The 1,153,433-nt window shown below is 45.0% G+C and overlaps 2 protein-coding genes across 4 annotated transcripts; one reads left to right on the forward strand and one right to left on the reverse strand.

Annotated features, from left to right (window-relative positions):
* Positions 1-24,213: 24,213 nt before the first annotated feature.
* On the reverse strand, positions 24,214-212,501 carry DUSP3 (dual specificity phosphatase 3). Its single transcript, XM_077459586.1, has 3 exons — positions 212,311-212,501; positions 129,722-129,948; positions 24,214-28,383 (listed from the first exon to the last, which is right to left on the reverse strand). The coding sequence occupies exons 1-3, from the start codon at positions 212,430-212,432 to the stop codon at positions 28,178-28,180; spliced, it is 555 nt and encodes a 184-aa protein (XP_077315712.1). The 5' UTR covers positions 212,433-212,501; the 3' UTR covers positions 24,214-28,177.
* A 211,655-nt stretch (positions 212,502-424,156) lies between these two features.
* Positions 424,157-928,392, forward strand: CFAP97D1 (CFAP97 domain containing 1). Of its 3 annotated transcripts, none has more exons than XM_077459588.1 (6): positions 424,157-424,315; positions 646,771-646,841; positions 663,479-663,597; positions 773,844-773,967; positions 822,068-822,125; positions 883,816-883,869. In XM_077459588.1, the coding sequence occupies exons 1-6, from the start codon at positions 424,195-424,197 to the stop codon at positions 883,833-883,835; spliced, it is 513 nt and encodes a 170-aa protein (XP_077315714.1). In that variant the 5' UTR covers positions 424,157-424,194; the 3' UTR covers positions 883,836-883,869. The 3 variants fall into 3 exon arrangements, with proteins under 3 accessions (XP_077315714.1, XP_077315715.1, XP_077315713.1); XM_077459587.1 differs by lacking the exon at positions 883,816-883,869 and adding an exon at positions 928,269-928,392 and having other exon boundaries at positions 424,158-424,315; XM_077459589.1 differs by lacking the exons at positions 822,068-822,125; positions 883,816-883,869 and adding an exon at positions 928,269-928,392.
* The last annotated feature ends 225,041 nt before the right edge of the window (positions 928,393-1,153,433 follow it).

Here is a 1,153,433-nt window from a genome sequence, read left to right on the forward strand (position 1 = left end):
CATTTTATTCCCCTGTACACGGGACGTACTCCCGGATCGACTACATTTTTGTAGACCATAGAATCTTGGAAAGGGTAGTGGAGACCAGGATCGAGATAGCTACACTCTCTGATCATTCCCCAGTGAAGATGAAGTTGCTAATAAAGGGGGAAGAAAGGAAACCTTTTATGTGGCGTTTAAATGAGGAATTAATCCAGGATGTGGAGGGGGAAGAGAGGGTTGGCAAAGAATTAGAACAATACTTTGCGATAAATGACACAGAGGATATATCAAGGCAAAATATATGGGAGGCCCACAAGGCCTATATCAGGGGATCTTGATATCATTGGGAGCCAGAAAAAAAAAAGAGAGATCAGAAAAAAAAATTTATTTTATCGGAGGAAATATATAGAGCAGAACAGCAACATAAAAAACATCTGAATCAAGACAAAACCATCCTTCAAAAATTAATAACTAAATGGGACGAACTGAAAACCTTGATGGAACAGGAAACCCAAAAAACCTTCAATCAAATAGCCAAGGAAAGGTATTATGGGGGAAACAAACCCACTAAATATTTAGCAAGAAGACTACAAAGGAAAAAATCTAGAAATTTTATAGAAAGAATTCAAACAGGTAAAGGGGATATGGTATATAGAACAACAGAGATAACGGAAATATTTAAAAACTACTACGAGAAAGTATATTCAGTAGATCAGTCCATGGGATTGAAGGTGGAGGAAAAGGAATTAAAAATGGAGGAGTTTCTGGAAAAGGCCCAATTAACAAAAATTACTGAGCTGGAAAAGGAACTGTTAGACAGACCCATATCAGAGGAGGAATTAAATAAGGCACTTATGGATTCAGCTTCGGGGAAAAGTCCAGGCCTGGACGGGTTTACTTTATACTATTTTAAGAAATTTAAGAAAATACTAATTCCGTATTTATGTAGCTATATGAATGGACTTGGCGTAGAATATGAAATGAGCAAAGAGGCAGTTTCTGCCTCTATAACTGTTATCCGGAAGGAGGGGAAGGCTGAGACGATGTGTCCTAATTATAGGCCTATATCATTACTCATGCCGATACAAAACTTTTTGCCAAAGTTCTGGCAGGCAGAATGAAGGCCCTGATGAGCTCACTGGTACATCCGGACCAGGTGGGCTTTATACCAGGAAGGGAGGGAAGGGACAATGGGGTGAGAACATTGCTCCTTCTGTCCCAGGTGGGTGAGAGAAAGAGCCAGAGCCTACTCCTGTCGATTGATGCCCAGAAGGCTTTCGACAGGGTAGACTGGGGCTTCATGTTCCGGACATTGGGGGTAATGGGAGTAGGACCAAAAATGGTCCAGAGGATTAGGACACTATATTGTCACCCGACCGCCAGGGTTAAGATTAATGGTACGTTATCCCTACCCTTTGAGATGAAAAACGGGACGAGACAGGGGTGCCCACTGTCACCCCTCCTGTTTGTGCTGTCCTTAGAGCCACTGCTTGCCTTGATCCACAATGACCCACAGATTAAGGGAATCGAAATAGGAAAGAACACAAATTGGCTGCTTTTGCCGATGACGTACTATTTTATATTAGTAATCCAAGCAATACTATGCCAAAATTAATGGAGGTGGTAGCACAGTATGGCCAACTCTCGAATTTCAAAATCAATCAAGCAAAATCAGAGGTACTAAACATAAATACGGGTAAATTGGAAAAATGCAGGCTCCAAAAAGAATTTGAGTTTCCTTGGCGGAAGGAATTGAAATACCTTGGAATAAAACTAGCGACCTCAGTGGAGAAAATGTACAAATTAAATTATATCCCATTATTGGATGAAGTCAATAAAGAAAGCAATAGATTAGTAAATAGATCATTGACTTGGATGGGACGTATTAGCGCACTTAAGATGTGTATCGTGCCAAAAATTTTATATAAATTCCAGATGATCCCCATAGTGGTACCGAATTGTTATTTCACAAAGATGAAGTCATTATTAATGGGGTTTATCTGGAATAACAAAAAACCGAGAGTCCCCTTCACAATTTTGAAACGAAATAAAGAACGGGGCTAGCTGTACCCGATATACAAAAATATTACAAGGCGATCGTGCTGTCGAGAGTATTGGAGTGGGTAAGAGAAAATAATAAGGGGAAAAGATGGGTAAAGTTAGAAAACACTTTTAGTAAGGTACAGTTGAATAAGATTGTGTGGAACCCGCCAAAATATAGGACACTTGACCCGAACACAAATGTTCTGACACGTAATGCACTTAGGGTGTGGGATGGGGTGTATAAGCAATTGAATGGTCAGTACAATTCCCCACTTATAGAGTTAAAAGAGAATGAATATTTTCCTCCAGGGTTAAAGATTAATAGTGGGAATTGGTTGAAAAAAGAGAAGGCACGAGTAAGAGGCATTATAAAAAATAGGAGGATCTTGTCACTGCACGAATTAAAACACAAAGGGGAAATAGGAAGAATAGATGAGTGGTGGTACCTCCAGCTGGCCCACTTTGTTGGGGGGTTACCGCAGCCATTAAGAACGGAAGATGAGTTGTCGCCTCTGGAGCAGTTATGTTTAACAGACAACCCTAAAGGAATAATCTCCAGGCTGTATAGGCTCCTGTCTGAGGGAGGGGAGCTGGAGAGCCCACCTTTCATACAGAAATGGGAAAAGGAACTAGGCACACAATGTGATAAAAGCACTCAGGGAAAAATTTTTAAACTTATACATAGGTCGGCAGCCGATAGCTATACAGAAGAAATGAACTATAAATGTATTTCTAGATGGTATGCTACACCAGACAAAATTCATAAATTTCAACCGAGTAAGTCAGGGGACTGTTGGCGAGGGTGCATGGTTGTGGGAACAATGACCCACTTGTGGTGGAGTTGCCCAAAAATCAACAAATATTGGAAAAAGATTTTATACTATGTAAAAGAAATCACTAACACTACAATCCCAGAGGATCCATGGATAGTATTATTCCATGGCATCAAAGGGGAAACAAAAAAGTATCAAGAGTCACTGGTCCCGCACCTCTTAAACGCTGCAAAAAGATTGATACCTAATAATTGGCAAAAAGAGGAAAGTCCACCAATTTGGGAATGGATTGAGTAGAAGAAACTTACTGTATGGATAGGCGAAGGGACAGCTATGGCGATAAGAGATTGTTGATAGCAGATAAATGGCAAGAGTGGAAAAATTTAAAAAAAAACATGGAGCTATGCAGAGCACATAAGAATATAAGAAGGTATTAGGAAAATAGAGAAAACAGAGGTTGACTTGATTTTCCCGCATAGTGAAGCAGAATGAGGGTGGCGGGTGTGGGGGGGGGGGGGATAAGTAAAGGATGGAGAGAGATAGGCTTGCACGTATAGATTCGATAGCTTCTTTTTATCTTTCGGATATTGAATAAAGGATTTTTGTAATATCAATTAAAATATAAAGCTACAATGATGTGAAGACGAGGAAGATGCAAATGAACGTAAAGTTGATTGGGGCCTCGTGGAAAATTCGCTGAAGTATCAAAAAAAATAAAAAAATTAAAATAAAAAAGAATAATATTTTTTTTATAGTGGTCTCCAGGATATTTAGTTTGTTTTCTAGTGAGCTCTAGAATGATAATTTTTTTTATAGTCATCTCCAGAATATTATTTTTTTATAGTCATCTCCAGAATAATTTTTAATTTTTTTTGTGTCAAGTTACCACAACACCATTATTATCTCATATTTTTTAAGCTCAAATATACAACTATGTTGGTGTCCATTGTTAATTTCACATTGTATTTTTTAAATGTACCTGCCTACTCACAAACAAGCTGTCCTTTTTTAAGTAAAACACATTTTTTATTCAATAGGAAGCACAAGGTCATATCAAAATCAAGAGGAAGGCAACAATGGAGAAACTGGTGTAATTGGTGAAGCATTTGTACCCCAGGGCAGACATCAATTATTTGAATAACAAAATTGGTAACCTGAGGAGTCCATTTAATAGGGAGCACAATACGGTCCTGGACTCTGGAGGATCGGGAGCAGCAGCAGATGACATGCATGTCCCATGGCTGTGGTCTTACAATAGCCTGCATTTTTTGCCAGACCAGACCAAACCCAGGCCATCACTCTAAACACTTTCTTCCACACAAATTAAAGAAATTAAATAAAAAATGCACTCTCTGCACCAAAAACGCAACAAAAAAGCTAAACTCAAATTAAACAAAAAGGAAATGATAAATTATACTGCTGATAATCCCTGGTTTTGTTGGGGGTGTTGTGGCTGCATTGGCTATGGTCCGCCATTCTGCTGCTGTGGTGGATGGGGTGGCTGTGGTGTTGGTGGAGTATGGTCGATCTCCAGAATAAATTTTTTTTTTTTATAGTGTTCTCCAGAATTATTTTTTTATAGTGATCTCCAGAATAATCATTTTATTTTTCTAGTGATCTCCAGAATAATAATGTTTTTTTTCTAGTGGTCTCCAGAATCATTTTTTTCTAGTGATTTCCAGAATAATACATTTCTTTTCTATTGATCTCCAGAATAATAATGTTTTTTTTCTAGTGAACTCCAGAATAATATTTTTTTTTCTAGTGATCTCCAGAATATTTTTTTCTAGTGATCTCCAGAATATTTTTTTCTAGTGATCTCCAGAACATTTTTTTTCTAGTGATCTCCAGAATATTTTTTTTCTAGTGATCTCCAAAATAATATATTTTTTTTATAGTAATCTCCAGAATAATAATTTTTTATAGCGATCTCCAGAATAATATTTTTATAGTGGTCTCCAGAATAATAATTGTGTTTTTATGTTTCTAGTGATCTCAAGAAAAATAATGATTTTTTTTCTAGTGATCTCCAAAATATTTTTTTTCTAGTGATCTCCAGAATAATCATTTTAATTATATTTTTCTAGTGATCTCCAGAATATTTTTTTCTAGTGATCTCCAGAATTTTTTTTTATGGTGATCTCCAGAATATTTTTTTTTCTAGTGATCTCCAGAATATTTTTTTATTGTGATCTCCAGAATAATTTTTTTCTAGTGATCTGCAGAATAATATTGTTTTTTTTTCTAGTGATCTCCAGAATAATTTTTTTCTAGTGATCTCCAGAATAATTTTTTTCTAGTGATCTGCAGAATAATATTGTTTTTTTTTTTTAGTGATCTCCAGAATAATTTTTTTTCTAGTGATCTCCAGAATAATATTTTTTTTGTTGTAATTGATGAAGCATTTGTACCCCGGGGCAGACATCAATTATTTGAATTACAAAATTGGTAACCTGAGGAGTAAATTTAATAGGGAGCACAATAAAGTCCTGGACTCCAAAAGATCGGGAGCAGCAGCAGATGACATGTATGTCCCGAGGCTGTGGTCTTATAACAGCCTGCGTTTTTTGCCAGACCAGACCGAACCCAGGCCATCACTCTCAACACTTTCTTCCACACAAATTAAAGAAATTAAACTCAAATTAAACAAAAAGAAAATGATAAATGATACTGCAGATAATCCCCAGCCCAGCGCTCTTGTTGGGGGTGTTGTGGCTGCATTGGCCATGGTCCGTCATGCTGCTGTGGTGGGTGGGGTGGCTGTGGTGTTGGTGAAGGTGGGGGAGGAATATGGTCGATCTCCAGAATAATAATGTTTGTTTTTTCATAGTGATCTCCAGAATTATTTTTTTTCTAGTGATCTCCAGAATAATAATGTTTTTTTTTCTAGTGATCTCCAGAATCCTTTTTTCGAGTGATCTCCAGAATATTTTTTTTTCTAGTGATTTCTAGAATAATAATTTTATTTAATTTTTTCTAGTGATCTCCAGAGTAATATTTTTTTCTAGTGATCTCCAGAATAATTTTTTTCCTAGTGATCTCCAGAATAATGTTTTTTTTTCTAGTGATCTCCAGAATAATTTTTTTTCCTAGTGATCTTCAGAATAATATATTTTTTTTCTATGAACTAGATGTTTGAGACCTCTGGTCTCCAGGCAGAGGTGTCAAGAAAATGTGAGCGAGGGGACTATTACGGTGCACATGAGTTAAATAAATCACATAGAGAGAAAACCAATTTTACATAAAAAATGATAATACAATTTATTTCAATAAAAAAACATTACAAGATCCAACATATCGAAAATTCATGGGGAAGATGAGGTATTTCGACTAGTTTCGCTTCTCAGCTTCTTCAGGAATTACCTACATCTAAAAATACATTAATTACTCATAAATCTAAAAGAAATATATATGTATAAAAAAGTGATAAAAAATGACACACAATTTAGGTGAAAATTAAGGAGACAGTTTTACAATACATAACAAGAGCAGACTCCTACCTAAACGCCCTTGCCCCAGGACAAGCAGGTACCAAACAGGGAGAAGCCTCCTCCGGTGACTGGGAGGGGTATAAAGCCCCGATACCAACCGATGAAGACATTTATATTTAATTCACTGATTTGGAAGAGGCAGGGCCCCCCTTCCCCAAAGCAACCCCCATGTTGAGTGCATGCGGCCTGGTATGGCTCAGGAGGGGGGCGCTCGCCCGTCCCCACCTCCTTTTTTGACCGGCCGGGCTGCGTGGTCGGATAAGGATCTGCTATGGACTTTGGGGAGACCCCCACACCGTTTTTTTGGCGTAGGGGTTCCCCTTTAAATCACCAGGTGACTGGGCCAGTGAGGTGTCAATCTCGCCGATGGAGGCGGCGACATTTAATTCCTTCGCTAGTCCCATCTACCTGGAGCCACGTTCAAAATGAATGGAATTTTCTCTGTGTGGGCAAGTCCGTTCATTTCGAAAGTCTGGCGTACTAGCACACAGATGGGCGGATTGTCCGCCGGACTGTTGAGTCTGGTGGACAATTTTGATTCAAACCTTCTTTCTAAGTCCGCCGGACTTTTGGAAAGAAAAAGTCTGCTGGAGCCCTCACACGGGCGGATTGTCTGGCAGACTCTGGTCTGCCGGATAGTCCGTGCCATAAGATGTATTGTAGGTTAGGGTCTGGTAAGCGTAGGATGGGTGTAGTAGTGAACCGACGTTTCAGGGTATCGAAGGCCTCCTGAGCTAGTGTGTTTCATGTATAGTTGGCATGAATACTGGTTAGTTGAGTTAATGGTTTCACAACTAAGGAAATTTTTTTTATGAATTTTCGCAAAAAATTTGCGAATCCTAGGAATCTTTGAAGTGCCTTCCTATTCAGGAGTATGAGCCATTTTTGGATACAATCAACCTTACCAGGATCCATCTGAATGCCTTTCTCAGAAATGATGTAACCCAAAAAGGCGACAGAGTTGGATTCAAAAATGCACTTTTCTAATCGAACATATAAATTATGAGTGCGCAACCTGGAAAGAGCCCATCTGACATGTTTGCGATGGTCTGTGATGTTGTCAGAGTATATAAGTGTCATCAAGATATACTACTAAACAAACATCTAAGAGGTCCCTAAAGATGTCGTTCACTAGGAACTGAAAAGTGACAGGTGCATTGCACAAGCCAATGGGCATGACCAGGTACTCAAAAAGGCCGTAATGGGGTCTTCCATTCATCGCCCTGCCGGATTCTGACCAGATTATACGCCCCCTTCAAATCACGTTTGGTGAACAGTTTTGCCGTTTGTAACCATTCCAATAGTTCAGGGATGAGAGGAAGGGGGTATCAGTTTTTCACTGTGATTTTGTTTAATTCTCTATAATCGATGATGGGGCGTAGACTTTGATCCTTGTTCCAGATAAAAAACATGCCAACAGCTGCGGGTGAGGTGGATGGTCTTATGGAACCTTTCTTCAAATTTTTTTGTATATATTCTTTTAGATGGGCCAATTCGGGCTGTGATAATGAATATATATATATCCGAAAGAGATTTTGCTGCCTGGGAGTAACTCAATTGGGCAATCATATGGTCTATGAGGGGGTAGAAGCTCTGCGTTCTTTTTGTTGAAGACATGAGCAAAAAGAGTCTATGAAATTCCCACACGCTCCGGTGTCAATCATAGCCTCAAGAGTAGTTTGGGTTTGGTCCCCCTGTAGAGAGACAAGAATTTTGAAATAGTGTCTGGTAAGTGGGGGTTTATTAGCTTGCATAAGTAAGCTGACTTACCCGGTCTTTTTTTCCTGAGCATGGGGCAGTCTTCCGCGATGTGATGTGGCACGCCACAATACATACAGAGCTGAAGGGCCCTAAGCCTAAGATCTCTCGGCTGAGGAAAGTGGTCCCCTAATTGCTCCGATTTCGATGGGAACAACTGACTCCGAAGTATGGCCTGAGGGAACTGAATATGAGGCCTTTGAGTCTCTTTGCTTTTCGTTCTCTCATTCTTCTATCAATGGATATACTGAGAAGAATGAGAGCATCCAAGGTAGAGGGCATTGTAGTACAGGCTAACTCATCCTTCAATGACTCTGATAAGCCCAGCCTGAATTGATTTTTTAGGGAGACTTGGTTCCACTCAGACTGCGTGGCCCAATGTTTGAATTGGGCAATGTAATCTTCGACAGGGTGTTTACCCTGTCGCAGAGCACGGAAGGCAGACTTTGCAGAGATCTGCTTGCTGGGGTCATCATATAGTAGGTCCATGGCGGCACTGAAGTCGCTAAATGAGTTAAGAATTGGATCATCTTTCTCTATGAACGTGTTAGCCCAGGCTCGGGGTTCACCTCTGAGCTAGGAAATGGCAGTGCAAACTTTTGTTCTGTCGGAGGCATAAGTACGTGGCTTCATGTCAAACAAAAGTTTGCACGCATTAATGTATTCCCTGTAGTTTTTCCTATCCTATAATTTTTGGTTCTGGGGTGTCAGGTTGTGTAACCCGAATGGGAAAGTTGTCAGTAACAAAAGTTTTGAGATTCTGGTTTTCAGTAGCGAGGTCTGAGACCATCTGTGAAAGAGCGTCAAGTCTCTGATTGAATGCCACCATGTGTGTAACATCATCCGATGGATCTATTTTCCCACTTTTTGGTAGGGGGTTCGTGCTATCTGTAATGCTTCAGGCAGTGTCCTATAAGTGATTGTAGTGGATCACAGCTTCGGACTTACATGCATACTAGGTTGCTAATTGGTTACACCATATGGGCAAGTACAAGGTAAAGGAACAAAGGTGTGTTGTGAGATTTGATTGGTTTTTATTTGGAGAGGTTATATACAGCCATAACGTAGGTAACAGGAGAGACTGTTAGGCAGAAGAAGTTCAGAGTTACAAAGTTTATACGGTACAGGTATACTTGCAGTGAGTAGAAATAAGCAGATGGGGACACTCAGTGCCGTCTGGAGAGATGTACTGGTAGCCTTCGTGGGAGAGGTTGGTGAGGCGTTCACTGGCCGATACGAAGAGTAGGAAGTGGGGCTCTGTCCGGCCCAAAACGAAGAGTAGAGAGTGGGGGCTCTGTCCGGCCCAAACGAGGAGTAGCGAGAGGGGGCTCTGTCCAGCCCAAACAAAGAGTAGCGAGAGGGGGCTCTGTCCGGCCCAAACGAAGAGTAGCGAGAGGGGGCTCTGTCCGGCCCAAACGAAGAGTAGCGAGAGGGGGCTCTGTCCAGCCCAAACACACAGCAGTAAGCTGCAACATGCAGATCATGCACTTCGCCTGGTTCCTAGCAGGAACGATGAGTAATTAGCGGCAGCTGTTTAAATAGGAACAAGAGGAAGAATCGGGTGATGTGGCTCTGACATCATCAAAGTGCAGCGGAGATAGTGGAAATGACTGAGCCCCCCAGTAGATGGATCAGACCTTACAGCCACAAAGGGAGGGGGGATGAGTCATAAGAGGGCCAATGAGAGCTGCAGAGCTGGAGGTGTGCCTCTGTGCAAACCCAGGAAGTGTAGGTAACCATCCTTAGCTGCCCACATTTAAAATGGATGCAGCCAGACTCAGTGGATGGAGATTTCTGCAGCATATTTAGCAAGTACAGCATGACAGTATATATAAAATATTAAAGCAAAGTGGTTGGAGGGAAGCTTCAGAATGGCAAAATTGTTTTTATTACAAATTATGTGAGCAGACTGCAGTTCCTCAATTTTTTTCATGCCAGTCTGGTACTCACTTTATACTCTCCATAATAGACCTGGCATTGGGGAATGAAGAAACTTTTCCCTTAATAAGGGATATAAAATATATGACAAGGGGATTATCGGACCACTCCCCTTTGATTCTGACAATGGGAGGAAGGGAAAGCCAAAAACAAAAGGAATGGAAGGTGAACCCTAGTTGGCTGCAATTGATAGCTTCTGAGGTGTATATAAAGGAGGCCCTAGGGAAATTTTTAGTGTGTATTAAAGCATCAGCATCTCAGGGAATGTCATTGCGTACACTTAAAGCTTACCTTAGGGTACTTAATTCAACAAATCTTGAGAGTCTAAAAATCAATTAAAGACTGGGAGTTGTCAGTCATGAAGGGAATGACAAAAGTAGAAAAAACATATACAGTTGTGCTCATAAGTTTACATATCCTGTCAGAATATATGATTTCTTGGCCATTTTTCAGATAATATGAAAGATAACACAAAAACTTTTCTTTCACTCATGGTTAGTGTTTGGCTGAAACCATTTATTAGCAATCAACTGTGTTTACTCTTTTTAAATCATAATGACAACAGAAACTACCCAAATGACCCTAATCAAAAATTTACATACCCTCGTTCTTAATACTGTGTGAAGTCTTTTGTGGAATTTGTGGATGAGGCTCTTCATCTTCTCAGATGGTAAAGCTGTCCTTTCCTCTTGGCAAAAAGCCTTCAGTTCCTGTAAATTCTGGACTGTCTTGCATGAACTGCATGTTTGAGATCTCCCCAGAGTGGCTCAATGATATTGAGGTCAGGAGACTGACATGGCCACTCCAGAACCTTCACTTTATTCTGCTGTAGCCAATGACAGGTCAACTTGGCCTTGTGTTTTGGATCATTGTGATGTTGGAATGTCCAAGTACGTCCCATGCGCAGCTTCCTGGTTGATGATTGTAAATGTTCCTCCAGTATTTTTTGATAACATACTGCATTTATCTTGCCATCAATTTTGACCACATTTCCTGTGCCTCTGTAGCTCACACATGCCCAAAACATCAGCGATCCACCTCCATGATTCACAGTAGGAATGAAGGAACCTTTCATCATAGGCCTTGTTGACTCCAAATGTAGTGTTTATGGTTGTGGCCAAAAAGCTAAATTTTGGTCTCATCACTCCAAATGACGTTGTGCCAGAAGGTTTTAGACTGGTCTCTGTGCTGTTTGGCGTATAGTATGTGGGATACTTTGTGGCATTTGCATAGTAATGGCTTTCTTCTGGTGACTTGACCATGCAGCCCATCTTTCTTCAAGTGCCTCCTTAATGTGTATCTTGAAAGCGCCACACCACATGTTTTCAGAGAGTCCTGTATTTCACCTGAAGTTATTTGTTATTTTTGAGTCCAAAAATTCATTGACCTTTTACACACACACACTCTAATTACAAGCAAACAGATCACAGGTGAGGATGGTTCCTTTAACCACTTTCGGACTAGCCACCGCAATTTTGCTGTGGCAGATTGGCTCGGCTGGGCAAATCGACATTACCTTATGTCGCTTTTCCTGTTGGCCACTAGGGGTGCATGTGAGCCCACCCACAATGTGTACCTTGAGCCGATGCGAGTGCCTGGCAGGCGCAATGACCGCCGGGCACCCACGATTGCTCGTGATAGAGCGAGAACCGGGATCTGTATAAACACACAAATCCTGGTTCTTTCAGGGGAGTAGAGACAGATCGTGTGTTCTTACTGTCAGAAACCATGAATCAGACTGAGACAGAAGTACAGTTAAATCACACTTGTTTAATGATAATAATAAGGTAAACAGAGTAAACGTTGTCAAAACCATAGCCAGAGTTCAGGAACTGGAACAGATAGTCATACAAGCCAAAACGTCAGGGAGCCAGAGAGGAGCATACTAGAACAGCAAGCAGGATCTGGAGCCAGAAGGAATGTCAGCCAAGCAAGTCTTTAACAGGAACACAGGAGAGCGTCTCTAGAAATGTGACTAAGGCGAAGGCACAGATCATCTGGACTGTACGGCTTAAGTAGGCAGGACTGATGAGCAGGATATCATCAACAGGTGAGTCTCTGTGGAGAGATAGGAGCTGGCAATTAGCCAACAGTTGAGTGGCCAGCTTTGAAAAGGAAGGGCTGAGCCCAGCCCTCACACATACTAAGTATGAACACCGATCTCTCTCTCCCCCTAGACATCTCCTCCCCCCCTACAGTTAGAACACACCTAGGGAACACAGTTAACCCCTTTATCGCACTCTAGTGTTAAGCCCTTCCTTGCTAGTGACATTTACACAATAATCAGTGCATTTTTATAGCACTGATCACTGTATAATTGTCACTGGTCCCAAAAATGTGTCAAAAGTGTCCAATTTGTCTGCCGCAATATCGCAGTCCCGATAACAATCGCAGATTTCTGCCATTACTAGTAAAACAAAAAAATAATAATAAAAATGCCATAAATCTATCCCCTATTTTGTAGACGCTATAATTTTTGCACAAACCATTCAGTATACGCCTAAACTGAGGAAAAAAATTGGGATATATATTATAGCAAAAATCAAAAGATAGTGTTTTTTTCAAAATTGTCGTTCTTCTTTTGTTTATAGCGCACAAAATAAAAACCACAGCAGAGGTGATCAAATACCACCAAAAGAAAGCTCTATATGTGGTAAAAAAAAAAGGACGTCAATTTTGTTTGGTTATAGCGTTGCATGACCACGCAATTATCAGTTAAAGCGACGCAGTGCCGTATCGCAAAAAATGGCCTGGTCAATAAGCAGCCAAATCTTCTGGGGCTGAAGTGGTTAATAGACATTCAAACCAGTATACCAAACATAAGCAACTAGGGAATCCTGCCTCCAATCCAAAGAGTAGTACTCACCGACTTAATAGCGGGGGGTGTAATCAAAACTATACTTTATCCAAGAGAAAAAACAAAAAAACATATGATGCTAGCACACACCCTAAAGAGTTAAACTACATATATTTATTAGCTATAAATAGCAAAAAATACAGAAAATCATATAAAACCCCGTAATCTCCAATACTAACCCCGTATAGAAAATCCCTATACAAAAAAACGGAAAATTGTATACTTACCTTTCCGTAATTTTCCTTTCCTGTCGCATCTTCATGGCAGCATACACTCTCTGGGTTGTGACTCCGCCCCCACAACCTGATAGGATCACATAGCTATAAGATGAAGATACGCCCCCCACCCCGGTATTCTCTGTATATATGAATCACCTTTGTGGGTGGGATATTGTATGCTGCCATGAAGATGCGACAGGAAAGGAAAATGACAGAAAGGCAAGTATACAATTTTCCGGTTTCCTGTTGCATCATGGCAGCATACACTCTGGGGATTAACTCGCAGACTGGGTGGGAGATGCAAAGGCAAACGTTTATTAGCAAGGAATAGAAGAGTTGACTTGAATAATGGACTTTCCCAATTCTACTGTTGATAGCCGAGCTGAGTCCACCTTGTAATGAGAGATAAAGGTGTTCTTGAAGGACCAAGTGGCCGCACTGCAGATGGTTTCCGCTGAGACCCTACAATACGCTGCCCAGGAGGTGGCCACTGCTCTGGTGGAATGAGCCCTCAGGTCTTCAGGAATATGCAACTCACTCAGCAAGTAGGTCTTTTTAATGGTCTTCACCAACCAGGAGGCAATGGTTTGGGCCAACGCTGCTTGACCTCTCCTAAGGCCATAGGGAATGATGAAGAGGTTATCTGATCTGCTAAAGGATTTGGACACGGAAAGATATTTTATGATGTTGCCCCTTACATCCAGAGGATGAGGGTCACCCTGGTCTGTGTTAAGATCTGGCAAGTTGATTTCCTGGTTGAAGTGAAAAGAGGATGCCACCTTTGGGATAAAGTGATCCGAGGGTCTTAGGCCGCGTACACACGGGCGGACTGTTCGCCCAACCTTGTCCGCTGAACAGTGTTTGGGCGGACAGTCCGCTCGTGTGTGGGCTTTCAGCGGACAGTTTGACGGACAAAGTCTTTCGGAAATTCCGAAAAACTGTCCGCTGAAACTGTGTTTGAGCGAACAGTCCGCCCGTGTGTAGGCTACTTTCGAAATGAGCAAACTGTTCCCGCTCGGAGGGAAGTCTGCTCATTTCGAGCGCGTGTGAAGGTAGGCGGGGCCCGCGACAGACCCTTGTCCGAGCACGCTACCCGGCCGGCCAGGAAAGGGGGGCGAGCGAGCGCGCCCCCCCTCCTGAGCCGTACCAGGCCGCGTGCCCTCAACATGGGGGGGTGCCTTGGGGAAGGGGGGGCCGCGCGGCCCCCCCACCCCAAAGCACCTTGTCCCCATGTTGATGAGGACAAGGGCCTCTTCCCGACAACCCTGGCCGTTGGTTGTCGGGGTCTGCGGGCGGGGGGCTTATCGGAATCCGGGAGCCCCCTTTAAGAAGGGGGCCCCCGGATACCGGCCCCCCACCCTATGTGAATGAGTATGGGGTACAATGTACCCCTACCCATTCACCTGTGAAATAAAGTACAAAAAAAACACAACACAGAGAAAAAATATCTTATTGCACAGCTCCGGGGGTCTTCCGTCTTCGGGGGTCTTCTCGCCGGACTCCTCCGCTATCTTCGTGTAGCTCTTTTACTAGCGGAGGAGCCCGGCTTTCTTCCTCCCCGCCGCCGGCCTCTTCTCCCGACTTCGGGGGTCTTGTCCCCCTCTTCGGTTCTTCTGCCGGGCCGCCGCGCCTTCTTGTAGCTCTTTTACAGGCGGTGGCCCGGTCTTCTGTCGCCGCTGTCGCCGCCTTTCGTTCTTCTTCTTCTTCTTGTTCTTCTTCTTCTTCCCCAGGAGATGTTGACACGTCGCTCTCTCCGGCCGGAATGCCAGAGCCGCGCTGTGCGGTCACTTATATAGTGACAATGGGGCGGTGTCACATGGTATATGTCACATGGGTTGGTCACATGGTGACCCCGCCCCCTTACGATGTCATAGTCCCCATGTGACATCAACCCATGTGACCAACCCATGTGACATATACCATGTGACACCGCCCCATTGTCACTATATAAGTGACCGCACAGCGCGGCTCTGGCATTCCGGCCGGAGAGAGCGACGTGTCAACATCTCCTGGGGAAGAAGAAGAAGAACAAGAAGAAGAAGAAGAACGGAAGGTGGCGACAGCGACAGTGGCGACAGAAGACCGGGCCACCGCCTGTAAAAGAGCTACAAGAAGGCGCGGTGGCCCGGCAGAAGAACCGAAGGCGGCGACAGAAGAACGGAAGGCAGCGGCGACAGAAGACCGGGCCACCGCCTGCAAAAGAGCTACAAGAAGGCGCGGTGGCCCGGCAGAAGAACCGAAGAGGGGGACAAGACCCCCGAAGTCGGGAGAAGAGGCCGGCGGCGGGGAGGAAGAAAGCCGGGCTCCTCCGCTAGTAAAAGAGCTACACGAAGATAGCGGAGGAGTCCGGCGAGAAGACCCCCGAAGACGGAAGACCCCCGGAGCTGTGCAATAAGATATTTTTTCTCTGTGTTGTGTTTTTTTTGTACTTTATTTCACAGGTGAATGGGTAGGGGTACATTGTACCCCATACTCATTCACATAGGGTGGGGGGCCGGTATCCGGGGGCCCCCTTCTTAAAGGGGGCTCCCGGATTCCGATAAGCCCCCCGCCCGCAGACCCCGACAACCAACGGCCAGGGTTGTCGGGAAGAGGCCCTTGTCCTCATCAACATGGGGACAAGGTGCTTTGGGGTGGGGGGGCCACGCGGCCCCCCTTCCCCAAGGCACCCCCCCATGTTGAGGGCACGCGGCCTGGTACGGCTCAGGAGGGGGGGCGTGCTCGCTCGCCCCCCTTTCCTGGCCGGCCGGGTAGCGTGCTCGGACAAGGGTCTGTTGTGGACTTTGGGGGGACCCCACGCCGATTTTTTTTGGCGTTGGGGGTTCCCCTTTAAGTCCATTCCAGGCGGCGGAGCCCGCGACGTCTCCTTCGCGGGCCCCGCCTACCTGTACACGCGCTCGAAATGGGCGGATTTGCCTCCGCCTTACGTGGGCGAGTCCGTTCATTTCAAAAGTTGAGCGAACTGTTTGGCAAACAGTTTGCTGAAACAGTCCGCTCAAAAAGTGCCGTGTGTGGCCATGTCCGTCCATGCTAATTTTGAGCGGACTGTTTGCCGAAACTGTTTGACAAACAAAGTTGGGCGAACAGTCCGCCTGTGTGTACGCGGCCGAAGAACTACCCTGTCCGGATGGATGATCAGATACGGCTCCTTAATCAGTAATGCTTGCATCTCTGAAACTTTCTTCGCTGATGTGATTGCGACCAGGAAGGCGACTTTTAGTGTCAGGTGCCAGAGGGAGATGTTTTCCAGTGGAAAACAGGGTTCTTTGGATAGTACCTCTAAGATGGTAATAAACTTCTCCCAGACCCTGCGGTAGGTGCAGTTGGTGGTAGGTTTTCTGGCCTGGAGCAGGGTATCAACTACCTTCTGGGAGCAGCCCTGACCTAGATACCTAGCCCTCTCAGCCTCCAAGCCATCAAGTGCAGCTTCCCCGAATCTGGATGCAGTAGCTGGCCCTGGGAGAGCAAGTCGGCTGACAGAGGGTCTGCCGTGCTCAGTTGTAGGAGGGTGGTGCACCATGGCCTCCTGGGCCAAAAAGGAATCACCGCTATCACCAATGCCTGATCTCTTGAGCCTTAAGAGAAATCTCGCTATCAGGGAAGTCGGAGGGAAGATATACCCGAGATGGAAGTTCCAGGGATGCTCTAGGCAATCTGTCCCCTCCGCTGAGTGAAAGGGAAACCTCGACAGGAACCTTCGGCATTTGGAGTTTCCCGGAGTCGCAGCAAGGTCTATGTCTGGTTGACCCCAGGTCTGGCAGATGAGGGAGAAGGCCTGAGGGTTCAGGGATCACTCGTTGTTGGAGGCGAACTCCCTGCTGAGCGTGTCGGCGAGATGTAAGTCGCCCTCAGGTCTGACAGGTTCAACTGTGCCCATTCCATCACAGGGAGAACGTCCCGCATCATGGAGGGACTCCTGGTCCCCCCCTGTCTGTTTATGTATGTGACAGCAACCTTGTTGTCCTAAGAGGGCCTGCTTCCCCCTTAAAAGGGAGCTGAAGGCCAGTAGAGCCTGGAGGGCCGCCCTCATCTCCAGCACTTTCGATACCGAGTCCCGTACTTCGAAAGGCCAACGGCCCTGCGCTGCATGGGACTGGTAGTGGGCTTCCCAACCTTCTAGACTGGCGTCCATGGTCACTACCTCCTGAGGAGGGATGACAATGTGTTTGCAATTGTTTAAGTTGTGGGGACGAGTCCACCAACGCAATGATCGCCTGACTGTCTCCGAGATCCGGATCGTCTGGGTCATGGATGAACCGTCCCACTGACGTAGGAAGGAGTTCTGCAGAGGTCTGGTGTGCCACTGAGCCAAACGGACCATAGGAATGGTCGCTGATAGGGAGCCTAGAAGGCTGAGCCATACTCTGGCTGACAGGGATCTTGCTAGAATGGCCGTCTTCACCTTCCGGACCAACAGGGAAGACATCTCCGGAGGCAGCTGCACTGTATTCAACTGGGTATCTAGTTGGGCTCCTAAGAAGATCATTCTCTGGCTCTTCCCCCAGTTTATCAGCCATCCCAGATTCTGCAGAGTGGAGACGAGGATCTTTCGATGCTGTAACAGCGACTCCCGGCTATCTGAGAGGAGGAGAATATCGTCCAGATAATGGTGGACTTGCAGCCCCCTCTCCCTCAGATGCGCGATAACGGGAAGAAGAACCTTTGTAAAGGTCCTGGGAGCTGTAGAAATTTCAAACGGAAGACTTCAGAACTGAAAGTGTCTGTGGTTTAGCAAAAAACGGAGGAACTTTTGGATTTTTGAATGGATAGGGATATGGAGGTAAGCATCCTGTAGATCTATGGAGAGCATTCAGTCCCCCAGATTTATGGCCTGGAGGATAGACTGGAGGCTCTCCATTTTGAATGCTTCTACCCGGATAGAGCGGTTTAAGTTTAGATCCAGGACCGGACGTAGGTCCCCTGATTTCTTTTTTACTAGAAATAGAGGGGAATAGAACCCCTGACCTCTTTGGGATAGGGGTACCTTCGTAATTGCTTCCTTTTGGAGCAGATTCTGAACGTATCGGGTCAAGGCTAACCTCTTTTGCCGGGATGACGAGAGGTTTGTTGGGCAAAAATGGTCCCCCGTGGGAAGTCCCCTGAATGACCATCTGTGCCCGATGCGAACGGTGGTTAATGTCCAGGGGTCGCTTATTGTTTCCGCCCAGACCAGCGTGAACTTTGAGAGTCTGGCCCCCACCACTGCTGGCTGGGCGGACGCACCTTCAAAAGGATTTCTGGTCAGTAGATGCCGGGGTCCTGGGCTTCTGGAACTTTTGTTGAGATTGTTGAGACTTGCTTTCTTCTCGGGTCTCTGCCACTCATCTCTGATAAGTTCCTCCAACTCATCAATGAAGGGGAAGGCTTCGGGTTCTCTATTCAGGTTCGGGAAATATTTTCTCCTTTTGGGTTGGGCCTCCTGGGGTTCCTCCCAGCTAAGGGCCTCCTTCACTGACCTCACAAAAGGCTCTATTAGGGAGAAGTCAAAGCCCGCTGAAGCCTCTAGTTCTTCCTCATCTGAAGGAGAATCATGCTCTCTGGAAGTACTTGGGGGAGCCGGCGAAGCACCCCATGGAGATAACTCCGTGTCCGGAGAGACACGTGGGGCAGAAGACTCCGTGAGCTCTCTGTGTTCTTGCCCTTTCTCTCTGGTGGCTTCTTCAAAGCACCTGCAGCATGCCAACCTATCTGGAAGGGCTATGGCCCCGCATACCCAGCAGGTATTTTCAGAAGGATGGGAGTGGCGTGCTGGTGAATGGCGCCTCCGGTCAGGGGATCTTCTTCGGCGGGAATGGCTGCGCCTTGAACTGCCACTCCCTTTCCCTGAGAGACTTCCTCCACCCGAATGGCTCTGCCTATGGCCAGAGCGGCTTCTTCTAAGCAAAGAAATCTCTGTGAAATGATCTTGCGGACCTGATGGGGCTAACCATTTAGGTAGCGCTAGTGCGTCCTGCTCTCTTTTTCGATCTTCTCTACTTACCAAACTCCTCCCCTCTTACCTATTATGCTGGTGGTGATCTGCTGGAGCAGTGGTCTCCATGGATAGGGAACAGAGGAAGCCTGAAGACACAGGTAACACAAAAAGGGTAAGTAAGATAGAGCCCCAACAGAAACAAGAGGGGAATAGAGAGAAGAAAAATACGGGGGAGATACTTACCAAACAGAGAGGCAACACTGGGGCAGAAAAAACAGAAATGCAGCAGTCATGAAATTCAGCTGAGCACAAAAACAGGCAAAAAATGCATCTGCATTAAAAAAAGGCATCTTCCCCTTTTAAAATTATTCATACCCCATGAGATCACCAGAGTGGGGTTCCTTCCATTTAGCTTCCTTTAGAGGCTGTACCGGTAAGGACTTCCACCCAGGAGAGGCTAGAACCTGGCTGGGGTGAAGCGGTAAGAGGGTGATGATCCGTGCGGTCCCAACAGGTGAGGAAAAATAAGAGAATACCGGAGCGGGGGGCATATCTTCATCTTATAGCTATGTGGTCCTATCAGGTTGTGGGGGTGGAGTCACAACCCAGAGAGTGTATGCTGCCATGATGCGACAGGAAATCCCTATACAAAAGTTATATACTAACCAATTCCCCAATGAGCCATACCACTACAAAGATACATTTAACAAATGTTCCTCCTCTCAAAGGAGAGGGGTATATGTTGATGCAGTGGATGACTCCCACCCTCCCCTAATATATGACACCCCCTATCTAACACCTATACATACCCCCAGCCTACCTAAGGTGAGAGCTAACCTGGACAATTTCTAAAGACAACAGCGTAATTCTATACCATGGAAATAAATATACAGTGTTCCCTTTCCGAGATGGCCCAGAAAATGCAATCGTAAATATACAATCGATCCGTCAGTCAGTCATCAAGAAAAAATTATGAAAAAATTATGGTGAGTATCTTCAGCTGGACATTAAAAAATAATAGTGAATATATGAACAAGACCAGAAATAGTCATTATTATACTATATTTGATATTCTCTTTATATTCTTCCTTGTGGTAGTCCTCCAATATTCCAGAGAAAGGGAAAAAATATATAGACAAAAGGATGTAATTATCCGTAATTGATATCTGGTTAGTTACATATAGCTGAAGGAATGAAAGCAGGAACTGGATGGTTTAGATAAATCATCGGGATCTCTGCTTTTTGTATATGACAATAGTAAGGACAGAAAACACTGCTATCATCATAGTAACCCTATGCCAAGGTTCCCACAGCTTGCAGGTATATCCTCTAAGCAGTACAAGAAAAGGATTTTCTTGGTTACTTACTAAATTCTGATCTCGCAGGTTGTTTTTCCCAATCCGGGATGGATTTAGATTGTCCGTCTATGTGAAACAGCGTTGGATCTCCGTTCAGCAATTTGCCAGTCCAAGAAATGGAATTAAAATTTTCCACAAATCGCCAACGCCTGACATTACTCCTGGGACAAGATCTAACATACTTTGAATCTATCTCCTACATTCATTGCTGGAATTAATGGCTTTGTATTGTATCTTTGCATTCTATATTCAATTATGAGCTTTATTGGAGAATGTCAATGGTTAGGAAGTGTGGGCCATATTAGCACTATTTTTTAAAATAAATTTTTTTGTGTTTTTTTACATGCAATTGTTGAATTTTTGCTAGTTTGTGAATATCAAATAAAAAATCTCCATTACCTTTTAGATATAGTACCTATGTGCCTCTTAAAGTCCACTAAAGATTAGTATCCTTTTTCTAGGTACTGAATGGGTCACTATGTGTCCGGGGAACAGAATAGAGGTCTTTAAAAATAATATATGGATTTATATAGTTCCAAAATAGGAGATACGAGTAAAATTAAAAACTTTCTCCAGGGATTGGCAATTCCAGGAGGATAGAGACATGTTGGAGGCGCCTATTACTATAGAGGAACTTTGTAATGCCTCTGCTAATTACAAAGCATCAGGGCCAGATGGATTGCCAATATCAACAATATGGGGACATTTTGTTACCAGAACTTTTGTCAGGGCTAAATGAGGTATACCATAAAGGGAATATTTCCACCCTCTGTGGCGGAAGCTACAATTATAGTGATATATAAAGAGGGGAAAGATTCCCAGTTACCCTTGTCATATAGACCAATCTCGCTGTTATGTGCGGATGTTAAGTTACTGTCAAGAATTCTGGCTACGCAACTGAATAGGTTGTCAAAGTACTTGTCAAGGGGGACAAGGCAAGGGCGCCCGTTGTCACCCCTGCTTTTCACCCTGGCCATAGAACCATTAACCATAGCCATCAGGACAATAAGATAAATAAATGGTTTTCATAAAGGAGAAGATGAGTAAAAAGTCTCACTATATGCAGATGATATATTTCTTACTCCTGGGAGACAGGAAGGGCTCTTTGACCACAGCAGTGGATACTATTAAGAACTTTGGCATATTTTCCACGTTAATGATTAACTTGGAGAAATCGACCCTGCTCCCGGTGGACCCACTAGATGGGGAAATACCAGACGGTGCTAGGCATATGCAAAGTGGTGGATAGCTTTGAAATATCAAGGAATAAAGGTAACAGTAAATCCCAAATTATATATTGTGAAAAATCTGGTCCCCCTATTAGAGACACTAAGGCTCGGTTCACTGCAGTGCGCTGTGCGACCTTGCATGTGATTCGCACCACACTGTCTGTGCGATGCAAATTCAGCTATACAGATTGTATGGCTGAATTTGCTTTGCATTTGGACCAAAGTTGTGCAGGACCCTTTTTTTGGTCTTCACCAGAATCGGATCGCATGGATGTTAACACCCATGCGATCCTATTTATGTCTGAACTGACAGTTCGCACTGCGATATGCAAACTGATTGGGGGTGTCATTAACTTTGTATTGACACCAGCAGCAGTTCGCATATGGCAGTGTAAACTGCCTACGAGTCGGGTAGGATGCAGTGTGATCCAAGCCTAAAAGAAAAACGTAAGCCATAGTGTTGGCTACCGCTTTTAGCAGTAGGGCACTGTAGTCAATGGCGCTGGATTAAAAAAAATGTACAGTATTTAGATACACCGTTTTCAGTGATCTGAATACTTTGAAGTGCAAAGGAGGGATTTAGGGTCTTTAATGCCGTGTACACACGATCAAACTATCCGGCGCAAAAGTCAGGCGGACTCGAGTCCAGTCACCTGGTATGGACTTAAAGGGGAAGCCCTACGCCGAAAAAACGGCGTGGGGTTCCCCCCTCCGGGTCCATATCAGACCCTTATCCGAGCACGCTCGGATAAGGGTCTGATATGGACCTAGGGGGGGACCCCCACGCCGTTTTTTCAGGCGTAGGGCTTCCCCTTTAAGTCCATACCAGGTGACGGGGCCAGCGACGTGTCAATCTCGCCGCTGAAGGCGGCGACATTGACTTCTTTCACTAGTCTCGGCTACCTGGAGCCACATTCAAAATGAATGGACTTTCCTCCCTGTGTGTGGGCAAGTCCGTTCATTTCAAAAGTACGGCGGATAGTCCGGCGGAAGTCCCGTGTGTGGGCAGGTCAGCTCGTTCGGACAGTCCGGTGGACTAAGTCTGCCGGATAGTCTGATCATGTGTATGCGGCACAATTTAATAATATAAAAATAAATAAGAATAACCTTTGTTTTTCAAACCGTCCCCATCAACGTGAGCTTGCGCAGCAAAGAAAATGCATACGGAAGTCGCGCCCGCATATGTAAACGGTGTTCAAACCACACATGTGAGGTATCACAGCGATCATCAGAGCGAGAGCAATAATTCTAGCATTAGACCTCCTCTGTAACTCTAACCTGGTAACTGTAACAAGAAAAAAAGCCTAGTGCTCGAGGCACAGCAAATACCCCTAGGGATATTAATTCAGATAGACTAATCAGTAGTTAAAAATATATAATATAATATATATTTATATATTTTTAACTACTGACTGGTCTATCTGAATTAATATCCCTATGGGTATTTGCTGTGCCTTGTGCACTAGGCTTTTTTTCTTGTTGTCTTATTTTGGGATTTTGATAGACCAGCCTTGACCCACCACCATCCTGCACACATCTGTCTTAACCTGGTAACTGTAAACAAAATGTAAAGTGTCACCTATGGAGATTTTTAGGTACCAAAGTTTGTCGCTATTCCATGAGTGTGTGAAATTATAAAGCATGACATGTTTGGCATCTATTTACTCTGCGTAACATCACCCATACACAAAACCATGTAGTGCAAGGGCCTGCCTGATTGCATACAAATTGAAACTCCTAAGGTTTGACCTCATATTACATGGTTTTGGTAAATCTGAAGACAAAAATCAGCAGAAAATCGGATAATGTGTATGGGGCTTTAGAACCTAAGTTATGTGTACTGGGATATGTAGACCATCAACTAGCTTCTGCCCGACACAACTAGCAATAATGAGATGTCTCTATCAGGCTAGAAAATAATTTCCCAGAGATGGCTGTCCCCTTCACCCACTACCCATGAAGAGTGGAAAGAAGAGATTACCAACATGTTAATAATGGAAACATATGTAAGGAGGGGATGTATGAATAAATATGGAAACCATGGAATGTAATAAATAGACATTTGTAAAATAATTTGGAGATGAAAATGTCTGTGTTGGGGGGTGGTTTCTGTTCTTTTTTGTTTTTTTGGGGTAGGGAATAGATGCAAAATATGTGTGCAGGAAGGGGTGAAATATTATATTACTATAACTATTTCATATGGAATGATGAAAATTAAGAAAACTTTGATTAATAAAAAGGATTTGATATAAAAAAAAATGGAAAACTGCAGCTGCTGCAGACTGAAAAGGATAGGTAATTTTTATTAACATTAAATTACAACATGACTTGTGTAGCAATTCTTACATGCTATATATTTTTTTCAATTTGCTATATTTTCCCATAAAAGTGGAGCTATACTTTAAATATTACCAAACATTTTTTAAACAGATACTGCCGAGAAAAGAAAGTACCAACGAAGCTGTTAATTGATCTGGATTCAATGCACTGTGCTCTCATTCTGCACTACTTCGTTGTGTCTCATTTAGGAGCAAACCGGGAATTCCTAGCTTCACCTTTCCAAATTCCACTCTCTCTTGCACAGTCAAACACCATTCATGACTTAAATTTTTATCTTTTTATTTTATTAAAATTAGAAAATAAAACACAAACTCTTTTGCAGTAGTTGTTTAATCACACAAAACATTGACGTTAACATGCACAGGCAAATGTGAGTAATTTTAGTCTGTCAATAAACCACAGATTTCACGTTTACCTATGCATGCTTCAATCATGTAGGCACCCGTATTGTAAAATAAAAGACACACAGTTAAAAAAAAAAAAAATCACACATTACAGCTATCAAGACTGATATAATTGTTTCATAAAAACAGGTGAACTTAGTTAAAAAATGAATGAGTCTATGTATCAAAACAGCATGGAAGGATAAAATGATCACATTTGTTCAGGCTCTGTTGAACTATTTTATTATTCTAAACAGTTGTATTGTGCTTAGCTTGAGTGAGGTATCTCAGTACATGTCATTGTTCAACTTAGCAGTATCTAAAGCTAAAATGTTTTTATATTGAATAGAGTTTGAACGTTTTAAAAACCCTGTCAGGTTTGTATTGCTGCCGGAGGTCACTAGGCGTGAGATAAGCTCCTACTCCATGCCTCTTTTGTACATGGCTCCTGTAGTCTTGTTTTGCCTGTTCCTGTAAGACTTGCCATATAATCTCTAAATTCTCCTGTTGCTGATCCCTTCACCTGTATACCAGATTACTCTTTCCAACTGCCACCTTTCTTGACCCTTGCTTGGATAACAGTCTACTCTTTCTGATTGCCGCCTGTTCTAACCCTCACTTAGATAACAGACTCTGCCCATTGCCAGTCAGTCTTGACCACTGCATGCTTGGCATCCTTCCATTCCTTGTCCTGGACTCTGTTGCTTTGTACTTTTTCCACATCATAAAGATATTCACCTTCTTGCTCCAGTGTGGTCGGACAGTGGTGAAGATTGGCGCGCTGTCCGATCAGACTGCTCAGCAATAACAGCACAGATTTAAACAAAACCCAGTCCCCTTGGTGGTTTAACATGGGTTTTAGAATTCTAGCAATAAATCTTTTTTAAGCTCAAATGTCACATTTTAATTTTAAATCTACATTAGTCCCCACACAGGAAAAAATGTGTTTGCATAAGTTGTTACTTTGCGATAAGATCAAATGTAATTTTATATTGATTTATTAATATATACATCTTCACAGGGGTTCTGATGAGTTCAGAGGTGCACTCTCCACTTCCCCACACACTCTGTAACAAAAGATTATATATAATAGAAAATTATTGCTGGATATAATCAAGCAATAATTACAATTGTGATAATTTACTGTTGGGGGAGGCAGGATAGGGCTGAATCAGATACGCCCTACTCAAAGATGGCTAACATTCTTTTAAAACTGAAGAGTGCAAAATCTAGTGCAGCTCTGCATAGAAACCAATCAGCTTCCATTTTTTTTTTGTCAAAGCTTAAAGCTGATTGGCTACTATGCTAAGCTGCACCACATTTTGAACTCTCCAGTTTTAGTAAACTAACCCCAATGTGTTCATAAACAGAGCATTGCACTGTAACCTTTTTTCACTGGCCTAAGCACAGTACGATGCAGTGGACTCTGGTGCACTACACTGTACTGAAAAAAGTGTTGCACGTTGTAATTGTTTTCAGTGCACACCTCCACAGGATTGTGGTGTAAACTGCCATGAAAAGGAACAAGGCTTTTTGCATTGTTTATGCTTTGGGACTGCACTAGGCATGGTTTCCCACTGCAGTCCAATGAGTGTGACCGGTCCTGCAAGGTACCCAATAAACACAATGCATGGGAAAGCTATAACAGGTTAAACAATTGTTTAAAAAATAAAAATGTGTTCCTTTTGTTTATATTAAAGTTATCAATTTTTTTTGAACCTTCAATGATATCCTTACCCATTATGTTATTAAGAAGTCCATAAAAAAAATATGCACCATGTCTCGTCTTTTGCTCATTTAGTAATATGGAGCTAGTAAGAAGGGCTCTCTCAGAGTGTTTCTAAGACAAGTCTACTTCTTCAAGAGATAAATAGGAGGTGAGCTTTCTAGAAATATACTGCATGTCACATTTATATCAACTATACACAAAATTTTTATTTCATTTTAGATAGAGTAAGGGAAGGTTATAACTCCCATCAATTGGTTTTTGCATCTGTGTTCCATTTGGGAGATTTACCTATAGTTCCTGTCATAGCCAAATGAAAGTAAATCCTTGCAAATTAAGGACATTTGTGATGCCTCCCCCGCAGGTCACCAGAACTAATGTTCTCATTTGTGTTATCCCCCTGTTCTGGGGAAAACCCAAAATTTGTGAGTTTTTTTCACTTTTGATGATAACCATAAACAGGATGAATAGAGAGGGGTCAAAGGTAGAAATAAAAACCTAACGGGTATTCTAATCCAGTTTTGCCTTTAGTTATACTTTAATACTCTTTCAATCAGAACAATTAATAGTTAACCATAGATACATACATTGTGATAACGATGCTGTGATACAACTTACATCTATGTGCATAGAACGTCAATGAAATTTGGTCCTCATTAAAATATGACTTGGGAAATCCCTCCTTACTCTAGATGTTTTAATATTCTTTATTAACTTGTACAATAAAATGTTGAAATTTTGATGATATGTTTTCAATGCATTGTATTTACCTTGGAAGTTACTGCCATTGAAGTCAGAGTGCACATTGAATTGAAAAGAGACGCTTAAAATAAAAATACAGCACATCAAAGAAAGCAGAGTAGATGTTTCCTAAAGTTTTTAAAATTTCCTTTGCAGTGATACTACTTGAGTATCATGCTTCTGAGACCTGCAATAACAGTGTAGATAAGGCAGTGCTTTATACCTACTATTAAATGTGTTGATACATAGACCCCAAATATATCAAAACAAAATGAACCCAAGAGGTCAAAATAGAAAAGGTTAATACTGAAAACAGAATGGCATTGAACAAAGCAGTGCTAAAAGAAACAAGTCATGCTGGTTACAGTAGATATCAGTGAAACAGATGAAAGGTAGTCCCTTATGGTTTCTTTTTTATATAATTGCTGTTGCGAGAATTGGTAGGCTTTACAAAAAATAAACCAAACTAAAAAGGATTGTTCAACTGGACTTTAAAAAGTATACAGCTAAGTGTATTTGGCAACTCAGTTACGAAAAGACGAACAACACTAAGCCACTAGGAAAACCCTAACTAAATATTTTTATATTTGTTGCTTTTAATTAAAGTGATCCTATCATCCACACACAGTGGAGGTAGCCATTTTTTCCTTTTTAATTGAGGCGTGAGATAGTGAAAGCCGAGTCTACAAAGACAACAATATAGCCCACTGCTTAAATTTTGATTATTATTAATATACTGCCTGTGTCCTTCATATGTTTACTATAGCTAGCTCACCCTACAGACTTTACACTCTATTTTCTAAGTCTACTATTATTTCCTTAAGATACCCCAAACCATATAACATCTAACAATACTGCTAAACACCTACCCCATTATTCTTCAGTGACCAAAACAGCAGGCTATATGCTCTACAAAGTTTAGTTATCCCCAGTAGATGGACAGATATTAAAGAACCAAACCACCTAATATTTTCTTACCAAGTCCAAATGCCATGCGTAGACCCCTAAACTCCACTGCCTAATCACCTACCCCATGTTTCTTCAGTGACTGAAACATGAGATTGTCAAAGATATAGTCTATAAAGATTAGGTAAACCCAACCGGAGATGGGCAGAGAGTATAGGACTGATTTCTGCAGCTCAGGCACTTCTAGTTCCTAAATTTAGCCTATTTCAAAACTTCAGCTGGATGAAAAAGAAATGCTCAATTGCATGCATCACATTTTGAAAGGTAAATCGGGGGATATTTTAGTGTAGAGTCTTATTTATTTGCTTGGAGTTGTCTTTAGGCTACAATCTCATGTACATAAACTTACCCTACAAAAATGGCCACCTCCTCTGTATGCAGGATATGGTGTCTATTTTAAAATTCCTGCTATGGGAATACATTGTACTTATAGCACTAATACGCTAGTTTTGGGGTGGTATTAACTCTTGATCTTTCCCTCTGACACAAGCTTTTCATTGAGCTGGCAAAGCTGTTTCAGAAAACCATCATTAGGGCCAATCTCCCTCTTCTGCCTGACTGTAGCCACAGCTGTTTTTACATCCATCTTGTGACGTAACATGAGGTAAGCTATGACCAACGTGGGAGAACGGCTGTAGCCCTCACGGCAGTGGACAAACACCCGACCTGAAAGGGGAAAAAACAAAAAGAGTCATGTTTGATGTAAGAAAAATCTGATAAATGTAGACAGGATTCTAATGAAAACAAATTACAATGTGCTATTCTGAAATAAGTTGTGGTTTAAGTTTTGTAATATGCAAGATAGCTCAATTTAGTTTTCAGCAATGACAGTTTATTATATCAATTACATGACTTAACGTGTATGTATAGCAATACATTGCTTTTAGATTAGGATAAAATAAGGAAGGATTAAAAACCCTGTCAATTGTTTGTTCCTGTTTGTATCGCCTGTGTTGAGCTTTTCTTTTGCTTTCTGTCCTGGAGATAAAACAGGAAGTGAGAGGAAAGCTCAATACATTGAGGAGAATACCATTATATGTTGGTTTCCCATCAATTTTTGTCTTGGTGATAATAGTCACTATGACAAATAGTGAGGGTAATTCTCTTCAACAGGGACACAAACAGCAACTAAAACCCATATCAAATGCATTCAGCAGCTGACTGCTACTTTCACAGGTGGGGGTTGAATGTCTAAGCCCTTGTACATGCGGTCAGACATTACAACAACAAAATCCGTCTGATTTTGTCCGAAACTGGTGTTGCATACACACGGTTGGACAAAGTTGTCGGAAAATCCGATCGTTCCTAACGTGATGACGTTCATTGGTTACAACGGGACTACGTTCAGGCTAGTAGCCAATAGCTTTGGTCTAGGAATTTTGATCTGAGCATGCGTGGCACTTTGTCCGATCGGAATTCTCTACAAACGATTGGACAAAGTCCGATCGGATCATGTTGTCGGAAAATTTTATAGCCCAGCTCTAAAACTTTGTCGGTCAGATATTCCAACAGAAACAGTCCGATGTAGCCCACACACAGTCGGATTATCCGACAACACGGTCCGATTGGACATTTTCCGTCGGAATGTCCGACCGTGCGTACAAGGGCTTACAGTTATACCATACTAAAAGAAATAATAAAAGATAAGAACAAGCCAGCACTCGACCCACAGACCTCAACATTTGAATCATAATGAAATGGTGACAACAGAATGTGAAATACCAGCCATAATACAGCACCAACGTTTCAAGGCTACGGCAGACCATTTCTCTGTCCCCATGAAAAAAGGGTCCCAAAACATTGGGGGTATATAATGTCTGCAAACTGAAATTTTATCACATTCACTAATCGCAGAGGAAAATTGCCATGCAAAGTGCAAGCTCCCTCGCAAACTGAACAGCCTATCTGCCCTTAGTCAATCAACCCCAACGTGTGCAAAGCCATTCTGGTTTACATATTTACACATAGATTTACACACAGTCACAAGAAAATATGTACACCCCATCATTTTTGAAATTGTTGATCTTTTCAACATTTTTGAAAAAAGGCAAACATCAGAGATCTTTATTTAAAGATTAACTCCAATTTTGTTGAGAGAAAAACATTCCCCTCCAGGTGATCAATGTATAGTGTTGCGAGGATTTTATCCACTTGCTGACCGTGATATAGCCGAAAGATGACTACAGCATGGCTGACTAGATCTGGGGGGGGCGTCTACTCAGAGTCATGCGCCCCCGGGGTGTGCATTAGGCACACTCTGTGATGGCTGTGTCCTTCATACACAGCTAATCACAGATCAAGGTAAAGGACCAATCACAGCTGATCCCACATAAACAAATGCCAGTTATCAGCATTTCCTTTGCTGAACGCTGTCACTGTCTGAGGAAACATTTACACTGATAATCGGGGCACTGATCATTGGTTCCCCGATTATCAGTGCAGCCCCATCAGGGCCAATATGTGTCCATCAGTGCTATCCATCAGTGCTTTCTCATTGGTGCAGCGTATCGGTGCTGTCTCATCAGTGCCTATCAGTGTAGCCTCATCACTGGTCATCCATGCAGCCTAATGAGTGGGGAAGAAAAATGAAAAACGAAGAGTTTTTCTTCAAAATTTTCTGTCTTTTTTTGTTTGTTTAGCAAAAAATAAAAATCCCAGTGGTGATTAAATACCACCAAAAGAAAGCTCTATTTGTTTCAAAAAAATATACAGATTTTATATAGGTACAGTGTAGCATGACTGCACAATTGTCATTCAAAGTGCAGCAGCACTGATAGCTGCAAATTGGACTGGTTAGGAAGGGAGTAAAAGTGCCCAGTAGGCAAGTGGTTAAAAAACTTTGTTGCAGATTCCTGCCTGCTGTTTATCTCTAGAAATAGCTGTTTGTTTGTCTGTGTGCAAAGTAAGTGTGAATGGAAGTGACTTTATAAGTATCAATCAGCTGCTGCACTAGCAGAGTTCTAATGAGGAAAGGGTCAGAGTCTGCATTCCTTTAGACAAGGTTTTCCCCATTGGGAGTATTTCACCAAAAATGACATTTTTGTTGCAGAAGATGCCCAAAATCTGACTTGTATCTTGGTGCAGACCTCTCAGAAAATTGGTAAGCCAATCACACATGCAGGAAATTACCTTTCTCTGCACCATTTGTGTACATAACAACACTTCCAGATTGCCATATTGCATTGCATTTTACAGAAAAAAACAGAGCTGCAGATTGAAAAGGAAAGATATTTTTTAACACAATTCAATTACAATAACAGCTTAACAACTATGTGTATAACAACTTGTGTAGCAGTTGTATATCCACTTGCTGCAAAATCACATACCTACTGCAACATTTGACTTCAAGTGGTTGTACCAGCTGCAGTAATAAAAAAAATATATAAAAAATGAAAGCAACCGTTTAATAAAAAAATAAATAAAATGTAAGTGCCCTACGTGCTAGCGTGCTAAGGCGAATGCTCACATCGGTCCAGCACACAAACAGCAATTGTTCCACACATGTCAGGCATCGCCATGAACGTCAGATCAAGGGCAGGAATTCTAGCACTAGACCTCCTCTGTAAATCTAAAGTGGTAAGGCTTTTAACCACTTCAGCCCCGGAAGGATTTACCAACTTCCTGACCAGGCCATTTAATGCGATACGGCACTACGTCACTTTAACTGACAATTGCACGGTCATGCGACATTGTACACAAACAAAATGTATGTCCTTTTTTCCAACAAATAGAGCTTTCTTTTAGGCCCCTTTCACACGGGACGGATCAGTAATGATCCGCCCCGTGATGATCCGCTCGCTCAGTGGGGATCGCTCCGTTGTCCCCGCTGAGCCGGCGGCGGACAGGGCGGTCTCTGCACTGTGCAGGGACCGCCCTGTCAGCTCTCCGCTCTCCTCTATGGGGTATCGGATGAGCACGGACTGTCTGTCCGTGTTCATCCGATACGCTCTGCAGACGGATAGAAAAATAGGATTTTCCTCCGTCTGCAGAATCGGACAGTAGCGGAGGCGGACGATATCGGGTGTCTGCGGATGTTCATCCGCAGACACCCGCTGTCCCATAGGGATGAATGTATGCCCGTATTTCATCCGCAAACGGATGGATGAAATACGGACATATCGTCCGCATGTGTGAAAGGGGCCTTAGTGGTATTTGGTCACCTCTGCAGTTTTTTTTTTTTTTTTTTTTTTTGCGCTATAAACAACAAAAGACTGACAATTTTGAAAAAAAAAAAAAAAAAAAAAATATTTTTTTACTTTTTGCTATAAGAAATATCCAAAAAAACAAAACAAATTTCTTTATCACTTTAGGCCAATATGTGTTCTTCTACATATTTTTGGTAAAACAAAAGTTATAGCGTCTATGAAAAAGGTATATATTCATGGCATTTTTTATTAAATTATTATTATTTTTTTTTTACTAATGGCGGTGATCAGCGATTTTTAGAGGCACTGCGACATTGAGGCGGACAGTTTTTGGGACCATTGACATCTATACGGCGATCAGTGCTATAAAAATGCACTGATTACTTTGTAAATGTCACTGGCAGGGAATAGGGCGATCAAGGGATTAAATGTGTTCCCTGGGAGGGTCTCTAACTGTGGGGGGATAGGACTGACTGGAGGAGGAGAGAGCTTGCTGTTCCTGATCTCTAGGAACAGCAGATCTCTCTTACTCCCCTGTCAGAATGGGGATCTGTTTATTTACATTGACAGATCCCCGTTCTGGCTCTCTGTGGAGTGATTGCGTTTGTCCGGCGGATATCGCAGCCATGGGTATTGGCTCCAGCACTGCGTGCCTCTCACAGCTTTTAAAGTAGCCGACGTACACCTATGACTGTTTGCACAGCCGTGCCAAACTGCCGCCGTATAACGTTATATGTTATATAGTGGCTGATCGGCAACAGGTTAAAGTGATTGTTAAGTCTCATTTAAATAAAAAATTAAATAAATAACAAACATGTTGGTTTTGCACAGAGCAGACCGAATCCTCCTCTTCTCAGGTCCCTCTTCACTGCTCCCGGTCTCTCCCTTCTGACGAGTGCCCCCACAGCCAGAAGCTTGCTATGGGGGCTCCCTGAGCTGAAACACAGCTCTATTCAGACACGGAGGCCCGACCTGGCCCTCTCTCCGGATTGGCTGAAGGAAAATAGAAATGGGCAAGGACAAACACAGTGTCCCCCGCCATTTTGCTGAACATCATATCAAGTCCACAGAGGGCTTGGAAGTCTGGATCATAGAATAAGGCTGGGTTCACACCGCTGCGGGTGAGAGATCCGGATGTGATTCGCACCGCACTGCAGTGCAAATCCCATCCGATCTGTCTGTGCGATGCGAGTTCAGCCATACAGATAGTATGGCTGAATTCGCATCGCACCCGCCGCAAACTCGCACAGGACCCTTTTTTTGGTCCGCAGCAGAATCGGATCGCATGGGTGTTCACACCATGCGATCCGATTCCTGTCCGAGTTTGCAGATTGCACTGCGATATGCGGACTGGTCTGGGGGTGTCATTAAGGTTTCATTGACACTCCCAGCAGTCCGCATAGGGCAGTGTGAACTGCCGGCGGGAGGTATGCGATGCGGGAAAACGCAGCGGATTCGCGGCGTTCCCGCATCGCTATGGTGTGAACCTAGCCTCAATCCCGAAAAATCTCTCTGAGGCTGAGAGATTCCATAGACTGTGTGAGCGAGAGACATTTATGAGGAATTAGAAATATCCACTATTATAAAATGCTGTCTAATCACACCCTTTTTTTTTAGGTGATGTTCTATATGTAATTTCAAACACAAAAAATATACCGTATATACTCGAGTATAGGCCGACCCGAATATAAGCCGAGGTCCCCAATTTACCCCCAAAAAACTGGAAAAAATTATTGACTCGTGTATAAGCCGAGGGTGAGACATGCCTGTCCATCCCTGTCTGTCGTCCATCCCTGTGTGTGTCCATGCATCCGTGTGTGTGTGTGTCCATGCATCCGTGTGTGTGTGTGTGTGTCCATGCATCCGTGTGTGTGTGTGTGTGTCCATGCATCCGTGTGTGTGTGTGTCCATCCATCCCTGTGTGTGTGCATGCATCCGTGTGTGTGTGTGTGTGTGTGTGTGTGTCCATGCATCCGTGTGTGTCCATCCATCCCTGTGTGTGCATGCATCCGTGTGTGTGTGTGTGTGTGTGTGTGTGTGTGTGTGTGTGTGTGTGTGTGTGTGTGTGTCCGTGCAGCCTACCTGTGTCCAGCCTGCCTGTGTCCGTCCAGCCTGTGTCCGTCCAGCCTGTGTCCGTCCCGGCCTGCGTCCCGTCCCGGCCTGCGTCCCGTCCCGGCCTGCGTCCCGTCCCGGCCTGCGTCCCGGCCCGTCCCGCAGCTCTTCGTCGGTGGCCATTCTAGGATTCAAAAGCCGCGCCTCCGTCGGTGATAGGCGGAACACTCAATTTCCCACTGACTGCTGGGAAATTGAGTGTTCCGCCTATCGGATGTCCGTGATAGGCGGAACACTCAATTTCCCAGCAGTCAGTGGTCCGCCTATCATGGACGTCCGCTCATCCTCATACTACGGACGAGGATGAGAGGACGTCCGTGATAGGCGGAACACAGACTGCTGGGAAATTCAGTGTTCCGCCTATCACAGGCGAAGGCGGAGACGGAGGCGCGGCCTTTGAATCCTAGAATGGCCGCTGTCTGTCTGCTCGACACGCTGATCGGGCAGACAGACAGCGATGACTCGAGTATAAGCCGAGGGGGGCACTTTCAGCCTCAAAAAAGAGGCTGAAAATCTCGGCTTATACTCGAGTATATACGGTATATATATCAGATAACGGGGGTGGTGGGCCATTTCGTTTTGTAATAGGTAACCTCAAAAGAAAAAATGGATTATCTGTTTGCATTCCCTTTTCCATCCTAACCCCCCCCCCCTTCTTTCCAGTGATAATTATACTGTACCCATTTGTTTATTATCCATTAATAACTTTTATCTCATTCCTTATTTTCTATTAGTCCTAATTAGGTACTGTATCCATGATTGTTCATATTTATATATTTTTTATTTATAATTTGTTTTTGTATTATTACTATTAGATATTAGCCCTTATTTTATTGGTAAAATTGTATTTTCCCCCTTTTTTTTTTTTTATATTTAACAAATTATAAATAAAAAATATATAAATATGAACAATCATGGATACAGTACCTAATTAGGACTAATAGAAAATAAGGAATGAGATAAAAGTTATTAATGGATAATAAACAAATGGGTACAGTATAATTATTACTGGAAAGAAGGGGGGGGGGGGGGGTTAGGGTGGAAAAGGGAATGCAAACAGATAATCCATTTTTTCTTTTGAGGTTACCTATTATAAAACTAAATGGCCCACCACCCCCGTTAAATAAATAATGGGAGATGATGTTAATATTAATAATTATTATTTATTCTTATTTTGAATTTAAAAAAAATTATATATATATATATATATATATATATATATATATATATATATATATACATTCTAGGTTACAAATAAGAATAAAATATTATTAACATCCTTATGCTAATAATAAGAAAATGTACTCCCTTCAAATTTTAATATGCATCATGAATGTACTTCAAACACGTAGGTATGCTCTGTCAGCTTGTTTGGCTATATAACAATCTCCTTATATAGTACCACTTATAGAAATATATATTTCAAATGCCGCATACACACGATCAAACAATCCGGTGGAAAAGTCCCAATCCCCCTGTGTGTAGGCTCCGGCGGACTCCAATCTTTCCAATCAGACTGGGACGCGGCACGCGGTGACTTATATAGGGACATCATCCGGTGATGTCCTTATATAAGTCGCCGCGCGCCGCTGTCCCTGCCATTGTGAGCGGAGGATGCGACGAGGCAACATCTGAAGAGAAGAACAGAAGACAGCGACAGAAGACCAGGCCATCGCCTGTAAAAGAGCTAGAAGAAGGCGCCGTGGCCTGGCAAGAAGAACCGAAGAGGGGGACAAGACCCCCGAAGTCGGAAGAAGAGGGCGGCCGCAGCGGCGAAGAAAGCCGGGCTCCTCCGCTAGCAGAAGATAACGGAGGAGTCCGGTGAGAAGACCCACGAAGACGGACAGAAGACCCCCGGAGCTGTGCAATAAACTATTTTAACCCTTGTGTGTTGTGTTTTTTTTTTACTTTTTTTCACAGGTGAATGGGTAGGGGTACATTGTACCCCATACTCATTCACATAGGGTGTGGGGCCGGTATCCCGGATTCCGATAAGCCCCCCGCCCGCAGACCCCAACAACCAACGGCCAGCGTTGTCAGGAAGAGGCCCTTGTCCTCATCAACATGGGGACAAGGTGCTTTGGGGTGGGGGGGCTGCGCGGCCCCCCTTCCCCAAGGCACCCCCCATGTTGAGGGCACGTGGCCTGGCACGGCTCAGGCGGGGGGGTGCTCGCTCGTCCCCACCCCCTTTCCTGGCCGTCCGGGTAGCGTGCTGATATGGACCTGGGTCTGATATGGACCTGGAGGGGGGGCCCCACGCCGATTTTTTTGGCGTAGGTGTCCCCTTTAAGTCCATACCAGGTGGCGGGGCCCCGGCTACCTGGAGACGCGCTCAAAACGAGCGGACTTTCCTCTGCGTGTGTGGGCGAGTCCGTTCATTTCAAAAGTACGGCGGATAGTCCGGCGGACTTAGTATGCCGTAATAGTCCGCTGAAAAAGTGCCGTGTGTGGGTAAGTAGCTCGTTCGGAAAGTCCGGCGGGAAGTCCGTCAGACTAAGTCCGCCGGATAGTCTGCTACGTGTGTACGTGGCATAATAAACATCCATCTAACACCGTCCAATTTATCCCATACTTGCGGATATAATTCTCAGCGCATACATTTAAAATCAAGTAAAATGGTTTCTCATGTTTGTTTGGTTTTAAAGTGTTTACATTTTTTTTTATATATATATTTGCACTGAAGATCCATGTCTATTGTTTTATACTGTTGTGTTGTGTTTTGAACATACAGAGGGCTATGTATGTACATATATTCACAGTGTGCTTTTTTCTGATTCAGATCTTGTAAGACTCTATTTGTATGTATAGAGTGTTATTACAATTTTCCCCACTGGGTGGCAGCACCACCAAGGCACATAAAAAGGGTGATTGCAGCCTATTCAATTCAGCTTGAGAAAGGAGCATGCACTAAAGAAATCTCCCTAGTGCGCATGCTCGGAAACGCGTTGCAATTACGTCTGTGACGCCATCCCGTTCCAGTGCTCTCCTGTGATCCACCAGTTTCCCTCCAAGCCTCGCTTTGTACTCCGCTTGAAAGCCGAAATACTCCTGCTGGTCAGGATGCCAGTGTTCTGGCATATTCAGTCTGGCCATCATATAGCGTCCGCGCTGTACTGCGCATGCGCAGTACGGGGCAGAAGAAGCTTCCTAAAATTTCCAAAGCTGAACTGCGCCTGCGCCGTGAGTGGAGGTGGTAGCCCCACCATCCAAGCGGACATATGGTTGTGAAAATTAGACGGTCGCTCGCCGCGCTTCGGGCTCGGCCTCGCTGCGCTCGGCTCTTTTTTATTCCTACTCTATGTCCACTTGGATGGTGGGGCTAGAACCTGGACTCAGTGCGCAGGCGCCGTTCATCCTCAGCTATTTTCGGAATCTGTGTTGCTGTGTACTGCGCATGCGCAGTACACAGCGGACGCTATCTGATGGGGGACCTTATATGATAAGACACCGGCCATACACGGACCCACAGGATGTGACCCCTGCTGAAAGCTGTGATGGAGATTGGTGTAACCTGACTCTACTGTGCCTGATTAACGATACTATAATGTGAGTGTTTTTAATGCGCTTTGTTTATTAAATACTACCTAAGAGGCACCTGCTTCCCGGTTTTCTCTTTACATGTTTGGAGTCAGCGTCGGCTCCCCCTAAAAGGCTGCCCTGTCTCCATAGACTGTTTTCTCACACAGAGCTTAATAGCTCAAAAGGACTTGTATGGACTCATATTTCATGCTATATACTATAACCTATAACTATCCATTGTATTCCTGATTGGCTAGCTGACTTTGATTGACAATGGCGCTGCTGCTGTGTCTCAGGCAATCAGAAGGAGAGTACTGGTTGGCTCAGACACTCATGGACATTGCTGGAGAGAGATGGGGCTCAGGTAATTAGGGGGTGCTGGGGGGGTTGCTACACACAGAAGTTTTTTTTATCTTAATGCATAGAATGCATTAACCACTTCATTACCGTCCTGTAGTCATATGACGTCCACAGATGGGATCTCCCATGTAGTCATATGACGTCCTTGGCTTACCGCCGCTACTGCGGCCCAGGTGATCAGGGATCTGGGATGTCCCTCGGGACACAGTCATTCTTCAATGGGGGTAATGAGCGGGTGGTGGAGCGTAGGGAACAGCGATCCCCCCTTTCACAGCACAACCAGGTGTGCAGGTCAACACTGCAGGTTTTTCCCAAATAGATTTTTTTAATTTATTTTTCCCTGACCAATTAGTTCAAGGCATCCTGGACCAAACCAATCTTTTTGCTATGCCCGCCCTTTTGAATGAAGACCCCTAATAGTGGAGGAGCTTAAATTGTTCTTAGGCCTAACGCTCAACATGGAGCTTACAAAAAAAAATGGAGTGCATAAATATTGGTCTACCAACCCTATCCACCCACCCAATTTTTTCATCGGTCATGACCAGGTCCCGATATGAAATTGTAATGCGGTTCCTGCATTTCAGTGATAACGCACAGTCGCCAAACCCCCCCCCCCCCCGAAATCACCCAAACTTTGATAAACTATATAAAATTTGCCCCGTTTTTTTTTTCTGTAAGAGGTTTGCCGACAAACACATCTCTGTGTACGAATCCCTGGTCCATTTCAGGCCAGCTGGGAATCAAGCAATATATCCCCAGTGAGAGGGCAAGGTATGGGTTGAAGCTCAACAAGCTCTGTGAAAGCTCCACTGGATATGTACACTCATTCCGCATGTACAAAGGCAAAGACTCCCAGCTCCAGCCCCCTGAGTGTCCATCGTACATGGGAATAAGCGGAAAAATAGTTTGGGAGTTGCCACTCCCACTCCTCCAAAAGGGGTATCATATTTACATGGACAACTACTACACCAGTTTGCCCCTTCTCCGCCACCTACACCTGAAAAATACTCTGGCCTGTGGTACAGCAAGGAAAAACAGAACGGGCTTTCCACAGAGTCTAGTCACCACAAGGCTACAAAGGGGGGAATCGGCAAGCTTGAGGAACGAGGAAGTGTTGGCTGGAAAGTGGAGGCATAGGAAAGATGTGTACATCATGTCCACCATCCATGACGACACCTCGGTGGAACTTCTCAGAGTAAAATAAATTCATGGTGGATGTATTTAAATGATCAAATGTATGCCCTTTTAAATTCTTTCATCTACCAAAAATTGACAGAAACACCCAACACCTTCATGAAGTTTATTGAAGACATTGTCACTGCCCTGATCTATCAACAAGTATCCCCCCCCCCCCCCGGAAAGCATTAGCTGTGTCAGCAAACTACATCAGAATCCGGAAGACGACGCAAAAAAAAATGTCGGTGTGCACCAAAAGAGGAGTTAGGAAAGACACCAGTTTCCATTGTCCCCAATTTCCCTCCCAACCAGGCCTTTGCATCGAACAATGCTTCAGACACTATCACACTGTTGTAAACTATTAGCCCATATTTCTAATAGACTGCCATTTCCCCGTTTTTAATTTCTGTCATGAATATATCCCTGGTGCCTCAACCAACCATATCATTGTCTTCCATGTGAACTGACCCTGGCCTGTTTCTCAACTATGCCTCTGCCTGTCATCTGCATTGTTTATCCGCCATGTTTATGCCTTTCACGTGAACTGACCCTGGGCTGTATCGACTATGCCTCTGCCTACCGTCTATTTCTGCCTTTTACCTGCACTGACCTTGGCCTGTTGACCATGTTTTTGCTTGCCCCTTGGAATCATTTTTCACCCTGCTATGATTTGCACCATAGCTTGTTGACTCTATAACTTTCACAGAGACCAAATAATATACACCAATTTGGGTTATTTTTACTAAAGATATGTAGCAGTATAAATTTTGGCCCAAATGTATGAAAAAAAATTACTTATTTGCAAAATTTTACAATAGAAACTAAAAAAAAAGTGTTTTTTAGTTTTAAATGTCTCTCCTTTTTCGCTTATATTGCAAAAAATAAAAACCCAGCAGTGATTAAATACCACCAAAATAAAGCTCTGTTTGTGAGAAAAAATGATAAAAATGTTGTTTGGGTACAGTGTAGCATGACTGAGTAATTGTCATTCATACTGTGAGAGCGCTGAAAGCTAAAAATTGGTCTGGGAAGGAAGGGTGTATAAAAGCCCTGTATTGAAGTGGTTAAGATTAAAAAAAAACATCTGCCTTTACAACTCCTTTAGAGCAACACCTATGGACAGTACAATTTACGTTTTTTGTCGCTGTTGCACGGGCGTTTGCAATTTTAAAGCGTGACATATGAGGTTTTAGATGTTTGGTACTCTATTTACTCAGAGTAACATCACCTTTTATATTTTACAAAAACGACGGTTATGTATTGTTTTTTTTGTACTAAAATTCAAAAAATTGTATTAAAAAAAAAAAGTGTTTAAAAAACCACTGCGCAAATATTGTATGACAAAAAAAATTGCAAAACCCACCAATTTATTCTCTAGGGCCTATGCTTTTTTTTTTTTTTTTAAATATGTACAGTTTGGGGGCTTCAAGTCACTTTCTTGCAAAAAAACCTGATTATTACATGTAAACAAAAAGTGCCAGAAAAGGCCTGGTCTTCAAGTGGAGTTACCCCTTAAACAGTGCTCACAGAAAAAGGGTGATATACTTGAATAAGAAGAAAACAAGAAAAAGTTGCCTTCCTAATCATTTATTTAGCAAAAATATCAATAGGTGTAATGGTGTACTGTAGAAACAGTAAGTGTACCCTTGGCATCAAAAGGTGGTACTATCCATCTAGCAGAAATGACTTCTTGTATTTTATTTAACTGCCCACCAGTCTGACATCAACCCACATTTTTTACCTCTTTTCCATGAAAAATTATTTCGGTTTCAAATGACTGTGGTGTAGGGTGGAACAGTGGTGTAGTGGGTAGCACTCTCACCTAGCAATAGAAAGGGTTGCTGGTTTGAATCCCAACCACTATCTGCCTAGAGTTTGCATGTTCGCCCTGTGTCTATGTGGGTTTCTTCTGGGTACTCCGGTTTAATGCCATAGTCCAAAGACATGCTGGGAGGTTAATTGGCTTCTGACTCTCTGATGTGAGTGTGTGATGTATGTGTGGAGCACTGTGTAAATTGACGGCGCTATATGGGTCCCTTAAATAAATAATAATATAATAGATGAGCATCTTAATGAGACACAATGTACAGGGATAGGGACAATTGTAAGCATGCACCCACACTCATTTAGGATGGACTGGTGTCTTCATTCAACCTTACTAACTATGTTACAATGAAACTGTGGGTTTCCTTGCATGACTTGCCCATTTCAAAATCCCCCTATTCTCAATGGGAATCAAATCATGGCTTTGACAGTGGCAGTCTATATCCCTCTATTTCGTCAAGAGAAATTTGTGTTAAAATACTTATTTCTGGTTCAGCTTTAACTTTTGCATGCACATTATCCCAGATCATTAAAATTAATCAATAAACCATGTCAATTCTGTGTGCCATTTGCTCAAGTATATCACCTTTATCTGTACACACTGTTTGAATCAAGATCTAGTGTTTGCCTGTTCAAATGTGTACAGTCAACAATTTCCATGGGGTGTACTTACATTTTCACATGACTGTTTATACATGTCCAGCATGAAAAAAAAATCTCAAAGCTACATTTTCCCCACATTGCTTCCCTGCATTTCAATATAGCTATCTTGCACAGCAAGTTATGACTTGTCTTGATATCAGAAAATGAATTCAACCTGATCACAAAATGAAGGAAACACAGTGGTTATATAGCTGCAAAATGCAACGGTAGTAATAAACAGAGTAAATCGACCTGTCAAGCCTGGAATTTAATTACTGCTGATGTTCACACTTTGCTAAAGAGAAAAAAAGAGCGTAGAAGAATCACATCTAGGACACCAGTTTTGTGCCAATGAAGATGACTGCATGTGGTCTTCTCCGTATTGGAATTGTTGTGTATTTGATATAATGTCATTTTGATAATGTTTATTTAATGAGACAATTAGGTATTCTTTCAACATACATATAACTTCTTTCCAAATGGCAGCTGATGAGCACAAAAATTATGTCTCCACTAGTTACTGCTGCAGAGGAAGTACACATGAAGACGATAGAATGAATTTGAATTTTGAAAATCTTGAAACCTATTTTAGTCCTTCTGATAAGAATTCTTGGAGTGTAAATATCAATGAAGCTTTGGCTTTTCCTTCCATATGCAAGCACAGTACCATTTTTTTTTCCATACCGTGTGGATACTACATGTTACAACTTGCAACAAATGTTCATATGTCATTGGGTATAATGAGCTTAAAGTTGAAGTCCATGCTAAAACTAAAATCCCTGCATCTATAGCCACCAGCATTCTAACACTTACCTCTCTAGCCCTGTAAAGAAAAATTGAGTAAACATATCTTTTCTGCAGGCGATCCGGCCCAATCCCACACTGAGCTGTCAACCGCGGCTTTGCTGTGGAGGTGAGTGCAGAGGACACGTCCGACAACGGGAGCCCCATAGTAAGTTTATGGGTGACGTCACATTCCATTCAGTTCACAGCAAATGTTACCCCATGTCTTCTACAAAGCTTCCGCCACTGGAGATTGGGTCGGATCGCCTGCAGAAAAGGTATGTACACTTATTTTTCTTTACAGGGCTAGAGAGGTTAGTGTTAGAATGCTGGTGGCTATAGATGCAGGGATTTTAGTTTTAGCATGGACTTCCACTTGAGGCTGAGTTTCACACAGTGGTTACAGGTGCTTACTCAGAGCTTGATCTTATAACAGATAGTAATGACATACAGTATATGTACATACAAAAACGGAAGCAGGCTTAATTTAAAAATGTGCACACCCACTGCAAGTGTGTCAGAAACTGAATGAATCAGACTGAGACAGAAGTACAATTAAATCTCACGTGTTTAATAATAATAAAAAAAGGTAAACATAGTCAAAACTTAGCCAGAGTTCAGGAACTAGAACGGATAGTCAAACAAGCCAAAACATCAGGGAGCCAGAGATGAGCGTAGTAGAACAGCAAGCAGGATCTGGAGCCAGAAGGAATGTCAGCCAAGCAAGCCTTTAATAGGAACATAGGAGAGCGTCTCTAGAGATGTGATCAAGGCGAAGGCAGAGATAATCTGGGCTGGACGGCTTAAGTAGGCAGGACTGATGAGAAAGATATCATCAACAGGTGAGTCACTGTGAAGAGATAGGAACTGGCAATTAGCCAACAGCTGAGTGACCAGCTTTGAGAAGAAAGGGCTGAGCCCAGCCCTGACAGTTATCCCTCCTCAATGATCCCTCCCCCTTAGAGGACCACCAGGCTTGAAGGGAAAAAGTCTATGGAAATCACGGTGGAGGGCAGGGGTATGTACGTCCGAGGACCAAGAGCGTTCCTCCGGACCATACCCTTTCCAATGCATCAGGTACTGTGTACGCCCACAAAACCTACAGGAGTCAACAATGGACTGTACTTATACTCCTCAGCGTTCTCAACCTGTACAGAGTGAGGACAAGGCACCGAGATGGTAAAGTGGTTGCAGATCAAAGGTTTTAATAAGGAGACACGAAATACAATTGAGATACGCATATAAGAAGGAAGGTCTAATGCGTAAGCCACTGGGTTAATCCTGTGAAGAATATGGAACGGCCCAATAAACCGAGGTGCAAACTTCAAAGAGGGAACACAAAGTCGGAGGTTGCGAGATGACAGCCAGACCCTGTCCCCAACCTGGTAGGAAGGTGCAGGCAGGCATCTGCGGTCAGCATGGAGTCTGCACCTTTCATTAGCATGTCTCAAAGCCTCCTGGACTTGTGCGCAAGTGGAATGAAAATCACGGAGATGCTCCTCTAACGCAGGAATACTCTGCGGATCAAATGAGTCAGGCAACATGAAAGGTTGGAAACTATAGTTCGCCATAAACGGGGACAATTAGGAAGCAGACTTCAAGGCACTAATGTGAGCAAACTCTGCCCATGGTAAGAGGTCTGACCAGTTGTTATGATGGTCATAAATATAGCAATGTAGGAATTGCTCCAAGGACTGACAAAATGGTAGACTCGCTGTGATACTGAGATGAAACAGCTGAATTCTTCTTCTTCACAGATATCAAAATAACCCCTTGTGGGTAGAGAAGTCAGACATAATTGAAACCCAAATCATAGTTGATGAGTTAGTAAGGTTGAATAAAGACACCAGTCCATCCTGAGTGAGTGTCTACAATTGTCCCTATCCCTGTACATTGCACACTCACATCGGTCCCTACCCTCAAGGAGCCCACAATCCAAGGTCCCCATTCATATACTAGGGCCAATTTTGGACAGAAGTCAATTAACCTACCTGCATGTCTTTGGATTGTGTGAGGAAACCGAAGTACCCAGAGGAAACCCACACAGGCACTGGGAGAACATGCAAACTCCAGGCAGGTAGTGTCATGGTTGGTATTCGAACCAGCAACCCTTCTTACTGCTAGGTGAGAGTGCTAACCACTACACCACTGTGCCGCCAAATCCTTACAATAGTTATACTTTTCATGATACAAGAACTGGCTAGTGAAAAACTTTCCACCTAAAAGACTCCCAAATACAAAATTTGAAAAGTAAAAACTTCAATATATAAAATACATACAGACATATGTGTACATATATTCATTGACACTAGAAGGATATCTGAAGAACTTCACGTAGAAACTGCGTATTAACACAGTCTATACAGTGAATTTATCTATCCATTTACTATCTCCTATATATGTCTGGGGAAAATGAAATCATCATAGTTCTTCTATATCCGCGTTCCATCAGCTAGACAGAGCCCCCATGGGACAATCATAAGACCTCCTGTCCCTCGCATGACTACATGTGCTTACAATATCATTTAATTCATAATAACCTTATTTAATAATGATAAACAATCTACACTGTAAGCATGCAAAATAAGAACAGAAAGGAGTATAAATTGGGGAAGAAAAATACATCTAATACACAAGATGCACATGAATATCCAAAAATATCCCAAAATATCTGAATATCGTGTATATTACACATGTCACAATAATGTGCGCCACCAGTAGGATGTTTATCTAATCAAAATTCCTTAAATCAGAGAAACAAAAACAAAAACAACTGGTGAATTCTCTCTTCTGTGTCATCCCCCACAAGAACACAAACCTAAGATGCACTAATCATAATAATGGGAAACATCCCATTCATGATTCATACCTGCCAGCTTTCTGGTGTTAAAAAAGAAGATCCAGTAGACCTCTCTTTTACATAAAATCCTGAACTTATCCCCTCCTCTGACTGGCATGACTATTTTCTCCACTGCCTGAATGACCGAACTAGAAACATCTTTTTGTGTAAAAAAACAAAAAAAAAAACATCTCTTTCATTCCAATGCCTGGTTATGTTGGTGTTATGATCCTTCTGTATGTCATATAAATGACCATGAAGGCGGTCCTGCAACCTCAGTGTTGTCCGTCAAACATACTGTACATGGCACAGCTTGCATGTAATGATGTACACCAAATACCTGGTATTACAATTTATGAATGTTGTTATTCTAGATATGTAGTTTGCTAATGGCAGTAGCCCGGATGGAGTCCCCCTTTAAAATATAGGGACAACACAAACATCCGTTCTGCCCACATCTAAATGTACCCTTGAAAATTCTTATTACTGTGCTCACCAACTCCTGCCAATTCTAAATCCACATGCCCAATACTCCAGACCACTGTGGCATGTCCCTTCATATAAATCACACTCCAACATTACTTCCATCACCCTTCTGCTTCTCCTATCCTCTGGTGTATCCCCAAACCCTGGGCCTTCTTTACCATTACCTTGACATTCTGGCTGCAACCGCAATGCACACAATCTAGTTCCCATTTCTCCTCTTCCCAAGACCAGACTCCCTTTATCTTGTGCCGTTTGGAATGCCCGCTCTGTCTGTAACAAACTCACCTCCCTCCATGATCTCTTTATCGCTAACTCATTTAATCTACTCGGCATTACCGAAACCTGGCTTCACGAATCCAACACTGCGTCTTCTGCTGCTCTTTCCCATGGTGGTCTTCTGTGGACTCACTCCCCCAGACCCAGTGGACGCAAAGGAGGGGGTGTTGGAATTATTTTAGCCCCACATTGCACCTTTCAAGTACTACATCCACCTCCTTCTATGTCACTCGCCTCATTTGAGGTGCGCTGTATTCGTCTCTTCTGCCCAGTTTATCTAAGGCTAGCTGTGATCTACCAGCCCTCTGGACCAGTATTCAACCTTTCTTGATGACTTCTCTGCCTGGCTATCCTACTTTCTCTCTTCTGAAATCTCCACAATCATCCTTGGGGACTTTAACATCCCTACTAATACCAACATTCCTGCAACTTCCAAACTTCTCAGTCTAACCTCCTCCTTTGACCTGAAGCAATGGTTACATTTTGCTACTCACTCTGAAGGCAAGACCCTTGACCTCGTCTTTTCCCACCTATGCACTCCATGCAACCTCTCCAACTACCCTTACCCTCTCTCTGATCACTACCTTATTAATTTCACTCTCTCCCTCTCCTCTACCTCCTCTCGCTCTAAACGCCTAACGGTTACCCGTAGAAATGTTCGCAAGCTCAACCCTTCTCTTCTCTACTCTGCGACTGACCACCTCTATGACAAAATCGCACCTCTGTCCTGTACCGACCTAGCCACTTCTGTCTACAACACTTCACTTCCAGCCTCACTGGACACACTGGCCCCCCTCACTACATACAGAATCAGGCACCATCCCCTTCAACCCTGGCAAACGGATGATACTAGAAGTCTAAAAAAACACAGCTGTGCTCTCAAGTGCCTGTGGCACAAGACAAAGTCCCAGACAGGTTTCAGCCAGTATAAATCTGCCCTCCAAAAATACAATTCCAGCCTCCTCACTGACAAGCAGACCTATTTAATCACTCTCATTAAAAACGTATTATCCTGTCCCTGCTCAGAAGATCGCCAATCACTTCAAACAGAAGATTGATACAATTCGCAAGGAGATCTCTACTGTTCAGATGCCCTCCATACTTTACACCTCATGTTCACAGGTACAATCATTGCTCCCCTCTTTCAACCCCACCACTATTGACGAGGTTGCTAAATTACTTGCTATCGTCCATCTTACCACCTTCCCTCTGGATACTGTTCCCTCGCAAATGCTACGTTCACCCTCTGGCTCTATTCTACACTCTCTAACCCACATCTTTAATCTCTTCCTCTCTTCTGGCACCTTCCCTAACTCTATAAAACATGCACTTGTCAGCCCCATACTGGATCCATCCAATATTAACAACCTACGCCCCATCTCCTTGCTCCTATTTTTATCCAAACTCCTCGAGCGTCTAGTCTACAACCGACTGAGCATCCACCTTGCTGATAACAGCCTTCTTGATCCCCTTCAGTCTGGATTTTGCCCTCAACACTCCACAGAAACTGCTCTCCTAAAACTAACAAACAATCTACTACAGGCCAAATCTAAGGGACACTATTCTGAACTCCTACTCCTGGACCTCTCTGCTGCCTTTAATACGGTTGACCACCCCCTCCTCCACAAAAAAACTCCATGCCTTTGGCCTCCACGACTGTACTCTTCACTGGTTCTCTACCAACTTATCCAACCGCGCCTTTAGCGTTACTTACAATTCTACTTCTTCCTCTCCTCTTCCTTTCTCTGTTGGATTCCCAAGGTTCTGTTCTTGGACCCCTCCTTTTTGCAATCTACACTTCCACCCTGGGTCAGCTGATAGCCTCCCATGGCTTCCAATACCATCTTTATGCTGACAACACTCAAATCAATTTCTCTTCCCCTCAACTCACTCCATCATTCTCCTCCTGTATCACTAATTTACTATCAGATATATCAGTCTGGATGTCACACCCTTCCTCAAACTTAATCATCCATGAGGGAACCGGTACTAGATAGTTTGTATAAGCTGGATAAAATGAGTAAAGGACATAGAAACACCGAGCAGGTATGTATGAGCATACAAATCCGGAAACATGGACAAGAGAACCTGCTGCAGGTGTCTGAGCCTGGATATCTCCTCCCTCTTCAGGTATGGGTACTGGCTCTATGTGCAAACCATGTGCAGAGGAAAAGAAATAGAAAAACAACTGGCATTCGGCGTGTTTGTACGGCAAACTGTCCGACAGAAGCTGGCTGAATGTCCAGCTTCTTTCGAAGGGACATGCCAGCAAGACATCTACCAATTGGCATCTGATCAGTGCTCGCAGCCAATGGCTGTCAAGATGAAGATCGATGAAAAAAAAATCAACATTTGGGAAAAGGCTGTACTCCAGATCACTAAACTTTTCATCTTAATATAAATCATTGATAAAATTATTTCTTGAAGCAAGATTTTGATGCTATATCCAAGTGCAGTGTTTACTGCTAAAATGAACCACAACAGGGCAGCCATCTAGAGTGGTTAACCAGTGAACTGATCAATAGAGTAAAATGGGGGTGCGTTGAGTTCCAGTATCAATCTTGGATGGATTATCAAAATCATGGGACTGATGGGTAACTGCCAACACCACATCTTAAAACAAGTTTTGTACTATAAAACACACAGTATAAAGAAAGGGGATATTTAAAGTGTTACATTGAAGCCAGAAACACTTGAGCACCTTTTTAGTAATTAAATATATATTGATTTGTTGGCAAAAAAATAAAAGGATGCTGTAAGGCAACACAAATGATAACTACTACAGGCAATACTGCTTCTGCTATTTAAATGGTCATAAACCACTTAACAATGTTATCATAAATATACAGTTGTCACAATCTTATTCTGAATTCAGTGGTATAGAAGTACATAACATTGCATAGTACATGTGGTGGTTGCCATGACATTTGGACAAAAAAAAAAGTTCCCACCCCGAGGCAGGCCAAAGTTGGGGGGTGGGGAGGAAGCAGAGATGCAAATAACAGGCAAACCTGCAAAGGAATAACTCCATGTTTAAGGAGAAGGAAGAGTGGTTTGGTTGAACAAGCTCCCTTCAAATGGGTACCACATAACTACTTGGTATCAATGTAACTGGGAAAACTTTATAGGTTTTTTTTGTTTTTTTTTTATCAAGGGGTCCTTCTATGTTATATAGATGTCGGAGGTAATCATCAACTTGAATTACTTACTGATAAAAAAAAGTAGCAGTTTGCTCCAAAGGGCATGATGGAGAGATATAGTAGGAGGAAGACATGTTTGAAGACCTGTCTGGGTAACAACAATGGCTCCCTCCATAGATACAGTAGAGAGAGCGAATCTTATCACACTAGCACAGGAAGTGTATCAGGCATGATAGGGTTGACTGGTTGTTGACAGCCCAAGACTATGTGTATATAGTGGTAGACCCCACATCATAGCATGCATGTACAAAACTGAAAACAAAACCAACAGTGAATTGGTCTGCCTGGGTATAAAACCATTGGGGATATCGTGGAGCCATTACTGCAGGTAAAAACAAGAAATAAAATAAAAGCATTCTGAATTTTACAGACCTTGAGTAACATTTCTTATTTCCCATTTTGTGACTGTAATGCAGGAAGGTTTACATATGGTAAGGAGGCTTAAAAGTAGCTGTGGTATGGTCTATTAAAGAGTATGTCGGGGTAATAATAAGAATACATACTGTATATAGCACATACAATGTCTTGAAAAAGTATTCATACTCCTTGAAATATTCCATATTTTATCATGTTACAACCAAAAATGTAAATGTATTTTATTGGAATTCTATGTCATAGACCAACACAAAGTGGCACATAATTGTGAAGTGGAAAGAAAATTATAAATGGTTTTCAATTTTTTTATAAATATAAATATGTGAAAAGTGTGGCGTGCATTTGTATTCAGCCCCCTTTACTCTGATACCCCTAACTAAAATCTAGTGGAACCAATTTACTTTCCCCGTAACAGCGGGCAAGGGTTTCTCTATCCTGCAGCCATTTGTCACAAATAAAAATTGGGGCAACTGTGCAGTGCTCTGAATTACAGGTGCATCATTATATCACCGTATATTTGCCCGAAGACCGGCACCGCTGTCTACGGCGCATGCGCCGTAGACAGTGGCGCGCAGGTGCACTGAGCGCGGCATCGTCAACGACGAAGATGCCGCGCATGTCGGCTCCCGTGCGCATGCCCAGGAGTGACGTCATCGCGGCTTCACCCAATGACAGCGGCGGAGATGCGAGACCCCACAGAGAAGATGGATGCGCCGGACTTCAGGGGACAGCGGTGACTTCGCTGGCTCCTGTGTCAGGTAAGTGACACATAATGGACTACTATGCGATGCATAGTAGTCCATTATGCTTTGCCTTTGCAGGGAATGAAAGAGGAAGTAAACTCATCAGGGTTTACTTCCTCTTCAACTCTGAGAAGCCCTTAATTAACGGCCTCCCAGAATTCTGCTGTCGCACGCCCCCTGGGGCGCACACTGGAGAGCTTCCATCACGGATCACGGCTCACAGCTCATCGCGGCCGTTTACCCCGTGATCGCTCCGTCAAATGACGGAGCGATCACTTGTAAACAAACCGCCAGTTCCTCCCTCCCCTCTCTGTACCGATCCGTACAGCGGAGGGGGAAGAGATCGGTGTCAGCAGCGCTGTGGGCTGCATCTGCAGTGCCCACATCGCTGCTCACCGAATTTAACCCCTCCATACCCTGGCAATACTCTGCAATACCAGCCAATACTCTGCAATACCCTGCCAATACTCTGCAATACCCAGCCAATACTCTGCAATACCCAGCCAATACTCTGCAATACCCAGCCAATACTCTGCAATACCCAGCCAATACTCTGCAATACCCAGCCAATACTCTGCAATACCCAGCCAATACTCTGCAATACCCAGCCAATACTCTGCAATACCCAGCCATAAATTGCCATACCCAGCCATACTCGGAGATACCCTGCAATACCCAGCCATACTCTGAGATACCCTGCAATACCCAGCCATACTCTGAGATGCCCTGCAATACCCAGCCATACTCTGAGATACCCTGCAATACCCGGCAATAGACGACTCCCCCCCCCCACACTCGCCGCCCTCCGGTGCTTCTACCGACTCGCCAATACGATCAAAGCCAGAATCTTTTTTATTTATTTTTTTTATTTCAGGCTTCCCAGCCTACAGGTGAGATGCGGGGTCTTATTGACCCCATATCTCACTGTAAAGAGGACCTGTCATGCCATATTCCTATTACAAGGGATGTTTACATTCCTTGTAAAAGGAATAAAAGTGATCAAAAAATTTATTTTTGGGGAAAAAAAAATGTCAAACTAAAATAAATAAAGTAAAATGAACAATAAAAAAAACAAAAAAACATTTAAAGCGCCCCTGTCCCCATGTGCTCGCATGCAGAAGCGAACACATACATAAGTCCCACCCACATATGAAAACGGTGTTCAAACCACACATGTGAGGTATCGTCGTGAACGTTAGAGCGAGAGCAATAATTCTAGCCCTAGACCTCCTCTGTAACTCAAAACATGTAACCAGTAAAAAAATGTAAAGCATCGCCTATGGGGATTTTTAAGTAGCGACATTTGGCGCCATTCCACGAGCATGTGCAATTTTGAAGAGTGACATGTTAGGTATCTATTTACTCAGCGTAACTTCATCTTTCACATTATGCAACAATGGAGCTAACTTAACAGTTTTTTTCCCCCAAAAAAGTGTTAGAAAAATTGCTGCGCAAATACTGTGCGAGATAAAAAGTTTAACGACCACCATTGTATTCTCTAGGGTCTTTGCTAAAAAAAAAATATATAATGTTTTGGGGTTCTATGTAATTTTTATAGCAAATAAATGATGATTTTTTACATGTAGGAGAGAAATGTTAGAATTGTCCTGGGTGCTCCAGAATGCCTGATGGCGCTCCCTGCATGTTGGGCCTCTGTATGTGGCCACGCTGTGTAAAAATCTCACACATGTGGTATTGCCATACTCGGGAGTAATAGCAGAATGTGTTTTGGGGTGTAATTTGTGGTATGCATATGCTGTGTGTGAGAAATAAACTGATAATATGACAATTTTGTGAAAAAAAAATCTTGATTTTGTAAAGAATTGTGGTAAAAAATTACAACTTCAAAAAACTCCTCATGCCTCTTACTAAATACCATGGAATGTCTTCTTTCCAAAAAGGGGTCATTTGGGGGGTATTTGTACTTTTATACGGCATGTTAGGGTCTCAAGAATTTAAATAGGCCGTCAGTACTTCAGGTGTGATCAATTTTCAGATATTGGCACCACAGCTTGTGGACTCTATAACTTTCACAAAGACCAAATAATATCCACCAATTTCTACTTATTTTTACCAAAGATATGTAGTGGTATAAATTTTGGCCAAAATTTATAAAGAAAAATTACTAATCTGCTAAATTTTATAACAGAAATGAAGAAAAATTCATTTTTTTACAGAATTTTCATTCTTTTTTCATTTATAGCGCAAAAAAAAAAAACCCAGCGGTGATTAAATACCACCAAAAGAAAGCTCCATTTGTGTGAAAAAAAGGCCAGAAATTTCATATGCGTACAGTTTTGCATGACTGAGTAATTGTCATTCAAAATGTGAGAGCATCAAAAGCTGAAAATTGGTCTGGTTATTAACCATTTCAATACAGGGCACCTAAACACCTTCCTGCCCAGACCAATTTTCAGCTTTCAGCGCTGTCGCCCTTTGAGTGACAATTGCGTGGTCATGCTACACTGTACCCAAATTAAATTTTTATCATTTTTTTCCCACAAATAGAGCTTTCTTTTGGTGGCATTTGATCACCTCTGTGGTTTTTATTTTTTGCTAAACAAATAAAAAAATACCGAAAATTTTGAAAAAAAAAAACGTTTTTTTTGTTTCAGTTTCAAAACTTTGTAAATAAATAAGTTTTCTCCTTCACTGATGGGCACTGATGGGGTTACACTGATGGGCAATGATAAGACGGCACTGATGGGCACCGATGAGGTGGCACCAATGAAGTGGCACTGATGAGGTGGCATTGATGGACACTGATATGTGGCACTGATAGGCGGCACAAATTGGCACTGATAGCTGGCACAGATTGGCATGGATGGGCGGCACGGATGGGCATGGGTAGGCGGAACAGATGGGCATGGGTAGGTGGCACAGATGGGCATGGATAGGCACTGATAGGTGGCACGGATGGGCACTGATAGGCGGCACAGATGGGAACTGATAGGCGGCATTGTATTATAATATACTGTACTAATGGATGCCAATCAGTGCCAAACAATAATGCATGCCAATCAGTGATGCCATTGTGGGCACTGATTGGCATCCATTGTGGCACTGACTGGAATCCCTGGTGGTCTAGGGTGGCATACTTTGTCCTGGGCATCCCTGGTGGTCTGGTGGCGTCCCTGGTGGTCCACTGTGGGCATCCTTGGGGGGGCTGCGCTGATAATTGATCAGCACAGACCCCCCCTGTGAGAGGAGCAGCCGATCGGCTCTCCTCTACTCGTGTCTGACAGACGCGAGTGAGGAAAAGCCGATCACTGGCTCTTCCTATTTACACTGTGATCAGCCGTGATTGGACAGGGCTGATCACGTGGTAAAGAGTCTCCGTCGGAGACTCTTTACCGAGATTGTAGTTGCAGGGTGTCAGACTGACACCCCGCAACAATTGCCGCGATGCGCAAAAACCTGATCATATGACGTCCGGTCAGGATTTTGAAACCACTTTGCCGCCGTCATTTTGTTATAGGGTGGGCGGCAAGTGGCTAAGGGTGTTTAAGTGCCCAGTGGTCAAGTGGTTAAAGTTTAAATACTTTGTAAAAACTTGATGAACCTTCTTAGACACAGAAAGGTGATTTTGCCAAGCATATTTCCTGATGTTATATACACAGTATAAATGAGCCGGATCTCCATAAATTATATATCTGCACAAAATGTTGGGTTCCAGAACAATATAGGCATGAAAACATGCTACAATATATAGCATGTAAGCCAATGAGCATAACAGGACTATGTCTAAGTCAAGACACACACACAGGTCTGAGGATCCCATCACTAGTAAATTATATCTGGGAGAAACTGAAGACTGACAGTACAAAGTAATTTTGCTGAATTCCCAATGTGTGCTATTAAGCCTGCTCTGTATATTATTGTGTGGCAATTTCTGCTCTGGTAACACAACTACAGTATTGAAACTAAAAGGTTCACCGCTTGCTTTTAGTTTTGGAAAATGCTTTCTTTTACATAGTTCAATTGTTATGAATGGGGTTAAAAAAAATTGCAAGTCTTTTAGATGTATAGACTAAACCCAGGAATGCAAAATAGATCATGCCTAATGCATGCCTTACTTTGTCATGATAGCCTAAGCTATATTTGAGATCTAAGCTACATTTACTTTTCATCCTTGGTCAAACTACACAACTGGCTTTAATCTCTTGCTACAAAGTGATTTCAGTACTTGCTGCCATTCATCTCTCACACTCTCTACTTTGATTGTAGTAATAAGGTGATTGCAGAAAAAAGAGAAATTGCTCAACAAGAGATATAAAGCACCTGAGAAAGTTTATGTCTCGGGCAGCAAAAAGGCTAGGATTGTAAACTGCTCAGGGATGTTTTACGTGCCATTTTAAAGCCAAACCCCTGGCACCTAAGTCTCCTGCCCCCCGGAATAAAAAAAATACCTTAAACCCCATACACACCAGTAGTTTTATTTTTGCTCAAACCATCAGGACTGAACGAAAAAAAAACGTACAGCTATCTGACGTTAGTACAGTGATCTCCCCTACTCTTCTATTGTGTTCTGACGGGGATGGTCAGTCAGCGCTCTTAGCCATTGGCTGACAGTGCTGATTGGGAGCTGATCGGCAGACCTTTAACAGTCATGCTCCTTTGACAGAAGCCGGCTGTTCGGTCCACTGAACCGACTCTAGTACACAAGGACCAAATGTCGGCTGGTTTTTGTTGAACTGGCCAATGCCACCCGACATTGGGTCCTTGTGTACTAGGCTTTACAGTGCAGCAGTGGATGTGAACAAACCTGATGTCACAATAGTGGCCACTGGCCTGTTTACATTTAATCACACAGGGCGCTGTTCTCATTGAACTAGAATTCATTCAGGCTGCTGTACTGGATGGCTTCTACACCCTAGCCAAATGTGCAATCTATCCTTAACCTTCTGCTCCTCCCATGTTTAACCCTTTCTTGCCAACCTGAGCTGACCTTGCTCCTCTGAGTACAAAATGAATCCAAGGAGCTCTGGGATAGCAGAGTGAAAAAAGATTGGTGAACTCTAGTCATTGGTCTCCTCAGCATAGATCATAGGTGCTCAACCTGTGGCCCTCCAGCTGTTGCAAAACTACAAGTCCCATGAAGCATAGCAAGGCTGACAGTTCCAAGCTTGACTCCCAAAGGCAGAGGCATGATAGAACTTGTAGTTTCTCAGCAGCTGTAGGGCCACAGGTTGAGCATTCATGGCATAGAGAGTGACCAGGAAGTGCTCAGCTCTAAGCACTTTTGGGTCACAGCTGTCCAAATCCCGAGGATGATGGCCAGGTTAGCAGCAGGTCAGGGATGCTCTCTGTCCCTGATCTGTACTGGATGAAGCTGTCAGGGGTATATACTAAAAATTTGACTGTACTGAAAAAGATTTAAGGAAATACAAAGATTATAATATATATAACCAAGTCCAGCTGGCAAAGAATAACATTTGAATAATGAAGTAAATTGACCCAAACGTTTTTTAAACAAAATAATCTGGAAAAAAAAGAAATGAAAGTGATACTAAACACACTGTTTAATTTACATTGTCATTTCTCTCTCTCTCTCTCTGTATTTGGATAATGGTAGTGTAATTATTTTTATAAATAAAAAAAAAAAAAAATTTTTAATCGATATACAGCGGTCACATGATCCAGCTCTTTCCCAGACTGTCTGCAGGGAAACAGTAGCAGAATGAGCTTCTAGTCCTCTGCTACTGGTCACATGTTCAAAATAAAAAAACAGCCTTTGGGATACAGTGTAAAAATAATTAATATCAATAAACTATTTTCAATCATCACACATATATATTTGAAATCACATTTATAAAAAAAATTGGCAATAACATGGTGTGGGTGAATTTCTGCCAATCACAGGCTGTGTCACTCCCCTCCAGTCTGTGTCTTATGGCCTGTACACACAATACGAAAATCGGACAAAAAATACTGCTTTCAACGCGATCGTTCTATAATCGGATCATGAGTACAGAGCTTTGGAGAGACGATCACAATAGTTCATCCAATATTATTCAATCAGACAAGCATGAAAATTTTCCTCGTACGATCTGGTATCGTACGAGGAAAATTGTCGTGCCTATCCGATTGAATAATATTAGATGAACTATCGTGATTCCTTTAGTCAGTACAGTTGTCATCCGAAAATACAATACAAATACACTACAACATATAAAATCACTTCCAAATCTTTTTTCTGTCGTAAAAAAAAAAAAGTCAGGTGATCTGGCGTCCGATATTTGGATCTTGTGTACAAGGCATTCAAATAACAGGGAGGTGATACCTCCATCAATCATGATGAAATGCCCCACCCCCATTTTATTTAGCTGGTTAGTGGGCATGGATGAGGAGGGAAGGAGTGGGCTGTCATATACCCCTGTTGTGTATGCCCACATGTGTGACTCTATAGTGACATGGGCTGCTCAGATATGATAAGGAGGACATTCTTAAGATTGAAATACACTCAAAACTGAGCATGTGCAAGTTGCCTACAGCTGCTCTGAAGAATCCCCAACTGTAGTGGAGACGTGGGCAAGAAAGGCAGACAGAGCACAGCAGGATCAACTAGGCTTTTTGCAGAATACAGAAAGTGAATCCCATAGTGACTGGATGAGTATGAACAGCATGTAATACAGCATTGATTGATAGTTTTTAATGATGTGGGTTTAATGACACAAAAAATGCCCACATACAGTTAAAATACAACATATAGGATATAGGCTTATAGTTGAAAAGAGTTGTCAGTTCCAGATGTTAAAAGACAAGTTCACTAAATCACATAAACTTCTCCCAGCTATCCTCCCTAGCAACCTAAACTACCCTAAATTGAATCTTCTTCCAGAAGGTGCTTACTTACCTCCTCTAAGCCCTTGTACACACGGTCGGACATTCCGATGGACAATGTTCGATAGGACCGTGTTGTCGGATAATCTGACAGTGTGTGGGCTCCATCAGACTGTTTCCATCGGAGTATCCGACAAAACTAGTTTTCCAGCTGGGCTATAAAATTTTCCGACAACATGATCCGATCGGACTTTGTCTGATCATGTGTCGAGAATTCCGATGGGACAAAGTGCCACGCATGCTCAGATCAAATTCCTAGACCAAAGCTATTGGCTACTAGCCTGAACGTAGTCCCGCCCTAATGAAATAACGTCATCACGTTAAGTACGATCGGATTTTCTGACAACTTTGTCCGACTGTGTGTATGCAACAGTTTCGGACAAAATCCGTCGGACAAAATTTGACGGATTTGGTTGTCAGAATGTCCGACCGTGTGTACAAGGGCTAATGGTAGTGTCCTCCCGCATTGTCTACATATCACTCAGTAAAATTCTAGTGCTGGATGACCAACATCCCATAGACGTGAGTATTATGTTGGTCTTGCTAGTCAGGTACATCCTATTCAAGTATATGGGATGTTAAAGTGGAGTTCCACCCACTTTTGAGAGGTGGTCTTAAACGAAAGACCACCTCTTCACCACTCGTTTAAAAAAAATGTAAAAATATTCTATAGCATCTTTCATTGAAGTACAGCCTGTACTTCCGATCCATCCGCTGTGCAGGAAGTCATATCCTTTTGTGTGGCGATGACCCCCCCCCCACAGGTCCCAGAAGACAGCGGCCATTCACAAAGCAATGAGCGACTCGTGCATGTGCAGTAGGAAACAGGCACTGAAGCCGCAAGGCTCCACTGCTGTTTTCCCTTAGTTAGAACGGTGTTGCTTGCACCCGATCCGATGGACAGATTGGCCTCAGAGGGCCGACATCTTGGGCTCCCTGGATAGGTAAGTGCCCTTATTAAAAGTCACTAGCTACAGTGTTTGTAGCTGCTCGCTTTAAAAAAATAAAAAATAAATTTGCAGGTGGAACACCACTTTATTGTGAGGGCGTGGGCAGTAAAAATGAAAGTTTAAAATATTTAAATGTAACGGCGGCTCCTGAAGAGCACGCGCTAAGCATTTTTCAAAGTTAAACTTTGCCTAAGCTGCAGTTTGGTTTGGGTTTATTTGTCTAAATTGGACCTCTGCATCAGTCTGACTGGACTGAGATGTTCTGCCTGGCCACAGGGGGCACTGTCTCTTGTGGCAGGCGTGGAACTATGGTCTGGTTAGGTGCTTAAGTTACTCTCCTTCGGAGCAAGGTCAGTGGGAGTGGTCCTCTCGCTTTGCCCTCTGGGAGAGGGTAATTAAGATGTGGACATCACGTAGTTCGGAGTTCCGGTCCAGTATGATGTGCTCACTTCATGGTCCTGGTCCTCCTGACCAGTCCCCAGGAAGGCTATGGCCTGGGGTGCGGATCCACCCGAGGCAAGGAAACTAAAGGAGAGATTCTGAGGTGGTTGGGTGCTGTCTCCGGTTCGGGAGAGACCCAGAGTACTTTGAGCATTCCAGGGGAGGACTCTTTAGAAGAACACCACGCATGGGTTGGTTTTCTTAACAAGAGCCTGGAAGGGCTGAAGTAACCGAGAGAATCCGGTCTTGTGGATATCGCCAAGCAGGCTAAAAGGTCCAGGTATCCTACAAGTGTTTCAAGTTTAGTTTCCCTACATGTTCTACAACAATGTCTGTGGCGGAGACATTATTTTGTACCTTCTACAACAACGTCTGTGTCAGAGACTTGTTCCTGAGTAAGCACCTTGTTGGCTGCTAGGCCTTGTGAGAGAGGGACTGTCCAACTTGGGTGACCATTCAGCTGCAAATGGCTATTCCCTGGATGCAGTCAAAGTAAGCAAGTTCTTTAACTTTTTTTGGACTTTGACACTAAGAGTACCTGAAATTCCTTCCCAACCCTCTGATCCCAAGTTGAAAGACTGTTCAATTGACTGAGTTTTACAAATAAAATCCATTCAAGTGGATCTGTTGTCAGTCACAAGTGGGCTATTTACCAGGGGACATCCCCTAGACGTGCCACAAGAAGAACAGAAGGTAACGGTAAGCCTAAAAATAACCAGCAGCTCCTTTGGGGGTTAGTGCTACATAAAGGTATACCAAGGAATGACATAAAAATATGTAGTAGAGAATAATCTAATAACAGAGAATCTGTATGGGTTTAGAAAAGACAGCCAATGTCTAACAATTAGAAGGTAGGTTCAAACCTGCACATTGAAAATGTCAATTATGTGATAAACATTTTGCAAAGCATCTGAAATCATTTTATCTCAATTGCCTGATAGGGTAGTTAATAAATGTGTACTGTACATATAGGTCAGCAAAAAGCTGGTTTATGGATAGAAGCAAATGGTAGCCGTTAATTGAATAACATAAATCTAAACTGAAATATGCAGTGGTATACCATATGGATCTGCATTTGTGTCTATTAATCACACAGTTTGCCATTTTGTTGATCACACAAATATACTCATTTAATAACATTCAGCAAGTAATTAAATATTAGTGAAGAACTTTTACAAAATGGCAACTTTGGCTGATGAAATTGTTGATAGATGTAAGGCAATTCTCTTAGGCCATAGTAATATTACTAATTCTAATACATCACACAAAGTAACTGTTGGGGAAACAGATCTGGGGATGGATTTGGGGGCTCCGCCTAAAGCACTTAAGCCTAAACTGGAGGAGATAAAAAAATAATTTATAGTTTTCCTGTATAAACTACTACTAAAGCCACGCTTTTATATGAGGTACACTGTTGAACACCCCACCATAAATAGGTCATAGGATATCAGGGGAGAGATAAGGTAAAATAATCTGGAAAATTAGCTCAGTAAATAGCATTGACAGAAAAAAGGGAGGAAGCAGCAGAGGACATAGGAGAGTGGCAGGATTCTCAGTTCACTTTCATGAAAATTAAATATAGAAACATAGATCATCAAGTTGTACAATTAAAGTACTTTTTTATTTTTAGGTGTACAAAGACTTTAAAAAGAATAGTATGGAAATAATTTTATTCTGTGAGCCAAGTATCCAAAGTTGTCCAGGAAATTTGTTTGCTTTCTCTATGCAAATTTGGTGGAATTTGTGACAAGCTGTACCTAATGAACATGTCCCATTCTTCAGCCTGGTTAGCTATGTAACACTGAGGGTGTTGATGTCCAATATATCTTCCAAATACCCAATATTTTGTTACTTTAACACTATAGCTGCAATGCGTATTACAATGGCACATTGTATCCACATACAGATGGCAAGGCAGATGGATGAGACACAAGCCTTCATCCTGTCAAATGGCAACTCAGAAATTGACAGCACATAGAACTATACAGTTGGTAGAAAATGCTGTTAGCGTGGGTTAGGCCGGACACAGTTTAGGACTAGTATTTCATTATTGCATATTCATAACATGTATGAAAACTTTTTCCAGTCATATAAGTGTGAAGGATCATTTATGCAGTTGTATATTCCACAAAATATTAACAATGCACCCTGCTTATTTAAAAAGAAATGACCTGTTAAAACAAAATTTGAGTGAGGTAAGTAACTAATGCCATGTACACACGAGTGGAATGTCCGACAGAAAAAGACAGACGGAAGCTTTTCATCGTATATTCCGATCGTCTGTATGCCTCATCTGACTTTTTTTTAACGAAAATTTTAAATATTCCCGACGGAACCAACCCCTATCGGGAAAGCCGCTCATCTGTATGCTGTTCCGACGGACCAGAAATGATGCATGCTCTGAAGCAAGTACGAAATGGAAGCGCTCGGTGTGGTAAAACTAGCGTTCGTATTGGAGCTAACACATTCCTCATGATACTAATTCTGTGATCTTTTAATGCAGCCCATTCTTTTCTTCTTTAGAATGCTGGAAGAATTAAGTTGTTTTGCTGCTCATATTCACACAGAGTTCTCACAAACTTCTTTCTTCATTATTTTTCCTCATTTCATGACTAATATTCTATTTTTTAAAAGCCCTATCTCTATAATAATGTTTACAAGTATTTTTTATACTCATCTTTTATAATTTTTTATTTCATCAAGATTTATTTTTCTATTACTTAAAAGTTATTTTCTAGTGATCTACATACATATAATTAGTTTTTTTGCAGTGTCAAGTTACCACAATAAGATTATTATCTTATATTTTTTATTAACCTCAAGGAGGGTGGTGTCCCTTGTTAATTTGACATTGTCTTTTTTAAATGTACAGTGGGGCAAAAAAAGTATTTAGTCAGCCACCAATTATGCAAGTTCTCCCACTTAAAAACATGAGAGAGGCCTGTAATTGTCATCATAGGTCTACCTCAACTGTGAAAGACAAAATGTGGAAACAAATCCAGACAATCACATTGTCTGATTTTTTTAAAGAATTTATTTGCAAATTATGGTGGAAAATAAGTATTTGGTCACCTGCAAACAAGCTAATTTTCTGGCTCTCACAGACCTGTATCTTCTTCTTTAAGAGGCTCCTCTGTCCTCCACTCATTACCTGTATTAATGGCACCTGTTTGAACTTATCAGTATAAAAGACACTTGTCCACAACCTCAAACAGTCACACTCCAAACTCCACTATGGTGAAGATCAAAGAGCTGTCGAAGGAAACCAGAAACAGAATTGTAGCCCTACACCAGGCTGGGAAGACTGAATCCCTCGATCTGGGGCTCCACGCAAGAGCTCACCCCGTGGGGCCAAAATGATCACAAGAACGGTGAGCAAAAATCCCCAAACCACACGGGGGGGACCCAGTGAATGACCTTCAGAGAGCTGGCACCAACGTAACAAAGGCTATCATCAGTAACACACTACTCCGCCACGGACTCGGATTCTGCAGTGCCAGATGGGTCCCCCTGCTTAAGCCAGTACATGTCCGGGCCCATCTGAGGTTTGATAGAGAGCATCTGGATGATCTAGAAGAGGATCTGGAGAATGTCATATGGCCAGATGAAACCAAAGTAGAATTGTTTGGTAGAAACACAACTCGTTGTGTTTGGAGGAGAGAGAATGCTAAGTGCAACCAAAGAACACCATACCTACTGTGAAGCATGGGGGTGGCAACATCATGCTTTGGGGCTGTTTCTCTGCAAAGGGAATAGGACGGCTGATCCGTGTACATGAAAGAATGAATGGGGCCATGTATCGTGAGATTTTGAGTGCAAACCTCCTCGTATCAGCAAGGGCATTGAAGATGAAACGTGGCTAGGTCTTTCAGCATTACAATGATCTCAAACACACCGCCCAGGCAACGAAGGAGTGGCTTTGTAAGAAGCATTTCAAGGTCCTGGAGTGGCCTAGCCAGTCTCCAGATTTCAACTCCTTAGAAAACATTTGGAGGGAGTTGAAAGTCCATGTTGCCCAGGGATAGCCCCAAAACATCACTGCTCTAGAGGAGATCTGCATGAAGGAATGGGCCAACATACCAGCAACAGTGTGTGACAACCTTGTGAAGACTAAGGCCGCGTACACACGGGCGGATTGTCTGCCCAACTAAGTTCGTCAGACAATCCGACAGACAGTCCGTTCAAAATTTGCATGAACGGACTTGACCACACACGATGAGCAGACAGTCCGCTGAAAGCGTGCGCGATGACGTCTACAGCACGTACGACGGGACTAGAAAAACGACGTCCTATACACTGCAATGCAACCTTCGGCCGTGTAAATCCTTCCTGAGCATGCGCCATAATTAGTCTGTCCAACTTGCCTACACACGAGCGGACTGTCCGCTGAAACCAAGTTTGGACGGACAAAACCAAGTTTGAACGGACTGTCTTACGGAAATTCCGTAAGACTTTGTTCGTCAGATTGTCCGCTGAAAAAGTCCGCTGAAGCCCACACACGAGCGGATTGTCCGCTGAAACACTGTTCAGCGGACTAAGTTGGACAGACAATCCGCCCGTGTGTACGCGGCCTTACAGAAAACATTTGACCTCTGTCATTAGCAACAAAGGATATATAACAAAGTATTGAGATGAACTTCTGATATTGACCAAATACTTATTTTCCACCATAATTTGCAAATAAATCCTTTAAAAAAATCTGACAATGTGATTGTCTGGATTTGTTTCCACATTTTGTCTCTCATAGTTGAGGTATACCTATGATGACAATTACAGGCCTCTCTCATCTTTTTAAGTGGGAGAACTTGCACAATTGGTGGCTGACTAAATACTTTTTTGCCCCACTGTACCTGCCTACGCACACTGTCCTTTTTGAAGAACACATAGGAAATTATTTTGTGAAAATAAAATATCCATTTATTCTGGGTAACAAAATAAAGAGGAAGTCAACGCTGGACAAACTTTTTGAATTTGTGAAGCCTTTTGGCCCCCAGGGCACACATCAAGTCTGTGGAAAAGAAACTTGGTAGCTTGGAGAGTCCATATAAAAGGGAGCACAATCTGGTCCAGGAATGCCAGGGATCAGGACCAGCAGCAGATGACATATTTGTCCCCAGTTTGTGGTACTACAACAGCCTGCTTCTTCTGTCAGACCCGACTGAACCCAGACCATCACTTTCTTCTCTTTCCTGCAGCCTTCCTTGAAGGCTGTGGCTCTGGTGGTGGACTTGTGGCAAGACGAGGAGGATGGGCGAGCTCATATATGTGGCTGTTCCCACTCAGCTGGCCCCTCAACCCCTTCTGAAGGGCATCAGAAAAAAAATCCCTCACGCGTTGGCCCTTCTCCAATTGCAGCAACCTGGTGGCTAGATATCAGCCATAGGCCTCTTCAGCACTCTTGGGCTCCAGAGGGAATGGCTGGCTTCCCTAATGAGGCCCAGTGCTGCCTCCTCCATCACTGTCTTCTTCCTGGGCCTTTTGGTGGTAAGGCAGAGGGGAGGCACTTGGGATTGGGTGAGGCTCCTACTGGGACCTGCCACCTCCTGGCTGACACGGCATGGCCTCCTCCTGGCTGACACTGGGCATGGCCTCTTCCTGGCTGACACTGGGCATGGCCTCTTCCTGGCTGACACTGGGCATGGCCTCTTCCTGGCTGACGCTTTCCAGATACTCCTCCTGGCTGAGCTCATCCTGTGTATAAAAAAGGGACATAGTTGTAGTTTTTGCTTCATCAATCACACAATTTTCAGCTCACGACTTGCAAATTGGATGTTAATAAATAGAAAAGACTATCATTCTGACCCCAGCATTTTTCAAGCTGGTCCCAAACATGTTTGGCCACTACTGTCTAGTGATATGTATACCTCATTTTTTGGATAAAATCATTGATTTGTAATCAATTATAACATCTAGTTAACATCATTAATATTAGGACAATAAATATGTCAAAAAATAATGTACCTGGCTCCAGCTAGGCGCATCCACTTCTTCCAGGATGGAAGGTCCAGGTTATTCCTCATCAGCCTCTGCTGGGGTTGAGGAAAGGGTGGAGGGAAGGCTGCGGGGAATGGTCAAAAGAGATTCCCTGGCTTCAGTCTGGTCATCCAGAAACTGCAGTTTGTTGAAGTACCACAGCCTGGGGACATAAACATTCTCTGCTGATGCTCCTGATCTGAGTAATTTCTGGATCTTATTATGCTCCTTCTTATACATGTTCCACAAGATCCCAATTTTATTTTCCAAAAACATAATGTCTGCTTCGGGGAGCCGAGTCTTCACAAATTCCAGAAGTTTCTCCAGTGATGACCTCCTAGCTTGTTTATTATAATATAAGCTGTGTTTCACCTCCCACAAATTACTCATCTCCCTGTTTCTGTCTATGAAACTACCCATGAATCCTGGGTCCTTAAACTGATTCATCTTGGCTGTAAGACAAGACAAAAACCCTAATGTCAGCCTAAACTCTCATTATCTTATCCCAAAATAGTCCTCAATCTTGAAGCAGTATAGGCCACTGTGATGGACCAAGTTCTAATTTTACCTTTGTTTAGCATGCTCGCCACTTCCGTTCGTTCATCCCACACACACACAGATCATATGTACGACACATGCGTGTTAGCTTTATATACACTGCGCATGGGCCAAACTCCACCCGCCCTTGACGTTCTTTTTCGTGAATATTTCCCGCCCCTTCTCTCTTCGGTGTGCAGTAGGATCAACATGGCAGAGACACAGATGGTTGTTAATTTGTCATCTAGCGAGGAGGAAAGCCCGGAGCCCCAAACGTGTGGATCCAGGAGAAGGAGATTTAAGGCGACTAACATGGCCTTTGAGGAAATGGTGGAGATGGTGGACATCTTGCGGAGGGAGGATTATGATGGGAAACATGGGCCGGACACCCATCCCAATTTGCACAAGGACCAAATCATGACAACAGTTGTGAACATTCTGGAGCATAATTTTGGGGTACGACGGTCCAAAGATCAATTAAGGAAGCACTGGTCCGACATAAAACTGAGGAAGCAGGATCAGTATCGATAAAATAGAAGGTGCTTCAAAAAAAGTAAGTACTTGTTGTGTTTTCCTATTATGATTATTAACTTGCATGCTGCTCCATGTGCTATTCCTTACTGTTGTACAGTTTTAAATGTCTGCTTTAATGTTTGTGGGCACAGTAATCATTTGTAGGAAACATCGTTCGTAGGAGACATCACAGGAAACATTGTTCGTTTGCAAATAAATATGATGTATTTAGCTGATACAGGGTTTTAACTACATTTTGGTCATGCTAATTTGTCTTATTAAAAGAAATTTAGGACATTGTTGTCTAGATGTCTTTGAAACCAGAATGAATTGCAAACTTGATTCAGTGGAATGTAAGGAGAGGACACTCAGCACTAGTGTGGGACACCAGGGCACATTTTTGAGGGTAACCCACACAGGTGCTTCAGTGGATACTTGGGGTATCTCCATCTGTGAAACTTGGTCAAAAAAGGTAAGTATTCCAGCTTGGTTAAAAGGGAATTTTAATCATGTCTTCAACTTGGATCTCTGCCCAAACAGACACAAGTGCACTAGGAGACACCACTTCAAAGTATTGTTTCATATTCCTATTTCTGGACTCAAATATCTGTGTGCCAAGTATACCTTTTGTTTCATTCTCATAGGGGAGAAAAGACTCAGACAGCACTCAGAGGACTCCAGGGACCCCCTGACATCGCCAACCAGATTGGCAAATTAGCCCAAGCCCCCCCTCCCCCCCGAGGATCTGGAGGAAGGAGAGGTGGAGGAAGTGGGCGAGATGGGCACCCCAACAGGTGAGTGTCTGACACCCCAGATTCAGGTAATCTATGTATGCCTGCATATTTCTAAATACATGTTTTTTTAAACAATTTTTAGGTGATGTGCTGGTTGTGGAAGAGGAAGCAGCAGAACCTTTCACTAAGGCCAGCGCCCAAAGCCTCATCCAGCAAATAATGAACTGGAATGGGGAAATCTACTCTATTAGAAATAGACTCAACATTATTGAACAGTAAATAAAGAACATGACAAGTGTGTTGGGGAGAATCTACATTTTTCCCTAGTCACATCCTGTTTTTTCTATTTCTTTAGATTCCCCAAAAAAGTTTGTTATTGTACATTTTAAAAGCCAAATTATGAAGATGCACACAATGTGTCAACATGTGCTATCTGCCATCAGGGGATCTCAATGTACGTGTTTTGTGGTTTCAACCCCTTCCTCATAACTCTAGTAGGTGAGAGGAAGGGGTTGCACCCCCAAAACACGTCCATTGATCCCCCATGATGGGAGATAGCACATGTTGACATTACCCATTTGGACTCCCAAATTGTGTGCATCTTCAAAATTTGGCCTTTAAAAGGGGTGACATTGCCTCATCTGATTTACAAGTAATTTTTGACAATATGTCTGATATTGCCTTCAGTTTTTATACTTTGAATGTTGTAAGTTCCAGAGTTGTGTATGTTATGTTTTAAAACAAATGCGTGTTTGTAAAAAATAAAAATAAAAAATATTGAGAATATTTTTTGGGGAAATACAACAATGTGTGGCTTCTTTAAATGCTCAATACCAGTTTTGTAAGTAATTTTGTGTTTACATTGACAATGGGGCTTGTTTACTAAAGGAAAATCTACTTGGCACTACAAGTGCACTAGTGGAACCTAGGAGACAGCCAAAAAAAACACAAGCAATAAAAAAAAATTCTAGATTTTATCTGAAAATGTTGTTTTATTAATAAAAATTAGACATTGTCTGGCATTGCAAACCACATGGAGCAGTATGCAAGCAATAATAATAATAATATGAACACACGACAACTACTTACTTTTTTGAAGAACTCGCTTGATCCTTCTGTACTGATCGTGCTCCCTCAGTTTCAGGTCTGACCAGTGTTTCCTCAGTTGATCCTTGGATAGTCGTACCCCAAAATTCTTCTGAAGACTCGTCACAACTTTAGTCATGATCTTGGCCTTTCTGATATTTGGGTTTGGGTAAGGCCCATACTTCCCATCATAGTCGTTCCTCTTCAATATGTCCACCATCTCCAACATCTCTCCAAAAGACATATTGATATGCTCGGGGAGCTGCCCTGCCTGTGGCAGATGAACAACCCCCTTTCTAAGGACCTAAGAAAGAGGAAGGCAGTGCTGGAGAAACTGTTTGGCTTGGTGAAGATCATGCTGCCCACGGCAGACATGACCTATGTGATGGCCAAAATTGGTGCCCTGAGGAGTACATATCTGAGGGAGCGCAAGAAGTTCCATGATTCCCTGAGATCAGGAGATCCAGATGACATTTATGTCCCCAGGATGTTGTACTATGAGAGGCTGCATTTTCTGGCAGACCAAAGGAAACCCAGACCAGCACTCTACAGTCTTCCTTCAAAGGTTCCTTCACCCCCAGCTGAGGCTTCCAATGCCCAACCTGGGCCTTCCAGGCAGCAACATGTGGAGGGGCCCAGCTTGAGACAGGTATAGCATTGTTCAACATATTTATTGTCGTACATTTAATGATGTTAACTAGATGTTATTATTGATCAGTATGTTGTTATTTAACAAAGTGGATTACATATCAATAGACAGTAGTGACCAAAAATGATTGGGACAAGAATGAAAAATGCTGGGCTATTTGGTAACATTCAATTTGCAAAAGTCATGAGCACAAAATTGTGTGATTGATGACCAAAAAACTAAAACTATGTCCCATTTTCATACACAGGAAGACATCAGTCGGCAGGAGGCTGTGGCAAGCCGCAGACGGGAGGAGGCTGTGGCAAATGGCAGCCGGGAGGTCGACCATTGCCCTCCTCCTCCTCCACCTCCTGCCACAACTACAAGAACAGAGCCACAGCCTGGAAGGAAGCCTGGAGGAAGTGCCTAAGGAAGACCAGAGAATGATGGCCTGGGTTCAGTCTGGTCTGACAGAAGATGCAGGCTCTTGTATGTCACCACAGCCTGGGGACATAGATGTCATTTGCTCTTCCTGATCTCTTGGACTTCTGGACCAGACTGTTCTCCCTTTAGATATGTACTCCTCAGGCCACCAATTTTGCATTTAAAAAATAATTGATGTCTGCCCTGGGGGCCAAAGTCTTCGCCAAATTGACCAGTTTCTCCAGCGTTGCCTTCCTGTTTATTTGTTTATGACACCGAAATAAAGGTTTTTTTGGGTTCAAGAAATACTTGCCTATGTGTTTTACTTCAAAAAGGACAGTTTATTTGTGAGTAGGCAGGTACATTTCAAAAATACAAAGTCAAATTAACACAAGGGGCACCAACACCAAACAACCTCCTAGAGATAAAATAGAGATTAAAAAAGAAAACAATAAAATAAAAGGATAATAATGGTGTTGTGGTAAGTTGACACACAAAACACCCCAAAAAAATTACGAAGATGAGCAAAATGTCAAAAAAGGAGAAAAACCAAACACAAAATTTAAACAAAAAATTTATAAAAAATGATTGGGGAGATCTGACTAATTAAAATATTGTATTCATGAAATCAGGAAAAAGAATAAAGAAATACGTTTTGGAGAAGTGTGTGAATATGAGCAGCAAAACAACTTCATTCTTTTAGCATTATAAAGAAAAAGAGAATGCGCTGCATTAAACAATTTTTAACATTGCAGATTGACAAAGGTGCTATATCGATTACGAACGCTAGTTTTACCTGACCGAGCGCTTCGGTCTCAGAATTTATTCTAAGCATGCGTGGCACTTTGTCCGTCGGACTAGGCTACTCACAATCGGAATCGACGCGCATCGGATCATGTTGTCTTAAAATTTTAGATCCAGCTCTCAAACTTTGTTGGTAAGACATTCCAATGGAAAAAGTCAGATGGAGCCCACACACAGTCGGATTATCCGACAACACGGTCCGATCGGATATTTTCCGTCGGAATGTCCGACCCTGTGTACAAGGGCTAAGTGCTCAGACCATACGCCACACAGTGCATCAAATTGATCTACATGGCTGTTGTCCCAGAAGGAAGCCTCTTCCAAAGATGATGCACAGGAAAGCCTGCTGAAGACAAGGAGACTAAGGACATGGATTACTGGAACCATATCCTGTGGTCTGATGAGGCCAAGATAAACTTATTTGGTTCAGATGGTGTGAAGCGTGTGTGACGGCAACCAGGTGAGAATTACAAAGACAAGTGTGTCTTGCCTACAGTCAAGCATGGTGGTGGGAGTGTCATGGTCTGGGGCTGCATGAGTGCTTCTGGCACTGGGGGCTACAGTTCATTGAGGGAACCATGAATGCCAACATACTGTGAAATACTGAAGCATGATCCCCTTCCTTCGGAGACTGGGCAACAGGGCAGTATTCCATCATGATAACAACCCCAAACACACCTCTAAGATGACCACTGCCTTGCTAAAGGTGATGGACTGGCCAAGCATGTCATGGAAAAGTGGAAGAGGACTTTAGTAGCAACCTGTGAAGCTCTGGTCAACTTCATGCCCAAGAGGGTTAAGGCAGTGCTGGAAAATAATGGTGGCCACACAAAATAGACACTTTGGGCCCAATTTAGACATTTTCACTTAGGGGTGTACTCACTTTTGTTGCCAGCGGTTTAGTGTTGAGTTATTTTGAGGGGACAGCAAATTTACAGTTATACAAGATGTATACTCACTACTTTACATTGTAGCAAAGTGCAATTTCTTCAGTTTTGTCACATGAAAAGATATAATAAAATATTTGTGAGAGGTAAAATGTGAGGGGTGTACCGTATATACTCGAGTATAGGCCGACCCGAATATAAGCCGAGGCCCCCAATTTACCCCCAAAAAAACTGGCAAACTTATTGACTCGTGTATAAGCCGAGGGTGAGACATGCCTGTCCATCCCTGTGTGTGTGTCCGTCCATCCCTGTGTGTCCGTCCATCCCTGTGTGTCCGTCCATCCCTGTGTGTCCGTCCATCCATCCCTGTGTGTGTGTGTGTCCATCCATCCATCCATCCCTGTGTGTGTGTGTCTCCATCCATCCATCCATCCATCCATCCCTGTGTGTGTGTGTCTCCATCCATCCATCCCTGTGTGTGTGTGTCTCCATCCATCCATCCATCCATCCCTGTGTGTGTGTGTATCCATCCGTGTGTGTGTGTGTGTGTGTGTGTGTGTGTGTGTGTGTGTGTCCAGCCTACCTGTGTCCCGAGCCTTTGTCCCGAGCCTCCGTCCCGTGCCTTGCCTCCTTGCCTCCGTGCCTTGCCGCCGTGCCTTGCCTCCGTCCCGTCCCGTCCCGTGCCGTGCCTTGCCTTGCCTCCGTCCCGTGCCCTCTTCGTCGGCGCCTCGGCGGCCATTGTAAAATTCAAAAGCTGCGCCGCCGCCTTCGCCTGTGATAGGCGGAACACTGAATTTCCCAGCAGCCTGTGTTCCGCCTATCACGTACATCGTATCATCCTCGTCCGTAGTACGAGGATGATACGATGTCCGTGATAGGCGGAACACAGGCTGCTGGGAAATTCAGTGTTCCGCCTATCACAGGCGAAGGCGGAGCCGGAGGCGCGGCTTTTGAATTATAGAATGGCCGCTGTCTGTCTGCTCGACACGCTGATCGAGCGGGCAGACAGCGATGACTCGAGTATAAGCCGAGGGGGGCACTTTCAGCCTCAAAAAAGAGGCTGAAAATCTCGGCTTATACTCGAGTATATACGGTACTCACTTTTGTGAGATACTGTTTATCACTTTTCTTTTTACTACTATACAGCCCCCTTGTCCAAAAAATGCCTTTGTAATCTGTCCTTATCAAAAGCAAACTATTAACCAAATATATTTGCCTTATTTTATGTCTCTTGATGTCGATATCTATTTATAATACTATATTCTTGAACTAATATCTATCAATAGATGTACGGATTCAGTTTTCTGGTTCAATCACCATATGTGGCAAGCATAACTATATGTATGAACAATTGTGCTACAATGTAATATACATCCATTTATGTTGTTTTGGGCATGTGTGCAGTTTCTCTTCCTTGTGCAGGTTCTCTTCCCTGTGCAGGCACTTGGCTGCCCATGTTGCACCCTGCTGTGTGGTTTGGGTACAGTATTTCTGTATGCCAGTCCTCCCTCTCTGTTTAGGTTATTGTGGCTTTTCCATTTTAGCTGCACCGGCCCACCTCTCAAGGCGGAGCCTTTGTGTATGCCTGGGCTGGAAGTTATGCTGACCTCCGTGTCCCCATTCCTTTTGTCATCCGGCTTCCTGGCATTTTGCCGCTGCCTACTTGTCGACTCTGCCTTGGGGAGTGGTCTGGGTGGTGCCCTGGCCACCTGGCATCTCTTCTGGCAATGGGGGTATATAGGACTCCGGACAGTCCTGTAGTCCGGTTTTAGCTCCAGGCTGCATATAGGGTATAGGTTATACCCTAGATCTGTATACTATATATCAATTTGGGTGGGATATAATCCACTGGTATGCATATATGCTTTATCTTTAATAGGCATTGCTGGACTGGCAAAACTGTTTTGCCTTATTCTTTCTATATTCATTCCTGCATTCAGAGATTTATTGTCAACGGTTCCCTATTTGGTGCCTAGCTACTTCAACTCAATACTCAATAGTGGTCCCTTACCGATCACTATTTGTTAAAAAAATATATATATATTATATGGTATATATATATATTTATGGTTCAGAGCCCTCTGACCGATACGGATAAGGATGACAAACAAGGTTAACATAAACTCGCTTACTTGAAATGGACCTGCAAGTGTGCCCTGGTCTAACGTACGGTATACCAAAAAAAGGGGGCATACCCTAGATTGAGAAATGAATAGTAAATGAAATGAACATGAAATGAAGTGAAATGAGTACTCTCATGAGGAGTATAATGCTTGAGAAATGCCCTAAAAAGGGGGATGGGTGGGTGGGTATCGCGCACCGGAACCGACAAGGAAGACAGGCGAACGGGCTGGTTATATACCCCTCCGGGCTCCTCCCATAATTCCAGGCCACCATACTGGCCTTCTTATTTATGGTTCAGAGCCCTCTGACCGATACGGATAAGGATGACAAACAAGGTTAACATAAACTCGCTTACTTGAAATGGACCTGCAAGTGTACCCTGGTCTAACGTACGGTATACCAAAATAAGGGGGCAAAACATTCAGGTAGGGATTGTGCTTTATTGTTTTTAGTTTTGTTACTGGGTGAGCTTGGCAAAGGCCTGGGCCATCTCCACTTGTGGATTGGGTATGTAACGGGCAAAACAGGTGGACTTCCATCTGCCCAACTTCTTGATGACATGGTCAGGGACCCCTTGGCGGGAGGCTGTTGAGGCTGCTCCGATACGGAATGAATGTCCGGAGTAGTGAGTAGGATTGAGCTGAAGGATACACAGGAGCATCCTGACATGTTCCATAAACCGGGCAGCGTTTAGAGGTTTAGTATGAAATGGCAGAAGCGGGCTAGTTTCTGGTTGATCGGCCAGAAGGGTCAACAAGCGGGTGAGAGTGGCGACCGGGCACCAGCGGTTGTTGGTCTTATAGAAATGTATGTCCGTACCAGAGCCAAGCTGCTGCGTTTTGGAGACTGCTAAGTGTAACATGAAATGGTCTTCGTAACGGACCAGGTGGCGTTTGCACAGCATGCGTGCTGTGGGGCTGTTGCAAGTAAACTCGCTTGGCCGTAAGAAGCCGTAGAAGGCCAGATGTATGGCTGCTTGTAAGATGACACTAGGGCGGAGACCGAAAGGTGATGTGGCCAGGATATCCGACATGTTTCTAAAAATATCTCCTGTGATAGGCAGCCGTCTGGTGCTGGCCACTGACTGGCGCTTCTGGACGCCGCGCATGATAGCCCGAACGGCGTGGTAAGAAAATAAGGAAGGTTCGGTAGGGTTCTGGAGGGACGTGAAATGTTGTACGCCGGCCAGGTATAGCCGGATCGTATTATAGGATAATGCCATCTCTGAGTAGCAGTAGGAAATGAAGGCCAGGACTTGCTTGACACGGGACGTCTCTGTGCTGTGACGTGTCATGAAGCGGTTAAAGGCCCTCCAGGCCGTTTGGTAGGCCTTGAGGGTATTATGTGAGAGGGAGAGATCGATGAGCTGGGTTGCCGTTAGGAGGTGTGGGGCTAGTCCAGGGTCAGCTGAGACCAGTCCGGGATAGCTGCTGATGTTGGTCCGGCTCCGGGCACCTGATCGAAAAATGAGACAAAGTTAAAGCGGGAGAGGGCGTCCGCTGCCCGATTGAATTTACCGGGGATAAAGGAACAGTGGATGTTGAACTGAAATAATAACGAGAGCTGAACCAGCCGACGTAGGAAGGACATCATCGCTAGAGACCTGGACCTGCCTCTATTAACGACCTCTGCAGTGGCTAAATTGTCTGTTGAAAAGGCCACAGTTTGACCCGACCAACTGCGGCCCCAAGTATGTGCTGCAGCTACAATGGGGTATAATTCAAACAGGGAGGATGTTTCGGAGAAGCCAGGTATCACCAGTATCTGGGGAGGCCAGGGAGCTGCGAGCCAGAGGTGGCCAAAAATTGCCGCAAAGCCTGTGGAGGCCGCCGCGTCGGTCACCACCTGGGGTGAAAGGGAAGATACGGAGGGAATGAACAGGGACACGCCATTCCAAGACGACAGGAATTCCTCCCACATAGCGAGGTCCGCTATCGCCGAGGGATCAAGGCTGAGGACTTGCTCCGGGTCCTGTGTGAGGGACAGTAAGACCAATAGACGTGACACAAAGGCGCGACCCTGAGGGATGATGCGCATGGCGAAATTCAACATGCTGAGTAGGGACTGCAGCTGTCTCTTGGTGCAAGTTCTGGAGCGGGTGAAGTCCCTCAGGACCGCCCTGATGCGGGCCAGTTTATCCGGGGGGAGGCTGGCCTGCATGGTGTTGGTGTCTAGGTTAACCCCGAGAAAGGTGATGGACTGCGTTGGACCATCCACCTTGTGCTCGGCAATGGGGACGTTGAGGTTTCTGAAAACCACCCTTAACTTATCCAGATCTCCTAGCGGTGAGCCGGGTTGCTCGATCAGCAGGAAGTCATCCAGATAGTGTATGACTCCCCGACACCGGGCTACATGCAGCAAGATCCACGTGAGTGACTGCGCGAAAGTGTCAAAGAGCCAGGGGCTGCTTTTGGACCCGAATGTCAGTTTGGTGGCAAAATAGTACAGCTCCCTCCACTTGATGCCATGCCAGCACCAGAGAGATGGATGGATGGGAAGGAGCTTGAAAGCATCCGAGATGTCGGCCTTGGAGAGCCAGGTGCCCGTGCCTGTTTTGAGAATGGCATGGATGGCCGTGTCTACGGATGCATACTTAAGAGAGAACTCCTCGGAGGGGATGAGGGAATTAAGACTGGGGACAGAAGAGGAATGAGGCGCTGACAAATCGTACACCAATCTGAGTTTATTTGAGAACTTGCCCTTGACAAGCCCAATAGGGCTGACTCTCCAGGTGTTGAATGGGGGCTGGGTGAAAGGACCTATGATAAAGTCCTGGTCTAACTCTGTCTGTAGGAGTTGATCAATGGCTCGTTCATCAATGGCTGCTGACCGCAGGTTCCGGCATTCGTGCGTGAGGTGAGGGAGAGAGATAAGTCCAGTGTGAAAGCCTTGAGTGAAGCCCTGAACAAGGTAGACGGACAGTGAGGGAGTGGGATGAGCTGCAAGGTAGATGCTGAGCCATGAGACGTCGACCCGGCTCAGTCAAGATTTCCTAAGCTGTTTGACTTCGCACATAAGCCTGGGATGAGCCCTATGACACTGCGTGCATATGTGGAGCAGCCTGTATTGACTAAAATTACATGACCCGCAATTGTAGTTGTTGCAGATTGCTGCACCTCCCACGGTCTTGACCGGGCGCCCAAATTTATCTATCTGCGGCAGGCGTGCCTGCGCCTGTTGGCCCTGAGCAGTACCTGAAGCAGAAGGATTGTCTGAGGGCTGGGCTGCCACTGAGTTAGCGCACCAGGTAGCGGTATGGGTAGCCGACTGGCAAATTGCACAGAGGGGAGACCGTAGACCCGCGAAGTGGTGGCAAAATAGCTCGGTATTCATGACGCTCCAGTCAGTAGGCGTCTGGAATTGGAAGAGCCTGGCGGCCGCTTTAGCAGAGAAGGAGCGGTGGTAGTCATAAAATGAAAAACTGCCGTATTTGTAACCTAGATCTACTATTGCATGGAGGTAGCGATCCAGCTCCTCCCTCCTGTTGGGGGAGGCTGAGCAGATGACATCCCTCAACATGCCGAAGGCCAACGTAAATTCGGTGACCGAAAGCTTTCTGTCCAGCCTGGGGTCTTTGGCCTTGAGGACCACTGACACATCCCCCCATGTATAAGCCTTGTTCTCCGCAAGCTCGTGGATGGAGATGAGTAGAGAAGCCAGATTGACATCCTTGCCCTCTAGGATGTCCTTCCTGATGCTGGCCGATACCAGATGAGAAGGGTACACAACTGACGTACACCCGGTGATACCTGTGAGCGGGCTAGTCACTGCCTGGGCTGCTGGTACTGGAGGAGAAACGGGCGGGCGGGTCTCGAGGAGGGCCACCCGATTCTGGACCTCTGACATTGAGGTCGCCAGGGAAGATACCAGGGTATGCAGTTGCGAAATTGAGGGAGGCCTGCTGGGTACTAGCTTCTGCCACAGCTGGGGGAGGAAAGAGGAGCTTGAAAAGCTCGGCCTTTCTGGCTGTTGCCGGAAAGGGTACACCTCTGCGCCTCAGCTCAGTTGTCAGTCTGGGAATGGTCCATGCTCTGGGGGACCGCTGGCTGCCACTCTCTGAGACTGGAGATGGAGATAATGGGGCTGTGAGATCCTCACTGCCGGCCCGGGACATGGTGGCGTAATCCAGGCCTAGGCGAGCCTACTTGTCCTCGGGTTTGGGTTTTCTTCTAAGCGGAACCTACATAAGGGTGACATGGATTACAAGACTCGTTGGTGACTCCTGAAGAAATACATACTTGATGAGAAGGACGCTTCCGCTCATGTGCGCTTCCTTCATAGATGTTTTTTTTTTCTTACCTAAGGAGGCACCGTCCGACCAGGTGCAGGGTGGACCTACTGAAACTCGACTGACCTGAGAACATGAAGGTGAAGTTTGTTTGAGAGTTCAATACCTAAACAGAGATGGCTAGCTAAATAGTGACTTCATGGAGGTGAGATTTTGAAATGAAAATGAAATGAAATGAAATGAAATGAGACAAACAAACAAATGAAACGTTGCCTTTTGAATGAAACGCCTACCATGACAGAGATGCGATTTGGTCGCGTCGCAGATGCAACTGACAGCGAACCGAACTCTGGAGCATGTATTGAAATTGAGGCAATCTTAGTGAAATGAGGCCGATGAGCAAGGCCCCCCGGCCGGAATCAAAACATTGAAGAAACAACTGGATTCAAACCGGGAAGCGGTACGTGACAGTGAAATGAGTGAATCTGCCATGACAGAGGTCCGGATTGCCATGCCACAATCTTGCGACCGAGCACGAAACGGGTTCTGGAGCATGTACTGAAATGAGGCCTGTCCTAGGGCACGCCGAGACGAATTTGGTACACAGGCGTGACTATTCATACCAGAGCGTGATAGGTGAGATGAAATGATACCCATGACAAAGACAAAAATCAGAGGGTGAGCCCATGAAATGAAAAAAATTAATCCTGTCTTTGGAGCATGTACTGAAATGAGGCGTAAACAGCTGGGCACACCGGAACAAATCGGTGCATCAATAAATGCAACAGGATTCGAATCGGAGCGTGATAAGTGACAGAAATGACATGCCATGACAGAGACAAGAATCAACGACTGGACTGATGGTTGTAACAAAGAATCCGTCTCTGGAGCATGTACTGAAATGAGGCGTAAACAGCTGGGCACACCGGAACGAATCGGTGCATCAATGAATGCATCAGGATTCGAATCGGAGCGTAATAAGTGACAGAAATGATATGCCATGACAAAGACTGGAATCAGGGACTGTGCCTGAACCTGCGAGTGACTCCGTCTCTGGAGCATGTACAGAAATGAGGCTGAAAACTGGGGCACTTCGAAGCGAATCGGTGCATCGGGGATGCGACAAGATTCGAACCGGAGCGCGGTAAGTGACAGAAATGAGCGAATGATTCGAAATGATATGAAAATGATTTGAAATGATTCGGAAATGACATGAAATGATTGAAATGATTCGAGATGACATGAAATGATTGAAATGATCCAAACGAAAAATGATTGAAACGATTCAAATTATATGAAATGATTCGAAATGATTTTGGAATGACCCGACAAGGTTTGAAATGACTCATAACGATTTGAAACGATTCTAAATGAATTTGAAATGGTCCGGACTGCTTGACTTTGACATGACGAGCAGTCGGCTGTGATTTCGAAACGATTCGAACGATTCGAATACTTTAAGAAATGATTGGGGAGTCGTTCGACTAGAAATGCAAAGCCTACGAAATTAAGTGCCTGATGTGGCATGACCAACATGTCACGAATAGGTGATAACGACTTCTCTTCGAAAAGAGAAGGAGTAGTGACATGAGGTAACAAGTACGGGTGACATGATTTAAAAACGTTCGTGAAATGTAAAGTGAGAGGTTCGTGAGTTCAGGATATCGTGTTTAAGTGACATAGAAAAACATGAAATTAAAAATGGGTGCCGAAGCCCTACCTGCGACAGCCGGCCCAGATGCGTTGTATGACAACGGCAACTTTTTTGAGTATGCGACACACGGACGGGGAAAACACACGAACACTTATGAAGACAAGACGACTGACAACACGGACACGATCGGGACTAACAAACACGGGAACTCACGAACACAACTCACTGCGTATGGTCTCGAATAGTCGGCCATTGATCTCTGACGTATCAGATATCGCGCACCGGAACCGACAAGGAAGACAGCCGAACGGGCTGGTTATATACCCCTCCGGGCTCCTCCCATAATTCCAGGCCACCATACTGGCCTTCTTATATATATATATATATATATATATATATATATATATATATATATATATATATATATACCTTTTCTTGTGCAGGTATCAATCTCCTTTTGCTCTTAGCCGTCTAAGTCATGGAAACTTTTAAATATTTGCCTTCTTATTATCAATTACGTTTCTTTTTTTGGGCTAAAAATATATATGCTTTATGTGCTGTATGGGATACGTGCTATACAGATATTGCTGATAACTGTTTATGGGGTTTATCTCTACTCATAAATAGAGCTTGTTATGAACACTACAGTTAGACCCCTTTCAGACGTTTTTCAGGCACTTTTGGGCTAAAAAAAGCACTTGTAAAGTGCCTGCAAAACGGCTTCCCTGCAGTCTGTGTGGAAGCCTGAGTGCTTTCACACTGAAGCGATGTGCTGGCAGGACGTTAAAAAAAAGTCCTGCAAGCAGCATCTTTGGAGAGGTGTATACCGCTCCTCCACCACTCCTGCCCATTGAAATGAATGGGCACCACTGCCGAAGCGCCTGCAATGCGATTTGGCAGTGGCGCTTCACGGGCACATTTAACTCCTTCCTTGGTCGCTAGCTGGATTATAAGTGCCCCGCTAGCAGCCGAATAGTGCCGCTAAAATGACGGTAAAGCGCCGCTAAAACTAGCGGCGTTTTACCATCAACGCCTGCCCGCTCCAGTGTGAAAGCAGCCTTAACCACCTCAATACAGTGCACTTACAACCCTTCCTGACTAGACCAATTTTCAGCTTTCAGCACTCTCACAGTTTGAATGACAATTACTCAGTCATGCAACACTGTACCCATATGAAACTTGCATCCTTTTTTCCACACAAATCGAGCTTTCTTTTAGTGGTATTTAATCACTAGTGTTTTTTTTTATTTTTTGTGCTATAAATTAAAATGTAAATTTTGTGAAAAAAATTCATTTTTCTTTGTTTCTGTCATACATTTTTACTAATTAGTCATTTTTCTTCAAAATTTTTTGGCCAAAATTTATACTGCTACATATGTTTGGTAAAAATAACCCACATTAGTGTATATTATTTGGTCTTTGTGAAAGTTATAGAGTCTACAAACTATGGTGCCAATCACTGAAAATTGATCACATCTGATCAGGACTTCAGTACATCAGGTGTATCTCATTTCTTGAGACACTAACAAGTCAGGAAAGTACAAATACCCCCCAAATGACCCCTTTTTACAAAGAAGACATTCCAAGGTATTAAGTTAGTAGCATGGTGAGTTTTTTTAAGTTGTCATTTTTTCCCACAATTCCTTGAAAATGAAGATTTTTTTTTATTTTTAATTTCTTTTTACAAAATTGTCATATTGTCAGGTTATTTCTCACACACAGCATATGCATATAACAAATTACACCCCAAAATACATTCTTCTACTCTTCCCGAGTATGGCGATACCACATGTGTGAGACTTTTACACAGCCTGGCCACATACAGAAAACCAAAATTGAAGTAGTACCTTCAGACGTTCTACGAGCAAAAATGACGCATCTCATTTCACAGCCACCTATTACACTTTTGAAGGCCCTGGAGTACCAGGACAATGGAATTTCCCATAAAATTACCCCATTTTGGAAAGCAAACACCCCAACGTATAATCTGTGAGGCATAATGAGTCTTTCATTTTTTTCCAGACGTTTTTGGAATATGTGGAAAAAAATGAAAACGCATTTTTTTTGTTACACAAAGTTGTCAATTTATAAGATATTTCTAACACATAGCATGTATATAGCAAAAATTACACCCCAAAACACATTCTGCTACTCCTCCCAAGTATGGCGACATACAGAGGCGGAACATTGAAGTAGTACCTTCAGGCGTTCTAGGAGCATAAATGACACATCTCATTTCATTCCTACCTATCACACTTTTGAAGGTCCTGGACCACCAGGAGAGTGCAATTACCCACAAAATGACCCCATTTTGGAAAGCAAACACCCCAACGTATATTCTTTGAGGCATGGGCTACAAATAGGTACTCGGGTACTATGATGGGCTGCAGATAGGTACTCTGATGGCCTGGTGACAGGTACTTGAGTACTCTGATGGCCTGGTGACAGGTACTCCGGTACTCTGATGGCCTGGTGACAGGTACTCCGGTACTCTGATGGCCTGGTGACAGGTTCTCTGATGGCCTTGTGACTGGTATTTGGGTACTCTGAAGGGCAGTGATAGGTACTCAGGTACTCAGATGGACTGGGACAGGTACTCGGGTACTCAGATGGGCTGTGACAGGTACTCGGGTACTCAGATGGGCTGTGACAGGTACTCGGGTACTCTGATGGACTGTGAGTGACAGGTACTCTGATGGACTGTGAGTGACAGGTACTCTGATGGACTGTGAGTGACATGTACTATGAGGGGTGGTGACAGGTCCTCTTTATTGGGGGGGCAATCAGTGTGATTGGTGTACACTGTATGCGGTAACAAGATGTTACCGCAATCTCCTCCTCACACACGATCGGTGTGTGTGAGGAGGAGAACCCGGTAACATCTCATTACCGTGGTTTGTTTACATTTTAGTGATCGGCTGTGAAACGATCACAGCCGATCACGTGGGTAAACAGCCGGCCAATGGCTGTTTACCAGCGTCGGTGACGAGCAGTGTTCCTGGGGAACACGCCGCCACCGACACGATCACGCGCGTGTGCCGTGCACAGTGGGGGTGTGACCATCTGTGATCGGCCGTGACTTCATCACGGCCGATCACGTGGTAAACAGCCATGCGCACTGGCTGTTCACCCCCTTCAGTGGCGCGCGGTGTCTCTGTGACACGCCACCACCGAAGAAACAGGGATGCACGATCGCGCAAATTCCCTGTTTAAATGGGAGGACGTCATATGACGGCCTCCCGCCACAATAGGTCCGCCGCCTGGCCGCCATTTGACAGCCGGTGGTCGGAAAGTAGTTAAGTAATAAGCGATACAGAAAATTTCTTACATTTAAACATAACAAACCTCCAATCAGTTCACTTGTATGTTTAATTTAGATTAAAAAAATATATATATATACCGTATATACTCGAGTATAAGCCGAGATTTTCAGCCTCTTTTTTGAGGCTGAAAGTGCCCCCTCGGCTTATACTCGCGTCACCGCTGTCTGACTGCTCGATCAGCGTATCGAGCAGACAGACGGCGGACATTAAAATTCAAAAGCCGCGCCTCCTTCTCCGCCTCCGCCTGTGATAGGCGGAACACTGAATTTCCCAGCAGTCAGTGTTCCGCCTATCACGGACATCCGTTCATTCTCATACTACGGACGAGTATGAGAGGATGTCCGTGATAGGCGGAACACAGGCTGCTGGGAAATTGAGTGTTCCGCCTATCACAGGCGGAGGACGGAGGCGCAGCTTTTGAATCGTAGAATGGCCGCCGAGAAGAGCGGCGATCCATCGGCACGACACGGGACGGAGGAGGCACGGGACAGAGGAGGCACGGGACACCGGAAGGCACGGGACAGAGGAGGCACGGGACAGAGGAGGCTCGGGACGACGGCGGCTCGGGACGGAGGCTTGGGACACAGGTAGGCTGGACACACACACAAGGCTGCACGGACACACACACACACACACACACACACACACACACACACACACACAGGGATGGATGGATGGATGGATGGATACACACACACACACACACACAGGGATGGATGGATGGATGAATACACACACACACACACACACACACACACACACAGGGATGGATGGATACACACACAGGGATGGATGGACGGACACACAGGGATGGATGGATGGATGGACACACACACAGGGATGGATGGACGGACACACACACAGGGATGGACGGACACACAGGGATGGACAGCCATGTCTCACCCTCGGCTTATACACGAGTCAATAAGTTTTCCAGTTTTTTGGGGGTAAATTGGGGGCCTCGGCTTATATTCGGGTCGGCCTATACTCGAGTATATACGGTATGTATTAAATACACAAAAACAGGTAATCAAAACTTTTGGATGAAAAAAATGGGCTAACTTTACTGTTTTTTTTTTTTTTAAATCATTAGTGTATTTTTTTCCCAAAAAATTGCATTTTGAAAGACCTCTGCGCAAATACCGTGTGACATAAAATATTGCAACAACTGCTATTTTATTCCCTAGGGTCTCTGCTAAAAAAATATATATAATTTTTGGGGGTTCTACGTGATTATCTAGCAGAAAATACAGGATTTTTACTTGTAAGCATCAAGTGTCAGAAAAGATTTAGTCTTTACATGGTTAAACTGAGAACTCCTACACACTGAACTCAATTCATTCAGAAGTGTAAACATTGTATCTCTTTGCTCTTTTCTTGGCAGACTGCCCAGAGAGGAGACAAGTTGTTTCACTGAAGACTTCAGACAACTTGCATTGACTTCTATTACAGAAGTCATTTGCAAGTCGCATTGAAGATATAATCTGCCCTTTTTAACAGCACAATCGGCCGATGCCGATTTAAAAACGCCAAATTTCGGCCGATATATCGGTCGACCTCTATTTATTAGCCCTGCTTCTAAGGCACCCTAGACACTCAAGAACTCAATGGACCTGCATAGCATGGCTAGGAATTATGCACAGGGAATAAGCAAAGTTGTGGCAGTTACATGCGACGGTGCTGACGGGCATTCTGCAGTTTTGTATAGACCACTACCATCAAGACCAGACAACACCTTTATGTTGCCACATAAGTTCACTGTGTATTCTTTCAGCTTGTGTGACGGATGTTTTGAATTGGCCCCAAATGACAGAGAGGCAGATTCTAAGACTGACCTTGTGTTTTTCAGAATTGATTTTACTAGAGACAGTTTGCTGCTACGCTACTTCCATAAAGTCATGTGCACTGTGAATTTGTTTGGCACAATCCACCCCCTATTTCCATTTGTGATTTCCTGCAGTAGGTAGCAGTACACTATTACCGTACTGCAGTATTTAGGCTCATCCAGAATAGGTACTGTGCTAAACTCAGCTGGGACAAAAACACAAATTTGCATTATAAAGTAATCTTATAACTTGATTTCAGAAGTAGGGCCAAGAGAAGGATTAAGAAACAGGATAAGCATTGTCATCATCACGATCAACCTAAAGTCAGACAGACAGACAATCTGTTTAATTGCCTAAAAACTTACTGGACATTTACTATAAGAAAGCATAAACAATGGCAGAGGATACAGCTCTGACAGCATAAAAGTTTCAGCCACCCAAATCTCTCCACTATCTAATCAGAGATCATATAATTGTCAACTAAAAAGACCACACTGTAGGTGCACAGTTTGGAAGCAGTGTCAGTATCTCTCTGTGCAGTTCTTTTATACCTAATCCTACTTCTGCAAAACAATTTCTCTAGACTTTCAAGGAACCCCTTTTCTGCAATTTGTGAAATTACCCATGCCGTTTATTTTATTTTTTTACACATGAATAAATGATTATCTTCACGAAAAGGTACTAAAATGCTTTCTCGACACTCTCTAATTTGCTTTTCATATTCTACTGACAATCTTTGTGCCTAGTTAATTCAATGACTTAAATGTTTTGCTTAAATAGTTTGAGAGTAGGCCAAGTATATCATTAAGGTTCAGTTCCATAGTGAGTTCTAGACTTTAGAGAATTGCAAATCATAAGGAATTATTGTAATATGCAACTCTGACAGTGGTAAGACATTGGTTCAAACAGGGAAGGTCAGGAGCTGATTCGTGCAAACCAGAACAAAACAAATTGTTGTTGCTACAGCACCCTGATGGCTTTGAGGGTGCTGTAGATGGCAAGGCGGGGGGGCTGGAATAGTGATTGGTAAGCACTTTGAGTAGATACCAATCAAGGGCAGAAACAAATCCTTGCACTGCCATGCCAAAACTGTTTTGTGCAAGGACCCTCCTGTAAGGTCAAGTGGAGATGGAAAATCTCTCCAATACATTTTAGTTGAGTGACCAAGGGTTAGAACTTCTAACAATGTTTTCATAGCTGTCTGTGCTTCCTCTCTGTCCATATGACAACAACCCCCCCACACAATCATTTATTGTATGGAACTATGGTGCTGACAGTGACACATAGTAAGGTAGAAACTTTCCAATAAGGTCAGGCAAGAAAAAACAAACAAACAAAGAAAAAAAATAATAATTGCGCTTATGTGCATAAAATATTAAAGTGGATTGAAAAGCTTTAACAGTACTATGGGATATTTATCACAGTAAATAGAAACTTAAAATATATCCGATAATAAAATAGGTAATAATGGAGCAAAGAAGGCAAATTCAGAGTCCATATATGGTGGTGATAAATAGTCCATTAAAAGTTCATAAAGTCCAATGCACTGAGCAAAAATGGCTGCTGTCCCAAGAGTAAGCCAACTCTAATGAGATAACAAATAAAAGGAGAGAGGGAGAAGTGCCACCAAAGTGCATTATATCAAATTTTTTTATATAGCAGCGGTAATAAAAACTTACAAGAATCAGGTGAAAGACACACTCATTGTATCTTCCAGTCTGATTCTCACTTTCTCCCTCGTGTGTGCGCTTCAGGCTCTGTGTTGTGCTGCTGACAACCGCTCCATCAGTCCTGGTGGATATGACAGGACATCAGAAGGGAGGATTGTTTTTATTATGATGGGCATGTCCTTCACCTTGGTCTTGTAAGTTTTTTTTTCTTTCAAAAATGTTTTATTGATAAGAGCTCACATTTGAGACAGAAGGAAATCACAATATACACATGCAAATGGCACATCTTGAGCAGTATATAACAAGCCGACAAAATGGAACAGTCTAGCTAACAACTGCATATTTAGGCTCACTCGCTGTCATCATCGAGGAACGGAGAAAGGCTAGAGCAGAGAGAGGGTGCCCCCGAGAGGCACCCTTAATGGGAGCATATTGTGCCCTGGGGGGGCTCCCTCACTCCCTGCTACTAACAGGATGGGTCTGAAACAAATAGTAAGACCGACCTGAAGGTGAAGATCCTGTAACACCTAGAAAACTGAATTAGGTAAAAAATGTTTGAACAAGATGAATGCAACTGAAGAGTTAATAGGAAAGAGAAAGGTGAAAAGAAGGGGGCGGGAGGGGGTGCAAGGAGGCCAATCACCTGGAAGGAGTTGAAGAGGAATTGTGTACCTGGGGATCATAGTAATGGGAATCCCGATGAAGCGAGCCCAGGGTTCCAAAATAGCTTCAAATTCAGATGTAGAGTCTGCTAAAATGCTGAATAATTTTTCTTGGGCCATAATCTATGAACTTTTGCGAATGGCAGCTGCAGGGGAGATCCTGGGTTGCTTCCATGATTTAGCAATGGTTATTTCAGGATGAAGACAATTCATTTACGGGTGTGTTTGTGAGTCTTTGGCAAGTCATTGTTCAAAAGGGCTATTGTTGGGGGTCTAGGGAGTAGACAGTCAGTCATTTTTTAGATCAAGTGAAAGATCTTTTTCCAAAATTGCCTAATTTGTGCGCATTCCCACCATATGTGGGACATGGTACCCTGAAGGTGGCATTCTTGGACGCATAGGGGATTCGCTGTTGGGAAGATGGAAGCCAGCTTAGTAGGAGTATAATACTATCTGGACATTACCTTGAGGTTAGCCTCTATTAGGGAGATGTTTAGTAAACTGGCATAAGATCTGGACTGGACCCACTGCCACTTTTCAATATTCCAGTGTATCTGAAGTTCATCTTCCCAGGCTGTCATGTAGTAGGATTTGTCTGCTGGGTTGGCAAGAGACTGGTAGATTACTGTGATACCACCCATTAGTTCCCCTGGCTGACTGCACCATCTTTCATAGGCTGTTACGGAGAGGGGGTTTGGTTTGTTGGTCCATATTTTGTTTAGGAAATTGGTGATTTGTCTGTGTCTGAAGCTTTCCGAGTCCGGTAGTTCCACAGTGCTCACACAATAGCTCAAGGATAGAGGACCCATGCAAAAATAAGTGACCAATCCGGTATATTCCCTTGTCCAACCACCACTTGAATGACCTTATGTCTAGACCTGCAGGAAAGTCAGGGTTATGGAAAATGTGCGCCAGTGGGTGGTAATCTGAGGTCAGGGAGGTTTAGGGTCTCAATATGTCCCATAGGGCAAGGGCTTGCGATAGGATGGGAGATAAAATTGGTGGTCGCTCCTTGGGGGGGCCCAGAAGAGGAAGTCGAGAGTGAAGGATGGGACTGCCTGTCTTTCAAGTTGGATCCAGTCTGGTTTTTCAAATTTAGAATAAACCGTGGACAACTGAGCTAATCTAGCTGACTGAAAATACCATAGGAGGTTGGGTAGGCCCAGACTTCCTTTAAATTATTTTTTGAAATAAGGTCCTACGGGGAATCCTGCAACCCGAGCCACCCCAGACAAATTACATTTTTTTGCTTTGGAAGGATCTTAGGTGGTCCTTCCTGACCATAATGGGGAGAGCTCGGAACAAGTACAGCATTCTAGGGAAGCTTCATATTAATTGAATGAATTTTGCCTAGCCAGGATAGTTCCCCTCTGGACCAATTTTTCAAGTCTGATTCAAGTTGTTTGTACATAGGGGTAGTATAGGTTTTCAATTTTAATCTGTAAGGGTTTTTTCCAGATATCTGATGAATGATTTACTCCAAGCAAACTCAAATTGATTTTGTAGGGGAGGGACTTATTCTGGGGAAAGTGATATGTTGAGGGCCTGGGATTTAGAATAGTTAGCTAAAAGGCCTGAGATCTCTGAGAAATCTTTAAGAACTTTACACAGGTTGGGGAGCGAAGTCAAGGGGGAATGTGATGAACAAGAGGATGTCATCCGCAAATAGGGCATATTTGTGGGTCTGGAGACCACAGGCAACCCCTTGTATATTTGGGCTGTGTCGAATGGCCACCACTAGTGATTCAATTGCAATCGCAAAAATCAGGGGGGAGAGAGGGCATCCCTGTCCAGTCCCCCTGGAAATGGTTAAGGGAGCTGAATAATGGCCCTGGATATGGATCATTGCTTTTGGGGCGGAATATAGAGCGCGGAGAATACCCATGAATCGTTGGCTGAAACCCCAGTGTTCAAATAGTGAAAAAATATAAGGCCACTCCACGGAGTCAAATGCCTTGTGTAAGTCTAGAGAGAGTATCATACCTTTTTGTTTAGGACCCTTTTCCCAGTTAGATTGAAGAATGGAAATTACATCTATGGCCCTTCTGGTCTGGTCCGGGCTCTGTCTGCCTGGGATGAATCCCACCTGGTTCTTATGAATGTAGCGACTTACGAAGGAGGCTACACGGTTGTCTAAAATCTTTGTGTATCTTCAGGCCATTGTTAATGAGGGATATGGGTCTATAATTACCAACTTCTTCTGGATTTTTGTCAGGTTTGGAGAGCACCATGATGTATGCAGTGTTCAGTGCAGGATCTAGGGCGTTACCTTTAGTTTTGTAGTTGAAGAATTTGGCCATGAATGGGGCTAAGGTTTCTGCAAAGGCCTTGTAATACGGGACCGGGAAGCCATCTGGACCAGGAGTGGATCCTTTTTTTAGGTCCTTGATGAGCTCCAGAATCTCTTCTACTGTAAAGGGGGCTTCTAGCAATTTTATATGAGTAGGGGAGAGGTGTGGCAAAGGGAGGTCCTTTATGAAGTCAGAATCTTGGCCCTACGTCCCTGGATTTTGAGCTGTAGATTTTGGAGTAGAACTCATGGAACGCTTCCAGTATCTTGTTTGGTTTGGCGGTGGCGGGACCCCCGAAATTCTGATTTTGGGAATGGTGTGAGATCTCAATTGGGGAGAAAGTTTGGAAGCTAACATAGAGCCTATACAATCTTTCTGGGTGTAGAACTTTGCTCTACTCCAGGGGATCTGTTTTTCTGCTTTAGCCGTAAGGGCCAAATTAAGCTCCAGTATGGCCTTTGTTTAACCAGTTGCCGACCGCCGCACGCCGATGTACGTCGGCAGAATGGCACGGGCAGGCATAAGGACATACATGTACGTCCCTTGCCTCCCGCGGGTCGGGGGCCCGATCGGGCCCCCGCCCGGTGCCTGCGGCGGTCGGTTTTCGTCCGGGAGCGATCCGGGACGAGGGGGCGGCCATTCATTCATGGCCACCCCCTCGCGATCGCTCCCGACGAATAGAAATCCCCGGTGACATCACTTCCTCTCCTGTAATGTAAACACAGGAGAGGAAGTGATGTATTCTCTCCTCCGTGTCGGTATTTTTCGTTCCGACACGGAGGAGAGCGGATCGGTGAGTTGCACCAACACTCTACACACACAGTAGAACATGCCAGGCACACTCACACCCCCCCTTTACCCCCCGATCACCCCCCCAATTACCCCTGCCCCCCAGTCACAGTGACACCAATGTCATTTTATTTTTATTTTTTTGCATTGGTGTCATTTGTGACTGTAATAACTGTTAGGGCAGTTAGAGTTAGCCCCCTTTAGTTCTAATGTACCCCCCTAACCCCCCCAATAAAGGTTTAACCCCGTGATCACCCCCCGTCGCCAGTGTCACTAAGGCTGGGTTCACATTGCAGCGGTTTATGAGAACGAATGTGATTCGCACCGCACTGCAGTGCAAATCACATCCGATCTCTGTGCGATTCGAGTTCAGCCATTCGCCGCACCCGCCACACCCGCCGCACCCGCCGCAAATTCGCACGGGACCCTTTTTTTGGCCCGCAGCAGAATCGGATCGCATGGGTGTTCACACCATGCGATCCGAGTTTGCAGATCGCACTGCGATATGCGAACTGATCTGGGGGTGTCAGTAACATTTCACTGACACTCCCAGCAGTTCGCATAGGGCAGTGTGAACTGCCGCCGGGAGGCATGCGATGCGGGAACCCGCCGCGGATTCGCGGCGTTTCCGCATCGCTCCAGTGTGAACCCAGCCTAATAAGCGATCATTTTTCTGATCGCCGTATTAGTGTCACAGGTGACGCTAGTTAGGCAGGTAGGTATTTAGGTTCGCCGCAGCTTTTTATAGCGCCAGGGACCCCCATATACTACCGCATAAAGCCCCCTGATTGCCCCCTAGTTAACCCTTTCACCAGTGATCACCATATAACTGTTACAGGTGACGCTGGTTGGTTAGTTATTTTTTTATAGTTTCAGGGCACCCGCCATTTATTACCTAATAAAGGTTTAACCCCCTGATCACCCGGCGGGTGTCATTTGTGACTAATAACTGTTAGGGCAGTTAGGGTTAGCCCCCTTTAGTTCTAAGGTACCCCCCTAACCCCCCCAATAAAGGTTTAACCCCGTGATCACCCCCCGTCGCCAGTGTCACTAAGGCTGGGTTCACATTGCAGCGGTTTATGAGAACGGATGTGATTCGCACCGCACTGCAGTGCAAATCACATCCGATCTCTGTGCGATTCGAGTTCAGCCATTCGCCGCACCCGCCGCAAATTCGCACGGGACCCTTTTTTGGCCCGCAGCAGAATCGGATCGCATGGGTGTTCACACCATGCGATCCGAGTTTGCAGATCGCACTGCGATATGCGAACTGATCTGGGGGTGTCAGTAACATTTCACTGACACTCCCAGCAGTTCGCATAGGGCAGTGTGAACTGCCGCCGGGAGGCATGCGATGCGGGAACCCGCCGCGCATTCGTGGCGTTCCCGCATCGCTCCAGTGTGAACCCAGCCTAATAAGCGATCGTTTTTCTGATCGCTGTATTAGTGTCACAGGTGACGCTAGTTAGGCAGGTAGGTATTTAGGTTCGCTGCAGCTTTTTATAGCGCCAGGGACCCCCATATACTACCGCATAAAGCCCCCTAATTGCCCCCTAGTTAACCCTTTCACCAGTGATCACCATATAACTGTTACAGGTGACGCTGGTTGGTTAGTTATTTTTTTATAGTTTCAGGGCACCCGCCATTTATTACCTAGTCTCACTAGTGTACCCCTAAATTTAGGGGTGTCTACTTTCCAAAATGGGGTCATTTGGGGGGGGGTTTGTGCCATCTTGGCATTTTATGGCCTTCAAAACTGTAACGCCCTTAGAAAGCCTGAAGGCGGTGCTTGGTTTTCGGGGCCCCGTACGCGGCTAGGCTCCCAAAAAGTCCCACATATGTGGTATCCCCGTACTCAGGAGAAGCAGCAGAATTTATTTTGGGGTGTCATTTCACATATGCCCATGGCATGCGTGAGCAATATATCATTTAGTGACAACTTTGTGAAAAAAAAAAAAAAAAAAAAAAGTTTGTAATTTTCCCGCAACTTGTGGCAAAATATAAAATATTCCATGGACTCAACATGCCTCTCAGCAAATAGCTTGGGGTGTCTACTTTCTAAAATGGGGTCATTTGTGGGGGTTTTGTGCCATCTTGGCATTTTATGGCCTTCAAAACTGTAATAGGTAGTGAGAAGTGAACTCAAAAATTTACGCCCTTAGAAAGCCTGAAGGCGGTGCTTGGTTTTCGGGGCCCCGTACGCGGCTAGGCTCCCAAAAAGTCCCACATATGTGGTATCCCCATACTCAGGAGAAGCAGCAGAATTTATTTTGGGGTGTCATTTCACATACGCCCATAGCATGTGTGAGCAATATATCATTTAGTGACAACTTTGTGTAAAAAAAAAAAAAATTTTTTTTTTTTGTCATTATTCAATCGCTTGAGGCAAAAAAATAAAATATTCAATGGGCTCAACATGCCTCTTATCAATTTCCTTAGGGGGTCTACTTTCCAAAATGGGGTCATTTGGGGGGGTTTTGTACTGCCCTGCCATTTTAGCACCTCAAGAAATGAGATAGGCAGTCGTAAACTAAAAGCTGCGTAAATTCCAGAAAACGTACCTTAGTTTGTAGATGTGACAACTTTTGCGCAAACCAATAAATATACAATTATTGACTTTTTTTTTACCAAAGACATGTGGCTGAATACATTTTGGCCTAAATGTATGACTAAAATTGAGTTTATTGGATTTTTCTAATAACAAAAAGTAGAAAATATCATTTTTTTTCAAAATTTGCGGTCTTTTTACGTTTATATCGCAAAAAATAAAAATCGCAGAGGCAATCAAATACCATCAAAAGAAAGCTCTATTTGTGGGAAGAAAAGGACGCAAATTTTGTTTGGGTACAACATTGCATGACCGCGCAATTACCAGTTAAAGCAGCGCAGTGCCAAAGTGTAAAAAGACCTCTGGTCATTTACCAGCAAAATGGTCCGGTCTGAAAGTGGTTAAATGTGTTAGGGATTCCTTTATTGGGTGTTTATTATGCTCTTTTTTCCTTTGTGAAAATGTCTGCTCAAGTTTTGCGACAGTAGATTGGCACTCCCTTTTGGGTTGGGTTGCTATCTGGATAATTTTGCCCCTAATTGTCACTTCATGAGCCGCCCATAAAGACTCCGGAGCGATGTTGTCTACATCATTTAGCACAAAGGGCATTCTCAATAATTTGGGTTTAGATTGGGTCGCTTAGAATTGATTAGTTCAGGCACCAGTGTGAGATGGGTCTTATGGCTGAAAGAGGTCTTAGAGAGAGGACTCCTATCGAGTGGTCTGATAGGGGGCTATCTATTGATAGGCTCAGCAATGACATGCAATGCCAAGCTGCTGCTAACAAAGCAAACAGAATATTGGCATGCATTAAAAAGGGGATTAATTCCAGAGATAAAACGATAATTTTCCCACTCTACAAGATTCTGGTCTGGCCATACCTAGAGTATGTTTTCCAGTTCTGGGCACCAGTCCTCAGTAAGGATGTACTGGAAATGGAGCGAGTACAAAGAAGGGCAACAAAGCTAATAAGGGGTCCGGAGGATATTAGTTATGAGGAAAGGTTGAGAGGACTGAACTTATTCTCTCTGGAGAAGAGACGCTTGAGAGGGGATATGATTTCAATATACAAATACCATACTGGTGACCCCACAATAGGGATAAAACTTTTTCGCAGAAGGGAGTTTAACAAGACTCGTGGCCTCTCATTAAAATTAGAAGAAAAGAGGTTTAACCTTCAACTATGTAGAGGGTCCTTTACTGTAAGAGCAGCAAGGATGTGGAATTCCCTGCCACAGGCGGTGGACTCAGCAGGGGGCATCAATCGTTTCAAGAAACTATTATCCCAATTTCAAGGATATGCAATGTAATACTGACATATAATCACACACATAGGTTGGACTTGATGGACTTGTGTCTTTTTTTCAACATTACCTACTATGTAATTATGGCGGCTCTATGTGCTGAAGGGATAAGGCTGGGGGGCATCAGAATATGGTTAATGCTAGCATATGATTGGTGAGAGCTAGAGAAATTGGTATAATCCCATTTGCCAGGGTTCAGTTCCCTCCAAGCATCAACTAGATTGTGGTAGTGTAAACATTTAGCTATCCTGAAACTGGCCTTCATAGGGTGGGTGAGTAGGGTTGAGAGGGGTTTGGACTTGTCCAACCCTTGGTCAAAGGCAACATTGGAATCCTCACCAAATATCACCATCCCCTCTAGATGTGGGAGTAACGTTTTGAAGAGTGATTGAAAGAAATCAACCTGCCCTTTCTTGGGGGCGCAATAAGAAATTAAGGAGTATAAGTGGCCCTCGATCGTGCCCTTGACCAGTGCTCTTTTTGGAGAAGAGTATAGCTACTCTCCTGGTTTTGTCCTCTGTGTTAGCGAGGTAGAAAGTGGGGTAGTTGGTGTGCAGGAATCTGGGACTGTACCGGATCACGGCTTCCAATGGAAACTCATGAAAATCCATAGCATTGACATGAAAAAACATTAACGAACATTGTGGTGGGGTGGGAATACCCCCAGGACCATGACGAGGATGACGGCTCCCTCCCTGAAAGAAGTGGGGGAGATGAGGACCCCGAGATGCTTAAGACTAAATTCTGCTGAAAGGGGCATCGGAACGGTGGTCTCCAGACCAAAGGGCTCTTAGCTTGGGAGAGCCTCCCCCTGATTCAGGGCATATTCAAGTCCCCAAATAATGGACGGGCCAAAGGGAACTTGGTCCATATTCAACTTTAACCTCTGTTGCTTGGTGAAATTGTCTGTATCCCAGAAGGCACTGATGGGCAGGCCCATTATACAATCTGTCTGTATGGTGTCTAAAGGAAGTTTGTGTCCTTTGGATGGGCTTAACAGGGAAGGGTACCTGAGACTGCAATAGGAATATGGATTGAGTATTACATTTTTTGGGAGGGGGGCTCCGAAGCACAACAAGAGTACAAGGCCTACTCGTTGGAGCATCATTCGGTGGGCAAGGGAGAAAGATCCATGGTCAGAGTGTCCGATGTGTCCCTGTCAAGAACGTGAAGTTTGGGAAAGGTGGGAGCTAAGGGAAAGGTGGGCTGAGTCCCAGATGAAATTGGGGGGTTAAGGGAGTTCTGTAGATGTGGAATCAGGAAGAGCTATGAGGCTCTGATGATCTTTTATTAAGGGGGTCTTGTGTGGTTTTCTTGGTCTTGGCTTTGTTACATACTGGGGGCACTTGGATGGCTGGAAAAAGGCGCTTGGAGGTTCCGGACGCTACCTTAGTAAAATCCATTGCCGATTCTTGTGCGATTAGTTTCAGGTTCAGCAGGGTTTTTTTCTCTGTCTGAGAAGTATTTGAAGGAGTAGGTTTTGCCCTTAAAGGTGAATTTTACAGCAAAGGGAATCCCCACCAATATTTGATTTCCTTTTGGGAAAAACATTCAGGAGGGGTTTGAGGGATATTCTTCTTTGAATAGTCATGGAAGAAAGGTCTGCAAATATTTGGATTTGATGACCCTGGCACATCACCTGGGCTTTGGCTCGAGAATGTTGCATCACTTCCTCTTTTGTGGCGTAAAAGTGGGGCTTGACTATGACATCCCTAGGGGATCCATCCTTCCTAGGAGGGCCAAGGGCTCTGTCCAGTTCAAAGCGATGTTGGGGGATACCTGGAATCAGGTTCTTTATGAGATCCTGGATTGGTGTTGGAATGTCAGTGATGTCAGGAGACCCCTGACCCTGAAATTATATCTTCTTGACTTATTCTCAAGGTTGTCTATTCTGGAGAGAGCTGTATCCAGCTGGTCCTATAAGGCTCGATTCACATCTATACATGTTGCTTTTGAGCGGTTTTGCAGTGCTTTTTGCGGTGCTTGTCGCGTTTTTGGACACGCGTTTTAACGCGATTTTGCTGCGTTTTGCGTTTTTTTACACTGTGGTTGCTTAGCAACCAGCTATATACAGTGGGGGAAAAAAAACGCGAATCGTGGCAAAAACACGGTAAAAACGTGGTACTTGGTTTTTGATGCAGGTCCATTGAATTTTATTACATGCAAAACGCTGCATTTTGCATGAAAAAAAAGTCCCCGACCCTTTCCAAAAATGCAGAGGCACAAAAATGCATTGATGTGAACATGTTCCATAGGAACCCATGTTAAAAAAAATTTCCCTGCATTTCTGCAAAATGCATTAAAACACGTGTTGGTGTGAATCAAGCCTAATACTTGGATGTGGTCAGAGTTCTGATTGGTCCTTGAGATGATGTCCAGTTTCTGCTGTATGGCATCCATTTTAGCACACAAATTTTGAAAATCGGATTTTATGTCATCCGTTATTTTTGCAGCTGTATTAGATAGACCCCTGTCCAGTAATGCTGACATTTTGCATAATAGATCTGCAGAAAGGAGAGCTAGGTCTATGCCTGGTAATCCAGGAGAGAAAGCCTCAGGTGGGCAGGCCCTGCTGGGGAGAAGTTATAGTCCTCCATAGTGTGGCCCAGTAAAGATTCTGTGGCTGCTGGTGATGGGGCAGGGATGTGCTGGCCTTTTACCTGAGAGATTGGGGTGTAGGTGAGGGTTGCTGAAGAGATGAGGTGCCTCATGTCAGCAGGCCCTGGGGACTCAGCACTGAGAGCCTGTGTTTGTCTGGCCACGGCCACCTGAGGTCCCTCCGAGTACCCGCCTCCGACATCCATGGGTGTGGCATAGTGCTCGGGGGGAGTCTATGCCCTGTTTTTAGAAGGCCCGGTGGCCGTGTTTGGGCGCAGTGAGCACCGTTGGTTCAAGGTGTGGAGCTCCGAGACTAAGCGTCAATGTTGGAGCTCTTGCGCATGCGCACTGGTCTTGGAAGTTTTTACCACTGCTATATTAAACGATTTTGATATACCGCATTTACGTGGGGCTTCCCTCACTCTCCCTTAAAATATATCTGTGGTGCTAATCATATTAACCTCCCCAAACAAAATAATCAAATAATATAATATTAAAAATTATTTCCATCACTATGTGTATTAAGATAAAGCAAAACTTTAAAAATGTCCTAACAATCAAGTCCATGTGAAGGAAAACCAAGCCACTCTTATGTATATAGCATAAATCCGCCACCACAATTGCTCTGTATGATCCATGTGATTTTCACTCCCACCGAAGATAGATGTAATCTTACCAGCCAATTTTGACCCTATATACATAGGGAAGTAAAAAAGTGCTTGTATGTAATATATTCAGATCACAATACCGCTCTCTACCTGCATCCTGTACAGCCCAGCAGGTACGAGGAATCCAGGAAAGTGTTATTCTGATTCATGCGCCAAATATCAATGCACAGACACTCAGAGGAAACATAATATGCTCCACATAGTGTGAAATCTTTTAAACAACTTTAAAACATTAATGTGCAATTGTACATTTCCACGTGCAATTGCACATTACATAGAACAATTTGACTGGCATACAAGGCTAAACATCTTCATCTACACCTTCATGTCCAGTTACACAATGATCTCAGCACAAGGTTCAGCCCGATGTGTTTTGTAGTGAATGACTTCTTTAGGAACCAATGTTCTGCCCAGGAGAGCAGGCATTTTGCCGGAAGTGTCACCTCCACCAACAGGAGGTGTCCACATCACACAGGCAGTTCTGTGGACACCCGAGGAAGGAACCCAGGAAGTAAACAAGATAGAAGGGTTTTATGTGACTGCAGGTTCAGGTAAATAAAATGGGCATTTGGATATTTTATTTTAATCATTTTTTTATACCAGCAGATAGAGGAGACAGGCGGGGTGGGATTAGTCTTTGCTAATATTCTGGAGTTGGGATCTAAGAAAAGAAAAATCTCTGCCCAGAAGAAAGACAATATCCAAGTGGAAAAGTTAACTGCTCTTCTCGTACATATAAATTTTGTTTTAAAAAACCTTGAGAATTTACCATAATGAGTAATATAACAGCTCCCAGCACATTCCATGTTGTAAAAGCAAACAGCATCTTTCTGGTATTCACATAATACAATTTATAACATGGGTAAATTTCATGGTTCAATATCAAAAGAGATAAAATCATGTCAATTTTATGGATATCTCCTGTGTCTACACTACAATCACAGGCAAGTGTAAAGCTTGTGAAATGAGAAGTGGATTAAAGAATAATAAATTCTTTCAATTTATAGATAGTGCCAGATATATTTTAAGGCAAAGACTTTTTCTTGGCAGAAGCACATATTCGGCTTCTTTATATAATGGAGTAAAATGGCAGATATAAAAAGGTATACAAATACCAAATTACTTTTTACTTTTAAACTAATCCAAAAGGATTTCTGAATCCAAGAACAAATTATATTATATTGCAGCTTATGAGGAAGCTGGCAGGATCACCAGGTGAAAATAAGGAATTAAAGCATTAAAAAAAAAAATTAATGCAACAACACAATTTAAGGGCTAGAAAGTAGCAAATTGTTATAATTTGGGGTTGAGATATGTTTCCAACCATGAAAGATCACTCTGAATGCTGCATTTACTGCAAAATGTGAACAACCCAAAAGCAAGGACAAAAGTACATTGGCAAGTAAAAAGTGCCCATATGTAGACTTCTCACTTTCAGGGTCTCTATGTGATTTTGGATGGTCATTGTAATTACTATGTATCATCTAATTGTGGTATTCTTCCATGATTTCCATTTGGTAGTGTTTGCAGGGTTAGTGATGGCTCATGGTCTTCTTGTAAAGTCTGCTGTAGGAAATCATTTAAGAGAAACAATCTGGCAGTTTTTTTTAGCTTACTGCCTATTATCCTGCCACAATTGCATCAGTTTTACATATCTCTGGATTTGAATGCTAATCTTCTACCTTGGGGGTGAATCGCTTTTAATAAATTATACATTTTTAGTTTTTTATTTATTAAGCCCAGGACTTAGAAATAAAAAAAACCTTAAAGGACCCTTTCACATTAGCGGATCAGTTGGATCCGCCTGTCAGTTTTTCAGGAGGACCCAGTCTCCTCTATGGAGCGGTAGGTGTAAGCGGGCATGAGTCTGTTTATACCTGCTGACATCCGATCCGTGGAAAACAGACAGATTTGGATTCCGTTTCCCATCCATCTGGCAGATCGGATCAGATGGCAATCGGGTGTAAACAGACAGGCAGTCCATTTACATCCAACCACCCATAGAGCAGAGCAGGCTGTGTCTGTGCCCACTCCACCTGCTCAGCAGAAATCAGCAGACAGATTAGTCGTTGAGCATGCAGACTCCAACAGAGCCTGCTCTGTGTGGAAGGAGCCTGAGGCCGCGTACACACGCGCGGACTGTTCGCCCAACCTTGTCCGCTGAACAGTGTTTGGGCGGACAGTCCGCTCGTGTGTGGGGCTTCAGCGGACAGTTTCAGCGGACAGTTGGCCGAACAAGGTCTTACGGAAATTCCGAAAAACTGTCCGCTGAAACAAGGTTTCAGCGGACTGTTCGCTCGTGTGTAGGCTTGTTCGGCCAACTAAGTCTCGCGCATGCTCAGAAAGGATTTCCACGTCGGAAGGTTGCATTGCAGTGTATAGGACGTCGTATTTTTCGTCCCGTCGTACGTGCCGTTCACGTCATCGCGCACGGTTTCAGCAAACTGTTCGTCCGTCGTGTGTGGCCATGTCCGTCCATGCTAAGTTTGAGCGGACTGTTCGCTCAAACTGTTGGACGGACAAAGTTGGGCCAACAGTCCGCGCGTGTGTACGCGGCCTAAGAGTTTTTTGTTCAATCAAATATGAAAAAATAGGTATGTGTCCTTTAATTTTAAGCCAATACTGTGGCATTTTTACATTTGACAGACTGGGCTTTCCTGCTTTACTGTTTACAGAGGTCATGATCTCAAGCTCCAATATACACCCAACTGAAAAAAAATCTGAGCAGGGACTCCTCCTCATTTCCTATCATTCCTGAAGCAAAATGCTCTTTTTGGATGTTTCAGAGTGTGGGATCCTGAAGGCAAAGAGTTTCTGTTGTGCCTTATATTTACCAAACCCAGTGATATCAGTGTCATGAAAGCACCCTGTGTTAACCCTATTACTGCTGCTTCTATAAGTAATATTTACATACCAAATAGTGTTCATAAGTGTGTATTTTCTTCAGCCTGTTCCCAGCTTTAAAGCGGTAGTAAACTGAATTTTTTTAGCACTGTAAGAGAATGGCATAATGTCCTAGTATGCATTGCATATTAGGACATTATTAAATACTTACCTTAAAATGAAGCCCTGCAGCAGTGTGCTGTCAGAATCCATTTACACAGGGGCAACACGACTTGCAGCGCGACTTTGGGAGGCAACTTGGACACGACTTCAGTATGAATCACAGCGCGACTTCAACTTGACTTGGGGTGACTTACAACATGACTTCAAGTCGCCCCTGTGGCCAATCACAGAATAATCAGCTCTCGAGGGGGAACTCCATGCACATTTTAAATAAAAAAACGGCATGGGTTCCCCTCCAAGAGCATACCAGGCCTTTACCGTCACCTCATGTTGCAGCATGATAATGCGTGGCCCCATGTTGCAAGGATCTGTACACAATTCCTGGAAGCTGAAGTTCTTGCATGGCCAGCATACTCACCGGACATGTCACCCATTGAACATGTTTGAGATGCTCTGGATTGGTGTAAACGACAGTGTGTTCTAGTTCCTGCCAATATCCAGCAAATTCGCACAGCCATTGAAGAGGAATGGGCCAACATTCCACAATCAACAACTTGATCACCTCTATGTGAAGGAGATGTGCTGCACTGCGTGAGGCAAATGGTAATCACAACGGATACTGACTGGTTTTCAAACCCCTCTGACCCCCCCCCCCCCCCCCCCCAATACAGTAAAACTGCACTTTTTAGAGTGGCCTTTTATTGTGGCCAGTCTAATGCCGCGTACACATGTATCAAACTATCCGGCGGACAAACCGCCGGACTTTCCACACTAGCTACCTGCCCACACACAGTACTTTTGCGGTGGACTAGGTCCGGCAGACTAATTCCGCCAGACTATCCGCCGTACTTTTGAAATGAACGGACTCGCCCACACACATGGAGGAAAGTCTATTAATTTTGAGCACGGCTCCAGGTAGCCGGGACCAGCGAAGGAGGCGTCGCTGGCTCCGTCACCTGGTATGGACTTAAAGGGGAATCCCTACGCCGAAAAAACGTCGTGGGGGTCCCCCCCCCAGGTGCATATCAGACTCTTATCCGAGCACGCTACCCAGCCGGCCAGGAAAGGGGGTGGGGACGAGCGAGCGCCCCCCCCCCCTCCTGAGCCGTACCAGGCCGCGTGCCCTCAACATGGGGACAAGGTGCTTTGGGGAAGGGGGGGACGTGCGGCCCCCCCACCCCAAAGCATCTTGTCCCCACGTTGATGAGGACAAGGGCTTCTTCCCGACAACCCTGGCCGTTTGTTGTCGGGGTCTGCGGGCAGGGAGCTTATCGGAATTCGTGAGCCCCCTTTTATAAGGGGGCCCCCGGATACCGGCCCCCCACCCTATGTGAGAGTATGGGGTACAATGTACCCCTACCCATTCACCTGCAAAAAAAAACACAACACACAAGGGTTAAAATAGTTTATTGCACTGCTCCGAGGGTCTTCTTCCGTCTTAGGGGGTTTTCTCGCCGGACTCCTCCGCTATCTTCTGCTAGCTCTTTTACTAGTGGAGGAGCCTGGCTTTCTTCTTCGTCGCCACCCTCTTCTTCCGACTTCGGGGGTCTTGTCCCCCTCTTCGGTTCTTCTTGCCGGGCCACCACGCCTTCTTCTAGCTCTTTTACAAGCGGTAGCCCGGTCTTCTGTCGCCGCTGTCTTCTGGCCTTCTGTTCTTCTCTTCTCCTCTTCTTGAGCTGTTGCCTTGTCACTGTCTCTGGTCACAATGACAGGCGTGCGGCGACTTATATAGGGACATCGCCGGATGATGTCCCCGCCTATTATGATATCATGGTCCCACAGTCCCAGAGCTTTTTGTTTGATTGTGTGTACACGGCTTAAGGCACACCTGTGCAATAATCACGTTGTCTAATCAGCATCTTGATATGCCACACCTGTGAGGTGGACGTATTAACACGGCAAAGGAAAAGTGCTCACTAACATCGATTTAGGCTGGATTCACACCTATGCAGTTTTAGTGCTTTTTGCATTTTGCAGATTTGCACTACAGTCCATTTGGCATTGTTTCCTACGGAACACATTCAGTAGTGCAAATCTGCAAAATGCAAAAAGAACTAAAAATGCATAGGTTTGAATCCAGCATTAGACAGATTTGTTAACAATATTTGAGAGAAATAGGCCTTTTGTGTACATAGAAAAACTAGATCTTTGCGTTCAGCTCATAATAAATAGGGCAACACAAAAGTGTTGTGTTTATAATTTTGCTCAGTGTACATTCTTCTATATATTTTTGGTAAAATAAAATTGCAATAAGCGTATATTGATTGGTTTGCACAAAAGTTATAGCATCTACAAAATAGGTAATAGATTTATGGCATTTTTATTTATTTTTTTACTAGTAATGGTGGCGACCAGCGATTTTTAGCGGGGCTGCAACATTGTGGCGGACAGATAGGACACCGAACTGCCATTTTTAACACTTTTTTGGGAACCAGTGACATTATTACAGTAATCAGTGCTAAAAATATGCACTGTTATTGTATTGGAAGGTGTTAACCTGTATGGGGGATGGGCCCCTGGGGAAATACACAGATCTGTCTTCCTGCATAGCAGAAAGACAGGATCTGTGTGATCTCCTCTGTCAGAATGGAGACAGGGCCGATACTAGGCAAGGTGCACGGGGTGCAGTGCACCCGGGCGCCACAGAGGTGGGGGCGCTGAGGCGCCAGAGAGCTGCCTTCACTCCTCCTCCTCCTCTCTTTGTCCATAGGCGGCTCTCTCCGCCGGTCACCGCGACAGCCGCCGCTTTGTTTCTTGCCAAAGCCCATCCCCCCTCCCTCCTCCTGTCAGAGGAGGAGAGCGGAGATCAGATCGGCTGTGTCTCTGTGTGCAGAGAGACCAGCCACGCAGTGACGTCACTGGAGGAGCGGTCCGTGCCCAACGTGTGTGTACACACTCCTCCTCCTGTGTCTAACTCCCACCTGCTGCCCAAGCCTGACACGCTATGTTCTCTACCTGGGTGGTGTGGCTGCACACTATCCTCTCTTCTCCAGCTGCCACCCGGGTGTTTTTTAATTAGCTTAATGGAGGGGTGGGGGTGGTTTGTCCTGGGGGGTCTAATTGTCCTGGGAGGTCTGTACTAATGGAGGGGGGTGGTTTGTCCTGGGGGGGGTCTATACTAATAGAGGGGGGTGGTTTGTCCTGGGGGGGCTATACTAATGTGGGGGGTTTGTTCTGGGTGGTCTACACTAATGGAGGGGGGGTTTGTCCTGGGGGGGTCTATACTAATGGAGGGGGGGTGGTTTGTCCTGGGGGGTCTATACTAATGGAGGGGGGGTGGTTTGTCCCGGGGTCTATACTAATGGAGGGAGGTTTGTCCTGGGGGTCTATACTAATGGAGGGGGGGGGGTGATTTGTCCTGGGGGGTCTATACTTATGGAGGGGAGGTGGTTTGTCCTGGGGGAGTCTATACTAATGGAGGGGAGGTGGTTTGTCCTGGGGGGTCTATACTAATGGAGGGGGGGTGGTTTGTCAGGGGCCTATACTAATGGAGGGGGGTTTGTCCTGGGGGGTCTATACTAATGGAGGGAGTGGTTTGTCCTGGGGAGTCTATACTAATGTAGGGGGGTTGGTTTGTCCTGGGGGTCTATACTAATGTAGGGGGTGCTTTGTCCTGGGGGAGTCTATACTAATGGAGAGGGTGGTTTTTCAGGGGTCTATACTAATGGAGAGGGGGGTTTGTCCTGGGGGGGTCTATACCAATGGAGAGGGGTGGTTTGTCCTGGGGGTCTATACTAAAGGAGGAGGGGTGGTTTGTGCCGGGGGGGTCTATACTAATGGAGAGGGGGGTTGTCCTGGGGGGGGGTCTATACTAATGGAGGGGAGTGATTTGTCCTGGGGTCTATACTAATTGGGGGTGGTGGTTTGTCCTGGGGGGTCTATACTAATGGAGGGGGGTGGTTTGTCTTGGGGGGTCTATACTAATGTAGGGGGGTGGTTTGTCTTGGGGTTCTATACTAATGTAGGGGTTGGTTTGTCCTGGGGGGTCTATACTAATGTAGGGGGGTTGGTTTGTCCTGGGGGGTCTATACTAATGTAGGGGAGTGGTTTTTCCTGGGGGGGTCTATACTAATGGAGGGGGTGGTTTTTCAGGGGTCTATACTAATGGAGAGGGGGGTTTGTCCTGGGGGGGTCTATACTAATGGAGGGGGGATGGTGTGTCCTAGGGGTCTATACTAATGGAAGGGGGGTGGTTTGTCTTGGGGAGGTCTATACTAATGTAGGGGGTGGTTTGTCCTGAGGTCTATACTAATTTAGGAGGGGTGGTCTGTCCTGGGTGCTCTATACTAATGTAGGGGGTGGTTTGTCCTGGGGGGTCTATACTAATGTGGGGGGGGTGGTTTGGCCTGGGGGGTCTATACTAATGGAGAGGGGTAGTTTGTCCCGGGGGTCTGTACTAATGGAGGGGGTAGTTTGTCCCGGAAGGTCTGTACTAATGGAGGGGTGGTTTGTCCTGGGGGGTCTATACTAATGGAGGGGGGGGTGGTTTGTCCTGGGGGGTCTATACTAATGGAGGGGGTGGTTTGTCCGGGGGGTCCGCACTGATGGAGGGGGTGGCTTGTCCGGGGGGGTCTGTACTAATGGAGGGGGGTGTTTTTTTTGGGGGGGTCTGCACTAATGGAGGGGGTGGTTTGTTTTGGGGGGTCTGTACTAATAGAGGGGGGTGGTTCTTTACTAATGGAGGGGGGGTGGTTTGTCTTGAGTGGGGTCTGTACTAATGGAGGGGGGTGGTTCTTTACTAATGGAGGGGGGTGGTTTGTCTTGAGTGGGGTCTGTACTAATGGAGGGGGTGGTTCTCTACTAATGGGGGGTGGTTTGTTCTGAGGGGGGTCTGTACTAATGTAGGGGGTGGTTTGTTCTGGGGGGTCTGTACTAATGAAGGGGGGTGGTTCTGTACTAATGTAGGGGGTGGTTTGTCCTGAGGGGGTCTGTACTGATAGAGGGGGGTGTTTTGTTCTGGGGGGTCTATACTGATATGGGGTCTGTACTAAGGGAGGGGTTTATACTTAGTGGGGGTCTGCACTGATTGAGGGGGGTCTGTACTGAGGGGCGACTATAGTTGTTGGAGGGGTGACATCAACCCTAGTGATGCCACTGCAGCCGTAGGCTCTTATTTCCCCTCTCCTTCTCCTTGCGTGCACTGTTGTACTAGTGAGCGGCGCACTATGTTTCTTCCCCCGCCTTCATATTGGCCAGGGAAGAAAAAAAAGGCGCAAAGAGGATTGTGGGACATGTAGTCCCGAGGACTGGCAGCCCCACTGTAACACGGAAACTGCAGCCCACACAGCATGCTCAGCTGAATGGGAGAGGGAGAGAGAGAGAGAGACAGAAGCCCGGGAAAGCTTTCAGGGAAGTACACCCAGGACTCCAGAGGGAGAGGACAGTGCTGGGGAAACACCATCAGAGGGAGAACCCCGCTGCCCTGCGCAACCAGAGGGAAAGCCACACAGCCTAGCGCCATACCTGGTGGAGAAAGGAATGGAGTCATTGCCAGAATACAGATCTGAGCTCTACCCAGCGGAGTTGCCATGGGCAATTCAGAGTGAGCAGACTCCTGATCAGAGGAACCGTTGTCGCTGTATCGCTGGGTCAGGTGAGAGGGGCGATCAGCCATTATCTACTAACGGCTATGGGAACTGCAGTCTCTGACCATCTCTTGTAACATGTCTGCAGTCTCTAACCATCTCCTGTATTATGTCTGCAGTCTCTGACCATCTCCTGTATCATGTCTGCAGTCTCTGACCGTCTCTTGTATCATGTCTACAGTCTCTGACCATCTCCTGTACTATGTCTGGGGGCTCTTCCTAACAGACTCTCTAACAGAAGCCCTCTCTGTGTGCATCAGAGAGACCCCCCCTTCAGGTCTCATTAGTGTACGCTCTTCCAGTGTTTTCATTATTGTTAAAAGACCACGGAAGGATCCTAGGGTAACAAAGACTTCTTAGGGGAGCATCTCTGTGTTTGAGTCGTTGCCATAGTAACATTTGAAAAAGGGGAGGAGTTGGTAAAGATGACCACGCCCACGTGGGGGGCGCCAGAAATATTTCTGCACCCAGGCGTCTGTGACCCTAGGATCGGCCTTGAATGGAGATCTGCCTGTTTACACAGGCAGATCCTCATTCTGTCACTGTGGGGAACGATCATGAGCGGCGGACATCATGTACAATGACGGCAATTTCCAGAAATGACCCAACCGGCCACAATACAATGATGGCAGCTGGTCGGCAAGTGGTTAAAGGTTGTTTCCTTTAAAAGGACAACTTGAGATTGCCTCCTCCTCCTCCTCTTCCTCTGCATTACTTTAAATTCCATAAGACTGGATTCAAAAGGCTTCACCCTATTTCATATGTGGTCTGCCAGCCTCCAGCCTCTGACCACTGCCATAGTTACTGCATAGTTATCGCAAGCTTTGACCAGTACTTTGACCAGCCGCCGCAGTTGTACTGCGGCAACATGGCTCGGCTGCGCGAATTGCTGTTATGTTACGTCAGAAGAACCTGAGGAGTGAACTGTATGAACTGACAGATAGTCTGTTCATACAGAGTATGAACAGCAATCTGTTAGTTTCACCTACACAGTCCCCTCCCCCTTCAGTTAGAACACTTCCTAGGACACACATTAACCCCTTCACTGCCCCTAGTGTTAACCTCTTCAGTACCATTTTTACAGTAATCAATGCAATTTTAATTGCACTGATCACTGTATTAATGCCAATGGTCCCAAAAATGTGTCAACATTGTCCGACGTGTCAGCCATAATGTCGCAGTCACAATAAAAATCGCTGATCACCGCCATTATTAGTAAAAAAAAAAAAAATTATTAATAAAAATACCATAAAACTATCGCCTATTTTGTAGATGCTATAACTTTTGCGTAAACCAATCAATAAACGCTTATTGCGAAAAAATTTTACCCAAAAATATGTAGAAGAATACATATCGGCCTAAACTGAGGACATTTTTTTTTCCTATATTTTGTGAAAACCGCAGAGGTGATCAAATACCACCAAAAGAAAGCTCTATTTGTGGGAAAAAAAGGACATCAATTTTGTTTGGGAGCCACGTCGCATTGTCAGTTAAAGCGACGCAGTGCCGAATCGCAAAAAGTGCTCTGGTCTTTGGCCAGCCAAATAGCTCGGGGCTTAAGTGGCTAATAACCACGTGCATTTATTTCCTTCTGTGAATTGACTTTAATGCCTTTTTATGCGGTATTTAACAAGCATTTTTGGTGTTTGTGCTAAATACTGCAATAGGAACAATAGTGAATTTACATTTAATTATCGCATGCGTTAAGTGGTCACATGACCTTCATAATGCATTCGATAACCTTTAGTGAATTGTGCCCAATACGTTTAACAATGTCTAATTTTAATGAAAATTAATACAATAACTCAAAAACACTGTACCTCTAATATTTGAGAGCGGAAGTAGAGGATATGAATAAATCATTGAATCAAGTCTTGAAATATCATGTTCACAATATGATGGGTGCTCCCCCAATTGCATTGGATATACATTTTCTAATTGATCTTTTCCTGTTTTTAACCACTTGACAACTGGGCACTTAACCCTCGTGACCAGACCAATTTTCAGCTTTCGGTGCTCTCACACTTTGAATGACAATTACTCAGTCATGTAACACTGGATCCAAATAAATTTTTTGTCCTTTTTTTCCCACAAAAAGAGCTTTCTTTTGGTGGTATTTGATCACCTCTGGGTTTTTTATTTTTTGCGCTATAAATGAAAAAAGACCGAAAATTTTGAAAAAAAAACGCATTTTTCTTTGTTTCTGTGATAAAATTTAGCAAATTATTAATTTGTCTTTATAAATTTTGGCCACAATTTATACTGCTACATATCTTTGGTAAAAATAACACAAATTAGTGGATATTATTTGGTCTTTGTGAAAGTACTGGTGGCCTATCTCATTTCTTGAAACCCGAACAAGCCAGGAAAGTACAAATCCCACCCAAATGACCAGTTTTTTGAAAGTAGACATTCCAAGGTATTTAGTAAGAGGCATGGTGAGCTTTTTGATGTTGTCATTTTTTCCCACAATTGCAAAATGAAGATTTTTTTGTCATTGTAATAGGTTATTTTTCTCACATGGCATGTGTATACCACAGATGATGCCCCAAAATAAATTTTAGTTACTCCTCCTGAGTATTACGATACCACATGTGTGGGACTTTTCCACAGCCTAGTCACTCAGAGAGGCCCAACATGCAGGGAGCGCCATCAGGTGTTCTAGGAGCATAAATTACACATCTAACTTGTTGACTACCTATTACACTTTTGAAGGCCCTGGAGCACCAGGACAATGACACGTGACACTGACGTGGCACTGATGACAGATGGCACTAATACGTGGCACTGATGACACGTGACACCGATGACAGATGGCACTAATATGTGGCACTGATGACAGATGGCACTTATACGTGGCACTGATGACACGTGGCACTAATACATGGCACTGATGACAGATGCCACTGATACGTGGCACTGATGACAGATGTCATTAATATGTGGCACTGATGGCATTAATATGTGGCACTGTTAACACATGACACTGATATGGCACTGATGACAGATGCCACTTATACATGGCATTGGGGACAGATGGCACTGACAGGTGGCACTGGGGCAAATGGCACTGACAGCTGGCACTGGGGACAGGTGGCACTGACAGGTGGCACTAGGGACAGATAGCACTGGGGACAGGTGGCAGTGGGGACAGATGGCAGTGGCATTGTGGGCACTTTATTTTATGGGGTTTTTTTCCTACTCACGGCCGCTGCAGCTGTTCATCTCTCCCTCCTCAAATGCTGTCTGTGTGAGGAGGGAAAGCCAGCGATGAGAGATGATCTCATAAGTTTACATAGGAGATCATCTCTCATTGGACACGCCGATCGTGCTGTAAACGGCCGCTGTGATTGCCCATTTACAGCGATCTGTGACTGGCTGTGTCCAAGGGAAACGGCCAGCACAGAACTTCCCCGATGCACGCTCGTGGGAGCGTGCAAGGTGGAAATAAAACAGGAGGATGTCCAGGGGCGGCCTCCCGGCAATTGTCATCTGCGTGGCAGCCGTCTTTCGGCTATAGTGCAGACGCCTAGTGGTTAAACACTTGGTAATGAAAAACACACACCGTATACATTGTAATTAATATGGAAGTGTTATAATCATTCTAGATAATATATCATTAACTAGCAGATGCCAAGCTCTATTTGTTACTAATAGATTCTGTACTTACCATCAAGCTGTATTCATCATTAATAACATTCGTATAGATTCTCCATATGCCAATTATAGTAAGCACTACAGCTGTGCTGGACTGTATTTATGTTAAACATTACATTCTTATTACCTAAAGGAACAATTCACAACGACAACTACAGGGAATAATCCTAGGTTTTGCCCTATCTACATGTAGATACTATGATTAACATTATTTCCATTGACTGCATTTACTTCTTCTCAGTGACTGTAGGCAGAAGACTCTGCATTACTTCTTCTAACGCAGCTGACACTTATCCTCTTCTTATGAATTATAATAATTTGTCTCTGTGTGGTCTAACGTTGAAAGTGAGACCGCTGTGTATGAAGCTCACAGAACATCTGTACTTTCACAACAGAGTTTCTTGACCTTCATTTCAGTGTAGACACCTTTTAAAAGCACATAAAATCTCAAGGCACTCCAGTCTAAAATGTAAACATAAATGTTACTTATCGATTGGAAAGCTAGGCTTCACACAATCGCCTTGATAAAATTAACTTCACATTAAAAGTCCCCTTCACATCAGATTTCTCCCTTCACATTGGATTTCCTTCTTCATTTCAGTGTCCCCCCCATACACAAAAAGCCCCCCTTAAATCAGAGTTCCCCCTATACATGTCAGCTTGCCCCATCATCAAGTGCCCCTTCCCAATCACAGAACCCCTCAATTACACAGTGCACATCACATAAGAATCTATCTATAAAGGATCATTTGGATAAAATGTCAAGAGTTAAGAGGAGTTATCCCCTGTCAGGTGACCCATTGGGGGGGACTTCCCTTCACTTTCTGCCCCATAGTCACAACAGAAGTAGTCACCAGGGTCACAGGAACTAGTCTTCCCATTAGAAGATTTATTTTATATTCCTGTTCAGGGGACCACTCAGAATTTAGGACTATCTTTTACTTTCAATTTGGTGATAATGTTAATTAAGACATATATAGTAGAGGGGTAATGAAGACAAAACCAGCAAAAAAAAATAAAAAATACATGACAAGTCTTTTAATCTTTCTCCTCTATCCAAAACTAAACTCCATTCACACTTCGGGATCTGATTCCAAATTGCGTTGTGATTACAGCAAAATGCTCATTTTGGTGCCATTATCCCTTAAAGGGACCCAAAATGCAATGCGTTTCTGCCGCAATTTTTGCATGACAGGATCGCACAGCAACTGCAGCAAACCACTCCTTTCAAAATCGTGTGAAGCTTGTCATCTGGAAAGGAACAGGAGCTTCTTTTTGGGCAACAAAGATGCGTGTCGCATAGGGCCAGCTTATGTCCTAGAATGGACTGCCCTACGTGGCATGCAAAATCATGTGCAAGGCTCTTCACAAAATCACATAGTGGGAACACTCGTTCCTGCTGCGCAATATGTTAACAGGCCTAAGAAAATGCTTTGTCTATAGTTGCAGAAAAGTTTAGGGAATAGAGGTTAGGTACACCTTTTAGAACATATTACATGTTACACCCATATTAAAAGGTGTAAAATGCTCCCCCCTCTCCCCCACCCAGTGTGACAATGGGAGGCGGTTCTTCTTCCCGCATACATTTTAAAATCAGTGTAGCTGTGTAGAGCTCTGCCCAGCCATGTCGTTCATTGACAAGAATCTTTTGAATGAAGAAACCACAAGTTCCGTCTGCCACTGCAGCATGATCATAGTTCATTCACACTGCCTACAGCTCTAAACATGACAGCCCGTACAGAGGTATGGGCACTGAGCTGTAAGCAGTTTGTGCAGAAGTATGACTTTGCACCCACCATCTGCAATTAAAGAAGGATCCTCTCCTTGCTGTACAGTACACGTCCCCCATGATAGTACCAAGCTCCCTGTGCATTTTTTTTATAATCCCTTGCCGTCTTGAAAATGGACAGACTTGAATATCAAGCACCATACATGATGCAAAAAAGTTAACTGAAATAAAGTTTAATAAATTAAACTAACGAAAAAAAGAATAAGTCCCACGCACACGTAAATCACCAATCCATTTGGTGTGCCTACGTACAAAAATGATTGTGCTACATATATTAGGCATCACTGTACATGCTCGAGTGAAAGCAATAATTCCTATGCATGGTACATATGATGAGATTATCGGATGAATGAGCGTCCCATTTTTTTATTTTTATTTTTTGCATGCTACTCTCATATCCAAAATGAAGTTTCCTAAAGTGACAAAAAATCTCATACGACAGACTAGAGACCAGTTTTCTCACTCCCCGATTCATAATTCGTGCAGGGTTTAACGCAGACAGTGCCGCCTAGAGTGGCTTCTAATTTTCAAGAGATAAGGGTTCTAGTGGTGCCGGGGCAGATGCTGATGCTGCTCCCTTTGCACCCAAACCCAAGAGGTTTTTTGTATGGACTATCTCGGTACTTGGTAGAAAAACACAGAAAATAAATTATACAAATTACAAATTGTTTAATAAACACAAAAAAATATTATACATCAGTACATCGACAATATTAAAATCATATACACCGCACGGGTTCCCCCGGTCTCTGTTGAAGAGGGGTATAGAAAATTTCCTCTACTGGTTTCGCAGGGAACCACTTCTTCAGGATGACAGTCTACAAAGTAAATAAGATATTTGCACATGACAAGATAACATAAATACAGCAAATAATATAGCAGAAAACGTTACAATCAATCAAAAATGGGTAGGAGTTCAGCTCACCCACAAATATGGAGGCAGTAGATCACAGGACCCACCAATTCCCCCCCACGGCAGATGCGGGGGATTGTAAAGGGCTCTTCTGGTTTTGAAAAATGAAACTGGGGTTATCATTATGGTAAACACACATAAATGTGACATGGTGATGGAAGGAAACCAGACAGTGAACTGGATGTGTGGGGGTGGGGAGTGCAACAGGTTTTTTTTTTCCAATTATTATCAATTGTTTTCCCTGTTTCTCCTCTCTCCCTTTTTCCCCCCTCCCCCTACCCGGTTGGTATATCTTCCCCCCTCCCTTTCCTCCCCACTCCCTCCCTTCCTTGCCCTCTAACACTAATACTATAAACAACTGGTTATCCTATCCAGTTTTAACAAACTAGAAAACAAATACCAGTCCTGATGTTGTGAGTGGTGTTGAATTGTGGGTTACGCCCACATGTTGTTAAGTTTATCATTTTGGCTGCATTGTGGTAATAACACTTTTGTAATTTTTTGTCTCTTCAATAGTGTTGCTGTAAAGGAAAATCCGCTCATCCTTGGTGGCAGGGTGGGTTTCATTTGGGCCCCTTGTTATGCTCTACCCTTTGGCGGATGTGCGCTCGCCCTGGTGGGATTTTTTATTATTATCCCACTTGCGCTGGATGCGCCTGGATCCTTTGATCTATGGGCTCCTCCGGCGCGCACATGCGCAATAGTGTGGGTCAATGCGATTGCGCGATGCGGCACGATGATCTATTGATCATTGTCCTTTGGGATCTTTGGAAATTTTCTGTATCACTTATGAAGGCTGCTTTCACACTGGATCGGGCAGGCGTTGATGGTAAAACGCAAGTTTTAGCGGCTCTTTACCATCATTTTAGCGGTGCTATTTGGCTGCTAGTGGGGCACATATAAACCAGCTAGCGGCCAAGGAAGAGATTAAATGCGCCCATGAAGCACTGCTGCCAAATCGCATTGCTTGCGCTTCGGCAGTGGTGCCCATTCATATCAATGGGCAGGAGTGGTGGAGGAGCGGTATACACCACTCCAAACGTGCTGCTTGCAGGACTTTTTTTTAAGATCCTGCCAGCGCATCGCCTCAGTGTGAAAGCACTGTCTTTCACACAGACTGCAGGGGAGACATTTTGCAGGCACTTTACAGGCGCTATTTTTAGCCCAAAGCCCCAGTGGGAAAGGTGTGTTAGATCAAGGGGGATTAAAAATAAATAAATAAAATCGGCCTAACATATCGGCCCAAAAAAATCGGCATCATATATCGGCTATCGGCCGCCATGATTTCTAAATATCGGCATCGGCCAGAGAAAAACCCATATCGGTCGACATCTAGCGTGGATGCGTGCACATGCGCTGTGCGGGTGAGCGGACCCTCCGTGACGTCAGGCGCAAGCGTTGGTGGCATGCACTGACGCCGGAAGGGTTGGGGTGCTCATATAGTGGTCTTTCACAGACCACTATGTGAGCAATTTTTTAGGACTCCACATGCTGGGCTTTTGTGTCGGACACCCATTGAGGCAGGTCAGTGTACTGTTTATTAAGTACTTTGGGATCAGGACTTTCAATATCCTGTGTCCCCTATTTGGGTTTACGGTATTTATTGAGACTGCTATTATACCCTTATAGACTGTAAAGGTTTCCAGGCTTCTTTTCGCATCCTGATCAATGAACGATCCTACTACCGATTAGGATGGTATTGTTTGCTAACTCTCAATGCAGCTGTCGTGTCCGCTTACAACATCAGCCCACAGGACCCTCCCCTTCCCATTTTTTTCCCATTGCTTCCTTCTGGTTTTTCCCTTTCTTGGGTTTTTCTTACCTTTCCACTCCCATTCCCCTCTCCCCACTCTTCATTAATTAATTCCCCTTCCCCCACTCTTTATTAATTAGTGGCCTTCTTTCTTTACCTGTTGCACTCCCCACCCCACACATCCAGTTCACTGTCTGGTTTCCTTCCATCACCATGTCACACTTATGTGTGTACTTATCAATTTACCATAATGATAGTTTCATTTTTCAAAACCAGAAGAGTCCTTTACAATCCCCCCATCCACCGTGGGGGGGGGGGGGGGATTGATGGGTCCTGTGATCTACTGCCTCCATATTTGTGGGTGAGCTGATCTCCTAATTTTTGATAGATTTTAACATTTTCTGCTATATTATTATTTGCTGTATTTATGTTATCTTGTCATGTGCAAATATCTTATTTACTTTGTAGACTGTCCTCCTGAAGAGGAAATTTTCTATACCCCTCTTCAACAGAGTACTTACGGGGGAACCCGTCAGTAGTTTGTTAAACTGTGGCGTATATGATTTTAATATTGTCGATGTACTGATGTCTCCCACCCCTCAGATTGTATTGCTTTGGGACATCCCACATAGCCATGATTATGGCCTACTCTGTGTCTCGTGATGTACGATAAAGTAATAGGGATGCACTGATAGCGGTATCAGTATCAGTGACGATACCAGGCATTTGAGCAAGTATTGGTACTCACCCAAATGCTCCCAATACCGAAACCGATACAGGTTTCGTAGTTGACACTGCGGATTGATGGACGTCCTTGTTGGTTTCCCGCACGGTACTGTCTCCGTACTGTACTTTTACCCACTCCTGGCATATTCCCCAGCCAGCAGTGACGAGCCCTGACCGCAGCTGTCATTTCTGGGTGCACCAGTCGCTGCTAGCTCCGTCCATCGATCCAGCATCCATTTGGCTTGCCACCCACCCCCAGGAGCTCCAGGGTTAGGTGCAGACATTCATTCCACCAGGCTCAGCAGAGTCAACTCTGAGGAACCCGTGAGTCACAGTGCCTCACTGCCACACTACCATCTCCCTGCATGTGCTTTGATCTATTTACCTAATGTCATCAGTCTGTTAAGTTTTCCAATAAATTATTCCTGCTTTGAACTGATAATCTGTCTCTACCTACTTACTGGAACAGCGCTCCCTCTACTGAATTTTGTGAGTTCTAAACTGCCCACTAGATGGTGCTTCTATAAAAAGACACACACACACACACACACACACACACACATGGAAATGGCATGCGATTCTTTGCAGTACGATTTGCACCAGTTTTGTTTGTATTGACGCAAATCACACTCCAAAGTATCAGTGCTCGGTATTGGTGAGTACTTGAGTAAAAGTATTGGTGCAATCCTTATAAAGAAAATTTGATTTTTTTCTACATATTTACCTGAAAAATCAAATTCTTGGAGTACATCACGGTACACAGAGGACCCTCCCTTCTTTTTTGCCATTTCATTGTTTGCTACAGAACTGAAGTACTTCCTGTATAGAAGGTATTATATAGGGGAAGACTGCTTGTTTGATTGATCTGCCAGTGTCCATTCACCTATAGGTGGCGCATAATCCAGAAAGTCATGATTATAGCCTGTTCTGTGTCCCGTGATGTACTCCAAGAAATGGATTTTACAGGTGAAAAGAAATCCAATTGTTTTTAGATTTTAACTAATCTTCAGGCCTAAATGTGAATTTTAACAGCAAAAAAGTAAAAGGCAGACTTTAAAAAAATATATACTTTTAAAAAGTTAACTTTTTGTACTTGTTTCTTCCTCTTGTGTATGGACATGCTTGCCTGACTTAAATAAAATAAACATTTTTGGGGAGACAAATTAGTCATATAGTTTTAGTCAATAAACTTTCCCGCATTAAGGGGCCTTTTTATAAAGCACTTTCACCAAACATTCTCTGCTGGAAAATCTTCCAAGTCAATGTTTTAGAGGGGTTGTTAAACTAGGCGATGGGGGGGGGGGGGGGTCCAGAAGTAGAGAAAGTCAGCGTGGAACATATTCCAGAGGGTAGTTGAGACCAAAGCACATAAACCCAAGGTAAGTGTAGTAGCAAGTCCTAGTTGCAATCTCGGAACACCCAATAAGAGGATAATATGTGACCAGTCTAAGCTACGTGGCATGTTCACCAATGCCAGGAGCCTGGCAGACATGGGTGAACTAGAGATACTGTTGTACGAGGAGGATTTGGATTTTGTGGGAATTTCAGAGACCTGGTTCATCAGCTCTCATGATTGGCTGGCAACCATTCAAGGGTATACCCTTTATCGCAAGGATAGAGAGGGTAAAAAAGGGGGAGGGGGTATGTGTTCTCCCCAGTCTTCATGAGGGAATCAGGGGGCTTCAGTAACCAAAACTGCGGTGTTTATCCTCATGACACATCACAGGAAGCACCTCCATGGTTAACAGAGGACAGAATTAATATTAGACTTGGGAAACTTAACACTAAGACCCCTTTCACACCACACTGCCCATAGCGTGGGCAGTAAAATACCGCCATTTTTAGCGGCGTTTTAGCGCCGGATTTGAGGCGCATTTTGGCCGCTAGCGGGGCACTTTTACCCCCCGCTAGCGGCCGAGAAAGGGTTAAAACCGCCAGCAAAACACCGCAATAGCGGCGTTTTGTCGGCGGTATTACAGCGCTGCCCCATTAATTTTAATGGGGAGCAGTGGTGGAGGAGCGGTAAACACACTGTTCCTAAGAAGCTGCTGGCAGGACTTTTCCCTGACGTCCTGCCAGCGCACCTGGTGTGAAAGGGGTCTAATAAATCACCGGGACCAGATGGCTTGCACCCAAGTATACTTAGGGAACTCAGTCAAATAATTGCCAGACCATTGTTCCTAATTTTTACTGACAGTCTACTGACTGGAATGGTACCAGCTAATTGGAGAAAAGCCAATGTAGCACCAATATTTAAAAAGGGCCCAAAATACATCTCTGGGAATTACAGACCAGTTAGCCTAACATCAATAGTATGTAAACTCTTGGAGGAGATGATAAGGGATTATATACAAGATTTTAGTAATGAGAACGGTATTGTTAGCAGTAATCAGCATGGGTTCATGAAGAATTGTTCTTGCCAAACCAATCTATTAACCTTCTATGAGGAGGTGAGTTGCCATCTAGATAAAGGAAGGCCCGGAGACGTGGTGTATCTGGATTTTGCAAAAGCATGACACAGTTCCCCATAAACGTTTACTGTACAAAGTAAGGTCCATTGGATTGAAAAATGGCTACAAAGGGCGAGTTCAGAGATCGGTGATAAATGGGGAGTACTTGGAATGGTCAGGGGTGGGTAGCGGGGTCCCCCAGGGTTCTGTTTAATTTGTTCATAAACAATCTGGGAGGATGGGGTAAAACAGTTCAATCTCTCTATTTTCGGACGATACTAAGCTAAGCAGGGCAATAACTTCTCCGCAGGATGTGGAAACCTTGCAAAAAGATCTGAACAAATTAATGGGGTGGGTAACTACATGGAACATGAGGTTCAATGTAGAAAAATGTAAAATAATGCACTTGGGTGGCAAAAATATGAATGCAATCTAGACACTGGAAGGAGAACCTCTGGGAAAATCTAGGATGGAAAAGGACCTGAGGGTCCTAGTAGATAATAGCAGCAGCTTTCCATTGCTGAGCCTAACAAAGCAAACAGAATATTGGCATGCATTAAAAAGAGGATTAATTCCAGAGATAAAAAACGATAATTCTCCCACTCTACAAGACTCTGGTCCAGCCGCACCTAGAGTATGCTGTCCAGTTCTGCGCACCAGTCCTCAGGAAGGATGTACTGGAAATGGAGCAAGTACAAAGAAGGGCAACAAAGCTAATAAAGGGTCTGGAGGATATTAGTTATGAGGAAAGGTTGCGAGCACTGAACTTATTCTCTCTGGAGAAGAGACGCTTGAGAGGGGATTTGATTTCAATATACAAATACCATACTGGTGACCCCACAACAGGGATAAAACTTTTTTGCGGAAGGGATTTTTAACAAGACTCATGGCCACTCAGAGTTAGAAGAAAAGAGGTTTAACCCTTTCATGACTAAGCCTATTTTTGGAATTTGGTGTTTACAAGTTAAAATCCATATTTTTTGCTAGAAAATTACTTCGAACCCCCAAACATTATATATATATATATATTTTTTTTAGCAGAGCCTCTAGAGAATAAATCGGCGATTGTTGCAATATTTGATGTCACATGGTATTTGCGCAGCGGTGTTTTAAACGCAACTTTTTGGGAAAAGGGACACTTTCATGAATTTTAAAAAAACCAAACAGTAAAATTAGCCCATTTTTTTTTTGCATAATGTGAAAGATAATGTTACGCCGAGTAAATAGATACCAAACATGTCACACTTTATAAATCGCACACACTCGTGGAATGACGACAAAGTACGGTACCTAAAAATCTCAATAGGCGATGCTTTAAAAAATGTTTTACGGTTACCAGGTTAGTGTTTTAGAGGAGGTCTAGTGCTAGAATTATTGCTCTCGCTCTGACAATCGCGGCGATACCTCACATGTGTGATTTGAACACCGTTTACATATGCGGACACGACTTCCGTTATTTTTTTTTTTTTTTTTTTTTAATGAATAAATTGTTTTTAAAAAATAAATAAAATTGATCACTTTTATTGCTGTCACAAGGAATGTAAACATCCCTTGTGACAGTAATAGGTGGTGACAGGTACTCTTTATGGAGGGATCGGTGGTCTAAAAGACCCCCCACCCCTCCTTTACACTTCAAAGTATTCAGATTGCCAAAAACAGCGATTCTGAATACTGTATATTTTTTTTTAAAACCGGCGCCATTGGCAGCCGAGTAAACGGGAAGTGACGTCATGACCCCGGAAAGATTTACCCCCTTCCTGACCAGAGGTTTTTTTTTTCAAGAACGACTGCAACATGGACATACAATGTAATACTGACATGTCATCACACACATAGGTTAAACTTGATGGACTTGTGTATTTTTTTGACCTCACCTACTATGTAACTATGTAATGTTTTAAATGAGACGAATTGATTCTATACCTTGGCCTCTGGGGCTACTTTACATCCTATGCTGCATGTCCTCTGTCTCCTTACCACACCCATGCAATAGAGCCCCACAAAAGTTTATTGGGCTTGTCTCTTTGCATCTTACAGGCAGGAGATAAATGTAGAAAAGCCCCACATAAGTCTATGCTCCTCTATTGCACAGGCATGGGCAGTAGGCAGGGGGCTTGCTGCATGGCATATAAACAATCCGGAGGCCATAGGTGTCAGATTCTGGTAAGTATGCATCTCTGGAGGAGAGGGTGTGATCTGTAAGTTTAGATGAGATAGGCAAAAATAATAAGTGCACTTTGTATGAAAGTCTGCTAATTCTATAGGTTGCTAAAACCTAAAAAGGCGTCTCATTACCAAGGTGCCACACAAGAAACATCTCATGATGGGTAAAAGCAAAGAGCTCTCTCAAGACCTGCGCAACCTTATTGTTGCAAAACATACTGATGGCATTGGTTACAGAATAAGTTCTAAACTTCTGAACGTTTCAGTAAGCACTGTTGGGGCCATAACCTGGAAGCAGAAAGAACATACCGTATTTATTGACGTATAACATGTGCTGGTGTATAACACGCAACCCAAGTTTAGGAGTGAATTTTAAAGAAAAAACTTTTAGGAGGGAAGTTTAAGGAAAAAACTTTCCAAAAGTCACAGAGAACGGCCGAGTGTGGCTGAAAATAGCCGAAAAGCTGCAGAGAATGGCAGAGAAGCTGACAATCGGCGTATGACATGCACCCACGATTTTCCTCCGATTTTAAGGGGAAAAAAGTGTGTGTTATATGCCGATAAATACGGTATTTTCACCATAAACCGGCCACAACCAGGTGCCCCTTGCAAGATTTCTGACAGCAGAGTGAAAAGAATTATCAGAATAGTTGTCCAAGAGCCATAGTCCACCTGTGGAGAGCTTCAGAAACACCTGGAGTTAGCAGGTACAATTGTTTCAAATAAAACAATAAGTAATGCACTCATGGCCTGTATGCACGCTTACCACGCAAGATTCCATTGCTGAAGAAAAAGCATGTTAAAGCTTGTTTAAAGTTTGCTGCACAACATTTAGACAAGCCTGTGAAATACTGGGAGAATATAGTCTGGTCAGATGAGACCAAAATTGAACTCTTTGGATGCCATAATACACATCACGCTTGAAGGTCAAATGGCACATCACCCCAAAAACACCCCCATAGCATCAGTGAAGTGTGGAGGTGGGAATATCATGGTGTGGGCGGGGCTGTTTTTCAGCATACGGTACTGGCAAACTTCATATCATTGAAGGAAGGATGAATGGAAAAATGTACCAAGACATTCTGCTGCCATCTAGCAGGATGATGAAGATGAAACGAGGGTGGACATTTCAGCTAGACAATGATCCCAAACACAAAGCCAAGGAAACTCTCAATTGGTTTAAAAAAAAGAAAATAGATGCTAGAATGGCCCAGTCAATCACATGACTTAAAGGAGTTGTTAAGGCAGAAGGTTTTGCAAAAAAACCTGTGTGTAGCAGCCTCCCCAGCACCCCCTAATTACCTACCTGAGCCCTATCTCTATCCAATGATGACCACGAATGTCTAAGCCACCCGAGACACTCCTGATTGGCTGAGACACAGCAGCAGCGCCATTGGCTCTCACAGCTGTCAAAGTCAGCCAATCAGGGAGAGAGGGGGCAGGAGTCTGGGCTTCACGTCACGGAGCTGTGACTCGGCTCCAGTGCCCTCCTAGGATGCTGCTGACTGTGGGGACACTCAAAAGGAGGGAGGGGCTAGGAGCAGCAAAGAGGGACCAGAGGAGGAGGATCTGGGCTGCTCTGTGTGAACATGTTTGTTATTTATTTATTATTCATTTTTAAAACTAGACTTTTTTTTCAATCCAATAGAAACCTATGTAAAAGAACTAAAGTTCAGAGTTTATAGAAGAGGCCCGTGGAGCCATCAAGATTTGAAGACTGTGTGGAAGAATGGACCAAAATCACTCCTGAGCAATGCATACGACTAGTTTCTCCATAATGTTGTGGAAATTTTATGAAAATGTATTTTAATATTTATTGTCATAATGTTTCCCAGTGTTAGTTCTCCCGCAGCCCGCTCTAAAGAGCTGACTGGGGCAGACTGGCGCTGGTTGAGATCTGTTTGGTAGTGAAAAGCTCCTTGGGGCTGTAGAGAAGTGTTTGCAGAGTGGGGATACGTCAGAAAAGGGCCCCTGTGCAATGCACAGAGGTTCCTCTGGGGGGATGCGTTTGTGCTGCAAGACATTATCGGTTTAGTGGATGTGCACTCGTGTCACCCCTGTATGTCTATCTGGGGTGCCATGGCCTACACCTGCAGATAATCTCCCATCCACAGAGATGGTAGTATAGTCTGGGTATGCTTTGTTCTCTTCACGAACAAATGGTAAAAACGGGAGTCTTTGAGTCGTGATCAGGAACAGCGTTCATAATCTCAAGCTTCCTGTTTCTAGCTGAAGATAGCTTACAGAGACAGAGGGCGGGAGATTGTACATGCTGCCCCCGCCCAGACACGCCCATAGGACTCCCCTAGTCATTGTTCATTGGTTGTTCTATAACCCCTCTTGTTTGAGGGAATGCCTGTGCTTGATTGATCAATTGTGAAACCATGAGGCTTTATTGTTTATATGAATAAAGTGCGCTCCCAGGAAGGGATGAGGGCAGATGAAGGAGCAATGGAGCGAAGATGGTGATCATGTCTGTTTATTGGGGAACTGCGGGAGACATGGGTTATTTTACAGAGGTATTATACCATTATACTGAAAGGGCACGTATTAGCACAGGTGAGATTGATTACGTATAGTGAATAGCGCATTCTCCACGTCAATACAGGAGGAGTCTTGAAGATGTCATTACTAACAAAGGATTTTGTACCAAGTTTTAAAAACATTTCAATTAGCGTGTTCAATACCTTTTCCCTGTCATTCCATTTTATTTCACATAGCTTCATTTCTGAACTTTTTTGTTTTGGTTTCTTTGTATGTATGGATTGCATGTGGTGAAAATGTAATGTTAAAAGCAGCTTTAGAACTGTACCTAGATAAATGGTGGCACGTCAAATACTTATTTTACCCACCATAGTTTCCCATAGTTTGCAGGCGCTATAACTTTAACGCAAGCCAATCAATATACACTTAATTCTACAACTAACACACACCTCTTCGATGTCCTCCAGAACGGTGACGGTGAACTATAAGTTGCTGACGAGATGGCATTACACCCCAGTAGTGCTACATAAGGTTTTTCCAACTATCTCACCCCTCTGTTGGCGAGGCTGTGAAGAACAGGCCACCCATGCCCATGTGTGGTGGTCCTACCTGCACATTCGCCCATACTGGCTGACTATATTACACTGGATAAAAGAGATCCAAGGTTATGCGGTTCCCTATGACCCATGGGTCATATTGTTTAATTGTACAAGCAAACCAGTGGGAACATATAAGAAATCGATAACGCCTCACCTGCTGAATGCACAAAAGCACTTATACCCAGGCACTGGAAGCAACCAACTATCCCTACATTACGCCAGTGGTTGTTGGAAGTAGACCATACATATCACATGGAAGACCTCACTCATTCCCTCAGAAATAAATCTGATTTGTCAAAAAAAATAAAAATGGTCCTGCTGGCTTGCCTTCAAATTGTCATCCGCCTATGCGGAAATTAGGTCTCAATCCGTATAAACTGACTCTTGGTGGGTAATTGTGAATACAGGCATCTGGATGAGGCAGGGACTCTATCCCCACATCAACCACTCCCCTCCCCCCCCCAGCCTCTTCTTTTTCTCTCCTGCCCCGTCTAGAAACTTCCCCCCCCCCCCCCTTTCTCTTACTTGCTATTCTTCCTATTTCTTCCAATTTCAATGTGATAAGGTATAAAATGGGCTACTGTTTATTGAACAGCACTAGATCTATATGGACGCCTCATATGCCCCTAACAATATATGATGTGGACTATTGAACATGTCGGGTGTCCGTATGTGTTTGAGCCACCATGAGAACTAATTGTTGTTTTGTAGTCTATGCACTGTTACCTGCATTTTTTTTCTCAATAAAAACTTATTGAACAAAAAAAAAATCACAGTACAGCATTGCATGACCACATAATTACCAGTTAAAGTAGCGCAGTGCAGAATAGCAAAAAAATGGCCTGGAGGGGGGTAAAATCTTCCTGAGCACAAGTGATTAAAAAAACTGTAAGATATTTAGAATAAATTAAATATCTGTCCAGTCTCTGTTGGGATGCATTTAAAACTCATCTAAAAAAGTCCGCCTGTACAGTCCTTAAATGCTTGAGTCATAAATGGAAACATTTTTTTAATGACCTCGGAGATGAGATTAAACTGTTAGACCCTATTTACATATCAGAGATTTATTAAACGCTTTATTTATGCAAGAGGAGAAAGCCATGGGACAATCTGTAAAGATTATCAGTTCTACAAATCTAATAAAGCTGTCCAGTTGCTTTTTATTCCGGTCAGATTCATCTGGGGAAAAAAATCCATTCCATGAGAAGATTAAATAGATTAAGCAATCTACTTTGAAATATTAGTAACATGTTTAAATGATAATTGGATTCTTCATTTTACATTTCCGAAGAGGACCTGTCACGTCTCCCAGTATTTCTGGCTTGAAGCTTCCTGAGATTGCAGAAACAGACTTGGTGCCATTACATAAATTATGGAAAAAATTTTATATTAACACCTCTGTTTGGCGCTTCCTTCTAAAAGTAATATATACCTTAATCTGCACATACAGACGCTTTAAACTCTATTCTGGTTACAGGACACAAGCCTACAGGAAGAGTATTTAGCTTTAGCATCACTTAAATAATAAATCAAAATGAAGATATTTTTCTTCCTCTGTCATATCATCTTATCATGGTTCTAAATCTAGACATTAGAAGAAACCTGTGTCAAAAGTGCTGCCATTGCTGACCTCCTTATGAAATTGCCAGTGCTTGGCATTGATTTTGGTACACTGACTTGAGTGCTTTCTGAGCCACTGGCCTGTGATAGTGAAATCAGTCTGCGTTAGTAAGCAAGGAGGTACTGAAGCCATTAGATCAGTGTGACAGCACCCACTATCCCGCAGGGCATGCATTTAGCAACGAAATTGGAATTCATTCTTCTTATTATTAGGGTATGTAAGGTAGTTTGTGTGGATGAGTAAATGTTGCATGCTTTCAGGTGCATTTAGCTTACATTTGAGATCAGGTTGAAAAAGCTTCTGAGACCATATTAAGTTCCTTTACAGGTGTGTATTGACCTCATTCTGGCCTGTACTGAACCTCCATACAAGCTTCTTCAAGGAGTGGTTGGATATGGATATGAGTAATTGTACATGGACTTGTATGAGAAATGCCAGTATAGTATATACACACATTTCCATGTACTCAAGCTCTAACATGCACTAATAATGACACTTTATGAACTTCATGGCAGAACTATGTAGTGCTAGGTATTCCAAGTTGATTTTAACCAGCTTAGTGCTTGATCAATAATTGCCATCTGTCAATTACCATTTTATCATGATCATCAAAGATGCTTTAGTCTTGAAAATACGGAATTACGTGAGGGTCTTTGCTTTGAATATGTTGCCTAAAGTTATCCTTACCATTCCCCTAAAATGTCAACATGGCAGTAGTTTTAAAACCTGCCCTATGAGCTGCTTAGCATATTTTTCCCCCAAATTAGCCGATTAAAACAAAGAAAATAAAAGCTGCTGTTACCAATATGTAAATTTAGACTTTTTGTAAGTGGGTACCAGCTAAGCACTCATCTCTATAGCCAACCACTCCCCCTGACTGCTGACATATGCCAAAAGCAGTGACATGACTGTCACTAGAAGGGCAGGGTGTCTCAGACATGAGGGCTGTGATTCATAGCCTGGCTTTACTTTCTCTTTGTAGTCAAGGTGGCAAAATGTCAGAATCCAAATGGAGAACAACTGGATCTTTGGAAACACACAAGAGCAAAGTGTAAGTTCACTCATTTTGCACCAACAAATTGCTTATAACTTATAATTGAATAGAAGAATTGTGTAAACATTGGCAAAGGAAAATATATACAATGTAGCCAATGTCATGAAAACAATGGTGCCTCAATCGTAGGAAAGGATGTGGCTCAAGAGGTCTCTGTTGTATTTAATTTCATTAAAATATACTGAACAAACTCTTGAAGGGGTTGCGTTTTTTGTTTTTTTTTTCATGCCATTTGCCACCAGTACCTTATTACCTCCAAACTTGGATCTGGGTGAACCCCAAACATTTGGGTGCAGCCATCCCCTGCAAAAAACTGCGTGGGTACACACGTGAACATACCAGGTTGCACTTATCCTTTTTGAATGTGCCCTCAAACTTACGAAATGAGTTCTTGCAATCAGCTCCTCTTTCTGGCTAATCTGTTTATCTCTACATTTGCATTAACAATGCTATACCAAAAGGGCTCCCCTGCGTCCTTCTCCTTTTACGTATTTTTTTCTGTACGTCTTTCATCTAAAAGAATTCATACCCCTTGAAATTTTCCACATTTTGTCAAGGTACAACCAAAAACGTAAATGTATTTAATTGGAATTTAGACCAACATAAAGTGCCGCATAATTGTGAAGTGGAAGGAAAATGGTAAATGGTTTTCAAATTTGTTTTACAAATAAATATGTAAAAAGTGTGGCGTGCATTTGTATTCAGCCCCCCCGAGTCAATACTTTGTAGAACCACCTTTTGCTGCAATTACAGCTGCAAGTCTTTTTGGGGATGTCTCCACCAGATTTGCACATCCAGAGTGAACTTTTTGCCCATTTTTCTTTCCAAAATAGCTCAAGCTATGTCAGATTTGATGGAGAGCATCTGTAAACAGCAATTTTCAAGTCTTGCCACCGATTCTCTATAACTTAACCCTGCTTTAAACTTCTCCACAATGCACATTAAAGCTCATACTGCTTCAACAAGCTTTTATGATGTGTGTTTGATGCTTCAGTGGTGCTTTAGGGCTCATTTACACTTGCTTTTGCTTCAACACACATTAAAGCACCCACCACTTCAACTTGCTTCTATGATGTGTTTGTGATGCTTTGTTGGTGCTTCAATGAAGCTTTGGTGATGCTTTAGTGATGCTTTGGTGATGCTCTTTTGAAGCTTTGTTGAAGCTTGACAGATGCCCTGTGTGTATGTGTGTGTGGATATCTCATACCTGCAATTTCTCAAAAACAAAGCAAAGCTAAAGCTGATTTAAAGCCTTTCAAAAGCTGCAGGTGCTTCAAGCGAGCTTTGCCATATACTCCTATAAAGGCTTTGAAGCCTTGTTTTGAAGCATGTGTAAACTAGCTCTAAATGATGCTCTTTTGACGCTTTGTTGAAGCATGGCAGATGCCCTGTGTGTTGATATCTCATACCTGCAATTTCTCCAAAACAAAGAGAAGCTAAAGCTGAATTAAAGCCTCTTGAAAGCTGTGGGTACTTCAAGCGAGGTTCATCATAGACTTCTATGGAGGCTTTGAAGCACAAATAAAGCTACATGGGGTATCATTTTTGAAGCAAAGCTGAAGCAAACGCAGGTGTAAAGGACTGTAAGCCAACCATTTTATTTAGTGGCATGAGCTTTGAATGGCGTTACGAGAGCTTTAACAAAGCCTGCCTGAAGCCCTGTTTTGAAGCAAGTGTAAACGTGCCCTTAGGGCTCAATAACAATTACTTTGGCTTCAACCTGCTTTTAGGATGTGTTTTAAGCCCCGTACACACTATCAGATTGTCTGCTGAGTTTTTCCTTCAGATTTACCAAAACCATGTAGTAGAAGGGCCTGCCTGATTGCATACTCATTGAAACTCCTAAGGTTTGACCTCATATTATATGGTTTTGGTAAGTCTGAAGGAAAAACTCAGCAGACAATCTGATAGTGTGTATGGGGCTTTAGATGCCTTTGGTGAAGCTTCAATGATGCTTCGGTGAAGAGATAGTGATGCTTCGTTGATGCTCTTTTGAAGCTTTGATGAACCTTAGCAGGTGCCCTGTGTGGTTATCTCATGCCTGCAATTTCTCCAGAACAAAGCAAAGCTAGAGCTAAATTAAAGCCTCTCCTAAGCTTTAGGTGCTTCAAACGAGCTTTGTCATAGACTTCTATGGGGACTTTGCAGATGCACCACTAAAGCTACATGGGGAATAATTTTTGAAGCAAAGCTAAAGTAAAGCAAACGCAAAGTGTAAACAGGACTGTAAGCTAACCATTTTATTTAGTGACAGGGGCTTTGACTGGCGTTCAGAGAGCTTTAACAAAGCGTGTCCGAAGCCATGTTTTGAAGAAAGTGTAAGCTAGCCCTTTGTTTTTTTTAATCTGTGCCAATTTTTCTATACTGAACCAAGTACCAGAATGTAATTACAGCTTTGCAACTGAAATCCTTTGCAAGGGTGTATGTCTGGATTTATGTGATTAAGAGATTTCCTTTTTCTGAAATGTATTCATATGGCAACCTCTCTTTAAAGTCGTTTCACCGTTTACTAAATTATCTGTCATTCCCTTGCTCCCACCACTCAATTACACAATCACTTAACACTTCTTAGGTTTTGTACATTTAGCATATTCCTTACTCCTTCAGTGTTACATACAACTCTCCTCCTCTCCACTTCCTTTTAATGTAGGGTCCCCCAAGGTTGTGTTCTTATCTACACCTCCCCTCTTGGTCACTTGATAACCTTGTATAACTTCCAATACCATCTCTATGCCAATGACACCCAAATGATCTTTATTCTTCACCTCACTCCTTCAGTCTTCACTTGCTTGACTAACTTACTAACTGGCATATTAGCATGAATGTCACACCATAGCTCCCAACTGTCCCTGATTTTGAGGGACTGTCCCTGATTCAGAGCAATGTCCCTCATTTAACCGATCTTGTTTTGTTTTTGTACAGTTCTCCTTTAAGGGCGTGGCAAGGGGTGTGTCCTATGCCTGCATACATTTACTGATAGGTGTCCCTCATTCACATCTCAAGTTGGGAGGCATGGTCACACCACTTCCTCTAACTAAATCTTTCTATAACCCAGTGTGTAATAGTACCCACTGCTGTGCCCTCCCCCCTGACTTCTTCATCAAGATTAATAATCCAACTACCAGTCCCTCCCCTCATACCAGAGTACTAGGCATAATTCTAGTCTATGACCTGTCCTTTCAGCCCCAAATCCAATCACTGTCAAAAGCTTGTAGACTTCACTTGTAGACTTCAGCTTGTAGACTTCACTTACATAACATTTCCAAAATGTGCCCCTTTTTAACTATTGAAGAAACCAAACTACTCATTCACTCTTTTGTTATCTCTTATCTATCTAGGCTACCTCTACATAGGCGATTATCTCTCCCTTAATCTATCATGAATGCTGCTGCCAGACCCCTCTACCTTACCAACCTCCCGTGGTGGCATCCTTTCATGTCATCCTCCTGAGCTCCAGCCACCGACAGACTTTCCTCAGCACTGCTTCTCCATCTTCCTCCCGAAAATGGTTTTCAGGAGGAAGATGGAGAAGCAGTGCTGAGGAAAGTCTGTCGGTGGCTGGAGCTCAGGAGGCTGACCTGCAAGGATACCACCACAGGAGGCAGTTGGAGGGATTCAAGCCAGAGAAGCAGCTTAGACCGCAAGGAAAGACGGTTGCACTATGGATTGTGTTTCTGATCTCTTCTATATGTGAACTTATGCTGTGTGGAGAAATGTTGAACTGAAGGTGTATTGCTGTGGAATTCCAGGAGCCAGTAACTAATAGACGTGCCTATACACATTTAGAATTTTGGTAAGTGCATTACCATAAGGAGCGTCACCGTGCGTGGAGTTTGCTTACACTGGCGGTTTGGTGAATGGCTTGGAGATGGACCTCTTCTTTTCCTCATGAACATTTAAGCTGAAATTCCCTAGCCACAATTTAGGACTTTGCACCCTGTTGGAATCTATGGAATTTATGAACTGTTATTTTCCTATTTTCTGTTAGCCTTGTTTTACTGAGCACTGTCAATATAGTATATCTGATATTGCAAAGGGTTAAGGAATTATTTATACTATATATTTATATGTTATATATAAAAATAGAAATATTTTTTTAAAACTGTCATTTTCGGTTTTTGGCCAAGTGCAGCCCGCATTTTTTGGCTTTGGTTTCGACACCAAAATTTCCATTTAGTGCACCTCTACTTAGAATGTATTCTTTTTATCTACAGGAACACTCATTCTACATCTAGCGCTGATCAAAATAGAAAAAGTAATTTAATATGGTTTCTTTTTTATCCTATAGAGTGCATAGAAAAAAATGTGAAAAATAACAGCAAAAGAAACACTTGCTCAAAAAAAAAAATTATTGCCTGGCAATGCCTGGGAGTGGTAACATCACGCTCCCTCCATTCCCCTGCAGCCACGACTGGATGTCACAGGGGAGTTAGCATAGGTGTTAGGAGGGGGAAGGGACAATTTTCAAGATTTGTTAGATATATTGAAATTCTAGTAATGACAAACTTACTGCTTAAAATTGGTAGACCGTTTTATAGAAATGTAAAAAATGTCTGTGGTCCATAAGCAGACTGCAGGAGAGAGAGAGAGCTAAAATGGATAAATAAGACTGCCAAAGACTGTTTACATTACAAAATCATGGCCAGTGACTGCCTTTGAAACTGGCAATACCTTGCTATACAGAAAGCCTACACCATATCAACTACAACGGTTAAATAGGCACACCATGAATATGAGGAAAATTAAATATATTGTAAAGGTTTCAGTGGTAATGCAAGAAATGTATTGCCAAAAAAATTTGAAAACTGTTTTCTGTTTTCTTTTTAATGCCCATTTGGAGAGACTTCCCTTCATTTCCCATCCCAAAGATGCAGTTCCTCTACTGAATCGTTGTCACCTGAACAGGTGTCCTCATTGGAAGATTTATCGTCTATTCCTGTTTGGTTACAACCATAACATTGAAAATGTCCTATTACTTTCTGTTTTGGTGACACAGAAAGCAACAAAAACCTACCCTTGTCCAAGGTTTTAGCTACACATACACTATGGGGGTTATTTACTAAAGAAAAATCCACTTTGCACTGCAAGTGCACTTGGAAGTAAAGTTGCTGTAGATCGAGGGGGAAATGCATTTTAGCTTGCACATGATTGGATGACAAAATCAGCAGAGCTTACCCTCATTTCAGATCTACCCATAGATTTAGAGTGACTGCACTTCCAAGTGCACTTGCAGTGCAAAGTGGATTTGCCTTACGTAAATAACCCCCTATATATAATTGAAAAAAAATTTGAGGAAAATTAGGATGTCCCAGAGCTTTGGTGTCTCATGTCCTTCTAGCAGGACTGAGCATGTAGGTAAATGTGTGTAGTGGACAGATGCTGGGTGGAGTAAATGTTCTACCTTATCTCTGACACTGGGTATCAATCTTGTGACATGAAAACCTGGTAGAAGCAGCATTCTGGTAAACAATTATCCATGAGTGCCCACACACGCCCCTGCCTATAATGTACAATACTGCAGCTAGCAAGATTTGTATTGCGCCAAATGACTTGAAATAAAATAGTCAGAAACGCATGTGCTTCTTGTCAACAGTATCAATATAGCAAGATTGTAAATGATATGGGAATTATATTTGGTCAGACTATAAATTACGTCATTGTTTGACTTTGGTTATAAAGTTCATTTGCACATAACAGGATTGGTGAACTAATGACAAACAGGCTATTCACTTTGAAATTGAATTTTCTCTAAGGCTGGGATCACACCGAGGAAGGGAGCGGCTCACAGCAGGGGTCCGGTGCAAATCCATTCACCGTTTAGGTCTGAATTCAGACCAAATTTTTGGCTGAATTCGGACCTAAAATGGACCAGAAGACGCACAGGACCTCTGTGCAATTCTCAGCAGAGCCGCTCCGGAGATGTGTGAACCGACTCCGTATAGAGCCAATCACAATCTCCCGACACGCAAATTGGATGCGGGTAAAACTCGCATCCAATTCGCACCGGCGTGAACCCAGCCTTAGCTTAGTGAGCTTAAGGAGAATTCACTTTGCAAAGAATACTCAATGACATGCAAGGAAAAAAAATAAAAGTACTTTTGCACATTACTGGGCGATGGAAGTCAGAGCTTCAACTCATTCATTAAGCTAAGGAAAAATAACAATGGAGTATATAGTATGGCAGATGCAAATTACAACTTTAATCTCTAGGGGTACTCACCATCTTTTTGTGACAATGCTTTATCAATGAACTCTGAGGCTTCTTCAAAGTAAGAGCTGAGGTCAAATGTTGGTCTGTCATTAGCTTTAATACCATGGTAGGTAATACCTGTTCCTTCATAAAAAGCAGCATTTGTGTTTACATGCATGAAGGAATTGCCTTCTGCAGCATTTAGGATGTGAGTGATTCCAAGGCGTTGTAATCTCATTATGTTCTGGGCGATAAACCTGAAAGACAAAATGTTTCTACATTTAAAAAAAAAAAAAAAGTGCCTTTAAACCCACCTATAAAGAAAGCAGAATGTATCTTCATGAGCCTCACACAAATAGGTATTTGTAATATCCTCAGATTCCACTCTTGCACCGTTTCCATATTGTGTTTACCTTGGCAGTCTGGTGATGTCATAAGAGATAAAACAAAACGTTCCGAGTACAGAGACCGACATAGAGCTGTTGCAGCTCTATCCAGTATCTCTCTGCAGCAATAGATCATCGCTATAGTGAGCTATTATTGGCTGATTGCACTGATCAGATCCAGACCACTCATGAAGAACATGAAGAAAGTGTGTAAAAAAAGGGTAATTTTTTTCCTCCCTTAAAAATAAGACCAAAACTCCCTCCCCAAAATAATCCCCAAGACCCAACAATGAAATCAGGCGATTTGGATGACCTCTGTATTTACTGCGCAAGCGTTAAATGCTTACAAAAGTTTACATAAGGTCATTTATATTTTTAGCGATCACAAGCCTATGAAAAAGTCATCATGCTAATTTGTGTCTTCGCCCGCCCAACTTTTTGCCTGTGTACATCGCAATGTGGTGTGGAAAGGGGACTAAAAATCTCCTAGAATGAAACACATGTTCACTTTGAGATATGTTACATAAACTCCCCTGTATTCTGTTTGAGGATTTTAAACTATTTGCGCTATATTTGAAATGTCATTCAATTGGGGAGTTTACTGAACTTTCTTATGGCTGTAATTAGTGTTTATGTGGTGTAGCTTGCACACAATATTTAGTTTTATTATAAAAGTCACACCGGGGTGTGTACAAATTGTGTAAACAATAAATTTGGCATAAGTCCAGGAAAAAGCAATTTTTTTCAAAATTTACACTACTTAATCCCAATAAAAACAAGGAAATAAAAGTAGATGTACCCAAATTTGCTACTAAATTCAAGCCATATCTGTCCTAAAATATATAGAGATATAGAACTTTTGGGTAGACTACAAATGCTAAAAGGTGTAATGTACAGAACCAAGACATCTTGAAATGAAAAAAATAAAAAATAAATATGGAAACTCGAGGGAATTTTTAAAGAAAAGGGCCTGGGGACTCAAGCAAATAAGCAGGAGACATGAAAGTATCAATGGGAGCTTTCACCACCCTATAGAGAGTTTGTGTTCAGAACCTAAAGCAGAAGACATAACAGTATCAGTGTGAGCTTTCACCAGCCTGGTGATAGTTAGTGTTTTCCAAGACTAATGGCCTGTACACATGATCCGAATATCGTACGAAAACGGTCGTCCAAGGAAGGATCGTACGATTTTCGGATACACTACTTTTGACAGCCGATCACAACCGTTCATCCGATATTATTCGATCGGACATGCACAGAAATTTTCCTCGTACGATTCCAGATCGTACAATTTTCGTTTAGTCAGTATAGTTGTTGTCTGAAAATACAATACAAATACATTACAACACATGACATCACTTCCGATTTTTTTTTCTATCGTGCGAGAATTTTTGTGACTTTATTTAGCTATTCAATTTCTACTTGCGATTATTAACCAAAAACGGTCGTACGATCAGTCATACGATATTCGGATTGTGTGTACGGGGCATAAGGCAGGAGATATGACAGTATCAGGTGAAAGCTATCATAAGTTTAGTGAGGGTTTGTGTTTTCAGAACCTGGAGGCAGGAGACATGACAGTATTGGGGGGGGGGGAGCATTCAGAACCCTGGAGAGAGTTTATGTTTTCAGAACCTAAGACAGGAGACATGACAGTATCAGGTGGAAGCTTTCAGAAGTCTGGAGAGAGTCTATGTTTTCAGAACCCGAGGCAGGAGACATGACAGTATCTCAGAACCCTGGAGAGAGTTTATGTCTTCATAGACTAAGCCCTTGTACACACGGTCGGAGATTCCGACGGAATGTGTCCTATCAGACCGTTTTGTCAGATATTCCGACTGTGTGTGGTCCCCATCGGACTGTTTCCGTCGGAATATCCGACGGACCAACTTTTCCAACTTGCTGGTAAAATTTTCGGACAAAATGCTCCAATCGGACATACTGCGATCATGTTTAGCCTACTCCGATGGACAAAGTGCCACGCATGCTCAGATCAAATTCCTAGACTAAAGCTATTGGCTACTAGCCTGAACGTAGTCCCGTTGTAACGAAATAACGTCATCAGGTTATGTACAATCGGATTTTCCAACAACTTTGTCCGACCGTGTGTATGCAACAGTTTCGGACAAAATCCGTCGGACAAAATCCAACGGATTTGGTTGTCAGAATGTCCGGCCGTGTGTACAAGGGCTAAGGGCTCCATTCACAGAACCAGATGGCGTGCAATATTTAGGCATTTTCCCAAATATAGCATGCATTCCTGAAAATTACAATACACTAATGTTGTATGCAATATTTAACGCTTAAAGCAAAAAAAGCTTGCTAAATACCGCCTAAAACAGGAGTGAAAGTCAATTCACAAAAATAAAAAAAAATACATGCAGTAAATCAGTAGTGGTCTGAACGTCTGACTGACTATCTCCTGCCGAAAACTGCACTTCTGGAACCACAGGAATGCTTTTGTCTTTCCTTTCCTTAGCCTCCTGCACTTCCTGGCCAGTGAACATGGCATTCTTGGACACATACCAATAGGCTAGGTTTGCTTTGCTTATAGGAACAGGGACTGCTATAGGTGATGCTACATTCCCTAAGCACCTTTTGTATAGTGGTGACCATTACAGTACATTGCTTTTGTTACAACTGGTTGATTTGCGTGATACACAAGAACCAATGTCCGGTATGTAATCACTCCAGGCATTGAAAAAAGCTCACACATTTAGTATCCCTTTCTTTAGAACAGAACTGTGTTTTGGGTTGTAATTCTAAGGATGCCCACTTATTAAATTGACAAGTTTTGGTAAAAAAAAATAATAATAATTTTCCATTACTTATTTTACAAAAACTTGTGGCAAAAAATAAGTCTTCAAAAGGCCTTTTAAAAAATGCCTTGGAGTGTTTTAAAAAATGTGGTCATTATGTGGGTGCTTCGTCTATCCTGGTGCTCCAAGGCCTCCAAAATTGTAATAGGTAGTCAGGAAATTAGATGCATAATTTATGCCCCTGGAAATTCTGAAGTCAGTCTTTGAATGTTGGGCCCCTCTGTGTGGCAAGGCTGTGAAAAGTTTCATACATGTGGGGAGGAGTAGCAAAATGTGTTTTGGGGTATAATTCTAAGTACACCTATGATATGTATTGGAAATATCTTAATTGATAGATTTTACTTGTGGCAAAAAAATGTATTTTCAAAAAACTCATTATGCCTCTTAGAAATTGAGAAATTGGATGCATAATTTAAGCCCAAAGGTGCCGTCCTTGGATTTTGGGTCGCTCCATGTATCTAGACTGTGAAAAAGACTCACACATGTGGTATCCCCATACTCTGGAGGCATAGCAGAATGTGTTTTGGGGTGTACACTATATTTCCAAAAGTAATGTGACACCTGCCTTTACACGCACATGAACTTTAATGGCATCCCAGTCTTTGTCTGTTGTGTTCAATATTGAGTTGGCTGCTCTTTGCAGCTATAACAGCTTCAGCTCTTCTGGAAAGGCTGTCCACAAGGTTTAGGAGTGTGTCTATGGGAATGTTTAACCATTCTTTCAGAAGCGCATTTGTGAGGTCAGGCACTGATGTTGAACAAGAAGGCCTGGCTTGCAGTCTCCCCTCGAATTCATCCCAAAAGTGTTCTATCGGGTAGAGGTCAGGACTCCGAGCAGGCCAGTCTAGTTTCTTTACACCAAACTCGCTCATCTATGTCTTTATGGACCTTCTGGAAGAATGGTCAAACATTTCCATAGACACACTCCTAAACTATGTGGACAACCTTCCCAGAATAGTTGAAGCTGCTATAGCTGCAAACGAGTGGACCAACTCAATATTGAACCCTATGGAATAAGACTGGGATGTCATTAAAGTTCATGTGCGTTTAAAGGCAGGTGTCCCAATACTTTTGGTAATATAGTGTAATTATAAGTATGCCTATACTGTGTGTGAGGCAAAACTTGTTAAAATGACAACTTTGAGCAAAAAAAAGAAAAAAAAAATTTAATCTCTTAATTTTCCAAAAAATTGTGACCAAAAAAATTACAAACTCACCATATCTCTTATGCCGCGTACACACGATCGTAATTCCGGCCAGAAAAAGACAGATGAGAGTTTTTCAATAGGAATTTAGCTGCCCGAATTTCCGCCAGCCAAAAATTGATAGCATGTTCTCAATTTTCCCGACAGAAAAACGTTCTATCGGAAATTACGTTTGTGTGTATGCAATTCCAACACGCCAAAAATCACGCATGCTCAGATTCAACTACAAGACAGAAGCTATTGGCTACTCGCTATTGAACTTCCTTCTTCTAGTCCCGTCGTACATGTTGTACGTCACCGCGTTATAAACGATCGGAATTTAATGTGACCGTGTGTAGGCAAGACAGCTTGAGCCGAATTCCATCGGAATTCCGTCGGGAAAACCATCAGAGCTTTTTCCGACGAGAATTCCGAACGTGTGTACACGGCATTAATTTTCAAAAAGGGGCCACTTCTAGGCGATCCTAGTGTCCTGGCATTTTTTGGGCCTCAAGAAATTAGAAAAGCAGTTAGGACATCGGGGATTGATCAATTTTCAAATATACTGTATACCATAGTTTGCAGGCACTAACTTTCACATACTAAATAATATATATATATATATACGGATTTAGGTTTATTGTTTTGTTTTTGTTTTAATAGAAAAAAAAAAAACTGGTGATTATTTACCACCAAAAGAAAGCCCTGTCTAAAAAACAAAAAAACAAAAAAAAAAATGCTAAAAAATCTATTTGGATACTGTTACATGTCTGAGTAACTGTCATTCACATTGTGATAGCACTGAAAAATGTCCGGGGCGGGAAGGGGGTGAAAGTGTCCTGTACTGAGGTAGTTAAAAGGTATGCACTGCAGTCAGTGGCAGCCAGTGGTAATTCTATTTTTGGGGGGTGGGGTGGCAAACAGTAACACCATCCTCACCCCCCCATCGGTCGGTCGGTGGGTGGGTCTGGTGCACTTATGCCCTGTACACACGATCGGAATGGGCATGGATAGATTCATGCTATGCGTGAATCTATTCATCATTCACACAGCGGGTGGCGTGGATAGAGGGGGCAGCGCCTGGGTGCCCCTAATGGACGGGCCGCCACTGACTGCAGTAATAACTGAAATGATATGCTTGTTGAAGCTACACTATGCATTTCCTTCAAGTAGATTCATTCAAATTGAGTTCAAGCAATTCAACCGATTTAGTCAACATGAAACTCACAGTTTAAAAATTGTTCATTATGCATGCAGTGCTGTGAAGACGTATTCATTACACCTTTCCAGTCTTCTCTATTTTTGCATAATATGACATTAAATTAGACCAGATTCTTCTGTCACTTCTGCTAGAAAATGTATACCTAAATGAATACTGTTTATTGGTTATATTATTGGACTGGAAATGGAAATACACATTTGCCTTGTTCTTCGGGCATAATACAGTACTGAATGTGACAACCACACTTGTATATACAAAACAGCAAAGAAATGTGAATGTCATCATCCTGACACCTTAGACTGGTATTTGCTGTCATAAATATTGGAAAATACTGACAGTGATCAGCAGAGTTTTTAAAGACCTGACACCTATATTGAAGACAAGGCATCCGCTCACTCTTCATATCTAAATGTAAGCTGGAAAGGCCTTTGAGCTTTTTATAAACTGCTAATCAAGAGCTGGTAAAAAAAAAACGCGCTTACTAGAAATATTCAGTTCTAAAATGATAGTGATTCAGAGTAAAATGCCTCTATTTGGACCACAACCCAGAGATTTAAAGCGGTATTAAACCCGAAAAAGAAGAATGGAATATTACAGCCAATTCTTAAATGTGTTCACTTCTTTTCGGCACTCATTTTTGTCTGTATTTTCACCATGTGATCTGAGCAGTAACACAATTCCTGTCTCAGGCTGACTCCTCTATGGAGGAGCAATGGAGTCACCCTTGGAAAGCAGCATTGCCTGGAGAGTGTAGTGTTAGATGGACTAGATTATTACATTTACATTGACTTTTCATACGTGACCAACGCATTAAAGCATAACTCCAGCTAAACTTTCAAAACTGTAAGAGCAACATTTTTTTTTTCTTTTTGAGATACAATGATCAGCTTTTATTCATTTATTTAAATCCTGTAAGTACCCCTGTCAATGGTAAAAGGTTTGTCTCAACCCTCTAACTGCCACTTTTGCTGGACAGCTTAGACTGTTAAAGGAAGTTGAAACAGCAGGGTTAACAGGAAAAAAAATGATTTACTAATGCTGGTGACAGACTGCATCACACTATATTGTCAAAAGTATTGGGATGCCCGCCTTTACACACACATGAACTGTAATGGCATCCCAGTCTTAGTCCGTAGGGTTCAATATTGAGTTGACCCACCCTCTGCAGCTTCAACTCTTCTGGGAAGGCTGTCCACAATGTTTAGGAGTGTGTCTATGGGAATGTTTGACCATTCTTCCAGAAATGTTGGATGAGATGAGGCCTGGCTCGCAGTCTCTCCTCTAATTCATCCCAAAGGTGTTCTTTCAGGTAGAAATCAGGACTCTGTCCAGGCCAGTCAAGTTCCTTCACCCCTCGCTCATCCACCTCTTTGTGGACCATGCTTTGTGCACTGGTCCAAATCATTTGGTGGAGGGGGGATTATGGCGTGGGGTTGTTTTCAGGGTTTGGGTTTGGCCTCTTAGTTTCAGTGAAAGGAACTCTTATGGTGTCAGCCTACCAAGACATTTTGGACAACTTCATGCTCCCAACTTTGTGGGAACATTTTGGGGACGGCCCCTTCCTGTTCCAACATGACTGTGCACCAGTGCACAAAGCAAGGTCCATAAAGACACGGATGTGTCGTGATTTTTTTTTACCTTTAGTACCACTTTAGTTTCTATATTAGTTTATACATACCCAACTTTCTGAGATGAAAAAGAGAGACACCTTTTAACACAAAGTATATAGACAAAGGAAACACCCCTGCCAACCTCTACTATAAATACCTTTTTTTACCACTTCTTATCCTTTTTACATGCTTTTCAAAATGTAAAAATGCAATGTTATAGAGGCCTAATTAAAGCGGTTGTATAGTCTATTTTTTCACATTTACTTACAGGTAAGCCTATAATAAGGATTACATGTAGGTAAAAAAAAAAAAAAAAAAAACTCCTAAGGGTCCTTTCACACGGGGCGGATCAGTTCTGATCCGCCCCGTGGATATCCGTTTGCTCAGCGGGGATCACTCCGCCGATCCCCGCTGAGCAGGGAGATGACCGGTCCGTCTCTGCACACTGCGCAGGGACGGATCTGTCACAGCGCCGCTCTCCCCTATGGGAGATCGGATGACGACGGACCGCAGTGCCCGTCATCACCCGATCCGATGACGGATGGAAAAATAGTTTTTTCCTCCGTTACACTTTTTCGGATCGGAGCGGGTCGGATGTCAGCGGACTTGTCACCGCTGACATCCGACGCTCCATAGACCTCTATGGAGCACCCGTTCAGGTCCGCCTGAAAAACTGACAGGCGGACCTGAACAGTGTGAAAGAGGCCTAAACCTGTATGGTTTAGGAGATATTCCCCTGGCAATGAGCCGCTGACTGCAGCAGCGCATGTGCACAGGGTTTCTCGGCTGGAAGCCCAGCAGACACCGGACCCTGGCGGAAAGAAATCTCCCGAGTGGGAGTGACGATATCACCGCTCCGGCCACTCACAGCGCCGGAGCCAAGATATCCAGAAGACACGCCGAGGGAACATGTTAGCTCCCTCGGCATGTATCAGGCGAGATGTCGGGGCCTCGTTCTAAGGTAAGTATTTCATAATGAGCTAGTATGCAGTGCACACTAGCTCATTATGCCTTTTCCCTTGCAGGTATGAAAAAAAAAAATTTCAGTGGATTTACTACTGCTTTAAAGAGGATTTGCACTTTAGCTGCTGACATTTAAATAAAAAGACACTTATCTAGGGATCCAGTGCTGTCCTAAACCCAGGCCATTTTTTTTTTTGCAAGTTTTTGGGTCCCTGGCACCAGCATATTTACTAAGGGAAGCCAGCGGCGACTCCATCTCTGCTAGCTTCCCACTGCGCATGAGCAGGCTGCCCTGCACTGTACGAATGGTCCTACAGCCTCCTGGGACCCATGACATGTCCCAGCTGGCTGTGGATGGGGGGGGGGGGGGGGGGTTAGTTCCAATCTGATTGCCTAGGCAGTCAGAAAGGAAATAGGAGTAGTAGGTACCTGCTAAAAAAAAAAAGTTGCCCACTCCCAAAAAAATAAAAAATAATAAACTCCAAAAGTCGGAGAGGAGGGGGGAAGGAGGTGTTAAAGCGGAACTTCTCTTTTAGGGTGATTCAGGCCATTCAATGCTGGCATTTCAACTTAAAAATATGTAATCAGGTTGAGTGCACATTGCTGATATTTTCATATAAACTTTGAGCAGGTGAATAAAGTACATTTGTGCTATATGCTGTACACATGTACATTATAGCACAATTACCTGCATTTAGCACAAAATGCGATACGTATGCAGGTCCATGGATGCAGACTTTTCTATTTTGCCTTGACAGAACAGATTGTAGAGAAAATTTACTGATCTTTACACAACTGGGTGCATAGAAAACAATACATGTATGCATGTAATCCTCCCAAAAAAGTGATGTCCCTTTAAAGGTTATGTTCCGTGGTCCTACACCTCAGTCAGAATTGCATGGTGTCTTCCTACCTATCCTTCCTCCCGTTTATGAGGCTGTTTGGAATTGGGGGACATGAAAATTCAGAGTACTTCATATCAACCTGCAAAAGGACTCTTGGGAAGCACTCTTATTCGTCATACAATCCGACGGACAGTCCGTCGTACTTTCGACTGAACGGACTTGACCACACACGGATGCACAAACAGTCCGTCGAAAGCTTGCGCGATGACGTGTACAGCACGTACGACGGGACTAGAAATAGGAAGTCCAATACACAGCAAAGCACCCTTCTGCCGTGTAAATCCTTTCTGGGCATGCGCCATTCTTAGTCCGTCGAACTAGCATACTGATGAGCGGATTGTCCGCTGAAACCAAAGTACGACGGACAGAATTTCGAAAAATCCGAAATTCTTAGTACGCCAGACTGCACGCTGAAAAAGTCCGCTGAAGCCCACACACGAGCAGACTGTCCGCTGAAATGTGTTTCGACGGACTAAGTACGCCATACAGTCCGCCCGTGTGTACGCGGCATTACACCGACCAATTGCTTCCATCTCCCATTCGGAATGTACAATAATCACTCATACTTTCATAGCGACAAAGCAGGCAATAGTGAGGGCATGAGAAAGGAAGAATCTTTAGTCCACGCTCTGAAAGGTTAGCCGGCCTCTTTGTTCCTTTTATCTGATGGTTAATGACTACCAGTTGCTAGTTAAAGTGTGTGTTACCCTAACACTTCATATTCCTGATATGTGGCTACTGTAGCATGCACTTGTATCAGAAATGATCATGTTCTCTCTGTATTGCTTCATTTGTGTGTAATCCCTGGTGTTCCTGCCAGTCTTTCTGCTTTCCTATTAAAAACTGACCACACTAAGCAGCAGAACGCACCGTGGTTAGTTCTCTAGCTTTGCTGGGAACTCAGGCGGCTCTTCTCCAATGTTCAGACTTGTCCTGACACACCCTCCCCTGCACAGCCATTCACTGGTAAGCTCAGTCTGCTGCTGCTTCTCCTCCCCTAGCTCTTATGCGGCTGAGAACAGAGGGAATGTGATCAAGGAAAAAAAAAAAAGTAAATATATATATATATATATATATATATATATATATATATATATATATATATATATATATATATATAGTTTTGCCTTTTATTTTTATTTTAAACTGAATAGGTTGTTTATCAAGGTGATTGTTTACAATCACTTTAAAGTGGTTCTAAAGGCAGAAGGTTGCTTTATCTTAATGCATTATAGGCAGCCCCCTCTCAGCCCCCTTAACACTTACCCAAGCCCCATCTCGAACCAGCGATGTTGCCCGAGAGACTCGGCTTTCCAGGACTCGCTCTCCTGATAGACTGAGACACACAGCAGGTGCCACTGGCTCCCGCTGCTGTCAAAGTCAATGTGTCAATGAGGATAGAGAGGGGCAGAGCCAAATCCCAGTTCCGTGTCTGAATGGACACACGGAACAGCAGCTCGGCTCAGGTGACCACATAGCAAGCTGCTTGCTATGGGGCACTCAGCAGGATGGAGGGGCCAGGAGCTCCGTTGAGGGACCTGAGAAGAGGAGGATCTAGGCTGCTCTGTGTAAAACCATTGCACAGAGCAGGTAAGTATGACATGTTTGTTATAGAAAAAAAAGACTTTAGTATTCCCATTTTTTCTTTTGATACATTACGGGTTAGGATTGAGACTGCCTTTGTTTTCGCTAGCACCCATTACCCTACTTATGATATGTTCTTGGCTATACTATTCGACTAAACTGCCCTTGGGTTTGTTCACACGTGTTACTTTTTGGTACTCAAGGGGTTTTGTACTTGAAGTTATCTGCACTACCTACCTTTGATTGGCTGTGCTGGCGAGTGGAGTCCCCTGTGTTGTGGAATTATCTACTATTTTGCTAGCAAGGCGATAATTTATTTAGGCTGTATTGTATTCACAAATTTAATGACTGTTGGTTGTCTGTATACTCAGTTTTATTAGTTTAATAAAAACTAAGTGAGAGAAAAAAAAATGATGTACCAATAAAAACGTGGCATTTTTTGCGGCATGTTCCCCGCAGTGCTGTTAACCTGAGAACATTTATCTTATGGCTTCTGCTAGAGAAATAAGATGCTACGTGAACATCAATTTTGTTGTTGTAAGTGAATGTGTGAGGATTAATTAGTTGCTGCTGAATATGTTTAATTCTCTTGACATAGGAGGCGGGGGACCTAGGGAGTGATCCACAGATATGATAAGGTATAGGAAAAATAAAGTTATATAAAAAGTACCCTGCTTCTGTACTCCTAGAGCCAACCTGGTACCGGGTTTTGTACTTCATTGGTCATACAGATGTGTTGGAAGGCTTTGCACATTTTTGCATATTTTTGCCCAGTGAACTTCTCATAATTAGTAAAAAAGACAGTTATAGAGGAAATATTTCTAGTCTGTCATAATTTTGCAGAAAAAAACATGCACAAATATAATAAATAAATCATATGGCAGGGCAGTCAAGCTGGCAAAACCACCACATATGCACCATGGCAAACTTAAAGAGTAAACCCCCCCCCCCCCCCCCAATTCCCCCTGGGTGATCTATGTACACTGCAAGGATTTTAATACATGTTGTTAAAGATTCCCACCTTGTTATTCTGAAGAAATAACTGTGTGTCCATGTGCAAAGTGATCGTGAATGGGAGTGATTTTTAACTCCAGGTTCAGCTGTACCTTCCTCCCCTCTGAGTGTACAACGGGACCAAGTAGTAGGGGTAAAGTAGCAAGATAAAAACTCACCCAAGCTCTACCGCTATATAGTATAGTTGGTGTTTTTGATGAAGGCTTTTGGTGAAGGCCTAAGGCCGAAACACGTCAGTTTTTGGATGATGTTATTGCTGTAATGCTTAAATAAATATTTTCTATGGAGAAGCTGTGGAGTTCCCGGCCTGTACTTTCTAAGCAGTAGGGGTACTGGGCTCTCCAATTGCTCAGAAGAGTCCAGTATAGGCGGTGGGTAGCAGTAGGAGGGAGGCCCCTTATGTGCCCTGTAGAAGTGATCTGAGAGGCTATACAGGAAAGCCCATCGCTGGCTGAAAATGATGATACTAGGATGATGCCTGTCCCTGTACAACCACTTCAACCTAGATTCAACCCGGATGTACTGGTGGGTCCTAAGGGGTTGAAGTGGTTAAAGGGTAGGGAGTGCGTGCACCACCAGGGTAGGGTAGGAAGTGCATACGCTGCCAGGGTAAGGTAGGGTAGGGAGTGCACGCACCACTAGGATAAGGTAGGGAGTGTACGCGCTGCCGAGGTAGGGTAGGGGGTGCGCGCACCACCAGGGTAGGGTAGGTAGTGCACGCGTGGCCATGCTGCTGCTTCTGCTGTGATTAGTCACAGCAGAAGCTGATTAGTGGGTGCCAGCCAATAGATGACCACTGGCACCCGCTGATCACTGAGGAGACAGACTGGACGGAGCTCTGCCTATGCAAACAAGGCAGTGCTTTGTCCTGTCGGCGGGTATGTGCTGAAGTTGGTTTGTGTCATTAGCACAGTAACAGTGTATATTTTTAGCACTAACCACTGTATTAGTGTCACTGGTTCCTACAAAGTATCAATTAGTGTCATATTGTCCTCCGCAATATTGCAGTCCTGCTATAAAATTTTCGTGTTCTACGGTACTGCATAAAGAAGGAAAGGATCCGACCGCCTGTAGTAGCTACAGACCGATATCACTGCTGAATACAGACCTGAAAATCTATACGAAGATCTTGGCTACCCGTTTATCTCGACATATTCAGAATGTGGTCCACCTGGACCTGGTGGGATTTGTTCCCACGAGGGAAGCCAGGGACAGCACGTCTAAGGTCCTGAACCTACTACACGTAGTAAATTCCGGAGGCATACCATGCGTTTTCTTGAACACCGACGCAGAAAAGGCGTTCGACCGCGTAAATTGGGAATTTATGTTCTCAGTCCTCAGACACATAGGCCTAGGGGAAGTGATGATCAACAGAGTAGCTCACATATACTCGAGCCCAACTGCGCAGGTGAAGGCGAACGGAGTGCTCTCCGACCCCTTCCCCATTAGGAATGGCACTAGACAGGGCTGCCCCTTATCCCCCCTGTTATTTGCACTTTCCCTTGAGCCCTTTCTGGCGACTATTAGACTCAACCAGGACATCCAGGGTATACAGGTCGGGAAGGCACAACATAAGATCTCCGCATATGCGGATGATCTCCTCTTTTCTCTGGTAAATCCGTCGGTTTCTCTCCCTATTCTACTTAAACAATTCGAGATATTTGGCCGCCTATCTAACATGAAGATTAATTTTCAGAAGTCGGAAGCAATGGGAATAGCCCTCCCATCTAACATGATACAGATGCTCCGAACGAACTTCCGCTTTAGGTGGACATCAGTAGCGTTAACCTATTTGGGCACTAAACTATCACCTGATTTATCCCATCTCTATGAATTAAATTTCCCCCCTCTACTCGCGGAAACTAAGATCCTGTTGAGCAAATGGCAAACCAACTTGCACTCCTGGTTTGGGAGGTGCAACTTGTTAAAGATGTGCATCCTCCCGAAATATCTCTACTTATTCCAGGCGCTGCCGGTCAATATACCGACGGTATTTTTTCAGCGGGTACAGGCACTGTTCATGCGCTTTGTCTGGGCCGGCAAGAAAACCCGTATACCACGGTCACAGTTAACGTTACCGAAGCACTACGGCGGGCTTGCGATCCCAGATGTGAGGAGGTATTACCTAGCAGTACATTTGGGAAGAGTCATTGACTGGCAGCGTCATGGTAATCTAAAACTGTGGGCGCAGATCGAACAGGAACAATCCCCGGTCCCCTTGAATAGAGCACTATGGTGTTGGGAAGACTTGCCACAATCCTTAAAATCACACCCTTTAATAGGAAATTCACTGAGAAAAAGCAGACAGGCTGTGTTAAGTGTACGGCAGACGTCCACGACCTCGCCCCTAACGCCCATTCTAGGCAACCCCAAATTCCCTCCGGGCATGTCATCCATACACTTCCGGACCCTACGGGAGTCCGACATCACAGCCGCATCTAATTTTGTCCTAGGAAATAGATGGCCTTCTATTACAGAGTTGACAGATTCTGCAGGTCCCTTCCGTGTGCCCTTCTGGCCGGCGGCACAACTGCATCACTTCCTACACTCTTTACATGACCCACATCAATACTGTAGACCCCTTACTACATTTGAGGATTACTGCTCGGGCAGGGAACCACTTCCCCGGATCCTATCTGGGGCATATACCCTTCTTAATACACCCCCAGCCCAACCTGAACTGACTTGCATTGAGAAATGGGGCGTGGACCTCCAACGTACTTTTGACGCAGGGCAGGTCCACAGGATGATACACCTGTCTCTCAAGTCTTCCATTTGTTCAAAGACACAAGAAACGAATTATAAGGTTTTGATGAGATGGTACTTGACTCCCAGCAGACTCCGTGCCATGTTCCCGGAGACCTCAGACCGGTGCTGGCGATGTGGCACGGATAAGGGGACATTGCTCCATATTTTTTGGACCTGCCCCAAACTGCTAACATTTTGGCACTCGGTACGCACTATATCTCAGGACTTCACGGAATTCGTGATACCTGATGATCCCGCCTTCTTCCTGCTACATGTCTCTACCATGTCGCTCAAGACCTATAAAAAAATCGATTCTACGACATTTGGTGAACGCGGCCAAGGCCTGCATTCCCCTCATGTGGAAACAGCAAAACCCACCTACGGTGGCACTATGGCTGAGAAAGGTTGAAGAAATCAATAAAATGGAGGACTTGATTTTGACAGCAGCGGATAAACGTGAGACGTATCTTCAGATATGGACCCGTTGGAACCTATTCAAGTATTCAGATGCAGGGAGACCCTTATTTGACGCCTGACATGTTAAATAGTGTATGTTACCCGGGGGCTCTACTATTAAGCCTAGAGACCCTGAGACCTGCCTCTACAGATTTGTCTACCCGTTACCCCTTCCTCCCTTCCCTCTCCCTCTTCCCCCCTCCTTCCCCCAATCCCTGTCTCTACTTATTGCTTCTCCTTCTTTATTTTCAGACTATCCATACTCTCTGTTTTCTCTGGTGATTCCAGTTCACGTAATTTACATTGCGCAGTGGTGATATATGGTTGTGGTCAATTATATATGTATGGAGGATGGTTATCAAAGTGGCTACTTTCAATATATGTCTGTGCATTTCACCGTGCCCTCGGGCAACCATTGATATTCGATCTGAGCTGGATTTTGTCTTCCACCGGTGCTGCGCACCTGTTTTCACCAATCTCTGTTACCTATATGATATGGTCACCAGACTGTTTGTTTTTTCTTCTTTGTTCTATGTACCGATAAAATTAATAAAACTATATTTGGAAAAAAAAATTTTTTTCGTGTTCGATTAAACTGTTTTTTTAATCGATTAATTGACTAATTTTGATTAATTATAACGCACATACAGATCCAACTACTCTTTTAGATGATCTCCTCGCATTGCAACTCTGCATTAGTGAGTGGTAAATGTGGTATACACTATATACAATCACCCGACACTAGTTTCCACAATCCATGACCTAACTTCACAGTTCACACAAATACGTTTAAAATTCAAACTGTAGCACTTATGTAAGTATTTTTTTTTCTACAGTAGCGTAACAATCCCTCCAGTTCCGGTCTAACTAATCACTCTCACCTTATGGCATGGACCCCTGTGCAAACAGGTGGTCATGCAAGCGGGTATCAAAAGGGTTAACACGGACCATAAACTTCTCTCACATCTCCTTAGATCTCAGCCAGGATGCCAGGTCATGGGTAGAAAGAAAAGATCTAAGTGCTCACCGCTTAAGTATAAGATAAAATTTTTGTGTTCAAACACAAACTACTCACATAAAGATGATAAAAACTCAGCATGTAACGCTGACAATTGTGTTAGTTCTGTATGGCAGCAACGGGTGACGCAATGCCAGCTCCTGCCCCATACACGTAACATTCAATCAGAACTTCAACGTCACTGGACTCCCCCCCCCCCCTCCCTTCGTTAGCAGACGGAGGCACTTGGGGAAGGGGGGGAGGAGTCCAGTGATGTCGATATCCGTGACGTCACCGGATCTCCGACGGAACTCCCTGAAGCCGGCAGAGAGGTGACTACCGATCAAAAGAATATTTGATCGATCAAAACAATTAATCTAATTTTCACAGCCCTAATTATATATAATATATATATATATATATATATATATATATATATATATATATATATATTATACAATCCCATATACACAATCCTATGCCCACAGTTAATCCAGAGGAAGGTGGGGAAAAAACACAGAAAAGCAGGATCCAATTTGCTACAGTAGGGAAAATATTCCTTCCTGATCCCAGAGAGGCAATCGGATTTTGTCTGGATCAACTTTACCTATAAATGTTAGTACCCAGTTATATTCATTTAGGAAAGAATCCAGACCTTTCTTAAAGCAATCTACTGAGCTGGCCAGACCCACCTCTGGAGGGAGTCTATTCCACATTTTCACAGCTCTTACTGTGAGGAAACCTTTCCGTATTTGGAGATGAAATCTCTTTTCCTCTAGTTTCACTTAAAAAATTTAAGAAATATCCAGCTGTTATTCAAAATGATTCGTATCAGCCAAAAAAACAAATTAATGACTGCACAATTCCTGCCATGCATAAAACAATGAAACACAGTTCAATTCTGTTAGAACCATGTACGGCGTTTCAATTTTCTACATCCAGAAACTAATTTACTGCCCCTCTTGGGAGGCTGATTAAAATGTCACTTTTTAATAATACGAACCATTGTTTCCTTCCTCATCCCAAAGAGAACTCTCTCTCTCTCCACATCTTATGAGAGGCAAAATGTCTCATCTTTCAGGCAGTACACCAATAAAATGGAATATGCAAATATAAAGTCATATTCTTCCATTACATTTTATCACCTAAATAAATTAAAGCCTGTCTAGGCTGCTCTCCTAATCCCTGTAGAGGACTTATTACTCTACTGTCAATCCTAACAAATGTGGCTTAACAGTATACAGCAAGTAAGATAAAATGTATATTCACAGGGTTATATGTGCGTGTGCAATTGTCACATGACAGGAAGCTTGGAGGTGATATATTGTCTGCCATTCCATAACCCTGTGCATTACACATGGCTGCAGAGCAATTCTGGAACAGCCCCATTCAATGTAAAAGGTTGCATTTGGTGGCGGTACTGCCTCCTGAACGTGATATGTGCTATATATGTATTAAAGTGGTTCAAATGGCTAGACATTGTTTATTCACTTGCATTCCCTGCATTGAGTTAAAAAACGTCCCAGTAATAATATTGCCCCTCAACCCACTAAATACTTACCAAAGTCCTGACTTGATCCAGCGCTGTGCCCATCTGCAGTGTCTCTCTCCGCTCTCACACACTTTGTTGAGGCAGCGGGAGCCATTGGCTCCTGCTGCTGTCAATCAAATCTTGTAAGGAGGGAGAGGAGGGCTGAGCTGTGCTGTGTGTGTCAGTAGACACACACACCTGGGCTCGAGAGCAAGCCCGCAGGTGCACCACCATAAGAAGAAGCTTTCTATGGAGGCGAAAAGCAGCCTAGAGCGCCAGCGCCAGTGGAGCTTCTGGACTAATGCATGCAATACAATTGCACAGAACAGGTATTACATGTTTGTATTTTCCAAAAACTGATCTTTTACAACCGCTTTAAATAAGGATGCCTAAAAAATTTGAATTGGATGCTGTTTTTTCTACAATAGACTTCTAATTGACCCTGAATTGTCACAGGTTGCTGAAGAATAAATCATAAGAAGCCATGCCATAACATTTCACACAGAGAGCACAGCAGAATGTAGACGGTTTGTGAAAGGCACGGTAATTATTGCTGAAACTTGGCGATCATTCACTCAAATCTGTAGGAGATGCAGTAGGAGTTTTTATTTTTAGTTTTGCACAACAGGACTGCTTAAAAAGTAACAGATGTCACCTTGTACATAGCATAATAGAAAAGTGGGTCAAATCGGTGTACAAAGTACAAGTAGAAATCATCAAGATTCAGTACGGAGTAAAAGTGTTTTATTATTTCTATTCTGAAGTTACACAGTAGGTGAGGTCGACACAAGTCCATCAAGTCCAACCTATGTGTGTGATTATATGTCAGTATTATATTGTATATCCCTGTGTGTTGCGGTCGTTCAAGTGCTTATCTAATAGTTTTTTTGAAACTATCGATGTTCCCCACTGAGACCTGTCTTTATTCAACCTTACTATGTACTAAAAATGCATAGGTGTGAATCAGGCCTTAGATTATAAGCTTAGATTAGATTATTAATTTGCTCGGATATTTTTGCAAGGTTTCCACATCCTGCGGAGAAGTTATTGCCCTGCTTAGCTTAGAATTGTCCGCAAATACAGAAATGTAACTGCTTACCCCATCCTCCAGGTCGTTTATGAACAAATTAAGCAGGATTGGTCCCAGCACAGAACCCTGGGGTATCTCCCTACCCACCCCTGACCAATCTGAGTATTCCTCATTGATCACCACCCTCTGAACTTGAACTTGTTGCCAGTTATCAATCCATGTACTCACCCTAGGATCCATGCCAACGGACCTTTCTTTGTACAGTAAACGTTTATGGGAAACTGTGTCAAATGCTTTTGCAAATTCCAGCTACACCAAGTCTATGGGCCTTCCTTTATCTAGATGGCAACTCACCTCCTCATAGAAGGTTAATAGATTGGTTTAACAACGATTCTTCATGAATCCATGCTGATTACTGCTAATGATACCAGTCTCAATACTAAAATCTTGTATATAGTTCATTATCATCCCCTCAAAGAGTTTACATACTATTGATGTTAGGCTAACTGGTCTGTAATTCCCAGGGATGTATTTTGGGCCATTTTTAAATATTGGTGCTACATTGGCTTTTCTCCAATCAGCTGGTACCATTCCAATCAGTAAATATTAGGAACAATGGTCTGGCAATTACTTGACCGAGTTCCCCAAGTACCCTCGGGTGCAAGCTATCTGATCCCGGTGATTTATTAATGTTACGTTTCACAAGTCTAATTTTAATTCTGTCCTCTGTTAACCCTAGAGGTGCTTCCTGTGATGTGTCATGAGGATAAACCCTGCAGTTTTGGTTATTGAAGCCACTCGATTCCCTCGTGAAGACTGAGGAGAAGAATAAATTCAACACCTTTGCCATCTCTTTTTTACTGTTTACATACTTAAAGCATGTCTTGAGATTTCTTTGCTCTCCTCCACTATGTGTCTTTCATGTTCTATCTTAGCCATCCTTATTGCAGTCTTACATTTCTTGTTGCATTCTTTATAAAGTCTGAATGCTGATGATCCCTCAACCTTGTATTTTTTGAAGGCCTTCTCCTTTGTTTTTATATGCATTCTTAAGCCCTATACACACTCAGATTTTCTGCTGAGTTTTTCCTTCAGATTTACCAAAACCATATAATATGAGGTCAAACATTTTTCAATGTTTCAATGTGTATGTAATCAGGCAGGCCGTTGCACTACATGGTTTTGGTAAATCTGAAGGAAAAACTCAGCAGAAAATCTGATAGTGTTTATGGGGCTGTACATTGGAGTTAAGCCATCCAGAACTTTTGTTCACTCTTTTAAATTTATTACCCAATGGGATGCATTGGCTAATGCCCTCATTTAATATGCTCTTAAAACAAACCCATCTCTCCTCTGTGTTTTTTGCTCCTAAGATTTTATCCCAATTCATGCCTTATAGCAAGGTTTGTAGTTTAGGGAAGTTGGCTCTTTTGAAAATCAGTGTCTTTGTATTCCCCTTGTATGTTTCCTATTTGTGTGATTTATACTGAAGCCAACTGACCTGTGATCGCCGTTACCTAAATTGCCCTGTATGTCCATATCTGTGATCAGTTATGTATGCTTGGTAATCAGTAGAGCCAGTAACATTTATTTATAGTTGGTGCGTCTACCATCTGACCCATAAAATTGTCCTGCAAGACATTTAGGACCTGGCGAGCCCTAGATAAATGTATGGTTCGGTCATGTATCAGATAAGACCAGAACTGTGTGGACTGCAACAGAGGAAACCCAAATGTGTATAAGTGAAATATAATGATTTATTAAGGAAAGTGAATAATATAAATACAACCACACAGTGCAATAAATCAACTAACAGAGACACCCAAATAACAACAGACAGATATGTACAATAAATGGGAAATACCAGGATCGTAAATGATAGGCAGGCCAGGGTCATGCACAGAGGATCAGTAGATAAACAAGGGAAGTCCAGAATCAGAGACAAAGGCCAGGGCAAGGTCATACATGGGGAGATCAGCAGATTGAATAGGAACACAGGACAGGGAGAGGATGGTCGGATAAGACTGCAGGGCAGGGATGATGGTAACAGGTGGGACAGGGTAGGGACCAGGACAGGGAAACAGGATCAGAAACACGGGTCACAGGTTCCGGGCACAGGAACAGGAACAGGATCAGGATCAAGATCAGGTCAGGGCACAAGGACAATACCAAGGCAAACATGTGAATGCTTGCCAGCTATTTATAGGCCTGTGATTGGCCTCAAGTGACACCTGATTGCAGGAGGTGCTGTTTGCTCCACACTGCCAGGATCCATCCGCTGGTGGACGCTAGTACTGCAGCCCAAAGGTGACATAACATCAGCAGGGAAAAGCTCTCCTGACAGTTCGAAACTGCCAGGAGATACCTGCTGGTGGACCTCAGTACTGCACGCCAAAAGACAGATATTATCAGCGGATGGAACATTTCCTGACAAGTTCCCTCCACCCAGTCTATGTCTGGATAATTGGGCCTATAGCATACTCCCAGTATTATTTTCCCCTTAGCTTCATCGCTTTGGAGCTCTACCCATAAGGATTCCACCTCCTCTCTAGCTCCCTTAGTGAAGTCATCTATCACATTCACTTGCATATTATTCTTGATATATAGGCATACCCCTCCCCCTATTTTACCCTCTCTATCTTTGCGATAAAGGGTATACCCTTGAATGGTTGCCAGCCAATCATGAGAGCTGTTGAACAAGGTCTCTGAAATTCACACAAAATCCGACTCCTCCTCGTACAACAGTATCTCTAGTTCACCAATCTTGTTTGCCAGGCTCCTGGCATTGGTGAACATGCCACGTAGTTTAGATCGGTCGCATATTATCCTCTTATTGGGTGTTCCGAGATTGCAGCTAGAACTTGCTATTATACTTACCTTGGATTTATGTGCTTTGGTCAACCTACCACTAATGCTAACCTCTGGAATATGTTCCACACTGACTATCTCTACCTCTGGACCCTCCCCCCCCCATCGCCTAGTTTAAAAACCCCTCTAACTTTTGATCATCTTCATCCCCAGCTGATCTGCACCCTCCTCATTTAGGTGCAGTCCATCCCTTCTATAGTACTGGTTATAGACTGAGAAGATGGCCCAGTCCTCCAGGAACTCAAACCCCTCCTTACTATACCAGCTCTTCAGCTACTTGTTTACTTCCCTAATCTACCTCTGCCCAGTGAAGAGTGAGGAGGGAGACAGCGTCAAGAGCCACTGCTCTTGTGCACATCGCTGGATTGGGATCGGGCTTAGGTAAGTATAAGGTGGGGGGGCATGGCAGATACTGCAGCTCAGAAGGTTCATACCTTAATTCATATAATGAACCGCTTTAATTTAGCCTCCAAACCTTCCTCCTTCCATTTAGAACACGTCCCTACAGAATCTTCTCACTTCCATGCAATAACTCATCTTAAAGTGGTTCTAAAGCCTAAATATTGTTTACCCTAATGCATTCCTTGCATTAATGTAAACCATGTTTAGATGCATGACCCCCTCACCCCCCCCCCCCCTTACACTTAACTGTGTCCCCACTTGATCCAGCACTGTGCCCATCTGTAGTGGCTCTCTTCTCTCACTTCCTGGTCTTACAGGCTTTTCTGAGGCAGTGGGAGCCATTGGCCTCCTTGCACCACTCAACATCTGGAAAAGTGAATTTTAGAGTAGAGCACTCTATGCCACTCCATGTTAATGGAGGTGTGCTCCAGAGAACCACCACCCCAAGAGCTTTCTACCTACAGTCTGTGAACAGGCAAGGTAAGGTGGAGCTGGGTCAGAGAGGTGCCTCTTTACATACCATGTTCTGTCTTCATTGGATGAAGTCAGCTAGGGCTGAAACAACTAATCAATTAATACACAACTACTCAATTATGAAAATAGTTGTCAACTTTTTTCATAATCGATTAATCGGCTAGCTGATTAGTTAGACCACATACAGAATGCATTATTTGTTTACATATCCAGAAAGTGCAGCACACATACAGCTCAGTACACCATCCATACATGTCAGTAAGTGCCTGAGAATTTGTGAATGTGTGAGGAGCAGTGGCTCATGGGACATGTAGTCCTGGGCAGGAAGTGAGTGGTTCTAAAGTCAGACATTTTTAACCTTACTATTGGGGCACTCTATTCTATACTTTGAAGCTCGCTATTGGGGCACTCTGAAGGCAGTAGAGTAGCTAGAAGTGTCGGTGGGGGACCCCAAAAATGGAGAATCATGGCTGCTCTGTGTAAAACCAATGCACAGAGCAGGTAAGTAGAACATGTTTGTTGTTAAAAAAAAAAAAAACTGTGTGCAGGGAAGATCAGCATCTGAACCCAGAGAAGGTGGAGGCTGATACACTGGAGGTAATAGAAGGCATTACAATTATATGTAAAGTAAAGTAAACTTTTACCAGTATTGTGCATTATATAATAAATTATTATGTCCATGGAAAAAAATAAAAAATAAATAAAAAGTCTCAGCCTTTAGTACTGTTTTAATATAAATCATTTCTATCTCCCTTCCACCCTTCATATAGCTTCAAGTCTGACTCCAATTTAAAATGGCCATTTATCCTACTTCTGGGTGTATTTATTATTATTATTATTATTATAATATATATGGTCCAAGTAATATATATTATTACTTTCACTGTTTCAAAGTATAAATTAAACCCTTATAGTAGGGATTATCTGTGCTTCAGGGCTAATTTTCGTTTGTTTGTTTTTTAATCCTATTATGACAGGTGATACAAAAAAAAAAAAATGCTGCTGCTACTGAACATCTTAGGCCTGGATCACTCCTATGTGTTTTAGTGCGTTTCTGCAAAAAGCACTAAAGTTCATTTTACATGGTTTCCTATGGGACATGTTCACATATATGCTTTTTTCAGCTGCTGCGTATTTGGAAAGGGTCAGGGACTTTTTTCAATGTAAAAACAGTGCTTTTTTGCTACTTTGGTTCCATAGACTTCAATAGAGAAGCTGCAGAAAAGCATGTAGTGCGATTTTGCCACGATTTGCATTTTTTAATCTGCCCAACAAATTAGCCAAAAAAAGCATTTAAAAAAATGCAAATCGCAGCAAAATTGCATAGCAGAAATGCATAGGTGTGACCCGAGCCTTATGCTGGCCATACATGTATCGATTTTCGGGCGAGAATATTCATACGAAAAATCTTTGTACATTAGCTGAATGAAAAAATGTCGTTTGAAAATTTCACTTGCTTTTAACATTCAGTTTTTTAAAATGAATGTAATTTCTGAACGAAAACCACAAACACTGTCTGAAAATTCCTTGGACCAAGACGTTTTCTTTGAAATTTCCCATCACTGTGGTCAAAAGCGAATGTCGATTTGACCCCCACTAACGAGTAGAAAATGAAACAAACGTTCTTAGATTGCTTTTTGTATGGCCAGCATAAGTGACAGAAGGCACAGGTAGCTTTTATCAAGCCACCTACCTATGACAAGAGAGTCTGTCATACATAAAATATTACAGTTCTGTCTGAAAGTCAGCAAAATTAAAGCAAAATCTTTACTTCAATACCAGGCACTTATTCCTGCCCAAGCCAATTTTCAGCTTTCAGTGCTGTCGCTGTTTAAATAACAATTGCGTGGTCTGTACCCAAAAATAATCTTATCATTTTTTTTCCCTCAAATTGAGTTTTTTTTTTGGTGGTATTTGATCACCTCTGTGTTTTTTATTTTTAGCTAAACAAATAAAAAAAGACCTAATATAAAAAAAAAAAAAAAAAAAAAAAAAAAAGTTTATTTCGTTTCTGTTATAAAATTTTCTAAATAAGTAAGTTTTCTTTGATAAGGCAGCACTGTTAAGCGGCACCGATGATGGGCACTGATGTATGGGCACTATATATCTATATATAAAATAAATAACTATGAATAATTATAACAAATAATAATATAATAATAATAAAAATTATTCAATAATGTAATCAAATCAAAAGCACTGAAATATGCAGAGTTGCAGAATTGTCGCTGTCATTACTTTTAGTGTTTGATGATGAATTTCCCCACAAATTACTATCGCTCAATTCTGCAAGTGATTCTAATTTATTATCGCCGTTTTCTAGCTGGTCTATAACCACTTTTGATGTAAACTGACACTTTTTGGTTGCTATGGACAATCTCCAGTTTCCTGGCATAAAGAACAGTACTTATAATATAAAAAACTGTATGCAGGGCACTGGAAAAACCAAATAGGGCCAAAGGGGATGTGTAATTATTTGATACAGTATACTGTAATCTTACAGATTACAGTACTTTATCTATACTGTGTATTTTACTTTTTGAATTTGGCGCCAAACTCCGTCCCCGTGAGTCGCAACGCTCGAAGGGAACGGAGCCCGGCGATGCGACAGATCGAGCAGAGGATGGCTCGCTCGTACAGCGGGGGGACATCGCTGGATCCAGGGGACAAGGTAAGTAAACCCCTCCATGGATCCAGCGATGCGGTCCCGAGTCTCAGACTCGGGAATACCGCCAGGGAGGTTAAGAATAAACTGCCTTTTTTAAATGTTACATATTAACTAAATTAGACAACACGCTTTTTTGCAGGTTATTATCCAATTAATCTAAAAAATAAAAACCGGCCAACTAATCGATTATGAAAATAAATGATAAGCTGGAGAGGAGAAAAGGCATAGAGCAAACGTCACTAGTCCCATGGGTCACCAGAAGATCCCGTGACCTTGCCAGAGACCGTGGCACCGTCTTGTTGAGCCAAAACTCAAACAGATCTACCTCAGGAGTGCCCCAGCAGAGACAAATCCGATGAAACACAGCCCAGTGAAGGGCCCACCCCATGGTCCAACCCTAGCCAACTGAGTTATCTTTCTGACAGCATTCCACTCCTGGAATGCGTACGTCGGAAAGGGCCGGAACGAGACGTTCTGCCCACTGAAACATACTGGCAATAGCCAGGGCTGCCAACAGCCTATTTGGCCCACCCTGGTGATGGACATAACCCACCGCCGTTGCCTTGTCAGACTAATCTGTACCGAGAGCCCCCGAAGTCGAACCGTCCATGATCCAGACCTAGTCTGATTGCTTGAAGATCCATGATATTACTCTGTAGTCCGGATTCCACCAACGTCCAACGACCCTGAGCAGAGCTCAGTCCCAGGACCTCTGCCCACCTGGACAGACTGGCATTGGTGGTCACCCTGTTCAATACAAGGGGAGGAAGGATTTTCCCCGCCAAAGTACCAGAGAGCGAAGCCGCTAGACTAGGGAAACTCTGGTTTCCTGACTCAGCCAAATCGGATTGTCCAGAGACCTTGGACATTTGTCCCATTATGCCAGGATCTCCCCAAGGGAGCTTGTATAGAACTGTGCAAATGGAATCACCTCAAAAAAGGTAGATACCATCAGACCCAAACACCCACATGCAGATCCACAGAGGAGCCCACCTGCCGCACAGTAAATGAAAAAAGCAGCATGCAACTTCTGGAGTTTGTCCAGGAGAAGAAACACGCTGGCCAGAGCTGAAGCCTGGTCAAGCTCAGATAATCCAATGTCCTGGCAGGGCCAAAGACTTCTGATAGTATAGACGCCAACTGAAATCAGTCAAGGTTTGTATCGAAACTACGTTGCTCTTCAGGGTAATCGAGAAGTCGGAGAAGAAGATCGTCCAGGCAGCCCAGGACCGTAAACCCCCACTGACGTAACCATGCCAGATCCGCGGCCAACACCTTGTGAACACCCAAGGAGTGGTGGCCAGATCACAGGGCAACACCACATGTTGACAATGCTCCGCACCCACAGAAAAAACGGAGGAAGTGCTGGAGTCTGGCACATAACAGGATGCGTAAGTAAGCATTCGTGATGTCGTAGAGGTCAGAAAGTTCCCATGATGGAGTGCCACCGCTGTACGGACAGAATCCATCTTGAACTTCTGTACCCACACAAGGCAGGTCAGAGCCTTGAGGTCCAGAATTAGATGTACCATGCCCTCCATCTTTTAGAGTGTGAACAGGTTTGAATAAAACCCCTGAAACTGCTCCCAGCATGGGAACCGGGACAATCACACGCTGCAGCAATGGGGCTTGCACAGCCCCCCCCCCCCCCGCGGGAAACAGCGACAGATGTCCATTGGAAGCAAAAAACGTTTTGGAGGAACCCAGCTGGAAAACTATCTTGTAACCGGACGATATCAAGACGCGACATGTAATTAAGGGTAGTCCCCCAAAATACATTTCTAAGCACCGCTGAGGAAACAGACTCTCAGCAACCAGGGGAACTATATACAGTTACCACAATAACATATTTTTGGTGGGTGATAGTGGGCCTAGCTAGGTTATCTGGTACCAAGCCTTCCAAATGTGGATGCCACTGCCCATCGTTTTTTTCAAGATCACCTAGATGCTTGCAATCTATAGATTACAATTCTTAGAAACAGAGAACCATGCCAAGAGACCATTATTCTTAATATTCCATTTACCGTATATACTCGAGTATAAGCCGAGATTTTCAGCCTCTTTTTTGAGGCTGAAAGTGCCCCCCTCGGCTTATACTCGAGTCATCGCTGTCTGCCCGCTCGATCAGCGTGTCGAGCAGACAGACAGCGGCCATTCTATGATTCAAAAGCCGCGCCTCCGGCTCCGCCTTCGCCTGTGATAGGCGGAACACTGAATTTCCCAGCAGCCTGTGTTCCGCCTATCACGGGCATCTTCTCATCCTCGTACTACGGACGAGGATGATACGACGTCCGTGATAGGCGGAACACAGGCTGCTGGGAAATTCAGTGTTCCGCCTATCACAGGCGAAGGAGGAGGCGCGGCTTTTGAATTTTACAATGGCCGCCGACGAAGAGGGCACGGGACGGAGGCAAGGCAAGGCAAGGCACGGCACGGGACAGGACGGGACGGGACGGGACGGGACGGGACGGGACGAAGGCAAGGCACGACACGGGACGGAGGCTCGGGACAAAGGCTCGGGACACAGGTAGGCTGGACACACACACACACACACACACACACACACACACACACACACACACACACACACGGATGGAGACACACACACACGGACGGATGGATGGATGGATGGAGACACACACACACACAGGGATGGATGGATACACACACACACAGGGATGGATGGATGGATGGAGACACACACACACAGGGATGGATGGATGGATGGATGGATGGATGGAGATACACACACACAGGGATGGATGGATGGATGGATGGAGACACACACACACAGGGATGGATGGATGGATGGACACACACACACACAGGGATGGATGGACGGACACACAGGGATGGACGGACACACAGGGATGGACGGACACACAGGGATGGACGGACACACACACAGGGATGGACAGGCATATCTCACCCTCGGCTTATACACGAGTCAATAAGTTTGCCAGTTTTTTTGGGGGTAAATTGGGGGCCTCGGCTTATATTCGGGTCGGCCTATACTCGAGTATATACGGTAAGCACATGTAGCTAACCACTTCTAACCAGTCATGGTGATCGCATTGGTTTTCCCTTACGTAGTTACTGTCGGGAGACATCAGCCGGTTCAATAAAAACCATCCGACATTCGACCCATGTGTATGTCAGTCAGCATCTTTTGGACGAGCATACTGGAAAACCAGCAGCTGACCGGATCCCGATCGGTGCTCTTAGCTAATGTTGGACTGTTAGTACAGCTGCTTCAACCAGAGCTGTCAGATTTTTTTTGTTCAACCCAAAAAAACTATTAGTGTGTACCAGGCTTTAGTACATCTTCCTAATACAGTATTAGCATTGCTTATGGCAAAAATAATCCTTATGTATCCTGATCATTTTACACAAGACAAGTGACAGTTATACTGTAGATCAGTGGTCAACAACCCTGTCCTCTGGGTCCCACCAACAGGCCAGGTTTTATGTATTACCTTGGGGAGATTCAGACTAGAATAGTGCAATCACTGAGCAGCAAATGATATCACCTGTGATGTAGTTCAGTTACCTTGCAGACCTGGCCTGTTAGTGGGCCCTGGAGACAGGGTTTATGACCACTGCTGTAGATCTTTCAGCATACATTTTCTTCTAGATATGACTCTATGGAGTTGATTTACCAAAACTGGAGAGTGCAAAATTTGGTGCAGCTGTGCATGGTAGCCAATCTACCTTCAGCTTATTCAATTAAGCTTTGACAAAAGAAAAATCCTGGAAGCTGATTGGTTTCAATGCAGAGATGCACCAGATTCCGAAACCTCCAGTTTTAATAAATCAACCCCTATATGTACATCTTATGCCTATTTTAACCACTTGCCGACCAGCCGCTTTTGTTATACGGTAGCAGGTCGGCTCTCCTTTGCAAATCGTTGTAGCTGTACAGTGTCTCGCTCAGGAGCAATAGTGGGCAGGCACGCACTCCCACCTGCTGCAGGAGCGCGCCTGTGAGTTGGGCAGACTCGATGTCCGCCGGTGATCCGCGATTGCCTAGTACAGAGGCAAAATGGGGATCTGGCTTTGTAAACAAGGAGGATCCCCATCCTGACAAGAGACATGACAGAGATCTACTGTTGCTCTGTCATAAAAATACATATGTCATTGTATAATCAAAACCTGAGCTAATACCTGACCAGGCCCCCCTTTATTAACCCCCTTCTGACTATGAATTGATGCCGACCAAGTGGTTCGAATGATCCAGACACCTGTAGGATCTTTCACATTTCTGATCATCTCCCTCAAGGTTCCGATGATTATAAGCTACAAGGTTCATAAGATTATAAGCTACTTTTACTCTGCAGTGAATAAAGAAGCTAAGTGTATACTTGTCAAACAAATCCTTTAAGTAGTACCTGCACTTCTTTATAGAGGTACAGTGGTTCTTTCAAAGATTGGAGTACCCGCCTTACACTAAACCATACAGTGTATATCAGCAATTAGATATGGACACATGCATTGAAATAAACTAGTTAGCCACAATAGACCGCATTTGGCAATATGGATAATAACAGCATGTAGGATAGGGTAGTGCGACTTTGTTTTCATGATGAAAACTCCTGGAGGATTGGAATTCCAGACCAGCACTTTTGTTTACATGTAACAATCAGTATTTTTTGCTAGTAAATGTATAAAAAAAAAAATGTAAAAAAAAAAATTAAAAAAAAAAAAATATATATATATATATATAATTTTATTTTAATCGGCGTAGAACATGCACTTTTCCCCCCTTAAAATAGGAAGAAAATTGTGTGTGCATATTGTACGCTGATATAGGCTGCCTCGGAGGGAACGAACCCCGCTGAAATACAGAGCCGCAATCTCCTTTGTACTTGGGTCGGAGTCACGCCCAGTCCCACCCCCTGGATGGCTCCTAGCATCAATGTCCCGGCATTGGACCAAGGTTATGTCCATCATAGTAGTTGAGCCAAGGGGCGGGACTGGGCGTAGCGTTACTGCGAGCCGAGCCAAATACACAGGAGATCCGGCTCTGTCTATCCGTGCACATAGCCCTGGCTAGTGGTTTGAGACACAATATAAACAATATGGAGATAATGGACACCTCTGAGGTGCACCATTATATATGAGAAAGGTAGATGACATTGCATGGAGGAATTTAACCTGAGATGAGGTAAAAGATTACAGTGCCTGAATTTCAAAATGGAAAACATGTATGCCATGCTAGGCTATCAAATGCCTTTTCAGCATCTAGACTTAAAACAGGAAAGGAATGTTATGCCCCCTACACATGATCAGATTTTCCAACAACAAATGTTGGATGCGAGCTTGTTGGCAGAATGTCTGACCGTGTGTATGCTCCATTGAACATTTGTTGTTGGACTTTCCGACCAAACCAATGTTGGCTAGAAGGTCTCTCAAATTTTCCGCCAACAAAACTTTGTTGTCGGAATTTCCAACCGTGTGTACACAAGTCCGACACACAAAAGTTCACGCATGCTCAGAATCAAGCAGAAGGAGCCGCACTGCCATTCCTTCTTTTTCTCGGCTCGTCATACGTCTTGTACGTCACCACGTTCTCCCTTTCGTAATTGCTGGCCAACATTTATGTGACCGTGTGTATGTAAGACAACTTTCGAACAAAACTCAACGGTTTTGTTGTTGGAAAGTCCGATCGTGTGTACAGGGCATAAGATTTATTAACTATAGTGGTGTGAAAAAGTGTTTGCCCCCTTCCTCATTTCCTGTTCCTTTGCATGTTTGTCACACTTAAGTGTTTCGGAACATCAAACCAATTTAAACAATAGTCAAGGACAACACAAGTAAACACAAAATGCAATTTGTAAATGAAGGTGTTTATTATTAAAGGTGAAAAAAAATCCAAACCATCATGGCCCTGTGTGAAAAAGTGATTGCCCCCCTTGTTAAAACATACTATAACTGTGGTTGTCCACACCTGAGTTCAATTTCTCTAGCCACACCCAGGCCTGATTATTGCCACACCTGTTCACAATCAAGGCATCACTTAAATAGGAGCTGCTTGACACAGTAAGGTCCACCAGAAGATCCTTAAAAGCTACACATCATGCCGAGACCAAAAGAAATTCAGGAACAATTGAGAAAGAAAGTAATTGACATCTATCAGTCTGGAAAGGGTTATAAAGCCATTTCCAAAGCTTTGGGAATCCAGCGAACCACAGTGAGAGCCATTATCCACAAATGGCGAAGACATGGAACAGTGGTGAACCTTCCCAGGAGTGGCCGGCCGCCCAAAATTACCCCAAGAGCGCAGCAACGACTCATCCAAGAGGTCACAAAAGACCCCACAACAACGTCTAAGGAACTGCAGGCCTCACTTGCCTCAGTTAAGGTCAGCGTTCATGCCTCCACCATCAGGAAAAGACTGGGCAAAAATGGCCTGCATGGCAGAGTTCCAAGGAGAAAACCACTGCTGAGCAAAAAGAACATCAAAGCTCGTCTCAATTTCTCCACAACACATCTTGATGATCCCCAAGACTTTTGGGACAACATTCTGTGGACCGATGAGACAAAAGTGGAACTCTTTGGAAGGTGTGTGTCCAAGTATATCTGGCGTAGAAGGAACACTGCATTTCATAAAAAGAACATTATACCAACAGTAAAATATGGTGGTGGTAGTGTGATGGTCTGGGGCTGTTTTGCTGCTTCAGGACCTGGAAGACTTGCCGTGATAAAAGGAACTATGAATTCTGCTGTCTACCAAGAGATCCTGAAGGAGAATGTCCGACCATCTGTTCGTGTACTCAAGCTGAAACGAACTTGGGTTCTGCAGCAGGACAATGATCCTAAACACACCAGCAAGTCCACCACCGAATGGCTGAAGAAAAACAAAATGAAGACTTTGGAGTGGCCTAGCCAAAGTCCTGACCTGAATCCTATTGAGATGTTGTGGTATGACCTTAAAAAGGCCGTTCATGCTCGAAAACCCTCTAATGTAACTGAATTAGGACAATTCTGCAAAGATGAGTGGGCCAAAATTCCTCCAGGACGCTGTAAAAGCCTCATTGCACGTTATCGCAAACGCTTGGTTGCAGTTGTTGCTGCTAAGGGTGGCCCAACCAGTTATTAGGTTTAGGGGGCAATCACTTTTTCACACAGGGCCATGATGGTTTGGATTTTTTTTCACCTTTAATAATAAACACCTTCATTTACAAATTGCATTTTGTGTTTACTTGTGTTGTCCTTGACTATTGTTTAAATTGGTTTGATGTTCCGAAACACTTAAGTGTGACAAACATGCAAAGGAACAGGAAATGAGGAAGGGGCAAACACTTTTTCACACCACTGTATGTCAATAGCCCTAGTGTTGTCACTTGTCTGTCTAACTAGGACAGCAGTGCTAATTTGTTAGGCCAGATTTTGGTAAAAACTGTGTAGTCTGAATCTAATAAAGCTTTTGGTCTACTTCAGAGAGTTGCAACAAAAAAAAAAAAAAGGAAAATTTCGCCCTGGGACTTTAGATGAGGTGAGCACCACTAAGCCAATAAAAGTAACAAGAATAAGTACAGTATATGTTTTTATTCACCACTACACATAGTCGAGCCAAAAAATGTGAAGCATTCAGACAGTGGCAGCAAATGTATCGCCAGGGAGCTGAGGAGGCAGAGCCAGAAGAAACCCCACAAAGGGCAGATTGGAGGGACAGCGTTGCATGGATGGGAAATGTGTATCACTATTGGTCTCACTATGTCCATGGTAAGTATTGACTGTAAACATAAAGATGTATGTCAGATAATCTGGAGTAATAGGTAAAATATAAGAGTAGTAACATGGACAATTCTATATATAATATAGAAGACTAGAACCATGAATGGCATGAACAAAGGACTATAGAGAAATGTGGTAGTGGAACACCAAAGAATGGCATGAGTGAAAATAAAGAAGGTGAGCAAAAAGAGGTGAAAAGGAAATGAAGTGCAAATATGGGAGAAAGTCAATGTGGTCAAAGACAAGCTATAGTGGCGATACATTTGCTGCCACTGTCTGAAGGCTTCACATTTGTTGGCTTGGCTATGTGTAGTGGTGAGTATGGGGCCTCTACTTATTAGGCCCCTCTTACCCTCTGCCTTTAAAATACAAAACTATATCCTTTCACCTTAGGTACAATTCATACACATCTACCCCTGAAGAGCGAGCTGGGACTCGCAAAACATGTCGGGTACACCTGATGTTTGTATGTTATGTGATTGTTCATACATAATTGTACTACTACTACCACCAATTTTATTCAATCCAGTTTTATGTACCTTGTACTAAGTGGTTTTCTTTGATGACAATATGCTTGTAATACTTTTTACTGAATAAAAACATATGCTGTACTTACTCTTGTTACTTATTGGCTTAGTGGTGCTCACCTCATCTAAAGTCCCAGGGCGAAATTTTCCCTTTTTTTTGTTGTTGCATATTACAGGGATGGAGGTGTGTTACCGGTGACACCAGACCTTATCTTGTTTTCTATACTTCACAGAGTTCTTTCAGAACAGGGGTGTCAAACTCAATTTCATTGCGGGCCACATCAGCATTAGGACTGCCCTCAAAAGGGCCAGTAGTATCTATAAAACTATATAAATTTATCCAGGGCTTTTTTTCCTCAGAGGAGAGGTGCGGAAGCTCAACCTAGACCCCTCAAAAAAAAAAAAACAGTGTAAGGTCTCCATTATTTTAAAAAGATATAGATTTACATTGTGTGGAACCGCTGATGCTGATTGTAATGTCCTAGAGTAGGACTGCTGGTCAGGGGGTACAACACCACCCATCAATTGTGATACTTTGACCAAGATTATCTGGTTTGGTACTCATGTTTGTTGATATTGTGCCTGTATTCGCTGCTTGGCCATACGACTGCTTTGCGTTAGCCGTTGACCTGAAGTCCATTACCTGTGTATAAAATGTCAGGTCATACATCAATATTGTATTGTAACAAATCATTTATATTCAGCATGTCATTGTTGGGACCTGTATTGAACGTGCACAGTGGTCTAAATGACATAAAATTAAGATATACTGTAGATTACTATTTTTTTCACCCTTACCTCTACTAGTTTAGAATTCACTGCTAGAACTTACTAAAACAGCTATTCATACTTGATGTTAAAAAACAAAAATAGAAAAACTTGATAGTAGTAAATACATTTCTGTGCACTGTTCATTAGGGAAACTGTAGCCGACTCTAAAACCTGAAAGAAATATCTTCCTCCTTATTGTGACAGGTGGTAATTGTGTCAGCTTCCAAGTGGTTTCAGTAAAGTGTATATGCAAATCTAAGGACAATACCTCCTGCGGGATCTGTCAGTTTCACAGCCCTCTGAAATGAAAGTGTTTAAAAAAGAATCGGCTAAAGGGATTTGTGTATGACAGTTTATGCAAAAACCTAAAACTCACTTTGGATGTTTCCAACACCTCATCAATTGTGCTCATTAGAACCTTGATCAAATTACTGTGCCACTAATAATTCAAGAAAGTTAAAATGTAAGGGGTTTGTTTCATGTAGAACTGAAATGACTAATGCAAATATAATCCAGCTAATTAAAACGTCGCCAACAGGCACACGCTTACAGTATCTCCTGCATAACCTGTTCTTTTCTAATATTGCAAACTGTGTTGTTCATATAAGCCCAACACCAGGATACCGGAGTCTAAAAACAATGTTCTAATACATGTGAAAGTCGAGTATTTCAATAATACTTTTTTAAAACAGTAAAATATTTAAAATATTTAACTATGTGGATATAATATTGAATATGTACAGTGTCTAATGGCAGAGCATTGCATCCACATCCCTACTTGGTTAAAAAAAAGAGCAAAGAAAGGACAGACCGAAGACCTGTCCCTAATGGCTAATTGGGACTTTACAAGATGCGTTAGTCTGTCAAGAGGTAAGCATATCAACACACAGAGTTTAGAAAGACATTCATTTTATTACAAAGAAACTTCATAGATTAAAAACAACATTTATGGTACATCCGCATGTGTCTAGCCATGTCACTGCGATTTGACTCATAACGCGGTGGCGTGGCTGGAAGCATGCGGATGTACCTGGTGACCCTTGTTGTTTTGACTTCAGGAGGGGTTTTCCCCCTGGCTTCAATTACCAGCTGAAATTTCTAATTTCTTTCATCTCCTGACGAACCGTTGCTTGACCAATTTGGACATTAATTTTATAAGATCGTTTTATTCATTCACATGGTTCAACATCCACAAAACCACTGAGGTGACTCTGGAATCGCCTGTGTTAACATGGAATGCTGTCTGTCTCTCCCATTTCCTACTTGGGTGTCAGTATTAAGATACATGGATGCTTAGGATATAGCCCTGAGGAAGCAGTGACTACAACTGTGAAACACGTCGGCTGTATAATATACCCAAGCATCAACTGTTCAACTGCCTTAAAGCGCGTTTACTACCGCCTTAAGGCTGTACTAAACAACAAGAAACCACTGTTCGGATACAGTTACACCACATACAGAGCATGGGATTAAAATAATTGAAATCTGCAAGCTAAAGACAACAGAACTGTCACTTACCTAAAGACACTACACTCTGTACTAGAAGCAGTATGTCTGACATACACAGAATCATTTCATTTTCCAAATAATTTGACATCCAGTGAAAGCCTCAATAAAAATTTGATGAAATGCCAAATGAGTGCTATATCTGACTGCAACCAGTGTCCCAGAGAGACTAGGAATACTGCTACAACTGCACACTATAGCTGAATCCATGAATAGTGTATGACAATTCCCAAGTACCCGCCATGAGAGAAGTGTTGGTAACATATAGGAAGCTTTTCAATCCAAGCAAAAACAATTTACACAAAAGAGTTTGTTATGACGTAATGTGAAAGAAAACCTTTCAGATTTGCATTGGTATTCACATCCTTTGCTGGGAAACCCCTAAATAAATGTAGGTAAATGGACACCACATAGGTGTGATAACAATGGCACACATTTGAACTGAAAGATTATGGTACAATTGTGATTCTGCTTAGGGGTTTAAAGAATAAAACCCAGGTCAAATCTTGCTCTTAGCTAAAGGGCATGTAAACATAGGACCCTGGTCTTATGAGAACAAGTCTCTAGATGTACTGCAAAACACTGTCTTTGATGGAAGGCCAAAATTGGTCATCTGAGAAGAATATTCGCACAGTAAAGTGGTGGTGGCACCATTATATTACAGGAATGCCCTTCTTTGGCATTGCTAGGACAATTTGTCAGGATTAAGGTCAAGTTAGATGGATCCAAATACAGTGTAGCTCTAGAATATAAAACAGTTTCTATCAGCTAGAGACCCTAATGCCCTGTACACACGGTCGGACATTTCGACATTTCAACGGGGTGGAACCCCGCTTTAACCACTTCAGCCCCGGAAGAATTGACCCCCTTCCTGACCAGAGCACTTTTTGCACCGCTTTAACTGTCAATTGTGACATGGCTCCCAAACAAAATTGACTTTTTTTCCTACAAATAGAGCTTTCTTTTGGGGGTATTTGATCACCTCTGCGTTTTTAAATTTTTGCGCTATAAACAAAAAAAAGAGCAACAATTTTGAAAAAAAAAAACATTTTTAACTTTTTGCTATAATAAATATCCTCCAAAAATATATAAAGAAACAATTTGTTTCCTCAGTTTAGGCTGATACGTATTTTTCTACATATTTTTGGAAAAAAAAAATTTGCAATAAGCAATTATTGATTGGTTTGCGCAAAAGTTATAGCGTTTACAAAATAGGGGATAGATTTATGGCATTTTTACAATTTTTTTTTAAAAATTGTTGTAATCAGCGATTTTTAGCGTGACTGCGACATTATAGCGGACACATCAGACATTTTTGACACATTTTTGGGACCATTGTCATTTATACAGCAATCAGTGCTATACAAATGCACTGATTCCTGTGTAAATGACACTGACAGTGAAGGGGTTAACCACTAGGTGGCAGTGTAGGGGTTAAAGTGTGTTTTAGGGGCCTGTTGCTAACTGTGTGGGGGGGGGGGCATGGCTGTGTTTTACACGTCACTGATATCTGCTCCAATCACAGGGAGATCAGTGTCACTGTTGCTAGGCAGAACAGGGAGATGCTTGTTTACTTTAGCATCTCCCCGTTCTTCCTCTCCGTGAGGGGATCGTGGGTATCGCCACGTCGCTCGAGTCTGCAGGACCCGCGACCCGGCTCAGGAAGCTTCCTGTGCTCACGCTAGCGCGCGCCCTGCCATCTCTTAAAGGGCAACATACAGGTAAGCGATTCTGCCTATACGTGCCCTTCTGCTGACATATCGCCGTGAGGCAGTCGGGAAGCGGTTAAAGACATACATCTTTGGTGTGAGAAATTTGCTATCTTATCATCAGTTGTGGATTATACAATGTTATCAAATGTTGATTAAAATTTGTTTTTGCTTATTTAAAAAGTTTTATCCTATGCAGAAGATTTCCATCCTTTATGTTTTTATTTTTTGTAAAAAATGTGGTTGTTCCTGCCACCCTAATGGACCCACCCTGTTAGTGGCAACACAATCCCCTGCTTGCTGTGTTGCCACTTGCAGTATGCATGCCATGCCATTTGCAATAGTTAGCACTGCTTGTGGGGTGGCTCCAGCAAGGTGTAAAAAACACCACTTTCACCATTCCAAAATGTATTTCATTTTATTATAGTTAATATTTTAGATTGTAGATAATGGTCAAAATGTGGTTTGTTTGGTAGCTGTTTTTTTTTATATTATATTTTTTCTCTAAACCCATGTGACCACAACAGTGCCAATCTGTGCAGCCATAGGAAAACTAAGAACACTTCCTGCAATGCCATCATCTATAGGATGTATTATGGTGTCCTTCTTGTTCTGCCTATCAATCACACAGAGTGGAGTAGAGAGCAAGTAGAACATCTGGGTGTTCTACATAAAATTGCTTATATTGCTACATAGCCTTCTCATACATGTGAATTGGTGGTTGTAAGTGTAACTGCTTGCTGACCGCCCTTTTACTGCTACATGGAAGCAGGTGTGCGCCAGTTCACGTATTGGTCATCATATGGCATTCGTGAACTCAGAACCTATCCCCAAAGTATACCTTTTGGCACTTGATTGCATACATTTTAACTCCAGAGGGGGCGACTTCAATAAGCGCCTCCTCCAATGCGAATTGAGATGGATATTTAATTTACAAGCCACCTCACCACCTGGCCTAAATGAGGTATTCAATTTCAAATCCTTTCTCCTGGGCTTTGTTTCAGGGGGTTGTGAATTAAATCTATGCCCCCCCTCTCATCACAAACCCTGAATGTACTATACTTAGCCATATTTCTATATATTTTTCTTTTTTCATCTTATAGAGATTCAGCTTATGGGCCATTGCACCATCAGGCCCCAATAAGGGAATTGACTATAAATCATATTTTTTTCTTTGAGCCCTTTTCTGTTAGGGGGGGATGTGTATTTAAATACAATTTTATTGATTTTTCATAATATAGCTTTATAAGTATACGATTACCTTTATAATTGCATATTTGCAATGTGGCTGACTTACCCTATTGTCAACCATGTCTATGTGATATTCAACTGCCATGTATGTGTATTTAATTTATTCTGTAATTCTTTTGTTGTTTTGATATGGTTACAGTTCATTTTTTCTTAATTTTTTTCCCTTTGGTTTTGTTTCTCCACTATATACATGTTGGCAGTAATTGCTCTGTTTGGCCACCAGACGGTGCAGGGCGCATTCCTAGGGCTGTGCTATGCATTGCACACACGCTGCAGATAGGCTCCACCTGTACATGGCTAATGGGTGACTGAAGTGGTTCTGTCCCCATCTGGGCCTCATGTGTGGGGAGGAGCTCCTACATGTCCCCGCTGCGTGTTTTCCCTCAACACGAGCGAGGACTTTCTTTTCGCCGGTTACACACTGGCGCATGACGTCATCACGCCCCTAGGCACTCTGAGTTCCCGGCCCCAGCTGTTTTTCCTTACAGCTAATGGGGCAGAACAACCAGCACTATGAAATTAACCAGTGTGGATTGCCTCCGCCACAACCTGACTCATTAAAATGCTCACTCAGACCCATTTCACACTGGGGCGTTTTCAGGCGCTTTAGCGTTAAAAAAAGAAGCCTCATCTGCAATCACAATGTGAAAGCCCGGGTGCTTTAACACTGAGGCGCTGCGCTAGCAGGGCATCAAAAAAAGTCCTGCAAGCAGCTTCTTTGCAGCACTTTTGGAGCGGTGAATACACCACTCCAAAAGCGCCCTTTCCCAATGAAATCAATGGGAAGCGCCTGACAAACGCCTGACAAGAGCCTGAAAAACGCTTTTGGCAGCGGCGCTTTGTGGGCGCTTTTAACCCTTTATTTGGCCACTAGCAGGGGTTAAAAGCTAGCGTTCGAAAAACACTGGTAATGTGCCGCTAGTTAAAGCAACGCTTTACCAGCGTTTTTCGGGAGCTGGCAGTGTGCAACGGCTCTTAAAGCACTTGGGCTTTCACATTGGGATAGCAGATGAGGCTTCTTTCAAGCACTTTTTTTAACGCTAAAAAAAACCCCAGTGTTAAAGGGGTCTGCTGGCTTTCTCTCAGTCTAAGGACTGCTGCTCTGATGTCTGCACCTCTATCAGCACAGTGAAAGGTAATTTATACAATGTTTCTGGCAATCCAGGGTAATGTATGCCCTTGGTTTGCTGTTTCAGCAAAGTAGCTGTCTCTAAAAAAAATACTGCATAAAGCTGCATAAAAGCTTCCCGTTTATTTATGGTCTTTCAGATAGTGTTACTCTCCTGCTGGTTTAAACATCAGGGTGTGTCTTGTGTGTGTGAAGCACTGGCCGTCTCTGGACTGCACCGTTTTTCACCTATCTGTCCCTTTGAACTCTCTCAACCAATGTGGATCATCTGCTATCGTTTTTATCATTTTTCTATGCTATTCTAATGAACCCTGCATGTAAATACTTTTTAGCCTAAAAATATCGTACAGCTGTTTTCATGTACCATTGTACAAATGCGATCTGTGTTGCAGATAAAGATAAAGTCACCCAAAAATAAATCCCCCCTGATGAAGGAAGATATGTACCAATAAAAATTTCCGAAAGATGGCAGGATGCACGCTACAAATCTTCATGGACTGACCTCAGCTTGACTAGGCAGTGTCTAGATTATTAGCTTTTGGGTTTGATATCTCTCTATAGATAGATTATATAATATATATAATTATTGTTATATATCTCTGTATATTTTAAAGTGACTGCTTTTTGACACTAAAATGTATCTTTTGTACTTAATAAAAGTGGCACTGGGTTGGCTTTTACAAATGGGCAAATGGGAGTACCTGTACGTCCCCTTTAAGAGCTGGGGATAGCAGGCATGCACGCCCGCCACATACAGCGTGACAGTGCCCGCGGGACAGTCTCCCAGCGATCGTGTCACGGAGCCTCAGAACGGGGAAGTGCCTATGTAAACAAGGCCTTTCCCCGTTCTGGCTTGTGTCTTGAAAGAGATCACTGATCCCAGTCATCGGGAACAGTGATCGGTCTCATGTGACTTAAAGCCCACCCCCCCACAGTTAGAATCACTCCCTAGGACACACTTAACCCCTTCATTGCCCCCTAGTGGTTAACCCCTTCACTAAAAATCACAGATCGCCACAATTACTAATAAAAAATGTTTTAATAAAAATGCCATAAAACTATCCCCTAATTTGTAGACGCGATAACTTTTGCGCAAACCAATCATACGCTTATTGCGTTTTTCTTTTACCAAAAATATGTAGAATATATATCGGCCTAAGCTGAGGTTTATATATATATATATATATATATATATATATATTTTTTTTTGGGGGGGGGAGATTTATTTTAGCAAAAAGTTAAATTAATGCTTTTTTTCAAAATTGTCGCTTTTTATTTGTTTGTTTATAGAGCAAAAAATAAAAACTGAAGAGGAGATCAAATACCACCAAAAGAAAGCTCTATTTGTGGGAAAAAAAAGGACGTCAATTTTAATTGTGTGCAATTCGCGCAATTGTCAGTTAAAGCGACACAGTGCCAAAATCGCAAAAAGTGCTCTGGTCAGGAAGGGGGTAAAATCTTCTGGGGCTAAAGCTGTTAAAGAATGTTGGCAGTCCTACACATTCAATTTCCTCACAATCTCTTTCTCCAAAAAAATCCATAACTATAGCATATAGTTGCTATAACGTTTGTATAAACCAATCAATATACATTTATTGGGATTTCTTTTACCAATATCCACAATACATATTGGCCTGAATTTATAAAGAAATTAATTTTTTTTTATTGGAAGTGTTTTATAGATGAAAGTAAAAATATTGTTTTTTTTTTTTTCCAAAATTGTCGGTCTTTTTGGTTTATAGCGCATAAAAATAAAAACTGCAGAAGTGATCAAATACCACCAAAAGAAAGCTCTATTTGTGGGGGAAAAAAAATACATAAATGTTATTTGCGTAGTGTCACAGTAACGTGCAATTGTCAGTTAAAATAATGCAAAAATGGCCTGGTCATGAAGGGGGTAAACCTTCTGGAGGTCACGTGGTTAATGACATTTGTTGTGAGTAGTGTACAGTACATCTTATCTCCTAAATCTAAGTTTAAAGAAATGTTTTCATGGGGAAAGAAGGGGAGGCCACTGCAGGGATGAAGTACAGACATCTAGATGTACCTGCACATATCTGCATGAGTCTCCTAAACCTTCATATCACAGCTGAATGCCGGGCTAGTCTGACAAGCAAAGCTCCAGCTCCTCCAGGTAGCATTGGAGCGTGCTGCTGAAACCCACCCCCACACATTCCTACTTGGTCAATCACTAAGGTGGCAACCACACTCACTTGCCAATAGGAATGTTCAGGAGATTGGAAGACTGGAGCAAGTTGAAGTAAAAATGAGCGAATTTTTAGGAACAGATTTCGATTTTTTAGATCCAGATGGGTCCTACGTCTCCATTCAGTTTTGGTACCGTAAACAGGTTTGGATAGAAACCTAAACCTTGTTTTTCTGTGGGGATCTGTATGATTACCCCGAGTCAATAATCGGTCTAATGCTTGAAACAGGGATTGTCTTTTCCCTGGATACTTGGGAACGTTTGATCTCAGAAAATGAGATGGTGGAAACTCCCGAAACTCTAGTTTGTATCCTAGAGTCACTGTGGAGAGAGCCCATCTGTCCGGAGTTTCCCTCTGCCAGATTTCTGCAAAACGCAGAAGTCTTCCACCCACCTTGGTGAGAGGAGACACCTCTTCATGAAGAGGTCTTAGTATTCTACTTTGTAGACTTGCGGCTCCAGGTCTTCCTTTGAGCCTGGGCCTGTCCCTGCGATTTTCCTCTGGAATCCGACGGTGGAAGCCATCGCCATTGCCTAGAGGCGGATGCGATTGGTGCAGGAGAGAAAGTCAGTTTAAATAAAGGTTTATACTTTCTTTTGACTGGCAAAAGAGTACTTTTTCCACTGGAAATTGGATTTATCCAAATCATCGCCAAATAGTAACTCCCCATGAAATGGGAATCTAGACAGGAGGTTTTTGCAGGGTGCTTCAGCAGACCAACCCTTTAGCCAAAGGGTCCTACGCATGTGTACTAGCACAAGTGCAAGGCAAGATGCCTGGTGAATAGAATCCTTTATAGCATCTATGCCAAAACAATGCTTTTGGTAAATCGGCCAACTCACTGGCCTGTTGTGCAGGGAGGACAAGGGAGCTCAACTCGCCAACCAGTCTGCTGACCAACCAAATTAGCCTGTCTAACCATCTGTTAAAAGCAGGGTTTTAGTTAGCACACATTTGCAAACGCCTATAGCTGCAACTGCAGGCTGAGCAACAGTACCCGCTAAAGAAAAAAAAAAGGAGGATTTTAACAGGAATTCCAACTTTTTATCTGTTGGATCCTTTAGCATTTGTGCATTGTCCACTGGACAAGTTTATTCACACTGCGAATTGCAGCATCTACTGCTGGAACTTTCCATTTTTTTGGTGAATTTTTCATCCATAGGATAGAGAACTGAAAATCTCTTTGGAGGGAGAAAATGCTTATCCGGATGATCCCATTAGGTATAAATAAGCTTCTCTAGTAATGAGTGGACTGGAAACGCATGCACTGGTTGTGAAGGTTTCAAGGATCCCAAAGAAGAAACCAGACATTCTGACTCTGTTAGGGGTAGCATCAAAGTGGAGCAAACCATGTCCATAAGGATTTGTACCTCAGATTGTGAAGCTGAAACATCAACTGTTGTTTCCTCTGCAGAGGAATAATCGGTTTGTTTTTCCCGATCGCTTGAGGGTAATACCTCATCTTGTCCCCACTGTTCACCTGGTAAGTGGGAGAGAGGGATCTAGCATGCTTCTTATCCCCTTTAATGGAGAATGCGATTAAAGCTGCTAATCTTCCTTCTAAGCCCTGCAGAGCAGAGGAAAATGGATCTTCAATCACGTATACAGGGGCTGAAGTGTGAGAAGCAGTTGCACCACCAATTGTTTCCAATTACTCACCCTGGCTTGCCATGTCAAGTATCTCCGGAGAGGATGACAATGTGGAGGCATGTCTGGATTTCCCAACGCCTGGGGGTGGTTTTGGTGCCTTAGTAGTAAGCCTTGAAGCCATAGTGCAAAGCACAAAAAGAAAAGGTACTATTTATTTGAACAATAGTAGGAAAAACAGTGGTAGCATAGAATGATTTAATGATAAACAATATGTTTTTTCCTGTACTGCAAATGCCTGTGTAAACCCCTCACATGCACCAGCGCTTCTGTGTCCTGTGGCAGACTTGCTTCAGCTGCTCTGATAGACACTGTCTGTTTCCCAGAGTATCAGCTTTAGCCCCCTTTCACACTTATGCCGCGTACACACGATCAAACAATCGGGTGGAAAAGTCTGGCAAACTCAAGTCCGCCGGACAATCCCCCCGTGTGTAGCCTCCGGCAGACTTTTTTTACCCGAAAGTACGGCGGACTTAGAAAGTAGTTTTGCACTCCAATCTTCCCGCCGGACTTGCAGTTCGGCAGACAATCCGGCCGTTGGTATGCTAGTCCGCCGTACTTTTCCCACCCGGAGAAAAGTCGGCTCATTTTGAGCGGGTCTCCAGGTAGGCGGGGCCCGCGAAGGAGACGTCACTGACCCCGCCACCTGCTATGGACTTAAAGGGGAACCCCAACGCCGAAAAAAATCGGCGTGGGGCTACCCCCAGGTCCACATCAGACCCTTGTATACGTGAGCACGCTACCCGGCCGGCCAGGAAAGGGGGGGCGAGCGAGCGCCCCCCCCTCCTGAGCCGTACCAAGCCGCGTGCCCTCAACATGGGGGGTGCCTTGGGGAAGGGGGGGCCGCGCCGCACCCCCCCCAAAGCACCTTGTCCCCATGTTGATGAGGACAAGGGCCTCTTCCCGACAACCCTGGCCGTTGGTTGTTGGGGTCTGCGGGCGGGGGGCTTATCGGAATCCGGGAGCCCCCTTTAATAAGGGAGCCCCCGGATACCGGCCCCCCACCCTATGTGAATGAGTATGGGGTGCAATGTACCCCTACCCATTCACCTGTAAAATAAAGTACAAAAAAAACAGCACACAAGGGTTAAAATAGTTTATTGCACAGCTCCGGGGGTCTTCCGTCTTCGGGGGTCTTCTCACCGGACTCCTCCGCTATCTTCTTCTAGCTCTTTTACTAGCGGAGGAGCCCGGCTTTCTTCCTCGCCGCCGTCCTCTTCTTCCGACTTCGGGGGTCTTGTCCCCCTCTTTGGTTATTCTGCCGGGCCACTGCGCCTTCTTCTAGCTCTTTTACAGGCGGTGGCCTGGTCTTCTGTCGCCGCTACCTACTGTTGTTCTCTTCTTCTCTTCAGATGTTGCCTCGTCGCATCCTCCGCTCACAATGACGGGGACCGGGCGCGCGGCGACTTATATAGGGACATCACCGGATGATGTCCCCGCCTATTATGATGTCACAGTCCCAGCATCCTCTGGGACTGTGACACCATAATGGGGGGGACATCATCCGGTGATGTCCCTATATAAGTCGCCGCGCGAAGACCGGGCCACCGCCTGTAAAAGAGCTAGAAGAAGGCGCGGTGGCCCGGCAGAAGCACCAAAGAGGGGGACAAGACCCCCAAAGTCGGAAGAAGAGGCCGGTGGCGAGGAAGAAAGCCGGGCTCCTCCGCTAGTAAAAGAGCTAGAAGAAGATAGCGGAGGAGTCCGGCGAAAAGACACCCGAAGACGGAAGTCCCCCGGAGCTGTGCAATAAACAATTTTTACCCTGTGTTGTGTTTTTTTTGTACTTTTTTTCACAGGTGAATGGGTAGGGGTACATTGTACCCCATACTCATTCACATAAGGGGGCCCCCGGATACCGGCCCCCCACCCTATTAAAGGGGGCTCCCGGATTCCGATAAGCCCCCCGCCCGCAGACCCCAACAACCAACGGCCAGGGTTGTCGGGAAGAGGCCCTTGTCCTCATCAACATGGGGACAAGGTGCTTTGGGGTGGGGGGGCCGCGCGCCCCCCCACCTCCCCAAGGCGCCCCCCATGTTGAGGGCACGTGGCCTGGCTCGCTCGCCCCCCCTTTCCTGGCCGGCCGGGTAACGTGCTTGGACAAGGGTCTGATGTGGACCTGCTGGGTAACCCACGCTGATTTTTTTTTCGCCGTTGGGGTTCCCCTTTAAGTCCATACCAGGTGGTGGGGCCAGCGACGTCTCCTTGGCGGGCCCCGCCTACCTGGAGACACGCTCAAAATGAGCGGACTTTCCTCTGCGTGTGGGCAAGTCCGTTCATTTCAAAAGTACGGCGGATAGTACGGCGGACTTAGTACGGCGTATTAGTCCGCTGAAAAAGTGCCGTGTGTTGGCAAGTAGCCCGTTCGGAAAGTCGGACGGACAGTCCGGCGGGAAGTCCGCCAGACTAAGTCCGCCGGATAGTCGGCTACGTGTGTACGTGGCATTATACAACTTGTCCCACGATTTTGGACTGCAAAATAGCATGATTTTGAATGACTACCATTCATACTGGCAGGATTCGTGCTGACTTCAAAGTAGTTCCTGCACTACTTTTTTTCTGAAGTCAGCTCAAAGTCGTATTGCGTATTAACTGATCCGACTTTGGCATGTGACCTGTGCATAAAGGGCAACTCCACGCCATGGGTTCCCCACGGCATGGGTTCCCTTTTCATGAGCATACCAGACCCTAGGGTCTGGTATAGATTCTAAGGGGAACCCCCATGCCAAAAACTGCAGGTGACGGAGATACATAAACTGATCACAGTTTCAGGGCTCAGCAGCCATGATACACTATGGTCAGTTTACATAGGGGAGGGCAGAATCTGGCAGGATCAGCCAGGTTTTTTAGGTGTTACCGGGGGACCAAATGACACAGCACAAGCACGGTATTATATACCTTGCTTTAAAAGGAGCAGGATCCATTTATTTTCTTGGGGGGTTAACAAACACTTTAAGTTTTCTGGTGTGGCTGCCTACAAAGGCAATTGTGCACCAAGCACCTGCTCCAAACACCAGTGAGCAGCTCTCTGCATCTTTTTGTCCTGTTCTCCTTGCGCTAAGCTCCCATGTTCCAAACCAAACCTTGAAGTGGATGTAAACCCGATTTTTCTTTTTTTTTTTATATATTAACTATTGTACCTTTTAGAGTATAGGATGTCATTTCATCTGTGCCCAGTCTTGCGACAGTTAATCCAGCTCTGAGCAATCTTCTTCTCTTTTTTCAGTAAGAAAAAGTGAGTGACAGGTAATTTCCTTATCTCATGCAGGAGCATGAAGTGCTTCACATCTCCCCTCTCTCATCATCTCAGAGCTGTGCTAGCTATACTGAAAACTCCTCTCCACTACAGTGTGGCACATGTGCAGGAGTCACAGGGGGGCCGTGAGAACGCTCTGCTTCTGCCGAGAACACGCTCTGTGTGCACACTTCTAGTATAACAAGTGCCGCTGCCAGCACAAGGAGAGTGTAGAGGTGGGCGGGAGCCTAGTGATGTCATGGCTCTACCCACCGAGTGACGCAGCAAAGACCCGCCCATGGATGCTGGAGTTTTGCGGGGGGTTGGTGTAGGAAAGCAGGCAAGTTGTGGAAGGTAGGATTATAATTAGAAGCCATATACAGATGCATACATTATTATCCTGGCAACAGTTTATACTAATGTGCCAGAACCTATAAACAGTCAGCCTTAAACCTGCCTGCAGCTCCATGCCTGAACTACATAAGACTCACCTCTGACCATCATGACAACCACCAGCCAATGATGGAGCACCTGTTATTGATCTGGGCACTATCACTTGAATGACATTCGCAGGGCCAACATGTAAACATCAACAATGAGTAATCAGAAGTGCAAGCGCCGCTGACTACACATTAATATTTACATGTTGGCTGGTAGAGGCCAATAGGCTGCATTATTGTTATATGCATGTAAAGCTTACGGAAACATAATATGCATACAGCTTACAGACAACTAAACACAGGATTTTGCTGCCAGCATCTGCCAGCAAGATGCTGTGTTAATTACGTATGCTGCATTGGAATGAGCCCTATATAAGTCACTAACCTGGAGCAGCCTGTGACATGTTGGGGTACCTAATGTATAAATGCTTTCTTTGTCAATAGTTAACCAAACAATGAAAGAAGACAAGGATGGGAGCCATGAAACCTGAAGCTGCAAAACCAAAATCGCCAATATATAATATAATTAATATAATATTCTTCAAGTTCCCTATTAATAACAATGCCTAATTACTCTGAAATATTGTATAAGGAAATCTCTGGAGAGGCTCATTGCCATGTGTTATTGAATTTGCTTTGCAAGCTAAATAAGGTGAGGAACATCTGCAGTAATGGAGTGTCAGATGGTCTTCTGTGCCTGTAATCCTCAGAGGGCGAGTGTGTGTGTCACCTGGGAAAACGCTTTCTTTTTTTTAAACTATGCAATTTATAGAACACCCCTTTATTTTAACCTTATTCAACAACTGAAACTGGAAATCAGACTGACAGTGGAAAGACCTGTAGTGGTTGTTGAAGTGAATTAGAATCTTATCTGAAGCTGTGATCCTTTGCTGGCCTTATAATTGTATCGTTTTGTTTGAACAAGAAAAGATAAAAATATTTTGTCCAAGAATTCAATGGTGCTTTCATGGAATTTAATGGGTTATTGCATCATTTCATTTTCGTTCAAGTACCACGTCAATGTCTCAATTTTCGATTACCAATCTGTATTAACTTTGACAAGTGCATGAACATAAAACACTAGTTATGATTTTTCTCGAGCCTATTTAACAAATACAAATGTGTTCATTACCATTAGATTCAATAAAAAATGGCCATCCTTGTCCTTCAATCTTTCTGCTCATTAAAAAAAATAATAATAATACAAATATTTTATAGAAAAAAAAAAGTGCATTTATGATATTATCCCCGCAGCATTGTGCCTGTGATCAGTGGATCAGGGGTGCAATATCAGGCTTCTGCAGACAAGTCTGATGGGAAAATTGCATATTTTATATTTCGGTTTAAAAGTTGTCTCACAATATCTAAGAACGCCTCCAATATCCTGGTTACCTTAGCTGACTTCATGCCAAGGGGATGTACTGCAAACTGACCAAGTCATTAAATGGGGTCATGCTGCTTGTAGTGGGGGTTGACTATTTCCTTTCCTCCAAGTCCTCTATATACTACAGCTATAACTTGGAAATATTCAGTCTCATGCAGAGCTGAATCATCCATGCGTCCTGATTATCTGTGCCATGCCACGCAAACAGGCTGGACTCCGTGGTGAAAAGGTATCTTTAGTATTCTTGTTATATTTTCTAATATAGTTACATTTGCTATCTGTATCTCTCATTACTGAAAGCGCCATTCCACTCAAAAGTAGAAGCTCCGCTTGTTTGCTTCCCACCCTCCGCCCGAGGCAACATTTGGCACCTTTCGGGGAGGGGGGGGAGGGATGTGTACATGTTTTTGACAGGTACCCGTCCCCACTTCCGAGAGACCTGGCTGTGGGGACACGTGGCATGGTCTCCCGGAAGTTCGACCCCCCTCCCCTTTCCTCCACCTCCAAAAGGCTTCATTGCCAGTTTCCTTACCAAGAATTACAGAGGAGGTCTAGGACTAGAATTATTGCTCTCACTCTACAATCGCGGCGATACCTCACATGTGTGGTTCGAACACCGTTTTCATATGTGGGTGCTACTCACGTAGGTGCTCGCTTCCGCGTGCAAACTCGTCGGCACGGGGTGCGTTTGAATTTTTTTTTATTATTATTTATTTTACCTTTTAGTTTATTTTTACACTGTTCTTTAAAAAAAAAAAAAAATGTATACTTGTGTCACTTTTATTCCTATTACAAGGAATGTAGACACCCTTGTAATAGAAAAAAATGCATGACAGGTCCTCTTAAATATGAGATCTGGGGTCAAAAAGACTTCAGATGTCATAGTTACACTAAAATGCAATTAAAGAAAAAAAATGTAAATAAAAAAAAAAAAAATACAAAAATAAAAAATAAAAAAATTGTCCCTTTAAGAGCTATGGGCGTAAGTGACGTTTTGACGTCGCTTCCGCCCTGCATTGATATGGAGACGGGTGGGGGCCATCTTCCCCTCACTCATCTCCATGCTACTGACGTGAAAGGATCCGATCACCTCCGCCGTCAGGTTTCGGTAACAGAGCGCGGCGGGAGGGGGCCCTCTCCCATTGCCAATAAAAGTGACCTCGCAGTGAATCTGCCACAGAGACTACTTTTTTCTTGAAGCGGACCACCCACTGAAGAAGACTGGAGTTATGGCAGCTAGCTGCTGCCAAAACAACGATATTCCTCATCAAAGTACTGATGTATAACGACGGTAGGCTGTCCGGAAGTGGTTAATCTTTCCTATGTTCCGCTGCTAGGTTTCAGGATGGCTCCTTTCTCTTGCAGCATCCTATGAAGTCACCTTGGTTGCAGGGATCAGAGATGTGTCTCCCTACACTGTGCAAGTCATTATAAACACACAGCACCGTAGCCTAGGATGGTAAAGCGCTCTCTTGCTCATCCCTCCTCCAAACAGGCTAGCTGGAGATCGCACTGCCCACTGTTACCTTTCCTGTGACAAACAGAAGTTTAGGGAAGCAGCACTGAGACAGCAGGAGCCAGCAGCTTTGGAAATTGTAAAGTCCAAGTGCTGGGGTAAGAATTTGAAATCCTTGTTTTATCATGTTCATGTGTCAAACTAAAAACACTGAGGGTTTAAAGTAGTTCTAGAGGCAGAAAGTTTCTTCCCCCCATCTTAAAGCATTCTATGCATTAAGATAAAGAGACCTTCTGTGTGCAGCAGACCCCCTCAGCCCCCTAATACTTACCTGTCAATCAAAATCAGTGAGCCAATGAGGATAGAGAGGGGACAGGGCCAGGCAATGGCTTTGTGTCTGAATGGACACACAGAGCTGCGGCTCGGTTGTCCCCATAGCAAGCCGCTTGCTGTGGGAACAATTGGCAGGAGGGAGGAGCTAGATGCGCCGGCAGGATACCCGAGAAGAGGAGGATCTGGGCTGCTCTGTGCAAAACCACTGCACAGAGCAGGTAAGTAAAACACGAAAACAAAATGATTGAATTCTTCTTTTTGGTGTGAGGCTAAATCCCAGGAAAGATTGTTCTGATATTCATATTCAGACATCACTTGAGCTCTGAAAGATTTTACCCACTTCATGACCAGGCCATGTCTATGAGCACTGCGCTACATAAACTGGTAATTTGATCACCACTGGGCTTTTTACTTTTTTATTATATAAAGAAAAAAATACTGAAAGTTTTGAAAAAAAATAAAAAATTCTGCTAAAAACAAAAAAAAATTACCCAAAAACAAAAAAAAATAAAATAAAAAAATAGAATTTCCTCATACATTTTGGCCAAAATGTACTCTAGAGGTCTTTGTTAAAAAAGATATATATATATCTGAATAAATATGCGTAAAAGCAATAGCATCCACAAACGGTGGTATAGATAAAACTTTGGTATTATGCTACTAATGGTGGCGATTAGCGACTTAAACTGGGACTGCAATAGTGCGGTGGCCAATCTGACACTGACGCTGGGTTGGGAACTGGCAAAATGACATCTCCAGTGACACTAATATAGTGATCATTGCTAATCATATACATTGTACAGTGTCACTGTACTAATGACACTGGCTGAGAAGGGGTTAACATTTAGGGGCAATCAAGGGGATAAATATGGGCCCAACAATGTGCAATGTGTTTAATGTGCTGGTTTAAAACTGACACATAGCTGCTGTCTGTGGAGAGCTCTGTGTTGTTTTCCATCACAGGGCTCTCTTCTGTCATTTGCTTAGCTGATCGGCAGGTCCCGGTCATAAATCATGGTCTGCGACCCACTGATCGGCATGTGCTGGAGCACATGGCAACACAGCAGAGGCAGCGGGCACACCTGCTACTTGGAAGAGCCTCATGATGTACATGTACCTGATCTGGCGCAGTATATCTGTGGTAGGCGGTTGGCAAGTGGCTATACTAGACAGAAGGCATAGGGAGCAGTAGCATCCTCCTACCCCTACACTAACTTTACCAGGTCAGGTTTATGAGCTACACAGCACTGAACAAAGCTTTCTTTCTGACTGGCCTACTCCTGAATACTCGATGCAAAGGAGCATCAGGGAGATTTAATTACGATTTCAGGTACATATTTCTTTTTTATTTACGTGACAGTTCAGATTGTTTGTGTTTATTCTTTCATAAACATCATTTCCAAGCCTAGAGCTCAAAGCCCTGCTCTAATTAGAATCCCCGTCCTGTACAAATCTGCATATGGTACCAGAGTTTTTGCTATTAATGGGGGGAAAACAATCCCTAAACTGGATAAAACGCTTGAGAGAAGCAGCAGGCATCTGTATTTTTCATATTTCCATATGTGTTCATCATATTACATATTTATGCCTCATTAGACTATTTTTAGCATCTTTACGAGCAAGTCAAAAAGTATCTGGCAAGTTGTGCAACTACTGGAAAATCTATTTTTATTGAGACAAATTCTTCTGCGACTCTACAGAAGACACATCATTTAGAAAATAAGATTTGCTGCTCATCTTACTGAATTCCATATGAAATAGTTTGATCCTTGGGCTGCTGGCTATCTTCTACCCTTGTTAGTGCAATTATGTCTCCGGATGTTTCATATTGTCTGCTGGAAACATAAAACGCTTAACACAGCCGCTCAATTCTTCCTCGCACAAATCTGGCCAAAATCAGCTTTTCAAACAATATGAACAAATGCATGAAATGTAGACAAAATATTGGGTTAAACACGTGCCATCGAAAGCCCAAAGAACGTACAGCGCGGTATGGATTTGCTTATTTGACGTAGATTTAAACCCTAACTGAACGACATCTGGTTTTATACAACTGACACATCTTTTAGAATATTTCCTTCAGCCTCTTTGCAGCCACTTCCTGCCTGCATATTGTTCTACACCAGCTTCCTGGTGGTGACAGCAACCCATTCCCACGCCATCGGCACAGCATGGCCGCTTGTAGCTAAACATGACTGGATGACAATGCAAAGAATCCACCAAAGCATTATTAAACCCAAAAAACAAATAATATTCACTCACCAGCCACTTTATTATTAGGTACATCTGTTCAATTGTATGGTAACACATATTGCTAATCAGCCAATCACATGGCAGCAACTCAATGCATTTAGGCATCTAGACGTGGTGAAGACGACTGGCTGAAGTTCAAACAAGACATAAGAATGGGGAAGAAAGTTGATTTAAGGCTGCTTTCAAAGTGGGGCGGTGCCAGCGTTAGCGGTAAAGCATCACTAGTTTTAGTGGTGCTTTACCGCTGTTATAGCGGTGCTTTTCGCCTACTAGCTTTTAACCCCCACTAGCGGCCAAAGAAAGGGTTAAAAGCACCCGTGTTGCAGTGCTGCCGAATCGCTTTGCAGGCACTTTGGCAACGCTGCCCATTCATTTCAATGGGCCGGGTGTTTTGGGAGCAATGTGTATACACCACTCCCATACCGCCCCAAAGAAGCTGCTTGGAGGAATTTTCGCCATCCTGCAAGCGCACCGCGTCAGTGTGAAAGCACTCGGGTTTTCACACTGGGGAGGCATGAGAGGTGCTATTTTTAGAACGAAAACATCTGAAAAGCGCCCCAGTGTGAAAGGGGTCTTAGTGACTTTGAACGTGGCACGGTTGTTGGTGCCAGGCGAGCTGGTCTGAGTATTTCAAAAGCTGCCGATCTACAGGGATTTTCACGCACAACCATGTCTGGGGTTTACAGAGAATGGTCTGAAAAAGAGAAAATATCCAGTGAGCGGGAGTTGTGTGGACGAAAATGTCTTGTTGATATCAGAGGTCAGAGAATGGTCAGGATGATAGAAAGGCAACAGTAACTCAAATAACCACTTGTTACAGCCAAAGTTGGGGGGGGGGGGGGCACTGGATCTGGGGGCCCCTTGTTAAAAGATCTAGGCTTGTTAAATATCTGGCTAGGCACACAGTAAACCCTTTGATTGCCCTAGACATTTAACTCCTTCCCAACCAGTGTCATTATTACAGTGACAGTGCATATTTTTAGCACTGATCGCTGTATTAGTGTCACTGGTGTTAAAAGTGTCAGTTAGTGGCCGATAGTCTGCTGCAATATTGCAGTCCTGGTATAAGTCATCATTTGCTGTCATTACTAGTGTAAAAAGAAAAAATACCATAACTATATCCTATAGTTTGTAGACACTAGAGCGCATGCTTAAACCAATCAATATACAATTATTGGGGATTTCTTTAACAAAAACATGTAATAGAATACATATTGGCCTAAACTTATGCAGAAATTAAAAAAAATTTAATGGATGTGTTTAAAGCAGAAAGTAAAACATTTTTTTTTTTTTTTTTCAAAATTGTCAGGTTGTTTTTGTTTATTGTGTAAAAAATAAAATAAATGCAGTGGTGATTAAATACCAGCAAAAGAAAACTATTTGTGGGAAAAAATGGCATACATTTGCTTTGGGTACAGCATTGCATGACCGCACAATTGTCAACTAAATTAACACAGTCCTGTGTCATATGGGGGGGTAAATCTTCACGAGGTCAAGTGGTTAACAAAAATCAAGTTAGTAAAACAGAAGTTCATTAAAGTGCTACTTTCTCCAAAGAGTATAAAGCTTCATACACACGCTTAGATTTTTGGACAACCGAACGTCTGTTTTTTGTGGCATGCTAGACTCATGTCGAGAAAATGAACAGGTTACTCACAAAAAAAAGAATTCGACAGAATAGGTCAGAAGTGATGTAATGTGTTGAATAGTTTTGTATGTATTCTTTCGTTTTTCAGCATGCGTAGTCTTGCTCTTACTTTTTTTTCATACAAAAACCATACTAATTAACCTCCCTGGCGGTATGATTAGTTCTGGTTTTAGGTGCTGAAAGCGGTACAATTATTTTGCATGGAAATTTGGCGTTTTATATTGTAGTCCTGTAATTCTTAGGAATAACTCTCTTAAATCTGTTCAAACCAGAGTCTAGCAGACATCCCGGGTATGATAAAGTTTATAATATAATAAAGAATAATAAAACATATTCAATAATGTAATCAAATCCTAAAACACTGAATAAGGGACACTTTTTGGTGGCTATGGATAATCTCCAAATTCCAGGCAGAAAAAACAAAACAGTATTTATAATATAAAAGTACATGCAGGGCACCGGACAGACCACAAGGGACAAAGGGGGTGTGTAATGTTTTTATACAGTACTGTAATCTGTAAGATTACAGTACTGTGTGTGTTTTGTGTACTTTTACTTTTTAGAATTTGGCGCCGTTCTCCTCTCCCGTGCACCTTAACATCGCAGGGAACGGAGCTCGGCGGCATTCGGCACTGTGAATCGAGCGGAGGACAACTCGATCACACAGCGCAGAGGACATCGCTGGATCCAGGGTACAAGGTAAGTAACTCTCCCTGTGTCCTCCCTGCATCCAGCGAAGCGATCCCGAGTCTGGCTCGGGGTTACCGCTCCTATCAGTAAATTCCTAACCCGAGCCAGACTCGGGATTACCGCTAGGGGGGTTAAACGAAAAGCAGGATTTTTTTAATTTTAAAGTCTGCACATCCAGCTTTTGTCTGACGAAAAAGTGAAATGGTCTGTCGAAGGCATTGTATTAACGAGCCAAAAATCGGCAGACAGCTTGTCGTCCAAATTTTTCCATCAGGTTTTTGTATCGTGTGTGGGCCTTAAGGGCCGGTTCACACTTGTGCGATGCGAGAACCCTGCCAATCAACTGCGGATTCCCGCATTACACCCGGCACGCACGGCAGTTCACACTGCCATATGCAAATTGCTGGGGAGTGTCATTATATTTTAACGACACCTCCATTTCAGCTCGCATATTGCACTGCGAACTGACAGATCGGACATGAATCGGATCGCATATGTGTGAACACACATGCAATCCAATTCTGGTCCAACCTGAAAAAAGGGTCCTGTGCGTGTTTGCACCGAATGCGGTGTGATATCAGCCATACTAACTGTATGAATGGCATCGCACCCGCACAGTTATCACATGTAATGTGAACAACTGTGCACTGCGCATTACATGCAATGTCTGGCATCGCAATAGTGTGAACCGGGGCGAAGGGTCCTTAAGGAACATTTAAAGATAAAATACACACACACACTTATGGTTTTACTACCACCATACAATATGTGTTCTACCTATCACCAGTACTAAATCCCAACAGGAGTACAGGCAACATTCAAATGAGGAAAGATTCTAACTTTTCACATTCTATCCAAAATTAAAAAGAAAGAAAGTTCTGGCTGAAATTTCACTGGCAAATATACCGTATATACTCGAGTATAGGCCGACCCGAATATAAGCCGAGGCCCCCAATTTACCCCCAAAAAAACTGGCAAACTTATTGACTCGTGTATAAGCCGAGGGTGAGACATGCCTGTCCATCCCTGTGTGTGTGTCCGTCCCTGTGTGTCCGTCCATCCCTGTGTGTGTGTCCGTCCCTGTGTGTCCGTCCATCCCTGTGTGTCCGTCCATCCCTGTGTGTGTGTCCGTCCCTGTGTGTCCGTCCATCCCTGTGTGTCCGTCCATCCCTGTGTGTGTGTGTGTCCATCCATCCATCCATCCCTGTGTGTGTGTGTGTCCATCCATCCATCCATCCCTGTGTGTGTGTGTGTCCATCCATCCATCCATCCCTGTGTGTGTGTGTCTCCATCCATCCATCCATCCCTGTGTGTGTGTGTCTCCATCCATCCATCCATCCCTGTGTGTGTGTGTCTCCATCCATCCATCCCTGTGTGTGTGTGTCTCCATCCATCCATCCATCCCTGTGTGTGTGTGTCTCCATCCATCCGTGTGTGTGTGTGTGTGTGTGTGTGTGTGTGTGTGTGTGTGTGTGTGTGTGTGTGTGTGTGTGTGTGTCCAGCCTACCTGTGTCCCGAGCCTCCGTCCCGTGCCGTGCCTTGCCTCCTTGCCTCCGTCCCGTGCCGTGCCTTGCCTCCTTGCCTCCGTCCCGTGCCGTGCCTTGCCTCCTTGCCTCCGTCCCGTGCCGTGCCTTGCCTCCGTCCCGTCCCGTGCCTTGCCAGGATCGCCGCTCTTCGTCGGCGCCTCGGCGGCCATACTACAATTCGAAAGCCGCGCCTCCGCCTCCGCCTGTGATAGGCGGAACACTGAATTTCCCAGCAGCCTGTGTTCCGCCTATCACGGACATCGTCTCATCCTCGTACTACGGACGAGGATGAGACGATGTCCGTGATAGGCGGAACACAGGCTGCTGGGAAATTCAGTGTTCCGCCTATCACAGGCGGAGGCGGAGGCGCGGCTTTCAAATTGTAGTGTGTCCGCCGTCTGTCTGCTCGATACGCTGATCGAGCAGTCAGACGGCGATGACTCGAGTATAAGCCGAGGGGGGCACTTTCAGCCTCAAAAAAGAGGCTGAAAATCTCGGCTTATACTCGAGTATATACGGTAAGCTGAAGTTTAGGTGGATATTTTTGCATAGTTAGTTTGAGCTGAGCTGGACCAATGTAAGTCTGTATGTGCCAGAATTGGCTGATCCCCGCAGAAGCTGGAAATCACTGTAGTAGGCACCACTACTATAATTATCTCCTCACTTCTGAGTCCTGCGCCAAGTGGCTGTCCTGCAATTTATTGGAAAAATGCAACGTGTTCCCTGAATGGCATCTGTATGTAAGCAATCTTCTAAGCAGTAGGGCAGCCGCTCAACACGAGACCCGGAGCCTGATAAAGCAGTGCCTTCCAGCTTCTAGGGTATCAAGGACCAATGGGTAGGGTATATGGACCTGTGCAACTATGCAAAATATCCATAACTAAACTTTAGCTTTTAGAAGTCTTTTTATCCATGACTTAGATATATCATTTAAATACAGCCAGTTTAAACAAAAAATCTATTTTATCATTTTCCTTTACAAGAAATTTAAAGGAGAAGTCCAGCCTTGTTCTGGGACGCCGTCACGTGACAGCATCCCAGAATGGGTACGCAGTGTGGCAATCGCGGGAGCCTCATCTGCAGCCTCTTTAAACATGTGATCGGCTATGTCCAATCAAAGCTGGTCACATGTAAACAAGGAAGTGCTGGTAATCCGTGATCCTCGCCTCACACTGACAGAGTGTGTGGCGAGGAGAGCCGATCAGCGGCATCTCCATGCAGGGGGACATTTAGGAATGTAACCAGGGCACTGATCATCAGTGCCCCGATTACAATAGTGAAAAACAGGGTCATAAATCCGTGCCCACAAATGCCCACCAATGCCAGCGATCAGTGCCCACCTGTAGCAGCAATCAGTCCCCAACACTGCCCACAAGTACCACCAATCAGTGCCCATTGGCGATGCCAGTCAGTGTCGCCTATCAGTGCTGCCCATCAATGCTGTCAATCTGTGCCCATCAGTGCCACCTATCTGTGCCGCCTATTAGTGCCCACCAGTGCTGCCTATCAGTGCCTCCTCATCAGTGCCCCTCATCAATGCCCACCAGTTCAGCCCATCAGTGGCGCCTCATCAGCGCACATCAGTGAAGGCGCAAAATTACTTAGTTACCAATTTACTGACAGAAAAAACGTGAAACACTTTTTTTGTAAAAAATAAAAAACCCAGCAGTGATTAAATACCACCAAAAGAAAGCTCTATTTGTGTGAAGAAAATGATAAAAAATGTGTTTGGGTACAGTGTAGCACGACCGCGCAATTGTCATTCAAAGTGTGACAGCACTGAAAGTAGAAATGTGTTAAAAATTTACAGTCTGGAAATAAAAAATTAAAAAAGTCAGCAGCTACAAAAATACTGCAGCTGCTGACTTTTACTATAAGGACACTTACCTGCCCAGAGATCCAACGATGTCGGCACCCTGAGACAATTCTTCAATGGGCTTTGGGTGCAGGCACCAGCATTGTAAAGTAGGGGAAACCAGTAGTGAAGCCTTCAGGCTTTGCTACCCCATTTATGCATAAAGCTCCATCTAAATAAAGGGCTGTCAATGCTTTGTACACAACACCCGTTACGTATAAACTGGTTAATCACAGAAAACCAGTTATTCTACAACCCAAAACCTTGCCCTCACCATCCGTATATCACTGACAGATGAAAACCAGTCTTGGTGAAGAGCCACGGGAATGTAAATTAATTAGCCGAGATTAATGTCTGCTTGGATCAATACGAAGAGGTCCACTTCATAGGCAAATCAATGATTTCAGAGCAACACACGAGCAAGCTGATAGCTTGAGAAAATATATCACCAAAGAGAAGCACTGCGAGTCAAACTGCAATTTTATCTACAAGCCCAACACTTTCATGTGCCTAGAAAACACTAATGGCATCAGAATTCCACGCTCATGTCTTGTCATCCTGGAGAGCACATTGATCTGGAAACGTGAGCAGTGACTGATAGCCGAGGAAAGACCGACACTTCCAGGGGTTAGGAAAGAGAAGACGACGGTTTATTAAATAGCAATGATAGAGATGTAACACAATGTAATAAAATGAAAACTTTTAAAGCTCAACTCCAGGGGATAGAAAAAAGCAAATGAATGCAGCTCTGTCTTCATGAATATATCATTACATACATTTTTAAAGCTGAACTCCAGGCACAGAAACGTTAATTAAAATATATTCCTCGATGTCACAAAAGATATATATACCCACTATGTGTGCGCCAAATGACTTTGAAAACCTAAATATTATGTTGCTAAAACAAGCAGTGCAATCATCACTGTGCTGTACATAGCCTGAGCAGAGAGTAGAGCTGTGGGAGGGGCCCATCAGCTCCACCCACTCCAGGCTGCCTGCAGTATATTACAGGAGGGGGCAGAGACCAGACCAATCATCCTGCACAAGGAGAGAGCGCAGCAGTGACTGGTCTTTAGCTTCTACACAAAGTATCACACTGGATTACTGCACAGATCTGGAATAAATATACAAACACACCAAGGTTCAAGAACGAATGCACACGGATCTCTAGATATTCAGTATTTGGGCAAGATTTGCTTATCCCAGAGTTCAGCTTTGATACAGTAAAACCTCGGTTTGCGAGTAACTTGATTTGGGAGCGTTTTGCAAGACAAGCAACATTTTTGAAATACATTTTGACTTGATCTACAAGTGATGTCTTGATATACAAATAGCGTCACATCACAACTGAGTATAAAAGAGGAGAGAGGCGCCTCTAAGTGTATCAATATGGTTACATTTAATGAAGGTACAACATTTAGCAACTCACATGGTTGAGCATTAAAAGAGGCTCATCTCCTGTAAGTATGCGGCATCCGGGGTAAAGCTGTCCACATAAACCATCCCCCACACCGCCATCAACTTCATCCCTTCCACGCTGCGCTCTACGCCTCGCTTTCAGATCGCTCTACTACAGGGTAGTCTTCACAGTCACGATTGCAGACTGACAGCGGTGACAACCAGAGGTGGAGGACGGTCTATATGGACAGCTTTACCTCGGATGCCTACTTAGATGTGCCTCTTATCAACCATGCGAGTTGCTAAATGTTGTACCTTCATTAAAGTGGTTGTAAACCCTTACAAACCACTTTGACCTACAGGTAAGCCTAGATTAAGGCTTACCTGTAGGTCCAAGAAATATCTCCCAAACCTACACGGTTTAGGAGATATTTACCTGAAGACAGCCACCGCTTCTTTGGCTCCTGTGTCTTTTTATATGGACGATAAACTAAAGGATTTATGAATACCGTATTTATCGGCGTATAACACGATCCCCCCGTCGATTGTGAGCCTCTTGGCCGTTCTCGGCAGCTTTCGCCCGCTCTCGCAGTCCCGCGCGAGCCGCGGAAAGCTGTCGAGAACGGCCGAAAGCTACCGAGCGCCGCTAAGATACACAGGACATCCGGCTCTGTATCTCTGCGCCGCCATTTTAAAAACAGCAAGGCTGCAAATGACACTGACAAGGCTACATTGATGGGCATTTAAATGTAAGTTTTTTTCCTTTAACTTCCCTCCTGAAAGTTTTTTTTCTTAAAATTCCCTCCTAAATTTGGGGTGCGTGTTATACGCCGGTAAATACGGTAAATGGATGTGGAACAAATCATTTGAGTTTCCATTATTTCTTATGGGGAAATATACTTTCATATACAAGTGCTTTGGATTACAAGCATGTTTCCGGGAAACAAATTATGCTCACAATCCAAGGTTTTACTGCACTTGAATCAGCCTCTTGCTGTCAAATGTAAAGCAAAGCTCAGAATGGATGAAGATGGGGCAGGACTAGAAGCCAACTGAATTTGCTGGATGTCAATGGGTGGACAAGAGGCAAGGAACATGTAAATAGGAGGTGAAAGCAAAGTGAGCTCTCGTAAGTCTGCTACTTCTCTTTACTGTCCAATCAGCAGGCTGGAGATAATGAAAGCATACCACTGTACTGCTTAAAGTGGTTGTAAACCCTTACAAACCACTTTGACCTACAGGTAATGCTAGATTAAGGCTTACCTGTAGGTCCAAGAAATATCTCCTAAACCTACACGGTTTAGGAGATATTTACAAAAAGACAGGCACTGCTGTCTACGGCGCATGCACTGTAGACATCGGCATGCAGGCGCACTGAGTACACCGCTAACGGCAATATGCCGTTAGTGGCGGCTCCCGTGCGCATGCGCAGGAGTGATGTTATCGCTGCTCCGGTGCTCTGAGTGGTCGGAGCAGCAATACCCGGAAGAAGATAGACGCTACAGGGGACAGCAGTGACATCGCTGGCTCTTGTGTCAGGTAGTGACACATAATGGGCTACTATGGTATGCATAGTAGCCCATTATGCTTTACCTTTGCAGGGAGACAAAGAGGAAGTAACACCGATCAGGGTTTACTTCCTCTTTAACTTTAAGAGCCCATTCACACATGCCTGCATACTAAAACAACCCGTTTCAGCATGCATGGCAGGCGTGCCTTCTGTGACGTGTTTACTTTAAGAGTCATTGGCCACACATAGTACCTGCATGTGGGTCTTGTTTAGACTGTCAGACATGCGCTTTTAGTTTAAAGCACTGTTAAACCTAAAATCAAAAATGTAGTATATTGCAACTTACTGGTTCTTAAATATGGTGTCTGTTTTCTTTTTGTTTTTCTTTTGAGGGGTGGGGGTTCCTTTATTTGCACCTGGTTATCTGGCCAATAGCACTTTCTGTATTAGGGCGTCTCTGCTCTGGATGGAGGAGCAATAGAGACACCTTAGACTGCAGCATCATCAGTCTAGGGAGAGGGCAGTGTTTAGATGTACTAGCAGATTTATATGGACTTGACCATTAAATTTAAAAAGAACTAGAGCTCACACTTTATAAGCAGTAAGGCCCCTTTCACACGGACGGATAGAATGGTGCTTTTAGCTGCGGATTTTCTAGTTTTCTACCGCAGCTAAAAGCACACAATGCTTTCTTATGGCCCCAATCACACACAGCGTTTAGCTGCTATTTCGTTACATGCGGTTCGGTGCGAATAGAAAAAATTGAATTGAATGCATCCAGGTGCGATGTAGCGCAGCTATATGCACATAACCGCAGGTAATTGCAGTCTTGTGTGTCAACTGCGGATAGCAGCGTGAGAAGGGATTAAAGGGACCAAAAAAAATATTTTTTTAAAAGGGTTGCTATGGGAATGACTATATTAGATAACTGCAGCTGAACGTAACTGCACAGAAACGCACGTAAACGCAGGTAGTCGCACTGTACAAATGCAGCTGATCGCTGTGCCTGGAGTCTTGAATTTCACAGAAAAAAATAAACATGCTAAACTGTGGCAGAACAGTAGTCCGTGTGAAAGGGGCCTTACAGCTACAGTCGTTTTCCTTTTGGGATAAAGGTTTTACATCAAAAAATAAAAGCTGATCATTGTAAGCACCGCTGTTAGTGTTAAAGCAGTAGTAAGCCACATCCAAAAATAAAAAAATAAATCAGGCCCTGGGTAATTACATACTAGCACATTATGACAGATTTACCAGAAATTGAAGCCCTCCAAAAGGCATGCTGTCACTGGTGAAGGCATTTCCATTTGCACCTGGTCTTCAGCTATCTGGCCATGGCATAACTCCCACACATGCGGTATGCAGTTTGTTTAGACATCATCAACTGCACGTTTAGGAGATATTTACAATACCTATAGGTAAGCCATATTATAGGCTTACCATAGTGCTGCCCATGTGATCAGTGATGACACCAGGCATTTGAACGCTTGCCAGTTCGGCATATCGTGAATGTAACAGTTTTGGAAAACCAATAAAATCAGACGGTTACGTTCATCTTCATTATTTGAAGTTTTTACGCAAGAATCGGATTAAAACAGCAACTTACAAAAATAAAACACTAGTCACAATTTTTGTAAATGCATTCTAAGAAAGAAATATTAAATAACAGTTAAAAAAAAAATAAAAAAAAAATAAAAAAAAAATCACCAGGTTACTATTCCTGTCTAAGGTTCGGTTTACACCTAAACCGGCCGCGGATCGCACAGCGATGCTGTTCCTCCCTGTTTTCTGTTTGAGGGACAAATTAGGGAAGAATCTATTTTCAAGGTACACACAAAACCAACAAAGCGACAACCAGAATGGTTCCATCCCATTTGGGCGACAATAGTTTGTCCAGCAGCTCTTCAAACGTTACCGATGGTTTCCCTATTGACTTCAATGCAATTTGAGCTTGTACTTTTAATTTTTAATTCACTGAATTTAAGAAGAATTGATCTTCAGCAGATTTGTCCATGGCTGCTAGAGATCTGACAGACAGTAAAGCCTCACACACACAATCAGATTTTTTGGACGACCGTTCGTGAGTTTTTTGTTGCACGCCAAATAGTTCACTAAAATTCCCCAGCTCAAGTCATCATTTTGGATACTTTCTAGTTTTCTTCATCTATCAGTGAAATGAGAATTGTCAATATACTAAAACTGCAGGATAACTGTAAAATAATCTGTGAAATGATGCAGTCCACGCAGCTTAAAGTGCTTGCAAAGGCATTGGGCAACATTGGTTGCCCAGGGTAATCAATCATAAGCTGACATTCATTGATTAACCACTTCAGTACAGGGCACTTAAACACCTTCCTGCCAAGACCAATTTTGAGCTTTTAGCGCTGTCGCACTTTGAATGACAATTGCGCGGTCATGCTACACTGTACCCGAATGAAATTTTTATCATTTTTTCCCCACAAATAGAGCTTTCTTTTGGTGGTATTTGATCACCTCTGCGGTTTTTATTTTTTGCTAAACAAATAAAAAAATACCGAAAATTTTGAAAAAAAATATGTTGTTTTTTTTGTTTCAGTTTCAAAACTTTGTAAATAAGTACATTTTCTCCTTCACTGATGGGCACTGATAAGGCAGCACTGATGGGCACCAATGAAGTGGCACTGATGAGGTGGCATTGATGGACACTGATATGTGGCACTGATGGGCGACATGGATGGGCACTGATAGGTGGCACAAATTGGCACTGATAGCTGGCACGGATTGGCATGGATGGGCGGTACAGATGGGTATGGATGGGCGGTACAGATGGGTATGGATGGGCGGCACAGATGGGCATGGATGGGCGGCACAGATGGGCATGGATGGGCGGCACTGATAGGTGGCACGGATAGGCACCGATAGGTGGCACGGATGGGCACCGATAGGTGGCACGGATGGGCACCGATAGGTGGCACGGATGGGCACCGATAGGTGGCACGGATGGGCACCGATAGGCGGCATTGTATTATGTTATACTGTACTAATGGATGCCAATCAGTGCCAAACAAAAATGCATGCCAATCAGTGATGCCCATTGTAGGCACTGATTGGCATCCATTATGGGCACGGATTGGCATCCACAGACTGACACACAGACTGACATCCCACAACAACGATCGCGCGATGCGCGCCCCCAGTCAGGATTTTGAAATCCCTTTGCAGCCATCATTTGCCTATAGGGAGGGCAGCAAGTGGTTAAGCTGTACTAAGGCTCAGTTCACCCTGCCACGACCTGCAAGTCACGCGACTTAAACTGCGACTTTGCCTGACGACTTCGGCATGACTTTGAAGCAACTTCAGGGAATGCCTGTGTAATCTTCTTGTAATGTCGGATCCAAATCACATCAATTAAGATGAGGATCCAACTTGGACGCAACTTCCATTACAGTCTATGGGCACAAGTCAGATAGAAGTCACCTTGAAATAGTAGAGGATCTTTTTATAAAGTTGGAGCGACTTCAGTAGTTCTCATTAAGACAGTTCTCATTGACTAACATGGGATGTCACATGTCACACAACTTGGGGTCTCACAAGTCAGATCCCAAGTCACAGCAGTGTGAACTGAGCCTTCAAACAAAAGATAACTGGAATACAAGTGGCTGCTATGGGCAGCACCCCCTATTTTTGCCAATATGAAGAAATCCCCACTGTTTAATATTTTCCTTACCAACTGACAGATTACATTTTATCATACATATCTAAAATCTGCTGCCAAGGAAGACTGCATTCATTTATTTATTTTTATTCTAGCGTTCAATATTACTTAATTTTATGGAGGATATGAAGCTCCAAAATCTTACGCCTGCCATTAAGTAGGTTTAAATTGTAAATACATTTACGGGAAGGGTCATGCATTCATGGAATAGGTTTCAATCACAAAACAGAACAACAATTCAGTAATGCATTGCAGAAAAACACTTTTAAACAAATCAGAAAAAGTCTGCTTCAACCTGCATACTGAGCGTTTATCAATTTACTGTAATTACAGCTTTACGGCAACCGTAAACCTCACCAAACCGGAAGCTTTAGGGTAAATATGGAATAGGAGTTCTAGGGTACATGCCCATGGTTGTTTACAGACACAACATGTCCCAAAACATAAAATTTCCAGTGCCCAGAGAGCTGCAGCTAGCGCCTACAGCTAGCAAGAGAAGTGCTATTCTTCTCGAAGACCACCAAGAGAAGTGAATTGCTCTTCGTGGTTGTACTCCTGTAAATAGCATAACATATTTCATCAAACATGAAACTTCCACATACAGAGTTCCAAGTGCACTAAATACAGAGAGCAGGGTTCATGAGTGTGCTATGTACAGACAGCAGAGTTCAGGAGTGTGCTATGTACAGACAGCAGGGTTCAGAGGTGTGCCATGTACAGAGAGCAGGGTTCAGGAGTGTGCTATGTACAGAGAGCAGAGTTCAGAGGTGTGCCATGTACAGACAGCAGAGTTCAGGGGTGTGCTATGTACAGAGAGCAGGGTTCAGGAGTGTGCTATGTACAGAGAGCAGGGTTCAGGAGTGTGCTATGTACAGAGAGCAGGGTTCAGGAGTGTGCTATGTACAGAGAGCAGGGTTCAGGAGTGTGCTATGTACAGAGAGCAGGGTTCAGAGGTGTGCTATGTACAGAGAGCAGGGTTCAGGGGTGTGCTATGTACAGAGAGCAGAGTTCAGGAGTGTGCTATGTACAGAGAGCAGGGTTCAGGAGTGTGCTATGTACAGAGAGCAGGGTTCAGGAGTGTGCTATGTACAGAGAGCAGGGTTCAGAGGTGTGCTATGTACAGAGAGCAGGGTTCAGGGGTGTGCTATGTACAGAGAGCAGAGTTCAGGAGTGTGCTATGTACAGAGAGCAGGGTTCAGGAGTGTGCTATGTACAGAGAGCAGGGTTCAGGAGTGTGCCATGTACAGAGAGCAGGGTTCAGGAGTGTGCCATGTACAGAGAGCAGGGTTCAGGAGTGTGCCATGTACAGAGAGCAGAGTTCAGGAGTGTGCCATGTACAGACAGCAGAGTTCAGGAGTGTGCTATGTACAGACAGCAGAGTTCAGGAGTGTGCTATGTACAGAAAGCAGGGTTCAGGAGTGTGCTATGTACAGAGAGCAGGGTTCAGAGGTGTGCCATGTACAGAGAGCAGAGTTCAGGAGTGTGCTATGTACAGAGAGCAGAGTTCAGGAGTGTGCTATGTACAGAGAGCAGAGTTCAGGAGTGTGCTATGTACAGACAGCAGAGTTCAGGAGTGTGCTATGTACAGAAAGCAGGGTTCAGGAGTGTGCTATGTACAGAGAGCAGGGTTCAGAGGTGTGCTATGTACAGAGAGCAGGGTTCAGGGGTGTGCTATGTACAGAGAGCAGAGTTCAGGAGTGTGCTATGTACAGAGAGCAGGGTTCAGGAGTGTGCTATATACAGACAGCAGGGTTCAGGAGTGTGCCATGTACAGACAGCAGGGTTCAGGAGTGTGCCATGTACAGAGAGCAGGGTTCAGGAGTGTGCTATGTACAGACAGCAGAGTTCAGGAGTGTGCTATGTACAGACAGCAGAGTTCAGGAGTGTGCTATGTACAGAGAGCAGGGTTCAGGAGTGTGCTATGTACAGAGAGCAGGGTTCAGAGGTGTGCTATGTACAGAGAGCAGGGTTCAGGGGTGTGCTATGTACAGAGAGCAGAGTTCAGGAGTGTGCTATGTACAGAGAGCAGAGTTCAGGAGTGTGCTATGTACAGACAGCAGAGTTCAGGAGTGTGCTATGTACAGAAAGCAGGGTTCAGGAGTGTGCTATGTACAGAGAGCAGGGTTCAGAGGTGTGCTATGTACAGAGAGCAGGGTTCAGGGGTGTGCTATGTACAGAGAGCAGAGTTCAGGAGTGTGCTATGTACAGAGAGCAGGGTTCAGGAGTGTGCTATATACAGACAGCAGGGTTCAGGAGTGTGCCATGTACAGACAGCAGGGTTCAGGAGTGTGCCATGTACAGAGAGCAGGGTTCAGGAGTGTGCTATGTACAGACAGCAGAGTTCAGGAGTGTGCTATGTACAGACAGCAGAGTTCAGGAGTGTGCTATGTACAGAGAGCAGGGTTCAGGAGTGTGCTATGTACAGAGAGCAGGGTTCAGAGGTGTGCTATGTACAGAGAGCAGGGTTCAGGGGTGTGCTATGTACAGAGAGCAGGGTTCAGAGGTGTGCTATGTACAGAGAGCAGGGTTCAGAGGTGTGCTATGTACAGAGAGCAGGGTTCAGAGGTGTGCTATGTACAGAGAGCAGGGTTCAGGAGTGTGCTATGTACAGAGAGCAGGGTTCAGGGGTGTGCTATGTACAGAGAGCAGAGTTCAGGAGTGTGCTATGTACAGAGAGCAGGGTTCAGGAGTGTGCTATGTACAGAGAGCAGGGTTCAGGAGTGTGCTATGTACAGAGAGCAGGGTTCAGAGGTGTGCTATGTACAGAGAGCAGGGTTCAGAGGTGTGCTATGTACAGAGAGCAGGGTTCAGGAGTGTGCTATGTACAGAGAGCAGGGTTCAGGGGTGTGCTATGTACAGAGAGCAGAGTTCAGGAGTGTGCTATGTACAGAGAGCAGGGTTCAGGAGTGTGCTATGTACAGAGAGCAGGGTTCAGGAGTGTGCTATGTACAGAGAGCAGGGTTCAGGAGTGTGCTATGTACAGAGAGCAGGGTTCAGGAGTGTGCTATGTACAGAGAGCAGGGTTCAGGAGTGTGCTATGTACAGAGAGCAGGGTTCAGGAGTGTGCTATGTACAGAGAGCAGGGTTCAGGAGTGTGCTATGTACAGAGAGCAGGGTTCAGAGGTGTGCTATGTACAGAGAGCAGGGTTCAGGGGTGTGCTATGTACAGAGAGCAGAGTTCAGGAGTGTGCTATGTACAGAGAGCAGGGTTCAGGGGTGTGCTATGTACATAGAGCAGGGTTCAGGGGTGTGCTATGTACAGAGAGCAGGGTTCAGGGGTCTACCACATACAGAATGCAGTGTTCAGTAGTGAACTATGTACAAAGTGCAGAGAGAAGCTCAGTTCAGCAGCAGTCTCTGCCAACCTCAAATTTGGCATTTTCCTTTACATTCAGTGGTAATGGTAAAAAGGACAAATAGAGAGGGTCAATGTCCCTAATAGGGCCAGAGACAATGACAGCAGTCAGACAGGCATTGTATTCCCTCACCATGCTATCCAATACAAAAAAAAAAAAAAATTGCCTTTAGTTATACTTTAATACCTCACACTGTCTCTATCACATGAGAAATAATCACTCACATTTCTTCAATGCACCACACCAAATATCAGTCTCATCTTCGCTGTCTTTGGGAACGTCAGCTCCACTGCCCCGTTTCCAGCTTAAAGTGGAAGTAAACTCCCCTATCGTTTTCAGCCAAGGAAGCTGCCATCTTTGCCTCCGTTTAATCTTCAACTGCTATGGTGCTGCACATGTGATTCGTTATGACACCAGCCATTGGATGGTTTGATAGTTTGGCTGAGAGCACAGCCAATGTGCAGTTAGCATTCCCGGCATGCCTTTTTTTTTTTTTTACTGTTTAAATCCATGGGTTTACTTCCACTTTAAACAATCTTCAGCAACACAGCCCTGCACCACAGATTACACGCTGGTGTCTCCTATTCAACCTCTATTGCCCCAAGTCCACTGACACACTTCTCCTGTTCCAGCGTCAGTATCCTTCCTAACACCCTCCTTTGTGCAGACGACACGATTCCAATTATTTCCACTGTCCCACAATAACCTGCTTCAATGTTAGTGGGCCCAGGCCCTCAGCGTGGATTTTGACCTAGTTTGTAAAACCCTCTGTGTGAAGAGCTCGTCTTCCACGCTGCTGCTTTATACATTTGTAAATGGGTGCCCAATTGTTACCAATAACCACCATTTTTGAGTTCAAATTTAACTGTCATGCCCTCCATACACTTCTTTACATACTACCTTTTGTCATACCCTTTACAATCCTCTTTTGCACATAATTGCCCAATGTCGTACCCTACACACGCCTCTCCTACACATACTACTCACTGTCACACCCTACGCTCCTCTCTCCTGCACATACTGCCCACTGTCACACCCACTGTTCCTCTCTTGCACATACTGCCCTCTGGTACACCCTCCGCTCCTCTCTCTTGCACATGTTGCCCACTGTCCCACATCTGCTCCTCTCTTGCACATACTGCCCACTGTCACATCCTCTTATCCTCTCTCTTGCACATATTGTTCCCTGTCACACTCTCCTCTGCTCTCTTTTGCATATACTGCCCACTGTCCACTCCTCTCTCGTGAACATACTACCCACTATCATACCCTCCGCTCCTCTATCTTGAACATACTACATGCTGTCATACCCTCTGCATTCCTCTTCTGCACATACAGAATAGGTACATCTGACTTACAAACGACTCCTACTTACAAACGGAAGGAGACAACAGGAAGTGAGAGGGAATCTACCCCTAGGAAGGGAAATTCACTCCTGTAATAGTTATTATGAGTAAAGTGTACCTCCACTGATGCTTTATCACCAAGGCTTGTTTCCACAAGCCAAAGTTTTCAAAATCCAATTGCCATTAAGACAGAAAGTGAGGTGAAATCTTCTGAACAGGGGCACAAACAGTAAAATAAAGGTTACAGGGGGGGTTAACCCTTCCCTATGCTATCCAAAAAGCGTAAAAATATTTTTTTTGGCTGGAGCTACACTTAAAATATATACCTGTTCCAACTTACAAACAGATTCAACTTAAGAACAAACCTACAGTCCCTATCTTGTTTGTAACCCGGGGGCAGCCTGTATATAATAAAGACTATCTACTTCTGTTGCAAACAGGGAACCAAGCAGCTAACCCTAATGTTCAGGTATTACAAACATAAATCAAAGTGCACTAAATAAAGGAAGCCCTACACCATAAAATGTAACACAATAAAAAATAAAGTGACAATAAACCAATTCATGCATGAATGATCATCATAGAGTGTGTACTCAAGTAGACAGTAGCGAGTCTCTATTCTCCCATGCCTTAAAATAATTGGTGATACAAGTTCCAATACCACAATATAAAGTCTGGGGTGAAAGTAACTTGCATCACTCGTTATTACATGTAGTGCTCTTCTTGTGAAATCTTCCACCATTCCACTGTGCACAAAATGATTATTAAAGGTTTACCAGAATGCCATGACCTTCTAAACCTGGCTGGTCATGGTAAGCATGTATAAATATCTCCCAGTGGTTCAGCTCATCCATAATACACAGGATATCCATGGACTCCACTCCCAGATGTAACAGGGTAATATGTATTTAAAACAAAAAAGCCTGCAATAGTATGAAATCCCTTTTAAAATCGAATTTATTAAGCAAGATATGTATTCACATAGGATCAGTAGTAACAGTTTTCCCAACAACATACAGTCAGTATCCATTGAGAAAGTCCAATTGGCATGTGTGATGACATCACTGTGTAAGGTCACACCCCTTGCCATGGGTCATTGAAAGCACTGCAACTGGGCTTATTGTTACTTTTTTATTAATGAGTTACATTGTTGGATGCAGAGCTACTTTTATTTAATGCACATTTTAGTTAGTGCCTCATGCTTTAATATGGGCATGTGATTCAGTTCCCCTCCTTCCATGTGATGGTATAAGTGCTTGTTGATCGTCTACTCAGGTACCCATGCTGAGGAGAGATATAAGGGCTTACTTTATTCACTTCCAGTGTCCAAATAGATCAGCAGGGGCACAAAAGGGAATGCCAGTATACGCAGCTGGGGAACGGAGACGTTAAAGTGATTGTAAAGGCTAATATATATATTTTTTTTAAAATAACAAATACGTAATACTTACCTGCTCTGTGCAATGTATTGCACAGAGCATCCCCAAACCACATCTTCTGGGGTCCCCTGCCGGCATTCTCCACTCCTCCTCTTCTGTGTGCCACCATTGGAAACTGTAGGCATAGGGAGAGGTGGGGGCAATACAAATACTGGGACATCTTATCCTTAATGCAGGGAATGCATTAAAGTAAATATGTCCTCCTGACTTCAGAACCACTTTAAAGAGGAAGGAAACTTTCCCACTCTGATGCTTTTTTTAATTTAGTCCATTATAATAAGTCATTATCAGACTATAGCCACTGTAATGCAGCCCAAATCGCATATTACTTACTGTTTAAAGAAACATTAAAAAACTTGTTTCCAGGGGTAAGGCAGCACCATCTTAAGTATTGTTTTCTGAGTCCACAGTGGAGTGTATTTCCGCCCTTACATTGAGCACTTCCTGTACTGTTAACCCAGCCTCCTTCTCAATCCAAAGTTTCCATGGCAACCCTGCTTCCCTGTTCATAGCTTACTTGTTTATTTCATAGTATTTACTTGTGCCGATGTCTAATGTTTCCCTTTGTCAGACTTATCAGCTTCAGCTGATAAGGCCTCTTTCACACGTGGCGGATCAGTAATGATCCGCCCCGTGATGATCCGCTCGCTCAGCGGGGATCGCCCTGTTGTCCCCGCTGAGCTGGCGGCGGACAGGGCGGTCTCCGCACACTGTGCAGGGACCGCCCTGTCAGCTCTCCGCTCTCCTCTATGGGGATCGGATGAGCACGAACCGCCTGTCCGTGTTCATCCGATCCGCTCTGCAGATGGACAGAAAAATAGGATTTTCCTCCGTCTGCAGAATCGGACAGTTGCGGAGGCGGACAATAGCGGGTGTCTGCGGATGCTCATCCGCAGACAGCCGCTATCCCATAGGGATGAATGTATGCCCGTATTTCATCCGCAAACGGATGGATGAAATACGGACATATCGTCTGCATGTGTGAAAGGGGCCTAAGACTGCAGTAATGGCCAATATTTAGACTGCATGTGAGGTCACATGGTATGTAGGAGGAAGCTCTGAGTGATTAGCAGAGTTCAGTGTTGTGTGCCATAGGAAGTCCTGATAACAGATAGATAAGACATAGAGAGTGTGCCTTGAATCAGGGTAGACCTGGGCATGCTCAGTGACTTCATTCTACAGAACAACAAGGATTACAACAATACTAAGCAAGTAAGGAGATATCTACAGTGTTCATTGGGGTTTTTTTATAATGATTTACATGGGACAAAGTTGCGGGGGAGGGTTTACAACCACTTTAAGCAAACTTGTTGTTTTGCCTTGCATAAGCAAAGCACAGGTTTGCTTTAAGTGCCTTGCCATCAAGACACTCGTATAAACTCCATTATTTTCAACAGTCTCCAGTTTTAAGTTTCTAGTTCAGATATTTTTTCTAGAACTAAATGTGTTTTAGTGCTGACCATAATCCAATAATCTCCTTTATTACAGCCTGCTAGATTCAATTTTGATGGACCATTTGAGCAGAGCACCTGTAAGAGAAACAGCTTTTCCTTGTAGTGAACAGGTGATGCACTGACAAGTAGCATTGGGTAGGAGATGCATCTATGTCAAGGTAATTGGATTGCATGGTCACAGCAGTCCTGCAACCCAGGTGCCAACCTTGGAAGAAAAAGGAATAGTATGTGCTCACAATCATGTGGAACTCCAAAAAGACTTACGGGATGGGTTATGCTTAGGATACAGAATAGTTGAACAGAAGAAGCCAGGGCTGACCGCAGGTAAGAAACAGATTCTTACCAGCTGTTGTAAACTCTGCCTGCACTGTGTACAAATAGCTGCAGCAGATAGCAGATAACTGTCACTCTGCACAAATCAATGGGCGGAATTGTTGCTATTTGCATGTAATCATTTATGTAAATAGAGCCTCTGACTGACCCTGGACACAGCCAGCTTTTCTGTGGAGATTTGGCCGCACAAAAACTGGCCACAGCCAACTGCCCAGTTTTTATATAGCCACAGCACAGGGTTCTGCTGCATCCAGAGGCAGTGTTTATCCACCTCTGAACATAGCAAACTATCCCTTGTTATTCGGTTCCCACAATGTTGTCAACATAGGGAACCAATGAGGAAGCCACCACGAGGGAACCATTGAAGAAGCCACCACGAGGGAACCAATGAAGAAGCCACCACGAGGGAACCAATGAAGAAGCCACCACGAGGGAACCATTGAAGAAGCCACCACGAGGGAACCAATGAAGAAGCCACCACGAGGGAACCATTGAAGAAGCCACCACGAGGGAACCATTGAAGAAGCCACCACGAGGGAACCATTGAAGAAGCCACCACGAGGGAACCATTGAAGAAGCCACCACGAGGGAACCATTGAAGAAGCCACCACGAGGGAACCATTGAAGAAGCCACCACGAGGGAATCAATGAAGAAGTCACCACGAGGGAACCATTGAAGAAGTCACCACGAGGGAACCATTGAAGAAGACATCATGAGGTAACCAATAAAGTAGCCAATACAAATGGAACCAATGAAAAAGCCAACATGAGGGAACCAATGAAGAAGCCAACATAAGGAATCAATGACCACTACAATGGAAAGCCCATTAAGGGCATTCTAGTAAAGTGTCTAAAGCATGTGCCTGCTACAAGCTGCAAAATACTATTATTATTTTTATTATACAGGCTTTATATAGCGCCAACAGTTTGTGAAGCACTTTACAACATGAAAGCAGACAGTACAGTTACAATACAATTCAATACAGAAGGAATCAGAAGGCCCTGCTTGTTAGAGCTTCCAATCTAGGAGGGATTCCCTTAGCCATTAAAGTGAACCTGAACATGAAGTAAACCCCATCTTTCTGACATCCCTCCTCCTCCTCCTCTCCAAGGACTAGTCTACTTATTGCCTGACTACTGAAGGATCTCTCCAAGCCTGGAGTGACAGCACCTACCTTATTCTAGAGGGAAGAAACTCTATGCAGGACTTGAGGAGAGATTCCCCATTTGTTTTGTTTGTTCCTGCGATTTGATACAACATCCAACATTGCTGATTTGACACCAACATTTGACGGCAGTCAACATTTCTCTTATACCTTTTTGTACAGTTCACACACTGATCTTTACTGTCTTAAACTTACGATGAATAGTGGATCCTTACGACCCCCAAAAACATTCACTTACAGTCTTACACAGAATATAAAAAAAATAGACTGTATTTTGAGTTTAAAGCAGAACTATATCAATTGATTTAAAGGTTTGCCAAAGCAGTTTGAATCAAGCCAAGTCATGATTGATAACTGTCACAGTGGCTTACACTCCCAACCAAATGATAACATGCACACCACCAGGTAACTGCAGCTCAGACAGAGGCCAAGATGGCAGCTTCCTTCTCTGTAAAGGTTAAGAGGGTTTAGTCCTGCTTTAACTGCTTCCGGACTGCCCACCATACATATAGTGCACAAGCCGGCCCAGCTGCACGAAACAATGTACTAGTACATGGTTTCCTCCTCCTGAGTCTGGGGCACGCGGGAGCCAATCAGTGGGTCTGACAGCCATAATGGCCACCAGCCAACCGGATACATTCATAGGCGAGGCAGAACGGGTGGTCTGCCTATGTAAACAAGGCAGACCATCATTCTGCCACAGAGGAAGAGAGATCTGCGATTCCTGCTAATCAGGAAGACAGATTCCTCTTCCTCTAGTCAGTCCATCCCCCACACAGCTAGAAAGCATTCCCTAGGAGCACACTTGATTGCCCCTGATGTTAACCACTTCCTTGCCAGTGTCATTTATACAGTAACAGTGCAATTTTTTTTAGCACTGATCACTGTATTAGTGTCAATGGTCCCCAAAAAGTGTCACTTAGTGTCCGATGTCTGGCAGAGAGGTGTGTGTGGTGTTGGGGGTTCCATTCATGTACAGCAGATGTGCTTCAGGGCTCCAGATAACATAAACTAGTGTCATCTATGCGCATGCATTGGAATCCCTATATATGTACGCAGATATGCTGGGAGTCGCCAGATTGCAAATATTTGGCAGAAAGCAGTGTTGTGTCTGCGCATGAGCTAGATTTTTGATGGAAATGCAGAAGAGGGGGTGGGGGGGAGGGGAGGTAATATAGTTGGGGTGAAATTCCTCTTTAAAGACCATCCCATTGTCATTGTGCTGCATTGGTATTTCACTTGAACTTATGGCCAAAGCACAGGCCCGCTTCAATGGCCCCAGCAGTATATATATTCATGTGCTCCTTTGTGGGGACCCCAGTCTGATGTTCTAGCTTACACAGGGCTGAGGACTGTCAGTCTGCCCCTTCGTGACAGTGCTAAGCCAATCACCAGGCAGCAGTGCTGTCACATGAGAGGAATGCGAGCCATTCACAAGCTCCCCGGTACCTGAAATGCCCGGTATAGCTGCTCCTGGTAACTGAATGAAGCAGTGGGGGAGTGAAGGGAAGGTAAAGCCTTTCTTTTAAAAGGTTTATATACTCCAAGGTTGCTGCTGTTTGCTTGTTGTGACAACTGAGGGAAACAAACCTTGGTCAATAGGTGTGCTTTCCAACCCAAATCACCCGCCAACATCCACTGAGGGCTCCATTTATAACACTGAGCAGACATCATCATCCACTTTCTAGTCTACTTCTCAGCACTACAGCACACCACGGTCTATTCATAAAATGCAGACTATGGTATGGAGCCTTGGTATCCTAAGGAACACTCGCTATCTAATTGGAGGAGAACCAGCCATGTGATCATGAGAAGTCACGTGATGATGCTCTCCTTTTTTTCCAACAACTTCCATTCACTGGCATTTCACTTTGCCTTCCCTGGACTCCTGAAGCTAGAAGAGCACTGGAGGAGCACACTGGTAAAGCCCACAACAGAGGGATATTTCTAGAAGTTAGTGATGTGGCTGCCACAGGGTGATTTCTGGAGTGGCATTTATAATAATAAGCATCCATCACTTCACTGTTTAAAAACATATGGTGGAAAATAAAAGGGGAACCTGCAGTGTTGTCCTCCTGCTCAGGTGACACATCCTCGGTCTTGTGCTGCCATCATCTTCTCTGACATCATGGGGAGCTGCTTCTTCTGGGTTCAGGAGGACAACCCCCAATGATATGTGACAGCTCCCCACACTGGCAGCTGTGTGTCTCTGCTCCTACAGCTCCCAGAAATATCTCAGGAGGCTTCAAAAAAGAAGACCGGGCATTCTTGCCCGAGAAGGGTGGCTGGGGGTGGTCTGACGCAAAAAAAAAAAAAGCAAAAAAAAAAAAATGTTTTTGCATTTTTTGATTGCAGAGGGGAGGGTTGGAGTGCCATAACCTCTAGTACATTTTCTGAGTAACAGTCTGCATTAAAGTGGAACTAACCATGGAAACTGCCATCTTGGCTTCTGTCTGATCTGCAGTTGCCATGGTACTGCACATGTGATCAGGTATGACAGCCATTCGAGAGTACAAGCAACTGTGACTGTTATCATCTGTGACAGGTCTTGAACATAACAGTTTTGAAAACCATTAAATTGATGAGTGTTTCACTTCGAGTGGTTAACCCCTTCATGCCCACATAACACATACAGTATATGCAGCCTCGCTGGACTAAACTTTTTGCAGTAGGGCTGTATATCTGCGTATCTGTCTATGTGGTGGGAGCGCACCGCACGTTCTCAGCACAGAGACCGGGGTCTCACACTAACGATTGGGACACAGAACTCCGACTCTGGGTCATCAGGTCGCTGTGATAGGCTCTGATTGGCTACCACAGTGATCAGTCACTGAAGCCCGCCCCTGAGTTTCTCTCTTAGTGAATGGAGAGAAAAGATGCATCTCCTTGCGGAGAAAAACAAACAAACGTGTTTAAAACATAATAAAAAAAAAATCAAAAATAGCTAGATCACAGCCAGGGTTAGGATCCATTCACCCCTAGGTGATTGAAATCGCAGATAGAATCGCCTCAATTCTGACAATGATTCCAAATCGCGATAAATTTTCTGCAATTGCGGCAAATTGCACCATGGGATGCTGTCACCCAAAAGAATCGCCTGCTTCTTTTTATTGACAATTTTCCAAGATTGCAGCGTCTTTTATTACATGACAATCGCGGCGCAATTGGGGTACTATTAAGTAGCAATGGCATTGCAAAGCATCCTTTGTGTTGCCGCAATTGTGGCGATTCCACCTGCAATTCAAATCACCTAGGTGTGAATAGAGCCTTAGGCTCCATTCACACCTGAGCGTTTTCAGCTCATAAAACGCCTCAACAAGCAAAATCCCATTCATTTCAATGGCACCTGTTCACATCCAAGCGTTTTGTCACCTGAAGCAAAACGCCGTAACCACTTGCTCACTGGGCACTTAAACCTCCTTCCTAAACCAGACCAACTGTCAGATTTCGGTGCTCTCACATTTTGAATGACAATTACTCAGTCATGCAACACTGTTCCTATATGACATTGTTGTTCTTTTTTTCACATAAATAGATCTTTCTTTTGGTGGTATTTAATCACCGCTGGGTTTTTTATTTATTTATAAAAGGAAAAAGACTGAAAATTCTGAAATGCATTTTTCTTCGTTTCCGTTATAAAATTATGCAAATTAGTAATTTTTCTTCATACATTTTGGCCAAAATGTATACCGCTACATATCTTTGGTAATAATAACCCAAATCGGTGCATATTATTTGGTCTTTGTGAAATTTATAGAGTCCACAAGCTGTGGTGCAAATATCTGAAAATTGATCACACCTGAAGTAATGACGGCCTCATTTCTTGTGACCCCAACATGGCAGAAAAGTACAAATACCCCCCATATGACCCCTTTTTGGAAAGTAGACATTCCAAGGTATTTATTAAGAGGCATGAGGAGTTTTTTTTAAGTCATTCTTTTTCCCACGATTCTTTGAAAAATCAAGATTTTCTTTCTTCTTTTTTCTTTTTCACAAAATTGTCATATTATCAGGTTATTTCTCACACACAGCATATGCATACCACAAATTACACTGCAAAACACATTCTGCTATTACTCCCGAGTACGGCGATACCACATGTGTGAGACTTTTACACACCATGGCCACATACAGAGGCCCAACATGCAGGGAGCGCCGTCAGATGTTCTGGAGCATAAAGTACACCTCCAATTTCTTGACCACCTATTATACTTTTGAAGGCCCTGGAGCACCAAAAATTACCCCATTTTGGAAAGAAAAAAACACCCCAAAGTATAATCTATGAGGCATAATCAGTCTTTTGAACAGGCCATTTCTTTCTACAAGTTTTTGGAAAATGTGTAAAGGAAACGCGCGTTTTTTTTTGTTTTTTAAAACACAAAATTGTCCATTTATACAATATTTCTAACACAAAGCATGTACACAGTACATATAAATATAGTACGGCATTCCACATGTGTGAGACCTTTACACAGCCTGGCCACATACAGAGGCCCAACATGCAGGGAGCGCCGTCAGATGTTCTGGCTGAGCCGAGTATGGATGGATGAGTGTGGATGGCTGGCTGGCTGACTGGAGTGGGCACATATCAGCATTGTGGGCACTAGAGACCCAGCCTGCAGCACCTGATCTCTCCCCTCTCACTGTACTGATCTATACAGAGAGGAACCAGACATGTGCGCCGACACTCGATTCTGGGAGGAAGTCAATGTATACCCTCCCAGAGTTATCGAGCCGGGCTGGGTAATTATTATTTTTTTTTTAAAATAACAAACATATCATACTTACCACCACTGCGCAGCTCGTTTTGCACAGAGTGGCCCCGGACATCCTATTCTGGGGTCCCTCGGTGGCTCCTCCCAGGGGGGGTTACCTTGCGGGCTCGCTCCTGAGTCCAGAATTCAGCGTCCATAGAGGCTGAATGCAGGATTTGGCCCCACCCCCCGGGACATTGGATTTGATTGACAGCAGTGGGAGCCAATGGCTGCGCAGCTATCAATCTATCCAATCAAAAGCCGGGAGCCCATGGAGAGAGAAACAGCGCGTCCCCGCTGACTGAATGAAGGGGTTCAGGTAAGTAAACAGGGGTCTGGGGGATCGGTGACTGTCAGGTGTTTTTTCACCTTAATGCATATGCTGAATAATCACAAGCCTTTATAACCCCTTTAAGCTCAAAAAAGAACACGAGCTTCTTTGGGGCACATCACAGGCAGTTTTTCAGCTTTTTACATTTGGTGCAAAATCATGGCAAAATTGAAGTAAAAACGCAAAGCTTTGAAATGTTTAGGTGTGAATGCAGCCTTAGCGTTTGGGTCAAAGGTCAAGATCAGGGTCAAAGGTCATGGCCAGGATATTTTGGGGAGAATATTTTTGAAATTAGTGTCAGGGCCATTGGCTCCCGCTGCTGTCAATCACAGCCAGTGAGCCAATGAGCAGAGAAAGGGGGTTGGGGCCAAGCACCGACTCTGCATGTGAATGGACATGTAGAGCGGCGGCTCAGGAGTGAGCACACACCAGTGCCCCCATAGCAAGCTGCTTGTTCTGGGAGCACTTGGCAGGGGGGAGGGCCCAGGAGTGCTGGCAGGGGACCTGAGAAGAGAAGGATCTGGGCTGCTCTGTGCAAAACCACTACCCAAATGCCTTTAATATCACTTTAATGCCCAGCTGCTGCACACGTGTCCATGGCAGTCTGAGGTTGTGTGCTGACAGTGTAGTCACTGCACTCTCCCGCACTCTGATCTGTCATTGATAGCTCTCTCTCTCTGATGGCAGCCAGCAGAACAGACTCCTGATCATATGACCACTGTGACAGCCAATCAGCCAACATATGATGGAGAAGCTGTGCCACCTCCTGGCATTAAAGTGGAAGTAAAGCCATTGATTTAGGATTTCCTAGCATAGTGGTGAATGATAAGGACCCTTTTACATGGCATTTAGATCAGGTTTGTCTGTCTGTTTTTCAAGTGGACCTGATTGCAAGCTCTATGGTTAGGCTGACCTAAATGGACCTGGGTCAGTTCTTACCACCTACCTCCCAGTCTGTCCACAGAAGAGGCCTGGCTCCTAGACCTAAAAATAACAGGTGGCAGGTCATGGGGCTGCTGTGCAAATATAGGCACAGGTGTCACAGCAGTGACATTGATCCCGTCCAGCTAGGATCTGCTCACCCATCATCCCTACTGAACAGAGCCCTCCAGCTCTCTGAGAAAGGGGCCTGTCACAGTTGTTTGTGTTCTCAATGGAACTGTCAAGACATCATGGCGGGTGTCATGACTGCACCATGACAACTATAGATGAGGCAGAGGCTGATAGGACGGCAGGCAGCTTCCTTGTGTGTAGACGAGAGGAGGGTGTAGTTGTGTGTACAGTGTAGAGGAGAGGAGGGTGTAGTTATGTGTACATTGTAGAGGAGAGGAGGGTGTCGTTGGGGGGGGGTCAATATGAGGAGAGGAGGGAGTAGTAGTGTGTACAGTGTAGATGTGAGGAGAGGAGTGACAGGTGTCAGTATGAGGAGAGGAGGGTGTAGTAGTGTGTACATTGTAGATGTGAGGAGAGGAGGGTGTTGTGGGGGGTGGGGGTTGTGACAGGTGTCAGTATGAGGAGAGAAGGGTATAGTAGTGTATACAGTGTAGATGTGAGGAGAGGAGGGTGCCATTGGGGGGAGGGGAGGTGACAGGTGTCAGTATGAGGATATGAGGAGAGGAGGGTGTAGTAGTGTGTACAGTAGATGTGAGGAGAGGAGCGACAGGTGTCAGTATGAGGAGAGGATGGTGTAGCAGTGTGCACAGTGTAGATGTGAGGAGAGGAGGGTGGGGGGGGGGGGGGGAGGGGGGTGACAGGTGTCAGTATGAGGATATGAGGAGAGGAGGGAATATTAGTGTGTACAGTGTAGATGTGAGGAAAGGAGTGACAGGTGTCAGTATGAGGAGAGGAGGGAGTATTAGTGTGTACAGTGTAGATGTGAGGAAAGGAGTGACAGGTGTCAGTATGAGGAGAGGAGGGAGTAGTAGTGTGTACAGTGTAGATGTGAGGAGAGAAGTGACAGGTGTCAGTATGAGGAGAGGAGGAAGTATTAGTGTGTACAGTGTAGATGTGAGGAAAGAAGTGACAGGTGTCAGTATGAGGAGAGGAGGGAGTAGTAGTGTGTACAGTGTAGATGTGAGGAGAGGAGTGACAGGTGTCAGTATGAGGAGAGGAGGGTGTAGTAGTGTGTACAGTGCAGATGTGAGGAGAGGAGGGTGTTGTGGGGGAGGGGGTGACAGGTGTCAGTATGAGGAGAGGAGGGTGTAGTAGTGTGTACAGTAGATGTGAGGAGAGGAGTGACAGGTGTCAGTATGGAGGAGAGGAGGGTGTAGTAGTGTGTACAGTGTAGATGTGAGGAGAGGAGGGTGTCGGGGGGGGGGGGGGTGATTGGTGTCAGTATGAGGAAAGGAGGGAGTATTAGTGTGTACAGTGTAGATGTGAGGAGAGGAGTGACAGGTGTCAGTATGAGGAGAGGAGGGAGTAGTAGTGTGTACAGTGTAGATGTGAGGAGAGGAGTGACAGGTGTCAGTATGAGGAGAGGAGGGAGTAGTAGTGTGTACAGTGTAGATGTGAGGAGAGGAGTGACAGGTGTCAGTATGAGGAAAGGAGGGAGTAGTAGTGTGTACAGTGTAGATGTGAGGAGAGGAGTGACAGGTGTCAGTATGAGGAGAGGAGGGAGTAGTAGTGTGTACAGTGTAGATGTGAGGAGAGGAGTGACAGGTGTCAGTATGAGGAGAGGAGGGAGTAGTAGTGTATACAGTGTAGATGTGAGGAGAGGAGGGTGTCATGGGGGGGGGGGGGGTGTGACAGGTGTCAGTATGAGGAGAGGAGGGTGTAGTAGTGTGTACAGTGTAGATGTGAGGAGAGGAGGGTGTCGTGGGGGAGCAGTATGAGGAGAGGAGGGAGTAATAGTATGTACAGTGTAGATGTGAGGAGAGGAGTGACAGGTGTCAGTATGAGGAGAGGAGGGAGTAGTAGTGTGTACAGTGTAGATGTGAGGAGAGGAGTGACAGGTGTCAGTATGAGGAGAGGAGGGAGTAGTAGTGTATACAGTGTAGATGTGAGGAGAGGAGGGTGTCATGGGGGGGTCATTATGAGGAGAGGAGGGAGTAGTAGTGTGTACAGTGTAGATGTAAGGAGAGGAGGGTGTCATGGGGGGGTGACAGGTGTCAGTATGAGGAGAGGAGGGTATAGTAGTGTGTACAGTGTAGATGTGAGGAGAGGAGGTGTCGTTGGTGACAGGTGTCAGTATGAGGAGATGAGGGAGTAGTAGTATGTACAGTGTAGATGTGAGGAGAGGGGGGTGTCATGGGGGGGGGAGGGGGGTGTCATGGGGGGGGGGGGGTGACAGGGGTCAGTATGAGGAGAGGAGGGTATAGTAGTGTGTACAGTGTAGATGTGAGGAGAGGAGGGTGTTGTTGGGGTGGGGTGACAGGTGTCAGTATGAGGAGAGGAGGGTGTAGTAGTATGTACAGTGTAGATGTGAGGAGAGGAGGGTGCCGTTTGGGGGGTGACAGATGTCAGTGTGAGGAGAGGAGGGAGTAGTAGTGTATACAGTAGCTGTGAGGAGAGGAGTGACAGGTGTCAGTATGAGAGAAGAGTGTGTAGTAGTAGAGGAGTGTGAGGTGTGAGGCCTGTGTACGGCGGATGAGGTGACCGCACACCTCCCCTAGGAGAGTCTCTATGTATACACAATATACTCCCCGGTCCCCCCACACCCCGCCGGCCGCCAGTCACTCACGCGTTGCCCACGTAGATCCGGGGGAAGACCTCGTTGAAGTGCTGGGAGGGGAGGCAGTAGAAGCCGCCATCGTTGGCCAGCAGCTCATTGAGCGCCTGAACTGACACCTCATAGTCCGACATAACTACCGCCTCACACCGACGACACCCGATCCGGGCGGCCTGCAGCCTGTGACCCGCCCTCCTCAGCCGGGGGAGGAGGACTCCGAGCTCCGGGGAGACACAGGAGGACGGAGGAGCGACGTCTCCTCACCAACACCTCATAATAAGATACAGGGCACCCGACACCCCTATATATAATAAATGGCACCACTATATATGATACAGGGCACCCGACACCCCTATATTTAATACATGGCACCCCATATATAATACAGGGCACCCCACACCCCTATATATAATACAGGCACCCGACACCCCTATATATAATAAATGGCACCACTATATATGATACAGGGCCCGACACCCCTATATATAATAAAGGGCACCCCAATATATGATACGGGGCACCCGACACCCCTATATATAATAAAGGGCACCCGACACCCCTATATGTAATACATGGCACCCCATATATAATAAAGGGCACCCCAAACCCCCATATATAATACAGGGCACCCGACACCCCTATATATAATAAATGGCACCACTATATATGATACAGGGCCCGACACCCCTATATATAATAAAGGACACCCCTATATATGATACAGGGCACCCGACACCCCTATATATAATAAAGGGCATCCGACACCCCTATATGTAATACATGGCACCCCCATATATAATACAGGGCACCCCACACCCCTATATATAATAAAGGGCACCCCTATATATGCTACAGGGCACCCCACACCCCTATATATAATAAAGGGCACCCCTATATATGATACAGGGCACCGACACCCCTATATATAATAAAGGGCACCCCTATATATAATACAGGGCACCCCAACACCCCATAATATAATGCAGGGCACCCGACACCCCTATATATAATAAAGGGCACCCCTATATATGATACAGGGCACCCTGACACCAACACCCCATAATATAATGCAGGGCACCCGACACCCATATATATAATAAAGAGCACCCCTATATATGATACAGGGCACAGACACCCCTATATATAATACAGGGCACCCCACACCCCTCTATATAATACCGGGCACCCCTATATATAATAAAGGGCACCCTTATATATGATATAGGGCACCTGACACCCCTATATATAATACAGGGCACCCCACACCCCTATATATAATAAAGGGCACCTCCACACCCCTATATATAATAAAGGGCATCCCTATATATAATACAGGGCACCCCAACACCCCATAATATAATAAAGGGCACCCGACACCCCTATATATAATACAGGGCACCCGACTCCAACACCCCATAATATAATGCAGGGCACCCAACACCCCTATATATAATAAAGGACACCCCTATATATGATACAGGACACCGACACCCCTATATATAATACAGGGCACCCACCCCCCTATATATAATGCATGGCACCCCAACACCCCTATATATAATACCGGGCGCCCAGCAGCCCTATATATAATACAGGGCGCCCAACAACCCTATATATAATACAGGGCAACCCGACACCAACACCCCTATATAATAATACAGGGCACCCTGATACCAACAGCCATAATACCGGGCACCCCAACACTTCCTACATATAATATTATTACCTATATAAAAATACCGGGTACCTCAACACCAACACCCCCTTTATAATAATAATAATACAGGGGCCCCGATACCAACACCCCTTTATAATAATACAGGGCACCCCAACCAGGTTGGCACAGCAGGGGGGGAAGGGGGGTTTATACGCTAACACCCCCTATATAATAATACGAGGCGCCCCAACCCAGAAAATAGGGGAGGGGTCTATACACCAACACCCCTATGTAATGTGGGGCACCCCAAGCCGGGACACAGCACAAAAGAGGAGACTATACACCAATACCCCGTATATAATAATATGGGGCATCCTTATTAAATAATATGGGGCACCCCTCTCCTCACCCAGACCCGGGACACAGCTCAAGGGAGGGGGTTATACTCCAACACCCCCTATATAATAATATAGGGGAATCCCTCTCCTCACCCAGACCTGGGAGACAGCACCGGGGAGGGGGCTGCACACCAACACCCCCTATATAATAATATGGGGTACCCCTCTCCTCACCCAGACCCAGGACACAGCACAAGGGAGGGGGCTATACAGCAACACCCCCTATATAATAATATGGGGTGCCCCTCTCCTCACACTGACCCGGGACATAGCACAGGGGAGGGGGCTATACAGCAACACCCCCTATATAATAATATGGGGCACCCCTCTCCTCACCCAGACTCGGGACATAATACAGGGGAGGGGGCTATACAGCAACACCCATATGGGGCACCCCTCTCCTCACACTGACCTGGGACACAGCACACGGGAGGGGGCTATACACCCCCTCCCGTGTGTGTCAAAAGTGTCCGATATGTCCGCCGCACGGTGGCAGTCCTGCAAAAAATAAATCACTGATCACCACCATTACTGGTAAAAAAAAGCTACTAATAAAAATGCCATAAATATATCCCCTATTTTCTAGACGCTATAACTTTTGCGCAAACCAATCAATATACGCTTATTGTGACTTTTTAATATATATATAAACGTGTGGCGCTAATAATGTATGTAATTCACAAAAGCATATCAGAATGTAAGTCTGAATGCAGCTTATGCCTTAAACATTAATGTGATACTCAGTCAATTCAGAGTGAGTGAAACAATATATGTGATAAAACGTATATCGAATTGTGACAGAGCGACAATCCCTAAAGTGAAAATCGCATGGGTCACTGAAAAAAAGAGAATGACTAATAAATAGTACAGATACAGTGCCTTGCGAAAGTATTCGGCCCCCTTGAACTTTTCAACCTTTTGCCACATTTCAGGCTTCAAGCATAAAGATATAAAATTTTAATTTTTTGTGAAGAATCACCAACAAGTGGGACACAATTGTGAAGTGGAACGAAATCTATTGGATTTTTGAAACTTTTTTAACTAATAAAAAAATGAAAAGTGGGGTGTGCAAAATTATTCGGCCCCCTTGCGTTAATACTTTGTAGAGCCACCCTTTGCTGCGATTACAGCTGCAAGTCGCTTGGGGTATGTCTCTATCAGTTTTGCACATCGAGAGACTAAAATTCTTGCCCATTCTTCCTTGCAAAACAGCTCGAGCTCAGTGAGGTTGGATGGAGAGCATTTGTGAACAGCAGTTTTCAGCTCTTTCCACAGATTCTTGATTGGATTGAGGTCTGGACTTTGACTTGGCCATTCTAACACGTGGATACGTTTATTTGTGAACCATTCCTTTGTAGATTTTGCTGTATGTTTGGGATCATTGTCTTGTTGGAAGATAAATCTCCGTCCCAGTTTCAGGTCTTTTGCAGACTCCAACAGGTTTTCATCCAGAATGGTCCTGTATTTGGATGCATCCATCTTCCCCTCAATTTTAACCATCTTCCCTGTCCCTGCTGAAGAAAAGCAGGCCCAAACCATGATGCTGCCACCACCATGTTTGACAGTGGGGATGGTGTGTTGAGGGTGATGAGCTGTGTTGCTTTTACGCCAAACATATCGTTTTGCATTGTGGGCAAAAAGTTGATTTTGGTTTCATCTGACCAGAGCACCTTCTTCCACATGTTTGGTGTGTCTCCCAGGTGGCTTGTGGCAAACTTTAGACAAGACTTTTTATGGATATCTTTGAGAAATGGCTTTCTTCTTGCCACTCTTCCATAAAGTCCAGATTTGTGCAGTGTATGACTGATTGTTGTCCTATGGACAGACTCTCCCACCTCAGCTGTAGTTCTCTGCAGTTCATCCAGAGTGATCATGGGTAGTGATGGCCGAACGGTTCGCCCGGCGGTCGTTTCGCGGCGAATTTCCGACATTCGCGGTCCGCACGTTCGAACGCCTTTTTCCGTCGTTCGCCGCGGCGGACTTACGTGTTTAATGTATACAAGAACTTTAACCTTTGGTGACACGTTTATCATGTGATACAGGACAGCCAATTGAGACATGACAGCACATGGACACTTGTACATTCCCCCTAACCTATAAATACACCCGATCCGGTGGCCATTTTACATTCTTTCTTCTGTTAAGATAGGGACAGGTTCCTGTGTGGAGTAGGGAGAGATAAACCACTAGCTATTTGGTACACAAAAGTTCTTTTCAGGACTGGTATAGGTGTTAGGTGTTGATAGGTTTGCTGTGCTGCTGATTCTTGCAGCAGCCTGAGTGTCTTTTGTTAGTTTAGAGAAAGGGAAAGGACGGTGTATGCTACAGGGACAGCCAGATTAGTCTTTCATCATCATCATCATCATCATCATCATTAGCTGTTACTATCAAGGTCCACAAAAGAGCTGTTCCAGTAACCACTAATCGTTCTCTTTTTTTGCCAATTTGTATAGGGACAGGAAGGAAGCAGTGTTGTCAGGCAGTGAGGGTAATTTTAAAGACTTGCTGTTATTATTAGTTCCACAAAGGTTCTTTTCAGGACTGGTATCAGTGGTACAGTAATAGGCTTGTACATGTATAATATTCTTTCTTCCAAATATAGAAAGGATATTATACTTGACTGCTGCCCTTCTGCTGCAGTCTGCTAAACATTCACAACTCACTTGTTCCACAAAAGTTCTTATAAGGACTGGTAACTTGGTATAGGGTGCTACGGTACATAGGCTTGAGTGCGGTACAGTCTGCTGTTCTGTAAGGACCGCTATCGGTCCACAATAGATAGGGTTGACGTGCACCACTGCTGACCGCTGCCCTATACTGCAGCAGTCCTTCAGCGGTATAGGGACTGACGTACAGTCTGCTAATCACTAACACACAACCTGCTTGTTCCACAAAAGTTCTTATAAGGACTGGTAACTTGGTATAGGGTGCTACGGTACATAGGCTTGAGTGCGGTACAGTCTGCTGTTCTGTAAGGACCGCTATCGGTCCACAATAGATAGGGTTGACGTGCACCACTGCTGACCGCTGCCCTATACTGCAGCAGTCCTTCAGCGGTATAGGGACTGACGTACAGTCTGCTAAACACTAATACACAACCTGCTTGGTCCACAAAAGTTCTTATAAGGACTGGTAACTTGGTATAGGGTGCTACGGTACATAGGCTTGAGTGCGGTACAGTCTGCTGTTCTGTAAGGACCGCTATCGGTCCACAATAGATAGGGTTGACGTGCACCACTGCTGACCGCTGCCCTATACTGCAGCAGTCCTTCAGCGGTATAGGGACTGACGTACAGTCTGCTAAACACTAATACACAACCTGCTTGGTCCACAAAAGTTCTTATAAGGACTGGTAACTTGGTATAGGGTGCTACGGTACATAGGCTTGAGTGCGGTACAGTCTGCTGTTCTGTAAGGACCGCTATCGGTCCACAATAGATAGGGTTGACGTGCACCACTGCTGACCGCTCACCTATACTGCAGCAGTCCTTCAGCGGTATAGGGACTGACGTACAGTCTGCTAATCACTAACACACAACCTGCTTGTTCCACAAAAGTTCTTATAAGGACTGGTAACTTGGTATAGGGTGCTACGGTACATAGGCTTGAGTGCGGTACAGTCTGCTGTTCTGTAAGGACCGCTATCGGTCCACAATAGATAGGGTTGACGTGCACCACTGCTGACCGCTGCCCTATACTGCAGCAGTCCTTCAGCGGTATAGGGACTGACGTACAGTCTGCTAAACACTAACACACAACCTGCTTGGTCCACAAAAGTTCTTATAAGGACTGGTAACTTGGTATAGGGTGCTACGGTACATAGGCTTGAGTGCGGTACAGTCTGCTGTTCTGTAAGGACCGCTATCGGTCCACAATAGATAGGGTTGACGTGCACCACTGCTGACCGCTGCCCTATACTGCAGCAGTCCTTCAGCGGTATAGGGACTGACGTACAGTCTGCTAAACACTAATACACAACCTGCTTGGTCCACAAAAGTTCTTATAAGGACTGGTAACTTGGTATAGGGTGCTACGGTACATAGGCTTGAGTGCGGTACAGTCTGCTGTTCTGTAAGGACCGCTATCGGTCCACAATAGATAGGGTTGACGTGCACCACTGCTGACCGCTCACCTATACTGCAGCAGTCCTTCAGCGGTATAGGGACTGACGTACAGTCTGCTAATCACTAACACACAACCTGCTTGTTCCACAAAAGTTCTTATAAGGACTGGTAACTTGGTATAGGGTGCTACGGTACATAGGCTTGAGTGCGGTACAGTCTGCTGTTCTGTAAGGACCGCTATCGGTCCACAATAGATAGGGTTGACGTGCACCACTGCTGACCGCTGCCCTATACTGCAGCAGTCCTTCAGCGGTATAGGGACTGACGTACAGTCTGCTAAACACTAATACACAACCTGCTTGGTCCACAAAAGTTCTTATAAGGACTGGTAACTTGGTATAGGGTGCTACGGTACATAGGCTTGAGTGCGGTACAGTCTGCTGTTCTGTAAGGACCGCTATCGGTCCACAATAGATAGGGTTGACGTGCACCACTGCTGACCGCTGCCCTATACTGCAGCAGTCCTTCAGCGGTATAGGGACTGACGTACAGTCTGCTAAACACTAACACACAACCTGCTTGGTCCACAAAAGTTCTTATAAGGACTGGTAACTTGGTATAGGGTGCTACGGTACATAGGCTTGAGTGCGGTACAGTCTGCTGTTCTGTAAGGACCGCTATCGGTCCACAATAGATAGGGTTGACGTGCACCACTGCTGACCGCTGCCCTATACTGCAGCAGTCCTTCAGCGGTATAGGGACTGACGTACAGTCTGCTAAACACTAATACACAACCTGCTTGGTCCACAAAAGTTCTTATAAGGACTGGTAACTTGGTATAGGGTGCTACGGTACATAGGCTTGAGTGCGGTACAGTCTGCTGTTCTGTAAGGACCGCTATCGGTCCACAATAGATAGGGTTGACGTGCACCACTGCTGACCGCTCACCTATACTGCAGCAGTCCTTCAGCGGTATAGGGACTGACGTACAGTCTGCTAATCACTAACACACAACCTGCTTGTTCCACAAAAGTTCTTATAAGGACTGGTAACTTGGTATAGGGTGCTACGGTACATAGGCTTGAGTGCGGTACAGTCTGCTGTTCTGTAAGGACCGCTATCGGTCCACAATAGATAGGGTTGACGTGCACCACTGCTGACCGCTGCCCTATACTGCAGCAGTCCTTCAGCGGTATAGGGACTGACGTACAGTCTGCTAAACACTAATACACAACCTGCTTGGTCCACAAAAGTTCTTATAAGGACTGGTAACTTGGTATAGGGTGCTACGGTACATAGGCTTGAGTGCGGTACAGTCTGCTGTTCTGTAAGGACCGCTATCGGTCCACAATAGATAGGGTTGACGTGCACCACTGCTGACCGCTGCCCTATACTGCAGCAGTCCTTCAGCGGTATAGGGACTGACGTACAGTCTGCTAAACACTAATACACAACCTGCTTGGTCCACAAAAGTTCTTATAAGGACTGGTAACTTGGTATAGGGTGCTACGGTACATAGGCTTGAGTGCGGTACAGTCTGCTGTTCTGTAAGGACCGCTATAGGTCCACAATAGATAGGGTTGACGTGCACCACTGCTGACCGCTCACCTATACTGCAGCAGTCCTTCAGCGGTATAGGGACTAAGAGTTTTGTCACAGGGTCATTTAAAAAATGACATGCAGAGGAAGAGGCAGGCCCTTCCGCAGGGGTGGTAGGGGTAGGGCAGGAGCAACAGGCTTGAGCCAAAGTGGGAAGTTGCAGAAGGTGCGTTCAATTACTTTAAAGGATGCACCAGACTTGGTTGAGTGGCTCGCTCAGCCTTACTCTTCTGCACCCTCCTCATCCTCTCGATCTGCACCCTCTTCTTCACTCTCTGCTATGTGCACCCCCAAAGACACTACCACCAACAACACGACCACCACCACCACCACCACATACCTTCCGCTTGAGTCACTGGAATTATTTTCCGATCCATATCAAGAGGACATTTCTGATGCGCAGCCACTCTTGGTATTGGATCAGGAAGAGGAGGTAGCAACAAGCGCTACTCAGCAGTCTGACGCCAGTACCCAGATCAGCCCAAGGAGGAGGTTGGTCCCCGGTGTTGCTGCCTACTCTACTTATAGCGGTGGGGAAGGTGACGTTGATGATGACGTGTCTAGTGATGTCACGTGGGTGCCCACAAGAGAGGAAGAGGAGGGGAGTTCAGAGGGAGATATGGACCAGCAGATAGGGAGGAGAAGCAGCAATGACTTACATTGCACAGCAGGGACAAAGCAGACTGCAAATGTATCAGGAGCGAGTCATCGACCATGTACGGTCACATCTGGCGCTCCCAGGACACCGGCACATGGCTCCGCAGTGTGGGCTTTTTTTAACGTGTCCGCTGCTGACAATAGCGTTGCCATCTGCAATCTTTGCAGTCAACGCGTTAGTCGCGGTAAGCCCAATACTCACCTAGGGACGACCGCCTTAAGAAGGCACATGAGCAGCCATCACCGAGCCCAGTGGGAGCAACGGAACACACAAAGCCACACTGCAGGCTCTCACCGTCCAGCCTCGTCTTCTACTTCTCCTTCTCCTCTCTCCTCACAATTGTCCTCCACTCCACCTTCCATCACGCCAAGCTCACATTTTTCTGCAAAAAGGCAGGCTTCCGTGGGCCTAATGTTTGAGCGTAAAAAAATGATGACGCCGGATAACCCTCTTGCCCAACGGTTGGCGGCTGGCTTGTCAGAACTCATAGCCCGCCAACTACTGCCATATAAACTGGTGGACTCGGAGGCCTTTCGCAAATTTGTGGCCATTGGAACACCACAATGGAAGGTCCCAGGAAGGAAGTATTTCTCAGAGAAGGGCATCCCAGAGCTATATGGCCATGTTCAGCGGCAAGTGAATGTATCTCTGGCACACAGTGTCGGTGCCAAGATACATCTGACCACAGACACGTGGTCTAGCAAACACGGGCAGGGAAGGTATATCAGTTTTACTGCCCACTGGGTGAACCTTCTGACGGCCGTCAAGCATGTAACCCGTGGCACCCGTGTAGATTTGGTTTTACCGCCACGGATTGCATGCAGGCCTGACTCTTCTTCTCCTCCTCCTACTCCATCCTCCTCCCTCTCCTCCTCAGCTGCCTCCTCCTTTTCCGCTGCTAGCGTCTCTTCCACTGCACCGCCCAAGCTCCCCAGAACCTATTCCACATGCCAGGTGAGACGTTGCCATGCCGTGCTGCGTCTGTTGTGCCTGGAAGCAAAGAGCCACACTGGCCCGGCACTCCTTTCAGCTTTGCGTTCACAGGCAGATGAGTGGCTAACACCGCTCAATTTGACAGTTGGTAAAGTGGTGTGTGACAACGGTGCCAATCTGCTTAGCGCATTGAAACAGGGCAAAATCACGCACGTGCCGTGCATGGCACACGTCTTAAACTTGGTCGTGCAGCGATTCCTTGTCAAATACCCTGGGGTCCAGGACATCTTGCGGCAGGCAAGGAAAATCTCGGCCCATTTCAGAAGATCTTACACGGCCATGGCTCGCCTTGCTGACATTCAGCGGCGACACCATCTGCCGGTCAGACGTCTTATTTGCGATTGCCCGACGCGATGGAACTCAACCTTCTATATGCTTGATAGGCTGCTCCAGCAGAAACGTGCAGTTAACGTCTACCTGTATGAACTCTGCGAAAGAAACGGTTCTGGGGAGCTGGGTTTTTTTTCACCGCGCCAGTGGCTGCTCATGCGCGACACATGCAGACTTCTGCGGCCATTTGAGGAGATCACCAAACTGGTCAGTCGCAGCCATGGCGCCATCAGTGACATGGTACCTTATGCCTTCTTTCTGGAGCGTGCATTGCGTCGTGTCATTGATCAGGCTGTGGAGGAGCAGGAGCGGGAAGATGAGGAAGTCGCAATGCTGGATGAATTCCCAGGGGGGGCTACTCTATCTGAGACAAGTCAACAACAGGAGTCTGATGAGGAGTCAGAGGAGGATGGTGCCGGGGCGGATGAGCAGGAGCAAGAAGAGCATGCTTTAAACCTTTCTGGGATCCCTGTTGTGCGAGGATGGGGAGAGGAGAATGAAGAGGACGACATTATCCTGGATGATGAGCAGGAGCCAGGCCACCACACCGCTTCCACTTTAGTGCAAATGGGGGCCTTCATGCTCCAGTGTTTTAATAGGGACCCCCGTATAAAAAGCATGAGGGTCAAGGACCAGTACTGGGTGGCAACGTACTTAGACCCCCGGTACAAACACAAAATGGCGGAAATGTTACCGCCGTCGCAGAGGGCTGTCAGAATGCAGCACTTCCAGGCCTTGCTTCGAGAAATGCTGCATTCTGCTTTTGCGTGCGCTGGCAGAGGAGCAATTCCCACTCCCAGAGAAGGATTTGCGGGTACCAATCCAACAGCGCCTGCAAGAAGAGGCCGGTTTGAAGATGTGTTGGTGACTTCGGATATGAGGTCATTCTTTCAGCCGACCCATCGACAGGTGTCATCCGGATCCAGCATCAGGGAACGCCTAGACCGTCAGGTGTCCGACTACATTGGGTTAACGGCCGATGTGGACGCTCTGAGGAGTGATGAACCCCTAGACTACTGGGTGGGCAGGCTTGACCTCTGGCCAGAGCTTGCCCAATTTGCAATCGAACTGTTGGCTTGCCCCTCATCCAGTGTCCTGTCCGAAAGGACGTTCAGCGCAGCAGGGGGGATTGTGACCGATAAGCGTACTCGCCTAGCTCACCACAGTGTTAACTACCTCACATTTCTAAAAATGAATGAGGCATGGATCTCGGAGGAATTCAACACATGTGATCAGTAGACCATGTATATGTCTATAAACAATTTTTGGAATCAAGCACACAGACCTTCTTAATTCATTTGGCTCACTTCCCTGACCCAAAAAAGCACACCGTACTATATGCCCCTACCCTCCTCTTTGAAGAGGTTGAGCGGTGTCATATTTCTACTGGGGCTGCTTATTATGAGGGGTTCCCACCATCCCTGTGCTGTGCTGACTTCCTCCTGGGTGTTCTTATTATGAGGGGCTCCCACCATCCCTGTGCTGTGCTGACTTCCTCCTGGGGGTTCTTATTATGAGGGGATCACACCATCCCTGTGCTGTGCTGACTTCCTCCTGGGGCTGCTTACGGTGCTGCTGTCAGCGCTGTATGTCACGGAGCTGCTGTCAGCGCTGTATGTCACGGAGCTGCTGTCAGCGCTGTATGTCACGGAGCTGCTGTCAGCGCTGTATGTCACGGAGCTGCTGTCAGCGCTGTATGTCACGGAGCTGCTGTCAGCGCTGTATGTCACGGAGCTGCTGTCAGCGCTGTATGTCACGGAGCTGCTGTCAGCGCTGTATGTCACGGAGCTGCTGTCAGCGCTGTATGTCACGGAGCTGCTGTCAGCGCTGTATGTCACGGAGCTGCTGTCAGCGCTGTATGTCACGGTGCTGCTGTCAGCGCTGTATGTCACGGAGCTGCTGTCAGCGCTGTATGTCACGGAGCTGCTGTCAGTGCTGTATGTCACGGAGCTGCTGTCAGCGCTGTATGTCACGGAGCTGCTGTCAGCGCTGTATGTCACGGAGCTGCTGTCAGCGCTGTATGTCACGGTGCTGCTGTCAGCGCTGTATGTCACGGAGCTGCTGTCAGCGCTGTATGTCACGGAGCTGCTGTCAGCGCTGTATGTCACGGAGCTGCTGTCAGCGCTGTATGTCACGGAGCTGCTGTCAGCGCTGTATGTCACGGAGCTGCTGTCAGCGCTGTATGTCACGGTGCTGATGTCAGTGCTCTGTATTACGGTGCTGCTGTCAGTGCTCTGTATCTCCTGCACCCTCTTGTTTGCCTACCCTGGTCCCTGACCTTCCCTCTCCTCCATTGCCTTCATTAGCTCCATAGTCCTGAATTGTCAGAACAATTTCCCAAATAAAAAAAAAATGCTTGTAGTTATCGATCCCAAATTCACCTCATACATGTATTATGCTATTGTCCAGGTGGTGGGACTACGTGCTACCCCCTAATAATTACCCCGTGGCCGCAAATTCGACCTAAAGGTTTGCGAAATTCGCCTCCCATTGAAGTCAATGGAGCCCGCGGCGAACGGTCGTTTTCGCGAACGTTTGTGTCCGTTCGCGTTTCGCGTTCGCGAAACGTCCCGTCGGAAGTTCGTCCATCACTAATCATGGGCCTCTTGGCTGCATCTCTGATCAGTCTTCTCCTTGTCTAAGCTGAAAGTTTAGAGGGACAGCCAGGTCTTGGTAGATTTGCAGTGGTCTGATACTCCTTCCATTTCAAAATGATCGCTTGCACAGTGCTCCTTGGGATGTTTAAAGCTTGGGAAATCTTTTTGTATCCAAATCCGGCTTTAAACTTCTCCACAACAGTATTACGGACCTGCCTGGTGTGTTCCTTGGTCTTCATGATGCTCTCTGCACTTTCAACAGAACTCTGAGACTATCACAGAGCAGGTGCATTTATACAGAGACTTGATTACACACAGGTGGATTCTAGTTATCACCATCAGTCATTTAGGACAACATTGGATCATTCAGAGATCCTCGCTGAACTTCTGGAGTGAGTTTGCTGCACTGAAAGTAAAGGGGCCGAATAATTTTGCACGCACCACTTTTCAGTTTTTTATTTGCTAAAAAAGTTTCAAAAATCCAATAGATTTCGTTCCACTTCACAATTGTGTCCCACTTGTTGGCGATTCTTCACAAAAAATAAAAATGTTATATCTTTATGTTTGAAGCCTGAAATGTGGCAAAAGGTTGAAAAGTTCAAGTGGGCCGAATACTTTCGCAAGGCACTGTAAGTGGCAAACGTGAAGCTAAGAAATAATGTGTATTAAAAAGTGTATCTAAAAAGTCGCAAAAAAATCGCACACATCCAAAGCAAAAAAAAGAAAATACAAATAGTGCTTAAATCGATCTTATAATCATGGATATATTGCACTGAAGACAATATGTGAACCTAATGTGTCTATGAGCATCTAACACACAGACCTACATGATCTTCAAAGGTTAATGACAAATGTGCTAATAAAATGAAATTAGCAAAAAAAATTCACTTCTACAGTTTCTAAGTTAGTTGTAACCACAAAATTGTTTGCTAGCAGACCTCTACAACAGAAACAGGCGCAATTATCTGCGCCTCCGCGGAATTCCTGAGTCTGAGTCTGAGCTCATTCCTGTGGTGATTAGATTGTTTAAGTCCCTGCTCTCTGACCATGATTCCAACATGTTCAAATTTGATCGTATTCATAGGGCTCTTCGCCCCAAACCCCCAGAAGACAAACCCCCTAGGGATGTCATCCTTTGCATGAAAGACTTTCTCGTTAAGGAAGAAATACTGAGAGCTGCCCGCAACAAGCAGAGGATAACCCTTGATGACCACTTTATACAGATTTTCCCTGATATTGCCCCGGTGACTTTGGAGAGGAGAAGGAACCTGAAGGAGATTACCACTGTCTTGCAATCTGCCCGTATCAGATACCAGTGGGGATTCCCGTTTCGCCTGGTGATCCCTCATAACGGCACAACATACCCCGCCACCACCATCCTGGAGGGTCAAGAGATCCTGGTAAAACTTGGCTTATTGGATGCCTCCGCGATTCGCAGGCTACCCTCCACTCCCAGAGCTACACCTATATGGCAAACACCCCCTACAAGGAGAGACAGACGGAGGATCCGGTATGATGTTGGAGAGCGTATGGAAGATAGCCCTCGTTAATGGTACCTTCTCCGGCCCATCTTGAGGTTCTATATGCGGTTAATACTGACTCCCAGAAGACATCCACGCTGTGTGTTTATTTTTTGTTTTCTCAAGAGATACTCCTTTTTTTTTTGTATTTTTTTTTTCCTTCTCTCTCTTCCTCTTCCCCCTTTTTTTTTTTTGGGGGGGGGGGGGAGATGGGGGGGAAAAGCATACTTCCCCTACTGTTGTCTGCCCACTCCTCTGGCACTATGCATGTCCCTAGGAGCTGTGTCATGGCTCCCCTTCCTAGTGGTTGGTTGCTTCTCTGGTGGGTGCTCCCCACCATTGCGCAACCCTACTGGGTGCGAGACCTGGTCGTCTCGATGTATGATTTTCTCTTTGATGTGGGAACTCTCTCCCACAGGCTACCACATCTGTTATTAATGTTGTTCCCCAAGTCTATGTTAAAGGCTGGGATTGTTTTTTCAGAGGTTACTTTTATTTTTCTATGTTTTTTGGTTCTCTCTTATATTGATCAATCATTTTTCAAATCCTACGATTCTTCTACAGCATATGTTCTTTTTATGTTCCGGTTCTGTGATCTGAACATACCCTCAGTGTTGCTGCATAGCTCCCTACTCATGTGGGCTTTGGAGGATGAAGTGGGGACTCCCCTGACGTTCTTGGACTTGGTGGACGAATGCTCATTTGTGATCCCCTTCCCCCCTCCCCCATCAGATCTGATCCCCCAACTAGCCACGCATTACCTCATACGCCATGGCGATAACTTGTATTTCACACAACGTTAAAAAGTGTTTATGCACCCAATGACGGCTCAGCAGCCTTTTTTAGGTCATTTTTTGAAAAATTAGCGCAATACCACTCCCCCCATTTGATCATAGGTGGTGATTTTAACTCAGTAGCCAACGCCACTCTAGACCACTCGTCAACTACGGTTGTATCTAGAGCATTCCCGAAATCTCTCACTGGTGGCTTACAGGATCTTCAACTCACTGACACATGGAGGGCACATAATGTGGGTTGCAAGGAATTCACCTTTTTCTCCCATCCTCATAACAGTTATGCGAGATTAGACTACATATACATATCCCCAATCATACTCGCCAACTCTTTGGAGGCCTCCATCCACCCCTGTGTTTGGTCAGACCATCAGGTTACATCTTTCACTACAGGGTTTATTAGGCTTGCCCCCACACCCCACTCCTGGAGATTAAATGAATCCATTCTCTCTGACCCAGCAGTAGATTCCCAATTAGCTCAATCTCTGGAGGACTATTTTTCTCTTAACGCCGGCCCAGACACTCAGCCCTCACTTCTCTGGACGGCGCATAAAGCCGTCATCAGAGGAAAAATTATTAGTATTTCCGCAGCCCGCAACAAGTCTAATAGACTTAGAATAGTGGAGTTAACTAGGGAACTAGGGGGCGTGGCTTGACTATGGCGCTGTGAGGACGTGCCAAGAGGGAGCTCCGTGTCGAGACCGGCCCGATCACCGCATTCAGTCGGCGGCTTAACAGCGCAGCTTATGTCAGCAGCAGCCCTCGCTCCCGGGACACCGACCGCCCGCAGATCTGCCGACATCGCGGCGTATTTCCTCCGCAATCCGGCCGCATTGCCTCAGGCCGCGGAAGCCAGCATGGCGCCGCCGCTCACCTCCACGGCCTCTGCATCGCACAGCAGGAAGGCGGGTAAAGGCTCACAGCACACTCAGGCGGGACAGCGGTCACCGGAGCCGCGAGCTGACTCCCCGATCCCCTCTCCAGACATCCTCACTGAAGGGCCACATGCAGTGTCAGGGTTCGCCTCCCAGAGCCAGCCACCGCCGGAGTCCTGGAGAGAACTGATCTTGCTTCTCCCCACGAAGCAGGACATTGCAGAATCTACAGCTACAATCGTGAGTACCCTGTCCAGGGAGATTAATGAGCTTAAGCAACAAATAGACTCAGTAGACGCACGGGTGACCACTGTGGAGCAGGTTACAGGCACGCTGGAAGCCAGGGTACAGGCCCTGGAGAACGCCCAAGGGTCTCATGCTCGCCGCCTGATCTCGCTGCAGTTGTCCGTGGACGATGGGGAAAACCGTAGCCGTCGAAATAATGTGCGGATCCGTGGTCTTCCCGAGGCTACATCGGGCAGTGACCTGAAATCCACAGTGACGGCCATCTTGAATGCTTATCGTGACATGCCCCCGGCGGAGGAATTGGAGCTGGACCGGGTCCATCGCGCACAATGCCCCAGAGGTGGGGATCCTGCTGCCCCGAGGGATGTTCTAGCCAGGGTCCATTTTTATTCTGTCAAAGAGCAGATTATGCGTCAAGCCTGGGCTAAAGGCCAGATGGACTTCGATGGTGCCACTGTACAGGTGCTCCCAGACCTGTCTCGACTGACTTTGAAGATGCGGGGGGTGCTGCGCCCTTTGCTGGATTCCATTCGGGGGATAGGGGCTACCTACAGATGGGGGCACCCCTTTCACCTGATCGTCATTAAGGGGAGTGACTCTTTTGCTCTGAGATGGCCTGATCAACTCCCGGACCTGTTCTCGTTTCTGGGGGTGCCTGCATCCCCTGTCCCGAACTGGCTGGACTGCCTGCCCCTCTCGGACAGCCCCCTGACCCTTCCACCTAGGCCTCAGCGGAATGGCAGGAGACGTCGTCGCTCCAGATCTCAACAGGCTCCCAGGGCCGACTTTGCTTCTCCGGAACCTTGAAGTACCCAGCTGGTGGACTACTGTTGATAAGTGAACTTTCTTATTGTATTTGTTACACAGGATTGGGGCTCATGAGGGGGAGTTTACCCGGGTGCACCTGGGGGGAGGTTGGGACCTCTTGCTCCCCGGGGGCTGCTTGCAGTGAAGTTACTTTTGGGGTTTTTGTTTCTTGTTTTTTCTGCTAGTCCTAACTTGGCTGTACTAGATTTGGGCCTAGTCCCATGGGGCGGGTGGAGGGGTGCGCCCCGGCATCCTCGCTGATGGCGATTGGTGAGGGCAGGCGCGGGAAGGAGGAGTGACGGGGGTCGGGTGGGCGGGGTTTACGGGTAGTTACGGAATGGGTATAGGCTTTTGGTTTGATATGTTCATTGTGCTCGTTAAAACCGGTGATTGGGTCTGGTCCGCACGTCTCCCAACTTTTAGACCGTGCCAGTATTCCACACTCCACCAATAGGTTGCGCTAGTGTGCGCAAGATTTTTTTTTTTGTGATTTAGTAGGGCGCCGGTGTGGTTGCCTAAGTCAACACACTTCTTTGGTGCCAGCTTTTCTTTATCTCTTACTTACCTTCTTCTTCTCCTCTTTCTTCCCCCCCCCCTTTTATTTTTATTTTTTTTCCTCCCCCCCTATACCTTCTTTCCCTCGGGTCCGCCTGTGGCAATATGCCGCCCAGGCTACAATCCACAATGGGGGGGTCTACCCCAGGGGGTCAAATTTACGTCTTTAAATGTACAGGGCTTATCTACTCCTGAAAAACGGTCCAGGCTTCTGTCAGATCTGAAAAAGTCCCACACCCAAATAGCGTTTTTACAGGAGACGCACTTCAGGCAGCGGGCGGTCCCCAGGTTGGGTAACAGAGGCTTCCCCACGGTGTACCATGCACCCTCTCCCATCTCGAACTCTAAAGGGGTTAGCATCCTGATTGCGAAGTCGGTGCCCTGGACCCTGTTGGCACAGCGGGTGGACCCGCAGGGCCGTTTCCTACTGGTGAAGGGTAAGATTAGAGATGATATCATTACCATGCTGAATGTCTACTTTCCGAACTCTAACCACTTAGGTTTTATGAGAGCTTGGCCCCTATACTTCTGGAGGCTAGTGAGGGGGTGCTATTGATGGGTGGGGATCTCAACTACGCTCAGGAACCACTGGTGGACGTGTCCAGGGGGGCGTCACACCTTACTTATTCCTGCCTCAAAAAACTGAGGGCGGAACTACATGGTCTGAACTTGATTAATCCTTGGAGGGTCCTGCACCCGGCGGAGAGGGATTATACTTCTCCCCGGTGCATCATACTTACTCCAGGATTGATTGCTTTCAGATCCGACATAAAGACCTCCCCATGGTGACTTCTGCCCAGATTGACCATATTTCTTTCTCGGACCACGCCCCAATACATTTGACTCTGGCTTGGGACTTGGACATCCGCTCGCCCCCCACTTGGCGGCTCAATGAATCCTTGCTGCAGGACCCTGACACTCGGACAGAGATAGGGGAGACACTTAAGTGTTATTTTCGGGAGAACGTAGACCCGACCTTGAGCCCTTCGAGCGTGTGGGAGGCACATAAGTGTGTAGTGAGGGGGGTGTTGATTCGGATTGGAGCGCAGAAAAAACGGGAGAGAAATAGGCAAATTGAAGCATTGATCAGGGAGGTGCGCTCTCTTGAACTTCTGCATAAGAGGTCTCTAGCGGCAACTCATTTGGAGGCCCTGGCCCGGGCCAGGGAGAACCTGCGGGGCCTTCTGTATCAGAAGACGGTTTCTCGGTTGGCTTGGGCGAAACGTTCATTTTTTGAATATTCCAATAAGCCTAGTGCGATGCTGGCGAGAGCCCTTCGGGGTCCGAGACAGCGCACCTTTATCCCCTATATTACTACTAGACAGGGCTCTAGGGTTAATACGTCTAAGGACATGGCGAGGGAATTTTTTGACTATTACCAGGACCTTTATAATCTCCACCGGGGGGAGAGCGCAGAAGCAATCGCGTCTAGACAGGTGGCGGCAGGTGAGTACGTCGGGGCCTCTGGGATGCCGACTCTTCCTGCGGAGGTCTGTGACTCCCTGGAGGTGGACATTTCCGCAGAGGAATTTCAGGTGGCATTGGCTCAAATGGAGCCCCGGAAGGCACCAGGACCTGACGGCCTCACTTTGTCGTACTACCGCACTTACACGGACCTTCTAGCACAGCACTTCCTGCGGACGTTTAATGCTGCGAAGGGGGGCGATGGACTGCATATAGACTCGCTTAGGGCATACATACCCTTGCTTCCCAAGGAAGGCAAGGACCTGTCGCAGTGTGGGAGCTTCCGCCCAATTGCACTCCTGAACGTTGATTTGAAGCTTTTCGCAAAGATCCTTGCCAACCGATTAGCACCTCATATCCCGAATTTAATACACTTCGATCAAGTGGGGTTTGTCCCCATGCGAGAAGCCCGAGACAATACGACTCGGGTCCTCAACTTGATTCATGCAGCTCGGGTGGGGGGGAGGCCCTTTCTACTGCTTTCCACCGACGCGGAGAAGGCCTTTGACAGAGTGGCCTGGCATTTTTTGCGGGCCACTCTGTCCCATATCGGCCTGGGCCCATGCATGCAGGGCTGGATAGCGGCGTTATATTCCAAACCCTCGGCGGCTGTGCGCGTGAACGATTGGCGCTCTGACTTTTTTCCAATTACGAATGGGACGAGGCAGGGTTGCCCCCTGTCCCCCCTTATTTTTATTTTGACACTAGAACCCTTCATGTGCCATATACGCAATGATCCAAACATAACCGGTTTTCGGAAGCCCTCGGCCCACCACAAGCTCGCGGCCTACGCGGATGATTTAATTTTTTTTGTTTCCACTCCCCATGTCTCCCTTCCGAATATTTTGGAAGCACTCCGCGTGTACGGAGCCTTGTCGAATTACAAGGTCAATTGCGCCAAGTCCGCAGTCCTGAACGTCTCTGTCCCTGACGCGGAGACTCGTGGTCTTCGCTCGGCTTTCCAATTCCACTGGGCAGCTGATTCTATTAAATACTTGGGGATCAATGTTACTTCGGACCCGGCGCAATTGTACCTGAATAATTATACCCCCCTGTTGCACAGGCTGAAGTCCGACTTGGAGAGATGGCACTCCCTGGCGTTAACCTGGTTTGGGCGTTGCAGCGCTTTTAAAATGACAGCGCTGCCTAGGATCCTATATATTTTCCAGACTGTGCCTATTCGCGTTCCTCCGAGATTCTTTGCGCAGTTGCAGATCCTCCTTAGGAATTTCATCTGGGCACGGAGGCCTCCCAGGGCCAAACTCCAGACCCTTGCTAGACCCAAAGACCAAGGGGGGGTGGGTCTCCCCAATTTGTGTAGGTATTACAGGGCGACTCTGCTGACTAGGGTCGTGGATTGGCATTGCCACGGCCCACACAAACAGTGGGTGAAGATGGAGATGGAGGATGCGTCCATCCCTCTCTTGACCTCCCCGTGGCTCCTGGCATCCCCACCCAGGGATCTGCGGGACCACCCGCTCATCGGGGCAACACTGGCAGTGACGAGGAGGTTATTCCGTACCACCGATATCTCGCCCCTCCCTTCCCCAATGACCACTCAACCTTATGCACGCTTAACACTATGGTTGCAGATAGCCTGCAACTGTGGCATCGCTACAAGCACAAATACAACCTCACTTCGGAGAGCTCTGTGGGCGCCTCTTACCTGGGCGATCCTAGGTTCCCCCAGCCTATCTCCATCCTGAGTCTTTCAGGTTGTGGGTTCAATGCAAGCTTACTCAGTTAAGGGACTTCGTGATGGGTTCTGATTTCATTCCCTTCTCAGTATTACAGACCCAGCACCAACTCCCCGACAGGGAACTTTTCAGATACCTGCAAATCCGTCACTTCTTTCTCTCCCATTACAGACTCCGGTCTCAGGTCCAACTCACCATCTTTGAGGATTTATGTTTTAACTTCCCACGCCAAAAAGGCCTGATTTCCCTGATCTATAAAGCTCTAGAGGGACTTACAATGGTTCAGACTCTAAAGTATAGATCACAATGGGAACAGGAGCTTGCACTAGGGGCCGGTGTTGTGGACTGGGAGGAGGGATGGGACAACATGTGTAAATGCACCAGATCCTTAGCAATTAGGGAAACAGCTATTAAAGTAATTACTAGATGGTACTACACTCCGGTACGTTTGCACAAGATTTATGTTCATACATCCCCCAACTGTTTTAGAGGTTGCAATCACCAAGGCACCTTTGTTCACATTTTTTGGGAATGTGACCGGATTCGGCCAATCTGGCAGGAGATTTTGAGATTGATAGACAAGCTCGCTGGTCGTGCGATGTCCCTTACTTACCACCACTGTCTTCTCTTCCAAACCCCACAGGACACCCCTAAACCTCTAGTGAGGCTCGTCCATTCCATCTCTGTTTCTATGCTATGGACTATAGCGTTACATTGGAAGTCCTCTTCGATCCCTTTATCTCAGGTTCTCTCACGCATTGATCAAGTAATGCTGACTGAAAAGATTTTCCATACTTTACAGGACACGACTCATATATATGACCTAAAGTGGAACCCATGGTTCCTATTTAGATTACAAAAATGATCACACCGGGGATTTTTTTTTTTCTCTTGCCTATCTGAAAAAAAAAGAACTAAGGAATAAAAAATTTATAAAAAGAATTCTATTTTTATTTTTATTTTTTTTTCTCTCTCTTTTCTTTCTTTCTAGACTTCTCATTTCTTTCTTTGTGTTGTCTATTCTTATACATTACAAATATGAAGGTCAGGACATTGAATATTTTTGCTTTCCCTCTATTACGATTTTTCATTGGATGTAAGATCTATGCCACTGTAGAATCCTATGGTCTGTTCGCCATTTTATTATAATCTTGTCATCCAACTGCATATGATGTATATGTCATTTGATCCTTTTTACTGACGCTGTTTTCTATTTATCGCTTTAATAAACCTTTTTGAAAACGAAAATTGTTTGCTAGCCATACTAAAAGAGGCATAGTAATCAATAAAAGCTGTCACTAATTACACTGGTGGTAGTTAGAGGCAGTGAAGCGGAGTGTAAATATCTCAGGTAGAACTATTTAACACATAGAGTCCATATTGAGATGAACAGAAAAAGTCCAAACTGATAAGCTTATGAAAAACTACTAGTATATCCAAATCTCTTTATTATTTCTCGATATGTTCTAAAGTTGGACCAACATTCTAGCTGATGCCTTCATACTCCTCATATAAAATAGAGAAGAAAAAGTTGGGGTACCCTTACCAGCAGCGGTGGACTCACACACCAATAGCGTTGAGTCAAGCAGGCTTATACCGACATTCGGTGGATGTGACTCCGGTCCTGACCAGTATTCCAACTTGAAAGGAACCGTACTCACCAAAGGAGGCACATCAATTCTGGGCACCCAACCTTCTTGATTTCCTTTTATATATGGAGATAATAGGTACCTTGATCATCATTCAGGGTCCTCTCAATGTGTGACGGTATCAAAAATGAAAAAAGAAACAGGGGAGCCTCCACATACTATAAATCCAATGGATGGATAATATTTATTTACCGAATGTATCTTCCAACATCCATAAAAGCAAATTAGCATAAAAAAGTTCAATTGAACAAGATAAAAAGCACAGTTTTAAATATGTGGCTGGGTTAGCATATCAATCCTACGCAATTTCGTCTTCATAGACTTCTGCTGGGCTACACCCAGCAGAAGTCTATGAAGACGTAACGTGTAGGGTTGATATGATTTTTCTTTTTTCATTTTTGATACCTTCACACATTGAGAGGACTCTGGATGATTCCAAGTGCACTTGCAGTGCAAAGTGGATTTGCCTTTCGTAAATAACCCCCGTTGTCTTGAGTGCAATATATCCATGCATTAGAAGGTCGATTTAAGCACAATTTGTATTTTGCTTTGGACGTGTGCGATGTTTTTGTGACTTTTTAGCCGCACTTTTTTATGCACATTATTTCTTAGCTTCACGTTTGCCACTTATCTGTAGTATTTATTAGGCATTCTCTTTTTTTCAGTGACCCATGCGATTTTCACTTTAGGGATTGTCACTCTGTCACAATTCGATATACGTTTTATCACACATATTGTCTCACTCACTCTGAATTTCAGAGTATCATATTAATGTTTAAGGCACAAGCTGCATTCAGACTTACATTCTGATATGCTTTTGTGAATTACATACATTATTAGCGCTACACGTCATATTTGTACATACAATTAGTCTGATTGTTGTGTTGGCTGCTCACTTTTTACGGTGGGCGCGGTACTATCACCACAATTTGGACTTCTTAATACCAAAAATATGTAGAAGAATACATATTGGCCTAAACTGATGAAGAAATTTATATTTTGAGGATATTATAGCAAAAATATATTTTTTTACTTTTTGCTATAATATCCTCAAAATATACATTTCTTCTTCTTTTTTCAAAATTGACTTTTTGTTTATAGTGCAAAAAATAAAAACCACAGAGGTGACCAAATACTATACAGAGAAAGCTCTATTTGTGGGAAAGAAAAATGTGTGGATAAGTGCAGATGTGAATATACAAAGCAAAAAACGTGTAAATAAAGTCCAAATAAATGTGCTGAATGTTTTGATCCGCAATGGGAAAACTTTTGAAGTGCAATGGACCACAGACCCTCCAGGACTTTCAGGTGAAGAAACGCCACCCCCACACGTGTCCCCACTCACCAAATGGCGATGACCCCCAGCTTTGCAGTCTGGGGGTCACTTCAGACTTATGTAATGGTATCTAGAGAAGCTCAGGAGTGGTGTTGTGCACATCAGATCAAAGGATTTCTTGTTGGAATCTTTCAGCAGAATCACCAGGCACCAAAAAAAGGATAAATAAATGGAACTAATAGTGAAAAGTACCGTTTGAAAAGGGATACACAAAATAGTTGATTAAAACAGGCATGTAAAGGGAATAAAAAAAGCTGCGCTACAAAATTTCATAAAATTGAGTCCATAAACACCCACATGATGCCAGGAAGGTCAAGGAAATATAAATGCTGTAGTCACTGGTTAATAAACACCACAGTGTGCATGCACAAACATAAAAAGTGCCCGATCACCGTAGCTGTAGGTTCTGCTTACCAAATGGCAAGCATTAAAGGCAAGTGGCTTGAACCCAGCCTGGGCCTTTAAGCTAGCAGCTGAGCACAACACAGATGTTAATCGGGTGAAGCTGTTAATTTAATCCGTCCCAATGTCCGTGCGCACTCATTGAATGCTCAGGGAAAAGAGAATGACTACCATGGTGTAGTATATTCAGAACTTATTGAATTTATTAATTAAAAGTTACACTTACAATTCCATAGTAAATTGAATGCATAAAAAGAAAATGCCGGCCAGCATACACAAACGGAGTCGAATAGTCGAATAGCGTGGTGACGTCACTACGTGCCTTCCTCTAGACGTGTTTCGTCATCAACAACAATGGGGGATAAATAGGGTAACATTAATCTGGATTTGGACTTAAATAGCAGAATGGTAGTTATCCTGAATGCTATAGTTCAATAAAAAAAAAAATATATATATATATATATATATATATATATATATATATATATATATATATATATACCGTATATACTCGAGTATAAGCCGAGATTTTCAGCCTCTTTTTTGAGGCTGAAAGTGCCCCCCTCGGCTTATACTCGAGTCATCGCTGTCTGCCCGCTCGATCAGCGTGTCGAGCAGACAGACAGCGGCCATTCTATAATTCAAAAGCCGCGCCTCCGGCTCCGCCTTCGCCTGTGATAGGCGGAACACTGAATTTCCCAGCAGCCTGTGTTCCGCCTATCACGGACATCGTATCATCCTCGTACTACGGACGAGGATGATACGATGTCCGTGATAGGCGGAACACAGGCTGCTGGGAAATTCAGTGTTCCGCCTATCACAGGCGAAGGAGGAGGCGCGGCTTTTGAATTTTACAATGGCCGCCGAGGCGCCGACGAAGAGGGCACGGGACGGAGGCAAGGCACGGCACGGGACGGGACGGGACGGAGGCAAGGCAAGGCACGACACGGGACGGCGGCAAGGCAAGGCACGGGACGGAGGCAAGGAGGCAAGGCACGGGACGGAGGCTCGGGACACAGGTAGGCTGGACACACACACACACACACACACACACACACACACACACACACACACACACACAGGGATGGGTGGATGGATGGAGACACACACAGGGATGGATGGATGGAGACACACACACACAGGGATGGATGGATGGATGGATGGAGACACACACACAGGGATGGATGGATGGATGGACACACACACACACAGGGATGGATGGACGGACACACAGGGATGGACGGACACACAGGGATGGACGGACACACAGGGATGGACGGACACACACACAGGGATGGACAGGCATGTCTCACCCTCGGCTTATACACGAGTCAATAAGTTTGCCAGTTTTTTTGGGGGTAAATTGGGGGCCTCGGCTTATATTCGGGTCGGCCTATACTCGAGTATATACGGTATATATATATATATATATATATATATATATATATATATATATATATTTTTTTTTTTTTTTTTATATTTGGTTTGCTAAAGCGTTGTGGATGTAATTGTCTCTGTTTCTAGCAGTAAGGGAAAATTTGCCCATATCCAATACGGCGTCCCCAGATCCAGTTACTTGTGACTCAGAATGAGACTTGGATTCTGTATTTAAGATGGTGAGTCACTACGCTGCCTGTTCCCCATTGATAACGTCTGTTGATGACGAAACGCATCTGGGCGAAGGCATGTTGTGATGTCACCACGCTATTTGACTAGGAGTATGGGCTCCGTTTGTGTATGCCGGCCAGCATTTTCTTTTTATGCATTCAATTTACTACAGAATTGTAAGTGTAACTTTTAATTAATAAATTAATTACGTTCTGAATATACTTCACCATGATAGTCCTTCTCTTTTCCCTGAGCATTCAATGAGAGAGCACGGACATTGAGTCGGATGAAATAAACAGCTTCACCCGATTAACATCTGTGTTGTGGTCACCTGCAAGCTTAAATGCCCAGGCTGGGTTCAAGCCACTTGCCTTTAATGCTTGCCATTTGAGCTTCTGTTACTTTATATCTTCCTGAAGAAGCAGCTCTGATCCGTGAAACGCGTTGGAGGAAGTAACAAACTACCAATGTAGAGAGTTATTATAGCAACCAGAAATGACTACTTGATGTTTGTATGCCGCAGGAAATGCAGAGACATCACATAATGAGTCTTTTCTGGCTCATGTTTTAATATTTGTACTAATAAAGTCCAATATTTTGTAAAAAAAAAAAAATTGGCTAACTTGGGCATGTAAAGGGATTAGAGATGGACCCGGACACTGCTCACGGCGTGCGTTCCAGAAATCAGGAAGTGCATTCCAAGGAGCAGGAAATTACATCAGTGCCACTGGAACCACATCGACATGTTCCGCCAATCTACAGGGCGTTATCAAAAACCTAATTCCAGGCCCACTGGTCCATCTTAAATAGAGGAAAGGAAGAAACATCCCCCACACAGGGGACTAATCACCATCCACATGGGAACCATGCTGATGATGGAATGAAAAATGGTCACTCCCACAGGCAGAACACAGCCCCTGGGAGAGACCAAAAAAGTGCAAATAGCAATCTGCAAAAGCAATTCCAAGGACTAAAGATGTAATTTTGGTTAAACATTAATAGATTTACATGCAAAATGAAATTAATATACATACAAGCTGAAAAATATATATATAAAAGGAAAAACAAATATTGAAAATAAAAATGAAATAAAAATGAAAATAAAAATAAGAGTAAAAATAAATAAAAAATAAAAATACAAATAAAGAAAAAAAAGAAAGGGAAAAATAGAAAAAAAAAGAAAAATAAATCAAAAATGAAATTAAGATAATAATAAAAATAAATAAAAAATAAAATAAAAAAATAAATATAAAAATAAATGTAAATAAAATTTGAAAAAAAATGGAAAGAAAAAAGAAAAATACAATGGATAAAAAGCACTATATTGTTCTAAAAAATTGACAGGAAAAAGTTTAGATCCAATATTGTTTAATCCTTGGGAGCTCATCCTTTTTAAACAATGAATCCACTGAGTCTCATTACGAGAAATAGCTCGCTTAAGGTTAACTCCTCTCCAATGCCCCTCAATGCTATCAATGCCACACACAGAAGGTGAGGCTACTGGCATCCCTACCATGAACTAGTCTGAAATGATTGGATAAACTGGTGTTTGTAACCTTTTTTAATCTTATTAACGTCAATGCCACAGAAGGTGAGGCTACTGGTGTCCCTACCGTGAACTAGTCTGAAATGAGTGGATAAACTGTTGTGTTTGTGACCTTTTTTAATCCTATTAACATGCTCGTGTAATCTCACTCCCAACGCTCTGGTGATCCTACCTACGTATTGTAACCCACATAGGCAGGACAATAGGTAGATAACGTGGGTACTGTCACATGTAATACATTTTATAATTTTATAGGATTGACCAGTGGAGTATGCTGTGAACTCAGTAGTTTTCCTCACCCTGTGTTTAGATGTCCTACATATAACACATCTCCCACAACTGAAGAAAACCCACCTGGTCCAAAAAAGTGCATAGCTTTTTCAGGGGGTCAACAACATTGGGTGCCAGCTTGAGTCGTAGTGTAGAACGCTTGGTGTAAATGAACTGTGGTCTACTGGGTAAAACACTGGCTAAATCGTCATCTTTCAATAGGAGATGCCAATGCTTACAAAGAATATGTTCCACGTGTTTATATTGGCAAGTGAAACCTGACATAAAAGCAATACCAAAATCTCTTTTGGCAACTTCCTTCTTTTTAAACAAATCTTCCCTATTCATACCCCTTACCAAGGATAGGGTTTTGTTTAACTCACATGGGGTGTAACCTTTTTCCAAGTACCTCTCATACACAACTTGCGCTTGTAGGTCAAAATCCTCGATTCTTGTGCAATTGCGTCTGACTCTTGGGAAATTGGCTTTTAGGAATGAAACTAAGCCAACAAAGGTGATGGCAGCTCCAAGGGGGATGAAACCATTTCTGCCCTTATCCTTAAAAATAACTAGATCAAGAAAATTGATGTAATGAATGTTAGAAGTTGCCGAGAATGATATCCCATACCTATTCTCACCAATTTTTGACAAAAACTGAGAGAAAGACTCTTTTGATCCTGCCCAAATAATGATGATATCGTCTATATAGCGCTTGTAAAACTTGAGCTGAGGAATGTTCGCAATAAATGGCATCCTTCTCCCAGAATCTCATAAATAGATTTGCCACTGAGGGGGCATATTTAGCCCCCATTGCCACGCCCTTCTTCTGTCTAAAGAATTGCTTATCATGCCAGCAGAAGTTGTGGCTCATGGCTAAATCTAGGGCATGGACAAGAAAATTCTTTTGTTTATTTGTCATTTTTGTATTGTGTAAGGCCCAAATCACAGCTTCTACTGCATGCCTTTTCTAGATATTGGTATACAAGGTATTGACGTCAATACCCTGTATACCAGCTGTCATCCTTACAAAAGCTGGTATGAGTTGCAGATCAGGCGGGAGCTGGCTAGCTTATGATGTTAACAAGTGGGTGATTACCCGCTTGTTCATTTGAAAAAACTCCCGATCTGCAGCACCTCCCTCCCCCACCTGCTGTGAGGATGACAGACGATTGGGTGGGAGACTCGGGAGAGCTTACACAGCTGATAAATGGCGGTCCGGACAGGACTATTACTCGGTCCAAGTTTGGACCGCGGTCCGCCTTTTAGTGATCCATGTTATAGGAAATGTAGGATATACTTATAAGGGTATGTAGGGTATAGTTATAGGCCATGTATGATATACTTAGAATTGTATATAGGGAATATTCAGAAAGAAAGCAAGCATTTTATACCCTGGGACGTGCCCTTGTTTGCATGCCAGGATGTCAAATAAGAAACCATCAGCGATTAGTCTTTTAGGGCCCCTTACACACCAGTGCTTTGTAACTGCAATTAAAGGGTTAGTTCATGTTTACTAATAAACCGTCTATACATGTGAAAGGCATCTGTAGATTGAAAAAAAGAAAATGAGACTAAAACTGAATAATTACCTTGCTATAGGCTAAGGCCATCTACATTCATCCCAAAGTCTGGGTAAAAAACTGCCAGAGAGGGCACTCCCCATCCTGCATGTTGCTAGGACATTGCTAAGGCACTCCCAGCTGTTACTCACCTTCACCATCACAGGCGCAAGCTCTCAAATCCCTTCACATGCACGGTTCATTATCTCCTTCACGTCACCTGCCACACGTTGCAGATTGTGCCTGCTACAATTGTCACTTTCCTGCAAGGTGGGGGTTGTCACTTTCTGTGTCCCAGAGTGAAGTCAGGCAGCAGAGAGATGTAAACTCTCTGCTCCACCACGTGCCAGCCCACTGATTGGCCAGCCACCTGCTCACCTGCCGACTGGCCACTCGCTCAACCAGCCGAGCCGCCCACTCACTCACTCACTCACCCTCTGAGCTGCCCTCCCACCCGCTGAGCCACCTGATGTTTTTTTGCCAATGCTCCTAAACTCATCTCCATAAAAGCCTATGTGTCAATGTACACGTAGGGTTTGATTTACTGAAACTGGAGAGTGCAAAATCTGGTGCAGCTCTGTATAGAAACCAATCAGCTTCCATTTATTTTCTAAAAGCTTAACTGAATAAGCTGAAGTTAGAAGAGGATTGGCTACCATGCAGAGCTGCAGCAGATTTTTCACTCTACAGTTTTACTAAATCAACCCCATAGACTTAGCAGAGTTTAGGAGCTACTGCAGTTAGGTGAGATTCAACCTACCTCAACCTCCCCTTCTTGAACGCGGAGAATCACGTTCAGGATAGGAACATTTTGACCACCGCCTGTAGGAAAATGTAAAACGTGGCAAAATTGCAGCACTGCGATTTTGGTGTGTTTTGCATTTTTTCTGCGGCCGCAGTAAATGTAGGTAGGGTGTATATGAAGCCATAAAAAAATGTTATGCTGCGTACACACGATCGGAATTTCGACCAGCAAAAGACCGATAGAGCTTTTCATCGGAAAATGCGACCGCGTGTATGCTCCTTCAGAATTTAGCTGGCCAAATTCCCGCCAGCAAAAATTTGAAAGCAGGTTCTCAATTTTCCCGATGGAAAAACTTTCTGTCGGAAATTCCAATCATCTGTATGCAATTCCGACGTGCAAAAACTCATGCTCAGATTCAACTACGAGATGGAAGCTATTGGCTACTGGGTATTGAACTTTCTTTTTCTAGTCCCGTCATATGTGTTGAAAGTCACCGTGTTCTTGATGGTCGGAATTTGGTGTGACCGTGTGTATGCAAGACAGCTTGCGTGAAATCCTGTCGGAATTCCATCGGGAAAACCATCAGAGCTTTTTCTGACCATAATTCCGATCGTGTGTATGCGGCATAAGTCCTTTTTTCCTTTTTTTATAGTAAAACCTGCAGGTGGAGCCTGATGTGAAGTGGGACACTTCTCTTATACCTCCGGCTCAGGACTCCTGGTTAAGGTTACAGAAGGCATCTGAAGGGAAAGGGTGGCACAAGTGCCTGACAGCTCTCAGGGTGATAGGTACGTTTCCAGATGCAGGTTGGTCCGTGATTGCCGAACAACAAAGATGACAGGCTGTGAGTGAAGGGTAGAGACTGGAAAATCACTGACAGATAAACAACAGGCCCTGGCAGACTAGTGGTAGCTGGGTACAGGTTGCAGGCACAGGTTCCAAGCAGAATGCAGAGTCAGTTGACCTAGATTGGTAACTTGTGGATAGGTCAGGTGCAAACGAAAGACAGAAGATTAGTCAGAGTCCAGGCCAGGGTCAGTAATGGTGAGTCAGATCAGTATAAGGAGCAGATAGAGACAAGCCAGGGGTAGGTACAGGCCGAGTTCAGCCGTCGTCAGAGGCAGATAGGGTCAGCAGCCAAAGGTCAGATACAGGAACAGTAGGTAGGAAATGTTATAGACCACACGGCAAGGACCCAGTGCATCAGTAAAACTTAAATAGCCCATCTGCCACCTGTCTTAGTGGCGCGGGCGCGCTCGAATATGCGCACCAGAACGTGTATGCATGATAATTTCAATTTTTATGTAATTCTGAACTTGCGCTCATAAATGAGCCTGGGCACATTAGTCCGTTCCTGACAGATTAATAAATACCACCAAAAGAAAGTTATATGTCTCAAAAGAAAATGACACGGCATTTTGAATACAGTGTTGAGAAATTATCAGTCAAATTATTACAGCACTGAAAAATGGCCCGGGAATGAAGGAGTAACATTAAGGTATATACATAAAAAAACAGAAATGTACCCTATAATTAATCACTAACCTCAGGTAAATGTCAATCATGACATTTTTGTTACGTATATGAAAATCAAAAACTTACAATAGTTACAATTACTTACTGTCCTTCTTTAAATCAACATTATATATAATGAGTAATCAATCATATGGAAGTATTACACATAATCCATCACAACCAAGTAATGGAATACATTTATTGCTGTTTGCTGAGATCTGGGTCTACTTCTATCAAGCCTAATTAATAGGGGTGACTTAAGTGCAATAAGTATGTAAAAATATATCTTTACTAGTTCGTATGTATTGTATATAGACTATTGATATCAACCAGAAAATGTATTTCCTGGAGAAAATGCGTGGAAATGCTGAATAGCATCAGAACTGCCCCATCATATTGCCACCATCAAAACTGCCCCATCATATTCCTCTATTATAAATCAGTACATGGTGTGTCTGTGCTCTCCCCCGGGCTCTGTAATCTGAGATGCTACAGCCGCCTCCCCCCACTGCCCGTAACTGTGTATAAGAAGCATTGGTAACCATGGAAACAAAACAGACAACAAAAGCCTGGATGCCTTAAATTAATGAAATTTTCTGAAAAAGTCACTAAACTTAAACAGCTTTTTCAAAAAAACTGTAAAAGATATCAAACTAAAAAGATATAGCCAGATAGCTGAATATTTTGTGAACATTTAAAAGTTTGTTTAGCGTCTGTAGGTGAAAGTATGAAAGAGCTGAAACTTTTGGTAACGGAAGAAGATTTTAAAGATTTTAAGCATGCTCTCATTGACTTCAATGTTAAAAAAGTGTTAAAAAGCTTAATATTTTAAAAAGTATAAATAGTTGAAAGAGCTGAACATTTTAAAAGTTGAATGGCTTTAATAGCTGAAAGTATGCAGAAGTTACGCAGAGCCAAAAAACATATGGAATAATAAAATTAAAAAGATGATTAATAAACAAAAAAACAAATAACAATAGTGGGACTGCTAAAGCAGTCCCACTATTGATATGACCATATTATATATGTAGCCTCGGTTTACAGTGCTGGCAGAGAGGGTCAACTGCATGAAACTGGCTGTCACTTTCATTGTTTCTCTTGCTGTTCATGTTTGCAGAGGGACAGGCACAGGGCTGTTATTACAGTTATTAGAGAGTTATTACAGAGACCCACCACATAGAGGAGGAGGTTGTGGACTGCTTGAACTGCAGGAAGGAGCTGAGGATTGTGGGAGAGGTGGTTCCATATAGATTGGTTCTGCTTTGTGGACTGAGCAGGGGAACTACAGATCCCACAGACATTGGCATTCTGGGGAGATAAAAAGGAGGAGGCTTTTTTTCCAGGCTGGGAGAGATGCAAGGAAGACATTATGAGAGAGTATATGTGCATCTCGTTGCTGGTGAGATACTTGCAACTGAGAGAGACTCAGCAGAGGGCAATCCCTGGTACCTGGTATCATCAATGACACTGAGTCACCTGCCCAGTTGTTGGAAAGAACTCTGCGGGTGCTGTCTTTATTGAGCAACCAACAGGAAATGGAGAGAGGTCATCTGTTGACAGAGGCTGGTGAGAGGCCACTGGGCAGACACACTACAGTGTGTTAAAATGAACAGCATTGCCTGTGTGGGTCACAGTTCAGGCGCCTTTACCAATGTTTAGAGCAACTTTACCCTTAGTGCTTCAACATAGATTTGGGACCTGACATGCTGGCCAGCAGGAAAATTGGTTTTACTGCTGAACTATTATTGTGGTACTACTCCCTTCAGGCAGAATTACCCCTAGCATAATGCCACCAACTGTATATCTAAACCCATTACCCGGCATCCAGGTCATGTGACTGCTGTGATTGGCTGTCACAGCGGTCACATGATCAGAAAGCTTCTGATTACAAGTATGCATTGGGAGCTTTCCAGTCCCCACCAGTGACTGTGCTGGGAGTGTGCAGGGCTTGCACTCTCAGCACAGTTTTGTGTTTACATAGGGCTGCATACATGTGGTCTCTTGGCGTTAAAGCCCACCCGCAGAGAGGCCGCATATATGCGCGTGTCTGGCTGGAAGAGGTTAATTACCCTTTTTTTTACATACTGTATCTGTTAAGCAATTACTACTGTTTCTTGTTTCCTTTTAAACTGTTGTGGTAATGTATATATTTGCAATAAATATTCAGCCCAGGAGTCGTTGTCACAGGAAATAAGGGACCTGGGTAACAACGGCTCCTTCAGGTGTAAGCGCTACATATATTTTTGTATTAAGTCTAGGGATGACAATTTTCAAGGCTAATAGACAAGGGATTGTAAAATAAAAGACACAGGGGCTGGGCACTGCACTGGGGGACATACTGTATACAAATGCATAAAAAAAATACCATTTGGCATTCACATTAATTGTTTAATGATGCAAATTGTCATCAATCACGATAAACAAAGCCTGTCAATTTGACAAAAAATAATTCCCACCCCCGAATTTATGATTGACAGCTGAATGGCTGGGTGAAGGTGCCCACCACTAGCACAACAGAAAGCCTGAGTGGGAAGCTCAGTCATTTTTATCAGGGGCAGTAGTACCGCTACTAAATATTTAATTTCCTTGCCTGCAGTCGGAGGTTTACCATTTAGTTTGCCCATTCACAGAGGGCTGAATAGGAAATTTGGACCAAATTCAAACTTAGTCTAAACCCAAAGCATTCTAATTATAGCCAGTGAAAAACACTCAAATATTTATTAGATGTGCAGAACGGAAAACATTTTTTGTTTCATTTAGGATAGATTTGTTATATTACTAATTTTGTTTTGTTGATTTATTTCGGAATTCATTTAGTTTCATTCCGTTTCTTTTTTTAATATTCTAATGAATTCCAAATTTTGGGAACCATTCGAATTCGGATCAGTCAAGAAATGATTGACTGATTTAAATTCTGTGTGAAGAATAGCTGGTTGTTAAAGGGGTTGTAAACCCTCATGTTTTTTCACCTTAATGCATCCTGGATAGATTGATAGTAGCACAGCCATAGGCTCCTGCTGCCGCCAATCAAATCCAATGCCGATTCTGGCATTCATGTCTGTGGACGCAAATGCTGGACTTGGGAGCACGCCAGCAAGGTAACCCCCTCGGTAGAGCGTTTCTCCTAGGGGGTCACATGATGCGGAGAGGACCCCCGAGAGCTGCTGAGGGACCCCAGAAGACGAGGTTCGGAGCCACTCTGTGCAAAAGATCACTTTAAGGAGCTGGGCCCAATGCTGATGGGGATTGAAAGGATACTACAATCTGACTTACAACAAGTTAATAGTACCTGTCTATCATTAAGGCTGTAGTCCATATATATTACTATACTAACCTGTGCCGACACTCTCCGTTCCTCACCCGTAGACACACACAGAGCTCTGCGGGGAGCAATGTAGATTGAAGTCAAAACACAGACACAGAATAATGCATCACTCGCCTTTTATTTCCTGGTTCAGTATTTTAACCACTTCCCACCCGGCCAATGCACATATACGGCCAGGTGGGAGCTGTCTACTCCTGATAGGACGTTCAGGAACGTCCATCAGGAGGAGCGGGATCGCGCGCGCGCGTGCCCGCGCAGCGGCGTGATCCCGATGCGCCCGTGTCACCGGGACACGGCGCATCTCAGATCGGCAGGAGGGCTCTGTGATTGGCCCTCCTGATCACATGACGGCCGTGTCCAATCACGGCCGTCATGTGATGTAAACAAACAGCCGGTTGCTAGGCAATCGGCTCCTCCGCTCCTCACACAGAAGTCATCACTGAGGAGAGGAGAGCAGATTGCTGCAGCCGGCTGATGATCAGTGAGTATGAGCTGTTTTTTACAGCTTTTTACTCACTGATCTTCAGTCTAGTGTACACACACAACACACCACACAGTGTAAACACAGTCCCCACATATGTCCCCATAACACACATGTCCCCAAAACATACATGTCCCCAAAAAATAAAAATACATGTCCCTAATAATAAAAACATGTCCCCCACATATGTCCCACTAAAATCACTTGTCCCAATGATTATGTGCACACATATGTACGTGATCACCTGCACACATATGTACATGATCATTTGCGTACATATGTCCGTGATCACACAAACCAATTATTATACACTTAACGGATTTTTTTTTTACCAAAAACATGTAGCAGAATACATTTTGGCTTAAATTTATGACAAAATTTGATTTTATTGTATTTCTTTTAAAATAGAAAAAAGAAAATATTGTTTTTTTTCCAAATTTCCGCTTTTTTGCGCTTATATCGCAAAAAATAAAAAACGGAGTCGTGAATAAATACCACCAAAATAAAGCTCTATTTGTGCGAACAAAATGATAAAAATTTCATTTGGATACAGTGTAGCATGACCGCGCAATTGTCACTGAAAGCGCTAGAGCGATGAAAGCTGAAAATTGGGCTGGGAAGGAAGGGGGCGAAAGTGCCCTGTATTGTAGTGGTTAAATACAATATATTATCAGGATATAACCGGGTAATTTTTACAATTATAAACCAGAAGAAACCAATAGATAAAATGTCCACCCATTACTTGTCACCATTAAAGACAAACCCACATTCATAGACTTGTTTATACATATATGTTTGTCTCCCTTAATAACACCTGTTAGTAATTAATTAGTAATTAATACACATCTTCAAAGTATATACTGTATGTGTGTATTATTATACAATCGTAAAGATAGTTCCAATTATGTCCCAGACATATTTATCAATATTTATGATCATATTTTGTAAACATTTTCAGGGCGTATTGCCAAACCATCTACAACTATCTTAGTATTATCTTTTCTATGATAACAGTGTTGCCACATATTAAGACTTGTCAGCTAAAAAGCCAATATTAAAGAAGCACTTTAAGTTATAGCCAAGGACAAACTGAAGCCAATGTTTAAGGGTCACATCCTCACAGGGACAATGGCTTCTTCCCCACAACCCTGGCCGGTTGTGGGAGTGCTGAGGGTGACTTACCAGAATATGGAAGCCCCCTTTTACAAGAGGGCCCCAAGATCCTGGCCCGCTCCTTAACAGCCAGCTATTCTTCACACAGAATTCGAATCGGTCAATCATTTTCAACCCATCCGAATTCAAATTGTTCAGAAAATGTTGAATTAATAAAAAACAAAAATGCTAACCTACAAACTGCTACCTCAGACACATTCACACCTGTCTATTACTATGCAAGCTACTCTTCAAATATGGAAAATGTTTTCATCCCTAGACTTTCCAGACCAAATCTTAAACTCCATACCTCTCAACATAACTTGTCTACCACTAATAATGCCAGACCTACACATAGCACATTGGTTGATTAGGGGCATCAAAACAGTGAATGGTTGGCCCGACCCCTAAAACATTTAGAGCATTGCAAACAGAATACAACCTGGATGATAACAATCATTATAGATACCTCCAAGTAGCTCACTTCCTCCAAACAACATCCAGGATTGAAACGTCATTGCCATGGCGCACAATACTATTCCTGACAAATCATAGCACTAAAATTAAGGGAATTTCCATGTTCTTCTCTCTTCTAAATTCCAAGACCTTATTTGAAAAATCCACCAACATTATAGCATGGGAACGGGAGCTGGATGCAAGGTACTCTGAAAACCAATGGCAGAAAGCTCTACAAAATAATTTACTGCGACAAAAAGTACCAACCTCTGGGAAGTAACCCACAAAATTATGTTGCCTTGGTACCTAACACTGCTCAGAGTCTCAAAAGTCTCAAAGTTCTTCAACTCTCTTTGTGGGAGGAAATGTGGAGAAACAGGTACGTTGCACCATATCCCGTGGAACTGTCCCGCCCTACACCCATTATGGTCCGAAGTATTCAACCTAATTTCTAGGTTCACAGGGTCACCAACCACTCCCAATGCTGCCCTAGCTATACTGTCAATAGGTATAGAGCATATCTCACCACAAACAAGAACCCTATTTACACATATTCTCCTTAGTACTAGATTGGTAATTCTACGCCATTGGTTAGCAAAAAATTTTTTTTAAAGCTCCCCTGTCCCCATGTGCTCGCATGCAGAAGCGAACGCATACGTAAGTCCCGGATATGTGGATATGAAAACGGTGTTCAAACCACACATGTGAGGTATCGCTGTGAACATTAGACCGAGAACAATAATTCTAGCCCTAGTCCTCCTTTGTAACTCAAAACATGTAACCAGTTAAAAAAATTTAAAGAGTTGCCTATGGGGATTTTTAAGTAGCGACGTTTGGCACCATTCCACGGGCGTGTGCAATTTTGAAGAGTGACATGTTAGGTATTTATTTACTCAGCATAACTTCAGCTTTCACATTATGTAAAAATTGGGCTAACTTTTTTTTTTTTAAGCACAGAACAGTTTTTTTTCCCAAAAAATACCCGTTCGAAAAATTGCTGCGCAAATACCATGGGAGATAAAAAGTTGCAACGACCACCACTGTATTCTCTAGGGTCTTTGCTAAAAAAAACGTATATAATGTTTTGGGGTTCTGTGTAATTTTCTAGCAAATAAATGATGATTTTTACATGTAGGAGAGAAATGTCAGCATTGTCCTGGGTGCTCCAGAACGCTTGATGGTGCTCCCTGCATGTTGGGCCTCTGTATGTGGCCACGCTGTGTAAGTCTCACACATGTGATATCGCCATACTCAGGAGTAATAGCAGAATGTATTTTGGGGTGTAATTTGTGGTATGCATATGGTGTGTGTGAGAAATAAACTGATAATATGACAATTTTGGGGGAAAAAAAGGAAAAAAAATCTTGATTTTGCAAAGAATTGTGGGAAAAAATGACAACTTTAAAAAACTCATCATGCCTCTTACTAAATAACTTGGAATGTCTTCTTTCCAAAAAGGGGTCATTTGGGGGGTATTTGTACTTTTATGGCATGTTAGGGTCTCAAGAATTGGAATAGGCCATCAGTACTTCAGGTGTGATCAATTTTCAGATATTGGCACCATAGCTTCTGGACTCTATAACTTTCACAAAGACCAAATAATATCCACCAATTTGTACTTATTTTTACCAAAGATATGTAGTAGTATACATTTTGGCCAAAATTTATGAAGAAAAATTACTAATCTGCTAAATTTTTTAACAGAAACTAAGAAAAATTCATTTTTTTACAGAATTTTCAGTCTTTTTTCTTTTATAGCACAAAAAAAAAACAGCGGTGATTAAATACCACCAAAAGAAAGCTCTATTTGTGTGGGAAAAAAGGACAAAAATTTCATATGGGTACAGTGTTGCATGACTGAGTAATTGTCATTTAAAATGTGAGAGCACCGAAAGCTGAAAATTGGTGTGGTTATTAAGGGTGTTTAAGTGCGGTATACTTATACGCACACGAACGAAAAGTAACGAACGTATACTTTTACAACTGAGTTTGGTCTCCCAACATCTCCCTCCACCATCTGGCAATAGAGGCCCTACATCTACGAAGAGGCCATCTCCTCCTAGTCCTCTTGCTCCAATTTGGCAGAAGCAACAACCGTAGAGGTTAAGGGAAGCCCATCCTTCCTTATATAACTGCCTAAGCTGCAGACAAAGATGTCTGATACTATCCATTCGGGACCTGACCCTTTAGGAATTAAGATCCCCCCCTCACGCTTTTTTTCCTACATAACCTCCTGTTTATTACAGGAACTTCTCTGGGGGAGGGGGGTTATGGCATGTTTTGATAAATGAATTTTGTATCCAAAGTTTTTAAGTTTGCGGTCATCTGGGTTTACTCAGTTCAAAAATTGATTCTCCTCAATTTTTTTCATTGCACAGTTGGTCAGCTAACACAACCACCTGGGCCTAGGGTATAACCCTTACATGATCGTTCACTGCAAATTACACCCTGGGGCCGATAAGAAGCTTTGTACATTTTTATTTCTTAACTATTCGTGTGGTCTTAGGGCGGTTGCCCTTGGGCTGTCCTCGGATGATTCAAGGGAGGCTCCCTGTTTTATAGGGGCCTCCGTCGGATATCTGGGGGGTGCTGAAGGATAACTACCCAAATGTTAACACCTATCAGTTACAAAGGGGATTTCTCTGTTCATAAGTTTTACAGTTGCTATTCATATACAAGGTGGAAGGGTCGGAGTGGCTGCTCTGTGTCTCCATCTGTCACTGAGAGGCCTATATTTCCCTCTCAGGGACAGAACGATGTCCCTCGATGCTGGGGATGTCTTATTTTTCAGGTCTCGAGTTGGGAAGAGGCAAGTCCCTTCCTATCCTTGGAGGAACTGTGGCAATATTGCCGCATTGTTTTGTTAATTAACCTTTTTTTTTTCTTTTTTTTTTTACTCTTGTATTCACTCTACTTTCCCTTCTCTTTTCACCTCTCCTCTTACCAGCCCTCTATGTCTCCATGGTCTAACAGGAACTTCTGTCTCAGAATATCTGGGTATCGGAGCACTTGCAACACTTGGTCGGTCTTCCTTAAACCGGGTTTGTGTTTTCATTGGGTGAGTCTACCTCTTCTATCAAATTGTCCAAACCTCTGATCCATGTCTCACGCTACTAGGGCAGGACTGGGAATAAAAACCAGCCCTGGAAAAAATTTCCCACCAGCCTCATAGCATTATTATATCAGCCAGACAGCATAACGTCATTATTTTCTTGTTCGTGAAAGGGAAAACCATGCATTTTAAAGAACATTCGAAGAGTATAAGAGTATATTATACATAGAGAAGACAGTTCTGAAAGCATATAGGGCTTTATATATATATATATATATATATATATGGACACCCTATGGCCAATACGGATATGGACAACATAGACTTAACATAAGACTTACAACATGAAATGGACCTGAAGTGTACCCTCGTCTGATGGACAGTATGCCAAAATAAGGGGGCATACCCAAGATTCGAAATTAATATTTTGTGAAGAGAAATAAATTTGAGAAATGTCCTGAAAAGGAGATGGGAGGTTGGGTTTCGTGCACAGGAAACTGACAAAGACCACAGGCGAGCGGGCTGGTTAAATACCCCCCGGGCTCCTCCCATAATATCAGGCCAGAATACTGGCCTTCTTTCTAATGGTTGAAGCCCTATGGCCGATAGGGATAAGGACAACATAGACTTAACATAAGCCTTACAACATGAAATGTACCTGAAGTGTGCCCTGAGTGTGCCCTGGTCTGATGGAAGGTATGCCAAAATAACGGGGCAAAAACATTCAGGTAGGGGTGTAGTTTTATTAGTTTTAGCTTTATTTATTGCACAAGTTTGGTGAATGCTTGTGCCATTTCCACCTGAGGATTGGGGATGTACAAGGCGAGGTAGGCAGAGTTCCACCAGCTTAGTCTCTTAATGACGTGATCTGGGACCCCATGCCAGGATGCTGCTGAGGCTGCTCCAATACGAAAAGAGTGACCAGAGTACTGACTGGGGCAAGGTTCAGGCTGAGAAGAAGAACCCCCACGTGTTTGATGAACTGGTGGGCACTCAAGGGTTTGATCGGAAAAGGTAGTAGGGGACTAGAGTTTGAGTGTTCCGGTAGGAGTGACAGTAGTCGGTCGAGCAAGGTTACTGGACGCCAGACGTTGGTTGTTTTATAGAGATGGATGTCTACCTTGAAGTCTGATTGCTGGGTTTTAGACGCTGCAAGGTGGAGGATGAATTGGTCTTGGCAGCAAGCCAAGTGACGTCTATGCAGAACTTGACCTGAGGGGTTGCTGTAGGTGAACTCGCTAGGCCGCCAGAACCCATAGTAGGCTAAGTAAATGGCTGCTTGTATGAGCAGGCTGGGGAGAAGGCCAAATGGTGAACTAGCAAGGATAGTAGACATGTCCCGGAAGATGACGAGTCAGCTGAGACCAAGGAGGGATAAGGGCTGGTACTAGGTCGGCTCCGGGTTTGTGGTAAAGGGGAAGTGTAATTAAAGCGGGAAAGCGCGTCTGCTGTGAGGTTGCACTAGCCCGGAATGAACGTACAGTGGACATTAAACTGGTGCTGTAGAGATAACTGTACGAGCCTGCGTAGGAAGGACATAATTGAGAATGAATTGGACCTGACTTTTATTAACAAGATCGGCCGTGGCTTGGTTGTCTGTGGTGAAAGCCACAGTTTGTCCAGTCCAGATATGACCCCAGAGTTGAGCGGCTGCCACAACCGGGTATAGCTCAAAGAGAGAGGAAGTCTGGGTAAACCCGGGGTTTAGGAGTATCTCTGGAAGCCATGGTCCTGTAAACCAATGGTGGCCAAAAATTTCAGCAAAGCCTGTGTAGGCTGCGGCATCTGTCACTACCTGGGATGATAAGGACACTATTGATAGTATAAACATTGATATACCGTTCCACGTAGTACGGAACCCTCCCACATTGATAGGTCCGCTACTGCCGCTGTGTCTAAATAGAGGATCTAGTAAGGGTCCTGTGTCTGGGAGATGAAGACCAGGAGGCGTGATGCAAAAGATTGACCCTGGCGAATGATCTATATTGCAAAATTGAGCATTCCCAAGAGAGACTGAAGCTGCTTCTTAGTACACCTCCGTGTACGGGTGAAGTCTTGAAGAACTGACCTAATGTGGGTCAGCTTGTCAAGGAAGAGGCTGGCCTGCATGGAGCTGTTAGTTTGAAAGAGGTTAATGTAGACTTCGGGTCCAGATTGTTGCGCTTTGGAGACCGCAAGCTGAAGGACGTAATGGTTTTAAAAACGAGTCAGGTGGTGTCTATGTAGTACCTGGCCTCCAGTGCCACTAAAGGTGAATTCGCTAGGCCGTAGAAAACTGTAGAGGGCCAGGTAGATGAATGCAGCCTCACCGTGCCCATGAATGGAGCCTCACTGTGCCCATGTATGCAGCCTCACCATGGCCATGTATGCAGCCTCACCATGCCCATGTATGCAGCCTCACTGTGGCCATGAATTCAGCCTCACCATGCCCATGAATGCAGCCTCACTGTGCCCATGTATGCAGCTTCACCATGGCCGTGTATGCAGCCTCACCATGCTCATGTATGCAGCCTCTCTGTGGCCATGAATGCAGCCTCACCATGCCAATGAATGCAGCCTCACCGTGCCCATGAATGCAGCCTCACCGTGCCCATGAAAGCAACCTCACCATGCCCATGTATGCAGTCTCACCATGCCCATGAATGCAACCTCACCGTGCCCATGTATGCAGCCTCACCATGCCCGTGTATGCAGCCACACAGTGCCCATGTATGCAGCCTCACCGTGCCCATGTATGCAGCCTCACTGACCACGAATGCAGTCTCACCGTGCCCATGTATGCAGCCTTACTGTGCCCATGTATGCAGCCTCACCGTGCCCATGAATGCAGCCTCACTGGCCATGTATGCAGCCTCACTGTACCCATGTATGCGAACTCACCGTGTTCATGTATGCAGCCTCACTGTGCCCATGTATTCAACCTCATTGATGCCAATGTATGCAGCCTCACTGTGCCCATGTATTCAACCTCATTGATGCCAATGTATGCAGCCTCACTGTGCCCATATATGCAGCATCACCGTGCCCATGTATGCAGCATCACCGTGCCCATGTATGCAGCCTCGCTTGCCCATGTATGCAGCCTCGCCTTGCCCATGTATGCAGCCTCGCTTGCCCATGTATGCAGCCTCGCCGTGCCCATGTATGCAGCATCACCGTGCCCATGAATGCAGCCTCACCCTTCCCATGTATACAGCCTCGCTGTGCCCATGTATGCAGCCTCACCATGCCCATGTATGCAGCCTCACTGTACCCATGTATGCAGCCTCACCGTGTTCATGTATGCAGCCCCACTGTGCCCATGTATTCAGCCTCACTGTGCCCATGTATGCAGCCTCACTGTGCCCATGTATGCAGCATCCCCATGCCCATGTATGCAGCATTCCCATGCCCATGTATGCAGCATCACCGTGCAGTGAGTCCATATAATAAAAATTTCCACAACAGCTCCTCCTCTTTGTCATATGCTTCCATGTGTCCCTTGATGAATCCTGATCTTCTTTTTACACTTGGAAATGAACCAGTCCTTACAGTCCATAAAAAGGAAAACACGGCTTGTAGACTCTGTTCCTCAGGAAAGACGACATGGTGAGCTGTAGTAATCAATGGTTGGTCTGGGATCCTCTGTGTCTTGTATGTGGGTTGGGCTTTGGGGTGACCTTTGTGGTCACCTTCTCTGACTCTGGTCACACGTCCAATCAGGCAACAGGTGCACCTCATCACAACATATAGAAGGAATAGAAACAAAAATAACATGAGTATAAATACCCCTACTTCCTTCAACTATGATCTGCTGCAAAATAAAAAATGAAATCCCCAAAGATTCCCTGACACTTAAAAGGACTTCAACCTTCACTAGCTATAGCTCTGGCTTTGCTTTGCAGGAATCTAAACCTTATCCATATGGGCCTGAACTTTGTCACTAGTATCCCTGATCCAGGTATAACAATCTTTACTTATGAATTCCCAGAAACCCCCCTTAGACTGTGGGAACTTCCTTGTAGCTTCAACAGTTACATGAAAACATCCCATCCTCAATGGATGAGAAATTGTTTAATCGTTTCATAAGCTCAAGCCCCGCCGTATACAAGCAATTTCCTTCCAGCTGTCCCTACCATTCTTACCTTCTCTCATGCCATCAGATCCTCATGATCGGTTGCGACAAAAGATGCTGGGACGAGTTTCACCAGCACACTTGAACCTCTTGCATTAGGGGGAATTACCTTATGAGCTGTAGATCTGCATTAATACCAAACTAAAGTTGAAACACACTTGTGGGCTACCTAGTTATCCTGATACCAAAGCTGGCAAGAACCAGAGCTATTTTTAAAATTAAAATTCATTTTACCCTCTAGAAATGTATTGTTAAGTTCTATTGACAAGTGTCTGGATTTTACTAGTTTGTCAAAATTCCTCATACCATTATGAACATCACATATAGCATGTACTGCTGTCATTGCTGGGGTTCTAGAGATCGGTGGAGATTCAGAGCAGACCCAACAATGTGTCCTGTTCGCTTTCTTAGCTAGTTGGAAAATACACTTTAAAAATATAAATAAAACAAAGATACTCCTCAGCCTTCGGTGTAGTTGAGCAGCTTCTTGCAGTGGCTGACGTGGACCCAGTTGTCCCGTCCTTCAAGCTTCTTTACAATGGCCCAGTCACCTGACACAAACTTGGCTAGAATTAGAGCAGTTAGTATTATTTGTTTGAAAATGAAAATTTGGATTCTCACCATTATCATCCCCCCTGTTCCTCATCATTACAAACTGGAGGAAGTCACGCAGGGTTTAGAATGGTTCAGAAAAAAAACGATTAAAACAGTGAAATAGCCTATGATACTTTTACGTTCTTATACACCTGCTTTCTATGTACATACACTTTCAGAAACTCCTTGGACCTGAAAAGATACTTATAAACAAAAGTTATTACCGTACTCTATCTTTCATATTTAACCTGCAAAGAATGGTAAACAATACAACATTTGTGTACATTGGTAAATTGTCACTTGACATTCTTCCAAACCGATAATAACGAAACCCTCTGTAATCCTTACTTTCACGTTCTTACTAAAATACAACACCCGCGACACGTAAGAGGGCTGTCGCGGTAAGTCCAAACATATTCTTGTTACCACATACAAACAATGAGACAAACTTTTAGATACAAATGTGGTGGAGATATTTCATAGTTCCCAAAACAAAATTGAAAAAACAAAACAACCAAATAGAACTTTGCCTTCACTCTTTTAGCAATAGAAAAAAAAAACAATGGGAGAAACACGAGAGCATCTCGAAATCTTTGCATGGACCAGCCATACAAAGTTCAAAAACAGGCCTGAAAATTTTGAATCACACAAACATGTACTATATATCCATCAACTCACTCATCATTACAGATTTCTGAAGCCATAGCTGAACTATTTCCAAGGTATTTTTATTCTGGGGTCTCTTACTTCCAGACATCAAAAGTGCCTTCCAAAGGAATACACCTCACTGTACCCTCTGACCATATCTGCCAGTCTTTAAGGGGCCTAATGGCATTAGCCCCAAAACTAGCCTTTATGTACTGTACAGCCATCTGACTGTGGGAAGCCTTGCATTCCTTCCCTTGCATGGACCTCCAAGTGCCCATGGCGATTCGAATCTGCTTATAGTCTTACCCCTGCATCCAGGGAAACCCTTGCACCCATTTTTATTGACGGATTACAACCACTATATCTGGTCTAGTCCCCAACTAGAAACTCTAACCGAGGCGTCAACTGAGGCTATGGCTTGTTGTCCCAACACCTTTGACACAGAACTACAGAGTACCACTCTTTTAACAACCAACTATTAACTTTGCCAAATGATTCATCAACAACCACAGATCAATCTCTGCAATTGTGTCCCTACCCCTCACAGTGTATGCATACACCAGCGCATTGCGCTATACGACCGTACACTGCATCGCCAGACTGAACTACACAAAGCACTTATGCCTGGTTTCTCTACAAAATAATGTGGCTTCTATCTGTACCTAGATATTACAACAATAACTTGGATGCCTCCTGTTTGCGCTCTACCCAAAACTGTATTACAGAATAAAACTTAATTAACCACTTGCTTACTGGGCACTTAAACCTCCCTCCTATCCAGACCAAATTTCACCTTTCAGCGCTGTCGCACTGTGAATGACAATTGTGCGGTCATACAACACTGTACCCAAATGAAATTGTTATCCTTTTTTTCCCCCAAATAGAGCTTTCTTTTGGTGGTATTTGATCACCTGTGCGATTTTTATTTATTTTTTTTAAATGTAAAAATAGCGAATTTTTTAAAATTGCTGTTGTCAATATACTGTATATTAACAAGACAGATATCAATGTCCTCTTATTAAAGTAGATATGTATCCAAAAGGCATAGCATAGCCACACAGAGATAAAATAATATGTTTCTCTCGTTATGCGGACTTCGCTTCTCTAATGTGCATAGACATTTGAAGGCAAGAAGCCCAGAGCATTGCGCTTGATACTTACAAACCAACAAACCTCCACACACAGAGAACACGTCTCCAAGCCCATGAAAATGTTTTCATACTGACAGTTTTACCGCTGGTCTCGATTCAACCCAAGTACGCTCTGCTAAAGCGCTCCTTGGTTAAATCAGACACAGGAAGACAGATGACAATCTATAAAACACACATCCTAGAATAAAATGTCTACATGAGTCCATATAATAAAAATTTACACAACAGCTCCTCCTCTTTGTCATATGCTTCCATGTGTCCCATGATGAATCCCGATCTTCTTTTTACACTTGGAAATTAATCAGTCCTTAGGCGGCACTGGTGGGTACATATAGGCGGCATGGATAGGCAGCACTGATGGGCACTGATAGGTGGCACTGGGGGGTACAGATAGGCAGCAGATAGGCAGCACTGTTGGGTACAAACAGGTGGCATGGATAGACAGCACTGATGGGCGGCAATGATGGGCACTGATGGGTAGCATTGATGGGCAGCAGTGATGGGCAATGATGGGCAGCACTGATAGCCAGCACTGAGTGGCATCACTAATGACCACTGATTGCTGGCACTTATTGCTGGCACTTCTGGGCACTGATTGCTGGCACTTGTGGGCACTGGTGGGCATTGACTGTTGGCAGTGGTAGGCACTCATTGCTGGAAGTGGTGGGCACTTAATTGTAATCAGAGCACTGATGATCAGTGCCCTGATTAGATACCTAGATGTCCTCTGCGAGGAGATGCCGCTGATTGGCTCTCCTCACTAGTGATGGCCGAACGGTTCGCCCGGCGGTCGTTTCGCGGCGAATTTCCGACTTTCGCCGTCCGCGGGTTCGAACGCCTTTTTCCGTCGTTCGCCCCGGCGGACTTACGTGTTTAATGTATACAAGAACTTTAACCTTTCGTGACACGTTTATCATGTGTTACAGGACAACCAATTGAGACATGACAGCTCATGGACACTTGGACATTCCCCCTAACCTATAAATACACCCGATCCGGTGGCCATTTTACATTCTTTCTTCTGTCACTGTAGGGAAAGGATCCTGTGTGGAGTAGGGACAGAGAAAACGCTAGCTATTTGGTACACAAAAGTTCTTTTCAGGACTGGTATAGGTGTTAGGTCAGCAGCCTGAGTTTCTTTTGTCAGTTTAGATAAAGGGACAGAGCGCTGTATGCTGCTATTTTAGGGACAGCTCAGCCAGATTAGTCTTTCTTCATCATCATCATCATCATCATCATTAGCTGTTACTATCAGGTCCACAAAAGAGCTGTTCCAGCTAATCGTTCCAGCCTACTCTTTTTTGCCAATTTGTATAGGGACAGGCAGGAAGCAGTGTGTCAGGCAGTGAGGATAATTTTAAAGACTTGCTGTTACTATTAGTTCCACAAAGGTTCTTTTCAGGACTGGTATCAGTGGTACGGTAATAGGCTTGTACACGTATAATATTCTTTCTTCCAAATATAGAAAGAATATTATACTTGACTGCTGCCCTTCTGCTGCAGTCTGCTAATCATTCACAACTCACTTGTTCCACAAAGCTCTTTATCAGGACTGGTAACTTGGTCTGTCTAGGGTGCTACGGTACATAGGCTTGGGTGCGGTACAGTCTGCTGTTCTGTAAGGACCGCTATCGGTCCACAATACATAGGGTTGCCGTGCACTACTGCTGACCGCTGCCCTATACTGCAGCAGTCCTTCATTGGTATAGGGACTGACGTACAGTCTGCTAATCACTAACACACAACCTGCTTGGTCCACAAAAGTTCTTATAAGGACTGGTAACTTGGTATAGGGTGCTACGGTACATAGGCCTGAGTGCGTTACAGTCTGCTGTTCTGTAAGGACCGCTATCGGTCCACAATACATAGGGTTGCCGTGCACTACTGCTGACCGCTGCCCTATACTGCAGCAGTCCTTCAGCGGTATAGGGACTGACGCACAGTCTGCTAAACACTAACACACAACCTGCTTGGTCCACAAAAGTTTTTATAAGGACTGGTAACTTGGTATAGGGTGCTACGGTACATAGGCCTGAGTGCAGTACAGTCTGCTGTTCTGTAAGGACCGCTATCGGTCCACAATACATAGGGTTGCCGTGCACTACTGCTGACCGCTGCCCTATACTGCAGCAGTCCTTCATTGGTATAGGGACTGACGTACAGTCTGCTAATCACTAACACACAACCTGCTTGGTCCACAAAAGTTCTTATAAGGACTGGTAACTTGGTATAGGGTGCTACGGTACATAGGCCTGAGTGCGTTACAGTCTGCTGTTCTGTAAGGACCGCTATCGGTCCACAATACATAGGGTTGACGTGCACCACTGCTGACCGCTGCCCTATACTGCAGCAGTCCTTCAGCGGTATAGGGACTGACGTACAGTCTGCTAAACACTAATACACAACCTGCTTGGTCCACAAAAGTTCTTATAAGGACTGGTAACTTGGTATAGGGTGCTACGGTACATAGGCTTGAGTGCGGTACAGTCTGCTGTTCTGTAAGGACCGCTATCGGTCCACAATAGATAGGGTTGACGTGCACCACTGCTGACCGCTGCCCTATACTGCAGCAGTCCTTCAGCGGTATAGGGACTGACGCACAGTCTGCTAAACACTAACACACAACCTGCTTGGTCCACAAAAGTTTTTATAAGGACTGGTAACTTGGTATAGGGTGCTACGGTACATAGGCCTGAGTGCGTTACAGTCTGCTGTTCTGTAAGGACCGCTATCGGTCCACAATACATAGGGTTGCCGTGCACTACTGCTGACCGCTGCCCTATACTGCAGCAGTCCTTCATTGGTATAGGGACTGACGTACAGTCTGCTAATCACTAACACACAACCTGCTTGGTCCACAAAAGTTCTTATAAGGACTGGTAACTTGGTATAGGGTGCTACGGTACATAGGCCTGAGTGCGTTACAGTCTGCTGTTCTGTAAGGACCGCTATCGGTCCACAATACATAGGGTTGACGTGCACCACTGCTGACCGCTGCCCTATACTGCAGCAGTCCTTCATTGGTATAGGGACTGACGTACAGTCTGCTAATCACTAACACACAACCTGCTTGTTCCACAAAAGTTCTTATAAGGACTGGTAACTTGGTATAGGGTGCTACGGTACATAGGCTTGAGTGCGGTACAGTCTGCTGTTCTGTAAGGACCGCTATCGGTCCACAATAGATAGGGTTGACGTGCACCACTGCTGACCGCTGCCCTATACTGCAGCAGTCCTTCAGCGGTATAGGGACTGACGTACAGTCTGCTAAACACTAATACACAACCTGCTTGGTCCACAAAAGTTCTTATAAGGACTGGTAACTTGGTATAGGGTGCTACGGTACATAGGCTTGAGTGCGGTACAGTCTGCTGTTCTGTAAGGACCGCTATCGGTCCACAATAGATAGGGTTGACGTGCACCACTGCTGACCGCTGCCCTATACTGCAGCAGTCCTTCAGCGGTATAGGGACTGACGTACAGTCTGCTAAACACTAATACACAACCTGCTTGGTCCACAAAAGTTCTTATAAGGACTGGTAACTTGGTATAGGGTGCTACGGTACATAGGCTTGAGTGCGGTACAGTCTGCTGTTCTGTAAGGACCGCTATCGGTCCACAATACATAGGGTTGCCGTGCACTACTGCTGACCGCTGCCCTATACTGCAGCAGTCCTTCATTGGTATAGGGACTGACGTACAGTCTGCTAATCACTAACACACAACCTGCTTGTTCCACAAAAGTTCTTATAAGGACTGGTAACTTGGTATAGGGTGCTACGGTACATAGGCTTGAGTGCGGTACAGTCTGCTGTTCTGTAAGGACCGCTATCGGTCCACAATAGATAGGGTTGACGTGCACCACTGCTGACCGCTGCCCTATACTGCAGCAGTCCTTCATTGGTATAGGGACTGACGTACAGTCTGCTAATCACTAACACACAACCTGCTTGGTCCACAAAAGTTCTTATAAGGACTGGTAACTTGGTATAGGGTGCTACGGTACATAGGCCTGAGTGCGTTACAGTCTGCTGTTCTGTAAGGACCGCTATCGGTCCACAATACATAGGGTTGACGTGCACCACTGCTGACCGCTGCCCTATACTGCAGCAGTCCTTCAGCGGTATAGGGACTGACGTACAGTCTGCTAAACACTAATACACAACCTGCTTGGTCCACAAAAGTTCTTATAAGGACTGGTAACTTGGTATAGGGTGCTACGGTACATAGGCTTGAGTGCGGTACAGTCTGCTGTTCTGTAAGGACCGCTATCGGTCCACAATAGATAGGGTTGACGTGCACCACTGCTGACCGCTGCCCTATACTGCAGCAGTCCTTCAGCGGTATAGGGACTGACGCACAGTCTGCTAAACACTAACACACAACCTGCTTGGTCCACAAAAGTTTTTATAAGGACTGGTAACTTGGTATAGGGTGCTACGGTACATAGGCCTGAGTGCGTTACAGTCTGCTGTTCTGTAAGGACCGCTATCGGTCCACAATACATAGGGTTGCCGTGCACTACTGCTGACCGCTGCCCTATACTGCAGCAGTCCTTCATTGGTATAGGGACTGACGTACAGTCTGCTAATCACTAACACACAACCTGCTTGGTCCACAAAAGTTCTTATAAGGACTGGTAACTTGGTATAGGGTGCTACGGTACATAGGCCTGAGTGCGTTACAGTCTGCTGTTCTGTAAGGACCGCTATCGGTCCACAATACATAGGGTTGACGTGCACCACTGCTGACCGCTGCCCTATACTGCAGCAGTCCTTCATTGGTATAGGGACTGACGTACAGTCTGCTAATCACTAACACACAACCTGCTTGTTCCACAAAAGTTCTTATAAGGACTGGTAACTTGGTATAGGGTGCTACGGTACATAGGCTTGAGTGCGGTACAGTCTGCTGTTCTGTAAGGACCGCTATCGGTCCACAATAGATAGGGTTGACGTGCACCACTGCTGACCGCTGCCCTATACTGCAGCAGTCCTTCAGCGGTATAGGGACTGACGTACAGTCTGCTAAACACTAATACACAACCTGCTTGGTCCACAAAAGTTCTTATAAGGACTGGTAACTTGGTATAGGGTGCTACGGTACATAGGCTTGAGTGCGGTACAGTCTGCTGTTCTGTAAGGACCGCTATCGGTCCACAATAGATAGGGTTGACGTGCACCACTGCTGACCGCTGCCCTATACTGCAGCAGTCCTTCAGCGGTATAGGGACTGACGTACAGTCTGCTAAACACTAATACACAACCTGCTTGGTCCACAAAAGTTCTTATAAGGACTGGTAACTTGGTATAGGGTGCTACGGTACATAGGCTTGAGTGCGGTACAGTCTGCTGTTCTGTAAGGACCGCTATCGGTCCACAATACATAGGGTTGCCGTGCACTACTGCTGACCGCTGCCCTATACTGCAGCAGTCCTTCATTGGTATAGGGACTGACGTACAGTCTGCTAATCACTAACACACAACCTGCTTGTTCCACAAAAGTTCTTATAAGGACTGGTAACTTGGTATAGGGTGCTACGGTACATAGGCTTGAGTGCGGTACAGTCTGCTGTTCTGTAAGGACCGCTATCGGTCCACAATAGATAGGGTTGACGTGCACCACTGCTGACCGCTGCCCTATACTGCAGCAGTCCTTCAGCGGTATAGGGACTGACGTACAGTCTGCTAAACACTAATACACAACCTGCTTGGTCCACAAAAGTTCTTATAAGGACTGGTAACTTGGTATAGGGTGCTACGGTACATAGGCTTGAGTGCGGTACAGTCTGCTGTTCTGTAAGGACCGCTATCGGTCCACAATAGATAGGGTTGACGTGCACCACTGCTGACCGCTGCCCTATACTGCAGCAGTCCTTCAGCGGTATAGGGACTGACGTACAGTCTGCTAAACACTAATACACAACCTGCTTGGTCCACAAAAGTTCTTATAAGGACTGGTAACTTGGTATAGGGTGCTACGGTACATAGGCTTGAGTGCGGTACAGTCTGCTGTTCTGTAAGGACCGCTATAGGTCCACAATAGATAGGGTTGACGTGCACCACTGCTGACCGCTCACCTATACTGCAGCAGTCCTTCAGCGGTATAGGGACTAAGAGTTTTGTCACAGGGTCATTTAAAAAATGACATGCAGAGGAAGAGGCAGGCCCTTCCGCAGGGGTGGTAGGGGTAGGGCAGGAGCAACAGGCTTGAGCCAAAGTGGGAAGTTGCAGAAGGTGCGTTCAATTACTTTAAAGGATGCACCAGACTTGGTTGAGTGGCTCGCTCAGCCTTACTCTTCTGCACCCTCCTCATCCTCTCGATCTGCACCCTCTTCTTCACTCTCTGCTATGTGCACCCCCAAAGACACTACCACCAACAACACGACCACCACCACCACCACCACATACCTTCCGCTTGAGTCACTGGAATTATTTTCCGATCCATATCAAGAGGACATTTCTGATGCGCAGCCACTCTTGGTATTGGATCAGGAAGAGGAGGTAGCAACAAGCGCTACTCAGCAGTCTGACGCCAGTACCCAGATCAGCCCAAGGAGGAGGTTGGTCCCCGGTGTTGCTGCCTACTCTACTTATAGCGGTGGGGAAGGTGACGTTGATGATGACGTGTCTAGTGATGTCACGTGGGTGCCCACAAGAGAGGAAGAGGAGGGGAGTTCAGAGGGAGATATGGACCAGCAGATAGGGAGGAGAAGCAGCAATGACTTACATTGCACAGCAGGGACAAAGCAGACTGCAAATGTATCAGGAGCGAGTCATCGACCATGTACGGTCACATCTGGCGCTCCCAGGACACCGGCACATGGCTCCGCAGTGTGGGCTTTTTTTAACGTGTCCGCTGCTGACAATAGCGTTGCCATCTGCAATCTTTGCAGTCAACGCGTTAGTCGCGGTAAGCCCAATACTCACCTAGGGACGACCGCCTTAAGAAGGCACATGAGCAGCCATCACCGAGCCCAGTGGGAGCAACGGAACACACAAAGCCACACTGCAGGCTCTCACCGTCCAGCCTCGTCTTCTACTTCTCCTTCTCCTCTCTCCTCACAATTGTCCTCCACTCCACCTTCCATCACGCCAAGCTCACATTTTTCTGCAAAAAGGCAGGCTTCCGTGGGCCTAATGTTTGAGCGTAAAAAAATGATGACGCCGGATAACCCTCTTGCCCAACGGTTGGCGGCTGGCTTGTCAGAACTCATAGCCCGCCAACTACTGCCATATAAACTGGTGGACTCGGAGGCCTTTCGCAAATTTGTGGCCATTGGAACACCACAATGGAAGGTCCCAGGAAGGAAGTATTTCTCAGAGAAGGGCATCCCAGAGCTATATGGCCATGTTCAGCGGCAAGTGAATGTATCTCTGGCACACAGTGTCGGTGCCAAGATACATCTGACCACAGACACGTGGTCTAGCAAACACGGGCAGGGAAGGTATATCAGTTTTACTGCCCACTGGGTGAACCTTCTGACGGCCGTCAAGCATGTAACCCGTGGCACCCGTGTAGATTTGGTTTTACCGCCACGGATTGCATGCAGGCCTGACTCTTCTTCTCCTCCTCCTACTCCATCCTCCTCCCTCTCCTCCTCAGCTGCCTCCTCCTTTTCCGCTGCTAGCGTCTCTTCCACTGCACCGCCCAAGCTCCCCAGAACCTATTCCACATGCCAGGTGAGACGTTGCCATGCCGTGCTGCGTCTGTTGTGCCTGGAAGCAAAGAGCCACACTGGCCCGGCACTCCTTTCAGCTTTGCGTTCACAGGCAGATGAGTGGCTAACACCGCTCAATTTGACAGTTGGTAAAGTGGTGTGTGACAACGGTGCCAATCTGCTTAGCGCATTGAAACAGGGCAAAATCACGCACGTGCCGTGCATGGCACACGTCTTAAACTTGGTCGTGCAGCGATTCCTTGTCAAATACCCTGGGGTCCAGGACATCTTGCGGCAGGCAAGGAAAATCTCGGCCCATTTCAGAAGATCTTACACGGCCATGGCTCGCCTTGCTGACATTCAGCGGCGACACCATCTGCCGGTCAGACGTCTTATTTGCGATTGCCCGACGCGATGGAACTCAACCTTCTATATGCTTGATAGGCTGCTCCAGCAGAAACGTGCAGTTAACGTCTACCTGTATGAACTCTGCGAAAGAAACGGTTCTGGGGAGCTGGGTTTTTTTTCACCGCGCCAGTGGCTGCTCATGCGCGACACATGCAGACTTCTGCGGCCATTTGAGGAGATCACCAAACTGGTCAGTCGCAGCCATGGCGCCATCAGTGACATGGTACCTTATGCCTTCTTTCTGGAGCGTGCATTGCGTCGTGTCATTGATCAGGCTGTGGAGGAGCAGGAGCGGGAAGATGAGGAAGTCGCAATGCTGGATGAATTCCCAGGGGGGGCTACTCTATCTGAGACAAGTCAACAACAGGAGTCTGATGAGGAGTCAGAGGAGGATGGTGCCGGGGCGGATGAGCAGGAGCAAGAAGAGCATGCTTTAAACCTTTCTGGGATCCCTGTTGTGCGAGGATGGGGAGAGGAGAATGAAGAGGACGACATTATCCTGGATGATGAGCAGGAGCCAGGCCACCACACCGCTTCCACTTTAGTGCAAATGGGGGCCTTCATGCTCCAGTGTTTTAATAGGGACCCCCGTATAAAAAGCATGAGGGTCAAGGACCAGTACTGGGTGGCAACGTACTTAGACCCCCGGTACAAACACAAAATGGCGGAAATGTTACCGCCGTCGCAGAGGGCTGTCAGAATGCAGCACTTCCAGGCCTTGCTTCGAGAAATGCTGCATTCTGCTTTTGCGTGCGCTGGCAGAGGAGCAATTCCCACTCCCAGAGAAGGATTTGCGGGTACCAATCCAACAGCGCCTGCAAGAAGAGGCCGGTTTGAAGATGTGTTGGTGACTTCGGATATGAGGTCATTCTTTCAGCCGACCCATCGACAGGTGTCATCCGGATCCAGCATCAGGGAACGCCTAGACCGTCAGGTGTCCGACTACATTGGGTTAACGGCCGATGTGGACGCTCTGAGGAGTGATGAACCCCTAGACTACTGGGTGGGCAGGCTTGACCTCTGGCCAGAGCTTGCCCAATTTGCAATCGAACTGTTGGCTTGCCCCTCATCCAGTGTCCTGTCCGAAAGGACGTTCAGCGCAGCAGGGGGGATTGTGACCGATAAGCGTACTCGCCTAGCTCACCACAGTGTTAACTACCTCACATTTCTAAAAATGAATGAGGCATGGATCTCGGAGGAATTCAACACATGTGATCAGTAGACCATGTATATGTCTATAAACAATTTTTGGAATCAAGCACACAGACCTTCTTAATTCATTTGGCTCACTTCCCTGACCCAAAAAAGCACACCGTACTATATGCCCCTACCCTCCTCTTTGAAGAGGTTGAGCGGTGTCATATTTCTACTGGGGCTGCTTATTATGAGGGGTTCCCACCATCCCTGTGCTGTGCTGACTTCCTCCTGGGTGTTCTTATTATGAGGGGCTCCCACCATCCCTGTGCTGTGCTGACTTCCTCCTGGGGGTTCTTATTATGAGGGGATCACACCATCCCTGTGCTGTGCTGACTTCCTCCTGGGGCTGCTTACGGTGCTGCTGTCAGCGCTGTATGTCACGGAGCTGCTGTCAGCGCTGTATGTCACGGAGCTGCTGTCAGCGCTGTATGTCACGGAGCTGCTGTCAGCGCTGTATGTCACGGAGCTGCTGTCAGCGCTGTATGTCACGGAGCTGCTGTCAGCGCTGTATGTCACGGAGCTGCTGTCAGCGCTGTATGTCACGGAGCTGCTGTCAGCGCTGTATGTCACGGAGCTGCTGTCAGCGCTGTATGTCACGGAGCTGCTGTCAGCGCTGTATGTCACGGAGCTGCTGTCAGCGCTGTATGTCACGGAGCTGCTGTCAGCGCTGTATGTCACGGAGCTGCTGTCAGCGCTGTATGTCACGGTGCTGCTGTCAGCGCTGTATGTCACGGAGCTGCTGTCAGCGCTGTATGTCACGGAGCTGCTGTCAGTGCTGTATGTCACGGAGCTGCTGTCAGCGCTGTATGTCACGGAGCTGCTGTCAGCGCTGTATGTCACGGAGCTGCTGTCAGCGCTGTATGTCACGGTGCTGCTGTCAGCGCTGTATGTCACGGAGCTGCTGTCAGCGCTGTATGTCACGGAGCTGCTGTCAGCGCTGTATGTCACGGAGCTGCTGTCAGCGCTGTATGTCACGGAGCTGCTGTCAGCGCTGTATGTCACGGAGCTGCTGTCAGCGCTGTATGTCACGGTGCTGCTGTCAGCGCTGTATGTCACGGAGCTGCTGTCAGCGCTGTATGTCACGGAGCTGCTGTCAGTGCTGTATGTCACGGAGCTGCTGTCAGCGCTGTATGTCACGGAGCTGCTGTCAGCGCTGTATGTCACGGAGCTGCTGTCAGCGCTGTATGTCACGGTGCTGCTGTCAGCGCTGTATGTCACGGAGCTGCTGTCAGCGCTGTATGTCACGGAGCTGCTGTCAGCGCTGTATGTCACGGAGCTGCTGTCAGCGCTGTATGTCACGGAGCTGCTGTCAGCGCTGTATGTCACGGAGCTGCTGTCAGCGCTGTATGTCACGGTGCTGATGTCAGTGCTCTGTATTACGGTGCTGCTGTCAGTGCTCTGTATCTCCTGCACCCTCTTGTTTGCCTACCCTGGTCCCTGACCTTCCCTCTCCTCCATTGCCTTCATTAGCTCCATAGTCCTGAATTGTCAGAACAATTTCCCAAATAAAAAAAAAATGCTTGTAGTTATCGATCCCAAATTCACCTCATACATGTATTATGCTATTGTCCAGGTGGTGGGACTACGTGCTACCCCCTAATAATTACCCCGTGGCCGCAAATTCGACCTAAAGGTTTGCGAAATTCGCCTCCCATTGAAGTCAATGGAGCCCGCGGCGAACGGTCGTTTTCGCGAACGTTTGTGTCCGTTCGCGTTTCGCGTTCGCGAAACGTCCCGTCGGAAGTTCGTCCATCACTACTCCTCACCTCACACTCTGTCAGTGTGAGGCGAGGAGCGCCGATTACCGGCATCTCCGTGTTTACATGTGACCGGCTGTGATTGAACAAAGCCGATCCCATGGTTAAAGAGCTGCTACCATGGCTCTCTACAGAGATCGGGGTTGTGCCGTGTCTGTGATCATAAAATCGGTCATTCTTGGACGCCGTCATATGACGTCAACCCAGAATGATAGGTGCACCGCCCAGCAGTCATTTGACGGTGGGTGGGCGGCAAGTGGTTCAAGACCCTGAAGGTCGATGTTTACTATTAGTAGGCACTATTGATCGGGTGACCTATTCATTTGTATCTTATTATGCCCCAAATAAACATCAAACCACCTCTTTGAAACTATGTTTCACACCTTACAGCCCCACTTTGAAGGTACAATAATCCTAGGGGGAGACTCCAATATTGCATTTGATCTTTCCTTGGATAAGTCAGGAAATGGAGCTCTAAGGCCCAAATAGTCCCCCCAGACAACGCTTAAAAATTGCACAACTACTTTATAAACTATAATATAAATATAATATAAATGTTTTAGACATCCCTACAGCGTCTGCTTCTGATAAGTGACAGTTAGTCACGAAACGCATCAAGCTATAGATGCTACAATCATGGTTATGCATCCAGTTGTTTGAGCCAACAATGCTGCTACCTTATGTTTACAGTCAGTGACTATTTTATCACTATTGTATGGGACGTCATATACACTTGTATGTTATGTTTACAGATTTATATTGCATATTATAAATTATGCAACTCAATTTTAGATGGCTTGCGGGTCTCAATGTATTTCTGTTCCAGTAATGTATTGTATGTTGTATTTATGGAATAAAATTAATTTTGATAACCTTTAGTGCCTCCTTGCTCTCCAGCTGCATGCTTCACTCAAAGTCCTAAACCCTTTCTCTCTTTTTGCTGCGCAAAAGTCAGGATGGAGGTACCTCTGATTCCTACTTCAGAGGCCTCATTTAAAGTCCCAAACTCTATTCTTTTTTACTACTTTATAAACTTGGCTTGACAGACATTTGGAGAGAATTAAATCCCCAGGTTAAAGTGGGATTCCACCCTAAAGTGGAACCTCCGCTGATCGGATCCCTCCCCCCCTCCGGTGTCACAATTGACACCTTTCAGGGGGGAGGGGGGTGGAGATACCTGTCAAAGACAGGTATTTTCACCCACTTCCGGGCATAGACTCCCGTGGGAGTCTACGCCATTTCCTGCCCTGCCGCGCTGTCTGCTGGGACACACACGGGTCCCAGTGACAGCGCGGAGATTTCCTATTGCGCGGCGCGGCTCGCGCATGCGCAGTAGGGAACCGGGAAGTGAAGCCCATTCGCTTCACTTCCTGATTCCCTCACCTAGAATGGAGACTACAGCAGCCGAGAGCCGAGCGATCGATTGGCCTCAGCTGCCGGCATCGCTGGAACCCGGGACAGGTGAGTGTCCATTTATTAAAAGTCAGCAGCTGTAGTATTTATAGCTGCTGGCTTTTAATAATTTTTTTTTTGATGGAATCCCTCTTTAAGGTCTATACACACTTTTCTGCCCCATCACCTATGCCAGGATTGACCATATCTTCCTACAGTCTTCCTCTAGAAGTTTCTTGCCTTAAGCAAACATCACACACATCATCCCAGTCCTGACATGTTAACTCAATTGGATTCTGCCGAGTAGCTCTGAACTTAGCCCTGACTACAGCAGCAGAAAAACACCTGAGATGGCCGATTGTATGTTTCTACTCACAAAAGGACAGGGTTGGCACTAAACTAGTATCCAAACTTACCCCTAAACCTCGTACCCTATTCATCCCTAAAATTCGTACCCCAGCTAGTAATTTGACTCAAAATCCCCTTCGGATAATGGAAACTTTTCAGGCATTTTACTCTGATTTATATAACACTTGATCCCAATCCTCACCTCACAAACGAGAATCTTTCCTTCAAGGTCTTCCAATTCCAAAACTCTTCAAGCAACATAGCGAAATTCTTGATGAAGCTATTTCGGTAGACAAAGTCCTAGAAGTCATTAAATCTCATAAGTCAAGCCCTGATGGCTTTTCAGTATGCTACTATAAGAAACTTGGCGCCTGTCTTCCCATATATTTGGCCAGATTCTTTAATGCTTTTTGCTGGCTGGGCAGGATTAACTTCTATTAAAATGACTCTCCTTCCTTGCTTATTATATATATATATATATATATATATATATATATATCTATATATATCTATATATAGATATATATATATTACCTATTAAAAAAGCGCCACTTCTCAAATTTCAATCCACAATGGTCCGCTTTGTCTAGGGCAAGAAAGGGCATTGCTGCTCCAAAGAGATATTCTGCTGCCTGAAAAATCAAGGGGGGTTAGATCCCCCCAATTTATGGCAATATTATCAGGCAGCGTAACTTAGCACAAATTTCTATAGTATACTCTAGAGGCCCTAAACCAGATTGGGTCTCTTGGAAAGATGAGCAGTCCCTCTTCCTACTATTGACTTCCTGCTCTAGAGTCCTTCCAGATTTAGACCCATAATTCTAGCCCTGACTCTTTCACATTCGCTAGCCCTGTGGGATAACCTTCACAATGTAAAATAGTGTTACCGGCGCAAAGAAAAAAAATATATATATATGTATATATGTATAAAAATATAATGTAATTATAATGTAATTGATCTGCTGCAGTTAAAATTTCCTATACCATAGATTTAGGAAAAAATGTATTCAAATGATGTAACGGTGCTAATCCAAACAAGTGCTCATACAATATGACCACTAATACAGTGTTTATACCTTATAAACCAACCTAGCTCTTTAAATCTATAAAGTGCAACATGACAATAAAGTGCCAACTAATTATAAAGTGCAATCTATCACAATCTTAAACCATAAACATATGATATTAATCCCCAGTGTCCATTGCCATTTGTCATATGTATTCAATGTGCTCATATGCTTCAGTTTTCATCCGTGCTTTGTAACAATTACTTTTCAGCGCTTCATGTTCCACCCCCACCCTCTAAAATGGTCACTCACCAGAGCCTAGAAAAAGTTTTGTCTTTGGTTCATACAGGGATAACCACTCCACTATCCTTAATTTTTTCCTATGTTTGGAGAAGGAGGGTGGGAAGAGATGTCTTGCAATGACATATGCAAAAGATGAAATGTTAAAAAGGGGAAATATCCACGCTACCCTAAAAAATAATAAATGTGCATATACCAGCTACAAGAAATGACTCAAGTGAGTGATATAATTGTTATTAAAAAACAGAAACAAAAAAGGTGAGGTGCTGCAATAAAAAAAACTAAATATTCGGCTTGTGCATGTATGTGAAAAAATCTTCAATTGCGCAACCTGCTTTAAATACAAAAGTGACCAAGTGCCACCAAAGGAATTATTTCAATAATCCATGTGTTAGCCCTTGTACACATGGTTGGAGAATCTGTCGGAATGAGTCTTATCGGACCGTGTCGTCAGATAATCCGACTGTGTGTGCTATGCATCGGACTGATTCCGTCCGAATCTCCGTCCGACCCAATTTTCCAACATGTTGGAAATATTTCCCGACCAACTGGGCCGGACGGACCTAATCCGATCATGTGTAGAGCATTTTCATTGGACCAAGTGCCACACATGCTCAGATCAAATTCCTACATCAAAGCTATTGGCTACTAGCCTGAATGTAGTCCCATCGTAACGCGTTCTGAAAGATCGGATTTTTCGCCAACATGGCCCGACCATGTGTATGCAACAGTTTTGGACACAATCCGTCGGACTAAATCCGACGGGCAAAATCCGACGGATTTGGTTGCCAAAATCTCCGACCGTGTGTACGTGGGCGCAGGGTACTCCAGAAACCTAATATATCCTGAATAATATACGTGAAAAATTGTCAAAATAACAATACTTAAAAATGATATTCAAATAAAGAATCAATTAATCAGTTAACTCAAACACATGTCCGTATGTAACCACAATATTGGCTCAAACACGTCCGTATTGCCCACAATATTCATGAGTCTGAGGTGGCAAATGATTCAAATAATGTATCACACAAAGTGTCCTTTTTAGTGTAGCAAGGATGGCCAAATGATACAAATTATGACAGAAAGTCCTTTCTCTTCACTCGGAAACACCATGCAAAGGATCCATCCAGCAATGTATCAATCAAAAGAAAGTGAATTCTGACCAGGTGGACACTTACCAGATCCGTAGGATCTCAAATGGCAGAGATCATATGGGCACGTATGGGGATGATTCCTCACCACCAGCCAATATGGTCAGACGATATGTCCATCCACTCCCTGGATATAGATCATCCACACCCCCAATGTAAGCAAGCGGAATACTTCCTCCACACAGCACACGTCTGTTTGCAGTGCTGTTCGCGTTTCTTGAACACACATTACCCTGTCCGAACCTTTATTCTGTCCCACACAGCCAAACCTTTATTCTGTGTGGGACAGAATAAAGGTTTGGACAGGAGTGACATATGCAGATTCGAAGTTCAACTGTGCATGTTTTGTTTTCTTTATCTGATTTATGTACCAAACGTATTATTCAATACTCTGTGTTATTGTACCTCTTAGCCCTTGTACACATGGTCGGACATTCCAACAACCAAATCCATCGGATTTTGTCCGACGGATTTTGTCCGAAACTGTTGCATACACACAGTCGGACAAAGTTGTCAGAAAATCCGATTGTACTTAACGTGATGACGTTATTTCGTAAGAACGGGACTACGTTCAGGCTAGTAGCCAATAGCTTTGGTCTAGGAATTTGATCTGAGCATGCGTGGAACTTTGTCTGATCGAAATTCTCTACACATGATCGGACAAAGTCCGATTGGATCATGTTGTCGGAAAATTTTATAGCCCAGCTGGAAAACTTGGTCCGTTGGATACTTCAAAGGAAACAGTGATGGAGCCCACACACTGTCGGATTATCTGACATCATGGTCCTATCGGACATTGTCCATCGGAATGTCCGACCGTGTGTACAAGGGCTTAGGCCGTTATTTTCTCATTGTGCTTTTAATTTCTTGAAACTCATTAAACATATTAAAAAGAATAAAAAAAAACAAAAAAACAGTGGGGTTGATTTTCTAAAGGCAAATAGGGGAGAGAGTGGAGTGAGATTGCTTGTAACGCTGGATATAGTTTTTTTTCTCCTTCCCTCCCATTCCAAAATTATATTTTATCAATAAATACAGTATTACACTATGGCCGGCTTGCACTCTCTCTTGTCTTGTATATCTTCAGATGCATCAATGCTGCAAGGTCTTGTGCAAAACATGCAAGTTTGTGAAGCATGGAATAAAAACTTTTTCTACCAAGGGCAAAACCTACAAGTTAGATCATTTTTATAATTGTTCATTAGACTATATCATCTATTGTTTGTACCTGGCACTGTAGGCTGATTTATGTTGATTGCATTATTTGACCACTTAGGCAAAGATTTGGTGAACACAGTTCATAGAAGAGGGGAAGGACAAACATAGTGTCCCCCGGCATTTCTTAGAATTTCATAAGAACTCCACGGTTGGACTTCAGGTCTGGGTTATTGAACAGATGTCCAGCTTTCTTGCTGAGGCTGAGCGATACAAAAAACTGTGTACCAGAGAAACGTTCTGATATATACCCTGACAGCCTCTCACCAGGGGGCGTTAACAAAGAAATTAAAATTGCTACTATCCTGTAACTCAGGGCAACATTCCCCAAGTGTGGTCTGTTTTTCCCAACATATCTGATTTATCGCTATATATACACATTCATTATTAATTATTCATTTTTACTTATTTCAGGTTCCTGTATACCATGACATCCTTACATGTTTGTTAGTTGTGGCTTCATTCTCTCGGGGGGTGGTTGGTCACCTTTCTACCTAGTGAGTACACAAACAAAACATAGTGTAGTATTACCGTACCTTTTACCGTGGTTTTATATCCTTTAATCATTTTCCAATCATGCATTGGTAATGCTTTATTTGCTATATATCGGTTTTCAAGTAGATTGACCTTTTCATTGTGTGCATATATATTAGTTTCCCCTTGGTGATATCACCACTGCGTAATATATTTCCACATTAATTATTTCATTACATCTATCCAGTAATTTCATCTGGTCATCTAATTCTCTTATTGTGTTTTATCTCATTTGTTATCCATTATTGTTATGTATTTTTTCATATATTTTTTTCTATAATAACATACTACATGCACTTTATTAGTCATATCAACACATAAGCATGTTAAATCAATTTATTTCATGTTTATTTCTTAGATTTAGTATTTTACAAATTAGTATATTTGAGGTGATTGAAGCTGTATTAGTGCAATTGTGACAGAGAAAATTGAGTACTGTTTCTTTTTAACCTCCCTGGCGGTATGATTCAGTCTGAAATAAGGTGCTGAAAGCGGTACAATTATTTTGCATGGAAATCTGGCTTTTATTTTGTAGTCCTGTAATTCTTAGGAATAACGCTCTGAAATCTCTTCAAACCAGAGTCTAGCGGACATCCCGGGTATGATAAAGTTTATAATATAATAAAGAATAATAAAAATTATTCAATAATGTAATCAAATCCAAAAAAAAATGAAAAAGGGACATGTTTTGGTTGCTATGGACAATCTCCAAATTCCAAGCAGTAAAAAACAGTATTTATAATATAAAAGTGCATGCAGGGCATTGCACAAACCACTAGGGACAAAGGGGTGTGTATTTTTTACTACAGCACTGTAATCTGTAAGATTACAGTGCTGTGTGTGTTTTGTGTCTTTTTACATTTTTGAATTTGCCGCCGTTCTCCGCTCCCGTGCGCCGTAACGTCGCAGGGAACGGAGCTCGGCGGCATTCGGCACTGTGAATCGAGCGGAGGACAGCTCGATCGCACAGCGCGGAGGACATCGCTGGATCCAGGGGACAAGGTAAGTAACGTTACCTGTGTCCTCCCCTGCATCGAGCGGTGCAAGCCCGAGTCTGGCTCGGGGTTACCGCTATTGTAATGAAATTCCCAACCCGAGCCAGACTCGGGATTACCGCTAAGGAGGTTAACATTATCATTATTATTTCTTACACTGTATGTCTTTAAGAGATGCTCCCCTTATCCATATGGGCATGCCCTCTGACGCTATATATAGTTGTACCAGCATCCTAGGTAGATAGCTTGAAGAAGGAGCACGACTGCCGCTACATTCGCACTGCACATGCTCTGAAACGCATCGTACTGTCCAGTGATGTCATCACGCTCTACGCTGCATTCCACAAGCGTTCCAAGCCTTGTTTCGAGATTACTTCATCCTACGACCGACTTCCTAGTAGCGAGTGGAGGATTACACAGTGGGAGCCCATGTTGAGGAAGACTCCGGATGCTTTTACTCTTGACGTACCCGTTTTAACTATGAATTATGTGATTTTCCAACTGTCTTACCTTTATTAAAGCGATGTTATACTACTACACTTAGAGGGGCCTTTCTACTTCTATTTTTTATCACTTCTCCTCACAGTCCCCCTCACCACAGACCCGCCTCTACTCAAGATCAGTGTGATTAAGCACTATAAAGACAATAAGACAGTGACAGTGTTCTTTGCAAAAAGATGACGTCACAAGGTTTTAAAACTGTGAGTTTTATGTACAGTATAGTGTGCATTTTTATTCAAAATCACAATAGCGGGGTTGCTTATCTACTTACAGAGGATAATTCTGCAGTTTTTATCATCATCCCGGAGTTCTTCTTTAAATAAGAGTTTGAATCATACAATAGTATGGAATTGTAAAGGCAAATATGAAGAATTTACCTTTTGTGAAGAACATGGAACTCCAAGCTCCTCCTACTGAAAATGACTGTATTTTTGGAGAAAGCTCTTGCAGTTATGACCATATTTAATATACGGGTCAAGCTGTCCCGCAAATGACAGTTATAAAGATTGGGGTAATATGTAAAATGTATAAAAGTTGACCATTGAAAGCAGCAGCAGCATTTGTTGTGTGAAATAAAGGTAGAACAGTATTTTTTTTTTAATTATTGCTTATTAATACCCCATCCTAATAATAACAAATGTCAAAAAACGGAGCTATATTGTCAGAAGCCACACTTGCACCTCCTATATGTACCATGTTGACCACCACAGTCTTAGAAAGCAATGGAAGGTGAAAACGCTAGAACACTTGGCTGTTACTGCCAAGTGCCACAAGGTTTAGGAGTATTTCTATGGGAATGTTTGACCATTCTTCCAGAAGTAGATTAGTGAGGTCAGGCACTGATTTGGATGAGAAGGCCTGGCTCACAGTCTCCGCTCCATTTCATCCCAAAGGTGTTCTATCGGGTTGAGGTTAGGACTCAAGTCAAGGTCCTCCACCCAAAACTCGCTCACACATGTCTTTATGGACCTTGGTTTGTGCACTGGTGCACAGTCATGTTGGAACAGGAAGGGACCATTCCCAAACTGTTCCCACAAAGTTGGGAGCATGAAGTTGTCCAAAAGGAGTTCCCTTCATTGGTACTAAGGGGCCAAGCCCAACGCCTGAAAGAACAACCCCACACCATAATCCTCCTCTAGCAAATTATTTGGACCAGTGCACAAAGCAAGGTCCATAAAGACACGGATAAGGGAGTTTGGGGTGAAGGAACTTGACTGGCCTGTATAGAGTCCTGGCCTCAACCGGATAGATCACCTTTGGGATGAATTAGAGCGGAGATTGCGAGCCTTCTTGTCCACATCAGTGCCTGGCCTCACAAATGCGATTTTGGAAGAATGGTCAAACATTCCTATAGACACACTCCTAAACCTTATGGACAACATTCTCAGAAGAGTTGAAGCTGTTAGAGCTGCAAAGGGTGGGCCAAGTCAATATTAAACCCTACGGACTAAGACTGGGATGACATTAAAGTTCATGTGCATGTAAAGGCAGGCGTCCCAATACTTTTTGGTAATATAGTGCATATGCGGGTGCGGGAGTGTGTGTGAACCGTACTCATCACCACCCCTGCATGCAGCAGCACACAACATGCGGTCCTGCACAGAAAACACTTGGGGGTAATTTACTGGCACCCCACTCCCTGAAAATTGTGGTGGGGTGTCCTGCACACAGAAATCACATGGTGCAAAAGCCAGTCAGCGGTGTCATTAGAAACCCTGAATAGATATTTGTGTCTGGGAGTACCTTTACAATCAAAATACATGTCACAGAGTACATTAGAAAAGGCATAAGGATTGGGATGTTAGATCCTGTTAAAAACAGCATAGGCTCCATCTGTCAGTGTCCAGTAATGAAGTTCTGACTAATTGCAGTATGCTGTTCATCTCACCGAAAGGTGCTTGGTTGTGATGGCTATGAGGATAATGTAGACTTTGACAGCTCTCAGACACTGTGATCATAGATTTCCTTTCATCATGTAAATGCACTGGAGAGAGTCCAGAGAAGGGCAACAAAGCTAATAAGGGTGTTGGAGGACTTCAGATATGAGGAATGATTACACACATTAACATTAACTTCTCCCTATAGAATAGATGCTTAAAAAAGGAATTGTTAAAGAGGGTGTCCAGATTCCGATAAGCTCCCTGCACCCAAACCCCCACAACTTCCGGCCAGGGTTGTCGGGAAGAGGCCCTGATCCCCATAAACATAGGGACGAGGTGCTTTGGGGTGGGCCTGGGACTATTCAGAAAATTAACGTTTCATGCTCGCTACCTAACCAAATGAGAAAAATATCATCAATACCTCATCCATTTGTTTACATTCATGGTAAATAGAGGAGATGGGAAGACATACCATTCTTCAAGATAACCCACAAACAAGTTAGTGAATGAGGGTGCTTCTGAGCTCCCCATGGCGGTGCCCCAAATCTGGGTGTATGCCCTCCCTCAAACATAAAATGGTTGCTGGTGAGGATGAACACAAGACATTTGAGTAAATAGCCACTTGGTAACTCAGGAGAATCCCGTTTGCCAAGAAAATATTCAATGATCTGTAAGCCGGCAGTATTAGATATACAAGTGTATAAAGTAAAATGTCCATTGTAGCTAGTTTCCACTCATCATAAAATAGCGAAAAGGGCTTCAGTTTCTCTAGGAAATCACTCGTGTCACAAATGTAAGCAGGTAAGTCCTTCAAAGGGGTTGTAAGGGGAAATCAATAAACTGGGCCATTGGCTGAGTCATGGCCCCTGTGCCAGAGAGATCTTAGGTAGGTACTTGAGTGGTGGAGTGCCTTTATGGATTTTAGGTAGTCCATAGATGACTGGCATATGTGGATAGTCTGTCACGTATTGGGTGTGACCAGAGCTGTGTGGACTGCAGCAGAGTAACCCAAACGTATGTAAGTGAAAAAGTGAGTAATTTATTAAGTTAAGTGAACAATATATAAATACAACCACCTCCAATATCACACTGTGCATGACAAACCAATACCAAACAAGACCCACAAATAATAATAATCAGACAAGTATATACAGCAAAAGGTAATACCAGAATCGTAGTCTTTAGCCAGGCTGGGGTCATAAACGGGAGATCAACAGATGGGGACAAGGAGTAAGATAGACAGGGAGAAGGTGGAAGGGATCAGGCTACAGGTAAGGGATACAGGATAGTCAGGAACAGGTACAAATACAGGTCTTGATGAGAGGTTGATTACCAGGCACGTCTGGTTCCCTGTTGTCCGCTACTGCGCAGTGGTGGAGCCGCCTGGTCTCTTGATGCCCCTCCAGGAGGGGCGTCGAGAGACCAGGTGGCTCCACCTACACGCAGCAGCGGATGATGGGGAACCAGATGTGCCTGGTAATCAACCTCTCATCAAGACCCATCACAAAGGGTGAGTTTAGACTTTTGTCCAAAGGTCCCTCATTTTGTATGCATTACAGTGACAATAGGTCAGGCTTTGAAGTGGAAGGAACATAATAAATGTTTTACATTTTTTTTTATAAATAAATATTTGAAAAGTGTGGCGTGCATTTGTATTCAGCCCCCCCATGAATTTGTAGAACCACCTTTTACTACAATTACAGCTGCAAGTCCTTTTGGGGATGTCTCTACCAGCTTTGCACATCTAGAGAGTGACAATTTTGCCCATTCTTCTATGCAAAATAGCTCCAGCTCAGTCAGATTGGATGGAGAGCATCTGTGAACAGCAATTTTCAAGTCTTGCCACAGATTCTCAATTGGATTTGAGTCTGGACTTTGACTGGACCATTCTAACACATGAATATGCTTTGATCCAAACCATTCCATTGTAGCACTGCTGTAAGGTGAACCTTCATCCCAGTCTTAAGTCTTTTTCAGACTCCAACAGGTTTTCTTCTAAGATTGCCCTGTATTTGGGTCGATCCATCTTCCCATCAACTTTGACCTTCTTCCCTGTCCTTGCTGAAGAAAAGCATCCCCACAACATGATGCTGCCACCACCATGTTTTACAGTGGGGAGGGTGTGTTCAGGGTAATGTGCAGTGTTAGTTTTCCACCACATATATGGCGCCTTGGGAAAGTATTCATACCCCCGTATGAATTCATATTCATACATGCTCATGTATGTTTTACTTTGCATTTTATAAAACCTAATAAAAATTATTGAAATAGAAAATAACAGCCGCATGGCTGAAAATTAGCACCATTATCACAAATAATACAGGTGTAATAATTTACTGCAAAAAGTCTACTAACCGATATCTGACTTTTGTGCGGACTGACCCTTCTTTTCCACATGCTGAATGAAAATGAGGGCAGACTGAACAATTGTGCATAAAAGATATTAGACCGCCATACCCATACACACATGTTTTATTCATTGAGGGTCCATGCACACTGTACTTAAAAAAAAAAACGCCAATTACCTTGCCAGAAAACACTCTATAAAAAATTGTAATTCATAGTGTTTTTGTACTGCAGTTTGCAGCGTTTAGGAGCGTTAGTGTTTATGAGTGTTTTTACTAGTGATGGAAGGCGTTTTTTTTTTCAACCCCCCGGTCAGTCAGTGGCACTGATTGGCCGGAAGGAGGATCAGTGTTGCAATAGCAAATATTCATTCGTATTGTCACACAACTGGGTGGGCTTGGAGCCCAGTGCTCTGTGCCTTGAGCCCACCCTTTTTTAAAGCCTTTTAGAGCCTTTGACTCTATTTACGTGCTTCAAACCCCCCATTGGAATCCATGGTCCAGCACCCTGCATGTAGATCAGGGGGCCAGATGCATCAATAGGACAGGCCGCCACTGGTTTTTACAACAAAACATTAGGGGAAAACAAATGGGCATCAGCGTTTAGGAACGTTTAGTATTTTTTTATTCTGCAAGAAAAAGGCTCTCAAAAATGAAAGCCAATGTTTTTTTTTTCTACCTCTAACCAATGTGCGTTAAAAAGCCTCTAGACTACCTAATGTTCATGGACACATAGGATAACATTAGCTGCTTCTATGTGTGCATGTGGACCTTGAAGGTATACTTTTCCTGTTGTCTTTCCTTTTTGTTTTTTATGAACTTTTTCATCATATTGCTATTGTATCTATTCCAGGAACACCTAAAGAAAGTTCAAATTAACTACATTTTCAACAAGTGTGATATATATTTAACATCCTCCAGACAAGTGGTGAAGCAATTAAAATTATACTAAGAAAGAACACTGTTAAAGAATTACATTTTTGTACCAGACTCATATTTGAAAATGTCAAAGTAATTCACTTTAAGCAAATTTAAATATTTATAGTAAATTCAAAAGTTAAGGCTGCATTCACATGGGTGATTAGCATATCCTGCAATTTTCAGCAGCAAGAATCTGTGTATTCCTGCTTCTGGAATGACATGTGTGTGCAAATGGCTGCAGCCATTCAGCCCATACAATGCTAAAACGGCTGACCGTAGCCACAGCTTTTCATGATTGTGTGTACAGCTAATGATTACCTGCATTCTATTCTTATCTTTTTCCCGCCATCTACTAGTCAATTTGGTGACATCACAATTCCTTCCTCTTCTTTCTCAACAGAGGCAGGAAAAACAAGGGTGAACAGCGGCGCTAGATATGGTGATAACATAAAATTATATAACAACTGGAATATAGGTATACATAAAATGTGTGTGAATAAGCACACATGATATTAAAACATTTGTTTAAAACATAATGTCCATAAATGATCCGAGATCTTGTATGATTAGCACCTGGAGGCAGCTCCCTTAGAGTGAAGCGATGAGCTCTGTGTAGAAATGGGAACAGAGGGGCGCCAGACTGAGTGCAGTATAAATCATATATTTAATAAAAACAAGTAGTAACTCACAGGTTAAATTAGATGAGTTCAGTATGCAGTGAAAATCGCCAGTCCTGGAGTCTCATAAATGTCTTCCCTTTGCAGCCTGGGGCACTGGTGTGATCTTACAGGGATCCAGAAAATGCTGGGAACCAGGAGGCAGGAAACAAGAAGCAGCTGGTCGTGCCTTCACAGGAACAGGAAGTGTGATTATTCACAGTGGCAAGGAATGGTAATGCATTTCGAAGCTACAGCTTCTTCATCAGACCATGATTGGCTGGCAAACCTGGCAGTCTTATATTGCAGAGGAAATAGAAACAGAGAAAGTTATATCATGACCAAAACATCATGTACATGTGCAACAAACGCATGTATATACGTGAGTATATACAAACATCTTTCTGTCCCAATACTCTACCTTTTTTATACAATATTATGTTCCCTCTAGAGAGTATTGGGACAGAAAGATGTTTGTATATACGCGTTTGTTGCACATGTACATGATGTTTTGGTCATGATATAACTTAGAACCTTAATATTATACCTAGCATAGAGTCCTCTCTTTCCTCCATTCTCACCATTTTATTAATTCATTATAATTTATAATAATCAATTGATTTCCAAATTGCTAATCATTTTCTTAATTCATTTTTTAGTTAATTTACTTATAAAAATGTATTCATTTTAAATTTGAGGTATATTTATACATTTTATATTTATGTATTTAATCAATTAGTGAATTGATCGATTTCTGCAAACGTTATAAACTTATCTTCCACTATTAATCAGCAAGCTTCTTACTCATATTTACATTCTCTTCAGTCTCCAGCCATCTACCTCTTTGAATCTGTGTATTTGATTGACGGGCTGGCCAGCCCATCAGATCTCTCTGTTTCTATTTTCTCTGCAATATAAGACTGCCAGGTTTGCCAGCCAATCATGGTCTGATGAAGAAGCTGTAGCTTCGAAATGCATTACCATTCCTTGCCACTGTGAATAATCACACTTCCTGTTCCTGTGAAGTCACGACCAGCTGCTTCTTGTTTCCTGCCTCCTGGTTCCCAGCATTTTCTGGATCCCTGTGAGATCACACCAGTGCCCCAGGCTGCAAAGGGAAGACATTTATGAGACTCCAGGACTGGCGATTTTCACTGCATACTGAACTCATCTAATTTAACCTGTGAGTTACTACTTGTTTTTATTAAATATATGATTTATACTGCACTCAGTCTGGCGCCCCTCTGTTCCCATTTCAATAGAGGCAGGTGCAGACCTTTTCCTGGACTCAGTGGCGCTTCTGTACTAACATGTAAACTCAGCTCAGCTCCTAAATATAGTTAGCCCAGCATACATGATTATGCAACCCCAGGATGCCAGAGTTATATGACTGTTGAGGATATTGCTAGAGCTTAGATAAGGTATGTAAATCTTGCCAGAATGATATGACTGTTGTGGGATATTGCCAGAGTCTAGATAAGGTATGTAAACTTTGCCAGAATGATTTGACTGTTGTCCTGTGCGAAGAGGACCAGCAGCCCTGAACTGAGAATGAAGCTGAGGACAGTGCTAGAGTGTAGCTAGGATATGTAAATCTTGGTAGAGTGATGACCGTTGTTCAGCCCAAAGAGGGCAAGCAGTGCCCACAAGATGTAGGAAAACCCCTATCCAGTATTAATTGCTGGCCTCCCGATGTCCAGGGTTACCTAGTATCTTATGTGTCTTTGTACGAGATGTTCATGCTGTACTACACTCGCCAAGATCCACTTATTATCACAGTGTCTTGGTTATACTATACTGTTATTACTGCAGTGTTTTATGCTGTTGGAACCTGCTGTTCTTTAAAATAAAATAAAAAATAGAAAAGTAAAGCGCTAGTAGCCCTGGACTGAGGATAAAGCTGAGGACAGTGCTGGAGTTGTAGATAGGGTATGTAAATCTTGGCACAATGATATGACTGTTGTTCTGCTTAAAGAGTAGTTTCAGCAGTGGACCAAGAATGAAACTGGTGAAAGTGCTGGAGTGTATATATGATATTTGAACCTTAGCCATGTTTTTTTTTATTTTTTATTTCAAAATAATGCTAGCCTGATTTGGACCTCTCCCAAATAAAGCATCGATAGGATGCGCCTTTAAATTCCTTATTTCACTGCTTACGTCTGATATGATATATCTGTTTACTTATATAATATAACAGTATGCATAGTCATTATATTTAATTAGAAAATATATAGAACTGGTTTTCAACTACAGGTGAAATCAATCTCATCCTAGATAAGCGAGGTGGGGTGTAGACAAGGTGAGAATTTTGAGATGGTTGTCCCTTTTTATTTTATCGTGAAGAAACCCTTTTGCCCACTTTACATTACCTTATAGTGTAGACTGCTATAGTCTTAATTTATTTACCCCTACATCGTCCACCTATAGTCTATGATCAAGTTAAAAAAAAATTTTTAAGGTTGTGACAGGAAGCCAGGAAAATCTATGGGTTGTGTTCAGGATGGGAGATATATTTGTCCCAAGTTCATGCTGTACACTGCTTTTGTGTTTGTGCTGTGTAGTGATCCTGTTTGGGCTCAATGAGGGTTTATGAATGCAGGTGTAACAGATAAAGCACTGAGGGCTCTATAAAATTCCCAGGTTGGTTTAACAAGGGGCTCCACCCTGGAACCAGACCTCTGTGCATGGCAGACTGGGGAGCAGCAATACATAGTTACATAGTTAGTAAGGTTGAATAAAGACACCAGTCCATCCACTTCAACCTGAGTGTCTACAATTGTCCCTATCCCTGTACATTGCACGCTCACATCAGTCCCTACCCTCAAGGAGCCCACAATCCAAGGTCATATACTAGGGCCAATTTTGGACAGAAGCCAATCAACCTACCAGCATGTCTTTGGAGTTTGGGAGGAAACCGGAGTGCCCGGAGGAAACCCACGCAGGCACAGGCAGAACATGCAAACTCCAGGCAGGTAGCATCGTGGTTGGGATACCTCTGACTTGTGAGATTAAAGTTGGCCATACATGGTCGAATTTGGAAATAATTTTTTTTTTAAATCTGAAAATGTGTGTGTTTTGTGATCTGATGGTGCCACCGTTGATTTTGAAATTCGGTCAACCAAGCCTTCAATTTCACCTCATGTTTCTACAGAAAATAATTTTTGTGGCTGGGAATCTTCTTTTCTTTCCGGGAATTTTCTTTTCTTGCACATTTCTTTTTCAATTACATTTCCCGTACGATTCTCCCATCATTGATTATAAAATTGTTTGTTTTTCAAAAGATTTCCAACATGTTCGATTGCTCAAATTTGATTGCCGCACGAAAATCGGCTGTTGCTGCAGCCCACTAATGGTGCGAAATACGAATGAAAATTCTTAGCTAAGATTTTCAAAAGAAAATTCTTTCAGAATTCGACCCATGTATGGCCTGAATTTTTTTGTTAGTGAAACAGATATGTTTCTGGTCAGAGGTAGGTTATGGCATAACAAGTAGCCAGGTTCCTGTGTTGTTGTAGTTAGACGCCCAAAGTGGCAAGGGTTTGTTTTCAGTTTTGCAACCACAGACGTGTAAATAAGCTACGGTTTTTGCTTTCACAAAGATCCTGCTGTTTGTCTGAGCCTACTTCACAGTGCTATGACCAGGGCCGTCTTTAAGGCAGGACAAAAGGGGCAGCTGCCCTGGGCCCGGCCATTGTTGTGGGGCCCAAAACAGCTGCCTCATACTTGCCAACTATCCAGGTTTAAATTCCCTTGTCCCTTGACGTTTTATTCCTGTGCTGTGTCCTAATATCTGTGTGAAGTGCTGGTACTAATGCTGCCCAGCTCTGCCCTATTGTTGTGTGCAAGTGACTCACCTGCAGACCCTGTGTTTATTTATAAATAACCAGCATTCATATGTAAATAGCGGCAACAATACTAAGTAAATAGCTGCGGCTGGCGGCATTGATATATCCCCTGCTGTGAGGAGGTGATGTTCTGTAACCTCTAGCAACTAGTCAGTGAGCCGTAATGTGTGCTGTAACCTCTAGCAACTAGTCAGTAAGCAGTAATGATATGCTATAACTGCTGGCAACCAATTGCAATTGCTGCCTGATCTGATACAGAAAAATGACTTCAGGTCTAGATGCTATTTATTGTATGTCTCAGAGTAGGTGGAGAGGGAAATTCCATGGGGGGGGGGGGCCCAAGAAAATTTTTGCCCAGGACCCAATCTATATTAAAGACGGCCCTGGCTGTGACCCATCCAGGGGGTCCTGCATACCCCACTACTGAGCTAATCCCTTACAAGGTATACATTTTAGTGAATTTAACTTTAAGTAGGGCTCAAGTCCTGCGGGAACGCATGGGAATGGAGTTCCTGTACTTTTTCCACCTCAGGAACTCAGTTCCCGTTAGCAGCCGTGTCCTGCAAGACTTTGAAGTATGCAAGCTGTGTGGCAGGTGCTACACCAGCAGCTGCCGACACAGCTCGCAATAGTAAGTGGCTCACACCTGACCATTCAGGCATTGCCAGTAGGGGGCCCCATGACAGCTTCCGCTTCGATCTACTTGTCAATCACAGCTAGCTGATGGGTAGATCAGCTATTCTGCTCACAGGACATGCAGGGAGAGAGGTGAGCTGAGGGAGGAATATCAGTTTGGGGTGGTAAGCTGAGCACAATACCTGGCAAAGTTTAATGCCAGGAGGGAAGTTTATGTGAAGGGTTGGAATAGCAGCAAGTGTGTGTTGGAGCCCTGCAGAGTTTGCAGCCCCCCAAGCTAACATACATCTCCTAAGCAGGAACACATCACTATCTCCCAAGCATTCTGTCCAGATAATGTGCAGTTCATTTATGACCTTTCCGTTTAACCCTGTGTTATCCAACTCTGTTCAATGAAAAGTGTAAACTCACCACATAAACACCCTATATATAAAATAAAATTCCCCAATAAAGATTAGAACATGATGTTTACATTTGCCTGGAAGCACAATTGAATGAATGCTGATTATTCAGGGAATTACCGTATTTATGTTTATTTAGGATTTTTTTATGTACTAACAGTAGGGATGAGGATGCCTGTGGCCAATCATAGCTCAGGCTGTGTAGTACACGCCCCACACTATATAAGGCCGCCAGCGCGGCGGCCTTGTGTAGTGTGCTGGCGTCTGTAGGAGTTAGTGGGTGTTCTCTGTGTACCTTCAACACAGTATACACCGTTCGTTATCGGCCGATTTTGCGTTCTTGCTCTTCTGTAATTGAGCTGTTAGCAATCTGCAGGAGTTTGTGGGTGTTGTCTGCGTGCCCTGACCACAGTATACACCATTATATCCACCTATATAGCTAGCTATATTGCTCTTCTGTAATAGAGCTTGCAGTCAGTTGTAGGAGATTGTGCGTGTTGTCTGCATGCCCTGACCGCACTATACACCATTATATCCACCTAAATAGCTAGCTATATTGCTCTTCTGTAATAAAGCTTGCAGTTAGTTGTAGGAGATTGTGTGTGTTGTCTGCGTGCCCTGAGCGCACTATACACCATTATATCCACCTATATGGCTAGCTATATTGCTCTTCTGTAATAGAGCTTGCAGTCAGTTGGAGGAGATTGTGCATGTTGTCTGCGTGCCCTGAGCGCACTATACACCATTATATCCACCTATATAGCTAGCTATATTGCTCTTCTGTAATAGAGCTTGCAGTCAGTTGTAGGAGATTGTGCGTGTTGTCTGCATGCCCTGACCGCACTATACACCATTATACCCACCTATATAGCTAGCTATATTGCTCTTCTGTAATAGAGCTTGCAGTCAGTTGTAGGAGATTGTGTGTGTTGTCTGCGTGCCCTGACTGCACTATACACCATTATATCCACCTATATAGCTAGTTATTTTGCTCTTCTGTAATAGAGCTTGCAGTCAGTTGTAGGAGATTGTGCGTGTTGTCTGCGTGCCCTGACCGCACTATACACCATTGTATCCACCTATTTAGCTCTTCTCTAATTGAGCCATCTGCCATCTGCAGGAGTTAGTAGGTGTTTTGTGTGCCTCCAGCACAATATACACTACCCAATTGCTGGTTTTCCCATCTCCCTTCAGGCCATTATCATGTCTGGAAGGCCAACAAGGAGAGGCAGACTGGCGCGAGCCGATAAAAGAGGGCAAGCAGGCTCTGTGTCTAGAGACAACAGTGCTGGCCGTGGACGTGGTGCATCGTCATCATCAGCATGTGGGAATGGGAAACGCTTGTCCTTCTTTTTGGCAGCTGGACGTGTTGAGCCGCATCATGCCGAAGACTTGGTAGAGTGGATGACCAAGCCCTCTTCATCCTCCTCATCCTCTCTCACCCAGGCTCAGGGTACTAGCAAAGCAGCTGCCAACGCATCGTCTTCCCTCGTCATCATCAGTGACTCCTTCCCTAGACCCACCACGTCCTTCTGAGGAGTCCCCTGAACTCTTTGAGCACAGTGTTGGGTACATGCTCCAGGAGGATGCCCAATGTTTTGCAGGCTCTGATGATGATACTCTCGAGGAAGGCAGTAGCGTGAGCGCAGAGAGAGGGGATGCTCAGGAAGGACAGCAATCTGGCAGTCATGTTCCACAAGCTGCAGCATACTGCCAGGTTTGCTCCAGCGATGAAGAGGGAGGGGATGATGAGGGCACTGACTCCACGTGGGTGCCTGGTAGGAGAGAGGAGGAGGCACATGTCCAACGAGGCAGGATGCCCTCCGGGGTCCAGCTTAGGGGCAGCACATCGACTGAATCACACCACAGAGCTCCGCCTGTGCAGGGCGGCTGCCTCTGCGCGTTATTCTAAAAGTTCTTTGGTGTGGGCCTTTTTTGAGATGAGATGAGTGCATCAGATCGCACCGCTGCTATTTGCAACATATGTCTCAAGCGTATCTCGCATGGCCAAAACATCAGCCGCTTGGGCACCACATGCTTGACCAGACATATGTTGACCTGCCATGCAGCTCGTTGGCAAGCGTACCTCAAAGACCCACACCAAAGAACAAAGCGGACCTCTCCTTGCTCCTCATCAGCTGGGATCTCCAATCCCACTAGACCTCAGTCCTCTCTGAAACCTGCTCTAAGAGGAATGAAGGTGTAGAATTAGGTGTGTCACAGCCAAGTGCTTCCGGGCACTCTGCTAGCAGTACACCCACGTCTGATTATAGCAGGCAAATTTCCCTGCCCCAGCTGCTGGACCGGCGAAAGAAGTTCACTCCCAGCCATCCACATGAATGCTAGCTTGGCTAAATTACTAGCACTTCAACTGCTGCCTTTTCAGTTGGTAGACTCGGCCCCCTTCCGTGAGTTTGTACAATGTGCGGTTCCTCAGTGGCAGGTCCCCAAACGCCACTTTTTCTCACGGAAGGCGATTCCGGCTCTCTACCGGCATGTGGAAGGCAATGTCCTTGCCTCGCTGGACAGGGCGGTCAGCGGTAAAGTGCATATTACCGCTGACTCATGGTCCAGCAGGCATGGACAGGGACGTTACCTGTCTTTCACGGCCCATTGGGTCACTCTTCTGGCAGCTGGGAAGGATGCAGGACAAGGTGCAATAGTGCTGGAGGTTGTTCCGCCACCACGCCTCCAAAATGCTACTACTGGTTGTGACACACCTCTCTCCTCCCCCCCTCCTCTTCTTCTTCCTCCATGGTCTCTTCCAGTGCTCTGTCCTCAGAACCAGCGGTGCTCCATAGGCGTTCAAGGGGCTACGCAAGTACGCAGGCAAAACGATGCCATGCCGTGCTTGCGCTGGTTTGTTTGGGGGACAGGAGCCACACTGGGGCAGATATTTTGTCAACTCTGCAGGGGCAGGCAGAGAGGTGGTTGACACCACGCCAGCTTAAGCCTGGAATGGTGGTTTGCGACAAAGGCACCAACCTCCTCTCCACCCTCCGACAGGGACAACTGACCCATGTGCCCTGTGTGGCTCACATCCTTAGCCTGGTGGTGCAGCGGTTCTTGGGCATGTACCCAGGCTTACAGGATGTCCTGAAGCAGGCCAGGAAAGTCTGTGTGCATTTCAGCCGATCATTTAATGCCTGTGCTCGCCTGGCTGAGCTCCAAAAGGAGTTGAACCTGCCCAAGAACCGCCTTATATGTGACATGCCCACCAGGTGAAACTCAACGTTGGCCATGCTGCAGCGGCTGCACATGCAGCAGAGGGCCATCAATGAGTACCTGTGTGACTACAGCACCAGGACAGGGTCAGGGGAGCTCGGTTTTTTCTCACCACGCCAGTGGGGCATGATCAGGGATGCATGCACTGTCCTGTCACCGTTTGAGGAGGCCACAAGGATGGTGAGCAGTGACAGTGCATGCATCAGTGACACTGTACCTCTTGTCCACCTCTTGGAGCATACGCTGCGTGGAATAATGGACAGGGCACTTGAGGCAGAACAGAGGCAGGAAGAGGAGGACTTCCTTGCCTCTCAAGGGCCCCTTTATCCGGACAGTGTTCCTGCTGTCCCACCCATCACACAGGACGAGGACGAGGAGGAGGAGGAGGATGATTGTGTCAGCAAGGAGGTGGAGCCTGGCACTCAGCATCAGCAGCAGCAGCAGTCTTGTAGGGATGATTTACAGTCCCAAGAAACCCGTGGACTTGTACGTGGCTGGGAGGAGGTAGCTGCGGATCATGTTGTCCTTAGTGACCCAGAGGACTCCGGACCGAATGCCTCAGCTAACCTACGCTGCATGGCCTCCCTGATCCTGCAAAGCCTGTGGAAGGATCTTTGTATTCTTTGGATCAAGGAGAGGGACCATTACTGGCTGGCCACTCTTCTTGATCCACGGTACAAGGGTAAGGTTGCCGACCTTATCTTGCCATCACAGAGAGAGCAGAGTATGAGACATCTCCGGGAGGCCTTGCAGAAAGGTCTGTGCAACGGGTTCCCAGAGACTGGGAGGTTACAAGCTCCTGGTCCTGGACAACGTGTTGCTGAGGCATCGGTCAGAAGGATCGGTGGAGAAGGTGGCTGTCTGACCGATGCGTTCAGACCATTTTTTAGTCCGCAGCCCCAAGGTATGATCAGTTCCAGCAACCTTTGCCAGCGTCTGATTTACATGGTGCAGGAATACCTAGGGGCAAGGTCAGACTTGGACACATTTACCACCGAAAATCCTCTGGCTTACTGGGTCTTGAGGATGGATCACTGGCCAGAGCTTGCACGGTATGCAATTGAGCTACTGGCCTGTCCTGCATCCAGCGTTCTTTCGGAACGCACCTTCAGTGCTGTTGGTGGCTTTGTTACCGATCACAGGGTGCGCCTGTCCACCGACTCGGTTGATCGACTGACCTTCATAAAGATGAATCAGTCTTGGATCACCCACAGCTACCAAGCACCTGAAGCTGATGTAACCGAATAATTTTTTTTTTAAATATCACATCCCTTTAAGACTGCCTATGCTGATGCTGAGTGACTGTCCTGTTATGTTGATTGTCTATCCTCTTACTCCTCCGCTGATATGTTGGAAGGACATTTTTGGTTCTGGGTGAAGCCACCAGCCCAATTTTTCAGCCCCTGTTTAAAAGGGGCGTTTAAATAAAATTTTTGGTGCAATGCTTTGCAGCAGGGCTAATTCCTGCACTACAACTAGAGTCTATGGGAGACTTTGCAGTGTCGTGGCACCAGCACCAGTGCCTAAGGCCCAATTTTTCAGCCCCTGTTTAACAGGGACGTTTAATTACAATTTTTGAGGCAATGCTTTGCAGCAGGGCTCATTCCTGCACCACAACTAGAGTATATGGGAGAGGTTGCAGTGTCGTGGCACCAGCACCAGTGCCTAAGGCCTAATTTTTCTGCCCCTGTTTAACAGGGGCGTTTAATTACAATTTATGATGCAATGCTTTGCAGCAGGGCTCATTCCTGCACTACAACTAGAGTATATGGCAGAGGTTGCAGTGTCGTGGCACCAGCACCAGTGCCTAAGGCCCAATTTTTCAACCCCTGTTTAACAGGGGCATGTAATTACAATTCTTGATATAATATTTCACAGCAGGGCCCGTTCCTGTGCCCACTCAGAGTAACTGTGAGGACTTATAGTGTTGTGGCACCACAACCACCAAAGGTCAATTTTTCTACCACTGTTCAACAATGGCATGTAATTACAATTCTTGATATATTCGTTCACAGCAGGGTGCTCCAGCGCCCACCAAGAGTCACTTTGAGGGCTTACAATGTTGTGGCAAAACCAACACCTTGTTCTGCCATTTCTGCAGAGCATATAGGGCAGGCCCCTACTTTCAAACATCCAACTTACAAACGTCTCCTACTTGCAAACGGAAGGAGACAACAGGAAGTGAGATGAAAAAAGACGGACGGCAAAACAAATTATACAGGGGTGATAACCCTTCCCTATGTTTTCCAAAAAGCTTACAAATAGATTTTTTGACTGGAGCTACACTTTAAAAATGTACCAGTTCAAAACTACAAACAGATTCTACTTAACACAACAAATCTACACAGTCCCTGTCTTGTTTGCACCAACTGTATACTGCTGTTCCGAGTATATAGGGCCTGGGGGCCTCACGTCTTTCCTTTTTTAAATATGTGTACGGGGTTCCCCTAATATCTGTACAAGACCCAAAAGGGCTGGTAATGGGTTGGGGGGGGGGGGCTACCCGGTGGGGGGGGGGCTACCCATGCCATTTTTCTCAATGATTTTCATCTATATTGCCAGGACCAGATATTACATTAAAAACGCAAGCAGTTTGAAATTACTTTTTTTCCGTTAAATGTCATTTTGTGCAGGGACTGTTCTAAACACGGGAAACACGTGGCACTTCACAGGCATACTATAGACACCCCCCAGGCATGATATTTAAAGGAATATTTCACATTTTTTTTTCACTTTAAGCGTCATTAAAATCAGTGCTCCTGCCAAAACGGCCATTTTTAAAAACATTTTAGGCATTGACCCATGTCCCCTGGGGCAGGAGTCAGGTCCCCAAACCCTTTTTAGGACAGTATCTTGCATATTTAGCCATTAAAATTAGCACTTTTTATTTCAAATGTTTGAGTCCCATAGACTTCAATGGGGTTCTAAAGTTCGTACGAATTTTCGGTCCATTCAAAAGTTCTGGGGTATGTATTGCAGAGTATTGGCAGGGTATTTATTGCAGAGTATTGGCAGGGTATTTATTGCAGAGTATTGGCAGGGTAAGTATTGCAGAGTATTGGCAGGGTATTGGCAGGGTAAGTATTGCAGAGTATTGGCGGGGTATGTATTGCAGAGTATTGGCAGGGTAAGTATTGCAGAGTATTGGCGGGGTATGTATTGGCAGAGTATTGGCAGGGTAAGCATTGCTGAGTATTGGCGGGGTAAGTATTGCTGAGTATTGGCGGGGTAAGTATTGCAGAGTATTGGCGGGGTAAGTATTGCAGAGTATTGGCGGGGTATGTATTGCAGAGTATTGGCGGGGTATGTATTGCAGAGTATTGGCGGGGTATGTATTGCAGAGTATTGGCGGGGTATGTATTGCAGAGTATTGGCAGGGTATGTATTGCAGAGTATTGGCAGGGTATGTATTGCAGAGTATTGGCAGGGTATGTATTGCAGAGTATTGGCAGGGTATGTATTGCAGAGTATTGGCAGGGTATGTATTGCAGAGTATTGGCAGGGTATGTATTGCAGAGTATTGGCAGGGTATGTATTGCAGAGTATTGGCAGGGTATGTATTGCAGAGTATTGGCAGGGTATGTATTGCAGAGTATTGGCAGGGTATTTATTGCAGAGTATTAGCAGGGTAAGTATTGCAGAGTATTGGCAGGGTATTGGCAGGGTAAGTATTGCAGAGTATTGGCAGGGTATTGGCAGGATATGTATTGCAGAGTATTGGCAGGGTATTGGCAGGGTATGTATTGCAGAGTATTGGGTATTGGCAGGGTATGTATTGCAGAGTATTGGGTATTGGCAGGGTATGTATTGGCAGGGTATTGGCAGGGTATTGGCAGGGTATGTATTGCAGAGTATTGGGTATTGGCAGAGTATTGGCAGGGTATGTATTGCAGATGTTGAATTTCAAGCCCCCCTGCCCCCCCCCCCAAGCAAGCATTCACCTCACCTTTAATTGTCCACAAGATCTCGACTCGATCCCCCGGCCCCTGCTCTCTCTGCTCGCCTGAGTTGCCTCTCACTCTGCTACTAAGTTCTTGTCACGCGGAGAGAGAGAGAGAGGATCGGGAATATCACTCCGCAACACCATAACATTATATGCTGGCTGGGACTTGAGCATTAGGAGCGGGTGCAGAAGACGTATTCTTCCACCCCCGAAATACAGGAAAGAGTCCCTCCCCTGCAGCTGCATACTGCAACGAATACAGCACATTGCACATTTAAACACACACCACATTTTGGACACATCGGTGGAGGAGGAACTTTTTTTTTTTTTTTTTTTTTTTATACATAAAATTTTGCAGTTCAGGTTGCCCGGGCCCCCCTGCTGGTCAGGCCCGGTACAGCAAGGCCAGTTGTACTGGCCTATCAGCGGCCCTGTGGGTTCCAGCCCTTACAATGGATTCATAAAAAAAAAAAAAACATGTAATATACAGTATATTAGAGCTTACTAGTTGTTAGATGTGGTGGCTGAATTCGTTTCTTACTTTAGACTGGATCTGGTAATCTTTCCAGCAACATACTTTGTGCTCTAGGGTCGCACTGTTCATTTACTGTACTGTATCTATAAAGGAAGCCACCCTAGGGAAGAAATTCTGGTAGGATTACAGAACACCTTTCATTTGTCTTGTTAACATAGGTTGTACACAGGATATTATGCACATGCTGGACTTTTTAAAGAGCACAGCTGCATTAATTTGGACTTTCTTGGTGGAAGTTTTCTTAGAACTACTTATGCCTAAGGCCCCTTTCACATGGGACGGATCAGTAATGATCCGCCCCGTGATGATCTGCTCACTCAGCGGGGATCGCTCTGTTGTCCCCGCTGAGCCGGCGGCGGACAGGGCGGTCCCGGCACACTCTATGGGGTATCAGATGAGCACGGACCGTCTGTCTGTGTTCATCCGATCCGCTCTGCAGACGGATAGAAAAATAGGATTTTCCTCCGTCTGCAGATTCGGACAATTGCGGAGGCAGACAATAGCGGGTGTCTGTGGATGTTCATCCGCAGACACTCGCTATCCCATAGGGATGCATGTATGTCCATATTTCATCCGCAAACGGATGAATGAAATACGGACATACTGTCCGCATGTGTGAAAGGGACCTTATTCAGACAAGCAAATGCTTGTATTTAGCTTGTATTTAGCTGTCAGCCAGTAGACTACCTGGTCAAAAGCTAAATGTAAAGAAAGGGGTTAGAGATAGTGGTGATTTCATATTTTGGAAATGACTTGTGCCACTGAGTAGGTAGAGCCTTGATGGGGAACTGAGAGATTAGTTTGCCATCAGGTCCACCGCACTGGCAATGGGAGGATTAAAAAGCCACTATTGGACTGAATAATGGCTATGGGTCCACTCACTACTTTAAACTACAGTAAACTGTCAGTCAACAGCAAGGTGGACCTGATGGGGACAATCTACCCCTACTACAAAACACCTTGGCCATACCTCTGTTAGTGTGATGGGCGAAGTGGCCGGGGAGGGAGAGAGCGGACTAAGGAGTGTCCAGTTTGGACACTCAAATCTTGGAACCGCAAGCCTTGTATCTTCTCTGACAGGTACGTGAATTAACCACAAATGCTAACAATTTCAGTGTCTGACACCCTTTATGAACTGCCCCATATCGCTCTAATTGAAATTCCATACAACCTTATCTGAACAGAACACAATAGACAGGGCAAGCGAGGGAGGGGGGATGAGTCACTGCTCAATATCATTTTGTTTCAGGTTTCAACAAAGTATCTAAAAACAGACAGGTAAACATGTGAAAAGGACCAACACCTGCTGAATATAAATGTATGTATAACATATTACTATGAAATATATCATATTTAACCACTTCAATACCAGCCACTTAGACACCTTCCTGTCTAAACCAATTTTCAGCTTTCAGTGCTGTTGCAATTTGAATGACAATTGCTCGGTCATATAACACTGTACCCAAACAATTTTTTTATAATTTTGTTCCCACAAATAGAGCTTTCTTTTGGTGGTATTTGATCACCTCTGCATTTTTTTATTTTTTGCGCAACAAATACAAAAATACAGAACATTTTGAAAAAATAAACAAGTTTTTCTTTGTTTCTGTTAATTTTTTTGTAAATAAATAAGTTTTCTTCTTCAATGATGGGCACTGATATGGCTGCACTGATGGGTACTGATGGACACCGATGAGGTGGGACCAATGAGGTGGCACTGATGATGGACACTGATAGGTGGCACTGATGGGCACTGAAAGGTTGCACTGATGAGCACTGATAGGTGGCACTGGTATGCGACACTGATGGGCACTCATAGGTGGCACTGAAGGGCACACATAGGCGGCACTGATGGGCACTCGTAGGTGGCACTCATGGTTACTTATGGGTGGCACTGATGGGTACTTATGGGTGGCACTGATAGGTGGCACAGATCGGTACTGATGACACTGATGGGTGGCACTGATGACACTGATGGGTGGCACTGATGACACTGATGGGTGGCACTGATGACACTGATTGGTGGCACTGATTACACTGATGGGTGGCACTGCTGGGCATCATGTTATATAATGGTGCCAGTCAGTGCCATTTGTGGGCACTGATTGGCACAGATTGGGCATCATTTGCACATGTGGATGGCCATGGGGTACATACCTGGCCATTCACATGTTGCCCCCTTCCCTGGTGGTCCTGGCGGCTCTCCTGGTGGTCTAGTGTGGGCAACCAAGGGGGGGGGCTGCACTGATAAATAATCAGCGCAGACCCCCCTGTCAGGAGAGCTGCAGATTGGCTCCCCTTTACTCGTGTCTGTCTTTACCTGTTAACATCGTGATCAACCATGATTGGACACGGCTGATCACATGGTAAAGAGCCTCCGTCGGACTGACACACAGCTCCACCAATCGACAAGATGCATGCTCCCGCAGGCGCGTGACAGCTGTTATCCTGAAGGACGTCATATGATGCCCAGTCAGGATAAATGAACCACCGCCCGGATGTTATTTTGCTATAGGCCGTGTGGTTAATCTTTTTTTATGTACTACCCTCTACCAGAAGGTAGGTGATAGTTAGAGTTATTTTGCTAGGTTTTTTCAGCACAGGCAAATTTAGGCAGGCGTATGCTGCAAGCTAGGCCTGTCTGTTTTGATCTGGGGGCTGGGAGTCATCACAGTTGCTGTGGGTGTCACCATCTGTGCTCTAGCTCTGAGGTGCCCCCCCCCCGTTCCAGAGAGAATGTTCTGGAAAGGGGGCTGGGCCAGGAACAGGCATGGCAGGCAGCTTGTGTGTGAGCCCCCAGACAATCAGAGTCAGCGCCTGGGCCCGGTGCAGTCACTGTGCGGATCCACTAACCCGCTTAGGGACAGTGCAGCGGGAATCGAGATACTACACCATCCACCCACTCACAGGACTATGCACACTGCAGCCGCAGGACATTCAGAGGACCGGAGGGCCAAGGATCATTTGCCAGTGATGGAGAGGAGCGTCCAACAGGTGTGTGCACCCCAGAGTTCGTGGACATAAGGAACAAAGTTTGCTGTGAAGACCCGTGGCCTGGCCAGGGTCCCAGAGGCTGCAGGAGTCAGTGTGCGGCCTCCGGTTGATATCCCTGAAGAGCCAGCCTCAAGTAAGACCCCTGCTGTGCCCATCCAGAGGGAGCCCATGCTGCAGGAGGGTGTAACTAAAGGTGAGCTGGATGTGGTAACAAGGGCCGGGTCATAGATTGGGGTTCACCCAGAGTGTTGGAGAGGTTTGGGTTAGTGGAGAAGTTGTTTTCCTGGTCTTCACCTGAGGAGTGTTCCAGTGAGGAAGAATGGGAGACCGGAGATTCCCCATCTTTTGATGCCCCATCTGATACACTGGAGGAACCACAGTCCCCAGCATGAACCCCAATACATTCCAGCAGAACTTTTTATAATCCACTACCCAGACCAGGGCACCCACCTACAGACAATGGGTTATTAAGGCCCCAGATGCCTGTGTCCTGCCAGGAAAAGGGAAAATTAAGGAGCTACCCCTGCTTTCAAGATTCCAGTGGGAAATTCAAAGAAGGGTTGCCTTGGAGTGGGGCTTTGATTATCCTTATGTCCCAACCTAGACCATGAACATCATTGATAGCTCACGGGGACGGTGGGTGGATGACATGGTTTGGAACTTTTTTGCATGTCCCCAAGCCACCAGAAAGTGAAGTCTGGGCCTGGTTTAAGAACATCAAAAAGGAGTGGAGCTAAAGTCATGCCATTCACAGAGACCAGGTCCTGATTGTGAAGGCGGGTTGGCCTACCAGGAGCCATTCGGAGCCACGGTTTCTTTTCATTTTTGACACTGGCATGTCTATTTACGCTGCACTCTGCAGGAGGTCTTTCAGACTCCTTTTGAGGGAGTGGCAGTAAAAACAGGGAAACGCATGCCATATCTGATGCATTTGGAAAAAAGGTGTGTTTTATTCACCCAGTAGAGGATGATATCCCCCTCTATCTGGTGAATAGTGTATAGTTAGGGTATAGTTAGACTGTGTGTATGTTTTGTCTTCTCTTAGGTACACCGGGATGGGACAGCTGTCCATCTCCACCTTGGGACAAGAGAAGAAGACCTGTGGTAGGCAGAGTATTCCTCCCAAGGGAGCAGTGCTCTGTCTCCACTTGTATGGAAATGTGCTCTGTCTCCACTTGTATGGAAATAGCTACAGGGACCTGTCACGGTACTACTTACAGTGAACCCACAGGCGAGCAGGTGACACGGGATCCCCCAGGGGGTGGAATCTAAGAGTCAGCCGGTGTTCCGCCACCCTCTCACAAAGGTTTGGACTTAGCTGCGTGCTGACCCCAGGTCACGACCCTCGGGTTCACCCTGCTCGCTAGGGAACTACCAGAAGACACTGTAGACAAGGATGGTTGGATGGATGAAGCAAGGAAAGCCAGATAGTGAGCCAAGGTCAGGGTGGGCTGCAGACAACGTAATCAGAACAAGCCGGGTCGGTACACAGAAGATCAGTTTACGAGAAGTCAGGTAAAACAGGTTACACGGGGGAGCTTCAGAAACAAACGTTGCTCAAGCAATGGTAGCTAGTTAGGAAGGGATTTAAATAGAGAAGCACATGAGGGGCTGGACAGGAAGTAGCAGGAAGGAAACATATATCAGGCAACAGGTGAAGGTTGTCAACACCCATAGCTGCAGAGTGCACAGAGCTGAACACCTGACAGTGGACAACAGATGCCAGCCAACCCACTGCAGTAAAGGTGAGACACAAATCAGCTCCGCAGCTGATCTGTGACAGTACCCCCCTTCTTACGAGGCCTCCCTACAAGTCTGGGGGCTGGCTTGGAGGGAAATTTCTGATGGAATCTGGTCACCAGACGTGGGGCAGAGACATCAGTGGCAGGGACCCAAGACCTTTCCTCCGGACCATAGCCCTTCCAATCAATGAGATAGAATAACCTCCCCCGGGAGTACTTGGAGTCCAATATTACTTTAATCTCATACTGATCCGAGGTAACAGCCACAGGAGCGGGGTGAGAAGAAGGGCGAGAGAAGCGATTGAGGACCAGTTGCCTGAGCAGGGAGACATGGAAGGTGTTGGGTATCCTGAGATGAGAGGGTAGATGGAGCTTAAAAGCCACTGAATTGATCTGGTGGAGAATAGGAAATGGACCAATGAAGCGAGGGGCAAATTTCATCAAGGGTACCCGGAGTCGGATGTGCTTGGTAGAGAGCCAAACTCTATCGCCAGGCAGGAACTTAGGATCCAGACGGCGATGACGATCTACCGCCGTTTTATGCCTGGAAGCAGCTAGATGAAGATTCCCAGAGACTTCTTTCCAGATTGAGTTGAAGGACCTTTGGGTCTCAGCTGCTGCTGGTACCACAGGAGAAATGGGAACAGGAAAGGGAACAGATGGATGCTGCCCATAAACTGTGAAGAAAGGAGATTTCCCAGAACTGGCATTGGCGTGATGGTTTAAGGCAAACTCCGCCCAGGGCAAAAGGTCCACCCAGTCATCTTGGTGAGCAGAAATGAAGGCACGGAGAAAACGTTCTACATTTTGATTGACACGTTCCATTTGCCCATTGGACTGGGGATGAAAGGCAGATGAAAAATCCAATTTAATCCCAAAGGAGCTGGCCAAGGCTCTCCAAAACTGGGCAGTAAATTTAACTCCTCTGTCAGAGACGATATGGGAAGGCATCCCATGAAGATGAAAGATCTCCTTAATGAAAGTTGTGGCAAGACTGGGAGCAGAAGGTAGGCCTGGGAGAGGAATCAAGTGACAAATTTTGGAGAACCGATCCACCACTACCCAGATGACTGTAGAACCTGTTGAGGGAGGCATATCTGAGATAAAGTCCATGGCAATACAACGCCAAGGTACATCGGGCACTGGTAGGGGCAAAAGCAGCCCAGCAGGGGTGGACGTGGAAGATTTGGAAAGTACACAAACAGAACAAACTTGAATGTATTCCTTAACATCCTTACGAGGAGAGGGCCACCAATAATGATGCTGAAGAAGGTCACAAGTACGAGGTATGCCAGGATGTCCAGAGAACTTGGAGTCATGTACCCAAGCAAGGAGTTTGGGATGAAGTGCAGGGGCTACAAAAGTTTTACCAGGAGGAGGCTGCATAGACTGGAGCTGAGTGGTGGCTAGAATACAATGCGGAGGAATGATGGGACCAGGATCTAGTTGATTCTCAGAATCATTGACATCAAACGACCTGGACAAGGCATCGGCTCGAAGGTTCTTGGCACCTGGATGGAAAGTAATGTTAAAATTGAAGCGGGCGAAAAAGAGGGCCCAGCAAGCTTGACGTGGGTTCAAGCGTTTTGCGGATTGTAAATACTGCAGATTTTTATGATCAGTATAGATGGTAATACAATGGGGAGAACCCTCTAGAAGATGTCACCATTCTTGAAGAGCTAGTATAATGGTGAGTAGCTCACGGTCCCCAATGGTATAGTTTTTCTCAGCATCAGAAAACTTCTTGGAAAAGAATCCGCAAGGTTGAGACTTGCCCTGCTGAGCTTGGCGTAGGACGGCCTGACTCCTAGAGAAGAGGCATCTACCTCCAAAGAAAAGGGTTTAGTAATGTCTGGACATAGAAGAATAGGGGCGGAGAGGAAGGCTGCCTTGAGTCTGCGGAAAGCTTCAATGGCTTCAGGGACCAGAGCTGAGCATTTACACCTTTGCGGGTTAGCGATGTAATAGGAGCCACCAAGGTGGAGGGCTGAGGCCACTCGGAGATGGCCCGAAGTTTGGCTGGGTCCATGAGGAGACCTTGTGACGAGATTATATAGCCCAGAAATGGAACTTGTGTTTGTTCAAATAGACACTTCTCCAATTTTGCATATAGACAATTGTCCCATAGACGCTGTAGCACAGTTTTTACATGAAGACGATGGGTAGGTAAGTCTGGCGAGAAAATTTGAATATCATCCAGATATACAATAACACAGACATACAGAAGGTCGAGAAAGATCTCGTTAACAAAATTTTGGAAGACCGCTGGGGCATTGCATAAGCCGAAGGGCATCACAAGATACTCATAATGTCCATTCCTGGTGTTAAAGGCGGTCATCCATTCGTCTCCTTCCCGGATTCTTATTAAATTGTAGGCCCCTCTAAGATCCAATTTAGTAAAGATATGAGAACCTCACAGTCTGTCAAAGAGTTTGGAAATTAAAGGAAGAGGGTATCGGTTCTTCACGGTGATGGCGTGAAGACCCCTGTAGTCGATGCATGGATAGAGTGAACCATCTTTTTTCGCTACAAAGAAGAACCCGGCTCCGGCAGGTGAGTTAGATTTCCTGATGAAACCTATTTGCAGGTTTTCCCGAATGTATTCGGACATGGCTTGTGTCTCGGGGATAGATAGAGGGTAGACTCGGCCACGGGGAGGAGAGGTCCCAGGTAAAAGCTCAATGGAATGGAGCAGTCAAAGTCTCTATGAGGAGGAAGGCGATCGGCGGCCTTTTTGCAGAAAACATCTTGGAAGGATTGATATTGGGCAGGCAACATGGGAGTTGTGGAGGTCTCAGCAAGAGGAATGGAAGGAGGAGGTAGCACCTTGGAAATACATTGTTGTTGGCATGGAGGGCTCCAAGCCAATGCACGTCCAGAATTCCAGTCAAGATGTGGGGAGTGTTTCTGCAACCATGGAAGGCCCAGGATGATGGGACTGGAGGATTTAGGCAATATTAGGAAACAGATCTCCTCACTATGCAAAGCCCCAATGCGTAACTCTATAGGAGAGGTTTTAAACCGGATTGGACTCATAGGCAAGAAGGAGCCATCTACTGCGGTCACGGAGAGGGGTATAGCCAAGGCAACAAAGGCGATGCCCAACTCGGATGCTACAGATTGTTCAATGAAATTCCACCTCTACCAATGTAGAGAGTTGATAGGCATTCTGAGCCCAGCGGATAGCTACGGGAAGGGTGAAACGAGGGAAGCGAGGAAAATTAACGGATCGGTCTAGATCATCTCCCTCTGAGTGAGCTAGACCCTGGAGTTTCCTGGACGGAGTGGACAGGAGTTCAAAAGATGTCCTTTATCGCCACAATAAAAGGCTCAAACCCAGTCCCATGCGTTTGCCACGCTCCTCGGGAGTGAGGCGGGTTCGCCCAAGCTGCATAGGTTCTTCCAACACGTGAGAGGTCGAAGACGGAGAGGATTGCACCGATCTTTGGACTACCTGTGCTGGATGACCAGCAGGGGGATGACTGGATCTGGATTTCTCCAGAGCCCGCTCCTGGAAGCGAATGTCAATTTGAATGCTCAATGCGAATAAGACATCCAATGTGGTGGGAATGGCGCGTCCAGCGAGTTCATCCTTGACACGGTCAGATAGGCCTTGCCAGAAGGTAGCAGTAAGGGCCTCATTATTCCATTTGAGTTCAGCGGCCAGCGTACGGAATCGAACTGCGTATTGGCCGACTGTCATTTCTTGCTGACGAAGACGAAGGAGGGCCCCAGCAGATGAAGACACTCTGCTGAGCTCATCAAAAGTTTTCCGAAATGCATCCAAAAAGAGCTGGAGGTCAGAGGTGAGAGGAGCGTGTGATTCCCAGAGTGGAGAGGCCCAAGCTAAAGCATCATCGGAGAGGAGAGAGATAATATATGCGACTAGGCCTGTCTGTTTTAAAATGGGGGCTGGGAGTCATCAGAGTAGCTGTGGGTGTCACCACCTGTGCTCTGGCTCTGAGGAGTCTCCCCCTGTTCCAGGGAGAATGTTCTGGAAAAGGGAGCTGGACCTGAAACTGGAGTGGCAGGCAGCTTGTGTGTGAGCCTTGACCAATACCCATCGAGATTGGCAGGGGGCGGGCCTCATATATAAGCTGAGGTGATTCTCCACAGGAGAGGAGAAGTCGACTGGATGAAGTGAGGAATGGAATGCTAGACAGCCGCAGGAGGACACCCCCATCTGGGGGGGGAGGGGGTGTACCGATCACAGGAGGAGGACCAGGGAGAGCTGTGAAGGAACATTGCCTCTACATGGTCATTGGCAATGTCTTTGTCAGCACACGGTTGGTGGCAGGGAACTCCTGGAGCAGAGGGGCAGGAGAAGCTGTCAGGATGCCGCATGGTCTGGACAAGTTCCTCATCAAGGACTCAGGGCTGGAAGGTTGGTGAGTGTTACCACAGTGGATGGCTGGAGGTGCCAGGGAATCTGTGAGGGAACTCTGTTCTCTGATCCAGGACTCTTCACCATCCACCGCGTGCATGCTAAAGACTCTGCTAATGACCATGTAGAAGCAGACTGTGGGGATATGTGTCAAATCATTGAGGCCGGATGGCGCATGGTTTGCAAGTTGGGCTGGCTGGGGGCAGTAGTCCATTTCCTAGAAGATAGACTTTTGACCTGCTAGGCCCCCGGGGAGAAGCTCTGAAGGCCTCAGGCCTAGTAACAGCGAGTCACCAAAGCCAGTAGAGGGGTTTATTCAGAGTGAGTTCATACTACGCAATAGAAGAGGATATGTCATACTTCAATTAGCAACTACAAGTTTGTGCAGGAGGAATCAAGTCTGTACAGGAGGAAGCAAGATTGGGCAGGAGCTGAAGAGATCTAAGACCATTGCTTTTACACAGGCAAAAGTAATATTTCTATCCCTCACATGATGATGGATGGAGAACTCTTATGCTGCGTACACACGATCGGATTATCCGGCGGACTTGGTGCGGCCAACTAGAGTCTGCTGGACAATCCACACGTGTGTGGGCTTCGGCTGACTTTTTTTCCCCAAAAATCCGGCGGACTTAGAAAGAAGTCCTGACTCAAAATTGTCCGCTGGACTCAGCAGTCCGGCGGACAATCTGCCAGACTATGGTCAGAGTCTGCCAGACTTTTGAAATGAACGGACTTGCCCACACAGGGAGTAAAGTCCGTTCATTTTCAACGTGGCTCCAGGTAGACATAACTAGCGAAGAAGGTCAATGTCTCCGCCTCCATCGGCGAGATTGACACCTCGCTAGCCCCGTCACTTGGTATGGACTTAAAGGGGAACCCCTACACCAAAAAATGGTGTGGGGGTCCCCTCAAAGTCCATAGCAGACCCTTATCGAAGCACGCAGCCCGACCGGTCAGGAAAGGGGTCTGGGGACGAGCGAGCACCCCCCCCCTCCTGAGCCGTACCAGGCTGTGTGCCCTCAACATGGGGGTGTACCCCAAAGCACCTTGTCCCCATGTTAATGAGGACAAGGTCCTCTTCCCGACAACTCTGGCCGTTGGTTGTTGGGGTCTGCGGGCGGCTTATCAGAATCCGGGAGCCCCCTTTAATAAAGGGGCCCCCAGATTCCGGCCCCTAACCTATGTGAATGAGTATGGGGTATGATGTACCCCTACCCATTCACCTGGGGGAAAAAAGTGTACATAAAAAAAAAAAACACAACACAGGTTTTTAAAATACTTTATTAGACAGCTCCGGTGGTCTTCTTCCATCTTGATGGGATCTTCTCGCCGGACTCTTCCTCTATCTTCTGCTCTTTTACTAGCTCTTTTACTAGCGGAGGAGCCTGGCTTTCTCCTTTGTCGCCGCCGCCGTCCTGGGGTCTTCTTCCGACTTCGGGGGTCTTGTCCCGCTCTTCCGTTCTTCTTGCCAGGCCTCCGCTTTCTTTTTCCAGCTGTTTTACTAGCGTTGGCCCGGTCTTCTGTCGCTGTTGCTGCCGCCGCCGCCTTCTTCTGCTTCTTCGTCTCTTCTTCTTCTTCCTTCCGATGTTGACACAATGCTCTCTCTGGCCGTAATGGCCGGAGGATGCTGAGACTGTGACACCGTAAGGGGCGGGGTCACCATGTGACATCACCCGTTGACTCCGCCCCTTGTCCCTATATAAGTCGTCGCACAACGTGTCCCTGCCATTACGGGCAGAGAGAGCGTTGTGTCAACATCGGAAGGAAGAAGAAGAAGAGAAGAAGAAGCAGAAGAAGGTGGCGGCGACAGAAGACCGGTTGTCCGCCGGACTAAGTCTGCCGGATAGTCTGATCGTGTGTACGCGGCATTAGGAACAGTAGTCGGCATGCAGATGCAGAGGGGGTAGCAGTCTGCCGGCAGCTGCAGGAGAAGATTTATACTTAACAAACATCCACATTTAATCTTCAGGCTCTAACTTTGTTCAAAGTGTATTGAATTCTGTAAATATGATGGCAATGATTAACCACTTGCTTACTGGGCACTTAAACACCCTTCCTGCCCAGACCAATTTTCAGCTTTCGGTGCTCTCACACTTTGAATGACAATTACTCAGTCATGCAACACTGTACCCAAATGAATTTTTTGTCCTTTTTTTCCCACAAATAGAGCTTTCTTTTGGTGGTATTTGATCACCTCTGGGGTTTTTATTTTTTGCGCTATAAATGTCTGTCAGAATGTGACAGAATTATGCAAATTATTAATTTTTCTTCATAAATTTTGGCCACAATTTATACTGCTACATATCTTTGGTAAAAATAACCCAAATTAGTGGATATTATTTGGTCTTTGTGAAAGTTAGAGAGTCTACAAGCTGTGGTGCGAATCGCACAAAATTGATCACATCTGATGTACTGGTGGCCTATCTCGCTTCTTGTGACCCGAACAAGTCAGGAAAGTACAAATACCCCCCAAATGACCCCTTTTTGGAAAGTAGACATTCCAATGTATTTAGTAAGAGGCATAGTGAGCTTTTTGATGTTGTCATTTTTTTCCCACAATTCTTTGCAAAATTAAGATTTTTCATTATTTTTTTCTCCACAAAATTGTCATTGTAATAGGTTATTTCTCTCACGTGGCATGTGTATACCACAAATGACACCCCCAAAAAATTCTGCTACTCCTCCTGAGTATTACAATACAACATGTGTGGGACTTTTTCACAGCCTGGCCACATAGAGAGGCCCAACATGCAGGTAGCGCCATCATGTGTTCTAGGAACATAAATTACACATCTAACTTGTTGACTATTTATTACACTTTTGAAGCACCAGGACAATGACACGTGACACTGATGATAGATGGCACTGATACGTGGCAATGATGACACTTATATGTGGCACTGATGACACATGGCACTGATGACAGATGGCACTAATATGTGGCACTGATGACAGATGGCACTAATATGTGGCACTGATGACAGATGGCACTAATATGTGGCACTGATGACACGTGGCACTTATACGTGGCACTGATGACACATGGCACTAATACGTGGCACTCAAGACACGTGGCACTAATACGTGGCACTGATGACAGATGGCACTAATACGTGGCACTAATACGTGCCAGCGATGACAGATGGCACTAATACATGGCACCGATGACGCTTGACACTGATGACAGATGGCACTGATAAGTGGCATTGATGACACGTGACACTGACAACAGATGGCACGTGACACTGATACGTGGCACTGATGACAGATGGCACTGATACGTGGCACTGATGACAGATGGCACTAATACGTGGCACTGATGACAGATGGCACTATGTGGCACTGATGACAGATGGCACTGATGACAGATGGCACTTATACGTGGCACTGACAGATGGCACTGGGGACAAATGGCACTGACAACAGGTGGCACTGGGGGCAGGTGGCACTGGGGGCAGGTGGCACTGGGGGCAGGTAGCACTGGGGTGGATGGCACTGGGGTGGATGACACTGCTGGGGGTGGATGACACTGCTGGGGGTGGATGACACTGCTGGGGGAGGATGGCACTGCTGGGGGAGGATGGCACTTTTTTTTTTTTTTATCAACTCCAGGCAGAACGGCTGCCGCTGCAGCCGTTCATCTCTCCCCTCTCACTGTCTGTGTGAGGAGGGAGAGGGGCGCTGAGAGATGATCTCATATGTTTACATATATGTTTACATATGAGATCATCTCCCATTGGACACGCCGATCACGCTGTAAACGGCCGCTGTGATTGGCCGTTTACAGCGATCTGTGTTTGCCTGTCCCCGGGGAAGTAAACATTAGGACGTCCAGGGACGGCCTCCCGGACGAACGCGCCTGCTCTACGGCCGTCATTCGGCTATAGGGTGGGCGCGAAGTGGTTAATTGCATGGGCATCCCATATACCTATCCCTATCCAAGTTGTACCCCCCAAGAAAACAACAAAAACAAAGCTTGCAAAAGACTGTTCATTGTCTCTGGAAAGGATGCATGAAATCTGGCAGTGGGGTGGTTTGGCGGATTGTTTGTCAGTAGTGCTAACAGCATGGCTACATTTAATACTATTTTCTTTTAGTTATGAACATAATAAATGAACAAAGTTGCCTTTAATAGTAACAGTCTTATCCAAGTATTATTTATTAAAACTCTTCTGTGTATGGTATCCTTCTATAAAAAGTACAGCCGTTATCTCTGTGTTTATTGCAAACAGTATCCCCCGTAAAATTATTATTGCTAGCCAGAAATGAAATGATCTAAGCAGGGAGCAGGGGACCAGCAGTTTTTTGATTTTATTTATGTTAATAAAGAGGTATGTTGCTATTAAAAAAAATGATGTGATTTGATAATGCTGACGTGCCCCATCAATCCCTGTAAAGTGTGAATTTTAATGATAAGCTGTGATGCTCAAGAAACTTTATTATTTATGAAGCTCACATTCTGCCTAAGCTGCATAAAATAAGTTGGCATACATATCATGCGGAAAAACGGCTCAGTAAATATATTGAGTATTAACTGCACAGGTAAAAAATACATGCTGCATTTCTTTCAAGTTTGGACATTTCTGCTGGGAATGCTAATATCAGACAAAGGGTCATGTTGTACAGTGCTGCTTTGGTCTACAGAATAGTGTGACCTCTTCTAAATTTTAGAACATGTAAACCTTTGTAGACTAATTTTATATAGTAGAGCAAAGATGATATGCAAAGTGCATAAGCCCCCAGGAACCCCTGTATCTCGCTTGTCATCACTTTAGAGCAGTCTTTCTCAACCTTGTCAACACAGAGGAACTCTTGAAATAGTTCTCCAGTCTCAGGGAACCCCTGCTAAAATTAGTAATCTACAACTCATGATACATTAGTGTGATGATCAGTGGGAAGAATGGTCCTAACACTTGTGGTCATTGAGAAGAATTACCTCCTCACAGATAATTAAAAAGATCAATTGTTTCAGTGGTAACTTGACTGAGAGGAAGAAATTGCCCAATGCTGAAGGAACCCCTAGCAAACTCTGGAGGAACCCTAGGCTTCCACGGAACAATCGGGTTCCACCGAACCCTGGTTGAGAATAACTGCTTTAGAGTGTGGGTGGGATTTTCCTGTACATTCTGCTATCAAAATAAGCATATGAGCAGCTTTTAATGTCAAAATATTGCATTTATTTATGTTGTTCCATCCAAAGTGTTAGCTGATTTAATAAGGTGGAGATTGTTCCCTGACTGGCACCTGTGCCAAAGGAACGTTCTTCTGTGTAGCACCCTCTAGCTAAGTGCTAGTGTACATAGTTGTTAGTGTATGAAAATTTGGCCTGGTTGAGTGCCAGCCCTTGGTTTAATCTGGGTCAGGGCTGAGTGACTCAGGGAGGCTGGATGACTCGGCAAGCAGAACCTCTGGTAACTCCCCCTGCTCTCTGGAACCTTGAAGAAGCTTCCAGAAGTAGAGGGTTGGGTCTAGGAGGTGCTGCTTGGTGCTTTAATGAGGGCCTCAGCCAATCTCCACCATAATGGGCTGGCAGAGGGCCGATGTTGAGTCATGCCAGCAGGGACAGTTGGGTGAAAGATGGAGATGGCATGCTGAGGAGGCTGTCGTGGCCCTTAAAGGATGCCCCGTAGTATGGGGGGGTGACCTCAGGCCTGTGGCACAAGTGCTGGAGGGACACCAGGAGAGAGTCAGCACATCGGGCAGATATCCTGAGGAGTCATTTGGGTGTGATGATTTAACACCAAGAATAGGCAGACAGCATGAGCTTTAACATGAGCCTGGTGTTTGTTCAGCAGCATCCATCTTACAGAACTCTCCACATCTCCCCGCCCCAGATCACATGACCAAAACCGTTAACTGTTTCCTAACATGCATAAGGAACTAGGCATAACAATGGAACTTGAAATATAATATAAAGCATGCACATCATTACACTGGGTAGGCTGGTAAATTAGCACTCTTGGGGGACTGTGGAGTAGTAGCCAGGAGGGCTAGTGAAAGGGGCAGCTGCAGCCGGGCAGGTGGGCTGGCAATGCCTGAAGAGGTGGTCCTGGGATCAGTAGCCACAGGGATGGAAGCTGGACACTGACTTTTGCTACACATTTAAAGGGGCTTCGGGTTCCTGCCTATAACAGGCTGTTGCTCTCAGATCTGACTGAGTGCTGTGTCAGGATCATCTTTTTGTTAAGTGTGCCAGTGAAGTTCTGCAAGCAAGTGTGCTGGAGGAAATGAGGAGTGTATATAGACTGTATATAGGAAAGTTGTCCCTGAAGTTGTTTGAAGTAAAGCAGACATCCCATAATATCCCTACTCCCCATTTAAGTTCTATCGCCTCAATAAAACTCAAAAAACAAAGTGCTGGACTGTTCTCTGACTCTGGGAGACTGTGGGAATTTGGTGTGCCTGGCTGTGCAGGGTGTGGGATCCCAGTTCTACTTATGGCTTCTACATGGGGTACACTACATCTCTATTCACAGTGCAGTAGATCAGCTACATGGTATGGTACCTGGAAGCATGTGGAGATCACTGTAGTAGTGGTGCTTACTACCGGGAATTCTAGCTTCCACAGGGAACTCACAGGTGGCACATACACACTTACATTGGTCCAAGATGGACCAATGTAACTATGCAAAAAATACCCTGAATATATCAATAATTAAGAACCAATGAACAAGACCAATGTGCAAGGATTTTTGTCTACTTAGGCGAAGGTGCATTTTGCTAACCACTAAGCCACTGTGCTGCCCTTTATGTTTGCCAGTTAAATTATGTTGCGCTGACATGTTACGTCTTGCAGCTCTTGCTCATATGGGCTTTAATTGTTACACGGCTGTGTGCTGCTAGAGCCTATTAAGCATATTCTCTATTTTGGAAAGTTACAGTATATGTCAAAAATTCAGCAAATAAGTTATACTCAAACCACAGCTCCAGTCTCTTGGCTTGGATCACTGGAATCCACATCTCTAGAGATCTAATAGAATGCTGATGAAGTCAGAATATGAAAAATAACGCTTGCATCCTATACAGTATTTGCTGAAAAGGTCTGGTTTAGATCCCTTAAAATAATTGTTATTGCTGACTGGGAGCTTTGTGTTACTGCTGGGCTAGTGGCTGGGGGAACAAGGTGAAATGGCAGGATTTAAGCAAAATTGTTTTTACCTTGTGGCAGGAAGGGTGCAGGTTCCTGGTGTAGATGTAAATTACTATTTAGCCAAAGTAATGCCTGTCTTGGCACTGTGCTGAGAGGATGATAAATTATATTGCATTGAGAAGGTAGAGGTGCATGACTGTAATGTTGCTGCCTAAAACTGTCACTCACTACATTAATCTCATACTAATAATTAAGAACCATGCTGATTAGTAAATGATCACCATGACAACCAACCAAGCTAACCTGCAAAGGCACAGTGGCAGCTAAAACTGGCAGGCAACAACTTTCAAACTGTAATATATTTTTTTACAAAATAGGTTAAAATTCAAAAGAAAAAATAATTAAATGCATTTATGTGTACAATATATTATTTTTTTGTACACTGTTATTCATTTATCAGCTTATATAAAAAAAAAAGCATAAAAATTTAGGACATAGCCTACATTGACAAGGCAAGCAAATGCTTATCTACAGAGATGCCGGGATGCTGTGCAAACAGTTGATTAGTGCAAGATCTGTGTGCTAGTAAACTGTTTCCTGTGTCTTAGGCCGCGTACACACGGGCGGACTATCCGTCCAACTAAGTCCGTCAGACAATCCGACAGACAGCCCGTCCTACTTTTGAATGAACGGACTTGACCACACACGACGAACAGACAGTCCGCTGAAAGCTTGCGCGATGACGTGTACGGCACGTACGACGGGACTAGAAATTCGACGTCCAATACACTGCAATGCAACCTTCGGCCGTGTAAATCCTTTCTGAGCATGTGCCATACTTAGTCCGTCCAACTAGCCTACTCACGAGCAGACTGTCCGCTGAAACCAAGTTTGGACGGACAATATTACGGAAATTCTGAAAGACTTAGTCCGCCAGACTGTCCGCTGAAAAAGTCCGCTGAAGCCCACACACGAGCGGATTGTCCGCTGAAACACGTTTCAGCGGACCAAGTCCGTCAGACAGTCCGCCCGTGTCTATGCGGCCTTACTGGTTTCTATGTCCTAAATCTACATACCAGAAAGTCATAAAGTTTTCTTTGGAACACAGCAGGGCTAAGGTAAGTCCTTGTTCTAAAAATCAAAGAGAGCTTTTATTTTTCTGCAACAGAAGTTCATTAATGGTCTATTGGTACATGGAGAGCGGAATTTAGAAAAAAAGTGAACTTAGCCTTTACATGTTCCTAATATACAGATTATATACAATGATATACGATGACACCTTGGACAGGGTGCCTGTCATGTACAAATTTAGTTTTTGCCTCAGAACAATAAAGGGGTTCTGAGGGTTAATTATGTAGGTTGAACTTTGACATCAGTTTGGCTGGGCTGTGTTGGAGTTCTGCCTGGTCATGTGTACAGTTGGGTGCACATGACAGGCTCAGAACCAGGCCTGGTTGGACGCTTTAGGTATCAGCGTTCCCCGGAGCCAATCAGTGGGTGCGCCTGGTCCTGCTGAGGAGTCTGGGAAAGGGTACTTAAGATGTTGAGGTCACTTGTTCCGGGTTCGTTCATGAGGCAATAGCTGCCTGTTCCTGATTCTGGACCGGGGTAGCCCCGCGAGGGGTCCCGGTCACGGGAACGTGCATCTCTCCGCAACATGCTTCGGTTGACTAACCCGAATAGACCCGCCTAGTCTGGGGGTAAGGATCCATCCGTTTCCGAGTCTCGGAACCGGCTGGTCCGAGGCGCAGTAACTGAGGGAGGATTCAAGGTGTCTGGGTGTGCTCTGGGCTTGGAGGGGCACCGCAGCCTGTGTAAGCGATCGGGGGAGGACTCTTCGGAGGAGGACCAACAAGTTGGCATCCCAAGAAGTGCCTGGTTGCTGGGTTGTGAAGGACACTAATGGATCCATGCTTTTCCTGTACTGCCAAGGAGACAGAATGTTCCAGGTACTGAGGAAAAGGTTCCTGTTCACTTTCATTTACCAATTATTCAAGATCAAGAGGGTTAAGGCAGTGCTGGAAAATAATGGTGGCCACACAAAATCTTGACACTTTGGGCCCAATTTGTACATTTTCACTTAGAGGTGTACTCACTTTTGTGTCCAGAATTTTAGACATTAATGGCTGTGTATTGTGTTATTTTGAGGAACAGCACATTTACACTGTTATACAAGCTGTACACTCACTACTTTACATTATAGCCAAGTGTAATTTCTGCAGTGTTGTCACGTTAAAAACATAAAATAAAATGTCAGGGGTATACTCACTTTTGTGAGATACTGTATATAACTGTGCCTAAAAAGATTGGGGTTCAGCATACACCCACTCAGAAGGACCATAAAAAAGCCCATTAAGGAGATCAACATCACATGGTATAATAATAAATTAAAAAATATAAAAGATATAGAAAAATAAAAATATATATTATCTCTAATAAATTATTCATTATTATTAGAGCTAATATATTTTATTTGTATATACTGTATCTTTTATATTTTTTAATTTAGGTGTTCTGTGAGACTGTGTTAATAATTAGTTTTTTGTAGAATCTACTCTTTTTGCAATTAAGTAAGTTTACACCAACACTACACTAACAGTAGAACATGCAGGGACACTAATCACCCCCCAATCACCCCCCTGCACCCCCTGTTACAGTGACACCAATAGCATTTTTTTTAACTGATTACTGTATTGATGTCATTTGTGACTGTTATAAGTGGTAGGGCAGTTAGTGGTAGGCCCCTCTAGGTCTAGGGTACCCCCTTAACCCCCCTAATAAAGGTTTAACCCCTTGATCACTCCCCATCACCAGTGTCACTAAGCAATCATTTTTCTGATCGCTGTATTAGTGTCACATGTGACGCTAGGTAGCCAGGTAAGTATTTGGTTCGCTGTCAGCTTTTTATAGCGTCAGGTACCCCCATATACTACCTAATAAAGGTTTTAACCCCCTAGTTAAACCTTTCACCATTGATCAATGTATAACTGTTTTGGGTGACACTGGTTGGTTAGTTATTTTTTTATAGTGTCAGGGCACCCGCCGTTTAATACCAATGGTGATATCAGTTAAGTTCTAGGGTCAGATAGGGTCTGCGTCACTCCAGGCAGCGTCAGGTTAGTGCCAATACCGCTAACACCCACGCACGCAGCATACACATCCCTTAGTAGTATAGTATCTGAACGGATCAATGTCTGATCTGATCTGATCAGATCTATACTAGCATTCCCAGCAGTTTAGGGTTCCCAAAAACACAGTGTTAAATGGGAATTAGTCCAGATACCTGCTAGCACCTGCGTTTTGCCGCTTCGCCCAGCCCACCCAAGTGCAGTATCGATCGATCACTGTCACTTACAAAACACTAAACACATAACTGCAGCGTATGCAGAGTCAAGCCTGATCCCTGCGATCGCTAACAGTTTTTTTGGCAGCATTTGTTAGATTTGCTGACAGTCAGGAGCTTTTTTACCTGTGAGTCTCACTAGTGTACCAGTAAATTTAGAGCCCAAAATGGCAAATCAAAGGTACAGTAGTGAAGAGGACTACATGTTTCTGAGCATGACAGATAGTGAAGAGGAAGTCACTCATCTGTCAGATTCAGGCTCAGAATACAATCCTGTAGACGACAGCAGCTCCATGACAGATAGCTCTGACGATGGAGTTGTGGTCCCTGCAAAGGTCAGGCGTACTAAACCCGATCTTCTTCTGCTGTTGTTGAGGTGCAAGAACCGCAGGGCTCTCATATGGAGCAGAGAAGTACTAGTGCCGCTATTCCTTCTGGTGAAATGGCAAGCACCAACAGCCTAGTACACCCTGGTCGTACATCCAGCACTGCAGTATCACGTGGTGACGTGGCGAGTCCCATAAGTGCAGTTCAAGCTGGTGAGGTGGTAAGCACAAGTAGTGTCCCGCTGCCACCAAGAAGACAAATACAGGCCCGTCGTGCCCATAGTGTCCTTCCGGCAGAATTAGCCAATCAGAATTGGGAGCCCACCACTTCTGCAGCACCCGTATTTCCCCCATTCACTGGCCAACCCAGCATTCAGGTGGAAACAGTCGATTTTACGTCACTTGATTTTTATTCACTGTTTTTTACCGAAGATCTCTATAGATCTATTGTGTACCAAAGCAATTTGTATGCTGGTCAATTCATCGTCGTTAATAACCAGTCCTTCCTTGCCAGAGATTGGAGACCAATTACGGTCTCCAAATTTAAGACCTTTCTGGGCCTATCACTCAACATGGGCATAGTTAAAATGAGTACATTGCGGTCATATTGGTCCACTGACCCAATGTACCATATGCCTGTGTTCTCTGTTTCCATGGCCAGGGCACGATATGAGCAGATTTTTCAGTTCATGCACTTCAACAACAATGAACTCTGTTGTCCTTGTGGAGACCCTAGATACGATCGGCTCTACAAAATTCGGCCCCTCGTAAACCACTTCAACCAAAATTTTGCAGACTTGTTTACTCCCCATCAAGTTGTCTGCGTTGATGAATCCCTGATTACATTTTCTGGCCACTTGTCATTGAAACAGTATCTTCCCAGCAAGCGTGCCAGATATGGGATCAAGATGTATAAGCTCTGTGATAGGACCACAGGCTATACATGTAGTTTTATGGTTTATGAGGGAAGAGATAGTCACGTAGAGCCAACAAACTGCCCTGACTACATAGGAAGCGCTGGCCAGATTGTGTGGGACTTGGTGTCACCCTTATTCAGAAAGGGGTACCATTTGTATGTAGACAATTATTACACGAGCGTACCACTTTTTAGTCACTTGTTTGATCATCAGTTTGGAGCATGTGGCACCGTGTGATCTAATCGCTGGGGCTTTCCCTAGCGGCTTGTAGATTCCCATCTTAGGCTAGGGGAGAGACTGCTTGAAGTGTAAAAACTTGCTCGCTATGAAGTGGAGGGATAATAAGAATGTTTTTGTTCTTTTTTTTCCTTCATGCAGACACGACGGTCCAAATTACTACGGCGACTGGTGTTCTAGAGAAACCTCTTTGTGGCCATGAATATAACCTAAATATGGGAGGGGTGGACCTCAAAGACCAATTGTTGGCACCATAACTAGTTGCCTGTAAGGCCAGACGCTGGTAAAAGAAAGTGTCTGTTTATTTATTTCAATTGGTTTTGCTGAACGCTCATGTGCTATACAGAGCTTCAGGACGGACTGGATCCTTCCTTAAATTCCAGGAAGAGATCATCAGAGCCCTTCTGTATCCAGACGGTGCTCCACCTCACCATCCCCAACCAAATGCAGTAAGCTGGCTGCATGAGAGGCATTTTCCGCAGTACCCCTACCCAACGAGCCCCCCAAAAGAAAATGTGTCTGTAGAAAGCACGGATATAGGCATGACACCAGTTGTTATTATTGTTAAGCCGCGTACACACGGGCAGATTGTATGGCCTACTTAGTCCGTCATACAATCCGACGGACAGTCCATCATACTTTCGAATGAACGGACTTGACCACACACGGATGCACAAACAGTCCGTCGAAAGCTTGCGCGATGACGTGTACAGCACGTACGACGGGACTAGAAATAGGAAGTCCAATACTCAGCAATGCAACCTTTCGCCGTGTAAATCCTTTCTGAGCATGCGCCATTCTTAGTCCGTCGAACTAGCCTACTGACGAGCGGATTGTCCGCTGAAACCAAAGTATGACAGACAGTATTACGGAAATTCCGAAATACTTAGTACGCCAGACTGCACGCTGAAAAAGTCCGCTGAAGCCCACACACGAGCGGACTGTCCGCTGAAATGTGTTTCGACGGACTAAGTTGGCCATACAGTCCGCCCGTGTGTACGCGGCTTTATACAAGCTGTACACTCACTACTTTACATTATAGCAAAGTGTAATTTCTTCAGTGTTGTCACATTAAAAGATAAAATAAAATGTCAGGGGTGTACTCACTTTTGTGAGATACTGTATATAACTGTACCTAAAAAGATTGGGGTTCAGCATACACCCACTCAGAAGAACCATAAAAAAGCCCATTAAGGAGATCAACATCACATGGTATAATAATAAATTAAAAAATATAAAAGATATAGAAAAATAAAATATATATATTCTCTCTAATAAATTATTCATTATTATTAGAGCTAATATATTTTATTTGTATATATCTTTTATATTTTTGAATTTAGGTGTTCTGTGATACTGTGTTAATAATTAGTTTTTTGTAGAATCTACTCTTTTTGCAATTAAGTAAGTTTACACCAACACTACACTAACAGTAGAACATGCAGGGACACTAATCACCCCCCAATCATCCCTTGATCACCCAGTGACACCAATAGCTTTTTTTTTTTTTTTTTTACTGATTACTGTATTGATGTCATTTGTGACTGTTATAAGTGGTAGGGCAGTTAGTGGTAGGCCCCTCTAGGTCTAGGGTACCCCCTTAACCCCCCAATAAAGGTTTAACCCCTTGATCACTCCCCATCACCAGTGTCACTAAGCAATCATTTTTCTGATCGCTGTATTAGTGTCACAGGTGACGCTAGGTAGCCAGGTAAGTATTTGGTTCGCTGTCAGCTTTTTATAGCGTCAGGTACCCCCATATACTACCTAATAAAGGTTTTAACCCCCTAGTTAAACCTTTCACCATTGATCAATGTATAACTGTTTCGGGTGACGCTGGTTAGTTAGTTATTTTTTTATAGTGTCAGGGCACCCGCCGTTTAATACCTAATAAAGGTTTAACCCCCTGATCGCCTGGCGGGTGATATCAGTTAAGTTCTAGGGTCAGATAAGGTCTGCGTCACTCCAGGCAGCGTCAGGTTAGTGCCAGTACCGCTAACACCCACGCACGCAGCATGCACATCCCTTAGTAGTATAGTATCTGAACGGATCAATATCTGATCTGATCAGATCTATACTAGCATCCCCAGCAGTTTAGGGTTCCCAAAGACACAGTGTTAGTGGGATCAGTCCAGATACCTGCTAGCACCTGCGTTTTGCCCCTCCGCCCAGCCCACCCAAGTGCAGTATCAATCAATCACTGTCACTTCCAAAACACTAAACACATAACTGCAGCATTTGCAGAGTCAAGCCTGATCCCTGAGATCGCTAACAGTTTTTTTGGTAGCATTTGCTGACAGTCAGGAGCTTTTTTACCTGTGAGTCTCACTAGTGTACCAGTAAATTTAGAGCCCAAAATGGCAAATCAAAGGTACAGTAGTGAAGAGGACTACATGTTTCTGAGCATGACAGATAGTGAAGAGGAAGTCACTCATCTGTCAGATTCAGGCTCAGAATATAATCCTGTAGACGACAGCAGCTCCATGACAGATAGCTCTGACGACGGAGTTGTGGTCCCTGCAAAGGTCAGGCGTACTAAACCCGATCTTCTTCTTCGGGGCTCCGTACGTGGCTAGGCTCCCAAAAAGTCCCACACATGTGGTATCCCCGTACTCGGAAGCAGCAGCAGAATGTATTTTGGGGTGTAGTTCCACATATGCCCATGGCATGTTTGAGCAATATATCATTTAGTGACAACTTTTTGTAAAAAACAAAATGTTATTTATTTTTTGTCATTATTCAATCCCTTGGGACAAAAAAATAAAATATTCAATGGGTTCAACATTTTCCACAATTTCCTTAGGGTTTCTATTTTCCAAAATGGGGCCATTGGGGGGGGGGGGTTGTACTGCCCTACAATTTTAGCACCTCAAGAAATTAGATAAACTAAAAGCTGCGTAAATTCCAGAAAATGTACCCTAGTTTGTAGACGCTATAACTTTTGCGCAAATCAATAAATATACGCTTATTGACATGTGGCTGAATACATTTTGGCCTAAATGTATGACTAAAATTTAGTTTATTGGATTTTTCTTATAACAAAAAGTAGAAAATATCTTTTTTTTTTTTTAATTGTCTGTATTTTTCCATTTATATCGCAAAAAATAAAAAACGCAGAGGCAATCAAATACCATCAAAAGAAAGCTCTATTTGTGTGAACAAAAGGACACACATTTCGTTGGGTACAACATTGCATGACAGCGCAATTACTAATTAAAGCAGCACAGTGCCAAATTGTAAAAGGTCCTCTAGTCTTTGGCCAGCCAAATGGTGTGGGGCTTAAGTGGTTAAAGCGGGAGTCCACCGGGACTCCGCGTTTTTTTTTTTTTTTTTTTTAAAAGCCAGCAGCTACAAATACTGCAGCTGCTGACTTTTAAAATAGTGACACTTACCTGTCCAGCGCGCCCGCGATGTCGGCACCCGAAGCCGATCGCTAGGTCGTCTGTCGGGTCCTGCCGCCGCCATCTTGGGTATGGGAATCAGGAAATGGAGCCTTTCGGCTTCATTTCCCGGTTCCCTACTGCGCATGCGCGAGCCGCGCGGCGCAATCCGGACGGTCCCCGCTGCCTCTGGGAACTGTGTGTTTCCCAGCAGGCAGCGGGGCACTTGCGCAAAGGGGCGGGCAGTTGCGGAAAGGGGCGTAATCTACGCCCCTTTCCGCGGACAGCTATCCCGGAAGTGGGTGCAGTTACCTGGATTATCCAGGTAACTGCACCCCCCTCCCCCCTGAAAGGTGCCAATTGTGGCGCCGGAGGGGGGGGGATTCCGATGAGCGGAGGTCCATTTTAGGGTGGACCTCCGCTTTAAGTATAAGTGTTGGAAAGTACAAATACTTTAAATTATCATATTACCCTTGAGCAACAGGGTATCTGTTACCCCAGTAACTATTTTATACTGCAGATAATATGCTCACCTTATCTTTAGATGTTTAGCTCTGCTGTGTGCCTTCCAGAATGAGGACAGCTTCCACCAGTAGTACATGTCCCACATGGGGGGGGGGGGGGGGGGTGCATTCAATATTGTCATTTTGGAAAATACTTTGGGCATTTTATTTGCAAAATGTTCCTGCTAAAAGAAAACTCCAACTTACTACACATATAAGTACGCTAAGGGCTTATTTACACTATTAGGACATTTGAATGGGCTGCCAGCTCACCAGCAGGTACCAAAAAAAGATGCATGTACCATTTCTGGCACTACACCACTTTGTAATACATGTCCATCTGCAATCCATCTGCAATCTGCAATGGGGTGCCTATTTAAATGATTAAATGAATCCCAATGCATTATACTAAAGCACCTAATGTGTATTTTCATGTACTGCAGTATTGCATGTTACTGTAATGCAATAGTGTGAAAGCACTATAGAAATAAAAAAAATAAAAAAATTGAAAAAAGGGGTGTAGGCACTGATGGGGTGGCTGGCCCTTGTCATATCATCCTGGGAAAAGCTCAGGATCCCACATCTTGCAAGAAGATGTTTTAGCACCGTGCTGGAGTATATGCTCCAAAATGTCTAAAATTTTAGCAGATTGCATTGCTAAAACTTAAACTCTAAAGCTTATATTCTATTGTCTAAAATGTTAAAAAATTGTTGGCCCTGTAGCAATAGTTGGGATCCATTCTAAAGGTCCTCTTTGATTGTAATTCCCTCCCATACAGGCTATTTTCACTATGATTTCTGTTGCATCTCTGTTTTAATGGCACTAGTAATTCACCTGCCAGCAGCTCTTTGTTGTTATTGTTATCTAGCTCAGGATTAGAATGTCTTCAAAGGTTGGACCACTCAGAAACAGATCTAAAGCATTTCTATTTTTGTAGCCTCATCGAAATGTAACATGAAATAGCAGTGTGTCAAGAATCTGCAGACTCCAACATGAAACAATTGCTTGTCTTCATTAAATTTCTAGACTAACAGTTTGTAGTAAAAGTTTGGATTCTTTTCATTATAAGGCCTCATGCACACGAGACGCAGTTAAACGCGCGTTCAGATGCAGTTGGACAGTTTTTTCAACTGCACCTGAACTCATTCAATGTTATCCTATGTGTCCATGCACACAGTCTCGTTTTTTTCCGTTTATATGCAGTTGCGTTTAATCTCGTTTTTCCAGAAGCAAAAAAATACGTTCAGAAACAAAAATTTCTGCGTTTCAGACGCAAAACGCGGCTAAACGCGGCTAAACGCGGCACCCGCGTTTAGCCGCGTTTGCGTTTATATGCGTTTTTAAAGGGGACCTTTTTTTTTACATTAAAAATCTCAAAAATGATTGCAAATGATGAAAAACCATTAGAAAAATATTTTAAACAATTGCAATTGCAAGTGGACAATCCACAACTTGTGGCAAGTGTCGTGGGAAGTGGACAATCCACAACTTGTGGCAAGTGACATGGCAGGTGGCAAGTGATGTGGCAAGTGGACAATCCACAACTTGTGGCAAGTGACGTGGCAGGTGAAGTGGCAAGTGACGTGGAAAGTGGACAATCCACAACTTGTGGCAGGTGACGTGGCAAGTGACCTGGCAGGTGACGCAGCAAGTGACTTGGCAGGTGACGTGGCAAGTGGAAAATCAACAACTTGTGGCAGGTGACTGGCATGTGACGTGGCAAGTGGACAATCCATAACTTGTGGCAGGTGACGTGGCAAGTGACGTGGCAAGTGGACAATCCACTTGTGGCAGGGGACGTGGCAAGTGGACAATCCACTTGTGGCAGGTGATGTGGCAAGTGACGTGGCGAGTGGACAATCCACAACTTGTGTCAAGTGACGTGGCAAGTGGACAATCCACAACTTGTGGCAGGTGATGGGGCAAGTGATGTGGCAAGTGGACAATCCACTTGTGGCAGGGGATGTGGCAAGTGACGTGGCGAGTGGACAATCCACAACTTGTGTCAGGTGACGTGGCAAGTGGACAATCCACAACTTGTGGCAGGTGATGTGGCAAGTGGACAATCCACTTGTGGCAGGTGACGTGGCAGGGGACGTGGCAAGGGACGTGGCAAGTGGACAATCCACAACTTGTGGCAGGTGATGTGGCAAGTGGACAATCCACTTGTGGCAGGTGATGTGGCTGGGGACGTGGCAAGTGGACAATCCACATCTTGTGGCAGGTGACGTGGCAGGTGACGTGGAAAGTGGTGTGGCAAGTGGACAATCCACAACTTGTGGCAGGTGATGTGGCTGGTGACGTGGTAAGTGGACAATCCACAACTTGTGGCAGATGGCATGGCAGGTGACGTGGAAAGTGGACAATCCACATCTTGTGGCAAGTGACGTGGCAGGTGATGTGGCAAGTGACGTGGCAAGTGGACAATCCACAACTTGTGGCAGGTGACGTGGCAGGTGATGTGGCAAGTGATGTGGCAGGTGATGTGACAAGTGGACAATCCACATCTTGTGGCAAGTGACGTGGCAGCTGACGTGGCAAGTGACGTGGCAGGTGACGTGGCAAGTGACATGGCAAGTGGACAATCCACATCTCGTGGCAAGTGACGTGGCAGGTGATGTGGCAAGTGACGTGGCAAGTGGACAATCCACAACTTGTGGCAGGTGACGTGGCAGGTGATGTGGCAAGTGACGTGGCAGCTGACGTGGCAAGTGACATGGCAAGTGGACAATCCAAAACTTGTGGCAGGTGACGTGGCAAGTGACGTGGCAGGTGACGTGGCAAGTGATGTGGCAAGTGGACAATCCACAGCTTGTGGCATGTGACGTGGCAAGTGGACAATCCACAACTTGTGGCAGGTGACGTGGCAGGTGACGTGGCAAGTGAACAATCCATAACTTGTGGCAGGTGACGTGGCAAGTGACGTGGCAGGTGATGTGGCAAGTGACGCGGCAAGTAGACAATCCACAACTTGTGGCAGGTGATGTGGCAAGTGACGTGGTAGGTGATGTGGCAAGTCACGTGGCAAGTGGACAATCCACAACTTGTGGCAGGTGATGTGGCTGGTGACGTGGCAAGTGGACAATCCACAGCTTGTGGCAGGTGGCATGGCAGATGACGTGGAAAGTGGACAATCCACATCTCGTGGCAAGTGACGTGGCAGCTGACGTGGCAAGTGACGTGGCAAGTGGACAATCCAAAACTTGTGGCAGGTGACGTGGCAAGTGACGTGGCAGGTGACGTGGCAAGTGATGTGGCAAGTGGACAATCCACAGCTTGTGGCAAGTGACGTGGCAAGTGGACAATCCACAACTTGCGGCAGGTGACGTGGCAGGTGACGTGGCAAGTGAACAATCCACAACTTGTGGCAGGTGACGTGGCAAGTGACGTGGCAGGTGATGTGGCAAGTGACGCGGCAAGTAGACAATCCACAACTTGTGGCAGGTGATGTGGCAAGTGACGTGGCAGGTGATGTGGCAAGTCAGGTGGCAAGTGGACAATCCACAACTTGTGGCAGGTGATGTGGCTGGTGACGTGGCAAGTGGACAATCCACAGCTTGTGGCAGGTGGCATGGCAGATGACGTGGAAAGTGGACAATCCACATCTCATGGCAAGTGATGTGGCAGGTGATGTGGCAAGTGACGTGGCAAGTGGACAATCCACAATTTGTGGCAGGTGACGTGGCAGGTGATGTGGCAAGTGGACAATCCCCAACTTGTGGCAAGTGACGTGGCAAGTGGACAATCCACAACTTGTGGAAGGTGCCGTGGCAAGTGACACGGCAAATGCAAGTGTACAACTGCTCTCTATGCTGCTGCTGCTCACTCTGATCAAAATAGCAGAAATAGTTAAAAAAAATGCTTTGAGAGCTTGGGGAGGGTCTACATGATGTTATCTTTATAAACGCGTTTAAACGCAAACGCGTCTAAACGCGTCTAAACGCGGCTAAACGCGGCATGCAAACGCGGCAAAACGCGCGTTTCTAAACGCGCGTTTCAGCTTTTTTTAACAGAGGTTTCATCTGCGTCTCGTGTGCATGAGGCCTTAATCTTTCATAAACTGGAGAGGTTAATGGAAAGCTCAAGTAACCTTCTATAGGTATCTTATTTTCACATTTTGCACAAAATTTGCTCTCTTACAGACCATTGTACAATTAAAATACCACTGTGTAGTCCATCTTTTCTTAACCTTTTTTTTCCGGGGAACCCTTGAAAAATCTTTTGGGTTTCAAGGGTGCCTTGCTAAAAATAAGTTTACAGCTCACAGTACATTAGAGAGATTAGTAAAATTGTAGATTAATACATAAAAGAACAAAGATTGTGTCAAAAGCACAGTACCGTATATACTCGAGTATAGGCCGACCCGAATATAAGCCGAGGCCCCCAATTTACCCCCAAAAAAACTGGAAAACTTATTGACTCGTGTATAAGCCGAGGGTGAGACATGCCTGTCCATCCCTGTGTGTGTGTCCGTCCATCCCTGTGTGTCCGTCCATCCCTGTGTGTCCGTCCATCCCTGTGTGTCCATCCATCCCTGTGTGTCCGTCCATCCCTGTGTGTCCGTCCATCCATCCCTGTGTGTGTGTGTGTCCATCCATCCATCCATCCCTGTGTGTGTGTGTGTCCATCCATCCATCCATCCCTGTGTGTGTGTGTCTCCATCCATCCATCCCTGTGTGTGTGTGTCTCCATCCATCCATCCATCCCTGTGTGTGTGTGTCTCCATCCATCCATCCCTGTGTGTGTGTGTATCCATCCATCCGTGTGTGTGTGTATCCATCCGTGTGTGTGTGTGTGTGTGTGTGTGTGTGTGTGTGTGTGTGTGTGTGTGTGTGTGTGTGTGTGTGTGTGTGTGTGTCCAGCCTACCTGTGTCCCGAGCCTTTGTCCCGAGCCTCCGTCCCGTGCCTTGCCTCCTTGCCTCCGTCCCGTGCCGTGCCTTGCCTCCGTCCCGTGTCGTGCCTTGCCTTGCCTCCGTCCCGTCCCGTGCCGTGCCTTGCCTTGCCTTGCCTCCGTCCCGTGCCCTCTTCGTCGGCGCCTCGGCGGCCATTGTAAAATTCAAAAGCCGCGCCTCCGCCTTCGCCTGTGATAGGCGGAACACTGAATTTCCCAGCAGCCTGTGTTCCGCCTATCACGGACATCGTATCATCCTCGTCCGTAGTACGAGGATGATACGATGTCCGTGATAGGCGGAACACAGGCTGCTGGGAAATTCAGTGTTCCGCCTATCACAGGCGAAGGCGGAGCCGGGGGCGCGGCTTTTGAATTATAGAATGGCCGCTGTCTGTCTGCTCGACACGCTGATCGAGCGGGCAGACAGCGATGACTCGAGTATAAGCCGAGGGGGGCACTTTCAGCCTCAAAAAAGAGGCTGAAAATCTCGGCTTATACTCGAGTATATACGGTATTTCAGAAGCTAGAACTTCACTGGCCTGCAGAGAGTCCTGACCTCATTCCAATAAAACACCTTTGGCATGAAATAGAGCAGAGACTGCGAGTCAGGCCTTCTCATCCAACATCGGTGCCTGTCCTCACAAATGAGCTTCTGAAAGAATGGTTAAACATCCCCTTAGACCCTCTCTGTAAATACGGAAGTACCAATACTTTTGGCAATATAGTGTATATTTAGTGTGAGTGAGAATGCCCATTACTTTGGAGGTCAGTTGAGAAAATACCAGTCTTACACACAGCCAAAAAGGTTATTGGTGTCATTCTGCTGGCTCTGCCAAGTGGGATTAGCCCCCAAAACTATGAAGGCATCATCAGATGAGAAGGTGTGTTCTCTAGTTCATAGCGTGTGTAGATACAAAGTATTGGGTTATTAATCTTTATTCTGCTTTGGCAGATCACTGAAGGGTTTATGCAAGTAATGTGGGATGATGAAAAGAATAATTGTTTAAGGAGATATTCTAAAAAGGTATTATCATCCCAGGATCTGCCTGAAGAGGATGTAGGTGTGAGATATTCTTGCCTCCCAGGCTCTGCCTGGTGAAGATGCCCAGGTAGCAAGGATAACTTGCCACAAATTTGTGGCAGTGTTGAATTGTAAGTCTTGTTAACTTGCTGCACATTTTCACTGGCAAGTTGTACATTTGCAGAGCACTTAAGTTCTAGTTGACACTTTTTCAAATTCAGCCAAAGTGGCCCCTATGGGGGAATGACTATTGCACAACATAACAGAGAGGCCCGGAATAAGGAGAGCAATAGAGGAGGGCCGGGCATGATGAATGGGGACAGTGAGTGGGAAGGGGTTAAGGTTGGAGAGGAAGGAGAAGGAGGAGAGACAGGCAGGGGCAGTTTCTGAGACGGGGAGGAGCGGTATAAAAAGGAATTAATGGGGCTGCAGAAGGTTCATCTTAGGAAGCTTCGGGTGAGAAGCAGAGAGCAGGAGAATGTGGGGAGGAAGGAAAGTTTTTACAGCATCCGGCGGGCATTTTACTTTTCTATAATGGCGGACATTAATTTACTGCTGGCAAGGTTGAGGACAGCGCCGGCCACAAGGGGACCTGAGTGGCTGCAAGCACAGGTAGTTGTGATTACCGCGGACAAGGCGGGGGGATCAGCGGGGGGAGGAACAGATCCCACGCGCTAGGAGGTCTAGGCCTCCCGAGCGTTTTTTTCCCCTGACGCTGGATCCAGAGCTCGGCGCCCCCCTAGGAGCCCCCTAAGAGACCCGTCGGCTCCCCCGGCAAAGAGGCCAGCTGCCTCTGCCGGGCGGGGGACAGGGCGGAATCCTCAGCAGAGGCGGGGCTCAAGGGGCGGGGGCTTACAAGCAGCATGGCGCCCGCTCCCCTCCATCGTCGTCAGGCTGAAGTGAGAGAGTGGTCCCCCCTCCACTCCAGGGACAGCCAGGGGGAGATCCTGTGGGGGAGAAGGAGAACTACGCCTGCGGGGCAGCTTCCTGACGCTGCTGGCAGGGGGGACAGCAGAAGTGAAGCAAGCAGCTCCGGGCAAGTCAGAAGTGGGACGGTCCGGCCCATCAGGAGTGCGGTGCAGGCAGTGCCGCAGGACGGGACACGATCAGGACAGGCATCCTAGCGAGGTCGTGGAGCAACCCGGAGGGAGGATGCGCCCTCCCGGGCTTGATCGCTCAGCGGGCTGGTCACAATTGTAAAATCAAGGGAACACTGCGCTGCCCAAAACTAAATAGAAAAACCAGCAGCTAACACAACAACTGGATAAGTTTGTTTCAAAAGTAAATGGATATATAAAGTGTAGTGCTTAGAATGGCTAAAACAATAACATAGCTAAACAAATGTTAGTGCTATCATTTGTGAAAAGGACACACTAAATAGTGACAATTAATAGCAACCAATGTTATGACACACTAAGTAGTCACAGTTACTGGCAATCAATCTTATAATAAAGAGGTGTCAGAGAAAAATAATAAACAATAAAGGAGTGACTGGTGTAATGACACTAGAATCACACATATAGTATATGTACATAAATTAAAATAAACATAAAATAAGCTGTCCAAAAACAGATTTCAACATTGAAGCATTGAACTACGAAAAAAGTTATATAGCAAAAGTCCATTTAAAGCTCGTGCCAAAAGTCCCAAGTGATTGGTCAGAAGTTTGCACACTCTTCAGACAACCGAGAAAACAAAGTATCTTGCAATCATCAATGTGATAAGACCACCACCAGTGAAGATGTGAGTTTACCAGATAGCTCAGACCCAACAGAACATACGTTCTATGAGTCAATAGAGCTTAGAATGTCAGCAGACAGCCAAAAAACGATCCCTGCAGATGTGTCCCAAAACTTTTGGAGAAAGATCAGTCTCCGCTCAGGTAAGTAAAATGTCAGGATACAACCGATATGTAGGAAAGGATAGAGAAGACCATATAGTGTAATTCCATATGACAACATTTTTTTTATTAAAAGGTAGTACACTTACATTTAAAAAAGTGTTTCAAGCGATTGTATAAAACAAAGGGTGGCGGCAGTGGAGTCCTCCCGACGCATCAGGCGAAGGTCTTCTCTATCCTTTCCTACATATCGGTTGTATCCTGACATTTTACTTACCTGAGCGGAGACGGATCTTTCTCCAAAAGTTTTGGGACATTTCTCCAAAAGTTTTGGGACACATCTGCATGGATCGTTTTTTCAGTTGAGTCTGAACTATCTGGTAAGCTCACATCTTCACTGGTGGTGTTCTTGTCACATTGATGATGGCAAGATACTTTGTTTTCTCGGTCATCTGTTTATTATTTTTCTCTGACACCTCTTTATTATAAGATTGGTTGCCAGTACCTGTCACTACTTAGTGTGTCATAAGATTGGTTGCTAGTAATTGTCACTATTTAGTGTGTCATAAGATTGGTTATCAGCACCTGTCACTATTTAGTGTGTCCTTTTCACACATGATAGCACTAACATTTGTTTAGCGGGCTGGTCACGCCTATGCGGTCCGCCGCAGAAGTGATGTCGGAGGGAGAGGTGATGGGTTCGGAGGAGGAGGACCAGCGGGCACTCGTGGCAGCGGGAGAGACCGGTGCAACGGCTGAGGGGACCATACACAGGCAGTCAGGTAAGATCCTTGATTTTTCTTCTGCTGAATCACACTCTGCTCCACATAGCTTGTTGGATGGTGGGAATAGGGGTAACTCTGGGGCACGGGTTGTGGGGGACACGGTTGGGGGGGCTACTGACCTGCAGGGGCCGTCACGGGTTGTGGTGGACAGGGTTGGGGGGCTACTGACCCGCAGGGGATGGGCGGTGGACCCGCAGCCCCTGGCACTCGGGAACCCTTACAGGAGCTGTTGGGGGGGGGGGGTTACAGGACTTAGTAAAACGCTTTTCGGACGCACAGGAGAGACCCCCTCAGGCGGCCCCATGGGTTGGGGGACAGCTCAGCAAGGAAGATAATGCTGCACAATCTGGGAAGGCGGTGGAGCCCCCAGCTGCGACTGCGACTGCAGGGGACATGGTGGAAAAACCTGCTGGGGCGGAGAAGGTGTTGGAACCGGCGACTACTGCCAGGGCGGATGTGGTCAGATTGGCTGACGCGGCGAGATGTGAGGTATACGTATGCTACGAGGGACAGTTGGGAGCACATCTGAAGCAGGAGGTTAGGGACAAGATTGGGAAAGGTGAGTACGTGGAAATTTTTTCCTTGCTCCCACTGGAAAAGTTCAACCTGGACAGGGTCAAGCCGACGATTCCAAAAAGGAGGAGGAGAAGAGGAGGTATCGGCTGATACCACGGACGTTCTTTAACTGGTTGCAGGTGTTTGCAATCATGGCCAGCGTGATTGGGGAAAAAACTCCAGAACATTGTTCCGCCTTGTTTTGTTACATGGATGCGATCGGGGAGACGCATCGAGTGTACGGGGGGACTGCGTGGCTGTGCTACGATGAGCAATTTAGGACGGTGATGCCGGCTCTCAGGTGAGATCACAAACACATCAGCCTTTGGATGCGGTGGATGTCATCTGCCAGGGCCCCAAATCAGTTTTTTCAGAGTGGGACCGGGGACACACCATCCTCTGGGCTGTCGGCTGGAAAAAAATGGGGGGTGTGTTGGCAGTTCAATGAAGGGTCCTGCAAGTTCGGGGGTCCTGCCGCTTTAAACATGTTTAGTTTCCTGGGCATCGAGATTGATACCATCGCAATGGAGTGCAGGTTGCCGAGGGACAAGGTCAACGGTCTAAAAGCGAAAATTAGGGAATTGATGGGGCTTGGGTAAGTTGAACTTTGCTTGCCGCATTATCCTGATGGGCAGAATTTTTTGCCGACGGCTACAGCAGGAGTGCCGACCCATTTTATCTGGCTTACCAGGGAGTTGAAGGAGGATTTAAGAGTGTGGTCTACATTCCTGGAAACGTACAACGGACGATCAGTGTGGATAGCTGGGCCGGTGAGTAATTGCGTCTTGGAGTTATTCACTGATGCAGTGGGGTCGACGGGGTTTGGGGCATTTTTCCAAGGACAATGGAGTGTGGAAGCATGGCCGGAATCTTGGGTGGGGGCAGGCTTCACGAGGAATCTGGTACTCCTGGAATTATTTCTGGTTGTAGTGGTTATGGAAATATGGGGAACCCCTTGTCAGAATTTGAAAATCAGATTGAATTGTGACAACATGGGGGTGGTTCAGGCGATTAACCGTATTTCTGCATCATCCCGGCCAGTGATTCTGATGTTGCGTCACCTGGTTTTACGATGTTTACAGCAAAACATTTTCTTGTATGCGGTGCACATCCCAAAATAATCTGGCTGACTCCTTGTCTCGGTTTCAGTGGCAGAGGTTCAGGGAGTTGGCGCTGGCCAAAGAGATGGAAGGGACACCCTGCCCGGGTTGGCTTTGTGAGATTGCTTTGGAGTCGCCACAGGATGGATCAGGAAGTCGGTGAGCGGATCCACATGGGCAGCATATACCAGGGTTTGGAGGGAGTGGTTTTTACATGGCTGGTGCGAGCCGAGCTGAGGGGGTCTGATTGGGGCTTGTTGGTGCTGTATTTTGTCACCGGACAGATGGAGAGGAAGGGGTCGGTTTCCGCTATCGAAAGGAAGCTGACGACCTTGACATTCTGGTTGAAGCTACAGGGTGGGCGGGATTTCACTAATTATTTCTGGGTGCGGAATACGCGGAGGCCGGTGTCCTTTTCGGTCCTGAATCAGATTTGCGATAAGTTGGGCGAGGTGTCTGTTTCAGTTTATAAGGTGCTGTTGTTTAGGGCGGCTTTTTCAAATGTGTTTTTTTCAGGGCATTTCGAGTGGGCGAACTGGTCAGTCCGGCGAAATGGGTAGCTGGGGGTATGCTGATGCAGGATGTGTCCGTAAAGGAGGACAGGCTTGTGCTTAGGCTGCGGAGGTCCAAGACTGATCAAACGGGAAAAGGGGTGGATGTACAGCTGTTTACTTTACCGGGGTCACAAGTTTGTCCAGTAATGGTAGTACGTGAGTTTAATAGGGTACGCCCAGGGGGTGAGGGGCCTTGGTTATTACATCAGGATGGGTCTTTTTTTATCAAGATTCCAGTTTGTAGCCATTTTTCTAAAATGCCTCTGGGCTGCAGGATTGCAGAGTTCACACTTTGCCTCCCACTCCTTCTGCATAGGGGCGGCTACTGAAGTCGCCAGGTGTGGGCTGGATGAGGCGGCTGTGAAGAGGATTGGGAGATGGGAGTCGCGAAGATTCAGGTCATACGTGCAACCTTACTTGCTGTATGATGATAATTAAAAAAAGAAAAAACACATGAAATAAAATGACAGTTTAGTTGTTTTAGTTAATTTTGCTTCTGGTGTTGAATGGGGGTTACAGGGCCAGGGGACCGGTGGGTCTGGGAAGTTGGCTAGACAAGGGGAATATATTTTACTGGTGTTTTGTTATGTCATTACAGATGGAGGTCAGATACGCCTCGTCTGGATTCTAAGGCATTCGTATGTCTTTTGGGGAGCCAGGAGAGCAGATGTCAGGCCGGACGGCAGGCAGTTGGGGATTTCCTGGAGGGAGGCGTGCATCAGTTGGTTGGGCATTCCAGGGATGGGCTGGAGTAGGGTGGTGCCGGAAGCCCAGCGATATGCTGGCCTTGATCGGCCACCAGACGTGTTGGTCATTAACGCAGGAGTTAATGATTTGGGGGCTAGATCTACTAGGGATCTCATCGTGGACATGAAGGGCGATTTTTTTTTTTTCTGCTACAGAGAATCCTACTGGTGTGGTCTGACATAGTTGCTTGGACTTCTTGGCGGATGGCACGCTCGGTTTTCTGGATCAATAAAGTGCGGATTAAAGTAAACAAAGTGGTGGGACGATTTTTTAAGTGAAACGGAGGATTGGTGATTCGGCACATGGAGTTGGAGAAGGATGTGGGAATGTACCTGAGGGGGGGTGGGGTGCACCTTTCGGCAGTTGGAATTGACTTATGGGCATTGGGCCTTCAGGATGGGATTCAAAGGGCCCTGTGGGTGTGGAGGGGCCCTTAAGGCTAAGGGGGTCATCCTTTGCGGGCTGTGGCGGGGTCTTTGGTCTTTGATGGTGGCAAGAAAACTGATGTGATGGAATAGTGAGGGGGCTCATAGGTGGTATGTACCCCCCTTTTTGGTATATCCCAGCGGAAGGGTAGGCTGGAATATGAGAATGGTTGCACTGCGGGAAAGGGGGTTGTCTCCGGGCTGATAAACGGCCGGAGGCCTGTTATGGTAAAGTTGGTCCCGCAGTGTACTGGTGGAAAAGTGTTAAGTGGAAAAGGTGAAATTCGGGTGCCGTCAAAGACCAATAGACTGTGAGAAAAATACTGTCGTGGAAAAGATTGTACATATGTTAATGAGGTTAATTTTATATTGTTTTTAAGATATTGGTTAACAAAAGGCTGCTATGGCCAGTTACACTCCAAACTCCTGTGTCGCCTATTTATTTAACCGGTTCCCGACCAGCGCACGCCGATGTACGTCGGCAGAATGGCACAGGCAGGCAAATGGGCGTACTTGTACGTCCCTTTAAATTTGCCGCCCTGCCATCGCGAGCGTGCCGCCGACGCCCGTGAGTCCGGTCGCGGGTCCCGCGGACTCGATCGCCGTGGGTATACCCGCGATCGTCTCACGGGGCGGCTGAACGGAGAGATGCCGTTGTAAACAGCATCTCCCCGTTCTGCCTAGCAACTAGTGACGCTGAACTCTGCTCCATGTGATTGGAGCAGAGATCAGTGTTCACTAAATGAAAGCCCAGCCCCCAACAGTTAGTAACACATGCCTAGGAACACTTAACCCTTACACTGCCAGTGTCATTTACACAGGAATCACTGAATTTATATAGCAGTGATTGCTGTATAAATGACAATGGTCCCAAAAATGTGTCAAAAATGTCCGATGTGTCTGCCATAATGTTGCAGTCACAATAAAAATCGCTGATCGCTGCCATTACTAGTAAAAAAAAAAATATTAGTAAAAATGCCATAAAACTATCCCCTATTTTGTAAATGCTATAACTTTTGTGCAAACCAATCAATAATCGCTTATTGCGATTTTTTACCAAAAATATGTAGAAGAATACGTATCAGCCTAAACGGAGGGAAAAAAATGTTTTTTTTACATATTTTTGGGCGTTATTTATTATAACAAAAAGTAAAAAACAATGCGTTTTTTTCAAAATTGGCGCTCTATTTTTGTTTATAGCGCAAAAAAAAACGCAGGGGTGATCAAATACCACCAAAAGAAAGCTCTATTTGTGTGAAAAAAAAGGACGTCAATTTTGTTTGGGAGCCACGTCGCATGACTGTGCAATTGTCCATTAAAGCGTCGAAAATTTGTGCGAACTTTAGAACCCCATTGAAGTCTATGGGACTCGAATGATCGAAATAAAAACTGCTAATTTTAATGGGTAATATGCAAGATATTGTCCTAAAAAGGGTTTGGGGACCCGGCTCCTGCCCCAGGGGACATGGGCCAATGCCTAAATTTTTTTTTTTAAACGGCAGTTTTTTCTGGAGCACTGATTTTAATGACGATTAAAGTGAATAAAAAGTGAAATATTCCTTTAAATATCGTGCCTGGGGGGTGTCTAGAGTATGCCTGTGAATTGGCATGTGTTTCCCGTGTCCCTGCACAAAATTACATTTAACGGAAAAAAAGTCATTTAAAACTGCTTGCGGTTTTAATGTAATATCTGGTTCCGGCAATACGAATGAAAATCATTGAGAAAAATAGCATGGGTAGCCCCCTCTGTCCATTACCAGCCCCTTTCGGTCTTGCACAGATATTAAGGGGAACTCTGTACCCAAATTTAAACAAGGAAAGGCGTGGGGCCCTCGGCCCCTCTATGTGTTGGTTTGTTGTGTTAAGTAGAATCTGTTTGTAATTTTGAACTGGTATATTTTAAAAGTGTAGCTCCAGTCAAAAAATCTATTTTTAAGATTTTTGGAAAACATAGGGAAGGGTTATCACCCCTGTATAATTTTTTTGTCCATCCGTCTTTTTTCATCTCACTTCCTGTTGTCTCCTTCCGTTTGCAAGTAGGAGAGGTTTTTAAGTTGGATGTTTGAAACTAGGGGCCTGTCCTATATGCTCTGCAGAAATGGGGGCCTAAGGTGTTGGTGTTGCCACAACACTGTAAGCCCTCAAAGTGACTCTTGCTGGAGCGCCCTGCTGTGAACGGTTATATCAAGTATTGTAATTACATGCCATTGTTGAACAATGGTAGAAAAATTGGGCCTTTGGTGGTTGTGGTGGTGGTGCTGGTGACACAACACTATAAGTCCTCACAGTTACTCTCGGTGGGCGTAGGAACGGGCCCTGCTGTGAATTATTATATCAAGAATTGTAATTACATGCCCCTGTTAAACAGGGGCTGAAAAATTGGGCCTTAGGCACTGGTGCTGGTGCCACGATACTGTAACCTCTCCCATATACTCTAGTTGGAGTGCAGGAATGAGCCCTGCTGCAAAGCATTGCACTCTAATTACACACCCCTGTTAAACAGGGGCTGAAAAATTGAGTTCCAGACATTCCAGTCCCAACCAAACCTTCTACTCCACAAGGTACCCAGCCTTCATACAAACATCAAACACCAGTCTTCACTCCAAAGGTGTATGTAACGAGCCGGTACAAACTGCCAACCTTATGCAAGTTTGAACCCAGAGCACCTAAAGAAGAGACTTCTACCAGGTATGCATTTACCACAATACACCAGCAGCCTACCCCAATGCCAAAGAGGCTACTGTAGACTTTGCCAAGTTCCTGGCCAAAAGAGAGTTAGTTACCCAAGGACTTGTCAAATTCAGTGATCGCCCTCAACACTATAGGACGTGGTGATCTGATTTCCAGAGTGTCATTCAAGGTCTAGATCTATCCTGCAGGGAACAGATAGAACTCCTTGTAAAGTGGCTTGACATTGATTCTGCTGAACATGCCAAAAGGATCAGAGACATTAATATAAACCACCCTGAGATAGGCCTTACAAACATCTGGAACAGACTGGATAGATGTTATGGCTCACCAGAGGCTATAGAGAGTACACTGTTTAAAAGGATAGAAGACTTCCCAAAAATACCTAGCAAAGGTCACTAAAGACTCAGAGAATTCAGTGACCTGTATATGGAGTTACAAGTTGCTAAAGCAGAAGGGGACTTACCTGGCCTTTCGTATCTTGACTCTGCTAGAGGTATTAACTCCTTAGCACAAAAACTTCCTTATGAGTTACACGAAAGATTGATTACTCATGGCTGTAACTACAAATGTAAACACAATGTGCCTTTTCCACCCTTTAGTGAGTTTGTGGACTTTGTAGACAGACAAGCAGGAAAGAAAGATGACCCCAGCTTAATTTTTCCAGTGTCTTATACCACTTCTTCTGGCCCTAAACAACTCAGCTCCAGTAGCAGTGCACAACACTAACATTTCTTCCCACAGATTTGCAGTCTCAGCCAGAGGATCAAGACAGTGACCCTACTAAGTTCTGCCCTCTTCATAAGATGCCACATCCTCTCCTGGAATGCAGAGCCTTAACCACTTAACAACCGGCCCATAGCCGAATGACGGCTACAGGGCTGTTGTTTAACTCTGGGAGGACGTCATATGTCGTCCTCCCAGAATTCCGCCCTCTTGCCCGCCCCTTCGGGCGCGCACTCGAGAGCATCCGTGACCGCATCACGGATCACGGTAAATGGATCAAATGAGGGAGTGATCACTTGTAAACAAACCTCCCCCTCTTTGTACCGATCGGAACAGCGGAGGGGGAAGAGATCGGTGTCAGCAGCGATGTGGGCTGCATCTGCAGTGCCCACATCGCTGCTCACCGAAATTTAACCCCTCAATTCCCTGCCATTACTCTGCAATACTCTGCATTACTCTGCAATACTCTGCAATACTCTGCAATACTCTGCAATACTCTGCAATACCCTGCAACACTCTGCAACACTGCAATACCCGCCAATACCCTGCAACACCCGCCAATACCCTGCAACACTCTGCAATGCTCTGCAACACCCGCCAATACCCTGCAACACTCTGCAATGCTCTGCAACACCCGCTAATACCCTGCAACACTCTGCAACACCCGCCAATACCCTGCAACACTCTGCAATGCTCTGCAACACCCGCCAATACCCTGCAACACTCTGCAACACCCGCCAATACCCTGCAACACTCTGCAACACCCACCAATACCCTGCAACACTTTGCAATGCTCTGCAACACCCACCAATACCCTGCAACACTCTGCAATGCTCTGCAACACCCGCCAATACCCTGCAACACTCTGCAATGCTCTGCAACACCCGCCAATACCCTGCAACACTCTGCAATGCTCTGCAACACCCGTCAATATCCTGCAATGCTCTGCAACGCAATACTCTGCAACGCCATACTCTGAGATACCCAGCCATAGTCGGTGATACCCTGCAATACCCAGCCATAGACATCCTCCCCCTCCCGCCGTCCTCCGGTGCTTCTACCGACTCGCAAATACGATCAAAGCCAGAATCTTTTTTTTTTTTATTTTTTTTATTTTTTTTAGGCTTCCCAGCTTAGAGGTGAGATGCGGGGTCTTATTGACCCCATATCTCACTGTAAAGAGGACCTGTCATGCCATATTCCTATTACAAGGGATGTTTACATTCCTTGTAATAGGAATAAAAGTGATTAAAAAATTTATTTTTGGGGAAAAAAATGTCAAACTAAAATAAATAAAGTAAAATGAACAATAAAAAAAATTTTTTTTTTTTAAAGCGCCCCTGTCCCCATGTGCTCGCATGCAGAAGCGAACGCATATGTAATTCCCGCCCACATATGAAAACGGTGTTCAAACCACACATGTGAGGTATCGCTGCGAACGTTAGAGCGAGAGCAATAATTCTAGCCCTAGACCTCCTCTGTAACTCAAAACATACAACCAGTAAAAAAAAATTAAATCATCGCCGATTGGGGATTTTTAAGTAGCGACGTTTGGCGCCATTCCACGAGCGTGTGCAATTTTGAAGAGTGACATGTTAGGTATCTATTTACTCAGCGTAACTTCATCTTTCACATTATGCAAAAATTGGGCTAACTTTACTGTGTTTTTTTTTTTTCTAAGCACAAAACTGTTTTTTTCCCCAAAAAAAGCATTCGAAAAATTGCTGTGCAAATACCGTGCGAGATAAAAAGTTGCAACGACCACCATTGTATTCTCCAGGGTGTTTGCTAAAAAAAAACTATATAATGTTTTGGGATTCTATGTAATTTTCTAGCAAATAAATGATGATTTTTACATCTAGGAGAGAAATGTCAGAATTGTCCTGGGTGCTCCAGAACGCCTGATGGCGCTCCCTGCATGTTGGGCCTCTGTATGTGGCCACACTGTGTAAAAGTCTCACACATGTGGTATCGCCATACTCGGGAGTAATAGCAGAATGTGTTTTGGGGTGTAATTTGTGGTATGCATATGCTGTGTGTAAGAAATAAACTGATAATATGACAATTTTGTGAAAAAAAAGGGTGTTTAAATGCCCAGTGGTCAAGTGGTTAAGGACAAACACCATCCAGGACCTCAAAGCTTTCCTCAAAGAGAACAACATCTCTTACAAGTGCTGCTCTTCATCCACACATTTCACCAAGGACTGTAAGGTCAGTGTCAAATGTACAGAATGTGACAGCACAGAGCACAACACAGCTCTACACCCAAGGCCTACTCCAAGAACTTTTCCACAGGCAGGGAGACCAAAGACTCTAGTACACATACCATAGCAATCACATCACAGTGCACAAAAGGACGCAGAGACAAAGCTGTCAAGCTCTACGTCATCTTGGATGATCAGAGTAACAATTCACTAGCTAGATCTGTGTTTTTTGACATTCTAAACCTTAAAGGCCCCAGCAGTCCTTGCTCCCTTAGAACTTGTGCGGCTACAGTGGAAACGGCGGGGAGAAGAGCTGATGGCCTACAAATTGAATCTATGTATGGTAAGACATGCCTACCCTTACCGACCATAATAGAGTGCAACTAGATGCCATACAACAGATCAGAGATTCCCACGCCAGACACAGCAGCTCACCAGACTCACTTGAACCATATAGCACATCTCATACCAGAACTAGATGATCGGGCTCACTCAAATAATCTTACTCCTAGGGAGGGATATCTTGCAAGTTCACAAAGTAAGAAAACTGATCAATGGTCTTCAAAATACCCCATATGCCCAAAAACTGGAGCTCGGGTGGGTCATTATAGGTGATGTTTGCCTGGGAGGTGCACACAAACTAGAATCTGATAATAACCTGCTCACTAGTACCCTCGAGAATTGTCGTCCTTCTCTTTTCCAACCCTGTCAAAATCACATCCTCATAAAAGAGCTACCACACAACAACCCTGTACCTCTTCCCTTCCTAAGTCCCCTCTGTGACAGCAATACCTATGACGATGACCAAAGCAACTTAAGAAGCATAGTGTTCAAGAGAACAAAGGAAGATAACCAGGTAGCAATGTACATTGAGGATAGGCTCTTCCTAGAAGTTATGGAAAGGAGTATGGAGAAAGACAGGACTAATAGCTGGGTTGCACTCCTTTCCTTTAGACCACAAAGGCGACTTTGCCTAACAACAGAGAACTAGCATATAAACGCCTCACTTCCCTAAGACACAATCTTAAAAGGAAACCAGAGATGGGAGAACATTTCTTTTCATTCTTGGAGAAAATATTCCAGAATGGTCATGCCCAAAACCTCAAAGACTCAGAGGAATGTTGGTACTTACCCATATTTGGGGTCTATTACCCTAAGAAGCCAGGGCAGATTAGAGTGGTGTTTGATTCCAGTGCCAAGTATGAGGGTGTCTCTCTAAATGATGTCCTTTTCTCTGGTCCTGACCTGAACAACAGACTATTAGGAGTACTTCTCCACTTTCGCAAAGATTCAGTTGCATTCATGGCAGACATACAGCAAATGTTCTATTGCTTTCTTGTTTAAGAAGAACACCAAAACTTTCTAAGGTTTCTCTGGTTCAGGGACAACAACCCCTCTGGAGACATCACAGAATACCGCATGAGGTGTACATATTTGGCAACAGTCCTTCCCCTGCAGTTGCTATATATGGCTTCAGACACTCTGCTAGAGTGGGAGAGTTAGAGTATGGGTCAGATGTCAGACATTTTGTGGACAAGGATTTCTATGACGATTGATTGAAATCACTACACACAAATGAAGCAGCAATCAGTCTCCTCAAAAAACCTTAGGCAATGCTTGCTTGTTCCACCTTTAGACTCCACAAGATTTCTTCCAACAGTAGAAAAGCTTTAGAAGCATTTCCTGTCCAAGATTATTCTAACGAGTTAATGGACTTAGATCTAGGCACAGACTCACTTCCCATGCAACGCAGCCTTGGTTTGCTTGGGACTTAAGATCTGACACGTTTACTTTCCAAGTAAACACAGAAGAAAAACCCTTTACCCGTAGAGGTGTCCTGTCTATCATAAACAGCCTGTATGATCCTTTGGGCTTTGCAGCACCTGTCAGCATCCAGGGTAAGGCGCTACTTATAGACTTAACCTGTGAGTGACTAGATTGGGACCAACATCTCCCCACCGACAGGAAGAACCTATGGCGTGGAGAGTGGAAGAACTCACTAACAGCTCTATCCATCCTTAAAATTCCACGCCCATATGCTCCTCTGTCATCTGCTGACATTCAGACGCAAAGACTTTGTGTGTTTTGGGATTCTTCTGTTAAAGCAATTTCTGCTGTAGCTTACCTGAAAACCATGGACACTAAAGGACAATGCTACATAGGGTTCGTAATGAGTAAGCAAAACTGCAAGTGGATCTTCAACCCACCTCACTCTTCTCACATGGGAGGTGTTTGGGAGAGGATGATAGGCATAGCCCACAGAATTCTTGACTCTATCTTCCTACAAGTTATGGCAGAGGTTACAGTTATCATTAACGCCAGACCTTTGACATCAATTTCAAGTGACTCTGAAGATCCAGTGGTCCTCACACCTGTCATGTTACTCACGCAAAAGACTAGTCTTGCCGGTACTCCAGCTGGAGAGTTTTGTGAGAAGGACCTTTACAAACGTCAATGGAGACAAGTACAAACCCTTGCCAATACCTTTTGGAGCCGGTGGAGGGAACAATATATATTTACTCTACAAGTAAGGTGAAAGTGGCACACTGAAAAGCCTAATCTTAAACCTGGTGATGTTGTGCTCATGAAAGATTGCCAGACACTAAAGCACTAAGACGCTAAAGTATTCTTAAGACCAGTGACCAAACTTATTCTGTTACTTTCAATGGAGTACTCTGTTAGTGACATCACATGTCACATGTCAGGTGGGGAGTGTTCTGTCCACCAGATGTTTATGCTGGTTATTTGTACCTGTGTTGTTAAATTTACATGTAAAGTGTGTAATTTACATAAGACAATCATAAGTGGTGTGCAGGCTCCATCTAGCATTCCTTTTTGGTATTGCTGGGGTTGTTCTGTATTATTTGATTTACTGTATGTGTAATTAAGGAAGTTGTTAGTAAGCAGGGAATTCTGGGTAGAATCTTCACAGGAAGTGAAGCAGCCACCATTCTTTGAGAAGATACTCAGGAAGCAACACATGTATTTCTCAATCTATCGCCATCTCCCCTTAAAGAAAGTACGTTTTTACTATCACATCTTGTATTGTATATCGTTGTTTCTGCAATGTATGCAATATTGTACTTATTGAGGTCTATTTCTGTTATTTTGTAGTTTCACCTGGCTTGTTCTAATAAAACTGAGATCAAAGAAATATGGTATCTGAAGTTATTGGGACAAGAAGGTTTAGCTATCTGCCCTAGAGACAGAACACAGGGTCCTGGGCTTAGTAACACTTTAAGCAATCATCAGCATGGATTCTGAAAGACAGAAATTGTCAAACAAATCTGATTTCTTTCTATTGGGTGGTAGGCAAAAACATACACAAAGAAGGGGCTGTGGACATAATATATTTGGATTTCGCAAAAGTGTTTGCCACAGTTCCTTGTGTCTTTTTTCAACCTTACTAGCTATGTAACTATGTAACAATTGCTCAGCCTCTGAGATAAAAAATTGTCTCTGTGACCCTAGCCAAAGTCACTCTCCACAAATCTCCAGGCACTCTTTCCACAGGACCACCAAATGCCTGAGAGCCATCAGGAAGCATATAACCCAGATTATCACCTGCACTCCTGAAGACCACAGATTCCATAAATATTTCAATTGACTTTAGCTCTGGTGGTTTCTCATTGTATTCTAGATTTCAGCAGCAGTAAACCAGACTACCATGAACTCAGATGGAAAAGTTATCAATATCAAATTAAGGTTAAAGGTTATCCACTTTAAGACACTTTTTCTGACATTTGTTGTTTGCAAGTAAAAGTCAGTATTTTTTGCTATAAAATTACGTAGAGCCCCCAAACATTATATATTTTTAGCAGAAACCCTAGAGAATAAAATGGTGGTCTTTGCAATATTTTATGTCACACTGTATTTGCACAGCGGGCTATGAAAGGCAATTTTCCTGACAGACGCCATGGCAGCATACATGTGGGTTAGCTCCACCTCCATAAGTACCCTATAGGACATCTCTCCCATAAATCTTTGCTCTGGGCTATGGGCTGTGTTCCTTTTTTGTCCTCCTCCATAGGACCAAGTCAATGGTTCTCCTACCTGAAGATGACTCCCCTGTGATCAGGATCGGCCGAGCGACCTGGTGTCATGTCCCTCCAGTAAGCCTTGACTTCTTGGAGTGTATAAGCAGAGTAGGAGCTGGAAGCCTGGCCATTGGCATGTAAGCGCACATGTCCAGATTGCCTAGCTATCAGCAGGTGGCCATTATCTGCAAAAGTCCGGTGTGTCTGGGTTGTCCTTTCGGTCCAGGGGATTCTATGGGGGAGTAATGAGACAAACTACACCTTCTCATGGCAGCAGTTGTACGTTTTTATATATAGATTGTTATGTCCCCTGTGTTCCTGTTCCCTACTTTACTGCTGGTGTCGTTTTAACCGCAGATGGACTCTGGTGGCAAGAAAGCACCCTGAGGTGATTCAGTTCGCATAGGTAGCGCTATACAAGTCACTCACTCACCTGGAGCATGGCTGTTGGGCCCTCCAGCCACCACCCTCTCACTCTCTTCCGGGTCCCGGGTAACCCTCTGCGCATGCATGGACCCGGAATGAAAACAAGGCCTGGTTCATGCATGCACGCGAGTGTCTCGTTCCTGGCGCTAGCACTGACATCATGCGGCGCCACTTTTAAAATCCAGGTCTCTGGCTCAGTTTTCCCAGGTAATGATCGGTTCTATGAGGGGATGGATATCTCTGTCTGCAGCCTGACCATTTCTCTCCCTGGAGTGACCTACATTGGGCGTCATGGATACCTCTCGTAGCTGGCATGCATTAAGGATTATCCCTGTGTTTGCCTGCTGGGGGGAGGAGAGTGGGGTACAAGGCACCAGTCTTATGTATATTCTCTCTTCTCTCTTTCTGTCTTCTCTTTTTTTCCACAGCCCTTCTAGGTCTGATAAACAGTACGGTTTCGCAGAAGAAGTGGTTCATCAAAATCACACCGCCGACACTCCTCCTCCAGGTCCAGGCACCTCAGCTGGTTCAGACACCACAGTAAAGACCCTCCTCACCCCCCCTCATCTCGCTCCAGTAAGGGATGGAAAAATCATGTTGGTGGTGTAGGGCCCCGGTCTCTGCTGGAAAATCCCTTTGTGACCACTGTTAGTCAAGCAGATCATAAGGTAATCCCTGCATGAGAAGAGGGCATGTCGGCCTCGTGACCCCCTGCCCGACCCACTACACAATCCAACAGGAGAAGGGCAGGCCCACAATATATGGGAATCTTCCCAGCCAAGCCCCCCAATCCGTTCCTCCCTGGGACAGCAAGTCGGAAACAGAGGATCTTGCGATGGGCTTTGAGTATGCCCTGGTCCCTCTTTGGTAAAAGCAGTGAGGGAAGCCCCGAATTGGGAAGATCCTGTAACTTCTCCTCCAAAGCAGAGGAAATTCTTCAAGCAGCTCAGTAAGGAGCGTCAATATTTTCCCTTTCTCACTGAGTTGGGCGACATTATCTCTGATGAGTGGGGAAAAATAAACAAGAAGAGTTCTATGCAATCGCAAATCTTAAAACCGTATCCCTTCAGGGAGGAAGAGGTTAAGTATCTCAAGTCAGTTCCCTTAGTAGACGTAGCACTGATGAGGCTGGTCAAATATGTGACCTTCCTCTGGAAGACATGGTCTCCTTTAAAGACCCCTTGGAGAGGCGGATAGATTCTGATCTGAAGAACTACCAATTTAGATCTACCTGAGAGTGGGCATGGCCTGCAAACCGGCCCTAGCTGTAGCCGCAGTATCTAAAGCCATGGAAACCTGGTCAGATAGCGTTGAAGAGACCCTCAGAGGTATCTCCAGTGAGGTGGCCAGATGCTCACCTATCCAGGAAATGAAGCTTGCATCCGCCTTCTGGGGGAGGCTTCCATTGACGTCATCCCTCTGGTGGCCTGGGTTATGCTGGTGGCTGTCTCAGCCCACCACGCCTTATGGCTCCGTCCATGGTTGGCGGATCCGGCTTCCAAGCAGGTTTGGTGCTGAATTCCCTTTGAGGGCACTTTTTGGCAATAAACTGGATAGCGCCATGGGTGGTGAGTCTGGATTCCTCTCTCAAGATCAGCGCTTAAAGAGCCAGAGACGTATCTTTCCAAGGAGACAGAATACCGATCGAGCCAGAGAATCATGCAGCTATAGTCATGGCCGGGAGTTTACAAGATCCTGGAAAGCTAGGTAGTCTTCATTCAAGAAACCCACGAAGGCCGGTTCTTCCGACAACCAAGAATACAATCACTTTTTGAGATTGGGCCTGCTCAGGCATGCCAGGTGGGAACTCATCTTTTCCACTTTGGGCATGTCTGGGCGGCCTTAATCCAGGACTTTAGGACTTCTGGACCATCAAAACGATCTCCTCAGGTCCCGCCTAGTTCTTAGGCAGCAAACCCAGGCTCAGATTCATCACTACATCTCTTCCGCATTCAGGAGAATAAAAACAGATCCTATTAGCCTACGTAAACTCTTTATTGGAGCAAGGCGCAGCTATTCCTGTTCCAGATGGCGAGCATGGCCAGGGCATGTATTCACCTCTGTTCATGGTACAGACAGGGCCGCTGATAGAAATCACGGGGCCCCGTACAGCCTACCTGACGGGGCCCCCCTTCAGCTCCACCCTGGCCGCGCCCCTAGTCCCTCCTCCAGCCCCACCCCTGGCCCCACCCATTGCCCCTCCCCAGACCATACATAGTGAAATGTAATGTTAGTTCAACATCTTTAGGCCGGGTTCACACTGCTGCGGCTACGAGAACCGGATGTGATTCGCACCGCACTGCAGTGCAAATCACATGCGATCTCTGTGCGATGCGAGTTCAGCCATACAGATAGTATACAGATAGTATGGCTGAATTCGCATCGCATCCCGGCCCAAACTCGCACGGGACCCTTTTTTTGGTCCACAGCAGAATCGGATCGCATGGGGGTTCACACCATGCGATCCGATTCCTGTCTGAGTTTGCAGGGTCCTGTGCGAGTTTGGGGCCGGGTGCGATGCAAATTCAGCCATACTATCTGTATGGCTGAACTCGCATCGCACAGAGATCGCATGTGATTTGCACTGCAGCCGCTCCAGTGTGAACCCAGCCTAAAAAAAAATGGGTATTCTTTTGTGTTTACATGTGCTAGAATTCATTAAAGTGCAATTATTAAAATTATGTTTCAAAAGTACAAAATTGCTTACGATTTTTAAAATGTAATCATTAAGTATGACACAAAAGCAGGTCAGTCCAGTTTTGTGTCATCTTTTATGCCTCAAGATCAAGAATACACACCTCCAGGGCCGCTGTTAGAAATCATGGGGCCGCATAGAGCATACCTGACAGGGCCCCTTGGTCCCGCCCACAACCCCACCCCTGGCTCCGCCCTTGACCCCATACTGTCACAAAATCTGGGGGAAAGGTGGCAGGAGCTGAAACATGTAAGATGTTCCAAAAGGTGAACCTTTAAAGTGGTGTTACACCCCCAAAAAAATAAACATTAAAAGCCAGAAGCTACACATACTGCAGCTGCTGGCTTTTAATAAATGGACACTTACCTGTCCTGGAGTCCAACGATCTCGACACCCGCAGCGGATGTTTCCATCAGCTGTTGGGTGCTCCACCACCATTATGGGTAAGGGAACCCGGCAGTGTAGCCTTTCAGCTTCACGCCGGAAACCCTACTGCACATGCACGAGGCCCCGCTTCTCTCCCCGTTTGGCCCAGGGGCCAGAGGAGGAGGAGGGAGCCCCGCGGTGACATCACAGCTCTGTGGCAGGGAATCCTGAAAGTGGAAAAGGATAGCTGATACCCTATACCCCCCCCCCATTTCCCCCTCAAAAGGTGCCAATTGTGGCACCGGAGGGGGGGAGGAAGAAGATGAGCAGAAGTTCCACTTTTGGGTGGAACTCCGCTTTAATAACCATTATTATTCTATTATTTTATTTTTTTACCTGAATGGACACAAGTCAATTCATATCTGGACTCCTGTAGACCTACATGGGGCTTTCAATCGGTCCACATCAGTGGCAGGCGATGCTCAAAATTTATGAGGGGGACGCAAACAAACTGAAAATCATATGAACATCATATGCAGCTACTGTACCCATCAATTGCCGCCACTGTGCCATCAATTTCCGCTACTGTGCCATCATACGCAGCTACTGTACCCATCAATTGCTGCCACTGTGCCATCAATTGCCGCCACTGTGCCATCAATTTCCGCTACTGTGCCATCATACGCAGCTACTGTACCCATCAATTGCTGCCACTGTGCCATCAATTGCCGCCACTGTGCCATCATACGTAGCTACTGTACCCATCAATTTCCGCCACTGTGCCATCAAACATAGCTACTGTGCCATCAATTGCCGCCACTGTGCCCATCAAACTTGGCTACTGTGCCATCAAACGCAGCCACTGTGCCCATCATACACAGCTACTGCACCCACTGGTCCACAGGAAAAACTGACAGGCGGACCTGATTGCAAGGCTTGGGTGAAAAATTCTTAAAGGGGAGTGATTTGGGGGTGGTACAAATGCATCTTGGCTGTGTGTTTTTACTGTCCCTTCCCCCATCACATGTGTAAAGTAGCATCTCACTATGTGCTTATGGTCACTATGATGATCAGGGCACAGCAGGTTCTCTATGGCTCTGTCAGTGTAACATGCTGTGTGTTGCTGACTTTCTTATGGCTGTGCTGAGTTATAGTCTGTAACACACAGCACAGCCATGAAAATCACAACCACACAGTCATGTTACACTGACAGAGCCATAGAGAACCTGCTGTGCTTTGATCATCATAATGACCATGAGCACACAATGGGGAGTCAGGGGACTAAGCCTCAGCCTGTGTGATGTGTGTCAGTGTGTGTGATGTGTGTAAGGGAATTGCTTGCCTGTGGGACCAGCATATGGATTACTCTCTCGTTCAGTCTCTCCATCAGGCTGCAGCAGCACGGCACTTATTGAGGGAAGGGAGCCGCATTACAATTGAATCCATCCGCCCAGGAAAGCATACAGTGAGCACAAGGTACACAGATGCAGAGCAGGGATTGTATGCCTCCACCCGAAAATGGAGAAAAAGTCCCTCTTCTTCTCTCACCTCCTGGGCCCCTCTATTAACCTGATGGGGCCCAGGAAGGTACAATATACCTTGCCAATCAAGTGGGAGCAGGTTAATAAAGTTATTTAGCAAATTCGTTTTTTTTAGCTAGAAATCTGCTCGGGCCCCCCCTGCTGGCTGGGCCCGGTACAACAGGGCTGCTTGTACTGCCCTATCAGCGGCCCTGGGTACAGAAAAATAGATTTGACCCATCTCAACTGTTTCATCAGAAAATAAAAATTCAAAATGGAGTCTTTATACACAATCCAGAAAGTTGGTCCAACCCGGAGTGCCAATCGATCTAAAAGACCCCTATTTCCACATTCTGATGGCAGCAGTTTTCCAACAATTGCTTTGGGTTGCAGTAGGCCAGCAGGCTACTGTCAACCTGTCTCCCATTCGGTTTAACAACATCACCTCGTGTCTTCTCCAAAGTCTTGTTAGCTGTTGTGGCTCAGCTCCAATTCAAGGGGGTTCGTCTTCATCACTACCTAGACAACCTCCTTCTCCTGGCTCAAGGTCAACTTCAAGAACACAGAAGCCTGGTCATCTCCACCCTTCAAGAGTTCGGGTGGCTCCTGAATCTAGAGAAGAGTCACCTGGAACCCTCACCGTCCCTCGTGTTTCTTGGAGCCCACTTCGACATGGGGAAAAGCACCATCTCACTGCCCGAGGAGAAGATTATAGTGGCCTGAGACAGAATCCGCTCAGCCCTTGCTTTGTTTCATCTCTCTGCCCTCCAGTGCCTGAAGGTGATTGGTACCATGGCGTCCACCATGGGCACAGTGGCAGCTGGTGCTCAAACTTTTTGGGGGAGTGCAAGCAAACTGAAAAATACTGAACCCCCATCAATTGCAGCCATTGTGCCCATTAAATGCAGCCACTGTGCCCATCAAACGCAGCCACTTGTGCCCATCAAACGCAGCCACTTGTGCCCATCAAATGAAACCACTGTGCCCATCATACGCAGCCATGTGTGCCCATCATATGCAGCCACTTGTGCCCATCATATGCAGCCATGTGTGTCCATCATATGCAGCCACTTGTGCTCATCATATGCAGCCACTTGCCCATCAAATGCAGCCACTTGTGCCCAGTATATGCAGCCACTGAGCCCATCAAATGCAGCCACTGTGGGTTTTGAGGCTCTGGCAGCAACCCCCACATACGTGACTTGTGGTTCTGGTAGCACCCCCCACCCCGCGTCCCTGAGGGGACTTACCGTAGCACTGCAGCAGTTCCTCTCAGAGCGGCGGCGACCTCCACTCCAGCGCATTTCTCCTTCTCTCCGCTTCCTAAGTGGCAGGCATCCAATAGGGTTGCCCGGCGCTTTGGCCAATTAGGGGAGGAAGGTTAGTGTGGAAATAGCAAAATTGAATTTGCTATCATCGCACTCTCTGCACACTGAGCCCACCCTATTTTGAAGCCTATCAGGTGCTTCAAAAAGTAACACCCCCTCCCACCCGCCATAGGGATCTATGCATCCTGAAAGGGATTGGGAACATGGATGGGGCACAGTGCACAGGCCGCCACTGGTGGTGGACACGACCCTTCCAGAAAAGGTTCCTCCAACAATGGAGATCCAAAAATAAGAGTCAGTGCATCCACCTTACTTCTGCTATGAGAGTGTCCCTCCTTTGGTAGCTCCAGTGAAAAAAAATTCGCAATTGCCACTCGATCATTTCCATCACATGGGTGAGGATAACTTCAGATGCCAGCAAAAAGGACTGGAGCGCTCATTGCCTACTGGAAGTAGCACAGGGCAAGTGGAACTCCCCTTCTCTCTGGGTTGTGTCCAACATCCTGGAACTATGGGATGCATTTCAGGCACTTCTAGCATTTCATCATTTAACAAGGAGATCCTCGGTGATGCTCAGGTTGGACAATACAACCGTAATGGTGTACATAAGAAGGCAGAGTGTAACCCTCAGCATTTACATGAGTTTCATTGGCCAAACACTCTCTTGTTCGACAGTTTTTAAAAGGTGCTATCAGGCTTAGGCCTCAGAGGAAGCCAAGGTTCCCTAAGTGGGACCTCCCTCTTGTTCTGGATTTCCTTTCCCAGCTCAGATCAGATCCTGGTAAGCCACTCTCAGTGAAGGAACTTACCCTCAAGACCACCTTCCTGGTGGCTGTTACTTCAGCGACAAGAGTATCTGAAATCAGAAACCTGGGTTCGAAGGAGTATTTTCTAACTTTCTTTCCAGACAGAGCATTGTTAATCCATATGCTGAGGTTGAATCCTAAGGTGAGCACAATTTTCCACGAAAATCAAGAAATTGTGCTTCCTACCTTTAAATCAACAGAAAATCAAAATCTTCATTCCCTTGATGTGGGGCACACCCTGAAACAATATCTGGAAGTCACGGCTCCCTTTCGGCAATCAGATTATCTTTTTATCCTTATCCAAGGGAAAAACAGAAGAATGTGGGCCTCGATTAGATCCATTGCTGCATGGATTTTTCAGACCAATCAATGAAGATTTCCTATCAAATACTTAATACCGTAATTTTCCTTTACTGATCAACTCCATGGCAGCAGGAGTCCCCCCCCCCCCCCCCCCCAATGCTTGGAGTAGGCTAGTTACGGCCTAGAGCAAAGATTTATGAGAGAGATGTCCTATAGGGTAGTTATGGAGGCGGGGCTAACTCCATGTATGATGCAATGGAGTCTATCAGGAAAGAAAAATTACTGTAAGTATTTGATAGAAAATTTTCCGTTTTTTGGGGGAAATTAATGAATAAAAAAATGAACAAAACAGTAAAGTTAGCCCAAATTTTTGGTATAATGTGAATGATTGCAAACGCTCGTGGAATGGCAACAAACTATTGTACTTAAAAATGTAAATAGGCGACGCTTTAACATTTTTTACAGTTTACCTGTCTAGAATTACAGAGGAAGTCTAGTGCTACAATTATTACTCTCACTCTAATGATCATGTTGATACCTCACATGTGTGATTTGAACACTGTTTACATATGCGGGCGTAACTTGTGTATGCTTTCGCTTGTGCGCGCAAGCACAGAGGGATGGGGCACTTTACTTTTTTTTTTTTTACACTGTCCTTTTAATTTATTTTCAATTTTATTCCTATCACAAGGAATGCAAACATCCTCTTTTTGGGTCCCTTGTTGGTGCTTCTGGCCCCCCTCCTGCTAAGTGTGGGCACCTGAGCTGAGTCGCAGCTCCCTATGTCTATTCAGACACAGAGCTGCAGCCCGGCCCATCCCCATTTCTCTCCTCATTAGCTGACTGACTTTGATTGACAGCAGCGGGAGCCAATGGCTTAGCCAACAAGGAGGGGAGTCCCGGGCATCCGAGAAGCTCCTGCAACATTGCTGGATCTAGATGGAACTCAGGTAAGGATTATGGTGGCTGAGGGGGGCTACTGCACACAGAAGGCCTTTTATCTTTATGCGTAGAAGGCAATATCTGAAACCTTTAAACAATATACTGCAGTGTCATTTTTCCCATTAGTGTCTCTTTTTGTATTTTTATCGCTTACTTTCACTTTTCTGTCTTCCGGCTGCAGCCTGCGCCATGTTAGCTTTTGGCATCGTCTTCCAGAGCGGAGTATATTTGCACCCTTTCTACGGTGTTATAGTTTAATCTCCCAAATGCGCAGTAGTCCTTAGTGTAATGGTCGCTCTGTTGCTGCTAAACCCTGATTATGACACCCTTGTGACACTGCACGTAATTTCAATGCATGCCGGTGACTGCCAATGATGTAGGCACGGCCCCTTTGTAAATGGACGGACAGCACACTGTGCATACCGTCAATTAGAGCAGAAGGGCACATGCGCACTTGACATCACTGAAAGGAATAGCATCCAATTTCTCTCAATTGCTGCAGGTTAGGAGAGTATAAAAGACACCTACTGTATATGTAAGTTATGTCATAATGCATTTGGTGTTTCAAGGTCATGCAGAAGATTTTACTACCGCTTTAAATTTTGCTGCTAAAGAATGAGCAGATAAGAAAACTCTCTGTGGCATTCCTATGATTAGCTACACTGTTGCCCTGCTCAAGAAAATGTATGAAAAATTCATAATGCTCTGATATCTATTTGATAATTCTTATCACTGGGGTCATGTCAGGTGATATTTGGTAATTAGCATAGTGAACATTGAGGTCACGGCTGATAACATAGGTTCAAGCAAAGTAAACAGGCTGAGTTTTTATTAGACTACTTAGAGTTAGTGCCCGTTCACACTACCGCGACTTGGGACGCGACTTGTCAGACCGCAAGTCGCCCCAAGTCGCTTGACATTAGTAATTCCATTAAAGTGAATGAGAGCCGTCTTAATGACCGCTACTCAAGTCGGAGCGACTTCCAAAAAGGTTCCTGTACTACTTCAAGGCGACTTATAGGCGACTTGTACCCATAGATTTCAATACAAGTCGCCTACAAGTCGGATCACTGTCTGTAACCAAGCGACTTAACAGGAAGAAGAACACAATGGCATCCCTCCCCCTTCCCATACACTGATCACTTCCTGTGTGAAGTGTGGGTAGGTGAAGTGAAGAAGAAAAGAAGTGATTTAAAGAAGATTGAAAGAAGATAACATGTCATCCCGAGGCCGCAGAGAAGTGCAGCACAGGGAGCCAGTAGATAATGAATCCCTCATCAGACATGTGAGGCAGCGACCCTGCATATATAACAAGCAAGATCCCGACTACAAGGATCAATCCAAGAGGGATAGTGCTTGGTTGGAAATATGTAGACTGACTATCGAAGATTGGGAAACAATGCTGCCGACCGATCGTAGTGACAAATGTAAGTTTAACCTTTTTATTAAATTCATGGTGTTATTACTTGCCACGTCACCTGCCACGTCACCTGCCACGTCACTTGCCACGTCACCTGCCACGTCACCTGCCACGTCACTTGCCACGTCACCTGCCACGTCACCTGCCACGTCACCTGCCACGTCACCTGCCACGTCACCTGCCACGTCACCTGCCACGTCACTTGCCACGTCACCTGCCACGTCACCTGCCACGTCACCTGCCACGTCACCTGCCACGTCACTTGCCACGTCACCTGCCACGTCACCTGCCACGTCACTTGCCACGTCACCTGCCACGTCACCTGCCACGTCACCTGCCACGTCACTTGCCACGTCACCTGCCACGTCACTTGCCACGTCACCTGCCACGTCACCTGCCACGTCACTTGCCACGTCACCTGCCACGTAACCTGCCACGTCACTTGCCACGTCACCTGCCACGTCACCTGCCACGTCACTTGCCACGTCACCTGCCACGTCACTTGCCACGTCACCTGCCACGTCACCTGCCACGTCACTTGCCACGTCACCTGCCACGTCACCTGCCACGTCACCTGCCACGTCACCTGCCACGTCACTTGCCACGTCACCTGCCACGTAACCTGCCACGTCACTTGCCACGTCACCTGCCACGTCACCTGCCACGTCACTTGCCACGTCACCTGCCACGTCACCTGCCACGTCACTTGCCACGTCACCTGCCACGTCACTTGCCACGTCACCTGCCACGTCACCTGCCACGTCACTTGCCACGTCACCTGCCACGTCACCTGCCACGTCACTTGCCACGTCACTTGCCACGTCACTTGCCACGTCACCTGCCACGTCACTTGCCACGTCACCTGCCACGTCACCTGCCACGTCACCTGCCACGTCACCTGCCACGTCACCTGCCACGTCACCTGCCACGTCACCTGCCACGTCACTTGCCACGTCACTTGCCACGTCACCTGCCACGTCACTTGCCACGTCACCTGCCACATCACCTGCCACGTCACTTGCCACGTCACTTGCCACGTCACCTGCCACGTCACCTGCCACGTCACTTGCCACGTCACCTGCCACGCCACCTGCCACGTCACTTGCCACGTCACCTGCCACGTCACTTGCCACGTCACCTGCCACGTCACTTGCCACGTCACTTGCCACGTCACCTGCCACGTCACCTGCCACGTCACCTGCCACGTCACCTGCCACGTCACCTGCCACGTCACTTGCCACGTCACTTGCCACGTCACCTGCCACGTCACCTGCCACGTCACCTGCCACGTCACTTTTGTGTATTCTTTCACTGATGCTAACTGCTAGTGTTAATAAATGTTAATAATGAATGATCGTGAATGAATGATTCTTTTATTATTACATTATAGAAAAAAAAATAACCAACATATCATTTTTATTACATGAAATAAAGATTACATAGCAGGAAAACATTATAACCGTAATAACACATTAGCAAATTCTAGATGCAAAGCAGTGAGCAATGCAGTTAGGAAATGGCATCCAATTGCCATTCTAAGTCACCGGCCGGTGAAATAAAGTATGATGCAAACTTTTCACGAACAGTGGCACCATCGCAGGATCCCCTTGCAGCAGTGATATGTGCACTTTCCAAGTCATGCATAAGGGAATCCTCAAAACGGTACCCGTCACGTACCCGTACAAAATTGTGCAGCACGCAAGCTGCTTTGACAGCAGTAATTGCATTTTCAATGTTTAATGCGATAGGCGTATGTAACAAACGCCATTTATTGGCAAGAATTCCAAACATGCACTCAACCATCCTTCTTGCCCTTGTCAGCCGGTAATTAAAGACTTTCTTGGGGGTTGTCAGATTTCTATTGGAGTAAGGCCTCATTAGGTGTTGCGACAATGCAAAAGCCTTATCTGCGACAAACACATAGGGTATTGGGGGTTCAGTTGTGCCCGGAAGAGGACAGTTCTCAGGAATATCTAGCTGATTAGATCGTAGCCTTTCACCAAATGAGGAATTTGCAAAAATACGCGAATCGCAGCTACTTCCGTAGGATCCTATATCGATATAGGTGAAGCAGTAGTTTGCATCGACAACAGCAAGAAGTACAAAAGAACAATATTTTTTGTAATTGTAGAACATACTTCCACTACCAACAGGCTTAACGACACGCACATGCTTCCCATCTATAGCTCCAAGGCAATTTGGGAAATTGCACCGACGCCAAAATATTTCTGCTATATCACGCCAATTATCTTGTGTAGGCCGTTTCATAACCATGCTGTTAAGCACATCCCATATGACTTGGCAGGTGTCTTGGATAATGTAGCTGATCGTTGATCTGCCCAACATGAACTCATAATGTAGACTAACTAGGGAATGACCGGTTGCCAGGTATCTGAAAGACAAAAGACATAAACCATTTTATGTTCCTATTTATGTTTTGCAGTATCAATATTACAAATCCGTTGGAAGGGTTTGCGCGACTGTTTTTCTCGCTACGTTCGCAAATTGAATGAGGCCAGGAGTGGGTCTGGAGGAAAGCGTATCGTCCCCTATGTCCACGCAGACGAACTAGAGTTTCTGCGGCCTTTCCTGGAGCTGAGAGAGTAAGATAAAATCTTACATAGTTGTAAAGTGATACTATACAATTCTACTAAGAAGGGGGTAACTGTTCTTTTATATGTTTATTGCAGAACACAATCAAGTTGGGCAGTTGCTGGTGAACGGCAGGATGCAGCACAGGAGGAGGCAGCATCTCAAGAAGTGGAAGGCTCGTTGTCGCTTTCCCTGGATCATCCTTTGCTGCTGGAACAACAGCAAGGTGAAGAAGCGGACCGCAACCAGGGAGAGGCTTCCACTAGTCAGCAGCCGGCTGAGCCTATCCGACTCCGTCAACAACGAAGTAGACCAGCAAGGGGCAGTAACTCCCAAAACATAGAGCGATTTTCCGAACTGGTTGATCGTATGAACCAAAAATTGGACGAGCTGCATTCGGAAGACCATGGTTTTGGACTCATGGTCGCCGAAATGCTAAAAAGAGTACCGCCGGAGAGGAAAAATGACGTAAAGAAGTCAGTGATGGATCTCATAGAAGCGAGCATTACAAATGATCCTATTCCATCCGCTTCCATGTTTGGACCACCACCACCATCCGGACCCTACTACACATACTCAACCCCACCACCACCCAGAACCCATCCCTACTATCCCCCTCACTTCCGTCCCTACTCCAATGAGTATGGACATGCCCTTAATCCTGCCCATCCACCTATACCCTATCCCTCTCCATCCCCACTGACATCAGCAACTTCAGCTAATGTTACACCAACACCATCCCCAAGGCCTTCCACCAGCTCCTCACCATATGAGCCAGTGTACCATAACCTGTAAGATTTTAAAAATAAACATATGTTCTGTTTTGTTGATATATGGTTATATATTGTTCTAATAATTAAAGTTTTTTTCAAAAAAAAAAAGGATGTTGGTGTGATAAATTTTGCAATATTTCTTCAACAATATTTTTATTTGGAAGAATTACGTACCTAGGTGGATGCAACATCGCAGCAATGATGCAACTGTCCACTGCTGTTTCTTCACACAGAACTGAGTCAACATACATCGTCTATGTCTCTGTTCTGTCCTCTCCCCAAGATGGGAGGTGCTGTCTCTCAGCTGCTCTGCTCCCCCACGCTCAATGTGGAGGGGTGGATAGCAGCTTGCTGAGAGGCTGCCACTGTCATCAGTCCAGCCAGCTGCTGGCAAATGAAGGATGATGCGCTGTCTCAACTAATCTTCGTGATATCTGCACAAAGTGGACTTCTGTTCACTCTGCACTGAAAAGGGGCACAGGATTGCAAAATAATTGCACTCATATGACCCGTAGGAGAAGCCAAGACAAATGAGCTCAGGCTAGATTGTTGCACATATAATAACAATGTGATAATGGTAATGTGCATCAAAAAAATAGATAGTTTACCTGAGCGTAATAATCAATCTTTCAGTAGGTGAGATGCTCCTCCTATATGAGGTGTTCTGTCGCTCCAGATGGTTGTAAACTAGACGAAGCAATTCATCAAAACTGTAAAATAGATAAAAAATGTAATTTGATATATTCTACATGAGAAATATCTGACATTTGTAGCTACACTATTACCGATGTAATAACATATGCAAATCTGATGCCTCTAGGACCCCTTTCACACTGGGCTGGTGCGGCCGTCGGCGGTAAAAGGCTGCTATTTTTAGCTGCGTTTTACCGTCGTTTTAGCGGTGGTCTGGGGGCACTTGCGGGGTGGTTTTAACACCCACTAGCGCCCGAAAAAGGGTAGTGCCGATGCAGAGGCGCTTTGCCAGCGGTTGTGCGGCCCTGTCCCATTGATTTTGATGGGTAGGAGTGGTTAGGAGTGGTGAATACACCGCTCCTTCACTGCTCCAAAGATGCGGCTAGCAGGACTTTTTTCACCTTCCAGCCAGCCAGCGCACCGCTTTAATGTGATACATGCAAGCTTGCCGATCACCCCAGTTGATGTTTAGCATAGGTAGATGACAAACAATTCTGCTGAATATCAATCTTCGCCATTTTATTCTCTACGTTAAATGCTACAAAATATATCTTTCAAAAAATAAAAAATAAATGGGAAAAAATAGTCTATTAGCATATGTACTTGCCTTGCAATTGACATCCGGGTATAGTTGTGAAACTTGTCCTCAAAAACACGCAAATTTTCATAGATGGCCCAAAATTGGCCTCTACTGTCTCTACTTGCAATAATTGGATGGATCCAGTAGCGGCGTCGTCTTCTCATCCTCATCCTTCGCTTCCTCTCTTCCTCCTCTTCCATTAACACTGCCACACCAGCAGTTACTACAGCTCTCATCAAATAAGGCAATGACAACATTGTGGTGACAGGACAAGACACACGACAGGAAGCAGGAAGCGACAGGAACAACAATGATGTCACAAGAGCTGAGTAGCGCTGATTGGCCATAGGCAAAGTCGCCTGTGCTTGAGGCGACTTGTAAGTCGCGCTAAGTCGCGTCGAAGTCGCGCTAAGTCGCGTCGAAGTCGCATCGAAAGTCGCGTCAAAGTCGCGTCGATAAGTCGCGCGCAAGTCGTGTCGCGGTAGTGTGAACGGGCCCTTAAGAGCCAGTAAGATAAGAAACAGTCAAAGATCAGAGGGCTATATTCAAAGACTTGCAAAAAAAATAAACGCAATATTTAGCATCAAAAGCACATTAGTAGTGAAAACACACAATATATAAAGCTGCTCTATTTCTCGTTCAATGTTTTTATTAAGGTTTTTCATGAGAAGTACATATCAATCAGTAGGCTTATACATGAGAAACAGTCAAAAATATGAATAATAAAAATAAATATAGATGTCACTGTATGATTAACAAGACTCATATCCGAAAACAAGACTTATAATAAAGTAGATCCACTTAAAGAGCCAGAATTGGAACTCTTAAAGTGTTGGCATAGTTAATGAAACATGCCTCCAGACCACCCATCGACCCCTAATAGGTGCAAACTGTGGATGGGTGGGGGCACAACTGTATAAACCAGTAATATTAATGCTAAAATTATATTATATATTGTAAAAAACATAAAGGGGTCTAGGTATTCAAATCATAAATTACAAATGCCAATTATATTAGATCAAAAAATAAGAGAAAAATATCTGAGAATTTTTTTTAAAAGACAGTGCTTATCAATCTCAAAATATGGAACTATATGAGTAAGTATAAAGACTCCCTTATCCATATAGATACAAAATAGGAAGGAGGGTCTCCCATAGTGGTAGCACGGCCCATGCCCAGGAAAAGCTTATAGATAATAATAAACAAAATGGAGGAATTATTGTGGCAACAACAATGAATAATCAAAGTCGTGGGGTAAATGATGTTTAACCCAAGATTTCCAGATTTTGTTGAATTTACCAATATTATTATCTTTTATTGCCGTAATTTTGGCAAATAGGAGGGCCTTCAACATCCTATATTTGGCTTCAGCCACAATGAAGGTGGGAGATTTCCATGCCTTTGCTATAGTTTGTTTGGCTGCGGTTTAAGATTTAGAAGGGCCACAGATGGGTCTGGGAGTATAGAGATTTCCAAGGCTTTAGAAGCCAAATCAAATATCTTTGCCCAAAAATCTTGGGTTACTGGACATTGCCACCAAATATGAAAATGTGTACCTGGTGAAGAACATCCACGAAAACAATTTTCTGGATATGCTGGGACAAATTTCGCTATCCTTGCTGGTACCAAATACCAATGTGCCATAACTTTGAAGTTGGTTTCAACTACATAACAATTTTTAGAAGATGTTTTGGTGGCCAACCAAATCTTGGACCAATCATCTTCATCTAATGTGCGATTCAAATCGTGTGACCATTTAGCAGCATATGAGGGAAATTAGTCATTAGGTATAGCGGTAAGAAGTTGATATAGGAGTGAAATCAGACCTCCAACATGTGGGTCACTCTTGCAAATGCGTTCAAATTGCAACATTTGGTTAAGAATTGAACTGTACTGATAAGAGGTGTATAAAAGTTCTTGATTTGCAGATAACGAAAAAATTAAGTTCTTGGAAGCCAAAATGTTTCACAAAGTGTAGGGAATGTATGAAAATCGGTGGAGGATGTCAATTTATGCAGCCTGGTCAAGTTTATAGTTGACCATGTTGCAAAAGAATTTCCAAGCAGGGTAGAAGGTTGGATTCTTGAGGAAAGAATGGAGGGGGTTATGTGGAGATTGGAGAGTGTGAGAAATTGTACATTTATCCCAAATAGTCAAGGAATGTTTAGTAATAGGATTGGAAAGGTGGGCTCCATCTTAGATTAGCCACGGAAATGGGGTCACAATCAATGGATTCAACAGCTACCTACAAAGGGATTTCCCTAGTAGCATGATACTTAGGAAGCTGTGATAATTGAGCCGCATAATAGTAGGAAGCAAAGTTTGGCATGCCCAGCCCCCCATTATTTTTAGAAAGATAGAGTGTTGCGACAGGTATACAGGGTTCGGTAGGTCCCCATATAAATGACATAACCCTTCTTTGTACTAGTCTTAAGAAATATGACGGTAACAAAATAGGAAGTACTCTAAAAAAGTACAGAAATTTTGGTAATATTGTCATTGTTATTTTAAATCTTCTTTATTTTTTTTCTTATAACAAATACATCAAACCATTACTTTCAATCTTAAAACATTTGGGGTTTACACATATACCCCAGTATCCTCACATTCATACATTCTTTTACATATCCATAATAACATTATATGTTGGCTCTAGAGGGGGGGGTTTGTTGGAGCGGAGATGTTCTGTGGGGGAAAAAAAAAAAAAAGGGAGAAAATTTTTGTGTTTATCCTTTCTCTTTCTATAACCTTCCTTTGGTGCATTATTTATACTTTGTGCGAGAAAGAGAAGGAAAAAAAATAAATAAAAATTTTGTGATTGTGACATTTATTTTAATGTCTCCACATATGGTCATCTCCGCTCTCCCCCCCATGCCCTTTCCAACCCTTTTTCGCTTCCATTTATCTTGAATCATACTACAAACAATAACAATACCACAAAACAACAAAATTTAACGGTTGTGGTTCGGTTCTCATTTCCCTCTTTCCCTTTCCCCCCCCCTTCCCCCTTACCCTTTCTACGGTGCACCTTTGGGGGATACGAGCTTACTCAGCAACTTCTTAATTATTCTCTCCCTCCCCTCCCCCCTCTCCTCTTGGAGATCTCTAGGGGGGGTTTAGCTGAGATTATCTAAATTTTTAATCTGACATGGCATACTCTTACTCTATTTCTCGAGAGTAGTGCTTCCAGCCTGCCCACATATTTTTATGTTTTTCCTGTTGTTCTTTTATACTATATATCCATTTTTCAGCTTCCATTATTTTATCTACCTCTCCCTTCCATTCCAATAATGTGGGACATGCTGTCTGCCTCCAATATCTAGGTATTAATAATTTGGCTGCATTCAACAAATGTGGTGTAACGCCTTTTTTATATGATTTGATGGATCCTTCTGTACCATGAAATAGGTATTGTAGGGGTGTCATTTCTATAGGTTTTGTTGTTATCCTCTCTATCCATCTAGCTACTCCCTCCCAAAAATTCCTAATTTTTGGGCATTCCCACCATAAGTGAAGATATGTCCCCTTATCCTTACATCCTCTCCAGCAATGCCCATCCGCTGTTGGATATATCTCTGCTATTCTAGCTGGTGTTTGGTACCATCTGGTTATAAACTTATATGACATTTCTTGTATTGCTGCACTTATTGATGTCACATGTGTCATTTCCATGATTTTTTTCACTTGTGTTGGTTTAATTGTGCATCTTAGTTCCTTCTCCCACTCTCTTATAAAGTAAGGGGTTGTACTGCTTTGTTCACTTAAAACTATTTTGTACATCTGAGATAATAAATTACTTGATTTTTCTCATTTCAGACACATCTTCTCGTATGTCGTAAGGGAACTCAGGGGTCTTACTTGGGGTTCTAATTTATTGAAAAAGTCTCTTATTTGATAATATCTCCATCTCGACATATGTATGTCTCCTTGTGCTGATATTAAATCTGTCAGTGGGAGTAAACTTCCTAGTGGAGCATATCTTAAACATCTTGTGTTCCCCCCTGACCCCCAGGAGCCTAATGCTATATTGTCATTGTTATAGCATTAATTCGCCCTGACCAAAACAAGGGGAGAGAAGACCATTGTTTCATTAGTCTGGTGATTTGTTTCAATAATGGAAGGTAGTTTGCTGCAAAGAGATCTATCAAGGAGTTTGTAAACTGGACTCCTAAATATAAAAGTTGGTGAGATACCCAGTTAAAAGGTAAAGAGGATTTTGCTTGCATTAGTTCGGTGTGTGATAAAGAAACATTAAGTGCATTCGATTTTGTAGAATTAACAAACAATCCGGAAATATGAGCAAATTTATGTAATATGTCTAGTAAATTTGGGGCAGACACATGTGGATGAGTTAGGAAAATTAAAACATCATCCACGAATAGACAGATCTTATGTTGCAATCCCCCCAACTCAATACCTTTAATATCAGGGTCAGCTCTGATTAATAATGCCAGAGGTTCTATAAGAAGGACAAAAATCAATGGGGAGAGGGGACAGCCCTGCCTCGTACCTCTCCTAATGTCTATCATCGCTGATTTGTAGCCAGCATATTTAACATATGCCCGCGGATTATCATATAGAGAGGAGATCCAGGTCAAAAGATGATTCCCAAAACCCCATTTACGTAAAATATATTGCATGTATGGCCAAGTGACAGAGTCAAATGCCTTTCTGATATCTAAAGAAAGGAGGAAGGTTGGGATACGTCTATTTTTGGCAGCATGAATGAGTAAGAGGGTCCGTCGAATATTATCTCCCGCTTGTTGTGTGGGCATGAATCCTATGTGATCACGGTGGGTTAAGCGGCCTATAATGGAATTGAGACGATTTGCTATTATTTTAGCTAAAAGTTTAATGTCCAGGTTCAATAGAGATACAGGGCGGAAATTGTTCCAAGAGGTGGAATCTGATTTGGATTTAGGGAGCATAGTTATTATGGAGGTCAACGTTTCCGTTCTAAACGTGTGTCCGTTAAGTATGGCATTGAAGGCTCTAGTTAATATAGATGCCAGTGTGGGAGCGAACACTTTATAATAAGATGCTGAGAACCCATCGGGGTCTGGTCATTTGTGAGGCTTCAAAGCTTTTATGGCATTTCAAACTTCCAGTTCTGTAATGGGACTCAAGATGGGCAAGCTGTTCACTGTCTAGGGAAGATTGATATTATCAAATAGGGTATCTGCTTTTGTCGCATCAAAGCCTAAGATAGGGGAATAAAGTTTAGCCAAATTAGAATGGAATACCTAAAGTATTGTAACAGGGTTACTAGTTTATGCATCTTGTGATGTATTTAACCTAATTGGTGTCTGAGTATACTTTGTTGCATTTAAACTCTTTGTCATAAAGGTATCAGGTTTATTACCTTTAAGGTATTGGGTATGCTGACGTTTACATATTAGTCTCTGTTAAAAAAAAAGATCTAGGTCAAGACGAGCTTTATCTAGTTTTCCATTATTGGTGGCTGACGGGGAAGACTGAAAAGCTAAATGACATGCGTTAAAGTTAGCGTCTAGCTTAGCAAATAAGACCTTACGTGTTCTTTTAATAGCTGCAGCCTGTTGTATTAATTTGCCCCTAATCACAGTTTTGTGAGCTTCCCATACAGTAATATCAGAAACATCTGCTGTGTCATTAACCAAAAAATATTCTGTGAGTGCCTTTTCAATCTCTAAACGATGCGAAGGATGGGTCATTGATATGCCAAGTTGTGTCCTGCGACCTGGGTATTAGAGAGGCTATGGTGGTATAGACTGCACAATGATCCATCCAAGGGGAGGGAATGATTTTAGAGGAGAGTATCTCCGGGATCATACTAGATAGGACAAAAATGTGGTCTATGCACGAAAAGGAATTATGTGGATAAGAGTAATGTGTGAAGCATCTACTAGTTGGATTAAGTTCACACCATGTATTAACTAATTTATGCATGGTAAGTAATTGTTGGAATGTGAATTCATTGGAGTTAGTGAGTGAGACTGAAGGAGACTTGTCAAGAAAAGGGAAAGTAGTCGCATTTGAATCTCCACATAAGATTACTGCTCCAAACTTATGTGCTTCTACAACCTGAAAAAGATGTGATAAAAAGGCCACTGGACATTTATTAGGGGCATAATAAGATACAATTGTGATCTCTATATCCAAAATATAACCTGTGAGTAGAAGATATCTACCCTTAGGGTCTTTCAATTGTGAGGTAAGAGTAAACGGAACGTTACGATGGAAACCAGTCAATGTACCTCTTTGCTTGACTGTGGCTGAAGCTGTGTAAAAATGAGGATAGGAAGCAGATAAAAATTTAGGGGTATTTTTGTCATTGAAATGGGTTTCCTGTAAACAGATAATATGTGCTCTTTTAGCTGAGAAAAATTGCATTGCTTTAGTACGTTTCTGTGGAATGTTGAAACCTTGCATGTTTAACCACTTGCCGCCCGCCCTATAGGCAATTGACGGCGGCAAAGTGGTTTCATAATCCTGACCGGACGTCATATGACGTGATCAGGATTATGAGCCGCTGCGCGCCCCCGGGGGCGCGCATCGCGGCGATCGTTGTTGCGGGGTGTCAGTCTGACACCCGGCAACTACGATCTCGGTAAAGAGTCTCCGACGGAGACTCTTTACCATGTGATCAGCTGTGTCCAATCACGGCTGATCACAGTGTAAATGGGAAAAGCCGGTGATCGGCTTTCCCTCACTCGCGTCTGTCAGACGCGAGTAGAGGAGAGCCGATCGGCTGCTCCTCTGACAGGGGGGGTCTGTGCTGATCGATTATCAGCACAGCCCCCCCGAGGATGCCCACACTGGACCACCAGGGACGCCACCAGACCACCAGGGAAAAGGTAATAAAGGTCATAATCCTCCCTAGACCACCAGGGATGCCAGTCAGCACAATGGGTGCCAATCAGTGCCCATAATGGATGCAAATCAGTGCCCACAATGGGCATCACTGATTGGCATGCATTATTGTTTGGCACTGATTGGCATCCATTACTATAGTATAACACCGATGCCGCCTATGAGTGCCCACCTGTGCCGCCTATGAGTGCCCACCTGTGCCGCCTGAGTGCCCACCTGTGCTGCCTATGAGTGCCCACCTGTGCCGCCTATCCATGCCCACCTGTGCCGCCTATCCATGCCCACCTGTGCTGCCTATCCATGCCCACCTGTGCTGCCTATCCATGCCCACCTGTGCCGCCTATCCATGCCCATCCGTGCCCATCCGTGCCGCCCATCCGTGCCACCCATCCGTGCCAGCTATCAGTGCCAATTTGTGCCACCTATCAGTGTCCGTCCGTGTCTCCCATCCGTGTCGCCCATCAGTGCCGCCTATCAGTGCCACTTCATTGGTGCCACATTGGTGCCCATCAATGCCGCCTTATCAGTGCCCATCAGTGTAGCCCCATCAGTGCCCATCAGTGAAGGAGAAAACGTATTTATTTACAAAGTTTTGAAACTGAAACAAAAAAAACATATTTTTTTTTCAAAATTTTCGGTATTTTTTTATTTGTAGCGCAAAAAATAAAAACCGTAGAGGTGATCAAATACCACCAAAAGAAAGCTCTATTTGTGGGAAAAAAATTATAAAAATTTCATTTGGGTACAGTGTAGCATGACCGCGCAATTGTCATTCAAAGTGCGACAGTGCTGAAAGCTCAAAATTGGTCTGGGCAGGAAGGTGTTTAAGTGCCCTGTATTGAAGTGGTTAAAGATATAATATTTAGGGGTGCCATAACATGTTCAGGACAAGAAAAGCAAATCCTGAGACCAGAGCAGCAACCAACACAGGGGAGAGGGAAGAGAAAGGGAGGAGACTAGGAAAAGAAAATCAAAATAAAATTGATCAACCCTAGTGAGAATAAAAAATATATATAAATAATAGCTGAACAATAGGGTATGGGAACATCTCAGGGGAACATCAAATGGACCCCGAGAGGTTCCAGAGCCACCATCAGAATCCTGCATAACTGTATCAGGAGACTAAGGGTGGTAAAGGGGGCAGCAAGACTCTCCCAAAGGCAGGACTATACTGGAGAACCACAAACCATGTAAGAAGTGGTGGTACGTTTAAACACAATCTCAATTATAGATACATTTTAACAACTTCGATTTAGGCAGACTTGACTTAAAATGTATAATACCTATTGAGTATATAAAAAAAAAGGTAATAAGGAGGAAAGGCACAGGAAAAAGCATCTTAAGCTGTTAGGTTTACTAATTTTTTTAATTATAAGGGTTAACAAGGTCTAATGGGTAGCAGGTGTATAATTAAATCAAATATACTTGTAGCAATAAACCCAATGGCATATTATTGATTCTTATTTATGCAGAGACTCTGCGTACAGAGACCAGGCATGAAACAGCAATATATCTCGCCAACCTAAGAAGACCTAAAAAATTATTGTAGATGAATGAATTACAAGAATTATAAAAAAAATCAAACACATTAATATTAGAAAAAAAAAAGGGGGGGGGGGGGGGTCCCTGGATAAGTTCTGGGTAAAAAATAAAAAATTTGGTCAAGTCAGAACATGTATCTATGCCGCATAAAGTTGCAATGTTGTAAAGGCATTTACAATAAATGTAAAATTGCTGCAGGATGAAGGCCAAAGAAGAACAAAGAGTTGAGCAACCAAACAATTTTCAATCCATTGTATCCTCATTGGTTGGGGATGAATTATCAAAGTGTCCACGCTTATGTAGATTTTGCCATGTGGAGATGGAAGAACCCGAGTCTGTAATTTTTTGCTGTGAAGGGGATTGAGAGGCTGATCGTTTGCGTGTGTGATCATCAGAGGCCGACTGTAGTTCATCAGAGGTTCGACAAGTATATTTAGTTTCAAGATGAGTGAAACGGAGAGAAAATGGAAAGCCCCAGTTATATGCAATTTGATTGTGTCGAAGTATTATTAATTGGGGTTTGAGTGCACGTCTCTTAGCTATTGTTAGAGGGGAAAGAGCTGCGAAGAGTTGATAAGTGTGACCCTGGAAATTCAGTGGGTCCTTCCCTCTGGCTGCTGCAAGCAATTGTTCCTTGCTGCGATAATAATATAGCTTAACAATTATGTCCCTGGGGGAACCGTTAGGCTTACGTGGAGCTAAGGCTCTGTGAACTCTGTCCATTTCTAACCTCTCAACAAGTATGCCAGGCTGTAACTCTTGAAAGAGTGCTAACATGGATGCCTAGATATCCACAATAGTTTCAGGAATCCCTCTGATTCTCATGTTGGAACGACGGTCCCTATTTTCTTGGTCCTCAATGCGGGATTGTAACATTAAATTTTCTTCTTTAAGATGTTCAATTTCAGTGACATAATGTTGTGAATGGCTCTCTATATCATCCACTCTCACTTCCAATTCTGCTTTTCTCTGCCCCAATTCTCTAATTTCTCTTGTTAATTTGTCGGTGATATGGTCAGACATTTGTTTCAGGACTTTCTGTAATATTTGTTCAAATTGTTTAAACATTTTAGAATGAATAGCTGTCTGTGAACTGTCAGTGTCTGAATCAGACTCACCAGTAAAATCTTGCAGCTTCAGGCTGTGTGACAGGGCTGTGAGAGCGTGCAGTGCACTGGTCTGTGAGGTAACTGACGCCGCCATCTTAGAGGACTTCTTAGATGGCGCTTCCTTATGGATACCAGATTTAAACTTCGGTTTAGGGGTCTTTAAGACCATAATAACGGAGCCTGTGTGTTCCGTGAGAGGAAAGGCAGCGGTGGGTGAGCTTTAAGAGTGGCTGGTATTCGTGGTTCTCCGGTCCGTCCAGCTCAGGAGCAGAGCTCTAAGGAAACATGTCCGTTCCCTCAGGCACCGCACATGCCGCCTAGCTGCTCTATTTCTAAACATAAATAACACTTCTGAGCAAACCCCCTTATAAGCAAATGATCAAGCAAAGGAAGTTCAGAAATTAAAAGACAGGAATAATAAATAACTAAAGAAATATAGAATAAAACAAATATTTATAAATTGTTCATAAAACTTTAATACACTATGGAGATGATTTACCAAAACTGGAGTGCAAAATCTGGTGCAGCTGTGCATAGAAACCAATCAGCTTCCAAGTTTTATTTTCAAAGCTTAATTGAAGCCAAAGTTAGAAGCTGATTGGCTACCTTGCACAACTGCTCCAGATTTTGCACTGTTCACTTTTAGTAAATCAACCCTGTTGTCACGTATCAGATAAGACCAGAACTGTGTGGACTGCAACAGAGGAAACCCAAACGTGTACAAGTGAAATATAATGATTTATTAACCACTTACCGACTGGACCATTTTGCTGGTTAAAGACCAGACCACTTTTTGCGATTCGGCACTGCGTCGCTTTAACTGACAATTGCGTGGTCGTGTGACGTGGCTCCCAAACAAAATTGAAGTCCTTTTTTTCCCACAAATAGAGCTTTCTTTTGGTGGTATTTGATCACCCCTGCGGTTTTTATTTTTTGCGCTATAAACAAAAATAGAGTGACAATTTTGAAAAAAATGCATTATTTTTTACTTTTTGTTATAATAAATATCCCCCAAAAATATATAAAAAAACATGTTTTTCCCTCAGTTTAGGCCGATACGTATTCTTCTACATATTTTTGGTAAAAATCGCAATAAGCGATTGATTGGTCTGCGCAAAATTTATAGCGTTTACAAAATAAGGATAGTTTTATGGCATTTTTATTAATAATTTATTTTTAATTTTTTTACGAGTAAAGGCGGCGATCAGCGATTTTTATTGTGACTGCGACATTATGGCGGACACATCGGACATTTTTGACACATTTCGGAACCATTGTCAGTTATACAGCAATCACTGCTATATAAATGCAGTGATTCCTGTGTAAATGACACTGGCAGTGAAGGGGTTAACCAGTGGGTGGCAGTGTAGGGATTAAGTGGGGGCGTGTTACTAACTGTGGGGGGTTGGGCTTTCATTTAGTGAACACTGATCTCTGCTCCAATCACATGGAGCAGAGATCAGCATCACTAGTTGCTAGGCAGAATGGAGAAATGCTGTTTACAACAGCATTTCTCCATTCAGCCGTCCCGTGAGACGATTGCGGGTATGCCCGTGGCGATCGAGTCCGCGGGACCCGCTACCGGACTCACGGGGGTCCCTACGGCAAGCGAGCGAGCCACCACCGGCATGCTCGCGATGGCAGGGCGGCATTGAAGATTGGACGTACCTGTATGCCAATATGCCTGCCCGTGCCATTCTGCCGACGTACAAACGGCATGCGCTGGTCGGGAACCGTTTAAAGAAAGTGAATAATATAAATACAACCACACAGTGCAATAAACCAACCAACAAAGACCCCCAAATAACAACAGACAGATATGTACAATAAATGGGAAATACCAGGATCGTAAACGATAGGCAGGCCAGGGTCATGCACAGAGGATCAGTAGATAAACAAGGGCAGTCCAGAATCAGAGACACAAGCCAGGCCAAGGTCATACACGGGGAGATCAGCAGATGGGGTAAGGAACACAGGACAGGGAGAGGATGGACGGATCAGACTGCAGGACAGGGATGATGGTAACAGGTGGGACAGGGTAGGGACCAGGACAGGGAAACAGGATCAGAAACACGGGTCACAGGTTCAGGGCACAGGAACAGAATCAGGCTCAGGCTCAGGCTCAGGCTCAGGCTCAGAAGCAGCAGGTCAGAGCACAGGGACAATACCAAGGCAATACCAATACCAAGGCAAACATATGAGTGCTTTCCAACTATTTATAGGCCTGTGATTGGCCTCAAGTGACACCTGATTACAGGAGGTTCTGCCTGCTCCATACTGCCAGGATCCATCCGCTGGAGGACACCAGTACTGCAGCCCAAAGATGATATAATATCAGCAGGGAAAAGCTCTCCTGACAGTTCGAAACTGACAGGAGACACCTGCTGGTGAACCTCAGTACTGCACGCCAAAAGACAGATATTCAGCGGATGGAACATTTCCTGACACCTGTAATGGTCCTGCTCATTCGGCACCTGGGCATTTGGCAGCCATGCTGTTCAAGTCCCAAGTCACCTTTGCCATTTTTTCAGAATTATGCCCCATACAGACGACCGGAATTTCCCACAACAAAACCGTGGATTTATTTCCAAGGGATGTTGGCTGAAACTTGTCTTGCATACACACAGTCGCACAAATGTTTGCGGAAATTCCGATCGCCAAGAACGCACTGACGTACAACACGTGTGACTGGACTAGAAGTAAGTTCAATAGCCAGTTTGGCTCTTCTGCTTTATTCCGAGCATGTGTGGAATTTTGTGCATCGGAATTGTGTACACACGATCAGAATTTCCGACAATGGATTTTGTTGTCGGAAAATTTGAGATCCAGCTCTCAAATTTTTCTTGTCGGAAACTCCAACAGAAAATGTCTGATGGAGCCTACACACGGTCGGAATTTCCGACAACAATCTCACATCGAACATTTTTTGTCAGAAATTCCGTTCGTGTGTATGCGGCATAAGAGACATAGCTACAGTGTTCTTCTCCCTCCCTCATCTTTCAGTTCATACAATACACAAACTGTTAGCCGATGCCAGAACCTTCTTTTCAGATCCTTCAGAGGATAGATGCAGATCCTCGCATGCCTACAACCCCTGGCAAAAAGTATGGAATCACCACTCTTGGAAAATGTTCATTCAATTGTTTAATTATGTAAAAAAAACTAATTACAGACTCAAAACTATTTTCATTTCACATTCCAACCTCCTAAAAGAAAGAAAACTGTAGTCAGTTGCAACTGTTTTTGCAGATCAAGCAGGGGAAAAAAAAATATGGAATCACTCAATTCTGAGGAAAATATTATAGAATCACCATGTACTTTGTTGTTCTAAAACAAATATCTGCATTAGATTACAGCCTGAAAATTATGTCATCATCACCAAACATCCTTTCAACTGATGGAATAAGAAAAGTGTCCAAAATCTCCATATAAACTTGTGCATTTATTGAAGATTTAACGACTGCCATCTCCCCCATACCTTACATGTAGTGATGGCCGAACGGTTCGCCCGGCGGTCGTTTCGCGGCGAATTTCCGACATTCGCGGTCCGCACGTTCGAACGCCTTTTTCCGTCGTTCGCCGCGGCGGACTTACGTGTTTAATGTATACAAGAACTTTAACCTTTGGTGACACGTTTATCATGTGATACAGGACAGCCAATTGAGACATGACAGCACATGGACACTTGTACATTCCCCCTAACCTATAAATACACCCGATCCGGTGGCCATTTTACATTCTTTCTTCTGTTACGATAGGGACAGGTTCCTGTGTGGAGTAGGGAGAGATAAACCACTAGCTATTTGGTACACAAAAGTTCTTTTCAGGACTGGTATAGGTGTTAGGTGTTGATAGGTTTGCTGTGCTGCTGATTCTTGCAGCAGCCTGAGTGTCTTTTGTTAGTTTAGAGAAAGGGAAAGGACGGTGTATGCTACAGGGACAGCCAGATTAGTCTTTCATCATCATCATCATCATCATCATCATTAGCTGTTACTATCAAGGTCCACAAAAGAGCTGTTCCAGTAACCACTAATCGTTCTCTTTTTTTGCCAATTTGTATAGGGACAGGAAGGAAGCAGTGTTGTCAGGCAGTGAGGGTAATTTTAAAGACTTGCTGTTATTATTAGTTCCACAAAGGTTCTTTTCAGGACTGGTATCAGTGGTACAGTAATAGGCTTGTACATGTATAATATTCTTTCTTCCAAATATAGAAAGGATATTATACTTGACTGCTGCCCTTCTGCTGCAGTCTGCTAAACATTCACAACTCACTTGTTCCACAAAAGTTCTTATAAGGACTGGTAACTTGGTATAGGGTGCTACGGTACATAGGCTTGAGTGCGGTACAGTCTGCTGTTCTGTAAGGACCGCTATCGGTCCACAATAGATAGGGTTGACGTGCACCACTGCTGACCGCTGCCCTATACTGCAGCAGTCCTTCAGCGGTATAGGGACTGACGTACAGTCTGCTAATCACTAACACACAACCTGCTTGTTCCACAAAAGTTCTTATAAGGACTGGTAACTTGGTATAGGGTGCTACGGTACATAGGCTTGAGTGCGGTACAGTCTGCTGTTCTGTAAGGACCGCTATCGGTCCACAATAGATAGGGTTGACGTGCACCACTGCTGACCGCTGCCCTATACTGCAGCAGTCCTTCAGCGGTATAGGGACTGACGTACAGTCTGCTAAACACTAATACACAACCTGCTTGGTCCACAAAAGTTCTTATAAGGACTGGTAACTTGGTATAGGGTGCTACGGTACATAGGCTTGAGTGCGGTACAGTCTGCTGTTCTGTAAGGACCGCTATCGGTCCACAATAGATAGGGTTGACGTGCACCACTGCTGACCGCTCACCTATACTGCAGCAGTCCTTCAGCGGTATAGGGACTGACGTACAGTCTGCTAATCACTAACACACAACCTGCTTGTTCCACAAAAGTTCTTATAAGGACTGGTAACTTGGTATAGGGTGCTACGGTACATAGGCTTGAGTGCGGTACAGTCTGCTGTTCTGTAAGGACCGCTATCGGTCCACAATAGATAGGGTTGACGTGCACCACTGCTGACCGCTGCCCTATACTGCAGCAGTCCTTCAGCGGTATAGGGACTGACGTACAGTCTGCTAAACACTAATACACAACCTGCTTGGTCCACAAAAGTTCTTATAAGGACTGGTAACTTGGTATAGGGTGCTACGGTACATAGGCTTGAGTGCGGTACAGTCTGCTGTTCTGTAAGGACCGCTATCGGTCCACAATAGATAGGGTTGACGTGCACCACTGCTGACCGCTGCCCTATACTGCAGCAGTCCTTCAGCGGTATAGGGACTGACGTACAGTCTGCTAAACACTAATACACAACCTGCTTGGTCCACAAAAGTTCTTATAAGGACTGGTAACTTGGTATAGGGTGCTACGGTACATAGGCTTGAGTGCGGTACAGTCTGCTGTTCTGTAAGGACCGCTATAGGTCCACAATAGATAGGGTTGACGTGCACCACTGCTGACCGCTCACCTATACTGCAGCAGTCCTTCAGCGGTATAGGGACTGACGTACAGTCTGCTAATCACTAACACACAACCTGCTTGTTCCACAAAAGTTCTTATAAGGACTGGTAACTTGGTATAGGGTGCTACGGTACATAGGCTTGAGTGCGGTACAGTCTGCTGTTCTGTAAGGACCGCTATCGGTCCACAATAGATAGGGTTGACGTGCACCACTGCTGACCGCTGCCCTATACTGCAGCAGTCCTTCAGCGGTATAGGGACTGACGTACAGTCTGCTAAACACTAATACACAACCTGCTTGGTCCACAAAAGTTCTTATAAGGACTGGTAACTTGGTATAGGGTGCTACGGTACATAGGCTTGAGTGCGGTACAGTCTGCTGTTCTGTAAGGACCGCTATCGGTCCACAATAGATAGGGTTGACGTGCACCACTGCTGACCGCTCACCTATACTGCAGCAGTCCTTCAGCGGTATAGGGACTGACGTACAGTCTGCTAATCACTAACACACAACCTGCTTGTTCCACAAAAGTTCTTATAAGGACTGGTAACTTGGTATAGGGTGCTACGGTACATAGGCTTGAGTGCGGTACAGTCTGCTGTTCTGTAAGGACCGCTATCGGTCCACAATAGATAGGGTTGACGTGCACCACTGCTGACCGCTGCCCTATACTGCAGCAGTCCTTCAGCGGTATAGGGACTGACGTACAGTCTGCTAAACACTAATACACAACCTGCTTGGTCCACAAAAGTTCTTATAAGGACTGGTAACTTGGTATAGGGTGCTACGGTACATAGGCTTGAGTGCGGTACAGTCTGCTGTTCTGTAAGGACCGCTATCGGTCCACAATAGATAGGGTTGACGTGCACCACTGCTGACCGCTGCCCTATACTGCAGCAGTCCTTCAGCGGTATAGGGACTGACGTACAGTCTGCTAAACACTAATACACAACCTGCTTGGTCCACAAAAGTTCTTATAAGGACTGGTAACTTGGTATAGGGTGCTACGGTACATAGGCTTGAGTGCGGTACAGTCTGCTGTTCTGTAAGGACCGCTATCGGTCCACAATAGATAGGGTTGACGTGCACCACTGCTGACCGCTCACCTATACTGCAGCAGTCCTTCAGCGGTATAGGGACTGACGTACAGTCTGCTAAACACTAATACACAACCTGCTTGGTCCACAAAAGTTCTTATAAGGACTGGTAACTTGGTATAGGGTGCTACGGTACATAGGCTTGAGTGCGGTACAGTCTGCTGTTCTGTAAGGACCGCTATAGGTCCACAATAGATAGGGTTGACGTGCACCACTGCTGACCGCTCACCTATACTGCAGCAGTCCTTCAGCGGTATAGGGACTGACGTACAGTCTGCTAATCACTAACACACAACCTGCTTGTTCCACAAAAGTTCTTATAAGGACTGGTAACTTGGTATAGGGTGCTACGGTACATAGGCTTGAGTGCGGTACAGTCTGCTGTTCTGTAAGGACCGCTATCGGTCCACAATAGATAGGGTTGACGTGCACCACTGCTGACCGCTGCCCTATACTGCAGCAGTCCTTCAGCGGTATAGGGACTGACGTACAGTCTGCTAAACACTAATACACAACCTGCTTGGTCCACAAAAGTTCTTATAAGGACTGGTAACTTGGTATAGGGTGCTACGGTACATAGGCTTGAGTGCGGTACAGTCTGCTGTTCTGTAAGGACCGCTATCGGTCCACAATAGATAGGGTTGACGTGCACCACTGCTGACCGCTGCCCTATACTGCAGCAGTCCTTCATCGGTATAGGGACTAAGAGTTTTGTCACAGGGTCATTTAAAAAATGACAGGCAGAGGAAGAGGCAGGCCCTTCCGCAGGGGTGGTAGGGGTAGGGCAGGAGCAACAGGCTTGAGCCAAAGTGGGAAGTTGCAGAAGGTGCGTTCAATTACTTTAAAGGATGCACCAGACTTGGTTGAGTGGCTCGCTCAGCCTTACTCTTCTGCACCCTCCTCATCCTCTCGATCTGCACCCTCTTCTTCACTCTCTGCTATGTGCACCCCCAAAGACACTACCACCAACAACACGACCACCACCACCACCACCACATACCTTCCGCTTGAGTCACTGGAATTATTTTCCGATCCATATCAAGAGGACATTTCTGATGCGCAGCCACTCTTGGTATTGGATCAGGAAGAGGAGGTAGCAACAAGCGCTACTCAGCAGTCTGACGCCAGTACCCAGATCAGCCCAAGGAGGAGGTTGGTCCCCGGTGTTGCTGCCTACTCCGAGATCTCTACTTATAGCGGTGGGGAAGGTGACGTTGATGATGACGTGTCTAGTGATGTCACGTGGGTGCCCACAAGAGAGGAAGAGGAGGGGAGTTCAGAGGGAGATATGGACCAGCAGATAGGGAGGAGAAGCAGCAATGACTTACATTGCACAGCAGGGACAAAGCAGACTGCAAATGTATCAGGAGCGAGTCATCGACCATGTACGGTCACATCTGGCGCTCCCAGGACACCGGCACATGGCTCCGCAGTGTGGGCTTTTTTTAACGTGTCCGCTGCTGACAATAGCGTTGCCATCTGCAATCTTTGCAGTCAACGCGTTAGTCGCGGTAAGCCCAATACTCACCTAGGGACGACCGCCTTAAGAAGGCACATGAGCAGCCATCACCGAGCCCAGTGGGAGCAACGGAACACACAAAGCCACACTGCAGGCTCTCACCGTCCAGCCTCGTCTTCTACTTCTCCTTCTCCTCTCTCCTCACAATTGTCCTCCACTCCACCTTCCATCACGCCAAGCTCACATTTTTCTGCAAAAAGGCAGGCTTCCGTGGGCCTAATGTTTGAGCGTAAAAAAATGATGACGCCGGATAACCCTCTTGCCCAACGGTTGGCGGCTGGCTTGTCAGAACTCATAGCCCGCCAACTACTGCCATATAAACTGGTGGACTCGGAGGCCTTTCGCAAATTTGTGGCCATTGGAACACCACAATGGAAGGTCCCAGGAAGGAAGTATTTCTCAGAGAAGGGCATCCCAGAGCTATATGGCCATGTTCAGCGGCAAGTGAATGTATCTCTGGCACACAGTGTCGGTGCCAAGATACATCTGACCACAGACACGTGGTCTAGCAAACACGGGCAGGGAAGGTATATCAGTTTTACTGCCCACTGGGTGAACCTTCTGACGGCCGTCAAGCATGTAACCCGTGGCACCCGTGTAGATTTGGTTTTACCGCCACGGATTGCATGCAGGCCTGACTCTTCTTCTCCTCCTCCTACTCCATCCTCCTCCCTCTCCTCCTCAGCTGCCTCCTCCTTTTCCGCTGCTAGCGTCTCTTCCACTGCACCGCCCAAGCTCCCCAGAACCTATTCCACATGCCAGGTGAGACGTTGCCATGCCGTGCTGCGTCTGTTGTGCCTGGAAGCAAAGAGCCACACTGGCCCGGCACTCCTTTCAGCTTTGCGTTCACAGGCAGATGAGTGGCTAACACCGCTCAATTTGACAGTTGGTAAAGTGGTGTGTGACAACGGTGCCAATCTGCTTAGCGCATTGAAACAGGGCAAAATCACGCACGTGCCGTGCATGGCACACGTCTTAAACTTGGTCGTGCAGCGATTCCTTGTCAAATACCCTGGGGTCCAGGACATCTTGCGGCAGGCAAGGAAAATCTCGGCCCATTTCAGAAGATCTTACACGGCCATGGCTCGCCTTGCTGACATTCAGCGGCGACACCATCTGCCGGTCAGACGTCTTATTTGCGATTGCCCGACGCGATGGAACTCAACCTTCTATATGCTTGATAGGCTGCTCCAGCAGAAACGTGCAGTTAACGTCTACCTGTATGAACTCTGCGAAAGAAACGGTTCTGGGGAGCTGGGTTTTTTTTCACCGCGCCAGTGGCTGCTCATGCGCGACACATGCAGACTTCTGCGGCCATTTGAGGAGATCACCAAACTGGTCAGTCGCAGCCATGGCGCCATCAGTGACATGGTACCTTATGCCTTCTTTCTGGAGCGTGCATTGCGTCGTGTCATTGATCAGGCTGTGGAGGAGCAGGAGCGGGAAGATGAGGAAGTCGCAATGCTGGATGAATTCCCAGGGGGGGCTACTCTATCTGAGACAAGTCAACAACAGGAGTCTGATGAGGAGTCAGAGGAGGATGGTGCCGGGGCGGATGAGCAGGAGCAAGAAGAGCATGCTTTAAACCTTTCTGGGATCCCTGTTGTGCGAGGATGGGGAGAGGAGAATGAAGAGGACGACATTATCCTGGATGATGAGCAGGAGCCAGGCCACCACACCGCTTCCACTTTAGTGCAAATGGGGGCCTTCATGCTCCAGTGTTTTAATAGGGACCCCCGTATAAAAAGCATGAGGGTCAAGGACCAGTACTGGGTGGCAACGTACTTAGACCCCCGGTACAAACACAAAATGGCGGAAATGTTACCGCCGTCGCAGAGGGCTGTCAGAATGCAGCACTTCCAGGCCTTGCTTCGAGAAATGCTGCATTCTGCTTTTGCGTGCGCTGGCAGAGGAGCAATTCCCACTCCCAGAGAAGGATTTGCGGGTACCAATCCAACAGCGCCTGCAAGAAGAGGCCGGTTTGAAGATGTGTTGGTGACTTCGGATATGAGGTCATTCTTTCAGCCGACCCATCGACAGGTGTCATCCGGATCCAGCATCAGGGAACGCCTAGACCGTCAGGTGTCCGACTACATTGGGTTAACGGCCGATGTGGACGCTCTGAGGAGTGATGAACCCCTAGACTACTGGGTGGGCAGGCTTGACCTCTGGCCAGAGCTTGCCCAATTTGCAATCGAACTGTTGGCTTGCCCCTCATCCAGTGTCCTGTCCGAAAGGACGTTCAGCGCAGCAGGGGGGATTGTGACCGATAAGCGTACTCGCCTAGCTCACCACAGTGTTAACTACCTCACATTTCTAAAAATGAATGAGGCATGGATCTCGGAGGAATTCAACACATGTGACCAGTAGACCATGTATATGTCTATAAACTATTTTTTTAATCAAGCACACAGACCTTCTTAATTCATTTGGCTCACTTCCTTGACCCAAAAAAGCACACCGTACTATATGCCCCTACCCTCCTCTTTGAAGAGGTTGAGCGGTGTCATATTTCTACTGGGGCTGCTTATGATATCCCTGTGCTGTGCTGACTTCCTCCTGGGGGTTCTTATTATGAAGGGATCACACTATCCCTGTGCTGTGCTGACTTCCTCCTGGGGGTTCTTATTATGAGGGGATCACACCATCCCTGTGCTGTGCTGACTTCCTCCTGGGGCTGCTTACGGTGCTGCTGTCAGCGCTGTATGTCACGGTGCTGCTGTCAGCGCTGTATGTCACGGTGCTGCTGTCAGCGCTGTATGTCACGGTGCTGCTGTCAGCGCTGTATGTCACGGTGCTGCTGTCAGCGCTGTATGTCACGGTGCTGCTGTCAGCGCTGTATGTCACGGTGCTGCTGTCAGTGCTCTGTATTACGGTGCTGCTGTCAGATGCCTCTATCACGGTGCATGTGTCATTCCGGTATGTCACGCTGCTGGTGATCATCTCCTGCACCCTCTTCTTTGCCTACCCTGGTCCCTGACCTTCCCTCTCCTCCATTGCCTTCATTAGCTCCATAGTCCTGAATTGTTAGAACAATTTCCCAAATAAAATAAAAATGCTTGTAGTTATCGATCCCAAATTCACCTCATACATGTATTATGTCATTGTCCAGATGGTGGGACTACGTTTTACCCCCTAATAATTACCACGTGGCCGCAAATTCGACATGAAGGTTTGCAAAGTTCGCCTCCCATTGAAGTCAATGGGGCCCGCGGCGAACGTTCGGTTTCGCGAACGTTTGGGTCCGTTCGCATTTCGCTTTCGCGAAACGTCCCGTCGGAAGTTCGTCCATCACTACTTACATGACATGCAATCCCATATCATCAATGATTGTGGGAATGTGCATGTTTTCTTCATACATTTCATTGGAACATCACCAATCAAACAATCCAGCATCATCACCCTGCCCAATGCAGATTCCTGATTCATCACTGAATATCACTTTCATCCAGCCATTCACAGTCCATGATTGCTTTTTATTTGACCCACTGTAACCTTATTTTTTTCTGTTTAGGTGTTAATGATGGTTTTCATTAGACATGTGCAGAGTAAAATATTTTGTTTCGGAATTTCGTTTTCGTCAGAAAAATTAATTTATTTAGTTACTCCCGAAATTCGTTTTTATTTATTTCGTTTTTCGTTCAAAAATTGCATTCGTCCAAAAATCCACATGAATTACAGTCGAATCTGTCTTTGAAGGCTTATGGTGTCTGTCGAATGTATAAAGAAGATTCGACGAAGCTAGTATATAGCATACTTCGTGTGAACTTTAGAACCCTATTAAAGTTTATGGGACTCCAACGTTCAAAATCTAAAGTGCTAATTTTAAAGGCTAATTTGCAAGTTACTGTCCTAAAAAGTGTTTGGGGACCCGGGTCCTGCCCCAGGGGACATGTATCAATGCAAAAAAATTTTTTTTCAGGAGCAGTGATTTTAATAATGATTAAAGTGAAACAATAAAAGTGTAATATTCCTTTAAATGTGGTACCTGGGGGGTGTCTATAGTATGCCTGTGAAGGGGTGCATGTTTCCCGTGCTTAGAACTGTCCCTGCACAAAGTGACATTTGTGCAGGAAAAAAAGTCCTTTAAAATCACTCGCAGCTATTATGAATTGTTGGCTCCGTAATACAGAGAACACTCATTGAAAGCCATTGATAAAATAAAAAAAAAATAAAAAAAAAAAAAGCGTGGGGGTCCCCCAAATTCAATTACCAGGCCCTTCAGGTCTGGTATGGATATTAAGGGGAACCCTGCGTCAAATAAAAAAAAAAAATTGACGTGGGGTTCCCCCTAAATATCCATACCAGACCCTTCAGGTCTGGTGTGGATATTAAGGGGAACCCCGCGTCAAATGAAAAAAAAATTGACGTGGGGGTCCCCCTAAAAATCAATTCCAGACCCTTTATCCGAGCACGCAACCTGGCAGGTCGCAGGAAAAGAGGGGGGGGACGAGAGAGCGGCCCCCCTCCCTCCTGAACCGTACCAGGCTACATGCCCTCAACATTGGGAGGATGCTTTGGGGGTCTGTGACCCCTCAAAGCACCCTGTCCCCATGTTGATGCGGAGAAGGGCCTCATCCCCACAACCCTGGCCGGTGGTTGTGGGGGTCTGCGGGCGGGGGGCTTATCAGAATCTGGAAGCCCCCTTTAACAAGGGGACCCCCAGATCCCGCCCCCCCCGTTTGAAATGGTAAGGGGGTACAAAATACCCCTACCATTTCACAAAGAAAGTGTAAAAAATTTTTTAAATAAGACAAACACACTTTTGAAAAATTCCTTTATTAAAAAAAAAAAAAAAGATTCCAGCGGTGGTAATCCACTCTTGCTATCCAGCGACGGACGATCATCTCTCCAGGGTCCAGCGATGGCTCATCTGAATCAGCACGTACAAGAAAAAGACAACTTCTACTGCGCTCTGGTGTCTCGGTCTTCAAAGTGTGATACCGACAGTTTGAGATGGTAGTGTGAAAAAAGGTCTTGCAGCCCTCCTTAGAATATTGGGTATTCAAATACTGGAGAAAAGCAAAACAAGAAGGGAAGGAGCACTGACCTATCTGACATCAGATCTGGATGTGTCGATGTTCGGTGCGATGGATCCAATTGTATTGATTATGCCTTTTATCAATACTCGTTTGTGAGTAGCCATTTTGCTATGTGTTCTGTTTTCAATAAAGCTCTATTTTATGGTAATGCACTAGGTCAGTGCGCCTTCCCTTTCTCTATCGAATATTTTCTCTATATAATCTTGGACTAATAGAGGTAAGGTTAGGCACATTCGACCACAGGTTCTATAGACACAGATTGTTATTGTCAGAGTCACGTCGAATCTCCTATTCTATATCGAACTGTTGTAACAATGAAAATGAAAATAAAGCATTTATTTATGTCGGATCTTTCGTTTTTCGGATTCTGTGCTTCGGACGAAAATGCATTCGGACAAAAACGAATGCACATGTCTAGTTTTCATTAACACAAATCAAATGGGAATGTTGTTAAAGGGAAGCAGACATCAAAGCATCAAGTTAGAAAACGTAAAGCAATACGCCTTGAAAATGCACAACAAAACAAAAATGCACAACAAAATAAATGAGGAACAAATGGTCACAAACTGGAGTCAATGTCTGTGACCTAACTGTAAGGCATCACCTAAAGGAAAAAACATCATTAAAACCTAAACAGAAAAAAACAAGGTTACAGTGGACTAAAGAAAATTAATAATGGACTGTGGATGACTGGATGAAAGTAATATTCAGTAATGAATTACAAATCTGCATTGGGCAGGGTGATGATGCTGGAACTTTTGTTTGGTGTCGTTCTAATGAAATGTATGAAGACAACTACCTGAGAAAAACATGCAAATTTCTACAAACATTGATGATATATGAAGAAAAGGGGGAGATTAAGAAAAGGGACTGGAGGGTAACCAACCCCCGGGACTTTATCAACGGCACCAAGTATATTCAATCAATAAATAAAATCAATGACATTTTTATTTAGTGTACAAAAAACATTTATCAGACAGATAAAACAATTACATCCATTTACATTTCAAGTAAAAGATGCGGATATACAAAAGTTGATATGTAAGCCTACAAGACTCCATAAGTTACCACATTTATATGCGATTTGAACTGCATTGTTTCTTTCCTACATGTTTCGCTCTTCAGAGCTTCCTCAGGACAATTACAGCATACAGCAATCAATAGAAAACCCATATATCGCGATGGAAGCTGACATGTGGAGCTGCTAAACGGATGGAGAAGCACTCAAATTTTCCTGATTACATCATACTAATCTATTCAACAGAGACTAGCACAGAGAGATCCTGGATACTGGACAATGATATGCAAGTTAGCATAGCAAGTTAGCAGACTGTAACCTGTAGGTATTGCAAAAATATATATATATATATATATATATAGATATATCTAGAAAACTGTATCTTGGATATGGTCATAAACACTGTGACAGATCTCGCACCTTAGACCGGCTGTTTGGTCAAGTTATTTCTGTCAGAACCCCCACAAGGTCCAGAAAAGGGGACTGCAACCATAGTTGACAGTTCTTGTTTTAACACAAAACCAAGGAACGCCTATCAAGTCATATGAGAGCCATATTGCTTGTTGATTTGGACAATGCAGAACCAGGACATTCTTAAGTATTCTCACCCTCCTGTTCACTTTTCTGTTGCTTGTTGTCTCTTTGTAATAGCTCTTTTCTGCAAATATTTTATTTGCACAATTTTTGACATTTTCATTCTTAAACTATATTTTGAAAAGTGTTAAAATTGTCTCTAATGCCGTAATGCAAACTTAAAGAATCCGTCTCTTGAAGAGCACAACTAAACTGTAAATCTCTGAATATACCTGTCTGTGGGGACAGTGTGTGTAACAGATGTTTATTTTAAAATCCATAATTGTTATTGCTAATATTGTCAATGGATAATAGGTCGATCCTATCTGGTTGGGGGTTTAAAGGGTTAATTGATTAGTTAACTAAACCCTGTGACAATTACTCTCAGTCTGTTGGCACTTAGATTGTGGTCCCACAAGGTGGAAAATCTATGTGCAGGGTGAGGCTGAGAGTGTCATTGTTGCAAATTGGTGACAGTGTGGTGTGAGGTTGACCAGCCAGTGGTCTGACCCACGCTTGTCACAAACTATATATATTTGTAGGAGAAAACATATGGATTTCAGTAACATTTAGACTGCTGTGGCCAGATTGAAAGGGTAGATGTATTTTATTATACAAGCATGTAGGTAGAACTACATGCAGGCAGAACACAATACATGGTGTTGGATTCAGTATTACTCTAACTCTCTAATTTATAATACAATTTATGTGTTCTGAAGTGGGTGGCACATAGCTATCTAAAGTTTCTTTGAAGTCAAATCTGATTGAAATGCGGAATAGTTAGTCACATAGGCTTGTCACTTCCAGTGGCTCTTTGGGGAAAAGGCCAGCAATCTTCACAGCTGGAGGTGTAAATAGCATTTTAACAAAAAATACTGCTGTTACACAATATGATTTCTGGCAAAATATACATCCAATATATCTACTTAATCAGAAATAAATGTTTGATAATCAGAAATAAATGTTTGATAAATAAAATGGCTATGCCATTTATCCTATTAATATACAGTATATATATGTATGTAGCACCGGCTCCTGACGAGCATGCGCTATGTGTTTTATTTTCAATTTAATATTCCTAAAACCACACTTGGGTTTTAGGATTAATTGTATCAAATTATGGTTTCAATACCAGTCTAGCTGGATTGCACTGGGTTCTCCTTAGCCATAGGTGTCGCTGTCACCACTGGCAAGTGTGAGAAAGCAGTTTAGCTAGGTGTATTGAGTGCCTTTCTTTCTCGGAACCAGCCCAGTGGGTGCGTTATCCTGCTGTGCATTCTGGGAGAGGGTATTTAAGATACTGAGATCACGTGCTTCAGGGTTCCAGTCCAGAAGATCTTTCTGTTTGTTCTGGTTCTCCTGACCAGCCCCCATGGTCCTCATGGCCTGGGGTGCAGATCCATCCAATTCCGAGTCTCGGGGCTGGATAGCCCGAGGCAAAGTAACTGAGAGGGGGATTCAAAGGTGGTTCAGTGCTGTCTCATTTGTGGAGAGGCCCAGCAACTGGAAAAGCACCCAGGGGAGGACTCTTTGGCAGAAGGCCATGCATAAGGCTGGCTTCTCAGAAGGAGCCTGGAGGCTCAGTTGAAGGACACTAAGTGGATCTACACTCATACGGTATTGCCGGACCGGCTGCGAGATACTGGTACCGTATGATAGCTCTTTAAATTTACCTACGTTCCTACATAGAAGTCCGTGGCAGAGACTTTTCACAAGTGTTCTACATACAAGTCTTTGGCAGAGACTTTTCACAAGTGTTCTACATTCAAGTCTGTGGCAGAGACTTTGTTTACCTAAACACTCTATCGGCTGCTAGGCTAGTGAAAGGAGGTCTATCCGGTAGCTGTGAGAATCCAGTTGTGAGCGGTAATTCTCTGGATTTCTATAGTGAGAGACTTCTTTTGCAGTTCCAAAAGTGCCTGAACCTTCTTCCTGACCCTCTACCCTTCCTTGAGAATCTATTTTACCTATTTTTGCAAATAAAAATCCCAAAAAGAGGATCCAGTGTCAGTTTCTACAATTCTTTGGGCCATCTACCCTTAGATGCACACAAGGTCAAGAAGATAACGGTAAGCCCAATAAAACCAGCAGCTCCTTTGGGGGTTTTATATATATATATATATATATATATATATATATTTTTTTTTTTTTTTTTTGAGCATAGGGGTGAGCTGCGTTGGGGAAGTAATAAATGTCCAGTGGGTGCGAATGGGGTCCAAACACTGTTATGAAGAAATAGTATTCAAAGAAATGATACTGTAAAATCGAATGGCAAAACCACATGGTGGTACTATTTTCTGCTGCATTAGAAACAAGATAGAAAGGTCATTGATCATTGAAGATACATTGATCAACTGCTCCAGGCCTTTCCACCTTTTATCAGGTTCCCCTATTCGTCAGCATACTTAACCACTATGTACCTTGGTTTTCACTGCAACAGAAAATACTGTGCATCCAGATAGATAGAGAAATAGATAGATTTTTTAGATTTAGATTTTTTTTATCTTCTGTGCATCCATATAATCATTTGAACAGGTGGGGATCGCCTAGAGAGTATGCATATGGTTCTATATATAAAAAAAAAGTATATACTCTTGTTTTATAGAAAGGGTGAATAGACATGGGCCTCATCCAAAAAGATACACACAAAAATTAGGAGATTACTGGGATATATACCCCAGAACCCTACAATGACGGACTATAACGGCCACAGAAAGATGACATATTTGGTAAAATAAATCAGATTCTATATTATCAAATAGATTAAAAAGAGTTTTTTTTCGATGCTGAAAGTACCCCAATAGGGGAATAACATTCACATGCAAAGTGTATATAATAAAACCAGTATTCACAATTGAGAGTAATACAGTCCATACAGTGGTATGCACTCTGACTGCACAGACAGATTGCATACCACTGTATGGACTATATTGTTCTCAATTGTGAATACTGGTTTCATTATTTATACACTTTGTATGTTAATGCTCTTTCCCTAGCGGGGTACTTTCTTTATTGAAAAACCTCTTTTTAATCTATTTGATAATAAAGAATCTGATATATTTTTACAATTATGTCTCCTTTCTGTGGCCGTTATATTCCGTCGTTATAGGGTTCCGGGGTGTATATCCCGGTAATCTCCTAATTTTTGTACTCTTGTTTTATCTTCTGTTTAGCTGTATGTATGGACCCTCTCTCCAGAAACATTCCTATAAACACAACTTTGCATGCAAGAAATATACAGTAGTTTATTGTACCTTATTTTATTGAAATATGATTGCCTCATACATATGATATATGACACACAAAGTTTTAACCACTTCCCAACCAGCGAACGCCGATGTACGTCGGCAGAATGGCAGGGGCAGGCAAATGGCCGTACCTGTACGTCCCTTTATATTAACCGCCCTGCCATTGTGAGCGCGTGCCGGTTGGGACCCCCGTGAGTCCAGTTGCGGGTCCCGCAGACTTGATCACCGCCGGCAAACCCGCGATCGTCTCACGGGGCGGCTGAACTAGGAGATGCCGTTGTAAACAGCATCTCCCAGTTCTGCCTAGCAACAAGTGACGCTGATCTCTGCTCCATGTGATTGGAGCAGAGATCAGTGTTCACTAAAAGACAGCCCAGCCCCCAACAGTTAGTAACACACCCCTAGGAACACTTAACCCTTACACTGCCACTCACTGGTTAACCCCTTCACTGCCAGTGTCATTTACACAGGAATCACTGCATTTGTATAGCAGTGATTGCTGTATAAATGACAATGGTCCCAAAAATGTCCGATGTGTCCGACATTATTTCGCAGTCACAATAAAAATTGCTGATCGCCGCCATTACTAGTAAAAAAAAAAAATATTAATAAAAATGCCATAAATACAGCTGTTCTGTAAGCCATAGGAGGTTTGTTAGAGAACCTTAGTGAACAAACAACATCATGAAGGCAAAAGAAAACACCAGACAGGTCAAGGATACAGTTGTGGAGAAGTTTAAAGCAGGGTTAAGTTATAAAAAATATCCCAAGCTTTGAACATCTCATGGAGCACTTTTCAATCCATCATGTGAAAATCGAAAGAGTATGGCACAACTGTCAACCTACCAAGACATGGCTGTCCACCTAAACTGACAGGCTGGGCAAGGAGAGCATTATTCATAGAAGCAGCCAAGAGGCCCATGGTAACTCTGGAGGAGCTGCAGTGATCCACAGCTCAAGTGGGAGAATCTGTCCACAGGAAAGCTATTAGTCATGCCCTCCACAAATCTGGCCTTTATGGAAGAGTGGCAAGAAGAAAGTTACTGTTGAAAGAAAGCCATAAGACTTCCTGTTTACAGTTTGTTAAAAGCCATGTGGGGGACACAGCAAACATGTGGAAGAAAGTGCTCTGGTCAGATGAGCCCAACATTTATCTTTGTGGCCTAAAAGCAAAGCACTATGTGTGGCAGAAAAATAACAATGCACATCACCCTGAACACACCATCCCCACCGTGAAACACGGTGGTGGCAGCATCATGTTGTGGGTACAGGGAAGCTGGTCAGAGTTGATGGGAAGATGGATGAAGCCAATTACAGGGCAATCTTAGATGAAAACCTGTTAGAGTCTGCAAAAGACTTGAGACTAGGGCAGAGGTTCACCTTCCAGCAAAACAACAACCCTAAACACAACCAGAGCTACAATGGAATGGTTTGGATCAAAGCATATTCATGTGTTAGAATGGTCCAGTCAAAGTCCAGACCTAAATCCTATTGAGAATCTGTGGCAAGACTTGACAATTGCTGTTCACAGACACTCTCCATGCAATCTGAGAGCTTGAGCTATTTTGCAAAGAAGAATGGGCAAAAATGTCACTCTCTTGCTGTGCAAAGCTGGTAGAGACATCCCCAAAAAGACTTTCAGCTGTAATTGCAGATAAAGGTGGTTCTACAAAGTATTTACTCAGGGGGTCTGAATATAAATACACAGCATACTTTTCACATATTTATTTGTAAAAAAAATTGAAAACCATTTATCATTTTCTTCCCACTTCACAATTATGTGCCACTTTGTGTTGGTCTGTCACATAAAATCCCAATAAAATACATTTACGTTTTTGGTTGTAATGTGACAAAATGTGGAAAATTTCAAGGGCTACGAATACTTTTTCAAGGCACTGTACGCAGAATTACAATAATATAGCACTTTATATACTTTAAATACTGTACTGTTTTTGATACAAATTGTCACTCAATGTGATTTTTACTTCTTGAATGGAGCGGTCAGTGTGGGTTGGTTAAGTAGTGAACAACGGTTACTGAACACAGTGTGCCTGTTATTATAATATAGATTTCAACATTAATCAGGTTGACCTTCTGGTCTGAGATACAAGTAATTGGATTGTGGGACCAGAGAAAAGAGGTATCTAGAGGTTTGTTCTGCTATGGTGGTCTTTATTAAAGCTGATACCCAAAATTGCAAAGACAAATCAGTGGAGTACTCCCAAGACTACTTACACCTTCTGCAGCTACAATAAGAGAATGTGACCTCTCCTACATAGGTCATGGGGGTCTGTAACTTCACTGAATTATTGATCCTATGTCTTGTGTCTTCAATTTATAATTTGCCCAAACAATAAAATGCTGTGAAATATGCTGTCACTATATAAATAAAGAGCAGTAATGATAATAAGTTCCTTCCTGTAATACATGTGCTGGAGTTGTCCTTTGATCTGCAGTAATTTTCTTACCCTTCTTAGTGACTGTAATTGTATATCTCATCCAACGCCACCAGAGACACATTAAAGTTTTCTAAGTGCACACTCACCATTCCTTTGATCGCTTTATATTCCTTGTAGCTGGAAGGAACAGCTTGGCAGGTTTTATCCTGCCAAAACTAAGTACATTTATACCATTGAAATTGTATAAATTATGAGAAATAAATCTTAGGAATTTTTACAGGTAAGACTTTTTTGCTACTATATTCGTATAGATTTATTATTTTATGTTTTTATTAAAGAAAAAAAGGAAATAAAATAAGAACACTGAGCCTAGGTTCACATTGATGCGATTTGACAAGCCAAATCGGCAGCTATTGCCGGCTGCACCGATACCCAAAAGTAATTTCTGTACTACTTTTGGTGACTTCAGGGTGCGATTTGTACAGAAATCTGTGAAGGGACACAGATGTCTCTGAAATCGCTCCCGAAGTCAGACTGATATGCGGGTATGAAATTTCAATCCCGTTGTCAGTGTGAACCTAGGCTGAATAAAGGTGTCCTTTTATGAAGCAGTGAAATATATTCACTGCTTCATTCTCCGGCATTCACAGAGGAGATCTTTCTCCTCTGTATGCCAGTTTATAAAGCGGAGTAGATGGCTTCACCCTTGGAGGTGTGAAGCGATCTACAAACGCTTCTAACACTGGAGAACAACCCCTAATACTGGAATCTCGTGAGACTTTGCGAGATTACAGTACTAGAAATTCACCAATACACAGAGATGTCAATTTATTAAGCAGTGATAAATTATCACAGCTCAATACACTGACACACGTTGTGATTATTGTTAGTAAAATAAAGCGTCCCCCTACATAATATATACATGTATACACACACAGACATTATATATATACACATGTATATACACACACATTTTATATATATATATACATATACACATTATATATATGTATACACATAAATATGACAGGGGGACATGGTTACAGTGTTGGGGGGTCTGAACGAGGCATAAGGAAGTTAATGATCTTCCTCTTTCCTCCTCAGATCCCCCCACATTCTCTCTCCACTCCCCAATTCTCCACCTCTGAGCTGGTGAATCGGGGAGTGTGAATTCTGACACAGATCGCCAGTAAAGCGCTGAGATCGCAGCTTCATAAACTGGCCGTTGCTGTGTCATTCTATGAGGATTCTCAGTGTGCGGAGATAATCGCTGGGAGAACAAGTTCAAACACTTCTCCCCCGATTATCTCTGGTTTATGAACTGTTTATGGACTGTGATCAGCGGAGATCCTCTGGATCTCCGCTGATCACTGTTTCATAAACGGACACCGAAGTCAGAGTAATGCAGAAAAAAGTGGTGTCACTTCAAGCATAAAATAATTATTTTATTGAAATTCCATTAAAACCAGCACATGACATGACAGGCAGCCAGCTCAAAAAATTCATCAAACGCGTTTCACACACCTGTGCTTAGTCATTGCTGGTGTGCGAAACGCGTTTGCTGAATTTTTTGAGCTGGCTGCCTGTCATGTCATGTCCTCATTTTTAATGGAATTTCAATAAAATAATTATTTTATGCTGGAAGTGCCACCACCTTTTCTTCATCATTCTGCATCTTTTGGCTCTGGACCGAGGCTTACACCTGGCTTGCTTTATAGTAGTGGAGACCTTATGATTTGCCTGGAGCAATACAATCCTTTTGTTTCACTATGATTGACTAAAGTCACCCAAATCATTTTCTCTGGGTCATTTTGAGTAGATATCAGAGGGAAAATTATACGGATGCCAATTAAAGAAGCTATAAACCCTTAGAATGTTTTTAGTTTTAAGTGACACTAACGTCTCAGTTTTTTTTTTCTTTAAAAAAATAATAAACATGCTATACTGTACTTACCTGCTCTGTGTAGTGGTTTTGCACAGAGCAGCCCAGATCCCTCTCTTCTCTGGTCCCACACCAGAGCTTCTGGCCCCTCCTTCCTGCCAAGTGCCCCCACAGCAAACAGCTTGCAATGGGGGCATCGGAGCCAAGCTGCAGTTCTGTGTCTCCATTCAGACACAGAGCCATGGTTCGGCCCTGCCCCCTCTATTGTCTCATTGGTTCATTGACTTTGATTGACAGCAGTGGGAGCCAATGGTGCTGCACTGCCATCTTAGCGAATAAGTAGGTAAAGTCCCAAGCAGCCCAGACACTCCTGCAACATTGCTGGATCGAGATGAGCTGAGGTAAGTATTAGGGGGCTGAGGGGGGCTGCTGCACACAGAAGGCTTTTTATCTTAATGCATGGAATGCATTAAGATAAATAAAATATTCTGTCTTTACAATCACTTTAACACATTGAGCACAGTAACATAAACATTCCACAGTAAGCTATTTATTAAAATCTTTATCCTTGCACTTGCAATGTATAGCTTGCAATCCTACTGGTGTTTGCTCTCTTAGTGCTGCTTCCCTGAACAGCCAGACTTCATAGGAAAAAGGTAACTGTGCACAGTGCAATTTGAGCCACTCTGTTAGCTTAGAGAAAGTAGCAAGAAGGAGGAGGAGGGGGAGCAGGAGAGTGCACTGCCACCCTAGGCTGTGGGTTTATATTGATACACACAATGTAGAGAGACACAACTCTGATCCCTGCATGCATAGGTGACTCCATAGAATGCTGCAAGATAAAGGCGCTAACCTTAGACAGGAAAATTAATACAGCAGTACTGGCACTGGTTTAAACTGAACATTGGCAAGGATTAAAGGGTAAAGAAGCTGCATACTTATTAAATGATGAAATCTACTGATGGAAATGCTTAAAAACCGAGGATTTAATATCATGTTAAAGCAGAACTTTACCCATAACAACTTGATACAAAATAATATTCTTTAGCAAGGATTATACATTCTTCATTATTAATTATGCTACCTAAATTAGTGTGTGCTGTAAATTGCCTCCAGCATTGCTCCTGTTCCTTTTTGTTGGAGGCTGCCATTTTACTGAAGCCCAGATCCCCTGAACAGCAGTAAATCATAAAGCAGGACTAAAACCAACAGTTTAAAAAAAGTTACATTCCTGGAATGCTGGGATTGCTAACTGTCACATTTGTGTGCTTCCTCAACCAAACCATCAAACCATCGAATGCCTGGTGTCAGGACTGACAGCATGTGCAGCGCCATGGCAGTTGCAGATCAAACAGAAGCAGCGTCCTTGGCTGTAAAGGATAGGAGGGTTTAATTCTGATTTAATGCAATAAGTAGCGCCACAGATGTGTGCTCCTTGATGACGTCACACAATGAAACAGATGTAGAGCAGGGTCAGGACGCTGAGGATATCGCGATTGCCAGTTCACCATTGCAGTCCATAACAGGTCTGGAGGTGAACGGCTATAAACAGCTGAGCGTCTTACTCTCTAGTGTCGGGCAGGCACTCTTCAAATGTGAGTGGAATGAAAATATTTTTTTAACAAGCCTGTGAGTTATTTTTTATGCTATGGAAGCCTCCTTCATTTTTGTTTGTTTTTCCCATTATATGCTGTAATCGTTAAGAGAAAACCTGTGATTGATGACCATTAGGGATGAGCTCCGGCGTGTTCGCATGGACCACATGCAGAGCACTCCAGGAAGTTGGCGCAGAGCTGCGCTAATCACAGGCAGTGATTGCCCCCATGTGCGGCTGCAGAGATCAGGCAATGTCTCACTGCCTGTGATTAGCGCAGCGCTGCGCCAACTTCCTGGAGGGCTCTGCATGTGGTCCATGCAAACACGCCAGAGCTCATCCCCAATGACCATTTGTGGAGAGTGTGTTCCTCTAGCTGATATATCCAATTATTTATCTGGTGAGTCCAACTGCGAGAGAGCGGTGAAGGGTTCACATATTGGTGAAGTTTGCTTTTTGTGTTTTTTGTAATAATTACGAAGGCTAATCACTGGGGCATTGGGGGCGTCGGTGATAAAGCGCTGCTATTTTTAGTGGCTCTTTACCATCTTTTTTGCTGAGATATTTGGCCGTTAGTGGCTGAAAAAGGGCTGCAGCGGCGCTTTGCCGGTGCTGCCTATTGATTTCAATGGTCCTACAGTGCTGCAAAGATGCTGCTTGCAAGCACACCAATCCAGTGTGAAAGCCCTCTGGCTCTTTACAGGCGCTATATAGCACCTATACAGCGTAAGGAGAGACATATTTTGTAATTTTGTTTATTTTTCCAATGTTAATATTCATAATTGCATTTTTTTTTATTTCTGCACCTTATCTCAGCAACTTTATAGAATGGTGCATATCAGTTGTATTATGCACTAGAACTTTATAGACATTGAATTGGTTTAACGCATATATATGTACACATGTAAATGTTGCATAATTGGTTTAAACACATACATACATACTCATGTTATAATTTGTAGTATTCACTATTTTAGATTGTAACATTTTTTTTTTGTGTGTGGATTAGCGCTTTTCTCATCACTTTACATAATTCCGCTTTAAGGCTGTCAGCAGATCTGCCCCTACCAACTCGGCAGTGCCTAAAAATGGAGAACAACTGAGCAAGTTTTCTCTAAACTTTCCTCTACCTTAAACACTTACAGTCTACCGGGTGGTGGTTCTGTTATCCTGACTGGATGTCATATGACGTCCAGCAGGATAAAATGCTGGCACGTGCCTGCGGGGGTGCACAGTGCCAGTCTGACACACCGCATCTCCAATCATAGTATGGAGCCTCTGACAGAGGCTTCTTACCATGTGATCAGCTGTGACCAGCAATCAGCTGATCATCGCTTGAACCAGGAAGTGCCGGTAAATGACTTTCCTGTGTTTGTGCTGTGAGGGAGAGAAATGATCAATGGCTCTCCCTTTCAAGGGGGGGGGGGGGTCTGTGCTGATAATCAGCACATTGATTATCACCACAGCCCCCATCAGATGTTCCCATCAGCTGTCAATCAGTGCGCATCAGCTGCCAGTCAGTGCCCCATCAGGAATGTCGGTCAGTGCTCATCACAGTGCCAATCAGTGTCCAGCAGTACCGCTTGTAAGTACCTCATCATCAGTGCTGCCCATCAGTGCCATCTATTAGTGTCCATCAGTGCCACCTGTAAGTACCCATCAGTGCTGCCTGTCAGTGCCACCTATCAGTGCCCATCAGTGTCCATCAGTGCTGCATGTCAGTGTCGCCTACCGTGCCCATCCATGCTGCATATCAGTGCCGCCTATCAGTGCCCATCAATTCTACATATCAGTGCCAACTCGTCAGTGAAGCCTCATCAGTGCCCATAAGTGCCCCTCATCAGTGCCCGTTAGTGAAGGAGAAAACAAAATTTTATGACAGAAATGAAGAAAACTTTTTTTTTCAAAAATGTCAGTCTTTTTTAGTTTGTTTAGGCAATCAAATAGCACCAAAAGAAAGCTCTATTTGTGGGAAGAAGTTTATAAAAATTTAGTTTGGATACAGTGTTGTGTGACCGCGCAGTTGTCATTCAAAGTGCGACAGCACTGAAAGTTGAAAATTGGCCTGGGCCAGAAGGGGCGAAAGTGCCCGGTATTGAAGTGGCCTTTTTCTTACATTTGTTGTTTACAAGTAAAAATCTGTATTTTGTCCCGGAAAATCATTGAGAACTCCCAAACATTATATATCTTAGATAATAAAATGGCAGTCGTTGGGTCTTTCAAGCGCATTTTTTTTCTCAAAAATATATGTTAATGAATAAAAAAAAACTAAACAGTAAAGTTAGCCCATTTTTTTTATATAATGTGATGGACACAATGTAGAGTGGGTTATGCACTGGACACAATGTAGAGTGGGTTATGCACTGGACACAATGTAGAGTGGGTTATGCACTGAACACAATGCAGAGCGGGCTATGCACTGAACACAATGCAGAGCGGGCTATGCACTGGACACAATGTAGAGCGGGCTATGCACTGGACACAATGTAGAGTGGGCTATGCACTGGACACAATGTAGAGTGGGCTATACACTGGACAAAATGTAGAGTGGGTTATGCACTGGACACAATGTAGAATGGGTTATGCACTGGACACAATGTAGAGTGGGTTCTGAACAAAACACAATGTACAGCGGATTTTGCACTGAACACAATGTAGAGTGATTTTTATTCTGAACACAAATTCAGAGTGGGTTTTGAACTGAAAATAGTGTACACAATGTAAAGTAAGGTTTGCACTGAACACAATACAGAGTATGCTTTGTACTGAATGTAGAGTAATTTTTGTATTCAACACAATGCAGAGTATGTTTTTTACTGAACACATTGTAGAGTATCTTTGGCACCGATATAGAGTGGGTTTTTGCAGTGAAAACCAACGCAGAGTGGGCTTTTCTTGTTATTTGTTATATTGTTAATCAGATATTTACAGCAAAATACCATTTTGTTTTTTTTTTTTTTTTGTTTTTTTTTTTTGTTTTTTGTTTTTTGTTTTTTTTTTATTTAATAATGTTTATTGAAGATTTGCATCTGAACAGAACAACAAAAAAAAAATAGAGAAAATACTCCTCAATACAATACAAGCTAAATCCACTCATACATAGGCTACGCAGAGCTAGACATATATGTCACTAGATCAGAATATTGACAAATTAAACAATAAAGCCAACAGGAAGTGCATTGTAAAAACATTAGTATTATCTTGTACCCATCCTAAGCAATTATGCCCCCGTGGGGTGTTATGTCTAATCAAAGCACACGAGCCACAGACCCCCTGGTGCCCCAAACGGGATCAAGCTGCAATCCAAGGGCTGGGCCCGCCCACAAAGACCAGGATACCCCCCCACTCATCTCAACAAAGTTCAGAAACCTGGGATACCCAAAAAAAATATATCGGGCCAAGACCGGCCTACAACTTCACTGCCATTTCCCTTAGAACCCCAATTGGGGCCCATCCCAAAACACCAAGGGAGGTGAAGAAGAAGAGAAGAGAGAAAACGTGAGAAAAAGGGAAACAAAAACGGGGGGGGAAAGAAAGGCAATGTAAAAAGCTTAATCAAATGTTACCTGTCCTAGAAGACAAAGCACCCGGCTGCACTCCTGGAATAAGAGAGATATTACACAATGTCGCCCAAGGTTCCCAGATCAACCGGAATCTTTCCGTTTTGTCATGCCACTTGGCCACTATTTGTTCTTGCACCATAATCCATGTTACCTTGGATCTGAACATCTTGTACGAAACTGTATGTTTCTTCCAGGCCTTAGCTAACGTAATTTTAGCCCCAAGGAAAACAAAAAACGCTAATTGCTGTAAATGTTTGGACAACGCCGGGATGGAAAGATTAAGTAAGGCTAAACTGGGGTGCGGAAGTACAGCGGTCCCCGTAATTGTACTAACTGTACGAAACACTTTCCTCCAGAAGGAACGGATGCGTGGACAGGACCACCAGATATGAAACATATCTCCTCCCAGCTCACATCCTCTGAAACACCCTGGTGAGGAACCCGGAAAAATTCTTGCCAGCCTGGAAGGAACATAGTACCAACGAAACAGTACTTTGATACCTGCCTCTATTAGCGAGATATTAAGTATACCTTTGTGAGCTCTCATCGAGGCCCTGAACCACTGTTTCAGATCCCAGGAGCTGTTCAAATCAGCTTCCCACGCGAGAGCGTAGGGAGGTTTGTTGTCCTTCCCCATGAGAGCCGCGTAAATCAGGGAAATGCCCCCCCTCTGGTCCGTGACCTGCGCACACCATTGCTCATATTGCGTTATAAAAGGAGGAAGAGGTTTTGAAGTCCAAATGGAATTCAAAAAGTGTGAAATTTGTGTAAATCGGAACATTTCCGAATCAGGCATATTTAGTTTCTTTTGGCAATGTGATAAAGAAAGGGGGCCGGAAGGAGAAAAGAAGTGACCGATTCTGTATAACCCCTTATCCGTCCACCATTTAAAAGCTTCTATATTTTCCCCCGGAGGAAAATCCCCATTATGAAAAATGTGAGTCAGAGGTTTCAGTGGAGAGATCAAAGAGCCCCGTTTGAATAGGTTGGAAGAAAGCGCCAATGAATGCGAGAGAGTGGGAGCTAGAATCGCTGGTCTGCGTTTAGGACAACATCCCATCAGGAAATCTATTGTGTGGTGAGGAATAGATTGCCTTTCCATCAATAACCAGTCCGGTTTTACAGAAACCGAGAAAGCCATTGATATCTGGGCCAGTTGTGCCGCTTGATAATAACCCCATAAATTGGGAAGGCCCAACCCTCCTTGAGATTTCAATCGGTAGAGTGTGGCTGAGGAGCACCTATAGCCTTTCTTCCCCCAGACAAACCTCACTATATCCGTTTGCATTTTGTCAAGGAATGTTTTGGGGACTGGAATTGGGAGCGAGCGGAACAAGTACAATAGACGTGGTAGAAGTGTCATTTTCACCGCATTAATCCTACCCATCCAGGAGATGCCACAACCAGACCAACGTACTAAATCCTCTCTGCATTTTTGCGCCATGTAGGGATAATTAGCTTTGAATAGAGTGTGTATATCTGAAGTGAGTTTTATTCCCAAGTATGGGAGCTGAGATTGTGCCCAGGAGAAGGTAAAATTATTCGAAAGTTGAGCTAGCACATCAGTAGGGAGCGTAACATTCAGGGCTAAAGATTTCTCCATATTGACCCGGAGTCCCGAGATCTTACTAAAATCTAATAAAATCCGATTAATGATGGGCATAGAGGTCAGAGGCGATGTAACAAAAAGAAGAAGGTCATCCGCATATAGGGCGCATTTATGTTCGCCAGACCCACACCTGACCCCCCTAATGTCGGGGTTAGAACGTAAGGCAATGGCTAAAGTTTCTATGGCTATGGCAAAAAGAAGTGGAGATAATGGGCACCCCTGTCTTGTCCCCCTACCGATACCAAACTTGTTAGAATATCTGCCCAACAGACGCACCTGAGCCGACGGATTAGAATACAGAGCCGATATGAGGTTAAGAAAGTATTTACCGCACCCCCACCTCTCCAAAATATCCGTAAGGTACCGCCAATCAATAGAGTCAAAGGCTTTATGAAGGTCAATGGACAGCAGGAACCCCTGTTGCGGGGATCCTCCGTCCCATTGTGCCTGTAGGAGTGAAATAACATCTACTGCGCGTCTAATCTGGTCTGGTCCTTGTCTCCCAGGGATGAACCCCACCTGATCTTTGTGGATATACCGGGAGATAAAGCTTGAAAGCCTATTCGCCAGTATTTTCGTCATTATCTTAATATCATTATTGATAAGCGATATAGGCCTAAAATTGCCTACCACGCTGGCATCTTTACCAGGTTTTGGAATCACCGATATAAATGCCGAGTTCATGTCCAGAGGCATGGCGGTACCATCCCTGAGAGAGTTAAACATTTTCACCAGATAAGGAGCCAGAGAAGGGCCAAACTTCTTATAATAACCGTTGGAGAATCCGTCCGGACCCGGGGCAGAACCCCTTGAAAGCGTTTTAATAGTGTCAAGTACTTCTGCCTGAGTGAACGGATCCTCCATAAGGTCCCTGTGATCCTCCGAGAGCTTGGGCAGTGGGAGATCACTCAGGAGCCTCTCCCGAGCACCTTTGGAGGGACTAGACCCCTGCTTGTATAAGTCCGAGTAGAACTGCAAAAAGGCGTCCATGACTTTAACAGGATTCTGAGAGAGGTCCCCTGAGTGAATCCTGATCTTAGGGAAGGACTGAGATCGTGGCTTGGGAGTCAGTTTTACTGCTAGGCGTGAGCCTACCCTGTCTTTCTGTGCATAAAATTTAGCCCCCGTCCAGGAAAGATGTTGAGCAGCCGCTGTAGTTAAGGACATATTCAGTCGGGCCTTGACCTCGTCTAGTTTGGCTAATGAATCTGCCGTAGGACGCTGTTTGTGTGTTTTAGCTAGGGAACGGAACTCCTCCGTGAGTTTAAGGGTGTCAGCCCGATGTTGCGCTTTGAGATTAGAGGATAACTGGATTAATTTGCCTCTCATTACAGTTTTATGTGCAGCCCACAAAGTAACTGGCGATACCTCCCCGGTATCATTCAGCTCAAAGTATTCCCGAATAGCAGCCTCCAACACTGCGCTATGTGCAGGGTCACTCAGAATGGATTCCCGGAGACGCCAACATGGGCGGTTCCCGGAGCCCACAGGTCTCCTGGACACTACCACCACCATGGAGTGGTCCGATAAGGACGAGTCCAAAATCCTGGCATTAACTAGCAGAGGAACCGTCTGGGATTTCGTAAATATGTGATCTATTCTGGCGTAGGTGCGGTGCGGCGCCGAAAAATGCGTATAGTCCTTCGCCCGAGGGTTCATCTCCCGCCAAGAGTCAATCAGACCATCCGCGTGGAGCATGCGAGCTATGCTATTGCTCTGTTTTGACGGACGCTTGGGTTTTGACCCCCCAGATCCCGATTTATCCAGAGAAAAGTCAAATGCAACATTTGAGTCACCTCCAATAAATACCGTGCCCTGAAGATGGATCTGAAGCTTCCTCAGCATGGATGCAAAAAAGGAGCTTTGGCCCTTATTGGGTGCATAGTAGGAAACAAATGTGTAGTGTTCTCCGTCTATGTATCCCGAAACCAGAATATATCGCCCCTGTGGGTCCTGAACAATCTCAGGTTGAGAGAGGTTTATATGTTTGGAGAAACACACTGCCACACCTCTAGTCTTGTTTTCCGCGGAGGCCAAAAAGAACTGAGGATAGTGCTGATGTAAAAATGTGGGTTTGAAAGAGGAAGGGAAGTGCGTCTCCTGTAGCAATAAAATGTCTGCATGTATGGATCGGTAATGTTCTAGAATCTTCCTGCGTTTTAGTGGAGAGTTAAGGCCCTGAGTGTTATGCGAAACTAGTTTAAGGGTGGGCACTTTAGCAGGTGTGTCAGCCATGGACCAGAGGGGGGGAACCCACGCAACTGAAAAATAACTCACCGCTCACATGAGGAGAGCCACGCTGTGTGCGAAGTAAGAACCACCAAGAGATCCTATAAATGTCCAGGAGTGCAGGCCGGATGTCGTATGTGAAGTTGTCTTGTCTGCAATAGACATGAGGAGAAAGGAGAAAGAAAGAGATGAAAAAGAAAAAGAATAAACCATCATAGAGAGAGAGAACATCAGCATGAGGAGAACCATGTTGTAACATCTTTGCGTTGACAGAAAAATACATACAGGGGACCCCCGTCCCCTTTCTCCCCCCTGAGCGATCGGAACCCCTCCAATCAACTCTCCTTCGTAAATGAACGGGACAACCCCAGAAAAGGTTACCCCGAAAATGGCCCAGAAGCGTAAACATTACCTCTGAGCCAGGGGGAGCGCACTAATTCCACCACTGCCCCGCCACCTTAAATATATAAACTGTGGAGCTGTCACCAGCTCCTATCTAGAATTTAAACCGAGCGCGCCTCAAAAATTATGACCATGGAGTAACACTCCTGTACCTATGGCAAAAATAATGGCCCAATCTCCTATTCAGACCCATCTTCCCCCACCCCCCCTCCCCCCAAATAGAGATGGTGGAGAAATGACCATACCCTTGTCATACCAGTATCTAATGGCCGAAGAGGACTTTTCAAAACAAGGATTGTGAAAATGAGCATATCCCCGAAAACATTCCCTGCTACCTTATACAGTTAAGTAACTTTCCCAATAATGCATATACTGTACAGGCCCGTCTGATATGAGAAGAGTTCGTTGTACCGGTCATTCGAGTCCGTAATAGCAAGGCCTGAGACCTCAACCTGAAACTAAAAAAAAATTGTTAACCCGGACCAAAGTTATTATGCAAAAAGAAATTTTATAACAAAAGTTATAAAAATACCAAAAATGTAAAAAAATGCAAAAAGTGCCAAAGCCCTCCTCCATACAGATACATGGCGAAAAAAGAGCAGAACATCAGGCAACTTAGGGAGGGGAAAAAGTCCCCCAAAAAGAACATTTCAGAACATGGGAAGACTTCCCAACCATAACCCTCTAGGTCAAGGAGGGGGCCAAGAGAGTCCCGTAAGACCCCCGAGTCCCGTGGCCCGGGCCTCAACCATGGGAACCCCAAAAAAGTGTGAGTTCAGCCCCCATATGGGAAAACTAAAATAGTCTCAAGGTGGTAGATTTTCTTTGGATCGTTTGGAGCTTTGCGTCAGCCAGATCTGTTGCAGCGGGCTCGCTGGGGGAGGCCTCTTGGTTGAAGCTGGGGTGCCCCTGCTGGAAGTTTCCATTGCGGGTTCCAGTTGTATCAGACCTAGTCGAGTCAAAAGTTTTTCGCCTTCCTGGAATGAGGAGAATCCAAAGCTTTTGTTCTTGTAAGAAAAGTTCAGCCTCAAAGGGAACGACCATCTGTATGCGATTTCCTTGTCCATCAAAACTTGTAGTAAAGGTTTAAACGACCTTCTCCTCTGTATAGTGTATGGGGAGAGGTCAGTGAATAGCTGGATCTTGTGACCCTGGAACGATAGATTTTCTGCATATCTGGATTTTCGCATGACCTCCTCCTTCACCGAGTAATAGTGCGGCTTGACTATAATGTCCCTGGGTAAACCGTCAGAGCGGGGGGCCTGGAGAGCCCTGTGTGCTCTATCCAGTTCCAGATGGCGATCCGGGATGTCAGGGATCAAATTCTTAATGAGAGATCTCACCACCTTGTGAACCTCTTTTTCAGATTCTGGTATCCCCCGTACCCTAAAATTGTATCTTCTTGACCTGTTTTCGAGGTCATCGATTTTTGCAAACGCAGTCTCTAGTTGGTCCTGAACCTCCTCCAATCTAGCAGAATTTTGATTGATCCGTAATACAGCCTGGTCAGTTTTCCGTTCCACAGTGTCCAGTCTCAGACCTATTTGCTGCAGATCTGCATGTATGGAGGTAGTGATCTGAGTAGCCTGAATAGCAAGGCTTTTGGAAAGCATATGTGAAAAAGCTGTCATCATGGAAGGAAAGTCTGTGGGGGGAGGGAAATCTTCCTGTGCCTCACTGACTGCCAGCAGCATGCCTGTATGGGGATCCCTCATAGGTGTAGTGGGATATCCTGCACTCAATCCCCCTAGCAATGACTCAGTGGAGGAGGGAGAGTGAACTGAAGGTAGAGGGGCACAGTCTGTACCTTGAAAAGGCATCCGATCCTGGTCCTGGTCCGCTATGGATTCCTCCTGAGGAGCTGTGACTGGGAGGCAACGTGTAGCCGCCGCCATCTTGGCGTAACTGACAGGGCCGGTTTCGGCCTTCATACGGCCTGATAAGTCCTTTCTGGCGCTCGGGGACGCCATCCGCGGGTTCCCTGAGTGTTCCCCCACCAGGATTAGCTGTCCGGTATGGCGTGGGGGCGCTCGGAAGGCTCCGGTGGATAGATCAGGGCGGCGGTGGAGCGGAGCTCTAGATGCCGGCGGCCATCTTAGGAGACCCCGCGCATGCGCTCCCATACCATTTTGTTTTATATTGTATTAGTGTCTGTGTTTTACAAAGATTGCTCATGGTCCAATGTTGCATTTTGTGAAGAGGAGGTGTGAGACAGAAGAGGAGGATTCTAGGCCTCTATTTACAGAAAATTCTAATATGACTTTTGAGGAAGAGTTGCAATGCTCTGAGTCATTTCTGAGCAATTGTACAATACTTGACACAAAAAAGTCCATCTCTACAATGAAAGTTGCTTACTCAAGGGTTTTAGATGGACTGGTTATCCATATAGTCCGTGTTTCTGGAGAGGATTTATGTGGTATTCTGAAAAACAACCGTTTCTCTATAATAGGATGAGAAGTCAACAGATACCATCAATACATGCCATGCTGTAGCATTTGAAAGATTTGAAAATGGTGGTATAATTTGAAAAAAACTTTTATCTGCAAAGTGATGCCAGAAATAACCAAAGGTCAATATATATTTAAAGGAGTTGTAAACCCTCGTGTTTTTTCACCTTAACCAGTTGCCGACCGCCGCACGACGATGTACGTCGACAGCATGGCACGGGCAGGCATATTGGCGTACATGTACGTCCCTTGCCTCCCGCGGGTCGGGGGCCCGATCGGGCCCCCGCCCGGTGCCTGCGGCGGTCGGTTTTCGTCCGGGAGCGATCCGGGACGAGGGGGCGGCCATTCATTCATGGCCACCCCCACGCGATCGCTCCCGACGAATAGGAATCCCCCGTGACATCACTTCCTCTCCTGTAATGTAAACACAGGAGAGGAAGTGATGTATTCTCTCCTCCGTGTCGGTATTTTTCGTTCCGACACGGAGGAGAGCGGATCGGTGAGTTGCACCAACACTCTACACACACAGTAGAACATGCCAGGCACACTCACACCCCCCCGATCACCCCCCCCAATTATCCCTGCCCCCCAGTCACAGTGACACCAATGTCATTTTTTTTTTTTTTTTTGCATTGGTGTCATTTGTGACTGTAATAACTGTTAGGGCAGTTAGGGTTAGCCCCCTTTAGTTCTAAAGTACCCCCCTAACCCCCCCAATAAAGGTTTAACCCCGTGATCACCCCCCGTCGCCAGTGTCACTAAGGCTGGGTTCACATTGCAGCGGTTTATGAGAACGAATGTGATTCGCACCGCACTGCAGTGCAAATCACATCCGATCTCTGTGCGATTCGAGTTCAGCCATTTGCCGCACCCGCCACACCCGCCGCACCCGCCGCAAATTCGCACGGGACCCTTTTTTTGGCCCGCAGCAGAATCGGATCGCATGGGTGTTCACACCATGCGATCCGAGTTTGCAGATCGCACTGCGATATGCGAACTGATCTGGGGGTGTCAGTAACATTTCACTGACACTCCCAGCAGTCCGCATAGGGCAGTGTGAACTGCCGCCGGGAGGCATGCGATGCGGGAACCCGCCGCGGATTCGCGGCGTTTCCGCATCGCTCCAGTGTGAACCCAGCCTAATAAGCGATCATTTTTCTGATCGCCGTATTAGTGTCACAGGTGACGCTAGTTAGGCAGGTAGGTATTTAGGTTCGCCGCAGCTTTTTATAGCGCCAGGGACCCCCATATACTACCGCATAAAGCCCCCTGATTGCCCCCTAGTTAACCCTTTCACCAGTGATCACCATATAACTGTTACAGGTGACGCTGGTTGGTTAGTTATTTTTTTATAGTTTCAGGGCACCCGCCATTTATTACCTAGTCTCACTAGTGTACCCCTAAATTTAGGGGTGTCTACTTTCCAAAATGGGGTCATTTGGGGGGGGTTTGTGCCATCTTGGCATTTTATGGCCTTCAAAACTGTAACGCCCTTAGAAAGCCTGAAGGCGGTGCTTGGTTTTCGGGGCCCCGTACACGGCTAGGCTCCCAAAAAGTCCCACATATGTGGTATCCCCGTACTCAGGAGAAGCAGCAGAATTTATTTTGGGGTGTCATTTCACATATGCCCATGGCATGCGTGAGCAATATATCATTTAGTGACAACTTTGTGAAAAAAAAAAAAAAAAAAAAAAAAAAGTTTGTAATTTTCCCGCAACTTGTGGCAAAATATAAAATATTCCATGGACTCAACATGCCTCTCAGCAAATAGCTTGGGGTGTCTACTTTCTAAAATGGGGTCATTTGTGGGGGTTTTGTGCCATCTTGGCATTTTATGGCCTTCAAAACTGTAATAGGTAGTGAGAAGTGAACTCAAAAATTTACGCCCTTAGAAAGCCTGAAGGCGGTGCTTGGTTTTCGGGGCCCCGTACGCGGCTAGGCTCCCAAAAAGTCCCACATATGTGGTATCCCCGTACTCAGGAGAAGCAGCAGAATTTATTTTGGGGTGTCATTTCACATATGCCCATGGCATGCATGAGCAATATATCATTTAGTGACAACTTTGTGGAAAAAAAAAAAAAAAAAAAAAAAAAAGTTTGTAATTTTCCCGCAACTTGTGGCAAAATATAAAATATTCCATGAACTCAACATGCCTCTCAGCAAATAGCTTGGGGTGTCTACTTTCTAAAATGGGGTCATTTGTGGGGGTTTTGTGCCATCTTGGCATTTTATGGCCTTCAAAACTGTAATAGGTAGTGAGAAGTGAACTCAAAAATTTACGCCCTTAGAAAGCCTGAAGGCGGTGCTTGGTTTTCGGGGCCCCGTACGCGGCTAGGCTCCCAAAAAGTCCCACATATGTGGTATCCCCGTACTCAGGAGAAGCAGCAGAATTTATTTTGGGGTGTCTTTTCACATATGCCCATAGCATGTGTGAGCAATATATCATTTAGTGACAACTTTGTGTAAAAAAAAAAAAAAATTTTTTTTTTGTCATTATTCAATCGCTTGAGGCAAAAAAATAAAATATTCAATGGGCTCAACATGCCTCTTATCAATTTCCTTAGGGGGTCTACTTTCCAAAATGGGGTCATTTGGGGGGGTTTTGTACTGCCCTGCCAATTTAGCACCTCAAGAAATGAGATAGGCAGTCGTAAACTAAAAGCTGCGTAAATTCCAGAAAACGTACCTTAGTTTGTAGATGTGACAACTTTTGCGCAAACCAATAAATATACAATTATTGACTTTTTTTTTACCAAAGACATGTGGCTGAATACATTTTGGCCTAAATGTATGACTAAAATTGAGTTTATTGGATTTTTCTAATAACAAAAAGTAGAAAATATCATTTTTTTTCAAAATTTGCGGTCTTTTTACGTTTATATCGCAAAAAATAAAAATCGCAGAGGCAATCAAATACCATCAAAAGAAAGCTCTATTTGTGGGAAGAAAAGGACGCAAATTTTGTTTGGGTACAACATTGCATGACCGCGCAATTACCAGTTAAAGCAGCGCAGTGCCAAAGTGTAAAAAGACCTCTGGTCATTTACCAGCAAAATGGTCCGGTCTGAAAGTGGTTAATGCATCCTTTGCATTAAGGTGAAAAACTACCTGGTAGTGACCGGCCCCCCAGTCCCCCGCCCCCATTTTACTTCCCTGAGCCCTGAAATTTCCCACGCCAAAGATGCGCTCTTCCTCTGCCCAGGGTTCTTGGGTCTTGATTGAATAGATTGATAACAGTGCAGCCATTGGCTCTGCCTGCTGTCAATCAAATTCAATGATGCAGGCGCCGGAGAAGCAGGGCCGAGTCCTACATTCGGAGTCTATGGACGCCCTGAATGGTGGACTCAGGAGCATGCCCGCAAAGTAACCCTCCCCCCCCCCCCCGATAGATCGCTTCTCCTAGGGGTTATCTGATGCAGGGAGGAGCTGCGATAGCCGCAGAGGGACCCCAGAAGTTGAGAATCGGGGCCACTCTGTGCAAAATGAGCTGCACAGTGGAGGTACGTATGACATGTTTGTTCTTTTTTTTTTTCTCTTTAATCAAAGCTTTACAATCACTTTAATGTTTTAGTGTGTGTATCTGGAAATAAATGGCCTGGCTTGCAAGGGATACATTGACATTTGTAGTGGAATTTCCCCATCAAGAATTGTCTCTGTAGGTAGCCATTTCAATCTTGTTATAAAGGAAAATTTTAATATTGTCATAACAAATTGCTTTCTTCATAGAGAAGTTCTCTTGCCAAAAAACTCTTCAAACAAAAAACAATTCACTCAAAAAAGTTTAACAACTTTGCAAAAACATGAACAATGAGCACAAAAATTTCATTCTACATACAGTATATAAATCAGGTGGAAGATTAGAAAGGGATGAATTCTCAATAGTGCTACTATTCTAGAAAATAGTAGACTGTATTTTGCAGAATGCATTAAAGATGAAGAGTAGTTGCAGACGTTTGCCTACTTAGCTGACATTTTTCATCCCTTGAATCAGTGGAATGAGTCTCTGAAAAACCCTGGAGAAAAGATTCTGACTTCAGGCGACAAGATACTTGGATTTAAAATGAAAATCAATCTTTGGCAAAACCATTTTGTAAAGGCTCCAACCAGCAGCTGAAAATTTCTCTGCTAAATTTGACAATGACAAGCACATATTTCCAAATTAAATATCACTGCCTGAGCAATCACATTCTGACTTCACTTTATGCCCCGATGAAAGGGGTGATGCCTGGCCCCTAAAACCTGCTGGTTCCTCTGGTCCTTGTATCCAATTTAGGTTTGAAAAAAAAAACATTTACTTTTTGACTTTTAGATGTGGTGCTTCAACTCCCTGATTCAAATATAGCCTTCACTAACCCGAGGAGATTGTGGTAATCCCTTGGTACACATTAGCTGCCTATCAAGCAATAAAAATATTAAGTTCTAACCCTTTGCCGCCCTTTCTAGAAAAAAAAAAAAAGTTTTGGCTAGTGAAGAACAATAACACAACTATTCCTATGACCAACTCAGTGCTGGCCCGTCCATAGGGGGAGCCCAGGCACCGCCCCCCTCCAGGTAGTCACAAAAAAATAAAAAAATTAAAACAAATGGCCCTTTAAAAAAAAATTTGAAAAAAAGTCCTTAAGTTCACTGTGTTCGAGCGCCACGTCAATGCAATCACAAGATTGCAGACGCGGCGCTTCTTCATTTGCTGGGTTTTAACCCGCCTTGTGGCGCAATGAAAAGTGCCGATCGGCATCCGCCCGGCACCCATAGGATTACTATGGCTGTGTGCTTTCAGTGACAGACTAGTTAGTATGTCACTTACAGTTTTTCCTGTGTCAGACCAGTACGCCCGAGCGGAGGAGGGAACTCCTGCACTTGCCGCTGTGAAACTCCAGACAACAACAAGGTAGATGCTGGAAATCCGCAGGAGGGGGGCAGAGCTGAATTATTATTATATTATTATTATACAGGTTTTATATAGCGCCAACAGTTTGCTCAGCGCTTTACAACATGAGGGCAGACATTACATTTACATTACAATTTGGTACAAGAGGAATCAGAGGGCCCTGCTCGTTAGAGCTTACAATCTAAAAAGGAAGGGGCAATTGATACAAAAGGTAATAGCTGTGGGGGATGAGCTGATGGAGGAAGTAAAACAGTGTTAGTTAGAAGCAGGATAGGCTTCTTTGAAGAGAAGGGTTTTCAGGGATCGTCTAAAGATGGATAGATTAGGGGACAGTCAGACAGATTGGGGTAGGGAGTTCCAAAGGATGGGAGAAGCTCTGTAGAAATCCTGGAGGCAAGCATGGGAGGAGGTGACACGGGAGCTAGAGAGCAGGAGGTCTTCAGATGACAGAAGAGGGCGGTTTGGTTGGTATTTTGGGACTAGGTCAGTGATGTAGCTGGGGGCAGAGTTATGGATGGCTTTGTAAATTATTGTTAGTACTTTGAATTTTATTTGTTGGGTGAGTGGAAGCCAATGCAGGGATTGGCAGAGAGGGGTGGAGGACACTGAATGGCTGGTAAGGTGGATGAGTCTGGCAGCGGCATTCATTATGGACTGGAGGGGGGATAGTCTGTGTAAAGGTAATCCAACGAGGATGGAGTTGCAGTAGTTGAGGCGAGAGATGACCAGGGAGTTAATTAGAAGCTTGGTGGTGTCATTCGTTAAAAAGGGGCGTATTCTGGAAATGTTGTGGAGGCTAAGGCGGCATGATTTGGACAGGGCTTGTATGTGGGCCTGAAAGGACAGTTCGGAGTCTAAGGTTACCCCTAGCACTCTGGCATGTGGGGATGGACTGATAGATGTGCCATTGATCTTGACAGAGAAGTCAGGCGAAGGGGTACGTGGGGGAGGAAATATTAAGAGCTCGGTTTTAGATAGATTAAGTTTGAGGAAGTGGTGTGACATCCAGGCTGATATGTCTGTTAGTAGATCAGCGATGCGTGAGGAGATTGATGGGGTGAGCTGAGGGGTAGAGAGATAGATTTGGGTGTCATCAGCATATAAATGGTAGTGAAAGCCATGGGAGGCTATCAGCTGACCCAGGGAGTTCACCAGAGCTTAACAGGTTGCCACTGGAGTCTGCTTCCACTCCTCCATGACAACATCAGGGAGCTGGTGAATGTTAGAGACCTTGCGCTCCTACACCTTTCGTTTGAGGAAGCCCCACAGATGCTCAATAGGGTTTAGGTCTGGAGACATGCTTGACCAGTCCATAACCTTTACCCTCTTTAGCAAGGCAGTGGTCGTCTTGGAGGTGTGTTTGGGGTCATTAACATGTTGGAATAATGCCCTGCAGCCCAGTCTCCGAAAGGGAGGGTGTCATGCTCTGCTTTAGTATGTCACAGTACATGTTGGCATTCATGGTTCCCTCAATGAACTGTAGCTCCCCGGTGCCAGCAGCACTTATGCAGCCCCAGACCATGACACTCCCACCATCATGCTTGACTGTAGGCAAGACACACTTGTCTTTGCACTCTTCACCTGGTTGCTGCCACACACACTTGACACCATCTGAACCAAATAAGTTTATCTTGGTATCATCAGACCACAGGACATGGCTTTCTTGTGCATCATCTTTAGAAGAGGCTTCCGTCTGGTATGACAGCCATGTAGACCTATTTGATGCAGTGTGCGGTGTGTGGCCTGAACACTGACACTGACCCCCTCACCCCTTCAATCTCTGCAGCAATGCTGACAGCACTCATACATCTATTTCCCCAAGACAACCTCTGGAAATGACACTAAGCATGTGCACTCAACTTCTTTGGTTGACCATGGCGAGGCCTGTTCTGAGTGGAACCTTTCCTGTTAAACCACTGCATGGTCTTGGCCACCTTGCTGCAGCTCAGTTTCAGGGTCTTGGCAATCTTCTTATAGCCTACAGAATACTTTATTAATCCCAAAGGGAATTTGCAAAATTGCTACGACACAGACACACTTAACAAAGACAACACAAGATCACAACAATAGACTGAACAAGATACAAAACACAACAAAATTACCAATAACAGCCATTATCACCAAATCGCTCATGCTGATATACGTCGGCAAAATGGCTCTGCTGGGCGAAACTCCATATGGGTACGTTGTCCCCGTTAAGAGTCGCCAGGGGCGCGCATGTGCCGCCACACAGTGGGGGACCTGTGCTGGCTCTCATGCCTGCGATTGTGGGTAGTCGGCAGTGATCACGGACATGAGAGCCAGCACAAGGATTTGTGTGTGTATACACACAAATCCCCGTTCTGTTAGGGGAGAGGAGACATATAGTTGGTTTCTACTAAGTAGGAACAGTGATATCTCCCCCCCCCCCAGTCAGTCCTATCACCATACAGTTAGAAAAACTAACTAGGGAACACAGTTAACCCCTTGATTGCCCCCTAGTGTTAACCCCTTTCCTACCAGTGACATTTACACAGTAATCAGTGCATTTTTACAGCACTGATCGCAGTATAATTGGCAATGGTCCCAAAAATGTGTCAAAAGTGTCTGATCTGTCCGCCAAAATGTCACAGTACTGCTAAAAATCGCAGATCACCACCATTAGTAGTAAAAAAAAAAAATAATAACATGTGGAATCTCCCTATGTAACAAAAATGTGAGGGGTGTACTCACTTTTGTGCGATACTGTATATATTTTAAAGTTGTTAAAATTTAATCAAATATATAGCATAGCAAATGTTACATATTTAACCTTTTACCTTATAAAAAGCTGTTGTAGAAGGAATTAGATCCCTATCCCTTACAATATACGATTGCCATGGATTTATGCAGAAGCTGAAGAAAAATTATGTCTGTTAACCACTTCCCAACCAGCGCACGACGATGTACGTCGACAGAATGGCACAGGCAGGCATATTGGCGTACATGTACGTCCAATATTCGTTGCCGCCGTGCCATCGGGAGCGCGCCGCCGGCGGCGCACTCCCGCGCTGGTCGGGACCCCCGTGAGTCCGGTTGCGGGACCCGTGGACTCGATCGCCGCGGGCATCCCCGCGATCATCTCACGGAGCGGCCGAATGGAGGAAATGCTGTATAAACAACATTTTTCCATTCTGCCTAGCAACTAGTGACGCTGATCTCTGCTCCATGTGATTGGAGCAGAGATCAGTGTACACTAAATGAAAGCCCAACCCCCCCACAGTTAGTAACACACCCCTAGGAACACTTAACCCCTACACTGCCACCCACTGGTTAACCCTTTCACTGCCAGTGTCATTTACACAGGAATCACTGCATTTATATAGCAGTGATTACTGTATAAATGACAATGGTCCCAAAAATGTGTCAAAAATGTCCGATGGGTCCCCCACAATGTCGCAGTCACAATAAAAATCGCAGATCGCCGCCATTACTAGTAAAAAAAAAAATAATAAAAAATTATTAATAAAAATGCTATAAAACTATCCCTATTTTGTAAACGCTATAACTTTTGCGCAAACCAATCAATAATCGCTTATTGCGATTTTTTTTACCAAAAATATGTAGAAGAATACGTATCGGCCTAAACTGAGGGAAAAAAATGTTTTTTTATATATTTTTGGGGGATATTTATTATTACAAAAAGTAAAAAATAATGCGTTTTTTTCAAAATTATCGCTCTATTTTTGTTTATAGCGCAAAAAATAAAAACCGCAGGGGTGATCAAATACCACCAAAAGAAAGCTCTATTTGTGGGAAAAAAAGGACGTTAATTTTGTTTGGGAGCCACGTCGCACGACCGCGCAATTGTCAGTTAAAGCGACGCAGTGCCGAATCACAAAAAGTGGTCTGGTCTTTGACCAGCAAATTGGTCCGGTCTGAAAGTGGTTAAAATGTGTTTTCTCTGAGTTGGCCAATTATCTTGTGCCCACCAACCACAACAGAATGTCTGTGTGCTGCCTGTGGTAATGTAGGTGTATGTAATGGAATTTATTTCAGTTGTGGATAGAACACATAAGAGTAAGACCTTAAATAGCAAACAAACCGCGCTACGATTAAAAATGAACATGTGAATATAACAGCAGCACTCACTGATATATTGGATACCCAATATCTGCACTAAACATAAACAATTTGTTGCCCTGTTATAAATTCAACAATTAAATGCAACACGTTCTGATGTGACAATAAAAAAAAAAAAAAAAAAAATTATAACAAAAAAAGTGAAGTGTGTCCTTTGGACCCCCACCAATCCAATACTCACAGCCACCACCACACCAACCGGCTTATGGGATTGGGAACATTAAACCCCAAAGCATAGGAGGTCTAATATAGCTCTATTTTGCCCATGGATGGATGAATGGTTCTCCACTTGTGCTGCTTATGACAGAGCACACAAATTAGAACCCACTCTAATGCATTTAGTTTAAAAAACTCTGGTTTTCCTCTGAAGACATTCTTTGGAATTAAATGCATTCGGAGCATCGTGGTGACATTAGTACGCCAGCTCGCAAGGGTAGTGGTGGCTTGTTCTTTGATGCTGTGATTATATTCCTTGTTTGTGGGCATTTTAGTCACTTTTGTAATAAATTAGGTTAAAACTGTTACACTGTGTGGACTGGATTCTCCTTCTTCCTTCTTGCATATGAGACCATTTTGAGTTCATACTGTTTACCCACCTGTGAGCAATTCAAGAGCTATAGATCAATCTGTGAGTATTTATGAATAACACAGTTCAGGCTATATGTTAATGGCTTCTGATGTCTTTGAGAGTTTCTCCTAGTGTGTGTGGTCAGTCATGAACAGCAATTGGAGAGCCATTCATCCATACATGGGCAGCATGAAGCTATATTAGACCTCCTATGCATTGGGGTCTAATGTTCGGGTAGGCCTATTGGTGTAGTGGTGACCTTGAGCTCTGCATTGGTGGAGATGGTGCAAAGGATACACTTAACAGTGGACTTTTTATTTTATGTTTTTTTATTTTCACATCAGAACTTATGCACCTAATTGTACATTGGATTTATAACAGCAGAACACATGGTTTGTTTATGTTTAATAAGGGTAAGACCTTTTCTTAAGGTATGTATTGCTATTTGTGTTTTTGCTATAGAGCTTTGCCCATCTGTTTGTCCTGGTGACCATTGTTACCCAGAAAATAAGAAGGAACTTAAACATTTTTAGTTATCACCAGAGTGGGAAGTGAGGTATAATCCTTCAAAGGGAATGCTTTAAAGTAGAAGTCCACCCTGATACTAAAATCTCTAAATCTACTGGCATCCACAATCTAAGACTAACCTATCTAGCCCTGTAAAGAAGAAATCACTATACATTCCTTTTCTGAAGCTGATCCAGTTTGATCCCAAGCTGAGCTGCCAGTTGCAGCTTCTCTGTTGAGGCAGATGCAGGAGAGGCAGCGATAATGGAAGCCCCATAGTAACTCTATGGGTGACGTCACTTCCCATTCATTTCCCAGCTGTTGCCGGCTGTCTCTTCTGAAGCTCTTCTGCCACTGTAGACTGGATCGGAACGGCTTCAGAAAACTTATGTACTGTATACTGATTTCTTCTTTACAGGGCTAGATAGGTTAGTGTTAGATTGTGGATGGCAGTATATTTAGAGATTTTAGTATTAGGGTGAACTTCCACTTTAGCCAATTTGGAACTAGCACATGTTCTATATATAATGCACTATATTAGTCAGTCCTCTTTAGCAAAAACCATCATGCATGGCCAAAAAAGTAGACAAACAGGGTACTAGTGTATTTCTGTGCTCCAGGATTGGTACTTTGCTTCAGGAAGATAGACGCAAGGATTCTCGGTTTGTACAGCTGCTGCAAAGCAGGTGTTTGATTCTACTGATTCCTCAACACAACTTAATAAAAAAAAAAGAAAAAAACACTTACCATCATTAGTCTTTTAATACATTTTAACCCCAGCCCTAACTGAAAAGTTAGGTCCACAAACTTGTAATGCTATCATTACAGTCCTTTTATAAATAGACTTTCAAATCAAACAGCTACATTATGAAAGTACCAAAAGAACTTACATGGCAGTAATGTCTAAGGCACGTCCATCCATTCCTTCTTTCCTCAGGATATAACAAAAGATGGGTGCCAGTCACTCTAATTAAAAATAGACAGTAAACTGGTTTATAAACTGGAGGACATGGGAAGAGAGGTGAGGAGTGAATCAGGATACCTCAAGCAACCGATGGTATCAAACACCAGACCAGACAAACAGGATTCTCTACAATAAGTCTCTCTACCATCCTATCACAATTTATAATTGATCGATGCTCATAGGTTTTTGCTGCTGGACATGGTTTTAGTAGTATCCTAATTCTTGTATTTCAAAGCAGGATAGCTGAGAATGTTCATGTGGTGCTTCACAGTCAGCCATTCATTCACCTCTTTTGTGAGGGACAGTTGCCAGCATCTTCAGGAACACCTTACGATAAAGGGAGATTCCCAGGGCTTTCAAACCGTAGGCTAAAAGGCCCAGGGATAGAGACAAGAAGTTTACAGCGCTATTATCTTAGGCCTAAACCCAAAATAGGAATATTTAAAACTTCTCCAACACAGATCCCAAAGTCAGGTGATTGGCTGTGTTATTTAATATTTTTAACAAAATTCAACGTCTTAGACACAGCCTGGTGGAGTATGCTCAACAGCACCTGGTAGACAAAGTAACACTGCTCTAGGAGAACACTCACTGAAGAGACCCAGATAGGCTGATTGCAGCCCATTTGTTCCTTCAGGTAAAAAACAAAAATACCAAAAGTGAATGAGAAAAGTGAAAAATTCCTACAAGCTAAAAGCCTAATCGTTGGGACAATAGGGATGATCATGAAGTAAGAGACAGTATAAAGTGCTGCATTCATCTAGCACCTGAGAACAGAGATTGCTTCTCAAACTCTTTTTTAAAATGTTTCCTGGACACAAGTAAGTTAACATTAATATATGTTAATGTTACAATATACACAACATACCTGGTATATATTAACATGTACTATCTGCAATGTGCAATATATAGGTCGCACTACAGTACTTCGGGACAGATTTCAAGAGCATCTCTACAGTATTGAAAAAAATCATTCAACGAATATTGCCAGACATTTTAACCAATATCATGATGGTAAGACCTCAGCGGTGTGGGGTACATATTATAGATGCAGCTAAGGCCTTCGACAGCGTCAAATGGCCTTACCTGTGGAAAGATTTAGGAAACACATTTATTAGGTGGGTTAAATTACTATATGCTCAACCCTCAGCCTGAATTAGGGTCAACGGGGAGCTATCTGAGCCATTTTCACTGTTCAGAGGCACCAGGTAGGGGTGCCCATTGTCACCCTTGCTGTTCGCCCTTGTACTGGAACCACTCGCGTCAGAACTGAGAGGGAATAGTGAGATTACAGGGTGCCGATGTGACACAGGGACAGACGTGGCGTTACTGTATGCTGATGATACACTACTGTATTTGGGCGATACACAGAGATCTTTGACTGCGGTTATGAATCTTAATAAAATCTTTGGTACACTGTCCGGCTTTTCAATTAACTGGAATAAGTCAGTGCTAATGCCACTAGACCCACTGACAGTACCCCTACCTGACTGTGCATCAATGATACGGATAATTTCCGATATTTGGGAGTGCAGGTGTCCCCAGATGTTTCTCAATACATACCCCTTAATTTTACCCCTCTACTAACTAAATTTAGAGAAAAATGTAAGGCCTGGTGTAAATTACCATTATCGGTGGAACTGAGGGTGAACCTCATAAAAATGGTGTGGGCACCGCAACTCTTGTATATCTGCCATAACTCCCTGGTGTGGATCCTTCAGCACTGGTTTGACAAGATAGACTCTACTACCCTACATAAAACAAAAGCAAATCAAGCCTTCATACACCTTAACCTCCCTGGCGGTATCCCTGAACGTGACTCGGGCTTGATTTTCTCTGCCAGGAGCGGTAATCCCGAGTCACGCTCGGGGTAACATTGCCAGCGGAGATCTTACCTTCTCCTGGCGCTCCAGCGATGTCCTCAGCTGTCCTCCCCTGTGATCACCGGCACGATCGCCGGCGAGATCACGGCATCTGACTTCCTGGTTCCGTTCCCTGCGAGCAGCAGCGGCGCATGGGAGCAGAACTGGGCGGGAATTTCAAAAAGTGAAACATAACACAAACACATAAAAAGAGGTGATACACTGTAATCTGAGAGGATTACACTGTATCATCTCTTTATCTGACTGATAAATGTACAGCGCCCCTTGCCTCCAGTTTTTCAGAATAAAATATATCTAACATGGTATCAAAAAAGCGCCACTTCGCTATAAAATCGCCTTTGGACCAGCTGAATGACAGTGGCAGTGACACGGAGTTGCTCACAGAACTGAGTGAGGCCGCGTACACACGGGCGGACTGTTCGCCCAACTTTGTCCGCTGAACAGTGTTTCAGCGGACAGTCCGCTCGTGTGTGGGCTTCAGCGGACAGTTTCAGCGGACAGTCTGACGAACAAAGTTTTTCGGAATTTCCGTAAGACTGTCCGCTGAAACTTGGTTTGAGCGGACAGTCCACTCGTGTGTAGGCTTGTTCGACAAACTAAGTCTCGCGCATGCTCAGAAAGAATTTACACGGCGAAGGTTGCATTGCAGTGTATTGGACGTCGAATTTCTCGTCCCGTCGTACGTGCCGTTCACGTCATCGCGCAAGTTTTCAGCGGACTGTTCGTTCGTCGTGTGTGGTCAAGTCCGTTCATGCTAATTTTGAACGAACTGTTTGTCAAACTGTTTGACGAACCTAGTTGGGCGGACAGTCCGCCCGTGTATACGCGGCCTGATAGTGAGTCGTGGGGAGATTTGTCCTCTGACACTGATCTGGAAAGTGACAGCGGTGATGATCCTGCACCTGACCTCAGTGATGTACGCACTTGGTGCCCTATTGACTGTGATACGGACCAGGTAGCGCAGCCAAGATTCCCCTTCACTGGATCACCTGGGATGAAGGTAGATGTTGAACGTGACAACCCTCTGGCAACCTGCAATTATTCCTCACTGAGGAGGTAATTGAAAAAATTGTCACAGAGACAAATCGCTACCCAGAGCAGCAATCCGCTACGCAGCTGCCAGGTTTTCCCGAAGCAGAAAGTGGGAACCAGGGACCAAAGAGGACATCTGGCAGTTTCTGGGACTCATCATTCTTCAAGGGGTGGTGGGCAAACTGCTCCAGAAATGGTACTGGACCACCAATAAATTACTGGCCACTCCGTTTTTTGGCACCGCGATGTCCGAGTACCGGTTTTCCCTCATCATGAAGTATTTCCACTTCACAAACAATGAAGAGTTTGATGAGGCCACGCATCCTGCACCCAAACTAAAAAAATCTGGGAGGTATGCCAAATTATCGTGACCAATTTCCAGTGGACCTACGTGCCAGAAAGGGACGCCAGCGTGGATGAAAGTTTGATGGCCTACAAGGGACGCCTAAGCTGGATACAGTTTATTGCATTCAAAAGAGCGCGGTTTGGCATCAAATCCTACATGCTCTGTGAGTCATCCACTGGATACATCTGGAATTCGGCCATTTAACCGGTAAAGGCACAAAGTTCAACCCCAGATACAGCGGCTATGGGATGGCCACATCATCTGTCCTTACACTGCTGGAGCCATTGCTGAACCAGGGATATTGGGTGACCATGGACAATTTCTACACATCTCCGGAATTGTTTGAGGTTTTGCTACAAAACAAGACCGATGCGTATGGTACCATTAGGCCTAACCAACGTGACATGCCATCTATGTTTTCCAAGAAAAAAACTAAAAAACTGAGAAATGCTTGCCTGGCAGAAGGGTAAGATGATGGCAATGCGATGGCGAGACAAGAAGAACGTGTGTCTCATGAGCACTGTGCACAATACCTCCACTGCCATGGTCCACGCAAAAGGTGGGAAAGATGTGCTGAAGCCGCAAGTCATGATAGACTATAATTGCACTATGGGAGGTGTCGACAGAGCCGATCAGGCAATGACATTTTATCCGGCTATGCGCAAACAACAAAAAAAATACTATAAATAGATTTTCCGGCATTTTCTGGAACAATGCCTTTGGAATTCATATATTCTGTACAGAGCAAAGAGTGACAAGCCTCTTGTTCATTCTGACTTTATCTGGAAGGTGGCTGAGCAGATTTTTGTCAAACACCAGATGCCATCAGTAGTTGTGAACAGACTTGGACGACCTGCTGTTGACGTTGCTAACCCAGAACGCCTAACAGGTCGTCACTTTATGGACTACATACCGCCAACCTCAAAAAAGGCAGCACCTACCGGGATGTGCGTGGTTTGCTGTTCAAAGTGAGATAGCAATGGAAAGAAAATCTGAAAAGAAAGCAGGTTTCATTGTCCGGATTGTGATGTCGGACTGTGTGCTGTACCTTGTTTCAAAATTTATCACACTCAGGATGTTTATTGAATTTTCTTTGTTTGACAAATTTCATTATTTCGCATTACATTATTGAATACAATTATATTATTTATTAGATTATAATTCGTCATTTTGTGTTTCAAACTTTATCACATCTGGGATGTCTACTAGAGTCTTGTTTGGTCAGGTTTAAGTAAGTAATTACTAAGAATTGCAGGCCTATAATACATAAGACCAAATATCCATGCAAAAAATTGTTCCGCTTTTGGTACAAAATTCCTGACATAATCATACCGCCAGGGAGGTTAATGGTGGGTCTGCAGATCACAGTGAAGCAACGCGTCAGGGAAAGAGAGTTGGGTGACTTTTGTGTTTCCGATCGTTGCCGAGATCGGGAATGAGCACATTGAAACGCTGTATTTTAACATTGGAACTGTAAGTGCATTTCTTTTATTAAACTTGTGTTAATATAAATTCTACACTATGGAGCCCCCCCTTTCCTCCTCTTAAAACTTGTTCATTGAGGATCTGTGGCAATTTGAGGATTGATCAAGTAGAGTGAGCAGAGCATTAGGAGTGGTATTATTTAAGGGGACTCGGAGTGGATCACCCAGTGCAGACCCGCCATTAAGGAGTATTAAGGCTTGTTTTGCCTTTGTTTAAGGTGAGAAGCTGGGGAAATCACTTCTTCACGCACGCTGTGGATCGGCTGCATGAGTCACTGAATAGATTGGATGAATTAAAAACTCACATTGAAAGTAGAGAGCTGTCAGTTTACTGCACAATTGGATTGTACTGTGTATGGGAACTCTCCTCCCTTCTTTCTTCTTTTTACACTCACTTCTGGATGTTTATATTTATTTGAAGAATTGATCATCTAGCACTTGATTGGACTTAATTGACACATTATATTTTTTATCCATTGCTGATTTTTGCACACTTATTTGGTGCAATTTATGATATATTTATTATTTATTGCTGTCAATTTGCAAATTTTTTTTGCACATTTTGCACAATTATAGTTGCACTTAGGCATTAATTATTACTGTTTATTTGCACAGATTGCTGGTTTTGCACTATTTGTATATTTGCTATTTTGCACTTTATTATCATGTTTTGCACAAGTTGCAGAAATTTGCACTTTATGCTTGCTTATTTGCACTGAATATTTTGCACATTGGATTTATTGTTTTTCGAGGATTATTTGCACATTGATTTATTATAATTGAAGAATCCTATACATAGTATGTGAGGGACGATTATTAAAATTAATTGTTATAGCACTGGTTGGCTAATCTTTGGCTATACAATTTTGTTGAAGATATCAACATAAGGACGCTTTATCTCCTTGGATTTATCCTTCTGGAATCTTCAAAGGATTTATGCCTTGCTAGTTAGTGTATAATTAGTTTTTATGTTATTTTTTAGTAAGCGCCACATTATTTACATTTTTTCCATTACTGTCTGGTGTGAGAGCACTTTTATGTTGGCGGCTACATTGTTAGGTTTATTTCTCTATATATAATTTTTCCCGTGAGGCTTGTGCATTAGTTCCCCCCATTTAATACATGCCCAATGGCTGTTCACCCCCTTTGGTGGCGAGCGATGTCTCCGTAACACGCAGCCACTGAAGGTACAGGGCTGCACGCACATGATCACGCGCATGCCCTGTTTAAATTAACAGATGTCATACTGTATGACACCCGCCCAGAACAAGAGAGGCAAACGGTTAACAAAGGTAATGAAGGTGATATGAATATATATGATGACATTGTTTCTTTTGGAAAACCTGCAAGTTGGGTCAAAAAAGGTTCTAATTTTTATAGCGTAGGTACACGTTGTCCAGGGATGGATACATTCCAGAAGCTTATAGAGAGAGATCTTACGTCTTTAGCTACACAACCATCAGCTGACACATGTACCAAACGAGACAGTCTTTATACAAAGAAAGAAAAACCCTTAAGAGTTTGGAAAATTACACGTCGATTGTTATAAAAAATTCAGACAAGGGGGGTCTGGTGGTGGTCATGAGTACCCCATAGCAACTATTTTCACCACTTGCCTAAAACTCACAAAGGTTTAGAACCCCTATATGGGAGACCTATTTTGGGAATTGGTTCTCTGAATGACAAGTTGGGTCAGTGGCTGGATAGGCCACTTGTGACCTATCCAGCCCGTATTCCAGCATACTTCATGACTTCGCACTACAAGCCATCAGTTGGTATTTGGAACGTGATGTCACCCTTAGTCTGGAATATAGGCAGTTTATTTTGGATGTTTTGCAATACTTATTAACCCACAATTCTTTCCTTCAATGGAGATTGGTTTCTCCAAAAATGTGGTGCAGCCATGGGAGCCAAATTTTCGCCCTCATTGGCAAACCTCTACATGGGATGGTGGGAACGTAAATACATTGTTGACGCTGCCAATCCCTTCAGACCCTTTATTAAAATGTTTTATTGCTACATTGATATATTAATCTTCATTGTGGATGTGAGCCTTGGCCCTCTTGATGAATTTTTGATATATCTTAATTACAATGATATTAATTTTCAGTTTACAGGATACTGTGATAGAAAGGACATCTATTTCCTTGATGTCCATTTGTGTGGGGTTAACACGTACATTCACGCTAGCCTCTATAGAAAACCTGTATCTGGGAATACTCTGTTGATAGCCAAGTCTAGCCACCTCTGACATACTATTAGTGGTATCCCTGTTGGTCAATTTCTCAGGGTTCATAGAATTTGTAATGACCAGAACACTTAAGACAGGGAAGTGCAGTCTCTTTATCATCGTTTTCTACAAAGGGTCTATCCCAGATTTATGCTTTACAGGGCACTATCAATTGCTTTTTTGAAAAATAGAAGAGACCTTTTAAGGGGAACTCAGCATACTGATTGTGTGGGAAATAGGAAACAGTTCAGTAGAAACAGACCAACCATCAGAACACCCTTTAGTGAAGAATTCAATGATATATTCAATGATATTAGGAAGATGGTGTATAGGTACCTGCCCATCTTATTTGAAGATCGCATTTGTGTTTACCTTCTGAAAGACAGAATCCACTGTGTTTCCAGACTTTCTCAAACTTTAGGAGACTTAATTTTTTTTAGATCTAACAAAATCCCTTCCACTACCTGGTTGCATTTTAAGGGCAATTGTGGCTGTGGGGTGACTGGCTGCTCCTTTTGTAAACACATCACAAGGTGATGTGCTCTGATCACCCTTCAATGGGAAGGGAGCATAGGCGGACCTCTTTTTATAATTGCAATACCAGATATGTTGTGTATATTGTAACATGTACAATCTGCAATGTGCAATATATAGGTTGCACTACTAGGCGACTTCGGGACAGATTTCAAGAGCATCTCTACAGTATTGAAAAAAATCATTCAACGAATATTGCCAGACATTTTAACCAATATCATGATGGTAAGACCTCAGCGGTGGGGGTACAGATTATAGAAAGGGTTAATACACCCAAGGGGGGGGGAATGTGTTTAAACTCCTATGTAGAAGGGAGGTTTTTTTTGATATTCCATTTCAAAACTCGCATTCCGTATGGGTTAAACTATGAATGGGCTCTCACACATTACCATGATTAATAACATCCTGGTCCAAGTGTTCATATTTTTGCCTGTCCATTTGAGAGGTGACTTACTCTTTTTTAGCTTCCTATATTCCAGTGAACATGTGGTCTCTATATCTTATACTTTTTAATATATATATTTTTAATATACTTTGTATGTACCACTTTTTTTTTTTTTTTTGCTGGAATATTGCTGTAAGTGGCTCCCACCACTCTTTCTCTTTTTACGTTGATTTTGGCTGAAATGGTCATATTATATTTTTCCTTTCCACACATCAGGCAATTGATCTTCTCCCGCTGTATGTGATATATGTATGCCTCTAAACCCTTGATAATGTCAGCTGTGGCTCTCAACCTTTGTTTGTATTATTGGTATGTTAGGTACTTCATTTGAATTCTGCGGAATAGTTACTGGGATTCTTATATGTAGATGCCTGAAGTGATGACTGTCAGACATGAATGTTTCACTCCATTTAAGTTGGTTTATATCACCTGTATGTGGTCATCACGTACTGTACTAGCTTCATAGTTTTTGCTGGTTGTCTCTAATGAAAAGATTTTATGCATGCAACATTTTTTTTCTTATTTTTAAATTATATTTTTGCTCTTCTGTATTTTGGTCTGTTTTTATTTGTCACCATTTTCATTCTATATTTCCCCTTTTTAAATGTTTTTTTATTTATTACTTCATTGGTGATTCATTTTGATCAATTTGGTTATGTTTTTGTTCTTTTTTCCATTTCATTTAATAGTTTTTTAATTTCTTAGTATTTTTCTATTCTATTAGCAATGACATGTTTTTAATCCCAATGTCCGTGTCTTCTCTATTAGCTGCTCTCCTGATTCGGGAATGTTTTTCAAGTGTGTTTCCAATTAGTGACATTACTTAAATAGCCAGAGCAGCGATCAGTTTGGTGTTGGGAACAAGCACGGTATGTCCGTGTGAAACGCGTCAACTATCTGCACCCTGCATATATGACTGGCATGCGGCAATAAAGGACTTCTTTTTCAAGCATTTGATGTTCTGGTGTGCAACCAATTTTTTCTTCTTCCTTGTATCATGCACAGTGGTGAGCTGAGGTTAGCACCTGGAACCCAGTGCACCTGATTAGTGTCTGATGCAGTGTGGGTGTTTCCAAAAGCCCGTGCACACGGTCAGAAATCTGAAGATAAATTTAGTCTGATGAACGATATGCCAATTTTCTGATCGTTAGTAAGCTGCTTTTGACAGCCAATTAAGAATTTTCGGCAGACAAAAACTGGATGTGCAGGCTTGAAAAATGTAATGTTCGATTTTCTTTTCATTAGTACTGTTGTCTGACAAAAAAAAATCTGAAGAGCAAGACTAGGCATGCTCAGAATGAAAGAACACATACAAAACAATTCAACACATTAAGGTTAATTTACTAAAGGCAAATCCACTTTGCACTACAAGTGCACTTGGAAGTGCAGTCTCTGTAGATCTGAGGGGGGGATACAAGGATAATAAAAAAATCAGCATTTTAGTTTGCACGTGATTGGATGATAAAAATCAGCAGAGCTTCCCTTTATTTTGGATCTTCCCCTCAGATCTAAAGTGACTGCACTTGTAAGGGCACTTGTAGTGCAAATTGTATTTGCCTTTAGTAAATCAACTCCATTATGTCACTTCTGATGTTGAATTCTGTCCTCTGGAAATTTTCTGATGGCGAGTACCCTCTTCACTTTCGATTTGAGACTAGCATCAAACAAAAAACTGATGGAAATTTGTCCACTAAACGGACCGTGTGCATAAAGCTTTACCTGAACCACAAATAAGTTAACCTGACTTCTGTGGCTGCAAAAAGAAAACTCACAACATTTTGTAATTCCTTGGAGTGTCATGTGTTTACATCTCATTTATTTTTAGCTCCCCTTCAGACGGCTGCATTTGCTGCTGAGTGAGCCAAAAATTCAGTTAATACAAACAATGCGGTAAAGCGCCAACATTCCAGGAAGTAAGCCTCTGAGAAATGTTCTTGAGAGCCTCAATAACACATGCTTTTTTGCCGTTTTCTTCCATATTAATCATATTGTTTATGAAAAAGATTTTTCTCCACAGTGTTCCTAGGTTAAAGGAGCAGTTTATAGGTTACATAAAATTGGCTTGGGAGTCATGCAATGATGGTCTGTGCTTAAAATCTTCTGAAACTACACCTGCATTGAGTATCCCTTCATTTAGTAGCCCCAAGTGCAATGTGTACCCATTCATCACAGAAACAAAGGTTGCCCAGGCTTGGCACAATTGCTAGTAATCATTCACACTGTTCTGCTGGGTGTATTAACACTTAAAATTGAACATTCCCATCGCTCACGTTCCTGGAGATAGCTTATAGTCAAGTGGGTGCTGTAGCAACTACCAGTTGAAAACCAGTATTGTCATGAGAGCCACGTACCTGATGTGAGACTAAAGTAGTGGGGAGGCCTCTCTTGCACTTCAGGTCCTTGAAGCCTCTGGATATGGAGACAGAGACTTGGTGGACACCAAGTGGCACGGGTGTCAGTGGTGCAGAGCACCGTGCAAGCCTTAGACCGAGATCCGAGCCAAGGTCAAGTCCAGTTGGGCAACAAAGTATAAAAGGGTTAATCAGAAGAAGAATGGTCGAGATCCAAGCCTAGGTTGGTTCCAATCTGGCAGCTAAGTACAAAAGGGGTAAAGAAGTAGAATGGTTAAGGTACAAATCCGAGGTCAATGGCAAGCAGCAATCAAGAGTAGTCAAATAGGTTTCCAGGTCACAACAAATTCAGACAGATCACATACTAGCACAGGAACAAGGGGGTACTGAAGATAATCCAGCAATTTGGCAGTGTCTGGGCTGGGCTTATATAGGAAAGTTTGAGGTCACTTCCTGTGGCATTTTCCCAGCTTTTTCCATCAGGTTGATGTCACTTCCTGTGCGCCTCCTGGGCATTTTACTGTATTTTTCCATCAAGTCTTCTGCGCAGGTGTGGGATAGCACACTAAGGTGTCTTTGGTGCATGCTCAGTTGGCATGGATTTCAGTTGAAAACATTTAGAATTTGAATAGTTTTCAAATTTTCAAAGAGAATAAAATAAAATAGAAAAGAAATAGAATAGAAAAGCCAATTTTTTTTTCTATTCTATTCTATTACTTTATTTTCTATTCTATTTTATTCTCTTTGGAAATTAGAAATCTATTCAAATTGATCGGAATTCAAAAAAATTTGAATCGATTCGAAAACGAGCAACAAATTACACCCTGAAACTACATGATTAATGTGTATCTTATGCAGGTAGGATGGTTTACAATACTTTAAGTGGATGGGGTTCCCTAGAAACCTCCTCACATAGCAGGAAAGGAACATGGAAATTACCACTCCTCACTCACACCTCTGGACTTATAGACACAGAAACTTCCAAGGGACTGGAAAAAAACCCTCAAAAAAGGTATGTAACAAAGTTTCTTACTAGCAAAATATGCACCTTGTAGAGTATATTGGGCTGATTCATACCTCCCAACCATCCCTGAATGAGTGGGATTGTCCCACAAAGGGAGGGCTTTCCCGCTGTCCCGCACGTGCACACAGAATCCCGCAGCCTGAGGCTGGTTTTCTCACTGTGTGTGAAATTGTTCTTTGATTGGACCTCCCGGTTGCTTGTCTTCATGGTGATTGGCTGCAGCTCATGGCAATCCTCCTGTTTTTGCGAGGTCAGTTGCTGAAGATGAGGAGGAGGCACTTTCCAAAGGAGGAGAGCAGGTCAGTCTGTGATAGAAAAGTTGCTGCAGTTACGCTGTTGCAGTGTCCTGCAGATGACAGATGCATGGGCGTCCACAGGTAGGGGCAAGGGGGGTCAAGTGCCTCCCCCTGGAATCAGGGATGAGATCTTAAATTCAACACAGTTCCATCCCTATCGGGGTGCGGGCAGCCCACACCCATGTGCAACCCGCCAGTGGGGTGACACCAAGGTTCTGCCAAGCCCCCCTATCAGTGTAGCGTGACTGCGGGCTCTTTTCCGTGCTCAGTCCAGCAGAGAACTCGGCAGCGGTGCTATCAGGTTTACCCCGGTCACCCCCTCCTTTCTCCTGTCAGGGAGAAGAGACGACGGTTCTCACCAGGTTCCTCACCCAGCTTCCTGCCCGCTCTGTTCCTTCCCTATTGGCCATAACTGTTCCTGCCGCTCTGTTCCTTCCCTATTGGCCATAACTGAGGGCCAATCAAAAGTGACTAGGAGAGGAGAAAATCATAGGACATGTAGTCCCAAAGATTGGTGGCCCCATTTTCCACAGGGAGGAGGATACAGCTTGATCGAGAGATTGAGAGACTGTAGCCTGGGAAAAAAGCTGAGGGAGAGGGTGCTACAGGAAAAAGAACAAGGATTGTGCTGGGCAGAAGCCAGAGAGAGTGAGCCACACTGCCCAGTGCCACCAGAGAGAGAACTACACTGCCCCATGCCACCAGAGAGAGCCATGCTGCCCAGCACCACCAGAGAGAGAAAGACTGAGTCACTGCCAGGGTATATACATGCTACACTACTGACCAGAGTCGCCCCCGTGGCACATGAGCGATCTTCCAGCCGGAGGGATCACTGGTGTTGTTTCGCTGAGTCTGGTAAGAGGGCCTGTTGGCCATTATCCATTACCTATCCTAGGGATTGTACTAAGTCTGCAGTCTCTGACTATGATAATCTGATAATGACATTGTCGAAAAGGGGCGGCGCATGGGTGACCCTAAAATTATGCCCCCCCTTGAAAAAAGTTCTGCGGACGCCCATGGACAGATGGATTGCTGGTGAAGCCTGTGCCCAGAATCTTATTAGAGCATTGGAAGATGGGCTCAGGCTGCAGACACAGAGCACCACTCATTCTGTACAGGACTCTGCAGCAGGAGATGAGGACAGTGAGTGCTGAGAACGGGAAGTGATCTGTGTGTGTGTCTCAATCTGAATTGCACTGTTTATGCTTTGGAAATGCAGTCAATTTAGATCTGAGGGGGAAGATCTGAAATGAGGGGAAGCTCTGCTGATTGTATCGTCCAATCATGTGCAAGCTAAAATGCTGTTTTTTATCTTCCTTGCATGTCCCCCTCAGATCTACAGTGACTCCACTTCCAAGTGCACTTTAAAGTGCACTTGGAAGTGGAGTGCAAAGTGGATTTTACTTTAGTAAATACCCCCTGTTTCTACAGCTATAAAGGTCAATAGAGCATGTTATACATAGCAATCAATGAGGTGGTGTTCTTTTATTTTAAAGCTCGTTCTAAAATACATGTGGAACCTAAACCACAGCAACAAGCCAGCTTTTCTTATAGAGACAGCAGATGTGTTATCCTATGAAAAGTTCACAATCACCAATTTTAAAATAAGGCCATCTGTCATTTATCATTTGATATGAAAACATTTGCAGCTACGTGAGAAAAAAAAAAAAAAAAGAGGACTAAGCATTATTCACGTGTAATTAAGGGTTGCAAATTAAATTTCTTCTTTTATTCTGGGTCGGGATTTCTTTGCTAAATAATTGGTGTAATTTTACTTGTATGCACAGACCCTGGCACCCCATTAAATGTACTGTATTGTGTACTTTTATATGCTTACAATGGTTCTCTTCAATGATGTCACCAAATAAGTTGCCATAGTAACCCACTCCGAGAATAGTTATGTGATGCTACCCAATGAATCAGCTGTTCAATCCTTACCTGTGATTGAAAAGGGATGAACACAGTAGATTATTTGGCTTTTCCTCTAATAGTTACCAATCAAAGACAAAATAACACCCTGAAGAAAAAATGGGATACCTACCACTACCACTGCCACATGTCACGGGTGAAAACTGGTATGTTTCCATTGTAAATGCCCTCATTTTCTGAACTGTGTCTTGTGAATGTTTGCTTATTTGTGGAAGATACATACTGTAGACAAATAGATGTAGACGGTTATAGGCCTCAGTGTTTTCAGTGTTTGTCTGAATGCAGTTTTATCAAGGTTGCATTGAAAAGCAGATATTTTCACTTCTATTAAAATTACTAAATGTAATTATTGGGCCAGACAAGATTACATTAAAAATAAATATAGCTTATCTATAAAAAATATGTTAATATATATTTGTCATTGAAAATATCTGTTCTTTGGCATGTGATAATTATTATTTAGTAGGTCACGGTGTCTTTTGAATTTACTTTATTATTTATTTCTAGAAAGCCATGTGTATAAAACATTTTGCCCACTGCACATACTTCAAGCTATGGGGAAGGTTATTAGTTTTTAGGTGCCGTAAAAAAAAAACTGATGGGTCGGGAGGTTGAGACCTAGGCCCCTTACCTAGCCCCCTCCTAGATCCTGCCCAGCACTCCCTCAGTGCCAAGTATAAAAAGGTGTATTTACAGTATCTTACAAAAGTGAGTACACCCCTCACATTTTTGTAAATAATACCTCTTCAGGTGACAACACTGAAGAAATGACACTTTGCTACAATGTAAAGTACTAAGTGTACAGCTTGTATAACAGTATACATTTGTCCCCTCAAAATAACTCAACACACAGCCATCCATGTCTAAACCGCTGGCAACAAAAGTCAGTACACCCCTAAGTGAAAATGTTCAAATTGGGCCCAATTAGCCATTTTCCCTCCCCGATGTGATGTGACTCGTTAATGTTACAAGGTCTCAGGTGTGAATGGTGAGACGGGGTGTTAAATTTGGTCTTATCGCTCTCACTCTCTCATACTGGTCACTGGAAGTTCAACATGGCACCTCATGGCAAAGAACTCTCTGAGGATCTGAAAAAATAATTGTTGCTCTACATAAAGATGGCCTAGGCTATAACAAGATTGCGAAGACTCTGAAACTGAGCTGCAGCACGGTGGGCAAGACCATACAGCGGCTTAACAGGACAGATTCCATTCAGAAAAGGCTTCGCCATGGTCGACCAAAGAAGTTGGGTGCACGTGCTCAGTGTCATATCCAGAGGTTGCCTTTGGGAAATAGATGTATGAGTGCTGCCAGCATTGTGCAGAGTAGGGATGAGCTGAACACCCCCCAGTTCGGTTTGCATCAGAACATGCGAACAGGCAATAAATTTGTTCGAACATCTGAACACAATTAAAGTCTATGGGACTCGAACATGAAAAATCTAAAGTGCTAATTTTAAAGGCTTATATGCAAGTTATTGTCATGAAAATATTTGGGGACCTGGGTCCTGCCCCAGGGGAGATGTATGAATGCAATTTTTTTTTTTTTTTTTTTAAAGGCCTTTTTTTGGGAGCAGGGATTTTAATAATGCTTAAAGTGAAACAATAAAAGTGAAATATTCCTTAAAATGTTGTACCTAGGGGGTGTGTATAGTATGCCTGTAAAGTAGCACTTGTTTCCCGTGCTTAGAACTGTCCCTGCACAAAGTGTAATTTCTGAAGGAAAAAAAGCCATTTAAAAGCGCCCGCGGCTATAAGGAATTGTCGGCTCCCAGTAATACAGAGAACAGTCTTTGAAAGTCATTAAAAAAAAAATGCATGGGGGTCCCCTCAAATTCAATTACCAAGCTCTTCAGGTCTGGTATGGATATTAAGGGGAACCCTGTGTCAATTTTAAAAACAAGCAATGATGTGGGGTTCCCCCCAAATCCTTCGGGTCTGGTATGGATTTTAAAGGGGACTCCATGCCAAATAAAAAAAAAAAAAAAAAAAAAAAAGGCATGGAGTTCCCCCCAAAAATCCATACCAGACCCTTTATCCGAGCACGCAACCTAGCAGGCTGCAGGAAAAGAGGGGAGGCGAGAGAGCGCCCCCCCCCCTTAACCGCACCAGGCCACATGCCCTCAACATTGGGCGGGTGCTTTAGGGGTAGCCCCCCCAAAGCACCTTCTCCCCATGTTGATGGGGACAAGGGCCTCATCCCCACAACCCTTACCCAGTTGATTTGGGGGTCTGTGGGCGGGGGGCTTATCGGAATCGGGAAGCCCCCTTTAATAAGGGGACCCCCAGATCCCAGCCCCCCATTTGAAATGGTAACGGGTACATTGTACATTGTACCCCTACCATTTCACAAAGAAAGAGTAAAACATTTTAAAAAACACACAGACACCGTTGGGATAAAAAGGATTCTAGCGGTGGTAATCCACTCTTGGTATCCTGCGATGGGTGATCATCTCTCCGGGGTCCAGTGATGGATGATCTCTCCTCTCCAGGTCCAGGGTCCAACGATGATGTCCAGCGCAGCGCATTCTGTTTCCACCGGAGACACTGCGGGAATCCCGGGAGCCTGACAGGTCTTTTAGCTGAGGACGGGGCCACCTGTCACGTGACCCCTCCCCCTCTGACGCAAGGGGAAACCCGGGCTTCCCCAGTGATGTGCGGGTAACCCCGCCCCCCTCCTGATGTTACGCAGGTTTCCTTTACATCAGGGGGGGGGCGGGGTCATCCGCACGTCACTGGGGAAGCCCAGGTTTCCCCTTGCATTAGAGGGGGACAGAGTCACGTGACGGGTGGCCCCGTCCTCAGCTAAGAGACCTGTCAGGCTGCCGGGATTCCCATGGTGTCTCCAGTGGAGACAGGATGCGCTGCACTGGACATCATTGTTGGAACCTGGACCTGGAGAGGAAAGATTATCCATCGCTGGACCCCGTAGAGGATCGATGACCCATCGCAGGATAACAAGAGAGTGGATTACCATGCTGGAATCTTTTAAAAAAAATATATATATTTTTAATAAAGGACTTATCCCAATGGTGTCTGTGTGTTTTTTTACAATTTTTTACACTTTCTTTGTGAAATGGTAGGAGTACAATGTACCCATTACCATTTTAAACAGGGTGGGCCGGGATCTGGGTGTCCCCTTGTTAAAGGGGGCTTCCAGATTCCGATAAGCAGACCACTGGGCAAGGGTTGTGTGGATGAGGCCCTTGTCCCCATAAACATGAGGACAAGGTGCTTTGGGGGGGTACCCCCAAAGCACCCTCCCAATGTTGAGGGCATGTGGCCTGGTATGGTTAAGGTGGGGAGCTCTTGTCCCCCCTCTTTTCCTGCGGCCTGCCAGGTTGCGTGCTCGGATAAAGGGTCTGGTATGGATTTTTGGGAGGAACAAATAACAAAATTGGTCTGGAGTTCCCCTTAAAATCCATACCGGACCTGAAGGTCTGATATGAATATTGAATGAATATGAAAAAAAAAACGCATTATTTTTTACTTTTTGTTATAATAAATATCCCCCAAAAATATATAAAAAAAAATAAAAATTTCCCTCAGTGTAGGCCGATACGTATTCTTCTGCATATTTTTGGTAAAAAAAATCCCAATAAGCGATTATTGATTGGTTTGCGCAAAAGTTATAGCGTTTACAAAATAGGGATAGTTTTATGGCATTTTTATTAATAATTTTTTTTACTACTAATGGTGGCGATCAGTGATTTTTATTGTGACTGCGACATTATGGGGGACACATCGGACATTTTTGACACATTTTTGGGACCATTGTCAGTTATACAGCAATCATTGCTATATAAATGCAGTGATTCCTGTGTAAATGACACTGGCAGTGAAGGGGTTAACCAGGGGGTGGCAGTGTAGGGGTTAAGTGTTCCAAGGGGGTGTGCTACTAACTGTGGGGGGGCTGGGCTTTCATGTAGTGAACACTGATCTCTGCTCCAATCACATGGAGCAGAGATCAGCGTCACTAGTTGCTAGGCAGAATGGGGAAATACTGTTTACAATGACATTTCCTCCATTCAGCCGCCCCGTGAGACGATCATGGGTATACCCGCGGCGATTGAGTCCACGGGACCCGCGACTGGACTCACGGGGGTCCCGACCGAAGGGCGGCATTGAAGATTGGACGTACCTGTACGCCAATATGCCTGCCCATGCCATTCTGCTGACGTACATCGGTGTGCGCTGGTCGGGAACCGGTTAAATTACTTTTTTTCCTTCAGAAATAACACTTTGTGCAGGGACAGTTCTAAGCATGGGAAACAAGCGATACTTTACAGGCATACTATATACACACCCCCTAGGTATGAAATTTAAAGGAATATTTCACTTTTATTGTTTCACTTTAAGCATTATTAAAATCACTGCTCCTGAAAAAACTGACGTTTTTAAAAATATTTTTTGCACTGATGTCCCCTGGGGCAAGGTCCAGGTCCCCAATCACTTTTTATGACAATAACTTGCATATAAGCCTTTAAAATGAGCACTTTAGATTCCTCCCATAGACTTTTACAGGGCGTTCCGCTGCTTTTTTCGAATTTGCCGCAAACACCCCAAATTGTTCGCTGTTCGGCGAACCAAGATAAATGTATTTGGTTCAGATGGTGTCAAGCATGTGTGGCGTTCACCAGGTGAGGAGTACAAAGACAAGTGTGTCTTGCCTACAGTCAAGCATGGTGGTTTGAGTGTCATGGTCTGCGGCTGCATGAGTGCTGCTGGCACTGGGGGAGCTACAGTTTGTTGAGGTAATCATAAATGCCAACATGTACTGCGACATACTGAAGCAGAACATGATATCCTACCTTTGGAGACTGGGCTGCAGGGCAGTATTCCAACATGATAATGACCCCAAACACACCTCCAAGACGACCACTGTCTTGCTAAAGAAGCTGAGAGTAAAGATGATGGACTGACTAAGCATGTCTCCAGACCTAAACCCTATTGAGCATCTGTGGGGCATCCTTAAATGGAAAGTGGAGGATCGCAAGGTCTCTAACATCCACTCCATGATGTCGTTCATGGAGGAGTGGAAGAGGACTCCAGTGGCAACCTGTGAAGCTCTGGTGAACTCCATACCCAAGAGAGTATTGAGTTATTTTGAGGGGACAGCAAATTTACACTGTTATACAAGCTGTACACTCACTACTTTAAATTGTAGCAATGTGTAATTTCTTCAGTGTTGTCACCTGAAAAGATATAATAAAATATTTACAAAAATGTGAGGAGTAGGGATGGCCGAATGGTTCGCCCGGCGGTCGTTTCGCGGCAAATTTCGGCTGTTCACGGTCCGCCCGATCAGCGGACTATTGCCGCCGTTCGCCCGGCGGACTTCCGTGTTTACTGTGTAAAAGAACTTTGACCTATGATGACACATCCATCATGGGGTACAGGACAGCCAAATGAGACATTACAGCACATGGACACTTGGACATTCCCCCTAACTTATAAATAGACCCGATCCGGCGGCCATTTTACATTCTTTCTTCTGTCACTATAGGGAGAGGTTGCTGTGTGGAGCAGGGAGAGACTGCAGTGACCCAAATCGCTAGCTATTTGGTCCACAAAAGTTCTTTTCGGGACTGGTATAGGTGTTAGGTGTAGTTCAGGATATAGGTTTGAGGCACTGCTGTGCTACTGATTATTGCAGCAGCCTGAGTGTCTTTTGTCAGTGTAGAGAAAGGGACAGGACACTGTGTGCTGCAGGGACAGTCAGTTTAATCATAAGCTGTTACTATTAGGTCCACAAAAGTGCTATTCAAATTATTGTTCCAGCAGCCTCTGTTTTGTCCGTTTAAATAGGGACAGGCAGGAAGCTGTGTGTGAGGCAGTGAGGGACAGTCAGTTTAATCAGTAGCTGTTACTATTAGGCCCACAAAGGTTCTTTTCAGGACTGGTATGGTAATAGGCTTGTACACGTATAATATTCTTTCTTCTAAATATAGAAAGAATATTATACTTGACTGCTGCCCTTCTGCTGCAGTAGTCCTTTATCAGTATAGGGACTGAGGTACAGTCTGCTAATCATTCACAACCTACTTGTTCCACAAAGGTCCTTATAAGGACTGGTAAGGTCTAGGGTACTACAGTACATAGGGTTGAGTGAGGTACAGTCTGCTATTCCTTAAGGACTGGTATAGGTCCACAATACATAGGGTGGAGGTGCACTACTGCTGACTGCTGCCCTACTGCTGCAGTAGTCCTTTATCAGTATAGGGACTGAGGTACAGTCTGCTAATCAATCACAACCTACTAGTTCCACAAAGGTCCTTATAAGGACTGGTAAGGTCTAGGGTACTACAGTATATAGGGTTGAGTGAGGTACAGTCTGCTAATCCTTAAGGACTGGTATATCACGGTGCTGGTGTCAGTGCTTTATGTCACGCTGCTGATGTCAGTGCTCTCTATCACGGTGCTGGTGTCAGATCACTCTATCACAGTGCAGGTGCCAGTGCTCTATAGCATGGTGCTGGTGCTGGTGATCATCTCCTGCACCCTCTTCTTTGCCTACCCTGACCTTCCCTCGCCTCCATTGTCTCAAGAGTCCTGAATTGTCAGAATTTCACATATAATAAAAGAATGCTTGTAGTTGTCGATCCCAGATTCACCTCATACATGTGTTATGTCATTGGCCATGTGGTGGGACTATGTGTGCACAGCTAATAATTATTTTGTAGCTGCAAATATGACCTGTAGGTTTGTAAAGTTCACCATCCCTGTGCTGACTTCCTCCTGGGGCTGCTTATTATGAGGGGCTCCCACCATCTCTGTGCTATGCTGACTTCCTCCTGGGGCTGCTTATTATGAGGCGCTCCCACCATCCCTGTGCTGTGCTGACTTCCTCCTTGGGTTGTACCTCTGCTGTGCATATTATGAGGGGCTCCCACCATCCCTGTGCTATGCTCATTATGAGGCGCTCCCACCATCCATGTGCTGTGCTGACTTCCTCCTGGGGCTGTACCTCTGCTGTGCATATTATGAGGGGCTCCCACCATCCCTGTGCTGTGCTCATTATGAGGGGCTCCCACCATCCCTGTGCTATGCCGACTTCCTCCTGGGGCTGCTTATGGTGCAGGTGTCAGTGCTGTATATCACGGTGCTGGTGTCAGTGCTGTATATCACGGTGCTGGTGTCAGTGCTGTATATCACGGTGCTGGTGTCAGTGCTTTATGTCACGCTGCTGATGTCAGTGCTCTCTATCACGGTGCTGGTGTCAGATCACTCTATCACGGTGCAGGTGTCATTGCTGTATGTCACGCTGCTGATGTCAGTGCTCTCTATCACGGTGCTGCTGTCAGTGCTGTATATCACAGTGCTGGTGTCAGTGCTTTATGTCACGCTGCTGATGTCAGTGCTCTCTATCACGGTGCTGGTGTCAGATCACTCTATCATGGTGCAGGTGTCATTGCTGTATGTCACGCTGCTGATGTCAGTGCTCTCTATCACGGTGCTGCTGTCAGTGCTGTATATCATGGTGCTGGTGTCAGTGCTGTATGTCACGCTGCTGATGTCAGATCACTATCACGGTGCAGGTGTCATTGCTGTATGTCACGCTGCTGATGTCAGTGCTGTATATCACGGTGCTGGTGTCAGTGCTGTATATCACGGTGCTGGTGTCAGTGCTGTATATCACGGTGCTGGTGTCAGTGCTGTATATCACGGTGCTGGTGTCATTGCTGTATGTCACGCTGCTGGTGATCATCTCCTGCACCCTCTTCTTTGCCTACCCTGACCTTCCCTCTCCTCCATTGCCTTCATGCGCTCCACAGTCCTGAATTGTCATAATTTCACATATAAAAAAAGAATGCTTGTAGTTGTCGATCCCAGATTCACCTCATACATGTGTTATGTCATTGGCCATGTGGTGGGACTATGTTTGCACAGCTAGTAATTATTTTGTGGCTGCAAATTTGACCTGTAGGTTTGCAAAGCTCGCCTCCCATTGAAGTCAATGGGGCCCGCCGCGAACGTTACGGTTCGCAAACTATCGGTTCACGAAACGTCCCGTCGGAAGTTCATCCATCACTAGTGAGGAGTTTACTCACTTTTGTGAGATACTGTAAATACACCTTTTTATACTTGGCACTGAGGGAGTGCTGGGTAGGATCTGCTTAATGTGGTAAACCTCAGACTAATATGAACAAAGCATATCCTTCTATAGTATGTACTTGTCTTAATTAAGAGTGCCAAGTGTCATTTCTATCTGCTGCTATGTTTCTCTGCTAACAGCATGAATCACTTCTGACAATTTTTCCTGACACCAAGAGGAAAATGGGGACAGAGGAGGGACCTCCAGCAGACTCAGCTCTTTCCTCCAATCAGTTCCCCCCACTGAGCTCTGCAGAGTGTAACTTAACCACGCTGATGTACATCTGCAGAATGGCACAGGCAGGCATACTAAATGCTGCCCTGCCATCGCGAGCGCGCTGCCGGCGGCGCGCTCGGGTGACGGTCGGGACCCCCGTGAGTCCAGTCGCGGGTCCTGCGATCGTCTCACTGGGCGGCTGAATGAGGAGATGCCGTTGTAAACAGCATCTTCCCGTTCTGCCTAGCAACAAGTAACGCTGATCTCTGCTGCATGTGCTTGGAGCAGAGATCAGTGTTCACTAAATGAAAGCCCAGCCCACCCCCCAGTTAGTAACACACCCCTTGGAACACTTAACCCCTACACTGCCGCCCACTGGTTAACCCCATTCACTGCCAGTGTCATTTACACAGGAATCAGTGCATTTGTATAGCAGTGATTGCTGTATAAATGACAATGGTCCCAAATATGTCAAAAATGTCCAATGTGTCCGCCATAATGTCGCAGTCACAATAAAAATCACTGATCGCCGCCATTACTAGTAAAAAAAAAATATTAATAAAAATGCCATAAAACTATCCCCTATTTTGTAAACGCTATAACTTTTGCGCAAACCAATTAATAATCGGTTATTGGGATTTTTTTTACCAAAAATATGCAGAAGAATACGTATCGGCCTACACTGAGGGAAATTTTTATTTTTTTTAAATATATTTTTGGGGGATATTTATTATAACAAAAAGTAAAAAATAATGCGTTTTTTTCAAAATTGTCGCTCTATTTTTGTTTAACCACTTGCCGACCGCCGCACGACGATGTACGTCGACAGAATGGCACGGGCAGGCATAAGGGCTTACATGTACGTCCTTGCCTGCCCGCGGGTCAGGGGCCCGATCGGGCCCCCGCCCGGTGCCTGCGGCGGTCGGTATTCGTTCGGGAGCGATCCCGGACGAGGGGACGGCCATTCATTCATGGCCACCCCCTCGCGATCGCTCCCGACGAATGAAAATGCTCCGTGACATCACTTCCTCTCCTGTAATGTAAACACAGGAGAGGAAGTGATGTATTCTCTCCTCCGTGTCGGTATTTTTCGTTCCGACACCGAGGAGAGAGGATCGGTGAGTTGCACCAACACGACACTACACAGTAGAACATGCCAGGCACACTCACACCCCCCCGATCACCCCCCCAATTACCCCTGCCCCCCAGTCACAGTGACACCAATGTCATTTTTTTTTTTGCATTGGTGTCATTTGTGACTGTAATAACTGTTAGGGCAGTTAGGGTTAACCCCCCTTAGTTCTAATGTACCCCCCTAACCCCCCCAATAAAGGTTTAACCCCGTGATCACCCCCCGTCGCCAGTGTCACTAAGGCTGGGTTCACATTGCAGCGGTTTATGAGAACGAATGTGATTCGCACCGCACTGCAGTGCAAATCACATCCGATCTCTGTGCGATTCGAGTTCAGCCATACAGATAGTATGGCTGAATTCGCATCGCACCCGCCGCACCCGCCGCAAATTCGCACAGGACCCTTTTTTTGGCCCGCAGCAGAATCGGATCGCATGGGTGTTCACACCATGCGATCCGAGTTTGCAGATCGCACTGCGATATGCGAACTGATCTGGGGGTGTCATTAACATTTCACTGACACTCCCAGCAGTTCGCATAGGGCAGTGTGAACTGCCGCCGGGAGGCATGCGATGCGGGAACCCGCCGCGGATTCGTGGCGTTCCCGCATCGCTCCAGTGTGAACCCAGCCTAATAAGCGATCGTTTTTCTGATCGCTGTATTAGTGTCACAGGTGACGCTAGTTAGGCAGGTAGGTATTTAGGTTCGCCGCAGCTTTTTATAGCGCCAGGGACCCCCATATACTACCGCATAAAGCCCCCTGATTGCCCCCTAGTTAACCCTTTCACCAGTGATCACCATATAACTGTTACAGGTGACGCTGGTTGGTTAGTTATTTTTTTATAGTTTCAGGGCACCCGCCATTTATTACCTAGTCTCACTAGTGTACCCCTAAATTTCCAAAATGGGGTCATTTGGGGGGGTTTGTGCCATCTTGGCATTTTATGGCCTTCAAAGCTGTAATAGGTAGTGAGAAGTGAAATCAAAAATTTACGCCCTTAGAAAGCCTGAAGGCGGTGCTTGGTTTTCGGGGCCCCGTACGCGGCTAGGCTCCCAAAAAGTCCCACATATGTGGTATCCCCGTACTCAGGAGAAGCAGCAGAATTTATTTTGGGGTGTCATTTCACATATGCCCATGGCATGCGTGAGCAATATATCATTTAGTGACAACTTTGTGAAAAAAAAAAAAAAAGTTTGTAATTTTCCCGCAACTTGTGGCAAAATATAAAATATTCCATGGACTCAACATGCCTCTCAGCAAATAGCTTGGGGTGTCTACTTTCTAAAATGGGGTCATTTGTGGGGGTTTTGTGCCATCTTGGCATTTTATGGCCTTCAAAGCTGTAATAGGTAGTGAGAAGTGAAATCAAAAATTTACGCCCTTAGAAAGCCTGAAGGCGGTGCTTGGTTTTCGGGGCCCCGTACGCGGCTAGGCTCCCAAAAAGTCCCACATATGTGGTATCCCCGTACTCAGGAGAAGCAGCAGAATTTATTTTGGGGTGTCATTTCACATATGCCCATAGCATGTGTGAGCAATATATCATTTAGTGACAACTTTGTGTAAAAAAAAAAAAAAAAAATTTTTTTGTCATTATTCAATTGCTTGAGGCAAAAAAATAAAATATTCAATGGGCTCAACATGCCACTTATCAATTTCCTTAGGGGGTCTACTTTCCAAAATGGGGTCATTTGGGGGGGTTTTGTACTGTCCTGCCATTTTAGCACCTCAAGAAATGAGATAGGCAGTCGTAAACTAAAAGCTGCGTAAATTCCAGAAAACGTACCTTAGTTTGTAGATGTGACAACTTTTGCGCAAACCAATAAATATACAATTATTGACTTTTTTTTTACCAAAGACATGTGGCTGAATACATTTTGGCCTAAATGTATGACTAAAATTGAGTTAATTGGATTTTTCTAATAACAAAAAGTAGAAAATATCATTTTTTTTCAAAATTTTCGTTTTTTTTACGTTTATATCGCAAAAAATAAAAATCGCAGAGGCAATCAAATACCATCAAAAGAAAGCTCTATTTGTGGGAAGAAAAGGACGCAAATTTTGTTTGGGTACAACATTGCATTACCGCGCAATTACCAGTTAAAGCAGCGCAGTGCCAAATTGTAAAAAGACCTCTGGTCATTTACCAGCAAAATGATCCGGTCTGAAAGTGGTTAAAGCGCAAAAAATAAAAACTGCAGGGGTGATCAAATACCACCAAAAGAAAGATCTATTTGTGGAAAAAAAAAAAGGACGTCAATTTTGTTTGGGAGCCATGTCGCACGACCGCGCAATTGTCAGTTAAAGCGATGCAGTGCCGAATCGCAAAAAGTGGTCTGGTTTTTAGCCAGCAAAATGGTCCGGTCTGGAAGTGGTTAAGTTCTCCGTCCCCTTTTTTTAAAATCTCAGACAAACATTATAAATTCAACGGATGTAGAGAAGAGATTGCTGCTGAGAGACAGATACTACTTATGTAGGAGGATTTGTTTCATCTCTGTGTATCACCTGAGGCCAGTCACTTCACTGGTTATATGTAAGGGGGTTACAACAACTTTAACCCTTTCGTTGTCAGAGCAGTTTTTATTTTTTATTTTTTGCACGCAAAATTAAAAAATAATTTTAGGCCTAAAACCTTATATATTGTCTTAAAGCAGACACCTTAGAAAATAAAATACTGGTAGTTCCAATTTTTTATGTCACACAATATTATTGCAGAAGTCTAGGAAACGCAAAATTTTCTGTAAAAAATACACTAAAGTTAATTTTAGGACACTCAAAACATAATGAACTACCCAATTTTTGGGTAAAATATAAAAGAGGTTACACCAAGTAAATAGATATCCAACACGCCAAACCTTAAATTTGTGTGATAAAATGGCAAACTTCAGTACCCTATATTTTCTGTAGGCAACACTTTAACCACTTCAATACCAGGCACTTAAACACCTTCCTGCCCAGACCAATTTTGAGCTTTCAGCGCTGTCGCACTTTGAATGACAATTGCGCGGTCATGCTACACTGTACCCAAATTAAATTTTTATCATTTTTTTCCCACAAATAGAGCTTTATTTTGGTGGTATTTGATCACCTCTATGGTTTTTATTTTTTGCTAAAAAAATAAAAAAAATACCGAAAATTTTGAAAAAAAATAAGTTTTTTTTTGTTTCAGTTTCAAAACTTTGTAAATAAGTACGTTTTCTCCTTCACTGATGGGCACTGATGGGGCTACACTGATGGGCACTAATGAGGTGGCACCAATGAAGTGGAACTGATGAGGTGGCATTGATGGACACTGATAGGCGGCACTGATGGGCGACATGGATGGGCACTGATAGGTGGCACAAATTAGCACAAATTAGCACTGATAGCTGGCATGGATTGGCATGGATAGGTATGGATAGGCGGCACTGATAGGCAGCGCGGATGGGCGCTGACAGGCGGCATTGTATTGTATTATACTGTACTAATGGATGCCAATCAGTGCCAAACAATAATACATGCCAATGAGTGATGCCCATTGTGGGAACTGTGTGCTCAGACCTTACAGATCCCAGGCCGCGCTACGGAGGCTCAAATGAGATGTAGGCGTAAATAGAAGGACTCACAACCAATGTCGCCAACCCTAAAAGTTACTACCCCCTAAGGGGATGCAACCAGAATCAGAGGAGGTTATTTATAAAAGGGGTTCGGCGCCACTGTAAATTTGCTCAAATGGGGTGTGTACATAAAATAGAGGTACGCCTCCACCATTAGCCTATCACAGAGCCACAAGAGGTGTCATATAGATATCAGATCCTATCCAGAGGAGTGTATATATGAATTACACAGGAGGAGAGAGGGAAGGGAAGTACATATATAACCCCCCTAAAGCTAACTACTACTAATATGCAGAATATAGAAAATAGAGACACACTGCCAACAATATTATACAACAATTCCTAAACACAGCCAATCAGGCACCACAAAAGATGGCTATAAATTAGACCAAGCTTGACTACGTAGGCACAAAACTAGACAACTACGTAAGCAGCGGGAATTAGTAATATGGTAAATAACATATGCATAGCGTGCAGCAGTGATAAATACGTGGTAAATAATAAGATATTAATATGCCACTAAATTGATAAGTGTGTTGAAAAATTAACACAGTGAAGTTAATTGCATGAATAAAAATAAATAAAGTGAAAATACAGTGACCATACAGTGTAATATACCCTCAAATAAATATGTGATAATACCAGGAATGTAAATCCATAAAATAGGAGATATTACATAAATAAATATTAAATAAATCAATGTGATAATTATTACCCAAGAAAATGCATATAAATCTCAAAGTTAGCCCCAGATAATCTATTAAGAGCTATAAATGCAGTCCAAAAAGTGAAAAAATATATTACTAGAAAAAATTTATTAAAAAATTAAAAAATTAGTAATTAATAAGTCCACAAAATCTTCACAGCAAAAAGAGTGCAGTAGGTGGAAAAGTGACTGGTGCCCAGGAACAGATTTTCAGGTGACTTTCGTGCTCGCCCCCTTTAGCTCCCCACTCACCGAAACTATGAGCCCACACAGGGCAGTCAGGCCCGTAGATATCACACTGCTGACGTAGATGCGCTGATGAGAGATTATTTGCAGAGATTGTAGTCCACTCAAGTCCTGATGAGCAGGTGAGACTGATATTGGTATTCAGTTTCCTCAAGGAAAAAAGAAGGGGGGAGGATTCCATAGTGTAGTAATTCCAACAAAGGTGTGTAGTTTTAAAAAACCATAAACTTTTATTCACACATCGGTATTCAGACAGAGATGTGTTTTGCAAAAATAAAAATATAATAACAAAAAATGTGTAATAACAGAAGGTAAATATATAAAATGAGCTAAACTACAAAAAAATTTTTTTATGGCATTCACAGAAAATACCATACAGAAAACCCTTTGGGGGGTATATAATGTACCACCCCAGTATGACACAAAGGGTAAGTATCGGTACCAAGGAATAAAAAATATATATGATTAAAAAACCCAAAAATCTATATAATAAATTTGAAAAATAAAGCTGAAAATAAAAGTCAAAAATGCAAAATGTAAAATATAAGTCTATATATATAAAAGACTCATACTGTGCACAGAGTGTAGGTGGCTAAACGTATATGCACCTCTCCAAAACCATAAGCCCTATAGCGAGCCCTGGTGAGAAGCTTTTTAAGGCGCTGATATTAGAGGATGTTAAATAGAATACTAGGCAGCAGGGTTGGATGGACAGGGGGATTCAGTGCATCCGACCAGTCCCCAAGTCAACAGTCCACTCCGTTCAAACAGGCTAACAACTGGGGGGATGGAGATAGCTCCGCCGTTGGTCCTCACACGGGGGTGTAGCGCTACCACCTGTATGAAGGCTCACAATGCCCAGCTTTAGCACGGGAGCAAGCACGTAGGCAACTGTACCTAGCGTGCATTCCGTCCTGCGTTCCACCTAACACACGTGACAATGCAGAAGTGGCGTGCGTGATTGCGTCATACGCGTTTCATCATAAGACTTCCTCAGTGACGATAACACGCACCCACACAGTCACACTTTATGAATCCAAGAACAGACCCGCCTGTTCTAGGGTCTGTTCTAGGATTCATAAAGTGTGGCTGTGTGGGTGCGTGTTATTGTCACTGAGGACGTCTTATGATGAAACGCGTATGACGCAATCACGCACGCCACTTCTGCATTGTCACGTGTGTTAGGTGGAACGCAGGACGGAATGCACGCTAGGTACGGTTGCCTACGTGCTTGCTCCCGTGCTAAAGCTGGGCATTGTGAGCCTTCATACAGGTGGTAGCGCTACACCCCCGTGTGAGGACCGACGGCGGAGCTATCTCCATCCCCCCAGTTGTTAGCCTGTTTGAACGGAGTGGACTGTTGACTTGGGGACTGGTCGGATGCACTGAATCCCCCTGTCCATCCAACCCTGCTGCCTAGTATTCTATTTAACATCCTCTAATATCAGCGCCTTAAAAAGCTTCTCACCAGGGCTCGCTATAGGGCTTATGGTTTTGGAGAGGTGCATATACATTTAGCCACCTACACTCTGTGCACAGTATGAGTCTTTTATATATATAGACTTATATTTTACATTTTGCATTTTTGACTTTTATTTTCAGCTTTATTTTTCAAATTTATTATATAGATTTTTGGGTTTTTTAATCATATATATTTTTTATTCCTTGGTACCGATACTTACCCTTTGTGTCATACTGGGGTGGTACATTATATACCCCCCAAAGGGTTTTCTGTGTGGTATTTTCTGTGAATGCCATAAAAAAAATTTTTGGTAGTTTAGCTCATTTTATATATTTACCTTCTGTTATTACACATTTTTTGTTATTATATTTTTATTTTTGCAAAACACATCTCTGTCTGAATACCGATGTGTGAATAAAAGTTTATGGTTTTTTAAAACTACACACCTTTGTTGGAATTACTACACTATGGAATCCTCCCCCCTTCTTTTTTCCTTGAGGAAACTCTGAATACCAATATCAGTCTCACCTGCTCATCAGGACTTGAGTGGACTACAATCTCTGCAAATAATCTCTCATCAGCGCATCTACGTCAGCAGTGTGATATCTACGGGCCTGACTGCCCTGTGTGGGCTCATAGTTTCGGTGAGTGGGGAGCTAAAGGGGGCGAGCACGAAAGTCACCTGAAAATCTGTTCCTGGGCACCAGTCACTTTTCCACCTACTGCACTCTTTTTGCTGTGAAGATTTTGTGGACTTATTAATTACTAATTTTTTTATTTTTTTATTACTTTTTTCTAGTAATATATTTTTTCACTTTTTGGACTGCATTTATAGCTCTTAATAGATTATCTGGGGCTAACTTTGAGATTTATATGCATTTTCTTGGGTAATAATTATCACATTGATTTATTTAATATTTATTTATGTAATATCTCCTATTTTATGGATTTACATTCCTGGTATTATCACATATTTATTTGAGGGTATATTACACTGTATGGTCACCGTATTTTCACTTTATTTATTTTTATTCATGCAATTAACTTCACTGTGTTCATTTTTCAACACACTTATCAATTTAGTAGCATATTAATATCTTATTATTTACCACGTATTTATCACTGCTGCACGCTATGCATATGTTATTTACCATATTACTAATTCCCGCTGCTTACGTAGTTGTCTAGTTTTGTGCCTACGTAGTCAAGCTTGGTCTAATTTATAGCCATCTTTTGTGGTACCTGATTGGCTGTGTTCAGGAATTGTTGTATAATATTGTTGGCAGTGTGTCTCTATTTTCTATATTCTGCATATTAGTAGTAGTTAGCTTTAGGGGGGTTATATATGTACTTCCCTTCCCTCTCTCCTCCTGTGTAATTCATATATACACTCCTCTGGATAGGATCTGATATCTATATGACACCTCTTGTGGCTCTGTGATAGGCTAATGGTGGAGGCGTACCTCTATTTTATGTACACACCCCATTTGAGCAAATTTACAGTGGCGCCGAACCCCTTTTATAAATAACCTCCTCTCATTGTGGGAACTGATTGGCATCCATTGTGGGCACTGACTGGAATCCCTGGTGGTCTAGGGTGGCATAGCTTGTGCTGGGCATCCCTGGTGGTCTGGTGGCGTCCCTGGTGGTCCAGTGTCGGCATCCTCGGAGGGGGGGGGGCTGTGCTGATAATCGATCAGCACAGACCCCCCTGTCAGAGGAGCAGCCGATCTGACAGACGCAAGTGAGGAAAAGCCGATCACTGACTCTTCCTATTTACACTGTGATCAGCCATGATTGGACACGGCTGATCACATGGTAAAGAGTCTCCGTCGGACTGACACCTCGCAACAACAATCGCCGCGATGCGCGCCCCCGGGGCGCGCAGCGGCTCAAAATCCTGATCACGTCATATGACGCCCGGTCAGGATTTTGAAACCACTTTGCCACCATGTTTCTGTTATAGGGCGGGCGGCAAGTGGTTAAAAGCCCCCTATAGGTCATCAGTTTAGCGTTAGGGAGTAGGTCTCTTGCTAGAAATATTGCTCTCTCTCCAGTATGTGGGGGTGATATGTTATATGTGCATCACAGATCATATTGCATTAAATTCTTGCAAACTGAGAGGTGAACCTGGAAGTGACCTCAAACGCACAGCTTTCCAGGTCAACAACAAGGAGGGGAGGAGAGTGGACTTGTGTCAATCCTGCTCCCTCCTCTCTATTTAGCAGCACTTGCTATGTCAGTCCTGGGCCTGTAGATGGGCAAACGGAGCCCAGGACACATGGCAGGAGCATGTGTGGGGGAGGGGTGCGATTACCAGGTGTGTGTGAAAGCAATCGGGCAGCAGCACAGAATGCTTCCATCTGACAGGTAGGAGTCTGCTTTCAGATTTACATATAATCCCAGTGGCTGTGTAAAACCCTCCCGCTGTCAGGTCCGTATGACGTATAGCCTTGATGCCATTTGGCTAGGAAGTATAACATTGGGTTCTAAAACCTTGGGGCAACCAAGTACTGGTAGGTCTGCTTGCTTTAAGGGAACAAGAGTTGCTATAGAATAGACACGTGCATTCGTTTTCGTCCGAATGCATTTTCGTCCGAATTTCAGCTATTTTCGTTTTCGTTTTGACAAACGATAACGAAAGCACAAAATCCGAAAAACGAAAGATCCGACATAAATAAATGCTTTATTTTCGTTTTCATTGTTACAACAGTTCGATATAGAATAGGAGATTCAACATGACTCTGACAATAACAATCTGTCTATAGAACCTGTGGTCGAATGTGCCTAACCTTACCTCTATTAGTCCAAGATTATATAGAGAAAATATTCGACAGAGAGAAAAGATTCTGCAAGTTACTGCCCTAAAAAGTGTTTGGGGACCCGGGTCCTGCCCCAGGGGACATGTATCAATGCAAAAAAAAGTTTTAAAAACGGCAGTTTTTTCGGGAGCAGTGATTTTAATAATGATTAAAGTGAAACAATAAAAGTGTAATATTCCTTTAAATTTCGTAGGGGGGGGGGGGGGTTGTCTATAGTATGCCTGTGAAGGGGCGCATGTTTCTGGTGCTTAGAACTGTCCCTGCACAAAGTGTCATTTATGCAGGAAAAAAAGTCCTTTAAAATCACTCGCAGCTATTATGAATTGTCGGCTCCCGTAATACAGAGAACACTCATTGAAAGTCATTGATAAAAAAATAAATAAATAAAAAAGCGTGGGGGTCCCCCAAATTCAATTACCAGGCCCTTCAGGTCTGGTATGGATATTAAGGGGAACCCTGCCTCAAATTTAAGAAAAAATTTGACGTGGGGTTCCCCCTAAATATCCATAACCAGACCCTTCAGGTCTGGTATGGATATTAAGGGGAACCCCGCGTCAAATAAAAAAAAAATTGACGTGGGGGTCCCCCTAAAAATCCATACCAGACCCTTTATCCAAGCACGCAACCTGGCAGGCCGCAGGAAAAGAGGGGGGGGCGAGAGAGCGGCCGCCCCTCCCTCCTGAACCGTACCAGGCCACATGCCCTCAACATTGGGAGGATGCTTTGGGGGTCTGTGACCCCTCAAAGCACCTTGTCCCCATGTTGATGAGGACAAGGGCCTCATCCCCACAACCGTGGCCGGTGGTTGTGGAGGTCTGCGGGCGGGGGGCTTATCAGAATCTGGAAGCCCCCTTTAACAAGGGGACCCCCAGATCCTGGCCCCCCCCTGTTTGAAATGGTAAGGGGGTACAAAAGTACCCCTACCATTTCACAAAGAAAGTGTAAAAAATGGTTAAATAAAACAAACACACTTTTGAAAAATTCCTTTATTAAAAAAAAAAAAAAAAAAAAAAAAGATTCCAGTGGTGGTAATCCACTCTTGCTATCCAGCGACGGACGGTCATCTCTCCAGCGATGGCTCATCTCATCCAGCGCAGCGAATACATCCTTCTTCTGTCTCCGTGGAGGAGACACTGCAGGCATTCCGGCGGCCTGACGTTTCTTATATACGGAGGGCGGGGCCACCCGTCACCTGACCCCGCCCCCCTCTGACGCAAGGGGAAACCCGGGGTTCCCTGTGACGTATGGGTGACCCCGCAACCCTCTGATGTAACACAGGCAGGTTTCCGTTACATCAGAGGGGGCGGGGTCACCCATACGTCACAGGGAACCCCGGGTTTCCCCTTGCGTCAGAGGGGGGCGGGGTCAGGTGACGGGTGGCCCCGCCCTCCGTATATAAGAAACGTCAGGCCGCCGGAATGCCTGCAGTGTCTCCTCCACGGAGACAGAAGAAGGATGTATTCGCTGCGCTGGATGAGATGAGCCATCGCTGGAGAGATGACCGTCCGTCGCTGGATAGCAAGAGTGGATTACCACCGCTGGAATCTTTTTTTTTTTTTTTTTTTATTTATTTTTTTTTTTTAATAAAGGAATTTTTCAAAAGTGTGTTTGTCTTATTTAACTATTTGTTACACTTTCTTTGTGAAATGGTAGGGGTACTTTTGTACCCCCTTACCATTTCAAACGGGGGGGGGGCGGGATCTGGGGGTCCCCTTGTTAAAGGGGGCTTCCAGATTCTGATAAGCCCCCCGCCGCAGACCTCCACAACCACCGGCCACGGTTGTGGGGATGAGGCCCTTGTCCTCATCAACATGGGGACAAGGTGCTTTGAGGGGTCACAGACCTCCAAAGCATCCTCCCCAATGTTGAGGGCATGTGGCCTGGTACGGTTCAGGAGGGAGGGGGGCGCTCTCTCGTCCCCCCCTCTTTTCCTGCGGCCTACCAGGTTGCGTGCTCGGATAAAGGGTCTGGTATGGATTTTTAGGGGGACCCCCACGTCAATTTTTTTTAAATTTGACGCGGGGTTCCCCTTAATATCCATACCAGACCTGAAGGGTCTGGTTATGGATATTTAGGGGGAACCCCACGTCAAATTTTTTCTTAAATTTGAGGCAGGGTTCCCCTTAATATCCATACCAGACCTGAAGGGCCTGGTAATTGAATTTGGGGGACCCCCACGCTTTTTTTTTTTTTTTTTTTTTTATCAATGACTTTCCATGAGTGTTCTCTGTATTACGGAGCCGACAATTCATAATAGCTGCGAGTGATTTTAAAGGACTTTTTTTCCTGCATAAATGACACTTTGTACAGGGACAGTTCTAAGCACCAGAAACATGAGCCCCTTCACAGGCATACTATAGACAACCCCCCCCCCCCTATGAAATTTAAAGGAATATTACACTTTTATTGTTTCACTTTAATCATTATTAAAATCACTGCTCCCGAAAAAACGGCCGTTTTTTAAAACTTTTTTTTTTGCATTGATACATGTCCCCTGGGGCAGGACCCGGGTCCCCAAACACTTTTTAGGACAGTAACTTGCAAATTAGCCTTTAAAATTAGCACTTTAGATTTTGAACGTTGGAGTCCCATAGACTTTAATAGGGTTCTAAAGTATACTATATACTAGCTCCGTCGAATCTTCTTTATACATTCGACAGACACCATAAGCCTTCAAAGACAGATCCGACCGTAATTCATGTGGATTTTCGGACGAATGCAATTTTTGAACGAAAAACGAAATAAATAAAAACGAATTTCGGGAGTAACTAAATAAATTAAGTTTTCGGACGAAAACGAAATTCCGAAACGAAATATTTTACTCTGCACATGTCTACTATAGAACAAAACAAGGAATTGGTCGCACACTGGAACTCCAAATTATCTCGATGTCATCTTGACTATTGTATAACAGATGTGACTTACTAAACCCACAGCTTACCTTCTTAAACTGCTACGCCCCCCACTTACTAACCCCAGAAATTGAAACCACACCAATCTGGAGTAAACATGGCCGTAGCAGCCAATTATCTTTATTATCAAAAATATTGAAAACAATTAACATAAATAACATAAATTAACATAAATAAATCAGGTAGTAAGGCACTTCCTCCATTGCAACTCCTCCCCGTTGGTCTGTGCTAGGATAACCCACCAATCACCATAAACCATTAAGGGCACTGCGGTACCCAAACTATAATGGACCTCAAGCTGACAAACTAGCTCAGAGGCCAAACACTGACCGCAGTGCACCTGATCACCAACTTTAGCTAAACTACCGTTAGCTGTATCACCACCGACGGGTACTATACCACTGATAGGCCCCGAACTCTTCCATCCCTTGGGTAAAATCCTTCATCCGCACAGACCAACAACATGCCACAGCACGCAAGGGCAACACCTTACCCTTGCACGCCCTGCCACACCCTCACAGCTCGCTGGATCCCATCCTGAATCCCAAGGGACCAAATATCAGTCCCCACATCGTTTAGGTGGACCCCATCCTTCTTCAAGTAGCGCCAGGTATCCACTTCCAGTTCAAGGTGCCGGATAGCCAACCCCCCATTCCTGACGACAAAAGCGCTAACCTCCTTGTTTACTTTTTTCCTGGCCCTATTCAGCCTATCTACCGACCTCGCAAACCTCCATGCCGTCCTGGCCACCATGTCAGACCACACAATGATCATGTGTGGAAAAGCAAGGCGGAGCTGCCAAAAATCAAACTTGATTTCCTTGACGAGATCCAGCGTGGTCTTGACACCTAGGTCATTGCCTCCGACGTGCAGCACCAGCACATCCGGAGGCCCGTCCCAGCGTGCAAAACGGTGTACTTCCGACACCGCCCTGCCCCGCATCATGCCTGGCACCCCCAGCCATCGGATCAGTGCCTCTTGCCTAGAAAAACCAAGCTGCCGACCCTCCGGGCGGGCATCACCCCGTTTTGCCCCCCAACAAACGTAGGAGTGGCCTACTATCCACACCACGCCCGGCCAGCCGCCTGTAAGAAAGGAAGAGAAGAAAAACATAACCCCAAACATCAATATAGGACATAAGCCAACAAATGAAAAGAAAAAACAAGCAACACATACGCAGTCTCCTACACTGCCGGCACTTTACGCAACCAATAAATGTGGGCGAACGTACAACTGGAACCTCCTGGATTCCCACCTCCCAATTCGCTTCACCGCCACCTCATCCAAACCCCACCTGACCGCCTCAGTGGCTGCCCCTATGCGGAATGAATGTGAGGAAAACTTCTGCTCCCCCCCAAACCCAACTCCACCAAGCATCGCTTAAAAATCGCTATAAACTGGAATCTCGAGAGAAATTGCCCATCCTGATGTACCAAAAACGGCCCCCTTACTGCCGGGCGAACCGCCAAATAATTTTGCACCAACCCAATAGGGCACAAAGGCGAACCAGGCAAGGCAAACACCTGCACCGTCTTACCCTTGCCCCGTTGATCCGTTTTCGAGCGGCATACCAGGATAGACAACCTATCCCCCTCACATGCTACCACGTCCCAGCCCAAACCTCCCTGCCGGCTCCGCGATGGACTAACCAGTTCGCTAACCCACAAAGCCCCAAAAAATGCCAAAGCAAATGCTGCTCTGAACAAAGCCACCTCGTATGGCGACGAACATGTACCCTCTACAACCGGCCCAAAAGCTCGAACGAAACCAGGCGCCTGGAATCCCTCCTGACGTGTAGTCCTTCATAGCCTGTCTGACCCCAAAATCCTTTGTCGCGTCCGGCAAACCTCTGAATTTGAACCAGAACGCCAGCCCAGCTAACTTTTTATTAAGCCCGGACGCAGACACCCCAGCTTCGAAGTTCCTGGACACAAAATAGATAACCAATAAGCGCAGATCCCGTTCCTCCTGACCTTCCGTGACCTGCTGCATAAAGGCAGCCCATTCCTCCCACACCTTGCTGTATGCGGACCATGTCGCCTCGTTCACCGACCGTCGTATCCAGCCCGCTACTCGTCCAAGACAAACCTCCACAGCCATTCCGGACAAGGGACCCCTTGCTGCTCCGCCCCCGGTGCCAACTCCTGAAACCTGTCCCACTGGAAGCGAGAGAAAGCATCAGCGATGACGTTCTCAATGCCCGGAAGATGCACAGCATAAATAAAAACATTTAACTGTAAGCAGCGCAGTACGAGGTGCCTGAGCAACTTGACCACTGGCGGCGACGCCGCCGACACCTTGTTGATCACCTGCACCACCCCCAAATTGTCCCCATGAAAGCGCACCTTCAAATTCCGGAAAGCCTTGCCCCACAGTTCGACAGCCAAGACCACCGGAAACAGTTCCAGCAGCAACATGTTTTTAACCAGGCCCGCCGCCTTCCACGAATCTGGCCAAGGCCCCGCGCTCCATTTGCCCTGGAAAAAGGCACCGAAACCCGCTGCCCCTGCTGCATCCGTATACAGCTCCAGGTCAAAGTTGCTGACAGGGTCCGACATCCACAACGCCCTGCCGTTGAAGTTAGCCAGGAACGCGTGCCATGTCGCCAGATCATCCCTATGTGCCTTGACCATGCGCACATAGTGCTTGGGCAAGGTGGCCCCAGCGGTACTGGCCGACAGCCGTCGGCAGAACACCCTCCCCATTGGCAGTATGCGACACGCAAAGTTCATCTTACCCAGCAGCGATTGCAACGGCCTAAGTTGAACCTTGCGTAAGCCCATCATCCCACGAATCTCCGCTTGGAGCGCCCTCAACTTCTCCTCCGGCAGCCTACATTCCATCCTCTTGGAATCCAACACGATGCCCAAGAAGCTCAACACTGTCCGCGGGCCCTCCGTCTTGTCCGGTGCCAATGGGACTCCAAACTTCTCCGCAACATGTTCCAGCGTAGCCAACAGTATCGCGCACAACTCCGAAGCAGGCGGGCCCACGCAGAGGAAGTCGTCCAAATAATGGATTACCGAGTTCAGTCCTGCGACGTCCCGCACTACCCACTCCAGGAAAGAACTGAACCTTTCAAACAGAGCACACGATATGGAACATCCCATGGGCAGGCATCTATCGAAGTAGAATCTCTCCTGCCAATGACAATCCAGCAGCCGGAAGCTGTCCGGATGGACCGGGAGCAGACGGAAGGCCGATTCAATATCGGTCTTTGCCATCAATGCTCCCTTCCCATACTTCCTGACCCAAAAAACAGCCGCGTCAAAGGATGTATAAGACACCGCGCAAATCTCAGGGTCAATAGCATCATTCACCGAGCCCCCTCTTGGATACGATAGATGATGAATGAGCCGAAATTTATTAGGCTCCTTCTTGGGCACCACACCCAAGGGCGACACCCCCAAATTTGGAATGGGTGCAGTCGGGAAGGGGCCACTCATGCGCCCCAAAGACCCCTCCTTTTCCAGTTTTGCAGATACCACCTCGGCGTGTGATAATGCCGATCGCAGATTGCGTGCCAAAGGGGGGACCTCCACCCAGTTGCGCCGGGATATGAAAACCCTCCGCAAACCCCCGGGCCAGCAACTGTGCCTATCGAGAAAAGGCAGCATCTTTCCCACTTTCACTGGAGTTGTCCCCTTTTCCAACCGCATCACCGGACTTGCCCTTCCCCTGTTTGAAACAGCGGGACGATGGGTGACCCCCACCGCAGCCAGTGTATTCGTGCTTGTACATGCACGACCCTCCGAACCTACAAGACCCCTCATTAAACTGCCAACACACCCCTTTTTTTCTTGTGGCCGATTGTCCGGGGTTAGTGGACCCATCGGCCCCTCCTGGAAAAAACTGACTAGTCGACCGCGCCAAAGTCATGAGGCGCATCCATAAGCTGATGTCCTTATGATCCCATCTCAAGGACGGGCGAATAGCCCTCCGCTGATGAAATTGTTTGTCGTAACGCAACCCCGCCGTTCCCCGTAGAATATGTAGGCTTCTCCCACGGCGTCCAAGCAGCAAAACAGAGCCGAGCAGTGTTCCGGGTTCTTTTCCCCTATCACACTAGCCAAAATAGCGAACGCCTGTAGCCAATTGGTAAATGTCCTGGGAATGAGCCTGTATCACTGCTTCTCCTCATCCTCCTTCTTGTGATCCTCCGGCTTCACCCTATCCAGGTTGAACTTCTCCAGTGGCAGAAGAGCGAAGATCTCGACATACTCACCCTTCCACATCTTCTCCCTGACCTCAGGCTTCAGATGAGCCCTGAGGGGCCCCTCGAAGCAAACATAAATCTCACATTTTGCCGCATCCGCCAAACGGACCAAGTCCTGTTTTTTGGTGGTCTCCGCAGCAGCCCCCCCCCCCCCCGCGGGCATTGGTTCTGCCCCCAGGTCAGCCACCGCAGCCATCGCGCTGGCAGGTGCCGCCGACTCTGCAGCCACCACCGCTAGACCCCCCGACCCGCCCTGCCCCCCCACGTCACCCCCGACACCCAAGCCACCACCAGGGCCTGACCCCCCACCCACACCCGGCTCGAACTGATGGACCAGCTCCTTCAAACCCACCAGAAAACCCCTCAACCCCACATCCACCACCGCACGGTCCGAGACCACCGCGGCCGGAGCAATGGGCGCGGTCCCCGCTGGCCGCCCCGTGCAGCCCCGCACCACCCCTGCTTTACCCCCCACATTACAAGACATATTAGAAAAAACAGAAGCAGACTCACCGTGCTGCCTGGATGGAGTCCCACCAGCCGAGGGTCCCGGGTCCACTGCTGTCAGAACGCCTTGCCATCCCTCATCCTCTGACTGCGGCAATTCTCCCTCCGAGCGGACGTCCGCCAACTCCGCCTCGCTCGCCGACTGCCCTCCAGCAGAATCGTCACTGGATTCCGGGGATCCGCGGAGCTCCCTAGTCTTCCGCAGCACGCCAGTTCCGCCCGCCGACTTCCTCAAGGACTTGCCTGGGCCAGCTTGCCCCCGATCGCAGTGCCGACCAAGACAGCTGCCTGCAGCTGCCGTCTCCCTTCCGTCCGCCACAGCCCGCCGTCCCACAGCAGGGGACAGCTGCCGTCTATCCACCCCAGGAGTGCCACTTGCTGACTGTCCCCTGCGCCCATCTTCCCGGGCATCACCGGTGCCAGCCCCGCCCCCGCCGACTCAAAGCCACGAGCTGGGGCCTCCCGCACAGTCCTGGGCCTCCTGCCCATGCTAGCACCCGGCCTAGAACTGCCAGCACCCCCCCCACATGTCCTGAGCCAGGGTCACTGTTCCCCATGTTGCCCCCCCGCCGCGGGCAGGCCTGATTGAGCCCTGCCATCCCTGCAGCCTCTCCCACGAGTCCCAGTGAAACGGGGGGAAAGGGGGGTCTGGCGAAAAGCGAGCCGGCGGCCTCGATCGACGCGCTCGCGCCTGCAAATTACCGTCCTGCTCGGCCGCCGGGGGTACCTCACCCAGCGCCGCTGCCAGCCTCGCCTCAAGCCATCCCGGTCCGTGGGATGCCGATTCGGCCTTCAGCCGAGCGAAGAGCTCCTCCACGGCCGCCATGGTGACTAGCTTGCTTCTCCCTGCAGACTGAGGAGGGGAGGAGCTGCTCACTCTACACATTAACTCTGCTCCTCCCCTCTCAGCCTCTGCAGAGAACCGCCCATTAAACACTGTCTCCAGTCCCCAGTTAACCATGTCATGCCCGCCCTACGCCTATGTTTTCTTAGCTTTTGCTCCGGGCTTTCTTTATTGTGAAAAGGGTCAGACAGATACGGGCAATGGTAGACGTTTCACAAGTGATAGCTTGCTTGTTCACAACCAAAGTAACACTAAGGCTGGATTCAAACCTATGCATTTTTAGTGCTTTTTGCATTTTGCAGATTTGAATGACAGTTCATTCACCATGCTTTCCTATGAAACACGTTCTGTAGTGCAAATCTGCAAAATGCAAAAAGCACTAGAAATGCATAGGTGTGAATCCAACCTAAACAGGCAGGCCTTTTAATGGAGTCCACAAAATTGGGATACACCCAAAAACACACCTGGCCACATAGAAACAACATTTCAACCAACATTTTAAAAATATTGCAACGTTTAAAATGCATACATATGTCTAAACAAATGCACACAAAAACAGTAACAGTCATAATAAAAATATATATCTTGGAAGGCCGAGGGCAGGCTAGCCTGAATTTGTAGGAGGAATCTGAGGGCTTTAAACCCCTCCTCCTCCATCAGAGCCTTCGTCGGCTCATTTCTGCTTGCGGTCATTTATCCAAAATTAAATCGCAAGCAAATCATGAAAGGGAGAAAAGTAAAGAAAAGGACAATAAAGCCTAGAAAAAAAAGGGGGATATTTACTAAAGGCAAATCCACTTTGCACTCCAAGTGCAAACTACAAGTGCAAAGTGCACTTGAAATTGCACTTGGAAGTGCAGTCGCTGTAGATCCAAGGGAAATGAAGAACAGCATTTTAGCTTGCACATGATTGGATAATAAAATCAGCAGAGCCTCCCCTCATTTCAGATCTACCCCTCAGATTTAAAAAAAAGGAGAATGGTTGGGACTTTATATGAGGCCATGACCATCCGGTACATTGGTCTCCATCCCTAATCGATTAAAAAGAATGGGGAAAATAGGGGCAGACAGGGCAGTGGGACTTTATATGAATCATAACGCTAAGGTAGAATGAGTCATTCATTGTAAGTATAATTAATATTTATTCGATATCCGATTGGGGCACAATGTAGTAGATGATACAAATATTATAACAATAAATAAATAAGGTATAGAATAAATAAAACATGATTGGTATATCTCATCATAGTAAAATTAGTAGCATAGTAGATACATTAGCACATGATTAATAATAGTAGCATCAGCAGTACACCCAACATAGATATAACCAAAATTATATTAAATAAAAATGATGACGCAGACAATCAGAATCCATGGTATGCACATGATAGCTGTGACATGTCATCAATAAATGCTCGACGCGTTTTGTGGAAGTTTGTCCACTCATCAGGAGCTGCTAAACAGGGAATACCTATAAGGAATAATAATATGGTAATTAATGGTAATTAATTACAATAGGAAGAGAGGGAGCAAAAACTCTGGTCCAAACACTCTTACCTATGAATAAATGAGTAGAATTGTAGTAAAACGTAAGTACTGATGATCTTGGTAAAGGGAGGCACCAGGGGGTGGGTAAGACACCCCCCCCCCCCCCGGGAGCTGAGGAGGTGACCAAGCAGCAGCAAGGCAGGGCAACCCAAAAGCAACGTGTAAGAATAGATGCAAGAAAAAACTTTCAGCATTGTAGTGTAGAATCTTGAACCCAAAGGGGCAACTGTAAAAACATAATAATAATATATAATAGTGAGTGAGTGGGTAGTATAGTGGGAACTACAAGGTGGAAGATGAGATATTGGTGTAGGTGAAGGAGGAGTGAAGGGGCATGAGTAGTTAGCGTAGTGTGAGGGGGTAAGACAGTGCAGGAAAGGGAGAAAAGATTAAAGCCACCGGTAACACCAATTGCTACCATTCAACAACAGTGAGTTACCTTGTGTATCGAAAGGAACATATGAAGGATAGGGGTGATGGGAGCGCAGTGCATAGCAATAAGAAATCCGTGGAAATGGGGGTGCAAGAGCCAGCCAGCCAGCGAGGTCCCAACCAACACCACGCTCGGTCGTGCTATTGAGATAGGAATCAAGAGCGCCCACATGCAGGCGACCAACTCCTACATATAGGTAGCCTGACGCCTCCATAACAATGCACGCCAGATGGTCAGATGACAAAATCGGCACCTTTACCAAGATCATCAGTACTTACGTTTTACTACAATTCTACTCATTTATTCAGGTAAGAGTGTTTGGACCAAAGTTTTTGCTCCCTCTCTTCCTATTGTAATTAATTACCATTAATTACCATATTATTATTCCTTATAGGTATTCCCTGTTTAGCAGCTCCTGATGAGTGGACAAACTTCCACGAAACGCGTCGAGCATTTATACTTGATGACATGTCACAGCTATCATGTGCATACCATGGATTCTGATTGTCTGCGTCATCATTTTTATTTAATATAATTTTGGTTATATCTATGTTGGGTGTACTGCTGATGCTACTATTATTAATCATGTGCTAATGTATCTACTATGCTACTAATTTTACTATGATGTGATATACCAATCATGTTTTATTTATTCTATACCTTATTTATTTATTTATTGTTATAATATTTGTATCATCTACTACATTGTGCCCCAATCGAATATCGAATAAATATTAATTATACTTACAATGAATGACTCATTCTACCATAGCGTTATGTTTCATATAAAGTCCCACTGCCCCGTCTGCCCCTATTTTCCCCATTCTTTTTTACCCCTCAGATTTACAGCGACTGCACTTCCAGTGCAATTTCAAGTGTTCTGTGCAATTGTAGTGCAAAGTGGATTTGCCTTTTGTAAATAACCCCCAAAGTGTCCAAATCTAGGCTTATAAATGCCCAAAAAGGGTTAACCAAAAACACACCTATTCACTGAATACATTAATGCAAAATGTCTATGCACACATTATGAACATTCATAGGTGTGTATGTAAATAGATGTATAAAGCAAAATCTCATTAGGTATTAAAAGTTCAGAACCAAAACTATGTTCAGCTAAACTGAACCTCAATGTAATCAGGCTATTGATGTGAAAAACGCATAGATCTGACTGGTGATGAAAAAATAGCCATCAAAAGTCAAATCTACGAAGGACATGAGGACAAAAGGAGCATTATAACAAAAAGCAATGGATTCCAGTGTAAAATATAAACATCAGAATGTGCAAATCACAACAGTGACAAAATAAAGGGAAAAGATATGGAGTTGAGATATATATACAGTGGTGTGAAAAAGTGTTTGCCCCCTTCCTCATTTCCTGTTCCTTTGCATGTTTGTCACACTTAAGTGTTTCGGAACATCAAACCAATTTAAACAATAGTCAAGGACAACACAAGTAAACACAAAATGCAATTTGTAAATGAAGGTGTTTATTATTAAAGGTGAAAAAAAATCCAAACCATCATGGCCCTGTGTGAAAAAGTGATTGCCCCCTAAACCTAATAACTGGTTGGGCCACCCTTAGCAGCAACAACTGCAACCAAGCGTTTGCGATAACGTGCAATGAGGCTTTTACAGCGTCCTGGAGGAATTTTGGCCCACTCATCTTTGCAGAATTGTCCTAATTCAGTTCATGGGCGTCCGCAGGTAGGGGCAAGGGGGGTCAAGTGCCCCCCCCCTGGAATCAGGGATGAGATCTTAAATTCAACACAGTTCCATCCCTATCGGGGTGCGGGCAGCCCACACCCATGTGCAACCCGCCAGTGGGGTGACACCATCAAGGTTCTGCCAAGCCCCCCTATCAGTGTAGCGTGACTGCGGGCTCTTTTCCGTGCTCAGTCCAGCAGAGAACTCGGCAGCGGTGCTATCAGGTTTACCCCGGTCACCCCCTCTTTTCTCCTGTCAGGGAGAAGAGACGACAGCTCTCACCAGGTTCCTCGCCCAGCTTCCTGCCCGCTCTGTTTCTTCCCTATTGGCCATAACTGTTCCTGCCCGCTCTGTTCCTTCCCTATTGGCCATAACTGAGGGCCAATCAAAAGAGACTAGGAGAGGAGAGAATCATAGGACATGTAGTCCCATAGATTGGTGGCCCCATTTTCCACAGGGAGGAGGATACAGCTTGATCGAGAGATTGAGAGACTGTAGCCTGGGAAAAAAGCTGAGGGAGAGGGTGCTACAGGAAAAAGAGCAAGGATTGTGCTGGGCAGAAGCCAGAGAGAGAGCCACGCTGCCCAGCGCCACCAGAGAGAGAACTACACTGCCCCATGCCACCAGAGAGAGCCATACTGTCCAGCACCACCAGAGAGAGCCATGCTGCCCAGCACCACCAGAGAGAGAAAGACTGAGTCACTGCCAGGGTACATACATGCTACACTACTGACCAGAGTCGCCCCCGTGGCGCGTGAGGGATCACTGGTGTTGTTTCGCTGGGTCTGGTAAGAGGGCCTGTTGGCCATTATCCATTACCTATCCTAGGGATTGTACTAAGTCTGCAGTCTCTGACCATGATAATCTGATAATGACATTGTCGAAAAGGGGCGGCGCATGGGTGACCCTAAAATTATGCCCCCCCTTGAAAAAAGTTCTGCGGACGCCCATGATTCAGTTACATTAGAGGGTTTTCGAGCATGAACGGCCTTTTTAAGGTCATACCACAACATCTCAATAGGATTCAGGTCAGGACTTTGGCTAGGCCACTCCAAAGTCTTCATTTTGTTTTTCTTCAGCCATTCGGTGGTGGACTTGCTGGTGTGTTTAGGATCATTGTCCTGCTGCAGAACCCAAGTTCGTTTCAGCTTGAGTACACGAACAGATGGTCGGACATTCTCCTTCAGGATCTCTTGGTAGACAGCAGAATTCATAGTTCCTTTTATCACGGCAAGTCTTCCAGGTCCTGAAGCAGCAAAACAGCCCCAGACCATCACACTACCACCACCATATTTTACTGTTGGTATAATGTTCTTTTTATGAAATGCAGTGTTCCTTCTACGCCAGATATACTTGGACACACACCTTCCAAAGAGTTCCACTTTTGTCTCATCGGTCCACAGAATGTTGTCCCAAAAGTCTTGGGGATCATCAAGATTTGTTGTGGAGAAATTGAGACGAGCTTTGATGTTCTTTTTGCTCAGCAGTGGTTTTCTCCTTGGAACTCTGCCATGCAGGCCATTTTTGCCCAGTCTTTTCCTGATGGTGGAGGCATGAACGCTGACCTTAACTGAGGCAAGTGAGGCCTGCAGTTCCTTGGACGTTGTTGTGGGGTCTTTTGTGACCTCTTGGATGAGTCGTCGCTGCGCTCTTGGGGTAATTTTGGGCGGCCGGCCACTCCTGGGAAGGTTCACCACTGTTCCATGTCTTCGCCATTTGTGGATAATGGCTCTCACTGTGGTTCGCTGGATTCCCAAAGCTTTGGAAATGGCTTTATAACCCTTTCCAGACTGATAGATCTCAATTACTTTCTTTCTCAATTGTTCCTGAATTTCTTTGGGTCTCGGCATGATGTGTAGCTTTTAAGGATCTTCTGGTGGACCTTACTGTGTCAAGCAGCTCCTATTTAAGTGATGCCTTGATTGTGAACAGCTGTGGCAATAATCAGGCCTGGGTGTGGCTAGAGAAATTGAACTCAGGTGTGGACAACCACAGTTATAGTATGCTTTAACAAGGGGGGCAATCACTTTTTCACACAGGGCCATGATGGTTTGGATTTTTTTTCACCTTTAATAATAAACACCTTCATTTACAAATTGCATTTTGTGTTTACTTGTGTTGTCCTTGACTATTGTTTAAATTGGTTTGATGTTCCGAAACACTTACCGTATATACTCGAGTATAGGCCGACCCGAATATAAGCCGAGGCCCCCAATTTACCCCCAAAAAACTGGAAAAAATTATTGACTCGTGTATAAGCCGAGGGTGAGACATGCCTGTCCATCCCTGTGTGTCCGTCCATCCCTGTGGGTCCATCCATCCCTGTGTGTGTGTCCATGCATCCGTGTGTGTGTGTGTGTGTGTGTGTCCATGCATCCGTGTGTGTGTGTGTCCATGCATCCGTGTGTGTGTGTGTGTGTGTGTGTGTGTGTGTGTGTGTGTGTGTGTGTCCGTGCAGCCTACCTGTGTCCAGCCTGCCTGTGTCCGTCCAGCCTGTGTCCGTCCAGCCTGCGTCCCGTCCAGCCTGCGTCCCGTCCAGCCTGCGTCCCGTCCCGGCCCGTCCCGTCCCGGCCCGGCCCGTCCCGTCCCGAGCCGAGCCTCCGTCCTTCAGCTCTTCGTCGGCGGCCATTCTAGGATTCAAAAGCCGCGCCTCCGTCGGTGATAGGCGGAACACTCAATTTCCCACTGACTGCTGTTCCGCCTATCGGATGTCCGTGATAGGCGGAACACTCAATTTCCCAGCAGCCTGTGTTCCGCCTATCACGGGCATCGTCTCATCCTCGTCCGTAGTACGAGGATGAGACGATGTCCGTGATAGGCGGAACACAGGCTGCTGGGAAATTCAGTGTTCCGCCTATCACAGGCGAAGGCGGAGGCGCGGCGTTTGAATGTTAGAATGGCCGCTGTCTGTCTGCTCGATACGCTGATCGAGCAGGCAGACAGCGATGACTCGAGTATAAGCCGAGGGGGGCACTTTCAGCCTCAAAAAAGAGGCTGAAAATCTCGGCTTATACTCGAGTATATACGGTAAGTGTGACAAACATGCAAAGGAACAGGAAATGAGGAAGGGGGAAAACACTTTTTCACACCACTGTGTATATATATATATATATATATATATATATATATATATATATATATATATATATATATATATATATATATATATATATATATATATATATATATATATGCATGTCTGAAATGATTGACATGCACTGCATGCATATATATATATATATATATATATATATATATATATATATATATATATAGACCTGGATGAAACAAATACTAATCCAATTATAAAAATGTGTTGTTATAGGCTGAAGAAACGCAAGACAGCTATAGTTTCTATCCTAGACCCCAGGCTGTGTTTTACAAAGGTTTTTTTTACCAAAAGTAGAGAGAACAAAATCTGGTGTGGCTCTTCATCGAGACCAATCATTTCCGGGTTTTATTGTCAAAACTCAATTGAACAAGCTGAAGATAGAAGCCGTTGTGCTACCATGCACAGCTGCACCAGATTCTGGGTGCTCCAGTTTTAGTAAACCTCCTCTAAAGAGTCACATAAAGGTCTGGTTAGGGCAAACTGTGTCATTCTGAAGCAGAAAACTTGGTAGCACCAGCAGACTAACTAAACACCACAACCAGTAATAGTATATGAAATGTGATGCTCTTTACGGGACCATTAACAAATAGAACATGTTCTGGCACCCACTGATGTGTAGAAGTTCTTGGTCTTGCCCCTCCATATGAAAGGCATAAATGAAATACTAATTGGAGGAAGAAAACGTGCTGACAAACATTAGCCGCCAGCAAAACCAGTCAGAAAAAACTGCAATCAAAATAATATAAAATAAATGCAGCGCTAAAAGTGGAAACCATACTAAAGAAAAATAGACAATAACGCAAATAATGTGTAAAAAAAAATTTCATGTATGAAAAAGTTCCTATATAAAACAAGTCCGTGCTCTCATGAGAACCATGTAATCCAAATTCATAAAGGATCTGATTGCACCACGTGATCCACCACCACATAAGGATGGAACTCTTACTAGAATAAGACTCTAATACGGAGTCACAAACGTCCAATATATATATGAGGCAGCAGATGTCATCCAACCACAGCATCAAAGATATGGAAAATTCAATGGCAACTCTGTGGATGTACAAGGACGTGTTCCCACCATGAATATGCAATGAAAGGAGCATACATATAGTGTAAATCCATATAAAACTTTATTATAAAAAAGGGGGGATTGAAGGTATTCACAATGTCAATGAATTAACAAGCATGTCAGAAAAATCCAAAAGCAGCAGGAAGCATGGAAACAAAGCAGCTTGTGTACACAGCAGGAAAAGCGTGGTGTGGCACGTACGTAGACTTTGTTCTACATTTTGTTACAACTGACCTCATTGGGGGCATGTATGTGCCGTTAGTAACCACACATTATTTGTATGTATCCGGCGGGGAGGACCGCAGTAAGAAGCCAATCAGTGCTAAAAGTATGATTTACAGCAGAGCCAAGCCTCGATCTCATAAAGGGCAGCAGGATCAAGAGACAAGTCTCATGTCCAGTGTCATATCTGGCTGGATGAGCAGCAAAACATCGGTATCACTTAGAAATGGTCGCCAGTCTAATCCAAGTCTCAAAATGAGCTGCCATTGAATTTGCCATATCTTTGATCCTGTGGTTGGATGACATCTGCTGCCTCATATATACATTGCGTGTTTTGTGACTCCGTAATAGAGTCCTATCATTCTGGTAAGAGTCCATCTTTATGTGATGGTGGATCATGTAGTGAAATCAGATCACTTATGAATTTAGATTACATGGTTCTCATGAGAACAAAGACACTTATTTTGGACATTTTATATATGAACTTTTTCATACATAACATTTTTTTACACATACATTTTTGTATACATATGTTCACCAATCATTGTTCTGGATTATTCACATTGATGTCTATTTTCCTTTAGTATTTTTTCCCACTTTTAGCACTGTATTTATTTTATAAATTTTATAAATGATATACAGTTGCATGATCCGGGATACAGTATGGGAATCTGTAGTGTGGGAGGCTCCAGAGAAAACCTCAAGAGAGGAAGTAGCAACAGGTGGACAGGAGGACCTAAGGTAACCAACAAAGTAAGCAGCAGGAGAATGAGCCCATGAAGACTGCACTCCCAGTTGACTACCAAAAGAAACTCTATGAGGCTAAGATAGCTAGGGGTGGTGGAGTGGCGTTTGAATAATGTTACAAAGTCATAATGCAAAAGGTAAAGCACACAAGATGTGTTTGGGGTAGTAAAAGTATGTGCTAAGTTCCAAAATGAATGTGTACACTTGAAATGGCTGTAACTCCGCTGTATGAGTTTAAGATATTAAATCTTACACTGCCAAACCAAAAGAAACAGCGGGCACCGACATCCAAGTGTAAATTTATTTGAAATAATAAAAAGAAGTTAAAATTGCTCTCACATTGTATACAATCATAAAAGTATTACTAGTCCTCTGATATCTGCAGAGCATGGGAGGGCAGCAGCTGGGTAGAGCAGAGTGACACCTGTAAGTAACTGGGCTGTATATGCAGCACACATGGCTGGAGATTAGGGATGAGCCAAACACCCCCCCCCCCCCCCCCCCGGTTTGGTTCGCACCAGAACTTTCGAATGGACCGAAAATTCGTACGAACTTTAGAACCCCATTGAAGTCTATGGGACTCGAACGTTCGAAATAAAAAGTGCTAATTTTAATGGCTAATATGCAAGATATTGTCCTAAAAAGGGTTTGGGGACCTGGTTCCTGCCCCAGGGGACATGGATCAATGCCAAATTTTTTTTTCAAAACGCCTGTTTTTTCGGGAGCACTGATTTTAATGACTATTAAAGTGAAAAAAGAAAAGTGAAATATTCCTTTAAATATCATGCCTAGGGGGTGTCTATAGTATGTCTGTGAAGTGGCACGTGTTTCCTGTGTTTAGAACAGTCCCAGCACAAAATGACATTTAACGGAAAAAAGTCATTTAAAACTGCTTGCGGTTTTAATGTAATATCTGGTTCCGGCAATATGGATGAAAATCATTGAGAAAAATGGCATGGGTAGCCCCCTATGCCCATTACCAGCCCCTTTGAGTCTTACACGGATATTAAGGGCAACCCCGTACCCAAATTAAAAAAAGGAAAGGCATGGGACCCCCAGGCCCTATATACTCAGAACAGCAGTATACAGGCGGTGCAAACAAGACAGGGACTGTGTAGGTTTGTTGTGTTAAGTAGAATATGTTTGTAATTTTGAACTGGTACATTTTTAAAGTGTAGCTCCAGTCAAAAAATCTATTTTTAAGCTTTTTGGAAAACATAGGGAAGGGTTATCACCCCTGTATCATTTTTTTGACCCGTCCTTCTTTTTTCATCTCACTTCCTGTTGTCTCCTTCCGTTTGCAAGTAGGAGACATTTGTAAGTTGGATGTTTGAAAGTAGGGGCCTACCCTATATGCTCTGCAGAAATTTGGGCCTAAGGTGTTGCTGTTGCCACAACACTGTAAGCCCTCAAAGTGATTCTTGGTGGGCGCTGGAGCGCCCTGTTGTGAACGATTATATCAAGAATTGTAATTACATGCCATTGTTGAACAGTGGTAGAAAAATTGGGCCTTTGGTGGTGGTGCTGGTGCCATAACACTATAAGTCCTCACAGTTACTCTCGGTGGGCGCAGGAACGGGTCCTGCTTTGAAATATTATATCAAGAATTGTAATTATATGCCCCTGTTAAACAGGGGCTGAAAAATTGGGCCTTAGGCACTGGTGCTGGTGCCACGACACTAGAACCTCTCACAGATATTCTAGTTGGAGTGCAGGAATGGGCCCTGCTGCAAAGCATTGTATCAAAAATTGTAATTACATGCCCCTGTTAAACAGGGGCTGAAAAATTGGGAACTAAAAATGTTCTTCCAAGCTATCAGCAGGATCATTGAGGAGGAAGAGGATAGTCAGTCAACAGAACAGGACAGTCACTCAGCATCAGCATAGGCAATCTTGAAGGGATGTGACATTTAAAAAAAAATTATTCGGTTACATCAACTTCAGGTGCTTGGTAGCTGGTGGTGATCCAAGACTGATTCATCTTTATGAAGGTCAGTCGATCAACCAAGTCAGTGGACAGGCGCACCCTGTGATTGGTTACAAAGCCTCCAGCAGCACTGAAGGTGCGTTCCGAAAGAACGCTGGATGCAGGACAGGCCAGTTGCTCAATTGCATACTGTGCAAGCTCTGGTCAGTGATCCATCCTCAAGACCCAGTAAGCCAGAGGATTTTTGGTGGGAAAGGTGTCCAAGTCTGACCTTGCCCCTAGGTATTCTTGCACCATGTAAATCAGACGCTGGTGATGGTTGCTGGAACCGATCATACCTTGGGGCTGCGGACTAAAAAATTGTCTGAACGCATAGGTCAGACAGCCACCTTCTCCACCGCTCCTTCTGTGACTGACCGAAGCCTCAGCAACACATTGTCCACGACCAGGAGTTTGTAACCTCCCAGTCTCTGGGAACGTGTTGCCCAGACCTTTCTGCAAGGCCTCCCTGCCTCATCCTCTGCTCCCTCTGTGATGGCAAGATAAGGTCCGCAACCTTACCCTTGTACCATGGATCAAGGAGAGTGGACAACCAGTAATGGTCCCTCTCCTTGATCCGAAGAATATGAGGATCCTTACGCAGGCTTTGCAGGATCAGGGAGGCCATGCAGCGTAGGTTAGCTGAGGCATTCGGTCCGGAGTCCTCTGGGTCACTAAGGACAACGTGATCTGCAGCCACCTCCTCCCAGCCACGTACAAGTCCAAGGGTTTCTTGGGACTGTAAATCATCCCTACAAGACTGCTGCTGCTGATGCTGAGTGCCAGGCTCCACCTCCATGTTGACACAAGCCTCCTCCTCCTCCTCCTCCTCGTCCTCTTCCTGTGTGATGGGTGGGACAGCAGGAACACTGTCTGAATAAAGGGGGCCTTGAGAGGCAAGGGAGTCCTCCTCTTCCTGCCTCTGTTCTGCCTCAAGTGCCCTGTCCATTATTCCACGCAGCGTATGCTCCAACAGGTGGACAAGAGGTACAGTGTCACTGATGCATGCACTGTCACTGCTCACCATCCTCGTGGCCTCCTCAAATGGTGACAGAACAGTGCATACATCCCTGATCATGCCCCACTGGCGTGGTGAAAAAAAATTAGCACCCCTGACCCTGTCCTGGTGCCGTAGTCGCACAAGTACTCATTGATGACCCTCTGCTGCATTAGCAGCTACTGCAGCATGGCCAACGTTGAGTTCCACCTGGTGGGCATGTCACATGTAAGGCGGTTCTTGGGCAGGTTCAACTCCTTTTGGAGCTCAGCCAGCCGAGCACTGGCATTAAATGATCAGTGGAAATGCACACAGACTTTCCTGGCCTGCCTCAGGACATCCTGTAAGCCCGGGTACCTGCCCAAGAACCGCTGCACCACCAGGTTAAGGACGTGAGCCACACAGGGCACATGAGTCAGTTGTCCCTGTCGGAGGGCGGAGAGGAGGTTGATGCCGTTGTCGCAAACCACCATTACTGGCTTAAGCTGGCATGGCGTCAACCACCTCTCGGCCTGCCCCTGCACAGCTGAGAAAATATCTGCCCCAGTGTGACTCCTGTCCCCCAAACAAACCAGCGCAAGCACGGCATGGCATCTTTTTGCCTGTGTACCTGCGTAGCACCTTGAACGCCTACGGAGCACCGCTGGTTCCGAGGACAAAGCACTGGAAGAGGCCATGGAGGAAGAAGAAGAGGAGGGGGTGGAGGAGAGAGGTTTGTCACAACCAGTAGTAGCATTTTGGAGGTGAGGTGGCGGAACAGCCTCCAACACTACTGCACCTTGTCCTGCATCCTTCCCAGCTGCCAGAAGAGTGACCCAATGGGCCGTGAAAGATAGGTAACGTCCCTGTCCATGCCTGCTGAGCCATGAGTCAGGGGTAATATGCAACTTACCGCTGACCGCCCCGTCGAGCGAGGCAATAGACATTGCCTTCCACATGCCAGTAGAGAGCCGGAATCGCCTTTCGTGAAAAAAAGTGGCGTTTGGGGACCTGCAACTGAGGAACCACACATTGCTCAAACGCACAGAAGGGGGCCGAGTCTGCCAACTGAAAAGGCAGCAGCTGAAGTGCTAGAAATTTAGCCAAGCTAGCATTCAACCGCTGGGCATGTGGATGACTGGGAGTGAACTTCTTTCGACGGTCCAGCAGCTGGGGCATGGAAATTTTCCTGGTAAAATCGGATGTCGGTGCACTGCTAGCAGAGTGGCCGCAAGTACTTGGCTGTGAAACACCTAATTCTACACCTTCATTCCTCTCAGTGCAGGTATCAGAGAGGACCGAAGGTCTAGCGGGGTTGGAGATCCCAGCTGATGATTAGCAAGGAGAGGTCTGCTTTGTTCTTTGGTGTGGGTCTTTAAGGTACGCTTGCCAATGAGCTGCATGGCAGGTCAATATATGTCTGGTCAAGCATGTGGTGCCCAAGCGGCTGATGTTTTGGCCACGCGAGTTACGCTTGAGACATATGTTGCAGATAGCAGTGGTGCAATCTGATGCACTTGTCTCAAAAAAGGTCCACACCAAAGAACTTTTGGAATAACGCGCAGAGGCAGCACCCTGCACAGGCGGAGCTCTGTGGTGTGATTCAGTCGGTGTGCTGGGCCCCGGAGGGCATCTTGCCTCATTGGAGATGTGCCTCCTCCTCCTCCTCCTCTCTCCTATCAGGCACCCACGTGGAGTCAGTGACCTCATCATCTCCTCCCTCTTCATCACTGGATCAAACCTGGCAGTATGCTGCAGGTGGTGGAACATGACTGCCAGATTGCTGTCCTTCTTGAGCATCCCCTCTCTCTGTGCTCACGCTACTGCCTTTCTCTAGCTGGGTATCATCACCAGAGCCTTCAAAACGCTGGGCATCCTCCTGGAGCATGTACCCAACACAAACAGTTCGGTGGACTCCTCAGGAGGACATGGTGGGTCTAGAGAAGGAGTGACTGATGACATTGAGATGAGGGAAGAGGACGCGTTGGCAGCTGCTTTGCTAGTACCCTGAGCCTGGGTGAGAGAGGATGGGGAGGATGAGGAGGGCTTGGTCATCCACCCTACCAAGTCTTCGGCATAATGCGGCTCAACACGTCCAGCTGCCGAAAATAAGGACAAGCCTGCACATGCTGATGACGATGCACCGCGTTCATGGTGCCCTCTTTTATTGGCTCGTGACTGTCTGCCTCTCCTTGTTGGCCTTCGAGACATAGTAATGGCCTGCAGGGAGATGGAAAAACCAGCAATTGGGTAGCTTTAGGTGCACACTGAGCAGATGACACAGTACATCGACTGTAATTACTGCAACTGCCTGCCTGTGTTACAGAAACAGAACAACACTAGCAAAAAGGGGTAGCTTCAGGTGTATACTGTGCAGGAGGCACACAACACCCACTGTAAATGCTGCAGATGCATGTATTACAGAACACAACGTCAATAAGGGGTATCTTCAGGTGTATACTGTGCTGGAGGCACACAACACCCACTTTAACTGCTGCAGATGCCTGTATTACAGAACACCAGCAATAAGGGGTATCTTCAGGTGTATTCTGTGCTGGAGGCACACAACACCCAATTTAACTGCTGCAGATGACTGTATTACAGAACACCAGTAATAAAGGATAGCTTCAGGTGTATACTATGCTGGAGGCACACAACACCCATTTTAACTGCTGCAGATGCCTGTATTACAGAACACCAGCAATAAGGGGTATCTTCAGGTGTATACTGTGCTGGAGGCACACAACACCCACTTTAACTGCTACAGACGCCTATATTACAGAACATAAGCAATAACGGGTATCTTCAGGTTTATACTGTGCTGGTGGCACACAACACCCACTTTAATTTGCTGCAGATGCCTATATTGCAGAACACCAGCAATAAAGGGTATCTTCAGGTGTATACTGTGCTGGAGGCACACAACACACACTTTAATTCCTGCAGATGCCTGTATTACAGAACACCAGCAATAACGGGTAGCTTCGGGTGTATACTGTGCTGGATGCACACAACACCTACTTTAACAGTGCTAGGTTCACAAGAAAAGAACACACTGTCCCTGCCTATCCTGCTCTCTCCCTGAATGCTGCAACACACTACACAAGGCTGGCGGCCTTATATAGTGTGAGGCGTGTACTAAACCCCCTGATGTGATTGGTCAAGCATGTGGGGTCACAGTGCATGCTTGGCCAATCCTCAGCCAGCAATGCACTGCAATGGCGCAGTGCATTGTGGGCTGTGAGCGGCACACGAAACATGGCGCAAGCGGCCCATAACGTTCGGAATTAGCTGAACAGGCGAACAGCTGGTGTTCGAGTCTAACACCAAGTTCATCCCTACTGGAGATCATAGAGCCAGAGCTAAGGTTGCCACCTTTCCAGGATTCACCCGGACAGTTCGGGTTTGAAATCATGTGTTCGGGTTTCAAACTGCCTGAAACCTGGACACATTATTCAGACTGGACTATGGCCTCCCAGCAGGGTTGCTGACTCTAGTTGTCTAAGCTGAGAGTGTCTGTTACACTCTTTCACACTGCCCAAAGCCAGCACTAACAGATTCCCAACATACAGATGGGAGAGGAGAGAGGGCTCGATCTGCTCCTCTTTCCCCACGCCTACCCCTCTGTGTCTGCCCACACTCCAATCCTCGGCACTGTGCCTCAGAAAAGGAAAGTGGGGCCTGTAAATTTGAAATCTAGCAGCCTCAGATACATCAGGATGAGAGGTGCTGACTGTCAAGGGGTGAGTGAGCTCCCCATCCATCCCTGTCTGTGACTGAAGTCCCACGTTCTCTCCTGCCTCTGAGTGTGTACACTAAGGTAAATCAGGGTTCTCAGAGCACCCCTTATATCACAGTTTCCCTTTACATCAGAGGCCACAGTGTTTCCCCTTACATCATGGTTCCCAGAGCATCCCTTACGTTGGAGTCCCCAGAGTTGTCCCTTACATTAGAGTCTGCAGAGTCCCACCTTAGAGCGTAAGGGAAGTGTTCGGGTTTGACTTGAAGAAAAGGTGGCAACCCTAGCCAGAGCAGGAAGCATGGAATGCACCATCAGCCTCGAATCAAGAGCAGAGCCGGAGATACACGAGTATGATAGGATGAGAAGGATGTGGTCCCGCTTATCACTGCTTCTTGCTCCGGCTGTAACATCTCCAGTCACGTCTTCTGCATATACAGCTGCTTCCAAGCGTTACTCTGCTCTACTCGGCTGCTGTCCTGCCATGCTCTGCAGATTAAAGAGGACTAGTAATGCTTTTATGATTTTATACAATGTGAGTGCAATTTTAACGTATTTTTATTGCTTCAAGTAAATCTAGGCTTAGGTGGCAGAGCCCGCTGTTCCTTTGTTTGGACTCACAGTTGACTTCGTCCTAGATGGATAACTTTGTCATGTATAATAGGTAAGTCCCTAACATTCCTTTTCTTCAAGTACTTTCAATCCTAAGACCCATGTCTGTACTACAAAATGTCTTGTAGTTTGTTCAAGTTTTGTTTTAAAGATCCAGTTCTAAAGAACTGCGAAGTGGTAACATCAGAGGACAGAATAAAGTCGCACTGACTTGCTAGAGGCACTTCAATTTCTTCTTCTGCTTTTGTGAAAATGATGCTTTACTTTCTGATTTTATAAGCTTTACATCAAAGCTACCATTCCATGAGAAAGCATTATGCCCCGTACACACGAGAGGGATTAAGTCTGACAGACCTCCAAAGGAGTTCCGACGGAGTTCCGACGGAGTTCTGGCGGACTTTTCGACCGAACGGACTTGACCACACACCATCACACCAAACTCCGACGGAGTCGAACGTGATGACGTACGACTGGATTCGACGTAGGAAGTTCATAGACAGTAGCCAATAGCTGCCCTAGCGTCGGTTTTAGTCCGTCGGAGTAGCACACACACGAGCGAATTTTTCGAAGGGGACCGGGTCCGGCGGAGTTCCGTCGGGAAAATTTGAAGCATGCTTCATTTCTAAAGTCCGTCAGACTTTGGCGAAGCTAAAGTCCGTTGCAGCCCACACACGATCGGATAGTCTGACGGACTCAGTCCGTCGGAGTTTGGATGTCGAAAAGTCCGCTCGTGTGTACGGGGCATTAGTGTAGCTCTGATAGCTCAAGGAGCTGGTGCATTGTTGGGTCCTTCTGTAGCTTCCTGTGAAGACCTGGCCTTAAATGAACCTGACAACTCACCAATACTCTAGTAAAGCAGAAATAACCCATGTAAGTAAAGTTTTGTTTGATATTAAACAAAGGAACAAACAGCTTTCAGACTGGTGTTCTATCGAATAGTGCCCTCATTGAAAAATGCCTCCGCCGGCCTGCGCATGCGCAGTACAGAACGGCACTCCAGCTGATTTCCCGATCAGCTGTTGTGACGGCGTGAAGGCACATGCGCAGATCGTAGGAGGCATTATCCGACTATATGCAAACAGCGGAGTGAGAACGTACTTGTCAGATTATGCCTCGCTGTTGCGGAGCGGGTTTTGCCTGCATTGAACGCTGTGTTTTCTGTCTGTTGCATGGTGAGTTCAGTGCGATAAATGGCGTGTTTTGGCTGTGTCTAAGGGCGGTTTAAAACATACACAAAAACCACCATTCCAGAAACCCACAACCCGCCCCGCAATAGCGAGGAGGAATCTGACAAATGCATTCTCCCTTGGCACTTAGCAGATCATCGAATACTACCTCCAATGATCTGTGCATGCGCTGTGTGACGTTTGTTACTGCGCCTGCACAGACCCATCAGAGAAATTTTTCGACGGGGGGCATTTCTCTATATAACACCCGGTCTATGACTTTTGGTCATCCTTATCACCTGTGAAAGGCCTTGCCAAATGAACTGGACAGATGAGACTGGAATAACCTGGCTGACTGCAATAAAATAAACACAGTAGAAAAACTTTAAGGGCCCATTCACAGCAGAAACTGCACATAAATGTGCATTTTTGACTACATGTTAACATGCATTTGAAGCAAGCTTGACGTGCGCTTGAATGCATTTTGCGCTGCGTTTAGCACTGTGTTTTCAGTGCATTTTTCTATATGTTTTTGGGCTTGGCTTTCATGGCCTAAAGTGGTGTGGTGCATTCCTTGCATTTGCGGTGCATAAAAATTCAGCATGCTCTACTTTTTGCACTGCAATGATATGAACGATGCCCATAGGATTACCTTGATTTTTGGCTATCTATGCAGTTGGAGTACAGTTCGAAAGGCATCGAACTGCATCCAACTGCTTTCGGTGTGAAAGAGCCCTAAAAAATAGCACCAAGGGATGCAATAAACAGTATAGATAGCTTTGTCTCCAGCTAACATCATCCAATCCTGCCACAGTATGCGGAGCGTTGGCACAGTGTGGGGGGAACAGGCCAGCCATTGGAAATTTTTATACAGCTTTTATACAGCCTTATGTCAGGGCCCCCAGGCATGACTCCTTAAATCAGAGTTTACCCCTTTCATTATGGTCCCCAAAGTTCCCACTTCTTTCATCAGTGTCCCCAGAGTCATCCCTCCTTGCATCAGGGTCCTAAGAGTCTCCTCTCCTTAAATCAGGTTCACCAGAGTCCCCCTATTACATCAGGATCCCCAGAGTTTCTCCTCCTTTATCAGGGTCCCCAGAGTTTGCTCTTAAATTAGAGACCCCACTTTTATTAGGGTCCCCAATATCTCTCCTTGCATCAGGATTCCAAAGTCTCCCCTTACATCAGGTTCCTCCTTAAATAGGGGACCCCGGAGAGCCCCCCCTTAATTAGGATCCCCAAAGTCACCACCCTTACATCAGGGTAACTAAAGCGATCTTACATCTGGGTCCCCAAAACCCCCTTACATCAAGGTCCCTAAAGCCCACTGTCTTTCAGTAGGGTCCCCAAAGTTAGAAGGTAAGAGCAGAGTGGGGTAAGGAGAGTGGAGAGGCAAAGGAGAATGGTTAGGGTAGTGGAAGAGGAGGTGGGAGTATCGTGTAGGCCCCAGTTTACATCAGGATGCGTTCCTTCTCATTGCAGCAGTTGGCTACAGGACAGGTGGAAGCTGGAAGGCTGGGGACTGGGACCGGATAGGTTTGAAAGGGGAACGTCCTCCTCCTTCTTCTCTGAATGCCGGGGCCTGGGAGGGACAAGAATATAATTGGTTGCTAGGAAATGGGCAGTCCTAGCAATCAACCTCTAGCACTGGGAAGCAGCTGGTGGTGGTGGATGCTGTCAGCTGATGTACATTCAGGGACAACTCTGATTTCTGCACAGCCTGCACTATTGCTGAGTGGCATGGCAGTGGCAGCAGGGGCACTGACTGGGTATTTGGGCAGGATGCTCTTTGGGGGGTGGGGGTTTTGACCCAGCAACAACTGGTTAGTTGGGTTCTGGGCTCTTCAGGATGCCGGGTCCCCTACAGGTATATGGGCTGTCCCTCCTTGATGGCGGTCCTGATGGGGAACATCAGCAAACTGAAATTTTGGCATTTATATTAGAAATGGGGTCCTTTTAGGTATATTGCTGCAAAGGACAAGAGTGTTGTGGGGAGGGGGAGAATTTCTTACTGAGGCATTTAGCAACAGTACACTTATCTTTATAAAAGGAAATATGTTATTTATTTATTTTTAGAACTAATTAGAGCAATTATGTTAGCATACTGTTACTCTCCAATTTACAGCTAATGCACTGAATCATGGATTCCCTGGCAGAAAATGAGTTAATTCGATTAGGGAAGCACAAAAGGGAATGTTTGTGCATAATGACAGCTGCCACTAATATACTGTAATATGTGCGTAGTGCAAGCAGTAATGAAAAACTGCAACAGCTGTAAGGCACTGTTATGACAGACTGATTTGGTCAGGTTGAAAATGATCTGTCAATTTTGAAAGAAGCCCTGAAAATGATTTCAGTCTTTTATGTTCCATTGCCCAGAGGTGATTATAATAAGGGGTGTATTGGTAAAACCCCAGCAGTTTACATTTTTAGCTGAAGCTGATTGTTCAAAATATGCCCTAAGTCAGGGGTCTCCAAACGTTTCAATATGAGGGCCACATTGTATAATTTGCAAATATTTCTGGGATGAAAAAAATACCCCCTTACATCATGGTCCCCATCAGAGTTCCCCCTTATATCAGGGTCCACATCAGAGTTCCCCCTGATATTAGGGTCCTTATCACAGTACCCCCTTATATCAGGGTCACCATCAGAGTTCCTCCTTACATCAGTGTTTCCATTAGAGTCCTCTCTTACATCAAAGTCCACATCAGAGTTCACCCTTACATCAGGGTCAACATCAGAGTTCCCCCTTATATCAGGGTCCCCATCAGAGTTCCCCCTGATATTGGCCCCCATCACAGTCCCCCCTTACATCAGGGTCTCCATCAGAATTCCCCTTTATATCAGGGTCTCCGCTAGAGTCCTCCCTTACATCAAAGTCCATATCAGAGTTCCCCCTTACATCAGGGTCCCATCAGAGTTCTCCATTATATCAGGGTCCCTATCACAGTCCCCCCTTACATCAGGGTCCCCATAATAGTTCCCCCTTACAACAGGGTTTCCTTTAGAGTCCTCCCTTACATCAAAGTCCACATCAGAGTTCACCCTTACATCAGGGTCACCATCAGAGTTCCCCCTTTCATCATGGTCCCTAGTAGAGTCCCCCTTTACCTCAGAGTCCACATCAGAGTTCCCCATTTTATCAGGGTCGCTATCAGCATTCCCCCTTATATTTCCCATCAGAGCTCCCCCTTACAACAGGGTCACCATCAGAGTTCCTCCTTATATCAGGGTCCCCTCCAGAGTTCCCCCTAACATTAGAGTCCCTATCACAGTCCCCCCTTAAAACAGGGTCCCCATCAGAGGTCCCCCTTACATCAGGGTCCACATCAAAGTTCCCTATTACATCAGGACTCCATCAGAGTTCCCCTTTATACCAGGGCCCCCATTAGAGTCCCCCCCTCACATCAGAGAACACATCAGAGTTCCCCCTTACTTCAGGTTCCCCTTCACAGTTCTCCCTTATATCAGGGTCACCATCACGATCCCCCTTATGCCAGGGTCCCCATCACAGTTCCCCCTTACATCAGGGTCACTATCACAGTTCCCCCCCTAATTTAGAGTCCCAATCAGTGTCTCCCCTTTTATCAGCATCAGAGACCATGGGAGGCCTCTGCTGACCCTAATGCTCAATCCGTGCACATTGGGAATAAGCCACTGACCCTAACTGTGGGCCAGATAAAATACTGTAGTGGGCCAGATATGGCTCACAGGCCATAGTTTGGAGCCCTGCCCTAAACCACTGTGATATGGAGATGTTTAGCTCAGTGGTAGGCCAGTCCAAACTGATTTTTTTTGGGCTTCCCAGCCTACTTTTATTTTAACAAAAACTTAAAATTCACAAAACGTGTCCATGCAGGGGTTTCAGTTTCACATGACAAAACAGGTTCATGAAAATACTAAGCCATCTGGCTTTTTCTTTAGCAGCACAGCCACTCTTTTCACCTGGTGCCTCAGTCCATCTCACCTAGCTTCTCCTATCTCTCTTGTACTGGCTCACTCAGCATTTAGTTACTGCTGCATGGGCCCACTCCCTGGCCTTTCAATAAGGGTTATCCTGACACCCCAGGCTCACTCACTCCTTTGAAACTTACAGATTTCCTCAGTCACCTGGACTTGCTTAGGTGTCCTGGCCTTCGCAGACTCCCAGACTTATATAGTCGCCTCAACTCCCTCAGTCCGATGGACATAGAACCTCTCCAGCATGGAGGGCTGTCTTTTGAGCAGAGCACCTCTGTCTCCACATGATTATACATGTGTCTCAAAATGGGAGCACACCTCCCTCCTGGCTGGAGCACTGAGCTATGCCCAAGCCTTGCTTATAACAAATGCGCACACCTGTCAGAAAGGGCATGCCAGCTAGTAAGATGGCTCCTCTAGGCAGATTTCAGATTTCTCATGAACGCGAATATCTGCATGCTCATGCTCATCATTAATGTTAGTGCAAGATGGGCTATTTAAAGGTTCAGTGTCGTCCCAGCTACAGTATTTCCTGTGTACTCTGTGATCTGTTAAGTGCATCTGATATCAGTTACCAGCCCAGCTTGTCCTGAACTCTGCCTGCAGTTACTTAGGCTCGCTTCCTGACCTCTGCCACTGAACTGCTAATTCAATAAAAACTCTGGCCTGTACCCTAACGTAGCTCTTGTCTGTGTACGTGTACCAGATCAAATTGCCAGTCTCTGACCCGGTGTTCTGTCAAAATAGCCAACTCATGAAAATCTCCACCTTAAAGACTGTGTTTTCCTTCCTTCCCTTGTTGTAGTATTTACTGTACTCATCCTGGGCTTTTTGCATAGTTTCCTGTATCCTCTGAAAGTTCAACTGCATGGAAGCTATCCGGTCTTTTATGGCAGGGACAGAAACCTCGGGAAAGGATCCTGGAAGAAACGAGGGGTGAAAACTGAAGTTAGCCCAGAAAGGTGTCTGATTAGTGGCAGTGTGAATGGAATTGTTATACTTAAATTCGGCGTATGACAGGAAAGTGGACCAGTCATCCTGAGAGTCAGAACAAAAGCAGCGGAGATACTGCTCCAAGGTTTGGTTTGTTCTCTCGTCTGGCCGTTGCTCTGAGGGTGGTATGCTGAGGCGATGACAGATCTTAATTTCCAGAGATTTACACAGCTCCCGCCAGAACTTGGAAGTGAATTGGACACCTCGATCCGAGGAGATGCTTTTGGGTACGCCATGAAGCCTAAAGATTTCTTTGAAAAAGACATCGTCAGTAGCTGAAGCAGAGGGAGTACCTGCTATGGGTAGAAAATGTGCCATCTTTGAGAATCGGTCAATAACAACAAGGATAGTAGTGAGCCCCCCCTGAGGGAGGGAGGTCCACAATGAAGTCCATGCAGATTTCTGCCCACGGACGTTCAGGGATGGACAAAGGTTTTAGCAGACCCCAAGACTTGGTATTTGATCCTACGCTGGCATGGGATGCAGGAAGAGACATAGTCCTTGCAGTCCCGCCTCCAACCCGGAAACCAAAAGGAACGGGAAACCAGTTCCGCAGTCTTTAGTGTCCCGAAGTGGCCTGCCAGTTTGTGGTCATGGAAAGTCCTGAGAGTCAAGGGCCTTGCTTCTAGTGAAACAAAGATCTTCCCCCGGGCCCGGAGTAAAACATTGTGTCTCTCCAAGGAGGAAAATTCAGGGTCGGGACCATGGCTGGATGCAGTTTTGATGGCGGCCATTAGGTCGGGTTGAGTGATCAGACAAAAATTTTGGGGGGACAAAATGGTACTGGATTCAACCTCTTGAGAGGTTTTGTGGAACATCCGGGAAAGCGCATCTGCTTTTCCATTCTTCGAGCCGGGTCTGTAAGAAATGTGAAAATTAAATCTGGAAAAGAAGAGAGCCCATCGGGCCTGTCTGATTTTTAAACATTTAGCTGTCCTGAGATACTCCAGATTTTTATAATCAGTCCAGATCATGACAGGATGAGATGCCCCCTCTAGTAGGTACCTCCACTCTTTGAGAGCAAACTTGATGGCCAACAGCTCCCTATCACCAACATCATAATTCCTCTCCGGGGGGCTTAACTTCCAGGAAGCAAAGGCCACAGGATGCAGAAGGGCTTTGGGACCCTGTCTTTGAGAGAGAATGGCCCTGGTAGCTGTTTCAGAGGCATCCACTTCTAGTACTAATGGCAGGGCTGGATCTGAATGCCATAAAATTGGTGCAGATGAGAACAGAGTCTTTAGTTTGATGAAAGCTTCCTGAGCCTCCGGGGACCAGCAAAAGCGACTATGTTGACGTGTTAGCTGGGTGATGGGTGCTACAATAGATGAGAAGCCAGCAATAAATCTCCGGTAACAATTTGAGAATCCTATGACTCGTCCTCAATTTAATCACAGCTGACTCCTGCCATTTCCAATGGATGTCTGGAGGTTGATTTGACGCTACAGATTTAATACTATAGGCCCTGTATCGCTTACCCTCCGGTAAGCGCATAGGTTGTGTGGTGGAGGCTCACAGGCACTGGTGTTTCTGTTTGCACAGAAGAATTTGATTAAGTCACCACTTTCACTCTACTCACTGAACTTTGATATAACACATTATTTCTTTTATTTTAGGACTTGTTTTTTATCACGTATTTATCACGTATTACACATTTATTTAATCACATGTTCATTCATGATTATGATTTTATATTTATTATGGTGATTTCTTGGTGTCATTTACTGCTTTATATTATTATATTATTTTAGCTTAATTTTATGCGCAACTATTTTCTATGTTTTGGTTATGGTGTTTGTATATATCTTACAAATTTTAGCTGCGGCTATATTTTTAGAGATTTATTTATTTTGTTTGTAGCGCGGTATCTAATTCCATTTTTTTCAACTTTTGAACGGCATCAGTGAGTGCTGATACTTGCTGATATAGGATCTCAAGAGGGGAACATGCTCTGTCGGCCTCCGACATGGCTAGTTTGTACTGTCAGAAAACTACTTACCGAGGCATGATGCTGAGAGCAGTTCACCCTAAGCGCAGTTCGCCCTCTGGAGGTGATACAGGGAGTGAATGGCACAAAGAGGCACAGGCTACCCAGATGACAGGAGAATCCTTGCGTGAAGGTCCTTGTAGAGATGAGCACCTGTGCAAGGGCTGGCAGATGGGAAGCACAGCTGACAGAAAGTCCTGAACCAGGCTGAGGGTCAAACACTAAAGTCTGTAGCATAAAACACAGACTGAGGTATGGTGTCTTTGGGAGACACGAGGCAAGTCCAGGTCACAGGCCGAGGGTCAAGGGTCAAGGCAAGGAGACAAGAGGCAGGTCCAGGTCACAGGCAGAGGGTCAAACACTGGAGATAAGCAGAGTCCATTAAACAAGCCAGGGGTCAAGGTCCAGGAGGTAGGCAGCAGAGTCAAGAACAATTCGGGTCACAACAGGTAATCGGCAAGGAACAGGATCAAGTTTAGCAGGAAGCTGAAGACAAACCAGCAACTTGTCTGTGCACAAGAGCAACTTTTATAAGCAGCTCAAGGGGTCACATTAAGCGGGCGCCAGTACGCACAAGTGTGCACTGGAGCACTGGGCCGCGAATGCGCATGCGCCGGAGCACCGTTCCACAACACATGCGCGCAGGAACATGGTCGAGGCACCTGGAATGTTTATTCTCCTGATACCAGGATAGTTGTGAAGTATGAGGCAGCTGCTTTGGGCCCCACAACAATGACAAGTCCAAGAGCTGCTGCCTCTTTTGCCCTGCCTGTGGTCCACTGTCAGCTTCCTTCTGCTCTGGCTTGAACACGATGCTTGGCTCTTCTGCTAGCAGGACCAACAGGCAGCCATGCCACTCTGCACTCATGTGCCATTTGTCCACTCTATCAGTGGCTCTAACCCAGATGTGTAAAGCCAGCCATAGACTGTTCGAATCATGTATGGGCAGCCTAAATGTACAATTCAAACCATGTATGGGCAGGCTAAATATCGATCGATCAACTTGGGTAAAACCAGCCTGCTGGATGTTGTATACCACTAGTTATAATCACTGTGTTCTCCTGGCGGGAATAACTTCCCCCTTCAAATTTCTTCCCTGCAACCCGTGGTTGCATAAAAGAAATTTGCTCCGTCTATGGCCAGCCTAAGAGTCCTTCCTTATCAAGCCAGGCTTCTTCACCAGATACATAACACCTGTACATTTACACAGGCTGCAGGTCTCCAATAAGACCTGGACACCGGATTAAAGGCTTTGCCTCATCAAAGACACTTTGAAGCCTTCAAGCTCCAGACCCCAGTCTGGGATTGCAAAACCCAGAGAAAACCAAATACCCAATTTTCTCCACCCAGACACAATACTATAGAGACCTGCACTCTGCAGGTATTCATATTCACACAGTGGCAGAGCCTAGCACTATCAGACTATTTTCACAATTTCAGCAATGTTTGCTTTCTTGTAAGGCACTGGCTGGCAGGATTGTGGACAGTGTATATGTTGCAATTGAGTCCCTCCAATTGATCCCAAGGCACTAAATTCCAGGGTCTAGAAGGAGGTTGTGACCCAGAATTCTCAAACGGACAGGTTGAGGGGCTCCAGGGAGCTTGTAACATGAACAGGATTCTGGCTTTTTAGTTTTCTCCTTTCTTAGAAAGGTCCACTTTGGGAACTGGGGCCTGGGGATTTCTTAAAAATCCAGGTGGGATGAAATCCCCAGTCCTGTGTCCTGATTTTGAGAACAGCCAGCATACTAATTGGTCAGGTGTGTGCTGGGCTTTTAGTAATAACGTGACCATGGTTCTGGGCTCCACCCCAGCAGATAGGAAGTCTGGCCAGGAGTCAGGAGGGCTCCACGGGGGAGCCGGTGCAGCAAGATGCTGCTAGCTTTGTGGTGGTTGGTGAAACAGTCTGTACGAGACAGACAAGGGCCTGGCGTGTAAGACCAGAGCAGCAGTGCTGCAAGTGAGAGCCAACTAGGCTGAATGTCGTTTGGTTGATGGAAAAGGGAATGCTGAAACCTCTGCGAGGGAAACCTATGTTAGTTTGCTGAACTTGCTTTTAATAAAAATGGGCAAGCAAAGCCCTTAAAAAGAAGAAACAGCGAGTGGCAGTGTCCTTAAGACCCCTTTCACACCACACCGCCCTTTGTGTCGGCGGTAAAACGCCACTATTTTTAGCGCCGTTTTACCGCCGGATTTGTGGCAGATTTGCGGCGCATTTCAGACTCTAGCGGGGCGCTTTTACCCCCGCTAGCGGCCACGAAAGGGTTAAAACTGCAATAGCCGCGTTTTACCGGCGGCATTACAGCGCTGCCCCATTGATTTCAATGGGGAGCAGCGGTGGAGGAGCGGTGATCACACCGCTCCTTCACCGCTCCAAAGAAGCTGCTGGCAGGACTTTTTTCTGACGTCCTGCCAGCGCACCGCTGTAGTGTGAAAGCCCTCGGGGCTTTCACACTACACACAATGGTGCAGCTTCTTTAGGGCGGATTGCAGGCGCTATTTCTAACGCTATAGCGCCTGCAAAACGCCCTGGTGTGAAAGGGGTGTAAAGCTCTACATTTGACGCTAGTCCTTTACATTATGGTGGAAAATGCAGGCACAATCCGAGATCCCTGCAATCAAGTAAGTTCATCTGTGATCTGAACTGTGTGTTTAGTGCATGAAACTACACAACCTGTGAATACCTGCAAGAGAAAAGCAAACTGCTTTAACCACTTCCCGACCAGCGCACGACGATGTACGTCAACAGAATGGCACGGGCAGGCATATTGGCGTACAGGTACGTCCAATATTCAATGCCGCCCTGCCATCAGGAGCGCGCCGCCGGCGGCGCGCTCCCGCGCTGGTCGGGACCCCCGTGAGTCCGGTCGCGGGACCCGCGGACTCGATCGCCGTGGGCTGTCCCGCGATCATCTCACGGAGCGGCCGAATGGAGGAAATGCAGAGTAAACAGCATTTCTCCATTCTGCCTAGCAACTAGTGACGCTGATCTCTGCTCCATGTGATTGGAGCAGAGATCAGTGTTCACTAAATGAAAGCCCAACCCCCCCACAGTTAGAAACACACCCCTAGGAACACTTAACCCCTACACTGCCACCCACTGGTTAACCCCTTCACTGCCAGTGTCATTTACACAGGAATCACTGCATTTGTATAGCAGTGATTACTGTATAAATGACAATGGTCCCAAAAATGTGTCAAAAATGTCCGATGGGACCCCCACAATGTCGCAGTCGCAATAAAAATCGATGATCGCCGCCATTACTAGTAAAAAAAAAAATTATAAAAAATTATTAATAAAAATGCTATAAAACTATCCCTATTTTGTAAATGCTATAACTTTTGCGCAAACCAATCAATAATCGCTTATTGCGATTTTTTTTTTAACCAAAAATATGTAGAAGAATACGTATCGGCCTAAACTGAGGGAAAAAAATGTTTTTTTATATATTTTTGGGGGATATTTATTATTATTTATTATAACAAAAAGTAAAAAATAATGTGTTTTTTTCAAAATTGTCGCTCTATTTTTGTTTATAGCGCAAAAAATAAAAACCGCAGGGGTGATCAAATGCCACCAAAAGAAAGCTCTATCTATGGGAAAAAAAGGACGTCAATTTTGTTTGGGAGCCACGTCGCACGACCGCGCAATTGTCAGTTAAAGCGACGCAGTGCCGAATCGCAAAAAGTGGCCTGGTCTTTGACCAGCAAAATGGTCCGGTCTGCAAGTGGTTAAAGAGACAGTGCTCTAAAAAACTACAAAGTTGTTCTGGAGTGACTGTGAGTATGGGGCGGTCAAAGCTCCTAAAAGAAGCAAGGATGGCAGAGATAATAGATTGAGCTCTGTGGCTAGAGGGGTCGTTACTACCTGAACGAGCCCCATACATGCCTTAACAGAGTTTGTCAAGGAGAAGGAGGGCTGGTGTTGTCCCTAGCACCACTGGTGCAATGAGTGCACAGGTGACTGCGAGTATGGAGAGTCCAAAGTCTGAGTCTGCAGTGGATTGGTGCAAGTGGCACCTGGCAGCTCTGAACCAAGTTGAAGAGGAGAGCAACCCTTATGCCTCATACACACGATCAGAATTTCTGCCAGCAAAAGATTGAGAGCAGGTTCTCTATTTTTCCGATTTAAAAAGTTCTGATCGGAAATTCCGATCATCTGTACCAATTCAGAAGTGCAAAATTCCTATGCATGTTCGGAAACTATTCGACGAATGCTCAGAAGCATTGAACTTAATTTTCTCGGCTTATCATAGTGTTGTACATCACTGCGTTCTTGACGGTCTAAAGTTTAGAGAACTTTTGTTTGACCGTGTGTATGCAAGCCATACGATCGGAATTCCGGCCAGAAAAAGACCGATGAGAGCTTTTCTTCGGAAAATGCGACCGTGTGTATGCTCCATCGGAATTTAGCTGTCTGAATTCCCGCCAGCCAAAAATTGATAGCATGTTCTCAATTTTCCAGACGGAAAAACTTTCTATCGGTAATTCCAATCGTGTGTATGCAATTCCGACACACCAAAAAATCACGCATGCTCAGAATCCAGTATCAGACGGAACCGTTCGGTCTGGTAAAACTAGCGTTCGTAATGGAGATAGCAGATTCTTCACAAATTTTTAAATTGTTCAATGCCGTGCATTCTCTTCTTTATATAATGCTAGAAGAATGAAGTTGTTTTGCTGCTCATATTCACACGGAGTTATCACAAACTTATTTTTATTATTTATATTATTTCTAGGTATCTCCTGAATAATCTTTATTTTAGTTTTAAGCCAGATCTACATAATATATTTTTTGTTTTGTAAAGTCCTTTTTTTTCATTAATATAAATTTTTGGATTATTGTATTATTTTCTAGTGCTCTCCGTTTTATTTTTTTATGTCACGTTTCCACAACACCATTATTATGTTGTATTTGTAAACCTGTTTGTTGTTGGAGCCCCTTGTTCATTTTGACATTGTATTTTTGAAATGTACCTGCCTACTCACCCCAAAAAAAATTATATTTGCTATTTGAAGAAAAACACATAGGCAAGTATTTTCGGGAAAAAAAATATCACAATTTATTTAACATCATAAAAACAAAATAAAGATGAAGGCAAAGCTGGAGAAAGTGCTTGAATTTGCGAAGCCTTTGGCCCCCAAGGCACACATGAACTTTGTGGCTCAAAAACTTGGTAGCTTGAGAAGTCCATATAGAAAGGAGGTCAATCTGGTCCAGGAATCCCAGAGAACAGGAACAGCAGCAGATGACATATGTACCCAGGCTGTGGTACTACAACAGGCTGTGTGTTCTTCAGACCAGACTGAAGGCAGGCAATCACTTTCTTGTCTTCCATACAGCCTTCCCTGTAGCCTTCCCTGGAGGCTGTGGCTCTGGAGGTGGACCTGTGGCAGGAGGAGGAGGAGGATGGGGGAGCGCACATAGGTGGTCGTCGTCAGTTAGTTTACCACTCAACCCCTTGTGCATGGTTGAAAAATGAGTTTCTCACATTTGCGCCGTTGGCCCTCCTCCATTTTCTGTAAATTGGAGGCTATGTAGATGCCATAGGCCTCTACAGCATCGAGGGGGGATTTGAGGGCGTCATTAGCCTCCTTGATGAGGGTCAGTGCTGCCTCCTCTGTTTTAGTCCCCTTCCTGGGCCTTTTGTGTGGAAGGCAGAGGGGAGGCACCTGAGACTGGGTGTTACTGGGCCCTGCCACCTCCTGGCTGACTCCTTCCCCTGCCTCCTCCTGTGTGCCACTTGCCAGAGCCTCGTCCCGGCTGAGGTCTTCCTGTGTATGAAAAAGGGACATAGTTTTAGTTTTTTGTTCATCAAACACACACAATTTTGAGCTAATGACTGTTGCAAATTTAATGTTACTAAATAGAAAAGACTATCGTTCTGAGCCCAGCATTTTTCATTCTTGTCCCAATCATTTTTGGCCACTACTGTCTATTGATATGTGAAACACTTTTTGTTAAATCATTAATTTCTTATCAATAATAACATCTAGTTAACAACCATCATTTTCACATAAAAAATATGTATAAAAATCCTATACCTGGCTCCAACTGGGCTCCTCAATCTCCTCCTGGATGAAAGGCCCAGGTTGGCCCATGGAAGCCTCAGCTGGGGTTGAGGGAAGGCTGGATGGAAGGCTGGAGGGAAGGGGTGCCAGAAGAGTTGAAAGTGATTCCCTACCCTCAATCTGGTCATCAAGAAAACGCATCCTGTTATAGTACCACAGACTAGGTACATACACCTTATCTGCTGCTGCTCCTGACCTCAGGGATTATAGGACCTTCTGATACTCCTTCCTATAGGTGCTTCTCAAGCTACCAATTTTTGTTTCCAGAGACCTCATGTCTACATTGGGGGCCCGGGTGTTTACAAATTCAAGCAGCTTCTCCAGCGTTGCCTTCCTAGTTGCTTTATTGTGATATAAGGGGTTTTTCACCTCCCATAAATTGCGCATATTACAATATTTATCCAAGAATTCGCCCAGGAATTCTTGGTCTTTAAATGGATACATTTTCTCTGCAAGACCAAACAAAAGACAAAAAACACTCATCTCAGTATAATCTTAAAAGCCAATATAGGCATCAATCTAGATTCAGTATAGTCCGCTCATGTCACCAAAGTTAAAATCCTACATTCGTTATAACGTTCTTCGCTTCCGTTCCTCCTTCCTCTGCACACAGAACGTAGTTACGACACACACGTTTAAGCCTTATATACACTGCGCATGCGTGAAACTCCACCCGCGTCACCCGCCCCTGACGTTCTTTCTAGAATATTCCCCATCTCTTTCATCGCAGTGGGAGAGGAACATGGCGGAGACACACCAGGTGCATAATAGCAGCAACGAGGAGGAGGAAAGCCCGGAACCAGGAACGTCCCAATCCCGGAGGAGATTTAAGGCCACAAATATGTCCTTTGTTGAGATGTTGGAGATGGTCGACATCTTGAGGAGGAACGACTATGACGGGAATTATGGTCCATACCCAAACCCAAATCTGAGAAAGGCCAAGATCATGACTAAAGTTTTGAAGAGTCTGTACAGGAATTTTGGGGTACGATGATCCAAGGATCAATTGAGGAAACGCTGGTCAGACCTAAAATTAAGGGAGCAGGATCAGTATAGAAAGATTAAGAAAGTTCTTTGAAAAAGTAAGTATTTGTCTTGTGTTCCTATTATTATTAATATTGCATGCTGCGCCGTGTGTTTTTCTTTATGGTGTTGTACATTTAAAAATGGCTACTTTCATGTTCATACCCACAGTAAGCAGTCATAGTAAACATTGTTCATTTCCTAAATAAATACAATGTTTTCCCAGATACCTGATTAAATACATTTGTTCATGTTATTTTTGAATTTAATAAAAGAAGTTTAGGACATTGTTGTCTAGATGTGTTTGAACCTAGAAGAAATAGCAAACTAGATTCAATGTAATTTATGGAGATGACAGTCAGCAGCTGTTTACACATCTGGACTAGGTGCACTAGTGTGGGACACCAGAACAAACTTTTTAGGGTGTCAAACACAGGTACTCCATTGAATATTTGGGAGCACAAAAAAGGTAAGTATTCCAGCTTTAGTAAGGGCATAAATCATGTCTTCAGCTTGTAATTCTGCCCAAACAGACAATTGTACCCCACTTCCAAGCAATGTTTATCATTCATATTTGTTGCCTCAAATATCTGTGTGCTATGTATACCTTTTGTTTCATTCTCATAGGGGAGCAAAGAATCGGGAAATATGAGGTCACCAGGGACCCCTCACCTCCTGAACAAGGGGAACAGAGGTCACAACTAGAGGAAGAAGAGGTGATCGAGATTGAGACCACAACAGGTGAGTGTCTGACACCCCAGCTTCAGGTAATAATAGATGTATGCTTGCATATTTCTAATACATGGTGTGTTTTTTTGATTTTTAGGTGATGTACAGATTGTGGAAGAACAATCAGATCATTTCACCAGTGACAGTGCCCAAAGACTTATCTAGGACATCATGTGGTGCAGTCAGGATTTACACATTATCAAACAGAAAACTATGGATATTGAAGTAAAACTTAAGAACATGATTGATGTCCTTGGAAGAATTACATTTTCCAAAAAATTTGCACTATTTTGTGTTTTTTCCCCAAATTTTTACATTTTTAAAAAGCCTTATTTTGAAGATGTACGCAGTATGTCAACATGTGCTATCTGCCATCAGGGGATATCAATGTAAGCGTTTTGTGCCTGCAACCCCTTCCTCAAAACTCAAGTAGGTGAGAGGAAGGGGTTGCACCCCCAAAACACGTCCATTTGTCCCCCATGATGGGAGATAGCACATGTTGACATTAGGCATGGCATCAGAATGTAAAACCCCAGTTTGACTCCCAATTTGTGTGCATCTTCAAAATTAGGCTTTTACAGGGGTGACTTCACCCCATCTGTGGAAGGCAAGATCCACACATTTTGGACAATATAATGTATGATCTTGCCTTTTAAGTTTTTCAATGTTGAACTTTGTAAGTTCCAGAGTTGTTTTAAGGTTACATAAACAGCCATGTTTCAAAGCAGAACGCTTTGAAACATGGCTGTTTATGTAACCTTAAAACAAAAAAAATATGTAGATAACTCAATTTTATATTTTTTTTACAAAAAAAAATGTTTTACAACGCACATGTGAATGTGTACGGAGTAAAAGGATTTTTATTCAACAATATGTGGCTTCTTTCAATGATCAATACCATTTTTTGTGTTTAACCACCTCAATACAGTGCACTTACTGACCAGACCAATTTTCAGCTTTCAGCGCTCTCACAGTTTGAATGACAATTACTCAGTCATCCAGCACTGTATCCATATGAAACTTGCATCCTTTTTTCCACACAAATAGAGCTTTCTTTTAGTGGTATTTAATCACTAGTGGGTTTTTTATTTTTTGTGCTATAAATAAAATAATACGTACATTTTGTGAAAAAAATGCCCTTTTCTTTGTTTCTGTCATAAATTTTTGCTAATTGGTAATTTTTCTTCATAAATTTTGGCCAAAATTTATACTGCTACCTATCTTTGGTAAAAATAACCCGCATTAGTATATATTATTTGGTCTTTGTGAAAGTTCTAGAGTCTACAAACTATGGTGCCAATCACTGAAAATTGATCACTTCTGATCAGGCCTTCAGTACATCAGGTGTATCTCATTTCTTGAGACACTAACAAGTCAGGAAAGTACAAATACCCCCCAAATGACCCCTTTTTACAAAGTAGACATTCCAAGGTATTAAGTAAGTAGCATGGTGAGTTTTTTTAAGTTGTCATTTTTTTCCCACAATTCTTTGCAAAATGAAGATTTTTTTTTTTTTTATTATTATTTTTTTTTTACAAAATTGTCATATTATTTCTCACACACAGCATATGCATACAACAAATTACACCCCAAAATACATTCTGCTACTCTTCCTGAGTACGGTGATACCACATGTGTGAGACTTTTACACAGCCTGGCCACATACAGAGCACCAACATTGATGTAGTACCTTCAGACGTTCTACGAGCAAAAATGACGCATCTAATTTCTCAACCACCTATTACACTTTTGAAGTCCCTGGAGTACCAGGACAATGGAATTTCCCATAAAATGACCCCATTTTGGCAAGCAAACACCCCAACGTATAATCTGTGAGGCATAATGAGTCTTTTGAATGGTTCATTTTTTTTCAGAAGTTTTTGGAATATGTGAAAAAAAATTAAAACACATTTTTTTTTTTACACAAAATTGTCAATTTATAAGATATTTCTAACACATAGCATGTATATAGCAAAAATTACACCCCCAAAATACATTCTGCTACTCTTCCCGAGTATGGCGATACCACATGTGTAGGACTTTTACACAGCCTGGCCACATACAGAGGCCGAACATTGAAGTAATACATTTAGGCATTCTAGGAGCATAAATGACACATCTCATTTCATTCCTACCTATCACACTTTTGAAGGTCCTGGACCACCAGGACAGTGCAATTACCCACAAAATGACCCCATTTTGGAAAGCAAACACCCCAAAGTATATTCTATGAGACATGGGCTGCAAATAGGTACTCGGGTACTCTGATGGGCTGGAGATAGGTATTCTGGTACTCTGATGGCCTGGTGACAGGTACTCGGGTACTCTGATGGCCTGGTGACAGGTACTCGGGTACTCTGATGGCCTGGTGACAGGTACTCGGGTACTCTGATGGCCTGGTGACTGGTATTTGGGAACTCTGAAGGGCGGTGACAGGCACTCATATGGACTGTGACAGGTACTCAGATGAACTGTGACAGGTACCCGGGTACTCAGATGAACTGTGACAGGTACTCGGGTACTCAGATGGACTGGGACAGGTACTCGGGTACTCAGATGGACTGGGACAGGTACTCGGGTACTCAGATGGACTGGGACAGGTACTCGGGTACTCAGATGGGCCGTGACAGGTACTCGGGTACTCAGATGGGCCGTGACAGGTACTCTGGTACTCAGATGGGCTGTGACAGGTACTCGGATGAACCGTGACAGGTACTCGGGTACTGTGATGGGCTGTGACAGCTACTCGGGTACTCGGATGAACCGTGACAGGTACTTGGGTACTTTGATGGGCCGTGACAGGTACTCGGGTACTCTGATGGGCCGTGACAGGTACTCGGGTACTCTGATGGGCCGTGACAGGTACTCGGGTACTCTGATGGGCCGTGACAGGTACTCGGGTACTCTGATGGGCCGTGACAGGTACTCGGGTACTCTGATGGGCCGTGACAGGTACTCGGGTACTCTGATGGGCCGTGACAGGTACTCGGGTACTCTGATGGACTGTGACAGGTACTCAAATACTCTGATGGACTGTGACAGGTACTCTGATGGACTGTGATTGACAGGTACTATGAGGGATGGTGACAGGTCCTCTTTATTGGGGGGGGGGGCAATCACTGTGCTTAATGTGTACTGTAGGCGGTAACGAGATGTTACCGCAATCTCCTCCTCACACACGATCGGTGTGTGAGGAGGAGAACCCGGTAACATCTCGTTACCTCGGTTTGTTTACATTTTAGTGATCGCTTGTGAAAGGATCACAGCCGATCACGTGGGTAAACAGCTGGCCAATGGCTGTTTACCAGCGTCGGTGATGAGCAGTGTTCCCGGGGAACACGCCGCCACAGACGTGCATGCGCAGCGCACTCACGATCGCGCGCATGCGCCGTCCACAGTCGGGTTGTGATCATCTGTGATCGGCCGTGATGAAGTCACGTGGTAAACAGCCATAACCAATGGCTGTTCACCCCCTTCAGTGGCGAGCGGTGTCTCCGTGACACGCCGCCACCGAAGAAACAGGAATGCGCGTGCACGATCGCGCGCATTCCCTGTTTAAACGGGAGGCCGTCATATGACGGCCTCCAGCCACAATAGGTGCGCTGCCTGGCCGTCATTTGACAGCCGGCGGTCAGCAACTAGTTAAATTGGTTTTTACAGTGTCAATGGGTTTAGATAATAATGTACAAACCACTTGGTACTACAAGTGCACTAGGAGACAGAAAAAAGGAACACAAGCAGGAATTCAAAATCCAGATTTTTGCAGATTAAATGTAAAATGTATTCAACATGTGCTGGCAAAGCAATGGCCCCCCTCCCCGAAAAATATTGCACATAATTTTGTAGCACTTCACGGGCGCTTTGGGGGGGGGGGCAAGCCGCTTCCAGGGACATCCTTGTTTGTTGAAGTCCGGCGTCAGGCCCAACTGTGATCACATAATTTGGGTTGGTTCTTTTCATAAAGTTATGCAGGAAAATCCCACCGCTGGGCAAACGGAGGCCACAGTCTGCCATTCCTGTGGAGTTGAAGGAAACTGCGGAGTCAAACAAAAAAATCGAATTAGTCATTTTGCACAGAAACATTACAAGCAGATTATACACAAACATTGTTGGCCAACATCAGTATAACATTTCTTGTAAAGAGTATTTAAAGGATAAAATATAAGGTCCACTTATCAGATTCATCACCCCCTCTGATGGCCCCTTGAAAATATTTTGGGGGGGAGGTATGTTTTGGACAGGTAACCACCCTCTCCACTATGTAATGGAGTAATAACAAAGTAATGTGTGTTACTTTGGCCAGCCCCTTCTTAATTACACTATTGGCAGCCCACTGGACAGGTAATAAGAAGTGGCATCAAAACAAATTAATAAATGGAAGCACATTTGTAGATTCTGCAATTACCTATCAAGATAATAATATGAGAAGAAAAATTTAAACAGTTGCATTTGAAAGTATTCAGGCAGGCCCTTGCACTACATGCTTGGAGAAATTCATCCATAAATCTGACCACAAAAGAGGTAGGTATAGTGTGTATTGGGTTTGGCAAAGTCATCAGATAGAGGATTGCTATCAGCTTAGCGGTTGGGGGGAGGGGGGTTCCAAAAGGTTTTGGGCCCCCCAAAAATGCCTCTGGCGCTCTGCATGAATTTAAGGACAACAATAACATTTGTAAACATTTTAGGGGGTCTTTAGGGTAAAGCATTACAATGGAGCTGACAAAATACATTGTTAATTGACTAGACTATAGGAGTATATGGACCTCGGATAGCATGCTGGGGGGGGGGGGGGGGGGGGGGTTAGTGAAGGCAAATATGCATGAAGGACAAAAATCCAACATGCATGAGGACAAAGAGGAAATTCCCAGCTTATTACAATTATGTTAATCATAGAATGATGAAAGAAATACAATACATTAGCAAACATTAAATACATAGAATGTGATGTTAAAGGAGAAAACTTACCCTCATATGTTCCTTCTGCAGGACCTGTATGATGGCAGAACTGGTCTCTGGGATAATGATTCCCAGAGCCTGGGGGGAGATGCCTGTCGAGAAATTGAGGCCCTGAAGTAGCGCAACGTGGCAACTAGCCTCTGCTCCGGAGTGATGGCTTGCAGCATGCAGTTATCCTGCCTGCTGATATAAGGGGACAGCAAAGCCAGCAGACAGTGAAAAACGGGGTCCGTCATCCGGAGATAATTCCTGAAATCATCAGGATTATTCTCACGGATCTCATGCAGCAAAAGCATGTGCGAGAACTGGTCACGCTGGAGCAACCAATTCTTGGTCCATGAACTCCTCCCCACCCTGTTCATGGACTGGACTTGTGTCAAAGTAAGAACCCCAACACCAAGCCCCCGCACAGCACAAACTCTACGATGAGTACGTACACGCAACATGGCTTCAAAACGGTCGGCTGGTCAGAACGGACAACAGAAAGCACTGATAAACAGCAAGGCCTGAAAGAACAAAATGCAAATCAGCAACGAGCAAACAATAAGCACTGAAAATCAAAACGTACTATACCAAGATATAGTCCGCAATGACAAACAAATGCACACACCGATAGGCAGATACGCACCAACAAGCACAAACTGTATAGCACGAATGATCTGAAGCACAAGTCTGAAAAGCGCGAATCGTCTCTAACCAAACTTCTAGTAAACACGCAATAAACACAAGATCAGCAGAAGGAGCCCAAGGGGTGCCGTACGTGGTGCTAAACTTCCCTTTTCTAGTCCTGTCGTACGTGGTGGACGTCACCGCCTTCTAAACAATCTGAATTTGGTGTCACCATGTGTAGGCAAGACAGCTTGAGCAGAATTCCATTGGAATTCCGTCAGGAAAACCATTAGAGCTTCTTCCGACAAGAATTCCAATCGTGTGTACGCGGCATAAGATTTTTCCGGCGAAAACTCAGATTGTATGTACGCGGCCTAAGTGTAAGGAGAGAGGCTGGATGCTCATACCTGGGAGAGGAGTGTTGCCCCTGGCAATGCTGGTGCAAGTAGGCCAGCTATCAAGGTGCAGAGGCCTAAGCTTCAAAGCAGATGCAGTGTGGGAAGCCCTGACAAGACATGGAACCAAGTGCGGTGTTTGCGGTGCAGTGAGTGGGGGCATCCAGTCTCCAAGTGTCCTTTGTCCCAGCCTCCAGTGCAAAGTTACCTAGCAAAGCAAAGTTCTGCATCTGTGTTTGAGAAGCCTGCTCTGAGTGCCAGGAGTGATAAACAGGCTTACCAGAAGTTTGAGAGGAGTTCAGTTGCCCATAGCAATGCCTATGTCAGGTTGGTGGACAGCAAGACAAAGATATTACCTACATATGATCGTGAAGTCTGAGGGTTTGGTAGAGCCAGAAAAGTGCAGTTGGGAGAGTGCCATCTCCCTTAGCAACAGGAAAAAGTCCCCAAGTACCATGCCACGAATGTGGTCAGCTGGGGCATGGGATCTTTTCTTATCCCAGCTTATGAAATACAGCTGCTGATATTGTTGCTGGACTCCTTGCCTACAAGCCTGGATTCCTGTGTTAAAATGTTTGCAGTAACCCCTGCCAACAGAGAGGAGATTCCTGTTGTGCCTGCTGTAGTTTCATCCCGTGGCCACCAGAGGGAGTGGGCCAGTAGAAGGGCAGTACAAGAAAGTCAACGTACTCAAGTGAACATGGCAATACCTGTTACACTGATGGGTAAGAATGTTGCTGTTGAAGTCATGGGAAAGGCTGACTGTGGGATTGCTCACACTGAAGTGGAAGTGATCCTGGAGGGGAGATCCATTGTTGGTGCAGAAAACTACTTGCCTCACTGCAGTGCTCTGTCCAGTGGGGAGGCAAGTGTTAAAATTGAATGTGATGTCTGTGAAACTTACTGAGGGGTATGATCATACTGGTTTTGAGTTAACTAATGCTAATAATGCACTGCTTAATGAGGTAGGGGTGATTGCAAAGCAGAATATGCAATTCCCCTTAGCAACAGTATATAAGGCTGCAAGGGTGTGCCTAGAAAACCTCAAGGGAGCTCTGTGTGTTGGAGCCAGAGGTTGCCCAGGACAACTGTGGTGCCGCTCTGATGTATAAGAGGGTACATGACCTTGGTAATGAGAATGTTTCAAATGGTAAAACTAAAATGTCTGAAATTACTTATGATAATAATGGGTTACTGCGGTATGTCACTGCTGACAGAAAAAGTCTTCAAGAGTTTAATGAAGCGCATTCTGAGCAAGGTGGTGAAGTTATGGTATTGCAGCCTGCTGTGTTTAAAAATGTTTTGCCATAGGTTAGTTTAAACAAAAGTGATATGTGCAATGTGTCTGCTGTGGAGCCACTCTGTCCTGTGTCTCCTTTAGCAGTTGGAGCGGTACTGCGTAGTATCTCTGATGGGATCACAGATAAAGTAGACTGGGACAGATGGGCAACAGGTCTGTTGACTTTATTGAAATAAGGCTCAGTGTGTAACAGTAGAGCAGACACAATTCCTGCTGTGCTAAATGGAGGGACTGCAGAGCAACTTTTAGTCCAGGGTGCGTTTATTGGTGCAGAAGATATCCCTCAGGAGATGGAGGGGCCAAGTGAGATTAAGCACATAGCAAAGGTCGTTTCCACAACCCATAAAAAAGTTAATGGTGTGGTATACCAAACTAATGTTATCCATAAAGAAGATCTGGAATAGATCATTGACACTGCGCCTGAGAGTTTTGTAGTGACTCCCGCACCTGGCTGCGCTCTAGGAGAGCACCAGGTTATTGCATTGGATACCTCCAGCGGGGAGGAAGGCCCTTTAAGGAGCACCACCTGTAAGGCATCAGTAAATTCGTCTTTCCACATCCCCAGGAACATGAAGGACCCCAGAAAGGTCTTGAATCATGGTGCCTTTTTATGACCGATATGCTGAGAGAAATATTAAAATGTTGGAATGGACAGCCAGTGTATATCCTGCCATCCTCTCCTGTGTTTGGAGAACTTGTACCATGGGGTATGCATAAATGGAGCTGGATGTTACAGGCTGTATGATGCAGAGATTGCCAAAGTTGGAAGCGTTTAATGCAATTGTTGTTACTGTGGAAAGTTGTCTCACCGTGCCCTGGATTGCTTCATATAGAGATTGTGTATGAGAGGCACTCTGGGTTACTGTTGGACAGGACAGAAGTCTGGGCGGAAGTGCCAGAGGGCTCAAGTACATGTGATGTGGTGGGGGTCATCAACCCAAAGGTGAAATTAGATAGTGAGTATCAGGTATCAGGACAGTTGCTGGAGCAGGATCATGTGGCAGTGGAGTCGGTGAATAAGTGACGTTGCCATGGGAAACAACCACTCCGCATTGTACGATTCCCCTCCAGACACGGCCTTGCAGAGCACTGGCGAAATTAGTTCTGATAAATGTGTTGATACTTCTGACAATGTCGAAAACTGCAATGCATTGGTAAATGTTTTGGTTACCATGGGTGACAACAAAAATAAAGGTAGACCGGTCAAGGTGACGTGGGTGCTGCTAAACTTAAAAAATGCAGGAAGATGAATAATGGTGTGACCAACCCAGAAGAGGGAATAGGCGCACTAGAATTAGGCCCCCTACAGGTTCAGTAGGGTAATTTTGGGAAAGATTTATAGAGGTCCAGGAACCTCCCATGTTGTAACAGTAAAAGGTCTGAAGACAGCTTAACAAGGTGTCATTAAAAGTGTTTAAAAGTATGGACCCTAGGAAAATGGGCAGATGACACTTTTTTAGAAGCACACCCACAAAAAGTCACAGGGGTACCTTTGTAGTCCCCAAGTCAGTGTAGCAGGGGGACACAGGGAAAGTCACCTGATAAATGGGTTTAGCACTTGTGGGTGATAACTGGCACAGAGGTGCCAATTTGAAGAGGTTTGGCTGGTGTGTTATGCCCCTTCCAGGGTAAAAACGGGGGGGGGGGGAGGATATGTGGTAGAACGTTGCCCTGCCAGGGTCTAGAAGGAGGTTGTGATCCAGAATTATCAACTGGACAGGTTGAGGGGCTCCAGGGAGCTTGTAACATGAAGAGGAAACTGGCTTTTTCGGAAAAAGGAATGCTGAAACCCTTGCGAGGAGAACCTATGTTTGTTTGCTGAACTTGCTTTTAATAAAAATGGGCAGACAAAGCCCTTAAAAAGAAGAAACAGCGAGTGGTGGTGTCCATAAAGCGCTACATTTGAAGCTAGTCCTTTACAGAATATTATAAATAAAAGATATATAGAGAACAGAATGTTCTGCCTAGTGATGGTTAGGGAAGGTCAGGGACCAGGGTAGGCAAAGAAGAGGGTGCAGGAGATGATCACCAGCAGCGTGACATACAGCAATGACAGCTGCACCGTGATAGAGTCATCTGACAACAGCACCGTGATAGAGAGCACTGACATCAGCAGCGTGACATAATGCACTAACACCAGCACGGTAATATACAGCACTGACAGCAGCACTGTGATAGAGAGCACTGACATCAGCAGCGTGACATAAAGCACTAACACCAGCACCGCGATATACAGCACTGACAGCAGCACCGTGATAAAGAGTACTGACATCAGCACCGTGATATACAGCACTGACACCTGCACCGTAAGCAGCCCCAGGAGGAAGTCAGCATAGCACAGGGATGGTGGGAGCCCCTCATAATGAGCATAGCACAGGGATGGTGGGAGCCCTCATAATGAGCATAGCACAGGGCTGGTGGGAGCCCCTCATAATGAGCATAGCACAGGGATGGTGGGAGCCCCTCATAATAAGCAGCCCCAGGAGGATGTCAGCATAGCACAGGGATGGTGGGAGCCCCTCATAATAAGCAGCCCCAGGAGGATGTCAGCATAGCACAGGGATGGTGGGAGCCCCTCATAATAAGCAGCCCCAGGAGGATGTCAGCATAGCACAGGGATGGTGGGAGCCCCTCATAATAAGCAGCCCCAGGAGGAAGTCAGCACAGCACAGGGATGGTGGGAGCCCCTCATAATGAGCATAGCACAGGGATGGTGGGAGCCCCTCATAATGAGCATAGCACAGGGCTGGTGGGAGCCCATCATAATGAGCATAGCACAGGGATGGTGGGAGCCCCTCATAATAAGCAGCCCCAGGAGGATGTCAGCATAGCACAGGGATGGTGGGAGCCCCTCATAATAAGCAGCCCCAGGAGGATGTCAGCATGGCACAGGGATGGTGGGAGCCCCTCATAATAAGCAGCCCCAGGAGGATGTCAGCATAGCACAGGGATGGTGGGAGCCCCTCATAATAAGCAGCCCCAGGAGGAAGTCAGCACAGCACAGGGATGGTGGGAGCCCCTCATAATGAGCATAGCACAGGGATGGTGGGAACCCCTCATAATGAGCATAGCACAGGGCTGGTGGGAGCCCCTCATAATGAGCATAGCACAGGGATGGTGGGAGCCCCTCATAATAAGCAGCCCCAGGAGGATGTCAGCATAGCGCAGGGATGGTGGGAGCCCCTCATAATAAGCAGCCCCAGGAGGATGTCATCATAGCACAGGGATGGTGGGAGCCCCTCATAATAAGCAGCCCCAGGAGGATGTCAGCATAGCACAGGGATGGTGGGAGCCCCTCATAATAAGCAGCCCCAGGAGGAAGTCAGCACAGGGATGGTGGGAGCCCCTCATAATGACTATAGCACATGGATGGTGGGAGCACCTCAAAATATGCACAGCAGAGATACAGCCCCAGGAGGAAGTCAGCACAGCACAGGGATGGTGGGAGCCCCTCATAATATGCACAGCAGAGGTACAGCCCCAGGAGGATGTCAGCACAGCACAGGGATGGTGGGAGCCCCTCATAATAAGCAGCCCCAGTAGAAATATGACACCGCTCAACCTCTTCAAAGAGGAGGGTACGGGCATATAGTACGGTGTGCTTTTTCTAGACAAGGAAGTGAGCCAAATGAAGAAAGAAGGTCTCTGTGCTCGATTAAAAAAATTGTTTATAGACATATACATGGTCTACTGGTCACATGTGTTGAATTCCTCCGAGATCCATGCCTCATTCATTTTTAAAAAGGTGAGGTAGTTAACACTGTCGTGAGCTAGGCGAGTACGCTTATCGGTCACGATCCCCCCCTGCTGCGCTGAACATCCTTTCGGACAGGACACTGGATGAGGGGCAAGCCAACAGTTCGATTGCAAATTGGGCAAGCTCTGGCCAGAGGTCAAGCCTGCCCACCCAGTAGTCCAGGGGTTCATCACTCCTCAGAGCGTCCACATCGGCCGTTAACCCGATGTAGTCGGACACCTGACGGTCTAGGCATTCCCTGATGCTGGATCCGGATGACACCTGTCGATGGGTCGGCTGAAAGAATGACCTCATATCCGAAGTCACCAACACATCTTCAAACCGGCCTCTTCTTGCAGGCACTGTTGGATTGGTACCCCGCAACTCCTTCTCTGGGAGTGGGAATTGCTCCTCTGCCAGCGCACGCAAAAGCAGAATGCAGCATTTCTTGAAGCAAGGCCTGGAAGTGCTCCATTCTGCCAGCCCTCTGTGACGGCGGTAATATTTCCGCCATTTTGTGTTTGTACCGGAGGTCTAAGTACGTTGCCACCCAGTACTGGTCCTTGACCCTTATGCTTTTTATATGGGGGTCCCTATTAAAACACTGGAGCATGAAAGCCCCCATTTGCACTAAACTGGAAGCAGTGTGGTGGCCTGGCTCCTGCTCATCATCCAGGATAATGTCGTCCTCTTCATTCTCCTCTCCCCATCCACGCACAACAGGGATCCCAGAAAGGTTTAAAGCATGCTCTTCTTGCTCCTCCTCATCCGCCCCGGCACCATCCTCCTCTGACTCCTCTTCAGACTCCTGTTGTTGACTTGTCTCAGATAGAGTAGCCCCCCTGGGAATTCATCCAGCATTGCGACTTCCTCATCTTCCCGCTCCTGCTTCTCCACAGCTCGATCAATGACACGACGCAATGCACGCTCCATAAAGAAGGCATAAGGTACCATGTCACTGATGGCGCCATGGCTGCGACTGACCAGTTTGGTGATCTCCTCAAATGGGTGCAGAAGTCTGCATGCGTCGCGCATTAGCAGCCACTGGCGCGGTGAAAAGAAACTCAGCTCCCCAGAACCAGTTCTGCCGCAGAGATCATACAGGTTGACGTTAACTGCGCGTTTCTGCTGGAGCAGCCTATCAAGCATATAGAAGGTTAAGTTCCATCGCGTCGGGCAATCGCAAATAAGACGTCTGACCGGCAGATTGTGTCGCCGCTGAATGTCAGCAAGGCGAGCCATGGCTGTGTAAGATCTTCTGAAATGGGCAGAGATTTTCCTTGCCTGCCGCAAGATGTCCTGGACCCCAGGGTATTTGACAACGAATCGATGCACGACCAAGTTTAAGACGTGTGCCATGCATGGCACGTGCGTGATTTTGCCCTGTTTCAATGCGCTAAGCAGATTGGCACCGTTGTCACACACCACTTTACCAACTGTCAAATTGAGCGGTATTAGCCACTGATCTGCCTGTGAACGCAAAGCTGAAAGGAGTGCCGGGCCAGTGTGGCTCTTGGCTTCCAGGCACAACAGACGCAGCACAGCATGGCAACGTCTCACCTGGAATGTCGAATAGGTTCTGGGGAGCTTGGGCGGCGCAGCAGAAGAGACGCTAGCAGCGGAAAAGGAGGAGTCAGCAGAGGAGGAGAGGGAGGAGGATGGAGTAGGAGGAGGAGGAGAAGAAGAGTCAGGCCTGCATGCAATCCGTGGCGGTAAAACCAAATCTACACGGGTGCCACGGGTTACATGCTTGACGGCTGTCAGAAGGTTCACCCAGTGGGCAGTAAAAGTGATATACCTTCCCTGCCCGTGTTTGCTAGACCACGTGTCTGTGGTCAGATGTATCTTGGCACCGACACTGTATGCCAGAGATACATTCACTTGCCGCTGAACATGGCCATATAGCTCTGGGATGCCCTTCTCTGAGAAATACTTCCTTCCTGGGACCTTCCATTGTGGTGTTCCAATGGCCACAAATTTGCGAAAGGCCTCCGAGTCCACCAGTTTATATGGCAGTGGTTGGCGGGCTATCAGTTCTGACAAGCCAGCCATCAACCGTTGGGCAAGAGGGTTATCCGGCGTCATCATTTTTTTACGCTCGAACATTAGGCCCACGGAAGCCTGCCTTTTTGCAGAAAAACGTGAGCTTGGCGTGATGGAAGGTGGAGTGGAGGACAATTGTGAGGAGAGAGGAGAAGGAGAAGTAGAAGACGAGGCTGGACGGTGAGAGCCTGCAGTGTGGCTTTGTGTGTTCCGTTGCTCCCACTCGGCTCGGTGATGGCTGCTCATGTGCCTTCTTAAGGCGTTCATCCCTAGGTGAGTGTTGGGCTTACCGCGACTAATGCGTTGACTGCAAAGATTGCAGATGGCAACGCTATTGTCAGCAGCGGACACGTTAAAAAAAGCCCACATTGCGGTGTCCTGCGAGCACCAGATGTGACCGTACATGGTCGATGACTCGCTCCTGATACATTTTCAGTCTGCTTTGTCCCTCCTGTGCAATGTAAGTTATTCCTGCTTCTCCTCCCTATCTGCTGGTTCCATATCTCCCTCTGAACTCCCCTCCTCTTCCTCTCTTGTGGGCACCCACATGACATCACTAGACACGTCATCATCAACGTCACCTTCCCCACCGCTAAAAGTAAAGATCTCGGAGTAGGCAGCAACACCGGGGACCAACCTCCTCCTTGGGCTGATCTGGGTACTGTCGTCAGACTGCTGAGTAGTGGTTGTTGCTACCTCCTCTTCCTGATCCAATGCCAAGAGTGGCTGCGCATCAGAAATGTCCTCTTGATATGGATCGGAAAATAATTCCTGTGACTCAAGCGGAAGGTATGTGGTGGTGGTGTTGTTGGTGGTAGTGTCTTTGGCGGTGCACATAGCAGAGAGTGAAGAAGAGGGTGCAGATCGAGAGGATGAGGAGGGTGCAAAAGAGTAGGGCTGAGCGAGCCACTCAACCAAGTCTGGTGCGTCCTTTAACCACTTCCCGACCAGCGCACGACGATGTACGTCGACAGAATGGCACGGGCAGGCATATTGGCGTACATGTACGTCCAATATTCGATGCCGCCCTGCCATCGGGAGCGCGCCGCCGGCGGCACGCTCCCACGCTGGTCGGGACCCCCGTGAGTCCGGTCGCGGGACCCGCGGACTCGATCGCCGCGGGCATCCCCGCGATCGTCTCACGGAGCGGCCGAATGGAGGAAATGCTGTATAAACAACATTTTTCCATTCTGCCTAGCAACTAGTGACGCTGATCTCTGCTCCATGTGATTGGAGCAGAGATCAGTGTACACTAAATGAAAGCCCAACCCCCCCACAGTTAGTAACACACCCCTAGGAACACTTAACCCCTACACTGCCACCCACTGGTTAACCCTTTCACTGCCAGTGTCATTTACACAGGAATCACTGCATTTATATAGCAGTGATTACTGTATAAATGACAATGGTCCCAAAAATGTGTCAAAAATGTCCGATGGGTCCCCGACAATGTCGCAGTCACAATAAAAATCGCAGATCGCCGCCATTACTAGTAAAAAAAAAATAATAAAAAATTATTAATAAAAATGCTATAAAACTATCCCTATTTTGTAAACGCTATAACTTTTGCGCAAACCAATCAATAATCGCTTATTGCAATTTTTTTTACCAAAAATATGTAGAAGAATACGTATCGGCCTAAATTGAGGGAAAAAAATGTTTTTTTATATATTTTTGGGGGATATTTATTATAACAAAAAGTAAAAAATAATGCGTTTTTTTCAAAATTGTCGCTCTATTTTTGTTTATAGCGCAAAAAATAAAAACTGCAGGGGTGATCAAATACCACCAAAAGAAAGCTCTATTTGTGGGAAAAAAAGGACGTCAATTTTGTTTGGGAGCCACGTCGCACGACCGCGCAATTGTCAGTTAAAGCGACGCAGTGCCGAATCGCAAAAAGTGGTCTGGTCTTTGACCAGCAAATTGGTCCGGTCTGAAAGTGGTTAAAGTAATTGAACACACCTTCTGCAACTTCCCACTTTGGCTCAAGCCTATTGCTCCTGCCCTATCCCTACCACCCCTGCGGAAGGGCCTGCCTCTTCCTCTGCCTGTCATTTTTTAAATGACCCTGTGACAAAACTCTCAGTCCCTATATCGATGGACTGCTGCAGTATAGGGCAGAGGTCAGCAGTAGTGCACCTCAACCCTATGTATTGTGGACCTATACCAGTCCTTATAAAATGGCAGACTGTACTTCACTCAACCCTATGTAATGTAGTACCCTATACCTTACCAGTCCTTATAAGGACCTTTGTGGAACAAGTAGGTTGTGTGTGAGTGATTAGCAGACTGTACGTCAGTCCCTATACCAGTGATGGCGAACCTTGGCACCCCAGATGTTTTGGAACTACATTTCCCATGATTCTCAACTACATTGCAGAGTGCATGAGCATCATGGGAAATGTAGTTCCAAAACATCTGGGGTGCCGAGGTTCACCATCACTGCCCTATACCAATGAAGGACTGCTGCAGTATAGGGCAGTGGTCAGCAGTAGTGCACCTCAACCCTATGTATTGTGGACCTGTACAGTCTGCCATTCTATAAGGACTGGTATAGGTCCACAATACATAGGGTTGAGGTGCACTACTGCTGACCGCTGCCCTATACTGCAGCAGTCCTTCATCGGTATAGGGACTGACGTACTGTCTGCTAATCACTCACACACAACCTACTTGTTCCACAAAAGTCCTTATAAGGACTGGTAAGGTATAGGGTACTACAGTACATAGGGTTGAGTGAGGTACAGTCTGCCATTCTATAAGGACTGGTATCTCACTCAACCCTATGTACTGTAGTACCCTATATCTTACCAGTCCTTATAAGGACCTTTGTGGAACAAGTAGGTTGTGTGTGAGTGATTAGCAGACTGTACGTCAGTCCCTATACCGATGAAGGACTGCTGCATGTATTGTGGACCTATACCAGTCCATATAGAATGGCAGACTGTACCTCACTCAACCCTATGTACTATAGCACCCTACACCAGGTTATTAACAGTCCTTTATAAGGAGCTTTGTGGAACAAGTAGGTTGTGAATGATTAGCAGACTGCAGCAGAAGGGCAGCAGTCAAGTATAATATTCTTTCTATATTTGGAAGAAAGAATATTATACGTGTACAAGCCTATTACCATACCACTGATACCAGTCTTGAAAAGAACCTTTGTGGACCTAATATAGTAACGGCTACTGATTAAACTGACCCTCACTGCCTCACACACTGCTTCCTGCCTGTCCCTATATAAACTGGAATAGCACTTTTGTGGACCTGATAGTAACAGCTAATGACTAAACTGACTGTCCCTACAGCAGACACACCGTCCTGTCCCTTTCTCTAAACTGACAAAAGACACTCAGGCTGCTGCAACAATCAGTAGCACAGCAAACCTATATACACCTAACACCTATACCAGTCCTGAAAAGAACTTTTGTGTACCAAATAGCTAGCGATTTGGGTCACTGCAATCTCTCCCTGCTCCACACAGCAACCTCTCCCTATAGTGACAGAAGAAAGAATGTAAAATGGCCGCCGGATCGGGTGTATTTATAAGTTAGGGGGAATGTCCAAGTGTCCATGTGCTGTAATGTCTCAATTGGCTGTCCTGTACCCCATGATGGATGTGTCATCATAGGTCAAAGTTCTTTTACACAGTAAACACGGAAGTCCGCCGGGCGAACGGCGCCAATAGTCCGCCGAACGGGCGGACCGCGAACAGCCGAAATTCGCCGCAAAACGACCGCCGGGCGAACCGTTTGGCCATCACTAGTTCTGCCTCTCTCTATGTCTAAAGCTAATAGCCTTCAGTTAAAGCCAGGTAAAGACCCAGTTAATCCGGGATCATAAAGACCAATTTTGCTCCTCTAGCGTGACATTAAACTGTGTTGGCTAAGGTCCTAGCACTTAGGCTGAATGGGGTTATTAAGACTAGGCTGGCTTCATGCCCAATAAATCAACAGTGATCAATTTTAAAAGGCTTTTTCTTAAGATGGCTGACAATGTAGACCATAGAGCATTGCTGTCATTGGACGCTATAAAGGCCTTTGATAGCATTGATTGGAATTATCTATGGGAGGTGCTGAAAAAGTTTGGTTTCAAGGAGGTCTTCATCTCCTTTAGAGCAATCCAAAGGCAGCCATCAGGGCTTCCCGCAGAATATTCCACCCTTTCAACTTAGGAAGGGGCACAAAACAGGGGTGCCTGTTGTCACCCTTGTTATTGTCCCTAGCCATTGAACCACTGGCAATCTCGATTAGGGACAGTCTAGAGATCACTGGCTTCTGCTATGGCGATAGACAGGAAAAGGTGATGCTGTATGTGGATGACACAATGATACTGCTTGGAGACACTGACACTTCCCTGCAGGGGACTATGGCCATGATCACGGAATTTGGGGACTTCTCAAATAAAAGATATATGCTTTTATGCCATGGATTGTGATTGTTGACACATAAAAAAAACTCCATTTGGCGAGTATGTGTGAAAATGGAGTCTACAGTATGTGTCACCTAGGTTTCTCCCCTACACATGGTGAGGGGCTCCAGGGTTTGAGTCTGATATGGAGAAATTCTTAATGAATTCTGGTCTAGGTCCCAGAGCCTGGAGTCTTTTATACAGGTTTACTATTCCTAGGTACATCTTACGAATCTTATGAATAAGTCTAAGCTGTCCAAAGGCTCTTTCACTCCCTCTGCTGCGAAAACCCGCTGCTGTATGAAAATCTGTCTGACAGAACACTAAAAAGGTACGCAAGCTATTTGTTTTGTGGAATCTATAAGTAAGTACCTGTCAGGGCTGGGCTCAGCCCTTCCTTCTCAGAGCTCTGTGATCAGCTGTCAGTTAATTGCCAACGTCTCTTCCTTCCACAGTGACTCACCTGGTCTTCATTTCCTGCTCTTTAGCTAGAGCTGATGGTTATATAAACTCCTTGAGGCTGGGTTCACACTGCTGCGGGGGGAGATCCGGATGTGATTCTCACCGCAAATCACATCCGATCTCCGTAGCGATGCGAGTTCAGCCATACAGATAGTATGGCTGAATTTGCATCGCTCCCGCAGCAAACTCGCACGGGACCCTTTTTTTGGTCCGCAACAGAATCGGATCGCATGGGGGTTCACACCATGCGATCCGATTCCTGTGCGAGTCGGCAGATCGCACTGCGATATGCGGACGGATCTGGGGGTGTCATTAACATATCATTGACACTCCCAGCCGTCCGCATAGGGCAGTGTGAACTGCCGGCGGGAGTAATGCGATGTGGGAAAACGCCGCGGATTCGCGGCGTTCCCGCATCGCAGCGGTGTGAACCCGGCCTGAATCAGATTTTCAGCGCCTTTGCCTTATCTGGATTTTCTCTGCTGTGTTTTCCTGTGAAAGACTTTTGTTTGCCGATTTCCCTTCTGGTTCTTGATCCTGGTTGCTGCACCCGACTTCGCTAATCTCTGGACTTCCGTTTCTCTGGCTTGTTCTGACTACGCGTCCTGGTTTGCTCTGTTTATACCATTTTACCATTTTATTAAATAGTGTGATTTTTACTGTACTTCTGTCTCAGTCTGATTCATGGTTCCTGACAGTAGTTAAAGGCCATGAATTTAGAAGTTGCAGGCAATCCACTAGTTGGTAATATTTTTTCCAGATTCTCCAGCGATTCGGGGGCGATCCATTTCAATGCAGAGAGTTTCTCAACCAGGTTGGGATTTACTTTGAGATGCTGCCCCAGGTGTTTCCCATGGACAGAAGCAAAGTAGGCTTCATGATATCTTTGCTTTCTGAGAGAGCCTTGGCCTGGGCAAACCCAAATGTTCCCGCTTGCTCCATGGCTGCTGCTAGAGGCCTGATGTCCATCAAACAGGGTACAAGAACTGTTGCCAATTACACCATTGAGTTCTGTACTCTGACAGCAAAGGTTGCTTGGAATAATGAGGCCCTCGTAGCCGCTTTTTTCTTATGGTCCCTCAGGTCACATCAAAGATGAGATAGCAGCCTGAGACATAACCACATTGCTGGAGAAGTTGATTATGTTTGCCATCCTCATTAACTCCAGACTCTGAGAGAGACCCTTCTTTAAGGAGCGCTTGTGGAAGCCACCTGTACATTTGGCTCCAAGCTTTGCATTCCCACCCTTGCCTCCCTCACCTCCCATATCTCCTGTACCAAGTCTGCCAGTGAGGTAGAACCCATGCAGTTGGGCTTCACATGTCTCTCTGCAGATGAGAGGGCCTTTAGGAAGAGGGAGAGATTGTGCCTTTATTGTATCCAGACAGGTGACTTTTATGAGTCCTACTCATCCGGGAAATGCTTGCACCTGAGGTCTTGTAGGGGATAGACCTTAGGTGGTTTTGTTATGTCCTCAGTTATCCAGAAGGATAAGCCCCTGGTACCGGTTACCATTTCTTGGTCTGAGTCGTCCATTGTGATACTGGCTCTAATCGACTGTCTATTCATAGATGGTGCCTTTGTGTCCAAGAACTCAAATCCACTGCAGCTGCATGCCACTCCACTTGCCATTGAAGCTATTGATGGGAGACCTCTACAGCCTGTCCAGGTGACTCATGAGACTGCTCCATTGACCATGGTCGTGGGGGCTCTTCACCATGAAATAATCCAATTCCAAGTCATTTCCTCACCTTATTTTCCAGTGATTATTGGCTATCCTTGGTTACAGAGGCACAACCCCTCTTTTGATTGGCCTTATGCTGAGGTTCTTTCTTGGTCGCCACAATGCAGGAAGACATGTTTTCTGATAGTGGCTAAGGCCCTATGCACCCCTTCTCTCCCCGCCCTGCTGGAGGAGTACCGCAAATTTTGCAATGTCTTTGACAAAGGTCAAACCAGTAGTTTGTCTCCAAACCGGTCATATGATTGTGCAATTGACCTTCAACCAGGTGCCATACCCCCTCGTGGTCCGGTCTACCCTTTGTCTGTGTCAGAGGACAAAACCATGGAGGAGTATGTGGCTGATGCACTTTCTCGAGGATTCATCCATAGATCCTCATCTCCTGCTGGTGCTAGTTTCTTCTTTGTGAAAAAGAAGAATGGAGACTTTGTATTAATTATAGGGGTCTCAATCGCTTCATGATTCTGAACGCGTATCTGATTCCTTTGATCACTAAGTTATTTGACCGCCTCAAGGGAGCAACCGTTTTTACCAAGGAATTTATCAATGATGTCCTCCGAGATTTGTTGCAGCTATGTGTGGTGGTTTATTTTGACGATGTCCTCATAGTCCCTAGAGAACCATCACACATATATCCGCTGTGTGCTGCAGAGGTTAAGAGACAATAACCTGTCTTGCAAATTGGAGAAGTGCGAGTTTCATTGTGAACAGGTTAAATTCTTGGGTTATGTAATTTCCACTACTGGTTTTTCGATGGACCCAGAGAAACTTTTGGCAGTTCAACAGTGGCCCCGACCCGTGTGTTTACAACCATTGCAGCGTTTTCTTGGCTTTGCCAATTATTAGTGGAAGTTTATTCGTAACTTCTCGTCTATGGATAATCCCCTGACTGATATGACCAGAAAGTGGAGGTAAATTGGGTATCTGGTGCTCCAGGTGGCAATGCCCTTAGTTTGTAATAATGTACATTTGATTATTCAGTCTTTAGGTAAAAACAAAGTTGAACCACGGTAAAGCGGTTGATTTTAAAAAGAGGCAGCCATCCTCAGATTGTGCCCAGCAACTCTGCAAAACATATAAAAGAAATAAGGGGGGGGGGGGGGGGGGTGGCGGCTCTAAGTGTAGTATTAAAACAGTATAATGTATGGCACAAGATTAAAAACACTTACAAGATATAAGTGGGAGTAATGCTCGTCATAAGTATGTAGCCCTGGCAGTTCTACTGCGTCCCACAGGCTCCTCGCACAATCTGGTTAGCTGGGAAAGGTTCTGGTGTGATGTTGCCCTGAATAGCTGTACATTCAGGAAAACTACTACTGACTACTCTGGTTTTCCTAAATGTACAGCTATTCAGCACAACATCACACCAGAACCTTTCCCAGCTACCCGGATTGTGCGAGGAGCCTGTGGGACTGTCAAGGGTGGGCTCAGCCCTTCCCTCTGAGCTGGTCGCTCAGCTGTTGGCCAATTGCCAGCTCTCAGCTCTCTCCACAGTTACCCAGCTGTTCCTGCTCGCTTGATCTGCCTATTTAAAGCTGTCCAGCTCACTTCATCTCTGCCTTAGCCTTGGTCACATCACAAGAAACCTCTCCTGCGTACCTGTTTAGAGACTGGCTTTTCTGACATCCCTTCTGGCTCCTTTGCCTGCTCACTGTTCCACTTGGATCCCTGACTTCTGGCTTGGCTGATTACCCTATCTGGTTACTGAACTCTGGCTATGCTTTGACTAGGCTTACTCTATTTATCTTTTTATTTTTTTATTAACAAACAAGTGTGATTTAATTGTACTTCATAAGTATAAGTTCTCTGTCTGGTTCATGGATTCTGACAGGGATGCAGTAGAACTGCGAGGACTACTTACAGGGCAGCCATCAGAAAATTTTGGGCCCCTTACCCAGCTTTAGGCCTGGGATACCCCCCCCCCCCCGAACCTGACCACCAACATTCCCCAGGGCTTGCCTATAGGCCATCCTACCAAATCCGCACACCAGCAAACTCACCTGTACTCACTCAGCCCCCCCCAATCTTGCATATATGTTAGCCCCCAAAACCTGTGTATTTATCAACCCCCCCCCCCCACACCTGTATATATGTCAGCCCCACATACACAAATCTGTACACGCAAGCTTCTGACCCCTACCTGTACACAAACTGCCCCCCTCCCTTACCTTCACAGCCCCTATTTGTAACTTCCTACCTGGTCCCAGCTAATTTTCACAAAGCTTCATAGTACAGGCAGATCACTGTTACAGGAGGGGTGCATATGCACATAGTAGCCAGAGGTGGCAGTAAAGAGCTCAATATCTGAGTCAATGACACGAGAAAAGCAGAGTTTCAAAGCAAAGTTTCTGTACTGCACAACATGGCTCCCCTTCACCCGTCCTGCCTTCTTCTGGCCTGGGCGGGCCTCTCAAACCCTTATAGTTGTAATGGCTGTACCCCCCTGATGGCGACCCTGACTACATACTTATGACGAGCATTACTCCAAATTAGGGATGAGCTTCGTGTTCGAGTCGAACATACGTTCAACTCAAACATCGGCTGTTCGGCGAATTCCGAACATTATGGGCCGTTCGCGCCAAATTCGTGTGGCGCTCACGGCCCACAATGCATGTGTCATCGCAGTGCATTGCTGGCTCATGATTGGCCAAGCATGCACTGTGACCCCGCATGCTTGGCCAATCACAGCGCCAGCAGCGAGGAGAGCCATGATTGGCCACAGGCAGGATGCCTGTGGCCAATCATAGCTCAGGCTGTGTAGTACACGCCCCACACTATATAAGGCCGCCAGCGCGGCGGCCTTGTGTAGTGTGTTGGCATCTGAAGCAGTTAGTGGGTGTTCTGTGTACCTTCAACACAGTATACACCGATCGTTATCGGACGATTTTTGATCTTGCTCTTCTGTAGTGGTTGTTGTCTGCGTGCCCTGACCGCAGTATACACCGCTATATTCACCTCACCTATATAGCTAGTGATCTATCTTTTATAATAGAGCTTGCAGTCAGTAGTGTTAGGAGCTTGTGCGTGCTGTCTGCGTGCTCTGTACCCAGTACACACCGCTATATCCACCTACATAGCTCTTCTCTATTTAAGCCATCTGCCATCTGCAGGAGTTATTGGAAGTTGTGTGTGCCTCCAGCACAGCACAGTATACATCTGTATATACCCCTTTATCTCTGGTGTTCTATAATAAAGGCATCTGCAGGAGTTAGTGGGTGTTTTGTGCCTCCAGAACAATATACACCTGTATCTACCCTTTATTGCTGTTCTCTAATAGAGCCATCTGCAGGGCTTAGTGGGTGTTGTGTGACTCCATTACAGTATACCCTTTTATCTCTGGTGTTCTATAATAAAGGCATCTGCAGGAGTTGGTGGGTGTTGTGTGCCTCCAGCACAATATACACCTGTATCTACCCTTTATTGCTGTTCTCTAATAGAGCCATCTGCAGGGCTTAGTGGGTGTTGTGTGCCTCCAGTACAGTATACCCCTTTATCTCTGGTGTTCTATAATAAAGGCATCTGCAGGAGTTAGTGGTTGTTGTGTGCCTCCAGCACAATATACACTACCCAACTGCTGTTTTACCCAACTCCCTTCAGGCCATTACCATGTCTGGAAGGCCAGCAAGGAGAGGCAGACAGGCGCGAGCCGATAAAAGAGGGCAAGCAGGCTCTGTGTCTAGAGACAACAGTGCTGGTCATGGACGCGGTGCATTGTCATCAGCACGTGGCCATGGGACACGCTTGTCCTTCTTTTCGGCAGCTGGACATGTTGAACCGCAACATGCCAACGACTTGGTAGAGTGGATGACCAAGCCCTCTTCATCCTCCTCATCCTCTCTCACCCAGTCTCAGGGTACTAGCAAAGCAGCTGCTAACGCATCGTTTTCCCTCCTCTCAATGTCATCATCAGTGACTCCTTCCCTAGACCCACCACGTCCTCCTGAGGAGTCTCCTGAACTCTTTGAGCACAGTGTTGGGTACATGCTCCAGGAGGATGCCCAGTGTTTTGTAGGCTCTGATGATGACACTCAGCTAGAGGAAGGCAGTAGCGTGAAGGCAGAGAGAGGGGATGCTCAAGAAGGACAGCAATCTGGCAGTCATGTTCCACAAGCTGCAGCATATTGCCAGGTTTGCTCCAGCGATGAAAAGGGAGGGGATGATGAGGGCACTGACTCCACGTGGGTGCCTGGTAGGAGAGAGGAGGAGGAGGAGGCACATGTCCAACGAGGCAGGATGCCCTCCGGGGGCCATCTTAGGGGCAGCACACCGACTGAATCCCACCGCAGAGCTCCGCCTGTGCAGGGCGCTGCCTCTGCGCATTATTCTAAAAGTTCTTTGGTGTGGGCCTTTTTTGAGACAAGTACATCAGATCGCACCGCTGCTATTTGCAACATATGTCTCAAGCGTATCTCGCGTGGCCAAAACATCAGCCGCTTGTCCTGCATCCTTCCCAGCTGCCAGAAGAGTGACCCAATGGGCCGTGAAAGACAGGGAACGTCCCTGTCCATGCCTGCTGGACCATGCAAAATGCTACTATTGGTTGTGACACACCTCTCTCCTCCACCCCCTCCTCTTCTTCTTCCTCCATGGCCTCTTCCAGTGCTCTGTCCTCAGAACCAGTGGTGCTCCATAGGCGTTCCAGGGGCTACGCAAGTACGCAGGCAAAACTATGCCATGCCGTGCTTGCGCTGGTTTGTTTGGGGGACAGGAGCCACACTGGGGCGGATGTTTTGTCAGCTCTGCAGGGGCAGGCCGAGAGGTGGTTGACGCCACGCCAGCTTAAGCCAGGAATGGTGATTTGCGACAATGGCACCAACCTCCTCTCCGCTCTCCGACAGGGACAACTGACCCATGTGCCCTGTGTAGCTTACGTCCTTAACCTGGTGGTGCAGCGGTTCTTGGGCAGGTACCCGGGCTTACAGGATGTCCTGAAGCAGGCCAGGAAAGTCTGTGTGCATTTCCGCCAATCATTTAATGCCTGTGCTCGGCTGGCTGTGCTCCAAAAGGAGTTGAACCTGCCCAAGAACCGCCTTATATGTGACATGCCCACCAGGTGGAACTCAACGTTGGCCATGCTGCAGCGGCTGCACACGCAGCAGAGGGCCATCAATGAGTACCTGTGCGACTACGGCACCAGGACAGGGTCAGGAGAGCTTTTTCTCACCACACCAGTGGGGCATGATCAGGGATGCATGCACTGTCCTGTCACCGTTTGAGGAGGCCACAAGGATGGTGAGCAGTGACAGTGCATGCATCAGTGACACTGTACCTCTTGTCCACCTCTTGGAGCATACGCTGCGTGGAATAATGGACAGGGCACTTGAGGCAGAACAGAGGCAGGAAGAGGAGGACTTCCTTGCCTCTCAAGGCCCCCTTTATCCAGACAGTGTTCCTGCTGTGCCACCCATCACACAGGAAGAGGATGAGGAGGAGGAGGAGGAGGATGATTGTGTCAGCATGGAGGTGGAGGCTGGCACTCGGCATCAGCAGCAGCAGCAGCAGCAGCAGCAGTCTTGTAGGGATGATTTACAGTCCCAAGAAACACGTGGACTTGTACGTGGCTGGGAGGAGGTAGCTGCGGATCATGTTGTCCTTAGTGACCCAGAGGACTCCGGACCAAATGCCTCAGCTAACCTACGCTGCATGGCCTCCCTGATCCTGCAAAGCCTGCGGAAGGATCCTCGTATTCTTCGGATCAAGGAGAGGGACCATTACTGGCTGGCCACTCTCCTTGATCGACGGTACAAGGGTAAGGTTGCCGACCTTATCTTGCCATCGCAGAGGGAGCAGAGGATGAGACATCTCCGGGAGGCCTTGCAGAAAGGTCTGTGCAACGCGTTCCCAGAGACTGGGAGGTTACAAACTCCTGGTCCTGGACAACGTGTTGCTGAGGCATCGGTCAGAAGGAGCGGTGGAGAAGGTGGCCGTCTGACTGATGCTTTCAGACAATTTTTTAGTCCGCAGCCCCAAGGTATGATCGGTTCCAGCAACCATCGCCAGCGTCTGATTTACATGGTGCAGGAATACCTAGGGGCAAGGTCAGACTTGGACACCTTTCCCACCGAAAATTCTCTGGCTTACTGGGTCTTGAGGATGGATCACTGGCCAGAGCTTGCACAGTATGCAATTGAGCTACTGGCCTGTCCTGCATCCAGCGTTATTTCGGAACGCACCTTCAGTGCTGCTAGTGGCTTTGTTACCGATCACAGGGTGCGCCTGTCCACCGAATCAGTTGATTGACTGACCTTCATCAAGATGAATCAGTCTTGGATCACCCATAGCTACCAAGCACCTGAAGCTGATGTAACCGAATAATTTTTTTTGAAATATCACATCCCTTCAAGACTACCTATGCTGATGCTGAGTGACTGTCCTGTTATGTTGATTGTCTATCCTCTTCCTCCTCCGCTGATATGTTGGAAGAATATTTCTGGTTCTGGGTGATGCCATCAGCCCAATTTTTCTGCCCCTGTTTAACAGGGGCGTTTAATTACAATTTTTGATGCAATGCTTTGCAGCAGGGCTAATTCCTGCAATAAAACAAGAGTATATGGGAGAGGTTGCAGTGTCGTGGCACCAGCAGCAGTGCCTAAGGCCAAATTTTTCTGCCCCTGTTTAACAGGGACATGTAATTACAATTCTTGATATAATATTTCACAGGAGGGCCCGTTCCTGTGCCCACCCAGAGTAACTGTGAGGACTTATAGTGTTGTGGCACCAGCACCACAACCACCAAAGGTCAATTTTTCTACCACTGTTCAACAATGGCATGTAATTACAATTCTTGATATAATCATTCACAGCAGGACGCTCCAGCGCCCACCAAGAGTCACTTTGAGGGCTTACAATGTTGTGGCAAAACCAACACCTTGTTCCGCCATTTCTGCAGAGCATATAGGGCAGGCCCCTACTTTCAAACATCCAACTTACAAACATCTCCTACTTGCAAACGGAAGGAGACAACAGCAAGTGAGATGAAAAAAGATGTACGACAAAACAAATTATACAGGGGTGATAACCCTTCCCTATGTTTTCCAAAAAGCTTAAAAATAGTTTTTTTGACTGGAGCTACACTTTAAAAATGTACCAGTTGAAAATTACAAACAGATTCAACTTAACACAACAAACCTACACAGTCCCTGTCTTGTTTGCACCGCCTGTATACTGCTGTTCTGAGTATATAGGGCCTGGGGGCCACACGCATTTCCTTTTTTTAATATGGGTACTGGGTTCCCCTTAATATGCGTACAAGACCCAAAGGGGCTGGTAGCGGGCAGGGAGGGCTACCCATGCCATTTTTCTCAATGATTTTCAACCATATTGCAGGAACCAGATATAATATAAAAACCGCAAGCAGTTTTAAATGATGTTTTTTCCATTTAATGTCATTTTGTGCAGGGACTGTTCTAAACACGGGAAACATGTGGCACTTCACAGGCATACTACAGACACCCCCCAGGCACCATATTTAAAGGAATATTTCACTTTTTTTTTCTCACTTTAATCGTCATTAAAATCAGTGCTCCCGCCAAAACTGCCATTTTTAAAAACATTTCAGGCATTGACCCATGTCCCCTGGGGCAGGAGCCAGGTCCCCAAACCCTTTTTAGGACAGTATCTTGCATATTAGCCGTTAAAATTAGCACTTTTAATTTCGAACGTTCGAGCCCCATAGACTTCAATGGGGTTCTAAAGTTCGTACGAATTTGGGGTCCGTTCGAAAGTTCTGGTGCGAACCGAACCGGAGGGTGTTCGGCTCATCCCTACTCCCAATTATATCTTGTAAGTGTTTTTAATATTGTGCAATAAATGATACTGTTTTTTTTTTTTTAACCAGAGTGAGGTTTATTGAGCATATAGAAAAAAAAGGTTACATAATAATGCATAAACAAAAATAGGCGCAACAGGCACCAAACACCATGAAGAAGGGTACATTCCATGTCTGACATAGCATACTGAGACTTACAGTGCACACAACACCATGACTACAGATAACATATGTATACTTTCAATAGAGTGCCCAGATGGGCACGTCAAAAGGGACTTTTGTTCACCCCCTGCGCACAATGTCTAACTCGTGCAGCTGTGGGGAGTTTCCAACCACCTATCCCATATTTTATGAAATTTCGTTGGGCATCCTCGATTGGAATAAATAGTTCTTTTGTAGGGTAAGGTTTGGTTAACAGCTCTCTTCCACTGCTGGACCGTCGGGGGGTCAGGTCTAAGCCACAATCGAGCGATCTGCATCCTAGCAGCGAAGAGAGTCTCCTGTAAAAGGATCCTAAGATATTTGCTTTCCTCCCGAAGGGGGAGGAAACCGAGAATACATTGGCGTGGGCAGAGTGTGAGGGGAGACCCAATATGGTCATGTAGAAATTGGATAATCTGAGCCCAATACCTTTGAATGGGGGGACAGGTCCAAATAAGGTGATAAAATGTGCTGACTGGATCGCCGCACCGGGGGAACACAGGGTCTAGGTCGGGTTTGTACTTAGATAGCCACCCAGGGGTGACATAGGAGCGATGAAGTATGTAAAGGTGGGTCAGTCTATTCGACAATTTGGGAGAGACCTCAGTCGACACCGCCAATATCTCTCCCCAGTGCTCGTCCTCTATCTGTCCAACATCAGCCTCCCATCTAAGTTTAAGGTTGTAAGCATGGGCCGTGGCCCGAGGGGTGAGGAGGTGCACGTAAATGGTTGAAGTGAGCTTACGGGAATCATTACCGAGAACCAGACTTGCCAAGGGGATGCACGCTAGGGTAGGGGGCGCAGTCCCAAACTGGGTCTGCAATGCATGGCGGACTTGCAGGTAACGAAAAAACACATGATTCGGAAGGCCGAATTCATCTTTGAGTGCCTGGAATGTCTTGACACCCTGAGTTGTGTAGAAATGAGACAGGTATATGACCCCCCCTGCATATCCATATCTTGTAGTCCGGTATCCCCAGTAGCTCCGGAAGATCAAGGTTATCCCAAAGAGGTGTATGTGCGTGCAAGGAGGAGGCCCCAGACCTAGACTGCCCCACACGCCATACCCGGCCATGGTGCGCAATCATGGTATGTTTATAGCTCGAGCTGGAAATAGCTCTATGTTTGCAAAAGAGAATTTGGTAGGGATGTGCAATAACATCTGTTATCGAGGTGCACACCAGGAGGGAGTACCTCAGTTTATCATATGTGTTCAAATAGTATAAATGGGAGAGCTGGGAGGCCAAGTAGTATGTCTCTAAGTCAGGAAGCGCAGCGCCGCCGAGACGGACCGGACATTTGAGGGTCTGCCAGGCCAACTTATGCCTGGAAGAGCCCCAAACGAACGAGTTAAGGATCGATTCCATATCACAGAACAATCGCGACTGTAAATGGAGTGGGGCGTGCCAAAATAAGTAAAGGAGCTTGGGGAGAAGAATCATTTTGACAAGCCCCAGGCGGCCCAGGACCCCAAGAGGGAGCCTGGACCAAACCTGGGTCTTCCGTTTCAGAAGGGGGTAAAAGGGTTCGAGGTTAAGGCTAACGTATTCCGCGAGGGAGCGAGAGCAGTGTATGCCGAGATATTTGATCCGATCCGTACACTCAAGAGGTAATAGGGCCTGCGTCCTCGTGGGGGCGGTGATATCTAAGGGGAGAATTTGGGACTTGGACCAATTAATGCGGAGGCCTGAAAAAACACCAAAGCGTTGAATCACTTCCAAAACCGCCGTTGGGGAAGGGCCGGCATCCTCCAAATATAGCAACATGTCATCCGCATAGAGGCTGATAACCTCTGACAGATGACCCACGCGGAGACCACGAATGCCCGGGTGCACTCTAATGGCGATAGCCAGGGGCTCCACCTCCAATGCATACAGCATGGGCGAAATGGGGCACCCCTGGCGTGTGCCTCTTGATAAGGAAAAGGGGCTGGTAATCTGGCCATTAACAAGGACTCGGGCAGTGGGGGCCTGGCAGAGAAGCTGTATCCAGCGCACGAATTTAGGGCCAAGACCAAAACTGTGCAGACATTCCCACAGGTAACCCCACTCCACCGAGTCGAATGCCTTTGCAGCATCCAGGCTAACCACCACCCTAGAACCAATATTGTCATGAGAGGCTTGTAGGTTCATAAACAGTCTCCTAAGGTTAAAGGCCGTGTTCTTTCTGGGCATAAAACCGGTCTGATCTGTGTGTATAAGATGAAGTATTACCTTGTTGAGTCTGAGGGCGAGGATCTTGGCCAAAATTTTTACGTCCAGCTGCAGGAGCGAAATGGGGCGTTATGATTCGGGGTAAAGGGGGTCTTTGCCTGGTTTAGGAATAAGGACTATCAGTGCTTCGTTCATGGAGCGGGGGAGCACACCGGTGTCAAATATGTGAGTGTATAGCAGGTGAAGCTTGGGGAGCAGGACCTCTTGAAACTGGGCGTAAAACTCCCGGGGAAGGCCTTCTGAACCTGGAGCTTTAGAAGGTGGCAATCATGCTATAGCCTCCGCTATACAGTCCTCGGTGATGGGAGCTTCCAGGAGCTCCACTTGGGAGTCTATAAGGACCGGGAAATCCACCGTCTGCAGCAGGGCACGCAAGTCGTCCAAGGAGCTGGCGGCCTCAGAGGTGTATAAGTTGGCATAAAAGCGCCGAAATTCCAGGGCCACCTCCAACAGATCCGACAGCGTGGCTCCAGCCGCAGACGAGAGCTGGACCACAACCGGGGGACTACCCGGTATTAAAAATGTAAGGGCTGATGCTTTGTCACAGCAGTTTTCCTCCACTTCCAAGATGGAGTCGGTTCCTGTTCTTGCGATTCCTCCTGATCATATTCTGGCTACGGTTCACACCAGTCTCACTTCTCCTTTGGGTCGCTCAGAACCATTCTCCTCCTGAGAAACCTTGTGACCGCTGCTTCGTTCCAGAGAGTCGCCCTACTGCAGTGCTCCAGACTTACCGTTCTTCCAAGGCTGCTGGCCACCCAGGAAATAATCAACCCTTTTGGCCCATTGCCCAACAGTTATGGTAGCCTAGTGTTCATGTAGCCGCCTTCGTAGTTTCTTGTTCTGTGTGTGCTCAGAGTAACACACCACGACACCTTCCAGTGGGCCTCCAACAACCCATACCCAATGGAGAGAGGGAGAGAGGCCTTGGACCCACCTGTCAATTATGTTCACTGTGGAGTTACCCAACTCTCAGGGCAACACAGTTATCCTTATGGTGGTTGACCGGGATCTCGAAGATGTCCCATTGTATTCCACTTAAGAGGTTGCCCACAACTAAAGAACTGGCTTCCATTTTTGCTCGGGAGATCATTTGCTTACATGGGATACCCAAGGTGGTCATCTCGGACAGGGGTAGCCAGTTTGTGTCCAGGTTTTGGCGAGCCTTTTGTGCACAGTTGGGAATACAGCTCTGTGTATCAGTCCAATGGGGCCGCAGAATGAGCCAACCAGCCCTTGGAACAGTTTTACGTTGCTACATTTTTGACCACCATAACAACTGGTCAGACCTCTTATCTTAGAGTTTACTCACAATAGTGCCATCAATACCGCTTCCCGATTGTCTCCATTCATGGCGAATTATGGTTTCCAAGCATCCAGGTTGCTTGACTCATTTGCTCCTCAGAGCATTCCTGCATTGGCCAAGCATCTCTGTGGTCTTTGTTTCCACTTGGGTACAGGTCCAAGAGTCATTGCAACATGCCAAGGATAAGTGCAGACTCCATTCTGACCACAGACGCCTACCTGCACCTTGCTACCAATTTGGGGACAGGGTCTGGCTGTCATCTTGCAACCTCCGACTCTGTGTTCCCTCAGTAAAACTGGCACCACAGTTTATTTGGCCTTTCGGTATTCTCCGTAGGATCAACCCAGTGGCTTACGCTTTAGACCTTCCTTCTAATATGCGTATTTCAAATGTAAATGTAGGGAACTGTTTCACCACTGTTTCACCACTTTGGTACCACATCCTCACCCAGGTCAGGATGAGAATCATGAGGAATATGAGATCCAATCTATCATTGATTCCCATAGCTTCCGTGGGCGCATACAGTAACTGGTTCATTGGAAAGGGTACGGTCTGGAGGAATGCTCTTGGGTCTCATCCTCCGCTGTAAATGCACCTGCCCTCCTCTTTGCCTTCCATAGACATTTTCCCCTCAAACCTGTGGTCCTCAGCAGGGGAGGGGTCGTTGAGGAAGGGGTACTGTCAAGGATGGGCACAGCCCTTCCTTCTCAGACTTCTGTGCTCAGCTGTTGGTTAATTGCCAAAGTCTCTTCCTTCCACAGTGACTCACCTGGTCTTAATTTCCTGATCGTCAGCTAGAGCTGCTGATTATATAAACTCCTTGGATCAAATCTTCAGGGCCTTTGCCTTGGTCAGCATATCCGGACTCTTTCTGCTTTTGTTTTCCCTCCCTCCTGGTTCCTGATCCTGTTTGCGGCACCTGACTTCGCTGATCTTTGGACTTCTGTTTATCTGGCTTGTTCTGACTACCTGTCCTTGTACCGAACTCTGGCTATGTTTTGACTATGTTTGCTCGGTTTATACCATTTTATTAAATAATGTTTTTACTGCACTTCTGTCTAAGTCTTTTTCATGGTTCTTGGCAGTACCTTGTTGTTCAGGAACCATGAATAACAGGTTACTGCCAGGTGTAATTAATACTTCAAGAAAGCAGATGTTTAGTTTGTTTTATGTCATGGACTTGCTGTGCAAAGCCCTCCAGCATTAAACCATGTGTTAATTTGCTGAATTGTTATTTCATTCTTAGTGTGTACTTTCTGTGATATTTTTATTAATTGTATAGGTTGGGATAGATGCTTGGTTCTGGGTCTAATATAAATTGGAGACTTTGATCCACACATCTCCCATGTTGTTATTATATGCTTCACCTTGATGTGAGACTGAGCTTTGGCATTACTACTCATTTCAAACTGAAGCTTGGTTTTGTCATGCTCCTCCCTCATTTCCGGTCTCCTCTTGTTTGCTGTCTATATATGTTGCATGATGGCTGAATGTAGTTTCCATGCCCCGAATGACGTTAGCTGTGACAAAATGTGTAGGGTGGAGCTGACGTTACGCATGCCAGGGATTTAATTTTGAATACAAATGCGTATATACTTTTTATGCCTGTGAGTATAACTGCTTTATTTTAATAAACTATTGGATTTATAGATTTAATCTCATGTGGTGTCCTGGCTTTCTCTCCATTAATATGGTGGAGTTTGTTTCTTTGGAATGATGGGAGTCATTGCGTAAAGATGCCATCTACCTATTTATAATTAAGAGGTCAAATTAATCTGGTAAGCCTATTTTGTATTGGATGGTGAAGGTGTACTGGAGTGGTCACCTCACGCTGATGCAGCTTTGTTGTCCCTGAAGGGGTCTCATTTTCATAATTATTTACTTTGCACTTTATTTAAGATTATTTAATTGGGACACTCATCTGGCATGGCATAGTGAACTATGTATTATGGCTTGATAATGTATGACTTTGTCCTTCACGTATTTGAGTATATTGTGTCATGGTGCATGTATACACTTAGCGCTCCACTTTGGTTATCAATTTGTTTTCAACTTATATCCGTTGATGTGTTAGCTGCTTATATTACTATTTATGTATAAAAATGTTACTATGAAAAAGATTTAAAAAATAGTGTTAAAGTGGTACCTACAGCAAATGGTAATTGAAATGGTAAGTGATGCAAAAAAAAAAAAAAGTTAGAATCGTGCAGCAGTACAAGAAGCAGCTTGTGGGTTGGGAGGCTAACATTGTCACCTGGGAGGCATGCATCCCATTCAGTTAGCTGACAGCAACACAGTGGTGTATCATGCTGAGAAGATGGTTTCCACTTTCTTAAAGTAACTTCAGAGTATGTTGTAATATAAAAAAGTGGGAGAGAATATCATACTTGACATAGTTCTCCCTGCTGTTAAGTCTTAATGGACTTTCACCGGCAACAGACAAAACATCACAAGTTAACCCTGGCTCTTTATATAGTTGCATGTGAGTAAATCCCTGTTTATGAAGGGTGTATGTGTGAATCCCTATTTATGTTTAGTATAGAAGTGAATCTTTCTTTATGTAGATGCATATGAGTGAATCCCTTTTATTTAACCACTTCAGCCCTGGACCATTTGTCTGGTCAATGACCAGAGGACTTTTTACAATTTGGCACTGCGCTGTTTTAACTGGTAATTGCACGGTCATGCAATGTTGTACCCAAACAAAATTTTCGTCCTTTTTTTTCCCCACAAATAGAGCTTTATTTTAAAGGTATTTGACTCTGCCATTTTTATTTTTGCGATATAAACGTAAAAAGACTGAAAATTTGGAAAAAAAATATAATATTTTCAAATTTTTGTTATTAGAAAAATCCAATAAACTAAATTTTAGTCATACATTTAGGCCAAAATTTATTCAGCCACATGTCTTTGGTAAAAAAAAGTCAATAAACGTATATTTATTGGTTTGCCCAAAAGTTATCACGTCTACAAACTAAGGTACATTTTCTGGAATTTACGCAGCTTTTAGTTTGACTGCCTATCTCAATTCTTGAGGTGCTAAAATGGCAGGGCAGTACAAACCCCCTCCAAATTACCCCATTTTGGAAAGTAGACAAATTGCTAAGAAATTGAGGCATGTTGAGCCCATTGAATATTTTATTTTTTTGTCCCGAGCGATTGAATGACAAAAAAAAAGTTTTTTTTTTTTTTTTTACAAAAAGTTGTCACTAAATGATATATTGCTCACACATGCCATGGTCATATGTGAAATTGCACCCCAAAATACATTCTGCTGCTTCTTCTGAGTACGGGGATACCACATGTGAGACTTTTTGGGACCTGAAAACCAATCACTGCCTTCAGGATTTCTAAGGGCGTAGATTTTTGATTTCACTCCTCACCACCTATCACAGTTTTGAAGGCCATAAAATGCCAAGATTGCACAACCCCCCCCCCAAATGACCCAATTTTGGAAAGTAGACACCCTAAGCATGGGTGTCCGCAGAACTTTTTCCAAGGGGGGGGCACCATTTTAAAAGCCACTCATGCTCCGCCCCTTTTTGACAATCTCATGAAAATCTTTCCACTGGAAATACATATGTGTTATATAACAGATAATTCATCTTCACTTTGTATTGGAAGTTACTCTGGCAGCTGTGTTCCATGCCCATATAGCCTAGAGAATGTACATCTTCTTACATTGCAATACATCTGTTGTGGCCATATTTTGATCTCATACTGTCACTGTATAGACTGTTTTCATCAAGATAAAAATATGGCAAAAACAGATGTATTGCAATGTAAAAAGATGCACATTCTCTAGGCTATATGGGCATGGTACCCAGCCACCTGAGTAACCTTGTGGACGCCCATGCTTTCAAATCCAGCCCTGGAAAAAATTTCATACCAGCCTCACAGCATTATTATACCAGCCCAACAGCATAACGTCATTATTTTCTTGTTCATGAAAGGGAAAACCATACATTTTAAAGCATATTTGATGAAGAGCGTATTATATATAGATATGAAATCACATAGGGCTTATATTATATATATATTATACCTGATGTGATGTAAATTTTATCAATAAATTTACTTTTGTTTGTGCAGCAATCCCTTTTCTGCTTTTTTATATTGAGTCTTTGGGACAGACTCGATTGCTGGCACACCTGTTTCACTGACCGTGTGTGCATCTTACCTACTACTTTTATATATATATGTATATATATATATATATATTTATATTCAAATTACAGTTAATAGTGGTAAGTGATCAATCATCAAGGGGGACCCCAGGAACTCAGAACGTGGGGGGGGGGGGGGCACCTTCTGCAGAAAAAATACTCTAAGGTAAGGGGGGGTGGGTTACTAACATAAGGAGGAAACCCTTTATATCAGTGCCCCTTACATTATCGTATTCACCCCCCCCCTTACATCAGTGACCCCCCCCCCCCCCCCGACTGGCCTGGCGGTGCTTTCACTGACCTCCTCTCAGGTGCACTGTGCAGGGCTCAGTCAGTCAGCTCCAGCTTGGTGGCTCTGGTTTTATCCTATAGTCTCCTGTCTACAGTCCAGACAAGTCTGACTTCTCCCATGACCCCCATCCCGGCGGCGCTCCCACTCTTGACTCCTCTCCAGACTCCCTCAGAGACTGCAGACATGCTACAGGAGATGGTCAGAGACTGCAGACTTGATGCAAGAGCTCAATGCAGCCTCACCAGTGCCCACCAAATGCAGTCTCACTGTGCCCACCAAATGCAGTCTCACTGTGCCCACCAAATGCAGTCTCACTGTGCCCACCAAATGCAGCCTTACTGTGTCCATCAAATGCAGCTTTACTGTGCCCATCATTGCAGCCTCTCCTGTGCCCCATGTCCCAGTCTGCAGTCCCTGTCTGTGGGAAGGTGTGTTGTTGATGCTTGGTACGGTACCTTGCTTGCCAGCAGGATATCCATGACGGGCAGCAGCAGGCAGGCTCTGTTCTCGTTTTGGATGGGGACGGTGCTCCTTCCAGAGGATCTGTCTGCTGTGAGATGGAGTGGTCCCTGGCCACCTGCACCTTCAGCCATCCTCATTTTCCGGCCCCAGTCAGCCTGTCCTCTGGTCCTGGGGAAGTGGAGAGCACTGGGTGGGAGTTGGAGAGAAGGGAGAGTGTACTAGAGAGTAGAGAGTACTGGCGGGGTTGGAGAACACATGGGTGGGGGCAAAGAGTGAGGGGGAGTGGAGATCACAGGGGTGGGGAGCAGAGAGCACTGGGGGGGAACTTGAGAGCACTGGGGGGGCCAATAAGAACAGGGGTAGAGAGCACGGTAGGCTGAGAGCGCTGGAGGGGCTAAGAGTGTGGGGCGGTGAAGAGCACTGGGGGGGCAGAAAAACAGGGGTGGAGAGCACGGGGGCTGGAGAGTAGTGGGGGGGTACAAAGAGCAGGGGGGAGTGGAGAGCACCAGTGGGGGCCAGAAAGAACAGGGGTGGAAAGCACGGGGGACTGGAGAGCACTATGGGGGTGGAGAGCACTGGTAGGGTAGGAGAGCACATGGGTGGGGGCAAAATGCAGGGGTGGAGAGCACTGAGGATAGAGAGCAGTGGGGGGGGGCTGGAGAGCACCAGGGGGCAGAAAGGACAGGGGTGGGGAGAATGGGGGGCTGGAGAGCACTGGGGTGGGGGCTGGAGAGTGATGGGGAGAGCTGAAGAGCACTTGGGGGGGAAATAACAGGGGGGAGAGCACGGGGGGAGCACTGGGGAGAGTGGAGAGCACTGGGGGGGGGAGAACAGGGGGGGAGAACTGGGGGGAGTGGAGGGCACTGGGGGGGAGAACAGGGGGGAGATCACTGGAGGGAGTGGAGAGCACTGGGGGGAGAACAGGGGGGGAGCACTGGGGAGGAGAACGGGTGAGAGCACGGAGGGGAGAGGACTGGGGGGAGTGAAGAGCACTGGGAGGGAACAGGGGGGGAGAGCACTGGGGGGGGAACAGGGGGGAAGAGCACTGGGGGGGGAACAGGGGGGAGAGCACTGTGGGGGGGGGAGCACTGGGGGAGTGAAGAGCACTGGGAGGGAACAGGGGGGAAGAGCACTGGGGGGGGGACAGGGGGAGAGCACTGGGGGGGGCAGGGGGGAGAGCACTGGGGGGAGAGCACTGGGATGGTGGCTGGAGAAGGATGGGGAGAGCTGGAGACGTGGGGGGACAGGGGGGAGAGCACTGGGGGGGGGGAGAGCATGGGGGGCAGGAGAGTGTGGTGCGGTGAAAAGCACTGGGGGAGCAGAAAAACAGGGGTGGAGAGCACGGGGGCTGGAAAGTACTGGGGGGGTACAAATAGCAGGGGGGAGTGGAAATCACCAGTGGGGGCCAGAAAGAACAGGGGTGGAAAGCACTGGGGACTGGAGAGCACTATGGGGGGTGGAGAGCACTGGTAGGGTTGGAGAGCACATGGGTAGGGGCAGAATGCAGGGGGAGTGGAGAGTACAGGGGTGGGGAGTGGAGAGTGCTGGGGGGAGCCAAAAAGAACACGGGTGGAGAGCCCTGCTGGGGGGGGGGCTGGAGAGCACCAGGGGGGCAGAAAGAACAGGGGTGGGGAGAATGGGGGGCTGGAGAGCACTGGGGTGGGGGCTGGAGAGTGATGGGGAGAGCTGAAGAGCACTGGGGGGGGGAAAGCACTGGGGGGAATGGAAAGAACGGGGAGGGAGAAAGAACAGGGGGGAGAGCACTGATGGGGAAAGAACAGGGGGGAGAGCACGGGGGGGGAACAAGGGGGGGAGAGCACTGGGGGGGAGAACAGGGGGGGGAGAGCACTGGGGAGGAGAACGGGGGAGAGCACGGAGGGGAGAGGACTGGGGGGAGCAGTGAGCACTGTGGGGGGGGGAGAACAGGGGGGAGCACTGGGGGGAGTGGAGAGCACTGGGGGGAACAGGGGGGAGCACTGGGGGGTGGGACAGGGGGGGAGCACTGGGATGGTGGCGAGAGAAGGATGGGGAGAGCTGGAGAGCAGGGGGGCAGCAAGAACAGGGGAGGAGAAAACTGTGAGGGGGGCAGGAGAGTGTGGTGGTGGAGGAGGGGGATGGCAGGGAGCACAAGGTGAACTGGGGACAGTAAAATAAGTTGGATAGGAAAATCTGCAGGGGGCCCCCGCCCCCCTCGATCCACTGTGGCACACAGGACGGGCTGTACCTGCAGCATCTCCTTCTCTTGATCACCGCGCTGGATGGCTCTGTGTTTGGCGGCCGCTCTGAAACACGGCCCCGCCCCCCCAGACCGGCTCGTGTGATAGGGGGAACGTTGATTCTCTTTACTATCACACAAGCTAGTCTGAGGGGGCAGGACTGTGTTACAGAGCGGCCTCCAAACACAGAGTCATCCAGCGCTCTGATCCATAGGAGAGGGCGGAGGATGTAGCCAAAAAAAAAGTGAAAAAAAAAATGCAGCATGGCGGCGGCTACGGCAGACACCTTGGGGATTCCAGGGGGGGGGGGGGGGGGCACTTGACCCCCCTTGCCCCCTGCTGTGGACGCCCATGACCCTAAGCTATTTTTTGAGAGGCAGGTTGAGTCCATGGAATATTTTATATTTTGCCACAAGTTGCGGGAATATGACAAACTTTTTTTTTTGCACAAAGTTGTCACTAAATGATATATTGCTCAAACATGCCATGGGCATATGTGGAATTACATCCCAAAATAAATTCTGCTGCTTCTCCTGAGTATGGGGATACCACATGTGTGGGACTTTTTGGGAGCCTAGCCATGTACGGGCCCTGAAACCTAAGCACCGCCTTCAGGATGTCTAAGGGCGTAAGTTTTTGATTTCACTCCTCACTACCTATCGCAGTTTTGAAGGCCATAAAATGCCAAGATGGCACAAGTAGACACTTTAAGCTATTTGCTGAGAGTCATGGTGAGTATTTTGCAGCTCTCATTTGTTTTTGAAAATGAAGAAAAAAAAAAAGAAAAATGTATATATTTTTTCTTTTTTCAATTTTCAAAACTTTGTGACAAAAATCAAGGTCTGCAAAATACTCACCATACCTCTCAGCAAATAGCTTGGGGTGTCTACTTTCCAAAATGGGGTCATTTGGGGGGGGTTGAACTGTCCTGCCATTTTATGCACAACATTTAGAAGCTTATATCACACATCACCCACTCTAACCACTTGAAGACAAAGCCCTTTCTGACACTTTTTGTTTACATGAAAAAAAAAAAAATTTTTGCAAGAAAATTACTTTGAACCCTCAAATATTATGTATTTTTTTTTTAAAGAAAAGGCCCTACAGATTAAAATTGTGGGTGTTTAATTTTTTTTCACGCGGTATTTGCGCAGCGATTTTTCGAACGCATTTTTTTTGTTTTGATGCACTAAAAAACACTATTGCCCAAATGTTTGATGAAATAAAAAAGATGATCTTAGGCCGAGTACATGGATACCAAAGACGACATGCTTTAAAATTGCACAGAAACGTGCAGCGGCGACAAACTACATACATTTTTAAAAGCCTTTAAAGCCTTTACAGATTACCACTTTCGATTTACGGAGGAGGTCTACTGCTAAAATTAGTGCCCTTGCTCTGACCTTCATGGTGATACCTCACATGCATGGTGCAATTGCTGTTTACATATGACGCCAGACCGACGCTTGCGTTCGACTTTGTGTGAGAGCAGGGGGGACAAGGGTGCTTTTTTTAATTTATTTTTTCCTTTTTTTTTTTTTTAACTGTTCCTTTCATTTATATATTAATTTATAATTTTTGTTATCTCAGGGAATGTAAATTTCCCCTGTGATTGCAATAGGTGGTGATAGGTACTCTTTTTTTGAAAAAATTAGGGTCTATTAGACCCTAGATCTCTCCTCTGCCCTCAAAGCATCTGACCACACCAAGATCGGTGTGATAAAATGCTTTCCCAATTTCCCAATGGCGCTGTTTACATCTGGAAAAATCTAAGTCATGAAATGCTTGTGGCTTCCAGTTTCTTAGGCCATAGAGATGATTGGAGCCAATCATTGGTCTCTGATCAGCTCTATGGTCAGCTGGCGGAACCACCGCCTGCATTCTCAGGTTCCCTGTTGGGACAGGAGAGCCTGAGAAAACCATGGATGGTGGGGGGGGGGGGGGGAGAACATTCCCTCCCACTGCTTATAAAAGCAGTCTAGAGGCTAATTAGCCACTGGGATTGCTTTTACATGAAAGCCGACCGCTGGCTGAAAAGAATGATACCAAGATGATACCTAAACCTGCAGGCATCAATCTGGTATAACCAGTCAAAGACCAGCAACATACCAGTACGTTGCTGGTCCTTGTTGGGCATATATTGTCATTTTTTTTTTCATGCAGCCTGTGGGCTGAATGAAATAGAGATATTGATTGGTGGGTATGCCCACCATTAGAATACCTCCCTTCATCCACCCACTTCTAATGGTGGGAATACATGCACCATTTATATATGCTGAAGCATGGGGGCATCCGCCCCAAAGGGTAGGAACAAATCTCTCCTCCACCCCTGCTGCCCCCATGCTTCAGCTGTGGTGGTGAAATCACCTCCGACAGCACTGGAGTCATGGTTTTATGTATCGTGGGAGCAAACGCTGTTGCTGTCAAGATAAATAAATCCACGCTGCAGCCGAATGACATACCTGCTAAGCAAATAATGGTTAACAATAAAACAAAGTAACATTACAGTATAACAGTAAGACATAGCATACCTGCAAAGCAAATACAAAAAATAAAAAAATAAAAACACATTTTTAACGCAACCTGTGCCTAAAATATATATATGGCGAAGAATGGGGGCACCAGCATCCTCCCACAAAAGTTAGGAGCAAATCGCTCTTCCACCCCTGCTGCGCCCATGCTTCGGGATATATGCTCTTTTTTTTTTAACTGTGGTTAGGGAGCTTCGAGTTCGAGTCAAATTGTTCAGCGAACAGTGAACAATTTGGGGTGTTCGCGGTAAAGTCGAAAAGCCGCGGAACACCCTGTACAAGTCTATGGGAGAAATCGAAAGTGCTAATTTTAAAGGCCAATATGCAAGTTATTGTCCTAAAAAGTGTTTGGGGACCTGGGTCCTGCCCCAGGGGACATGTATCAATGCAAAAAAAAAGTTTTAAAAACTGCAGTTTTTTCGGGAGCAATGATTTTAATAATGCTTAAAGTGAAACAATAAAAGTGTAACATTCCTTTAAATTTAGTACCTGGGGGGTGTGTATAGTATGCCTGTAAAGGGGCGCATGTTTCCCGTGCTTAGCACTGTCCCTGCACAAAGTGTAATTTCTGCAGGAAAAAAAGTCATTTAAAATCACTCGCGGCTATAATGAATTGTCGGCTCCCGTAATACAGAGAACAGTCATTGAAAGTCATTGATAAGGAAAAAAAAGGAGTGGGGTTTCCCCCAAATTCAATTACCAGGCCCTTCAGGTCTGGATATTAAGGGGATCCCCGCATCAAAAAAAAAAAAAAAGTGGGGTGGATGCTGGGACTGTGACATCATAAGGGGACGGGGTCACCATGTGACATCACCCAGTGACCCCGCTCCTTGTCCCTATACAAGTCGCCGCACAACGCGTCCTTGCCATTGCAGCCAGAGAGAGCATTGTGTCAACATCTCAAGGGAGAAGAGAAGAAAAGAAGAAGGTGACAGCGACAGAAGACCGGAACAACGCTAGTAAAAGAGCTGTAAGAAGATAGCAGAGGCCCGGCAGAAGAACCGAAGAGGGGGACAAGACCCCCGAAGTCAGAAGAAGACCCCCGAAGTCAGAAGAGCAGAAAATAGTGGAGGAATCCGGCGAGCAGACCCCCCCAAGACGGAAGACTACCTGTCTAATAAATTATTTTAAAAACTTGTGTTGTGTTTTTTTTATTTACATTTTTTTCACCAGGTGAATGGGTAGGGGTACATTGTACCCCATACTCATTCACATAGGGTGGGGGGGCGGGTATCCAGATTTTACTCCGTCGGAATTGAGTCCATCGGATAGATTTGAAACATGTTCCATTTCTAGGTCCATCTGATTTATTTTTAGAAAAACGATTAGACTAGCCCACACCCGATCGGATTGTCCGACAGACTAATCCCTTCGGACCTAGTCTGCTGGAAAGTCCGGTCGTGTGTACACGGCATAAGCCTCTTCCCTTAGGGGATTGAAGAGTGTGGAGTGTCCTGCAAAAGCTGGGACTATAGGGTTGTATATTACGTAGACTTTGTTAATGCAAGAAAGTAATGTTGATGTGATGTGCATTCCTACCAGCCTTCTGTTCAATATTTTTCTATTTGTATTTTATATATTTTCATCTTGTGGTTCTGCAATAAAAATGTTAGGTCACTTGCTCTGAATGACTGAGGAGGTAAAACCAGCCAGACAAACTTTGTGGAGAGCAAATCATAATAGCTGTGCAGTATTACTGAGTTCATAGAGGCACTGTCATGAGAGACGTAAGGGGATGCCTTTTGCTGGCCTTCTGATGAAAAATGCTAGTTGCCTTGCAGGGTTTAAAACCCAACTCCCAGAAAATTTAAATTTATACAGGGGTGAATTTAGGTCATAGAAAAGAAGATCTACTTGCCTGATTCTCATGCTGCTAGACTGCAACATCTTCTCATCCACGTTGGGGCAGTCTAAGGTCCAGAAGACCGATGCGGAGTCTATAGTCCATCTGCATATTTAAGTGCCATATGCTGGGGTAGCAGAGGATTGAATAAGTAAAAGTTCTCTCTCCTGGACTAAGTGAGCTGTTAACCAATGCAGTGCCAGCACAGCCCTACTGCAAAAAAAATAAATGTTTAAATCTCCTGGATTTGGGCTTTAATCACTTCAATCCTGGTCACTTTCACCCCCTTCCTGCCCAAGCCAATTTTCAGCTTTCAGCCCTGTCACACTTTGAATGACAATTGTGCGGTCAACACTGTATCCAAATGAAATTTATATTGGTAATCTTCCCACAAATAGAGCTTTCTTTTGGTGGTATTTAATCACTGCTGGGTTTTTATAAAAAACAGCAAAATTAAAAAATGCTTTTCTTAGTTTCTTCAGTACATTTTGTAAATAAGTAATGTTTCTCCTTCACTGATGTGCACTGATGAGGTAGCACTGGTGGGCACTGGTAGGCTGCACTGATGAGGTAGCACTGAAGGGCACTGCTAAGGAGGCACTAATATGCTGCAATGATGGGCACTGATAGGTGGCACTAATAGGTAGCACTTATGGGCGATGATAGGGGGCAGGGATAGACGGGTGGGTGGCACTTATGGGCAGCACTGACTGGCATGACTGATGTGAATTGGTGGCACTGTCGGGCACTGCCGGGGCTACATTTATAATCCCCGAAAAAAATGGCACTTCCGTGTTTACATACGTTCAGCTGTGATTGGACACAGCTGATCACATGTTTAAAGAGCCGCGTCATCAGCTCTTTACCCAGATCGTGGTCACACTGCTGACCATAATCACCATTAGGGATGAGCTTCGTGTTTGAGTCGAACATACGTTCGACTCGAACATCGGCTGTTCGTCTCGAACATCGGCTGTTCGTCTGTTCGGCGAATACCGAACGTTATGGGCCGTTCGCACCAAATTCGTGTGGCGCTCACGGCCCACAATGCACTGCGCCATCGCAATGCATTGCTGGCTCATGATTGGACAAGCATGCACTGTGACCCCGCATGCTTGGCCAATCACAGCGCCGGCAGCGAGGAGAGCCATGATTGGCCACAGGCAGGATGCCTGTGGCCAATCATAGCTCAGAATGTGTAGTACACGCCCCACACTATATAGGGCTGCAAGCGCGGCGGCCTTATGTAGTGTGTTGGCGTCTGTAGGAGTTAGTGGGTGTTCTCTGTGTACCTTCAACACAGTATACACCGTTCGTTATCGGCCGATTTTGCGTTCTTGCTCTTCTGTAGTGGTTGTTGTCTGCGTGCCCTGACCGCAGTATACACAGCTATATCCACCTTCATATCTAGCTATATTGCTCTTTTTAAATAGAGCTTGCAGTCAGTTGTAGGAGATTGTGCGTGCTGTCTGCGTGCCCTGACCGCAGTATACACCTACATAGCTCTTCTCTAATTGAGCCATCTGCCAGCTGCAGGAGTTAGTGGGTGTTGTGTGTGCCTCCAGCACAATATACACTACCCAATTGCTGGTTTTCCCCATCTCCCTTCAGGCCATTACCATGTCTGGAAGGCCAACAAGGAGAGGCAGACAGGCGTGAGCCAATAAAAGAGGGCAAGCAGGCTCTGTGTCTAGAGACAACAGTGCTGGTCGTGGACGTGGTGCATAGTCATCATCAGCACTTGGCCATGGGACACGTTTGTCCTTTTCGGCAGCTGGACATGTTGAGCCGCAACATGCCGAAGACTTGGTAGAGTGGATGACCAAGCCCTCTTCATCCTCCTCATCCTCTCTCACCCAGGCTCAGGGTACTAGAAAAGCAGCTGCCAACGCATCATCTTCCCTCCTCTCAATGTCATCATCAGTGACTCCTTCCCTAGACCCACCACGTCCTCCTGAGGAGTCTCCTGAACTCTTTGAGCACAGTGTTGGGTACATGCTCCAGGAGGATGCTCAGTGTTTTGTAGGCTCTGATGATGATACTCAGCTAGAGGAAGGCAGTAGCATGAGCGCAGAGAGAGGGGATGCTCAAGAAGGACAACAATCTGGCAGTCATGTTCCACAAGCTGCAGCATACTGCCAGGTTTGCTACAGCGATGAAGAGGGAGGGGATGATGAGGGCACTGACTCCACGTGGATGCCTGGTAGGAAAGAGGAGGAGGAGGAGGCGGCACATGTCCAATGAGGCAGGATGCCCTCCGGGGGCCAGCTAAGGGGCAGCACACCGACTGAATCACACCGCAGAGCTCCGCCTGTGCAGGGCGCTGCCTCTGCGCGTTATTCTAAAAGTTCTTTGGTGTGGGCCTTTTTTGAGACGAGTGCATCAGATCGCATCAGATCGCACCGCTGCGATTTGCAACATATGTCTCAAGCGTATCTCGCGTTGCCAAAACATCAGCCACTTGGGCACCACATGCTTGACCAGACATATGTTGACCTGCCATGCAGCTCGTTGGCAAGCGTACCTCAAAGACCCACACCAAAGAAAAAAGCGGACCTCTCCTTGCTCCTCATCAGCTGGGATCTCCAACCCAAGGAGAGGGACCATTACTGGCTGGCCACTCTCCTTGATCCACGGTACAAGGGTAAGGTTGCCGACCTTATCTTGCCGTTGCAGAGGGAGCAGAGGATGAGACATCTCCGGGAGGCCTTGCAGAAAGGTCTGTGCAACACGTTCCCAGAGACTGGGAGGTTACAAACTCCTGGTCCTGGACAACGTGTTGCTGAGGCATCGGTCAGAAGGAGCGGTGGAGAAGGTGGCCGTCTGACCGATGCGTTCAGACAATTTTTTAGTCCGCAGCCCCAAGGTATGATCGGTTCCAGCAACCATCGCCAGCGTCTGATTTACATGGTGCAGGAATACCTAGGGGCAAGGTCAGACTTGGACACCTTTCCCACCGAAAATCCTCTGGCTTACTGGGTCTTGAGGATGGATCACTGGCCTGAGCTTGCACAGTATGCAATTGAGCTACTGACCTGTCCTGCATCCAGCGTTCTTTCGGAACGCACCTTCAGTGATGCTGGTGACTTTGTTACCGATCACAGGGTGCGCCTGTCCACAGACTCAGTTGATCGACTGACCTTCATCAAGATGAATCAGTGTTGGATCACCCACAGCTACCAAGCACCTGAAGCTGATGTAACCGAATAATTTTTTTTGAAATATCACATCCCTTCAAGACTGCCTATGCTGAGTGACTGTCCTGTTATGTTGATTGTCTATCCTCTTCCTCCTCCGCTGATATGTTGGAAGAACATTTTTGGTTCTAGGTGATGCCACCAGCCCAATTTTTCAGCCCCTGTTTAACAGGGGCGTTTAATTACAATTTTTGATGCTTGCACCACAACTAGAGTATATGGGAGAGGTTGCAGTGTCGTGGCACCAGCACCAGTGCCTAAGGCCCAATTTTTCAGCCCCTGTTTAACAGGGGCATGTAATTACAATTCTTGATATAATAGTTCACAGGAGGGCCCGTTCCTGTGCCCACCCAGAGTAACTGTGGACTTATAGTGTTGTGGCACCAGCACCACAACCACCAAAGGTCAATTTTTCTACCACTGTTCAACAATGGCATGCAATTACAATTCTTGATATAATCGTTCACAGCAGGGCGCTCCAGCACCCACCAAGAGTCACCTTGAGGGCTTACAATGTTGTGGCAACACCAACACCTTGTTCTGCCATTTCTGCAGAGCATATAGGCCAGGCCCCTACTTTCAAACATCCAACTTACAAACGTCTCCTACTTGCAAACGGAAGGAGACAACAGGAAGTGAGATGAAAAAAGACGGACGGCCAAAAAAATTATAACCCTTCCCTATGTTTTCCAAAAAGCTTAAAAATAGATTTTTTGACTGGAGCTACACTCAAAACACAACAAACCTACACAGTCCCTGTCTTGTTTGCACTGCCTGTATACTGCTGTTCTGAGTATATAGGGCCTGGGGGCCACACGTATTTCCTTTTTTTAATATGGGTACGGGGTTCCCCTTAATATCCGTACAAGACCCAAAGGGGCTGGTAATGGGCAGGGGGGGGGGGCTACCCATGTCATTTTTCTCAATGATTTTCATCCATATTGCCGGAACCAGATATAACATTAAAACCGCAAGCAATTTTAAATGACGTTATTTACGTTAAATGTCATTTTGTGCAGGGACTGTTCTAAACACAGGAAACACGTGGCACTTCACAAGCATACTATAGACACCCCCCGGCACGATATTTAAAAAGGAATACTTCACTTTTTTTTTTCCACTTTAATCGTCATTAAAATCAGTGCTCCCGCCAAAACGGCCATTTTTAAAAACATTTTAGGCATTGACCCATGTCCCCTGGGGCAGGAGCCAGGTCCCCAAACCCTTTTTAGGACAGTATGGCCGCGTACACACGCGGGGACTGTTCGCCCAACTTTGTTCGTCAAACAGTTTGAGCGGACAGTCCGCTCAAAATTAGCATGGACGACTTGGCCACACACGACGAACGAACAGTCCGCTGAAACTTGCGCGATGACGTGAACGCCACGTACGACGGGACTAGAAATACGACGTCCTATACACTGCAATGCAACCTTCGGCGTGTAAATCCTTTCTGAGCATGCGCGGAACTTAGTTTGACGAACAAGCCTACACACGGGCGGACTGTCCGCTCAAACCAAGTTTCAGCAGACAGTTTTACGGAATTTCCGAAAAACTTTGTTCGTCAGACTGTCCGCTGAAGCCCACACACGAGCGGACTGTCCGCCGAAACACTGTTCAGCGGACAAAGTTGGGCGAACAGTCCCCGCGTGTGTACGCGGCCTATCTTGCATATTAGCCATTAAAATTAGCACTTTATTTCGAACGTTCGACCCCCATAGACTTCAATGGGGTTCTAACGTTGTACGTATTTGCGGTCCGTTCGAAAGTTCTGATGCGAACCGAACCGGGGGTGTTCGGCTCATCCCTAATCACCATGCTGAGCACCACTGCGGGCGCACGTGATCAGTGACACTGGGGCGACAATGTATCACGTTGGCCCAGAACAAGAGGGAATTCCGCCCGCCGTCATATTACTATAAAGCAGGCGGGAGGTAGTAGTTACTGTGCTTATAATTTTTTTTCCCCAGGGGCAGCTACTGGGAACTCGCCTCCTATTGATTTAGGTACACCCTCAGAACCAAATCTCCCAATAGTCTTTTCCTGCACAGAATGTGTGGGTAGGGTCTCGGTAGTCAGCAGTATTATTTTACTGGGAAGAAAAACAAAGGCATAGACAAGGATAGGAAGGACTGAGATCATTGGTTGGGATTTCATGCGAAAAAGGCACTGTGTAATTAGCCCAAACACACACTTTATAGAAAATATGCAACAATTACATTTGGGAGATGCCCAACTTGTTTGGACTTTTTATATGGCAGAATAAGGAGTATATATAAATCGGATAATTAAAAGGCATATAAACTGCCAACTTTATTAATATACACAATAAAAATAAAAAAGTGAACAGTGCATGTAGCAAACAGATATCCAACAATCATAAATTGCAATAATACACCAATGAGTAGACATATATAAAGTATCAAAAATTAACCCAAGCTTGCAATTACAAAGTGCCATCCACAACAGTAAGGTCAGCAGATTGGATATTCAACCATAAACCCAACATGTTTCTGAAGTTATTGCATTATTGTGCATTTTCCTTCTTATAGGTTGGTTTATTATAAAGAAAGGTCGGGATATTGTTTTGTTATCTGTAAAAATATGAGAAATTGTCATTATGATATAAAGCAATATCAGAAAAAACAAAAACGCGCAGTCCATTATAAAGCAATTTTCACCTCAAAAGTACTCACATATCAGACTCATTGGAAAAGATAAAAACAATACAGGTGATACAGTACATGCTGGTCGCACAACTCCTCATAATCATACACTAAAGGTGGCACCACATGGATCCCCAGCTCAGGTGCCAAATCGCATCTACAAAAGGCGCCAGATAAAGTGCCGCAGAAAGTTTCATATTGTGAAAACAATCATATAAATGGAAAAGAGAAATTATTTTTGATAAATAAATGAATCTCTAAATGCACAACTATACAAGTATATAGTGTATAGTGTTGCAGCTTCAATACAAGGGGGTCTGCCACATGTTTAAACATTCCCCAGTATATTTTTTATGAAGAGAAAGAAGGTAGTGAGGATGGTAGTAATGAAAAAATATCCAGAGTGTTATCTTTAAATTCACAGCGATGCGGACGTCAGGACATCAGCCAGCAAACTGACACTATCAAGTGTGAGTCAGCACATATATACCGGCTGTGTCCCAGCATCCTCCAATCATCTGCAAAAGAGGGTAAGGCTCGGTTCACACAGGGGCGACTCAGATCCGACTTCAGGTCGCCCCTAGTCGCCTCAGGTCGGACAACATTTAAAAATCAATGTAAGTAAATGAGAGCCGTCTTAATGCACGCTACTGAAGTCGCTCCGACTTCAAAAGAAGTTCCTGTACTACTTCAATCCGACTTGTAGGCGACTTGTACCCATTGATTTCAATGGAGGTCGCCTCCAAGTCGGATCTCTGTCTATACGGAGGCGTCTTTGAGAGAACTATTGGCTCTGAAGGGGGAACTCCACGCCAAATTTCTGAAAAAAATTTGGCGTGGGTTCCCCCTCCGAGAGCATACCAGGCCCTTAGGTCTGGTATGGATTCCAAGGAGAACCCCCTACACCGAAAAAACGAGCGGGCGGCCCCCCCACCCCAAAGCACCTTGTCCCCATGTTGATGAGGACAAGGGCCTCTTCCCGACAACCCTGGCCGTTGGTTGTCGGGTCTGCGGGCGGGGGGCTTATCGGAATCCGGGAGCCCCATTTAATAAGGGGGCCCCCGGATACCGGCCCCCCACCCTATGTGAATGAGTATGGGGTACAATGTACCCCTACCCATTCACCTGTAAAATAAAGTACAAAAAAAACCACAACACACAAGATAAAATAGTTTATTGCACAGCTCCGGGGGTCTTCCGTCTTTGGGGGTCTTCTCGCCGGACTCCTCCGCTATCTTCTTCTAGCTCTTTTGCTAGCGGAGGAGCCCGGCTTTCTTCCTTGCCGCTGCCCTCTTCTTCCAATGGCCAGGGTTGTCGGGAAGAGGCCCTTGTCCTCATCAACATGGGGACAAGGTGCTTTGGGGTGGGGGGCACCCCCCCATGTTGAGGGCACGCGGCCTGGTACGGCTCAGGAGGGGGGGGCGCCCGCTCCTCCCCACCCCCTTTCCTGGCCGGCCGGGTAGCGTGCTCGGATAAGGGTCTGGTGTGGATCTGGGGGGGACCCCCACGCCGTTTTTTTTGGCGTAGGGGGTTCCCCTTGGAATCCATACCAGACCTGAGGGCCTGGTATGCTCTCGGAGGGGGAACCCACGCCAATTTTTTTTCATAAATTTGGCATGGAGGTCCCCCTTCAGAGCTCATTCTCTGATTGGCCACGGCAAAAGTCGCCTGGCCTGGGGCGACTTGTAAGTCGCCCCAGGTCGTGTCTAAAAGTCGTGTTCAAGTCGTCTCCAAGTTGCCTCACAAAGTCGTCCTGAAGTCGTGTCGCCCCTGTGTGAACCGAGCCTAAGGGGGAGGTGGTTCTAATCATGCCACCGTTCAGCTGTGAAGTAGTGAACACAGCCGATTGCAGCAATTAGCGATCAGCTGTACACAGACAGCTCATCATAACACACAGGGCATTGCTTAAAAGCACAGCATCAGCTATGCATAAGCTGATGATCAATCAGCACATGACGCGGTGGTGCACAGCGGGACAGAGCCACGCATCTCGGCGGGGGGATTTCTCAGCATAGGTCATAATCTACCATAACGGAGACACATCAAAGAGCCCCCCAGTGCATATAGGCCAAAGCATAGACAGAGCCTCCGTCATCTGCTCAGCCTGCATCAGGGGGGCTTACCCGCCGGGTGTCAGCGTCAGGGGCACAGGCCAGGAAGACAGATGGTGTAGAGCCACCTAGTGGGCAAAAAGGAGAAGTAACAAGCAGCATGTTTACAAATAATAAATAAATATATAATAATAATAACATAAAAAAAGACAAAAAAATAATTCAACTCACACACCCCACAAACACATACCTAGAAGCACATTGAATTTCTGGCAGATCAATAGGTATTTTTCTGTTTATAAACTATGGCAAAATATTGGGGGTGCGGGTGGGGGAGAGGAGAGAAGGCTCAACAACAGCTAATAAAGCCTGGAGCAATGATGTCACCCATATGCTTCAATCCATTGGCGGCACTCCCTCCTCTACCCTGCAGCTGTGCTGACAGACACAGGGGAGATCATGTGACCAGACCAGAGTGGCCTAAAAATAGGTATGTATATATACAGTATATCTTTCTTACAAAAGGTTAGTTTGCATAGGTGTTAGTGTGTGTGTGTGGGTGTGATTGGGGGGGGGGGGGTGCAATTATAAGGCTAGTTAGGTGTAAGCTAGAATAGGCACGGAGTAGGTGGTCGAGATTGAGATTCACATGTGTGTTTATCATTTGATCAGGGTTTATTTCTACTGTAAGATGTAATTTTAGATGGGAGCAAAATTCCCCAGTGAAAACGGTAAACTGCAGAAAATGTATTATTTCATAGGATAGGATGGCTTAGGGGAAGCTTGGCTTATATTCAGGAGCCAGTCATGCAGAAAATTTGCCAGTAGCCAGGTTTCTTTCTCTTACCGTGTCTGGTTTTGATTTTCCTTTTATTAACGTATCTTCAATTCTGCGATTTACTTTACTAGAATTTGGTGCTCTAGATTGCTTAAGTCAGGGGTTGACAAATTTGCTTTGAATTTAGGAGCCAGTTAAAATAGTTAGGAGCCAGTTTTTTTTTTTTTTTAGAGTGGTATGAATTGTCAGCTCCCAGGGTAAGGCCACTCATTTTCACCCCCTATCCCTAACTCACAATGGAGCACCCAGTCAATAACTCCAATGAAACACTGTTACATCAGGGTTATGTGCTGACCGGAAAGAGTAAGGCTGGCAACAGATAGAACTGGCTGGCACTGGCAGGTGGCACTGGCTGGCACAGGCAGGCACGTGGAACTGCCAGATGGCACTGGCAGGTGACACTGGTTTGGAACTGGCAGGTGGAACTATTGGCACTGGTAAGTGGCACTGGTTTGGAAGTGGCAGGTGGCCCTGGTTGGTGATGGCAGGTGGCCCTGGTTGGCAGTGGCACTCGTTGTCACTGGCAGATGGCACTGATTGTTCGGTGGCACTGGTTGGTGTTGGCAGGTGGCACTGGTTGGTGTTGGCACTGGTTGGCGGTGGCACTGGTAGGTGCCACTGATTGGTGGTGGCACTGGCAGGTGGCACGTTGCACTGATTGGTAGTGGCAGGTGGCACTGATTGGCAGTGGCACTGATTGGCGGTGGCAGGTGGCACTCATTGGCGGTGGCACTGATTGGCGGTGGCAGGTGGCACTGGCTGACACTGGCAGGTGGCACTGGTTGCCACTGGCAGGCACGTGGAACTGCCAGATGGCATTGGCAGGTGACACTGGTTGGCATTGGTAGGTGACACTGGTTGGCACTGGCAGGTGACACTGGTTTGGAACTGGCAGGGGACACTATTGGCACTGGCAGGTGGCACTGGCACATGGCACTGATTGGCAGGTGGCACTGGTTTGGAAGACGCAGGTGGCCCTGGTTGGCGGTGGCACTAGTTGTCACTGGCAAATGGCACCGATTGGCAGTGGCACTGGTTGGTGTTGGCAGGTGGCACTGGGTGGTGGCACTAGTTGACACTGATTGGCGGTGGCACTGGCAGGTGGCACTGATTGGTGGTGGCACTGGTAGGTGGTGGCAGGTGGCACTGGTAGGTGGTGGCAGGTTGCACTGATTAGCGGTGGCAGGTGGCACTGGAAGGTGGCACTGGTTGGCGGTGGCCCTGATTGGCGGTGGCAGGTGGCACTGATTGGCAGTGGCAGATGGCACTGGCAGGTAGCACTGACTGACGGTGGCACTGGCAGGTGGCACTGGTTGGCACTGGTAGGTGGCACTGGTTGGTGGTGGCAGGTGGCACTGGTTGGTGGTTGCAGGTGGTATTGATTGGCGGAGGCACTGGTTGGCACTAGCAGGTGGCACTGATTGGTGGTGGCACTGACACTGGCAGGTGGCACTGATTGGTGGTGGCAGGTGGCACTGGTTGGCACTGGCAGATGGCACTGGTTAGCACTGGCAGGTGGCACTGGCGGGTTTCACACAGAGCACTCTGTTACTGAAATGTAACAGAGGAGCCGTCAGAATTGAGCTGAATGTCGGGGTGGGCGGGACCCGGCCGGGGTGGGCGGGACTCAGCAGCTATCAAACACCAGCCAACGATTGGGCTGCTTAAGAAAAGGGGCGGGGCCACATATACGTAGCAGCCAGCCCAGATCTCATTGGCTGATGTTTGATAGCTGCTGGGTCCCGCTCCCCCCGGCCAGGTCCCGCCCACCCCGACATCAAGCTGAAATCTGACATCCTCCTCTCTCCATTGCTTGTCAGTTTCACACACTTAGCTTGGCGCTGCTGAGTGTGGAGGAGGGAGGAGGACGGCAGTCAGTGTCCATGCGCTGCATGTCTGGAGCATCAATAGTGAGTGGGCTGGTGGCAGCTTAGGCGCCAGGATGCGATTTCTGGTCGCATTGGCGACCTGGCGCCTGGGGTTTGTCGAGCCCTGGCTTAAGTAGTAGAATTTTTTTCCACCAGTTTAGCAAAAGCTTGGAAGGATCGAAGAGTCCAGGAGAACTCTCAACCACTTTGGCTCCTCCAATATATTCCAGAGTTGTCAGACTGCCAGAATGCAAACCTGATCACACGTCAGATTCTGATCTTACAATTTCTGTATTATCTCTTATAGATTTACCATCAGCAGTGTAAAATAGAAGTTTACCTACACAATGTAACAATCTAATGTAATTAGCCAGGTCATTTCATATGGTAGTTGTTGGTGAATATAGAGAGAAAAGCAGAGTTAGATCAAAGATTCTGCCTTTGGATTACTATGCCAACACTCAACTTCTACTGGGAATAAAAAAGCTGCCTTTATAGTTCTGGCTTAAAGCCACTTTGCACAGACCTGACCCAAGGTGGGAAGCAGCCGTGTTGGCCCGCCCTAGCATCGCTGAAATATGCAAACATGAAAGCTCCTACTGACGAACAATGAAAGGGGGCACACTGTCCATCTATGTTATGGGAAAACTAACAACTAGTGTTAGGAAGTACATTCACCACTGAACAACAAGTTATTTGGTAAAACACACCATTAACTACAAACATTTAAGGAGTACACAGGATGCCATGGATTGGTCCTGGATGGGAGATATGTGTCCCTGTTATTTGGGTTATGGGGAATGATTATAATGCAGTATTTAAGTATTCAAGGGTTCTCGCCAATGCAGGGGGAGCGGTTCTGGGGCAGTAAACAGAGACCTTGGGTGGCAAAGAGCCTTCAACCCTGATTACAGGTACTCTGCTTCTAGGAAGGTTAAGCCATCTGTAGGAGAGCCCAGAAAAGGAACTGGAAACAGCCAACAGGTGTCATTGAGGTAGAGTTGGGTGGTTCACAGCTATGAGCAAATGTGAACTGTCTGGCAACTGAAACACTGTTTCCTGAACTCCTGCAGCCTTTGCGGTGTCCTGCAACAAACAGGAACCCTAAACCCTGGTATCACGTACCTAAATATAGAGAGAAAAGCAGTTAGTTTGATCATAGACTATGCCTTTGGATTACTATGCCAATTCTCAAATCCTACTGGGAATAAAATGGCTGTCTTTATAGTTCTGGCTTAGAAGAGCCTGACATGGTGAGGAAGACCTCTCTTACACCTCTGACTCGGGGCCCTTGATAGAGCAGACAGGAGGTGCAGGAATACAAAGTGGCACCAGTGCTTGTTCGTCTTGCTAGCAGCTGGACTGGACAAACTCTCTGGATGAAGCAGGGGAAGACTGTCAGTAGACCACAGCGGAGCAGGAATGCCAGGTGGACTCCAGTGAGCAGGAGACAGGAGCACTAGCGACAGTAGACAGGTACAGACTGGGAGCAGCAAGGCAGGGAGCAGGTTCCAGAAAAATATAGTCCAGCAACGATGGGGACAGAGGCAGACTCAGGTAAACCGGGTCATACACTGGCAGATGGAAAAGGTGCCGATGCGTAGGCAGGAGTGAAGTCAGAATACTGCCCAATTATGTAACAGATCTGAGGAGCACCAGCAGGGGACATAGGCAGGGGGCATAGGCAGTACAGCGGTCAGAGGCAGGCCAAGGGCAGTGCAGGTGGAGTTCAGTAGTAGTCAAGACAAGTTTGGTCAGTAACAGTAGCTATATACAGAGTGACAGGTTACAGATATGCATGGGAATGCTGTAGACAAGACAGCACTGAAGCATAGCAAAGGATCAATTTAAATAGCCCACTTGGCTCCAATGTGAGAAACAGATGACAACATCACACATGCCCAATTGCTAACCAGCAGTAGTGTTTGAAACCGCCAGCCTGCTGCTCTTTTATTATAAAATACAACCACTGTCTATGTTTTGTATGAAGGTAATTGTAGCCATTTTTTTTAATTAAACTCTTTTACATCATGATTGGCTGAGGAGTTTTTCTTGGTTTTTTATTGCATTTCTCCTCTATGTGATCTGTGATGCATATGACGGTTATCCTCCTGGATAAACTTGCTGCTGCTTGTTTAACCATTATAATTTGTGGTCCTGGACATCTGATAAGAAGCCTGAGTAGCTTGACAGTTGGGGAACAGAAAAAAAACTGTGGTCAATCACGTGCTTTTACTGCCATTCGCCCACGCATATAAATAAGGCTTAAATACTGGTTAAGTGAAGGGTTGCAATGTTCCAATAAATATGTGGTGTTTTACATTACATAGTTCCTACCAAAATGTTTATTGTCCATTTTTAATAGGAAAGTTTTTTTTTTTGTAAATGATCCCGTGTGCTTAGGTTTGTGTCTGTGCAACTGTCGCTGGCTCAATAATAAAGTCATATTATGTGGTGTGGTAGTGAGGTATCCCACCGGTGTTTGAACTTCCCAACCAGGCAGGCTGAGGGGCTCCAGTTTATTTGCTTATTTGGGAGGAAACTGGCTTTTCTGTTTCCTCATTGTTTACTCAAATCCGTTTTGGGATCTGGAGCCCAGGGATTTCGTAGCGATCTGGGTGGGATGAAATCCCCAGTCCTGGGTCCAGGTTTTGAGGTCCACCAGCACACTGACTGGTCAGGTGTGTGCTGGGCTATTTGTAGACACCTGACCATGGTTCTGGCTCCTCCTGAGGAGTCCAGGCAAGGAAGGGAGAAGTGTGCATGTCTGCACAGGTCTGTCTGTCAGAGTAGACAGGGGGTTCAAGCCAGTGGGCTGGAAAAAAGAAGCTGGAAAAGAGTGCAGAGGTACTGGGTGTACAGGAACTCTGTTATAGAGCAGAGAGGGCTGAAGCATAAGTCTGAGCAGGAGTGCTGCTAAAGAGAGCCAAGTGGCTTGGTATTTTTGGTTTAACTTACATTGTTGCTGTGGAAAGCTGAAACCCCTGTGTGGGCAACTCTTCTTTTATTGGACATTTTCTTTCTTTAATAAAATTGAGCCTACAAGCCCTTAAAACGTTACAGTGAGTAAATGATATGATATATGTGCCGTTCAGCAATTAGGCTCAAGTTCTAATAACCATTCCCCTTTGAACCTTTTCCCCTTTCACCTCTGTACACCCCCTATTTCCCTGGGCAGTTTTTACATTTCTGCTATGCAGATGTTTATTTTTTAAATGTGTTTATTCAAATTTTTTTGAATAAATAAAATTATTTTCTTTTTTTTTTCATAAACACAAGCAAAGAAACAAAGGTACCATTGAGAGAGAAATAGTTAACAAATATAACCAGTATACCTACATTTAGCACAAAGGGGGTAAACCTCACTATTTAACTCAACTGAAACCCACACATTCCCTAGGAAAAAAGTAGGGGGGGCTTCAGGGTAGGGATGAGCCGAACACCCCCCGGTTCGGTTCGCACCAGAACTTTCGAACGGACCCCGCGTTCGTTACGAACGTTAGAACCCCATTGAAGTCTATGGGACTCGAACGTTCGAAATGGAAAGTGCTAATTTTAATGGCTAATATGCAAGGTATTGTCCTAAAAAGGGTTTGGGGACCTGACTCCTGCCTCAGGGGACATGGGTCAATGCAAAAAAAAGTTTTAAAAATGGCCGTTTTGGCGGGAACACTGATTTTAATGACGATTAAAGTGAAAAAAAAGTGAAATATTCCTTTAAATATGGTGCCTGGGGGGTGTCTGTAGTATGCCTGTGAAGTGCCACGTGTTTCCCGTGTTTAGAACAGTCCCTGCACAAAATGACATTAAACGGAAATAACACCATTTAAAACTGCTTGCGGTTTTAATGTTATATCTGGTTCCTGCAATATGGTTGAAAATCATTCAGAAAAATGGCATGGGTAGCCCTCCCTGCCCATTACCAGCCTATTTGGGTCTTGTACGCATATTAAGGGGAACCCCGTACCCATATTAAAAAAAGGAAATGCGTGTGGCCCCCAGGCCCTATATACTCAGAACAGCAGTATACAGGCGGTGCAAACAAGACAGGGACTGTGTAGGTTTGTTGTGTTAAGTTGAATCTGTTTGTAATTTTCAACTGGTACATTTTTAAAGTGTAGTTCCAGTCAAAAAAACTATTTTAAAGCTTTTTGGAAAACATAGGGAAGGGTTATCACCCCTGTATAATTTGTTTTGTCGTCCATCTTTTTTCATCTCACTTGCTGTTGTCTCCTTCCGTTTGCAAGTAGGAGATGTTTGTAAATTGGATGTTTGAAAGTAGGGGCCTGCCCTATATGCTCTGCAGAAATGGCGGAACAAGGTGTTGGTTTTGCCACAACATTGTAAGCCCTCAAAGTGACTCTTGGTGGGCGCTGGAGCTCCCTGCTGTGAACGATTATATCAAGAATTGTAATTACATGCCATTGTTGAACAGTGGTAGAAAAATTGACCTTTGGTGGTTGTGGTGCTGGTGCCACAACACTATAAGTCCTCACCGTTACTCTGGGTGGGCACAGGAAGGGGCCCTCCTGTGAAATATTATATCAAGAATTGTAATTACATGTCCCTGTTAAACAGGGGCAGAAAAATTGGGCCTTAGGCACTGGTGCTGGTGCCACCACACTCCAACCTCTGCCATATACTCTAGTTTTATTGCAGGAATTAGCCCTGCTGCAAAGCATTGCATCAAAAATTGTACTTAAACGCCCCTGTTAAACAGGGGCAGAAAAATTGGGCCTTAGGCACTGGTGCTGGTGCCACCACACTCCAACCTCTGCCATATACTCTAGTTTTATTGCAGGAATTAGCCCTGCTGCAAAGCATTGCATCAAAAATTGTACTTAAACGCCCCTGTTAAACAGGGGCAGAAAAATTGGGCTGCTGGCATCACCCAGAACCAAAAATGTTCTTCCAACATATCAGCGGAGGAGGAAGAGGATAGACAATCAACATAACAGGACATAAATATAATTGAAAAGTACTAATGCGCTTCACCTCACTAATAAAAGTGTAGACAAAAAACCTAAAAAATGTAAAAAAAATGTGTGGAGTCTATATATGTAAGTAAATAAAAATATATAAGTATGTGGAAGCAGCCGGCAAGAAATAGTGATCTCAGCACTAAAAGTAATACAAGTGATAAATAAATTGCGGCGCTGCCAGCAAAATAAACTGAAAATGAAAAAAATATAATATCTCTAAACATATAAGGTGAAACAAAAGTGAATCCACCTCACAAAGTGATCAAATGTGCAATATAGGGCAATACACTGTAGTATCTAATAAATGTGCATAAATAAACAATCATGCAAAAATGTATATAACAGAATCAAAAATAGCAAAAAAAGTGACTGAAATGGAATGTGCAAACAATGCAATAAACCAAAAGTAGTGTTCCTTAATTCAAGTCCATGCAATTGCTTCGTGAACATAAATCAAAGTCCATGCACAAAAAAGTGACTTCCAAACAAGTGATAGTCCAGCGACTAACTTCAGTGCCAAACAGGTGCACCACCAGTTTCCCCCAGCCTCTCACCTCAAATGCTTAGTATACAGACACTGTATATGAGCAGAAGCTAATCCATCATCATCCGTCCAGCAGATAGTATACACCTGTACATTCCTTTCCCAGGTTCTTCACATATCTCTCATTATAGTGTGCGGTACATAGAGTATGGAATAAAAGGACAGGGGGGCTCTCATGTGTAGTATTTAAATAAAGCGATTTAATAAAGTAAATGGTCACTTACAGCGGTCGAGACCGGAAGTTCGGATTGTACGACGTTACTCGCTGTTTTCTGCTTAGATGTAAGTGACCATTTACTTTATTAAATCGCTTTATTTAAATACTACACATGAGAGCCCCCCTGTCCTTTTATTCCATACTCTATGTACCGCACACTATATTGAGAGATATGTGAAGAACCTGGGAAAGGAATGTACAGGTGTATACTATCTGCTGGACGGATGATGATGGATTAGCTTCTGCTCATATACAGTGTCTGTATACTAAGCATTTGAGGTGAGAGGCTGGGGGAAACTGGTGGTGCACCTGTTTGGCACTGAAGTTAGTCGCTGGACTATCACTTGTTTGGAAGTCACTTTTTTGTGCATGGACTTTGATTTATGTTCACGAAGCAATTGCATGGACTTGAATTAAGGAACACTACTTTTGGTTTATTGCATTGTTTGCACATTCCATTTCAGTCACTTTTTTTGCTATTTTTGATTCTGTTATATACATTTTTGCATGATTGTTTATTTATGCACATTTATTAGATACTACAGTGTATTGCCCTATATTGCACATTTGATCACTTTGTGAGGTGGATTCACTTTTGTTTCACCTTATATGTTTAGAGATATTATATTTTTTTCATTTTCAGTTTATTTTGCTGGCAGCGCCGCAATTTATTTATCACAACATAACAGGACAGTCACTCAGCATCAGCATAGGCAGTCTTGAAGGGATGTGGTATTTCAAAAAAAATTATTCGGTTACATCAGCTTCAGGTGCTTGGTAGCTGTGGGTGATCCAAGACTGATTCATCTTGATGAAGGTCAGTCGATCAACTGATTCGGTGGACAGGCGCACCCTGTGATCGGTAACAAAGCCACCAGCAGCACTGAAGGTGCGTTCCGAAAGAACGCTGGATGCAGGACAGGCCAGTAGCTCAATTGCATACTGTGCAAGCTCTGGCCAGTGATCCATCCTCAAGACCCAGTAAGCCAGAGGATTTTCGGTGGGAAAGGTGTCCAAGTCTGACCTTGCCCCTAGGTATTCCTGCACCATGTAAATTAGACGCTGGCGATGGGTGCTGGAACCAATCATACCTTGAGGCTGCGGACTAAAAAATTGTCTGAAAGCATCAGTCAGACGGCCACCTTCTCCACCGCTCCTTCTGACCGATGCCTCAGCAACACGTTGTCCAGGACCAGGAGTTTGTAACCTCCCAGTCTCTGGGAACGCGTTGCACAGAGCTTTCTGCAAGGCCTCCCGGAGATGTCTCATCCTCTGCTCCCTCTGCGATGGCAAGATAAGGTCGGCAACCTTACCCTTGTACCGTGGATCAAGGAGAGTGGCCAGCCAGTAATGGTCCCTCTCCTTGATCCGAAGAATACGAGGATCCTTCCGCAGGCTTTGCAGGATCAGGGAGGCCATGCAGCGTAGGTTAGCTGAGGCATTCAGTCCGGAGTCCTCTGGGTCACTAAGGACAACATGATCCGCAGCTACCTCCCCCCAGCCACGTACAAGTCCACGTGTTTCTTGGGACTGTAAATCATCCCTATAAGACTGCTGCTGCTGATGCTGAGTGCCAGCCTCCACCTCCATGCTGACACAATCATCCTCCTCCTCCTCTTCCTCCTCACCCTCTTCCTGTGTGATGGGTGGCACAGCAGGAACACTGTCTGGATAAAGGGGGCCTTGAGAGGCAAGGAAGTCCTCCTCTTCCTGCCTCTGTTCTGCCTCAAGTGCCCTGTCCATTATTCCACGCAGCGTATGCTCCAAGAGGTGGACAAGAGGTACAGTGTCACTGATGCATGCACTGTCACTGCTCACCATCCTTGTGGCCTCCTCAAACGGTGACAGGACAGTGCATGCATCCCTGATCATGCCCCACTGGCGTGGTGAGAAAAAACCAAGCTCCCTTGACCCTGTCCTGGTGCCGTAGTCGCACAGGTACTCATTGATGGCCCTCTGCTGCGTGTGCAGCCGCTGCAGCATGGCCAATGTTGAGTTCCATCTGGTGGGCATGTCACATATAAGGCGGTTCTTGGGCAGGTTCAACTCCTTTTGGAGCTCAGCCAGCCGAGCACAGGCATTAAATGATCGGCGGAAATGCACACAGACTTTCCTGGCCTGCTTCAGGACATCCTGTAAGCCGGGGTACCTGCCCAAGAACCGCTGCACCACCAGGTTAAGGACGTGAGCTACACAGGGCACATGGGTCAGTTGTCCCTGTCGGAGGGCGGAGAGGAGGTTGGTGCCATTGTCGCAAACCACCATTCCTGGCTTAAGCTGGCGTGGCGTCAACCACCTCTCGGCCTGCCCCTGCAGAGCTGACAAAACATCCGCCCCAGTGTGGCTCCTGTCCCCCAAACAAACCAGCGCAAGCACGGCATGGCATCGTTTTGCCTGCGTACTTGCGTAGCCCCTGGAACGCCTACGGAGCACCGCTGGTTCTGAGGACAGAGCACTGGAAGAGGCCATGGAGGAAGAAGAAGAGGAGGGGGTGGAGGAGAGAGGTGTGTCACAACCAATAGTAGCATTTTGGAGGCGTGGTGGCGGAACAACCTCCAACACTACTGCACCTTGTCCTGCATCCTTCCCAGCAGCCAGAAGAGTGACCCAATGGGCCGTGAAAGACAGGTAACGTCCCTGTCCATGCCTGCTGGACCATGAGTCAGCGGTAATATGCACCTTACCGCTGACCGCCCTGTCCAGCGAGGCAAGGACATTGCCTTCCACATGCCGGTAGAGAGCCGGAATCGCCTTCCGTGAGAAAAAGTGGCGTTTGGGGACCTGCCACTGAGGAACCGCACATTGTACAAACTCACGGAAGGGGGCCGAGTCTACCAACTGAAAAGGCAGCAGTTGAAGTGCTAGCAATTTAGCCAAGCTAGCATTCAACCGCTGGGCATGTGGATGGCTGGGAGTAAACTTCTTCCGCCGGTCCAGCAGCTGGGGCAGGGACATTTGCCTGCTATAATCGGACGTGGATGTACCACTAGCAGAGGTCCCGGAAGCACTTGGCTGTGACACACCTAATTCTACACCTTCATTCCTCTCAGAGCAGGTTTCAGAGAGGACTGAAGGTCTAGTGGGGTTGGAGATGCCAGCTGATAAGGAGCAAGGAGAGGTCCGCTTTGTTCTTTGGTGTGGGTCTCTGAGGAACGCTTGCCAACGAGCTGCATGGCAGGTCAACATATGTCTGGTCAAGCATGTGGTGCCCAAGCGGCTGATGTTTTGGCCACGTGAGATACGCTTGAGACATATGTTGCAAATAGCAGCGGTGCGATCTGATGCACTCGTCTCAAAAAAGGCCCACACCAAAGAACTTTTAGAATAACGCGCAGAGGAAGCGCTCTGCGCAGGCGGAGCTCTGTGGTGTGATTCAGTCGGTGTGCTGCCCCTAAGCTGGCCCCCGGAGGGCATCCTGCCTCGTTGGACATGTGCCTCCTCCTCCTCCTCCTCCTCCTCCTCCTCCTCCCTCCTTCCAGGCACCCACGTGGAGTCAGTGCCCTCATCATCCTCTCCCTCTTCATCGCTGTAGCAAACCTGGCAGTATGCTGCAGCTTGTGGAACATGACTACCAGATTGCTGTCCTTCTTGAGCATCCCCTCTCTCTGCGCTCACGCTACTGCCTTCCTCTAGCTGAGTGTCATCATCAGAGCCCACCAAACACTGGGCATCCTCCTGGAGCATGTACCCAACACTGTGCTCAAAGAGTTCAGGAGACTCCTCAGGAGGACGTGGTGGGTCTAGGGAAGGAGTCACTGATGATGACATTGAGAGGAGGGAAGACGATGCGTTGGCAGCTGCTTTGCTACTACCCTGAGACTGGGTGAGAGAGGATGAGGAGGATGAAGAGGGCTTGGTCATCCACTCTACCAAGTCGTTGGCATGTTGCGGTTCAACATGTCCAGCTGCAGAAAAGAAGGACAAGCATGTCCCATGGCCACGTGCTGATGACAATGCACCGCGTCCACGACCAGCACTGTTGTCTCTAGACACAGAGCCTGCTTGCCCTCTTTTATCGGCTCGCGCCTGTCTGCCTCTCCTTGCTGGCCTTCCAGACATGGTAATGGCCTGAAGGGAGTTGGGTAAAACAGTAGTTGGGTAGTTTATATTGAGCTGGAGGCACACAACACCCACTAACTCCTGCAGATGCCTTTTTTATAGAACAGCAGAGATAAAGGGGTATCTCCTGACACTACTGACTGCAAGCTCTATTGTTAAAGATGGACCACTAGTTATATAGGTGAGGTGAATATCACGGTGTATACTGCGGTCAGGGCACGCAGACAATAACCAGAAAACAGCAGAGTTAAAGGGGTATATACAGATGTATACTGTGCTGTGCTGGAAGCACACACAACTTCCAATAACTCCTGCAGATGACAATTGGGCCCAAATAGAGAACAGCTATGTAGGTGGATTATAGTGGTATGTACTGGGTACAGAGTACGCAGACAGCACGCACTATCTCCTGACACTACTGACTGCAAGCTCTATTGTTAAAGATGGACCACTAGTTATATAGGTGAGGTGAATATCACGGTGTATACTGCGGTCAGGGCACGCAGACAATAACCAGAAAACAGCAGAGTTAAAGGGGTATATACAGATGTATACTGTGCTGTGCTGGAAGCACACACAACTTCCAATAACTCCTGCAGATGGCAATTGGGCCCAAATAGAGAACAGCTATGTAGGTGGATTATAGCGGTATGTACTGGGTACAGAGCACGCAGACAGCACGCACTATCTCCTGACACTACTGACTGCAAGCTCTATTGTTAAAGATGGACCACTAGTTATATAGGTGAGGTGAATATCACGGTGTATACTGCGGTCAGGGCATGCAGACAATAACCAGAAAACAGCAGAGTTAAAGGGGTATATACAGATGTATACTGTGCTGTGCTGGAAGCACACTCAACTTCCAATAACTCCTGCAGATGACAATTGGGCTCAAATAGAGAACAGCTATGTAGGTGGATTATAGCGGTATGTACTGGGTACAGAGCACGCAGACAGCACGCACTATCTCCTGACACTACTGACTGCAAGCTCTATTGTTAAAGCTAGATCCCTAGCTATATAGGTGAGGTGAATATAGTGGTGTATACTGCGGTCAGGGCACAGACAATAACCACTACACAAGAGCAAGATAGGAAATCAGCCAAAAACGATTGGTGTGTAACTGTGTTGAAGGTACACAGAACACCCACTGCTTCAGATGCCAACACACTACACGAGGCCGCCTCAAAGGCGGCCTTATATAGTGTGGGGCGTGCACTACACAGCCTGAGCTATGATTGGCCACAGGCATCCTGCCTGTGGCCAATCATGGCTCTCCTCGCTGCTGGCGCTGCGATTGGCCAAGCATGCGGGGTCACAGTGCATGCTTGGCCAATCATGAGCCAGCAATGCACTGCGCCACCGCAGTGCATTGAGGTCCGCGCGCGCCACACGAATTTTGACGCGAACGGACCAAGAGTTCGGATTTCGCCGAACGGACGAACAGCCAATGTTCGAGTCGAACATGCGTTCGACTCGAACACGAAGCTCATCCCTACTTCAGGGGTTGAATGTCAGTAAAAATTTCTAGAAATTATAGGTGACAAGAAACCCACAGAAAGAAAATGAATACTCTCACACACATACACATACACACTCCCACAACACATGCATCAGTGCCCACAATCACATTTTTAATCAACAAAAGAGAGTTACGCCTTGTACACATGATTGGATTGTTGGCCAACAAAACCGTGGAATTTTATCCGAAGGGTGTTGGCTCAAACTTGTCTTGCATACAAAGGTCACACAAATGTTGACCAACAATTACATACGTAGTGACGTACTAGACGTACTACATGGTTTTTCAGCTCTTTAGTGCCACCCGTTGGGATCCTTCTGCTAATTTCGTGTTAGCAGAAGTTTGGTGAGTGTTGATTTGCGCTTTTCTTTTCATGTTTTTCATTTAGCGCTTTTCATTCATATACATATGGAGCAGATCCGTCCCAGCCAGTCCACAGCAAGAACAAATAGCAGCAGATCTAAATCCCATACGAGCTGAGGTATATTGTAAATGATGACTAAATATAAATTAATCTACGATACTAATCACATCCTGAAAGCAAACATCAGTTGCTTCCTCCCAACCCTCCTCAGAAAGCTCAGTCAGTAACAGCCACTTGCGATGGGAGTTCTGAAATGGCCTGTAGTTACTAATTTTGTGAGTTCTGGATATGAATATAAATCTTCCATTGGGGATTCTGTGAGCTATAGAGTCAAAGTCCCAAACTGCAGCCGCATGGCACGTCAAAACAAAAGATATTTAAAAAAGAAAAGTGGGTAATACTAAAGCAACCCCACCAGATAGAGTCAGGATGACCATAAAGCTCAGGGAGATTAAGGTTATTCCATAGGGAAACCTGTGGTGATACCCCTTGAGATGACTGTGAGAGTATTTTTTCCCCCTCTCGCCAGGCCAGGAAGCCCACATCAACAGGAAAGTATTGAGAACATTTAGGCCCAACTGATCTGTGTAGCTTATCTTGCCTCATATTTGGAAATCTCATTTTTAATTTGGATACCCAAACATCTAAAAGACTGGACAATTTTTAAGTTAGACCTCTGTAGATAACCATAGGGCAAAGGAGGGCCAATAAGGAAGGCCTGAGATTTGTCCCAACCAACACGCAGGCCCGACATCTCTCTGAACTCCTTCACCACCTGCATCAGCTTAGTAAAGGAACCCTCCGTACCATCAAGATAAATTTAGGGCATCATCCGCATGGAGATAAATCTTTTCCTCTAGTGGACCGTAACAGATGTCTGATGCACCACTGGAGCTAATGACTCAATTTCTAGTGCAAACAGAAGTAGAGAGAGGGGCATCTTTGCCTAGTACCTCTCTGCAAGAAAAACAGGGGGACATCCTTATTAGTGTGCACTCTGGCCCTTGGGTCAGTGTATAATAGACAAATCCATTGGACATAGCGTGGACCAAAGCCCATCTGTTAAATGGGAGACCAAACAGCCGCAAGTTGTTTCTGTGGAGGCGATTTCCTAGGTCATCCACCTTATCTTCAAGAGTGGTGATCTTCCCACCACAGGCATTCATTTTGGGTAGGAGAGGGTTAAGAGTGTCCTCGATATCACTGATAAGTCATTCAGTCCCAGTGACCCGGCCGTGCACCTTTTGCGTGTCCTGCCTCATAATAGAAAGGTCAATTTTAGGTTCCATCCACCTTCCCCATTAAATCAGAGTGGTTTACCTTGATGGTGTTTAAACACATCCCTCAGTGTGGGCACTGCCCAGAGGGTCTAGGGCACCTGAGGAAGGCGGTGGTGAGGCATCGGGAACTTCCCCAAAGAGATCCGGGGTGGAGGCCAGGAAGATGCATGGCACGGCGGTGTGGCAGCCATCTTGGCAAGAGCGGGTCGCAGTGGCGGCTGGTGCTCAAAATTTTTGGGAGTCACAAACAAACTGAAAAATTCTTAAAAAAAACCCCATCAATTGTAGCCTTACTGTACCATCAATTGCAGCCACTGTGCCTATCAATTGCCATCAAACGCAGCCACTGTGCCCATCAAACGCAGCCACTGTGTGAATCAAATGCTGTCACTGTGCCGTCAAATGCTGACACTGTGCCCCATTAAATACAGCCTCACTGTGCCCCATCAAATGCAGCCTTAGATCGAACAGATCCCCTGCAGAGCTGCCAGAGGGAGAATGCCGGCAGTGCTGCAAGGAGATGCACAAGTGTCAGAAGGCAGTTCACTTACTGGGCTGTGGAGTCCTCTCCTCCTGCTGTGTCTCCTTCAGTGGGCAGCAGGCAACAGGCAGCAGCGGCGGTGGAGGAGTCTGTTTCTCATGCTTCCTCCTCTCTGTGTCTCACTTCTTGGGCCGTGCATTCCACTGAGCGGCTGACGTCACTTCCAGTTTATCACTGTGCCGGGAAAGTGGAAGTGGCATCTTAACTTGGAGAACAAAGCACCTGGACAGCTGAAAGCTGTCCGGCATGATGGATTGCACCGCATGGCAATTCAAAACCCCGCAAATGAAGCGTCTTGTCTGCAATCTTATGATTGCATAGACGTGGTGCTTCCCATAGTGCAGTGCCCGAACACAGTGCACTTAAAGGACATTTAACCTATTGCAAAATTACTTAAAGTGGTTCTAAAAGCAGAACTTTTTTTTTATAAACCTTTTTCCATAAGAAACCTTTTGTGTGCAGCAGACCCCCTCAGCCCCCCTAATACTTACCTGAGCCCATCTCAATGGAGCGATGTTTCACTGGAAACTGTCGACACATTCCCTCTCCTAATTGGCTGAGACACAAAGAGCAGTGGCTTGGCTTGGGTGCCCCCATAGAAAGCTGCTTGCTGTGGGGGCACTCGGTAGGAAGGAGGGGACAGGAACGCCGACAGGGGACCAGAGAAGAGAGTGATCTGGGCTGCTCTGTGTAAAACCACTACACAGAGCAGATAAGTATAATATGTTTGTTATTTTTAGACCAAAAAAAGCAAGGCTTTAATTCCACTTTAAAGATGAAATAAAGAAATGCCTAAACAAGGACCTTTATGGCAGGATCACCAGGTATTTTAATAAGAGCTGCAGATACGGAAATATTAATAAAATGACTTTTGTTAATACATTAACATGATAAAGTTTATTATATAACTTTTTTGCGGCTTTATACTTTGGCTTTAATAAATTATCCCCAAAAATAAAATCATGATTACTTGCTTGTATAAAATACATTGTTTTCTTCTAGTTAGGCAAACTGGCCACATATTTAGAATTGTCACAGGTAGGGATGAGCTTTCGTTCGTTCGGCGAAATCCGAACACTTGGTCCGTTCGCGTCAAAATTTGCGTGGCGCTCACGGCCCACAATGCACTGCGATGGCGCAGTGCATTGCTGGCTCATGATTGGCCAAGCATGCACTGTGACCCCGCATGCTTGGCCAATTGCAGCGCCAGCAGTGAGGAGAGCCATGATTGGCCACAGGCAGGATGCCTGTGGCCAATCATAGCTCAGGCTGTGTAGTGCACGCCCCACACTATATAAGGCCGCCATTGCGGCGGCCTCGTGTAGTGTGTTGGCATCTGAAGCAGTGGGTGTTCTGTGTACCTTCAACACAGTACACACCGATCGTTTTCGGCTGATTTTCTATCTTGCTGTTGTGTAGTGGTTATTGTCTGCGTGCCCTGACCGCAGTATACACCACTATATTCACCTCACCTATATAGCTAGTGATCTATCTTTAATAATAGAGCTTGCAGTCAGTAGTGTTAGGAGATAGTGTGTGCTGTCTGCGTGCTCTGTACCCAGTACATACCGCTATATCCACCTACATAGCTGTTCTCTATTTGAGCCCAATTGCCATCTGCAGGAGTTATTGGAAGTTGTGTGTGCCTCCAGCACAGCACAGTATACATCTGTATATACCCCTTTATCTCTGCTGTTCTCTGGTTATTGTCTGCGTGCCCTGACCGCAGTATACACCGCTATATTCACCTCACCTATATAGCTAGTGATCTATCTTTAATAATAGAGCTTGCAGTCAGTAGTGTTAGGAGATAGTGCGTGCTGTCTGCGTGCTCTGTACCCAGTACATACCGCTATATCCACCCCACTTGCCATCTGCAGGAGTTATTGGAAGTTGTGTGTGCCTCCAGCACAGCACAGTATACATCTGTATATACCCCTTTATCTCTGCTGTTCTATAAAAAAGGCATCTGCAGGAGTTAGTGGGTGTTGTGTGCCTCCAGCACAATATAAACTACCCAACTGCTGTTTTACCCAACTCCCTTCAGGCCATTACCATGTCTGGAAGGCCAGCAAGGAGAGGCAGACAGGCGCGAGCCGATAAAAGAGGGCAAGCAGGCTCTGTGTCTAGAGACAACAGTGCTGGTCGTGGACGCGGTGCATTGTCATCAGCACGTGGCCATGGGACATGCTTGTCCTTCTTTTCGGCAGCTGGACATGTTGAACTGCAACATGCCAACGACTTGGTAGAGTGGATGACCAAGCCCTCTTCATCCTCCTCATCCTCTCTCACCCAGTCTCAGGGTAGTAGCAAAGCAGCTGCCAACGCATCGTCTTCCCTCCTCTCAATGTCATCATCAGTGACTCCTTCCCTAGACCCACCACGTCCTCCTGAGGAGTCTCCTGAACTCTTTGAGCACAGTGTTGGGTACATGCTCCAGGAGGATGCCCAGTGTTTTGTGGGCTCTGATGATGACACTCAGCTAGAGGAAGGCAGTAGCGTGAGCGCAGAGAGAGGGGATGCTCAAGAAGGACAGCAATCTGGCAGTCATGTTCCACAAGCTGCAGCATACTGCCAGGTTTGCTACAGCGATGAAGAGGGAGGGGATGATGAGGGCACTGACTCCACGTGGGTGCCTGGAAGGAGGGAGGAGGCGGAGGAGGAGGCACATGTCCAACGAGGCAGGATGCCCTCCGGGGGCCAGCTTAGGGGCAGCACACCGACTGAATCACACCGCAGAGCTCCGCCTGTGCAGAGCGCTGCCTCTGCGCGTTATTCTAAAAGTTCTTTGGTGTGGGCCTTTTTTGAGACGAGTGCATCAGATCGCACCGCTGCTATTTGCAACATATGTCTCAAGCGTATCTCACGTGGCCAAAACATCAGCCGCTTGGGCACCACATGCTTGACCAGACATATGTTGACCTGCCATGCAGCTCGTTGGCAAGCGTACCTCAAAGACCCACACCAAAGAACAAAGCGGACCTCTCCTTGCTCCTCATCAGCTGGCATCTCCAACCCCACTAGACCTTCAGTCCTCTCTGAAACCTGCTCTGAGAGGAATGAAGGTGTAGAATTAGGTGTGTCACAGCCAAGTGCTTCCGGGAACTCTGCTAGCGGTACACCCACGTCCGATTATAGCAGGCAAATGTCCCTGCCCCAGCTGCTGGACCGGCGGAAGAAGTTTACTCCCAGCCATCCACATGCCCAGCGGTTGAATGCTATCTTGGCTAAATTGCTAGCACTTCAACTGCTGCCTTTTCAGTTGGTAGACTCGGCCCCCTTCCGTGAGTTTGTACAATGTGCGGTTCCTCAGTGGCAGGTCCCCAAACGCCACTTTTTCTCACGGAAGGCGAGTCCGGCTCTCTACCGGCATGTGGAAGGCAATGTCCTTGCCTCGCTGGACAGGGCGGTCAGCAGGCATGGACAGGGACGTTACCTGTCTTTCACGGCCCATTGGGTCACTCTTCTGGCTGCTGGGAAGGATGCAGGACAAGGTGCAGTAGTGTTGGAGGTTGTTCCGCCACCACGCCTCCAAAATGCTACTATTGGTTGTGACACACCTCTCTCCTCCACCCCCTCCTCTTCTTCTTCCTCCATGGCCTCTTCCAGTGCTCTGTCCTCAGAACCAGCGGTGCTCCGTAGGCGTTCCAGGGGCTACGCAAGTACGCAGGCAAAACGATGCCATGCCGTGCTTGCGCTGGTTTGTTTGGGGGACAAGAGCCACACTGGGGCGGATGTTTTGTCAGCTCTGCAGGGGCAGGCCGAGAGGTGGTTCACGCCACGCCAGCTTAAGCCAGGAATGGTGGTTTGCGACAATGGCACCAACCTCCTCTCCGCCCTCCGACAGGGACAACTGACCCATGTGCCCTGTGTAGCTCACGTCCTTAACCTGGTGGTGCAGCGGTTCTTGGGCAGGTACCCCGGCTTACAGGATGTCCTGAAGCAGGCCAGGAAAGTCTGTGTGCATTTCCGCCGATCATGTAATGCCTGTGCTCGGCTGGCTGAGCTCCAAAAGGAGTTGAACCTGCCCAAGAACCGCCTTATATGTGACATGCCCACCAGATGGAACTCAACATTGGCCATGCTGCAGCGGCTGCACACGCAGCAGAGGGCCATCAATGAGTACCTGTGCGACTATGGCACCAGGACAGGGTCAGGGGAGCTCGGTTTTTTCTCACCACACCAGTGGGGCATGATCAGGGATGCATGCACTGTTCTGTCACCGTTTGAGGAGGCCACAAGGATGGTGAGCAGTGACAGTGCATGCATCAGTGACACTGTACCTCTTGTCCACCTCTTGGAGCATACGCTGCGTGGAATAATGGACAGGGCACTTGAGGCAGAACAGAGGCAGGAAGAGGAGGACTTCCTTGCCTCTCAAGGCCCCCTTTATCCAGACAGTGTTCCTGCTGTGCCACCCATCACATAGGAAGAGGATGAGGATGAGGAGGAGGAAGAGGAGGAGGAGGATGATTGTGTCAGCATGGAGGTGGAGGCTGGCACTCAGCATCAGCAGCAGCAGCAGCAGCAGCAGTCTTGTAGGGATGATTTACAGTCCCAAGAAACACGTGGACTTGTACGTGGCTGGGAGGAGGTAGCTGTGGATCATGTTGCCCTTAGTGACCCAGAGGACTCCGGACCGAATGCCTCAGCTAACCTACGCTGCATGGCCTCTCTGATCCTGCAAAGCCTGCGGAAGGATCCTCGTATTCTTCGGATCAAGGAGAGGGACCATTACTGGCTAGCCACTCTCCTTGATCCACGGTACAAGGGTAAGGTTGCCGACCTTATCTTGCCATCGCAGAGGGAGCAGAGGATGAGACATCTCCGGGAGGCCTTGCAGAAAGGTCTGTGCAACGTGTTCACAGAGACTAGGAGGTTACAAACTCCTGTTCCTGGACAACGTGTTGCTGAGGCATCGGTCAGAAGGAGTGGTGGAGAAGGTGGCCGTCTGACTGATGCTTTCAGACAATTTTTTAGTCCATAGCCCCAAGGTATGATCGGTTCCAGCACCCATCGCCAGCGTCTGATTTACATGGTGCAGGAATACCTAGGGGCAAGGTCAGACTTTGACACCTTTCCCACCGAAAATCCTCTGGCTTACTGGGTCTTGAGGATGGATCACTGGCCAGAGCTTGCACAGTATGCAATTGAGCTACTGGCCTGTCCTGCATCCAGCGTTCTTTCGGAACGCACCTTTAGTGCTGCTGGTGGCTTTGTTACCGATCACAGGGTGCGCCTGTCCACTGAATCAGTTGATCGACTGACCTTCATCAAGATGAATCAGTCTTGGATCACCCACAGCTACCAAGCACCTGAAGCTGATGTAACCGAATAATTTTTTTTGAAATACCACATCCCTTCAAGACTGCCTATGCTGATGCTGAGTGACTGTCCTGTTATGTTGTGATAAATAAATTGCGGCGCTGCCAGCAAAATAAACTGAAAATGAAAAAAATATAATATCTCTAAACATATAAGGTGAAACAAAAGTGAATCCACCTCACAAAGTGATCAACAGAATAATTTTTTTTCAAATACCACATCCCTTCAAGACTGCCTATGCTGATGCTGAGTGACTGTCCTGTTATGTTGATTGTCTATCCTCTTCCTCCTCCGCTGATATGTTGGAAGAACATTTCTGGTTCTGGTTGATGCCATCAGCCCAATTTTTCTGCCCCTGTTTAACAGGGGCGTTTAAGTAAAATTTTTGATGCAATGATTTGCAGCAGGGCTAATTCCTGCAATAAAACTAGAGTATATGGCAGAGGTTGCAGTGTGGTGGCACCAGCAGCAGTGCCTAAGGCCAAATTTTTCTGCCCCTGTTTAACAGGGACATGTAATTACAATTCTTGATATAATATTTCACAGGAGGGCCCCTTCCTGTGCCCACCCAGAGTAACGGTGAGGACTTATAGTGTTGTGGCACCAGCACCACAACCACCAAAGGTCAATTTTTCTACCACTGTTCAACAATGGCATGTAATTACAATTCTTGATATAATCGTTCACAGCAGGGCGCTCCAGCGCCCACCAAGAGTCACTTTGAGGGCTTACAATGTTGTGGCAAAACCAACACCTTGTTGCGCCATTTCTGCAGAGCATATAGGGCAGGCCCCTACTTTCAAACATCCAACTTACAAACATCTCCTACTTGCAAACGGAAGGAGACAACAGCAAGTGAGATGAAAAAAGATGGACGACAAAACAAATTATACAGGGGTGATAACCCTTCCCTATGATTTCCAAAAAGCTTAAAAATCGTTTTTTTGACTGGAGCTACACTTTAAAAATTTACCAGTTGAAAATTACAAACAGATTCAACTTAACACAACAAACCTACACAGTCCCTGTCTTGTTTGCACCGCCTGTATACTGCTGTTCTGAGTATATAGGGCCTGGGGGCCACACGCATTTCCTTTTTTTAATATGGGTACAGGGTTCCCCTTAATATGCGTACAAGACCCAAATAGGCTGGTAATGGGCAGGGAGGGCTACCCATGCCATTTTTCTGAATGATTTTCAACCATATTGCAGGAACCAGATATAACATTAAAACCGCAAGCAGTTTTAAATGGTGTTATTTCCGTTAAATGTCATTTTGTGCAGGGACTGTTCTAAACACGGGAAACACGTGGCACTTCACAGGCATACTACAGACACCCCCCAGGCACCATATTTACAGGAATATTTCACTTTTTTTTTTCACTTTAATCGTCATTAAAATCAGTGCTCTCGCCAAAACGGCCATTTTTAAAAACATTTTAGGCATTGACCCATGTCCCCTGGGGCAGGAGCCAGGTCCCCAAACCCTTTTTAGGACAGTATCTTGCATATTAGCCGTTAAAATTAGCACTTTTCATTTCGAACGTTCGAGTCCCATAGACTTCAATGGGGTTCTAACGTTCGTAACGAACGTGGGGTCCGTTCGAAAGTTCTGGTACGAACCGAACCGGGGGGTGTTCGGCTCATCCCTAGTCACAGGTGTCCCAATTGCTTCATCTATATTCGCTGGCCAGTTTTGTTCCATTTCAGAAGCCCTTTTGTGCTATTTTGAATATTTGCAATGTAAATAAGTTACTTTGCAGTGAAAGCCTATACTTAGTGCAGAAATAAATCTTTAGGTTTCAGCCTGTACCATTCTTTGAGTCCTATTTTAAGCTTTTGTTTCTGAAAGTAATTATTTCCAGTGACAAGAGTCAGGGAAGGTCTTTATTTAGTAAGAGAAAATGGTTTTAACAATAATTACATATCCTATTTATGTGATGTATTGCTCTCTACAACAGACTCTTAAATATTTTTTATGCATTATAAGATTGCAGTGTTCTAGTTACCTTATATATGAGCATTTTCCGAAATAATTTTGGTTGCCAGGAGGCATCTGCAAGTATTTATTGTACTTTTTAGTTTTCATTTTTATGGTGACTAGAACCAAGAGACTACACATTATTTTACGGAATATACCATCTGCATACAAAGGAATAAAAGAGGCACACCTATAAGAGATGTAGCGCACTACTTCCTTGGGAGCTGCAAAGTTGTTCATTACCTTTTATGTTAATAGCCCCCCCCCCCCCCCCCCCTCATTCTTCCTTTCCATGCAAAGTTTCACAAATACCAGACAGTCTTTATATTCTGTAAAGCTTTATTCTTGAACTTGTGTTATTAGAACACGTAGATAGAAGATATGAGATACCTCCATAGATTCTTGTTCCTGACTCTGATCCTGTGTACTCTCGTTTTGTGAACGGACCAGCACCACTCTGAATAATACCGTGGGTGCAGATTCCAAAGTCCCAGGCCTTCATCGCCTAATTCCTTGACTCTTGCAATCAGCCCATGTCAGTTCTGGAAAGTGTCTCTCACTAGGTCCTTGGACACATAGCAAGTTTATGGATAAGCACCACTGGGTGGCACTCCCTTTGCACACTCCCAATCGACAGTTCATGTTTCCCACAGAAAGTCAATTCCCAGTTTCCTCCGTCCGCTTTACTCCTACTTCCTCCTCCGCATGGTCCGGCGCATCCCTGGCTGGGACGCCTGCTTTCTCCTCTGGTCTACATATTAATCAGGCTATCCTGCGCTGGGGTCTGTGAACCCCCAGGCCTTCAAGCCCGCTTCTGCTGCACTCTCTACATCTTGGGTTCTCTCCTCCTCCCGGAAGCATGTGACCCCCTCTCCCCCCAGCTTATATGCGAGTCCTGCCCCTGCCAATACAATTTAATGATTGGTCCAGAGCTCTTCACACAAGCTGCCTGCCACTCAGGTCCCAAATCCTGCCTCCCTTCCAGAACATTTCCACTGGAAGGATGAGGGGACTTCCTTGAGCCAGAGTGTAGGTGGCCACCCCCCCCCCCCCCATTCTAACACTCCCATCTTCCAAATCAACAACCAGGCCTATAAATAGTGCAAGGCCCTGGCTAAATTTACCTATCACTAACCACAGGAACAAACTAAGCACCCACCTAAATGGGGTGGGCGCTACAGAGAAATAACCTAAATAAAAAAACTGTGAGCTATGATTGGCCACCCCACCCTTGCTAAATCTTTAATTTTGTATCTTATAAATTATATAAATTCAAAACTTGTTTTATCATGATCTCTCAGAACACAATGATCTGGTGGTGACCAACAAAATCTCAAAGGAATTACATAGTTACATAGTCTGGTTGGAAAAAAAGACCATCCAGTTTAACCAATAGAAGGGGAAAAAAATATACAATCCTATACCCACGGTTGATCCAGAGGAAGGCAAAAAAAATCAATAAAGCATGATCAAATTTGCTCCGTTAGGGGTAAAAATGTCTTCCCGATCCCCATGAGGCAAATGTTAGTATTCAGTTATATTATTTGTATCTAGAAAGGAATCCAGGCCCCTCTTAAAACAATCAAGACGTTTCCACGTTTTCATAGCTCTTACTGTGAAGAAGCCTTTCCATATTTGGAGATTAAATCTCTTTTCCTCCAGACGTAAAGAGTGCCCCCTTGTTCTCTGTGATGACCTTAAAGTGAATAACTCAACACCAAGTTGACTATATGGACCACCTATGCATTTATACATGTTGATCATTGTGACAGACCCAACAGCGACAGGTGCTTTTGGAGGGAACTGTAGGGTAGCCTCCTTCCTAGTAACTATGGGCCCTGGCTTTTGAGGGGACTCTTTTCTTTGGGAGGTGTATTCCTGGGGGACCTTTGGCGTGGGCTTGCTTCAGATTTGGGTCCATGTCTCCCCGAAAACACACATACTCTTAGAACATAGGACCTGAATGCTAAACTGTGCCCAAACCAGCATTGAATGTATCAATCCCCACCACTAGATTTAGAGACTCTAAGCAGAGGATTATAATCAGTTTAAAATAACCTGATGCTGAGGTCTTCTGCTGCTATGTGTAATTTTTTTATTAAGGTGTTAGCTGTTCATTAGATGTACTGATATTACCGTTTACAGTTTGCATTTTTTAGGATAATGTGATAAAACTCTTAACTGATTTTGTGTGATGTATATTCTGTGTGAATTTACAAGAAAGAGAGATCCAGTTTGCACCTAAGCTAGTGTCGTCTAGTTCTTGAGTACAATGCCCAGCTATATTACCTTGTTCCAGAGTAATGGAAGCTATATCTTGGTGGTGGTACCCAAGCAAGGTGCCAGGTGGTCTGTCACAATCATATCCCCCCCCCCCCTTAATCTCTTCTTCTCAAGAGAGAATAAATTCAGTTCAACTGAGCACTTCCATGTGTCGTATCAGGGTGCTTGCCCTTCTCTGCACATTCTCCAGTTTCCCCGATATCCTTTTTATGAACTGGTGCCCAAAACTGAACTGCATATTCCAGATGAGGTCTTACTAATGATTTGTACAGAGGTAAAATTATGTTTTTCTCTGCAGTCCATCCCTCTCTTAATACAAGAAAGGATTTTGCATGCTATAATCAAGCCTATGATCTACCAGAACAGATCCTTCTCCCCCACTGACTCCCCCAGTTGTACTCCCCCTAGTATGTATGATGCATGCATATTCTTAGCCCCAAATGCATCATTTTACATTTATCAACATTAAACCTCATTTGCCACATAGTTGCCCGATTAAATAGTGCATTGAGGTTGGCTTCTAAGTTGGAGACAACCTGTACATATGTGGTACTTTTAATCCTAGACCCTATATCATTTATAAATATGTAAAACAGTGTGCCCATACATATAAAATGACTAGTAATTAAACATTCAAAACATGAAAATATACCTAAATATACACAAACATATAAAGTGAAAAGTTAATAACATAAAAACACATTTCACACTGTGAAAAGTGATTGAAACATTAAAATATAGTCCAAAAATTAAGTAAAAAAAAGAGGCAAAAAATGTTGAAGTGTTGATCCCGGTGAGTAGATATCAACCTTTAGATATAAACACAATAGTGTATGAAAAATAATAAGAGAAACCTACACCACCGATAAAACTGAGGCTTACGGGAGCATATGGACTCAACAAGGCATATGCCAAATGAGTTGTCAGAGCTTTGTGGTGACCATGCTCCAATAATTGGGAACATCAGCATTTGGAGATGTTCTGACACCAGAAATTGGTAATCACACTTTCCTCCAGGGGACACAGATCTCAAGAGCAAAACCTCAGAGGTAGAATCCGTTGCATGGGTTCACAGATGTTTAACCCCAGCTACTACCTTTGCAATAAAGGGGAGCAGGAAAAAACACATATTAACCTGCATGGTTTTCCTACCCCCTCAACCGCTCAGTGTAGCCGAACCCTTAATCAGTTAACCAACAACAATCAACTTAGTTTTACAATACAAAATGGACAGAGGAGCACGGGGGAAGATGTGCAACCTGCTTGGCTTCCAACAAGAAAGATCAGCGAGTAATAAAAAATAATTGGAGGCTACAACTGTGGACAAAAAGGCAATATTGACTGTGAAAAACACTTTATGGGTTTATGTATGAAAAAGTTTGCTGAACGAATGTGGCAAACAGCGACACAGCTCCAATAAAACTTGCAGTATTCTTGTAATATAATTATCTCCTATGATCTTAAGCACCTTATAAAGCTTTATTTAAAAAAAAAAAAAACAATTTTTAAAAAAATACCTCAATCAAGGCAGTGGCAAGCAGAACTCCAACACATGCATGGGACTGATGTCATCTTAGCATGGCCAATGAAAATGGCTGGAGATTGATATCCTGAGGCACACTGACCAAAGTTGTCAGCAGCCATCAGGGAGCTCTGAGACATTTCAGTGCTGGGAAGAAGGTGAGTATAGTTCTGCTTTAACCAAGGGATGCACAAACATAACAATCTGAATTACTTGCTAATCATTTGTAATAAAGATACATAGTCAGAGAATCCCTCATCGATCATTGCACAGACAAATGTTAAAAGTCATATAAAAGACTCATCCTGTGTCCCAGGATGCAGAGTTTGGGGGGGGGGGGGGGGGGTTGGCTTTGCTATTAACCCCTTCTAATGCAGCTGAAATTGGCTTTGTAACTCATGTGCACAGTGCAGCAGTGGTCAATTCCACTACCAACTTGTTTCTATTGTTATATTCTAATATATAATGAAGTGGTGAAATGATAATAGCAGGATCAGTGGGAGCCCTGGGTGTGTCACTTGCCACATCTCCTGCCACCAGATGCATCATGTCACTTGCCACCATCGCCTGTCACCAGATGCCATTTTTTTAACTTGCCACTGTCACCTGCCACTGTGGATTGTCACTTGCCACATCACTTGCCACTATTTGAAGATTGTCACTTGCCACCATTTGCAGATTGTCACTTGCCATGTCACCTGCCACCATTTGCAGATTGTCACTTTCCACGTCACTTGCCATATTCAGATTGTCACTTGCCACCATTTGCAGATTGTCACTTGCAACACCACCTGGCAGCATTTGCAGACCATCCTTGCCACGTCACCTGCCACTAGAAGTGGGTTGTCACTTGCCATGCCAGCCAGTGCCAACAAATGTGCATTGTCGCTGCATTGGTGTGGCAGGCTGGCAGCACTGGTCTATTTAGTGAGGGCAGGAGAGCGGAGGTGCGAGGCGGGCAGTGAGAGATGATGTAAACTCTCTGCTCCCCGCCACACCTCCCACATTTAAGAGGCCCGCGCTGTGAGGGCGGAAGTGCATGTGTGCAGCAGGCAGTTAGAGATGATGTCATCTCTCTGCTCCCAACCACACATCGCTTCCACATTGAAGTGGAAGGCTGTGTAGGCAGAAGAGTGGTGATGTGTGAGCAGAGAGAGATGATGTCATTTCTGCTTGTCCGCCCCGCTCTTCTCTTTCCTCCACCCCTAATGCAGCCTCCCCTAGCCGCGTCCTGCTGGTTAGGCAGGGACGCAAGAGACTCGGGGCTATGGGCTCCAGATTCAGGGCTCCAGCCTCGATAGCCACCCCCTGGCGATGCCTAAGCATGTTACTATGGGTCACGATTTCTACACAAAACTGTATCTCCACTGTAAGCCAAAGCAGGTTCTTCAAGAACTAACTTCTGAATGGGTCAGAACTATCCAAGGTTTTGATGGACCTTGTGTAATTGTTGGTCCACTCACTCACACTTGCACTTCATCACTGGTTGACGCATGAACCACATGTCCCAACTGCCTCTGATGTTATGATAGGGTGTTTTCCCTAATGATGACCATATCATTCAGTTTGAGATTGCATTTAGGCACAAGACGCTTCTGGTCTGTAAAAAGTTTCATGAGTAGGGATGAGTTTCTGGTTTAGTTTAAGACTGGGGTTGCAAGGAACCTAACCCACTGATGTAACCTCCATAGCAACCAACTACCAATAATGCACTTCTTGTCTTTTAAACTTTGGGCAGATGGTTTACAACGGACAATAAATGGGGGTTTGTTATGTGCTGGCCTTCACACCATAAAAGGCAATGTTTCCAGCAGGAATTTGTCAGTGTATTTTGGAGAAGATAGTGATAGCTGACAAAGGGGTTGTTTACCAAGGCTGAAGAGTGCAAAATCTGGTACAGATCTGCAGAGAAACCAATCAGCGTCCAGGTTTTATTGCCAAAGCTTAATTGAACAAGCTGAACTTAGATGATTGGCTACCATGTACAGCTGCACCAGTTTCTCAGTGCTCCAGTTTTAGTAAATCCCCCCAATATGTGATTAGGGAGAGATAATGGTACTATACCGTGCTCTACAGCAGTGGTTCTCAACCCTGTCCTTAAGTACCTCCAACAGGACATGTATGCAGGTTTTCCTTTATCTTGTACAGGTGCTTTAAATCACAGGCAATGGCTTGGTATTTTGGACAGATCCAAACAACCGTAGGCCGATTACAAGCCTCAACACCATTTCTAAGATCATGGAGAAAGCTGTAGTACATCAGCTACAACTTCACCTGGATACTCACAAAATCCTGGACCCGCTGCAATCAGGCTTCCGCCCGGGTCATGGAACAGAAACAGCTCTCCTCAAGATTTGGGATGACGCCCTCGAAGCAGCAGATGACGGAGAGCCGTGTCTCCTCGTACTGCTAGACCTAAGTGCAGCGTTTGATACAGTAGATCACAATACTCTACTCGTCCGCCTCACAGAAGTAGCCGGAGTCCAAGACATAGATCTCCATTGGTTCGCGTCCTTCCTAGGAAATCGGTCACAGACAGTGAAACTAGGAAAATTCCTCTCCGAAACTCGGGCAGTCACCTGCGGAGTCCCTCAAGGCTCTCCATTGTCACCCGTTCTCTTCAACATTTACATTCGCCCACTCCTTCAAATCATCAGATGCTCAGATCTCTGCTTCCACTCTTACGCTGACGACACACAACTTTATTTCCGGATCAATGGAAAAAAAGATCACCAACAACAACTTGAAAACTGCCTCAAATCAATAGAGGACTGGATGACCACCAACTCCCTCCAGCTGAACCAATCAAAGACAGAGCTTCTTATCTTACACCCAAATCATAAGCCCGCAACCAAAACCTCCTGGTCTCCACCAACCGTCTTTGGGCAGACTATCTCCCCAAAGACCAAAGCGAAGAGTCTCGGGGTTATTTTAGACGCACAAATGTCAATGGATGCGCAAATAGGATCTGTAGTCAGTCGATCTCACCATCTACTGCGCATGCTTCGCAGACTCATCCCTTTTATCCCAAAGAATGACAAAGCAGTGGTAGTTGGAACAATCATTAATTCAGGACTGGACTACGCAAACTCGCTTTACATAGGATTACCACAATATCAACTTGCGCGATTACAACTGATCCAAAACACGGCGGCAAGGCTGATAACAGGAAAAAAACCCTGGGAATCCATTTCTCCTTCACTGAGGAGCTTACATTGGCTAACCGTAAAAAATCGGATCACGTTCAAGACCCTTTGCCTCACCCACAAATGCGTGCATAGAGAAGCTCCGCAATACCTAATGGAGAAAATAAATCATTACACACCAAACCGCAGTCTTCGATCAGCCAACAAAAACCTCCTCCTCGTGCCCAAAGCCCGGTATAAATCCAAGGGTGATCGGAGATTCGCTGTCCAAGGGCCTCTGCTATGGAATGCTCTACCAATCAACATCCGCCTGGAAGAAAATCACCTGGCTTTTAGGAAAAAACTCAAGACCTTCCTCTTTTAGCAGATGATCAAAGCTCGTCACAGCGCCTAGAGGCGATTCAGTTCGCATTGTGCGCTATATAAGTATTTCATTCATTCATTCATTCATAAGAGAAATTCTCAAAACATGGCCTTTTGGGGGTACTTGAGGACAGGGTTGAGAACCACTGCTCTACAGTATTATACACATTGCTGTATTGTGCTACATTACTGTAAAGTGCAGTGAGGTGGGTTACATATTTTGTACCCACCTCCCATGTTCACAGTGCTGTATTGTGTGCTGTATAGTATACTGTGAACTAGGGCTATGTTTTATTGTGTACCTCCTCCCACATTGTGTTCACAATGCACAGACTCAACAGTCCCTTCTAGAACTATTTTTTTTTTGTTTTTATTGTTTTGTTTTTTCTTCTTCTTTTTTTTAAATCTTATCTTGTGACTGACACAGACAAAGCTGCCATTGCTTTCAGCATGTCACTGCATAGTTATGTGATAAAGCACCAAAACACCCCATAATTATTTCCCTTTTTTTTACCATAGCTGACATTTAATGTTAGATAATCTTCCAGTAATCACAATAACAGGCAGGCCTAAAGAGGGAGCCAGAGGTTCTGAACATGGAGGTAAGTGGGGAAAAAACAGGTCTTGCAGGACAAAGCAGTGGTTGGGCCACAGCTTTGAGAGGCAGGGCATGTCTGCCTTTTCTTTCTGACAGTGGGTGAGCTATATAGGCAGAAGACATACAGGAAATAATTGAGTAGTTCACAAAGCCTTCCTCTTCTTTTTGCTCCCAGGTGCAGGGTGGACACTTGTCTGCTCCTGGTGCAAATGCACCCTCTTCTTCACCCTCAAATGCACCCTCTTCTTCACCCTCAAAAATGACCACACAGTGGTTGAAGAAGAAAAAGGTGAATGTCCTTGCATGGCTTAGTCAGAGCCCAGATATATACTCCATTGAAAATCTGTGGAATGACTTTAAGACTGCAGTCCACAAACGGTCACCATCAAATTTAGCAGAACATGAGAAGTTCTGCAAAGAAGAATGGGCAAATATTGCAAAATCTAGATGTGCAAAGTTATTAGAGACATATCCAGTGGCAGTGTGTCCATAAGGGTGCACGGGCGCCACCTTCTCTCTCCTGCCACCCCCTCTATCACCAATAGATAGATTCCTGCAATGCATGAATCTATCTATGGCCGCCGCTGCCACCCCCTATTCAGGCGCATGGACCCTTGAATTACAGTGGCGGGGGGTGGTTTTGAAGAACCTGATTAGAGCCATTGAGAGCCGTAGGCTCTTATAGGCGTCAATAAAGGTGACCTGCAAGTGCCATGATGGGCACTCACAGGTCACTCAGCTGTGTTAGAAAAGCAAATGAATATTCGATTTCCTAACACTAAACCACCTCTCCGCCAATCAAATGCACGGATCTGTCACCTGATTGACTGAAACGACAGACGTTGTGATTGGACGCCAGGCATTCAATCATAGCAGAGGGCGGGAACAGAGGATGGGAGAAGACATCGAGGAGCTGTCCCACCAAGACAGGTAAGTGCATATGGCAGGCCGCAGGGGACACACTGGCAGCATTTGATATGGCACAGTGACTGCTTTTGATGGGGCACAGTAGGAGCAATTGATGGGCACAGTGGCGGCAATTAATGGTCATAGAGGCAGCAATTAATGGGTACAGTGGCTGCATATAATAGGCACAAATGGCTGCATATGATGGGTACACGTGGCTGCATATGATGGGCACAATGGCTGCATTTGACAAGCACAGTGACTGCGTTTGATGGGCACAAGTGGCTGCATTTGAGGGGCACAAGTGGCTGCATATGATGGGCACAGTGGCTGCATATGATGGGCACAGTCGCTGCGTTTGGGCACAATGGCTGCAATTAATGGACACAGTGGCTGCATTTGATGTGCACAGTGAGGCTGCAATTGATGGGAGGGGTTATTTCAGTATTTTTCAGTTTGTTTGCGACCCCCCCCCAAAAAAAAAATGAGCACCAGCCGCCACTGGACATATCCCAACAGATTAAAGACTGTAATTAAAGCAAAAGGTGGTCCAACAAAATACTGACATAAGGGGGTGATTCATTTACCAACTCAGTGATTCTGTTTTTTATTTGTTTTTTGACATGTTGGTGTTATATCTTTCACTTGCATGTTATAAGTTGCATTGTGTTTTCATTTCAGGCTGCAAAGCAACAAAATGCGATTATTTTAATTTTTCTATACCCAGTGATGTTTATTTAAAAATAAATGACGCTTAATTTCTCCTAATATATTGCAGGCTAACCATTGCAGAAATATTGCAGAAACTGCAAAATATTTGTGGCCATTGTCTCTGAAATAATACATTGTAATTTTTATTTCAGGGTAAAAACTCTCCCTTACAGTGCAGCCCAATCAAGCTGTTTAAATACTGCCCTGTAACAGTACTATATTTATGCTTATTGTCTGAAATAATCCAAATTTTTATTTCAGGAATAAACCTGACTTGTCTCTCCATCTTATATTGTGGCCTAATCAACCTTCTTAAATACTTTCCACTAACTGTGCTATATTTGTGGTCAATTTCTTTGAAATAATACACACTAGTTTCAATTGCAGGATTAAACATGCCTCATCTTTTCCTTTTTTATATTGTGGCCTAAACAAGCAACTTACATACTGTCCAGCAACTGTTCTATATTTTTGTCTATTGTCTCTGAAATAATGCACTCTAACTTTCATTTCTGAATAGGAAATCAAACTGCTTACATGCTTGGCAGCCACTGTAAATTATTGTGCAACAGCTATGTCTGTGCAGCTGCTACATCTCAATTGACATGAATGGGACTGCCTCCAAGGGGATGCATGGGACACCTGTACATTGCCATGCGGGCATACATGCCTCTCACATAGGTGTATGCTTAAGTATGTCCATGTGAATGAAGCCTAACTATCAATGTATGTTAATGTTTTTAAAATGATGACTATTTGTATACAGTGGTGTGAAAAAGTGTTTGCCCCCTTCCACATTTCCTGTTCCTTTGCATGTTTGTCACACTTAAGTGTTTCGGAACATCAAACCAATTTAAACAATAGTCAAGGACAACACAAGTAAACACAAAATGCAATTTGTAAATGAAGGTGTTTATTATTAAAGGTGAAAAAAAATCCAAACCATCATGGCCCTGTGTGAAAAAGTGATTGCCCCCTAAACCTAATAACTGGTTGGGCCACCCTTAGCAGCAACAACTGCAACCAAGCGTTTGCGATAACGTGCAATGAGGCTTTTACAGCGTCCTGGAGGAATTTTGGCCCACTCATCTTTGCAGAATTGTCCTAATTCAGTTACATTAGAGGGTTTTCGAGCATGAACGGCCTTTTTAAGGTCATACCACAACATCTCAATAGGATTCAGGTCAGGACTTTGGCTAGGCCACTCCAAAGTCTTCATTTTGTTTTTCTTCAGCCATTCGGTGGTGGACTTGCTGGTGTGTTTAGAATCATTGTCCTGCTGCAGAACCCAAGTTCGTTTCAGCTTGAGTACACGAACAGATGGTCGGACATTCTCCTTCAGGATCTCTTGGTAGACAGCAGAATTCATAGTTCCTTTTATCACGGCAAGTCTTCCAGGTCCTGAAGCAGCAAAACAGCCCCAGACCATCACACTACCACCACCATATTTTACTGTTGGTATAATGTTCTTTTTATGAAATGCAGTGTTCCTTCTACGCCAGATATACTTGGACACACACCTTCCAAAGAGTTCCACTTTTGTCTCATCGGTCCACAGAATGTTGTCCCAAAAGTCTTGGGGATCATCAAGATGTGTTGTGGAGAAATTGAGACAAGCTTTGATGTTCTTTTTGCTCAGCAGTGGTTTTCTCCTTGGAACTCTGCCATGCAGGCCATTTTTGCCCAGTCTTTTCCTGATGGTGGAGGCATGAACGCTGACCTTAACTGAGGCAAGTGAGGCCTGCAGTTCCTTGGACGTTGTTGTGGGGTCTTTTGTGACCTCTTGGATGAGTCGTCGCTGCGCTCTTGGGGTAATTTTGGGCGGCCAGCCACTCCTGGGAAGGTTCACCACTGTTCCATGTCTTCGCCATTTGTGGATAATGGCTCTCACTGTGGTTCGCTGGATTCCCAAAGCTTTGGAAATGGCTTTATAACCCTTTCCAGACTGATAGATCTCAATTACTTTCTTTCTCAATTGTTCCTGAATTTCTTTGGGTCTCGGCATGATGTGTAGCTTTTAAGGATCTTCTGGTGGACCTTACTGTGTCAAGCAGCTCCTATTTAAGTGATGCCTTGATTGTGAACAGGTGTGGCAATAATCAGGCCTGGGTGTGGCTATAGAAATTGAACTCAGGTGTGGACAACCACAGTTATAGTATGTTTTAACAAGGGGGGCAATCACTTTTTCACACAGGGCCATGATGGTTTGGATTTTTTTTCACCTTTAATAATAAACACCTTCATTTACAAATTGCATTTTGTGTTTACTTGTGTTGTCCTTGACTATTGTTTAAATTGGTTTGATGTTCCGAAACACTTAAGTGTGACAAACATGCAAAGGAACAGGAAATAAGGAAGGGGGCAAACACTTTTTCACACCACTGTAGCTTGTGACAATAAATGTCTGCTGCCTCCCAATGGGCGCTGGAAATGTTATATATTAAAGTGATAGTGTATTATTTACTGCCCTGGCCGGTCTCTATGCTGACTGCCAAACTTAGATCATTGGCATTTAGTGTAAATAGTATTTAGTGTTACAAAAATGCATGTTACCTAAAGGGGTTCTTTTATAGCACAACACATGTTTTTAAGGCTTTCCATGGATTGAGGTGCATTGTTTCTGGTAGCCTATTAATGGATTGTCTATACACATCAGTACATGAGAAAATAGTCCCTGCCCTACAGTTAAAAATCAGCACACTGCAATGCACATAACATCCACTTCTGTATAAGTGTGTTGGGGTGCACAGCAATTCAAATATACAGTGGCCCATGATTCTATATTAGCGTTTCCTTATTCCACGCCACCATCATTCTGTACATTGTGCTGTGCATTCCTTAATTTCACACCACCATCATTCTGTACATGGGCTGTGCATGCCTTAATTTCACACCACTATAATTTTGGACACTGCTCTGTGCATTCCTTTTTTCCACACAGTCATCATTCTGTACACTGTTCTGTACATTCCTTATTCCTCACTATCATCATTCTGTACACTGCTCTGTGCATTACTTTTTCCACACCTTCATCATTCTGTACACTGTGCTGTACATTCGTTATTCCACACTGTCATAATTCTGTACACTGCACTGTACATTCCTTATTCCTCAGCATAATTCTGTACACTGCACTGTACATTCCTTAATCCTCACCATAATTTTGTACACTGTGCTATGCATTTCTTATTCCCCACTGTCATCATTCTGTATGTTTCTGTACATGCACGTAGACTGGACTGTCTGTGATAGGGCTAATTGATTGTTTTTGGCTCCTAATAAGGTTATTCCAAATAGAATGTACACATTCCTTTATTTGCTTCCTGATCTCCCACCGCACATTTACTGCACAGGGTGACACAACGTACCTGTACATTGTTGTATCTTCCAGAACTGGGGCACGCAAGCTCGCCACCGGTGACCTGCTCCCACTATGATTGGACAAGTGGGATCCAATCAGCGGTTCCAGTGGATGTGATGACCTACGGGACCCGCCGATTGTTGACAGGAGAGGCAGACCGCTGTTTTGTCAGAGAGGAAGAGAGAGATCTGTGTTCCTGCTAAGCAGGAACTCAGATTTCTCAGTTAAGCCATCCCCCACATGTTGTAATAGGTTGGCAGATTTAAGTAGTGTATTTATATTACAGTACCATATTGACCAGGCCAGAATTCAGTTGATGATTGTTGAGTTGTCAAAGCCAACTCAATTGGACAGCTTATGACCCTTTGATATGTTAATCTTATGCAAGTCTACCTAGGTATGTGAGGAATGGCCTGTTAATTAAAGGGTACATTGTTTACATACTTAAGGATGATAAAGGACCATAGAAGAAGTATTGATGATAATTAGACTTGAGGGGGTAACAATAAGATCAAAAAGTATTTTGGGTTGGCCTAGCACAGTGATGGCGAACCTTGGCACCCCAGATGTTTTGGAACTACATTTCCCATGATGCTCCATTACACTGCAGAGTGCCAGAGCATCATGGGAAATGTAGTTCCAAAACATCTGGGGTGCCAAGGTTCGTCATCACTGTCCTAGCAGAACCCCCCTCCCAATTCAAGCTGACAGTCAGTCTTTTTCATTCTCCATGAAGATGAGGGTCACAGTTCTAGATATAGTCTAGGACAAATGTGACTCTGAAGGCTACTGTTCATTGTCCTATTTCATCTGTTGGATTTTGTCATCTGTTGCAAGTATCTTATGCACTTTTTTCTGTCTGAAATTTCAATAAATGTATCTCTCTGGAAGAATCGAGTTGCTGCTGGAAATGATTTGCATCATACTAATCACTAATTATCATACCACTACATCACTACATTGTTGCATGATCCGAGTCACGGCACCAATGTAGTAGTATGATAATTAATTTGTTATTATTAGTATGATGCTAATCATTTTCAGCAGCAACCCGATTCTTCCAGAGAGATGCATTTATTGAAACTTCAGACAGAACAAAGTCCATAAGATACTGTATTTATCGGCGTATAACACGCATCTTCATTTTAAGAGGGAAGTTTCAGGAAAGAAACGTACATTTTAAATAAAGAACTTTGAAGAAAAATTAGGATGACAGCTCATAAATGCAGCCTCACCAGTGCCCATCTGCAGCCATTAAATTGCCCAACAATGCAGCCTGTTCAGTGCTCATCTGCAGCCATTAAATTGCCCAACAATGCAGCCTGTTCAGTGCCCATCTGCAGCCTCACCTTTCCCATCATTGCAGCCTCGCCAGTGTTGAATTACACAGTGTTGTAATCTTCTGTGTACCCGGCGCTCCATCACTCACAGCCACGCCTACTGACCCTGTTTATATGATGTACAGAACAGTGGCCCAATGCGGGGCCAGAAGGCGTAGCTGTGCATGACGGAGTGCCGGGTACACAGGAGATTGCTGCTCTATGTAATTCAGCGGCGCTCGCTCCTCTTCCCTTAGAGACAGCAGGGATCGGCATATAACTGCTGTCTCTGAGGGAAGAGGAGTGGGCGCCGCTGAATCTGAATCACCGTTGAAAATAACATCTTGTGTGTTATATGCTGATAAATACGGTACTTGCAACAGTTGACAAAATCAGAGTAAATATGGCAAAGAACAGTAGCCTTCAGAGTCCCATTTGTCCTAGACTAGGTGGGTTATTTACTAAAGGCAAATCCACTTTGCACTACAAGTGCCCTTGGAAGTGCAGTTGCTGTAGATCCAAGGGGGACATGCAAGGACTATAAAAAAAACAGCATTTTAGCTTGTGCATGATTGGACGATAAAATCAGCAGAGATTCCCCTCATTTCAGATCTACCCCTTAGATTCACTCTGATTACATTTGCAGTGCACATGTAGTGCAAAGTGGATTTCCTTTCGTAAATAACCCCCTATATCTAGACCTGTGACCCTCATCTTCATGGAGAATGAAAAGACTAACTGCCACATTTATTGGGGCCAAAAACAACCAGCTAGACCTATCACAGACAGTCTAGTCTACATGCATGTACAGAAACATACATAATGATGGCAGTGGGGAATAAGCAATGCATAGCACTGTGTACAGAATTATGGTGAGGAATAAGGAATGTACAGCACAGTGTACAGAATGATGGTGAGGAATAAGGAATGTACAGCACAGTGTACAGAATTATGGTGAGGAATAAGGAATGTACAGCACAGTGTACAGAATGATGGTGAGGAATAAGGAATGTACAGCACAGTGTACAGAATTATGGTGAGGAATAAGGAATGTACAGCACAGTGCACAGAATTATAGTGAGGAATAAGGAATGTACAGCACAGTGTACAGAATTATGGTGAGGAATAAGGAATGTACAGCACAGTGTACAGAATGATGGTGAGGAATAAGGAATGTACAGCACAGTGTACAGAATTATGGTGAGGAATAAGGAATGTACAGCACTGTGCACAGAATTATAGTGAGGAATAAGGAATGTACAGCACAGTGTACAGAATTATGGTGAGGATGAGGAATAAGGAATGTACAGCGCAGTGTACAGAATGATGGTGAGGAATAAGGAATGTACAGCACAGTGTACAGAATTATGGTGAGGAATAAGGAATGTACATCATCGTTTACAGAATTATAGTGAGGAATAAGGAATGTACAGCACAGTGTACAGAATGATGGTGAGGAATAAGGAATGTACAGCACAGTGAACAGAATTATGGTGAGGAATAAGGAATGTACAGTGCTGTGTACAGAATTATGGTGAGGAATAAGGAATGTACAGTGCTGTGTACAGAATTATGGTGAGGAATAAGGAATGTACAGCACAGTGTACAGAATTATGCTAAGTATTAAGGAATGTACAGCACAGTGTACAGAATTATGGTGAGGAATAAGGAATGTACAGTGCTGTGTACAGAATTATGGTGAGGAATAAGGAATGTACAGCACTGTGTACAGAATTATGGTGAGGAATATGGCATGTACAGTGCTGTGTACAGAATTATGGTGGTGTGAAATTAAGGAATGTACAGCACTGTGTACAGAATTATGCTAAGTATTAAGGAATGTACAGCACAGTGTACAGAATTATGGTGAGGAATAAGGAATGTACAGCACTGTGTACAGAATTATGGTGAGGAATAAGGCATGTACAGTGCTGTGTACAGAATTATGGTGAGGAATAAGGAATGTACAGCACTGTGTACAGAATTATGGTGAGGAATAAGGAATGTACAGCACTGTGTACAGAATTATGGTGAGGAATAAGGAATGTACAGCACAGTGTACAGAATTATGCTAAGTATTAAGGAATGTACAGCACAGTGTACAGAATTATGGTGAGGAATAAGGAATGTACAGTGCTGTGTACAGAATTATGGTGAGGAATAAGGAATGTACAGCACTGTGTACAGAATTATGGTGAGGAATATGGCATGTACAGGGCTGTGTACAGAATTGTGGTGGTGTGAAATTAAGGAATGTACAGCACTGTGTACAGAATTATGCTAAGTATTAAGGACTGTGTACAGAATTATGGTGAGGAATATGGAATGTACAGTGCCGTGTACGGAATTATGGTGAGGAATAAGGAATGTACAGCACAGTGTACAGAATTATGGTGAGGAATAAGGAATGTACAGCACAGTGTACAGAATTATGGTGAGGAATAAGGAATGTACAGCACAGTGTACAGAATTATGGTGAGGAATAAGGAATGTACAGTGCTGTGTACAGAATTATGGTGAGGAATAAGGAATGTACAGCACTGTGTACAGAATTATGGTGAGGAATAAGGAATGTACAGCGCTGTGTACAGAATTATGGTGAGGAATAAGGAATGTACAGCACAGTGTACAGAATTATGGTGAGGAATAAGGAATGTACAGTGCTGTGTACAGAATTATGGTGAGGAATAAGGAATGTACAGTGCTGCTGTGTACAGAATTATGGTGAGGAATAAGGAATGTACAGCACTGTGTACAGAATTATGGTGAGGAATAAGGAATGTACAGCGCTGTGTACAGAATTATGGTGAGGAATAAGGAATGTACAGCACTGTGTACAGAATTATGGTGAGGAATAAGGAATGTACAGCGCTGTGTACAGAATTATGGTGAGGAATAAGGAATGTACAGCACTGTGTACAGAATTATGGTGAGGAATAAGGAATGTACAGTGCAGTGTACAGAATGATGACGGTGAGAATCGGCCAACATATTACAACACCACACAGTTAGAAAGCACTACCTAGGAGCACACCTAACCCTTTGATCACCCCAAATGTTAACCCCTTCCCTTCCAGTGTCATTTATACAGTGACATTGCATAATTTTTAGCCCTGATCACTATATTAGTGTCATTGGACCCCAAAAATTGTCACTTAGTGTCTCAATGTCGCAGCCCTGCTAAAAATCTCAGATCACGGCCATTACTAGTAAAAATAAAAATGCCATAAAAATATCCCATAGTTTGTAGATGCAATAACTTTTGCACAAACCAATCAATATATGCTAAACTGATGAACAAATTAGATTTTTACATTTTTTATTCAATGCAGAAAGTAAAATATATAGTTTTTTTTTTCAAAATTGTCGGTCCTTTTTTGTTTTGTTGCTCAAAAAATAAAACTGCAGAGGTGATCAAATACCACCAAAAGAAAGCTCTATTAGTGAGTAAAAAGGACATCAATTTTATTTGGGTGTAGTGTTGTATGACCGTACATTTGTCAGGTAAAGCAACGCAGTGCCGTATCACAAAAAATAGTCTGGTCATGAAAGGGGTGAAAGCTTCTGGGGCTGAAGTGGTTAATAAGGCTATCCCAAATAGAATATAAAAATCCTTGAAGTTTTCATGTCATTAAACTGTTGTAAAAGTGTCACCACTGCCCAATAGCCACTTCTGCTTTATTTACAGCAGTACATAAAATTTACTGCTTCAGCTTGGCTTCTAAAAGCTTCACAGACGGTGCTTCCAGAGCACAGTAACATCCCCAAGACTGTAAAGAAAAGAAGCTAAATTCATTTCAAACCACACTACTCATAATTTAAGAGACCTCAAACATTTATTTGATTTACTTTTGGCATGCACACTGGATGATACATCTGCGCTAGTAGATGCTGCACTGCATTATTTATTAGAGACACCACTTCATAGTTTACTGTATTCTGAGCATTTATTTTATTAGTTAACACTGACTCCTCCTGATGAAGCAAACCTTAATTGCAAATACAGTAATTATTAGTAGCTAAATTCAATCATGTGCTATTCAGTAACACATGGTTACAAGGTGAATACACAAAAATAATAAAAAAACACAAGTGCAGTTCTAGCTATAGTAGCAATGGGTTTGAAGCCCTGTTAGGTTGCCCTTTAATGTATACACCTTGTCTCATGGGCCATGTTGTATTCCTCTAGTATCATGCCCCTTTGATGTACAGTATAAAGTTGGGGAGGAGCTATTTTGGGGTCTGTGTTTTGAAAGAGAGTAGCCATGTAGATGGAGAGCTCTCCGTTGAGGAGGATGTGACAAGGACAAGGTATTGCACTAGGAGACATTTTGTTGCTGTAGGTTAGCACAACCCTCTCACATTAGGAAAGACCAGATTCACGTGGGGTCTTTCAATTTAGCCTCCAGGCTCCTTCTGAGAAACCAGCCTTTTGCGTGGCCTTCCCCCAAACAGTCCTCCCCTGGATACTTCTCCAGTTGCTGGGCCTCTCTGCAAACCAAGACCGCACCGGACCACCTCCGAATTCTCCTTCCAGTTACTTTGCCCCAGGCCAGCCAGCCCCGAGACTCGGAATTGGGTGGATCCGCACCCCAGGCCATGAGAGCCCTGGGGGCTGGTCAGGAGGACCAGACAGACAGAAAGCACTTCTGGACCGGAACCCCGAAGCGCATGACGTCAGCACCTTAAGTACCCTCTCCCAGAATGCACAGCAGGACGACACTCCAACTTGGCTGGTTCCGAGAAAGAATGGGTGCTCAATGCACCTAACTGGACTGCTTTTTAACACCTGCCAGAGATGACAGCGCCACCTATGGTCAAGCAGAACACAATGCAATCCAGCTAGACTGGTACTGAGGTCAAAAGTTTGTATAATTGAACCCAAAACCAAACTGCGGTTCCAGGAATATTAAATGACAAAAACACATAGTGCATGCTCTTCAGGAGCCGGGGCTACATACTGCCCCTTCCAGTTTAGACGATGTCCTCATCGTCTGGGAAAGAGAGGAAAAAAACAGAAAAAAACTACTTCTAATCCTAACAAAATTGAGTACCTGAATTTTAGGGTTGGAAAGGGAAAGAAACAATAAAACTTTGAGCAATTATAAAAACATGGAATGGCAACACAAGATCAATTTACACATAATGCAGCCCAAGACCTGTCCAACACCCACTCTCCGGTAGTTTGATAGAGGTTCTCCTGCAAAAGAAACACATGTAAATCAGCAAACATCATTATTTCTAGAAGGCAAGTCCTCATCATAAAATGATGAGTCTATCTCTTCCAACTTAAACTGTTACTAACGAGTTTTTTTTTTTTCTGCAAACTCCCACCACCCAGTGACAAGAGTCATAAGTGCCAGTCCTTTTCTTTAAACAAGTACAGTGATACGTAGAAATTTGACGTGTAGTCTCTTTGAGAGCCTAACACCTAACTGTCTACCCACAGTCCTTGTATGCAAGTAAAAGCAGGGGGAGCAAAGTTTTTTTTCAAAAGACAGTTCTGGTAACTCATCTTACCAGTAAAACCTGGGGTCTGATAGGGTCAGTGATTTCCCTTGAGCATCTACAGTTGTCACAAAATAGACCACATTGTCCCTTCCTGGTCTGCAGATAACCACCTTGTCCGCATATATGTGCCTTCCGTAGCTCCATTGTTGGAGGCACCCAGTAAATCGTTTGTGCATATCCAGGGAAAATATATTTTTCCTGAATGGTTTTGGAACCTTCAAGTAGTTCCAGACGTCCTCCGCATATTTTTCCTCAAGGTGCTGTTCAATCACATCCATTATCTCTTTAGGCACATAGGGGAATTACAACCCGTATTCCGTTGCTACCCGCTTATTGAGCAGTCTCTGAGACCTTGCAAGTTCTGGCAAAGCTCTGGACTGGAATTCCCATCTCCGGGAGGTACACAAGGGTTAGGGGCCTTGTGTACCAGAGCATCAGAGCTAGTCTTAGGCATGGGCAAGTTCACGGGTTTGGGTAAATTCACATCTATTGTAGTCGGGATCTCCGCCCATGGCGTTACACTCCCCGAATCTAGGGCCAGCCATCCGTAGACGCTGCAGGTTGTTGCAGCTTCATCTGCACTAGCCCAAAGCATCTCCTGCGACACTGTCTCGAAGAGGTCATCGTCTCCAGCATCCGACAGAGAGTCCAACTCTGAATCTCTCAGCTCCTCTGCTGGGAGACAATTCCTCACAGTCCTGCCCAACACAATGGCCCCAGATTTTTCACCATCAGCGTTGGTAGACCTCTCCGATACGATCTCCTTTCTGCGATCAGGTTGAGGCAAGCTCCTGGATTGTCCTCAACTGCGGCCGCAGGAGGACCTGGATCGCCACACTCTTTCCAATGCCGGCATGGTCGTGGCAGTTATGGTGGACGATGCGGTGTCCATGACCTCCGGAGTAGTTCCTCAGTCAATGGCAGTAGTAGTGATAATCATGGTAGTGGTCACATCTCCGTCCGGAGTGCTGACAGCAACAGGCATCACAGCTGTGGTAGGTCTCACTAAAGGAGTATAGGTAGCAGACTCGGTGACCACGCCGGGGCCCCGGTCCACACTGTTTGCCTTAGATGGCACAACGGGTTGTTCCACTCTGAACAGGTATTTTCCACAACTGGTACAGCGAGCAAATGGCCAGGGACTTGGGGCCAGTCCTGCACACCTTCCGCACAGCATCCCGAGGGCCTCGATGTCTCCTGAAGTGTATAAGAGGAAACGCCCTTGAGGTGCCAGGCGAATCCCCGTATTGGTTATTACAGTTCCCGGAAGCCTCACACTCGCAGAGATACCCACAGCTGGCATTCTGGGTCTCATGGCAGGCAATGTTCCCTGAACTCCGAACATCTTTCTCACTTTCGCTTCCAACACAGCGTACAAGCTTCCTCCTCTCTCTCCCGCGACACTCTCACGCGGTGCCTCGTGCAGAGCAAAGAGAAAGGCAAGACTCCTCACACTGGCTCCTCTGGTCACGCAACTCGCGGGCCTCTTCCAACTCCACCCGGAGCCCGCGTGCCAACAGTGGATGTCAATCACTTTGTTCACAAAATGGCGCAGTCCAAACATTTCACCCTCTACCCTATGTGTACACTTCTTTCATTCTGAGGGGTAACAGCAAATCCCGAACTCGAGCCCCCTCATGTAGCACTGATCCCCGAAGGAGCGGCTGATTTAATTGGGCTTACCGTTAACTTCTTGACCTTGTGTATGTCTAGGGGTTCCCGAGGTGGATGGCCCAAGAACTGTAGAGACTGACACCAGATCCACTTGAGAGTTTTTTATTTGCAAGACGGAATAAACAAAACACGGTCTCTCAAAAAGGGTTAGAGGGTTTAGGTAGAAAGTCCAGGTATATCAAATAGGTGCACCAAATATTTTTTTTTTTTAAATGAAAAAATAAATAATGCCACATATTGTAGCGCTACACAAATGTGAATAATTCAACTCACACTATCTACCTAAATTCCAGATATTCACACAAGTGAAACAATATATATAATCACATATACATATGCAATACAGGATACAAGTGCTATAAGTGCATCGTTTTAAATACCACCCACTTTGTATACATAAAGATATATAAATCTTCATATATCTATGCTTATGTATACAAAGTGGGTGGTATTTAAAATGATGCACTTATATCCTGTATTGCATATGTATATGTGATTATATATATTGTTTCACTTGTGTGAATATCTGGAATTTAGGTAGATAGTGTGAGTTGAATTATTCACATTTTTGTAGCGCTATGTGGCATTATTTATTTTTTCATTTAACCACTTGCAGACCGGACCATTTTGCTGGTCAAAGACCAGACCACTTTTTGCGATTCGGCACTGCGTTGCTTTAACTAACAATTGCGCGGTCGTGCGACGTGGCTCCCAAACAAAATTGACGTCCTTTTTTTCCCACAAATAGAGCTTTCTTTTGGTGGTATTTTATCACCCCTGCGGTTTTTATTTTTTGCGCTATAAACAAAAATAGAGCGACAATTTTGAAAAAAACACATTATTTTTTACTTTTTGTTATAATAAATATCCCCCAAAAATATATAAAAAAAATTTCTTTCCCTCAGTTTAGGCCGATACGTATTCTTCTACATATTTTTGGTAAAAAAAATCGCAATAAGCGATTATTGATTGGTTTGCGCAAAAGTTATAGCGTTTACAAAATAGGGATAGTTTTATAGCATTTTTATTAATAATTTTTTATTATTTTTTTTTTTACTAGTAATGGCGGCGATCAGCGGTTTTTATTGTGACTGCGACATTGTGGGGGACCCATCGGACATTTTTGACACATTTTTGGGACCATTGTCATTTATACAGTAATCACTGCTATATAAATGCAGTGATTCCTGTGTAAATGACACTGGCAGTGAAGGGGTTAACCAGTGGGTGGCAGTGTAGGGGTTAAGTGTTCCTAGGGGTGTGTTACTAACTGTGGGGGGGTTGGGCTCTCATTTAGTGAACACTGATCTCTGCTCCAATCACATGGAGCAGAGATCAGCGTCACTAGTTGCTAGGCAGAATGGAGAAATGCTGTTTACTCGGCATTTCCTCCATTCGGCGGCTCCGTGAGACGATCGCGGGGATGCCCGCGGCGATCGAGTCCGCGGGTCCCGCGACCGGACTCACGGGGGTCCCGACCAGCGTGGGAGCATGCCGCCGCCGGCGCGCTCCCGATGGCAGGTCGGCATTGAATATTGGACGTACCTGTACGCCAATATGCCTGCCCGTGCCATTCTGTCGACGTACATCGTCGTGCGCTGGTCGGGAAGTGGTTAAAAAGAAACAATATTTGGTGCACCGATTTGATAGAATTTTTATTTAAGTAGCAGCTTAGGTTAGGGCGGTAGTGATTGGAGCGCTGTAGTGATACACTATTTGGAGGGAACGTGATTAGTGTATCTTTATATTTTGAGAAAGTCCAGGTACTCTTGGAACATAAGCAAATAGAAAAGAGTCTCTCACATTAGGAAATCCAGAGAATAGCTATTCACAACTGGATCGTCACCCTTATCGGATAGTCCTTCTCTCACTAGGCCTAGCAGCCCATAGAGTGCTCAAACAGAGCAAAGTCTCTGCCACGCACTTGCTATAGGACACTTGAATAAAGTCTCTGCCACAGACTTGTTGTAGAACACTTGAATAACTGAAGGATGTAGACAAACTTAGAGAACCCTCGTACGGTACCAGAATCTTGCAGCCGGTCCGGCGATGCCATACGAGACCAGATTCACTTGGGGTCTTTTAACCTTGCCTCCAGGCTCCTTCTGAGAAACCAGCCTTTTGCATAGCCTTCTCCCGAAGAGTCCTCCCCTGGATGCTTCTCCAGTTGCTGGGCCGCTCTACAAGCCGAGACGGCAGCGGACCACCTCCGAATCCTCCTTCCGGTTACTTTCCCCCGGGCCAGCCAGCCCCGAGACTTGGAATTGGGTGGATCCGCACCCCAGGCCATGAGAGCCCTGGGGGCTGGTCAGGAGGACCAGGACCAAACAGACAGAAAGCACTTCTGAATCGGAACCCCGAAGCGCGTGACGTCAGCGTCTTAAGTACCCTCTCCCAGAATACACAGCAGAACGACACTCCCACTGGGCTGATTCTGCGAAAGGATGGGTGCTCAATGCACCTAACTGAACTGCGTTCTAACACCTGCCAGAGATGACAGCACCACCTATGGTCAAGCAGAACACAATGCAATCCAGCTAGACCGGTACAAAAATTTAGTATAATTGAACTCAAAACCAAACTGTGGTTCCAGGAATATTAAATGACAAAAACACATAGCGCGTGCTCTTCATGAGCCGGCGCTACACTAGTTAGAGGAAGTAAACTTTCATACATGCCTTTTACCTATAGGTAAGCCTATAATAATAGGTAATGTAAATATCTCCTAAACATGCACAGTTTAAGAGATATTTACATATATATATATATATATATATATATATATATATATATATACACATACACTGTTCATACCACAGTGGCGTGCAATATATGCAATATACAAAGTGATGCATGCCATATAATAATCATACCACCATTATGATCACCAATTGAGTACTGTGAAATTAATAGAAATTTATAAAAATAGGAACACCATCACAAACTCCAAAAAATTATAAATAAACAAACCACGGTCTCACTAATCCCCAGTAATGCACTAATTATAGTATGTATAAAGAGTACTCCATATATTCACAAGGGAAACTCTTCTTTTCAAATGTAAACAATATCCACAATACTTCAGATATTCAGGCTCAATCCTCCTTTGTTTTTCACTTTTTACATAGATTTCTCTAGTTCTTCAATATGCTCACCGATTTGTGTATATATCATAAAAAACAAAGAAAACAATCATTGCGCAATGATCATTGTAATAGTTCAAATAATCACAAGCCGATCCACTCACATGTAAATGATCAGCGCCAGCGCTTATGAACAATCAGCCGCTCAAAGTGTTCCACACACAGCGTCCTCTGTATTCAACAGAGACACCTCAGATGATGTCACTGGCTCCTCCTGATGCATTGCGCCCCATGACCAGAGGACCCGGTGCATCACGGATCACAGTAAATGGCCACTGATAGCAGCCGTTTACCATCATCTGGCGCCTGACTGGTAAGCAGAGGAGAAGAGGAGGGTCCCGCCAGGGAGGAAGCCTCACCAGGGCTGTATTGGAGCTGATGGAAGGGGGAGGGAGAAGACAAGAGCTGAAGAGGTGTCTGGGCTGCCTTTCCTTGGGGCTGTCATTCAGTGCAGGGGGGGCAGCAGGAGTCAGGGCTCCAGGTGCAGGGAGAGGCACATCTACCATGCCAAAACCCCTTCTGCAGCCAGCTACCACTATCATCAGAGAGAGCCAACCCCTCATCACTGCTCCTCCAGCATCCCTCAGCCACAGCCACTTGCCTTTATTTACACCCCCTGTCCCATCCCCTCCACTCCCTTTCTTCTGATAATCAGTGCCACAGCCAAGGCAGCTCAGTCCTGTGCCAGTGTGCCAACCCCTCCCTCCACCCTGCCCTTACCCCCACCTATGCAAGGCTCCACTGCAGGGTCGGGAGGTCCCAGCCCAGTGCTGATCCTCAGCCATGGTGGGCCGGGTGGTCTTCATCCTGCACTGTCACTGCCTGCTGATTGGATTCTCCAGTGCTACATCCCTCACTGACACCAGCACTGAGATAAAGAGCACTGACACCAGCACCGAGATAGAGAGCATTGACACCAGCACCGAGATAGAGAGCACTGACACCAGCACCGAGATAGAGAGCACTGACACCAGCACCGAGATAGAGAGCACTGACACCAACACCGAGATAGAGAGCACTGACACCAACACTGAGATAGAGAGCACTGACACCAACACTGACATAGAGAGCACTAACACCAGCACCGACATAGAGAGCACTGACACCATCACCGACATAGAGAGCACTGACACCGGCTCCGAGATAGAAAACACTGACACCAGCGCTGACATAGAGAACACTGACACCAGAACCGAGATAGAGAGCACTGACACCAGCACCGACATAGAGAGCACTGACACCAGCACCGACATAGAGAACACTGACACTAGCACTTTAAAATCCTTAATTAATGCAATTTATACCGTTTTTTTTTTTTATCGCTTGAATTATTTTTCCCATTATGGGCATGTTTGGGCCTCATGTCTAGGTTTTGCCTAAGGCATCAGAAAGCCTAGAGCCGCCTCTGCTCGGCGATACCCTGCAATACCCAGCTATATCCAGCCATGCTCGGCCATGCTCAGCTGTACTCGGCCTCTGTATGTGGCCAGGCTGTGGAAGTCTCACACATGTGGTATCGCCATACTCAGTTGGATTAGGAGAATCTATTTTGTAATTTTTGGTATGTACACGCTATGTGTTAGAAATATTGTATAAATGGACAACTTTGTGTTGAAAAAAAAAGCGTTCTAACCACTTCCTGCCCACCATCATATGACGTCCTTGGCTTTGTGCGGGGATATCTGAATGATGCCTGCAGCTACAGGCTTCATTCAGATATCAGATTTTTCAGCCGGCGATTCCATACACCATAAGAATGATCATAGCGGCTGTTCCACTGCTTGATCGAAGCTACGATTGAAGCTAGGATTGTTTGTTTGTTTTTTCTTTTATTTCAGGCTTCCCAGTCTAGAGGTGAGATTTGAGGTCTTATTGACCCCATGTCTCACTGTAAAGAGGACCTGCCATGCCATATTCCTATCACAAGGGATGTTTACATTCCTTGTAATAGGAATAAAAGTGATCAAAAAATGTATATTTTGCAAAAAGTGCCAAACTAAAATAAATAAAGTAATAAATAATTTTTTTAAGGCAACCCTGTCCCTGTGTGCTTGCATGCAGAAGTGAACGCATACGTAAGTCCCGTCCACATATGAAAACGGTGTTCAAACCACACATGTGAGGTATAATTTGGGTCCTAGACCTCCTCTGTAACTCTGTAACTCCTCTGTAACTCAAAACATGTAACCAGTAAAAAATGTTATAGTGTCGCCTATGGGGATTTTTAAGTAGCAAAGTTTGGCGCCATTCCACGAGCGTTTGCAATTTTGAAGAGTGACATGTTAGGTATCTATTTACTCGGCGTAACTTCATCTTTCACATTATGCAAAAACATTGGGCTAACTTTACTGTGGAAAAAAATGGAAGTTCCTTTCCACCTTCTGTGACATCAGAAACCAGCAGCGACGATGATTTTTTCCCTTCCAGTTTTGATTTATTTATTTACAGCTGTTCCTACTTGTACAGCACTTCTTCAAAGTGATTTTAGTTTGATCAGATGCTTTGGAGGCCAGAGGAGAAATATAGGATCTAATAGACCCAATATACTTCTCCAAAAAGAGGACCTGTCACAGCCCATGCTATTGCAAAGTATGTTGTTCATCCCTTGTGATAGCAATAAAGTTGATCCAAAAAAAAAATAAAGTACAGTGTAAAATAAATATATGTAAATAAAATAAATAATACAAATTTTTTGAAAGCACCGTTCCCCGTATTCACGTGCAGATGCGAACACGCACATAAGTCACGCACACATATGTAAACGGAAATCTCATGAAATATGTGAGGTATCACTGCAAACACCAGAGCAAGAGCAAAAATTATAGTGCTGAACCTCCTGTGTAATTCTAAACGGGTAACCTGTAAAGGGTTTTAAAGCATTGCCTATGGAAATGTAATGTGTCAGTCGCCATTCCACTTCCACTCTTTTTACTCATGTAACAAAACCTATTTAATCAATGTAACAACATCTTTTTTTTCACAATAAAGATTTATTGAAAAGATAAAGTTCAGTTATACACAAACAACATCTCTGATATTTTAACAAAAAAGTTGGTATTATATTGTGTTTGTGTGCATTTTTATTCATTAACTAGATTCTGACCGCCGGCCGTCAAATGAAGGCCAGGCAGCGCACCTATTGTGGCAGGAGGCCGTCATATGACGTCCTCCCATTTAAACAGGGAATGCACGCGATCGTGCGCGCACATCCCTGTTCCTTCGGTGGCGGCGTGTCACGGAGACACCACTCGCCACCGAGGGGGTTGAACAGCCATTGGGCATGGCTGTTTACCATGTGATTGGCCGTGATGAAGTCATGGCCGATCACAGATGGTTCCACTCCCACTGTGCACGGCGCGTGTGCGCTGCACGTGCATGTCGTTGGCGGCGTGGTCCCGGGAACACTGCTCTTCACCGACGCTGGTAAACAGCCATTGGCTGGCTGTTTACCCACGTGATCGGCTTTGATCCTTTCACAGCCAATTACTAAATGTAAACAAACCGCGGTAACGAGATGTTACCGGGTTCTCCTCCTCACACACCGATCATGTGTGAGGAGGAGATTGCGGTAACATCCCGTTACCGCTTACAGTACACATCAAGCACACTGATTGCCCCCCCAATAAAGAGGACCTGTCACCACCCATTATAGTACCTGTCACTCACAGTCCATCAGAGTACCCGAGTACCTGTCACAGCCCATCAGAGTACCCGAGTACCTGTCACAGCCCATCAGAGTACCCGAGTACCTGTCACAGCCCATCAGAGTACCTGAGTACCTGTCACAGTCCATCTGAGTACCCGAGTACCAATCACAGTCCATCTGAGTACCCGAGTACCAATCACAGTCCATCTGAGTACCCGAGTACCTGTCACAGTTCATATAAGTACCTGAATACCTGTCACAGTTCATTTAAGTACCTGAGTATCTGTCACAGTCCATATGAGTACCTGAGTACCTGAGTACCTATCACTGTCCTTCAGAGTACGCAAATACCGGTCACCAGACCATCAGAGAACCTATCACCAGGCCATCAGAGTACCCAAGTAGCTGTCACCAGGCCATCAAAGTACCCGAATACCTGTCACCAGGCCATTAGAGTACTCAAGTATCTGTCACCAGCCCATCAGAGAACCTGTCACCAGGCTATCAGAGTACCCGAGTACCTGTCACCAGGTCATCAAAGTACCCGAGTACCTGTCACCAGGCCATCAGAGTACCCGAGTACTTGTCACAGTCCATCAGAGTACCCGAGTACTTGTCACAGCCCATCAGAGTACCCGAGTACCTGTAACAGCTCATCAGAGTACCCGAGTACCTGTCACCAGCCCATCAGAGTACCAGAGTACCTATCTGCAGCCCATCAGAGTACCTATTTGCAGCCCATGACTCATAAAATATACGTTGGGGTGTTTGCTTTCCAAAATGGGGTAATTTTGGGGGTAATTCCATTGTCCTGGTACTCCAGGACCTTCAAAAGTGGGATGGGTAGGAATGAAATGAGATGTGTCGTTTATGCCTGAAGGTACTACTTTAATGTTCGGCCTCTGTATGTGGCCAGGCTGTGTAAAAGTCCTACACATGTGGTATCGCCATACTCGGGAGGAGTAGCAGAATGTGTTTTGGGGTGTAATTTTTGCTATATAAATGCTATGTTTTAGAAATATCTTATAAATTGACAACTTTGTAAAAAAAAATGCGTTTTAATTTTTTGTCACATTTTCCAAAAACTTCTGAAAAAAAATTAACTGTTCAAAAGACTCATTATGCCTCACAGATTATACGTTGGGGTGCAAGCCTTCCAAAATGGGGTAATTTTATGGGCAATTCCATTGACCTGGTACTCCAGGGCCTTCAAAAGTGTAATAGGTGGCTGTGAAATGAGCTGTGTCATTTTTGCTCGTAGAACGTCTGAAAGTGGCACTTCAATGTTGGTGCTCTGTATGTGGCCATACTGTGAAAAAGTCTCACACATGTGGTATCGCCATACTCAGGAAGAGTAGCAGAATGTATTTTGTGGTGTAATTTGTTGTATGCATATGCTGTGTGTGAGAAATAACCTGAGAATATGACAATTTTGTAAAAAATAATAATAATAAAAAAAAAATCTTAATTTTGCAAAGAATTGTGGGAAAAAATGACAACTTAAAAAAACTCACCATGCTACTTACTTAATACCTTGGAATGTCTACTTTCTAAAAATGGGTCATTTGGGGGGCATTTGTATTCTCCTGACTTGTTAGTGTCTCAAGAAATGAGATACACTTGATGTACTGAAGGCCTGATCAGATGTGATCAATTTTCAGTGATTGGCACCATAGTTTGTAGACTCTATAACTTTCACAAAGACCAAATAATATACACTAATGTGGGTTATTTTTTACCAAAGATATGTAGCAGTATAAATTTTGGCCAAAATTTATGAATACAAATGACTAATTAGCAAAATTTTATGACAGAAACAAAGAAAAAGGATTTTTTTTCCCCAAAATGTAAGTTTTTTTTAATTTATAGCACAAAAAAATAAAAAACCTACTAGTGATTAAATACCATTAAAAGAAAGCTCTATTTGTGTGTAAAAAAGGACTCAAGTTTCATATGGGTACAGTGTTGCATGACTGAGTAATTGTCATTCAAATTGTGAGAGCGCTGAAAGCTGAAAATTGGTCTGGTCAGGAAGGGGGTGTAAGTGCACTGTATTGAGGTGGTTAATCACCTCAATACAGGGCACTTTCATCTCCTTCTGGCCCAGGCCATTTTTCAGCTTTCAACGCTGTCACATTTTGAATAACAATTGCGTGGGCATGCTACACTGTATCCATGTGAAACTTTTATCATTTTCATCACACAAATAGAGCTTTCTATTGGTGGTATTTAATCATCTCTGTGTTTTTTATTTTTTACAACAAAAATTTTGAAAAAAAAAAAAAATTCTAAGTTTCTGTCAGTAAATTTAGTAAATAAGTAATTTTTCTCCTTCACTGATGGGCGCTGATGAGGCAACACTGATGGGCACAGATAGGCTCCACTTATGGGCAATGATGAGGCAGCACTTATGGGCACCGAATAGGTGGCATTGATGAGGAGGCACTAATATGCTGCACTTATGGGATAGGTGGCACTGATGAGCACTGATAGGCAGCACTGATGGGTGGCACTGGTGGATACTGATAGGTGACACTGATGTGCACTGATAGGCGGCACTGATGGGTGCCACTGGAGGGCACGATAGGCGGCACTGATGGGTTATAAGTAATCTTCTAAAAAAATGAGGATTTTTATATACATGAGAGAAATGTCAGAATTGGCCTGAGGGACAAGTTATTAAAAATGGCACATACTGAATCTTTCTCTCGATTCGGATGGGCCTGTGTCTTGAAAGAGACCTTTGATCCTGATAAAATTTCTCTACTCTCGATGTTCAACATCATCAATATGAAGGATTGTAGTGAGAGATTGCTGTTGAAGAGTAGACTGAGAACATTCCATATTAAGAATACACTGATGCAGGTCTGAGTTGGATTGTTCTGCGGACACTAATCTTGTTGTGAAGGTGGAGAGTTTGTTTCAGATCTCTGGGAGATCTTTTTTGCATGCTGTTTTGATCAATTTGTGAAGACCTCAAAGTCAACTTTGGAAGGGAACAATCTTTCTACTTCCAATTTAGTTGGAAGTTCTTTAAGTAGAGCTCTAATGTCATCACCCAGTGTAATCTGAGCATTAGGGAAGGCTGGAGAACATTCCTGTCTCTCTGTGTTGGGGCATAAGGAGCCAGATGACCGAGACCTTACAGTGTCTCCACCCTCTGTTTGTGGTAGGGGGGATAGTCCAAGCCTCGCTGGATGCTCCAGCCCCATGGAGAATGCAGGGAAGGTCAGCAAGATGGCAGGCATCATCCCTGTTTCAAGGTGGAAGGGGGTCACTGACCTCCATATTATTTAGGCTGCCTTTCTGAAGCTCCTCAAGATGGCATAAGCTTTGAGGTGGAACCCCCCAGGCTGTTTCATCTCCTGTGGAGTCTATGCATTAGGTTCAGTGTGGGGAGAGATATCTCCTCTGCTGTGTGGGCATAGTGGCAGGCAGGGTTTGTGGTGTCAGTGAGAAGGGTGATTGGGATTCAGTATGGGTCGTGGGGCCTGGTAGTTGTGGGGTGTAATCTCAAGTAGATGTCCTGGTGTCCACTGGTTTAGGAGGAAATCCTCTATGTCAGCCCTTAAATCTTCTACTGGCACACTCGCATTTTGCGAGTGCAAAATGACTGTTGTCGAGCATAGGGCTGCCTCAGAGTTGGGGAGGCAAACACCGCTGGCACGGTTTTTCAGCAAGGGGAAGAGCGAGGAGAGAAAGAGGTGAGCTGTCCGTATCAGCAGAGAGCGGGATTGCCTGCTGTAATAGCTTTCATTAGAATTTCCCGTGTTCCCGGGGGTCACCGTCACATAGCCCCACCCCTTGGTCTGGAGTCTTTGATAGATAGAACATCGGTCCAATGTGGGACGTGTGAGGTTATCAAAGGCGTTACAATTTTGAACTCTGCTCTATGTTACAGTTTGCTCCCGATGTGGTAGTGTTTGCTTAGCCCTTCCTTCTCTGGGCTGGCTGCTCAGCTGTCGGCTAATTGCCAGCTCTCATCTCTCTTCACAGTTACCAGCTGATACTGATACTGCTTTTCTGACCTGCATACTTGAAGTCGTCCAGCTCACTTCATAATCTGCCTTCGCCTTGGTCACATCACAAGAAACCATCTCCTGCAGTTCTGTTTAAAGACAGGCTTGCTGACATCCCTTCTGGCTCCTTATCCTGCTTGCTTTTGCTCCACTTGGATCCCTGACTTCTGGCGTGGCTGATTACCTGATCTGGTTATTGAACGCTGGACTGGCTGACTACTCGATCCGGTTACTGGACTCTGGCTATGCTTTGACTACACTTACTCTATTTACCTTTTTATTTTTTATTAATAAACAAGTGTGATTTAATCGTACTTCTGTCTCGGTCTGGTTCATGGTTTCTGACAGTAGGCAAAGGCCATGAATTCAGAATATGCAGTCAATCCACTTGTTGGTAATATTTTTTCCAGATTGGATGAGCAAGATCACCACATGGATCGGTTTGCCATGGCGTTACAAATGCTCCCGAGTCGCACGGCTCACCTGGAATCCCTACTGTGGCTACTCCGGTACAACCTAAGTCGTAGTCCATCCCTGCTGCTACGCCAGACTCTGTGCAGGCACCCGCCTCGAGTATTACCTCTATAAGAGGTATGTCTGGTTCCGCTACACTTCCCCAGCGATTTGGGGGCGATCCAGTTCAATGCAGAGGGTTGCTCAATCAGGTTGAGATTTACTTCGAGATGCTGCCCCAGGCGTTTCCCACGGACAGAAGCAAAGTAGGTTTTGTGATATCTTTTCTTTCTGAGAGAGCCTTGGCCTGGGCTAACCATCTATGGGAGACACAAAAACCTGTTGTCTTGAATTACCCTGAGTTTGTGGCCTCCTTTAAAAGGGTATTTAACGTTCCCGCACGCTCCGCTTCTGCTGCCAAGTGCCTCATGTCCATCAGAGTACGAGAACTGTTGGCGACTACGCCATTGAATACTATACTCTGGCAGCAGAGGTTGCTTGGAACAATGAGGCCCTTGTGGCTGCTTTTTCTTATGGTCTCTTGGATTCCATCAAGGATGAGATAGCAGCCCGAGATATACCTGCTGAGCTGGAGAGCTTGATCTTGTTTGCCATCCTCATTGACTCCAAACTCAGAGAAAGTCTTTCTTTTAAGGAGCACTTGTGGAAGGAGGGAGAGATTGTGCCTTTATTGTGGCCAGGCAGGTCACTTTTTGAAGTCTTGTCCTACCAGTCCAGGGAATGCCCGAACCTTAAGGTCCTGTTTTGGACAGACCTTGGGTGGCATTGTTTCGTCCCCAGTTATCCAGAAGGATAAGCCCCTGGTTTCGGTCACCCTTTTTTGGGCTGAGTCGTCCATCGAGATACAGGCACTAATCGAATCTGGGGCTGCAGGCATGTTCATTGATGCTGCATATGTCCACTTGCCATTGAGGCTCTTTATGGGAGACCTTTACAGCCTGCCCATGTGACTCATAAGACGGTTCCATTATCCATGAGGTAATCCAATTCCAAGTTATTTCCTCATCCATATAATTAAAAAAGAGTCCTGCGCAAATAATACCACAAAAAATGAATAATGTATAAAAATGTGAAAAAAACAAGAGTCAATGAAGATATTTCAAAATAAACACACCAATAGTGTAAGTGTGTAGTGAAAAAGCACTGGAGGAAGAACAGGACCAAATGTTCCAAAAGATCAGGCTCCCAGAACTCTCACCTCAGAGATGGAATAATAAGGCAAAAGAAAGTAATTCCAATGGACTTCTCCTTCACTTCTCTGTGCACAATCATCAAATGGTATAAACTTCTACCACTAGAGGGCCGATTCAACCTCTTATGAGTAGTGCTGCAGCATATGTATCCTCGTGGTATGAAACTTAAAGAAAACACAGAGGGGAAGGGGGAAGGGAGAGAGAAAGGGGACTCCAATAGTGTAGTAGTTTCCAAAACTGAATAAATTTATTTAAGAGAAAGCAAATGGACTCTCACATTTAAAAATGAAGAAGTCACGTGGTGACGTAACGCGTAGGGAGTGGCCGTAGGAATACCGGAACAAGCGTAAGACTGGCTGTACACGCCAGATCTCTTTCTGTTTGATATTTTCTTTTTAAATGTGAGAGTCCATTTGCTTTCTCTTAAATAAATTTATTCAGTTTTGGAAACTACTACACTATTGGAGTCCCCTTTCTCTCTCCCTTCCCCCTTCCCCTCTGTGTTTTCTTTAAGTTTCATACCACGAGGATACATATGCTGCAGCATTACTCATAAGAGGTTGAATCGGCCCTCTAGTGGTAGAAGTTTATACCATTTGATGATTGTGCACAGAGAAGTGAAGGAGAAGTCCATTGGAATTACTTTCTTTTGCCTTATTATTCCATCTCTGAGGTGAGAGTTCTGGGAGCCTGATCTTTTGGAACATTTGGTCCTGTTCTTCCTCCAGTGCTTTTTCACTACACACTTACACTATTGGTGTGTTTATTTTGAAATATCTTCATTGACTCTTGTTTTTTTCACATTTTTATACATTATTCATTTTTTGTGGTATTATTTGCGCAGGACTCTTTTTTAATTATTCAAATGATAGTTTGTGTTTACTATTTTGTCCCGCTGCATTTTCTGTTTTATTTAGTAGCACTTGCACTTTTGTTATTCCACAGATTGTTACATTATACTTTGTTATGCACGTAGATCTATTTCACGTCTAGCACATAGTGGCGCGAGGGTCCATTTTACACATTTCCTCATCCATGTTTACGCTGGTTATTGGTTATCCTTGGTTACAGAGGCACAACCCCTCTTTTGATTGGCTCCATGCTGAGGTTCTCTCCTGGTCACCACAATGCAGTGAGAAATGCTTCCTGAAGGTATCCGAGGTCCTGTGCACCTCTTCACTCTGCTCCCTGCCAGAAGAGTACTGCGATTTTAGCGATAGCTTTGACAAAGATCAAGCTGGTAGTTTGCCTCCACACCGATCTTATGATTGCACAATTGACCTTCAGCCTGGTGCCATACCTCCCCATGGCCAGGTTTACCCTTTGTCAGACTTGAAGGATAAGGCCGTGGAGGAGTATGTTGCAAACGCACTTTCTCAAAGTTTCATCCACAAATCCTCGTCTCCTGCTGGTGCTGATTTCTTTGTGAAAAAGAAGAGCGGTGAACTGAGACCTTGTATAGATTATAGGTGTCTCAATCGTGTCACGATTAAGAATGCCTACCCGATTCCATTGATTACAGAGTTATTTGACCGCTTTAAGGGAGCAACGGTTTTCGCGAAGCTTGACTTGAGAGGGGCATACAATCTCGTGCGCATTAAGGACTGCATTTACTACCAGAACAGGCCATTATGAGTACCTAGTAATGCCTTTTTGCCTTTGTAACGCCCCGGCAGTTTTCCAGGAATTTATTAACGATGTCCTCCGAGATTGTTTGCAGTTATGTGTGGTGGTTTATCTCGATAACATCTTCATATTTTCCAAGTCCCTGGAGAGCCACCACACAGATGTCTGTCGTGTGCTTCAGAAACTAAGAGAGAACAATCTCTATTGTAAACTGGAGAAGTGCGAGTTCCATCGTGAACAGGTTACATTCCTGGGCTATGTAATTTCCACTGCTGGTTTTTCGATGGACCCAGATAAACTTTCGTAAGTCCCACAGTGGCCTCGACCCATGGGTTTACATCCTCTGCAGCGTTTCCTGGGCTTTGCAAACTACTATCGGAAGTTTATTTGTAACTTCCCGTCTCTGGTCAAGCCTCTGACTGATATGACCAGAAAGGACGGTAATCCACAGAGTTGGTCTCCGGAGTTCATTATGGCCTTTGAGACTGTCAAGGCTGCCTTTTGTTTCTGCTCCTGTGTTGGCACATCCTGATCCTACGTTGCCTTCCTAGAAGTTGATGCTTCTGAGACTGGAGTTGGTGCCCTTCTGTCTCAACGTCCTAACCTGAGAGTGGTATGCATCCATGTGGCTACTTTTCCAAGAAATTGTCACCTGCTGAGTGCAATTATGAGATTGGTGACAGAGAGCTGTTGGCGATCATTTTAGCCCTGAAAGAATGGAGACATCTCCTTGAAGGTACCACTGTGCCGGTTCTTATTCTTGCTGACCATAAGAATCTTACATTCTTGTCTGAGGCTAAGCGCCCGTCATGGTTATGCAATAGAGTTTGTCTGCTTATCTGTCTCCATGTGTTCATCTCTAGAGACCAGCCGGCTCTCACCTGACTGCTTTTGTAATCCCTCCTCTGGAATGGCTCCACCCTAGCTCCTATCAGAGAACTCTATATTAACCTATGCACTGCAGGCCTACCCTGCTGATCAACCTTTGTGTGTTTGGCTTCCTGTTACCTGCCGTGTCCTCTTCTGTTGTTCTGTTACTGACTGTGGCGTGTCCCTGTCTATCCCTGCTTGCCTGTGATTCTGACCTTTTGGCGTGTCCCTGACTATCCCTGTTTGCCTGTGATCCTGAACCTTTGACGTGAACTCTGCTGTTCTTGTCTGCTTGTGGCTCCGACCTTGGCTTTATCCCTCACTATCCCTATCCTCCTGTTGCCTACTGTGGGTGTGAGCTGGGGGACCCTGGGGGTCACGACCTGGAGCCAGGTGCAGCCCAGTCCATCCTCACCACTAGAGGCTCTGGTGAACACCTGCTGGCTCTTAGATGCCGCGCCCCAGGGAATCCTACTCTCTAACCCCAGTGGGATCCATCTTGGTGCAGCCCTGCCTTCCTTATCACCTTGACCCCCGTCTGCAGCAGTCAGCCGTAGGGTCCACAACATTGTGATGCACTCCTGATCCCTATGGTGTGCATCTGTCACTTCCGGCTCCTGTGATTCCTCCTCATCGTATCTTGGCTACGGTTCGCACCAGTCTTCTCCTTTGGGTGACACAATTCTTGCTGCTCAGGTCCATGCCCCTCCTGAGAAACCTTGTGACCACTGCTTTGTCCCAGAGAGTCTCTGTACTGCCGTGCTCCAGACTTACCATTCTCCCAAGGCAGATGGCCATCCTGGGAAGAATCAACTCATTTGGGCCATTTCCCAACAATTCTGGTGGCCTAGTCTAAGGGCTGATGTTACTGCCTTCATAGCTGCCTGTTCAGTGTGTGCTCAAAGTAAGACTCCACGACACCTTCCAGTAAGCCTCCTACAACCCATACCCAATGGAGAGAGGCCCTAGACCCACCTGTCAATTGATTTCATTGTGGAGTTGCCCAACTCCCAAGGCAACACTGTTATCCTTATGGTGGTTGACCGGTTCTCAAAGATGTGTCATTGTATTCCACTTAAGAAGTTCCCTACTTCTAAGGAACTGGCTTCCATTTTTGCTCGGGAGATCTTTCGCTTACATGGGCTACCCAAGGTGATTGTCTCAGACAAGGGCAGTCAGTTTGTCTCCCAGCTCTGTCAAGCCTTTTGTGCACAGTTGGGAATCCAGCTTGCTTTCTCTTCTGCGTATCACCCGCAGTCTAATCAGTTGTTGGAGCAATTCCTACGTTGCTACATTTCTGACCATAACAACTGGTCAGACCTATTACCATGGGCAGTTTGCTCACAACAGTGCCTTGTATTCTGCCTCCCGATTGTCTCCATTTATGGCGAATTATGGTTTCCAACCTTCCATGTTGCCTGACTCGTTTGTTCTGCAGAGTATTCCTGTGTTAGAGGAGCATCTCCGTGTTCTTCGTTCCACTTGGGTACAAGTCCAGGAGGCTTTGCGTCATGCTAAGACTCCATGTTGACCGCAGACGCCTACCTGCGCCTTCCTACCAGGTTGGGGACAGGGTCTGACTGTCATCTCGCAACCTCCGACTTCATGTTCCCTCACTAAAGTTTGCACCTCAGTTTATTGGGCCTTTCCGTATCCTTCCCAGGATTAACCCAGTGGCTTATGCGTTGGATCTTCCTCCTAGTATGCACGTCTCAAATGTGTTTCATGTCTCCTTATTGAAACCGTTGGTCTGCAACCGATTTACCACCTCGGTGCCACGTCCTCACCCTATTCAGGTTGAGAACCATAAGGAGTATGAGGTATAATCCATTTTTGACTCCCGTAGGTTCCGTGGGCGCATACAGTACCTGGTGCATTGGAAGGGGTGCGGTCTGGAGAACAGCTCCTGGGTTTCATCCTCGGACGTACATGCCCCTGTCCTCCTCCGTGAGTTCTATAGACATTTTCCCCTCAAGCTTGGTGGCCCTCCGGAGGAGAGGGGTCATTGAGGAGGGGGTACTGTCAGGGCTGGCTTAGCCTTTCCTTCTCTGGGCTGGCTGCTCAGCTGTCGGCTAATTGCCAGCTCTCATCTCTCTCCACAGTTACCAGCTGTTCCTGATCCTGCTCGTCTGACCTGCCTACTTAAAGCCACCCAGATCACCTCATCTCTGCCTTCGCCTTGGTCACATCACAAGAAACCATCTCCTGGGGTTCTGTTTAAAGACTGGCTTGCTGACATCCCTTCTGGCTCCTTATCCTGCTTGCTTTTGCTCCACTTGGATCCCTGACTTCTGGCCTGGCTGATTACCCGATCTGGTTATTGAACTCTGGACTGGCTGACTACTGACTGACTACTTGATCCGGTTACTGGACTCTGGCTATGCTTTGACTACGCTTACTCTATTTACTTTTTTATTTTTATTAATAAACAAGTGTGATTTAATTGTACTTCTGTCTCGGCCTGGTTCATGGTTTCTGACAGGTAGTCAATAGCATCGGCTGCAGTAAGGAGATGTGGAATCAGTGGGTAAGTCAGTGTGCAAGGCCACTGCTTTACTCTTCTCAGGCCATAGGCTTGAACACTGCGGAGGGGTCACAAAGAGTTGATGGAAGGCCATTTTGGGGGTCAGCTGGGGCCCCTCAACTTACCCCGCCTAGTCATAAGTAGGTGCATGTTTTTGGGGCAAAAGGAAACCACAAATTATGGGGTTGTTTCACCTGGAACCAAGCACCTGTACTCCTCATGCTTTCATAGCCAAGCCACATACCCCAGACTTCAGTTGTTTTTCAATTTGTATTTCAAGGTGGAGTTTTTGGACTCTCTCTTTGATACCCTTGAAAGCAAAGGATCTGAAGTATACAGTCAATCTATGTGGGACGTCCCACAAGTTCAAAAATCCCTTTAGAAACTATCAGGCCAAAAAACTGGCCTACTAGAAATTCCTTTGATGAATTCATACAAGATGAAAGGCTTGCCTAGGGACCAGGCCTACAACCACTGGAGGAATAAAGGCCTTGAGAATAACAAAAAAAGTATAGCAGTACTGCACTCAACTAGGCATTGGGGCAAAACGTTTCTGGAACCTCTGTATGTGCAAAGATGGTGGGGTTGGGATCTGGTGCTCCACCCCTGCAAAGCTGCAAGTTGGAAACCAAGACCAGAAACTGGCTTAACAACCCAGCCCTCGGTTTACCTGTCGCTCAATGTTTTTCTTGCCATCTAGGGCTAGATTTTTAAAGTAATACCCCCCACAGTACCCACTTGCAGCAGTCTGCTCACTGTAAAAACATGCAGGCTTGTCTGAAACATTATAGCATGTTTATATATCACTCACTCTGTAGAACATTCTACCAGCATGGTTGGATCTTCCTATTGACATCTCTACTATGTGATTAGACTTAGCATCACACCAATGGCTCGTGCACATGGGAATATTAAAATACTTCCATCTACATTTGACCTTTCTGCCAGAAATTGGTAGAACTAGCCTATGTAAAAAAAAAAATTTGTTTTGGCCCATGTTTACCCATGTGTATCCACATTTAACCACTTGGGTACCGCGCTATTGCCGAATGACGGCATTAGCGCGGACCTAGATTTCCAGGACTACGTCTATTGACGTCGTCCTGGTTACGAGCGGCCTGCGCGCCCCCTGAGGGGCGCGCGCGGCGCGCTCTGTGATCGGCGAGTCCGTGAGACTCGCCTGATCACCGATCCGTGTAAGGGGTCGATCTCGACCCCTTATCACGTGATCAGCTGTCAGCCAATGACAGCTGATCATGTGATAGAACGGAGCCGGTAATCGGCTATTATTCCTCCTCGCGCTGACAGCGCGAGGAGAAAAAAAAAAAGCCGATCACCGGCGGCCGTGATCGGGACATCAGTCCCGATCACGGCCAGCAATGAAAGGCACCACATGCCACCTGCCAGTGCCCACCTGCCTCCCGCAGTGCCATCCTGAAATATAACAAAGTAAAAGTAAGTGCCCCCCGTCTGTGCCCATAATGCCCACAGTGCCACCCCACAGTGCCACCCACAGTGCCACCCCACAGTGCCACCCACAGTGCCACCCACAGTGCCACCCACAGTGCCACCCAATCTGCCTCAAAGGTGCTGCACCCCAGTGCCGCCCATCAGTGCCCAGCAGTGCCGCCCATCAGTGCCCAGCAGTGCCGCCCATCAGTGCCCAGCAGTGCCACCTATCAGTGCCACCTATCAGTGCCCATCAGTCCCATCTATCTGTGGTACCTATCAGTGCCCATCCGTGCCACCCATCCGTGCCACTTATCCGTGCCACCCATCCGTGCCATCTTATCTGTGCCCATCTTTGCCCATCAGTGCCGCCTTATCTGTGCCCATCGGTGCCGCCTTATCTGTGCCTATTAGTGCCGCCTTAACTATGCCTATCAGTGCCCACAAGTGCAGCCTATCAGTGCCCACCAATGCAGCCTATCAGTGCCCACCAATGCAGCCCATCAGTGCCCACCAATGCAGCCTATCAGTGCCGCCTTATCAGCGCACTTCAATGAAGGAGAAAAATGACCCGTTTGCAAAATTTTATAACAAACTATTAAAACATGATTTTTTTTTTTTTTTTTTTTGCATCTTTTTTTGTTTGTTTAGCAAAAAATAAAACTCCGAGCTGTAACTAAATACCACCAAAAGAAAGCTCTATTTGTGGGAAAAAAATGATAGAAATTTCATTTGGGTACAGTGTTGTATGCCCGCGCAATTGTCATTCAAAGTGCATCAGCGCTGAAAGCTGAAAATTGGTCTGGGACTGAGGGGGGTTTAAGTGCCCAGTAAGCAAGTGGTTAAACCTGTATGGCATTTAGAGGCATATGTATGAAAGCTCATTCTATTCATGTTTCTCTATGGAGAAATGGGGGGGGGGGGGGGGTCCATAGTTCCCAGAAATGAACTGGAGAGCTGATAAGAGCCAATGGGATAATACTGCAGAGAGCACAGGACAGCCATGAATGTCTTGCATTTATTGAATAATTCTAACAAAACACTTTCCATTTTTTATTTAGCAAGTCAAAATGGAGACAAATTCAAGAAGTTCAATGTTATGCCATGTACACACGAGCGGAATGTCCGACAGAAAAAGTCAGACGGGAGCTTTTCATCATATATTCCAATCGTGTGTATGCCTCATCAGACTTTTTTTTACAAAAATTCTGATGGGCCTGATGGACCTAGAAATAGAACATGTTTTAAATATTTCCGACGGAAACCAATTCCTATCGGGAAAACCACTCGTCTGTATGCTCTTCCAACGGACCAAAAACGCATGCTCTGAAGCAAGTACGAGACAGAAGCTATTGGCTACTGAACTTTCTTTTTCTAGTCCCGTCATACTTGCTGTACGTCACTGCGTTCTTAATGATTGGACTTTGGTGTGATCGTGTGTACGCAAGACGGTTTCAGCAGAACTCCGTCAGGAAAACCGGTGTACGCGGAATTAGGGATAATATCACCTTAAAAGAAGAAAGTGTGGAAAATGCCCGCAATCAGCAACTAGACCCAAAGAGTATGGACAACAAGGGGCCTGCAACTTTGAGCTCAATCGACAATCAGTACAAATGTTAGGAGCCGCCGTCAATGGCATGCTAAGCAAATTTCCATAGGCATGTTTAGACTAAGCAAAAATCTTTAAACCTACAAAACTGTGCTGAGATATGGGATACAAATGTTAAATAATTAAGCTTCATGATTGCAGCATATATTTAACTATATTTAGAGACCAAACATGGATACTGGAATTGTTATGGTCCCAGAGAGACCAAAATTAACATTAACATTCCCACATCCCAAGGCTTTAAAGACATGTTTACACTCTTTTTAAATCTCTCTGCACAGCCAATCTTCTATGTAAATTATTATAACAGTGTAGTGCACAGAATGGGATGTATGAGTAATTAAACTTTTTGGAGCTGCAAAGTGTGATTCACAATAGAGAGAAAGCATATAAACTGATAATATGAAATCCCTTACAAATAACTAGGAAACAATGGGGCGAATTTACTAAGACTGGAACAAACAGAATTTGGAGCAGCTGCGCCTTGCAACCAATCAGCTTTTATCTTTTATTTTCAAAGCTTAAAGTGTTACTAAACCCAAGACCCTGCATTCACTATATCTGGTCTCCCACAGTACACAGAACATGGGAGGAAGAGTTTTCATTATCTTCTGACTGTCCTATGAGGCTGCAGGACCCCTGACTCTCTGTCTGGACAGTGCTGATTGGCCCTGTGCTGTTCACATGCACCCTCCCAAGAAAAGAAAATGACTCTAGCAATACACACCAAACTGAGCATGTGCAGAGTGCCCCCAAGGCTCAGTATTTCTCTAATCCTCCCCTGTGGCAGAAGGAAGGGGGGGTTAGAGAAGACAGGATCAAACAGCCTTTTTACACAATGCAGAGGATTAACCCCCTTAGGTTCCACAGTTGCTAAACAAGCATTATTATATTATACCATATATAGCGCTAACAGTTTACGCAGTGCTTTACACTATAGAGGGTGGAAAGCACAATTACAGTACAGTTCAATACAGAAGCGACAGGATGGCCCTGCTCGTAGAGCTTACTTTCTAAATGGAGGGGGTGATGGTACAAAGGGTAATAGATGCGAGGAATGATATGGTGGGGGGTGGCTCGGGGTCAGTTGTTAGGTGGGTGTGGGATAGGCTTCCCTGAATAAATGTGAGTTTTCAGGGACTTCCTAAAGGTGCACAGGGTAGGGGCTGATCGGATATACCAGGGCAGGGAATTCCAGGGGATGGGAGAGGCTCTGGTGAAGTCCTGAGGGCGAGCATGAGAGGAGGTAACAAGGGAGCTATCGAGGAGCTAACAAGGGAGCTAGAGAGCAGGAGGTCCTGGGAGGAGTGGAGAGGACTATTTGGGCGATATCTGCAGATGAGGTTGGTAATGTAGCTGGGGGCGATGCTGTGGATGGCCTTGTATGCTGTGGTTATCATTTTGAACTTTATACGGTGGGGTAGGGGAAGCCAGTGAAGGGATTGGCAGAGAGGGGCAGCAGTCACGGAATGGTTAGTGAGATGTATTAGTCTAGCAGCAGCATTCATAATAGACTGAAGGAGGATAGCCTGCGTAACGGTAGGCCATTAAGGAGTGAGTTGCAGTAGTCAAGGCGGGAAATAATCAAGGCGTGAATAAGTTGCTTTGTGGTGTCATTAGTCAGGAAGGGTCGAATTCTGGAGCTGTTGGAGGTTAAGGCAGCAGCATTTAGCCAGTGACTGGATGTAGGGGCTGAAGGAGAAAAGGAGAAGTCAGAGTCTAGGATTACAACCAGCACCCTGGCATGTGTGGAGGGACCAATGGTCGTGCTGTGCCCCCCCCCCATGGTAAAGTCACAGGGGGGTGGGGTTATCCGAGATGGAGGAAATATAAAAAGCTCAGTTTTAGAAAGATTGAGTTTGAGAAAGTGGTGTGACATCCATACCGATATGTCATTCAGTAAGTCTGCGATGCGAAAGGAGATCGAGGAGGTGAGTTGAGTTCAGGGTGAGTTGAGTTGAGGGTGAGTTGCTTTACTGCATACTCTATACACACTGGTTTTAGTGTTGTGGATTAGGTACACTTTAACTGAACAAGCTATAGATAGAAGCTCATTGGTTGACATGCACAGTTGCTCTAGATTCTTTCTGCTCCAGTTTTAGTAAATTTCCCCCAGCATGCCCTTAAAACTTTTCAAGCAATATTTGGCTATTTATCCAGCAACAAGTACATCTCGGTTTTGCCCCAATGTTGCTAAACTGACTGTTTAGAGCAAAGTCATTTTATAACTTGTCTAAGCCCTTCATAGCATCCACCAGTGATGGTACTAACAGTAATGCCGCGTACACACGATCAGACTATCCGGCAGACAATCCGGCCGTCTGTGTGCTAGTCCGCTGGACTTTTGAAATGAACGGACTTTCCCACACACAGAGAAAAGTCTGTTCATTTTGAATGCGGCTCCAGGTAGATGGGACAAGCGCAGGAGGTCAATGTCGCTGCCTACGGTGGCAAGATTGACACGTCGCTGGCCCCGTCACCTGGTATGGACTTAAAGGGGAAGCCCTACGTCGAAAAAACGCGTGGGGGTCCCCCCCAAGGTCCATATAAGACCCTTATCTGAGCATGCAACCCGGCCGGTCAGGAAAGGGGGTGGGGACGAGCGAGTGCCCCCCCTCCTGAGCCGTACCAGGCCGCCTGCCCTCAACATGGGGGGTGCTTTTGGGAAGGGGGTGCCACAGTGATGAGGACAAGGGCCTCTTCCCGACAACCCTGGCCATTGGTTGTCGGGGTCTGCGGGCAGGGGGCTTATCGGAATTCGGGAGCCCCCTTTAATAAGGGGGCCCCCAGATACCGGCCCCCCACCCTATGTGAATGAGTATGGGGTACAATGTACCCCTACCCATTCACCTGGTGAAAAAAATGTAAATAAAATACAACGCAAGGTTTTAAAATAATTTATTGCACAGCTCCGGGGGTCTTCTTCCGTCTTGGGGGGGGGGGTCTTCTCGGCAGACTCCTCTGCTATCTTCTGCTCTTTTTCTAGCTCTTTTACTAGCGGAGGAGCCCGGCTTTCTTCTTTGTCGCCATCCGGGGGTCTTCTTCCGACTTCGGGGGTCTTGTCCCCCTCTTCGGTTCTTCTTGCCGGGCCTCCGCTTTCTTCTTCCAGCTCTTTTACTAGCGGTGGCCCGGTCTTCTTTCGCCAATGTCGCCGATGTTGCCGCTGTTGCTGCTGTCGCCGCCTTCTCTTCTTCTCTAGTTCTCTTCTTCTTCCTCATAAGGGGCGGGGACATCACCCGGTGACCCCGCCCATTGTCCCTATATTAGTCGCCGTGCAACATGTCCCTGTCATTGAGGCCAGAGAGAGCGTCGACATCTCAAGGAAGAAGTAGAGAAGAAGAGAAGGTGGCGACAGAAGACCGGGCCACTGCTAGTAAAAGAGCTGGAAGAAAAAAGCGGAGGCCCGGTAAGAAGAACCAAAGAGGGGGACAAGACCCCGGAAGTCGGAAGAAGAAGCGGTGGCGACAGAAGACCGGGCCACCGCTAGTTAAAGAGCTGGAAGAAGAAAGCAGAGGCCCGGCAAGAAGAACCGAAGTCGGAAGAAGACCCCCGCACGGCGACGAAGAAGAAAACCGGGCTCCTCTGCTAGCAAAAGAGCTAGCAAAAAAGCAGAAGATAGCGGAGGAGTCCGGCGAGAAGACCCCCCAAGACGGAGCTTTGCAATAAATTATTTTAAAACCTTGTGTTATGTTTTATTTAAATTTATTTCACCAGGTGAATGGGTAGGGGTACATTGTACCCCATATTCATTCACAAAGGTTGGGCGGCCAATATCTGGGGGCCCCTTTATTAATGGGGTCTCCCAGATACCGATAAGCCCCCGGCCCGCAGACCCTGACAACCAACGGCCAGGGTTGTCAGGAAGAGGCCTTTGTCCTTATCAACATGGGGACAAGGTGCTTTGGGGTGGGGGGCCGCACGCCCCCCCTTCCCCAAAGCACCCCCCCAGGTTGAGGGCACGCGGCCTGGTATGGCTCAGGAGGGGGGCACTCGCTCGTCCCCACCCCCTTTCCTGACCGGCCGGGTTGCATGCTCGGATAAGGGTCTTATATGGACCTTGGAGGGGACCCCCACGACATTTTTTCGGCATAGGGCTGTCTATACCAGGTGACGGGGCTAGCGACATGTCAATCTCGCCGCTGAAGGCGGCGACATTGACTTCCTTCGCTAATCCCGGCTACCTAGAGCTGCGTTCAAAATGAACGGACTTTTTTCCGTGTGTGGGCACATCCGTTCATTTGGATGGCGGACTAGGTCCACCAGAAAAGTCCGGTTGTGTGTGGGCAGGTCCACTCATTCGGAAAGTCCGGCGGTTTGTCCGCCAGACTAAGTCCGCTGGATAGTCTGATCGTGTGTATGCGGCATTACAAGGAGTAAGGTTTTGGTCTGGGTCTACCATAGGTTGAGATCCATGGGCCTGCTAAACTAATGCTGTATTTTGTTACCATAGTAACAAACTAACCATAATGCCTGGCCTTTAAATTTAGGTCTTCTGGCATAGAGGAGACAATAGGGTGGCTTTTACCTTTACCTATGTAAGACACAAGATCCAGATATGGCCGACATGTTTCATGGCTAAAAAACACTTCCTCAGGGGCGGGCGCATCTAAATAAATAGAGAAATATAAGTAAGCCAGTATAATAAAGTGTAGACAGGGAAAATGAATATAATAATATGTAAGAGACAGTAATAGAACTGTCCCCATAGATACTCACATAAGAACGGAGCCTAGAACCTGTGAGACCCCAACCTGGAGGCTGCCTATAATGTCCATACCGGGAACTGTGGTAGATTGGACCCACCAGGGAGTCAAGCACACACACACAAGTGGTCCCACACTGTTTGATGTGCAAGGTGGATTTGGAAAAATACCAATTGGTAAATTGTTTGGGCTACATTTCTGTGAAGTTCAGAAATCAACTATAAGTAAATACTATTAATAAAAAGCATACTACGTTCTAAAAAAAAAGCAGGGAAAAGGGGAATGGAGCCCAACCCCAACAAAAATACTAGACATATAGATAAAGAAAAATTACCTATTGGCACCACAGGGAAAACCAAAATCCAATAACAAATACAAGGTGTGTAAGAGAGGTGCTGCCGTATGGATAGACTAACATAAAATGGAGATGTAATATGTGCTTGAACTCACCAGGAGGCACTGATTAGACCCATCAGGGAGTCAATCACACACACATGATCCCACACTAATTGATATACAAAGGGGGATAGGTGTTGGAAAATGTCACAGATCAGCTCTGCAGCTGATCTGTGTCTCACCTTTACTGCAGGGGGTCGGCTGGCATCTGTTGTCCACTGTCAGGTGTTCAGCTCTGTGCACTCTGCAGCTATGGGCGTCGACGCCCTTCACCTGTTGCCTGATATATGTTTCCTTCCTGCTACTTACTGTCCAGCCCCTCATGTGTTTCTCTATTTAAATCCCTTGCTAACTAGCTACCATTACTTGAGCAACGTTTGTTTCTGAAGCTCCCCTGTGTAACCTGTTTTACCTGACTTCTTGTGAACTGATCTTCTGTGTACCGACCTGGCTTTTTCTGATTACGTTGTCTGCAGCCCGCCCTGACCTTGGCTCACTATCTGGCTTTCCTTGCTTCATCCATCCAACCATCCTTGTCTACAGTCAGGGCTCGAGTGCTGCGGGAACGCATGGGAACGGCGTTCCCGTACTATTTCCACAGCGGGAACGCCATTCCCATTAGCTGTCTGAGCCGGGCTGAGGCTATGCAGCGCGTAGTCCGCGCCGCTCCTCAGCCGCCGAGTGACTGGTTGCTAGGCAGGGGCCGCTCCGCATCTAGCAACCGGTCACATGACTTCGGCCGTGCACGTGGGCACGCACTGGCGCGAGACCGTCAGTCAGTGTGACACACGCTGTGCGCCGGACTGTCCTCCCGCTCCCCTCTACCCAGTGCCTCCTGTTGCCACAGCTGCTGCACTTTTCAAGTTTACTTCTTCTCCCCCCAGAACAGAAGGGAAGAGAATAAATACCAGGAGGTCAGTCACTAGTGTGTAAGTAAGTTGCATTCTGCAATACCCTGCCAAATTGCCAATACTCATCCATACTCTGCAATACCCTGCCAATACTCATCCATACTCTGCAATACCCTGCCAATACTCATCAATACTCTGCAATACCCTGCCAATACTCATCAATACTCTGCAATACCCTGCCAATACTCATCAATACTCTGCAATACCCTATCAATACTCTGCACTACCCTATCAATACTCTGCACTACCCTATCAATACTCTGCAATACCCCGCCAATACTCTGCAATACCCTGCAATACCCCGCCAATACTCTACAATACATACCCCGCCAATACTCATCAATACTCTGCAATACCCTGCCAATACTCATCAATACTCTGCAATACCCTGCCAATACTCATCAATACTCTGCAATACCCTGCCAATACTCTGCAATACCCTGCCAATACTCTGCAATACCCTATCAATACTCTGCACTACCCTATCAATACTCTGCACTACCCTATACCCCGCCAATACTCTGCAATACTCTGCAATACCCCACCAATACTCTGCAATACATACCCTGCCAATACTCTGCAATACCCTGCCAATACTCTGCAACACCCTGCCAATACTCTGCAATACCCTATCAATACTCTGCAATACTGTGCCAATACTCTGCAATACTCTGCAATACCCTGCCAATACTCTGCCAATAAATACCCTGCCAATACTCTGCAATACCCTGTCAATACTCTGCAATACTCTGCAATACATACCCTGCCAATACTCTGCAATACCCTGCCAATACTCTGCAATACCCTGCCAATACTCTTCAATACCCTGCCAATACTCTGCAATACCCTGCCAATACTCTGCAATACCCCATCAATACTCTGCAATACTGTGCCAATACTCTGCAATACCCTGCCAATACTCTGCCAATACACACCCTGCAATATCCTATCAATACTCTGCAATACCCTGCCAATACTCTGCCCATAAATACCCTGCCAATACTCTGCAATACCCTGTCAATACTCTGCAATACTCTGCCAATACTCTGCAATACATACCCTGCCAATACTCTGCAATACCCTGCCAATACTCTGCCAATACACACCCTGCAATACCCTATCAATACTCTTCAATATTCTTCCAATACTCTTCAATATCCTGCCAATACTCTGCAATACTCTGCAATACATACCCCGCCAATACTCTGCAATACCCTGCCAATACTCTGCAATACATACCCTATCAATACTCTGCAATACCCTGCCAATACTCTGCAATACATACCCTATCGATACTCTGCAATACCCTGCCAATACTCTGCAATACATACCCTATCAATACTCTGCAATACCCTGCCAATACTCTGCAATAAATACCCTATCAATACTCTGCAATACCCTGCCAATACTCTGCAATACATACCCTGCCAATACTCTGCAATACCCTGCCAATACTCTGCAATACCCTGCCAATACTCTGCAATACCCTATCAATACTCTACAATACACACCCTATCAATACTCTGCAATACATACCCTGCCAATACTCTGCAATACCCTGCCAATACATACCCTGCCAATACTCTACAATACTCTGCCAATACTCTACAATACATACCCTGCCAATACTCTGCAATAACCTATCAATACTCTGCAATACTGTGCCAATACTCTGCAATACCCTGCCAATACTCTGCAATACCCTATCAATACTCTGCAATACCCTGCCAATACATACCCTGCCAATACTCTGCAATACCCTGCCAATACTCTGCAATACCCTATCAATACTCTGCAATACCCTGCCAATACATACCCTGCCGATGCTCTGCAATACTCTGCCAATACTCTTCAATACATACCCTGCCAATACTCTGCAATACCCTATCAATACTCTGCAATACCCTGCCAATACTCTTCAATACTCTGCCAATACTTATTCCTGTTTGTGGGATATTTTCTAATGGGCTGTGTAACAGAATTTGGAACAGGGTGTATTTGTGGTAGAAATTCCCTGCGAGGGAAAGATCATCACCCATTGTGTTTATTGTTTTGTTTGACACGTTATTTTGTTTTTGTAAACTGGCACTTTACAATAAATGTTGTACTGTATTTTCTGTGAAGTATATATGCATATGAGCGTACCTTTTTTTTTTTTTTTGGTGGGGGAATGGATCTTGGGTGGGAGTTCCCACACTTTTTTTCCCAGGACTTGACCCCTGTCTACAGTGTCTTCTGGTACTTCCCTAGCGAGTAGGGTGAACCCGGGGGTCATGACCTGGGGTCAGCATGCAGCTAAGTCCAAACCTTCGTGAGAGGGTCCCTGGCGGAACACCGGCTGACTCTTAGATTCCACGCCCTGGGGGATCCCGTGTCACCTGCTCGCCTGTGGGTTCGCTGTAAGTAGTACCGTGACAGAAAAAACCCAATTGGTAAATAGTTTGGGCTCAATTTCTGTGAAATACAGAAACCAACTATAAATAAATACTAATAATAAAGATTATATTACTTTCTTGAACAAAACAGGGAAGATAAAAGGAATAGAGCCCAACCCCAAAACTCCTAGACATATAGATAAAAGGAAATGTACCTATTGACAACAGGAAAAACCGAAATCCAATATCGGGTACAAGTTTCATGAGAGAGGTGCTGCCGCACGGACAGACTAACACCAGGTGGAGATGTTATATGCGCTTGAACTACCCAGGAGGCTCTATACCAGTGTCACATGGGCATAACACAACAAGAGGGGGCACACCTGAGGGGCAAAACCGCCCACCCGTGCTAACCTCCCCTTATGTCAGCCGAGATGCCAGAACACACATGTTGGCACAGGAACGCCCAAAAGCGTGTCATGCGTGAGGCATGGGGGCATGGCGCCGAAGGGTAATGGGAAAAGCCTGCATGATTACCCACATCCTGCCGAAGCAAGTTATCGTATAAAGTTTCTATGTTGATGGTTTAATACATACAGCACAGAGGGTATAGGTGCAGAAACAGTCCATGTTGTTATATCGGACCACCTGAATTTGTGCTAACATGAAGAATGTAAAGGACTTTTCTAAGCTTCATTTTGCAATTCTTTTCTCTTCACAAACTCTTCTTGTGAAACATATGTTGAGACTTTTTAAGACTTAATGCATCAACTGTGTTGTTTTGCTTTACACTAAAGGAGGCTGTAGCAGGTTGGGTTGCAGATTCCACAACCTCCCACTTTAGGAGAGCCTTCTGTCTGAAATGACTCAAGTGGAGGGGGAACACACACACATACACACATACTGCGAGTTGAGGGCATTGTCAAATTACAGAAAATACACTTATTCCTCCGGTCTACCCTGCTTTATCTAGTAGTAGGTAATTCTTCTACCTTTAACCCCAGATGAATTCCAGCCTCAGGAATTGGTTCCATAGTTTATGGGGATGGACTGCCCTGAAGCTGTCATGAAGAAGATTTGGCCTGTGAGTTGTTAATACTGAGGAAGGCTGTGGTTTTGAGTGTTAGGTAAAAGTACACCTATATAAAGAAATTGAGAGTGCCACTTCAGGCTCTAATAAGTCCTTATATGCTGACAACCATTGGGAGTGCAGACAGGAAAAGAGCTTGTCTAAGCTTAGTCATGGAAAGACCCATGACTAAGCCACATGGACGGGGCAAAACATGCTGGGCGCGTGGCATAGACAAAGTCTAGGCTGAGGCTGCTTCCACTCTTTACATGAGGGTTTTGAGTGATGTGCAGCTCCTGGGACTTCCTTTCTTTCTTCATTAAGGTAAATGTGCATCTAGGGCAGGGGAGGCTGCATTACTTTAGATCAAGAAAGATGAGCATAGTTTAACAAAAAATTAATTCAATTATTTTTTAAGGTAAATGTAACCCCTTCCCACTGCCGCCTTCCAGCCCTTTAAGAGGTTACAAATGGCAGGAGGCAGAGACAAGCATGCTGATCATATGATTTCTGTGATTGGCTATCACAGTGGTCACATCACCTGCAAGCTCCTGATGCATACATGTGATCCTGCGCTTTCTGATCATGTGACCGCAGCCCTATGTACGGCACCCGCCATAACGTACATAGGGCCACATATATGCGGCTTCTCACCATTAAAGCCCACCCGCTGGTAGGTTGCATATATGCATATGGCCAGCAGGAAGACGTAAAAGCATTTGAAAAATTGTAGTTTTGTTTACAACCTGAAAGGATACTATAGATCACAGAATGGCATTAGAGGTATACATATCCAACAGTTAATCACACGGCTTATAAATAACCTTAAAATGAGGCTTGCTTAAAAATCCTATTTCTCAAGTTTCATTAACAACCATGAAGATAAAACCATTTATTCTATTATAGATAGCCTGATTAATCTTTTCTCAAATTTAGTCAGAGCCTCTTTCAGTTGATAAGTTTAATGAGTTTGCAGCGCTTTTTAATGATAAAATGACAGTGATAACCTAGCACATATTCACCTTAGTAGAATATTTCTATGCCTTCCATTCTGCTGTAAAATGCAGTATATCATGGTAGCTGTAGTATTTTTGATAATTAATTTTAGTTTTTTTTGTGATTCTGTAAAAAAAGCAGTAGGCTGCAGTTAGCCCATTTGTGCCTTACAAGAGTCATCTCTAATTCCACGTACTGTACATGTGGTCGGAATTTTGGCCAGCAAAAGACAGATGAGAGCTTTTCATTGGAAAATGAGACCGTGTGTATGCTCCATCGGAATTTTGCCAGCCGAATTTCCGTCAAGCAAAAGATTGAGAGCAGGTTCTCAATTTTTCAGACAGAAAAAGTTTCTATCGGAAATTGTGTGTATGCAATTCCGACACGCAAAAACTCACACATGCTCAGATTCAACTACAAGACAGAAGCTATTGGCTACTGGCTATTGAACTTCCTTTTTCTAGTCCCGTTGTACGTGTTGTACGTCACTGAATTCTTGGCGGTCGGAATTTGGTGTGACCATGTGTATGCAAGACAGCTTGAGCGAAATCCCGTCGGAATTCCGTCGGGAAAACCATCAGAGCTTTTTCAGACCAAAATTCCAATCGTGTGTACGCGGAATTAGTGTAGAATGTATTTTCTCAATTTTCTTGTTGTTTGACCTTGTTCCAGCATTGTTATGAGTGTTTGTAATGACCAAGCCAATCAGAAGAGGGGGTCTGGTGATGAATGCTGGGAGAACTGTTAAATGTTTTAGACTTCTTTCTCTTCCCTCGTGGACATTCAATCCCCTGACGACGTCCACTTGTGACGAAACGCCATGTAGGGAGGTGCTTTGACGTCATCACGTTTGCGGAGGACAGCATGCAGGGAGAGTGTTATGGGACACCGATGATTTTATATCGCGCTATATTGCAATTTCCTTGTAAGTGTGATCTATTTATTTTTATTAAATTCTTTATTTAAATACTACACAATGGGAGCTTTTATTATTTATATTCCCTGAGTGGTACCAATCCAGGATCAGCTGTATTGCGGCATAGGTTTTTGGGAGACCGAATTCCCTGGGCTTGATGAGACCATTCTATTGGTCTTTGGAGTCGGTAAGGAGAATATTTGCTCACTTGCTGGGCGTTTTTCCACTTGGCAAAGGGATTTCATACTCACTGATCTTTGTTGGCAATTCACCTAAGGACTTGTATCTATGGACTGATTTTCACTATACTTTCACTTTTTGGGACTCTGCCTTCGTTTTCACTTTTAGCATTTTTTCACCAGATATTTTTAGTCACTTTAAATAATATATTTTTTGGATGTTTATTATATATGCTTAATTCTAGTGTGCAAATCTATTATATTTAAGCAGAGTTTGGGCTATTAATCCAGCATATTTCTTGATATATTATTATTTATGTAAATTTTTCTTTTCACTATTGTTTTATCACTTACGCTGCACTTATTTTTTATTTGCCTCATGGACATTTGGCTAGTGAGGATGTCACTATGTAAAGAACCAGGATCATCCCATCCTGAGAGTTATTGATGCTGGCTGCTGGAGTCCAAGAGTGTCTAGCCTAGAGGAAACAAGTTGGAAGTATGCACACAAACCTTTCCATATTGTCCTGCCTTGAAACATGAAGAGATACCATTTGAACCTTAAAGTAGAATTCCAGCCTACACCTAACTAGTCTTAAAAATGTTCCCTGCCCCCTCTTACCACTAGCTTGTGTAATAAAGTTGTACAGTATATACTTGCCTATTTTCAGGCCACTTCAGTCTGGTCACTTGTGGCCGCAGGGGACAGGAAGAAGTGCCAACAATGGATTGGACATGGAAGCCAAATAGTGACACTGCCACATCCAGGTTTACCAGCTGTTTTTGAGTGATGTAGCCTTTCCCTTGCAGCTGCCATTGTCTGACACAGAGGATCGTGTGACTAGACCAGAGCGGGCTGAAAATAGGTACTGTATATTGTGGCAGCAGGCAGGTGAAGTCACCTGGTTGTATCCAGGATGGTAAATATGTGTGTCCTAGATTCAGGCTTTATGCAGACTTTTACAATTAGAGGGGAAGAGTTAATGAGCCCAGCTGAAGCAAGTGGGCTCATTAAGGCCTCTACAAAAAACCCCAGCATGCATAGGGAGATGCTCCATCCTGGAACCAGTTTTGTGTTGTATAGACTGGGGAGTGTGTCACCTGTACTGTGCGGTGAGTTAACGCCTGTGTGGCAAAACCTTTACAATAGGCAGGGACTGGTACAGCACAAGGCTGTACCCAGTTGTTAGACAGGGAGTCTATGTGTGTAGTTAGAGGTCAAGCTGACCAGGATTTATTTTCTTGTTTTATTTTGTTTGGCTGTTATATGTATCACTGCATGGAGCATAAATAAACCGGATCTTTTGTTTTTTTGAACCTACACCACTGTCTGCTGTGCCTGACTTTGTGTTGTGAACCCATCCAGGGGGTCACACACACCCGCTGCTGAGCTAACCCCTCACAGTTGGTGGAGAATGCGGGCACTTTTTTTTTCTTTTTGTTAAGGCCAGCATGGAGGAGATACTGAGACAGCTGGCTCTAGCAAAAGCAAACCAGCAACAAGCAAATGCAAATCAGCAGCAAACAAATGCAGCTTTACAAAAGAGCCTTGCAGCTCAACAACAGAGCCTTGCAGCCCAGCAGCAGACAAATGCAACTTTGCAGCAGAGTTTGGAAAATCAGCAGAAGGCTCACCAGCAGAGTTTGGAAGCTCAGCAACAAGCCCAGCAGCGATCTGAAGCCCGCTTCATAGACCTGTTGCAGAAGCAAGAGCAGAATTTTCAACAGAAAATAGAGACATTAATACAGCAACGTCCGCAGACCAATGAAGCAAGTGGTTACAATAATACCGCATCCTTTGGTGTGAGCCGTTTACTGACAAAAATGACTGGAGAGGATGATCCGGAGGTGTTTTTGACCACATTTGAAAGGACTGCTGAAAGGGAAAAGTGGCCTAAGGAGCAATGGGCTGGACTGGTGGCCCCTCTGTTAACTGGGGAATCGCAGAAAGCTTATTATGACCTAGAGCCTGACCAAGCAAAAGACTATGTGGTGCTAAAAGCAGAAATATTGGCACGGCTGGGTGTCACCCTGGCCGTCCGGGCTCAGCGTGTGCATAACTGGACTTTTCAGGTTGGAAAACCTCCCAGGTCTCAAATGTATGATCTCATTCACCTGAGCAGGAAGTGGCTGCAGCCAGAGACTTTGACTGCACCAAACATTGTGGAACGTGTGGTTATGGATCGTTTCCTGAGAGCTCTTCCTACTGCCATCCAAAAATGGGTAAGCCATGGAGACCCAGAAAATGCAGATAAACTTGTGGATCTGGTTGAGAGGTACTTGGCTACAGAGAACCTGACCACCTCTTCCAGGGACTCACGGACTTTCCCCCCTAAGACCAGATCATCCCCAGTGGCGGGTAAGATGACTCCAAGGGGTGAGGGTGGAGAGAGTGAGAGGGTGGGAGTTCTACCTAAGGTCTGGCGGGAGCAGCCCAGGAAGCCCATGCTGCAAGAGGCAGCGAAAAAGATTATTTGCTACCGCTGCCGGCAAGAGGGACATATTGCAGCCAATTGCCCAGTTGTGGATGAGCCTATGCAATGTGACTTTATAAGGGAGAGACGTCAGTCGCTGTTTGCGACAGTTGCATGCACTGCCATTCGGGGACCTGAGAAACATTTATGTAAAATGTGTATTAATGGTAGACATGTTGATGTGTTGCTAGATTCAGGTAGCCTGGTAACATTGATAAAAGCTGAATTAGTTACTACAGAGGTCTCTGGGAAGAACAGGGTGGCTGTTATTTGTGTGCATGGGGACACCCGAGAGTATCCTGTAACTTCAGTGTTTTTTGAGACCCCCAAAGGTAACCTCTCTCATCAGGTGGGGTTAGTGGCTCACTTACCACATGATGCTATTGTGGGAAGGGATTTTCCAAAATTCTGGGAACTCTGGGATTGTCCTGAGGCCCCCATTGGTGCCCCTATAAACCAGGAAGATGACCAGAATTCCTCTGGGAGTGGTGAGGACTCTCCTGAATTTCCCTTGTCGGTATTGGCGGGGGAAACTCGAGAAACTGGGGAGGAGCCAACATCCTCAGATGAAAACATGCCGTCTGTGGAGTTTTCGGATCTTGAGGTTCACAGGGAAAATTTTGCCACAGAACAGTTAAAAGACCCCACCCTAATAAAGGCACGGGAAAATGTGGTGAAAATAGATGGCGAGTTAGTGAACCCAGATAAGACTTGCCCTTATCCTTACTTCACTATTGAAAGGGACCTGCTATATCGAGTGGCTCAAAGGGCAGAAGAAACCATTGAGCAACTTGTAGTGCCCAAACCTTACAGGAAGTTGGTGTTAGAATTGGCTCATGGACACATTCTGGGAGGTCATCTGGGGACAGAGAAAACCAGAGAGAGGGTACTGCAGAGATTCTATTGGCCTGGGGTCATGAAGGAAATAGAAAAGTATTGTTCCTCCTGCCCTGTGTGTCAGAAGTCGGCACCTATGCCACATTTCCGTAACCCACTGGTACCTCTTCCTATCATTGAGGTCCCCTTTGAGAGGATCGCAATGGATTTGGTAGGTCCGATAATGAAGTCTGCTAGGGGGCATCAGTACATTTTGGTTATTTTGGACTATGCCACCCGTTATCCGGAAGCAATTCCTCTCCGAAATACCTCGGCCAAAACCATAGCCAAAGAGCGATCTCTTGTTTTTAGCCGCGTGGGTATTTGTAAGGAACTGCTTACGGACCAAGGTACACCCTTTATGTCCCGGGTTATGAAAGAATTATGCAAGTTGTACAAAGTGAAGCAATTGCGTACATCTGTGTATCACCCCCAAACAGATGGGTTGGTTGAAAGATTCAACAAAACCCTAAAACAAATGTTAAAGAAGGTGGTGGATAGAGATGGAAAGAATTGGGATTGTCTAATACCCTATCTGATGTTTGCCATTAGGGAGGTACCCCAATCCTCTACGGGTTTCTCACCCTTCGAGTTGCTCTATGGGAGACACCCAAGAGGGCTGCTGGATATCGCCAAGGAAACTTGGGAAAATGAGAGTTCTCCTCACAGGAGTGTGATTGAGCATGTCGCCCTGATGCAAGATAGAATTGCACAGGTAATGCCAATTGTAAAGGAACATTTAACCCAAGCGCAGTTAGCACAGCAGAGAGTGTACAACCGTGGGGCCAAGACACGTACTTTTTCTCCGGGGGATAGGGTCTTGGTGCTAGTCCCTACGGTTGAAAGCAAATTTCTGGCCAAATGGCAAGGTCCATATGAAGTAATTGAAAAAATTAGTGAGGTGAACTACAGGGTTAGACAGCCAGGAAGGCGAAAGCCGGAGCAGATCTATCACGTCAATCTGCTGAAAGCCTGGAGGGATAGGGAATCCCTAGTCGCAGAGACTTTGTCACAAGTACAGCCTGATTGCTTAGTTCCTGAGGTTGGAATAGCAGACACCTTATCGAAACCCCAACAACAGGATGTTAAAGAGTTTGTACTTCGTAACAAAGAGATTTTCTCTGAGCTTCCGGGACAAACATCTGGCGTAGAGCATGACATTATCACCCCGCCAGGAGAAAGGGTAAAACTAAAACCTTATAGAATACCAGAGGCCCGACGGGAGGCAATACGTGGGGAGGTTCAAAGGATGCTGGAATTGGGTGTGATAGAGGAGTCCCAGAGTGACTGGTCCAGTCCTATCGTACTAGTGCCCAAACCTGATGGGAGCTGGCGGTTTTGTAACGATTTTAGACAATTAAATAAAGTTACAAAATTTGACACCTACCCCATGCCACGTATAGATGAGTTGTTTGACCGGCTGGGAACAGCCCGATATATGACAACTCTTGATCTCACCAAAGGGTATTGGCAAATTCCCCTGGCCGAGTCGGCCAAGGAGAAAACTGCGTTTGTAACCCCAGATGGGGCATTCCAATATAAGAGAATGCCGTTTGGGTTACAGAATGCACCGGCAACATTCCAGCGGAAAATGGATAAGATTCTGAGGCCCCATCAGAAATATGCTGCAGCTTACCTGGATGATGTGATTATCCATAGCACAGACTGGGTCTCACATTTGCCAAAAGTACAAGCAGTCCTAGACTCTATCCGGGAAGCTGGGTTTACGGCCAATCCAAAGAAGTGTACCATTGGACAGGAGGAGGCCAAATATCTTGGGTACACTATTGGGAGGGGGGTGATAAAACCCCAAGTCAATAAAGTCGAGGCCATACAGAGTTGGCCACGTCCCAACAGCAAGAAACAGGTACGAGCCTTTCTGGGAATCGTTGGCTATTATCGACGATTCATTCCCCATTTTGCTTCTCAGGCTGTGCCCCTCACCAACCTGACAAAAGGGAAAGAGTCGGTTATGGTTAAATGGTCCCCAGAGGCTGAGGAAGCATTTCAGTCCTTAAAAACAGCCTTATGTAGCCAGCCAGTGTTGTACTCACCAGACTTCTCTAAGGGCTTCGTGGTACAAACTGATGCATCAGACGTTGGGTTAGGAGCAGTGTTATCCCAGGTCTGGAACGGGGAAGAGCACCCAGTCATTTACCTCAGCAGGAAGTTAAAGTCCCATGAGGTAAATTACTCCACGATTGAGAAGGAATGTTTAGCAGTGAAGTGGGCTCTAGATTCCCTTCGGTACTATCTGCTAGGTAGGCACTTTGACCTGGTGACTGATCACGCTCCTTTAAAGTGGATGGCTCAGAACAAGGAGACCAATAGAAGAGTAAATAGGTGGTTCCTAGCCCTACAGGAATTTAACTTTACAGTTAAGCATCGCCCTGGTGTTAAAATGGGGAATGTGGATGCTTTGTCTCGGATACATGCGTGTCTGACTGCTGGTGTTACAACCCCAAGGTTGAAACAAGAGGGGGGGGGGTATGTGGCAGCAGGCAGGTGAAGTCACCTGGTTGTATCCAGGATGGTAAATATGTGTGTCCTAGATTCAGGCTTTATGCAGACTTTTACAATTAGAGGGGAAGAGTTAATGAGCCCAGCTGAAGCAAGTGGGCTCATTAAGGCCTCTACAAAAAACTCCAGCATGCATAGGGAGATGCTCCATCCTGGAACCAGTTTTGTGTTGTATAGACTGGGGAGTGTGTCACCTGTACTGTGCGGTGAGTTAACGCCTGTGTGGCAAAACCTTTACAATAGGCAGGGACTGGTACAGCACAAGGCTGTACCCAGTTGTTAGACAGGGAGTCTATGTGTGTAGTTAGAGGTCAAGCTGACCAGGATTTATTTTCTTGTTTTATTTTGTTTGGCTGTTATATGTATCACTGCATGGAGCATAAATAAACCGGATCTTTTGTTTTTTTGAACCTACACCGCTGTCTGCTGTGCCTGACTTTGTGTTGTGAACCCATCCAGGGGGTCACACACACCCGCTGCCGAGCTAACCCCTCACAATATGTATACATTTGTAGCACTTGGTTGCTACTAGTAACTAACATCCACCATGTCACCCTGCTGCCAGACCTCCATCTATCGCCTTCTGAGACAATGAACAGTCATTTGCGTTGTTTTGTTTTATTTATTGGGGGATATAACTTGGTTGGGGAAAGGAAATATGGGATGACCATAGAACAATAGCTTTGGTATCATTGTTAAGAATTAGAACAAAAGGTTGAGCCGTGAAGTATTAATGTACAAATAATATCTACAGTCACTTCCCCTGCATAACGCCATGCAGACTATTTCTCCTGCTCTGCGTATCTCCTGCAGAATTTTGCGCCCAGGACTTTCACCCTCCTGCACAAACTTCCACTGTAGATTGTTACTTTTCCTGTCACATAATCCTATTTTGCAAAAGAGACCACTCTGAACAGTGCCAGTTGTCGGCTGGAATTGGTTGCATTGTTACTAGGCCAGAGGTCTGCAATAGCTCTCCGCTGCAGCCTAGTAATTTGGTAGCATGTGCTGGTTGGTGAACTACTGTTCCCAGATAGTCCAGCCTGCAAATCCTGTGCCCTCAGGCCTCATCGATTTGACACTTTCCCCACAGTCTCTCCTCTGGCCTCACACCCAGCTTCCCTGGCATGCCTCATCCAGAAATTCACTGTGGCTCACTCCCCGACCTTCTCCCGCCCCGAGTCCATGATGGAGAACTTTAACTGGACAGATGTTCTGGCAGCTTCTGCAGCCCATTCCAGAACACTTCATCCATGACTGTGTATGGACAAAGATCCTTCATTTATGACTGTGTAAAGACTGTGCTAAGCCTCGCACCCCCCCCAGATGGGGATGGGGCCCCTGCTGCTGTATAGTACTCCATTCTCCACGTCTCCAGCTGACAACTCCTCCCCAGCGGGATGTTACCTCAGCTTATATGGGAGACCTGCCCCCTGCCAATTCCAGTTGGAGATTGGTCAGGGCTCCTCACATGAGCTGCCTGCCACTCCAGTGCTAGAACATTCTTCCTGGAAGCAGGGGAGGCGCCTCAGAACTAAAGCACCGCTAGTCACACCCACTGCTACACTAACCACTCCCTGCCCCCCCAGATCAAAACAAACAGGCCTAGCCTGAAGCAAAGGCCTGCCCAAATTTACCTGCTCTGACAGTTTCCCTTACAAAATACTCACTCTAGCACCTACCTATGGCACATTTGTTCTACACAGGTTAGTCAGCATAGGTATTAGGAGGAGGGAGGGAACATTTTTAAGACTAATAAGGTTTAGACTTGAATTCTACTATAATTGGCAAGAAGCCAAAGCTCTGTAAGTGTCCAGTCAAAATGGTCTGTGCTCAGAAGATACAGAAAGAGAATTTGTTAGATGGGAGATTAAAAAGTGAGTAGAGATTTTTCAGGGTACTGCTTAGGACTGATTAGGACCAATTCTTTCTACTTGCCACTTTTAATATAGCAAACCTTCATTTTGCTTAGCACCCCTCCACAATTATGTATCTGCATATTTGTAATTCTAAAACGCTGTCCATAGATAATACCATTTATGAAAGTGAATTCAGGGACATAAACATTTTTATGAAACAGGTATTTTCTTCTTTTTTTTCACAATATAATTAGGGATTTTCACCTTCTAAGGTGTTCACTATTCTCTATTTAATAATGTGTTAATGAATGTGTGGCTGCATTAATCTATGCTTTTATATCTGCCTGGAGCTTAGTTTTAATTGCTAAACCAGGTTATTTTAGATTGGTTCAGATTTAGGTTAAATTAACTGTTTGTCTTATCTCAGCAGTTGTGAAAAGGGAGGCAGAATGATTGCAAATTGAATGCTTGCCTCCTCTAGTGGCTAATCTTGAAATCTCTATATGTACTGTAACATAATAAAAAAAAAGAAAGCAAGCTTGTAAAAATGTAATTAAGGAAAACACTGTGATTATAATGTAACATATGTGCTATCTGAAAATGTACTATGCTTTTCCTTTTGGGGGGTCATGAATTGTATGTTGCACTAGGTATTCATTGTTTATGAGCCTTATGGTATATCTTGTAAATCATGTTAAGCTTCATTGTGAGTACTTTGTAATTTATTTCTTTATACCTTGATTAGCCTCCTACTATATATTTACAGAACATATGTTGACTGATGAAATTAACTAGTTCCTCTCTTTGGATGTGTTTGGTAAATTCAAAGAGTCAACAGGTTAAGGTCGGGTTCACACTGGTATGACACAACAGTCATACCACTTTGGACTTGACTTTGTCCTGCAACTTGAAGTCCGACATGCATCTGACTTCAATGAACAGGGATCCGACTTTGATCTCCGACAATACCAGGCACTGTGTCTGGTATGAATCTTTAGGGGGAACTCCACACACAATGTGGCAGGGCTGGGTTCAGCCCTTCCTTCTCTGAGCTGGCTGCTCAGCTGTCAGTTAATTGCCAGTAGGGGGCTGGGATCCAGGGGCCCCCTTGTTAAAGGGGGCTTCCAGATTCCGATAATCTCCCTGCCCGCAGACCACTGACAACCAATACTCAGGGTTGTCCAGAAAAAGGCCCTTGTCCCCATCAACATGGGGGGTTTGGTGCTTTGGGGCAGGGGGTGCTCAGGTCCCCCCTGCCCCAAAGCACCCAGCCCCCCATGTTGAGGGCATGCGGCCTGGTACGGGCGGGCGCTCACTCGTCCCCGCCCCTTTCCTGACCTGCCAGACTGTATGCTCGGATAAGGGTCTGGTATGGAATTTTGGGGGGACCCCAACGCAGTTTGTGCAACGTGGGGGCACCCCTGAAAATCCATACCCCACCAAAGAGCCTGGTATGCTCTTGGAGGGAGAACCCATGTAGTTTTTTTTTTTACATTGTGTGTGGAGTTCCCCCTAAAGATTCATACCAGACACAGTGCCTGGTATTGTCAGTGATCAAAGTCATATTTCTGTTCATTGAAGTCGGACACATGTCAGACTTCAAGTCGCAGGGCAAAGTCAGATCCAAAGTGGTATGACTGTCCAGTCATACCGGTGTGAACCCGGCTCATTTACTGCAATAGCAGCTGTGAGTGTGTTTTAATTGGGTCTCATCCAGCTCTGAGGTTCACTGAGCAATTGCGGAGTCATCTGATCACTTTTTTTATGTGATTCACATATGCTGTCCCCCCCCACCACAACTAATAACAACATTGCTTCTTTGATCCCCCTTGGCAGCAGTGTGAACCAGAAGTGCTCAGCTCTGAGCACTTTTTGTTCAGCTTTGTCAAAATCCCAGCTAGCAAGCTGGGTGAACAGCTGATATAGAAATGTCTTGTGCTCAGTCAGCTGTAGCAGAGGGCAGGGGAGATCATAGGGCAGTTATGGAAAACCTTGGCACCCCAGATGTTTTGGAACTACATTTCCCATGATGCTCATGCATGCTGCAGTATAGTTGAGCATCAGGGGAAATGCAGTTCCAAAACATATGGGGTGCTAAGGTTCGCCATCACTGTCATAGGGTATAAGAGTCCCAAGATGCCTCCATAAAGAGAACTGTCATCTGTCAGTGCTATCATATAATGGCTTGCTAGCCCCTATGGGATAGCAATAAAGTTAAGAAAAATAAATAAATAAAAATGTGTACAAAATAAAAGATAATGAAATAGATAAAGATATTTAAAAAAATAAAATAAAAGCCTCCCAAATGTCACACCTAGACATCTTAACTCAAACATGGGTTTTGAGAGCAAAGGTAAACGACGACTGCACCACACATTATATATTGTGTCAGAATGAAAGCAACAATTCTAGGTTCCTCATTTACAGTAAACCCTAAACTGATGACCCGTAAGAGCATTAAAAGCACTGCTTATTGATAATTTGCGGTATTATTAATTTCTGCCTTTTGTGGTTCACACCGCTTTGGGGCTTTGTGGATTTGGTAAAATGATTTTATTGTATTTTTTCCTGAAAATATAGATTTTATAAAAAGCGATTCAATTATCATGTACAGTAACACAAAAATACATCTATCATCTTTTTACTCAACAGGGCATCTGCTTTGAGAAAATTGCTAATATTCTGGGGGTTAAAATAGTTTTCTAGGCAAAAATGCAGGTATTAACGTGTGTGAAAAAATAAAGCATTGTTCTAGAGGGGAAGTGGTTAAATAAGAAGCTCGGTTTCATTTTACTAACAGTGAAGCACATAAAAAGATGCATTGGTTAAGAATCTAGTAGTCATTGTTCACAGTGATCTCATTTTTAAGACACATATTAGTAATGTCTGTAAAATGGTTTGCTATCATTTTTATTTCCAAGGTCTGTGACATCTATTGCTGACAATGAGACATTGATACATGCTTTGCGTCATCCTCCTTAAAGCATTGTAATGGTCAAGTTCTAGAACACATTTCCAAGCTTAGAATGTCACTGAAAGTATTCTTTGTCACTTTGCAAAGACTAAGATTACATCTTAAGTCCCTTCATTGTTTGCATGTATATTTTAGAACATATATAAATGCGCTGCACTGAAAACTACATAAAATCTATACAAATATAACAAAGCATTGCAATAAAAATCTTCATAAAAAATGTGCAAACATGAGTATATAGGTGACAATCATTTATAGAAAAAAACAACACATATGTTACCCAAAACAGCTCATATGTTGCAAACAAATACATTATTAAAAACATATTCCAATAAAGTCCTCAAGTACAAATAGTCAATTTAGAATGTTGACAGGCACAGGATTCAAAGAACATCTTCAATGTGTTTCAGCTTGTGTATGCAATCAGAGGAACCTCAAGACTCAGCTTCACAACCACGTTACCTGATGAAATTGGCCACGAAGGATACCCATCTCTCAAGCTCCTAAGGAAGAAAAGCAAACCATAGTGTTCACCACCACAAAAATTAAAAAATCCACTTACATGTAAGGTTAAAAATAAACAGGCCTACTGAATGGCCTCTGCCAGTTTAAGATACAATGCTGTCTGGGGGGAGTATGAACAAATACCACTGTGCTAAGACAGTCTTAAAGCAGAAAAATCTATGCAGGATATCTGTACCTCCGTCCAATCAGAGCTGACTGCGTGAGGACTAGACATGTGCAATTTGTTTCGTTTTGAATTCATTTTTTACCAAATTTTGACAAATTTGTTAATTCCAAAATTTCCAAATTTAGAATTTCTGAAATTTCAACATTTCGGAATTTTAAAATGTCATCATTTCGGAAATTCGGAAATTAGAAATTTTGGAAATTGGAAATTTTGGAAATTGGAAATTTTGGAAATTTTGGAAATTGGAGATTTTCGTAAATTGGAATATTCAGAAATTCGGCAATTGGAAATTTCAGAAATTCTAAATTGGGAAATCGGAAATTTCGGAAATTCTAAATTTTGGAAGTTCAACATTTCAGAAATTCAGAAAATTTGAAGATTCAAAATTGGAAATTTAAAATTTTGGAAATTTCAAAATTTCGTAATTTCAAAATTTCATAATTTTTGAAATTCGTAAATTCGGATGTTTGAAAATTTCGGAGATTGGAAAATCCTAAATTTCAGAGATTGGAAATTCCGGAAATTGGAAATTTCATAAATTGTAATTTTAGGAAATTCAGAAATTTGGAAATTCAGAAATTGGGAAACTGGAAATTTCGGAAATTCAAAATTGGTTAATTGGAAATTTTGGAAATTCAAAATTTTGGAAGTTCAACATTTCATACATTTTGGAAGTTCGACGATTCGAAATTGGGAAATTCAAAAATTCATACATTTGAAAATTCAAAAATTTGAAAATTTGAAAATTCAAAAATTTGAAAATTTGAAAATCCAAAAATAAGAATGAAAATCTTAAAATTCAAAAGGATAAAGATCTGAAAATATGAAAACCTGAAAATCTATAATAATAACTAACTAATAATAAATATTAAATTATAGGTACTGGAATTTCCTTTCAAATTTGGCTGTTAGTGTAAGAATCGTGTATGAATTTAACTGAAGTTATGAATTATCTGAAATAATGAATGCTGTATCTAAACGAATGCAACATATTCATGTAATAATAATAAATAACAATAATAATAATAATAAAACCTTTTTATTATTATTCTTTATTATTAGTTTGTTCCATTTGTTTATATGTGGCTGTGGTTATTTTGGATAATTTGTAACTTCAGATAAATTTGTATTCATTACGTTCACAAACTCCAATACCTATAATTTTATATTTATTATTTGAAATTTTTGTGATTTTCTTTCTTTTTTCAGATTTTCGAATCTTTGAATTTCCGAAAAATTCAAATTTCTAAAATTTGGAATTCAGAAATGTGGAATTCGAAAACTCAAAATTTGAAAATCCGAAATTCGGAAATCCATAAATTCTCAACTGGGAAATTTGAAAATTTTGGAATTTGAAAATCCAAATTTTAATACAAATTTTCAGATATCCAAATTTCTGAATTCCGAATTTCAAAATTAAAAAATTTCCAAATTTTTGGATTTCCGAATTTTTACATTTTCAAATTTCGAACTTCTGAATTTTTTCCCGAAATAACGAACTAGAGGGATCTAAAATCTGTCTTTACAGGTGAGTGCATTTTTGTAGTTTTAATAAAGTGTTTTTTTTGTGGTGAGCACTAGGGATGAGCTTCCTGTTCGAGTCGAACATACGTTCGACTCGAACATTGGCTGTTCGTCCGTTCGGCGAAGTCCGAACATTTTGGTCCGTTCGCGTCAAATTCGTGTGGCGCTCACGGCACACAATGCACTGCGATGGCGCAGTGCATTGCTGGCTTATGATTGGCCAAGCATGCACTGTGACCCCGCATGCTTGGCCAATCGCAGCGCCAGCAGCGAGGAGAGCCATGATTGGCCACAGGCAGGATGCCTGTGGCCAATCATAGCTCAGGCTGTGTAGTGCACGCCCCACACTATATAAGGCCGCCAGCGCGGCGGCCTCGTGTAGTGTGTTGGCGTCTGAAGCAGTGGGTGTTCTGTGTACCTTCAACACAGTACACACCGATCGTTTTCGGCCGATTTTCGATCTTGCTGTTGTGTAGTGGTTATTGTCTGCGTGCCCTGACCGCAGTATACACCGCTATATTCACCTCACCTATATAGCTAGTGACCTATCTTTTATAATAGAGCTTGCAGTCAGTAGTGTTAGGAGATAGTGCGTGCTGTCTGCGTGCTCTGTACCCAGTACATACCGCTATATCCACCTACATAGCTGTTCTCTATTTGAGCCCACTTGCCATCTGCAGGAGTTATTGGAAGTTGTGTGTGATTCCAGCACAGCACAGTATACATCTGTATATACCCCTTTATCTCTGGTGTTCTATAATAAAGGCATCTGAAGGAGTTAGTGGGTGTTCTGTGTACCTTCAACACAGTACACACCGATCGTTTTCGGACAATTTTTGATCTTGCTGTTGTGTAGTGGTTGTTGTCTGCGTGCCCTGACCGCAGTATACACCGCTATATTCACCTCACCTATATAGCTAGTGATCTATCTTTTATAATAGAGCTTGCAGTCAGTAGTGTTAGGAGATAGTGCGTGCTGTCTGCGTGCTCTGTACCCAGTACATACCGCTATATCCACCTACATAGCTCTTCTCTATTTGAGACCACTTGCCATCTGCAGGAATTATTGGAAGTTGTGTGTGCTTCCAGCACAGCACAGTATACATCTGTATATACCCCTTTATCTCTGGTGTTCTATAATAAAGGCATCTGCAGGAGTTGGAGTTAGTGGGTGTTCTGTGTACCTTCAACACAGTACACACCGATCGTTTTCGGACGATTTTTGATCTTGCTGTTGTGTGTAGTGGTTGTTGTCTGCGTGCCCTGACCGCAGTATACACCGCTATATTCACCTCACCTATATAGCTAGTGATCTATCTTTTATAATAGAGCTTGCAGTCAGTAGTGTTAGGAGATAGTGCGTGCTGTCTGCGTGCTCTGTACCCAGTACATACCGCTATATCCACCTACATAGCTCTTCTCTATTTGAGACCACTTGCCATCTGCAGGAGTTATTGGAAGTTGTTTGTGCCTCCAGCACAGCACAGTATACATCTGTATATACCCCTTTATCTCTGGTGTTCTATAATAAAGGCATCTGCAGGAGTTAGTGGGTGTTGTGTGCCTCTAGCACAATATACACTACCCAACTGCTTTTTTACCCAACTCCCTTCAGGCCATTACCATGTCTGGAAGGCCAACAAGGAGAGGCAGACAGGCGCGAGCCGATAAAAGAGGGCAAGCAGGCTCTGTGTCTAGAGACAACAGTGCTGGTCGTGGACGCGGTGCATTGTCATCAGCACGTGGCCATGGGACACGCTTGTCCTTCTTTTCGGCAGCTGGACATGTTGAACCGCAACATGCCAACGACTTGGTAGAGTGGATGACCAAGCCCTCTTCATCCTCCTCATCCTCTCTCACCCAGTCTCAGGGTACTAGCAAAGCAGCTGCCAACGCATCGTCTTCCCTCCTCTCAATGTCATCATCAGTGACTCCTTCCCTAGACCCACCACGTCCTCCTGAGGAGTCTCCTGAACTCTTTGAGCACAGTGTTGGGTACATGCTCCAGGAGGATGCCCAGTGTTTTGTGGGCTCTGATGATGACACTCAGCTAGAGGAAGGCAGTAGCGTGAGCGCAGAGAGAGGGGATGCTCAAGAAGGACAGCATTCTGGCAGTCATGTTCCACAAGCTGCAGCATACTGCCAGGTTTGCTACAGCGATGAAGAGGGAGGGGATGATGAGGGCACTGACTCCACGTGGGTGCCTGGAAGGAGAGAGGAGGAGGAGGAGGAGGAGGCACATGTCCAACGAGGCAGGATGCCCTCCGGGGGCCAGGTTAGGGGCAGCACACCGACTGAATCACACCGCAGAGCTCCGCCTGTGCAGAGCGCTGCCTCTGCGCGTTATTCTAAAAGTTCTTTGGTGTGGGCCTTTTTTGAGACGAGTGCATCAGATCGCACCGCTGCTATTTGCAACATATGTCTCGAGCGTATCTCACGTGGCCAAAACATCAACCGCTTGGGCACCACATGCTTGACCAGACATATGTTGACCTGCCATGCAGCTCGTTGGCAAGCGTACCTCAAAGACCCACACCAAAGAACAAAGCGGACCTCTCCTTGCTCCTCATCAGCTGGCATCTCCAACCCCACTAGACCTTCAGTCCTCTCTGAAACCTGCTCTGAGAGGAATGAAGGTGTAGAATTAGGTGTGTCACAGCCAAGTGCTTCCGGGAACTCTGCTAGCGGTACACCCACGTCCGATTATAGCAGGCAAATGTCCCTGCCCCAGCTGCTGGACCGGCGAAAGAAGTTCACTCCCAGCCATCCACATGCCCAGCGGTTGAATGCTAGCTTGGCTAAATTGCTAGCACTTCAACTGCTGCCTTTTCAGTTGGTAGACTCGGCCCCCTTTCGTGAGTTTGTACAATGTGCGGTTCCTCAGTGGCAGGTCCCCAAACGCCACTTTTTCTCACGGAAGGCGATTCCGGCTCTCTACCGGCATGTGGAAGGCAATGTCCTTGCCTCGCTGGACAGGGCGGTCAGTGGTAAGGTGCATATTACCGCTGACTCATGGTCCAGCAGGCATGGACAGGGACGTTACCTGTCTTTCACGGCCCATTGGGTCACTCTTCTGGCAGCTGGGAAGGATGCAGGACAAGGTGCAGTAGTGTTGGAGGTTGTTCCGCCACCACGCCTCCAAAATGCTACTATTGGTTGTGACACACCTCTCTCCTCCACCCCCTCCTCTTCTTCTTCCTCCATGGCCTCTTCCAGTGCTCTGTCCTCAGAACCAGCGGTGCTCCGTAGGCGTTCCAGGGGCTACGCAAGTACGCAGGCAAAACGATGCCATGCCGTGCTTGCGCTGGTTTGTTTGGGGGACAGGAGCCACACTGGGGCGGATGTTTTGTCAGCTCTGCAGGGGCAGGCCGAGAGGTGGTTGACGCCACGCCAGCTTAAGCCAGGAATGGTGGTTTGCGACAATGGCACCAACCTCCTCTCCGCCCTCCGACAGGGACAACTGACCCATGTGCCCTGTGTAGCTCACGTCCTTAACCTGGTGGTGCAGCGGTTCTTGGGCAGGTACCCCGGCTTACAGGATGTCCTGAAGCAGGCCAGGAAAGTCTGTGTGCATTTCCGCCGATCATTTAATGCCTGTGCTCGGCTGGCTGAGCTCCAAAAGGAGTTGAACCTGCCCAAGAACCGCCTTATATGTGACATGCCCACCAGATGGAACTCAACATTGGCCATGCTGCAGCGGCTGCACACGCAGCAGGGGGCCATCAATGAGTACCTGTGCGACTACGGCACCAGGACAGGGTCAGGGGAGCTCGGTTTTTTCTCACCACGCCAGTGGGGCATGATCAGGGATGCATGCACTGTCCTGTCACCGTTTGAGGAGGCCACAAGGATGGTGAGCAGTGACAGTGCATGCATCAGTGACACTGTACCTCTTGTCCACCTCTTGGAGCATACGCTGCGTGGAATAATGGAGAGGGCACTTGAGGCAGAACAGAGGCAGGAAGAGGAGGACTTCCTTGCCTCTCAAGGCCCCCTTTATCCAGACAGTGTTCCTGCTGTGCCACCCATCACACAGGAAGAGGATGATGAGGAGGAAGAGGAGGAGGAGGATGATTGTGTCAGCATGGAGGTGGAGGCTGGCACTCAGCATCAGCAGCAGCAGCAGCAGCAGCAGTCTTGTAGGGATGATTTACAGTCCCAAGAAACACGTGGACTTGTACGTGGCTGGGAGGAGGTAGCTGCGGATCATGTGTCCTTAGTGACCCAGAGGACTCCGGACCGAATGCCTCAGCTAACCTACGCTGCATGGCCTCCCTAATCCTACAAAGCCTGCGGAAGGATCCTCGTATTCTTCGGATCAAGGAGAGGGACCATTACTGGCTGGCCACTCTCCGTGATCCACGGTACAAGGGTAAGGTTGCCGACCTTATCTTGCCATCGCAGAGGGAGCAGAGGATGAGACATCTCCCGGAGGCCTTGCAGAAAGGTCTGTGTAATGCGTTCCCAGAGACTGGGAGGTTACAAACTCCTGGTCCTGGACAACGTGTTGCTGAGGCATCGGTCAGAAGGAGCGGTGGAGAAGGTGGCCGTCTGACTGATGCTTTCAGACAATTTTTTAGTCCGCAGCCCCAAGGTATGATCGGTTCCAGCACCCATCGCCAGCGTCTGATTTACATGGTGCAGGAATACCTAGGGGCAAGGTCAGACTTGGACACCTTTCCCACCGAAAATCCTCTGGCTTACTGGGTCTTGAGGATGGATCACTGGCCAGAGCTTGCACAGTATGCAATTGAGCTACTGGCCTGTCCTGCATCCAGCGTTCTTTCGGAACGCACCTTCAGTGCTGCTGGTGGCTTTGTTACCGATCACAGGGTGCGCCTGTCCACCGAATCAGTTGATCGACTGACCTTCATCAAGATGAATCAGTCTTGGATCACCCACAGCTACCAAGCACCTGAAGCTGATGTAACAGAATAATTTTTTTTTTTAAATATCACATCCCTTCAAGACTGCCTATGCTGATGCTGAGTAACTGTCCTGTTATGTTGATTGTCTATCCTCTTCCTCCTCCGCTGATATGTTGGAAGAACATTTCTGGTTCTGGTTGATGCCATCAGCCCAATTTTTCTGCCCCTGTTTAACAGGGGCGTTTAAGTACAATTTTTGATGCAATGCTTTGCAGCAGGGCTAATTCCTGCAATCAAACAAGAGTATATGGGAGAGGTTGCAGTGTGGTGGCACCAGCACCAGTGCCTAAGGCCCAATTTTTCTGCCCCTGTTTAACAGGGGCGTTTAATTACAATTTTTGATGCAATGCTTTGCAGCAGGGCTAATTCCTGCAATCAAACAAGAGTATATGGGAGAGGTTGCAGTGTGGTGGCACCAGCACCAGTGCCTAAGACCCAATTTTTCTGCCCCTGTTCAACAGGGGCGTTTAATTACAATTTTTGATGCAATGCTTTGCAGCAGGGCTAATTCCTGCAATAAAACTAGAGTATATGGAAGAGGTTGCAGTGTGGTGGCACCAGCAGCAGTACCTAAGGCCAAATTTTTCTGCCCCTGTTTAACAGGGGCGTTTAAGTACAATTTTTGATGCAATGCTTTGCAGCAGGGCTAATTCCTGCAATAAAACTAGAGTATATGGTAGAGGTTGCAGTGTGGTGGCACCAGCAGCAGTGCCTAAGGCCAAATTTTTCTGCCCCTGTTTAACAGGGACATGTAATTACAATTCTTGATATAATATTTCACAGGAGGGCCCCTTCCTGTGCCCACCCAGAGTAACGGTGAGGACTTATAGTGTTGTGGCACCAGCACCACAACCACCAAAGGTCAATTTTTCTACCACTGTTCAACAATGGCATGTAATTACAATTCTTGATAGAATCGTTCACAGCAGGGCGCTCCAGCGCCCACCAAGAGTCACTTTGAGGGCTTACAATGTTGTGGCAAAACCAACACCTTGTTCCGCCATTTCTGCAGAGCATATAGGGCAGGCCCCTACTTTCAAACATCCAATTTACAAACATCTCCTACTTGCAAACGGAAGGAGACAACAGCAAGTGAGATGAAAAAAGATGGACGACAAAACAAATTATACAGGGGTGATAACCCTTCCCTATGTTTTCCAAAAAGCTTAAAAATTGTTTTTTTGACTGGAGCTACACTTTAAAAATGTACCAGTTGAAAATTACAAACAGATTCAACTTAACACAACAAACCTACACAGTCCCTGTCTTGTTTGCACCGCCTGTATACTGCTGTTCTGAGTATATAGGGCCTGGGGGCCACACGCATTTCCTTTTTTTAATATGGGTACGGGGTTCCCCTTAATATGCGTACAAGACCCAAATAGGCTGGTAATGGGCAGGGAGGGCTACCCATGCCATTTTTCTCAATGATTTTCAACCATATTGCAGGAACCAGATATAACATTAAAACCGCAAGCAGTTTTAAATGGTGTTATTTCCGTTTAATGTCATTTTGTGCAGGGACTGTTCTAAACACGGGAAACACGTGGCACTTCACAGGCATACTACAGACACCCCCCAGGCACCATATTTAAAGGAATATTTCACTTTTTTTCACTTTAATCGTCATTAAAATCAGTGCTCCCGCCAAAACGGCCATTTTTAAAAACATTTTAGGCATTGACCCATGTCCCCTGGGGCAGGAGTCAGGTCCCCAAACCCTTTTTAGGACAGTATCTTGCATATTAGCCGTTAAAATTAGCACTTTTCATTTCGAACGTTCGAGTCCCATAGACTTCAATGGGGTTCTAAAGTTCGTTCGAATTTGGGGTCCGTTCGAAAGTTCTGGTGCGAACCGAACCGGGGGGGTGTTCGGCTCATCCCTAGTGAGCACTATAGTTTGCATCTCTTGTTCTTTTGAGCTTAAGGCTGCATTCACACCTAAGCGTTTTCAGCTCATAAAACGCCTGAAAAACGGCAAACAAGAAAATCCCATTCATTTCAATGGCACCTGTTCACATCTGAGTGTTTTGTCACCTGACGCAAAATTCCTGAAAAATGCCTTAAGCTCAAAAAAGAACATGAGCTTCTTTGGGGCAGATTATAGGCGTTTTTCTGCTTTTTACATTGGTGACCTGTACAAAATCGCAGCAAAAACGTGGTAAAATTGTGGCAAAATTGCGGTAAAAACGAGAGGTGGATATCCTTTTCAATTATATCTAGTAATATGTTTCTGAAGGTGTGTCTTGTGGCTCCTCTGGTGAATTGCATATACAAGCTTGATCAGATGGAAGATGTTCTCTGGGTCCTGGTGCCTGCCAACGTGCCAAATTGACCTTTGTGTTGAGGGTCAGTTTCTGGAGGTGATTGTTTTACCTGGAGGATTGTGTCTTCCTAGGCCCCTTTCACATATGCGGACCCGTCAGATCTGCCTGTCACTTTTTTCAGGCGGATCTGACCGGTCGCTCCATACAGCTCTATGGAGCGTCGGATGTCATCGGTGACATGTCCGCTGACATCCGATCCGCCCCAATCTGATCTGCTCTGCAAAATCCAGACAGGTGGATATTCTATTTTCCATCCATCTGGTGGATCGGATGAAAGCAGACAGGCGGTCCGTAATCATCCGATCTTCTCATAGGGAAGAGCGGACTCTCTGACAGGTCCGTCCCTCCACAGAGTGCAGAGACGGACTTGTCAATCACCGGCTCAGCGTGGACCAATGGCGCGATCCCCGCTGAGCAAGCCAAGTAGTAAAAACAGACAGCCCCATGTAAAAGGGGCCTTACTTGGAGCACACTTTCATTGAAGAAGTGTGAGTTTTCACTGCTGGGATTTATGTTTTTCTTCACTTGGGAGTACTTAACCACTTCAGCTCCAGGAAGGTTTACCCCCCTTCCTGACCAGGCCATTTTTTGTGATATGGCACTGCGTTACTTTAACTGACAATTACGCAGTTGTGCGACACTGTCCCCAAATACAATTGTTTGCCTTTTTTTCACAAATAGGGCTTTCTTTTGGTGGTATTTGTTTTTTTTATTTTTTGCGCTATCAACAAAAAACAAACAAGATTTTTGATTGGAAAAACAAAACAATTTATCCTTTCTGCTATAAAACATATCCCATTAAAAAAAAAAAAGAATTTCAATTTTAGGCAATATGTATTCTAGTAAATATTTTTGGTAAAAAAATCCCAATAAGCATATATTAATTGGTTTACGCAAAAGTTATAGCGTCTACAAACTATGAGATAAATTTATGATATTTCTTTTTTTTTTACTAGTAATGGCAGTAATCAGTGACTTGTAGTGGGTCTGCAATATTGTGGTGGACAAATTGGACACTAACTGACACTTTTAACACTTTAGTAGGGACCAGTGACACTAATATAGTGATCGGTGCTAAAAAAAAAGCACTGTCACTGTACTAATGACACTGGATGGGAAGGTGTTAACATCAGGGGAGATCAAGGGGTTAACTGTGTGTCTACCTGGTGTCTTACTGTAGTGGGGGTGATGTTTGTACTAGGGGAAGGCATAGATCTATGTCCCTGTTTTGCAGTAACACAGCATTGCTGCCTTCCTTTCTGACAGAACGGTGATCTGCCTTGTTTACATAGGCAGATCGATGTTCTGACGCTGTCCTGAATGATTAAAGGGTGCCAGCGGGCAGCTGATCAGCTCCGGAAGTGTAGAATCACAGCGGGAGCGAGCCTCTATCAGTACGCACTCGCACCAAGTAGCTGGAAATGCAGGATCACGTATATATATACGTGATCATGCGCAGTGCGGCCGCTCTGTACCAGTAGAACTGCTATAGGGCGGTTGGCAAGTGGGTAAACTTTTGGACTTTATTTTTTTCAACAGTTTTTTTTTGTGTGAAACATACAAGTTGTTCTTCAATAAAATATTGTGGTCACTTTTATACACATATTTTCACATTTCTGATGGAAAATTTTATTGCAATGCTTTGTATGACATTTGTATAAAAGTCTTTGTCTCATTTTCAGCAAGTTTATACTCATTCCTACATCTTTTGATGATTCAGGGTGTATGCAGCTATAGATAGGAATGCATAGGGGCTGTTGCACATATGTGTTCTTTATCACATATTTTAGAATATATTTAAAAGTTTTTATATTAAAACATGTTTTATTAATGAAAGTTTTTAATTTACTGCATTGAGTGATGGCTAGCACAGTACAACACTCTTACGTCTGCTCATTCATAAAGCTGATCTTCAGGCAGTGAAATATTACATATAGGAATGGGCTTACTTGTCAAAAGTAATTTGGTCAATTTTGTGATGCACAGTGCCTTGCAAAAGTATTCACCCCCTTGGCATTTTTCATGTTTTGTTGCCTCACAACCTGGAATTAACATGGATTGTTTGAGGATTTGCATCATTTAATTTAAAGAACATGCCCACAACTTTGAAGATTTTTTTTATTGTGAAGCAAACAACAAATAGGACAAAATAACAGACAAAGTCAATGTATATAACTATTCACCCCCCTAAAGTCAATACTTTGTAGAGCCACCTTTTGCGGCTACCTCAGCTCCAAGTCACTTTGGATAAGTCTCTATGAGCTTGCCACATCTTACGACTGGGTTTTTTGCCCATTCCTCTTTGAAAAACTGCTCCAACTCCTTCAAGTTGGATATTTTGCGATTGTGAACAACAATCTTTAAGTCTGTACTATAAAATAAAGTGCTAGTGTGCACAACCCCAAAATTAAAACCTAAAACTCCCTACCCTACAATAGTATGAAATGTGCAAATATCGCAAAACTCTATGTGACTATATCACAATAAAATTCCCCAAAATATTGTTAATAACATTAAATAAAAAATTGATAAAAAGAGTCCATAAAGAAATACAAAAATTCAAACAAATGTTCCGGTGCTATTCAGTAGCTCAAACATCCAAACGTGGTAATGTGTGTAAAAAACTCTGCCGTGTAGACACCAATGCAAACGTGCTTCAGAAAATTAGAAAAGGCAATCCACCTTCAGTGCTCCGACAGTGCACCCCCCGTTTTCCCCAGCCTCTCACCTCAATATAAGACCCCTCAGGGTCAAACACACTTGTGGGGGAAAATACAGATCTGGCTCCTTTTGGTGATTCGTATAGCTTCACATGTATGCTCCAATATCTCCGATCATAAGGAAAAGAAAGGGGACTCTCATGTGCAGTAACGTACATTTATTATAAAACGACATAAAATATCCACTTACATAAAATTCTGAATCTCGCGCTTGTGAACAAAAGGAACTTCCGGTCTCGGCCGCGACCGGAATCAACGAACGTGACACCTGGCTCCTCCCTGACGCGTTGCGTCACAGACACGTGACTTTTTCAAAGGGTCCCTTTTTCCCCCGTTTTGGTGTGTGGCTGTCTCTTGGCAGGTTTGCTGTTGTGCCATGTTCTTTCCATTTGGTTGATTTGATGGTGCTCCTAGGGATCTTCAAAGATTTGGATATTTTTTTATAACCTAAGCCTGACTTGTACTTCTCATCAACATTTTCCCTTACTTGTTTGCACACAGGTGGACATCATTTCATTAATTATGTGACTTCTGAAGGTATTTGGTTGCACCAGAGCCATACGCACATGCCAATTATCCATTTTTTATTTCTGAAAAATTGTTTTATGTATATATTTTTCTAATTTTACTTCTCCAACTTAGACTATTGTGTTGTGATCCATCACATATAATTCAGACTATAAAAATGTTGAACTAAAGCCTGTAATAAAAAGTATAAAGCCAAGGTGGGTGAATACTTTTGCAAGGCACTGTATACCTTTCTGCTAGACAGCAAAACCAGATAGGTGACACCACATTCTCTGTTTAGGAATTCAGTGGTATTACCTCCCTACACATAGCTTCTGGTTGGACAATACCATTACAGATGCAGTATTATAAAAAGCCAGCCAGCTTGTCCCTTTCAGCAGAGGCTGATTGGGTTCTATTACTACCCCCTCAGTGTTGTTGTACCAGGCAGTTGTCATCAACCCTGTCCGCAGGGCCCACTAACAGGCCAGGTTTGCAAGATAACTAAAATACATCACAGGTGATATCATTTGCTGCCCAGTGATTGCAGTATTCTAGTCTGCATATCCCCAAGTTAATAAATAAAACCTGGTCTGTTAGTGGGCCCTGAGGACAGGGTTGATGACTACTGGTACAAAGGATAAAAAGAAACTGATATTAAGAAAGATCCAGGTTTAGACATTAATAACTGTGTGTTGAGTTATTTTGAAGGGACAGCAAATTTACACTGTTATACAAGCTGTACACTCACTACTTTACATTGTAGCGAAGTGTCATTTCTTCAGTGTTGTCACATGAAAAATATAATAAAATATTTACAAAAATGTGAGGGGTGTATTCACTTTTGTCAGATACTGTATATCTGCAAACAACATTCCTCTGCAATTCTCAGGACCTGGATCACCTGCTGGTGGCAGGCACTGTGCTTCACAGAGCAAAATGTTGTACCAGCGTGTGTGTCCAGGAGCCAACATATCCCAAGTAATCATTTACCACCCAATGCTGGCTGCTTGGAGGGTATTTAGATCGTCCTCCACTAGTGCCTCTTGCTTTAGGACCCTTTCACACATGCGGACCGTGCCTTTCATCAGTTCAGTCACATCAAAACGGATGAAGTATTTCATCAGTGCCCATCAGTTTTTCATCTGTTTTTCATCCATGCACATCAGTTTTTCATTTGTTTTTCATCAGTGCTCATCAGATTTCATCAGTGGTTTTTACCTCCACTACCAATGCAAAAACGGATGAAAAACTGATGATTTGTCAGTTTACATCTGTTTTTCGTCCGATCCATTTTCTTAACGTAAGAAAAATAGAGCTTTGATCAGTTTCAAAAAATGGATGATGACGGATGTGGATGTAAACTGATGTAAATGGATGATCATCCATTTACATCCGTTATTCCATAGAGATGCATTGATGTCCATTTTTTATCCATCAACGGATGGATGAAAAATGGACTAACAGACAGCAAATGTGAAAGGGGCCTAAGTGCTTTTCTGCTGCCAAACTTCGTGCCATTTATTCTGATCCTGACCCTGATCTTGCTCCTGCCCTACATCCTGTGCCCTACTGCCTCTTATCTGCTCCTCTTGTTCCTGATCCCAGTCCTGGTTCCCCCTTTCAATCCGTTCACTGCATCTCCACTTTACCCAGTTGATCTGCGTTCCCCATTTTCTGTATATATTGTATATAGTCAGTTTGTTAGCTGGGCTTTCTGTTACTCTGTTAGGTTGCTAGTTAGATTTTTTGTCATTGGGAAATGGTCCACATATATCTTTATTTGCTTTGCTTTCTGTTTGGGGGTGTTTTAATGGGTTATGTTTCAGAGTGAATAAATCTCACTTAAAGCATTCACAGTCTGGTTTCAGTCTCCTAAGTGTAGCTACACAGATTTGGCCATCCCTGCTGCTGATTCATGACAGCCGTATATAAAACAGTGTTGCATAGTCAAATCTTGGACTCTTCCCCAGGTGGAGTCTGGGTACCCCTCTTCTCCACCAGCCTTACGTCCTCTTAGCCCTGTAGTAGATTCAAAGGAAGACACTGTTCCCTGTTTACTATATCTGAGATTTAATATCTCTCAGATATGATTTGGTTAAATGACAGTTCTTTGACCATGAGTGAATGCTTTAACACAAATAACAAAATGTATTGGTATATAGTAAAGTAAATATCTGGAAAGAGATACCAGCGCACAGATATAATATTCTAATTGAGTCTGCTGCAGTCATGAAGTTATGAAACTATTTTATATATAGTATATGTGGACTGTGCCAACCTTACAATAAAATGAATTATATACTTTACCACTAATATGAAATACCGTTCTTTAACACCCCTCCTGAATCCAACCAACCAGTTTGCACTGATTGTAATAAACCTATAAACCATACCTATTGTGCCAAATATTATATAATCAATATTTAAAAAAATGTATGTGTATTCAAATCAAGATTATTAAAAAAAATTCTAAATACCAACAGTGAATTTGCAAATACTGATACAAAGATTAGTAACGATAAATCCCTCTTTGTGGAAACACAATTTATAAACAGAAGGCTAAACCAATATATAAAGTGCATGACCTAATAATAACAACCCATCATGAAAAATAAAGGGAAAAAAAGATTGACATAAATATATAGTCCCAGGTGTATAGCCTCAGTGGGTGATCACCAACGCCTGTTTATTCCTATAATAATCATGCAACAAAACTTCACCCTTGTGTGCCACCACCACCTTGTAGATTGGCCACTCACCAGATGTAGGCGAATGTTCGCCTTTGGTTCATTAAATGGATAACCACTCCTCACAACAGGTGAGTCTGTATATTTTTCAAGTAATATGCTATTGGGTATAGTGCTTGGCTAGTCCTCATAGAAAATAAATAGCCATCGTGGTTTAGTAATTCCTGATTATTTTATCACAAGACTGCTATATACTGTTGAAGATAAAAAGTATTTAGCAGTTTATATTTACTAAAATAATGACATGTCCATGTTCTGTGTACTGTGGGAGACTAGATATAGTGAATGCAGGCTCCTGGGTTTAGTAGCACTTTAAATCTGTGAGAACTGGGCTGACCCCTATGCAAGGATGCATTCTTTAACTCATTTCTGCACTCTAACCCTAGAATGAAGATGATGTCTATTTAAATGCTATCTACTTTTTTTAAAGTGCTGCTTATGTTTTTTTTGTTATAGTTCTTATGCTGTGCAAAAGTAAAAAAAAGTTAACAGCTTTGTTAACATGTTTGTAAACCCTATTCATGAAATTTGACCTAAGCACATCTATCTGTAGTGTTTACTTACATGTCTCCAAAGATCCAAGTGTTGGTTCTTTCGGGTGCTTTGTTCCTCTGTTATCAGCATGAGTCACTTCTGACAAGTTCTCTGACACATGAGAAAACAGTAGCTGAAAATTTGTGTCAGGGAGGGAACTTAGAGGGAGATTAGCAGGGAGCTGCAGCTCTGCGAGTTCCTTCATTCCTCTGCCTAAGTGTGTGTGTGTGGGGGGGGGGGGGGGGGGTGTACTTTTCCTCCAATAAGCTCGCACACAGTGTAAGTCCAGACTCCCCACCCACTGCTGAAAGAGGAAAAAACGATTTCTAACATGATCTGCACTTTCCAAAGAGTGTAGAAATGGAAGGACAAAGTCACATGACATGTGACGCAACACATCGGGAGGGGCCAGTGACACCATTCTATGATATCTCCATGAACACAGCGGGCTGTGTTGGGAACGCTCTGATCAGCTGATTGTTCGTAGGCGCTGACACTTTCTTTTCAGATGTGAGTGGATCGGCTTATGTTTGATGATCCGGGGTTAATGATCATTGCGCAATGATGTTTTTTTCTGTTATGTTTATATTCAAATGATGAGCCTGATTGAGAACCACAGTATTTGGTGATATAAGTGAAAATCTATAGGAAGACTGAATAGGACTGAATAGGAACATCTATAGTGGTGTGGATATCATTTCATCTAAAGGACAAGAGCTACATCTGTGGGAATGGACCGATTTTTTTTTTCACAGAGTTTTCACTTACACTGTTCATTTTAATATATTGGATTGAGATGAATTTGAATTATTTTACTTATATTTGTTAATTGGTTTTGGATATTTTGCAGGCTTATATATAGTACCCTGTACATTTATCAGGATTGACTTAAACCTGCATTCATATTTTTGAGTATACATTTTCAGTGTGTGGAGGTGCACATATTTATAGTTCTACAGCACATAGCACTTTATTTTTGTATTCACTTGTGGCCATATATTGCATTTATATCAGCCTGTGGAGGTATATTTAATTATAGTTTGGCACAGCACTTAGCACTTTATTTTTGCACTTGTCTGTGGCCATATATTGCACTTGGCACTTTTATACACAGCACGGATTAATATATACCTCTTCTTTATGCACTGTATTCACTTTAGTACATTGGTGCACTACAAAATGGGAAATTGATAGAGTGCACCGTTATCGGATATATTATAGATATCCATGTACAACTTATATAGGGAGATTTCATCTCTGTGTATCATCTAATGATATTCATTTCAGCTTATTGGGTATATGTGAGGGTTTACATCCACTTTAAGGTACAATGCCTCTCTGCCCACATTTGGATGTAGAAGGAATATGTTTAGGATTTAAATATTAGTATTCTTTGTTTATTATTAACGCCCATTATATGTTAAATTTGTTGTTGTTCTAATATCTTTGTTATTTCAATTGTTAGTATGGTACAACATAGGTGGTGGCTCATAAAATGCTTTGTTGTTCACAATTACTGTCTGCTCTTACTCGGAGCAGCACAGCAACTTGCTGGGACAGCTGTCTCCACCCCAAAGGTACCATTCTTGTTTCACTGCCCCTACTGGTCCAGTCCTAGATTTTTTTAACCCAGGCACCCATGCATCCTACACATCCATCCACGTCAGATTTGAAGCAACTGATGTCACAGAATTCCCTGTCAGAAATGATTGCAGCCACCAAGAGTTCTATTGCTGCACAGCTGCACTGAACATATTCAGACTCCCTGTGAAAAAAAAGTGGAATACAAAAATGTAAGCTGTGTAAAAAACTAGAAACATAAACATAAACATAAATATAATGGGATTTTTATATACAGCTTACCTGTAAAATCCTTTTCTTGAGAGTACATCACGGGACACAGGAGCTCATTACATAGTGGGTTATATAGACACCTCTGGTGATTGGACACTGGTTAACCCCAATTAAGGAGAATTCCTCCCCTATATAACCCCTCCCATATGGGAGGCACCTCAGTTTTGTAGCAAAGCAATAAGAAACCACGTAAAACCCAAGAGGGGCGGGAGCCCTGTGTCCCGTGATGTACTCTCAAGAAAAGGATTTTACAGGTAAGCTGTATATAAAAATCCAATTTTCTTGATCATACATCACGGGACACAGGAGCTTCATTACATAGTGGGATGTCCCAAAGCAATGCTCAGATTGAGGGGAGGGAGACACAGATCATAATTATAGACCACCATGGGCCGGAGGACCTAAACTGCAGCCTGCAGTACACTGCGCCCGAAGGCGATATCCTCTTGCCCTCTGACATCCACCTGATAGAATCTGGTGAATGTGTGGACTGATGACCAAGTTGCAGCCTTACAGATCTGAGCCAGGGAGGCCTGGTGATGCACTGCCCAAGAAGCACAGCCCTAGTAGAGTGCGCTTTCACTTGAAAAGGAGGAATCTTCCCCTTTACACTATAGGCCTGAGAAATAACTTGTCTAATCCACCTTGAGAGAGTGGATTTTGACGCCGCCTGGCCTTTCCTAGGGCCTTCCGGCAAAATAAACAAGCAATCAGTTTTCCTTATCTGAGCAGTTGCTTGAAGATATATACTGATTGCTCTAACCACATCCAAAGTGTGCAAAGATTCTTCTTCTGCGGACTGTGGGTCCGGAAAAAGGATGGTAGGATTACGTCTTGATTCAAATGGAATCCCGAAACCACCTTAGGTAGAAAGGACCTGTTGGGACGCATGACCACCCGGTCCTTATGAATAATTAGATACGGCTCCTTGCTGGAAAGAGCTGCTAGCTCTGATACTCTTCTAGCCGTAGATATGGCTACCAAGAAGACCAATTTTTTAGTCAGGAGAACTAATGAAGCCAGATGCAAAGGCTCAAATGGTTGCTCCTGCAAAGCCGAGAGAACCAAATTCAGATCCCATGGGCATACCGGAGGATTGACTGTCGGTCTTATCCGCATGGCCCCCTGGATGAAAGCCCGCACCAGGGAATGCGATGCAAGTGGCTTCTGAAAAAAACACTGACAGGGCCGAAATCTGCACCTAGTGCTTATGGCCAAATTCATTTCTAGGCCTGACTGGAGAAAGGCCAAGATCCTGCTAATGACATACTTTCTAGGATGCCATTTCCTGAGTTCACACCAGGAAACATATGCCCTCCAGATTTTGTAATAAATAAGCCTGGAGGCCGGGTTTCTGGCATTGACCAGAGTAGAAAGGACTGGCCCCGAAAGGCCACGGTCTCTCAGAATGTGGGTCTCAGCAGCCAAACCGTCAAATTCAGACTGCGTAAAGCAGGATGGTAAATTGGACCCTGTGAGAGCAGATCTGGCCGGAGAGGGAGGATCCATGGCCTGCCTACTGCCAACTTCATGATCTCTGCGTACCACGGGCGCCTGGGCCACCAAAAGGACCGATTTTGTCTCCCTCTTGACTCTTCCCAGGAACCGCGACAGAAGCGGGCTCGGGGGAAAGGCATAGATCAGATTGTACTGATCCCAGGGAACTGTCAGAGCATCTGACCCCTGAGCAAGTGTATGTCTTGTCCTTGACACAAAATTGTCCAGTTTCCTGTTGAACCTGGATGCAAACAGATCTACGTCTGGAGTACCCCACCTGCGACATATGTTCCGAAAAACACGTCAGGGTGCAGAGCCCATTCTCCTGGGCACAACTGCTGGCGGCTCAGAAAATCCGCCTGCCAATTTTCCACTCCTGCAATGAAGACTGCAGAAAGACACGGAACATGCTTTTCTGCCCAGACAAGTATGTGATTCACCTCTTTTTGGGCCACAAGGCTCCTGGTACCGCCCTGGTGATTGATATAAGCCACTGCTGTGGCATTGTCGGACTGAACCCGAACAGGGAGACCTCGTAGTCTGTAAGACCACTTTATGAGAACCATATAAATTGCCCGGATCTCCAGGACAATTATGGGCAATAGCTTCTCGATCGCAGACCATTTCCCCTGCGAGCACGTCTCCTCCAACACTGCTCCCCAGTCTGTCAGGCTGGCATCTGTTGTGATAATCTTCCATGGAAGAGGAAGAAAAGTTTTGCCCTTCAGCAAATTCTTGGTTTGTAACCACCAGATGAGACTCCTGTGTGTCCCTGGGGATAGACGCATAGGAAGATCCAAGGATTGGGGCTTCCTGTTCCAAGCCGCAAGGATGCATCTTTGCAGAGGCCTTGAGTGGAACTGGGTGAATGGGACGGCCTCGAAGGAGGCGACCATTTTCCCTAACAGTCTCATGCACAATTGAATGGGGGAAGATCTCCTGCCCAGAATTAGGCGCACCAGACACACCTTGCCCTGAGCAGTGTCGATGATCATACCCAGGCATTCCAACCTGGTGGCAGGCTGTAGGGATGACTTTTCTAGGTTTATGATCCAACCTAGGCGTTCCAGGTGTTCTAGCGTTCTGCTGACGCTGTGGTTCAGGAACGCTACTGTTTTCTCCATGAGAAGCAAATCATCTAGATAAGCCATGACGGCTATACCCTGAGCTCTTAGGTTTGCCAAGAGAGGGTCCAGAATCTTTGTGAAGACTCGAGGGGCCGTAGCAAGCCCGAACGGCAAGGCCACAAATTGAAAATGGCGCCGCTCTACCGCGAACCTTAGAAATTTTTGGTGTGTGCGGGAAAAATTGGCACATGGAGATATGCATCCTTGATATCTATTGATGCCATAAACTCTCCCCCTTGCAGGGAGGAGACCACAGTGCGGATTGACTGCATTCGGAAGGACCGGATGCGTAAAAACCGGTTTAGATCCTTCAGATCTAGGATAGGTCTGACACTTCCATTTGGCTTCGGAACGGTGAAGAGATTTGAGTAAAACCCTGAACCCTGTTCTTTTGGGTCCACTTCTACTATCACCCCCTGGGATAGTAAGTGATCTAAGGCCAGAAATAGCAGTTTTTGCTTTACTGGATCCCTGGGGATCCTTGACCTTAGAAAGCGAGAAGGTGGAATCTCCTGAAACTCTAGCCTGTAGCCCAGAGATACCGAAAAGATCACCCACTTGTCCCGGATCTCTTCCCACCAGGCTCCTGCAAACTGCAGGAGCCCTCCCCCAACTCGGCCGAGCTGGGGCGCCCCTTCACAAGGAAGCTTTTGGGCTCTGCTTGGCAGGCTTTCGCCCCCAAGACTTTTTCTGCCCCTGGGCCCGGCCCTGAGCCTTCCCTGTAGAGGAGGGTTGAGAAGGCCATCGCCACTGCTTAGAGCTTGATGCTCCGGGAGAGAGAGCACGCCTGAATGAAGGACGCTTGCTCCTTTTGACTGGAAGGAGAGTAGATTTACCCTCTGAAATTTTTTGGACGAATTTGTCTACTTCTTCTCCAAACAAACATTCCCCTGTAAACGGGAACCCAATCAAATGCTTCTTGCATGACAGCTCAGCTGCCCAATTCTTTAGCCATAGGGCCCTTCGCATGTGTACCAACATGAGGGACAAACGTGATGCTTGTTGGACAGAATCCAAAATCACATCAATCATGAAACACAGAATATGAGGCATTTCTGCATACTTCTCTACTTCCTCGCTGGGAAGGAGCCCAAGCATCTGCTTAACCTGTTCCTTGAGGAACTGTCACAACCCCACGGCTGCAACTGTAGGTTGCACTACAGCGCTAGTCATGGAAAAGGAGGCTTTTAATAAGGTTTCCAGCTTCTTATCAGTTGGATCTTTAAATACCTGCGCATTATCCAAGGGACAAGTCAGGTTTTTATTCACGCAAGAAACAGCCGCATCAACAGATGGGACCCCCCACTTCTTGGTGAAACTCTCCTCCAGGAAAGAAACAGAGGACGTAGCGACTTCAGCAGCAGGCATTCTGAATGTGGTACGCACCAATTCAGTATAATACTGCACCTGTTTTCTGGGAGGAGGGGACTCTCTCCTCTTCCTCTGATTCATCCGACTGCTCAAGATCCCTGTCCCAAGACAGGGATCTCTCCTAATTTTCAGAAGAATCATCTGAGAGAGGAATTTCAGCAGAGGGAGGGGATCTACCCCTTTTCCTGCTATCTTTCAGAGAAGCAGAAATAAAATTCATTATTTTCCCTTCAAAACCCTCCAATGTAGCCCTAAGGGAGTCCTCAGTGACATAAACCGGGGCTGGGACATTAGGAGAGGCTGCAAAACCTGACAGGGGCACTGACTCGTCTTGAGAGGCTAGCTCCAGTCTTGCAGGGGGGATGGTAACTTACAGGCACTTTTAGAACCCCAGGACCTAGGTGGTGATTTACCAGTGCCTTTGCTACCTCCCCCTGAGACCCTCTTACGAGGAGACATAGTCCTAAGCTACAAAGCAGAGGTACTAGTACAAGTGCAATCACTGTTGTGCTTAAAGTCTCACAATAAATATATATGCTTAAACTGCATAACCTGATGCTGAGTAGGTGTTTGCCTGGATCCAATCCCCTCAGATGCTTACTGCCCACAGCTCCTGTGTCTCCACTTACAGCCCCCTGACACTCCGGACTTTTTAAATCTGCCGCCTGGCGCCTGCGCAGTACAGCGCCATGCACACTGACGTGCGCGGCTCACAACCACACTCCCCCCTCCTCCATTAGGCCGGGAACGCGCCCACCACGCGCGCGTGCACGAGGACCGCGGGATCCAGGGGGGAAAGGAGAACTCCACCGGAGATGCATGGGACCCCCAGACTACGTGGGACCCCTGTGTTACCTTGTTGTGGCAGGGACTGCAGTGGAGACGTGAGACAGCTGGAGAACCAGGCTTCACTGAGCGTGTGTACTGAAAGGCATGTAAGTATGCATCAGGCTGCTCTTACTCCCTCTAGTGGTGGAAACCAGGTAAGACATACAACTACTCAAAATGAAGAAATCCATCATATAATTACATATATAGGATTAACTCCCTTACCTGTCCTCGCCGCAGGAATTGCTGAAACAGACAAATTCCAGCCTTCACCCATCACAGCGGGCAGTGTTAGCCAACCTTCAGGTTTATCTGGGGCTTTTTCTCGGAAGAGCCTCCTATCTGGACCATGTAAAAGACTCTGCCAGAAACGTTCGTGCGCTCTGTATAAACAGTACACCAAGTCTGGTTTTCCAATAGGAGAGGACTTACAGACCAAACCTCGTTTCTTCGGCTGACGAGGCCCGGGTACCATACCATCTTGGGAGTCAAATATCGGCCCAAGGTATGGATCCGGTTTGTTGTAGCCCTTAGGCCCCCGCAGGAACCTGCACAGAGCTAAAGTTTTACGTGACCAACCACCATAGACACTGGCTAAAAAAACTGAGGTGCCTCCCATATGGGAGGGGTTATATAGGGGAGGAATTCTCTTTAATTGGGGTTAACCAGTGGCCGTTAATTCTGAGTTTTAGTTAATTTTTGCAACAGATTGGCTAGCTTTCTTTACTATAACTTCCATCCTAAGACCCAGTTGCTGCAGGTCTGCATGGATAGAGGAAGTTATCTGTGCTGAAGTTTGTGCCAGGTCTCTGGATAGCATTTGGGAGAAGGCAGTCATCATGGAAGGAAAGTCAGTGGGGGAGAGGGGGCAGTCATAATTTCCATTTGCACAGGAATCTAGGCCAGCCAGTGAGTCTTGCATAGGGGTGAGAAGGAGCCCGTCTACTGTCCTCCCGATCAGGGATTCAATAGATGCAGGGGAGTGTGCAGTCTGCATACTGTTAGTTTAAGCTGATTATGGCAAAACCCATACATACAAGTTCATTTCTACTTTGTGTAAAATGGAAGGGAATCTAAAATGGAGTCACAGCTGCCCACACATTCCCTTACAGTGATGAGATGGAGAGGGAGCCGAGGAGCCCACCTTGTTCTGATCAACAATCGACTCCTCTGTCTCTGATTCTGTCTTGTGCTGCCAAGGCTGCCATCTTGGATGGCTGAGGGGTCTAGAGGCTAGATCCAGGTGCCGAGATAGGTCCCTGTGGGTGGATCCCATTGACATCAGGTTGGTCCCTAGGTATTCCCCGATCGTTTACCGTGGGAGCGGGCCAGGAACAAGTACTCTGCATGCTGGTGGGGAAAAGATGACTGGAGCAGAGCTTCAGGCCATCGCGGCCATCTTGGAAGCTACCGTGCATGCTCCTCCGGGTTTTGCAATATTTTATGTCACACGATATTTGCGCAGTGGTTTTTCAAATGCAATTTTTGGGAAAAAAATATTTTTTGAATTTTAATACAAAATTACACAATACCTAACCTACCTTTTTTCAAAAATATAAAAGGTGATGTAATGCCATGTAAATAGATGCAAAACATGTCACGTTTCAAAGTTACGTACGCCTGCAACAACAGCGACAAATAACGTAAATTTTGCTAACCATGGGCGACATTTTAAAATCCTTTACATGTTACCACTTTAGATTTACAGAGCACGTCTAGTGTTAGAATTACTGCCCATGATCTGACGTTCACGTTGATACTTCACATGTTTAGGACAATCACTGTTTGCATGTGTACGGGTCCAATGTGAGTATTTTGCCTTTGTGTGCTAGCATGCAGGGGCAGGGACACTTTAATTTTTTTATTAGAAATGTATTTTATTTATTTTTACTTGTAATTGCAATCAAGTAGCAAATTAGTCACTCTAATTGCGATAACAAGAAAGCCAATCGTCAGCTCTATAAAATTGGTATTTTGGGGTGATGCCTGCAGCACCTCGGTACAACCCCTCAAAACCAAATGACGTACTAGGTACGTGATTTGGCCACAAGTGGTTAATGAACATGTATTTTTTTTACACTTGACTAACTTTGAAATTAATAATAGCACACCCCCTGCAATGTAATTTAGCTGCTTTAAGCCTTATGCAGGCCATACATGGTTGAATTTCAAACAAATTTTCTTTTCAAAATCAGAATATATTTTTTTTGTGATCCGATGATGCCACCATTGATTTTCGAAATTCGACCAACCAAGCCTTCAATTTCACCTCATGTTGCTACAAAAAATAATTTTCATGGCCAGGAATCTTCTTTTCTCTCTCGTAAATGTCCTTTTCTTATTATATTTCTGGCACGATTCTCCCATCATTGATTAGAAAATCTTTTGTTTTTCAAAAAATTTCCAACGTGTTTGATTCCCCAAATCTGATTTCCGCATGAAAATTGGCTGTTGCTGCAGCCCACTATTGGTGCGAAATTCGTACGAAAATTCTTAGATACGATTTTCGAAAGAAAATTCTTTCGAAATCTGAACCGTGTATGGCCGGCATTAGCTGAGAGCATGAACTCAAGACATTCAATAATGTTATGTTATCCAATACATATACTCTTTTTCATTATTTTCACTATTTTAACCAAATGTTCATTTAAGAGTGTTTTTCAATGTTTTAGTAGTATAGCTTTAGTCATTCATAAAATATTTGTTCTTGAAAATGACACAGGGAAGAAAGGTTAAGTAATGTTTACATCCTGCATATTTTAATAGAAATGTTATAATGCTTTTGGACTTTCTCAGATGGATTTGCTAAACGTCAGATTTCAAAACCAAATGTAATTTCTTTTACAGCCAGAGCTGAAGTTGACAATAAGCCTCCATGGATATACTTACACCATCAAGTTCAAACGAAAAAAATGCAGGTAATATGTTAAATGGTTCACTATAGAAAAGCCAACTGGTTTAAAACTAAAAAGAAGAATATAGAGAATTTTTACAGTTCTGACTTTGTTTGTTTTTATTCTTAGAAGTTTTGACAGATTTCTAATAATGATTCTGGGCAATTCCTATGGCCCATGCTGTCAAATTTCAAAGAAACCTGCTGGGATAGAAATATAGGACTTACCAAGGTTGACTTGTTCTTGAAACTGCAAGCTGTAGGCCCATATTTCTTATACTTGCTTTATTAATTATACTGTATATTAATAATTATTGACTCTCTGACTTGGAACTAGCATGTGCATATCAAGTATTCTTTTGTTTTTAAAGTAAAATTTGCATTTAGTAAGAAAATATTAACACCCACTTAGTGTTGAAGGGCATATGGACTGGCATCAGCTGTAATTGTTCACTAAGCCACAAATTCAAGTGGAAAATTTATTTCACCATAATAATATTGATAAGAAATAGTAGTAAAATCCATAGAAAAATGAATAGCTGTCTACAAATAAGCAAACAGTGAGAAAATGATAAGCATGAATGAATAGGCTGAAAATGTTTCATTTCACCACTTTATAATAGGTCTCTTTTATGGAATTCCGAGATAAAAATTCAAGGCACTCAAATGAAATGTCAGTCATTTCTGAGATGAGAAGCCAGAGGTGTGAGATAAAAATTTTAAGTTTCTATCTTAGAGTTGCGATGGTTTATCTCAGAATGTTGTTTTTTTTTATCTTTTGTTGTCCCCAGGGATCTTTTTATGGTATCTATATTATCTATCTCATTATGTAGCTGCCTAGAATTCTGAAAGGAATATAGGGCTGTTACAATTTTCATAGATTGTTATGCTTTTTCTCTAAATTAAATCACTGCTGAACCCTCAATTCCTTGGCAAGGCACAAAGCATGCAGAATATTTATGATTAGGTGACAGATATCCAGTCAGATGAAACGTAACCCCTTTTTCCCTAGTTTTGTCATGGTCCCTCATTCAGATAGGGATCTGAATTCTCAGTATTGCCCAAGCACACCTGACTCGTCACAGAGCATTGACTCCTGTGTTTGGCCTAATGGCTTTTAATAGCATCCCCATTGCGGAAAATCAGACAACCTCTTGTGAAGAGATCTGGCATTGTGAATTCTAGTGGATATTTCCCTGAAGGGCTTAAAACATGCGTTACGTCCAGATCTACCTTTTTCAGGTTTTAACTTTGAAAATTGTCACCCTTAGGTAATCAACATCGTTTTTTTTTTTTTACAGTGTGTCTACCTTCAGACCCATTGTTGTGAGATAGAGACTGACCCCTCTCTCTCCCTTGCAGAAGCATTGGGCATTGGAGGACCCTCCCCTCAGAGAAGTTTCCCCTCCCCCCATCTCTTCTATGTTTATAAGTACACTTCTCTGCTGTTGTGGTTCTAGTTTCTGATAAATCCAACATATATGCCTCTATAGACCAGGTAGTTGCTGGTGTGATTACTTAGCCTCTTAATCAGGTTGATGCCTGGTACGTATTTTTCTCCTCTGTAAAATCATTATTTCTGATGTTACTGTCTGGTCTTCCAGAACAGATGTTGCTTTGTACATTGTGAGAGAATTCTCACAGCTGGATAAGGTAAGGGAGATTCCTAAGGAATTTTTCGAATTCTTGTGTGTTTTCTCCTTTAAGTAAATGTTTGCTATGCCTAAAGTCACCACCTGTGGCTGTCAAGAGCATGTACCTTTCCATGCTTGTCAGTCTGGTCTCTGTGTACAAGCTGCACACTCCCCCAAGCCCATGCTCCAGGTAGGATGTGGGAAGGTTTTTTTTTTCCTTTTAGGAATGTTCCACTACAGCTTCCTACAGGCTAGATGCCATCGGGCAGTCAGCGGTATGCCACGCCACCTCCCACTGCTGCCGGCATTACGGAGGCTCTGCATCCACCGGCACTCCTCTCTCCTCCGCCCAAGCCTCCTCTCCATGTGCGATCCAATCAGGATCAGGGCCCTCTGCTCGCACGGGAAAAGCGCTCTTTTTTAAAAAAAAGATGAGGGGGTGGAAGTGGTGGTTTGACGCCCACAACAGGGGGCTATAGAAAGCTATAAAGTACACTCTTTTGCAGATGCACACAGCTCAAGGATGGACACAGAGCAGATGGATGGCATGTGAGTGGGGTGATACAGGCATTCCCAGGCAACATCTACTTATTATTATTATTATACAGGATTTATATAGCGCCGACAGTTTACGCAGCGCTTTACAACATTAGGGTAGGCATTACAATACAATACAATTGTAGACAAGGGGAATCAGAAGGCCCTGCTCGTTTAGAGCTTACAATCTAGGATCAGACTGAGCCTTGATAGCAGTTGCTGGACTATTTTGCTCAACCGCGGGTGCATTTCTGGTAGTACCTCTGCATTTGTGCTTAGCACTATGGGCAGAAGGGGTGGTACAAATACCCCGAGAAATAGGGGCTCAAAGGGATCTCCCTCAGCCTCTGAGGACCCTCCCTCTGTGTCACGTACCTTACAGTGGAGTCAGACTGCTGGGGGTGCACGGTTCCGGTCTCCACACCCCTGGAATAGGGAACAGGGAGTGTGGAGGCAGCGAAAGGGTGCAGGTGCCTGCGGCTTGGAGATGAAGACCTGAAGATACTGGGTCCTCCCAGATGAAGAGGCATAGGCCAGTCACTGGTGGAATACAGCGGGAGCCAAGCAGGTGTGAGGAAGACACTGCACATCAGGAACAGGCTAGGTTGGCAACTGGCTGGCAACGAGGTACACAAACGAAAGGCAGGTGCGTAGTCAGGGACGAGCAAGGGGTCTGGTAACGTGCTGGCAATGAGGTACAAAATCAGGAAGCAAGCCGAAGTAGGAAGTCCAAGCCGAGGTCAGAAATAGTCCAGGAAACAGTAAACAGGGATGATCCTAAAGAATAGTCAAGCAAGCCGGTAGTCAGGAACAAGGTCACAGGTACAAGAATGATCAGGTATTTCAGGAACAAGCTGAAGACGATCCAGCACTGGTATCAAGTCAGGATCCTGTTTATGTAGGGCGAGATGTGCCCGGATTGTTGGACGTGGCCGTGCGTGCGTGAGTACGTTCGGTTGGCGCAAGTGCGTCCACGTGTTCGTATTGGCGTGCGTCCATTCATACCGGAACTCGCACGCCTCTGACGGGGACACCGCGCATGGTCCTTGGGGCGAAAGTGAACAGCTGCTACACGGGGATGGACATTCACATGGTGAGTTCTCTGACACTCTGCAACGCCATCTCCCCCTGAAAAAGCTAGGGAGGCTGATCAGAGTGAGCCATCAGGGTCTGGAGCTGCAACTGCTTCTGGCATTTCAGCTCCTGTATATATTACTCAGAAGGTTTTTTCCTCAGCCATGAGTGGATTAGAGGAAGGATTAGTGACTTTAATCGCATCTTCACAAAGTGGAAGAAAACACATTAAGGCCTCTTCTATTACCCAGGACCCTCAAACAGAGAAACTCTGGGAGAAGGAAGATGAATCCCCCTCAGGGGACCGGGAAGAGACTGATCACTCCTCTTCTGAGGAATCAAGTGGGGAAGGACCACCTTCAGCTTCACAGGCTGAGAAATTGCTGGTGCAATATCTTACTAAAATGGTCCGCTCCACATTTAAGTTACCCGTAACTGAGTGGGTTGAAAAGCCCACTTCTGGTTGGGTTCACTGAAGCCTCCTCTAGCTGTGCATGCATTTCCTGTTCATTTATTGCTGGGAAAGCTTATTTATTCTGAGTGGGATCACCCAGGTAAGCATTCTTTGCCTCCTAAAAACATTTTCAACACTTTATCCTATTGAGGGAAAAAATGTACTAGGAGGTGGAGTATACCGGCAATTGATGCTGCTATATCTTTCTGTAAATTAAAATTTGACTTGTCCGGTTGACAATGCTCAAATGCTTAAGGAATCCATCTGATGAAAAATTGGAATTCCTGTTAAACATTTTCTCTTTGGCATGTTCAGTAGCATAATTTGAGACAGGTGCTCAAGGTTTTCCCTGAACAGCTAGCCTAGGATTTAGCCAAGCTGCCAGGGGTTTGGTATTTTGCAACTGATGCAATCAGAGATTCTATTCTGTAAACCTCTCGCTTTACGTTTGGGTTGGGGCATACCCGTAGAATCTTATGGTTGAAATGTGGTCAGCCGAAGTGTCATGCATAAGCTCCTGGCTTTTTCTCATTTCCGCGGTGAAAGGCTGTTGGGGATGGGAATAGGTACCCTTTTGCCAGTTAAGAAATAGAGTAAAACGTTCCTCATTTAATCTGGCTCTTTTCTCCAGTGCCAGGGGCGTTGGCCTTCAGGAAGTCGCGACAGCCTCCACTATCAGGAATGAACACTAAAGCCTCCTATGAAGGGACGCCCCCGCTTGTTCAAGTGGGAGGGGGGGGACTTCTGCAGTTCTCAAGGGTCTGACAGGAGGAGTTTTGAGACAGATGGATAATCTCGATAATAGCTCTAGGCTACAAACTAGAGTTCCAAGATTTCCCGTCTCCTCGTTTTCCTCAGGGCAAAGGCAATAGGGTCGTTGGTTCAAATCCTGACCACGACACCATCTACCTGGAGTTTGCATGTTCTCCCTGTGCGGGTTTCCTCCGGGTGCTCTGGTTTCCTCCCACACTCCAAAGACATGCTGGTAGGTTAATCAGATCCTGTCTATAATTTATAGATCCAGAGAAAAAAAGGTCTCCCTTTTTTCAAGCATTAGTCTGACTTTTGTCTCAAAAAGGGTCATGGCCATCCCCACGATGGAACAGGGGTTGGATTTTGTTTTTGTCAAACCTTTTCATGGTGCAAAAGACCAAATGGTAAAACAAGTAAAAAAGGCGCAATACACAAATACCTCATATGACAGTACCCAATAGTCCAGGGGTTATTTATATATATATATATATATATATATATATATATATATATATATATATATATATATATATACATATACATACATATACATTCAATAGTTTGTGTCTTTGGATCAGTCAGGGCAGCCTCCCAAGGAACCAAAAAGCAGGGTTCCGGTACGCTAGAAAAAACAAGGAAACAGGGGGCGCCTCTGAATATATATCATAAAACAAATTTATTATAACAGCAATATCCACTCACGTGGGGGAAAAAGATGTCGCTTTCATATCCTGTATACTAGGCTGAGGAGATTGGTGACGCCATTGCCAGGTACCGCGCCATACGTGCTCTCCAAGCCTCATTTTCATCCTCCACACACGGTTGTGTCTGTTTATATCCGAGAGGCGGGATTGTTGCTATAGACATGCAGCAAGGCTAATCCCCAGCACTGACGTTTTACCTTTCCTTCTTCCCCATATCGCCACCAGAACCCCTTTCTGGGTATAAACTGACTTTTTGTTCCTTAAACCAGACTGTGCTATTAACTGTACCAGAATCTCTGAAGGAGTCAGCACCATGCTCAGCCACCCCAGCCTGTTCTGATGTGAGGCTAGCTTGAATGGAGTTGCTGTGACCTGGATCTGCTGTGACCTGCAGTTCTACAACCATCTCCTCAGCCCAGTATACAGGATATGAACGCGACATCTTTTTCCCCCATGTGAGTAGATATTGCTTTTATAATAAATTTGTTTTATGATATATATTCAGAGGCGACCCCTGTTTCCTTGTTTTTACCAAAGACCAAATGGGGATGTCAGATCCATGCTAGATCTCAAGGATCTAAACCAGTTCCTGCAATATCCTCTTTTTCCACGTGGAATCAATCTAATCTGTTGTCTCCATCCTATAAGGAGGAAAACTTCTGGCATCAGTCAACATCAGGGATGCCTACCTGCATGTGCCTATTTTCCCCCGCTCATCAAAAATATCTGCGTTTTGAAGTATAAAAACTTCACTTTAGTTGTAGCATTGCCTTTTCAGTCTAGCTACTGTACCTCGGGTGTTTACAAAATGTCTTGCCCTTCCTTTGGCCAGATTAAGGACTCAGGGTATAACAATTGTAGCTGTCAGGGCTGGCTCAGCCCTTCCTTCTCTGAGCTGGCCGCTAATTGCCGGCTAATTGCCAGTTCTCATCTCTCTTTACAGTTACTCAGCTGTTCCTGATCCTACTCGTCTGACCTACTTCCTTAAAGCTGTCTAGCTCACTTCATCTCTGCCTTCACCTTGGTCACATCACAAGAAACCATCTCCTGCGTTCCTGTTTAAAGACTGGCTTTGCTGGCATCCCTTCTGGCTCCTTAACCTGCTTGCTGTTCCTCTACTTGGATCCCTGACTTCTGGCCTGGCTGATTACCCAATCTGGGTACTGAATTCTGGCTTGGCTGATTACTCAATCTGGCTACTGAACTCTGGCTTGGCTGACTACTTGATCCAGTTACTGGACTCTGGCTATGCTTTGGCTATGCTTACTATATTTACCTTTTTATTTTTATTAAAAAACAAGTGTGATTTTACTGTACTTCTGTCTCGGTCTGGTTCATGGTTTCTGACAGTAGCATACCTAGATGATCTGCTCTGAATAGATGGGTCGGTAGCCTGCTTAGACGAAAGCATGGTCTCCACAATCAGCTACCTGGAATACCTAGGTTGGATCCTCAACCTAGAGAGATCTTCTTTAAAACCATTAAGAAGACTAGGAATACTTGGGTCTGGTTATAGATACAGCCCAGAAAAGGGTGGCTTTAACCCCAGGGATGACCAGTTCCATAAAGGAGCTGGTTCAGGTGGTCAGGGCAAAGAAGGGTCCTTCTATTTGCTTTTGCACAAGGTTGTTGGGAAAAATTGTGGCTTCATTCAAAGCGATTCCCTATTCTCAGTTTCATTCAAGACTGCTGAAAAACAGTATCCTGTCTACCTGGAACAAGATTTTCCAAAGCATCTGTTGCCAAAGGGTACGCCAGAGCCCCAGTTGGTAGAAGATACAGGTATCCAAGAATCTGCAGAAGGGGAAATCCTTCTTAACAGCCTTTCGGGTTGGGAGCAGTCCTGAAAGAGGCGACTGTCCAAGGGAAATGGTCCAAAATTGAAGGACCTTACCCATCAACATTCTAAAGATTCGGGCAGCGCACATAGCTCTAAGGGCCTGTATACTCAGGTTGCGGATTTGTTCTGGTGGATTCAATCCGACAATGCCACAGCAGTGGCTTATGTCAATCACCCAGGGGCACCAGAATTCATGCAGCCCAGGGAGAGGTAAACCATATCCTAGCCTGGGCAGAAAAGCAGGTGCCGTGGATATTGGAAACCTTCATTCCAGGGGTAGAGAGTTGGCAGGCAGACTACTTGAGTCACCAGCAATTGTTGCAGGGGAGTGGTCCCTTCACCCCACAATCTTTCTGCCTATATGCCAAAGATGGGGGATTCCAAATGTAGGTCTGTTTGTGTCCAGGTTCAAGTTGACAACTGTGTGTCAAGAACAAGGGATCCACTTACATATGGAACAGATGCGTCGGTGACCCTGTGGGATTATGCATTCCCTTCTATTCTGCTGCTACCGCGACTTCTTTGCAAGATCAAGCAGGAAAATAAGTCAGTGCTTCTTGTGGCCCCAGCATGGCCCAGAAGATCTTGGTATGCAGAAATAGTGAAGATGGTGGTAAAGTCCCCATGGACACTACCACTACGTCCCAGACCTGCTATCGCAGGGACCAGTATTCCATCCTTTCTTACAAACGCTATATGTAATGGTTTGGCTATTAACCCACATTCTGAAGAGTTGTGGGCTTTCAGGCTCAGTGATATCTACCTTGATTAATACAAGGAAGCCAGCTTCCAGAGTAATTTTATTATAGAGTCTGGGAGGCATATGTTCCTGGTGTGAGTCCAGGGGTTGGCATCTTAGAAGGTATATTCCTGGCCTTTTTGTAAATAGGTTTAGAAATTAAGTTGGCCTTGAGTATCATCAAGGGCCAGGTCTCAGCCTTATCAGTATTATTCCAACAACCACTTGCTTCGCATTCCCTGGTCCGGTGACACAGCTTAATCCGCCAGTTAGGTCACCCTTAAAAGCCTTGAAATTTTAATTTGGTTTTGTCAGGTTTACAAAGACAGCCTTTTGGGCTGATACGACATACTCCCTTGATCCTTTTGACAAGGAAGTTGTTTTTTTCTGCTTGCCATATCTTCTGCAAGAAGGGTATCAGAATTGGCTGCTCTTTTTTGTAAAGAGCCATATTTAATTATTCACAAGGATGAGATGTTATTGCATTGTTATCCTAGCTTTTTGCCAAAGGTGGTTTCAGGTTTTCATCGAAACCAGGATACTGTTCTACCTTCATTCTTTTTCCAGAACCCTGTTCTACGGAAGAAAGGTCACTGCATTCTCTTGATGTAGTGAGAGCAGTCAAAGTCTATTTAAAGACGACTACTCAGATTAAAAAAATAAATAAAAAATTGGATGTTTTTGTTTGTGTTGCCTGAAGATCCTAGAAAAGGACAGGCAGAGTCGAAATCTACTATTTCTAAGTTGATTCCGCGAGTAATTATTCAAGGGAAAGGTTCCAGCTTTTCAAATCAAAGCGCACTCCACCAGGGCTGTTAGTACTTCATGGGCAGTGCATCACCAAGCCTCCATGGCTCCAATCTGCAAGGCCGCAACTTAGTCTTCAGTTCATACATTCATTAGGTTCTATCAGGTGGATGTAAGAAGGCATGAGGATATTGCCTTTGGGCGCACTGTACTGCAGGCAGCAGTATAAGTACTCAGGGATGATGGCACCCTACTTTTGTTTGTGTCTCCCTCCCCTCGGTTGGCATTGCTCTGGGACATCCTACATAGTAACTACTATGGCCCTGTGTACAATTAAGAAAATAGGATTTTTATAACAGCTTACCTGTAAAATCCTTTTCCTTGAAATACGGCTTAGCTACAAAACTGAGGTACTCCCTGTAGGGGGAGGGGTTATATAGGGAGTTAGACTTCCTGTTTAGTGTGTGCCAGTGTCCATCACCTAAGGGTGCCCTATATAACCCACATAGTAACTACTATGGCTCTGTGTCCCATGATGTACTTCAAAGAAAAGGATTTTACAGGTAAGCTGTTATAAAAAAAAAAATTGTTTTACTCTTGGCAGCCAAGTACAGTAGCATTGAACCTGGGATTCACTAACCTGTTTTTCTTCTGTGCTTTGTATAAACATAGAAAATATTGTGCAAAAAGAGGTAATACAGCAAATAATATTCTGGACACAAAGAAATTTCAAAAATATTTAATCTAAAAGCTATGCAAAACCAATATCTCTGTAGTGATCAACACAAAAATGTTTGTGTGAAAAAATAAATTGAACTCATATTAAACCATAATAAACAATGTGCATTAACAATCCCATAACATACAATTATTTATGCTTAACAAAGAAAAAAAACTTCAAAGAGAAATATATAAAAGTCCAAATGTGAAATTTTCAAATTGATGAAAGCCCATGTGTAAGAAACCCAAACCACTTCACAGACAAGTGGGCCAGTTCCCTTACCAAACAGTAATGATATCCAAATGATATGATATATAACAGCGCAGAAATCATCCAATTTGGGGGCCACTACTCCACCGCCTCCACTGTCCTTCACTGGTTATCCAAAGCCAGCACCTGGGTAGAAGAAAGAACAAAAGACCTTAGAGCATAGTTGCCAACATTTCCATAATTTGGACCTTTGTCCCATTCTTACCTTTTCCTGGGAAATGTCCCAGAAAATCGCAGTTTTCCCAGCCTTTTATTTATTTTTGGCCGCTAGAGGTCCACGGCCGGCGCTAAATTGTCTCACTCGCCGCCATTTTACAGAAGACCAGCTATTGTGATGAGGAAAGAACATAACGAGCTGGTCTCTGGATTGGCATGGAGACCATTCACCAGCAGTGGCGTCATTACCTGGGTGCAGAGGACACAACTGACCTATAGGGGCACTCCACTGGCTGGGGACACATGATGTATAGGGGGACTCCGCTGGCTGGGGACACCTGATTTAAGGGGGGACTCCGCTGGCTGGGGACACCTAATGTAAGGTGGGATTTCACTGGCTGGGGACACCTGATGTAAGGGGGGACTCCTCTGGCTGGGGACACATCATGTAGAAGGGGGACTCCACTGGCTGGGGATACCTGATGTATAGGGGAACTCCACCGGCTGGGACAGCTGATGTATAGAGGGACTTTGCTGGCTGGGAACACCTAATGTAAGTGGGAACTCCACTGGCTGGGGACACCTGATGTATAGGGGGTACTCTGCTGGCTGGGGACACATGATTTATAGGAGGACTCCACTGGCTGGGGTCACCTCATGTATAGGGGACTCTGCTGGCTGGGGACACCTGATGTAAGGAGGGACTTCGCTGGCTGGGGGATCCTGATGTAAAGAGGAACTCCACTGGCTGGGGACACTAGATGTAAGGAGGGACTCTCTGCTGGCTGGGGACACCTGGTGTAAGGGGCGACTCCTCTGGCTGAGAACACCTGATGTATAGGGGGACTCCACTGGCTGGGAACACCTGAGGTAAGGAGGGACTCCGCTGGCTGGGAACACCTGAGGTAAGGAGGGACTCCGCTGGCTGGTGACACCTGAAGTATAGGGGGACTTTGCTGGCTGGGGACACCTGATGTATAGGGGGACTCCACTGGCTGGGGACACCTGATGTAAGGAAGAACTCCGCTGGCTGCTGACACCTGATGTAAGGAGGGACTCTCCACTGGCTGGGGACACCTGATGTAAGGAGGGACTCTCTGCTGGCTAGGGACATTTGATGTATAGGGGGACTCCACTGGCTGGGGACACCTGATGTACAGGGGGACTCCACTGGCTGGGGACACCTGTTGTAAGGAGGAAATCTGCTGGCTGGGGACACCTGATGTAAGGGGAGACTCCGCTGTCTGGGGACACTTGATGTATAGGGGGACTCGACTGGCTGGGGACACCTGATGTAAGGGAGAACTCCACTGGCTGGGGACACCTGATGTAAGGAGGAACTCTGCTGGCTCCTTCCCTCCCTATTCCTTTTTTTCTCCCTCCATCCCTCATTCATTTCAGACTCAGACCACACCCCTTTGAGCCACGCCCACTATTTTGTTGACACCAAGCCCATTCTTCTCTTTAGCGCTCCCCAAGCACCACATTTTCCATTCCCCACTTCATCACACCTAAAAACGAATGCCCCACCCCCCAAAATTATAAGACTCCGCCTGCAGACAAAAAAGCGTCTCTATACATTTTTTTTACATGATTTATTAAAAGTAGATATAGCATATAGTGGATATATATACATAACATTTGATGAAATCTAGGGGATAACAATTAAAAGAACAAACAAGAAGTAGCACGGCCACCATTTTGCTGCATCACTTCCGGCTGGAAATGAGGAAGTCATCAAAACACCATCTTACCAATGACAACCTGTTCAATACCAATGGCAATTCAACCCACCAAGCAGTAATAAAAATAAACAAACAGGAAGTGAGCAAGCAGCTATCTTCTCGAAGGCACAGCTTGTATAAATTTGCTGTCCCCTCAAAATAACTCAACACACAGACATTAACGTGTAGACCGCTGGCAACAAAAGTGAGTACACCCCTAAGTGAAAATGTCCAAATTGGGCCCAATTAGCCATTTTCCCTCCCCAGTGTCATGTGACTCGTTAGTGTTACAAGGTCTCAGGTATGAGTGGGGAGCAGGTGTGTTAAAGAGGGATTCCACCAAAAAAAAATGATTAAAAGCCAGCAGCTATAAATACTACAGCTGCTGACTTTTAATAAATGGACACTCACCTGTCCCGGGTTCCAGCGATGCCGGCAGCTGAGGCCGATCGATCGCTCGGCCCTCGGCTGCTGCCGCCACCATTCTAGGTGAGGGAATCAGGAAGTGAAGCAAATCGGCTTCACTTCCCGGTTCCCTACTGCGCATGCGCGAATCGCGCAGCGCAATAGGAATTCTCCGTGCTGTCTCTGAGACCCGTGTGTGTCCCAGCAGACAGCGCGGCAGGGCAGGAAATGGCGTAGACTCCCACGGGAGTCTATGCCCGGAAGTGGGTGTAAATACCTGTCTTTGACAGGTATCTCCACCCCCCTCCCCCCTGAAAGGTGCCAATTGTGACACTGGCGGGGGGGAGGGATCCAATCAGCGGAGGTTCCACTTTAGGGTGGAACCCCGCTTTAAATATGGTGTTATCGCTCGCACTCATACTGGCCACTGAAAGTTCAACATGGCACCTCATGGCAAAGAACTCTCAGGAGATCTGAAAAAAATAATTGTTGCTCTACATAAAGATGGCCTAGGCTATAAGAAGATTGCCAAGACCCGGAAACTGAGCTGCAGCACGGTGGCCAAGACCATACAGCGGTTTAATAGCACAGGTTCCACTCAGAGCAGGCCTCTCCATGGTCAGCCAAAGAAGTTGAGTACACATGCTCAGCGTCATAGCCAGAGGCTGTCTTTGGGAAATAGACATATGTGCTCAGACCATATGCCGCACGCTGCATCAAATTAGTCTGCATGGCTGTCATCCCAGAAGGAAGCCTCTTCTAAAGGTGATGCACAAAAGCCCGCAAAAGCCCAGAAAGCCCACAAACAGTTTTCTGAAAACAAGCAGACTGAGTACATGGATTACTGGAACCATATCCTGTGTCTGATGAGACCAAGATAAATGTATTTGGTTCAAATGGTGTCAAGTGTGTGTGACAGCAACCAGGTGAGGAGTACAAAGACAAGTTTGTCTTTCCTACAGTCAAGCATGGTGGTGTGAGTGTTATGGTCTGGGGCTGCATGAGTGCTGCTGGGACTGGGGAACTACAGTTCATTGAGGGAACCACGAATGCCAAAATGTACTGTGCCATAGTGAAGCAGAGTATGATCCCCTCCCTTCGGAGACTGGGCCTCAGGGCAATAGTCCAACATAACGACCCCAAACACACCTCCAAGACGACCACTGCCTTGCTAAAGAAGCTGAGGCTAAAGGTTATGGACTGGCCAAGCATGTCTCTAGACCTAAACCCTATTGAGCATCTGTGGGGCATCCTCAAATGTGGAGGAGCGCAAGGTCTCTAACATCCACCAGCTCCTTGATGTCATCATGGAGGAGTGGAAGAGGACTCCAGTGGAAACCTGTGAAGCTCTGGTGAACTCCATGCCCAAGAGGGTTAAGGCAGTGATGGAAAATAATGGTGGCCACACAAAATATTGACACTTTGGGCTCAATTTGGACATTTTCACTTAGGGGTGTACTCACTTTTGTTGCCAGCGGTTTAGACATTAATGGTTGTGTGTTGAGTTATTTTGAGGGGACAGAAAATTTACACTGTTATACAAGCTGTACACTCACTACTTTACACTGTAGCATTTCTTCAGTATTATAAACAGAGCAGTTCAGCGCTGAAACAAACCCCCCTATTAGTACTATATAAAGTCTCTCAAGATAAACAACAACATAAAAAGTAAAATGATACAAAGTGAATGAACAGTCTATGATGGTACTGATCGACAATCCTTCATTCTTCTCAGTGGATAGAATGCATACTGATATCCTTAATCACCAGAAAACAGGTGCTCCCACCACCAGACAGCCAAACCGCTCACCTTAAGGCTAGGTTCACATTGCTGCGATGCGGGAACGCCGCGAATCCGCGGCGTTTTCCCGCATCGCATACCTCCCGCCGGCAGTTCACACTGCCCTATGCGGACGGCTGGGGGTGTCAATGTTATGTTAATGACACCCCCAGATCCGTCGGCATATCGCAGTGCGATCTGCCGACTCGCACAGGAATCGGATCGCATGGTGTGAACCCCCATGCGATCCGATTCCGTTGCGGACCCAAAAAAGTGTCCCGTGCGAGTTTGCTGCGGGACCGCTGTGAGTTCAGCCATACTATCTGTATGGCTGAACTCGCAGCGCTACGGAGATCGGATGTGATTTGCTGTGCGAATCACATCCGGTTCTCCCCCCGCAGCGGTGTGAACCCAGCCTCAAGAATTGACCCCTGACTGAACAGATAGGTCAAATGGATCATTCACCACTGCCAGTGGTCATATACCAGGATTCAGGTGGATCAAAAAGGTGTAACTCAGCTCCTTGGATATCACAGCGTTGTCATCAATGATGGCTCAAACTCCCCACATGGACATTATAAAATAGAAAAATATATATAGTGCAGACCGTATAGATAAAAAAACGAATTCTATTGCCAATAGACAGGTACTCACATTAGTATTGTCACATTAAAACACAATAAAATATTTACAAAAATATCAGGGGTATACTAACTTTTGTGAGATGCTGTATATACTAGATATGTGCATTTGTTTTCGTCTGAATGCATTATCGCCCAAATTTCAGGTATTTTCGTTTTCGTTTTGACAAACGATAATGAAAGCGCAGAATCCGAAAAACGAAAGATCCGACATAAATAAATGCTTTATTTTTGTTTTCGTTGTTACAACAGTTCGATATAGAATAGGAGATTCAACGTGACTCTGACAATAACAAGGTCTATTGAACCTGTGGTCGAATGTGCCTAACCTTACCTCTATTAGTCCAAGATTATATAGAGAAAAGATTAGACAGAGAGAAAATATTCAACATAGAGAGAAAAGATTTGACAGAGAGAAAAGATTCTGGAATTGGGTGGGGGAAGTAAAATAAAAATAATAATGATGATGATGATGAATGTTATTGGCTGATTGTGACCAAAGAGGAGGAGCAGTAAAATAGCTAGAACTAAGTACACAAGTACAGCCAACTTACTTTCACTTATGATTGCTAGCAGAGAGAGACACACACACACTGAATCATTTCAGAAGACAGTCAATCTTAGCTGGTCCGTTTGAATTGTCACTTGTCAGAGAACCTGAATTATTATTAAGCATAAACACAGCAGCAGAACAATAGTGAAGCAAGCTACAGTTCAACTTAGCTTTTTCCTAATAATCGCTATCACCAGTTTCTGTTTGAACGAGTATATAATATCTATATATACAGAAACACTTGTAGATGGCCCAGGAATGTCCTCCAATGCCTCCATGTTGCCCTTACAATGGGTTGCCGCCATATTCGTTATTATCAGTCACTCACTATCTGACACCTGACACCGTGAGACTTAGACCATTCATTCAACGCGAACGACGGAGATTCGACAAAGCAACGAAAAACACCCGTTTATAATAATATTCGACGGAGCATCGAAACTGTACGACGCTGCAATCGTACATTTCCGGAGTCAAATGCTCCGCCTATATGCTATATAGAGTTTAGCAGTTCCGTCAAATCTTCTTTATACAATCGACAGACACCATAAGCCTTCAAAGACAGATTCGATCGTAATTCATGTGGATTTTCGGACGAATGCAATTTTTGAACGAAAAACTAAATAAATAAAAACGAATTTCGGGAGTAACTAAATAAAAAAAAATTTCCGGAGGAAAACGAAATTCCAAAACGAAATATTTCACTCTACACATGTCCAGTATATACCATTGTTAGTAGATGCTATACATTTCACACAAGCCAATCAATATACACTTATTGGGATTGTTTTTATCAAAGACATGTAGCAAAATAAATTTTGGACAAAATTTATGAAGAAAGCAGAAAGTTAAATATATTGGGGTTTTTTCAAAACTTTTGGTCTTTTTTTTATTTATATTGCAAAAAATAAAAAACCCGGTGGTGATTTTTTTTTTTTTTGTTAAAATGAAAAACGTCTGTAAATGAAACGCTGCTAAACGCAATTTACCGCATTTAGTAGCGTTTACAAGCTGCACAGGCATTTGGCGTTTCATCTGTCTGTGTCCATTTTTTTGTGTTCCAAAAAAAGTTTCTAAACTCAACTGCTTAGAAATTACTATAAACGACACAGTGTACATGTACTGATAAGATAACATAGAGGAGAGTTCAAGGGCAGCTAAAAAAAATGCCCAACTGCTCTTAAGACCACTTTCACACTGAGTGCATTTTGCAGGAGCTATAGCGTTAAAAATAGTGCCTGCAATCCGCCCTCAAACAGCTGCTCCATTGTCTCCAGGGTGAAAGCCAGAGGGCTTTCACACTGGAGCGGTGTGCTGGCAGGGCATCAGGAAAAGTCCTGCCAGCAGCTCTTCTTTGTGAAGGAGCGGTGTGTTTACTGCTCCTCCTCCACTGCTTCCCATTGAAATCAATGGGGCAGCGCGGCTATACCACCGGCAAAACGCTGCTACTGCGGTGCATTGCGGGCGGTTTTAACCCTTTCTCGGCTGCTAGCGGGGGTTAAAAGCACCCTGCTAGTGGCCAAAATGCGCCGCAAATCCGCTGACGCTATGGGTGCCGGAGTGTGAAAGGGGTCTAAATGTACATTTACCAGCAGCAGTGTACATGAGGCCTAACTGTTATTAATACTAAAAGTAATGTCCCAATCTACATTGTGACCGAACTGGCTGTACATTTTTAAATTATATATCCATCGAATCTCCAAACGTGAAAGCACTCACATATTGTTACTCACCCTTCAATGTGGGGAAAACATATTGGCAAAGCACAAGGTGAGGGTTAAGGAGGTGGTTAAGGGTAAGGAGTTCATTTTATTAATGCTAAAAATTTATGTGGCAAAATTTCTGGTGCTGAAACTCTTTTGTCCAATACAATGAAGCCCGTTTTAACAATTTAACAGATCGCGTTTTAGCCTTATATTTTTACTTGCAGATGGAACAGGAAAGACTGGCTGTGATAGAGCGAGATAACCAATTCCTCATGGAGAAGATCAGTCACATTATACGCACCAGAGGTGGAGTTGACAATTGGAATACTTCTTATGTACAAAGGCAAGTTATGCTGTTATAGAATTTAACCACTTCAATACAGGGCACTTAAACACCTTCCTGCCCAGACCAATTTTGAGCTTTCAGCGCTGTCGCACTTTGAATGACAATTGCGCGGTCATGCTACACTATACCCAAATGAAATTTTTATCATTTTTTTCCCACAAATGGAGCTTTCTTTTGGTGGTATTTGATCACCTCTGCGGTTTTTATTTTTTGTGCTACAAATAAAAAAATACCGAAAATTTTGAAAAAAAAAATGTTTTTTTTTTGTTTCAGTTTCAAAACTTTGTAAATAAGTACGTTTTGTCCTTCACGGATGGGCACTGATGGGGCTACACTGATGGGCACTGATAAGGCGGCACTGATGGGCACCAATGAAGTGGCACTGATGAGGTGGCATTGATGGACACTGATAGGCAGCACTGATAGGCGGCACTGATAGGCGGCACTGATAGGCGACACTGATAGGCGACACTGATGGGCGACACGGATGGACACTGATAGGTGGCACAAATTGGCACTGATAGCTGGCACGTATTGGCATGGATGGGCGGCACAGATGGGCATGGGTAGGCGGCACAGATGGGCATGGGTAGGCGGCACAGATGGGCATGGGTGGGCACTGATAGGCGGCACAGGTGGGCACTGATAGGCGGCACAGGTGGGCACTCATTAGCGGCACAGGTGGGCACTCATTAGCAACACAGGTGTTATACTGTACTAATGGATGCCAATCAGTGCCAAACAATAATGCATGCCAATCAGTGATGCCCATTGTGGGCACTGATTGCCATCCATTATGGGCACTGATTGGCATCCATTGTGCCTGACTGGCATCCCTGGTGGTCTAGGGAGGATTACCTCTGCTGGGCATCCCTGGTGGTCTGGTGGCGTCCCTGGTGGTCCAGTGTGGGCATCCTCGGGGGGGCTGTGCTGATAATCGATCAGCACAGACCCCCCCTGTCAGAGGAGCAGCCGATCGGCTCTCCTCTACTCGCGTCTGACAGACGCGAGTGAGGAAAAGCCGATCACCGGCTCTTCCCATTTACACTGTGATCAGCCGTGATTGGACACGGCTGATCACGTGGTAAAGAGTCTCCGTCGGAGACTCTTTACCGAGATCGTAGTTGCCGGGTGTCAGACTGACACCCCGCAACAACGATCGCCGCGATGCGCGCCCCCGGGTGGCGTGCAGCGGCTCATAATCCTGATCACGTCATATGACGTCCGGTTAGGATTATGAAACCACTTTGCCGCTGTCTATTTGTAATAGGGCGGGCGGCAAGTGGTTAAGCAAGATTGGAAATGTTGACCACATTTTTCATTTTTCCAATCGTGGTAATTTAAAGCTAAATTCCTGGAATTCAGCTTCTATGTAAAAACTGCAGGCATACCATGAGTTAAATCTAATGAGGTGCCTTTCACTTCCTAGACCTATCTCTATTCACATCTGACAGGTTTATTGTGCTCCAGTAAGATAGCTATGTGAACTTATTCACAAAATACAAAGGTTTCTGTGATTGGGCAGCAGAGAGGAGGGGCAGGTATAGCTGCTCTATGTGTTTTTGTCTCTTCTCACAGTTGGGGTGTAACCTCTGGGAGTGCAATAAACCTATCACAAATATCTATTAGGGATATGCCTTGGAGGTGGTATGCATGCAGTGGACTTAACTCACAGGGGATCAATTACCAAGATTCCCGGCAAGTATGGGCACTCTACATTTAATAGCGGCCAATTAAAGTCAATTAAGACTTCAACTGGGTGGACATGCAAATGGAAAAGCACGATGATGCTGGCGAACATGCCTGTCACACATATGCGGGAATTGTTGAAGTCAATGGGGCTCAAATCTGCAAAATCAAAAGTCCTCATTGAAGGCTTGTATTATTATTTATGCAGGTGGGGGGCTTATCGGAATCTGGAAGCCCCCTTTAACAAAGGTGCCCCTAGATCCCGGCTCCTCCTATGTGAATGAGTATGGAGTACATTTTACCCCTACCTATTCACCAAAAAAGTAGTGTAGTGTGACAAAAGACAATAGCCAGTTTTTGGCAGGTGGCTATACCTCACATGTGTGGTTTGAGCAATGTTTACATATGCGAGCGTGACTTACCCTTGCATTCGCTTCTATGCATGATCACACAGGGACGGGAGCGCTTAAAAAAAAAAAAGTATTGTTTATTTTACTTTCATCTTTTATTTTTATGTAATAGTGCCTTGTGGGGTTGCTGTGTGTTTCAGCATCCGCACATCACTCTGCTTGGTCAGACATCCCTTTTAGGCACACTTTCTCCAGTCAATGAACGGTCTCTTGCATGTTTTTGTTGTTTTTATTAGGAAATTAAACTTGGATGGGGAAACGGAACATGGGATGCCCAAATGATGAATACTTCTAGTTGAAATAAAGGTAATTGAATCCAAACTGACAGTCTCTTCTACTGCATATGTCCTCGGGCACACTACTTGAGATCACTTGCTTTCCTTCACTGTCCAATTCTAGATTCCTGTCACTGTTAGAACATGGCTAGGCCTCACTCTGAATAAGTCCTAACATTTTCCTAGTAGCCATTTTAGATGAACAAGATAATTGTGCTAACTAATCCTTGGTGGACTACTGCTCTCAGCACATCCGATGCCAATCCTGCCAACCCTCTTGGCTGCAGCGACTTAACTTCAACAACACCGCAGTCTCCACATCCAATCCTGGCATGTCTCTCCAAGAGCTTCTCACTGTGCTTCTCACTCACCAACCCAGCATGGATCCCTCCTGAATGACTTTCCTGGCCGTGTTCCCAATGTCTCCCGTCTGCTCCTCTTCCAGGACACCTCTCAATGACACCTCTCAATGTAAAGAGAGGCTCCCTCCCAGCTCTTGAGCTCCAGGCCCGAGGTACACCCCCCTGAAAGGGGGTCCCTCAAGGCCCACCACAGCCTAACATGTCACCATCTCAGTTCTTCCACCTGACAACTCCTCCCACAACGGGCTGACCATGGGTATATATAGGAGTCCTGCCCCCTGCCAATCCTAGTTGGGGATTTGTCAGGGCTCCCAAATACATCCCATTTCACTCCAGCACTCTGCCCTACCTCTTTTCCAGATCCTTCACACTGGAAACAGAAGAGACGCCCAAGAGCTGAGGCACATGTCAGTCACCTGCTGCTACACTAAACCACTCCTGTTCTGACTAAACTAAAAGGCTATAAACTGTATCTCCAGCTTCATATAGGGCTTACACAACCTGGTGATCCTTTTATCCCCTGCATAAATTCAAACAGTTTAACTCAATAAATAAACTCACTGTTGAAAAAACAGGCAATGAATACTTTTGAATTTTCCATTTAATGATGGATATTCATCAGCGAGGGTGTGTGGCCGGATGTTAATGGGAGTGAGTACGTGTGAGGAGTGAGAGCATGGTGCTGCTCTACCCCTCGTTACCCTGCCTATTCTGATATCCCCGTTCTGATCCTCCCTGGGTTACCTGATGCTGCCTAAGGCTCTTCAGTATACAGCGCTTGTATGGCTCTCATGCTCTTATGCTCAGGCACATATTGTTTAACTGCTTGACTGTTTAAACTGAGCTGCTGTGGTTTGTTACCTTCAAGTTCGGGTGGTTATGGCTGGAGCACGGGGACTGTTGCTGTCCGTGGGCTGTTGGCAGGCTGTCGGAGCAGGGGCCGAGAGTCTCGCTGGGGATCTCGCGAGACCTCGAGCGGCTCCTGGGTTCCCGTGACGCTGCGGTGCTTCTCCCTCCGCTCCGTTCGAGCTTGGTGCGCGGACACGTGTGGCGTGTCTGGCACCCTAGGCTCTGGGCGGTGGGTTGGCTGGCGCGCGGTGTGTAGGTGAGAGGGGACTCCTGTGTAGAGCTCCCTCTAACCCGCTCTCCCCCCTTTGCTTGCTGCTCTTTGCCTCCCCTCCAGACTAGCTGTCAGAGTGGCTGGTGAGACGAGAGGCAGTGAATTGGAAACTACACTGACAGCGCGGCCTGTTTAGTCTTCTGGGGAAGAGAGAGGAAGATCTGGATAACTTGGATGCCCTGCATGGACCTATTGAACGTTATGTGGCTATGAATCAGCAACCAAGATAAGTGTTTCTTTTCCTTTTTGTTCCTAATTACTATTGAAGTGAACTACTGACTGGAACGGCTGTATTTTTAATATATGCTGATATACACAAATACAAATATTTTGCTATAGCAGTGAATCTGTTGCTGCAGGGTCATTGCTGGGGCTGGAGGTCAGATGTCAATCAGTATTGCCCCTTTTGATAAGTGAGTAAGTGTCATTTACACAAGGAGAGACGTTATAATATTTCTGTCCCCTCCCCCCCCCCCCTTTTTTTTTTTTTTTTTTTTTTTAAGAACGTGTTATATTATCTTTTCCCTGCTTGATCAGTTGATAAGTGGAAGTTGATTACTTGCAAGGTGGGTTCGTATGTGGCCATCTAATTTAATCATGTCAAGAAAAAGATCCCCTGAGGAGCAAATACCCGCAGAGGGTCAACAAATCACCCGTGCCGCTAAGGACAAAACCAATCAAATGGCGGCAGCGGCAAAATTGGAGCGTTACGCCCATTCTGGCCCAGCCTCACCCAGCAATTCAAGTTCTCAGCAGTATGGCCACATACGAACCCACCTTGCAAGTAATCAACTTCCACTTAATAAAGACACCAAAAACTCTTCTGCTGATAAAAGGAGTCAAGGCCAGTCTCTGGCCAACCCCACTTTACCAGCTGCTAAATTGGGGGGCAACAAGGGAGGGGGGGGGAAACTAGCAATAGCAACAATAAATCTGGAAACAACGCTAAGTAGCTCCCATGTACCGATGCCGGGCAACCTGGATGAGGAGCCCACATTAAGAGACATTTTGAATGCAATTAAGGAATGTAAAGATTCGATATCCAGTTTTGATGAACAGTTAAGATATATAAAGGAGGAACTATTGTCTATGAGACAGGAATTGAATAGGACTATACTAAGAACTACCGAGCTCGAGGAACGCATGGGTGCGATGGAGGATGAGTTGAGGCCTGTGAGGCTGGAAATTGATTCACTTAAAAAAACAGTTACTACACAAGCGGATAAACTCGACGAGATGGAGAATAGGAATCGAAGAAACAATATCAGGGTGCTAGGTCTCCCTGAACACTGTGAGGGGACTAATCTGATAGGTTTTCTTGAGGGGTGGTTCCGAGAACTTTTTGGGGCGGCAACATTTACCCCGATATTTGCAATAGAACGGGCACATCGTACCCCGGTAAAAACCCGCCATATGGGGGAGCGCCCTAGGCCTATAATGCTTAAGATCCTTAATTATCAGGATAAAGTGTCCCTACTGCGAGAGGCCAGAATGAGGGGAGACATTAGGTTTAAGGGAGCTAGGGTTTCTTTGTATCCTGATTTTTCCCCTGACCTTCAGAAAAGAAGAGCCAAATTTATACCAGTCAAACGAGAAATGGTTAAATATAAGTTAGAGTATGCACTCCTCTATCCAGCTCGCCTAAGGCCGCGTACACACAGGCGGACTGTCCGTCCAACTAAGTCCGTCAGACAATCCGACAGACAGTCCGTCCTACTTTTGAATGAACGGACTTGACCACACACGATGAACAGACAGTCCGCTGAAAGCTTGCGCGATGACGTGTACAGCACGTACGACGGGACTAGAAATACGACGTCCAATACACTGCAATGCAACCTTCGGCCGTGTAAATCCTTTCTGGGCATGCGTCATACTTAGTCCGTCCAACTTGCCTACTCATGAGCGGACTGTCCGCTGAAACCAAAGTTGGACGGACAATATTACGGAAATTCCGAAAGACTTAGTCCGCCAGACTGTCCGCTGAAAAAGTCCGCTGAAGCCCACACACGAGTGGACTGTCCGCTGAAACACGTTTCAGCGGACCAAGTCCGTCAGACAGTCCGCCCGTGTGTACGCGGCCTAAGGGTGACTGCATTAGGAAAGACTTTTTTTTCAACGCGCCAGAGGAAGCATCCCAATGGTTAGATGAAAGTAAAAAGGACCTATAAATACACATTACAGGGCAGTTAGGTGGATTTCAAGGGATTCGGGGGTATATATTTTTTGGGGGGGGGGGTGGGTAGGAATAGGGGGTAAGCTGGTTGCAAATTTTTACATTGGTATTGTGCACAATGTAGGTGGGGGGCAGGGGTTGAGAAGTAAGGGCGTGTGGAGTACAAGTAGGTATTTGTAGTGGGGGACAAAGGGTTCCCATGAGTGGGTGAAGATTTTGGGTGAAAGCACTCAGTAGGATTGGTATGGGCGAGTGGTGGGAGTGTTGTAAGAAGGCCACAAATGTACCCCTAGGGGGTAGCCCTATGGGGCGAGGGGGGTGGGAGAAGGAGTTTGGTAAAAGGAGAGGTGGGAGAGATGGGATGGGAAGGTGGGGAAAGGGAATAATAACAAAAATAATACAAGGATACACAAATTTAGAGATGCACTATTTAGAAGGGGATGGGAGAAAATATTATGCAGCATATAGGATACACGTATGTAAACTTAAGGGAAAAAGGGGAAAGTTTTGTGGTATTATTATTTTTGTATATTTTTTCACTTATTTTTTTACTTTTTTTTTGTTAAAACTGCTCAATATATGGGTCATTAAGTAGTGATGCAGGCAAAAAGGATTAAGATAATATCGTGGAATGTGCGGGGTCTGGGAGATCTGACCAAAAGAAAAGTCGTTTTGTCAGCCCTAGAGGGCAAAGGACCCTGACTAGGGATGAGCCGAACACCCCCCGGTTCGGTTCGCACCAGAACTTGCGAACGACCCCCGCGTTCGGTACGAACGTTAGAACCCCATTGAAGTCTATGGGACTCGAACGTTCGAATTGGAAAGTGCTAATTTTAACGGCTAATATGCAAGATAGTGTGCTAAAAAGGGTTTGGCGACCTGCCTCCTGCCTCAGGGGACATGGGTCACTGCAAAAAAAAGTTTTAAAAACTACCGTTTTGGCGGGAGCAGTGATTTTAATGACGATTAAAGTGAAAAAAAAAAAGTGAAATATTCCTTTAAATATGGTGCCTGGGGGGTGTCTATAGTATGCCTGTGAAGTGCCACGTGTTTCCCGTGTTTAGAACAGTCCCTGCACAAAATGACATTAAACGGAAATAACACCATTTAAAACTGCTTGCGGTTTTAATGTTATATCTGGTTCCTGCAATATGGTTGAAAATCATTCAGAAAAATGGCATGGGTAGCCCTCCCTGCCCATTACCAGCCTATTTGGGTCTTGTACACATATTAAGGGGAACCCCGTACCCATATTAAAAAAAGGAAATGCGTGTGGCCCCCAGGCCCTATATACTCAGAACAGCAGTATACAGGCGGTGCAAACAAGACAGGGACTGTGTAGGTTTGTTGTGTTAAGTTGAATCTGTTTGTCATTTTCAACCGGTACATTTTTAAAGTGTAGCTCCAGTCAAAAAAAATATCTTTAAGCTTTTTGGAAAACATAGGGAAGGGTTATCACCCCTGTATAATTTTGTTTTGTCGTCCATCTTTTTTCATCTCACTTGCTGCTGTCTCCTTGCGTTTGCAAGTAGGAGATGTTTGTAAGTTGGATGTTTGAAAGTAGGGGCCTGCCCTATATTATAGCGGTATGTACTGGGTACAGAGCACGCAGACTAGCTCTATTATTAACCACTTGTTAGCCCAATGTTTGCATAAAGTGAAAGATGAAGTTATGCTGAGTAAATAGATATCAAACATGTCACTCTTCAAAATTGCACATGCCCGTGGAATGGCGCCAAACGTCGCTACTTAAAAAATCCCCATAGGCGACGCTTTAAATATTTTTTTACTGGTTACATGTTTTGAGTTGCAGAGGAGGTCTAGGACTAGAATTATTGCTCTCGCTCTAACATTCTCGGCGATACCACACATGTGTGGCACATGCGAGCACATGGGGACATGGGCGCTTTAATTTTTATTTTATTTTTTTATTGTTCATTTTACTTTATTTTAGTTTGACATTTTTTTTCCCAAAAATATATTTTTGATCACTTTTATTCCTATTACAAGAAATGTAAACATCCCTTGTAATAGGAATATGGGATGACAGGTCCTCTTTACAGTGAAATCTGGGGGGTCAATATGACCCCACATCTCACCTCTAGGCTGGGAAGCCTGAAATAAAAAATTAAAAAAAAGATTCTGGCTTTGATCGTACTGGCGAGTTGGTAGAAGCACCAGAGGGCGGTGAGGGGTGGGGGGCGTCTATGGCTGGGTACTTCAGGGTATCACCGAGTATGGCTGGGTATCTCTGAGTATGGCTGGGTATGGCAATTTATGGCAGGGTATTACAGAGTATTGGCGGGGTATTGGCGGGGTACTACAGAGTAATAGCAGGGTACTGCAGAGTATTGGGGGTACTGCAGAGTAATGGCGGGTACTGCAGAGTATTGGGGGGTACTGCAGAGTAATGGCGGGGTACTGCAGAGTAATGGCAGGGTACTGCAAAGTATTGGGGGGTACTGCAGAGTATTGGGGGGTACTGCAGAGTATTGGGGGGTACTGCAGAGTAATGGGGGTTACTGCAGAGTAATGGGGGGTACTGCAGAGTAATGGCGGGGTACTGCAGAGTAATGGCAGGGTACTGCAGAGTATTGGGGGGTACTGCAGAGTAATGGGGGTTACTGCAGAGTAATGGGGGGTACTGAAGAGTAATGGGGGTTACTGCAGAGTAATGGGGGGTACTGCAGAGTATTGGGGGGTACTGCAGAGTATTGGGGGGTACTGCAGAGTAATGGGGGTTACTGCAGAGTAATGGGGGGTACTGCAGAGTAATGGCGGGGTACTGCAGAGTAATGGCAGGGTACTGCAGAGTATTGGGGGGTACTGCAGAGTAATGGGGGTTACTGCAGAGTAATGGGGGGTACTGAAGAGTAATGGCAGGGTACTGCAGAGTAATGGCAGGGTACTGCACTGCAGAGTAATGGCAGGGTACTGCACTGCAGAGTAATGGCAGGGTACTGCACTGCAGAGTAATGGCGGGGTACTGCACTGCAGAGTAATGGCGGGGTACTGCACTGCAGAGTAATGGCGGGGTACTGCAGAGTAATGGCGGGGTACTGCAGAGTAATGGCAGGGTACTGCACTGCAGAGTAATGGCGGGGTACTGCACTGCAGAGTAATGGCGGGGTACTGCAGAGTAATGGCGGGGTACTGCACTGCAGAGTAATGGCGGGGTACTGCAGAGTAATGGCGGGGTACTGCAGAGTAATGGCAGGGTACTGCACTGCAGAGTAATGGCGGGGTACTGCACTGCAGAGTAATGGCGGGGTACTGCAGAGTAATGGCGGGGTACTGCAGAGTAATGGCAGGGTACTGCAGAGTATGCACTGGTATTGCAGAGTATTGGCAGGGAATTGAGGGGTTAAATTCGGTGAGGAGCGATGTGGGCACTGCAGATGCAGCCCACATCGCTGCTGACACCGATCTCTTTCCCCTCCGCTGTACCGATCGGTACAGAAAGGGGAGGGAGGAACAGGCGTCATAACATGACGCCGGTTTGTTTCCAAGTGATCACTCCGTCATTTGACGGAGCAATCACGTGGTAAACGTCCGCTATGAGCGGCCGTTTACCGTGATGCGCCGGGTCCTATGGACCCGGCGGTCACGGATGCTCTCGAGTGCGCACACCTCGGGGCACGCGAGAGCAGAATTCTGGGAGGCCGTTAATTAACGGCCTCTCTGAGTTAAACAACCGCCCTGAAGCCGTTAATCGGCAATGGGCAGTTGTTAAGTGGTTAAAGCTAGATCACTAGCTATATAGGTGAGGTGAATATAGTGGTGTATACTGCAGTCAGGGCACAGACAACAACCACTACACAGCAGCAAGATAGGAAATCAGCCAAAAACGATTGGTGTGTACTGTGTTGAAGGTACACAGAACACCCACTGCTTCAGATGCAAAGTAACACACTACAGGAGGCCGCCTTAAAGGCGGCCTTATATAGTGTGGGGCGTGCACTACACAGTCTGAGCTATGATTGGCCACAGGCAGGATGCCTGTGGCCAATCATGGCTCTCCTCGCTGCCGGCGCTGCGATTGGCCAAGCATGCGGGGTCACAGTGCATGCTTGGCCAATCATCGGACAGCAATGCACTGCGCCAACGCAGTGCATTGTGGTCCGCGCGCGCGTCACTCGAATTTTGACGCGAACGGCCAAAACGTTCGGAATTCGCCGAACGCACGAACGGCCAATGTTCGAGTCGAACGTACGTTCGACTCGAACACGAAGCTCATCCCTAACCCTGACTATTGTGTCTTCAGGAGACGCATTTAACGGGTGACGTGTTGGTGACGACTCGGTGTTTACAAAGTCGGAAATTCCAGACCCAGTTCCATTCCGTATTTTCAACCTATGCAAGAGGGGTTAGCATCCTTGTTGATAAGGCGGTCCGGTTCTCCTGTTATAACAGTCGCATAGATGCAAAGGGTAGGTACATTTTTTTATATTGTCAAATTGAAAATAGTCCCTACGTGATAGCCAACATGTATGTCCCCCCTCCATTTAAATTGGAGATTCTATATGAGTTACTATCTTTTGTAATAGATAAACCCGGTATCCCTGTGATAGCAGTAGGAGACTTTAATGAAGTCTTGGATAAGAATCGTAAATATATCAACAGTGAGAGATGCAACGAGGCTAGCTCATTTCCTACATGAAGTTGGTCTATGCGATGCATGGCGTATTCGGTATCCGGGGGAGCGACAGTATTCTTGCTACTCAGCATCTTTCTCTACTCTATCGAGACTTGATATGGCTTTGGTGAATAGTAGTGCGTTGCCACGAGTGGATGAGGTAGAATATGCCCCGAGAGGAGTCTCGGACCACTCCCCCCTAATATTGACACTCTGTGTAGGTAAGAAACAATATTCTGGCCAATGGAAAATTTACCCTTCATGGTTGGAATTAATGAAGGATACTGATCGGGTGACAACTGAGTTAAAGGAGTTTATCTACGTTAATACGGGTACAGCATCAGCGGGTGTCATGTGGGACTCTTTAAAGGCATTTTTAAGGGGTCTCTTCATCCAACAAATTGCTAGAAATAGGGCCGAGACGAAAAAACAGGAAGAGGAAGCCATTAAGGCGGTGTCACTGACAGAAAGACAGTATATTATTAATCCGAACCCTATTACACAGAAGGCTTGGCTTGATAATCAACAAGAGTATAGGATAATTACCAGGCGTAAGATGGATAATAGACGCATATTGCAGAAACAAGCAAATTTTGGGGAGGGAGAGAAAGTGGGACGAATATTGTCTTTGCTGGTTAAAGCAAACAAGGCCCCCCCAGCGATATTATCGATTAGGACTCCAGGGGGAGAGACCACTTCCGAATCATCCACTATTAATAATACATTTTATCACTATTATAGTTCATTATATAAATCCCAAGGGGGGAGTGAAGGGGGAGATAAGGCTGCTTTTCTGGGGAATTTAAATATGCTAACAGTAACACCAGAAGATTTAGTAACATTGGAGGCCCCAATCACTATTGAGGAACTCCAAAAAGCGGTGGCAGAGATGCCCAACTTAAAAGCACCAGGGCCCGATGGACTACCAATCGAGGTCTACAAGAGATATGGAGAGGTCCTGCTGCCACAATTGCTGGAGACATTGAGGCAGGCCTGGGAGTGTGGAATTTTGCCTTCCTCGATGCTGGAAGCCACTATAGTGGTTATTCCTAAAGAGGATAAGGACCCTATGGACCCGGCCTCATATCGCCCGATCTCGCTTTTGGGGTCGGACGTAAAAATCTTAGCAAAAGTGCTCGCAACACGTTTAAAAAGAAGTGTCCATAAGCTCATTCATCCCGATCAGTCGGGCTTTATCCTGAATAGATCCACCAGTGTTATCATCCGTAGACTCCTCTTGAACACTCAGATTCCGGTAGATAATGGAGGCTCCAGAGCAGTTTTGACTCTGGATGCAGCCAAAGCATTCGACTGCCTCGAATGGGTATACTTATTTAAAGCGCTTACTAGATTTGGGTTTGGACCAAATTTTATTAAATGGATAAAATTGCTCTACACTGATCCAAGAGCGAAAATTTAAATTAATAATGAGCTCTCTGAGACGTTCCTGTTGGAGCGAAGCACAAGACAGGGGTGCCCCCTCTCCCCTCTATTATTTGCTTTGGCAGTGGAGCCTCTGGCTATTGCCATTAGGGCCTGCCCTAACATACAGGGATTTAGGAGAGGACAGTCGGAGGAAAAAATCGCATTGTTTGCCGACGATATCTTGTTGTTCTTAGGGGATGTTCAAACCTCATTGAAAGTGGTAATGAAGATTATTGGAGAATTTGGTCTTATATCAGGACTAACCATTAACTGGGATAAATCCGCCTTACTGCCATTGGTAAGGGGGTCTGCTTGCGCTCCCCAGGATATCGTGAATTTGAAGCAGGTTGAGAAGTTTAAATATCTGGGGGTGTGGATTACTAGGGATGTAAACTCTTATCTGGAAGATAACTTATCCCCTCTCCTAGTAAAGCTAAAACAAAAGGCTGATATTTGGAGTCGCCTCCCCCTCTCATTGGCGTACCGTTGCAATCTGGTTAAGATGGTATGGCTCCCTCAAATTCTGTATTTTCTCCACAATTCACCGTTATGGATTGGGGAAAGGTGGTTTAAGAAAATAGAATCCTTATTCAGACTCTTTATATGGAAAAGGGGTCCCCCGAGGATTAGCTTGCGGACATTGCAGCTGCCGCTGGAAGAGGGGGGGTTGGCGATACCACATCCCAGACTTTATTATTTGGCGGCCCAGCTGCAACATCTAGCTGGAGCAATAGCAATAAATTAAACCAATCCCTGCCACAAGTTATTAATGCTAGGATGTCCACATAACACGCTTATGGAGGCGCTGGAGGCGAATTTGTTTAATATACACTGTCCAACGATTACTCAGGTTACTAAACTTTGGAAAACAGCCAAGGCCCTATTGGGATACCAGAAGGTATCCGTGATGGCCCCCCTATGGGATAATAGGAATCTGGATGAGCTATTTAAAGTTGAAAGATGTAAGGAGTGGGTAAATCAAGGGATATATAAATTAGCGCATATGTTCCAGGGTTCAGATATTAGGTCATTTGTTTACTTAAAGACCGAATTTTCCTTATCAAATCGCTAATTTTATAAATATCTCCAGGTCAGACATGCAATTCAGGCCCAATTTAGATCACAGGAGGTGCAGCTGATTCAGATCCCGGTGCTGTCCCAAATTATGTCTCGAGACACGCTTAAGGGCTTGATCTCGTTCCTATATACTAGGCTGGGGGATAAAGTATTAGATCGAAGCGGTACGATTAAAAGTAAAAGGAAATGGGAGAGGGACGTGGGCCCACTGTCCATACCCGATTGGGATTGGATAATGGAACAGGGAACCAAGGTCTCCATTTCTCCGTCACAGAAAGCCTCTCAACACTTTTTCTTTCACTGGGTATATTATACACCTAGGAAAATGTTTAGAATAGGGTGGAGGGACAATGATCAGTGTCCTAGATGTGGCCGGGCTGGAGATTTCATTCATATGTTTTGGAGGTGTCCGAAACTTTTTAGATACTGGATACGGGTTATAGAGAATATGAATGAAATCTTCGGTTTGACATTGGATGCAACCGTGAGGACTTGCTTGTTGGCTATACCGGAGGGATATACAATCCCTAAAAATATATTTATACCAGGCAGTGACTAGATGCCTTTTCCAGGCAAGGAAGTTAATTGCTCAAAATTGGCAGTCACATTTTAGCCCATTACCTGAAATATGGTTGGCTAATATAAAGAAAATAATTAGCAATGAAAGGGTTTTTTTTGTTAAGCAGGGTAATAGTAAGAAGTTTGAAAGGATATGGAGCTCCGGATTGTTGAAATTGGGGATTCCCCTATAAGTAGCTGAGATAGAATATGCGTCTCTTAGTGATATCTCTCCTAGCGACTTTTGCTATGTAGTCTTTTATTTAGTGTGTGCTCTCATGCGCTGAGGGGTGGGGGTGGGATTGAGCGGAGGGGGGGAGGGGAGAATATACACACCTAGGTGTAAAATAAGGTAAATAACTATGGTGGCAGTGGGGCATTGTTATCTTGGTTGCTTACTTGTTTTTGGATATATATCAACTTTTTTAAATAGAAAAGAAAAAAGGAAAGAAAAGATAAAAGAGAAGAAAATATTCGAATAAATAAGCCACAATGATGTGCAAACTGGGAGGAGAGAAAGATGAGCTCAAAGGTGAATTGAGTCTCCCGAATAAACTCACTGAGGTGGCAAAGAAAGAAAAAAAAAAAAAAAATGATGGATATTCATAGATAAAAAAATGGTGTTTTAAGCCACATGGAAAGATGTTACAGCATGGCGGAATACTGAGCAAATAAATCATAGAGAGGAAGGGGAGAGGGATATACAGAACTACGGTGGAAGATAGAGTTCAGCTAGACAGAAGAGAACAGAGCTTAAAGACACAGCAATAAAAAATCACATAGTGTAACACAAAACTCCCCATCTGAAAACTTTAGATTTCATAACCTTAAACTAATATATAAATTTAATAAGTCCAATACTGATAAATGTCCTGGAACAAGAATTCCAAAGTTCTGAGTAGAACCTGTAGATAGCAGCAATGTACTCCCTGCCATGCCAACAGCATGGCTAGTCCTTGCATAAGTCACTCACCTGGCAAAAAGAGTACTAACTCTGTAATTGGTCGAATAAAGGTTCGTGTCCTCCCTTGGTTACCTTGACTTCTACCTTCCGGACTTTGTTATCATCACTGGGCATAACTTTAGTAATAAGACCCATAGGCCACTCATTCCGACAAACTTCCTTGTCTTTTAGAATGATGAGATCTTCAACCTTAAGATTAGGCTTAGATGTTTGCCATTTGTTATGACCTTTGAAGGTTATGAATATACTCCTTCCTCAAGCGATGCCAAAACACATTGGCTTGATGTTGCACCTGCTTCCATTGATTGGCTCCTGTAGATATCCTTGAGTTTGATCTCATTTGAAGATATTACAGCAGTGCCAATATTTTGAGTAAGAAGTGAAGCTAGAGTAAGGATTACTGGAGCATCAGGATCTGAAGATACTGGCACTAAAGCTCTTGCATTCACTATGGCAGACACTTCAGTGAGAAAAGTACACAAAGTATCATGGGTGAGTGGTAAAGACTTGTGAGCCTACAAAATGGAGTCAAGAATTCTCTGTGCTACTCCAATCATTCATTCCCAGGATCCTCCCATATTTGAACAATGTGGAGGATTAAACAACCAAGTATATCCATTGTTGGCCAGGAAATTGTCCAATTGTAGCTCTTTACATGCTGCAACAAAGTTGGTACCACAGTCAGATCTCAGCTGCTTAACTGGTCCTCTGACGGAGAAAAACCTTTGTAGGGCACAGATGAAGGAAGAAGAATTCATAGACTCGATCACTTCTATGTTGCTCAGATGCTGAGACAGGTATACAATACAGCCCACCTTTTACTATTGGCAGCTCCACCACAAGTTCTCCGAGTGATGACGAACCTTGGGCCGAAAACATCTACTCTAACATAGGTGAAGGGTGGATCCGTACTTAGGCGATCAGCTGGGAGACTTGCCATTTGTTGCTGTTGATGTTTTCCTCTTAACTTGTGGCACTTGATGCACCTGAAGAGCAAGAAGGAGACACACATTTTCATACCAATAATTCACAAGCCAGCTGACCCAATGGCACCTTCTGTAAACTGACAGCCTTGATGTTGTACCAGTTCATGGTGGTGATAGACCAGAGGAGTAGTAACATGATGTTGACCTGGTATGATTATAGGATTCTGTTCTTTGCTGCATAATTTAGATTTCGTTATATGGCCACCAATTGTCAGCAGCTGACTGGCATCAACTACAGGGTTTAGATTGATGAGTGAACTGTTTTTAGACAATTCTGGTCCATATCTGATTCCTCTGAAATCTCCCGAATGCCCCCTGATACACCTCTTGTTGCACGCAATGGATAATTACCTCTTCTGCATGTGCAATATCTGCTGCGGTAAAGTGTCTAGAACAGTTGTGCCAACCATGACACTCTGATGCAGGGTTCTTCCCAAAGCAATGAGCAATATGAATTAGGCGTGCAATAGCTCTTACAGCAGATGACCAGGTGGAAAAAGGCTCAAAATGGTGTGACCACAGCTTCTGGTTTGTATTTACTGAAGTGTGTTGTGAGATGTTCACAGTTCTTATTTCCTTATCATCTTCAGGACTTACTAGCCCATAGGTGGTGTCAGTAGGGGGTGAGTAGGAGTCCTCACACAAAAACCTTAAAGGTGACAGCCATAAGCTGCCCTGAAGAACTGCAGATGACAAGGCTCTGGTCCCACGGTCAGACTTATGGCCACTCATTAAAATTAGAAGAAAAGAGGTTTAACCTTAAACTACGTAGAAGGCTCTTTACTGTAAGAGCGGCAAGGATGTGGAATTCCCTTCCACAGGTGGTGGTCTCAGCGAAGGGCATCAACAGTTTCAAGAAACTATTAGATAAGCACCTGAACGACCGCAACATACAGGGATATACAATGTAATACTGCCATATAATCACACACGTAGGTTGGACTTGATGGACTTGTGTCTTTTTCAACCTCATCTACTATGTAACTATGTAACACAGGGGCTGCCTTCATCTTCTTTTTTGGTTCTCTTGTGTTTGGGACTATTCAGAGCATCTGCTTTTGTTTTAGCCCCAAATCTCTCCATCTGAGCTTCCTCCACATCCTCCTGCTCCTCTGGTTCCCACTGCAATTCAGCCTCCATCTCGCCCACAAGGGACTCCACCTCGTTCTCCATATCAGCTATGACTTCTGCAAGCAGGAATTGACAACTTTGTGAGGGCTACTTTACACAAATTGGTGACAAAGCGCATTTGTCATTCATCATAAGCATACAACAAATGTTAAGGCTGATTATAGTCCTTGCCCATGGAAAACATATGACACAATTTTCAATGGTGGTGGAAATAAATACTACATTTAGGCATAATTTATGTAAGGGTCTGAGTCAGGAGTTATGTTTAACAACATAGGAAAAACAGACAACTTCTTTACATGAAATGGCATGTTTGGGAGTCAAACCAAGATCCTCAGTGCTGCTAGGCAGAAGTGCTAACCTGTTAACCACTGTGCTACAACATGTGACACCCTCCTACACATACAGGTAAATACTGCATTTCTTTGTACATATAGATGGTGGAATTACATTAGTTAGGAGTTATTCTTCTTGAGTTATTCTGTGATATTTGGGGGTTCTTGGTGTGTGAGCGTAGAATAATGATGTTATCCTCTGATTTTTGGGCAATACATTTTGATTACTGATGTTGGTACATATCAAATTTTTGGGCTCAAATTATGATCATTTGGAAATGATAAAAACACACACTTATTTTTAATTTGTATCAGCAATGGTATTGTTTGTGGTGTAAAGACAGCAAAAAGTGAGAGACACAGAAAAAAATATATTTTACCAAAACATGAAAACATTACACATTCTAGCCTTCTTAAAAACAAAATAGATGAAGAAGGACAATTTCTCTGAGAGAAAGATACATTTCATCTCAACATGAAAAGCACTTATTTGGGGAAGTTACAATTGTACCATTATAGTCAATGGCTTAAAGTGGATGTAAACCCACTCGAATCCTTTATAAACTACTGCAATATTGGTTATCTAGAAGGATATACATGCCTCCTGCATGTATACTTATCTGTCAAATGTCTCCCCTCTGTCTGCTATGAGACCCAAAAAAATTCAGATTTTGTGGGTGGGTCTGTTTTCCAGGGCTCAGTGGGTGGATTTGTGATGTCAGTAGACTCCCCGCCCACCTCTACACTGTCCTTATCAACATGCATTTTCTCCTGTGTATTTCTTACACTGAACTTCTGCTATGATCACTAACATCCAGTCAAAACCCAGAAAAGTCCCCACATGACTTCAGCATGCCAAATCACGCTGAGGTGTGGAACAGCCAATCCTTGCAGAGCTGCTGAAGAAAGGAGTGGGGGAGGGAATTAAAAAATAATGCATATCTTAGGTTAGTGCACGAGATATTTAAATCACCTGTCAATCACAGCAAGGGGGAAGAACGGACAAAGATTTCAGTTTGTTTTATTTCACTGAAAAAAGATATGAGGATTGCTCAGAGCTGGATTAACTCTTTTTGGGAAGACTGGGCACTTCTGATCTGAAATCCCATACTCTATATTGTGCCAGATAAAAAAAAAAATAAAAAAAAAGTTTGGGTTTACATCCACTTTAAACTTGCATTGGGCTGCATAACTCTAATTTTCAAAATCAAAAAATGCTTTTTAACCCAGAACTCATTTTGGTACTTGCTATAGCGCCCTGTAAAAAAAAAGGCATGTGAGTTAACTACTTCGCACCCACGCTATAGCCAAAAGACGGCTGCAGCGCGGACGCTATCTGCTGGGAGGCCATCCCCGGACGTCCTCCCTTTAACTTCCCCTCTGTGTGCTGCCGTGGATGCACATCGGGGAAGTTCTGTGCTGGCCGTGTCCCCCGGACACAGCCAGTCACATATCGCTGTAAACAGCCAATCACAGCGGCCGTTTACAGCGTGATCGGCATGCCCAATGAGATGAACCGCTGCAGAGATGCAGCGGTTAGTGTATAAAAAAAATGAAAATAAAGTGCCCATCTGTCCCCACTGCCACCTCTCCCCACTGCCCCCACTGCCATTTGCCCCCACTGCCACCTGTCAGTGCCATCTGCCCCCACTGCTACCTGTCATCAGTGCCTCCTGTCCCTAGTGCCACCTGTCCTCAGTGCCATCTGCCCCCACTGCCGCCTGTCATCAGTGGCATCTGTCATCAGTGCCATCTGTTCTATTGAAACAATTATGACGTCTTCTCACACGCATGTTTGACAGATCTTTAGAAAGTTGACCATTTTTTTCTAACGATTTTCTAACCGTGTATTGCCAGCATTATTTTTCTTTGAGTTGCTTTTAATAGAAATGACCTAAGAAAGTATAAAGAATTTAGTAAAAAATATTGATTATTTATTAGATATATGTATGTGAAATATATCCATTTGTAAAACAAACCAATAGTTTTAAGATATTGTCATTGCTCCAATCCGCTGATTTTGCCTTTGCAGCTTTGTAGTGTTGATAATAAAAAATTCTTATTGATTTTTATATTTCATGCTGTGAAGCTAGATACTCTCCCTGCAGACCAGTTTGTAGTGTCTGCCTGAAATCCAATCTGCTTTAACCACTTGAAACCCGAGGCTTTTTTCTCCCTATATACCTCTGTGTCCCACAGCATTTTCTTTTTCATTTCAGTGATGTCTTAGTATCGTACATTATGCCTTTTTGCATTTGTTGTCCACCCTAACATATTTTTTTTTTTTGGACAGATAGGGCTTTTTTTTTTCCTTGGCTTTTTTGGGGAATAAATATAAAAAAAAATTATAAAATGCATTTCCCAGTAATTTTCCCCATTATAACATTTACGTAGTTTGCACACTCTTGTTTATTCACCCTCAAATATAATCAACAAAGTATGCTGATTAAAATGAGATTGCATTAGTGCAATGTTTATGTAACATGGTAAAGCTCAATGTGAATGTATGTGTTTCACTTTAGAAGAGCTTTATTTCACTTTTAAGGCAATGCATGCAGGGGGAAAAAATGGTTTGTACATATTGGTAGCATAGCATTAAGATAATATCAGGTTGGGAGTCGTAAGGGCACAAATTAGCACAATGATGAATTTTTCATAGGTTTGTAATTGCTAAAAATCATAATTCCATTGCATTCAGGTTAGTATTTGCTGCTTGCATGGTGAATACAAATGTCTTGCAGAGCATCTAACATAACTGTTGGCCTATGATATTTGCAGTCTTCTTTCACCTTGGTAAGGAAGCAGTCCAATGCTGATGAACCTGTGACTTTTCAATTAAGGAGCAAAAGATAAATATGTTATGTGATATGTTTCCCAAGTACATTGTTAAACATTTAACATCATTTTAGATAACTCATTATAACTCATCATTTACTACAGGAAAATAGGCTGTTCACTTTGCAAGGGAAGTTAAACTTTGCAAGGGAATTTTACCCAGAATTTAGTGAATGAGGTGAAACTTTGCAGACTTCCATCACCCATGTTGAAGCAAAAAATGTCTTCCAAAGTGAAACATTAACTCTTTCACCAAGCTCTGGGGCAATTATCCTTGCAAACAATCTATTTGCTTTTTAAATCAACCTCTCTGATCATCCAAACATTTTAGTGTTTATCCTAGCTTTACATTTAGAACATTTTGGGATAGAGTCAAAAAGAGTAATTTTCAAATTGTATGCATTTTGTATTGAACACATTATGCATAGTATTCATTTTTCCTCTTTAAAAGCAGTATCTGATGATTTTTTTTTACATATTGAAAATTATTTACTAAAAGAACAGAGGTTGTTAAGCAAAGTAGTTATTTACTGGGCTTAAAGTTTACTGAGCTGTAAATACCACAAAACAGTATCGTGAATTGACAGCTTTAGGATTGCATTCGATATTTAGGCAAAATGTGTCCAGACACCTACATGTTGCATGCAGGTTGCTTTTTGTGAATGGAACCCAGTGCTGTATATTTTATATTTTCCTTTTGAGCCAGTTCATTTTGACGTTTGATCTGCTTGTTCCTTTGCCAAAAAAAAAAAAGCCTTTCGTTTTCATAGTTCAATAGCTCAAGCTCAATTGTGCACTCAGCGGTGAATTACTAACATGTAAAAATAGCAAGCACTGCAAATAAAATATCATTTGATATGAGTCTATTATAAAGCAACATATAATAACATATCTTTCTCTACTGTTTTTGTCAGTATTATTTTACTTTACGTGTAGACAAATTTTCTTTGGTTCTTGTTTGCTACTGCTTTCTTTTTATTATCCCATTCCTATATTAATTTGCTGCGTGCTCTCCATGGACAGGGTTTGGTTAATCTATCTACCGCCACCAGAGAAAGGTACAATGCAAGTAATAGCTACAGGACCCCCTCCTATTTAGCACAGGGTTAGTGTTTTGAGAGAGAGAGTCCCATGCTAACTGTATGAAAACACTTATGAAGTACCAACATCCTGGTGATAAGAGGCCCTGTAAACTCACTGATCTTCAAGCTATGGGAATTTCATCATCCTTGATGTGCTGGTCTTGTATATTTTGGGTATGGACTGGCCCACGCTTTTTAAAGTTGAATGAAAACTTTTTAAAATGTATTTATATTTTATACTGCTCCTAAACCATGTCAAAAGTTGTTACAGATCCAAGAATTGATGCCTATGAAATATACAAAGACTTTAACATCTAATATTTGCTCCTTCAGAAAGAAAAAAAATCCTTGTAGTATACATTTTTTAGATCTTCATAGCTCAGATGGACACTTTTTGCATGTTCTTAAAATGAAACTGCAGGCAAACAGCTAAATACCTAGTTTGCAATTCTGTGCACCTGATTATGTAAGAAAGGCACCCATGCCAGGCTAGGCATATCTTTAACCAGAAGCAGCACAGCTTAGCCAAAAGCACCGGTCAAACCACAGCCCAAGTGAGCTGATTAAAGAATTAAGGAGCAAAAAAAAAAAAAAAAATATATATATATATATATATATATATATATATATATATATATATTGTTTAGGTCAATTTGATGAAAAGCAAATTCAGCCAAGGATTTTTTTTGGTTTAACCAACAATGATTGTTTGCTGCTAGACTTATACACGCGATCGGAATTCTCGTCGGAAAAAGCTCTGATGGTTTTCCCAATGAAATTCCGACGGATTTCGGCTCAAGCTGTCTTGCCTACACACGGTCACATCAAATTCCGATCATTTATAACGCGGTGACGTACAACACATACGACGTGACTAGAAAAAGGAAGTTCAATAGCCAGTAGCCAATAGCTTCTGTCTCGTAGTTGAATCTGAGCATGCATGATTTTTGGCGTGTCGGAATTGCATACACACGATCGGAATTACCGATAGAAAGATTTTCCGTCTGGAAAATTGAGAACATGCTATCAATTTTTGGCTTGCGGAAATTCGGACAGCTAAATTCCGATGGAGCATACACATGGTCACATTTTCCGATGAAAGCTCTCATCTGTCTTTTTCTGGCACAGAGATTCTTCATATTTCTGCTTGTTGCTGAGAAAAGAGATGGGAGTGTTTATGTGATCCTGAGGTTCTGCTTGTTATCTTTTGGATGTGTAATAATCTCGACCATAAAATAGTTTATAGCATGGTGTCTCTTAATGATGTATATTTTCATCATAACTGGGAGTTGTCCTTGTTAATTCAGCCTAAATGACTGGGGTCACAAAATGTCACAAATCTGAAACTGAATTTTCAGAGGTAAAATATAACATATTCAGTGTGCACATTTCTTAGCAAGTGATCTATAGTCACAGCATACACTTTCATTTCATAACATCAGCATTGTAATTGTAACATGGCCCCCTAGAGGGCATTCAGAATTACCTGCTCATCTGCACTGCCATGACCAGGTGAACCTTTCAACCCACCTGACACTATGGGTTCAGACATCCTTGTATCACTGTATGGCAACAATCAAACAATCAATGTATTTAGGTTATATGAATATTTAACTCGAACCAATAAAAGGAAAATCTGTCACAAGAGGAGGTAATAAATCTGCTGAGTTCTAGGCAACAGCGACAACTCAGCAAAAGAATTCCGCCGAAAAAGACACAAGACAATATTTTTACAACCTCAATACTATATACATATATGTACACTTCATTTAGAGATAATGTTGCCCTTTAACCCCCCTAGCGGTAATCCCGAGTCTGGCTCGGGTTGGGATTTTAATTACAGGAGCGGTAACCCCGAGCCAGAATCGGGATCGCATCGCTCGATGCAGGGGAGGACACAGGGAGAGTTACTTACCTTGTCCCCTGGATCCAGCGATGTCCGCCGCGCTGTGCGATCAAGCTGTCCTCCGCTCGATTCACAGTGCCGAATGCCGCCGAGCTCCGTTCCCTGCGGCGTTACGGTGCACGGGAGCGGAGAACGGCGGCAAATTCAAAAAAGTAAAAGTACACAAAACACACACAGCACTGTAATCTTACAGATTACAGTGCTGTATTACAACATTACACACCCCCTTTGTCCCTAGTGGCCTGTGCAGTGCCCTGCATGCACTTTTATATTATAAATACAGTTTTTTCTGCCTGGAATTTGGAGATTGTCCATAGCAACCAAAACGTGTCCCTTTTTCAGTGTTTTAGGATTTGATTACATTACTGAATATTTTTTATTATTTTTTATTATATTATAAACTTTATCATACCCAGGATGTCTGCTAGACTCTGGTTTGAACAGATTTAAGAGCGTTATTCCTAAGAATTACAGGACTACAAAATAAAACGCCAGATTTCCATGCAAAATAATTGTACCGCTTTCAGCACCTTATTCCAGACTGAATCATACCACCAGGGAGGTTAAATGGATGTTTCAGTTAACTGCTTATACTGCCACACTGTAAAGTTGGAACCTGGTCAGCCTACACGCTATCCTAGGAAGTGAGAGTGGGTCTAAAGAAGAGTAATATAGGGGACTTGCTATAAGTAATGGCAATTAAGTCCACGTTGCAGATCTGATGTTCTTCACCGGCTAGTCGGAGCTCGTTAGCTGTAATCCATTTGGGTATAGTGAGAACAGTAGATTCCTTGTAGAGAAGAAAGCTAAAGGTGTCGGAGCACAGTGTTTAAATAATGCAGTAAAGTTTTCTTGAAGTATAGATGTCTGTGCAAAGTGTCTTAATGTAGCAGCCATAAAGAATGGATAAAGGTTGAGTAATTTGCCCTCTCACCAATGACCAGATCTCTCCGATGTGTTCCGAACAGGAACTTATGTAACTCCCTCTCCCTTTTGCACAGAGAGGTTCATCTTGCGTCAGGCCGAGGAGGAAAAGACCCTCCACGTAGGCTTCTGCTGCTTTTTTAGCCACTTCCAGCAATCTTCAGATGACAGCAAAGATCCCTGGGATATGTAGTTCTGGCACACAATCGTGCAAAGCAATTATCTGATGGGAGGACTATTCGTCCCACAATTTTTTTATTTGGCACACAGATATGATATCACTGGATAAATTGATCACTAGAGGGACAGACAATACTTTAAAATGCTAGAAGGTAAGGTACTTTATGCTTGTAGTCCATATTGCTACATAATAACAATACAAACAATAGTTATTTTTGACAATCCTATATAGACGTCCTTGAAAAATCTCCTTTCAGTGTTCATGTGTACTTTCAGTTCATGTGTACTGCCTTTCTGCTGACCATCTCTTTCTGCTGCTTAAAGTAACACAAAGGGCATCACTTGTGTTGCAGCACAAAGTACTGTTCTGAGAATGGGCCCTGAAAATTTGAACATCTTTTGTCTTAATACTTTTACAATGAATTTAGTTGAACTAATAGCTCAGTTGGTCTTTAACCGCTTTCCGCCCACACAATAGCCGAAAGATGGCTACAGCACAGGCTTACTTTGCCGGAAGGGTATACATAGATATCCTCTTATGATTGTGCTGCCCACACGTCTCCTGCGATGCGTGGGCAATGCGCTCTGTGATCGCTGAGTCCTTTGGACTGAGCTGATCACAGATCGGGGTAAAGGGACAATCACATCAGCCCTGTACCATGTGATCAGCTGTGTCCAATGACAGCTGATCACGAATGAAAACACAAGGCAGTTATTGGCTATTCTTTCCTCACACTGACAGTGTGACGAATGGAGAAGAAAGCTGATACCCGGCTTGTGTTAAAGGGACATCGAATCAGGGCACTTATTATCTGTGCCCAGCTTATCAGTGAAGTATGTGTCCAGCTTATCAGTGAAGTCCCAACAGTGCCCACAAGTGCTGCCAATCAGTGCCTACCAGTGCTGCCAATCAGTGCACATCAGTGCCTCCTCATCAGTGCCATCTATTAGTGCCCTTCAGTGTCACCTATCAGAGTCTATCAGTGCCACCTTTCAGTACAGTCTCATCAGTGCCCACCAGTCCTTCTTCATCAGTGCCCATTAGTGCCATTTATCTGAGCTCATCAGTGCCACCTATCAGAGTCCATCAGTGCAGCCTATCAGTGCCCATCAGTGCAGCCTCATCAGCGCACATCAGTGAAGGAGAAAAATTACCTGCTTGCAAAATTTTATATCAAACTATGAAAATGTTTTTGTTTTCATTTTGTTTTTTTTTCAGTCTTTTTTTCATTAACAAACAAAAAAAAAAATAAAAAAAAAAAACAATGGTGATTAAATATACCAATAGAAAGCTCTATTTGTGTGGGGAAAAAAAATTAAATAAATGTCACATGTGTTGCATGACCGCACAATTGTAATTCAATGTTTGACAGCGCTGAAAGCTGAAATTTGGCCTGGGCAGAAAGGGGCTAAAAGTGCCTGTAGGCAAAGGGTTAAACGTCCGCTGAGGAAGTTTGTGTGAATGTAACGCGTATGGGGGAGGAGCCCTGTCCTGATGTCACCCGCTGTCATCCTGGACCTCCGTGCTTGCCTGTGTTTGCTGTTATAGGCGCTGTTTTTACAGAAAACCTTGTGAGTAGACAATTGATTATTAATAAAGCATTTTTAAAGGAAATATCAGTGCGCATTTAGATTTGCTTTTCTCTCATTACTATACTCCTGGGGATACTGGTCAGTGGATCTGGATCTTGCCTGGAGGTTATACCCTTAAGGGGACATGCGCTGTTGACCATCTGTTTGCTCAGTGGTCCACATCTAGAGGTGAGCGAAGTGAGTGTGCTGGAGGTGGAGGGATAGTCACTCTTGCACTGTGCAAGATGCGGTAACACATGTAGATTAATACATCTTTTATGGCGATGTCCAAAACTTCAAAGATACTAGGTGGAGGTGATTGGTACCTTAAATAGGATATTGGAAATTTATATTCTGGTTGAACCACTGTGGTTACTGTGACACCTCTATCTATACCTCCCCTATTGGTAATACTATAAGGCGTGCACTTTTTGTTGCCCGTAGACAGATTGCTCTTAAGGGGACCTCTCCACATCCACCGACTGTGTCTGATTGTATTGTAGCTCTCAATAGGATCATTCTTTTTGAAAAGCATACATATTCCCTAAGGAACTCCCTGAATAAGTTTGATGTTATCTGGTCTAGATGGCTTCAATCTATGACTTAGGTATCATGCCAACCAATTTGTACTCTGTACTTTGTAATGCTAGATAGTCCTTTTTTTTGTGTCATATATACTCTGAGTGAGGGGGGGCTTGGCGGGGCTTGTTGAAGGGAAGTGGTTTGGGGTTTATTTAAAAAAAAATTCTGAGGGATTTTGGTCTAGTGTGATTTCTATTTGTGTGGTTTTGTCTGTATTGTCTCAATGTTGTTTTCATATAAAATAATAAAAAGGATTTGATTCAAGGATGTTTGAAGATTTTTTTAAATCCAAATTGCACAGGTACAAGAAAAACGAGTAAAAAAAACTGGCAGGTGGATACAAAATAGCCGCGGCTCGTAGCGTGCTTGTGTCACCAACAGATCACCTGGTGGTTTGGATTTAAATAAATCTTCAAACCTACTTACATACATTACCATCATTTGTTCACTAAGCAGCAGGGCAACTGCTCAGCATGGAATCCGGGAAACCAACTATGCTAAAATATTCATACCTAGATTTCAACTTTCATGTCTATCTATGTGCATGTCTGTCTGTAGTTTTATGGCTGGATTATGTATCAAACTATTGTTTTTTATATTTTCAAATTGTTTAGGGAAGGGGTGCTCAACCCTTTGGAAGAGTGAGGGCCACTTACAGTTAGTGATCTGGTCACTGGTTGCATGCCACAATGAAATGGAATGGTTCAGAATTTCTATTATTTTATTTTTATTTTGGAACAGCATAATGAAGATTTTAAACAACAATCGTAATCATCATTTTCTGTGAGACCATTCCCAAAGGATGTTTACCCACTTTTTGATCCCAATCACAGAGAGTGAGTGGATGACACTAGCGATTTTGCATGCTTCGTGCTCAAATAAGTTGTTCACAAAGATAAGTACTTCCAAACAGGAAGAAAACCATAGTGTGTTCAATGTTAACCTGAACTCTAGTTAGTTCCATCTGAAGATCTCCTGGAGCAGTGGTAACATCTGCAGAGAAGGGGTTGATCACCAGCATCACATTCTTCTCCTGAAATCTGTCCTGGAACTGACTCTGACTCAGCTAACTTATTGCAACTGCATAACCAGGTGGATATTCTGCAGCCTGTAGTTGAATCATGGTTTTGAAGTTAGTGAGATTTTACATTTACAATTTACTTTTAGGCCGGGTTCACACCGCTGTGATGCGGGAACGCTGCAAATACGCGGCGTTTTCCCGCATCGCATTACTCCCGCCGGCAGTTCACACTGCCCTATGCGGACGGCTGGGAGTGTCAATGATATGTTAATGACACCCCCAGATCCGTCCGCATATCGCAGTGCGATCTGCCGACTCGCACAGGAATCGGATCGCATGGTGTGAACCCCCATGCGATCCGATTCTGTTGCGGACCAAAAAAAGGGTCCCGTGCGAGTTTGCTGCGGGAGCGATGCAAATTCAGCCATACTATCTGTATGGCTGTACTCGCATCGCTACGGAGATCGGATGACATTTGCGGTGCGAATCACATCCGGATCTCCCCCCGCAGCAGTGTGAACCCAGCCTTAAACAGTTCTAATTTCATTTGAAAAGCCTTGACATGTTTAAACAGAGTGTGAATTTAATTTATTTTTTTGACTGAACCTTCATGTTATGTTTAACCACTTGAGATCCGCGCTATAGTCAAATGACGGCTACAGCGCGGATCTCAATTTCCGGGACTACGTCTATTGACGTCGTCCCCTTTAAGAGCTCCCCGCGCTCTCCCAGGAGCGCGCATCGGGGAAAATCTGTGTTGGCCGTGTCCCCTGCACACAGCCAATCACAGATCGCTGTAAACGGCCAATCACAGTGGCCGTTTACAGCGCGATCGCCGCCTCCAATGGGTGATGATCTCAAATGTAAACAAATGAGATCATCACCCATTGCCGAATCTGTCTCCTCACACAGCGATAGCGTGTGAGGAGAGAGATAGTGTGAGTTAAAACCAGTTGAGTGTTTTGTGCCATCTGTTGCCAGATATACCCTGCCAGTGCCCAGATCTACCCTGCCAGTGCCCATCTCTACCCCACCTGTGCCCACCTGTGCCCACCTGTGCACCGCCAGTGCCCCATTTGTGCACCGCCAGTGCCCCCCAGTGCCCGCCAGTGCCCATCTGTGCACCGCCAGTGCCCGCCAGTGCCAATCGGTGCCCATCTGTACCAATCGGTGCCCATCTGTGCCGCCTCAGCAGTGCCCATCTGTGCCGCCTCAGCAGTGCCCGTCTGTGCCCATCTGCTACCTCATCAGTGCACATCCGTGCAATAAATCTGCACATCTGTGCAATAAATCAGTGCACATCTGTGCCGCCCCATCAGTGCCCATCTGTGCCGACTCAGCACTGCCCATCTGTGCCGACTCAGCAGTGCCCATCTGTGCCGACTCAGCAGTGCCCATCTGCCGCCTCAGCAGTGCCCATCTGCCGCCTCATCAGTGCACATCCGTGCAATAAATCTGCACATCTGTGCAATAAATCAGTGCACATCTGTGCCGACCCATCAGTGCCCATTTGTGCCCACACAAAAGCGCCCATCTGTGCCACCTCAAAAGCGCCCATCTGTATAATCAGTGCACATCTGTGCCACCTCATCAGTGCACATCTGTGCCACCTCATCAGTGCCCATCAGTGCTACCATGGCTAAACGTGTCTTTTCCGCTGAGGAGGCGTACCAAATTATTTCCACGGCCGACGAGAGCAACGGGGAGCTCTCCTCTTCAGATTCCTTTTCAGATTCGGATTCTGAAGCCGATGTAAATTATGAGCCAGTCCTCAGCAGTGAAACACTGACTGAATCCGAGGAGGAAGATATCCGGCCCATCAAACGAAGGCATTCTAGTGAGGAAGTGCCGTCCACCAGCACCGCAGTGCCGTCCACCAGCACCGCAGTGCCGTCCACCAGCACCGCAGTGCCGTCCACCAGCACCGCAGTGCCGTCCACCAGCACCGCAGTGCCCCAGCAAGAAAGGCCAAGTACCAGTGGGGTGTCATCTCAGCCCCAAAGGGTTAGGAGCCATGCTGGCCTTCCCTATGCCCTTCAGAACCCCTTGTGGCTTCCTCCTAATTCAGGAGAAGCCAATGTTCCCCCTTTCACCGCCCAGCCAGGAGTCCAGGTGGACACGGAGAATTTTACCCCAATAGATTTTTTTAATTAAATTTTTACGGAGGATATGTTGTCGTCAATTGTGGCCTAGTGCAACCTGTATGCACAACAATTTATTTTTCAAAATCCGACCTCTTATTATGCCCGTCCCTACGAATGGAGAGACCTAACGGTGGAGGAGTTCAAGGTTTTTTTAGGCCTCACATTTAATATGGGACTCAACAAAAAAAATCAATTACATACCTACTGGTCAACCCACCCCCTCCACCACTCACCGCTCTTCTCCGCGGTAATGCCCAGAACCAGGTATCAGATCATCCTGAGGTTCTTACATTTCAGTGACAATTCCCAGTGCCTTCCACGAAATGATCCAAATTATGACCGGCTTTACAAAATTAGACCAATACTGAATTATTTTTCAGAAATATTCCCCAAATTGTTTATCCCGGACCAACACATATGTGTGGATGAGTCCCTTATTAAATTTAGCGGCAGGCTTAGAATTAAGCAATTTATGCCCAGCAAAAGGGCCCGCTATGGGGTGAAGGTCTACAAATTATGCGACCGAGCCACAGGGTACACATATTCATTCATGGTGTACGAAGGGAAGGACACCCAGCTGCAGCCCCCTAATTGTCCGGACTACTTGGGATCCAGCGGAAAAATTGTTTGGGACCTCATATACCCCCTACTGGATAAAGGCTACCACCTGTATGTAGATAACTTCTACACATCTCTGCCCCTGTTCCACAACCTTCACCGGAAGAAGACGCCAGCATGTGGCACCGTAAAAAAGAATCGGAAGGGCTTTCCTCAAAGTCTTGTGAACAAGAAGCTGCAAAAAAGAGAAACCGCAAGTCTGAGAAACAAGGAGGTTCTGGCAGTGAAGTGGAGGGACAGAAGGGATGTGTATATGTTATCTTATATCCACAACGATACCTTCGTGGAAATCCCCAGAAGGAATGGCCCCGTAAAGAAACCCAAATGCATTTCCGAATACAATTTGTTCTTGGGAGGAGTCGACTTCAACGACCAAATGATGGAACCATATCTTGTCAAAAGACGGACATACCATTGGTACAAAAAAGTAGCAATTTATTTTTTTCAATTGGCCATTTATAATTCCTATGTCATTTACCGCAACGCCACCCAAAACCCCAAACGTTTCTTTGGCTACCCAAACGGCTACCCAAACGGCCCACCAGAAAATATCCGATCAGACGTTGTTAGTCGACTCTCCGAGCGCCACTTTCCCGATAAAATCTCCCCCAAACCAACAGGCCAAAGACGTCAAAAAAGATGTAAGGTGTGTACCAGAGCAGGAGTCAGAAGAGACACATCTTATTATTGTGCACAATGTCCTTCCCAACCAGGCCTCTGCATAGGCGACTGTTTTCGGCGTTACCATACTTCAATACATTTTTAGTGAAGTATGGTAAACATAATCCTCAGTTCCTGCCTTCATACACCTTCACACCCCTTATGCCACTGCCTGCTCTGTAACTGACCCTGGCTTGTTATTTGACCACTCTTATGCCTGCCGATTCTGTACATACCGCTGCCTGATCTGGAACTGACCCTGGACTGTTATTCGACCATGCTTCTGTCTAACGATTCTGTACATATCTCTGCCTGATCTGGAACTGACCCTGGACTGTTATTCGACCATGCTTCTGTCTAACGATTCTGTACATATCTCTGCCTGATCTGGAACTGACCTTGGACTGTTTGACAACGATATTTGCCTGCCTCTTGGACTGATCTTGTATTCTGCAACTGGACTAGTGGGATTCAACACGGGGTCTCACATAGGTGAGGGGCTCCAGTATAGTTTTTCTGGAAGAAGAAAACAATTTTCTTTGTTTTCTTATTCCTAGATTAGGGTCTGGAGACTCGGAGGCTTCAAAGAGATTTGGGAGGGAGAAGCCTCTACCCCTATCCCCATTCTGTCCTGAACGAGGCTCTACTTCTGTCTGCTGCCTGTAGGACTTACTGCCATCATGCCGCACTGACCACACCACAAGGACCTGCCTACTACCAGGACCAATATTTTTGGCACTGCTGACATCTCTGCACTGACCCTGGACTGTAATATGGACAGTATCCCTGCCTGCTGCCTGAAAAACTGTGTTTGCTGTTGCTGACCAAGTCCCTGCCTGCTGCCTGGACCAGTGATATCCTCCTGTGGACAACTGCGCTTCTAAAACCACAGGTAATCTTTTCTTTACCCTTTGCTCAGCATAATGTATTTGGGGGTGTAATTCTTGGTATGTGCAGGCTATGTGTCCCTGGAACGCCGACGGTGTTTCTTGCATGTTGCGCCTCTGTATGTGGCCAGGCTGTGTAAACGTCTCACACATGTGGTATTGCCATACTCAGGAGGAGTAGTAGAATGTATTTTGGGGTGTTATATTTGCTATGTAAATGCTATGCGTTGGAAATATCTTATAAACTGACAACTTTGTGTAAAAAAAAAATGCGTTTTCATTTTTTTCCACATTTTCCGAAAACTTCTGGAAAAAAATTAACCATTGAAAAGACTCATTATGCCTCATAGATTATACGTTGGGGTGTTAGCTTTCCAAAATGGGGTCATTTTCTGGACGTTTCCATTGCCCTGGTGTTCCAGGGCCTTCAAAACTGTAATAGGTGGTTGAGAAATGAAATGTGTAATTTATGCTCCTAGAATGCCTGAAGGTGCTACTTCAAAATTAGGCCTCTGTATGTGGTCAGGCTGTGTAAAAGTCTCACACATGTGGTATCGTTATACTCAGGAGGAGTAGGAGAATGTATTTTGGGGTGCTATTTTTGCTATGTAAATGCTATGTGTTGGAAATATCTTGTAAACGGACAACTTTGTGTAAAAAAAAATGCGTTTTAATTTTTTTCCACATTTTCCGAAAACTTCTGGAAAAAAATGAACCATTGAAAAGACTCATTATGCCTCATAGATTATACGTTGGGGTGTTAGCTTTCCAAAATGGGGTCATTTTCTGGACGTTTCCATTGCCCTGGTGTTCCAGGGCCTTCAAAACTGTAATAGGTGGTTGAGAAATGAAATGTGTAATTTATGCTCCTAGAATGCCTGAAGGTGCTACTTCAATATTAGGCCTCTGTATGTGGTTAGGCTGTGTAAAAGTCTCACACATGTGGTATCGTTATACTCAGGAGTAGGGATGAGCCGAACACCCCCCTGTTCGGTTCGCACCAGAACCTGCGAACAGACCTAAACTTCGTGTGAACTTTAGAACCCTATTAAAGTCTATGGGACTCCAACGTTCACAATCTAAAGTGCTCATTTTAAAGGGTAATATGCAGGTTACTGTCCTAAAAAGTGTTGGGGGACCTGGGTCCTGCCCCAGGGGACATGGATCAATGCAAAAAGAAGTTTTAAAAATGGCAGTTTTTTCAGGAGCAGTGATTTTAATAATGATTAAAGTGAAACAATAAAAGTGTAATATTCCTTTAAATTTCATAGCTGGGGGGTATCTATAGTATGCCTGTGAAGGGGCGCATGTTTCTGGTGCTTAGAACTGTCCCTGCACAAAGTGTCATTTGTGCAGGAAAAAAAGTCTTTTAAAATCACTTGCGGCTAAATTGTCGGCTCCCCGTAATACAGAGAACACTCAATGAGTGTTCTCTGTATTAGCCGACAATTCATTCATTCATTGATAAAAAAAAAAAAAAAGCGTGGGGGTTCCCCTAAATTCAATTACCAGGCCCTTCAGGTCTGACATGGATATTAAGGGGAACCCCGTGTCAAAAAAAAAAAAAATGTGACGTGGGGGTCCCCCTAAATATCCATACCAGACCCTTCAGGTCTGATATGGATATTAAGGGGAACCCCGCATCAAATAAAAAAAAAAATTGATGTGGGGGTCCCCCTAAAAATCCACATCAGACCCTTTATCTGAGCACGCAACCTGGCAGGCCGCAGGAAAAGAGGGGGGGACGAGAGAGCGGCCCCCCCTCCCTCCTGAACCGTACCCGGCCACATACCCTCAACAAGAGTGGATTAGCACCGCTGGAATCTTTTTTTTATTTTTTTTATTTTTAATAAAGGAATTTTTCAAAAGTGTGTTTGTCTTATTTAACCATTTTGACACTTTCTTTGTGAAATGGTAGGGGTACTTTTGTACCCCCTTACCATTTCAAACAGGGGGGGGGGCGGGATCTGGGGGTCCCCTTGTTAAAGGGGGCTTCCAGATTCTGATAAGCCCCCCGCCCGCAGACCCTCACAACCAACGGCCAGGGTTGTGAGGATGAGGCCCTTGTCCTCATCAACATGGGGACAAGGTGCTTTGAGGGGTCACAGACCCCCAAAGCATCCTCCCAATGTTGAGGGTATGTGGCCTGGTACGGTTCAGGCGGGAGGAGGGGCCGCTCTCTCGTCCCCCCCTCTTTTCCTGCGGCCTGCCAGGTTGCGTGCTCGGATAAAGGGTCTGATATGGATTTTTAGGGGGACCCCCACGTCAATTTTTTTTAAAATTTGATGCGGGGTTCCCCTTAATATCCATATCAGACCTGAAGGGTCTGGTATGGATATTTAGGGGGACCCCCACGTCAATTTTTTTTTTAAATTTGACACGGGGTTCCCCTTAATATCCATGTCAGACCTGAAGGGCCTGGTAATTGAATTTAGGGGAACCCCCACGCTTTTTTTTTTTTTTTAATCAACGAATGAATGAATTGTCGGCTAATACAGAGAACAGTCATTGAGTGTTCTCTGTATTACGGGAGCCGACAATTTAGCCGCAAGTGATTTTAAAAGACTTTTTTTCCTGCACAAATGACACTTTGTGCAGGGACAGTTCTAAGCAGCAGAAACATGCGCCCCTTCACAGGCATACTATAGATACCCCCCAGATACGAAATTTAAAGGAATATTACACTTTTATTGTTTCACTTTAATCATTATTAAAATCACTGCTCCTGAAAAAACTTCAGTTTTTAAAACTTTTTTTTGCATTGATCCATGTCCCCTGGGGCAGGACCCGGGTCCCCAAACACTTTTTAGGACAGTAACCTGCATATTACCCTTTAAAATGAGCACTTTAGATTTCTCCCATAGACTTGTATAGGGTGTTCCGGCTTTTCGAATTTGCTGCGAACAGCCCAAATTGTTCACTGTTCGCTGAACAGGCGAACAGGCAATGTTCGAGTAGAACATGAGTTCGACTCGAACTCGAAGCTCATGCCTACTCAGGAGGAGTAGGAGAATGTATTTTGGGGTGCTATTTTTGCTATGTAAATGCTATGCATTGGAAATATCTTATAAACGGACAACTTTGTGTAAAAAAAAAATGCGTTTTCATTTTTTTCCACATTTTCCGAAAACTTCTGGAAAAAAATGAACCATTGAAAAGACTCATTATGCCTCATAGATTATACGTTGGGGTGTTAGCTTTCCAAAATGGGGTCATTTTCTGGACGTTCCCATTGCCCTGGTGTTCCAGGGCCTTCAAAACTGTAATAGGTGGTTGAGAAATGAAATGTGTAATTTATGCTCCTAGAATGCCTGAAGGTGCTACTTCAAAATTAAGCCTCTGTATGTGGTCAGGCTGTGCGAAAGTCTCACACATGTGGTATCGTTATACTCAGGAGGAGTAGGAGAATGTATTTTGGGGTGTTATTTGTGGTATGCACATTCCGTGTGGGAGAAATAAGCTATTACAATGAAAATTTTGTGGGGAAAAAAAAATCGTAATTTTGCAAAGAATTGTGGGAAAAAATGACAACTTAAAATAACTCACCATGCCTCTTACTAAATACATTGGAATGTCTACTTTCCAAAAAGGGGTCATTTGGGGGGCATTTGTACTTTCCTGGCTTGTTAGGGTCTCAAGAATGGAGATAGGCCTTAGTACATCAGATGTGATCTTTTTTTGCAAATCTTTATGATTTGCACCATAGCTTGTAGACTCTATAAATTTCACACAGATCATATAATATGCAAAAATTTGGGTTATTTTTACCAAAGATGTGTAGTAGTATAAATTGTGGCCAAAATTTATGAAGAAAAATTGCTAATTTGCTAAATTTTGTCACAGAAACAAAGAAAAATTCATTTTTTTTCAAAATTTTCGGTCTTTTTTCATTTATAGCGCAGAAAATAAAAAACCGAGAGGTGATCAAATACCACCAAAAGAAAGCTCTATTGGTATGAAGAAAAGGACAAAAAAATCATTTGGTTACAGTGTTGCATGACTGAGTAATTGACATTCAAAATGTGAGAGCACTGAAAGCTGAAAATTGGTCTGGGACTGAGGGGGGTTTAAGTGCCCAGTAAGCAAGTGGTTAAATAAGAAGAAATGTCTGTAAGAAAGGCAGTTGGCCATCCATTTGGGATTGTTAAACTTGGGTACTGGTTTGTCTTTTTCTGTCATATGCTCTTGGATGACATCTTTCAGCTCAAAAACCCCTTGTAGCACTTTTGTGTGGCTCAATCATCACACATCACAAAAGTAGACAACAACACTGTGACCTTTATCTCATTCAGTTTCAAGAAAATGATGGAACTGCCGGTGATTCAAACCCCTTCCTCTGATGAAGTTCACAATCTCAGTGACAACTTTCATGACATTGTCAAATCCTAGGGATGTTGCACACATTTCCTGATGAATAATGCAGTGGTTATGGATGAAAGAGAATTCGATTTTTCTCTTAAAAGTTCCACAAATCCAGAATTCTTGCCATTCATGCTCGTAGCTTCATCCGCCACCACTCTTGAAGATATTGGATATTCAGTTGGTATTTTTGAAGGGTAGCTTTTGTTGCTTCGAAAACTCCCTTTTGTAGTCCTTGTTGGTTCGGCCCGAACATCGTCTGTTTGCCCATTTGGGAAAACCCAAATTTGTAGGGTGCTGCACAGTGCATTCTGTGTCAAAGTTTTGCCTAATCAGGGTGCAGTGAATAGCATGTTTTAAGGAGTGGGCCAGAAAGTCAGCCGCTGCATTCTTAACACCTGATAAGTCTTCAGCTGTCAATGGGCTTCCCAGCTGACAGCTCAATAAAAAGAAAAACATTGCTGGCAATTAAAAAGTGAAAAAAAACATGACACCCCCTAAAATCCATCCTTAACTGGCTGCTAAGGAGGGGGATGGTATGGGGCCAGGAAAGGGGACAATGACGAGCGAGTGCCCTTCCCAAACCATACCAGGCCACATGGCCTAAACATGGGAGGGGGTAGGTATTTTGGACCTCTGCCTCTCCATCCCAAAGCACCTTGTTTCCATGTTGATTGGGACAAGGCTTCATCCCCACAACCCTGGGCTGTGGTTGTGAGGGTCTGCGAGCAGGAGGCTTATCAGATCTCACCCCTCCATGTGAATGAGTACCCCTATCCATTTACCAAAAAAAGGTCTCAAAAAGTAATAAAAACACAGTTTTTGGGGGGGCGTGGCTTGGCGCGCGATGAGCACGGATGCTTAAACGAGGAGCTCTGCGAGAACCGCGGCCCCTGAGCATTTCTCTGGTGGATAAGCGGACCCACGATGAGCGTAAGCGTACAGCCGGGAATACTTCTCGCCGATCGCTGGCAGCATCGCAAGCCCGCAGTATCCCGGAGATCTTTCACAGAACACCGCTCAAGATGGTGCTGCCTCATGGGGAAGAGGATGATCTCAGCGAGGGATCCCAGTCCGCAACCGAGGATACGGTAAGCAGAGCTGAGCTGGTAAACCATCCCCTCACTTTGGGAGACATGACTGCTATAGCCAATGACATTAAGAGCACGTTGTTTTGAAAGCTGACCTCCTCTCTCTAAATGAGAAGATGGCCGCACTCGAAAGGGCAGAGGACAAGAGGAACAGGGCAGTCCGCAGACTAGAAGCTACCGCTGCCGCGCACTCTGAACACAATCGAGATCAATCATCACCTAGAAGATCTCAACAATAGGGGCAGAAGGCAGAATATTAGAGTGAGGGGGATCCCAGAAAGAGTTAATTCAGACCAATTAACTTAATCCTTGCAGTCGATCTTTAATAATCTTCTAGAGAGGCCCTCAGATACTCCTATTGAATTTGTGCGGGCACACAGGGCGCTGCGGATGAAACCACCAGATGAGGCCCCCCCTAGAGATGTTATCTGCTGTTTACAGAGCTTTCCCTTAAAGAAGGATATACTGACACATGCTCGGAAAAACAACCAAATTTTATTCTTTATCGCTGTTCCAGGATTTATCGCTGATCCCTTTGCAGAACAGAAGGGCCCTGCGCCCCCTGTTTGGAGGTGCTGAGGGAGAAAGGGATCATGTATAAGTGGCGCTTTCCGTTCACACTTCAAGTGTCAATTGGCGGTAAACAATTCATTCTGTGGATGCCGAATGATCTCCTGGACTTTTGCACTAATCTGAACATTCCGCTGGTTGATTTACCTGAGTGGTACGCAGATTTTAGGAATCCTTCTATGGAGCATAGCCCGCCTAATACTCCTAACACCACTCCCACTAAACCACCCTTTAAGAAGAGCAAGTCCAACAAGCAACAGTCTTCTAACGGGGGCCGCTCACCATTCACACCTAGGCAGTCCAAGCACCGGAATCAAACCTGATACCTGTTCTGAGCTTCAGTGACTTGTTCCTTCTATGGAGATGCTATTGTCCCATGACAGTGGTGATGAATTTCTTGTATTGGTTACAGTAACCCCAGTTCGGAGTTGCACCGTAGTGCTTACCTGGATTCATAACTGATGCTGCCCCAAGTACGCTTCTAGATTAACTGGCTGATCATGACTCGGGACACAGGAATCCCAAATATATGATAAATATTTTTTTTTCTCTCGTGCCCCTCCCCCCTTTTTTTGGTGGGGAGAATTATTTTTATTTTTTGTGGGTCCTTAACCTTGCCTACTCAGATGATATGCCAGAGTTGTTAATGTGAATATGTAGTTCTTCTATTTCTGGATCTTTTTGTCCTCTGATACGCTGATAATAAGCTGAAATTGGGGCTGCGGGTCCCTTTTAATGGTTTGATCACTTTACTAGGTTCTATTGTTTAACGTTTAGTTAATTGTACAGTTCGCAAGTTGATAAAAGCCCAGGAGTCGCACCTCCCACGCTACCCCACAAGTAGGCACTGTACTGTCGACGTTTGTGCAGTCAGTTCCTACAAGGCAATTGTGAGTCTACAGTTGTATGACTGTAGGTGGTTGTTTTCTTAATTTGTTGGTTGCCCTATAATATTTGGGGCTCTCTCTTCTTCTTACTTTCCTCCTTTACTTTTCCTTCTTCCCCCCCTCTTTTTTTTTTTCTTTTTTTTTTCTTCTTTTTTTTCTTCTTCTTCTTCTTTCCTCTTACCTCTACCCCCTTGCGCAGGTGATCCGACTCTACAAAACATATAGATCAGCGAGATGGCATACTCATCTTTGGGCCTATCTCCGACTTTGATTTCCCACAACGTCCAGGGCCTGAATTCGCTGGAGAAGAGGTCATCTCTCCTTAGAGAGCTTAACAAGGTAAAACCTCTTTTTGTATTTTTGCAGGAGACACACTTTCAGGCATCAAAAATACCTAATCTGTCCCACAAAAATTTCCCTAAGATTTACCATGCCCCGAATCCAGAGGGTAAGACCAAGGGAGTCTCGATACTGGTACACAAATTGGTGGGCTTTGAGGTGACCCAGCAGCTGGCAGATCCAGGAGGGCAGTTCTTATTCCTGAAAGGGACCTGGGGTACTTCACCATTTGACTTTGGCCAATGTATACTTTCCTAATAGGGCCCACGTTTCTTTTTGTATACAGGTGGTGGAGGAGTTGAAGGGGTTTGCCTCCGGGCGGGTTCTGCTGGGGGGGACTTTAATGTGCCCCTTCACCCATTGCTGGACAAGTCCTCGGGGAAATCCAATCTCTCATACCGTGCACTAAAACAAATTAAGACCTCTCTACACTCCCTTACCTTGATCGATACATGGAGAGCCGCCCACCCTAGTGATAAAGATTTTACATATTACTCGGCACCTCATAAGAAACACTCGCGTATAGATTATGTGTTCTTGTCACAAAGAGAACTTGCGGATTTGGTGGAAGCGCGCATAGGCATAAAATTGTTTTCGGATCATGCACCAGTTGCTCTGACAATTAAACGGTCGACTCCTCACACCAAACCATGCTCTTGGAGATTGCACCCTGCCCTCATAACTGACATTGGCATTAAATCCAAACTGGCAGACATCTTACGTAATTATTTTTTTGGAAAATAGCTCGGAGGATCTCACCCCCCTAACTATATGGGAGGCACACAAATGTGTCGTTAGGGGGGAATTGATTTCCCTGGGAGCGACTCGTAAAAGAGCAGCAGACAATGAGGTCAAGCAATTGTCCAACAAGATCAACAGATTAGAGTGCCAACATAAACAATCCACAAGCGGTTGTGGTGGAACTTTTACTCCTGCGGCAGGAGTTACAGAATATCTTTGACTCAGAGTAGAAGGGCTCTCTTTTAAAAAAAAAAAAAGTATACTACGAACATGGGGACAAGGGTGGAAAACTGCTCCCCATAGCACTGAAAGAGGCTTCCCTGACAAATAACATCCTGCCGATTAAAAACGCGGAGGGCAAATTGACTAATCGTACGGATGAAATTGCAGCCCACTTTCAACAATTTTATTCTAAATTGAACAACATCCCCCAATCTCATAGGCACCCAGAGTTGCAGGGTGACAGGGGCCATATCATTGCAGATTACCTGGCCCAGAGTGGAATGCCCACTCTTTCCCCAGAAGAAGCAGAGTCCATGGAGGGACCAATCTTGCTGGAGGAATTGGCCGATGTCATTAAACACCTCAAGCCCGGCAAGAGTCCCGGTCCTGATGGTTTTTCAGCTCACTATTTTAAGACCTTTGGTGACATTTTGAATAAGCCTTTATTAGACACATTGAACTTTCTTAGACACATTGAACTTTCTTAGAGAACCAACACAACTTCCGGAGACCTTCTTGGAGGCTCATGTGACGGTGATACCCAAGCCAGACAAGGACCCCACTAATTGTGCTAACTATAGGCCAATCTCTTTGCTGAACCTTGATTTAAAGATTTTGGCCAAAGTTGTGGCAAACCGACTGAGTGCTTTCCTTCCAAAATTGATTGGCCTGGAGCAAGTGGGGTTCGTGCCTGGTAGGGAAGCCAGGGACAATGTGACTAAGGCCCTTGACTTGATTCATCATTGTCGCAGGGCAGGTATCGAGGGCCTTCTCCTGTCTATTGATGCGGAGAAGGCCTTCGATAGGGTCTCATGGGATTATCTCCTGGCCACCTGCTCGTATATAGGGTTGATGCCGCATATGCTCTCCTGGGTCTCCTCTTTGTACCAAAACCCGACGATGAAACTAAAGATTAATGGGTCTGTGTCTGGTAGGGTCCAAGTACGAAATGGTACTAGACAGGAATGCCCGTTGTCACCTCTTCTATTTATCCTATCCCTGGAGCCTTTCAATCGTACGGTTAACAATGCGCCCCCCATCTCGGGTTTCACAGTAGGCCATAAAACTTACAAAATAGCCGCATATGCAGACGATTTATTTATTTTTTTAACCCAGCCCCACACATCTATCCCTAATTTGCTACAGACTTTCTTGGTGTATGGTTATGTGTCCCAATTGAAGATTAATTATGATAAAAACGGAGGCCATGAATCTTACATTGCCAGCCCCCTCACTAACCCTCACACAACAGAACTACCCTTTTAAATGGGTCCCAGAGGTGCTCAAGTATTTAGGCATTGGTTTAACCCCTTCCCTCGATTCCATTTTCTCCAAAAACTTTAAACCCATCTTGCGCCAAATAGAAGCCGATCTTGCTAGATGGGCCTGAGGCCTTTTTCATGGTTCGGAAGGGCAGCGGCGATCAAAATGGTCACTCTACCGAGATTGCTCTATTTGTTTCATACGTTGCCGGTCCTTATACCGGCCAGCTTTTTCAAGCAACTGCAGTCCCTGGTCTGGAAATGTGTGGGCACGAAGGAGACCCCGCATAAACTTCCGCATCTTGATGATGCCCAAGGACAAAGGCGGTCTAGGAATGCTGGACTTTAAACTCTACTATTATGCCTCACATCTGGCTAGAATAATTGATTGACATTGTAATGCCTCTCATAAAGACTGGGTGAATTCAGAAAAAACTTATTCTGACGTGCCGCAGCAATATACTCCTTGGATCATTCAATCAAAATGCCCTTCGGATGTCTTGGAGCACCCGACCATCGGTGCCTCTATTAGGGGTTTCCATAGAGTGGCCGCTCAACATAAAATAGCTTTCGCATCTGGACCGCTCACGCCCTTAACGAACAACCCGGATTTTCCCCCGGGTATACATTCCCAGACTTTCAGATTAGGTGAAAATACTCTGTATACTGTGGCTCACTTTACAGACAGGGGCCAACTTGTCACATATGCCAAGCTGCTGGAAAAACTCTTGCCCAATGTGCTTCTATTTTGGAACTATAGACAGGTACACCACTACCTATCCCTTGCCAATAGGTGTGAAGATATGTTCAGAGAACCTACATTGTTTGAAGGCATTTGCTTAAAAGGTGAACCTTTAAGGAAAACCTCATTCCTGTATGCATACCTCCAGCACGGGTCTGGGCAGAACCGGTTAGATTCTGGAAACAATGGGAGTCGGCCGTGCAGACCCAATTTACGGATCTACAATGGCAGAACGCTTGTATTCTGTCCCATAAGGGCTCCATTAGTAACAGACTTCAAGGGAACTCGTACAAGCTCGTCTAAAATTGGTACGCCACCCCAGCCAAACTGAAAAAATGGTTCTCAGATGCGTCGGACACTTGCTGGAGGTGTGGGGAAGCTATAGGGGACATGCTACATATTTGGTGGAGTTGTCCTCAAATTGTTAACTATTGGGATAAAGTACGGGTCATAATCCGACAAATCACGGATACTAACATTAAGCTCACGCCTGAGTGTTGTCTCCTGCATATTTCAGACCTTTCATTAGCTAAGTACCAAAAATCTCTCACCAAACATCTTTTAATAGCTGCTAAATCGCTAATCCCCAAACATTGGAAACTTACCACAGCTCCCTCGATTAGAGAGTGGTTATACACAGTAAACCAAATTTTTTAAATAGAAGAGACCCTGGCTATCGCTAAGGAATCGGCAGATAGGTTTCACAGAACTTGGGCACCCTGGATCCAGTTTAAATTTTCTGGGACGTTCGCTGAATTATCAACTGGATTAGGATTATTTTGTAGTGTGATGGGGGTCCAGCCTTAAAGGCTTATTAGCTGATTTATGTTTGATTACACGTATTGGACCTTTGATCGTAGTCTCAACCTCCCTAACAGCTTAGTCGGGCCTCCTGCGCTGGGTGGTGTGAAGGTTTAATGTCTTGGTTTCAGTAATCAGTTACCCCATCTTCTACGGTCGGGGCCCCCCTAGGAGAGGTGGAGCCCTCTCTGACCCCCCCTCCTCCCCCCCTCCTTTTTCCCCCTCTCTAGTGATGGCCGAACGGTTCGCCCGGCGGTCGTTTCGCGGCGAATTTCCGACTTTCGCCGTCCGCGGGTTCGAACGCCTTTTTCCGTCGTTCGCCCCGGCGGACTTACGTGTTTAATGTATACAAGAACTTTAACCTTTCGTGACACGTTTATCATGTGTTACAGGACAACCAATTGAGACATGACAGCTCATGGACACTTGGACATTCCCCCTAACCTATAAATACACCCGATCCGGTGGCCATTTTACATTCTTTCTTCTGTCACTGTAGGGAAAGGATCCTGTGTGGAGTAGGGACAGAGAAAACGCTAGCTATTTGGTACACAAAAGTTCTTTTCAGGACTGGTATAGGTGTTAGGTCAGCAGCCTGAGTTTCTTTTGTCAGTTTAGATAAAGGGACAGAGCGCTGTATGCTGCTATTTTAGGGACAGCTCAGCCAGATTAGTCTTTCTTCATCATCATCATCATCATCATCATTAGCTGTTACTATCAGGTCCACAAAAGAGCTGTTCCAGCTAATCGTTCCAGCCTACTCTTTTTTGCCAATTTGTATAGGGACAGGCAGGAAGCAGTGTGTCAGGCAGTGAGGATAATTTTAAAGACTTGCTGTTACTATTAGTTCCACAAAGGTTCTTTTCAGGACTGGTATCAGTGGTACGGTAATAGGCTTGTACACGTATAATATTCTTTCTTCCAAATATAGAAAGAATATTATACTTGACTGCTGCCCTTCTGCTGCAGTCTGCTAATCATTCACAACTCACTTGTTCCACAAAGCTCTTTATCAGGACTGGTAACTTGGTCTGTCTAGGGTGCTACGGTACATAGGCTTGGGTGCGGTACAGTCTGCTGTTCTGTAAGGACCGCTATCGGTCCACAATACATAGGGTTGCCGTGCACTACTGCTGACCGCTGCCCTATACTGCAGCAGTCCTTCATTGGTATAGGGACTGACGTACAGTCTGCTAATCACTAACACACAACCTGCTTGGTCCACAAAAGTTCTTATAAGGACTGGTAACTTGGTATAGGGTGCTACGGTACATAGGCCTGAGTGCGTTACAGTCTGCTGTTCTGTAAGGACCGCTATCGGTCCACAATACATAGGGTTGCCGTGCACTACTGCTGACCGCTGCCCTATACTGCAGCAGTCCTTCAGCGGTATAGGGACTGACGCACAGTCTGCTAAACACTAACACACAACCTGCTTGGTCCACAAAAGTTTTTATAAGGACTGGTAACTTGGTATAGGGTGCTACGGTACATAGGCCTGAGTGCAGTACAGTCTGCTGTTCTGTAAGGACCGCTATCGGTCCACAATACATAGGGTTGCCGTGCACTACTGCTGACCGCTGCCCTATACTGCAGCAGTCCTTCATTGGTATAGGGACTGACGTACAGTCTGCTAATCACTAACACACAACCTGCTTGGTCCACAAAAGTTCTTATAAGGACTGGTAACTTGGTATAGGGTGCTACGGTACATAGGCCTGAGTGCGTTACAGTCTGCTGTTCTGTAAGGACCGCTATCGGTCCACAATACATAGGGTTGACGTGCACCACTGCTGACCGCTGCCCTATACTGCAGCAGTCCTTCAGCGGTATAGGGACTGACGTACAGTCTGCTAAACACTAATACACAACCTGCTTGGTCCACAAAAGTTCTTATAAGGACTGGTAACTTGGTATAGGGTGCTACGGTACATAGGCTTGAGTGCGGTACAGTCTGCTGTTCTGTAAGGACCGCTATCGGTCCACAATAGATAGGGTTGACGTGCACCACTGCTGACCGCTGCCCTATACTGCAGCAGTCCTTCAGCGGTATAGGGACTGACGCACAGTCTGCTAAACACTAACACACAACCTGCTTGGTCCACAAAAGTTTTTATAAGGACTGGTAACTTGGTATAGGGTGCTACGGTACATAGGCCTGAGTGCGTTACAGTCTGCTGTTCTGTAAGGACCGCTATCGGTCCACAATACATAGGGTTGCCGTGCACTACTGCTGACCGCTGCCCTATACTGCAGCAGTCCTTCATTGGTATAGGGACTGACGTACAGTCTGCTAATCACTAACACACAACCTGCTTGGTCCACAAAAGTTCTTATAAGGACTGGTAACTTGGTATAGGGTGCTACGGTACATAGGCCTGAGTGCGTTACAGTCTGCTGTTCTGTAAGGACCGCTATCGGTCCACAATACATAGGGTTGACGTGCACCACTGCTGACCGCTGCCCTATACTGCAGCAGTCCTTCAGCGGTATAGGGACTGACGTACAGTCTGCTAAACACTAATACACAACCTGCTTGGTCCACAAAAGTTCTTATAAGGACTGGTAACTTGGTATAGGGTGCTACGGTACATAGGCTTGAGTGCGGTACAGTCTGCTGTTCTGTAAGGACCGCTATCGGTCCACAATACATAGGGTTGCCGTGCACTACTGCTGACCGCTGCCCTATACTGCAGCAGTCCTTCATTGGTATAGGGACTGACGTACAGTCTGCTAATCACTAACACACAACCTGCTTGTTCCACAAAAGTTCTTATAAGGACTGGTAACTTGGTATAGGGTGCTACGGTACATAGGCTTGAGTGCGGTACAGTCTGCTGTTCTGTAAGGACCGCTATCGGTCCACAATAGATAGGGTTGACGTGCACCACTGCTGACCGCTGCCCTATACTGCAGCAGTCCTTCAGCGGTATAGGGACTGACGTACAGTCTGCTAAACACTAATACACAACCTGCTTGGTCCACAAAAGTTCTTATAAGGACTGGTAACTTGGTATAGGGTGCTACGGTACATAGGCTTGAGTGCGGTACAGTCTGCTGTTCTGTAAGGACCGCTATCGGTCCACAATACATAGGGTTGCCGTGCACTACTGCTGACCGCTGCCCTATACTGCAGCAGTCCTTCATTGGTATAGGGACTGACGTACAGTCTGCTAATCACTAACACACAACCTGCTTGTTCCACAAAAGTTCTTATAAGGACTGGTAACTTGGTATAGGGTGCTACGGTACATAGGCTTGAGTGCGGTACAGTCTGCTGTTCTGTAAGGACCGCTATCGGTCCACAATAGATAGGGTTGACGTGCACCACTGCTGACCGCTGCCCTATACTGCAGCAGTCCTTCAGCGGTATAGGGACTGACGTACAGTCTGCTAAACACTAATACACAACCTGCTTGGTCCACAAAAGTTCTTATAAGGACTGGTAACTTGGTATAGGGTGCTACGGTACATAGGCTTGAGTGCGGTACAGTCTGCTGTTCTGTAAGGACCGCTATCGGTCCACAATAGATAGGGTTGACGTGCACCACTGCTGACCGCTGCCCTATACTGCAGCAGTCCTTCAGCGGTATAGGGACTGACGTACAGTCTGCTAAACACTAATACACAACCTGCTTGGTCCACAAAAGTTCTTATAAGGACTGGTAACTTGGTATAGGGTGCTACGGTACATAGGCTTGAGTGCGGTACAGTCTGCTGTTCTGTAAGGACCGCTATCGGTCCACAATAGATAGGGTTGACGTGCACCACTGCTGACCGCTCACCTATACTGCAGCAGTCCTTCAGCGGTATAGGGACTAAGAGTTTTGTCACAGGGTCATTTAAAAAATGACATGCAGAGGAAGAGGCAGGCCCTTCCGCAGGGGTGGTAGGGGTAGGGCAGGAGCAACAGGCTTGAGCCAAAGTGGGAAGTTGCAGAAGGTGCGTTCAATTACTTTAAAGGATGCACCAGACTTGGTTGAGTGGCTCGCTCAGCCTTACTCTTCTGCACCCTCCTCATCCTCTCGATCTGCACCCTCTTCTTCACTCTCTGCTATGTGCACCCCCAAAGACACTACCACCAACAACACGACCACCACCACCACCACCACATACCTTCCGCTTGAGTCACTGGAATTATTTTCCGATCCATATCAAGAGGACATTTCTGATGCGCAGCCACTCTTGGTATTGGATCAGGAAGAGGAGGTAGCAACAAGCGCTACTCAGCAGTCTGACGCCAGTACCCAGATCAGCCCAAGGAGGAGGTTGGTCCCCGGTGTTGCTGCCTACTCTACTTATAGCGGTGGGGAAGGTGACGTTGATGATGACGTGTCTAGTGATGTCACGTGGGTGCCCACAAGAGAGGAAGAGGAGGGGAGTTCAGAGGGAGATATGGACCAGCAGATAGGGAGGAGAAGCAGCAATGACTTACATTGCACAGCAGGGACAAAGCAGACTGCAAATGTATCAGGAGCGAGTCATCGACCATGTACGGTCACATCTGGCGCTCCCAGGACACCGGCACATGGCTCCGCAGTGTGGGCTTTTTTTAACGTGTCCGCTGCTGACAATAGCGTTGCCATCTGCAATCTTTGCAGTCAACGCGTTAGTCGCGGTAAGCCCAATACTCACCTAGGGACGACCGCCTTAAGAAGGCACATGAGCAGCCATCACCGAGCCCAGTGGGAGCAACGGAACACACAAAGCCACACTGCAGGCTCTCACCGTCCAGCCTCGTCTTCTACTTCTCCTTCTCCTCTCTCCTCACAATTGTCCTCCACTCCACCTTCCATCACGCCAAGCTCACATTTTTCTGCAAAAAGGCAGGCTTCCGTGGGCCTAATGTTTGAGCGTAAAAAAATGATGACGCCGGATAACCCTCTTGCCCAACGGTTGGCGGCTGGCTTGTCAGAACTCATAGCCCGCCAACTACTGCCATATAAACTGGTGGACTCGGAGGCCTTTCGCAAATTTGTGGCCATTGGAACACCACAATGGAAGGTCCCAGGAAGGAAGTATTTCTCAGAGAAGGGCATCCCAGAGCTATATGGCCATGTTCAGCGGCAAGTGAATGTATCTCTGGCACACAGTGTCGGTGCCAAGATACATCTGACCACAGACACGTGGTCTAGCAAACACGGGCAGGGAAGGTATATCAGTTTTACTGCCCACTGGGTGAACCTTCTGACGGCCGTCAAGCATGTAACCCGTGGCACCCGTGTAGATTTGGTTTTACCGCCACGGATTGCATGCAGGCCTGACTCTTCTTCTCCTCCTCCTACTCCATCCTCCTCCCTCTCCTCCTCAGCTGCCTCCTCCTTTTCCGCTGCTAGCGTCTCTTCCACTGCACCGCCCAAGCTCCCCAGAACCTATTCCACATGCCAGGTGAGACGTTGCCATGCCGTGCTGCGTCTGTTGTGCCTGGAAGCAAAGAGCCACACTGGCCCGGCACTCCTTTCAGCTTTGCGTTCACAGGCAGATGAGTGGCTAACACCGCTCAATTTGACAGTTGGTAAAGTGGTGTGTGACAACGGTGCCAATCTGCTTAGCGCATTGAAACAGGGCAAAATCACGCACGTGCCGTGCATGGCACACGTCTTAAACTTGGTCGTGCAGCGATTCCTTGTCAAATACCCTGGGGTCCAGGACATCTTGCGGCAGGCAAGGAAAATCTCGGCCCATTTCAGAAGATCTTACACGGCCATGGCTCGCCTTGCTGACATTCAGCGGCGACACCATCTGCCGGTCAGACGTCTTATTTGCGATTGCCCGACGCGATGGAACTCAACCTTCTATATGCTTGATAGGCTGCTCCAGCAGAAACGTGCAGTTAACGTCTACCTGTATGAACTCTGCGAAAGAAACGGTTCTGGGGAGCTGGGTTTTTTTTCACCGCGCCAGTGGCTGCTCATGCGCGACACATGCAGACTTCTGCGGCCATTTGAGGAGATCACCAAACTGGTCAGTCGCAGCCATGGCGCCATCAGTGACATGGTACCTTATGCCTTCTTTCTGGAGCGTGCATTGCGTCGTGTCATTGATCAGGCTGTGGAGGAGCAGGAGCGGGAAGATGAGGAAGTCGCAATGCTGGATGAATTCCCAGGGGGGGCTACTCTATCTGAGACAAGTCAACAACAGGAGTCTGATGAGGAGTCAGAGGAGGATGGTGCCGGGGCGGATGAGCAGGAGCAAGAAGAGCATGCTTTAAACCTTTCTGGGATCCCTGTTGTGCGAGGATGGGGAGAGGAGAATGAAGAGGACGACATTATCCTGGATGATGAGCAGGAGCCAGGCCACCACACCGCTTCCACTTTAGTGCAAATGGGGGCCTTCATGCTCCAGTGTTTTAATAGGGACCCCCGTATAAAAAGCATGAGGGTCAAGGACCAGTACTGGGTGGCAACGTACTTAGACCCCCGGTACAAACACAAAATGGCGGAAATGTTACCGCCGTCGCAGAGGGCTGTCAGAATGCAGCACTTCCAGGCCTTGCTTCGAGAAATGCTGCATTCTGCTTTTGCGTGCGCTGGCAGAGGAGCAATTCCCACTCCCAGAGAAGGATTTGCGGGTACCAATCCAACAGCGCCTGCAAGAAGAGGCCGGTTTGAAGATGTGTTGGTGACTTCGGATATGAGGTCATTCTTTCAGCCGACCCATCGACAGGTGTCATCCGGATCCAGCATCAGGGAACGCCTAGACCGTCAGGTGTCCGACTACATTGGGTTAACGGCCGATGTGGACGCTCTGAGGAGTGATGAACCCCTAGACTACTGGGTGGGCAGGCTTGACCTCTGGCCAGAGCTTGCCCAATTTGCAATCGAACTGTTGGCTTGCCCCTCATCCAGTGTCCTGTCCGAAAGGACGTTCAGCGCAGCAGGGGGGATTGTGACCGATAAGCGTACTCGCCTAGCTCACCACAGTGTTAACTACCTCACATTTCTAAAAATGAATGAGGCATGGATCTCGGAGGAATTCAACACATGTGATCAGTAGACCATGTATATGTCTATAAACAATTTTTGGAATCAAGCACACAGACCTTCTTAATTCATTTGGCTCACTTCCCTGACCCAAAAAAGCACACCGTACTATATGCCCCTACCCTCCTCTTTGAAGAGGTTGAGCGGTGTCATATTTCTACTGGGGCTGCTTATTATGAGGGGTTCCCACCATCCCTGTGCTGTGCTGACTTCCTCCTGGGTGTTCTTATTATGAGGGGCTCCCACCATCCCTGTGCTGTGCTGACTTCCTCCTGGGGGTTCTTATTATGAGGGGATCACACCATCCCTGTGCTGTGCTGACTTCCTCCTGGGGCTGCTTACGGTGCTGCTGTCAGCGCTGTATGTCACGGAGCTGCTGTCAGCGCTGTATGTCACGGAGCTGCTGTCAGCGCTGTATGTCACGGAGCTGCTGTCAGCGCTGTATGTCACGGAGCTGCTGTCAGCGCTGTATGTCACGGAGCTGCTGTCAGCGCTGTATGTCACGGAGCTGCTGTCAGCGCTGTATGTCACGGAGCTGCTGTCAGCGCTGTATGTCACGGAGCTGCTGTCAGCGCTGTATGTCACGGAGCTGCTGTCAGCGCTGTATGTCACGGAGCTGCTGTCAGCGCTGTATGTCACGGAGCTGCTGTCAGCGCTGTATGTCACGGAGCTGCTGTCAGCGCTGTATGTCACGGTGCTGCTGTCAGCGCTGTATGTCACGGAGCTGCTGTCAGCGCTGTATGTCACGGAGCTGCTGTCAGTGCTGTATGTCACGGAGCTGCTGTCAGCGCTGTATGTCACGGAGCTGCTGTCAGCGCTGTATGTCACGGAGCTGCTGTCAGCGCTGTATGTCACGGTGCTGCTGTCAGCGCTGTATGTCACGGAGCTGCTGTCAGCGCTGTATGTCACGGAGCTGCTGTCAGCGCTGTATGTCACGGAGCTGCTGTCAGCGCTGTATGTCACGGAGCTGCTGTCAGCGCTGTATGTCACGGAGCTGCTGTCAGCGCTGTATGTCACGGTGCTGCTGTCAGCGCTGTATGTCACGGAGCTGCTGTCAGCGCTGTATGTCACGGAGCTGCTGTCAGTGCTGTATGTCACGGAGCTGCTGTCAGCGCTGTATGTCACGGAGCTGCTGTCAGCGCTGTATGTCACGGAGCTGCTGTCAGCGCTGTATGTCACGGTGCTGCTGTCAGCGCTGTATGTCACGGAGCTGCTGTCAGCGCTGTATGTCACGGAGCTGCTGTCAGCGCTGTATGTCACGGAGCTGCTGTCAGCGCTGTATGTCACGGAGCTGCTGTCAGCGCTGTATGTCACGGAGCTGCTGTCAGCGCTGTATGTCACGGTGCTGATGTCAGTGCTCTGTATTACGGTGCTGCTGTCAGTGCTCTGTATCTCCTGCACCCTCTTGTTTGCCTACCCTGGTCCCTGACCTTCCCTCTCCTCCATTGCCTTCATTAGCTCCATAGTCCTGAATTGTCAGAACAATTTCCCAAATAAAAAAAAAATGCTTGTAGTTATCGATCCCAAATTCACCTCATACATGTATTATGCTATTGTCCAGGTGGTGGGACTACGTGCTACCCCCTAATAATTACCCCGTGGCCGCAAATTCGACCTAAAGGTTTGCGAAATTCGCCTCCCATTGAAGTCAATGGAGCCCGCGGCGAACGGTCGTTTTCGCGAACGTTTGTGTCCGTTCGCGTTTCGCGTTCGCGAAACGTCCCGTCGGAAGTTCGTCCATCACTACCCCTCTCTTCCTTTCCCTTTTACTTCTCTTTCATTCCTGCCTTTCTAATCTTCTCCTTCTTTCTCTGAATACTCTGCCCCAGGGTTGTTCCTGGGACCAAAAGTCCGGCTATAATTCCATGGACTTTAATTTACAATGTCCTTTCAGTATCTTACTGAGATCATTTTTGTCTAAAATATTGTTCGCTATATTATATAGTGATTTTCAAATGGCTCAGTGAACTGGGCCTTTGAACCGTAACATGCTTCTATAGTAGCTTGTTTAATTTTCAATAGGAGAAAAGTATAAAGTATAACTTACAAACGTAATTAAAACCTCTATTTAGGGAGCATATTTGCAGTGTAAATACCCCTCCTCCATGGCACAGTGTGGTCCCAGTTGGGGTGCCAGGCTGGTGGGATCTCACATTTCACTCCCACACCCACCTTGATTTTTTCCTGGCTTGCTTTTTTTTTTTTTTCTTTTCGCAGGGGATTTCGGAGGTTTGTCTCTATTGGAAACCAATAGTATGCTTTTCTCTGTTTTCGATTTTTTCATTTTTCTTTGTGATATGTATTGTCATTCCTTACGTTTACACATGACATTGTAATTGTACTTCTCTTGTTTCTTGATTTTCTTTGTTGTTACTACAAATTCTTAATAAACATATGTTGTAAAAAAAAAAAACACAGTTTTTGACAAAAAACAAATAAAAAAACAATGTCTCCCGATGTAGATAAATCGTCAATCACCACACCGCTGCCACCGCTGATTCGAAAAAGAAAAATAATTGCTCCGCTGTCAACTAATGCAAACCGCCGAATGCCTGGCTTGCCGTTTGACAGTTCTTATATAGGTAAGGGGTGCAGCCACCTGGTGACATCACCTTGTGATGTCACTGGCTGCTGAATGCTGGGTGGGTGACATCACAAGGAGGCGGTGCCACCAGGTGATGTTGCCAGATAGTTCCTCCCCTTATCTATATAAGAACTGTCAAACAGCAAGACAGGCATTCAGTGGTTTTCTTTAGTTGACAGTGGAGGGCTTTTTTTTTCTTTTTCGGCTCAGCAGTGTCGTCATGATTGACCTACATCATAGGACATTGTTTTTTTAAATAAAGGAATTGTCAAAAAACTGTCTGTGTTTTTATTACTTTTTGGCACTTTTTTGGTGAATGGGTAGAGGTACTATATACTATGTACCCCATCCTCTTTCACATGGGGGGGGGGGGGGGCTGGATCTGGGGACTCCCTTCTTAAAGAGGCTTAGCCTAGGGTTGTGGGGAAGAGACCCTTGTCCCCATCAACATAGAGCCCCCTGCCCTAAAGCACGCACCCACCCCATGTTGAGGGCATGGTATGGTTCAGGAGAAGGGGGGCGCTTGCTCGTCCCCCCCCCCCCCTGCCTTTCCTGGCCTGACAGGCTGCATGCTCGGATAAGAATCTGGTATTGATTTTGGGGGGGCCACACCATTTTCCATTTTTTTTTAATTTACGTTTTTTTATAAAATGTCATTGCCAGCCATGGTATTGTATTTCCGACAATTTAAATGTAATTTCATGCTTTTTTTTTCTTTAGAAAGGTCATTTTTGCTGCAGCATGTTCTATACATGCTACAGGTGCGCCACATAACAGGCAGACTAAGGGGGGCCCCCAGGCACTATATTTAAAGGATTTTTTCATTTATATTGTTGCATTTTAAGGATCATTAAAATCAGTGAATAAAAACAATTTTTTTTTTTTAAACATTTGGATTTGCACTAACCCCCGAAGGAGGGTGACACGTCTACAGGATGTCCCATGGTAGATGACCCAGTAACTTGAGACTGACAATAGATCCACTTGAATGGATTTTATTTTCAAAAACTCAAACCATTGAACAGTCTTTCAACTTGGGATCAGAGGGTTGGAAAAGGTAGTTCAAGTACTCTCAATGTCAAAGTCCAAAAAACGTTAAAGAACTTGCTTACTTTGACTGCATCCAGAGAATAGCCATTCGCAGCTGAATGAACACTCAGGTTGGACAGTCCAGGCCTAGCAGCCAACAAGGTGCTTACTCAGGAACAAAGTCTTTGTCACAGATGTTGTTGCCGAACACATAGGGAAACTAAGCTGTAGAACACTTGTAGGATACCTGGATCTTTCAGCCTGCTTGGCAATATCCACAAGACCGGATTCTTTCGGTGACTTCAGCCCTTCCAGGCTCTTGTTAAGAAAACCAACCCGTACGTGGTGTTCTTCTAAAGAGTCCTCCCCTGGAATGCTTGAAGTACAACGGGTCTCTCCCGAACCGGAGACGGCACCGAACCACCTCAGAATCCTCCTTTAGTTTCCTTGCCATGGGCTAGCCAGCCCAGAGGCATCAAAGTCGGGTGGATCCGCACCCCAGGCCATAGCTTTCCTGGGGGCTGGTCAGGAGGACCAGGACCAAGTAGGCAGCACATCATACTGGACCGGAACAGTCCAGTCAGACTGATACAGAAGTCTAATTTAAGCAAATAGACCCAAACCAAACTGTAGTTTGGGTAAAGTTTAATTTTGAAAAACACATAGCACGTGCTCTTCAGGAGCCTGCCGCTACACTTTTTATGGCCAATTGCTTGCATATAAGCCTTCAAAATGGGGGCTTTTAGTTTTTCATATTCGCCTCCCAATGTCTTCATTGGGGTTTGCCGTTCGGGTCAGAACTTTTTCTCTGTTCGGGAGTTCTGGTGTAAACTGAACAGGGGGTTGTTCGGTCCATCTCTAGTCCCCTTCAGTGGACACAGGGATAACAATTCTTGTCATCCAATCCATGAATGAAAATAGCTAGCTGAGCAGTGTCTGTTATGTCGGTGGTTTCAACCTTCCAGTTTCTTCATCAAAGTTTCTTCAACATTTTCAGCTAATTCCTCTGCTCTTTGCAGGACTGTCATTCTAGATAGGCTTATTTTTTTTTAAGACATCAAGCTTCTTAGGGGACACACATTCCACAGCTGCTAAAAGGCACTCTTTGACAAATTCTCTGTCTGAAAAAGACTTTGGATTTTTTGCAATCGCAAAACTCGCTTATACTACACTGTAGGCATTATCTGACTCTCTTAAATACAGACTGCTGTGATTTCAATGACTTCTTCAGTAAGTTTGTCATGTATGTTCACAATTGGCCCTGAAGAGATTCAAAGTTCTCTGCATGTTTTGGATCATAATGTCTTCTTAAATTATATTCCTTAACAATCAAAACTGTTTCCTTGCATATTAGATGGGGAAGTTTGGAATCATTTTCCACAAAGTAGTATAGTTTTAAAAGAGGTATGACCTTTCACTAAAATTCTGAGACACGTTGCTAAAATTCTGTATCTTAGCTGTTTTGGATACATTCGCCATTATTGAATTGAATGATTGAACTTGAATAAAGTTGTTGAAGGTACTGAATGACAGGCAATGAATTGCAGATCTGCAAGAACAGAACAATGTTAACCACTTGCCGACCGACGCACGCCAATATACGTCGGCACAATGGCAGGGGTGGGCAAATGGGCATACCTGTATGCCCCCTTTAAATGCCGGGGGATAGCAGGTGTGTGCCTACCGTGTACACTGTGACTGTGCCTGTGGGACCGGTGGACTCGAGCCTCAGAACAGGAAAGTGCCTATGTAAACAAGGCATTTCCCCGTTCTGTCTTGTGATATGACAGAGATCACTGCTCCCTGTCATGGCGAGCAGTGATCACTGTCATGTGAGTTGTAGTAGCCCATCCCCTCCAAAGTTAGAATCACTCCCTAGGACACAGTTTACCCCTTCACTGCCAGTGGCATTTACACAGTAAGCAGTGCATTTTTATAGCACTGATCGCTGTATAAATGACAATGGTCCCAAAATAGTGTCAAACGGGTCCAATGTGTCCACTAAAATATCACAGTCCTGATAAAAAATGGCAGATCTTCACCATTACTAATAAAAAAATTTTTTTTATAAAAATGGCATAAAACTATCCCCTATTTTGTAGACGCTATAACTTTTGCGCAAACCAATCAATATATGCTTATTGCGATTTTTTTTTTGTTACCAAAAATATGTAGAACACTACATATCGGCCTAAACTGAGGAAAATGTTTTTTTAGATATTTTTGGGGGATATTTATTATAGCAAAAAGTAAAAAATATGTTTTTTTCAAAATTGATGCTCTTTTTTTGTTTATAGCGCAAAAAATGAAAACCGCAGAGGTGATCAAATGCCATTAAAAGAAAGCTCTATTTGTGGGGGAAAAAAAGGACATTGATTTTTTTTGGGTGCAACGTCGCAGGCAAAACGTGCTCTGGTCAGGAAGGGGGTAAAATCTTCCGGGGCTGAAGCAGTTAATTGCGGCTCACAAACTTGTGCAATAAACTTATTTATTAAGCAAACATAAAATGACTCATAATGCACTCACCATGTTCCCGGAATGATACCAAGCTCATCACATAACTGAGAATTCACCTTCAGAACCCCTGGATGCCAGGTGTAATCCATTTGAATAAAGGCTCCTCTCCTCGTGTCTGTGTGTTAGGAAGGAAAGAGAAGAGCGGGGAGAAGGCCGCAATAGCGGACTGGCAATCATACAGTAGGACAGCATGCACCTGAATGAGGCTGTGCAGACTGTCAAAATTATGACATGTTTCGGGTGTGCGGCCTCCTTTTTTAAGTATAACACATAGACACTGGGAAAGGAGACTTTAGCCAAATGGATTACATAGTGGCATCGATATGGGGGTTCTGATGATGGATTCTCACAGCTTGGTGTCATTCTGGGAGCATGTGAGTGCATTATGTGTCATTTTATATTTGTGTAATAAAGAAGTTACCGTTATCGTTATTCACTTTACAGTCAACAAAGAGGACAAGGGGCCACTCATCTCCACATATGGAAAGGTTTCTTCACAGTAAGAGCTGTGAAAATGTGGAATAGACTCCCTGTAGAGGTGGTTCTGGCCTGCTCAGTAGATTGCTTTAAGAAGGGCCTGGATTATTTCCTAAGTGTACATAATATAACTGGGTACTGACATTTATAGGTAAAGTTGATCCGGGTAAAATCCCATTGCCTCTCGGGGGATCAGGAAGGACATTTTTTCCCTGCTTTAGCAAATTGGATCATGCTCTGCTGGGGTTTTTTGCCTTCCTCTGGATCAACTGTGGGTATAGAATTGGGTATATGGGATTGTACGATATTATTTTATTTATTTTTTTGTGGTTGAACTGGGTGGACTTGTGTCTTTTTTCAATCTGACTAACTATGTAACTATGTAAGTTTATTGAAGAAGTTTAGGGCAGGCAAGAGGTGGAGATTTACCTGAACAACATGAAAGAGATCATAAATAACCGGGTTGCGGCACCCTTTTTTTTCTTACAGAATCTAACTAGCAAGGCCTGACCCTAACTAAATAGTGGGGAAAAGTTAGAAAAATATTATGCATCAAATGTCAATGTAAAAATATCAGCTTATCCTAGAGCAGTGGACAGTGTCAGTAAGGCAGTGGACGGTGTCAGTAGGGCAGTGGATGGTGTCAGTCAGTAGAGCATTGGACGGAGTCAATAGGGCAGAGAATGGAGTCAGTAGAGGAGAGCATGGTGTTGGTAGTTTTTTATTTGTGTTGTTTTATATTTTTATGATTTTTTACCATTTCTTTATATTATTTTTTTTTTTAGCAGCCCCGCTGCAGGCTTTGGTAAACAGACCCCTGATTTATCACTTTTGAAACAAAGAAAAGCAACTGAGGACAGATTCCCCATTCCCTTTCTCCTGGACAGTGAATGAATGGGAAGTGATCTGTACTGAGTGGCTTCCTTTTCATTCATTGTGTTCTGGCAGTGCTGCAGGGGGAAATCACACGAGGTAAAATTTGCTTGCTCAGGGGGGATCCATCCACTGAGCTGAGCAGGCGGATGATACATCTGCGTCTACCCCACATATGCAGAGCAGAAACAAACACAGCCTGCTCTGCTCTATGTGGGCCCTCCAATCCAATCTTCCCACACAGAGGGAAACAAATCCCCTTCTGTTTTTCTTTTTTTTTTTTTTTTTGCGGATGGGATTGGAGGTAGGAGGATGTCACATACTTACAAGTTTGCTTACATCCACCGCTCCATAAAGGGGAATGGAGGGTGCAATAGGGTCGGCCTGAAAAACAGACAGACAGCCCTGATCGGATTGATCGTGTGAAAGGAGCCTAAGGCAACAATGGAAATTCCTTTATTTAGTTCCTAACAGATTGCCTTTAAGCTAAAACAAAGAGTTCTGTGAACTATTTCTGTTATCTTAATCAGCCATTCTAAGCCTCTATAATAGCAGAGAGAAAAATGATTGCCTCCAGGAACAGCATATTCAAGATTTTTTTTACATTTTAGAATGCAGATTATGTTTTGATTATTTTTACTGAAAAAGCCACTGCATGTGGCAAATCCTTTTCCTGCCAAAGCTCTTATGTCTAATCTACAGAACCAGCAACAAAGAAGAACAACTGTGTGTGAAGTTTAAAAATGAAAAGCACTTTATTAGAATTCTACTGTTGTAATGCATTCTGGATTTGTTCCATTGAGTGTTCCTTTAGACCTTCTATTGTTCAGTATATAGCTTGAAAGATGCAATACGTATAGGAGGTAGTTGGCTTGACTTCTGTCAGATCCGCCTCCACATATATTCTCTGCTTCGTAATACAGTAATTTGCAAATTACTGATATTAATAAAATCTATTGTTGTGTGGTAAAACTAGTAATATTAGGGATACCATGAGGCCAGGCAAGAACGTCAGTTTAAATAGTCAAACAATGTTTAGCAAACAGTCTATACTTAATGTCCGTTCCTGTCCGAAAACTGTCTAAAATTGAATTTCCATCACTTGTCCTCTTGACTAGAACTGTAGGTAAAGTGTGAATATTTTTTTATATAACTTCAAAAATGAAGTGTATATGTTTATTTATTTTGCATCTACCCTCTCTGCAAAGACTACAAATTACCTCTTGATACTGACAGACTTTTATTGCTTACATCGCCTTCCTTAAATAGGGTGACAACGCTCATCTGGCTTCTCAGAAATCATGAGCAATAGCATTGTCATTGCTGCAAGCAGCATTGATCTCCAGAATCCCTTGTAGAGAGGCTGTTAACTTGTCTATCAGCCTTCTCTAGCAGTGCCCATCTTCTCTGAAATACAGGCTGTTTTGGAAATTAGAGCTAAATGAATGGTAAAAATAGTTTATTTAGTCATTCATTTACATAGCAATTTTCTCCTTGTGGATTCAAAGTGCTCAAATTGGTGTTAGGGCAGATATCAGGTGAGGCAGCCATCTGGGGCATGCTCGGTAGAATATCATAATAGAGCCAATTTTAGACAGGGGCCAAATAACCTACTTGCGTGTCTGTGGAGAACAAGAGAAAACACACATCACCACAGAAAGAACATGCAAGGTTCATTCAGATGGTGGCCAGGATTCAAACCAAGGACCCCAGTGCTTAAAAGCAGAAATGCTAACCACTAAGCCACTGTGCTGCCCTAATGCTGGGAAAGGTAATGATAGTACTGCTGCAGGGATGATGTTGTGACACAGGATGGCTCCTCCTACACACCCAGTCAAGAATATGGAGAGCGGTGGGAAAAGGTCATGTGACTACTACTAAAAACTTTCAAAAAGGCTAGAAAACTACCATTTTGTATAATATATTCCAGAGTGAATTTATCTCTGCAAGGCTTGTATTGCACGGAGCTGTCTTTGTTTCTCTTTTTCAATTTTTGCCTATGGTGCTGCTTTAATTCTTTCTGTAACAAGTATAATCGGGTGCTCTGCCAGCTGTGTGCAGCTCTCTCTTATTTCAACCCACCCTCACTGTGATCAGTGACAAAGCCAGGACTTGTGTGTTTTTCAGAAGTGTTCCCCTCACCTCTGACTTCCCTGCTGTGTAAGCAGAGCGGGCTGTGTTCCTCCCATCCCCTCCCTGCTGTGGAAGTAGAGCAGGCTGTGTTGCTCTCACCCCTTCCCTTCCCTGCTGTGTAAACAGAGCAGGCTGTGTTCCTCTCACTAGGGATGATCCGAACACCCACCGGTTCGGTTCACACCAGAACCTGCGAACGGACCGAAAATTTGCACAAACTTTAGAACCCCATTAAAGTCTATGGGACTCAAACGTTCAAAATCAAACGTGCTAATTTTAAAGGCTAATATGCAAGTTATTGTCCTAAAAAGGGTTTGGGGACCCGGGTCCTGCCCCAGGGGACATGTATCAATGCAATAAAAAGTTTTAAAAATGTCTGTTTTTCGGGAGCACTGATTTTAATGACGATTAAAGTGAAAAAAAAGTTAAATATTCCTTTAAATATCGTACCTGGGGGGTGTCTATAGTATGCCTGTGAAATGGCACATGTTTCCCGTGTTTAGAACAGTCCCTGCACAAAATTACATTTCTTTTTAATCGAAAAACAAACTTTATTGAAAAAAGAAGGAAACAGAGAAGATGGCATACATAGTAGGCATACATACGGTACAACAAGTAACAAGGGCCAACCTGACCAAGGCAGTATTGCATACATGAGTGCTTTGGGTTAGCTGCACTGCATAGGGCTTAGACACCCATCATGGGTAAAGTCATTATAAAGCTATTTTGTGTCAACCGGGGAAGGGGGAGCAGACAGATTAAGAAAGAAAAAGGGGAGGGGGGAAGGGGACATAATAAAAGTAGGCCCATGGGGTGGAGGAAGCACAGAAAGGGAAAAGCAGAGGGGGGACGGAGGCAAGGGATCAATATAATAACATTTCAAGTGCATGTCTCTCCATCCCCCAACCATCCACCCCAGATCTGCTCATATTTAAGTGGATATCCTCTATGTGTATAGATCAATTTCTTATACGGGAGGGTATCGTTAACTTCTTTCTTCCAGCATTGGACCGTGGGGGGAGGGCCTGCATCCAGCCACGAGCAATCACTTTTCTCGCTAGGAACAGCGTTTCATGTAAAAAGGTGCAAAGGGATTTGTCAGCGTCTAATTCTGGCAACAGACCAAGTAGGCACAGCTTTGGGTCAAGGCTAGCAGGAGAGCCCATCTGGTCATGGAGAAAGCGAATCACCTGTATCCAGTATGTTTGGATAACCAGACTGGACCATATGAGGTGATAGAAGGAGCCTGGAGTGTGGTCGCATAAGCGGCATCCTGGATAATACATGGGTTTGAACCGTGCTATCTTCTGGGGGGTCAGGTATGTCCTATGTATAATGTACAGCTGTGTGAGGCCGTCCGACAGCCTGGGGGAGACCCTCTTCACATCCCCCAACACTTCATCCCACTCCTCATCCTCAATTATTCCAACATCCACCTCCCATCTGGCCTTAGCAACATAAGCCAATGCCACGGTGCCTGGGAGATGGATGGTGGAGTAGAGGGCGGAGATCAACTTGGTTGGCTCAGCACCTGTGATTATATCAACTATAGGAGGGACTGTCAGAGTGGGGTTGGAACCGGCAAATTGAGTCTGTAAAGCATGTCGGAGCTGTAAATATCTGAAGAAGAGATGGTTAGGGAGTGTAAATTCTTCCTTTAGCGTTTGAAAGGATTTGAGCCCAGTGTTAGTCATAATTTGGTGCATGTACAGGATCCCATAATGTATCCAAGCTGCGGGGTCCGGAACGGACAGCAGTTCGGGCAAATGAGTGTTGAACCAGAGAAGAGTATAAGAATGAACCTGTGGGGTCCCACGTTTTTTAAGGGCCGTCCGCCATATCCTCCGGTGGTGTGTCAGCATGTCTACTTTGTGATGGGGGGAACGTCTTGACAATGGGGCCCTAAGGACTGACTGAAGTGGGGTGTGGGCTGGGTCGTCAGGGCATTTACAAAGTAATGTCTGGTATCTTGGTAGCTCGCTCTTGTCAAAGTGATAAAAATGGGACAATTGGGAGGCAAGATAATAATCCTGGAAATCTGGAAGAGCAGCCCCTCCCATTGTCACTGGGTTCTTCAGAATTCTTCAAGACAATTTGTGTCTGCTGTGACCCCATATAAATGAATTAAGAATTGATTCAATCGTCTTGAAAAAATTTTGTGGTATATACAGGGGTCCATGCCACACCAAATAAAGTATCTTGGGTAGGAGTATCATTTTGACCAGATTGATGCGTCCCATAACACCCAGAGGTAGTCTGGCCCAGGTTTGTGTCTTGCTCTTGATCAGGGTGTAAAGGTGTTCCATGTTTAGGGGTAAATAGTCGGTCAGCGATCTAGTGACCTGCACTCTGAAGAATATTATTATTGTCTAATATTCTGTATCTCAGAGGCGTTTCCGAATCAATAGCATTGATAGTCAAACTTACTTGAAAGAAAGTGTGAGTTTATTTGTCACACAGTTGGTATCATAAATACAATGTAAAAAGTATAATAGTTCAGTTCAGTGTAGGTAAAATATATGAAAATAGAATAATGAAATAGCTGTAATGAGCTTATGAAAGCGTGTGCTTCAATGGCTGCTGTCTTGCTGTCTTGAGTGTCCTTCAAGAAGAAGCAGGAAATTACGTTCTTAGACTTCTGGCAGAATTCAGCTGTCCCAAGCCATCAGTCTCTGTGTGAATATGTCAGGGTGTGTGTGTGTCTGTGAGAGTATGGGGGTACGTGTATGTGTCCGTCAATGAGTGCCCTCTTTCAATCTCGAAACATCTCGGCTTTTATGATACATGTGAACGTCATAACCTCACAAATTTAGAACCTTGTATGGCACACATTCATATCTGCTAACTTCTGCAATGTAAGTAGATACTCAGAGAGTCATATGGAGCTTGATTGACAAGCTCACATGTAACACTCCATACGTGACATAATGTGCTGTTCATATAATGTCATAACCATACATTTACATAATATGAACACATGTTAACAACTTTACATTAAGTAACTATATACTAATATGTATTAACATGACTGAGACTACTCTAAACTTATTTTAACAAGATATAATCCACAATGTATCATTTCTTTAGCTACGTAGACACATGTCTATTTTTTGTCTTCTCATGACATTTTGTACCAAGATACCATATATGTCATACTCAAATTGATTACATCAGAAACGTATTACTAACTCAGCTTTCGATGAGGATATGTTTCACTGAACACTTGATCAAGGTCATTCACACATACTATTTATTATGATTAATCATAAAACCAAATATGTTTTGCAAGCTTGCCATAAATATATTATAACACCTATAAGTGCCGAATTATGAATTTGGAATAATATTCTAACAATCCCCCCTGAATTATGATTAATCATATCAAATTGATTAAATACATTCATAACCTCATTTATGTCCCATTCACTCATCCTTGTATCAAATGATCGGACACAATATTCCTCAGAACTGAAGCAGCTAGAAATAACTCATGACTAATCTTAATCTTAAAATAATTGTATAGTTTTTTTTTTTTTTTTTTTTAAGTATAACATAATCATGACTCATATCAATAATTATTATTATTAATAATAATTATTATTATTGTTATTAATAATAAAATAAATGATGTATATTTCCATATTTGTGCTCAAATAATATTTTAGCTCTTTTGGAAATACACTCTAAAACTTGTCATAACTTTCCATAGTTCGATTAATAGTGATATGTTTCCTAAATTAAGATCAAAAGATGTTCTACTAACTAGAATGTTTGTACCTTTGTTACCTAAAAATATTCAATATATGAATAAGGAAAAATAAATAAAAATAATAATGATAATCCTAACTTAATATGAACATTAATATCAGAATAATTGGATTATCAAAAAAATATATATGTGGATAAATGTTTCAGTCCTAAATTGTTTATCTATAGTAGATAGATAAAGTTTCTTCTGATTAATTTTTTCTTCCTGAAATGTCTTTAAAATTTCTTCTTCAAGTTCTGTTAGGTTAGAAAAACCTTGTTGAATAAGATAAAACAGTCATAAATATGAAGTATAAATCTTTTGTCCAAATATTCTTTCCGAGAGGATCTCTTCTTTAACTTTGAATTTCCTGATATTCTCTTTGCTCTTCATAGGAGCTTGTTATCCTCCATATTTATTTGATTTTAGATGCCATATCTGTAAAAGAGATGCAGTATCATTAATTAGGCATAAAATATTTACATTCAATTCTTGTAACTTTTTCTTTTATTTTTTTTCAACAAATGTTAAAACATTGTAGGAAATAACTTTGTGAATTCCTTAAACTATATGTAAAATTATACTATCTTGTATTTCCTTCAAAGAGAACTTCTGTATGACCATGTACTGTCCTTATCCTGTCTAAAATGACCTCAACTATAAAACATAGGTCTGTGAAGTTTAGGTATGACAGAATGCAACATTTCTCTTTTTAATAATGATATAAATCATATTTTCACAAAGGTTTTATATCACCAAGAGACAACAATGGACTATGCCTTTGTTCTCATTTCGAAAAGATTAAAAATATGCGTAAGTGTATTCTGTGTTGAAGCTTTCATTCTAGTGTTAGAATGTTCTTCAGTAACAAGTACTGATTCTATGTCCTTCTCTGTTCTTATGCTGGAAACCTGAGATGAAGACTTCTCAGATACAGCTGTATAAACATGTGCTGGTGTACATTTCTGAAGATGTCTTCCTTCTACATCTATATGAATGTGTTTGCCTGATAAAGCTCTGAACCATAGAGGATATCTTTTACGACATTCTTTAAAACTATCTTCCTCAAAAATATCTTTTAGTGAGCAGTCAGGTGTCTGTACAATGATTTTGTTTGATTTTACTATGCTCTCTGTAGCTTTAATTGCATAGTAAACACTTAGCAGTTGCTTTACACCTGGCTCAAAAGTCTTTTCCAAAAATGATAAAACTCTGGAGAAATAGGCAATTATTTTCTCCTTACCTTTTAGTAATTCAGATAATGTTACTGAGATGGCATTCTCAGATACATGAGTTTTCAAAACAAAAGATGCTTCTGAACAAACCTCTACTGTATTTAATGCAGGAGCATTCCGCAAATCTTTTTTCAACATTTCAAAGGCATTTTCCTCTTTTGGACCCCATTGGTCAACTATATTACCTTTATTTCGCAAAAGATTATATAGTGGATTAACTTTTTCTGCGAAACAGTGTACAAACTCTTTGCAAAGATTCATTTTATGCAAAAATGTATGCAATGCCTTATGAGTTGTTGGAGTTGGAATGGCAGTGATATCTCTAACTGTTTCTTGCAACAATTGTCTCTTTCCTTGACTAATTTGCATGTGAAGGAATTTCACTTGACTTTTCATCAGCTGAACTTTCGTTGTGTTTAATTTTAAACCTTCAGCTTGTAACATCATAAACAACTCAGACAAAAGAGCAATATGTTCATCGATATTCTGAGTACTCAGCAAAATCGTATCCACATGCTGACAAATGCAGTCTGGCCTAGAAAATTTTGAAAGTATTTTTGCTATAGTTTCATGAACTATACCATCACCAATACCTAGACCAGGTAGTAATCGAGTGAACGTATAAGTCTCTTTTCTGAATGTGAATGCTAGCTTGTACTGACAACTATTCGTTAAAGGAATGGAAAAATGGCTATTAGCGATTTCTAGTACAGAGAACACTTTGTCCTCAGCATTCAAATTTAACTTGATATTAGATTCATCAGGAAGAACTGGGTTATTTGTGATGTGTTTATTCAATGTCCGCAAGTCAACTGATAAAGAATATGAATTATCAGTATTTTTGATAGGCCAAATACAGTTATTTACCACTGATTTAGCTTTCTTTACAATTCCAAGTTGTACAAACTCTTGAATAATGGCAGAAAGTGAACCAATTGATTCTAGAGGTAACTCATACTGACTAAGAGGTTCTAGATCTTTTCCCTCAATGTTCAATTCTGTATTTTTCAAAGTTCCAATATCATTTTTAAACTTTGACCACAAACTTGGAAAACTCTGTACCATTTCCTTTAAAGCACAATTACCATCAACATCAGGCCACTTTTGTTCTGTAGACATATTGGTAAGGGAACCAACATTACTATATACAGAGGGATCAATAAGCACTGATTTGGGCCTAGATGGATCTTTCCAAATACTTTTATTTGTCAAATCAATCACCCACTTTTGTTCATTGATTACATCAATGCCAAGTATATTCTCTGCTTTGTGACAAACCCAAATGTTAATTTTAGTTTTCACTAATCCAGGTACCTCAAATGTTACATTAGATACCTGTCTAGCAGTGGAATTACCTGTATTATTAAAACCCACTATATTGCACATAGGAGAATTAGGTTTCACAGGTATGTTTTCTCTGGTAAGGCTAATTTCAGATCCACTGTCAATGAGACAATTTATATTTTTACCATTCAGCAAACATTGTATATATGGTCTACCATGCTCATCCAATATAATTGGTGCTACATATTGTAATGGCAGAGAAATTGAATCCCGATGTGATTCTATTTTTGGCAATGGCAATAAACCTTCTCTTTCAGTGACAGTATTGTCTGAACTGCTGTTAACAGTCAAATTACTGATCTGTTTGACTTCTGTGGCATAAGACAATTCAGTCAAAATGTTATCTTGACATGAAAAAACAGGTTGTACAAAAGCTGATTTTTCATTCTCCATATCTTTAGTTTCTATTTGTGAATCTCTCTTAAATTTACAGCAATGTTTTCTCATATGGTCAGATCTATGACAGTAAAGACACGTGATAGGCTCTCCTTGCCTCACTTGCCTGCACCTGTCATCGTCATTCCTGCTAAGACCTGTAGTTTCTGACATGTCTGCAGCCTGACTATTTTTGTCACATTGAATTATAGCCACCTCGTGTGTGAGATTGCTTTGATTCAATTGCCTCCTAATTTTATCAATGAAACTTACTACATCATTTAAATTTTGACGTTCCTGTGCTATGGCTATTGAAGTTGGGTCAAGGTATTTACATTTTTTTATGAAAGCTATTTTTAAACCTGGGTCATTGTCATTATCTACTCCAAAAATCATTTCATAAACCTTGCAAATTTTTATTTTAAACCCAAATGGATCTTCTTCTACAGTAGTCTGTAATAGATCTAACATTTCTATGGTTGGTATTTGCTCACCAGTTGCACATAGCAATAATTGTCGTAGTCTATCTGTCGCGTCATTTTGTTTTTCCTGACCTTCGTCATCAATAACAGTTGAAGTAATTTGTTTAGCAAAATTAACAGGAATCCACAACTGAAATATGTAATTGCGCTGATCATTTGACAGATTAAAACGATCCGCAAACATTTCAAATAAATCCCAATTGGAAAATACAGTTGCCTCAATGTCATAAATAGGAAAATCTTTTAAAACTTTCATAAGTTGGTCATGTATTTGCAACTTTAGTTTTGCAGTTCTACATAATAAGTTTTTATGTTTCATTTCTACTTCATTAGTAGCATCAACATTCTCCATATCCAAATTTTCCGGAATATAAGAAGGTAGCTTAGACTTGGATACAGTCTTTTTGTCATCTATAGTTATTACAGCAACCTGTCTACTGTCATTTTGTAACTCTGGAAAAATCATTTTTTTAGATTCTAATTGTTCTTCAAGATTCTCTATGTAATTACAAAAAATCTCACAGTTTGGACAACTAAGAGAAACTTGGGACACATTTTCATGTATTCCTGTGTTCTGTACATTGTTAGTTTCTGTCTGCTTTAGTGTACACACATTTTTAGCAGGTAAAATATTAATAATCATCTTATTAAATATTCTCACTAGGTTCAAAATGTTTGATATCTTTTTACGCTCTTTCATAACACTAAATTTATTTTTCTCTATCTGCAAATTGACTTGTAAACATTCATTGTACATATATGCCCATAAGTCACTGTCATTTGGATAAAAAGACACATCTTTAAACTCTAGTTTGCTTTCTCTCGCTATATCATCAATAAATTCCATAACTTTTACTCACCGTATTTAGAAGAATTTCTCGTCTTCAACCGTCTGATACTGGACTGTTGACCACATCTGATGCAACACAAACGCCTCTTGGTTGATAGGTTCAGAACCGTCTTTTATCTCGAGACTTGAATCTCCGCAAGACTGCGATTATATCTCCCCCCTCAGCAAGGATCGAGATTTCCGTAAAAAATTGAGAAATGACGGCACTGTCTGGCTCGCCAAATTGAAGAATATTATTATTGTCTAATATTCTGTATCTCAGAGGCGTTTCCGAATCAATAGCATTGATAGTCAAACTTACTTGAAAGAAAGTGTGAGTTTATTTGTCACACAGTTGGTATCATAAATACAATGTAAAAAGTATAATAGTTCAGTTCAGTGTAGGTAAAATATATGAAAATAGAATAATGAAATAGCTGTAATGAGCTTATGAAAGCGTGTGCTTCAATGGCTGCTGTCTTGCTGTCTTGAGTGTCCTTCAAGAAGAAGCAGGAAATTACGTTCTTAGACTTCTGGCAGAATTCAGCTGTCCCAAGCCATCAGTCTCTGTGTGAATATGTCAGGGTGTGTGTGTGTCTGTGAGAGTATGAGGGTACGTGTATGTGTCCGTCAATGAGTGCCCTCTTTCAATCTCGAAACATCTCGGCTTTTATGCTACATGTGAACGTCATAACCTCACAAATTTAGAACCTTGTATGGCACACATTCATATCTGCTAACTTCTGCAATGTAAGTAGATACTCAGAGAGTCATATGGAGCTTGATTGACAAGCTCACATGTAACACTCCATACGTGACATAATGTGCTGTTCATATAATGTCATAACCATACATTTACATAATATGAACACATGTTAACAACTTTACATTAAGTAACTATATACTAATATGTATTAACATGACTGAGACTACTCTAAACTTATTTTAACAAGATATAATCCACAATGTATCATTTCTTTAGCTACGTAGACACATGTCTATTTTTTGTCTTCTCATGACATTCTGTACCAAGATACCATATATGTCATACTCAAATTGATTACATCAGAAACTTATTACTAACTCAGCTTTCGATGAGGATATGTTTCACTGAACACTTGATCAAGGTCATTCACACATACTATTTATTATGATTAATCATAAAACCAAATATGTTTTGCAAGCTTGCCATAAATATATTATAACACCTATAAGTGCAGAATTATGAATTTGGAATAATATTCTAACACACTCCTAAATACTTGATCACTGAAACCCTAGGGAGATTTAGAGGAGGGGACGTGGGTACAGGGGGGAAATGATCAAGCGGAAGTATCTGGGATTTAGACCAGTTGATACTCAGACCCGAATGACTACCAATACAGTCTATGGTGTGAAGGGCTGCAAGAAGGGAGGGACCCGAGTCGGCTAAGTATAGGAGTGTATCGTCAGCATACATCCCGATCTTTTCTTCCAGATTCCCTATCCTAAGGCCACGAATTCTGGTGTCTGCGCGAACCATAATAGCCAGTGGTTCCACAGCCAACACATACAGCATGGGAGAAAGGGGGCAACCTTGTCGAGTCCCTCTCTCCAGCGGGAACTGATCAGAGAGCCAACCGTTCACAAACACCTTGGCCCTTGTGGATTGATACAGGAGTTGGACCCATCAAATAAAGTTGGGGCCAAGTCCAAATCCCGAGAGGCACTCCCACAGGTAGTTCCACTCCACGGAGTCGAAGGCCTTGGCAGCATCTAAGGCCACCACGACCCACGAGCCGACTTCATCATGGGGATCCCTGGATGTTCATAAGTAAGCGGCGGATATTCATGGCAGTGTTTTTTCCTGGCATAAAGCCAGTCTGGTCAGGGTGGATCAGTGAGAGGATGACCTGATTAAGGCGGAAGGCAAGAATCTTAGCCAGTATTTTAATGTCGAACTGTAGTAGGGAGATAGGTCTATATGATTCCGGATAGTTTGGGTCCTTCCCAGGCTTGGGAATTACTACTATTTGCGCTTCTCTCATGGAGGGGGGTAGGATTCCCGTGTCAAATATGGATTCATATAGGCTATGGAGTTTAGGGGTCAAGATTTCAGAGTAGGTGACATAGAATTCAAGCTGTAGGCCGTCCAGTCCTGGTGCCTTAGAAGTGGCCAGAGAGGAGATAGCCTTGGAAATGTCCTCCTCAGTAATAGGGGCCTCTAAAAAGGTCGCGTTGGGCGTCTGTCAATTTGGGAAATGTAATTCTCGCTAGGTAGTCTCTGGTGTCTTCGGGAGTATGAGTGACCCGGGTGGCGTAGAGTGCTCGATAAAACCTCGCAAATTCCTCCGCCACCTGTTGTGGATCAGTAATACCATTCCCCTGGGTGTCTATCAGGGATACCACAACAGGGGGACGGGAATCTAAGTGGGCGAGGTAAGCAAGTAGTTTGCCCGATCTTTCTCCATACTCAAATATCCTTTGCCTACAGAAAAAGATGCGCTGCTTGGCCTTTTCCGTATGCAGATGGGAGACCTGTCGTAGCTGAAGCTTAAGATTAGTAGCTGTGTCAGGTGAGGGGTCTCAGTGAAACTCCTCCTCTAGTCTTTGTAGGTGGTCTGTAGCCTGTTGGACAACAAGTTTTGATGACCGCTTAAGTCTGTTAATATGCGCGGTGAGTAGGGGGCGTGATCCGAGAGAATTCTCGGAGCGAAGCCCACATCTCCCAGTCTGGGTGTCAGGGTCTGTGAGATGAGGGTGAAGTCAATATGGGACAGTGTGTTATGGCTGGCTGAGAAGCACGAATATGCTTTAGCATGCAGATGCTTGTGGTGCAATGTATCCACAAGAGCAAAGTCGGTCAATATACGATGTAGTCTGGTATGGGCTGGTGGGTCACCAGGGGAGTCCGGTGTGCCCATTCGGTCCAGAGTGGGAGTGAGGGTCATATTAAAGTCCCCCATCCACACTGCCGGCACCGAGGGGTATTGTGCCATAAATGCAAGGCCCTCCTTAAGTACAACTGAGGTATAGGGAGGGGGACATAGCAGGCTAGTATCAAAATAGGGGATCCGTTAATGGTGGCATGTAGAAATACATATCTGCCCTGCCGATCCGTCTGGAGCAGCACTAGATCAAACTGCACCCTTTTAGCGATTAGGACCGAAACCCCCCTAGAGTATGAGGTGTGGGTGGAATGATACGCCCAACCTATCCAAGGCTTTTTGAGAGAGGATTGGAGATGGCCAGTAACATGGGTCTCAACAAGCGCGATAATGTCAGCACGCTGGGACTTAAGAAATGCCAGGGCGGCAGTGCGTTTTATCTTATTTTCCGCATGCCTCTGACATTCCACGTAAGGAACTTTAGAGAGCTCATGGTGGGTGCAGGGCGTATACAATAAACCATAGGCCGGACAGAATCCACAGAGCAGTCATGGCCAATTCAGTTCGCACAAAACACAATAGCAGCCAATTCCAATAATGCATGTATGACTTTAACATAGTACCTTCAGCATAAACAAACGTTAGCAAACATAGTGGTGTAAGAAAAATAAAAACCACAACACCCCCCCCCCCCACCCAGTCCAGCGCCACCCCAACACGGCTTGGACATTATACCCCAGAACTGGGTACCAACAGGGACATCTAATGCTTAGGACCCATTGGAGGCATGGAACTTAATTGCAGAGGAGCATAGATACCCAAGGTAACAAAGAAAAAAAACAGGGGGAGAAAAAAAAAGTCAAACAAATGGGGGGGAAAAAGTACACAAAAATCCTAAAAATCCTAGGGGGGGGGGGGGGGGCGACTTCTTCTCTGGAAGGTGCATGGGAAGTAGGAGCCAAAAAGGTGTGACACCATCATGGCTGAGCAGGGGGGAGCTCCGCCCACCATATGGATAATGGATAAAGTATAGTACAAAAGTTATGGGTGTCGTGTAATCCACAGTCTTCCCCAGGCGCTCCTCAGGTACAGGGGAGGCAGGGATCTCAGGTCTCAGGTCGGTGAGGACGCCGGGAGAGGATAGTCATGCTGTGAGATCCAGTACAAGGTGTAAAAAAAAAATGTTTTCCGGGTGTGTCCCCTGTCCCTGCAAAGGGCATTTATTTATAATGTGCCCATCGTGACGACTTAATCATCAAAGTAGCAGCAGGAGAGAGCGCGGGCACCCAGGGGTGCGGGAGAAAAAAAGAAAAGCATCCACAGCTTATAGGTAGCGTAACATGTTCAGTCTCGGTCTTCCCTCTGATCAATCCAGGTGGATGCCAATGCAGGGTCTTCAAAAAAGTGGGTTCGGCCCTCGTGTTCCACGCGAAGCTTCGCAGGATACAACATTGCGTATTTGAGGTGTAGAACCCGGAGGCGTCGCTTAACATCCTGGAACCTGGATCGCTGTCATTGTACCTCGCTGGAAAAGTCTGGGAATACTGCCACATGTGTATTGGTATGGGGGATATTACCCCTCTCTCTAGTCAGACGGAGAATTCTGTCACGATCTCTGAAGTTAAGAAATTTCGCTATCAGGGTGCGCGGTGGGGCCCCCTGGGGAGGGGGACAGGCCGGAATTCGATGAGCTCTCTCCACCGCGAACATCACCGAAAATGCCTCTCTTCCGAAGGTGGAGGTCAGGAGATTTTCAAGGAAACCCGCCGGATCGTTGCCCTCAGCTGTTTCAGGGAGGCCGATAAAGCAGAGATTGCATCTCCGGAGACGATTTTCCATGTCGTCTTGTTTCACGCTAAGCTGTTGCAGCTGACGGCGTACCTCGTCAGTGGTGTGTTGCAGGGGGTGTATGATGTCTTCAGCTCTACTGATGCGGGTCTCCGTCTCCACGTGATCCCGGAGGGTAGAGAGATCTTGCCGGATGAGGGACACATCCATTTTGACCTTCTCAATTTTTGAGGTGAGCGTGCTCTGGCATAGGGCTATAGCATCAAGGACTTGGTTAGTGGCCGACGTAGAATGGTCTGCATCAGAGGGAGCACCAGCACCATCTTTGACTCGGTATTCCTCTTCATGGAGGCGGTACCTGGCAAGCTTGTCAGCGGCCTCGTTGGACTTTTTCGGGGGGGACATGGTCCAGAAATGTTCCGGGGTGTTCCAAGATGGCCGCTGCGTATTAGGCCAACTCTTCAATCTCCCCACTCGCGACAACCGTAAAGTGCCGCAATTAAGATTAATAGATAGGGGCTTGGTGCCTGCAAAGATCAGTGGCTGCAGCAGGGGAGAAACGGGCACAGGGCGGGCAGGTGATCGCAGATTACTTGGCAAAGGACCGCAGTGGGTGTAGCAAAATGGCCACTGCTCCAGGGCCCAGGCCGGCCCCACAGGCTATCCAACTGGCTGCTGCAGGGTAGAGGGGCACTTCACAAGTGGCCAGGAGCGAGCTGGCGGCCACAGGCAGGCGGATATATGTGTGTAGACAGTTAAAGAGGCCTATAGGGGCTGCTGCGGGTGGAGCAAGATGGCCGCCATCTCAGGGACCAGGCCGGCACCGCGGAATGTCCCACCGGCCGCTATTAAGGATACAGTCGATACACCCGCGGCCGAGGGCTATCCGGTAGCCGGGGGTGCTGTGGAGCAGCTCCGGAGTGGCTCGGAGGGCTGGGGAGGCCCGAGAAAGCTGCCGCCGGGTGAAGCAAGATTGTTGCCGCTCCGACGACTAGGCCGAAGCCGCGGTATGTCCTACAGGCAGCCCCCAGGTGTGTAAATCTTACTGGAGTGGCTCCGCGCGGCGTCCAAATCGGGCAGATGGCTCCAGGGATAGAGCGAGGGGTAAGGCAGGGTCGCCCAGGTACTATGCCGAGGAAGGATGGTGCAGGATGGTGAATACAGGAGTGTGGAAGAGCGGAGCTCTCACTGCCGACATCCTACTCCATTGCACCTCAGGCCACGCCCCCACAAAATTACATTTCTAACGGAAAAAAGTCATTTAAAACAGCTTGCCGTTTTAATGTAATGTCTGGTCCCGGCAATATGGATTAAAATCATTGAGAAAAATGGTATGGGTACCCCCCCCCCCTGCCCATTACCAGCCCCTTTGGGTCTTGTACAGATATTAAAGGGGAACCCCGTACCCAAATTTAAAAAAGGAAAGGCATGGGGCCCCCAGGCCCTATATACTCAGAACAGCAGTATACAGGCGGTGCAAACAAGACAGGGACTGTGTAGGTTTGTTGTTAAGTAGAATCTGTTTGTAATTTTGAACTGGTACATTTTTAAAGTGTAGTTCCAGTCAAAAAATCTATTTTTAAGCTTCTAGGAAAACATAGGGAAGGGTTATCAGCCCTGTAACATTTTTTTCCATCTGTGCACCTCTTCAGAAGATTTTACCTCACTTTCTGTCCCAATGACCAATGTTTTTTGAAAATTTGTGTTTTTTAGTAAAACAAGGATTGGGATAAAGCATCAGTGGAGAGGAGACACATTTTTCCCATATAAACTCTTATGCCGCGTACACATGATCAGAATTCCGGCCAGAAAAAGACAGATGAGAGCTTTTCATCGGAAAATGCGACCGTGTGTATGCTCCATCAGAATTTAGCTGTCCGAATTTCCGCCAGCCAAAAATTGATAGCATGTTCTCAATTTTCCAGACGGAAAAACTTTCTATCGGTAATTCTGATCATGTGTATGCAATTCCGACACGCCAAAAATCACGCATGCTCAGATTCAACTACGAGACAGAAGCTATTGGCTACTGGCTATTGAACTTCCTTTTTCTAGTCACATCATATGTGTTGTACGTCACTACGTTATAAATGATTGGAATTTGATGTGACCGTGTGTAGGCAAGACAGCTTGAGCCGAATTCCATCGGAATTCCGTTGGGAAAACCATCAGAGCTTTTTCCAACGAGAATTCCGTTTGTGTGTACGCGGCATTACAGGAGAGAATTTCCCTTCCTAGGGGGTAGATTTTTTCTCACCTCCTGTTGTCTCCTTCTGTTTGCAAGTAGGAGATGTTTGTAAGTTGGATGTTTGAAAGTAGGGACCTGCCCTATATGCTCTGCAGAAATTTGGGCCTAAGGTGTTGGTGTTGCCACAACACTGTAAGCCCTCAAAGTGACTCTTGGTGGGCGCTGGAATGCCCTGCTGTAAACTATTATATCAAGAATTGTAATTACATGCCATTGTTGAACAGTGGTAGAAAAATTGGGCCCTTGGTGGTGGTGGTGGTGGTGCTGGTGCCATAACCCTATAAGTCCTCAGTTACTCTTGGTGAGCACTGGAACGGGCCCTGCTGTGAAATATTATATCAAGAATTGTAATTACATGCACCTGTTGAACAGGGGCACAAAAATTGGGCCTAAGGCACTGGTGCCACAACACTGCAACACCTCACAGAAACTATAGTTGGAGAGCAGGAATGAGCCCTGCTGCAAAGTATTGGATCAAAAATTGTAATTACACGCCCCTGTTAAACAGGGGCTGAAAAATTGGGACTTAGCCACTGGTGCCACGACACTGCAACCCCTCACAGATACTCTAGTTGGTGTGCAGGAATGAGCTCTGCTGCAAAGTATTGCATCAAAAATTTTAAATATACACCCCTGTTAAACAGGGGCTGAAAAATTGGGCCTTAGCTACTGGTGGCGGTGCCCAGAACCAAAAAATGTTCTTACAAGCTATCAGCATGATCATTGAGGAGGAAGAGGATAGTCAGTCAGCATAACAGGATAATCACTCAGCATCAGCATAGGCAGTTTTGAAGGGATGTGACATTTAAAAAAAAATATTCAGTTACATCAGCATCAAGTGCTTGGTAGCTGGTGGTGATCCAAGACTGATTCATTTTTATGAAGGTTAGCCGATCAACCGAGTCGGTGGACAGGCGCACCCTGTGATCGGTTACAAAGCCTCCAGTAGCACTAAATGTGCGTTCCTAAAGAACGCTGGATGCAGGACAGGCCAGTAGCTCAATTGCATACTGTGCAAGCTCTGGTTAGTGATCGATCCCCAAGACCCAGTAACCCAGAGGATTTTCGGTGAAAAAGGTGTCCAAGTCTGATCTTGCCCCTAGGTATTCCTGCACCATGTAAATCAGACGCTGGCGATGGTTGCTGGAACCAATCATACTTTGGGGCTGCGGACTAAAAAATTGTCTGAATGCTTCGGTCAGATGAACACCTTCTCCACCACTTCTTCTTTTACTGACCGAAGCCTCAGCAACACGTTGTCCAGGACCAGAAATGTGTAACCTCCCAGGCTCTGGGAACGCGTTGCACAGACCTTTCTGCAAGGCCTCCCAAAGATGTTTCATCCTCTGCTCCCTCTGCAATGGTAAGATAAGGTCCACAACCTTACCCTTGTAACGTGCATCAAGGAGGGTTGCCAGCCAGTAATGATCCATTCCCTTGATCCAACGAATATGAGGATCCTTCCGCAGGCTTTTGAGGATCAGAGAGGCCATGCAGCATAGGTTATCTAAGGCATTCGGTCCGGAGTCCTCTGGGTCGCTAAGGATGACATGATCCGCAGCCTCCTCCTCCCAGCCACGTACAAGTCCATGGGTTTCTCGGGACTGTAAATGATCCCTTAAAGACTGCTTCTGATGCTGAGTGCTAGGCTCCACCCCCATGCTGACACAATCCTCCTCCTCCTCCTCCTCTTCCTGTGTGATCAGCAGAGCAGCAGGAACACTGTCTGGATAAAGGGGGCCTTGAGAGGTTAAGGAAGTCCATCTCTTCTTGCCTCTGTTCTGCCTCAAGTTCCCTGTCCATTATTCTATGCAGCGTGTGCTCCAACAGGTGGACAAGAGGGGCGGTGTCACTGATGCATGCATTGTCACTGCTCACCATCCTTGTGGCCTCATTAAATGGTGGCAAGACAGTGCTTGCATCCCTGATCATGGCCTACTGGCGTGGGGAAAAAATAAAGCTCCTCTGACCCTGTCCTGGTACCATAGTTGCACAGGTACTCATTGATAGCCCTCTACTGCGTGTGCAGCTGCTGCAGCATGGCCAACGTTGAGTTCCACCTGCTGGGCATGTTACAGATTAGGCGGTTCTTGGGCAGGTTAAATCCCTTTTGGAGGTCAGCCAGCCGAGCACTGGCATTATATGACCGGCAGAAATGCACACAGACTTTCCTGGCCTTCCTCAGGACATCCTGTAAGCCCGGGTACCTGCCCAAGAACTGCTGCACCGCCAAGTTAAGGACGTGAGCCAAACAGGGCACATGGGCCAGTTGTCCCTGTCGGAGGGCAGAGAGGAGATTGGTGCCATTGTCACAAACCACCATTCCTGGCTTAAGCTGGTGTGGCATCAACCACCTCTCAGCCTGCCCCTGCAGAGCTGTCAGAAACTCTGCCCCAGTGTGGCTCCTGTCCCCCAAGCACACCAGCACAAGCACCGCATGGCATATTTTTGCCTCTGAACTTGCGTAGCCCCTTAAACACCTACGGAGCACCGCTGGTTCCGAGGACAAAGCACAGGAAGAGGCCATGGAGGAAGAAGAATAGGAGGGGGTAGAAGAGAGAGGTGTGTCAGAAACATCACCAGTAGTAGCACTTTGGAGGCGTGGTGGTGGAACAACCTCCAACACTACTGCACCTTGTCCTGCATACTTCCCAGCTGCCAGCAGAGTCACCCAATGCCCAGTGAAAGATAGGTAATGTCCCTGTCCATGCCTGCTGGACCATGAGTCAGTGGTAATATGCACCTTACCGCTGACTTCCCTGTCCAGGACATTGCCTTCCACATGCCGGTAGAGAGCATGAGAATCATCTCCCATGCAAAAAAGTGGCGTTTGGGAACCTGCCACTGAGGAACCACACTGTCACGTACCTGGTAGGCGAGCCCAGAATGCAGGGAGCGGCCTCTCGTAGCCTCTGGCTCGAGAACCCCTGAGGGTGGTAACAGGGATTCAAAAGTTCAGAGGGCACAAGTGCCTTGCAGGTGTAAGGCAGATCCGGATTGTCAGCAGCAACACAGGCAGCAGATAAGAATGGCTGGTGACAGTCGGCAGGTGGCAGCAGGCACAGGTAGAAGGACTGGAATAGCAGAAGATCGTCAGCAGGTGACAGCAGGCTCAGGCAGTCAAGGCTGGAACAGCAGGAGGTCGTCAGCAGGTGACAGCAAGCTCAGGCAATCAGGCTGGAACAGCAGAAGGTCGTCAGCAGGTGACAGCAGGTATTGGATATCCGATCGGATCAGCAGGAGGTAACAGCAGAGTCGGGTACAGGCCGGGTCGTTAACAGGCGGACAACAACGGTACAAGGGAAGAGGCAGAGACGTAGTCAGACAGGCAAGGAGTCGGTGGCAGGCAGCAAACGAACGTAGTCAGGAACAGGCCGGGTAACAGGAATCAAGGTAACAGATAGCAAGTAACAGAATCTCCGGACACGCTGTAGACTGGACAGCAAGAGGGAAGCGGAGGCAGAGTCCTTAAGTAACCTTTAGGGCGCTAAATCGGTCGCACGGCGAGTCTGCGTGCCCCCGCGAGTAGCCATGCGTCCGTTCGTGACCCCGCGCACCCGCGTGCGCTCGTTCGCAACATCGCGCACCCGCGTGCGCCCGATCGTACCAACGCGCGCCCGCGTGCATCCGTTCGCATTAACACGCACCAAAGGGTAACGACAGGTTCTCAGCAACGGGCCCCTGCGAGCAGACCTCCCATGTGCGATCGGATCGCCAGGACGGTCATGACACACACATTCCACAAACTCACGGAGGGGGGCAGAGTCTACCAACTGAAAAGGCAGCAATTGAAGTGCTAGCAATTTAGCCAAGCTAGCATTCAAACGCTGGGCATGTGGATGGCTGGGAGTGAACTTCTTTCGGCAGTGCAGCAGCTGGGGCAGGGAAATTTGCCTGGTACAATCTGACGTCGGTGTACTGATAGCAGATTGTCCGCAAGTACTTGGCTGTGACACACCTAATTCTACACCTTCATTCCTCTCAGTGCAAGTTTCAGAGAGGACTGAAGGTATAGTGGGGTTTGAGATCCCAGCTGATGAGGAGCAAGGAGAGGTCCACTTTGTTCTTTGGTGTGGGTCTTTTAGGTACGCTTACCAACGAACTGCATGGCAGGTCGACATATGTCTGGCCACACCAAAAAACTTTTGGAATACCGCGCAGAGATAGCAGCACCCTACACATGTGGAGCTCTGCAGTGTGATGCAGTTGGCGTCCTGCCCTTAAGCTGGCCCCTGGAGGGCATCCTCGTTGGAGATGTGCCTCCTCCTCCTCCTATCAGGCACCCACGTGGAGTCAGTGACCTCCTCATCCCCTCCCTCATCACTGGAGCAAACCTGGCAGTATGCTGCAGCTGGGGGAACATGACTGCCAGATTGCTGTCCTTCTTGGGCACCCCCTCTCTCTGGGCTCATATTACTGGCTTCCTCTAGCTGGGTACCATCATGCCCAGCCTTCAAAACGCTGGGCATTCTCCTGGAGCATGTACCCAACACTGTGGTCAAACAGTCTGGGGGATTAAGCCGAAGGAAGAGGCCGCGTTGGCAGCTGCTTTGCCAGACAAAGTACCCTGAGCCCGGGTGAGAGAGAATGAGAAGGATGAGGACGGCTTGGTCATCCACTCTACCAAGTATTCGGCATGTTGCGGCTCAATGCGGCCAGCTGTCGCAAAAAAGGACAAGCGTGTCCCACGGACAGATTCTGATGAGGATGCACTGTGTCCACGACTAGCACTGTTGCCTCTAGACCCAGAGCCTGCTTTCCCCCTTTTATTGGCTTGTGCCTGCCTGCCTCTCCTTGTTGGCCTTCCAGACATACTAATGGCCTGCAGGGAGATGTAGCTGCACAGAGTTGGGATGTGTATATGTATATATATATATATATATATATATATGTATGTATGTATGTATATTATATATATATATATATATATATATATATATATATATATATATATATATATATATATATATTATACTGCAGCTAGCAGAATCAACTGCCTGCCTGTAGTATTATTAGTATGAGAACACCGACATGCAGGTAAGGTTTAGGTGCACACTGTGCAAAGGACACTAAAACAAAATGCTGCAGCTCCCTGCCTGCATTTGTATGAGAACACCGCCAATTGTATCAAGATCTGTACTGAGATGGCCCTGCCCTGTATTCCAGAGGGCCATGATGATTTCTCTCCCCCTGTTAATGTGAATCAGGTTGTATCCCTAGTATGGCTTTTTGAAAATGATCTTGCCGATTTTTGTGAGTACTACTCAGCCTGTTCCCCACAGGTGATTGCTGAGTGCATTGTATCTGCTCAGTCTTTTGTTAGACAGGGAGAATTAAAACCACAGTTTGTACAACCTATAATTTCAGCATGGTCTGACATGGTGCAATCAGCCCCAGCCAAACAAACCACTTCTGTCATCAGACACCAGCCTACCCAAATGTATGTTTCCCCATCAGCCATGTCAACCTCAGTTGCAGCCCAGTACATGCTGCTCCCAACCAAATACTCACATTCGGTCTCTGCTCTCTGTACCTTCCCTGCATTCAACCCACCTGCCTCTTCTCAGATGCCTACAAACTCACATGATCTTCCCCCAGCTACTGTTACCTCTTCTCTGCCATATCCCAATCCTCCTTTCCAGTCTGCTGTACCCCTCACTTACAGAGCTTCAGTGGCTAAGCCAAAGAAAAAACAAAAGTTTTTCCCAACCAAAACAATCCTGTCATTAACCCAGCCTGCCTCCATGCCCACCAATTTGTCCCAGCTTAAAGTTCCAGTGCCACAGTTCCAGCCCGAAGGGCCAGAGCCAGCGTTCCGGCCCTAAGGGCCAGAGCCAGCGTTCCGGCCCTAAGGGCCAGAGCCAGCGTTCCGGCCCTAAGGGCCAGAGCCAGCGTTCCGGCCCTAAGGGCCAGAGCCAGCCTTTCGGCCCAAAGGGCCAGAGCCAGCCTTTCGGCCCAAAGGGCCAGAGCCAGCCTTCCGGCCCAAAGGGCCAGAGCCAGCTTTCTAGCCCGAAGAGCCAGAACCAACGTTCCAGTCTGAAGAGCCAGAGCCAGCGCTCCACTCTGAACATCCAGAGCCAGCGTTCCAGTCTAAAGAGCTAGAGCCAGCATTCCAGCCTGAAGTTCCGGTGTCTGTTTCTGCCTGATGTGTTCCTGGCTGCTGCCCAGCCTGATGTGTTCCTGTCTGCTGCCCAGCCTGATGTGTTCCTGTCTGCTGCCCAGCCTGATGTGTCCCTATCTGCTGCCCGGCTTGAAGTGCCCATGTCCACTGCCCGGCTTGAAATGCCCATGCCCGCTGCCCGGCTTTACGTACCTGTTGCCCGGATTGAAGTCCCGGTGTCCCCGCTTGAAGTCCCTGTGTCCCATTCTCAGCCTGAAGTTTCTGAGCCGGTGCCCGGTGTCCAGCTCGCTGATCCAGGGCTCGTTACCCAGCCCATTGAGTTGGGGGCCCGTTACTCAGATTGCTGAGCAGGTGCCTGTTACACAGCCTGCCGTTAGGATGCTTGCTGCTCGGCTTGATGTTCCAGTGCCTGCCGCCCAGCTTGATGACCCGGAGCCTGCCGCCCAGCTCGATGACCCGGAGCCTGCTGCCCAGCTCGATGACCCGGAGCCTGCCGCCCAGCTCGATGACCCAGAGCCTGCCGCCCAGCTCGATGACCCAGAGCCTGCTGTCTGCCCCGATGTGCCTGATGCCCAGCTTGAAGTGCCTGATGCCCAGTCTGACGCACCCCCACCCGTTGTTCTGCTTGATGCCATAGACTATGGACAATTACAACCAGTTGAAGTGTCCGGAGGTCGCTCCTTTGAGGGGGGGGGGGGGGGACTGTTAGGAAAACTTCCTTGCACTGGTAATATCTGTCATTTTGCGTGCAGTAATGAGATCCACCAGCAGGTGTCTCCTGGCAGGTGTCACTTGAGGCCAATTATGAGCATATAAATACCCATGGCTCACATGTTTGCCTTGGTTTCATCCTTGCGTCCTGACCCGCTAGCTTGTGCCCTGTACCTGTGACCTGTGTATCTAATCCTGTCTCCCTGTCCTGATCCCTATCCTGTCCCACCTGCTACCTTGCATCTCTGCCCTGAAGTCTGATTCGTCCATCCTCTCCTTGTCCTGTGTTCCTTACCCCATCTGCTGATCTCCCTGTGTATGACCTTAGCCTGGCTTATGTTTATGTTTCTGTAACATCCCCTGTCCATCTGCTGATCTGCTGTGACTTATTTGTGGGTCTCTGTCTGTTGGTTGGTTAGTGCATATTGGAGGTGGTTGTACTTATATTATTTACTTACTTTAATAAATCATTTATATTTTCACTTACATGTATTTCGTGTTCCTCTGTAGCTAACCACGCAGTTCTGGTCACACCTGGTACATGACACACACTGTGCTCCCTGCCTTTATTTGTATGAGAACACCGGCAATTGTATTCAGGTAAGCTTTAGGTGCACACTGTGCAAAGGACACTAAAACAAAATACTGCAACTCTCTGCCTGTATTTGTATGAGAACACCGGCAATTGTATTCAAGTGAGCTTTATGCCGCGTACACACGTAGCAGACTATCCGGCGGACTTAGGCTGGCGGACTTCCCGCCGGACTGTCCGCCAGACTTTCCGAACGGGCTACTTGCCCACATACGGCACTTTTTCAGCGGACTAATATGGCGTACTAAGTCCGCCGGACTATCCGCTATACTTTTGAAATGAACGGACTCGCCCACATACGCGGAGGAAAGTCCGCTCATTTTGAGCGTGTCTCCAGGTAGCCGGGGGCCAGCGAAGGAGGCGTCGCTGGCCCCGTCACCTGGTATGGACTTAAAGGGGAACCCCTACGCCGAAAAATCGGCGTGGGGGTCCCCCCTAGGTCCACATTAGACCCTTATCCGAGCACGCTACCCAGCCGGCCAGGAAAGGGAGTGGGGACGAGCGAGCCGTACCAGGCCGCATGCCCTCAACATGGGGGGTGCCTTGGGGAAGGGGGGGCCGTGCGGCCCCCCACCCCAAAGCACCTTGTCCCCATGTTGATGAGGACAAGGGCCTCTTCCCGACAACCCTGGCCGTTGGTTGTTGGGGTCTGCAGGTGGGGGTCTTATTGGAATCCGGGAGCCCCCTTTAATAAGGGGGCCCCCGGATACCTACCCCCCAGCTTATGTGAAGGAGTATGGGGTACAATGCACCCCTACCCATTCACCTGTAAAAAAAAAAGTAAAAAAAAAAAAACACAACACACAAGGGTTAAAATAGTTCATTGCACAGCTCCGGGGGTCTTCTGTCCGTCTTCGGGGGTCTTCTCGCCGGACTCCTCCGCTATCTTCTGCTAGCTCTTTTACTAGCGGAGGAGCCCGGCTTTCTTCTTCATCGCCGCCCTCTTCTTCCGACTTCGGGGGTCTTGTCCCCCTCTTCGGGGGTCTTGTCCCCCTCTTCGGTTCTTCTTGCCGGGCCACCGCGCCTTCTTCTAGCTCTTTTACAGGCGGTGGCCCGGTCTTCTGTCGCCGCTGTCGCCGTCTTCTGTTCTTCTCTTCTTCTCTTCAGATGTTGCCTCGTCGCTGCCTCCGCTCACAATGGCAGGGACACGGCACGTGGCGACTTATATAGGGACATCACCGGATGATGTCCCCGCCCATTATGATGTCACAGTCCCAGCATCCTCTGGGGGTCCCCCCTAGGTCCACATTAGACCCTTATCCGAGCACGCTACCCGGCCAGCCAGGAAAGGGGGTGGGGACCAGCGAGCACCCCCCTCCTGAGCCGTACCAGGCCGCATGCCCTCTACATGGGGGGTGCCTTGGGGAAGGGGGGGCCGCGCAGCACCCCCCACCCCAAAGCACCTTGTCCCCATGTTGATGAGGACAAGGGCCTCTTCCCGACAACCCTGGCCTTTGGTTGTTGGGGTCTGCGGGTGGGGGGCTTATCGGAATCCGGGAGCCCCCTTTAATAAGGGGCCCCCGGATACCGGCCCCCCACCCTATGTGAATGAGTATGGGTACAATGTACCCCTAACCCATTCACCTGTAAAAAAAAAGTTTAAAAAAAACACAACACACAAGGGTTATAATAGTTTATTGCACATCTCTGGGGGTCTTCTGTCCGTCTTCGGGGGTCTTCTCGCCGGACTCCTCCGCTATCTTCTGCTAGCTCTTTTACTAGCGGAGGAGCCCGGCTTTCTTCTTTGTCGCCGCCCTCTTCTTCCGATTTCGGGGGTCTTGTCCCCCTCTTCAGTTCTTCTTGCCGGGCCACCGCGCCTTCTTCTAGCTCTTTTACAGGCGGTGGCCCGGTCTTCTGTCGCTGTCACCATCTTCTGTTCTTCTCTTCAGATGTTGCCTCTTCGCTGCCTCCGCTCACAATGGCAGGGACGCGGCGCGCGGTGACTTATATAGGGACATCACCGGATGATGTCCCCACCCATTATGATGTCACAGTCCCAGAGGATGCTGGGACTGTGACATCATAATGGGCGGGGACATCATCCGGTGATGTCCCTATATAAGTCGGCGCGCGCCGCTTCTCTGTCATTGGGAGCGGAGGCAGCAACGAGGCAACATCTGAAGAGAAGAAGAGAAGAACAGAAGACAGCGACAGCGACAGAAGACTGGGCCACCGCCTGTAAAAGAGCTAGAAGAAGGCGCGGTGGCCCGGCAAGAAGAACTGAAAGGGGGGACAAGACCCCCGAAATCGGAAGAAGAGAGCAGCGACAAAGAAGAAAGCCGGGCTCCTCCGCTAGTAAAAGAGCTAGCAGAAGATAGCGGAGGAGTCTGGCGAGAAGACCCCCGAAGACGGACAGAAGACCCCCGGAGCTGTGCAATAAACTATTATAACCCTTGTGTGTTGCGGTTTTTTTCTACAGGTGAATGGGTTAGGGGTACATTGTACCCCATACTCATTCACATAGGGTGGGGGCCGGTATCCGGGGGCCCCTTATTAAAGGGGGCTCCCGGATTCCGATAAGCCCCCCACCCGCAGACCCCGACAACCAAAGGCCAGGGTTGTCGGGAAGAGGCCCTTGTCCTCATCAACATGGGGACAAGGTGCTTTGGGGTGGGGGGGCTGCGCGGCCCCAAGGCACCCCCCATGTAGAGGGCACGCGGCCTGGTACGGCTCAGGAGGGGGGCGCTCGCTTGTCCCTACCCCCTTTCCTGGGTGGCCAGGTAGCGTGCTCGGATAAGGGTCTAATGTGGACCTAGGGGGGACCCCCACGCCGATTTTTCGGCGTAGGGGTTCCCCTTTAAGTCCATACCAGGTGACAGGGCCAGTGACGCCTCCTTCGCTGGCCCTGGCTACCTGGAGACGCGCTCAAAATGAGCGGACTTTTCTCCAGGCGGGAAAAGTCCGTTCATTTCAAAAGTACGGCGGACTGGCACACACACGGCCGGATTGTCCGCCGAAATGCGAGTCCGACGGACAGATTGGAGTGCAAAACTACTTTCTAAGTCCTCCAGACTTTTGGGTAAAAAAAAGTCCACCGGACTTTTGGGTGAAAAAAAGTCTGCCGGAGCCTACACACGGGGGGATTGTCCTTTTTGCACCGGATTGTTTGATCGTGTGTACGAGGCATTAGGTGCACACTGTGCAAAGGACACTAAAACAAAATACTGCAGCTCCCTGCCTTTATTTGTATGAGAACACTGGCAATTGTATTCAGGTAAAGCATTAGGTGCACACTGTGCAAAGGACACTAAAACAAAATACTGCAGCTCTCTGCCTGTATTTGTATGAGAACACCGGCAACTGTATTCAGGTAAGCTTTAGGTGCACACTGTGCAAAGGACACAGTACACTAAGTGAAAATACTGCAGCTCACTGCCTGTGAGAATATTAAGAAGAAAATAACAGGAACGGTTCTAGCTAAACTGAATATAGTGTATAAATATATATACACAACTAACGGACTTGCCTGCCTACTCTATGAAATGACACGGTCTCTCTCTCTCTGTCTTTAACCACTGCCACAACACACTACACAAGGCCACCATGCAGGCGGCCTTATATAGTGTGGGGCGTGTACTAAACCCCCTGAGACATAATTGGCCAAAGCCTCCCTGGCTTTGGCCAATTATGGCTCTCCATTTTTTCTGCGCTGCAATTGGTCAAAGCATGCGGGTCATAGTGCATGCTTGGCCAATCGGCAGCCAGCAATGCACTGCAATGGATCTGTTAGATGTTTGCCAAAATAGCCAGGGCTGTGCCCATGTGTTTTCTTGCCAACATTTTTGATACCATTACAATTCCAGCAAAACATTTTCTGAATTATTACAAACTTAGTCAGGTTTTATTGCTTTTTGTGTGTCTATTGGAGATATAGATCCTCTCTTTCCTTCCCAGTAACAGAAAATCACAAGGGCAAGAACTGATGGGCTATTTCTTAGATGAGAACAGTGTTAGCAGTAAAAACATATTTTATTTAGGATTGAGAAGTGTTTATTGGCCTGTCTTCTTACTCCAGTGACACCCAAGCCACCTAATTTCTTCTCCTGGTATTAGAAGGACAGGAATGAGGGGGACCCCCCCCCCCCATTTGGAGACAAATATAGAAAATAAAAATTGACTGAAATTGCGTTTTTTTTTTTTTTTTTTTTAACCTGATCTTTCTTAACAGCTTCCTGTCTGCCCCATAGCAGTTTTACTGCTACAGGGTGTCACTCCTGTGCAGAATCTTGTATATATGAATGTGATTCTGCACTTCTGCTTGCAGAAGCTAATCTGCCGGTGCTGGGCACTCGATCTCCTCCGCCACCCACTGATCATCGGTAAATCACACAAAATGGGGATTTGTAAACAAGGCAGATCCCTGTTCTGACAGGGGAGAACAAATTCATGCTCCTGCAAAGCAGGGACTAGAATCCATTTCTTTCCCTAGTAAAAAGCACCAAACACAATACACCAAAACACTGGCTAGGCACACAGCCAATCCTTTAATGGCCCTAGGTGTTTAACCCCTTCCCAGCCAGTGTCATCGGTACAGTGGCAATGCATATTTTTTAGCACTGATCACTGTATTAATGTCACTGGTTCCTACAAAGTGTCAAAAGTGTCAGCCCCATACACACTATTAGATTTTCTGCAGATTTTTGTCTTCAGATTTCCCAAAACCATGTAGTGCAAGGGCCTGCCTGATTGCATATAAATTAAAACTCTAAAGGAGCAAGCAAAAATACCGTATATACTCGAGTATAGGTCGACTCGAATATAAGCCGAGGCCCCTAATTTACCACAAAAAAACTGGGAAAACTTATTGACTCGTGTATAAGCCGAAGATGAGACATGCAGCAGCTACTGTTACAGATTAAAAGAGTGGAAAAGAGGGTCAACAATGCCCATCTGCAGCTGTATACCTCCCTGTGTACCTCCCTGTGTACCTCCCTGTGTCCATTGCATGCCTCCGTGTGCCAATCTGCAGCCTCTGTGTCCTTCTGCAGCTCTGTGCCCATCTGCAGCTCCGTGTGCCATTTTGCACCGATCAGCATGTCATAAAAACATACGGCGGCCATTCCAGGATTCAAAAGCCGCACCTCTCCTCCTCGTCTGTGATAGGCGGAACACTCAATTTCCCAGCAGTCAGTGTTCCGCCTATCACGGACATCCGCTCATCCTCATACTACGGACGAGGATGAGAGGATGTCCGTGATAGGCCGAACACTGACTGCTGGGAAATTGAGTGTTCTGCCTATCACAGACAGGGAGGCGCGGCTTTTGAACAGTGGAATGGCCGCCGTCTGTCTGCAGGACACGCTGATCAGGTAGGCAGACGGCGGTGACTCGAGTTTAAGCCGAGGGGGGCACTTTCAGCCTAAAAAAAAAGGGGCTGAAAATCTCGGCTTATACGGTATATATATATATATATATATATATATATATATATATATATATATATATATATATATATATATATATATATATAATTTTTTTTTTTTTTTTTAATTGTCAATTTTTTTTTGTTTGTAGTGCAAAAGATAAAAAATGCAGTAGTGATCAAATACCATCAAATAAGAGCTCTATCTGTGGGGAAAAAAATTACATACATTTTATTTGGGTACAGTGTTGCATGACCACGCAATTGTCAAAGTAACACAGTGCCTCATTGCAAAAAATGGCCTGGACATGAAGGGGGTAAATCTTCCAGAGGTCAAGTAGTTCAATTAGAAATGTTTTGGCTGGAATTGAGGTTTAAAAAGTAAAAAAATCCCTTTTTATCCTAATTTGACGAAAAAGCTTGTCTAGGAATCTTATTCTTTGTAAATGAAAAGATCTGTATTTTTCCTTTCAACATGAAAGGGAAAATGGACTGATTGCTATGGACAGAAACACTTTTTTTATATACACTTTGTGTTATGTTCACTATGACAGAACACTCAGTGACATATCCTATGACTCCATCATCAGATTTGATTTCATCATCATTTGGAAGCTTGTATAATCAACATACCTTTGATTTAGCATGGTTGGTAGAGAGACGAGAACTAGAAATTCTTTCACAAAATGAATTCAATTATTTTTAAAAAATGACATGGTGTGTTGCATCCTGAAGCCATCTTCCCAATTTTGGTCTTTTTTATGAACACTTGGTGTTATGAATTTTCTGTACTGGAACACTTTTTCTTACTCATTTGTCATTGTTTCTTTCTAGCAGCTGAGCAAAGTGGAGTTCTGTCTCCAGATGAAACTGTGTGCTGTTACGTTCCTCACATAGTGCAGATTAGATTTTTCTTCCAGAGCTTTAATTAGATTTCTAGTCCCTGACTGTCATGTGCAGCAAACCACTTGATTACCTCTTTTATCTTAACATTACAGGGCAAAGCAGTTTGTTCAAGAACATGTTTTTCAATGCATACATTATGGGCCCCCTGTACCCTCTGTTCAGTTAACAACAGCATTAATACTAGAAGAAACGCCATGCTTCTCAACTGCAGCCCTTTAGAATAGACTAATTATTAGGATTTGTACACATATAGTGTGCACTTTTTCAGTATAACTAGTATCTTAATGAGCTCAGGTCATCTGTCAGTTGTTGGTGGAATCTGTCAGTGCAGATAAAGTAGCATACAGCCATGCACTGTCTCACTGCAAGCTCTAAACCAGCCTTTCTCAACCTTTTCAACACAGAGGAACCCTTGAAATAGTTCTCCGGTCTCGGGGAACCCCTACTAAAAATTTGAAATCTACAACTCATGATACAATAGTGTGATGGTCAGTGGGAAGAATGCTCCTTACACTTGTGGTCATTGGGAAGAATTACCCCCTTACAGATAGGTAAAAAGATCAATGGTGTCGGTGGGAACTTATCTGAGAGGCAGAAATTGCCCAATGATGAAGGAACCCCTAGCAACCTTTGGAGGAACCCTGGTTGAGAATCACTGCTCTAAACTATTAGAGAGGGCCAAATGAAGGCTTAGACCTCTACAGAATTCCCTTCCTCAGCCAAGGTCACTTTCATTCCCCCTCTAACCTCATTGGAATAAATAAATCAAGCCCCATCAGGCACATTTCTGTGCTATATGCCCTCCTAGCCTCCCCCTCAAATCTCATTACTAGCCCCCTTACCTCCAGAGACGTAAGCCAAACCTTCAGTTTCGGAACCAATGTCAGAAAATCATACAATTCTCCCTAAAGACATTGCTCTGCACCAGACTCGAGCCGTGCTCTTAAAGATGGTTTAAGCACCAAGTTTGCATAAATGTTATAAAACAGAAGAAAAGGGAGGTTTGCACACCTAGTGCATTACCAAACACATTTATTAGGTATTGAAAGATTAAAATTGGATACTTACGAGAGTGGCAACCCACAATGAGCTGTACAACTGCGAAATGTAACATGGCGCGGGCATAGCAACGGTATAGACTGACACATTTCGGGAGCATACCCCCTTCCTCAGAGCCAAGCTTTCATTTTTAGCTATGTACCCTTGCTATGTTAACACCGTGTAACATTGTGCAGTTGTATGGCTCATTGTGGGTTGCCACTTTTGTGAGTATCCACTTTTAATCTTTCAATACCAAGTAAATGTGTTTAGTAATGTACTAGGTGTGCGCGCTTTCCTTTTGTTTTGTTTTATAGTTTTTACTGGATTACCCCAACCATGGAGGGCAGCATCTGCCTGGTTTTGGAATACTGATGTCCTTGTTGCTGTTTAAACCACAAAATACCTTGAAGTGATTGTTTTTTCTTGCATAAATGTTATCCTAATACCTCTGACCAATGCTGGAAATGTCAAAACAAGCAAAAAAGCTATTCTCCATATGTTTTGGTCTTGTCCAAAATTGACTGTCTTCTGGCATAAAGTGAGAATGATCTTGCAGAAATGTATGGATGTTAGAAGACCACTACGGAAGGGAATTCACTCGTCCTTTAAACAATCCATGTTTTATATATTTTTTTTTTTTTTTGCTCTGGCTAAATAATAATAATAATAAGCTAAATTGTTGTATACATGCTGATACTGCTTTGTGACATGTTCTCAATCATCATAATAGTCTTTTTTTCTGTATGCAAGTTCTTGGGCACTTTGTAAATAAAGCATTTACAAAAAAAATACACCCCCTCCCCCTCCCAATTCTCTAAGATCCACAGCATATTGATACCTACATGATATTCGGTAAGTGTTGACATTTACTTTAACAAACCTGTCAGTGCCTACGCACCGTACACCATTCTCCCCCTATTTTGTTTGTTAGCAGCACTCCCTACACTTTATCTATCACAGCCATAGCACAATGTACGCATGGCTGCTGAGACCACACTCTTTTATAGTAAGGGGGCTGGCTTATCCAAAGGCCCCCTTATTGGCCCTTTTAAGCCATCTGACCCGCTTTCTGATTACTGTCAGGAGCAGGTAAATGCTCCTGTTCCATGACACCTGCTGGTCTCATTCCAGCATTCTGGTTTTTACTATGATGCATTTTCCCTGTCTACCTGTCCATCTGCAAGGTGATTGATGCAGCCAGTCTCTGTGTGGAGACCAAACTTGATTAAAGCCAGCCAAGTCTGGAGTCTCATGCTTGTGATAGTATTTGTAATACGTGTTTCAAGCAACCTGCTTGTCTACCCTGTTCCTGTGCCTGCTAGTTAGAATTCCCTTGTTGATGACCACAAATTGGATATTGACTACCCTGCCCTGAAATTAGACTGTCACTGACCACTCTGCCAACCGCAAGTACCTGTTTGTTATGCTCAGTAATAGCCAGGCACTATAACATTGTGTATAATACGTAGAGGCAACTGAGTACCGGTAGTCCTGCCAGCCATCTAGGGAAAGGGGGAAAATAGGCAAATACAGAAGCCAGCTATGGTGTCTGGCCAGCTATACTAGGGGTTGGCATGACTATTACAAAGAATTTAATCTGGTAGATTCCCACATTAATTTGCTGGAACAGTGAACCTCAAACACACAGGGTTCGCTTTAAGCCCATGATGGCAGCGAACTTAAACTCATCCGTTCTTCTAGCTCCTGCTTAAATAATCAGTGAGAATATCGATAAGGTTTTTCAGAGATTATTTCTTAACACAACAGTGGAGCTACAGGATGTCCACCTCTCCTAACTTTCTGGTGAGAGTTTCTTTAAGGAAAAACTGTGTGACACAAAGTCCCTGCTGTTTCCAAAGGCAGTTATATAATAGAAATAACAGTTTCAGCTTTATAAACTGCTAAAAGGTAATATTTATCACAATGGTACATTTACCCTTTACATTTCCATAATTTAAGCTTAGTGAGAAAAGCAGGGAATATACTGTATTTAATGCAAAAGCAAGTAAAATGGTATGGTGGTACAGCTCTACTACCTGACCTCAAGGAATTACTAATAGGAGACATCTGGTTACACTGGGACAACCGCAAAATTCCCCCTACAATACTAGTCTCTCTCCTTGCATGTAGATTTCTCCTGAGTCAGTCAGGTACAAATTTCATTACGATTGACTACCTATTCCCCATAAGCCTGCTAGAAACAAAAATACCACTACTGTCATTGAAAGAATTCCCGCAATACGGAATAAAATCAATACAAGATCTATTCTCTGCCGGCAGGCCATTATCGGGCGAACTACTAATGACTACATACAAACTACCGAAACACTTGCACTTCACGTGCATACGGATTGCACACTTCTTACATACCAACCCACTACCAACACTCAAGCTACCGCCCATAGCCTGGCAATATTTTACACAAAAACAAACCAAATGTAAAGGAATCTCACTATATTATAATCTCCTACAAAACAAACATAGCTTCCAAAAAACGAAAATAATATGCAAATGGGAAACAGATATAGGCACTACTTTTACACACAACCAATGGCAAAAGGCATTCCATGAGTGTCAATCCACATCTCAATGTACAAATCATTGGGAAATGACAATCAGAATAACAAACAGATGGCAGTACACCCCCTGTAGACTCTCTAAATTCTTCCCACAAAACTCGCCACAATGCTGGAGAAACTGTGGCTAACAAGGACACCACCTACACATGATCTGAGGATGCCCATGTTTAACTAGCTTCTGGAATCAAGTATGCCAGATGATATCATTAGTCACTGGCATAATCAAAGCCCCCCAACCCAGCATTAGCAATACTACACATAGGCATTGAAAAATTCCCACGCAACATGCGCCAAGTAGTCTCACATATTCTTCTAGCTGCCCGTTCCTTAGTTCTACGCTCATGGAAAAACACCACATATATTAATGTCACTGATATGACAAGAATAGTCCAATGACACTACTCCTCTGAAAGAAATCTGGCAATCAACTCTTTAAAATGTGCGGAATTTGACAAAATCTGGAGCATATGGACAACCACATACAAATGGTCATAATCCCACAGAATCTAAGCCTTTCTCCTATATAATTTACTAATACTTGTTACCAGTACTTGATAAACACAATAGTGTAAATGAACATGTGTGCTTTAAATTATTTTTTTTCTTGATTTATGTTGGTTATACTAGTTGTTTTCTTTCTTATTATTTTAGATTACCAATATACACATGAGACAGTTCCAACCTCCGAGTTGCAGCATGTTCCCCTTGGGGCATCCGGAGTTGGAATAAGCTCTATACAAGACTTGCTAAGGAATTAATACTATGGTGTATCATTTTGCATTCCAGTAATAATATTAAGGATAATGAGAACCCATGTTATAATACTGCTTTGTACCATTAACATATGAGATAGTCATTACACATGCATGCTTGTACTTGAAACTGTTCTCAATAAAAATGTAATGATAAAAAAAAAATGGTATGGTGGTAACCCAATGGTCTCATATACTGCATAACAATTGCAAGCTATTTGCTTGAAAGTAATTTCCAATCTATTTTGTGGGTAAGCAGAGATGGAGGTTGGAGACAACTGACCTAACAGCAGTGAATTTCAGTTTTGTTCTCATCTGATCTTAGTATCTAGGGTGTTCGTGGGAGATGAAGATAAAAACAGTGGTTGATTTGCTGTAATTCCTTTTACATTTCTCTTCTGACTTTACAGCAAATCTACATTAAGGAAGCAATAGATCTAAAGTAATTTTTATCTATGCTGACTTAAAGAATATATTCACAAAGTTAAAACTGGGGTATTGGCTGAAGGTGTTATGACACTCATCTCTATGTTAACTTCAAAGTCAAGGACCTTTTTGGTAAAATACAATGTTGAAAAGCTACAAGAAAAAATTTGCTAATGTGAGATGGGTAAGGGAAGAAGAATGTGTCTCAGTCCCGATACAGTATATACACCACAACTACTTATAGCCCAAGGGACTTTGAGTCACATCACAAAAGTATTTTCATAAAAACATATTTATTGTTTACAGACATAATTCACACATACCAAAACATGAGTATCATGATATATCAACAGTAAAATTACACTAGTCAGATTGCTGTATAGAAATTTGGAAAAACCTTGCATGAGCCAGATTTGTCCATGCTAATATCCATAGGCTTTCACCACTAGTCTGCTCACAATGAAATGCAGGGTGAGCAGACACTGCCATTTGGGGCTATAGGATCTTAGTGGGCATTCCACCTCCTTCACCACCTGGTACAGCGAGGTTGGTTGGTGGCTAGACCAATTTGTGTCTGGCCTCTCCTTGGGGGGAGTTGTTTGTGGACCTGTGAGGGGATCCATCTGAGGCCCTATGCTGCACACATTTGTAAGACTTATTGGATTTTATCTACATCTATATTGTGAGTGCTTCTCCTGAGGAAGCGGGTTTTTCTATCTTTGAAGCGCGTCAAACATTTCAGCACCATTCCTCATATTTGCCTATGGATATTAGCATTGACAAATCTGGCTCATGCAAGGTTTTTCCAAATTTATATACAGTAATGTGACGTGTGTACTTTTACTGTTGATATATTATGATACTCATGTTTTGATATGTGTGAATTAATTCTGTAAATAATATGTTTTTAAGAAAATAAATTTTTTGTGATGTGATTCCCAAAGTCCCTCGGGCTGTAAGTAGTTGTGGGGTATAACGTTGAAAAGCTGTTGACTCTTACCAGTTAGATGGTGTTGGACACATGATCCAGCCCTTCTTATTTTAAAACAAATTGGAAAAGAAGTGGAAAAAAAAAAAGATGAGACAGGAAATTTCACACCAACCAAGAACTTCCTTTAAGAAGGAATCTAGAGGCAGAACCAACAATCACAAAATAATGTATTAGAATGGTTAGTGCACTTATGTCAAGCTTTGGCTTTAGTTAGGTTTTGCTTTTAATCTTATTAGTTTTGTAGCATGGAAAAAATGCAACAGTTGGGCTGCATTAACATAACACAAGCCCTCTTGGTGGCCGTGCAGGGCCCAAATACAGTGAGATAAACAGAAACCCACTGGAAAACAAAAAAAGAACAAAGTTCAACTGACTCTACTTGCCCCCCCCGACCCCTTGTCACCGCTCTACCATGGCTTGCATTTGCCCTCTATTTCTGGTCATAAGGAAAAGGGAAAAGCCTGTATTCACCACATGTGCATTTGCTATGAGGGATGAGTCTGGTCAGGAGTGTACCTAGCTCCAAAAATGGGTGGAATCTCCCAGTGTGTCTATATATTAGCAAATTGACTCACTGATCAACCCGCTGTATCAATAGAGTCATACCAAGCCTGACACACTTTAGAAAACTTCTTTTCACGTCCCCTGGCTATGTAAGTGGCCTTGTAGAAGGGCATAGAGTTCACCAATCCCTTCCAGAATACCAAATCTGGGGCCTCCTGCTTCTTCTATTTCAAAAGTATGTCCTTTCTAAAAGAATAATATGTTCAGAAGAGTCCTAAGAGCTCTAGAAGGCACCACTTATTTTACCAAGCCCAGTAGGCAGACCCTAATAGTGGTGGGAATCGGAATTACCAGAAGCTCAGAAATACGCATCTCCAGCATTCCACCATCACTGAGGGAAAGATCTTGGCCAACCTAGTTGGTGTGAAATAGCTCCTATGCAGACATTTGAAGTAAATTAGTTTATCCCTGGTTGATATCAGGTGTTTAAAAGGGCGGATCCACATGTCATCCCAGTCCTCAGTCCCAGTACCACACATGGTACCTGTAGCACTGACCCCCGAAGGAGCTGCTTATTTGATTTGGGCTTACCATTACCTTCTTCACCTCATGTGCATCTAGGGATTTCCCGAGGTTGATGGCCCAAGAACTGCAGAGACTGACATCAGATCTGCTTAAGGGATTTTTATTTGCAAAAAAGGAGTAAACAAAACACAGTCTCTCAATTTAGGGTTAGTGGGTTTTAGGTAGAAAGTTCAGGTACTCTTGGAACTTGGTCAAACAGGAAGTCTCTCACTTTAGAAATCCAGAGAATAGCCATTCACAACTGGATCCTCACCCTTCTCGGATAGACCCCTCTCTCACTAGGCCTAGCAGCCAATAGAATGCTCAGATAAAGCAAAGTTTCTGCCACAGACTTGTTGTATAACACTTAAATAAAGTCTCTGCCACAAACTTAGAGAACCCTCATACAGTACCAGCATCTTGCAGCCGTTCCGGCGATACCGTCCGAGTGTAGACTAGTTTGGGATCTTTCAACTAATCCTCCAGGCTCTTTCTGAGAAGCCAGTCTTCTGCATGGCCTTCTCCCGAATAGTCCTCCCCTGGCTGCTTCTTCAGTTGCTGGGCCTCTCCACAGATGAAACGGCACCGAACCACCTCTGAATCCTCCTTCCAGTTACTTTACCTCGGGCTAGCCAGCCCCGAGACTCAGACTTGGATTGATCCGCACCCCCAGGCCATGAGAGCCCTAGGGGCTGGTCAGGTGGATCAGGACCAAAGAGACAGAAAGCACTTCTAGACCGGAACCCCGAAGCCCATGATGTCAGTACCTTAAGTACCCTCTTCCAGAATGCACAGCAAGATGACACTCCCACTGGGCTGGTTCCAAGAAAGAATTGGCACCCAATGCGCCCAGCTGAACTGCATTCTCACACCTGCTAGAGGCGACAGCGCCACCCATAGCCAAGCAGAACACAGTGCAATCCAGCCAGACTGTTACCGAGACCATAATTTGGTGTAATTGAACCCAAAACCAAACTGCGGTTCCAGGAATGTTAAATGAAAAAAAAAAACACATAGCGTGTGCTTTTTAGGAGCCAGTGTTACAGTACCTCTGAAGCCCGCTTATCCCTATATCTAGTCAGAGCCTGTGGTGTCCTTTTGAATAGCTCTTTGTAGGTCACTGAAAGGGGTTTGGCTAGCTCCTCATCCATTAGTAGGGATTCCAATTCTGACGGTATGGATTCTATTTTCACAACCTTAAACTGCTCCTGGAAGGCATGTCATAGCATTTTGGTACCCACATTGGCGCATGCCACAGAAAATACAGAATGACCGGGAGCAACTTAATTTTAAGTAAATTAATCCTACCTATTAATGATAATGGTAGCTTCGCCCAGACCTGTACTTTCTGTTTAAGGAGGGTTATTAGCGGAAGCAAATTAAGGGAGAAATAATCCTGAACCTTAGCAGTAATTTTCACCCCAGGTATTTAATTGATGACACCATTGCAGCAGGAGGTCTGGGCTTCCCTCAATCTAGCTCCCTCATCTATGGGAAGAATGGATGACTTGGCCCAGTTTACCCTCAACCCTGAGAAGGAAGCAAATTTGTCGATAATATTCAGAGCTGCCTGCAGGGAAGCACCTGGGTCCTTTATAAACAGAAGCAAGTCATCTGCGTACAGTGCAAGGGATCCATTTATCGTACCCACCCTTATGGCCCCCACCTCCCCAGATGAATGAAGGGCAACCGCTATAGGTTCCATTGCTAGGGCACCCCTGCCTAAATCACAAAATTCTGACACTGAGAACCAGTTTAATCGCTATCCTGGGGTGTGTATATACAGCATGGATATTGTGGCAGAGCATTGCCCTGCCAGGGTCTAGAAGGAGGTTGTGACCCAGAATTCTCAACCGGATGGGTTGAGGGGCTCCAGGGAGCTTGTTTCCAGCTTTTTTAGAAAAGTCCACATTTGGACCTGGAGCCCAGGAATTTCTGAGAGATCCAGGTGGGATGAAATCCCCAGTTCTGGGTCCTGATTTTGAAAACAGCCAGTATGCCGATTGTTGAGGTGTGTCGGCTGGGATTTTTGTAGTAACCTGACCATAGTTCTGGGCTCCACCCCGGCAGATAGTAAGTCTGGGTACCAAAAGTCAGAAGGGCTCCACGTGGGGAGCCAGTGTAGCAAGAGGCTGCTAGCTATATGCACCAGGGTGTTCGGGGAAACAGTCTGTATGACACAGACAATGGCCTGGAGTGTAAGGCCAGAGCAGCAGTACTGCAAGTGAGAGCCAACTAGGCTGAATGTCATTTTGTTGATGGACAAAGGAATGCTGAAACCACCCTGCGAGGGAAACCTATGTTTGTTTGTTGAACTTGCTTTTAATAAAAATGGGCAAACAAAACCCTTCAAAAGAACAACCAGTGAGTGGCGGTGTCCTTAAAGCCATACATTTGATACCAGCCCTTTACAATATCCATTTTCTATATGTTGGCCCAAAACCCATGTGGACCAAAACCTTGTGCACATAGTTCCAGTCCTAATCCAGTCTGAGAGCCTTCAGGGCCAAAGATAGCTGACATCCTTCTGTATGTTATGGGTAGTGAGGTATAGTGGATGCAAGGTGGATAAAGTTATTGGGCGCCAGACACTTCTTGGATGTAAAAGAGGTTTTATTTCTTAAGGGGGAAGAGGGTTAGAGCCAGGACACCCTTGAGCAGTTGCACTTTCAATTGGCAGACTCCAAGACTTCAATAGGAGGAAAGCTGAGCAGAGAAAGGCCCACAGCAAGGCGCCACATCTGCATTTGCAGGATTATTGTCTCCTATGGCAACAGGCTTTAACAGTTCCTTACACAAATCGTCACAGTCCTCTTTGCTTCACTACAACTTCTACTTGTAGTTCTTCAGCCCCTTGAGCTCATTGACTTTGAATCCCTGGAGCTCCTCAAAGCTTTGCTGTGGAAAGGAGGTTGGTCCCTTAGTGGCGACAGCTTTCCTTCTACCTCCGACCACGACAGGTTCTCTGGCCGGCAGAACCATCACTTATGGTTGGACTGCAAGCCACAATTCCAACCCTGTGCTGCCCTTTTACTTCTGGATAGGCCCTGACACAGCCTGGCAGCCAGATGCCCCTGGCATAGGCCCAATCTCTGGCTTAGCAGCCTGGGGCATATGACACACACCCACGCAGACAGCTGTCCAGGCGGCACAGAACATAGATCACCTGACCTCACCGAAATATATAGGTTCTCCCAGCAAGCCAAGGGTTTCAAGAAAACCCCTCCCCATTGACTGAGATATGCCATATACCCATAACCTGACCTTGGGTTGTCCTTCTCGTATCTAGTACCACCAAGTACCCGGCCACCTGGTGGTAGAAGAGAAAAGTACAACAAGGTCAAAAGGGAAATCAATAGTTCTCTAGCAATTGACCAGGGTAACTACTCCTGGCAAACACATTTGTGAGGAGCTCCCTGACTAAAACCCAGGGTGCTACATCCCCCACCTGCCCAAGAAACTACCTCTCAGAGTTTGCAGAAAAATAATTTGAGATCCCAAGCCTGAGAGCGTATATGTTCTGGCAAAAACTGTGATAGATAGGGAAACAGGGAAAGGGTTAACAGTATAACAGTGGAATAACGTGTGGCGTACCACATGAATAGCATTAATATCAGAATATGAAAATAGTCACGTATGACAATCAAATATGAAAATGGTTATATACACTGTAAAGCAATAGTATTGCTTCCTATCTTTCTAATATAACAGAAATAGCGAATATACAAAGGGTTAGTGTTGTGATCCGGCTAGATCTCCGTCTCTCCTTGGCCAAGGAAGATGCATTGACACAGCAACACCTGAAAGAGAGAATCAAACAATACAAAGGGATCCTATCCTATAAGAACAATAAGAAAAATATGCAATATTGTCAGGGCTGGGCTCAGCCCTTCCTTCTCTGAGCTATCTAAACATCTTCAGTCTGCCCACATGGCAGCCAAAGACCAAGAGACTTTGTTCGTAATTTTCAACCGACAATCTGCGGGAGTCCGCAGGTCGCTCTTCAGTGTCCACGGCATTACAGTGGGAGAGAGCGTCATGTCAACATCGGAAGAACGGAAGAAAAAGACGGCGACGAAGGAGAAAGCCGGGCTCCTCCTCTAGCAAAAGAGCCCGGTGAGAAGAACCGGAAAGCGCGAAGAAGTCGGAAGAAGACACCCAAAGTCAGGAGAAGACCCCTGAAGTCGGAAAAAGACGAAAAAGGAGAAAGTTGGGCTCCTCCGCTAGCAAAAGAGTGGCAAAAGAGCAGAAGATAGCGGCGGAGCCTGGCGAGAGGAACCGGAAAGCGCGGAGAAGACCCCAGGAGCTGCCTAATAAACTACTTTAAAAACCTGTGTAGTGTGTTTTTTTTATTGACACTTTTTCCTCCAGGTGAATCGGTAGGGGGTTATACGGGATATGGGGATGTACCCCTTCAATCTTGCAGATGGAGGCGGTGAGATTGACCTCCTTCTCTAGTATCGTCGTACCTGAAGTTGCGTTCAAAATGAACGGACATTAGTCCGTGGGCAAGTCTGTTAATTTGGAAAGTCCGTCGTATTGTCCGTTTGAACATGTTCTCCCGCCGATGATCTCCACATGCTGAGAATCCTAATTGATTGACACAGAAACAGTTCATGAAGCTGCGATCTGAGCACTTGACTGGTGATCTGTGTCAGAATTCACACTCCCCGATTCACAAGCTCAGAGGTAGAGAATCGGGGAGTGAAGAGAGAATCTGGGGGGGATCTGAGGAGAAAGGAGAAAGATTAATAACTTCCTTCTACCTCAATCAGACCCCCCCCCCCCCCCCAAGACAGTAACCATACCCCCTGTCATATTTGTGTATATATATATATATATATATATATATATATATATATATATATATATATATATATATATATATATATATATATATAGTGATATTGGGGTGTTTAGCTCAAGTGGTTAGAGCATTTTTCAGTCCAAATCAGGCAGGCGGTTATAGTTAAGGGCCTGGTAGCCCACGTTTATTAAAAAGAAAAACAAAATAATAGTCCATCCAGGAATCCCACGCAGGGGTCCAATCTTAAATGAAATACACACAATCCAAATGAAAATGCTAGCCCACCTGGCTACTCTTCAGCAGTAGTGCTGCTATAGGTACTTGCCCCTCAAACGAGCTGCTTGGATACACACAGTCTTAGGCTCCTTGGACGCACACACCTTCAAGCCCTTCAACGTACACAGCTTTGGGCTCTTTGGACGCACACAGCTTCAACCTTTCAACGCACACAGCTTTGGGCTCTTTGGACATGCACAGCAGCAAGCTACTCCACTCCACCATCCTCCACACTCTACTCCCAACAGCCCCTTCGTTATATGGGCTGTGTGCAGCTGGGCACACACCCTGCTCGTTATCAAGACCCGGACACAGGGTTGGAGATCCCTTTTTCCTCCAATTTCATAGGGACAGAGCCTCGCTCTGTCACATATCCCCCCCCCCTTTGTTTCGATCCGGAGGGAGGAACACCGGCACCCATCATGATGGTTGGGACACCTCTGTGCTGGCTGTCAGCCACGTAGGCCCAACCCTTTTTCCGGGTGCGCTTCCAGGAACATTCCCCCTGGATCTTAACAGGTTCCTATAGTGTCCTATACTCAGCCTTCCTCTTTTGGGGTCCCTGGGCTTATTCACTTTTCTTGGGGGAACTCTGCCTTCCTTGAGCCCTCCTTTCTCATGAGGCCTAGCGGGTAAGGCAGTATCTGCGCCCTCTACTGACCACTGCTCTGCCGCACCTCGAACCACACCAGCAGAGATTTTTCTAGTCACTGCCCCAGACGGAGAGACCTCTGATATCTCAAGCAGTTCTCTCGCGTGCCTTCCATACCAGTCAATAACTAGAAGTACGCTCACAGAGAATCTGGAGATCCTATGCCCAATGGTTAACCATTGTTCCCACCAATTCCACTGTTGGTCAAGGTTTCCCAGCACTGCCTGTACCACCTGGCTCCACCCATTGGTGCTACGCAGCACCACCTGGTCCAACTGCGGTGCAGGGGCGGATCCAGGGGGGGGGCAACGGGTCAATTACCCCCTCCGAGAATACCTGCAGCTGATGACAACAAAGCCGGTTCCGCGGGTCCAATCGCGGGCGGTTCCGCGGGTACCCACGCTGAGTGGACGGGTGGGGGGGGGGGGATGCAGCTGGGCGGCTTAGGAGGGCTGCTGGCCAATCAGGAAGCCAGCAGGCAGGGGAGCAGGGAGATGACATCATCTCTCACTGCCCTGCATCCCTCCAGTTCAGCCCTCACTGTGTAGGAAGCTGTGTGCAGCATAGAGATTGCATCATCTCTCTGCTGCCTATCTTCACTCTGGGACCCAACAAAAGAACACCTTAGCAGAAAAGTGACACAGTAGGTGACAATCCGCAATGTGTGGCAGGCTACGTGGCAAGTGGCAATCCGCAATGTGTGGCAGACTACGTGGCAAGTGGCAATCCACAATGTGTGGCAGGTGACGTGGCAAGTGACAATCCCCAATGTGTGGCAGGTGACGTGGCAAGTGACAATCCGCAATGTGTGGCAGGTGACGTGGCAATCCGCAGTGTGTGGCAGGTGACGTGGCAAGTGGCAATCCACAATGTGTGGCAGACTACATGGCAAGTGGCAATCCGCAATGTGTGGCAGGTGACGTGGCAAGTGACAATCCGCAATGTGTGGCAGGTGACGTGGCAAGTGACAATCCGCAATGTGTGGCAGGCAACGTGGCAAGTGGCAATCCGCAATGTGTGGCAGACTACGTGGCAAGTGGCAATCCACAATGTGTGGCAGACTATGTGGCAATCCGCAATGTGTGGCAGGTGACGTGGCAAGTGACAATCCGCAATGTGTGGCAGGCAACGTGGCAAGTGACAATCCGCAATGTGTGGCAGGTGACGTGGCAAGTGACAATCCGCAATGTGTGGCAGGTGACGTGGCAAGTGACAATCCGCAATGTGTGGCAGGCTACGTGGCAAGTGGCAATCCGCAATGTGTGGCAGACTACGTGGCAATCCACAATGTGTGGCAGACTATGTGGCAATCCGCAATGTGTGGCAGGTGACGTGGCAAGTGACAATCCGCAATGTGTGGCAGGTGACGTGGCAAGTGACAATCCGCAATGTGTGGCAGGTGACGTGGCAATCCGCAATGTGTGGCAGACTACGTGGCAAGTGGCAATCCGCAATGTGTGGCAGGTGACGTGGCAAGTGACAATCCGCAATGTGTGGCAGGTGACGTGGCAAGTGACAATCCGCAATGTGTGGCAGGTGACGTGGCAAGTGGCAATCCGCAATGTGTGGCAGGCAATGTGTGTGTGCCACGTCACCTGCCACACATTGGGGATTGTCACTTGCCACGTCACCTACGTGGCAAGTGACAATCCCCAATGTGTGGCAGGTGACGTGGCAAGTGACAATCCGCAATGTGTGGCAGGTGACGTGGCAAGTGGCAATCCACAATGTGTGGCAGGCAACGTGGCAAGTGGCAATCCCCAATGTGTGGCAGACTACGTGGCAAGTGGCAATCCACAATGTGTGGCAGACTATGTGGCAATCCGCAATGTGTGGCAGGTGACGTGGCAAGTGACAATCCGCAATGTGTGGCAGGCAACGTGGCAAGTGACAATCCGCAATGTGTGGCAGGTGACGTGGCAAGTGACAATCCGCAATGTGTGGCAGGTGACGTGGCAAGTGGCAATCCGCAATGTGTGGCAGGCTACGTGGCAAGTGGCAATCCGCAATGTGTGGCAGACTACGTGGCAAGTGGCAATCCACAATGTGTGGCAGACTATGTGGCAATCCGCAATGTGTGGCAGGTGACGTGGCAAGTGACAATCCGCAATGTGTGGCAGGTGGCGTGGCAAGTGACAATCCGCAATGTGTGGCAGGTGACGTGGCAATCCGCAATGTGTGGCAGACTACGTGGCAAGTGGCAATCCGCAATGTGTGGCAGACTACGTGGCAAGTGGCAATCCGCAATGTGTGGCAGGTGACGTGGCAAGTGACAATCCGCAATGTGTGTCAGGTGACGTGGCAAGTGGCAATCCGCAATGTGTGGCAGGCAATGTGTGTGTGCCACGTCACCTGCCACACATTGGGGATTGTCACTTGCCACGTCACCTACGTGGCAAGTGACAATCCCCAATGTGTGGCAGGTGACGTGGCAAGTGGCAATCCGCAATGTGTGTCAGGCAACGTGGCAAGTGACAATCCGCAATGTGTGGCAGGTGACGTGGCAATCCGCAATGTGTGGCAGGCTACGTGGCAATCCGCATCTGGTGGCAGGCGACGTGGCAAGTGACAATCCGCAATGTGTGGCAGGTGACGTGGCAAGTGGCAATCCGCAATGTGTGGCAGGCTACGTTGCAAGTGGCAATCCGCAATGTGTGGCAGGCTACGTGGCAAGTGACAATCCGCAATGTGTGGCAGGTGACGTGGCAAGTGACAATCCGCAATGTGTGGCAGGCTATGTGGCAATCCGCAATGTGTGGCAGGCAACGTGGCAAGTGACAATCCGCAATGTGTGGCAGGTGACGTGGCAAGTGACAATCCGCAATGTGTGGCAGGCTACGTGGCAAGTGGCAATCCGCAATGTGTGGCAGGCAACGTGGCAAGTGACAATCCGCAATGTGTGGCAGGCAACGTGGCAAGTGACAATCCACAATGTGTGGCAGGTGACGTGGCAAGTGACAATCCGCAATGTGTGGCAGGCTACGTGGCAAGTGGCAATCCGCAATGTGTGGCAGGCAACGTGGCAAGTGACAATCCGCAATGTGTGGCAGGTGACGTGGCAAGTGGCAATCCGCAATGTGTGGCAGGTGACGTGGCAAGTGGCAATCCACAATGTGTGGCAGACTACGTGGCAATCCGCAATGTGTGGCAGGTGACGTGGCAAGTGACAATCCGCAATGTGTGGCAGGTGACGTGGCAAGTGACAATCCGCAATGTGTGGCAGGTGACGTGGCAATCCACAATGTGTGGCAGGCAACGTGGCAAGTGACAATCTACAATGTGTGGCAGGTGACGTGGCAAGTGACAATCCGCAATGTGTGGCAGGTGACGTGGCAAGTGACAATCCGCAATGTGTGGCAGATGACGTGGCAAGTGACAATCCGCATTTGGTGACAAGTGACGTGGCAAGTGACAATCCACATTTGGTGGCAGGCGACATGGCAAGTGACATCCTCAGGGCTCCCACTGATTCTGCATTATGGTGAGTTGAACCATTTAATTTTATATTACAATGTAATAATAGAAATAATGCGCTTCAATCATCCTGACACCATAACAACCATGGTGCCGTAATGATTGAAGCGCAAATACCAGCCATTTCCCATATAAATTTCCCCCAAAAAAACATATTTTATAGCAGTGCCCCTCCCGAGATTAGACTCTGGATCCGCCCCTGCTGCGGTGGAGATACCCAAGTATACAGCGAGTTCATTTTTACCAACTCTAGCATTTCCAGTAAGGTTTCTGTCATCTCTAAACATCCCATGTCTAAACACCAGAACTTTATAGGGTCTTCTACCCTGTCCAAGACATGGAGGGGCTCAGCGACTGCATGTTGAGAGGGTGAGACATTTGAAGAGACCTCATCCTCCTTGGAGGTACCCATCATCACGGCTTGTTGCTCCCCTGAAGAGCTGTTTAGACACATGTCTCACACTTATCCCTTCTGCACCAGTGTTGGTGAGCCTCTGCAGGTCATTACAAGTCACACTATCACTTTGATACTCAATATCATTTAGCTGTGGGTCTGTGGACAACACATCTGCGATGCCAGTGCCCTGAACTGTTTCTTCAGCGTGGAGGGCAGCAACCTTTGCAGGGACCAAGATGCCCTCAACCACCGGCGGCTCTGCGATCCCCCTGTCTGGCATAGCAGTTGTTTCCACACCCTTGTTACTTAAGCTAGCCTTACCCAGCATGGCTAGCAATTGTTTGGCCCAGCTGTCCCAGTCCATTGTGGTTCCACCATGGGCGTTCCACAGCGTTGCATCACCTGCTGTAGAAGGCCGCACAGAAACCTGGGATTCATTAGCTTCAACTGTACATTCGTCACTTCTATATAGATCATTTTGCAACACCATACTTTTACCAATGTTGCATTGGGGTGATGCTTCGTCACCTAAAACTTGGTGCAGCACACCATTCTGAACACCTTTTTGTGGTGGCACTACAGACACATCCAGCTTTGTACACTCAGCTTTTGCAGGCTGAATTAACCCCTTGCCCACTGGGCTACACGTAGGGTTGTGGGGCTGTGCCCACACGCTCTCACTGTGTGAATTAGTCCCCCCTTGTTCCATCAGCATAGCACCAGAGCCATCCTGGACAGCCTCTGACTCCAACACATGGAGACCCCATGAGACTTCCATAGACAATCCTGTGCCTCTGCCTGTCATGGGAGATCTCCTACTCTCATCACTGGTAGTGAACACATTACCAACCTCACTCTCAGATATGACATTACAAGAAATACATGTTTCAATGTCATTACACTCATCACGTTTAACAATAGTATCACTTTTGTTAGTACGACCATTAGCATTCTCATTGCATGTAGACACAACTGCCGTTTTTGTGGTTTGTTTATGAGCCACCATAACCTCTGAGCGACTCTTCACAGCACCCGCTCTTTGTAAAGGGGCACTTTTGCCTATTTGGGCAGCTCCATAGCTGACCTGGGAAACTCTCTGCTCCAATACTGCAAGCTCCTTGGAAGTTTCCCAGGGCAACCCTTCAGCAGCTGTCACTAGGGAACATGGTACCAGCTGTTCTGCAGCCTCCCCTGCTGGTACAGCAGAAACCGTGTCCACCTTATTTTTGTTCATAAAAGCCTCATCTATCAGGGAGATAAGATTTTTGCTCCAACTATCCCAATCTATTGTATGTGCGCTCCCTTCAGCGGTACTCCTCAGCACCGATCCATCTGCCCAAGGAGACACATAAGAACAGACTGGCTTAGCTGCAGACTCATTACACCAGTCATTGTAAATTATGTCAGACTGTGGTAGCACAGGTTGCAATACACCATATTCACCACCTTGCTCATAAACCTCACACACCTTTGCCTTTTTCACAGGTTGTGTTAATCCACCATTTACCTGCACATTTTTAGTACTAGCAGCTTGCACTAACACATTACCATTACATGGTACAGTTCCATTCTGTCCCACCAGAGTGACATCGCAGTTGTCCAGGGCAACCTCTGACTCCAATACATGAAGTTCCCTGGAGATTCCTGTGGACAACTGTGCTGTCTTACCACCAGTTGCTATAGGCAACGGCCCATTTTTGATAACCCCAGGTTCTTTCAGAGCAAAAGTTTTCCCAACAGCATTAAACTTTTCATTAACAGTAACACTTATAGCATTTTTAGCTTCTGCAGGCATACCTAGCCCACGGCCAACTTGAGCCTGATAGTCATTAGACACAACACTTTTAGTCACCAAAACAGGTTCTATTTGAAATTCAACCCTTGCATTCCCACTGTATAGGGAAAAGTCAGTCTCAAGTGCACAGTCAGTGGCCCCACTAACTGGGGTCACTCTCACATCATCATGGACAGTCTCGTAACCAGTCCTTTTATACATGAAATCAGCAGTTCCAGCTATCATTTCATTAAAGACAGTCTTACCCACCGCAGTAGTTGGGGTCACCATCTTCATTTGAGTACGTCGTCTTATGCACCAGTCCTCTGCTGCATTTTTACTGGCCAACTCCTCCTGGTGGCCATGGGATGAAACTACAGCAGGCATCTCCCACCGTTTAGCACCCCCTGCAGGCACAACAGGAAACTTCTTGTTGCTAGGGGTGACTGCAAACATTTTCACCGGAATCTGAGCCTACAGACAAAACTTTTTTCTCAGCAACATTATCTCCAGCCGTATTTCATAACCTAGGGCAAGAAAATATGCCATGCCCCAGCTGGCCACATTACAGGCATGGTACTGGACGATTTTTTCCCAAAGCGATTCTCTCCTGGTGATTCCCAGCTGGCCGGAATGCACAGGCCTCTTTGTGGGGACGCTGAACCAAACCTCTACTGCAGCTCCTTTCAGGCATAAATTTCACTCCGGTTGCCATGGGAGACCGCACTCTCCCAGCAGAACTATGCTGGCTCTCTCCAACATGATAAATTGGCTCCTCCTTAAGCCACTTTCCACGATCCTTATTAGACATAGCCCATGGTACAGAGACAGCCCGACTGGTTTCCTCTGCGTTGCTATGGGCAACCACTCTCATCCTCAGCCTTTGATCAGCCTCGCTCCTTGCATATAGCATGGGCTTCTCTCTGCTGGATCCCGTCTCATGCTGTGACACATTCACATCTTTCACAATAGCTGTTTTAACTGCATCAGCTTTGCCAGGGGTAACAACAGCCCTCTTCCAGTTATGGACATCCAGCGGCTTTCCCCTTGCACTGAAGGTTGGCTTCCTTTCCTCTGTAGCTTGGTTCAGTGCTGCTAAATGCCGCTTGCACCAATCCACTGCAGATTCAAATGCTGGTGGACTCTCCATAACAGCAGTCACCTGTGCACTCATTGCACCAGTGTTGCTAGGGACAACCCCAGCCCTTTTTCTCCTTGATACACTCTGATCAGGTATGTATGGGGCTCGTTCGGGCGGTAACAACCCCTCCAACCACAGAGCTCTGTCTCTCATTTCAGAAAACCTTGCCTCTTTTAGGAGCTTTGACCGCCCCATACTTAGAGACTCCAGAACAACTTTAAACAGTCCAGGAAAATGAAAGTGTCTCTTTTAAAGCAAGTTGCTTTTCTCTTCATGCAAGCTTTCCTCACCTGCACATTGCACACACAGATTGTGCTGTCTCATGCACACAAACATAGTTCATAGCAAAAAAAAAAAAAATTTGACTTTTCATTCACAGGTACACCACCTGCAACACACAATGCCTTTTGCCTGGCTGCACTTCCACACACAGCCAATAGTTCCTGACTTGAACTTACTGTAGGGCAAGGACCCGGATTCCACCGTCTTGTGCCCGCATTCAAACACCACTTGTGATATTGGGGTGTTTAGCTCAAGTGGTTAGAGCATTTTTCAGTCCACATCAGGCAGGCGGTTATAGTTAAGGGCCTGGTAGCCCACGTTTATTAAAAGGAAAAACAAAATAATAGTCCATCCAGGAATCCCCTTGCAGGGGTCCAATCTTAAATTAAATACACACAATCCAAATGAAAATGCTAGCCCACCTGGCTACTCTTCAGCAGTAGTGCTGCTATAGGTATTTGCCCCTCAAACAAGCTGCTTGGATACACACAGTCTTAGGCTCCTTGGACGCACACAGCTTTGGACTCCTTGGACGCACACAGCTTCAACCCTTCAACGCACACAGCTTTGGGCTCTTTGGACGCACACAGCTTCAACCCTTCAACGCACACAGCTTTGGGCTCTTTGGACGCACACAGCTTCAACCCTTCAACGCACACAGCTTTGGGCTCTTTGGACATGCACAGCAGCAAGCTACTCCACTCCACCATCCTCCACACTCTACTCCCAACAGCCCCTTCGTTATATGGGCTGTGTGCAGCTGGGCACACACCCTGCTCGTTATCATCAAGACCCGGACACAGGGTTGGAGATCCCTTTTTCCTCCAATTTCATAGGGACAGAGCCTCGCTCTGTCACAATATATATATATATATATATATATATATATATATATATATATATATATATATATAGTCTGTGTGTGTGTGTATATATATATATTTATTATGTAGGGGGACTCTTTATTTTATTAGCATTAATCATGCTGTCTGTCCATGTACTGAGCAGTGATAATTTATCACTGCTTAATAAACTGACATCTCTGTGTTTTGGTGAATTTCTGGTACTGTAATCTCGTAGAGTCTCAGAACATTCCAGTATCAGGGCCGTTCTCCACTGTTTGAAGCGTTTGCTTCTCCTTCTGAGGAGTAAAGTGATCTACAATCTGCAAAGTTTCATAAACTGTCATCCAGAGGAGAAAGATCTCCTCTGAGAATGCCGGAGAATGAAGCAGTGAAATGTTTTCACTGATTCATAAACGGACACCGTTTATTTGTTAAGGTAAATAGGATGTTGACTTTGCATGGGAAGTTGCACTTTTCAAGGGAATTTGCCACAAGGTGAAGTGCTTCTGACTTTCATCATTCATTCTTTGCCTATGACTGGGTAATATTTTCAAAGTGACACTTCAGTACATTCACTAGTCTTTGGTGCAAAATTCTTTGCAAAGTTCAACTTGTCACTTGTTCAATTTGTCTTTAGTAAATCAACCCCTTATTATCTGAAGAGTCTTTTATTTCTTCAGCACTTTTGGCCTTTTGCGAATTTCTTGTCTCTTTTGCTGATTCAGTCTAGTTTCCCAATTTCTGCAGTTTGCCTGCCTTTTGTATACAAAACATTCATGTGTTTTACACTGCATTCTGCTGTCAGTGCGGTCACTTAGTGCAGATTTTGCCATCTGAGCATTTTCACTTGTTGTACATTCTGGCTTTTTTTTTTTTACCTACATTCATCTCCAAGCTTGTCTCTAACATATTCCAGGGTAACCTCATCATCTGAGCGAGCATCAAGTACTGTAAAAAGTGACTTATAGCTGTCTGGGAGACCACTGAGTAATAGTGCTTCTATATGGAAGTCTTTTATTTCTTCTCCTACAGCTTGTAGGCATCCGACCATTGCTAAGGTACATCTTATACAGACACATATGTGCTTGCCTTCATCTACTAGTCTGGTGTAGCTTTTTTGCTCTTTCCTATACCTTCTGTAGCTATTCCCACTTTTCTTTTGCAGTTTCACAATTCATCTATGTTCAGGGATATAGTACTCCTCTGTAGATTGGTGTGATCTGGGCTCTTGTATACAATTCAATGCAACTTCTTTTATCAGCAGCATCTTCATTTCCATAGTTCTGGTATGTCAGATTAGCATCTGAAATCTGATAAAATACTGTAAGTAGCCATCATATACATGTTCTTACCTTTTTCATAGATAGTAGATAGTATTTGCAGCAGTATTTAGTACTTTGGCTATTGTGGGTGCTATAACCTACTGGAAAGCCAATTCTGATATGTCTTTTACCAGTGAAGAAGTTAAAGCTAGACATATGGCTGAGCCCTTTTCTGTTTTACTGGAAACAGGGATTCCCAGAGACAGCGAATTATATTAAAACCATGAGGTTCCACTAGGCAGAACATTACATTGTACAAACACACTACCACCTAGAACCAGTGATCACAGTGTTATTTATGAGAATGGTTGTTGCATCTACAGTATGTCTGCAGAAACAACACCATAACAATCACAAAGGCGTACCCAACTGCCAGAAGTGCACACTATACACATACACCAATTCCTGGACTGCTATATGACTGTATTTACAACAAATATAACCATTGTTCTGTGTGGATAAGGTAGTCTTATTACATTCTATATGGCTGGAAATATTACAAGCCTCTATATGCCAAAGAATAGTGTGAGTCCTAAATACCTTGCACCCAATAGGTATTGTAGGAATGAAGGTCTAAGGTTGTGTTGTTTAAATGCTTTTTCCCAGAAATATTTATTTTCTATAACTTGATTTTGTTCCACAGTTCTAATAGCGGCAAACGAAGCAGAGACCTTGTAAGGATTATGGCAGAGAACCAAGCTCTCCACAAGAGGATTCAGGAATGTAAGCCAAACTACGATCACAGGAAATGGGAAGACGAATGGAAGGTGATATATATTGTGTTACATTGTTAACAAAATTTAACCACCACAGTTATTGCTGCAGAGAACTTGCTAATGATTTAAGGACATCACAGAAGTCAGCTGCAGGATATCACATCTGGCCTGTATTTAACAGGAGAATCCTGAACCTTTATCATTAGACAGTTATATATTTTTTCACATATTTTTGTTTGATGTCCTTTAACAAAGTCCATCATTTCAGACTATTTTAATACACTGTTATCATTATGTTGATCCAGAAGAAGGATATACAAAAACCTTAATGTGGCATCTGCCAATTTAATCTTGCAGTTAGGAAACCTTAATGGAAAATGTGAAGCATGCAAGAGTGTGCAATAAAGGAACAGCAAAGCACAAGTATTAATAAAAATGGAAGGCTACAGAAATGGATTGCAAAAGCAATAACTGCCAACCCTTCTATTTGAGGGTACCAGGGACTCAATCACAATACACAGTAATTATTGTGCAGCTTCAACAATGTCAGCTTTACCTCTCTTTAGTTGGGATTAAATCCATAGCTTCCACAAGCTCTCTGACCATTGCTAGATGACTCCCCAGTTCTTTTAGGTTGTTGTAGTGTCTATATTGGGTAACTATCACACAAAAAGGAGACCATTTAAAAAAAACGTTATTTTACTTCTTTAGTTGACCACATGTTCTTTGATCAAGAAGCTGGTCATGCTGGTTACATAATTATTTTCCCTCAGGGTACTGTTATCCCAGAACAATAAGGCTAGTGTGACATACTTGTACCTAGCTGTATCAACGGAGGCTGCATTTCCACACATCAACACAACTCAACCACGGCTTCCCCTTGTTCCATCTAAGAGCACCAATAACTTAACCACTTCATACCCCGCCCAGAGTAATATGACGTCCGCAGGGGGAATCTCCCATTCTGGGCAGGCAATGCGCGTGCCCGACGGTTGTGATGTCCACTGGGTACCTGCGATTACCCGATACACAGATCTGATTTACACACAAAGATGCACAGTCCTGCTCTGTCAGGTGAGGGAAGACGGATGGTGTGTTCCCAGTACAGAGGAACACCAATCGGTCTCCTCTCCTTGTGATCACTCCCTAGGTAACACATTTAACACCTTGATCGCCCCTAGTGTTAACCCCTTCCCTGCCAGTGACATTTATACAGTAAGCAGGGCATTTTTATAGCACTGATAGCTGTATAAATGTGAATGGTCCCAAAATAGTGTCAAAAGTGTCCGATGTGTCTGCTGCAATGTCAGTCACTATAAAAATTGAAGATCACAACTATTACTAGTAAAAAAATAAAATAATAAAAATGCCATTAACCTCCCTGGCGGTATGATTCAGTCCGGTTTTAGGTGCTGAAAGCAGTACAATTATTTTGCATGGAAATTTGGCGTTTTATTTTGTAGTCCTGTAATTCTTAGGAATAACTCTCTTAAATCTCTTCAAACCAGAGTCTAGCGGACATCCCGGGTATGATAAAGTTTATAATATAATAAAGAATAATAAAAATTATTCAATAATGTAATCAAATCCTAAAATACTGAAAAAGGATCATGTTTTGGTTGCTATGGGCAATCTCCAAATTCCAGGCAGAAAAAACTGTATTTATAATATAAAACTGCCTGCAGGGCACTGCACAGACCACTAGGGACAAAGGGGGTGTGTATTTTTTAATACAGCACGGTAATCTGTAAGATTACCGTGCTGTGTGTGTTTTGTGTCTTTTTACTTTTTTGAATTTGGCGCCGTTCTCCGCTCCCGTGCGCCGTAACGCCGCAGGGAACGGAGCTCGGTGGCATTCGGCACTGTGAATAGAGCGGAGGTCAGCTCGCTCACACAGTGCGGGGGACATCGCTGGATCCAGGGTACAAGGTAAGTAACTCTCCCTGTGTCCTCCCCTGCATCCAGCGATGCGATCCCGAGTCTGGCTCGGGGTTACCGCTCCTAAAAGTAAATTCCTAACCCGAGCCAGACTCGGGATTACCGCTAGGGGGGTTAATCTATCCCTTATTTTGTAGATGCTATAACTTTTTGAGCAAACCAAACAATATACGCTTATTGTGATTTTTTTTTTTTTTTTTTTTTACCAAAAATATATAGAATAATGCATATCGGCCTAAACTGAGGAAAAGATTTGTTTTTAAATGGGATATTTATTATAGCAAAAAGTAAAAAATATTGTGTTTTTTTTTTCAAACTTGTAACTTTTCTTTTGTTTATAAAGCAAAAAATAAAGACTACAGAAGTGATCAAATACCACCAAAAGAAAGCTCTCTTTGTGGGAAAAAAATTATAAATATTTCATTTGGGCATAGTGTTGCATAACCGCGCAATTGTACTTCAAAGTGTTACAGAGCTGAAAACTGAAAATTGGCCCGGGTGGGAAGGGGGTGGAAATGCCCTGTATTGAAGTGGTTAATAAGACACGTGGCCACTCGTTAAAATTAGAAGAAAAGGGGTTTAACCTTAAACTACGTAGCGGGTTCTTTACTGCGGCAAGGATTTAGAGCGCCAAGTATGTGGAATTCTCTTCCACAGGCGGTAGTCTCAGTGGGGGGCATCGATAGTTTCAAAAAAACTATTGGATAGGCACCTGAACGACCGCAACATACAGGCATATGCAATGTAATACTGACATATAATCACACACATAGGTTGGACTTGATTGTTATATTCACTGTGGAATTAACAGGGGTTAATCCTTTGCATTGTGTAAAAATTCTGTTGTATTCTGTATGCGCAGATCCTCCCCTCCTGCAATGTCTACCTTGGAAAGAACAGACAAGGTAGCCAACCTCAACCTGCACATGCTCAGTTGTGTCTTTTATGTTGGAGAGAACATTTCCTGGTTCAGTTGAGTTTTTCAGGTCACATGTTATTTACATCACACATGTGGGCATGTTTAGAGATTCTAAATGACAGCCCAGTCTCTCCCTCCTCCTCTATGCCCAGTAACTAAAAAAGAACACAATGGGTGGGATGTCACATTAATGGATGCTCTGCCTCCCATAAAAGCACATGGACACAGGCTATAGTGGATTTCTAGAGGCAGTTATTTCATAAATAAGAACACCACTGCACATGCTCAGCATCAGTTTCAGCCTGCAGACATGCTACAAATACAATTATATTTTCAATTTATAAATTCATAAATACAGATTGTGACAAAATGTCCTTTTTTATTTTTTTCATCTCTCTCTCTTTCTCTCACACTCTCTCACTCTCTCTCCTTTCTCTCTCATCCTCCTCCCAGCTGGAACCCCACTGCCACCTTCCTAACACCCTACCCTCTGTCATCCTCATCCTCTTTTTCATCACACCTGGCAATCTGTCTGCCCATTCTCCTCTAAACTTTGACATCAACATGGCATTTTCCCCAACACAACTGCCGCTCACTGTATATTTGATATTTTTTGGACCATTATCTGTAAACCCTGAGATGCTTATGCATGAAAATACCAATGGATCAGCAGTTTTTGAAATACTCAGCCACTTTAATACACTTTCTTTACCATTCTGTTGTTCGTCAAGTTGTCTTCGCTACGTCTAGATGCCCAAATGCTGCCATGCGATTGACAGATTAGCAACTTGTGTGTTACCAAATTTTACCTAAGGCCCCTTGCACACTGGGGTGGTGGGTGCGCCAGCAGTAAAGCGTCGCTATTTTTAGCGCCGCTTTACCGCCAATTTCACTGCGCTATTCAGCTGCTAGCAGGGTGCTTTTTACCCCCGTTAGCGGCTGAGAAAGGGTTAAAACCAGTGCAAAGCGCTGCTTCAACAGTGCTATGCCAGCGGTATAGCCGTACTGCCCCATTGACTTCACCGCTCCAAAGATGCTGCTATCAGGACTTTTTTTAGCGTCCTGCCAGCGCACTGCTCCAGTGTGAAAGCCCTCAGGGCTTCCACACTGGAGTCACAGCAGCGGCTCTATCAGGTGCTATTTTTAGCGCTGTAGCGCCTGCAAATCGCCCCAGTGTGAAAGCGGTCTTATTGTCTAGAAATAATGCGTCTATATCTATATATATATATATATATATATATATATACACATACACACACACACATCTATATAAATTGTGTATAATAAGAATAATACACACACACACCAAGACACAGAAATATATCACATAATTATTTAATCTATTTTATAAAAAATAAAAAAATAAAAACAGCCATTGTATTTAAAAAAATAAAAAATAATAATAATTATATATATATATAGTTGCATAACTCAATTACATATAACAATGCATTATTTTAGACATTATCAAGTAATAATAGTCTAAAATTTAAATTATTAATAAATGCAAACAGAAAATATACCCTGCATACACTCACTGTGTTTCTGGATTGGAGCCATGTGAACAGAGAAATAGAATGTCACTCAAATGTAAATCTATTGTAACTCCGCCCACATGATTTTATTACATATTAATAATACATTTTGGGTTGTATCCATCTTGTTATGGGCTGAAGCAGTTAAAGATTCCCCCTCCCCCTCTTCCTGACCATAGCACTTTTTACAGTTTGGCACTGCATCGTTTTAACTGACTATTGCATTGTCGTGCGATACTGTACCCGAACAAAATTTGTGTCCTTTTTTTACCACAAATATAGCTGTCTTTTGGTGGTATTTGATCGCCTCTGCAGGTTTCATCTTTTTGCGCTATAAACAAAAAAAGAGTGAGATTTTTGAAAAAAACACAATATTTTGTACTAAATATCACCTTTTTTTTTAAAAAAAAAGCAAATTTTTTCTCAGTTTAGGCCGATATGTATTCTTCTACATATAAAAAAAATCGCAATAAGTGGTTATTGATTGGTTTGCGCAAACGTTATAGCGTCTACAAAATAGGGTTTATAGCAAACTAGGTTTATAGCATTTTTATTATTTATTGTTTTACCAGTAATGGCAGCAATACATGATTTTTATTGGAACTGTGACATTATGGCAGACACATTGGACACTTTTCACACATTTTTGGAACCATTGGCATTTATACAGCAATCAGTGCACTGATTACTGTAATAAATTTCACTGGCAGTGAAGGGGGTTAACACTAGGGGGTGATCAAGGGGTTAACTGTGTTCCCTGCTACATGTTTCTAACTGAAAGGGGAGGTGAATGACTAGAGAAAGTGACGGATCGTGGTTCCTAGTTATTAGGAACACATGATCTGTCACTCCTCACAAAGCAGAACAGGGGTTTGTGTGTTTAGTCTTCATCGCAAATAAGACGTCTGACCGGCAGATTGTGTCGCCACTGAATGTCAGCAAGACGAGCCATGGCCGTGTAAGATCTTCTGAAATGGGCCGACATTTTCCTTGCCTGCCGCAAGATGTCCTGGACCCCAGGGTATTTGACAACGAATCGCTGCACGACCAAGTTTAAGACGTGTGCCATGCATGGCACGTGCGTAATTTTGCCCTGTTTCAATGCGCTAAGCAGATTGGCACCGTTGTCACACACCACTTTACCAACTGTCAAATTGAGTGGTGTGCCACTGATCTGCCTGTGAACGCAAAGCTGAAAGGAGTGCCGGGCCAGTGTGGCTCTTGGCTTCCAGGCACAACAGACGCAGCAAGGCATGGCAACGTCTCCCCTGGCATGTCGAATAGGTTCTGGGGAGCTTGGGCGGCACAGCGGAAGAGACGCTAGCAGCGGAAAAGGAGGAGTCAGCCGAGGAGGAGAGGGAGGAGGATGGAGTAGGAGGAGGAGGAGAAGAGCCAGGCCTGCATGCAATCCGTGGCGGTAAAACCAAATCTTCCCTGCCCATGTTTGCTAGACCACGTGTCTGTGGTCAGATGTATCTTGGCACCCACACTGTGTGCCAGAGATACATTCGCTTGCCGCTGAACATGGCCATATAGCTCTGGGATGCCCTTCTGTGAGAAATACTTCCTTCCTGGGACCTTCCATTAAGGGGTTCCAATGGCCACAAATTTTCAAAAGGCCTCCGAGTCCACCAGTTTATATGGCAGTAGTTGGCGGGCTATCAGTTCTGACAAGCCAGCCATCAACCGTTGGGCAAGAGGGTTATCCGGCGTCATCATTTTTTTACGCTCAAACATTAGGCCCACGGAAGCCTGCCTTTTTGCAGAAAAACGTGAGCTTGGCGTGATGGAAGGTGGAGTGGAGGACAATTGTGAGGAGAGAGGAGAAGGAGAAGTAGAAGACGAGGCTGGACGGCGAGAGCCTGGAGTGTGGCTTTGTGTGTTCCGTTGCTCCCACTGGGCTCGGTGATGGCAGCTCATGTGCCTTCTTAAGGCGGTCGTCCCTAGGTGAGTGTTGGGCTTACTGCGACTAATGCGTTGACTGCAAAGATTGCAGATGGCAACACTATTGTCAGCAGCGGACACATTAAAAAAAGCCCACACTGCGGAGCCATATGCCGGCATCCTGGGAGCGCCAGATGTGACCGTACATGGTTGATGATTCGCTCCTGATACATTAGCAGTCTGCTTTGTCCCTCCTGTGCAATGTAAGTTATTCCTGCTTCTCCTCCCTATCTGATGGTCCATATCTCCCTCTGAACTCCCCTCCTCTTCCTCTCTTGTGGGCACCCACGTGACATCACTAGACACGTCATCATCGACGTCACCTTCCCCACCGCTATAAGTAGAGATCTCGGAGTAGGCAGCAACACCGGTGACCAACCTCCTCCTTGGGCTGATCTGGGTACTGTCGTCAGACTGCTGAGTGGCGGTTCTTGTTACCTCCTCTTCCTGATCCAATGCCAAGAGTGGCTGCGCATCAGAAATGTCTTGATATGGATCGTAAAATAATTCCTGTGACTCAAGGGTGCAGATCGAGAGGATGAGGAGGGTGCAGAAGAGTAAGGCTGAGTGAGCCACTCAACCAATTCTGGTGCTTCCTTTTACGTAATCGCAAGCACCTTCTGCAATTTCCCACTTTGGCTCAAACCTGTTGCTCCTGCCCTACCCCTACCACCCCTGTGGAAGGGCCTGCCTCTTCCTCTGCCTGTCATTTTTTAAATGACCCTGTGACAAAACTCTCTACAGAAGTGCAGTATGTATGTGGAAGAAGGTATATAACGCCCCGCTTCAATCTGTTGTTTTTGGGGGCCACTGGTCTATCACACCAGTTACAATACTTTTTTTTTGGATTGCGTTTGTCACTCTTTGTAGTATCGCTGCAGAACTGCTCAGCAGTCACAATGCTGCACAGTGGAAACGCACTATACTATTTAGGTTGTAATTAGCAGACTGTACCTCACTCAACCCTATATACTGTAGTACACTATACCTTACCAGTCCTTATAAGGACCTTTGTGGAACTAGTAGGTTGTGATTAGCAGACTGTACCTCAGTCCCTATACTCATAAAGGACTACTGCAGCAGAAGGGCAGCAGTCAAGTATAATATTCTTTCTATATTTGGAAGAAAGAATATTATACGCGTACAACCCTATTACCATACCAGTCCTTTGTGGACCTAATAGTAACAGCTAATGATTAAACTGACTGTCCCTCACTGCTACACACAGCTTCCTGTCTGTCCCTATTTAAACTGTACTTCAGTCCCTATACAGACTGTACTTCAGTCCCTATACTGATAAAGGACTGCTGCAGAATAGGGCAGCAGTCAGCAGTAGTGTACCTCAACCCTATATATTGTGGACCTATACCAGTCCTTAAGGATTAGCAGACTGTACCTCACTCAACCCTATATACTCTAGTACGCTATACCTTACCAGTCCTTAGAAGGACCTTTGTGGAACTAGTAGGTTGTGATTAGCAGACTGTACCTCACTCAATCCTATATACTGTAGTACACTATACCTTACCAGTCCTTAGAAGGACCTTTGTGGAACTAGTAGGTTGTGATTAGCAGACTGTACCTCAGTCCCTATACTCATAAAGGACTACTGCAGCAGAAGGGCAGCAGTCAAGTATAATATTCTTTCTATATTTGGAAGAAAGAATATTATACGCGTACAACCCTATTACCATACCAGTCCTTTGTGGACCTAATAGTAACAGCTAATGATTAAACTGACTGTCCCTCACTGCTACACACAGCTTCCTGTCTGTCCCTATTTAAACTGACAAAACACAGGCTGCTGCAACAATAACTTGAATAGCACTGCACTCAAAACTATATCCTGTATTACTACACCATACCAGTCCTGAAAAGGACCTTTGTGGACCTAATAGTAACAGCTAATGATTAAACTGACTGTCCCTCTCTGCAACACACAGCGTCCTGTCTGTCCCTATTTAAACGGACAAAACACAGGCTGCTGCAACAATAACTTGAATAGCACTGCACTCAAAACTATATCCTGAACTACACCTATACCATACCAGTCCTTAAAAGAACTTTTGTGGACCTAATAGCTAGCGATTTGTGTCACTGCAGTCTCTCCCTGCTCCACACAGCAACCTTTCCCTATAGTGACAGTAGAAAGAATGTAAAATGGCCGCCGGATCGGGTTTATTTATAAGTTAGGGGGAATGTCCAAGTGTCCATGTGCTGTAATGTCTCAATTGGCTGTCCTGTACCACATGATGGATGTGTCATCATAGGTCAAAGTTCTTTTACACAGTAAACAAGTAAGTCCGCCGGGCGAACAGCGGCAGTAGTCCGCCGATCGGGCGGACCGCGAACAGCCGAAATTCGCTGCAAACCGACCGCCGGCTGTACAGTTTGGCCATCCCTATCTGTAAAGTTTCATTACCTTGTTACACAGGTCTTTTGACTGTTCTTTTCTACCTCCTCATGGCTCAGTGTCTAGCCTGCTTAGTGCATCCATGCGAGAGCTAACAAACTCATTGACTATTTACAAACAGACACTAATTGTTATTTAAAAAGTCAGAAATGTGGAAAATTAACCTTTAATTGCTATTTTAACCTGTGTGTGCCGCCTCCTGTGTCTTTATCAAGGCCAAACATTCCAGAGTATGTAAACATTTTATCAGCACCATTTGTGTTATTTCTGTTATCATTATGATTTAAAAAGGATCCAAAAAACTATATGATAATAAAGGGCTTCACGTGATTGCTATTAAATAAAAGACAGTTTTTTTTATATGATCAGTCATATTTTCAATATTAATGTCAAAATTTCACAATTTCTGCCAAGGTATGAAAACTTTTGAGCGTGACTGTATATAGTTCAAATATAGCCTAATATTATAGGGCCATTTCTTCTAAATAAGGTTTTATGGCCATATGCTCATTGCAGTCTATGGGAACCATGGCTTCTATGGAGTAGGGCTTTAGACCATGGGTGCTCAACCTGTGGCCCTCCAGCTGTTGCAGAATTACAAGTCCCATCATGCCTCTGCCTTTGGGAGTCATTCTTGGAACTGTCAGCCTTGCAGTGCCTCAAGGGATTTGTAGTTTTGCAACAGCTGGAGGGCCACAGGATTTAGACCACAGAAAACAGCATAACCATACTGGTTATGTGAGAGGTGACTAAAAGAATCAAACGCCCTCAAAAGGAATCAGTGCGTAGCACATCAAAGACTTCTTACAGCAGAAAGCACTGCACTGATGATGGGCGCAATAAGCATAAAATAGCTGTATGTAGTCTGAAATAAATGGTAACTTTTACGATTTTTGCCAATTTCTTTTGATGCAATACTAAAAAAAGTTATCTAACAGAAAAATGGTTGAATGGTTAAAAAAAAAATCAAAGAAAATAATAACTAAAGAGAGAAGATGAAGAATAGGTTAGCTAGGGCTGATTAGGGTTAACTAAAGCTTTAACTGGGAACACTTTTTAATCAAAATAAATATAACAGTAAGGTTATGTTGTAAATCTCAATGACACTTCCAAACTCTCTTCTACTGGTGTTTATCTCTCCATTTTCAAGATTGTGAGTTGCTATCCTTTTTCCTTACACTCTATTATTTTAGTTTTGTGCTTAGAGAACTCATATAGAGAGCTTTCATTCTCTAGCTGAGAACATCCCTTATGATATAACTTCACTTCCCAATATTTTTATGGACATGTTTCTCCTGTCCTAGCTCTTTTTCAACAGTTTTTTGAGCAACTTAAAATGGTAGTTACTTGCTTTAATAATAATAATAAAAAGGCCCCCCTGCAGACTCATGTCATAATGTGCTAGTATACACCACATAAAGGTTGGATCCCTCCAGCAGCACGCTGTCATTGCTGATAGGGATTCCATTTTCTTTCAATAGTTTTTTATTTTTAATAACAGGCGTTAAACAGTAACATCAGCCAGTAGGTGTAAGCAAAATTCAAAATGCAGAATGTCATCTTTACATCATATAACAGGCAACATAGAAAGTACATGAGGGAATATAGCAAGTCTGGATGAATGTGTCAGGCGGAGCTAACCACGAAGCCTATGAATATGACAACCAGAGAGAAAATGGACCTGGCCCTAGCGTGCCTACTCAAGTGTGTCACCATATAAGGAAAAAAGAAGGCAGGCCATGCACCATCAGCTGGCGAACGAGTGAGGAGGCGAGAGCGAGACCCCCCCTCCGCCCCTGCAGGGATCTTGCTGCGGAGGGGAAGGCCCCGACTCCCCCCCCCCCCCCCCCACGCGCCACCAGCCGCCTAAAAAAGAGGAGGCTAGGAAACCAATGCTAGCCTAAATGTATCTTACAAACAAGAGGGAGAATAAGGGAAGAAGACTGGTTGCAAACTTAAAAAGGGTCCCCCAGCACTTATGAACCATGAAATATTCGTCCACCTTCAGGTAATTGGGAGGACGTGACGTATATACCAGAAGAGCTAATAAAATACGAAACAAACTGAAATGGTCAAACTCTGCCCTAATCAGGTACCTCGGTTCTCAGAGGTATAGGATCTCCGAAAACAGAGAATGAAAGAAGCGAAGACAAGTGAAAGGTAGAAAGGAAAAAGAAAAGGGAATAGAGATAAAGGACAGAGTGTGGGGCGAAAGGGGAAGCAGCAAGAGGAAATATCCAGGACCTCCGGATTGGGAGATCAGGCCGGGGGAACCCCCGGGACCAGGGAGATGTGGCAATATTTCGCCCAGGGTTCCCAGATGCATTCGAAGGTTCGGGTTTTGTCTAAGGTGATGCTGACCATCTTTTCTTGAGCCATGATCCAGGATATTTTGTGCCTCACCGCTGCGAATGGAACACTGGGCTTCTTCCAGTGGGCCGCGATAGTAATCTTGGTCCCTAATAGGATAAAGAAAATCAAAGCTTGGGTGTGTTTGTCTATCTTGTCTATTTTGAGGTTGAGAATCGCTATCTCCGGAGTCTGCGGGACCTGGACTGATGTTACCTTACGGATCAGATGGAAGACCCTGTTCCACAGACCCCGGATTTTCGGGCAAGACCACCATATATGAAGCATGGAGCCCCAATGATCACATTTCCTAAAGCACAGCGGTGAGGCATTAGGGTAGTACCTGGCAAGGATGACAGGGACTCTATACCACCTGGTCAAGACCTTAAGGTTCGCTTCTATCAGTGAAACATTGCAGATCCGTTTAAAGGAACGCTGAAAGTTCGCAAACCACACTTTCCGATCCCAGGAAATATCCAAGTCTGCCTCCCAGGCCAAAGCATAGGAAGGCTTGGAGGACGCAGTAGCCAAGGAGGCATATATGATTGAAATCCCTCCCCTCTGGTCCGCAGCCTCAAAACACCAGGCTTCGTAAGGGGTAGCTCGGGGGGGAATGGTCTTCTTGGGCCAGAGTGAGTGGAGAAAGTGTAACAGTTGTGAGAGTCTATATCGTTCAGACGGTGGCATTTGGAGTTTACTGGTGCAGTATGCTGCTGTAACGGGGCCCGCCGGGGTAAAGAAGTCGCCAATCCTAAAAAGGCCTTTGTTGAGCCACCAGCTGAATGCTAGAATATTCATTCCCGGGGGAAAGGAGGGGTTGTGGAACATGTGTGTGAGAGGGCGGAGGGCAGAGACAAGAGCCGGTTGTTTATGTAGTTGGTCACAAAGGGCAATAGAGTGTGATAGTGTGGGGGATAGGATTGGGGGTCGGAGTTTGGGCGAGGACCAAATGATGTAATCGATAGTATGGCGGGGGATAGCCTGACGTTCAATTCCAACCCAATCAGGTTTCGGGCCTTTAGAGTAAACTGTTGCTAATTGTGCGAGTTGCGCCGATTGATAGTACCACCAGAGGTTCGGTAGGGCCAGACCTCCTTGGGATCTCGATCTGTATAAAATGTGTTTCGAGCAGCGCCTGCCCTTAGGATACCATACGAACTGAAGAATTCTGGTTTGCAGAGGTTGTAATTGGGCTTTTCTTAATGGAATAGGGAGAGATCTGAACAGGTAAAGGAGTCGTGGAAGAAGGGTCATCTTAATTGCATTAATACGGCCCAACCAGGATATGTGTAGCTTTTCCCAGCTCAGGAGGTCTGATGTGATCCTCTTGAAGACTGCAGGGTAGTTGTGGGCGTATAGGGAGTCTATTGAGGGGGAGATGTTCACCCCGAGATATGGGAGAGAAGACTGGCACCAAGTAAAAGGAAAGTGGTTCTGCAAGCTTTCGAGACGTTCTGCGGGGACTGTAACGTTAAGTGCTAGAGACTTCGCTGGATTAACGCATAGACCCGAGACCTTGCCAAAAGCGTCTAGTACAGAGAAGACGTTAGGAGTGGAGATCAGAGGGGAGGTAACATATAATAATAAATCGTCTGCGAATAGCGCACATTTGTGTTCTTGGCCTCCACATCTAACTCCTGTAATATCAGGGTGATTCCTAATGGTTATGGCTAAGGTTTCGATCGCTATAACAAATAGGAGAGGAGATAGGGGGCAACCTTGTCTAGTACCTTTCTCTATTACGAGGGGGTCCGAAAAGCATCCTTGAAGCCTGACTTGAGCAGACGGGGCCGAATATAGAGATCGCAGTGAATGTAAAAAATGTGGACCAAAGCCCCATCTCTGTAGTACATTGAATAAGTAGGACCACGAGATGGTATCAAAGGCTTTTTGTAGATCTACCGATAGTAGGAATCCCTCTTGGCTGGGACCCCCATCCCAGCGCGAGTTAAGTAGCGATATTATATCCACTGTTCTCCTAACTTGGTCTGGTCCTTGTCTCCCCGGGACAAAGCCCACCTGGTCTTTGTGGATATATTGGGCAATGAAGGAAGAAAGTCTGTTAGAAAGAATTTTCGTAAAGATCTTGATGTCGTTATTGATTAGAGAGATAGGACGAAAATTTGATACTACTGTGGAGTCTTTGCCCGGTTTTGGAATAACGGAAATGTAAGCCAGGTTCAGGGCTTTGTCCAGGGGAGACCCAGACCTGAGCGAATTGTAGAATTTGGCCATGAAAGGTGCGAGTGTTGTCGCGAATTTTTTGTAGTACCCCACTGAAAAGCCATCCGGCCCAGGGGCCGAGTTCTGTTTTAGGTGTGATATGACTCCCAGAACTTCCGCTTCAGAAATTGGATCTTCTAGGAGATCCGAATGTTCCGAAGAGAGCCTCGGTAGAGGGACTGAGTCCAAAAATTCATCTAACTGGGGAGAGGTGTCAGGGCTATTCTCCTTATATAGGGAGCTATAAAATTTGTGAAATGTTTCCATGATACTGAGAGGGTTGTTGGATAGATCACCCGAGAGAACACGAATTTTGGGGAAAGCGTGGAGACGCGGTCTCGGGGTTAACTTTAATGCCAGTTTGGGTCCTATTTTGTCTGTTTGGGAGTAGAAGCGGGATCCCGACCATCTCAGTTGTTTCTCCGCCGCAGTGGTAAGAGCTAAGTTTAATGCAGTTCTAGCAGTTTCGCAGGCAAGTAGCGACGCCCTGGTAGGGTTGCGTTTATGTGCCTTACTGAGGGAATGAAATTCCCTGGTGAGTCTGTCTATTTCGCTCTTCCGCCCTTTCTTAAGCTGTGTAGAGAGTTGGATAATCTTACCCCTGATCACTGCCTTGTGGGCCGCCCATAAGGATTCTGGGGAAATCGAGTCAGTGTCATTCAGTACGAAATACTCTTGGATATCTCTTTGGATGGAAACACAATTAGCCATGTCACTTAAAAGGGCCTCATTTAGCCGCCAAGTAAACCGGCGTCCCGAGTCATAAGTTCGTAATAAATGAACTATGACCATAGAGTGGTCCGAAATGGGAGAGTCTCTAATCAATGCTTTAGAAGCGGTTGGAATGTCACGTGATTGAAGGAAGATGTGGTCGATTCTTGTGTAAAGTTGGTGTGGGGCGGAAAAGTGGGTGTAGTCTTTTGTTCTAGGGTTTAGTTCCCTCCAGATGTCCACCAATCCCAGGGAATACAATGAGGAGGCAATTTTAGTGCTCTGTCTCGGGGGGTCTCCGCGAGTTGGGGACTCCCCTAGATGATTTTTCCAGAGAATGGCCAAAGGGAAGGTTAGTATCCCCTCCCATGACAACCCTCCCTTCCAGCATAGGGCTAAGAGTGGACAACATGGAGAAAAAGAAACCCGCCTGGTTTTTATTTGGAGCATAATATGAAATAAAGGAATACACCGAGCCCTCAATAGTGCCCTTGACCAAGATGTACCTGCCCTCCTTATCACTGAATGTGAAAGCGTGAGAAAAGCCTACATTTTCGCCAAAACAGATAGCAACACCCTTTGTCTTATTACTAGCCTTAGAAAGGAAAAATTGGGGGAAATGCCCGGATAGAAAAGAAGGGTTGAAAGATGTTGGGAAGTGAGTTTCCTGTAATAGCAAGACATCTAAGCGTTGGGAATGGTAAAGGTTAAAAGCTTTCCAGCGTTTGACCGGCGAGTTTAGGCCCTGTACATTGTGTGTAACAATCTTCAGATTGTTGAGTGGTTTGGGATCAGAGGCCACGGACCAGAGTTGGAAAGAACTGCTTTGTGTGGACGGATCTTACCCTGAATCCCCGAGGGGAGAAGCTGAGGATGGGCGACTCAACCATTTGAATCCGGGAACAAAATGACGGGGGAGGATCCTGGTGTCTGGAAGACCTGTAGGGGGGGGTGAAAAGCGGGGACAGAGAAAGCAAGAAGAGAAGAAATCGAGGCACCTGAGAAGAGAATATAAAACATTATAACCACCAATTGCAATTTGTAACATAACATATTACAGAAACCAAGCACATTGCAAAGATGCAACCTAATCAAGACCGAAGTCTTCCGACTGGGTGGGGAGGCTGCACCCCAGCCCATGTCACATACACAGAACATCATCAGATAATAATAAAAAAATAGGGGTGGGGAGAAAAAATAAAAAGGGGAGAAAAAACCAAAATAGAGGAAGAGAAACCCCAAAAATAGGGGTCCTCTCAAAATAAGTCTCAGAGAGGGGAAAAAAGCCACTCTAAGAGAGAGGGGAGGCGCGGAGCAGCCGCTCCGACCCATCCGCCAAAAAGTGAAAAACCCCTGAGCTATGTGGAGGATTGACTGGTTTGGAGGGGTAAGTAAACCCAACTACTAAAAACTAAAAAGAAAAGCCAAATACAAGTAGCAAAGAAAAAAAGAAAAACCCCAAGTAGCAAATAACCCATCAGAATTATACTTCAAGGTGAGCCACTATTCATTAATAGCTCAGGAAAGGATTGTCTTTGGGGCTGTCATATCGCTCCCAGCCCCAAAAGGGCTCCGGAATCCCCCTCCGCCCCCCCAGAACAGGGGGGGGGCGGAGAGGGGTCCCAAGGAACATGCCCCACAGAAGCCGGGAACTTAACTAACAAACAATAAGCTGCATTGCCTGTAAAGTAAAGGGTAAGTCAGATATGAGGTCTCAGACCGGGTATATGTTGACACCCAGTATGCGGCACTACCCAGCAAGTAGGAAAAAGCGACAAAAAGGGCAGGTAGGCCATAAAAAATTGAAAAGGACCTGAGGATGGAATGTTCTCAGGGAGGGTGTCCGTCTTTCGAGCGTTTTGCCTGTTGTTTCTGCCAGAGAGGTTTGGGAGGGCTCGTTGGTGGAGGTCTCTTCGTGGAAAGCGGGAGTTTCGGATCCAACGGGAGGACAGGGGAGGTAGAAATGAGGCCCAGGCGCAGCAAGACGCGTTCGCCGTCAACAAAGGAAGCAAAACTGTAAGATTTATTCTGGTATGAGAAAGAGAGTCGAAATGGAAAGGCCCATTTGTATGGAATGGATTTCTGGGACAGGACCTGTAGGAGAGGCTTCAAGGATCTCCTCCTCTGGATGGTGTAGGGCGAGAGGTCAGCGAACACTTGTACTAGATGTCCTTGAAAGGAAAGTGTGTCGGATTCCCTGGCCTTGCGCATTACATCTTCTTTGACTTTGAAAAAATGTGGTTTGACAACAATGTCTCTAGGCAGACCATCTTGTCGGGGGGGTTGCAGTGCCCTGTGAGCACGGTCAAGTTCCAGTCTGTGCTCCTGGATATCAGGGAGGAGGCTCTTAATAAATGACTTAATCACTGAGTCTGTGTCTTTAAATGATTCAGGAATTCCTCTGAGCCTGAAATTATATCTGCGATTCCTGTTTTCCAGGTCATCAATTTTAGAGTACGCTGTCTCAAGTTGGTCATGCAGGTCCTGTATTCTGTCGGTATTTTGTTGGGCCATGGCGATCGTTTGGTCAGTTTTTAGCTCAATCGCTTCTATTCTGGATCCCAAGTGTTGCAGGTCAGCCTGTATTATGGATGTAATTTGTGAGGCGTTTTGGGCTAGGCCTCTGGAGAGCATGGAAGAGAATGTTTCCAATAGAGATGCAAAGTCTGAGGGGACCCCTGGCTTAAGGTGGGCCCTAGAAGGATCTGGGGATGCAGAGATATCCTCCATTGGAGTGAGTGGGGAGCCATTGAGAGTTCTGCCCAATAAAGATTCCGTTGAGGAGGGAGACAATATGGGCGGATGCAAGGTACTCACAGTCTGTGGATGGTACACCTCTCGTTGTGGAGTTGCGGAGGGCGGATCGGCGATGGATTCGTCCGGATCCTGCTGAAGGCCTCGTGCTGCTCGGGCGGTCGCCATCTTAGGGTAGGCCGCAGGCTGTGGATCGGAGGCCAGTTGGTTCGACAGACAGCGTCTGGCTGTATTCCCGTTCATGCGGGTCGATCGGTCGGAGCCTCGGGATGCCGCGGGGGTGATCGGCGGTGTCAATCTCCGGCTATTGTTAGCTGCGGCGGAGTCGGCGGGTCGGAGCGGAGCGGAGCTCTCAGGACATGTGACCGTCCATGGAGCCGCCGCGCATGCGCCTTTGGGATTCCATTTTCACTTGATCATCCTTCTGGGTTTGTGGGCTCCAGCCGTTTGGCTGCACAGTGATGACATCACTCTCATGCATGTGAGCAGGAGTCACAGCTAAAGCACAGCTCTCTCAATGGACGGCATGCTGTCCATTGAGAGCACAGTGCGTCTACACTGATGAGGTCACCAGTTGCTTCACATGTAAATATCTCCTAAATGGTGCAAGCTTAGGAGATATTTACTGTAGCTACAAGTACTGTTTGCCTTTATTATAGGTTTGCTTGTAAGTGCAAGATAAAAAGCAGAGTTTACTACAGCTTTAACTGCTGGTCATTATTTTCTGTTTGGTGTTATATTGTTCTACCTGATTGGTTGTCCTTCACGTTTTTAGTAGAGGCTGATTGCTCCTTCAAGTATCATTTTCCATTTCCTGGAGTTTGTTAGTCCTGACCTGGAATACCCTTGTTCTTTTCCATATTTGGGTAATTATTATTCATCAAGCCTTCATTTAAGCATTGATTCTAGTTAACTTCCATATCTGTTGGTTTCCCTTGCGGCTTTTCCTTGTGGACTGCTTTTGGACATCCCACATGCTAAAGACTATTCTACAATACTGTGCACTTCAAAGGACAATAAAGAGAATACGATTTTGTAGTTACTATAAAATCTATTTCTTCGAGGCCATTGAGGGACATAGGTTTTTTTCCTCCTATGTACTGCTTGCTTACAAAATTGAGGACTGATGTTTGGAGGCAGGATTATTAGGGGGCTGGCTTAATGCTTTTTGTTGTGTCCAAACCTCCTCTAGGCGACAGTATAACCCCGCCATAGACTATTGTAAAAATCTGTGTCCCTCAGTGGACTTCACAAAATAGATTTTATGATAAATAAATAAAAAATTCACTTATAGAACAGATATAACAAAACCCATTTGATGATATATGATGAGCAAATACTGTACAAGAATTTCAATTTTTTAACTGCATGTTTTGCTGCGATGCTGATTTTTTTTTTTTTTTACATGACAAAATGTGTGTTTACTTCTGCGTTTGGGGTACCATTAACAATTAATGACACCGAAAGCGTGACTAGTTCAGTTTAGTTATATAGGTAGCCATATACAATCTGATTGTACAATCTACTTTAGATTTACTAAACTATATAATTTGAGATCTGTCCGGGTGAATCCCAGACAGGTTGCCACCTGTCTGGGATTCACCTGGACAGATCGGGTTTTGAATTATGTGTTCGGGTTTCAGTCCAAGGCCTGAAACCCAGACACAATATTCAGACAGGAATGTGGCTCAGAATAGGGCCTGATAGGAGGGTGAGGGGGGCACTATGCAAACCATATTACCATTCTCTTTGGAGCACCCAAAGGTGTCTTAGGTCTTCTACAACCCTATAGTGTATGTTTAAAAAAAAAATAAAAATTTTGCTGCGCACCACTAAAGTGTTCAAGTTTGACTTGAAGAAAAAGTGGCAACTCTAGGACACACCTATCTATCCAATCACTCTGTATCCAATCAGGCATGCCCTGGCACTACATAGTTAATGGTAGATCTAAGAGAGATTTTACAATCATATTAGTAAATGCTGAACTTTATAGACTTCCAGGGACATCGTTCTCCTGTTTTCAATTCTGCAACTCTGCTCCACAAAGGCTATTTGATCACTCAGCTCCTGCACAGGAAACAAGGAAGACCCTGGCTGTGTATTCACTGAGAATGGTGGTCACTGACATTGACTGCATATGAGTACAAGGGGGTGGTGGGGCGGGTGGAAGCAATCTCCTGGAGGGCGAGGTGTGTGTTAATGAGGTCAGCTGGTTAACTACTTTCTGAGTCTTAACAGTTTACTCAACCTAAGGGACGAGTATCGGGAAGTGATTGCAGAGTTTCATTTATTTTTTATTTTTTCAAATATTTTTTATTTAAGCTTTTATAATATATGTACCACAGTAGTATGAAATATAAAACATATCAGATGTATGAGTAATAGCAGACAATTTCATATTGTACTATACATCATTAGGTCCAATATTGCTACGGCCCTGTGGTTTAGAGCTGATGTATAAACAAATTTCTTAGAAAAAAGTAACTTGAACATTATGGAACAATAAAAAGGAAACTAATACTAGGACATAGGTATTCAATTGTGCCCTTTGCTATGGAAAAAAAATGGAGGCTGAGGTAAAGCCTCTCCTAGAACATAGAGAACGCGTTTTCTTTTCTGCAACAGAGCTACATTAATGGTACATAAGGATGCTGGAATTTAGGAAAAAAAAGTGAACTTGGCCTTTAAGGTTTATAAATCGAAATAATCCATCTCATTGACCTGAGCCCTTTAGTGTAGATTTTCATTTTTGCAACTACATTGACATAACACTTCATATTTGTTACCTGTTCTCATTCACACAACATAACCTAGTAGTATAACCTATAGTAAAAAATAAAAATTTCTGCCTACATTTTACTATAGATGAAGCTTTTCTATGAGGAGAGGACTGGGGAATTAATATTTACCATAATTAACCTTGTCTCTGTTGTGCTGACACATCTCATGTTCAGTTGTAAATTAAACTTATGCCTCTTACACACGATCCAATTTTTGGCCAACAATTATGAACGTAGTGATGTACTACATGGTTTTTCAGCTCTTTAGCGCCACCATTTGGGCTCCTTCTTCTAATTTCGTATTAGTAGAAGTTTGGTGAGTGTTGATTCACGCTTTTCATTTTGCATTTTTCATTTAGCGCTTTTCAGTTTGCGCTTTTCAGTTCGTTTATGAACGGCCATTCGTCAACCAGCCATGTTGTGGAATTGGAGGAGATAATGTGATATTTATTATTGGCCTTGGCATTATTCCTTTGACATTATTTTTTGTTTAAATAATGATTTGATTTGGTATATGTTCTATATTTTTGGATGCATAGAATGCACTTTTTGGTTAAGTTTTTTTTTTTAATGCACAATAAAAAAAATGGAGAATAATACTTGGCTATGTGTTTTACTTCAAATGACAGTTTGGGAGTAAGCAGTTACATTTTAAGAAATACAATGTAAAATTGACAAGGGACACCAACATAGTTGTATCTTTGATATTATAAACTACGGGATAATGGTGTTGTGGTAACATGCACAAATAAAAAAAAAAAAAACATAATATTATTCTTGATATCACTAGAAAAAAAAAGCCTTTGAAAATTTGTTTGCGATAACTCCATCAATATCACCAGCAAAGCAGCTTTATTATTATCCCATTAAAGAAGAGAATTGTGCGCTGCATTTGGATATTTCATAATTTGCCACATCACGAATGTTAATTCTCCATTACTAATGCTAGTTTACAAGACCTACCGCTTCTGTTTCCGAGCATGCCTGTTTGTACTTTGTACTTTGTACCAACGGACATGTGTATACACGATCGGAATATCCGACAACACACATTTGTTGGCGGAGAATTTGAAAACTTGCTAGCCAACATTTGTTGGCAGAAAGTCTGACAACAATTGTCTGATGGAGCATACACATGGTCAGATTGTCCACCAACAGCGTGACATCCAACATTTCCTAACGCAAAGTCTGATAGTGTGTACAGGGCTTTAAACTCATTTATTCAAACAGATGGTTAAACATGTAGAAAATGGTCTTCTGCATTGTTATATTGACCACTTCCAAAAGATGGCTACAGCGCGGGCTTACTTTGCCTGGAGGGCATACATGGAAGTCCTCCAGTGATCGCACTGCCCCCTGTGGCACGGTGGCAGTGCGCTCTGTGATTGCCAAGTCCTTCGGACTCAACGCAGCTGATCACAGATCAGGATAACGAGCCAATCACATTGGCCCTTTTCCACGTGATCAGCTGTGTCCAACAACAGCTGATTACAGGATGTAAACACAAGCCAGTTATTGGATTTTCTTTCCTCATGCAGACAGCATGAGGAGAGAAGAAGAGAGCTGATACCTGGCTTGTGTTAAAGGGACATTGGCACTGATAATCAGGGCACGTTCAAAATCAAAAGTGCTCATTTTAAAGGCTAATATGCAAGTTATTGTCCTAAACAGTTTTTGGGGACCTGGGTCCTGCCCCAGGGGACATGTATCAATGCAAAAAAAGTTTTAAAAACTGCAATTTTTTCAGGAGCAGTGATTTTAATAATGCTTAAAGTGAAACAATAAAAAGGGTAATATTCCTTTAAATTTCGTACCTGGGGGTATAGTATGTATGCCTGTAAAGGGGCGCATGTTTCCCATGCTTAGAACTGTCCCTGCACAAAGTGTCATTTCTACAGGAAAAAAAGTAATTTAAAAGCACACACAGCTATAATGAATTGTCAGCTCCCTGTAATACAGAGAACAGTCATTGAAAGTCATTGATAAAAAAAAAATGTGTGGAGTTTCCCCCAAATTCAATTACCAGGCCCTTCAGGTCTGGTATGGATATTAAGGGGAACCCCGCGTCAAATAAAAAAAAATGGAGTGGAGTTCCCCCCAAAAATCCATACCAGATCCTTTATCTGAGCATGCAACCTGGCAGGCCGCAGGAAAAGAGGTTGGGGACAAGAGAGTGCCCCCCCGTCCTGAACCGTACCAGGCCACATGCCCTCAACATTGGGAGAATGCTTTGGGGGTCTGTGACCCCTCAAAGCACCATGTCCCCGTGTTGATGGGGACAAGGGCCTCTTCCCCACAACCCTGGCCAGTGGTTGTGGGGGTCTGCGAGCGGGGGCTTATCAGAATCTGGACGCCCCCTTTAACAAGGGGACCCCAGATCCCAGCCCCCCCCCCCCGATTTCACAAAGAAAGTGTAAAAAATTGTTAAAAAACACACACACACCGTTGGGAAAAGTCCTTTATTAAAAATAAAAATAAAAGATTCCAGCAGTGGTAATCCACTCTTGCTATCCAGCAATGGCTGGTCTCTTCTCTGGGGTCCAGCGATGGGTGATCTCTCCCGATGGTCCAGCGCAGCGCAGTCTGTCTCCACCGGAGACACTGCGGGAATCCCGGCAGCCTGACAGGTCTTAGCTGTCACCTGACCTCGTCCCCCTCTGACAAGGCTTCCCCAGTGATGTATGGGGTCACCCGCACGTCACTGGAGAAGCCCGGGTTTCCCCTTGCATCAGAGGAGGGTGGGGTCAGGTGACGGGTGGTCCCACCCTCCTCAGCTAAGCACGGGAAACATGCGCCCCTTTACAGGCATACTATAGACATATTGTACCCCATACTCATTCACATAGGGTGGGGGGCCGGTATCTGGGGGCCCTCTTATTAAAGGGGGCTCCCGAATTCCGATAAGCCCCCTGCCCGCAGACCCCGACAACCAATGGCCAGGGTTGTCGGGAAGAGGCCCTTGTCCTCATCAACATGGGGACAAGATGCTTTAGGGTGGGGGGCCGCAGGCCCCCCTTCCCCAAAGCACCCCCCCATGTTGAGGGCAAGCGGCCTGGTACGGCTCAGGAGGGGGGTGCTCGCTCGTCCCCACCCCCTTTCCTGACCGTGCTTGGATAAGGGTCTGATATGGACCTTGGGGGGACCCCCACGCCGTTTTTGCGGCGTAAGGCTTCCCCTTTAAGTCCATACCAGGTGCCAGGGCCAGCGATGTGTCAATCTCGCCGATGAAGGCGGCGACATTGACTCCATTCGCTAGTCCCGTCTACCTGGAGCCGCGTTCAAAATGAACAGACTTTTCTCTACTATAGACATGTGCGATTAGTTTCGTAGGAAGCGAAAATTCGTACGAATTTCCGAAAATTCATACATTCGTACGAATTTGAAGTATGAATTTTTATGCATACGAATTCCGTACAAAATATGAAATTTCGTTTACGAATTTCGGATCCAAATTCATAACGAAAAGTTGTTATGAAAAGTTAACGAACCTAAAAGTTAAAAACCCAGGAAGTCAGCACAGCACAAGGATGGTGGGAACCCCTCATAATGATAAATTCATCATAACGAAAATTTGTAATTGTTACGAAAAGTTAATGAACCTAAAAGTTAAAAGCCCAGGAAGTCAGCACAGGGATGGTGGGAACCCTATGGGAATTTTTATGTTTATGAATTTCATATGCAATCCGAAATTTTGTTAACTAATTTTGGATCCAAATTAACAGAAACATGTCTGGTGTTTTGTTCACCAATCTGAGGAAGTCAGCACAGCACAGGGATGGTGGGAACCCCTCATAATGAGCACAGCGGGTGTACACTCAGACCCGGGAACTCAGCACAGGGATGGTGGGAACCCCTCATAATGATAAATTCATCATAATGAACATTCGTAATTGTTACGAAAAGTTAACATACCTAAAAAGTTAAAAACCCAGCAAGTCAGCACAGCACAGAGATGGTGGGAGCCCCTCATAATGATAAATTCATCATAATGAACTTTCGTTATTTTAACAAAAACTTTACGAAACGAACGAAAATTCGTACGAATCCGAATTGAATTTCGTACACAAATTCATCGTTTTCATAGTTTGTAAGGTTGAATAAAGACACCAGTCCATCCAGTTCAACCTGAGTGAGTGTCTACAATTGTCCCAATCCCTGTACATCGCACACTCACATTGGTCTCTATCCTCAAGGAGCCCACAATCCAAGGTCCCCATTCACATACTAGGGCCAATTTTGGACAGAAGCCAAGTAACCTACCTGCATGTCTTTGGATTGTGGGAGGAAACTGAAGTACCTGGAGGAAACCCATGCAGACACAGGGAGAGCATGCAAACTCCAGGCAGGTGGTGTCGTGGTTGGGATTTGAACCAGTGACCCTTCTTACTGCTAGGTGAGAGTGCTAACCACTACACCACTGTGCCGCCCCCAAATTATTAAATACGATTTTTTTTCGCACGGAACGAAACGGAACCGTGTAATTTGTAAATAAATAAACAAAACAAGTATACTCAAGGTTGCTGCTTAAAGTAGAACTATGGGCAAAACTTTTTTTTTATTTTGGATACAGCAAGGGAGGGTTATAGCCCTTGTCTGTTTTTTTTTCACCGTCGGTGTCCCAGTGTGGAGATTTTTCTACACTTCGTGTTCATAGCCAAACAGGAAGTGAGAGCAAATCCCAGCAAATTAAAGGAATTTCTTGGGGACCCCAGGTCACCAGAATTAGTGTCTCCAATGGAAGATATGCCCTCTATTACTTTTCTGGGGAAAACCCAAAAATGTATATTTTCTTTTACTTTCAATGATAAACAGGACACTGTGAGGAGGATGATGGTCAGCATTAGAAGTTACACAGTGTGCAGCTCACATTACATCGTTAGTAAGGTTGAATAAAGACACCAGTCCAATCTGAGTGAGCGTCTACAATTGCCCCTATCCCTGTACATTGTACATTCACATTGGTTACTACACCCTCAAGGAGCCCACAATCCAAGGTCCCTATTCATATATTAGTTCCAATTTTGGACAGAAGCCAATTAACCTACCTGCATGTCTTTGGAGTGTGGGAGGAAACCCACGCAGGCACAGGGAGAGCATGCAAACTCCAGGCAGGTAGCGTTGTGGTTGGGATTCAAACCAGCGACCCTTCTTACTGCTAGGTGAGATTGCTACCCACTACACCACTGTACCACCAATAGAATGGGGGAAACTCCTTAACGGGGACACAAACAGCAATAGAAACCTGACAGGTATTCTAATTCCACTCTTCTTTATCCAAAACTTAAAAAAAAATGTTTTGCCTTTTAAGTTATACTTTAACACGACTGTGTTCCCACATATAAAAAAATCAGTAATCAAAGAAATGTGATGTGCTGCCTATTCTGCTAGCTCAAATAGTTACATATAATATAAACACTTGTTGAATATTATTGATATAGACGTGGCAATGACCCCCTCATAGGTCAACAAAAAAACAGCAATTATAGTTTATAGTGACATATCACACTTGTGAACCATTTGATATATAATGAAAAGTAACAAACAGTTGAAATAACCATAACAACTCAGCAGCAATCTTAAATGGATACTGTAATAGTCCTGATTAGGGATGGCCGAACGGTTCGCCCGGCGGTCGTTTCGCGGCGAATGTTGGCTGTTCGCCATCCGCCCGATCGGCTGACTATTGCCGCCGTTCGCCCGGTGGACTTCTGTGTTTACTGTGTAAAAGAACTTTGACCTATGATGACACATCCATCATGGGGTACAGGACAGCCAATTGAGACATTAAAGCACATGGACACTTGGACATTCCCCCTAACTTATAAATATACCCAATCCGGCGGCCATTTTACATTCTTTCTTCTGTTACTATAGGGAGAGGTTGCTGTGTGGAGCAGGGAGAGACTGCAGTGACCCAAATCGCTAGCTATTTTGTCCACAAAAGTTCTTTTCAGGACTGGTATAGGTGTTAGGTGTAGTTCAGGATATAGGTTTGAGGCACTGCTGTGCTACTGATTTTTGCAGCAGCCTGTCTTTTGTCAGTGTAGAGCAGGGGTCTCAAACTGGTGGCCCTCCAGCTGTTGCAAAACTACAAGTCCCATCAGACATTGCAAGGCTGACAGTTATAAGCATGACTCCCACAGGCAGAGGCATGATGGGACTTGTAGTTTTGCAACAGCTGGAGGGCCACCAGTTTGAGATCCCTGGTGTAGAGAGAGGGACAGGACGCTGTGTGCTGCAGGAACAGTCATTTTAATCATTAGCTGTTACTATTAGGTCCACAAAAGTGCTATTCAAGTTCAATAACAGCAGCAGCAGCAGCCTCTGTTTTGTCAGTTTAAATAGGGACAGGCAGGAAGCTGTGTGTGAGGCAGTGAGGGACAGTCAGTTTAATCAGTAGCTGTTACTATTAGGTCCACAAAGGTTCTTTTCAGGACTGGTATGGTAATAGGCTTGTACACGTATAATATTCTTTCTTCCAAATATAGAAAGAATATTATACTTGACTGCTGTCCTTCTGCTGCAGTAGTCCTTTATCAGTATAGGGACTGAGGTACAGTCTGCTAATCATTCACAACCTACTTGTTCCACAAAGGTCCTTATAAGGACTGGTAAGGTATAGGGTACTACAGTACATAGGGTTGAGTGAGGTACAGTCTGCTATTCCTTAAGGACTGGTATAGGTCCACAATACATAGGGTTGAGGTGCACTACTGCTGACTGCTGCCCTTCTGCTGCAGTAGTCCTTTATCAGTATAGGGACTGAGGTACAGTCTGCTAATCATTCACAACCATCTTGTTCCACAAAGGTCCTTATAAGGACTGGTAAGGTATAGGGTACTACAGTACATAGGGTTTAGTGAGGTACAAGATTAGGGGGGGGGGGTGTAGATTGCGCTATGGACCACTCAATTTAAAAGGTAATGGATATATAATGTAAAGATAAAAGATAATCTCAAAAATAAAATATGAAAAATTAAAATATGAAAAATAAAAATATGAAAAATTAGGTAAGAGCAGCCTCTATTTATTTCCACCCTGACGGGTGGAAAGATGCTAAAAAGGGGAAGAAGAAATAGATCTGGCGCTATACCATTTACTACTAGAAATCTGTACGTGAGAACTCTGTTACATATAATTTTCAGCGTGCTGGCAATTAAATGAAAATCATGAAATAAAAACCATGAAATAGAAAATGCTCATCCATATACCATAGGTAGCTTAAACAGTATGCTACTATTAATAATAATAAAGTGCAAGTGCCAGTGAATTTACATGTGCCAATAACTGTATGCTGTCATACATAAAATTAAAAAGGACTATTAAAATTAATAATATAGAAATAAAACAAAACAAAATGTGATATCTTTGAACTGCCAGTGGATATAGTGACTGTACTTAGTCTATTGGGTGTTTTACAAAAAATATCGTGCAAAGTATAATCAAGGTTAATATCGTGGTGACTAGCACACTGCAAATAAATAAAAGTGGAAACGTGTGCAGTGAGAATTGAAAAAAACAAGAAAAATAAACAATGGACCATATGCATTTAAATTGTAAATAGTCTCTAGTGAGTGACGGAATCTTCCGTGCGTGAAGGAGGGGGGGGTGATGATTTCCAATATTATTCCCCGTGTTCAGTGGTCACTTCTGCTTTCAAATAGTTTATTGATAATAAGCATTAGGAACAGACAGTCACTGTTACAAACATGTGTTCCAAAGAAAAAAAATTAAACACTTCACATCAAAATATCAAGCATAGATACAGAGTCAGGCTACATTCAAATATACTAAATGTACTCCATGCTAAAGCGCGGATTAGAACTTGGGCCTACAACTCACATTACCAATAGTATCTCAGGGACAGAGTCCAGTTAACACTAGAAGATGTAGTAGGACAGAACTCTGCACAGATTACTGTGACAACAGTGAGCATACATATATTGTGTAGGTTGAGCATCATTATCAAAAAAGGATAACGGGAAATGGAGAGAGGTAAGACAGAGCAAGAGATCAGAAAGAAAAAAAGAGGAAGAACCAGAATTAGGGATACAACACAAAAGAATTGAAGGAACTAAGGAAAGAGGGGGGTTGGGAGGGAAGGTGGCACTGACCAGGTGGCTCAAGGATGTCACAAAGGGGTGTGAGCCTCCCCGGCTCCTAATAAGTCAAGCCTAGGGTTTCAAAAGTCGACTATCAAATCCAGGGGGAAGAAAATGGTCTAGCCAAGGGCGCCAGACCTTAAGATGTCGTGGGATCCTGTCCACTATTGTGGCCTCAATTTTGCTGTGTATCATAGCCTGGGTAACCCTATTCTTAACTTCCGCAATATGCAGAAATGGAGACTTCCATGCCTTCGCAATTGTCTGCTTGCCAGCTGTAGTGAGTTGCAAAAAGAGACGCAATTGTGATTTAGTAAAGTCTCGCGGTGGAAGATTAAGTAGGGCCAGAGATGGGTCGGGAGGGAGGGTCACATCAAATAGAATGGAAACCATATGAAATATTGTCGCCCAGAAGCGCTGCACCACAGGACATGTCCACCAAATGTGCAAGTGGGTACCACCAGTGTCACAGCCACGAAAGCAATTGGGGGAGTATGACGGTAGAAATCTAGCTATCCTGGTAGGAACCAGGTACCATCTCATGAGGACTTTATAACTGGCCTCTAGCGCAACAACATTCTGTGAGGAAAGCTTAGTAGTCGCCCATATCGTTGACCAATCGCTATCATCCAGGTCCAAGGATAGGTCCTTGGACCAAGCAGAAACATACGAGGGAGGCAGGGGTGAGGGGGACGTGAGATACACATAAAGACTGGAGATTATGCCCGGGGCATGGGGGTCTGAGTCACAAATACTCTCAAAGAGAGACAATTTGTTCAGGACCCTTTGGGAGCCCATGAGGGTTTGGATAAAATGGGAAATTTGGAGATACCTAAAGCACTCCCGGGGGGGGAGGTGTGAATGGGCTTGTATAGATGGAAAGGGTTTCAGGACACCATTCGAGATGAAGTCCCTGACGCGTTCCAGTCCGGCACGAGACCAGGCCAGGAAAGAGGCAGGCTGAGAAAATGCGGGGGGGAATAGTGGGTGGCCAAGAAGAGATAGTAGGGGTAGGTGCGGGGAAGTCAATTTAAAAGGTCTGCGTAATTTGTCCCAGATTTTCATGGAATGTAGGGTTATAGGATTATGAATAGGACCTCGGGCAGTGGGGGGGAGCCATAAAAGATTAGTGATATGTATGGGATGTAAATCTATTGCCTCCAGAGCTACCCAGAGAGGGATCTCCGTTTTCGCATGGTAAAGGGTCAACTGAGCAAGTTGAGCTGCATGAAAGTAACGGAGAAAATTGGGAACACCAAGACCCCCATGGAGCTTACTGCGGAGCAAGGTTGAACGTGAGACTCGGGGGGTCCGGGTGCCCCAGATATATTTGTATACCCGACTCTGGATCGCCCTGTGGAAATATGGCGGAATCGCGACCGGAAGGACTCTATACAGGTACAACAACTTCGGCAACAATGACATCTTCACAGCCGCGATCCGCCCCAGCCATGAAACATGTAAAGGCAGCCACGTGTCAAGCATAGAGGACAAGTGTTTAAACATTGGGAGATAATTGGAGCGAAATAAATGGGCGGGGTCACTAGTTAGTTTGATACCCAAGTAGGAAATGGAGGAGGAGGACCATTGAAAGGGAAAATTACTTTTTATGAGGTCGAGAACCTCTGGAGGGAGCGACACGTTGAGGGCTTTGGATTTCTCTTGATTTACCTCTAATCCGGATATTCTTGCAAATTTAGACAGGAGTTGTAGAAGGTTGGGCAGGGAGACATGCGGAGATGTAACAAATAACAGGGCGTCATCTGCGAAAAGACATATTTTGTGAGTTGTAGAAGCGACCTCTACACCCTGAATATTGGGATCTGATCTAATCAAGGCAGCAAGGGGTTCAATTACTAAGGCAAATATTAACGGGGATAAGGGACAACCCTGCCTTGTCCCTCTATTAATTGGGAAACACTCTGAACTGAAGCCCGAGTACTTAACATATGCCTGTGGATGAGTATACAGAGCACTTACCCATTGCAAGAAGTTGGGGCCAAAACCCCAACGTCCCAAAATGTAGTGGAGATAGGGCCACGAGACCGTATCAAAAGCTTTCCTAATATCAAGGGATAAAAGGTGCATGGGAATCTTACGGGAGATAGCTAAGTGTTGTAGAAGGACCACCCGACGGATGTTGTCGGCAGCCTGGCGGCGAGGAATGAATCCTACTTGATCCTTATGTATCAGGCCTCCAATGATCGGGTTGAGTCTTAGGGCAAGGATTTTGGCTAGTAGTTTCACATCTACGTTTAAAAGGGATATGGGCCTATAGTTGGACCAAAGGGTGTGGTCAGTATTGGGCTTGGGGATCATGGCAATAATGGCAGTCAGCGAGTCTCGACCAAGGGATTGTTGCTTTAGCAAGGCGTTGAAGGATTTAGAAAGAAGTGGGGCAAGAGTGGATGCGAATTTCTTGTAATACACAGCAGGAAGACCATCCGGGCCAGGGCGTTTATGAGGTTTAAGTGATTTAATGGCGGCAAGGACCTCCTCAACCGAGATGGGTTTATCTATAGACTCCCGGCTGGCATCAGGCAATGAAGGTATAGGTAAATCTTGGAAGAGCATCTCCGCCTCAGAAGAGGGAAGAGACCCCCTCGATTCATACAGGTTAGCAAGACGCTTACGGAATTCAGAGAGTACCTTAACAGGGTTGCTAGTATGAGTGCCATTTGCCAGCCGGAGTCTAATAGGTTTATGTATACGGTCTGGTCGTCGAAGACTCAACGCCAGGAAGGTGTCCGGCTTGTTGGCTTTAGTGTAGATCTTGTGGCCGGACCGGCGGAGAGCTTTCTCCGCAGATTCAGCCAAGAGCAGATCCAGTTCCAACCTGGTTACCTCAAGCTGTTTCTTATTAACATTAGAAGGAGTCGTTTGAAATTGGAGGAACTGGCGTTGGAAGTCAGCCTCCAACCGCTGTAATTTGAGTTTTTTGTCACGCTTTAGATGCGTGGCAACTGAAATACACGTACCTCTGATCACCGGTTTATGCGCTTCCCAGAGGAGGGTCGGCGAAATGTCTGGACTAGCATTAAATTGAAGATAGTCATTAAGGGCAACTTGAATATCGAGACAGTAAGACTGGTTAGTAAGGAGGGCCTCGTTCATACACCAGGATTTATTGTCAGGACGGGGTATTAACGACGAGATCGTAGTTACAACAGCGCAGTGATCTGACCACGAGATGGGTTGTATGGATGATTTCAGCAAAATTGGGGAGGAAGCGATTGGTACAAGGATATGGTCTATTCTAGAAAACGAATTGTGTGGGGGGGAATAGTAAGTATAATTTTTCTTCAATGGGTTACACTCTCTCCAGGAATCTAAAAGGGAATGTTGTTGCAACAATCTACGAAGTTGTGAGGCAGGGGAATAATGATCTGGGGAGTAGGGAGACTTATCCAGATGCGGATGAAGTACCAAATTTGAGTCGCCGCACAGAAACAACGTGCCTTTGGCGTGCGTCTTAACTACCCGTAAGAGGTGAGTGAAAAAGGGGATCGGGTTGACGTTTGGGGCATAATAGGAGACAAACGTAGTTTCCACTTCCTGTAAGAGGCCCACCAATATAATATAGCGGCCTGAGGGGTCTTTGATCTCTGTTTGTAATGTGAAGGGCAGGGAGCGGCGGAAAGCAAGTAAGACACCTCTGTGTTTAGTATCTGCAGAGGCGGTATACACTAACGGATAACTGGAGCTAAAATATTTGGGGGTGTTGCGAACAGCAAAATGAGTTTCCTGGAGGGCGACAATATCGGCCCCCAAGGAAACAAAGGTACGGAAGGCCTTTGTTCTCTTATGAGGGGAGTTAAGTCCCTTAACATTAAGGGAAATTATATTTAAAGGGGCCATCTATATGAGCGGGGAAGGATAAATATACATAAAAAAAGTGGGTGAAATGAGGAGGGTGAGCCACCTGGCCAGAAAGGGAGAGAAAAAGGAAGGAAAAAAGCAAGAAGGAAGCACAAAAGAGGAAAAGGACAGCAAGGGGGGAAGAGAAGAAGGGAGGTAGTGTACAAAACGTAGGGCATCACAATGGTTTAAGAAAAAAACTGAACAAAGGATCTGTAGTGCCCAACCAAATAGTGCGCTAGCTCTTCAGCCAGAAAAGACCGACCGAAGAGGGAGAGCACTGGAGGTGGGGGAGCAGTGACAACTCCCCACTGCAAGCGGATCTAACAATGAAAACCATATTATTAAAGTTAGGACAACATCTTGAGCAAACGTAACATAAACTAAACAGGAGATAAACGGCAGTAACTATAGCCTTCTTAAAAAAAAAAAAAAAAAAAAGGGATTTGCGACTATCGCAGGTCGGAGGGGGAGATAAAGAAAGGAGCAGAGGGAAGGGGGGCAAGGGGAAAGGGCGGGTGTGGGGAAAGCAAAGGAAGGGTGAGGGGAGGAGTAGAGAGGGAGGGGAGAGGGGGGGGGGGGATGAGGGAGATAGGAGGAGAGGAAAAATATGGGGAAGTAGGGGAGGGTAAAAGGAGGGGAATAAGGGAGAGAGATAGCCAGCCCACGAGTAGCATAAATGGAAGCAGGCTAAAAAACATACATCACTCTTGATGAAGTGGAGTGCTGAGGGAGGTGCGGAAGGAGACATCAAATGAAAAATGAAAGAGGGAGGGGCAGGGCGCCGGGACGAGAGGAGGGGAAACGAGCAAGTCATGTCCCCAACTCCCGCCCAGCCCCCCCCCCCCGCCTCCCTCAGCAGACTGACCAAAAAGAAAACAATCATAAATAAAAATAAGAGAGAGAAAAAGAAAAAAAAAAAAAAAAAAAGCACACAAAAAAAAAAAATAAAAAAATATTCGTGGAAATGGTATGCAGACAGATGAAGTCAATGAAGTATATAACAATATATATATGTAAAATAGAAATAACTGAACCAGAGCTATATCCCCATTAGGGGACATAGAGACCTCGTGTGACACCTAAGTAAGGGCGTCGCAAGCACAGCCAGCTATTGTCACCCAGATAGCAGCACATTATCAATTAAGAACAAAAGAAAAAGGTTTATAAAACACGAGGTGACAAACAAAAAAAAAGAACAACATTAAAGTGAGTGCTGCAACAGCAGAGCTACAATAGAGGTCCAGAGGTCAGGACCACAAGGAGGTACTCTGAGAGTACTGAGGAAAAAAAAAAGGTGAGCACCCTCAGGTACATCAGCGAGGCGTGCGGGACTTTGGGCTGAGGAAGGCATCATCCGAACGACGTGAAGGTGTCCCCTTACGGATAGATGTCGGGTCCAGCGGGTTGCGTTTCGGTGTAGCTGAATATGGATGAGCCGTGGATCGAGCCGGGGTGCGGGGTAGCGCAGTCTCTGAGACTTGAGCCGGCAATGTCAGACGAAGGGATTCCAGCAAATGCTGTAAGGATTCCGGGGTTGAGCACGAATGCTGCTGGCCCTGGTATGTGAATTGCAGGGCGAAGGGGAACCTCCAAGTATATTTGAGTTGGTGCTGCATTAAAACTTGAAGTTGAGGCTTCATGGCACGGCGTTTAGCTATAGTTAGCGGAGCCAGGTCGGAGAAGAGCTGATATTTATGCGTTTGGAAGAGCAATTCTTCTTTCTTACGGGCATCATTCAGTAACTGTTCTTTCGTGCGAAAGAAATGTAACTTCACAATAATGTCTCGAGGGGGTCCGTCCGTTTGGCGGCGTGTAAGGGCACGATGAATCCGGTCGAACTCCAACCGTTCGATTGGAATGGAAGGTGAGAGTTCCTGGAACAGTGCGGTCGTAAAAGATTGCACATCTTCCACAGATTCTGGGATGCCGCGTAAGCGCAGGTTGGACCTGCGGGAGCGATTTTCGGCATCCTCCAAACGGGAGAGTAAGGTGGCATTCTCCTCTTTTAACATAGTAAAGGTTTGAGAGTGTTCTTGAAGAGTGAGCTCCATGTCATCAACTCTTGTTTCCAGGTCAGCCGTGCGCTGACCTATTTCACGGATTTCCCGTGATAGCCTGTCCGTTATTTGTTCCGATGTAGCCTTGAGAGCCTTTTGGAGCATGGTCTCCATGTGTTTTAAAAAGGCATTTTGAGACATACCTGAGGAGGGTAGAGGTGGGGAACCACCAAGGTTAGAGTCCGATTCATCATCATCGCCGCTGTCTGCTTGGTCGGAGGCCGCAGGAGAGGCAGCGTGGTGTTTAGCTAGGGCCTTAGCCGCCATTTTGGAGGAAGCCCGGGCCAGGGCTTCTTTGATGGGTTTCGGCTTATTCTTGCCCTTCGGTCCCGTGAGTACCATCCCGAGAGACGCCAGTGTTGTCTCAAAGGTGATCCGTGTGGTATCGTAGCGAAATGCGGGTTCAGATGGCTAATATTGATCCGATCTTGCAGCGAGGAGCGCGGAGCTCTAAGGGAGAGCGTCTGCCATGTCGAGCCTCGCGCATGCGCCCCCTCAGTGGTCACTTCTATATTATGCTCTCACCGGAAAAAGGACCCCATCCGGGGTGGATCAACCTTCACAATATCAGCTATTGTGTCGCTCTCTGGCTTGCTTCAGATGCAAAGCTGGGGATCCCTCGTTTTTCCGTGAGTGTAGTGTGCCACGTTGTGTATGTTAAAAGAGAGGCATATCCATAGTGTAATAACGTTTAAAATCTCATTTTTATTCAAAATAGATTAAAACTACTTACAAAAGCAGAGTTTTCAATTGCGGTTGGGTTACAGCTTTAAAACGGATTTAAAAGTCCCGCTCAGCTTCCTGGTGTATGCTAGAGGTGTACGTTGCCTGGCCACGCCCTACGCGTTTCGTCATTCAGACGTCATCTGGAGCCAGATGACGTCTGAATGACGAAACGCGTAGGGCGTGGCCAGGCAACGTACACCTCTAGCATACACCAGGAAGCTGAGCAATTGAAAACTCTGTTTTTGTAAGTAGTTTTAATCTATTTTGAATAAAAATGAGATTTTAAACGTTATTACACTATGGATATGCCTCTCTTTTAACATACACAACGTGGCACACTACACTCACGGAAAAACGAGGGATCCCCAGCATTGCATCTGAAGCAAGCCAGAGAGCGACACAATAGCTGATATTGTGAAGGTTGATCCACCCCGGATGGGGTCCTTTTTCCGGTGAGAGCATAATATAGAAGTGACCACTGAACACAGGGAATAATATTGGAAATCATCACCCCCCCCCCCTCCTTCACGCACGAAAGATTCCATCACTCACTAGAGACTATTTACAATTTAAATGCATATGGTCCATTGTTTATTTTTCTTGTTTTTTTCAATTCTCACTGCACACGTTTCCACTTTTATTTATTTGCAGTGTGCTAGTCACCACGATATTAACCTTGATTATACTTTGCACGATATTTTTTGTAAAACACCCAATAGACGAAGTACAGTCACTATATCCACTGGCAGTTCAAAGATATCACATTTTGTTTTGTTTTATTTCTATATTTTTAATTTTAATAGTCCTTTTTAATTTTATGTATGACAGCATACAGTTATTGGCACATGTAAATTCACTGGCACTTGCACTTTATTATTATTAATAGTAGCATACTGTTTAAGCTACCTATGGTATATGGATTAGCATTTTCTATTTCATGGTTTTTATTTCATGATTTTCATTTAATTGCCAGCACGCTGAAAATTATATGTAACAGAGTTCTCACGTACAGATTTCTAGTAGTAAATGGTATAGCGCCAGGTCTATTTCTTCTTCCCCTTTTTAGTGAGGTACAGTCTGCTATTCCGTAAGGACTGGTATAGGTCCACAATGCATAGGGTTGAGGTGCACTACTGCTGACTGCTGCACTTCTGCTGCAGTAGTCCTTTATCAGTATAGGGACTGAGGTACAGTCTGTTAATCATTCACAGCCTACTTGTTCCACAAAGGTCCTTATAAGGACTGGTAAGGTATAGGGTACTACAGTACATAGGGTTGAGTGAGGTACAGTCTGCTATTCCATAAGGACTGGTATAGGTTCACAATACATAGGGTTGAGGTGCACTACTGCTGACTGCTGCCCTATACTGCAGCAGTCCTTTATCAGTATAGGGACTGAGAGTTTTGCCACAGGGTAATTAAAAAAATGACAGGCAGAGGAAGAGGTAGGCCCTTCCGCAGGGGTGGTAGGGGTAGGGCAGGAGCAAAAGGCTTGAGCCAAAGTGGGAAGTTGCAGAAGGTGCGTTCAATTCATTTAAAGGACGCACCAGACTTGGTTGAGTGGCTCACTCAGCCTTACTCTTCTGCACCCTCCTCATCCTCTCGATCTGCACCCTCTTCTTCACTCTCTGCTATGTGCACCCCCAAAGACACTACCACCAACAACACCACCACCACCACATACCTTCAGCTTGAGTCACAGGAATTATTTTCTGATCCATATCAAGACATTTCTGATGCACAGCCACTCTTGGTATTGGATCAGGAAGAGGAGGTAGCAACAACCGCCACTCAGCAGTCTGACGACAGTACCTAGATCAGCCCAAGGAGGAGGTTGGTCCCTGGTGTTGCTGCCTACTCCGAGATCTCTACTTATAGCGGTGGGGAAGGTGACGTCGATGATGACGTGTCTAGTGATGTCACGTTGGTGCCCACAAGAGAGGAAGAGGAGGGGAGTTCAGAGGGAGATATGGACCAGCAGATAGGGAGGAGAAGTAGGAATAACTTACATTGCACAGGAGGGACAAAGCAGACTGCAAATGTATCAGGAGCAAGTCATCGACCATGTACAGTCACATCTGGCGCTCCCAGGACACCGGCACATGGCTCCGCAGTGTGGGCTTTTTTTAACGTGTCCACTGCTGACAATAGCGTTGCCATCTGCAATCTTTGCAGTCAACGCATTAGTCGCGGTAAGCCCAACACTCACCTAGGGACGACCGCCTTAAGAAGGCACATGAGCAGCCATCACCGAGCCCAGTGGGAGCAACGGAACACACAAAGCCACACTCCAGGCTCTCACCGTCCAGCCTCGTCTTCTACTTCTCCTTCTCCTCTCTCCTCACAATTGTCCTCCACTCCACCTTCCATCACGCCAAGCTCACGTTTTTCTGCAAAAAGGCAGGCTTCCGTGGGCCTAATGTTCGAGCGTAAAAAAATGATGACGCCGGATAACCCTCTTGCCCAATGGTTGACGGCTGGCTTGTCAGAACTCATAGCCCGCCAACTACTGCCATATAAACTGGTGGACTCGGAGGCCTTTCGCAAATTTGTGGCCATTGGAAAACCACAATGGAATGTCCCAGGAAGGAAGTATTTCTCACAGAAGGGCATCCCAGAGCTATATGGCCATGTTCAGCGGCAAGTGAATGTATCTCTGGCACACAGTGTCGGTGCCAAGATACATCTGACCACAGACACATGATCTAGCAAACATGGGCAGGGAAGGTATATCACTTTTACTGCCCACTGGGTGAACCTTCTGATGGCCGTCAAGCATGTAACCCATGGCACCCGTGTAGATTTGGTTGTACCGCCATGGATTGCATGCAGGCCTGGCTCTTCTTCTCCTCCTCCTCCTCCTCCTACTCCATCCTCCTCCCTCTCCTCCTCGGCTGACTCCTCCTTTTCCGCTGCTAGCGTCTCTTTCGCTGCGCCGCCCAAGCTCCCCAGAACCTATTCGACATGCCAGGTGAGACGTTGCCATGCCGTGCTGCGTCTGTTGTGCCTGGAAGCCAAGAGCCACACTGGCCCGGCACTCCTTTCAGCTTTGCGTTCACAGGCAGGTCAGTGGCTAACACCGCTCAATTTGACAGTTGGTAAAGTGGTGTGTGACAACGGTGCCAATCTGCTTAGCGCATTGAAACAGGGCAAAATGACGCACGTGTCATGCATGGCACGCGTCTTAAACTTGGTCGTGCAGCGATTCGTTGTCAAATACCCTGGGGTCCAGGACATCTTGCGGCAGGCAAGGAAAATCTCAGCCCATTTCAGAAGATCTTACACGGCCATGGCTCGCCTTGCTGGCATTCAGCGGCGACACAATCTGCCGGTCAGACGTCTTATTTGCGATTGCCCAACGCTATGGAACTATATGCTTGATAGGCTGCTCCAGCAGAAACCTGCAGTTAACGTCTACCTGTATGAACTCTGCGGCAGAACAGGTTCTGGGGAGCTGGTTTTTTTTTCTGACGCATGCAGACTTCTGCGGCCATTTGAGGAGATCACCAAACTGGTCAGTCGCAGCCATGGCGCCATCAGTGACATGGTACCTTATGCCTTCTTTATGGAGCATGCATTGCGTCGTGTCATTGATCAAGCTGTGGAGGAGCAGGAGCGGGAAGATGAGGAAGTCGCAATGCTGGATGAATTCCCAGGGGGGGCTACTCTATCTGAGACAAGTGAACAATAGGAGTCTGAAGAGGAGTCAGAGGAGGATGGTTCCGGGGCAGATGAGGAGGAGCAAGAAGAGCATGCTTTAAACCTTTCTGGGATCCCTGTTGTTGTGCGTGGATGGGGAGAGGAGAATTATCCTGGATGATGAGCAGGAGCCAGGCCACCACACCGCTTCCAGTTTAGTGCAAATGGGGGCCTTCATGCTCCAGTGTTTTAACAGGGACCCTCGTATAAAAAGCATAAGGGTCAAGGACCAGTACTGGGTGGCAACGTACTTAGACCCCCGGTACAAACACAAAATGGCGGAAATGTTACCGCCGTCACAGAGGGCTGTCAGAATGGAGCACTTCCAGGCCTTGCTTCGCGAAATGCTGCATTCTGCTTTTGCGTGTGCTGGCAGAGGAGCAATTCCCACTCCCAGAGAAGGAGTTGCGGGTACCAATCCAACAGCGCCTGCAAGAAGAGGCCGGTTTGAAGATGTGTTGGTGACTTCTGATATGAGGTCATTCTTTCAGCCGACTCATCGACAGGTGTCATCCGGATCCAGCATCAGGGAACGCCTAGACCGTCAGGTGTCCGACTACATCGGGTTAACGGCCGATGTGGACGCTCTAAGGAGTGATGAACCCCTGGACTACTGGGTGGGCAGGCTTGACCTCAGGCCAGAGCTTGCCCAATTTGCAATCGAACTGTTGGCTTGCCCCTCGTCCAGTGTTCTGTCAGAAAGGACGTTCAGAGCAGCAGGGGGGATCTTGACCGATAAGCGTACTCGCCTAGCTCACGACACTGTTAACTACCTCACATTTCTAAAAATGAATGAGGCATGGATCTCGGAGGAATTCAACACATGTGACCAGTAGACCATGTATATCTCTATGAACAATTTTTTTAATCGAGCACACAGACCTTCTTTCTTCATTTGGCTCACTTCCTTGTCCAAAAAAAGCACACCGTACTATATGCCCGTACCCTCCTGTTTGAAGAGGTTGAGCGGTGTCATATTTCTACTGGGGCTGCTTATTATGAGGGGCTCCCACCATCCCTGTGCTGTGCTGACTTCCTCCTGGGTTGTACCTCTGCTGTGCATATTATGAGGGGCTCCCACCATCCCTGTGCTATGCTCATTATGAGGGGCTCCCGCCATCCCTGTGCTGTGCTGACTTCCTCCTGGGGCTGTACCTCTGCTGTGCATATTATGAGGGGCTCCCACCATCCCTGTGCTATGCTCATTATGAGGGGCTCCCACCATCCCTGTGCTGTGCTGACTTCCTCCTGGGGCTGCTTATTATGAGGGGCTCCCACCATCCCTGTGCTATGCTGACATCCTCCTGGGGCTGCTTATTATGAGGGGCTCCCACCATCCCTGTGCTGACTTCCTCCTGGGGCTGTACCTTTGCTGTGCATATTATGAGGGGCTCCCACCATCCCTGTGCTATGCTCATTATGAGGGGCTCCCACCATCCCTGTGCTATGCTGACATCCTCCTGCGGCTGCTTATTATGAGGGGTTCCCACCATCCCAGTGCTGTGCTGACTTCCTCCTGGGGCTGCTTATTATGAGGGGCTCCCACCATCCCTGTGCTGTGCTGACTTCCTCCTGGGGCTGTACCTCTGCTGTGCATATTATGAGGGGCTCCCACCATGCCTGTGCTATGCTCATTATGAGGTGCTCCCACCATCCCTATGCTATGCTGACTTCCTCCTGGGGCTGCTTACGGTGCAGGTGTCCGTGCTGTATATCACGGTGCTGGTGTCAGTGCTGTATATCACGGTGCTGGTGTGAGTGCTTTATGTCACGCTGCTGATGTCAGTGCTCTCTATCATGGTGCTGGTGTCATTGCTGTATATCATGGTGCTGGTGTCATAAAACCCCTTGTTGGTCACTCAAACATTTGCAGATTCTCAGTCCAGAAAGCCCGGAGCAAAAAGAAAAGAGAGCATAGGCATAGGGCGGGCATGACATAGTTAACATGGACTGTGAGAGGGGTCAGTGGTGAGAGGGCGGTACTGTTGCAGAGGCTGGGAGGGGAGGAGCAGAGTTAATGTGTAGAGGGGGCGGCTCCTCCCCTCCTCAGTCTGCAGGGAGAAACGAGCTTGGGAGGAACTGACTGAAGCATGGCAGCCGTGGAGGAGCTCTTTGCGTGGCTGAAGGCCGAATCGGCGTCCAGGGGACCTGGATGGCTGGAGGCACAGCTGGCAGCGGCGCTGGGTGAGGTACCAGATCCCCCTCCCCCCCGGGACTCATGGAGCACGTGGTAGAGAGAGCAGGGCTCCCTCAGGCCCACCCAGAACGCGGCGGGGGGGCACCATGAGGCACAGTGCTGGCACAGGACATGTGGGGGGTGGCGCTGGCAGTTCTAAGTCGGATGCTGGGATGGGCAGGATACCCAGCTCTAGGCCTTGAGATGGCGGGGTGGGGCTTACAAGGGGGACACCCGGGAAGATGGCCGCTGGGCTCCAGGGACATGCAGCAGGTGGCACTCCTGGGGGGGTGGACTGCAGGTGACCCCTGCAGTGGGATGGCGGGCTGCGGCAGACGGAGGGGAGATGGCGGCTGCAGGCAGTGGTCTTGGACGGCACTGGGAGTGAGGGCAAGCGGGTCCTGGCAAGTCTTTGCGGAAGTCGGCGGGCGGATCTGGCATGCTGCAGAAGAACAGGAAGATCCGCGGATCCCCGGCATCCAGTGATGCTTCCGGTGGAGGGCAGTCGGCAAGCAAGGCGGAGTTGGCGGACGTTCGCTCGGAGGGGGAACTGTCGCAGTCGGAGGACGAGGGTCAGCAAGGACTTCCGGCAGCGGTGTACTCGGGACCTTCGGCTGGTGGGACTCCATCCAGGCACCTCGGTGAGTCTGCATCTGTTTTTTCTGCTATGTCTTGTACTGTGGGGGGTAATGCGGGGGCGGGGCAGGGCCGCAAGGGGTGACCAGCTGGGACCGCGCCCTCTATTCTGGCCGCATTGGTCTCGGACCGCGCAGTGGCGGACGTAGGTTTACGTGGGTTTCTGGCAGCTTTGAAGAAGCTGGTTCACCGGTTTGAGCCTGGAGTGGGTGGGGAACAGGCCCCGGCGGCTGCATGTGTGGTCCCGGGGTTGGGGGTGAAGTGGGAGTGCGGGGCGGGTCGGGGGGACAGGTGGTTGTGGCTGCTGAGCCAGCAGCGCCTGCCAGCACGGTGGCTGGGATGGCTGACCAAGGGGCGGAAAAGACACCCGCGGGGGGCTACCACTGAGACCACCAAAAAACAGGACTTGGTCCGTTTAGCGGATGCGGAAAAATGTGAGGTTTATGTGTGCTTCGAGGGGCCCCTTGGGGTCATCTGAAGCCTGAGGTCCGGGAGAAGATATAGAAAGGGGAATACGTCGAGATTTTCGCCCTTCTGCCGCTGGAGAAGTTTAATTTGGATAGGGTGAGGCCAGAGGACCACAAAAAGGAGGACGAGGAGAAGCGGAGATATAGGCTCATTCCCAGGACGTTAACTAATTGGCTGCAAGCGTTCGCTATTTTGGCTAGTGTGATAGGGGAGAAGAACCCGGAACACTGCTCGGCGCTGTTTTGCTACCTGGACGCCGTGGGAGAGGCTTACTGAGTGTATGGGGGAACGTCTTGGTTGCGTTATGACGAGCAATTTCATCAGCGGAGGGCTATTCGCCCGTCCTTGAGATGGGATCATAAGGACATCAGCTTATGGATGCGCCTTATGACCTCGGCAAGGTCAACTAGCCAGTTTTTTCTAGGGGGGCCGGTGGGTCCACTAACCATGGACAATCGGGCACAAGGAAAAAAGGGGTGTGTTGGCAGTTCAATGAGGGGTCCTGTAGGTTCGGAGGGTCGTGCAAGTACAAGCACGAATGCTCTGGCTGCGGTGGGGGACACCCCTTGTCCTGCTGCTTCAAGCAGGGTAAAGGCAAGTCTAGTGATGCTGTTGGAAAAGGGGACAATGCCGGTGAAAGTGGGAAAGATGCTGCCTTTCCTCGATAGATATCCGGATCGGGAGGCGGCGCAGTTGCTGGCCCGGGGGTTTCCGGAGGGTTTTCGTATTCTGGTACACCTGGGTGATGCGCCCCCATTGGCGTGCAATCTGTGATCGCCGTTACTACACGCCGGGGTGGTATCTGAAAAACTGAAGAAGGAGGTGTCGTTAGGGCGCATTGGGGGGCCCCTTTCCGGTAGCGCCCATTCCGAATTTGGTGGTGTCACCTTTGGGTGTAGTGCCCAAGAAGGAGCCTAACAAATTTAGGCTCATTCATCATCTCTCGTATCCAAAAGGGAGATCGGTGAATGATGCTATTGACCCTGAGATCTGCGCGGTGTCTTATACATCATTTGACGCGGCAGTTTTTTGGGTCAGGAAGTATGGGAAGGGAGCGTTGATGGCGAAGACCGATATTGAATCGGCTTTCCGTCTGCTTCTTGTCCATCCTGAAAGCTTCCGGCTGCTGGGTTGTCATTGGCAGGAGGAATTCTACGTTGATAGATGCCTGCCCATGGGTTGTTCCATATCTTGTGCGCTGTTTGAAAGATTTAGTTCATTCATTGAGTGGGTAGTGCGGGACGTCGCGGGACTGAATTCGATAATACATTATTTGGACGACTTCCTCTGCATGGGCCCGCCTTCTTCGGAGGTGTGCGCGATACTGTTGGCTACGTTGGAACATGTTGCTGAGAAGTTTGGAGTCCCCTTGGCCCCGGACAAGACGGAGGACCCGCGGATGGTGTTGAGCTTCTTGGGTATTGTGTTGGATTCTGAGAAGATGGAATGTAGGCTGCCGGAGGAGAAGTTGAGGGCGCTCCAAGCGGAGATCCGTGGGATGATGGGATTACGCAAGATGCAATTTAGGCCGTTGCAATCGCTGCTGGGTAAGTTGAACTTTGCGTGTCGCATATGCCGATGGGCAGGGTATTCTGCCGACGGCTGTCAGCCAGTACCGCGGGGGCCACCTCGCCCAAGCACTATGTGCGCTTGGTGAAGGCACATAGGGATGATCTGGCGACATGGCACGCATTCCTGACTAACTTCAACGGCAGGGTGCTGTGGATGTCGGGCCCTGTTAGCAACTTTGACCTGGAGCTGTACACGGGTGCAGCAGGGGCAGCAGGCTTCGGGTGCCTTTTTTCAGGGAAAATGGAGCGCAGGGCCATGGCCGGAATTGTGGAAAACGGCGGGCCTAGTTAAAAAACATGTTGCTGTTGGAACTGTTTCCAGTGGTCTTGGCGGTGGAATTGTGGGGCGAGGCTTTCCGTAATTTGAAGGTGCGGTTTCATGGGGATAACTTGGGGGTGGTTCAAGTGATCAACAAGGTATCGGCGGCATCGCCGCCGGTGGTCATGTTGCTCAGGCGCCTCGTACTGCGCTGTTTACAGTTAAATGTGTTTCTTTATGCTGTTCATCTTCCGGGTGTGGAGAACGTCATCGCTGATGCTTTGTCTCGCTTCCAGTGGGACAGGTTTCGGGAGTTGGCACCGGGGGCGGAACAGTGAGGGGTCCCTTGTCCGGAGTGGCTGTGGAGTATTGTCTTGGACGAGTAGTGGGCTGGATAAGACGGTCGGTGAGCGAGGTGACGTGGTCAGCATACAATAAGGTGTGGGGGGAATGGGTTGCCCTCGTGCAACAGGTCTCGGAGGATCAGGAGGAACGGGACTTACGTTTATTGGTTATCTATTTTGTTTCCAGGAATTTTGAGGCAGGGGTGTCCGTGTCGGGGCTTAATAAAAAGTTGGCTGGGCTGGCGTTTTGGTTCAAGTTTAAAGGTTTACCGGACATGAAGGATTTTTTGGGTCAGACAGGCTATGAAGGGTTATAGGCGCTCTCATATTAGCAGGGATTCCAGGTGCCCGGTTTCGTTCAAACTTTTGGGTAGGTTGTTGGCGAAATTAGCGGGAACATGTTCGCCACCGTACGAGGTGGCCTTGTTCAGAGCAGCATTTGCTTTGGCATTTTTTGGGGCATTGCGGGTTAGCGAACTGGTTAGTCCATCGCGGAGCCGGCAAGTAGGTTTGGGATTGGCTGCGGTGGCGTGCGAGGGGGACAAGTTGTCTATTCTGGTGTACCGCTCTAAAACGGATCAGCGGGGCAAGGGTAAGATGGTGCAGGTGTTTTCCTTGCCCGGATCGCCCTTGTGCCCTATTAGGTTGGTGCAAAGTTTTTTGGCTGTGCGCCCGGCGGTGGGGGGGTCGTTTTTGGTGCATCAGGATGGGCGGTCCCTCTCGAGATTTCAGTTTACAGCAGTTTTTAAGCGGTGCTTGGTGGCATTGGGATTGGGGGGATCAGAAATTTTCCTTGCATTCCTTCCACATAGGGGCAGCCACTGAAGCGGTCAGGTGGGGGTTGGACGAGGCGGCGGTGAAGCGAATTGGGAGGTGGGAATCCAGACAGTTCCAGTTGTATGTCCGCCCACATTTATTAGTTGTCTAACGTGCCTGAGGAGGGAGGGGGTCTACGTGTGTGTTTTTTATGCTGGCTTATGTTCCATATTGATGTTTGGGGTTGTATTTTTTCTTCTCTTCCTTTCTTGCAGGCAGACGTCAGGGATTGGTGTGGATAGTAGGCCACTCTTACGTTTGTTGGGGGGGGCTAGACGGGGTGATGCTCGTCCGGACGGCCGGCAACTTGTTTTTTCCCGGCAGGATGAAGTTATTAGTAGATGACTGGGGGTGCCAGGCATGCTGTGGGGCAGGGCGGTGTCGGAGGTACACCGTTTTTCACGCTGGGACAGGCCTCTGGATGTGCTGGTGCTGCACGTTGGGGGCAATGACCTGGGTGTAAAGACCATGCTGGATTTAGTGAAGGAAATCAAGTTTGATTTTTGGCAGCTCCACCTTGCCTTTCCACGCATGATAATTGTGTGATCCGACATGGTGGCTATGACGGCTTGGAGGTTTGCGAGATCGGTGGATAAGATCAACAGGGCCAGGAAGAAAGTAAATGAGGTTAGTGGTTTTGTGGTCAGGAATGAGGGGTTGGCTATACGGCACCTGGAATTAGAAGTGGATACCTGGCGCTACTTGAAACGATGTAGGAACTGATTTATGGTCCCTGGGGATTCAGGATGGGATTCAACGAGCTTTGAGGGTTTGGCAGGGCGCGCAAGCCTAAGGTTTTGCCCTTGCGTGCTGTGGCATGTTGTTGGTCTGTGCGGATGAAGGATTAACCCCAGTGATGGAAGAGTTCGGGACCTATCGGTGGTATAGTATCCATCGGTGGTGATACAGCTAATGGTAGTTTAGCTGAAGTTGGTGATCAGGTGCACTGCGGTCAGTGTTTGGCCTCTGAGCTAGTTTGTCAGCTTGAGGTCTATTATAGTTTGGGTAACGCAGTGCCGTAATGGTTATGATGGTGATTGGTGGGTTTACCCTAGCACAGACCAACGGGAGGAGTTGCAATGGAGGAAGTGCCTTACTACCTGATTTAGATATGTTAATTTATGTTATTTATGTTGTTTTGAATATTTTTATAATAAAGATAATTGGCTGCTATGGCCATGTTTACTCCAGATTGGTGTGGTCTCAATTTCTGGGGTTTAGTAAATGGGGGGGGCGTAGCAGTTGGGAAAGGTAGATGGTGGGTTAAGTAAGTCCCATCTGTTATACAATGGTCATGTGCTTCCCCAGTGGTAATCTGCTAATCTTTAAAGATCAGCCATCAAATGTCCTGGATGTGAAGCAAATACAAATATGTTTGTAGCACTGACCCCTGAAGAAGCAGCTGAATTAATTGGGCTTACCGTTACCTTCTTCACCTCGTGCTCATCTAGGGGTTTCCTGAGGTAGACAGCCCAAGAACCGTGGAGACTGACTCCAGATCCACTCAAAGGGATTTTTATTTGCAAAAGATAGTTAACAAACAGTCTCTCAACATGGGGTTAGATGGTTTAGGTAGGGAAAAGTCCAGGTACTCTTAATGATAATTTCAATAGGGAAAGTCTCTCACCAGTAGAAAATCCAGAGAATAGCCATTCACAGCTGGAATCTTACCCTTGTTGGATAGTCCTTCTCTCACCAGGCCTAGCAGCCAAAGGGGTGCTTCAAACAAATACAGTCTCTGCCACAGACTTGCTATAGAACACTTGAGTGAAACAAAGTTTGTAGAACCCTCGTATATGGTACCAGTATCTTGCAGCCGGTCCGGCGATACCACAGGAGATTGGATTCACTTGGTTCTCCCAACTTGTCCAGGCTCTTATTGAGAAGCCAACCCTTGCGTGGCCTTCTCCCGAAGAGTCCTCCCCTGGAAACCTTCACAGTTGCTTGGCCTCTCCACTAACTGAGACGACACCAGACCACCTCCGAATCCTTCCTTCAGTTTCCTTGCCTCGGGCTAGCCAGCCCCGGAGACCTGTCAGGTGGATCCACCCCCCAGGCCATGACAGTCCTAGGGGCTGGTCAGGAGGACCAGGACCATCAGCCAGAAAACACTTCTGGACCAGAACCCCGAAACACGTAACATCCGCACCTTAAGTATCCTCTCCCAGGAAGCACAGCAAGAGTGGCACTCCCACTGGGCTGGTTTTGAGAGAGAGTAACCCTAATGCCCCCAACTAGACTGCGTTCTGCACCCTGCCATGATGACAGCGCCACCTATGTTCAGGCAGTCCAGCTAGACTGGTGCTGAGGTCTAAATTTAGGATAAGTGAACCCAAAACCAAACTGCGGTTCAAGGGTTAAGTTAAATGACAAAAACACATAGTGTGTGCTCTTCAGGAGCCTGCGCTACATATTAAAAAAAAAAAAGGAAGTGTAGAGTGGACAGTATCTTGTGTGCTTTGTGAGTTACAGTCGTAATTGTAAGCAGGGCTTTTTTCTCAGCTGGAACGGTGTTCCGCCACCTATGGCAGCCCTCTCCTTTCCAGGCTGTCACTCAACACTGAAGCCGGTAGAGGAAGTTTTTCATATTACTTCCTCCACCAGCTGTGTGCTTATGATGGAGGACAACCTCCCCACACCTGTTGATAGGTGCCACGGGTCCAGACGCCGCAACAAGTTTTTTCTTCTGTCCCCACCTGGTGCCTGTCTGATCAGTGTAGCAAGGAGCCGAGTGAAGTGCTGTGGAAGTCCTCCTCGGCTCTGTGTACACTGATGATCTGACAGGTGACGCTGTACAGAGAGGTGACTGTAGAATGTTCTACCTAACAGAACGGAGCTGGCTTCACCGTTCTATTGTCGTGAAGATAACCTGTGTGCTATAAACCATGAATAGGTGAGAGAGCTACAAAGGGAAAGGGGGGAGGGGTGGCTATGCAGAGACAGCTGTGGAGACGTTGAGGTTGTTCTGCAGTGGTCAGAGCTGGGGATGAAGATGGAGGGGGGGGGGGGGTATTGGGTAATAGATTGTGCACAGTAAGAGCTGTGGGGGGAGCTTTCACAACACAAGGTTCAAAAATAATTTATTGCACAGCTCCGGGGGTTTTCCCGCCAGACTCCTCCGCTATCTTCTGCTAGCTCTTTTAATAGCGGAGGAGCCCGGCTTTCTTCTTCGTCGCCGCCCAGGGTTCTTGTCCCCCTCTTCGGTTCTTCTTGCCGGGCCTCCACTCCTTCATTAGCAGTGGCCCGGTCTTCTTCAAAACCTTGTGTTCTGTTTTATTTACGTTTTTTTCACCAGGTGAATGGGTAGGGGTACATTGTACCCCAATACTCATTCACATAGGGTGGGGGGCCGGTATCTGGGGGCCCCTTATTAAAGGGGGCTCCCAGATTCCGATGAGCCAAATATGGATCATCTGACCCCATTTGACCTATCCCAGTCCCAAGTGCCTATCCTTCCAGAATATTCCCAGTCAGCTGACCTGGAGAACTAATCCCAGATCCTCCTGCCAATTCCTCACAGCAGGGGACCTGGAAACTGCTCCTGCAACAATTCCATAAGGAAAAGGGGAGCCTTAAGACAGGCTAGTCCCCTTTTCCCCCCCATGTCTGTCACTAGTTACAAAGATGGGTCATGCCCTCCTCTGAGTCTGTACTATTGTCAACACACACAATTTACAAAGTAATTGCAAAATGATAGCTGTGTGCAAAACTGTTCTGTCATATATAATAGAAGAATCAGCATCTGTTTGTTTTCCTTTAATGCAGATTAGCAGGTTTTAGACAGTTTGCTCAAAAACAAACTATTGTCAATGTAGAGACTTTGAAGTATTTTGGAATCAGCTTCAAAAGCGTTATTTTATTTCTCTCTAGGCAACACAAAGATACAGAATGAAACCCTCATCCTACCATGCTGCTACCTGTAGCCAAGGTATGTATATTTTCTCAAATATATTTTCTGCCTGGCAATATTGATTAGACATGAAACCAACTATACCTAGCAAACTGACTCAGAGGACGTGGGTATCTGTGCATATGTGTCCATTCACCTATAATATCATTTTTCAATTATTTTTAATTAAAATAATTTTATGATCATTTTAAAGCGGTAGTAAACCCGCACATTTTTTATTTATTTTTTTCAACCTGCAAAGCAAAAGGCATAATGAGCTAGTATGCACCGCATACTAGCTCATTATGAAATACTTACCTTAGAACGAGGCCCCGACATCTGGCCCGATCCACGCCGAGGGAGCTGACATGCTCCCTCAGCGTTTCTTCCGGGTATCGCGGCTCCGGCGCTGTGAGTGGCCGGAGCCGCGATATCGTCACTCCCGCGCATGCGCGCGGGAGATTTCAGTCCGGCCGCTGCCGGATTTTGACGGCGAGAAACCCCTTGTGCGTATGCGCCGCTGCAGTCAGCGGCGCATACCGAGGGGAATATCTCCTAAACCGTACAGGTTTAGGAGATATTTTTTTTTACCTTCAGGTAAGCCTTATTATAGGCTTTCCTGTAGGTAAAAGTTAAAAATGTGGGTATACAACCACTTTAAAAACATGCTCCGTCTGCCAAATTTTACAATGACAATTAAAATCAATATAGCTACATTACTAGCATGTAAGCTATGTTTATAGTGAGAGATGTTGTCCGGAGGTCCACCTTGTTCTGCTGATATGCAGGTGAACAGATAATAAAGAATTTTATTAAGGTTATGAAACTGCCTGGCTGTGCTGGAGGGACTCGACATAAAAAAATGATATGAGGTTACAGCTCCTGTTGCTGTATCTGCAACAACTTTTAGTTTATTTGATTAGTTTTGCCTATAGATACATTTGCTGTTCCATCTTTTATGCTAGTATCAGTTCCTGTAGGAATAAGAGAGGCTTCATTCAGATGTGTGTTTTTTGCTGCATTCAGAGGTGGATTAACGTGCCACTGGATACAGAAACCTTTGTGCCATGGCCATATACAGACTGGCTGTTTAGCTGTGGCCAGCCTATGTACAACCAGAGCTCCCCGGGAGCACCAAACGTGGACATACACAGGGTTGGTCAGAGGCTCTATGCGCAATGAGTGGTTACTTGCAAAGAGTGGCAGTGTCAGCCTAAAGCAGTGATTCTCAACTAGGGTTCCTCCAGAGGTTGCTAGGGGTTCCTTCAGCATTGGACAATTTCTGCCACTCAGATAACTTCCCACACACACATTGATCTTTTTAGCTATCTGTAAGGACCATTCTTCCCACTGACCATCACACTAATGTATCATGAGTTGTACATTTCAAAGTTTCAGCAGGGATTCTGAGTCCAGAGAACTATTTCAAGGGTTCCTGTGTTGAAAAGGTTGAGAAAGACTGGCCTAAAAGGGTGTGTTCACTGTTCCTTTCTACCTAGCTGCAGAAAAATGCTAGTTGTGCAATGTGGTTGTGCACCAATTATCTGCGTGTGTGTGTGTGTGTGTGTGTGTGTGTTGTTTTTTTACATTATTAGACAGATGTTCATTGAAAGATTGGGTGTTGGGCAATACGAATTGCTCACGCCTGATTCCAAGTGAAGAATACTGCAAATAAGTTATTTTTTCTCTCCTTCACTGATATGTGCTGATAAGCTGCACTAATGGGCACTGATGAGCTGTTCTGATTAGCACTGAGGTGACACTGATGGACACTAATAGGCAGCACTGATGGGCACTGACAGGTGGCACTGAGGTAGCAATGATGGGCACTGACATATGGCACTGATAGGCAACACTGAGGTGGCACTGACATGTGGAATTGATAGGCAGCACTGAGGTAACAAAGTATTAATTTGGAATGAAACAAACCGCACATGTCTACTACTGACAGGCATTACTGATTGGCATTTGAAGGGCACTGACAGACATTGCTGATGGGTCACTGATTTGCATAGTTATGGGCACCGATTGGCATTTTGGGCACTAAGAGTTGTTACTGATGGGGCACAGACTGGCAGCGGATGGGCAACTCTTATGAGGGCTGCGCTGATAATCAATGTGCGGATTATTAGTACAGACCCCCCTCTGACAGGGAGTGCTGCCAATTGGCTCTCCCTGCCAGCTTGAACCAAGGAAACCTGGTTCACGCTGTGATTGGTCACAGCTGATCACGTGGTAAGGAACCTCTGAGTGAGCCTTAGAGTGACATACAACATCAACGACCACAGGCACGTGCTGGCATGTTATCCTGCTGGACATCATATGACGCCAAGTCAGGATAACAGAACCACTGCCCAGTCGTCATTCTGTTATAGGCCGGGCGGGAAGTGGTTAAAGTAATTGTAAAAGACAGAAGGTTTTTGCAGTATGCAGCAATGTAAAAAGCCTTCTGCATGCAGCACCCCCAGCCCTTACTGGACAGTCGGGAGGGCTGGGTTCACACTGATGCGGCCATGGGTCACAGCAGAGTTTCGGTGTATCCCTGTTCACCCATCCAGGTTCGAATCGGATCTGAACTTTTGCCTGAATTCGCACCTGACACAGAGCCAAAGTCACACAGGACCCAGCAAACATGTGCTGTGACACACTAAAGCAGAGCATGATCCCCTCCCGTTGGAGACTGGGCCACAGGGCAGTATTACCAGGGCCATCTTTAAAGCAGGGCAAAAGGGGCAGCTGCCTCATACTTGCCCACTATCCCAGTTTAAATTCCCTTGAAGTTTTAGTTCTGTGCTGTGTCCTGATATCTCAGTGTGAAGTTCTGTTACTAATGCTGCTTAGCCCTGCCCTATTGCTGTGTACATATGACTCACCCGTAGACCCTGTGTTTACATGTAAATAACCCGCATTGTTATGTAAATAGCAGCAACATTAATATGTAAATAGCCATGGACCATCAGCATTGAAATGTAAATAGAGGCGACAGTCATATGTATATCGTGCCCCCGAGGTCATATCCACCATCACTTACATTGGGGCTTGGTGTACAATCCTTTCATTCACATTAGTGGTCAGTGTGGCGGTCCCCCTTACATTAGTGGTTTGTGTAAATCACCATTACATTGGTGGCCAGTGTAGAAACTCCTTTTTATATTGGTAAAAAAAATTCCAAACTTGCATTTGTGATCAGTTTCAAATCCTCATTTACATTAGTGGTCCATGTAGGATCCCCCTTTAGATTGGTGGCGAGTAGATGATGTGCGTTAAACCCTTATGCCACGTACACATGACCAGACTTTGACGGACTAGGTCCAGCGGTCTTCCTGACGGACTTTTGGCGGAGGTCCGACTGACTTTCTGAACTAAACATACTTGGCCACACACGACTGGACTATGTCCGTTCGAAAGTCCGAAGAGGATGCTGGGACTGCTACATCATAAGGGGCAGAGACATCACCCGGTGACCCCGCCCATTGTCCCTATATAAGTCGCTGCACAACGCATCCCTGTCATTGCGGCCAGAGAGAGTGTCGAGTCAATATCTTAAGGAAGAAGAGAAAGAAGAAGAAAAGAGAAGGAGAGAACGATGACAGAAGACCGGGCCACTGCTAGTAAAAGAGCTGGAAGAAGAAAGCGGAGGCCCGGCAAGAAGAACTGAAGAGGGGGACAAGAAGAAAGCCAGGCTCCTCCGCTAGGAAAAAAGCTAGCAGAAGATATCGGAGGAGTCCGGCAAGAAGACCCCCCCAAGACGGAAGAAGACCCCCGGAGCTGTGCAATAAATTATTTTAAACCCTTGTGTGGTGTTTTTTTGCTTTTTTTTCCACCAGGTGAATGGGTAGGGGTACATTGTACCCCGTATTCATTCACATAGGGTGGGGGGCCGGTATCTGGGGGCCCCCTTATTAAAGGGGGCTCCCGGATTCCGATAAGCCCCCCGACTGCAGACCCCGACAACCAATGGCCAGGGTTGTCGGGAAGAGGCCCTTGTCCTCATCAACATGGGGACAAGGTGCTCCCCCTTCCCCAAAGCACCCCCCACATGTGGAGGGCATGCGGCCTGGTATGGCTCAGGGGGGGGGCACTCGCTCATTCCCACCCCCTTTCCTGACCGGCTGGGTTGTGTGCTCGGATAAGGGTCTTATATGGACCTTGGGGGACCCCCCACGTGTTTTTTTTTTGGCGTAGGGCTTCCCCTTTAAGTCCATACCAGGTGATGGGGCTAGCGACGTGTCAATCTCGCTGCTGAAGGCGGCAACATTGACCTCCTTCGCTAGTCCCGTCAAAATTAACTGACTTTTCTCCATGTGCGGGAAAGTCCCTTCATTTCAAAAGTCCCGCAGACTAGGACACAGACGGACAATTTTTGAGTCAAAACTACTATTTAAGTCCGCCGGACTTTTGGGGGAAAAAAAAATAAAAACCAGCCGGAGCCCACACATGGGCAGATCATCCGGCGATCTCTGATCCACCGGACCAAGTCCGCCAGATAGTTTGATAGTGTGTAGGGTACACACAATGTAAATAATGATTAGCAGTCCTTCTGCATTGATTGATCCACGCCACGTGTGATGCGGGACTCTGGAGACGCAACAGCCATCTTATTGGTTTGAAACACTGCTTATTTCTATATGCTTGTGAGTGTACCAGCCTTTTTATTTAATAAAACATCTTATTTCTTTGGATGTCTGCTCAACGAGCCCTGTTTTCTCTTGTACCTTCATGTGGATGCTGGAGTAATCAAGGGAACTTTATTATTAGAAGCAGTCTTTGGGTTCATTCTATCCATGTGGAGAGGAATAGGCTAGACTATCAGTGGAGCGGATCAATCGATGCAGAGGGACTGCTGGGGCCATTTAATCATTATTTACATAGTGTGTACCCTACACACTGACGGAAAGGGTCAGTTGGTTTGGGTCCTGGTGGTGGCTTTCCTGTCTGATCTATCTGGTTTTGGATGAAGATCTTCAGTTCGATCGTCTTTTCAATTTTTTTTTATATCATAGATGGACTTTATATTCAATATTTTTTTAAGCACTACACCTTCTATTTTATATTGTGTTACTGTGTCCAGTAATTTAGTGTGAGCTGCTTTTTTATCTGCTTATTGTTAGCGCAACAAAATACACATACACATACGCAACAAAAGACACTAAATAAAACACCACTGTGATGCCTAAACCAGTGATAGGTGATATAAAGTATGCTTGAAACACAAAAAGTCCAATATAGTGAAGAGGCTAGTCCATGAGTAGGGATGAGCTTCGCATTCGAGTCGAACATACGTTCGACTCGAACATCGGCTGTTCGCCCGTTCGGCGAAGTCCGAACGTTTTGGTCCGTTCGTGCCAAATTCGCGTGGCGCTCACGGCCCACAATGCACTGCGATGGCGCAGTGCATTGCTGGCTCATGATTGGCCAAGCATGCACTGTGACCCTGCATGCTTGGCCAATCGCAGCGGCAGCAGCGAGGAGAGCCATGATTGGCCACAGGCAGGATGCCTGTGGCCAATCATAGCTATGGCTGTGTAGTGCACGCCCCACACTATATAAGGCCGCCAGCGCGGCGCCTTGTGTAGTGTGTTGGCGTCTGAAGCAGTGGGTGTTCAACACAGTACACACCGATCGTTTTCGGCTGATTTTCGATCTTGCTGTTGTGTAGTGGTTGTTGTCTGCGTGCCCTGACCGCAGTATACACCGCTATATTCACCTCACCTATATAGCTAGTGATCTATCTTTTATAATAGAGCTTGCAGTCAGTAGTGTTAGGAGCTTGTGCGTGCTGTCTGCGTGCTCTGTACCCAGTACATACCGCTATATCCACCTACATAGCTCTTCTCTATTTGAGCCCACTTGCCATCTGCAGGAGTTATTGGAAGTTGTGTGTGCCTCCAGCACAGCACAGTATACATCTGTATATACCCCTTTATCTCTGGTGTTCTATAATAAAGGCATCTGCCAGAGTTAGTGGGTGTTGTGTGCCTCCAGCACAATATACACTACCCAACTGCTTTTTTACCCAACTCCCTTCAGGCCATTACCATGTCTGGAAGGCCAGCAAGGAGAGGCAGACAGGCGCGAGCCGATAAAAGAGGGCAAGCAGGCTCTGTGTCTAGAGACAACAGTGCTGGTCGTGGACGAGGTGCATTGTCATCAGCATGTGGCCATGGGACACGCTTGTCCTTCTTTTCGGCAGCTGGACATGTTGAGCCGCAACATGCCAACGACTTGCTAGAGTGGATGACCAAGCCCTCTTCATCCTCCTCATCCTCTCTCACCCAGTCTCAGGGTACTGGCAAAGCAGCTGCCAACGCATCGTCTTCCCTCCTCTCAATGTCATCATCAGTGACTCCTTCCCTAGACCCACCACGTCCTCCTGAGGAGTCTCCTGAACTCTTTGAGCACAGTGTTGGGTACATGCTCCAGGAGGATGCCGAGTGTTTTGTAGCCTCTGATGATGAAACTCAGCTAGAGGAAGGCAGTAGCGTGAATGCAGAGAGAGGGGATGCTCAAGAAGGACAGCAATCTGGCAGTCATGTTCCACAAGCTGCAGCATACTGCCAGGTTTGCTACAGCGATGAAGAGGGAGGGGATGAAGAGGGAGGGGATGAAGAGGGCACTGACTCCACGTGGGTGTCTGGTAGGAGAGAGGAGGAGGAGGAGGAGGAGGAGGAGGAGGAGGAGGAGGCACATGTCCAACGAGGCAGGATGCCCTCCGGGGGCCAGCTTAGGGGCAGCACACCGACTGAATCACACCGCAGAGCTCCGCCTGTGCAGGGCGCTGCCTCTGCACGTTATTCTAAAAGTTCTTTGGTGTGGGCCTTTTTTGAGACGAGTGCATCAGATCGCACCGCTGCTATTTGCAACATATGTCTCAAGCGTATCTCGTCTGGCCAAAACATCAGCCGCTTGGGCACCACATGCTTGACCAGACATATGTTGACCTGCCATGCAGCTCGTTGGCAAGCGTACCTCAAAGACCCACACCAAAGAACAAAGCGGCCCTCTCCTTGCTCCTCATCAGCTGGCATCTCCAACCCCACTAGACCTTCAGTTCTCTCTGAAACCTGCTCTGAGAGGAATGAAGGTGTAGAATTAGGTGTGTCACAGCCAAGCGTTTCCGGGCACTCTGCTAGCAGTACACCCACGTCCGATTATAGCAGGCAAATGTCCCTGCCCCAGCTGCTGGACCGGCGAAAGAAGTTCACTCCCAGCCATCCACATGCCCAGCGGTTGAATGCTAGCTTGGCTAAATTGCTAGCACTTCAACTGCTGCCTTTTCAGTTGGTAGACTCGGCCCCTTTCCGTGAGTTTGTACAATGTGCGGTTCCTCAGTGGCAGGTCCCCAAACGCCACTTATTCTCACGGAAGGCGATTCCGTCTCTCTACCTGTATGTGGAAGGCAATGTCCTTGCCTCGCTGGACAGGGCGGTCAGCGGTAAGGTGCATATTACCGCTGACTCATGGTCCAGCAGGCATGGACAGGGACGTTACCTGTCTTTCATGGCCCATTGGGTCACTCTTCTGGCAGCTGGGAAGTATGCAGGACAAGGTGCAGTAGTGTTGGAGGTTGTTCTGCCACCACGCCTCCAAAATGCTACTATTGGTTGTGACACACCTCTCTCCTCCACCCCCTCCTTATCTTCTTTCTCCATGGCCTCTTCCAGTGTTCTGTCCTCAGAACCAGGGGTGCTCCGTAGGCGTTACAGGGGCTACGCAAGTACGCAGGCAAACCGATGCCATGCCGTGCTTGCTCTGGTTTGTTTGGGGGACAGGAGCCACACTGGGGCAGATGTTTAGTCAGCTCTGCTGGGGCAGGCCGAGAGGTGGTTGACGCCACGCCAGCTTAAGCCAGGAATGGTGATTTGGAACAATGGCACCAACCTCCTCTCCGCCCTCCGACAGGGACAACTGACCCATGTGCCCTGTGTAGCTCACGTCCTTAACCTGGTGGTGCAGCGGTTCTTGGGCAGGTACCCCGGCTTACAGGATTAGTGATGGCCGAACGGTTCGCCCGGCGGTCGTTTCGCGGCGAATTTCCGACATTCGCGGTCCGCACGTTCGAACGCCTTTTTCCGTCGTTCGCCGCGGCGGACTTACGTGTTTAATGTATACAAGAACTTTAACCTTTGGTGACACGTTTATCATGTGATACAGGACAGCCAATTGAGACATGACAGCACATGGACACTTGTACATTCCCCCTAACCTATAAATACACCCGATCCGGTGGCCATTTTACATTCTTTCTTCTGTTAAGATAGGGACAGGTTCCTGTGTGGAGTAGGGAGAGATAAACCACTAGCTATTTGGTACACAAAAGTTCTTTTCAGGACTGGTATAGGTGTTAGGTGTTGATAGGTTTGCTGTGCTGCTGATTCTTGCAGCAGCCTGAGTGTCTTTTGTTAGTTTAGAGAAAGGGAAAGGACGGTGTATGCTACAGGGACAGCCAGATTAGTCTTTCATCATCATCATCATCATCATCATCATTAGCTGTTACTATCAAGGTCCACAAAAGAGCTGTTCCAGTAACCACTAATCGTTCTCTTTTTTTGCCAATTTGTATAGGGACAGGAAGGAAGCAGTGTTGTCAGGCAGTGAGGGTAATTTTAAAGACTTGCTGTTATTATTAGTTCCACAAAGGTTCTTTTCAGGACTGGTATCAGTGGTACAGTAATAGGCTTGTACATGTATAATATTCTTTCTTCCAAATATAGAAAGGATATTATACTTGACTGCTGCCCTTCTGCTGCAGTCTGCTAAACATTCACAACTCACTTGTTCCACAAAAGTTCTTATAAGGACTGGTAACTTGGTATAGGGTGCTACGGTACATAGGCTTGAGTGCGGTACAGTCTGCTGTTCTGTAAGGACCGCTATCGGTCCACAATAGATAGGGTTGACGTGCACCACTGCTGACCGCTGCCCTATACTGCAGCAGTCCTTCAGCGGTATAGGGACTGACGTACAGTCTGCTAATCACTAACACACAACCTGCTTGTTCCACAAAAGTTCTTATAAGGACTGGTAACTTGGTATAGGGTGCTACGGTACATAGGCTTGAGTGCGGTACAGTCTGCTGTTCTGTAAGGACCGCTATCGGTCCACAATAGATAGGGTTGACGTGCACCACTGCTGACCGCTGCCCTATACTGCAGCAGTCCTTCAGCGGTATAGGGACTGACGTACAGTCTGCTAAACACTAATACACAACCTGCTTGGTCCACAAAAGTTCTTATAAGGACTGGTAACTTGGTATAGGGTGCTACGGTACATAGGCTTGAGTGCGGTACAGTCTGCTGTTCTGTAAGGACCGCTATCGGTCCACAATAGATAGGGTTGACGTGCACCACTGCTGACCGCTGCCCTATACTGCAGCAGTCCTTCAGCGGTATAGGGACTGACGTACAGTCTGCTAAACACTAATACACAACCTGCTTGGTCCACAAAAGTTCTTATAAGGACTGGTAACTTGGTATAGGGTGCTACGGTACATAGGCTTGAGTGCGGTACAGTCTGCTGTTCTGTAAGGACCGCTATCGGTCCACAATAGATAGGGTTGACGTGCACCACTGCTGACCGCTCACCTATACTGCAGCAGTCCTTCAGCGGTATAGGGACTGACGTACAGTCTGCTAATCACTAACACACAACCTGCTTGTTCCACAAAAGTTCTTATAAGGACTGGTAACTTGGTATAGGGTGCTACGGTACATAGGCTTGAGTGCGGTACAGTCTGCTGTTCTGTAAGGACCGCTATCGGTCCACAATAGATAGGGTTGACGTGCACCACTGCTGACCGCTGCCCTATACTGCAGCAGTCCTTCAGCGGTATAGGGACTGACGTACAGTCTGCTAAACACTAACACACAACCTGCTTGGTCCACAAAAGTTCTTATAAGGACTGGTAACTTGGTATAGGGTGCTACGGTACATAGGCTTGAGTGCGGTACAGTCTGCTGTTCTGTAAGGACCGCTATCGGTCCACAATAGATAGGGTTGACGTGCACCACTGCTGACCGCTGCCCTATACTGCAGCAGTCCTTCAGCGGTATAGGGACTGACGTACAGTCTGCTAAACACTAATACACAACCTGCTTGGTCCACAAAAGTTCTTATAAGGACTGGTAACTTGGTATAGGGTGCTACGGTACATAGGCTTGAGTGCGGTACAGTCTGCTGTTCTGTAAGGACCGCTATCGGTCCACAATAGATAGGGTTGACGTGCACCACTGCTGACCGCTCACCTATACTGCAGCAGTCCTTCAGCGGTATAGGGACTGACGTACAGTCTGCTAATCACTAACACACAACCTGCTTGTTCCACAAAAGTTCTTATAAGGACTGGTAACTTGGTATAGGGTGCTACGGTACATAGGCTTGAGTGCGGTACAGTCTGCTGTTCTGTAAGGACCGCTATCGGTCCACAATAGATAGGGTTGACGTGCACCACTGCTGACCGCTGCCCTATACTGCAGCAGTCCTTCAGCGGTATAGGGACTGACGTACAGTCTGCTAAACACTAACACACAACCTGCTTGGTCCACAAAAGTTCTTATAAGGACTGGTAACTTGGTATAGGGTGCTACGGTACATAGGCTTGAGTGCGGTACAGTCTGCTGTTCTGTAAGGACCGCTATCGGTCCACAATAGATAGGGTTGACGTGCACCACTGCTGACCGCTGCCCTATACTGCAGCAGTCCTTCAGCGGTATAGGGACTGACGTACAGTCTGCTAAACACTAATACACAACCTGCTTGGTCCACAAAAGTTCTTATAAGGACTGGTAACTTGGTATAGGGTGCTACGGTACATAGGCTTGAGTGCGGTACAGTCTGCTGTTCTGTAAGGACCGCTATCGGTCCACAATAGATAGGGTTGACGTGCACCACTGCTGACCGCTCACCTATACTGCAGCAGTCCTTCAGCGGTATAGGGACTGACGTACAGTCTGCTAATCACTAACACACAACCTGCTTGTTCCACAAAAGTTCTTATAAGGACTGGTAACTTGGTATAGGGTGCTACGGTACATAGGCTTGAGTGCGGTACAGTCTGCTGTTCTGTAAGGACCGCTATCGGTCCACAATAGATAGGGTTGACGTGCACCACTGCTGACCGCTGCCCTATACTGCAGCAGTCCTTCAGCGGTATAGGGACTGACGTACAGTCTGCTAAACACTAATACACAACCTGCTTGGTCCACAAAAGTTCTTATAAGGACTGGTAACTTGGTATAGGGTGCTACGGTACATAGGCTTGAGTGCGGTACAGTCTGCTGTTCTGTAAGGACCGCTATCGGTCCACAATAGATAGGGTTGACGTGCACCACTGCTGACCGCTGCCCTATACTGCAGCAGTCCTTCAGCGGTATAGGGACTGACGTACAGTCTGCTAAACACTAACACACAACCTGCTTGGTCCACAAAAGTTCTTATAAGGACTGGTAACTTGGTATAGGGTGCTACGGTACATAGGCTTGAGTGCGGTACAGTCTGCTGTTCTGTAAGGACCGCTATCGGTCCACAATAGATAGGGTTGACGTGCACCACTGCTGACCGCTGCCCTATACTGCAGCAGTCCTTCAGCGGTATAGGGACTGACGTACAGTCTGCTAAACACTAATACACAACCTGCTTGGTCCACAAAAGTTCTTATAAGGACTGGTAACTTGGTATAGGGTGCTACGGTACATAGGCTTGAGTGCGGTACAGTCTGCTGTTCTGTAAGGACCGCTATCGGTCCACAATAGATAGGGTTGACGTGCACCACTGCTGACCGCTCACCTATACTGCAGCAGTCCTTCAGCGGTATAGGGACTGACGTACAGTCTGCTAATCACTAACACACAACCTGCTTGTTCCACAAAAGTTCTTATAAGGACTGGTAACTTGGTATAGGGTGCTACGGTACATAGGCTTGAGTGCGGTACAGTCTGCTGTTCTGTAAGGACCGCTATCGGTCCACAATAGATAGGGTTGACGTGCACCACTGCTGACCGCTGCCCTATACTGCAGCAGTCCTTCAGCGGTATAGGGACTGACGTACAGTCTGCTAAACACTAATACACAACCTGCTTGGTCCACAAAAGTTCTTATAAGGACTGGTAACTTGGTATAGGGTGCTACGGTACATAGGCTTGAGTGCGGTACAGTCTGCTGTTCTGTAAGGACCGCTATCGGTCCACAATAGATAGGGTTGACGTGCACCACTGCTGACCGCTGCCCTATACTGCAGCAGTCCTTCAGCGGTATAGGGACTGACGTACAGTCTGCTAAACACTAATACACAACCTGCTTGGTCCACAAAAGTTCTTATAAGGACTGGTAACTTGGTATAGGGTGCTACGGTACATAGGCTTGAGTGCGGTACAGTCTGCTGTTCTGTAAGGACCGCTATCGGTCCACAATAGATAGGGTTGACGTGCACCACTGCTGACCGCTCACCTATACTGCAGCAGTCCTTCAGCGGTATAGGGACTGACGTACAGTCTGCTAATCACTAACACACAACCTGCTTGTTCCACAAAAGTTCTTATAAGGACTGGTAACTTGGTATAGGGTGCTACGGTACATAGGCTTGAGTGCGGTACAGTCTGCTGTTCTGTAAGGACCGCTATCGGTCCACAATAGATAGGGTTGACGTGCACCACTGCTGACCGCTGCCCTATACTGCAGCAGTCCTTCAGCGGTATAGGGACTGACGTACAGTCTGCTAAACACTAATACACAACCTGCTTGGTCCACAAAAGTTCTTATAAGGACTGGTAACTTGGTATAGGGTGCTACGGTACATAGGCTTGAGTGCGGTACAGTCTGCTGTTCTGTAAGGACCGCTATCGGTCCACAATAGATAGGGTTGACGTGCACCACTGCTGACCGCTCACCTATACTGCAGCAGTCCTTCAGCGGTATAGGGACTAAGAGTTTTGTCACAGGGTCATTTAAAAAATGACATGCAGAGGAAGAGGCAGGCCCTTCCGCAGGGGTGGTAGGGGTAGGGCAGGAGCAACAGGCTTGAGCCAAAGTGGGAAGTTGCAGAAGGTGCGTTCAATTACTTTAAAGGATGCACCAGACTTGGTTGAGTGGCTCGCTCAGCCTTACTCTTCTGCACCCTCCTCATCCTCTCGATCTGCACCCTCTTCTTCACTCTCTGCTATGTGCACCCCCAAAGACACTACCACCAACAACACGACCACCACCACCACCACCACATACCTTCCGCTTGAGTCACTGGAATTATTTTCCGATCCATATCAAGAGGACATTTCTGATGCGCAGCCACTCTTGGTATTGGATCAGGAAGAGGAGGTAGCAACAAGCGCTACTCAGCAGTCTGACGCCAGTACCCAGATCAGCCCAAGGAGGAGGTTGGTCCCCGGTGTTGCTGCCTACTCTACTTATAGCGGTGGGGAAGGTGACGTTGATGATGACGTGTCTAGTGATGTCACGTGGGTGCCCACAAGAGAGGAAGAGGAGGGGAGTTCAGAGGGAGATATGGACCAGCAGATAGGGAGGAGAAGCAGCAATGACTTACATTGCACAGCAGGGACAAAGCAGACTGCAAATGTATCAGGAGCGAGTCATCGACCATGTACGGTCACATCTGGCGCTCCCAGGACACCGGCACATGGCTCCGCAGTGTGGGCTTTTTTTAACGTGTCCGCTGCTGACAATAGCGTTGCCATCTGCAATCTTTGCAGTCAACGCGTTAGTCGCGGTAAGCCCAATACTCACCTAGGGACGACCGCCTTAAGAAGGCACATGAGCAGCCATCACCGAGCCCAGTGGGAGCAACGGAACACACAAAGCCACACTGCAGGCTCTCACCGTCCAGCCTCGTCTTCTACTTCTCCTTCTCCTCTCTCCTCACAATTGTCCTCCACTCCACCTTCCATCACGCCAAGCTCACATTTTTCTGCAAAAAGGCAGGCTTCCGTGGGCCTAATGTTTGAGCGTAAAAAAATGATGACGCCGGATAACCCTCTTGCCCAACGGTTGGCGGCTGGCTTGTCAGAACTCATAGCCCGCCAACTACTGCCATATAAACTGGTGGACTCGGAGGCCTTTCGCAAATTTGTGGCCATTGGAACACCACAATGGAAGGTCCCAGGAAGGAAGTATTTCTCAGAGAAGGGCATCCCAGAGCTATATGGCCATGTTCAGCGGCAAGTGAATGTATCTCTGGCACACAGTGTCGGTGCCAAGATACATCTGACCACAGACACGTGGTCTAGCAAACACGGGCAGGGAAGGTATATCAGTTTTACTGCCCACTGGGTGAACCTTCTGACGGCCGTCAAGCATGTAACCCGTGGCACCCGTGTAGATTTGGTTTTACCGCCACGGATTGCATGCAGGCCTGACTCTTCTTCTCCTCCTCCTACTCCATCCTCCTCCCTCTCCTCCTCAGCTGCCTCCTCCTTTTCCGCTGCTAGCGTCTCTTCCACTGCACCGCCCAAGCTCCCCAGAACCTATTCCACATGCCAGGTGAGACGTTGCCATGCCGTGCTGCGTCTGTTGTGCCTGGAAGCAAAGAGCCACACTGGCCCGGCACTCCTTTCAGCTTTGCGTTCACAGGCAGATGAGTGGCTAACACCGCTCAATTTGACAGTTGGTAAAGTGGTGTGTGACAACGGTGCCAATCTGCTTAGCGCATTGAAACAGGGCAAAATCACGCACGTGCCGTGCATGGCACACGTCTTAAACTTGGTCGTGCAGCGATTCCTTGTCAAATACCCTGGGGTCCAGGACATCTTGCGGCAGGCAAGGAAAATCTCGGCCCATTTCAGAAGATCTTACACGGCCATGGCTCGCCTTGCTGACATTCAGCGGCGACACCATCTGCCGGTCAGACGTCTTATTTGCGATTGCCCGACGCGATGGAACTCAACCTTCTATATGCTTGATAGGCTGCTCCAGCAGAAACGTGCAGTTAACGTCTACCTGTATGAACTCTGCGAAAGAAACGGTTCTGGGGAGCTGGGTTTTTTTTCACCGCGCCAGTGGCTGCTCATGCGCGACACATGCAGACTTCTGCGGCCATTTGAGGAGATCACCAAACTGGTCAGTCGCAGCCATGGCGCCATCAGTGACATGGTACCTTATGCCTTCTTTCTGGAGCGTGCATTGCGTCGTGTCATTGATCAGGCTGTGGAGGAGCAGGAGCGGGAAGATGAGGAAGTCGCAATGCTGGATGAATTCCCAGGGGGGGCTACTCTATCTGAGACAAGTCAACAACAGGAGTCTGATGAGGAGTCAGAGGAGGATGGTGCCGGGGCGGATGAGCAGGAGCAAGAAGAGCATGCTTTAAACCTTTCTGGGATCCCTGTTGTGCGAGGATGGGGAGAGGAGAATGAAGAGGACGACATTATCCTGGATGATGAGCAGGAGCCAGGCCACCACACCGCTTCCACTTTAGTGCAAATGGGGGCCTTCATGCTCCAGTGTTTTAATAGGGACCCCCGTATAAAAAGCATGAGGGTCAAGGACCAGTACTGGGTGGCAACGTACTTAGACCCCCGGTACAAACACAAAATGGCGGAAATGTTACCGCCGTCGCAGAGGGCTGTCAGAATGCAGCACTTCCAGGCCTTGCTTCGAGAAATGCTGCATTCTGCTTTTGCGTGCGCTGGCAGAGGAGCAATTCCCACTCCCAGAGAAGGATTTGCGGGTACCAATCCAACAGCGCCTGCAAGAAGAGGCCGGTTTGAAGATGTGTTGGTGACTTCGGATATGAGGTCATTCTTTCAGCCGACCCATCGACAGGTGTCATCCGGATCCAGCATCAGGGAACGCCTAGACCGTCAGGTGTCCGACTACATTGGGTTAACGGCCGATGTGGACGCTCTGAGGAGTGATGAACCCCTAGACTACTGGGTGGGCAGGCTTGACCTCTGGCCAGAGCTTGCCCAATTTGCAATCGAACTGTTGGCTTGCCCCTCATCCAGTGTCCTGTCCGAAAGGACGTTCAGCGCAGCAGGGGGGATTGTGACCGATAAGCGTACTCGCCTAGCTCACCACAGTGTTAACTACCTCACATTTCTAAAAATGAATGAGGCATGGATCTCGGAGGAATTCAACACATGTGATCAGTAGACCATGTATATGTCTATAAACAATTTTTGGAATCAAGCACACAGACCTTCTTAATTCATTTGGCTCACTTCCCTGACCCAAAAAAGCACACCGTACTATATGCCCCTACCCTCCTCTTTGAAGAGGTTGAGCGGTGTCATATTTCTACTGGGGCTGCTTATTATGAGGGGTTCCCACCATCCCTGTGCTGTGCTGACTTCCTCCTGGGTGTTCTTATTATGAGGGGCTCCCACCATCCCTGTGCTGTGCTGACTTCCTCCTGGGGGTTCTTATTATGAGGGGATCACACCATCCCTGTGCTGTGCTGACTTCCTCCTGGGGCTGCTTACGGTGCTGCTGTCAGCGCTGTATGTCACGGAGCTGCTGTCAGCGCTGTATGTCACGGAGCTGCTGTCAGCGCTGTATGTCACGGAGCTGCTGTCAGCGCTGTATGTCACGGAGCTGCTGTCAGCGCTGTATGTCACGGAGCTGCTGTCAGCGCTGTATGTCACGGAGCTGCTGTCAGCGCTGTATGTCACGGAGCTGCTGTCAGCGCTGTATGTCACGGAGCTGCTGTCAGCGCTGTATGTCACGGAGCTGCTGTCAGCGCTGTATGTCACGGAGCTGCTGTCAGCGCTGTATGTCACGGTGCTGCTGTCAGCGCTGTATGTCACGGAGCTGCTGTCAGCGCTGTATGTCACGGAGCTGCTGTCAGTGCTGTATGTCACGGAGCTGCTGTCAGCGCTGTATGTCACGGAGCTGCTGTCAGCGCTGTATGTCACGGAGCTGCTGTCAGCGCTGTATGTCACGGTGCTGCTGTCAGCGCTGTATGTCACGGAGCTGCTGTCAGCGCTGTATGTCACGGAGCTGCTGTCAGCGCTGTATGTCACGGAGCTGCTGTCAGCGCTGTATGTCACGGAGCTGCTGTCAGCGCTGTATGTCACGGAGCTGCTGTCAGCGCTGTATGTCACGGTGCTGATGTCAGTGCTCTGTATTACGGTGCTGCTGTCAGTGCTCTGTATCTCCTGCACCCTCTTGTTTGCCTACCCTGGTCCCTGACCTTCCCTCTCCTCCATTGCCTTCATTAGCTCCATAGTCCTGAATTGTCAGAACAATTTCCCAAATAAAAAAAAAATGCTTGTAGTTATCGATCCCAAATTCACCTCATACATGTATTATGCTATTGTCCAGGTGGTGGGACTACGTGCTACCCCCTAATAATTACCCCGTGGCCGCAAATTCGACCTAAAGGTTTGCGAAATTCGCCTCCCATTGAAGTCAATGGAGCCCGCGGCGAACGGTCGTTTTCGCGAACGTTTGTGTCCGTTCGCGTTTCGCGTTCGCGAAACGTCCCGTCGGAAGTTCGTCCATCACTATACAGGATGTCCTGAAGCAGGCCAGGAAAGTCTGTGTGCATTTCCGCCGATCATTTAATGCCTGTGCTCGGCTGGCTGAGCTCCAAAAGGAGTTGAACCTGCCCAAGAACCGCCTTATATGTGACATGCCCACCAGGTGGAACTCAACGTTGGCCATGCTGCAGCGGCTGCACACGCAGCAGAGGGCCATCAATGAGTACCTGTGCGACTAAGGCACCAGGACAGGGTCAGGGGAGCTCGGTTTTTTCTCACCACGCCAGCGGGGCATGATCAGGGATGCATGCACTGTCCTGTCACCGTTTGAGGAGGCCACAGGGATGGTGAGCAGTGACAGTGCATGCATCAGTGACACTGTACCTCTTGTCCACCTCTTGGAGCATACGCTGCGTGGAATAATGGACAGGGCACTTGAGGCAGAACAGAGGCAGGAAGAGGAGGACTTCCTTGCCTCTCAAGGCCCCCTTTATCCAGACAGTGTTCCTGCTGTGCCACCCATCACACAGGAAGAGGATGAGGAGGAGGAAGAGGAGGAGGAGGATGATTGCGTCAGCATGGAGGTGGAGGCTGGCACTCAGCATCAGCAGCAGCAGTCTTGTAGGGATGATTTACAGTCCCAAGAAACACGTGGACTTGTACGTGGCTGGGAGGAGGTAGCTGCGGATCATGTTGTCCTTAGTGACCCAGAGGACTCCGGACCGAATGCCTCAGCTAACCTACGCTGCATGGCCTCCCTGATCCTGCAAAGCCTGCGGAAGGATCCTCGTATTCTTCGGATCAAGGAGAGGGACCATTACTGGCTGGCCACTCTCCTTGATCCACGGTACAAGGGTAAGGTTGCCGACCTTATCTTGCCATCGCAGAGGGAGCAGAGGATGAGACATCTCCGGGAGGCCTTGCAGAAAGGTCTATGCAACGCGTTCCCAGAGACTGTGAGGTTACAAACTCCTGGTCCTGGACAACGTGTTGCTGAGGCATCGGTCAGAAGGAGCGGTGGAGAAGGTGGCCGTCTGACTGATGCTTTCAGACAATTTTTTAGTCCGCAGCCCCAAGGTATGATCGGTTCCAGCAACCATCGCCAGCGTCTGATTTACATGGTGCAGGAATACCTAGGGGCAAGGTCAGACTTGGACACCTTTCCCACCGAAAATCCTCTGGCTTACTGGGTCTTGAGGATGGATCACTGGCCAGAGCTTGCACAGTATGCAATTGAGCTACTGGCCTGTCCTGCATCCAGCGTTCTTTCGGAACGCACCTTCAGTGCTGCTGGTGGCTTTGTTACGGATCACAGGGTGCGGCTGTCTACCGAATCAGTTGATCGACTGACCTTCATCAAGATGAATCAGTCTTGGATCACCCACAGCTCCCAAGCATCTGAAGCTGATGTAACCGAATAATTTTTTTTGAAATATCACATCCCTTCAAGACTGCCTATGCTGATGCTGAGTGACTGTCCTGTTATGTTGATTGTCTATCCTCTTCCTCCTCCGATGATATGTTGGAAGAACATTTCTGGTTCTGGGTGATGCCATCAGCCCAATTTTTCTGCCCCTGTTTAACAGGGGCGTTTAATTACAATTTTTGATGCAATGCTTTGCAGCAGGGCTAGTTCCTGCAATAAAACAAGAGTATATGGGAGAGGTTGCAGTGTCGTTGCACCAGCACCAGTGCCTAAAGACCAATTTTTCTGCCCCTGTTTAACAGGGACATGTAATTACAATTCTTGATATACTATTTCAGAGGAGGGCCCGTTCCTGTGCCCACCCAGAGTAACTGTGAGGACTTATAGTGTTGTGGCACCAGCACCACAACCACCAAAGGTCAATTTTTCTACCACTGTTCAACAATGGCATGTAATTACAATTCGTGATATAATCGTTCACAGCAGGGCGCTCCAGCACCCACCAAGAGTCACTTTGAGGGCTTACAATGTTGTGGCAAAACCAACACCTTGTTCCGCCATTTCTGCAGAGCATATAGGGCAGGCCCCTACTTTCAAACATCCAACTTACAAACATCTCCTACTTGCAAACGGAAGGAGACAACAGCAAGTGAGATGAAAAAAGATGGACGACAAAACAAATTATACAGGGGTGATAACCCTTCCCTATGTTTTCCAAAAAGCTTAAAAATAGTTTTTTTGACTGGAGCTACACTTTAAAAATGTACCAGTTGAAAATTACAAACAGATTCAACTTAACACAACAAACCTACACAGTCCCTGTCTTGTTTGCACCGCCTGTATACTGCTGTTCTGAGTATATAGGGTCTGGGGGCCACACGCATTTCCTTTTTTTAATATGGGTACGGGGTTCCCCTTAATATGCGTACAAGACCCAAAGGGGCTGGTAATGGGCAGGGAGGGCTACCCATACCATTTTTCTCAATGATTTTCAACCCTATTGCAGGAACCAGATATAACATTAAAACCGCAAGCAGCTTTAAATGATGTTATTTCCGTTAAATGTCATTTTGTGCAGGGACTGTTCTAAACACGGGAAACATGTGGCACTTCACAGGCATACTACAGACACCCCCCAGGCACCATATTTAATGGAATATTTCACTTTTTTTCCCACTTTAATCGTCTTTAAAATCAGTGCTCCCGCCAAAACGGCCGTTTTTAAAACTTTTTTTTGCATTGACCCATGTCCCCTGGGGCAGGAGCCAGGTCCCCAAACCCTTTTTAGGACAGTATCTTGCATATTAGCCATTAAAATTAGCACTTTTAATTTCGAACGTTCGAGTCCCATAGACTTCAATGGGGTTCTAACGTTTGTACGAATTTGGGGTCCGTTCGAAAGTTCTGGTGCGAACCGAACCAGGGGGTGTTCGGCTCATCCCTATCCATGAGTCTCATAAAAGGTTCACAGCCATTTCTAGTGCCCACCACCTTCCAAATGATGTGCTCACCTTCATTACTGACCTTCCACAGGTAAATATGCGTCTTCCCTTTTAAGGGGCTAAAGAAACCTCTGGTGGGTGTTTGGATCCTTAGTAATAAGTAAATCCTCTATCTCCTGGGACAATCCGTATCTGTAGTACTCATAAAGAAAATCAGAAAGCTGAACCGTTTAAAAACCACTTTAATAAAAACCATAATAAATTACAACTCATATTTTTCAGTGTACTAGCTCTAGTGCACTCAGATAGCATGCATAGCACAATAAGGGTGTGTAGCCCCCTTAAAGAGGGATTCCACCTAAAAAAAAAAAATATTAAAAGCCAGCAGCTATAAATACTACAGCTGCTGACTTTTAATAAATGGACACTCACCTGTCCCAGGTTCCAGCGATGCCGGCAGCTGAGGCTGATCGATCGCTCGGCTCTCGGCTGCTGCCGTCACCATTCTAGGTGAGGGAATCAGGAAGTGAAGCGTGCATGCGCGAGTCACGCAGTGCAATAGGAATTGTCCGCTCTGTCACTGGGACCCGTGTGTGTCCCAGCAGACAGCGCGGCAGGACAGGAAATGACATAGACTCCCACGGGAGTCTATGCCCGGAAGTGGGTGTAAATACCTGTCTTTGACAGGTATCTCCACCCCCCTACCCCCTGTAAGGTGCCAATTGTGACACCGGAGGGGGGGAGGGTTCCGATCAGCGGAAGTTCCACTTTAGGGTGGAACCCCACTTTAAGGATCGCTTGGATGTAGTACTAGGAACCACCAAACATGGTGTAATCTTTCCCAGAGAGTGCGCTGTCATCACCAGGCCCCTCCCGACTTGTTTAGTCACACTCCACGTGACTTTATCAAGGAGAATCTACCTATATTGAACTTTTTGTGTTTCAAGCTTACTTTATATCACTGGAAACGCTTATCTCTATTTTAGGCATCACAGTGGTGTTTAATTTAAAGTGTTTATTTATATATATATATATATATATATATATATATATATATATATATATATATAATCAGTGATTACTTCATATAGTGCCACATCCTAAAACTAGACACATAGAACAAAATTCCCCTTGGGTTGGACTTCATAGGCACTTTACTCTATAACAATAGTAAAGTAAAAAGTAATTTTATTCATAACAAATGGTTAAAAATGGTAACATGGAATGTACGTAACTAAAAATACACCAACTGTAAGAGAGCTATTGTCAGGTCACCTAGAGCCCAGGTGACAGATGCACACCGTAGGGTTTAGAGGTGCACCGCAAGGTTGTGGACCCTACGGCTGACTGCTGCAGACGGGGGACAAATCCCACTGGGGTTAGAGCGTAAGATTCCCTGGTGCGCGGAGTCTAAGAGCCAGCAGGTGTTCACCAGAGCCTCCAGTGGTGAGGATGGACTTGGCAGCAACTGGCTCCAGGTCGCGACCCCCAGGGTCCCCCAGCTCACACCCACAGTAGGCAACAGGAGGATAGGGATGGTGAGGGACAAAGCCAAGGTCGGGGCCACAAGCAGACAAGAATAGTCGGGTACACGCCAAAAGGTCAGGATCACAGGCAAACAAGGATAGTCAAGACACGCCAAAGTCGGTAACAGAAACCAGTAGCAGAGCACACGGCAGGAAACAGGAAGCTAACACACAAAGAATACACAATGGTTGATCAGCACTGAGGCCTGCAGTGCACAGGTTAATATAGGGCTCCCTGATAAGCTTGGGGTGGAGCCATGCTTAGAGGAGAGGTTATAAAAACCACCAGGTGGAAGTGGCTGGCTTCTTAGTCTGAAGACATGAGGGAAGGTAAGCAAACACAGGAAGATCACTGCATAACCATGACAGCTATCCTTCATCCGACGCATTTCAGAGTCTGTTTGACCTTCTTCATCAGGGATAGAGAAGATATCAATTCTCTATAATGCAAATGTAGAGATCCGTATATATATATATATATATATATATATATACACACATACATATATACACATACATACACACACATATACATATATACACACACACACACACACACGTAATCAATTTTGTGTCTTCACCTTACAATCACTACAGTAGTATATCTGCACACGTTCCATGTGAATTAAAAACGAGAACATTGCCGCAAAGTGTTTCTGATGCTTTCATCTCCATCAAATGTATGGTATGTTATCTTGTATATTAAGTAAAAGCAAGTGTTTCACAAATATGTCAAAGGAGCATCAAGGGAGCTCCCCTGAAAAACGTGAAATCCAGACCCACTGAGGCCTATAGATTAAGTTCTGTAATTAAATATTTATCCATGTCTCTTGTCCTGCCAAAATGGGTCTATGCAGGACATGAAGATAAACATCCCATCCTATACACTGAGCAAAATTATAAACGCAACACTTTTGTGTTTGCTCCCGTTTAACATGAGCTGAATGCAAAGATCTACAACTTTTTCTATGTATACAAAAGGCCTATTTCTCTCAAATATCGTTCACAAATCATTCTAAATCTGTGTTAGTGAGCACTTCTCCTTTGCCGAGATAATCCATCCACCTCACAGGTATGGCACATCAAGATGCTGATTAGACAGCGTGATTATTGCACAGGTGTGCTTTAGGCTGGCCACAATAAAAGGCCACTCTAAAATGTTTTACAGCATTAGGGGGTATCCGAAAACCAGTCAGTATCTGGTGTGACCACCGTTTGCCTCACGCATTGTGGCCTGTGGAATGTTGGTCCATTCCTCTTCAATGGCTGTGCGAAGTTGCTGGATCTTGGCAGGATCTGGAACACACTGTTGTATACGCTGATCCAGAACATCCCAAACATGCTCAATGGGTGCAATGTCCAGTGAGTAAACTGGCCATGCAAGAACTGGAATGCTTTCAGCTTCCAGGAATTGTGTACAGATCCTTGCAACATGGGGCCATGCATTCTCATGCTGCAACATGAGGTGATGTTTGTGGATGAACAGCACAACAATGGGCCTCAGGATCTCTGTGCATTCAAAATGCCATCAATAAAATGCACCTGTGTTGGTTGTCCATAGCATACGCCTGCCCATACCATAACCCCACCGCTACCATGGGCCACTCGTTCCACAACTCCCACTTTTGGGCATAGGTCACCGCAGGCTCCGCGGCAATCTAATTGATAGTAAATTCATTAAAAAAAGATATATTGTAAACAAAGTCCACTGAATATACTGTAAGAAAAGAAAAAAAAAGAAAAGCTGGGTGACTCATCATGTTGTAGTTTTAATTGCAGTGCTAAAATGCGGTAAAACGCACCCGAGGAGGGAGATCGGTGTTCATACTTTGTATGAACACAAAATCTCTCCCTTCTCCCCTGAGAGAACCGGGATTTGTGTGTTTACACAGATCCTGGTATTCACTCTGTCACGAGTGATCACTGGTGCCTGGCGGTCATCGCGCCTGTTGGGCACACACCTTCGGCCGACATACAGTTACAGTGCTTTGCCCAGGGGAGCCAACCTGCCACAATAAAACTGCAGCGGCTGGTCAGGAACTGGTTAAATAAAGTCCATCAAAGTTTCTCCAACTCGATATAGTCATTATAAAGTGTTTCAGTGAAGGAATGAAGCAAAAAAACACCATTCACAAAAATGACATTCACATTGGGCCGACTTGACATGTGATTTGACGTGTACCAGATTCTGCGTGCTCCAGTTTTAGTAAATCTGCCCTAAAGTCTCCATACATAAAAACTATTCCAAAAGATCCCAAGTGATTAGATGGTGGTCACTACATTTAGCTAGTGATGCTTCTCCCAAGAATCCCTTTGTGGTTAAAAGTGCAAAGTTGCTATTTTTTACTTCATTTTTTCCTATTGTCTAAAAAACCCCAAATCCACCAAAACTATGGAATCAAAACCCAAGGAAAATTATACTTTTGGGTGTACTTATTTTTAAGTTAAGTTCAGCACAATGTGTGTGTGTGTGCGTGTTTTATTTTTGATGTATTGTTTGTGTATTTTGTGTGGTTATTGTATATTTTGCTTTATTTTACATTTACAGTAAGAAAATCAACTCTAAATTGTCCAAATATCAACTAAATTAAGATGGTATTTCATTTTTTATAGCATGTAAATATCTTGTTCATATAGAAATCATTAAATAAAAAATAAAAAAAATAAAAAAAAAGGAGGAGCACAGGCCGGTGGCGGTGGTGAATATACGCACACTAGCTGAGCTCCTGAACAGTGAGGCTCCCTGCAGCGGCTAGCGGTGACCCATAGCATACCCGAGGACACAAAACGGAGCTGGAAGGAGTAGAGGATAATAATCCACTCATGGAGAAACAAACTGCGGGATAAACCCTGCAAATTAGGGGTTTTCTGCAGCCCGGCCAGGTCTCCTAGAAGAGAAAATGGCACTGCCCCCCCCCCCCCTCACACACATACGAGCAAGCAGGCAGCTCACACTGACGAGAAGGGGAGAGGACAGACACAGCTCAAGCAGCAGTACCAGAATACAGACTCCTTTCAATCTGATGTCTCCAGCACTGTGAAACAGAAAAGGAACTGAGGAACAAGTGAATCACTGACTATGACCCTGTATTCCCTAGAAATCCTTATGGGTTAAAATTAGATGCCACCCTTTCCAACCTCAGGCACAACAGTCTTAGACACAGACATGACACCCCTTTCACACCAGGGCGTTTTGCAGGCGCTATAGCATTAGAAATAGCGCCTGCAATCCGCCCTAAAGTATCCAATGGCTCCACCTACTGGGAAAGGAACAACACTCCACATCAATAGTACTTAACCACAAACGTAACTTTACTGGGATTAGTGTAACGTAGTAATTACAACATTTGCACTGTCACACCAACATAATGTAACAGCACAGTAGGTATACACAACAGATGGTACCTGTACAGTTGTCTTAAATTATCCCTTAGAATGTGGCTCCAATTGGGACTAGTGCTCAGAGGGACTACTCCTCACTGTGGGCACCTTCCCACTTCCAGCACACCCTGGTTGCTACAGAAATGCAAGGTTAATAGTGAATCACAACAAAATCCCTAGGGAGCTCCCCCTACTTTAATAAGATGCAAGGCCTTGCAATACAAGATGCAGTCTCTTTAATCTTCAGTCTTCTGCTAGCTATTTGTGTTTGTAACAATTGTAATCCACTTGTAATTCCCTTTTGATGTAATTATTTTGGAATAACACAGTGCCAATAGTGTTTTGATGAATAGGCTTGAGGCCTTTTTAAACTCAGTCTTTACTTTGGTTCTCCTCTGTGGGACTACAGGTCCCAGCAACACTGTGTCAAAGTCTAGATGTGTAAAAAAGTGTGTTAGGAAACTGGGCAACAGCCCTCTCATCAAACTGGGTTCAAGAAATAGAACAGCTCCGCTCCTCTGGTCTCAGTCTATTTGTTGCGGCCACGCCGTCACGCTGTTCCGCTTCACAAGGTCACCAGAAGCTCTCAGTTACCTCCGTCAGGGCAACTCTGGATCCTTCCCGATCCAACCATACTGCTATCCCGGCACGCTGTGGTGTGAAGTCCTCCTCTGGCTTCAGATTGCTGCTCCGCACCGAGCAGGCCGTAGTACTGTGGAAACCTCCTCACATGTCCTTGCAGGCAGGCCATGTGTCCAGAAGAGAAAGAAAATGACCACAAGGGCCCTTTTTATAGGCTACCCAGCATGCAGTTCAGTACAGGGTGATCATGGGTAGGTCACCTGGCATTCTGGGTAAGTAGGTCACAGTAAAATGTAAACATAACAGTCCCTTCCTGTTATCTTTCTAGTGCTTGGAAAAAGGAGAAGAATTGAAGTCCATTTCCTTGTATTGGCCTCTAGATGGCCCCAAATACAAAGCTAGAATATTGTTCATAGACTTACATTGTAAAGTATTAATAGGCAAAAATATCAGCGCTACATAAGCATTTATGGTTTACCTCAGGTTTACATTATTCAGGGTTACCTCATGCTCTCCAGCTCTAAGCTAACCCTACTCCCACATCAGTATTGCAAATTGAGATGCACACAAGAGTTGCAAGGCAACTCTTCAGTTCTTACAAGTCCCACTTAGTTTTAAACCGCAAGTCTAATCTTCTCACCGTTTACCTTCACAAAGTTATTCTATCGACTTTCTCCCTCTCTGGAAGTTACACCACCCTAGGATCTACTACAATTTCAATGGCTCTACTATATATTAAAACTGAGCTGTATCTACACTAGGTCTATCCACAACATGGCGAATTTTAAAATTTTGTCACTGAATGCAAAGGGTCTTAATAACCCCTTTAAACAAAGGGTTATATGGAGGGATGCTTTAAAATATGGAACTGATAATCTCTGCATACAGGAGTCACACTTCGCAAGGGACAATCCCCCAAATTTTCCCATCCTAAATTCTCGCACATATTCTTGTCAAACAATCATAAGAAAAAAAGATGTCACGATCATTAAAGACTCTGTTTCCTTTCAGCTTATTGACTCCAAAACATAATCCTAAGGGCGTTATATTATATTGGTAGCAAAGATTGAAAACTCAATATTGACAACTGTCAATATATATGCTACTTCGTTTAGACGCGGAGAAGGCATTCGACAGGGTTCATTGGGGTTACATTGCAGAAACCCTCAAGAAGTTTGGATTTTCCAGCTTCATTCATGAAGCCATAATGTCCCTTTACACGGTACCATCAGCTAAGGTATTCACATAAAGAAACATTTCAAGTATTTTTACATTATCTAATGGAACCAGACAAGGTTGTCTCTTATCGCCTATAATTTTTTTCATTAATAATCAAACCCCATGCGAAAATCATCAGAACTAATCCCAAAATTAATGGTATTAAAATTGGACAAATAGAAAAAACTGGGTCTACTCACAGACGACATCATATTAACACTCTCATCCCCCGATACCTCTCTGAGTGAAGTTAAGAATACTTTAGAGGCCCTTGAAGTAGTATCCTATTATAAAATAAACCCCAGCAAAGGCTATGCCTTACCAATGAATATTCCACCAGATCAAGTTACCGATTTGCGACAAAAATATATGTACAACTGGGATAATCCATCTATCTCATACTTGGGGATCTGTCTCACTTACCCCACAACTAAGCTTTATGAGGTAAATGACCCTACTTTATTAGAACAAATCACTCAGGACCTCCAATCCATCCAACAAAAATCATTTATCCTGAATCGGTAGAATAACAGCATTCAAGATGCAAACACTACCAAAAATGTTATATTACTTCCGATCCCTTCCGTTCCCAATACCAGCAACATTTTTTAATCCAGTCAACTCGAAACTAAACAACTTGATCTGGCAAGGAAAAAACCCCAGGTTTGCATTTTCGATTATGACCTTGGTGAGATCGAAAGGAGGTATGAAGCTCCCTCATGTTTTTTCTCCACTATTATGCATCTTTACTAGATCAGATGAAACATTGGTTTATATACTCTAATGATAAACTATGGTTGAATATTGAGTGTGGAATAGTTAAAGGTAACAATCTCCTTTCTTTAGCATTCACTTATTACCTACTCCCAAAAGTGAATATACCTAACACTTAAATCTACCTTAACAGCCTGGAAGTTTATTTAAACCAAACTACAACGATCCGGTCCATGTTCAATTACCAATAAGAACTATTGAATACTGCAAAGCACGGCTTAATGTAACACCCTGGACTAAACAAGGCATACTTTTTCTTAACCTACCAGATACTCAAAAGACCCAATTCTCGACTAAGCTTAATTCCAAACCGCACCTCAAGAATTTTAATTTCAAAAGGAATATGGAGATTCCTAGGGTGATCTGGAATTTTTTCACCTATAGCAAAGTCAAAAATAAGAGGCAGAGCACTATTATATACTCATCTCCTCCTTTCTCTCAAAAACCAAAACGTCTAATATGATTAAATGGGAGAATGACCTTTCTCATGGGAAACATGACATAAAGCCATAAGAATTAATAGCTCAGCATTTCATGCATGGAACACTGGGAAAACTCCCAAAAAATTATTAAATTGTTAGTTTCTGACCCTATACAGATTTTCGAAAATGTTTCCATCCTCATCCTCCCCATGTTGGAGATGTAACACCCAACTAAATAACTTATTACATACATTTTGGGGATGTAAAGCTTTGTCCAGCTTTTGGGAAGTCAATTTTCTCCTATTGCATCTCTTACGGGGAATCTAATAGCACTCACACCAGCAAATGCTATACTAGGTCTAAATTTAGATCTATACCCACTCAATTATAGAACTGTAGTAGCCAATATACTGTTAGCCTTGAGACTCACCATAACTAAATTATGAAAATCCACTTTAGCTCCTAATCCATCTGATGTAGTTTTAAGAATCAATTCCATAGCCCATGAAAATGGAACCATAGCTAAATTTACAAAAGTTTGGCTCGCATGGACATTACATCCTAGAGCTTCAAATTTCTTGAAAGATACCAAGAACTAAACTTGTGTTTCCATTAGATCTCAAGACAAAACTATAAGAACTCATGTGGTAACTTCCTCTCCCTTACTTTCCTTCCCTCCTTTCTTAAAAAGTTTAGAAACCTACCCTTGTTTACAGAGTGTTCCCCTTTGGGGTAAATAAGGATTATTATTAAAGAATAATACACTGTTGGCTGCATTTAGATAAGAACAAATCATGCAGGATACTGGTAGTGTATTTTGTTTGCTTACAGAAGTCTTATATCTGTTTATGGTGACATTATCAAACCAAAATTTCAATGTACTACTTTTGTTAAATATCTAAAAAATCCAATAGAAATCTTTGAAAAAAAAAAAAAAAAAAAAAGGCCAGAGAAGGGGACAGGCATATAAGCCATCCTACTGTTGTGCCTTTATTCTACTGGTAATGCTAGGTACACACTGTAACGAAGGTCAGAAATATTGGATTTCTTTTTATTAATTTGTTTTATAAAATTGCCAATCTCTAACTCAGGTGCAGTGTATAACACAAGAAAAACTTATCTGCATAAAAAAAAAAAAAAAAAATTAAAAGGAACACAAAAAAAAAATATGGATTACACAACAAAGTATACAAAATAAAATATTAAAAAGCATTCAGAAAAAAGAAAAAACAAAACAAAAAAAAACCCTCTTGCTGACCAACTGTCGTCATTATATTGCTGCAGGTTGGCATGGCTGCACGAATCTTCTATTTACATTGACAGATCCCGATTCTGGCTGTCTGAGGAGCGATCCTGATCGCCGGTTGACATTGGTGTGATGCTGGAGCCGATGCATGTGGCCAGTGGCCGCAATTGCTCCTCATAGAGCCAGAACAGGGATCTGTCAATGTAGACAGACTGATCCCTGTTCTGTCAGGGAAGTAGAGAGAGATCTGCTGTTCCTAGCAATCAGGAACAGCGATCTCTTTATTCCCTGTCAGTACACCCCCCCCCCCATTAGAAACACCTCTCTAGGGAACACTGAACCCCTTGATCACACCCTAGTGTTAACACCTTCCCTGCCAGTGACATTTATACAGTGATCAGTGGCTATTTTTAACTCTAATCAATGTGTAAATGTCAATGGTTCCAAAAAAAGTGACAAAAGTATTCAATCTGTCCACTGCAATGTCGCAGGCCCGCTTAGTAAAGAAAAAAAAAATTATAATAAAAATGCCATAAATATATTCCCTATAACTTTTGCACAAACCAATCAATATAGGCTTATTGGGATTTTTATTTTTTTTACCAAAAATATGTAGAAGAATACATATTGGCCTAAACGGATTAAGAAATCGTTTTTGGATATTATAGTAAAAAAATATAGTTTTTTTGCTCAAAATTTTTTATTTTGTGCGAAAAATAAAAATCACAGAGGTGATCCAATACCACCAAAAGAAGGCTATATTTGTGGGGAAAAAGGGATATAATTGTGTTTGTGTACAACATCGCATGACCGTGCAGTTATCAGTTAAAGCGACGCAGTGCCGTATTGCAAAAAGTGGCCTGGTCATTAAGGGGGTAAATCCTTCTGGTCCTTAAGTGGTTAAACCATTTATTATTCCATTCCTTAACTACAATGCATTTAGCATTTTACCTCAAATTTTGGGGAAGCAGAATCAGCCAGTCTCACTCATGCCTAGTAAATGTGATACAAGGATAAGCCGAACACCCTTGGTTCGGTTCGCACTAGAAATTGCAAACAGGCACAAAAAATTCAGACGAAAACCATTATAGTCTATGGGACACGAACATGAAAAAATCAAAAGTGAGAATTTTAAAGGCTTACATGCAAGTTATTGTCATAAAAAGTGTTTGGGGACCTGGGTCCTGCAAAACTGCAGTTTTTTCAGAAGCAATGATTTTAATAATGCTTAAAGTGAAAAATATTATAGAGTAGTATATGAACCTGGTTGGTATCCTATAAAATTCTAGACCTCTGAATTTTGCCCATGAGCACATCTATCTGATAAAGTGAGCTCTGCACTAGATTGATGACTTCATCTTCCTTCTATAAGCCCCTTAGGCTACTCTGACCCGAGATAATGCTATTGTCTTAGCGGACGGTGCAAGTCTTCTGATACTGCCAGGCCTGAAGAGACCCCTGGCTGACCTTCTAGAGAAGGACCACTTCCATGTATTTATTCCACATAGAGTCCATTACTCAAGCTTGTGGTGACGCTTGACATTTTAGTATGGACATGCCGGAAGGGTGATGTCTTGACCCAGAAGCAAAGATGCAGACCTTCGTCTGGTGCTGGTGAAGAAGAAACCAGGGCCATTTTGTTTGATTATGGTAGCAATAAGGTAGTTTCCTGCTTGACGCTTGGATCTCAAAGTTCTCAAAGACGTGATATCCTTAAGAAATACAACTTTGGTGTCATTGAACCTATTGAGGTAGTCTTGTTCAGAAGAATGACCCTAGTTGCAGTTAGGAGCAGAGGATTCATCCTGAAATTCTGCAAGATTTTCCATGTTCTAGTATACCTGGAGTTTGCTGCAGGTTCCCCCGGCTTCCACAAGATTTCAAACAATGAAGGCAAGATCCCGCAATGAGCCTTTCTAACTTGGTCTCCCAGTTGCTAGATGTAACATGGCTGAATTTGGATATACTTGGTTCTTCTGTGCAAGGTCTGAGATCTCAGGAAGACTAAAATAGGAGGAACTTGGGCCAAAGACTGTACTTTGAGGACACCATGGCCTGTAAGGCCACTAGATCATTGCCCTTATCCCAGCTGTATGACTACGGATACTGGTTGAACTAGACGGACTTGTGTCCTTTTCCAACCTGCCCAACAGGATGCACTATGATCCTGATGAGGAGCTTAGAGATCACGATGCTGGTGGCTATACAGGCTAACCTGCTGACCCTGCTGCATGTTAGTAGATCCACTGCTTCCACTTCTGGAAAGCTCCTCTTGCAGGAATGACTTCCATTCCTGACCATTGAGTTTACGGCCAGGTTGAGATTCATTGGACTGCTTGTTGGTATAGGGCAGCCATTCTCAACCAGAGTTCCGTGGACCCCTGGAGTTCCTCCAGAGGTTGCTAGAGGTTCTTTGAGCTGTGGTTGATGAACTACCTTTTTGATGGTGCTTACAGAGTTCAAGGTTCAGCATAACTTTGCAAAGCCAGCAGCATGACACAAAAATAGGATTTTTATATACAGCTTACCTGTAAAATCCTTTTCTTGAGAGTACATCACGGGACACAGGAGCTGATTACATAGTGGGTTATATAGGCACCTCTGGTGATTGGACACTGGTTAACCCCAATTAAGGAGAATTCCTCCCCTATATAACCCCTCCTATATGGGAGGCACCTCAGTTTTGTAGCAAAGCAATAGGAAACCACGTAAAACCCAAGAGGGGCAGGAGCCCTGTGTCCCGTGATGTACTCTGAAGCAAAGGATTTTACAGGTAAGCTGTATATAAAAATCCTATTTTCTTGATCATACATCACGGGACACAGGAGCTCATTACATAGTAGGATGTCCCAAAGCAATGCTCAGATTCAGGGGAGGGAGACACAGATCATAATTATAGACCACCATGGGCCGGAGGACCTAAACTGCAGCCTGCAGTACACTGTGCCCAAAGGCGATATCCTCTTGCCCTCTGACATCCACCTGATAGAATCTGGTGAATGTGTGGACTGATGACCAAGTTGCAGCCTTACAGATCTGAGCCAGGGAGGCCTGGTGATGCACTGCCCAAGAAGCACTTACAGCCCTAGTAGAGTGCGCTTTCACTTGAAAAGGAGGTATTTTCCCTCTAACACTATAGGCCTGAGAAATAATCTGTCTGATCCACCTTGAGAGAGTGGATTTTGATGCCGCCTGGCTCTTCCTAGGATCTTCCGGCAAAATAAATAAGCAATCAGCTTTTCCTTATCTGAGCCGTTGCTTGAAGATAGATACTGATTGCCCTAACCACACATCCAAAGTGTGCAAGGATTCTTCTTCTGCGGACTGTGGGTCTGGAAAAAAGGATGGTAGGATTACATCTGGATTCAAATGGAATCCCGAAACCACCTTAGGTAGAAAGGACCTGTTGTCATAATGACCACCCGGTCCTTATGAACAATTAGATACGGCTCTTTGCTGGAGAGAGCTGCTAGTTCTGACACTCTTCTAGCCATGGAAATGGCTACCAAGAAAACCAAATTTTTTGGTCAAAAGAACTAATGAAGCCAGATGCAAAGGTTCAAAAGGTTGCCCCTGCAAAGCCGAGAGAACCAAATTTAGATCCCATGGGCATACCGGAGGTTTGACTGGCGGCCTTATCCGCATAGCCCCCTGGATGTAAGCCTGCACCAGGGAATGCGATGCAAGTGGCTTCTGAAAAAATACTGACAAGGCTGAAATCTGCACCTTGATAGTGCTTACGGCCAAATTCATTTCTAGGCCTGACTGGAGAAAGGCCAAGATCCTGCTAATGACATACTTTCTAGGATGCCATCCCCCCGAATTCACACCAGGAAACATATGCCCTCCAGATTTTGTAGTAAATAAGCCTGGAGGCCGGCTTTCTGACATTAACCAGAGTAGAAAGGACTGGCCCCGAAAGCCCACGGTCTCTCAGAATGTGGGTCTCAGCAGCCAAACCATCAAATTCAGACTGCGTAAAGCAGGATGGTAGATTGGACTCTGAGAGCAGATCTGGCCAGAGAGGGAGGATCCATGGCCTGCCTACGGCCAACTTCATGATCTCTGCGTACCACGGTCGCCTGGGCCAAGCTGGGGCTACCAAAAGGACCGACTTTGTTTCCCTCTTGACTCTTCCCAGGAACCGCGACAGAAGCGGGCACGGGGGGGGGGGGAAAGCATAAATCAGATTGTACTGATCCCAGGGAACTGTCAGAGCATCTGACCCCTGAGCAAGTGTATCTCTTGTTCTTGACATGAATTTGTCCAGTTTTCTGTTGAACCTGGACGCAAACAGATCTACGTCTGGAGTACCCCACCTGCGACATATGTCCAAAAACACGTCGGGGTGCAGAGCCCATTCTCCTCGGCACAACTGCTGGCGGCTCAGAATATCCGCCTGCCAATTTTCCACTCCTGGAATGAAGACTGCAGAAAGGCATGGAACATGCTTTTCTGCCCAGACAAGTATGCGATTCACCTCTTTTTGCGCTACCAGACTCCTGGTACCGCCCTGGTGATTGATATAGGCCACTGCTGTGGCACTGTCAGACTGAACCCGAACAGGGAGACCCCGTAGTCTGGAAGACCACCTTATGAGAGCCATATAAACTGCCCGGATCTTCAAGACATTTATGGGCAATAGCCTCTCGATCACAGACCATTTCCCCTGCGAGCATGTCTCCTCCAACACTGCTCCCCAGCCTGTCAGGCTGGCATCTGTCGTAATAACCTTCCATGGAAGAGGAAGAATGAGAATTTGCTGAAAGGCAAAACCTGTTTGTAACCACCAGACGAGACTCCTGCGTGTCCCTGGAGATAGACGCATAGGAAGATCCAAGGATTGGGGCTTCCTGTTCCAGGCCGCAAGGATGCATCTTTGCAGAGGCCTTGAGTGAAACTGGGCAAAAGGAACGGCCTCGAAGGAGGCGACCATTTTCCCTAACAGTCTCATGCATAACCGAATGGAGAAAGATCTCCTGCCCAGAATTAGGTGCACCAGATCCCCAATGGCCAAGGCTTTTGGCCTTGGAAGAAACACCTTGCCCTGAGCGGTGTCGATAAACATACCCAAGTATTCCAACCTGGTAGCAGGCTGTAGGGATGACTTTTCTAGGTTTATAATCCAACCTAGCCGTTCCAGGTGTTCTAGTAACACTGTGGTTCAGGAGCGCTACTGTTTTCTCTATGAGAAGCAAATCGTCTAGATAAGCCATGATGGCTATACCCTGAGCTCTTAGGTTTGCCAAGAGAGGGTCCAGAATCTTTGTGAAGACTCGAGGGGCGTAGCGAGCCCGAACGGCAAGGCCACAAATTGAAAATGGCGCCGCTCTACCACGAACCTTAGATACTTTTGGTGTGCAGGAAAACTTGGCACATGGAGATATGCATCCTTGATGTCTATTGATGCCATAAACTCTCCCCCTTGCAGGGAGGAGACCATAGTGCAAATTGACTGCATTCGGAAGGACCGGATGCGTAAAAACCGGTTCAGATCCTTCAGATCCAGGACACCTCCATTTGGCTTTGGAACGGTAAAGAGATTCGAGTAAAAGCCTGAACCCTGTTCTTTTGGGTCCACTTCTACTATCACCCCTTGGGATAGTAAGTGATCCAAGGCCAGAAATAGCGGTTTTTGCTTTACTGGATCCCTGGGGATCCTTGATCTTAGAAAGCGAGAAGGTGGAATCTCCTGAAACTCTAGCTTGTAGCCCAGAGACACCGAAGAGATCACCCACTTGTCCCGGATCTCTTCCCGCCAGGCTTCCGCAAACTGCCAAAGCCTTCCCCCCACTCGGCCGAGCCGGGGCGCCCCTTCACAAGGAAGCTTTTGGGCTCTGCTTGGCAGGCTTCCGCCCCCAAGTCTTTTTCTGCCCTTGGGCCCGGCCTTGAGCCTTTCCTGTAGAGGAGGGTTGAGAAGGCCGTCGCCACTGCTTAGAGCTTGATGCTCCGGGAGAGAGTGAACGCCTAAATGACGGACGTTTGCTCTTTTTGACTGGAAGGAGAGTAGATTTACCCCCTGAAATTTTTTGGACGAATTTGTCTAATTCTTCTCCAAACAGACGTTCCCCTTTAAACGGGAACCAAATCAAATGCTTCTTGCACGTTAGCTCAGCTGCCCAATTCTTTAGCCATAGGGCCCTTCGCATGTGTACCAACAGGAGAGATAAACGAGATGCTTGTTGGACAGAATCCAAAATCGCATCAATCATGAAACACAGAATTTGAGGTATTTCTGCATAATTCTCCACTTCCTCACTGGGAAGGAGGCCAAGCATCTGCTTAACCTGTTCCTTGAGGAACTGACACAACTCCACGGCTGCGACTGTAGGTTGCACTACAGCGCCAGTCATGGAAAAGGAGGCTTTTAATAATGTTTCCAACCTCTTATCAGTTGGATCTTTAAATACCTGAGCATTATCCAACAGACAGGTCAGGTTTTTATTCACACAAGAAACAGCCGCATCGACAGATGGGACCCCCCCCCCCCCCCATTTCTTGGTGAAACTTTCCTCCAGAGGATAATGCATAGAAAACCTTTTAGGAGGAGCAAACAGTTTATTTGGATGTCCCCAATCCTCATACATCAATTTATCCATTAAGGGATGAATTGGGAAGGAAAAAAAGCAGTCTGTGGGATTTTCCTGACTCCTAGGGAAGAAACAGAGGACGTAGCGACTTCAGCAGCAGGCATTCTGAATGTGGTACGCACCAATTCAGTATAATACTGCACCTGTTTTCTGAGCGCCTGGGAGGAGGGGACTCTCCTCTTCCTCTGATTCCTCCGACTGCTCAAGATCCCTGTCCCAAGATAGGAATCTCTCCTCATTGTCAGAAGAATCATCTGAGAGAGGAATCTCAGCAGAGGGAGGGGATCTACCCCTTGTCCTGCTATCTTTCAGGGAAGCAGAAATAAAATTCATGATTCTCCCTTCAAAACCCTCCAATGTAGCCCTAAGGGAGTCCTCAGTGACATATACCGGGGCTGGGACATTAGGAGAGGCTGCAAAACCTGACAGGGGCACTGACTCGTCCTGTGAGGCTGGCTCCAGTCTTGCAGGGGGAGGGGGAATGGTAACTTACAGGCATTTTTAGAACCCCTGGACCTAGGCGGTGATTTACCAGTGCCCTTGTTACCCCCCCCCCCCCTGAGATCCTCTTACGAGGAGACATAGTCCTAAGCTACAAAGCAGAGGTACTAGTAGTGCAATCACTGTTGTGCTAAAAGTCTCACAATAACATATATATGCTTAATACTGCACAACCTGATGCTGAGTAGGTGTCTAAGGTTTGCCTGGATCCAATCCCCTGGGATGCTTACTGCCCACAGCTTCTGTGTCTCTCACTTACAGTCCCCTGACGCTCTGGGCTTTTAAAACTGCCGCCTGGCGCCTGCGCAGTACAGCACCGCGCACACCAACGTGCACGGCTCACAACCACACTCCCCCTCCTCCATTAGCCCCTGAGCGCGCATGCACGAGGACTGAATCCAGGGGGGGGGGGGGGAGTCTCATCAGAGCTGCGTGGGACCCCCAGACTACGAGGGACCCCTGTATTACCTTGTTGTGGCAGGGACTGCAGTGGAGACGTGAGACCTCTGGAGAACCAGACTTCACTGAGCATGTGTACTGAAAGGCATGTAAGTATGCATCAGGCTGCTCTTACTCCCTCTAGTGGTGGAAACCGGGTAAGACATACAACTACTCAAAATGAAGAAATCCATCATATAATTATATATAGGATTAACTTCCCTTACCTGTCCTCTTCGCAGGAATTGCTGAAACAGACAGATTCCAGCCTTCACCCATCACGGCGGGCAGTGTTAGCCAACCTTCAGGTTTATCTGGGGCTCTCTCAGAAGAGCCTCCTACCTGGACCTTGTAAAAGACTCTGCCAGAAACTTTTGTGCGCTCTGTGTAAACAGTACACCAAGTCTGGTTTTCCCAGAGCCCAGTCTTCCAATTGGAGAGGACTTACAGGCCAAACCTCATTTCTTCGGCTGACGAGGCCCGGGTACCATACCATCTTGGGAGTCAAATAAATATCGGCCCGAGATGTGGATCCGGTTTGTTGTAGCCCTTAGGCCCCCACAGGGACCTGCACAGAGCTTTCTTCATAGCACATGTTTTACGTGACCAACCACCATAGACACTGGCGAAAAAACTGAGGTGCCTCCCATATGGGAGGGGTTATATAGGGGAGGAATTCTCCTTAATTGGGGTTAACCAGTGTCCAATCACCAGAGGTGACTATATAACCCACTATGTAATGAGCTCCTGTGTCCTGTCACCCTTTTAAAAGGGGAACATTCTTCCTATTGACCACCCTTGACATCCAAGGCTTCATATTTTACCGTATCTGACAGGAAGTTCTGAGACACTAGAACACATAGCGATGAAATGAGACATTGGCAAACCTGAATAGGAGATTACCTATAGCTGTCTGTTTGGAGCATACCTGAGGCCTCCTACGCTGTGGTGCCCAAACAACTACCCCACTTGGGCTACACTGTACCCCTGCTGTTAGACACTTCATCCTCCACTGGCCTATGTCATTGACTTGAGCTAGGAGGTCACTGAGGTGAATAGACTTTAAATGATTGTTACGTCTGGAAGTTTATGAAAGTTGAGAAGATTAACTATCCTTAGCCACCATCGATGGGACTAGTCTCATATGTGGGGTAATCTTCCTTGGAATAGGCCAGTTTATGGATGTTCTTAATCTTCTTGACCATTTGAGACCATGGGATACAAACAGATGGGATATAGCTAGGACTTGCCTCCACATAAGTCCTAATACGGTCACCCTTCGTGTGGACAACTCTACAGTATTCTCTTGAACGTCTAAAATGTCATTATAATGAAATTAATTGGCCTTCCCTCTGAATCAGGGTTTGCCAAGACCTGGAGGATGTTGAGCCACCCGCATCTGTTGTCCACATAAGGAACCTGAAGCCCAGCCACTACTGGATGCAATGTTCTGGAAAATGTGGAAAGGTCAAAGACCGCAGTGAAATTCTCAGGAGCCTGGGAGTAGCAAAGTGTGCATGTACCCATCAGCTAGAGAAACTGTAACTGTTTTATCCGATAGTTTGAGTGATTGTTCTCAATGACTCCAAAAGACGTTTTGGATCTTGATCTTTTGTTACACATCTTGCCTGAATCTGCTTTCCGACAACAGCACAGTGGACCGATTGTTCCCATTGGGACAAAATTTGGTAACATTTGCTTAAAGCCTTGATTGCTCTAAAGAACCATAGTGGGATTTAGATGAGTTGAAAGAGTGGGAAGAAGTTCTATTGACTTCCTTACTGCACAGCACACCTGGAATCTTCCGTTGTTGTCCCAAGATTTTGTTGCAGACAGTTCACAACTCAAAGAAAAGTGCTACACGGGCTCCACTGATCCTGAGTCTCCTGCCCAAATTTGGGTTAAATTTCTGCAATATAACACCTACTGGGCCCATTTGAGTGAAAAAGAACTTTGCCGCTAATCGAGAGAAACAGACTTGAGCTTAGGCGTTTAAAGACCATCATGGATCTTCCAATCTTTTCTCTAGCTCTTCTCAGGCCCTGTCACCAACTCCTTGTTCTGGGCCTAGGTGACTAGCCTGAGGGATTAGTCTCCGATTCCATCTAAAATCATATTCCAATCGACTTAGAAGAGGTGTATGCCATTAGTGGGATACGACATAAGGCTTGACTAACCCCACACAATAGTAGGATGAACAGCCTGCTGCCTCTATAGTGGTTACACTGCTTCACTGGTCACTCTAATTTCACTCATGGGCCAAACACCACAGAGGCGTATTACTGGCCAAGTTTTGCCCTCAACTTGTCTGCTAAGAACAAAATAGCCTTGGCTACTGAAGTACACTCCAGCATAGGCCATACCATAATCCTTAATGGTAGTATAAATCTTCATTTTCATTGCTGTTTCCATGTTTCTGCGAAGGCTATCGCTTCATCTGCTGGCAGACTGGCACTTCTGGCTGGTCTGATGAAGATTACTTGGCCTGGCCAACTGTCTCTGCAGTAAGAGTTGGGCTTTACAGAGGGGGATCTTTCCTCCTAAGAGTTGGGCTTTACAGAGAGGATCTTGCCTCCTCTGCTAGCATGAAGACACATCTGGCCAATCTGTTAAATGCTCTTTGGCCTGCTGTTTTTTGAGGCAGATGTACCCTTTAAACAGACTCAGCTGTTTGATTAGCTTAGTACCTGAGCCTTAGCGACTAGACATCCACCCAGTCAGTTTTCACTTGAGTGAACACAACTGCCGTTGTGTTTTACTGCCGCCTGATATGCAACTTGGCAGGGACGTCGGTTAACCACACTCCCCATTCTGCCCAGGATGGGTCCTTATGATTTATTTTAGCCTGCCCCTTCTGGCAGCACTTTGAATGTATAGCAGTTTCAGAGCCAAACAGGACCTGTCACTGTTGAAAGAACAAGTTGCCACTTTTCCTTTGGGGAGTGGTGCTGGTATTTAAGGGCTGGGGACTTTACAATCCATTCTGCCCACGCACTCTTTTTTGTATATGAAAGCATACCTACCTGACCCTCACCTTATTGATAGTTGCTGGTCTCTGGGTAAGCTTATGGCTCAAGATATGAGCTGCAGGTTTGTGGTCATAATAAAATACCTGGAAGTACTGGCTAGGACATAGCCTTAATATAATAGCAGTGGCCATCCACACACCCACTTGCAGACATTAAAGCAGCAAATGGATCTATATGCTGTGAGCAAGGGTTAAACCCTTTGACAGAAGCAATTAGATAGTGGTGTACTAAACCAACTACTTAAAGCACTGTAACCTAAGCAGAACACTGACTTTTTTTTGTTAACACTTGCATTTAGACATAACAAATAGGTTAATGCATAGCAATCATTAAACACATTACACCTAAACGCAGACCTTACAATGCATAGCAGCAACACAATGCATAGCAGTGGTATCCATACTGAAGCATCATTTTGTTGTCATAAGCAGTGCAATGAAGGGTTAATATACCTGGCAGGATCATCTACACTAGGCAACTGCCCTGTAAAGTTCAAAAACAGCAAATCCAAGCATTAGAGCATTGATACAGTGATCCAAAACCTGCAAAGCCAGGCATTGCTGAGACTCAACTTTGCAGCAAACACATTCGTAGTCCTACAGACAAACAAAACCTGTGAAGCAAATGAAACAGACAGAACTATACAAAGCAGTTTAACCTACTTTGGAATCTTGTATATTAACATAGTGATTCAGACACACCATGACAGCCCATGGAAAGATTACCTGTTCTGTGCACCACCCTTCCTTGACTGGCTCTAAGGGGGGATGGGAGAGGCTCCATACCTGACAGGTGGACACCAATCCATTCCCAGGCAGCCGTCTAGCGCTCCCGGCCACTGCTACAGTGGGCCAGAATTTACCCCAATATCATCTCGCTGCTCCATGAGGACTGAAAGCCGCCTCCAGCCACAGGAAACAGACAAGGGGCATCCCTGGCCAGCATCTTTGTAAGGGAAACCAACATATCCAAAGCCAAACGAACAACAAAATGTGTGTGTGGGGCCACAACTGACCAGGGAGGAGAGACTGGATCAGTCTCGACTAACCACAAGACAGAACTATTTTACCTGCATCCAGAGACCAGTATCCCAGCCCCCCAGTATCTGGACCTGGGGGGTGGTCTCCCTTGTATGGAAGCTTTACAACCGGACAGAGGGGCTTCATCACAGGAAAGAGGCTGAACCTGTGCAGCTGAGTCCAGCAGGTGAGAGCAAAAATTAAAATCTTCATTAATTCACAGCTATAACCAGTTGAGCATTGAGGGAAAAAAAAAAAAGAGAATGCCACCTAGGGGGGGGGGGGGGGGGGCGACTTATTTAAATATAGTATAACCAGTCCTGATTGGGCAAGAGGCGGAGCCTATGCCATTCGTGTATGCTGTCATGCTTTGTGTCAGGAAAGTAATTTAAAACTGATCGCAGCTGTAATGAATTGTCAGGGCTCAGCAATATACATAAAATTAATTGAAAAAAACAGCATGGGTTACCCCCCCAGTCCATTACCAGGCCCTTTGGGTCTGGTATGAATATTAAGGGGAACCCCAAACTAAAAATGAAAAAAATGCGTGGGGGTCCCCAAAAATCCATACCCGGCCCTTCAGATCTGGTATGGATATTATAAGGGGAACCCTGCGCCAAGTTAAAAAAAAATGCCGTTGGGGTCCCCCCAAAATCCATAGACCCCTATCCAAGCACACAACCTGGCAGGCCCCTCCTGAATTGTACCAGGCCACATGCCCTCAATATGGGGACGATGCTTTGGGGTCCCCAAAGCACCTTGTTCTCATGTTGATGGGGACAAGGGCCTCATCCCCACAACACTTGCCCAGTGGCTGTGGGGGTCTGCGGGCGGGGGGCTTATCAGAATCTGGAAGCCCCTTTAACAAGGGGATCCCAGTATCCCACCCCCCATGTGAATTGGTAATGGGTACATTGAACCCCTACAATTTCACAAAAAAATTTCAACAACAGTAAAAAAGACAGGAGACACTTTGGGACAAGTCCTTTATTAAAGAATAAAAAAATAATAAGAATAAAAATCCCACAATGTAAATTCACCTCACGCCGCCCAAAAAGCCGAAAAAAGAAAAAAAACCCACAACAGCTCCGCCTCCATGGGAGGCTCCCGCCAAGTGATGCTTCTTCTCGGTAACAGCTGTTATATAGCTGAGGGCAAGGCCACTCGGTGGCCCATAAGAGCCACCTCATCAATGCCCACCAGTTCAGCCTATCAGTGCCCATCAGTGCTGCCTCATCAGCGCACATAAGTTAAGGAGGAAAATTACTTAGTTACAAAATGTACTGACAGAAACTAAGTAAAAAAAAATGTTTTCAACATTTTTGGTCTTTTTTTTGTTTTGTGAAAAATAAAAAACCCAGCAGTGATTAAATACCACCAAAAGAAAGCTATATTTGTGTGAAGAAAATTATAAAAAAAATTGTTTGGGTACAGTGTAGCATGACCACGCAATTGTCATTCAAAGTGCGACAGCGCTGAAAGCTGAAAAAATTATTGGGCCTGGAAGAAAATCACCTGGCTTTTAGGAAAAAAACTCAAGACCTTCCTCTTTTAGCAGATGATCAAAGCTCGCCACAGCACCTAGAGGCGATTCAGTTTGCATTGTGCGCTATACAAGTATTTCATTCATTTCATTCATTCAAGGGGGTGTAAGTGCCCTGTAGGTAAGTGGTTAAAGGAATATTACATTTTTATTGTTTCACTTTCACTGCTCCCGAAAAAACTTCAGTTTTTAAAACTTTTTTTGCATTGATGCATGTCCCATGGGGCAGGACCCAGGTCCATAAACACTTTTTATGACAATAACTTGCATATAAGCCTTTAAAATGAGCACTTTTAGTTTTTCATGTTAGTGTCCCATAGACTTTAAAGGGGTTGTAAAGGTAAATGTTTTTTCACCTTAATGCATTCTATGCATTAAGGTGAAAAAACATCTGACAGTGCCTGCACCCCCAGCCCCCCCGTTTTACTTACCTCACCCCTTGAAAATCCCGCGCTCGCCCCCGCCGTCCTTTCCACTGTACAGCCTGGCCGCTGATTGGCTGGAGTGGATGGATGGAAAGCAGCGCAGCCATTGGCTCGCGCTGCTGTCAATCACATCCACTGACGCGGAGCGCTGGGGGGCGGGGCCGTGTGATACAGCGAGCCGCTATAGCCACCGGCTGTATCACGGGAGCTCGCCCGCAGATGCTTCTCACCATGCGAGGGAGCTCGCATCAACGTGAGAAGCACCTGCGGGAGGAAGCCGAGACAGCCGCCGAGGGACCCTAGAAGAGCAGGTTCGGGGCCACTCTGTGCAAAACGAGCTGCACAGTGGAGGTAAGTATAACATGTTTGTTATTTAAAAAAAAAAAAAAAAATCACTTTACAATCCCTTTAATGGTGTTCCGCGGCTTTTAGAAATTTGCCGCGACCCAATGTTCGAGTTGATGCTCATCCCTAATGTGATATAGAGATTTAGAATCAAATATAGTAGCGACATGAAATCTTCAAGAAGTATTATCATTAATATTATTATTGGTATTATTATTAGTAATTAGTAATCTCCTAGACTGTAAGCTCTAACGAGCAGGGCCCTCTGATTCCCCCCTGTATTGAATTGTATTGTTATTGTACTGTCTGCCCTAATGTTGTAAAGCTCTGCGTAAACTGTTGGCTCTATATAAATCCTTTATAATAATAATAATAATAGTAATAACAATAAATACAATAAAAGAAAATGCAATTGATATACAATAAATGTAGTATAGACAGCATCAACAGGCATTTTTTGCACTTGCAGAACCACAAATCATGTTTAATGATATAGGTGTCCGTTTATGAAGCAATGATCAGTGGAGATCCAAAGGATCGCCGTTGATCACAGCCCATAAACAGTATATAAACCAGAGATAATCGGGGGAGATGTGTTTGAACTTGTTCTCCCGCCGATTATCTCCGCACATGGAGAATCCACATAGACTGACACAGTAACGGTCACTTTATGAAGCTGCGATCTCAGCGCTTCACTTGTGATCTGTGTCAGAATTCACACTCCCCGATTCACCAACTCAGAGGTGGAGAACCGGGGTAGTGAAGAGGGAATCAGGGGGATCTGAGGAGGAAAGAGGAAGATAATTAACTTCCTTATGCCTCGTTCAGACCCCCCAACACTGTAACCATGTCCCCCTGTCATATGTATGTGTATACATATATATACATATATACATATAATGTGTATATGTATATATATATAATGTGTGTGTATATACATGTATATATAATGTCTGTGTGTGTATACATGTATATATTATGTAGGGGGACGCTTTATTTCACTAACATTAATCACACCGCGTGTCAGTGTATTGAGCTGTGATAATTTATCACTGCTTAATATATTGACATCTGTGTGTATCTGTGAATTTCTAGTACTGTAATCTCGTAAAGTCTCACGAGATTACAGTATTAGGGGCCGTTCTCCAGTGTTAGAAGCGTTTGTAGATCGCTTCACACCTCCAAGGGTGAAACGATCTACTCCGCTTCATATAGTGGCACACAGAGGAGAAAGATCTCCTATGTGAATGCCGGAGAATGAAGCAGTGAATAGATTTCACTGCTTCATAAAAGGACACCATATTTAACAGACCAATAGGATACAATTGTTAGTGCTTATGTACCCTTAAAGTGGTATTAAAACCCAAAAACAAACAGTTAAATGTAAAGCATTAAAAGTAAGTGCCTATATTGTTTAAAATCCAATAATATACTGTCTCAACCTGCCGTGCACATGCTCAGTTGCTTTTCGTTTTCAGGCACTTTTAGCACTTGTACACACGGTCGGATATTCCGATGGAAAATGTCCGATCAGACCGTGTTGTCGGAAATCCGACCATGTGTGGGCTACATCGGATTGTTTCCATCGGAATATCCGACCGACAAAGTTTTAGAGCTGGGCTATAAAATTTTCCGGCATCCGATCGGAGTTTGTCTGATCGTTTGTAGAGAATTCTAATAGGACAAAGTGCCACGCATGCTCAGATCAAATTCCTAGACCAAAGCTATTGGCTACTAGCCTGAACGTAGTCCCGTTGTAACGAAATAACGTCATCACGTTCCGAACAATCGGATTTTCCGACAACTTGTGTGTGTATGCAACACCAGTTTCGGACAAAATCCAACGGATTTTGTTGTCGGAATGTCCGACCATGTGTACAGGGGTTTAGACACTGATGAATTTGTAGAGGCCGATCTGCTGATACCTTAACCACATCAGCCTCGGAAGTAACCTGACCAGAGCACTTGGTAATTGCGCGGTCATGCAATGCTGTACTAAAACTAAATTTGCGTCCTTTTTTCCCACAAATAGAGCTTTTTTTTGGTGGTTTCGAACCAAGAGAAGAAGTTGGGAAACATGCAGACTTGGAAGCAAAAAATGAGCTGTATGGGTCTGATTATGTCGAATTTATTAACCACTTGCCACCTGCCCTATAGTAAAATGATGGGGGCAAAGTGGTTTAAAAATTCTGATCAGGCGTTATATAACGTCCTCAGGATTTTGAGCCGCTGTGCGCTCCCGGGGGCACACATCACGGCGATCGTTGTTGCGCAGTGTAGGTCTGACACAACGCAACTATGGACTCGGTAAAGAGTCTCCAATGAAGACGCTATACCACGTGATCAGCCATATCCAATCACGGCAGATCACAGTATAAATAGGAAGAGCCGGTGATCGGCTTTTCCTCACTCGCGTCTGTCAGACCCGAGTAGCGGAGAGCCAATTGGCTGCTCCTGTGACAGAGGGGGGTCTGTGCTGATTGATTATCAGTGCAGCCCCCCCCCGAGGATGCCCACACTGGACCACCAGGGACGCCACCAGACCACCAGGGATGCCCAGCACCGGGTATGACACCCTAGACCACCAGGGATACCAGTCAGTGCCCACAATGGATGCCAATCAGTGCCAACAATGGATGCTAATCAGTGCCCACAATGGGCATCACTGATTGGTATGCATCAGTAAAATATAATACAATACAATGCTGCCTATCAGTGCCGATCCGTACCACCTATCAGTGCCCATCCGTGCCACCTATCAGTGCCCATCTATGCCGCCTATTAGTGCCCATCCATGCCCGTCCGTGCCACCTATCCATGCCCATCTGTGTTGCCTATCCATGCCCATCCATGCCGCCTATCCATGCCAACCCATGCCAGCTATCAGTGCCAATTTGTGCCACCTATCAGTGCCCATCCATGTCACCAACCAGTGCCACCTTTCAGTGCCCATTAGTGCCACATATCAGTGCCCATTGATGCCACCTCATCAGTGCCACTTCATTGGTGCCACCTCATCGGTGCCCATCAGTGCCACCTTGTCAGTGCCCATCAGTGCAGCCCCATCAGTGAAGGAGAAAAACATACTTATTTACAAAGTTTTGCAACTGAAACAAAAAAAATTTTGTTTCAAATTTTTTTCTATTTTTTTATTTGTTTAGCAAAAATGAAAAACCGTAGAGGTGATCAAATACCACCAAAAGAAAGCTCTATTTGTGGGAAAATTATAAAAATTTCATTTGGGTACAGTGTAGCATGACCGTGCAATTGTCATTCAAAGTGCGACAGCGCTGATAGCTCAAAATTGGTCTGGGCAGGAAGGTGTTTAAGTGGTATTGAAGTGGTTAAATATTACACAGTAAAATACACCAAAAGCAGTGGTACATATTGCATCTTCTATCATGATTAATTGATTCATACATTGGAATGTTGCACATTGACGATGATATTCGAGTAAATTAGGTAAAACATTATATACAGAATATGTTACAAAACTGCATGATTATAGAATTTAAGGCATCTGAAGCTCGATGCGTTTCACGGCTAACTTACCACTCATCAGGAGCTGTAGGAGATGTAAATTGGATGTCTATAAAATGAGATTATTATATCAGACAACGAGTAAGTCTTGTGTGTATATATATATATATATATATATATATATATATATATATATATATATATATATATATATATATATATAAAATAGAGATAGACGGAATTTGCTTGAATCAACCACCCATACTCACAGGTGAGGCAATGGAGAAGATGTGGCAGTGGTTGCGTTGGCAGCCGGAGACAGAATCCCACACGGGAGCTGAGGCAGCACATTCAACAAAGCGGGGGAAGCAAGCCCTCTGCTAAAACAGTGAAAAATGATAATCAGTGAAAAAAACAAACAAAATGTGTGTAATGACAAAGTGATGGGAATCTGTGATAGTGAGATAGTGTTGGAAACAATGGGGATGCTCCAACGTGGTAAGCACTAACATTGAAAGGTGGGAGAAAAAGGGGAGAAAAAGAAAGGAGAAGAGAAAAGAAAGGAAAGAACGAGAAAAAGGAGAAGAAAAGACAGTCGGCGTCAAACGTGTTGCACTGGATGCATGGCGTTAATGCATAGCAGGGCGACCGCCATCCCCCGATGTGCATCACAGCTCCCTGAGCCAGACAAAGACCCAACTAGCACCCCCATACCCACAAAGTCCATGCCCCTCACTAGGGATGAGCTTCGTGTTTGATTCGAACATACGTTCGACTCGAACATTGGCTGTTCGCCCGTTCTGCGAATTCCGAATGGCCCATATTCGTGTGGCGCTCACGGCCCACAATGCACTGCGCCATTGCAGTGCATTGCTGGCTCAAGATTGGCCAAGCATGCACTGTGACCCCGCATGCTTGACCAATCACAGCGCCGGCAGCGAAGAGAGCCATGATTGGCCACAGGCAGGATGCCTGTGGCCAATCATAGCTCAGGCTGTGTAGTACACGCCCCACACTATATAAGGCCGCCAGCGCGGCGGCTTTGTGTAGTGTGTTGGCGTCTGTAGGAGTTAGTGGGTGTTCTGTGTACCTTCAACACAGTATACACCGTTCGTTATCGGCCGATTGTCTTGCTCTTCTGTAGTGGTTGTTGTCTGCGTGCCCTGACCGCAGTATACACCGCTATATCCACCTATATAGCTAGCTATATTGTTCTTTTTAAAAAGAGCTTGCAGTCAGTTGTAGGAGATTGTACGTGCTGTCTGCGTGCCCTGAACCCAGTATACACAGCTATATCCACCTATATAGCTAGCTATCTTGCTCTTTTTAAATAGAGCTTGCAGTCAGCTGTAGGAGATTGTGCGTGCTGTCTGCGTGCCCTGAACTCAGTATACACTGCTATATCCACCTATATAGCTAGCTATCTTGCTCTTTTTAAATAGAGCTTGCAGTCAGTTGTAGGAGATTGTGCGTGCTGTCTGCGTGCCCTAAACCCAGTATACACCGCTATATCCACCTATATAGCTAGCTATCTTGCTCTTTTTAAATAGAGCTTGCAGTCAGCTGTAGGAGATTGTGCGTGCTGTCTGCGTGCCCTGAACCCAGTATACACCGCTATATCCACCTATGTAACTAGCTTTCTCGCTCTTTTTAAATAGAGCTTGCAGTCAGTTGTAGGAGATTGTGCATGCTGTCTGCGTGCCCTGAACCCAGTATACACCGCTATATCCACCTATATAGCTAGCTATATTACTTTTTTTAAATAGAGCTTGCAGTCAGTTGTAGGAGATTGTGCGTGCTGTCTGCGTGCCCTGACCACAGTATACATCGCTACATCCACCTATATAGCTAGCTATCTTGCTCTTTTTAAATAGAGCTTGCAGTCAGTTGTAGGAGATGTGCATGCTGTCTGCATGCCCTGACCACAGTATACACCGTTATATCCACCTACATAGCGCTTCTCTAATTGAGCCATCTGCCATCTGCAGGAGTTAGTGGGTGTTGTGGGTGCCTCCAGCACAATATACACTACCCAATTGCTGGTTTTCCCATCTCCCTTCAGGCCATTACCATGTCTGGAAGGCCAGCAAGGAGAGGCAGACAGGCGTGAGCCGATAAAAGAGGGCAAGCATGCTCTGTGTCTAGAGACTAGGGATGAGCCGAACACCCCCCGGTTCGGTTCGCACCAGAACTTTCGAACGGACCCCAAATTCGTACGAACTTTATAACCCCATTGAAGTCTATGGGACTCGAACGTTCGAAATTAAAAGTGCTAATTTTAACGGCTAATATGCAAGATACTGTCCTAAAAAGGGTTTGGGGACCTGGCTCCTGCCCCAGGGGACATGGGTCAATGCCTAAAATGTTTTTAAAAATGTCCGTTTAGGCGGGAGCACTGATTTTAATGATGATTAAAGTGAAAAAAAAAGTGAAATATTCCTTTAAATATCGTCCCTGGGGGGTGCCTGTAGTATGCCTGTGAAGTGCCACGTGTTTCCCGTGTTTAGAACAGTCCCTGCACAAAATGACATTAAACGGAAATAACATCATTTAAAACTGCTTGCGGTTTTAATGTTATATCTAGTTCCTGCAATATGGTTGAAAATCATTGAGAAAAATGGCATGGGTAGCCCTCCCTGCCCATTACCAGCCCCTTTTGGGTCTTGTACGCATATTAAGGGGAACCTCGTACCCATATTAAAAAAAGGAAATACGTGTGGCCCCCAGGCCCTATATACTCAGAACAGCAGTATACAGGCGGTGCAAACAAGACAGGGACTGTGTAGGTTTGTTGTGTTAAGTTGAATCTGTTTGTAATTTTCAACTGGTACATTTTTAAAGTGTAGCTCCAGTCAAAAAAAACTATTTTTAAGCTTTTTGGAAAACATAGGGAAGGGTTATCGCCCCTGTATAATTTGTTTTGTCGTACATCTTTTTTCATCTCACTTTCTGTTGTCTCCTTCCGTTTGCAAGTAGGAGATGTTTGTTAGTTGGATGTTTGAAAGTAGGGGCCTGCCCTATATGCTCTGCAGAAATGGCGGAACAAGCTGTTGGTTTTGCCACAACATTGTAAGCCCTCAAAGTGACTCTTGGTGGGCGCTGGAGCGCCCTGCTATGAACGATTATATCAAGAATTGTAATTACATGCCATTGTTGAACAGTGGTAGAAAAATTGACCTTTGGTGGTTGTGGTGCTGGTGCCACAACACTATAAGTCCTCACAGTTACTCTGGGTGGGCACAGGAACGGGCCCTCCTGTGAAATATTAGATCAAGAATTGTAATTAAATGCCCCTGTTAAACAGGGGCAGAAAAATTGGGCTGATGGCATCACCCAGAACCAGAAATGTTCTTCCAACATATCAGCAGTGGAGGAAGAGGATAGACAATCAACATAACAGGACAGTCACTCAGCATCAGCATAGGCAGTCTTGAAGGGATGTGATATTTCAAAAAAAATTATTCGGTTACATCAGCTTCAGGTGCTGGGTAGCTGTGGGTTATCCAAGACTGATTCATCTTGATGAAGGTCAGTCGATCAACTGATTCGGTGGACAGGCGCACCCTGTGATCGGTAACAAAGCCACCAGCAGCACTGAAGGTGCGTTCCGAAAGAACGCTGGATGCAGGACAGGCCAGTAGCTCAATTGCATACTGTGCAAGCTCTGGCCAGATACTCTAGTTTTATTGCAAGAATTAGCCCTGCTGCAAAGCATTGCATCAAAAATTGTACTTAAACGCCCCTGTTAAACAGGGGCAGAAAAATTGGGCTGATGGCATCAACCAGAACCAGAAATGTTCTTCCAACATATCAGCGGAGGAGGAAGAGGATAGACAATCAACATAACAGGACAGTCACTCAGCATCAGCATAGGCAGTCTTGAAGGCGCACCCTGTGATCGGTAACAAAGCTACCAGCAGCACTGAAGGTGCGTTCCGAAAGAACACTGGATGCAGGACAGGCCAGTAGCTCAATTGCATACTGTGCAAGCTCTGGCCAGTGATCCATCCTCAAGACCCAGTAAGCCAGAGGATTTTCGGTGGGAAAGGTGTCCAAGTCTGACCTTGCCCCTAGGTATTCCTGCACCATGTAAATCAGACGCTGGCGATGGTTGCTGGAACCAATCATACCTTGGGGCTGCGGACTAAAAATTTGTCTGAAAGCATCAGTCAGACGGCCACCTTCTCCACCGCTCCTTCTGACCGATGCCTCAGCAACACGTTGTCCAGGACCTTTCTGCAAGGCCTCCGGGAGATGTCTCATCCTCTGCTCCCTCTGCGATGGCAAGATAAGGTCGGCAACCTTACCCTTGTACCGTGGATCAAGGAGAGTGGCCAGCCAGTAATGGTCCCTCTCCTTCATCCGAAGAATATTAGGATCCTTCCGCTGGCTTTGCAGGATCAGGGAGGCCATGCAGTGTAGGTTAGCTGAGGCATTCGGTCCGGAGTCCTCTGGGTCACTAAGGACAACATGATCCGCAGCTACCTCCTCCCAGCCATGTACAAGTCCACGGGTTTCTTGGGACTGTAAATCATCCCTACAAGACTGCTGCTGCTGCTGATGCTGAGTGCCAGCCTCCACCTCCATGCTGACACAATCATCCTCCTCCTCCTCTTCCTCTTCCTGTGTGATGGGTGGCACAGCAGGAACACTGTCTGGATAAAGGGGGCCTTGAGAGGCAAGGAAGTCCTCCTCTTCCTGCCTCTGTTCTGCCTCAAGTGCCCTGTCCATTATTCCACGCAGCATATGCTCCAAGAGGTGGACAAGAGGTACAGTGTCACTGATGCATGCACTGTCACTGCTCACCATCCTTGTGGCCCCCTCAGACGGTGACAGGACAGTGCATGCATCCCTGATCATGCCCCACTGGCGTGGTGAGAAAAAACCAAGCTCCCCTGACCCTGTCCTGGTGCCGTAGTCGCACAGGTACTCATTGATGGCCCTCTGCTGCATGTGCAGCCGCTGCAGCATGGCCAACGTTGAGTTCCACCTGGTGGGCATGTCACATATAAAGCGGTTCTTGGGCAGGTTCAACTCCTTTTGGAGCTCAGCCAGCCGAGCACAGGCATTAAATGATCGGCGGAAATGCACACAGACTTTCCTGGCCTGCTTCAGGACATCCAGGTAGAGATTATCCAGGTAACTGCACCCCCCTCCCCCCTGAAAGGTGCCGATTGTGGCACCGGAGGGGGGGAGGGTTCCGATGAGCGGAAGGTCCACTTTAGGGTGGACCTCCGCTTTAAAGATGGAGCAGTGCCACGTCCTATAGAACAATTTTGAATCAAAAAGCACGTGAGAAAGAATGGACTTTGTAGGCACCAATTATAAAAATAACATAATCGTTTATTAACCACTTCAACCCCGGAACATTTTGCTGGCCAAAGACCAGACCACTTTTTGGATTTGGCACTGCGTCGCTTTAACTGACAATTGCGCGGTCATGCGACGTGGCTCCCAAACAAAATTGACGTCCTTTTTTTCCCACAAATAGAGCTTTCTTTTGGTGGTATTTGATCACCCCTGCGGTTTTTATTTTTTGCGCTATATAAACAAAAATAGAGAGACAATTTTGAAAAAAACGCATTATTTTTTACTTTTTGTTATAATAAATATCCCCCAAAAATATATAAAAAAATATTTTTCCCTCAGTTTAGGCCGATACGTATTCTTCTACATATTTTTGGTAAAAAAAAAAATCGCAATAAGCGATTATTGATTGGTTTGCGCAAAAGTTATAGCGTTTACAAAATAGGGGATAGTTTTATGGCATTTTTATTAATAATTTTTTTTTTACTGGTAATGACGGCGATCAGTGATTTTTATTGTGACTGCGACATTATGGCTGACACATCAGACATTTTTGACACATTTTTGGGACCATTGTCATTTATACAGCAATCATTGCTATACAAATGCAGTGATTCCTGTGTAAATGACACTGGAAGTGAAAGGGTTAACCAGTGGGTGGCAGTGTAGGGGTTAAGTGTTCCTAGGGGTGTGTTACTCACTGTTGGGGGCTGGGCTTTCATTTAGTGAACACTGATCTCTGCTCCAATCATAGGGAGCAGAGATCAGCGTCACTTGTTGCTAGGCAGAACGGGGAGATGCTGTTTACAACGGCATCTCTCCGTTCAGCCGCCCCGTGAGACGATCGCGGGTATGCCCGCGGCGATCAAGTCCGCAGGACCCACGACCGGACTCACGGGGGTCCCGATCAGCATGAGAGCGCGCCGCCAGTGGAGCGCTCGCGATGGCAGGGCGGCATTAAAGATTGGACGTAGCTGTATGCCAATATGCCTGCCCGTGCCATTCTGCCGACATACATCGGCGTGCGCTGGTCGGGAACCGGTTAAAAACAAAATACAAAAGGGAATTTTCATTAAAACTTTATTTTGCAAAGTCAATAGATGCAAAACTGTGTTGTTGCTTTTACACTCTAAAACAGCAGAAAAATTATACCAAACATCATATTAGTCCTGCAACAGTGTATGGTATGTAGTAACACGCTTGCTCTACATGTTTTGCTCATGAATGCTTCATCGGGAGCTTAGTAGCTGTTCTGTGCACATAAACCATACAGGGGCTATCTCATAGGTAGCCAGATAGTAGATAGTATTGATACAATAGTAAACAGCATAAACAGACCACACAGTGACTTGTTAAATAAACTAAGATGAATGAATAAAAGCCATCTGGTATATTAGTTTTAGGAGACAGACGGTGTGTTGGGCTCCCGGTAATTGGCCCTAACACACACAGTTTTCTAAAAGCAATAGAGCTGAAAGGAAACCTGTATCCAACGACTGGATCTTGATCTGTAGAACATTTGTAAGCAGCTGGAAGCAACAGACAGCAACAACCCAACCGACCGCATGTGAAGGATGCCAATTTTGATCCAAAAAATAACTTTTGTTATAAAAAAATACAATAAACTCAATTTTATTCATATATTTAGGCCATAATGCATTCAGCCACATGTCTTGGGTAAAAAAAAATCAATAAGTGTATATTTATTGGTTTGTGTAAAAGTTATAGCGTCTACAAACTAGGGTACATTTTCTGGAATTTACTCAACTTTTAGTTTGTGATTGCCTATCTCATTTCTTGAGGTGCTAAAATGGCAGGGCAGTACAACCCCCCCCCCCACCCAAATGACCCCATTTTGAAAAGTAGACACCCCAAAGAATTTGCTGAAAGGCACGTTGAGCACATTGAATATTTAATTTTTTGTCACAAGCGATTGAAAAATGACAAAAAAGAAAAAAATTACCCAATGTTGTCACTGAAATGATATATTGCTCAAACATGCCATGGGAATATGTGAAATTACACCCCAAAATACATTCTGCTGCTTCTCCTGAGTACGGGGATACAAAATGTGTGGGACTTTTTGGGAGCCTAGCCGTATACAGCCGTATACAGGAACCAGAAAACCAAGCACCACCTCAGGCCCACCAGGTGGAACTCAACGTTGGCCATGCTGCAACGGCTGCACACGCAGCAGAGGGCCATCAATGAGTACCTGTGTGACTACGGAACCAGGACAGGGTCAGGGGAGCTCGGTTTTTTCTCACCACGCCAGTGGGGCATGATCAGGGATGCATGCACTGTCCTGTCACCGTTTGAGGAGGCCACAAGGATGGTGAGCAGTGACAGTGCATGCATCAGTGACACTGTACCTCTTGTCCACCTGTTGGAGCATACGCTGCGTGGAATAATGGACAGGGCACTTGAGGCAGAACAGAGGCGGGAAGAGGAGGACTTCCTTGCCTCTCAAGGCCCCCTTTATCCAGACAGTGTTCCTGCTGTCCCACCCATCACACAGGATGAGGAGGAGGAGGAGGATGATTGTGTCAGCATGGAGGTGGAGGCTTGCACTCAGCATCAGCAGCAGCAGCAGTCTTGTAGGGATGATTTACAGTCCCAAGAAACCCGCGGACTTGTACGTGGCTGGGAGGAGGTAGCTGCGGATCATGTTGTGACCCAGAGGACTCCGGACCGAATGCCTCAGCTAACCTACGCTGCATGGCCTCCCTGATCCTGCAAAGCCTGCGGAAAGATCCTTGTATTCTTCGGATCAAGGAGAGGGACCATTACTGTCTGGCCACTCTCCTTGATCCACGGTACAAGGGTAAGGTTGTCCACCTTATCTTGCCGTCGTAGAGGGAGCAGAGGATGAGACATCTCTGGGAGGCCTTGCAGAAAGGTCTGTGCAACGCGTTCCCAGAGACAGGGAGGTTACAAACTCCTGGTCTTGGGCAATGTGTTGCTGAGGCATCGGTCAGAAGGAGCGGTGGAGAAGGTGGCCGTCTGACCGATGTGTTCAGACAATTTTTTAGTCCGCAGCCCCAAGGTATGATCGGTTCCAGCAACCATCGCCAGCGTCCGATTTACATGGTGCAGAAATACCTAGGGGCAAGGTCAGACTTGGACACCTTTCCCACCGAAAATCCTCTGGCTTACTGGGTCTTGAGGATGAATCACTGGCCAGAGCTTGCACAGTATGCAATTGAGCTACTGGCCTGTCCTGCATCCAGTGTTCTTTCGGAACGCACCTTCAGTGCTGCTGGCAGCTTTGTTACCGATCACAGGGTGCGCCTTCAAGACTGCCTATGCTGAGTGACTGTCCTGTTATGTTGATTGTCTATCCTCTTCCTCCTCCGCTGATATGTTGGAAGAACATTTCTGGTTCTGGTTGATGCCATCAGCCCAATTTTTCTGCCCCTGTTTAACAGGGGCGTTTAAGTACAATTTTTGATGCAATGCTTTGCAGCAGGGCTAATTCCTGCAATCAAACAAGAGTATATGGGAGAGGTTGCAGTGTGGTGGCACCAGCACCAGTGCCTAAGGCCCAATTTTTCTGCCCCTGTTTAACAGGGGCGTTTAAGTACAATTTTTGATGCAATGCTTTGCAGCAGGGCTAATTCCTGCAATAAAACTAGAGTATATGGAAGAGGTTGCAGTGTGGTAGCACCAGCAGCAGTTCCTAAGGCCAAATTTTTCTGCCCCTGTTTAACAGGGGCGTTTAATTACAATTTTTGATGCAATGCTTTGCAGCAGGGCTAATTCCTGCAATAAAACTAGAGTATATGGCAGAGGTTGCAGTGTGGTGGCACCAGTGCCTAAGGCCCAATTTTTCTGCCCCTGTTTAACAGGGACATGTAATTACAATTCTTGATATAATATTTCACAGGAGGGCCCCTTCCTGCGCCCACCCAGAGTAACGGTGAGGACTTATAGTGTTGTGGCACCAGCACCACAACCACCAAAGGTCAATTTTTCTACCACTGTTCAACAATGGCATGTAATTACAATTCTTGATATAATCGTTCACAGCAGGGCGCTCCAGCGCCCACCAAGAGTCACTTTGAGGGCTTACAATGTTGTGGCAAAACCAACACCTTGTTCCGCCATTTCTGCAGAGCATATAGGGCAGGCCCCTACTTTAAAACATCCAACTTACAAACGTCTCCTACTTGCAAACGGAAGGAGACAACAGCAAGTGAGATGAAAAAAGACGGACGGCAAAACAAATTATACAGGGGTGATAACCCTTCCCTATGTTTTCCAAAAAGCTTAAAAATAGATTTTTTGACTGGAGCTACACTTTAAAAATGTACCAGTTGAAAATTACAAACAGATTCTACTTAACACAACAAACCTACACAGTCCCTGTCTTGTTTGCACTGCCTGTATACTGCTGTTCTGAGTATATAGGGCCTGGGGGCCCCACGTCTTTCCTTTTTTTAATATGTGTACGGGGTTCCCTTTAATATCCGTACAAGACCCAAAGGGGCTGGTAATGGGCAGGGGGGCTACCCATGCCATTTTTCTCAATGATTTTCATCCATATTGCCGGAGCCAGATATTACATTAAAACCGCAAGCAGTTTTAAATGACTTTTTTTCAGTTAAATGTAATTTTGTGCAGGGACTGTTCTAAACACGGGAAACACGTGGCACTTCACAGGCATACTATAGACTACCCCCAGGCACGATATTTAAAGGAATATTTCACTTTTTTTTCACTTTAATCGTCATTAAAATCAGTGCTTCCGAAAAAATTGCCATTTTTAAAAACATTTTAGGCATTGACCCATGTCCCCTGGGGCAGGAGCCAGGTCCCCAGACCCTTTTTAGGACAATATCTTGCATATTAGCCATTAAAATTAGCACTTTTTATTTCGAACGTTCGAGTCCCATAGACTTCAATGGGGTTCTAAAGTTCGTACGAATTTTCAGTCCGTTCAAAAGTTCTGGCGTGAACCGAACCCGGGGGTGTTCGGCTCATCCCTAGTGAGCAATATATCATTAAGTGACCGAAACTTGTGGCAAAATATTAAATATTCAATGGACTCAACATGCCTCTCAGCATGTCTACTTTCCAAAATTGGGTCATTTTGGGGGTTTTGAACTGTCCTGGTGTTTTATGCACAACATTCGAAGCTTATGCCACACATCACCCATTCTTCTAACCACTTGAAGGCAAAGCCCTTTCTGACACTTTTTTTTTTTTTTTGCCATTTTTTTTTTTTGCTAGAAAATTACTTTGAAGTCCCAAACATTACATATTTGTTTTAAATCAAGGGCCCTACAGATTAAAATGGTGGGTGTTGCAATTGTTTTTCCACGTTGTGCAACGATTTTTCAAATGCAATTTTTTGGGGAAAATATTTTTGAATTTGTATGCATTAAAACACACTATATTGCTCAAATGTTTGCTAAAATATGAAAGATGATCTTATGCCGAGTACATGGATACCAAACACGACATGCTTTAAAATTGCGCACAACCGTGCAGCAGCGACATACTACATACATTTTTTAAATACTTTAAAAGCCTTTTGCAGGTTACCACTTTAGATTTACAGAAGAGTTCTACTGCTAAAATTACTGCCCTTGATCTGACGATTGCGGTGATACCTCACACGGTGTAACTGCTGTTTACATATGACACGAGACCGAGGCTTGCATTCGCCTTTGTGCACAAGCACGGTGGGGGATAGGGGGTGATTTTTTTTTTTCAATTATTTATTTTGCCTTTTTTGAAGGGAATGTAGATTGTCTAGAGGTGGTTAACCCTTCGATTATCTCTGGTAAGATGTGACGCTTAATTACCCACAGGCCTGTGAGATTAGCCCATTGAGACAATGACACAAGACAAACTCTAATCTTTATTCTTTGGTGTAAAAATTTAAAGGGGGCTTTCAGAAAGTACCGCCTTTTAAACGTGTCATACAAATTATCCAATCATATACAAGTACAGTCTATGACAATAGTAAAACTAGTGATTTGTCAAAAATCATGTGCTTTACAAGAAACAAAACAACTAAAGAAGATAACAGTAACATGAAAAACTAAACTTGATTTCCAGTGTGCATCTAGTTTTATATATATAGTGGAGTAAAAGAAACACAAACAAAATGGAAGCTAATTATAAGAAAATAGATGCAGTTAAGCTAAATATCCCTCCATTTTATTGTATTTTTACACCATTTCTTTCTTTGAATGTGTGTAAAAAAAAAATATATATATATAAATATATATATATATATATATATATATATATATAAAACCTAGATAAAGATTTGATATACCGTATTTATCGGCGTATAACACGTGTCGGTGTATAAGACGCACCCCAAGTTTAGGAGGAAATTTTTTAGGAGGGAAGTTTGCCCATTAATGCAGCCTTATCAGTGTCCATCTGCAGCCTTGTCCATCATTGCAGCCTTGTCAGTGTCATTTGCAGCCTTGTCATGCAGCCTTGTCCATCATTGTACCCTTGTCAGTGTCATATGCAGTTTTGTCATGCAGCCTTGTCCATCATTGCAGCCTTGTCATGCAGCCTTGTCCATCATTGCAGCCTTGTCCATCGTTGTACCCTTGTCAGTGTAATTTTCAGCCTTGTCTGTTTTATTTGCAGCTTTTATTTTTAAGAATGGCGCCACCGAGATACAGAGCCAGATGTCCTGTGTATCTCGGCGGCGCTCGGTAGTTCTCGGCTGCCTTCGGCCCTTCTCGTTGGCTTTCGGCCGCCGAGAAGGGCCGAGGGTGGCCGAAAGCCATCGAGAAGGGGCGAAGGTGACCGAAACCCGTTGAGAGCGACTGAAGGCGGCCAAAAGCCACCCAGAGGCTTCAAAATGGTGGAGGATCGGCGTATAACATGCACTCGTTATTTTCCCCTGATTTTAAAGGGAAAAAAGTGAGTGTTATACACCGATAAATACGGTAGGTTAGTGCCAGCTTTAGTGTTTGGGTCAAAGTCAGGGTTAAAGATCAGGAACGAAGGTTAGAGTCAAAGGTCAGGGTCGGCATTTATTTTTTGTACTACAGGTACAAACAAAAACTAACATACACATTTGTGGTATCCATGTGATCGTCAGGAACAGAATTTATTTGTGATGTTCTTTGGTGGAAGGTTATGGTAGTAGCAAGAAATATACAGCTAAATTTAATGAAAAATATATTTTTTTTACTATTTTGGCCAAGTTTTCCTTTTCTAATAAAAAAAAAAAAAAAACAGGAGATATTTATTACCATTTACCACCAAAAGAAAGCCCAATTTGTCCTGAAAAAAACCAAGGTATAATCCACCTGGATGCACAAAGTAGTTGTGATGTACGGTTTTACGAATACATGTCAAAGTTTCAAAATTGGACTTAGACATTTAGATTTGTTTTACCCTTAAGTGTAAAGGGGTTAAAAAAGAAAGTAAATGCTGCCACAACATCTAAAGCTGGATACACATTATACAATTTTTGTTGTTCCATTTCCTTTAGATTTACCTTCAACTGTGTAGTGCAAGGGCCTGCCTGATTGCATACAATTTGAAAGTGTTTAGGTTTGACCTCATATTATATGGTTTTGATAAATCTAAAGGAAAGTTGTACAATAAAATTGTACAAAAAGTGTATAGTGTGTAGCCAGCTTAAGAATTGGTAAGCTGTAATTTAATATTTTTTTGTATTTGGATTTAATAGGGCTTAAGGCCGGGTTCACATAATGTAATTGATTCATTAAACTTGTAGGTAGAATACGTTTTTGTTCTTTCGGATTTTTGTATTTTCATATTTTTGTTCTTACAGATTTTTGTTCTTTCGGATTTTCGTTCTTTTTTGACAATTCGTATGCAAATGTGTCAAGAGAGTCTTTTATTCATTCAAATGCTTCAGAATTAACGAATATGCCGAATTTCACCCGAAATTGAATTTGTAACAAAGCGAATTGCCTACAGATTATAGCAGTGTGGAGATCTCCAGGCAAGATTTATAATATCCAGTACTAACCCTAGTACTACATGGGTACTATTGGAAACAAGGTCCTTCGTGTCAGCTTTTTTCAACCAGGGTGCCTTCAGGTGTCTTCAGGGGTGCCTTGGCAAAATATCTAGAAATTACCCACAAATTGTATACAAGCTAGCAGGTGGATAAAGCCTGCCTATTACTTACACAAAGCCACAGGTTTTCATTGTACACCATTACAACCTTCTAGCCGCCAGTGTCCTAAATGTCATCAGTTGATAAGAAGGATGTTGGGCACCTGGACAGCATCCTTGTTTGCCCCTTCCCCTTCAGCACTGGGGTCAGACTGGCTGAGTGAGGGAGAAGAGAGACATTGGAATACTAATCAGTACTAGTTTGCAAAGTTGTACTGTATGTACTTTAAATCCCTGCTACTGTTGGGTGTCCTACTCATGTGGATGTTGCTGCATTATACAAAACTATTTGTTAAATTTTTACATGTCAAAATGGGGCGTCTTGAGATTGTGCAGAATTTTAAAGGGTGCCTTGAGTGAAAAAAGGTTGGGAAACCCTGCGCCATGTCATTACATGTGAGGGTCACAGACCAAAAGGGTAATTTCATTTCAACTTTACAAATATTGAGTTTTACAATAAAAATAGTTTTGTAAAATGATTTACTACTTTCTGTCCTCGCTATAGCCAAAAGACTGCTGCAGTGCGGGCCTTAATTGCCAGGAGGGCATCCCTGGACGTCCTCGTGAGCAAACGCAGTCTGCACGACCCGCTCTGTGATCACCGAGTCTATGAGACTTGGCCGATCACAAATCTGAGTAAGGGATCGATCCTGGTCCCTCACCACGTGATCAGCTGTCACCCAATAACGGCTGATCACGTGAAGTAAAGAGAAGCCTGGTAATCGGTATTCTTTTTTTCACCACGCTGTTACTGGCTTCTGTCTGGGGGACATCGACCCCTCAGTAAGAAAGTGGCAGCTGTGCCCATTAGTGTTACCTGCCGGTACCCACTGTGCCACCTACCAATGCCACCTGCCAGTGCCCACAGTGCCACCCATCAATGCCCACCAGTGCTGCCAATCAATGCCTATCAGTGTCTAATAATCAGTGCCACAGATCAGTGCTGCCTATCAGTGTCACCCAACAGTGCCTACCAGTGTCCATCAGTGCCACCTATCAGTGCCGCCTATCAGTGCCCTTCAGTGACACCTATCAGTGCTGCCTCATCGGTGCTTATCAGTGCCGCCTATCAGTGCCACCTATCAGTGCCCATCAGCACAGCCTATAAGTGCCCATCAGTGCAGCCTCATCAGCACACATCAGTGAAGGAGAAAAATTACCTATTTTCAAAATGTTATGACAAACTATGAAACAGTTTTTGTTTTTATTTTCAAAATTTCAGCCCCCTTTTTTTTTTTTTTAGAAAAAATAAACCCAGCAGCAATTAAATACCACCAAAAGAAAGCTCCATCTGTGTGAAAAAAAAAAGATGAAAATTTAATTTGGGTAAACTGTAGCATTACCACGCAATTGTCATTCAGAGAGTGACAGCGCTGAAAGCTGAAAATTGGTCTGGGCAGGAAGGGGGTTTAAGTGCCCAAAGCTTGGTTAAAGCTTCAGCATTAATGGCAGGTATTTTTTTTTTCTCAACTGGAATCTAAGGTAAAAGAACATTTTGCTAGCTGTGAAATAACATAGTCTTGGTAAGAAAGAATAAACAGAAGCTTGACGATGAAAACAGGTCAGTGCTTTCTTGTATTTTGTATTCTGCTCCCAAAAATACTTACAACCATTCTGTCAAATGCAATCTGTAACTTCACAGGCCCACAGCCGTTTTGTTAGCAGGCTGGCTGGGTCACCTTTTTCTCTGGAGGAATTTTCTCTGGGGAAATTCTGATGTTCTGCACAGCAGCATAGCCTAAAGCATTTCATGTGGTTGTGATTCCCTAATGAGACTCTGTGAGCTTTTCCAAGCTGTAGCAGTGGGTTGCAAATATTATTTGCCTTAGATTGGTAATAATGGCTTTAATATAGGCCTTAATGTGTTTAGCTTCCTTGTCTGGACATATGTTGTTATAGGATTTGCCCTGCAGCCTCTTATGACAAACAGTCTGGTTTGCTGTACTGTATATCGATGGAAAGCCCTTAGGGATAGAAGTGTGTTTAAGAATTGGTCCACATGAGCACCGTGTGATGTGTTTTATTCCACTCTTCTCCATGTAGCTGCTAATGCTCATCTTATACTCTCAAAGCAAGAAATATTGGGTCCCCATCCATATGTTGTGTAGAATGCTGTTTAAAGCTAAACTGCAGGCTCATAAACTTTCATTAAAATGCCTGATAGCCACAAATTATAGGAATCCAACCAATTAAAAGATAAATACATTTTTTGGAAAAAGATTATAAATGCACATTTTTTAGCAGGTAAAAAAATGTGCTTTTTTTTTGCTTGTAAAGCATTGCACCAGTCATCAGCAGACTGCTGGTCCCATGCAGGTCTCCAGCAGATCTGCCAGTGTATCTGTATTCCCGTACAGGTAAGCAGATACAACATTACAGGAAGCATGAATGAACTACCATGGAACTCCACAGCGCCATGGTAGTTCATTGAAAACTACAAGCTGACAGCTACAAAGGCTGCTGGACCTTATAGTTTTATATGCACAGAGCACTGTCAATCAGTGACTCAGCTGGGAAGGTGGAACCCCACTCAGTTTTTTTAAAATTGTAACAGCTAGCGGGGAGGTAGAAGAACCCTGCTAGCTGTCACAGCGGGGATCGCCGAGGTTCGGGGGCCGGTCCGTTCATAACATGTTACACCCTGAATATGAGTGTAACATGTAACATGTTACGAAAGGTCATAATTATCCTATAAAGAGGAATTAAACCCTGATGGGTTTGCTTCCTCTTTCATTCCCTGCAAAGGTAAAGCATAATGGACTACTATGCATCGCATAGTAGTCCATTATGTGTCACTTACCTGACACAGGACCCAGCGAAGTCACCGCTAGAGGTCGACCGATATGGGTTTTTCTCTGGCCGATGCCGATATTTAGAAATCATGGTGGCCGATAGCCGATATATGATGCCGATTTTTTTGGGCCGATATGTTAGGCCGATTTTATTTATTTAATTTTTTTCCTTTTTTTTTTTAATCCCCCTTGATCTAACACACCTTTCCCACTGAGGCGTTTTTCAGGCGCTTTTGGGCTAAAAATAGCCTGCAAAATGTGCCTGCAAAATGGCTCCCCTGCAGTCTGTGTGAAAGACAGAGTGCTTTCACACTGAGGCGATGCGCTGGCAGGATCTTAAAAAAAAAGTCCTGCAAGCAGCACGTTTGGAGTGGTGTATACCGCTCCTCCACCACTCCTGCCCATTGATATGAATGGGCACCACTGCCGAAGCGCATGCAATGCGATTTGGCAGCAGTGTTTCATGGGCGCATTTAACCTCTTCCTTGGTCGCTAGCTGGGTTATATGTGCCCCACTAGCAGCCAAATAGCACCGCTAAAATGATGGTAAAGAGCCGCTAAAACTTGCGTTTTACCATCAACGCTCCAGTGTGAAAGCAGCCTTCATAAGTGATACAGAAAATTTCTTACATTTAAACATTTATTAAACAAAACAAACCTCCAATCAGTTTACTTGTATGTATGATTTAGATAAAAAAAAAAAAAAAAAAAAAACCTATGTATTAAATAAAAACAGGTAGTCAAAACTTTTGGACGAAAAAAAAAAAATGGGCTAACTTTACTGTTTTTATTTTATTTTTAAATAGTGTATTTTTTTTCCCAAAAAAATGCATTTGAAAGACCTCTGTGCAAATGCCGTGTGACATAAAATATTGCAACAACCGCTATTTTATTCCCTAGGATCTCTGCTAAAAAAATATATATAATTTTTGGGGGGTCTAAGTGATTTTCTGGCAGAAAATACAGGATTTTTACTTGTAAGCAACAAGTGTCAGAAAAGATTTCGTCTTTAAATGGTTAAACTGAGAACTTCTACACACAGAGATGACTTCATTCATTCAAGTGTAAACATTGTATCATTTAGTTCTTTTCTTGGCAGTCTGCCCAGAGAGGAGGAAAGTGTTGCTATGACGACTCAGGCAACTCACACTGACTTCTTACAGAAGTCATTTCAAAGTCCCGCTGTTGAATCGGCTTTTTATCAGCACAATCGCCGATATATCGGTCGACCTCTAGTCACCGCTGTCCCCTGTAGTCCGGCACATCCATCTTCTCGGTGGGGTCTCGCAGCTCTGCCGCTGTCATTTCAGCGAAGCCGCGATGACGTCACTCCCGCGCATGACGATGCCGCACTCAGTGCGCCTGCGCGCCGCTGTCTACGGCGCATGTCTTCGGGCAAATATCTCCTAAACCGTATAGGTTTAGGAAATATTTCTTGGACCTACAGGTAAGCCTTAATCTAGGCTTACCTGTAGGTCAATGTGTGTTGTAAGGGTTTACAACCACTTTAAGGACCCAGCCTTTTTGTGACATTTGTTGTTTACAAGTAAAAATCTGTATTTTTCGCTAGAAAATTACTAATGCCGCGTACACACGACCAGACTTTTCAACATCAAAGGTCCGACGGAACAATTCCGGCAGACTATTCGATCGTGTGTGGGCTGCAGCGGACTTTTGATTTGCAAAAGTCTGACAGACTTTAGAAATGGAACATGTTTCAAATTTTTCCGCCAGAACTCCGCCGGACCCAGTTCCTACCGAGAAATCCGCTCTTGTGTATGCTAGTCCGACGGACAAAAACTGACGCTAGGGCAGCTATTGGCTACTGGCTATGAACTTCCTTATTCTAGTCCAGTCGTACGTCATCACGTTCGAATCCGTCGGACTTTGGTGTGATTGTGTGTGGCCAAGTCCGTTCATTCGGAAAGTCCGTCAGAACTCTGTCAGAACTCCGTCGAAAGTCTGTCGGACCTAAGTCCGGTCGTGTGTACGCGGCATTAGAATCCCCAAACATTATATATATTTTTTTTAGCAGAGACCCTAGAGAATAAACTACAGGTTACCAGTTTAGAGTTATAGATGAGGTCTATTGCTAGAATTATTGCTGTTGCTCAGATGTTCGCTACAATACTGCCACCGTTTACATATGGCGTGAGCAACATATGCATTCACAGCTGCACGCGTGGGCACTACATTTTAAATGCATTTCAGTGCACTTGTAGTGCAAAGTGGATTTGCCTTTCGTGAAATTTTCAAAAGTAGTTTCTATACTACTTTTTGGCTACTTCGGGGTGCGATTTATTATTATTATTATTATTATTGACATCAGTGCAGAAATCTGCACAGATGTCTCTGAAATTCCTCCCACAGTCGGGACTGACATGCGGGAATGAAATCGCGCGAGTTCAGCTGAACTAGCACGATTTCCTTCAGCTGTCAGTGTGAACCAGGCCTCAAAATGAGCCTTTGTCTTTGTTATTCACCTGATGCAATCCCAGGGACACAATTTTTTATTGAACTCCCTTAAGTTTATGTAACACTGACCCCCAAAGGAGCTGCTGGTTTTATTTGGGCTTACTGTTACCTCACTTCTTTGCGTCTCCGTCTTGGGGTTCCCGTGGTAGCTGGCCCAAAGAATGTGGAAACTGACATTGAATCCTTTTTTGGATTATTTATTTAGAACAAAACACAGTCTCTCAATACAGGGTAGAGGGTTAGGAGTGAGTTCAGGCACTTAGATTGCAAAATGGAAGTCTTTAGAGAAAATCCAGAGACTAGAGACCATTTCACAACTGGATTTAACAACCCCCAGATAGACCTCTCTCACTAGGCCTAGCAGCCGGTGGGATGCTCGACAAAGTCTCTGCCACAGACTTGTGAGATACACTTGAGTATTACTGAGGGATGTAGATACATTTAAAGAACTGGCATACGGTACCAGTTTCTCTCAGCCAATCCGGTGATACCGTATGAATGTTGATCCAGGTTGCGTCCTTCAACTGAGCCTCCAGGCTCCTTCAGAGAAACCAGCCTTGCGCATGGTCTTCTCCTGAAAGAGTCCTCCCCTGGGGTTCTTCAGTTGCTGGGCCTCTCCCTTCAGATGAGACGGCACCGGACCACCCTTGGATCAGTAGGCCCCAAAAATTCACTCGGGCCTGTCCCTGTAGTTGCGTCGCCTCGAGACTTAGGATGCATCGTTCTGCACCTAAGGCCAGGAGGGCCACGGGGCTGGGTCCGGAGGACCACCAGAACCAAACAGACAGAAGATAATGGAAAAACACCCCACAAAACATGGCGTCGGTACCTTCAATACCACTCCCCAGAATGAGCAGCAGGAAAACACTCCCACTGGGCTGGTTCCGAGAGAATAGTGGCATCCAATGCATCCAGCTAGACTGCGTTTCTACTCTTGCCGGCGGTGACAGCGACACCTGCGGTCAAGGAAAACCCAGTGCAACCCAGCTGTACTGGTACTGAAACCAGAAATTTTGAAAAATAGCCCCAAAACCCAACTGTGGCTTCAGGCAAATTAACTTTTCAAAAACCATAGCGCCTGCTCGTCAGGGGCCAACGCTACATTTATATCACACTTAAGTTTATATACCCAAATATCATTATATATAGAAATACAGATTTGCATATCTGCAAATAAACAAAAATAAAAAAATTCTAATCGTGGTTGCCATCAAATATTTGCAGCTGCGATCAAAAGAGCATGGTTTCACCTTCTGACCCGAAAATGAGTCATTGTATGCGCCCAAAAGTTCCTGTGCTGGTCAGGATCTCCATCAAGGTGGACATGGCGAGGTCCCTCTTTAGCAAAGAGGAGGTGCTGCTCATTTACCGGGTAAGTGTAGGATATGTGCTTACTCAGTGTGGGGGTGGATGTGGTAGTTAGATTTGGTGTGGGTGGGGTTCATAGATTTGTTTATTTGGCATCACCACACATTTTCTTCTGGCCCATGTGCACACATAACTTCCTGCATTTGTTCTGCTGATATAAATCTGTAAGGACTATGCAAATATAAATGAGAGCTCCTTTTTATTAAAATATATATATATATGACTTGTTTCACAGTTTTTCGACTTTTCCCGCAAATTTGGACCTCCGAGTTGCAAGATCAGTTGTACCCCATGATTCTCAATGATAACCACTCATATCTGTGCTGCAAGTTGCAACAATATCAGAGTAGTCCCTGTACTACTTTGGTGTGACCTTCATGTGACTTGAGGTACATAGGGCGCAATATTACACAGGCATTCCCAGAAGTTGGGGCCAAGTTGCAACAAAGTAGTGTGGCTTTCAGGTCACAGCAGTATGAATGAGATTCATGGATACCTTTTCAATTAGGCCCTAGTGTCACTTGTTCATCCTGCAAGTGGGTCAAATTCGTCCCAGCGCTACTTTGGTTTGACTTTGATGTGACTTGAGGTCCATATATTGCAAGATTACACAGGCATTGGTCGCACAAGTGCTAATGGGGCCTAATTCAAAGGTGTTATTAATGAATCTCATTAGGTTCCTTTCACACTTGGATGACTTTTCATACAACTAAGGCCCTTTTCACACTTGTGCGACCTGAAAGTCCCAAGATTTTGCAGCGCTTTTTGCCGCAAATATGATGTGATTTGAAGCACTGCCAGTATAATCTTGAGGTCTATGGATGCAGGAGTCACAGGACAAGTCACACAAGTGTTAAAGGGCCTTAGGGCCGGTTCACACTGCTGTACTGTCCGACATCAGATGTGATTTGTCCCACACTGCAGGTCACATGTGATGTCTGTGTGATGCAAACTCATATACAGATTGTATGGTTGAATTTGCATCGCATTTGGACCAAACTCGCACAGGACCCTTTTTTTGGTCTGCAGCAGAATCGGATTGCATGGGTGTTGCAATTCTCTCTGCGATACGCAAACTGATTTGGTAGCTTTCTACTGACACTCCCAGCAGCTCACATATGGCAGTGTGAACTACCTTTGAGTTGTATGTGATTCTGGAACTCACACTGAATTTGCAGGGTTCCTGCATCGCTCCAGTGTGAACTGGCCCTGACCCTAGGTTCACACCTATGCATTTTTTAGTGCATTTTGCAGTCGGGGACTTTTTTCATATGATTTGCAGGTAATAGTTTTCAATGGAATCGCACCAGAAACACAACTGTTGCATTTGTAATGTGATTTTTGATGTGTTTTGCAGTTATTATTTTAACACTGTATATAGCTGGTTGCTAACCAGGGGGCCGGGATGCCAGCTGTCGCGTCCTTAACAACCAATGAGTCATCAACTGAAAGTAAAAAAAAGCCAGCAAAAAAAAAAAAAAAACTGCAAAAAAACTGCATGTGGTCCCCCCAGGTCTAAACCAGGCCCTTCAGATAGAGTATGGATTTGGAGGGGACCCCCATGCCAAAAGTAAAAATAAATGGTGTGGGGGTCCCCCCCAAAATCCATACCAGACCCTTATCCGAGCATGCAACCTGGCAGGCCGCAGGAAAAGAGGGGGGATGAGAGAGCGCCCCCCCCCTCCTGAACTGTACCAGGCCACATATCCTCAACATGGGGAGGGTGCTTTGGGATCCCCCCCAAGAACCCTTGTCCCATGTTGATGGGGACAAGGGCCTCATCCCCACAAACCTTGCCCGGTGGTTGTGGGGGTATGTGGGCAGGGAGCTTATCGGAATCTGGAAGCCCCCTTTAAAAAGGAGGCCCCCAAATCCCACCACCCCCTATGTGACTGGGTATCGGGTACATTGTACCCCTACCCATTCACCAAAAACAAAGCAGAGAAATGTGACAAAAAACTACAGTAGCTGTTTTTTGACAATTCCTTTATGGTAAAATAGCTCTGAGTGGTCTTCTCCCCCGAGCTGCTGTGTTCTTCCTCACTGCCGTCTTCCTCCATTGTGTTGTCCCCCGCATAACCATCTATTGACGTCAAATGCAGAGCCCGTCCCCTTTATTTTCTGGAAAAAAGGGTGAAGAATTTCCGGAAAGGGGGCCCCCAGATCCCACCCCCTTCATGTGAATGGGTATTGGGAAAATTGTACCCTTACCCATTCAACATAAAAAGCAGTGAAATGTGGCAAAAGACAATAGCCAGTTTTTGACAATTCCTTTATTAAAAAGGTCTTCCTCTTTCCCCCGCTCCTTCCTCCATCTTCCTCTGGTCTTCCTTCGGTTTTTTTCCTTCTTCCTCCAGCTTCTTCTTTCCCGCTTCTTCCTCCATCTTCTTTTACTTCTTTCTCCAGTCTTCTCCATCTTCCTCTGGTCTTCTCCATCTACCTCCGGTCTTCTTCCCCTGCTTCGTCCTCCGGTCTTTGTCCTCCGCCGCTCCCGCCACTGACCTGCTGAACATGATAACAATGAACCTCCTCCGACGCTGCGGCCAGCCAATCTGTCCACTTTCATAGAGCACATATCATATATAACTATGGAGCATAGCCGTCGAATGATCTCAGTCCCGGGCGGTGGAGTCACAAGAGGTGGGGCCTCGGAGTGACGTCATGTGCCCCATCGCAGCATTGAAGTAGGTTAGTTTTTTGAATGTTCAGCGGGAGAAAGACTGGAGATCGAAATGGGGGAAGAATAAGCCAGAGGAAGATGGAGAAGACCGGTGAAAGAAGTGGAGGAAAATGGAAGAAGAAATGGGGGGAAGAAACAGCTGGAGGAAAAAGGAGAAAACCAAAGGAAGACCGGAGGAAGATGGAGGAAGAAGCAGGGGAAAGAAGACCTTTTTAATAAAGGAATTGTCAAAACCCGGCTATTGTTTTTTTTCACATTGCGCTACTTTACAGGCATACTAAGGTCACCCCCCAGGAATGATATTTAACCACTTCAGACCCAGGCCAATTCTGACATTTCTCTCCTACATGTAAAATTCCTAATTTTTTTTGCTAGAAAATTACATAGAACCCCCAAACATTATATATGTTTTTTTAGCAAAGACCCTAGAGAATACAATGGCGGTCATTGCAACTTTTTATCTCGCACGGTATTTGCGCAGCAATTTTTCGAACGCGTTTTTTTCAGAAAAAGAACAGTTTCATGCTTAAAAAAAAAAAACAGTAAAGTTAGCCCAATTTTTTTGCATAATGTGAAAGAGGAGGATACGCCAAGTAAATAGATACCCAACATGTCACGCTTCAAAATTGCACGCACTCGTGGAATGGCGCCAAACTTTGGTATTTAAAAATCCCCATAGGCGACGCTTTAAATTTTTTTACTGGTTACATGTTTTGGATTACAGAGGAGGTCTAGGGCTAGAATTATTGCTCTCGCTCTAACGTTCGTGGCGATACCTCACATGTGTGATTTGAACACAGTTTTCATATGTGGGCGGGACTTACGTATGCGCTCGCTTCTGTGTGCGAGCTCATGGGGACAGGGGCGCTTAAAAAAATTTTTTTTTTTTATTGTTAATTTTATTTTTATTTTTTTCGTTTTACACTTAAAAAAAAAAAATTTAAAAAAATTGATGACTTTTATTCCTATTACAAGGAATGTAAACATCCCTTGTAATAGGAATATGGCACGATCGTACCTATTTACAGTGAAATATGGGGTCAATAAGACCCCATATCTCACCTCTAGGTTGGCGCCGTTAATTTGAATACCGAGGCCGGGCGTGACGTCATAACATCGCTCCGAACGATCATAGAGACTCCGGGGACAATCTAGTCCGCCGGAAATCTCTATGATCACATGCTGGGGCCGGCGGATCCTGTGACCGTCTCACTGATGGAAACGGTGAGTCGGTAGAAGCACCGGAGGGCAGCGGGAGGGGGGGCGTCCCCTCCCGCCGCCCGTAAGAACGATCAAGTGGCGGAACAGCCGCTATGATCATTCTTATGGTGTAGGGAATCGCCGGCTGAAAACGGCAATATCTGAATGATGTCTGTGGACTCAGGCATCATTTAGATATAACCAGCGAAACCCCATGACGTCAATAGACGTAGTGCGGGTCTCAAGTGGTTAAAGGAATTAAAAAAAAATTTGTTTCAGTTTAAACATTATTAAAATCACTGCTCCTGAAAAAACGTCCGTTTTAAAAACATTTTTTCCAATTCATACATGTCCTCTGGGGCAGGACTCGGGTCCCTATAAACTTTTTATGCCAAAGAACTTGAATATAAGCCTTCAGTGAGAACTTTGGATTTTGCAGGTTCGAGCCCCATTGACTTTTTGGAACCAGATGTTTTGGAACTACATTTCCCATGATGCTCAACTACACTGCAGAATGCACGAGCATCATGGGAAATGTAGTTCCAAAACATCTGGGGTGCCAAGGTTCGCCACCACTGGCCTAGAGCAAATGATCTCCATTATGATTTTCATTTTTGGTAAATTCAGTTTCAGTATTGAAAGTCTAGTTTTGGTGGTTTTGTTGCTGGGCTTTCCAAAGAAAGAAATTAGTGATTTATGGTGATCATAATAGCTGTCTGATCCACAGATCGGGTACTCTATAGATAGTTATGGAAGTGATCAAGGTTGAAACTGGTAGAAAACCACTTGAATATATAACACTGTGCAAAAGTTTTAGGGAGGGGTGAAAAATGCTGTAATTTAAGAATGCTTTTAGAAACAGAAGTGTTAGCCCACGTACACACGGTCGGAGATTTTGCCAACCAAATCCGTCGGATTTTGTCCGTCGGATTTAGTCCAACGGATTGTGTCCGAAACTGTTGCATACACACGGTCGGGCCAAGTTGTCTGATTTAGCGGTTGCCAAGAACGCGGTGACGTAAGCCGTGTACGGCGGGACTAGAAGAGGGAAGTTCAGCACCACGTCCGGCACCCTTTGGGCTCCTTCTGCTGATCTCGTGTTTTAGTAGAAGTTTGGTGAGAGACGATTCGCGCTTTTCAGATTAGTGATTCAGATCGCTACCACTCTTCAGTTTGTGCTGTCTTTGCGTATCTGATAATCAGTGCGTGCAGTCATTAAGTATTTGCTTCTCATTGTGGACTATATCTTGGTATAGTACGCTTTGAAAGGAATTTTTTATTGTCTGCTTGCTTCTGCTATTCAGGTCGTCCTTTCAGGCCTTGCTGTTTATCGGTGCTTTCTGGTGTCTGTTCTGACCAGCCGACCGTTTTCCAAACATGTTTCGTCTACGTACTCATCGTACAGTTTGTGCTGTGCAGGGGCTTCGTGTTGGGGTTCTTACTTTGACACAAGCCCGGTCCATGAACAGGAAGGGGAGGCGTTTGTGGACCAAGAATTGGTTGCGCCAGCGTCACCAGTTCTCCCACATGCCTTTGCTCCGTGAGATCCGTGAGAATAATCCTGATCATTTCTGTATTTTTCTCAGGATGACGGACCTCGTTTTTCACCGTCTGCTGGCTTTGCTGATCCCTTATATCACCAGGCAGGATACCTGCATGCGGCAAGCCATCACTCCAGAGCAGAGGCTCATCGCCACGTTGCGCTACTTGGCGACAGGGAGAAGCCTTCAGGACCTCAAGTTCTCTACAGGCTTCTCCCCCCAGGCTCTGGGGATCATTATTCCAGAGACCTGTTCTGCCATCATTCAGCTCCTGCAGAAGGACTATATTATGCTAAGTTTTATCCTTAAACATCACATTCTATGTATTTCATGATTGCTAATGTCTTGCATTTCTTTCCTCATTCCCTAATTACCATCATTGCAATATGCTCTAATTCATATGCTCTGCCCCTTTGTCCTCATGCATATTTGCCTCACTAACTTCCCCACCATGCTCTTCTTGGCCCCTAAAACTATAGTCTAGTCACTTAACAATGTCTTTTGGCAGCTCCATAGTATTGCTTTCCCCTAAACACCCCCTAAAATCTCTACAAATGTGATGTGTGTGCTTCAATTCATGCAAAGTGACCTTTTTTTGTTTTTTGGAGTTGTGCCAAACTCAAAGCTCTCCCCAACTGCTACCTCAGCTGATAGCAATCTTCTATCTGATGACTTGACCCAACCCAATACACACTATACCTACCTTTTTCATGATCACATTTATGGACAAATTCACCAAAGCATGTAGTATAGGGCCTGCCTCAATACTTTCAAATGCTATTTTTATTTTTTTAACACATTAATTTTCTTGCTATGTAATAGCAGAATGTCAAAATGTGCTTCCATTTTGTTATTATGACACTTCTTACCTGTCCGGTGGGCTGCCAATAGTGTAACTAAGGAGGGGCTTCCATTCAAATTACTAGTTTTTGTTCTTGTGTCACTACACAGTGTCCTTCAACGCCACAGGAATGGCAGACTGTGGCCTCCCACTTTGCCATTTTTATTAAAGTTGTGCCTTTTTCACCAACAGTGCAAACCCAAGTTCAGAGCGAGATGAGGGGACAGTCTCTTCTTCAGATAATGATATTATGTTGTGGGTCTGCTACACACACACCTTGTTTTTGTAATTAATGTATGTAGTGAATTACTGACCAAAATCATGCTCATTTTCAGCACCATGGCAGGAAAATGGCATGATTGTCCAAATTTACACCTCACTGTGGGTGCTTTTTACTAAAGGCACATCCACTATGCACTACAAGTGCACTGCAAAAGTACACCTGAAACTGCACTTGGAGTGCAAAGTGGAGTTGCCTTTAGTAAATCGCACTCCTTCTCAGCACAAACTCAAATTTGACTACAAATACATTTTAAGCCCAATGAAAAAGGAAGGCACACATTGTTGAGAATTCAACTTTTTAATACAAGCACATTCATATGTGCGTTTATTAAAGGTTTTTACAACAAACCAAGAGATTTTGTGTATCCAAAACAGAGTTTACTCATATTTTTTTTTACTTGTTTTTTTTTTGTGTAAACAGGCATGTATCAACCCGTAAAATACAGAACACAGGAACTTACAAAGTTCAACTTGGAAAGTGAAGACAATATCAGACCTGAGTATGTACAAACTGGGCTGATATTGCCTTCATCACATGGGGTGTGACCCCTGAAAAATCCAAATTTGGAAGATGCACACAGTGTGTCAATATGTGCTATCTCCCATCACGGGGGATCAATGTACATGCTTTAGGGCTGCAACCCCTTCATCTCAGACACTTTCCACAAAACACGTACATTGATCCCCCATGATGGGAGATAGCGCATGTTTACACACTCTGTGCATCTTCTAAATTTTTTAACATCAATGATGTTCTTCATTTTATTTTTGCTTTTGGAAGTTGCCCTTCTTTGGGAGGGGTGTGGTCCCTGGTGTCCTCATGGTCCCTGGTGTCCTCATACTTGCCGAGTCTTCTCTCCCCTATGAGAATGTAAACAAAGATTAATTAGCACACAGAGGGCAGAAATAGGAATCTGAAACATTGCTTGGAAGTGTTGTACAATTGTGTTTTTGGGCTGAGTTACAAGGTGAGAACATTATTGGGGACACTGTTAAGCTGGAATACTTCCCTGCAGAACGATGTTTCATACGAACGAACAAAAACATGACCTTGAAAGTGGCCATTTTAAAATGCATGAAATTAAAGCACATGGAGCATGTATGCAAGCAAGAATAATCATATGAACACACGACAACTACTTACTTTTTTTAAGAACACGCTTGATCCTTAGGTACTGCTCGTGCTCCCTCAGTTTCAGGTCTGACCAGTGTTTTCTCAGTTGATCCTTGGATCGGCGTACCCCAAAATTCTTCAGAAGACTCTTCACAACTTTATTCATGATCTTGGCCTTTCTGATATTTGGGTTTGGGTAAGGTCCATACTTCCCATCATAGTCCGTCCTGTTCAATATGTCGACCATCTCCAACATCTCTCCAAAAGACATATTTGAGGCCTTAAATCTTGTCTTCCTGGATCGGGACGTTTCAGGCTCCGGGCTTTCCTCACCCTCCTCCTCGTTAGTGGAACTATTAGTGCGCACCTGCGTTCTCTCCGCCATGTGCTCTCCCCACTGCGCGAGAAGCGAAGGGGCGGGGAATAGTCTGGAAAGAACGTCAGGGGTGGGCAGAGTTTCACGCATGCGCACTGTATATAAAACGCAACACATGTGTATCGTCCGTACGATCTGGGAGGAGAGTGTGAGGCACGGACGCGGCGAACGTGGAAACAAAGGTAACATTTTTAACTTGGTGCTTCACTAGACTAGACTGCTTGTATCTAGGCCGATGTTGGGACAAGATTAGGAGGGATTTTAATTGCATTATTAGTATTTGAGGGTTTGTCTTGTGTTGTGTCTTGCAGACAAAATGGATCCATTCAACAATGCCAACTTTATGGGGCTATTCATAGAACTGTACATGGAGATGCCCTGCCTGTGGCAGTTTCACAACAAGTTTTATAATGACAGATCAAAGAGGAACGCAGCACTGGAGAAACTGCTTGCTTTGTTGCAGATCATGGTCCCCACGGCAGACATGGCCTATCTGAATCGCAAAATTGTGGCCATGAAGCTTACATATTTCAGGGAGAGAAAGAAGCTCCTGGAGTCCTTGAGAGCAGGAGATACAGATGCTGTTTATTACCCCAGGATGGTGCACTTTGACAGGCTGCATTTTCTGGTAGACCAAGGGGTACCCAGGCCACCACTCAGGCCACCACTCTCTAGGCTTCATCCAAGGCATCCTTCACCCCCAGCTGAGGCTTCTGATGTCCAACCTGGGCCTTCCAGGCAGCACCATGTGGTGGGGCCCAGCTTGAGACAGGTATTGCATTGTTGAACATATTTCTTGTGTTACATTTAATGATGTTAACTAGATGATCTTATTGATCAGTAAGTTGAGATTTCTCCAAGTGGTTTACATCTCAAGAGACAGTAGTGACCAAAAATGATTGGGACGGGAAAGAAAAATGCTGGTGTCAGAATGATAGTCTGTTCTATTTGGTAACATTCAGTTAGCAAAAGCCAGGAGCACAAAATGGTGTGATTGATGATCAAAAAACTAAAACTATGTCCCCTTTTCATACACAGGATGACCTCAGTAGGGGGGAGGCTGTGGCAAGTGGCAGCCAGGAGGTTGACCAACGCCCTCCTACTCCTGCCCCAGCTACAGGAGCCCAGCCACAGCCTGGAAGGATGCCTGGTGGGAAGTCACAAAGGAAGACCAGAGAGTGATGGCCTGGGTTGAGTCTGGTGTGCCAGAAGATGCAGCCTCTTGAAAATCCACATCCTGGGGACAGAAATGGCATCTGAATTTCCTGCTCTTTAGGACTTCGGGATCAGACTTCTCTCCCTGAGATATCTACTCCTCAGGCCACCAATTTTTAAATATCTCATTTAGTCATGTCTGCCCTGGGGGCCAAAGCCTGCACCAAAGTTAAGAAGTTTCTCCAGTGCTGCGTTCCTAGTTTTATTTTCTAGCGAACAAAATACTTTTTTTTTCTCTGATGAAATACTTGTGTAATGTGTTTTCCTTCAAAAAGTACAGTTTATTTGTGAGCAGGCAGGTACATTTCCAAAATACAAAGTGAACTAAATAACAAGGGGTAACAACACTAAACAACCTCCTGTAGATTAAAAAAGAAAAAGAAAATATAAAAAATGCACTAATGTTGTTAAAATAAAAAAACAAATCAAAAATTGTGTAGATGTGACGCAAACTAAAATTGAATTGCTGAAATGGTTAAAAAAAAAAGTAATGAAATCCGTTTGGGAGAAGTGTGTGTGACTATGAGCATCAAAAGAATCAAAAGAAGTTCGTTCTTGCAGCATTGTTAAAGAACAAGAGAATGCGCTTGATGAATAATTTTTTAACATTGCAGCGTGACAAATGTGCTATATCGCTTTTTTTTTTTTTTTTTCTTTTTTTTTTTTACTGCCAATTTTTTGGTATCAATCTTTTGGCTGCATTTAGAAGATGCGGGACCAATGATTCCTGATACTTTTTCATTTCCTCTCCAGTACCATGAAATAATACTACCCATGGGTCCTCTGAAATTGTAATATTTGTAATTTCTTTTATATAATGTAGGATCCTTTTCCAGTATTTATTTATTTTACCACAGGTGGGTCATTGTTCCCAATTCCCCGCATCCTCTCCAACAATCCCTTGACTTGCTTGGTTGAAATTTGTGAATTTTGTCTGGGGTAGCGTACCATCTAGAAATACATTTGTAATTCATTTCTGCTGTTCTGCTATCGGCTGCTGATCTATGTATAAGTTTAAAAATCTTTCCCTGAGTGCTTTTATCACATTGTGTACCCACTTCCATTTCCCACTTCTGTATATAAGGCGGGCTCTCCAGTTCCCCTTTCTCGGTTAGCAGCCTATACAACTTAGAGATTATCCCCTTGGAATTATCTGCTAAACAAAGCTTCTCCAGGGGTGACCACTCCTCTTCCGTTTTTAGTGGTTGTGGTAGGCTTCTCACAAAGTGGGCCAACTGGAGGTACCGCCACTCATCTATTCTTCCTAGATCCCCTTTGTGTTTTAACTCATGTAGTGACAAAATCTTTCCTCCTTTTATAAGGTCCCGAACCTGTGCCTTCTCTTTTTTCAACCAATTCCCGCTATTAATTTTTAGCCCTGGAGGGAAATATTCATTTTCTTTTAACTCTATAAGTGGAGAATTATATTGACTATTTAATTGCTTATATACCCTATCCCAAATCCTAAGTGTATTACGTGTCAAAATATTTGTGCCTACATCAAGTGTCCTGTGTTTAGGCGGATTCCATACTATCTTATTCAACTGTGTTTTACTCAAAACGTTTTCTATATTTACCCATCTTTTTTCCTTATTATTTTCCCTTACCCACTCTATTAATCTCGACAACACGATAGCGTTATAATACTTTTGTATATCAGGTACAGCTAATCCCCCTTGACTTTTGCTTCGTTTCAGGGTAGTGAAGGAGACTCTAGGTTTTTTTTATTCCATATGAATCCCCCTAACAGTGTCTTAATCTTCGTAAAATAATACTTCGGTATCTCTATGGGGATCATCTGGAATTTATATAAAATCTTTGGTACAATGAACATCTTAAGTGTATTAATACGTCCTATCCAGGTCAGTGGTCTATTTACCAATCTATTACTTTCTTTCTTGATTTCATCTAGCAATGGGATAAAATTTAATTTAAACAATTTCTCTACTGAGGTTGTAAGTTTTATTCCCAGGTAATTTAATTCCTTCCGCCAAGGAAAGCCAAATTTTTTTTGAAGCCAGCTCTTTTCCAATTTGCCCGTATTGATATTGAGTATCTCAGATTTAACTTGGTTAATTTTAAAGTTCGAAAGTTGGCCATACTGTGCTATTGCTTCTGTCAACTTGGGCATCGTATTGCTTGGCTCACTAATATAGAATAACACATCATCGGCAAAAGCGGCCAATTTATGTTCTTCTTGTCCTATTATAATTCCCTTGATCTGCGGATCCTTGCGAATCGAGGCAAGCAGAGGTTCTAAGGACAGCACAAACAGCAGGGGTGATAGAGGACACCCCTGCCTTGTGCCATTTTTCATCTCGAAGGGTGGGGACAGCATACCATTGATCTTAATCCTTGAGGTTGGGTGATAGTAGAGTGTCCTAATCCTTTGAGCCATTTTGGGTCCCACTCCCATTGCCTCCAGGGTTCGGAACATAAATCCCCAGTCTACCCTGTCGAAGGCCTTCTGGGCATCAATCGACAGGAGTAGACTCGGGCTCCCTCTCTCACCCTCTTGGGACAGAAGGAGCAATGTTCTCACTCCATTGTCCCTTCCCTCCCTTCCGGATATAAAGCCCACTTGGTCGGGATGTACTAATGTGTTCATCAGGGCCCTCATTCTACTAGCCAGAACTTTAGCAAACAGCTTTGTATCGGCGTTCAGTAAAGATATGGGCCTATAATTAGAGCACAAAGTCTCGTCCTTCCCGTCCTTCCGTATAACCGTTATGGATGCGGACCTTGCTTCCTCACTCATTTCATATTCTATCCCAAGTCCATTTAAATAATTGCATAGATGGGGTATTAATATTTTCTTAAATTTCTTAAAATAGTATACAGTAAACCCATCTGGGCCCGGACTTTTACCAGAGGCTGAATCCACAAGTACCTTTTTTAATTCTTCCTCTGAAATAGGTCTCTCTAGTAATTCCATTTCTATTTCAGTGATTTTTGTTAATTGGGCTTTTTCCAAATACTCCCCCACTTTTAGGTCCTTTTCTTCTGCCTTTAGCCCTATGGGCTGATCTACTGCGTATAATTTCTCATAATAACTCTTAAATATTTCCGCAATCTCACTTGTTCCGTAGACCATATCCCCTTTACTTGTCTGAATTTTTTCTATGTAATTTCTGGACTTTTTCTTTTGTAATCTTCTTGCTAGATATTTAGTAGGTTTGTTGTCCCCATAGTACCTGTCCCTAGCTATTTGGTTAAACGTTTTTTGAGTTTCCTGTTCCATCAGGGTTTTTAATTCATCCCGCTTGATTAATAATTTTTGGAAGATTACCTTATCCTGATTCGGGTGCTTTTTATGTTGCTGTTCCATTCTAAATATTTCCTCTATCAAAGTTTTGATTTTTTCCGATCTCTCTTTTTTTTTTCTAGCTCCCAATGATATCAGGATCCCCCTAATATAGGCTTTATGGGCCTCCCACAGACTCTGTCTTGATATATTCTCGGTGTTATTGATCGTAAAATATTGTTCTAATTCTTTATTGATCTTCTCTTCCCCCTCTACATCCTGAATTAATCCTTCATTTAGCCTCCAGGTGAAGGTCTTACATTCCCCACCCCTTAGTCGCAGCTTCATCCTAACAGGGGCATGGTCAGAGTGTAGCAACCTCTATCGAGGTCTCTTCAACCATTTCCAAGATTCTATGATCAACATAAATATAATCGATCCGGGAGTACATCCTGTGCACCGGGGAATAGAACGTGAAATCTTTCTCGTTTGGATGCTGTACTCTCCAAACGTCTACTAGTTGGCAAGTATGTAATTTTTGTTTTATTCTTTTTAATTGCACCTTACTAGTCCCCTGTGCCCCGGATGTACTATCCAATCCCGGATCGACGCAAAAATTCAAGTCCCCCATCAGAATCGCTGGTCCTCTCCCAAAATCTGTTAATTTCCCCAGAAGGCCCCCTAAGTATTTTGTAGGGTCACGATTAGGGGCATAAATATTGATCAAAGTACATTCCATTTCTCTCAGTTTACCTCTTAGGGCTAGGTACCTTCCCTCCGGATCTACTAATCTTTCCTCTAAGTTAAACTGTATCTTCTTTGAGAATCCTATAGCCACTCCCCTTCCTCTACTTGTTATCGCATCTCCGTAGTACCAAACTGGGAACTCTTTTGAGTATAACTTAATATTTGCCTTATGAGAAAAATGAGTTTCCTGTAAAAAAATTACCTCCGCTTTATAATGCCTAAGTTCCTTCAGTATCTTATGCCTCTTACTAGGCGTATTTAAGCCTTTGACATTATATGTCATAAAATTTATGGCTTGCATTTTGGATCTCTTGGATAACTATGGAAAATCTCCTTCTTGCTTCTACACCAGGCAATAACCTCTCTAGCATAGATTTTCCCTCCCCCCCTTCCCCCTCCCCCTCCCCCTCCCCGACCTACCCTTCTCCCCTCGCCCTCCCATTCTTCCCCTCCTCCCTCCCCCTCCCGGCCTAGATCTGGCCCTTGACTCACTGAGTGGTCCGGTAATCCCGACCATCGATAAGTCTTATAGGTTCTAAGGTAAAGGGCAGTATTCGGCCTCCCCCTCCTCTCCTCTCCCCCAAGATAATACTAATTTAGGGGGAAAACACTGCGCTACAATTTAGTATATATGGAAAGAGGCCTCAACAGCCAAAAAACAGCAGCCAACACCAAAAAACAAACAAAGTTCAACAAACAAAACAATAAAAACAGTGTAGCGCTTCACTAATAGATGTGGTCAGCATAAATTATATGGATAGAAGCAAAAATGATATAAATAAGAATGCCTAAAGAAAAGTCCAATAATAGCCACACGTTCCACTATATAGCCGGCCCAAGGGTGGTCGAACCGTCACAGAGGGGGGAAATTGGACTGGGCGGGTGTATTCATGCGAGTCTGCTTGACTGTAACATCAGAGAAGAATGGATAAAATACTTCTTACCGACTTAGTTGGACTCATACAGTCATATGACAGTTGAGTCTAGAAGGCTTTAGGTCACAGTTTGGGACCGAGGAGTACGAAGAGGAAGGTCTGTTGAGCTGATGGATGAGCTCCAAACGATTGTAAGCCCTGTGATGGATCCTTTCAAATGGAACGTCAAGGGTGTATGTAGTCAAGCTCAGACGTAGCCCGTTGTACTGATTCTCCAATCTCACCCAAATAGAGAGGGAGACGTTGTGGAGGTTTAAGCCAAGAAAACAGAAAAAAGAAAAAAAGAAAAAGGGCTCCACATGGTGCAGGTCAGATGGTATAAAAAAGGTTGATTTATTGAAGTCAAAAAATAATTAATGACTTAGTGATCACATAGACAGTCTAAAATGAAGATTAAAAGCAATGTAGGGTGCCAACAGCTCGCCCAACGCGTTTCGACATATGTGTCTTCTACAGGGGCATGTTGGGGCCCACCACATTGCTAACAAATATATAAGGAGTCAGAGAGGGGTTCCGCCTACCAAAGGGCGGGGAATCCTATCTCGGACAACCTCTTAAAGATACAATGAACATTTAATCAAATCAGAGAAAGCATCTTTAAACACAATAAATGGATGAGTATGAATAAGATATAAAAATGTCATTGATACAAGCTATCAAATTATTTTAGTGACACAAATATAAGAATAAGCCACCACATTCACAGATAGATATCCATAAGTTAATCATAATATTGAAGGTCTAATCTAACATAAAAATACAAGAAAATCTAGTACATAAAAAGCATCCCCAGAAATCGCATCCAGCACCGATGCAAATTGTTAAGTTAATATAGTGACAAAAATATATAAGTAAGCCACCATGTTCGCAAATAAATGTCTCTAAATCAATCATATTAGACATGGCCTCATCTAACATAAAATTACAAGGAAATCCAATGCACATAAAGGGCATATAGAAATCGCATCAAATGCCACTATTAGAAGATCGGACATATACCATCTGTTTCGCATGGATTAAACTGCAACATCACATAAAATGACCTGTTTGCATTTGTGTAGTCTAATATTAAGAACTGTGAGGGTCTGTATGCTATCCGTGTTGTGTTGTTTGAATATCTCAGACTTATTTTACTAACCGTAAGTGGCCAGAAAAATGTATATCAGTAACCATAATAGTAGTCCTTATGTGATGATCTATTGTTTACAGTTCAAATCAAAAGGTCAGAAGGTGTGTAATAAAAGAGAAGGTACAGCCAATCACTACATACATATGTCACATGGCCATGGAGGGAGTGGATGTGGGAGTGGAAAAGGACCATCTTGTCCAATAGCAAGGACAAATGTACTTCTAGGTTACCACATAGAAATACAAGGGAAGGAGGGAGACAGCGCACCATGGCACACTCCCTCTCCTGTACGTGCTCCGTACTGCCAATCGCAGAGAGCCACGTCAGGACGCATTACCTCAGATCAGGGGCGTGCATGTGTGGACGTCACATGCTGAGTCACTAAGCTGCAACCCAGGGGGCGTGTGCGTTTGGACGCTTGCGTGCGAACGTCACACGTTGCGTCATTACGTCACAACCCGGGGGCGTGTGCGTGTGGACCTCACGCATCCAGTAGCTTGCCAGGGAATAGGGAGGGGCGGAGCCACAGAAATAGGCGCCGTTTCGCTCGTGGTGAGCGTCACACGCCGTAGGCGTGACAGTGCATAGGGCAGCCAGTCAAAGAGAATGGGCCCGTTCTACGCGTGCGCCGTAACCAGTGACGCTATCACGTCACGGCGTGCGTCGTACTCAATGACGCTATCACGTGGAATCCGAGAACCTTAAGGGAGCAGGACAACGGGGAGGATACTAGAGGCGTGGCGACATAGCGTCACGTCCAGTAAAAACACCCAACGTAACCTTAGCAACCAAGGCATCATAATGATAGTGGATCGAAGGATATCAGGAAAGGAAGAACAAATAATAAAAAATAATAAAACATAACACCCCGCAGATAGTAACAATAAGGAGGTATCTGAGAAAGATGTATGAAGAATGGTGACATGGACCGATATTGTGAGTGCACTCATATTACCTAAAAAAGTGATGAGGTGCCAGTGACAAGGGAGTGAGCTAGAAGTATAGCACATATGGTATACTTTCTAATGGTGTCAAAAGTAAATCAAATAATATGAATTACATACATAATGACCAAAAAATATATATTAAAGTGCCAGTGACATAGAAGTGAACTTGGAGACTGGCACATATAGCATATTTACTAATAGTGCCAAAAATAAATATAAAATCTAAATTAGTCAAAAGAACCCGTCCACAATCGCACGTGATCTAGAGAAAAATGCATAATAATCGCATATATCTAGATTTGGACGCGGGCCCGAGGATAAAGTGCATATATATATGAAATTAAGTGAACGTTGTGCCTAAAAGGACACAAACTGAAAAACAAATAAATAAATAAGATAGGGGTGACCTAAAGGATAACTATTAAATGTGTTAGTATGAGAAGACCCTGAAAATAATGCAGGATTGAAGTGGATGATAAGGTAGACATACAGAACGAAAATAAAAGGAAAAATGATGTGTAGTGATAATAGTCCGTGACAAAATAGATTAAGCCTGATTAATAAAACTATTGATGTCCCAATCTGTATTCATGCCGAAGGGGGAATAGCACCTCAATTCATAAATCCAAAATGTCTCGAGGCGCGACACCCCCCTCAGGCATGAATCACCTCTCCAGTTTGGGACAAATTTGTCAATGACTTGGAAGCGGGTACCTGTGGGATCTCTATTATGTTTTTCAAGGTAATGTCTCGGAACCGGGTGTTTGTCACACCCTTTTTTTATTTTACTGAGATGTTCATTGACTCTGATAGAGAAGTTGCGTATAGTGCGACCAACATATTGTTGGTTGCAAGGGCAGGTGATCAGATAAACAATATACCTGGTAGCACAAGTAGTAAAGTGTTTCATGAGGTACCTGCGTGAAGTGGTTGAAGATGTAAAAGAGTCACTTTTCCCCTTGCCCAACATATTATGTAGGCATACGTTACATTTTCTGCAAGGAAAGTATCCCTTGCTAAGTGGAAAAAATTGTATCGGTTTGGGGATATCGATTACATTGGGAGCAATATCATTTTGTATTGATCGTGCTCCCCTGTAGATGGTTCCAGCTTTCTCTGGGATGATCCCACCCAAAACTTTATCACTTTGTAGTACCTTCCAATGCCTATTGAAAATTCTTTTTATATCATTATGTTGTGTGGAAAAGGTTGTAAAAAAAGACCATTTAAATTTGTCACTTGTTCCTGTTTTAGCTTTCTTTTGTGTGAGAGAGGTTCTATCAGTGTGTAGAGCTGCTTGAATCTCAACATCAAGGGTGTGTGGGTCATATCCCTTATCCAGGAACCTCTTACGAATGGTGTAGGATTGAGAAATAAAGTCACTAACATTCGTGCAGTTGCGTCTAAGCCTGAGAAATTGGCTACGTGGGATGGCACTAAGCCATTGACGGTGGTGACAGCTGTCAACAGGAATGTAACCATTCCGATCTGTTGGTTTGAAGAAGGTTCTCAGGACCAGACGTTTCTGCACTACCGTGACTTCTAAGTCAAGGAAATGGATGTTGGTTGTACTAGCCTCAAATGTTAACTGGATACCACGATCATTAGAATTAAGGGTTTCCATGAAGGTGTCAAGGGCTGGCCGACTGCCCCTCCACAGGAGGAGGATGTCGTCTATATATCTAGCCCACAGCACCAATTCAGGCCTGTTAAGGGCATAGACGACATCCTCCTCCCACTGGGCCATAAACAAATTGGCCAAACTGGGTGCATATTTGGCCCCCATGGCAACTCCTCGGGTCTGAGTATAAAAATTGCCCTGAAACCAGAAATAGTTGTGAGACATAGCAAACTCCAGTAATTGCATGAGGAAATTCCTATGTATCACAGAAAGTGTGGAATCCCTAGAGAGGAACAATTCAGCGGCTCTTAGGCCTAAGTCTTGTGGGATACAAGTATATAGCGCAGAGACATCTGCCGTGACTAAGATGAGATTATCATGATACTGAATACCTTCAAGTAATCGGATTGTGTCACCTGTGTCTTGTAAATAGGATGGTATTTTCCTGACCAGAGGTTGAAGGTATGAATCTATATATTTCCCTATTCGCGAGGTGATGGAATTTATGCCGCTCACAATTGGGCGGCCAGGTGGATTCACAGAGTCCTTATGGATTTTAGGAAGTTGGTATATTGTTGGAATGCGGGGAGCCAGAGGAATCATAAATTCTCTCTCTTTCCTGTTTAAGATGTTCAGAGAGAAACCTTCATTTACGATCTGTATGAGTTCTTTTTTGTATTTGAGGGTAGGATTCCCTGATAGGAGACTATAAGTGGTGTCGTCACTCAATAGTCTATTCATTTCTTCAATGTAGCGAGTTTTATCTAAAATCACTATACCACCCCCCTTATCTGCAGGGCGAATGATAAGATTTTTCCTTTCGCATAAGGTTTTAAGACCCTGTGCTATAGAAGGATCTTGGTGTGTCCTTCTTATGGGTAGCTTGTCCAAATCATTTAAAACAAGGTTTTTAAAAACGTTGATAGCTGGAGGTAGAATGCCTGGGTTGAACAAAGAAGGATTGCTCAACCCAGAATGCCTGACTGATGTGGGGTCAGGAATCTTGTTAGTTGTGATTGGAGAAGACAAAAAATGTCTCTGAATGTGTAACTTGCGGATGAACTTGTGCACATCAATAAATGTGTTAAATTTATTGAGTTTTCTAGGTGGGACGAATTTAAGGCCCTTATCTAGAATGCATTGTTCGCTCGCTGACAATGTCACTGAACTTAAATTGAAGATGCCTGCACCTACTGTGTCCGTTTTCTTTTTGTGCTGGATGCGCCTCCCCCCTCTGGTGCCTCGTTTAGTTTTTGGTTTCCTCCGTGTATGGGGGTATCCCTGTGAAAATCCTGATGGTAGGGAGGCCCTGATGGATAGTTGCGATTGTAAGGGGGTCTGAATGGAGGGTCATCATTATATGTCATATAGGGTGGGGGATCACGTTGAAAGTCATAATGATCCTCATCCCTAAGAGGTAGGTAACGATTATGAGTACGAATTGGAGTACTGTGTGAGTAGTCCTCCCTCCTATGATTATATTTATCGTCCCTCAGAGTTCCGCTATATTCACGGGGAGTGTGTTGGTAACCACCGTTGGTGTTTCCATAGTGTCTCTCTTGGCCGTGACCCTGATTATTTCTGCCTTTGCCTTTGTTTTGGGGTTTAGAACCTTTTCCTCGTTGATTAGGATATTGGGCTTGGGCAGGGGATCTGTGTGCATAGTCATTCACTCTAGAGGGTCCGGTAGGCCTGGGCTGGGGTGGGGGAGGTTCGTATGTTAACCTTCTTTCCATCTCCATAGCCTCAGGCTGCATAGTGTCTGATGTTGGATCGTTACCTAATTCCGAACCAATTTTTTTCTGCCAATTAAAGACAACATTAGACTTATAATCGTTGACATCACGATTATACTTCTTTTGTTTTTTAATACGTTGATCTTTTTCCTCTTTCTCTAGATGGTTTCTTAGATTGGAGGATAACGTATTATATTCTGTTGTACCCAATGCTGGTGTAAGTTTTTCTTTTATATCTTTTATCTCTTTATCAATGAGGGGCAATCTAGCCTGCTTCTTATCTATCAGAAAATTTAACAGTTTGATACCCATATCATTGAAAAAGATAAACCAAGCATCGAGCTCAACCTCTCCTTGTTGGGGGTGTATATCCCAACGTAGTCCTCGAGGGACCATTTTTTCTTTAATATATTGTCTCAAGAAGGCGATGTCCCATTGGAGGTGTACCTCCGAGACCATCACGTTCTTGAGTCTGAGAAAGAGACCACCAACTTCTGTATTAGTGGAATTAGATGTAAACACACCATCAGTGTTTAGTGATCTAGAGGTTCTATATTCAAAGATATCCATTGTGAATATGAAACAATGTAACCAAAAATATAAATAAAGAACAAAACAGCTGCAGTGAATAATAAGTCACAAGAAAAATACAGTTTAGGGGGAAAACACTGCGCTACAATTTAGTATATATGGAAAGAGGCCTCAACAGCCAAAAAACAGCAGCCAACACCAAAAAACAAACAAAGTTCAACAAACAAAACAATAAAAACAGTGTAGCGCTTCACTAATAGATGTGGTCAGCATAAATTATATGGATAGAAGCAAAAATGATATAAATAAGAATGCCTAAAGAAAAGTCCAATAATAGCCACACGTTCCACTATATAGCCGGCCCAAGGGTGGTCGAACCGTCACAGAGGGGGGAAATTGGACTGGGCGGGTGTATTCATGCGAGTCTGCTTGACTGTAACATCAGAGAAGAATGGATAAAATACTTCTTACCGACTTAGTTGGACTCATACAGTCATATGACAGTTGAGTCTAGAAGGCTTTAGGTCACAGTTTGGGACCGAGGAGTACGAAGAGGAAGGTCTGTTGAGCTGATGGATGAGCTCCAAACGATTGTAAGCCCTGTGATGGATCCTTTCAAATGGAACGTCAAGGGTGTATGTAGTCAAGCTCAGACGTAGCCCGTTGTACTGATTCTCCAATCTCACCCAAATAGAGAGGGAGACGTTGTGGAGGTTTAAGCCAAGAAAACAGAAAAAAGAAAAAAAGAAAAAGGGCTCCACATGGTGCAGGTCAGATGGTATAAAAAAGGTTGATTTATTGAAGTCAAAAAATAATTAATGACTTAGTGATCACATAGACAGTCTAAAATGAAGATTAAAAGCAATGTAGGGTGCCAACAGCTCGCCCAACGCGTTTCGACATATGTGTCTTCTACAGGGGCATGTTGGGGCCCACCACATTGCTAACAAATATATAAGGAGTCAGAGAGGGGTTCCGCCTACCAAAGGGCGGGGAATCCTATCTCGGACAACCTCTTAAAGATACAATGAACATTTAATCAAATCAGAGAAAGCATCTTTAAACACAATAAATGGATGAGTATGAATAAGATATAAAAATGTCATTGATACAAGCTATCAAATTATTTTAGTGACACAAATATAAGAATAAGCCACCACATTCACAGATAGATATCCATAAGTTAATCATAATATTGAAGGTCTAATCTAACATAAAAATACAAGAAAATCTAGTACATAAAAAGCATCCCCAGAAATCGCATCCAGCACCGATGCAAATTGTTAAGTTAATATAGTGACAAAAATATATAAGTAAGCCACCATGTTCGCAAATAAATGTCTCTAAATCAATCATATTAGACATGGCCTCATCTAACATAAAATTACAAGGAAATCCAATGCACATAAAGGGCATATAGAAATCGCATCAAATGCCACTATTAGAAGATCGGACATATACCATCTGTTTCGCATGGATTAAACTGCAACATCACATAAAATGACCTGTTTGCATTTGTGTAGTCTAATATTAAGAACTGTGAGGGTCTGTATGCTATCCGTGTTGTGTTGTTTGAATATCTCAGACTTATTTTACTAACCGTAAGTGGCCAGAAAAATGTATATCAGTAACCATAATAGTAGTCCTTATGTGATGATCTATTGTTTACAGTTCAAATCAAAAGGTCAGAAGGTGTGTAATAAAAGAGAAGGTACAGCCAATCACTACATACATATGTCACATGGCCATGGAGGGAGTGGATGTGGGAGTGGAAAAGGACCATCTTGTCCAATAGCAAGGACAAATGTACTTCTAGGTTACCACATAGAAATACAAGGGAAGGAGGGAGACAGCGCACCATGGCACACTCCCTCTCCTGTACGTGCTCCGTACTGCCAATCGCAGAGAGCCACGTCAGGACGCATTACCTCAGATCAGGGGCGTGCATGTGTGGACGTCACATGCTGAGTCACTAAGCTGCAACCCAGGGGGCGTGTGCGTTTGGACGCTTGCGTGCGAACGTCACACGTTGCGTCATTACGTCACAACCCGGGGGCGTGTGCGTGTGGACCTCACGCATCCAGTAGCTTGCCAGGGAATAGGGAGGGGCGGAGCCACAGAAATAGGCGCCGTTTCGCTCGTGGTGAGCGTCACACGCCGTAGGCGTGACAGTGCATAGGGCAGCCAGTCAAAGAGAATGGGCCCGTTCTACGCGTGCGCCGTAACCAGTGACGCTATCACGTCACGGCGTGCGTCGTACTCAATGACGCTATCACGTGGAATCCGAGAACCTTAAGGGAGCAGGACAACGGGGAGGATACTAGAGGCGTGGCGACATAGCGTCACGTCCAGTAAAAACACCCAACGTAACCTTAGCAACCAAGGCATCATAATGATAGTGGATCGAAGGATATCAGGAAAGGAAGAACAAATAATAAAAAATAATAAAACATAACACCCCGCAGATAGTAACAATAAGGAGGTATCTGAGAAAGATGTATGAAGAATGGTGACATGGACCGATATTGTGAGTGCACTCATATTACCTAAAAAAGATGATGTTGAGATTCAAGCAGCTCTACACACTGATAGAACCTCTCTCACACAAAAGAAAGCTAAAACAGGAACAAGTGACAAATTTAAATGGTCTTTTTTTACAACCTTTTCCACACAACATAATGATATAAAAAGAATTTTCAATAGGCATTGGAAGGTACTACAAAGTGATAAAGTTTTGGGTGGGATCATCCCAGAGAAAGCTGGAACCATCTACAGGGGAGCACGATCAATACAAAATGATATTGCTCCCAATGTAATCGATATCCCCAAACCGATACAATTTTTTCCACTTAGCAAGGGATACTTTCCTTGCAGAAAATGTAACGTATGCCTACATAATATGTTGGGCAAGGGGAAAAGTGACTCTTTTACATCTTCAACCACTTCACGCAGGTACCTCATGAAACACTTTACTACTTGTGCTACCAGGTATATTGTTTATCTGATCACCTGCCCTTGCAACCAACAATATGTTGGTCGCACTATACGCAACTTCTCTATCAGAGTCAATGAACATCTCAGTAAAATAAAAAAAGGGTGTGACAAACACCCGGTTCCGAGACATTACCTTGAAAAACATAATAGAGATCCCACAGGTACCCGCTTCCAAGTCATTGACAAATTTGTCCCAAACTGGAGAGGTGATTCATGCCTGAGGGGGGTGTCGCGCCTCGAGACATTTTGGATTTATGAATTGAGGTGCTATTCCCCCTTCGGCATGAATACAGATTGGGACATCAATAGTTTTATTAATCAGGCTTAATCTATTTTGTCACGGACTATTATCACTACACATCATTTTTCCTTTTATTTTCGTTCTGTATGTCTACCTTATCATCCACTTCAATCCTGCATTATTTTCAGGGTCTTCTCATACTAACACATTTAATAGTTATCCTTTAGGTCACCCCTATCTTATTTATTTATTTGTTTTTCAGTTTGTGTCCTTTTAGGCACAACGTTCACTTAATTTCATATATATATGCACTTTATCCTCGGGCCCGCGTCCAAATCTAGATATATGCGATTATTATGCATTTTTCTCTAGATCACGTGCGATTGTGGACGGGTTCTTTTGACTAATTTAGATTTTATATTTATTTTTGGCACTATTAGTAAATATGCTATATGTGCCAGTCTCCAAGTTCACTTCTATGTCACTGGCACTTTAATATATATTTTTTGGTCATTATGTATGTAATTCATATTATTTGATTTACTTTTGACACCATTAGAAAGTATACCATATGTGCTATACTTCTAGCTCACTCCCTTGTCACTGGCACCTCATCACTTTTTTAGGTAATATGAGTGCACTCACAATATCGGTCCATGTCACCATTCTTCATACATCTTTCTCAGATACCTCCTTATTGTTACTATCTGCGGGGTGTTATGTTTTATTATTTTTTATTATTTGTTCTTCCTTTCCTGATATCCTTCGATCCACTATCATTATGATGCCTTGGTTGCTAAGGTTACGTTGGGTGTTTTTACTGGACGTGACGCTATGTCGCCACGCCTCTAGTATCCTCCCCGTTGTCCTGCTCCCTTAAGGTTCTCGGATTCCACGTGATAGCGTCATTGAGTACGACGCACGCCGTGACGTGATAGCGTCACTGGTTACGGCGCACGCGTAGAACGGGCCCATTCTCTTTGACTGGCTGCCCTATGCACTGTCACGCCTACGGCGTGTGACGCTCACCACGAGCGAAACGGCGCCTATTTCTGTGGCTCCGCCCCTCCCTATTCCCTGGCAAGCTACTGGATGCGTGAGGTCCACACGCACACGCCCCCGGGTTGTGACGTAATGACGCAACGTGTGACGTTCGCACGCAAGCGTCCAAACGCACACGCCCCCTGGGTTGCAGCTTAGTGACTCAGCATGTGACGTCCACACATGCACGCCCCTGATCTGAGGTAATGCGTCCTGACGTGGCTCTCTGCGATTGGCAGTACGGAGCACGTACAGGAGAGGGAGTGTGCCATGGTGCGCTGTCTCCCTCCTTCCCTTGTATTTCTATGTGGTAACCTAGAAGTACATTTGTCCTTGCTATTGGACAAGATGGTCCTTTTCCACTCCCACATCCACTCCCTCCATGGCCATGTGACATATGTATGTAGTGATTGGCTGTACCTTCTCTTTTATTACACACCTTCTGACCTTTTGATTTGAACTGTAAACAATAGATCATCACATAAGGACTACTATTATGGTTACTGATATACATTTTTCTGGCCACTTACGGTTAGTAAAATAAGTCTGAGATATTCAAACAACACAACACGGATAGCATACAGACCCTCACAGTTCTTAATATTAGACTACACAAATGCAAACAGGTCATTTTATGTGATGTTGCAGTTTAATCCATGCGAAACAGATGGTATATGTCCGATCTTCTAATAGTGGCATTTGATGCGATTTCTATATGCCCTTTATGTGCATTGGATTTCCTTGTAATTTTATGTTAGATGAGGCCATGTCTAATATGATTGATTTAGAGACATTTATTTGCGAACATGGTGGCTTACTTATATATTTTTGTCACTATATTAACTTAACAATTTGCATCGGTGCTGGATGCGATTTCTGGGGATGCTTTTTATGTACTAGATTTTCTTGTATTTTTATGTTAGATTAGACCTTCAATATTATGATTAACTTATGGATATCTATCTGTGAATGTGGTGGCTTATTCTTATATTTGTGTCACTAAAATAATTTGATAGCTTGTATCAATGACATTTTTATATCTTATTCATACTCATCCATTTATTGTGTTTAAAGATGCTTTCTCTGATTTGATTAAATGTTCATTGTATCTTTAAGAGGTTGTCCGAGATAGGATTCCCCGCCCTTTGGTAGGCGGAACCCCTCTCTGACTCCTTATATATTTGTTAGCAATGTGGTGGGCCCCAACATGCCCCTGTAGAAGACACATATGTCGAAACGCGTTGGGCGAGCTGTTGGCACCCTACATTGCTTTTAATCTTCATTTTAGACTGTCTATGTGATCACTAAGTCATTAATTATTTTTTGACTTCAATAAATCAACCTTTTTTATACCATCTGACCTGCACCATGTGGAGCCCTTTTTCTTTTTTTCTTTTTTCTGTTTTCTTGGCTTAAACCTCCACAACGTCTCCCTCTCTATTTGGGTGAGATTGGAGAATCAGTACAACGGGCTACGTCTGAGCTTGACTACATACACCCTTGACGTTCCATTTGAAAGGATCCATCACAGGGCTTACAATCGTTTGGAGCTCATCCATCAGCTCAACAGACCTTCCTCTTCGTACTCCTCGGTCCCAAACTGTGACCTAAAGCCTTCTAGACTCAACTGTCATATGACTGTATGAGTCCAACTAAGTCGGTAAGAAGTATTTTATCCATTCTTCTCTGATGTTACAGTCAAGCAGACTCGCATGAATACACCCGCCCAGTCCAATTTCCCCCCTCTGTGACGGTTCGACCACCCTTGGGCCGGCTATATAGTGGAACGTGTGGCTATTATTGGACTTTTCTTTAGGCATTCTTATTTATATCATTTTTGCTTCTATCCATATAATTTATGCTGACCACATCTATTAGTGAAGCGCTACACTGTTTTTATTGTTTTGTTTGTTGAACTTTGTTTGTTTTTTGGTGTTGGCTGCTGTTTTTTGGCTGTTGAGGCCTCTTTCCATATATACTAAATTGTAGCGCAGTGTTTTCCCCCTAAACTGTATTTTTCTTGTGACTTATTATTCACTGCAGCTGTCTTGTTCTTTATTTATATTTTTGGTTACATTGTTTCATATTCACAATGGATATCTTTGAATATAGAACCTCTAGATCACTAAACACTGATGGTGTGTTTACATCTAATTCCACTAATACAGAAGTTGGTGGTCTCTTTCTCAGACTCAAGAACGTGATGGTCTCGGAGGTACACCTCCAATGGGACATCGCCTTCTTGAGACAATATATTAAAGAAAAAATGGTCCCTCGAGGACTACGTTGGGATATACACCCCCAACAAGGAGAGGTTGAGCTCGATGCTTGGTTTATCTTTTTCAATGATATGGGTATCAAACTGTTAAATTTTCTGATAGATAAGAAGCAGGCTAGATTGCCCCTCATTGATAAAGAGATAAAAGATATAAAAGAAAAACTTACACCAGCATTGGGTACAACAGAATATAATACGTTATCCTCCAATCTAAGAAACCATCTAGAGAAAGAGGAAAAAGATCAACGTATTAAAAAACAAAAGAAGTATAATCGTGATGTCAACGATTATAAGTCTAATGTTGTCTTTAATTGGCAGAAAAAAATTGGTTCGGAATTAGGTAACGATCCAACATCAGACACTATGCAGCCTGAGGCTATGGAGATGGAAAGAAGGTTAACATACGAACCTCCCCCACCCCAGCCCAGGCCTACCGGACCCTCTAGAGTGAATGACTATGCACACAGATCCCCTGCCCAAGCCCAATATCCTAATCAACGAGGAAAAGGTTCTAAACCCCAAAACAAAGGCAAAGGCAGAAATAATCAGGGTCACGGCCAAGAGAGACACTATGGAAACACCAACGGTGGTTACCAACACACTCCCCGTGAATATAGCGGAACTCTGAGGGACGATAAATATAATCATAGGAGGGAGGACTACTCACACAGTACTCCAATTCGTACTCATAATCGTTACCTACCTCTTAGGGATGAGGATCATTATGACTTTCAACGTGATCCCCCACCCTATATGACATATAATGATGACCCTCCATTCAGACCCCCTTACAATCGCAACTATCCATCAGGGCCTCCCTACCATCAGGATTTTCACAGGGATACCCCCATACACGGAGGAAACCAAAAACTAAACGAGGCACCAGAGGGGGGAGGCGCATCCAGCACAAAAAGAAAACGGACACAGTAGGTGCAGGCATCTTCAATTTAAGTTCAGTGACATTGTCAGCGAGCGAACAATGCATTCTAGATAAGGGCCTTAAATTCGTCCCACCTAGAAAACTCAATAAATTTAACACATTTATTGATGTGCACAAGTTCATCCGCAAGTTACACATTCAGAGACATTTTTTGTCTTCTCCAATCACAACTAACAAGATTCCTGACCCCACATCAGTCAGGCATTCTGGGTTGAGCAATCCTTCTTTGTTCAACCCAGGCATTCTACCTCCAGCTATCAACGTTTTTAAAAACCTTGTTTTAAATGATTTGGACAAGCTACCCATAAGAAGGACACACCAAGATCCTTCTATAGCACAGGGTCTTAAAACCTTATGCGAAAGGAAAAATCTTATCATTCGCTCTGCAGATAAGGGGGGTGGTATAGTGATTTTAGATAAAACTCGCTACATTGAAGAAATGAATAGACTATTGAGTGACGACACCACTTATAGTCTCCTATCAGGGAATCCTACCCTCAAATACAAAAAAGAACTCATACAGATCGTAAATGAAGGTTTCTCTCTGAACATCTTAAACAGGAAAGAGAGAGAATTTATGATTCCTCTGGCTCCCCGCATTCCAACAATATACCAACTTCCTAAAATCCATAAGGACTCTGTGAATCCACCTGGCCGCCCAATTGTGAGCGGCATAAATTCCATCACCTCGCGAATAGGGAAATATATAGATTCATACCTTCAACCTCTGGTCAGGAAAATACCATCCTATTTACAAGACACAGGTGACACAATCCGATTACTTGAAGGTATTCAGTATCATGATAATCTCATCTTAGTCACGGCAGATGTCTCTGCGCTATATACTTGTATCCCACAAGACTTAGGCCTAAGAGCCGCTGAATTGTTCCTCTCTAGGGATTCCACACTTTCTGTGATACATAGGAATTTCCTCATGCAATTACTGGAGTTTGCTATGTCTCACAACTATTTCTGGTTTCAGGGCAATTTTTATACTCAGACCCGAGGAGTTGCCATGGGGGCCAAATATGCACCCAGTTTGGCCAATTTGTTCATGGCCCAGTGGGAGGAGGATGTCGTCTATGCCCTTAACAGGCCTGAATTGGTGCTGTGGGCTAGATATATAGACGACATCCTCCTCCTGTGGAGGGGCAGTCGGCCAGCCCTTGACACCTTCATGGAAACCCTTAATTCTAATGATCGTGGTATCCAGTTAACATTTGAGGCTAGTACAACCAACATCCATTTCCTTGACTTAGAAGTCACGGTAGTGCAGAAACGTCTGGTCCTGAGAACCTTCTTCAAACCAACAGATCGGAATGGTTACATTCCTGTTGACAGCTGTCACCACCGTCAATGGCTTAGTGCCATCCCACGTAGCCAATTTCTCAGGCTTAGACGCAACTGCACGAATGTTAGTGACTTTATTTCTCAATCCTACACCATTCGTAAGAGGTTCCTGGATAAGGGATATGACCCACACACCCTTGATGTTGAGATTCAAGCAGCTCTACACACTGATAGAACCTCTCTCACACAAAAGAAAGCTAAAACAGGAACAAGTGACAAATTTAAATGGTCTTTTTTTACAACCTTTTCCACACAACATAATGATATAAAAAGAATTTTCAATAGGCATTGGAAGGTACTACAAAGTGATAAAGTTTTGGGTGGGATCATCCCAGAGAAAGCTGGAACCATCTACAGGGGAGCACGATCAATACAAAATGATATTGCTCCCAATGTAATCGATATCCCCAAACCGATACAATTTTTTCCACTTAGCAAGGGATACTTTCCTTGCAGAAAATGTAACGTATGCCTACATAATATGTTGGGCAAGGGGAAAAGTGACTCTTTTACATCTTCAACCACTTCACGCAGGTACCTCATGAAACACTTTACTACTTGTGCTACCAGGTATATTGTTTATCTGATCACCTGCCCTTGCAACCAACAATATGTTGGTCGCACTATACGCAACTTCTCTATCAGAGTCAATGAACATCTCAGTAAAATAAAAAAAGGGTGTGACAAACACCCGGTTCCGAGACATTACCTTGAAAAACATAATAGAGATCCCACAGGTACCCGCTTCCAAGTCATTGACAAATTTGTCCCAAACTGGAGAGGTGATTCATGCCTGAGGGGGGTGTCGCGCCTCGAGACATTTTGGATTTATGAATTGAGGTGCTATTCCCCCTTCGGCATGAATACAGATTGGGACATCAATAGTTTTATTAATCAGGCTTAATCTATTTTGTCACGGACTATTATCACTACACATCATTTTTCCTTTTATTTTCGTTCTGTATGTCTACCTTATCATCCACTTCAATCCTGCATTATTTTCAGGGTCTTCTCATACTAACACATTTAATAGTTATCCTTTAGGTCACCCCTATCTTATTTATTTATTTGTTTTTCAGTTTGTGTCCTTTTAGGCACAACGTTCACTTAATTTCATATATATATGCACTTTATCCTCGGGCCCGCGTCCAAATCTAGATATATGCGATTATTATGCATTTTTCTCTAGATCACGTGCGATTGTGGACGGGTTCTTTTGACTAATTTAGATTTTATATTTATTTTTGGCACTATTAGTAAATATGCTATATGTGCCAGTCTCCAAGTTCACTTCTATGTCACTGGCACTTTAATATATATTTTTTGGTCATTATGTATGTAATTCATATTATTTGATTTACTTTTGACACCATTAGAAAGTATACCATATGTGCTATACTTCTAGCTCACTCCCTTGTCACTGGCACCTCATCACTTTTTTAGGTAATATGAGTGCACTCACAATATCGGTCCATGTCACCATTCTTCATACATCTTTCTCAGATACCTCCTTATTGTTACTATCTGCGGGGTGTTATGTTTTATTATTTTTTATTATTTGTTCTTCCTTTCCTGATATCCTTCGATCCACTATCATTATGATGCCTTGGTTGCTAAGGTTACGTTGGGTGTTTTTACTGGACGTGACGCTATGTCGCCACGCCTCTAGTATCCTCCCCGCTGTCCTGCTCCCTTAAGGTTCTCGGATTCCACGTGATAGCGTCATTGAGTACGACGCACGCCGTGACGTGATAGCGTCACTGGTTACGGCGCACGCGTAGAACGGGCCCATTCTCTTTGACTGGCTGCCCTATGCACTGTCACGCCTACGGCGTGTGACGCTCACCACGAGCGAAACGGCGCCTATTTCTGTGGCTCCGCCCCTCCCTATTCCCTGGCAAGCTACTGGATGCGTGAGGTCCACACGCACACGCCCCCGGGTTGTGACGTAATGACGCAACGTGTGACGTTCGCACGCAAGCGTCCAAACGCACACGCCCCCTGGGTTGCAGCTTAGTGACTCAGCATGTGACGTCCACACATGCACGCCCCTGATCTGAGGTAATGCGTCCTGACGTGGCTCTCTGCGATTGGCAGTACGGAGCACGTACAGGAGAGGGAGTGTGCCATGGTGCGCTGTCTCCCTCCTTCCCTTGTATTTCTATGTGGTAACCTAGAAGTACATTTGTCCTTGCTATTGGACAAGATGGTCCTTTTCCACTCCCACATCCACTCCCTCCATGGCCATGTGACATATGTATGTAGTGATTGGCTGTACCTTCTCTTTTATTACACACCTTCTGACCTTTTGATTTGAACTGTAAACAATAGATCATCACATAAGGACTACTATTATGGTTACTGATATACATTTTTCTGGCCACTTACGGTTAGTAAAATAAGTCTGAGATATTCAAACAACACAACACGGATAGCATACAGACCCTCACAGTTCTTAATATTAGACTACACAAATGCAAACAGGTCATTTTATGTGATGTTGCAGTTTAATCCATGCGAAACAGATGGTATATGTCCGATCTTCTAATAGTGGCATTTGATGCGATTTCTATATGCCCTTTATGTGCATTGGATTTCCTTGTAATTTTATGTTAGATGAGGCCATGTCTAATATGATTGATTTAGAGACATTTATTTGCGAACATGGTGGCTTACTTATATATTTTTGTCACTATATTAACTTAACAATTTGCATCGGTGCTGGATGCGATTTCTGGGGATGCTTTTTATGTACTAGATTTTCTTGTATTTTTATGTTAGATTAGACCTTCAATATTATGATTAACTTATGGATATCTATCTGTGAATGTGGTGGCTTATTCTTATATTTGTGTCACTAAAATAATTTGATAGCTTGTATCAATGACATTTTTATATCTTATTCATACTCATCCATTTATTGTGTTTAAAGATGCTTTCTCTGATTTGATTAAATGTTCATTGTATCTTTAAGAGGTTGTCCGAGATAGGATTCCCCGCCCTTTGGTAGGCGGAACCCCTCTCTGACTCCTTATATATTTGTTAGCAATGTGGTGGGCCCCAACATGCCCCTGTAGAAGACACATATGTCGAAACGCGTTGGGCGAGCTGTTGGCACCCTACATTGCTTTTAATCTTCATTTTAGACTGTCTATGTGATCACTAAGTCATTAATTATTTTTTGACTTCAATAAATCAACCTTTTTTATACCATCTGACCTGCACCATGTGGAGCCCTTTTTCTTTTTTTCTTTTTTCTGTTTTCTTGGCTTAAACCTCCACAACGTCTCCCTCTCTATTTGGGTGAGATTGGAGAATCAGTACAACGGGCTACGTCTGAGCTTGACTACATACACCCTTGACGTTCCATTTGAAAGGATCCATCACAGGGCTTACAATCGTTTGGAGCTCATCCATCAGCTCAACAGACCTTCCTCTTCGTACTCCTCGGTCCCAAACTGTGACCTAAAGCCTTCTAGACTCAACTGTCATATGACTGTATGAGTCCAACTAAGTCGGTAAGAAGTATTTTATCCATTCTTCTCTGATGTTACAGTCAAGCAGACTCGCATGAATACACCCGCCCAGTCCAATTTCCCCCCTCTGTGACGGTTCGACCACCCTTGGGCCGGCTATATAGTGGAACGTGTGGCTATTATTGGACTTTTCTTTAGGCATTCTTATTTATATCATTTTTGCTTCTATCCATATAATTTATGCTGACCACATCTATTAGTGAAGCGCTACACTGTTTTTATTGTTTTCAAGATAATACTAAGGAGAGGAGGGGGGGGAAGGACCAGCCCCCCGCTACCACACAAGTACCATGATGTAACTTCACATAACTCCCTCCCTCCCTCCCTCCCAGGGACCCCTCCCCCTCCCCAAAACCCCTAGATCCCCATCCATCCATCCCGGCAAAGCCGGGGCCTGAATCCCCAATCTCTCACAGAATCCCAACAGCTCATCTGGGAATCGCAACCTAGCTGTCCTGCCATCTTTAGATCCTACGAGACACGCCGGGAATCCCCAACTATAACGTATATTCTGCGTTTTCATCTGGTCTAGCAAGGGTCTCAGGAGCCGCTTTCTGGTTAATGTCTCTGAGGCTAGATCTGGGAAAACTTGCAGTTCTGCCCCTGCGTATTTCAAAACATCTCTCCCCTTTAGTTTTGACCATATCTCATCTTTATCTTCACAGAATCTAAATCTGACAATAATGTCTCGTGGCTTATTGGTTCCTTCGTTCCTTATTCTACCTATACGGTGGACCCGTTCAATCTTTGGGAATCCATCCTCTCCTCTGCCCAGGAGTGGATTGAATATATTTTTGATGATTTCCTTCAGGTCTTCTTGTTTTTTTTCAGGTACTGAACGTATTCTTAAATTTTGTCTGCGATTTCTATTTTCTTGATCCTCCAATTGATACAGGATTTTCCTCTGGTTCTGATTTGTTGATTTAATATGATCTTTCACGCGCTCTAATTCCTGGGCTTGCTTTTCCATATTAGACTCCACTTCTTCCACTCTGTTTAACAGGTGTCCCAGATCCCCTCGCAGTAAAGCGATTTCTGATTTTATTGCGACTTCGAGATTTGAGAGCATTTCTCTCAGAACTTGCTGTGTTATAGGCAAATCTACTCCCCGGTGCTCTCCATCTCTGCTCAGCTCCATTTCGCTTTCAGTTGTAAGATCCTCCCTGGAGTGGTCCCTGGTTTTTCCATGTTTTTTGTCTTGTCCCTTCTTCTTCTCTGGTTTCGGAGGTACTCCTTCCGCCCCTTCTCCTTTTGGGCTTCCCCCTTGGGTCAAATATTGTTTAATTGTGCTGTCTGTTGCATTTTTGGGGGTTTTAAGGCCCCCCCCGTCCATTTTGTTTAGAGGATTTACTCATTTTGTATTCCTCTTCCTTCTTCCTCGCACTCTCTCCACCCCACAAGGCTTATTCGCCCGTCGTTGTCTTAGCGTTATCCCTGGTGCGGCAGAGTAGAATATGTATATTCCTATTGAGATTCTCCTTTATTGATCCTTTTGTATATATATATATATATTTTTTTTTTTTTTTTTTTTTAAGCGCAGTTAGGGTTTATTACTTTTATTTTTTCCCCACCCGGCCCCCTTTTTTATTTTATTTTTTATGGTGTCCTTATTTATTTAGTTTGCACCTTTCCCATGGAATCCCTAGGGGAGAATAAATCTCACACTCTGGGGCGTTTATACCATGTAGATATTATGATATTTACCCCCTACCAGTATAATAATAGTCAATTAAATCTTTGAGTTTATAGGACGTCAGGGGTATTCTTAAAAGAGCCCCAGAGTTGGTTTGGTTTGGTTTGGGTTATCTCACAGTAAATGGGTTCCCGGGTATAATCCTGTTTCTTTCGCCTAAATTTATATAGTTCATCGTCTCAATATTAGACCTTCTTCTCAGATGGAGCCTTTAACTATAGCACCTATTTTCAGGATTAGAGGAGTCTTTGAAACAACACAAAGAGGGTAGTGGCCTCCCAGGTACTGTTTATATAAATGTGCTAAGTAATTTTAACCCTTTATCAGCACCCAGTAGGATTAAGAAAACGAGAAGAGAGCAACACAAACCAGCAGTACCACCTGGCCTCCATTTTCAGAGCCTCATGTCCAAGCCACCTGATAAAATATAATTATATAGCGCCCCTTAACAGCACTTCTTACTCTTTCAGATTCCGGAGAGCTGGTTGCGCAACATTATCTAATATAACCCAGTGCTGTGTTGCCTAACCGATACTGGGATTTCAATCTAAGCATCAGGTGGAGTAATATTACTATGCCAGTTTTCCATAAAGCCCAGGCTCTTGCCTTGTACAATAGCACTCCTCCTGATTTTGGTATGCTAGTAAACCACCTGGCCCAGCAAGACCCAGCACTAACCACTTAATCCAATTCAAAACAATCAAACAGCAATATCACAGATCACAGACTCATAGTTTCTTATCTGTTCCACGTTGTTACTTGGATCTAGTCCTTGGTCCGTCTTCCTGCATCAGTCCTCTCACTCATATACAGGTGTTATGGTCGCAACGCTTGTGCAGCCCTGTACAGCGCTGGATGCTGATGGAATCCGGCCAGTGAGAGGGGGGGGGGGGGGGACAACGGAGGGGAAGGAAGCACACACCGATACCACTATCATATCCGTCTCTCATGTGGCATCCGACGGGCGGGCGGTCTCCGGAGCGGCGGCGAGTGGAAGAGCTGTTTCGTCCAGCTGGAGCCTCTCACTCTCCAGCTGTATTCCACGTGACACGCCGTCCTCTCGCTCCGGCCAGCCTCACACTGGTTCCTCCCTCAGATGGTGCTATATCGCTTTATACGAGCAGTAGTTTTACCTGAACGAGCACTTCCGTGTCAGAATTTGAATGTGAGCATGCGTGGCACTTGGTCCGATCAAAATGCTCTACACATGATCGGATTAGGTCCGACCGGCCCAGTTGGTCGGGAAATATTTCCAAGATGTTGGAAAATTGGGTCCGACGGAGATTCGGACGGAATCAGTCCGATGCATACCACACACAGTCGGATTATCTGACGACACGGTCCGATAAGACGCATTCCGACGGATTCTCCGACCGTGTGTACGCGGCATTAGTCTTTTTTTATTATTTATCCATGAAAATGAAAAGTAAATGAAAAGAAGAGGAATCCAAATCAAATCAATATTTGGTGTGACCCTTGCCTTCAAAACAGTATTAATTATTTTAGGTACACTTGCACACAGTTTTTGAAGGAATTTGGCAGATGGGTTGTTCCAAACATCTTGGCGAACTATAAAATGAATATGGGTAACTTCTGCACAATAAAATGTGAACCCATGTAAAAGTGAACAGAAATGTGGAATTGATGATTATTGGCACCTGCTTTGTATTGATTAATCATAAGTGTAAGAATTGATGCTAGTTTGATGCCAAAGGGTAGTCACGCCAAATATTGATTTGATTTAGATTTTTCTTGTTTGCTCACTTTGCATTTTGTAAATTGATCATAAACAATGAATGTATATATATTTTTAATGCATTCATACTTTCCAGCATTTCTTCACACCTGCCTAAAACTTTGGCACAGTACTGTACCTTCAAGTGAATCCCAGAAAACAGTGCAAACAATTACACATTAACCACTTCAGCCCCCAGAAGAATTTACCCCCTTCTTGACCAGAGCACTTCTTGCAATTCGGCACTGCGTCGTTTTAGCTGACAATTGCGTGGTCGTGCGACGTAGCTCCCAAACAAAATTGGCGTCCTTTTTTTCCCCACAAATAGAGCTTTCTTTTGGTGGTATTTGATCATCCCTGCGGTTTTTATTTTTTGTGCTAAAAACCAAAAAAGAGCATCAATTTTGAAAAAAAAACACACATTTTGTACATTTTGCTCTAATAAATATCCCCCAAAATATATTTAAAAAAAAGTTTTTTCTCAGTTTAGGCCGATATGTATTCTTCTACATATTTTTGGTAAAAAAAAATAAAAATAAAATCGCAATAAGCTTTTATTGATTGGTTTGCACAAAAGTTATAGAGTTTACAAAATAGGGGATAGTTTTATTGCATTTGTATTCATTTTATTAATTATTTTTTTACTAGTAATGTCAACGATCATGGATTTTTTTTATCATGACTGCAACATTATGGCAGACACATCGGACATTTTTGACACATTTTTGGGACCGTTGTCATTTATACAGCAATCGGTGCTAGCCAAAGCACAGATTCCTGTGTAAATAACACTGGTAGTGAAGGGGTTAACCACTAGGTGGCAGTGTAGGGGTTAAGTGTGCCCTGGGGAGTGTTTTTAACTGTTGGGGGCATGGCTACGTGTGACACGTCACTGATCTCTGCTCCTGATCACAGGGAGCAGAAATCAGTGACAGTGTTACTAGGCAGAACGGGGAGATGCTTGTTTACATTAGCATCTCCCCATTCTTCCTCTCCATGAGGCGATCGTGGGTATCCCCGCGGCGATTGAGTTCACGGGACCCGCGACCTGACTCGCGGAGCTTGCCGTGCGCCCACTGACCGCCTCTTAAAGGGCAATGTACAGGTACGTTAGTTTGCCTGTGCGAGCCCTTCTGCTGACGTATATCGGCATGAGGCGGTCAGTAAGTGGTTAAAGGAGAAGTCCAGCCTGAGCTCGTTTGGCTGGGCTTCTCCTATGGATCACATGAGTACAATTTGTTTTGCACCCCCTTGACCCATTTTCAGCAGAGAGCGTCTCGCAACAATAAAGTCAGGATCTGCCAGGTGCCTGGACTGACAACTGGTCTAGCCTCTCAGCAAGCAGATGAGAGCCTAAGACGCTCCGCCCCTCCACAGCCCAGCACTCCAATGAACATGGAGGGAGTAGAGCAGGGAACTGTGACTGACAATTTGCAGCTCTCTGCTCATGAAGCTGTGAAAGCCGAGTGATCGGGGGGACAAATGCAGCATCAAACCCATGCTACATCCACCAAGGTAAGTGTGATTAGGGGAAAAAAAAGAAACCCATACTTCTCTTTTAAGTCATTAGAAATAAAGTAGCTATTTGGCATAACCTGCTCAACAAATGTGAGATTAGAATTAAATTTACAATCCTCTGCATTGTTACCATTTATTCTTACCATTTAAAAAACACTTCCGGACCAGCTGACGCCGCTATACTTCAGCAATTTGAAGAGGGATATTGTTATTATGGCAGTAGCTAGATACCATAACCCCGGTATCCTCTTCTTCACTGAGCAGTCCGGTTTCTGATAAAAGTGGTCTCTGCAGCAGATTCGCCGCAAAATCTCTTTTATTGGTCCTGCTGCTCTCCGGTGCCCTCCTCTGCTCTCCGGAGCCGTCCGTAGCAGCGGAGGCAATCGGGTCCTCTCCCTGGCTTGGTATGGAGACAAGTGAGGGGAAGATGAAGAAGACCCGTCTCCATACCATTGCAGGGTGGAAGTGATGTCAAAACGGTCCCAGCACTGTACCCCGAGATTCAGTGCTGGGACCCTTACTTTTTAATATCTTTATAAATTATATTGGGTCTGGGATCAAAAGTAACTTTTCTGTCTTTGCAGATGACACCAAGCTATGCAGTGGAATAACGTCCTTACAGGATGTCTCCAATATACAAGCCGACCTCAATACTCTGTCTAATTGGGCGACTATGTGGCAGATGAGGTTTAATGTTGAGAAATGTAAAGTTTTGCACTTGGGGGCTAAGAATATGCATGCATCATACATACTAGGGGGGGTACAACTGGGGGATCCATAGTGGAGAAGGATCTGGGGGTTTTGGTAGATCATAAGCTCAATAATAGCATGCAATGCCAAGCTGCGGTTTCCAAAGTGAGCAAAGTCCTTTCCTGTATTAAGCGAGGTATGTACTCCAGAGAGAGATATCATTTTGCACCTGTTCAAATCATTAGTAAGACCTCATCTGGAATATGCAGTTCAGTTTTGGGCACCAGTTCTCAAAAAGGATATCTGGGAACTGGAGAAAGTGCAGCGAAGGACAACCAAACTGATAAGAGGCTTGGAGGAGCTCAGCTATGAGGAAAGATTAGAGAAACTGAATTTATTCTCTCTTGATAAGAGGAGATTACGGGGGTATATGATCAACATGTACAAATATATAAGGGGTCCATATAGTGAACTTGGTGTCGAGTTATTCACTTTACAGTCAACAAAGAGGACAAGAGGGCACTCTTTACATCTAGAGGAAAAGAGATTTCATCTCCAAATACGCAAAGGTTTCTTCACAGTATGAGCTGTAAAAATATGGAATAGACTCCCCGCAGAGGTGGTTCTGGCCAGCTCAGTAGATTGCTTTAAGAAAGGCCTGGATTATTTCCTAAATGTACATAATATAACTGGGTACTAACATTTATAGGTAAAGTTGATCCGGGGAAAATCCGCTTGCCTCCCGGGGGATCAGGAAGGAATTTTTTCCCTGCTGTAGCAAATTGGATCATGCTCTGCTGGGGTTTTTTGCCTTCCTCTGGATCAACTGTGGGTATAGAATTGGGTATATGGTATTGTATGATTTTTTTTTTTGTGTGTGGTTGAACTGGATGGACTTGTGTCTTTTTTCAACCTGACTAACTATGTAAAATAAATGTTTGCTTTCCGGTTTATTATGGCTTTAATTGACTGGAAATTGCATTTCAAATCCAATGTGCTTTTTTGATTTGTGCGCAATTTAAAAATAGCAATCCGCTAAGACAGAATGGGGGTCAAGTCTTTTTGTGTTGAAAAAGCTTTGATTTTAATTGCTGCTTCCACATTTCTTGCTTTATCTTACTTTCCCTTTTTTTTTCCATGTGCAGGGAAGAAGTATGGAATGAAAACCAACTCCTAGACAACAGTCACTTCTAGGAACTTTGACCTTCGACTTTATTATTCACAAGGTTCAATACATTGCCGACAATGAAATAAAACATATTTATCACAGCAGCTTGTCCTACTTTTCCTCTGACATTTTACAGGTCTACATGGTTTAACACGCTATGAATTACACATTTAATAATAGTATAAGTATTATTCTGTATAACTATCAGCAGTATATAAAGCAATAGAAGAAAATGCAAACATTAAAGTACAGTTGCTCATGGCAATGAATTAGCAATTGACCTTCTTTGTTCTAATTTCAACTGATTAGGGAGAAAAAATCCATCACTGATATACACAAATTTTATACTCAGCTCTCTGATCCTGAGACTCCTATCTTCACTCCATTTTAGTACTACAGCCTCTGTAATAATAAATGTTCAACACGTCTATGATGACAGATGCTTGTTTTCATACAGCATGCCATGGTCCTAACCCCTACTTTGCTGCTCTGGAGTAATGTAGTTGTCAGGAAGGCACTAGCCCTAGTACAGCTGAAGCCTCTAGATATCCACAGGAGCACAGGCACAGATGTGTGGGTGCCTGTTTTCCTGTGTATAACCGTGTATGAATGCACATGCATTGCCTGCCCCTCTGCCACTAATGTTGGCGCCAATGACACTATTTAAACTTCAGCAGTGCTATTAACCAGTGCTGTCTGATCTGCAACTATTACATGTGTTCTTGCATCAATTTCTGTATTGACTTTTGTTATTGACCATGGCTTGCCTTGACCTTGCTTTACTATTTCCTTCCCTGACCATGGCCTGTCCCTGAATTTGCTCTGTCTCCTGTTCATCTGCCTGATTCTACATTGCTGACCCCTGCTTGTACCCTGACTATTCTCTGCCTGCTGTCTATGCCTGTATCTGACCACCAGGTTCCTGCTGGTTCTTCACTTGCTGGGTGCTACCAATTATACCACACCAGCCATCTGCTAGCTGCTGTCAAGCATCTGCTGTCTGCCCAGTCCTGGGTTTGCTGCCATCCGCTGTTCCAGTGATCTGACCTGTGCTTGGCAATGCACCTGTTACCTGCTGCCATGACTGACGGAACATCTTACAGACCCTTGCGGCCACTGCCACAACAGAGCCAGGGCTATATGAGAGGCTTCCCTCCACATGTCAGGCTCTGCCACAAGATGCATGTCAGTAGTGGTTGGTTGAACCAAAAAAAGTGGTGGGGGGGGGGGCGGGGGCACAGGATAAAATTGTAATGCAGTGACAGTAGGAGAGTTGGGTATGTGCCCTTCATATATTCTATACATATGGGCCTTAAAAAAGGGATGCTCAGTACATTGCTTTGATATACTCTCAGCTCAGTAGGTTACTATACAAAAGCGCTTAGCATGGCATTTTCTTCACTGTGCACTTTGATACATTTCCCTGAATGCTTTGTGTAGTTTCTAGGCTGACCATGATAATTTGAGAACAATTACTTTAATTGTGTGCAAAGGATTCAGCTTTAATGCAGTTCTACATTCAGCACCCATGGGCCTATTTTTTCTAAATTAAAAAATAAAAAATACTTGAAGGTGTAGACTGAGTTATAATGACATTAGATTTTCAGGCTACTTGTTTTATTACATTACTTTTTATTATTATTGTTGTTATTATATGGGATTTATGTAGTGCCAACAGTTTGCGCAGCGCTTTACAACACAAGGGCAGACACTACAATTACAATGCACTTTAATACAGAAGAATCAGAGGTCCCTGCTCATTAGATCTTACAATCTAGAAGTGAGGGTCAAGTGAAACAAAACATAATAACTGTGGGGGATGATCTGATGGAGAAAATAAAAATATAGTTGTTAGGTAGGGGCAGATTAGGCTTCTCTCAAGAGAAGGGTTTTTAAGGATCGTCTAAAGCAGAGTAGGAGATAGTCAGACAGATTGGGGTAGGAGAGGTTCGAGATAAAGAGCTATTGTATTGTGACTTCTCACATGTAGCATGAATATAAGAAGATGAATGACCAAAAAGTACCCTGTTATAAGTGAATTGCGTTTACACAAAAAAAGCAAATCATTTTGGTAATATTTTATTGGAGTTTTAAAAGAAGGAATATTTTATTGCAGTTTTTGGGATTGGTGTCCCCTTCTTTAGGGCTAATATTATATATAACTGTTAAACTGTATAGGAAGTAACAGCCAAGTAGCCCTAAAAATAGGGGTATCCGTTTGTACACTATAAGACTAGGTCACTAAGATGTAGGTATTAGCACTCTGAGTAGGGTTGCCACCTTTTCTGCAAGCCAAACCCAAACACTTTAGCGGCACACAGCATTTTTTTTTTTGTATATGCTATAAGATTGTAAAAGACAACACCTGGCACACTTTTGGTTGCCTCAATGAGAACAGTAATGCAGCACATGTAGCGCGGCACAGGGGAACAGTGGGTGTGGCCGAGTGTTATGCATGGAATACAGGGGTCAGGATTCAGGAATATTTATTGTGCAAAATGCAGGGGACGGGAGTGTGCTTGCCTAGCAGGAGGGCACTAGTGTGGCCATCCAGGACAAATGTCCTTCATCTCTTGGGAGTCCTGGGGTCCGAGATGCCATGATCATCCCCTCTGTGGCAGCCTGTGTCTCTTTGTTTTGGGGGAGGGGGTAAGAAGATATGTGCTAGGGAGTGCTTTGGAAGAGCAAAGTAATTGTGCTAGCAGGGGGGTTGAGAAGTCGGATATGTGCTGGGGTGCTTTGGGAGGGGAGGGGGCTAGTGCTAGCAGGGGGGGTTGGATATGTGCTGGGGGCACTTTGGAAGGGAGAGGGTTAGTGTTAGAAGGGGGTTAGATATGTGCTGGGGGGCACTTTGGGAGGGGAGAGGGCTAGTGTTAGAAGGGGAGCTCGGATATGTGCTGGGGGCACTTTGGGAGGGGAGCTCGGATATGTGCTGGGGGCACTTTGGAAGGGGAGGAAGCTAGTACAAAAAGGGGGGTTGGATATGTGCTGGGGGGCCCTTTGGGAGGGAAAGGGTTAGTGCTAGTAGGGGTTGCCACACTTCTGACATATGCTCTCTCTCATACCAAAGCGCCCCCCAGCACATATCCTCTTAACCCCCCAATCACTCCACCAAGTGTACATCGTTTTTAAAGTTCCCTCCTTACAGCCACTTTCTCCCCCTCCCCAGTCTACAAAGCATAGAAAACTTTCTACAGACCTGAGATCAGCACAAGTCTCTACTCCCCCCTCCTCCTCCTCCTGTGTCTGTAAACAAAGTGGAGGAGGAGGGGGAGGAGAAAGCTTGAAGATTCGTTCTGCTGTGTGAGTGAGACAGGCTGCCAGGATGGCGGGGAGGAGAAACAAGCAACAGATGGACAAGCAGACATGTCATTGCCAGTGCAGGCCGATCTGAATGATGTGTCCGGATCTGAGGCAGATAGAAGCCCGAACACACCATTCAAAAACTGGACTGTCCAGGAAAAACCCAAACAGGTGGCAGCCTTAACTCTAAGCCCTAAAAAACAGGATATAGATTCCCTAAAAGTGTTGGTTCTTTCTATTGCTTCTCTTTCTAGAATGGAGTGCTTACAGTCCTTTATACTCTTATACGAGGGGTCTTCAAAAAGTTTCCACTCTTTTATATTCTCATTGGGAATAGTGAGAGTGAGCTGGAGGAGTAGAAATTGTTTGTGTCTGAGAGCATCATGTGACTAGCCTGTCTGGCAAGCCAGGTGACCTTGCAGTTTAGTATAAAAATTAGTTTTGGAAATTCTTAATGGAAGAGTTAAAAAAAAAGTGTGGAAACTTTTTGAAGAGCCCTCATATTAAAGATGAATATATATATTTATTAATATATACTGTATGCTAAACATGAAATGTTTCCATACCTCTATGGCATAAAACAAGCAGTTTGTAATCCTTACGGCCGAACGGTTCGCCCGGCGGTCGTTTCGCTGCGAATTTCAGCTGTTCGCGGTCCGCCCGATCGGCGGACTATTGCCGCTGTTCGCCCGGCGGACTTCCATGTTTACTGTGTAAAAGAACTTTGACCTATGATGACACATCCATCATGTGGTACAGGACAGCCAATTGAGACATTACAGCACATGGACACTTGGACATTCCCCCTAACTTATAAATAGACCCGATTCGGTGGCCATTTTACATTCTTTCGTATGTCACTATAGGGAGAGGTTGCTGTGTGGAGCAGGGAGAGACTGCAGTGACCCAAATCGCTAGCTATTAGGTCCATAAAAGTTCTTTTAAGGAGTGGTATGGTATAGGTGTTAGGTGTAGTTCAGGATATAGGTTTGAGGCACTGCTATTCAAGTCATTGTTGCAGCAGCCTGTCTTTTGTCAGTGTAGAGAGAGGGACAGGACGCTGTGTGCAGCAGAGACAGTCAGTTTAATCATTAGCTGTTACTATTAGGTCCACAAAAGTCCTTTTCAGGACTGGTATGGTAAAGTAGTACAGGATATAGTTTTGAGTGCTATTCAAGTTATTGTTGCAGCAGTCTGTGTTTTGTCAGTTTAAATAGGGACAGGCAGGAAGCTGTGTGTTGCAGTGAGGGACAGTCAGTTTAATCAGTAGCTGTTACTATTAGGTCCACAAAGGCACAAAGGTTTCAGGACTGGTATGGTAATAGGCTTGTACACGTATAATATTCTTTCTTCCAAATATAGAAAGAATATTATACTTGACTGCTGCCCTTCTGCTGCAGTAGTCCTTTATGAGTATAGGGACTGAGGTACAGTCTGCTAATCACAACCTACTAGTTCCACAAAGGTCCTTATAAGGACTGGTAAGGTATAGTGTACTACAGTACATAGGGTTGAGTGAGGTACAGTCTGCTATTCCTTAAGGACTGGTATAGATCCACAATATATAGGGTTGAGGTGCACTACCGCTGACTGCTGCCCTATACTGCAGCAGTCCTTTATCAGTATAGGGACTGAGGTACAGTCTGCTAATCACAACCTACTAGTTCCACAAAGGTCCTTATAAGGACTGGTAAGGTATATTGTACTACAGTACATAGGGTTGAGTGAGGTACAGTCTGCTATTCCTTAAGGACTGGTATAGGTCCACAATATATAGGGTTGAGGTGCACTACTGCTGACTGCTGCCCTATACTGCAGCAGTCCTTTATCAGTATAGGGACTGAGGTACAGTCTGCTAATTACAACCTTCTAGTTCCACAAAGGTCCTTATAAGGACTGGTAAGGTATAGCGTAGTACAGTATATAGGGTTGAGTGAGGTACAGTCTGCTAATCACAACCTACTAGTTCCACAAAGGTCCTTATAAGGACTGGTATCTGTATAGCATAGTACAGTATATAGGGTTGAGTGTGGTTCAGTCTGCTAATCCCTAGCTACTAGTTTCACAAAGGTCCTTAAGGACTAGTATAGGTGTACTATTTGGTGTGCAGTATATAGTTGTGTAATACACGTATAAAATACTTGCACATACTTGACTTCCTCCTGGGGCTGCTTATTATGAGGGGCTCCCACCATCCCTGTGCTATGCTGACATCCTCCTGGGGCTGTACCTCTGCTGTGCATATTATGAGGGGCCCCCACCATCCCTGTGCTGTGCTGACTTCCTCCTGGGACTGCTTATTATGAGGGGCTCCCACCATCCCTGTGCTGTGCTGACTTCCTCCTGGGGCTGTACCTCTGCTGTGCATAATATGAGGGGCTCCCACCATCCCTGTGCTATGCTCATTATGAGGGGCTCCCACCATCCCTGTGCTGTGCTGACTTCCTCCTGGGACTGCTTATTATGAGGGGCTCCCACCATCCCTGTGCTGTGCTGACTTTCTCCTGGGGCTGTACCTCTGCTGTGCATATTATGAGGGGCTCCCACCATCCCTGTGCTATGCTCATTATGAGGGGCTCCCACCATCCCTGTGCTATGCTGACTTCCTCCTGGGGCTGCTTACGGTGCTGGTGTCAGTGCTTTATGTCACTCTGCTGATGTCAGTGCTCTCTATCACGGTTGCTGGTGTCAGATCACTCTATCACGGTGCAGGTATCATTGCTGTATGTCACGCTGCTGATGTCAGTGCTCTCTATCACGGTGCTGGTGTCAGTGCTTTATGTCATGCTGCTGATGTCAGTGCTCTCTATCACAGTGCTGGTGTCAGATCACTCTATCACGGTGCAGGTATCATTTCTGTATGTCACGCTGCTGATGTCAGTGCTCTCTATCACGGTGCTGGTGTCAGATCACTCTATCACGGTGCAGGTGTCATTGCTGTATGTCACGCTGCTGGTGATCATCTCCTGCACCCTCTTCTTTGCCTACCCTGACCTTCCCTCTCCTCCATTGCCTTCATGCGCTCCATAGTCCTGAATTGTCACAATTTCACATATAAAAAAAAAATGCTTGTAGTTATCGATCCCAGATTCACCTTATACATGTGTTATGTCATTGGCCATGTGGTGGGACTGTGTTTGCACAGCTAGTAATTATTTTGTGGCTGCAAATTTGACCTGTAGGTTTGCAAAGTTCGCCTCCCATTGAAGTCAATGGGGCCTGCCGCGAACGTTACGGTTCGTGAACTATCGGCCGCGAAACGTCCCGTCGGAAGTTTGTCCATCACTAATCCTAATGCCATTACACCTAGGTCTGCACCTTGAAGTCTTCTGCTTGTCTTTAGAATTTCGAGTAATATGTCAATTCTGACTGTGCATGTCGTCATTATTCTTTGCACTAAGCAAATAAAAAAGAAACAGTAATAAAAAGTAAGTTAACATCAGTAGTTGTAAGAAATTGTTGAAAGTGTTTTATTATGTCTGTTTAATAAGTGACAAAAAAAAACCTTTTGATCCTGCCAGGAATCCAGTGGACAGTGTTATCCAGTAATGTGGAATACCTCATATACTACAACACATAAAAGCAAGAACGTTATATTGGTGAGACAGAACGGCAATTACACAAGAATGAATCTTCATAGGCACACCATAAAAGAGCATAAAGAAGGGGATTACTGCACGCCTGTGGGGCATCATTCTCACAACCAGATCATTCTATGGAAGACGTGAATGTTTTGGTTCCTAAAGAGAATTTTAAAAGTACTCAGCAAAGGAAACCTTTAAACTATGAATGATACTTCTGTTTGACACATGAAATAATGGGCTGAATAGGTATCTTAGTGTTTTAAAGCTGTAATTTAGTTAAAAAAAATCTCTTTAGCTTTAGTGACCTAATTTATATGTAATTAAGTATGTCCCTTTGTGCAAGCAGTTAGATCTTGTCAAAATCTTTACTGCAGGGATGTCTTTCCTCTTCCTGCTGCTGAACTTCTGGCGCTGAGGGAATTAAAGTGTTACTAAACCCACAACAGTAACATCAGTCTGCATATATAAGCATGCTTGTTATACTCACTATGAAATCTAAGGGGTTAATCCTGCGTATTGCGTAAAAAGGCTGGTCTTTTCTTCTCTGATCCTCGCTTTCTTCCAGATTCCCAAGCCATCTCTTGATAGTACAGAGCCTTGGGGGCACTCTTTTTTTTTGGGGGGGGGGGGGGGAGGGTGCTCAGCACAGGGCCAATCAGCACTGTCCAAAGAGAGGGTCAGGAGTCCTGTAGCCTCATAGGACAGCCAGAGGAGAATGAAAACTCCCCCTACAAGATTTAACCAGACACTGATAGAAGTCGCAAAACTGCTATATACTACTGATGAGAAAAGGTATTTAGCTGTTTATATTTACTAAAATAACTGCATTTCCATGTTCTGTGTACTGTGGGAGACCAGATATAGTGAATGCAGGCTCCTGGGTTTAGTAACACTTTAATAGCACTTTAATAGCTCCTGATTAAGCCCCTACTAGGGGCTTATTCAGTCTGCTGAAGACAAGCACACTAAGGACATGGACTATTGGAGCCATGTCCTGTGGTCTGATGAGACCAACATAAACGTATTTGGTTCAGATGGTGTCAAGTGTGTGTGGCGGGAACCAGGTGAGGAGTACAAAAGCAAGTGTGTCTTGCCTACAGTCAAGCGTGGTGGTGTGAGTGTCATGGTCTCGGGCTGCATGAGTGCTGCTGGCACTGAGAATCTACAGTTCATTGAGGGAACCATGAATGCCAACATGTACTGTGGCATACTGAAGCAGAGCATGATCCACTCCCTTTGGAGATTGGGTCGCAGGGCACTATTCCAACATGATAAAGACCTAAAACACAGCTCCAAGATGACCACTGCCTTGCTAAAGAAGCTGAGGGTAAAGATGATGGACTGGCCAAGCATGTCTCCAGACCTAAACCCTATTGAGCATCTGTGGGGCATCCTCAAATGGAAGGTGGAGGAGCGCAAGGTCTCTAACATCCACACGCTCTGTGATGTTGACAGGGAGGAGTGGAAGAGGACTCCAGTGGCAACCTGTGAAGCTCTGGTGAACTCCGTGCCCAAGAGGGTTAAGGCAGTGCTGTAAAATAATTGTGGCCACACAAAATATTGAAACTTTGGGCCCTAATTGGAACAATTTCACTTAGGGGTGTACTCAATTTTGTTGCCAGCGGTTTAGACATTAATGGCTGTTTTGAGCTATTTTGAGGGGACAGCAAATTTACACTGTTATACAAGCTGTACACTCACTACTTTACATTGTAGCAAGGTGTCATTTCTTCAGTGGTGTCACATGAAAAGCTAAAATAAAATATTTACAAAAATGTGAGGGGTGTACTCACTTTTGTGAGATACTATATATATATATATTTATCTGGGGAGAAAGGATGAAAAAACAAACTCGACTGACCTGAGGAAAAGAGAGAGAAGATGATGAGTAGCCAGTATGCCACTGTAGATAAATGTACAACTGGATGTTGCTACGTGTATTTGAGGCTGATTGTGTGTCCCTGAGGTGTGTTTGCAAGTTGGTTTGTGCCCCAAATGTTTAACGGTACTGGAGATGATATTGTGTGTCTGCAAGAGTCTAGGCAAGTATGAGATTGTTTGAGATGACATTGCGTGGTTGCGAAGGTCTCTATGAGTGTTTAGGCTGCTGAGAAAATATTGGGTGGTTGCAGGGGTCTCAGTCTGGTTTGCTGAGACAATATTGTGTGGACGCAAGGGTCTCAATGAGTATAATGTTTGTTTTGAGACGATATTGTGTGGTTGCAAGGGTCTCAGTCTGGTTTGCTGAGACAATATTGCGTGGACGCAAGGGTCTCAATGAGTATAATGTTTGTTTTGAGACGATATTGTGTGGTTGCAAGGGTCTCAGTCTGGTTTGCTGAGACGATATTGCGTGGTTGCAAGGGTCTCGATTAGTATAATGTTTGTTTTGAGACTATATTACATGGTTGCAAGGGTTTCAGTCTGGTTTGTGACATGATATTGTGTGGTTGCAAGGTTCTTATTCTGGTTTGCTGAGACGATATTGGGAAGTCACCAGGATCTCGATGAGTGTCCGGCTGCTGAGACGACATTGTGTGGTTGCAAGGGTCTTGATGAGTATGAGGTTTGTTTTGAGATGATATTGCGTGTTTGCACAGATCTCGATGAGTGTGAGGCTGCTGAGAAGATATTGCATTTGCAAGGGGCTCAACAAGAGTGTCAGGCTGCTAAGATGATTTTTCTGGCTGCAAGGGTCTCAACAAATGTCAGTTGCTGGGGTGAGACTGCATGGTCACAAAGGTCTTGTTTGGTTTGCTGAGACGATATTGCGTGGCTGCAAGGGTCTCCAAGTGTCAGACTGCTGAGAAGATATTGCGAAGTCGCAAGGGTCTCGATGAGTATTAGGTTTGTCTTGAGACGATATTGCATGGTTGCAAGGGTCTCGATGAGGGTGAGGCTGTTGAGATGGTATAGGGTTTGGAAGGCTCTCCAATGAATGTCAGGTTGCTCAGCCCAGATTGTGTGGTGGCAAAGTGTTTTTTGTTTTTCTGATGAGTGAGAGTTCGCTGAGATGATATTGCATTTTTCAAGGGTTTCAACCTTACCGGGAAGGTGTGGTGGGACTGCACCATACAGGGAAGGTGTGGTGTGATGCCATGCATGAGGCAAAACAAAGTTTGGTGTAGAAAAATCTAATGAGAGAAGTGAGAAGTTCCACTGCGGGATCTCGAACATATGATATGGGTGATACTGCGAGTGGCTATGAATTGACATGACAAACATGGTAACGAAGTCTACCTGTGACAGGGGCCATGTGACTGGGTCTGCATCGGTCTGTAGGGGGTATGCAACATATACAAAGAGTGTGGTGTGGCGCCGAGCATAATGCACACAAAATTACTTGATTTGGCACGTAACAGGGGAAGAAACATGTATGAACGATTCGTAAGTTCCACGGCAGGAACTGAACACACGATATGGGGGATACAATGAATGGCAATGATAAGAACAAGATACGAATGCAAAGTAATGACTCCTACCTGCGTCAGCAAGCAAGACTAGATCGACAACCACAAATAAGCAACCACAATACACTATTTGGGAACAACAGACTCACAAACACGAAGTGAGCTGAAGAGTCGGCCTGGTGACGTAACATAACAAATCGCACACTGGAACCGACAAAGAGCACGGATGAGTGGGATGCTTAAATACCCTCCGGGCTCCTCCCATAAATTCAGGCCACCATACTGGCCTTCCTATATATATGACACAGAAAAAAAAGAAAAAGTATTCCCCACAGGGCCCACATACATCATTTAAACCATTGCAGTAGTTCACATTTTAAGCTTCACACAAAGCATGCTGTTTAGGACAAATATACACAACAAAGATTATTTTTCACAATATACTGTATAAAAAGGTAGAAATAGTGTGCACACTGCTATGTATAATTTCAACAATTTCTGTTTGGCCTTATTCTCAAAACCACATCCCAATTTAGGACTGGAGCAATACAATCCATTTTTAACCACTTCAGCCCCCTTCCTGACCAAGCCATTTATTGCTATACGGCACTGCGTTGCTGTAACTGACAATTGCATGGTTGTGCGAATTTGTAACCAAACAAAATTGATGTCCTTTCTTTTGGTGGTATTTTATCACCTCTGCGGTTTTTACTTTTTGCACTATAAAAAAACGAGTGACAATTTTGAAAAAAAAAAAACAATATTTTTTACTTTTTGCTATAATAAATATTTAAAAAAACGAATTTCTTCATCAGTTTAGGGCAATATATATTCTTCTACATATTTTTGGTAAAAAAAAAAAACAAAAAAAAAAAATCGCCATAAGCGTATATTGATTGGTTTGCGCAAAAGTTCTAGTATCTACAAAGTGGGGATAGATTTATGGCATTTTTACAAATTTTTTTTTTTTACTAGTAATGGCGGCGATCTGTGATTTTTATCGGGACTGTGACATTGCGGCGGATAGGTCGGACACTTTTGACACATTTTTGGGATAATTGACATTTATACAGCGATTAGTGCTATAAAAATGCACCGATTACTGTATAAATGGCACTGGCAGGGAAGGGGTTAACACTAGGGGGCGATCGAGGGTTTAAATGTGTTCCTTCAGCGTGTGTTCTAACTGTGGGGGGATAGGACTGTCTTGGGGAGAAGACTGATCATTGTTCCTATATACTAGGATCAACAGATAAGCCTCCTCACCCCTGACAGAACAGGGATTTGTGTGTGTCAGGAGCGATTGTCGGCAAGTGGTTAATACTACAGTAGAATTAATATGCTGCATACAGCATACATAATATTTTCAACATTCATTTTAGACCTATTTGTCTAAATCATATTTACATTGAACTTGTAATGGCCCAAAATGTGAAATGTATAATTTTCAGTTTTCAATAGAAGTAATATGTTATGTACAGCTCGTAGACCACATTGAGTAAACCATCCCTATTTATCTTTGGAGGAATCCAAAAAAATGTAAAACTGGTATTTTTCTGATTCCAATAGAAGTAAGAAGGTGCATAGAACATACACAATCATTCTGCAATTTATTTTAGACCTTCTTTGGTTAAACATCACTATTTAGTTTTGGGGTGTCTGAAGTAAATTTGATAATTGTCATTGAAAGAAAAGGAATATGGTGCACACTGCATGATCATAAATGTAATACCTTTCTAGGAGGCCACATTTGATTTAAAAAATATATCTCATGCAGCTTTTGAGGACAAAGAACATAATAAAGTGTTTATTTTTTCACAAGAAGGAATAATGTAAATAGTATTGCAAAAATCTTTTTTAGTTTGCATTTTGAAAACGACAGACTACATGTAGTTCTGCAGGTCAAATATTCACATAGAAAAGGAATAAATAATACAATAACCCAATAGACAGTGTTTAAGCTATATAGCTAGGTTGCATCTTGAACAGGAGGGACCAAGGTTTGTTATTTTTTTTTTTTAACATCATTAGCACCCCTGATGATGTTGATGTTAACTGTGACGAAGCGGCCGTAGGGACGTTGCGCATACACACAGTGCGAGTGCGCAAATTGCTTTTTTGGAGATTTGGAGCCTTTTTATTTTTTTTATCCTTGCAAGGAACGTTTTTATGCATTGTGAATCTGTTGGTACCTTTTTTGAATATGGTATCTCTGCAATATTGGAGTCTTTTTTTCTCCTCATAACTTTTTGCGGAAATCTATTGGATGACCACATCCCACTGGTGGAAGGAAACGTCCATTAATGTGCAGTGATCGTCTCCTGACAGAAGTGCCTTTGAAACCACTTTCTACAGAAGTCGTGGTACTTCAACAGCAAGCCTGCTGTTCTACTAAGCCTTATGTGACCCCCCTGAACAAGGGTGGTCGTTGGCTTTTTCGTAAGCCTCCATTGCTTATTCCTTATTCAACTTATTATTTGGATTTCGTTTGTGAACACTTCTTTGTTGTATTATTTCACCAATGAACTGTTTTTGCATTTGATACACATGTTTGTTGCTCATGGATTGATAATATTAACACATATGGACTATTATGATGTTTTTTTTTTTGATCACTTAATTATTTAGAATACTTCTTTGTATAATCACGGTTTTTATTTATAATCACTTGCATTATTCGTTTATTACCCAGCGCTGCACTTGTTGTCTATTTATTTTTCTTTGTGCCCTATATCGGGGTTATAGTGCTTAGCTGCAGGGTATCCTTCACGGTTTATTTATTCATTTATTTATGTATTGTTTATTTCACACCTAGCGCAATTCTTTTCTTTTTTTAAATTTTTATAGTGCTGATCGCTGTATAGATGCCAATGGTCCCAAAAATTTGGCAAAAGTGTCTGCTGTGTCCATCATAATGTCGCAGTCCTGATAAAAATCACAGATTGCCGCCATTACTAGTAAAAAAAAAAATAATAATAATAAAAATGCCATAAAACTATCCCCTATTTTTTAGACGCTATAACTTTTGCGCATACCAATCAATATACGCTTATTGCGTTTTTTTTTACCAAAAATATGTAGAAGAATAGATATCGGCCTAAAATGAGTAAACAAAAAAACGTTTTTTACATATTTTTGGTGGATATTTATTATGATAAAAAGTTAAAAATAATGTTTTTTTTTTTAAATCTTCGCTTTTTTTTGTTTGTATCGCAAAAAATAAAAACTGTAGAGGTGATAAAATACAACCAAAAGAAAGCTCTATTTGTGGGGGAAAAAAGGACGTACATTTTGTTTGTGTGCAACGTTGCACGACTGCGCAATTGTCAGTTAAAACGATGCAGTGCCGAATCACAAAAAGTGCTCTGGTCAGGAAGGGGGTAAAATCTTCTGGGGTTGAATCGGTTAAGATATTCACTGTACCTTCATGTAAGCCTTATTATAGGCTTACCTGTAGGTAAAAGTTCAAAAGTGGACTTTACTACCACTTTGACATAGGATTTAAAACGTACATGCCCTTCCTTAATTGCAAATTTCAGCCCTATAAGGGCCTTAATCATAACAGGGGTAAGGTCATAACACACCTCAATTTAAAAGTACTATGAAAAAGAAGGTGCATTTGCAGGTGCTGCTGACACTGTGCTAGTCTGTGTCTGGGAGAAGGAGGGGGAGAAGGAAGGCTTGGTTGTCCAGTTCACCACCTCCTGCACATGTTGTGGCTGTATAGCATGCCCACTGCCAGAAAAGAAAGGCAGACCTGGTGCAGCCCAACCATTGCTTTGGCCTGCAAATGCACAACCTGCTTTCCCACTACTAGCTGCAGGTGAAACACCTCTGCCTCCCCCTTTAGGTTTGTCAGGTATGATGACAATAGGGAATTGCGTAATTTTATTAGCAGCTATAATTTTAGGGGAATTGAGCAACAAGTTTTTTGGTGCACTTGACTGCGGTAATTTTGTGCAGCAAACTGGATTGCAATAGTGTGGAAAATAAATAAATAAATAAAATAAATAATAATAATAAATATATGTATCACTGACCCCCGAAGGAGTGGCTGTTTTAATTGGGCTTACCGTTACCTTCTTGACCTTGTGTATGTCTAGGGGTTTACCGAGGTAGATGGCTCAAGAACTGCAGAAACTGACGCCATATCCGCTTAAGGGATTTTTATTTGCAAAAAGGGTAAACGAACACAGTCTCTCAAAGTAGGGTTAGAGGGTTTAGGTAGGAAAGTCCAGGTACTCTTGGAACTAAGTCAAATAGAAAAAGGAGTCCCTCATTAGGAAATCCAGAGAATAGCTATTCACAGCTAGATCCTCACCCTTATCAGCAGTTCCAGGAATATAGGAATATTAAATGCCAAAAACATAGTGCGTGCTCTTCAGGAGGCGGCGCTACATATTATATATATATATATATATATATACATATCTCCCACCAAAATAAAAATAAAAACAAATATGAAACCCGAAACAGCAACCTTATTTTTATTTTATTTTTACAGAAAATTAACAAAAAATTTATAAAAATTTGAAAAAAGAGGTACCTGCAGCAGCTAAACACCAACAAAAGTTGTTTGCTGACATAAACTAAAATGTAGTCTTAAAAAGGGCTGTTGGGTGTTTTCGCTATGAATACACGTATTGCAATTCACAGTAACGGGGCAATGAACAGTACAATACCTGAGGGTGTCTTCTCTGTAGCCAACCATACTGCAACTCACTGTAATGTAGCAATGGAAATGCAGATCACTTGTATAGAGCACTGTATAGGTCAATATATAGTACACTAGCACTGTACAGTAACACTGACACAACTGTCTTTCCCTGACATCACTGTCAGTTGTCACTCACTTCTCCAACTCCAACATACACTGAAAAAAGAAAATTTTAACACATCCATGCTTGTGTGAAAAACACCTCTTCAGCTGCTAGCCTAGACCAGTGTCAATATAAAACACTTGCAAATCAAGACCCAAGGCCAGCTCGTTCTGAGGACTGGCGTTACAGCTGTAATGCCTGGGGCATGATGGGGCTGTGACATCACAAGGGAGCTGGGTCTCAGATTGACGTCACTGGATGGCCACGGATCATGGCTATATAAGTAACGGCACACATCAGACCTAACACAACTGTAAGAGAACTCCCCGTGTGAATGCCCGTCCCCGTGCAGCAGTGGCTTATTTTCGTTCCGTTAATGCTAATGACAATGTGCAGTGTCCCTGACAGAGGCAAACAAGTTCCAGAACGAACGGGCACACGCACACACCGATACGAACATGTGTACGCACTCACGCACCAATCCGAATGTGTGTATGCACTCACGCACGCACATTCACGTCCACCAATCCTGGCATGACACTAGGGATGAGCCGAACACCCCCCGTTTCGGTTCGCACCAGAACTTTCGAACGGACCGAAAATTCGTACGAACTTTAGAACCCCATTGAAGTCTATGGGACTCGAACGTTCGAAATTAAAAGTGCTAATTTTAATGGCTAATATGCAAGATACTGTCCTAAAAAAGGGTTTGGGGACATGGCTCCTGCCAAAGGGGACATGGGTCAATGCAAAAAAAGTTTTAAAAACAGACGTTTTTTCGGGAGCACTGATTTTAATGACGATTAAAGTGAAAAACAAAAGTGAAATATTCCTTTAAATATCATGCCCGGGGGGGTGTCTATGGTATGCTTGTGAAGTGCCACGTGTTTCCCGTGTTTAGAACAGTCCCTGCACAAAATGACATTTAACGGAAATAACGTTATTTAAAACTGCTTGCAGTTTTAATGTTATATCTGGTTCCAGCAATATGGATGAAAATCATTGAGAAAAATCTCCCCCCCTGCCCATTACCAGCCCCTTTGGATCTTGTACGGATATTAAGGGGAACTCCGTACCCATATTAAAAAAAGGAAATACGTGTGGCCCCCAGGCCCTATATACTCACAACAGCAGTATACAGGCGGTGCAAACAAGACAGGGACTGTGTAGGTTTGTTGTGTTAAGTAGAATCTGTTTGTAATTTTCAACTGGTACATTTTTAAAGTGTAGCTCCAGTCAAAAAATCTATTTTTAAGCTTTTTGGAAAACATAGGAAAGGGTTATCACCCCTGTATAATTTGTTTTGCCGTCCGTCTTTTTTCATCTCACTTGCTGTTGTCTCCTTCTGTTTGCAAGTAGGAGACGTTTGTAAGTTGGATGTTTGAAAGTAGGGGCCTGCCCTTTATGCTCTGCAGAAATGGCAGAACAAGGTGTTGGTTTTGCCACAACATTGTAAGCCCTCAAAGTAGCTCTTGGTGGTTGCTGGAGCGCCCTGCTGTGAACGATTATATCAAGAATTGTAATTACATGCCATTGTTGAACAGTGGTAGAAAAATTGACCTTTGGTGGTTGTGGTGCTGATGCCACAACACTATAAGTCCTCACAGTTACTCTGGGTGGGCACAGGTAGGGGCCCTCCTGTGAAATATTATATCAAGAATTGTAATTACATGCCCCTGTTAAACAGGGGCTGAAAAATTGGGCTGCTGGCACTGGTGCCACGACACAGCAACCTCTCCCATATACTCTAGTTGTAGTGCAGGAATGAACCCTGCTGCAAAGCATTTCATCAAAAATCGCAATTAAATGCCCCTGTTAAACAGGGGCTGAAAAACTGGGCATCTGGCACTGGTGCCACGACACTGCAACCTCTCCCATATACTCTAGTTGTAGTGCAGGAATGAGCCCTGCTGCAAAGCATTGCATCAAAAATTGTAATTAAATGCCCCTGTTAAACAAGGCAGAAAAATTGGGCCTTAGGCACTGGTGCTGGTGCCACGACACTGCAACCTCTCACATATACTCTAGTTGTGGTGCAGGAATGAGCCCTGCTGCAAAGCATTGCATCAAAAATTGTAATTAAACGCCCCTGTTAAACAGGGGCAGAAAAATTGAGCTGGTGGCATCACCCAGAACCAAAAATGTTCTTCCAACATATCAGCGGAGGAGGAAGAGGATAGACAATCAACATAACAGGATAGTCACTCAGCATCAGCATAGGCAGTCTTGAAGGGATGTGATATTTCAAAAAAAATTATTCGGTTACATCAGCTTCAGGTGCTTGGTAGCTGTGGGTGATCCAAGACTGATTCATCTTGATGAAGGTCAGTCGATCAACTGATTCGGTGGACAGGCGTACCCTGTGATCGGTAACAAAGCCACCAGCAGCACTGAGGGTGCGTTCCGAAAGAACGCTGGATGCAGGACAGGCCAGTAGCTCAATTGCATACTGTGCAAGCTCTGGCCAGTGATCCATCCTCAAGACCCAGTAAGCCAGAGGATTTTCGGTGGGAAAGGTGTCCAAGTCTGACCTTGCCCATAGGTATTCCTGCACCATGTAAATCAGACGCTGGCGATGGTTGCTGGAACCGATCATACCTTAGGGCTGCGGACTAAAAAATTGTCTGAACCCATCGGTCAGACGGCCACCTTCTCCACCGCTCCTTCTGACCGATGCCTCAGCAACACGTTGTCCAGGACCAGGAGTTTGTAACCTCCTAGTCTCTGGGAACGCGTTGCACAGACCTTTCTGCAAGGCCTCCCGGAGATGTCTCATCCTCTGCTCCCTCTGCGATGGCAAGATAAGGTCGGCAACCTTACCCTCGTACCGTGGATCAAGGAGAGTGGCCAGCCAGTAATTGTCCCTCTCCTTGATCCGAAGAATATGAGGATCCTTCCGCAGGCTTTGCAGGATCAGGGAGGCCATGCAGCGTAGGTTAGCTGAGGCATTCGGTCCAGAGTCCTCTGGGTCACTAAGGACAACATGATCCGCAGCTACCTCCTCCCAGCCACGTACAAGTCCACGGGTTTCTTGGGACTGTAAATCATCCCTACAAGACTGTTGCTGCTGCTAATGCTGAGGGCCAGCCTCCACCTCCATGCTGACACAATCATCCTCCTCCTCCTCCTCATCCTCTTCCTGTGTGATGGGTGGCACAACAGGAACACTGTCTGGATAAAGGGGGCTTTGAGAGGCAAGGAAGTCCTCCTCTTCCTGCCTCTGTTCTGCCTCAAGTGCCCTGTCCATTATTCCACGCAGCGCATGCTCCAAGAGGTGGACAAGAGGTACAGTGTCACTGATACATGCACTGTCACTGCTCACCATCCTTGTGGCCTCCTCAAACGGTGACAGGACAGTGCATGCATCCCTGACCCTGTCCTGGTGCCGTAGTCGCACAGGTACTCATTGATGGCCCTCTGCTGCGTGTGCAGCCGCTGCAGCATGGCCAACGTTGAGTTCCACCTGGTGGGCATGTCACATATAAGGCGGTTCTTGGGCAGGTTCAACTCCTTTTGGAGCTCAACCAGCCGAGCACAGGCATTAAATGATCAGCGGAAATGCACACAGACTTTCCCGGCCTGCTTCAGGACATCCTGTAAGCCCGGGTACCTGCCCAAGAACCGCTGCACCACCAGATTAAGGCCATGAGCCACACAGAGCACATGGGTCAATTGTCCCTGTCGGAGAGGAGGTTGGTGCCATTGTCACAAAGTATCCATTCCTGGCTTAAGTTGGCGTGGCCTCAACCACCTCTCGGCCTGCCCCTGCAGAGCTGACAAAACATCTGCCCCAGTGTGGCTTCTGTCCTCCAAACAAACCAGCTGTACCACCAGGTTAAGGACGTGAGCCACACAGGGCACATGGGTCAGTTGTCCCTGTCGGTGGGCGGAGAGGAGGTTGGTGCCATTGTCGCAAACCACCATTCCTGGCTTAAGCTGGCGTGGCGTCAACCACCTCTCGGCCTGCCCCTGCAGAGCTGACAAAACATCTGCCTCAGTGTGGCTCCTGTCCCCCAAACAAACCAGCGCAAGCATGGCATGGCATCGTTTTGCCTGCGTACTTGCGTAGCCCCTGGAACGCCTACAGAGCACCTCTGGTTCTGAGGACAGAGCACTGGAAGAGGCCATGGAGGAAGAAGAGGAGGAGGGGGTAGAGGAGAGAGGTGTGTCACAACTAGGGATGAGCTTCGTGTTCGAGTCGAACATCGGCTGTTCGCCCGTTCGGCGAATTCCGAACGTTATGGGCCGTTCGCGCCAAATTCGTGTGGCGCTCACGGCCCACAATGCACTGCGTCATCGCAGTGCATTGCTGGCTCATGATTGGCCAAGCATGCACTGTGACCCCGCATGCTTGGCCAATCACAGCGCCAGCAGCGAGGAGAGCCATGATTGGCCACAGGAAGGATGCCTGTGGCCAATCATAGCTCAGGCTGTGTAGTACACGCCCCACACTGGCGTCTGAAGCAGTTAGTGGGTGTTCTGTGTACCTTCAACACAGTATACACCGATCGTTATCGGCCGATTTTCGATCTTGCTCTTCTGTAGTGGTTGTTGTTGTATATAGCTAGTGATCTATCTTTTATAATCGAGCTTGCAGTCAGTAGTGTTAGGAGCTTGTGCGTGCTGTCTGCGTGCTCTGTACCCAGTACACACCGCTATATCCACCTACATAGCTCTTCTCCATTTGAGCCATCTGCCATCTGCAGGAGTTATTGGAAGTTGTGTGTGCCTCCAGCACAGAACAGTATACATCTGTATATACCCCTTTATCTCTGGTGTTCTATAATAAAGGCATCTGCAGGATACACCTGTATCTTCCCTTTATTGCTGTTCTCTAATAGAGCCATCTGCAGGGCTTAGTGAGTGTTGTGTGCCTCCAGTACAGTATACCCCTTTATCTCTGGTGTTCTATCATAAAGGCATCTGCAGGAGTTAGTGGGTGTTGTGTGCCTCCAGCACAATATACACTACCCAACTGCTGTTTTACCCAACTCCCTTCAGGCCATTACCATGTCTGGAAGGCCAGCAAGGAGAGGCAGACAGGCGCGAGCCGACAAAAGAGGGCAAGCAGGCTCTGTGTCTAGAGACAACAGTGCTGGTCGTGGACGCGGTGCATTGTCATCAGCACGTGGCCATGGGACACGCTTGTCCTTCTTTTCGGCAGCTGGACATGTTGAACCGCAACATGCCAATGACTTGGTAGAGTGGATGACTAAGCCCTCTTCATCCTCCTCATCCTCTCTCACCCAGTCTCAAGGTACTAGCAAAGCAGCTGCCAACGCATCGTCTTCCCTCCTCTCAATGTCATCATCAGTGACTCCTTCCCTAGACCCACCACGTCCTCCTGAGGAGTCTCCTGAACTCTTTGAGCACAGTGTTGGGTACATACTCCAGGAGGATGCCCAGTGTTTTGTAGGCTCTGATGATGACACTCAGCTAGAGGAAGGTAGTAGCGTGAATGCAGAGAGAGGGGATGCTCAAGAAGGACAGCAATCTGGCAGTCATGTTCCACAAGCTGCAGCATATTGCCAGGTTTGCTACAGCGATGAAGAGGGAGGGGATGATGAGGGCACTGACTCCACGTGGGTGCCTGGTAGGAGAGAGGAGGAGGAGGAGGAAGAGGCACATGTCCAACGAGGCAGGATGCCCTCCGGGGGCCAGCTTAGGGGCAGCACACCGACTGAATCACACCGCAGAGCTCTGCCTGTGCAGGGCGCTGCCTCTGCGCGTTATTTTAAAAGTTCTTTGGTGTGGGCCTTTTTTGAGACGAGTGCATCAGATCGCACGGCTGCTATTTGCAAAATATGTCTCAAGCGTATCTCGCGTGGCCAAAACATCAGCCTCTTGGGCACCACATGCTTGACCAGACATATGTTGACCTGCCATGCAGCTCGTTGGCAAGCGTACCTCAAAGACCCACACCAAAGAACAAAGTGGATCTCTCCTTGCTCCTTATCAGCTGGCATCTCCAACCCCACTAGACCTTCAGTCCTCTCTGAAACCTGCTCTGAGAGGAATGAAGGTGTAGAATTAGGTGTGTCACAGCAAAGTGCTTCCGGGCACTCTGCTAGCAGTACACCCACGTCCGATTATAGCAGGCAAATGTCCCTGCCCCAGCTGCTGGACCGCCGAAAGAAGTTCACTCCCAGCCATCCACATGCCCAGCGGTTGAATGCTAGCTTGGCTAAATTGCTAGCACTTCAACTGCTGCCTTTTCAGTTGGTAGACTCGGCCCCCTTCCGCGAGTTTGTACAATGTGCGGTTCCTCAGTGGCAGGTCCCCAAACGCCACTTTTTCTCACGGAAGGCGATTCCGGCTCTCTACCGGCATGTGGAAGGCAATGTCCTTGCCTCGCTGGACAGGGCGGTCAGCGGTAAGGTGCATATTACCGCTGACTCATGGTCCAGCAGGCATGGACAGGGACGTTACCTGTCTTTCACGGCCCATTGGGTCACTCTTCTGGCAGCTGGGAAGGATGCAGGACAAGGTGCAGTAGTGTTGGAGGTTGTTCCGCCACCACGCCTCCAAAATGCTACTATTGGTTGTGACACACCTCTCTCCTCCACCCCCTCCTCTTCTTCTTCCTCCATGGCTTTTTCCAGTGCTCTGTCCTCAGAACCAATTGTGCTCCGTAGGCGTTCCAGGGGCTACGCAAGTACGCAGGCAAAACGATGCCATGCCGTGCTTGCGCTGGTTTGTTTGGGGGACAGGATCCACATTGGGGCGGAGGTTTTGTCAGCTCTGCAGGGGCAGGCCGAGAGGTGGTTGATGCCACGCCAGCTTAAGCCAGGAATGGTGGTTTGCGACAATGGCACCAACCTCCTCTCCGCCCTCCGACAGGGACAACTGACCCATGTGCCCTGTGTAGCTCACGTCCTTAACCTGGTGGTGCAGCGGTTCTTGGGCAGGTACCCGGGCTTACAGGATGTCCTGAAGCAGGCCAGGAAAGTTTGTGTGCATTTCCGCCGATCATTTAATGCCTGTGCTCGGCTGCCTGAGCTCCAAAAGGAGTTGAACCTGCCCAAGAACCGCCTTATATGTGACATGCCCACCAGGTGGAACTCAACGTTGGCCATGCTGCAATGGCTGCACACGCAGCAGAGGGCCATCAATGAGTACCTGTGTGACTACGGCACCAGGACAGGGTCAGGGGAGCTCGGTTTTTTCTCACCACGCCAGTGGGGCATGATCAGGGATGCATGCACTGTCCTGTCACCGTTTGAGAAGGCCACAAGGATGGTGAGCAGTGACAGTGCATGCATCAGTGACACTGTACCTCTTGTCCACCTCTTGGAGCATACGCTGCGTGGAATAATGGACAGGGCACTTGAGGCAGAACAGAGGCAGGAAGAGGAGGACTTCCTTGCCTCTCAAGGCCCCCTTTATCCAGACAGTGTTCCTGCTGTGCCACCCATCACACAGGAAGAGGATGAGGAGGAGGATGATTGTGTCAGCATGGAGGTGGAGGCTGGCACTCAGCATCAGCAGCACCAGTTTTGTATGGATGATTTACAGTCCCAAGAAACCCGTGGACTTGTACGTGGCTGGGAGGAGGTAGCTGCGCATCAAGTTGTCCTTAGTGACCCTGAGAACTCCGGACCGAATGCCTCAGCTAACCTACGCTGCATGGCCTCCCTGATCCTGCAAAGCCTGCGGAAGGATCCTCGAATTCTTCGGATCAAGGAGAGGGACCATTACTGGCTGGCCACTCTCCTTGATCCACGGTACAAGGGTAAGGTTGCCGACCTTATCTTGACATTGCAGAGGGAGCAGAGGATGAGACATCTCCGGGAGGCCTTGCAGAAAGGTCTGTGCAACGCGTTCCCAGAGACTGGGAGGTTACAAACTCCTGGTCTTGGACAACGTATTGCTGAGGCATCGGTCAGAAGGAACGGTGGAGAAGGTGGCCGTCTGACTGATGCTTTCAGACAATTTTTTAGTCCGCAGCCCCAAGGTATGATCGGTTCCAGCAACCATCGCCAGCATCTGATTTACATGGTGCAGGCAAGGTCAGACTTGGACACCTTTCCCACCGAAAATCCTCTGGCTTACTGGGTCTTGAGGATGGATCACTGGCCAGAGCTTTCACAGTATGCAATTGAGCTACTGGCCTGTCCTGCATCCAGCGTTCTTTCGGAACGCACCTTCAGTGCTGCTGGTGGCTTTGTTACCGATCACAGGGTGCGCCTGTCCACCGAATCAGTTGATCGACTGACCATCAAGATGAATCAGTCTTGGATCACCCACAGCTACCAAGCACCTGAAGCTGATGTAACCGAATAATTTTTTTTGAAATATCACATCCCTTCAAGACTGCCTATGCTGATGCTGAGTGACTGTCCTGTTATTTTGATTGCCTATCCTCTTCCTCCTCTGCTGATATGTTGGAAGAACATTTCTGGTTCTGGGTGATGCCATCAGCCCACTTCTTCTGCCCCTGTTTAACAGGGGTGTTTAATTACAATTTTTGATGCAATGCTTTGCAGCAGGGCTAATTCCTGCAATAAAAATAGAGTATATGGGAGAGGTTGCAGTGTCGTGGCACCAGCACCAGTGCCTAAGGCCCAATTTTTCTGCCCCTGTTTAACAGGGGCGTTTAAGTACAATTTTTGATGCAATGCTTTGCAGCAGGGCTAATTCCTGCAATAAAAATAGAGTATATGGGAGAGGTTGCAGTGTGGAGGCACCAGCACCAGTGCCTAAGGCCCAATTTTTCTGCCCCTGTTTAACAGGAAAATGTAATTACAATTCTTGATATAATTTTTCACAGGAGGGCCCGTTCCTATGCCCACCCAGAGTAACTGTGAGGACTTATAGTGTTGTGGCACCAGCACCACAACCACCAAAGGTCAATTTTTCTACCACTGATCAACAATGGCATGTTATAATTTTTCACAGGAGGGCCCGTTCCTATGCCCACCCAGAGTCACTTTGAGGGCTTACAATGTTGTGGCAAAACCAACACCTTGTTCCGCCATTTCTGAAGAGCATATAGGGCAGGCCCCTACTTTCAAACATCCAACTTACAAACATCTCTTGCAAACGGACGGAGACAACAGCAAGTGAGATGAAAAAAGATGTACGACAAAACAAATTATACAGGGGTGATAACCCTTCCCTATGTTTTCCAAAAAGCTTAAAAATAGATTTTTTGACTGGAGCTACACTTTAAAAATGTACCAGTTGAAAATTACAAACAGATTCAACTTAACACAACAAACCTACACAGTCCCGGTCTTGTTTGCACCGCCTGTATACTGCTGTTCTGAGTATATAGGGCCTGGGGGCCACACGCATTTCCTTTTTTTTTAATATGGGTACTGGGTTCCCCTTAATATGCGTACAAGACCCAAAGGGGCTGGTAATGGGCAGGGAGGGCTACCCATGCCATTTTTCTCAATGATTTTCAACCATATTGCAGGAACCAGATATAACATTAAAACCGCAAGCAGTTTTAAATGATGTTATTTCCGTTTAATGTCATTTTGTGCAGGGACTGTTCTAAACACGGGAAACACGTGGCACTTCACAGGCATACTACAGACACCCCCCCAGGCACCATATTTAAAGGAATATTTCACTTTAATCGTCATTAAAATCAGTGCTCCCGCCAAAACGGCCATTTTTAAAAACATTTTAGGCATTGACCCATATCCCCTGGGGCAGGAGCCAGGTCCCCAAACCCTTTTTAGGACAGTATCTTGCATATAACGTTCGAGTCCCATAGACTTCAATGGGGTTCTAAAGTTCGTACGAATTTGGGGTCCGTTCGAAAGTTCTGTTGCGAACCGAACCGGGGGGTGTTCGGCTCATCCCTAGTCACAACCAATAGTAGCATTTTGGAGGCGTGGTGGCGGAACAACCTCCAACACTACTGCACCTTGTCCTGCATCCTTCCCAGCTGCCAGAAGAGTGACCCAATGGGCCATGAAAGACAGGTAACGTCCCTGTCCATGCCTGCTGGACCATGAGTCAGCGGTAATATGCAGCTTACCGCTGACCGCCCTGTCCAGCGAGGCAAGGACATTGCCTTCCACATGCCAATAGAGAGCCGGAATCGCCTTCCGTGAGAAAAAGTGGCGTTTTGGGACCTGCCACTGAGGAACCGCACATTGTACAAACTCACGGAAGGGGGCCGAGTCTACCAACTGAAAAGGCAGCAGTTGAAGTGCTAGCAATTTAACCAAGCTAGCATTCAACCGCTGGGCGTGTGGATGGCTGGGAGTGAACTTCTTTCGGCGGTCCAGCAGCTGGGGCAGGGACATTTGCCTGCTATAATCGGACGTGGGTGTACTGCTAGCAGAGTGCCCGGAAGCACTTGGCTGTGACACACCTAATTCTACACCTTCATTCCTCTCAGAGCAGGTTTCAGAGAGGACTGAAGGTCTAGTGGGGTTGGAGATCCCAGCTGATGAGGAGCAAGGAGAGGTCTGCTTTGTTCTTTGGTGTGGGTCTTTGAGCTGCATGGCAGGTCAACATATGTCTGGTCAAGCATGTGGTGCCCAAGAGGCTGATGTTTTGGCCACGCGAGATACGCTTGAGACATATGTTGCAAATAGCAGCGGTGCGATCTGATGCACTCGTCTCAAAAAAGGCCCACACCAAAGAGCTTTTAGAATAACGCGCAGAGGCAGCGCCCTGCACAGGAGGAGCTCTGTGGTGTGATTCAGTCGGTGTGCTGCCCCTAAGCTGGCCCCCGGAGGGCATCCTGCCTCGTTGGACATGTACCTCCTCCTCCTCTCTCCTACCAGGCACCCACGTGGAGTCAGTGCTCTCATCATCCCCTTCCTCTCCATCGCTGAAACAAACCTGGCAGTATGCTGCAGCTTGTGGAACATGACTGCCAGATTGCTGTCCTTCTTGAGCATCCCCTCTCTCTGCACTCACGCTACTGCCTTCCTCTAGCTGAGTATCATCATCAGAGCCTACAAAACACTGGGCATCCTCCTGGAGCATGTACCCAACACTGTGCTCAAAGAGTTCAGGAGACTCCTCAGGAGGACATGGTGGGTCTAGGGAAGGAGTCACTGATGATGACATTGAGAGGAGGGAAGACGATGCGTTGGCAGCTGCTTTGCTAGTACCCTGAGCCTGGGTGAGAGAGGATGAGGAGGATGAAGAAGGCTTGGTCATCCACTCTACCAAGTCTTCGGCATGTTGCGGCTCAACATGTCCAGCTGCCGAAAAGAAGGACAAGCGTGTCCCATGGCCATGTGCTGATGATGACGATGCACCGCGTCCACGACCAGCACTGTTGTCTCTAGACACAGAGCCTGCTTGCCCTCTTTTATCGGCTCGCGCCTGTCTGCCTCTCCTTGGTGGCCTTCCAGACATGGTAATGGCCTGAAGGGAGATGGGAAAACCAGCAATTGGGTAGTGTATATTGTGCTGGAGGCACACACAACACCCACTAACTCCTGCAGATGGCAGATGGCTCAATTACAGAAGAGCTATATAGGTGGATATATCGGTGTATACTGTGGTCAGGGCACGCAGATAGCACACACAATCTCCTACAACTGACTGCAAGCTCTATTTAAAAAAAGCAATATAGCTAGCTATATACAGTGGTGTGAAAAAGTGTTTGCCCCCTTCCTCATTTCCTGTTCCTTTGCATGTTTGTCACACTTACAGTGGTGTGAAAAAGTGTTTGCCCCCTTCCTCATTTCCTGTTCCTTTGCATGTTTGTCACACTTAAGTGTTTCGGAACATCAAACCAATTTAAACAATAGTCAAGGACAACACAAGTAAACACAAAATGCAATTTGTAAATGAAGGTGTTTATTATTAAAGGTGAAAAAAAATCCAAACCATCATGGCCCTGTGTGAAAAAGTGATTGCCCCCTAAACCTAATAACTGCTTGGGCCACCCTTTGCACGTTATCGCAAACGCTTGGTTGCAGTTGTTGCTGCTAAGGGTGGCCCAAGCAGTTATTAGGTTTAGGGGGCAATCACTTTTTCACACAGGGCCATGATGGTTTGGATTTTTTTTCACCTTTAATAATAAACACCTTCATTTACAAATTGCATTTTGTGTTTACTTGTGTTGTCCTTGACTATTGTTTAAATTGGTTTGATGTTCCGAAACACTTAAGTGTGACAAACATGCAAAGGAACAGGAAATGAGGAAGGGGGCAAACACTTTTTCACACCACTGTAAGTGTGACAAACATGCAAAGGAACAGGAAATGAGGAAGGGGGCAAACACTTTTTCACACCACTGTAGGTGGATATATCGGTGTATACTGTGGTCAGGGCGCGCAGACAGCACGCACAATCACCTACAACTGACTGCAAGCTCTATTTAAAAAGAGCAAGATAGCTAGCTATATAGGTGGATATAGCGGTGTATATTGCGGTCAGGGCACGCAGACAGCACGCACAATCTCCTACAACTGACTGTAAGCTCTTTTTAAAAAGAGCAATATAGCTAGCTATATAGGTGGATATAGCGGTGTATACTGCTGTCAGGGCACGCAGACAGCACGCACAATCTCCTACAACTGACTGCAAGCTCTTTTTAAAAATAGCAATATAGCTAGCTATATAGGTGGATATAGCGGTGTATACTGCGGTCAGGGCACGCAGACAACAACCACTACAGAAGAGCAAGAACGGTGTATAACGAATGGTGTATACTGTGTTGAAGGTACACAGAACACCCACTAACTCCTACAGACGCCAACACACTACACAAGGCCGCCGCGCTGGCGGCCTTATATAGTGTGGGGCGTGTACTACACAGCCTGAGCTATGATTGGCCACAGGCATCCTGCCTGTGGCCAATCATGGCTATCCTCGCTGCCGGCACTGTGATTGGCCAAGCATGCGGGGTCACAGTGCATGCTTGGCCAATCATGAGCCAGCAATGCACTGCGATGGCGCAGTGCATTGTGGGCCATGAGCGCCACACGAATTTGGCGCGAACGGCCCATAACGTTTGCTATTCGCTGATGGGCGAACAGCCGATGTTTGAGTCGACTCGAACACGAAGCTCATCCCTACATGACACCATATATAAACAGGGTCCCTACCTGATACCAGTGCTGGATCGTCTTCAGCTTGTTCCTGAGATACCTGACCGCTGTTGAACCTGTTACCTTGTTCCTGACTAGCCCGGCTTGCTTGACTATCCTCCTGGTCCTGGATCACCCCTGACTGCTACTTACCTGGATTGATTATACTGACCTCGGCTTGGACTCTACTTCGGCTCTGCTTCCTGATTCTATAACTTGCTGCCAGCACGTTGCCAACTCTTGCCTGTCCTTGACTACGAACCTGCCTTCCATTCCTGTACCTTGTTGCCAGCCAGTTGACAACCTTTGCCTGCTCCTGACATTGCAGTATTCCTACTTACCTGCTTGGCTTCTGCTGAACGCTTCCGGTGACCAGTCCACACTCCCTCCTCCGTGAGGATCCAGTATCTCTGAGCTCCAGTCTTTAGCCTGCAGGCACCTGCACCCTTTCGCTGCCTCAGCACTGCCTGTCCTCACTACCAGGGGTGTTGAGACCAGAACCATGCAAGAGGCCACCCTCAGTATTCAGACCCCGCTGTAAGGTACGTGACAACAACAGTGGGAGCTAGCATCAGGAGAAGACATCAGAGGAAGAAGAACCAGAGGCAGCAGAAGAGCCAGTGGAAGAAGACATCAGTGGAGGGAGAAGAACCGGAGAGGGGAGAAGACATCCCCGGAGGTGGAAGAAGAGCCAGAGAGGGGAGAAGACATCACTGGAGGAGGGAGAAAAGCCTGAGAGGGGAGAAGACATCACTGAAGGAGGGAGAAGAGCCCGAAAGGGGAGAAGACATCACCGGAGGAAGGAGAAGAGCCGGAGAGGGGAGAAGACATCACCGGAGAGGGGAGAAGACTGGAGGGAGAAGACACATTGGAGCTGATTTAATAAGAATTTTGACAAAAACCTGTGTACTGTTTTTATTTATTTATTTTATACCTTTTTTAGTGAATGGGTAGGGGTACAATGTAGAATGTACCCCTTACTCATTCACATAGAATGGGGGGCAGGGATCTGGAGGGGGCTTCCATATTTCGATAAGCTGCCCACCCGCAGACCCCGACAACCACTGGCCAAGGTTGTGGGGAAGAGGCCCTTGGCCCCATCAACATGGGGACAAGGTGCTTTGGGGTGGGGGGTGCAGATCCCCTGTCCCAAGGCAAACATTTCCCCTCAAAATTCATACCAGAAGGTTTTGGGTTTTTTTTGGCGTGGGGTTCCCTTCAAGACCTTCAGAGCAGAAGTGGCACCACAAGTTGAATCATCATGATGACTTAGATAGGACTTCTATTCAAATTAATGAGCTCTCATAGGGAACCATTAATTTTGAATAGAGGCAGAGAAATGCTGCTAAAAACTAGCACGGCTAAACGCGTATTAACGCCAATGCAAAAGGGTACTTAAAGCATGTTTTTACAGCCTCTTTTTCTTGGCCTTGCTATTGGCTTTGCAGTTCGTTTTGTTTTAATGCTCTGTTTGCATGAGGACTAAAAGAAACTCACTCAGATATTCTGTATTCATACTCACATACTGCTCTCTTTAGGCACTATACAGATCGTTTGTATGTGTAAAGCACACCACCTCACCCACCCCGGCTCAGATTGTCCCCAGAGCCGGCGTGCGTTCCATTGCCAAGAAAGCTGAAAACCAGAAGTGACCAGCAGTCACCAAGCCTCTACATGATTCATCCAAAGCCAGAGTCCTTACAAGGTGTTTTCCAGATAACCTCCGTTAACTGGGGTACCACCCTCAGGACCCGTACCACTGACAGATCCTGACTCTTCATTCAGAACTCTCTTCCTTCACCCGCAAAGACCAAACACCAGCCACAGCTACCAAGGGTAACCCTTTACCCTTGGGAGCCCCTCCACACCCTCAAAGCTCACTGCACTCCATCCTGAAGCCCCAGGGCCCACAGATCAATCCCCATGTCACTGAGGTGCACTCCATCCTTCTTCAAGTACTGCCATGTCTCAACCTCCGACTACAGGTGCCTTATGCCTAAACCCCCATTCTTTATCACAAACCTGCTGACGTCCCTGTTTATTTTACATCTGGCCCTGTTCACTCCCTCCACTGATCTGGCCATCCTCCAAGACTTACGAGCCACCATGCCAGACCACACTATAATAGTATCCGGATAAGACATACGCAGCCGCAATATGTCAAACTTCATATCCCGTGTGATATCCAGTATGGATCTAACTCCTAAATCATTTCCACCCACATGTAAAATCAAAACATTAGGAGGCCTGTCCAGCCGTGCAAAACGGTGCACCTACGATACCATCCTGCTCCACAACATACCCGTAAATCCTAACCAACGGACACATGCTTCTTGCTTGGAAAAACCCTGCTGTCGCCCGTTTGGCCAGACATCTGCTCTTCTCGCCCCCCCCCCCCCCCAGCAAACATATGAATGGCCCAAAATTCAAATCAGGCATTGCTCTGCATCTGAAATAGAAGAAAACAAATGCGCCACCTTGACCCCACAAAACCAACTTAAGCACAACTCCACTGCCCACTATCGGCCCTGACAGCCCTGCCTGCCCCAGAGCCTACAACTGCGTACACCTCTGTACCCCCATGGAACCTGTACTCCACCATAGCCTAGCCCCCACTCCCCCAGCACAGCCCGCATCTGCCGATACAACCCCCCCAATATTCACACTTAAAGGGTACTCACTGGGCTGCACAGGATCGATCCCACCAGCCGATTTTTTGGACTCCCTCACAGGGATTAGCCTCCTTGGAACCTCATCCTCCGATCTGGACACCTCACCCTCTGACCGGACATCGATGCTTCTTCTCCAGACAGCCCACCAGGGGACACGGCCCTGGCTGCCGAATGTAAAACAGCTGTCCTGGCTTGACGCCGTGCTGTATACCCGCTTGCAGATTTTCTGGTTGCCTTTGCCTGGCCAAAGCGGACCACCACAGCCCTGTCCGTCTGTTCCCCACTCGCTGATACAAACCTCCGGCCCTCCTCGCCCGACCTGGTGACACTAGTCGTGGGGGTGGGGGGCCATCCCCGTAGCATGAGATCTCCCCTGCTGAGGCCCTTTCCCTGTGCGCACAACACCGGGGGCCCCCGCGTGAGGCCTTTTCTCCTGCATGTGAGGCCTAGCAGCCCCTGCTGAGCCTCCCTCTGGCCCGGTCCTCTGCTCCAGCCTCCATAGGGATGGACTCCTCTGTCTCCCCCCACCTGTCCTGGTCACCCTCTTCGCCAGGGGGCCTGATTGAGCCTTCCCTGGGCTAACAGCCTGTGCTCTCTCTCTCCCAGGGGGGTCTGGTAAAAACCGCGATGGCGGCCGAGACCGCCTCCGACCTCCCGCCTTCCACGGACATCTCCGCCGGCTGCCCCATCACATTCCTAGTGCCTCCTGAAGCCATGCTGCCCCTCCGAGTGGCTGCCTCCTCCCGCAGGTGGGAAATGAGTGATTCTACGGCCACCATTGATTACCTTACTCTCTGAAACTTTCTGGCGCTCTGCTGCTTAGGGAGGGGACGGGGTCACCTTTCACAAATACAGAAACCACTCCCCCTTTGCTCCCGCCAAATCCTTCGCCCTCTAACATCCACCGGTGACATGCACTGTTAACACACTCGTGCCAGCCCTCTGCCAACAGGATTTTTTTAACCCCTACGGTTGCGGGCTTTCCTTTTCTGTTACATACCGTATATGTATCGCACTTTAAAACATTAAGCAATTGTGTACTTTAAAAAATGTATTTATTTCTGTTAGGTCTTTTTTAGCCCTGCCGCAATTTTCTATTTTCTTGGTTTGTAAGTGTTTTATATTGACACACCGACAAAAGGTTGATGAGAGAGCTGACTAATATGGGTCTTCTGTTCAGTCTGTTGAGATCCTTCCTCTTCTCCAGCAGTAGATCGTCCTTACGGCTTCACTAAAAAGCCATTGAACAGAGTAATACTCTAATTCCATCCTGAGTGATGATGCTGCCCCGGGGGGTAAAATGTACATGTTTGGATTGGTAATGTAAACACACATTTACCTTTTTCACTAAACTAAGTGAGCATTCCCTATTTATTTAAAAAAATATCTCTAATATCTTCTAATCCCTTAATGAATGACATTTAGTTTGCTTAAGCACATAATCAATAATCCGTGTCATAATCAATTGCTATTTTTTTTTTTACTTTTGTACTTTTTTGTATTTGTTTCATGAATTTTCATCCTTTGACATATCCCAGTGCTACTCGTCTCCTTCAGCTTATTTGTAGCCATTTCTGATCTACATCTGTGAAATTTCTCAGAGGGTACTTTTTTTTACAACAGTGAATCATGTCTATTTATTGCTTTTCAAATGGAATTTTTACTCTCCATCAGAAGCTATGTGACAGGGTGACAATGACAATGCAGGAACACCAGAGACAGAACATTATCAATTTATTGCACAAAATGCCTGAACAAGGACCTTCATGGCAGGATCACTATGTATCATTTTAATGGAAGCTGTAAAGAGAGAGATATGGCAATACAGCAGGACTAGGAATTGACAGTTTTTCTGTTACTGCTGGTCACTATTTTTAAATATCAATCCCTCTTCTATTCTGCCTGTCTTGAGACAGTTTTTTTCCCCTCAGGGTTTAAATGAAAAGGCTGCAGTTTCTGATGTAACACACATTGAATAATACTGAGCATTTTCTTTTTTTTTTTTCGTTCATCTGCCATTGATGAGTCAATTTATCATTCATAATTCATTGCAAACAAGGGTTATCTCAGGTAGATGTCACTCACCATCTGGTTCAATCCACTTGCTTAACTTCCAGCCTACGTTGTCTGTCTTGTGATTTTGAAGAACTGAATATATGCATAGAGACAGACATCAGTTGCAAAAAACATAATAAAACCACATTGCTTTGCAAAATGTTTCAATAAATGTATAGCAAATATTGTCACGCAAGTATTGTAAGATATTGTTTAGCATCTCAATTAATACAAAGGACACTTTCCTAAGAGTGATGCAGGAAGATTTTCATACAGATTAAAGTGGTAGCAAATCACAGTTGATGGAAAAAAAAAAAAAACCTTTGCGGCAATGTCATAATGTGCTAGTATGCCAGACCTATAGAGCGCATACGCAGGTATCGTCAACAGCTGAATGAATGCACTCTGGGCTAGTGCACATTAGAGTCAATTCACAAAATGACAACATGAGGATAAGGCATCTATGTTGGCCATGTAACTGTAATTCTTCCCCAAGCAGTTAACTCAAATCTCTTAAGATGTAGAGCACCTTCCAGAGACTGTAGAACAGGGGTGTCCAAACTTTTTTGAAAGAGGGCCAGATTTGATGACGTGAATGTGCGTGAGGGCCAACCATTTTGCCTGACATTCTCTGAACCATTAAAATGTAGACATGTGCAGAGTAAAATATTTCGTTTCGGAATTTCGTTTTCGTCTGAAAACTTAATTTATTTAGTTACTCCCGAAATTCGTTTTTATTTATTTCGTTTTTCGTTCAAAAATTGCATTCGTCCGAAAATCCACATGAATTACGGTCGAATCTGTCTTGGAAGGCTTATGGTGTCTGTCGAATGTATAAAGAAGATTCGACGGAGCTAACTATATAGCATACTTTAGAACCCTATTAAAGTCTATGGGACTCCAACGTTCAAAATCTAAAGTGCTAATTTTAAAGGCTAATTTGCAAGTTACTGTCCTAAAAAGTGTTTGGGGACCCGGGTCCTGCCCCAGGGGACATGTATCAATGCAAAAAAAAGTTTTAAAAACGGCCGTTTTTTCGGGAGCAGTGATTTTAATAATGATTAAAGTGAAACAATAAAAGTGTAATATTCCTTTAAATTTCGTAGGGGGGGGGTTGTCTATAGTATGCCTGTGAAGGGGCGCATGTTTCCCGTGCTTAGAATTGTCCCTGCACAAAGTGTCATTTATGCAGGAAAAAAAGTCCTTTAAAATCACTCGCAGCTATAATGAATTGTCGGCTCCCGTAATACAGAGAACACTCATTGAAAGTCATTGATAAAAAAATAAATAAATAAATAAATTAAAAAAAAAGCGTGGGGGTCCCCCAAATTCAATTACCAGGCCCTTCAGGTCTGGTATGGATATTAAGGAGAACCCTGCCTCAAATTTAAGAAAAAATTTGACGTGGGGTTCCCCCTAAATATCCATAACCAGACCCTTCAGGTCTGGTATGGATATTAAGGGGAACCCCGCGTCAAATAAAAAAAAAAATTGACGTGGGGTTCCCCCTAAAAATCCATACCAGACCCTTTATCCGAGCACGCAACCTGGCAGGCCGCAGGAAAAGAGGGGGGGACGAGAAAGCGGCCCCCCCTCCCTCCTGAACCGTACCAGGCCACATGCCCTCAACATTGGGAGGATGCTTTGGGGGTCCGTGACCCCTCAAAGCACCTTGTCCCCATGTTGATGAGGACAAGGGCCTCATCCCCACAACCCTGGCCGGTGGTTGTGGAGGTCTGCGGGCGGGGGGCTTATCAGAATCTGGAAGCCCCCTTTAACAAGGGGACCCCCAGATCCCGGCCCCCCCCCTGTTTGAAATGGTAAGGGGGTACAAAAGTACCCCTACCATTTCACAAAGAAAGTGTAAAAAATGTTTAAATAAAACAAACACACTTTTTAAAAATTCCTTTATTAAAAATAAAAAAAAAGATTCCAGCGGCGGTAATCCACTCTTGCTATCCAGCGACGGACGGTCAGCTCTCCATCGATGTCTAATGTCATCCAGCGCAGCGCAGCATCCTTCTTCTGTCTCCTCCACGGAGACACTGGAGGCATTCCGGCGCTGACGTTTCTTATATACGGAGGGCGGGGCCACCCGTCACCTGACCCCGCCCCCCTCTGACGCAAGGGGAAACCCGGGGTTCCCCGTGACGTATGGGTGACCCCGCCCCCCTCTGATGTAACGGAAACCTGCCTGTGTTACATCAGAGGGGTGCGGGTCACCCCTACGTCACAGGGAACCCCGGGTTTCCCCTTGCGTCAGAGGGGGGCGGGGTCAGGTGACGGGTGGCCCCGCCCACCCTATATAAGAAACGTCAAGCCGCCGGAATGTCTGTAGTGTCTCCTCCACAGAGACAGAAGAAGGATGCTGCGCTGCGCTGGATGACATTAGACATCGATGGAGAGCTGACCGTCCGTCGCTGGATAGCAAGAGTGGATTACCGCCGCTGGAATCTTTTTTTTATTTTTAATAAAGGAATTTTTCAAAAGTGTGTTTGTTTTATTTAACCATTTTTTACACTTTCTTTGTGAAATGGTAGGGGTACTTTTGTACCCCCTTACCATTTCAAACAGGGGGGGGCCGGGATCTGGGGGTCCCCTTGTTAAAGGGGGCTTCCAGATTCTGATAAGCCCCCCGCCCGCAGACCTCCACAACCACCGGCCAGGGTTGTGGGGATGAGGCCCTTGTCCTCATCAACATGGGGACAAGGTGCTTTGAGGGGTCACGGACCCCCAAAGCATCCTCCCAATGTTGAGGGCATGTGGCCTGGTACGGTTCAGGAGGGAGGGGGGGCCGCTCTCTCGTCCCCCCCTCTTTTCCTGCGGCCTGCCAGGTTGCGTGCTCGGATAAAGGGTCTGGTATGGATTTTTAGGGGGAACCCCATGTCAAATTTTTTTTAAATTTGATGCGGGGTTCCCCTTAATATCCATACCAGACCTGAAGGGTCTGGTTATGGATATTTAGGGGGAACCCCACGTCAAATTTTTTCTTAAATTTGAGGCAGGGTTCCCCTTAATATCCATACCAGACCTGAAGGGCCTGGAAATTGAATTTGGGGGACCCCCACGCTTTTTTTTTTATTTATTTATTTATTTTTTTATCAATGACTTTCAATGAGTGTTCTCTGTATTACGGGAGCCGACAATTCATTATAGCTGCGAGTGATTTTAAAGGACTTTTTTTCCTGCATAAATGACACTTTGTGCAGGGACAATTCTAAGCACGGGAAACATGCGCCCCTTCACAGGCATACTATAGACAACCCCCCCCTACGAAATTTAAAGGAATATTACACTTTTATTGTTTCACTTTAATCATTATTAAAATCACTGCTCCCGAAAAAACGGCCGTTTTTAAAACTTTTTTTTGCATTGATACATGTCCCCTGGGGCAGGACCCGGGTCCCCAAACACTTTTTAGGACAGTAACTTGCAGAATCTTTTCTCTCTGTCAAATCTTTTTTCTCTGTCGAATATTTTCTCTATATAATCTTGGACTAATAGAGGTAAGGTTAAGCACATTCGACCACAGGTTCTATAGACAGATTGTTATCGTCAGAGTCATGTCGAATCTCCTATTCTATATCGAACTGTTGTAACAATGAAAACGAAAATAAAGCATTTATTTATGTCGGATCTTTCGTTTTTCGGATTTTGTGCTTTCGTTATCGTTTGTCAAAACGAAAACGAAAATAGCTGAAATTCGGACGAAAATGCATTCGGACGAAAACGAATGCACATGTCTATTAAAATGCGGTCCAACTATGTTCATCCGAGCACTAATATACTGCCCGACAAGTATTCTCTTGCCTTTGTGGCTGTGTGTGGTGAAGAGATGAGCTTGGGCGGGTTATTTGGCTATACCGTATTTATCGGCGTATAACATGCACCTTCACTTTAAGAGGAAATTTATATTTTTTTTAAATAAAGAACTTTGAAGCATTATAAGGGTCAGTGCCTATGAATGTAACCTAATCAGTGCCCATCTGCAGCCCTACCACTGCAGCCTCACCGTTGCCACAAATGCAGCCTCACCATTGTCATGAATGCAGCCCCCCCAGTTGCCATGAATGTAGTCCCACCGTTGCCAGGAATGCAGCCCCACCGTTGCCATGAATGTAGTCCCACCGTTGCCATGAATGTAGTCCCACCGTTGCCATGAATGTAGTCCCACCGTTGCCATGAATGTAGTCCCACCGTTGCCATGAATGTAGTCCCACCGTTGCCATGAATGTAGTCTCACCGTTGCCATGAATGTAGCCTCACCGTTGCCATGAATGCAGCCCCACCATTACCATGAATGCAGCCTCACCAGGGGCGGACTGACCATTGGGGAGTTCGGACACTGCCAGAGGGCCCGTTCACCAGTAGGGGGCCCCATGACAGCTTTCACATTGATCTATCCGTCAATCACAGCTAACTGACGGGTAGATCGGGTCCTGAATCACTGCTCCCTAAGAGACTGCTGCAGTGTAAACAGACCTCATTTAATGTGCTACTCCCCGCCGGCCCTTCCTTCTCTCCCATCCACCCCAGGTGCTTGCATTTGTCATCACCTCGAACGGACGAGAAGAGAGGAGGGGTCGGCGGGGAGGAGCGCATCACAAGAGGTCTGTATACAGCCGCTTCCCGCGCTACTCAGCATGTAGGAAGGAAAGTGCAGCAGCTTGTATGCTGTCCTATGCTTAAGTGTGTATCACGTACAGCTATTAGAAAGTTGCCGCACAGCTTCCCACCCCCCACAGTGTCCCCCTGTGCCCTCCACCCCCCCCCCCCCCACACAGTATCCGCCTGAGTCCTCCAATTTGCCGCCCTGCCATCGGGAGCGCGCCGCCGGCGGCGCACTCCCGCGCTGGTCGGGACCCCCGTGAGTCCGGTCACGGGACCCGCAGACTCGATCGCTGCGGGCATCCCAGCGATCGTCTCACGGAGCGGCCAAATGAAGAAATGCCGTTGTAAACAGCATTTCTTCATTCTGCCTAGCAACTAGTGATGCTGATCTCTGCTCCATGTGATTGGAGCAGAGATCAGTGTTCACTAAATGAAAGCCCAACCCCCCCCACAGTTAGTAACACACCCCTAGGAACACTTAACCCCTACACTGCCACCCACTGGTTAACCCCTTCACTGCCAGTGTCATTTACACAGGAATCACTGCATTTGTATAGCAGTGATTACTGTATAAATGACAATGGTCCCAAAAATGTGTCAAAAATGTCCGATGGGTCCCCCACAATGTCGCAGTCACAATAAAAATCGCTGATCGCCGCCATTACTAGTAAAAAAAAAATAATAAAAAATTATTAATAAAAATGCTATAAAACTACCCCTATTTTGTAAACGCTATAACTTTTGCGCAAACCAATCAATAAATCGCTTATTGCGATTTTTTTTACCAAAAATATGTAGAAGAATACGTATCGGCCTAAACTGAGGGAAAAAAATGTTTTTTTTATATATTTTTGGGGGATATTTATTATAACAAAAAGTAAAAAATAATGAATTTTTTTCAAAATTGTCGCTCTATTTTTGTTTATAGCGCAAAAAATAAAAACCGCAGGGGTGATCAAATACCACCAAAAGAAAGCTCTATTTGTGGGAAAGAAAGGACGTCAATTTTGTTTGGGAGCCATGTCGCACGACCGTGCAATTGTCAGTTAAAGTGACGCAGTGCCGAATCGCAAAAAGTGGTCTGATCTTTGACCAGCAAATTGGTCCGGTCTGAAAGTGGTTAACAGGACAGGTTCCACTCAGAACAGGCCTCTTTGGTCAACCAAAGAAGTTGAGTGCATGTGCTCAGCATCATATCTAGAGGTTGTCTTTGGGAAATAGACATATAAGTGCTGCCAACATTGCTGCAGAGGTTGATGGGTCAGTGCTCAGACCATACGCAGCACACTGAATGAAATTGGCCTGCGTGGCTGTTGTTCCAGAAGGAAGCCTCTTCTAAAGATGATGCACGGGGCGTGACCGGATGGAGAAGGAGGAGGCTGCGAACGTGTGAGTGAGTGGGTGTCTCGCTCTCCCCTCCATGCCTGTAGTATACCGCAACGTGCGGCGTCTCACCCTGTTGACCTGCCGGTCTACATGCCTCTATCCGGACGGAGGATGGCCAGGAAAAACGGCGTTTAGCCGGCCGGACGATCGGACATCCCCCCCCTGTCTATCACCACGCCGTGCTGCAGTGATTGGGATTCGCAAAAGAGCTGACGGCGGTGGGTGGTATAGTGAAGGGGATGGCTCCCCCTCTGTCTGCAATGGAAACGCTGGATTGGGTCCTGGAGGAACGAGACTAGCAAGGGGAGGTGGAGAGCAACTCCTGGTATATGCAGTGGAGAGGTACAAGGGGAGAAGCATACAGGCAATCCCAAGGAACTGGTGAGAGTGAACTGCCAAGCAGGGTGGTGAGTGTGAATCATCTATGTGAACTGTGATTAAGATTACATACAGGAGAATTAAGATGGATAAGATCTATTAATTTCCACAGTATATACCTACCTGCTGGACGCTTTCCCACTGTTCTAATCCTGTAACTTAAGAACTCTCCGCTTACAAAAGTATTGAGAACTGTAAATTCTTTCTTTGGAGGGATTTTAGTTTGATTTAAAGTGCCTGTTTATATTCTCAAACATACCGGTTGGAGCAGGAGCTATCTGGATCTATTTGGAACTATAGAGGTCCCGGTATAGCTTACAGTATACCGTTTAGAGTGCAAACCACGTTGTGTGTGCTTTCCCACCCCTTGGTCTGGGGTTTTTTTTTTTCTTTTTTTTTTTCCTGCCCCCTGGCGTGAAAGCCTGGGTAATGTTCTTCCACTGCCTTAATCTTGAAACCTAAGAACCCTCTGCACATAAGAGTATTGAGAACTGTAAATCGTTTCATTAAAAGGGACTGTAACCTGTTTTAAAGTGCTTGTTGATACACCTAAACATACTGATTGGAGTTGGAGCTATTTGGATCCATTTGGAACTAGAGAGGTCTTGGTATAGCCCAGAACGTGCCTTATAAAGTCCAAATTATGTTGTGTGTGTCCCTTTATTTTTTGGCCCTTGCTTTTTTTCCATCTCCCGGTGAGAGAGAAACCAAGTATACATATATAGTTTGGGAATATTATCTTGGAGCAAAAGCAAAGCTATCATGCCATCGCATCGTGCGACTAAAGCAAGTCAAGCAGCCGCAGCTGCAAAACTAGAAAAGTATGCTCATAATCCGGGTCAGGGGCCTAGTCAGACTTCCCCAAAGGGTCCGCAACAAGGACAGCAAGCCCAAACTAATAGACTATCAGGCGCTAAAGGCACCAGGAAAAATCATGGGTCAAGCCTCCCCCCAATGGCTGTGGAGGAAAACGATGAAAGAGTAAACTCCCAGGGCCAGGTCAAAGATACGAGTCTAGAAGGGGCAACTGGGCCACTAGAGGAGGGACTACAGGGAAGTCTTGAACCAGATTCAGAGCCCGAGCCAACATTGAAAGAGGTTCTGGTGGCAGTCAACCTTTGTAGAGAGTCCCTGGGAGGAATGAGTACTCAACTTATCTCCATCCAGGAGGAATTATCGTACGCCAGACAGGATATCCAAGGGATCCAGGAAAGGACCACAGCCCTAGAGGATCGGGTGGGCCGGGTTGAAGATGACTTGGCCCCTTTGATACGGGAACTCAGGTTAATGCAAGATCAGTTAACTAAACAGGAAAACAAATTAGATGAAATGGAAAATAGGATGAGGAGGAAGAACATCCGGATCGTAGGTTTGCCAGAACTGTTTGAGGGTTCAGACCCTATAGCTTTCCTGGAGAAATGGTTTAGGGATATGTTTGGCCAGGATATTTTTTCATCACCGTTTACCATTGAAAGGGCACACAGGGTTCCCTCAAGACCCCCACAGATGGGTGCCCCCCCAAGACCATTTTTGGCCAAGTTACTGTTTTTTTAAAGATAAAGAGACTATCACCCGTAAAGCTAGGGAGAGGGGTAAGATTGTATATAATGGCTCTCGAGTATCGATTTTTCCGGACTTTTCTCCAGATCTTCAAAGAAAAAGAGCTGAATTTGGGGAAGTTAAAAGGAAACCCCGCCAAATAAACATGACTTATGCGTTACTATATCCAGCAAGATTATGGATAAACGCTCCTGAAGGGACTATAATATTTGACAACCCTGGGGGTGTGGAGGAGTGGTTGGAGACCCATCCCCGGAGACTTTAGTAGTGATGGACTCTCGGGTCTGATTTGTCTTCTGCTCCCCCCCCTCCTTGTTTTGGAGGGGGGGGGAGAGGAATGTGGGTTCATAAGTATTTTTTTTCCTTTGTTTGTTTATAAGTTCTTTTTCTAGAGTTTTTGTTGTGGTGTAGGTGGGAAGAGGAGGATAACAGGTGAGATGTTATTTGGAGTATGGAGGGGAGGGGGGAGGGGAGGGCGAGCTGAGGGAGGAGAGCTCCACGCATGTTACCCCTTGGGTTGGAGGATTTGGTGGGGTGCTCCCCTCCTACATCAGTTGCATGGGGTAATTTCTTTGGTTGGAGGGGTTTGGGGGGGAGAGGAGTAGTGGGGAGGGGGCGTGGGAAGGGAGTAGTGTATAAGGAAAAGATGTGGAGTGATGTACAGGCAAGGTGTGTATGGGAAGGTCACAGGAGGAGGCCCCAGGAGAAGCCTAAAGAGGCGATGGGAGAAGTGTGTGAGAAGGGGGAGGGGTATGGTGGGAGAGAAAGGGGACTAGGGTGTTTAAGGTATGGTTGGCAGGTGGGAGAAGTGTGGAAGAAGCATATTCAAGTGAGAAGAGCACTATATAGAGCACATTTATTTATAATGAAACAATGGGTAAAAGTTTATCACATAAAATGGAACAAGGATGGGTTGCAAGCACATATATTTATGAGGAAACAAAGGGTAAAAGTCTATCACATAAAATGGAATAACAAAGATGAGTTACACAAATTAGTATTCAGGTATGGGTATTATAATTATTAATGAGTGAACGCACAGTGTTTAGGGGGAGAAGTCTTACCCTATATTCCTGGAATGTTAGAGGGATGGGGGACCCGAAGAAGAGGACTGCAGTCAAGTTGACGGCTAGGTCTCATGGAGCAATGCTTCTTTTTCTCCAGGAGACACATTTTACAAAAGCTACTACTACACAGCTGGGGTGGGAGGAATATCATATTCAATATCAATCGTGTTATACCTCCTTTTCCAGGGGGGTTAGTATTCTTATTAAAAGAGGGGTTTCATTTAATTGCTTTCAGGTGAAGATTGATGAGCAAGGGAGGTATATTTTTTTATATGGTAAATTAGAGGGAAAGTCCCTGATTTTGGCCAATGTTTACATACCACCACCTTCCACTATGGATATTCTGTATGATTTGGTTGAGTTTGTGCTGGATAAGCCGGAAGTCCCATTGATATTAATCGGGGATTTTAATATGGTTATTGACAAAATAATGGATAGATTCCCCAGTGGGAAGATTCAGCAAGGAGGCATAAGGGAGAACTGCTTATTGCAGTTCATGGGAGAAATGGGTCTGAAGGACCTTTGGAGAATTCAGAACCCAAAATCTCGCTCTTTCTCGTGCTTTTCCGCCACGTATTCAACCTTGTCAAGGATAGACATGATCATGGGGAACGATGAGGCAGTGGCACTAGTAAACAAAATAAACTATATGCCAAGAAGCTTATCGGATCATTCAGCAATGAAGGCCCTCTTAGATATAGGGGAGAGAAACCAGCAAAGAGGATGGAGATTTAGCCCCGTATGGTTGGAGCTTATGAGAGATCCAAATGAAGTGTTAAGCTTACTTAAAGAATATGTAAATTTGAATACAGGTTCGGCTTCGCCAGGGATAGTATGGGATACATTAAAAGCCTACCTTCGAGGTCTTTTGATACAACAGATGTCTAAAATTAAAAAACAGTTTGGGGAAAGGGAAGATTCTGCTTCAGAGAGAGTGGTAAACTCAGAAATCCAGTATATAAAAAACCCAACACCAGAGAACCAGGGACAATGGCTAAAAGCGCAGCAGGAATATCGCCATATAATGCTAGAGAAGGCTGAAAATAAATTCATATTTCAGAAACAACTAGCATTTGGGGAAGGAGAAAGGGTAGTGCTTGGTGAAAACAAATTCAACCCCGTCCATGGTATCAAGGATTAGTATGGCAGATGGTAGGATATCCACAAATAAAATAGATATTTTAGAGAGATTCAGAGCCTATTATGAGGATCTATATCAATCCAGCCAGGCCAAGATGAGGGAGGAAATGGACACATTTTTTAGTCCACTGGCAATACCTCATCTCTCTAAAGAAGACGGGGAAATGCTAGATGGCCCTATAACGGTGGAAGAGATTCAGTGTATAGTGCGGGAAATGGCAGGTCAGAAGGCTCCAGGCCCAGACGGCCTCCCGGTGGAGGTGTATTGCCATTTTGGCGAGGTGCTAATCCCGGAGCTCCTAAAAACTCTTAACTGGGCGATAGAAGTAGGAGAACTCCCGGCCTCAATGAGAGAATCAAATATAATAGTGCTACCAAAGGAAAACAAGGACCCCCTGGCTCCCTCATCATACAGACCTATCTCTCTGTTGAATCTGGATGTAAAGATCCTAGCCAAGGTTTTGGCAAGGAGATTGAACGGAGTCATAGGAAAAATTATTCATCCTGATCAATCAGGATTTATTCCTGGGAGATCCACGAGTATAAATATAAGACGGGTCTTTTTGAATCTCCAGATTCCAGTGGACGGTGTTGGCCAGAGAGCTTTCTTATCCTTAGACGCTGCTAAAGCTTTTGACTCGCTAGAGTGGAGCTATCTGTGGAGAGTCTTGAGGGAATATAAGGTGGGTCCGGTATTTATAAAATGGGTTAAAATGCTATATAGATCCCCGGAAGCAAGAATTAGAATAAATAATGAGAGTTCGGCCGGGATCCGACTGAAGAGAGGCACGAGGCAGGGGTGCCCCCTGTCTCCCCTCTTGTTTGCTATGGCGATCGAACCCCTGGCTATATCCCTGAGATCAAATATGAGGATAAAAGGTTTTAAGGCCCCTTTCACACTGGGGCGGTGCGGGCGTCGGCGGTAAAGCGCTGCTATTTTTAGCGGCGCTTTACCGTCGTTTTAGCGGCGGTCTGCGGGCGCTAGCGGGGTGGTTTTAACCCCCACTAGCGGCCGAAAAAGGGTTAAAACTGCCCGCAAAGTGCCGCTGCAGCGGCGCTTTGCCGGCGGTATTGCCGTGCTGTCCCATTGATTTCAATGGGTAGGAGCGGTTTAGGAGTGGTGAATACACCGCTCCTTCACCGCTCCAAAGATGCGGCTAGCAGGACTTTTTTCACTGTCCTGCCAGCGCACCGCTCCAGTGTGAAAGCCCTCCGACTTTCACACTGGAGTGAAAGGGGCCGTTTTTTTCAGGCGCTGCACAGGCGCTATTTTTAGCGCTGTAACACCTGAAAACCGCCCCAGTGTGAAAGGGGCCTAAGAGAGGGGAGGAAGAAGAAAAAATAATATTATTTGCAGATGACCTCCTTCTGCTTCTCAGTGACGTCCAGCACTCAATAGGGGAAGTGATGTACAGAATAACTAATTTTGGACATCTTGCGGGCCTAAAAATAAACTGGGATAAATCCTGCATACTGCCTATAGACCCATTGGATAGCCACCTACCGTGTGAAGCTGCACATATCCAGATAGTGAGTGAGATGAAATATCTGGGTATTTGCATTACTAAAGATCTTAAACAATATGTGGTAAACAACTTGGCCACATTGCTATCTAAATTTAAACAAAAAACTAATATATGGAAGAAACTACCTCTATCAGCAGCAGGTCGATGTAACCTTATTAAAATGATACTTCTGCCGCAACTTTTGTATGTTTTACACAATTCGCCAGTATGGATACATAAGGACTGGTTCTATAAGATGGACTCCATATTTAGAGAACTGATGTGGAAGGGGGGACCAGCACGCATTGGGTTAAAGACTCTGCAACTTCCAAGTAAAGGGGGGGGGTTGCACTCCCACACCCATTTAACTACTTCCTAGCAGCTCAGTAACAGCATTTTGCAGGAGAGGAGGTAGAGGGGGGGGGGGGTTGGAAAAAGGGAACTCCCCTTGAACAACTGCTTGGAAGACCACTAGTAGTGGCGTTAGAGGCAGGGATTGTTGTACGAGAGGTCCCTACTCTAGGGTTAATGACAAAGGTGTGGGAGATAACTAAAAGAATACTGGGATATAGGGGATTTACAGAATACTCCCCCCTATGGGCAAATAATAAGTTAGACGAGGTTCTAAAAATAGGACAAGTAAGGGAATGGGAAAGAAGGGGTATAAATTTTGTTCACCAAATTTATCAGAATGGCAAAATGAAGCAATTTCAAGAATGAAGGAATCAGTTTCTAATTCCGAAAAAGTCCTTTTTTAGATATTTGCAGATTAGGCATGCCCTGGAAAAGCAGTTTGAGGGGGCAGCAATAGTATAGAGCGAGATGCCAGTAATTAAGGATCTACTCGGAGCAGAATCGGGGAAAGGATTAATATCTAAAGTGTATGCAGAGTTGTGTAAGGAATCCCAGGGAAAAAAACAGGGTCAAATAAATAGGAAAAAATGGGAGAAGGATGTGGGTAACATTTCGGAAGATCAATGGGAGAGGATTCTTGAGGTGGCACCTTGGGTGTTCATTTTCCCATCTCAAAGGTTCTCACATTTACTCTTATTGTATAGAGCATATTATACCCCTAAGAGGATGGCCCAGTTTGGCAGAAGGAGTGATGCAGCCTGTCCTAGATGTGGAAGGATAGAAGGAGACATGATCCACATGTTCTAGAGATGTCCTAAGTTACATCGGTACTGGAGGGAGGTGGTGAGGATAGTTAGTCATGTATTCGAGACGGTAGTAGAAATAGAACCGGTGGGATGTGTACTGGGATGGATCAAGGGGAGTAGTGAACCCAAAGATGGTAACCTAGCAAAAAATTTTTTTCAAGCTTTTTTTTTTTCAAGCTAGAAAACTTATAGCCCAGAAATGGCAATCCTCTACACCTCCAACGAGTGGAGAGTGGGTGCAAAATATGAACAGAGTTATCCTTAAAGAAAGAGTAGCATATATAAGACAAGGAGGTATTAAAAAATTCAACAGGATATGGAAGGTATGGTGGGAGAAAATGAATGATGGTACTTTTTAATAAGAAGGAAGTATGAGGAGGGGGTGCGTATGAGTGGGGAGGTGATGAATGTAGGAAATGGAAGGGTGGGATGGGGATATGTAAAAATGGTACTGTGTCCCTACCTTTTTTTTTTATGGAAAGGTTGTTTGTGATGTTTGTAATGAAAAAGAAATTAATAAAGATATAAAGTTTAAAAAAAGATGATGCACAAGAAAGCCTGCAAACAGTTTGCTGAAGACAAGCAGACTAAGCACATGTATTACTGGAACCATGTCCTGTAGTCTGATGAGACCATGATAAATTTATTTGGTTCAGATGCGTCAATCGTGTGTTGTGGCAATCAGGTGAGGAGTACAAAGACAAGTTTTGTCTTGCCTACAGTCAAGCATGGTGGTGGGAGTGTCATGATCTGGGGCTGCATGAGTGCTGCCGGCACTGGTGAGCTACAGTTCATTGAGGGAACCATGAATGCCAACATATACTGTGACATACTGAAGCCGAGCATGATCCCCACCCTTCGGAGACTGGACCGCAGGGCAGTATTCCAACATGATAACAACCCCAAACACGCCTCCTTGCTAAAGAAGCTGAGGGTAAAGGTGATGGACCGGCCAAGCATGTCTCCCGACCTAAATCCTATTGAGCATCTGTTGGGCATCCTCAAATGGAAGGTAGAGGAGCGCAAGGTCTCTAACATCCACCAGCTTTATGATGTCATCATGGAGGAGTGTAAGAGGACTCCAGTTGCAACCTGTTAAGCTCTGGTGAACTCCATGCCCAAGAGACTTAAGACAGTGCTAGAATATAATGGTGGCCACACAAAATATTGACACTTTGGGCCCAATTTGGACATTTTCACTTAGGAGTGTACTCACTTTTGTTGCCGGTGATTTAGAAATTAGTGTGTTGAGTTATTTTGAGGGGGCAGCAAATTTACACTGTTAAACAAGCTGTACACTCACTACTTTACATTGTAGCAAAGTGTAATTTCTTCAGTGCTGTCACATGAAAAGATATAATAAAATATTTACAAAAATCTGAGGGGTGTACTCACTTTGACATATATATATATGTACATATAATCTGCATCCAGTGTAACCTATATCCACAGTGCATTCCGTGGTGTATTATTTCTAATACACTTCAGCCGGTGTACACAGTATCTAATACAGTGTGTACAGTTTCTGTTACACTTCTGGTGGTGTACACAGTACAGTGCAACCATAGTACAGTTGCTAATACAGTGCAGGCGGTATATACAGTATCTAATACAGTGTGTAATGAGTACCTGTGCGAGTATGGCACCAGGACAGGGTCAGGGGAGCTTGGCTTCTTTTTGTCACTCTAATGGCAACTGATCAAGGATGCATGCACTGTCCTGTCACCATTTGAGTAGGCCACAAGGATGGTGAGCAGCGACAATGCATTCATCAGTGACACTGTCCCTCTAGTCTTCCTGTTGGAGCACACGCTTCGTTGAATCATGGACAGGGCACTTGAGGCAGAACAGCGGGAGGAAGAGGAGGACTTCCTTACCTCTCAAGGTGCCCTTTATCCAGATAGCATTCCTGCGGGCCCGCCAAACACACAGGAAGAAGAGGAGGAGGATTGTGTCAGCATGGATGTAGACGATAACACTCAGCAGCACACTTTAAGAGATGTTTTTCAGTCCCCAGAAGCCCAAGGATTTGTACGTGGCTGGGAGGAGGTAGTTACAGATCATGTGATCCTTAGTGAATCCAGAGGACTAAGAATCGTATTCCTCTGCAAACTTACATGGCCTCCCTGATTTTGCAAAGCCTGTGAAAGGACTCTAGGATTTGTGGTATCAAGGAGAGGGATCATTATTGGCAGGCAACCCTTCTTGAGCCACGTTACAAGGGTAAGGTTGCAGAACTCATCCTGCCGTCGCAGAGGAAGTAGAGGATGAAACATCTTCAGGAGTCCTTGAAGAAAGGTTTCTGCAACGCATTTCCAGACCTTGGGAGGTTACAATTTCCTGGTGCTGGACAAAGTGTTGATTAAGCTTCGCTCAGTCAAAAGAAGAGCGGTGGAGAAGGTGGCTGGCTGACCGATGCCTTTAAACAATTTTTCAGTCCTCAGGGCCAAGGTCTGATTGGTTGAAGCAGCCATCGCCAGCGTCTGCATTACATGGTGCAGGAATATCTAGGGGCAAGAGCAGACTTGGAGACCTTTCCATCAGAGCATCCACTGGGTTACTGAGTCTTGAGGATGGACCACTGGCCAGAACTAGCTCAATATGCAATTGAGCTACTGGCCTGTCCTGCATCCAGCGTGCTTTCTGAACGCACATTCAGTGCTGCTGGAGGGTTTGTAATGGATCAAAGAGTCCGCCTGCTCACAGACTCCGTTGATAGGCTCACGTTCATAAAAATGAATCAGTCTTGGATCAGCAGCTATCAAGCCTCTGTTGCTGATGTAACATAGTAACTTTAGTTTTTTTATGGACGTGGGATCCTTTGAAGACTGCCTATGCTGACTATCCTATTCCTCCTCAATCTTGATGATGCTAGCTTCCAGCAATATTTTTGGTTTAGGGCACCACCACCACCACCCAAGGCCCAATTGTTCTTCCCCTGTTTAACAGGGGCATGTAATTCCAATTTTAGATCCAGTATTTCACAGCAGGGCCTGTTCCTGTACCCAACAAGAGTATCTGTGAGGGGTTACAGTGTTGTGGCACCACCACCACCCAAGGCCCAATTTTTCTACCCCTGTTTAACAGGGGCATGCAATTACAATTTTTGATATGCTATTTCACAGCAGGGCCCATTCCTGCACATAATAACCAATGCCATTTTTTTTATGATTTTCATCTATATTGCCGGGACCCAACAATACATTACAGCCGCGAGTAGTTTTAAATTAAATTTTTTTCCTTTAGAAATGTCTTTTTGCTGTGGTATTGTTCTAAACAAAGGAAAGATGCACTATTTTACAGGCATACCAAGGACACCCCCAGGCACGATATTTAAAGGAATATTTCATTTTTATTGTTTCATTATTAACCACTTCAGCCCCGGAACAATTTAGCCCCTTCCTGACCAGAGCACTTTTTGCAATTCGGCACTGTGTCGTTTTAACTGACAATTGGTTGTGCAACATGGCTTCCAATGAAAATTGTCCTTTTAATTGTCCTCTCTTTTTTCCCCACAAATAGAGCTTTCTTTTGGTGGTACTTGATCACCTCTGCAGTTTTTATTTTTTGCGCTATAAACAAAAAATACGACAATTAAAAAAAAAAAAACGCATTATTTTTTTACTTTTTGCTATAATAAATATCCCCCAAAAATATATAAAAAAAATCTTTTTCCTCAGTTTAGGCTGATGTGTATTCTTTTACAATTTTTTTTTTAATTGCAATAAGCATTTATTGATTGGTTTGCACAAAAGTTATAGCGTCTACAAAATAGGGGATAGTTTTATGGCATTTTTATTGATATTTTTTTTACTAGCAATAGCGGCAATCAGCAATTTTTATTGTGACTGCGACATTATGGCAGACACATCGGACAATTTTGACACATTTTTGGGACCATTGGCATTGAAGGGGTTAACCACTAGGTGGCGCTGTAGGGGTTAAGTGTGTCTTAGTCACTGATCAGCGATCTCGATTACAGGGAGCGCTGATCAGTGACAGCGTCATTAGGCAGAATGGGGAGATGCTTGTTTACATTAGCTTCTCCCCGTTCTTCCTCACCGTGAGACGATCGCGAGTATGCCCACGGACATTGAGTCTGCGGGGCCTGCGATCACAGTCACGGGGCTCCCGCTGGCAGCGCTCGCATGCGCCCATGCCCGCATGCGCCCGCAAGCCACCTCTTAAAGGGCCACGTACAGGTACGTTAATCTGCCTTTACAAGCCTTTCTGCCGCAGTATATCTGCGTGAGGTGCTCGGGAAGTGGTTAAAATCACTGCTCCTGAAAAAACTTCCATTTTTAAATCTTTTTTTTTTGCATTGGTACATGTCCCCTGGGGAAGGGGCCAGGTCTCCAAGCACTTTTTATGGCAATAACTTGCATATAAGCCTTTAAAATTAGCACTTTTGATTTTTCACGTTCGTGTTCCATAGACTTTAATGGTGTTCGCGTGTTCAAACAAATTTTTTGCCCTTTCGCATGTTCTGCTGCAAACCGAACCGGGGTGTGTTAGGCTCATCCCTAGCCAACAGATTACATACAGCAGAATCTGTTTTCTCAGCGTCCTCTTTAATGCAAAGTCTCACATCCTATAATGGCCAGAACAGTCATCCAATGGCAGTGCAGGAGATGGGACTTCCCATTACAGAGGCCACTGAGTAAACAGGAAATTCACCTGTATGCACAGCACTCATGCCGCCTCCTCCATGTCCCCTCCAAGGCAGCCAGCATGTACATCTTTTGTGGTCACCACCACTCGGGGATTCGTTGGGGGCCACAAAATATATACATGTCCAAATTACTAGGCGGGCTGTTCAAAGCCGGAAAACTTACCAGGCGGGCTGGACTTTGGACATGCCTGCTCTAGAAGCTCTGAAATCAGCCCGGAGCTCTTGCTAGCCTACCCCTATCACTGGTGTTATTTTCCCGCTGTTCTATTACCTCTTTTATTGCTGATGCTGCAATCATAAGGTCCTGGCATAGATTTTTAATTTTAAAAAAAGATGACGTGAGGTCAACCAAATCTCCCCAAAAGCTCCATTAGATTGGATGGAGAGAATCTGCGAACAGCAATTTTCAAGTCTTGCCATATATTCTCAATTGGATTTAGGTCTGGACCTTGACTGGGTCATTCTAACACATGAATATGCTTTAATTTAAACCATTCCATTGTAGCTCTGGCTGTATGTCTAGGGTCGTTGTCCTGCTGGAACATGAACCTCCGTCCCAGTCTTTTGCAGACACTTAAAATGTTTTCTTCTAAGCTTGCCCTGTCCATCTTCCCATCAACTCTGACCAGCTTCCCTTTCCCTGCTGAAAAAAAGCATCCCCACAACATGATGCTGCCACCAACACGTTTCAGGGTTGGTGTGTTCAGGGTGATGTGCAGTGTTAGTTTTCCGCCACACATATTGCTTTGCTGTCAGGCCAAAAAGTTCATTTGACAAGAGCACCTTCATCCACATGTTTGCTGTGTCCCCCACATGGCTTCTCACAAACTGCAAACGGGACTTCTTATGGCTTTCTTGCAACCAAGGCCAGATTTGTGGAGTGCACGACTAATAGTTGTCCTGTGGATAGATTCGCTCACCTGAGCTGTGGATCTCTGCAGCTCCTCTTGAGTTACCATGGCCCTCTTGGCTGCTTCTCTGATTAATGCTCTCCTTGCCCGACCTGTAAATTTAGGTGGACGGCCATGTCTTGGCAAGTTTGCAATTGTGCCATACTCTTTCCATTTTTGGATGATGGATTGAACAGTGCTCCGTGAGCTGTTCAAAGCTTGAGATTTTTTTTATAACCTAACCCTGCTTTAAACTTCTCTACAACTTTATCCCTGATCTGCCTGGTGTGCTCCTTGGCCTTCATGATGCCGTTTGTTCAATAAGGTTCTCTAACAAACCTCTGAGGGCTTCACTGAAAAGTTATAGTTATACTGAGATTAAATTACACACAGGTGGACTCTATTTACTAATTGGGTGACTTCTGAAGGCAATTGGTTCCCCTAGATTTTAGTTAGGGGTATCAGAGTAAAAGGGGCTGAATACAAATGCACGCCACACTTTTCATATATTTATTTGTAAAAAATATGGAAAACCTTTTATCATTTTTCCTTCCACTTCACAATTATGTGTCACTTTATGTTGGTCTATCCCATAAAATCCCACTAAAATACATGTACGTTTTTGGTTCAAATAGTTTACAAATTGAAATCGTTTTCCAATTTCCAAAAATAATAAAATAGAAAGGAATAGACTTTCTATTAATTTCTCTTTGGAAATTGGAAAACTTTTAGAATTTGAAAACTATTCAAAAACTATTCAGATTCAAATTTTGTCCAAATTAGAATTTCGTTATTTCGGATTCATTTAAATTCAGTACTATTATAATTTGGAAATTCGGATATATCCGAATTTCCACATAACGAAAATTCTTCAGAATTTTAATTTGGAACAAAACGATCCACATATGTCTACTATTAATACAATACCAAATGTATTAGAAATAAAAGCAGTGTAAGTATCTAAATCTGACTTGGTATCATCCTCTACCAGTCCTAGTGCTGCAGAATTCAGAGAAGGGTAGGAGAAGTAGCACAAGGTCAGATGTATGTTGAAAGCAGGAGAGAACAGAGTGACAGAAACAAGCTCGTAGGTTTGCTGCTTCTTATTGTCCAATCACAGGGTGGGGGAGGGATAAGACCATTAAGTGTAGATTAACTACAGCAGAGAAAGAGCCGGTCTCCTGCTCTGGCAGACAGGTATTTGATGTGTGAATAGACAGAAATAAAAATCAATGGCAAGCAAAATAGCTCCTATATATGTTCTGTATTTGGTATTTTATTGCCTGGTGTTCAGCTTTAACAGTGAACACATTTGATTAGGAGCCTATAATAACATCCCTCTAAATACCCATTCCCTGTGGCTTTGTATCTGTGTAAAAATAAGTGACAACTTATGTCAAGAAAATTAAGCTTTAAGTAATGTTTATGGCTTTATTTTGGCTGATTTGCATGTTTATAGGCTTTTTCGCTAAGATAGGCCTTGACTAGCAAGTTTTGCTCATTTATCAATGTTCACACGCTTTCTAGAACCCTCTGTTTCTATTGGTTTACTAAATTCCTTTATCATAATAGTATTTTTTGTTCCATCAGACAGTTCATCTGTAACAGATTATGTTCAAAAGAGATCAGTTCAACAGTGACACCTACCGTATGCTCCACACATCATAATCACTCTGCAAATTATATCCTGGGAAGCCTTTCAGAATAAGAAATGCCTTTCCATGTAATAAATCTTTATTATGTTATCGCAGACATGGAATGTCAGGGAACATGAAATGTTTCTGCTGTAGTACAGCTCTACAGAAATATTTGCAATCGTTTAAAAAGGAAAAATCCAACCTGACTGATGAAATTATTAGAATGAATTTGTTCCTGTCTGTGAAATTCTTGGATTTAATTTTATAGTAAGGATACTCATGAGCCCTGTAAGATGCAAGTGCAAATGACAAGTCTAATGTTATGTTTGGTATCGGTATTTATGTTGAGACAAGGAAAGAACATTTGACACTGTATAGGGAACATTTTTAAAAATTAGATTGAATTCAGGCACAAGCTCTATCTTTGGATTGAATTAGAAGCATCACCAGAACGTAACACCATGTTGAATTCACCAGCTCACCAGCTCCCTGGCGCGCGCCAATGATGTCAAGCTAGCCTCCGGGGATGCCGCATTGCCGCCTCTCTCCATGCCTGGCATCAGAGGGGAGATGGATCCAGGATGCCTCCTGTCCGCTGCAAAGGAGGGTTGTCTGTGGCCTCTACCCCAACCTCCTCCACCAAAGAAAAGACGGTAAGGGTGCACTCACCCCCGCAGCCCAGAAACACCCATAGCTTCCTCCCTGCTGCAGTCTGAGACCCCTGCCCCAGCCCAGCCTTTGAGAGATGAAGCCTCCAGTGGTCCTCAGGCAACATGTCTCCTCCAGATGGAGGAAACACTAAGACTGACCAGAGACCTGGGGGACCTCCTTTTAAAGAATAAAAGTGGCAACGTGTTTCCTGTTTGGAGGGAGGAACTCCATCTCTCAAGGGCTGACCTGGAAGACGACTGGGGGAAAATGTATAAAGAGCAGGATGGAAATTTATTCCTTGAACAAAGGAGTTTCTAACAGTGTATATGGTTTTGATTGGGAAGTTACATTAATTCCAAATTCTAATGTTTAAAGTGATGGTAAAGTCTTGTTTTTTTTCTGTAAAAAATAACAAACATGTTATACTTACCTGCTCTGTGTAATCGTTTTGCACAGAGCAGCCCCGATCCTCCTCTACTTGGGTCACTTACTGGCGCTCCTGGCCCCTCTCTCCCAACCCCACAGCAAGCAGATTTCTATGGGGGCACCCGAGCCAAGTCACAGCTCCCTGTGTCCATTTAGACATGGAGCTCTGGTTTTACAAAGCCCCCTCTCTCTCTTGGTTGGCTAACTGAGTTTGATTGACAGCAGTGGGTGCCAGTTGCACCACTGCTATGTCTCAGCCAATCAGGAGGAGAGTCCCAGATGGCCAAATAACTTGTGGACATCACTGGAGAGAGATGGGGTTCAGGTAAGTAATTAGGGGGTGCTGGAGGGAAGCTGCTGCATACAGAAGGTTTTTTTTTTATCTTAATGCATAGAATGCATTACGATTTAAAAATAAAGAAGAAATAAAAACCTTCTGACTTTACAACCCCTTTTTTTTTATTTTGAAGTACTTTGGAATGACCTTCATTTAGTCATCAAATGTACAGGAATTTTCATATAAATGTTTGTATGATTATTTGTATGAACATTCGCTTGAAAATCTTGTATGGCCATTTTTAGCCTACTTTCTTTCCTCTACAACCCCCCAACGTTAACACACAAACTCATTTAGGCTTAGAAGAGTTTTTTAGTAAAAAGAAGTTGTCTTGGGTTATTAAAATATGTCAAAAGCATGTTTTTTCCTAATAAAAACGTAGCTCAAACTGACTATTTATATAAAATTGCGATCAGCTGTAGACGAAGTACATTATTACATTACACTATTACCGTTCAGCTTAAATGAATGTTGTAAACTGCTTCTAAATGGCTTTTTTTAACTGAGGCTGTTTTTCCTGCTGCCGCAGCAGAATTTTATATCCAGAACAGCAAGCCTGTGTAATAGTTATGATTTCAGGCTCTTTTTGTTCTTGCCCTTAAAAGCCTGAACCTTTGGTTTTAATGAGTAAAATTTTGAACTTTGCAATTCTTATTTACTTAAGCAGCCTGTAGATTATGCAATTTTCTTTCTTATCACCACGGGTGGAAAGAAAGAAAATGGCTTGATTCCCCCATCAACACAGTCAGTGTCTATAAGGGATTCAGTCCCTCGGCACTATTGCGTTCTCTTGGCGGGGAGAATGGGCAGAACACAATGGTCACTGCTGGTGACTATAGCCACCAGCAGTGATCACATGAAAAAAAATCGAACTGGCTGGTTGTACTGAAGTCGATTGATGGGTCAACTTCAGTACAAGCAGCCTGCCCATAGATGGATCAAATTTTGGCCCATCCCTCCTGAACCGGCCAAGATCCAAGACCAGAACCGGTCTGTCTTTGGACATCTTTAGTTCTTATTTAACCATTTCAGCCCCGAAGGTTTTACACACTGTAGCAGGGTGGTAACCTGCTAGGCTCCAGATCTAGTGAACAACCAGTACACTAACTGGTCAGCTGTGTTCTGGGCTTTAAGCAATGACCAGACCAAGGCTCTGGGCTCTACCCTGGCAGATAGGAAGTCTGGCCCAGAAGTCAAGAGGGCTCCACCTAGACAAGAGGTGGGAGCCAGTGCAGCACAAAGCTGCTAGCTATAACCTATGCAGTTGTTGAGTGTCCGGTCTGTGGGAGTCAGACCAAAGCCTAAAGCACAAGGCCTGAGCAGGAGAGCTGCGGATATTAGCCAAGCGGGCTGAATGCTGTTTATTTCTGTAGCAGAACTGGAATGCAGAATACCCCTGCAAGGGAATTTACTGTATTATTTTAATATTTAAAATGTACAAAACCATCCCTTAAACAAAGGAAAAGCACGTGGCGATGTCCTTAAAGCTCTACACTTGAAGTAAACCCCTGACAATTGGTGGAGGAGTGCTTTGGGCAAATGGAAAATCCACTTATGCTTAAAATGACTTATAGAAACAAATGAAGCTGCGCTAAAAGGACTTGCCTTGCTGAAGTGTCCTGTTCGGGGGGGGGGGGGGGGTTACATTTGTGTTGCTTAATGAGAAGAGTAAAAATGATGTGTTAAATAAGGGGTTAATCCGACCTGCTGAAGCAGGGTCATATAAAGCTAATGAAGCATTGTCTGTGCACAGTTGTGAAACTGTGGTGTTGCAGTTAGCTGGGACAGGGGTGACCACTAAGAGATGGATGCCATTGCCCCTAGCAACTGTGGAAGTCAGGAATGCTAATGAGCAATGTATTTCTGATAATGTTGTTGAGAAGTATAGTACTGACAAGAAAAGTCTTTCAGATGCTGTTGAGCCTCTTGGTCTGTCTAGATCTCTTTGAAGACATGGGAGTAAGTCACACATGTGCATGTCACAAGCAAGTCTCAAGTCTTAACCTTCAAGTCTCAAGCAAGTCCCAAGTTACTGTGGCAAAAAGCAAGCAAGTAAAGTTGAGTCCCTGCTAGAAGTCAAGCAAGTCATTTATTTTGGTCAAGTCACAAATCAAGTCAAAATACTGATCTACCCCATTTCCACATCTAAATTAGTTAAAAGTCAGTGTTAAGGAAAGGTTTTGTTTTATTTTCAACATTAACAAAGTATTTTAACATCTAAATCAGTGGACACAATGCCAACATCTGGACACTTGAATGGGGATGAGAATAGCCACTTAAAATGCCAGATATGGGGGTGTGCAATGGATCAGTTGTAGGGTTTCAATAAACTTTGTAAATAGCACCCTATACATTTATAGTCAGTGGTAGTTGTATCCTCTGCATTATGCCCTGATAAAATAACATTTAATTACAGTGCAGGTCAGTATGATAATCACTATGATTGCATCAGCAAAGTTTCATATAAACACACAATTTTTAACATATGTAAAACAAGTGACCTAATGGACAATTCATTTTGAACCAAAGATGTGGGCTTTATTTTTTATTATGCATTGTACTACAGCAGAATTAAAAATCATACTATATAAAAATATACTATGCATATACAATATACTAAACCTAGTATTGACAAGATATCTTCTCTATTAAAGAAGAGGATATGTAGAGGTGGTTGTCCATATAAAAATGGCAGGGATGAGGAACAAGGAAATTACTTCTCACTAGTATATATATTACTTATTTATATATTAAATTACTTCTCACTAGTTTTATATATATATTATATATTAAATTAATATATATATATTAATATTATACATTGGTAGACCAGAGGGTCAAGTTGAAATGGTTGCTGATAACCCTCAAAAATGTGGTGACATGTGTAATGGTAGGATAGGCAGAGCAGAGATTGACAGTGCAGTAGACGGAGGCCCCCTACAGGTTCAGGAGGGGCATAACCCAAAGCTTAAAGTGGTTGTATACTCGAATTTTTAACTTTTACCTACAGGAAAGCCTATAATAAGGCTTACCTGTAGGTAAAAAAAATATCTCCTAAACCTGTACGGTTTAGGAGATATTCCCCTCGGTATGCGCCGCTGACTGCAGCGGCGCATGCGCACAAGGGGATTCTCGGCCTGAAAATCCGGCAGTGGCCGGCCGGAATGAAATCTCCCGCGCGCATGCGCGGGAGTGACGATATCGCGGCTCTGGCCACTCACAGCGCCAGAGCCGCGATACCCGGAAGAAGCGCCGAGGGAGCATGTCAGCTCCCTCGGCGTGGATCGGGCCAGATGTCGGGGCCTCGTTCTAAGGTAAGTATTTCATAATGAGCTAGTATGCGGTGCATACTAGCTCATTATGCCTTTTGCTTTGCAGGTTTAAAGAAAAAAATAATAATTTGCAGGTTTACTACCGCTTTAAAGGGTTACTAAACCCATGTTTAAAAAAAATATAACATATCATACTCACTTTCACTGTGCAGTTTGTTTTGTACAGAGTGGCCTTGATCCTCATCTTCTGGGGTCCCCCAGTGGTGCTAACGGCTCCTCCCCGCATCTGGAAACCCCCTAGGAGAAACCCTCTCTCAGGGGAATATCGTGTGGTACCCTGCCAGGCTTCAGGTCTAGGTAACAGCCAGTATACTAATTGGTCAGCTGTGTTCTGGGCTTTAAGTAATGACCAGACCAAGGCTCTGGGCTCCACCCTGACAGATAGGAAGTCTGGCCGAGAAGTCAGGAGGGCTCCACCTAATTGAGAGGTGGGAGCCAATGCTAGCTGTAAGTACAGAGTTGTTGAGTATCCGGTCTGTGGGAGACAGACCAAGGCCTGAGCGGGAGAGCTGCGGTTATTAGCCAAGCGGGCTGAATGTTGTTTATTTCTGTAGCAAAACTGGAATGCTGAATACCCCTTCAAAGGAATTTATTTGTATTTGTTTAACTTTCTTTTGGATAAAAATGGGAAAAACCAGACCTCAAACAAAGGAAAAGCGCGTGGCGATGTCCTTAAAGCTCTACACTTGGAGTGAACCACTGACACCGCTTAATGAGCAGGCCATTTTTGGCGATACGACACTGCATTACTTTAACTGACAATTGCACGTCATGTGATGCTGTGCCAAAATAAAATTGATGTCCCTTTTTTTCCCACAAATAGAGCTTTCTTTTTGGGTTATTTGATCACCTCCGCAGTTTTGATTTTTTGCGCTATTAACAAAAAAAGGCTGACATATTTGAAAAAATATGTTTTTTTTTACTTTCTGCTATAAAACACATGCAATAAAAAGAAATGTAAAAAAATCAAATGTCTTCATCAATTTAGGCAAATATGTATTTTGCTACATATTTTTGGTAAAAAAAAGCCCAATAAGTGTTTATTGGTTGATTTGAGCTAAAGTTATAGCGTCTAAAAACTATAAGATATTTTTATGGCATTTTTATTTATTTCGTTACCTAGTAATGGTGGCGATCAGTGATTTTTAGTGGGACTGCAACATTGCAGCGGACAATTCGGAAACACCTAACTGACACTTTTTTGGGAATCAATGACATTATTACAGTGATCAGTGCTAAAAATATGCACTGTTACTGTACTAATGACACTGGCAGGGAAGGGGGTTAACATCAGGGGTGATCAAAGGATTAAGTGTGTCTCTAGGAGGTTCTTACTAACTGTGTGGGGGATGGACTGACTGGGTGAACACAGAGATCCATGTTCCTGCTTAGCAGGAACAGAATATCTCTGTGTACTTGCTTGTCAGAACAGCGATCTGCCTTGTTTACATAGGCAGATCGCTGCTCTGCCTCTCCGGGGAATGATCGCAAGTGGCCGGCGGACATCTGGTCTGTGGGACCAACTGATTGGTTACCCCTCTATCCACACACCCGCAGTATCTATTGCACAAAATCACCTACCTGTGATTTCGTGCAATAGAGCCTCCCTGCCGCAGCATATATACGGAAAGCAGTCTTTAAGTGGTTAAATTATGCCTGCACTTATGCTTTTTGCCCCACCACAACCTTAAATACCACACCCTTTCCAGACACATACTTACCTTTATTGCATGCAGTGGCGTTACTAGGGGGGGGAGGTGCACCAGAGTGACAACTGCCAGAGGGGTGACACCTGTGGGCAGCAGGGCACCGCTAATACCGCACCCCTACACTGCTCTGCATCTCGCCGGCTGTGTCCCTCAGCGGAGCGGACCAAAGCTGCCTCCCCCTCCTCTCTGCTTACATGTACACAGGAGGAGGGAGTCGGAGGAGGGACACACCACTGTGCTTGTGCCATGCTGTTCTGAGGTCTGTACACTGTTTTGTAATGTAGATGGACATATGCAGGGAGGTGCTATAGGAGGGGAGAGGGGGGTCTGCACTGAGGGAGAGGGGGTCTGCACTGAAGGAAGGGGGTGTGTCTGCACTGAGGGGGGTCTCCACTGAGGGAGGGGGGTGTCTGAACATGGGGGTCTGCACTGAGGGGGGTCTATACTGAGGAGGTATCCATATTGATGGAGAGGAGTATATACTGATAGAGGAATGTCTATACTGAGGGAGGAGGGTTGTACTGAGAGAGGGGTCTGCACTGTGGGAGGGGGGTCTGTATTGTAGGGGGGGGTTGGGAGGTATATACCAAGGAGGGGGGGTCTATACTTAGTGGGAGGTCTGTACTGCAAGAGAAGGGTCTATACTGAGAGAGGGGGTTCTATAGTTAGTGTGGGGGGGGGGGTATGTACTGAGGGAGGGGTGGTTTTTACTGAAGGGGGACTATAGTTGGTGGAGGAGGGGTGACACCAATTTTTTCCACACCGGGTGACACCAACCCTAGTAACACCACTGTGCTGATTGCATGGTTACATAATTAATCTGGTTGAAAAAAAGAACCAGAAGTCCATCCAGTTCAACCATCTCAGAGATTAAAAAACAGGGATGAGATTACACGCCTGAAAAATACATTTTTCTTCACAAATACTCAGCAAACATTCCACAACAATATCCATGTCCATGTAGTCCCTAGAACTATAGAAAACAGCTCACACGCAGAAAGTCTCTTTTTTTAATTTCTTCTCAGCACAACTGCTCTGAATTGTTTAAAATGCTAGGCTACACACTCAAACTCTCACACACACTCTCATACCCTCATCCAGATTTACAAACCTAGATAGTAAAAATGTCCTTAATATAGTACAATCGTTTCAACAACAATTTACAAACATAATAAAAAATTATTTATAAAATGCATGCTCAGTTACACACAGCTTTTTGCAATTTTCATTGCCTTTGAGCAAAATCTTTGCCAGCACAGTAGATTCCAAGGACTTCTGAAAATGTTGGATAGCCAGTATTTCCTTAAAGAGTGCCTGCTTTCATGGGAAAAAAATATAGCACATAAAAAATAATATAGCATACAGTATACAATTGCTACACAAGCCATGTTGTGTTCAGGGTAAGCCAGTACAACCAGCCCTGCCAGCAAGGGGGGGGGGGGGGGGTGGTGTGCATAGGGTTGTCACCTGTTTGAGATTCACCTGGACAGTCCAGTTTTTGAATCATATGTCTAGGTTTCAGGAGGACTGAAACCCAGACACATTATTCAGACCAGGCTGTGGCTCCCCAAATAACTGAGATAGTCATGCACAAATCTGTTGCCACCCCGGAGCTGCAGGCAGGTTTGGAATCACTGGGGGCAGGAGCAGTTTGGCCACACCCACTGTTCACTGCAGCACGCTATGTGCACCGCATTACTACCCTCCTTGGGGCACCCAAAGATGTCCCTAAAGTGTTTGGGTTTGGCTTGAAGAAAAGGTGGCAACCCTAGATGTGCAGCTTCAACAGTTCAGTGGAGAAAAACAAAAAAAACACACTTTCTAACACACCCGCTCAGCCGCTCCTTCTAGCTTAGGGGATGTTGTATTAATACCATTTCCAGGGCCTCTATCTGATGGTGGAGGAGGAGCAGTCAAGGGACTTTTTTTTTTCAATTCCGGGCACATATGTAGTCTACGCCTGACGCCTGCTTCGCATATTGTTGGCTGCTCTTCTGACAGCTGAAGTCCCGGCTGTTTATTGCCTTCCCTGGTGGAGTGATCTTCCTCTGCTCCACATTCAGCAGCCAATAGAGTGAGAGAGGCGGGCAGCAACGGTGGCAGCAGGGAGATGCAGATCACAGGGAGCAGAAGGATCCAGATGTTATCGTGGGTGGAGGAGCACATAAGCTGCGGGTTAGTAAGTTTTTTTTTTTGCAAATTAAAGTGATTCATTTGTTTTTTAAACAACCATGTTATACTTAGCTCCTCTGTGCAGCTGGTTTTGCACACAGTGGCCTGGATCCTCCTCTTCTCGGGTCCCTTTTCGCTACTCCTAGCCCCATCCACCTTTGAGTGTCCCTCAGCCAGCAGCTTGCGACAGGTGGCACCCAAACCGAGTAAGAGATCCGTGTATCCATTCAGACACAGAGCCCCGACCTGGCCCAGCCTCCTCTCTCCACTGATTGGCTAACTCTGACAGCCGTGGGAGTCAATGGCGCCGCTGCTCTGTCTCAGCCAATCAGGAAAAGTGTCCTGGATGGCTGAGAGGATTGTGGACTTTACTGGAGAGAGAAGGGGCTCAGATAAGTAATTGGGGGTGCTGTGGAGACTGCTACACAAAAAAAGCCTTCTGCCTTTACAACTCCTTTAATTAACTTTTTTTGTTTTTTGCCCACAGGTTTTTGTGTTTTTTTTTTTTTGTATTGTGGCATGGAGGAGGGGCCCTAAATAAATAATTCATTTTTTAAGAGGACCTGTCTTGTAGCAAAACACTTGTGAGATACTACATATCTGCATCTTTTGCCAGTTATAGTGACTTTGCTGCATACTTTAACCACTTAAGGACCGCCGTATTGCCAATGCACGTCATTACAATGGCACCGGCAGGCACAAGCACGTACATGTACGTGCCTGCCTTCCAGCGGGTGGGGGGTCCGATCGGACCCCCTCCCGCTGGATACGGCGGTCCGGTTCGCTTCAGGAGCGATCCGAGATGAGGGGATGGCCGTTGGTTTCTGGCCATCCCCTCTCGATCGCTCCTGGCGAATGAGAAGCTTCCTCCCTCTGTGTATAGTAAACACAGGCAGGGAGGAAGTGATGTCATTCTCCTCGGGGCGGTCTTTTTGACCGGACTATGAGGAGAAGACAAAGTAAGTGTGCACCAACACTACACTGACATGTAGGCACACACAGGCACACAAACCCCCCCTGATCCCCCCTGCACCCCCCCCCCCAGTCACAGTGTCACTGATTGCAGTGATCATTTATTTACTGATCACTGCATTCAGTGTCAGTTGTAACAGTAAAAACTGTCAGGGCAGTTAGTGTTAGGTCCAGGGTAGCCCCCTACCACCCCCCAATAAAGGTTTAACCCCCTAGAGTTAACCCTTTCACCCCCTTTTGCCAGTGTCACTAAGCGATCATTTTTCTGATCGCTGCATTAGTGTTGCTAGGTAGCTATTTTTTTTTTAGGTTCACCGCCAGGTTTTTATAGCGCTAGGTACCCCGATATACTACCCAATAATGGTTTTAACCCCCTGATTGCCCCTAGTTAACCCTTTCACCCCCTTTTGCCAGTGTCATTAAGCGATCATTTTTCTGATTGCTGCATTAGTGTTGCTAGGTAGCTATTTTTTTTTTAGGTTCACCGCCAGGTTTTTATAGCGCTAGGTACCCCGATATACTACCCAATAATGGTTTTAACCCCCTGATTGCCCCTAGTTAACCCTTTCACCCCCTTTTGCCAGTGTCACTAAGCGATCGTTTTTCTGATCGCTGCATTAGTGTTACTAGTGCCGCTAGGTAGCTAGTTATTTTTTTAGGTTCACCGCCAGGTTTTTATAGCGCTAGGTACCCCGATATACTACCCAATAATGGTTTTAACCCCCTGATTGCCCCAAGTTAACCCTTTCACCCCCTTTTGCCAGTGTCACTAAGCGATAATTTTTCTGATCGCTGCATTAGTGTCACTAGTGCCGCTAGGTAGCTAGTTATTTGTTTTAGGTTCACCGCCAGGTTTTTATAGCGTTAGGTACCCCCATATACTACCCAATAATGGTTTTTAACCCCCTGATTGCCCCTAGTTAACCCTTTCACCAGCGATCACAGTATAAGTGTCACTGGTGACGCTGGTTAGCCATTTAGTTATTTAGGTTCCCCGTCAGGTTTTTATATAGCGCCAGGGACCCCCATATACTACCTAATAAAAATTTGAACCCCCTGATTGCCCCTAGTTAACCCTTTCACCAGTGATCACCGTATAAGTGTTACGGGTGACTCTGGTTAGTTTGCTTTTTATAGCATCAGGGCACCCACCATTTATTACCCAATAAAGGTTTAACCCCCTGATCACCCGGCGGGTGATAGCAATTAGGTTTTAGGGTCAGGGTCTGCGTCGCCCCAGGCAGCGCTAAGTTAGTGCCAGTACCGCCAACACCTACGCGCAAAGCATAAACCTCCCGTAGTGGTATAGAATCTGAACAGATCAATATCTGATCTGATCAGATCTATACTAGCATCTAAAAACTTTTTGGAAAACAGCGCTGTCCAAAGCAATAACTCAATTAATCAAACCTAGGCCTAAGCCGGTGAAAACAAACTCTAAAAGTGATAATATAAATAATAACAGTATAAATTCTTGCTGTAACCCAATGTGAGATACCCACACTAAACACAAACCAAAAAATAAAGCTGCGCTAAAACTTATGCATTACAATATTAACAATGTGGCACATTTCCTTAAAAGAACACAAATCCCCTTGTGCACAATCCAGTTAGTGAGCAGAAAAAAGACTGTTACAATATTGCAAGTAGAGGGGGCGTGTCCGGACAAGCAAGAAGACAGTCGCACTTCGGATGAGCTCCGCCGCCTCGGAGGCAATCCACTGCCATCCAGTGCCGTCGACAGCTCCTTTCGCCTCCAGACCCTCCGCACCAGCATCTGGGCTCCCTCGGAGCTGATCTGTGCCATTTTGGTGGCCAGGCCACATCGCGGCCCGTTCCGAGGACATCTCCATCCCCGGATCTCCGGCCGCCATCTTGCGGCCTACAAGGCCTCCGGATCCACCGGCATTTCCCACGGCGCTCTGCCGGAACATCGGAGGCCCCCCTCTGCCAGCATTAGCGGCGGTGCCCGAGGCCGAACAGCGGACCGCAGAGCTCCTGCCCCACGGCGGTCCGCCGGTACAGCGTTCCGGCCTGCGGCCGGTTTCATCACCCGGCATTAGGCTGTCATTTTGCGGCCCTCGAGGCCCACGGATCGTCCGGGACTTGTTGCGGGGGCCATCCGAACTAACGATCATCCACCCCGGCTGGCTCTCGGTCTCTCGGCCGCTCGTCCACCCTGTGATCCGTATTGCGGCCTTCTCGGGCCTCCGGGAGCCGTCCGCCATCTTGAGGCCTGCTCCAGCTTCTCCAGGCCACATCATACAGGTTTGACGGCTGCCTCCTCTCGTTTTCCATCACCAGAGGACCGGAGCTGCAGAGTCATTGAGCCCCAGGGGAGACCAGAGGAGCTCTACCTGATTCAAGCACTAAGGTGAGAGACGGGCAGCTTGGTACACCCCTAACCCACCCACAGCCTTACTGTCCCCCCGTACTCTGACTCCCACCCAGCTACATTATAATTATATTACCATCCTCTCCCTGCTATATCACAGCAACACATCTCCTTGGGGGGTTCTCTCAGGCCAAGGCGCAGACAAGTCTACATCCCCTCCCTATCTTATCCCCACTTCCAGCTGCAGCCACCCCCTCTCTACCCCATAACAGCCCGGAATTGCTCTCTGTGGGTCCCCAAGAGCAACCCCCAAGTACTCTTCCGGCAAAATGTAGCTGCGCAATGATCTTGACACAGGCTATAACCCTGAGACCATGAAATAAAATGGACTAAAGATATACTCACATACAATTGGGGACGCTTGCGAGCCGCGATGCAGTTCAGCATACATATCCAATAATCCCATCGATTCAGCGAGGATTCAATAAGACAGATAGTGTTCTATTGCCTTTAATAGTAATTTTTCACATAAAAATCCATACATTTCATACTAGTGCATGCCGTCGGGCAGGAAGGCGAACAATCGCCGTGCGCAACAGCACTTATTAACCACATACCCACTACGCAATAAGGAGCAAAAGAACATGGCTCAAAAGGGCACCAGCTCATCACCGGAGCAGCCCTGCACGGCCGTCACTGGCCCTCAAGTAAAGTCTCCGTCAAAACAAAATATCAACGATCTCCCCTCCCAGATCACAAAGGCTGACTTGGATTCCAGTCTAACCAAGATCTACGAAAAACTTGTAGACAAAATACAGTGTGAACTCCAAAAAACAACAAACACACTTACCCAAGAAATTGCTACTCTAGGAAATCGCACAGATGTTCTAGAAACCAAACATGATGAACTTACACTTGCGCACAACGATCTTAGAAGGGACTTTGAGCTCTTGGCAGAAAACCACTCTTACTTACAATCACAAGTGGAGGATTTGGACAATCGCAACCGCAGAAATAATCTACGGATTCGCGGCATCCCAGAGTCTGTCACGGAATTGTTACCTGCGGTGTCCAAGTTGTTCCACAGCCTCCTCCCAGATTTACCTCCATCCTCATTTATGTGCGATAGGATTCATAGGGCCCTGCGCCCCAAGCCTCCCCCAGATAAACCCTCACGGGACATTATATTGTGCCTGAAAGACTTCCTCATAAAAGAAAGTATACTTAGAGCATCTAGGAACATGCAAAATATTGAATTGGATGGCTCGAGAATCCAAATATTCCCAGATATCTCACAAGCCACCCTGGAGAGGAGACGCAAAATGAAAGAGATAACATCGGTATTACAATCAGCTCATATCAGATACCGGTGGGGTTTCCCGTTTAAATTAACAGTCCCTCACAATGGTACTACTTACACAGTTTTCAATATCTCAGAAGGTAAAGATCTTCTAGTAAAATTGGGACTCCTGGACCCGGGCACAGTTGCAAGACCACCTTCTACTCCTCTTACCTCACCTATCTGGGCCACCCCGGCCACACGCCGAGGACAAGGAAGATGGAGCCCCAACTGAGAAATTTAGACCCCTGAAGCTATATTTGTGCGTCCTAAGACCAATTTTTATAGTTTTTTATTCAGCAAGCACTAAAGTTTGACTTATTACGATTGGTACTTAGCAGCTATATTCCTTCAGAAAGTATCAGTTCGGTATTTACATAATCTTTACTATGGGATTTCATGTGTATGTATACACTTATTACACCCCTCCCCTTTTTTTTTTTTTTCTCTTCTTCTCTCTCTTTCTCTCCTACTTTCCTTACTGGACCCTAATACATAACCTTTATTGTTCAAATGATTCTAAATCTTTATATGAGTATTATTAGGATCAATATTCAGCAGTTACACAACGTTAAGATATTTTGAGTTGGTTTTATATAACCCCCTATACATGTTTCTATGTGACACTGTGCTCCTGTGGTACGGAGAAAAGGAAGGGGAATTTCCTAAAGATAAACATTTTTATTTTTAAAAAATTTTATTTTTTATTTTTTAATTTTTTTCCCCTTTTCCTCCTCTAAGGGGCAATAGCACACTCTTGGTTTACTCTTTTTATAGTTTATAAAATCCTTGCTGAGGCTGTTCTGCTCCGCCTCTGCTAGTTTGTTCCCCTACTCACAAAGGACTCCATAAGCATGATTCACCTGGTGGATACGCTTCTACTAATGAACATGCTTTCCATGTTTTTTTTGGAGGATGCTCCATTTGTGAGTTATGGACATTATGGTCCACAACAATGTTCTTTTTGGTCAGTTAGTGCTCCTCACACTGACCCCCATGTTATTAATGACTATAATTCATTTATTTACTGTACTGTTCTTTATGTTTCGACACATTTGAATAGGTCAAACAAATATTCTCTACGTTATTTAATGCAATATGATGGTGAGATTTTATGCTGGGTAGCACTCACACTGTTCAGGTTCTTAGAATATGTTTGGTTCTACACTTTAAGAACCCCAATCTACATTGTTTACGGGTATAGGTACAATATATCACTTATTAAAAGCTTAACTAGAATATACATACACAAGGTTTTGATGAATTACTTCATATGCACACTTGATATCATAGTTGGCCAAATAGTTACCACAGAATTCCTCTCTTCGCTAGGTAGTATCTCCATCTTGCTTTACACCTTGTTGATGGAATCATCCTCATCACCAATATCAAATCAACTCAGCCTCAGATCAATCCCTGGGCCCCATGACCCTCTGCCACTATCCAATAACCTCTGTAGCCTATTAACGCCTCCCCAATGGGTCTCAGGGTGATTTCTCATAATGCCCAGGGCATTAACTCACCTCATAAGAGAAAGAAAGCCTTTCGCCACTACAAAAGATTGGGGGCAGACATAATTTTAATGCAAGAAACCCATTTTGCAACAGAAAAACACCCCAAATTTTTTGACAAAAGCTTTAGTCAATTTTACTGTACTACTTACAACACGAAATCCAGAGGAGCCGCCATATTCATTAGAAACTCTGTAGTTTTTGAAATTCAGAGTCTCTATAAAGACCCAGATAGTCGTTATTTAATTCTGAAAGGCTCAATTAATGGTCGCTCCATCACCATTGCTTCGATTTATGCTCCCAATAATGCCCATTCAAACTTTTTCAATACATTTTTTGACACTCTGGATAAATATCACTCCTCGCACTTAATTGTGGGAGGTGATTTCAATCTAGCGGCCCATTCGGCCCTAGACAGAAGTAGAGTTGTCCCATCTTCCAAAGCCTTCCCCAAGTCTCTTAATAAATTATTATATAACCACCAATTAATAGACTCTTGGAGAGCACACAATGTTGGCATCAAATCCTACACATTTTATTCCCACCCACATAACAGCTTCGCCCGTCTAGACTATATCTTCTGCTCCCCAATCCTACTTGCCAACTCCTCCAAGGCTGACATCCACACATGCTCCTGGTCGGATCACCACATAGTTTCTTTTGACACCTCTTGCATAGGTCTAGCCAAAACTACACATTCATGGCGAATTAATGACTCTATACTTACTGACCCTTCATGCATCCAGCAAATTCGATCTCACCTTGAGAAATATTTTGCAAATAATGTAACACCGGACATGTCTCCTTCAAATGTTTGGATGGCACATAAGGCTGTGATTAGAGGCCATTTGATTAATTTCGCCTCATTCAAAAACAAGTCCAAGCTAGCAGACATCAGGTCCCTCACAAAGGATCTAGACCATCTATATCATAGAAATAACCAGAACTCGTCTAGCGACCTTCTTAAACAAATCCAGGAGAAACGCACAACCTTAGACTCCTTATTAACTTCTGATACTGAAAAAGCCCTTAGATGGTCTAAAGCTAGATTTCTACTTAACAGTAATTCATATTCCACTATGTTCGCTAGAAAATTAAATCAATCCATGAAACCACCCCACACATATAAATTAAGAAATACATCTGGAAACACAGTGTCTCACCCTAAAGAAGTCATGAAACTGTTTTTAGACTACTATAAAAATCTCCTCTCTACCCCACAACCCTCTCCTAAACAAACCTCTTTAGATTGGCTTAATGACATTACACTACCTACCCTCTCCGCGGAACAAGTTGAATCTCTTAATGCCCCTTGCACTGACACTGAAATCAATAAAATCATTGGCACTTTAAAGATATCCACAGCCCCTGGCCCAGATGGCTTTTCCACGTCATATTATAAAAAATTTTCCTCTATTATTACTCCTCACCTTACTAAACTATATAACAATATTTTACAAGGCGCCCAGTTTCCATCTGAGATGCTCTTAGCCAACATGTCCCTTCTTCCCAAACCAAATAAAGACCATACGGCCCCCCAAAACTACCGCCCAATATCAGTGATAGATAATGACTTGAAAATATTTGGTCGTATCTTGGCAGATAGACTATCCAGAGTTATCTCTCCTTTAGTCGACCCTGATCAAACAGGCTTCATTCCAAACAGGCAAATTACAGATAACATAAGATTGACCTCAAACATTATTCAAGATTCCAACTTACATTCCAAACCTACCCTACTACTTAGCCTAGATATACACAAAGCTTTTGATAGCGTATCCTGGTCATATCTAGACATTCTACTTCCCAAATATGGCATTAACAATAACTTCGTACATGGCTTTAAGGCTCTGTATCACAACCCACAAACACGTATTAAACTCCCTGGCAACAATTCTGAATTCTTCCCCCTGACCAAAGGCACAAGACAGGGATGTCCCCTTTCCCCTCTACTTTTCGCACTTGCAATAGAACCCCTAGCCTGCGCTATCAGAAACAACCTAGATATTAAAGGATACTCCAAGGGAACCAGAGAATATAAATTAAGTCTTTATGCGGATGACGTGCTTCTATTTATAACCGACCCTCTCATCTCTCTTCCCAACCTTACAAAAACCCTAGACATCTTTCATGACTTGACAGGTCTTTGTGTAAACTTGTCCAAGTGCTCGGCTTTACCGATTAATATTCCCCCAACCTTAATTTCTTTGCTTAAAGACAATTTCTCATTTAACTGGAATGAGGACTCATTCAGATATTTAGGTATCCAGATTACACCATTATATAAATCACTATACCAAGAAAACTACCCCTCACTAATCAACAAGATTAAAAATCTACTTAAACTTTGGTCGTCATACCACATCTCATTCTCGGGCAGAATAGTTGCCGTGAAAATGATGATTTTACCAAAATTATTATTTTTTTTTAGAGCTCTTCCCATTGCATTAGCTAAAAAAACATTAGACTCCCTACAAAGGGACATCAATAAATTTATTTGGCTTAACAAAAAAAATAGATTTAGCAATTCTCTTATGTTTAGACCCCAAATAAAGGGAGGTCTAGGTATCCCCAACCTCTGGCAATATTATCTTTCGGCCAGATTCACCCAATTAGCTCAATGGTATGCACATTCACTTCATATCCCTTGGCTCCGCTTTGAGGAAGAATCTATCCTACCCTATAATCTACAAGGACTCCTCTGGTCCAAATCTATTCCTCCACAGAAACTAAGGCATTTAAACTCTATCGTCACTCACACTCTTCAACTATGGAATAAACAGGCCACTAAATTTAAATTGTCCTCTGATACTCCCCCCCTTGCTTCCTTTCTAGGCGACCCTCGCTTTTCCCCCCCAGAAAGAGCTCATGATCATAATTCTCTATCGCATTGGAAGCTACATAATCTAACGCACCTAAAATCACTCTCTCACAATAACTCATTTCTCACCTTCACTAGTCTACAAATAAGATATGATCTCCCACCCTCGGAATTAGAGAACTATACCAATATAAAACACTTCTATCAGAAATTTTATTCACTCACACTCCACCCCCCTTACACACAATTCGAGCAAATTTGCATTTCCTTCCCTCGAGATAGGGGCATAATCTCCAAGATTTATAAGTGCTTAAACGAGTCCAATATGCCTGAGAAAACACTCCCCATGCTACAGTGGGAATCTGATCTAAATACCACATATACTTCTGAGCAGTGGGACTCTATCCTTACAAACCTACATAAATGCACAAAAACAACCTCAATTAGAGAATCTTCCATCAAATTGTTACATAGATGGTACCTTACACCTGCCAAACTTAACACTTTCTATCCCTCAATTTCTCCTCTTTGCTTTAGGGGTTGCCCCTCCCAGGGAACCCTATTACATATCTACTGGGATTGCCCTCACATAAAAAATACTTGGCATAAGGCCAGCAAAGTTATAGAAAAAATAGCCGGTAAAAAGCTCTCTCTTACGCCCCAAATATGTCTCCTATTCTTCCCTTTACAAGATATCCCAAAGAACAACATTACCCTAATCCATACATTCCTAAGCACAATACATTGGGCCATAGCCTTTAATTGGCGCTCCACTACGGTACCTTGGCCACAAATCCTTAACCGCATGATGAACATCAAACTTTCAGAAAGAATTCACCACATGCTATGCGACTCAATGCCCCTTTACCAAAAGAAGTGGATGCCATGGGATACCGCTCTTTTAATTTAAGAGAGAATGGGAGATATAGGGTGAGAAAAGGGGAACCTAGGCTCAGCTTTTTACTATCTTCCACCCCCCCACCGCAACATGCAAGTATCAATCGCTATATAACCCTTCCCACCTCTACCACTTATATATAGCCAACATTACAACAATGTGCAAATTTACAGATTTTTTTCTATTATTCATTTAACCATAATCCTTGTTATATTCCTGTACTACATTTATTGTTATTATCATATACTTTTATACCTGTACCTTCGCTTAACTGTTTTATACTCTGACCTTACAAATAATAAAAATCGTTTGTAAACAACAATATTAACAATGTGACATGTTAAATTCTAGTATTAACTACTAGACAGTGTGTATTATCGAAAAAAATTTGTGTATAAAGTCATCAAACTTGAAACACATAAAAAGTCCAAAAGGAGGGAAGCACGAAGGTATGAAATTAATCCCTTGAAGTGACTCTTTACAAACACCCTTCAGATGTATAGCAGGTGCGCCCAAAGAGAAAGTTCTATCCACCACCTATTTCAATGAGGCTTACCAGCTGCCAAGATCTCTTTTTAGGGAGATCGTACAAGCATGAAGAAAAAACGATCGTTCCTGGTCTCTCCGATGGGTTCTGCTGGCGTCTCCACCTCTTATGTCTCTTTCTTACAACGTCTCACATTCCACCGAAATTATTGGGTAAAACAAGAAAGAAAGGCTCCCATAGCGTAATTCCGCATAAAAGTTTTAATCCGAACGAAATAAAAGTAAAACAAACTCACAAATTCCAGTTGAGTACAAGCGTAAGTACAATCACGAGCCGGCCGGCTCTCTCCTATTAACACTGCCCGTCCTTCCTGGTCAACGGGGAATGGCGGTAACGTCAGCACGCCGCTCACCCAAGGCCGGCTCTCTCCTATTAACACTGCCCGTCCTTCCTGGTCAACGGGGAATGGCGGTAACGTCAGCACGCCGCTCACCCAAGGTTGGGTGAGCGGCGTGCTGACGTTACCGCCATTCCCCGTTGACCAGGAAGGACGGGCAGTGTTAATAGGAGAGAGCCGGCCGGCTCGTGATTGTACTTACGCTTGTACTCAACTGGAGTTTGTTTTACTTTTATTTCGTTCGGATTAAAACTTTTATGCGGAATTACGCTATGGGAGCCTTTCTTTCTTGTTTTACCCAATAATTTCGGTGGAATGTGAGACGTTGTAAGAAAGAGACATAAGAGGTGGAGACGCCAGCAGAACCCATCGGAGAGACCAGGAACGATCGTTTTTTCTTCATGCTTGTACGATCTCCCTAAAAAGAGATCTTGGCAGCTGGTAAGCCTCATTGAAATAGGTGGTGGATAGAACTTTCTCTTTGGGCGCACCTGCTATACATCTGAAGGGTGTTTGTAAAGAGTCACTTCAAGGGATTTCATACCTTCGTGCTTCCCTCCTTTTGGACTTTTTATGTGTTTCAAGTTTGATGACTTTATACACAAATTTTTTTCGATAATACACACTGTCTAGTAGTTAATACTAGAATTTAACATGTCACATTGTTAATATTGTAATGTATAAGTTTTAGCGCAGCTTTATTTTTTGGTTTGCTATACTAGCATCCCCAGCAGTTTAGGGTTCCAAAAAAACGCATTGTTAGCGGGATCAGCCCAGATACCTGCTAGCACCTGCGTTTTGCCCCTCTGCCCAGCCCACCCAAGTGCAGTATCGATCGATCACTGTCACTTACAAAACACATAACTGCAGCGATCGCAGAGTCAGGCCTGATCCCTGCTATCGCTAACAGTTTTTTTGGTAGCATTTTATATTTAAATCCGGAAGGCAGTGCTTGGTTTTCGGGGTCCCGTACGTGGCTAGGCTCCCAAAAAGTCCCCCACATGTGGTATCCCCGTACTCGGGAGAAGCAGAAGAATTTATTTTGGGGTGCAATTCCACATATAACTATGGTATGTGTGAGCAATATATCATTTAGTGACAACTTTTTGTAAACTTTTTTATTTTATTTATTTTTTGTGTCATTATTCAATCACTTGGGACAAAAAAAAAAAATATTCAATGGGCTCAACATGCCTCTCCACAACTTCCTTGGGGTGTCTACTTTCCAAAATGGGGTCATTTGGGGGGGGGGGTTGTACTGCCCTGCCATTTTAGCACCTCAAGAAATTAGATAGGCAGTCGTAAATTAAAAGCTGTGTAAATTCCAGAAAATGTACTCTAGGTTTTAGACGCTATAACTTTTGCGCAAACCAATAAATATACGCTTATTGACATTTTTTTTACTAAAGACATGTGGCTGAATAAATTTTGCCCTAAATGTTTGACTAAAATTGAGTTTATTCGATTTTTCTTATAACAAAAAGTAGAAAATATCATTTCTTCTCAAAATTTTCGGTCTTTTTCCATTTATATCGCAAAAAATAAAAATCGCAGAGGCAATCAAATACCATCAAAAGAAAGCTCTATTTGTGGGAAGAAAAGGACGCAAATTTTGTTTGGGTACAACATTGCATGACCGCGCAATTACCAATTAAAGCAGTGCAGTGCGAAATTGTAAAAAGACCTCTGGTCCTTAGGCTGTTTATTGGTCCGGGGCTGAAGTGGTTAATATAATGCACATAAACTGATTGCAAGTTTACAAAGTAAGACATGGGCACCTCTTGGCATCATTAACCCCTTCCCACCCATATCAGCCCTTTCACTGGATCCTAAGGCAGCGGTGGGGGGCCAGGAGTGGGGCTGAAGGGGGGCCCCGTGATTTATATTAGTGGCCCTGGTTGTAATTGAATGTTATTAAAAATGACCTTTCCTTTTCAGTCTGCAGCTGCTCTAATTCAATTCAATGTAATAGGTAACTTAGGGGCCTTATGTACAATACTGGTGTACAGAATGCCTCAAAAAAATGTATTTTTCCACTTGTGAGATTGGCTCAGTGGTTTTCTCAGAAGTCTGAACTAAGCTACAAGTCAGATTTTAGGACTCACCTGTAAGAGAAGTTTATGCTTTGGTAAAATACTTCCCTAGAGTTAATTACTTATAAAGGAATGCAGACACTACAGTTTTCCTTATTAGAACACAAATGGGTTGCATAGTTGCCACCTGTCCCGAATTTCCTGGGATTTAGACCCTTTTCCCGATTTAATAGTTTCCCGGGAAATATTTCAGGAAATTCAGTTTTTCCCGATTTTCGCCGCCGCCCGCTAGAGGCCCGCGGCTGGTGGAGACAATGCCTCCGCCGGCCGCCATTTTCAAGAAGACTGTTATACATGAAGGGTTCCACATGTACTGTCACTTTAAGGCTGGCTCCACCCAGGAGTGATGACAAGGGTCAAGGGGCATAGTAGCCATCTTAGAGCATGTTAAGAAGCATAATAAGACCAGAGTCTTGTGTCTCTCACAACTCAGAGGATATAACAGTGGCGACGAGGATGGGATTTACAAAGTGTCTATCAGTCTGAAAGAGAGAGACAAAGTCAGTGTGGATTGTCACCTGGATAAAAGCAATCCCAGATCCCAGAAGGAAAATGTAATTGATCGGGACATTAAGTGAATTTGATGGAGAACAGACATCTTGGAGTTCCTGGGTTGAGAGACTGGAACAGTATTTCAGTGCAAATGCCATCCCAGATGACAGGCAAGTAGCAGTATTTCTGACAATGGTTGGTACTAAGACATATGACACTCTTAGAGATCTCCTTTCCCCTGTAAAACCAACAACTAAGACACTGGCAGAGCTCCAGACACTGTTAGAGGATCACTTCCAGCCTAAACCACTAGAAATTGCAAAAAGATGTTGGTTTTTATCAGAGGCAGCAGCAGCCAGGTGAAGAAATTAAAGCTTATGTGCTCGCCCTTCGCAGACTAGCCTCTACCTGTTATTTTGGGAAGTACCTACCTACTGCAGAGAGATAAGTTTGTCATGGGACTGAATTGTGACTCTAACCAAAAGAGACTGTTAATAGAGAAAGAATTGAAATAGCTTCAGTGATGAAAATGGCTGTGAAAGATACAGAGGAATTGAACCCCCAGGGCAGAAGGGAAGAGGAGAAACAGGAAGTTTTCAGAACAGCAGTCAAGCCCACAGGCACAAACGGGAAATACAGATCCCCACCAAGCCGGGAGTCAGCTTGCTACCCTTGTGGGAATACAGACCATGATCACAAAGTCTGCCGGTTTAAGGATCAGACCTGTCATAATTGTGGTAAAATAGGCCATCTGAAACGAGTTTGCCGGAGCAAGAAGGTGCAAAATAAACAACCTCTGAACCCCAAGACAAAGACCTATATGGTGGGAAGATATACATCATCATCTGAGTCAGAGGATGAGGAAGTGCTCCACAGATTAGACATACATCATATGCATTCAGAATCCTCTGCAATGACTGTAGAGGTAACCGTTGAGGGAAAAAGACTAAAGATGGATGTAGACACAGGAGCAGCAGTTTCCGTTATCACCCAGAAACAAGGGAGACAACTTCAGACCCGAACAACTGTCCTCCCAACACCAATCAAAATACAGACATACTCAAAGCAGATACTCCACCCACTGGGTTATGTGAAAGTGCAGGTATTGTACAAGGGTCAGACAAAGAGACTGCCATTATATTATACTAGAAAATGGGGGACCCCCACTCTTTGGGAGAGACTGGATTGCTCACTTTGGTATGCCAGACATCGCCATAAATCCCTGTAACACTGAGACAATTTCATTAGGAGATAATGAGGGATGGGTGGTGTCCCTGAAGCAGCGGTTCCCAAAGATCTTTGATGACCAGTTGGGGAAAATAAAGCATGATTGTGTGAGACTCAAGCTGAAACCCAATGCTCAGCAAGTTCTTCAAAGCGCGGACAGTACCTTTTGCACTCCGGAGTGGAAGCAGAACTAAGTCGGCTGGAGGAACAAGGTGTCATCTCAAAGCGAATGGGGACTTACACATTTGTGGCAATTTCCATATGGCACTGAACTCCCAACTGGAAATAGACCAGTATCCTCTACCCAGAGTAGATGACATTTTTACCTCTCTGACAGGGGGTCAAAAGTTCACCAAGCTTGATCTCAAACAAGCATATTTACAGTTTGAGGTCCATCCTTCTTCTCGCAAGTTTCTGACCATCAACACCCACAAGGGACTGTATGAGTACAATCGGATGGTGTTTGGTGTAGCCTCTGCCCAAGCCATTTGGCAATGAAAAGTGGATGAGATTTTGGCAGACATTTCTTTCACTCGTGCCTGCTAGATGACATGCTCATCACGGGACGGGCGGACCAGGAGCACAAGTGGAACGTGGAGCTTGTGTTGGAGAGACTCCAAGAGTAGGGTGTGAAAGTGAACTTAGCAAAATGCCAATTCATGGTGCCTAAATTGTAGTTTTGTGGCCACCTTGTGGATGCAGAGGGTATACACACACTACGGAAGCCAAGGTTGATGCTTTAGTCAAAGCTCCTGCCCCAACCAATGTCCAGCAGCTGCAATCATACCTTGGCATGCTGAACTATTACCACAAATTCCTGCCAGATCTGGCACACACTTTGTTTCCGTTGAACAAGCTTTTGGAGAAACACTCCAGATAGGACTGGTCAGCTGCATGCCAATGCGCTTTCAAAGTCTCTAAGCAGAAGCTGTTGGCATCAGGCATGCTCGTTCACTATGACCTCCAGAATCCTCTCACCTTGACTTGTGATGCCTCACCCTATGGTCTGGGGGCTGTACTATCTCACATCTTACCAGATGGGTCAGAAAAACCAGTGGAAGTTGCCTCCAGGTCTTTGACAAAAGCAGAAAGCAATTACTTACACATTGACAAAAAGGCTCTTGCGCTGATATGGGCAATTAAGAAGTTTCATCTTTACCTGTATGGTAGGGAATTCACCATACTGACAGACCATAAACCACTCCTTCAGATCTTTAGCCCTGACAAAAGCATTTCTGACTACTGCGGCCCGCCTCCAGCGCTGTGCCCTATTCATGGGAGCATACTGCTATAAAATCCAGTACTGCGCTCATGATGCCAATGCTAATGCGGAAGCAATGTCCCGACTGAGAGGGAGGTCGATGGACTCTTCTCCACCGGTGAAGAGTTGTCATTACACCAGCCTGTCGTCCTTGTCTTCTGGGGAGATAGCAGCCCATACAGCCAAGGATACCTTTCTGAAAACAATACTCTCCTGGGTACGGTGTAGTTGGCCTGCAACCGTCACACAGGATTATGAACCTTATTTCCATAGGTGTATGGAATTAACTGTGGCTGACAACTGTGTTTTATGGGGAGACCAAGTGATCATCCCACAGACCCTCCAGAGACACATTCTGGACTTGCTACATACTGGTCATCCCGGGGGCACATGTATGAAACAATAGGCCAGAGGCTATGTGTGGTGGCCAAACCAAGACTCAGATATCACAACATATGTGAATGCTTGTGCTGGATGTGCACAAACTGCAAGAGACCCTCCTTGAGGGTGTGTCCAGCCCACGGTTCATTGGTTTCGCCTACACTTGGATTTTGCAGGCCTGATCAGAGGACACACCTTCTTGATCATAGTGGACGCCCATTCAAAGTGGCCTGAGGTAATTCCTGTTACTCAGCCAACAACTAAGGCAATGGTTTCCATACTGTTACATCTCGCTGCTACATTTGGATACCCCAAAGAAATCGTCACAGACAACGGTGCACAATTCACCAGTCAAGAGTTTCAGCGTTTCCTGACTGTCCACAACATCAAGCATAAGTTGGCTACGAGGTAGCCAACACTGGTTCAAAAATACAACAATGGTTGGGTAAGGCCGGTGATATGTTGAATTCTGCCCCCCGTTGGATAGTGTCCGCCCTGTACTTCGCTTGCTCAGTATGTAGGACAAGGGGATTTCGAAAATATCTGAAGATGAACAGCGCCTGTACAGGTTCAAGCCACACCATCTGAGGTTCAAGCCGAGCGAAGCGAGCCCATGAGGGGCCCTGTTACTATGTGCTACCATATGTCCACTTGGATGGTGAGGCTTTAACCTGCACTCACTGCGCAGGCGCCGTTCATCTTCCGAGATTTTCGGAATCTCCTTGTCCTCGGGCCGGACACTATCCGATGACCAGACAGTTTTTGTCAGAACACCGGTATACACCGGTCTATTCTGCACAAGGTATGGACAAGTCCTGTGGGATCCATGTCTGGTTCATTTCAATTAACGTGAGCTTGTCCACATTGGCTCTGGATAGGCGAATGCACTTGTCTGTGATAACGCCCCCTGCCGTGCTAAATACACATTCAGATAATACACTGGCTGCAAGGCAGGCCAGCACCTCCATGGCATAAAGGGCAAGCTCAGGCCATGTGCCCAATCTGGAGACCCAGAAGTTGAAGTTGGCAGACCCAACATTCAGTACGTGTAAGCATGTGCACACATACTACTCCACCATGTTTGTGAAATGCTGCCTCCTGCTAAGACGTTCCATCTCAGCTGGTGGTGCTGGTTGTTCTGGCATGCTGACAAAGCTTTTCCACATTTTGGCCATGCTAACCCTGCCTTCTGAGGTGCTGGCGGTGCCCCAGCTGCATAGGCGACCTCTTCCTCCTCCTCTGCCTTCGCCTTGTGCTTCCACTGTACCCCCGCTGTGGGAATGCCACCAGCAGCACGTCTTCCAGTGTGCGCTTGTACTTGTGCATCTTATGATCATGCTTCAGTGAGGGAATTAAGGACGGTACGTTGTCCTTGTAACGGGGATCCAGCAGGGTGGCCACCCAGTAATCAGCACCAGTTAGAATGTGGGCAACTCGGCGGTCGTTGCGGAGACACTGCAGCATGTAATCGCTCATGTGTGCCAGGCTGCCCAGAGGCAATGAAAAGCTGTCCTCTGGAGGTGTATCGTCTGTGTCCTCTGTATTCCCCCAGCCAAGCACCAGTGATGGCCATGAGCTGGTCTGGGTGCCACCCTGCTGTGAACATGGTTCCTCCTCCTCCATCTCCTCCTCCTCATCCTCCACCTCGTCATCCTCCAGAACTGTGCCCTTGCTCCTCTTCCTCTTCCTGTGCCACATCCTCTTCCATCATCGGCCAAAGCGTTTTTTCAACGAGGCATAGAACTGGGATAGTAACGCTGAGAACAGCGTCATCGGCACTGGCCATTTTGGTGGAGTACTCGAAACAGCGCAACAAGACACACAGGTCTCGCATGGAGGCCCAGTTATTGGTGGTGTAGTGGTGCTGTTCCGCAGAGTGACTCACGCGTGCGTGCAGCAGCTAAAGATCCACTATCGCCTTCTATTGCTTGCACAGTCTGGCTAGCATGTGCAAGGGGGAGTTCCACCTTGTGGGCATGTCACATATGAGGCGGGAAGTGGGAAGGCCGAAGTTAAGCTGCAGTGCGGACAGGCGAGCAGCAGCAGGGTGAGAACACCAAAAGTGCGCACAGACGGCCCGCACTTTCTGCAGCAGCTCTGGAATATCGGGGTAATTTTTAAGGAACCTCTGGACCACCAATTTAGCACATGTGCCAGGCAAGGGATGTGCGTCAAACCGGCTAGGCCCAGATCTGCTATGAGATTTCACCCATTATCGTACACCACCAGGCCGGGCTTGAAGCTCACTGCCACCAACCACTCATCGGTCTGTTGTTCCATGTCCCTCCACAACTCCTGCGTGGTGTGGGGTTTTTCCCCCAAACAGGAAAGTTTTAAAACTGCCTGCTGTCGTTTACCCCTGTCTTTGCTGAAGTTGATGATGAAGGTGTTACGCTGACCGGATTTTGAGGCGGTAGAGGATGAGGAAGCGGAGTAGGAGGAGTTAGCAACAGGAGGCAAACTGAAGCGCCCGGCAATCCTCGGTGGTGGAAGGACATGTGCCAAACTGCTATCCGCCTCAGGCCCAGCCACCACTGCATTTACCCAGTATGCTGTTAGGGAGATATAACATCCCTGACCGTGCTTACTGGTCCACGCATCCGTAGTTAGGTGGACCTTGCCACAGATGGCGTTGCGCAGTGCACACCTGATTTTGTCCCCCACTTGGTTGTGCAGGGAAGGGATGGCTCGCCTGGAAAAGTAGTGGCAGCTGGGTAAGACGTATTGTGGGACAGCCAATGCCATCAGGCTTTTAAAACTCTGCGTCTCCACCAGACGGAATGACAGCATTTCAAAGGCGAGGAATTTTGAAATGCTGGCATTCAGGGCCAGGGATCGCGGGTGGCTAGGGGGTACTTCCTCTTCCGCTCCAGTGTTTGGGAGATAGAGAGCCGAATGCTTCCATGGGACATTGTGGAGATGGTTGGTGACCCAGGTAGTAGTGTTGCTGGTAGATCCTCTGTTTGTGGGTTGGCAGGTGCCACACTCACTACAGCGGTCGAGACTGCAGCAGAAGAGGAAGCAGGAGGAGCCAGAGTTCTTTCTTGGTTTTTGAGGTGCCTACTCCACTGCAGCTCGTGCTTTGCACTTAGATGCCTGGTCATGCAGGTTGTGCTCAGGTTGAGAACATTTATGCCTTGCTTCAGGCTCCGATTGCACAGCGTGCAAACCACTCGTGTCTTGTCATCAGCACATTGTCTGAAGAACTGCCACGCTAGGGAACTCCTTGGACCTGGCTTTGGTGTGCTCGGTCCCTTGCTGCGTTGGGCAGTAGCAGGCATACTGTCTAGGGGACGGGCGCTCCGCTTTTGCACCCTGCTCACTCTACTGCTGTGCTGATGGCTCTGTGTGACCCATAATTAGCCATACCCATCTATACCCTGCCCAATGCAGCCGTACCCAGCCATACTCAGTTGTACCCAGCCATACTCAGCCATACCCATACGCATTAATGTTCAGTCATCCCCATCCACGGCTCATCCATCTGTCATAGGATGCGCACAGGTAAAGCGCTCTGGCGCACAGCTGTGTGCAACAGGAATAAACGAAAGCACACAAGCACACACACACAGGGTGTGACCCCTCGCTGACCTATAAAGGAAGTGAGGTCATCCAAACACACTGCTGGTTTGTCTTCAGCTTCCTGTGTTTCCCACGTGTGTTCCTGTGATCTCTATTACTTGTTTTTGACCCGGATTGCCTCATCGACCTCGCTAATCTTCTCCTGACCCGACTCCTGGTACTTGTTGTCTGGACTGTGTTTGACCCCTGGCCTGTCTCCTGGATTCTCTCTTTGCTTTACGGACTTGTTACCTTGTTTCTGGACCTTTCCACGGGACATCACCTTCAGCTCTGCTCAAGCTACCTGCTGATCTTCTAGCAAGTGACTGTCCTACTGGTAGCTTGTGCCTCTTGGTGCAGCCACCCTCTGTGCCACCTTCAGGGGTGGTCTGCGCCGAGTCGCAACAGCGACCGCTCTCAGCATCTTGGCCTCGGTGAGTACATTTATATGATACCATCCCCATTCATGCTCATCCATGCCACATCAGTTATCATCCATGCCACTACAGTGCCTCACAAAAGTGTAATAGGTAGTCAAATTAGATTTGAAACTTATGTCCCTAGAACACCTGATGGTGCTCCCTGTATGTTGGTCCTCAGTATGTGGCCACGCTGTGGAAAAGTCTCACAAATGGGGTATTGCCATACTCAGGATGAGTAGGAGAATCTATTTTGGGGTGTCATTTTTGCTATGTACTTGCTATGTGTTAGAAATATTGTGTAAATGGACAACCTTGTGTAAAAAAAAAAAAAAAAAGTGTTTTCATTTTCGTTATACATTTTCCAAAAACTTGTAGAAAAAAATTACACGTTCAAAAGATTCATTATGCCTCATAGATTATACATTGGGTTGCTTTGTTTCCAAAATGGGGTGTTTCCATTTTCCTGGTGCTCCAGGGCCTTCAAAATTGTAAGAGGTAGTCAAGAAATTATATGTGTAATTTATGCTCCAAGAACGCCTGATGGCACTCCCTGCATGTTGGGCCTCTATATGTGGCCATGGTGTGTAAAAGTCTCACACATGTGGTATCGCCATACTCGGGAGGAATAGTAGAATGTGTTTTGGGATGCAATTTGTGGTATGCATATGCTGTGTGTGAGAAATAACCTGCTAATATAACAATTTTGTGAAAAAGAAATCTTGAATTTGCAAAGAATTGTGGGAAAAAATAACAACTTCAAAAAACTCACCATGCCTCTTACTAAATACCTTGGAATGTCTACTTTCCAAAAAGGGATCATTTGGGGGGTACTTTCCTGGCTTGTTAGAGTCTCAAGAAATGACAGAGATTGGCACCATAGCTTGTGGACTCTATAACTTTCACAAAGACCAAATATACACCAATTTGGGGTATTTTTACAAAAGATATGTACCGGTATAAATTTTGGCCAAAATATATGAAGAAAAATACTAAATTTGTAAAATTTTATAACAGAAACTAAGAAAAATGCTTTTTTTAACAGAATTTTCTGTCTTTTTTCTTTTATAGCGCAAAAAATTTAAAAAAACTGCGGTGATTAAATACCACCAAAAGAAGGCTCTATTTGTGTGAAAAAAGGACAAAAAATTTATATAGGTATAGTGTTGCATGACTGAGTAATTGTCATTCAAAATGTGAGAGCACCAAAAGCTGAAAATTGGTCTGGTTAGGAAGGGGGTTTAAGTGCCCAGTGGGTAAGTTGGTAAAGTGCATCTATGTACAGATTTCAACTTCATTTTTACATTTGCTAATAAGCACCACCCCCTCCCTCCCAATAATGTCTGAAAGGACAACAAGGAGAGGCAGACGTTCCCTTGGCACTGTAAGGGGGCCAGCAACAAATGTGTCCACAGGCAAATGTGGACATGGTGGTCAGTCCTCAAGCAGGGCATCATTTCCTCTGTTTAGTGAGTTTGCCCGTGCTTTGCAGGCACAGCATGCAGAGGAGGTGGTGGACTGGTTTACTAAAACTTCCTCATCCTCTGTCATGCAAGCAGAGACAAGTGTGCAGCCCTCTGCAGTTGCCAGAGTGAATAAACCTGCCTCCTTGTCCACATCTTTTCCTGTCATAGCCCCAAAGGATGATTACTGATTGGCAACCTTCCTTGACCACCGTTATAAGGGGAAGGTCTCAGAACTCATTCCTTCCCCACAGAGAGTGCAGAAGATAACATCTCTTGAGGACACGTTAAAGATAATTTTATTGAATGTTTTTCCTGACTCCAGTAGGTTACTGTGTCGTGGAAAACTTAGTTTTGAGTCTTCTGTTGGTCAAGAGAGGAGCGTTGGAGAAGGTGTCTGGAGGTATTTCAGAATTTTTTAAGTCCTCGTGCCCCAGGGCTGTCAGCTTCCACATCCCATCGGCAGCATCTGCATCACATGGTGGATGATTATCTTGGGGCCAAAACAGAGCTAGAGAGCTTTCCAGCTGATGATCCATTTACTTACTGAGTCATGAGAATAGAACACTGGCCAGAACTTGTCAAGTATGCTATTGAGTTGTTGGGCTGCCCTGCATCCAGCATGCTTTCAGAACAGGCATTCAGTGCTGCAGGAGGTTTTGTTACTGATCATAGAAAGCATCTGTCCACAGACTTCGTGGACCGTTTGGCTTTTATAAAAATGAATCAGTCCTAGATTACCAGCTATGAAGCCCCTGATGCCAATGTCACTGATTAAGTCTTTTTGGGATGTGGAATCTCCGCAGGACTCCGAGGCTGCCTAGCTTTGAGGATGTTCAATCATTTCATCTGAAAGAATGTTTTTGGTATAGGTTTCATGGGCACAATTAACATCCAAAGACCAATTTTTCAGCACCTGTTTGACAGGTGCATATCATTGCAATTTTTTACAGCAAGGCCAGTTCTTGCTCTCAAGATGAGCTCTATAGGGTTATGGTTGGAAGGCACCACAGAGACCCAAAGACCAATTTTTACACACCTGTTACTTCTATCCAAAGTCAAAGTGACACCAGAATGTATCCAGAAAATCTCTAATCTTGTTCCCAGTGCACTACATTGTGTCCTCATCATACACACTGGCTCTCCAGCTGTTGCTGAGCAAAATAAAGGTAGCTTGCAAGGACTAGGGATGGGCGAATAGTTCGGTCTGAGCATAAGCTGAACTTTGGTTGTTCGGATGTTCTGCGAACACCAAACAATATGCGGTATTCCCGGAAAGTTTGGAACACCATTAAAGTCTATGGGACACTAACATGAAAAATCAGTGCTAATTTTAAAGGCTTATATGCAAGTTATTGTCATAAAAAGTATTTTGGGACCTGGGTCCTGTCCCAGGGGACATGTATCAATGCAATTTTTTTTTTTAAATGGTTGTTTTTTTCAGGAGCAGTGATTTTTTTTTTTAATGCTTAATGTGAAACAATAAAATATGAAATATTCCTGTAAATATCATGCCTGGGGGTGTCTATAGTATGGCTGTAAAGTGGAGCATTTTTCCTGTGTTTAGAACAGTACTGCAACAAAATGAAATTTCTAAAGGAACAAATTGTCATTTAAAACTGAAGCGGCTGTAATGAATTGTTGGGTCTCGGCAATATAGATAAAACTCATTGAAAAAAAGAGCATGGGATTCCCTTCACCCAGTCCATTACCAGGCCCTTTGGGTCTGGTATGAATATTAAGCGGAACTCCGAAACAAAATCTAAAAAAAGAATTGCGTGGGGGTCTGGCCTGTATGTGTTTTTTTTTTCTCCTCATCTCTCTCACTCCTGCGCTGCTGAGCCTGTCACTATTCTCCTAACTGAGGAGGGGGGAGGATTTGCTGCTGTATCCACCAACCAGGTATAGTACCTGAGCCGACCTGCAATTGTCTGATAAAGTGGTGTGGGTGTCTGCAGCCCAAGTGTAGGCAGACCCACACCCACATCTTACAGATTCATCTAGCAAGCACTAGGTCACAGCAGCATCTTGCCATCTTCTCTGGCTGGCTGCGGCCATCAGATACCATCCAGGGTCCAGCAAGCAACACACCTTGTCTGCAGCCAGCAGCAAAAATCATTAGGGGGAGGTGACACCATGTTTTACCGCACCAGATAACACCAACCCTAGTGATGCCACCGTCTATCCAGCATTGTGCATGAAAGCAACAGTTATCTCTGCTCGCTCTCATTTGATGATGAAGCAGAAGCAGCAGGACCCATTGGCTCCTGTTATTGTCAATCACAATTAGTAAAGAGAAAGGGGGAGGCTGAACCATGTTCTGTGTGTCAATGGACATGCAGAGCTGGCTCGAGAGTGAGCTTGTATTAGTGCCCCCATAACAAGCAAGCAGCTTGTTATGAAGACACTTGGCAAAGGGAAAGAGCCTGGGGCAGTGGTGGGGGACCCAAGAAGAGGAGGGCTTCTCTGTGCAAAACTATTGTACAGAGCAAGTAAGTATGACGTTTGTTATTTTAAAAATGCCTTTTAGAATCTACTAGAAACCAGTCTAAATAATATTTACTTTTACTGGCCCGGGTAATCACCTAGGCCACAGAAAACACTATCTGGAGGGTCCCCAAGAGCAGCACAATAAGTGCCCCCAGACCATAGGTTGGGCACCAAGGCTCCAATATGACACATACCCATACCTCCCAACTGTCCCTGATTTGGAGCAATGTCCCTCTACCCCTCATTCCTCCTCATTTGTCCCTCATTTTGGTCTGATCTATATAGATGTATAACAAATGCACTTTTTATCTATCAAAAAGTGTTTCCCAGTGCTAAACCTTTCATCTGATTTCTAAATTGCTGCATTTGAAAATTTCAAAAACCAATATAAAGGAATAGTAGTGGTAAAAAAAAGCACTTAAGGGTTTAACCAATCTTTTTTTGTACCATTCTCTTTTAAGGGAGTGTGTCCTATGCCTGCATACTTTTGCTGATAGGTGTCCCTCATCAGAGTACACTGATGGGGGGCACAGTGACAGGAGGGTACACTGATGGTGGGGCATAGTGACAGGAGGGTACACTGATGGGGGGGGGGCACAGTGACAGTGGGAACATAGTGGGGGTGGGGGAGAGGATTTGTGCTAGAAATGGAGCATGGAGGGACTTGTCCTTCGAAGAGGGATTTGGTTGGAAGGGGAACTGGAGAAAAGGATTATTTGTGCTGGGGATTTTTTCTTTTGGGGGGGGGGGGGGTACTGGAATGGGGAGGCTATGCGGTGAGGGAGGATTGCTGGGGTAGAAAAGGATTTGTGCTTGGGGGGGGGGGGGGGGTAATTGGAGGGGATCGTGGAGGGGGAACTGAGGTGGGTGGGGGTTTGTGCTTAGATGGGGAAGGAAGGTGGATTGTTCTGAGAGGGGGGTTTTGGGGGTGGTGGAGGAGAATCTGTCCTGAGGAAGATTTGTGCAGGTGAGTGGGATTTGGGGGAGAGAGAATTTGTGCTTGGGAGGATGGGGGGGGGGGGGGTGGTTGTGCTGGAAAGGAGGACTTGGGAGAGAGGATCTGTACTAGAAATGGGGAGAAGATTTTTGCTTGGAGGGGGAATTGGGGATGGGGGAAGTGGCAGGATTTGACCTGGAGGGTTTTGAAGAAGAGGATTTGTACTGGGGGGTTGGTTATTGTGCTTTTTTTGTTGGAGAGGAGGGAGTTGGTTGGTTGGCAAGGATTTGTACACCTGACTCTTACTATGCATTACATACTCCTGTCCCCTGCATTCCTTACATACTCCTGTCCCCTGCATTCCGTACATTACATACTCCTGTCCCCTGAATTCTGTACATTACACACTCTTGTGCCCTGCATCCCGTGGATAACACTCCTGTCCCCTGCATTCTGTACATTACATACCCCTGTCCCCTGCATTCTGTACATTACACACTCCTGTCCCCTGCATTCTGTGGATAATACTTCTGCCCCCTTGCATACTGTACATTACATACTCTTGTCCCCTGCATTCTGTGCATTACATACTCCTCACACCCTGGACCCCTGCTGTCAGCGTTGTGCATCCTAAACCAAATACAGCACTCCCCAACTCCTGTGCTCTGCATTACACAATCCTGTACTTTATACACACTACATTATATTCTTCTCACCAGTCTTCATTGTCTCAACAGTTGCTGCTTGCCATGCAGTCCCTGGCTATTTTAACAAAGTTCTTCTTTAAGGGAGGCTCAGACAAAGCAATCATAGCATATTTTTAGGTACAATAAACTCTGGGCTTTTTTAACCACGCCCCTTAAGCCCCTCCCACTGCGAATTTGGCCTCACTCACACTTTGCCGCGGCGTGCGTAGCAGGTCACTCAAGTGTCCCTCATTCTGAAGTTCAAATGTTGGGAAGTATGTATGACATACAGTTTATAATAATGTTGGTTAACTGTGATGTTTGCAGTCACGTGAAAATAAACTGAGATACTGCATTTATAAATGTGCTAGAAGCTTACAAACTGTGACTGATGTGGAGGGTCAAACCAAAGTGTGTAATAAAAAAATCTTTTGATTAAACCAGCAGCCTTAGGTGAACACCTAGATGGAGAAGGTCCAAGTATGTAAACATATATCAAACACCTGGTGCTAGGAATCAGGGCCGCTGTTAGAAATCATGGGGCCCCATACAGCCTACCTGACGGGGCCCCATTGACCCCGCCCACAACCCATCCTGGCTCCGCCCATAACCCCACCCCTGCCTCCACGCTGTCAGGGCAGGAGGCAGGAGCTGGAACATTTACAGCGCCCCACCAATCATAACTGCATCTGAATGGGAGAGATGTCAGTGTTTTGACATCTGTGCCCATTCAGTTTGTGTCTTCATACGGAGCTTTCAATCAGGTCTGCATGAAAAAGGACCTAATTGCAAAGCTTGGGTGAAAGGTTATGAAAGGAGAGTGGTTTGGGGGTGGTAAAAATGCAGCTTGGCTATGTATTTTTACTGTCCCTTCCCCCATCACATGTGTAAAAGTAGCATCTCACTATGTGCTCATGGTCATTATCATTATGATGATCAGAGCACAGCAGGTGCTGTGTGGCTCTGTCAGTGTAACATGACTGTGTGATGCTGACTTTGTTATGGCTGTGCTGAGTTATAGTCTGTAACACACAGTACAGTCATATATCAGGAAAGTCAGCACCACACAGTCATGTTACACTGACAGAGCCATACAGCACCTACTGTGCCCTGATCATCATAATGATAATAACCATGAGCACACGGAGTCTAGGGACTGCACATGCTACAATAGTGTGACCTGTCAGTGTGTGTGTGTGTGTGCAGGGGACTGCTTGCCTGTGCACCACTGCCATTGTCCAGATTACTCCTGCTGCTCTGTCTGTCTCAGCCGTCCCAGTGATAAGTCCCTCAAGCTGCAGCACTTACTGGATGAAGGGAGCCGTATAACAGTAATATCCATCCGCCGGAGAGGCATACAGTGAGCAGGAAGAACTTTAGTTTGTGCAGGTATACTGAGAACAACATGCGGCACAGCATTGTATCCCTGCACCCGAAAATAGAAAAAAAGTCCCTCTTCTGCTTTCACCTCCTGGGCCCCTCTGGTAACCTGATGGGGCCCAGGAAATGAATATATATTCCTTATATATGTTAGTAATCAAGTGGGTGCAGGTTAATATAGTTATTTTTTTTTTATTTTTTTATTTTTTTTGCTAGAAGTTAAAAGCTGCTCGGGCCCCCCCTGCTGGCCGGGCCCGGTACAACAGGGTTGGTTGTACTGCCCTATCAGCGGCCCTGCTAGGAATAGTAGGTACCCACCACTCATGAAATGCTGTGCACACTAACCATTATTAGAAGCAGGAGTAAAGAAATGGCCTCTACTGGATCCACTGGTTACAATGTTGGTGTAGGGCAGGCTGGTGAAAGCAGTGTCCGAGTTGATGGGCACAGGGATCAATTAACCGATCTTCTGTTCTGGGTGTCGATGTATGACCGACAGACTCGGGGAGATAACTGGCAGAGCTGCAAGCACTGGAAGGAAAGAGCCTGATATCTGTTTAGCATTGATTTCTGCAGATTCTGACCTGCAGTGAAGAGCGGGTGCATGGTTTCTGGGGTTTGCAGTTTGCAGCATGTAGGCGCTAACACAGGAAGAATTTGGCAAGGTAGCACAGTGGCAGGAGAGCATCAGGATGTTTCCTAGGCAAAACTCTCCCACCGGTACCAGGCCTCCCTGCTGTATCAATCAGCTCCCCAGGCTCTCTTCCTCCAGTTCATGCAACTCTCCACACATCTTTCAGCGTGCCTCTCTAAACCTTTCAACTTATTCTGTGAGAAAGCTGATAGTCTCAGAGAAGCATGCTGAAATTGGAGGCATTGTGGGCTGGACAGAGACAGCCAAAGGGCCAGATGTGGGGCTGCCCAGATCTGTGTTAGAGACTTCAATTATTGATTTAAATGGGAAAATACTGCATTTAACCACTAGATGGAGCTAAGTATCACCATAGAAATTTCCTATAATGCTTGGCTCCATCTAGTGGCAAAGTGCAGTATTTTCCCTTTTAAATCAATAATGTTATATTCTAACAGCACAGGATATAGCATTTTACATTTGTTTCCCCTACTAACACAGACAGGGACGGACTGACCATTCGGGCATTCGGACACCGTCCGAGGGCCCGCGGCCAGTAGGGGGCCCGTGAGAAGCTCCTGTGCTGCTGGCAGTGCTGCGGTGGAGCCGTTCTGCCACTGCGGGGGGGGGGGGGGGCAAGACACAGCATCTCCCCTGCACCTCTAGCTTTCAGTTCAGTAGGGGCCCGGGAGATGGGAGGCGGCGATCGAATATGTCGTTACAGCGGCATCTCCCTCGGGCTTGTATTTCTCCATTACAGTGTATAGAGTGGTGAGGGGAGGGGCCTCTGACCCGGGCAGCTATAAGTTTCACTCTTCTGTGAGTTGCTCGGCTTGTACACGGTTGCCGACTGCTGCCCGGGTCAGAGGCTCCTCCCCTCTCCACTCTATACACTGTGAAGGAGAAATACAAGCCTCAGGGAGATCCCACGGTCCACAGGCACCATAGAGCTGCCGATCGCCCCTCCCACCTCCCCGTGCTGGGGGTTGGATGTGCACAGCCAGGTACAGGGGAACCTGGGGGGGGGGTCAAGTCTGGGGACCCTGAAATATGGAGGGGGCTCTCTGGGGACCCTGAAATATGGAGGGGGCTCTCTGGGGACCCTGGTGTATGGGGGGCTCTCTGGGGACCCTGGTGTATGGGGGGCTCTCTGGGGACCCTGATGGAGGAGGGCTCTCTGGGGACCCTGATGGAGGGGGGCTGTCTGGGGACCCTGATGGAGGGGGCTCTCTGGGGACCCTGAAGTATGGAGGGGGCTCTCTGGGGACCCTGATGGAGGGGGGCTCTCTGGGGACCCTGAAGTATGGAGGGGGCTCTCTGGGCACCCTGATGTATGGAGGGGGCTCTCTGGGGACCCTGATGGATGGGAGGCTCTCTGGGGACCCTGAAGTATGGAGGGGGCTCTCTGGGGACCCTGATGTATGGAGGGGGCTCTCTGGGGACCCTGATGTATGGGGGGGCTCTCTGGGGACCCTGATGTATGGGGGGGCTCTCTGGGGACCCTGATGTATGGGGGGGCTCTCTGGGGACCCTGATGTATGGGGGGGCTCTCTGGGGACCCTGATGTATGGGGGGGGCTCTCTGGGGACCCTGATGTATGGGGGGCCCTCTGGGAACCCTGATGTATGGGGGGCCCTCTGGGAACCCTGATGTATGGGGGGGCCTCTGGGGACCCTGATCTATGGGGGGGCCTCTGGGGACCCTGATCTATGAGGGGACTCTCTGGGAAAATTGTTGTATGGGGGGCTCTCTGGGACCCTGATGTATGGAGGGGGCTCTCTAGGGACCCACATCTATGGGGGGCTCTTTGTGGACCCTGATGTAAGGGGGGCTCTTTGTGGACCCTGATGTAAGGGGGGCTCTTTGTGGACCCTGATGTAAGGGGGGCTCTCTGTGGACCCTGATGTAAGGGGGGCTCTCTGTGGACCCTGATGTAAGGGGGGCTCTCTGTGGACCCTGATGTAAGGGGGGCTCTTTGTGGACCCTGATGTAAGGAGGGATCTCTCTGGGGACCCTGATGTAAGGGGGGATCTCTCTGGGGACCCTGATGTATGGAGGGGGCGATCTCCGGGGACCCTGATGTATGGGGGGCTCTCTAGGGACCCTGATGTAAAGGGGGGCTCTCTGAGGATCCTGATGTAAGTGAGGGAGGCTCTCTGGGGACTTGTTTACATCAGAAGACCCCCGTTCTGCCTTTGTTGGAAACAATTGTCGGGGCCTGCCGGACCCGCTGATTAGCTCTCGGTGTGTCCAATCAAACAGCGCGCAGACCCGCAAGTGCAGAATCAAGTACCTGTATGAGATTCTGCTCACAGGAGACGCAGCCCCGCAGTAAATGTACGTGGTTAATGTGAGTTTATTTTTCCTAACTCTTTAAACCTTTATTTTGAACATACAGTAGAGAAATTCTGTCACCAATGCATATGATGCACCAGTGCAATATATACGTGGTGCTTTGTGAGGGTGTGGCTTGTGTTTTGGTGGGGACAAAGGGGGCCCCATGATCCCCTACTGCCCGGGGACCCCATGAGTTGTCAGTCCGCCCTTGAACACAGAATGAATGTATGTGTACTTTCACTGGGCGAATAGCTACGAAAATGTTTTATAAACCAACCCCTAAGCTATGACAATAAGATGTTTAATAAAAAAACTCTGGAGAACAGAGAAAAAATGACAGCACTGAATGTTAAAAAGATAAAGAATTTGACATCAGATTAGCATTAGTACTGAATAAAAAGGAGAAAAATGGTTTTCAGCCAGCCAGCTTAGGTGTTTTATGTATATAAATATGTAATTACCCTTTTGCTGAACTCTTGAGAAGATTCCAGAATCCGCCGTCACAGAAACCCAGCATAATTAATGGAAGTTTGAATAGCTGAGAAGTATGTCATTGATGAAAACCTTCCCTTTATAATAAGTCTGTCACACAGTTATTACACATTCAGAATGTATCACATCTCCTCACCATCCCTTCTTCTAATGAGACAGTCCTACTACAGTCCTACGGTCCACAGTACAGTCCTAAAGTCCACCAAAATGTTAGCGCTTACCATAAAATTACCAAAAGTGTTTTCTTGTTTATTTGTTTATTTTTTGCTATGTGGGTGTGTTAAGAACCTAAGACAAGATTTTCAGCTGTCATGATCTGAGTTTTGAAAATGTTGTGAAGTACTGCATAATGTATCTGTCTAAAGTTGTAGCCACATTTTTATTGCAAATTGTCTTTTTTTTCTGCATGAGTCCCAGCTGCCCTTTACAAATGGTACTGGGACTTGGTGGCTTCGGTGACACATCTTCAGTAACAGGGTCAAGCACTAAGCCCAGGGAGCCCATCTGATCAGCCTCTGGGCTTCAGTCATTGCTGCAAAACACTGTAAAGGCAATAGAGAAGCAATAGGTCTGATTTACTAATAGATTTGGGAAGAATATGAGTGAATATTTACTTGAGTTATCCAGTCATGTGTGGACAAAATAAGTAAATAGGAATTTGCTTTTGGATAACTGAATTGAATATGTGACGAACCCCCATATTTCTGAGGAGCAATGGCGACTGGTGAAGTTTTAGGATGGTGGGGGCGCCAGACCCCGCCCTTCATTTTTGACCCCTCTCACTTGATGAAAATGGGCGTGGTTTCAGCAAAATAGTGGGCGTGGCTCTAAGTGGTGTGGTTAGTGTCTGAGATGAACGAGGAACGGAGGGAGAGGGAGAGAGGGATGTAGGGACAGCAGGGACAGATCCTACACAACAATAGAAATATGTGTATTCTAGAAAGTTTAACAATCAGCAGATAAAGATATTTCAAACACCTGGTGTTAGCACTTCAATCATCCCAGTACCATGGTTGTTATGGTGTCAGGATGATTGAATCACATTATTTCTATTATAACATTGTCATATAAAATGAAATCATTCAACTCACCATAATGCAGAATCAGTGGGAGCCCTGAGCGTGTCACTAGCCACGTCGCCTGCTACCAGATGCCATCAGGTGTCCCAAGCGGAGTCCCTCCTTACATGCAGCTTGTATCCCACCAAATGCAGCAGTATGTGTCATCACCAAATTGCAGCAGTATGTATCATCACCAAATTGCAGCAGCATGTGTCATCACCAAATTGCAGCAGCATGTGTCATCACCAAATTGCAGCAGCATGTGTCACCACCAAATTGCAGCAGAATGCGTCACCACCAAATTGCAGCAGAATGCGTCACCACCAAATTGCAGCAGAATGCGTCACCACCAAATTGCAGCAGCATGCGTCACCACCAAATTGCAGCAGCATGCGTCACCACCAAATTGCAGCAGCATGCGTCCCACCAAATTGCAGCAGCATGCGCCCCATCAAATTGCAGCAGCATGCGTCACCATCAATTGCAGCAGCATGCGTCACCACCAAATTACAGCAGCATGCGTCACCACCAAATTGCAGCAGCATGCGTCACCACCAAATTGCAGCAGCATGCGTCACCACCAAATTGCAGCAGCATGCGCCCCATCAAATTGCAGCAGCATGCATCACCACCAAATTACAGCAGCATGCGTCACCACCAAATTACAGCAGCATGCGTCACCACCAAATTGCAGCAGCATGCGTCACCACCAAATTGCAGCAGCATGCGTCACCACCAAATTGCAGCAGCATGCGTCCCACAAAATTGCAGCAGCATGCGTCCCATCAAATTGCAGCAGCATGTGTCACCATCAATTGCAGCAGCATGTGTCACCATCAATTGCAGCAGCATGTGTCACCACCAAATTGCAGCAGCATGTGTCACCAAGTCGCAGCAGCACGTGTCACCAAGTCACAGCAGCACGTGTCCCACCAAGTCACAGCAGCACGTGTCCCACCAAGTCACAGCAGCATGTGTCCCACCAAGTCACAGCAGCATGTGTCCCACCAAGTCGCAGCAGCATGTTTCCCACCAAGTTGCAGCAGCATGTGCCACCAAGTTGCAGCAGCATGTGCCACCAAGTTGCAGCAGAATATGTCACCAAGTTGGAGCAGCATGTGTCCCACCAAGTTGCAGCAGCCTCACATCAAACCCCCCCCTTACTTACCTTGCAGTGTGTTGTCCTCTCCAGCGATGTCTCATACTTCCTGGTTTCTCTCTCCTGGGCACAATTGGAAAGAGAATACAGGAAGTGACATCATCTCAGATGTCAAGCAAACCGCCCGGCTGTAGTAATATATACTACGAACAGGTGGAAGCTACTCGGCACTTCACAAAGCACCGCAAGGTGGGCTAAACTCCTGCAAATGAATCTTCTCATAGGTGCAATGTGTCCGGTATCGGACTGCATCCGGCGTCCGAACACAGTGCACTTAAGGACTTTTTTTTCAGGATTATGTCCGCAGTATAGGCTTCCTTTGCCAGTACCAGCACGATCCAAGAACCCTCAGCTCACCCTGTCACTTGTTGAGACATCAGTGTAGGGTGAACAACAGAATAAGGCTTTATTGAAGAACAAACACAAGTATATATCTCTGGAGACAATTCCCCCTCCTTGTTGACACAGGGTGGGGTAAACTTTACATCCAATCACATGAGGCACAGGTACATTTAGAGCCCTTTCCCAATGAGGATGTTTTCAGGCATTTTAGCGCTAGAAATAGCCTCTAAATAATGCCTGAAAAACTGCCTCCCATTAATTTCCATGTGTCTTTTCACACTGGGGCGGGTTGCTTGCAGGACATTAGGAAAAGTCCTGCAAGTAGCATCTTTGGGGCGGTTTGGGAGCGGTGTATACAGCCCTACCCAATGAAATAAGTGGGTAGCATTTCTAAAGCGTCCGAAAAGTGATTCAGAAGCACCGCAAAACCGGCACTTTTAACCCCCAGAAAGCGTCATTTAAAAAGCGCTAAAGCGCTGCTAAAACGAGCAGCGCTTTAGCGCTGACATGGCCCTGGCTCAGTGTGAAAGTTCTCTGAAACTTATCAACACATCTATAAACAAAAACTGTGCATGCAGCCAACAAATAGGTACTGAAACCTTTAATCTTTCAACGACTATTTAAAACAGTAACTGGACACATTCCACTAATACCAATGATAGGGCACTATTCCTCCCACTAATACCAATGATGGGGCACTATTCCTATAAGCTCTCTCTGGAAGAAGTGGAGGAGTTCTTGGGGCCAATCCACAACACTCCAGGGATCCAGGAAGAGAAGTTGCTATCGCTCCATGACCAAATGTATGAAGGTCTTGGAGAACAGAAGAGGAGGGTCTTTCCAGTCCATGGAGTCCTGGTGAAAGCCATTAGGGATAAGCCTGATGTTTGAGTTGAAACATAAGTTCGACTCGAACATCGGGTGTTCACCTATTTGCCAAATAGCGAACAATTTATGGTGTTCGCTGCAAATTCGAAAGCCGCGGAACACCCTTTAAAAGTCTATACTATACCAATACTTACAACCCTTGGCCCAGAACCTATATTAGAGATGGCATGCATGTGCTGGAACTACTACAAACTTACAATTGAGAAAATAATTATATTTGGATGCCTTTAGACTAAGGATGAGCTGAACACTCCCCCGGGTTGGTTCACACCAGAAAATGTGAACAGGAAAAAAATTTGGATGAACACGCGAACACCGTTACAGTCTATGGAACACGAACATGAAAAATCAAAAGTGCTAATTTTAAAGGCTTATATGCAAGTTATTGCCATAAAAAGTGTTTTGGGACCTGAGTCCTGCCCCAGAGTCGTTTTTTCAGGAGCAGTGATTTTAATATTTCTTAAAGTAAAACAATAAAAGTGAAATATTCCTTTAAATTTCATACCGGGGGGGGGGGGGGGGGTCTATAGTATGCCTGTAAAGTGGCATATGTTTCCCATGTTTAGAACAGTCCAAGAGCAAAATTACATTTCTAAAGTCTACATCCTGTACTCAACCCGGAGGAGGGTCTTTCTCCCCCAAGAAAAAATTCTGAAAGTGGACAGGACTTTGGCAGTTCTGCAGAGCAATCACCAAGTCTCAATAAATAATACTGGCCATGTCAGCTTTAGGTCCTGGCCATATGGTGGGCAGGATTACATTTCCGCCCTTAGCAGTGGTTCATCCTAGGAATTTGGAACTTTGGACTCAACGGTTCTCATACCAATACGGGTAAAGAGATACCTGTGGTGGTGGAGAAAGACAGCAAATCTATCCCAGGGGCTGGAATGAGCGCTGCCAGTGTCCAGGATCATCACAATAGACACAAGGGGCACTGGTTAGGGAGCAAACCAAGGTGCGAGTCTGGTGCAGGGTTCCTGGAGAGTCGAAGATGCAGGGATGTCCTTGAACTGGGGGAAGCTAAGGGCTATTCACTGGCCCTCAAAAACTTCCGGCAGGAGCTCAAGGGACATCACGTTCAGGTCCGCTCGGCAACTCCTCAGCGGTTGATTTCATCAACCATCAGGGGGCACCAGGAGCAGCTCCCTGTGGGTCCTGGCAGAAACAATTTTCAAATGGGCCAAAGTCACAGTGTTCTCACACTCAGAGGTGCATCTAAAATGGGAGTTAAACCAGCTGACCGAATTTCTCAGCAGGAGGATGCTGAGGGAGAGCGACTGGGTCCCGAGTCACAACACTTACAGGAGGATTACCCAAAAAGTGGGGGGTCCCATGTGTGGACCTTTTTGCTTCAAGGGAGAATGCAAAAGCTCCCCACTTTTTCTCTCTGAACCGGTGGGAAGGGGCAATAGGGGTAGATGCAGTCTCTCAGAGCTGATGTTTTACCACGTGCTATGCCTTCCCCCCTCCTGCACTGTTGCCTGCAGTATTGAGGAAATTCCAGACAGAGGACATGACCCTGATCCTAATAGCTTCATACTAGCCCAGGAGGCCATGGTTTTCGGTCCTAAAAGATCTCACAGTGGAACCTCCTTGGATATTGCTGGTCCAAGCAGACCTCTTCTCTCAAATATGCCCCCTCTCCATATGGAGAGGTAGAATCTGGCAGCCTGGTTACTCAGGAGGAAATGCTGAGGAGTAATGGGTTCTCTGAATGTTGTAGGAAAAAGGAGACACATGCTATCTATTTAAAGGTCTGGAAACAGTTCAATTCTTGGTGCACAGAGAGCTCCTTTAGCATTTACAGCCCAGTAGCAGTACTGGAGTTCCTGCAAACAAGGGGCTGGCCCTCAGCACTCTCAAGGGCCAGGTTTCTGCTCTAAGTATTTTTTTTAGAACAACAGCTAGCAGTAATCTCCTGGATATCTAGGTTCTTTAAAGCCTTAAGTAGGCAGAGACCAGTTACCCCCCCCCCCCCCCTTCCCATGTAGGATCTCTGTCTGGTGCTGTAGGCTCTTACAGGGGAACCCTTTGAGCCTATAGAGTAGGGGTAGGGAACCTCGGCTCTCCAGCTGTTTTGAAACTACAAGTCCCATGAGACATTGCAAGACCCTAGCAATCACAGGCATGACTCCTAGAGGCAGAGGCATGATGGGATTTATAGTTTCAAAACAGCTGGAGAGCCGAGGTTCCCTACCCCTGCTATAGAGTCTTGTGCAGTGAAATTGCTAACTCTCAAGACTGTGTTTTTTTAGTAGCAATCACTACCACAAGGGGGTTAGTGAACTGGAAGCCCTCTCGATTAGGGCACCCTTTTTTCAAATCTTTCCTGGTCAGGTAATTTTTAAAACCAATTGGGCCTTTTTGCCAAAAATGGCTTCCAAATTTCACAGGAGCCAGGAAATCTGTTTGCCTACTTCCTGTTCAAATCCTGTGAGGGAACAGGAGCATGTTTTTCACAGGCTAGATGTTAGGAGATGTGTCTTAAAGTACTTGGATAGTACAGAACAGTTTAGAAAGTTTGATTCCTTTTTTATTTCCTTTTCAGGGGCTAGGAAGGTGTCCAAAGCCTCTAGGCGTACAATAGCCAGATGGCTGAGGTTAGCCATTAGTCAGGCATATATGGCAAAGGGGGTGGAGGTCCCGGAACGTATCAGGGCTCATTCCACCAGGGCCATGGCGACATCACAGATAGAGTGGGCTGGTTCTACACCCAAACAGATCTGTAGAGCAGCGACATGGTTAGGTTTTAAGTCCTTTGTTAAGCACTATATGCTGGATTTATTATCTGCCCAGGACCAGGTCTTTGGGCGTAAATTCCTGCAAGCAGTAGTCCCACCCTAGGGTAAGTGTTTGCTTATCCTCTCAAAGGTGGCTGTCCTGAAAGACGAAAGGGGGGAAATCGAAGTTACTTACCGGTAATGTCTTTTCCAAGAGTCTTTCAGGACAGCACCGGTACCCACCCAAATAACAATTCACCACTAGGATGTGAGAGCATCAGGAAAATGAAGGTTGGTATGATGTGTTCTTGTGTCTCCCTAGACTGGAAAGAGGTTCTCATGGGAAAAACTGATGGGCTGGAGGGGATGAGTGGCTTAAAGCTCTTGTGGATGCGGTGTTTCCTGAGAAGGGAGAAGCCGAGGTCTCTCAAAGGTAGCTATCCTGAAAGACTCTTGGAAAAGATGTTACCGGTAAGTAACTTCTATTTTTTCTAACTTTCCTTTCTATACTGTTCAGCACACATTTCATTTACCTCCATTCCTTCTAGTGGGTACATTCAGCTAATTGAAACTCTACCAACTTAAAAATCATGCATTTCAAGTATTATTAACCTAAATTCAAATGCCTGCTGTTTGGATGTTTATGGCACTTAATCATAGATTATAATAGAGGATCCTATATTATTAAGCCCTTTGGGTAAAACATGTTAGAGGGGTCTTGGGGGTGCGACCGTATGCTGAGGCTTGTTGGCTGATTAAAGTTCCATCAACATGAAACTTTTTCCTTGGATTATATTGAGTTATGTGTGGAGGAGTGATGGACTCCAAGCCAACACCTGATTGGAATGTTGGGGCGGTGTACTTTTCTTTAGTCCTACATATCGTTAATTCATGCTATACAATTCCAAAACTATAAACAACAGTAACTTTCTGACTATCATTTTTGGATTTGGTTAAGTGTAATGCTATTAATACACAATGGGAGGAACGTCCACCAATAGGTGTGACCATGCTTATTTTTCATATATGCTGTAAATAGCCTACTCTTTCAACTCTTAGAAGCCCCCTGATATCCTTGATAGGGAACACATATTTCCCACCTGGTGTTTTCCCTGAATTCATCCAATTTTGGAATAAGAAGACCCCTCTGGGAAAAATTTTCAGCTAAGGGAACTTTTATTCTAAAACAGAGATACTGACTCTGATCACGATGTAAAAAGTTAGAGCTGTTTATCGGCTTTTCCTCAATCACTGCTTGGGCAGGAAGGGGGATAAGTGCCTGGTATTGAAGTGGTTAATCTCCTCAATATATTCCACACTAACAGACTCTCTTTGCCCTTTGTCTCCCAACTTTAAACAAAAATGTGAGAAGGAATTACAGATCTCACTAACAGAAGAACAATGGAACAACACCTGGCAGCTTGCTCAAAGCAGATCATTTAGTGCAAGAATTCAAGAGATGAATTATAAATGTTTCTCATTTTGGTATAGAACTCCTACAAGATTGAATAAACCAAACACACTCATTCCAACTGGCGATGCTCAAGGTACTGCACATCACTTTGAACCTTCTGGAAAAAAAATCCATTCATTGTTTAGGCAAGTCACAGGCCTGAACCTCTTTAACAGCCCCAGAAATCTTTCTACTACAGGTTGAAACGGATGGTTCCAATCTCCCACCCAAACATTTTACCAGACACTTGATGAACGCAGAACAAGCTCTGATCCCCAGACTTTGGATATCTCCCATGGTTCCTTCTCTGAAGGAGTGGGTACAATATGTAGACCACATTTATGACAAGGAAATAATTATGCACTACAAACTAGACAGACTAACTCACTTCAATAACACACGAGAGGTATGAAAAGACTTCCAATCCTCTGAAACCTTTAAAGCCATCAAAAAACTAAATTAAACTTGCGTTAATAAATTAGCCTTGATTAATTTTGAAAAGAAATGTATTGGCTATGTGGCCCCTATTTTCTGGACATCTTGGTACCCCATTTCCCCTCTCATTCCCCATCAGCTACCTACCCTTTCCCCTCTCTTACCAGTTTTCTCCCCTCCATCCCATTCTCTCTGGGTCACCCCCCTTGGATTAGAATAACAGATAATTATCTTTTCTACCTGATACACAAGACATTTAAAGCGGAGGACGTAGCTGCATTCTCTGGACAATATTGTGGATCGAATAGAAATAAAGAGTGCAGCGCTATGTTTCACAAAACATCAACACAAATAAATAGTGACATTAGCATATAAACATAATAAAGTGCATTGTGCAATCATAAGACCTTCCATATATGAAAATAGAAAGACTTAAATAATATGACCACTGTGTAATCACATAGTCCAAATAGTGAGTAAAAAAGGTAAGGTGATCAAATATGCATGAAAGTTTCCACAGATAGCGAGTGGATTGCGTAAATCAACAGCAACCAATCAGACCCGAGTGTGTCACTGGACCGCAGTCCAAGCCTCACTCTGGACCGATAGCGCGTGGATTGCGTAACGCAACAGTAACCAGTCAGACCCAAGCGAGTCACTGGACCGCAATCCAAGCCTGTGGGTCACATAGATGTTTTTTTTGGAGATGATGTGTTGTGTTCTTTGTTGTTTTTTTCCCCTCCCTCTCTCATTATCTCCTCCCACTCCCTTCCCTCCTTCTTTGTCTTCCTTCTCCCCCCCCCCCCCCCCCCACTTATACATTTATTGCATACTCAATCAGAAAGTCTTTGAATGAACAATGTGTCGATGTAACACTTGCATAATTAAGTACATTGGAGCTTTCATTCCTACATGTAAACACTATTTTCTGCTTTTTGTCAAATGTTTACTTATCTCTAACATGCTTAGCCAACCTTAATGCAAGACTTTGCATTGTTACCCTTGCTTTCACTATTCATGTGTACACTATCTGTCTCATTTGAACTTTCTGTGAAGTTCCTTTTATTAATATGAGCAGTATTATTTTTGTTTATATTTTGCTGTAAACACAATTTTTTGAAAAAAAATAAAATAAAATAAAGAATGTTTAAAAAAAACACACAGACAATGGGGAGAATTAATAATAGTGGTGCAGGCTGTATATCTACACCACTTTACTAAGGTGGGGAAATGGAGCAGGTGCTGCTTCTAATTAAAGAAAGGGGTGCAAGTTCCTTTGTGGATTAGGACTGCTTTGCTCCATGGTCTAAGCTATGTCTGTCACAGAGATGGCACAGAACAGTTCAGCCAGAGCTGCATGCATCAGATTTCTTTGCCTGCCCTGCTCTATCCTCCTCTCCACTCTGGTGAGTGCGGGAGGAGAGAGGAGGACTGTTAACCCTGCAGACTCTGCTCATGCAGTGTGATGACTGTATGGGAAAAAAAAGAGGGGTGGGACCTGTCTGCAGACTGGTCTGTCCCGGTAGGGATCTGCGGTAGTATTCTATATTGAAAACTGCCACAATTCCTCTGTTCACTAAATGCAGATCCCACACCAGTTCACTCTGTAATAGAAACTGGTGTGGGTGACACAGATAGACTTGGAACAGGTCTATCTGCACATTATAGTGGTGAAGCAAACTTAGTTAATTTGCTGGAAAATGTCAGCTTGCAGCAACTGGAGATGTGTAATTAAATACATAGTATATATATATGTATCACTTACCCCCGAAGGAGCTGCTGGTTTTGATTGGGCCTGCACTCTACCTAGAAACCCCACTGACTTGACTCAATCTCCTTGGCACAGCTGTGGTGCAATGTAATACAGTACAATATACAACAATGCAAAGTATCTGTATGGTACCCTCAGGATCCACTGGCTCCACCTGGTGAGGAAAAACAGTGCACCACACAACTGGATACTTAACCAGAAATATTGTTTACTGTAAAATATTTCAATAGGTGGTTACAGTAATTGTACTGCCATCCCAACGTAGGAGGTCAGTACAATATAAATCAACAGACAAATACAACATGAAAGATATAGAAATATATATATATATATATATATATATATATATATATATATATATATATATATATATATATATATATATATATATATATATTTCTATCTATACCTGGGAGCTCCCGCTACTTTAAAGTTATACGTGAAGCCTCACTTAAAGTACTCTCTCCCGTATCTTCTTTCTTCGCTAGCTAGAGATAACTTCTCTGATATTTGTAATTCCAAAGGTAGGTAAGAGTTAGCTTAAGGTACTCCAGGTATAAGTCCAAGAACTTATACACAACGCTTGGGCACTAAAGGGAAGTAGGCCTCAAGCCTGCTCAATGTCAGTTGCTCTGTTACGCCTCCGTGGAACTGTAAGCGAGTCTAACTGCGTGCAGCAAACTAACAAACGGTGGGCCATAACCCACTCACCAACTGGATCGGAGTTCTGGGTGATGACTTAGATCTGGCAACTGTAGCTTGCTTCTGTTTCAGCTGGACAGATTCTCTGTGTCACTCCGCTGACTGGATCTGGTCCTCCGATACTCCGATAAGCGTCTCTGGGCCTCATCAATCTGACCACCAGCTCTCAGGCTCTGTCAAATCACCTTGCAAACAAGCAGGTTTGCAATCCACTGTGACTGTCTGCAGCTGTCTCCCGGAAACCTCCTCACAGATCCGCACAGGCAGGCAGCATCATCCCAAGAGACCTAAAATGGCTGCTGCTGTCCCTTATATCCCCTACCCAGCATATGCACTTCATAAGAGTGTTCATGGGTAGGTCACACACGGACTCCTGGGTAAAGAGATCAACCTCCAGAATCCAAACAGTCATTTCCTGTACAAGTCTTTAGTTTGTTCTGAGGTAAATAATAAACAGATGCGTTACCCATATTCGGTCACTAGGTGGCTCTAGTACCAAACCACAGTAATATCCATATACCTCATATTAAAGCATGCATAATCACATCAGTAAGCAAGGATGTCAGCGCTACACACTCCCCCTTGCTTTAACTCTTTGGTCCCCAAAGAAGCTCAAATTGCTGGCTCTATCCCGTATCTTAGCATCTATACAATCATATAGTACAGACAGAGGAGCTTCCCACCAGTTGTCATATGGTGAGGAGCTATCCTGTGCACTCACAGCTGATATTACCATATCTTGTACAGATGTGCTAAGGGGTGAGGTGGGGCTGTCCCCTACTGAATCAGTAGTAGAGCGACCAGGCAGTTCAGAGTTTCTTTTGCTGACAAACTGCGAGGCTTCAGAGCATTCGCCCAATGTATCATAAGTCAGTCTGTGAGACGGGCGAATGTCTCCCTTTGCTCTTGGTACTTTCGGGGTTTCCATTTCCTTCTGGCAAGTATCTTCAACCTCTTCCTCAATGTCTGCAGGAGAGGAGCCATTTGAAGTACTAACCTCCTCTGTAGGATAAGTTGTTGGTACAAATTCCAGAGCCTCTGCTCTGAGAGTCCCATCAGTTTCTTCTTCCACCTCTGAAAAAACGTCAGCATCCACTTCTAAAGTTTCTGTAGGCCATAACCAACTCATTTCTACTTCTTCATCCTCCTCTGCAGAAGGCACAGGCTGGGATCTGGTTGTTGGCCTGCTCACATTGGTGGATGAGAATGAGGGTTCCTCCTTTGTACTTATCCTAACTGCTTCAGTGAAGGGCAAGAGGTGATTCCTGTGCCCAGTGTTTCCTTCTGGCATTATCTCGTACACTGGGAGCCCTGAAAGCTTTTTGCACACAACATAAGGCTGCGACCTTCAGCGATCAGCCAGCTTATGTTTGCCTTGAATGCCTAGATTCCCTAGTAGAACCTGGTTGAAGATCTTGGACTCTCACTTTCAGGTCAAAGTTCCTCTTGTTCCTGTTCTCCCTGGAGTTCGATGTGGCTTTGGCCTGCTCATTAGCAATTTTTAAATTTCTCCTCAGCCTATCCACATATCCTCTATGAGAGGTCTCTGAGGTGTGATCCAGGGAGGTTCCAAAAGCCAGATCCACTGGTAGTCGGGCTTCACGGCCGAACATCAGTCGATAGGGTGAATACCCAGTGGCATCACTTTTGGTGCTGTTGTAGGCATAGACCAGTGCCACAATGTGTCTACTCCATTGGGGCTTTTGCTCTGCTGTTAATGTTCCCAACATATTCAGGAGGGTCCTGTTGAACCTCTTCCAGCTGAGGGTCCCCTTGTGGGGGATAAGGAGTAGTCCTGGACTTCTGTATGCCTAGTAAATCCAGCAGCCTTTTTATCAACCTGCTCTTGAAGTTTCTCCCTTGGTCCGAATGTATCCTTCGAGGTAAGCCAAAATGAGTCTTTGCCACTGTGGTTGCCTGCTGGTCTCTAGTGGGAAATGCCTGGGCATAACGGGTAAAATGATCTGTCACCACTAAGATGTCCCCTTGTCCACTTAGGTCTGATTCTAAGCAGAGAAAGTATATGCAAACTAAGTCTATTGGGCCCTGACTCTCCAGATGGCCCATTGGGGCAGCCCTTTGAGGCAATGTCTTCTGCTGTATGCACCTGAGGCAGGAATTGCAGTAACTCTCCACTTATTTCCTCATGTAGGGCCAGTAGAATCTGTCCTTTACTAACTGGAGGGTCCTTTCTGCTCCCAAATGGCCATGGTGGTCATGCAGGGCAATCAGTACTCTCTCTCTGTGCTTTTCCAGCAAGAACAACTGCCACTTCTCTTCTGGATCATTGAAGGGGCCCCTTCGGTAGACCTGCAATTGCAACCAATCCCATTGCTTCAAGAGCAGCCAGGCTTCTTTACTGGGACTCTTCTTCAGTATCTCAGACTGTTTGTGTTCCAATGCCTTTAGTACCATTCCACACAATGGGTCTTCCTCTTGATCTCTCCTGAGATTCTTCCTGGATAGCTTGTGAAGACCTTCTTGCATAACCTGGGAGACATTGCAGTAGCACCTGGGGACTCCCACTAGGACACTCCTATTTCTTCGGCTCTGGGCCCACCTTTTCCGGATTGACTCATCCCTTCACACAGGGCCCTTACCCCTTCTGGGGTAAGCTGAGTCCAGTCTCCTGAGGGATCTTGAGGGTTATGCGGCCTTCTGAACAGTGCATCCGCATCCCGGTTACCAGCTTCTGGTCTGTACTTCAGGCTGAAGGTAAATGCCGAAAGAGCGGCTAGCCACCTGTGACCAGTGGCGTCCAGCTTCGCAGTGGTGAGCAAGTAAGGGGGTTGTTGTCCGTCTTCACTACAAACTCAGCCCCATACAGGTAGTCCTTCAGCTTGTCTACCACTGCCCACTTCAGAGCCAGAAATTCAAGCTTTTCAGCTTTTTTCAGCGGGAAACAAACTTCTGCTCACATAGGCAGTTGGTCGCAGATGCCCTTCATGCTCCTGGTATGGCACCCCTCCTAGGCCGTCTCGGCTGGCATCTACGTGCAGTTTGTATAGCTTGGCAGGGTCGGCATAGGCTAAGACTGGATCAGTGGTGAGGTTCCACTTCAGCTGTCTGAAAGCTTCTTCACATTCTGGAGTCCAATGGTCCTGGATAGACTTTTTCTTTTTCCTGGGCCCTTGTTTCAGCCTTGCCGACTGATCTGGGTTTTCATTGACCTCTTCCTGATTCTTCAGAAGCTCAGTGAGTGGGTGGGCTATCTTTGCAAACCCTTCCATGAATCTTCTATAGTAGGAGCAGAATCCTAAGAATGACCTGAGTTCAGTTACGTTGGTAGGACTGAGCCAAGAAGTGGCAGCTTCTAACTTCTTAGGATAAGTCGCTACTCCCTCTTCAGACACAATGTGTCCCAGATAATTCACTGAGGACTGATAGAACTGACATTTCTCCATAGAGAGTTTCAGGCCTTCCTCATGAAGTCTCTTCGGGACCTTTTCCAGGCGTTCTTCATGTTCTTCCAACATTCTTCCAAACACTATTATGTCATCCAGGCAGACCAGTACTTCTATTAGGTTCATGTCTCCCACAGTTTTTTCCATCAATCTTTGGAAAGTCGCTGGGGCCCCAGACAGTCCTTGCGGCATCCGGTTGAATGCGAAGAACTTCACCGGGATGATGAAAGCAGTCTTCTCTCTATCTTCAGGGCACATGGGGATCTGATAATACCCACTTTTCAGGTCCAGCACACTGAACCACTTCACCCCCGACAGGCTCTGCAGGGCATCTTCTATCTGGGGTGTGGTGTATTGGTCAGGAATGATCCTCGAGTTCAGGGTCCTATAATCAATGCATAGGCATAGAGACCCGTTCTTCCTCACCACCACAATTGAGGAGGCATAAGGACTCCTGGACTCACGGATAACGCCCGTTCACTTGAGCTCAGCCAGTTGCTCTCACAGGTCTTCCAGATTTCCCAGTGGGATTTGCCTGAACCTTTCTCTAAAAGGCTTGTCCTCCTCCAGTCGAATCTGATGGGTGGCACTTTTGGCTAATCCCACATCAAACTCGCTTTTTGAGAAAGCGTCCCTCCATCTTAAGAGTTGGGCCTTAGCCCTTTCCCTCCAGGCAGGAGTAAGGGGCGTGTCCTTGAGACAGAATTCTTCTTGAGGGATCTCTGTTGCCAATCCTTCCTTCAGGCTACATACTGAAACTGGGGTGGCTGGACTAACCTGCCCCAGCAGTAATCTGGAAGGCACCCTCAGTGATGCAGCTTCTACATTCCGGACAGTGACGGAAACCCTGCCGTCAGTCCTCTTCAAAGCCCTGGTGGGTAACTCTTCTGGGATGAGTTCTAGCCTTTCTCGTCTCCCTCTCTTGTATCTTTGAGGACAATGAAAGGGTCTGGCTTCTTCCAACTCAACTTGATAAAAGCCCTCAAGCAGATAACTTCACCGGGCTGGACCCATTTCCTCCCCCTATCCGAGCACCAGATTTTCCTTACTCCCTCTTCAGGAGCCTTCTCTTCCTGCTTCATGTCTCGGTATGTCTGTGCCAGCATCGGATGTATTTTAGTGGGGGGTCCCTTCTGGAGTACCAGCGGTGCAAGAAGCCTTCTCACCAAGTCGGTATTCGTCCCAATAATAAGGGAACTTTTGTCTGCCCCCGGGGACGGGGACAAACTACGACCAGTGTGTCGAACGTCTCAGCCTCTCCTGCTGTACTTGGGTCAAACGTGAGTCTGACCGACAGGTAGCCATTGTATGGGAAGTTCAGAGTACCTAAACCCCATATTTCCAGTTCTTCCAGTTTCTGTAACGGCAGGTGCTTGAGATGTCAGTCGTAGAAGTCCTTGTACAAGAGGGTCACTTGGGCTCCAGTGTCCAGCAGTGCCTTTGCATAAATCCCCTCCACTTGAATGGGGACAATCGGGGAGGGCCCCACCAGCTTGGGAGGTATCCCACTAGACATGGTATCTTTGGCCTGTTTGGTGGCCTGTACGTTAACACTAGGTTTTGGGGGCCTCTCTCTTCCGCCATTGTTTTTCCGTACCTCCTGAGATGTTTGGCGTGGGAGTCGGTGAGGATTCAATTACAGCAACCAGGCGCCCAGTCGACTCCTTCACTGGGGCCCTCCGAAGTTTTCCGCCGGCTGTTTGAACTTGGCCTCAGCTACTGGACTTGGGTACACTTGTCTGAAATGTCCTACTCCTCTACATTTGAAACAGATTTTCTGTTTCATGGGGCGGCTGGGGGTTTCCAGAGCCTTTTGTGGGGAGGCCTCTTCTGTCTGGGTGTTTGCCAGACAAGTCATCAGCATTGCCATAATCTCCAGTATCTCCTTCTTGGTCTGGAGCAACTTTTCCAGCCCAGTCTGGCTTGCAGAGATGTGTTGAGGAGACGACAGCCATGACCCTTGTTCAGTGCCCGCTGCCAGGTATCCGAGGGGACATCTACCTTCTGCACTTTGACACAGGGATCATTGGGGGACTGGAGCTTCCTCTGTTTTTGGTCCCTCTCCATCTTATCTGCTTCATTCATCTTCTCAATAAGTACCTCATCTGGAGTGGAGAGATCTTCCAAAAACTGTTTCAGAGCCATCTTGATATTGTCACTCCTCAACCCTGTAGTCACAGATCTCCGGAAATTTCTTCTGGATTAGTTCTGCTCCAAAGTGTTCTCCCACTCCCTCCTCCTGACTTGCAGACAGCAGGCGGTCCTTGAGCTCAATAGCCCAGAACAGGAAGTTCTGGGGAGTCTCTTTGATGTCCTGAGTTATGTTCATCAATCGGTGATACAGTTCAGTGGTGTCTTCCTCCTCATAGTAGCTCTTCAGTATTCTCATTAACTGATTCAAGGCCATTCCAGTCTTCCTCTCCAACATGTCTCTGACACTTGAGCCTGGGCTGATGGCATGGATTACAGCCTCTCTGATTTCGGATTCCAAGTATCCTTTCCTAACTACTTGGTGTAGAAGACTGGTGTAGGACAGCTCGTCTTTCTGTCCCTTTTCTCCTATCTGACCATCAATGCGTAAGTCTTTCCGGATGGTTACTTCCTGCAAGCGGCCCCCGGATGCATCTTTTTTGTGTCTTTACAGGGTTAAGCGTCACTTGTTCATCCATCTGATCTTCCAGAGAGGCATGTGCTTCACTGATGCGCTCAGCCATTAATCTAGAGGTCTCCTGAAACATTTCTTGTACATCACAATGCTGTCTCTTCAGGTCAGCCAACTGTTGCTCTACCTGGGATTTTCCAGAAACCCCAACTTGTTGGATTGGGTGTGTCAGTTGGAGTTCTGTTCTTTTAGACAACTTTATACTAGTACCATGGAAGTTTTCGAGGATACCCTGTCCCCACTCTATCAGTGGTCTGTTTTCACTACGACTACATGTGCCTTCCTGTCTGGGGACAAGACTTGGACCACCTCTTTGACTTGTTTCCTACCCCAGTCGCTTCCTGGAAGTTTGATGGCCACGCTCGCTTCTGAGCATGTCCCTTCTGCTTCGCACCATTGGATCGCTTTGACTGGATCCATGGTGATGCCAAGGGGGTAGGCTTGCTAGTAGAGTGACAGGATCCTGGACGAGTCCCCATGTGTAGCACTTACCCCCGAAGGAGCTGCTGGTTTTGATTGGGCCTGCACTCTACCTAGAAACCCCACTGACTTGACTCAATCCCATTGGCACAGCTGTGGTGCAATGCAATACAGTACAATATACAACAATGCAAAGTACCTGTATTGTACCCTCAGGATCCACTGGCTCCACCTGGTGAGGAAAAACAGTACGCCACACAACTGGATACTTAATCAGAAATATTGTTTACTGTAAAATATTTCAATAGGTGGTTACAGTAATTGTACTGCCTTCCCAATGTAGGATGTCAGTACAATATAAATCAACAGACAAATACAACATGGAAGATATATCTATATATATATTTCTATGTATCTAAACCTGGGAGCTCCCGCTACTTTAAAGTTATACATGAGGCCTCACTTAAAGTACTCTCTCTCGTATCTTCTTTCTTCACTAGCTGGAGATGACTCCTCTGATATTTCTAATCCAAAAGGTAAGAGTTAGCTTAAGGTACTCCAGGTATAAGTCCAAGAACTTATACACAATGCTTGGGCACTATAGTGAAGTAGGCCTCAAGCCTGCTCAATGTCAGTTGCTCTGTTACGCCTCCGTGGAACAACAGGTTCCAGCGAGGCCTGTAAGTGAGTCTAATTGTGTGCAGTAAACTAACAAACGGTGGGCCGTAACCCGCTCACCAACTGGATCGGAGTTTTGGGTGATGACTTTGATCTGGCAACTGTAGCTTGCTTCTGTATCGGCTGGGCAGAGTCACTCCGCTAATTGGAGTGTTCATGGGTAGGTTACACACGGACTCCTGGGTAAAGAGGTCAACCTTCAGAATCCAAACAGTCACTTCCTGTACAAGTCTTTAGGTTGTTCTGAGGTAAATGATAAACAGGTGCGTTACCCATATTCGGCCACTAGATGGCTCTAGTACGAAACCACAGTAATGTCCATATACCTCATATTAAAGCATGCATAATCACATCAGTAAGCAAGGATGTCAACGCTATATATCTCTTAAAATTAAGTATAGAAGGCTTCTCATAGCAGTACGTTTCCTCTGGTAATGTTACTTCTTATTAAGTGCACAATACTTAGCACAGAGAAAGGTGCATTGGATGTTAATAATGCCCAAATTTATGTAAGGTCTTATAAGCCTTGGGATCATATGATCAAATATCCCAGGGCTGTCATGGAAAATAGTAACTGCAAGGAGCCATCTGTCTCTGTTTTTTATGACTGTACTCCAGCTGTGAGATCTTCACCTCTGACAGCTACTGAGGAAAGTAAGAAAACGCCAATTGGGATGTTATGTGGTTTGGTCTTTACTTATATATAAAAAGTTATATTATGTCATGGGTATATACACTCACTGACCACTTTATTAGGTACACCCGTTCAATTGCTTGGTAACACAAAATGCTAATCAGCCAATCACATGACAGCAATTCAATGCATTTAGGCATCTAGGTGTGTTAAGGACAACTTGCTGAAGTTCAAACAGAATATCAGAATGGGGAAGAAAGGGGATTTAACCATTTGAGGACTGAGCCTCTTTCTGAGATTTGTTGTTTACAGGTTAAAAACATTTTTGTTTGCTAGAAAATTACTTAGAACCCTCAAACATTATACATTTTTTTGTAACACCATAGAGAATACAATGGGGGTCGTTGCAATACTTTCTGTAACACCGTATTTGCGCAGCGGTCTTACAAGCACACTTTTTTTAATTAAAAAATAAGACAACAGTAAAGTTAGCCCAATTTGTTTTTTTATATTGTGAAAGATAATGTTACGTCGAGTAAATTGATACCCAACATGTCACGCTTCAAAATCGCGACCGCTCGTGGAATGGCAACAAACTTTTACCCTTATAAATGTCCAGAAGTGACGTTTAAAAAAATTCTACAGGTTGCATGTTTTAACTTTCAGAGGGGGTCTAGAGCTAGAATAATTGCTCTTGCTCTACCGATAACAGCGATATCTCATATGTGTGGTTTGAACACCGTTTTCATATGCGGGCGCTGCTCACATATGCATTCGCTTCTGCATGCGAGCTCGTTGGAACAGGGCGCTTTTACAAAAAAAAATATTATTTATTTTACCTTTTATTTTTACACTATTTATTTTTAATGTAAACACCCCTTGTAAAAAGCATGACAGGACCTCTTAAATATGAGATCTGGGGTCAAAAAGACCTCAGATCTCATATTTAGATTAAAATGCAATAAAAAAAAAATAGAACAAAAAAAAGTGTCTTTTATAAAAATTATTTTAAAAAAATGGTCACCCCCCCTTTGGATTATTACAATAACAGATAATTATCTTTTCTACCTGATACACAAGACATTTAAAGCGGAGGATTTAGCTGCATTCTCTGGACAATATTGTGGGTCGAATAGAAATAAAAAGTGCAGCGCTATGTGTCACAAAACATCAACACAAATAAATAGTGACATTAGCATATAAACATAATAAAGTGCATAGTGCAATCATAAGAATTTCCATATATGAAAATAGAAAGACTTAAATAGTATGACCACTGTGTAAATCACATAATAAAGGTAAGGTGACCAAATATGACAAAAAATTTGTCATTTAAAAAAATGTCCCTTTAAGAGTTATGGGCGGAAGTGAAGTGAAGTTTTGACGTTGCTTCCGCCCAGCAATTGTATGGAGATGGATGGGGGCCATCTTCCCCTCACTCGTCTCCATGCTCAACAGGAGAACAGACATGATCGCCTCTGCCATTGCCGACGGCTCCGGTAAGCGGGCCCCTCTCCCAACGCAGATAAAAGTGATCTTGCTGCAAACCCACCGCAGAGACCACTTTTATCTTGTAGAGGACCGCCCGCTGAAGAAGAGGATACCGGAGTTATGGCAGCTAGCTGCTGCCATAACAATATCCTCCTTCAAACAGCCGAAGTAAAACTGCGGTGGGCGGTCCGTAAGGGGTTAAGTGTCTTTGAATATGGCATGGTTGTTGGTGCCAGATGAGCTGGTCTGAGTATTTAAAAATTGCTGATCTACTGAGATTTTCACACAAAACCATGTCTAGAGTTTACAGAGAAAATATCCAGTGAGTGGAAGTTACGTGGATGCCTTACAACATGTATGACGGGACTAGAAAAAGGAAGTTCAATAGCCAGTAGCCAATAGCTTCCGTCTCGTAGTTGAATCTGAGCATTCGTGAGTTTTTGCTCATCGGAATAGCATACATACGATCGGAACATCCGATAGAAACTTTTTCCATCAGAAAAATTGAGAGCCTGCTCTCAATCTTTTGCTGGCGGAAATTCGGCCAGCAAAATTCTGATGGAGCATACGCACGGTGCATTTTCAGACGAAAGGCTCTCATTGGTCTTTTCTGGCCGAAATTCTGACCGTATGTATACGGCATAAGAAATCACTGCCTAGATCTGGGCATGCCTGCAGGATACCATCCCCCCTGAAAGACTGGAGGCAGCCTCACAGAATGAGTCTATGCCCCTGTCAAGCTTTACAGCCTCTCCCAATGTTGTAGTGCCTGTGTATGTCACTGAAGACACTATGAAGGCTTCTTTAGAAGGAAGGATTACTACTTTTATCACAGCTTCCTTGAAAAGTAGCAGAAAAAGGGGTAGATCCCCTTCCTCTGCTCTGGGTTCCCTATCGGATGAGCATTCTGATAATGATGAAGTATCCCCATCTGGGGATGGGGATCAGGAGCAGTCAGATGATTCAGGGGAAGAGGAGATGCTCCGTTCTGCCTCTCAGGCCCTCAAAGTGCAGGTATATTATACTGAGCTAAGGCATACCACATACAAATTGCTGAGGCTACCATATCCTCTGTTTCCTCCTTGGCATCCCAGAAATCCCCACAAGCTGCGTATACCTTCCCAATTCATCCCTTGCTGGAGAAATTGTATGAGGACTGGGTTCACCCAGATAAACAATTTTCTCCCACTAAGAGGTTTTCTATGTATAGCACTATCCCTGGAGGAGCTGCCAATGAATGTTTGATTCTGCACCCTGCCTCTCAATCCCAAGAACGGTCTCAACCCCTCTGGCACACCTGCTTGGTAATATTAGCGTGGGACCCAGCAATAGAGAGAAAACACATTAATGATAAACCATAAATTATATTTACCATAGCCCTGGATCCCGTCATTTCACTGTAGTAGTAAATAGAGACTCACACAGAACAACAATTAACCACTCAGAGAGTTTGCTAAAGTGGATATTAAACACGATGAACAATGTGACAAATCAAAAACAAATTACAGTAGATAACAGTTAGTGTATATGTGAAACTGTGAGTTCAATAATAGGGTTGAGCGAACCCGAACTGTAAAGTTCGGGTTCGCACAAACTTTTGGCTTTTTGGGTCCCGAACCCAAACAATTGACTGTATGTTCGGGTTCGAGTCCGGTGTTCAGCAACGTAATGGCGCATTTTAAAAAGCCCTGCAGCAGCCAATCAACATTCGTTTAACTGGTGTGCCCTTAGAAGCCATCACAGCCATGCCTACTAATGGCATGGCTGTGATTGGCCAGTGCAGCATGTGACCCAGCCTCTATTTAAGCTAGAGGCACACAGCACAGCACGTCACTCTGCTTTAGACAGTGTAGGGAAAGGTTCCTGGCTGCTGCTTCTAGGGAGAGAATTACATAATAGGAGTACTGATTCTGAAATCTATTCTAATTAGTCAGCAATCTACATTGATTTAGTTGTGTGGGTGCAGTGCACAAGCTTTTTACACTGCACTGAGAGAAAAGATAGACAGTGTAGGGCAAGGTTCCTGTTGCTGCTTTGAGGGAGAGAGAATTATCTAGAAGTCCAGATTCAGAAATCTATTCCAATAACTCAGCGATTTACACAGATTTACCTGGTTGGGTTGCAGTGCACAGTCTTTTTACACTGCCATGAGCACAGTGCCAGAGAAAATATAACTTTTATCTGCAAGTTCAGTGCACCAGCACTTCATATGTTACTGTGACATACACCCTGTACATACTGTGGGTGTATTCTGCTCTTGCAAAAACACCCATTTAGGGCAAGAGCCTAAATTTGGAAAATATGAGGGGAACGTCAAAGAAGGGACGTGGCTCCGGTCGTGGTGCTGCTGGTGGAGCTCCTGTTGCAAGGAGAGGACGTGGTCGATCTGTGCCAGCTACACGCACAAGTGAAACACCTTCCGCAGGTGCGAGTAGGCGACAGAGCCTGCAGTGGTATTTGATCAGGCCTAATTGCGGCTGTACGAATGTTGAGGCCAGGACAAGTACAGGCGATAGTAGATTGGGTTGCTGACAGTGACTCCGGTTCCTTGACATTGTCTCCCACCCAGTCTCCTGATGAAAGATCAGAGTTGGCACCTGCAGCCGATGTCCATCAGTCTTTCACATTACCCCCTTGCAAATCAGCCAAGGAGTCTGAGCCCCAAATCATGCAGCAGTCTCTTCTGCTTTTTGATGACTCGGTTAGCAGGGTTTCCTAGGGCCATCCACCTAGCCCTGCCACAGAAATGGAAGAGATTGTGTGCACCGATGCCCAACCACTTCTGTTTCATGATGAGTACATGGGAGGACCATCGCAGTACGTCTCGGATGATGACGAAACACAGGTGCCAACTGCTTCTGCTATCGCAATTGTGCAGACCTACAAGGAGGGCAGGGGTGAAGACTGGGTGGAAGATGATGTGGAGGACGATGAGGTACTTGACCCCACATGGAATCAACGTCATGCCGGTGACCAGTGTAGTTCAGAGGAAGAGGCGGTGGTCGCACAGAGCCACCAGCACAGCAGAAGAGGGAGCAGGGTGTAAAAGCGGAGCGTCCGTCCCCTAGACAGTACGCCTGCTACTGCCCAACACAGCAAGGAACTGAGCACACCAAAGCCAGGTCCAAGGAGTTCCCTAGCGTGGTAGTTCTTCAGACAATGTGCTGATGACAAGACACGAGTGGTTTGCACGCTGTGCAATCAGAGCCTGAAGCGAGGCATAAACGTTCTCAACCTGAGCACAACCTGCATGACCAGGCATCTAAGTGCAAAGCACGAGCTGCAGTGAAGTAGGCACCTCAAAAACCAAGAAAGGTCTCTGGCTCCTCCTGCTTCCTCTTCTGCTGCAGTCTTGGCCTCTTCATCCACCTCTGTAGTGACAGTGGCACCTGCCAAACCGCAAACAGAGGATCTGCCAGCAACACTACCACCTGGGTCACCAACCATCTCCACAATGTCCCATGGAAGCGTTCAGCTCTCTATCTCCCAAACACTGGAGCAGAAGAGGAAGTACCCCCCTAGCCACCCGCGATCCCTGGCCCTGAATGCTAGCATTTCAAAATTCGTTGCCTTTGAAATGCTGTCATTCCGGTGGAGACGCAGAGTTTTAAAAGTCTGATGGCACTGGCTGTCCCACAGTACGTCGTGCCCAAGCACTGAACTTGGTTTCAATGTACAAATACTGTACTGGTGACCCCACAATAGGGATAAAACTTTTCATTGTAAGGGAATTTATTAAGATACGCGGCCATTCACTAAAATGAAAAGAAAAGGGGTTCAACCTTAAACTGTGTAGAGGGTTCTTTACTGTAAGAGCAGTAAGGATGTGGAATTCCTTTCCACAGGCAGTGGTTTCAGCGGGGAGCATCAATAATTTCAAAAAAGGAGTAGATAAGCACCTGAAGACCACAACATACAGAGATTTACAATGTAGTACTTACATAAAATCACACACATAGGTTGGACTAGATGGACTTGTGTCTTTTTTCAACCTCACCTACTATGTAACTATGTAATAACTCCCAACATTTAGCAAGACTGTCCCACGTTCAAAGGAAAATCCTGGAGTCCCACTGATCCCAAGAAGATCCTGCTGTGTCCCACAAAGTCCAGTTGCTTTTATCTGTAATTCAGCATCGGGATTCTCCTCCCACTGTAACATTGGCGATTGCAATCAGAGCTGCCAGGGGTTGTGTGTGCGAGTAGGTGTTCTGCTTGGGGGTTGTGTGCAGGTAGCATATTGCCAGGGGTTGTGTGTGGATAGGTGTGCTGCTTTGGGGTTGTGTGCAGGTAATGTACTGCCAGGGGTGGTGTGTGGGTAGGTGTGCTGCGTGGGGGTTGTGTGCAAGTACTGTAGTGTACTGCCAGGGGTTATGTGTGGGTAGGAGTGCTGCTTCAGGGTTGTGTGCAGGTAGTGTACTGCCTGGGGTTGTGTGTGGGTAGGTGTGCTGCTTAGGGGTTGTGTGCAGGTAGTGTACTGCCAGGGGTTGTGTGTGGATAGGAGCAGGCCCCGACTGGGACAAAAAATAGGCCCGGCATTTTACATTGAGCAGCCAACTTTTCCAGAGGGACTGGGGGGGGGGGGGTTTGGTCGTCAGTAGACATTTGCAGGGTGGCTGGTATCGTTCCTCCACCTGTAATGTGCAGGAACACTGTGATATAAAGGGGACTGCACTGTAAAGGGGCATTGCAATGATTACAGTGCAGTCCCCCTTTATATTATGATGTCCCAATCCTATTGTGGCAATACAATGCTTGCACTGTCTGTCTCCTATTGTGCCCAAACTGCCCAGTGACACTGACCTTCTTTCTCTCTGGTGGTGCTGGACAGCATGGCACTCTCTCTCTGGTGGTGCTGGACAGCATGGCACTCTCTCTCTGGTGGTGCTGGACAGCATGGCTCTCTCTCTCTGGTGGTGCGGGTACAGCGTGGCTCTCTCTCTGGTGGTGCCGGTACAGTGTGGCTCTCACTGGTGGTGCCGGTACAACGTGGCTCTCACTGGTGGTGCCGGTACAATGTGGCTCTCTCTCTGGTGCAGGTACAGATACAGCGTGTCTCTCTCTCTCTCTCTGGTGGTGCGGGTACAGCGTGGCTCTCTCTCTGGTGGTGCGGGTACAGCGTGGTTCTCTCTCTGGTGGTGCGGGTACAGCGTGGTTCTCTCTCTGGTGGTGCGGGTACAGCGTGGTTCTCTCTCTCTGGTGGTGCGGGTACAGCGTGGCTCTCTCTCTCTGGTGGTGCGGGTACAGCGTGGCTCTCTCTCTGGTGGTGCGGGTACAGCGTGGCTCTCTCTCTGGTGGTGCGGGTACAGCGTGGCTCTCTCTGGTGGTGCGGGTACAGCGTGGCTCTCTCTCTGGTGGTGCGGGTACAGCGTGGCTCTCTCTCTGGTGGTGCGGGTACAGCGTGGCTCTCTCTCTGGTGGTGCGGGTACAGTGTGGCTCTCTCTGGTGGTGCGGGTACAGTGTGGCTCTCTCTCTGGTGGTGTGGGTACAGTGTGGCTCTCTCTGGTGGTGCAGGTACAGCGTGGCTCTCTCTCTGGTGGTGCGGGTACAGCGTGGCTCTCTATGATGGTGCGGGTACAGTGTGGCTCTCTCTGGTGGTGCAGGTACAGCGTGGCTCTCTCTGGTGGTGCAGGTACAGCGTGGCTCTCTCTGGTGGTGCGGGAACAGTGTGGCCCTGTACAATTCGGACCTGAAATTGACCAGAAGATGTACAGGACTCCTGTGCAATTCGCTCTGGAGATGTGTGGATCAGCTCTATAGAGAGCCGGTCACAGTCTCCTGACATGCAAATTGGATGTGGGGAAACCCGCATCCAATTTGCAATAGTGTGAACCCAGCCTAAAGAGTTTGTAAACCTCATAAAAAAAAAAACCTGTAAGACAAAAGCATAATGAGCTAGTATATATGAAATATGTTAGAACGAAGCCCTCCGGCAGCGCCCGCAACCCGCTGAGACAGCTGACATCTTCCCCGGTGTTTCTTACGCATTGTGAGTGGCCAGAGCTGGAATGACGTCACTACAATGCATGCGTGCGGGAGCCGCTGGTCACGGCACAGGGTTCTGAAGAAATGGTACTGAAGGTTCCTTCAGAGCACATGCGCCGATGACGTCATTGACATCGTATACAGTAAATATCTCCTAAACTGTGCAAGTTTAGGAGATATTTACAGTACCTATAGGCTTATTATAGGCTTACCTATAGGTACAAAAGAACCAGGAGAGTTTACTTCCTCTTTAAAGCGGAGTTCTGCTTAAAGAAACTTCATAGCCGGGCACGCACTGCGCATGCGTAGGCCGTGCGGTAGGCTGTGACTGGCCGGGCAATCATCTTGGACCTATGACGTGTCCCAGATGATTGCCCGAGAAGGAGGAGGGGAGGTGAACTTGCTTCTGGTGCCACGGTGCGCTGGGAGGAAGTGGGAGCTGGAACCCTCTGAAAAGAGTGATTCCGCTCCCCCCCCTGAAAAAAATGACATGCTAAATATGGCCTGTCAGGGGGCCACCTTCCCTTAAAGCAGAAGTTAAATTTTTGGGCGGAACTCCGCTTTAAACAGAGATACCGCTGTGCAAGCCCTTACATGTCTTGTCTCACAATATACTTAAATTTTATTAAAATATTCACTTCATTCATTTCACTTCACTGCATTTATATCTCAAGGGTATATCAAAAAAGTGAATGCCTCAACTGAAGCGCTCACTAACCTAAACCATAAATTATCCAAAAATAAATATAAGATCCAACATAATTAACCAGTTCCCTACTGCTGTATAGTAAAATGACAACGGCAGGAATTCTTCTCCCCTCCGGGTGGGCATCATATGACATCCTTTACTTCTCAGCATTGGGGAGAGCGGGCGCTCGCTGAATCACTGGGGACCTGTCACATACCTTACAGCGGAGTCCGAATGCTGGGGGTAGCCTCTTGCACGGTTCCGGTCTCAACACCCCTGGAAGTGAGGACAGGAAGTGCTGAGGCAGTGAAAGGGTGCAGGTGCCTGCAGGTTGAAAATTGAGGCTTGAAGACGGAGGAAGAAGTGTAGACTGGTCACTGGAGGTGTTCAGTGGGAGCCAAGCAGGTATGTAGAAATACTGCACGTCAGGAACAGGCAAGGTTGGCAAATGGCTGGCAACGAGGTACAGGAACGGAAGGTAGGTTGGTAGTCAAGGACAAGCAGAGGTCTGGCAACGTGCTGGCAGCGAGGTACAAAGTCAGGAATCAAGCCGAAGTAGAGAGTCCAAGCCAAGGTCAGTATAATAAATCCAGGTAAGTAGTAAGCAGAGGTGATCCAGAACAGTAGTCAAGCAAGCCGGGTAATCAGGAACAAGGTAACAGATACAACAGTGGTCAGGTATCTCAGGAATGAGCCGAAGACGATCCAGCACTGGTATAAGGTCAGGACCCTGTTTATATATGGTGACATGTGCCAGGATTGGTGGACGTGGTTGTGCGTGCGTGAGTGCGTACACACGTTCGATTTGGCACGCGAGTGCGCCCACGTGTTCATATTGGCGTGTGTCCATTCATTCCGGAATTCTTTCGCCTCTGACGGGGACACCGCGCATGGCCCTTGGAATGAAAATAAGCTGCTGCTATACGGGGACGGACATTCACAGTTCTCTGACAGGACCCAATGCGTGTGTCCGGCGGCCGCGATGTCCACCAGGCACCTGCAATTGCTCATCACAGAGCAGGGATGTGGATCTGTGTGTGTAAATACACAGATCCACGTCCTGTCAGGGGAGAGGAGAATTGATCGGATGTTGCTTGTACAGAGCAACACCGATCGGTCTCCTCCCCTCATCAGTCCCCTCCCCCCACAGTTAGAGTCACTCCCTAGGACACACATTTAACCCCTGCAGCACCCCTAGTGTTAATCCCTTCCCTGCCAGTCACATTTATACAGGAATCAGTGCATTTTTTATAGCACAGATCGCTTTATAAATGTCAATGGTCCCAAAATAACATCAAAAGGTGTCCGATCTGTCCGCCACAATGTCACAGTCATGATAAAAAATCACAGATCGCCACCATTAGTAGTAAAAAAAAAAAAATGACAAATCTATCTCCAATTTTTAGATGCTATAACTTTTTCGCAAACCAAACGCTTATTGGGATTTTTTTTACCAAAAATATGTAGAAGAATACATATCAGCCTAAACTAAGGAATAGCGCAAAAAAAATTAAAATAAAAACGCAGAGGTGATCAAATACAACCCATAGAAAACTCTATTTGTGGGGGAAAAAAAATCTAAATTTAATTCGGGTACAACGTCGCATGACCACGCAATTGTCATTCAAAGTGTGATAGCACTAAAAGCTGAAAATTGGCCTGGGCAGGAAGAGGGTGAAAATGCCCTGTATTAAATTGGTTAATATGTATTTATATCCCCAAGCGAATAACAATTTCCAGTGCTTGCCAATACCTTTACACAAAGCACATATCCTGTGCAAGATATATCATAAATACAGTACATATCAAATAAAGTAATAAAAAATAAAAATACACACACACACACACACACACACACACATATATATATATAATATATATATATATATATATATATATATATATATATATTTTTTTTTTTTATACATACCGTATATACATATAATTAATAAAATGTGCAATAAATAAGGGCAGTTCATTGCTTCCATCCACCCATGATATAAAACAAATTTTTCCTTTTAATCTTTTTAAACACATTATGCACAATGTCCAAACAGCACTGCAATTATAATAGAAAATCTAGTCATGCCTAATAGCGCTTCTTTCACCACTCCTAGGATCTCCCCAGTGGCCACTCGCATTCACCAGGCAAAAGGTCCCCTTAATAATAAGAAGGTCTAATGCTTGTTGACAACAGCCTGGCAGCAAGTATGGATCTTTCCTTCCTTTCTCTCGATGGGCGCCCAGATTAAAGAAATGCATAAAAAGAGAAAATGAGTTAAACTTAAAAAATATGTATTCACACACACTGGTGGTGTTACAACCCGCACCAAATACAAATGTGGCAGACAAGAGTGCTCTCCCCACACATGATTAATCAACAACACTATGCTATGTAGATATTTGGTTTTATGTTTGAATGCATAAAAGCTGAGACAGTGAAGAAATGAGAAGAGAGACATAAGGAAAGTCTTGCTGAAAAATGCTATGCTTGACCTGAAAATCTAGTGAGGTCTAAGCTCCGGTGAGCCGGATTCATCACAAATGTAGAGGGAGCATTCTGTTCTGAAACAATGTTGTGAGTTAATGTATGCATTTGGATCTGGGGCAGATTGTACCACCAATATATGTGAGTGCAAAATGTTAACGTTTTAGTCTGAATACACACTGACTTGCGATAAAATGCAGGCATAATGGATGTACATTACCATTCATTTTATGCACATTTTAACACGCTTTGATTTGCATTGATCTGCGTTTTAACGCAGTTGTAAAATGCCGATCAACGCATAGATGCAAAAAAAAAAAAACACTTGACAACAGGGCACTTAAACCCCCCTCGTGACCAGACCAATTTTCAGCTTTCAGTGCTCTCACAATTTGAATGACAATTACTCAGTCATGCAATACTGTACCCATATGATTTTTTTGTCCTTTTTTTCATACACATAGAACTTTCTTTTGGTGGTATTTGATCACCTCTGTTTTTTTTATTTTTTTGTGCTATAAATTAAAAAAGACCAAAAATTTTGAAAAAAAAAAAACACATTATCACATGTTTCTGTGATAAAATTTTGAAAATTATTAATTTTTCTTCATATATTTTGGCCACAATTTATACTGCTAAATATCTTTGGTAAAAATAACCCAAATTAGTGGATATTATTTAGTCTTTGTGAAAGTTAGAGAGTCTATAAGCTCTGGTGCAAATTATAAAAAATTGATCACACCTGAAGTATTGGTGGCCTATCTCATTTCTTGTGACCCGAACAAGTCAGGAAAGTACAAATACCCCCCAAATGACCCCTATTTTGAAAGTAGACATTCCAAGGTATTTAGTAAGAGGCATGGTGAGGTTTTTGATGTTGTCATTTTTTCCCATAATTCTTTGCAAAATGAAGATTTTTTTCCCCACAAAATTGCCATTGTAATAGGTTATTTCTCTCACATGGCATGTGTAAACCACAAATATTGCCCCAAAATACATTCTGCTACTCCTCTTGAGTATTACGATAACGCATGTGTGGGACTTTTCCACAGCCTGTCCACATAGAGAGGCCCAACATGCAGGGAGCACCATCACGTATTCTAGGAGCAAAAATTACACATCTAACATGTTGACTACCTATTACACTTTTGAAGGCCCTGATGCACCAGGACAATGACACGTGGCACTGATGACAGATGGTACTGATACGTGGCACTGATGACACGTGACACTGATGTGGCACTGATGACAGATGGCACCAATACGTGGCACTGATGACACGTGACACTGATGACACATGGCACTGATGAAAGATGGCACTAATACGTTGCACTGATGACACGTGACACTGATGACAGATGGCACTGATACGTTGCACTGATGACACATGACACTGATAACAGATGGCACATGACACTGACAGGTGGCACTGATGACAGATGACAGGGATACGTGGCACTGATAGCAGATGGCACTACTATGTGGCACTGATGACAGGTGGCACTGTGGCACTGACGACAGATGGCACTTATACGTGGCACTGGGGACAGATGGCACTGGGGACACATGGCAGTGGGGACACATGGCACTATTTTCGTTTCATTTTTTTTCATTAACCGCTGCAGCGGCTCATCTCCCCCTCCTCACACGCTGTCTCTGTGTGAGGAGGGAGAGCTGGCGATGAGAGATGATCTCATATGTTTACATATGAGATCATCTCTCATTGGACACACTGATCAACCCCTTCCCACCCAGCCCCATCGCTAGGGATGGCCAAACTGTTCGCCCGGCGGTCGGTTCACAGCGAATTGTGCGTGTTCGCGATTCGCCCGCTCGGTAGGCTATTGCCGCTGTTCGCCCGGCGGACTTATGTGTTTACAGTGTGAAAGAACTTTGACCCATGATGACACATCCATCATGGGGTACAGGACAGCCAATGGAGAAATTTCAGCACATGGACAAAATGGACATTCCCTCTAACTTATAAATAGTCCTGATCTGGCGGCCATTTTACATTCTTTCTTGTGTCATTATAGGGATAGGTTGCTGTGTGGAGCAAGGAGAGACTGCAGTGACACAAATCGCTAGCTATTAGGTCCACAAAAGTCCTTTTAAGGACTGGTATGGTATAGTTGTAGTACAGGATATAGGGTTGAGTGCACTGCTGTGCTAATGATTGTTGCAGCAGCCTGTCTTTTGTAAGTGCAGAGAGGGACAGGACACTGTGTGCAGCAGGGACAGTCACTTTAATCACTAGCTGTAACTATTAGGTCCACAAAGGTCCTTTTAAGGACTGGTATGGTATAGGTGTAGTACAGTATATATTGTTGTACACGTATAATATACTTTCTTCCAAATATAGAAAGAATATTATACTTGACTGCTGCCCTATTCTGCAGCAGTCCTTTATCAGTGTAGGGACTGAGGTACAGTCTGCAAATCACTAGCTACTCGGTTCACAAAGGTCCTTGTAAGGACTGGTATAGCTGTAAAATATATAGGGTGCTGGTGCACTACTGCTGCCCTATTCTGCAGCAGTCCTTTATCAGTGTAGGGACTGAGGTACAGTCTGCGCATCACTAGATGCTCGGTTCACAAAGGTCCTTGTAAGGACTGGTATAGCTGTAAAATATATAGGGTGCTGGTGCACTACTGCTGCCCTATTCTGCAGTAGTCCTTTATCAGTGTAGGGACTGAGGTACAGTCTGTGCATCACTAGATACTCGGTTCACAAAGGTCCTTGTAAGGACTGGTATAGCTGTAAAATATATAGGGTGCTGGTGCACTATTGCTGCCCTATTCTGCAGCAGTCCTTTATCAGTGTAGGGACTGAGGTACAGTCTGCACATCATTAGCTACTTGGTTCACAAAGGTCCTTGTAAGGACTGGTATAGCTGTACAATATATAGGGTGCTGGTGCACTACTGCTGCCCTATTCTGCAGCAGTGCTTTATCAGTGTAGGGACTGAGGTACAGTCTGCACATCACTAGCTACTCGGTTCACAAAGGTCCTTCTAAGGACTGGTATAGGTGTACTATTTGGTGTGCAGTATATAAGTGTGCAATACACGTATAAAATACTTGCACATATAGAAAACATAGTATGGTGCGTTTCCACTGTGCAGCATTGTGACTGCTGAGCGTTTCTGCAGTGATACTACAAAGAGTGACAAACGCAATCCAAAAAAAAGTATTATAACTGGTGTGATAGACCAGTGGCCCCCAAAATGACATATTGAAGTGGGGTGTTATATACCTTCTTCGACATACATACTGCACTTCTCTAGAGACTTTTGTCACAGGGTCATTTAAAAAATGACAGGCAGAGGAAGAGGCAGGCCCTTCTGCAGGGGTGGTAGGGGTAGGGCAGTAGCAACAGGCTTGAGCCAAACTGGCAAATTGCAGAAGGTGTGTGCGATTACGTCAAAGGACGCACCAGACTTGGTTAAGTGGCTCACTCAGCCTTACTCTTCTGCACCCTCCTCATCCTCTCGATCTGCACCCTCTTCTGCAGCGAGTTGCTGGTATCAGTGCTGCTGTCCGTGTTCTATATCACAGTGCTGGTGTCAGTGCTCTATATCACGGTGCTGGTGTCAGTGCTCTATATCACGGTGCTGGGGTGTCAGTGCTCTATATCACGGTGCGGGGGTGTCAGTGCTCTATATCACGGTGCGGGGGTGTCAGTGCTCTATATCACGGTGCTGGGGTGTCAGTGCTCTATATCACGGTGCTGGGGTGTCAGTGCTCTATATCACGGTGCTGGGGTGTCAGTGCTCTATATCACGGTGCTGGTGTCAGTGCACTCTATCACGGTGCTGGTGTCAGTGCACTCTATCACGGTGCTGGTGTCAGTGTTCTATATCACGGAGCTGGTGATCATCTTCTGCACCCTCTTCATAGCCTACCCTGACCTTTCCTCTCTTCCATTGCCTTCATGCGCTCCTGAGTCCTGAATTGTCAAAATTTCACATATAAAAAAGAATGCTTGTAGTTGTTGATCCCAGGTTCACTTCATACATGTGTCATGTCAGTGGCCATGTGGTGGGACTATGTGTGCACAGCTAGTAATTATTTTGTGGTTGGAAATATGATCTGTAGGTTTTCAAAGTTCGCCTGCCATTGAAGTCAATGGGGCCCACCTCGAACTTTGCGGTTCGCAAACTTTCGACCGCATTCGCGGTTCGCGTTTGCGAAAACGCCCCGTCGGAAGGTCGTCCATCTCTACCCATCGCCCCTTATATAGGGTCTATACCTCCAAGGAGGAAAAGGACTGGTGCAATAATTACGATTTACCTCTATCCCGATAATTTGGAATAAGAGGGGAGATTTGGGACTTTATATGAGGTACACTGCTACATAACAAAATCAGAGCCAATCAATGTAAACATTATTTAATTAGTACACATGGCATACATAACATTGTAACATAGTGTATATAAGTTAAGAATATGTGTAATGGCCATCGAATAGGCTAGACAAGCCTCACTATGAAAAAAAAGACGCCAGCATTCAATCCTCTCCAAAAACCTCTGTCCCAGCTAGGTCTGTCACACCTTCCCTGGCAATTCTTTGATAAGTATCATGATCGGGAGAGGAGGTTCCTGCTACTGAAAGGGAAAATTTGTTCTCAGACCTTCACTCTTGCGAACATTTACCTTCCCAATTCTAATCAACTTCCTATTCTTGAAACCTTTTTGTCCACCCACGACTCTTTCCTTGAGGGAACCCTTATACTAGGAGGGGACTTCAACTTGACTCTGGATCCTCACAGGGAATCCTCCTTCAACTCCTCTTCTCTACCACGGGAACCCGCCTTCGTCTCAAAGACCTTCTGCGCGCTCATCAATTAGTCGATATCTGGAGAATATTTCATCCACAAGAGCGGGACTATACCTTCTATTCTTCTGTTCATGGTTCTAACTCCAGAATCAGCTTTTTCTTATTGAAGCACACAGCGTTACCCCTGGTCACCAGGATATCGGTCACATTACACTCTCTGATCATGCTCCAATTGTCCTGGAGATTACTCTCATAAAAGCGTTCCCAAGGACCTCCACATGACTGCTAAACTAAACGTTCCTTAAAGGACCCAGAAGCTGCCACTGATACCAGTAAAGAACTTACCTCCTATTTCTCCACCAACACGGGCTTCGTTGAGAACCCGATCTCTGGTCAGCACATAAGCGCTATACCAACCAAGAATTGGCCAGACAGTACAATGGAAGCAGAACTAGTCCGACTCTGGGAGGCAATAAGCAAACACTCTATGTACAAGGCGAAACACGTGGTATTAAAGGCCCGCCACTCCTTTTATGAGTATGGTGATAAATGTGGCCATTTACTGGCCAACGCACTACGATCTAAATGTTCTCAGATATATGTTCCAGCTTTACTTTCCTCAACAGGCTCTAAAGTCCATACCTCGCCTCAACCTGGCGGAGATGTTCCGCAACTTTTATTATAAATTGTACAACTTAGATTCTACTTCTAACTCAACATCCCATACCCCGCTTATCTTGAGGAAACCAATCTGCCCACACTGATGGTTGAAAAGAGGGAGGCTCTATCCCAGCCCATTACTGCTGAGGAATTTGCAAAAGCCATTCCTGCTGGCTACCAATCATCAGTGGAAATCGAGAGCTCGCTCTCAGCACACAAACATGGGTTGCCCAGTGACACGTATTTGCAGCTTGTGGCAGTTAAAGGCCATCCTTTTGCTATTGCATGTATGTGTTACATGGGCAGCAAAACGTTAGGAATAGTGTGAATACTGCATATGTATTATTTCTATCATATCTGGTAAACCTTATTGCCAAAACCACATGCCCATTCCCACCACTCCTGATGACATCCAGATAATGAAATGCGTTGGTTGGAGTCAACATAAGGTGACATTAATATATGCAGAGGAGGTGGAGATGCACAACAGGAGGAAACTCTGTAGCAATCAGTCTGCTGCAACTGAAGTTGTTTGTGTGATTCAGCCCCTGCTACTGGGTAGAGATGGGCTCTGCATGTTTGAAACTCCACATGCCCGATCCTGCCAGGAAGCCGACACTGCTAAGGCAATGAGACATTTCCTGATCTTCAGCAGCACAGCTCGTCTCACTGCTTGTGATTAGCACTGTGCAGTGGGCTTTCGAATACGCCCGAGCCCATCTCTACTGCCGGGAAAGCACTCATGTTTACCTGCACAGGTGTTCCATGCATTCCCTATCAGGCAGTCCCATTGGTGTCAATTGGGATGTAGCGGCTGCACAGGCATGGCCGCTGCTCTCAATATGACATCTGTGTCACTGATCTCACACTGTCTGCATTTGGAAACGTGCACCCACATGTAAACAGGGTCACAAAGGTAAACGCAGGCTTACGCTATTGTGTACCCTAGGAGGACAGCGTCTAAATGTTAACCTTCTATTATGGTTATAACCCTTCTGCTGCAAGAATAATTTTTGCATTTTTTGCACAGATGTTTAACCCCTTCACGCCTAAGGCTAAAACAAATCTTAACCATTTTCAGACTGGACCATTTTGCTGGCTTAAGACCAGACCACTTTTTGCGATTCGGCACTGTGTCGCTTTAACTGACAATTGCGCGGTCGTGCGACATGGCTCCCAAACAAAATTTACGTCCTTTCTTTCCCACAAATAGAGCTTTCTTTTGGTGGTATTTGATCACCCCTGTGGTTTTATTTTTTGCGCTATTAACAAAAAAAGAGCGACAATTTTGAAAAAAACCCATTCTTTTTAACTTTTTGCTATAATAAATATCCCCCAAAAATATATAAAACAAAAACATTCTTTTTCCTCAGTTTAAGCCGATACGTATTCTACATATTTTTGGTAAAAAAAATTGCGATTGATTGGTTTGCGCAAAATTTATTGCGTTTACAAAATAGGGGATAGTTTTATGGCATTTTTATTAATAATTTTTTTTTACTAGTAATGGCGATGATCAGCAATTTTTATTGTGACTGCAACTATGGCATACACATCGGACATTTTTGACACATTTTTGGGACCATTGTCATTTATACAGCAATCAGTGCTATACAAATGCACTGATTCCTGTGTAAATGAAACTGGCAGTGAAGGGGTTAACCAGGGGGTGGCAGTGTAGGGGTTAAGTGTGTCCTAGGGGCGTGTTACTAATTGTGGGGGGCGTGGCTGTGTTTTGGGGAACACTGATCTCTGCTCCAATCACAGGGAGCAGAGATCAGTGTCACTTGTTGCTAGGCAGAATGGGGAGATGCTGTTTACTTCCACATCTCCCCGTTCAGCCTCCCTGTGAGACGATCGCGGGTATCCCCACGGCGATTGAGTCTGCGGGACCCGCGACCGGACTCACGGGGTTCCTAACCGGCACGCACGTGCACCGCCGGTGGCGTGCACGCGGCAATTTTAAATGGATGTACCTGTATACCAATTTGCCTGTCCGTGCCATTCTGCCGACGTACATCGTCCTGCACCGGTCGGGAAGCGATTAATGCCTAAGCACAATTTTGCAATTTTTTTATTATTAATGTGTTAATAAAACCGTACATATCATCAAAACTAAGTTGTGCATCCAAATGGATTATACTGTGTTCTTTTCAGGACAAATTGGGCTTTCATTTGGTAATAGTTATGGATATATTTTTTTTTTCATTATCGAAGACAAACTGGTCCAAAATAGTAAAATAAAAATATTTTTTTTATAATTTCAGGTTTATATTTCTTGTTACTACCATAACCTACCACCTAAGAACAACCTGACGAATCCTGGCGATCACAGCGATATCATATATGTGTGTTATTTGTTGTTTTGTTGTTTGTACCCGCAGTACAGCCATGAAATAGTGTGCATTTTGCTTCTTTTTTTTTTCTTCTTCCTGAAACATACTGACATATTGGCCCAAATCCTAACCCTGACAGTGACCTAGATCAAACCTTGATCTAGGTATTTTTTTCTTTATTTTTTTAATTTTTAATTATGTGTGTTTTTTGTTTTTTATTTTTGCACACACTTTTTTTTTTTTTTTCGCTGCAAGGAAAGAGAGATGCATTGGGGTTATTTACGAAAGGCAAATCCACTTTGCACTACAAAGTGCCCTTGAAATTGCACTTTCAGTGCAAAGTGGATTTGCCTTTCGTAAAAAGAGAGCGAGAGCGAGAGAGAGAGAGACATGGGCCCGATCGTTGGTAAAGGGCGCGGGGCTCTCTGTGAGAACAGTCTTTGTGCTGGGAGCTTACTGTGTGGCATACTTCCAGCACACAGGGAGATACTCATACAGTATATTTGGCCCTATCAGTATCCCCAAACAGTATCTCTTTTCTGAAAGCACAGACCATGGAGAGTAAAATAGTGGTAGTACCAATTACAATTACCAATACATAATATTAAACACAACAGTTTATCAAGCACAACATTTCAGTAAAAAATACAATAACAGGGGCATGGCTTGGAGCCGGTCGAAGATGGACGCCTAACTCTGAGCTCCCGTTCCCTGAGGTCCAGCTATCTGCCTACAGACACCCTCAACAACGCTCGCTATGGGGAGTACACAGCAGAACACCACTGAGACCCGCTCCCGATCACCCAGGAGCCAAGAGACCCAGCTGAGCCAACAGATACCTGACATATTCAGGGCACGATCGAGAGGCTCCACGCTGGAGCCACAGGCCGCAGTGCGCTAGCCCCACTTCTCGAGTAGGCTCACTCCCCGCTCCAGAAGCTGCAGTCCGCAAACTCCTCCTGACACGCAGGCATCACCCGCACTGTGTCGAGCCGACCTTTGTGTGGTGGCAGATGACATCAAGAGCACACTGTCGGCGGCCATATCGGACCTCCGCTCAGACCTCCAAGCCATCATACTGCGGGTGGAAGAGGTAGAGGAAACACAAGCCCGCCATGACGCTTCCCTATGTCAAGTGCAACAAATCTCGGAGTCCCACATCATCCACCTCAGGGAAATCAACAGACACATGGAGGACCTCAAAAATCGTGGGAGACGTCGCAATTTGCGGGTAAGAGGCCTCCCTGAGACTACAGAATCTTCCCAGATTATCCGCTCTGTCACGGTGCTTTTTAATGATCTACTAGAAAGACCCCCTGATGCACAGATTGCAATTGAACGCATCCATAGGGCACTACGCCCGAGAGGGAGAGATACAGACCCTCCGAGGGAGTGATTTGCTGCCTCAATGATTTTGTACTGAAAGAAGAAATACTTCACAAAGCTAGAGGGAGGGGGAGGCTGACATACCAGGGCACAGAAGTTAAGATATTTCAGGATTTATCCACTATTACCCTGCAAAGAAGAAGAGAACTGAGACCACTACTTGATGTGCTTAGAGCCAGAGCGATAGTGTAAAGATGGAAATTTACGTTCTGCTTATCGGCTTCTGCAAATGGCCACACGGCAAACCTGAGAGTGCCTGAAGATTTGGAACACTTCTGCACCTCAATATCCGACTTGTGGATGTACCAGATTGGTACAGTGACTTTCACTTGCCCTAAAACGCAGAGCCCTCTCTATGGAAGACATCATTGAAGTGGGAAATTTCAGCATGGGACACCGCCGAAGAGCTCATCCCGCCCTCATCTCCACAAGCAACAGGAAACCTGAGAAATGGAAGCCCTAGAACCTCTCCAGACCATCGCAGACCGTGGCGATCGTGACGAGACCATCTCACCGAAAGCTGCTTAATATGACGGACCTCCTCTTACCCTGCATCTCTATCCCCCTTTACCTAACCGGAAAGTTTCCTCCACCGCACTTGGAACTACATGCACCACGCAGCTGAGGACATCGTCACCCTTCAAGACTGTTATACTCAGCTCTACAATGGTTTGTCGACTCATCCCACCAGAAAGCAGTGCAAAGTGAGTATGTTCTACACCTGACTAGGGCCACTAGCCCGAGCCATTTCAACCATGATATAAGCACAGGGAATTAGGGATCCCGAGTAAAGATGGGATACGATTCCACACTCCCATATGTACTATAGAGTAGTAGAATGAGAATACATTGCTGACTTATGACTGTTCACTGCTCTACCAAATACTATGCCTTGATATCATATCATAATGATTCCATCTGATAAGCTTACAGATCACACGTGAGAGCCCCTCAGGCTATGATTTCTATCATAGACTGAGCGTCTGTGCTTCTGAGGGCGGCACCCTTAACACGCGCCTTTGAAACAATATGGGGCCACCAGATATAGGATGACTCCCTATAACAACGGCGGTGACATGAGCAAGATACCTCCATAGCTGGGGTAATCCTACAATAAAGGTGTGCTTGCGGTCGCACATGTCAAAACACATCTGATGTCACGCTATCACATTGTAGCCTTCTTCAGAACAGCACAGACGCTCACCCTCTAACATGTATAGTCAGCAAGAGTTAATGGTGATGTTCCTGTTGATGTTAATATTCTGGTTCCAATTAAGGGTAATAATAATACGGGTTTAAATATGTTGAACTTGTTGTAAGAAATTACACCACCCCATAACCCAGCTACCTGTATTGACCACCTCTAGAATAGGGCAATAGCATTGCTCCCTTAATTACAAACCCAGTTTAGCATATCTAAATAATTATGGATGTCCCACCTCACTGCCCTACTTACTATGTCAACCCCAGAGGCATCCTCGCAACGCAAACCCTGCCTTCTCTCACCCTTACCTTCCTAGAGCAGCTCTCATAGATGCATATACAAATTGTCAGTAGTGCACACATCCCCCTAACCATCCAATACTCCCCGCACCACCTTCATCACATTTTAATCACTTCCTATGTAAGCTACAATGACCTCTTAGGAACACAGGACTGCACCCATCTTCGAACTGCATCCAATCACCCTCACACACAGGGATCTCCGTGAGATCCAACTGACCCTTACTGGACCCTATTTTGTCAGGTAGGACTTGCAGCCTACATCCAATTCCAGTCAATACACACACTCCCTTGCACTCCCCCCCTTTTTTTTTCCTTCTCCTCATCCCCCCGACCCCCTATAACCCTAGGGGGCCCTATCTCTCCCAAAACCCTTCTTTTCTGATGTCTCCTTTGGACTCACCCCCTCCATCCTCTCCTCGGATCCCAGTGTTGCCACTCCCTCCGCTGCCTCCCCCCCAGCCATTTCCTCCTCAAAATACCACCAAACCTCCACCATGCCCCCACCGGTGACCAAGACCATGAATCCTACCCTTAAGATTGTATCATTAAATGTTAAAGGATTGAACATTCCAGAGAAGCGTTCACGTCTACTTTCCAGTATGAAAAGTATGAGAGCTGATGTGAGAGCTGATGTGGTCTTCCTACAGGAGACCCACTTCAGCTCCCTAGCAACACCAAAGCTATCCAACTACTACTACCAAAGGGGTCTCGATCCTCTTCTCTTCTCCAAACACACGCCCTTCCAGGTAACCACAAGGAAGATAAATCTTCCTCAAAGGCACCTGTACAATAAAACTATCACATTAGCCAACGTATACAGCCCCAACACATCTCAGGTTCCATTCTTCCGAGAAGTCACAACACAACTAACCACGTTCCACGTTCCAATTGGGACTAATACTTCTGGGTGGGGATTTTAACATTCCCTTGAATCCACTTCTCGATACATCTGCGGGTACCCCCCACCTACCATATAGGGCCCTTCCCCAAATAAAAATGACTCTACAAAAACTCCTCCCTCACGACACCTGGCATACACTCCATCCCAAAGAAAAATACTTCACTTTCTTTTCAATACCCCACGACAGATACTCGAGACTCGACTATCTATTCCTGACACAACCAGACCTTGTCCATCTAACGAAGGCGACAATTGAGCCAATGACCTTATCAGACTACCACCCAGTCACGGTCACATTGACTCTTCCTGACAAATTGGAACGTACCCAGATATGGAAAATAGACCCGTCCATCTTGACCGACGTAACACACATGACGGAAATACGCAAGTGCCTTGAAAACTACTTTAATGAAAACACACCAGACACACAAAGCATGACTCAGTGGGCTGCCCATAAATGCGAGATCAGAGGAAAAATTATCTCGATTATGGCCAAAATTAAGAAAGAGAAACAAGCTTGACTTAAAGCCCTATTTGACAAACTCCGGACATTAGAGTCCCTACACAAACGCACCTTAGCCTCCCATACCCATCAAGAGCTCATGGAAGTACGCACCCTAATACATGAGGAAATAGGCAAAAATATTAGCAAAAGATTTATGCTCTCCCAGAGATACTTCTATGAATTCGGAAACAAGAGCGGCCGCCTACTAGCCCAGGCTCTACAATCCAAAAAGGCCAAAAACACAGTACATAATATATTTCTCCCATGGGAGAGTGTAAACTCAAAGAATATAGACATTGCACAGGAGTTTGAACGCTTCTACATCCGGCTCTATAATATAGACAATGCAAACTCTCCTGCCCAACCCACATCGACCAGAACCCAGAAGATCAAAACATTCCTAGACAGATTTTGCCCCAAAATCACATCTCCGGACGCCTCCAAAGCACTTGACAACCTCATCACTCAATTAGAATGGGACACGGCGTTCAAACAGACAAAATCCGGCAAATGTCCAGGACCTGATGGCCTATCCGCAGTGTACTACAAAGATTTTTGCAGAAACCCTAAGCACCCCCTTCTGGACTGCATTCAACTCCTTGTCCCACTCTAGCCCCTTTAAACCCGAGATGCTGGAAGCGCATATAGTAGTGATACCCAAAGAAGACCCAATGCAAGCTGCAAACTATAGGCCCATATCCCTTCTTAACATGGATATTAAAATTTTCTCCAAAATCTTGGCTAACAGGCTTCTACCACTTATCCCCTCGATTGTCTCCAATAATCAAGTCGGGTTTGTCCCGTGCCATGAGGCCAAGGACAATACCATAAAGGCAATTAATCAACACTATTACACAACAAGATCTTACCAAAAAGGCTTCTTTCTTTCCCTGGAAGTGGAGAAGGCATTTGACAGAGTGGCATGGGACTATATGGAAGCAGTATTACAAACCATGGGCATTGGTCCTCAGCTACTCACCTTCATCCAGTCCCTTTACCAGAACCCTTCTGCAAAAATCAGAGTGAACAACATCCTGTCAGATGCCTTCTCCATACGAAATGGGACAAGACAGGGGTGCCCCCATATCCCCTATTCTCTTTATCCTCACCCTCAAACCCTTTTTGTGCGGTTTAAGACAGAACCCTGATATACAAGGCATTAAAACTACGGGAAAAGAATACAAATTTGCTGCATTCGCAGATGACATTTTAATGTTCCTAACAAACCCCCATACCACATTACCTGTATTGCTAAAAGAATTCCATCACTTTAATCAGATTTCCAACCTTAAAATACATTTTTCTAAATCATACACACTGAACGTTTCTCTCCCCCCAAACACAGTAGAACAATGCACAGCTAATTTTCCATTTCAATGGAAAACGGATGCGATAACATACTTGGGAATACAGCTCACTGAAAGATTTATACTCTAAAAACTATTCAACCATTTTGAATAAATTGACCACAGATCTAAACAATTGGAACAAACCATTGTTCACTTGGTATGGCAGGGCTGCGATCCTGAAAATGGATGCCCTCCCAAGAGTTCTCTACATTTTACAAACTGTACCGATACAACTCCCTTCGGCTTTCTTTAGATCATACAGGAGCCTGTGCACTAAATTTCTTTGGGGGGCACAACGACCTAGAATCAGCTACACCCAGCTTTCCTTACACAAACACCTAGGGGGTATAGGTCTCCCAGACCTCCACAACTACTACAAAGCGACCCATTTGACCAGGATTATAGATTGGAATGTACACACCCCCAACAAAGACTGGATGAGCATAGAAGCATCCTTTTTGAGCATACCACTCAAATCTCTACCGTGGACACAGATCTCCCACTCCCAACAGGAGGTTAGAACACACCCACTAATTGCACCCACGCTACAATGTTTCCGTAGGACCTGTACACAATCCTCTTTATTCTCCAGCCCAGGTCCAATGACACCGATAAGACTGAACCCAGACTTTCCCCCAGGAATGCACAAGAACTTTCTTTGGCAATTCTGGTCAGAAGAACAAGTCCTTATGCATCACTTCTACGAGCAAAGCAAACTCCAAACAGCTTCCCAACTGACCAAGACCACAAAAAAACCTCCTATTCCGGCCTGGGCATATCTACTGATATCGCAATACATAAAATCAATGGGGAAAAAGCACGACTGCGCACGACAACTAACACCCTTTGAAAAACTTTGCGAAGCAACAACACCACAAACCCACCTCATATCTACCACCCACTCTCTTTTATTTCAAGACCTCAAGCTTAACTCATGAAATGCTTGTAAAGCCTGGGAAAAGGACCTAGGTATGACCTTATCCCCAGAAGAATGGGGTACGATCTTAATATACACAAGGGCACCACTAATGTCTCAACCCAAGAGAATGTATATAAAATACAGTCCCGCTGATACCGCACACCAGCTCTACTCCACAAATTCAAATCCACAATATCAGACACCTGCTGGAGATGCCAAGGGGATCAGGGTACTCTGGTTCACATCTGGTGGTCGTGCCCACATATGCAAACCTTCTGGAAAGAAGTGCATCGGTTAACCTCGCACATCACGACACAAGAATTAGCCTTTACCCCAGCCCAGCTCCTTTTACACTATGCAACCACCATGCGAAGTTCATACCATAAATCCCTAACGATACATTTAATTAATGCAGCAAAACAATGTATCCCAATCCATTGGAAGTCCAACATTACCCCCTCTATTAAGGAATGGTTTCATAAGATTAACAGAATAGCTGAAATGGAAGAGCTGATCCACATCGCCAGAGATACACTGCACAAATTTGGAACTAAATGGGCATGCTGGAAAAACTTTCAGACCACCAAGTTCAAATGACTGAATACGTAGATCAGTGGACTCCAACACGCTAACAACCATACTGACCTAGGGCCTGAACGAGAAATGTAACCAAACGTTCACATAAGAGCTCTTGGCCCGCTCAACCAAGTTGCAGTCCAACGGTCTGAAGAGGGTCACATTCCCTAGACTAATATGGCCCTCCACCCAGAGATCGCCGGCGAAGGGGGGGGGGGCGTTGGACGGATACAACCAAAACTCCCCCACACCTCTCTCCCCTTCTGCCTGCCCCACTCCCCCACACCCATTTTTGCAGGGATACCTTGTAAAGGGAGAGATTAACCCCCCTCCTCCCTTTTTTTTTTGTATATTATGATCGTCGTGGCCATTCTGTACCTATCCCAGGAGAAAGCCAATGTCACGTCTAGAATGATGGAGTGTACAGCAAACCCTCTAAGAGCTGTGTTAACATGTCACCTAATATATGCTCAGAAGGTAACCACAACATCGCCCTCGGTCTTTTAGACCCCTGGTGTCTCACTTGCTTTTTATATGGGTCCTGGGCCAGAAAGGGGAAGAGCAGAGCTCAGGAATCATAGCTGGGGGTTTGCACTGGGGAAGCCGAATCCAGGGGTCATGAAGAGTGTTAGGATTGCTTTTATTAGAAAAACAGAAGTCATCTGTCATAGCCTAATTAAGGAAGTGATTGATCAGCATTTAATTGACAAGGTTGAAGAATCTTTCCTCAAAAGAGATTTCTACTGTACCCCATATTTCTATCACACCTCAAAAATACATAAAAATCCCACTTGCCCTGCAGGTCGACCTATCATTGCATCCATGGACAGCATTACTTCTGGGTTCTCCATGTATATTGACCAATATTTAGAACCTTTGGCCCAGAACCTATATTAGAGATGGCACGCATGTGCTGGAACTACTACAAACTTAAAATTGGGAAAATAATTACTTTTGAATCTCTTTAGACTAAGGATGAGCCGAACACTCCCCCGGGTCTGTTCGCACCAGAAAATGTGAACAGGCAAAAAATTTGGATGAACACGCGAACACCGTTAAAGTCTATGGGACAAAACATGAAAAATCAAAAGTGCTAATTTTAAAGGCTTATATGCAAGTTATTGTCATAAAAATTGTTTGGGGACCTGGGTCCTGCCCCAGGGGACATGTATCAATGCAAAAGAAAACTTTTAAAAACTTTTTGGGGAGTAGTGATTTTAATAATGCTTAAAGTGAGACAATAAAAATTAAATATTCCTTTAACCATTGGTTACTGGGCACTTAAACCCCCCTCAGTCCCAGACCAATTTTCAGCTTTCAGCGCTGATGCACTTTGAGTGACAATTGCGCGGCCATACAACACTGTACCCAAATGAAATTTTTATCATTTTTTTCCCACAAATAGAGCTTTCTTTTGGTGGTATTTAGTTACAGCTCGGAGTTTTATTTTTTGCTAAACAAACAAAAAAATGATGCAAAAAAAAAAAAAAAAAAAAATCATGTTTTAATAGTTTGTTATAAAATTTTGCAAACGGGTCATTTTTCTCCTTCATTGAAGTGCGCTGATTAGGCGGCACCGATAGGCTGCATTGGTGGGCACTGATGGGCTGCATTGGTGGGCACTGATGGGCTGCATTGGTGGGCACTGATAGGCTGCACTGGTGGGCACTGATAGGCATAGTTAAGGCGGCACTAATAGGCACAGATAAGGCGGCACCGATGGGCACAGATAAGGCGGCACTGATGGGCAAAGATGGGCACAGATAAGATGGCACGGATGGGTGGCACGGATAAGTGGCACGGATGGGTGGCACGGATGGGCACTGATAGGTACCACAGATAGATGGGACTGATGGGCACTGATAGGTGGCACTGATAGGTGGCACTGCTGGGCACTGATGGGCGGCACTGCTGGGCACTGATGGGCGGCACTGCTGGGCACTGATGGGCGGCACTGGGGTGCAGCACCTGAGGCAGATTTTGGGTGGCACTGTGGGTGGCACTGCTGGGTGGCACTGTGGGTGGCACTGTGGGCACTGCTGGGTGGCACTGTGGGCACTATGGGCACTGCTGGGTGGCACTGACAGGGGGGCACTTACTTTATTTCAGGATGGCACTGCGGGTGGCAGGTGGGCACTGGCAGGGGGCAGGTGTCCTTTTAAATTGCTGGCCGTGATCGGGACTGATGTCCCGAACACGGCCGCCGGCGATCGGCTTTTTTTTTTTTCTCCTCGCGCTGTCAGCGCGAGGAGGAATACTAGCCGATTACCGGCTCCGTTTTATCACATGATCAGCTGTCATTGGCTGACAGCTGATCACGTGATAAGGGGTCGGGATCGACCCCTTACACGGATCGGTGATCAGGCGAGTCTCACGGACTCGCCGATCACAGAGCGCGCCGCGCGCGCCCCTCAGGGGGCGCGCAGGCCGCTCGTAACCGGGACTACGTCAATAGACGTAGTCCCGAAAATGTGGGTCCGCGCTATTGCCGTCATTTTGCAATAGCGCGGATCCCAAGTGGTTAAATATCATACCGGGGGGGGGGGGGGGGGGGGGGTCTATAGTATACCTGTAAAGTGGCACAGTTTTCCCATGTTTAGAACAATACTACAGCAAAATTACATTTCTAAAGGAAAAAAAGTAATTTAAAACTGATCGCAGCTGTAATGAATTGTCGGGTTTTGGCAATATAGATAAAACTCATTGAAAAAAAAATGCCATGGGTCCCCCCCCCCCAGTCCATTACCAGGCCCTTTGGGTCTGGTATGAATATTAAGGGGAACCCCAAACCAAAAATGTTTAAAAAAATTGCGTGGAGTCCCCCCAAATTCCATACCAGGCCCTTCAGGTCTGGTATGGAAATTAAGAGGAAATCTGCGCCAAATAAAAAAAAATGGTGTAGGGCCCCCCCCAAAATCCATACCAGACCCTTATCTGAGCACACAACCTGGCAGGCCACAGGAAAAGAGGGGGGACGAGAGAGCGCCACCCCCTCCTGAACCATACTAGGCCACATGCCCTCAACATGGGGAGGATGCTTTGGTGTTCCCAAAGCACCTTGCCCTCATGTTGATGGGGACAAGGGCCTCATCCCCACAACCCTTGCCTGGTGGTTGTGGGGGTCTGCGAGCGGGATGTTTATCGGAATCTGGACCTCCAGATCGCCTCCCCCATGTGAATTGGTAACGGGTACATTGTACCCCTACCAATTCACCAATAAAAGTGTCAAAAATTGTAAAAAAAAAAAATAAAAAAAATAAAAAGGAGGAGACACTTTGGGACAAGTCCTTTATTAAAAGATAAAAAAAAATGTCCCACGATGTAAATCCATCTCATGCCGCCAACGAGCCGAAAAAGAGAAAAGAAAAAAGCCGCAACAGCTCCACCTCCATGGGAGGCTCCCACTGAGTAACGCTTCTTCTCGATGACAGCTGTTATATAGCTGAGGGCAGGGCCCCTCGATGATGTAAACGGGTGACCCCGGTCCCCTCTGATGCCACGTGACATCAATGAGGAATGCGAGATCACCCGTTTACATCACCGAGTGGCTTTTGCAGCTTTTTTTCTTTTTTCAGCGGCGTGAGATGGATCTATATCGCGGGACATTTCTATTTTTTATCTTTTAATAAAGGACTTGTCCCAAAGTGTCTCCTGCCTTTTTTTCTATTTATGACACTTTTTTTATGAAATGGTAGGGGTACAATGTACCCGTTACAGATTCAAATGGGGGGGGAGGCCAGGATCTAGGGGTCCCCTTGTTAAAGGGGGCTTCCAGATTCCGATAAGACCCCCGTCTGCTGGCCCCCACAAACACCTGGCAAGGGTTGTGGGGATGAGGCCCTTGTCCCCATCAACATGTGGACAAGGTGCTTTGGGGGGTGACTCCAAAGCATCCCCCCATGTTGAGGGCATGTGGCATGGTATGGTTTAGGAGGGGGCGCTCTCTCATCCCCCCTTTTCCTGCAGCCTGCCAGGTTGCAATTTATTACAGCCGCAATCAGTTTTAAATTACCTTTTTTCCTTTAGAAATGTAATTTTGCTGTGGTACTGTTCTAAACACGGGGAAACTGCACCACTTTAAAAGCATACTATAGACATTCCCCAGGAATGATATTTAAAGGAATATTTAATTTTTTATTGTTTCACTTTAATCATTAAAGAAAAATCACTGCTCCCGAAAAAACTGAAGTTTTTAAAACTTTTCTTGCATTGATACATGTCCCCTGGGGCAGGACCCAGGTCCCCAAACACTTTTTATGACAATAACTTGCATATAAGCCTTTCAAATGAGAACTTTTGATTATTAATGTTCGTGTCACAGTGGTGTAGTGGTTAGCACTCTCGCCTAGCAGTAAAAAAGGTCACTGGTTCAAATCCCAACCATGACACTACCTGCCTGGAGTTTGCATGTTCTCCCTGTGCCTGCGTGGGTTTCCTCCAGGTACTCCGGTTTCCTCCCACACTCCAAAGACATGCAGTTAGGTTAATTGGCTTCTGTCTAAAATTGGCCCTAGTATACAACTGGGGATCTTGGATTGTGGCTCCTTGAGGGTAGGGACCAATGTGAGTGTGCAATGTAAAGGGATAGGGACAATTGTAGACACTCACTCAGGTTGAACTGGATGGACTGATGTCTTTATTCAACCTTACTAACTATGTAACTATGTAACTATGTGTCCCATAGACTTTAATGGTGTTTATTTGTTCTGACAAATTTTTTGCCTGTTCGCTTGTTCTGCTGCAAACCGAACCAGGGGTGTTTGGCTCATTCCTAATTAAATACAAAGAATGTGATGTTAAAGGCTAAAACTTACCCGAAAATAGTCCTTCTGTAGGACTTGGATGATGGCAGAACAGGTCTCTGGAATAATGATTCCCAGAGCCTGGGGGGAGATCCCAGTTGTAAACTTGATTTCCTGGAGACTTCTCCCCGTCGCCAAGTACCGTAAGGTGGCGACGAGCCTTTGCTAGGGAGTAATGGCTTGCCTCATGCATGTGTCCTGGTTACTAATATAGGGGGAAGCAAAGCCAGTAGACGGTGAAAGCAGGGGTCCGTCATCTAGAAATAATTCCTGAAATCATCAGGATTATTCTCCTGGAGCTCCCGCAACAAAGGCATATGACAGAATTGGTAACGATTAAACAACCAATTCTTGGTCCAAGAACTCCTCCTCTCCCTGTTCATGGACTGGACTTGGGTCAAAGCAATAACTCCAAGCCCAATAATAGCACAATCTCTCTAACAAGAACACCACATGGCTCGTAGACGAACGGCCATTCAGAAACCAACTGACAAGAACGATCTGAAAATTAGAAACAAACTGGCAAGCACGCACTGAAAATCAGAAGCGAACTAAAAAGAACGCACTGAAAAACAGAAACAACCTGACAAGCAAGCACTAAAAAACAGAAATGAACCGACAAGCACAACCTGAAAAACAAAAATGACTGACAAGCACAATGCTGAAAAGCGTGACTCGACACTCAAACGTCTACTAACACAACATTAGCAGAAGGAGCCCAAAGGGTGGCACATGACTAGTGAATTTTCTTTTTTATCCGCTCTTATTACGTCTAGTACGTCACTACATTCGTAATTGTTGGCCAACATTTTTGTGGTCGTGTGTATGCAAGATGAGTGTGAGCCATCACCCTTTGTTGACGATCAATCCGATCGTGCGTACGAGGCTTAAGACCTTGTTGACACTTGCTTTGTTCTTTGAAAAACAACCTGTATTTTGATTGCTCTCCAGAGGGTATTTGACGGGTGGTGAGGAGGCAATTTATCATCTCTTCAGTGCCTGCTTTAACTCTGTAAACCCAGCACCACTGCATGCATTGCACATGGTTGCAGGGTATCCTCACTGAGTTCAATGGGTCATAATTACCAGGCAGTATTGCCTGCTAAATGTGACAGCAGGGATCATTTTTGTTGTGGTACAATATACACCCCTGTCTAACTGTTTTTTGGTCTGTTTGTTTGTGTTTTTTCTTTTTTAGTTTATTGAACTGTGATTACTTAGCACTAAAAGGACTGTCTTTGGTCGTGTTCTCTGCCAAGCTTTTGAATAAACAGGGCCACGCACTTTGGAATCTGGATCACCTCTCTGCAAGCTCTCTGATGATTGCCCACAAAGATACATTAGCTTTGAAGCAACAAAATCCAGTAAAATGTTATTTTTGATGAATACAATAGAAGTGATATGCTACACACAGTATACATAATATTCTATAATTTATTTGAACCCTCATTAGCTAAACCACATTCACATTTATCTGTGAAGAGCACAAAAAAAGGAAAATATGTTTTTTTTCAGATAACTGTTGAACACACCATACCTTGTAATAATACTACAATTTTTTGTAGACCACATTTTCTAAACCACATCCTCATTTATCTTTGCAGGAATCAAAACAAATGTATAATCTTCAGTTTCTGCTAGATGTTATATGGCACACATGGCATACACAATAAATCTACAGTTTCTTTTAAACCTAAACCATATCCCCATAATTTGGAGAGTCCAAAAAAAATTGTTTTTAAAAATGAAAATAGAAGAAATGTACATATTGCATGGTCATCATTTTAATACCTTTCTGGGGAGTCTAATTTGGTAACACAATGATTTTTGCAGCCTTTAAAGAACTAAAATAAAGTTTTATTTTTCACTGTTAAAAGTGTAATTTTGTACATACTGCATAGACAGTCTTACAATAATATCTTTTAGGCTGTGTTTAAAAAAATGACAGACCACATGTAGTTTTACAGTCCAAAAATCCACATATAACTGTATATCCAATTGACCTTCAGAAGATTTACCCCCTTCATGGCCAGACCATATTTTGCAATACTGCACTGCGTTACTTTAAGTGACAATTGCACAGTCATGCAAAGCTGTAGTCAAAATTACATGTATGTACATTTTTTTCCCTACAAATAGAGCTTTCTATTTGTGGTATTTGATAGCCAGTGTGTCTTTTTTTTTTTTTTGTGAGGTATAAACAAAAAAATACCAACAATTTAAAAAAAAAAAAACCAAGCAATATATGTTTTACTTTCTGCTATAAAACATATCGAATAAAAACGAATAATTTTAATCTAATTTCTTTAGAAATGTAGGTCTGTATGTATTTTGTTACATATTTTTGGTAAAAAAAAATCCCTATAAAAGCATAGATTTGTTTGTGCAAACTATCGCATCTACAATCTATGGGATATACACTGAACATTTTATTTATTTTTATACTAGTAATGACCGCGGTGGCAGAAGGTGTCAAATATGACAGGCTACCAGCAGTTGCATGACATGGTAAAGGTGCAGGAGATGGTAATGTTGACTGGCAAGAGATGGTATTGATGGTAGGCCAGAAGCGGTGGTAGAAGATGGCATTGGTGACAGTAGATGGTAATGGTGCAGGAAGTTGTATAATTATATAGTAAAATAATGGTTTTGAAGCCAAATCCAAAGAAAAAAAATTGTCAGCATCTGTCTCAAAACCAAACACTGCACTAGAATGCCTATTCTGAAAAACACACTTTCTACAGGGAAGCCAAACAGCTTGATTACAAACTGGGAAAATGCAGCTGTGGCCAAAAGTTTGAGAATGACACAAATATACATTTTCACAAAGTCTGCTGCTTCTGTGTTTTTAGATCTTTTTCTCAGATGTTACTATGTTTATACTGACGTATAATTACAGGCATTTCAAATGCTTTTATTGGCAATTACATAAAGTTTATTCAAGTCACCCTGGGATGCTGTCAATCAACTTCTGGGCCACAACCTGACTGATGACAGCCAATTCTTGTATAGTCAATGCTTGGAGTTTGTCTGAATTTGTGTGTGTTCACACGCCTCTTGAGGATTGACCACAAGTTCTCAATGGCATTAAGGTATGGGGCGTTAACTGCCCATTGACCCAAAATGTCAATGTTTTGTTCCCCAATCCACTTAGTTATCACTTTTGCCTTATGGCAAGGTCTTCCTCAGGGGGTTTGATATGCCACACCCTGAGTATCGACACACGTAGGGGAGGGCTCAGGACGGAGCGAGAGACAGTACACCTGCCTAGAGGAGATACAAACCATACCTATACTGTTTACAGTATTTTATTGAGCCTTATGAATAGGGATGAGCCGAACACCCCCCGGTTCGGTTCGCACCAGAACTTGCGAACGACCCCCGCGTTCGGTACGAACGTTAGAACCCCATTGAAGTCTATGGGACTCGAACGTTCGAATTGGAAAGTGCTAATTTTAACGGCTAATATGCAAGATAGTGTCCTAAAAAGGGTTTGGCGACCTGCCTCCTGCCTCAGGGGACATGGGTCACTGCAAAAAAAAGTTTTAAAAACTACCGTTTTGGTGGGAGCACTGATTTTAATGACGATTAAAGTGAAAAAAAAAAAGTGAAATATTCCTTTAAATATGGTGCCTGGTGGGTGTCTGTAGTATGCCTGTGAAGTGCCACGTGTTTCCCGTGTTTAGAACAGTCCCTGCACAAAATGACATTAAGCGGAAATAACACCATTTAAAACTGCTTGCGGTTTTAATGTTATATCTGGTTCCTGCAATATGGTTGAAAATCATTCAGAAAAATGGCATGGGTAGCCCTCCCTGCCCATTACCAGCCTATTTGGGTCTTGTACGCATATTAAGGGGAACCCTGTACCCATATTAAAAAAAGGAAATGCGTGTGGCCCCCAGGCCCTATATACTCAGAACAGCAGTATACAGGCGGTGCAAACAAGACAGGGACTGTGTAGGTTTGTTGTGTTAAGTTGAATCTGTTTGTAATTTTCAACTGGTACATTTTTAAAGTGTAGCTCCAGTCAAAAAAAATATTTTTAAGCTTTTTGGAAAACATAGGGAAGGGTTATCACCCCTGTATAATTTGTTTTGTCGTCCATCTTTTTTCATCTCACTTGCTGTTGTCTCCTTCCGTTTGCAAGTAGGAGATGTTTGTAAATTGGATGTTTGAAAGTAGGGGCCTGCCCTATATGCTCTGCAGAAATGGCGGAACAAGGTGTTGGTTTTGCAACAACATTGTAAGCCCTCAAAGTGACTCTTGGTGGGCACTGGAGCGCCCTGCTGTGAACGATTATATCAAGAATTGTAATTACATGCCATTGTTGAACAGTGGTAGAAAAATTGACCTTTGGTGGTTGTGGTGCTGGTGCCACAACACTATAAGTCCTCACAGTTACTCTGGGTGGGCACAGGAAGGGGCCCTCCTGTGAAATATTATATCAAGAATTGTAATTACATGTCCCTGTTAAACAGGGGCAGAAAAATTGGGCCTTAGGCACTGGTGCCATCACACTGCAACCTCTGCCATATACTCTAGTTTTATTGCAGGAATTAGCCCTGCTGCAAAGCATTGCATCAAAAATTGTACTTAAACGACCCTGTTAAACAGGGGCAGAAAAATTGGGCCTTAGGCACTGGTGCCATCACACTGCAACCTCTGCCATATACTCTAGTTTTATTGCAGGAATTAGCCCTGCTGCAAAGCATTGCATCAAAAATTGTACTTAAACGCCCCTGTTAAACAGGGGCAGAAAAATTGGGCTGATGGCATCAACCAGAACCAGAAATGTTCTTCCAACATATCAGCGGAGGAGGAAGAGGATAGACAATCAACATAACAGGATAGTCACTCAGCATCAGCATAGACAGTCTTGAAGGGATGTGGTATTTCAAAAAAAATTATTCGGTTACATCAGCTTCAGGTGCTTGGTAGCTGTGGGTGTTCCAAGACTGATTCATCTTGATGAAGGTCAGTCGATCAACTGATTCGGTGGACAGGCGCACCCTGTGATCGGTAACGAAGCCACCAGCAGCACTGAAGGTGCGTTCCGAAAGAACGCTGGATGCAGGACAGGCCAGTAGCTCAATTGCATACTGTGCAAGCTCTGGCCAGTGATCCATCCTCAAGACCCAGTAAGCCAGAGGATTTTCAGTGGGAAAGGTGTCCAAGTCTGACCTTGCCCCTAGGTATTCCTGCACCATGTAAATTAGACGCTGGCGATGGGTGCTGGAACCAATCATACCTTGGGGCTGCGGACTAAAAAATTGTCTGAAAGCATCAGTCAGACGGCCACCTTCTCCACCGCTCCTTCTGACTGATGCCTCAGCAACACGTTGTCCAGGACCAGGAGTTTGTGACCTCCCAGTCTCTGGGAACGCGTTGCACAGAGCTTTCTGCAAGGCCTCCCGGAGATGTCTCATCCTCTGCTCCCTCTGCGATGGCAAGATAAGGTCGGCAACCTTACCCTTGTACCGTGGATCAAGGAGAGTGGCCAGCCAGTAATGGTCCCTCTCCTTGATCCGAAGAATACGAGGATCCTTCCGCAGGCTTTGCAGGATCAGGGAGGCCATGCAGCGTAGGTTAGCTGAGGCATTCGGTCCGGAGTCCTCTGGGTCACTAAGGACAACATGATCCGCAGCTACCTCCTCCCAGCCACGTACAAGTCCACGTGTTTCTTGGGACTGTAAATCATCCCTATAAGACTGCTGCTGCTGATGCTGAGTGCCAGCCTCCACCTCCATGCTGACACAATCATCCTCCTCCTCCTCTTCCTCCTCCTCACCCTCTTCCTGTGTGATGGGTGGCACAGCAGGAACACTGTCTGGATAAAGGGGGCCTTGAGAGGCAAGGAAGTCCTCCTCTTCCTGCCTCTGTTCTGCCTCAAGTGCCCTGTCCATTATTTCACGCAGCGTATGCTCCAAGAGGTGGACAAGAGGTATAGTGTCACTGATGCATGCACTGTCACTGCTCACCATCCTTGTGGCCTCCTCAAACGGTGACAGGACAGTGCATGCATCCCTGATCATGCCCCACTGGCGTGGTGAGAAAAAACCAAGCTCTCCTGACCCTGTCCTGGTGCCGTAGTCGCACAGGTACTCATTGATGGCCCTCTGCTGCGTGTGCAGCCGCTGCAGCATGGCCAATGTTGAGTTCCATCTGGTGGGCATGTCACATATAAGGTGGTTCTTGGGCAGGTTCAACTCCTTTTGGAGCTCAGCCAGCCGAGCACAGGCATTAAATGATCGGCGGAAATGCACACAGACTCTCCTGGCCTGTTTCAGGACATCCTGTAAGCCGGGGTACCTGCCCAAGAACCGCTGCACCACCAGGTTAAGGACGTGAGCTACACAGGGCACATGGGTCAGTTGTCCCTGTCGGAGGGCGGAGAGGAGGTTGGTGCCATTGTCGCAAACCACCATTCCTGGCTTAAGCTGGCGTGGCGTCAACCACCTCTCGGCCTGCCCCTGCAGAGCTGACAAAACATCCGCCCCAGTGTGGCTCCTGTCCCCCAAACAAACCAGCGCAAGCACGGCATGGCATCGTTTTGCCTGCATACTTGCGTAGCCCCTGCAACGCCTACGGAGCACCGCTGGTTCTGAGGACAGAGCACTGGAAGAGGCCATGGAGGAAGAAGAAGAGGAGGGGGTGGAGGAGAGAGGTGTGTCACAACCAATAGTAGCATTTTGGAGGCGTGGTGGTGGAACAACCTCCAATACTACTGCACCTTGTCCTGCATCCTTCCCAGCAGCCAGAAGAGTGACCCAATGGGCCGTGAAAGACAGGTAACGTCCCTGTCCATGCCTGCTGGACCATGAGTCAGCGGTAATATGCACCTTACCACTGACCGCCCTGTCCAGCGAGGCAAGGACATTGCCTTCCACATGCCGGTAGAGAGCCGGAATTGCCTTCCGTGAGAAAAAGTGGCGTTTGGGGACCTGCCACTGAGGAACCGCACATTGTACAAACTCACGGAAGGGGGCCGAGTCTACCAACTGAAAAGGCAGCAGTTGAAGTGCTAGCAATTTAGCCAAGCTAGCATTCAACCGCTGGGCATGTGGATGGCTGGGAGTAAATTTCTTCCGCCGGTCCAGCAGCTGGGGCAGGGACATTTGTCTGCTATAATCGGACGTGGATGTACCACTAGCAGAGTTCCCGGAAGCACTTGGCTGTGACACACCTAATTCTACACCTTCATTCCTCTCAGAGCAGGTTTCAGAGAGGACTGAAGGTCTAGTGGGGTTGGAGATGCCAGCTGATGAGGAGCAAGGAGAGGTCCGCTTTGTTCTTTGGTGTGGGTCTTTGAGGTATGCTTGCCAACGAGCTGCATGGCAGGTCAACATATGTCTGGTCAAGCATGTGGTGCCCAAGCGGCTGATGTTTTGGCCACGTGAGATACGCTTGAGACATATGTTGCAAATAGCAGCGGTGCGATCTGATGCACTCGTCTCAAAAAAGGCCCACACCAAAGAACTTTTAGAATAACGCGCAGAGGAAGCGCTCTGCGCAGAGGAAGCGCTCTGCGCAGAGGAAGCGCTCTGCGCAGGCGGAGCTCTGCGGTGTGATTCAGTCGGTGTGCTGCCCCTAAGCTGGCCCCCGGAGGGCATCCTGCCTCGTTGGACATGTGCCTCCTCCTCCTCCTCCTCCCTCCTTCCAGGCACCCACGTGGAGTCAGTGCCCTCATCATCCCCTCCCTCTTCATCGCTGTAGCAAACCTGGCAGTATGCTGCAGCTTGTGGAACATGACTGCCAGATTGCTGTCCTTCTTGAGCATCCCCTCTCTCTGTGCTCACACTACTGCCTTCCTCTAGCTGAGTGTCATCATCAGAGCCCACCAAACACTGAGCATCCTCCTGGAGCATGTACCCAACACTGTGCTCAAAGAGTTCAGGAGACTCCTCAGGAGGACGTGGTGGGTCTAGGGAAGGAGTCACTGATGATGACATTGAGAGGAGGGACGACGATGTGTTGGCAGCTGCTTTTCTACTACCCTGAGACTGGGTGAGAGAGGATGAGGAGGATGAAGAGGGCTTGGTCATCCACTCTACCAAGTCGTTGGCATGTTGCGGTTCAACATGTCCAGCTGCAGAAAAGAAGGACAAGCATGTCCCATGGCCACGTGCTGATGACAATGCACCGCGTCCACGACCAGCACTGTTGTCTCTAGACACAGAGCCTGCTTGCCCTCTTTTATCGGCTCGCGCCTGTCTGCCTCTCCTTGCTGGCCTTCCAGACATGGTAATGGCCTGAAGGGAGTTGGGTAAAACAGTAGTTGGGTAGTTTATATTGTGCTGGAGGCACACAACACCCACTAACTCCTGCAGATGCCTTTTTTATAGAACAGCAGAGTTAAAGGGGTATATACAGATGTATACTGTGCTGGAAGCACACACAACTTCCAATAACTCCAGCAGATGTCAATCGGGCCCAAATAGAGAACAGCTATGTAGGTGGATAATAGCGGTATGTACTGGGTACAGAGCAGGCACACAGCACGCACTATCTCCTGAGTGACACTACTGACTGCAAGCTCTATTGTTAAAGATGGACCACTAGCTATATAGGTGAGGTGAATATCACGGTGTATACTGCGGTCAGGGCACGCAGACAATAACCAGAAAACAGCAGAGTTAAAGGGGTATATACAGATGTATACTGTGCTGTGCTGGAAGCACACACAACTTCCAATAACTCCAGCAGATGTCAATCGGGCCCAAATAGAGAACAGCTATGTAGGTGGATAATAGCGGTATGTACTGGGTACAGAGCAGGCACACAGCACGCACTATCTCCTGAGTGACACTACTGACTGCAAGCTCTATTGTTAAAGATGGACCACTAGCTATATAGGTGAGGTGAATATCACGGTGTATACTGCGGTCAGGGCACGCAGACAATAACCAGAAAACAGCAGAGTTAAAGGGGTATATACAGATGTATACTGTGCTGTGCTGGAAGCACACACAACTTCCAATAACTCCAGCAGATGCCAATCGGGCCCAAATAGAGAACAGCTATGTAGGTGGATAATAGCGGTATGTACTGGGTACAGAGCAGGCACACAGCACGCACTATCTCCTGAGTGACACTACTGACTGCAAGCTCTATTGTTAAAGATGGACCACTAGCTATATAGGTGAGGTGAATATCACGGTGTATACTGCGGTCAGGGCACGCAGATAATAACCAGAAAACAGCAGAATTAAAGGGGTATATACAGATGTATACTGTGCTGTGCTGGAGGCACACACAACTTCCAATAACTCCAGCAAATGACAATCGGGCTCAAATAGAGAACAGCTATGTAGGTGTATATAGTGGTATGTACTGGGTATGTACAGAGCACGCAGACAGCACGCACTAACACTACTGACTGCAAGCTCTATTATTAAAGCTAGATCACTAGCTATATAGGTGAGGTGAATATAGTGGTGTATACTGCGGTCAGGGCACAGACAGTAACCACTACACAAGAGCAAAATAGTAAATCAGCCAAAAACGATTGGTGTGTAACTGTGTTGAAGGTACACAGAACACCCACTGCTTCAGATGCTAACAAACACTACACGAGGCCGCCTGAAAGGCAGCTTTATATAGTGTGGGGCGTGCACTACACAGTCTGAGCTATGATTGGCCACAGGCAGGATGCCTGTGGCCAACCATTGCTCTCCTCGCTACTGGCGCTGCGATTGGCCAAGCATGCGAGGTCACAGTGCATGCTTGGCCAATCGTGAGACAGCAATGCATTGCGCCATCGCAGTGCATTGTGGGCCACACGAATTTTGCCGCGAACGGCCCAAACGTTCGGAATTCGGCGAACGCACGAACGACCGATGTTCGAGTCGAACATGCGTTCGACTCGAACACGAAGCTCATCCCTACTTATGAAGTACAGTGCACCGATGTACCTTATACATGTCTATTCAATTTTGAAAAACAGTATTGCACTATTAGTCTTTTTCCCTTTTTCATGCGCCTCTGAGATCATTGCATTGCGGATACTACTGATCCAGTGCAACAGCTGAAAACCCTATAGTGGTTCATATGCGTGTTTTCACTCAGTGTAAAAGCTGGTCACACGCTCTGAGGTGAGCTTATTACCCTAAGGGGTTCCCAGATTTCACCTATACATGATTCAGAGCCACGGATGGATGTAACAAGCATGTCAATAGTATGATCACTGGAGATCACGTCATCTGCATCTAGTCTCACATCAATCAACATTTTGTATGTTTTTTATCACAGCCCAAGACAGGCTGACACAAAGAACTGCTTTTTAATAATATAGAGACAATTGTATGGTTTATGCACTTGCACTTTTTCATTTATTATTATTATTATTGATATTTTATCTCCTTTTTCTTTTATATTTTATTTCCTAGTGTGTTATTGGTATTTTATTTCCTGATGTGTTATTGTGAATGGCACATTGTAACGCTAATGCCGCGTACACACGATCGAATTGTATGACATACTTAGTCCGCCACACAATCCGGCGGACAATCCGGCAGACTTTCTACCCAACGAACTTGGACACACACGGATACACAGAAAGGCCGACGTACAGCACATACGACGGGACTAGAAAACGGAAGTCTAAGACACAGCAAAGCACCCTTTGGGCTCCTTCTGCCGATTTTGCGTTAGTAGAAGTTTGGTTGGAGACGATTCGTGCTTTTCAGACTTCAGCTTAATTCGTCCGTTTTCTGCGGCGCAGTCTGCCTGTGAGGTTTGTATCTGTCTTTCAGTGCACGTGGATCAGTTGGTACCTGTTGTTAGGCGCTTCTGGTCCGCTCGTTTCTGGTTTTCAGATCATTCTTCATAGGTCTGCCCGTTCTTCAGTGCGTTCAGTTGAGCTTATTTGTCCAGCCGACCGTTTCAAAGCCATGGAGAGTGGACGTACTCGTTCGCAAGTTCGTGCTATATGGGGGCCTGGTGTTGGGGTTAATACTTTGACCCGAGCCGAGTCCGTGAACAGGGCGAGGAGGAGTTCATGGACGAAGAATTGGTTGCGCCAGCGCGACCAAATCTCACATATGCCTTTACTCTGTGAGATCCGTGAAAATAATCCTGATGATTTCAGGAACTATCTCAGGATGACGGACCCCGTTTTTCACCGTCTGCTGGCTTTGCTGACCCCTTATATCAGCAGGCAGGATACCTGCATGCGGCAAGCCATCACTCCGGAGCAGAGGCTCATCGCCACGTTGCGCTACTTGGTGACAGGGAGAAGCCTTCAGGACCTCAAGTTCTCTACAGGCATCTCCCCCCAGGCTCTTGGGATCATTATTCCAGAGACCTGTTCTGCCATTATTCGGGTCCTGCAGAAGGAATATATGAAGGTACGTTTGTTCCTTAAATATTGCATTATATACATTGTATGTTTGTATTAATTTCATCATAACTTTTAATATCCATGACAGGAATATGCTGTGAATGTCCCCTTTATATGCATACATGCAATTGTTTTTTTTTGGGTAATTTTTTTTATTGCTTTTACCTTTTTGTGTTCCACGTGCATATTTGCCTTCACTAACGTCCCCAGCATGCAATCCTGGGCCCATATACACCCACAGCCGAGACTGTTTTTTTCAAATTCATATTGTCAGCTCCATTGTACTGTTTTACCGCCCCCACCCTTTTGGAATTGGTTTTAGGGATTATATACTCATTAATTAGGCCCCCACCCTTTTGGAATTGGTTTTAGGGATTTTATACTCATTAATTAGGCCCCCACCCTTTTGGAATTGGTTTCAGGGATTATATACTCATTAATTAGGCCCCCACCCTTTTGGAATTGGTTTCAGGAATTATATACTCATTAATTAGGCCCCCACCCTTTTGGAATTGGTTTTAGGGATTATATACTTATTAATTAGGCCCCCACCCTTTTGGAATTGGTTTCAGGTATTGTATACTCATTAATTATGCCCCCACCCCACACTCACCCACATAAATTATGTTCCCTGGTCCATCAGAGGGCTGAGTAATCTGTGAATTGGGCCTTATCTTTTTTTTTTTTTTCTTTAGGAAAAATTTTACAATATGTATGTTTCACTGCTGTTCCAAAATGTTTTAGGGTTTTATTTGGTATGAATTGTTTTTATTTAATGACTAATTTTTATTTATTTTTTTCCCTGTGTTTGACTCCCCAGTTTCCTTCCACGCCACAGGAATGGCAGACTGTGGCTTCCCAGTTCGCTGCCCGTTGGGACTTTCCCAACTGTGGAGGGGCGATTGACGGGAAACATGTGCGGATTGTGCCCCCACCCCATTCGTGGTCCTACTACTGGAATTATAAGGGGTTCCATAGTGTGGTGTTAATGGCGGTGGTGTCGGCACAATATGACTTTATCTATGTGGATGTGGGGAAGAACGGCCGGATGTCAGACGGAGGAGTGTTTAAGCAGACCGAGTTCTGCCACCGTCTCATCACTGGTGGCCTGGACTTGCCACCAGATGCTGATAATGTGGAGGGTCTACCTTTTGTCTTTATCGCTGATGAAGCGTTCGGTCTGAGTGACGATTTGATGAAGCCATTCCCTCAAAGGACCCTCACCCCGGAGAGGAGGGTTCTTAATTACCGGCTGGCCAGAGCAGGAAGGGTTGTGGAGAATGCCTTTGGTATTATGGCCAGCCGGTTCCGTCTGTTTTTGACAGCAATAAACTTGGCAGAGTACAAACTGAACTATGTCATTCTCTGCTGCTGCATTTTACATAACTTTTTACGAAGACATTCAGGAACCCATTACCTGCAACCAATTGGGCCTGAGGCCGGACAAATTCCTGAACTCACAGGGCTGGATCCTGCCCATCCTGGCTCAGCACCCCAAACAGCACGTGAGGTGCGTGACCAGTATGTCACCTATTTTAATGGTAGGGGGGCCATTCCAATGCCAGCTGAGCAATAAAGAATTCCTTTTGTTCAAATATATATTGTCTGTTCAAATTTTGAAGTTTGGTTCTTGTTTGCTTTTCTTGGTGGCTGTCTCCTACATTCTCCTAATTCAGGGATATGCAATTGGCGGACCTCCAGCTGTTGCAAAACTACAAGTCCATCATGCCTCTGGGTCTCATGCTTGTGGCTGTCAGTCTTTTTTTTTTTTTTTTTTTAACCAATAAAAGTTTATTGAAGCATTTGACATCACAATATAGTACAATAAAAACTAAGGAACAGTCGTGGGATCAAACCCACAATGCACAGCATATCATATCGTTCAGTCCTAGATACCGTTACAGAGTACCTTATATTTCAGTAACATTAAGCAGCATGGAGGGGAGGCCCGAGAAAGGGGGGGACCCCCTCCCAACATAAATCAGGACCTCTGTAAATGCGGAATCTGATGAGGTAATCGACCAGAAACCCCCGATGGTCCATATATTAAGATACTTGCAAATGGTGGGGGTGAGTTTTAAGTGTCTATAAAGAAAGGGGAGAAAAGAAAGAAGGGTTGGGGGTGAAAGGAAAGGTGGTGAGCACCCCGCATTGGGGGAGGTGCGGAACAGAAAAAGCGAGAACCTGTCAATAACTTGTCTTGAGTACACTAGCTGGCTTCAGAACGGCAACAAAGATGTTACATTATAACCGGCACATAACCCCAAATCAAGATGTGGATTAGTTGAGAACTGAAATGTAGGGCTTAGCTTAATTCACATGAGACCATCTTACTACTAAACAGACATGTACATAGCTATTTAGGGATTCAACCATTTTGAAGTTTCGCAAAAGCATCAGAGTATTTGAAGGTAAACCAAGGTCTCCACAGTCTGTGAAATTTGTCAGTCCGTTCGGCAGCCATCGCCACCGTTTCTTCCATTTTATACAGGGAGTCCACCTCTGACAGCCACTCCCTCAAAGAGGGAGGGCGCGTGGACTTCCAATGTCTGGGAATGATCGCCTTAGCGGCGTTCAGCAAGTGGCGCACCATTGATTTTTTGTATTTGCTTAACGAGTAGCTGGAGATGTGGAGTAAGCAGCATTCAGGTGTAAGGTCAATGCCCGTCTCTGTGATGGCGCGAATCTGCGAGCAGATCCCGTCCCAGAACCCTTTAAGGCTCGGGCAGCTCCACCAAATATGTAACATATCACCGCCATCACCTCCACATCTCCAGCAAGATTCTGACGTGCCTGGGAACCATTTATTAAGTCTAAGTGGTGTAGAGTACCAGTTCGTCAGGACTTTATACGCTGTTTCTTGTGTGCTAGTGCTTATAGAGCATTTGTGTGCCAATATGCATGCATTGCTCCATTGCTCGTCCGTAAAGGTCTTGGAGAAAAACCTCTCCCAGTCCAGTTTATGTCTGGTCGAGCGGTCAGTCCTGGAGGTCTGTAGCCAATTGTAGATCAGGGATGTCGCCCTTCTCACTGGTTCACCCGTGATGCACAATTGTTCGAACCACGTTTGTTCTCTCAGAACGTGCGATCTGTTGGTCGCGCAGTGAATATAGTCATGTAGCTGTCTGTACTGCCAGTAAGTGAAGTGTTTTGCCTGCAAGTCCTGCGCCAGGGCTTGAAAGGTCTTAAGTTTGTTCCTCTCCAAGCAGTGTGTCACAGTCGTGGGTGTCCCATCAGCCCTATGTGGGAAAGACACCGTAGAGTGCCCAGACGCAAATGAAGAATTGTGAGCTAAGGGTGTCAATGGACCCGGCATAGATGCCAGTCCACACCGACGTGATGCTTCCCCAAAGACTTCCAGAGTTGGGAATGTTATACAGCTTCGAGTAAAACCCGTGAAATCCCGCCGCAATACTGTCCGTGTCTTGAACCAGTCGGTTCTCGCGGTTCCTGATCTGGGCGATGGTATGTGAGGCCCGCACCCCCCTCAAAGCTCGTGCCAAAAATTTGCCACTTTTGTTGCCGTGTTCGTAGAAAAAGCCCCGACGGAAGAACACGATCCGCTTGGCCTGTAGGTCTAACTTCTCCTGGAGAGTCCTGCGTGCCAGCAAGAGGTCATCGGCCAGTAACACTGCCACTGATCTCTTGTGTTGTGCTTCCAAAACCCTCACTCTTGCAAAAGCATCCTTTAAGTCCTGTTCCGCTACCCTCTTCCTCTGTGCTGCCAAGCCCATCAGTCTGCCCCTAAGGACACATTTGTGTGCCTCCCAAACAGTCATATGGGAAACATCAGCAGTCGTATTTTCACTGAAATAGTGTTGTATGGACTCCCTTATCTGTTCCAAGGTCGTGGGATCCGTCAACAATGCAGGGTTAAGTCGCCAGCTACTCGTCTGTCGGCTGGTCGGCTGTAGTGTTAAGGTCAGGGAGATTGGCGCGTGATCAGACACCGATCTCGTCCCAATGCGTGCGTCTAATATAGTGGGTAGGTCCCTTTGTGTCAGAAATAAAAAGTCTATGCGGGTGTACTTGTTGTGTATAGCTGAAAAATAAGTGAAATCCCTACCCTGGGGGTACTTGACCCGCCATGAGTCCATCAGTGCCATAGAATGCAGCAAGGATCTTATCTTTTTAAGTTTGCGATATGAAATTGCAGACTTGCCGTCTGAAGTATCCAAAAGGGGGTCCAACGAGATGTTGAAATCCCCCCCCAGGATTATGCACCCCGTAGCAAACCCAGAAAGCTCCCTTACCTCCTCCTCATATGCGGATTGGGAGTCCTCGCTGAACTCGTCTTCACCACGAGGCAGCGCCATCTTGGATAGGGCCTTGCTGCGGCGGGGCTGTGTTTTAAAGATGTCCGGGATGCTCCTGGTGCCCGGTATCGGTGTGGAACGACGGGAGCGGCTTCCAGAATTGTGGCGGGTGGATCTGCTCATGATCTCCGGTGGTTATGGTGGATATTGCGCTGTCAGGGCTGAGGGTATAACGGAGCTCCTCTAGCCTGCTGCCATCCGCTCCGAGCTCCAAGCCACGCCCCCGCTGTCAGTCTTGCTATGCTTCATGGGACTTGTAGTTCTGCAACAGCTGGATTTCCACTAATTGCATATTCCTGTCCTAGTGCATTTGTATTGCAAAGTGTTTTTTCCCAATAGTAAATAAGGCCCTTTTTCACAGAAAACACAAAATGACTTCCGAAACTGGTATTGAGTATTGAAAGAAGGAGACACACACACATCTTTTTTTGAAATTTTTAATAGTGCACATTCCAACAACTGCCTCTTTTTTTGTTTTTGTTTTTTGTTTTTGTTTTGGTAAACACTTTTTTTTTTCGGTTAACAATATATTTTTATTTATTTTTTGTAAAAAATATATATATATATATATATATATATATATATATATATATATATATATATATATATATATATATATATATATATATATATATATATATATATATATATATAAAACATTTTTTTTGTAAACAAAAAATATATATATGTCTCTATATATATCTCTAATAAAATTTGTAAAAAAAAAATGATATAAAAATTTAAACTATTTACAGAAAACAAGGGGAAAAGCCAAATTTTGAACATACACACCAAAAATTGGTAATGTCAACATGTGCTATCTACCATCAAGAGTGATCAATGGACATGTTTGGTGGGTGCAATCCCTTCCTCTCACATACTAGAATGAGGAAGGGGTTGCAAACACAAAATGCGTACATTGCAATCCTCTGATGGCATATAGCACATGTTGACACACCGTGTGCATCTTCAAAATTTGGCCTCTAAAAACAAATAAAAACAATGTTATAAAAACATTAAAAACTTTTTACAAGGAAATGAAGAACATGATCTTTCATTTTAGGGAAAAGGGGCTTAGATTCTCCCTAAAACATCGATCATGTTCTTAATTTCATGCTGCATAGTGTCCAGTTGTCGTTGCATGTTTTGCATCTGGTTCTGCATGTGATCAATCTGGCCATTCCAGGCCATGAGCTGTCCAATCAGTCTCTGGGCGCTGTCTGATGAAAATGGCTCTGCGGCTTGTCCTTCCACAACCAGATCATCACCTAAAAACATGTGTAGATAAAAAATTGTGTTAAAATATGCAGCCATTAATTGTTTACCTTAAGCTGGGTTGTCAGACACTCACTTTGTGGGCTGCGTATCTCCACCACCTCTTCTTCCTCCACATCTGGCAATGGGCTTGACTGCTCCAGCTCTGGCACTGGGCTGGGCTGCTCCAGCTCTGGCACTGGGCTGGGCTGCTCCAGCTCTGGCACTGGGCTGGGCTGCTCCAGCTCTGGCACTGGGCTGGGCTGCTCCAGCTCTGGCACTGGGCTGGGCTGCTCCAGCTCTGGCACTGGGCTGGGCTGCTCCAGCTCTGGCACTGGGCTGGGCTGCTCCAGCTCTGGCACTGGGCTGGGGCTAACTGCCCAATCAGGCTGGTGAGGTCGGGGGGTCCTGGGCTGCTCCGACTCTTGTCTGAGTCTTTGTTCCCCTATGAGAATGAAAAAACAAAAAAAAAAGTATACTTTTAAGCACAGTGATATTTGAGTCCAGAAATCAGAATATGAAACATTGGTTTGAAGTGGTGTACAATTATTAGCTGGTTGTTACAAGATCCTAGTTTAATACTGTACATCATTTAAATGACATTTTTTTAGTTAGGCTGTGTTCAGACTGCTGTGATGTGCGAACGCTGCAAATCTACTGCGGATTCCCGCATCGCATGCCTCCCGGAGGCAGTTCACACGACCCTATGTGAACTGCTAGGAGTGTCAGTGAAACCTTGACACCCCCAGATCATTTCGCATATCGCAGTGCGATCTGCAATCTCGGACAGGAATCGGATCGCATGGTGTGAACACCCATGAGATCCGATTCTGCTGTGGCTTAAAAAAGGGTCCTGTACAAGTTTGTGCCGGATGCCATGCAAATTCAGCCATACTATCTGTATGGCTAAAATCACATTGCACAGAGATCGGATGTGATTTGCACTGCAGTGCGATGCGAACCACATCCGATCTCATACATCGCAGCAGTGTGAACCTAGCCTTTAACCAAACTGTGATACTTTACATCATTTAGCCAAGTTTCACAGATGGACACACCAGAATCATCCCCTGGAGTCCCTGTGTGTGTTTATCTAAAAAAATGTTCTATGATGTCCCAAACTACACTAAGGCTCGGTTCACACAGGGGGCGACACGACTTGCTGTGCCGCGACCTGCCGCGACCTCAGCGGCGACTTGCAAATGACTTCTGTATAGAAGTCAATGCAAGTTGCCCGAGGTCGCCCAAAAGTAGTACAGGAACCTTTTTTCTAAGTCGGAGCGACTCGAGTCGCTCCTCTTAGAACGGTTCCGTAGTACAGAACGGGGGCGACTTCTCAGGTAGTCAAGTCGTGTCGCCTCGTGTCACCCCCTGTGTGAACCGAGCCTAAATGCTTCCCAGTCCAGATGTGGAACCTATATATCTATATATTAATAATAATACATTACACTGAATAAAGTGATGAAACAGTTGTAGCTATAAAGACATGTATACAAGGATATCCTAAACTAAGTGTCACAATTCAATTTATCAATAACAATAATAAAAATAATAACTAATAAAAAATCGAAACCAATACCGTATACTAATTCACCCCATTTACATACACTTATACGAACGATCAACCTCACGAACGCTCAAGTCCGCCGTATGCACTAATAACTTATACGAACGATTAGGTACGGACGGCAAGATAAGCACAAAGTACTCACTTTTTTTGAGCGCCTTTTTGATTCTTCTGTACTGATCCGGCTCCCGCGATTTGATATTGGACCAGCGCTTCCTCAGTTGGTCTTTGGCTCTTCGGACACCAAATTTCAGCTCCAGAGTGCCGACAACTGTAGTCATAATTTTATCCTTTCGGATATTGGGTTTGGGATAGGGGCCATTTTTCCCATCATAATCCTCCCTTCTTAATATATTCACCATCTCCGCCATCTCTTCAAATGCCATGTTTGTGGCCTTAAACCTCTTCCTTGCTCTGGAAGCATGGGGTTCAGGGCTTTCCTCCGCACTGCTGTCTGAAAATGCATCCGCCATCTTTCTCTATCCACTGTCCCACAGCAGAACGAGGGTAAAAGGGGCGGGAAAATACGGTCACAAGAAACGTCAGGGGCGGGCGACGCAGGCAGAGCTTGACGTATGCGCAGTGTATAAAGCGTCACCGCGAGGTCGTACGTTTGTCCGAACGGCAACAGCGAGCGATCCACACGACGGTAAGATTCTAGATCTATATGGCTTTTACTTTTTAGAGGTTTAGGCCTGCATTGGGATAGCATATAGTGGAACTTCGCATTGGTCATGGTTAGTTGATTTTACAGTGGGCTGGTGTTTGAGTGGGGTTGGTGGTGTGTGTGTGTGTGTGTGTGGGTAGGTGAGTGTAGTGTGGGTGTGTAGTGTGGGTGTGGGGGTAGTTGGTGTAGTGTGTGGGTAGTGTGGGTGTGGGGGTAGTGTGTGTGGGTGTAGTGTGTGTGTGTGTGTGGGTAGTGTGTGGGTAGTGTGTGGGTGTGTGGGTAGTGTGGGTGGGTGTAGTGTGTGTGGGTGGGTAGTGTGTGTGGGTGTAGTGTGGGTGGGTAGTGTGTGTGGGTGTAGTGTGGGTGGGTAGTGTGGGTAGTGTGGGTGTGGGGGTAGTGTGGGTGTGGGGGTAGTGTGTGTGTGTGGGTAGTGTGGGTGGGTGTAGTGTGGGTGGGTGGGTAGTGTGGGTAGTGTGCGTGGGTGTAGTGTGGGTGGGTGTAGTGTGGGTGGGTGGGGGTAGTGTGGGTGGGTGTAGCGTGTGTCTCACCTACATTGTCACAATATAAATACTGTGCGTTTGGTCTGACATTAGTATTTATGTTGTGTGTGTGTGTTTATTTTATTTTTTTCAGACATAAAAATGCAAAAATACAATCCTAACCCCTTTAAGGAGGAGGCATTCCTCTCCAAATTCATAGAGCTCTATGAGATGCACAGGAACCTGTGGGAGGTCAAGCACCCATTATATTCAAACCGTCCTGCCCGGAAGAAAACACTGGGAACACTTTTGAAGTACACGCGGAGAAGAATTATGATGTAGGTGATGGGGAATTACTGACCATAAAATCTGCCCTGGAAGAATGGCGATACCTGTTAGAAGGAGCCGCTCATCCTATCCTGATCTACACAGATCACAAGAACCTGGAATACCTGAAGTCTGCAAAGAGGCCGAGACCGCAACAAGCCAGGTGGGCCCTGTTCTTTTCCAGGTTCTCGTTCCATGTTACTTATCGGCCGGGCTCTAAAAACACAAAACCCGATGCCCTCTTCAGGATGTTCCACAAATCCGAGAAAACTTCACCCTCTGACACTATCCTGGCCCCAGGGAACTTCCTCCTGCTACAGGAAAATCTGCTCTCGCGGTTGAAGCAAGCTTCAATCGGATCAGCACCCACCGTTGGAACAGAGTTACAGGCCAGGGATGGACTGTTTTGGTACGGGAGCAAAATTTTTGTACCTGAAGGCTTACGGGTGTCTATTCTTGAACTTTGCCATGACCATGCACTAGCAGGGCACTTTGGTGTCTCCAAGACTGCTGATCTTGTCCAGCGCACTTTCTGGTGGCCCCATGTACTTAAGGACTGTAGGAGTTACGTGGAGTCCTGCACCACCTGTGCTCGGAACAAGACCTGTAGGTCCAGAGCTTGGGGATTATTGAAACCTCTGCCCATTCCGGACAGGCCTTGGAAGATGTTGTCTATGGACTTCATTGTCGACCTACCCCCGGCAGCTGGGCATACTGCCATGTTTGTGGTGGTAGATTGACTGTCTAAAATGGCCCATTTCATTCCGATGAAGGGTACTCCCTCGGCTTCTGAAACAGCCCAAATGTTTATCGGGGAAATAATTAGACTTCATGGAATCCCGGCCAATATAGTTTCTGACCGCGGAGTGCAATTTACCTCGTGGTTTTGGAGAGCGCTGTGTAAAGCCCTGGGAATTGCACTATCATTCTCCACCGCTTACCATCCTCAGACGAATGGTCATACCAAGAGGACCAAATCAGACCCTTGAGCAATACCTGCGTTGTTTTTCATCCTTTTCTCAAGATGACTGGGTTACACTGCTTCCTTTGGCCAAATTTGCTTATAATAATTCCATGCATTCTTCTACAAAGCAAAGCCCGTTTTTTGCCAATTACGGTTTACATCCAGCTTTCTTTCCATTTTTTAATGTTCTGTGCCAGCAGTCCTAGAAACTATAAATTTTTTTCTCCTCGAACAATCAATTATTACAGAAGACCATGGCACGATCCCAGGAGCAAAATCAGGAAGTGTTCTACAGGAAGAAGCGGGGTGAATTGGTGCTCGAACCGGGTAACCGTGTATGGTTGTCCTCTGCAATCCTTAAATTGACTTGTCCCTCCAGGAAATTGGGTCCCAAATTCTTAGGCCCTTTTCCTGTAAAAAGGAGAATTAACGAGGTGGCTTATGAGCTAGAGCTCCCGGATTCAATCAAGATCCATCCTGTTTTTCACGTCTCCCTGTTGAAACCCTTTGTCCCCAATCCTTTTCCTGACCGGAATGTGAATCCCCCGGACTCTGTAATAGTGGATGGCGAGGAAGAATTTGAAGTTGAAGCTATCTTGGATTGTAGGAAAAGGAATAATCATGCCCAATTTTGAATCAAATGGAAACGCTATGGCCCGGAAGAGAATTCTTGGGAGAATATCCATGCAAAGAGTTTAATCCAAGCTTTCAAGAGATCTCACCCTGAAAGATGGGCCCGGTTGGGCATCCGGAGGCTGCCCCTTGAGGGGGGGGCAATGTCAGGAAGATCCTGCCAGTGGGAATCAGTCTGGACCTTCTGCCACGTGTTCGCGTGTGCGCGCTGTTGGTGCCAGGCGGGCTATTTAACTCAGTCTGTCACATCCAGTTCTTGCTGTCTGATCTACAGCGTGCGAGTATCCCGATTCTGAGAACATGCCTTCTGTGACTTTTTGACCCGGCTTGTCTACCTACCACTCCTGCTATCCGCCTGCACCTGATCCCGGCATGTCTGACTTCCCCTCTGCTTAATCCTTTGGTACTCCTGCTGCCTGCCCGTTTATCGACCTGGCTTGTCCGACTATGCACCTGCTTGATCCTTGGTACCTTCGCTGACTGCCTGACCTCCGACCTGGCTGGTCTGACTGCTCTGCTGCCAGCATCCTGTTCCTGGTTCCTATCTGCTGCTCTACCTCCAGTTGTGGTTCCAGCTCCTACCTGAAGTCCTGCTTCTGCCTGAGTTCCTGCATCGGTGTTCCAGGTCCAGCTACCCACCTGCTGCTCTGCTCCAGTTTGCTGCACCTGCCTGCTGATCCTGTTCCTTCCTGGTCCCAGACATCTCCTGATCCAGCTGGGGGTCCTGCTACAAGTTCTTCCTGGGCTCCAGACCCCTCTGCTGCCATTGATCCTACCAGGCACTCGTGCCACTCCAGATTCTTGTGCTACCTGTATTCTCTACCAGGGCCCTCGAGTCGGAGCCGCAAGAGAGGTCTCTTCCTGCAGGTCGGGCTCTACCACCAGGTACGTGACAGTATCTTCCTTGGGGAAATTCCACAGTCCACATTTCTGTTGACAGCAAAGCTACAATTCACAAATATTGTGAGAAGAAATATTATTTTCCAAATGCTACAAGGATGGCAAAACCACATTCTGGCATTCCAGAGGTGCCCTAAAGTCATTAAAAAATACTTTATGGAATGAAATGATGAGGACCACAATGAAAGTGCAAGTCTCTCTCCCCTCCAGAGTTCGCAGCTGCAAGCTGTACTTTTATTTCAGCATAATACTTTTTACTGTGTTGAAAAAAAAAATATAGAAATTACTGCGCTAAACCAATAGGTAAGAGGGAAGCTGCTAACACTAAAACAAAGTCCCAGGAAAACGTGAAAAACAAAGTGTAGCGCTGGATATAATCATAAAACAATAGAACGGTGATGAACTGAAAATATTGAAATATGAAACATATAGACATGTAATATTTGAGTAAAATATGAACATGTGATGTATGAGTACAATAATCACGTGTACGGAAAAATCAATCAGTGAAGATGAAATCAAAAAAGAAAGAGACAAAAGAAGTGTGTCCATCAAATAGCTGAATTTAAGATCCTCTATAGGGATAGCAATGATGCAGCATGGTGAATTGAAGCTGGCTGTAGAGCTGTTCAAACAGGGAAGTCCTATTGGAAAGATATAGATACAGTATATACTCTTACCAGACAAGGTGGACCCACTTGCCAGCGGCAGTGGGTTAATCGAGCTTGTATTGGCCAAAATCCTAGAAGTTAGAAGTTGTACCAACTCGAATATGACTGGAACCTGGAAGGAGGTTGTTTCTCAAAAACATGGTGGGTCCACTTGTCAACAGGATTGAATCAGTGGGATGCTTTTTAGCCGAAAGCCCAGGTAATTCTCCAAACCCAATGGGACTATAATCCGATGAAGGATCCTTCTGAAGATGGTAGTGAGTGAGGGAGGGAGTATTCTAAGTCAGGCCAGGATAAAAATGAGGTACAAATTTACAAACATCGATTACATATGTATCACAGTAAATAGTGCTGCGTTATCTTCCAAAGACAAAGGCAAAGTGCTAAATATATAATATAAAAAAAAAGTGAGTGCAATCAATAAGAATGTGTGTTAGATAAAATCATCCCAAGAAGAAAAAATATCCAACCATATAGTGGACAATCTATAATCTAGCCAAAACAGCATCCAAGTGCAATGTGCTAATTAAAAGGTGCTAAACAACAGGTGGGGGAAAAAAAAGGGGGGGGGGGTTAAAATCCCTTGATTAGAAAGGAATTATAAAAATATTATAAATAAATAAATAAAATAAAAATATCTAATCTATAAGAAATAAGATATAAATAAAAAATATATATGTTTTTGGGGGTCTATCCATATCCAAACCCCAGCATAAATACATATATAAAAAATTGATAAATACGTGTTGAATTAAATAATTACTGATGTCCCTAATAGACCATAAGTGAATATATTACACTATAATATGAATCCTCTGTGTCACAAAAGAAGAAAATATTACATTTAAAAATTAATAAATAATCCAGAGAATATGTGCAGAGCCACACACCAGTGTCACTACTAAATGATGTAAGGCATATAGTGGTAATTGTTCATTCAGAAAAAAAAGCAATTCAAATTAGTACAGTTATCAGAGTGAATATATATAGAAATATACTTATCCACACAGGATCATATAAAGGAGGGGAAGGTTGGCTCGTTCTAAGACTATAGGTAGAGATGGCTTTGCAGTTCGCCCGGCGGTCAGTTTGCAGAGAATTTTTTTCTCGTTCGCGATTCGCAAAACCAGCGAACTTCTGGCGCTGATCGCGGCGGTCATATTTGTTTACATTGTGAAGAACTTTGACCTATGACACATCCATCATGGGGTACAGGACAGCCAATTGAGACATTTCAGCACATGGACAATTGGACATACCCCCTACCTTATAAATAGACCTGATCTGGCGGCCATTTTACATTCAGTCTTTTGTCAGTGTAGAGACAGGACGCTGTGTGGAGCAGGGACAGTTAGTTTAATCACTAGATATTACTATTAGGTCCACAAAGGTCCTTTTAAGGACTGGTATAAGTGTACAGTATATAGGGTTGTAATACACTTGGAATATACTTTCTTTCAAAGATACAAAGTATATTCTGGTGCACTGCTGCTAACTGCTGTGCTGGTGATTGCTGAGTGCACTGCTGACCGATTCTGCAGCTGCCTTTTGTCAGTGTAGGGACAGGACGCTGTGTGGAGCAGGGACAGTCAGTTTAATCGCTAGCTATTACTATTAGGTCCACAAAGGTCCTTTTAAGGACTGGTATAGGTGTACAGTATATAGGGTTGTACACGTATAATATACTTTCTTTCAAATATAGAAAGCATATTATACTTGACTGCTGAGCTGATTGCTGCCCGATTCTGCAACTGTCTTTTATCAGTGTAGGGACTGAGGGACAGTTTGGTGTTTGTAGCAGGGACAGTCTGCAAATCACTAGCTACTAGGTCCACAAAGGTCCTTTTAAGGACTGGTATAGGTGTACAGTATATAGGGTTGTACACGCATAACATACTTTCTTTCAAATATAGAAAGCATATTATAGTGCACTGCACTGCTGTGCTGCTGACCGATTCTGCAGCTGTCGTTTCTCAGTGTAGGGAGGGACAGTTTGGTTTTTGGAGCAAGGACAGCCTGCAAATCTCTCTCTATCTCAGTGCTGGTGTCAGTGCTCTCTATCACGGTGCTGGTATCAGTGCTCTCTATCACAGTGCTGGTGTGGTGTCAGTGCTCTCTATCACGGTGCTGGTGTCAGTGCTCAGTCTCTATCGCGGTGCTGGTTTCAGACAGCGAGGGAGAGAGCAGCGGAGAAGCCAATCAGCAGGCAGTGCCAGCACCATGGCTGAGGATCAGCACTGGACTGGTACCTCCGGACCACCGCAGTGGAGCCCTGCATAGGTGGGGGTAAGGGCCGGGCAGAGGGAGGGGCTCAAGCACAGGTTGGCACACTGGGACACTGCGCTGCCCTGACTGTGGCACTGATCATCTTCTGTACCCTCTTCATAGCCTGGCCTGACCTTGCCTCTCCTCCATGGCCTTCATGCGCTTCTGGATTGTCAAAATTTCACAGATAAAAAAAAGAATGCTTGTCGTTGTCGATCCCAGATTCACTTAATACTTTTGTTATGTCAGTGTCCATGTTGTGGGACTATGTGTGCACAGCTAGTAAGTATTTTGTGGCTGAAAATATGACCTGGAGGTTTTTAAGGTTCGCCTGCCATTAAAGTCAATGGGGTCCGTCGCAAACTTTGCGGTTCGCGAAACGTCCCATCGTAAGTTCGTCCATCACTAACTATAGGCAGCTTCAGCCCCGTGAAGATATCCCAGGAAGGATTGCTACACTTATCCCCTTTTGATAGAAGAAGGCTCCAAGTAACAGATTGATCTTTTTTCCTCCAATCCGGTATTCAGTTTTAAAAAAAAAAGAAAAAGGGCAACATAGTGCAATATTGTAATCATAAACCACGCTGAGACATCTAAAGGAGAAAAATCACAGAATCTGAGGTAACTATCAGCACACAATAAGAATGGTCAGATCCCTGTATGAGCCTGCAGCCGCTGCACTGCTAGAGACACTCATATACTGTCGGGTCTCCTCTCCCTCACGCGTATCATCACTGCCACGTTCTCAAAGGGCTCATTCTTATTGTGCGCTGATACCTCAGATTCTATGAGTTGCTTCTTTAGCTGTCTCAGCGTGGTTTATGATTACAATATTGCACTATGTTGTCCTTTTTCTTTTTTTTTAAAACTGAATACCGGATTGGAGGAAAAAAGATCAATCTGTTCCTTGGAGCCTTCTTCTATTAAAAGGGGATAAGTGTAGCGATCCTTCCTGGGATATCTTCACGGGGCTGAAGCTGCCTATAGTCCTAGGACGAGCCAACCTTCTCCTCCTTTATATGATCCTGTGTGGATAAATACATTCCTATATATATATTCACTCTGATAACTGTACTAATTTGAATTGCATTTTTTCTGAATGAATTACCACTATATGCCTTACATCATTTAGTAGTGACACTGGTGTGTGGCTCTGCACATATTCTCTGGATTATTTATTCATTTTTATATTTAATATTTTCTTCCTTTGTGACACTGAGGATTCATATTATAGTGTAATATATTTACTTATGGTCTATTAGGGACATCAGTAATTATTTAATTCAACATGTATTTATCAATTTTTTATATATGTATTTATGCTGGGGTTTGGATGTGGATTGACCCCCAAAAACATATTTTTTTATTTATATCTTATTTCTTATAGATTAAATATTTTTTTATTTATTTATAATATTTTTATAATTCATTTCTAATCAAGGGATTTTACCCCCCCCCCCCTTTTTTTTCCCATCTGTTGTTTAGTACCTTTTAATTAGCACATTGCACTTGGATGCTGTTTTGGCTATATTATAGATTGTCCACTATATGGTTGGATATTTTTTTCTTCTTGGGATGATTTTATCTAACACACATTCTTATTGATTGCACTCACTTTTTTTTGATATATTATATATTTAGCACTTTGCCTTTGTTTTTGAAAGTTAGGGCAGCACTATTTACTGTGATAAACTCATTTTTGGTTGGCTGGCCTGTTCTGAGGGCTTGCAGCTATTTTTCAGATTTTTATTTAATTTATTTTTGGGTTGAATATTTTTTGCTATTCATTTCTTGCGCTTAAGTAAGTTTTTCCTTTTTTGATCAATTACAGATGAGTACAAAAAATAATGATCACAAGTTAAAAAGGTTAAATGCAATGTGGGGAGCAAGTAAAGCAAGCCCGATGCGTTTCGTCCCAACGGACTTCAACTGGGGCATAACACTGCTCCCTCACATTGCTCATATTTATAACATATCTCAATAATCAAGCATGTGGCAGTGGAAGTGGGGCTCCGCCCTCGGTATTGAAACCGGAATTGATGGCCTCCAGCATGAGTTCCATGCCTCATTATGGGATACCATAAGATGCAATCCCACACATAATAATAGGGGGCGTGGTTATGCCCACTGCACCAAAAACCAGAAACTATGGCCGTTGGCGTGAATTCCACGCCTCATTCCAAGATTCCCAGGTCGTGGTCTTACCATACATATAGAAAGAGGGCTGCCTGCAGAGGAAACACGTCATGGCTGCTACAGTGGGTGCCGCCGATATTGTGTCAATCTCACCACTGTTATCGGCGAGATTGACACCCGCAAGCCCCGTCGCAGGTCGCTTCTCCCGCTTGCCACCCCAAAAGATTCCTAAGGATGTGCGGCATCTCGTAGGGGCAGCAAGTGCGAGAAGCAAAGCTTGCAGAGTGATTTCCAGCACGATCCCATCGCGCTGGAAACACAATATCGGCAGCACCTACTATATGTAACAACGTAACCGCTAGGACAAGGTCACAACCCCTGCTGGTCCACCTATAGAAAGCTTCTAAATGGGTCACATGATTAGACACGTGACTTGCCGTAAGTCACGTGGGTTTCGTTGTTGCCATGGCACAATGACGTCCTCCGATGCCATGCACTCCAAATGTGAGCTAGAGATAAAACAAGTCTGGCTTTGAATAAGGGGCAAGCATGATTGTCCAGGGCTTCCTGAATAGATCAATCCCATGGCTCACCATGTGACTTCGCCTAAGCCACACAGGCATCACTACCGTCACAGCGCAACAACGTAATGACGTCAACAAGTAAATTGCGCTCCAAATTACCACCTGGAGGCCCATTCAGGTCTCACTGTGGAAAAAAGGCGACGTGACTATGGAATAAACCAGTATAATACCATCAATAGGGCCACTGACTTAACTGGAACCCAAATCTAAAATAATACAATAATGTTTAATTGGTATGTATAAGTACCATGATATCAAGACTGGTGCAAATATCTATAAAACAATGGCACACATAATTTTAAATTCTAGTACATATAACACTAAAATTAATAGTCATGTATCCAAATGTGCGTGAGCAATATAGCAGACCAGACACAAAAACAACTAAATTAGGCTTGATTATTAATAAAACTATTTATGCCCCAACCGATGTTCATGATTTTGGTTCCACTGGTTTTGGTTCCACTGGTCCGTAGTCACGCCGCCTTTTTTCCCACAGTGAGACCTGAATGGGCTTCCACGTGGTAATTTGTAGCAGAATTTAGTTGTCAACGCCATTACATTGTTGTGCCGTGATGGTAGTGATGCCTGTGTGCCTTAGGCAAAGTCACATGATGAGCCATGTGATTGACCCATTCAGCTTACGCTCAGACAAAGTCACATGGTGAGCCATGGGATTGACCTATTCACGAAGCCCCAGACAATCACGCTTGCCCCATATTCATAGCGAGGCTTGTACTATCTCTAGCTCCCATCTGGAGCTCATGGCATCGGGTGATGTCATTGTGCCATTACAACGAAGCCCACATTGCTTAAGGAGAGTCACATCCCTAATCACATGACCCATATAGAAGCTTTCTATAGGTGGGCCGTGTGAAGGGTTGTGTCCTTGTCGTTACGTTGTTACATATGGGCCATGACGTGTTTCCTCCGCAGGCCAACCTCTGTCTATATGGAACTGTATGGTAGGACCACAACCTGGGAATCTTGGAATGAGGCATGGAATTTTCGCTGACGACCATAGCTTCCGGTTTTTGGTGCAGTGGGCGTAACCACTCCCCCTATTATTATGTGTGGGATTGCATCTTATGGTATCCCATAATGAGGCATGGAACTCACGCTGGAGGCCATCACTTCTGGTCTCAATACCGAGGGTGGAGCCACACTTCCCACTGCCACATGTTTGATTATTATGATATGTTATAAATATGAGCAATGTGGGGGAGCAGTGTTATGCCCCAGTTGAAGTCCGTTGGGACAAAACGCATCGGACATGCTTTACTTGCTCCCCACATTGCATTTAACCTTTTTATCACAATTTTTTGTACTCCTCTGTAACTGATGTTTGTACCTTTTAAGAATAAATCCCCTTTTTGACCTGCGCCATATGGAGCATTTTTATTTTCTCCTCATTTTTATCCTGGCCTGACTGAGAATACTCCCTCCCTCACTACTGGTCTTCAGAAGGATCCTTCACTGGGTTATAGTCCCATTGGGTTTGGAGAATTACCTGGGCATTTGGCTAAAATGCATCCCACTGATTCATTCCTGCTGACAAGTAGACAATGTGCAGAGTGAAATATTTCATTTCGGAATTTCGTTTTCGTCCGAAAAATAAATGTAGTTACTCCCGAAATTCGTTTTTATTAATTTCGTTTTTCGTTCAAAAATGGTGTCTGTCGAATGTATAAAGAAGATTCGACGGAGCTGATAAACTCTATATAGCCTAGAGGCGGAGCATTTGACTCCGGAAATGTACGATTGCAGCGTCGTACAGTTTCGATGCTTCGTCGAATATTATTATAAACGTGTGTGTTTTTCGTTGCTTTGTTGAATCTCCGTCGTTCATGTTGAATAAATGGTCTAAGTCTCACAGTATCAGGTGTCAGATAGTGAGTGACCGATAATAACGAATATGGCAGCAACCCATTGTGAGAGGGACATGGAGGCATTGAAGGACGTTCCTGGGCCATCTACAAGGGTTTCTGTGTGTGATATATATATATATATATATATATATATATATATATATATATATATATATACTTGTAACAAGATTCTATAATAATAATTCCCCCTCCCCCCCCCCCCCCCCACACACACACACACACACACACAACGCAGGCAGCCTCTGAGGCTATCACAACAACACTAGCAGCAACACTAGTATCACTATAAGGTTCTCACACTAACACAATAGCAGCAGATTATTAGGAAAAAGCTAAGTTGAACTGTAGCTTGCTTCACCATTGTTCTGCTGCTGTGTTTATGCTTAATAATTCGGGTTCTCTGACAAGTGACAATTCAAATGGACCAGCTAAGACTGACTGTCTTCTGAAATGATTCAGTGTCTGTGTCTCTCTCTGCTAGCAATCGTAAGTGAAAGCAAGTTGGCTGTACTTGTGTACTTAGTTCTAGATATTTTACTGCTCCTCCTCTTTGGTTACAATCAGCCAATAACATTCATCATCATCATCATTATTTTTATTTTACTTCCCCCACCCAATTACAGAATCTTTTCTCTCTATGTCGAATATTTTCTCTCTGTTGAATCTTTTCTCAATATAATCTTGGACTAAGAGGTAAGGTTTGGCACATTCGACCACAGGTTCAATAGACACAGATTGTTATTGTCAAAGTCACGTTGAATCTCCTATCTGTATCGAACTGTTGTAACAACAAAAACGAAAATAACGTATTTATTTATGTCGGATCTTTTGTTTTTCGGATTCTGTGCTTTCGTTATCGTTTGTCAAAACAAAAACGAAAATACCTGAAATTCGGACGAAAATGCATTCGGACGAAAACAAATGCACATATCTACTGACAAGTGGACCCACTGTGTTTGGAGCGACCTCCTTCCAGGTTCCAGTCATATTCGAGTTGGTACAACTTCTAACTTCCAGGATTTTGGCCAATACAAGCTCGATTGACCCACTGGCAAGTGGGTCCACCTTGTCTGGTCAGAGTATTATATATTTATATCTTTCCAATAGGGGACTTCCCTGTTTGAACAGATCTACAAAAAGCTTCAATTCACCCTGCTGCATCATTACTATCCCTATATAGCAGTGATGGTGAACCTTGGAACCCCAGATGTTTTGGAACTACATTTCCCATGATGCTCAACTATACTGCAGAGTGCATGAGCATCACGGGAAATGTAGTTCCAAACCATCTGGGGTGCAAGATTTGCCATCACTGCTATAGAGGATCTTAAAGTCAGATATTTGATGAACACACTTCTTAGGAAGTTCACTAATTGGTGTTTATATTTTATTTTTTTATTTTTTGATTTCATCCTTACTGATTGCTTTTCCTGTACACGTGATTATTGTACTCATAACATCACATGTTCATATTTTACTCAAATATTACATGTCTATGTGTTTCATATTTTATATACACTGCATTTCACCATCCCAGAGTAACAAAATGACTTTCAATTTGTAAAACTACTTCACACTGAAATGGATAGTTGGGAAAAGGGGGATTATTACGGTGCCAGAAACAGTAAAGAAGATAGTAAATTATTCTATATAAATTTTATTTTCTGGCACCGTAATAATCCCCCTTTTCCCAACTATCCATTTCTGTATATTGTCTTTTGGGATGAGGTGCCTTATCTAAAAACTGACCCCACTGCCATTTTCTTCAATACTTCACACTGCTTTTTTTTAAATTTTTACAAAAATGTTAAATTTTTTCCAGAAAAAAAAACTGGAATTTTTTTTTCTCATGGCTTCAAATTTTCCGGGAATTTTTGCATCTCTAGTCAAGACTACCAAATGTCCACCACAATCCTGACCTATCTTATCCTCAATAACACTGATTACGTGATGATGGATCCTCTTGGGTCAATGCATTTCTCAAACATCTTCTTTTAGGCATATGCAAACAGCATAGGTGTGAACTAGGCCTTAGGACCAATTTGAGATCACACGAGGAGGTAGCAAAACTGGGGTTGATTTAGTAAAACTGAAGAGTGCAAAATCTGGTGCAGCTGTTCATGGAAGTCAATCAGCTTCTAACTTCAGCCTGTTCAGTTAAGTTTGACAGAAAAATCTGTAAACTGATTGGTTTCTATGCTCAGCTGTACCAGATTTTGCAATCTCCAGTTTTAGTAAATCAACCCCATTGAGTGCAAAAAGAGATCAAATTATTAAGGTATATTTACAAATGTTGAGTTTGCAAAGCTCAAATACTTTGGGTGAATTGAAAATGCCCACATATTTAAACTTACGTGTCCATTTCTATGGTATGCCTTTTGGACACAGCTAATAACTGGTCACTGTACCAGCCCACTACCAGTACCATGTGATCATGACCAATCACAGCAGATTACTTGACAGTTGTAAGCAATGGATGGCTTCCTTTCATGCCATCCATTGTATACAATTGTGTTGATAGCTGTCATTGGTCACAGTGATCTCATGTTATAGACAGGGCCAATCACAGCTTATCTCTACTATGTGATTAGCTTTGGCCGATCACAGCTAATCACAACAAAAGACACTCAATTATCCAGTTTTATTTCGGAAAAACGGTTGTTTATACCATGGAATTCAATGGTATAGGCAATCATATGTGTAAAAAAAAAAATCCTGATCACTTCACCAGAGTAGTACAGTGTTACTATGTTAATGCTGTATTGCTCTGGTCACAGTGTGTTAGAAAAAAAAATCATAAAAAAGAAAAATATTTATTATAAAAGAAAACATTTACTGTCCTGGCTTTTTCAGCTCTCAAGAAATAAGATGCCGTACATTAGGACTGATCAATATTTTACATATACTGTATGTACACCATAGTTTGCGGACTCTATAACTCTCCTACAGACTAAATAATATACACCGATTTGAGTTATTTTCACCAAAGAAATTTAGCAGAATACATTTTGACCTATATTTATGCAGAGAGATTATTTGTTTGCAAAATTTTATAACAGAAACAAAGAAATATATATATATTTTTTGCTCTTTTTTCATTTATTTAGCAAAAAAAAAAAATAGAAACCCCATTTGGTGATTAAATACCACCAAAATAAAGCTGTATTTGTGTGAAAAAATCCTAAAAATGTCTTATGGGAACAGTGTTGCATGACTGCGCAATTGTCATTCAAAGTGCAACAGCGCTAAATGCTGAAAATTGGCTTGGGTAGGAAGAGGGTAAAAGTGCCCAGTATTGAAGTGGTTAAAATCCTCTGCTTCAATAATTCTAAAAACCCGGAAAGACAGCCAATTTCTCATAAAAGCAGTGTTAATTTTGTTGACGAAAATATTTTACCACTAATTAACACTATTTTAGTTGACTAAAATATGACTAAAATTAAAACAATTCAGATTCCTAAAATATATATAAAATATGGCTAAAATTATAACAACTCAGATACGACTACAACTAAAATGCCATTTTACGCAAAAGACTATGACTAAAACTAAATCGAAATCGAAATTTGATGTCAAAATTAACACTGCACTACCACATAGGAATAAGTAGTGGGGGGCATCTACTAAGCTGCTGAAGGAAAAAAAAAATATGAAAAAGGCTTTTCTTATTTTTTTTTCTTAATATTTGATGGTAATATATTCAGGTATTACAGTATGTGCAATTGCATTACAGCCAATATAGCTAACAGTTTTTAATATTTTAAAGTTGCATTTCTATTTGTCAAAAATCAATATTTGTTTATAAAACTTGTTTTTTTTATAAAGATGTTATATTTCACAACAGCTAAATCTGTGTCTGTTGTACATGTTCAAACCTTACATAACATGTTATTAGATTTTTACTCCAGGAGTATATAATGAGTTTGAAAATTTTAGAGAAATGCTTAAATAATGCAATACAATTTAACTAAACCCATTAGATTTTAGTTGACTAAAATGTACAACTAAAATATGGCTAAAACAATTCCGATGACTAAAATAAGACTAAACCTAAAATGGCATTTTAGTCAAAAGACTATGACTGAGATTTGACATTAAAATTAACACTGCATAAAAGGTGTACAAAATAGAATGAGTGAAGGACGGTGGAACATAAACAATGGCAAATGCAGGCCCAGGATGAGCATAACATACCTACCCTGGGGGTTGGTGAGAACATACAATATTTTGCAAGGAATCAACCTAATTAGAAAAATGGAAACTCCCCTCGTGTAATTGAAGTGGCATGAAAGGCCCATTTAACCCAAGTTCTACAAAGGGCCATCATTTTGATACCCAGAAAGTGCATGTCCTGTTAAACTAAGAACTGGGGCTCATGTACATTGAGAAATTTGAACATAAGGGATCTTTTAATTGTTAAGACCCTGTATTTTTCATGATAATAGTTTATTTTCCATATGCAGGTGGGAGGAAGGTGAACCGGAGGGGTATGGAGGGGTGGAAAAATCGAATAGCTTGACCGAGAGGAGTTGCATTTTCAGAAAGAGGACTTACACGTGATCTTGCAATACATACTTATATAGAAGCCAAGTGCAAGAGTGAACATCTAAAATAGAGAACTTCCTACTGATTGGAAAACACCCCAACATAACTTGGCTAAATCAGTTTTATACCCAAAACGAAACAAAGAATCGGTCAGTTTAACTGGAAGGCCCAGTGCTGAGATGGAGCAGCCTGGTCCAGGTGAAAATCCACTCCACAACTCCACAGAAGAGAGACCGGGGTAGTGACAAGGCACACAACAGCATAGCCTCTGGGTGGACAGGCTTCTGAATGACATAATTCAATAGTTGAGAATAGGCTTGATCGAATAAGTGAACTAAACCTATAGGTGGGGACCACTAGAGGCGCAAAGAAGTATGACTGTAATGGAGAAAATGATTGGAATTGTTGGGGCAATAGCCTAGATCCACAAAACAGAAAAGGTGCCAAACTCAAAAAAATAAAAATATATAAAAAAATTAAATTCTTCATGCAGGGTTTTCAACTGTCAGTAAATCTACAAACAGTTTGTAGTAACCGTGATTATTACATCTGTCCGTGAATGTCCATTATAGACATGCAGTCTGCATGCCCGTAACGGACATTCATGGACAGATGCAAAAATTATGGATTTTACAATCTGTTCATAAATTTACTGACAGTTGGCAACCCTGGCTCCATATGTATAAGTTACAAGACAAACAGTCTCTCAGCTTGAGGAGAACAGAACAGGATAGCAGGCAAAAACATGAAAAACTACTCTAGCAGCTTGTGCAGAACTTACTGAGCATAGTGAGCCAGGAATCTGCTTCTGCAGGAGTGTCGAAGAATTTCACAGTGCCAGCATGTTGAAATGGGGGTGGCGAGGGTAGATCATGCTGTATTTCACATTTTGTTCCCAGAGAGGTCGTCTGACATCCATGACGGTTTTCCTTTTCCTCTGAAATGCCACCAAGAAATCTGGGAACAGGATTATGGTAGCATTACCATAAGGAAGGAAAGAATGCTTCCTGGCTTCAATAAGAATTAGGTCATTATTATTATTATTATTATTCAGGATTTATATAGCGCCAACAGTTTGCGCAGTGCTTTACAATATGAGGGCTGACAGTACACTTACATTACAAATACAGGAGGGATCAGAGGGCCCTGTTTGTTAGAGCTTACAATTTAGAAGGTCATGTCTCAATAGTTAAGGAATCTCAGCAGAAAGGAGCATGGGAAGGGCCCCAGAATGGGGCGGCCAGCCAGGACCCTGTGCGCCTTTTCTACGACATACATGGGGGGATCTTCATCAGCCCAAGAAGGTTTTTTAACTTGCTAGTTGTAGACTTTGTGAGTGCTTTACAGGCCCAAAAAAAACCTCATCATTGTAAACAGGACATATTTATCATGTCCAGTCTCTCTTCCCTGCTTCTGGGACCCCCCAGTATACAATTGTCAGCGTTGATTAATCAACGTTGGTATTACTGTATACTCATTTAAAACAGGACAAATTACACAATAAAAACTATTTGTGTGCACGAACACCTTTTTTTTTTTTAATTAACAATGCTCAAAAAAGAAAACGTGTGTTTTATCTAGTTTTGTTGCCTTTTTTGTCTAAGGATTGTGAAAAAAATAATTATTGTTGCAAGACAATATCATGAAAATAAAGCCTTGTTTGGCCTTTAACCACTTCCCGACCAGCGCACAACGATGTACGTCGACAGAATGGCACGGGTAGGCATATTGGCGTACAGGTACGTCCAATATTCAATGCCGCCCTGCCATCGGGAGCGCACCGCCACCGGCGGCGCGCTCCCGCGCTGGTCGGGTCCCCCGTGAGTCCGGTCGCGGGACCCGCGGACTCGATCGCCGCGGGCATCCCCGCGATCGTCTCACGGAGCAGCCGAATGGAGGAAATGCTGTGTAAACAACATTTCTCCATTCTGCCTAGCAACTAGTGATGCTGATCTCTGCTCCATGTGATTGGAGCAGAGATCAGTGTTCACTAAATGAAAGCCCAACCCCCCCCACAGTTAGTAACACACCCCTAGGAACACTCAACCCCTACACTGCCACCCACTGGTTAACCCTTTCACTGCCAGTGTCATTTACACAGGAATCACTGCATTTATATAGCAGTGATTACTGTATAAATGACAATGGTCCCAAAAATGTGTCAAAAATGTCCGATGGGTCCCCCACAATGTCGCAGTCACAATAAAAATCGCTGATCGCCGCCATTACTAGTAAAAAAAAAAAAAAAAATTAATAAAAATGCTATAAAACTATCCCTATTTTGTAAACGCTATAACTTTTGCGCAAACCAATCAATAATCGCTTATTGCGATTTTTTTACCAAAAATATGTAGAAGAATACGTATCGGCCTTAACTGAGGGAAACATTTTTTTTATATATTTTTGGGGGATATTTATTATAACAAAAAGTAAAAAATAATGCGTTTTTTTCAAAATTGTCGCTCTATTTTTGTTTATAGCGCAAAAAATAAAAACCGCAGGGGTGATCAAATACCACCAAAAGAAAGCTCTATTTGTGGTAAAAAAAGGACGTCAATTTTGTTTGGGAGCCACATCGCACGACCGCGCAATTTTCAGTTAAAGCAACGCATTGCCGAATCACAAAAAGTGGTCTGGTCTTTGACCAGCAAAATGGTCCGGTCTGCAAGTGGTTAAACACGATATATGTATTACCTACTGACCCTTAGTAATGACAAAGTTATTGCTGAATAAACAGGTCCATAGTAGAAATTCAAAATTGCTCTGGTCCATAGGAGTTGAACAAGTGTGGGAGGAAAAGTGGTAAAAGAATGTTTCCGCAAATTCAGCCAGGAGATCCCCATTAGCCCAAAGATCAAGGACATGGATAGTATTCAGGTGCAGGCTATATTTAGCATTATCAGATTTAGCCACAAGTACTGTACCTGTACTGTTCTTTTTTAGTCAGTCAGGGTGCCTAAATGCTGGGCAGTAGGGTCCTATGTGGCATAGATGCAAAACTCTGTCTCCATGAACCAGCCGTGGATTTGATTCAGATCAATTTTAATTAGGTTGAATTCCTCGGTCAGACAATCTATCCACGCCAATAATAAGGTCTGTTCTATTCTTTGGCAGATAGATTGATTGCAACATTTTCTGAAGGTGGGTTCATAGAGAGAGGAGCGCTTTGTGCTCTTTACCATCTGCACCTCAACCAGGAGAGCATGAAATGGTGAGCATCTTCACCAAGTAGAGCGTGGCATCACTACCCTGATAGCGGAACTTGTAGCTGAAGTTGCATACTATACCGGTTTGCTGAGCAGAGGAGTGATTCTTAGATGGTTGATGTATAAAATACCTCTGTGCCAACCAATCAAACAAAGAAAAGGAAAACTGCTGCGTACACTGAAAAAGGGGTTTACCTACCCCAACAGACTTGCCAATTGTAGATGATAGTGTAGTATGAGACAAGAAAGAAATGAGGAAGTAAAAAAAAAAAAAAAAAGGGGGGGGGGGGAGGGGAAAGCAAACAGAGGGGTTAGATATTGAAACTATGGATAAGAGGTAGTGGAAAAGAACTATATAAATGGATAAGGACTTGATATAAAAAAAATCACCTTTAAAATTATATGTTCCGTAATGAGCTATATAAATAAATGTATAATGGCAATCATGGGCTAGTATCTGGACAATAGAAATCCATATACGTACACTCTAGTAGCAGCTAAAATAAATGTGCATAAATGCAATACAGCGTGCCAAGTGAGTGTGCAAAATATAAAACAACTCTAAATATATCAAATACATCGAATAAGGAAAAAAAAGTGGCAGCAAAAAAAAGTTAAACATGGACTACTATTTCATAAGGTGCATTTCATTGTGCAAATACTGCTAGCAGCAAATAGACCAGTGCATAGTTTTGTGTAAACGTAGCAAGTGGCAACAAAAGGAAAAATAAAGTGCTAATGTTGCAAATTGATTAGTCCTGGAATTTAAAATAAGCGTGCAAAATTCTGCAAAATAAAAGTTCAACTTTGTTTCAAACTCAGGTCTTGGTGTTATCATGCAAACACATCAGTGCAGTGATTGTTTCTTTCCTCCGTCCAATAAGTGAGTGGATGTGCCCTTACCTCACGGCTGTGAGGTTACAGCCTTATTAGAGTGTAGGTGTGTATATCCTATCGCTCCAGTTCTGGTATCTTAAGATGGGTATACCTCACAGGATATAAAGATGGTAATCCATAGTGTAGTAGTTCAGATGCAAAGCAAATTTTATTAAAATATAACGACAGGGTACTCACATTATGGAGCACTCATATACAGCGGTGTATGAATAAAAACGAGCGGTGCACTCCAGCGTTACTTCCGGTGTCTCTCTCTCTTTCTCCTTCCTTACGCGTATTAGTCACCGTCACGTGACTTCATCAGGGAATAGATAGAGAGAAGGAAGTATCCTTTATATACCTAAATTTAGTCATTGCGGCGGCCATTTTATTGGAGTCCGGAGACCGGAAGTCTCGTTGGGCCATTTTTTGTGTGTTATGTCGCCGGAAGTAAGCCGGTAGACATTATTTTGGAGGTTTTATAGCATAAAGGTTTACTGCGCACTGGTTAGAGAAGTGATGACACCGGAAATCTACTCGAGCACCTAGATATATTTAAAATGATAAAGGTGTAAACTATTTAAAAAGAGCCACAGGTGTCTGTAGGGGGAGTCTAAAGAGGTAGTGAATTTGTAGATAACTAGTAAAAATATTAGAATTCGCTGATAAAACAATTCAAAGCGAAATCTATGTTTAAACCTTGAGGTGCAAAAGTGTCCAAAATAAAAATCCATTTGGATTCCAATTGGCTCAGTGTTCTTACTTTATGGCCACCACGTCAATGTTTGACATAAGGTTCTATACCCCAAAATTTTAAATGGGAAGGGTCTTTGTTGTGGACAGAGGCAAAGTGTCTCGACACACTATGCTTGTCAAATCCCTTTATAATATTCTGTACGTGCTCTTTCAGACGTATTCTCAGGGGTCTTTTTGTGCGGCCCACGTATTGGAGGCCGCAATTGCATTCCAACACGTAGACCGCTCCCTCAGTGTTGCAACATATAAAGTCCTTTATCTCATATGTATTCCCGGTGGTTGTGGATGTAAAGTCCTTCCTTTTCTTATTCTGGCATCCAGTTTTTAAGCAAGCATAGCATCGTTTACAAGGAAAAAATCCCTTTCCAGAGAAGAATGAAAAATTATTTTTAGGGGGGTCTGGGATGTTTTTTACTATTTTATCCCGGATAGTTGGGGCCCGTCTATATACAAATTTGGGTTTTGGAGGAAGAATTTGCTGTAGTTGTCTGTTTGCTAACAAAATGTTCCAATTGCGTCTAATTATTTTTTCTACATCCTTAAATTGGGTGTTGTAGTCGAGGATGATCGGTACTAGGTCATCTGTAGATTTTTGTTTTGGTTTATCTTCTAGTAGTATTTTTCGGTCAATGTCTGCGACTTCCATAATTTTTTTATTGATAAATTCATTATCATAGCCTTTCTCTAAGAATTTGTATCTTAGAGTCCCTGCTTGTGCTTTAAATACTTTGTTATCAGTACAATTTCTCCTTATCCGCATTATTTGTCCTTTTGGTATATTGAACAGCCAATTGTTATGGTGGCAACTTCCTAATGGGAGGTAGCTGTTCCTGTCCACCTCTTTGAAGTGTGTTTTGGAAGAGATTATATTGTTGTTCTGCATAATTTCTAAATCCAAAAAGTTAATATATTTGTCACTAATCTCCCAGGTTAGATGAATATTTCTGTTGTTAACATTCAGGCCTTCCAGGAAATTGGTAAGTTGTTCTTTACTGCCCTTCCATATTATCATGATATCATCAATGTACCTTTTGTACAATTATAGGCCTGTAAGAACATCCCAGAAGGCCTACAATTGTACAAAAGGTACATTGATGATATCATGATAATATGGAAGGGCAGTAAAGAACAACTTACCAATTTCCTGGAAGGCCTGAATGTTAACAACAGAAATATTCATCTAACCTGGGATACAAATTCTTAGAGAAAGGCTATGATAATGAATTTATCAATAAAAAAATTATGGAAGTCGCAGACATTGACCGAAAAATACTACTAGAAGATAAACCAAAACAAAAATCTACAGATGACCTAGTACCGATCATCCTCGACTACAACACCCAATTTAAGGATGTAGAAAAAATAATTAGACGCAATTGGAACATTTTGTTAGCAAACAGACAACTACAGCAAATTCTTCCTCCAAAACCCAAATTTGTATATAGACGGGCCCCAACTATCCGGGATAAAATAGTAAAAAACATCCCAGACCCCCCTAAAAATAATTTTTCATTCTTCTCTGGAAAGGGATTTTTTCCCTGTAAACGATGCTATGCTTGCTTAAAAACTGGATGCCAGAATAAGAAAAGGAAGGACTTTACATCCACAACCACCGGGAATACATATGAGATAAAGGACTTTATATGTTGCAACACTGAGGGAGCGGTCTACGTGTTGGAATGCAATTGCGGCCTCCAATACGTGGGCCGCACAAAAAGACCCCTGAGAATACGTCTGAAAGAGCACGTACAGAATATTATAAAGGGATTTGACAAGCATAGTGTGTCGAGACACTTTGCCTCTGTCCACAACAAAGACCCTTCCCATTTAAAATTTTGGGGTATAGAACCTTATGTCAAACATTGACGTGGTGGCCATAAAGTAAGAACACTGAGCCAATTGGAATCCAAATGGATTTTTATTTTGGACACTTTTGCACCTCAAGGTTTAAACATAGATTTCGATTTGAATTGTTTTATCAGCGAATTCTAATATTTTTACTAGTTATCTACAAATTCACTACCTCTTTAGACTCCCCCTACAGACACCTGTGGCTCTTTTTAAATAGTTTACACCTTTATCATTTTAAATATATCTAGGTGCTCGAGTAGATTTCCGGTGTCATCACTTCTCTAACCAGTGCGCAGTAAACCTTTATGCTATAAAACCTCCAAAATAATGTCTACCGGCTTACTTCCGGCGACATAACACACAAAAAATGGCCCAACGAGACTTCCGGTCTCCGGACTCCAATAAAATGGCCGCCGCAATGACTAAATTTAGGTATATAAAGGATACTTTCTTCTCTCTATCTATTCTCTGATGAAGTCACGTGACGGTGACGAATACGTGTAAGGAAGGAGAAAGAGAGAGAGACACCGGAAGTAACGCTGGAGCGCACCGCTCGTTTTTATTCATACATCGCTGTATATGAGTGCTCCATAATGCGAGTACCCTGTCGTTATATTTTAATAAAATTCGCTTTGCATCTGAACTACTACACTATGGATTACCATCTTTATATCCTGTGAGGTATACCCATCTTAAGATACCAGAACTGGAGCGATAGGATATACACACCTACACTCTAATAAGGCTGTAACCTCACAGCCGTGAGGTAAGGGCACATCCACTCACTTATTGGACGGAGGAAAGAAACAATCACTGCACTGATGTGTTTGCATGATAACACCAACACCTGAGTTTGAAACAAAGTTGAACTTTTATTTTGCAGAATTTTGCACGCTTATTTTAAATTCCAGGACTAATCAATTTGCAACATTAGCACTTTATTTTTCCTTTTGTTGCCACTTGCTACGTTTACACAAAACTATGCACTGGTCTATTTGCTGCTAGCAGTATTTGCACAATGAAATGCACCTTATAAAATAGTAGTCCATGTTTAACTTTTTTTTTTTTGCTGCCACTTTTTTTTCCTTATTCGATGTATTTGATATATTTAGAGTTGTTTTATATTTTGCACACTCACTTGGCACGCTGTATTGCATTTATGCACATTTGTTTTAACTGCTACTAGAGTGTACGTATATGGATTTCTATTGTCCAGATACTAGCCCATGATTGCTATTATACATTTATTTATATAGCTCATTACGGAACATATAAGTTAAAAGGTGATTTTTTTATATCAAGTCCTTATCCATTTATATAGTTCTTTTCCACTACCTCTTATCCATAGTTTCAATATCTAACCCCTCTGTTTGCTTTCCCCCCCCCCCCTTTTTTTTTTTACTTCCTCATTTCTTTCTTGTCTCATACTGCGTGACACTATCATCTACAATTGGCGATTCTTAGATGGTATTATATAGATTTGGGGGACCCGAAGCCGAAATTAAGAATATAAAATGATCTTAAGAGGATATTAGGAGTGCCAGTTGAACACATCTGCCCTACTATACATACTGGTCAAGCAGGTTTCTATGAAAATGTTGCTGGGAATACTAAAATAGAAAGGTGGGACCTGGTGACACTGGAAGTCAAGCTAAGGGTGTTCAGACAACAGTAGGATCAGTTATAAGGCCACTTTTTTGGAAGCCTTTGGTCATTTTCTCTCAGAAGCCTTTTTGAAACCTGAAGCACTGAAAACAACACTGACATTGAGTATGTGTGCGTGTGTGTATATATATATATATATATTACACACACACACAAACACACACAGTATCTCACAAAAGTGAGTACACTCCTCACATCTTTGTAAACATTTTATTATATCTTTACTTGTGACAACACCGAAGAAATGATACTTTGCTACAATGTAAAGTAGCGAGTGTACAGCTTGTATAACAATGTAAATGTGCTGTCCCTTCAAAATAACTCAACACGCAGCCATTAATGTCTAAACAGCTGGCAACAAAATGAGTACACCACTAAATGAAAATGTCCAAATTGGGTCCAATTAGCCATTTTCCCTCCCCAATGTCATGTGACTCGTTAGTGTTACAAGGTCTTGGGTGTGAACGGCGAGCAGGTGTGTTAAATTTGGTGTTATTGCTCTGACTCTCTCATACTAGTCACTGGAAGTTCAACATGGCACCTCATGGCAATTAACTCTCTGAGGATCTGAAAAGAAGAATTGTTGCTCTACATAAAGATGGCCTAGGTTATAAGAAGATTGCTAAGACCCTGAAACTGAGCTGCAGCACAGTGGCCAAGACCATAGTGGTTTAACAGGACAGGTTCCACTCAGAACAGGCCTCGCCATGGTCAAAGAAGTGGAGTGTACATACTCAACATCATATTCAGAGGTTGTCTTTGGAAAATGGACATATGAGTGCTGTCGGCATTGCTGCAGAGGTGGAAGGGGTGGGGTCAGCCTGTCAGTGTTCAAACCATACACCGCACACTGCATCAAATTGGTCTGCATGGCTGTCGTCCCAGAAGGAAGAATCTTCTAAAGATGATGCACAAGAAAGCCCACAAACAGTTTTGTGAAGACATGCAGACTAATGACATGGATTACTGCAACCATGTCCTGTGGTCTGATGAGACCACGATAAACTTATTTGGTTCAAATGGTGTCAAGCGTGTGTGGTGGCAACCAGGTGAGGAGTACAAAGACAAGTGTGTCTTGCCTACAGTCAAGCATGGTGGGGGAAGTGTCAGGTTCTGGGGCTGCATGAGTGCTGCAGACACTGGGAAGCTACAGTTCATTGAGGGAACCATGTATGCCAACATATACTGTGACATACTGAAGCAGAGCATGATCCCCTCCCCTTGGAGACTGGGCCTCAGGACAGTATTCCAACATAATAACGACCCCAAACACACCTCCAAGACGACCACTGCCTTGCTAAAGAAGCTGAGGGTAAAAAGGTGATGAACTGGCCAAGCATGTCTCCAGACCTAAACCCTATTGAGCATCTGTGGGGCATCCTCAAATGGAAGGTGGAGGAGCACAAGGTCTCTAATATCCACCAGCTCTGTGATGTCATCATGGACGAGTGGAAGAGGACTCCAGTGGCAACCTGTGAAGCTCTGGTGAACTCCATGCCCAATTTGGGGACAGCAAATTTACACTGTTATACAAGCAGTACACTCACTACTTTACATTGTAGCAAAGTGTCATTTCATCAGTGTTGTCACATGAAAAGATATAATAAAATATTTACAAAAATGTGAGGTGTGTACTCACTCTTGTGAGATACTGTAAATATATATATATACATATACATATATATACACATACATACATACATACACACACACACCCACATATATATATATATACACACACACACACACACACACACATACATATATACACACACACACACACACACACACATATGTGTGTATGCATATATTGGGGCTGATTTACAAATTTAAGCCATGAGCACGGGCGGCCGCGATCTGTGCGCCGCTATAGACCTGGCGCACGGCATCTTCAACTCAGAATTAAAAGAAGCTGGAAGTGTGAATATTATGGGGGTGATGTGGGTTGATGTGAGGAAGTATAGATATGACTGTCCAAGTAACAATATGGGCAAAATAGGACGGAATATTAACTTTCTCTGAGCAAGCCTGCTGCGCCTGCAAATACACTCGGACTTGCGTGAGATCTTTTATGCACTGCACATGTGCAAACGGCATTTGCACCCGTTCAAGTGCTCTGGTTCACTGCGCTCATGGAACCGTGCCTCAGAGGGGGGCATGGTCACCGGATGGCCCTGCCCTCAGTTATATAAGAACTGTCACAAGAAGAGAAGCGTCACACAGTGGGAGCCTCCCATTGCGAGGAGCAGCCCGAGAACCAAGAAGAGACACCGTGGAGGAAGATGCCGGATGAGAACACCAGAGCAAGAAGAAGCGGATCAGAGGAAGAAGAAGGAAGGAGAAGATGAAGAAACCGAGGGATGAAGAAAGGAAGAAGGAAGAAGACCAGAAGAAAGAAGATGAAAGAAGACTTTAATAAAAGGAGTTGTCAAAGAGCGTCTCCTATCATTTTTAACACTTTTTTGTCACTTTTTTGGTGAAATGGTAGGTACCCCCTTACCATTTCACACAGAGAGGAGGCCGGGATCTGGGGGTCCCCTTGTTAAAAGGGGCTTCCAGATTCCGATAAGCCCCCCGCCCACAGACCCCCACAACCAACAGCCAGGGTTGTGGGGATGAGGCCCCTGTCCTCATCAACATGGGGACAAGGTGCTTTGGGGGGGCAGCTACCCCAAAGCACCCTCCCAATGTTGCGGGCATGTGGCCTGGTACAGTTCGGGGGGGGGCTCTCTCGTCCCCCCCTCTTTTCCTGCGGCCTGCCAGGTTGCATGCTCAGATAAGGGTCTGGTATGGATTTTGAGGGGGACCCCCACGCCATTTTTTTGGGGGGCGCGGGGTTCCCCTTAAAATCCATGCCAGACCTGAAGGGTCATATGGATTTTGAGGGGGACCCCCACACCATTTTTTTTGCGTGGGGTTCCCCTTAATATCCATACTAGACCTGAAGGGCCTGGTATGCTCTTGGAGGGGAACCGATGCCGTTTGTTTTTTTATTAAAGTCGCTTGCCCTGGGGTGACTTAAAGTCGTGTTGTAAGTCGCTGCAAGTAGCGCTGTGATTCACACTCAAGTCGTGTCCAAGTTGTGTCCCAAAGTCGCGCTTGAAGTCAATTTGCCCCTGTGTGATTGCACCGTTAATGATATGGCACTTGCTACTATGAATTGCGCCGGCATATTATGTGTTGCGCTTATGTGTGCGCCGGTTCATACGCTTCCTTGAAAATTTACCTGCCGCACAAATGGAGGTATGAATTGGCGCAGCGCATTCATCTTAGTAAATCAGCCCCATTGTGTTGTAGTATTACTGCTGTATCAAATAGTTTATGCTTTGATTTGTCTAGATTGCTTCTAAAATTCACACAGACTCCAATTAAGGTTAAGGTTGAATCGTCCAGCTAATCTAATTTTATAAGTTTTAAGTTTAATTAACCTCAGAATCATGTTGTATTTCCCTAAAGAAGACTTAATCAGTTGGTCTTTATTGCCTGTTTTACATTCATACCATATTTTAGATTTCAGTTTATAATTTTTTTTTTTTTTTAATTCTTTATTTATATCCAATTTTTTTTCATAACAAAATAAATACATGTATGAAAAGGAGAGGGAACATATTCATACAAAAACAATTTATACAACACCAGAAGAAAAAAAAGGTTATTAGTTTAAACCTACTCCATTGTAAACTTAAAATACCTCTCTACTCTCCCCCTCATACCCCCGCCCCCTGCCCACCCCGCCCTTACCTTGTAGAATCGCTAGTGGGTTACCTCTTAGTGACCTTTGTTTCTAACCTGGTAATATTTTCTTCTGAAGTTTATTGTGTAATTTCCTCCACATATCTCCAGGATAATTTAAATTCTTCCCACGATGCCCATTTGTTTGAGCCTCCCTCTTCTGCTAATAAGTCAACATCCTCTTCGTTATAATTTTCTATTTTTTGTATTTCATTTATACGGAAAATCCAATCCGATATTTTAGGGCTCTCATTTTCTCTCCATTTTTTTGGGATTAAATTTTTGGCGGTGTCTAACAGGATTGGAATTAGTGAGGTTTTATATTGCTTTATGGGTTCGTCTGTCCCATGAAATAGGACAATCCACGGATCTTCTCTTATTTCCTTTTTTGTTACAACTTTAATTATCTCTAAGATTTTTCTCCAGTAAGTTTTAATAATGGGGCAGTCCCACCAAATGTGGGCCATAGTCCCAGTTTTTTTACACCCACGCCAGCATTCCGCAGATTGCTCTAATCCCATTTTGGCCATTTTGTCAGGTGTCGCATACCACCTTGCAATGCACTTGTAGTTCGTTTCTATCAATTTATTATCTACTATCCCCGAGTGAATTAGTTTAAAAATCTTATTACGAGTTTGTGTGCTGCATTGTGACCCCAGCTCTAATTCCCACTTTTGGAGGTATGGCGGGTCCTCCAATTCGTCCCCCCCAGAAAGAATCTTATATAAGAGCGTAATATTTTTTTTTGATTTTTCTCTCAGACATAGACGCTCCAGGGGTCTCAGTTCCTCCTCACTACGGATTGGCTGAGGTAAATTTGAAATGAAGTGGCTAAGTTGGAGAAACCGCCACCCGTCCATTTTCATGAGGTCTGTGTCCAAACTAAGTGCTTGAAATGAAACTATTTTACCATTGACTAATATATCTTTTAATTGTGCGGAGTCTTTCCTAATCCAGTTACCCCCCACCTCCCGTTTGCCCGGTGTGAAAAAATCATTATCTTTAAGAAAAATCAAGGGTGAATTGTACCCCCACTTGTTTTGTGAATGTGTACGGTCCCAAATCTTTAAAGCTAGACGTGTTATCTCGTGAGCGTGAGGTCCGATGGACCTGAACTGTGGAGGGTTCCATATCGTGCGACCTAGAAGTGCTTGACTCATTGTGTTCTCTACACTCACCCACCTCTTTTTATTTGCCTCTTTCGCCCATTCAACTACTAGAGACAGAACCACTGCATTGTAGTATCTTTTTAGATCCGGGACAGACAGTCCCCCTTGCCTTTTTCCCCTGCATAACACCCCCATGGCAATTCTCGGTTTTTTATGTTGCCAAATATACTTCGAAATTAAATTTTTCATTAATCTAAAATAAGCCGAAGAGAGCGGAATGGGAAGCATTTGAAACTTGTATATAATCTTCGGGATTAGTATCATTTTAACTGCATTGATACGCCCTAACCAAGAGAGGGAGCATGTTGAAATTTTTTTTATTTCTCTTTTGATTTCATCGAGTAAGGGGATATAATTCTTCGTGAATATTTTCCTAATGGTGTTCGACAGATAGATTCCCAAGTATTTGATCTCCTTGCGCCAAGGGAAACGGAATTCTGTCCGAAGATTCTCCTCTTCCTGGGTACTGATGTTAACATTCATAACTTCGGACTTGCTGAGGTTTATTTTCAAATTCGATATTTTGCCGAATTTTTCCAACACCCTCAGCAAGTTCGGAATCGTGATCCTAGGTTTAGTAATGAAGAATAACACGTCATCCGCATAAGCGGCTAATTTGTGTTCATCCCCTCCCAACTTGATCCCCGTTATATCCTGATTTTTTCGGATATAGGTCAATAACGGCTCCAGAGATAATGCAAATAGGAGTGGAGACAGTGGGCACCCCTGTCTGGTGCCGTTACTCATTTGAAATTGAGAGGAGGATTCTCCATTAATTTTGACAGAGGCCTGCGGTTGGTTATAGAGGACCTGTATCCATTGGATCATTCTCGGGCCTATACCCATAACTTCCAACGTTTCTATCATAAGTCCCCAGTCTACCCTGTCAAATGCTTTTTCTGCATCTATAGACAGGAATAGAGCTGGGGACCCACTATTTTTTAGGGCCTGGAGGAGGAGTAAAGCCCTCACCCCATTGTCCCTTCCTTCTCTCTCGGGAATAAATCCGACCTGATCTGGGTGCACTAGATCACTCATCTTGTTCTTCAGCCTGGCTGCCAGTATTTTGGCGAATAATTTTGTGTCCGCATTCAATAATGCTATTGGCCTATAGCTTGAGCAAAGTAAGTGATCCTTCCCTTCCTTCGGAATTACCGTGATTGAGGCCCGTAAAGCTTCAGTGTTCATGTCGTATTGTGTGCCGAGCCCGTTCATATAGTGACATAATCTTGGGACTAAAATTTCCTTAAATTTTTTATAGTAAATAATCGTGAACCCGTCAGGCCCGGGACTTTTGCCCAATTCCGTCTCCTTTAATGCTCTATGGATTTCCTCCTCAGTGATAGGTCTGTCTATACTGTTTCTTTCACTCTCATGTAATTGGGGTAAATTAGTATCATGCAAAAATTCTTTAATAATTTCCTTATCCCCTTTACCACACCTCCCTTTTTGGCCAACATTATATAGGGCACTGTAGTATTGTCTAAATACCTCCGCGATTTCCTTAGTGGTATGAACCATCTTCCCGTTCTTATCCTGGATTTTATCAATAAAATTGGTCTCCCTCCTCCCTTTTAGTTGTCTCGCTAAGTATTTGCCAGTTTTATTTTTCCCATAGTGTCTCTCTCTAATTCTCCCTTCAAGTGACCTCCTTGCTTCCTGATCCAAAAGGTCTTTAAGTTCCTCCCTCTTATTAATCAAAAGGTGAAGAAGTTCCAGCTGTTGGGCCTTTTGTTTTTTGTGCTCTTGTTCTAATCTATGGACTTCTTTAATCAGATACTCCCTTCTCTGAGTTTTAGCTTTTTTTTTTTATTTGTGCCAATGGAGATGAGGATACCCCTAATATATGCTTTATGTCCTTCCCATAGGGAGGCACCCGAGATATCCCCTGTATCGTTCGTCGAGAAGTAGAATTCTAATTCTTTCCGGATAGTCTCGGTGGTATCGTTGTCCTGAACAAGATTTTCATTTAATCGCCAAGTAAAGGGTTGTCTGTACAGCCCTGGTATCCTCAACTTCATTGTCACAGGAGAATGATCAGAGAGAGAGGCTATTCCTATCCCTGTCTCTACGACGTCCTCTAACAGCCTGTGGTCCACCAATATGTAATCCAATCTGGAATACGTCCCGTGCACTGGGGAATAGAAAGAGAAGTCCTTCGTTTTCTCATGTTGTGTCCGCCAAGCGTCCACCATTTGATGTTGTTTCAGGCGATGTTTCAATATTTTCAGGGGCCTCTCATTCGTCCCCCTTGCGCGGGACGTACTGTCCATGGCGGAATCCATACAAAAATTAAAATCCCCTGCTAGGATTACATCACCAGATTTAAATTCTGCTAATCTTCGCAGGATCCGTTTCATATATCCTAAGGGATTATTATTTGGACAATATACGTTAGCAAGAGTAAACACCCTGTTTCCTAGCTCACCCTTAAGGAACAGGTATCGGCCCTCAGGGTCAGTCAATCTATCGATCAGAGTAAATCATGTATGTTTCTCGAATCCAATTGCCACCCCCTTGGCCCTCCTAATTGGGGAATCACCGTAGAACCAGGTCGGGAAGCTGTCTGAATATAACTTAACATTCGAATCCAGGGAGAGATGAGTCTCCTGCAAGAATACTACTTCAGCTCTGCATTGATGTAATTCCATTAAGAGTTTGTACCTTTTGTTTAGGGCGTTTAATCCTCTTACATTGTAGGAAATAAAATTTACCTCAGTCATCCTGTACTGACTACTGGCATACTTAATCTATATTTATTTATCCAACCCAGGTTTTTCATGACTCTTTCGGTCCCCCACACAACAAGGTGATTCTCCTCCCACTCCTCCCCCCGCCCCCCCGTCCCTTCACCCACCCCCCTCCCCTGCCCCTGTCCCTCCCCCATCCCTTCACCCACCCCCCTCGCCCACCCCTGGCCCTGTCCTGGCCTATACTTGACAATGGGTGGCGCTGCCCCCCTCTGCAAGTAATACCTTCCAGGGTGTGACTCCAACTGCGGGCTTCCACTTCAACACCCCCTGTCCCCCCACCCCTAGGGGGAGAGATATTCCGTCTCCAGACAGGGAGTGGTGGAGCCCGGATCCGCCTCACCTTTCCATCTTCCCCTCCAACCCAACCCCGCACCCCCCCCCTCGGGTCCCCCACCCCAAAAAAAAAAAAAAACCCACTCAGTATAAGAAAAGAAAACAAAACCAGCCAATAACAGACAGAGAAACCAAAGGGCCCTCACGATAAGCGCTGGAAACCCCATCTTCCCCTCCTAATAAGCCCATTAATTTTCACGAGAGTCTCGGGGGAGCTTAAGGGGTGGGATTCCCAAGTTATTACAAAAGACCTCGATTTCTTCTAGAAACTTTAACTTGAAAGTCCTTCCCTCTCTCTGAACAATCAGAGCTGTCGGAAAACCCCAACTGTATCTTATATTGACACTTCTCAGTTGTTCCAGTAAGGGTTTGAGTTGTCTTCTCCGAGCCAAGGTCCCTGCGGAAAGATCTGCAAAAATTTGTAGGTTTGTCCCTTCATATTGTATTGAGGGCAATCCTCTTAGTTTACTCCAAATCTTGGTTTTGTCCTCGTAGAGATGGAATTTTACGATCACGTCTCGGGGTACCTCTACCCTCAGTCCTGGCGGTTTCCTTACTCTATGGACACGATCTATTTTTAATTCTTCACCTTCCACTCTTCCTAGTAAAGGGTTAAATAGCTTCATCATCTTTGCACCGAGGTCTTCTCCTTGTTGTTCAGGTAAGGCTCTAATCCTCAGGTTCTGTCGTCTGCTCTGGTTTTCCTGTTCCTCCAGTCTGTATAAAATGTCCCTGTGAGCCTCTTGCATTTTTCTCGACTGCGCTTTTAAGTCTAGTAATTCCTGAGCCTGTTTGCCCATTAGATCCTCCGTTTCTTCTAATCTCCTTAACAGGTGCCCCATATCCGCCCTAACGGTTAGGATCTCTGACTTAATTAAATTTTCCAGTTTCAAAAACATTTCTTGTATTTCACCTTTGGTAGGTATTTGGTGAAGAAACAGAGTCAGACCTGGATGGTAAAAATAGAGAACAGACAGATATCTCCCAGAGGAGTCGCCTTGGATCCCAGTTGCTTTTCCAGCCTCCTTCCTCCTCTCTCGCTTGCCCACTTGTTTTTTATCCAGGCCTGGACTTTTTTGGCTTGACTCTTTAAGATATTTCTGGATCGAGCTTGTATTTAGGCTCTCTTTGGGGGCTTTAGAGTCATTGACTTTTGGGTTTCTACCCTTCATGTTGTCCCTCTTTGGCTTTCTCCTCCCCAGAGTTCCCTTTCGCTTGGAGACACCTTAAAAAAAGGCTGTGGGATTGCAAATAGCAAACAAAAGACAAGGGTGCAGATAATAGAAAGCACTACAATGGTCAAGTCCTTTCCTCTAAGCTGGCTATTGACCTGTCTATGAGACAGCGTGCTCTTCCCAGGAAATTAGTCCATAAAGCTCTCGGGTCACGGTAAGCAAAGGGGAGATCTACTACGCCCCTACTTAGGCAAGAGTATAGGCCAGGGTTCTCCTTTAACTGTCCATATCTTTGAGAGGTAGAGGCCAAGAGGAGAACAAAAGAGGAAGATAATACCAAAAACGGGCCACTAGGGGTCCCCTATTCTCCCTTTACACACAGGAATATTCTCCCCCAAAAAAATAAGATTGAAAGTGTAATTTTCTAGTTCTGGGGGATTACCAGATGCTATATTTGGGGTCTTTTGGTCCCTCCTGCGATAGAGGAATCCTCATGCGACTCTCAGACTTAGTCGTCCCCGGTATCTCCACTCATTCAAAGCAGGGGCATATGGTCTTGCCCGTGACTGCCTTATAAACAGACGTGGATCCTTAAACTGGGCAACCTTTAATTTAAATCGGCTCGAGCCGGAGCAGGCAAAAAAAAAAAAAAAAAAAAAAAAAAAAAACAGAAACAGAAAAAAGTGCCCCACCAATCAAAATTGTATCAGAGATCGATACTGAGCTTTTCAAGGCTTGATTAACATGTAAAAGTTGCTATTTATCATCAGTGTCCTGGGCAGTACTTTTTAGGGCATATAGTAGCATGTGAATCTTAATATGTGTATTCAAAGTGCTGCTGTTTCAATGAGTTGCATTTGAATCCATCAGCTTGCTCCTTAATTGCTCCTATTCAGTACTTAACTGGAAGGTATGTAACAGTCCAGGCAAAAAACAAAGCAGTTTGGAAGGGTCTGACCTGTTAGTAGTCTTCTGCGTGTATTGGCTCTTCAGCTCACAGGGACTGTTCTCACTCAGCTGCATCTGGTGGGAGAGTATGGGGGGGGGGAGGTAGAGCCGAGGACTCCGCTCGCTCCAGCAAGGTCCTCCGTACCGTCTACCAGTGTCCCTCCGGATCACTCTGTGAGAGCTTTCTGGACCGGGCTAGCGGGCGTTCGAGTGCGGGTGCTGGGGCCGGAACGGGAATCATTTAGGAGCGCCGCGCTCTCTCCCTGCGCTTAGCTCCGGATGGTGCGGCGAATCCTCCTCCATCCCGTCGCGTGGAAGCCTCTGCTAGGCCCCTCCCCTCTCACGTACGCCGCATGACGTGAGGTGCGCGCCCCGTCAGATTTCAGTTTATAATTGTTATACACTTACTTAAAAAATAATTTCACACAACAGCTATTAAAAAGCTATTCATTAGTTCAATTTAGAGATATATAGCAGAGGTCTTCTTAGCTTTATTAGTACCAGCCAGTCATCAATATTAATTTTGCAATATTGCAGTGAGAAATATCACATTGCATACATTGAGTATAAAGGAAACTATTAAGCATAAGCTTTTTTTTTTTTTGCTTGATGTGTCTGCTTCGATATCTTCAAATTGACAAAACAATTTGTGAGACGAGGAGACATTATCCACAGTGGTTGTTGCCTTTAAACTGCCTCTAGAGCTTTAAAACTTGAATGCCTCTGTAACCCATCCAGTGCCATTTGGTACTACATTAAATAAATAATAAATAAGAAGATATAGGAAATAAGGAACCATTTGAAACAAATAAACTCATGCTCTAGGGAAAAGCCATCACAGTGGACATGACAGACCCTGTCTCCTCTCCCATTCTTTGTCTTGGTCTTGCTGCATATTTCTTATTTACCCTTCTTACCCACAGGCTCTCTTTTTTTTTCTGCTGAAGCAAGGCTGACCCAGGGACAAAATATGACACAAGCAAAAAAATGTAAAGTTTCTTTCTATGTCACTTTGCAAACAGAAACACAAAAAGGAAATATTTTAAAACACATTAAAAAGTACCAGCTGTTTTTTTTTTTTTATTTAAAAATACTATTTAAATACAAAACATATATCTTTATATAAATATATACTGCCAAGAAATTACTTGGTCAAGAATTTATCATTGATTTGACCAACATTCTCCAAATATTCAATATTTTTTTTTTTAACAAGATACAATGCTCCCCATTCTTTATCAGGTTTCCATCTGTTTTTAATCACTATTCACCTATCAATAACTGCATCAAATAAAACTGATGGGAGCAGGTTGCTCCCATGTTATATTGGCACAAGCGGCTATGCCCTTCAGCAGGGGGTGCTCTGACAGGGGCTTCCCCAAGAAAGTACCCTAGCCCGATGCTGAGGGGAACCAGGATCCTTGGCACCCCTGCTACTCCCTTTCCGGTGAACTGAAGCATGTAGATATGTAAAAATGTAAAAAACAATGTTTTGTAAAATCTATCTTTACATCCCCCATCATCCCATCAAGTTAAAGGGCATGTGGGCTGGTATCAACATAGCATTGTAGTTGCATGCTCACTGCTTTCTTGCTATGGGGATATCAAGAATACCAGACAAACACAAGCCGGCTATTACACTCATCTAAGGTAGAATAGTGGAGTAGTTACCTGTGTGGTTTGTGTTTAGTGATGGACGAACTTCCGACGGGACGTTTCGTGAATGCGGACCGCGAACGCGGCGGATAGTTCGTGAACCGGAACGTTCGCGGCGGGCCCCATTGACTTCAATGGGAGGCGAACTTTGCAAACCTACAGGTCAAATTTGCAGCCACAAAATAATTAATAGCTGTGCAAACATAGTCCCACCACATGGCCAATGACATAACACATGTATGAGGTGAATCTGGGATCGACAACTACAAGCATTCTTTTTTTATATGGAAAATTTGTGACAATTCAGGACTGTGGAGCGCATGAAGGCAATGGAGGAGAGGGAAGGTCAGGGTAGGCAAAGAAGAGGGTGCAGGAGATGATCACCAGCAGCGTGACATACAGCAATGACACCTGCACCATGATAGAGTGATCTGACAACAGCACCATGATAGAGAGCACTGACATCAGCAGCGTGACATAAAGCACTAACACCAGCACCGTGATATACAGCACTGACAGCAGCACCGTAAAATAGAGCACTGACATCAGCAGCGTGACATACAGCAATGACACCTGCACCGTGATAGAGTCATCTGACAACAGCACCATGATAGAGAGCACTGACATCAGCAGCGTGACATAAAGCACTAACACCAGCACCGTGATATACAGCACTGACAGCAGCACCGTAAAATAGAGCACTGACATCAGCAGCGTGACATACAGCAATGACACCTGCACCGTGATAGAGTCATCTGACACCAGCACCGTGATAGAGAGCACTGACATCAGCAGCGTGATATACAGCACTGACAGCAGCACCGTGATATACAGCACTGACACCTGCAACGTAAGCAGCCCCAGGAGGAAGTCAGCACAGCACAGGGATGGTGGGAGCCCCTCATAATGAGCATAGCACAGGGATGGTGGGAGCCCCTCATAATGAGCATAGCACAGGGATAGTGGGAGCCCCTCATAATGAGCATAGCAGAGGGATGGTGGGAGCCCCTCATAATAAGCACAGCAGAGGTACAGCCCCAGGAGGAAGTCAGCACAGCACAGGGATGGTGGGAGCCCCTCATAATAAGCAGCCCCAGGAGGATGTCAGCATAGCACAGGGATGGTGGGAGCCCCTCATAATAAGCAGCCCCAGGAGGAAGTCAGCACAGCACAGGGATGGTGGGAGCCCCTCATAATAAGCAGCCCCAGTAGAAATATGACACCGCTCAACCTCTTCAAACAGGAGGGTACGGGCATATAGTACGGTGTGCTTTTTTTGGACAAGGAAGTGAGCCAAATGAAGAAAGAAGGTCTGTGTGCTCGATTTAAAAAATTGTTTATAGACATATACATGGTCTACTGGTCACATGTGTTGAATTCCTCCGAGATCCATGCCTCATTCATTTTTAGAAATGTGAGGTAGTTAACACTGTCGTGAGCTAGGCGAGTATGCTTATCGGTCACGATCCCCCCGCTGCGCTGAATGTCCTTTCGGACAGGACACTGGACGAGGGGCAAGCCAACAGTTCGATTGCAAATTGGGCAAGCTCTGGCCTGAGGTCAAGCCTGCCCACCCAGTAGTCCAGGGGTTCATCACTCCTCAGAGCGTCCACATCGGCCATTAACCCGATGTAGTCGGACACCTGACGGTCTAGGCATTCCCTGATGCTGGATCCGGATGACACCTGTCGATGGGTCGGCTGAAAGAATGACTTCATATCCGAAGTCACCAACACATCTTCAAACCGGCCTCTTCTTGCAGGCGCTGTTGGATTGGTACCCGCAACTCCTTCTCTGGGAGTGGGAATTGCTCCTCTGCCAGCGCACGCAAAAGCAGAATGCAGCATTTCTCGAAGCAAGGCCTGGAAGTGCTGCATTGTGACAGCCCTCTGTGACGGCGGTAGCATTTCCGCCATTTTGTGTTTGTACCAGGGGTCTAAGTACGTTGCCACCCAGTACTGGTCCTTGACCCTTATGCTTTTTATGCCGGGGTCCCTATTAAAACACTGGAGCATGAAGGCCCCCATTTGCACTAAACTGGAAGCGGTGTGGTGGCCTGGCTCCTGCTCATCATCCAGGATAATGTCATCCTCTTCATTCTCCTCTCCCCATCCACGCACAACAACAGGGGTCCCAGAAAGGTTTAAAGCATGCTCTTCTTGCTCCTCCTCATCCGCCCCGGCACCATCCTCCTCTGACTCCTCTTCAGACTCCTGTTGTTGACTTGTCTCAGATAGAGTAGCCCCCCCCTGGGAATTCATCCAGCATTGCGACTTCCTCATCTTCCCGCTCCTGCTCCTCCACAGCTTGATCAATGACACGACGCAATGCACGCTCCATAAAGAAGGCTTAAGGTACCATGTCACTGATGGCGCCATGGCTGCGACTGACCAGTTTGGTGATCTCCTCAAATGGGCGCAGAAGTCTGCTTGCGTCGCGCATGAGCAGCCACTGGCGCGGTGAAAAAAAACCCAGTTCCCCAGAACCTGTTCTGCCGCAGAGTTCATACAGGTAGACGTTAACTGCAAGTTTCTGCTGGAGCAGCCTATCAAGCATATAGAAGGTTGAGTTCCATCGCGTCAGGCAATCGCAAATAAGACGTCTGACCGGCAGATTGTGTCGCCGCTAAATGTCAGCAAGGCGAGCCATGGCCGTGTAAGATCTTCTGAAATGGGACGAGATTTTCCTTGCCTGCCGCAAGATGTCCTGGACCCCAGGGTATTTGACAACGAATCGCTGCACAACCAAGTTTAAGACGTGTGCCATGCATGGCACGTGCGTGATTTTGCCCTGTTTCAATGCGCTAAGCAGATTGGCACCGTTGTCACACACCACTTTACCAACTGTCCAATTGAGCAGTGTTAGCCACTGATCTGCCTGTGAACGCAAAGCTGAAAGGAGTGCCGGGCCAGTGTGGCTCTTGGCTTCCAGGCACAACAGACGCAGCACGGCATGGCAACGTCTCACCTGGCATGTCGAATAGGTTCTGGGGAGCTTGGGCGGCGCAGCGGAAGAGACACTAGCAGAGGAAAAGGAGGAGTCAGCCGAGGAGGAGAGGGAGGAGGATGGAGTAGGAGGAGGAGGAGAAGAAGAGCCAGGCCTGTATGCAATCCATGGCGGTAAAACCAAATCTACACGGGTGCCACGGGTTACATGCTTGACGGTCGTCAGAAGGTTCACCCAGTGGGCAGTAAAAGTGATATACCTTCCCTGCCCGTGTTTGCTAGACCATGTGTCTGTGGTCAGATGTATCTTGGCACCGACACTGTGTGCCAGAGATACATTCACTTGCCGCTGAACATGGCCATATAGCTCTGGGATGCCCTTCTGTGAGAAATACTTCCTTCCTGGGACCTTCCATTGTGGTGTTCCAATGGCCACAAATTTGCGAAAGGCCTCCGAGTCCACCAGTTTATATGGCAGTAGTTGGCGGGCTATGAGTTCTGACAAGCCAGCCGTCAACCGTTGGGCAAGAGGGTTATCCGGCGTCATCATTTTTTTACGCTCGAACATTAGGCCCATGGAAGCCTGCCTTTTTGCAGAAAAACGTGAGCTTGGCGTGATGGAAGGTGGAGTGGAGGACAATTGTGAGGAGAGAGGAGAAGGAGAAGTAGAAGACGAGGCTGGACGGTGAGAGCCTGGAGTGTGGCTTTGTGTGTTCCGTTGCTCCCACTGGGCTCGGTGATGGCTGCTCATGTGCCTTCTTAAGGCGGTCGTCCCTAGGTGAGTGTTGGACTTACCGCGACTAATGCATTGACTGCAAAGATTGCAGATGGCAACGCTATTGTCAGCAGCGGACACGTTAAAAAAAGCCCACACTGCGGAGCCATGTGCCGGTGTCCTGGGAGCGCCAGATGTGACCATACATGGTCGATGACTCGCTCCTGATACATTTGCAGTCTGCTTTGTCCCTCCTGTGCAATGTAAGTTATTCCTGCTTCTCCTCGCTATCTGCTGGTCCATATCTCCCTCTGAACTCCCCTCCTCTTCCTCTCTTGTGGGCACCCACGTGACATCACTAGACACGTCACCATCGACGTCACCTTCCCCACCGCTATAAGTAGAGATCTCGGAGTAGGCAGCAACACCGGGGACCAACCTCCTCCTTGGGCTGATCTGGGTACTGTCGTCAGACTGCTGAGTAGCGGTTGTTGCTACCTCCTCTTCCTGATCCAATAACAAGAGTGGCTGCGCATCAGAAATGTCTTGATATGGATCGGAAAATAATTCCTGTGACTCAAGCGGAAGGTATGTGGTGGTGGTGTTGTTGGTGGTAGTGTCTTTAGGAGTGCACATAGCAGAGAGTGAAGAAGAGGGTGCAGATCGAGAGGATGAGGAGGGTGCAGAAGAGTAAGGCTGAGTAAGCCACTCAACCAAGTCTGGTGCTTCCTTTAAAGTAATTGAACGCACCTTCTGCAACTTCCCACTTTGGCTCAAGCCTGTTGCTCCTGCCCTACCCCTACCACCCCTGCAAAAGGGCCTGCCTCTTCCTCTGCCTGTCATTTTTTAAACGACCCTGTCACAAAACTCTCAGTCCCTATACTGATGAAAGACTGCTGCAGTATAGGGCAGCGGTCAGCAGTAGTGCACCTCAACCCTATGTATTGTGGACCTATACCAGTCCTTACAGAATAGCAGACTGTACCTCACTCAACCCTATGTACTGTAGTACACTATACCTTACCAGTCCTTATAAGGACCTTTGTGGAACAAGTAGGTTGTGTGTGACTGATTAGCAGACTGTACGTCAGTCCCTATACTGATAAAGGACTGCTGCAGTATAGGGCAGCGGTCAGCAGTAGTGCACCTCAACCCTATGTATTGTGGACCTATACCAGTCCTTACGGAATAGCAGACTGTACCTCACTCAACCCTATGTACTGTAGCACCCTACACCAGGTTACCAGTCCTTATAAGGACCTTTGTGGAACAAGTAGGTTGTGACTGATTAGCAGACTGCAGCAGAAGGGCAGCAGTCAAGTATAATATTATTTCTATATTTGGAAGAAAGAATATTATAGGTGTACAAGCCTATTACCATACCACTGATACCAGTCCTGAAAAGAACCTTTGTGGACCTAATATAGTAACAGCTACTGATTAAACTGACCCTCACTGCCTCACACACAGCTTCCTGCCTGTCCCTATATAAACTGACAAAACAGAGGCTGCTGGAACAATAACGGGTTACTGGAATAGCACTTTTGTGGACCTGATAGTAACAGCTAATGATTAAACTGACTGTCCCTGCAGCACACACCGTCCTGTCCCTTTCTCTAAACTGACAAAAGACACTCAGGCTGCTGCAACAATCACTAGCACAGCACTGCCTCAAACCTATATCCTGAACTACACCTAACACCTATACCAGTCCTGAAAAGAACTTTTGTGTACCAAATAGCTAGCGATTTGGGTCACTGCAATCTCTCCTTGCTCCACACAGCAACCTCTCCCTATAGTGACAGAAGAAAGAATGTAAAATGGCCGCCGGATCGGGTGTATTTATAAGTTAGGGGGAATGTCCAAGTGTCCATGTGCTGTAATGTCTCAATTGGCTGTCCTGTACCCCATGATGGATGTGTCATCATAGGTCAAAGTTCTTTTACACAGTAAACACGGAAGTCCGCCGAGTGAACTGCAGCAATAGTCCGCCGATCGGGCGAATCGCGAACAGCCGAAATTCGCCGCGAAACGACCGCCGGGCGAACCGTTCGGCCATCACTATTTGTGTTTTTGTGAATGATGGCGAACATCTCTAGGGGCTACTATTCACAACACAAGCCAACAGTTTCTACACCACTCTCCGCAGCATAGCTGGCAGTGGATAGGCAAGTCTAAACTAAGTCTTACTGTTTAGCAGGGAGTTATAGCAGAAGAGGCACAGGGCTGCAATACAGGAAGAGCTGCAGAGTTTGTGTCCAGCTTTGTCAGATAGCAGTGTGTGGTGGACATTTAAATATTTGCATAACTCATCAATAGCCAGCCTATTACAATAGGCATATTGCTGAGATTTTGTTTTTGTTTAGGTACGCTATGCAGTGGCGGCTGGTGGTAGTGCACAAGCCAAGGTCAAGACCCAGGGAGGACCTTGCTGGAGAAACCCAGGAAGAAGGCTGGTCTCTTGCAAGGCCTGGTGACTCACTCAGCAAAGGATGCACTGAAGCTCAGGAAACAGTACAAAGGGACTGGGACCAACAGCAGAGAGAGAAAGTCTATGTATCAACCAGGATGCTACTTGCAGTGTTGTCAGGTTGGCTTAAAATGTACTGACACTGTGCAGCTGGACATGAATCTAGGGAGTTGGTAAGTGTTCTCCCTGGGTATCTGGGACCCCTAACCCTCTCCTCCTTGTGTGCTTCTAAAAAGACAGAAAGTGACTGTTGTCCTATGTTTTTCCCTGATCCCATTTTGACCAAGGATTCAGTCCTGGGGTGAAATGTTTGCCTACTCCTGCTCTGGAAGTGCCACCATGCCTCCATGGGTCAGGAGGGTGCTACAAGCAGACTAAACTTTAGCTGGTTGTTGTCAAAGCCCAACTTCGAGCAGTTGTGTCCCCTAACAAAAAAACACTGCATAGGTAAAATTCTTATTTGGCTATGAGAAAAGTAGTATGCATTGTAAATATTTATTATATTCCTCACTCCTGTAAGCTTCCTGTTCTCCATGCAAATGGTCCCCTGAAGCTGCTTCACTTCATTGCCCCACCAGCTGCAGTTCTCTGACATCATCAGTCAATGCATGGAGTGTGGAGAATAGGGTGTTCTGGATAGCAAGAAGACTTTAACAAACAGTACATGACTGGCTTTTGAAATGTGATTAATGCACTTCAGAAGAGGGAAGCACACTCAATAGGAAATCCAAATGTTCAAGGTCAATAATAACCAAAATCAGGCCACCACCCCACATTGTAACAACATTACCATCAACAGGGTATCCAAATCGCATGACCCTCCGGTGAAGAAAAATTCTCCACGGCCCTCCACAATGCCCCCCATGCAAAGAACTATTTACTTATTCTCCCAGAATTTAACCACAATATATTATCGCATACCATGCCCACTAACCCCATCACTGGCCAGGAGTCAAATCACACAGCTGTGAACCATACCATTGTTCCATCTATTTCCTTTGGCCAAAACCTGACTACCAACACAATCATTCCTGCAGTCTCTTTTTAAGTGAACATCCCCCCCCCCCCACCAGCAACCACTAAAAAGAAAGCACGTGGCAGAGGATGCAGGGGGCAAGGCAGGAAGTACAAAACCAGACCCAAGAAAACAGCAACTACGGTAAAGATCTTCAACCTATCCACACACTCATTATCAACAGAAGAGACATCAGACTGAAAGGGTTCTATAGTATTTAGTCTTCAAAAAACAAGAACAAAACCTCTGATCCACTCACTAGTCCCATACCTGTAACCGCAGCCAGTGACATATTGACATTGAATGATTCTGCTTGTCTAGCACTACTAGAGGAACTGTACTTAGACAACAATCCAGATGCCTCCTTTCTTCATAATTCTGATATTGAGAACATTACTTATACCCAGCATCTCCTGAGTCGTAACCCCCCCGCCAAGCTAAGGGAGCGTGCATTAAAACATTCTACCGAATCGTCTATTCTGATCTCCTGGACATGTGTTTATCAATAAAAAAGGAAACCACGTCTAATCTCACTGCTTTTGAGAAAAAAAGCTCCAGACATACTCACCAACAACAATGACCTTGCCATTAATATTGCAAACAAAGGAGGAGACATAGTAATACAAAATAGAGTTCACACAAAGTTCCTTGAGCGCTATAAACCGTCAGCCATATATACGTGGGTATACAAACCCTGGAGCATGTAAAATGGGCTAGAACCCAGTGCAGCCACCAACCACTGGAAAAATGGAGAACAAAAATCAAGAACCAAGAAGCAGCTCTCTATGGGTGAAGTATGAGTACTACTTGTGGACTGTTGGCCAAGTAAAAAGTGAATTTATTGCACTTCACAAAAATAAACAACCGTCAATGATAAAAGCCAGTTGCAGAGGCAATCATAAAAGCATATAACTAATGTGGATGCTACTGTTGTGTTACACTATGCAATTATCGCTCTGTGTCTTTAAGCTTTGTTCCCCTCTGTCTATCTGAACTCTCTCCCCCACCGTAGTGCTGTATATTCTCCTCCCCTTCTCTCTGGTTCATTGCTTAGTACATCAACGTTTTTTCTACCTATGAATATCCATCATTAAACGGAACATTAGAAAAGATTCATCGTCTGCCTCTTCAACAGTGAGTTAAAGCGGGAGTCCACCGGGACTCCGCGTTTTTTTTTTTTTTTTTAAAAGCCAGCAGCTACAAATACTGCAGCTGCTGACTTTTAAAAATAGTGACACTTACCTGTCCAGCGCGCCCGCGATGTCGGCACCCGAAGCCGATCGCTAGGTCGTCTGTCGGGTCCTGCCGCCGCCATCTTGGGTATGGGAATCAGGAAATGGAGCCTTTCGGCTTCATTTCCCGGTTCCCTACTGCGCATGCGCGAGCCGCGCGGGGCAATCCGGACGGTCCCCGCTGCCTCTGGGAACTGTGTGTTTCCCAGCAGGCAGCGGGGCACTTGCGCAAAGGGGCGGGCAGTTGCGGAAAGGGGCGTAATCTACGCCCCTTTCCGCAGACAGCTATCCCGGAAGTGGGTGCAGTTACCTGGATTATCCAGGTAACTGCACCCCCCTTCCCCCTGAAAGGTGCCAATTGTGGCGCCGGAGGGGGGGGGGGATTCCGATGAGCGGAGGTCCATTTTAGGGTGGACCTCCGCTTTAAGCTGTCTGAATTGATGCAAGGGATAAATGGAACACCAGGTCATGTAAGTCCTATATAAAGCTGGAGATAACATTTATGGCTTTGTAGTTGAGTCAGAACAACTACTGCAAAATAATGTTATTAAAAGAAACGGTACCATCCGGGTAGGGAGGGGTTTAAAATCAACCAATCAGTTTTGAATAAGGAAAGTGACGTGATAATCCATTTCAATAACCATGGAGATAAAGTAGTTAAAGAGGGGTGGTTGTGTCACAACCTTTTACCTCTGTCTGGCAGTCAGACTCAGCTGGTGTTTGAAGTGAAAACCACAGTAGCAGAGAACCCTTATGGACAGCAGTCTGCTCTATAGCTGATCGCGTGTGTGAACCTCGCTGAGCTGCGGGTGGTATGATGTGGTGTCCACCACTGAAGAATGGGACCAGGAGAGCCGAACAAGCTCGCTGGAGCCGGCCACACAGGAGGACGTTGGTGTCACACCAGAAGTGAAGGGAAGCGGGATACCCATCTGTTGTAGAGGACTCCAAGCTATTATTATATTGTTCATAATTATTTGTCTTTTATTTTTATTCATACTTAATTGTTGGTAATTATGATGAATATTAATGATTTTATTTATGTATTCACCAATTTATTGATTCAGTTTTTATATATATATATATATATATATATATATATATATATATATATATATATATATATATATATATATATATATATATATGCTAATAGCAGCTCATTACCATTATATTTTATTGTGAATCAAGCAGATTTATATGCATTCTGCATTTTGTACGTCAAATTGCAGGGTTGAGTGAGGGGTTAACATCACACTCTATGCTCGTTATCTCCACCCACTCCCCATCCCTTTTAGTGTACTTAAATTCTGCTGCCGCTCATTCCGCTAATTTGAAAAAGAACGTGTGCGAAACATGTAAGCCACGGAAACCCAGAGCTTGCGGTCCACCACGGCAGATGGGTATCCTGTTTCCCTTTACTTCTGGTGTGATTCCAACGTCATCCTGTGCACCCGGCTCCAGCCAGCTCGTTTGTCTCTACTGGTCCCATTCTTCAGCGGTGGACACCACATCATACCGCCCGCAGCTCAGCGGGGTTCACACCCGTGATCAGCTTTAGAGCTGACTGCTGTTCATAAGGGCCCTCCGCTACTGTGGTTTTCACCTCGAACACCAGCTGAGTCTGAATGCCAGCCAGAGGTAAAAAGGTGATGACACAACCACCCCTCTTTACCAGATATCCATGGTTATTGAAATGGATTAACACAACACTTTCTATATTCAAAGCTGAATGGTTTATGCTAAATACCTCCCTACCCGGATGTTACAGTGGTACCGTTTCTGTTAACATTCTTTTAGAGTAGCATCCACATTGGTTATATGCTTTTATGATTGCCTCTGCAACCCTTGCAGGCTTTTATCATTGACAGGTGTTATTTATTTGTCTGAAGTGCAATAAATCAACTTTTTACTTGGCCAACAGTCCACAAGTACTCAAACTTCACAGATAGAGTGCTGCTTCTTTGTTCTTGATACAAAATAGAGTTGACTAGACTATGTCTCTGAAGCACCTAGGTTGCGGTCAGATAACAACACCTACATCAAGCTCCGCACCGATCCACTACCTTCACCATAGATGCAACCAACCTAGTTAGAAACGCACTTATGGACCACATAATCATTGAATTGGAAGCCTCCTTTCTGGCTTGGGAATTCCACACTCCCTATTTCTACCACCTCCCAAAAGTGCATAAGAGCCTTATCCATCCCCCCAGGTCAACCCATGTTTGCCGCAATGGGCAGTATATGGGCAGTATAACCAGTGGGTTCTCCCAGTATGTTGACCAATACCTCCAACCACTGGCACATGCTCAGCATTAGAGATGGAACACACCTATTTGAACGTCTCTCTCCCTAAACATGTGAGTTCTCCTACATCTGGGTCCCCTTGAACGTTCAAACCTTATATACTTCCATCCCACACAATGTTGGTCTATGTACCTTGCACATTTTTTGATGTCACCCATTCTCTATAAGTATTTGATAAATATTTTGGGTCACATAACAGAGGTAGTAAAAATTCAGTAGAGGTTAAAGTAAACCAATAGAGGTAGCACCAATAGCCCATACCAATTCTTTAAATATGCTCCTTGCAGTTCTTTCTGTACAAAGACCAGATGCTCAATCCTAGACAGGCCTCATTAATTCTGGAAGCATCATCTTTTTGTCTTGCCCATAATTACTTTAGCAATTTGATGGAGACTTCTTCTTGCAAGTAACTGGAACAGCCATGGGCGCCAACTTTACACCCTCATATATGAAAATGGGCGTCTGGGAACATAGCCACATTTGACACAATAACCCTTTTCTTCCCGCATAGTATACTATGGAAGATATATAGATGATATCATCATCATCTGGGATGGTAGAATCGCTCAATTCAATTAATTTGTCACCTTCAGCAACAACAACCATATGGGCATCTCCTTCAGTTCAGTCATTGACCAGGATAGACCTAGACCTAGAGATGTACCACATTTAAAACCAGATTCATGCCAAGAATTACACCAAACCTACAGCTGGGAAATCTTCCCTTCATTATGACAGCTTCCACCATTCGCAATGGCTAAAAATTATTACAAAGAGTTAATTCTGCAGACTGAAGAACAACTGCACCAGAGCCTCAGGCTACAACACCCAGGATGAGGTCATTAAAACCAAATTCCTTGAGAAATGGACATGAACATGGACATGGACATCATTGACACTGCTTGCAATTTATACAAGGGCAATTTCCCAAAACTACGTCATTCCACTGATCCTCATACCTGCTTTGTCACCCAATTTCACTCCCATCATAGGCAGATGGAACACATCGTCAGAAAACACTGGCCACTTCTGAAACGGGACAAATATCTCCAGTCCTTTTACCAGATAAAAACTCAAGATTGCCTACAGAAAGGCATCAAACATTAAGAGCAAACTGGCCCCCAGTAAGCTGAAAAATAAACCCAAGCCACCTGGCCACTCCATACCCACATTCCTGGCTATCACTGGGATGTGCCAATGTTGCAAGCCACTTTGCAAAACTTGCAGTTTTGTCCAATACGGGCAAAAGGAGTTCCATGCCAAGGGCACAACTTACCACATTAGGGATTTTTATACCTGCTCCTCAAGATATTTGATATATTGCTTATCCTGCTCATGTGGTCTCCTTTATGTGGGTAGAACCATTTGAACACTGCGCAAGTGCTTCAGAGAATACTGCCACTTCATTTCAGAATGAAAGGAACATTATAGTGTAACCAGACATTTCTTGGAACACCACCATTAATCCACCAAAGATTTAAAGGTTTGGGTCATTAAGGCTGCTCCCCTGACCTCCCTCTGGCTGAGCGATTCTGCAAGCTCTGCCAAAAGGGGGACCTATTGGATATACACCTTGAATGTTTTGTCCCCTGGCGATTTGAACGACGAGCTGGAAATGTATACTCTATTATAGTTGTTCTAAGATCTTAAGCCACTGTAGCTGCACTAGCCTCTAAACATGCCCACTTATGCTAACTGGCACCATGGATCAAGCGTACGGGCCTGTGTAGGTATAAAAAGGAAGGAGACTCTCCTGAGGCAGCCCTCTGGATATATCAACTGATTCACCACACTTACATTGTCCCATATTCATATGCTCACAGCAATGATCATTTTGTATTGCATTTTTTATTATTTATTTGATTTATTTATAGTTTTCCTTACTTGTAACGTTGCAGAAATTTGCTGCACAGTATTTACATCCATCTAATTACCTTTATTATACTTGATATCATATTTCCCCCCATTTATGGTGTTGCTGACACTTCTAGTCCCATCCTGCAAAACTTGCATCCCATGAGTGTCTACACTGTCTTAATATTGGTATTTAATGTATCTATGTTGTAGCTGTTGCAGTTCTGTCCCATTCAGTGTTTATGTCTTGTGTATCTTTATCTCTACTGCAGCAAGCTTTTTACTTTATTTTACTGTATTATATTCCGCTGCATACTACCACCTGATGATCTGGCAGTCGTTATCAGTCCCATCCACCCCCTGTCTTTGTCCCACTCCTGACTCTCGTAAACCTGTTCCCCTTGCATTACCCCATTGGTTTGAAGAAGGTGCGACTGGGCATGCTCCAAAACATGTAACCACCCACTCTAATGTCACTTCCGGTTACCTAAACTCCATGCAGGTCCTGACAGCACGGCCCTCCATTTTGGATCAGAGAGACAGTGTTTCCCACCACTGGTCGCCTGGAAACTTCCATCTGTAACTGTCTTTACTAGGGATGAGCCGAACACCCCCCGGTTCGGTTTGCACCAGAACTTTCGAACGGACGAAAATTCGTACGAACTTTAGAACGCCATTGAAGTCTATGGGACTCGAACGTTCGAAATAAAAAGTGCTAATTTTAATGGCTAATATGCAAGATACTGTCCTAAAAAGGGTTTTGGGACCTGGCTCCTGCCCCAGGGGAGATGGGTCAATGCCTACATTTTTTTTAAAAATGGCCATTTTGGCGGGAGCACTGATTTTAATGAGGATTAAAGTGAAAAAAAAAAAGTGAAATATTCCTTTAAATATCGTGCCTGGGGGGTGTCTATAGTATGCCTGTGAAGTGCCATGTGTTTCCCGTGTTTAGAACAGTCCCTGCACAACATGACATTTAATGGAAAAAAAGTCATTTCAAACTGCTTGCGTTTTTAATGTAATATCTGGTTCCGGCAATATGGATGAAAATCATTGAGAAAAATGGCATGGGTAGCCCCCCCTGCCCATTACCAGACCCTTTTTGTCTTGTACGGATATTAAGGGGTACCCCATACCCATATTAAAAAAAGGAAAGACGTGGGGCCCCCAGGCCCTATATACTCAGAACAGCAGTATACAGGCGGTGCAAACAAGAAAGGAACTGTGTAGATTTGTTGTGTTAAGTAGAATCTGTGTTTAATTTTGAACTGGTACATTTTTAAAGTGTAGCTCCAGTCAAAAAATCTATTTTTAAGCTTTTTGGAAAACATGGGAAGGGTTATCACCCTTGTATAATTTGTTTTGCCGTCACTTCCTGTTGTCTCCTTCTGTTTGCAAGTAGGAGACGTTTGTAAGTTGGATGTTTGAAAGTAGGGGCCTGCCCTATATGCTCTGCATAAATGGCGGAACAAGGTGTTGGTGTTGCCACAACATTGTAAGCCCTCAAAGTGACTCTTGGTGGGCGCTGGAGCACCCTGCTGTGAACGATTATATCAAGAATTGTAATTACATGCCAATGTTGAACAGTGGTAAAAAAATTGACCTTTGGTGGCTGTGGTGCTGGTGCCACAACACTATAAGTCCTCACAGTTACTCTGGGTGGGCACAGGAATGGGCCCTCCTGTGAACTATTATATCAAGAATTGTAATTACATGCCCCTGTTAAACAGGGGCAGAAAAATTGGGCCTTAGGCACTGGTGCTGGTGCCACGACACTGCAACCTCTCCCATATACTCTAGTTGTGGTGCAGGAATGAGCCCTGCTGCAAAGCATTGCATCAAAAATTGTAATTAAACGCCCCTGTTAAACAGGGGCAGAAAAATTGGGCTGGTGGCATCACCCAGAACCAAAAATGTTCTTCCAACATATCAACGGAGGAGGAAGAGGATAGACAGTCAATATAACAGGACAGTCACTCAGCATCAGCATAGGCAGTCTTGAAGGGATGTGATATTTCAAAAAAAATTATTCGGTTACATCAGGTTCAGGTGCTTGGTAGCTGTGGTTGATCCAAGACTGATTCATCTTGATGAAGGTCAGTCGATCAACTGAGTCGGTGGACAGGCGCACCCTGTGATCGGTAACAAAGCCACCAGGAGCACTGAAGGTGCGTTCCGAAAGAACGCTGGATGCAGGACAGGCCAGTAGCTCAATTGCATACTGTGCAAGCTCTGGCCAGTGATCCATCCTCAAGACCCAGTAAGCCAACTTTTGTACCCCCTTACCATTTCAAAACAGGGGGGGGTGGGATCTGGGGGTCCCCTTGTTAAAGGGGGCTTCCAGATTCTGATAAGCCCCCCGCCCGCAGACCCCCACAACCACCGGCCACGGTTGTAGGGATGAGGCCCTTGTCCTCATCAACATGGGGACAAGGTGCTTTGAGGGGTCACAGACCCCCAAAGCATCCTCCCAATGTTGAGGGCATGTGGCCTGGTACAGTTCAGGAGGGAGGGGGGCCACTCTCTCGTCCCCCCCTCTTTTCCTGCGGCCTGCCAGGTTGCGTGCTCGGATAAAGGGTCTGGTATGGATTTTTAGGGGGATCCCCACATCAATTTTTTTTTAAATTTGACGCAGGGTTCCCCTTAATATCCATACCAGACCTGAAGGGCCTGGTAATTGAATTTGGGGGACTCCCACGCTTTTATTTTTTATTTTTTTTATCAATGACTTTCAATGAGTGTTCTCTGTATTACGGAGCCGACAATTCATAATAGCTGCGAGTGATTTTAAAGGACTTTTTTTCCTGCATAAATAACACTTTGTGCAGGGACAGTTCTAAGCACCAGAAACATGCGCCCCTTCACAGGCCTAATATAGACACCCCCCCCCCCATGAAATTTAAAGGAATATTGCACTTTTATTGTTTCACTTTAATCATTATTAAAATCACTGCTCCCGAAAAAACGGCAGTTTTTAAAACTTTATTTTGCATTGATACATGTCCCCTGGGGCAGGACCTGGGTCCTCAAACACTTTTTAGGACAGTAACTTGCAGAATCTTTTCTCTCTGTCAAAACTTTTGTTCTCTGTTGAATACTTTCTCTATATAATCTTGGACTAATAGAGGTAAGGCTAGGCACATTCGACCACAGGTTCTATAGACACAGATTGTTATTGTCAGAGTCACGTCGAATCTCCTATTCTATATCGAACGGTTGTAACAACTAAAACAAAAATAAAGCATTTATGTCGGATCTTTCGTTTTTCGGATTCTGTGCTTTCGTTATCGTTTGTCAAAATGAAAACTAAAATAGCTGAAATTCAGACGAAAATGCATTCGGACGAAAACAAATGCACATGTCTAGCGAACAGCCAATGTTCAACTCGAACACGAAGCTCATTCCTAGTCTTTACTCTCAGGAGGCATCCCGCTGGACATTATGGGTTGATTTATATGCCTGTTTTTCACTCCCATCTTGTGTTTTTGCCCCTTCCTTGTCATTAAAGTGTTTTATTACTGCACTTGAAAGAGCCTTCTTCTCTACTTTGTAGTTACAATGCATGACCAGCAATCCTACATACACTATATTACCAAAAGTTCCTCCACCCCAAACTTGCTCATTCATGTCTTTATGGACCTTGCTTTATGCACTAGTCCAAATCATTTGGTGGAGGGGAGGAGATTATGATGTGGGGTTGTTTCTCAGGGTTTGGGCTTGGCCCCTTAGTTCGAGTGAAGGGAACTCTTAAGGCATCAGCATACCAAGACTGCTGCTGCAAAGGTGTGGCCATTTGAAGTCCTAAAATTTTGATTTTTTTATCAACCATAAACAATTTTGTCTTGGAGTCCATTGAGGGACACAGGATTGCATTCTATGACAAGCAGACTATGTTGCTGCCTTCGGGAAGTTTTGACACTGGCAAAACAAAAAAAGTTAAGCTAGCCCACTCAAAACCCTGCCTCCAACTGTCATGACTCAGTTTTGCGAAGGCCATGAATTCAGAAGATACAGTCAATCCACTTGTTGGTAATATCTTTTCCAGATTGGATGAGCAAGATCACCGCATGGATCAGTTTACCATGGCGTTACAAACGCTCTCGAGTTGCATGGCTCACCTGGAAATCCCCACGGTGGCTGCTCCGGTACAACCTGAGTCGCAGGCCGTCCTTGCTGTTGCGCCAGTCTCTGTGCGGGCACCCGCCTCGAGTATTACCTCTATAAGAGGTATGTCTGGTTCCGCTCCGCTTCCCCAGCGATTTGGGGGCAATCCAGTTCAATGCAGAGGGTTTCTCAATCAGGTTGAGAAATACTTCGAAATGCTGCCCCAGGCGTTTCCCACGGACAGAAGCAAAGTAGGTTTTGTGATATCTTTGCTTTCTGAGAGAGCCTTGGCCTGGGCTAACCCTCTATGGGAGATGCAAAAACCTGTTGTCTTGAGTTACCCTGAGTTTGTGGCCTCCTTTAAAAGGGTAATTGACGTTCCCGCATGCTCCGCTTCTGCTGCCAAGTGCCTCATGTCCATCAAACAGAGTACAAGAACTGTTGCCAACTACACCATTGAATTCCATACTCTGGCAGCAGAGGTTGCTTGGAACAATGAGGCCCCTCGTGGCTGCTTTTACTCATGGTCTCTCGTATTCCATAAAGGATGAGATAGTAGCTCGAGATATACCTACTGAGCTGGAGAGCTTGATCTCGTTCGCCATCCTCATTGACTCCAGACTCAGAGAAAGACTTTCTTTTAAGGAGCGCTTGTGGAAGCCTCCTGTACATTTGCCTTTGAGCTTTGCAGTCCCATCCCTGCCTCCCTCCCCTCCCATGCATCCTGGTACCGAGTCAATCAGTGAAGATGAACTCATGTACCTGAGCTTCACGCATCTCTCTGCGGATGAGAGAGCCTTTAGGAGGAGGGAGAGATTGTGCCTTTATTGTGGCCAGGCAGGTCACTTTTTGAAGTCTTGTCCTACCCGTCCAGGGAATGCCCGAACCTTGAGGTCCAGTCATGGACAAACCTTAGGTGGCATTGTTTTTCATCCCCAGTTATCCAGAAGGATAAGTCCCTGGTTTCGGTCACCCTTTTTGGGATGAGTCATCCATCGAGATACAGGCTCTAATCAACTCTGGGGCTGCAGGCATGTTCATTGATGCTGCATTTGTTTTGCAGCACTCAATTCCGCTGCAGCTGCGTGATACTCCACTTGCCATTGAGGCTCTTGACAGGAAACCTTTACAGCCTGCCCATGTGACTCACAAGACTGCTCCGTTGTCCATGGCCGTAGGGCTCTTCACCATGAGATAATCCAATTCCAAGTTATTTCCTCACCCAGATTTCCGCTGGTTATTGGTTATCCTTGGTTACAGAGGCACAACCCCTCTTTTGATTGGCTCCTTGCTAAGGTTCTCTCCTGGTCACCACAATGCAGTGAGACATGCTTCCTGAAGGTATCCAAGGTCCTTTGCACCTCTTCACTCTCCTCCCTGCTGGAGGAGTACCGCAATTTTAGTGATGTCTTTAATAAAGGTCAAGCCAGTAGTTTGCCTCCACACCAGTCTTATGATTGTGCAATTGACCTTCAACCTGGTGCCATACCTCCTCGTGGCCGGGTTTACCCTTTGTCGGTCTTGGAGGATAAGGTCATGGAGAAGTATGTTGCTGACGCACTCTCTCAAGGTTTCATCCGCAAATCCTCGTCTCCTGCTGGTTTCTTCTTTGTGAAGAAGAGCGATAACTGAGACCTTGTATAGATTATAGGGGTCTCAATCGTGTCACGAATGCCCATCCGATTCCATTGATTACAGAGTTATTTGACTGCCTCAAGGGAGCAACGGTTTTCATACAGCTTGACTTGAGAGGGGCATACATACAATCTCGTGCGCATTAAGGAGGGCGACGAGTGGAAAACTGCATTTAATACCAGAACAGGCCATTATGAGTACCTAGTAATGCTTTTTGGCCTTTGTAACACCCTGGTAGTTTTCCAGGAATTTATTAACGATGTCCTCCGAGATTTGTTGCAGTTATGTGTGGTGGTTTATCTCGATGATATCCTCATATTTTCCATGTCCCTGGAGAGCCACCACACAGATGTCTGTCGTGTGCTTCAGAAACTAAGAGAGAACAAGCTCTATTGTAAACTGGAGAAGTGCAAGTTCCATCGTGAACAGGTTACATTCCTGGGCTAGTCATTTCCACTGCTGGTTTTTCGATGGACCAACAGAAATTTTCGGCAGTCCTACAGTGGCCTGGACCCGTGGGTTTACGTCCTCTGCAGCGTTTCCTGGGCTTTGCAAATTACTATTGGAAGTTTATTCCTAACTTCTCGTCTCTGGTTAAGCCCCTGACTGATATGACCAGAAAGGACAGTAACCCACAGAGTTGGTCTCCGGAGTCCATTAAGGCCTTTGAGACTCTCAAGGCTGCCTTTGTTTCTGCTCCTGTTTTGGCACATCCTGATCCTACGTTGCCTTTTATCCTAGAAGTTGATGCTTCTGAGACTGGAGTTGGTGCCCTTCTGTCTCAACGTCCTAACTCTGAGAGCGCTCGCTATGCATCCGTGTGGCTACTTTTCCAAGAAATTATCACCAGCTGAGTGCAATTATGAGATTGGTGACACAGAGCTGTTGGCGATCATTTTAGCCCTGAAAGAATGGAGACATCTCCTTGAAGGTACCACTGTGCCGTTTATTATTCTTACTGACCATAAGAATCTTACATTCTTGTCTGAGGCTAAGCGACTCTCTTCCAGAAGGGTGCGATGGGCTCTTTTCTTGTCGAGCTTTAATTACATTGTCTCATTCTTACCCGGTACTAAGAACATAAGGGCTGATGCCTTGTCATGACAATTTTCCAGCAATTCCAAGTCGGAGTTGGCTCTGGTTCCTAGGATTCCTCCTGATCGTATCTTGGCTATGGTTCGCACCAGTCTTACTTCTCCTTTGGGTGACAAAATTCTTACTGCTCAGGTCCATGCTGCTCCCGATAAACCTTGTGACCGCTTTGTCCCAGAGAGTCTCCGTACTGCTGTGCTCCAGACTTACCATTCTCTCAAGGCAGCTGGCCATCCTGGGAAGAATCAACTCATTTGAGCCATTTCCCAACAATTCTGGTGGCCTAGTCTACGGGCTGATGTTACTACCTTCGTAGCTGCCTGTTCCGTGTGTGCTCAGAGTAAGCCCTTGTACACATGGTCGGACATTCCGATCACCAAATCCATCGGATAATTTCCGTTGGATTTAGTCCGGAACTGGTGTTGCATACACACGGTTGGACAAAGTTGGCGGACTTTCAGGTCGACAAGAGCGCAGTGACGTAAACCGCTTACGACGGGACTAGAAAAGCGAAGTTCAGCACCACGTGTGGCACCCTTTGGGCTCCTTCTGCTGATCTCGTGTTTATTGCATGTTAGTAGAAGTTTGGTTAGAGGCGATTTGCGCTTTTCAGATTTCTGCTTCAGATCGTTACTGCTCTTCAGTTTGTGCTTGTGGGTGAGTATTTGCTCATCAGTGCGTGTAGTCAGTTTGCTTTTGTTGGTCATTGCGGACTATATCTTGGTATAGTACGCTTTGATTTTCAGTGCTTAATATCCGCTGGTTTCTGGTTTTCAGTTTGTTCTTTCAGGCCTTGCTGTTTATTGGTGCTTTCTGTTGTCCGTTCTGACCAACCGACCGGTTTGAAGCCATGTTTCGTGTATGTACTCGTAGTGTTCGTGCTGTGCAGGGACTTGGAGTTGGGCTTTTAGCTTTGACAAACGCCCAGTCCATGAACAGGGCAAAGGAGAAGTTCATGGAGCAAGAATTGGTTGCTCCAGCGTGACCAATTCTCGCACATGCCTTTGCTTTGTGAGATCCAGAAGAATAATCCTGATTTCAGGAATTATCTTCGGATGACGGACCCTGTTTTTCACCATCTGCTGGCTTTGCTGTCCCCTTATATCAGCAGGCAGGATACCTGCATGCGGAAAGCCATCACTCCGGAGCAGAGGCTCATCGCCACTTGGCGACAGGGAAAAGTCTTCAGGACCTCAAGTTCTCGACAGGCATCTCCCCCCAGGCTCTGGGAATCATTATTGCAGAGACCTGTTCTGCCATAATTCAGGTCCTGCAGAAGAACTATAATAAGGTAAGTTTTATCCTTTAACCGGTTCCCGACCAGCGCACGACTATGTACGTCGACAGAATGGCACGGGCAGGCATATTGGCGTACAGGTACGTCCAATATTCAATGCCACCCTGCCATCGGCGGCACGCTCCCGCGCTGGTCGGGACCCCTGTGAGTCCGGTCGCGGGACCCGCGGACTCGATCGCCGTGGGCATCCCCGCGATCGTCTCACGGGACGGCTGAATGGAGGAAATGCTGTGTAAACAGCATTTCTCCATTCTGCCTAGCAACTAGTGACGCTGATCTCTGCTCCATGTGATTGGAGCAGAGATCAGTGTTCACTAAATGAAAGCCCAACCCCCCCAACAGTTAGTAACACACCCCTAGGAACACTTAACTCCTACACTGCCACCCACTGGTTAACCCCTTCACTGCCAGTGTCATTTACACAGGAATCACTGCATTTATATAGCAGTGATTACTGTATAAATGACAATGGTCCCAAAAATGTGTCAAAAATCCGATGGGTCCCCCACAATGTCGCAGTCACAATAAAAATCGCTGATCGCCGCCATTACTAGTAAAAAATCAAATAATAAAAAATGATTAATAAAAATGCTATAAAACTATCCCTATTTTGTAAACGCTATAACTTTTGCGCAAACCAATCAATAATCGCTTATTGCGATTTTTTTTTACCAAAAATATGTAGAAGAATACGTATTGGCCTAAACTGAGGGAAAAAAATGTTTTTTTATATATTTTTGGGGGATATTTATTATAACAAAAAGTAAAAAATAATGCGTTTTTTTCAAAATTGTCGCTCTATTTTTGTTTATAGCGCAAAAAATAAAAACCACAGGGGTGATCAAATACCACCAAAAGAAAGCTCTATTTGTGGGAAAAAAAGGACGTAAATTTTGTTTGGGAGCCACGTCGCACGACCGCGCAATTGTCAGTTAAAGCGACGCAGTGCCGAATCACAAAAAGTGGTCTGGTCTTTGACCAGCAAAATGGTCCGGTCTGTAAGTGGTTAACATCACATTCTATGTATTTAATGTTGGCTAATGTATTGCATTTCTTTCCTCATTCCCTAATTGCCATGATTGCAATATGCTGTAATTGGTATGCTGTACCCCTTTGTCCTCATGCATGCTAGAAGCTTTTAACCACTTGCCGCCCACCATAAAGCAGAATGACGGCGGCAAAGTGGTTTCAATATCCTGACTAGGCATCATATGACGTCCTCAGGATATTAAGCCACTGCGCGCCCCCAGGGGCGCGCTTCGCGGCGATCGTTGTTGCTGTGTGTCAGTCTGACACACCGCAACTACGATCTCGGTAAAGAGTCTCCGACGGAGACTCTTTACCATGTGATCAGCCGTGTCTAATCATGGCTGATCACAGTGTAAATAGGAAGAGCCGTTGATCGGCTGCTCCTCTGATGGGGGGGTCTGTGCTGATCGATTATCAGAGCAGCCCCCCCGAGGATGCCCACACTGGGATGCCACCAGACCACCAAGGATGCCCAGTACCAGGTATGCCACCCTAGACCACCAGGGATGCCAGTCAGTGCCCACAATGGATGCCAATCAGTGCCCACAATGGACATCACTGATTGGCATGCATTGTTTGGCACTGATTGGCATCCCTCCTTACAATACTGTACACTACAATGCCGCCTATCAGTGCCCATCCATTCTCATCTGTGCTTCCTATCCATGCCCATCCGTGCCACCCATCCGTGCTGCCTATCCATGCCAATCCATGCCACCTATCGCTGCCTATTTGTGCCACCTATAAGTGCCTGTGTCGCATATCAGTGCCACCTATCAGTGTCTATCAGTGGCACCCATCAGTGCCGCCTTATCAGTGCCCATCACTGCAGCCCCGTCAGTGCCCATCAGTGAAGGAGAAAAACTTACTTATTTATAATGTTTTGTAACTGAAACAAAAAATAAATAAAAATCCCAGAGGCGATCAAATATGACCAAAAGAAAGCTCTATTTGTGGGAACAAAATGATAAAAATTCAGTTTGGGTACAGTGTTGTATGACCACGCAATTGTCATTCAAATTGCAACAGTGCTGAAAGCTCAAGATTGGTCTGGGCAGGAAGGTGTATAAGTGCCCTGTATTGAAGTGGTTAAAGTTCCTTTTTTTTTTTCTTCATGCGTATTTGCCTTCACTAACTTCCCCAGCATGCTCTTCTGGGCCCATAGACCTAAAGCCTAGTCACTTAGCAATGTATTTTGTCAGCTCCATAGTATTGCTTTCCCCTAAACACCCAATAAAATGTGTACAAATCTTATGTGTGTGCTTAAATTCATGCCAGAGGGTTTTTTTGGTGGGCCAAACTCATTAGGAACCCCCCTCCCCCCCCCCCCCCCAACTGCTAGGTCAGCTGATAGAGGATTGCTATCTGCTGACTTTGCCAAACCCAATACACCCTATACCTACCTCTTTTGTGGCAGATTTATGGGTGAATTCACCAAAACATGTAGTGCAAGGGCTTGCCTCAATACTTTCAAATGCTACTGTTTAAAGTTTTTTTTTTCTCCTATTATTATCTTAATAGGTAATAGCAGAATGTAAACATGTGCTGTTCATATTTCATTTTTTTTGTATTATGACACTTCTTACCTGTCCAGTGGGCTGCCAATAGTGTAATTAAGGAGGGGCTGGCCAAAGTATCACACATTATTTATGCATTCAGCTCTCAATGAAGTGGAGAGGGTTACCTGTCCAAAACACCCCCCCCCCTAATTTTTTGCAATGGGCCATCGAATGGAGGGGGGGGGGGGGTGAGGAATCTGATAAGGGGACCTTATACTTTTGGCTTTAAATACTCATTTCCAAAAATGTTATACTGATCTTGGGCAAAAATGTTTGTGTCTAATCTGCTTTCAATGTTGATGTGCAAAATTACTATTTGGGACTTTCCCAATTGTGGAGGTGCAATTGATGGGAAACACATCCACACCATCCCACCCTCTAACTCGGGGTCCTACTATTATAATTACAAGGGGTATAATAGTATCATGATGTTGGTGGTGGTGTCAGTGACATAGGACTTCCTGTATGTGGGGAAAAATGGCCGGGTGTCGGATGGTGAAGTGTTCGCGCAGATGGAGTTCTACTGTTGTCTCCAGAGTGGCAGTCTGGGCTTGCCACCTCCAGAGGAGAATGTGGAAGGACTCCCCTTCGTTTTCATCGCCGATGAGGCGTTTGCTCTGGCAAACCATCTGCTGCGGCCTTTCAAGATGGGGATACTCACCCCGGACCAGAGAATCTTTCATTTCTGGCTGGCCAGAGCTAGAAGAGTAGTGGAGAACACTTTCGGGATAATGGCCAGCCGGTTCCGCCTATTTTTGATTCCAATCCACATGGTGGAATATAACCTCAATCATATTGTGCTTTTGAGCTGCATTCTGCACAATTTTTTTTAAGAAACACTCAGCAAACTATGTGGCCTCAGTTTGGCCTGATGCAGACTTGTCTGAACATGCCAACCTGATGGCCCTTGAAGCTGGCCGTCCTGGCTTGCCCCCCCCAAAGCGCCCGCAAGGTCAGAACAAGATATATGGAGTACTTTGTGGATAGGGGGGCCATTGATATGCCAGACAATGTCAGAGAAAAAAAAAATTTAAAAAAATTCTTTCAAACTGCAATAATCTTTGTTTTAATTTGCTGCTTGGCTTTGTTTTAGGTGTCTCCTAGTTTTTTTTTGTGTTTTTTGGGCCTTTTTCTACAACAGTGCAAACCCAATTTCTGTGTGAGATGAGGTTCTCTTCTTCAGATAATCTTATTATGCTGTGGGTCTGCTACACATACACACCTTGTTTTTGTTGTTAATGTATGTAGTGCATTACTGACAAAAATATTGCTAATTTTCAGCACCATGGCAGAAATATGTGGGGTCATGAAAATGGCATGATTGGGGAAATTTAAAAAGCACCGTGGGTGTTATTTACTAAAGGCAAATCCACTATGCACTACAAGTGCACTGCAAAAGTGCACCTGAAACTGCACTTGGCGTGCAAAGTGGATTTTCCTTTAGTAAATAACACCCATTGTCACAGAAAACAACTTTACTACAAATACTGCTTTTGCGCATTGAAAAAGGAAGCCACACATTGTTGATAATTAAACTTTTTACTCGAAGTACATTCACATGTGCGTTTAGAAAAGGGTTTTACAACAAACCAAGATATTTGGTGTATATAAAACATTCTTTTTGGTAACATTTATCTAACTTGCCGTTTTTGTGTAAACAGGCATGTATCAAAGCATAACATACAGAACAAAGGAACTTACAAAGTTCAACTTTGAAAAGTGAAGACAATATCAGACATGAGTATGTACAAACTGTGTTGATATTGCCTTCATCACATGGGGTGTCACCCCTGTAAAAGCCACATTTGGAAGATGCACACAAATTGTGAATCAAAAAGTGGCCATTTTCCTCCTGATCCCATGCCTAATGTCAACATGTGCCCCATCATGGGTTATCAATGTACGTGTTTTGGGGTGCAACCCCTTCATCTCAGCCACTTTAGTAGCAAGGAAGGGGTTGCACCCACAAAACACATACAATGATCCACCATGATGGGAGATAGCACATGTTGACACACTGTGTGCATCTTCCAAATTTGTCTTTTCTAAAAATATAAAAGTGTTTTGGAAAAATTAAAAATGGATGCTAGCTAGTTTTGGGTGTTTCAGATTCTCCCTAAAACATCAATGATCTTCTTCATTTTTTGTTGATCATTGATGATTTTCTTGATATTATCTAAATCGCGATTGCACCCCATTATCTCCCCAATGAGGATCTGGGCACTTTCACTAGTAAAATGCGATTCTTCTTCCACAACATCCACATCACCTAAAAATAAACCAAAAAAAACCCCAAAAAAACTGTGCATTATAAATATGCAGGCATACGTTGTCTCAGACACTCACCTGTTGTGGTGCCAATTTTGCCAATCTCTACAATCTCTCCTTACTCCTCCTCCTCTGCTTCTGGTGTTGGTATTTCCCCTTCTTTGGGAGGTGTGGGGTCCCTGATGTCCTCAGTAGGGATGAGCCGAACACCCCCCCGGTTCGGTTTGCACCAAAACTTTCGAACGGACCGAAAATACGTACGAACTTTAGAACCCCATTGAAGTCTATGGGACTCGAACGTTCAAAATTAAAAGTGCTAATTTTAATGTCGAATATGCAAGATACTGTCCTAAAAAGGGTTTGGGGACCTGGCTCCTGCCCCAGGGGACATGTTTTTAAAAATGGCCATTTTGGCGGGAGCACTGATTTTAATGACGATTAAAGTGAAAAAAAAGTGAAATATTCCTTTAAATATCATGCCTGGTGGGTTTCTATAGTATGCCTGTGAAGTGCCATGTGTTTCCCGTGTTAAGAACAGCCCCTGCAAAAAATGACATTTAACGGAAATAACGTCATTTAAAACTGCTTGCGGTTTTAATGTTATATCTGGTTCCGACAATATGGTTGAAAATCATTGAGAAAAATGGCATGGGTAGCCCCCCCTGCCCATTACCAGCCCCTTTGGGTCCTGTATGGATATTAAGGGGAACCCGTAGCCATAATAAAAAAAAGGAAATACGTGTGGCCCCCAGGCCCTATATACTCAGAACAGCAGTATACAGGCGGTGCAGACAAGACAGGGACTGTGTAGGTTTGTTGTGTTAAGTTGAACTGGTTTGTAATTTTCAACTGGTACATTTTTAAAGTGTAGCTCCAGTCAAAAAATCTATTTTTAAGCTTTTTGGAAAACATAGGGAAGGGTTATCACCCCTGTATAATTAGTTTTGCCATCCGTCTTTTTTCATTGCTGTTGTCTCCTTCCGTTTGCAAGTAGGAGACGTTTGTAAGTTGGATGTTTGAAAGTAGGGGCATGCCATATATGCTCTGCAGAAATGGCGGAACAAGGTGTTGGTGTTGCCACAACATTGTAAGCCCTCAAAGTGACTCTTGGTGGGCGCTGGAGCGCCCTGCTGTGAACGATTATATCAAGAATTGTAATTACATGCCAATGTTGAACAGTGGTAGAAAAATTGACCTTTGGTGGTTGTGGTGCTGGTGCCACAACACTATAAGCCCTCACAGTTAGTGATGGACGAACGTTTCGCCCGGCGGTCGTTTCGCGGCGAATTTCCGACTTTCGCCGTCCGCGGGTTCGAACGCCTTTTTCCGTCGTTCGCCCCGGCGGACTTACGTGTTTAATGTATACAAGAACTTTAACCTTTCGTGACACGTTTATCATGTGTTACAGGACAACCAATTGAGACATGACAGCTCATGGACACTTGGACATTCCCCCTAACCTATAAATACACCCGATCCGGTGGCCATTTTACATTCTTTCTTCTGTCACTGTAGGGAAAGGATCCTGTGTGGAGTAGGGACAGAGAAAACGCTAGCTATTTGGTACACAAAAGTTCTTTTCAGGACTGGTATAGGTGTTAGGTCAGCAGCCTGAGTTTCTTTTGTCAGTTTAGATAAAGGGACAGAGCGCTGTATGCTGCTATTTTAGGGACAGCTCAGCCAGATTAGTCTTTCTTCATCATCATCATCATCATCATCATTAGCTGTTACTATCAGGTCCACAAAAGAGCTGTTCCAGCTAATCGTTCCAGCCTACTCTTTTTTGCCAATTTGTATAGGGACAGGCAGGAAGCAGTGTGTCAGGCAGTGAGGATAATTTTAAAGACTTGCTGTTACTATTAGTTCCACAAAGGTTCTTTTCAGGACTGGTATCAGTGGTACGGTAATAGGCTTGTACACGTATAATATTCTTTCTTCCAAATATAGAAAGAATATTATACTTGACTGCTGCCCTTCTGCTGCAGTCTGCTAATCATTCACAACTCACTTGTTCCACAAAGCTCTTTATCAGGACTGGTAACTTGGTCTGTCTAGGGTGCTACGGTACATAGGCTTGGGTGCGGTACAGTCTGCTGTTCTGTAAGGACCGCTATCGGTCCACAATACATAGGGTTGCCGTGCACTACTGCTGACCGCTGCCCTATACTGCAGCAGTCCTTCAGCGGTATAGGGACTGACGCACAGTCTGCTAAACACTAATACACAACCTGCTTGGTCCACAAAAGTTCTTATAAGGACTGGTAACTTGGTATAGGGTGCTACGGTACATAGGCCTGAGTGCGTTACAGTCTGCTGTTCTGTAAGGACCGCTATCGGTCCACAATACATAGGGTTGACGTGCACTACTGCTGACCGCTGCCCTATACTGCAGCAGTCCTTCAGCGGTATAGGGACTGACGCACAGTCTGCTAATCACTAACACACAACCTGCTTGGTCCACAAAAGTTCTTATAAGGACTGGTAACTTGGTATAGGGTGCTACGGTACATAGGCCTGAGTGCGTTACAGTCTGCTGTTCTGTAAGGACTGCTATCGGTCCACAATACATAGGGTTGCCGTGCACTACTGCTGACCGCTGCCCTATACTGCAGCAGTCCTTCAGCGGTATAGGGACTGACGCACAGTCTGCTAAACACTAATACACAACCTGCTTGGTCCACAAAAGTTCTTATAAGGACTGGTAACTTGGTATAGGGTGCTACGGTACATAGGCCTGAGTGCAGTACAGTCTGCTGTTCTGTAAGGACCGCTATCGGTCCACAATACATAGGGTTGCCGTGCACTACTGCTGACCGCTGCCCTATACTGCAGCAGTCCTTCATTGGTATAGGGACTGACGTACAGTCTGCTAATCACTAACACACAACCTGCTTGGTCCACAAAAGTTCTTATAAGGACTGGTAACTTGGTATAGGGTGCTACGGTACATAGGCCTGAGTGCGTTACAGTCTGCTGTTCTGTAAGGACCGCTATCGGTCCACAATACATAGGGTTGCCGTGCACTACTGCTGACCGCTGCCCTATACTGCAGCAGTCCTTCAGCGGTATAGGGACTGACGCACAGTCTGCTAAACACTAACACACAACCTGCTTGGTCCACAAAAGTTTTTATAAGGACTGGTAACTTGGTATAGGGTGCTACGGTACATAGGCCTGAGTGCAGTACAGTCTGCTGTTCTGTAAGGACCGCTATCGGTCCACAATACATAGGGTTGACGTGCACTACTGCTGACCGCTGCCCTATACTGCAGCAGTCCTTCATTGGTATAGGGACTGACGTACAGTCTGCTAATCACTAACACACAACCTGCTTGGTCCACAAAAGTTCTTATAAGGACTGGTAACTTGGTATAGGGTGCTACGGTACATAGGCCTGAGTGCGTTACAGTCTGCTGTTCTGTAAGGACCGCTATCGGTCCACAATACATAGGGTTGCCGTGCACTACTGCTGACCGCTGCCCTATACTGCAGCAGTCCTTCAGCGGTATAGGGACTGACGCACAGTCTGCTAAACACTAACACACAACCTGCTTGGTCCACAAAAGTTTTTATAAGGACTGGTAACTTGGTATAGGGTGCTACGGTACATAGGCCTGAGTGCAGTACAGTCTGCTGTTCTGTAAGGACCGCTATCGGTCCACAATACATAGGGTTGACGTGCACTACTGCTGACCGCTGCCCTATACTGCAGCAGTCCTTCAGCGGTATAGGGACTAAGAGTTTTGTCACAGGGTGATTTAAAAAATGACAGGCAGAGGAAGAGGCAGGCCCTTCCGCAGGGGTGGTAGGGGTAGGGCAGGAGCAACAGCCTTGAGCCAAAGTGGGAAGTTGCAGAAGGTGCGTTCAATTACTTTAAAGGACGCACCAGACTTGGTTGAGTGGCTCACTCAGCCTTATTCTTCTGCACCCTCCTCATCCTCTCGATCTGCACCCTCTTCTTCACTCTCTGCTATGTGCACCCCCAAAGACACTACCACCAACAACACCACCACCACCACATACCTTCCGCTTGAGTGCAAATGGGGGCCTTCATGCTCCAGTGTTTTAATAGGGACCCCCGTATAAAAAGCATGAGGGTCAAGGACCAGTACTGGGTGGCAACGTACTTAGATCCCCGGTACAAACACAAAATGGC

The sequence above is a fragment of the Lithobates pipiens genome, unplaced genomic scaffold (assembly GCF_037356315.1).
Source record: "Lithobates pipiens isolate NorthernLeopardFrog02 unplaced genomic scaffold, aLitPip1_a1.2 Scaffold_28, whole genome shotgun sequence".
Classification (NCBI taxonomy): domain Eukaryota; kingdom Metazoa; phylum Chordata; class Amphibia; order Anura; family Ranidae; genus Lithobates; species Lithobates pipiens.

Bases quoted from the DNA above. Each gene is read 5' to 3' on its own strand.
- DUSP3 (XM_077459586.1), bottom strand. From the start codon at position 212,432: ATGTCGGACTATGAGGTGTCAGTTCAGGCGCTCAATGAGCTGCTGGCC. The intron at 129,949-212,310 runs GTGAGTGACTGG...TTTGTCTTTCAG, and splicing joins CGGATCTACGTGGGCAACGC to GTTTATCGCCCAGAACATAA. The intron at 28,384-129,721 runs GTGAGTACCCCT...TTCCCCTTTCAG, and splicing joins AGCATTGTCACAAAAAGATG to GTCGGGTGTTTGTCCACTGC.
- CFAP97D1 (XM_077459587.1), top strand. From the start codon at position 424,195: ATGAACACAGTAGATTATTTGGCTTTTCCTCTAATAGTTACCAATCAA. The intron at 646,842-663,478 runs GTAATATGTTAA...TTTTACTTGCAG, and splicing joins TTCAAACGAAAAAAATGCAG to ATGGAACAGGAAAGACTGGC. The intron at 663,598-773,843 runs GCAAGTTATGCT...TTTGTTCCACAG, and splicing joins AATACTTCTTATGTACAAAG to TTCTAATAGCGGCAAACGAA.